General features: G+C 41.9%; 1 protein-coding gene across 1 annotated transcript; it reads left to right on the top strand.

Annotated features, from left to right (window-relative positions):
- The first annotated feature begins 318,255 nt into the window (after nt 1-318,255).
- Nucleotides 318,256-323,897, top strand: LOC143186432 (uncharacterized). The gene is made up of 3 exons (XM_076390106.1): nt 318,256-318,292; nt 318,345-318,593; nt 318,640-323,897. Exons 1-3 carry the CDS (start codon nt 318,256-318,258, stop codon nt 323,895-323,897), a joined length of 5,544 nt encoding a protein of 1,847 aa, XP_076246221.1.
- The last annotated feature ends 829,536 nt before the right edge of the window (nt 323,898-1,153,433 follow it).

Raw genomic sequence — 1,153,433 nt, 5'->3', positions numbered from 1 at the left:
CTAGAGTGAAGCCTAGGTTGCCCGGAACGTAGAAATGACCTTTACTTTCATACTGTTTGCAGGTAGACATTATATACGATGGAAAAGCTGTTGTATTTATATTGTATTTTATGCTTCTGGCGTTGTCTTCTTAGGCACTAACTATTCGATCTGGTGGAGCAATGCTCTAGAGTAAAGCCTAGGTTGCCCGGAACGTAGAAATGACCATAACTATCAGACTGGTTGCAATTATTCGTTTTATAGGATGGAAAGGCTGTTGTATTTATATTGTATTTTATAGTTATGGCGTTGTCTTCTAGGGCCGTAGCTATTCGACGTGGTTGAGCAACGCCCTAGAGTGAAGCCTAGGTTGCCCGGAACGTAGAAATGACCATAGCTTTCATACTGGTTGTAATTATTCGTTTTATACGATGGAAAGACTGTTATACTTATGTTGTATTTTATTCTTCTGGCGTTGAATTCTAAGTCCCTAGCCATTCGATCTGGTGGAGCAACGCCGTAGAGTGAAGCCTAGGTTACCCGAAACGTAGAAATGACCATTACCTTCAGGCTTGTTGCAATTATTCCTGTTATACGATGAAAAAACTGTTGTATTTTTATTGTATTTTATGCTTCAGGCGTTGACTTCTCAGGCCGTAGCTATTCAATGCGGTGGAGCATCGCCCTAGAGTGAAGCCTAGGTTGCCCGGAACGTAGAAATGACCATTACTTCCTCACTGTTTGCAATTGTTCATCCTATACGATGGAAAAACTGTTGTACATATATCGTATTTTATGCTGTTGGCGTTGACTTCTTAGGCCCTAACTATTCGATCTGGTGGAGCAACGCCCTAGGGTGAAGCCTAGGTTGCCCGGAACGTAGCAATGACCATAACTATCAGACTGGTTGCAATTATTCGTTTTATACGATGGAAAGACTGTTGTATTTATTTTGTATTTTATAGTTATGGCGTTGCCTTCTAGGGCCGTAGCTATTCGGTGTGGCTGAGCAACGCCCTAGTGTGAAGCCTAGGTTGCCCGGAACGTAGAAATGACCATAGCTTTCATACAGGTTGCAATTATTCGTTTTATACGATGGAAAAACTGTTGTATATATTTTGTATTTGGTGCTCCTGGCGTTGACTTCTTCGGCCCTAGCTAATGGATCTGGTGGGCCAACGCCCTAGAGTAAAGCCTAGGTTGCCCGGAACGTAGAAATGACCATAACATTCATACTGGTTGCAATTATCCGTTCTATACGATGGAAAAACTGTTGTATTTATATTTTATTTTATGCTTCTGGTGTTGACTTCTAAGTCCCTAGCTATTCGATCTGTTGGAGCAACCCATAGAGTGAAGCCTAGGTTGCCCGGAACGTAGAAATGACCATCACCTTCACTCTGGTTGCAACCATTCCTGTTATACGATGGAAAAACTCTTGTATTTATATTATACTTTATGCTTGAGGCGTTGACTTCTAAGGCCGTAGCTATTCGACGTGGTGGAGCAACGCCCTAGATTGAAGCCTAGGTTGCCCGGAACGTAGAAATGACCACAACTATCAGACTGGTTGCAATTATTCGTTTTATACGATAGAAAGACTGTTGTATTTATTTTGTATTTTATAGTTATGGTGTTGCCTTCTAGGGCCGTAGCTATTCGATCTGGTGGAGCAACGCCCTAGAGTGAAGCCTAGGTTACCCGAAACGTAAAAATGGCCATTACCTTCAGGCTTGTTGCAATCATTCCTGTTATACGATGAAAAAACTGTTGTATTTTTATTGTATTTTATCCTTCAGGCGTTGACTTCTCAGGCCGTAGCTATTCGATGTGCGGGAGCAACGCCCTAGAGTGAAGCCTAGGTTGCCCGGAACGTAGAAATGACCATTACTTCCTCACTCTTTGCAATTATTCATTTTATAAATGGAAAGACTGTTGTATTTATATTGTATTTTATGCTTCTGGCATTGACTCCTAAGGCCCTAACTATTCGATGTGGTGGAGCAACGCCATAGAGCGAAACCTAGGCTGCTCGGAACGTAGGAATGACCATAACATTCATACTGGTTGCAATTATTCGTTTTATACGATGGAAAAACTGTTGTATCTTTATTATATTTTATGCTTCTGTTGTAGACTTCTGAGTCCCTAGCTATTCGATCTGGTGGAGCAACGCCCTAGAGTGAATCCTAGGTTACCCGGAACGTAGAACTGAACATCACCTTCACTCTGGTTGCAATCATTCCTGTTATACGATGGAAAAACTGTTGTATTTATATTATACTTTATGCTTCAGGCGTTGACTTCTAAGGCCCTAGCTATTCGACGTGGTGGAGCAACGCCCTAGAGTGAAGCCTAGGTTGCCAGGAACGTAGAAATGACCATTACTTCCACACTGTTTGAAATTATTCATATTATGCAGCGGAAAAACTGTTGTATTTATATTGTATTTTATGCTTCTGGCATTGACTTCTAAGGCCCTAACTATTCGATGTGGTGGAGCAACGCCCTAGAGTGAAGCCTAGGTTGCCCGGAACGTAGAAATGACCATAGCTTTCACACTGGTTGCAATTATTCCTGTTATACAAGGGAAAAACTGTTGTATTTATATTGTATTTTATGCTCCTGGCGTTGACTTCTTAGGCCTTAACTATTCGATCTGGTGGAGCAACGCCCTACAGTTAAGCCTAGGTTGCCCGGAACGTAGAAATGACCTTTACTTTCACACAGTTTGCAAATATACATTATATACGATGGAAAAGCTGTTGTATTTATATCATATGTTATGCTTCTGGCGTTGACTTCTTAGGCCCTAACTATTCGATCTGGTGGAACAATGCCCTAGAGTGAAGCCTAGGTTGCCCGGAACGTAGGAATGATCTTTACTTTCACACTGTTTGCAAATATACATTATATACGATGAAAAAGCTGTTGTATTTATATTGTATTTTATGCTTCTGGCGTTGTCTTCTTAGGCCCTAACTATTCGATCTGGTGGAGCAATGCTCTAGAGTAAAGCCTAGGTTGCCCGGAACGTAGAAATGACCATTACCTTCACACTGATTGCAATTATACATTATATACGGTGGAAAAGCTGTTGTATTTATATTGTATTTTATGCTTCTGGCGTTGGCTTCTTAGGCCCTAACTATTCAATCTGGTGGAACAACTCCCTAGAGTGAAGCCTAGGTTGCCCGGAACGTAGAAATGACCTTTACTTTCACACTGCATGCAAATGTACTTTATATACTATGGGAAAGCTGTTGTATTTATATTGTATTTTATGCTTCTGGCGTTGTCTTCTTAGGCCCTAACTATTCGATCTGGTGGAGCAATGCTCTAGAGTAAAGCCTAGGTTGCGCGGAACGTAGAAATGAGCATTACCTTCACACTGCTTGCAATTACACATTTTATACGATGGAAAAACTGTTATACTTATGTTATATTTTATTCTTCTGGCGTTGAATTCTAAGTCCCTAGCTATTCGAGCTGGTGGAGCCACGCCGTAGAGTGAAGCCTAGGTTGCCCGGAACGTAGAAATGACCTTTACTTTCACACAGTTTGCAAATATACATTATATACGATGGAAAAGCTGTTGTATTTATATTATATGTTATGCTTCTGGCGTTGACTTCTTAGGCCCTAACTATTCGATCTGGTGGAACAATGCCCTAGAGTGAAGCCTAGGTTGCCCGGAACGTAGGAATGATCTTTACTTTCACACTGTTTGCAAATATACATTATATACGATGAAAAAGCTGTTGTATTTATATTGTATTTTATGCTTCTGGCGTTGTCTTCTTAGGCCCTAACTATTCGATCTGGTGGAGCAATGCTCTAGAGTAAAGCCTAGGTTGCCCGGAACGTAGAAATGACCATTACCTTCACACTGATTGCAATTATACATTATATACGGTGGAAAAGCTGTTGTATTTATATTGTATTTTATGCTTCTGGCGTTGGCTTCTTAGGCCCTAACTATTCAATCTGGTGGAACAACTCCCTAGAGTGAAGCCTAGGTTGCCCGGAACGTAGAAATGACCTTTACTTTCACACTGCATGCAAATGTACTTTATATACTATGGGAAAGCTGTTGTATTTATATTGTATTTTATGCTTCTGGCGTTGTCTTCTTAGGCCCTAACTATTCGATCTGGTGGAGCAATGCTCTAGAGTAAAGCCTAGGTTGCGCGGAACGTAGAAATGACCATTACCTTCACACTGCTTGCAATTACACATTTTATACGATGGAAAAACTGTTATACTTATGTTATATTTTATTCTTCTGGCGTTGAATTCTAAGTCCCTAGCTATTCGAGCTGGTGGAGCCACGCCGTAGAGTGAAGCCTAGGTTGCCCGGAACGTAGAAATGACCATAACGTTCGCACTGGATTCAATTATTCGTTTTATGCAATGGAAAAACTGTTCTATTTATTTTGTATTTTATGCTTCGGGCGTTGTCTTCTAAGGCGCTAGCTATTCGATCTAGTGGAGCAACGCCCTACAGTTAAGCCTAGGTTACCCGGAACGTAGAAATGACCTTTACTTTCACACTGTTTGCAAATATACATTATATACGATGGAAAAGCTGTTGTATTTATATTGCATTTTATGCTTCTGGCGTTGAGTTCTAAGTCCCTAACCATACGATCTGGTGGAGCAACGCCCTGCAGTTAAGCCTAGATTGCCCGGAACGTAGAAATGACCTTTACTTTCACACTGTTTGCAAATATACATTATATACGATGGAAAAGCTGTTGTATTTATATTGTATTTTATGCTTCTGGCGTTGTCTTCTTAGGCGCTAACTATTCGATCTGGTGGAGCAATGCTCTAGAGTAAAGCCTCGGTTGCCCGGAACGTAGAAATGACCATAACTATCAGACTGGTTGCAATTATCCGTTTTATAGGATGGAAAGACTGTTGTATTTATATTGTATTTTATAGTTATGGCGTTGTCTTCTAGGGCCGTAGCTATTCGATGTGGTTGAGCAACGCCCTAGAGTGAAGCCTAGGTTGCCCGGAACGTAGAAATGACCATAGCTTTCATACTGGTTGCAATTATTCGTTTTATAAGATGGAAAAACTGTTGTATTTATTTTGTATTTGGTACTCCTGGCGTTGACTTCTTAGGCCCTAACTATTGGATCTGTTGGAGCAACGCCCTAGGGTGATGCCTAGGTTGCCCGGAACGTATAAATGACTATAACTTTCATACTGGTTGCAATTATTCGTTTTATACGATCGAAAAACTGTTATACTTATGTTCTATTTTATTCTTCTGGCGTTGAATTCTAAGTCCCTAGCCATTCGATCTGGTGGAGCAACGCCCTAGGGTGAAGCCTAGGTTACCCGAAACGTAAAAATGGCCATTACCTTCAGGCTTGTTGCAATTATTCCTGTTATACGATGAAATAACTGTTGTATTTTTATTGTATTTCATGCTTCTGGCGTTGACTTCTCAGGCCGTAGCTATTCGATGTGGGGGAGCAACGCCCTAGAGTGAAGCCTAGGTTGCCCGGAACGTAGAAATGACCATTACTTCCTCACAGTTTGCAATTATTCATTTTATACATGGAAAAACTGTTGTATTTATATTGTATTTTATGCTTCTGTCATTGACTTCTAAGACCCTAACTATTCGATGTGTTGGAGCAACGCCCTAGGGTGTAGCCTAGGTTGCCCGGAACGTAGAAATGACCATAGCTTTCATACTGGTTGCAATTATTCGTTTTATACGATCGAAAAACTGTTATACTTATGTTCTATTTTATTCTTCTGGCGTTGAATTCTAAGTCCCTAGCCATTCGATCTGGTGGAGCAACGCCCTAGGGTGAAGCCTAGGTTACCCGAAACGTAAAAATGGCCATTACCTTCAGGCTTGTTGCAATTATTCCTGTTATACGATGAAATAACTGTTGTATTTTTATTGTATTTCATGCTTCTGGCGTTGACTTCTCAGGCCGTAGCTATTCGATGTGGGGGAGCAACGCCCTAGAGTGAAGCCTAGGTTGCCCGGAACGTAGAAATGACGATTACTTCCTCACAGTTTGCAATTATTAATTTTATACATGGAAAGACTGTTGTATTTATATTGTATTTTATGCTTCTGGCATTGACTTCTAAGGCCCTAACTATTCGATGTGGTGGAGCAACACCATAGAGCGAAACCTAGGCTGCTCGGAACGTAGGAATGACCATAACATTCATACTGGTTGCAATTATTCGTTTTATACGATGGAAAAACTGTTGTATCTTTATTATATTTTATGCTTCTGTTGTAGACTTCTGAGTCCCTAGCTATTCGATCTGGTGGAGCAATGCTCTAGAGTAAAGCCTAGGTTGCGCGGAACGTAGAAATGACCATTACCTTCACACTGCTTGCAATTACACATTTTATACGATGGAAAAACTGTTATACTTATGTTATATTTTATTCTTCTGGCGTTGAATTCTAAGTCCCTAGCTATTCGAGCTGGTGGAGCCACGCCATAGAGTGAAGCCTAGGTTGCCCGGAACGTAGAAATGACCATAACTTTCGCACTGGATTCAATTATTCGTTTTATGCAATGGAAAAACTGTTCTATTTATTTTGTATTTTATGCTTCGGGCGTTGTCTTCTAAGGCGCTAGCTATTCGATCTAGTGGAGCAACGCCCTACAGTTAAGCCTAGGTTACCCGGAACGTAGAAATGACCTTTACTTTCACACTGTTTGCAAATATACATTATATACGATGGAAAAGCTGTTGTATTTGTATTGTATTTTATGCTTCTGGCGTTGAGTTCTAAGTCCCTAACTATACGATCTGGTGGAGCATCGCCCTACAGTTAAGCCTAGATTGCCCGGAACGTAGAAATGACCTTTACTTTCACACTGTTAGCAAATATACATTATATACGATGGAAAAGCTGTTGTATTTATATTGTATTTTATGCTTCTGGCGTTGCCTTCTTAGGCGCTAACTATTCGATCTGGTGGAGCAATGCTCTAGAGTAAAGCCTAGGTTGCCCGGAACGTAGAAATGACCATAACTATCAGACTGGTTGCAATTATTCGTTTTATACGATGGAAATGCTGTTGTATTTCTATTGTATTTTATGCTTCTGGCGTTGACCTGTTAGGCCGTAGCTATTTGAACTGGTGGAGCAACGCCCTAGAGAGATGCCTAGGTTGCCCGGCACGTAGAAATTACCATTACTTCCTCACCGTTTGCAATTATTCATTTTATACATGGAAAAACTGTTGTATTTATATTGTATTTTATGCTTCTGGCATTGACTTCTAAGGCCCTAACTATTCGATGTGTTGGAGCAACGCCCTAGGGTGTAGCCTAGGTTGCCCGGAACGTAGAAATGACCATAGCTTTCATACTGGTTGCAATTATTCGTTTTATACGATCGAAAAACTGTTATACTTATGTTCTATTTTATTCTTCTGGCGTTGAATTCTAAGTCCCTAGCCATTCGATCTGGTGGAGCAACGCCCTAGGGTGAAGCCTAGGTTACCCGAAACGTAGAAATGGCCATTACCTTCAGGCTTGTTGCAATTATTCCTGTTATACGATGAAATAACTGTTGTATTTTTATTGTATTTCATGCTTCTGGCGTTGACTTCTCAGGCCGTAGCTATTCGATGTGGGGGAGCAACGCCCTAGAGTGAAGCCTAGGTTGCCCGGAACGTAGAAATGACCATTACTTCCTCACTGTTTGCAATTATTAATTTTATACATGGAAAAACTGTTGTATTTTTATTGTATTTCATGCTTCTGGCGTTGACTTCTTAGGCCCTAACTATCCGATTTGGTGGACCGACGCCCTACAGTTAAGCCTAGGTTGCCCGGAACGTAGAAATGACCTTTACTTTCACACTGTTTGCAAATATACATTATATACGATGGAAAAACTGTTGTATTTATATTGTATTTTATGCTTCTGGCGTTGGCTTCTTAGGACCTAACTATTCGATCTGATGGAACAATGCCCTAGAGTGAACCCTAGGTTGCCCGGAACGTAGAAATGACCTTTACTTTCACACTGTTTGCAAATATACATTATATACGATGGAAAAGCTGTTGTATTTATATTGTATTTTATGCTTCTGGCGTTGTCTTCTTAGGGCCTAACTATTCGATCTGGTGGAGCAATGCTCTAGAGTAAAGCCTAGGTTGCCCGGAATGTAGAAATGACCATTCACTTCACACTGTTTGCAAATATACATTATATACGATGGAAAAGCTGTTGTATTTATATTGTATTTTATGCTTCTGGCGTTGTCTTCTTAGGGCCTAACTATTCGATCTGGTGGAGCAATGCTCTAGAGTAAAGCCTAGGTTGCCCGGAATGTAGAAATGACCATTACCCTCACACTGTTTGCAAATATAAATTATATACGATGGAAAAGCTGTTGTATTTATATTGTGTTTTATGTTTCTGGCGTTGACTTCTTAGGCCCTAACTATTCGACCTGGTGGAACAACTCGCTAGAGTGAAGCCTAGGTTGCCCGGAACGTAGAAATGACCTTTAATTTCACACTGTTTGCAAGTATACATTATATACGGTGGAAAAGCTGTTGTATTTATATTGTATTTTATGCTTCTGGCGTTGTCTTCTTAGGCACTATCTATTCGATCTGGTGGAGCAATGCTCTAGAGTAAAGCCTAGGTTGCCCGGAACGTAGAACTGACCATAACTATCAGACTGGTTGCAATTATCCGTTTTATAGGATGGAAAGACTGTTGTATTTATATTGTATTTAATAGCTATGGCGTTGTCTTCTAGGGCCGTAGCTATTCGATGTGGTTGAGCAACGCCCTAGAGTGAAGCCTAGGTTGCCCGGAACGTAGAAATGACCATAGCTTTCATACTGGTTGCAATTATTCGTTTAATACGATGGAAAAACTGTTGCGTTTATTTTGTATTTGGTGCTCCTGGCGTTGACTTCTTAGGCCCTAACAATTGGATCTGTTGGAGCAACGCCCTAGGGTGATTCCTAGGTTGCCCGGGGCGTAGAACTGTCCATAACTTTCAGACTGGTTGCTATTATTCGTTTTATACGATCGAAAAACTGTTGTATTTATATTGTATTTTATGCTTCTGGCGTTGACTTCTTAGGCCCTAACTGTTCGATCTTGTGGAACAACGCCCTAGAATGAGGCCTAGGTTGCCCGGAACGTAGAAATGACCATAGCTTTCACACTGGTTGCAATTATTCCTGTTATACAAGGGAAAAACTGTTGTATTTACATTGTATTTTATGCTTCTGGCGCTGACTTCTTAGGCCCTAACTATTCGATCTGGTGGAGCGACGCCCTACATTTAAGCCTAGGTTGCCCGGAACGTAGAAATGACCATTACCTTCACACTGCTTGCAATTATACATTTTATACGATGGAAAAACTGTTGTACATATGTTGTATTTTATTCTTCTGGTGATGTATTCTAAGTCCCTAGCTATTCGATCTGGTGGAACAGCGCCCTAGGGTGAAGCCTAGGTTACCCGGAACGTGGAAATGACCAGTACTTTCACACTGGTTGCAAATATACATTATATACGATAGAATAGCTGTTGTATTTATATTGCATTTTATGCTTCTGGCGTTGTCTTCTTAGGCCCTAACTATTCGATCTGGTGGAGCAATGCTCTAGAGTAAAGCCTAGGTTGCCCGGAACGTAGAAATGACCTTTACTTTCACACTGTTTGCAAGTATACATTTTATACGATGGAAAAACTGTTGTACATATATCGTATTTTATGCTGTTGGCGTTGACTTCTTAGGCCCTAACAATTCGATCTGGTGGAGCAACGCCCTACGGTGAAGCCTAGGTTGCCAGGAACGTAGCAATGACCATAACTATCAGACTGGTTGCAATTATTCGTTTTATACGATGGAAGGACTGTTGTATTTATGTTGTATTTTATAGTTATGGCGTTGCCTTCTAGGGCCGTAGCTATTCGAGGTGGTTGAGCAACGCCCTAGAATGAAGCCTAGGTTGCCCGGAACGTAGAAATGACCATAGCTTTCACACTGGTTGCAATTATTCCTGTTATACAAGGGAAAAACTGTTGTATTTACAATGTATTTTATGCTTCTGGCGCTGACTTCTTAGGCCCTAACTATTCGATTTGGTGGAGCGACGCCCTACAGTTAAGCCTAGGTTGCCCGGAACGTAGAAATGACCTTTACTTTCACACTGTTTGCAAATATACATTATATACGATGGAAAAACTGTTTTATTTATATTGTATTTTATGCTTCTGGCGTTGGCTTCTTAGGACCTAACTATTCGATCTGATGGAACAATGCCCTAGAGTGAAGCCTAGGTTGCCCGGAACGTAGAAATGACCTTTACTTTCACACTGTTTGAAAATATACATTATATACGATGGAAAAGCTGTTGTATTTATATTGTATTTTATGCTTCTGGCGTTGTCTTCTTAGGGCCTAACTATTCGATCTGGTGGAGCAATGCTCTAGAGTAAAGCCTAGGTTGCCCGGAATGTAGAAATGACCATTACCCTCACACTGTTTGCAAATATACATTATATACGATGGAAAAGCTGTTGTATTTATATTGTATTTTATGCTTCTGGCGTTGTCTTCTTAGGCACTATCTATTCGATCTGGTGGAGCAATGCTCTAGAGTAAAGCCTAGGTTGCCCGGAACGTAGAACTGACCATAACTATCAGACTGGTTGCAATCATTCGTTTTATAGGATGGAAAGACTGTTGTATTTATATTGTATTTAATAGTTATGGCGTTGTCTTCTAGGGCCGTAGCTGTTCGATGTGGTTGAGCAACGCCCTAGAGTGAAGCCTAGGTTGCCCGGAACGTAGAAATGACCATAGCTGTCATACTGGTTGCAATTATTCGTTTTATACGATGGAAAAACTTTGTATTTATTTTGTATTTGGTGCTCCCGGCGTTGACTTCTTAGGCCCTAACTATTGGATCTGTTTTAGCAACGCCCTAGGGTGATGCCTAGGTTGCCCGGGACGTAGAAGTGACCATAACTTTCACACTGGTTGCTATTATTCGTTTTATACGATGGTAAAACTGTTGTATTTATATTGTATTTTATGCTTCTGGCGTTGACTTCTAAGGCACCAGCTATTCGATCTGGTGGAGCAACGCCCTAGTGTGAAGCCTAGGTTGCCCGGAACGTAGAAATGACCATCACCTTCACTCTGGTTGCAATCATTCCTGTTATACGATGGAAAAACTGTTGTATATATATTATACTTTATGCTTCTGGCATTGACTTCTAAGGCCCTAACTATCCGATGTGGTGGAGCAACGCCCTAGAGTGAAGCCTAGGTTGCCTGGAACGTAGAAATGACCATAGCTTTCACACTGGTTGCAATTATTCCTGTTATACAAGGGAAAAACTGTTGTATTTACATTGTATTTTATGCTTCTGGCGCTGACTTCTTAGGCCCTAACTATTCGACCTGGTGGAACAACTCCCTAGAGTGAAGCCTAGGTTGCCCGGAACGTAGAAATGACCTTTACTTTCACACTGTTTGCAAATATACATTATATGCGATCGAAAAACTGTTGTATTTATATTGTATTCTATGCTTCTGGCGTTGTCTTCTTAGGCACTATCTATTCGATCTGGTGGAGCAATGCTCTAGAGTAAAGCCTAGGTTGCCCGGAACGTAGAAATGACCATAACTATCAGACTGGTTGCAATAATTCGTTTTATAGGATGGAAAGACTGTTGTATTTATATTGTATTTAATAGTTATAGCGGTGTCTTCTAAGGCCGTAGCTATTCGATGTGGTTGAGCAACGCCCTAGAGTGAAGCCTAGGTTGCCCGGAACGTAGAAATGACCATAGCTTTCATACTGTTTGCAATTATTCGTTTTATACGATGGAAAAACTGTTGTATTTATTTTGTATTTGGTGCTCCTGGCGTTGACTTCTTAGGCCCTAACAATTGGATCTGTTGGAGCAACGCCCTAGGGTGATTCCTAGGTTGCCCGGGACGTAGAACTGACCATAACTTTCAGACTGGTTGCTATTATTCGTTTTATACGATGGAAAAACTGTTGTATTTATATTGTATTTTATGCTTCTGGCGTTGACTTCTTCGGCCCTAGCTGTTCGATCTTGTGGAACAACGCCCTAGAATGAGGCCTAGGTTGCCCGGAACGTAGAAATGACAATTACTTTCACACTGGTTGCAGTTATTCATGCTATACGATGGAAAAACTGTTGCATTTTTATTGTATTTTCATCTTCTGGCTTTGACTTCTAAGGTCCTAGCTATTCGATCTGATGGAGCAACGCCCTAGAGTGAAGCCTAGCTTGCGCGTGACGTAGAAGTGACCATACCATTAACACTTGTTGCAATTATTCGTTTTATTCGATGGAAAAACTGTTTTATATTTACTGTATTTTATGTTTCGGGCGTTGACTTCTAAGGCCCCAGCTATTCGATCTGGTGGAGCAACGCCCTAGAGTGAAGCCTAGGTTGCCCGAAACGTAGAAATGACCATCACCTTCACTCTGGTTGCAATCATTCCTGTTATACGATGGAAAAACTGTTGTATATATATTATACTTTATGCTTCTGGCATTGACATCTAAGGCCCTAACTATTCGATGTGGTGGGGCAACGCCCTAGAGTGAAGCCTAGGTTGCCCGGAACGTAGAAATGACCATAGCTTTCACACTGGTTGCAATTATTCCTGGTATAGAAAGGAAAAACTGTTGTATTTACATTGTATTTTATGCTTCTGGCGCTGACTTCATAGGCCCTAACTATTCGATCTGGTGGAGCGACGCCCTACAGTTAAGCCTAGGTTGCCCGGAACGTAGAAATGACCTTTACTTTCACACTGTTTGCAAATATACATTTTATACGATGGAAAAACTGTTGTACATATGTTGTATTTTATTCTTCTGGTGATGAATTCTAAGTCCCTAGCTATTCGATCTGGTGGACCAACGCCCTAGGGTGAAGCCTAGGTTACCCGGAACGTGGAAATGACCAGTACTTTCACACTGGTTTTAGTTATTCCTGTTATACAATGGAAGAACTGTTGCATTTTTATCGTATTTTATGCTTCTGGCGTTGTATTCAAAGTCCCTAATTATTCGATCTGGTGGAGCAACGCCCTGGAGTTAAGCCAAGGTTGCCCGGAACGTAGAAATGACCATAACTTTCACACGGGTTGCAATTATTCGTTCTATACAATGGAAAAACTGTTCCATTTATTTTGTATTTTATGCTTCGGGCATTGACTTATAAGGCCCTAACTATACGATGTGGTGGAGCAACGCCATAGAGCGAAACCTAGGTTGCTCGGAACGTAGAAATGACCATTACTTTCACACTGGTTGCAATTATTCATTTTATACTATGGAAAAACTGTTGTACATATATCGTATTTTATGCTTCTGGCGTTGACTTCTTAGGCCCTAACTATTCGGTCTGGTGGAGCAACGCCCTAGGGTGAAGCCTAGGTTGCCCGGAACGTAGAAATGACCATAACTATCAGACTGGTTGCAATTATTCGTTTTATAGGATGGAAAGACTGTTGCATTTTTATTGTACTTTCTTCTTCTGGCTTTGACTTCTAAGGTCTTAGCTATTCGATCTGGTGGTGCAACGACCTAGAGTGAAGCCTAGGTTGCACGGAATGCAGAAATGACCATTACCTTCACACTGGTTGCAAATATACATTATATACGATGGAATAGCTGTTGTATTTATATTGCATTTTATGCTTCTGGCGTTGTCTTCTTAGGCCCTAACAATTCGATCTGGTGGAGCAATGCTCTAGAGTAAAGCCTAGGTTGCCCGGAACGTAGAAATGACCTTTACTTTCACACTGTTTGCAAATATACATTATATACGATGGAAAAGCTGTTGTATTTATATTGTATTTTATGCTTCTGGCGTTGTCTTCTTAGGGCCTAACTATTCGATCTGGTGGAGCAATGCTCTAGAGTAAAGCCTAGGTTGCCCGGAATGTAGAAATGACCATTACCTTCACACTGTTTGCAAATATACATTATATACGATGGAAAAGCTGTTGTATTTATATTGTGTTTTATGCTTCTGGCGTCGACTTCTAAGGCACCAGCTATTCGATCTGGTGGAGCAACGCCCTAGTGTGAAGCCTAGGTTGCCCGGAACGTAGAAATGACCATCACCTTCACTCTGGTTGCAATCATTCCTGTTATACGATGGAAAAACTGTTGTATATATATTATACTTTATGCTTCTGGCATTGACTTCTAAGGCCCTAACTATCCGATGTGGTGGAGCAACGCCCTAGAGTGAAGCCTAGGTTGCCTGGAACGTAGAAATGACCATAGCTTTCACACAGGTTGCAATTATTCCTGTTATACAAGGGAAAAACTGTTGTATTTACATTGTATTTTATGCTTCTGGCGCTGACTTCTTAGGCCCTAACTATTCGACCTGGTGGAACAACTCCCTAGAGTGAAGCCTAGGTTGCCCGGAACGTAGAAGTGACCATAGCTTTCATACTGGTTGCAATTATTCGTTTTATACGATGGAAAAACTGTTGCATTTATTTTGTATTTGGTGCTCCTTGCGTTGACTTCTTAGGCCCTAGCTATTGGATCTGGTGGGCCAACGCCCTAGAGTGAAGCCTAGGTTGCCCGGAACGTAAAAATGACCATAACATTCATACTGGTTGCAATTATTCGTTTTATACGATGGAAAAACTGTTGTATTTTTATTTTATTTTAGGCTTCTGGCGTTGACTTCTAAGTCCCTAGCTATTCGATCTGGTGGAGCAACGCCCTAGAGTGAAGCCTAGGTTGCCCGGAACGTAGAAATGACCATCACCTTCACTCTGGTTGCAATCATTCCTGTTATACGATGGACAAACTGTTGTATATATATTATACTTTATGCTTCAGGCGTTGACTTCTAAGGCCGTAGCTATTCGACGTGGAGGAGCAACGCCCTAGAGTGAAGCCTAGGCTGCACGGAATGTAGAAGTGACCATAACTTTCACACTGGTAGCAATTATTCCCGTTATACGATGGAAAAACTGTTGTATTTTTTGTATTTTATGTATCGGGCGTTGAGTTCTCGGGCGCTAGCTATTCGATATGGTGTAGCATCGCCCTAGAGTGAACCCTAGGTTGCCCGGAACGTAGAAATGACCATTACTTCCACACTGTTTGCAATTATTCATTTTATACAATGGAAAAACTGTTGTATTTTTATTGTATTTTATGCTTCTGGCGTTGACATCTAAGGTCCTAGCTATTCGATCTCGTTGGGCAACGTCCAAGAGTGAAGCCTATGTTGCCCGAAACGTAGAAAAGACCATTACCTTCACACTGGTTGCAATAATTCTTTTTATACTATGGAAAAACTGTTGTATTTATTTTGTATTTGGTGCTTCTGGCGTTCACTTCTTAGGCCCTAGCTATTGGATCTGGTGGACCAACGCCCTAGAGTGAAGCCTAAGATGCCCGGAACGTGGAACTGACCATCACTTTCACACTGGTTGCAATTATTCCCCTTATACGATGGAAAAACTGTTGTATTTTGATTGTATTTTATGTTTCGGGCGTTGACTTATAAGGCCCTAGCTATTCGATCTCGTGGAGCAACGCCCTAGACTGAAGCCTAGGCTGCAGGGAATGTAGAAGTGACCATAACCTTCACACTGCTTGCAATTACTCGTTTTATACAATGGAAAACTGTTGTATTAATTTTGTATTTTATGCTTCCGGCGTTGTCTTGTAAGGCCCTGTCTATTCGATCTGGTGGAGCAACGCCCTAGAGAGAAGCCTAGGTTGCCCGGAACGTAGAAATGACCATAACTTTCACACTGGTTGCTATTATTCGTTTTATACGATGGAAAAACTGTTGTATTTATATTGTATGTTATGCTTCGGGCCTCGACTTCTAAGGCCCTAACTATTGGATCTGGTGGAGCAACTACCCAGGGTGAAGCCAAGGTTGCCCGGAACGTAGAAATGACCATTACTTTCACACTGGTTGCAGTTATTCATGCTATACGATGGAAAAACTGTTGCATTTTTATTGTACTTTCTTCTTCTGGCTTTGACTTCTAAGGTCTTAGCTATTCGATCTGGTGGTGCAACGACCTAGAGTGAAGCCTAGGTTGCACGGAATGTAGAAGTGACCATAACTTTCACACTGGTTGCAATTACTCGATTTATACAATGGAAAAACTGTTGTATTAATTTTGTATTTTATGTTTCGGGCGTTGACTTCTTAGGCCCTAACTGTTCGATCTGGTGGGACAACGCCCTAGAATGAAGCCTAGGTTGCCCGGAACGTAGAAATGACAATTACTTGCACACAGGTTGCAGTTATTCATGCTATACGATGGAAAAACTGTTGCATTTTTATTGTACTTTCTTCTTCTGGCTTTGACTTCTAAGGTCTTAGCTATTCGATCTGGTGGGGCAACATCCAAGAGAGAAGCCTTTGTTTCCCGGAACGTAGAAATGTCTATCACCTTCACACTGGTTGCAATTATTCCCGTTATACGATGGAAAATCTGTTTTATTTTTACTGTATTTTACGTTTCGGGCGCTGACTTCTAAGGCCCTAGCTATTCGATCTGGTGGAGCAACGCCCTAGAGTGAGGCCTAGGTGTCCCGGAACGTAGAAATGACCACCAGCTTCACTCTGGTTGCAATTATTCCTGTTATACGATGGAAAAACTGATGTATTTGTATTGTATATTATGCTTCGGGCGTTGACTTCTAAGGCCCTAACTATTGGATCTGGTGGAGAAACTACCCAGGGTGAAGCCTAGATTGCCCGGAACGTAGAAATGACCATTACTTTCACACTGGTTGCAGTTATTCATGCTATACGATGGAAAAACTGTTGCATTTTTATTGTACTTTCTTCTTCTGGCTTTGACTTCTAAGGTCTTAGCTATTCGATCTGGTGGATCAACATCCAAGAGTGAAGCCTATGTTTCCCGGAACGTAGAATAGACCATAACTATCACACTGGTTGCAATTATTTGTTTTGTACAATGGAAAAACTGTTGTATTTATATTGTATTTTATGCTTCTGGCGTTGACTTCTAAGGCAATTGCTATTCGATCTGGTGGAGGAACGCCCTGGACTGAAGCCTAGGTAGCCCGGAACGTAGAAATGACCATCACCTTAACTCTGGTTGCAATTATTCCTGTTATACGATGGAAAAACTGTTGTATTTGCATCGTATTTTATGCTTCGGGAGTAGACTTCTTAGACCCTAACTGTTGGATCTGGTGGAGCAACGCTCTAGGGTGAAGCCGAGGTTGCATGGAATGTAGAAATGACCATAACTTTCATACTGGTTGCAATTATTGGTTTTATACGATGGAAAAACTGTTGCATTTATATTGTGTTTTATGCTTCTGGCGTTGACTTCTAATGCCCTAACTATTGGATCTGGTGGAGCAACTCCCCAGGGTGAAGCCACGGTTGCCCGGAACGTAGAAATAACCATAACTTTCACACTGGTTGCAATTATTCGTATTATAGATGGAAAAGCTGTTGTATTTATTTTGTATTTGGTGATGCTGGCGTTGACTTCTTAGGCCCTAACTATTGGAGCTGGTGTACCAACGCCCTGAAGTGAAGCCTAGGTTTCCCGGAATGAGGAAATGACCATCACTTTCACACTGGTTGCAATTATTCCCGTTATACGATGGAAAAACTGTTTTATTTTTACTGTATTTTATGTTTCGGGCGCTCACTTCTAAGGCCCTAGCTATTCGATCTGGTGGAGAAACGCCCTAGAGTCAAGCCTAGGTTTCCCGGAACGTGGAAATGACCATCACTTTCACACTGGATGCAGTTATTCCTGTTATACGGTGGAAAAACTGTTGTATTTATATTGTATTTTATGCTTCTGGCGTTGACTTCTTAGGCCCTAACCATTCCATCTGGAGGAACAACGCCCTAGGGTGATGCCTAGGTTGCCCGGAACGTCGAAATGACCATAACTATCAGACTGGTTGCAATTATTCGTTTTATACGATGGAAATGCTGTTGTATTTCTATTGTATTTTATGCTTCTGGCGTTGACCTGTTAGGCCGTAGCTATTCGAACTGGTGGAGCAACGCCCTAGAGAGATGCCTAGGTTGCCCGGCACGTAGAAATTACCATTACTTCCTCACCGTTTGCAATTATTCATTTTATACATGGAAAAACTGTTGTATTTATATTGTATTTTATGCTTCTGGCATTGACTTCTAAGGCCCTAACTATTCGATGTGTTGGAGCAACGCCCTAGGGTATAGCCTAGGTTGCCCGGAACGTAGAAATGACCATAGCTTTCATACTGGTTGCAATTATTCGTTTTATACGATCGAAAAACTGTTATACTTATGTTCTATTTTATTCTTCTGGCGTTGAATTCTAAGTCCGTAGCCATTCGATCTGGTGGAGCAACGCCCTAGGGTGAAGCCTAGGTTACCCGAAACGTAGAAATGGCCATTACCTTCAGGCTTGTTGCAATTATTCCTGTTATACGATGAAATAACTGTTGTATTTTTATTGTATTTCATGCTTCTGGCGTTGACTTCTCAGGCCGTAGCTATTCGATGTGGGGGAGCAACGCCCTAGAGTGAAGCCTAGGTTGCCCGGAACGTAGAAATGACCATTACTTCCTCACTGTTTGCAATTATTAATTTTATACATGGAAAAACTGTTGTATTTATATTGTATTTTATGCTTCTGCCATTGACTTCTAAGGCCCTAACTATTCGATGTGGTGGAGCAACGCCATAGAGCGAAACCTAGGCTGCTCGGAACGTAGAAATGACCATAACATTCATACTGGTTGCATTTATTCGTTTTATACGATGGAAGGACTGTTGTATTTATATTGTATTTTATAGTTATGGCGTTGCCTTCTAGGGCCGTAGCTATTCGAGGTGGTTGAGCAACGCCCTAGAGTGAAGCCTAGGTTGCCCGGAACGTAGAAATGACCATAGCTTTCGCACTGGTTGCAATTATTCCTGTTACACAAGGGAAAAACTGTTGTATTTACATTGTATTTTATGCTTCTGGCGCTGACTTCTTAGGCCCTAACTATCCGATTTGGTGGACCGACGCCCTACAGTTAAGCCTAGGTTGCCCGGAACGTAGAAATGACCTTTACTTTCACACTGTTTGCAAATATACATTATATACGATGGAAAAGCTGTTGTATTTATATTGTATTTTATGCTTCTGGCGTTGGCTTCTTAGGAGCTAACTATTCGATCTGATGGAACAATGCCCTAGAGTGAAGCCTAGGTTGCCCGGAACGTAGAAATGACCTTTACTTTCACACTGTTTGCAAATATACATTATATACGATGGAAAAGCTGTTGTATTTATATTGTATTTTATGCTTCTGGCGTTGTCTTCTTAGGGCCTAACTATTCGATCTGGTGGAGCAATGCTCTAGAGTAAAGCCTAGGTTGCCCGGAATGTAGAAATGACCATTCACTTCACACTGTTTGCAAATATACATTATATACGATGGAAAAGCTGTTGTATTTATATTGTATTTTATGCTTCTGGCGTTGTCTTCTTAGGGCCTAACTATTCGATCTGGTGGAGCAATGCTCTAGAGTAAAGCCTAGGTTGCCCGGAATGTAGAAATGACCATTACCCTCACACTGTTTGCAAATATAAATTATATACGATGGAAAAGCTGTTGTATTTATATTGTGTTTTATGTTTCTGGCGTTGACTTCTTAGGCCCTAACTATTCGACCTGGTGGAACAACTCGCTAGAGTGAAGCCTAGGTTGCCCGGAACGTAGAAATGACCTTTAATTTCACACTGTTTGCAAGTATACATTATATACGGTGGAAAAGCTGTTGTATTTATATTGTATTTTATGCTTCTGGCGTTGTCTTCTTAGGCACTATCTATTCGATCTGGTGGAGCAATGCTCTAGAGTAAAGCCTAGGTTGCCCGGAACGTAGAACTGACCATAACTATCAGACTGGTTGCAATCATTCGTTTTATAGGATGGAAAGACTGTTGTATTTATATTGTATTTAATAGTTATGGCGTTGTCTTCTAGGGCCGTAGCTGTTCGATGTGGTTGAGCAACGCCCTAGAGTGAAGCCTAGGTTGCCCGGAACGTAGAAATGACCATAGCTTTCATACTGGTTGCAATTATTCGTTTTATACGATGGAAAAACTTTGTATTTATTTTGTATTTGGTGCTCCCGGCGTTGACTTCTTAGGCCCTAACTATTGGATCTGTTGGAGCAACGCCCTAGGGTGATGCCTAGGTTGCGCGGGACGTAGAAGTGACCATAACTTTCACACTGGTTGCTATTATACGTTTTATACGATGGTAAAACTGTTGTATTTATATTGTATTTTATGCTTATGGCGTTGACTTCTAAGGCACCAGCTATTCGATCTGGTGGAGCAACGCCCTAGTGTGAAGCCTAGGTTGCCCGGAACGTAGAAATGACCATCACCTTCACTGTGGTTGCAATCATTCCTGTTATACGATGGAAAAGCTGTTGTATATATATTATACTTTATGCTTCTGGCATTGACTTCTAAGGCCCTAACTATCCGATGTGGTAGAGCAACGCCCTAGAGTGAAGCCTAGGTTGCCCGGAACGTAGAAATGACCATAGCTTTCACACTGGTTGCAATTATTCCTGTTATACAAGGGAAAAACTGTTGTATTTACATTGTATTTTATGCTTCTGGCGCTGACTTCTTAGGCCCTAACTATTCGACCTGGTGGAACAACTCCCTAGAGTGAAGCCTAGGTTGCCCGGAACGTAGAAATGACCTTTAATTTCACACTGTTTGCAAGTACACATTATATACGGTGGAAAAGCTGTTGTATTTATATTGTATTTTATGCTTCTGGCGTTGTCTTCTTAGGCACTACCTATTCGATCTGGCGGAGCAATGCTCTAGAGTCAAGCCTAGGTTGCCCGGAACGTAGAAATGACCATAACTATCAGACTGGTTGCAATTATCCGTTTTATAGGATGGAAAGACTGTTGTATTTATATTGTATTTAATAGCTATGGCGTTGTCTTCTAGGGCCGTAGCTATTCGATGTGGTTGAGCAACGCCCTAGAGTGAAGCCTAGGTTGCCCGGAACGTAGAAATGACCATAGCTTTCATACTGGTTGCAATTATTCGTTTTATACGATGGAAGAACTGTTGCGTTTATTTTGTATTTGGTGCTCCTGGCGTTGACTTCTTAGGCCCTAACAATTGGATCTGTTGGAGCAACGCCCTAGGGTGATTCCTAGGTTGCCCGGGGCGTAGAACTGTCCATAACTTTCAGACTGGTTGCTATTATTCGTTTTATACGATCGAAAAACTGTTGTATTTATATTGTATTTTATGCTTCTGGCGCTGACTTCTTAGGCCCTAACTATTCGATCTGGTGGAGCGACGCCCTACATTTAAGCCTAGGTTGCCCGGAACGTAGAAATGACCATTACCTTCACACTGCTTGCAATTATACATTTTATACGATGGAAAAACTGTTGTACATATGTTGTATTTTATTCTTCTGGTGATGAATTCTAAGTCCCTAGCTATTCGATCTGGTGGAACAGCGCCCTAGGGTGAAGCCTAGGTTACCCGGAACGTGGAAATGACCAGTACTTTCACACTGGTTGCAAATATACATTATATACGATGGAATAGCTGTTGTATTTATATTGCATTTTATGCTTCTGGCGTTGTCTTCTTAGGCCCTAACTATTCGATCTGGTGGAGCAATGCTCTAGAGTAAAGCCTAGGTTGCCCGGAACGTAGAAATGACCTTTACTTTCACACTGTTTGCAAGTATACATTTTATACGATGGAAAAACTGTTGTACATATATCGTATTTTATGCTGTTGGCGTTGACTTCTTAGGCCCTAACAATTCGATCTGGTGGAGCAACGCCCTACGGTGAAGCCTAGGTTGCCCGGAACGTAGAAATGACCATAGCTTTCATACTGGTTGCAATTATTCGTTTTATACGATGGAAAAACTTTGTATTTATTTTGTATTTGGTGCTCCCGGCGTTGACTTCTTAGGCCCTAACTATTGGATCTGTTGGAGCAACGCCCTAGGGTGATGCCTAGGTTGCCCGGGACGTAGAAGTGACCATAACTTTCACACTGGTTGCTATTATTCGTTTTATACGATGGTAAAACTGTTGTATTTATATTGTATTTTATGCTTCTGGCGTTGACTTCTAAGGCACCAGCTATTCGATCTGGTGGAGCAACGCCCTAGTGTGAAGCCTAGGTTGCCCGGAACGTAGAAATGACCATCACCTTCACTCTGGTTGCAATCATTCCTGTTATACGATGGAAAAACTGTTGTATATATATTATACTTTATGCTTCTGGCATTGACTTCTAAGGCCCTAACTATCCGATGTGGTGGAGCAACGCCCTAGAGTGAAGCCTAGGTTGCCTGGAACGTAGAAATGACCATAGCTTTCACACTGGTTGCAATTATTCCTGTTATACAAGGGAAAAACTGTTGTATTTACATTGTATTTTATGCTTCTGGCGCTGACTTCTTAGGCCCTAACTATTCGACCTGGTGGAACAACTCCCTAGAGTGAAGCCTAGGTTGCCCGGAACGTAGAAATGACCTTTACTTTCACACTGTTTGCAAATATACATTATATGCGATCGAAAAACTGTTGTATTTATATTGTATTTTATGCTTCTGGCGTTGTCTTCTTAGGCACTATCTATTCGATCTGGTGGAGCAATGCTCTAGAGTAAAGCCTAGGTTGCCCGGAACGTAGAAATGACCATAACTATCAGACTGGTTGCAATAATTCGTTTTATAGGATGGAAAGACTGTTGTATTTATATTGTATTTAATAGTTATAGCGGTGTCTTCTAGGGCCGTAGCTATTCGATGTGGTTGAGCAACGCCCTAGAGTGAAGCCTAGGTTGCCCGGAACGTAGAAATGACCATAGCTTTCATACTGTTTGCAATTATTCGTTTTATACGATGGAAAAACTGTTGTATTTATTTTGTATTTGGTGCTCCTGGCGTTGACTTCTTAGGCCCTAACAATTGGATCTGTTGGAGCAACGCCCTAGGGTGATTCCTAGGTTGCCCGGGACGTAGAACTGACCATAACTTTCAGACTGGTTGCTATTATTCGTTTTATACGATGGAAAAACTGTTGTATTTATATTGTATTTTATGCTTCTGGCGTTGACTTCTTCGGCCCTAGCTGTTCGATCTTGTGGAACAACGCCCTAGAATGAGGCCTAGGTTGCCCGGAACGTAGAAATGACAATTACTTTCACACTGGTTGCAGTTATTCATGCTATACGATGGAAAAACTGTTGCATTTTTATTGTATTTTCATCTTCTGGCTTTGACTTCTAAGGTCCTAGCTATTCGATCTGATGGAGCAACGCCCTAGAGTGAAGCCTAGCTTGCGCGTGACGTAGAAGTGACCATACCATTAACACTTGTTGCAATTATTCGTTTTATTCGATGGAAAAACTGTTTTATATTTACTGTATTTTATGTTTCGGGCGTTGACTTCTAAGGCCCCAGCTATTCGATCTGGTGGAGCAACGCCCTAGAGTGAAGCCTAGGTTGCCCGAAACGTAGAAATGACCATCACCTTCACTCTGGTTGCAATCATTCCTGTTATACGATGGAAAAACTGTTGTATATATATTATACTTTATGCTTCTGGCATTGACATCTAAGGCCCTAACTATTCGATGTGGTGGGGCAACGCCCTAGAGTGAAGCCTAGGTTGCCCGGAACGTAGAAATGACCATAGCTTTCACACTGGTTGCAATTATTCCTGGTATAGAAAGGAAAAACTGTTGTATTTACATTGTATTTTATGCTTCTGGCGCTGACTTCATAGGCCCTAACTATTCGATCTGGTGGAGCGACGCCCTACAGTTAAGCCTAGGTTGCCCGGAACGTAGAAATGACCTTTACTTTCACACTGTTTGCAAATATACATTTTATACGATGGAAAAACTGTTGTACATATGTTGTATTTTATTCTTCTGGTGATGAATTCTAAGTCCCTAGCTATTCGATCTGGTGGACCAACGCCCTAGGGTGAAGCCTAGGTTACCCGGAACGTGGAAATGACCATTACTTTCACACTGGTTTTAGTTATTCCTGTTATACAATGGAAGAACTGTTGCATTTTTATCGTATTTTATGCTTCTGGCGTTGTATTCAAAGTCCCTAATTATTCGATCTGGTGGAGCAACGCCCTGGAGTTAAGCCAAGGTTGCCCGGAACGTAGAAATGACCATAACTTTCACACGGGTTGCAATTATTCGTTCTATACAATGGAAAAACTGTTCCATTTATTTTGTATTTTATGCTTCGGGCATTGACTTATAAGGCCCTAACTATTCGATGTGGTGGAGCAACGCCATAGAGCGAAACCTAGGTTGCTCGGAACGTAGAAATGACCATTACTTTCACACTGGTTGCAATTATTCATTTTATACTATGGAAAAACTGTTGTACATATATCGTATTTTATGCTTCTGGCGTTGACTTCTTAGGCCCTAACTATTCGGTCTGGTGGAGCAACGCCCTAGGGTGAAGCCTAGGTTGCCCGGAACGTAGAAATGACCATAACTATCAGACTGGTTGCAATTATTCGTTTTATAGGATGGAAAGACTGTTGCATTTTTATTGTACTTTCTTCTTCTGGCTTTGACTTCTAAGGTCTTAGCTATTCGATCTGGTGGTGCAACGACCTAGAGTGAAGCCTAGGTTGCACGGAATGCAGAAATGACCATTACCTTCACACTGGTTGCAAATATACATTATTTACGATGGAATAGCTGTTGTATTTATATTGCATTTTATGCTTCTGGCGTTGTCTTCTTAGGCCCTAACAATTCGATCTGGTGGAGCAATGCTCTAGAGTAAAGCCTAGGTTGCCCGGAACGTAGAAATGACCTTTACTTTCACACTGTTTGCAAATATACATTATATACAATGGAAAAGCTGTTGTATTTATATTGTATTTTATGCTTCTGGCGTTGTCTTCGTAGGACCTAACTATTCGATCTGGTGGAGCAATGCTTTAGAGTAAAGCCTAGGTTGCCCGGAATGTAGAAATGACCATTACCTTCACACTGTTTGCAAATATACATTATATACGATGGAAAAGCTGTTGTATTTATATTGTGTTTTATGCTTCTGGCGTTGACTTCTAAGGCACCAGCTATTCGATCTGGTGGAGCAACGCCCTAGTGTGAAGCCTAGGTTGCCCGGAACGTAGAAATGACCATCACCTTCACTCTGGTTGCAATCATTCCTGTTATACGATGGAAAAACTGTTGTATATATATTATACTTTATGCTTCTGGCACTGACTTCTAAGGCCCTAACTATCCGATGTGGTGGAGCAACGCCCTAGAGTGAAGCCTAGGTTGCCTGGAACGTAGAAATGACCATAGCTTTCACACTGGTTGCAATTATTCCTGTTATACAAGGGAAAAACTGTTGTATTTACATTGTATTTTATGCTTCTGGCGCTGACTTCTTAGGCCCTAACTATTCGACCTGGTGGAACAACTCCCTAGAGTGAAGCCTAGGTTGCCCGGAACGTAGAAGTGACCATAGCTTTCATACTGGTTGCAATTATTCGTTTTATACGATGGAAAAACTGTTGCATTTATTTTGTATTTGGTGCTCCTTGCGTTGACTTCTTAGGCCCTAGCTATTGGATCTGGTGGGCCAACGCCCTAGAGTGAAGCCTAGGTTGCCCGGAACGTAAAAATGACCATAACATTCATACTGGTTGCAATTATTCGTTTTATACGATGGAAAAACTGTTGTATTTTTATTTTATTTTAGGCTTCTGGCGTTGACTTCTAAGTCCCTAGCTATTCGATCTGGTGGAGCAACGCCCTAGAGTGAAGCCTAGGTTGCCCGGAACGTAGAAATGACCATCACGTTCACTCTGGTTGCAATCATTCCTGTTATACGATGGACAAACTGTTGTATATATATTATACTTTATGCTTCAGGCGTTGACTTCTAAGGCCGTAGCTATTCGACGTGGAGGAGCAACGCCCTAGAGTGAAGCCTAGGCTGCACGGAATGTAGAAGTGACCATAACTTTCACACTGGTTGCAATTATTCCCGTTATACGATGGAAAAACTGTTGTATTTTTTGTATTTTATGTATCGGGCGTTGAGTTCTCGGGCGCTAGCTATTCGATATGGTGTAGCATCGCCCTAGAGTGAAGCCTAGGTTGCCCGGAACGTAGAAATGACCATTACTTCCACACTGTTTGCAATTATTCATTTTATACAATGGAAAAACTGTTGTATTTTTATTGTATTTTATGCTTCTGGCGTTGACATCTAAGGTCCTAGCTATTCGATCTCGTTGGGCAACGTCCAAGAGTGAAGCCTATGTTGCCCGAAACGTAGAAAAGACCATTACCTTCACACTGGTTGCAATAATTCTTTTTATACTATGGAAAAACTGTTGTATTTATTTTGTATTTGGTGCTTCTGGCGTTCACTTCTTAGGCCCTAGCTATTGGATCTGGTGGACCAACGCCCTAGAGTGAAGCCTAAGATGCCCGGAACGTGGAACTGACCATCACTTTCACACTGGTTGCAATTATTCCCCTTATACGATGGAAAAACTGTTGTATTTTGATTGTATTTTATGTTTCGGGCGTTGACTTATAAGGCCCTAGCTATTCGATCTCGTGGAGCAACGCCCTAGACTGAAGCCTAGGCTGCAGGGAATGTAGAAGTGACCATAACCTTCACACTGCTTGCAATTACTCGTTTTATACAATGGAAAACTGTTGTATTAATTTTGTATTTTATGCTTCCGGCGTTGTCTTGTAAGGCCCTGTCTATTCGATCTGGTGGAGCAACGCCCTAGAGAGAAGCCTAGGTTGCCCGGAACGTAGAAATGACCATAACTTTCACACTGGTTGCTATTATTCGTTTTATACGATGGAAAAACTGTTGTGTTTATATTGTATGTTATGCTTCGGGCCTCGACTTCTAAGGCCCTAACTATTGGATCTGGTGGAGCAACTAGCCAGGGTGAAGCCAAGGTTGCCCGGAACGTAGAAATGACCATTACTTTCACACTGGTTGCAGTTATTCATGCTATACGATGGAAAAACTGTTGCATTTTTATTGTACTTTCTTCTTCTGGCTTTGACTTCTAAGGTCTTAGCTATTCGATCTGGTGGTGCAACGACCTAGAGTGAAGCCTAGGTTGCACGGAATGTAGAAGTGACCATAACTTTCACACTGGTTGCAATTACTCGATTTATACAATGGAAAAACTGTTGTATTAATTTTGTATTTTATGTTTCGGGCGTTGACTTCTTAGGCCCTAACTGTTCGATCTGGTGGGACAACGCCCTAGAATGAAGCCTAGGTTGCCCGGAACGTAGAAATGACAATTACTTGCACACAGGTTGCAGTTATTCATGCTATACGATGGAAAAACTGTTGCATTTTTATTGTACTTTCTTCTTCTGGCTTTGACTTCTAAGGTCTTAGCTATTCGATCTGGTGGGGCAACATCCAAGAGAGAAGCCTTTGTTTCCCGGAACGTAGAAATGTCTATCACCTTCACACTGGTTGCAATTATTCCCGTTATACGATGGAAAATCTGTTTTATTTTTACTGTATTTTACGTTTCGGGCGCTGACTTCTAAGGCCCTAGCTATTCGATCTGGTGGAGCAACGCCCTAGAGTGAGGCCTAGGTATCCCGGAACGTAGAAATGACCACCAGCTTCACTCTGGTTGCAATTATTCCTGTTATACGATGGAAAAACTGATGTATTTGTATTGTATATTATGCTTCGGGCGTTGACTTCTAAGGCCCTAACCATTCCATCTGGAGGAACAACGCCCTAGGGTGATGCCTAGGTTGCCCGGAACGTCGAAATGACCATCACTTTCTCACTGGTTGCAATTATTCATTTTATACGAAGGAAAAACTGTTGCATTTTTATTGCATTTTATGCTTCTGGCGTCGACTTCTAAGGCCCTAACTATTGTATCTGGTGTAGCAACGTCCCAGGGTGAAGCCGAGGTTGCCCGGAACGTAGAAATAACCATTACCTTCACACTGGTTGCAATTATTCGTTTTATACGATGGAAAAACTGTTGTATTCATTTTGTATTTGGTGCTTCTGGCGTTGACTTCTTAGGCCCTAACAATTGGATCTGGTGGACCAACGCCCTAGAGTGAAGCCTAGGTTACCCGGAACGTGGAAATGACCAACACTTTCACACTGAATGCAATTATTCCTGTTATACGATGGAAAAACTGTTGTATTTATATTGCATTTGGTGTTTCTGGCGTTGACTTCTTAGGCCCTAACTATTGGATCTGGTCCACCAACGCCTTAGAGTGACGCCTATGTTGCCGGGAACGTGGAAATGACCAGCACTTTCACACTGGTTGCAGTTACTCATGCTATACGATGGAAAAACTGTTGCATTTTTAATGTACTTTCTTCTTCTGGCTTTGACTTCTAAGATCTCAGCTATTCGATCTGGTGGGCCAACGTCCAAGAGTGAAGCCTATGTTGCCCGGAACGTAGAAATGACCATAACTTTCACACTGGTTGCATTTATTCGTTTTGTACAATGGAAAAACTGTTGTATTAATTTTGTATTTTATGCTTCGGGCGTTGACTTCTAAGGCACTAACTATTGGATCTGGTGGTCCAAAGCCCTAGAGTGAATCTTAGGTTGACCGGAACGTAGAAATGACCATCACTTTCACACTGGTTGCAATTATTACTGTTATTCGATGGAAAAGCTGTTGTATTTATATTGCATTTTATGCTTCAGGCGTTGACTTCTTAGGCCGTAGCTATTCGATGTGGTGGAGCAACGCTCTAGAGTTAAGTCTAGGAAGCCCGGAACGTAGAAATAGCCATTATTTTCACACTGGTTGCAGTTATTCGTTTCATGTGATGGAAAAACTGTTGTACTTATATCGTATTTTATGCTTCTGGCGTAGACTTCTTAGGCCCTAACTATTCGATCTGGTGGAACAACGCCCTCGAGTGAAGCCTAGATTGCCCGTATCGTAGAAATGACCATCACTTTCACACTGGTAGCAATTATTCCTGTCATACGATATAAAAACTGTTGTTTTTTAGATGTATTTTATGTTTCGGGCGTTGACTTCTGAGGCCCTAGCTACTCGATCTGGTGGAGCAACGCCCTAGATTGAAGCCTAGGTTGCCCGAAACGTAGAAATGACCATTACCTTCACTCTGGTTAGAATTATTCATGCTATACGATGCAAGAACTGTTTTATTTTTATGGTATTTTATCCTTCTGGCGTTGACTTCTTAGGCCTCAACTATTCGATCAGGTGGACCAACGCCCTAGAGTGAAGCCTAGGTTGACCGGAACGTAGAAATGACCATTACCTTCATACTGGTTGCAATTATTCCTTTAATACGATGGAAAGACTGTTGTATTTTTATTGTACTTTATGCTTCTGGCGTTGACTTCTTGGGCCTGAACTATTCGATCTGGTGTAGCAACGACCTACAGTGAAGCCTAGGCTGCCCGGAACGTAGAAATGACCGTTACTTTCACTATGTTTGCAATTATTCATTTTATACGATGGAAAAACTGTTGTATTTATATTGCATTTTATGCTTCAGGCGTTGACTTCTTAGGCCGTAGCTATTCGATGTGGTGGAGCAACGCTCTAGAGTTAAGTCTAGGATGCCCGGAACGTAGAAATAGCCATTATTTTCACACTGGTTGCAGTTATTCGTTTCATGTGATGGAAAAACTGTTGTACTTATATCGTATTTTATGCTTCTGGCGTAGACTTCTTAGGCCCTAACTATTCGATCTGGTGGAACAACGCCCTAAAGTGAAGCCTAGATTGCCCGTATCGTAGAAATGACCATCACTTTCACACTGGTAGCAATTATTCCTGTCATACGATATAAAAACTGTTGTTTTTTAGATGTATTTTATGTTTCGGGCGTTGACTTCTGAGGCCTCAACTATTCGATCAGGTGGTCCAACGCCCTAGAGTGAAGCCTAGGTTGCCCGGAACGTAGAAATGACCATTACCTTCACACTGGTTGCAATTGTTCGTTTTATACGATGGAAAAACTGTTTCATTTTTATTGTATTCAATGCTTCTGGCGTTGAATTCTAAGTCCTTAACTATTCGATCTGGTGGAGCAACGCTCTAGAGTGAAGACTAGGTTGCGCGGAACATAGAAATGACCATTACTTTCACACTGGTTGCAATTATTCGCTTTATACGATGGAAAGGCTGTTGTATTTATTTTGTATTTCATGCTTCTGGCTTTGACTTCTAATGCCCTAACCCTTCGATCTGGTGGAGCAATGCCTCAGAGTTAAGTCTAGGATTCCCGGAACGTAGAAATGGCCATTACTTTCACACTGGCTGCAATTACTCCTGTTATACAATGGAAAGACTGATGTATTTTCATTATACTTTATGCTACTGGAGTTGGCTTCTTAGGCCCTAACTATTCGATCTGGAGGAGCAACGACCTATAGTAAAGTCTTAGTTTCCCGGAACGTAGAAATGACCCTTACTTTCACAAGGTTTGCAATTACTCATTTTATACGAGGGAAGAACTGTTGTAATTTTATTTTATTTTATGCTTCTGGCGTTGACTTCTTAGGCCCTAACTTTTCGATCTGGTGGAGCAACTCCCTAGAGTGAAGCCCAGGCTGCCCGGAACGTAGAAATGACCATTACCTTCACACTTGATGCAATTATTCCTGTTATACGATGGAAAAACTGTTGTATTTTTATTGTATTTTATGCTTCTGTCGTTGACTTCTTAGGCCCTAACTTTTCAATCTGGTGGAGCAACGCCCTGTAGTGAAGCCTAGGTTGCACGGAACGTAGAAGTGGCCATTACTATCACACTTCTTGCAATTATTCCTGTTTTACGATGGAGAATCTGTAGTATTTTTATTGTATTTTATGCTTCAGGCGTTGACTTCTAAGGCTGGACCTATTCGATGTGGTGGAGCAACGCCCTAGAGTGAAGCCCAGGTTGCGCGGAACGTAGTTATGACCATATCTTTCACAATTGATTGCAATTATTCCTGCCATACGATGGAAAAACTCTTGTATTTATATTGTATTTTAAGCTTCAGGCTTTGACTTCTTAGGCCGTAGCTATTCGATGCGGTGGAGCAACGCCCTAGAGTGAAGCCTAGGTTGCCCGAAACGTAGAAATGACCATAACTGTCACACTGCTAGCAATTATTCGTTTTATACGATGGAAAGACTTTTGTATTTATTTTGTATTTGGTGTTTCTGGCGTTGACTTCTTAGGCCCTAACTATTCGATCTGGTGGAAAAACGCCCCAGAGTCAACCCTAGGTTACCCGGGACGTAGATATGACCATAACCTTCACATTGTTTGCAATTATTCGTTTTATACGATTGAGAGACTTTTGTATTTATTTTGTATTTTATGCTTCTGGCGTTGTCTTCTAAGGCCCTAACTCTTCCATCTGGTGGAGCAATGCCTCAGAGCTAAGTCTAGGATGCCCCAAACGTCGAAATGATCATTACGTTCACACTGGTTGCAATTATTCATGCTATACGATGGAAAGGCTGTTGCATTTTTACTGTATTTCTGCTTCTGGCGTTGACTTCTTAGGCCCTAACTATTCGATCTGGTGGAACAACGCCCTAGAGTGAAGCCTAGGTTGCCCGGGACGTAGAAATGACCATTACTTTCACACTGGTTGCAATTATTCGTTTTACGCGATGGAAAAACTGTTGTATTTATTTTGTACTTGGTGCTTCTATCGTTGTCTTCTTAGGCCCTAACTATTGGATCCGGTAGACCAGCGCCCAAGAGTGAAGCCTAGGTTGCCCTGAACGTAGAAATGACTATATCTTTCGCACTGGTTGGAATTATTCCTGTTCTTCTATGGAAAAACTGTTGTATTTTTATTTTATTTTATGCTTCTAGCGTTGACTTCTAAGGCCGTAGCTATTCGATGTGGTGGAGCAACGCCCTAGAGTGAAGCCTAGGTTGCCCGAAACGTAGAAATGACCATTACTTTCACACTGGTTGCAATTATTCGTTTTACGCGATGGAAAAACTGTTGTATTTATTTTGTACTTGGTGCTTCTGTCGTTGTCTTCTTAGGCCCTAACTATTGGATCTGGTGGACCAGCGCCCAAAAGTGAAGCCTAGGTTGCCCGGAACGTAGAAATGACCATATCCTTCACACTGGTTGCAATTATTCCTGTGATACGATGGAAAAACTGATGTATTTACATTGTATTTTATGCTTCCGGCGTTGACTTCCTAGGCCATAGCTATTCGATGTGGTGGAGCAACGCCCTAGAGTTAAGTCTAGGATGCCCGGAACGTTGAAATAGCCATTATTTTCACACTGGTTGCAGTTATTCGTTTTATGTGATGGAAAAACTGTTGTATTTATATTGTATTTTATGCTTCTGGCGTTGACTTCTGAGCCCCTAGCTATTGGATGTGGTGGAGCAACGCCCTAGAGCGAAACCTACGTTGCCCGGAACGTAGAAATGACCTTTACTTTCACACTGGTTGAAATTATTCACTATATACGATGGAAAAGCTGTTGCATTTATATTGTATTTTATGCTTCTGGCGTTGACTTCTTAGGCCCTAACTATTCCATCTGATGGAGCAACGCCCTAGAGTGAAGCCTAGGTTGACCGGAGCGTAGTAATGACCATACCTTTCACTCTGGTTGCAATTATTCCTGTTATACGATGGAAAAACTGTTGTATTCTTATTATACATTATGCTTCTGGCGTTGACTTTTTAGGCCCTAACTATTCGATGTGGTGGAGCAATGCCCTAGGGTGAAGCCTAGGTTACCTGGAACGTAGAAATGACCATTACTTTCACACTGGTTGCTGTTATACGTTTTATACGATGGAAAAACTGTTGTATTTATTTTGTATTTTATGCTTCTGGCTTTGACTTCTAAGGACCTAACTGATCGATCTGGTGGAGCAATGCCTCAGAGTTAAGTCTAGGATTACCGGAACGTAGAAATGGCCGTTACGTTCACCCTGGCTGCAATTACTCCTGTTATACGATTGAAAAGCTGTCGTATTTATATTGTATTTTATGCTTCAGGCGTTGACTTCTAAGGCCGTAGCTATTCGATGTATTGGAGCAACGCCCTGGAGGGAAGCCTAGTTTCCCGAAAGGAGGAAATGACAATTACTTTCACACTGTTTGCAATTATTCATTTTATACAATGGAAAAACTGTTGTATTTATATTGTATTTTATGCTTCTGGCGTTGACGTCTAAGCCTCTAGCTATTGGATGTGGTGGAGCAACGCCCTAGAGCGAAACCTAGGTTGCTCGGATCGTAGAAATGACCTTTACTTTCACACTGGTTGAAATTATTCACTATATACGATGGAAAAGCTGTTGTATTTTTATTGTACTTTATGCTTCTGGCGTTGACTTCTTAGGCCCTAGCTATTCGATCTGGTGGACCGACGCCCTAGAGTGATGTATAGGTTGCCCGGAACGGAGAAATGACAATAACTTTCACAATGATTGCAATTATTGCTTTTATACGATGGAATAACTGTTGTATTTTTCTTGTATTTTACATATTGTATTTTCCATCGTATGACTGGAATAATTGCAACCAGTGTGAAAGTTATGGTCATTTCTACGTTCCGGGCAACATAGGCTTCACCCTAGGGCGTTGGTCCACCAGATCCAATAGTTAGGGCCTAAGAAGTCAACGGCAGAAGCATAAAATACAATATAAATACAACAGTTTTTCCATCGTATAAAATGAATAATTGCAACCAGTTTGAAAGTTATGGCCATTTCTACGTTCCGGGCAACCTAGGCTTCACCCTAGGGCGTTGCTCCACCAGATCCAATTCTTAGGGCCTTAGAAGTCAACGCCCGAAGCATAAAATACAATAAAGATACAACAGCTTTTCCATCGTATAACAGGAATAATTGCAACCAGATTCAAGGTGATGGTCATTTCTACGTTCCTGGCAGCCTAGGCTTCACCCTAGGGCGTTGCACCACCAGATCGAACAGCTAGGGACTTAGAAGTCAACTCCAGAAGCATAAAATAAAATAAAAATACAGCAGTTATTCCAACGTATAACAGGAATAATTACATCCAGTGTGAAAGTAATGGGCATTTCTACGTTCCGCGCAACCTAGACTTCACTCTCGGGCGTTGCTCCAACAGGTCGAATAGTTTGGGCCTTAGAAAACAACTCCAGACGCATAAAATACAATAAAAATACATCAGTTTTACCATCGTATAACAGGAATAATTGCAACCAGTGTGAAAGATATGGTCATTTCTACGTTCCGGACGACCTTGGCTTCACTCTGGGACGTTGGTCCAGCAAATCGAATAGTTAGGGCCTCAGTAGTCAACGCCAGAAGCATAAAATACGATATAAGTACAACAGTTTTTCCTGGTTGCCCGGACCGTAGAAATGATCATAACTTTCAGACTGGTGAAAGTAATGGTTATTTCTACGTTCCGGGCAACCAAGGCTTCACTCTAGGGCGTTGCTCCACCAGATCGAATAGTTAGGGCCTAAGAAGTCAACGCCAGAAGCATAAAATACAATAAAAATACAACAGTTTTTCCATCGTATAAGAGGAATAACTGCAACCTGTGTGAAAGTACTGGTCGTTTCTACGTTCCGGGCAACCTAGGCTTGACTCTAGGTCGTTGCTCCACCAGATCGAATAGTTAGGGCCTAAGAAGCCAACGCCCGCAGCATAAAATACAATACAAATACAACAGTTATTACATCGTATAAAACGGATAATTACAACCAGTGTGAAAGTAATGGGCATTTCTACGTTCCGTGCAAACCAGGCTTCACTCTTGGGCGTTGCTCCACCAGGTCGAATTGTTAGCGCCTTAGAAAACAACTCCAGACGCATAAAATACAATAAAAATACAACAGTATTTCCATCGTATAAAAAGAATAATTGCAACCAGTGTGAAAGTAATGGTCATTTCTACGTTTCGGGCAACCTAGGCTCCACTCTAGGGCGTTGCTCCACCAAATCGAATAGCTAGAGCCTTAGAAGTCAACGCCCGAAGCATAAAATACAATAAAAATACTACAGTTTTTCCATCGTATAACAGGAATAATTGCAACCAGAGTGAAGGTGATGGTCATTTCTACATTCCGGGCGACCTTGGCTTCACTCTGGGGCGTTGGTCCAGCAAATCGAATAGTTAGGGCCTAAGAAGTCAACGCCAGAAGCATAAAATACAAAACAAATACAGTAGTTTTTCCATCGTATAAAACGAATAACTGCACGAGTGTGAAAGGTATGGCCATTTCAACGTTCCGGGCAACCTAGGTTTCACTCTAGGTCGCTGCTCCACCAGATCGAATAGTTAGGGCCTACGAAGCCAACGCCAGAAGCATAAAATACAATTAAAATACAACAGTTTTTCCATCGCGTAACAGGAGTATTTGCAACCAGTGTGAAAGTGATGGTCATTCCTACGTTCCGGGCAACCTGGGCTTCATTCTAGGGCGTTATTCCACCACATCGGATTGTTAGGGCCTTGGAAGTCAACGCCAGAATCATAAAACACAAAACAAATGCAACAGTTCTTCCATCGTATAAAACGAATAATTGCAACCCGTGTGAAAGTTATGGTCATTTCTACGTTCCGGGCAACCTAGGCTCCAGTCTCGGGCGTTGCTCCACCATATAGAATAGTTAGGGCCTTAGAAGTCAACGCCCGAAGCATAAAATACAATGAAAATGCAACGGTTTTTCCATCGTATAACACGAATAGTTGCAACCCGTGTGAAAGCGATAGTCATTTCTACGTTCCGGGCAACCCAGGCTTCACTCTAGGGCGTTGCTCCACCAGATCGAATAGCTAGGGCCTTAGAAGTCTACGCCCGGAGCATAAAATACAATAAAAATACAACTGTTTTTCCATCGCATAAAATGAATAATTGCAATCAGTGTGAGGGTAACCGTCATTTCTACGTTCCGGGCAACCCAGGCTTCACTCTAGGGCGTTGCTCCACCAGATCGAATAGCTAGGGCCTTAGAAGTCTACGCCCGGAGCATAAAATACAATAAAAATACAACTGTTTTTCCATCGCATAAAATGAATAATTGCAATCAGTGTGAGGGTAACCGTCATTTCTACGTTCCGGCGACCTAGGCTTCGCCCTAGGGCGTTGCTCCACCAGATCGAATAGTTAGGGCCTAGGAAGTCAACGCCAGAAGCATAAAACAGAATATAAATACGACAGCCGTTCCATCGTATAAAACGAACAATTGCTGCCAATGTGAAAGTGATAGTCATTTCTACGCTCCGGGCAACCTAGGCTTCACGCTAGGGCGTTGTTCCACAACATCGAATTGTTACGGCCTTGGAAGTCAACGCCAGAATCATAAAATACAAAACAGATACAACAGTTTTTCCATCGTATTGAACGAATAATTGCAATCGGTGTGAAGGTAACGGTCATTTCGACGTACCGGGCAACCTAGGCTTCACTCTAGGGCGTTCCTCCACCAGATCGAATTGTTAGGGCCTAAGAAGTCAACACCAGAAGCATAAAACACAATATAAATGCAACAGTTTTTCCATCGTATAAAACGAATAATTGCATCCCGCGTGAAAGTAATGGACATTTCTACGTTCCGGGCAGCCTAGGGTTCACTCTAGGGCGTAGCTCCACCAGATCGAGTACCTAGGAATTTAGAAGTCAACGCCCGAAGCATAAAATACAATAAAGATACAACAGTTTTTCCATCGTATAAGAGGAGTAATTGCAACCAGTGTGAAAGTGGTGGTCATTTCTACGTTCCGGGCAACCTAGGGTTCACTCTAGGGCGTTGCACCACCAGATCGAGTAGCTGGGAATTTAGAAGTCAACGCCCGAAGCATAAAATACAATAAAGATACAACAGTTTTTCCATCGTATAAGAGGAGTAATTGCAACCAATGTGAAAGTGGTGCTCATTTCTACGTTCCAGGCAACCTAGGCTTCACTCTAGGTCGTTGTTCCACCACATCGAATTGTTAGGGCCTTGGAAGTCAACGCCAGAATCATAAAATACAAAACAAATGCAACAGTTCTTCCATCGTATAAAACGAATAATTGCAACCCGTGTGAAAGTTATGGTCATTTCTACGTTCCGGGCAACCTAGGCTTCAATCCAGGGCGCTGTTCATGCAGATCGGATAATTAGGCCCTAAGAAGTCAACGCCAGAAGCATAAAACACAATATAAATACAACAGCTTTTCCATCGTATAAAACGAATAATTGCAATCAGTGTGAAAGTTATGGTCATTTCTACGTTCCGGGCAACCTAGGCTTCAGACTAGGGCGTTTCTCCACCATATCGAATAGTTAGGGCCTTAGAAGTCAACGCCCGAAGCATAAAATACAATGAAGATACAACAGCTTTTCATCGTATAGCAGGTATAATTGCAACCAGTGTGAAAGTAATGGTCATTTCTACGTTCCGGGCAACCTAGGCTTCACTCTTGGGAGTTGCTCCACCACATCGAATAGCTACGGCCTTCGAAGTCAACGCCATAAGCATAAAATACAATATAAATACAACAGTTTTTCCATCGTATAAAACGAGTAATTGCAACCGGTGTGAAAGTTATGGTCACTTCTACGTTCCGTGCAACCTAGGCTTCACTCTAGGGCGTTGCTCCACCAGATCGAATAGTTACGGCCTAAGAAGTCAACGCCAGAAGCATGAAACACAATATAAATGCAACAGTTTTGCCATCGTATAAAACGAATAATTGCATCCAGCGTGAAAGTAATGGACATTTCTACGTTCCGGGCTACCTAGGGTTCACTCTAGGGCGTTGCACCACCAGATCGAGTAGCTAGGAATTTAGAAGTCAACGCCCGAAGTATAAATTACAATAAAGATACAACAGTTTTTCCATCGTATAAGAGGAGTAATTGCAACCCGTGTGAAAGTGATGGTCATTTCTACGTTCCGGGCAACCTAGGCTTCACTCTAGGTCGTTGTTCCACCACATACAATTGGTAGGGCCTTGGAAGTCAACGCCAGAATCATAAAATACAAAACAAATGCAACAGTTCTTCCATCGTAAGAAACGAATAATTGCAACCGGAGTGAAAGTTATGGTCATTTCTACGTTCCGGGCAACCTAGGCTTCACTCTAGGGCGTTGCTCCACCAGATCGAATAGCTAGAGCCTTAGAAGTCTACACCCGGAGCATAAAATACAATAAAAATACAACTGTTTTTCCATCGCATAAAATGAATAATTGCAATCAGTGTGAAGGTAATGGTCATTTCTACGCTCCGCGCAACCTAGGCTTCACTCTAGGGCGTTCTTCCACAACATCGAATTGTTAGGGCCTTGGAAGTCAACGCCAGAATCATAAAATACAAAACAGATACAACAGTTTTTCCATCGTATGAAACGAATAATTGCAATCGGTGTGAAGGTAATGGTCATTTCTACGTTCCGGGCAACCTAGGCATCACTCTCGGGCGAAGTTCCACCAGATCGAATTGTTAGGGCCTTAGAGGTCAACGCCAGAAGCGTAAAATACAAAACAAATGCAACAGTTTTTCCATCGAATAACAGGTGTAATTGCAACCAGTGTGAAAGTGATGGTCATCTCTACGTTCCGGGCAACATAGGCTTCACTCTAGGTCGTTGATCCTCCACATCGAATTGTTAGGGCCTTGGAAGTCAACGCCCGAAGCATAAAACACCATAAAGATACAACAGTTTTTCCATCGTATAACAGAAGTGATTGCAACCAGTGTGAAAGTGATGGTCATTTCCACGTTCCGGGCAACCTGGACTTCGCTCTTGGGCATTGCTCCACCAGATCGAATAGTTAGGGCCTCAGAAGTCAACGCCAGAAGCATATAACAGAATGTAAATACAACAGCTGTTCCACCGTATAAAACGAATAATTGCAACCAATGTGAAAGTGATAGTCATTTCTACGTTCCGGGCAACCTAGGCTTCACTCTAGGGAGTTGGTCCACCACATCGAATAGCTACGGCCTTAGAAGTCAACGCCAGAAGCATAAAATGCAATATAAATACAACAGTTTTTCCATCGTATAACAGGAATAATTGCAAGCAGTGTGAAAGTAATGTTCATTTCTACGCTCCGGGCAACCTAGGCTTCACCCTAGGGCGTTGCTCCACCAGATCGAATAGCTAGGCACTTAGAATTCAACGCCAGAAGCATAAAATACAATAAAAATACAACAGTTTTTCCATCGTATAACAGGAATAATCGCAAGCAGTGTGAAAGTAATGTTCATTTCTACGCTCCGGGAAACCTAGGCTTCACCCTAGGGCGTTGCTCCACCAGATCGAATAGCTAGGGCCTTAGAAGTCTACACCCGGAGCATGAAATACAATAAAAATACAACTGTTTTTCCATCGCATAAAATGAATAATTGCAATCAGTGTGAAGGTAATGGTCATTTCTACGTTCGGGGCAACCTAGGGTTCGCTCTAGGGCGTTGCTTCACCAGATCGAATAGTTAGGGCCTAGGAAGTCAACGCCAGAAGCATAAAACAGAATATAAATACGACCGCCGATCCATCGTATAAAACGAATAATTGCAGCCAATGTGAAAGTGATAGTAATTTCTACGCTCCGCGCAACCTAGGCTTCACTCTAGGGCGTTCTTCCACAACATCGAATTGTTAGGGCCTTGGAAGTCAACGCCAGAATCATAAAATACAAAACAGATACAACAGTTTTTCCATCGTATGAAACGAATAATTGCAATCGGTGTGAAGGTAATGGTCATTTCTACGTTCCGGGCAAACTAGGCATCACTCTCGGGCGAAGTTCCACCAGATCGAATTGTTAGGGCCTTAGAGGTCAACGCCGGAAGCATAAAATACAATATAAATACAACAGTTTTTCCATTGTATAACAGGAAAATTGCATCCAGTGTGAAAGTAATGATCATTTCTACGTTCCGGGCAACCTAAGCTTCACTCTAGAGCGTTGCTCCACCAGATCGAATAGCTAGCGACTTAGAAGTCAACGCCAGAAGCATAAAATACAATAAAAATACAACAGCTTTTCCATCGTATAACAGGAATAATTGCAAGCAGTGTGAAAGTAATGTTCATTTCTACGCTCCGGGCAACCTAGGCTTCACCCTAGGGCGTTGCTCCACCAGATCGAATAGCTAGGGACTTAGAATTCAACGCCAGAAGCATAAAATACAATTAAAATACAACAGTTTTTCCATCGTATAACTGGAATAATTGCATCCAGTGTGATAGTAATGGCCATTTCTACATTCCGGGCAACCTATCCTTCACTCTAGGGCGTTGATCCACCAGATCAAATAGCTAGGGCCTTAGAAGTCAACGACCGAAGCATAATGTACAATATAAATACAACAGATTTTCCATCGTCTAAAGCGAATAATTGCAACCGGTGTGAAATTTATGGTCATTTCCACTTTCCGGGCAACCTAGGCTTCACTCTAGGGCGTTGCACCACCAGATCGAATAGTTAGGGCCTTAGAAGTCAACGCACGAAGCATAATATACAATATAAATACAACTGCATTTCCATCGTATCAAACGAATAATTGCAAACAGTGTGAAAGTAATGGCCATTTCTAGGTTCCGGGTAACCTAGGCTTCACTCTAGGGCGTTGCTCCACCAGATCGAATAGTTAGGTCCATAGAAGTCAACGCCCGAAGCATAAAATACAATAAAGATACAACAGTTTTTCCATCGTATATCGCGAATAATTGCAACCAGTGTGATAGTAATGGCCATTTCTACATTCCGGGCATCCTATCCTTCACTCTAGGGCGTTGATCCACCAGATCAAATAGCTAGGGCCTTAGAAGTCAACGACCGAAGCATAAAATACAATAAGAATGCAACAGTTTTTCCATCGTATAACACGAATAATTGCATCCAGAGTGAAAGTAATGGCCATTTCTACGTTCCGCGCAACCTAGCCTTCACTCTAGGGCGTTGATCCACCAGATCTAATAGCTAGGGCCTTGGAAGTCTACGCCCGGAGCATAAAATGCAATAAAAATGCAACAGTTTTTCCATCGTATAGAACGAATAATTGCAGCCGGTGTGAAAGTTATGGTCATTTCTACGTTCCGGGCAACCTAGGCTTCACTGTAGGGCGTCGTTCCACCAGATCGAATTGTTAGGGCCTTAGAAGTCAACGCCAGAAGCGTAAAATACAAAACAAATGCAACAGTTTTTCCTTCGTCTTATACGAATAATTGCAACCGGTGTGAAGGTTATGCTTATTTCTACGTTCCGGGCAACCTAGACTTCACTCTAGGGCGTTGTTCGACCAGATGGAATAGTTAGGGCCATAGAAGTCAACGCCCGAAGCATAAAATACAATATAAATACAACAGTTTTTCCATCGTATAACAGGAAAATTGCATCCAGTGTGAAAGTAATGATCATTTCTACGTTCCGGGCAACCTAGGCTTCACTCTAGGGCGTTGCTCCACCAGATCGAATAGTTAGGCCCTAAGAAGTCAACGCCAGGAGCATAATACACAATATAAATACAACAGCTTTTCCATCGTATAAAACGAATAATTGCAACCAGTGTGAAAGCTATGGTCATTTCCACTTTCCGGGCAACCTAGGCTTCATTCTAGGGCGTTGCACCACCAGATCGAATAGTTAGGGCCTTAGAGGTCAACGCACGAAGCATAATATACAATATAAATACAACAGCATTTCCATCGTATCAAATGAATAATTGCAAACAGTGTGATAGTAATGACCACTTCTACGTTCCGGGCAACCTAGGCATTACTCTAGAGCGCTGCTCCACCAGATCGAATAGTTAGTGCCTAAGAAGTCAACGCCAGAAGCATAATACACAATATAAATACAACAGCTTTTCCATCGTATAAAACGAATAATTGCATCCAGTGTGAAAGTAATGGCCATTTCTACGTTCCGGGCAACCTAGGCTTCACTCTAGGGCGTTGCTCCACCAGATCGAATAGTTAGGGTCTTTGAAGACATCGCCCGAAGCATAAAATACAATGGAAATGCAACGGTTTTTCCATCGTATAACACGAATAATTGCAACCAGTGTAAAAGTGAGAATCATTTCAACGTTCCGGGCAAGCTAGGCTTCACTGTAGGGTGTTGCTCCACCGGATCGGATAGCTAGGGCCATAGAAGTCTACGCCCTGAGAATAAAATACAATAAAAATACAACTGTTTTTCCATCGTATAAAATGAATAAATGCAATCAGTGTGAAGGTAATGGTCATTTCTATGTTCCGTGCAACCTAGGCATGACTCTAGGGCGTTGCTGCACCAGATCGAATAGTTAGGGATTTAGAAGTCAACGCACGAAGCATAAAATACAATAAAGATACAACAGTTTTTCCATCGTATAACTGGAATAATTGCAACCAGTGTGATAGTGATAGTCATTTCTACGTTCCGGGTAAGCTAGGCTACAATCTAGGGCGTTTTCCCACCAGATCGATTAGTAAGGGCCTAAGAAGTCAACGCCAGAAGCATAAAATACAATATAAGTACAACAGTTTGTCCATCGTATAAAACGAATAATTGAATCCAGTGTGAAAGTAATTGCCATTTCTACGTTCCGGGCAACCTAGGCTTCACTCTAGGGCGTTGTTCCACCAGATCGAATTGTTAGGGCCATAGAAGTCAACGCCGGAAGCATAAAATACAATATAAATTCAACAGTTATTCCATCGTATAACAAGAAAATTGCATCCAGTGTGAAAGTAATGATCATTTCTACGTTCCGGGCAACCTAAGCTTCACTCTAGGGCGTTGCTCCACCAGATCGAATAGCTAGCGTCTTAGAAGTCAACGCCAGAAGCGTAAAATACAAAACAAACGCAACAGTTTTTCCATCGTATAAAACGAATAATTGCAACTGGTGTGATAGTTATGGTCATTTCTACGTTCCGGGCAACCCAGGCTTCACTCTAGGGCGCTGCATCACCAGATCGAATAGTTAGGTCCTAAGAAGTCTTCGCCAGAAGCATAAAGCACAATATAAATACAACAGCTGTTCCAAGGTATAAAACGAATAATTGCAACCAGTGTCAAAGTGACGGCCATTTCTACGTTCGGGCATCCTAGATATAACTCTGAGGCGTTGCTCCTCCAGATCGAATAGTTAGGGCCTCAGTAGTCAACGCCAGAAGCATAAAATACAATACAAATACAAGGGTTTCTCGATCGTATAAAGTGAATAATTGCAAACAGTGCGAAAGTAATGGACATTTCTACGTTCAGGGCAACCTAGGCTTCATTCTAGGGCGTTGCCCTACCAGATCGAGTAGTTAGGGCCTTAGAAGTCAACGCCCGAAGCATAAAATACAATAAAGATACAACAGTGTTTCCAACGTATAAAAGTAGTAACAGCAACCAGTGTGATAGTAACGGCCATTTCTACGTTCCGGGCAACCTAGCCTTCACTCTAGGGCGTTGCTCCACCAGATGGAATAGTTAGGGCCTTAGAAGTCAACGCCCGAAGCATAAAATACAATAAGGATACAACAGTTTTTCCATCGTATAACAGGAATAATTGCATCCAGTGTGATAGTAATGGCCATTTCTACGTTCCGGGCAACCTAAGCTTCGCTCTAGGGCGTTGCTCCACCAGAACGAATAGTTAGGACCTTAGAAGTCAACGCCCTAAGCACAAAATACAATGAAAATGCGACAGTTTTTCCATCGTATAAAATGAATAATTGCAATCAGTGTGAAGGTAATGGTCATTTCTACGTTCCGGGCAACCTAGGCTCCGCCCTAGGGCGTTGCTCCACCAGATCGAATAGTTAGGGCCTAAGAAGTCAACGCCAGAAGCATAACATACAATATAAATACAACAGTTATTCCATCGTATAACTGGAGTAATTGCAACCAGTGTGAATGTTATGGTCATTTCTACTTTCCGGGAAACCTAGGCTTCACTCTAGGGCGTTGCACGACCAAATCGAATAGTTAGGGCCTTAGAAGTCAACGCACGAGGCATAATATACAATATAAATACAACAGAATTTCCATCGTATAAAATGAATAATTGCAAACAGTGTGAAGGTAATGGTCATTTCTACGTTCCGGGCAACCTAGGCGTCACTCTAGGGCGTTGCTCCACCAGATCGAATAGGTGGGGCCTATGAAGTCAACGCCAGAAGCATAAAACACAATATAAATACAACAGCTTTTCCATCGTATAAAACGAATAATTGCAACCTGTGTGAAAGTTATGGTCATTTCTACATTCCGGGCAACCTTGGCTTCACTCGAGGGCGTTGTTCCACCAGGTTGAATTGTTAGGGCCTTAGAAGTCAACGCCAGAAGCGTAAAATACAAAACAAATGCAACAGTTTTTCCATCGTATAAAACGAATAATTGCAACCGGTGTGAAAGTTATGGTCATTTCTACGTTCCGGGCAACCTATGGTTCACTCTAGGGCGTTGCTCCACCAGATCGAATAGCTAGGGCCTTAGAAGTCAACGACCGAAGCATAAAATACAATAAGAATACAACAGTTTTTCCATCGTATAACACGAATAATTGCAACCAGTGTGAAAGTGATAGTCATTTCTACGTTCCGGGCAACCTAGGCTTCACTCTAGGGCGTTGCTCCACCAGATCGAATAGTTAGGGTCTTTGAAGACATCGCCCGAAGCATAAAATACAATGAAAATGCAACGGTTTTTCCATCGTATAACACGAATAATTGCAACCAGTGTAAAAGTGAGAATCATTTCAACGTTCCGGGCAAGCTAGGCTTCACTGTAGGGTGTTGCTCCACCAGATCGGATAGCTAGGGCCATAGAAGTCTACGCCCTGAGCATAAAATACAATAAAAATACAACTGTTTTTCCATCGTATAAAATGAATAAATGCAATCAGTGTGAAGGTAATGGTCATTTCTAAGTTCCGTGCAACCTAGGCTTGACTCTAGGGCGTTGCTGCACCAGATCGAATAGTTAGGGCTTTAGAAGTCAACGCACGAAGCATAAAATACAATAAAGATACAACAGTTTTTCCATCGTATAACTGGAATAATTGCAACCAGTGTGATAGTGATAGTCATTTCTACGTTCCGGTTAAGCTAGGCTTCAATCTAGGGCGTTTTCCCACCAGATCGATTAGTAAGGGCCTAAGAAGTCAACGCCAGAAGCATAAAATACAATATAAGTACAACAGCTTGTCCATCGTATAAAACGAATAATTGGATCCTAGTGTGAAAGTAATTGCCATTTCTACGTTCCGGGCAACCTAGGCTTCACTCTAGGGCGTTGTTCCACCAGATCGAATTGTTAGGGCCTTAGAAGTCAACGCCAGAAGCGTGAAATACAAAACAAACGCAACAGTTTTTCCATCGTATAAAACGAATAATTGCAACCGGTGTGAAAGTTATGGTCATTTCTACGTTCCCTGGCAACCCAGGCTTCACTCTAGGGCGCTGCATAACCAGATCGAATAGTTAGGTCCTAAGAAGTCTTCGCCAGAAGCATAAAGCACAATATAAATACAACAGCTGTTCCATGGTATAAAACGAATAATTGCAACCAGTGTCAAAGTGACGGCCATTTCGACGTTCGGGCATCCTAGATATAACTCTGAGGCGTTGCTCCTCCAGATCGAATAGTTAGGGCCTCAGTAGTCAACGCCAGAAGCATAAAATACAATACAAATACAAGGGTTTCTCGATCGTATAAAGTGAATGATTGCAAACAGTGCGAAAGCAATGGTCATTTCTACGTTCAGGGCAACCTAGGCTTCATTCTAGGGCGTTGCTCCACCAGATGGAATAGTTTGGGCCTTAGAAGTCAACGCACGAAGCATAAAATACAATAAGGGTACAACAGTTTTTCCATCGCCTAACTGGAGTTATAGCAACCAGTGTGAAAGTGATGGTCATTTCTACGTTCCGGGCAACCTATGCTTCGCTCTAGGGCGTTCCTCCACCAGATCGAATAGCTGGCGACTTAGAAGTCAACGCCAGAAGCATAAAATACAATGAAAATGCAACGGTTTTTCCATCGTATAACACGAATAGTTGCAACCCGTGTGAAAGTGATAGTCATTTCTACGTTCCGGGCAACCCAGGCTTCACTCTAGGGCGTTGCTCCACCAGATCGAATAGCTAGGGCCTTAGAAGTCTACGCCCGGAGCATTAAATACAATAAAAATACAACTGTTTTTCCATCGCATAAAATGAATAATTGCAATCAGTGTGAGGGTAACCGTCATTTCTACGTTCCGGGCGACCTAGGCTTCGCCCTAGGGCGTTGCTCCACCAGAACGGATTGTTAGGACCTTAGAAGTCAACGCCAGAAGCGTAAAATACATAACCGATGCAACAGATTTCCCATCGTATAAAACGAATAATTGCAATCAGTGTGAAGGTAATGGTCATTTCTACGTTCGGGGCAACCTAGGGTTCGCTCTAGGGCGTTGCTTCACCAGATCGAATAGTTAGGGCCTAGGAAGTCAACGCCAGAAGCATAAAACAGAATATAAATACGACCGCCGATCCATCGTATAAAACGAATAATTGCAGCCAATGTGAAAGTGATAGTCATTTCTACGCTCCGCGCAACCTAGGCTTCACTCTAGGGCGTTCTTCCACAACATCGAATTGTTAGGGCCTTGGAAGTCAACGCCAGAATCATAAAATACAAAACAGATACAACAGTCTTTCCATCGTATGATACGAATAATTGCAATCGGTGTGAAGGTAATGGTCATTTCTACGTTCCGGGCAAACTAGGCATCACTCTCGGGCGAAGTTCCACCAGATCGAATTGTTAGGGCCTTAGAGGTCAACGCCGGAAGCATAAAATACAATATAAATACAACAGTTTTTCCATCGTATAACAGGAAAATTGCATCCAGTGTGAAAGTAATGATCATTTCTACGTTCCGGGCAACCTAAGCTTCACTCTAGAGCGTTGCTCCACCAGATCGAATAGCTAGCGACTTAGAAGTCAACGCCAGAAGCATAAAATACAATAAAAATACAACAGCTTTTCCATCGTATAACAGGAATAATTGCAAGCAGTGTGAAAGTAATGTTCATTTCTACGCTACGGGCAACCTAGGCTTCACCCTAGGGCGTTGCTCCACCAGATCGAATAGCTAGGGACTTAGAATTCAACGCCAGAAGCATAAAATACAATAAAAATACAACAGTTTTTCCATCGTATAACAGGAATAATTGCATCCAGTGTGATAGTAATGGCCATTTCTACATTCCGGGCAACCTATCCTTCACTCTAGGGCTTTGATCCACCAGATCAAATAGCTAGGGCCTTAGAAGTCAACGACCGAAGCATAAAATACAATAAGAATGCAACAGTTTTTCCATCGTATAACACGAATAATTTATCCAGAGTGAAAGTAATGGCCATTTCTACGTTCCGGGCAACCTAGCCTTCACTCTAGGGCGTTGATCCACCAGATCTAATAGCTAGGGCCTTAGAAGTCTACGCCCGGAGCATAAAATACAATAATAATACAACTGTTTGTCCATCGCATAAAATGAATAATTGCAATCAGTGTGAAGGTAATGGTCATTTCTACGTTCCGGGCAACCTAGGCTCCGCCCTAAGGCGTCGCTCCAGCAGATCGAATAGTTAGGGCCTTAGAAGTCAACGACCGAAGCATGAAATACAATATAGATACAACAGTTTTTCCATCGTATATCACGAATAATTGCAACCAGTGTGAAGGTAATGGTCATTTCTACGTTCCGGGCAACCTAGGCTTCACTCTAGGGCGTTGCTCCGCCAGATCGAATAGTTAGGGCCTTAGAAGTCAACGACCGAAGCATAAAATACAATAAGAATGCAACAGTTTTTCCATCGTATAACACGAATAATTGCATCCAGAGTGAAAGTAATGGCCATTTCTGCGTTCCGGGCAACCTGGGCTTCGCTGTAGGGCGTTGCTCCACCAGATCGAATAGTTAGGGGCTTAGAAGTCAACGCCCGAAGCATAAAATACAATAAATATACCACAGTTTTTCTATCGTATAACAGGAGTAATTGCAACCAGTGTGAAAGTGATGGTCATTTTTACGTTCTGGGAGACCTTGGCTTCGCTCTAGGGCGTTGCTCCACCAGATCGAATTGTTAGGGCCTTTGAAGTCAACGCCAGAAGCGTAAAATACAAAACAAATGCAACAGTTTTTCCATCTTATAAAGCGAATAATTGCAACCGGTGTGAAATTTATGGTCATTTCTACGTTCCGGGCAACCTAGGATTCAATATAGGGCGTCGTTCCGCCACATCGTTTAGCTACGGCCTCAGAAGTCAACGCCAGAAGCATAAAATACAATATAAATACAACAGTTTTTCCATCGTATAAAATGAATAATTGCAAACAGTGTGGAAGTAATGGCCATTTTGACGTTCCGGGCAACATAGGCTTCACTCTGGGGCGTTGCTCCACCAGATCGAATAGTTAGGGCCTAAGAAGTCAACGCGCGGAGCATAAAATAAAATAAAAATACAACTGTTTTTCCATCGTATAACACGAATAACTGCAACCAGTGTGATAGTAATGGCCATTTCTACATTCCGGGCATCCTATCCTTCACTCTAGGGCGTTGATCCACCAGATCAAATAGCGAGGGCCTTAGAAGTCAACGACCGAAGCATAAAATACAATAAGAATGCAACAGTTTTTCCATCGTATAACACGAATAATTGCATCCAGAGTGAAAGTAATGGCCATTTCTACGTTCCGCGCAACCTAGCCTTCACTCTAGGGCGTTGATCCACCAGATCTAATAGGTAGGGCCTTGGAAGTCTACGCCCGGAGCATAAAATGCAATAAAAATGCAACAGTTTTTCCATCGTATAGAACGAATAATTGCAGCCGGTGTGAAAGTTATGGTCATTTCTACGTTCCGGGCAACCTAGGCTTCACTGTAGGGCGTCGTTCCACCAGATCGAATTGTTAGGGCCTTAGAAGTCAGCGCCAGAAGCGTAAAATACAAAACAAATGCAACAGTTTTTCCTTCGTCTTATACGAATAATTGCAACCGGTGTGAAGGTTATGCTTATTTCTACGTTCCGGGCAACCTAGACTTCACTCTAGGGCGTTGTTCGACCAGATGGAATAGTTAGGGCCATAGAAGTCAACGCCCGAAGCATAAAATACAATATAAATACAACAGTTTTTCCATCGTATAACAGGAAAATTGCATCCAGTGTGAAAGTAATGATCATTTCTACGTTCCGGGCAACCTAGGCTTCACTCTAGGGCGTTGCTCCACCAGATCGAATAGTTAGGCCCTAAGAAGTCAACGCCAGGAGCATAATACACAATATAAATACAACAGCTTTTCCATCGTATAAAACGAATAATTGCAACCAGTGTGAAAGCTATGGTCATTTCCACTTTCCGGGCAACCTAGGCTTCACTCTAGGGCGTTGCACCACCAGATCGAATAGTTAGGGCCTTAGATGTCAACGCACGAAGCATAATATACAATATAAATACAACAGCATTTCCATCGTATCAAATGAATAATTGCAAACAGTGTGATAGTAATGACCACTTCTACGTTCCGGGCAACCTAGGCATTACTCTAGAGCGCTGCTCCACCAGATCGAATAGTTAGTGCCTAAGAAGTCAACGCCAGAAGCATAATACACAATATAAATACAACAGCTTTTCCATCGTATAAAACGAATAATTGCATCCAGTGTGAAAGTAATGGCCATTTCTACGTTCCGGGCAACCTAGGCTTCACTCTAGGGCGTTGCTCCACCAGATCGAATAGTTAGGGTCTTTGAAGACATCGCCCGAAGCATAAAATACAATGAAAATGCAACGGTTTTTCCATCGTATAACACGAATAATTGCAACCAGTGTAAAAGTGAGAATCATTTCAACGTTCCGGGCAAGCTAGGCTTCACTGTAGGGTGTTGCTCCACCGGATCGGATAGCTAGGGCCATAGAAGTCTACGCCCTGAGCATAAAATACAATAAAAATACAACTGTTTTTCCATCGTATAAAATGAATAAATGCAATCAGTGTGAAGGTAATGGTCATTTCTATGTTCCGTGCAACCTAGGCATGACTCTAGGGCGTTGCTGCACCAGATCGAATAGTTAGGGATTTAGAAGTCAACGCACGAAGCATAAAATACAATAAAGATACAACAGTTTTTCCATCGTATAACTGGAATAATTGCAACCAGTGTGATAGTGATAGTCATTTCTACGTTCCGGGTAAGCTAGGCTTCAATCTAGGGCGTTTTCCCACCAGATCGATTAGTAAGGGCCTAAGAAGTCAACGCCAGAAGCATAAAATACAATATAAGTACAACAGTTTGTCCATCGTATAAAACGAATAATTGAATCCAGTGTGAAAGTAATTGCCATTTCTACGTTCCGGGCAACCTAGGCTTCACTCTAGGGCGTTGTTCCACCAGATCGAATTGTTAGGGCCATAGAAGTCAACGCCGGAAGCATAAAATACAATATAAATTCAACAGTTATTCCATCGTATAACAAGAAAATTGCATCCAGTGTGAAAGTAATGATCATTTCTACGTTCCGGGCAACCTAAGCTTCACTCTAGGGCGTTGCTCCACCAGATCGAATAGCTAGCGTCTTAGAAGTCAACGCCAGAAGCGTAAAATACAAAACAAACGCAACAGTTTTTCCATCGTATAAAACGAATAATTGCAACTGGTGTGATAGTTATGGTCATTTCTACGTTCCGGGCAACCCAGGCTTCACTCTAGGGCGCTGCATCACCAGATCGAATAGTTAGGTCCTAAGAAGTCTTCGGCAGAAGCATAAAGCACAATATAAATACAACAGCTGTTCCAAGGTATAAAACGAATAATTGCAACCAGTGTCAAAGTGACGGCCATTTCTACGTTCGGGCATCCTAGATATAACTCTGAGGCGTTGCTCCTCCAGATCGAATAGTTAGGGCCTCAGTAGTCAACGCCAGAAGCATAAAATACAATACAAATACAAGGGTTTCTCGATCGTATAAAGTGAATAATTGCAAACAGTGCGAAAGTAATGGTCATTTCTACGTTCAGGGCAACCTAGGCTTCATTCTAGGGCGTTGCCCTACCAGATCGAGTAGTTAGGGCCTTAGAAGTCAACGCCCGAAGCATAAAATACAATAAAGATACAACAGTGTTTCCAACGTATAAAAGTAGTAACAGCAACCAGTGTGATAGTAACGGCCATTTCTACGTTCCGGGCAACCTAGCCTTCACTCTAGGGCGTTGCTCCACCAGATGGAATAGTTAGGGCCTTAGAAGTCAACGCCCGAAGCATAAAATACAATAAGGATACAACAGTTTTTCCTTCGCGTAACTGGAGTAATAGCAACCAGTGTGAAAGTGATGGTCATTTCTACGTTCCGGGCAACCTATGCTTCGCTCTAGGGCGTTCCTCCACCAGATCGAATAGCTGGCGACTTAGAAGTCAACGCCAGAAGCATAAAATACAATAAAAATACAACAGTTTTTCCATCGTATAACAGGAATAATTGCATCCAGTGTGATAGTAATGGCCATTTCTACGTTCCGGGCAACCTAAGCTTCGCTCTAGGGCGTTGCTCCACCAGAACGAATAGTTAGGACCTTAGAAGTCAACGCCCTAAGCACAAAATACAATGAAAATGCGACAGTTTTTCCATCGTATAAAATGAATAATTGCAATCAGTGTGAAGGTAATGGTCATTTCTACGTTCCGGGCAACCTAGGCTCCGCCCTAGGGCGTTGCTCCACCAGATCGAATAGTTAGGGCCTAAGAAGTCAACGCCAGAAGCATAACATACAATATAAATACAACAGTTATTCCACCGTATAACTGGAGTAATTGCAACCAGTGTGAATGTTATGGTCATTTCTACTTTCCGGGAAACCTAGGCTTCACTCTAGGGCGTTGCACGACCAAATCGAATAGTTAGGGCCTTAGAAGTCAACGCACGAGGCATAATATACAATATAAATACAACAGAATTTCCATCGTATAAAATGAATAATTGCAAACAGTGTGAAGGTAATGGTCATTTCTACGTTCCGGGCAACCTAGGCGTCACTCTAGGGCGTTGCTCCACCAGATCGAATAGGTGGGGCCTATGAAGTCAACGCCAGAAGCATAAAACACAATATAAATACAACAGCTTTTCCATCGTATAAAACGAATAATTGCAACCTGTGTGAAAGTTATGGTCATTTCTACATTCCGGGCAACCTTGGCTTCACTCGAGGGCGTTGTTCCACCAGGTTGAATTGTTAGGGCCTTAGAAGTCAACGCCAGAAGCGTAAAATACAAAACAAATGCAACAGTTTTTCCATCGTATAAAACGAATAATTGCAACCGGTGTGAAAGTTATGGTCATTTCTACGTTCCGGGCAACCTATGGTTCACTCTAGGGCGTTGCTCCACCAGATCGAATAGCTAGGGCCTTAGAAGTCAACGACCGAAGCATAAAATACAATAAGAATACAACAGTTTTTCCATCGTATAACACGAATAATTGCAACCAGTGTGAAAGTGATAGTCATTTCTACGTTCCGGGCAACCTAGGCTTCACTCTAGGGCGTTGCTCCACCAGATCGAATAGTTAGGGTCTTTGAAGACATCGCCCGAAGCATAAAATACAATGAAAATGCAACGGTTTTTCCATCGTATAACACGAATAATTGCAACCAGTGTAAAAGTGAGAATCATTTCAACGTTCCGGGCAAGCTAGGCTTCACTGTAGGGTGTTGCTCCACCAGATCGGATAGCTAGGGCCATAGAAGTCTACGCCCTGAGCATAAAATACAATAAAAATACAACTGTTTTTCCATCGTATAAAATGAATAAATGCAATCAGTGTGAAGGTAATGGTCATTTCTAAGTTCCGTGCAACCTAGGCTTGACTCTAGGGCGTTGCTGCACCAGATCGAATAGTTAGGGCTTTAGAAGTCAACGCACGAAGCATAAAATACAATAAAGATACAACAGTTTTTCCATCGTATAACTGGAATAATTGCAACCAGTGTGATAGTGATAGTCATTTCTACGTTCCGGTTAAGCTAGGCTTCAATCTAGGGCGTTTTCCCACCAGATCGATTAGTAAGGGCCTAAGAAGTCAACGCCAGAAGCATAAAATACAATATAAGTACAACAGTTTGTCCATCGTATAAAACGAATAATTGGATCCTAGTGTGAAAGTAATTGCCATTTCTACGTTCCGGGCAACCTAGGCTTCACTCTAGGGCGTTGTTCCACCAGATCGAATTGTTAGGGCCTTAGAAGTCAACGCCAGAAGCGTAAAATACAAAACAAACGCAACAGTTTTTCCATCGTATAAAACGAATAATTGCAACCGGTGTGAAAGTTATGGTCATTTCTACGTTCCCTGGCAACCCAGGCTTCACTCTAGGTCGCTGCATAACCAGATCGAATAGTTAGGTCCTAAGAAGTCTTCGCCAGAAGCATAAAGCACAATATAAATACAACAGCTGTTCCATGGTATAAAACGAATAATTGCAACCAGTGTCAAAGTGACGGCCATTTCGACGTTCGGGCATCCTAGATATAACTCTGAGGCGTTGCTCCTCCAGATCGAATAGTTAGGGCCTCAGTAGTCAACGCCAGAAGCATAAAATACAATACAAATACAAGGGTTTCTCGATCGTATAAAGTGAATGATTGCAAACAGTGCGAAAGCAATGGTCATTTCTACGTTCAGGGCAACCTAGGCTTCATTCTAGGGCGTTGCTCCACCAGATGGAATAGTTTGGGCCTTAGAAGTCAACGCACGAAGCATAAAATACAATAAGGGTACAACAGTTTTTCCATCGCGTAACTGGAGTAATAGCAACCAGTGTGAAAGTGATGGTCATTTCTACGTTCCGGGCAACCTATGCTTCGCTCTAGGGCGTTCCTCCACCAGATCGAATAGCTGGCGACTTAGAAGTCAACGCCAGAAGCATAAAATACAATGAAAATGCAACGGTTTTTCCATCGTATAACACGAATAGTTGCAACCCGTGTGAAAGTGATAGTCATTTCTACGTTCCGGGCAACCCAGGCTTCACTCTAGGGCGTTGCTCCACCAGATCGAATAGCTAGGGCCTTAGAAGTCTACGCCCGGAGCATTAAATACAATAAAAATACAACTGTTTTTCCATCGCATAAAATGAATAATTGCAATCAGTGTGAGGGTAACCGTCATTTCTACGTTCCGGGCGACCTAGGCTTCGCCCTAGGGCGTTGCTCCACCAGATCGGATTGTTAGGACCTTAGAAGTCAACGCCAGAAGCGTAAAATACATAACCGATGCAACAGATTTCCCATCGTATAAAACGAATAATTGCAACCGGTGTGAAAGTTATGGTCACTTCTACGTTGCGGGCAACCTAGGCTTCGCTCTAGGGCGTTGCTTCACCAGATCGAATAGTTAGGGCCTAGGAAGTCAACGCCAGAAGCATAAAACAGAATATAAATGCAACAGTTTTGCCATCGTATAAAACGAATAATTGCATCCAGCGTGAAAGTAATGGACATTTCTACGTTCCGGGCTACCTAGGGTTCACTCTAGGGCGTTGCACCACCAGATCGAGTAGCTAGGAATTTAGAAGTCAACGCCCGAAGTATAAATTACAATAAAGATACAACAGTTTTTCCATCGTATAAGAGGAGTAATTGCAACCAGTGTGAAAGTGATGGTCATTTCTACGTTCCGGGCAACCTAGGCTTCACTCTAGGTCGTTGTTCCACCACATACAATTGGTAGGGCCTTGGAAGTCAACGCCAGAATCATAAAATACAAAACAAATGCAACAGTTCTTCCATCGTAAGAAACGAATAATTGCAACCGGTGTGAAAGTTATGGTCATTTCTACGTTCCGGGCAACCTAGGCTTCACTCTAGGGCGTTGCTCCACCAGATCGAATAGCTAGGGCCTTAGAAGTCAACGACCGAAGCATAAAATACAATAAGAATGCAACAGTTTTTCCATCGTATAACACGAATAATTGCATCCAGAGTGAAAGTAATGGCCATTTCTACGCTCCGGGCAACCTAGCCTTCACTCCAGGGCGTTGATCCACCAGATCTAATAGCTAGGGCCTTAGAAGTCTACGCCCGGAGCATAAAATACAATAAAAATACAACTGTTTGTCCATCGCATAAAATGAATAGTTGCAATCAGTGTGAAGGTAATGGTCGTTTCTACGTTCCGGGCAACATAGGCTCCGCCCTAGGGCGTCGCTCCACCAGATCGAATAGTTAGGGCCTTAGAAGTCAACGCCCGAAGCATAAAATACAATATAGATACAACAGTTTTTCCATCGTATATCACGAATAATTGCAACCAGTGTGAAGGTAATGGTCATTTCTACGTTCCGGGCAACCTAGGCTTCACTCTAGGGCGTTGCTCCACCAGATCGAATAGTTAGGGTCTAAGAAGTCAACGCCAGAAGCATAATACACAATATAAATACAACAGATTTTCCATCGTATAAAACGAATAATCGCAACCGGTTGAAAGTTATGGTCATTTCTACGTTCCGCGCAACCTAGGCTTCACTCTAGGGAGTCGTTCCACCAGATCGAATTGTTAGGGCCTAAGACGTCAACGCCAGAGGCATAAAATACAAAACAAATACAACAGTTTTTCCATCGTATAGAACGAATAATTGCAACCAGTGTGAAAGTTATGGCCATTTCTACGTTCCGGGCAACCTAGGCTTCGCTCTAGGGCGTTGCTCCACCAGATCGAATAGTTAGGGCCTTAGAAGTCAACGCCCGGAGCATAAAACACAATAAAAATACAACAGTTCTTCCACCCCATAAACTGAATAATTGCAATCAGTGTGAAGGTAATGGTCATTTCTACGTTCCGGGCAACCTAGGCTCCGCCCTAGGGTGTTGCTACACCAGATCGAATAGTTAGGGCCTTAGAAGTCAACGCCCGAAGCATAAAATACAATATAAATACAACAGAATTTGCATCGTATATTATGAATAATTGCAAACAGTGTGAAAGTAATGGTCACTTCTACGTTCCGGGCAACCTATGCTTCACTCTAGGGCGTTGCTCCACCAGATCGAATAGCTAGCGACTTAGAAGTCAACGCCCGGAGCATAAAACACAATAAAAATACAACAGTTCTTCCACCCCATAAACTGAATAATTGGATCCAGTGTGAAAGTAATGGCCATTTCTAGGTTCCGGGCAACCTAGGCTTCACTCTAGGGCGTTGCTCCACCAGATCGATTAGTTAGGTCCACAGAAGTCAACGCCCTAAGTACAAAATACAATGAAAATGCGACAGTATTTCCATGGTATAAAATGAAAAATTGCAATCAGTGTGAAGGTAATGGTCATTTCTACGTTCAGGGCAGCCTAGGCTCCGCCCTAGGGCGTTGCTCCACCAGATCGAATAGGTAGGGCCTTAGAAGTCAACGCCCGAAGCATAAAGTACAATATAAATACAACAGATTTTCCATCGTCTAAAGCGAATAATTGCAACCGGTGTGAAATTTATGGTCATTTCCACTTTCCGGGCAACCTAGGCTTCACTCTAGGGCGTTGCACCACCAGATCGAATAGTTAGGGCCTTAGAAGTCAACGCACGAAGCATAATATACAATATAAATACAACTGCATTTCTATCGTATCAAACGAATAATTGCAAACAGTGTGAAAGTAATGGCCATTTCTAGGTTCCGGGTAACCTAGGCTCCACTCTAGGGCGTTGCTCCACCAGATCGAATAGTTAGGTCCATAGAAGTCAACGCCCGAAGCATAAAATACAATAAAGATACAACAGTTTTTCCATCGTATATCGCGAATAATTGCAACCAGTGTGAAGGTAATGGTCATTTCTACGTTCCGGGCAACCTAGGCTTCACTCTAGGGCGTTGCTCCACCAGATCGAATAGTTAGGGTCTAAGAAGTCAACGCCAGAAGCATAATACACAATATAAATACAACAGCTTTACCATCGTATAAAAGAATAATCGCAACCGGTTGAAAGTTATGGTCATTTCTACGTTCCGGGCAACCTAGGCTTCACTGTAGAGCGTTGCTCCACCAGATCGAATAGTTAGGGTCTTAGAGGTCATCGCCCGAAGCATAAAATACAATGAAAATGCAACAGTTTTTCCATCGTATAGAACGAATAATTGCAGCCGGTGTGAAAGTTATGGTCATTTCTACGTTCCGGGAAACCTAGGCTTTACTGTAGGGCGTCGTTCCACCAGATCGAATTGTTACGGCCTTAGAAGTCAACGCCAGAAGCGTAAAATACAAAACAAATGCAACAGTTTTTCCATTGTCTTATACGAATAATTGCAACCAGTGTGAAGGTTATGCTTATTTCTACGTTCCGGGCAACCTAGACTTCACTCTAGGGCGTTGTTCGACCAGATAGAATAGTTAGGGCCATAGAAGTCAACGCCGGAAGCATAAAATACAATATAAATTCAACAGTTATTCCATCGTATAACAAGAAAATTGCATCCAGTGTGAAAGTAATGATCATTTCTACGTTCCGGGCAACCTAAGCTTCACTCTAGGGCGTTGCTCCACCAGATCGAATAGCTAGCGTCTTAGAAGACAACGCCAGAAGCATAAAATACAATAAAAATACAACAGCTTTTCCATCGTATAACAGGAATAATTGCAAGCAGTGTGAAAGTAATGTTCATTTCTACGCTACGGGCAACCTAGGCTTCACCCTAGGGCGTTGCTCCACCAGATCGAATAGCTAGGGACTTAGAATTCAACGCCAGAAACATAAAATACAATAAAAATACAACAGTTTTTCCATCGTATAACAGGAATAATTGCATCCAGTGTGATAGTAATGGCCATTTCTACATTCCGGGCAACCTATCCTTCACTCTAGGGCTTTGATCCACCAGATCAAATAGCTAGGGCCTTAGAAGTCAACGACCGAAGCATAAAATACAATAAGAATGCAACAGTTTTTCCATCGTATATCACGAATAATTTATCCAGAGTGAAAGTAATGGCCATTTCTACGTTCCGGGCAACCTAGCCTTCACTCTAGGGCGTTGATCCACCAGATCTAATAGCTAGGGCCTTAGAAGTCTACGCCCGGAGCATAAAATACAATAATAATACAACTGTTTGTCCATCGCATAAAATGAATAATTGCAATCAGTGTGAAGGTAATGGTCATTTCTACGTTCCGGGCAACCTAGGCTCCGCCCTAAGGCGTCGCTCCAGCAGATCGAATAGTTAGGGCCTTAGAAGTCAACGACCGAAGCATGAAATACAATATAGATACAACAGTTTTTCCATCGTATATCACGAATAATTGCAACCAGTGTGAAGGTAATGGTCATTTCTACGTTCCGGGCAACCTAGGCTTCACTCTAGGGCGTTGCTCCACCAGATCGAATAGTTAGGGTCTAAGAAGTCAACGCCAGAAGCATAATACACAATATAAATACAACAGCTTTTCCATCGTATAAAACGAATAATCGCAACCGGTTGAAAGTTATGGTCATTTCTACGTTCCGCGCAACCTAGGCTTCACTGTAGGGCGTTGCTCCACCAGATCGAATAGTTAGGGTCTTAGAGGTCATCGCCCGAAGCATAAAATACAATGAAAATGCAACAGTTTTTCCATCGTATAGAACGAATAATTGCAGCCGGTGTGAAAGTTATGGTCATTTCTACGTTCCGGGCAACCTAGGCTTCACTGTAGGGCGTCGTTCCACCAGATTGAATTGTTAGGGCCTTAGAAGTCAACGCCAGAAGCGTAAAATACAAAACAAATGCAACAGTTTTTCCATCGTCTTATACGAATAATTGCAACCGGTGTGAAGGTTATGCTTATTTCTACGTTCCGGGCAAGCTAGACTTCACTCTAGGGCGTTGTTCGACCAGATGGAATAGTTAGGTCCATAGAAGTCAACGCCCGAAGCGTAAAATACAATATAAATACAACAGTTTTTCCATCGTACAACAGGAAAATTGCATCCAGTGTGAAAGTAATGATCATTTCTACGTTCCGGGCAACCTAAGCTTCACTCTAGGGCGTTGCTCCACCAGATCGAATAGCTAGCGACTTAGAAGTCAACGCCAGAAGCATAAAATACAATAAAAATACAACAGCTTTTCCATCGTATAACAGGAATATTTGCAAGCAGTGTGAAAGCAATGTTCATTTCTACGCTCCGGGCAACCTAGGCTTCACCCTAGGGCGTTGCTCCACCAGATCGAATAGCTAGGGACTTAGAATTCAACGCCAGAAGCATAAAATACAATAAAAATACAACAGTTATTCCATCGTATAACAGGAATAATTGCATCCAGCGTGATAGTAATGGCCATTTCTACATTCCGGGCAACCTATTCTTCACTCTAGGGCGTTGATCCACCAGATCAAATAGCTAGGGCCTTAGAAGTCAACGACCGAAGCATAAAATACAATAAGAATGCAACAGTTTTTCCATCGTATAACACGAATAATTGCATCCAGAGTGAAAGTAATGGCCATTTCTGCGTTCCGGGCAACCTGGGCTTCGCTGTAGGGCGTTGCTCCACCAGATCGAATAGTTAGGGGCTTAGAAGTCAACGCCCGAAGCATAAAATACAATAAATATACCACAGTTTTTCTATCGTATAACAGGAGTAATTGCAACCAGTGTGAAAGTGATGGTCATTTTTACGTTCTGGGAGACCTTGGCTTCGCTCTAGGGCGTTGCTCCACCAGATCGAATTGTTAGGGCCTTTGAAGTCAACGCCAGAAGCGTAAAATACAAAACAAATGCAACAGTTTTTCCATCTTATAAAGCGAATAATTGCAACCGGTGTGAAATTTATGGTCATTTCTACGTTCCGGGCAACCTAGGATTCAATATAGGGCGTCGTTCCGCCACATCGAATAGCTACGGCCTCAGAAGTCAACGCCAGAAGCATAAAATACAATATAAATACAACAGTTTTTCCATCGTATAAAATGAATAATTGCAAACAGTGTGGAAGTAATGGCCATTTTGACGTTCCGGGCAACATAGGCTTCACTCTGGGGCGTTGCTCCACCAGATCGAATAGTTAGGGCCTAAGAAGTCAACGCACGGAGCATAAAATAAAATAAAAATACAACTGTTTTTCCATCGTATAACACGAATAACTGCAACCAGTGTGATAGTAATGGCCATTTCTACATTCCGGGCATCCTATCCTTCACTCTAGGGCGTTGATCCACCAGATCAAATAGCTAGGGCCTTAGAAGTCAACGACCGAAGCATAAAATACAATAAGAATGCAACAGTTTTTCCATCGTATAACACGAATAATTGCATCCAGAGTGAAAGTAATGGCCATTTCTACGTTCCGCGCAACCTAGCCTTCACTCTAGGGCGTTGATCCACCAGATCTAATAGCTAGGGCCTTGGAAGTCTACGCCCGGAGCATAAAATGCAATAAAAATGCAACAGTTTTTCCATCGTATAGAACGAATAATTGCAGCAGTTGTGAAAGTTATGGTCATTTCTACGTTCCGGGCAACCTAGGCTTCACTGTAGGGCGTCGTTCCACCAGATCGAATTGTTAGGGCCTTAGAAGTCAACGCCAGAAGCGTAAAATACAAAACAAATGCAACAGTTTTTCCTTCGTCTTATACGAATAATTGCAACCGGTGTGAAGGTTATGCTTATTTCTACGTTCCGGGCAACCTAGACTTCACTCTAGGGCGTTGTTCGACCAGATGGAATAGTTAGGGCCATAGAAGTCAACGCCCGAAGCATAAAATACAATATAAATACAACAGTTTTTCCATCGTATAACAGGAAAATTGCATCCAGTGTGAAAGTAATGATCATTTCTACGTTCCGGGCAACCTAGGCTTCACTCTAGGGCGTTGCTCCACCAGATCGAATAGTTAGGCCCTAAGAAGTCAACGCCAGGAGCATAATACACAATATAAATACAACAGCTTTTCCACCGTATAAAACGAATAATTGCAACCAGTGTGAAAGCTATGGTCATTTCCACTTTCCGGGCAACCTAGGCTTCACTCTAGGGCGTTGCACCACCAGATCGAATAGTTAGGGCCTTAGAAGTCAACGCACGAAGCATAATATACAATATAAATACAACAGCATTTCCATCGTATCAAATGAATAATTGCAAACAGTGTGATAGTAATGACCACTTCTACGTTCCGGGCAACCTAGGCATTACTCTAGAGCGCTGCTCCACCAGATCGAATAGTTAGGGCCTAAGAAGTCAACGCCAGAAGCATAATACACAATATAAATACAACAGCTTTTCCATCGTATAAAACGAATAATTGCATCCAGTGTGAAAGTAATGGCCATTTCTACGTTCCGGGCAACCTAGGCTTCACTCTAGGGCGTTGCTCCACCAGATCGAATAGTTAGGGTCTTTGAAGACATCGCCCGAAGCATAAAATACAATGAAAATGCAACGGTTTTTCCATCGTATAACACGAATAATTGCAACCAGTGTAAAAGTGAGAATCATTTCAACGTTCCGGGCAAGCTAGGCTTCACTGTAGGGTGTTGCTCCACCGGATCGGATAGCTAGGGCCATAGAAGTCTACGCCCTGAGCATAAAATACAATAAAAATACAACTGTTTTTCCATCGTATAAAATGAATAAATGCAATCAGTGTGAAGGTAATGGTCATTTCTACGTTCCGTGCAACCTAGGCATGACTCTAGGGCGTTGTTTCACCACATCGAATAGCTACGGCCTTAGAAGTCAACGCCCGAAGCATAAAATAGAATAAAGATACAACAGTTTTTCCATCGTATAGCAGGAGTAACTGCAACCAGTGTGAATGTGATGGTCATTTCTACGTTCTGGGCGACCTAGGCTTCACTCTAGGGCGTTGTTCCACCAGATCGAATCGTTAGGGCCTTAGAAGTCAACGCCAGAAGCGGAAAATATAAAACAAATGCAACAGCTTTTCCATCGTATAAAGCGAATAATTGCAACCGGTGTGAAATTTATGGTCATTTCTACGTTCAGGGAATCCTAGGCTTCACCCTAGGGCGTTGCTTGACCAGATGGAATAGTTAGGGTCTTAGAAGTCAACGCCCGAAGCAAAAATACAATGAAAGTGCAACAGTTTTTCCAACGTATAACACGAATAATTGCAACCACTATGAAAGTGATAGTCATTTCTAGGTTCCGGGCAAACTAGGCTTCACTCTAGGGCGTTGCTCCACCAGATCGAATAGCAAGGGCCTTAGAAGTCAACGCCCGAAGCATAAAATACAATAAAAATGCAACAGTCTTTCCATCTTAAAACACGAATAATGGCAACCAGTATGAAAGTGGTAGTCATTTCTACGTTCTGGGCAACGTAGGCTTCGCTCTAGGGCGTTGCTCGACCAGATCGAATAGTTAGGGCCTAAGAAGTCAACTCCAGAAGCATAAAACAGAATATAAATACAACAGATGTTACATCGTATAAAATGAATAATTGCAAACAGTGTGATAGTGATGGTCATTTCTTCGTTCCGGGCAACCTAGGCTTCAATCCAGGGCGCTGTTCAGGCAGATCGAATAATTAGGGCCTAAGAAGTCAACGCCAGAAGCATAAAACACAATATAAATACAACAGCTTTTCCATCGTATAAAACGGATAATTGCAACCAGTGTGAAGGTAATGGCCATTTCTACGTTCCCGGCCACCTAGGCTTCACTCTAGGGCGTTGCTCCATCATATCGAATAGCTAGGGGCTTAGAATTCAACGCCAGAAGCATAAAATACTATATAAATACAACAGATTTTCCATCGTATAAAACGAATAATTGCAACCAGTGTGAAAGTTATGGTCATTTCTACATTCCGGGCAACCTAGGCTTCACTCTAGGGCGTTGCACCACCAGATCGAATATCTAGGGCATTAGAAGTCTACGCCCGGAGCATAAAAAGCAAAATAAATACAACAGTTTTTCCATTGTATAAAACGAATAATTGCAACCGGTGTGAAAGTTATGGTCACTTCTACGTTCCGTGCAACCTAGGCTTCACTCTAGGGCGTTGCTCCACCAGATCGAATAGTTACGGCCTAAGAAGTCAACGCCAGAAGCATGAAACACAATATAAATGCAACAGGTTTGCCATCGTATAAAACGAATAATTGCATCCTGCGTGAAAGTAATGGACATTTCTACGTTCCGGGCTACCTAGGGTTCACTCTAGGGCGTTGCACCACCAGATCGAGTAGCTAGGAATTTAGAAGTCAACGCCCGAAGTATAAATTACAATAAAGGTACAACAGTTTTTCCATCGTATAAGAGGAGTAATTGCAACCAGTGTGAAAGTGATGGTCATTTCTACGTTCCGGGCAACCTAGGCTTCACTCTAGGTCGTTGTTCCACCACATACAATTGGTAGGGCCTTGGAAGTCAACGCCAGAATCATAAAACACAAAACAAATGCAACAGTTCTTCCATCGTAAGAAACGAATAATTGCAACCGGTGTGAAAGTTATGGTCATTTCTACGTTCCGGGCAACCTAGGCTTCACTCTAGGGCGTTGCTCCACCAGATCGAATAGCTAGGGCCTTAGAAGTCTACACCCGGAGCATAAAATACAATAAAAATACAACTGTTTTTCCATCGCATAAAATGAATAATTGCAATCAGTGTGAAGGTAATGGTCATTTGTACGTTCGGGGCAACCTAGGGTTCGCTCTAGGGCGTTGCTTCACCAGATCGAATAGTTAGGGCCTAGGAAGTCAACGCCAGAAGCATAAAACAGAATATAAATACGACCGCCGATCCATCGTATAAAACGAATAATTGCAGCCAATGTGAAAGTGATAGTCATTTCTACGCTCCGCGCAACCTAGGCTTCACTGTAGGGCGTTGCTCCACCAGATCGAATAGTTAGGGTCTTAGAGGTCATCGCCCGAAGCATAAAATACAATGAAAATGCAACAGTTTTTCCATCGTATAGAACGAATAATTGCAGCCGGTGTGAAAGTTATGGTCATTTCTACGTTCCGGGCAACCTAGGCTTCACTGTAGGGCGTCGTTCCACCAGATTGAATTGTTAGGGCCTTAGAAGTCAACGCCAGAAGCGTAAAATACAAAACAAATGCAACAGTTTTTCCATCGTCTTATACGAATAATTGCAACCGGTGTGAAGGTTATGCTTATTTCTACGTTCCGGGCAAGCTAGACTTCACTCTAGGGCGTTGTTCGACCAGATGGAATAGTTAGGTCCATAGAAGTCAACGCCCGAAGCGTAAAATACAATATAGATACAACAGTTTTTCCATCGTACAACAGGAAAATTGCATCCAGTGTGAAAGTAATGATCATTTCTACGTTCCGGGCAACCTAAGCTTCACTCTAGGGCGTTGCTCCACCAGATCGAATAGCTAGCGACTTAGAAGTCAACGCCAGAAGCATAAAATACAATAAAAATACAACAGCTTTTCCATCGTATAACAGGAATATTTGCAAGCAGTGTGAAAGCAATGTTCATTTCTACGCTCCGGGCAACCTAGGCTTCACCCTAGGGCGTTGCTCCACCAGATCGAATAGCTAGGGACTTAGAATTCAACGCCAGAAGCATAAAATACAATAAAAATACAACAGTTATTCCATCGTATAACAGGAATAATTGCATCCAGCGTGATAGTAATGGCCATTTCTACATTCCGGGCAACCTATCCTTCACTCTAGGGCGTTGATCCACCAGATCAAATAGCTAGGGCCTTAGAAGTCAACGACCGAAGCATAAAATACAATAAGAATGCAACAGTTTTTCCATCGTATAACACGAATAATTGCATCCAGAGTGAAAGTAATGGCCATTTCTGCGTTCCGGGCAACCTGGGCTTCGCTGTAGGGCGTTGCTCCACCAGATCGAATAGTTAGGGGCTTAGAAGTCAACGCCCGAAGCATAAAATACAATAAATATACCACAGTTTTTCTATCGTATAACAGGAGTAATTGCAACCAGTGTGAAAGTGATGGTCATTTTTACGTTCTGGGAGACCTTGGCTTCGCTCTAGGGCGTTGCTCCACCAGATCGAATTGTTAGGGCCTTTGAAGTCAACGCCCGAAGCATAAAATACAATATAAATACAACAGTTTTTCCATCGTATAACAGGAAAATTGCATCCAGTGTGAAAGTAATGATCATTTCTACGTTCCGGGCAACCTAGGCTTCACTCTAGGGCGTTGCTCCACCAGATCGAATAGTTAGGCCCTAAGAAGTCAACGCCAGGAGCATAATACACAATATAAATACAACAGCTTTTCCACCGTATAAAACGAATAATTGCAACCAGTGTGAAAGCTATGGTCATTTCCACTTTCCGGGCAACCTAGGCTTCACTCTAGGGCGTTGCACCACCAGATCGAATAGTTAGGGCCTTAGAAGTCAACGCACGAAGCATAATATACAATATAAATACAACAGCATTTCCATCGTATCAAATGAATAATTGCAAACAGTGTGATAGTAATGACCACTTCTACGTTCCGGGCAACCTAGGCATTACTCTAGAGCGCTGCTCCACCAGATCGAATAGTTAGGGCCTAAGAAGTCAACGCCAGAAGCATAATACACAATATAAATACAACAGCTTTTCCATCGTATAAAACGAATAATTGCATCCAGTGTGAAAGTAATGGCCATTTCTACGTTCCGGGCAACCTAGGCTTCACTCTAGGGCGTTGCTCCACCAGATCGAATAGTTAGGGTCTTTGAAGACATCGCCCGAAGCATAAAATACAATGAAAATGCAACGGTTTTTCCATCGTATAACACGAATAATTGCAACCAGTGTAAAAGTGAGAATCATTTGAACGTTCCGGGCAAGCTAGGCTTCACTGTAGGGTGTTGCTCCACCGGATCGGATAGCTAGGGCCATAGAAGTCTACGCCCTGAGCATAAAATACAATAAAAATACAACTGTTTTTCCATCGTATAAAATGAATAAATGCAATCAGTGTGAAGGTAATGGTCATTTCTACGTTCCGTGCAACCTAGGCATGACTCTAGGGCGTTGTTTCACCACATCGAATAGCTACGGCCTTAGAAGTCAACGCCCGAAGCATAAAATAGAATAAAGATACAACAGTTTTTCCATCGTATAGCAGGAGTAACTGCAACCAGTGTGAATGTGATGGTCATTTCTACGTTCTGGGCGACCTAGGCTGCACTCTAGGGCGTTGTTCCACCAGATCGAATCGTTAGGGCCTTAGAAGTCAACGCCAGAAGCGTAAAATATAAAACAAATGCAACAGCTTTTCCATCGTATAAAGCGAATAATTGCAACCGGTGTGAAATTTATGGTCATTTCTACGTTCAGGGAATCCTAGGCTTCACCCTAGGGCGTTGCTTGACCAGATGGAATAGTTAGGGTCTTAGAAGTCAACGCCCGAAGCAAAAATACAATGAAAGTGCAACAGTTTTTCCAACGTATAACACGAATAATTGCAACCACTATGAAAGTGATAGTCATTTCTAGGTTCCGGGCAAACTAGGCTTCACTCTAGGGCGTTGCTCCACCAGATCGAATAGCAAGGGCCTTAGAAGTCAACGCCCGAAGCATAAAATACAATAAAAATGCAACAGTCTTTCCATCTTATAACACGAGTAATGGCAACCAGTATGAAAGTGGTAGTCATTTCTACGTTCTGGGCAACGTAGGCTTCGCTCTAGGGCGTTGCTCGACCAGATCGAATAGTTAGGGCCTAAGAAGTCAACTCCAGAAGCATAAAACAGAATATAAATACAACAGATGTTACATCGTATAAAATGAATAATTGCAAACAGTGTGATAGTGATGGTCATTTCTTCGTTCCGGGCAACCTAGGCTTCAATCCAGGGCGCTGTTCAGGCAGATCGAATAATTAGGGCCTAAGAAGTCAACGCCAGAAGCATAAAACACAATATAAATACAACAGCTTTTCCATCGTATAAAACGGATAATTGCAACCAGTGTGAAGGTAATGGCCATTTCTACGTTCCCGGCCACCTAGGCTTCACTCTAGGGCGTTGCTCCATCATATCGAATAGCTAGGGGCTTAGAATTCAACGCCAGAAGCATAAAATACTATATAAATACAACAGATTTTCCATCGTATAAAACGAATAATTGCAACCAGTGTGAAAGTTATGGTCATTTCTACATTCCGGGCAACCTAGGCTTCACTCTAGGGCGTTGCACCACCAGATCGAATATCTAGGGCATTAGAAGTCTACGCCCGGAGCATAAAAAGCAAAATAAATACAACAGTTTTTCCATTGTATAAAACGAATAATTGCAACCGGTGTGAAAGTTATGGTCACTTCTACGTTCCGTGCAACCTAGGCTTCACTCTAGGGCGTTGCTCCACCAGATCGAATAGTTACGGCCTAAGAAGTCAACGCCAGAAGCATGAAACACAATATAAATGCAACAGGTTTGCCATCGTATAAAACGAATAATTGCATCCTGCGTGAAAGTAATGGACATTTCTACGTTCCGGGCTACCTAGGGTTCACTCTAGGGCGTTGCACCACCAGATCGAGTAGCTAGGAATTTAGAAGTCAACGCCCGAAGTATAAATTACAATAAAGATCCAACAGTTTTTCCATCGTATAAGAGGAGTAATTGCAACCAGTGTGAAAGTGATGGTCATTTCTACGTTCCGGGCAACCTAGGCTTCACTCTAGGTCGTTGTTCCACCACATACAATTGGTAGGGCCTTGGAAGTCAACGCCAGAATCATAAAATACAAAACAAATGCAACAGTTCTTCCATCGTAAGAAACGAATAATTGCAACCGGTGTGAAAGTTATGGTCATTTCTACGTTCCGGGCAACCTAGGCTTCACTCTAGGGCGTTGCTCCACCAGATCGAATAGCTAGGGCCTTAGAAGTCTACACCCGGAGCATAAAATACAATAAAAATACAACTGTTTTTCCATCGCATAAAATGAATAATTGCAATCAGTGTGAAGGTAATGGTCATTTCTACGTTCGGGGCAACCTAGGGTTCGCTCTAGGGCGTTGCTTCACCAGATCGAATAGTTAGGGCCTAGGAAGTCAACGCCAGAAGCATAAAACAGAATATAAATACGACCGCCGATCCATCGTATAAAACGAATAATTGCAGCCAATGTGAAAGTGATAGTCATTTCTACGCTCCGCGCAACCTAGGCTTCACTCTAGGGCGTTCTTCCACAACATCGAATTGTTAGGGCCTTGGAAGTCAACGCCAGAATCATAAAATACAAAACAGATACAACAGTTTTTCCATCGTATGAAACGAATAATTGCAATCGGTGTGAAGGTAATGGTCATTTCTACGTTCCGGGCAACCTAGGCATCACTCTGGGGCGAAGTTCCACCAGATCGAATTGTTAGGGCCTTAGAGGTCGACGCCAGACGCGTAAAATACAAAACAAGTGCAACAGTTTTTCCATCGAATAACAGGTGTAATTGCAACCAGTGTGAAAGTGATGGTCATCTCTACGTTCCGGGCAACCTAGGCTTCACTCTAGGTCGCTGATCCACCACATCGAATTGTTAGGGCCTTGGAAGTCAACGCCCGAAGCATAAAATACCATAAAGATACAACAGTTTTTCGATCGTATAACAGGAGTGATTGCAACCAGTGTGAAAGTGATGGTCATTTCCACGTTCCGGGCAACCTAGACTTCGCTCTAGGGCATTGCTCCACCAGATCGAATAGTTAGGGCCTAAGAAGTCAACGCCAGAAGCATAAAACAGAATATAAATAAGACAGCCGATCCATCGTATAGAACGAATAATTGCAGCCAATGTGAAAGTGATAGTCATTTCTACGCTCCGGGCAGCCTAGGCTTCACTCTAGGGCGTTGTTCCACAACATCAAATTGTTAGGGCCTTGGAACTCAACGCCAGAATCATAAAATACAAAACAGATACAACAGTTTCTCCATCGTATGAAACGAATAATTGCAATCGGTGTGAAGGTAATGGTCATTTCTACGTTCCGGGCAACCTAGGCATCACTCTAGTGCGTTGTTCCACCAGATCGAATTGTTAGGGCCTTAGAGGTCAACGCCAGAAGCGTAAAACACAAAACAAATGCAACAGTTTTTCCATCGTATAACAGGTGTAATTGCAACCAGTGTGAAAGTGATGGTCATCTCTACGTTCCGGGCAACCTAGGCTTCACTCTAGGTCGTTGCTCCACCAGATCGAATTGTTAGGGCCATAGAAGTCAACGCCGGAAGCATAAAATACAATACAAATTCAACAGTTATTCCATCGTAAAACAAGAAAATTGCATCCAGTGTGAAAGTAATGATCATTTCTACGTTCCGGGCAACCTAAGCTTCACTCTAGGGCGTTGCTCCACCAGATCGAATAGCTAGCGTCTTAGAAGTCAACGCCAGAAGCGTAAAATACAAAACAAACGCAACAGTTTTTCCATCGTATAAAACGAATAATTGCAACTGGTGTGATAGTTATGGTCATTTCTACGTTCCGGGCAACCCAGGCTTCACTCTAGGGCGCTGCATCACCAGATCGAATAGTTAGGTCCTAAGAAGTCTTCGCCAGAAGCATAAAGCACAATATAAATACAACAGCTGTTCCAAGGTATAAAACGAATAATTGCAACCAGTGTCAAAGTGACGGCCATTTCTACGTTCGGGCATCCTAGATATAACTCTGAGGCGTTGCTCCTCCAGATCGAATAGTTAGGGCCTCAGTAGTCAACGCCAGAAGCATAAAATACAATACAAATACAAGGGTTTCTCGATCGTATAAAGTGAATAATTGCAAACAGTGCGAAAGTAATGGTCATTTCTACGTTCAAGGCAACCTAGGCTTCATTCTAGGGCGTTGCCCTACCAGATCGAGTAGTTAGGGCCTTAGAAGTCAACGCCCGAAGCATAAAATACAATAAAGATACAACAGTGTTTCCAACGTATAAAAGTAGTAACAGCAACCAGTGTGATAGTAACGGCCATTTCTACGTTCCGGGCAACCTAGCCTTCACTCTAGGGCGTTGCTCCACCAGATGGAATAGTTTGGGCCTTAGAAGTCAACGCACGAAGCATAAAATACAATAAGGATACAACAGTTTTTCCATCGCGTAACTGGAGTAATAGCAACCAGTGTGAAAGTGATGGTCATTTCTACGTTCCGGGCAACCTATGCTTCGCTCTAGGGCGTTCCTCCACCAGATCGAATAGCTGGCGACTTAGAAGTCAACGCCAGAAGCATAAAATACAATATAAATGCAACGGTTTTTCCATCGTATAACACGAATAATTGCAACCACTATGAAAGTGATAGTCATTTCTAGGTTCCGGACAAACTAGGCTTCACTCTAGGGCGTTGCTCCACCAGATCGAATAGCAAGGGCCTTAGAAGTCAACGCCCGAAGCATAAAATACAATAAAAATGCAACAGTCTTTCCATCTCATAACACGAATAATGGCAACCAGTATGAAAGTGGTAGTCATTTCTACGTTCTGGGCAACGTAGGCTTCGCTCTAGGGCGTTGCTCGACCAGATCGAATAGTTAGGGCCTAAGAAGTCAACTCCAGAAGCATAAAACAGAATATAAATACAACAGATGTTACATCGTATAAAATGAATAATTGCAAACAGTGTGATAGTGATGGTCATTTCTACGTTCCGGGCAACCTAGGCTTCAATCCAGGGCGCTGTTCAGGCAGATCGAATAATTAGGGCCTAAGAAGTCAACGCCAGAAGCATAAAACACAATATAAATACAACAGCTTTTCCATCGTATAAAACGGATAATTGCAACCAGTGTGAAGGTAATGGCCATTTCTACGTTCCCGGCCACCTAGGCTTCACTCTAGGGCGTTGCTCCATCATATCGAATAGCTAGGGGCTTAGAATTCAACGCCAGAAGCATAAAATACTATATAAATACAACAGATTTTCCATCGTATAAAACGAATAATTGCAACCAGTGTGAAAGTTATGGTCATTTCTACATTCCGGGCAACCTAGGCTTCACTCTAGGGCGTTGCACCACCAGATCGAATATCTAGGGCCTTAGAAGTCTACGCCCGGAGCATAAAAAGCAAAATAAATACAACAGTTTTTCCATTGTATAAAACGAATAATTGCAACCGTTGTGAAAGTTATGGTCACTTCTCCGTTCCGTGCAACCTAGGCTTCACTCTAGGGCGTTGCTCCACCAGATCGAATAGCTAGGGCCTTAGAAGTCTACACCCGGAGCATAAAATACAATAAAAATACAACTGTTTTTCCATCGCATAAAATGAATAATTGCAATCAGTGTGAAGGTAATGGTCATTTCTACGTTCGGGGCAACCTAGGGTTCGCTCTAGGGCGTTGCTTCACCAGATCGAATAGTTAGGGCCTAGGAAGTCAACGCCAGAAGCATAAAACAGAATATAAATACGACCGCCGATCCATCGTATAAAACGAATAATTGCAGCCAATGTGAAAGTGATAGTCATTTCTACGCTCCGCGCAACCTAGGCTTCACTCTAGGGCGTTCTTCCACAACATCGAATTGTTAGGGCCTTGGAAGTCAACGCCAGAATCATAAAATACAAAACAGATACAACAGTTTTTCCATCGTATGAAACGAATAATTGCAATCGGTGTGAAGGTAATGGTCATTTCTACGTTCCGGGCAACCTAGGCATCACTCTGGGGCGAAGTTCCACCAGATCGAATTGTTAGGGCCTTAGAGGTCAACGCCAGAAGCGTAAAATACAAAACAAATGCAACAGTTTTTCCATCGAATAACAGGTGTAATTGCAACCAGTGTGAAAGTGATGGTCATCTCTACGTTCCGGGCAACCTAGGCTTCACTCTAGGTCGCTGATCCACCACATCGAATTGTTAGGGCCTTGGAAGTCAACGCCCGAAGCATAAAATACCATAAAGATACAACAGTTTTTCGATCGTATAACAGGAGTGATTGCAACCAGTGTGAAAGTGATGGTCATTTCCACGTCCCGGGCAACCTAGACTTCGCTCTAGGGCATTGCTCCACCAGATCGAATAGTTAGGGCCTAAGAAGTCAACGCCAGAAGCATAAAACAGAATATAAATAAGACAGCCGATCCATCGTATAGAACGTATAATTGCAGCCAATGTGAAAGTGATAGTCATTTCTACGCTCCGGGCAACCTAGGCTTCACTCTAGGGCGTTGTTCCACAACATCAAATTGTTAGGGCCTTGGAACTCAACGCCTGGATCATAAAATACAAAACAGATACAACAGTTTCTCCATCGTATGAAACGAATAATTGCAATCGGTGTGAAGGTAATGGTCATTTCTACGTTCCGGGCAACCTAGGCATCACTCTAGTGCGTTGTTCCACCAGATCGAATTGTTAGGGCCTTAGAGGTCAACGCCAGAAGCGTAAAACACAAAACAAATGCAACAGTTTTTCCATCGTATAACAGGTGTAATTGCAACCAGTGTGAAAGTGATGGTCATCTCTACGTTCCGGGCAACCTAGGCTTCACTCTAGGTCGTTGATCCACCACATCGAATTGTTAGGGCCTTGGAAGTCAACGCCCGAAGCATAAAATACCATAAAGATACAACAGTTTTTCCATCGTATAACAGGAGTGATTGCAACCAGTGTGAAAGTGATGGTCATTTCCACGTTCCGGGCAACCTAGACTTCGCTCTAGGGCATTGCTCCACCAGACCGAATAGTTAGGGCCTCAGAAGTCAACGACAGAAGCATATAACAGAATGTAAATACAACAGCTGTTCCACCGTATAAAACGAATAATTGCAACCAATGTGAAAGTGATAGTCATTTCTACGTTCCGGGCAACCTAGGCTTCACTCTAGGGAGTTGGTCCACCACATCGAATAGCTACGGCCTTAGAAGTCAACGCCAGAAGCATAAAATGCAATATAAGTACAACAGTTTTTTCATCGTATAAAATGAATGATTGCAAACAGTGTGGATGTAATGGCCATTTTTACGTTCCGGGCAACCTAGGCTTCACTCTAGGTCGTTGTTCCACCACATCGAATTGTTAGGGCCTTGGAAGTCAACGCCAGAATCATAAAATACAAAACCAATGCAACAGTTCTTCCATCGTATAAAACGAATAATTGCAACCCGTGTGAAAGTTATGGTCATTTCTACGTTCCGGGCAACCTAGGCCTCAATCCAGGGCGCTGTTCATGCAGATCGGATAATTAGGCCCTAAGAAGTCAACGCCAGAAGCATAAAACACAATATAAATACAACAGCTTTTCCATCGTATAAAACGAATAATTGCAATCAGTGTGAAAGTAATGGTCATTTCTACGTTCCGGGCAACCTAGGCTTCAGACTAGGGCGTTTCTCCACCATATCGAATAGTTAGGGCCTTAGAAGTCAACGCCCGAAGCATAAAATACAATGAAGATACAACAGCTTTTCATCGTATAGCAGGTATAATTGCAACCAGTGTGAAAGTAATGGTCATTTCTACGTTCCGGGCAACCTAGGCTTCACTCTTGGGAGTTGCTCCACCACATCGAATAGCTACGGCCTTCGAAGTCAACGCCAGAAGCATAAAATACAATATAAATACAACAGTTTTTCCATCGTATAAAACGAGTAATTGCAACCGGTGTTAAAGTTATGGTCATTTCTACGTTCCGGGCAACCTAGGATTTAATATAGGGCGTTGTTCCACCAGATCGAATAGAAAGGGCCTAAGAAGTCAACGCCAGAAGCGTAACATACAATATAACTACAACGGTTTTTCCATCGTATAACAGGAGTAATTGCAACCAGTGTGAAAGTGATGGTCATTTCTACGCTCTGGGCGACCTAGGCTTCACTCTAGGGCGTTGTTCCCCCAACTCGAATTGTTAGGGACTTAGAATTCAACGGCAGAAGCATAAAATACAATAAAAATACAACAGTTTTTCCATCGTTTAACAGGAATAATTGTACCAGTGTGAAGGTGATAGTCATTTCTACGTTCCGGGCAAACTAGGCTTCACTCTAGCGCGTTGCTCCACCAGATCGCATAGCTAGGGCCTTAGAAGTCTACTCCGGTAGCATAAAATACAATAAAAATACAACAGTCTTTCCATCGTATAACAGGTATAACTGGAACCAGTGTGAAAGTACTGATCATTTCTACGTTCCGGGCAACATAGGCTTCACACTAGCGCGTTTCTCCACCAGATAGAATAGCTAGGGACTTGGAATTCAACGCTTGAAGCATAAAATACAATAAAGATACAACAGTTTTTCCATCGTATAACAGGAGTAATTGCAACCAGTGTGAAAGTGATGGTCATTTTGACGTTCTGGGCGACCTAGGCTTCGCTCTAGGGCGTTGCTCCACCTGATCGAATTGTTAGGGCCTTAGAAGTCAACGCCAGAAGCGTAAAATACAAAACAAATGCAATAGTTTTTCCATCGTGTAAAGCGAATAATTGCAACCGGTGTGAAATTTATGGTCATTTCTACGTTCCGTGCAACCCAGGATTCAATCTAGGGCGTTGTTTCACCACATCGAATAGCTACGGCCTTAGAAGTCAACGCCCGAAGCATAAAATAGAATAAAGATACAACAGTTTTTCCATCGTATAGCAGGAGTAACTGCAACCAGTGTGAATGTGATGGTCATTTCTACGTTCTGGGCGACCTAGGCTTCACTCTAGGGCGTTGTTCCACCAGATCGAATCGTTAGGGCCTTAGAAGTCAACGCCAGAAGCGTAAAATATAAAACAAATGCAACAGCTTTTCCATCGTATAAAGCGAATAATTGCAACCGGTGTGAAATTTATGGTCATTTCTACGTTCAGGGAATCCTAGGCTTCACTCTAGGGCGTTGCTTGACCAGATGGAATAGTTAGGGTCTTAGAAGTCAACGCCCGAAGCAAAAATACAATGAAAGTGCAACAGTTTTTCCAACGTATAACACGAATAATTGCAACCACTATGAAAGTGATAGTCATTTCTAGGTTCCGGGCAAACTAGGCTTCACTCTAGGGCGTTGCTCCACCAGATCGAATAGCAAGGGCCTTAGAAGTCAACGCCCGAAGCATAAAATACAATAAAAATGCAACAGTCTTTCCATCTTATAACACGAATAATGGCAACCAGTATGAAAGTGGTAGTCATTTCTACGTTCTGGGCAACGTAGGCTTCGCTCTAGGGCGTTGCTCGACCAGATCGAATAGTTAGGGCCTAAGAAGTCAACTCCAGAAGCATAAAACAGAATATAAATACAACAGATGTTACATCGTATAAAATGAATAATTGCAAACAGTGTGATAGTGATGGTCATTTCTTCGTTCCGGGCAACCTAGGCTTCAATCCAGGGCGCTGTTCAGGCAGATCGAATAATTAGGGCCTAAGAAGTCAACGCCAGAACCATAAAACACAATATAAATACAACAGCTTTTCCATCGTATAAAACGGATAATTGCAACCAGTGTGAAGGTAATGGCCATTTCTACGTTCCCGGCCACCTAGGCTTCACTCTAGGGCGTTGCTCCATCATATCGAATAGCTAGGGGCTTAGAATTCAACGCCAGAAGCATAAAATACTATATAAATACAACAGATTTTCCATCGTATAAAACGAATAATTGCAACCAGTGTGAAAGTTATGGTCATTTCTACATTCCGGGCAACCTAGGCTTCACTCTAGGGCGTTGCACCACCAGATCGAATATCTAGGGCCTTAGAAGTCTACGCCCGGAGCATAAAAAGCAAAATAAATACAACAGTTTTTCCATTGTATAAAACGAATAATTGCAACCGGTGTGAAAGTTATGGTCACTTCTACGTTCCGTGCAACCTAGGCTTCACTCTAGGGCGTTGCTCCACCAGATCGAATAGTTACGGCCAAAGAAGTCAACGCCAGAAGCATGAAACACAATATAAATGCAACAGTTTTGCCATCGTATAAAACGAATAATTGCATCCAGCGTGAAAGTAATGGACATTTCTACGTTCCGGGCTACCTAGGGTTCACTCTAGGGCGTTGCACCACCAGATCGAGTAGCTAGGAATTTAGAAGTCAACGCCCGAAGTATAAATTACAATAAACATACAACAGTTTTTCCATCGTATAAGAGGAGTAATTGCAACCAGTGTGAAAGTGATGGTCATTTCTACGTTCCGGGCAACCTAGGCTTCACTCTAGGTCGTTGTTCCACCACAAACAATTGGTAGGGCCTTAGAAGTCAACGCCAGAATCATAAAATACAAAACAAATGCAACAGTTCTTCCATCGTAAGAAACGAATAATTGCAACCGGTGTGAAAGTTATGGTCATTTCTACGTTCCGGGCAACCTAGGCTTCACTCTAGGGCGTTGCTCCACCAGATCGAATAGCTAGGGCCTTAGAAGTCTACACCCGGAGCATAAAATACAATAAAAATACAACTGTTTTTCCATCGCATAAAATGAATAATTGCAATCAGTGTGAAGGTAATGGTCATTTCTACGTTCGGGGCAACCTAGGGTTCGCTCTAGGGCGTTGCTTCACCAGATCGAATAGTTAGGGCCTAGGAAGTCAACGCCAGAAGCATAAAACAGAATATAAATACGACCGCCGATCCATCGTATAAAACGAATAATTGCAGCCAATGTGAAAGTGATAGTCATTTCTACGCTCCGGGCAACCTAGGCTTCACTCTAGGGCGTTGTTCCACAACATCAAATTGTTAGGGCCTTGGAAATCAACGCCAGAATCATAAAATACAAAACAGATACAACAGTTTCTCCATCGTATGAAACGAATAATTGCAATTGGTGTGAAGGTAATGGTCATTTCTACGTTCCGGGCAACCTAGGCATCACTCTAGTGCGTTGTTCCACCAGATCGAATTGTTAGGGCCTTAGAGGTCAACGCCAGAAGCGTAAAACACAAAACAAATGCAACAGTTTTTCCATCGTATAACAGGTGTAATTGCAACCAGTGTGAAAGTGATGGTCATCTCTACGTTCCGGGCAACCTAGGCTTCACTCTAGGTCGTTGATCCACCACATCGAATTGTTAGGGCCTTGGAAGTCAACGCCCGAAGCATAAAATACCATAAAGATACAATAGCTTTTCCATCGTATAACAGGAGTGATTGCAACCAGTGTGAAAGTGATGGTCATTTCCACGTTCCGGGCAACCTAGACTTCGCTCTAGGGCATTGCTCCACCAGATCGAATAGTTAGGGCCTCAGAAGTCAACGCCAGAAGCATATAACAGAATGTAAATACAACAGCTGTTCCACCGTATAAAACGAATAATTGCAACCAATGTGAAAGTGATAGTCATTTCTACGTTCAGGGCAACCTAGGCTTCACTCTAGGGAGTTGGTCCACCACATCGAATAGCTACGGCCTTAGAAGTCAACGCCAGAAGCATAAAATGCAATATAAATACAACAGTTTTTTCATCGTATAAAATGAATGATTGCAAACAGTGTGGATGTAATGGCCATTTTTACGTTCCGGGCAACCTAGGCTTCACTCTACGACGTTGATCCACCAGATCGAATAGCTAGCGACTTAGAAGTCAACACCAGAAGCATAAAATACAATAAAAATACAACAGTTTTTCCGTCGTATAACAGGAATAATTGCAAGCAGTGTGAAAGTAATGTTCATTTCTACGCTCCGGGCAACCTAGGCTTCACCCTAGGGCGTTGCTCCACCAGATCGAATAGCTAGGCACTTAGAATTCAACGCCAGAAGCTTAAAATACAATAAAAATACAACAGTTTTTCCATCGTATAACAGGAATAATTGCATCCAGCGTGATAGTAATGGCCATTTCTACATTCCGGGCAACCTATCCTCCACTCTAGGGCGTTGATCCACCAGATCAAATAGCTAGGGTCTTAGAAGTCAACGACCGAAGCATAAAATACAATAAGAATGCAACAGTTTTTCCATCGTATAACACGAATAATTGCATCCAGAGTGAAAGTAATGGCCATTTCTACGTGACGGGCAACCTGGGCTTCGCTCTAGGGCGTTGCTCCACCAGATCGAATAGTTAGGGGCTTGGAAGTCAACGCATAAGCATAAAATACAATAAATTTACAACAGTTTTTCTATCGTATAACAGGAGTAATTGCAACCAGTGTGAAAGTGATGGTCATTTTTACGTTCTGGGAGACCTAGGCTTCGCTCTAGGGCGTTGCTCCACCAGATCGAATTGTTAGGGCCTTGGAAGTCAACGCCAGAAGCGTAAAATACAAAACAAATGCAACAGTTTTTCCATCTTATAAAGCGAATAATTGCAACCGGTGTGAAATTTATGGTCATTTCTACGTTCCTGGCAACCTAGGATTCAATATAGGGCGTCGTTCTGCCACATCGAATAGCTACGGCCTTAGAAGTCAGCGCCAGAAGCATAAAATACAATATAAATACAACAGTTTTTCCATCGTATAAAATGAATAACTGCAAACAGTGTGGAAGTAATGGCCATTTTTACGTTCCGGGCAACATAGGCATCACTCTGGGGCGTTGCTCCACCAGATCGAATAGTTAGGGCCTTAGAAGTCAACGCGCGGAGCATAAAATAAAATAAAAATACAACTGTTTTTCCATCGTATAACACGAATAACTGCAACCAGTGTGAAAGTGATAGTCATTTCTACATTCCGGGCAACCTAGGCTTCACTCTAGGGCGTTGCTCCAACAGATCGAATAGTTAGGGTCTAAGAAGTCAACGCCAGAAGCATAATACACAATATAAATACAACAGCTTTTCCATCGTATAAAACGAATAATCGCAACCGGTTGAAAGTTATGGTCATTTCTACGTTCCGTGCAACCTAGACTTCACTGTAGGGCGTTGATCCACCAGATCGAATAGTTAGGGTCTTAGAGGTCATCGCCCGAAGCATAAAATACAATGAAAATGCAACAGCTTTTCCATCGTATAGAACGAATAATTGCAGCCGGTGTGAAAGTTATGGTCATTTCTACGTTCCGGGCAACCTAGGCTTCACTGTAGGGCGTCGTTCCACCAGATCGAATTGTTAGGGCCTTAGAAGTCAACGCCAGAAGCGTAAAATACAAAACAAATGCAACAGTTTTTCCATCGTCTTATACGAATAATTGCAACCGGTGTGAAGGTTATGCTTATTTCTACGTTCCGGGCAACCTAGACTTCACTCTAGGGCGTTGTTCGACCAGATGGAATAGTTAGGGCCATAGAAGTCAACGCCGGAAGCATAAAATACAATATAAATACAACAGTTTTTCCATCGTATAACAGGAAAATTGCATCCAGTGTGAAAGTAATGATCATTTCTACGTTCCAGGCAACCTAAGCTTCACTCTAGAGCGTTGCTCCACCAGATCGAATAGCTAGCGACTTAGAAGTCAACGCCAGAAGCATAAAATACAATAAAAATACAACAGCTTTTCCATCGTATAACAGGAATAATTGCAAGCAGTGTGAAAGTAATGTTCATTTCTACGCTCCGGGCAACCTAGGCTTCACCCTAGGGCGTTGCTCCACCAGATCGAATAGCTAGGGCCTTAGAGGTCAACGACCGAAGCATAAAATACAATAAGAATGCAACAGTTTTTCCATCGTATAACACGAATAATTGCATCCAGAGTGAAAGTAATGGCCATTTCTACGTTCCGGGCAACCTAGCCTTCAGTCTAGGGCGTTGATCCACCAGATCTAATAGCTAGGGCCTTAGAAGTCTACGCCCGGAGCATAAAATACAATAAAAATACAACTGTTTGTCCATCGCATAAAATGAATAGTTGCAATCAGTGTGAAGGTAATGGTCGTTTCTACGTTCCGGGCAACATAGGCTCCGCCCTAGGGCGTCGCTCCACCAGATCGAATAGTTAGGGCCTTAGAAGTCAACGCCCGAAGCATAAAATACAATATAGATACAACAGTTTTTCCATCGTATATCACGAATAATTGCAACCAGTGTGAAGGTAATGGTCATGTCTACGTTCCGGGCAACCTAGGCTTCACTCTAGGGCGTTGCTCCACCAGATCGAATAGTTAGGGTCTAAGAAGTCAACGCCAGAAGCATAATACACAATATAAATACAACAGATTTTCCATCGTATAAAACGAATAATCGCAACCGGTTGAAAGTTATGGTCATTTCTACGTTCCGCGCAACCTAGGCTTCACTCTACGGAGTCGTTCCACCAGATCGAATTGTTAGGGCCTAAGACGTCAACGCCAGAGGCATAAAATACAAAACAAATACAACAGTTTTTCCATCGTATAAAACGAATAATTGCAACCAGTGTGAAAGTTATGGCCATTTCTACGTTCCGGGCAACCTAGGCTTCGCTCTAGGGCGTTGCTCCACCAGATCGAATAGTTAGGGCCTTAGAAGTCAACGCCCGGAGCATAAAACACAATAAAAATACAACAGTTCTTCCACCCCATAAACTGAATAATTGCAATCAGTGTGAAGGTAATGGTCATTTCTACGTTCCGGGCAACCTAGGCTCCGCCCTAGGGTGTTGCTCCACCAGATCGAATAGTTAGGGCCTTAGAAGTCAACGCCCGAAGCATAAAATACAATATAAATACAACAGATTTTGCATCGTATATTATGAATAATTGCAAACAGTGTGAAAGTAATGGTCACTTCTACGTTCCGGGCAACCTATGCTTCACTCTAGGGCGTTGCTCCACCAGATCGAATAGCTAGCGACTTAGAAGTCAACGCCCGGAGCATAAAACACAATAAAAATACAACAGCTCTTCCACCCCATAAACTGAATAATTGCAATCAGTGTGAATGTAATGGTCATTTCTACGTTCCGGGCAACCTAGGCTTCGCTCTAGGGCGTTGCTCCACCAGATCGAATAGTTAGGGCCTAAGAAGTCAACGCCAGAAGCATAAAACAGAATATAAATACAACAGCCGTTCCATCGTATAAAACGACTAATTGCAACCAATGTGAAAGTGATAGTCATTTCTACGTTCCGGGCAACCTAGGATTCAATCTAGGGCGTTGTTCCACGAGATCGAATAGTAAGGGCCTAAGAAGTCAACGCCAGAAGCATAACATACAATATAAATACAACAATTATTCCATCGTGTAACAGGAATAATTACATCCAGTGTGAAAGTAATGGCCATTTCTAGGTTCCGGGCAACCTACGCTTCACTCTAGGGCGTTGCTCCACCAGATCGATTAGTTAGGTCCACAGAAGTCAACGCCCTAAGTACAAAATACAATGAAAATGCGACAGTATTTCCATGGTATAAAATGAAAAATTGCAATCAGTGTGAAGGTAATGGTCATTTCTACGTTCAGGGCAGCCTAGGCTCCGCCCTAGGGCGTTGCTCCACCAGATCGGATAGGTAGGGCCTTAGAAGTCAACGCCCGAAGCATAAAGTACAATATAAATACAACAGATTTTCCATCGTCTAAAGCGAATGATTGCAACCGGTGTGAAATTTATGGTCATTTCCACTTTCCGGGCAACCTAGGCTTCACTCTAGGGCGTTGCACCACCAGATCGAATAGTTAGGGCCTTAGAAGTCAACGCACGAAGCATAATATACAATATAAATACAACTGCATTTCCACCGTATCAAACGAATAATTGCAAACAGTGTGAAAGTAATGGCCATTTCTAGGTTCCGGGTAACCTAGGCTTCACTCTAGGGCGTTGCTCCACCAGATCGAATAGTTAGGTCCATAGAAGTCAACGCCCGAAGCATAAAATACAATAAAGATACAACAGTTTTTCCATCGTATATCGCGAATAATTGCAACCAGTGTGAAGGTAATGGTCATTTCTACGTTCCGGGCAACCTAGGCTTCACTCTAGGGCGTTGCTCCACCAGATCGAATAGTTAGGGTCTAAGAAGTCAACGCCAGAAGCATAATACACAATATAAATACAACAGCTTTACCATCGTATAAAAGAATAATCGCAACCGGTTGAAAGTTATGGTCATTTCTACGTTCCGGGCAACCTAGGCTTCACTGTAGAGCGTTGCTCCACCAGATCGAATAGTCAGGGTCTTAGAGGTCATCGCCGGAAGCATAAAATACAATGAAAATGCAACAGTTTTTCCATCGTATAGAACGAATAATTGCAGCCGGTGTGAAAGTTATGGTCATTTCTACGTTCCGGGAAACCTAGGCTTTACTGTAGGGCGTCGTTCCACCAGATCGAATTCTTAGGGCCTTAGAAGTCAACGCCAGAAGCGTAAAATACAAAACAAATGCAACAGTTTTTCCATTGTCTTATACGAATAATTGCAACCAGTGTGAAGGTTATGCCTATTTCTACGTTCCGGGCAACCTAGACTTCGCTCTAGGGCATTGCTCCACCAGATCGAATAGTTAGGGCCTCAGAAGTCAACGCCAGAAGCATATAACAGAATGTAAATACAACAGCTGTTCCACCGTATAAAACGAATAATTGCAACCAATGTGAAAGTGATAGTCATTTCTACGTTCAGGGCAACCTAGGCTTCACTCTAGGGAGTTGGTCCACCACATCGAATAGCTACGGCCTTAGAAGTCAACGCCAGAAGCATAAAATGCAATATAAATACAACAGTTTTTTCATCGTATAAAATGAATGATTGCAAACAGTGTGGATGTAATGGCCATTTTTACGTTCCGGGCAACCTAGGCTTCACTCTACGACGTTGATCCACCAGATCGAATAGCTAGCGACTTAGAAGTCAACACCAGAAGCATAAAATACAATAAAAATACAACAGTTTTTCCGTCGTATAACAGGAATAATTGCAAGCAGTGTGAAAGTAATGTTCATTTCTACGCTCCGGGCAACCTAGGCTTCACCCTAGGGCGTTGCTCCACCAGATCGAATAGCTAGGCACTTAGAATTCAACGCCAGAAGCTTAAAATACAATAAAAATACAACAGTTTTTCCATCGTATAACAGGAATAATTGCATCCAGCGTGATAGTAATGGCCATTTCTACATTCCGGGCAACCTATCCTCCACTCTAGGGCGTTGATCCACCAGATCAAATAGCTAGGGTCTTAGAAGTCAACGACCGAAGCATAAAATACAATAAGAATGCAACAGTTTTTCCATCGTATAACACGAATAATTGCATCCAGAGTGAAAGTAATGGCCATTTCTACGTGACGGGCAACCTGGGCTTCGCTCTAGGGCGTTGCTCCACCAGATCGAATAGTTAGGGGCTTGGAAGTCAACGCCCGAAGCATAAAATACAATAAATTTACAACAGTTTTTCTATCGTATAACAGGAGTAATTGCAACCAGTGTGAAAGTGATGGTCATTTTTACGTTCTGGGAGACCTAGGCTTCGCTCTAGGGCGTTGCTCCACCAGATCGAATTGTTAGGGCCTTGGAAGTCAACGCCAGAAGCGTAAAATACAAAACAAATGCAACAGTTTTTCCATCTTATAAAGCGAATAATTGCAACCGGTGTGAAATTTATGGTCATTTCTACGTTCCTGGCAACCTAGGATTCAATATAGGGCGTCGTTCTGCCACATCGAATAGCTACGGCCTTAGAAGTCAGCGCCAGAAGCATAAAATACAATATAAATACAACAGTTTTTCCATCGTATAAAATGAATAACTGCAAACAGTGTGGAAGTAATGGCCATTTTTACGTTCCGGGCAACATAGGCTTCACTCTGGGGCGTTGCTCCACCAGATCGAATAGTTAGGGCCTTAGAAGTCAACGCGCGGAGCATAAAATAAAATAAAAATACAACTGTTTTGCCATCGTATAACACGAATAACTGCAACCAGTGTGAAAGTGATAGTCATTTCTACATTCCGGGCAACCTAGGCTTCACTCTAGGGCGTTGCTCCAACAGATCGAATAGTTAGGGTCTAAGAAGTCAACGCCAGAAGCATAATACACAATATAAATACAACAGCTTTTCCATCGTATAAAACGAATAATCGCAACCGGTTGAAAGTTATGGTCATTTCTACGTTCCGGGCAACCTAGACTTCACTGTAGGGCGTTGATCCACCAGATCGAATAGTTAGGGTCTTAGAGGTCATCGCCCGAAGCATAAAATACAATGAAAATGCAACAGCTTTTCCATCGTATAGAACGAATAATTGCAGCCGGTGTGAAAGTTGTGGTCATTTCTACGTTCCGGGCAACCTAGGCTTCACTGTAGGGCGTCGTTCCACCAGATCGAATTGTTAGGGCCTTAGAAGTCAACGCCAGAAGCGTAAAATACAAAACAAATGCAACAGTTTTTCCATCGTCTTATACGAATAATTGCAACCGGTGTGAAGGTTATGCTTATTTCTACGTTCCGGGCAACCTAGACTTCACTCTAGGGCGTTGCTCGACCAGATGGAATAGTTAGGGCCATAGAAGTCAACGCCGGAAGCATAAAATACAATATAAATACAACAGTTTTTCCATCGTATAACAGGAAAATTGCATCCAGTGTGAAAGTAATGATCATTTCTACGTTCCGGGCAACCTAAGCTTCACTCTAGAGCGTTGCTCCACCAGATCGAATAGCTAGCGACTTAGAAGTCAACGCCAGAAGCATAAAATACAATAAAAATACAACAGCTTTTCCATCGTATAACAGGAATAATTGCAAGCAGTGTGAAAGTAATGTTCATTTCTACGCTCCGGGCAACCTAGGCTTCACCCTAGGGCGTTGCTCCACCAGATCGAATAGCTAGGGCCTTAGAAGTCAACGACCGAAGCATAAAATACAATAAGAATGCAACAGTTTTTCCATCGTATAACACGAATAATTGCATCCAGAGTGAAAGTAATGGCCATTTCTACGTTCCGGGCAACCTAGCCTTCAGTCTAGGGCGTTGATCCACCAGATCTAATAGCTAGGGCCTTAGAAGTCTACGCCCGGAGCATAAAATACAATAAAAATACAACTGTTTGTCCATCGCATAAAATGAATAGTTGCAATCAGTGTGAAGGTAATGGTCGTTTCTACGTTCCGGGCAACATAGGCTCCGCCCTAGGGCGTCGCTCCACCAGATCGAATAGTTAGGGCCTTAGAAGTCAACGCCCGAAGCATAAAATACAATATAGATACAACAGTTTTTCCATCGTATATCACGAATAATTGCAACCAGTGTGAAGGTAATGGTCATGTCTACGTTCCGGGCAACCTAGGCTTCACTCTAGGGCGTTGCTCCACCAGATCGAATAGTTAGGGTCTAAGAAGTCAACGCCAGAAGCATAATACACAATATAAATACAACAGATTTTCCATCGTATAAAACGAATAATCGCAACCGGTTGAAAGTTATGGTCATTTCTACGTTCCGCGCAACCTAGGCTTCACTCTAGGGAGTCGTTCCACCAGATCGAATTGTTAGGGCCTAAGACGTCAACGCCAGAGGCATAAAATACAAAACAAATACAACAGTTTTTCCATCGTATAAAACGAATAATTGCAACCAGTGTGAAAGTTATGGCCATTTCTACGTTCCGGGCAACCTAGGCTTCGCTCTAGGGCGTTGCTCCACCAGATCGAATAGTTAGGGCCTTAGAAGTCAACGCCCGGAGCATAAAACACAATAAAAATACAACAGTTCTTCCACCCCAAAAACTGAATAATTGCAATCAGTGTGAAGGTAATGGTCATTTCTACGTTCCGGGCAACCTAGGCTCCGCCCTAGGGTGTTGCTCCACCAGATCGAATAGTTAGGGCCTTAGAAGTCAACGCCCGAAGCATAAAATACAATATAAATACAACAGATTTTGCATCGTATATTATGAATAATTGCAAACAGTGTGAAAGTAATGGTCACTTCTACGTTCCGGGCAACCTATGCTTCACCCTAGGGCGTTGCTCCACCAGATCGAATAGCTAGGGACTTAGAATTCAACGCCAGAAGCATAAAATACAATAAAAATACAACAGTTTTTCCATCGTATAACAGGAATAATTGCATCCAGCGTGATAGTAATGGCCATTTCTACATTCCGGGCAACTTATCCTTCACTCTAGGGCGTTGATCCACCAGATCAAATAGCTAGGGCCTTAGAAGTCAACGACCGAAGCATAAAATACAATAAGAATGCAACAGTTTTTCCATCGTATAACACGGATAATTGCATCCAGAGTGAAAGTAATGGCCATTTCTGCGTTCCGGGCAACCTGGGCTTCGCTCTAGGGCGTTGCTCCACCAGATCGAATAGTTAGGGGCTTAGAAGTCAACGCCCGAAGCATAAAATACAATAAATATACCACAGTTTTTCTATCGTATAACAGGAGTAATTGCAACCAGTGTGAAAGTGATGGTCATTTTTACGTTCTGGGAGACCTTGGCTTCGCTCTAGGGCGTTGCTCCACCAGATCGAATTGTTAGGGATTTAGAAGTCAACGCACGAAGCATAAAATACAATAAAGATACAACAGTTTTTCCATCGTATAACTGCAATAATTGCTACCAGTGTGATAGTGATAGTCATTTCTACGTTCCGGGTAAGCTAGGCTTCAATCTAGGGTGTTTTCCCACCAGATCGATTAGTAAGGGCCTAAGAAGTCAACGCCAGAAGCATAAAATACAATATAAGTACAACATTTTGTCCATCGTATAAAACGAATAATTGAATCCAGTGTGAAAGTAATTGCCATTTCTACGTTCCGGGCAACCTAGGCTTCACTCTAGGGCGTTGTTCCACCAGATCGAATTGTTAGGGCCTTAGAAGTCAACGCCAGAAGCGTAAAATACAAAACAAACGCAACAGTTTTTCCATCGTATAAAACGAATAATTGCAACCGGTGTGAAAGTTATGGTCATTTCTACGTTCTGGGCAACCCAGGCTTCACTCTAGGGCGCTGCATCACCAGATCGAATAGTTAGGTCCTAAGAAGTCTTCGCCAGAAGCATAAAGCACAATATAAATACAACAGCTGTTCCAAGGTATAAAACGAATAATTGCAACCAGTGTCAAAGTGACGGCCATTTCTACGTTCGGGCATCCTAGATATAACTCTGAGGCGTTGCTCCTCCAGATCGAATAGTTAGGCCCTCAGTAGTCAACGCCAGAAGCATAAAATACAATACAAATACAAGGGTTTCTCGATCGTATAAAGTGAATAATTGCAAACAGTGCGAAAGTAATGGTCATTTCTACGTTCAGGGCAACCTAGGCTTCATTCTAGGGCGTTGCCCTACCAGATCGAGTAGTTAGGGCCTTAGAAGTCAACGCCAGAAGCATAAAATACAATAAAGATACAACAGTGTTTCCAACGTATAAAAGTAGTAACAGCAACCAGTGTGATAGTAACGGCCATTTCTACGTTCCGGGCAACCTAGCCTTCACTCTAGGGCGTTGCTCCACCAGATGGAATAGTTAGGGCCTTAGAAGTCAACGCCCGAAGCATAAAATACAATAAGGATACAACAGTTTTTCCTTCGCGTAACTGGAGTAATAGCAACCAGTGTGAAAGTGATGGTCATTTCTACGTTCCGGGCAACCTATGCTTCGCTCTAGGGCGTTCCTCCACCAGATCGAATAGCTGGCGACTTAGAAGTCAACGCCAGAAGCATAAAATACAATAAAAATACAACAGTTTTTCCATCGTATAACAGGAATAATTGCTTCGAGTGTGATAGTAATGGCCATTTCTACGTTCCGGGCAACCTAAGCTTCGCTCTAGGGCGTTGCTCCACCAGAACGAATAGTTAGGACCTTAGAAGTCAACGCCAGAAGCATAACATACAATATAAATACAACAGTTATTCCATCGTATAACTGGAGTAATTGCAACCAGTGTGAATGTTATGGTCATTTCTACTTTCCGGGAAACCTAAGCTTCGCTCTAGGGCGTTGCTCCACCAGAACGAATAGTTAGGACCTTAGAAGTCAACGCCAGAAGCATAACATACAATATAAATACAACAGTTATTCCATCGTATAACTGGAGTAATTGCAACCAGTGTGAAGGTAATGGTCATTTCTACGTTCCGGGCAACCTAGGCATCACTCTAGGGCGTTGCTCCACCAGATCGAATAGTTAGGGTCTAAGAAGTCAACGCCAGAAGCATAATACACAATATAAATACAACAGCTTTACCATCGTATAAAAGAATAATCGCAACCGGTTGAAAGTTATGGTCATTTCTACGTTCCGGGAAACCTAGGCTTCACTGTAGAGCGTTGCTCCACCAGATCGAATAGTCAGGGTCTTAGAGGTCATCGCCGGAAGCATAAAATACAATGAAAATGCAACAGTTTTTCCATCGTATAGAACGAATAATTGCAGCCGGTGTGAAAGTTATGGTCATTTCTACGTTCCGGGAAACCTAGGCTTTACTGTAGGGCGTCGTTCCACCAGATCGAATTGTTAGGGCCTTAGAAGTCAACGCCAGAAGCGTAAAATACAAAACAAATGCAACAGTTTTTCCATTGTCTTATACGAATAATTGCAACCAGTGTGAAGGTTATGCCTATTTCTACGTTCCGGGCAACCTAGACTTCACTCTAGGGCGTTGTTCGACCAGATGGAATAGTTAGGGCCATAGAAGTCAACGCCGGAAGCATAAAATACAATATAAATTCAACAGTTATTCCATCGTATAACAAGAAAATTGCATCCAGTGTGAAAGTAATGATCATTTCTACGTTCCGGGCAACCTAAGCTTCACTCTAGGGCGTTGCTCCACCAGATCGAATAGCTAGCGTCTTAGAAGACAACGCCAGAAGCATAAAATACAATAAAAATACAACAGCTTTTCCATCGTATAACAGGAATAATTGCAAGCAGTGTGAAAGTAATGTTCATTTCTACGCTACGGGCAACCTAGGCTTCACCCTAGGGCGTTGCTCCACCAGATCGAATAGCTAGGGACTTAGAATTCAACGCCAGAAGCATAAAATACAATAAAAATACAACAGTTTTTCCATCGTATAACAGGAATAATTGCATCCAGTGTGATAGTAATGGCCATTTCTACATTCCGGGCAACCTATCCTTCACTCTAGGGCTTTGATCCACAAGATCAAATAGCTAGGGCCTTAGAAGTCTACGCCCGGAGCATAAAATACAATAATAATACAACTGTTTGTCCATCGCATAAAATGAATAATTGCAATCAGTGTGAAGGTAATGGTCATTTCTACGTTCCGGGCAACCTAGGCTCCGCCCTAAGGCGTCGCTCCAGCAGATCGAATAGTTAGGGCCTTAGAAGTCAACGACCGAAGCATAAAATACAATATAGATACAACAGTTTTTCCATCGTATATCACGAATAATTGCAACCAGTGTGAAGGTAATGGTCATTTCTACGTTCCGGGCAACCTAGGCTTCACTCTAGGGCGTTGCTCCACCAGATCGAATAGTTAGGGTCTAAGAAGTCAACGCCAGAAGCATAATACACAATATAAATACAACAGCTTTTCCATCGTATAAAACGAATAATCGCAACCGGTTGAAAGTTATGGTCATTTCTACGTTCCGCGCAACCTAGGCTTCACTGTAGGGCGTTGCTCCACCAGATCGAATAGTTAGGGTCTTAGAGGTCATCGCCCGAAGCATAAAATACAATGAAAATGCAACAGTTTTTCCATCGTATAGAACGAATAATTGCAGCCGGTGTGAAAGTTATGGTCATTTCTACGTTCCGGGCAACCTAGGCTTCACTGTAGGGCGTCGTTCCACCAGATTGAATTGTTAGGGCCTTAGAAGTCAACGCCAGAAGCGTAAAATACAAAACAAATGCAACAGTTTTTCCATCGTCTTATACGAATAATTGCAACCGGTGTGAAGGTTATGCTTATTTCTACGTTCCGGGCAAGCTAGACTTCACTCTAGGGCGTTGTTCGACCAGATGGAATAGTTAGGTCCATAGAAGTCAACGCCCGAAGCGTAAAATACAATATAAATACAACAGTTTTTCCATCGTACAACAGGAAAATTGCATCCAGTGTGAAAGTAATGATCATTTCTACGTTCCGGGCAACCTAAGCTTCACTCTAGGGCGTTGCTCCACCAGATCGAATAGCTAGCGACTTAGAAGTCAACGCCAGAAGCATAAAATACAATAAAAATACAACAGCTTTTCCATCGTATAACAGGAATAATTGCAAGCAGTGTGAAAGTAATGTTCATTTCTACGCTCCGGGCAACCTAGGCTTCACCCTAGGGCGTTGATCCACCAGATCAAATAGCTAGGGCCTTAGAAGTCAACGACCGAAGCATAAAATACAATAAGAATGCAACAGTTTTTCCATCGTATAACACGAATAATTGCATCCAGAGTGAAAGTAATGGCCATTTCTGCGTTCCGGGCAACCTGGGCTTCGCTCTAGGGCGTTGCTCCACCAGATCGAATAGTTAGGGGCTTAGAAGTCAACGCCCGAAGCATAAAATACAATAAATATACCACAGTTTTTCTATCGTATAACAGGAGTAATTGCAACCAGTGTGAAAGTGATGGTCATTTTTACGTTCTGGGAGACCTTGGCTTCGCTCTAGGGCGTTGCTCCACCAGATCGAATTGTTAGGGATTTAGAAGTCAACGCACGAAGCATAAAATACAATAAAGATACAACAGTTTTTCCATCGTATAACTGGAATAATTGCTACCAGTGTGATAGTGATAGTCATTTCTACGTTCCGGGTAAGCTAGGCTTCAATCTAGGGCGTTTTCCCACCAGATCGATTAGTAAGGGCCTAAGAAGTCAACGCCAGAAGCATAAAATACAATATAAGTACAACATTTTGTCCATCGTATAAAACGAATAATTGAATCCAGTGTGAAAGTAATTGCCATTTCTACGTTCCGGGCAACCTAGGCTTCACTCTAGGGCGCTGTTCCACCAGATCGAATTGTTAGGGCCTTAGAAGTCAACGCCAGAAGCGTAAAATACAAAACAAACGCAACAGTTTTTCCATCGTATAAAACGAATAATTGCAACCGGTGTGAAAGTTATGGTCATTTCTACGTTCCGGGCAACCCAGGCTTCACTCTAGGGCGCTGCATCACCAGATCGAATAGTTAGGTCCTAAGAAGTCTTCGCCAGAAGCATAAAGCACAATATAAATACAACAGCTGTTCCAAGGTATAAAACGAATAATTGCAACCAGTGTCAAAGTGACGGCCATTTCTACGTTCGGGCATCCTAGATATAACTCTGAGGCGTTGCTCCTCCAGATCGAATAGTTAGGGCCTCAGTAGTCAACGCCAGAAGCATAAAATACAATACAAATACAAGGGTTTCTCGATCGTATAAAGTGAATAATTGCAAACAGTGCGAAAGTAATGGTCATTTCTACGTTCAGGGCAACCTAGGCTTCATTCTAGGGCGTTGCCCTACCAGATCGAGTAGTTAGGGCCTTAGAAGTCAACGCCAGAAGCATAAAATACAATAAAGATACAACAGTGTTTCCAACGTATAAAAGTAGTAACAGCAACCAGTGTGATAGTAACGGCCATTTCTACGTTCCGGGCAACCTAGCCTTCACTCTAGGGCGTTGCTCCACCAGATGGAATAGTTAGGGCCTTAGAAGTCAACGCCCGAAGCATAAAATACAATAAGGATACAACAGTTTTTCCTTCGCGTAACTGGAGTAATAGCAACCAGTGTGAAAGTGATGGTCATTTCTACGTTCCGGGCAACCTATGCTTCGCTCTAGGGCGTTCCTCCACCAGATCGAATAGCTGGCGACTTAGAAGTCAACGCCAGAAGCATAAAATACAATAAAAATACAACAGTTTTTCCATCGTATAACAGGAATAATTGCTTCGAGTGTGATAGTAATGGCCATTTCTACGTTCCGGGCAACCTAAGCTTCGCTCTAGGGCGTTGCTCCACCAGAACGAATAGTTAGGACCTTAGAAGTCAACGCCAGAAGCATAACATACAATATAAATACAACAGTTATTCCATCGTATAACTGGAGTAATTGCAACCAGTGTGAATGTTATGGTCATTTCTACTTTCCGGGAAACCTAAGCTTCGCTCTAGGGCGTTGCTCCACCAGAACGAATAGTTAGGACCTTAGAAGTCAACGCCAGAAGCATAACATACAATATAAATACAACAGTTATTCCATCGTATAACTGGAGTAATTGCAACCAGTGTGAAGGTAATGGTCATTTCTACGTTCCGGGCAACCTAGGCATCACTCTAGGGCGTTGCTCCACCAGATCGAATAGTTAGGGTCTAAGAAGTCAACGCCAGAAGCATAATACACAATATAAATACAACAGCTTTACCATCGTATAAAAGAATAATCGCAACCGGTTGAAAGTTATGGTCATTTCTACGTTCCGGGCAACCTAGGCTTCACTGTAGAGCGTTGCTCCACCAGATCGAATAGTCAGGGTCTTAGAGGTCATCGCCGGAAGCATAAAATACAATGAAAATGCAACAGTTTTTCCATCGTATAGAACGAATAATTGCAGCCGGTGTGAAAGTTATGGTCATTTCTACGTTCCGGGAAACCTAGGCTTTACTGTAGGGCGTCGTTCCACCAGATCGAATTGTTAGGGCCTTAGAAGTCAACGCCAGAAGCGTAAAATACAAAACAAATGCAACAGTTTTTCCATTGTCTTATACGAATAATTGCAACCAGTGTGAAGGTTATGCCTATTTCTACGTTCCGGGCAACCTAGAGTTCACTCTAGGGCGTTGTTCGACCAGATGGAATAGTTAGGGCCATAGAAGTCAACGCCGGAAGCATAAAATACAATATAAATTCAACAGTTATTCCATCGTATAACAAGAAAATTGCATCCAGTGTGAAAGTAATGATCATTTCTACGTTCCGGGCAACCTAAGCTTCACTCTAGGGCGTTGCTCCACCAGATCGAATAGCTAGCGTCTTAGAAGACAACGCCAGAAGCATAAAATACAATAAAAATACAACAGCTTTTCCATCGTATAACAGGAATAATTGCAAGCAGTGTGAAAGTAATGTTCATTTCTACGCTACGGGCAACCTAGGCTTCACCCTAGGGCGTTGCTCCACCAGATCGAATAGCTAGGGACTTAGAATTCAACGCCAGAAGCATAAAATACAATAAAAATACAACAGTTTTTCCATCGTATAACAGGAATAATTGCATCCAGTGTGATAGTAATGGCCATTTCTACATTCCGGGCAACCTATCCTTCACTCTAGGGCTTTGATCCACAAGATCAAATAGCTAGGGCCTTAGAAGTCTACGCCCGGAGCATAAAATACAATAATAATACAACTGTTTGTCCATCGCATAAAATGAATAATTGCAATCAGTGTGAAGGTAATGGTCATTTCTACGTTCCGGGCAACCTAGGCTCCGCCCTAAGGCGTCGCTCCAGCAGATCGAATAGTTAGGGCCTTAGAAGTCAACGACCGAAGCATAAAATACAATATAGATACAACAGTTTTTCCATCGTATATCACGAATAATTGCAACCAGTGTGAAGGTAATGGTCATTTCTACGTTCCGGGCAACCTAGGCTTCACTCTAGGGCGTTGCTCCACCAGATCGAATAGTTAGGGTCTAAGAAGTCAACGCCAGAAGCATAATACACAATATAAATACAACAGCTTTTCCATCGTATAAAACGAATAATCGCAACCGGTTGAAAGTTATGGTCATTTCTACGTTCCGCGCAACCTAGGCTTCACTGTAGGGCGTTGCTCCACCAGATCGAATAGTTAGGGTCTTAGAGGTCATCGCCCGAAGCATAAAATACAATGAAAATGCAACAGTTTTTCCATCGTATAGAACGAATAATTGCAGCCGGTGTGAAAGTTATGGTCATTTCTACGTTCCGGGCAACCTAGGCTTCACTGTAGGGCGTCGTTCCACCAGATTGAATTGTTAGGGCCTTAGAAGTCAACGCCAGAAGCGTAAAATACAAAACAAATGCAACAGTTTTTCCATCGTCTTATACGAATAATTGCAACCGGTGTGAAGGTTATGCTTATTTCTACGTTCCGGGCAAGCTAGACTTCACTCTAGGGCGTTGTTCGACCAGATGGAATAGTTAGGTCCATAGAAGTCAACGCCCGAAGCGTAAAATACAATATAAATACAACAGTTTTTCCATCGTACAACAGGAAAATTGCATCCAGTGTGAAAGTAATGATCATTTCTACGTTCCGGGCAACCTAAGCTTCACTCTAGGGCGTTGCTCCACCAGATCGAATAGCTAGCGACTTAGAAGTCAACGCCAGAAGCATAAAATACAATAAAAATACAACAGCTTTTCCATCGTATAACAGGAATAATTGCAAGCAGTGTGAAAGTAATGTTCATTTCTACGCTCCGGGCAACCTAGGCTTCACCCTAGGGCGTTGATCCACCAGATCAAATAGCTAGGGCCTTAGAAGTCAACGACCGAAGCATAAAATACAATAAGAATGCAACAGTTTTTCCATCGTATAACACGAATAATTGCATCCAGAGTGAAAGTAATGGCCATTTCTGCGTTCCGGGCAACCCAGGCTTCACTCTAGGGCGCTGCATCACCAGATCGAATAGTTAGGTCCTAAGACGTCTTCGCCAGAAGCATAAAGCACAATATAAATACAACAGCTGTTCCAAGGTATAAAACGAATAATTGCAACCAGTGTCAAAGTGACGGCCATTTCTACGTTCGGGCATCCTAGATATAACTCTGAGGCGTTGCTCCTCCAGATCGAATAGTTAGGGCCTCAGTAGTCAACGCCAGAAGCATAAAATACAATACAAATACAAGGGTTTCTCGATCGTATAAAGTGAATAATTGCAAACAGTGCGAAAGTAATGGTCATTTCTACGTTCAGGGCAACCTAGGCTTCATTCTAGGGCGTTGCCCTACCAGATCGAGTAGTTAGGGCCTTAGAAGTCAACGCCAGAAGCATAAAATACAATAAAGATACAACAGTGTTTCCAACGTATAAAAGTAGTAACAGCAACCAGTGTGATAGTAACGGCCATTTCTACGTTCCGGGCAACCTAGCCTTCACTCTAGGGCGTTGCTCCACCAGATGGAATAGTTAGGGCCTTAGAAGTCAACGCCCGAAGCATAAAATACAATAAGTATACAACAGTTTTTCCTTCGCGTAACTGGAGTAATAGCAACCAGTGTGAAAGTGATGGTCATTTCTACGTTCCGGGCAACCTATGCTTCGCTCTAGGGCGTTCCTCCACCAGATCGAATAGCTGGCGACTTAGAAGTCAACGCCAGAAGCATAAAATACAATAAAAATACAACAGTTTTTCCATCGTATAACAGGAATAATTGCTTCGAGTGTGATAGTAATGGCCATTTCTACGTTCCGGGCAACCTAAGCTTCGCTCTAGGGCGTTGCTCCACCAGAACGAATAGTTAGGACCTTAGAAGTCAACGCCAGAAGCATAACATACAATATAAATACAACAGTTATTCCATCGTATAACTGGAGTAATTGCAACCAGTGTGAATGTTATGGTCATTTCTACTTTCCGGGAAACCTAAGCTTCGCTCTAGGGCGTTGCTCCACCAGAACGAATAGTTAGGACCTTAGAAGTCAACGCCAGAAGCATAACATACAATATAAATACAACAGTTATTCCATCGTATAACTGGAGTAATTGCAACCAGTGTGAAGGTAATGGTCATTTCTACGTTCCGGGCAACCTAGGCTTCACTCTAGGGCGTTGCTCCACCAGATCGAATAGTTAGGGTCTAAGAAGTCAACGCCAGAAGCATAATACACAATATAAATACAACAGCTTTACCATCGTATAAAAGATTAATCGCAACCGGTTGAAAGTTATGGTCATTTCTACGTTCCGGGCAACCTAGGCTTCACTGTAGAGCGTTGCTCCACCAGATCGAATAGTCAGGGTCTTAGAGGTCATCGCCGGAAGCATAAAATACAATGAAAATGCAACAGTTTTTCCATCGTATAGAACGAATAATTGCAGCCGGTGTGAAAGTTATGGTCATTTCTACGTTCCGGGAAACCTAGGCTTTACTGTAGGGCGTCGTTCCACCAGATCGAATTGTTAGGGCCTTAGAAGTCAACGCCAGAAGCGTAAAATAAAAAACAAATGCAACAGTTTTTCCATTGTCTTATACGAATAATTGCAACCAGTGTGAAGGTTATGCCTATTTCTACGTTCCGGGCAACCTAGACTTCACTCTAGGGCGTTGTTCGACCAGATGGAATAGTTAGGGCCATAGAAGTCAACGCCGGAAGCATAAAATACAATATAAATTCAACAGTTATTCCATCGTATAACAAGAAAATTGCATCCAGTGTGAAAGTAATGATCATTTCTACGTTCCGGGCAACCTAAGCTTCACTCTAGGGCGTTGCTCCACCAGATCGAATAGCTAGCGTCTTAGAAGACAACGCCAGAAGCATAAAATACAATAAAAATACAACAGCTTTTCCATCGTATAACACGAATAATTGCAACCAGTGTGAAAGTGATAGCCATTTCTACGTTCCGAGCAACCTAGGCTTCACTCTAGGGCGTTGCTCCACCAGATTGAATAGTTAGGGTCTTTGAAGACATCGCCCGAAGCATAAAATACAATGAAAATGCAACGGTTTTTCCATCGTATAACACGAATAATTGCAACCAGTGTAAAAGTGAGAATCATTTCAACGTTCCGGGCAAGCTAGGCTTCACTGTAGGGTGTTGCTCCACCGGATCGGATAGCTAGGGCCATAGAAGTCTACGCCCTCAGCATAAAATACAATAAAAATACAACTGTTTTTCCATCGTATAAAATGAATAAATGCAATCAGTGTGAAGGTAATGGTCATTTCTACGTTCCGTGCAACCTAGGCTTGACTCTAGGGCGTTGCTGCACCAGATCGAATAGTTTGGGCTTTAGAAGTCAACGCACGAAGCATAAAATACAATAAAGATACAACAGTTTTTCCATCGTATAACTGGAATAATTGCAACCAGTGTGATAGTGATAGCCATTTCTACGTTCCGGGTAAGCTAGTCTTCAATCTAGGGCGTTTTCCCACCAGATCGATTAGTAAGGGCCTAAGAAGTCAACGTCAGAAGCATAAAATACAATATAAGTACAACAGTTTGTCCATCGTATAAAACGAATAATTGAATCCAGTGTGAAAGTAATTGCCATTTCTACGTTCCGGGCAACCTAGACTTCACTCTAGGGCGTTGTTCCACCAGATCGAATTGTTAGGGCCTTAGAAGTCAACGCCAGAAGCGTAAAATACAAAACAAACGCAACAGTTTTTCCATCGTATAAAACGAATAATTGCAACCGGTGTGAAAGTTATGGTCATTTCTACGATCCGGGCAACCCAGGCTTCACTCTAGGGCGCTGCATCACCAGATCGAATAGTTAGGTCCTAAGAAGTCTTCGCCAGAAGCATAAAGCACAATATAAATACAACAGCTGTTCCAAGGTATAAAACGAATAATTGCAACCAGTGTCAAAGTGACGGCCATTTCTACGTTCGGGCATCCTAGATATAACTCTGAGGCGTTGCTCCTCCAGATCGAATAGTTAGGGCCTCAGTAGTCAACGCCAGAAGCATAAAATACAATACAAATACAAGGGTTTCTCGATCGTATAAAGTGAATAATTGCAAACAGTGCGAAAGCAATGGTCATTTCTACGTTCAGGGCAACCTAGGCTCCGCCCTAGGGCGTTGCTCCACCAGATCGAATAGTTAGGGCCTAAGAAGTCAACGCCAGAAGCATAACATACAATATAAATACAACAGTTATTCCATCGTATAACTGGCGTAATTGCAACCAGTGTGAATGTTATGGTCATTTCTACTTTCCGGGAAACCTAGGCTTCACTCTAGGGCGTTGCACGACCAAATCGAATAGTTAGGGCCTTAGAAGTCAACGCACGAGGCATAATATACAATATAAATACAACAGCATTTCCATCGTATAAAATGAATAATTGCAAACAGTGTGAAGGTAATGACCATTTCTGCGTTCCGTGCAACCTAGGCTTCACTCTAGGGCGTTGTTGCACCACATCGAATTGTTAGCGCCTTAGAAGTCAACGCCCGAAGCATAAAATACAATAACAATACAATAGCTTTTTCATCGTATAAAATGAATAATCGCAATCAGTGTGAAGGTAACGGTCATTTCTTCGTTACGGGCAGCCTAGGCTTCAATATAGGGCGTTGTTCCGCCAGATCGAATAGTTAGGGCCTTAGAATACAACGCCCGAAGCATAAAACACAATAAAAGTACAACAGATTTGGCATCGTATATTATGAATAATTGCAAACAGTGTGAAAGTAATGGTCACATCTACGTTCCGGGCAACCTATGCTTCGCTCTAGGGCGTTGCTCCACCAGATCGAATAGCTAGCGACTTACAAGTCAACGCCCGGAGCATAAAATACAATAAAAATACAACTGTTCTTCCATCGCATAAATTGAATAATTGCAATCAGTGTGCAGGTAATGGTCATTTCAACGTTCCGGGCAACCTAGGCTTCACTCTAGGGCGTTGCTCCACCAGATCGAATAGTTAGGGCCTTAGAAGTCAACGCCCGAAGCATAAAATACAATAAAAATACAATAGCATTTTCATCGTATAAAATGAATAATTGCAATCAGTGTGATGGTAACGGTCATTTCTACGTTCCGGGCAACCTAGGCTTCGCTGTAGGGCGATGCTCCACCAGATTGAATAGTTAGGGCCTAAGAAGTAAACGCCAGAAGCATAACACAGAATATATATACAACAGCTGTTTCATCGTATAAAACGCATAATTGCATCCAATGTGAAAGTGATAGCCATTTCTACGTTCCGGGCAACCTAGGATTCAATTTAGGGCGTTGTTCCACCAGATCGAATAGCAAGGGCCGAAGAAGTCAGCGCCAGAAGCATAACATACAATATAAATACAACAGTGTTTCCATCGTATAAAACGAATAATTGCATCCAGTGTGAAAGTAACGGCCATTTCTACGTTCCGGGCAACCTAGGCTTCACTCTAGCGCGTTGCTCCACCAGATCGAATTGTTAGTGTCTTTGAAGTCATCGCCCGAAGCATAAAATACAATGAAAATGCAACTGTTTTTCCATCGTATAACACGAATAATTGCAACCAGTGTAAAAGTGAGAGTCATTTCAACGTTCCGGGCAAGCTAGGCTTCACTGTAGGGTGTTGCTCCACCAGATCGGATAGCTAGGGCCATAGATGTCTACGCCCTGAGCATAAAATACAATAAAAATACAACTGTTTTTCCATCGTATAAAATGAATAAATGCAATCAGTGTGAAGGTAATGGTCATTTCTACGTTCCGTGCAACCTAGGCTTGACTCTAGGGCGTTGCTGCACCAGATCGAATAGTTAGGGCCTTAGAAGTCAACGCACGAAGCATAAAATACAATAAAGATACAACAGTTTTTCCATCGTGTAACTGGAATAATTGCAACCAGTGTGATAGTGATAGTCATTTCTACGTTCCGGGTAAGCTAGGCTTCAATCTAGGGCGTTTTCCCACCAGATCGAATAGTTAGGGCCTTAGAAGTCATCGCCCGAAGCATAAAATACAAAATAAATAGAACAGTTCTTCCATTGTATAAAGCGAATAATTGAAACCAGTGGGAATGTTATGGTCATTTCTACGTTCCGGGCAACCTTGGCTTAACTCCTGGGCGTTGCTCCACCAGTTCGAATAGTTAGGGACTTTGAAGTCAACACCAGAAGCATAAAACACAATATAAATACATCAGCTTTACCATCGTATTTAATGTATATTTGCAAACAGTCTGAAAGTAAAGGCCACTGCTACGTTCCGGGCAACCTAGGCTTAACTGTAGGGCGTTGCTCCACCAGATCGAATAGTTAGGGCCTTAGAAGTCAACGCCCGAATCATGAAATACAAAATAAATAGAACAGTTTTTCCATTGTATAGAACGAATAATTGCAACCAGTGTGAACGTTATGGCCATTTCTACGTTGCGGGCAACCTTGGCTTAACTCCAGGGCGTTGCTCCACCAGATCGAATAGCTAGGGACTTTGAATACAACGCTAGAAGCATAAAATACAATAAAAATGCAACAGTTTTTCCATTGTATAACAGGAAGAACTGCAACCAGTGTGAAAGTACTGGTCATGTCTACGGTCCGGGTAACCTAGGCTTCACTCTAGGGCGTTGCTCCACCAGATTGAAAAGGTAGGGCCTAAGAGGTCAACGCCAGAAGCATAAAATACAATATAAAAACAACAGTGTTTCTCTTGTATAACAGGAATAATTGCAACCAGTGTGAAATCTATGGTCATTTCTACGTTCAGGGCAACCTAGGTTTCACTCTAGGGCGTTGCTCCACCACATCGAATAGTTAGGGCCTTAGAAGTCAAGGCCAGAAGCCTAAAATACAACCCAAGTACAACAGTTTTACCATCGTATAGAATGAATAATCGCAAACAGTGTGAAGGTAATGTCCATTACTACGTCCCGGGCAACCTAGGCTTCACTCTAGGGAGTTGCTCCACCAGACCGAATAGTCAGGGACTTACGAGTCAACGCCCGAAGCATAAAATACAAAATAAATAGAACAGTTATTCCATTATATCGAACGAATAATTGCAACCAGTATAACAGTTATTGTCATTTCTACGTTCCGGGCAACCTTGGCTTAACTCCTGGGCGTTGCTCCACCAGATCGAATAGTTAGGGACTTTGAATACAACGCCAGAAGCATAAAATACAATAAAAATGCAACAGCTTTTCCATCGTATATAATGTATATTTGCAAACAGTCTGAAAGTAAAGGTCATTTCTACGTTCCGGGCAACCTAGGCTTAACTGTAGGCCGTTGCTCCACCAGATCGAATAGCTAGGGCCTAAGAAGTCAACGCCAGAAGCATAAAATACAATATAAGTACAACAGCTTTTCCATCGTGTATGATGTATATTTGCAAACAGTGTGAAAGTAAAGGTCATTTCTACGTTCCGGGCAACCTAGGCTTAACTGTAGGGCGTTGCTCCACCAGATCGTATAGTTAGGGACTTAGAAGACAACGCCAGAAGCATAAAATACAATAAAAATACAACAGCTTTTCCATCGTATGTAATGTATATTTGCAAACAGTGTGAAAGTAAAGGTCATTTCTACGTTCCGGGCAACCTAGGCTTAACTTTAGGGCAGGTTCCACCAGATCGAGTAGTTAGGGACTTAGAATTCAACGCCAGAAGAAAAAAGTACAACTTAAGTACAACAGTTTTACCTTCGTATTAAATGAATAATCGCAAACAGTTTGAAGGTAATGGTCACTTCCACGTTCCGGGCAGCCTAGGCTTAACTGTAGGGCGTTGCTCCTCCAGATCGCATAGTTAGGGACTTAGAATTCAACGCAAGAAACATAAAATACAATAAAAATGCAAAAGTTTTTCCGTCGAATAACAGGAATAACTGCAACCAGTGTGAAAGTACTGGTCATTTCTACGTTCCGGGCAACCTAGGCTTCACTCTTGGGCGTTGCTCCATCACATCGAATAGTTACGTCCTTAGAAGTCAACTCCAGAAGCATAAAATACAATATAAATACAACAGCATTTCCATCGTATAAAATGATTAATTGCAAACAGTGTGAAAGTTATGGTCATTTCTACTTTCCGGGCATCCTAGGCTTAACTCTAGGGCATGTTCCACCAGATTGAGTAGTTAGGGACTTTGAATCCAACGCCAGAAGCATAAAATACAATAAAAATGCAACAGCTTTTCAATCGTATAAAAGGAATAACTGCAACCAGTGTGAAAGTACTGGTCATTTCTACGTTCCGGGTAACCTAGGCTTCACCCTAGGGCGTTGCTCCACCAGATCGAGCAGCTAGGGAGTTAGAATTCAACGCCAGAAGAATAAAATACAACCTAAGTACAACAGTTTTTCCATTGTATAAAACGAATAATTGAAACCAGTGTGAAAGTTATGATCTTGTCTACGTTCCACGCAATCTGGGCTCCACCTCAGGGCGTTGCTCCACCAAATCCAATAGTTAGGACCTAAGAAGTAGGCGCCAGAAGCATAAAATACAAAATAGATACAACATTTTTTTCATCGTATATAATGTATATTTGCAAACAGTGTGAAAGTAAAGGCTATTTCTACGTTCTGGCCAACCTAGGCTTAGCTGTAGGGCGTTGCTCCACCAGGTCGCATAGTTAGGGACATAGAATTTAACGCCAGAATCATAAAATACAATAAAAATGCAACAGTTATTCCACCGTATAACAGGAATAATTGTAACCAGTGTGAAGGTAATGGTCTTTTCTATGTTCCGGGCAACCTAGGCTTCACTCTAGGGCGTCCTTCCACCAGATCGGATAGTTAGGGCCTAAGAAGTCAACGCCAGAAGCATAAAATACAATATAAATACAACAGCTTTACCATCGTATTTAATGTATGTTTGCAAACAGTGTGAAATTAAAGGTCACTTCTACGTTCCGGGCAACCTAGGCTTAACTGTAGGGCGTTGCTCCACCAGATCGAATAGTTAGGGCCTTAGATGCCAACGCCCGAAGCATAAAATACAAAATAAATAGAACAGTTCTTCCATTGTATAAAACGAATAATTGAAACCAGTGTGAATGTTATGGTCATTTCTACGTTCCGGGCAACCTTGGCTTAACTCCTGGGCGTTGCTCCACCAGATCGAATAGTTAGGGACTTAGAATTCAACGCCAGAAGAATAAAATACAACATAAGTATAACAGTTTTTCCATCGTATAAAATGTATAATTGCAAGCAGTGTGAAGGTAATGGTCATTTCTACGTTACGGGCAACCTAGGCTTTACACTAGAGAATTGCTCCACCAGATAGAATAGCTGGGGACTTAGAATTCAACGCCATAAGCATAAAATACAAAATAAATACAACAGCTTTTCCATCGTATTAAATGAATAATCGCAAACAGTTTGAAGGTAATGGTCACTTCCACGTTCCGGGCAGCCTAGGCTTAACTGTAGGGCGTTGCTCCACCAGATCGCATAGTTAGGGACTTAGAATTCAACGCAAGAAACATAAAATACAATAAAAATGCAAAAGTTTTTCCGTCGAATAACAGGAATAACTGCAACCAGTGTGAAAGTACTGGTCATTTCTATGTTCCGGGCAACCTAGGCTTCACTCTTGGGCGTTGCTCCATCACATCGAATAGTTACGGCCTTAGAAGTCAACTCCAGAAGCATAAAATACAATATAAATACAACAGCATTTCCATCGTATAAAATGATTGATTGCAGACAGTGTGAAAGTTATGGTCATTTCTACTTTCCGGGCATCCTAGGCTTAACTCTAGGGCATGTTCCACCAGATTGAGTAGTTAGGGACTTTGAATTCAACGCCAGAAGCATAAAATACAATAAAAATGCAATAGCTTTTCAATCGTATAAAAGGAATAACTGCAACCAGTGTGAAAGTACTGGTCATTTCTACGTTCCGGGTAACCTAGGCTTCACCATAGGGCGTTGCTCCACCAGATCGAGCAGCTAGGGAGTTAGAATTCAACGCCAGAAGAATAAAATACAACCTAAGTACAACAGTTTTTCCATTGTATAAAACGAATAATTGAAACCAGTGTGAAAGTTATGATCTTGTCTACGTTCCACGCAACCTGGGCTTCACCTCAGGGCGTTGCTCCACCAGATCCAATAGTTAGGACCTAAGAAGTCGGCGCCAGAAGCATAAAATACAAAATAGATACAACATTTTTTTCATCGTATATAATGTATATTTGCAAACAGTGTGAAAGTAAATGCTATTTCTATGTTCTGGCCAACCTAGGCTTAGCTGTAGGGCGTTGCTCCACCAGGTCGCATAGTTAGGGACATAGAATTTAACGCCAGAATCATAAAATACAATAAAGATGCAACAGTTATTCCATCGTATAACAGGAATAATTGCAACCAGTGTGAAGGTAATGGTCTTTTCTATGTTCCGGGCAACCTAGGCTTCACTCTAGGGCGTCCTTCCACCAGATCGGATAGTTAGGGCCTAAGAAGTCAACGCCAGAAGCATAAAATACAATATAAATACAACAGCTTTACCATCGTATTTAAGGTATGTTTGCAAACAGTGTGAAATTAAAGGTCACTTCAACGTTCCGGGCAACCTAGGCTTAACTGTAGGGCGCTGCTCCACCAGATCGAATAGTTAGGGCCTTAGAAGTCAACGCCATAAGCATAAAATACAAAATAAATACAACAGATATTCCATCGTATCAAATGAATAATCGCAAACAGTGTGAAGGTAATGGTCATTTATACGTTCCGGGCAACCTAGGCTTCACTCTAGGGCGTTGCTACACCAGATCGAATAGTCAGGGCCTTAGAAGTCAACGCGATAAGCATAAAATACGATATAAATACAACAGCTTTTCCATCGTATATAATGTACATTTGCAAACAGTCTGAAAGTAAAGGTCATTTCTACGTTCCGGGCAACCTAGGCTTAACTGTAGGGCGCTGCTCCACCAGATCGAATAGTTAGGGCCTTAGAAGTCAACGCCCGAAGCATGAAATACAAAATAAATAGAACAGTTCTTCCATTGTATAAAACGAATAATTGAAACCAGTGTGAACGTTATGGTCATTTCTACGTTCCGGGCAACCTTGGCTTAACTCCTGGGCGTTGCTCCACCAGATCGAATAGTTAGGGACTTTGAATACAACGCCAGAAGCATAAAATACAATAAAAAGGCAACAGCTCTTCCATTGTATAACAGGAATAACTGCAACCAGTGTGAAAGTACTGGTCATTTCTACGGTCCGGGTAACCTAGGCTTCACTCTAGGGCGTTGCTCCACCAGATCGAAAAGTTGGGGCCTAAGAAGTCCACGCCAGAAACATAAAATACAATATAAATACAACAGTGTTTCCCTTGTATAACAGGAATAATTGCAACCAGTGTAAAAGTTATGGTCATTTCTACGTTCCGGGCAACCTTGGCTTAACTCCAGGGCGTTGCTCCACCAGATCGAATAGTTTGGGACTTTGAATACAACGCCAGAAGCATAAATTACAATAAAAATGCAACAGTTTTTCCATTGTATAACAGGAATAACTGCAACCAGTGTGAAAGTACTGGTCACTTCTACGTTCTGGGTAGACTAGGCTTCACTCGAGGGCGTTGCTCCAGCAGATCGAATAGCTAGGGACTTAGAATTCAACGCCAGAATAATAAAATACAACTTAAGTACAACAGCTTTACCATCGTATAAAATGAATAATCGCAAACAGTGTGAAGGTAATGGTCACTTCCACGTTCCGTACAACCTAGGCTTCACTCTAGGGCGTTGCTCCACCAGTTCGCATAGTTAGGACCTAAGAAGTCAACGCCAGAAGCATAAAATACAATATAAGTACAACAGTTTTTCCATTGTATAGAACGAATAATTGCAACCAGTGTAAAAGTTATGGCCATTTCTACGTTCCGGGCAACCTTGGCTTAACTCCAGGGCGTTGCTCCACCAGATCGAGTAGTTAGGGACTTCGAATACAACGCCAGAAGCATAAAATACAATAAAAATGCAACAGTTTTTCCATTGTATAACAGGAATAACTGCAACCAGTGTGAAAGTACTGGTCACTTCTACGTTCGGGTAGCCTAGGCTTCACCCCAGGGCGTTGCTCCACCAGATCGAATAGCTAGGGACTTAGAATTCAACGCCAGAAGAATAAAATACAACTTAAGTACAACAGCTTTTCCATTGTATAAAACGAATAATTGAAACCAGTGTGAAAGTTATGATCTTTTCTACGTTCCGCGCAACCTGGGCTTCACCCCAGGGCGTTGCTCCACCAGATCCAACAGTTAGGACCTAAGAAGTCGGCGCCAGAAGCATAAAATACAAAATAGATACAACAGTTTTTTCATCGTATATAATGTATATTTGCAATCAGTGTGAAAGTAAAGGCCATTTCTACGCTCTGGGCAACCTAGGCTTAACTGTAGGGCGTTGCTCCACCAGATCGCATAGTTAGGGACATAGAATTTAACGCCAGAATCATAAAATACAATAAAGATGCAACAGTTTTTCCATCGTGTAACAGGAATAATTGCAACCAGTGTGAAGGTAATGGTCTTTTCTATTTTCCGGGCAACCTAGGCTTCACTCGAGGGCGTCCTTCCTCCAGATCTGATAGTTAGGGCCTAAGAAGTCTACGCCAGAAGCATAAAATACAATATAAATACAACAGCTTTACCATCGTATTTAATGTATATTTGCAAACAGTGTGAAAGTAAAGGTCACTTCTACGTTCCGGGCAACCTAGGCTTAACTGTAGGGCGCTGCTCCACCAGATCGAATAGTTAGGGCCTTAGAAGTCAACGCCCGTAGCATGAAATACAAGATAAATACAACAGTTTTTCCATCGTATCAAATGAATATCCGCAAACAGTGTGAAGGTAATGGTCATTTCTACGTTCCGGGCAGCCTAGGCTACACTCTTGGGCGTTGCTCCACCAGACCGAATAGTCAGGGACTTACGAGTCAATGCCCGAAGCATAAAATACAAAATAAATAGAACAGTTTTTCCATTGTATAGAACGAATAATTACAACCAGTGAAAAGTTGTGGTCATTTCTACGTTCCGGGCAACCTTGGCTTAGCTCCAGGGCGTTGCTCCACCAGATCGAATTGTTAGGGACTTTGAATACAACGCCAGAAGCATAAAATACAACAAAAATGCAACAGTTTTTCCATTGTATAACAGGAATAACTGCAACCAGTGTGAAAGTACTGGTCATTTCTACGGTCCGGGTAGCCTAGGCTTCACTCTAGGGCGTTGCTCCACCAGATCGAAAAGTTAGGGCCTAAGAAGTCAACACCAGAAGCATAAAATACAATATAAATACAACAGTGTTTCCCTTGTATAACAGGAATAATTGCAACCAGTGTGAAATCTATGGTCATTTCTACGTTCCGGGCATCCTAGGTTTCACTCTAGGGCGTTGCTCCATCACATCGAATAGTTAGGGCCTTAGAAGTCAAGGCCAGAAGCCTAAAATACAACCCAAGTACAACAGTTTTACCATCGTATAAAATGAATAATCGCAAACAGTGTGAAGGTAATGGCCATTACTACGTCCCGGGCAACCTAGGCTTCACTCTAGGGAGTTGCTCCACCAGACCGAATAGTCAGGGACTTACGAGTCAACGCCCGAAGCATAAAATACAAAATAAATAGAACAGTTTTTCCATTGTATAGAACGAATAATTGCAACCAGTGTAACAGTTATGGTCATTTCTACGTTCCGGGCTAGCTTGGCTTAACTCCAGGGCGTTGCTCCACCAGATCGAATAGTTAGGGACTTTGAATACAACGCCAGAAGCATAAAATACAATAAAAATGCAACAGTTTTTCCATTGTATAACAGGAATAACTGCAACCCGTGTGAAAGTACTGGTCATTTCTACGTTCCGGGTAGCCTAGGCTTCACTCCAGGGCGTTGCTCCACCAGACCGAATAGCTAGGGACTTAGAATTCAACGCCAGAAGAATAAAATACAACTTAAGTACAACAGCTTTACCATCGCATAAAATGAATAGTCGCAAACAGTGTGAAGGAAATTGTCACTTCCATGTTCCGGGCAACCTAGGCTTCACTCTAGGGCGTTGCTCCACCAGATCCAATAGTTAGGGCCTTAGAAGACAATGCCAGAAGCATAAAATACAATATAAATACAACAGTTTTTCCACTGTATAATATGAATAATTGCAAACAGTGTGGAAGTAATGGTCATTTCTATGTTCCGGGCAACCGAGGCTTCACGATAGGGCGTTGCTCCACCAGATCGAATAGTTAGGGCCTAAGAAGTCAACGCCAGAAGCATAAAATACGATATATGTACAACAGTTTTTCCATCGTATAGAATGAATAATTGCAACCAGTGTGCAAGTAATGGTCATTTCTACGTTCCGAGCAACCTAGGTTTCGCTCTATGGCGTTGCTCCACCACATCGAAAAGTTAGGGCCTAAGAAGTCAACGCCAGAAGCATAAAATACCATATAAATACAACAGCTTTTCCATCGTATATAATGTATATTTGCAAACAGTGTGAAAGTAAAGGTCATTTCCACGTTCCGGGAAACCTAGGCTTAACTGTAGGGCGTCGCTCCACCAGATCGAATAGTTAGGGCCTTAGAAGTTAACGCCCGAAGCATGAAATACAAAATAAATAGAACAGTTTTTCCATTGTATAGAACGAATAATTGCAACCAGTGTAAAAGTTATGGTCATTTCTACGTTCCGGGCAACCTTGGCTTAACTCCAGGGCGTTGCTCCACCAGATCGAATAGTTAGGGACTTTCAATACAACGCTAGAAGCATAAAATACAATAAAAATGCAACAGTTTTTCTATTGTATAACAGGAATAACTGCAACCAGTGTGAAAGTACTGGTCATTTCTACGGTCCGGGCAACCTAGGCTTCACTCTAGGGCGTTGCTCCACCAGATCGAATAGCCAGCGACTTAGAAGTCAACGCCAGAAGCATAAAATACAATAAAAATCCAACAGTTTTTCCATCGTATAACAGGAATAATTGCAACCAGTGTGAAAGTAATGGTCATTTCTGCGCTCCGGGCAACCTAGGCTTTACTCTAGGGCGTTGCTCCACCAGATCGAATAGCTAGGGACTTAGAATTCATCGCCAGACGCATAAAATACAATAAAAATACAACAGTTTTTTCATCGTATAACACAAGTCATTGCAACAAGTGTGATGGTAATGGTCATTTCTACGTTCCGGGCAACCTAGGCTTCACTCTAGGGCGTTGCTCCACCAGATCGAATAGTTAGGGCCTAAGAAGTCAACGCCAGAAGCATAGAATACAATAAAAATACAACAGTTTTTCCATCGTATAAGAGGAATAACTGCAACCAGTGTGAAGGTAATGGCCATTACTACGTTCCGGGCAACCTAGGCTTCACTCTAGGGCGTTGCTCTACCAGATCGAATAGCTAGCGATATAGAAGTCATCGTCAGAAGCATAAAATACAATAAAAATACAATAGCTTTTGCATCGTATAAAATGAATAATTGCAATCAGTGTGAATGTAATGGTCATTTCTACGTTCCGGGTAACCTAGGCTTCACTCTAGAGCGTTGCACCACCATATCCAATTGCTAGCGACATAGAAGTCAACACCAGAAGCATAAAATACAATAAAAACACAACAGTTTTTCGAACGTATAAATGGAATAATTGCAACCAGTGTGAAGCTAATGGTCATTTCTACGTTCCGGGCAACCTAGGCTTCCCTCTAGGGCGTTGGTCCACCAGATCGCATAGTTAGGGCCTATGAAGTCAATGCAAGAAGATAAAATACAAAATAAATTCAACAGTTTTTTCATCGTATAACACAAGTCATTGCAACAAGTGTGATGGTAATGGTCATTTCTACGTTCCGGGCAACCTAGGCGTCACTCTAGGGCGTTGCTCCACCAGATCGAATAGTTAGGGCCTAAGAAGTCAACGCCAGAAGCATAGAATACAATAAAAATACAACAGTTTTTCCATCGTATAAGAGGAATAACTGCAACCAGTGTGAAGGTAATGGCCATTACTACGTTTCGGGTAACCTAGGCTTCACTCTAGGGCGTTGCTCCACCAGATCGAATAGCTAGGGCCTATGAAGTCAATGCAAGAAGATAAAATACAAAATAAATTCAACAGTTTTTCCATCGTATAACACAAGTCATTGCAACAAGTGTGATGGTAATAGTCATTTCTACGTTCCGGGCAACCTAGGCTTCACTCTAGGGCGTTGCTCCATCAGATCGAATAGTTAGGGCCTAAGAAGTCAACGCCAGAAGCATAGAATACAATAAAAATACAAGAGTTTTTCCATCGTATAAGAGGAATAACTGCAACCAGTGTGAAGGTAATGGTCATTTCTACGTTCCGGACAATCTAGGCTTCACTCTAGGACCTTGCTCTACCAGATCGAATAGTTAGGTAGTAAGAAGTCATCGCCAGAAGCATAAAATACGATATATGTACAACAGTTTTTCCATCGTATAGAATGAATAATTGCCACCAGTGTGCAAGTAATGGTCATTTCTACGTTCCGAGCAACCTAGGTTTCGCTCTATGGCGTTGCTCCACCAGATCGAATAGTTAGGACCTAAGAAGTCAACGCCAGAAGCATAAAATACAATATAAGTACAACAGTTTTTCCCTTGTATAACAGGAATAATTGCAACCAGTGTGAAAGCTATGGTCATTTCTACGTTCCGGGCAACCGAGGCTTCACGATAGGGCGCTGCTCCACCAGATCGAATAGTTAGGGCCTAAGAAGTCAACGCCAGAAGCATAAAATACGATATATGTACAACAGTTTTTCCATCGTATAGAATGAATGATTGCAACCAGTGTGCAAGTGATGGTCATTTCTACGTTCCGAGCAACCTAGGTTTCGGTCTATGGCGTTGCTCCACCACATCGAAAAGTTAGGGCCTAAGAAGTCAACGCCAGAAGCATAAAATACCATATAAATACAACAGCTTTTCCATCGTATATAATGTATATTTGCAAACAGTGTGAAAGTAAATGTCATTTCTACGTTCCGGGCAACCTAGGCTTAACTGTAGGGCGTCGCTCCACCAGATCGAATAGTTAGGGCCTTAGAAGTTAACGCCCGAAGCATGAAATACAAGATAAATAGAACAGTTTTTCCATTGTATAGAACGAATAATTGCAACCAGTGTAAAAGTTATGGTCATTTCTACGTTCCGGGCAACCTTGGCTTAACTCCAGGGCGTTGCTCCACCAGATCGAATAGTTATGGCCTAAGAAGTCAACGCCAGAAGCATAAAATACGATATATGTACAACAGTTTTTCCATCGTATAGAATGAATAGTTGCAACCAGTGCGAAAGTAATGGTCATTTCTACGTTCCGAGCAATCTAGGTTTCGCTCTATGGCGTTGCTCCACCACATCGAATAGTTAGGGCCTTAGAAGTCAATGCCATAAGCATGAAATACAATATAAATACAACAGTTTTTTCATCGTATAACAGGAATAATTGCAACAAGCCTGAACGTAATGGTCATTTCTACGTTTCGGGTAACCTAGGCTTCACTCTAGGGCGCTGCTCCACCAGATCGAATAGCTAGGGACTTAGAATTCAACGCCAGAAGGATAAAATACAACATAAGTATAACAGTTCTTCCATCGTATAAAATGTATAATTGCAAGCAGTCTGAAGGTAATGGTCATTTCTACGTTCCGGGAAACCTACGCTTCACTCTAGAGCATTGCTCCACCAGATCGAATAGTTAGGGCCTAAGAAGACAACGCCAGAAGCATAAAATACAATATAAATACAACAGCTTTTCCATCGTATATAATGTATATTTGCAAACAGTGTGAAAGTAAAGCTCATTTCTACGTTCCGGGCAACCTAGGCTTCACTCTAGGGCGTTGTTCCACCAGATCGAATAGTTAGGGCCTAAGAAGTGAACGCCAGAAGCATAAAATACCATATAAATACAACAGCTTTTCCATCGTATATAATGTATATTTGCAAAGAGTGTGAAAGTAAAGGTTATTTCTACGTTCCGGGCAACCTAGGCTTAACTCTAGGGCGTCGCTCCATCACATCGAATAGTTAGGGCATTAGAAGTTAACGCCCGAAGCATGAAATACAAAATAAATAGAACAGTTTTTCCATTGTATCGAACGAATAATTGCAACCAGTCTAAAAGTTATGGTCATTTCTACGTTCCGGGCAAGCTTGGCTTAACTCCAGGGCGTTGCTCCACCAGATCGAATAGTTAGGGACTTTCAATAAAACGCTAGAAGCATAAAATACAATAAAAATGCAACAGTTTTTCCATTGTATAACAGGAATAACTGCAACCAGTGTGAAAGTACTGGTCATTTCTACGGTCCGGGTAACATAGGCTTCACTCTAGGGCGTTGCTGCACCAGATCGAATAGTTATGGCCTAAGAAGTCAACGCCCGAAGCATGAAATACAAAATAAATAGAACAGTTTTTCCATTGTATAGAACGAATAATTGCAACCAGTGTAAAAGTTATGGTCATTTCTACGTTCCGGGCAACCTTGGCTTAACTCCAGGGCGTTGCTCCACCATATCGAATAGCTAGGGACTTAGAATTCAACGCCAGAAGAATCAAATACAACTTAAGTACAACAGCTTTACCATCGTATAAAATGAATAATCGCAAACAGTATGAAGGTAATGGTCACTTCCACGTTCCGGACAACCTAGGCTTCACTCTAGGGCGTTGCTCCACCAGATCGAATAGTTAGGGCCTAAGAAGTCAACGCCAGAAGCATAAAATACAATATAAGTACAACAGTTTTTCCCTTGTATAACAGGAGTAATTGCAACCAGTGTGAAAACTATGGTCATTTCTACGTTCCGGACAACCTAGGCTTCACTCTAGGGCGTTGCTCCACCACATCGAATAGTTAAAGCCTTAGAAGTCAACGCCAGAAGCATAAAATACGATATATGTACAACAGTTTTTCCATCGTATAGAATGAATAATTGCAACCAGTGTGCAAGTAATGGTCATTTCTACGTTCCGAGCAACCTAGGTTTCGCTCCATGGCGTTGCTCCACCACATCGAATAGTTAGGTCCTTAGAAGTCAATGCCAGAAGCATAAAATACAAAATAAGTAGATCTGTTTTTCCATTGTATAGGACGAATAATTGCAACCAGTGTGAAAGTTATGGTCATTTCTACGTACCGGGCAACCTAGGCTTCACTCTAGAGCATTGCTCCACCAGATCGAATAGTTAGGGCCTAAGAAGTCAACGCCAGAAGCATAAAATACAATATAAATACAACAGCTTTTCCATCGTATATAATGTATATTTGCAAACAGTGTGAAAGTAAAGGTCTTTTCTACGTTCCGGGCAACCTAGGCTTAACTGTAGGGCGTCGCTCCACCAGATCGAATAGTTAGGGCGTTAGAAGTCAACGCCCGAAGCATGAAATACAAAATAAGTAGATCTGTTTTTCCATTGTATAGGACGAATAATTGCAACCAGTGTGAAAGTTATGGTCATTTCTACGTACCGGGCAACCTTGGCTTAACTCCAGGGCATTGCTCCACCAGATCGAATAGTTAGGGACTTTGAATACAACGCTAGAAGCATAAAATACAACATAGGTATAGCAGTCCTTCCATCGTATAAAATGTATAATTGCAAGCAGTGTGTAGGTAATGGGCATTTCAACGTTCCGGGCAACCTAGGCTTCACTCCAGAGCATTGCTCCACCAGATCGAATAGTTAGGGCCTAAGAAGACAAAGCCAGAAGCATAAAATACAATATAAATACAACAGCTTTTCCATCGTATATAATGTATATTTGCAAACAGTGTGAAAGTAAAGGTCATTTCTACGTTCCGGGCGACCTAGGCTTCACTCTTGGCCGTTGTTCCACCAGATCGAATAGTTAGGGCCTAAGAAGTCAACGCCAGAAGCATAAAATACAATATAAATACAACAGCTTTTCCATCGTATATAATGTATATTTGCAAACAGTGTGAAAGTAAAGGTCATTTCAACGTTCCGGGCAACCTAGGCTTAACTGTAGGGCGTCGCTCCACCAGATCCAATTAGTTAGGGCCTTAGAAGTTAACGCCCGAAGCATGAAATACAAAATAAATAGAACAGATTTTCCATTGTATAGAACGAATAATTGCAACCAGTGTAAAAGTTATGGTCATTTCTACGTTCCGGGCAACCTTGGCTTAACTCCAGGGCGTCGCTCCACCAGATCGAATAGTTAGGGACCTTGAATACAACGCCAGAAGCATAAAATACAATAAAAATGCAACAGTTTTTCCATTGTATAACAGGAATAACTGCAACCAGTGTGAAAGTACTGTTCACTTCTACGTTCCGGGTAGCCTAGGCTTCACTCCAGGGCGTTGCTCCACCAGATCGAATAGCTAGGGCCTTAGAAGTCAACGCCCGAAGAATGAAATACAAAATAAATAGAACAGTTTTTCCATTGTATAGAACGAATAATTGCAACCAGTGTGAAAGTTATGGTCATTTCTATGTTCCGGGCAACCTCGGCTTAACTCCAGGGCGTTGCTCCACCAGATCGAATAGTTAGGGACTTTGAATACAACGCTAGAAGCATAAAATACAATAAAAATGCAACAGTTTTTCCCTTGTATAACAGGAATAATTGCAACCAGTGTGAAAGCTATGGTCATTTCTACGTTCCGGGCAACCTAGGCTTCACTCTAGGGCGTTGCTCCACCACATCGAATAGTTAGGGCCCTAGAAGTCAACGCCAGAAGCATAAAATACGATATATGTACAACAGTTTTTCCATCGTATAGAATGAATAGTTGCAACCAGTGTGAAAGTAATGGTCATTTCTACGTTCCGAGCAACCTAGGTTTCGCTCTATGGCGTTGCTCCACCACATCGAATAGTTAGGGCCTTAGAAGTCAATGCCATAAGCATGAAATACAATATAAATACAACAGTTTTTTCATCGTATAACAGGAATAATTGAAACAAGCCTGAACGTAATGGTCATTTCTACGATTCGGGTAACCTAGGCTTCACTCTAGGGCGTCGCTCCACCAGATCGAAAAGCTAGGGACTTAGAATTCAACGCCAGAAGGATAAAATACCATATAAATACAACAGCTTTTCCATCGTATATAATGTATATTTGCAAACAGTGTTAAAGTAAAGGTCATTTCTACGTTCCGGGCGACCTAGGCTTCACTCTAGGGCGTTGTTCCACCAGATCGAATAGTTAGGGCATAAGAAGTCAACGCCAGAAGCATAAAATACAATATAAATACAACAGCTTTTCCATTGTATATAATGTATATTTGCAAACAGTGTGAAAGTAAAGGTCATTTCAACGTTCCGGGCAACCTAGGCTTAACTGTAGGGCGTCGCTCCACCAGATCGAATAGTTAGGGCCTTAGAAGTTAACGCCCGAAGCATGAAATACAAAATAAATAGACCAGATTTTCCATTGTATAGAACGAATAATTGCAACCAGTGTAAAAGTTATGGTCATTTCTACGTTCCGGGCAACCTTGGCTTAACTCCAGGGCGTCGCTCCACCAGATCGAATAGTTAGGGACCTTGAATACAACGCCAGAAGCATAAAATACAATAAAAATGCAACAGTTTTTCCATTGTATAACAGGAATAACTGCAACCAGTGTGAAAGTACTGTTCACTTCTACGTTCCGGGTAGCCTAGGCTTCACTCCAGGGCGTTGCTCCACCAGATCGAATAGCTAGGGCCTTAGAAGTCAACGCCCGAAGCATGAAATACAAAATAAATAGAACAGTTTTTCCATTGTATAGAACGAATAATTGCAACCAGTGTGAAAGTTATGGTCATTTCTATGTTCCGGGAAACCTCGGCTTAACTCCAGGGCGTTGCTCCACCAGATCGAATAGTTAGGGACTTTGAATAGAACGCTAGAAGCATAAAATACAATAAAAATGCAACAGTTTTTCCATTGTATAACAGGAATAATTGCAACCAGTGTGAAAGTGCTGGTCACTTCTACGTTCCGGGTAGCCTAGGCTTCACTCCAGGGCGTTGATCAACCAGATCGAATAGCTAGGGACTTAGAATTCAACGCCAGAAGAATAAAATACAACTTAAGTACAACAGCTTTACCATCGTATAAAATGAATGATCGCAAACAGTGTGAAGGTAATGGTCACTTCTACGTTGCGGGCAACCTAGGCTTCACTCTAGGGCGTTGGTCCACCAAATCCAATAGCTAGGGCCTAAGAAGTCAACGCCAGGAGCACCAAACACAAAATAAATACAACAGTTTTTCCATCTTATAAAACGAATAATTGCAACCAGTATGAAGTCTATGGTCATTTCTACGTTCCGGGCAACCTAGGCTTCACTCTAGGGCGTTGCTCAACCATATCGAATAGCTACGGCCCTAGAAGACAAAGAAATAACTACAAAATACAATATAAATACAACAGTCTTTCCATCGAATAAAACGGATAATTGCAACCAGTCTGATAGTTATGGTCACTTCTACGTTCCGGGCAAGCTAGGCTTCACCATAGGGCGTTGCTTCACCAGATCGAATAGTTAGGGCCTAAGAAGTCAACGCCAGAAGCATAAAATACGATATATGTACAACAGTTTTTCCATCGTATAGAATGAATAATTGCAAACAGTCTGAAGGTAAAGGTCATTTCTACGTTCCGGGCAACCTAGACTTCACTCTAGGGCGTTGTTCCACCAGATCGATTAGTTAGGGCCTAAGAAGTCAACGCCAGAAGCATAAAATACAATATAAATACAACAGCATTTCCATCGTATATAATGTATATTTGCAAACAGTGTGAAAGTAAAGGTCATTTCTACGTTCCGGGCAACCTAGGCTTAACTGTAGGGCGTCGCTCCACCAGATCGAATAGTTAGGGCGTTAGAAGTCAACGCCCGAAGCATGAAATACAAAATAAATAGAACCGTTTTTCCATTGTATAGAACGAATAATTGCAACCAGTGTGAAAGTTATGGTCATTTCTACGTACCGGGCAACCTTGGCTTAACTCCAGGGCGTTGCTCCACCAGATCGAATAGTTAGGGACTTTGAATACAACGCTAGAAGCATAAAATACAACATAAGTATACCAGTTCTTCCATCGTATAAAATGTATAATTGCAAGCAGTGTGAAGGTAATGGGCATTTCTACGTTCCGGGCAACCTAGGCTTCACTCTAGAGCATTGCTCTACCAGATCGAATAGTTAGGGCCTAAGAAGTCAACGCCAGAAGCCTAAAATACGATATATGTACAACACTTTTTCCATCGTATAGAATGAATAATTGCAACCAGTGTGCAAGTAATGGTCATTTCTACGTTCCGAGCAACCTAGGTTTCGCTCCATGGCGTTGCTCCACCACATCGAATAGTTAGGGCCTTAGAAGTCAATGCCAGAAGCATAAAATACAATATAAATACAACAGTTTTTTTATCGTATAACAGGAATAATTGCAACAAGCCTGAAGGTAATGGTCATTTCTACGTTTCGGGTAACCTAGGCTTCACTCTAGGGCGTTGCTCCACCAGATCGAATAGCTAGGGACTTAGAATTCAACGCCAGAAGAATAAAATACAACATAAGTATAACAGTTCTTCCATCGTATAAAATGTATAATTGCAAGCAGTGTGAAGGTAATGGTCATTTCTACGTTCCGGGCAACCTAGGCTTCACTCAAGAGCATTGCTCCACCAGATCGAATAGCTAGGGCCTAAGAAGACAACGCCAGATGCATAAAATACAATATAAATACAACAGCTTTTCCATCGTATATAATGTATATTTGCAAACAGTGTGAAAGTAAAGGTCATTTCTACGTTCCGGGCAACCTAGGCTTAACTGTAGGGCGTCGCTCCACCAGATCGAATAGTTAGGGCCTTAGAAGTTAACGCACGAAGCATGAAATACAAAATAAATAGAACTGATTTTCCATTGTATAGGACGAATAATTGCAGCCAGTGTAAAAGTTATGGTCATTTCTACGTTCCGGGCAACCTTGGCTTAACTCCAGGGCGTCGCTCCACCAGATCGAATAGTTAGGGACCTTGAATACAACGCCAGAAGCATAAAATACAATAAAAATGCAACAGTTTTTCCATTGTATAACAGGAATAACTGCAACCAGTGTGAAAGTACTGTTCACTTCTACGTTCCGGGTAGCCTAGGCTTCACTCCAGGGCGTTGCTCCACCAGATCGAATAGTTAGGGCCTTAGAAGTCAACGCCAGGAGCACCAAATACAAAATAAATACAACAGTTTTTCCATCGTATAAAACGAATAATTGCAGCCAGTATGAAAGCTATGGTCATTTCTGCGTTCCGCGCAACCTAGGCTTCACTCTAGGGCGTTGCTCATCTATATCGAATAGTTACGGCCCTAGAAGACAACGCCATAACTATAAAATACAATATAAATACAACAGCCTTTCCATCGTATAAAACGGATAATTGCATCCAGTCTGATAGTTATGGTCATTTCTACGTTCCGGGCAAGCTTGGCTTAACTCCAGGGCGTTGCTCCACCAGATCGAATAGTTAGGGACTTTCAATAAAACGCTAGAAGCATAAAATACAATAAAAATGCAACAGTTTTTTCATCGTATGACAGGAATAATTGCAACAAGCCTGAAGGTAATGGTCATTTCTACGTTTCGGGAAACCTAGGCTTCACCCTAGGGCGTTGCTCCACCAGATCGAATAGTTAGGTCCGAAGAAGACAACGCCAGAAGCATAAAATGCAATATAAATACAACAGCTTTTCCATCGTATATAATGTATATTTGCAAACAGTGTGAAGGTAAAGGTCATTTCTACGTTCCGGCAACCTAGGCTTCACTCTAGGGCGTTGTTCCACCAGATCGAATAGTTAGGGCCTAAGAAGTCAACGCCGGAAGCATAAAATACCATATAAATACAACAGATTTTCCATCGTATATAATGTATATTTGCAAACAGTGTGAAGGTAAAGGTCATTTCTACGTTCCGCGCAATCTAGGCTTAACTGTAGGGCGTCGCTCCACCAGATCGAATAGTTAGGCCGTTAGAAGTCAACGCCCGAAGCATGAAATACAAAATAAATAGAACTGTTTTTCCATCGTATAGAACGAATAATTGCAACCAGTGTTAAAGTTATGGTCATTTCTACGTTCCGGGCAACCTTGGCTTAACTCCAGGGCCTCGCTCCACCAGATCGAATAGTGAGGGACTTTGAATACCACGCCAGAAGCATAAAATACAATAAAAGTGCGCAGGTTTTTCCATTGTATAACAGGAATAACTGCAACCAGTGTGAAAGTACTGGTCACTTCTACGTTCCGGGTAGCCTAGGCTTCACTCCAGGGCGTTGCTCCACCATATCGAATAGCTAGGGACTTAGAATTCAACGCCAGAAGAATCAAATACAACTTAAATACAACAGCTATACCATCGTATAAAATGAATAATCGCAAACAGTATGAAGGTAATGGTCACTTCCACGTTCCGGACAACCTAGGCTTCACTCTAGGGCGTTGCTCCACCAGATCGAATAGTTAGGGCCTAAGAAGTCAACGCCAGAAGCATAAAATACAATATAAGTACAACAGTTTTTCCCTTGTATAACAGGAGTAATTGCAACCAGTGTGAAAGCTATGGTCATTTCTACGTTCCGGACAACCTAGGCTTCACTCTAGGGCGTTGCTCCACCACATCGAATAGTTAGGGCCTTAGAAGTCAACGCCAGAAGCATAAAATACGATATATGTACAACACTTTTTCCATCGTATAGAATGAATAGTTGCAACCAGTGTGAAAGTAATGGTCATTTCTACGTTCCGAGCAACCTAGGTTTCGCTCTATGGCGTTGCTCCACCACATCGAATAGTTAGGGCCTTAGAAGTCAATGCCATAAGCATGAAATACAATATAAATACAACAGTTTTTTCATCGTATAACAGGAATAATTGAAACAAGCCTGAACGTAATGGTCATTTCTACGATTCGGGTAACCTAGGCTTCACTCTAGGGCGTCGCTCCACCAGATCGAAAAGCTAGGGACTTAGAATTCAACGCCAGAAGGATAAAATACCATATAAATACAACAGCTTTTCCATCGTATATAATGTATATTTGCAAACAGTGTTAAAGTAAAGGTCATTTCTACGTTCCGGGCGACCTAGGCTTCACTCTAGGGCGTTGTTCCACCAGATCGAATAGTTAGGGCATAAGAAGTCAACGCCAGAAGCATAAAATACAATATAAATACAACAGCTTTTCCATTGTATATAATGTATATTTGCAAACAGTGTGAAAGTAAAGGTCATTTCAACGTTCCGGGCAACCTAGGCTTAACTGTAGGGCGTCGCTCCACCAGATCGAATAGTTAGGGCCTTAGAAGTTAACGCCCGAAGCATGAAATACAAAATAAATAGACCAGATTTTCCATTGTATAGAACGAATAATTGCAACCAGTGTAAAAGTTATGGTCATTTCTACGTTCCGGGCAACCTTGGCTTAACTCCAGGGCGTCGCTCCACCAGATCGAATAGTTAGGGACCTTGAATACAACGCCAGAAGCATAAAATACAATAAAAATGCAACAGTTTTTCCATTGTATAACAGGAATAACTGCAACCAGTGTGAAAGTACTGTTCACTTCTACGTTCCGGGTAGCCTAGGCTTCACTCCAGGGCGTTGCTCCACCAGATCGAATAGCTAGGGCCTTAGAAGTCAACGCCCGAAGCATGAAATACAAAATAAATAGAACAGTTTTTCCATTGTATAGAACGAATAATTGCAACCAGTGTGAAAGTTATGGTCATTTCTATGTTCCGGGCAACCTCGGCTTAACTCCAGGGCGTTGCTCCACCAGATCGAATAGTTAGGGACTTTGAATAGAACGCTAGAAGCATAAAATACAATAAAAATGCAACAGTTTTTCCATTGTATAACAGGAATAATTGCAACCAGTGTGAAAGTGCTGGTCACTTCTACGTTCCGGGTAGCCTAGGCTTCACTCCAGGGCGTTGATCAACCAGATCGAATAGCTAGGGACTTAGAATTCAACGCCAGAAGAATAAAATACAACTTAAGTACAACAGCTTTACCATCGTATAAAATGAATGATCGCAAACAGTGTGAAGGTAATGGTCACTTCTACGTTGCGGGCAACCTAGGCTTCACTCTAGGGCGTTGGTCGACCAAATCCAATAGCTAGGGCCTAAGAAGTCAACGCCAGGAGCACCAAACACAAAATAAATACAACAGTTTTTCCATCTTATAAAACGAATAATTGCAACCAGTATGAAGTCTATGGTCATTTCTACGTTCCGGGCAACCTAGGCTTCACTCTAGGGCGTTGCTCAACCATATCGAATAGCTACGGCCATAGAAGACAAAGAAATAACTACAAAATACAATATAAATACAACAGTCTTTCCATCGAATAAAACGGATAATTGCAACCAGTCTGATAGTTATGGTCACTTCTACGTTCCGGGCAAGCTAGGCTTCACCATAGGGCGTTGCTTCACCAGATCGAATAGTTAGGGCCTAAGAAGTCAACGCCAGAAGCATAAAATACGATATATGTACAACAGTTTTTCCATCGTATAGAATGAATAATTGCAAACAGTCTGAAGGTAAAGGTCATTTCTACGTTCCGGGCAACCTAGACTTCACTCTAGGGCGTTGTTCCACCAGATCGATTAGTTAGGGCCTAAGAAGTCAACGCCAGAAGCATAAAATACAATATAAATACAACAGCATTTCCATCGTATATAATGTATATTTGCAAACAGTGTGAAAGTAAAGGTCATTTCTACGTTCCGGGCAACCTAGGCTTAACTGTAGGGCGTCGCTCCACCAGATCGAATAGTTAGGGCGTTAGAAGTCAACGCCCGAAGCATGAAATACAAAATAAATAGAACCGTTTTTCCATTGTATAGAACGAATAATTGCAACCAGTGTGAAAGTTATGGTCATTTCTACGTACCGGGCAACCTTGGCTTAACTCCAGGGCGTTGCTCCACCAGATCGAATAGTTAGGGACTTTGAATACAACGCTAGAAGCATAAAATACAACATAAGTATACCAGTTCTTCCATCGTATAAAATGTATAATTGCAAGCAGTGTGAAGGTAATGGGCATTTCTACGTTCCGGGCAACCTAGGCTTCACTCTAGAGCATTGCTCTACCAGATCGAATAGTTAGGGCCTAAGAAGTCAACGCCAGAAGCCTAAAATACGATATATGTACAACACTTTTTCCATCGTATAGAATGAATAATTGCAACCAGTGTGCAAGTAATGGTCATTTCTACGTTCCGAGCAACCTAGGTTTCGCTCCATGGCGTTGCTCCACCACATCGAATAGTTAGGGCCTTAGAAGTCAATGCCAGAAGCATAAAATACAATATAAATACAACAGTTTTTTTATCGTATAACAGGAATAATTGCAACAAGCCTGAAGGTAATGGTCATTTCTACGTTTCGGGTAACCTAGGCTTCACTCTAGGGCGTTGCTCCACCAGATCGAATAGCTAGGGACTTAGAATTCAACGCCAGAAGAATAAAATACAACATAAGTATAACAGTTCTTCCATCGTATAAAATGTATAATTGCAAGCAGTGTGAAGGTAATGGTCATTTCTACGTTCCGGGCAACCTAGGCTTCACTCAAGAGCATTGCTCCACCAGATCGAATAGCTAGGGCCTAAGAAGACAACGCCAGATGCATAAAATACAATATAAATACAACAGCTTTTCCATCGTATATAATGTATATTTGCAAACAGTGTGAAAGTAAAGGTCATTTCTACGTTCCGGGCAACCTAGGCTTAACTGTAGGGCGTCGCTCCACCAGATCGAATAGTTAGGGCCTTAGAAGTTAACGCACGAAGCATGAAATACAAAATAAATAGAACTGATTTTCCATTGTATAGGACGAATAATTGCAGCCAGTGTAAAAGTTATGGTCATTTCTACGTTCCGGGCAACCTTGGCTTAACTCCAGGGCGTCGCTCCACCAGATCGAATAGTTAGGGACCTTGAATACAACGCCAGAAGCATAAAATACAATAAAAATGCAACAGTTTTTCCATTGTATAACAGGAATAACTGCAACCAGTGTGAAAGTACTGTTCACTTCTACGTTCCGGGTAGCCTAGGCTTCACTCCAGGGCGTTGCTCCACCAGATCGAATAGTTAGGGCCTTAGAAGTCAACGCCAGGAGCACCAAATACAAAATAAATACAACAGTTTTTCCATCGTATAAAACGAATAATTGCAGCCAGTATGAAAGCTATGGTCATTTCTGCGTTCCGCGCAACCTAGGCTTCACTCTAGGGCGTTGCTCATCTATATCGAATAGTTACGGCCCTAGAAGACAACGCCATAACTATAAAATACAATATAAATACAACAGCCTTTCCATCGTATAAAACGGATAATTGCATCCAGTCTGATAGTTATGGTCATTTCTACATTCCGGGCAGGCTAGGCTTCACCATAGGGCGTTGCTCCACCAGATGTAATAGTTTGGGCCTAAGAAGTCAACGCCAGAAGCATAAAATACCATATAAATACAACAGCTTTTCCATCGTATATAATGTATATTTGCAAAGAGTGTGAAAGTAAAGGTCATTTCTACGTTCCGGGCAACCTAGGCTTAACTCTAGGGCGTCGCTCCATCACATCGAATAGTTAGGGCATTAGAAGTTAACGCCCGAAGCATGAAATACAAAATAAATAGAACAGTTTTTCCATTGTATCGAACGAATAATTGCAACCAGTCTAAAAGTTATGGTCATTTCTACGTTCCGGGCAAGCTTGGCTTAACTCCAGGGCGTTGCTCCACCAGATCGAATAGTTAGGGACTTTCAATAAAACGCTAGAAGCATAAAATACAATAAAAATGCAACAGTTTTTCCATTGTATAACAGGAATAACTGCAACCAGTGTGAAAGTACTGGTCATTTCTACGGTCCGGGTAACATAGGCTTCACTCTAGGGCGTTGCTGCACCAGATCGAATAGTTATGGCCTAAGAAGTCAACGCCCGAAGCATGAAATACAAAATAAATAGAACAGTTTTTCCATTGTATAGAACGAATAATTGCAACCAGTGTAAAAGTTATGGTCATTTCTACGTTCCGGGCAACCTTGGCTTAACTCCAGGGCGTTGCTCCACCATATCGAATAGCTAGGGACTTAGAATTCAACGCCAGAAGAATCAAATACAACTTAAGTACAACAGCTTTACCATCGTATAAAATGAATAATCGCAAACAGTATGAAGGTAATGGTCACTTCCACGTTCCGGACAACCTAGGCTTCACTCTAGGGCGTTGCTCCACCAGATCGAATAGTTAGGGCCTAAGAAGTCAACGCCAGAAGCATAAAATACAATATAAGTACAACAGTTTTTCCCTTGTATAACAGGAGTAATTGCAACCAGTGTGAAAACTATGGTCATTTCTACGTTCCGGACAACCTAGGCTTCACTCTAGGGCGTTGCTCCACCACATCGAATAGTTAAAGCCTTAGAAGTCAACGCCAGAAGCATAAAATACGATATATGTACAACAGTTTTTCCATCGTATAGAATGAATAATTGCAACCAGTGTGCAAGTAATGGTCATTTCTACGTTCCGAGCAACCTAGGTTTCGCTCCATGGCGTTGCTCCACCACATCGAATAGTTAGGGCCTTAGAAGTCAATGCCAGAAGCATAAAATACAAAATAAGTAGATCTGTTTTTCCATTGTATAGGACGAATAATTGCAACCAGTGTGAAAGTTATGGTCATTTCTACGTACCGGGCAACCTAGGCTTCACTCTAGAGCATTGCTCCACCAGATCGAATAGTTAGGGCCTAAGAAGTCAACGCCAGAAGCATAAAATACAATATAAATACAACAGCTTTTCCATCGTATATAATGTATATTTGCAAACAGTGTGAAAGTAAAGGTCTTTTCTACGTTCCGGGCAACCTAGGCTTAACTGTAGGGCGTCGCTCCACCAGATCGAATAGTTAGGGCGTTAGAAGTCAACGCCCGAAGCATGAAATACAAAATAAGTAGATCTGTTTTTCCATTGTATAGGACGAATAATTGCAACCAGTGTGAAAGTTATGGTCATTTCTACGTACCGGGCAACCTTGGCTTAACTCCAGGGCATTGCTCCACCAGATCGAATAGTTAGGGACTTTGAATACAACGCTAGAAGCATAAAATACAACATAGGTATAGCAGTCCTTCCATCGTATAAAATGTATAATTGCAAGCAGTGTGTATGTAATGGGCATTTCAACGTTCCGGGCAACCTAGGCTTCACTCCAGAGCATTGCTCCACCAGATCGAATAGTTAGGGCCTAAGAAGACAAAGCCAGAAGCATAAAATACAATATAAATACAACAGCTTTTCCATCGTATATAATGTATATTTGCAAACAGTGTGAAAGTAAAGGTCATTTCTACGTTCCGGGCGACCTAGGCTTCACTCTTGGCCGTTGTTCCACCAGATCGAATAGTTAGGGCCTAAGAAGTCAACGCCAGAAGCATAAAATACAATATAAATACAACAGCTTTTCCATCGTATATAATGTATATTTGCAAACAGTGTGAAAGTAAAGGTCATTTCAACGTTCCGGGCAACCTAGGCTTAACTGTAGGGCGTCGCTCCACCAGATCCAATTAGTTAGGGCCTTAGAAGTTAACGCCCGAAGCATGAAATACAAAATAAATAGAACAGCTTTTCCATCGTATATAATGTATATTTGCAAACAGTGTTAAAGTAAAGGTCATTTCTACGTTCCGGGCGACCTAGGCTTCACTCTAGGGCGTTGTTCCACCAGATCGAATAGTTAGGGCATAAGAAGTCAACGCCAGAAGCATAAAATACAATATAAATACAACAGCTTTTCCATTGTATATAATGTATATTTGCAAACAGTGTGAAAGTAAAGGTCATTTCAACGTTCCGGGCAACCTAGGCTTAACTGTAGGGCGTCGCTCCACCAGATCGAATAGTTAGGGCCTTAGAAGTTAACGCCCGAAGCATGAAATACAAAATAAATAGACCAGATTTTCCATTGTATAGAACGAATAATTGCAACCAGTGTAAAAGTTATGGTCATTTCTACGTTCCGGGCAACCTTGGCTTAACTCCAGGGCGTCGCTCCACCAGATCGAATAGTTAGGGACCTTGAATACAACGCCAGAAGCATAAAATACAATAAAAATGCAACAGTTTTTCCATTGTATAACAGGAATAACTGCAACCAGTGTGAAAGTACTGTTCACTTCTACGTTCCGGGTAGCCTAGGCTTCACTCCAGGGCGTTGCTCCACCAGATCGAATAGCTAGGGCCTTAGAAGTCAACGCCCGAAGCATGAAATACAAAATAAATAGAACAGTTTTTCCATTGTATAGAACGAATAATTGCAACCAGTGTGAAAGTTATGGTCATTTCTATGTTCCGGGAAACCTCGGCTTAACTCCAGGGCGTTGCTCCACCAGATCGAATAGTTAGGGACTTTGAATAGAACGCTAGAAGCATAAAATACAATAAAAATGCAACAGTTTTTCCATTGTATAACAGGAATAATTGCAACCAGTGTGAAAGTGCTGGTCACTTCTACGTTCCGGGTAGCCTAGGCTTCACTCCAGGGCGTTGATCAACCAGATCGAATAGCTAGGGACTTAGAATTCAACGCCAGAAGAATAAAATACAACTTAAGTACAACAGCTTTACCATCGTATAAAATGAATGATCGCAAACAGTGTGAAGGTAATGGTCACTTCTACGTTGCGGGCAACCTAGGCTTCACTCTAGGGCGTTGGTCCACCAAATCCAATAGCTAGGGCCTAAGAAGTCAACGCCAGGAGCACCAAACACAAAATAAATACAACAGTTTTTCCATCTTATAAAACGAATAATTGCAACCAGTATGAAGTCTATGGTCATTTCTACGTTCCGGGCAACCTAGGCTTCACTCTAGGGCGTTGCTCAACCATATCGAATAGCTACGGCCCTAGAAGACAAAGAAATAACTACAAAATACAATATAAATACAACAGTCTTTCCATCGAATAAAACGGATAATTGCAACCAGTCTGATAGTTATGGTCACTTCTACGTTCCGGGCAAGCTAGGCTTCACCATAGGGCGTTGCTTCACCAGATCGAATAGTTAGGGCCTAAGAAGTCAACGCCAGAAGCATAAAATACGATATATGTACAACAGTTTTTCCATCGTATAGAATGAATAATTGCAAACAGTCTGAAGGTAAAGGTCATTTCTACGTTCCGGGCAACCTAGACTTCACTCTAGGGCGTTGTTCCACCAGATCGATTAGTTAGGGCCTAAGAAGTCAACGCCAGAAGCATAAAATACAATATAAATACAACAGCATTTCCATCGTATATAATGTATATTTGCAAACAGTGTGAAAGTAAAGGTCATTTCTACGTTCCGGGCAACCTAGGCTTAACTGTAGGGCGTCGCTCCACCAGATCGAATAGTTAGGGCGTTAGAAGTCAACGCCCGAAGCATGAAATACAAAATAAATAGAACCGTTTTTCCATTGTATAGAACGAATAATTGCAACCAGTGTGAAAGTTATGGTCATTTCTACGTACCGGGCAACCTTGGCTTAACTCCAGGGCGTTGCTCCACCAGATCGAATAGTTAGGGACTTTGAATACAACGCTAGAAGCATAAAATACAACATAAGTATACCAGTTCTTCCATCGTATAAAATGTATAATTGCAAGCAGTGTGAAGGTAATGGGCATTTCTACGTTCCGGGCAACCTAGGCTTCACTCTAGAGCATTGCTCTACCAGATCGAATAGTTAGGGCCTAAGAAGTCAACGCCAGAAGCCTAAAATACGATATATGTACAACACTTTTTCCATCGTATAGAATGAATAATTGCAACCAGTGTGCAAGTAATGGTCATTTCTACGTTCCGAGCAACCTAGGTTTCGCTCCATGGCGTTGCTCCACCACATCGAATAGTTAGGGCCTTAGAAGTCAATGCCAGAAGCATAAAATACAATATAAATACAACAGTTTTTTTATCGTATAACAGGAATAATTGCAACAAGCCTGAAGGTAATGGTCATTTCTACGTTTCGGGTAACCTAGGCTTCACTCTAGGGCGTTGCTCCACCAGATCGAATAGCTAGGGACTTAGAATTCAACGCCAGAAGAATAAAATACAACATAAGTATAACAGTTCTTCCATCGTATAAAATGTATAATTGCAAGCAGTGTGAAGGTAATGGTCATTTCTACGTTCCGGGCAACCTAGGCTTCACTCAAGAGCATTGCTCCACCAGATCGAATAGCTAGGGCCTAAGAAGACAACGCCAGATGCATAAAATACAATATAAATACAACAGCTTTTCCATCGTATATAATGTATATTTGCAAACAGTGTGAAAGTAAAGGTCATTTCTACGTTCCGGGCAACCTAGGCTTAACTGTAGGGCGTCGCTCCACCAGATCGAATAGTTAGGGCCTTAGAAGTTAACGCACGAAGCATGAAATACAAAATAAATAGAACTGATTTTCCATTGTATAGGACGAATAATTGCAGCCAGTGTAAAAGTTATGGTCATTTCTACGTTCCGGGCAACCTTGGCTTAACTCCAGGGCGTCGCTCCACCAGATCGAATAGTTAGGGACCTTGAATACAACGCCAGAAGCATAAAATACAATAAAAATGCAACAGTTTTTCCATTGTATAACAGGAATAACTGCAACCAGTGTGAAAGTACTGTTCACTTCTACGTTCCGGGTAGCCTAGGCTTCACTCCAGGGCGTTGCTCCACCAGATCGAATAGTTAGGGCCTTAGAAGTCAACGCCAGGAGCACCAAATACAAAATAAATACAACAGTTTTTCCATCGTATAAAACGAATAATTGCAGCCAGTATGAAAGCTATGGTCATTTCTGCGTTCCGCGCAACCTAGGCTTCACTCTAGGGCGTTGCTCATCTATATCGAATAGTTACGGCCCTAGAAGACAACGCCATAACTATAAAATACAATATAAATACAACAGCCTTTCCATCGTATAAAACGGATAATTGCATCCAGTCTGATAGTTATGGTCATTTCTACGTTCCGGGCAAGCTTGGCTTAACTCCAGGGCGTTGCTCCACCAGATCGAATAGTTAGGGACTTTCAATAAAACGCTAGAAGCATAAAATACAATAAAAATGCAACAGTTTTTTCATCGTATGACAGGAATAATTGCAACAAGCCTGAAGGTAATGGTCATTTCTACGTTTCGGGAAACCTAGGCTTCACCCTAGGGCGTTGCTCCACCAGATCGAATAGTTAGGTCCGAAGAAGACAACGCCAGAAGCATAAAATGCAATATAAATACAACAGCTTTTCCATCGTATATAATGTATATTTGCAAACAGTGTGAAGGTAAAGGTCATTTCTACGTTCCGGCAACCTAGGCTTCACTCTAGGGCGTTGTTCCACCAGATCGAATAGTTAGGGCCTAAGAAGTCAACGCCGGAAGCATAAAATACCATATAAATACAACAGATTTTCCATCGTATATAATGTATATTTGCAAACAGTGTGAAGGTAAAGGTCATTTCTACGTTCCGCGCAATCTAGGCTTAACTGTAGGGCGTCGCTCCACCAGATCGAATAGTTAGGCCGTTAGAAGTCAACGCCCGAAGCATGAAATACAAAATAAATAGAACTGTTTTTCCATCGTATAGAACGAATAATTGCAACCAGTGTTAAAGTTATGGTCATTTCTACGTTCCGGGCAACCTTGGCTTAACTCCAGGGCCTCGCTCCACCAGATCGAATAGTGAGGGACTTTGAATACCACGCCAGAAGCATAAAATACAATAAAAGTGCGCAGGTTTTTCCATTGTATAACAGGAATAACTGCAACCAGTGTGAAAGTACTGGTCACTTCTACGTTCCGGGTAGCCTAGGCTTCACTCCAGGGCGTTGCTCCACCATATCGAATAGCTAGGGACTTAGAATTCAACGCCAGAAGAATCAAATACAACTTAAATACAACAGCTATACCATCGTATAAAATGAATAATCGCAAACAGTATGAAGGTAATGGTCACTTCCACGTTCCGGACAACCTAGGGTTCACTCTAGGGCGTTGCTCCACCAGATCGAATAGTTAGGGCCTAAGAAGTCAACGCCAGAAGCATAAAATACAATATAAGTACAACAGTTTTTCCCTTGTATAACAGGAGTAATTGCAACCAGTGTGAAAGCTATGGTCATTTCTACGTTCCGGACAACCTAGGCTTCACTCTAGGGCGTTGCTCCACCACATCGAATAGTTAGGGCCTTAGAAGTCAACGCCAGAAGCATAAAATACGATATATGTACAACACTTTTTCCATCGTATAGAATGAATAGTTGCAACCAGTGTGCAAGTAATGGTCATTTCTACGTTCCGAGGAACCTAGGCTTCACTCAAGAGCATTGCTCCACCAGGTCTAATAGTTAGGGCCTAAGAAGTCAACGCCAGATGCATAAAATACAATATAAATACAACAGCTTTTCCATCGTATATAATGTATATTTGCAAACAGTGTGAAAGTAAAGGTCATTTCTACGTTTCGGGCAACCTAGGCTTAACTGTAGGGCGTCGCTCCACCAGATCGAATAGTTAGGGACTTTGAATACAACGCTAGAAGCATAAAATACAACATAAGTATACCAGTTCTTCCATCGTATAAAATGTATAATTGCAAGCAGTGTGAAGGTAATGGGCATTTCTACGTTCCGGGCAACCTAGGCTTCACTCTAGAGCATTGCTCTACCAGATCGAATAGTTAGGGCCTAAGAAGTCAACGCCAGAAGCCTAAAATACGATATATGTACAACACTTTTTCCATCGTATAGAATGAATAATTGCAACCAGTGTGCAAGTAATGGTCATTTCTACGTTCCGAGCAACCTAGGTTTCGCTCCATGGCGTTGCTCCACCACATCGAATAGTTAGGGCCTTAGAAGTCAATGCCAGAAGCATAAAATACAATATAAATACAACAGTTTTTTCATCGTATAACAGGAATAATTGCAACAAGCCTGAAGGTAATGGTCATTTCTACGTTTCGGGTAACCTAGGCTTCACTCTAGGGCGTTGCTCCACCAGATCGAATAGCTAGGGCCTTAGAAGTCAACGCCCGAAGCATGAAATACAAAATAAATAGAACAGTTTTTCCATTGTATAGAACGAATAATTGCAACCAGTGTGAAAGTTATGGTCATTTCTATGTTCCGGGCAACCTCGGCTTAACTCCAGGGCGTTGCTCCACCAGATCGAATAGTTAGGGACTTTGAATACAACGCTAGAAGCATAAAATACAATAAAAATGCAACAGTTTTTCCCTTGTATAACAGGAATAATTGCAACCAGTGTGAAAGCTATGGTCATTTCTACGTTCCGGGCAACCTAGGCTTCACTCTAGGGCGTTGCTCCACCACATCGAATAGTTAGGGCCTTAGAAGTCAACGCCAGAAGCATAAAATACGATATATGTACAACAGTTTTTCCATCGTATAGAATGAATAGTTGCAACCAGTGTGAAAGTAATGGTCATTTCTACGTTCCGAGCAACCTAGGTTTCGCTCTATGGCGTTGCTCCACCACATCGAATAGTTAGGGCCTTAGAAGTCAATGCCATACGCATGAAATACAATATAAATACAACAGTTTTTTCATCGTATAACAGGAATAATTGAAACAAGCCTGAACGTAATGGTCATTTCTACGTTTCGGGTAACCTAGGCTTCACTCTAGGGCGTCGCTCCACCAGATCGAATAGCTAGGGACTTAGTATTCAACGCCAGAAGGATAAAATACCATATAAATACAACAGCTTTTCCATCGTATATAATGTATATTTGCAAACAGTGTGAAAGTAAAGGTCATTTCAACGTTCCGGGCAACCTAGGCTTAACTGTAGGGCGTCGCTCCACCAGATCGAATAGTTAGGGCCTTAGAAGTTAACGCCCGAAGCATGAAATACAAAATAAATAGAACAGATTTTCCATTGTATAGAACGAATAATTGCAACCAGTGTAAAAGTTATGGTCATTTCTACGTTCCGGGCTACCTTGGCTTAACTCCAGGGCGTCGCTCCACCAGATCGAATAGTTAGGGACCTTGAATACAACGCTAGAAGCATAAAATACAATAAAAATGCAACAGTTTTTCCATTGTATAACAGGAATAACTGCAACCAGTGTGAAAGTACTGTTCACTTCTACGTTCCGGGTAGCCTAGGCTTCACTCCAGGGCGTTGCTCCACCAGATCGAATAGCTAGGGCCTTAGAAGTCAACGCCCGAAGCATGAAATACAAAATAAATAGAACAGTTTTTCCATTGTATAGAACGAATAATTGCAACCAGTGTGAAAGTTATGGTCATTTCTATGTTCCGGGCAACCTCGGCTTAACTCCAGGGCGTTGCTCCACCAGATCGAATAGTTAGGGACTTTGAATACAACGCTAGAAGCATAAAATACAATAAAAATGCAACAGTTTTTCCATTGTATAACAGGGATAACTGCAAGCAGTGTGAAAGTACTGGTCATTTCTACGGTCCGGGTAACCTAGGCTTCACTCTAGGGCGTTGCTCCACCAGATCGAAAAGTTAGGGCCTAATAAGTCAACGCCAGAAGCATAAAATACAATATAAGTACAACAGTGTTTCCCTTGTATAACAGGAATAATTGCAACCAGTGTGAAATCTATGGTCATTTCTACGTTCCGGGCAACCTAGGTTTCACTCTAGGGCGTTGCTCCACCACATCGAATAGTTAGGGCCTTAGAAGTCAAGGCCAGAAGCCTAAAATACAACCCAAGTACAACAGTTTTACCATCGTATAAAATGAATAATCGCAAACAGTGTGAAGGTAATGGCCATTACTACGTCCCGGGCAACCTGGGCTTCACTCTAGGGCGTTGCTCCACCAGACCGAATAGTCAGCGACTTGCGAGTCAACTCCCGAAGCATAAAATACAAAATAAATAGAACAGTTTTTCCATTGTATAGAACGAATAATTTCAACCAGTGTAAAAGTTATGGTCATTTCTACTATCCGGGCAACCTTGGCTTAACTCCAGGCTGTTGCTCCACCAGATCGAATAGTTAGGGACTTTGAATACAACGCCAGAGGCATAAAATACAATAAAAATGCAATAGTTTTTTCATCGTATAACAGGAATAATTGCAACAAGCCTGAAGGTAATGGTCATTTCTACGTTTCGGGTAACCAAGGCTTCACTCTAGGGCGTTGCTCCACCAGATCGAATAGTTAGGGCCTAAGAAGACAACGCCAGATGCATAAAATACAATATAAATACAACAGCTTTTCCATCGTATATAATGTATATATGCAAACAGTGTGAAAGTAAAGGTCATTTCTACGTTTCGGGCAACCTAGGCTTCACTCTAGGGCGTTGTTCCACCAGATCGATTAGTTAGGGCCCAAGAAGTCAACGCCAGAAGCATAAAATACAATATAAATACAACAGCATTTCCATCATATAATGTATATTTGCAAACAGTGTGAAAGTAAAGGTCATTTCTACGTTCCGGGCAACCTAGGCTTAACTGTAGGTCGTCGCTCCACCAGATCGAATAGTTAGGACGTTAGAAGTCAACGCCCGAAGCATGAAATACAAAATAAATAGAACTGTTTTTCCATTGTATAGAACGAATAATTGCAACCAGTGTGAAAGTTATGGTCATTTCTACGTACCGGGCAACCTTGGCTTAACTCCAGGGCGTTGCTCCACCAGACCGAATAGTTAGGGACTTTGAATACAACGCTAGAAGCATAAAATACAACATAAGTATACCAGTTCTTCCATCGTATAAAATGTATAATTACAAGCAGTGTGAAGGTAATGGGCATTTCTACGTTCCGGGCAACCTAGGCTTCACTCTAGAGCATTGCTCCACCAGATCGAATAGTTAGGGCCTAAGAAGTCAACGCCAGAAGCATAAAATACGATATATGTACAACACTTTTTCCATCGCATAGAATGAATAATTGCAACCAGTGTGCAAGTAATGGTCATTTCTACGTTCCGAGCAACCTAGGTTTCGCTCCATGGCGTTGCTCCACCACATCGAATAGCTAGGGCCTTAGAAGTCAATGCCAGAAGCATAAAATACAATATAAATACAACAGTTTTTTCATCGTATAACAGGAATAATTGCAACGAGCCTGAAGGTAATGGTCATTTCTACGTTTCGGGTAACCTAGGCTTCACTCTAGGGCGTTGCTCCACCAGATCGAATAGCTAGGGACTTAGAATTCAACGCCAGAAGAATAAAATACAACATAAGTATAACAGTTCTTCCATCGTATAAAATGTATAATTGCAAGCAGTGTGATGGTAATGGTCATTTCTACGTTCCGGGCAACCTAGGCTTCACTCTAGAGCATTGCTCCACCAGATCGAATAGTTAGGGCCTAAGAAGACAACGCCAGATGCATAAAATACAATATAAATACAACAGCTTTTCCATCGTATATAACGTATATATGCAAACAGTGTGAAAGTAAAGGTCATTTCTACGTTTCGGGCAACCTAGGCTTCACTCTAGGGCGCTGTTCCACCAGATCGATTAGTTAGGGCCTAAGAAGTCAACGCCAGAAGCATAAAATACAATATAGATACAACAGCATTTCCATCGTATATAATGTATATTTGCAAAAGTGTGAAAGTAAAGGTCATTTCTACGTTCCGGGCAACCTAGGCTTAACTGTAGGGCGTCGCTCCACCAGATCGAATAGTTAGGGCGTTAGAAGTCAACGCCCGAAGCATGAAATACAAAATAAATAGAACTGTTTTTCCATTGTATAGAACGAATAATTGCAACCAGTGTGAAAGTTATGGTCATTTCTACGTACCGGGCAACCTTGGCTTAACTCCAGGGCGTTGCTCCACCAGATCGAATAGTTAGGGACTTTGAATACAACGCTAGAAGCATAAAATACAACATAAGTATACCAGTTCTTCCATCGTATAAAATGTATAATTGCAAGCAGTGTGAAGGTAATGGGCATTTCTACGTTCCGGGCAACCTAGGCTCCACTCTAGAGCATTGCTCCACCAGATCGAATAGTTAGGGCCTAAGAAGACAACACCAGAAGCATAAAATACAATATAAATACAACAGCTTTTCCATCGTATATAATGTATATTTGCAAACAGTGTGAAGGTAAAGGTCATTTCTACGTTCCGGCAACCTAGGCTTCACTCTAGGGCGTTGTTCCACCAGATCGAATAGTTAGGGCCTAAGAAGTCAACGCCGGAAGCATAAAATACCATATAAATACAACAGATTTTCCATCGTATATAATGTATATTTGCAAACAGTGTGAAGGTAAAGGTCATTTCTACGTTCCGGGCAACCTAGGCTTAACTGTAGGGCGTCGCTCCACCAGATCGAATAGTTAGGCCGTTAGAAGTCAACGCCCGAAGCATGAAATACAAAATAAATAGAACTGTTTTTCCATCGTATAGAACGAATAATTGCAACCAGTGTTAATGTTATGGTCATTTCTACGTTCCGGGCAACCTTGGCTTAACTCCAGGGCCTTGCTCCACCAGATCGAATAGTGAGGGACTTTGAATACCACGCCAGAAGCATAAAATACAATAAAAATGCGCAGGTTTTTGCATTGTATAACAGGAATAACTGCAACCAGTGTGAAAGTACTGGTCACTTCTACGTTCCGGGTAGCCTAGGCTTCACTCCAGGGCGTTGCTCCACCAGATCGAATAGCTAGGGACTTAGAATTCAGCGCCAGAAGAATAAAATGCAACTTAAGTACAACAGCTTTACCATCGCATAAAATGAATAATCGCAAACAGTGTGAAGGTAATGGTCACTTCTACGTTCCGGGCAACCTAGGCTTCACTCTAGGGCGTTGCTCCACCAGATCGAATAGTTAGGGCCTAAGAAGTCAACGCCAGAAGCATAAAATACGATATATGTACAACAGTTTTTCCATCGTATAGAATGAATAATTGCAACCAGTGTGCAAGTAATGGTCATTTCTACGTTCCGAGCAACCTAGGTTTCGCTCTATGGCGTTGCTCCACCACATCGAATAGTTAGGGCCTTAGAAGTCAATGCCATAAGCATGAAATACAATATAAATACAACAGTTTTTTCATCGTATAACAGGAATAATTGAAACAAGCCTGAACGTAATGGTCATTTCTACGTTTCGGGTAACCTAGGCTTCACTCTAGGGCGTCGCTCCACCAGATCGAATAGCTAGGGACTTAGAATTCAACGCCAGAAGGATAAAATACCATATAAATACAACAGCTTTTCCATCGTATATAATGTATATTTGCAAACAGTGTGAAAGTAAAGGTCATTTCTACGTTCCGGGCGACCTAGGCTTCACTCTAGGGCGTTGTTCCACCAGATCGAATAGTTAGGGCATAAGAAGTCAACGCCAGAAGCATAAAATACAATATAAATACAACAGCTTTTCCATCGTATATAATGTATATTTGCAAACAGTGTGAAAGTAAAGGTCATTTCAACGTTCCGGGCAACCTAGGCTTAACTGTAGGGCGTCGCTCCACCAGATCGAATAGTTAGGGCCTTGGAAGTTAACGCCCGAAGCATGAAATACAAAATAAATAGAACAGATTTTCAATTGTATAGAACGAATAATTGCAACCAGTGTAAAAGTTATGGTCATTTCTACGTTCCGGGCTACCTTGGCTTAACTCCAGGACGTCGCTCCACCAGATCGAATAGTTAGGGACCTTGAATACAACGCCAGAAGCATAAAATACAATAAAAATGCAACAGTTTTTCCATTGTAAAACAGGAATAACTGCAACCGGTGTGAAAGTACTGTTCACTTCTACGTTCCGGGTAGCCTAGGCTTCACTCCAGGGCGTTGCTCCACCAGATCGAATAGCTAGGGCCTTAGAAGTCAACGCCCGAAGCATGAAATACAAAATAAATAGAACAGTTTTTCCATTGTATAGAACGAATAATTGCAACCAGTGTGAAAGTTATGGTCATTTCTATGTTCCGGGCAACCTCGGCTTAACTCCAGGGCGTTGCTCCACCAGATCGAATAGTTAGGGACTTTGAATACAACGCTAGAAGCATAAAATACAATAAAAATGCAACAGTTTTTCCATTGTATAACAGGGATAACTGCAACCAGTGTGAAAGTACTGGTCATTTCTACGGTCCGGGTAACCTAGGCTTCACTCTAGGGCGTTGCTCCACCAGATCGAAAAGTTAGGGCCTAATAAGTCAACGCCAGAAGCATAAAATACAATATAAGTACAACAGTGTTTCCCTTGTATAACAGGAATAATTGCAACCAGTGTGAAATCTATGGTCATTTCTACGTTCCGGGCAACCTAGGTTTCACTCTAGGGCGTTGCTCCACCACATCGAATAGTTAGGGCCTTAGAAGTCAAGGCCAGAAGCCTAAAATACAACCCAAGTACAACAGTTTTACCATCGTATAAAATGAATAATCGCAAACAGTGTGAAGGTAATGGCCATTACTACGTCCCGGGCAACCTAGGCTTCACTCTAGGGCGTTGTTCCACCAGACCGAATAGTCAGCGACTTGCGAGTCAACTCCCGAAGCATAAAATACAAAATAAATAGAACAGTTTTTCCATTGTATAGAACGAATAATTTCAACCAGTGTAAAAGTTATGGTCTTTTCTACTATCCGGGCAACCTCGGCTTAACTCCAGGCTGTTGCTCCACCAGATCGAATAGTTAGGGACTTTGAATACAACGCCAGAGGCATAAAATACAATAAAAATGCAACAGTTTTTTCATCGTATAACAGGAATAATTGCAACAAGCCTGAAGGTAATGGTCATTTCTACGTTTCGGGTAACCTAGGCTTCACTCTAGGGCGTTGCTTCACCAGATCGAATAGTTAGGGCCTAAGAAGACAACGCCAGATGCATAAAATACAATATAAATACAACAGCTTTTCCATCGTATATAATGTATATATGCAAACAGTGTGAAAGTAAAGGTCATTTCTACGTTTCGGGCAACCTAGGCTTCACTCTAGGGCGTTGTTCCACCAGATCGGTTAGTTAGGGCCCAAGAAGTCAACGCCAGAAGCATAAAATACAATATAAATACAACAGCATTTCCATCATATAATGTATATTTGCAAACAGTGTGAAAGTAAAGGTCATTTCTACGTTCCGGGCAACCTAGGCTTAACTGTAGGGCGTCGCTCCACCAGATCGAATAGTTAGGACGTTAGAAGTCAACGCCCGAAGCATGAAATACAAAATAAATAGAACTGTTTTTCCATTGTATAGAACGAATAATTGCAACCAGTGTGAAAGTTATGGTCATTTCTACGTACCGGGCAACCTTGGCTTAACTCCAGGGCGTTGCTCCACCAGACCGAATAGTTAGGGACTTTGAATACAACGCTAGAAGCATAAAATACAACATAAGTATACCAGTTCTTCCATCGTATAAAATGTATAATTACAAGCAGTGTGAAGGTAATGGGCATTTCTACGTTCCGGGCAACCTAGGCTTCACTCTAGAGCATTGCTCCACCAGATCGAATAGTTAGGGCCTAAGAAGTCAACGCCAGAAGCATAAAATACGATATATGTACAACACTTTTTCCATCGTATAGAATGAATAATTGCAACCAGTGTGCAAGTAATGGTCATTTCTACGTTCCGAGCAACCTAGGTTTCGCTCCATGGCGTTGCTCCACCACATCGAATAGTTAGGGCCTTAGAAGTCAATGCCAGAAGCATAAAATACAATATAAATACAACAGTTTTTTCATCGTATAACAGGAATAATTGCAACGAGCCTGAGGGTAATGGTCATTTCTACGTTTCGGGTAACCTAGGCTTCACTCTAGGGCGTTGCTCCACCAGATCGAATAGCTAGGGACTTAGAATTCAACGCCAGAAGAATAAAATACAACATAAGTATAACAGTTCTTCCATCGTATAAAATGTATAATTGCAAGCAGTGTGAAGGTAATGGTCATTTCTACGTTCCGGGCAACCTAGGCTTCACTCCTGAGCATTGCTCCACCAGATCGAATAGTTAGGGCCTAAGAAGACAACGCCAGATGCATAAAATACAATATAAATACAACAGCTTTTCCATCGTATATAACGTATATATGCAAACAGTGTGAAAGTAAAGGTCATTTCTACGTTTCGGGCAACCTAGGCTTCACTCTAGGGCGCTGTTCCACCAGATCGATTAGTTAGGGCCTAAGAAGTCAACGCCAGAAGCATAAAATACAATATAGATACAACAGCATTTCCATCGTATATAATGTATATTTGCAAAAGTGTGAAAGTAAAGGTCATTTCTACGTTCCGGGCAACCTAGGCTTAACTGTAGGGCGTCGCTCCACCAGATCGAATAGTTAGGGCGTTAGAAGTCAACGCCCGAAGCATGAAATACAAAATAAATAGAACTGTTTTTCCATTGTATAGAACGAATAATTGCAACCAGTGTGAAAGTTATGGTCATTTCTACGTACCGGGCAACCTTGGCTTAACTCCAGGGCGTTGCTCCACCAGATCGAAAAGTTAGGGACTTTGAATACAACGCTAGAAGCATAAAATACAACATAAGTATACCAGTTCTTCCATCGTATAAAATGTATAATTGCAAGCAGTGTGAAGGTAATGGGCATTTCTACGTTCCGGGCAACCTAGGCTCCACTCTAGAGCATTGCTCCACCAGATCGAATAGTTAGGGCCTAAGAAGACAACACCAGAAGCATAAAATACAATATAAATACAACAGCTTTTCCATCGTATATAATGTATATTTGCAAACAGTGTGAAGGTAAAGGTCATTTCTACGTTCCGGCAACCTAGGCTTCACTCTAGGGCGTTGTTCCACCAGATCGAATAGTTAGGGCCTAAGAAGTCAACGCCGGAAGCATAAAATACCATATAAATACAACAGATTTTCCATCGTATATAATGTATATTTGCAAACAGTGTGAAGGTAAAGGTCATTTCTACGTTCCGGGCAACCTAGGCTTAACTGTAGGGCGTCGCTCCACCAGATCGAATAGTTAGGCCGTTAGAAGTCAACGCCCGAAGCATGAAATACAAAATAAATAGAACTGTTTTTCCATCGTATAGAACGAATAATTGCAACCAGTGTTAAAGTTATGGTCATTTCTACGTTCCGGGCAACCTTGGCTTAACTCCAGGGCCTTGCTCCACCAGATCGAATAGTGAGGGACTTTGAATACCACGCCAGAAGCATAAAATACAATAAAAATGCGCAGGTTTTTGCATTGTATAACAGGAATAACTGCAACCAGTGTGAAAGTACTGGTCACTTCTACGTTCCGGGTAGCCTAGGCTTCACTCCAGGGCGTTGCTCCACCAGATCGAATAGCTAGAGACTTAGAATTCAGCGCCAGAAGAATAAAATGCAACTTAAGTACAACAGCTTTACCATCGCATAAAATGAATAATCGCAAACAGTGTGAAGGTAATGGTCACTTCTACGTTCCGGGCAACCTAGGCTTCACTCTAGGGCGTTGCTCCACCAGATCGAATAGTTAGGGCCTAAGAAGTCAACGCCAGAAGCATAAAATACGATATATGTACAACAGTTTTTCCATCGTATAGAATGAATAATTGCAACCAGTGTGCAAGTAATGGTCATTTCTACGTTCCGAGCAACCTAGGTTTCGCTCTATGGCGTTGCTCCACCACATCGAATAGTTAGGGCCTTAGAAGTCAATGCCATAAGCATGAAATACAATATAAATACAACAGTTTTTTCATCGTATAACAGGAATAATTGAAACAAGCCTGAACGTAATGGTCATTTCTACGTTTCGGGTAACCTAGGCTTCACTCTAGGGCGTCGCTCCACCAGATCGAATAGCTAGGGACTTAGAATTCAACGCCAGAAGGATAAAATACCATATAAATACAACAGCTTTTCCATCGTATATAATGTATATTTGCAAACAGTGTGAAAGTAAAGGTCATTTCTACGTTCCGGGCGACCTAGGCTTCACTCTAGGGCGTTGTTCCACCAGATCGAATAGTTAGGGCATAAGAAGTCAACGCCAGAAGCATAAAATACAATATAAATACAACAGCTTTTCCATCGTATATAATGTATATTTGCAAACAGTGTGAAAGTAAAGGTCATTTCAACGTTCCGGGCAACCTAGGCTTAACTGTAGGGCGTCGCTCCACCAGATCGAATAGTTAGGGCCTTGGAAGTTAACGCCCGAAGCATGAAATACAAAATAAATAGAACAGATTTTCCATTGTATAGAACGAATAATTGCAACCAGTGTAAAAGTTATGGTCATTTCTACGTTCCGGGCTACCTTGGCTTAACTCCAGGACGTCGCTCCACCAGATCGAATAGTTAGGGACCTTGAATACAACGCCAGAAGCATAAAATACAATAAAAATGCAACAGTTTTTCCATTGTATAACAGGAATAACTGCAACCAGTGTGAAAGTACTGTTCACTTCTACGTTCCGGGTAGCCTAGGCTTCACTCCAGGGCGTTGCTCCACCAGATCGAATAGCTAGGGCCTTAGAAGTCAACGCCCGAAGCATGAAATACAAAATAAATAGAACAGTTTTTCCATTGTATAGAACGAATAATTGCAACCAGTGTGAAAGTTATGGTCATTTCTATGTTCCGGGCAACCTCGGCTTAACTCCAGGGCGTTGCTTCACCAGATCGAATAGTTAGGGACTTTGAATACAACGCTAGAAGCATAAAATACAATAAAAATGCAACAGTTTTTCCATTGTATAACAGGGATAACTGCAACCAGTGTGAAAGTACTGGTCATTTCTACGGTCCGGGTAACCTAGGCTTCACTCTAGGGCGTTGCTCCACCAGATCGAAAAGTTAGGGCCTAATAAGTCAACGCCAGAAGCATAAAATACAATATAAGTACAACAGTGTTTCCCTTGTATAACAGGAATAATTGCAACCAGTGTGAAATCTATGGTCATTTCTACGTTCCGGGCAACCTAGGTTTCACTCTAGGGCGTTGCTCCACCACATCGAATAGTTAGGGCCTTAGAAGTCAAGGCCAGAAGCCTAAAATACAACCCAAGTACAACAGTTTTACCATCGTATAAAATGAATAATCGCAAACAGTGTGAAGGTAATGGCCATTACTACGTCCCGGGCAACCTAGGCTTCACTCTAGGGCGTTGTTCCACCAGACCGAATAGTCAGCGACTTGCGAGTCAACTCCCGAAGCATAAAATACAAAATAAATAGAACAGTTTTTCCATTGTATAGAACGAATAATTTCAACCAGTGTAAAAGTTATGGTCATTTCTACTATCCGGGCAACCTCGGCTTAACTCCAGGCTGTTGCTCCACCAGATCGAATAGTTAGGGACTTTGAATACAACGCCAGAGGCATAAAATACAATAAAAATGCAACAGTTTTTTCATCGTATAACAGGAATAATTGCAACAAGCCTGAAGGTAATGGTCATTTCTACGTTTCGGGTAACCTAGGCTTCACTCTAGGGCGTTGCTCCACCAGATCGAATAGTTAGGGCCTAAGAAGACAACGCCAGATGCATAAAATACAATATAAATACAACAGCTTTTCCATCGTATATAATGTATATATGCAAACAGTGTGAAAGTAAAGGTCATTTCTACGTTTCGGGCAACCTAGGCTTCACTCTAGGGCGTTGTTCCACCAGATCGATTAGTTAGGGCCCAAGAAGTCAACGCCAGAAGCATAAAATACAATATAAATACAACAGCATTTCCATCATATAATGTATATTTGCAAACAGTGTGAAAGTAAAGGTCATTTCTACGTTCCAGGCAACCTAGGCTTAACTGTAGGGCGTCGCTCCACCAGATCGAATAGTTAGGACGTTAGAAGTCAACGCCCGAAGCATGAAATACAAAATAAATAGAACTGTTTTTCCATTGTATAGAACGAATAATTGCAACCAGTGTGAAAGTTATGGTCATTTCTACGTACCGGGCAACCTTGGCTTAACTCCAGGGCGTTGCTCCACCAGACCGAATAGTTAGGGACTTTGAATACAACGCTAGAAGCATAAAATACAACATAAGTATACCAGTTCTTCCATCGTATAAAATGTATAATTACAAGCAGTGTGAAGGTAATGGGCATTTCTACGTTCCGGGCAACCTAGGCTTCACTCTAGAGCATTGCTCCACCAGATCGAATAGTTAGAGCCTAAGAAGTCAACGCCAGAAGCATAAAATACGATATATGTACAACACTTTTTCCATCGTATAGAATGAATAATTGCAACCAGTGTGCAAGTAATGGTCATTTCTACGTTCCGAGCAACCTAGGTTTCGCTCCATGGCGTTGCTCCACCACATCGAATAGTTAGGGCCTTAGAAGTCAATGCCAGAAGCATAAAATACAATATAAATACAACAGTTTTTTCATCGTATAACAGGAATAATTGCAACGAGCCTGAGGGTAATGGTCATTTCTACGTTTCGGGTAACCTAGGCTTCACTCTAGGGCGTTGCTCCACCAGATCGAATAGCTAGGGACTTAGAATTCAACGCCAGAAGAATAAAATACAACATAAGTATAACAGTTCTTCCATCGTATAAAATGTATAATTGCAAGCAGTGTGAAGGTAATGGTCATTTCTACGTTCCGGGCAACCTAGGCTTCACTCTAGAGCATTGCTCCACCAGATCGAATTGTTAGGGCCTAAGAAGACAACGCCAGATGCATAAAATACAATATAAATACAACAGCTTTTCCATCGTATATAACGTATATATGCAAACAGTGTGAAAGTAAAGGTCATTTCTACGTTTCGGGCAAACTAGGCTTCACTCTAGGGCGTTGTTCCACCAGATCGATTAGTTAGGGCCTAACAAGTCAACGCCAGAAGCATAAAATACAATATAAATACAACAGCATTTCCATCGTATATAATGTATATTTGCAAACAGTGTGAAAGTAAAGGTCATTTCTACGTTCCGGGCAACCTAGGCTTAACTGTAGGGCGTCGCTCCACCAGATCGAATAGTTAGGGCGTTAGAAGTCAACGCCCGAAGCATGAAATACAAAATAAATAGAACTGTTTTTCCATTGTATAGAACGAATAATTGCAACCAGTGTGAAAGTTATGGTCATTTCTACGTACCGGGCAACCTTGGCTTAACTCCAGGGCGTTGCTCCACCAGATCGAATAGTTAGGGACTTTGAATACAACGCTAGAAGCATAAAATACAACATAAGTATACCGGTTCTTCCATCGTATAAAATGTATAATTGCAAGCAGTGTGAAGGTAATGGGCATTTCTACGTTCCGGGCAACCTAGGCTTCACTCTAGAGCATTGCTCCACCAGATCGAATAGTTAGGGCCTAAGAAGACAACGCCAGAAGCATAAAATACAATATAAATACAACAGCTTTTCCATCGTATATAATGTATATTTGCAAACAATGTGAAAGTAAAGATCATTTCTACGTTCCGGGCAACCTAGGCTTCACTCTAGGGCGTTGTTCTACCAGATCGATCAGTTAGGACCTAAGAAGTCAACGCCAGAAGCATAAAATACAATATAAATACAACAGCTTTTCCATCGTATATAATGTATATTTGCAAACAGTGTGAAAGTAAAGGTCATTTCCACGTTCCGGGCAACCTAGGCTTAACTGTAGGGCGTCGCTCCACCAGATCGAATAGTTAGGGCCTTAGAAGTCAACGCCCGAAGCATGAACTACAAAATAAATAGAACAGTTTTTCCATTGTATAGAACGAATAATTGCAACCAGTGTAAAAGTTATGGTCATTTCTACGTTCCGGGCAACCTTGGCTTAACTCCAGGGAGTTGCTCCTCCAGATCGAATAGTTGGGGACTTTGAATACAACGCCAGAAGCATAAAATACAATAAAAATGCTACAGTTTTTCCATTGTATAACAGGAATAATTGCAACCAGTGTGAAAGTACTGGTCACTTCTACGTTCCGGGTAGCCTAGGCTTCACTCCAGGGCGTTGCTCCACCAGATCGAATAGCTAGGGACTTAGAATTCAGCGCCAGAAGAATAAAATGCAACTTAAGTACAACAGCTTTACCGTCGCATAAAATGAAGAATCGCAAACAGTGTGAAGGTAATGGTCACTTCTACGTTCCGGGCAACCTAGGCTTCACTCTAGGGCGTTGCTCCACCAGATCGAATAGTTAGGGCCTAAGAAGTCAACGCCAGAAGCATAAAATACGATATATGTACAACAGTTTTTCCATCGTATAGAATGAATAATTGCAACCAGTGTGCAAGTAATGGTCATTTCTACGTTCCGAGCAACCTAGGTTTCGCTCCATGGCGTTGCTCCACCACATCGAATAGTTAGGGCCTTAGAAGTCAATGCCAGAAGCATAAAACACAATATAAATACAACAGTTTTTTCATCGTATGACAGGAATAATTGCAACAAGCCTGAAGGTAATGGTCATTTCTACGTTTCGGGTAACCTAGGCTTCACTCTAGGGCGTTGCTCCACCAGATCGAATAGCTAGGGACTTAGAATTCAACGCCAGAAGAATAAAATACAACATAAGTATAACAGTTCTTCCATCGTATAAAATGTATAATTGCAAGCAGTGTGAAGGTAATGGTCATTTCTACGTTCCGGGCAACCTAGGCTTCACTCTAGAGCATTGCTCCACCAGATCGAATAGTTAGGGCCTAAGAAGACAACGCCAGATGCATAAAATACAATATAAATACAACAGCTTTTCCATCGTATATAACGTATATATGCAAACAGTGTGAAAGTAAAGGTCATTTCTACGTTTCGGGCAACCTAGGCTTCACTCTAGGGCGCTGTTCCACCAGATCGATTAGTTAGGGCCTAAGAAGTCAACGCCAGAAGCATAAAATACAATATAGATACAACAGCATTTCCATCGTATATAATGTATATTTGCAAAAGTGTGAAAGTAAAGGTCATTTCTACGTTCCGGGCAACCTAGGCTTAACTGTAGGGCGTCGCTCCACCAGATCGAATAGTTAGGGCGTTAGAAGTCAACGCCCGAAGCATGAAATACAAAATAAATAGAACTGTTTTTCCATTGTATAGAACGAATAATTGCAACCAGTGTGAAAGTTATGGTCATTTCTACGTACCGGGCAACCTTGGCTTAACTCCAGGACGTTGCTCCACCAGATCGAATAGTTAGGGACTTTGAATACAACGCTAGAAGCATAAAATACAACATAAGTATACCAGTTCTTCCATCGTATAAAATGTATAATTGCAAGCAGTGTGAAGGCAATGGGCATTTCTACGTTCCGGGCAACCTAGGCTCCACTCTAGAGCATTGCTCCACCAGATCGAATAGTTAGGGCCTAAGAAGACAACACCAGAAGCATAAAATACAATATAAATACAACAGCTTTTCCATCGTATATAATGTATATTTGCAAACAGTGTGAAGGTAAAGGTCATTTCTACGTTCCGGCAACCTAGGCTTCACTCTAGGGCGTTGTTCCACCAGATCGAATAGTTAGGGCCTAAGAAGTCAACGCCGGAAGCATAAAATACCATATAAATACAACAGATTTTCCATCGTATATAATGTATATTTGCAAACAGTGTGAAGGTAAAGGTCATTTCTACGTTCCGGGCAACCTAGGCTTAACTGTAGGGCGTCGCTCCACCAGATCGAATAGTTAGGCCGTTAGAAGTCAACGCCCGAAGCATGAAATACAAAATAAATAGAACTGTTTTTCCATCGTATAGAACGAATAATTGCAACCAGTGTTAAAGTTATGGTCATTTCTACGTTCCGGGCAACCTTGGCTTAACTCCAGGGCCTTGCTCCACCAGATCGAATAGTGAGGGACTTTGAATACCACGCCAGAAGCATAAAATACAATAAAAATGCGCAGGTTTTTGCATTGTATAACAGGAATAACTGCAACCAGTGTGAAAGTACTGGTCACTTCTACGTTCCGGGTAGCCTAGGCTTCACTCCAGGGCGTTGCTCCACCAGATCGAATAGCTAGGGACTTAGAATTCAGCGCCAGAAGAATAAAATGCAACTTAAGTACAACAGCTTTACCATCGCATAAAATGAATAATCGCAAACAGTGTGAAGGTAATGGTCACTTCTACGTTCCGGGCAACCTAGGCTTCACTCTAGGGCGTTGCTCCACCAGATCGAATAGTTAGGGCCTAAGAAGTCAACGCCAGAAGCATAAAATACAATATAAATACAACAGCTTTTCCATCGTATATAATGTATATTTGCAAACAGTGTGAAAGTAAAGGTCATTTCTACGTTTCGGGCAACCTAGGCTTCACTCTAGGGCGCTGTTCCACCAGATCGATTAGTTAGGGCCTAAGAAGTCAACGCCAGAAGCATAAAATACAATATAGATACAACAGCATTTCCATCGTATATAATGTATATTTGCAAAAGTGTGAAAGTAAAGGTCATTTCTACGTTCCGGGCAACCTAGGCTTAACTGTAGGGCGTCGCTCCACCAGATCGAATAGTTAGGGCGTTAGAAGTCAACGCCCGAAGCATGAAATACAAAATAAATAGAACTGTTTTTCCATTGTATAGAACGAATAATTGCAACCAGTGTGAAAGTTATGGTCATTTCTACGTACCGGGCAACCTTGGCTTAACTCCAGGACGTTGCTCCACCAGATCGAATAGTTAGGGACTTTGAATACAACGCTAGAAGCATAAAATACAACATAAGTATACCAGTTCTTCCATCGTATAAAATGTATAATTGCAAGCAGTGTGAAGGCAATGGGCATTTCTACGTTCCGGGCAACCTAGGCTCCACTCTAGAGCATTGCTCCACCAGATCGAATAGTTAGGGCCTAAGAAGACAACACCAGAAGCATAAAATACAATATAAATACAACAGCTTTTCCATCGTATATAATGTATATTTGCAAACAGTGTGAAGGTAAAGGTCATTTCTACGTTCCGGCAACCTAGGCTTCACTCTAGGGCGTTGTTCCACCAGATCGAATAGTTAGGGCCTAAGAAGTCAACGCCGGAAGCATAAAATACCATATAAATACAACAGATTTTCCATCGTATATAATGTATATTTGCAAACAGTGTGAAGGTAAAGGTCATTTCTACGTTCCGGGCAACCTAGGCTTAACTGTAGGGCGTCGCTCCACCAGATCGAATAGTTAGGCCGTTAGAAGTCAACGCCCGAAGCATGAAATACAAAATAAATAGAACTGTTTTTCCATCGTATAGAACGAATAATTGCAACCAGTGTTAAAGTTATGGTCATTTCTACGTTCCGGGCAACCTTGGCTTAACTCCAGGGCCTTGCTCCACCAGATCGAATAGTGAGGGACTTTGAATACCACGCCAGAAGCATAAAATACAATAAAAATGCGCAGGTTTTTGCATTGTATAACAGGAATAACTGCAACCAGTGTGAAAGTACTGGTCACTTCTACGTTCCGGGTAGCCTAGGCTTCACTCCAGGGCGTTGCTCCACCAGATCGAATAGCTAGGGACTTAGAATTCAGCGCCAGAAGAATAAAATGCAACTTAAGTACAACAGCTTTACCATCGCATAAAATGAATAATCGCAAACAGTGTGAAGGTAATGGTCACTTCTACGTTCCGGGCAACCTAGGCTTCACTCTAGGGCGTTGCTCCACCAGATCGAATAGTTAGGGCCTAAGAAGTCAACGCCAGAAGCATAAAATACGATATATGTACAACAGTTTTTCCATCGTATAGAATGAATAATTGCAACCAGTGTGCAAGTAATGGTCATTTCTACGTTCCGAGCAACCTAGGTTTCGCTCTATGGCGTTGCTCCACCACATCGAATAGTTAGGGCCTTAGAAGTCAATGCCATAAGCATGAAATACAATATAAATACAACAGTTTTTTCATCGTATAACAGGAATAATTGAAACAAGCCTGAACGTAATGGTCATTTCTACGTTTCGGGTAACCTAGGCTTCACTCTAGGGCGTCGCTCCACCAGATCGAATAGCTAGGGACTTAGAATTCAACGCCAGAAGGATAAAATACCATATAAATACAACAGCTTTTCCATCGTATATAATGTATATTTGCAAACAGTGTGAAAGTAAAGGTCATTTCTACGTTCCGGGCGACCTAGGCTTCACTCTAGGGCGTTGTTCCACCAGATCGAATAGTTAGGGCATAAGAAGTCAACGCCAGAAGCATAAAATACAATATAAATACAACAGCTTTTCCATCGTATATAATGTATATTTGCAAACAGTGTGAAAGTAAAGGTCATTTCAACGTTCCGGGCAACCTAGGCTTAACTGTAGGGCGTCGCTCCACCAGATCGAATAGTTAGGGCCTTGGAAGTTAACGCCCGAAGCATGAAATACAAAATAAATAGAACAGATTTTCCATTGTATAGAACGAATAATTGCAACCAGTGTAAAAGTTATGGTCATTTCTACGTTCCGGGCTACCTTGGCTTAACTCCAGGACGTCGCTCCACCAGATCGAATAGTTAGGGACCTTGAATACAACGCCAGAAGCATAAAATACAATAAAAATGCAACAGTTTTTCCATTGTATAACAGGAATAACTGCAACCAGTGTGAAAGTACTGTTCACTTCTACGTTCCGGGTAGCCTAGGCTTCACTCCAGGGCGTTGCTCCACCAGATCGAATAGCTAGGGCCTTAGAAGTCAACGCCCGAAGCATGAAATACAAAATAAATAGAACAGTTTTTCCATTGTATAGAACGAATAATTGCAACCAGTGTGAAAGTTATGGTCATTTCTATGTTCCGGGCAACCTCGGCTTAACTCCAGGGCGTTGCTCCACCAGATCGAATAGTTAGGGACTTTGAATACAACGCTAGAAGCATAAAATACAATAAAAATGCAACAGTTTTTCCATTGTATAACAGGGATAACTGCAACCAGTGTGAAAGTACTGGTCATTTCTACGGTCCGGGTAACCTAGGCTTCACTCTAGGGCGTTGCTCCACCAGATCGAAAAGTTAGGGCCTAATAAGTCAACGCCAGAAGCATAAAATACAATATAAGTACAACAGTGTTTCCCTTGTATAACAGGAATAATTGCAACCAGTGTGAAATCTATGGTCATTTCTACGTTCCGGGCAACCTAGGTTTCACTCTAGGGCGTTGCTCCACCACATCGAATAGTTAGGGCCTTAGAAGTCAAGGCCAGAAGCCTAAAATACAACCCAAGTACAACAGTTTTACCATCGTATAAAATGAATAATCGCAAACAGTGTGAAGGTAATGGCCATTACTACGTCCCGGGCAACCTAGGCTTCACTCTAGGGCGTTGTTCCACCAGACCGAATAGTCAGCGACTTGCGAGTCAACTCCCGAAGCATAAAATACAAAATAAATAGAACAGTTTTTCCATTGTATAGAACGAATAATTTCAACCAGTGTAAAAGTTATGGTCATTTCTACTATCCGGGCAACCTCGGCTTAACTCCAGGCTGTTGCTCCACCAGATCGAATAGTTAGGGACTTTGAATACAACGCCAGAGGCATAAAATACAATAAAAATGCAACAGTTTTTTCATCGTATAACAGGAATAATTGCAACAAGCCTGAAGGTAATGGTCATTTCTACGTTTCGGGTAACCTAGGCTTCACTCTAGGGCGTTGCTCCACCAGATCGAATAGTTAGGGCCTAAGAAGACAACGCCAGATGCATAAAATACAATATAAATACAACAGCTTTTCCATCGTATATAATGTATATATGCAAACAGTGTGAAAGTAAAGGTCATTTCTACGTTTCGGGCAACCTAGGCTTCACTCTAGGGCGTTGTTCCACCAGATCGATTAGTTAGGGCGCAAGAAGTCAACGCCAGAAGCATAAAATACAATATAAATACAACAGCATTTCCCTCATATAATGTATATTTGCAAACAGTGTGAAAGTAAAGGTCATTTCTACGTTCCGGGCAACCTAGGCTTAACTGTAGGGCGTCGCTCCACCAGATCGAATAGTTAGGACGTTAGAAGTCAACGCCCGAAGCATGAAATACAAAATAAATAGAACTGTTTTTCCATTGTATAGAACGAATAATTGCAACCAGTGTGAAAGTTATGGTCATTTCTACGTACCGGGCAACCTTGGCTTAACTCCAGGGCGTTGCTCCACCAGACCGAATAGTTAGGGACTTTGAATACAACGCTAGAAGCATAAAATACAACATAAGTATACCAGTTCTTCCATCGTATAAAATGTATAATTACAAGCAGTGTGAAGGTAATGGGCATTTCTACGTTCCGGGCAACCTAGGCTTCACTCTAGAGCATTGCTCCACCAGATCGAATAGTTAGGGCCTAAGAAGTCAACGCCAGAAGCATAAAATACGATATATGTACAACACTTTTTCCATCGTATAGAATGAATAATTGCAACCAGTGTGCAAGTAATGGTCATTTCTACGTTCCGAGCAACCTAGGTTTCGCTCCATGGCGTTGCTCCACCACATCGAATAGTTAGGGCCTTAGAAGTCAATGCCAGAAGCATAAAATACAATATAAATACAACAGTTTTTTCATCGTATAACAGGAATAATTGCAACGAGCCTGAAGGTAATGGTCATTTCTACGTTTCGGGTAACCTAGGCTTCACTCTAGGGCGTTGCTCCACCAGATCGAATAGCTAGGGACTTAGAATTCAACGCCAGAAGAATAAAATACAACATAAGTATAACAGTTCTTCCATCGTATAAAATGTGTAATTGCAAGCAGTGTGAAGGTAATGGTCATTTCTACGTTCCGGGCAACCTAGGCTTCACTCTAGAGCATTGCTCCACCAGATCGAATAGTTAGGGCCTAAGAAGTCAACGCCAGATGCATAAAATACAATATAAATACAACAGCTTTTCCATCGTATATAACGTATATATGCAAACAGTGTGAAAGTAAAGGTCATTTCTACGTTTCGGGCAACCTAGGCTTCACTCTAGGGCGCTGTTCCACCAGATCGATTAGTTAGGGCCTAAGAAGTCAACGCCAGAAGCATAAAATACAATATAGATACAACAGCATTTCCATCGTATATAATGTATATTTGCAAAAGTGTGAAAGTAAAGGTCATTTCTACGTTCCGGGCAACCTAGGCTTAACTGTAGGGCGTCGCTCCACCAGATCGAATAGTTAGGGCGTTAGAAGTCAACGCCCGAAGCATGAAATACAAAATAAATAGAACTGTTTTTCCATTGTATAGAACGAATAATTGCAACCAGTGTGAAAGTTATGGTCATTTCTACGTACCGGGCAACCTTGGCTTAACTCCAGGGCGTTGCTCCACCAGATCGAATAGTTAGGGACTTTGAATACAACGCTAGAAGCATAAAATACAACATAAGTATACCAGTTCTTCCATCGTATAAAATGTATAATTGCAAGCAGTGTGAAGGTAATGGGCATTTCTACGTTCCGGGCAACCTAGGCTCCACTCTAGAGCATTGCTCCACCAGATCGAATAGTTAGGGCCTAAGAAGACAACACCAGAAGCATAAAATACAATATAAATACAACAGCTTTTCCATCGTATATAATGTATATTTGCAAACAGTGTGAAGGTAAAGGTCATTTCTACGTTCCGGCAACCTAGGCTTCACTCTAGGGCGTTGTTCCACCAGATCGAATAGTTAGGGCCTAAGAAGTCAACGCCGGAAGCATAAAGTACCATATAAATACAACAGATTTTCCATCGTATATAATGTATATTTGCAAACAGTGTGAAGGTAAAGGTCATTTCTACGTTCCGGGCAACCTAGGCTTAACTGTAGGGCGTCGCTCCACCAGATCGAATAGTTAGGCCGTTAGAAGTCAACGCCCGAAGCATGAAATACAAAATAAATAGAACTGTTTTTCCATCGTATAGAACGAATAATTGCAACCAGTGTTAAAGTTATGGTCATTTCTACGTTCCGGGCAACCTTGGCTTAACTCCAGGGCCTTGCTCCACCAGATCGAATAGTGAGGGACTTTGAATACCACGCCAGAAGCATAAAATACAATAAAAATGCGCAGGTTTTTGCATTGTATAACAGGAATAACTGCAACCAGTGTGAAAGTACTGGTCACTTCTACGTTCCGGGTAGCCTAGGCTTCACTCCAGGGCGTTGCTCCACCAGATCGAATAGCTAGGGACTTAGAATTCAGCGCCAGAAGAATAAAATGCAACTTAAGTACAACAGCTTTACCATCGCATAAAATGAATAATCGCAAACAGTGTGAAGGTAATGGTCACTTCTACGTTCCGGGCAACCTAGGCTTCACTCTAGGGCGTTGCTCCACCAGATCGAATAGTTAGGGCCTAAGAAGTCAACGCCAGAAGCATAAAATACGATATATGTACAACAGTTTTTCCATCGTATAGAATGAATAATTGCAACCAGTGTGCAAGTAATGGTCATTTCTACGTTCCGAGCAACCTAGGTTTCGCTCTATGGCGTTGCTCCACCACATCGAATAGTTAGGGCCTTAGAAGTCAATGCCATAAGCATGAAATACAATATAAATACAACAGTTTTTTCATCGTATAACAGGAATAATTGAAACAAGCCTGAACGTAATGGTCATTTCTACGTTTCGGGTAACCTAGGCTTCACTCTAGGGCGTCGCTCCACCAGATCGAATAGCTAGGGACTTAGAATTCAACGCCAGAAGGATAAAATACCATATAAATACAACAGCTTTTCCATCGTATATAATGTATATTTGCAAACAGTGTGAAAGTAAAGGTCATTTCTACGTTCCGGGCGACCTAGGCTTCACTCTAGGGCGTTGTTCCACCAGATCGAATAGTTAGGGCATAAGAAGTCAACGCCAGAAGCATAAAATACAATATAAATACAACAGCTTTTCCATCGTATATAATGTATATTTGCAAACAGTGTGAAAGTAAAGGTCATTTCAACGTTCCGGGCAACCTAGGCTTAACTGTAGGGCGTCGCTCCACCAGATCGAATAGTTAGGGCCTTGGAAGTTAACGCCCGAAGCATGAAATACAAAATAAATAGAACAGATTTTCCATTGTATAGAACGAATAATTGCAACCAGTGTAAAAGTTATGGTCATTTCTACGTTCCGGGCTACCTTGGCTTAACTCCAGGACGTCGCTCCACCAGATCGAATAGTTAGGGACCTTGAATACAACGCCAGAAGCATAAAATACAATAAAAATGCAACAGTTTTTCCATTGTATAACAGGAATAACTGCAACCAGTGTGAAAGTACTGTTCACTTCTACGTTCCGGGTAGCCTAGGCTTCACTCCAGGGCGTTGCTCCACCAGATCGAATAGCTAGGGCCTTAGAAGTCAACGCCCGAAGCATGAAATACAAAATAAATAGAACAGTTTTTCCATTGTATAGAACGAATAATTGCAACCAGTGTGAAAGTTATGGTCGTTTCTATGTTCCGGGCAACCTCGGCTTAACTCCAGGGCGTTGCTCCACCAGATCGAATAGTTAGGGACTTTGAATACAACGCTAGAAGCATAAAATACGATAAAAATGCAACAGTTTTTGCATTGTATAACAGGGATAACTGCAACCAGTGTGAAACTACTGGTCATTTCTACGGTCCGGGTAACCTAGGCTTCACTCTAGGGCGTTGCTCCACCAGATCGAAAAGTTAGGGCCTAATAAGTCAACGCCAGAAGCATAAAATACAATATAAGTACAACAGTGTTTCCCTTGTATAACAGGAATAATTGCAACCAGTGTGAAATCTATGGTCATTTCTACGTTCCGGGCAACCTAGGTTTCACTCTAGGGCGTTGCTCCACCACATCGAATAGTTAGGGCCTTAGAAGTCAAGGCCAGAAGCCTAAAATACAACCCAAGTACAACAGTTTTACCATCGTATAAAATGAATAATCGCAAACAGTGTGAAGGTAATGGCCATTACTACGTCCCGGGCAACCTAGGCTTCACTCTAGGGCGTTGTTCCACCAGACCGAATAGTCAGCGACTTGCGAGTCAACTCCCGAAGCATAAAATACAAAATAAATAGAACAGTTTTTCCATTGTATAGAACGAATAATTTCAACCAGTGTAAAAGTTATGGTCATTTCTACTATCCGGGCAACCTCGGCTTAACTCCAGGCTGTTGCTCCACCAGATCGAATAGTTAGGGACTTTGAATACAACGCCAGAGGCATAAAATACAATAAAAATGCAACAGTTTTTTCATCGTATAACAGGAATAATTGCAACAAGCCTGAAGGTAATGGTCATTTCTACGTTTCGGGTAACCTAGGCTTCACTCTAGGGCGTTGCTCCACCAGATCGAATAGTTAGGGCCTAAGAAGACAACGCCAGATGCATAAAATACAATATAAATACAACAGCTTTTCCATCGTATATAATGTATATATGCAAACAGTGTGAAAGTAAAGGTCATTTCTACGTTTCGGGCAACCTAGGCTTCACTCTAGGGCGTTGTTCCACCAGATCGATTAGTTAGGGCCCAAGAAGTCAACGCCAGAAGCATAAAATACAATATAAATACAACAGCATTTCCATCATATAATGTATATTTGCAAACAGTGTGAAAGTAAAGGTCATTTCTACGTTCCGGGCAACCTAGGCTTAACTGTAGGGCGTCGCTCCACCAGATCGAATAGTTAGGACGTTAGAAGTCAACGCCCGAAGCATGAAATACAAAATAAATAGAACTGTTTTTCCATTGTATAGAACGAATAATTGCAACCAGTGTGAAAGTTATGGTCATTTCTACGTACCGGGCAACCTTGGCTTAACTCCAGGGCGTTGCTCCACCAGACCGAATAGTTAGGGACTTTGAATACAACGCTAGAAGCATAAAATACAACATAAGTATACCAGTTCTTCCATCGTATAAAATGTATAATTACAAGCAGTGTGAAGGTAATGGGCATTTCTACGTTCCGGGCAACCTAGGCTTCACTCTAGAGCATTGCTCCACCAGATCGAATAGTTAGGGCCTAAGAAGTCAACGCCAGAAGCATAAAATACGATATATGTACAACACTTTTTCCATCGTATAGAATGAATAATTGCAACCAGTGTGCAAGTAATGGTCATTTCTACGTTCCGAGCAACCTAGGTTTCGCTCCATGGCGTTGCTCCACCACATCGAATAGTTAGGGCCTTAGAAGTCAATGCCAGAAGCATAAAATACAATATAAATACAACAGTTTTTTCATCGTATAACAGGAATAATTGCAACGAGCCTGAGGGTAATGGTCATTTCTACGTTTCGGGTAACCTAGGCTTCACTCTAGGGCGTTGCTCCACCAGATCGAATAGCTAGGGACTTAGAATTCAACGCCAGAAGAATAAAATACAACATAAGTATAACAGTTCTTCCATCGTATAAAATGTATAATTGCAAGCAGTGTGAAGGTAATGGTCATTTCTACGTTCCGGGCAACCTAGGCTTCACTCTAGAGCATTGCTCCACCAGATCGAATTGTTAGGGCCTAAGAAGACAACGCCAGATGCATAAAATACAATATAAATACAACAGCTTTTCCATCGTATATAACGTATATATGCAAACAGTGTGAAAGTAAAGGTCATTTCTACGTTTCGGGCAAACTAGGCTTCACTCTAGGGCGTTGTTCCACCAGATCGATTAGTTAGGGCCTAAGAAGTCAACGCCAGAAGCATAAAATACAATATAAATACAACAGCATTTCCATCGTATATAATGTATATTTGCAAACAGTGTGAAAGTAAAGGTCATTTCTACGTTCCGGGCAACCTAGGCTTAACTGTAGGGCGTCGCTCCACCAGATCGAATAGTTAGGGACTTTGAACACAACGCCAGAGGCATAAAATACAATAAAAATGCAACAGTTTTTCCATTGTATAACAGGAATAACTGCTACCAGTGTGAAAGTACTGGTCATTTCTACGTTCCGGGTAGCCGAGGCTTCACTCCAGGGCGTTGCTCCACCAGATCGAATAGCTAGAGACTTAGAATTCAGCGCCAGAAGAATAAAATGCAACTTAAGTACAACAGCTTTACCATCGCATAAAATGAATAATCGCAAACAGTGTGAAGGTAATGGTCACTTCTACGTTCCGGGCAACCTAGGCTTCACTCTAGGGCGTTGCTCCACCAGATCGAATAGTTAGGGCCTAAGAAGTCAACGCCAGAAGCATAAAATACAATATAAGTACAACAGTTTTTCCATCGTATAAAACGAATAATTGCAACCAGTATGAAAGCTATGGTCATTTCTACGTTCCGGGCAACCTAGGCTTCACTCTAGGGCGTTGCTCCACCAGGTCGAATAGTGAGGGCCTAAGAAGTCAACGACAGAAGCATAAAATACAATATAAGTACAACAGCTTTTCCATCGTATAAAACGAATAATTGCAACCAGTATGAAAGCTATGGTCATTTCTACGTTCCGGGCAACCTAGGCTTCACTCTAGGGCGTTGCTCCACCACATCGAATAGTTAGGGCCTTAGAAGTCAATGCCAGAAGCATAAAACACAATATAAATACAACAGTTTTTTCATCGTATAACAGGAATAATTGCAACAAGCCTGAAGGTAATGGTCATTTCTACGTTTCGGGTAACCTAGGCTTCACTCTATGGCGTTGCTCCACCAGATCGAATAGCTAGAGACTTAGAATTCAACGCCAGAAGAATAAAATACAACATAAGTATAACAGTTCTTCCATCGTATAAAATGTATAATTGCAAGCAGTGTGAAGGTAATGGTCATTTCTACGTTCCGGGCAACCTAGGCTTCACTCTAGAGCATTGCTCCACCAGATCGAATAGTTAGGGCCTAAGAAGACAACGCCAGATGCATAAAATTCAATATAAATACAACAGCTTTTCCATCGTATATAACGTATATATGCAAACAGTGTGAAAGTAAAGGCCATTTCTACGTTTCGGGCAACCTAGGCTTCACTCTAGGGCGTTGTTCCACCAGATCGATTAGTTAGGGCCTAAGAAGTCAACGCCAGAAGCATAAAATACAATATAAATACAACAGCATTTCCATCGTATATAATGTATATTTGCAAACAGTGTGAAAGTAAAGGTCATTTCTACGTTCCGGGCAACCTAGGCTTAACTGTAGGGCGTCGCTCCACCAGATCGAATAGTTAGGGCCTAAGAAGTCAACGCCAGAAGCATAAAATACAATATAAATACAACAGCTTTTCCATCGTATATAATGTATATTTGCACACAGTGTGAAAGTAAAGGTCATTTCTACGTTCCGGGCAACCTAGGCTTAACTGTAGGGCGTCGCTCCACCAGATCGAATAGTTAGGGCCTTAGAAGTTAACGCCCGAAGCATGAAATACAAAATAAATAGAACAGATTTTCCATTGTATAGGACGAATAATTGCAACCAGTCTAAAAGTTATGGTCATTTCTACGTTCCGGGCAACCTTGGCTTAACTCCAGGGCGTCGCTCCACCAGATCGAATAGTTAGGGACCTTGAATACAACGCCAGAAGCATAAAATACAATAAAAATGCAACAGTTTTTCCATTGTATAACAGGAATAACTGCAACCAGTGTGGAAGTACTGTTCACTTCTACGTTCCGGGTAGCCTAGGCTTCACTCCAGGGCGTCGCTCCACCAGATCGAATAGCTAGGGCCTTAGAAGTCAACGCCCGAAACATGAAATACAAAATAAATAGAACAGTTTTTCCATTGTATAGAACGAATAATTGCAACCAGTGTGAAAGTTATGGTCATTTCTACGTTCCGGGCAACCTCGGCTTAACTCCAGGGCGTTGCTCCACCAGATCGAATAGTTAGGGACTTTGAATACAACGCTAGAAGCATAAAATACAATAAAAATGCAACAGTTTTTCCATTGTATAACAGGGATAACTGCAACCAGTGTGAAAGTACTGGTCATTTCTACGGTCCGGGTAACCTAGGCTTCACTCTAGGGCGTTGCTCCACCAGACCGAATAGTCAGCGACTTGCGAGTCAACTCCCGAAGCATAAAATACAAAATAAATAGAACAGTTTTTCCATTGTATAGAACGAATAATTTCAACCAGTGTAAAAGTTATGGTCATTTCTACTATCCGGGCAACCTTGGCTTAACTCCAGGCTGTTGCTCCACCAGATCGAATGGTTAGGGACTTTGAACACAACGCCAGAGGCATAAAATACAATAAAAATGCAACAGTTTTTCCATTGTATAACAGGAATAACTGCAACCAGTGTGAAAGTACTGGTCATTTCTACGTTCCGGGTAGCCGAGGCTTCACTCCAGGGCGTTGCTCCACCAGATCGAATAGCTAGAGACTTAGAATTCAGCGCCAGAAGAATAAAATGCAACTTAAGTACAACAGCTTTACCATCGCATAAAATGAATAATCGCAAACAGTGTGAAGGTAATGGTCACTTCTACGTTCCGGGCAACCTAGGCTTCACTCTAGGGCGTTGCTCCACCAGATCGAATAGTTAGGGCCTATGAAGTCAGCGCCAGAAGCATAAAATACAATATAAGTACAACAGTTTTTCCATCGTATAAAACGAATAATTGCAACCAGTATGAAAGCTATGGTCATTTCTACGTTCCGGGCAACCTAGGCTTCACTCTAGGGCGTTGCTCCACCACATCGAATAGTTAGGGCCTTAGAAGTCAATGCCAGAAGCATAAAACACAATATAAATACAACAGTTTTTTCATCGTATAACAGGAATAATTGCAACAAGCCTGAAGGTAATGGTCATTTCTACGTTTCGGGTAACCTAGGCTTCACTCTATGGCGTTGCTCCACCAGATCGCATAGCTAGAGACTTAGAATTCAACGCCAGAAGAATAAAATACAACATAAGTATAACAGTTCTTCCATCGTATAAAATGTATAATTGCAAGCAGTGTGAAGGTAATGGTCATTTCTACGTTCCGGGCAACCTAGGCTTCACTCTAGAGCATTGCTCCACCAGATCGAATAGTTAGGGCCTAAGAAGACAACGCCAGATGCATAAAATACAATATAAATACAACAGCTTTTCCATCGTATATAACGTATATATGCAAACAGTGTGAAAGTAAAGGCCATTTCTACGTTTCGGGCAACCTAGGCTTCACTCTAGGGCGTTGTTCCACCAGATCGATTAGTTAGGGCCTAAGAAGTCAACGCCAGAAGCATAAAATACAATATAAATACAACAGCATTTCCATCGTATATAATGTATATTTGCAAACAGTGTGAAAGTAAAGGTCATTTCTACGTTCCGGGCAACCTAGGCTTAACTGTAGGGCGTCGCTCCACCAGATCGAATAGTTAGGGCCTAAGAAGTCAACGCCAGAAGCATAAAATACAATATAAATACAACAGCTTTTCCATCGTATATAATGTATATTTGCACACAGTGTGAAAGTAAAGGTCATTTCTACGTTCCGGGCAACCTAGGCTTAACTGTAGGGCGTCGCTCCACCAGATCGAATAGTTAGGGCCTTAGAAGTTAACGCCCGAAGCATGAAATACAAAATAAATAGAACAGATTTTCCATTGTATAGGACGAATAATTGCAACCAGTCTAAAAGTTATGGTCATTTCTACGTTCCGGGCAACCTTGGCTTAACTCCAGGGCGTCGCTCCACCAGATCGTATAGTTAGGGACCTTGAATACAACGCCAGAAGCATAAAATACAATAAAAATGCAACAGTTTTTCCATTGTATAACAGGAATAACTGCAACCAGTGTGAAAGTACTGTTCACTTCTACGTTCCGGGTAGCCTAGGCTTCACTCCAGGGCGTCGCTCCACCAGATCGAATAGCTAGGGCCTTAGAAGTCAACGCCCGAAACATGAAATACAAAATAAATAGAACAGTTTTTCCATTGTATAGAACGAATAATTGCAACCAGTGTGAAAGTTATGGTCATTTCTACGTTCCGGGCAACCTCGGCTTAACTCCAGGGCGTTGCTCCACCAGATCGAATAGTTAGGGACTTTGAATACAACGCTAGAAGCATAAAATACAATAAAAATGCAACGGTTTTTCCATTGTATAACAGGGATAACTGCAACCAGTGTGAAAGTACTGGTCATTTCTACGGTCCGGGTAACCTAGGCTTCACTCTAGGGCGTTGCTCCACCAGATCGAAAAGTTAGGGCCTAATAAGTCAACGCCAGAAGCATAAAATACAATATAAGTACAACAGTGTTTCCCTTGTATAACAGGAATAATTGCAAGCAGTGTGAAATCTATGGTCATTTCTACGTTCCGGGCAACCTAGGTTTCACTCTAGGGCGTTGCTCCACCACATCGAATAGTTAGGGCCTTAGAAGTCAAGGCCAGAAGCCTAAAATACAACCCAAGTACAACAGTTTTACCATCGTATAAAATGAATAATCGCAAACAGTGTGAAGGTAATGGCCATTACTACGTCCCGGGCAACCTAGGCTTCACTCTAGGGCGTTGCTCCACCAGACCGAATAGTCAGCGACTTGCGAGTCAACTCCCGAAGCATAAAATACAAAATAAATAGAACAGTTTTTCCATTGTATAGAACGAATAATTTCAACCAGTGTAAAAGTTATGGTCATTTCTACTATCCGGGCAACCTTGGCTTAACTCCAGGCTGTTGCTCCACCAGATCGAATGGTTAGGGACTTTGAACACAACGCCAGAGGCATAAAATACAATAAAAATGCAACAGTTTTTCCATTGTATAACAGGAATAACTGCAACCAGTGTGAAAGTACTGGTCATTTCTACGTTCCGGGTAGCCGAGGCTTCACTCCAGGGCGTTGCTCCACCAGATCGAATAGCTAGAGACTTAGAATTCAGCGCCAGAAGAATAAAATGCAACTTAAGTACAACAGCTTTACCATCGCATAAAATGAATAATCGCAAACAGTGTGAAGGTAATGGTCACTTCTACGTTCCGGGCAACCTAGGCTTCACTCTAGGGCGTTGCTCCACCAGATCGAATAGTTAGGGCCTATGAAGTCAGCGCCAGAAGCATAAAATACAATATAAGTACAACAGTTTTTCCATCGTATAAAACGAATAATTGCAACCAGTATGAAAGCTATGGTCATTTCTACGTTCCGGGCAACCTAGGCTTCACTCTAGGGCGTTGCTCCACCAGATCGAATAGTGAGGGCCTAAGAAGTCAACGACAGAAGCATAAAATACAATATAAGTACAACAGCTTTTCCATCGTATAAAACGAATAATTGCAACAAGCCTGAAGGTAATGGTCATTTCTACGTTTCGGGTAACCTAGGCTTCACTCTAGGGCGTTGCTCCACCAGATCGAATAGCTAGGGACGTAGAATTCAACGACAGAAGAATAAAATACAACATAAGTATAACAGTTCTTCCATCGTATAAAATGTATAATTGCAAGCAGTGTGAAGGTAATGGTCATTTCTACGTTCCGGGCAACCTAGGCTTCACTCTAGAGCATTGCTCCACCAGATCGAATAGTTAGGGCCTAAGAAGACAACGCCAGATGCATAAAATACAATATAAATACAACAGCTTTTCCATCGTATATAACGTATATATGCAAACAGTGTGAAAGTAAAGGCCATTTCTACGTTTCGGGCAACCTAGGCTTCACTCTAGGGCGTTGTTCCACCAGATCGATTAGTTAGGGCCTAAGAAGTCAACGCCAGAAGCATAAAATACAATATAAATACAACAGCATTTCCGTCGTATATAATGTATATTTGCAAACAGTGTGAAAGTAAAGGTCATTTCTACGTTCCGGGCAACCTAGGCTTAACTGTAGGGCGTCGCTCCACCAGATCGAATAGTTAGGGCCTAAGAAGTCAACGCCAGAAGCATAAAATACAATATAAATACAACAGCTTTTCCATCGTATATAATGTATATTTGCAAACAGTGTGAAAGTAAAGGTCATTTCAACGTTCCGGGCAACATAGGCTTAACTGTAGGGCGTCGCTCCACCAGATCGAATAGTTAGGGCCTTAGAAGTTAACGCCCGAAGCATGAAATACAAAATAAATAGAACAGATTTTCCATTGTATAGGACGAATAATTGCAACCAGTGTAAAAGTTATGGTCATTTCTACGTTCCGGGCAACCTTGGCTTAACTCCAGGGCGTCGCTCCACCAGATCGAATAGTTAGGGACCTTGAATACAACGCCAGAAGCATAAAATACAATAAAAATGCAACAGTTTTTCCATTGTATAACAGGAATAACTGCAACCAGTGTCAAAGTACTGTTCACTTCTACGTTCCGGGTAGCCTAGGCTTCACTCCAGGGCGTTGCTCCACCAGATCGAATAGCTAGGGCTTTAGAAGTCAACGCCCGAAGCATGAAATACAAAATAAATAGAACAGTTTTTCCATTGTATAGAACGAATAATTGCAACCAGTGTGAAAGTTATGGTCATTTCTATGTTCCGGGCAACCTAGGCTTAACTCCAGGGCGTTGCTCCACCAGATCGAATAGTTAGGGACTTTGAATACAACGCTAGAGGCATAAAATACAATAAAAATGCAACAGTTTTTCCATTGTATAACAGGGATAACTGCAACCAGTGTGAAAGTACTGGTCATTTCTACGGTCCGGGTAACCTAGGCTTCACTCTAGGGCGTTGCTCCACCAGATCGAAAAGTTAGGGCCTAATAAGTCAACGCCAGAAGCATAAAATACATTATAAGTACAACAGTGTTTCCCTTGTATAACAGGAATAATTGCAACCAGTGTGAAATCTATGGTCATTTCTACGTTCCGGGCAACCTAGGTTTCACTCTAGGGCGTTGCTCCACCACATCGAATAGTTAGGGCCTTAGAAGTCAAGGCCAGAAGCCTAAAATACAACCCAAGTACAACAGTTTTACCATCGTATAAAATGAATAATCGCAAACAGTGTGAAGGTAATGGCCATTACTACGTCCCGGGCAACCTAGGCTTCACTCTAGGGCGTTGCTCCACCAGACCGAATAGTCAGCGACTTGCGAGTCAACTCCCGAAGCATAAAATACAAAATAAATAGAACAGTTTTTCCATTGTATAGAACGAATAATTTCAACCAGTGTAAAAGTTATGGTCATTTCTACTATCCGGGCAACCTTGGCTTAACTCCAGGCTGTTGCTCCACCAGATCGAATGGTTAGGGACTTTGAACACAACGCCAGAGGCATAAAATACAATAAAAATGCAACAGTTTTTCCATTGTATAACAGGAATAACTGCAACCAGTGTGAAAGTACTGGTCATTTCTACGTTCCGGGTAGCCGAGGCTTCACTCCAGGGCGTTGCTCCACCAGATCGAATAGCTAGAGACTTAGAATTCAGCGCCAGAAGAATAAAATGCAACTTAAGTACAACAGCTTTACCATCGCATAAAATGAATAATCGCAAACAGTGTGAAGGTAATGGTCACTTCTACGTTCCGGGCAACCTAGGCTTCACTCTAGGGCGTTGCTCCACCAGATCGAATAGTTAGGGCCTATGAAGTCAGCGCCAGAAGCATAAAATACAATATAAGTACAACAGTTTTTCCATCGTATAAAACGAATAATTGCAACCAGTATGAAAGCTATGGTCATTTCTACGTTCCGGGCAACCTAGGCTTCACTCTAGGGCGTTGCTCCACCAGATCGAATAGTGAGGGCCTAAGAAGTCAACGACAGAAGCATAAAATACAATATAAGTACAACAGCTTTTCCATCGTATAAAACGAATAATTGCAACAAGCCTGAAGGTAATGGTCATTTCTACGTTTCGGGTAACCTAGGCTTCACTCTAGGGCGTTGCTCCACCAGATCGAATAGCTAGGGACGTAGAATTCAACGACAGAAGAATAAAATACAACATAAGTATAACAGTTCTTCCATCGTATAAAATGTATAATTGCAAGCAGTGTGAAGGTAATGGTCATTTCTACGTTCCGGGCAACCTAGGCTTCACTCTAGAGCATTGCTCCACCAGATCGAATAGTTAGGGCCTAAGAAGACAACGCCAGATGCATAAAATACAATATAAATACAACAGCTTTTCCATCGTATATAACGTATATATGCAAACAGTGTGAAAGTAAAGGCCATTTCTACGTTTCGGGCAACCTAGGCTTCACTCTAGGGCGTTGTTCCACCAGATCGATTAGTTAGGGCCTAAGAAGTCAACGCCAGAAGCATAAAATACAATATAAATACAACAGCATTTCCGTCGTATATAATGTATATTTGCAAACAGTGTGAAAGTAAAGGTCATTTCTACGTTCCGGGCAACCTAGGCTTAACTGTAGGGCGTCGCTCCACCAGATCGAATAGTTAGGGCCTAAGAAGTCAACGCCAGAAGCATAAAATACAATATAAATACAACAGCTTTTCCATCGTATATAATGTATATTTGCAAACAGTGTGAAAGTAAAGGTCATTTCAACGTTCCGGGCAACATAGGCTTAACTGTAGGGCGTCGCTCCACCAGATCGAATAGTTAGGGCCTTAGAAGTTAACGCCCGAAGCATGAAATACAAAATAAATAGAACAGATTTTCCATTGTATAGGACGAATAATTGCAACCAGTGTAAAAGTTATGGTCATTTCTACGTTCCGGGCAACCTTGGCTTAACTCCAGGGCGTCGCTCCACCAGATCGAATAGTTAGGGACCTTGAATACAACGCCAGAAGCATAAAATACAATAAAAATGCAACAGTTTTTCCATTGTATAACAGGAATAACTGCAACCAGTGTCAAAGTACTGTTCACTTCTACGTTCCGGGTAGCCTAGGCTTCACTCCAGGGCGTTGCTCCACCAGATCGAATAGCTAGGGCTTTAGAAGTCAACGCCCGAAGCATGAAATACAAAATAAATAGAACAGTTTTTCCATTGTATAGAACGAATAATTGCAACCAGTGTGAAAGTTATGGTCATTTCTATGTTCCGGGCAACCTAGGCTTAACTCCAGGGCGTTGCTCCACCAGATCGAATAGTTAGGGACTTTGAATACAACGCTAGAGGCATAAAATACAATAAAAATGCAACAGTTTTTCCATTGTATAACAGGGATAACTGCAACCAGTGTGAAAGTACTGGTCATTTCTACGGTCCGGGTAACCTAGGCTTCACTCTAGGGCGTTGCTCCACCAGATCGAAAAGTTAGGGCCTAATAAGTCAACGCCAGAAGCATAAAATACATTATAAGTACAACAGTGTTTCCCTTGTATAACAGGAATAATTGCAACCAGTGTGAAATCTATGGTCATTTCTACGTTCCGGGCAACCTAGGTTTCACTCTAGGGCGTTGCTCCACCACATCGAATAGTTAGGGCCTTAGAAGTCAAGGCCAGAAGCCTAAAATACAACCCAAGTACAACAGTTTTACCATCGTATAAAATGAATAATCGCAAACAGTGTGAAGGTAATGGCCATTACTACGTCCCGGGCAACCTAGGCTTCACTCTAGGGCGTTGCTCCACCAGACCGAATAGTCAGCGACTTGCGAGTCAACTCCCGAAGCATAAAATACAAAATAAATAGAACAGTTTTTCCATTGTATAGAACGAATAATTTCAACCAGTGTAAAAGTTATGGTCATTTCTACTATCCGGGCAACCTTGGCTTAACTCCAGGCTGTTACTCCACCAGATCGAATAGTTAGGGACTTTGAACACAACGCCAGAGGCATAAAATACAATAAAAATGCAACAGTTTTTCCATTGTATAACAGGAATAACTGCAACCAGTGTGAAAGTACTGGTCATTTCTACGTTCCGGGTAGCCGAGGCTTCACTCCAGGGCGTTGCTCCACCAGATCGAATAGCTGGGGCCTAAGAAGTCAACGCCAGAAGCATAAAATACAATATAAGTACAACAGTTTTTCCATCGTATAAAACGAATAATTGCAACCAGTATGAAAGCTATGGTCATTTCTACGTTCCGGGCAACCTAGGCTTCACTCTAGGGCGTTGCTCCACCAGATCGAATAGTGAGGGCCTAAGAAGTCAACGACAGAAGCATAAAATACAATATAAGTACAACAGCTTTTCCATCGTATAAAACGAATAATTGCAACCAGTATGAAAGCTATGGTCATTTCTACGTTCCGGGCAACCTAGGCTTCACTCTAGGGCGTTGCTCAACCATATCGAATAGCTACGGCCCTAGAAGATAGCGCCATAACTATAACATACAATATAAATACAACAGTCTTTCCATCGTATAAAACGGATAATTGCAACCAGTGTGATAGTTATGGTCATTTCTACGTTCCGGGCTAGCTAGGCTTCACCATAGGGCGTTGCTCCAGCAGATCGAATAGTTAGGGCCTAAGAAGTCAACGCCAGAAGCATAAAATACGATATATGTACAACACCTTTTCCATCGTATATAATGAATAATTGCAACTAGTGTGCAAGTAATGGTCATTTCTGCGTTCCGAGCAACCTAGGTTTCGCTCCATGGCGTTGCTCCACCACATCGAATAGTTAGGGCCTTAGAAGTCAATGCCAGAAGCATAAAATACAATATAAATACAACAGTTTTTTCATCGTATAACAGGAATAATTGCAACAAGCCTGAAGGTATTGGTCATTTCTACGTTTCGGGTAACCTAGGCTTCACTCTAGGGCGTTGCTCCACCAGATCGAATAGCTAGGGACTTAGAATTCAACGCCAGAAGAATAAAATACAACATAAGTATAACAGTTCTTCCATCATATAAAATGTATAATTGCAAGCAGTGTGAATGTAATGGTCATTTCTACGTTCCGGGCAACCTAGGCTTCACTCTAGAGCATTGCTCCACCAGATCGAATAGTTAGGGCCTAAGAAGACAACGCCAGATGCATAAAATACAATATAAATACAACAGCTTTTCCATCGTATATAATGTATATATGCAAACAGTGTGAAAGTAAAGGTCATTTCCACGTTCCGGGCAACCTAGGCTTCACTCTAGGGCGTTGTTCCACCAGATCGATTAGTTAGGGCCCAAGAAGTCAACGCCAGAAGCATAAAATACAATATAAATACAACAGCATTTCCATCGTATATAATGTATATTTGCAAACAGTGTGAAAGTAAAGGTCATTTCTACGTTCCGGGCAACCTAGGCTTAACTGTAGGGCGTCGCTCCACCAGATCGAATAGTTAGGGCGTTAGAAGTCAACGCCCGAAGCATGAAATACAAAATAAATAGAACTGTTTTTCCATTGGATAGAACGAATAATTGCAACCAGTGTGAAAGTTATGGTCATTTCTACGTACTGGGCAACCTTGGCTTAACTCCAGGGCGTTGTTCCACCAGATCGACTAGTTAGGGCCTAAGAAGTCAACGCCAGAAGCATGAAGTACAATATAAATACAACAGCTTTTCCATCGTATATAATGTATATTTGCACACAGTGTGAAAGTAAAGGTCATTTCTACGTTCCGGGCAACCTAGGCTTAACTGTAGGGCGTCGCTCCACCAGATCGAATAGTTAGGGCCTTAGAAGTTAACGCCCGAAGCATGAAATACAAAATAAATAGAACAGATTTTCCATTGTATAGAACGAATAATTGCAACCAGTGTAAAAGTTATGGTCATTTCTACATTCCGGGCAACCTCGGCTTAACTCAAGGGCGTTGCTCCACCAGATCGAATAGTTAGGGACCTTGAATACATCGCCAGAAGCATAAAATACAATAAAAATGCAACAGTTTTTCCATTGTATAACAGGAATAACTGCAACCAGTGTGGAAGTACTGGTCATTTCTACGGTCCGGGTAACCTAGGCTTCACTCTAGGGCGTTGCTCCACCAGATCGAAAAGTTAGGGCCTAAGAAGCCAACGCCAGAAGCATAAAATACAATATAAGTACAACAGTGTTTCCCTTGTATAACAGGAATAATTGCAACCAGTCTGAACTCTATGGTCATTTCCACGTTCCGGGCAACCTAGGTTTCACTCTAGGGCGTTGCTCCACCACATCGAATAGTTAGGGCCTTAGAAGTCAAGGCCAGAAGCCTAAAATACAACCCAAGTACAACGGTTTTACCATCGCATAAAATGAATAATCACGAACAGTGTGAAGGTAATGGCCATTGCTACGTCCCGGGCAACCTTGGCTTCACTCTCGGGCGTTGCTCCACCAGACCGAATAGTCAGCGACTTACGAGTCAACTCCCGAAGCATAAAATACAAAATAAATAGAACAGCTTTTCCATTGTATAGAACGAATAATTGCAACCAGTGTAAAAGTTATGGTCATTTCTACTATCCGGGCAACCTTGGCTTAACTCCAGGCTGTTGCTCCACCAGATCGAAAAGTTAGGGACTTTGAATACAACGCCAGAGGCATAAAATACAATAAAAATGCAACAGTTTTTCCATTGTATAACAGGAATAACTGCAACCAGTGTGAAAGTACTGGTCATTTCTACGTTCCGGGTAGCCTAGGCTTCACTCCAGGGCGTTGCTCCACCAGATCGAATAGCTAGAGACTTAGAATTCAGCGCCAGAAGAATAAAATACAGCTTAAGTACAACAGCTTTACCATCGCATAAAATGAATAATCGCAAACAGTGTGAAGGTAATGGTCACTTCCACGTTCCGGGCAACCTAGGCTTCACTCTAGGGCGTTGGTACACCAGATCAAATAGCTAGGGCCTTAGAAGTCAACGCCCGAAGCATGAAATACAAAATAAATAGAACAGTTTTTCCATCGTATAAATCGAATAATTGCAACCAGTATGAAGTCTATGGTCATTTCTACGTTCCGGGCAACCTAGGCTTCACTCTAGGGCGTTGCTCAACCATATCGAATAGCTACGGCCCTAGAAGATAGCGCCATAACTATAACATACAATATAAATACAACAGTCTTTCCATCGTATAAAACGGATAATTGCAACCAGTCTGATAGTTATGGTCATTTCTACGTTCCGGGCAAGCTAGGCTTCACCATAGGGCGTTGCTCCAGCAGATCGAATAGTTAGGGCCTAAGAAGTCAACGCCAGAAGCATAAAATACGATATATGTACAACACTTTTTCCATCGCATATAATGAATAATTGCAACCAGTGTGCAAGTAATGGTCATTTCTGCGTTCCGAGCAACCTAGGTTTCGCTCCATGGCGTTGCTCCACCACATCGAATAGTTAGGGCCTTAGAAGTCAATGCCAGAAGCATAAAATACAATATAAATACAACAGTTTTTTCATCGTATAACAGGAATAATTGCAACAAGCCTGAAGGTATTGGTCATTTCTACGTTTCGGGTAACCTAGGCTTCACTCTAGGGCGTTGCTCCACCAGATCGGATTGCTAGGGACTTAGAATTCAACGCCAGAAGAATAAAATACAACATAAGTATAACAGTTCTTCCATCATATAAAATGTATAATTGCAAGCAGTGTGAATGTATTGGTCATTTCTACGTTCCGGGCAACCTAGGCTTCACTCTAGAGCATTGCTCCACCAGATCGAATAGTTAGGGCCTAAGAAGACAACGCCAGATGCATAAAATACAATATAAATACAACAGCTTTTCCATCGTATATAATGTATATATGCAAACAGTGTGAAAGTAAAGGTCATTTCCACGTTCCGGGCAACCTAGGCTTCACTCTAGGGCGTTGTTCCACCAGATCGATTAGTTAGGGCCCAAGAAGTCAACGCCAGAAGCATAAAATACAATATAAATACAACAGCATTTCCATCGTATATAATGTATATTTGCAAACAGTTTGAAAGTAAAGGTCATTTCTACGTTCCGGGCAACCTAGGCTTAACTGTAGGGCGTCGCTCCACCAGATCGAATAGTTAGGGCGTTAGAAGTCAACGCCCGAAGCATGAAATACAAAATAAATAGAACTGTTTTTCCATTGGATAGAACGAATAATTGCAACCAGTGTGAAAGTTATGGTCATTTCTACGTACTGGGCAACCTTGGCTTAACTCCAGGGCGTTGTTCCACCAGATCGACTAGTTAGGGCCTAAGAAGTCAACGCCAGAAGCATTAAATACAATATAAATGCAACAGCTTTTCCATCGTATATAATGTATATTTGCACGCAGTGTGAAAGTAAAGGTCATTTCTACGTTCCGGGCAACCTAGGCTTAACTGTAGGGCGTCGCTCCACCAGATCGAATAGTTAGGGCCTTAGAAGTTAACGCCCGAAGCATGAAATACAAAATAAATAGAACAGATTTTCCATTGTATAGAACGAATAATTGCAACCAGTGGAAAAGTTATGGTCATTTCTACATTCCGGGCAACCTCGGCTTAACTCAAGGGCGTTGCTCCACCAGATCGAATAGTTAGGGACCTTGAATACATCGCCAGAAGCATAAAATACAATAAAAATGCAACAGTTTTTCCATTGTATAACAGGAATAACTGCAACCAGTGTGAAAGTACTGGTCATTTCTACGGTCCGGGTAACCTAGGCTTCACTCTAGGGCGTTGCTCCACCAGATCGAAAAGTTAGGGCCTAAGAAGCCAACGCCAGAAGCATAAAATACAATATAAGTACAACAGTGTTTCCCTTGTATAACAGGAATAATTGCAACCAGTGTTAACTCTATGGTCATTTCAACGTTCCGGGCAACCTAGGTATCACTCTAGGGCGTTGCTCCACCACATCGAATAGTTAGGGCCTTAGAAGTCAAGGCCAGAAGCCTAAAATACAACCCAAGTACAACGGTTTTACCATCCCATAAAATGAATAATCACGAACAGTGTGAAGGTAATGGCCATTGCTACGTCCCGGGCAACCTAGGCTTCACTCTAGGGCGTTGCTCCACCAGACCGAATAGTCAGCGACTTACGAGTCAACTCCCGAAGCATAAAATACAAAATAAATAGAACAGTTTTTCCATTGTATAGAACGAATAATTGCAACCAGTGTAAAAGTTATGGTCATTTCTACTATCCGGGCAACCTTGGCTTAACTCCAGGATGTTGCTCCACCAGATCGAAAAGTTAGGGACTTTGAATACAACGCCAGAGGCATAAAATACAATAAAAATGCAACAGTTTTTCCATTGTATAACAGGAATAACTGCAACCAGTGTGAAAGTACTGGTCATTTCTACGTTCCGGGTAGCCTAGGCTTCACTCCAGGGCGTTGCTCCACCAGATCGAATAGCTAGAGACTTAGAATTCAGCGCCAGAAGAATAAAATACAGCTTAAGTACAACAGCTTTACCATCGCATAAAATGAATAATCGCAAACAGTGTGAAGGTAATGGTCACTTCCACGTTCCGGGCAACCTAGGCTTCACTCTAGGGCGTTGGTACACCAGATCAAATAGCTAGGGCCTTAGAAGTCAACGCCCGAAGCATGAAATACAAAATAAATAGAACAGTTTTTCCATCGTATAAATCGAATAATTGCAACCAGTATGAAGTCTATGGACATTTCTACGTTCCGGGCAACCTAGGCTTCACTCTAGGGCGTTCCTCAACCATATCGAATAGCTACGGCCCTAGAAGACAACGAAATAACTACAAAATACAATATAAATACAACAGTCTTTCCATCGTATAAAACGGATAATTGCAACCAGTCTGATAGTTATGGTCACTTCTACGTTCCAGGCAAGCTAGGCTTCGCCATAGGGCGTTGCTCCACCAGATCGAATAGTTAGGGCCTAAGAAGTCAACGCCAGAAGCATCAAATACGATATATGTACAACAGTTTTTCCATCGTATAGAATGAATAATTGCAACCAGTGTGCAAGTAATGGTCATTTCTACGTTCCGAGCAACCTAGGTTTCGCTCCATGGCGTTGCTCCACGACATCGAATAGTTAGGGCCTTAGAAGTCAATGCCAGAAGCATAAAATACAATATAAATACAACAGTTTTTTCATCGTATGACAGGAATAATTGCAACAAGCCTGAAGGTAATGGTCATTTCTACGTTTCGGGAAACCTAGGCTTCACTCTAGGGCGTTGCTCCACCAGATCGAATAGCTAGGGACTTAGAATTCAACGCCAGAAGAATAAAATACAACATAAGTCTAACAGTTCTTCCATCGTATAAAATGTATAATTGCAAGCAGTGAGAAGGTAATGGTCATTTCTACGTTCCGGCAACCTAGGCTTCACTCTAGGGCGTTGTTCCACCAGATCGACTAGTTAGGGCCTAAGAAGTCAACGCCAGAAGCATGAAATACAATATAAATACAACAGCTTTTCCATCGTATATAATTTATATTTGCACACAGTGTGAAAGTAAAGGTCATTTCTACGTTCCGGGCAACCTAGGCTTAACTGTAGGGCGTCGCTCCACCAGATCGAATAGTTAGGCCGTTAGAAGTTAACGCCCGAAGCATGAAATACAAAATAAATAGAACTGTTTTTCCATCGTATAGAACGAATAATTGCAACCAGTGTGAAAGTTATGGTCATTTCTACGTTCCGGGCAACCTTGGCTTAACTCTAGGGCGTTGCTCCACCAGATCGAATAGTTATGGCCTAAGAAGTCAACGCCAGAAGCATAAAATACAATATAAATACAACATTTTTTCCATCGTATAACAGGAATAATTGCAACAAGAGTGAAGGTGATGGTCATTTCTACGTTCCGGGCAACCTAGGCTTCACTCTAGGGCGTTACTCAACCATATCGAATAGCTACGGCCCTAGAAGACAACGCCATAACTACAAAATACAATATAAATACAACAGTCTTTCCATCGTATAAAACGGATAATTGCAACCAGTCTGATAGTTATGGACATTTCTACGTTCCGGGCAAACTAGGCTTCACCATAGGGCGTTGCTCCACCAGATCGAATAGTTAGGGCCTAAGAAGTCAACGCAAGAAGCATAAAATACGATCTATGTACAACAGTTTTTCCATCGTATAGAATGAATAATTGCAACCAGTGTGCAAGTAATGGTCATTTCTACGTTCCGAGCAACCTAGGTTTCGCTCCATGGCGTTGCTCCACCACATCGAATAGTTAGGGCCTTGGAAGTCAATGCCAGAAGCATAAAATACAATATAAATACAACAGTTTTTTCATCGTATGACAGGAATAATTGCAACAAGCCTGAAGGTAATGGTCATTTCTACGTTTCGGGAAACCTAGGCTTCACTCTAGGGCGTTGCTCCACCAGATCGAATAGCTAGGGACTTAGAATTCAACGCCAGAAGAATAAAATACAACATAAGTGTAACAGTTCTTCCATCGTATAAATTGTATAATTGCAAGCAGTGTGAAGGTAATGGTCATTTCTACGTTCCGGGCAACCTAGGCTTCACTGTAGAGCATTGCTCCACCAGATCGAATAGTTAGGGCCTAAGAAGACAACGCCAGAAGCATAAAATACAGTATAAATACAACAGCTTTTCCATCGTATATAATGTATATTTGCAAACAGTGTGAAAGTAAAGGTCATTTCGACGTTCCGGGCAACCTAGGTTTAACTGTAGGGCGTCGCTCCACCAGATCGAATAGTTAGGGCCTTAGAAGTTAACGCCCGAAGCATGAAATACAAAATAAATGGAACAGTTTTTCCATTGTATGGAACGAATAATTGCAACCAGTGTAAAAGTTATGGTCATTTCTACGTTCCGGGCAACCTTGGCTTAACTCCAGGGCGTTGCTCCACCAGATCGAATAGTTAGGGACTTTCAATACAACGCTAGAAGCATAAAATACAATAAAAATGCAACAGTTTTTCCATTGTATAACAGGAATAACTGCACCAGTGTGAAAGTACTGGTCATTTCTACGGTCCGGGTAACCTAGGCTTCACTCTAGGGCGTTGCTCCACCAGATCGAATAGTTATGGCCTAAGAAGCCAACGCCAGAAGCATAAAATACAATATAAATACAACAGTGTTTCCCTTGTATAACAGGAATAATTGCAACCAGTGTGAAAGCTATGGTCATTTCTACGTTCCGGGCAACCTAGGTTTCACTCTAGGGCGTTGCTCCACCACATCGCATAGTTAGGGCCTTAGAAGTCAATGCCAGAAGCATAAAATACAACCCAAGTACAACAGTTTTACCATCGTATATAATGTATATTTTCAAACAGTTTGAAAGTAAAGGTCATTTCTACGTTCCGGGCAACCTAGGCTTCACTCTAGGGCGTTGGTCCAGCAGATCCAATAGCTAGGGCCTAAGAAGTCAACGCCAGGAGCACCAAATACAAAATAAATACAACAGTTTTTCCATCGTATAAAACGAATAATTGCAACCAGTATGAAAGCTATGGTCATTTCTACGATCCGGGCAACCTAGGCTTCACTCTAGGGCGTTGCTCAACCACATCGAATAGCTACGGCCCTAGAAGACAACGCCATAACTATAAAATACAATATAAATACAACAGTCTTTCCATCGTATAAAACGGATAATTGCAACCAGTCTGATAGTTATGGTCATTTCTACGTTCCGGGCAAGCTAGGCTTCACCATAGGGCGTTGCTCCACCAGATCGAATAGCTAGGGACTTAGATTTCAACGCCAGAAGTTTAAAATACAACATAAGTATAACAGTTCTTTCTTCGTATAAAATGTATAATTGCAAGCAGTGTGAAGGTAATGGTCATTTCTACGGTCCGGGCAACCTAGGCTTCACTCTAGAGCATTGCTCCACCAGATCGAATAGTTAGGGCCTAAGAAGACAACGCCAGAGGCATAAAATACAATATACATACAGCAGCTTTTCCACCGTATGTAATGTATATTTGCAAACAGTGTGAAAGTACTGGTCATTTCTACGGTCCGGGTAACCTAGGCTTCACACTAGGGCGTTGCTCCACCATATCGAATAGCTACGGCCCTAGAAGACAACGCCATAACTATAAAATACAATATAAATACAACAGTCTTTCCATCGTATAAAACGGATAATTGCAACCAGTCTGATAGTTATGGTCATTTCTGCGTTCCGGGCAAGCTAGGCTTCACCATAGGGCGTTGCTCCACCAGATCGAATAGTTAGGGCCTAAGAAGTCAACGCCAGAAGCATAAAATACGATATATGTACAACAGTTTTTCCATCGTATAGAATGAATAATTGCAACCAGTGTGCAAGTAATGGTCATTTCTGCGTTCCGAGCAACCTAGGTTTCGCTCTATGGCGTTGCTCCACCCGATCGAATAGTTAGGACCTAAGAAGTCAACGCCAGAAGCATAAAATACAATATAAGTACAACAGTTTTTCCGTCGTATAGAATGAATAGTTGCAACCAGTGAGAAAGTAATGGTCATTTCTACGTTCCGAGCAACCTAAGTTTCGCTCTATGGCGTTGCTCCACCACATCGAAAAGTTAGGGCCTAAGAAGTCAACGCCAGAAGCATAAAATACAATATAAATACAACACTGTTTCCCTTGTATAACAGGAATAATTGCAACCAGTGTGAAGGCTATGGTCATTTCTACGTTCCGGGCAACCTAGGTTTCACTCTAGGGCGTTGCTCCACCACATCGCATAGTTAGGGCCTTAGAAGTCAAGTCCAGAAGCATAAAATACAATAAAAATACAACAGTTTTTTCATCGCATAACAGGAATAATTGCAACCAGAGTGAAAGTCATGGTCATTTCTACGTTCTGGGCGACCAAGGCTTCACTCTGGGTCGTTGGTCCACCAGATCGAAAAGCTACGGCCTAAGAAGTCAACGCCAGAAGCATAAAATACAAAATAAATACAATAGCTTTTCCATCGTCTAAACCGAATAATTGCACGTGTGTGAAAGGTATGGTCATTTCTACGTGCCGGGCAACCTAGGCTTCACTCTAGGCCGTTGGTCCACCAGATCCAGTAGTTAGGGCCTTCGAAGTCAACGCCAGAAGCACCAGATACAAAATAAATACAACAGTTTTTCCAACGTATAAAACGAATAATTGCAACCAGTGTGGAAGTAAAGGTGATTTCTACGATCCGGGCAACCTAGGCTTAACTATAGGGCGTTTCTCCTCCAGATCGCATAGTTCGGGACCTAGAATTTAACGCCAGAAGCATAAAATACAATAAAAATGCAATAGTTTTTCAATCGTATATTAGGAATAATTGCAACCAGTGTGAAAGTACAGGCCATTTCTACGTTCCGGGCAACCTAGGTTTCGCTCTAGGGTGTTGTTCCACCAGATCGAATAGCTAGGGACTTAGAAGTCAACGCCCGAAGCATAAAATACAAAATAAATACAACAGTTTTACCATTGTATAAAACGAATAATTGCAACCAGTGTTAAAGTTATGGTCATTTCTACGTTCCGGGTAACCTAGGCTTAACTCCAGGGCGTTGCTCCTCCAGATCTAATGGTTAGGGACTTTGAATACAACGCCAGAAGCATAAAACACAATAAAAATGCAACAGTTTTTCCATCGTATAACAGGAATAACTGCAGCCAGTGTGAAGGTAATGGTCTTTTCTACGTTCCGGGCAACCTAGGCTTCACTACAGGGCGCTTCACCACCAGATCAAGTAGTTAGGGCCTAAGAAGTCAACGCCAGAAGCATAAAATACAATATGAATACAACAGCTTTTCCATCGTATATAATGTATATTTGCAAACATTACGAATGTAACGGTGATTTCTACGATCCGGGCAACCTAGGCTTCACTCCAGGGCGATGCTGCACCAGATCGAATAGTTAGGGACTTAGAATTCAACACCAGAAACATAAAATACAACATAAGTACAACAGTTTTTCCATCGTATAACAGGAATATGTGCAACCAGTGTGAAAGTAAAGGTCATTTCTACGTCCCGGGCACCCTAGGCTTCGCTTAAGGGCGTTGCCCCACCAGATCGAATAGCTAGGGAGTTAGAAGTCAGCGCCAGAAGCATAAAAAACAATAAAAATACAACAGTTTTTCAATCGTATAAAAGGAATAATTGCAAACAGCGTGAAAGTAAAGGTCATTTCTACGTTCCGGGCAACCTAGGCTTCACTCTAGGGCGTTGCTCCACCAGATCGAATAGCTAGGGTCTTAGAATTCAACGCCGGAAGAATAAAATACAACATAAGTATAACAGTTTTTCCATCGTATAAAGTGTATAATTGCAAGCAGTGTGAAGGTAATGGTCATTTCCACGTTCCGGGCAACCTAGGCTTCACTCTAGGGCGTTGCTCCACCAGATCGAATAGTTAGGGCCTAAGAATACAACGCCAGAAGCATAAAATACAATAGAAATACAATAGTTTTATCCTTGTATAACAGCAATAATTGCAACCAGTGTGAAAGCTATGGTCATTTCTACGTTCCGGGAAACCTAGGCTTCACTCTAGCGCGTTGCTCCACCAGATCGAATAGTTAGGGACTTAGAATTCAACGCCAGAAACATAAAATACAACATAATTACAACAGTTTTTCCATCGTATAATAGGAATAATTGCAACCAGTGTGAAAATACAGGTCATTTCTACGTTCCGGGAGACCTAGGCTTCACTCTAGGGCGTTGCTCCACCAGATCGAATTGTTCGAGCCTTAGAAATGAACGCCAGAAGCATAAAATACAATATAAATCAACAGTTTTTCCACTGTATAATATGAATAATTGCAAACAGGGTGAAAGTTATGACCTTTTCTACGTTCCGGGCAACCAAGGCTTCACTCTAGGGCGTTGCTCCACCAGATCGAATAGTTAGGACCTAAGAAGTCAACGCCAGAATCATAAACTACAATAAAAATGCAACAGTTTTTCCATCGTATAACAGGAATAATTGCAACCAGTGTGAAAGGAATGGTCATTTCTACGTTCCGGGAGACCTAGGCTTCACTCTAGGGCGTTGCTCCACCAGATCGAATTGTTAGGGCCTTAGAAATGAACGCCAGAAGCATAAAATACAATAAAAATACAAAAGTTTTTTCATCGTTTAACAGGAGTAATTGCAACAAGCATGAAGGTAATGGACATTTCTACGTTCCTGGCAACCTACGTTTCACTCTAGGGCGTTGCTCCACCACATCGAATACCTACGGCCTTAGAAGTCAACGCCAGAAGCATAAAATACAATATACATACAACAGTTTTTCCATCGTATGAAATGAATTATTGCAACCAGTGTGAAAGTGATGGTCATTTCTACGTTCCGGGCAACCAAGGCTTCACTCTAGGGCGTTGCTCCACCAGATCGAATAGTTAGGGCCTAAGAAGTCAACGCCAGAAGCATAAAATACAATGAAAATACAACAGTCTTTCCATCCTATAACAGGAATAATTGCAACCAGTGTGAAGGTGATGCTCTTTTCTAAGTTCCGGGCAACCTAGGCATCACTCTAGGGCGGTGCTCCACCAGATCAAATAGCTAGGGCCTTAGAAGGCAACGCCAGAAGCATAAAATATAATATAAATACAACAGTTTTTCTATCGTATAGCATGAATAATTCCAACCAGAGTGAAAGTAATGGTCAATTCTACGTTTCGGCCAACCTAGGCTTCACTCTAGGGCGTTGCTCCACCAGATCCAATAGTTAGGGCCTAAGAAGTCAACGCCAGGAGCACCAAATACAAACCAAATACAACAGTTTTTCCATCGTATAAAACGAATAATTGCAACTAGTGTGAAGGTAATGGTCATTTCTACGTTCCTGGCACCTAGGCTTCACTCTAGTTCGTTTTTCCATCAGATCGAATAGATAGGGCCTAAGAAGTCAATGCCAGAAGCATAAAATACAATATAAATTCAACAGTTTTTCCACCGTATTACAGCAATAATTGCAACCAGTGTGAAAGATATGGTCATTTCTATGTTCCGGGCAACCTAGGCTCCACTCTAGGGCGTTGCTCCAACAAATTGAATAGCTAGGGCCTCAGAAGTCAACGCCCGAAGCATAAAATACAATATAAATACAACAGTTTTTCCATCGTATAAAACGAATAGTTGCAACCATTATGAAAGTTATGGTCATTTCTTTGTTCCGGGCAACCTAGACTTCATCCTAGGGCGTTGCCCCACCACATCGAATATCTACGGCCTTAGACGTCAACGCCTGAAGCATAAAATCCAATCAAAATACAAAAGTTTTTTCATCGTTTAACTGGAATAATTGCAACAAGCATGAAGGTAATGGACATTTCTACGTTCCGGGCAACCTAGGCTTCACTCTAGGGCGTTGGGCCACCATATCGAATGCCTACGGCCTTAGAAGTCAACGCCAGAAGCATAAAATACAATATAAATACAACAGTTTTTCCATTGTATAAAACGGATGTTTGCAACCAGTATGAAAGTTATTGTCATTTCTCCGGTCCGGGCATCCTAGGCTTGATCCTAGGGCGTTGCTCCACCATATCGAGTAGCTAGGGCCTTAGAAGTCAACGCCCGAAACATAAAATACAATGAAAATACAACAGTCTTTCAATCGTATAACAGGAATAATTGCAACTAGTGTGAAGGTAATGCTCTTTTCTATGTTCCGGGCAACCTGGGCTTCACTCTAGGGCGTTGCGCCACAAGATCGCATAGCTAGGGCCTTAGAAGACAACGCCAAAAGCTTAAAATATAATATAAATACAACAGTTTTTCCATCGTATAGCATGAATAATTCCAACCAGAGTGAAAGTAATGGTCATTTCTACGTTTCGGCCAACATAGGCTTCACTCTAGGGCGTTGCTCCACCACATCCTGTATCTAGGACCTTAGAAGTCAACGCCAGAAGCATAAAATACAATATAAATACAATAGTTTTTCCAACGTATAAAATGAATAATTGCAACCAGTGTGAAAGTGATGGTTATTTCTACGTTCCGGGCAACCAAGGCTTCACTCTAGGGCGTTGCTCCACCAGATCGAATAGTTAGGGCCTAAGAAGTCAACGCCAGAAGCATAAAATACAATGAAAATACAACAGCCTTTCCATCGTATAACAGGAATAATTGCAACCAGTTTGAAGGTCATGCTCTTTTCTATGTTCCGGGCAACCTAGGCTTCAGTCTAGGGCATTGCGCCACCAGATCGAATAGATAGGGCCTTAGAAGACAACGCCAGAAGCATAAAATACAATATAAATACAACAGTTTTTCCATCGTATAAAAGGAATAATTGCAACCAGTGTGAAAGTGATGGTCATTTCTACGTTCCGGGCAACCAAGGCTTCACCCTAGGGCGTTGCTCCACCAGATCCAATAGTTAGGGCCTAAGAAGTTAACGCCAGGAGCACCAAATACAAACCAAATACAACAGTTTTTCCATCGTATAAAACGAATAATTGCAACTAGTGTGAAGGAAATGGTCATTTCTACGTTCCTGGCACCTAGGCTTCACTCTAGTTCGTTTTTCCATCAGATCGAATAGTTAGGGCCTAAGAAGTCAATGCCAGAAGCATAAAATACAATATAAGTTCAACAGTTTTTCCACCGTATTACAGCAATAATTGCAACCAGTGTGAAAGATATGGTCATTTCTATGTTCCGGGCAACCTAGGCTCCACTCTAGGGCGTTGCTCCAACAAATTGAATAGCTAGGGCCTCAGAAGTCAACGCCCGAAGCATAAAATACAATAAAAATACAACAGTTTTTCACAGTATATCAGGAATAGTTGCAACCAGAGTGAAAGTCATGGTCATTTCTACGTTCCGGGCGACCAAGGCTTCACTCTGGGGCGTTGGTCCACCAGATCGAAAAGCTACGGCCTAAGAAGTCAACGCCAGGAGCATAAAATACAAAATAAATACAATAGTTTTTCCATCGTCTAAACCGAATAATTGCACGAGTGTAAAAGGTATGGTCATTTCTACGTGCCGGGCAACCTAGGCTTCACTCTAGGGCGTTGCTCCACCAGATCGAATGGCTAGGGCCTTCGACGTCAACGCCCGAAACATAAAATATAGTAAAAATACAGCAGTTTTTCCATCGCATAACAGGAGTAATTGAAACCCGTATGAAAGTGATGGTCATTTCTACGTTCCGGGCAACCTAGGCTTAACTTTAGGGCGTTGCGCCACCAGATCGGATAGTTAGGTCCTAAGAAGTCAACACCAGAAGCATAAAATGCAATAAAAATACAGCAGTTTTTCCATCGCATAACAGGAGTAATTGAAACCCGTATGAAAGTGATGGTCATTTCTACGTTCCGGGCAACCTAGGCTTAACTTTAGGGCGTCGCGCCACCAGATCGGATAGTTAGGTCCTAAGAAGTCAACACCAGAAGCATAAAATACAATAAAAATACAGCAGTTTTTCCATCGCATAACAGGAGTAATTGAAACCCGTATGAAAGTGATGGTCATTTCTACGTTCCGGGCAACCTAGGCTTCATCCTAGGGCGTTGCTCCACCACATCGAATAGCTACGGCCTTAGAAGTCAACGCCAGAAGCATAAAATACAATATAAATGCAACAGTTTTTCCATTGTATAAAACGAATAATTGCAACCAGTCTGAAAGTTATGGTCATTTCTACGTTCCGGGCAACCTAGGCTTCACCCTAGGGCGTTGCTCCACCAGATCCAATACTTAGGGCCTCAGAAGTCAACGCCAGAAGCTTAAAATACATTAAAAATACAACAGCTTTTCCATCGTATGACAGGAATAATTGCAACCAGTGGGAAAGCAACAGATATTTCTACATTCCGGGCAACCTAGGCTTCACTCTAGGGCGTTCCCCACCAGACCGAATAGCTAGGACCTTAGAAGTGTTCGCCAGAAGCATAAAATAGAATCAAAATACACAGTTTTTCCATCGTATAACAGGAATGATTGCAACCAGTGTGAAAGTGATGGTCATCTCTACGTTCCGGGCAACCTAGGGTTCACTCTAGGGCGTTGCTCTACCAGATGGATGAGTTTGGGCCTTAGAAATTAACGCCAGAAGTTTAAAATACAAAAAAAATACCAGTACCTTCACACTGGTTGCAATTATTCCTGTTATACGATGGAAAAACAGTTGTATGTTTATTGTATCTTATGCTTCGTCCGTTGACTTCTAAGGCCCTGGCTATTCGATCTGGTGGAGTAACGCTCTAGGGTGATGCCTAGGTTGCTCGAAACGTAGAAATGACCATTAGATTGACACTTGTTGCATCAGTTCCTGTCATACGTCTCGCAAACCTGCGGTATTTATTTTTAATTTTAATATTCTGGCGTTGATTTCTAAGGCCCAAACTCATCCATCTGGTGAAGGAACGCCCTAGAGTGAACCCTAGGTTGCCCGGAACGTAGAAATGACCATTAGATTGACCCACGTTGCATCAGCTCCTGTCATACGTTCGCAAACCTGCCGTATTTATTTTTTATTTTAATCTTCTGGCGTTGATTTCTAAGGCCCTAACTATTCGATCTGGCGGAGCAACGCCCTAGAGTTAAGCCTAGGTTGAGCGGAACGTAGAAATGGCCATTACCTTCACACAGGTTGCAATTATTCCTGTTATACGATGGAAAAACTGTTGTATTTATATTGTATTTTATGCGTCTGGCGTTATTTTCTAATGCCCTAGCTATTCGATCTGGTGGAGCAACGACCTGGAGTGAAGCCTAGGTTGCCCGGAACGTAGAAGTGACCATTACTTTCACACAGGTTGCAATTATTCCTGTAATACAATGGAAAAACTTCTGTATTTTTATTTTATTTCATGCGTCTGACGTTGTTTTCTAAGGCCCTAACAATTCGATCTGGCGGAGCAACGCCCTAGAGTGAATCCTAGGTTGCCCGGAACGTAGAAATGACCATCACTTTCACACTGGTTGCAATTATTCATTTTATACGATGGAAAAACTGGTTTATTTATATTGTATTTTATGCTTCTGGCGTCGACTTCTAAGGCCCTAGCTATTCGATCTGGTGGAGCAATGCCTCAGAGTTAAGTCTAGGTTGCCCGGAACGTAGAAAAGACCATTACTTTCACACTGGTTGCAATTATTCCTGTTATACGATGGAAGAACTGTTGTATTTTTATTTTATTTTATGCTTCTGGCGTTGTCTTCTAAGGCCCTAACTGTTCGATCTGGTGGAGCAACGCCCTGGAGTGAAGCCTAGGTTGCACGGAACGTAGAAATGGCCATTACTTTCACACTGGTTGCATATATACCCGTTATACGCTGGAACAACTGTTGTATTTTTATTTTATTTTATGCTTCTGGCGTTGTCTTCTAAGGCCCTAGCTATTCCATCTGATGGAGCAACACCCTAGCGTGAAGCCCAGGTTGCCCGGAACGTAGAAATGACCATAACTTTCACACAGGTTGCAATTATTTCTGTTATACGATGGAAGAACTGTTGTATTTTTATTTTATTTTATGCTTCTGGCGTTGTCTTCTAAGGCCCTAACTGTTCGATCTGGTGGAGCAACGCCCTGGAGTGAAGCCTAGGTTGCACGGAACGTAGAAATGGCCATTACTTTCACACTGGTTGCATATATACCCGTTATACGCTGGAACAACTGTTGTATTTTTATTTTATTTTTGGCTTCTGGCGCTGACTTCTAAGGCCCTGTCTATTCGATCTGGTAGAGCAACGCCCTAGGGTGAAGCATAGGTTGCCCGGAACGTAGAAATAACCATAGCTTTCATACTGGTTGCAATTATCCGTCTTATACGATGGAAAAGCTGTTGTATTTATATTGTGTTTTATACTTCTGGCGTTCACTTCTTAGGCCCTAACTATATGATCTGGTGGAGCACCGCCCTAGAGTGAAGCCTAGGTTGCCCGGAACGTAGGAAAGACCATTACCTTCACACTGGTTGTAACTATTCCTGTTATACCATGGAAAAGCTGTTGCATCTTTATTTTATTTTCTGCTTCGGGCGCAGACTTCTAAGGCCCTCACTATTCGATCTGGTGGAGCAACGCCCTAGAGTGAAGCCTAGGTTGCCCGGAACATAGAAATGACCATACCTTTCACTCTGGTTGCTATTATTCCTGTTATACGATGGAAAAACTGTTGTATTTTTATTGCATTTTATGCTTCGGGCTTTGATTTCTAAGGCCCTAGCTTATCGATCTGGTAGAGCAACGCCCTAGGGTGAAGCCTAGGTTGCCCGGAACTTAGAAATGACCATTACATTCACACTTTTTGCAATTATTCATTTTATACGATGTGAAAGCTGTTGTATTTATAATGTATTTTATGCACCTGGCGTTGACTTCTAAGGCCGTAGCCATTCGATCTGGTGGAGCGACTCCCTAGAGTGAAGCCTAGGTTGCCCGGAACGTAGAAATGACGATAACTTTCACACTGGTTGCTATGATTCCTGTTATACGATGGAAAAACTGTTGTATTTGTATTGTATTTTATGCTTCTGGCGTTGACTTCTAAGGCCCTAACTATTCGATCTGGAGGAGCAACGCCCTAGAGTCAAGCCTAGGTAGCCCGGAACGTAGAAATGACCATAACTTTCGCACTGGTTGCAATTATTCGTTTTATACGATGGAAAAACTGTTGCATTTTTATAGTATTTTCTGCTTCTGGCGTTCACTTCTAAGGTCCTAGCTATTCGATCTGGTGGGACAACGTCCAGGAGTGAAGTCTATGTTGAGCGGAACGTAGAAATGACCATTAGTTTCACACTGGTTGCAATTATTCCTTTTATAGGATGGAAAATCTGTTGTAACTTTATTTTACTTTATGATCCTGGCGTTGACTTCTTAGGACCTAACTATTCGATCTGGTGGAGCAACGACCTGGAGTGAAGCCTAGGTTGCACGGAACGTAGTAGTGGCCTTTACTTTCACACTGGTCGCAATGATGCGTTTTATACGATGGAAAAACTGGTGTATTTATGTTGTATTTTATGATTCTGGCGTTGACTTCTTAGGCCCTAACTATTCGGTCTGGTGGAACAACGCCCTAGAGTGAAGCCTAGATTGCCCGGAACGTAGGAATGACCATCACTGTCACACTGGTTGCAATTGTTCCTGTTATACGATGGAAAAACCGTTGTATCTTTTTTGTATTTTATGCTTCGGGCGTTGACTTCTATGGCGCTACCTATTCGATCTGTTGGAGCAGCGCCTTAGAGTCAAGCCTAGGTTGCCCGGAACGTAGAAATGACCATAACTTTCACACTGGTTGCAATTATTCCTGTTCTACGATGGAAAAGCTGTTGTATTCTTATTCTATTTTATGCTTCAGGCGTAGACTTCTAAGGCCGGAGCTTTTCGATGTGGCGGAGCAACGCCCTAGCGTGAAGCCCAGGTTGCCAGGAACGTAGGAATGACCACTACTTTCACACTGTTTGCAATTATCCGTTTTATACGACAGAAAAACTGTTGCATTTATTTTGTATTTAATGCTTCTGGCGTTGACTTCTTAGGTCCTACCTTTTCGATCTGGTGGAGCAACGCCCTGGAGTGAAGCCTAGGTTGCAGGGAACGCAGAAATGGCCATTACTTTTACGCTGGTTGCAATTATTCCTGTTATACGATGGAGGATCTGTTGTATCATTACTGTATTTTGTGATTCGGTCGTTGACTTCTAAGGCCCTAACTACTCGATCTGGTGGAGCAAGGCCCTAGAGTGAAGCCTAGGATGCCCGGAACGTAGAAATGGCCATATCTTTCACGCTGGTTGCAATTATTCGTGTTATACAATGGAAAAACTTCTGTATATATATTGTCTTTTATGCTTCCGGCGTTGACTTCTAATGCCCTAACTCTTCGATCTGGTGAAGCAATGCCTCAGAGTTAAGTCTAGGTTGCCCGGAACGTAGAAATGACCATTACTTTCACTCTGGTTGCAATTATTCATGCTATACGATGGAAATACTGTTGTATTTTTACTATATTTTATGCTTCTGGCGTTGACTTCTAAGGTCCTAGCTATTCGATCTGGTGGAGCAACGCCCCAGAGTGAAGCCTAGGTTGCCGGGAAATTAGAAATGACCGTTACTTTCACACTGTTTGCAATAATTCATTTCATACGGCGGAAAAACTGTTTTATTTCTATTGTATTTTATGCTTCTGCCGTTGACTTCTAAGGCCGTAGCTATTCGATGTGGTGGAGCAACGCGCTGGAGTGAAGCCTATTTTGCCCGGAACGTAGAAATGACCACTACTTTTACATTGGTTGCAATTATTCCTGTTATACAATGGAAAAACTGTTTTATTTATATAGTATTTTATGCATCTCGCGTTGACTTCTAAGGCCCTAACTATTCGATCTGGTGGAGCAACGCCCTAGAGTGAAGCCTAGGTTGCCCGGAACTTAGAAATGACCGCTACCTTCACACTGTTTGCAATTATTCATGTTATACTATGGAAAGACTGTTTTATGTATATTGTATTTTATGCTTCTGGCGTTGTCTTCTAAGGCCCTAGCTATTCGATATGGTGGAGCAATGCCTCAGAGTTAAGTCTAGGTTGCCCGGAACCTAGAAATGACCGTTACTTTCACACTGGTTGCAATTATTCCTGTTATACTATGGAAAAACTGTTGTATTTTTATTGTATTTTATGCGTCTGGCGTTGTTTTCAAGGGCCCTAACTATTCGATCTGGTGGAGCAACGCCCTAGAGTGAAGCCTAGGGGTCACGTAACGTTGAAATGGCCAGTACCTTCACACAGGTTGCAATTATTCCTGTTATACGATGGGAAAACTGATGTATTTTTATTTTATTTTATGAATCTGGCGTTGACTTCTAAGGCCCTCGCTATTCGATCTGGTGGAGTAATGCCTCAGAGTTAAGTCTAGGTTGCACGGAACGTAGAAATGGCCATTACTTTCACACTGGTTGCAATAATTCCTGTTATACGATGGAAAAACTGTTGTATTTTTATTGTTTTTTATGCTTCTGTTGTTGTTTTCTAAGGCCCTAACTATTCGATCTGGTGTAGTAACGCCCTAGAGTGAAGCCTAGGCTGCACGGAACGTGGAAATGGCCATTAATTTCACACTGGTTGCTATTATTCGTTTTATACGATGGAAATGCTGTTGAATTTATTTTGTATTTTATGCTTCTGGCGTTGACTTCATAGGCCCTAACTATTCGATCTGGTGCACCGACGCCCTAGAGTGAAGCCTAGGTTGCCCGGAACGTAAAAATGACCATAACTTTCACACTGTGTTCAATTATACATACTATACGATGCAAAAACTGTTGTATTTATATTGTATTTTATGCTTCTGGCGTTGTCTTCTTGGGCCCTAACTATTCGATCTGGTGTAGCAACGCCCCAGAGTGAATCCCAGGTTGCCGGAACGTAGAAATGACCGTTACCTTCACACTGATTGCAATTACTCATTCTATACGATGGAAAAACTGTTGTATTTTTATTGTATTTTATGCTCCGGGCGTAGACTTCTAAGGCCCTAGCTATTCGACCTGGCGGAGCAACGCCCTAGATTGAAGCCTAGCTTGCCCGGAACGTAGAAATGACTATCACTTTCACACTGGATGCAATTATTCATTTTATACATTGGAAAAACTGTTGCATTTTTATTATATTTTATGCTCCAGGCGTAGACTTCTAAGACCCTGGCTATTCGATCTGGTGGAGCAACGCCCTAGATTGAAGCCTAGCTTGCCCGGAACGTAGAAATGACTATCACTTTCACACTGGTTGCAATTATTAGTGTTATACGATGGAAAAACCGTTGCATTATCAATGTATTTTATGCTTCGGGCGTTGACTTCTAAGGCCCTAACTATTCGATCTAGTGGATCAACGCCCTAGAGTCAAGCCTAGGTTGCCCGGAACGTAGAAATGACCATAACTTTCACACTGGTTGCAATTATTCGTTTTATACGATGGAAAAACTGTTGTATTTATGTTGTATTTTATGCTCTTGGCGTTGACTTCTTAGGCCCTAACTATACGATCTGGTGGAACAACGCCCTAAAGTGAAGCCTAGGTTGCCCGGAACGTAGAAATGGCCATCACTTTCACACTGGATGCAATTATTCGTTTTATACGATGGAAAAACTATTGCATTTATTTTGTATTTTATGCTTCTGGCGTTGATTTCTTATGCCCTAACTAGTCTATGTGGTGGACCGACGCCCTAGAGTCAAGCCTAGGTTGCCCGGAACGTAGAAATGACCATAACTTTCACACAGGTTGCAATTATTTCTGTTATACGATGGAAGAACTGTTGTATTTTTATTTTATTTTATGCTTCTGGCGTTGTCTTCTAAGGCCCTAGCTATTCCATCTGATGGAGCAACACCCTAGCGTGAAGCCCAGGTTGCCCGGAACGTAGAAATGACCATAACTTTCACACTGGTTGCTATTATTCCTGTTATACGATGGAAAAACTGTTGTATTTTTATTGCATTTTATGCTTCGGGCTTTGATTTCTAAGGCCCTAGCTTATCGATCTGGTAGAGCAACGCCCTAGGGTGAAGCCTAGGTTGCCCGGAACTTAGAAATGACCATTACATTCACACTTTTTGCAATTATTCATTTTATACGATGTGAAAGCTGTTGTATTTATAATGTATTTTATGCACCTGGCGTTGACTTCTAAGGCCGTAGCCATTCGATCTGGTGGAGCGACTCCCTAGAGTGAAGCCTAGGTTGCCCGGAACGTAGAAATGACGATAACTTTCACACTGGTTGCTATGATTCCTGTTATACGATGGAAAAACTGTTGTATTTGTATTGTATTTTATGCTTCTGGCGTTGACTTCTAAGGCCCTAACTATTCGATCTGGAGGAGCAACGCCCTAGAGTCAAGCCTAGGTAGCCCGGAACGTAGAAATGACCATAACTTTCGCACTGGTTGCAATTATTCGTTTTATACGATGGAAAAACTGTTGCATTTTTATAGTATTTTCTGCTTCTGGCGTTCACTTCTAAGGTCCTAGCTATTCGATCTGGTGGGACAACGTCCAGGAGTGAAGTCTATGTTGAGCGGAACGTAGAAATGACCATTAGTTTCACACTGGTTGCAATTATTCCTTTTATAGGATGGAAAATCTGTTGTAACTTTATTTTACTTTATGATCCTGGCGTTGACTTCTTAGGACCTAACTATTCGATCTGGTGGAGCAACGACCTGGAGTGAAGCCTAGGTTGCACGGAACGTAGTAGTGGCCTTTACTTTCACACTGGTCGCAATGATGCGTTTTATACGATGGAAAAACTGGTGTATTTATGTTGTATTTTATGATTCTGGCGTTGACTTCTTAGGCCCTAACTATTCGGTCTGGTGGAACAACGCCCTAGAGTGAAGCCTAGATTGCCCGGAACGTAGGAATGACCATCACTGTCACACTGGTTGCAATTGTTCCTGTTATACGATGGAAAAACCGTTGTATCTTTTTTGTATTTTATGCTTCGGGCGTTGACTTCTATGGCGCTACCTATTCGATCTGTTGGAGCAGCGCCTTAGAGTCAAGCCTAGGTTGCCCGGAACGTAGAAATGACCATAACTTTCACACTGGTTGCAATTATTCCTGTTCTACGATGGAAAAGCTGTTGTATTCTTATTCTATTTTATGCTTCAGGCGTAGACTTCTAAGGCCGGAGCTTTTCGATGTGGCGGAGCAACGCCCTAGCGTGAAGCCCAGGTTGCCAGGAACGTAGGAATGACCACTACTTTCACACTGTTTGCAATTATCCGTTTTATACGACAGAAAAACTGTTGCATTTATTTTGTATTTAATGCTTCTGGCGTTGACTTCTTAGGTCCTACCTTTTCGATCTGGTGGAGCAACGCCCTGGAGTGAAGCCTAGGTTGCAGGGAACGCAGAAATGGCCATTACTTTTACGCTGGTTGCAATTATTCCTGTTATACGATGGAGGATCTGTTGTATCATTACTGTATTTTGTGATTCGGGCGTTGACTTCTAAGGCCCTAACTACTCGATCTGGTGGAGCAAGGCCCTAGAGTGAAGCCTAGGATGCCCGGAACGTAGAAATGGCCATATCTTTCACGCTGGTTGCAATTATTCGTGTTATACAATGGAAAAACTTCTGTATATATATTGTCTTTTATGCTTCCGGCGTTGACTTCTAATGCCCTAACTCTTCGATCTGGTGAAGCAATGCCTCAGAGTTAAGTCTAGGTTGCCCGGAACGTAGAAATGACCATTACTTTCACTCTGGTTGCAATTATTCATGCTATACGATGGAAATACTGTTGTATTTTTACTATATTTTATGCTTCTGGCGTTGACTTCTAAGGTCCTAGCTATTCGATCTGGTGGAGCAACGCCCCAGAGTGAAGCCTAGGTTGCCGGGAAATTAGAAATGACCGTTACTTTCACACTGTTTGCAATAATTCATTTCATACGGCGGAAAGACTGTTTTATTTCTATTGTATTTTATGCTTCTGCCGTTGACTTCTAAGGCCGTAGCTATTCGATGTGGTGGAGCAACGCGCTGGAGTGAAGCCTATTTTGCCCGGAACGTAGAAATGACCACTACTTTTACATTGGTTGCAATTATTCCTGTTATACAATGGAAAAACTGTTTTATTTATATAGTATTTTATGCATCTCGCGTTGACTTCTAAGGCCCTAACTATTCGATCTGGTGGAGCAACGCCCTAGAGTGAAGCCTAGGTTGCCCGGAACTTAGAAATGACCGCTACCTTCACACTGTTTGCAATTATTCATGTTATACTATGGAAAGACTGTTTTATGTATATTGTATTTTATGCTTCTGGCGTTGTCTTCTAAGGCCCTAGCTATTCGATATGGTGGAGCAATGCCTCAGAGTTAAGTCTAGGTTGCCCGGAACCTAGAAATGACCGTTACTTTCACACTGGTTGCAATTATTCCTGTTATACTATGGAAAAACTGTTGTATTTTTATTGTATTTTATGCTCCGGGCGTAGACTTCTAAGGCCCTAGCTATTCGACCTGGCGGAGCAACGCCCTAGATTGAAGCCTAGCTTGCCCGGAACGTAGAAATGACTATCACTTTCACACTGGATGCAATTATTCATTTTATACATTGGAAAAACTGTTGCATTTTTATTATATTTTATGCTCCAGGCGTAGACTTCTAAGACCCTGGCTATTCGATCTGGTGGAGCAACGCCCTAGATTGAAGCCTAGCTTGCCCGGAACGTAGAAATGACTATCACTTTCACACTGGTTGCAATTATTAGTGTTATACGATGGAAAAACCGTTGCATTATCAATGTATTTTATGCTTCGGGCGTTGACTTCTAAGGCCCTAACTATTCGATCTAGTGGATCAACGCCCTAGAGTCAAGCCTAGGTTGCCCGGAACGTAGAAATGACCATAACTTTCACACTGGTTGCAATTATTCGTTTTATACGATGGAAAAACTGTTGTATTTATGTTGTATTTTATGCTCTTGGCGTTGACTTCTTAGGCCCTAACTATACGATCTGGTGGAACAACGCCCTAAAGTGAAGCCTAGGTTGCCCGGAACGTAGAAATGGCCATCACTTTCACACTGGATGCAATTATTCGTTTTATACGATGGAAAAACTATTGCATTTATTTTGTATTTTATGCTTCTGGCGTTGATTTCTTATGCCCTAACTAGTCTATGTGGTGGACCGACGCCCTAGAGTCAAGCCTAGGTTGCCCGGAACGTAGAAATGACCATAACTTTCACACAGGTTGCAATTATTTCTGTTATACGATGGAAGAACTGTTGTATTTTTATTTTATTTTATGCTTCTGGCGTTGTCTTCTAAGGCCCTAGCTATTCCATCTGATGGAGCAACACCCTAGCGTGAAGCCCAGGTTGCCCGGAACGTAGAAATGACCATAACTTTCACACTGGTTGCTATTATTCCTGTTATACGATGGAAAAACTGTTGTATTTTTATTGCATTTTATGCTTCGGGCTTTGATTTCTAAGGCCCTAGCTTATCGATCTGGTAGAGCAACGCCCTAGGGTGAAGCCTAGGTTGCCCGGAACTTAGAAATGACCATTACATTCACACTTTTTGCAATTATTCATTTTATACGATGTGAAAGCTGTTGTATTTATACTGTATTTTATGCACCTGGCGTTGACTTCTAAGGCCGTAGCCATTCGATCTGGTGGAGCGACTCCCTAGAGTGAAGCCTAGGTTGCCCGGAACGTAGAAATGACGATAACTTTCACACTGGTTGCTATGATTCCTGTTATACGATGGAAAAACTGTTGTATTTGTATTGTATTTTATGCTTCTGGCGTTGACTTCTAAGGCCCTAACTATTCGATCTGGAGGAGCAACGCCCTAGAGTCAAGCCTAGGTAGCCCGGAACGTAGAAATGACCATAACTTTCGCACTGGTTGCAATTATTCGTTTTATACGATGGAAAAACTGTTGCATTTTTATAGTATTTTCTGCTTCTGGCGTTCACTTCTAAGGTCCTAGCTATTCGATCTGGTGGGACAACGTCCAGGAGTGAAGTCTATGTTGAGCGGAACGTAGAAATGACCATTAGTTTCACACTGGTTGCAATTATTCCTTTTATAGGATGGAAAATCTGTTGTAACTTTATTTTACTTTATGATCCTGGCGTTGACTTCTTAGGACCTAACTATTCGATCTGGTGGAGCAACGACCTGGAGTGAAGCCTAGGTTGCACGGAACGTAGTAGTGGCCTTTACTTTCACACTGGTCGCAATGATGCGTTTTATACGATGGAAAAACTGGTGTATTTATGTTGTATTTTATGATTCTGGCGTTGACTTCTTAGGCCCTAACTATTCGGTCTGGTGGAACAACGCCCTAGAGTGAAGCCTAGATTGCCCGGAACGTAGGAATGACCATCACTGTCACACTGGTTGCAATTGTTCCTGTTATACGATGGAAAAACCGTTGTATCTTTTTTGTATTTTATGCTTCGGGCGTTGACTTCTATGGCGCTACCTATTCGATCTGTTGGAGCAGCGCCTTAGAGTCAAGCCTAGGTTGCCCGGAACGTAGAAATGACCATAACTTTCACACTGGTTGCAATTATTCCTGTTCTACGATGGAAAAGCTGTTGTATTCTTATTCTATTTTATGCTTCAGGCGTAGACTTCTAAGGCCGGAGCTTTTCGATGTGGCGGAGCAACGCCCTAGCGTGAAGCCCAGGTTGCCAGGAACGTAGGAATGACCACTACTTTCACACTGTTTGCAATTATCCGTTTTATACGACAGAAAAACTGTTGCATTTATTTTGTATTTAATGCTTCTGGCGTTGACTTCTTAGGTCCTACCTTTTCGATCTGGTGGAGCAACGCCCTGGAGTGAAGCCTAGGTTGCAGGGAACGCAGAAATGGCCATTACTTTTACGCTGGTTGCAATTATTCCTGTTATACGATGGAGGATCTGTTGTATCATTACTGTGTTTTGTGATTCGGGCGTTGACTTCTAAGGCCCTAACTACTCGATCTGGTGGAGCAAGGCCCTAGAGTGAAGCCTAGGATGCCCGGAACGTAGAAATGGCCATATCTTTCACGCTGGTTGCAATTATTCGTGTTATACAATGGAAAAACTTCTGTATATATATTGTCTTTTATGCTTCCGGCGTTGACTTCTAATGCCCTAACTCTTCGATCTGGTGAAGCAATGCCTCAGAGTTAAGTCTAGGTTGCCCGGAACGTAGAAATGACCATTACTTTCACTCTGGTTGCAATTATTCATGCTATACGATGGAAATACTGTTGTATTTTTACTATATTTTATGCTTCTGGCGTTGACTTCTAAGGTCCTAGCTATTCGATCTGGTGGAGCAACGCCCCAGAGTGAAGCCTAGGTTGCCGGGAAATTAGAAATGACCGTTACTTTCACACTGTTTGCAATAATTCATTTCATACGGCGGAAAGACTGTTTTATTTCTATTGTATTTTATGCTTCTGCCGTTGACTTCTAAGGCCGTAGCTATTCGATGTGGTGGAGCAACGCGCTGGAGTGAAGCCTATTTTGCCCGGAACGTAGAAATGACCACTACTTTTACATTGGTTGCAATTATTCCTGTTATACAATGGAAAAACTGTTTTATTTATATAGTATTTTATGCATCTCGCGTTGACTTCTAAGGCCCTAACTATTCGATCTGGTGGAGCAACGCCCTAGAGTGAAGCCTAGGTTGCCCGGAACTTAGAAATGACCGCTACCTTCACACTGTTTGCAATTATTCATGTTATACTATGGAAAGACTGTTTTATGTATATTGTATTTTATGCTTCTGGCGTTGTCTTCTAAGGCCCTAGCTATTCGATATGGTGGAGCAATGCCTCAGAGTTAAGTCTAGGTTGCCCGGAACCTAGAAATGACCGTTACTTTCACACTGGTTGCAATTATTCCTGTTATACTATGGAAAAACTGTTGTATTTTTATTGTATTTTATGCGTCTGGCGTTGTTTTCAAGGGCCCAAACTATTCGATCTGGTGGAGCAACGCCCTAGAGTGAAGCCTAGGGGTCACGTAACGTTGAAATGGCCAGTACCTTCACACAGGTTGCAATTATTCCTGTTATACGATGGGAAAACTGTTGTATTTTTATTTTATTTTATGAATCTGGCGTTGACTTCTAAGGCCCTCGCTATTCGATCTGGTGGAGTAATGCCTCAGAGTTAAGTCTAGGTTGCACGGAACGTAGAAATGGCCATTACTTTCACACTGGTTGCAATAATTCCTGTTATACGATGGAAAAACTGTTGTATTTTTATTGTTTTTTATGCTTCTGTTGTTGTTTTCTAAGGCCCTAACTATTCGATCTGGTGTAGTAACGCCCTAGAGTGAAGCCTAGGCTGCACGGAACGTGGAAATGGCCATTAATTTCACACTGGTTGCTATTATTCGTTTTATACGATGGAAATGCTGTTGAATTTATTTTGTATTTTATGCTTCTGGCGTTGACTTCATAGGCCCTAACTATTCGATCTGGTGCACCGACGCCCTAGAGTGAAGCCTAGGTTGCCCGGAACGTAAAAATGACCATAACTTTCACACTGTGTTCAATTATACATACTATACGATGCAAAAACTGTTGTATTTATATTGTATTTTATGCTTCTGGCGTTGTCTTCTTGGGCCCTAACTATTCGATCTGGTGTAGCAACGCCCCAGAGTGAATCCCAGGTTGCCGGAACGTAGAAATGACCGTTACCTTCACACTGATTGCAATTACTCATTCTATACGATGGAAAAACTGTTGTATTTTTATTGTATTTTATGCTCCGGGCGTAGACTTCTAAGGCCCTAGCTATTCGACCTGGCGGAGCAACGCCCTAGATTGAAGCCTAGCTTGCCCGGAACGTAGAAATGACTATCACTTTCACACTGGATGCAATTATTCATTTTATACATTGGAAAAACTGTTGCATTTTTATTATATTTTATGCTCCAGGCGTAGACTTCTAAGACCCTGGCTATTCGATCTGGTGGAGCAACGCCCTAGATTGAAGCCTAGCTTGCCCGGAACGTAGAAATGACTATCACTTTCACACTGGTTGCAATTATTAGTGTTATACGATGGAAAAACCGTTGCATTATCAATGTATTTTATGCTTCGGGCGTTGACTTCTAAGGCCCTAACTATTCGATCTAGTGGATCAACGCCCTAGAGTCAAGCCTAGGTTGCCCGGAACGTAGAAATGACCATAACTTTCACACTGGTTGCAATTATTCGTTTTATACGATGGAAAAACTGTTGTATTTATGTTGTATTTTATGCTCTTGGCGTTGACTTCTTAGGCCCTAACTATACGATCTGGTGGAACAACGCCCTAAAGTGAAGCCTAGGTTGCCCGGAACGTAGAAATGGCCATCACTTTCACACTGGATGCAATTATTCGTTTTATACGATGGAAAAACTATTGCATTTATTTTGTATTTTATGCTTCTGGCGTTGATTTCTTATGCCCTAACTAGTCTATGTGGTGGACCGACGCCCTAGAGTCAAGCCTAGGTTGCCCGGAACGTAGAAATGACCATAACTTTCACACAGGTTGCAATTATTTCTGTTATACGATGGAAGAACTGTTGTATTTTTATTTTATTTTATGCTTCTGGCGTTGTCTTCTAAGGCCCTAGCTATTCCATCTGATGGAGCAACACCCTAGCGTGAAGCCCAGGTTGCCCGGAACGTAGAAATGACCATAACTTTCACACTGGTTGCAATTATTCCTGTTCTACGATGGAAAAGCTGTTGTATTCTTATTCTATTTTATGCTTCAGGCGTAGACTTCTAAGGCCGGAGCTTTTCGATGTGGCGGAGCAACGCCCTACCGTGATGCCCAGGTTGCCAGGAACGTAGGAATGACCACTACTTTCACACTGTTTGCAATTATCCGTTTTATACGACAGAAAAACTGTTGCATTTATTTTGTATTTAATGCTTCTGGCGTTGACTTCTTAGGCCCTACCTTTTCGATCTGGTGGAGCAACGCCCTGGAGTGAAGCCTAGGTTGCAGGGAACGCAGAAATGGCCATTACTTTTACGCTGGTTGCAATTATTCCCGTTATACGATGGATAAACTGTTGTAATTTTATTTTATTTCATGCTTCTGGCGTTGACTTCTTAGGCCCTAACTTTTCGATCTGGTGGAGCAACGACCTAGAGTGAAGCCTAGGTTGCACGGAATGTAGAAATGACCATCACTTTCACACTGTTTGCAGTTATTCCGGTTCTACGATGGAAATACTGTTGCATTTTTATTTTATTTTATGCTTCTGGCGTTGACTTCTAAGGCCCTAACTGTTCGATCTGGTGGAGCAACGCCCTGGAGTGAAGCCTAGGTTGCACGGAACGTAGAAATGGCCATTACTTTCACACTGGTTGCATATATACCCGTTATACGCTGGAACAACTGTTGTATTTTTATTTTATTTTTGGCTTCTGCCGCTGACTTCTAAGGCCCTGTCTATTCGATCTGGTAGAGCAACGCCCTAGGGTGAAGCATAGGTTGCCCGGAACGTAGAAATAACCATAGCTTTCATACTGGTTGCAATTATCCGTCTTATACGATGGAAAAGCTGTTGTATTTATATTGTGTTTTATACTTCTGGCGTTCACTTCTTAGGCCCTAACTATATGATCTGGTGGAGCACCGCCCTAGAGTGAAGCCTAGGTTGCCCGGAACGTAGGAAAGACCATTACCTTCACACTGGTTGTAACTATTCCTGTTATACGATGGAAAAGCTGTTGCATCTTTATTGTATTTTCTGCTTCGGGCGCAGACTTCTAAGGCCCTCACTATTCGATCTGGTGGAGCGACTCCCTAGAGTGAAGCCTAGGTTTCCCGGAACGTAGAAATGACCATTACTTTCACACTGGTTGCAATTATTCCTGTTACACGATGGAAAAACTGTTGTATTTATTTTGTATTTTATGCTTCGGGCGTTGACTTCTAAGGCCCTAGCTATTCGATCTGGTTGAGCAAGGCCCTAGAGTGAAGCCTAGGTTGCCCGGAACGTAGAAATGACCATCACTTTCACACTGGTTGCAATTAATCCTGTTATACGATGGAAAAACTGTTGTATCTTTATTGTATTTTATGCTTCGGACGTTGACTTCTAAGGCACTAACTGTTCGATCTGGTGCAGCAACGCCCTAGAGTGAAGCCTAGGTTGCCGGAACGTAGAAATGACCATTACCTTCACACTGATTGCAATTATTCATTTTATACGATGGAAAAACTATTGTATTTTTATTGTATTTTATGCTTCGGGCGTTGTCTTCTCAGGCCCTAACTATTCGATCTGGTGCAGCAACGCCCTAGAGTGAATCCTAGGTTGCCCGGAACGTAGAAATGACCATTACTTTCACACCGTTTGCAATTATTCATTTTATACGATGGAGAAACCCTTGTATTTGTATTGTATTTTATGCTTCTGGCATTGACTTCTAAGGCCGTAGCTATTCGATGTGGTGGAGCAACTCCATAGAGTGAAGCATAGGTTGCACGGAACGTAGAAATGACCATTACTTTCACACGTTTTGCAATTGTTCATATTATACGATGCAAGAACTGTTGTATTTATATTGTATTTTATGATTCTGTCGTTGACTTCTTAGGCCCTAACTATTCGATCTGGTGGAGCAACGCCGTAGAGTGAATCCTAGGTTGCCCGGAACGTAGAAATGACTATCACTTTCACACGGGTTGCAAATATTCGTGTTATACGATGGAAAAACCGTTGCATTTTCATTGTATTTTATGCTTCGGGCGTTGACTTCTAAGGCCCTAACTATTCGATCTGGTGGACCGACGCCCTAGAGTGAAGCCTAGGTTGCCCGGAACGTAGAAATGACGATAACATTCACACTGGTTGCTGTGATTCCTGTTATACGATGGAAAAACTGTTGTATTTGTATTGTATTTTATGCTTCTGGCGTTGACTTCTAAGGCCCTAACTATTCGATCTGGAGGAGCAACGCCCTAGAGTCAAGCCTAGGTAGCCCGGAACGTAGAAATGACCATAACTTTCGCACTGGTTGCAATTATTCGTTTTATACGATGGAAAAACTGTTGCATTTTTATAGTATTTTCTGCTTCTGGCGTTCACTTCTAAGGTCCTAGCTATTCGATCTGGTGGGACAACGTCCAGGAGTGAAGTCTATGTTGAGCGGAACGTAGAAATGACCATTAGTTTCACACTGGTTGCAATTATTCCTTTTATAGGATGGAAAATCTGTTGTAACTTTATTTTACTTTATGATCCTGGCGTTGACTTCTTAGGCCCTAACTATTCGATCTGGTGGAGCGACGACCTGGAGTGAAGCCTAGGTTGCACGGAACGTAGTAGTGGCCTTTACTTTCACACTGGTCGCAATGATGCGTTTTATACGATGGAAAAACTGGTGTATTTATGTTGTATTTTATGATTCTGGCGTTGACTTCTTAGGCCCTAACTATTCGGTCTGGTGGAACAACGCCCTAGAGTGAAGCCTAGATTGCCCGGAACGTAGGAATGACCATCACTGTCACACTGGTTGCAATTGTTCCTGTTATACGATGGAAAAACCGTTGTATCTTTTTTGTATTTTATGCTTCGGGCGTTGACTTCTATGGCCCTACCTATTCGATCTGTTGGAGCAGCGCCTTAGAGTCAAGCCTAGGTTGCCCGGAACGTAGAAATGACCATAACTTTCACACTGGTTGCAATTATTCCTGTTCTACGATGGAAAAGCTGTTGTATTCTTATTCTATTTTACGCTTCAGGCGTAGACTTCTAAGGCCGGAGCTTTTCGATGTGGCGGAGCAACGCCCTAGCGTGAAGCCCAGGTTGCCAGGAACGTAGGAATGACCACTACTTTCACACTGTTTGCAATTATCCGTTTTATACGACAGAAAAACTGTTGCATTTATTTTGTATTTAATGCTTCTGGCGTTGACTTCTTAGGCCCTACCTTTTCGATCTGGTGGAGCAACGCCCTGGAGTGAAGCCTAGGTTGCAGGGAACGCAGAAATGGCCATTACTTTTACGCTGGTTGCAATTATTCCCGTTATACGATGGATAAACTGTTGTAATTTTATTTTATTTCATGCTTCTGGCGTTGACTTCTTAGGCCCTATCTTTTCGATCTGGTGGAGCAACGACCTAGAGTGAAGCCTAGGTTGCACGGAATGTAGAAATGGCCATCACTTTCACACTGGTTGCAGTTATTCCGGTTCTACGATGGAAATACTGTTGCATTTTTATTTTATTTTATGCTTCTGGCGTTGACTTCTGAGGCCCTAACTGTTCGATCTGGTGGAGCAACGCCCTGGAGTGAAGCCTAGGTTGCACGGAACGTAGAAATGGCCATTACTTTCACACTGGTTGCATATATACCCGTTATACGCTGGAACAACTGTTGTATTTTTATTTTATTTTTGGCTTCTGGCGCTGACTTCTAAGGCCCTGTCTATTCGATCTGGTAGAGCAACGCCCTAGGGTGAAGCATATGTTGCCCGGAACGTAGAAATAGCCATAGCTTTCATACTGGTTGCAATTATCCGTCTTATACGATGGAAAAGCTGTTGTATTTATATTGTGTTTTATACTTCTGGCGTTCACTTCTTAGGCCCTAACTATTTGATCTGGTGGAGCACCGCCCGAGAGTGAAGCCTAGGTTGCCCGGAACGTAGGAAAGACCATTACCTTCACACTGGTTGTAACTATTCCTGTTATACGATGGAAAAGCTGTTGCATCTTTATTGTATTGTCTGCTCCGGGCGCAGACTTCTAAGGCCCTCACTATTCGATCTGGTGGAGCAACGCCCTAGAGTGAAGCCTAGGTTGCCCGGATCGTAGAAATGACCATACCTTTCACTCTGGTTGCTATTATTCCTGTTATACGATGGAAAAACTGTTGTAGTTTTATTGCATTTTATGCTTCGGGCTTTGATTTCTAAGGCCGTAGCTATTCGATCTGGTGGAGCGACGCCCTAGAGTGAAGCCTAGGTTTCCCGGAACGTAGAGATGACCATTACTTTCACACTGGTTGCAATTATTCCTGTTATACGATGGAAAAACTGTTGTATCTATATTGTATTTTATGCTTCTTGCGTTCACTTCTAAGGCCGTAGCTATTCGATCTGGTGGAGCAACGCCCTAGAGAGAAGCCTAGGTTGCCCGGAAAGTAGAAGTGACCATTACCTTCACACTGGTTGCAGTTATTCCTGTTATACGATGGAGGATCTGTTGTATCATTACTGTATTTTGTGATTCGGGCGTTGACTTCTAAGGCCCTAACTACTCGATCTGGTGGAGCAAGGCCCTAGAGTGAAGCCTAGGATGCCCGGAACGTAGAAATGACCACAACTTTCACACCGGTTGCAATTATTCGTTTTATACGATGGAAAAACTGTTGTATTTTTATGGTATTTTATGCTTCGGGCGTTGACTTCTAAGGCCCTAACTATTCGATCTAGTGGAGCAACGCCCTAGAGTCAAGCCTAGGTTGCCCGGAACGTAGAAATGGCCATAACTTTCACACTGTTTTCAATTATTCATATTATACGATGCAAAAACTGTTGTATTTATACTGTATTTTATGCTTCTGGCGTTGTCTTCTTGGGCCCTAACTATTCGATCTGGTGTAGCAACGGCCCAGAGTGAATCCTAGTTTGCCGGAACGTAGAAATGACCATTACCTTCACACTGATTGCAATTATTCATTCTATACGATGAAAAAACTGTTGTATTTTTATTGTATTTTATGCTCCGGGCGTAGGCTTCTAAGGCCCTAGCAATTCGACCTGGTGGAGCAACACCCCACAGTGAAGCCTAGGTTGCCCGGAACGTAGAATTGGCCATTACTATCACACTGGATGCAATTATTCCTGTTATACGATGGTAGATCTGTTGTATCTTTACTGTATTTTATGCTTAGGGCGTTGACTTCTAAGGCCCTTACTATTCGATCTGGTGGAACGACGCCCTAGATTGAAGCCTAGGTTGCCCGGAACGTAGAAATGACTATCACTTTCGCACTGGTTGCAATTATTCCAGTTATAGGATGGAAAAACTGTTGTATCTTTATTGTATTTCATGCTTCGTGCGTTGACTTCTAAGGCCCTAACTATTCGATCTGGTGGAGCAACGCCCTAGAGTCAAGCCTAGGTTGCCCGGAACGTAGAAATGACCATAACTTTCACACAGGTTGCAATTATTTCTGTTATACGATGGAAGATCTGTTGTATTTTTATTTTATTTTATGCTTCTGGCGTTGTCTTCTAAGGCCCTAGCTATTCCATCTGATGGAGCAACACCCTAGCGTGAAGCCCAGGTTGCCCGGAACGTAGAAATGACCATAACTTTCACACTGGTTGCAATTATTCCTGTTCTACGATGGAAAAGCTGTTGTATTCTTATTCTATTTTATGCTTCAGGCGTAGACTTCTAAGGCCGGAGCTTTTCGATGTGGCGGAGCAACGCCCTAGCGTGAAGCCCAGGTTGCCATGAACGTAGGAATGACCACTACTTTCACACTGTTTGCAATTATCCGTTTTATACGACAGAAAAATTGTTGCATTTATTTTGTATTTAATGCTTCTGGCGTTGACTTCTTAGGCCCTACCTTTTCGATCTGGTGGAGCAACGCCCTGGAGTGAAGCCTAGGTTGCAGGGAATGCAGAAATGGCCATTACTTTTACGCTGGTTGCAATTATTCCCGTTATACGATGGATAAACTGTTGTAATTTTATTTTATTTCATGCTTCTGGCGTTGACTTCTTAGGCCCTAACTTTTCGATCTGGTGGAGCAACGACCTAGAGTGAAGCCTAGGTTGCACGGAATGTAGAAATGGCCATCACTTTCACACTGGTTGCAGTTATTCCGGTTCTACGATGGAAATACTGTTGCATTTTTATTTTATTTTATGCTTCTGGCGTTGACTTCTAAGGCCCTAACTGTTCGATCTGGTGGAGCAACTCCCTGGAGTGAAGCCTAGGTTGCACGGAACGTAGAAATGGCCATTACTTTCACACTGGTTGCATATATACCCGTTATACGCTGGAACAACTGTTGTATTTTTATTTTATTTTTGGCTTCTGGCGCTGACTTCTAAGGCCCTGTCTATTCGATCTGGTAGAGCAACGCCCTAGGGTGAAGCATAGGTTGCCCGGAACGTAGAAATAACCATAGCTTTCATACTGGTTGCAATTATCCGTCTTATACGATGGAAAAGCTGTTGTATTTATATTGTGTTTTATACTTCTGGCGTTCACTTCTTAGGCCCTAACTATATGATCTGGTGGAGCACCGCCCTAGAGTGAAGCCTAGGTTGCCCGGAACGTAGGAAAGACCATTACCTTCACACTGGTTGTAACTATTCCTGTTATACGATGGAAAAGCTGTTGCATCTTTATTGTATTTTCTGCTTCGGGCGCAGACTTCTAAGGCCCTCACTATTCGATCTGCTGGAGCAACGCCCTAGAGTGAAGCCTAGGTTGCCCGGAACATAGAAATGACCATACCTTTCACTCTGGTTGCTATTATTCCTGTTATACGATGGAAAAACTGTTGTATTTTTATTGCATTTTATGCTTCGGGCTTTGATTTCTAAGGCCCTAGCTTATCGATCTGGTAGAGCAACGCCCTAGGGTGAAGCCTAGGTTGCCCGGAACTTAGAAATGACCATTACATTCACACTTTTTGCAATTATTCATTTTATGCTATGTGAAAGCTGTTGTATTTATAATGTATTTTATGCACCTGGCGTTGACTTCTAAGGCCGTAGCCATTCGATCTGGTGGAGCGACTCCCTAGAGTGAAGCCTAGGTTTCCCGGAACGTAGAAATGACCATTACTTTCACACTGGTTGCAATTATTCCTGTTACACGATGGAAAAACTGTTGTATTAATTTTGTATTTTATGCTTCGGGCGTTGACTTCTAAGGCCCTAGCTATTCGATCTGGTTGAGCAAGGCCCTAGAGTGGAGCCTAGGTTGCCCGGAACGTAGAAATGACCATCACTTTCACACTGGTTGCAATTAATCCTGTTATACGATGGAAAAACTGTTGTATCTTTATTGTATTTCATGCTTCGGGCGTTGACTTCTAAGGCACTAACTGTTCGATCTGGTGCAGCATCGCCCTAGAGTGAAGCCTAGGTTGCCGGAACGTAGAAATGACCATTACCTTCACACTGATTGCAATTATTCATTTTATACGATGGAAAAACTATTGTATTTTTATTGTATTTTATGCTTCGGGCGTTGTCTTCTCAGGCCCTAACTATTCGATCTGGTGCAGCAACGCCCTAGAGTGAATCCTAGGTTGCCCGGAACGTAGAAATGACCATTACTTTCACACCGTTTGCAATTATTCATTTTATACGATGGAGAAACCCTTGTATTTGTATTGTATTTTATGCTTCTGGCATTGACTTCTAAGGCCGTAGCTATTCGATGTGGTGGAGCAACTCCATAGAGTGAAGCATAGGTTGCACGGAACGTAGAAATGACCATTACTTTCACACGTTTTGCAATTGTTCATATTATACGATGCAAGAACTGTTGTATTTATATTGTATTTTATGATTCTGTCGTTGACTTCTTAGGCCCTAACTATTCGACCTGGTGGAGCAACGCCGTAGAGTGAATCCTAGGTTGCCCGGAACGTAGAAATGACTATCACTTTCACACGGGTTGCAAATATTCGTGTTATACGATGGAAAAACCGTTGCATTTTCATTGTATTTTATGCTTCGGGCGTTGACTTCTAAGGCCCTAACAATTCTACCTGGTGGAGCAACGCCCTAGAGTGCAGCCTAGATTGACCGGAACGTAGAAATGACCATAACTGACACACCGGTTGCAATTATTCGTTTTATACGATGGAAAAACTGATGTATTTGTTTTGTATTTTATGCTTCTGGCGCTGACTTCTTAGTCCCTTACTATTCGATCTGGTTGAACAACGCGCTAGATTGAAGCCTAGGATGCCCGGAATGTAGAAATGACTGTCACTTTCACACTGGTTGCAATTGTTCCAGTTATACGATGGAAAAACTATTGTATTTTTATTGTATTTTATGGTTCGGGCGTTGACTTCTAAGGCCCTAACTATTCGATCTGGTGGAGCAACGCCCTAGAGCCACACCTAGGTTGCCCGGAACGTAGATATGGCCATTACTTTCACACTGGATGCAATTATTCGTTTTATACGATGGAAAAACTGTTGTATTTATTCTGTATTTTATGCTTCGGGCGTTGACTTCTAAGGCCCTAACTATTCGATCTGGTGGAGCAACGCCCTAGAGTGAAGCCTATGTTGCCCGGAACGTAGAAATGACCATTACCTTCACACTGATTGCAATTATTCATTTTATACGATGGAAAAACTATTGTATTTTTATTGTATTTTATGCTTCGGGCGTTGACTTCTCAGGCCCTAACTATTCGATCTGGTGCAGCAACGACCTAGAGTGAATCCTAGGTTGCCCGGAACGCAGAAATGACCATTACCTTCACACTGATTGCAATTATTCATTATATACGATGGAAAAACTGTTGCATTTTTATTGTATTTTATGCTCCGGGCGTAGACTTCTAAGGCCCTAGCTATTCGATCTGGTAGAGCAACACCCTACAGTGAAGCCGAGGTTGCCCGGAACGTAGAAATGGCTATCACTTTCACACGGGTTGCAATTATTCGTGTTATACGATGGAAAAGCCGTTGCATTTTCATTGTATTTTATGCTTCGGGCGTTGACATCTTAGGCCCTAACTTTTCGATCTGGTGGAGCAACGCGCTAGAGCGAAGCCTAGGTTGCCCGGAACGTAGAAATGACCATTGCCTTCCCACTGATTGCAATTATTCATTTTATACAATGGACAAACAGTTGTATTTTTATTGTATTTTATGCTCCGGGCGTAGACTTCTAAGGACCTAGCTACACGATCTGGTGGCGCAACGCCCTAGAGTGAAGCCTAGGTCGCCCGGAACGTAGAAATGACTATCACTTTCACACCGGTTGCAATTATTCGTTTTATACGATGGAAAAACTGTTGCCTTTTTATTGTATTTTATGCTTCTAGCGTTGACTTCATAGGCCCTGAATATTCGATCTGGTGGGCCAACGCCCTAGAGTGAAGCCTAGGTTGGCGGAATGTAGAAATGACCATTACCTTCACACTGGTTGCAATTATTCCTGTTATACGAGGGAAAAACTGTTGTATTTTTATCGTATCTTATGCTTCTGGCGTTGACTTCTTAGGCCCTAACTATTCGATCTGGTGGAGCAACGTCCAAGAGTGAAACCTATGTTGACCGGAACGTAGAAATGACCATTAGTTTCACACTGGTTGCAATTATTCCTTTTACAGGATGGAAAAACTGTTGTAACTTTATTTTACTTTATGCTTCGGGCGTTGACTTCTAAGGCCCTTACTATTCTATCTGGTGGAGCAACGCCCTAGAGCCAAGCCTAGGTTGCCCGGAACGTAGATATGGCCGTTACTTTCACACTGGAGGCAATTATTCGTTTTATACGATGGAAAAACTGTTGTATTTATTCAGTATTTTATGCTTCGGGCGTTGACTTCTAAGGCCCTAACTTTTCGATCTGGTGGAGCAACGCCATAGAGTGAAGCCTAGGTTCACCGGAACGTAGAAATGACCATAACTTTCACACCCGTTGCTATTACTCCTGTTATACGATGGAAAAACTGTTGTATCTTTATTGTATTTTATGCTTCGGGCGTTGACTTCTAAGGCCCTAACTATTCGGTCTGGTGGAATAACGCCCTAGAGCCAAGCCTAGGTTGCCCGGTACGTAGATATGGCCGTTACTTTCACACTGGATGCAATTATTCGTTTTATACGATGGAAAAACTGTTGTATCTTTATTGTATTTTATGCTTCGGGCGTTGACTTCTAAGGCCCTAAGTATTCGATCTGGTGGAGCAACGCCCTAGAGTGAAGCCTAGGTTGCCCGGAACGTAGAAATGACCATTACGTTCACACTGATTGCAATTATTCATTTTATTCGATGGAAAAACTATTGTATTTTTATTGTATTTTATGCTTCGGGCGTTGACTTCTATGGCCATAACTATTCGATCTGGTGGAGCAGCGCCCTAGAGAGACGCCTAGGTTGCCAGGAACGTAGAAATGACCATAACTTTGACACTGGTTGCAATTATTCGTTTTATACGATGGAGAAATTGTTGTATTTATTTTGTATTTTATGCTTCGGGCGTTGACTTCTAAGGCCCTAGCTATTCGATCTGGTTGAGCAAGGCCCTAGAGCGAAGCATAGGTTGCCCGGAACGTCGAAATGAACATTACCTTCACACTGGTTGCAGTTATTCCTGTTATACGATGGAAAAGCTGTTGCATTTTTATTGTATTATATGCTTCGGGCGTTGACTTCTCAGGCCCTAACTATTCGTTCTGATGCAGCAACGCCCTAGAGTGAAGCCTAGGTTGCCGGAACGTAGAAATGGCTATTACTTTCACTCTGGATGCAATTATTCGTTTTATACGATGGAAAAACTGTTGTACTTATATTGTATTTTATGTTTCTGGCGTTGACATCTTAGGACCTTACTATTCGATCTGGTGGAACAAGGCCCTAGATTCAAGCCTAGATTGCCCCGAGCGTAGAAATGACTATCACTTTCACGCGGGTTGCAATTATTCGTGTTATACGGTGGAAAAACCGTTGCATTTTCATTGTAATTTATGCTTCGGGCGTTAACTTCTAAGGTCCTAGCTTTTCGATCTGGTTGAGCAACGCCCTAGAGTCAAGCCTAGGTTGCCAGGAACGTAGAAATGACCATAACTTTGACACTGGTTGCAATTATTCGTTTTATACGATGGAAAAACTGTTGTATTTATTTTGTATCTTATGCTTCGGGCGTTGACTTCTAAAGCCCTAGCTATTCGATCTGGTGGAGCAACGCCCTAGAGTCAAGCCTAGGTTGCCAGGAACGTAGAAATGACCATAACTTTGACACTGGTTGCAATTATTCGTTTTATACGATGGAAAAACTGTTTAATGTTTATTGTATTTTATGCTTCGGGCGTTGACTTCTTAGGCCCTGACCATTCGATCTGGTGGTGCAACGCCCTAGAGTGAAGCCTAGGTCGCCCGGAACGTAGAAATGACCATAATTTTCACATCGGTTGCAATTATTCGTTTTATACGATGGAAAAACTGTTGCATTTGTTTCGTATTTTACGCTTCTGGCGTTGACTTCTAAGTCCTTAACAATTCGTCCTGGCGGAACAACGCCCTAGAGTGAAGCCTAGCTTGCACAGAACGTAGAAATGACCATCACTTTCACACTGGTTGCAATTACTCCTGTTATAAAATGGAAAAACTGTTGTATCTTTATTGTATTTTATGCTTCGGGCGTTGTCTTCTGAGGCCCTAACCATTCGATCTGGTGGAGCAACGCCGTAGAGCCAAGCCTAGTTTGCCCGTAACGTAGATATGGCCATTACTTTCACACTGGATGCAATTATTCGTTTTATACGATGGAAAAACTGTTGTGCTTATTCTGTATTTTATGCTCCGGGCGTAGACTTCTAAGGCCCTAGCTATTCGGTTTGGTAGGGCAACACCCTACAGTGAAGCCTAGGTTGCCTGGAACGTAGAAATGCCTATCACATTCACACGGGTTGCAATTATTCGTGTTATACGATGGAAAAACCGTTGCATTTTCATTGTATTTTATGCTTCGGGCGTTGACATCTAAGGGCCTAACGATTCTATATGGTGGAGCAACGCCCTCGAGTGAAGCCTAGGTTGACCGGAACGTAGAAATGACCATAACTTTCACACCCGTTGCTATTATTTGTTTTATACGATGGAAAAACTGTTGTATTTGTTTTGTATTTTATGCTTCTGGCGTTGACTTCCAAGGCCCTAACAATTCGATGTGGTGCGACAACGCCCTAAAGTGAAGCATAGGTTGCCCGGAACGTAGAAATGACCATCACTTTCACACTGGTTGCAATTACTCCCGTTATAGGATGGAAAATCTGTTTTATCTTTATTGTACTGTATGCTTCGGGCGTTGACTTCTAAGACACTAACTGTTCGATGTGGTGGAGCAACGCCCTAGAGTGAAGCCTAGGTTGCCGGTACGTAGAAATGGCTATTACTTTCACACTGGTTGCAATTATTCGTTTTATACGATGGAAAAACTGTTGTATCTTTATTGTATTTTATGCTTCGGGCGTTGACTTCTAAGGCCCTAAGTATTCGATCTGGTGGAGCAACGCCCTAGAGTGAAGCCTAGGTTGCCCGGAACGTAGAAATGACCATTACCTTCACACTGATTGCAATTATTCATTTTATTCGATGGAAAAACTATTGTATTTTTATTGTATTTTATGCTTCGGGCGTTGACTTCTATGGCCATAACTATTCGATCTGGTGGAGCAGCGCCCTAGAGAGACGCCTAGGTTGCCAGGAACGTAGAAATGACCATAACTTTGACACTGGTTGCAATTATTCGTTTTATACGATGGAGAAATTGTTGTATTTATTTTGTATTTTATGCTTCGGGCGTTGACTTCTAAGGCCCTAGCTATTCGATCTGGTTGAGCAAGGCCCTAGAGCGAAGCATAGGTTGCCCGGAACGTCGAAATGACCATTACCTTCACACTGGTTGCAGTTATTCCTGTTATACGATGGAAAAGCTGTTGCATTTTTATTGTATTATATGCTTCGGGCGTTGACTTCTCAGGCCCTAACTATTCGTTCTGATGCAGCAACGCCCTAGAGTGAAGCCTAGGTTGCCGGAACGTAGAAATGGCTATTACTTTCACACTGGATGCAATTATTCGTTTTATACGATGGAAAAACTGTTGTACTTATATTGTATTTTATGTTTCTGGCGTTGACATCTTAGGACCTTACTATTCGATCTGGTGGAACAAGGCCCTAGATTCAAGCCTAGATTGCCCCGAGCGTAGAAATGACTATCACTTTCACGCGGGTTGCAATTATTCGTGTTATACGATGGAAAAACCGTTGCATTTTCATTGTAATTTATGCTTCGGGCGTTAACTTCTAAGGTCCTAGCTTTTCGATCTGGTTGAGCAACGCCCTAGAGCGAAGTATAGGTTGCCCGGAACGTAGAAATGACCATTACCTTCACACTGGTTGCAGTTACTCCTGTTATACGATGGAAAAACTGTTGTATTTTTATTGTATTATATGCTTCGGGCGTTGACTTCTAAGGCCCTAACTATTCGATCTGTTGCAGCAACGCCCTAGAGTGAATGCTAGCTTGCCCGGAACGCAGAAATGACCATTACCTTCACACTGATTGCAATTATTCATTTTATACGGTGGAAAAACTGTTGTATTTTTATTGTATTTTATGCTTCGGGCGTTGACTTCTAAGGCCCTAACTATACGATCTGGTGGAGCAACGCCCCAGAGTGAAGCCTAGGTTGCCAGGAACGCAGAAATGACGATAACCTTCACACTGGTTGCAATTATTCGTTTTATACGATGGAAAAACTGTTGTATCTTTATTGTATTTTATGCTTCGGGCGTTGACTTCTTAGGCCCTGACCATTCGATCTGGTGGTGCAACGCCCTAGAGTGAAGCCTAGGTTGCCCGGAACGTAGAAATGACCATTACCTTCACACTGATTGCAATTATTCGTTTTATACGATGGAAATACTGTTGTACTTATATTGTATTTTATGCTTCTGACGTTGGCTTCTTAGGCCCTTACTATTCGATCTGATGGAACAACGCCCTAGATTAAAGCCTGGGATGCCCGCAACGTAGAAATGACTATCGCTTTCACACTGGTTTCAATTATTCCAGTTATACGATGGAAAAACAGTTGTATCTTTATTGTATTTTATGCTTCGTGCGTTGACTTCTAAGGCCCTAACTATTCGATCTGGTGCGGCACCGCCCTAGAGTCAAGCCTAGGTTGCACGGAACGTAGAAATGACCATTACTTTCACACTGTTTGCAATTATTCATATAATAGGATGCAAAAACTGTTGTATTTATATTGTATTTTATGCTTCTGGCGTTGACTTCTTGGGCCCTAGCTATTCGATCTGGTGGAGCAACACCACACAGTGAAGCCTAGGTTGCCCGGAACGTAGAAATGACAATCACTTTCACACTGGATGCAATTATTCGTGTTATACGATGGAAAAACCGTTGCATCTTCATTGTATTTTATGCTTCGGGCGTTGACTTCTAACGCCCTAACTATTCGATCTGGTGGAGCAACTCCCTAGAGTGAAGCCTAGGATGGCCGAAACGTAGATATGACCATAACTTTCACACCGGTTGCAATTATTCGCTTTGTACGATGGAAAAACTGTTTTATTTGTTTTGTATTTTATGCTTCTGGCGTTAACTTCTAAGGCCCTAATACATCGATGTGGTGGAACAACGCCGTAGAGTGAAGGCTAGGTTGCACGGAACGTAGAAATGACCACAACCTTCACGCTGGTTGCAATTACTCCTGTTATACGATGGAAAAACTGTTGTATCTTTATTGTATTTTATGCTTCGGGCGTTGACTTCTATGGCCCTAACTATACGATCTGGTGGAGCAACGCCCTAGAGTGAAGCCTAGGTTGCCCGGAACGTAGAAATGACCATAACCTTCACACCGGCTGAAATTATTCGTTTTATATAATGGAAAAACTGTTGTATCTTTATTGTATTTCATGCTTCGGGCGATGACTTCTAAGGCCCTAACTATTCGATCTGGTGGAGGAACGCCCTAGAGTGAAGCCTAGGTTGCCCGGAACGCAGAAATGACCATTACCTTCACACTGATTGCAATTATTCATTTTATACGGTGGAAAAACTGTTGTATTTTTATTGTATTTTATGCTTCGGGCGTTGACTTCCAAGGCCCTAACAATTCGATGTGGTGGGACAACGCCCTAGAGTGAAGCATAGGTTGCCCGGAACGTAGAAATGACCATCACTTTCACACTGGTTGCAATTACTCCTGTTATACGATGGAAAATCTGTTTTATCTTTATTGTACTGTATGCTTCGGGCGTTGACTTCTAAGACACTAACTGTTCGATGTGGTGGAGCAACGCCCTAGAGTGAAGCCTAGGTTGCCGGTACGTAGAAATGGCTATTACTTTCACACTGGATGCAATTATTCGTTTTATACGATGGAAAAACTGTTGTATTTATTTTGTATTTTATGCTTCGGGCGTTGACTTCTAAGGCCCTAGCTTTTCGATCTGGTTGAGCAACGCCCTAGAGCGAAGCATAGGTTGCCCGGAACGCAGAAATGACCATTACTTTCACACTGGTTGCAGTTATTCCTGTTATACGATGGAAATACTGTTGTATTTTTATTGTATTATATGCTTCGGGCGTTGACTTCTCAGGCCCTAACTATTCGATCTGGTGCAGCAACGCCCTAGAGTGAATCCCAGGTTGCCCGGAACGCAGAAATGACCATTACCTTCACATTGGTGGCAGTTATTCCTGTTATACGATGGAAAAACTGTTGTATTTTTATTGTATTATATGCTTCGGGCGTTAACTTCTCAGACCCTAACTACTCGATCTGGTGCAGCAACGCCCTAGAGTGAATCCTAGGTTGCCCGGAACGCAGAAATGACCATTACCTTCACACTGATTGCAATTATTCATTTTATACGGTTGAAAAACTATTGTATTTTTATTCCATTTTATGCTTCGGGCGTTGACTTCTAAGGCCCTAACTATTCGATCTGGTGGAGCAACGCCCTAGAGTCAAGCCTAGGTTGCCAGGAACGTAGAAATGACCATAACCTTCACACTGGTTGCAATTATTCGTTTTATACGATGGAAAAACTGTTGTATTTATTTTGTATTTTATGCTTCGGGCGTTGACTTGTAAAGCCCTAGCTATTCGATCTGGTTGAGCAAGGGCCTAGGGTGAAGCCTAGGTTGCCCGGAACGTAGAAATGACCATCACTTTCACACTGGTTGCAATTACTCCAGTTATACGATGGAAAAGCTGTTGTATCTTTATTGTATTTTATGCTTCGGGCGTTGACTTCTAAGGCCCTAAGTATTCGATCTGGTGGAGCAACGCCCTAGAGTCAAGCCTAGGTTGCCCGGAACGTAGATATGGCCGTTACTTTCACACTGGATGCAATTATTCGTTTTATACGATGGAAAAACTGTAGTATCTTTATTGTATTTTATGCTTCGGGCGTTGACTCCTTAGGCCCTAAGTATTGGATCTGGTGGAGCAACGCCCTAGAGTGAAGCTTAGGTTGCCCGGAACGTAGAAATGACCATTACCTTCACACTGATTGCAATTATTCATTTTATACGATGGAAAAACTATTGTATTTTTATTGTATTTTATGCTTCGGGCGTTGACTTCTATGGCCCTAACTATTCGATCTGGTGGAGCAACGCCCTAGAGAGAGGCCTAGGTTGCCAGGAACGTAGAAATGACCATAACTTTGACACTGGTTGCAATTATTCGTTTCATACGATGGAGAAATTGTTGTATTTATTTTGTATTTTATGCTTCGGGCGTTGACTTCTAAGGCCCTAGCTATTCGATCTGGTTGAGCAAGGCCCTAGAGTGAAGCATAGGTTGCCCGGAACGTCGAAATGACCATTACCTTCACACCGGTTGCAGTTATTCCTGTTATACGATGGAAAAGCTGTTGCATTTTTATTGTATTATATGCTTCGGGCGTTGACTTCTCAGGCCCTAACTATTCGTTCTGATGCAGCAACGCCCTAGAGTGAAGCCTAGGTTGCCGGAACGTAGAAATGGCTATTACTTTCACACTGGATGCAATTATTCGTTTTATACGATGGAAAAACTGTTGTACATATATTGTATTTTATGTTTCTGGCGTTGACTTCTTAGGACCTTACTATTCGATCTGGTGGAACAACGCCCTAGATCCAAGCCTAGGTTTCCCCGAGCGTAGAAATGACTATCACTTTCACACGGGTTGCAGTTATTCGTGTTATACGATGGAAAAACCGTTGCATTTTCATTGTATTTTATGCTTCGGGCGTTGACATCTAAGGCACTAACGATTCTCTCTGGTGGAGCAACGCCCTAGGGTGAAGCCTAGCTTGACCCGCACTTAGAAATGACCATAACTTTCACACCGGTTGCTATTATTCGTTTTATGCGATGGAAAAACTGTTGTATTTGTTTTGTATTTTATGCTTCTGGCGTTGACTTCCAAGGCCCTAACAATTGGATGTGGTGGAACAACGCCCTAGAGTGGAGCATAGGTTGCCCGGAACGTAGGAATGACCATCACTTTCACACTGGTTGCAATTACTCCTGTTATACGATGGAAAATCTGTAGTATCTTTATTGTATTTTATGCTTCGGGCGTTGACTTCTTAGGCCGTGAACATTCGATCTGGTCGAGCAACGCCCTAGAGTGAAGCCTAGGTTGCCCGGAACGTAGAAATGACCATTACCTTCACACTGATTGCAATTATTCATTTAATACGATGGAGGAACTATTGTATTTTTATTGTATTTTATGCTTCGGGCGTTGACTTCTAAGGCCCTAACTATTCGATCTGGTGGAGCAACGCCCTAGAGTCAAGCCTAGGTTTCCAGGAACGTAGAAATGACCGTAACTTTCACACTGGTTGCAATTATTCGTTTTATACGATGGAAAAACTGTTGTATTTATTTTGTATTTTATGCTTCGGGCGTTGACTTCTAAGGCCCTAACTATTCGATCTGGCGGAGCAACGCCCTAGAGTCAAGCCTAGGTTGCCACGAACGTAGAAATGACCATAATTTTCACACCGGTTGCCATTATTCGTTTTATACGTTGGAAATACTGTTGTATTTTTATTGCATTTTATGCTCCGGGCGTAGACTTCTAAGGCCCTAACTATTCGATCTGGTGTAGCAACGCCCCAGAGTGAATCCTAGGTTGCCCGGAACGCAGAAATGACCATTACCTTCACACTGATTGCAATTATTCATTTTATACGGTTGAAAAACTATTGTATTTTAATTGTACTTTATGCTTCGGGCGTTGACTTCTAAGGCCCTAACTATTCGATCTGGTAGAGCAACGCCCTAGAGTCAAGCCTAGGTTGCCCGGAACGTAGAAATGACCACTACTTTCACACTGGATGCAATTATTCCTGTTATACGATGAAAAACTATTGTATTTTTATTGTATTTTATGCTTCTGGCGTTGAATTCTAAGTCCCTAGCTATTCGATCTGGGTGGAGCAATGCTTCAGTGTTAAGTCTCTGATACCCGGAACGTAGAAATGGGCATTACTTTCACACTGGTTGCAATTATTCCTGTTATACGATGGAAAATCTGTTGCATTCATATTGTATTTTATGCTTCTGGCGTTGACTTCTTAGGCCCTAACTATTCGATCTGGTGGGGCAACGTCCTAGAGTGAAGCCTAGGTTGCCCGGAACGTAGAAATGACAATAATATTCACACCGGTTGCAATTATTCGTTTTATACGATGGAAATACTGTTGTACTTATATTGTATTTTATGCTTCTGGCGTTGGCTTCTTAGGCCCTTACTATTCGATCTGATGGAACAACGCCCTAGATTAAAGCCTGGGATGCCCGCAACGTAGAAATGACTATCGCTTTCACACTGGTTTCAATTATTCCAGTTATACGATGGAAAAACAGTTGTATCTTTATTGTATTTTATGCTTCGTGCGTTGACTTCTAAGGCCCTAACTATTCGATCTGGTGCGGCACCGCCCTAGAGTCAAGCCTAGGTTGCACGGAACGTAGAAATGACCATTACTTTCACACTGTTTGCAATTATTCATATAATAGGATGCAAAAACTGTTGTATTTATATTGTATTTTATGCTTCTGGCGTTGACTTCTTGGGCCCTAGCTATACGATCTGGTGGAGCAACACCACACAGTGAAGCCTAGGTTGCCCGGAACGTAGAAATGACAATCACTTTCACACGGGTTGCAGTTATTCGTGTTATACGATGGAAAAACCGTTGCATTTTCATTGTATTTTATGCTTCGGGCGTTGACATCTAAGGCACTAACGATTCTCTCTGGTGGAGCAACGCCCTAGGGTGAAGCCTAGCTTGACCGGCACTTAGAAATGACCATAACTTTCACACCGGTTGCTATTATTCGTTTTATGCGATGGAAAAACTGTTGTATTTGTTTTGTATTTTATGCTTCTGGCGTTGACTTCCAAGGCCCTAACAATTGGATGTGGTGGAACAACGCCCTAGAGTGGAGCATAGGTTGCCCGGAACGTAGGAATGACCATCACTTTCACACTGGTTGCAATTACTCCTGTTATACGATGGAAAATCTGTAGTATCTTTATTGTATTTTATGCTTCGGGCGTTGACTTCTTAGGCCGTGAACATTCGATCTGGTCGAGCAACGCCCTAGAGTGAAGCCTATGTTGCCCGGAACGTAGAAATGACCATTACCTTCACACTGATTGCAATTATTCATTTAATACGATGGAGGAACTATTGTATTTTTATTGTATTTTATGCTTCGGGCGTTGACTTCTAAGGCCCTAACTATTCGATCTGGTGGAGCAACGCCCTAGAGTCAAGCCTAGGTTTCCAGGAACGTAGAAATGACGGTAACTTTCACACTGGTTGCAATTATTCGTTTTATACGATGGAAAAACTGTTGTATTTATTTTGTATTTTATGCTTCGGGCGTTGACTTCTAAGGCCCTAACTATTCGATCTGGCGGAGCAACGCCCTAGAGTCAAGCCTAGGTTGCCACGAACGTAGAAATGACCATAATTTTCACACCGGTTGCCATTATTCGTTTTATACGTTGGAAATACTGTTGTATTTTTATTGCATTTTATGCTCCGGGCGTAGACTTCTAAGGCCCTAACTATTCGATCTGGTGTAGCAACGCCCCAGAGTGAATCCTAGGTTGCCCGGAACGCAGAAATGACCATTACCTTCACACTGATTGCAATTATTCATTTTATACGGTTGAAAAACTATTGTATTTTAATTGTACTTCATGCTTCGGGCGTTGACTTCTAAGGCCCTAACTATTCGATCTGGTGGAGCAACGCCCTAGAGTCAAGCCTAGGTTGCCCGGAACGTAGAAATGACCACTACTTTCACACTGGATGCAATTATTCCTGTTATACGATGAAAAACTATTGTATTTTTGTTGTATTTTATGCTTCTGGCGTTGAATTCTAAGTCCCTAGCTATTCGATCTGGGTGGAGCAATGCTTCAGTGTTAAGTCTCTGATACCCGGAACGTAGAAATGGGCATTACTTTCACACTGGTTGCAATTATTCCTGTTATACGATGGAAAATCTGTTGTATTCATATTGTATTTTATGCTTCTGGCGTTGACTTCTTAGGCCCTAACTATTCGATCTGGTGGGGCAACGTCCTAGAGTGAAGCCTAGGTTGCCCGGAACGTAGAAATGACAATAATATTCACACCGGTTGCAATTATTCGTTTTATACGATGGAAATACTGTTGTACTTATATTGTATTTTATGCTTCTGGCGTTGGCTTCTTAGGCCCTTACTATTCGATCTGATGGAACAACGCCCTAGATTAAAGCCTGGGATGCCCGCAACGTAGAAATGACTATCGCTTTCACACTGGTTTCAATTATTCCAGTTATACGATGGAAAAACAGTTGTATCTTTATTGTATTTTATGCTTCGTGCGTTGACTTCTAAGGCCCTAACTATTCGATCTGGTGCGGCACCGCCCTAGAGTCAAGCCTAGGTTGCACGGAACGTAGAAATGACCATTACTTTCACACTGTTTGCAATTATTCATATAATAGGATGCAAAAACTGTTGTATTTATATTGTATTTTATGCTTCTGGCGTTGACTTCTTGGGCCCTAGCTATACGATCTGGTGGAGCAACACCACACAGTGAAGCCTAGGTTGCCCGGAACGTAGAAATGACAATCACTTCCACACTGGATGCAATTATTCGTGTTATACGATGGAAAAACCGTTGCATCTTCATTGTATTTTATGCTTCGGGCGTTGACTTCAAACGCCCTAACTATTCGATCTGGTGGAGCAACTCCCTAGAGTGAAGCCTAGGATGGCCGAAACGTAGATATGACCATAACTTTCACACCGGTTGCAATTATTCGCCTTGTACGATGGAAAAACTGTTTTATTTGTTTTGAATTTTATGCTTCTGGCGTTAACTTCTAAGGCCCTAACACATCGATGTGGTGGAACAACGCCGTAGAGTGAAGGCTAGGTTGCACGGAACGTAGAAATGACCACAACCTTCACGCTGGTTGCAATTACTCCTGTTATACGATGGAAAAACTGTTGTATCTTTATTGTATTTTATGCTTCGGGCGTTGACTTCTATGGCCCTAACTATACGATCTGGTGGAGCAACGCCCTAGAGTGAAGCCTAGGTTGCCCGGATCGTAGAAATGACCATAACCTTCACACCGGCTGAAATTATTCGTTTTATATAATGGAAAAACTGTTGTATCTTTATTGTATTTCATGCTTCGGGCGATGACTTCTAAGGCCCTAACTATTCGATCTGGTGGAGGAGCGCCCTAGAGTGAAGCCTAGGTTGCCCGGAACGCAGAAATGACCATTACCTTCACACTGATTGCAATTATTCATTTTATACGGTGGAAAAACTGTTGTATTTTTATTGTATTTTATGCTTCGGGCGTTGACTTCTAAGGCCCTAACTATTCGATCTGGTGGAGCAACGCCCCAGAGTGAAGCCTAGGTTGCCAGGAACGTAGAAATGACGATAACCTTCACACTGGTTGCAATTATTCGTTTTATACGATGGAAAAACTGTTGTATCTCTATTGTATTTTATGCTTCGGGCGTTGACTTCTTAGGCCCTGACCATTCGATCTGGTGGTGCAACGCCCTAGAGTGAAGCCTATGTTGCCCTGAACGTAGAAATGACCATAATTTTCACATCGGTTGCAATTATTCGTTTTATACGATGGAAAAACTGTTGCATTTGTTTCGTATTTTACGCTTCTGGCGTTGACTTCTGAGTCCTTAACAATTTGTCCTGGCGGAACAACGCCCTAGAGTGAAGCCTAGCTTGCACGGAACGTAGAAATGACCATCACTTTCACACTGGTTGCAATTACTCCTGTTATAAAATGGAAAAACTGTTGTATCTTTATTGTATTTTATGCTTCGGGCGTTGTCTTCTGAGGCCCTAACCATTCGATCTGGTGGAGCAACGCCGTAGAGCCAAGCCTAGGTTGCCCGTAACGTAGATATGGCCATTACTTTCACACTGGATGCAATTATTCGTTTTATACGATGGAAAAACTGTTGTGCTTATTCTGTATTTTATGCTCCGGGCGTAGACTTCTAAGGCCCTAGCTATTCGGTTTGGTAGGGCAACACCCTACAGTGAAGCCTAGGTTGCCTGGAACGTAGAAATGCCTATCACATTCACACGGGTTGCAATTATTCGTGTTATACGATGGAAAAACCGTTGCATTTTCATTGTATTTTATGCTTCGGGCGTTGACATCTAAGGCCCTAACGATTCTATCTGGTGGAGCAACGCCCTCGAGTGAAGCCTAGGTTGACCGGAACGTAGAAATGACCATAACTTTCACACCCGTTGCTATTATTTGTTTTATACGATGGAAAAACTGTTGTATTTGTTTTGTATTTTAGGCTTCTGGCGTTGACTTCCAAGGCCCTAACAATTCGATGTGGTGGGACAACGCCCTAGAGTGAAGCATAGGTTGCCCGGAACGTAGAAATGACCATCACTTTCACACTGGTTGCAATTACTCCTGTTATACGATGGAAAATCTGTTTTAGCTTTATTGTACTGTATGCTTCGGGCGTTGACTTCTAAGACACTAACTGTTCGATGTGGTGGAGCAACGCCCTAGAGTGAAGCCTAGGTTGCCGGTACGTAGAAATGGCTATTACTTTCACACTGGATGCAATTATTCGTTTTATAAGATGGAAAAACTGTTGTATTTATTTTGTATTTTATGCTTCGGGCGTTGACTTCTAAGGCCCTAGCTTTTCGATCTGGTTGAGCAACGCCATAGAGCGAAGCATAGGTTGCCCGGAACGCAGAAATGACCATTACTTTCACACTGGTTGCAGTTATTCCTGTTATACGATGGAAATACTGTTGTATTTTTATTGTATTATATGCTTCGGGCGTTGACTTCTCAGGCCCTAACTATTCGATCTGGTGCAGCAACGCCCTAGAGTGAATCCCAGGTTGCCCGGAACGCAGAAATGACCATTACCTTCACATTGGTGGCAGTTATTCCTGTTATACGATGGAAAAACTGTTGTATTTTTATTGTATTATATGCTTCGGGCGTTAACTTCTCAGGCCCTAACTACTCGATCTGGTGCAGCAACGCCCTAGAGTGAATCCTAGGTTGCCCGGAACGCAGAAATGACCATTACCTTCACACTGATTGCAATTATTCATTTTATACGGTTGAAAAACTATTGTATTTTTATTCTATTTTATGCTTCGTGCGTTGACTTCTAAGGCCCTAACTATTCGATCTGGTGGAGCAACGCCCTAGAGTCAAGCCTAGGTTGCCAGGAACGTAGAAATGACCATAACCTTCACACTGGTTGCAATTATTCGTTTTATACGATGGAAAAACTGTTGTATTTATTTTGTATTTTATGCTTCGGGCGTTGACTTGTAAAGCCCTAGCTATTCGATCTGGTTGAGCAAGGCCCTAGGGTGAAGCCTAGGTTGCCCGGAACGTAGAAATGACCATCACTTTCACACTGGTTGCAATTACTCCTGTTATACGATGGAAAAGCTGTTGTATCTTTATTGTATTTTATGCTTCGGGCGTTGACTTCTAAGGCCCTAAGTATTCGATCTGGTGGAGCAAAGCCCTAGAGTCAAGCCTAGGTTGCCCGGAACGTAGATATGGCCGTTACTTTCACACTGGATGCAATTATTCGTTTTATACGATGGAAAAACTGTAGTATCTTTATTGTATTTTATGCTTCGGGCGTTGACTCCTTAGGCCCTAACTATTCGATCTGGTGGAGCAACGCCCTAGAGAGAGGCCTAGGTTGCCAGGAACGTAGAAATGACCATAACTTTGACACTGGTTGCAATTATTCGTTTCATACGATGGAGAAATTGTTGTATTTATTTTGTATTTTATGCTTCGGGCGTTGACGTCTAAGGCCCTAGCTATTCGATCTGGTTGAGCAAGGCCCTAGAGTGAAGCATAGGTTGCCCGGAACGTCGAAATGACCATTAGCTTCACACTGGTTGCAGTTATTCCTGTTATACGATGGAAAAGCTGTTGCATTTTTATTGTATTATATGCTTCGGGCGTTGACTTCTCAGGCCCTAACTATTCGTTCTGATGCAGCAACGCCCTAGAGTGAAGCCTAGGTTGCCGGAACGTAGAAATGGCTATTACTTTCACACTGGATGCAATTATTCGTTTTATACGATGGAAAAACTGTTGTACTTATATTGTATTTTATGTTTCTGGCGTTGACTTCTTAGGACCTTACTATTCGATCTGGTGGAACAACGCCCTAGATTCAAGCCTAGGTTTCCCCGAGCGTAGAAATGACTATCACTTTCACACGGGTTGCAGTTATTCGTGTTATACGATGGAAAAACCGTTGCATTTTCATTGTATTTTATGCTTCGGGCGTTGACATCTAAGGCACTAACGATTCTCTCTGGTGGAGCAACGCCCTAGGGTGAAGCCTAGGTTGACCGGGACTTAGAAATGACCATAACTTTCACACCGGTTGTTATTATTCGTTTTATGCGATGGAAAAACTGTTGTATTTGTTTTGTATTTTATGTTTCTGGCGTTGACTTCCAAGACCCTAACAATTGGATGTGGTGGAACAACGCCCTAGAGTGGAGCATAGGTTGCCCGGAACGTAGGAATGACCATCACTTTCACACTGGTTGCAATTACACCTGTTATACGATGGAAAATCTGTAGTATCTTTATTGTATTTTATGCTTCGGGCGTTGACTTCTTAGGCCGTGACCATTCGATCTGGTGGAGCAACGCCCTACAGTGAAGCCTAGGTTGCCCGGAACGTAGAAATGACCATTACCTTCACACTGATTGCAATTATACATTTAATACGATGGAAGAACTATTGTATTTTTATTGTATTTTATGCTTCGTGCGTTGACATCTAAGGCACTAACGATTCTATCTGGTGGAGCAACTCCCTAGGGTGAAGCCTAGGTTGACCGGCACTTAGAAATGACCATAACTTTCACACCGGTTGCTAGTATTCGTTTTATGCGATGGAATATCTGTTGTATCTTTATGGTATTTTATGCTTCGGGCGTTGACTTCTTAGGCCCTGACCATTCGATCTGGTGGAGCAACATCCTAGAGTGAAGCCTAGGTTGCCCGGAACGTAGAAGTGACCATCACCTTCACACTGATTGCAATTATTCATTTAATACGATGGAAACACTATTGTATTTTTATTGTATTTTATGCTTCGGGCGTTGACTTCTAAGGCCCTAACTATTCTATCTGGTGGAGCAACGCCCTAGAGTCAAGCCTAGGTTGCCAGGAACGTAGAAATGACCATAACTTTCACACTGGTTGCAATTATTCGTTTTATACGACGGAAAAACCGTTGCATTTTCATTGTATTTTATGCTTCGGGCGTTGACATCTAAGGCCCTAACGATTCTATCTGGTGGAGCAACGCCCTCGAGTGAAGCCTAGGTTGACCGGAACGTAGAAATGACCATAACTTTCACACCCGTTGCTATTATTTGTTTTATACGATGGAAAAACTGTTGTATTTGTTTTGTATTTTATGCTTCTGGCGTTGACTTCCAAGGCCCTAACAATTCGATGTGGTGGGACAACGCCCTAGAGTGAAGCATAGGTTGCCCGGAACGTAGAAATGACCATCACTTTCACACTGGTTGCAATTACTCCTGTTATACGATGGAAAATCTGTTTTATCTTTATTGTACTGTATGCTTCGGGCGTTGACTTCTAAGACACTAACTGTTCGATGTGGTGGAGCAACGCCCTAGAGTGAAGCCTAGGTTGCCGGTACGTAGAAATGGCTATTACTTTCACACTGGATGCAATTATTCGTTTTATAGGATGGAAAAACTGTTGTACTTATATTGTATTTTATGTTTCTGGCGTTGACTTCTTAGGCCCATGCTATTCCATCTGGTGGAACAACGCCCTAGATTGAAGCCTAGGTTTCCCCGAGCGTAGAAATGACTATCACTTTCACACGGGTTGTAGTTATTCGTGTTATACGATGGAAAAACCGTTGCATTTTCATTGTATTTTATGCTTCGGGCGTTGACATCTAAGGCACTAACGATTCTCGCTAGTGGAGCAACGCCCTAGGGTGAAGCCTAGGTTGACCGGCACTTAGAAATGACCATAACTTTCACACCGGTTGCTATTATTCGTTTTATGCGATGGAAAAACTGTTGTATTTGTTTTGTATTTTATGCTTCTGGCGTTGACTTCCAAGGCCCTAACAATTGGATGTGGTGGAACAACGCCCTAGAGTGGGGCATAGGTTGCCCGGAACGTAGGAATGACCATCACTTTCACACTGGTTGCAATTACTCCTGTTATACGATGGAAAATCTGTAGTATCTTTATTGTATTTTATGCTTCGGGCGTTGACTTCTTAGGCCGTGACCATTCGATCTGGTCGAGCAACGCCCTAGAGTGAAGCCTAGGTTGCCCGGAACGTAGAAATGACCATTACCTTCACACTGATTGCAATTATTCATTTAATACGATGGAGGAACTATTGTATTTTTATTGTATTTTATGCTTCGGGCGTTGACTTCTAAGGCCCTAACTATTCGATCTGGTGGAGCAACGCCCTAGAGTCAAGCCTAGGTTTCCAGGAACGTAGAAATGACCGTAACTTTCACACTGGTTGCAATTATTCGTTTTATACGATGGAAAAACTGTTGTATTTATTTTGTATTTTATGCTTCGGGCGTTGACTTCTAAGGCCCTAACTATTCGATCTGGCGGAGCAACGCCCTAGAGTCAAGCCTAGGTTGCCAGGAACGTAGAAATGACCATAATTTTCACACCGGTTGCCATTATTCGTTTTATACGTTGGAAATACTGTTGTATTTTTATTGCATTTTATGCTCCGGGCGTAGACTTCTAAGGCCCTAACTATTCGATCTGGTGTAGCAACGCCCCAGAGTGAATCCTAGGTTGCCCGGAACGCAGAAATGACCATTACCTTCACACTGATTGCAATTATTCATTTTATACGGTTGAAAAACTATTGTATTTTAATTGTACTTCATGCTTCGGGCGTTGACTTCTAAGGCCCTAACTATTCGATCTGGTGGAGCAACGCCCTAGAGTCAAGCCTAGGTTGCCCGGAACGTAGAAATGACCACTACTTTCACACTGGATGCAATTATTCCTGTTATACGATGAAAAACTATTGTATTTTTATTGTATTTTATGCTTCTGGCGTTGAATTCTAAGTCCCTAGCTATTCGATCTGGGTGGAGCAATGCTTCAGTGTTAAGTCTCTGATACCCGGAACGTAGAAATGGGCATTACTTTCACACTGGTTGCAATTATTCCTGTTATACGATGGAAAATCTGTTGTATTCATATTGTATTTTATGCTTCTGGCGTTGACTTCTTAGGCCCTAACTATTCGATCTGGTGGGGCAACGTCCTAGAGTGAAGCCTAGGTTGCCCGGAACGTAGAAATGACAATAATATTCACACCGGTTGCAATTATTCGTTTTATACGATGGAAAAACTGTTGTACTTATATTGTATTTTATGTTTCTGGCGTTGACTTCTTAGGACCTTACTATTCGATCTGGTGGAACAACGCCCTAGATTCAAGCCTAGGTTTCCCCGAGCGTAGAAATGACTATCACTTTCACACGGGTTGCAGTTATTCGTGTTATACGATGGAAAAACCGTTGCATTTTCATTGTATTTTATGCTTCGGGCGTTGACATCTAAGGCACTAACGATTCTCTCTGGTGGAGCAACGCCCTAGGGTGAAGCCTAGGTTGACCGGAACGTAGAAATGACCATAACTTTCACACCCGTTGCTATTATTTGTTTTATACGATGGAAAAACTGTTGTATTTGTTTTGTATTTTATGCTTCTGGCGTTGACTTCCAAGGCCCTAACAATTCGATGTGGTGGGACAACGCCCTAGAGTGAAGCATAGGTTGCCCGGAACGTAGAAATGACCATCACTTTCACACTGGTTGCAATTACTCCTGTTATACGATGGAAAATCTGTTTTATCTTTATTGTACTGTATGCTTCGGGCGTTGACTTCTAAGACACTAACTGTTCGATGTGGTGGAGCAACGCCCTAGAGTGAAGCCTAGGTTGCCGGTACGTAGAAATGGCTATTACTTTCACACTGGATGCAATTATTTGTTTTATAGGATGGAAAAACTGTTGTACTTATATTGTATTTTATGTTTCTGGCGTTGACTTCTTAGGCCCATGCTATTCCATCTGGTGGAACAACGCCCTAGATTGAAGCCTAGGTTTCCCCGAGTGTAGAAATGACTATCACTTTCACACGGGTTGCAGTTATTCGTGTTATACGATGGAAAAACCGTTGCATTTTCATTGTATTTTATGCTTCGGGCGTTGACATCTAAGGCACTAACGATTCTCGCTGGTGGAGCAACGCCCTAGGGTGAAGCCTAGGTTGACCGGCACTTAGAAATGACCATAACTTTCACACCGGTTGCTATTATTCGTTTTATGCGATGGAAAAACTGTTGTATTTGTTTTGTATTTTATGCTTCTGGCGTTGACTTCCAAGGCCCTAACAATTGGATGTGGTGGAACAACGCCCTAGAGTGGAGCATAGGTTGCCCGGAACGTAGGAATGACCATCACTTTCACACTGGTTGCAATTACTCCTGTTATACGATGGAAAATCTGTAGTATCTTTATTGTATTTTATGCTTCGGGCGTTGACTTCTTAGGCCGTGACCATTCGATCTGGTCGAGCAACGCCCTAGAGTGAAGCCTAGGTTGCCCGGAACGTAGAAATGACCATTACCTTCACACTGATTGCAATTATTCATTTAATACGATGGAGGAACTATTGTATTTTTATTGTATTTTATGCTTCGGGCGTTGACTTCTAAGGCCCTAACTATTCGATCTGGTGGAGCAACGCCCTAGAGTCAAGCCTAGGTTTCCAGGAACGTAGAAATGACCGTAACTTTCACACTGGTTGCAATTATTCGTTTTATACGATGGAAAAACTGTTGTATTTATTTTGTATTTTATGCTTCGGGCGTTGACTTCTAAGGCCCTAACTATTCGATCTGGCGGAGCAACGCCCTAGAGTCAAGCCTAGGTTGCCAGGAACGTAGAAATGACCATAATTTTCACACCGGTTGCCATTATTCGTTTTATACGTTGGAAATACTGTTGTATTTTTATTGCATTTTATGCTCCGGGCGTAGACTTCTAAGGCCCTAACTATTCGATCTGGTGTAGCAACGCCCCAGAGTGAATCCTGGGTTGCCCGGAACGCAGAAATGACCATTACCTTCACACTGATTGCAATTATTCATTTTATACGGTTGAAAAACTATTGTATTTTAATTGTACTTTATGCTTCGGGCGTTGACTTCTAAGGCCCTAACTATTCGATCTGGTGGAGCAACGCCCTAGAGTCAAGCCTAGGTTGCCCGGAACGTAGAAATGACCACTACTTTCACACTGGATGCAATTATTCCTGTTATACGATGAAAAACTATTGTATTTTTATTGTATTTTATGCTTCTGGCGTTGAATTCTAAGTCCCTAGCTATTCGATCTGTGTGGAGCAATGCTTCAGTGTTAAGTCTCTGATACCCGGAACGTAGAAATGGGCATTACTTTCACACTGGTTGCAATTATTCCTGTTATACGATGGAAAATCTGTTGTATTCATATTGTATTTTATGCTTCTGGCGTTGACTTCTTAGGCCCTAACTATTCGATCTGGTGGGGCAACGTCCTAGAGTGAAGCCTAGGTTGCCCGGAACGTAGAAATGACAATAATATTCACACCGGTTGCAATTATTCGTTTTATACGATGGAAATACTGTTGTACTTATATTGTATTTTATGCTTCTGGCGTTGGCTTCTTAGGCCCTTACTATTCGATCTGATGGAACAACGCCCTAGATTAAAGCCTGGGATGCCCGCAACGTAGAAATGACTATCGCTTTCACACTGGTTTCAATTATTCCAGTTATACGATGGAAAAACAGTTGTATCTTTATTGTATTTTATGCTTCGTGCGTTGACTTCTAAGGCCCTAACTATTCGATCTGGTGCGGCACCGCCCTAGAGTCAAGCCTAGGTTGCCCGGAACGTAGAAATGACCATAACCTTCACACCGGCTGAAATTATTCGTTTTATATAATGGAAAAACTGTTGTATCTTTATTGTATTTCATGCTTCGGGCGATGACTTCTAAGGCCCTAACTATTCGATCTGGTGGAGGAGCGCCCTAGAGTGAAGCCTAGGTTGCCCGGAACGCAGAAATGACCATTACCTTCACACTGATTGCAATTATTCATTTTATACGGTGGAAAAACTGTTGTATTTTTATTGTATTTTATGCTTCGGGCGTTGACTTCTAAGGCCCTAACTATTCGATCTGGTGGAGCAACGCCCCAGAGTGAAGCCTAGGTTGCCAGGAACGTAGAAATGACGATAACCTTCACACTGGTTGCAATTATTCGTTTTATACGATGGAAAAACTGTTGTATCTCTATTGTATTTTATGCTTCGGGCGTTGACTTCTTAGGCCCTGACCATTCGATCTGGTGGTGCAACGCCCTAGAGTGAAGCCTAGGTTGCCCGGAACGTAGAAATGACCATTACCTTCACACTGATTGCAATTATTCATTTTATACGATGGAAAAACTATTGTATTTTTATTGTATTTTATGCTTCGGGCGTTGACTTCTAAGGCCCTAACTATTCCATCTGGTGGTGCAACGCTCTAGAGTGAAGCCTAGGTCGCCCGGAACGTAGAAATGACCATAATTTTCACATCGGTTGCAATTATTCGTTTTATACGATGGAAAAACTGTTGCATTTGTTTCGCATTTTACGCTTCTGGCGTTGACTTCTAAGTCCTTAACAATTCGTCCTGGCGGAACAACGCCCTAGAGTGAAGCCTAGCTTGCACGGAACGTAGAAATGACCATCACTTTCACACTGGTTGCAATTACTCCTGTTATAAAATGGAAAAACTGTTGTATCTTTATTGTATTTTATGCTTCGGGCGTTGTCTTCTGAGGCCCTAACCATTCGATCTGGAGGAGCAACGCCGTAGAGCCAAGCCTAGGTTGCCCGTAACGTAGATATGGCCATTACTTTCACACTGGATGCAATTATTCGTTTTATACGATGGAAAAACTGTTGTGCTTATTCTGTATTTTATGCTCCGGGCGTAGACTTCTAAGGCCCTAGCTATTCGGTTTGGTAGGGCAACACCCTACAGTGAAGCCTAGGTTGCCTGGAACGTAGAAATGCCTATCACATTCACACGGGTTGCAATTATTCGTGTTATACGATGGAAAAACCGTTGCATTTTCATTGTATTTTATGCTTCGGGCGTTGACATCTAAGGCCCTAACGATTCTATCTGGTGGAGCAACGCCCTCGAGTGAAGCCTAGGTTGACCGGAACGTAGAAATGACCATAACTTTCACACCCGTTGCTATTATTTGTTTTATACGATGGAAAAACTGTTGTATTTGTTTTGTATTTTATGCTTCTGGCGTTGACTTCCAAGGCCCTAACAATTCGATGTGGTGGGACAACGCCCTAGAGTGAAGCATAGGTTGCCCGGAACGTAGAAATGACCATCACTTTCACACTCGTTGCAATTACTCCTGTTATACGATGGAAAATCTGTTTTATCTTTATTGTACTGTATGCTTCGGGCGTTGACTTCTAAGACACTAACTGTTCGATGTGGTGGAGCAACGCCCTAGAGTGAAGCCTAGGTTGCCGGTACGTAGAAATGGCTATTGCTTTCACACTGGATGCAATTATTCGTTTTATAGGATGGAAAAACTGTTGTACTTATATTGTATTTTATGTTTCTGGCGTTGACTTCTTAGGCCCATGCTATTCCATCTGGTGGAACAACGCCCTAGATTGAAGCCTAGGTTTCCCCGAGCGTAGAAATGACTATCACTTTCACACGGGTTGCAGTTATTCGTGTTATACGATGGAAAAACCGTTGCATTTTCATTGTATTTTGTGCTTCGGGCGTTGACATCTAAGGCACTAACGATTCTCTCTGGTGGAGCAACGCCCTAGGGTGAAGCCTAGGTTGACCGGCACTTAGAAATGACCATAACTTTCACACCGGTTGCTATTATTCGTTTTATGCGATGGAAAAACTGTTGTATTTGTTTTGTATTTTATGCTTCTGGCGTTGACTTCCAAGGCCCTAACAATTGGATGTGGTGGAACAACGCCCTAGAGTGGAGCATAGGTTGCCCGGAACGTAGGAATGACCATCACTTTCACACTGGTTGCAATTACTCCTGTTATACGATGGAAAATCTGTAGTATCTTTATTGTATTTTATGCTTCGGTCGTTGACTTCATAGGCCGTGACCATTCGATCTGGTGGAGCAACGCCCTAGAGTGAAGCCTAGGTTGCCCGGAACGTAGAAATGACCATTACCTTCACACTGATTGCAATTATTCATTTAATACGATGGAAGAACTATTGTATTTTTATTGTATTTTATGCTTCGGGCGTTGACTTCTAAGGCCCTAACTATTCGATCTGGTGGAGCAACGCCCTAGAGTCAAGCCTAGGTTTCCAGGAACGTAGAAATGACCGTAACTTTCACACTGGTTGCAATTATTCGTTTTATACGATGGAAAAACTGTTGTATTTATTTTGTATTTTATGCTTCGGGCGTTGACTTCTAAGGCCCTAGCTTTTCGATCTGGTTGAGCAACGCCCTAGAGCGAAGCATAGGTTGCCCGGAACGCAGAAATGACCATTACTTTCACACTGGTTGCAGTTATTCCTGTTATACGATGGAAATACTGTTGTATTTTTATTGTATTATATGCTTCGGGCGTTGACTTCTCGGGCCCTAACTATTCGATCTGGTGCAGCAACGCCCTAGAGTGAATCCCAGGTTGCCCGGAACGCAGAAATGACCATTACCTTCACATTGGTGGCAGTTATTCCTGTTATACGATGGAAAAACTGTTGTATTTTTATTGTATTATATGCTTCGGGCGTTAACTTCTCAGGCCCTAACTACTCGATCTGGTGCAGCAACGCCCTAGAGTGAATCCTAGGTTGCCCGGAACGCAGAAATGACCATTACTTTCACACTGGTTGCAATTATTCGTTTTATACGATGGAAAAACTGTTGTATTTATTTTGTATTTTATGCTTCGGGCGTTGACTTGTAAAGCCCTAGCTATTCGATCTGGTTGAGCAAGGGCCTAGGGTGAAGCCTAGGTTGCCCGGAACGTAGATATGGCCGTTACTTTCACACTGGATGCAATTATTCGTTTTATACGATGGAAAAACTGTAGTATCTTTATTGTATTTTATGCTTCGGGCGTTGACTCCTTAGGCCCTAAGTATTGGATCTGGTGGAGCAACGCCCTAGAGTGAAGCTTAGGTTGCCCGGAACGTAGAAATGACCATTACCTTCACACTGATTGCAATTATTCATTTTATACGATGGAAAAACTATTGTATTTTTATTGTATTTTATGCTTCGGGCGTTGACTTCTATGGCCCTAACTATTCGATCTGGTGGAGCAACGCCCTAGAGAGAGGCCTAGGTTGCCAGGAACGTAGAAATGACGATAACCTTCACACTGGTTGCAATTATTCGTTTTATACGATGGAAAAACTGTTGTATTTATTTTGTATTTTATGCTTCGGTCGTTGACTTCTAAAGCCCTAACCATTCGATCTGGTGGAGCAACGTCCTAGAGTGAAGCCTAGGTTGCCCGGAACGTAGATATGACCATTACCTTCACACTGGTTGCAGTTATTCCTGTTATACGATGGAAAAACTGTTGTATTTTTATTGTATTATATGCTTCGGGCGATAATTTCTCAGGCCCTAACTATTCGATCTGGTGTAGCAACGCCCTAGAGTGAATCCTAGGTTGCCCGGAACGTAGAAAGGACAATAATTTTCACACCGGTTGCAATTATTCGTTTTATACGATGGAAATAGTGTTGTACTTATATTGTATTTTATGCTTCTGGCGTTGGCTTCTTAGGCCCTAGCTATACGATCTGGTGGACCAACACCCTAGAGTGAAGCCTAGGTTGCCCGGAACGTAGAAATGACCATTACTTTCAAACTGTTTCCAATTATTCATATTATACGATGCAAAAACTGTTGTATTTATATTGTATTTTATGCTTCTGGCGTTGACTTCTTGGGCCCTAGCTATTCGATCTGGTGGAGCAACACCACACAGTGAAGCCTAGGTTGTCCGGAACGTAGAAATGACTATCACTTTCACACTGGATGCAATTATTCGTGTTATACGATGGAAAAACCGTTGCATTTTCATTGTATTTTATTCTTCGGGCGTTGACTTCTAACGCCCTAACTATTCGACCTGGTGGAGCAACGCACTAGAGTGAAGCCTAGGTTGCCCGGAACGTAGAAATGACCATTACTTTCACACTGTTTGCAATTATTCATTTTATACATCGGAAAGACTGTTGTATTTATATTGTGTTCTATGCTTCTGGCGTTGATTTCTAAGGTCCTAGCTATTCGATCTCTTGGAGCAACGTCCAAGAGTGCAGCCTATGTTGCCGGGAACGTAGAAATGACCATTCCTTTCACACTGGTTGCAATTATTCCTGTTTTACGATGGAAAAACTGTTGTATTTATTTTTTATTTGATGCTCCTGGCGTCGGCTTCTTAGGCCCTAACTATTGGATCTGGTGGACCAACGCCCTAGAGTGATGAATAGGTTGCCCGCAACGTAGAAATGACCATCACTTTCACACTGGTTGCAATTATTCCTGTTATACGATGAAAAAGCTGTTGTATTTTTATTGTATTTTATGCGTCTGGCGTTGTTTTCGAAAGCCCTAACTATTCGACCTGGTGGAGCAACGCCCTGGAGTGAAGCCTAGGTTGCCCGGAACGTAGAAATGGCCATTACTTTCACACTGTTTGCAATTATTCATTTTATACAATGGAAAAACTGTTGCATTTATATTGTATTTTATGCTTCTGGCGTTGACTTCTATGGCCCTAACCATTCGACGTGGTGGAGAAACGCCCTAGAGCGAAACCTAGGTTGCCTGGAACGTAGAAATGACCATTACTTTCACACTGGTTGCAATTATTCGTTTTATACGATGGAAAAACTGCTGTATTTCTATTTTATTTTATGCTTCTGGCGGTTACTTCTTTGGCCCTAACTATTGGATGTGGTGGAGCAACGCCCCAGAGTGAAGCCTAGGTTGCACGGAACGTAGAAATGACCATCACTTTGACACTGGTTGCAATTATTCCTGTTATACCATGGTCAAACTGCTGGATTTTTATTGTTTTTTATGCTTCTGGCGTGGAATTCTAAGTCCCTAGCTATTCGATCTGGTGGAGCAACGCCCTAGAGTGATGCCCAGGTAGCCCAGAGCGGTGAAATCACCATCACTTTCACGCTGGTTGCAATTATTCCTGTTATACGATGGAAAAACAGTTGTATTTATATTGTATTCTATGCTTCTGTAGTTGACTTCTAAGGTCCTAGCTATTCGATCTCTTGGAGCAACGTCCAAGAGTGAGGCCTATGTTGCCCGGAACGTAGAAATGACCATTACTTTCACACTGGTTGCAATTATTCGTTTTGTACAATGGGAGACCTGTTGTATTTTCATTGTATTTTATGCGTCAGGCCTTGTTTTCTAAGCCCCTAACTATTCGATCTGTTGGAGCACGCCCTAGAGTGAAGCCTAGGTTGCGCGGAATGTAGAAATGACCATTTCTTTCAAACTGGTTGCAATTATTCCTGTTTTACGATGGAAAGGCTGTTGTATTTATTTTGTATTTGATGCTCCTGGCGACCGCTTCTTAGGCCCTAACTATTGGATCTGGTGGACCAACGCCCTAGAGTGATGAATAGGTTGCCCGCAACGTAGAAATGACCATCACTTTCACACTGGTTGCAATTGTTCCTGTTATACGATGGAAAAACTGTTGTAATTTTATTTTATTTTATGCTTCTGGCGTTGACTTCTTAGGCCCTAACCTTTCGATCTGGTGGGGCAACGTCCAAGAGTGTAGCCTATGTTGCCCGGAACGTAGAAGTGACCATTACTTTCACATTGGTTGCAATTATACCTTTTATACGATGGAAAAGCTGTTGTATATTTATTGTATTTTATGCTTCTGGCGTTGAATTCTAAGTCCCTAGCTATTCGATCTGGTGGAGCAACGCCCTAGAGTGATGCCTAGGTAGCCCAGAGCGTTGAAATGGCCATCACTTTCACACTGGTTGCAATTATTCCTGTTATACGATGGAAAAACTGTTGCAATTTTATTGTATTTTAAGCGTCTGGCGTTGTTTTCATAGGCCCTAACTATTCGACCTGGTGGAGCAACGCCCTAGAGTGAAGCCAAGGTTGCCTGGAACGTAGAAATGACCATCACTTTCACACTTGTTGCAGTTACTCCTGTTATACGGTGATAAAACGGTTGCATTTTTATTGTATTTTATGCGTCTTGCGTTCTTTTCTAAGGCCCTTACTATTCGACCTGGTGGAGTAACGCCCTAGAGTGAAGCCTAGGTTGCCGCAACGTAGAAATGACCATTACCTTCACACTGTTTGCAATTATTCATTTTATACAATGGAAAGACTGTTGTATTTATATTGTATTCTATGCTTCTGGCGTTGACTTCTAAGGTCCTAGCTATTCGATCTCATGGAGCAACGTCCAAGATAGAAGCCTATGTTGCCCGGAACGTAGAAATGACCATTACTTTCACACTGGTCGCAATTATTCCTGTTTTACGATGGAAAAACTGTTGTATTTATTTTGTATTTGATGCTCCTGGCGTCGGCTTCTTAGGCCCTAGCTATTGGATCTGGTGGAGCAGCGCCCTAGAGTGATGCCTAAGTTGCCTGGAACGTAGAAATGACCATCACTTTCACACTGGTTGCAATTATTCCAGTTATACGATGGAAAAACTGTTGTAATTTTATTTTATTTTATGCTTCTGGCATTGACTTCTTAGGCCCTAACTTTTCGATCTGGTGGGCAACGTCCAAGAGTGAAGCCTATGTTGCCTGGAACGTAGAAATGACCATTACTTTCACACTGGTTGCAATTATTCGTTTTATACGATGGAAAATCTGTTGAATTTATATTTTATTTTATGCTTCTGGCGTTGTTTTCTAAGGCCCTAACTATTGGATCTGGTGGACCAACGCCCCAGAGTGAAGCCTAGGTTGCCCGGAACGTAGAAATGACCATCACTTTCACACTTGTTGCAGTTACTCCTGTTATACGGTGATAAAACGGTTGCATTTTTATTGTATTTTATGCGTCTTGCGTTCTTTTCTAAGGCCCTTACTATTCGACCTGGTGGAGTAACGCCCTAGAGTGAAGCCTAGGTTGCCGCAACGTAGAAATGACCATTACCTTCACACTGTTTGCAATTATTCCTGTTATACCATGGACAAGCTGTTTGATTTTTATTGTATTTTATGCTTCTGGCGTTGAATTCTAAGTCCCTAGCTATTCGATCTGCAGGAGCAACGCCCTAGAGTGATGCCTAGGTAGCCCATAGCGTTGAAAGGACCATCACTTTCACACTGGTTGCAATTATTCCTGTTATACGATGGAAAAACTGTTGTAATTTTATTGTATTTTAAGCGTCTGGTGTTGTTTTCAAAGGCCCTAACTATTCGACCTGGTGGATCAGCGCCCTAGAGTGAAGCCTAGGTTGCCCGGAACGTAGAAATGACCATTACTTTCGCACTGGTTGCAATTATTCCTGTTTTACGATGGAAAAACTGATGTATTTATATTGTATTTGATGCTCCTGGCGTTGGCTTCCTAGGCCCTAACGATTGGATCTGGTAGACCAACGCCCTAGAGTGATGAATAGGTTGCCCCGGACGTAGAAATGACCATCACTTTCACACTGGTTGCAATTATTCCTGTTAGACGATGGAAAAACTGTTGTAATTTTATTTTATTTTATGCTTCTGGCGTTGACTTCTTAGGCCCTAACTTTTCGATCTGGTGGGGCAACGCCGTAGAGTGAAGCCTAGGATGCCCGGAGCGTAGAAATGACCTTTACTTTCACACTGGTTGCAATTATTCCTGTTTTACGATGGAAAAACTGTTGTATTTATTTTGTATTTGATGCTCCTGGCGTCGGCTTCTTAGGCCCTAACAATTCGACCTGGTGGAGCAGCGCCCTAGAGTGATGCCTAGGTTGTCCGGAACGTAGAAATGACAATCACTTTCACACTGGTTGCAATTATTCATTTTATACAGTGGAAAAACTGTTGTATTTATATTGTATTTTCTGCTTCTGGCGTTGACTTCTAAGGCCCTAACTATTGGATCTGGTGGAGCAACGCCCCAGAGTGAAGCCTAGGTTGCACGGAACGTCGAAATGACCATCACTTTCTCACTGGTTGCAGTTACTCATGATATACGATGGAAAAACTGTTGTAATTTTATTTTATTTTATGCTCCTAGCGTTGACTTCTTAGGCCCTAACTATTCGACCTGGAGGAGCAACGACCTAGAGTGAAGCCTAGGTTACCCGGAACGTAGAAATGACCATTACCTTCACACTGTTTGCAATTATTCATTTTATACAATGGAAAGACTGTTGTATTTATATTGTATTCTATGCTTCTGGCGTTGACTTCTAAGGTCCTAGCTATTCGATCTCATGGAGCAACGTCCAAGATAGAAGCCTATGTTGCCCGGAACGTAGAAATGACCATTACCTTCACACTGGTTGCAATTATTCCTGTTTTACGATGGAAAAACTGTTGTATTTATTTTGTATTTGATGCTCCTGGCGTCGGCTTCTTAGGCCCTACCAATTGGATCTGGTGGAGCAGCGCCCTAGAGTGATGCCTATGTTGCCCGGAACGTAGACATGACCATTTCTTTCACACTGGTTGCAATTATTCCTGTTTTACGATGGAAAAACCTTTGTATTTATTTTGCATTTGATGCTCCTGGCGTTGTCTTCTTAGGCCCTAACTATTGGATCTAGTGGAGCAACGCCCTAGAGTGATGCCTAGGTAGCCCAGAGCGTTGAAAGGACCATCACTTTCACACTGGTTGCAATTATTCCTGTTATACGATGGAAAAACCGTTGTAATTTTATTGTATTTTAAGCGTCTGGCGTTGTTTTCAAAGGCCCTAACTATTCGACCTGGTGGAGCAACGCCCTAGAGTGAAGCCTAGGTTGCCCGGAACGTAGAAATGACCATTACTTTCACACTGTTTGCAATTATTCATTTTATACAATGGAAAGACTGTTGTATTTATATTGTGTTCTATGCTTCTGGCGTTGACTTCTAAGGTCCTAGCCATTCGATCTCTTGGAGCAACGTCCAAGAGTGTAGCATATGTTGCCCGGAACGTAGAAATGACCATTTCTTTCACACTGGTTGCAATTATTCCTGTTTTACGATGGAAAAACTGTTGTATTTATTTTGTATTTGATGCTCCTGGCGTCGGCTTCTTAGGCCCTCACTATTGGTTCTGGTGAAGCAGCGCCCTAGAGTGATGCCTAGGTTGCCCGGAACGTAGAAATGACCATCGCTTTCACACTGGTTGCAATTATTCCTGTTATACGACGGAAAAACTGTTGTAATTTTATTTTGTTTTATGCTTCTGGCGTTGACTTCTTAGGCCCTAACTTTTCGATCTGGTGGGGCAACGCCGTAGAGTGAAGCCTAGGATGCCCGGAGCGTAGAAATGACCTTTACTTTCACACTGGTTGCAATTATTCCTGTTTTACGATGGAAAAACTGTTGTATTTATTTTGTATTTGATGCTCCTGGCGTCGGCTTCTTAGGCCCTAACAATTCGACCTGGTGGAGCAGCGCCCTAGAGTGATGCCTAGGTTGTCCGGAACGCAGAAATGACAATCACTTTCACACTGGTTGCAATTATTCATTTTATACAGTGGAAAAACTGTTGTATTTATATTGTATTTTCTGCTTCTGGCGTTGACTTCTAAGGCCCTAACTATTGGATCTGGTGGAGCAACGCCCCAGAGTGAAGCCTAGGTTGCACGGAACGTCGAAATGACCATCACTTTCTCACTGGTTGCAGTTACTCATGATATACGATGGAAAAACTGTTGTAATTTTATTTTATTTTATGCTCCTAGCGTTGACTTCTTAGGCCCTAACTATTCGACCTGGTGGAGCAACGCCCTAGAGTGAAGCCTAGGTTACCCGGAACGTAGAAATGACCATTACCTTCACACTGTTTGCAATTATTCATTTTATACAATGGAAAGACTGTTGTATTTATATTGTATTCTATGCTTCTGGCGTTGACTTCTAAGGTCCTAGCTATTCGATCTCATGGAGCAACGTCCAAGATAGAAGCCTATGTTGCCCGGAACGTAGAAATGACCATTACCTTCACACTGGTTGCAATTATTCCTGTTTTACGATGGAAAAACTGTTGTATTTATTTTGTATTTGATGCTCCTGGCGTCGGCCTCTTAGGCCCTACCAATTGGATCTGGTGGAGCAGCGCCCTAGAGTGATGCCTAGGTTGCCCGGAACGTAGAAATGACCATCGCTTTCACACTGGTTGCAATTATTCCTGTTATACGACGGAAAAACTGTTGTAATTTTATTTTGTTTTATGCTTCTGGCGTTGACTTCTTAGGCCCTAACTTTTCGATCTGGTGGGGCAACGCCGTAGAGTGAAGCCTAGGATGCCCGGAGCGTAGAAATGACCTTTACTTTCACACTGGTTGCAATTATTCCTGTTATAAGATGGAAAAACTGTTGTAGCTTTATTTTATTTTATGCTTCTGGCGTTGACTTCTTAGGCCCGAATTTTTCGATCTGGTGGGGCAACGTCCATGAGTGAAGCCTATGTTGCCTGGAACGTAGAAGTGACCATTACTTTCACATTGGTTGCAATTATACCGTTTATACGATGGAAAAGCTGTTGTATTTTTATTGTACTTTATGCGTCTGGCGTTGTTATCTAAGGCCCTAACTATTCGACCCGGTGGAGCAACACCCTAGAGTGAAACCTAGGTTGCCCGGAACGTAGAAATGACCATTACTTTCACACTGTTTGCAATTATTCATTTTATACAATGGAAAAACTATTGCATTTATATTGTATTTTTTGCTTCTGGCGTTGACTTCTAAGGTCCTAGCAATTCGATCTCTTGGAGCAACGTCCAAGAGTGAGGCCTATGTTACCCGGAACGTAGAAATGACCATTACTTTCACACTGGTTGCAATTATACCTTTTATACGATGGAAAAACTGTTGTATTTATATTGTATTTTATGACTCTGGCGTTGACTTCTAAGGCCCTAACCATTTGACGGGGTGAAGCAACGCCCTAGAGCGAAACCTAGGTTGCCCGGGACGTATCAATGACAACTACTTTCACACTGGTTGCAATTATTCCTGTTATACCATGGACAAACTGTTGGATTTTTATTGTATTTTATGCTTCAGGCGTTGAATTCTAAGTCCCTAGCTATTCGATCTGGTGGAGCAACGCCCTAGAGTGATGCCTAGGTAGTCCAGGGCGTTGAAATGACCATTACTTTCACACTGTTTGCAATCATTCATTTTATACAACGGAAAAACAGTTGTATTTATATTGTATTTTATGCTTCTGGCGTTGATTCCTAAGGCCCTAACTATTGGATCTGGTGGACCAACGCCGTAGAGTGAAGCCTAGGATGCCCGGAGCGTAGAAATGTCCATTACTTTCAGACTGGTTGCAATTATTCGTTTTATACGATGGAAAAACTGTTGTACTTATATCGTATTTTATGCTTCTGGCGTTGGCTTCTTAGGCCCTGACTTTTGGATCTGGTGGACCAACGCCCGAGAGTAAAGCCTAGGTTGCCCGGAACGTAGAAATGACCATCACTTTCACACTGGTTGCAACTATTCCTGTTATACGATGGAAAAACTGTTGTGATTTTCTTGTATTTTATGCTTCTGGCGTTGACTCCTATGGCCCTAACTATTCGACGTGGTGGAGCAACTCCCAAGAGCGAAACCTAGGTTCCCCGGAACGTAGATATGACTACTACTTTCACACTGGTTGCAATTATCCCTGTTATACGATCTACAAGCTGCTGGATTTTTATTGTACTTTATGTTTCTGGCGTTGACTTCTTAGGCCCTAACTTTTCGATCTGGTGGGGCAACGCCGTAGAGTGAAGCCTAGGATGCCCGGAGCGTAGAAATGACCTTTACTTTCACACTGGTTGCAATTATTCCTGTTATAAGATGGAAAAACTGTTGTAGCTTTATTTTATTTTATGCTTCTGGCGTTGACTTCTTAGGCCCGAATTTTTCGATCTGGTGGGGCAACGTCCATGAGTGAAGCCTATGTTGCCTGGAACGTAGAAGTGACCATTACTTTCACATTGGTTGCAATTATACCGTTTATACGATGGAAAAGCTGTTGTATTTTTATTGTACTTTATGCGTCTGGCGTTGTTATCTAAGGCCCTAACTATTCGACCCGGTGGAGCAACACCCTAGAGTGAAACCTAGGTTGCCCGGAACGTAGAAATGACCATTACTTTCGCACTGTTTGCAATTATTCATTTTATACAATGGAAAAACTATTGCATTTATATTGTATTTTTTGCTTCTGGCGTTGACTTCTAAGGTCCTAGCAATTCGATCTCTTGGAGCAACGTCCAAGAGTGAGGCCTATGTTACCCGGAACGTAGAAATGACCATTACTTTCACACTGGTTGCAATTATACCTTTTATACGATGGAAAAACTGTTGTATTTATATTGTATTTTATGACTCTGGCGTTGACTTCTAAGGCCCTAACCATTTGACGGGGTGAAGCAACGCCCTAGAGCGAAACCTAGGTTGCCCGGGACGTATCAATGACAACTACTTTCACACTGGTTGCAATTATTCCTGTTATACCATGGACAAACTGTTGGATTTTTATTGTATTTTATGCTTCAGGCGTTGAATTCTAAGTCCCTAGCTATTCGATCTGGTGGAGCAACGCCCTAGAGTGATGCCTAGGTAGTCCAGGGCGTTGAAATGACCATTACTTTCACACTGTTTGCAATCATTCATTTTATACAACGGAAAAACAGTTGTATTTATATTGTATTTTAAGCTTCTGGCGTTGATTCCTAAGGCCCTAACTATTGGATCTGGTGGACCAACGCCGTAGAGTGAAGCCTAGGATGCCCGGAGCGTAGAAATGTCCATTACTTTCAGACTGGTTGCAATTATTCGTTTTATACGATGGAAAAACTGTTGTACTTATATCGTATTTTATGCTTCTGGCGTTGGCTTCTTAGGCCCTGACTTTTGGATCTGGTGGACCAACGCCCGAGAGTAAAGCCTAGGTTGCCCGGAACGTAGAAATGACCATCACTTTCACACTGGTTGCAACTATTCCTGTTATACGATGGAAAAACTGTTGTGATTTTCTTGTATTTTATGCTTCTGGCGTTGACTCCTATGGCCCTAACTATTCGACGTGGTGGAGCAACTCCCAAGAGCGAAACCTAGGTTCCCCGGAACGTAGATATGACTACTACTTTCACACTGGTTGCAATTATCCCTGTTATACGATCTACAAGCTGCTGGATTTTTATTGTACTTTATGTTTCTGGCGTTGACTTCTTAGGCCCTAACTATTGGATCTGGTGGACCAACGCCCTAGAGTGAAGCATAGGATGCCCGGAGCGTAGAAATGGCCATTACCTTCAGACTGGTTCCAATAATTCGTTTTATACGGTGGAAAAACTGTTGTACTTATATCGTATTTTATGCTTCTGGCGTTGACTCCTATGGCCCTAACTATTCGACGTGGTGGAGCAACGCCCAAGAGCGAAACCTAGGTTGCCCGGAACGTAGATATGACTATTACTTTCACACTGGTTGCAATTATCCCTGTTATGCGATCTACAAGCTGTTGCTTTTTTATTGTATTTTATGCGTCTGGCGTTGTTTTCTAAGGCCCTAACTTATCGACCTGGAGGAGCAACGCCCTAGAGTGAAGCCTAGGTTGCCCGAAACGTAGAAATGACCATTACTTTCACACTGTTTGCAAGTATTCATTTTATACAATGGAAAGACTGTTGTATTTATATTGTATTCTATGCTTCTGTAGTTGACTTCTAAGGTCCTAGCTATTCGATCTCTTGGAGCAACGTCCAAGAGTGATGCCTATGTTGCCCGGAACGTAGAAATGACCATTTCTTTCACACTGGTTGCAATTATTCCTGTTTTACGATGGAAAAACCTTTGTATTTATTTTGCATTTGATGCTCCTGGCGATGTCTTCTTAGGCCCTAACTATTGGATCTAGTGGAGCAACGCCCTAGAGTGATGCCTAGGTAGCCCAGAGCGTTGAAAGGACCATCACTTTCACACTGGTTGCAATTATTCCTGTTATACGATGGAAAAACCGTTGTAATTTTATTGTATTTTAAGCGTCTGGCGTTGTTTTCAAAGGCCCTAACTATTCGACCTGGTGGAGCAACGCCCTAGAGTGAAGCCTAGGTTGCCCGGAACGTAGAAATGACCATTACTTTCACACTGTTTGCAATTATTCATTTTATACAATGGAAAGACTGTTGTATTTATATTGTGTTCTATGCTTCTGGCGTTGACTTCTAAGGTCCTAGCCATTCGATCTCTTGGAGCAACGTCCAAGAGTGTAGCATATGTTGCCCGGAACGTAGAAATGACCATTTCTTTCACACTGGTTGCAATTATTCCTGTTTTACGATGGAAAAACTGTTGTATTTATTTTGTATTTGATGCTCCTGGCGTCGGCTTCTTAGGCCCTCACTATTGGTTCTGGTGAAGCAGCGCCCTAGAGTGATGCCTAGGTTGCCCGGAACGTAGAAATGACCATCGCTTTCACACTGGTTGCAATTATTCCTGTTATACGACGGAAAAACTGTTGTAATTTTATTTTGTTTTATGCTTCTGGCGTTGACTTCTTAGGCCCTAACTTTTCGATCTGGTGGGGCAACGCCGTAGAGTGAAGCCTAGGATGCCCGGAGCGTAGAAATGACCTTTACTTTCACACTGGTTGCAATTATTCCTGTTTTACGATGGAAAAACTGTTGTATTTATTTTGTATTTGATGCTCCTGGCGTCGGCTTCTTAGGCCCTAACAATTCGACCTGGTGGAGCAGCGCCCTAGAGTGATGCCTAGGTTGTCCGGAACGCAGAAATGACAATCACTTTCACACTGGTTGCAATTATTCATTTTATACAGTGGAAAAACTGTTGTATTTATATTGTATTTTCTGCTTCTGGCGTTGACTTCTAAGGCCCTACCTATTGGATCTGGTGGAGCAACGCCCCAGAGTGAAGCCTAGGTTGCACGGAACGTCGAAATGACCATCACTTTCTCACTGGTTGCAGTTACTCATGATATACGATGGAAAAACTGTTGTAATTTTATTTTATTTTATGCTCCTAGCGTTGACTTCTTAGGCCCTAACTATTCGACCTGGTGGAGCAACGCCCTAGAGTGAAGCCTAGGTTACCCGGAACGTAGAAATGACCATTACCTTCACACTGTTTGCAATTATTCATTTTATACAATGGAAAGACTGTTGTATTTATATTGTATTCTATGCTTCTGGCGTTGACTTCTAAGGTCCTAGCTATTCGATCTCATGGAGCAACGTCCAAGATAGAAGCCTATGTTGCCCGGAACGTAGAAATGACCATTACCTTCACACTGGTTGCAATTATTCCTGTTTTACGATGGAAAAACTGTTGTATTTATTTTGTATTTGATGCTCCTGGCGTCGGCCTCTTAGGCCCTACCAATTGGATCTGGTGGAGCAGCGCCCTAGAGTGATGCCTAGGTTGCCCGGAACGTAGAAATGACCATCGCTTTCACACTGGTTGCAATTATTCCTGTTATACGACGGAAAAACTGTTGTAATTTTATTTTGTTTTATGCTTCTGGCGTTGACTTCTTAGGCCCTAACTTTTCGATCTGGTGGGGCAACGCCGTAGAGTGAAGCCTAGGATGCCCGGAGCGTAGAAATGACCTTTACTTTCACACTGGTTGCAATTATTCCTGTTTTACGATGGAAAAACTGTTGTATTTATTTTGTATTTGATGCTCCTGGCGTCGGCTTCTTAGGCCCTAACAATTCGACCTGGTGGAGCAGCGCCCTAGAGTGATGCCTAGGTTGTCCGGAACGCAGAAATGACAATCACTTTCACACTGGTTGCAATTATTCATTTTATACAGTGGAAAAACTGTTGTATTTATATTGTATTTTCTGCTTCTGGCGTTGACTTCTAAGGCCCTAACTATTGGATCTGGTGGAGCAACGCCCCAGAGTGAAGCCTAGGTTGCACGGAACGTCGAAATGACCATCACTTTCTCACTGGTTGCAGTTACTCATGATATACGATGGAAAAACTGTTGTAATTTTATTTTATTTTATGCTCCTAGCGTTGACTTCTTAGGCCCTAACTATTCGACCTGGTGGAGCAACGCCCTAGAGTGAAGCCTAGGTTACCCGGAACGTAGAAATGACCATTACCTTCACACTGTTTGCAATTATTCATTTTATACAATGGAAAGACTGTTGTATTTATATTGTATTCTATGCTTCTGGCGTTGACTTCTAAGGTCCTAGCTATTCGATCTCATGGAGCAACGTCCAAGATAGAAGCCTATGTTGCCCGGAACGTAGAAATGACCATTACCTTCACACTGGTTGCAATTATTCCTGTTTTACGATGGAAAAACTGTTGTATTTATTTTGTATTTGATGCTCCTGGCGTCGGCCTCTTAGGCCCTACCAATTGGATCTGGTGGAGCAGCGCCCTAGAGTGATGCCTAGGTTGCCCGGAACGTAGAAATGACCATTACTTTCACACTGGTTGCAATTATTCGTTTTGTACAATGGGAGACCTGTTGTATTTTCATTGTATTTTATGCGTCAGGCCTTGTTTTCTAAGCCCCTAACTATTCGATCTGTTGGAGCACGCCCTAGAGTGAAGCCTAGGTTGCGCGGAATGTAGAAATGACCATTTCTTTCAAACTGGTTGCAATTATTCCTGTTTTACGATGGAAAGGCTGTTGTATTTATTTTGTATTTGATGCTCCTGGCGACCGCTTCTTAGGCCCTAACTATTGGATCTGGTGGACCAACGCCCTAGAGTGATGAATAGGTTGCCCGCAACGTAGAAATGACCATCACTTTCACACTGGTTGCAATTGTTCCTGTTATACGATGGAAAAACTGTTGTAATTTTATTTTATTTTATGCTTCTGGCGTTGACTTCTTAGGCCCTAACCTTTCGATCTGGTGGGGCAACGTCCAAGAGTGTAGCCTATGTTGCCCGGAACGTAGAAGTGACCATTACTTTCACATTGGTTGCAATTATACCTTTTATACGATGGAAAAGCTGTTGTATATTTATTGTATTTTATGCTTCTGGCGTTGAATTCTAAGTCCCTAGCTATTCGATCTGGTGGAGCAACGCCCTAGAGTGATGCCTAGGTAGCCCAGAGCGTTGAAATGGCCATCACTTTCACACTGGTTGCAATTATTCCTGTTATACGATGGAAAAACTGTTGCAATTTTATTGTATTTTAAGCGTCTGGCGTTGTTTTCAAAGGCCCTAACTATTCGACCTGGTGGAGCAACGCCCTAGAGTGAAGCCAAGGTTGCCTGGAACGTAGAAATGACCATTACTTTCACACAGTTTGCAATTATTCATTTTATACAATGGAAAGACTGTTGTATTTATATTGTATTCTATGCTTCTGGCGTTGACCTCTAAGGTCCTAGCTATTCGATCTCATGGAGCAACGTCCAAGAGTGAAGCCTATGTTGCCCGGAACGTAGAAATGACCATTACTTTCACACTGGTTGCAATTATTCCTGTTTTACTATGGAAAAACTGTTGTATTTATTTTGTATTTGATGCTCCTGGCGTCGGCTTCTTAGGCCCTAGCTATTGGATCTGGTGGAGCTGCGCCCTAGAGTGATGCCTAGGTTGCCCGGAACGTAGAAATGACCATCACTTTCACACTGGTTGCAATTATTCCAGTTATACGATGGAAAAACTGTTGTAATTTTATTTTATTTTATGCTTCTGGCGTTGACTTCTTGGGCCCTAACTTTTCGATCTGGTGGGGCAACGTCCAAGTGTGAAGCCTATGTTGCCTGGAACGTAGAAGTGACCATTACCTTCACACTGTTTGCAATTATTCATTTTATACAATGGAAAGACTGTTGTATTTATATTGTATTCTATGCTTCTGGCGTTGACTTCTAAGGTCCTAGCTATTCGATCTCATGGAGCAACGTCCAAGATAGAAGCCTATGTTGCCCGGAACGTAGAAATGACCATTACTTTCACACTGGTCGCAATTATTCCTGTTTTACGATGGAAAAACTGTTGTATTTATTTTGTATTTGATGCTCCTGGCGTCGGCTTCTTAGGCCCTAGCTATTGGATCTGGTGGAGCAGCGCCCTAGAGTGATGCCTAAGTTGCCTGGAACGTAGAAATGACCATCACTTTCACACTGGTTGCAATTATTCCAGTTATACGATGGAAAAACTGTTGTAATTTTATTTTATTTTATGCTTCTGGCATTGACTTCTTAGGCCCTAACTTTTCGATCTGGTGGGCAACGTCCAAGAGTGAAGCCTATGTTGCCTGGAACGTAGAAATGACCATTACTTTCACACTGGTTGCAATTATTCGTTTTATACGATGGAAAATCTGTTGAATTTATATTTTATTTTATGCTTCTGGCGTTGTTTTCTAAGGCCCTAACTATTGGATCTGGTGGACCAACGCCCCAGAGTGAAGCCTAGGTTGCCCGGAACGTAGAAATGACCATCACTTTCACACTTGTTGCAGTTACTCCTGTTATACGGTGATAAAACGGTTGCATTTTTATTGTATTTTATGCGTCTTGCGTTCTTTTCTAAGGCCCTTACTATTCGACCTGGTGGAGTAACGCCCTAGAGTGAAGCCTAGGTTGCCGCAACGTAGAAATGACCATTACCTTCACACTGTTTGCAATTATTCCTGTTATACCATGGACAAGCTGTTTGATTTTTATTGTATTTTATGCTTCTGGCGTTGAATTCTAAGTCCCTAGCTATTCGATCTGCAGGAGCAACGCCCTAGAGTGATGCCTAGGTAGCCCATAGCGTTGAAAGGACCATCACTTTCACACTGGTTGCAATTATTCCTGTTATACGATGGAAAAACTGTTGTAATTTTATTGTATTTTAAGCGTCTGGTGTTGTTTTCAAAGGCCCTAACTATTCGACCTGGTGGATCAGCGCCCTAGAGTGAAGCCTAGGTTGCCCGGAACGTAGAAATGACCATTACTTTCGCACTGGTTGCAATTATTCCTGTTTTACGATGGAAAAACTGATGTATTTATATTGTATTTGATGCTCCTGGCGTTGGCTTCCTAGGCCCTAACGATTGGATCTGGTAGACCAACGCCCTAGAGTGATGAATAGGTTGCCCCGGACGTAGAAATGACCATCACTTTCACACTGGTTGCAATTATTCCTGTTAGACGATGGAAAAACTGTTGTAATTTTATTTTATTTTATGCTTCTGGCGTTGACTTCTTAGGCCCTAACTTTTCGATCTGGTGGGGCAACGCCGTAGAGTGAAGCCTAGGATGCCCGGAGCGTAGAAATGACCTTTACTTTCACACTGGTTGCAATTATTCCTGTTTTACGATGGAAAAACTGTTGTATTTATTTTGTATTTGATGCTCCTGGCGTCGGCTTCTTAGGCCCTAACAATTCGACCTGGTGGAGCAGCGCCCTAGAGTGATGCCTAGGTTGTCCGGAACGTAGAAATGACAATCACTTTCACACTGGTTGCAATTATTCATTTTATACAGTGGAAAAACTGTTGTATTTATATTGTATTTTCTGCTTCTGGCGTTGACTTCTAAGGCCCTAACTATTGGATCTGGTGGAGCAACGCCCCAGAGTGAAGCCTAGGTTGCACGGAACGTCGAAATGACCATCACTTTCTCACTGGTTGCAGTTACTCATGATATACGATGGAAAAACTGTTGTAATTTTATTTTATTTTATGCTCCTAGCGTTGACTTCTTAGGCCCTAACTATTCGACCTGGAGGAGCAACGACCTAGAGTGAAGCCTAGGTTACCCGGAACGTAGAAATGACCATTACCTTCACACTGTTTGCAATTATTCATTTTATACAATGGAAAGACTGTTGTATTTATATTGTATTCTATGCTTCTGGCGTTGACTTCTAAGGTCCTAGCTATTCGATCTCATGGAGCAACGTCCAAGATAGAAGCCTATGTTGCCCGGAACGTAGAAATGACCATTACCTTCACACTGGTTGCAATTATTCCTGTTTTACGATGGAAAAACTGTTGTATTTATTTTGTATTTGATGCTCCTGGCGTCGGCTTCTTAGGCCCTACCAATTGGATCTGGTGGAGCAGCGCCCTAGAGTGATGCCTAGGTTGCCCGGAACGTAGAAATGACCATCGCTTTCACACTGGTTGCAATTATTCCTGTTATACGACGGAAAAACTGTTGTAATTTTATTTTGTTTTATGCTTCTGGCGTTGACTTCTTAGGCCCTAACTTTTCGATCTGGTGGGGCAACGCCGTAGAGTGAAGCCTAGGATGCCCGGAGCGTAGAAATGACCTTTACTTTCACACTGGTTGCAATTATTCCTGTTATAAGATGGAAAAACTGTTGTAGCTTTATTTTATTTTATGCTTCTGGCGTTGACTTCTTAGGCCCGAATTTTTCGATCTGGTGGGGCAACGTCCATGAGTGAAGCCTATGTTGCCTGGAACGTAGAAGTGACCATTACTTTCACATTGGTTGCAATTATACCGTTTATACGATGGAAAAGCTGTTGTATTTTTATTGTACTTTATGTGTCTGGCGTTGTTATCTAAGGCCCTAACTATTCGACCCGGTGGAGCAACACCCTAGAGTGAAACCTAGGTTGCCCGGAACGTAGAAATGACCATTACTTTCACACTGTTTGCAATTATTCATTTTATACAATGGAAAAACTATTGCATTTATATTGTATTTTTTGCTTCTGGCGTTGACTTCTAAGGTCCTAGCAATTCGATCTCTTGGAGCAACGTCCAAGAGTGAGGCCTATGTTACCCGGAACGTAGAAATGACCATTACTTTCACACTGGTTGCAATTATACCTTTTATACGATGGAAAAACTGTTGTATTTATATTGTATTTTATGACTCTGGCGTTGACTTCTAAGGCCCTAACCATTTGACGGGGTGAAGCAACGCCCTAGAGCGAAACCTAGGTTGCCCGGGACGTATCAATGACAACTACTTTCACACTGGTTGCAATTATTCCTGTTATACCATGGACAAACTGTTGGATTTTTATTGTATTTTATGCTTCAGGCGTTGAATTCTAAGTCCCTAGCTATTCGATCTGGTGGAGCAACGCCCTAGAGTGATGCCTAGGTAGTCCAGGGCGTTGAAATGACCATTACTTTCACACTGTTTGCAATCATTCATTTTATACAACGGAAAAACAGTTGTATTTATATTGTATTTTATGCTTCTGGCGTTGATTCCTAAGGCCCTAACTATTGGATCTGGTGGACCAACGCCGTAGAGTGAAGCCTAGGATGCCCGGAGCGTAGAAATGTCCATTACTTTCAGACTGGTTGCAATTATTCGTTTTATACGATGGAAAAACTGTTGTACTTATATCGTATTTTATGCTTCTGGCGTTGGCTTCTTAGGCCCTGACTTTTGGATCTGGTGGACCATCGCCCGAGAGTAAAGCCTAGGTTGCCCGGAACGTAGAAATGACCATCACTTTCACACTGGTTGCAACTATTCCTGTTATACGATGGAAAAACTGTTGTGATTTTCTTGTATTTTATGCTTCTGGCGTTGACTCCTATGGCCCTAACTATTCGACGTGGTGGAGCAACTCCCAAGAGCGAAACCTAGGTTCCCCGGAACGTAGATATGACTACTACTTTCACACTGGTTGCAATTATCCCTGTTATACGATCTACAAGCTGCTGGATTTTTATTGTACTTTATGTTTCTGGCGTTGACTTCTTAGGCCCTAACTATTGGATCTGGTGGACCAACGCCCTAGAGTGAAGCATAGGATGCCCGGAGCGTAGAAATGGCCATTACCTTCAGACTGGTTCCAATAATTCGTTTTATACGGTGGAAAAACTGTTGTACTTATATCGTATTTTATGCTTCTGGCGTTGACTCCTATGGCCCTAACTATTCGACGTGGTGGAGCAACGCCCAAGAGCGAAACCTAGGTTGCCCGGAACGTAGATATGACTATTACTTTCACACTGGTTGCAATTATCCCTGTTATGCGATCTACAAGCTGTTGCTTTTTTATTGTATTTTATGCGTCTGGCGTTGTTTTCTAAGGCCCTAACTTATCGACCTGGAGGAGCAACGCCCTAGAGTGAAGCCTAGGTTGCCCGGAACGTAGAAATGACCATTACTTTCACACTGTTTGCAAGTATTCATTTTATACAATGGAAAGACTGTTGTATTTATATTGTATTCTATGCTTCTGTAGTTGACTTCTAAGGTCCTAGCTATTCGATCTCTTGGAGCAACGTCCAAGAGTGATGCCTATGTTGCCCGGAACGTAGAAATGACCATTTCTTTCACACTGGTTGCAATTATTCCTGTTTTACGATGGAAAAACCTTTGTATTTATTTTGCATTTGATGCTCCTGGCGTTGGCTTCTTAGGCCCTAACTATTGGATCTAGTGGAGCAACGCCCTAGAGTGATGCCTAGGTAGCCCAGAGCGTTGAAAGGACCATCACTTTCACACTGGTTGCAATTATTCCTGTTAGACGATGGAAAAACCGTTGTAATTTTATTGTATTTTAAGCGTCTGGCGTTGTTTTCAAAGGCCCTAACTATTCGACCTGGTGGAGCAACGCCCTAGAGTGAAGCCTAGGTTGCCCGGAACGTAGAAATGACCATTACTTTCACACTGTTTGCAATTATTCATTTTATACAATGGAAAGACTGTTGTATTTATATTGTGTTCTATGCTTCTGGCGTTGACTTCTAAGGTCCTAGCTATTCGATCTCTTGGAGCAACGTCCAAGAGTGTAGCATATGTTGCCCGGAACGTAGAAATGACCATTTCTTTCACACTGGTTGCAATTATTCCTGTTTTACGATGGAAAAACTGTTGTATTTATTTTGTATTTGATGCTCCTGGCGTCGGCTTCTTAGGCCCTCACTATTGGTTCTGGTGAAGCAGCGCCCTAGAGTGATGCCTAGGTTGCCCGGAACGTAGAAATGACCATCGCTTTCACACTGGTTGCAATTATTCCTGTTATACGACGGAAAAACTGTTGTAGTTTTATTTTGTTTTATGCTTCTGGCGTTGACTTCTTAGGCCCTAACTTTTCGATCTGGTGGGGCAACGCCGTAGAGTGAAGCCTAGGATGCCCGGAGCGTAGAAATGACCTTTACTTTCACACTGGTTGCAATTATTCCTGTTTTACGATGGAAAAACTGTTGTATTTATTTTGTATTTGATGCTCCTGGCGTCGGCTTCTTAGGCCTTAACAATTCGACCTGGTGGAGCAGCGCCCTAGAGTGATGCCTAGGTTGTCCGGAACGTAGAAATGACAATCACTTTCACACTGGTTGCAATTATTCATTTTATACAGTGGAAAAACTGTTGTATTTATATTGTATTTTCTGCTTCTGGCGTTGACTTCTAAGGCCCTAACTATTGGATCTGGTGGAGCAACGCCCCAGAGTGAAGCCTAGGTTGCACGGAACGTCGAAATGACCATCACTTTCTCACTGGTTGCAGTTACTCATGATATACGATGGAAAAACTGTTGTAATTTTATTTTATTTTATGCTCCTAGCGTTGACTTCTTAGGCCCTAACTATTCGACCTGGAGGAGCAACGACCTAGAGTGAAGCCTAGGTTACCCGGAACGTAGAAATGACCATTACCTTCACACTGTTTGCAATTATTCATTTTATACAATGGAAAGACTGTTGTATTTATATTGTATTCTATGCTTCTGGCGTTGACTTCTAAGGTCCTAGCTATTCGATCTCATGGAGCAACGTCCAAGATAGAAGCCTATGTTGCCCGGAACGTAGAAATGACCATTACCTTCACACTGGTTGCAATTATTCCTGTTTTACGATGGAAAAACTGTTGTATTTATTTTGTATTTGATGCTCCTGGCGTCGGCTTCTTAGGCCCTACCAATTGGATCTGGTGGAGCAGCGCCCTAGAGTGATGCCTAGGTTGCCCGGAACGTAGAAATGACCATCGCTTTCACACTGGTTGCAATTATTCCTGTTATACGACGGAAAAACTGTTGTAATTTTATTTTGTTTTATGCTTCTGGCGTTGACTTCTTAGGCCCTAACTTTTCGATCTGGTGGGGCAACGCCGTAGAGTGAAGCCTAGGATGCCCGGAGCGTAGAAATGACCTTTACTTTCACACTGGTTGCAATTATTCCTGTTATAAGATGGAAAAACTGTTGTAGCTTTATTTTATTTTATGCTTCTGGCGTTGACTTCTTAGGCCCGAATTTTTCGATCTGGTGGGGCAACGTCCATGAGTGAAGCCTATGTTGCCTGGAACGTAGAAGTGACCATTACTTTCACATTGGTTGCAATTATACCGTTTATACGATGGAAAAGCTGTTGTATTTTTATTGTACTTTATGCGTCTGGCGTTGTTATCTAAGGCCCTAACTATTCGACCCGGTGGAGCAACACCCTAGAGTGAAACCTAGGTTGCCCGGAACGTAGAAATGACCATTACTTTCGCACTGTTTGCAATTATTCATTTTATACAATGGAAAAACTATTGCATTTATATTGTATTTTTTGCTTCTGGCGTTGACTTCTAAGGTCCTAGCAATTCGATCTCTTGGAGCAACGTCCAAGAGTGAGGCCTATGTTACCCGGAACGTAGAAATGACCATTACTTTCACACTGGTTGCAATTATACCTTTTATACGATGGAAAAACTGTTGTATTTATATTGTATTTTATGACTCTGGCGTTGACTTCTAAGGCCCTAACCATTTGACGGGGTGAAGCAACGCCCTAGAGCGAAACCTAGGTTGCCCGGGACGTATCAATGACAACTACTTTCACACTGGTTGCAATTATTCCTGTTATACCATGGACAAACTGTTGGATTTTTATTGTATTTTATGCTTCAGGCGTTGAATTCTAAGTCCCTAGCTATTCGATCTGGTGGAGCAACGCCCTAGAGTGGTGCCTAGGTAGTCCAGGGCGTTGAAATGACCATTACTTTCACACTGTTTGCAATCATTCATTTTATACAACGGAAAAACAGTTGTATTTATATTGTATTTTATGCTTCTGGCGTTGATTCCTAAGGCCCTAACTATTGGATCTGGTGGACCAACGCCGTAGAGTGAAGCCTAGGATGCCCGGAGCGTAGAAATGTCCATTACTTTCAGACTGGTTGCAATTATTCGTTTTATACGATGGAAAAACTGTTGTACTTATATCGTATTTTATGCTTCTGGCGTTGGCTTCTTAGGCCCTGACTATTCGACGTGGTGGAGCAACTCCCAAGAGCGAAACCTAGGTTCCCCGGAACGTAGATATGACTACTACTTTCACACTGGTTGCAATTATCCCTGTTATACGATCTACAAGCTGCTGGATTTTTATTGTACTTTATGTTTCTGGCGTTGACTTCTTAGGCCCTAACTATTGGATCTGGTGGACCAACGCCCTAGAGTGAAGCATAGGATGCCCGGAGCGTAGAAATGGCCATTACCTTCAGACTGGTTCCAATAATTCGTCTTATACGGTGGAAAAACTGTTGTACTTATATCGTATTTTATGCTTCTGGCGTTGACTCCTATGGCCCTAACTATTCGACGTGGTGGAGCAACGCCCAAGAGCGAAACCTAGGTTGCCCGGAACGTAGATATGACTATTACTTTCACACTGGTTGCAATTATCCCTGTTATGCGATCTACAAGCTGTTGCTTTTTTATTGTATTTTATGCGTCTGGCGTTGTTTTCTAAGGCCCTAACTTATCGACCTGGAGGAGCAACGCCCTAGAGTGAAGCCTAGGTTGCCCGGAACGTAGAAATGACCATTACTTTCACACTGTTTGCAAGTATTCATTTTATACAATGGAAAGACTGTTGTATTTATATTGTATTCTATGCTTCTGTAGTTGACTTCTAAGGTCCTAGCTATTCGATCTCTTGGAGCAACGTCCAAGAGTGATGCCTATGTTGCCCGGAACGTAGAAATGACCATTTCTTTCACACTGGTTGCAATTATTCCTGTTTTACGATGGAAAAACTGTTGTATTTATTTTGTATTTGATGCTCCTGGCGTCGGCTTCTTAGGCCCTCACTATTGGTTCTGGTGAAGCAGCGCCCTAGAGTGATGCCTAGGTTGCCCGGAACGTAGAAATGACCATCGCTTTCACACTGGTTGCAATTATTCCTGTTATACGACGGAAAAACTGTTGTAGTTTTATTTTGTTTTATGCTTCTGGCGTTGACTTCTTAGGCCCTAACTTTTCGATCTGGTGGGGCAACGCCGTAGAGTGAAGCCTAGGATGCCCGGAGCGTAGAAATGACCTTTACTTTCACACTGGTTGCAATTATTCCTGTTTTACGATGGAAAAACTGTTGTATTTATTTTGTATTTGATGCTCCTGGCGTCGGCTTCTTAGGCCTTAACAATTCGACCTGGTGGAGCAGCGCCCTAGAGTGATGCCTAGGTTGTCCGGAACGTAGAAATGACAATCACTTTCACACAGGTTGCAATTATTCATTTTATACAGTGGAAAAACTGTTGTATTTATATTGTATTTTCTGCTTCTGGCGTTGACTTCTAAGGCCCTAACTATTGGATCTGGTGGAGCAACGCCCCAGAGTGAAGCCTAGGTTGCACGGAACGTCGAAATGACCATCACTTTCTCACTGGTTGCAGTTACTCATGATATACGATGGAAAAACTGTTGTAATTTTATTTTATTTTATGCTCCTAGCGTTGACTTCTTAGGCCCTAACTATTCGACCTGGAGGAGCAACGACCTAGAGTGAAGCCTAGGTTACCCGGAACGTAGAAATGACCATTACCTTCACACTGTTTGCAATTATTCATTTTATACAATGGAAAGACTGTTGTATTTATATTGTATTCTATGCTTCTGGCGTTGACTTCTAAGGTCCTAGCTATTCGATCTCATGGAGCAACGTCCAAGATAGAAGCCTATGTTGCCCGGAACGTAGAAATGACCATTACCTTCACACTGGTTGCAATTATTCCTGTTTTACGATGGAAAAACTGTTGTATTTATTTTGTATTTGATGCTCCTGGCGTCGGCTTCTTAGGCCCTACCAATTGGATCTGGTGGAGCAGCGCCCTAGAGTGATGCCTAGGTTGCCCGGAACGTAGAAATGACCATCGCTTTCACACTGGTTGCAATTATTCCTGTTATACGACGGAAAAACTGTTGTAATTTTATTTTGTTTTATGCTTCTGGCGTTGACTTCTTAGGCCCTAACTTTTCGATCTGGTGGGGCAACGCCGTAGAGTGAAGCCTAGGATGCCCGGAGCGTAGAAATGACCTTTACTTTCACACTGGTTGCAATTATTCCTGTTATAAGATGGAAAAACTGTTGTAGCTTTATTTTATTTTATGCTTCTGGCGTTGACTTCTTAGGCCCGAATTTTTCGATCTGGTGGGGCAACGTCCATGAGTGAAGCCTATGTTGCCTGGAACGTAGAAGTGACCATTACTTTCACATTGGTTGCAATTATACCGTTTATACGATGGAAAAGCTGTTGTATTTTTATTGTACTTTATGCGTCTGGCGTTGTTATCTAAGGCCCTAACTATTCGACCCGGTGGAGCAACACCCTAGAGTGAAACCTAGGTTGCCCGGAACGTAGAAATGACCATTACTTTCGCACTGTTTGCAATTATTCATTTTATACAATGGAAAAACTATTGCATTTATATTGTATTTTTTGCTTCTGGCGTTGACTTCTAAGGTCCTAGCAATTCGATCTCTTGGAGCAACGTCCAAGAGTGAGGCCTATGTTACCCGGAACGTAGAAATGACCATTACTTTCACACTGGTTGCAATTATACCTTTTATACGATGGAAAAACTGTTGTATTTATATTGTATTTTATGACTCTGGCGTTGACTTCTAAGGCCCTAACCATTTGACGGGGTGAAGCAACGCCCTAGAGCGAAACCTAGGTTGCCCGGGACGTATCAATGACAACTACTTTCACACTGGTTGCAATTATTCCTGTTATACCATGGACAAACTGTTGGATTTTTATTGTATTTTATGCTTCAGGCGTTGAATTCTAAGTCCCTAGCTATTCGATCTGGTGGAGCAACGCCCTAGAGTGGTGCCTAGGTAGTCCAGGGCGTTGAAATGACCATTACTTTCACACTGTTTGCAATCATTCATTTTATACAACGGAAAAACAGTTGTATTTATATTGTATTTTATGCTTCTGGCGTTGATTCCTAAGGCCCTAACTATTGGATCTGGTGGACCAACGCCGTAGAGTGAAGCCTAGGATGCCCGGAGCGTAGAAATGTCCATTACTTTCAGACTGGTTGCAATTATTCGTTTTATACGATGGAAAAACTGTTGTACTTATATCGTATTTTATGCTTCTGGCGTTGGCTTCTTAGGCCCTGACTATTCGACGTGGTGGAGCAACTCCCAAGAGCGAAACCTAGGTTCCCCGGAACGTAGATATGACTACTACTTTCACACTGGTTGCAATTATCCCTGTTATACGATCTACAAGCTGCTGGATTTTTATTGTACTTTATGTTTCTGGCGTTGACTTCTTAGGCCCTAACTATTGGATCTGGTGGACCAACGCCCTAGAGTGAAGCATAGGATGCCCGGAGCGTAGAAATGGCCATTACCTTCAGACTGGTTCCAATAATTCGTCTTATACGGTGGAAAAACTGTTGTACTTATATCGTATTTTATGCTTCTGGCGTTGACTCCTATGGCCCTAACTATTCGACGTGGTGGAGCAACGCCCAAGAGCGAAACCTAGGTTGCCCGGAACGTAGATATGACTATTACTTTCACACTGGTTGCAATTATCCCTGTTATGCGATCTACAAGCTGTTGCTTTTTTATTGTATTTTATGCGTCTGGCGTTGTTTTCTAAGGCCCTAACTTATCGACCTGGAGGAGCAACGCCCTAGAGTGAAGCCTAGGTTGCCCGGAACGTAGAAATGACCATTACTTTCACACTGTTTGCAAGTATTCATTTTATACAATGGAAAGACTGTTGTATTTATATTGTATTCTATGCTTCTGTAGTTGACTTCTAAGGTCCTAGCTATTCGATCTCTTGGAGCAACGTCCAAGAGTGATGCCTATGTTGCCCGGAACGTAGAAATGACCATTTCTTTCACACTGGTTGCAATTATTCCTGTTTTACGATGGAAAAACCTTTGTATTTATTTTGCATTTGATGCTCCTGGCGTTGTCTTCTTAGGCCCTAACTATTGGATCTAGTGGAGCAACGCCCTAGAGTGATGCCTAGGTAGCCCAGAGCGTTGAAAGGACCATCACTTTCACACTGGTTGCAATTATTCCTGTTATACGATGGAAAAACCGTTGTAATTTTATTGTATTTTAAGCGTCTGGCGTTGTTTTCAAAGGCCCTAACTATTCGACCTGGTGGAGCAACGCCCTAGAGTGAAGCCTAGGTTGCCCGGAACGTAGAAATGACCATTACTTTCACACTGTTTGCAATTATTCATTTTATACAATGGAAAGACTGTTGTATTTATATTGTGTTCTATGCTTCTGGCGTTGACTTCTAAGGTCCTAGCCATTCGATCTCTTGGAGCAACGTCCAAGAGTGTAGCATATGTTGCCCGGAACGTAGAAATGACCATTTCTTTCACACTGGTTGCAATTATTCCTGTTTTACGATGGAAAAACTGTTGTATTTATTTTGTATTTGATGCTCCTGGCGTCGGCTTCTTAGGCCCTCACTATTGGTTCTGGTGAAGCAGCGCCCTAGAGTGATGCCTAGGTTGCCCGGAACGTAGAAATGACCATCGCTTTCACACTGGTTGCAATTATTCCTGTTATACGACGGAAAAACTGTTGTAATTTTATTTTGTTTTATGCTTCTGGCGTTGACTTCTTAGGCCCTAACTTTTCGATCTGGTGGGGCAACGCCGTAGAGTGAAGCCTAGGATGCCCGGAGCGTAGAAATGACCTTTACTTTCACACTGGTTGCAATTATTCCTGTTTTACGATGGAAAAACTGTTGTATTTATTTTGTATTTGATGCTCCTGGCGTCGGCTTCTTAGGCCCTAACAATTCGACCTGGTGGAGCAGCGCCCTAGAGTGATGCCTAGGTTGTCCGGAACGCAGAAATGACAATCACTTTCACACTGGTTGCAATTATTCATTTTATACAGTGGAAAAACTGTTGTATTTATATTGTATTTTCTGCTTCTGGCGTTGACTTCTAAGGCCCTAACTATTGGATCTGGTGGAGCAACGCCCCAGAGTGAAGCCTAGGTTGCACGGAACGTCGAAATGACCATCACTTTCTCACTGGTTGCAGTTACTCATGATATACGATGGAAAAACTGTTGTAATTTTATTTTATTTTATGCTCCTAGCGTTGACTTCTTAGGCCCTAACTATTCGACCTGGTGGAGCAACGCCCTAGAGTGAAGCCTAGGTTACCCGGAACGTAGAAATGACCATTACCTTCACACTGTTTGCAATTATTCATTTTATACAATGGAAAGACTGTTGTATTTATATTGTATTCTATGCTTCTGGCGTTGACTTCTAAGGTCCTAGCTATTCGATCTCATGGAGCAACGTCCAAGATAGAAGCCTATGTTGCCCGGAACGTAGAAATGACCATTACCTTCACACTGGTTGCAATTATTCCTGTTTTACGATGGAAAAACTGTTGTATTTATTTTGTATTTGATGCTCCTGGCGTCGGCCTCTTAGGCCCTTCCAATTGGATCTGGTGGAGCAGCGCCCTAGAGTGATGCCTAGGTTGCCAGGAACGTAGAAATGACCATCGCTTTCACACTGGTTGCAATTATTCCTGTTATACGACGGAAAAACTGTTGTAATTTTATTTTGTTTTATGCTTCTGGCGTTGACTTCTTAGGCCCTAACTTTTCGATCTGGTGGGGCAACGCCGTAGAGTGAAGCCTAGGATGCCCGGAGCGTAGAAATGACCTTTACTTTCACACTGGTTGCAATTATTCCTGTTTTACGATGGAAAAACTGTTGTATTTATTTTGTATTTGATGCTCCTGGCGTCGGCTTCTTAGGCCCTAACAATTCGACCTGGTGGAGCAGCGCCCTAGAGTGATGCCTAGGTTGTCCGGAACGCAGAAATGACAATCACTTTCACACTGGTTGCAATTATTCATTTTATACAGTGGAAAAACTGTTGTATTTATATTGTATTTTCTGCTTCTGGCGTTGACTTCTAAGGCCCTAACTATTGGATCTGGTGGAGCAACGCCCCAGAGTGAAGCCTAGGTTGCACGGAACGTCGAAATGACCATCACTTTCTCACTGGTTGCAGTTACTCATGATATACGATGGAAAAACTGTTGTAATTTTATTTTATTTTATGCTCCTAGCGTTGACTTGTTAGGCCCTAACTATTCGACCTGGTGGAGCAACGCCCTAGAGTGAAGCCTAGGTTACCCGGAACGTAGAAATGACCATTACCTTCACACTGTTTGCAATTATTCATTTTATACAATGGAAAGACTGTTGTATTTATATTGTATTCTATGCTTCTGGCGTTGACTTCTAAGGTCCTAGCTATTCGATCTCATGGAGCAACGTCCAAGATAGAAGCCTATGTTGCCCGGAACGTAGAAATGACCATTACCTTCACACTGGTTGCAATTATTCCTGTTTTACGATGGAAAAACTGTTGTATTTATTTTGTATTTGATGCTCCTGGCGTCGGTTTCTTAGGCCCTACCAATTGGATCTGGTGGAGCAGCGCCCTAGAGTGATGCCTAGGTTGCCCGGAACGTAGAAATGACCATCGCTTTCACACTGGTTGCAATTATTCCTGTTATACCATGGACAAACTGTTGGATTTTTATTGTATTTTATGCTTCAGGCGTTGAATTCTAAGTCCCTAGCTATTCGATCTGGTGGAGCAACGCCCTAGAGTGATGCCTAGGTAGTCCAGGGCGTTGAAATGACCATTACTTTCACACTGTTTGCAATCATTCATTTTATACAACGGAAAAACAGTTGTATTTATATTGTATTTTATGCTTCTGGCGTTGATTCCTAAGGCCCTAACTATTGGATCTGGTGGACCAACGCCGTAGAGTGAAGCCTAGGATGCCCGGAGCGTAGAAATGTCCATTACTTTCAGACTGGTTGCAATTATTCGTTTTATACGATGGAAAAACTGTTGTACTTATATCGTATTTTATGCTTCTGGCGTTGGCTTCTTAGGCCCTGACTTTTGGATCGGGTGGACCAACGCCCGAGAGTAAAGCCTAGGTTGCCCGGAACGTAGAAATGACCATCACTTTCACACTGGTTGCAACTATTCCTGTTATACGATGGAAAAACTGTTGTGATTTTCTTGTATTTTATGCTTCTGGCGTTGACTCCTATGGCCCTAACTATTCGACGTGGTGGAGCAACTCCCAAGAGCGAAACCTAGGTTCCCCGGAACGTAGATATGACTACTACTTTCACACTGGTTGCAATTATCCCTGTTATACGATCTACAAGCTGCTGGATTTTTATTGTACTTTATGTTTCTGGCGTTGACTTCTTAGGCCCTAACTATTGGATCTGGTGGACCAACGCCCTAGAGTGAAGCATAGGATGCCCGGAGCGTAGAAATGGCCATTACCTTCAGACTGGTTCCAATAATTCGCTTTATACGGTGGAAAAACTGTTGTACTTATATCGTATTTTATGCTTCTGGCGTTGACTCCTATGGCCCTAACTATTCGACGTGGTGGAGCAACGCCCAAGAGCGAAACCTAGGTTGCCCGGAACGTAGATATGACTATTACTTTCACACTGGTTGCAATTATCCCTGTTATGCGATCTACAAGCTGTTGCTTTTTTATTGTATTTTATGCGTCTGGCGTTGTTTTCTAAGGCCCTAACTTATCGACCTGGAGGAGCAACGCCCTAGAGTGAAGCCTAGGTTGCCCGGAACGTAGAAATGACCATTACTTTCACACTGTTTGCAAGTATTCATTTTATACAATGGAAAGACTGTTGTATTTATATTGTATTCTATGCTTCTGTAGTTGACTTCTAAGGTCCTAGCTATTCGATCTCTTGGAGCAACGTCCAAGAGTGATGCCTATGTTGCCCGGAACGTAGAAATGACCATTTCTTTCACACTGGTTGCAATTATTCCTGTTTTACGATGGAAAAACCTTTGTATTTATTTTGCATTTGATGCTCCTGGCGTTGGCTTCTTAGGCCCTAACTATTGGATCTAGTGGAGCAACGCCCTAGAGTGATGCCTAGGTAGCCCAGAGCGTTGAAAGGACCATCACTTTCACACTGGTTGCAATTATTCCTGTTATACGATGGAAAAACCGTTGTAATTTTATTGTATTTTAAGCGTCTGGCGTTGTTTTCAAAGGCCCTAACTATTCGACCTGGTGGAGCAACGCCCTAGAGTGAAGCCTAGGTTGCCCGGAACGTAGAAATGACCATTACTTTCACACTGTTTGCAATTATTCATTTTATACAATGGAAAGACTGTTGTATTTATATTGTGTTCTATGCTTCTGGCGTTGACTTCTAAGGTCCTAGCCATTCGATCTCTTGGAGCAACGTCCAAGAGTGTAGCATATGTTGCCCGGAACGTAGAAATGACCATTTCTTTCACACTGGTTGCAATTATTCCTGTTTTACGATGGAAAAACTGTTGTATTTATTTTGTATTTGATGCTCCTGGCGTCGGCTTCTTAGGCCCTCACTATTGGTTCTGGTGAAGCAGCGCCCTAGAGTGATGCCTAGGTTGCCCGGAACGTAGAAATGACCATCGCTTTCACACTGGTTGCAATTATTCCTGTTATACGACGGAAAAACTGTTGTAATTTTATTTTGTTTTATGCTTCTGGCGTTGACTTCTTAGGCCCTAACTTTTCGATCTGGTGGGGCAACGCCGTAGAGTGAAGCCTAGGATGCCCGGAGCGTAGAAATGACCTTTACTTTCACACTGGTTGCAATTATTCCTGTTTTACGATGGAAAAACTGTTGTATTTATTTTGTATTTGATGCTCCTGGCGTCCGCTTCTTAGGCCCTAACAATTCGACCTGGTGGAGCAGCGCCCTAGAGTGATGCCTAGGTTGTCCGGAACGCAGAAATGACAATCACTTTCACACTGGTTGCAATTATTCATTTTATACAGTGGAAAAACTGTTGTATTTATATTGTATTTTCTGCTTCTGGCGTTGACTTCTAAGGCCCTAACTATTGGATCTGGTGGAGCAACGCCCCAGAGTGAAGCCTAGGTTGCACGGAACGTCGAAATGACCATCACTTTCTCACTGGTTGCAGTTACTCATGATATACGATGGAAAAACTGTTGTAATTTTATTTTATTTTATGCTCCTAGCGTTGACTTGTTAGGCCCTAACTATTCGACCTGGTGGAGCAACGCCCTAGAGTGAAGCCTAGATTACCCGGAACGTAGAAATGACCATTACCTTCACACTGTTTGCAATTATTCATTTTATACAATGGAAAGACTGTTGTATTTATATTGTATTCTATGCTTCTGGCGTTGACTTCTAAGGTCCTAGCTATTCGATCTCATGGAGCAACGTCCAAGATAGAAGCCTATGTTGCCCGGAACGTAGAAATGACCATTACCTTCACACTGGTTGCAATTATTCCTGTTTTACGATGGAAAAACTGTTGTATTTATTTTGTATTTGATGCTCCTGGCGTCGGCTTCTTAGGCCCTACCAATTGGATCTGGTGGAGCAGCGCCCTAGAGTGATGCCTAGGTTGCCCGGAACGTAGAAATGACCATCGCTTTCACACTGGTTGCAATTATTCCTGTTATACGACGGAAAAACTGTTGTAATTTTATTTTGTTTTATGCTTCTGGCGTTGACTTCTTAGGCCCTAACTTTTCGATCTGGTGGGGCAACGCCGTAGAGTGAAGCCTAGGATGCCCGGAGCGTAGAAATGACCTTTACTTTCACACTGGTTGCAATTATTCCTGTTTTACGATGGAAAAACTGTTGTATTTATTTTGTATTTGATGCTCCTGGCGTCGGCTTCTTAGGCCCTAACAATTCGACCTGGTGGAGCAGCGCCCTAGAGTGATGCCTAGGTTGTCCGGAACGCAGAAATGACAATCACTTTCACACTGGTTGCAATTATTCATTTTATACAGTGGAAAAACTGTTGTATTTATATTGTATTTTCTGCTTCTGGCGTTGACTTCTAAGGCCCTAACTATTGGATCTGGTGGAGCAACGCCCCAGAGTGAAGCCTAGGTTGCACGGAACGTCGAAATGACCATCACTTTCTCACTGGTTGCAGTTACTCATGATATACGATGGAAAAACTGTTGTAATTTTATTTTATTTTATGCTCCTAGCGTTGACTTCTTAGGCCCTAACTATTCGACCTGGTGGAGCAACGCCCTAGAGTGAAGCCTAGGTTACCCGGAACGTAGAAATGACCATTACCTTCACACTGTTTGCAATTATTCATTTTATACAATGGAAAGACTGTTGTATTTATATTGTATTCTATGCTTCTGGCGTTGACTTCTAAGGTCCTAGCTATTCGATCTCATGGAGCAACGTCCAAGATAGAAGCCTATGTTGCCCGGAACGTAGAAATGACCATTACCTTCACACTGGTTGCAATTATTCCTGTTTTACGATGGAAAAACTGTTGTATTTATTTTGTATTTGATGCTCCTGGCGTCGGTTTCTTAGGCCCTACCAATTGGATCTGGTGGAGCAGCGCCCTAGAGTGATGCCTAGGTTGCCCGGAACGTAGAAATGACCATCGCTTTCACACTGGTTGCAATTATTCCTGTTATACGACGGAAAAACTGTTGTAATTTTATTTTGTTTTATGCTTCTGGCGTTGACTTCTTAGGCCCTAACTTTTCGATCTGGTGGGGCAACGCCGTAGAGTGAAGCCTAGGATGCCCGGAGCGTAGAAATGACCTTTACTTTCACACTGGTTGCAATTATTCCTGTTATAAGATGGAAAAACTGTTGTAGCTTTATTTTATTTTATGCTTCTGGCGTTGACTTCTTAGGCCCGAATTTTTCGATCTGGTGGGGCAACGTCCATGAGTGAAGCCTATGTTGCCTGGAACGTAGAAGTGACCATTACTTTCACATTGGTTGCAATTATACCGTTTATACGATGGAAAAGCTGTTGTATTTTTATTGTACTTTATGCGTCTGGCGTTGTTATCTAAGGCCCTAACTATTCGACCCGGTGGAGCAACACCCTAGAGTGAAACCTAGGTTGCCCGGAACGTAGAAATGACCACTACTTTCACACTGGTTGCAATTATTCCTGTTATACCATGGACAAACTGTTGGATTTTTATTGTATTTTATGCTTCAGGCGTTGAATTCTAAGTCCCTAGCTATTCGATCTGGTGGAGCAACGCCCTAGAGTGATGCCTAGGTAGTCCAGGGCGTAGAAATGTCCATTACTTTCAGACTGGTTGCAATTATTCGTTTTATACGATGGAAAAACTGTTGTACTTATATCGTATTTTATGCTTCTGGCGTTGGCTTCTTAGGCCCTGACTTTTGGATCTGGTGGACCAACGCCCGAGAGTAAAGCCTAGGTTGCCCGGAACGTAGAAATGACCATCACTTTCACACTGGTTGCAACTATTCCTGTTATACGATGGAAAAACTGTTGTGATTTTCTTGTATTTTATGCTTCTGGCGATGACTCCTATGGCCCTAACTATTCGACGTGGTGGAGCAACTCCCAAGAGCGAAACCTAGGTTCCCCGGAACGTAGGTATGACTACTACTTTCACACTGGTTGCAATTATCCCTGTTATACGATCTACAAGCTGCTGGATTTTTATTGTACTTTATGTTTCTGGCGTTGACTTCTTAGGCCCTAACTATTGGATCTGGTGGACCAACGCCCTAGAGTGAAGCATAGGATGCCCGGAGCGTAGAAATGGCCATTACCTTCAGACTGGTTCCAATAATTCGTTTTATACGGTGGAAAAACTGTTGTACTTATATCGTATTTTATGCTTCTGGCGTTGACTCCTATGGCCCTAACTATTCGACGTGGTGGAGCAACGCCCAAGAGCGAAACCTAGGTTGCCCGGAACGTAGATATGACTATTACTTTCACACTGGTTGCAATTATCCCTGTTATGCGATCTACAAGCTGTTGCTTTTTTATTGTATTTTATGCGTCTGGCGTTGTTTTCTAAGGCCCTAACTTATCGACCTGGAGGAGCAACGCCCTAGAGTGAAGCCTAGGTTGCCCGGAACGTAGAAATGACCATTACTTTCACACTGTTTGCAAGTATTCATTTTATGCAATGGAAAGACTGTTGTATTTATATTGTATTCTATGCTTCTGTAGTTGACTTCTAAGGTCCTAGCTATTCGATCTCTTGGAGCAACGTCCAAGAGTGATGCCTATGTTGCCCGGAACGTAGAAATGACCATTTCTTTCACACTGGTTGCAATTATTCCTGTTTTACGATGGAAAAACCTTTGTATTTATTTTGCATTTGATGCTCCTGGCGTTGGCTTCTTAGGCCCTAACTATTGCATCTAGTGGAGCAACGCCCTAGAGTGATGCCTAGGTAGCCCAGAGCGTTGAAATGACCATCACATTCACACTGGTTGCAATTATTCCTGTTATGCAATGGAAAAACTGTTGTAATTTTGTTGTATTTTATGCGTCTGGCGTTGCTTTCTAAGGCCCTAACTATTCGACCTGGTGCAGCAACGCCCTAGAGTGAAGCCTAGGTTGCTCGGAACGTAGAAATGACCATTACTTTCACACTGTTTGCAATTATTCATTTTATACAATGGAAAGACTGTTGTATTTATATTGTATTCTATGCTTCTGTAGTTGACTTCTAAGGTCCTAGCTATTCGATCTCATGGAGCAACGTCCAAGAGTGCAGCCTATGTTGCCCGGAACGTAGAAATGACCATTTCTTTCAAACTGGTTGCAATTATTCCTGTTTTACGATGGAAAAACTGTTGTATTTCTTTTGTATTTGATGCTCCTGGCGTCGGCTTCTTGGGCCCTAACTATTGGATCTGGTGGAGCAACGCCCTAGAGTGATGCCTAGGTTGCCCGGAACGTAGAAATGACCATTTCTTTCAAACTGGTTGCAATTATTCCTGTTTTACGATGGAAAGGCTGTTGTATTTATTTTGTGTTTGATGCTCCTGGCTAGGCTTCTTAGGCCCTAACTATTGAATCTGGTGGACCAACGCCCTAGAGTGATCAATAGGTTGCCCGCAACGTAGAAATGACCATCTCTTTCACACTGGTTGCAATTGTTCCTGTTATACGATGGAAAAACTGTTGTAATTTTATTTTATTTTATGCTTCTGGCGTTGACTTCTTAGGCCCTAACCTTTCGATCTGGTGGGGCAACGTCCAAGAGTGAAGCCTATGTTACCCGGAACGTAGAAGTGAGCATTACTTTCACATTGGTTGCAATTATACCTTTTATACGTTGGAAAAGCTGTTGTATTTTTATTGTATTTTATGCTTCTGGCGTTGACTTCTTAGGCCCTAACTTTTCGATCTGGTGGGGCAACGTCCAAGGGTGAAGCCTATGTTGCCCGGAACGTAGAAATGAACATTACTTTCACACTCATTGCAATTATTCCTGTTTTACGATGGAAAAACTGTTGTAGTTTTATTTTATTTTATGCTTCTGGCGTTGACATCTTAGGCCCTAACCTTTCGATCTGGTGGGGCAACGTCCAAGAGTGAAGCCTATGTTGCCCGGAACGTAGAAGTGACCATTACTTTCACATTGGTTGCAATTATACCTTTTATACGATGGAAATGCTGTTGTATTTTTATTGTATTTTATGCTTCTGGCGTTGACTTCTTAGGCCCTAACTTTTCGATCTGGTGGGGCAACGTCCAAGAGTGAAGCCTATGTTGCCCGGAACGTAGAAATGTCCATTACTTTCACACTGTTTGCTACTATTCATTTTAAACAATGGAAAAACTATTGCATTTATATTGTATTTTTTGCTTCTGGCGTTGACTTCAAAGGTCCTAGCAATTCGATCTCTTGGAGCAACGTCCAAGAGTGAGGCCTATGTTACCCGGAACGTAGAAATGACCATTACTTTCACTCTGGTTGCAATTGTACCTTTTACACGATGGAAAAACTGTTGTTATTTTATTTTATTTTATGCTTCTGGCGTTGACTCCTAAGGCCCTAACTTTTGGATCTGGTGGACCAACGCCGTAGAGTGAAGCCTAGGATGCCCGGAGCGTAGAAATGGCCATTATTTTCAGACTGGTTGCAATTATTCGTTTTAGACGAAGGAAAAACTGTTGTACTTATATCGTATTTTATGCTTCTGGCGTTGGCTGCTTAGGACCTGACTTTTGGATCTGGTGGACCAACGCCCTAGAGTGAAGCCTAGGTTGCCCGGAACGTAGAAATGACCATTACTTTCACACTGGTTGCAATTATACCTTTTATACGATGGAAAAACTGTTGTAATTTTATTTTATTTTATGCTTCTGGCGCTGACTTCTTAGGCCCTAACTTTTCGATCTGGTAGAGCAACGACCTAGAGTGAAGCCTAGTTTGCCCGGAACGTAGAAATGACCATTACTTTCACACTGGTTGCAATTATTCCTGTTATACCATGGACAAACTGTTGTATTTTTATTGTATTTTATGCTTCTGGCGTTGAATTCTAAGTCCCTAGCTATTCGATCTGGTGGAGCAACGCCCTAGAGTGATGCCTAGGTAGCCCAGAGCGTTGAAATGACCATCACTTTCACACTGGTTGCAATCATTCATTTTATACAACGGAAAAACAGTTGTATTTATATTGTATTTTATGCTTCTGGCGTTGACTCCTAAGTCCCTAACTTTTAGATCTGGTGGACCAACGCCGTAGAGAGAAGCCTAGGATGCCCGGAGCGTAGAAATGTCCATTACTTTCAGACTGGTTGGAATTATTCGTTTTATACGATGGAAAAACTGTTGTACTTATATCGTATTTTATGCTTCTGGCGTTGGCTTCTTAGGCCCTGACTTTTGGATCTGGTGGACCAACGCCCGAGAGTGAAGCCTAGGTTGCCCGGAACGTAGAAATGACCATCACTTTCACACTGGTTGCAACTATTCCTGTTATACGATGGAAAAACTGTTGTGATTTTCTTGTATTTTATGCTTCTGGCGTTGACTCCTATGGCCCTAACTATCCGACGTGGTGGAGCAACTCCCAAGAGCGAAACCTAGGTTCCCCGGAACGTAGATATGACTACTACTTTCACACTGGTTGCAATTATCCCTGTTATACGATCTACAAGCTGCTGGATTTTTATTGTACTTTATGTTTCTGGCGTTGACTTCTTAGGCCCTAACTATTGGATCTGGTGGACCAACGCCCTAGAGTGAAGCATAGGATGCCCGGAGCGTAGAAATGGCCATTACCTTCAGACTGGTTCCAATAATTCGTCTTATACGGTGGAAAAACTGTTGTACTTATATCGTATTTTATGCTTCTGGCGTTGACTCCTATGGCCCTAACTATTCGACGTGATGGAGCAACGCCCAAGAGCGAAACCTAGGTTGCCCGGAACGTAGATATGACTATTACTTTCACACTGGTTGCAATTATCCCTGTTATGCGATCTACAAGCTGTTGCTTTTTTATTGTATTTTATGCGTCTGGCGTTGTTTTCTAAGGCCCTAACTTATCGACCTGGAGGAGCAACGCCCTAGAGTGAAGCCTAGGTTGCCCGGAACGTAGAAGTGACCATTACTTTCACACTGTTTGCAAGTATTCATTTTATACAATGGAAAGACTGTTGTATTTATATTGTATTCTATGCTTCTGTAGTTGACTTCTAAGGTCCTAGCTATTCGATCTCTTGGAGCAACGTCCAAGAGTGATGCCTATGTTGCCCGGAACGTAGAAATGACCATTTCTTTCACACTGGTTGCAATTATTACTGTTTTACGATGGAAAAACCTTTGTATTTATTTTGCATTTGATGCTCCTGGCGTTGGCTTCTTAGGCCCTAACTATTGGATCTAGTGGAGCAACGCCCTAGAGTGATGCCTAGGTAGCCCAGAGCGTTGAAATGACCATCACATTCACACTGGTTGCAATTATTCCTGTTAAGCGATGGAAAAACTGTTGTAATTTTGTTGTATTTTATGCGTCTGGCGTTGTTTTCTAAGGCCCTAACTATTCGACCTGGTGGAGCAACGCCCTAGATTGAAGCTTAGGTTGCCCCGTACGTAGAAATGACTATTACTTTCACACTGGTTGCAATTATTCCTGTTATACCATGGACAAACTGTTGGATTTTTATTGTATTTTATGCTTCTGGCGTTGAATTCTAAGTCCCTAGCTATTCGATCTGGCGGAGCAACGACCTGGAGTGAAGCCTAGTTTGCCCGGAACGTAGAAATGACCATTACTTTCACACTGGTTGCAATTATTCCTGTTATACCATGGACAAACTGTTGTATTTTTATTGTATTTTATGCTTCTGGCGTTGAATTCTAAGTCCCTAGCTATTCGATCTGGTGGAGCAAGGCCCTAGAGTGATGCCTAGGTAGCCCAGAGCGTTGAAATGACCATCACTTTCACACTGGTTGCAATCATTCATTTTATACAACGGAAAAACAGTTGTATTTGTATTGTATTTTATGCTTCTGGCGTTGACTCCTAAGTCCCTAACTTTTGGATCTGGTGGACCAACGCCGTAGAGTGAAGCCTAGGATGCCCGGAGCGTAGAAATGTCCATTACTTTCAGACAGGTTGCAATTATTCGTTTTATACGATGGAAAAACTGTTGTACTTATATCGTATTTTATGCTTCTGGCGTTGGCTTCTTAGGCCCTGACTTTTGGATCTGGTGGACCAACGCCCTGGAGTGAAGCCTAGGTTGCCTGGAACGTTGAAATGACCATCACTTTCACACTGGTTCAATTATTCCTGTTATACGATGGAAAAACTGTTGTGATTTTCTTGTATTTTATGCTTCTGGCGTTGACTCCTATGGCCCTAACTATCCGACGTGGTGGAGCAACTCCCAAGAGCGAAACCTAGGTTCCCCGGAACGTAGATATGACCACCACTTTCACACTGGTTGCAATTATCCCTGTTATACGATCTACAAGCTGCTGGATTTTTATTGTACTTTATGTTTCTGGCGTTGACTTCTTAGGCCCTAACTATTGGATCTGGTGGACCAACGCCCTAGAGTGAAGCATAGGATGCCCGGAGCGTAGAAATGGCCATTACCTTCAGACTGGTTCCAATAATTCGTTTTATACGGTGGAAAAACTGTTGTACTTATATCGTATTTTATGCTTCTGGCGTTGACTCCTATGGCCCTAACTATTCGACGTGGTGGAGCAACGCCCAAGAGCGAAACCTAGGTTGCCCGGAACGTAGATATGACTATTACTTTCACACTGGTTGCAATTATCCCTGTTATGCGATCTACAAGCTCTTGCTTTTTTATTGTATTTTATGCGTCTGGCGTTGTTTTCTAAGGCCCTAACTTATCGACCTGGAGGAGCAACGCCCAAGAGTGAAACCTAGTTTGCCCGGAACGTAGAAATGACCATTACCTTCACACTGTTTGCAATTATTCATTTTATACAATGGAAAGACTGTTGTATTTATATTGTGTTCTATGCTTCTGCAGTTGACTTCTAAGGTCCTAGCTATTCGATCTCTTGGAGCAACGTCCAAGAGTGAAGCCTATGTTGCCCGGAACGTAGAAATGACCATTTCTTTCACACTGGTTGCAATTATTCCTGTTTTACGATGGAAAAACCTTTGTATTTATTTTGTATTTGATGCTCCTGGCGTTGGCTTCTTAGGCCCTAACTATTGGATCTGGTGGACCAACGCCCTAGAGTGATGAATAGGTTGCCCCGAACGTAGAAATGACCATCACTTTCACACTGGTTGCAATTATTCCTGTTATACGATGGAAAAACTGTTGTAGTTTTATTTTATTTTATGCTGCTGGCGTTGACTTCTTAGGCCCGAATTTTTCGATCTGGTGGGGCAACGTCCATGAGTGAAGCCTATGTTGCCTGGAACGTAGAAGTGACCATTACTTTCACATTGGTTGCAATTATACCTTTTATACGATGGAAAAGCTGTTGTATTTTTATTGTACTTTATGCGTCTGGCGTTGTTATCTAAGGCCCTAACTATTCGACCCGGTGGAGCAACACCCTAGAGTGAAACCTAGGTTGCCCGGAACGTAGAAATGACTATTACTTTCACACTGTTTGGAATTATTCATTTTATACAATGGAAAAACTATTGCATTTATATTGTATTTTTTGCTTCTGGCGTTGACTTCTAAGGTCCTAGCAATTCGATCTCTTGGAGCAACGTCCAAGAGTGAGGCCTATGTTACCCGGAACGTAGAAATGACCATTACTTTCACACTGGTTGCAATTATACCTTTTATACGGTGGAAAAACTGTTGTATTTATATTGTATTTAATGATTCTGGCGTTGACTTCTAAGGCCCTAACCATTTGACGTGGTGAAGCAACGCCCTAGAGCGAAACCTAGGTTGCCCGGGACGTATCAATGACCACTACTTTCACACTGGTTGCAATTATTCCTGTTATACCATGGACAAACTATTGGATTTTTATTGTATTTTATGCTCCAGGCGTTGATTCCTAAGGCCCTAACTATTGGATCTGGTGGACCAGCGCCGTAGAGTGAAGCCTAGGATGCCCGGAGCGTAGAAATGTCCATTACTTTCAGACTGGTTGCAATTATTCGTTTTATACGATGGAAAAACTGTTGTACTTATATCGTATTTTATGCTTCTGGCGTTGGCTTCTTAGGCCCTGACTTTTGGATCTGGTGGACCAACGCCCTAGAGTGAAGCCTAGGTTGCCCGGAACGTAGAAATGACCATCACTTTCACACTGGTTGCAATTATTCCTGTTATACGATGGAAAAACTGTTGTGATTTTCTTGTATTTTATGCTTCTGGCGTTGACTCGTATGGCACTAACTATTCGCCGTGGTGGAGCAACTCCCAAGAGCGAAACCTAGGTTCCCCGGAACGTAGATATGGCTACTACTTTCACACTGTTTGCAATTATTCATTTTATACAATGGAAAGACTGTTGTATTTATATTGTATTCTATGCTTCTGTAGTTGACTTCTAAGGTCCTAGCTATTCGATATCATGGAGCAACGTCCAAGAGTAAAGCCTATGTTGCCCGGAACGTAGAAATGACCATTTCTTTCACACTGGTTGCAATTATTCCTATTTTACGATGGAAAAACCTTTGTATTTATTTTGTATTTGATGCTCCTGGCGTTGGCTTCTTAAGCCCTAACTATTGGATCTGGTGGACCAACGCCCTAGAGTGATGAATAGGTTGCCCCGAACGTAGAAATGACCATCACTTTCACACTGGTTGCAATTATTCCTGTTATACGATGGAAAAACTGTTGTAATTTTATTTTGTTTTATGCTTCTGGCGTTGACTTCTTAGGCCCTAACTTTTCGATCTGGTGGGGCAAGGTCCAAGAGTGAAGCCTATGTTGCCCGGAACGTAGAAGTGACCATTACTTTCACATTGGTTGCAATTATACCTTTTATACGATGGAAAAGCTCTTGTATTTTTATTGTATTTTATGCGTCCGGCGTTGTTTTCTAAGGCACTCACTATTCGACATGGTGGAGCAACGCCCTAGATTGAAGCTTAGGTTGCCCCGTACGTAGAAATGACTATTACTTTCACACTGGTTGCAATTATTCCTGTTATACCATGGACAAACTGTTGGATTTTTATTGTATTTTATGCTTCTGGCGTTGAATTCAAAGTCCCTAGCTATTCGATCTGGCGGAGCAACGACCTGGAGTGAAGCCTAGTTTGCCCGGAACGTAGAAATGACCATTACTTTCACACTGGTTGCAATTATTCCTGTTATACCATGGACAAACTGTTGTATTTTTATTGTATTTTATGCTTCTGGCGTTGAATTCTAAGTCCCTAGCTATTCGATCTGGTGGAGCAACGCCCTAGAGTGATGCCTAGGTAGCCCAGAGCGTTGAAATGACCATCACTTTCACACTGGTTGCAATCATTCATTTTATACAACGGAAAAACAGTTGTATTTGTATTGTATTTTATGCTTCTGGCGTTGACTCCTAAGTCCCTAACTTTTGGATCTGGTGGACCAACGCCGTAGAGTGAAGCCTAGGATGCCCGGAGCGTAGAAATGTCCATTACTTTCAGACTGGTTGCAATTATTCGTTTTATACGATGGAAAAACTGTTGTACTTATATCGTATTTTATGCTTCTGGCGTTGTCTTCTTAGGCCCTGACTTTTGGATCTGGTGGACCAACGCCCTGGAGTGAAGCCTAGGTTGCCTGGAACGTAGAAATGACCATCACTTTCACACTGGTTCAATTATTCCTGTTATACGATGGAAAAACTGTTGTGATTTTCTTGTATTTTATGCTTCTGGCGTTGACTCCTATGGCCCTAACTATCCGACGTGGTGGAGCAACTCCCAAGAGCGAAACCTAGGTTCCCCGGAACGTAGATATGACTACCACTTTCACACTGGTTGCAATTATCCCTGTTATACGATCTACAAGCTGCTGGATTTTTATTGTACTTTATGTTTCTGGCGTTGACTTCTTAGGCCCTAACTATTGGATCTGGTGGACCAACGCCCTAGAGTGAAGCATAGGATGCCCGGAGCGTAGAAATGGCCATTACCTTCAGACTGGTTCCAATAATTCGTTTTACACGGTGGAAAAACTGTTGTACTTATATCGTATTTTATGCTTCTGGCGTTGACTCCTATGGCCCTAACTATTCGACGTGGTGGAGCAACGCCCAAGAGCGAAACCTAGGTTGCCCGGAACGTAGATATGACTATTACTTTCACACTGGTTGCAATTATCCCTGTTATGCGATCTACAAGCTCTTGCTTTTTTATTGTATTTTATGCGTCTGGCGTTGTTTTCTAAGGCCCTAACTTATCGACCTGGAGGAGCAACGCCCTAGAGTGAAACCTAGGTTGCCCGGAACGTAGAAATGACCATTACCTTCACACTGTTTGCAATTATTCATTTTATACAATGGAAAGACTGTTGTATTTATATTGTGTTCTATGCTTCTGCAGTTGACTTCTAAGGTCCTAGCTATTCGATCTCTTGGAGCAACGTCCAAGAGTGAAGCCTATGTTGCCCGGAACGTAGAAATGACCATTTCTTTCACACTGGTTGCAATTATTCCTGTTTTACGATGGAAAAACCTTTGTATTTATTTTGTATTTGATGCTCCTGGCGTTGGCTTCTTAGGCCCTAACTATTGGATCTGGTGGACCAACGCCCTAGAGTGATGAATAGGTTGCCCCGAACGTAGAAATGACCATCACTTTCACACTGGTTGCAATTATTCCTGTTATACGATGGAAAAACTGTTGTAGTTTTATTTTATTTTATGCTGCTGGCGTTGACTTCTTAGGCCCGAATTTTTCGATCTGGTGGGGCAACGTCCATGAGCGAAGCCTATGTTGCCTGGAACGTAGAAGTGACCATTACTTTCACATTGGTTGCAATTATACCTTTTATACGATGGAAAAGCTGTTGTATTTTTATTGTACTTTATGCGTCTGGCGTTGTTATCTAAGGCCCTAACTATTCGACCCGGTGGAGCAACACCCTAGAGTGAAACCTAGGTTGCCCGGAACGTAGAAATGACCATTACTTTCACACTGTTTGGAATTATTCATTTTATACAATGGAAAAACTATTGCATTTATATTGTATTTTTTGCTTCTGGCGTTGACTTCTAAGGTCCTAGCAATTCGATCTCTTGGAGCAACGTCCAAGAGTGAGGCCTATGTTACCCGGAACGTAGAAATGACCATTACTTTCACACTGGTTGCAATTATACCATTTATACGGTGGAAAAACTGTTGTATTTATATTGTATTTAATGATTCTGGCGTTGACTTCTAAGGCCCTAACCATTTGACGTGGTGGAGCAACGCCCAAGAGCGAAACCTAGGTTGCCCGGAACGTAGATATGACTATTACTTTCACACTGGTTGCAATTATCCCTGTTATGCGATCTACAAGCTCTTGCTTTTTTATTGTATTTTATGCGTCTGGCGTTGTTTTCTAAGGCCCTAACTATTGGATCTGGTGGACCAACGCCGTAGAGTGAAGCCTAGGATGCCCGGAGCGTAGAAATGTCCATTACTTTCAGACTGGTTGCAATTATTCGTTTTATACGATGGAAAAACTGTTGTACTTATATCGTATTTTATGCTTCTGGCGTTGGCTTCTTAGGCCCTGACTTTTGGATCTGGTGGACCAACGCCCTAGAGTGAAGCCTAGGTTGCCCGGAACGTAGAAATGACCATCACTTTCACACTGGTTGCAATTATTCCTGTTATACGATGGAAAAACTGTTGTGATTTTCTTGTATTTTATGCTTCTGGCGTTGACTCGTATGGCCCTAACTATTCGACGTGGTGGAGCAACTCCCAAGAGCGAAACCTAGGTTCCCCGGAACGTAGATATGACTACTACTTTCACACTGTTTGCAATTATTCATTTTATACAATGGAAAGACTGTTGTATTTATATTGTATTCTATGCTTCTGTAGTTGACTTCTAAGGTCCTAGCTATTCGATCTCATGGAGCAACGTCCAAGAGTAAAGCCTATGTTGCCCGGAACGTAGAAATGACCATTTCTTTCACACTGGTTGCAATTATTCCTATTTTACGATGGAAAAACCTTTGTATTTATTTTGTATTTGATGCTCCTGGCGTTGGCTTCTTAAGCCCTAACTATTGGATCTGGTGGACCAACGCCCTAGAGTGATGAATAGGTTGCCCCTAACGTAGAAATGACCATCACTTTCACACTGGTTGCAATTGTTCCTGTTATACGATGGAAAAACTGTTGTAGTTTTATTTTATTTTATGCTGCTGGCGTTGACTTCTTAGGCCCGAATTTTTCGATCTGGTGGGGCAACGTCCATGAGTGAAGCCTATGTTGCCTGGAACGTAGAAGTGACCATTACTTTCACATTGGTTGCAATTATACCTTTTATACGATGGAAAAGCTGTTGTATTTTTATTGTACTTTATGCGTCTGGCGTTGTTATCTAAGGCCCTAACTATTCGACCCGGTGGAGCAACACCCTAGAGTGAAACCTAGGTTGCCCGGAACGTAGAAATGACCATTACTTTCACACTGTTTGGAATTATTCATTTTATACAATGGAAAAACTATTGCTTTTATATTGTATTTTTTGCTTCTGGCGTTGACTTCTAAGGTCCTAGCAATTCGATCTCTTGGAGCAACGTCCAAGAGTGAGGCCTATTTTACCCGGAACGTAGAAATGACCATTACTTTCACACTGGTTGCAATTATACCTTTTATACGGTGGAAAAACTGTTGTATTTATATTGTATTTAATGATTCTGGCGTTGACTTCTAAGGCCCTAACCATTTGACGTGGTGAAGCAACGCCCTAGAGCGAAATCTAGGTTGCCCGGGACGTATCAATGACCACTACTTTCACACTGGTTGCAATTATTCCTGTTATACCATGGACAAACTGTTGGATTTTTATTGTATTTTATGCTTCAGGCGTTGATTCCTAAGGCCCTAACTATTGGATCTGGTGGACCAACGCCGTAGAGTGAAGCCTAGGATGCCCGGAGCGTAGAAATGTCCATTACTTTCAGACTGGTTGCAATTATTCGTTTTATACGATGGAAAAACTGTTGTACTTATATCGTATTTTATGCTTCTGGCGTTGGCTTCTTAGGCCCTGACTTTTGGATCTGGTGGGGCAACGTCCAAGAGTGAAGCCTATGTTGCCCGGAACGTAGAAATGAACATTACTTTCACACTCATTGCAATTATTCCTGTTTTGCGATGGAAAAACTGTTGTATTTATTTTGTATTTGATGCTCCTGGCGTCGGCTTCTTGGGCCCTAACTATTCGATCTGGTGGAGCAACGCCCTAGAGTGATGCCTAGGTTGCCCGGAACGTAGAAATGACCATCACCTTCACACTGGTTGCAATTATTCCTGTTATACGATGGAAAAACTGTTGTAGTTTTATTTTATTTTATGCTTCTGGCGTTGACTTCTTAGGCCCTAACCTTTCGATCTGGTGGGGCAACGTCCAAGAGTGAAGCCTATGTTGCCCGGGACGTAGAAGTGACCATTACTTTCACATTGGTTGCAATTATACCTTTTATACGATGGAAAAGCTCTTGTATTTTTATTGTATTTTATGCGTCCGGCGTTGTTTTCTAAGGCACTCACTATTCGACATGGTGGAGCAACGCCCTAGATTGAAGCTTAGGTTGCCCCGTACGTAGAAATGACTATTACTTTCACACTGGTTGCAATTATTCCTGTTATACCATGGACAAACTGTTGGATTTTTATTGTATTTTATGCTTCTGGCGTTGAATTCTAAGTCCCTAGCTATTCGATCTGGCGGAGCAACGACCTGGAGTGAAGCCTAGTTTGCCCGGAACGTAGAAATGACCATTACTTTCACACTGGTTGCAATTATTCCTGTTATACCATGGACAAACTGTTGTATTTTTATTGTATTTTATGCTGCTGGCGTTGAATTCTAAGTCCCTAGCTATTCGATCTGGTGGAGCAACGCCCTAGAGTGATGCCTAGGTAGCCCAGAGCGTTGAAATGACCATCACTTTCACACTGGTTGCAATCATTCATTTTATACAACGGAAAAACAGTTGTATTTGTATTGTATTTTATGCTTCTGGCGTTGACTCCTAAGTCCCTAACTTTTGGATCTGGTGGACCAACGCCGTAGAGTGAAGCCTAGGATGCCCGGAGCGTAGAAATGTCCATTACTTTCAGACTGGTTGCAATTATTCGTTTTATACGATGGAAAAACTGTTGTACTTATATCGTATTTTATGCTTCTGGCGTTGTCTTCTTAGGCCCTGACTTTTGGATCTGGTGGACCAACGCCCTGGAGTGAAGCCTAGGTTGCCTGGAACGTAGAAATGACCATCACTTTCACACTGGTTCAATTATTCCTGTTATACGATGGAAAAACTGTTGTGATTTTCTTGTATTTTATGCTTCTGGCGTTGACTCCTATGGCCCTAACTATCCGACGTGGTGGAGCAACTCCCAAGAGCGAAACCTAGGTTCCCCGGAACGTAGATATGACTACCACTTTCACACTGGTTGCAATTATCCCTGTTATACGATCTACAAGCTGCTGGATTTTTATTGTACTTTATGTTTCTGGCGTTGACTTCTTAGGCCCTAACTATTGGATCTGGTGGACCAACGCCCTAGAGTGAAGCATAGGATGCCCGGAGCGTAGAAATGGCCATTACCTTCAGACTGGTTCCAATAATTCGTTTTACACGGTGGAAAAACTGTTGTACTTATATCGTATTTTATGCTTCTGGCGTTGACTCCTATGGCCCTAACTATTCGACGTGGTGGAGCAACGCCCAAGAGCGAAACCTAGGTTGCCCGGAACGTAGATATGACTATTACTTTCACACTGGTTGCAATTATCCCTGTTATGCGATCTACAAGCTCTTGCTTTTTTATTGTATTTTATGCGTCTGGCGTTGTTTTCTAAGGCCCTAACTTATCGACCTGGAGGAGCAACGCCCTAGAGTGAAACCTAGGTTGCCCGGAACGTAGAAATGACCATTACCTTCACACTGTTTGCAATTATTCATTTTATACAATGGAAAGACTGTTGTATTTATATTGTGTTCTATGCTTCTGCAGTTGACTTCTAAGGTCCTAGCTATTCGATCTCTTGGAGCAACGTCCAAGAGTGAAGCCTATGTTGCCCGGAACGTAGAAATGACCATTTCTTTCACACTGGTTGCAATTATTCCTGTTTTACGATGGAAAAACCTTTGTATTTATTTTGTATTTGATGCTCCTGGCGTTGGCTTCTTAGGCCCTAACTATTGGATCTGGTGGACCAACGCCCTAGAGTGATGAATAGGTTGCCCCGAACGTAGAAATGACCATCACTTTCACACTGGTTGCAATTATTCCTGTTATACGATGGAAAAACTGTTGTAGTTTTATTTTATTTTATGCTGCTGGCGTTGACTTCTTAGGCCCGAATTTTTCGATCTGGTGGGGCAACGTCCATGAGCGAAGCCTATGTTGCCTGGAACGTAGAAGTGACCATTACTTTCACATTGGTTGCAATTATACCTTTTATACGATGGAAAAGCTGTTGTATTTTTATTGTACTTTATGCGTCTGGCGTTGTTATCTAAGGCCCTAACTATTCGACCCGGTGGAGCAACACCCTAGAGTGAAACCTAGGTTGCCCGGAACGTAGAAATGACCATTACTTTCACACTGTTTGGAATTATTCATTTTATACAATGGAAAAACTATTGCATTTATATTGTATTTTTTGCTTCTGGCGTTGACTTCTAAGGTCCTAGCAATTCGATCTCTTGGAGCAACGTCCAAGAGTGAGGCCTATGTTACCCGGAACGTAGAAATGACCATTACTTTCACACTGGTTGCAATTATACCATTTATACGGTGGAAAAACTGTTGTATTTATATTGTATTTAATGATTCTGGCGTTGACTTCTAAGGCCCTAACCATTTGACGTGGTGGAGCAACGCCCAAGAGCGAAACCTAGGTTGCCCGGAACGTAGATATGACTATTACTTTCACACTGGTTGCAATTATCCCTGTTATGCGATCCACAAGCTCTTGCTTTTTTATTGTATTTTATGCGTCTGGCGTTGTTTTCTAAGGCCCTAACTATTGGATCTGGTGGACCAACGCCGTAGAGTGAAGCCTAGGATGCCCGGAGCGTAGAAATGTCCATTACTTTCAGACTGGTTGCAATTATTCGTTTTATACGATGGAAAAACTGTTGTACTTATATCGTATTTTATGCTTCTGGCGTTGGCTTCTTAGGCCCTGACTTTTGGATCTGGTGGACCAACGCCCTAGAGTGAAGCCTAGGTTGCCCGGAACGTAGAAATGACCATCACTTTCACACTGGTTGCAATTATTCCTGTTATACGATGGAAAAACTGTTGTGATTTTCTTGTATTTTATGCTTCTGGCGTTGACTCGTATGGCCCTAACTATTCGACGTGGTGGAGCAACTCCCAAGAGCGAAACCTAGGTTCCCCGGAACGTAGATATGACTACTACTTTCACACTGTTTGCAATTATTCATTTTATACAATGGAAAGACTGTTGTATTTATATTGTATTCTATGCTTCTGTAGTTGACTTCTAAGGTCCTAGCTATTCGATCTCATGGAGCAACGTCCAAGAGTAAAGCCTATGTTGCCCGGAACGTAGAAATGACCATTTCTTTCACACTGGTTGCAATTATTCCTATTTTACGATGGAAAAACCTTTGTATTTATTTTGTATTTGATGCTCCTGGCGTTGGCTTCTTAAGCCCTAACTATTGGATCTGGTGGACCAACGCCCTAGAGTGATGAATAGGTTGCCCCTAACGTAGAAATGACCATCACTTTCACACTGGTTGCAATTGTTCCTGTTATACGATGGAAAAACTGTTGTAGTTTTATTTTATTTTATGCTGCTGGCGTTGACTTCTTAGGCCCGAATTTTTCGATCTGGTGGGGCAACGTCCATCAGTGAAGCCTATGTTGCCTGGAACGTAGAAGTGACCATTACTTTCACATTGGTTGCAATTATACCTTTTATACGATGGAAAAGCTGTTGTATTTTTATTGTACTTTATGCGTCTGGCGTTGTTATCTAAGGCCCTAACTATTCGACCCGGTGGAGCAACACCCTAGAGTGAAACCTAGGTTGCCCGGAACGTAGAAATGACCATTACTTTCACACTGTTTGGAATTATTCATTTTATACAATGGAAAAACTATTGCTTTTATATTGTATTTTTTGCTTCTGGCGTTGACTTCTAAGGTCCTAGCAATTCGATCTCTTGGAGCAACGTCCAAGAGTGAGGCCTATTTTACCCGGAACGTAGAAATGACCATTACTTTCACACTGGTTGCAATTATACCTTTTATACGGTGGAAAAACTGTTGTATTTATATTGTATTTAATGATTCTGGCGTTGACTTCTAAGGCCCTAACCATTTGACGTGGTGAAGCAACGCCCTAGAGCGAAATCTAGGTTGCCCGGGACGTATCAATGACCACTACTTTCACACTGGTTGCAATTATTCCTGTTATACCATGGACAAACTGTTGGATTTTTATTGTATTTTATGCTTCAGGCGTTGATTCCTAAGGCCCTAACTATTGGATCTGGTGGACCAACGCCGTAGAGTGAAGCCTAGGATGCCCGGAGCGTAGAAATGTCCATTACTTTCAGACTGGTTGCAATTATTCGTTTTATACGATGGAAAAACTGTTGTACTTATATCGTATTTTATGCTTCTGGCGTTGGCTTCTTAGGCCCTGACTTTTGGATCTGGTGGGGCAACGTCCAAGAGTGAAGCCTATGTTGCCCGGAACGTAGAAATGAACATTACTTTCACACTCATTGCAATTATTCCTGTTTTGCGATGGAAAAACTGTTGTATTTATTTTGTATTTGATGCTCCTGGCGTCGGCTTCTTGGGCCCTAACTATTCGATCTGGTGGAGCAACGCCCTAGAGTGATGCCTAGGTTGCCCGGAACGTAGAAATGACCATCACCTTCACACTGGTTGCAATTATTCCTGTTATACGATGGAAAAACTGTTGTAGTTTTATTTTATTTTATGCTTCTGGCGTTGACTTCTTAGGCCCTAACCTTTCGATCTGGTGGGGCAACGTCCAAGAGTGAAGCCTATGTTGCCCGGGACGTAGAAGTGACCATTACTTTCACATTGGTTGCAATTATACCTTTTATACGATGGAAAAGCTGTTGTATTTTTATTGTATTTTATGCTTCTAGCGTTGACTTCTTAGGCCCTAACTTTTCGATCTGGTGGAGCAACGTCCAAGAGTGAAGCCTATGTTGCCCGGAACGTAGAAATGACCATTTCTATCACACTGTTTGCAACTATTCATTTTATACAATGGAAAAACTATTGCACTTATATTGTATTTTTTGCTTCTGGCGTTGACTTCTAAGGTCCTAGCAATTCGATCTCTTGGAGCAACGTCCAAGAGTGAGGCCTATGTTACCCGGTACGTAGAAATGACCATTACTTTCACACTGGTTGCAATTGTACCTTTTACACGATGGAAAAACTGTTGTTATTTTATTTTATTTTGTGCTCCTGGCGTTGACTTCTTAGGCCCTAACTTTTCGATATGGTGGGGCAACGTCCAAGAGTGAAGCCTATGTTGCCCGGAACGCAGAAATGACCATTACTTTCACACTGGTTGCAATTATACCTTTAATACGATGGAATAGATGTTGTATTTTTATTGTATTTCATGCGTCTGGCGTTGTTTTCTAAGGCCCTAATTATTCGACCTGGTGGAGCAACGCCCTAGCGTGAAGCCTAGGTTGCCCGGAACGTAGAAATGACCATTTCTATCACACTGTTTGCAATTATTCATTTTATACAATGGAAAAACTGTTGTATTTATATTGTATTTTATGCTTCTGGCGTTGACTTCTAAGGCCCTAACCATTCGACGTGGCGAAGCAACGCCCTAGAGCGAAACCTAGGTTGCCCGGGACGTATAAATGACCACTACTTTCACAGTGGTTGCAATTATTCCTGTTATACCATGGACAAACTGTTGGATTTATATTGTATTTTATGCTTCTGGCGTTGAATTCTAAGTCCCTAGCTATTCGATCTAGTGGAGCAACGCCCTAGAGTGATGCCTAGGTAGTCCAGGGCGTTGAAATGACCATTACTTTCACACTGTTTGCAATCATTCATTTTATACAACGGAAAAACAGTTGTATTTATATTGTATTTTATGCTTCTGGCGTTGACTCCTAAGGCCCTAACTTTTGGATCTGGTGGACCAACGCCGTAGAGTGAAGCCTAGGATGGCCGGAGCGTAGAAATGGCCATTACTTTCAGACTGGTTGCAATTATTCGTTTTATACGAAGGAAAAACTGTTGTACTTATATCGTATTTTATGCTTCTGGCGTTGGCTTCTTAGGACCTGACTTTTGGATCTGGTGGACCAACGCCCTAGAGTGAAGCCTAGGTTGCCCGGAACGTAGAAATGACCAATACTCTCACACTGGTTGCAATTATACCTTTTATACGAGGGAAAAACTGTTGTAATTTTATTTTATTTTATGCTTCTGGCGTTGACTTCTTAGGCCCTAACTTTTCGATCTGGTGGAGCAACGACCTAGAGTGAAGCCTAGTTTGCCCGGAACGTAGAAATGACCATTATTTTCACACTGGTTGCAATTATTCCTGTTATACCATGGACAAACTGTTGTATTTTTATTGTATTTTATGCTTCTGGCGTTGAATTCTAAGTCCCTAGCTATTCGATCTGGTGGAGCAGCGCCATAGAGTGATGCCTAGGTAGCCCAGAGCGTTGAGATGACCATCACTTTCACACTGGTTGCAATTATTCCTGTTATACGATGGAAAAACTGTTGTAATTTTATTGTATTTTAAGCGTCTGGCGTTGTTTTCAAAGGCCCTAACTATTCGACCTGGTGGAGCAACGCCCTAGAGTGAAGCCAAGGTTGCCCGGAACGTAGAAATGACCATTACTTTCACACAGTTTGCAATTATTCATTTTATACAATGGAAAGACTGTTGTATTTATATTGTATTCTATGCTTCTGGCGTTGACCTCTAAGGTCCTAGCCATTCGATCTCTTGGAGCAACGTCCAAGAGAGAAGCCTATGTTGCCCGGAACGTAGAAATGACCATTTCATTCACATTGGTTGCAATTATACCTCTTATACGATGGAAAAGCTGTTGTATTTTTATTGTACTTTATGCGTCTGGCGTTGTTATCTAAGGTCCTAACTATTCGAGCCGGTGGAGCAACACCCTAGAGTGAAACCTAGGTTGCCCGGAACGTAGAAATGACCATTACTTTCACACTGTTTGCAATTATTCATTTTATACAATGGAAAAACTATTGCATTTATATTGTATTTTTTGCTTCTGGCGTTGACTTCTAAGGTCCTAGCAAGTCGATCTCTTGGAGCAACGTCCAAGAGTGAGGCCTATGTTACCCGGAACGTAGAAATGACCATTACTTTCATACTGGTTGCAATTATGCCTTTTATACGGTGGAAAAACTGTTGTATTTATATTGTATTTTATGATTCTGGCGTTGACTTCTAAGGCCCTAACCATTTGACGTGGTGAAGCAACGCCCTAGAGCGAAACCTAGGTCGCCCGGGACGTATCAATGACCACTACTTTCACACTGGTTGCAATTATTCCTGTTATACCATGGACAAACTGTTGGATTTTTATTGTATTTTATGCTTCAGGCGTTGAATTCTAAGTCCCTAGTTATTCGATCTGGTGGAGCAACGCCCTAGAGTGATGCCTAGGTAGTCCAGGTCGTTGAAATGACCATTACTTTCACACTGTTTGCAAGCATTCATTTTATACAACGGAAAAACAGTTGTATTTATATTGTATTTTATGCTTCTGGCGTTGATTCCTAAGGCCCTAACTATTGGATCTGGTGGACCAACGCCGTAGAGTGAAGCCTAGGTTGCCCGGAGCGTAGAAATGTCCATTACTTTCAGACTGGTTGCAATTATTCGTTTTATACGATGGAAAAACTGTTGTACTTATATCGTATTTTATGCTTCTGGCGTTGGCTTCTTAGGCCCTGACTTTTGGATCTGGTGGACCAACGCCCCAGAGTGGAGCCTAGGTTGCCCGGAACGTAGAAATGACCATCACTTTCACACTGGTTGCAATTATTCATTTTATACGGTCGAAGAACTGTTGCATTTTTGTTGTATTTTGTGCTTCTGGCTTTGACTTCTAAGGTCCTAGCCATTCGATCTGGTTGGGCAACGCCAAGAGTGAAGCCTAGGTTGCCCGGAACGTAGAAATGCCCATCTCTTTCGCACTGGTTGCAACTACTCCTGTTATACGATGGAAAAGCTGTTGTATTTTTATGTTATTTTATTCTTCTGGCGTTGACTTCTAAGGCCCTAGCTATTCGACCTAGTGGAGCAACGCCCTAGAGTGAAGCCTAGGTTGCCCGAGACGTAGGAATTCACAGTACTGACACACTGGCTGCAATTATTCCTGTTATACGATGGAAAAACTGTTGCATTTATGTTGTATTTTATGCTGCTGGCGTTGAATTCTAAGTCCCTAACTATTCGATCTGGTGGAGCAACGCCCTGGAGTGAAGCCTAGGTTGCCGGAACGTAGAAATGATCAGTACTTTCACACTGGTTGCAATTATTGCTGTTTTACGATGGAAAAACTGTTGTATTTATTTTGTATTTAATGCTCCTGGCGTTGGCTTCTTAGGCCATAACTATTGGATCTGGTGGAACAACGCCCTAGAGTGATGAATAGGTTGCCCCGAACGTAGAAATGACCATCACTTTGACACTGGTTGCAATTATTCCTGTTATACGATGGAAAAACGGTTGTAATTTTATTTTATTACATGCTTCTGGCGTTGACTTCTTAGGCCCTAAGTTTTCGATCTGGTGGGGCAACGTCCAAGAGTGAAGCCTATGCTGCCCGGAACGTAGAAGTGACCATTACTTTCACATTGGTTGCAATTATACCTTTTATACGATGGAAAAGCTGTTGTATTTTTATTGTATTTTATGCGACCGGCGTTGTTTTCTAAGGCTCTAACTATACGACATGGTGCAGCAACGCCCTAGAGTGAAGCCTAGGTTGCCCCGTACGTAGAAATGACTATTACTTTCACAATGGTTGCAATCATTCCTGTTATACCATGGACAAACTGTTGGATTTTTATTGTATTTTATGCTTCTGGCGTTGAATTCTAAGTCCCTAGCTATTCGATCTGGTGGTGCAACGCCCTAGAGTGATGCCTAGTTGGCCCAGAGCGTTGAAATGACCATCACCTTCACACTGGTTGCAATTATTCCTGATATACGATGGAAAAACAGTTGTAATTTTATTGTATTTTAAGCGTCTGGCGTTGTTTTCAAAGGCCCTAACTATTCGACCTGGAGGAGCAACGCCCTAGAGTGAAGCCAAGGTTACCCGGAACGTAGAAATGACCATTACTTTCACACAGTTTGCAATTATTCATTTTATACAATGGAAAGACTGTTGTATTTATATTGTATTCTGTGCTTCTGGCGTTGACCTCTAAGGTCCTAGCTATTCGATCTCTTGGAGCAACGCCCAAGAGTGAAGCCTATGTTGCCCGGAACGTAGAAATGACCATTTCATTCACACTGGTTGCAATTATTCCTGTTATACCGTGGACAAACTGCTGGATTTTTATTGTATTTTATGCTTCTGGCGTTGAATTCTAAGTCCCTAGCTATTCGATCTGGTGGAGCAACGCCCTAGAGTGATGCCTAGGTAGCCCAGAGCGTTGAAATGACCATCACTTTCACACTGGTTGCAATCATTCATTTTATACAACGGAAAAACAGTTGTATTTATATTGTATTTTATGCTTCTGGCGTTGACTCCTAAGTCCCTAACTTTTAGATCTGGTGGACCAACGCCGTAGAGAGAAGCCTAGGATGCCCGGAGCGTAGAAATGTCCATTACTTTCAGACTGGTTGCAATTATTCGTTTTATACGATGGAAAAACTGTTGTACTTATATCGTATTTTATGCTTCTGGCGTTGGCTTCTTAGGCCCTGACTTTTGGATCTGGTGGACCAACGCCCTGGAGTGAAGCCTAGGTTGCCTGGAACGTAGAAATGACCATCACTTTCACACTGGTTGCAATTATTCCTGTTATACGATGGAAAAACTGTTGTGATTTTCTTGTATTTTATGCTTCTGGCGTTGACTCCTATGGCCCTAACTATCCGACGTGGTGGAGCAACTCCCAAGAGCGAAACCTAGGTTCCCCGGAACGTAAATATGACTACCACTTTCACACTGGTTGCAATTATCCCTGTTATACGATCTACAAGCTGCTGGATTTTTATTGTACTTTATGTTTCTGGCGTTGACTTCTTAGGCCCTAACTATTGGATCTGGTGGACCAACGCCCTAGAGTGAAGCATAGGATGCCCGGAGCGTAGAAATGGCCATTACCTTCAGACTGGTTCCAATAATTCGTTTTATACGGTGGAAAAACTGTTGTACTTATATCGTATTTTATGCTTCTGGCGTTGACTCCTATGGCCCTAACTATTCGACGTGGTGGAGCAACGCCCAAGAGCGAAACCTAGGTTGCCCGGAACGTAGATATGACTATTACTTTCACACTGGTTGCAATTATCCCTGTTATGCGATCTACAAGCTCTTGCTTTTTTATTGTATTTTATGCGTCTGGCGTTGTTTTCTAAGGCCCTAACTTATCGACCTGGAGGAGCAACGCCATAGAGTGAAGCCTAGGTTGCCCGGAACGTAGAAATGACCATTACCTTCACACTGTTTGCAATTATTCATTTTATACAATGGAAAGACTGTTGTATTTATATTGTATTCTATGCTTCTGCAGTTGACTTGTAAGGTCCTAGCTATTCGATCTCTTGGAGCAACGTCCAAGAGTGAAGCCTATGTTGCCCGGAACGTAGAAATGACCATTTCTTTCACACTGGTTGCAATTATTCCTGTTTTACGATGGAAAAACCTTTGTATTTATTTTGTATTTGATGCTCCTGGCGTTGGCTTCTTAGGCCCTAACTATTGGATCTGGTGGACCAACGCCCTAGAGTGATGAATAGGTTGCCCCGAACGTAGAAATGACCATCACTTTCACACTGGTTGCAATTATTCCTGTTATACGATGGAAAAACTGTTGTAGTTTTATTTTATTTTATGCTGCTGGCGTTGACTTCTTAGGCCCGAATTTTTCGATCTGGTGGGGCAACGTCCATGAGTGAAGCCTATGTTGCCTGGAACGTAGAAGTGACCATTACTTTCACATTGGTTGCAATTATACCTTTTATACGATGGAAAAGCTGTTGTATTTTTATTGTACTTTATGCGTCTGGCGTTGTTATCTAAGGCCCTAACTATTCGACCCGGTGGAGCAACACCCTAGAGTGAAACCTAGGTTGCCCGGAACGTAGAAATGACTATTACTTTCACACTGTTTGGAATTATTCATTTTATACAATGGAAAAACTATTGCATTTATATTGTATTTTTTGCTTCTGGCGTTGACTTCTAAGGTCCTAGCAAGTCGATCTCTTGGAGCAACGTCCAAGAGTGAGGCCTATGTTACCCGGAACGTAGAAATGACCATTACTTTCATACTGGTTGCAATTATGCCTTTTATACGGTGGAAAAACTGTTGTATTTATATTGTATTTTATGATTCTGGCGTTGACTTCTAAGGCCCTAACCATTTGACGTGGTGAAGCAACGCCCTAGAGCGAAACCTAGGTCGCCCGGGACGTATCAATGACCACTACTTTCACACTGGTTGCAATTATTCCTGTTATACCATGGACAAACTGTTGGATTTTTATTGTATTTTATGCTTCAGGCGTTGATTCCTAAGGCCCTAACTATTGGATCTGGTGGACCAACGCCGTAGAGTGAAGCCTAGGATGCCCGGAGCGTAGAAATGTCCATTACTTTCAGACTGGTTGCAATTATTCGTTTTATACGATGGAAAAACTGTTGTACTTATATCGTATTTTATGCTTCTGGCGTTGGCTTCTTAGGCCCTGACTTTTGGATCTGGTGGCGCAACGTCCAAGAGTGAAGCCTATGTTGCCCGGAACGTAGAAATGAACATTACTTTCACACTCATTGCAATTATTCCTGTTTTGCGATGGAAAAACTGTTGTATTTATTTTGTATTTGATGCTCCTGGCGTCGGCTTCTTGGGCCCTAACTATTCGATCTGGTGGAGCAACGCCCTAGAGTGATGCCTAGGTTGCCCGGAACGTAGAAATGACCATCACCTTCACACTGGTTGCAATTATTCCTGTTATACGATGGAAAAACTGTTGTAGTTTTATTTTATTTTATGCTTCTGGCGTTGACTTCTTAGGCCCTAACCTTTCGATCTGGTGGGGCAACGTCCAAGAGTGAAGCCTATGTTGCCCGGGACGTAGAAGTGACCATTACTTTCACATTGGTTGCAATTATACCTTTTATACGATGGAAAAGCTGTTGTATTTTTATTGTATTTTATGCTTCTAGCGTTGACTTCTTAGGCCCTAACTTTTCGATCTGGTGGAGCAACGTCCAAGAGTGAAGCCTATGTTGCCCGGAACGTAGAAATGACCATTTCTATCACACTGTTTGCAACTATTCATTTTATACAATGGAAAAACTATTGCACTTATATTGTATTTTTTGCTTCTGGCGTTGACTTCTAAGGTCCTAGCAATTCGATCTCTTGGAGCAACGTCCAAGAGTGAGGCCTATGTTACCCGGTACGTAGAAATGACCATTACTTTCACACTGGTTGCAATTGTACCTTTTACACGATGGAAACACTGTTGTTATTTTATTTTATTTTGTGCTCCTGGCGTTGACTTCTTAGGCCCTAACTTTTCGATATGGTGGGGCAACGTCCAAGAGTGAAGCCTATGTTGCCCGGAACGCAGAAATGACCATTACTTTCACACTGGTTGCAATTATACCTTTAATACGATGGAATAGATGTTGTATTTTTATTGTATTTCATGCGTCTGGCGTTGTTTTCTAAGGCCCTAATTATTCGACCTGGTGGAGCAACGCCCTAGCGTGAAGCCTAGGTTGCCCGGAACGTAGAAATGACCATTTCTATCACACTGTTTGCAATTATTCATTTTATACAATGGAAAAACTGTTGTATTTATATTGTATTTTATGCTTCTGGCGTTGACTTCTAAGGCCCTAACCATTCGACGTGGCGAAGCAACGCCCTAGAGCGAAACCTAGGTTGCCCGGGACGTATAAATGACCACTACTTTCACAGTGGTTGCAATTATTCCTGTTATACCATGGACAAACTGTTCGATTTATATTGTATTTTATGCTTCTGGCGTTGAATTCTAAGTCCCTAGCTATTCGATCTAGTGGAGCAACGCCCTAGAGTGATGCCTAGGTAGTCCAGGGCGTTGAAATGACCATTACTTTCACACTGTTTGCAATCATTCATTTTATACAACGGAAAAACAGTTGTATTTATATTGTATTTTATGCTTCTGGCGTTGACTCCTAAGGCCCTAACTTTTGGATCTGGTGGACCAACGCCGTAGAGTGAAGCCTAGGATGGCCGGAGCGTAGAAATGGCCATTACTTTCAGACTGGTTGCAATTATTCGTTTTATACGAAGGAAAAACTGTTGTACTTATATCGTATTTTATGCTTCTGGCGTTGGCTTCTTAGGACCTGACTTTTGGATCTGGTGGACCAACGCCCTAGAGTGAAGCCTAGGTTGCCCGGAACGTAGAAATGACCAATACTTTCACACTGGTTGCAATTATACCTTTTATACGAGGGAAAAACTGTTGTAATTTTATTTTATTTTATGCTTCTGGCGTTGACTTCTTAGGCCCTAACTTTTCGATCTGGTGGAGCAACGACCTAGAGTGAAGCCTAGTTTGCCCGGAACGTAGAAATGACCATTATTTTCACACTGGTTGCAATTATTCCTGTTATACCATGGACAAACTGTTGTATTTTTATTGTATTTTATGCTTCTGGCGTTGAATTCTAAGTCCCTAGCTATTCGATCTGGTGGAGCAGCGCCATAGAGTGATGCCTAGGTAGCCCAGAGCGTTGAGATGACCATCACTTTCACACTGGTTGCAATTATTCCTGTTATACGATGGAAAAACTGTTGTAATTTTATTGTATTTTAAGCGTCTGGCGTTGTTTTCAAAGGCCCTAACTATTCGACCTGGTGGAGCAACGCCCTAGAGTGAAGCCAAGGTTGCCCGGAACGTAGAAATGACCATTACTTTCACACAGTTTGCAATTATTCATTTTATACAATGGAAAGACTGTTGTATTTATATTGTATTCTATGCTTCTGGCGTTGACCTCTAAGGTCCTAGCCATTCGATCTCTTGGAGCAACGTCCAAGAGAGAAGCCTATGTTGCCCGGAACGTAGAAATGACCATTTCATTCACATTGGTTGCAATTATACCTCTTATACGATGGAAAAGCTGTTGTATTTTTATTGTACTTTATGCGTCTGGCGTTGTTATCTAAGGTCCTAACTATTCGAGCCGGTGGAGCAACACCCTAGAGTGAAACCTAGGTTGCCCGGAACGTAGAAATGACCATTACTTTCACACTGTTTGCAATTATTCATTTTATACAATGGAAAAACTATTGCATTTATATTGTATTTTTTGCTTCTGGCGTTGACTTCTAAGGTCCTAGCAAGTCGATCTCTTGGAGCAACGTCCAAGAGTGAGGCCTATGTTACCCGGAACGTAGAAATGACCATTACTTTCATACTGGTTGCAATTATGCCTTTTATACGGTGGAAAAACTGTTGTATTTATATTGTATTTTATGATTCTGGCGTTGACTTCTAAGGCCCTAACCATTTGACGTGGTGAAGCAACGCCCTAGAGCGAAACCTAGGTCGCCCGGGACGTATCAATGACCACTACTTTCACACTGGTTGCAATTATTCCTGTTATACCATGGACAAACTGTTGGATTTTTATTGTATTTTATGCTTCAGGCGTTGAATTCTAAGTCCCTAGTTATTCGATCTGGTGGAGCAACGCCCTAGAGTGATGCCTAGGTAGTCCAGGTCGTTGAAATGACCATTACTTTCACACTGTTTGCAAGCATTCATTTTATACAACGGAAAAACAGTTGTATTTATATTGTATTTTATGCTTCTGGCGTTGATTCCTAAGGCCCTAACTATTGGATCTGGTGGACCAACGCCGTAGAGTGAAGCCTAGGTTGCCCGGAGCGTAGAAATGTCCATTACTTTCAGACTGGTTGCAATTATTCGTTTTATACGATGGAAAAACTGTTGTACTTATATCGTATTTTATGCTTCTGGCGTTGGCTTCTTAGGCCCTGACTTTTGGATCTGGTGGACCAACGCCCCAGAGTGGAGCCTAGGTTGCCCGGAACGTAGAAATGACCATCACTTTCACACTGGTTGCAATTATTCATTTTATACGGTCGAAGAACTGTTGCATTTTTGTTGTATTTTGTGCTTCTGGCTTTGACTTCTAAGGTCCTAGCCATTCGATCTGGTTGGGCAACGCCAAGAGTGAAGCCTAGGTTGCCCGGAACGTAGAAATGCCCATCTCTTTCGCACTGGTTGCAACTACTCCTGTTATACGATGGAAAAGCTGTTGTATTTTTATGTTATTTTATTCTTCTGGCGTTGACTTCTAAGGCCCTAGCTATTCGACCTAGTGGAGCAACGCCCTAGAGTGAAGCCTAGGTTGCCCGAGACGTAGGAATTCACAGTACTGACACACTGGCTGCAATTATTCCTGTTATACGATGGAAAAACTGTTGCATTTATGTTGTATTTTATGCTGCTGGCGTTGAATTCTAAGTCCCTAACTATTCGATCTGGTGGAGCAACGCCCTGGAGTGAAGCCTAGGTTGCCGGAACGTAGAAATGATCAGTACTTTCACACTGGTTGCAATTATTGCTGTTTTACGATGGAAAAACTGTTGTATTTATTTTGTATTTAATGCTCCTGGCGTTGGCTTCTTAGGCCATAACTATTGGATCTGGTGGAACAACGCCCTAGAGTGATGAATAGGTTGCCCCGAACGTAGAAATGACCATCACTTTGACACTGGTTGCAATTATTCCTGTTATACGATGGAAAAACGGTTGTAATTTTATTTTATTACATGCTTCTGGCGTTGACTTCTTAGGCCCTAAGTTTTCGATCTGGTGGGGCAACGTCCAAGAGTGAAGCCTATGCTGCCCGGAACGTAGAAGTGACCATTACTTTCACATTGGTTGCAATTATACCTTTTATACGATGGAAAAGCTGTTGTATTTTTATTGTATTTTATGCGACCGGCGTTGTTTTCTAAGGCTCTAACTATACGACATGGTGCAGCAACGCCCTAGAGTGAAGCCTAGGTTGCCCCGTACGTAGAAATGACTATTACTTTCACAATGGTTGCAATCATTCCTGTTATACCATGGACAAACTGTTGGATTTTTATTGTATTTTATGCTTCTGGCGTTGAATTCTAAGTCCCTAGCTATTCGATCTGGTGGTGCAACGCCCTAGAGTGATGCCTAGTTGGCCCAGAGCGTTGAAATGACCATCACCTTCACACTGGTTGCAATTATTCCTGATATACGATGGAAAAACAGTTGTAATTTTATTGTATTTTAAGCGTCTGGCGTTGTTTTCAAAGGCCCTAACTATTCGACCTGGAGGAGCAACGCCCTAGAGTGAAGCCAAGGTTACCCGGAACGTAGAAATGACCATTACTTTCACACAGTTTGCAATTATTCATTTTATACAATGGAAAGACTGTTGTATTTATATTGTATTCTGTGCTTCTGGCGTTGACCTCTAAGGTCCTAGCTATTCGATCTCTTGGAGCAACGCCCAAGAGTGAAGCCTATGTTGCCCGGAACGTAGAAATGACCATTTCATTCACACTGGTTGCAATTATTCCTGTTATACCGTGGACAAACTGCTGGATTTTTATTGTATTTTATGCTTCTGGCGTTGAATTCTAAGTCCCTAGCTATTCGATCTGGTGGAGCAACGCCCTAGAGTGATGCCTAGGTAGCCCAGAGCGTTGAAATGACCATCACTTTCACACTGGTTGCAATCATTCATTTTATACAACGGAAAAACAGTTGTATTTATATTGTATTTTATGCTTCTGGCGTTGACTCCTAAGTCCCTAACTTTTAGATCTGGTGGACCAACGCCGTAGAGAGAAGCCTAGGATGCCCGGAGCGTAGAAATGTCCATTACTTTCAGACTGGTTGCAATTATTCGTTTTATACGATGGAAAAACTGTTGTACTTATATCGTATTTTATGCTTCTGGCGTTGGCTTCTTAGGCCCTGACTTTTGGATCTGGTGGACCAACGCCCTGGAGTGAAGCCTAGGTTGCCTGGAACGTAGAAATGACCATCACTTTCACACTGGTTGCAATTATTCCTGTTATACGATGGAAAAACTGTTGTGATTTTCTTGTATTTTATGCTTCTGGCGTTGACTCCTATGGCCCTAACTATCCGACGTGGTGGAGCAACTCCCAAGAGCGAAACCTAGGTTCCCCGGAACGTAAATATGACTACCACTTTCACACTGGTTGCAATTATCCCTGTTATACGATCTACAAGCTGCTGGATTTTTATTGTACTTTATGTTTCTGGCGTTGACTTCTTAGGCCCTAACTATTGGATCTGGTGGACCAACGCCCTAGAGTGAAGCATAGGATGCCCGGAGCGTAGAAATGGCCATTACCTTCAGACTGGTTCCAATAATTCGTTTTATACGGTGGAAAAACTGTTGTACTTATATCGTATTTTATGCTTCTGGCGTTGACTCCTATGGCCCTAACTATTCGACGTGGTGGAGCAACGCCCAAGAGCGAAACCTAGGTTGCCCGGAACGTAGATATGACTATTACTTTCACACTGGTTGCAATTATCCCTGTTATGCGATCTACAAGCTCTTGCTTTTTTATTGTATTTTATGCGTCTGGCGTTGTTTTCTAAGGCCCTAACTTATCGACCTGGAGGAGCAACGCCATAGAGTGAAGCCTAGGTTGCCCGGAACGTAGAAATGACCATTACCTTCACACTGTTTGCAATTATTCATTTTATACAATGGAAAGACTGTTGTATTTATATTGTATTTTTTGCTTCTGGCGTTGACTTCTAAGGTCCTAGCAAGTCGATCTCTTGGAGCAACGTCCAAGAGTGAGGCCTATGTTACCCGGAACGTAGAAATGACCATTACTTTCATACTGGTTGCAATTATGCCTTTTATACGGTGGAAAAACTGTTGTATTTATATTGTATTTTATGATTCTGGCGTTGACTTCTAAGGCCCTAACCATTTGACGTGGTGAAGCAACGCCCTAGAGCGAAACCTAGGTCGCCCGGGACGTATCAATGACCACTACTTTCACACTGGTTGCAATTATTCCTGTTATACCATGGACAAACTGTTGGATTTTTATTGTATTTTATGCTTCAGGCGTTGAATTCTAAGTCCCTAGTTATTCGATCTGGTGGAGCAACGCCCTAGAGTGATGCCTAGGTAGTCCAGGTCGTTGAAATGACCATTACTTTCACACTGTTTGCAAGCATTCATTTTATACAACGGAAAAACAGTTGTATTTATATTGTATTTTATGCTTCTGGCGTTGATTCCTAAGGCCCTAACTATTGGATCTGGTGGACCAACGCCGTAGAGTGAAGCCTAGGTTGCCCGGAGCGTAGAAATGTCCATTACTTTCAGACTGGTTGCAATTATTCGTTTTATACGATGGAAAAACTGTTGTACTTATATCGTATTTTATGCTTCTGGCGTTGGCTTCTTAGGCCCTGACTTTTGGATCTGGTGGACCAACGCCCTAGAGTGGAGCCTAGGTTGCCCGGAACGTAGAAATGACCATCACTTTCACACTGGTTGCAATTATTCATTTTATACGATCGAAGAACTGTTGCATTTTTGTTGTATTTTGTGCTTCTGGCTTTGACTTCTAAGGTCCTAGCCATTCGATCTGGTTGGGCAACGCCAAGAGTGAAGCCTAGGTTGCCCGGAACGTAGAAATGCCCATCTCTTTCACACTGGTTGCAACTACTCCTGTTATACGATGGAAAAGCTGTTGTATTTTTATGTTATTTTATTCTTCTGGCGTTGACTTCTAAGGCCCTAGCTATTCGACCTAGTGGAGCAACGCCCTAGAGTGAAGCCTAGGTTGCCCGAGACGTAGGAATTCACAGTACTGACACACTGGCTGCAATTATTCCTGTTATACGATGGAAAAACTGTTGCATTTATGTTGTATTTTATGCTGCTGGCGTTGAATTCTAAGTCCCTAACTATTCGATCTAGTGGAGCAACGCCCTGGAGTGAAGCCTAGGTTGCCGGAACGTAGAAATGATCAGTACTTTCACACTGGTTGCAATTATTGCTGTTTTACGATGGAAAAACTGTTGTATTTATTTTGTATTTAATGCTCCTGGCGTTGGCTTCTTAGGCCCTAACTATTGGATCTGGTGGAACAACGCCCTAGAGTGATGAATAGGTTGCCCCGAACGTAGAAATGACCATCACTTTGACACTGGTTGCAATTATTCCTGTTATACGATGGAAAACCGGTTGTAATTTTATTTTATTACATGCTTCTGGCGTTGACTTCTTAGGCCCTAAGTTTTCGATCTGGTGGGGCAACGTCCAAGAGTGAAGCCTATGTTGCCCGGAACGTAGAAGTGACCATTACTTTCACATTGGTTGCAATTATACCTTTTATACGATGGAAAAGCTGTTGTATTTTTATTGTATTTTATGCGACCGGCGTTGTTTTCTAAGGCTCTAACTATACGACATGGTGCAGCAACGCCCTAGAGTGAAGCCTAGGTTGCCCCGTACGTAGAAATGACTATTACTTTCACAATGGTTGCAATCATTCCTGTTATACCATGGACAAACTGTTGGATTTTTATTGTATTTTATGCTTCTGGCGTTGAATTCTAAGTCCCTAGCTATTCGATCTGGTGGTGCAACGCCCTAGAGTGATGCCTAGTTGGCCCAGAGCGTTGAAATGACCATCACCTTCACACTGGTTGCAATTATTCCTGATATACGATGGAAAAACAGTTGTAATTTTATTGTATTTTAAGCGTCTGGCGTTGTTTTCAAAGGCCCTAACTATTCGACCTGGAGGAGCAACGCCCTAGAGTGAAGCCAAGGTTACCCGGAACGTAGAAATGACCATTACTTTCACACAGTTTGCAATTATTCATTTTATACAATGGAAAGACTGTTGTATTTATATTGTATTCTGTGCTTCTGGCGTTGACCTCTAAGGTCCTAGCTATTCGATCTCTTGGAGCAACGCCCAAGAGTGAAGCCTATGTTGCCCGGAACGTAGGAATGACCATTTCATTCACACTGGTTGCAATTATTCCTGTTATACCGTGGACAAACTGCTGGATTTTTATTGTATTTTATGCTTCTGGCGTTGAATTCTAAGTCCCTAGCTATTCGATCTACTGGAGCAACGCCCTAGAGTGATGCCTAGGTAGCCCAGAGCGTTGAAAGGACCATCACTTTCACGCTGGTCGCAATTATTCCTGTTATACAATGGAAAAACTGTTGTAATTTTGTAGTATTTTAAGCGTCTGGCGTTGTTTTCAAACGCCCTAACTATTCCACCTGGTGGAGCAACGCCCTAGAGTGAAGCCTGTGTTGCCCGGAACGTAGAAATGACCATTACTTTCACACTGTTTGCAATTATTCATTTAATACAATGGAAAGACTGTTGTATTTATATTGTGTTCTATGCTTCTGGCGTTGACTTCTAAGGTCCTAGCTATTCGATCTCTTGGAGCAACGCCCAAGAGCGAAACCTAGGTTGCCCGGTACGTAGATATGACTATTACTTTCACACTGGTGGCATTTATCCCTGTTATGCGATCTACAAGCTGTTGCATTTTTATTGTATTTTATGCGTCTGGCGTTGTTTTCTAATGCCCTAACTTATCGACCTGGAGGAGCAACGCCCTAGAGTGAAGCCTAGGCTCCCGGAAAGTAGAAATGACTATTACTTTCACACTGTATGCAATTGTTCCTGTTATACGATGGAAAAACTATTGTTTTTTGATTGTATTTTATGCTTCGGGCGTTGACTTCTAAGTTCCTAACTATTCGATCTGGTGGAGCAACGCCCTAGGGTGCAGCCTAGGCTGTCCGGAACGTAGAAATGACCATAACTTTCATGCTGGTTGAAATTATACCAGCTGAACGATGAAAAACTGTTGTATTTTTATTGTATTTCTTGCTTCGGGCGTAGACTTCTAAGGCCCTTACTGTTCGATCTGGAGGAGCAACGCCATAGGGTGAATCCTAGGTTGCCCGGAACGTAGAAATGACAATAACTGTCATACTGGTTGCAATTATTCCGGCTATACGATGCAAAAACTGTTGTATTTTTATTGTATTTTTTGCTTCGGGCGTAGACTTCTAAGGCCCTAACTGTCCGATCTGGTGGAGCAATGCCATCGGGTGAAGCCTAGGTTGCCCGGAACGTAGAAATCACCATAACTTTCATACTGGTTCCAATTATTCGTTTTATACGATGGAAAAAATGTCGTATTTATTTCCTATTTTATGATTCCGGCGTTGACTTCTTATGCCCTAACTACAGGATCCGGTGGACCAGCGCCCCAGAGTGAAGCCTAGGTTGCCCGGAACGTAGAAATGACCATCACTTTAACACTGGTGGCAATTATTCCTGTTATACGATGGAAAAACTGCTGTATTTATATTGTATTTTATGCTTCTGGCGTTGACTTCATAGGCCCTATCTATTGGATCTGGTGGAGCAACGCCCTAGGGTGAAGCCTGGGTTGCCCGGAACGTAGAAATGACTATCACCTTCATACTGGTTGCTATTACTTGTTTTATACGATGTAAAAAATGTTGTATTTATATTGTAGTTTATGCTTCGCGCGTTTCTTCTAAGACCCTAACTACTCGATTTGGTGGAGCAACGCCCTAGGGTGAAGCCTAGGTTGTCGGGAACGTAGAAATGACCACAGCTTTCATACTGTTTGCAATTATTCGTTTTATACGATGGAAAAAATGTTGTGTCTATATTGTATTTTATGCATCTGGCGTTTACTTCATAGGCCCTAACTGTCCGTTCTGGTGGAGCAACGCCATGGGGTGAAGCCTAGGTTGCCCGGAACGTAGAAATGACTATTACTTTCACACTGTTTGCAATTATTCCTGTTATACGATGGAAAAACTGTTGTTTTTTTATTGTATTTTATGCTTCTGGCGTTGACTTTTTAGGCCCTAACTCTTCGATCTGGTGGAGCAATGCCTCAGAGTTAAGTCTAGAATGCCCGAAACGTCGAAATGATCATTACTTTCACACTGGTTGCAATTATTCATGCTATACGATGGAAAGACTTTTGTATTTTTATTGTATTTTATGCTTCTGGCGTTGAGTTCAAAGGCCCTAGTTATCCGATCTGGTGGACCAACGCCCAAGAGTGAAGCCTAGGTTGCCTTGAACGTAGAAATGTCCATTACATTCACTCTGGTTGCCACCATTCCTGTTATACGATGGAATAACTGTTGTATTTTTATTGTATTTAATGCGTCTGGCGTTAACTTCTAAGGCCCTAACTATTGGATCTGGTGGACCAACGCGCTAGAGCGAAGCGTAGGTTGATAGGAACGTAGAAATGACCATTACGTTCACACTGGTTGCAATTATTCCTGATATACGATGGAAAGACTGTTGTATTGTTATTGTATTTTATGCTTCTGGCGTTGACTTCTAAGGCCCTAGCTATTCGACCTGGTGGAAGAACGCCCTAGAGAGAAGCCTATGTTTCGCGGAACGTAGAAATGACCATCACTTTCACACTGGTTGCAATTATTCCTGTTATACGGTGGAAAAGCTGTTCTATTTTTATTGCATTTTATGCTTCGGGCGTTGACTACTAACGCCCTAACTATGCGATCTGGTGGAGCAACGCCCTAGAGTGAGCCTAGGTTGCCCGAAACGTAGGAATGACCATTAATTTCACTCTGGTTGCAATTATTCATGCTATACGATGGAAAAACTGTTGTATTTATATTGTATGTTATGCGTGTGTCGTTGACTTCTTAGGCCCTAGCTATTCGATCTGGTGGAGCAACTCCCTAGAGTGAAGCCTAGTTTGCCCGGAACGTAGAAATGACCATAACTTTCATACAGGTTGCTATAATTCATTTTATACGATGGAAGGACTGCTGTACTTATATTGTATTTTATGCCTCTGGCGTTGACTTCTTAGGCCCTAACTATTCGATCTGGTGGAAGAAGGCCCTAGAGTGAAGCATAGGTTACCCGGAACGTAGAAATGACCATCACTTTCACAGTGGTTGCAATTATTCCTGTTATACGTTGGAAAAACTTTTATATCTTTATTGTATTTTATGCTTCTGGCATTGACTTCTTTTGCCCTAACTATTCGATCTGGTGGCGCAACGCCCCAGAGTGATGCCTAGGTTGCACGGAACGTTGAAATGACCATTACCTGCACACTTGTTGCACTTATTCGTGTTATACAATGGATAAATTGTGGTATTTCTATTGTATTTTATGCTTCTGGAGTTGACTTGTAATGCCGTAGCTATTCGATGTGGTGTACCAACGCCCTAGAGTGCAGCCTAGGTTGCCCGGAACGTAGAAATGACCATTACCTTCAGACTGCTTGCAATTATACATTTTATAAGATGGAAAAACTGTTGTAGATATGTTGTAGTTTATTCGTCTGGCATTGAATTCTAAGTCCCTAGCTGTTCGATCTGGTGGAGCGACGCCCTAGTGTGAAGCCTAGGTTACCCGGAACGTAGAAATGACCATTACTTTCACACTTTTTGCAATTATTCATTCTATACGATGGAAAAACTGTTGCACTTATGTTGTATTTTATTCTTCTGGCGTTGAATTCTAAGTCTCTAGCTATTCGATCTGGTGGAGCAACGCTCTAGAGTGAAGCCTAGGTTACACGGAACGTAGAAATGACCAGTACTTTCACACTGGTTGCAGTTATTCCTGTTATACGATGGAAAAACTGTTGCATTTTTATTGTATTTTATGCTTCTGGCGTTGTATTCAAAGCCCCTATCTATTCGATCTGGTGGCGCAACGCCCTTGAGTGAGGCCCAGGTCGCCCGGAACGTAATAATGACCATTACATTCACAACGGTTGCAATTATTCCAGTTATGCGAAGGAAAAACTGTTGTAACTTTATTGTATTTTATGCATCGGGCGCTGACTTCTAAGGCCCTAAATATTCGATCTGGTGGAGCAACGCCCTAGAGTGAAGCCTAGCTTGCCCGGAGCGTACAAATGACCATAACTTTCATACAGGTTGCTATTATTCGTTTTATACGATGGAAAAACTGCTGTACTGATATTGTATTTTATTCTTCTGGCGTTGAATTCTAAGTCCCTAGCTATTCGATCTGGTGGAGCAACGCCCCAGAGTGAAGCCTAGGTCTCCCGGAACGTAGAAATGGCCATTACTTTCAGACTGGATGCAATTATTCCTGTTATACATTGAAAAAACTGATGTATTTTTATTGTATATTATGCTTCGGGCGTTGGCTTCTAAGGCCCTAACTATTCGATCTGGTGAAAGAACGCCCTAGAGTGAAGCCTAGGTTGCTCGGAACGCAGAAATGACCATCACCTTCACACTGGTTGCAATTATTCCTCTCATACGGATGAAAAACTGTTGTATTTTTATTGCATTTTATGCTTCGCGCGTCGATTACTAAGGACCTAGCTATTCGATCTGGTGAAGCAACGCCCTAGAGTGAAGCCTAGGTTGGCCGGAACGTAGAAATGACCATAACTTTCACACTGGTTGCAATTATTCGTTTTATGCAATGGAAAAGCTGTTGTATTTATATTGTATTTTATTCTTCTGGCGATGACTTCTAAGGCCGTAGCTATTCGATGTTGTGGAGCAACGACCTAGAGTGAAGCCTAGGTTGCCCGGAACGTATAAATGGCCATTACTTTCACACTGGTTGCAATTACTCCTATTACACGATGGAAAAACTGTGGTATTTTTATCGTGTTTTATGCTTCAGGCGTTGACTTCGAAGGCCGTTGCTATTCGATGTGGTGCAGCAACGCCCTTGAGTGAAGCCTAGGTTGCCCGGAACGTAGAAGTGACCATATCTTTCAGAGTGTTTGCAACAATTCCTGTTATACGATTGAAAATTTGTTGTATTTATATTGTATTTTATGCTTCTGTCGGAGACTTCTTAGGCCCTAACTATTCGATCTGGTGGAACAACGACCTAGAGTGAAACCTAGGTGCCTGGTACGTAGAAATGACCATTACTTCCACACTGGTTGCAATCACTCCTGTTATACGATGGACGAACTGTTGGATTTTTATTGTACTTTATGCTTCTGGCGCTGACTTCTTAGGTCCTAACTATTGGATCTGGTGGAGCAACGGCCTGGGGTTAAGCCTATTTTGCGCGGAACGTAGAAATGACCATCACTTTCACCATGGTTTCAATTATTCATTTTACACGATGGAAAAGCTGTTGTATTTATATTGTATTTTATGCTCCTGGCGTTGACTTCTTAGGTCCTAGATATTGGATCTGGTGGAGCAGCAAATCTCTGGAGTGAAGCCTAGGTTGCCCGGAATATAGAAATGACCATCTCTTTCACACGGGTTGCAATTATTCCTGTTATACGATGGAAAAACTATTGTATTTGTTTTGTATTTTATGCTTCTGGCGTTGGCTTCTTAGGCCCTAGCTATTCGATCTGGTGGAACAACGCCCTAGTGTGAAGCCTAGGTTGCCCGGATCGTAGAAATGACCATAACTTTCGCACTGGTTGCAATTATTCGTTTTATACAATGGAAAAACTGTTGTATTTATATTGTATTTTATTCTTCTGGCGATGACTTCTAAGGCCGTAGCAATTCGAAGTTGTGGAGCAACGCCCTAGAGTGAAGCCTAGGTTGCCCGGAACGTATAAATGACCAATACTTTCACACTGGTTGCAATTACTCCTGTTACTCGATGGAAAAGCTGTTGTGTTTATATTGTATTTTATGCTCCTGGCGTTGACTTCTTAGGTCCCAGATATTCGACCTGGTGGAGCAGCGCTCTAGAGTGAAGCCTAGGTTGCCCGGAGCGTAGAAATGTCCAGTACTTTCACACTGGTTGCAGTTATTCCTGTTATACGATGGAAAAACTGTTGCATTTTTATTGTATTTTATGCTTCGGGCGTTGGCTTCTTAGGCCCTAACTATTCGATCCGGTGGAGCAACGCCCTAGAGTGAAGCCTAGGTTGCCCGGAACGTAGAAATGACCATAACTTTCACACTGGTTGCAATTATTCGTTTTATACGATGGAATAACTGTTGTATTAATTTTGTATTTGGTGCTTCTGGCGTTGACATCTTAGGTCCTAACTATTGGATGTGGTGGACCAACGCCCTAGAGTGAAGCCTAGGTTGCCCGGAACGTAGAAATGACCATTACTTCCACACTGTTTGCAATTATTCGTTTTATACGATGGAAAAACTGTTGTATTTATTTTGTATTTGGTGTTTCTGGCGTTGACTTCTTAGGCCCTAACTATTGGATCTGGTGGACCAACGCCCTAGAGTGAAGCCTGGGTTGCCTGGAACGTAGAAATGACCATCACCTTCACACTGGTTGTAATTACTCCTGTCATGCGATGGAAAAACTGTTGTATCTTTATTGTGTTTTATGCTTCTGGCGTTGACTTCTTAGGCCCTGACCATTCGATCTGGTGGAGCAACGCCCTAGAGTGAAGCCTAGGTTGCCCGGAACGTAGAAATGACCATTACCTTCACACTGGTTGCAGTTATTCTTGTTATATGATGGAAAAACTGTTGTATTCTTATTGTATTTTATGCACCTGGTGTTGACCTCCTAGGCCCTAAATATTCGATCTGGTGGAGCAACGCCTCAGAGTTATATCTAGGATGGCCGGAACGTAGAAATGGCCATAACTTTAACACTGGTTGCAATTATTCGAATTATACGATGGAAAAACTGTTGAATTTATTTTGTATTTTATGCTTCTGGCGTTGACTTCATAGGCCCTAACTATTCGATCTGGTGGGCCAACGCCCTAGACTGAAGCCTAGGCTGCCCGGAACGTAGAAATGACCATCTCTTTCACACTGGTTGCAATTACTCCTGTTATACGATGGAAAAACTGTTGTATCTTTATTGTATTTTATGCTTCGGGCGTTGACTTCTAAGGCCCTAACTATTCGATCTGGTGGAGCAACGCCCTAGAGCCAAGCCTAGGTTGCCAGGAACGTAGAAATGACCATCACTTTCATAATGCTTGCAATTATTCATTTTACACAATGGAAAAGCTGTTGTACTTATATTGTATTTTATGCTTCTGGCGTTGACTTCTTAGGTCCTAGATATTCGATCTGGTGGAGCAGCGCTCTAGAGTGAAGCCTAGGTTGCCCGGAGCGTAGAAACGTCCATACCTTTCACACTCTAACTATTATTCGTTTTATACGATGGAAAAACTATTGTATTTATATTGTATTTTATGCTTCCGGCATTGACTTCTAAGGCCGTAGCTATTAGATGTGGTGGAATAAGGCACTACAGTGAAGCCTAGGTTGTCCGAAACGTAGAAATGACCATCACTTTCACACTGGTTGTAATTACTCCTGTAATGCGATGGAAAAACTGTTGTATCTTTATTGTGTTTTATGCTTCTGGCGTTGACTTCTTAGGCCCTGACCATTCGATCTGGTGGAGCAACGCCTTAGGGTGAAGCCTAGGTTGCCCGGAACGTATAAATGACCATAACATTCATACTGATTGCAATTATTCGTTTTATACGATGGAAATGCTGTTGTATTACTATTGTATTTTATGCTTCTGGCGTTGACTTGTTAGGCCATAACTATTCGATCTGGTGGAGCAACGCCCTAGAGAGAAGCCTAGATGGCTCGGATCGTTGAAATGACCATTACCTTCAGGCTTGTCGCAATTATTCCTGTTATACGATGAAAAAACTGATGTATTTTTATTGTATTTTATGCTTCAGGCGTTGACTTCTTAGGCCCTAACTATTCGATCTGGTGGGCCAACGCCCTAGAGTGAAGCCTAGGTTGCCCGGAACGTAGATATGACCATTACCTTCACACTGCTTGCAATTATTCCTGTTATACGATGGAAAAACTGTTGTGTCTTTATTGTGTTTTATGCTTCTGGCGTTGACTTCTAAGGCCCTAACTATTCGATCTGGTGGAGGAACGCCCTAGAGTCAAGCCTAAGTTGCCCGGAACGTAGAAATGACCATAACTTTCACACTATTTGCAATTATTCATATTATACAATGGAAAAACTGTTGTATTTACATTGTATTTTATGCTTCTGGCGTTGACTTCTTAGGCCCTAACTATTCGATCTGGTGGAGCAACGCCCTAGAGTGAAGGCTAGGTTCCCCGGAACGTAGAAATGACCATCACTTTCACACTGGTTGTAATTACTCCTGTAATGCGATGCAAAAACTGTTGTATTTGCAATTGTATTTTATGCTTCTGGCGTTGACTTCTTAGGCCCTAACTATTCGGTCTAGTGGAGCAACGCCCTAGGGTGGAGGCTAGGTTGCCCGGAACGTAGAAATGACCATAACTTTCCCACTGGTTGCAATTATTCGTTTTAGACGATGGAAAAACTGTTGTACTTATTTTGTATTTTATTCTTCGGGCGTTGACTTCTAAGGCCCTTACTATTGGATCTGGTGGAACAACGCCCTAGAGTGGAGCCTAGGTTGCCCGGAACGTAGAAAAGAGCATTACCGTCACACTGGTTGCTGTTATTCCTGTTATACGATGGAAAAACTGTTGTATTTTTCTTGTATTATATGCTTCGGGCGTTGACTTCTCAGGCCCTAGTTATTCGATCTGGTGCAGCAACGCCCTAGAGTGAATCCTAGGTCGAACGGAACGCAGAAATGACCATTACCTTCACACTGATGGCAATTACTCATTTTATACGATGGAAAAACTGTTGTATTTTTATTGTATTTTATGCTCCGGGCGTAGACTTCTAAGTCCCTATCTATTCGATTTGGTAGAGCAACACCCTACAGTGAAGCCTAGGTTGCCTGGAACGTAGAAATGACCATATCTTTCACACTGGTTGCAATTATTCGTTTTATACGATGGAAAAAGTGTTGTATTTATTTTGTATTTTATGCTTCTGGCGTTGACTTCATAGGCCCTAACTATTCGATCTGGTGGGCCAACGCCCTAGAGTGAAGCCTAGGTTGCCCGGAACGTGGGAATGACCATTAGCTTCACACTGGTTGCAATTATTCCTGTTATACGATGGAAGAACTGTTGTAGTTTTATTGTATTTTATGCTTCTCGCGTTGACTTCTTAGGCCCGAACAATTCGATCTGTTGGACAAACGCCCTAGAGTGAAGCCTAGGTTGCACGGAACGTTGAAGTGACCATTACTTTCACACTGTTTGCAATTATTCATATTATACGATGCAAAAACTGTTGTATTTACATTGTATTTTATGCTTCTGGCATTGACTTCTTAGGCCCTAACTATTCGATCTGGTGGAGCAACGCCCTAGAGTGAAGGCTAGGTTGCCCGGAACGTAGAAATGACCATCACTTTCACACTGGTTGTAATTACTCCTGTAATGCGATGGAAAAACTGTTGTATTCTTATTGTATTTTATGCACCTGGTGTTGACTTCCTAGGCCCTAACTATTCGATCTGGTGGAGCAACGCCTCAGAGTTATATCTAGGATGGCCGGAACGTAGAAATGGCCGTCACTTTCACACTGGTTGCAATTATTCGCGTTATACGATGGAAAAACCGTTGCTTTTTCATTGAATTTTATGCTTCGGGCGTTGACTTCTCAGGCCCTAACTATTCCGTCTGGTGGAGCAACGCCCTAGAGTGAAGCCTAGGTTGCCCGGAACGTAGAAATGACCATCACTTTCACACTGGTTGCAATTACTCGTGTTATACGATGGAAAAACTGTTGTATCTTTACTGTATTTTATGGTTCGGGCGTTGACTTCTAAGGCCCTAACTATTCGATCTGGTGGAGCAATGCCCTAGAGTGAAGCCTAGGTTGCCCGGAACGTAGAAATGACCACTACCTTCACACTGATTGCAATTATCCATTTTATACGACGGAAAAACCATTGTATTTTTATTGTATTTTATGCTTCGGGCGTTGACTTCTAAGGCCCTAACTATTCGATCTGGTGGAGCAACGCCCTAGAGACAAGCCTAGGTTGCCAGGAACGTAGAAATGAGCATAACTTTCACACTGGTTGCAATTATTCGTTTTATACGATGGAAAAACTGTTGTATTTATTTTGTATTTTATGCTTCGGGCGTTGACTTCTAAGGCCCTTACTATTGGATCTGATGGAACAACGCCCTAGAGTGGAGCCTAGGTTGCCCGGAACGTAGAGATGACCATTACCATCACACTGGTTGCTGTTATTCCTGATATACGATGGAAAAACTGTTGTATTTTTATTGTATTATATGCTTCGGGCGTTGACCTCTCAGGCCCTAATTATTCGATCTGGTGCAGCAACGCCCTAGAGTGAATCCTAGGTTGAACGGATCGCAGAAATGACCATTACCTTCACACTGATGGCAATTACTCATTTTATACGATGGAAAAACTGTTGTATATTTATTGTATTTTATGCTCCGGGCGTAGACTTCTAAGGCCCTATCTATTCGATTTGGTAGAGCAACACCCTACAGTGAAGCCTAGGTTGCCTGTAACGTAGAAATGACCATAACTTTCACACTGGATGCAATTATTCGTTTTATACGATGGAAAAACTGTTGTATTTACATTGTATTTTATGCTTCTGGGGTTGACTTCTGAGGTCCTAACTATTCGATCTGGTGGAACAACGCCCTAGAGTGGAGCCTAGGTTGCCCGGAACGTAGATATGACCATTACCTTCACACTGGTTGCAGTTACTCCTGTTATACGATGGTAAAACTGTTGTATTTTTATTGTATTATATGCTTCGTGCGTTGACTTCTCAGGCCCTAACTATTCGCTCTGATGCAGCAACGCCCTAGAGTGAATCCTAGGTTGAACGGAACGCAGAGATGACCATTACATTCACACTGATGGCAATTACTCATTCTACACGACGGAAAGACTGTTGTATTTTTATTGTATTTTATGCTCCGGGCGTAGACTTCTAGGGCCCTATCTATTCGATTTGGTAGAGCAACATCCTACAGTGAAGCCTAGGTTGCCTGGAACGTAGAAATGGCTATCACTTTCACACGGGTCGCAATTATTCGTGTCATACGATGGAAAAACCGTTGCATTTTCATTGTATTATATGCTTCGGGCGTTGACATCTAAATCCCTAACGATTCTATCTGGTGGAGCAACGCCCTACAGTGAAGCCTAGGTTGACCGGAACGTAGGACTGACCATAACTTTCACACTGGATGCAATTATTCGTTTTATACGATGGAAAAACTGTTGTATTTACATTGTATTTTATGCTTCTGGCGTTGACATCTTAGGCCCTAACTATTCCATCTGGTGGAGCAACGCTCTAGAGTGAAGGCTAGGTTGCCCGGAACGTAGAAAAGAGCATTACCGTCACACTGGCTGCTGTTATTCCTGTTATACGATGGAAAAACTGTTGTATTTTTCTTGTATTATATGCTTCGGGCGTTGACTTCTCAGGCCCTAGTTATTCGATCTGGTGCAGCAACGCCCTAGAGTGAATCCTAGGTCGAACGGAACGCAGAAATGACCATTACCTTCACACTGATGGCAATTACTCATTTTATACGATGGAAAAACTGTTGTATTTTTATTGTATTTTATGCTCCGGGCGTAGACTTCTAAGGCCCTATCTATTCGATTTGGTAGAGCAGCACCCTACAGTGAAGCCTAGGTTGCCTGGAACGTAGAAATGACCATAACTTTCACACTGGTTGCAATTATTCGTTTTATACGATGGAAAAAGTGTTGTATTTATTTTGTATTTTATGCTTCTGGCGTTGACTTCATAGGCCCTAACTATTCGATCAGGCGGAGCAACGCCCCTGGGTGAAGCCTAGGTTGCTCGGAACGTAGAAATGACCATTAGCTTCACACTGGTTGCAATTATTCCTGTTATACGATGGAAAAACTGTTGTATTTTTATTGTATTTTATGCTTATGGTGTTGACTTCTAAGTCCCTAGCTATTCGATCTGGTGGAGCAGCGCCCTACAGCGAAACCTAGGTTGCCCGGAACATAGAAATGACCTTTACTTTCACACTGTAAATATACATTATATACGATGGAAAAGCTGTTGTATTTATATTGTATTTTATGCTTCTGGCGTTGATTTCTAAGTCCCTAACTATGCGATCTGGTGGAACAACGCCCTACAGTTAAGCCTAGGTTGCCAGGAACGTAGAAATGACCGTAACTTTCACACTGTTTGCAATCATTCATTTTATACGATGGAAAAGCTGTTGTATTTATATTGTATTTTATGCTTCTGGAGTTGACTTCTAAGGCCGTAGCTATTCGGTGTGGTGGAGCAACGCCCAAGAGTGAAACCTAGGTAGCCCGGAACGTAGAAATGACCATTACTTTGACACTGGTAGCAATTATTCCTTTTATACGATGGAAAAACTGTTCCATTTATTTTGTATTTTATGCTTCTGACGTTGACTTCTTAGGCCCTAACTATTCGATCTGGTGGAACAACGACCTAGAGTGAAGCCTAGGTTACCGGGAACATAGAAATGACCAGTACTTTCACACTGGTTGCAGTTATTCCTGTTACACGATGGAAAAACTGTCGCATTTTTATTGTACTTTATGCCTCTGGCGCTGACTTCTAAGTCCCTAGCTATGCGATCTGGTGGAGCAACGCCCTACAGTTAAGCCTAGGTTGCCCGGAACATAGAAATGACCATAACTTTCACACTGGTAGCAATTATTCGTTTTATACAATGGAAAAACTGTTCTATTTATTTTGTATTTTATGGTTCGGGCGTTGACATCTAAGGCCCAAACTATTCGATCTGGTGGAACAACGGCCTAGAGTGAAGCCTAGGTCGCCCGGAACGTAGAAATGACCATTACCTTCACACTGCTTGCAATTATACATTTTATACGATGGAAAAACTGTTGTATTTATATTGTATTTTGTGCTTCTGGAGTTCACTTCTAAGGCCGTAGCTATTCGGTGTGGTGGAGCAACGCCCAAGAGTGAAACCTAGGTTGCCCGGAACGTAGAAATGACCATTACTTTCACACTGGTAGCAATTATTCCTTTTATACGATGGAAAAACTGTTGTATTTTTATTGTATTTTATACTTATGGCGTTGACTTCTAAGTCCCTAGCTATTCGATCTGGTGGAGCAGCGCCCTACAGCGAAACCTAGCTTGCCCGGAACGTAGAAATGACCTTTACTTTCACACTGTTTGCAAATATACATTATATACGATGGAAAAGCTGTTGTATTTATATTGTAGTTTATGCTTCTGGCGTTAATTTCTAAGTCCCTAACTATGCGATCTGGTGGAACAACGCCCTACAGTTAAGCCTAGGTTGCCCGCAACGTAGAAATGACCATAACTTTCACACTTGTTGCAATTATTCGTTTTATACAATGAAAAAACTGTTCTATTTATTTTGTATTTTATGATTCGGGCGTTGACATCTAAGGCCCTAACTATTCGATCCGGTGGAACAACGCCCTAGAGTGAAGCCTAGGTCGCCCGGAACATAGAAATGACCATAACTTTCACACTGGTTGCAATTATTCGTTTTATACAATGGAAAAACTGTTCTATTTATTTTGTACTTTATGCTTCGGGCGTTGACATCTAAGGCCCTAACTATTCGATCTGGTGGAACAACGCCCTAGAGTGAAGCCTAGGTCGCCCGGAACGTAGAAATGACAATAACTTTCACACTGGTTGCAATTATTCGTTTTATGAAATGGAAAACCTGTTCTATTTATTTTGTATTTTATGCTTCTGGCGTTAATTTCTAAGTCCCTAACTACGCGATCTGGTGGAGCAACGCCCTACAGTTAAGCCTAGGTTGCCCGGAACGTAGAAATGACCTTTACTTTCACGCTGCAAATATACATTATATACGATGGAAAAGCTGTTGTATTTATATTGTATTTTGTGCTGCTGGAGTTGACTTCTAAGGCCGTAGCTATTCGTTGTGGTGGAGCAACGACCAAGAGTGAAACGTAGGATGCCCGGAACGTAGAAATGACCATTACTTTCACACTGGTAGCAATTATTCCTTTTATACCATGGAAAAACCGTTGTATTTTTATTGTATTTTATGCTTATGGCGTTGACTTCTAAGTCCCTAGCTATTCGATCGGGTGGAGCAGCGCCCTACAGCGAAATCTAGGTTGCCCGGAACATAGAAATGACCTTTACTTTCACACTGCAAATATACATTATATACGATGGAAAAGCTGTTGTATTTATATTGTATTTTATGCTTCTGGCGTTAATTTCTAAGTCCCTAACTATTCGATCTGGTGGAACAACGCCCTAGAGTGAACCCTAGGTCGCCCGGATTGTAGAAATGACCATAACTTTCACACTGGTTGCAATTATTCGTTTTATAAAATGGAAAAACTGTTCTATTTATTTTGTATTTTATGTTTCTGGCGTTAATTTCCAAGTCCCTAACTATGCGATCTGGTGGAGCAACGCCCTACAGTTAAGCCTAGGTTGCCCGGAACGTAGAAATGACCATAACTTTCACACTGGTTGCAATTATTCGTTTTATACAATGGAAAAACTGTTCTATTTAATTTGTATTTTATGCTTCGGGCGTTGACATCTAAGGCCCTAACTATTCGATCTGGTGAAGCAACGCTCTACAGTGAAGCCTAGGTTGCCCGGAACGTAGAATTGACCATAACTTTCACACTGGTTGCAATTATTCGTTTTACAAAATGCAAAAACTGTTCTATTTATTTTGTATTTTATGCTTCTGGTGTTAATTTCTAAGTCCCTAACTATGCGATCTGGTGGAGCAACGCCCTACAGTTAAGCCTAGGTTGCCCGGAACATAGAAATGACCAGTACTTTCGCACTGGTTGCAGCTTACCTGTTATACGATGGAAAACTGTTGCATTTTTATTATATTTTATGCTTCTGCCGTTGTATTGAAAGTCCCTAACTATTCGATCTGGTGGAGCAACGCCCTGGAGTTAAGCCTATTTTGCCCGGAACGTAGAAATGGCCATATCTTTCACACTGTTTGCAATTATTCCTGTTATACGATTGAAAAACTGTTGTATTTATATTGTATTTTATACTTCTGGCGTAGACTTCTAAGGCCCCAACTATTCGATCTGGTGGAGCAACGCACTAGAGTGAAGCCTAGGTTGCCCGGAACGTAGAAATGACCTTTACTTTCACACTGTTTCCAAATACACATCTTATACGATGGAAAAGCTGTTGTATTTATATTGTATTTTATAGTTATGGCGTTGTCTTCTAGGGCCGTAGCTATCCGATGTGGTGGAGGAACGCCCTAGAGCGAAGCCTAGGTTTCCCGGAACGTAGAAATGACTATACCTTTCACACTGGCTGCAATTATTCCTGTTATACGATGGAAAAACTGTTGTACTTATTTTGTATTTTATGCCTCTGGCGTTGACTCCTAAGGCCGTAGCTATCCGATGTGGTGGAGGAACGCCCTAGAGTGAAGCCTAGGTTGCCCGTATCGTAGAAATGACCATATATTTCACACTGGTTGCAATTATTCCTGTTATACGATGGAAAAACTGTTGTATTTCTATTGTATTTTATGCTTCTGGCGTAGACTTCTTAGGCGCTAACTATTCGACCTGGTGGAGCAACGCCCTAGAGTTAAGCCTAGGTTGCCCGGAACGTAGAAATGACCGTTGCTTTCACACTGTTTGCAAATATACATTATATACGATGGAAAAGCTATTGTATTTCTATTGTATTTTATGCTTCTGGCGTTCACTTCTTAGGCCCTATCTATTCGATCTGGTGGAGCAACGCCCTAGAGAGAAGCCTAGATTGCCCGGAACGTAGAAATGACCATATCTTTCACACTGTTTGCAATTATTCCTGTTATACGATTGAAAACCTGTTGTATTTATATTGTATTTTATGCTTCTGGCGTTGACATCTAAGGCCCTAACCATTCGATCTGGTGGTGCAACGCACTTGAGTGAAGCCTAGGTTGCCCGGAACGTAGAAATGACCTTTACTTTCACACTGTTTCCAAATATACATCATATACGATGGAAAAGCTGTTGTATTTATATTGTATTTTATAGTTATGGCGTTGTCTTCTAGGGCCGTAGCTATTCGATGTGGTTGAGCAACGCCCTAGAGTGAAGCCTAGGTTGCCCGGAATGTAGAAATGACCATCACTTTCACACTGGTTGCAATTATTCATGTTATACGATGGAAAAACTGTTGTACTTATTTTGAATAATATGCCTCTGGCGTTGACTCCTATGGCCGTAGCTATCCGATGTGGTGGAGCAAGGCCCTAGAGTGAAGCCTAGGTTGCCCGGAACGTAGAAATGACCATGCCTTTCACACTGGTTGCAATTATTCCTGTTATACGATGGAAAAACTGTTCTATTTATATTATATTTTATGCTTCTGGCGTTGACTTCTAAGGCAGCAGCTATTCAATGTGGTGGAGCAACGCCCTAGAGTGAAGCATAGGTTGCCCGGAACGTAGAAATGACCATACCCTTCACACTGGTTGCAATTATTCTTGTTATACGATGGAAAAGCTGTTGTAGTTGTATTGTATTTTATGCTTCTGGCGTAGACTTCTTAGGCGCTAACTATTCGATCTGGTGGAACGACGCCCTAGAGTGAAGCCTAGGTTGCCCGTATCGTAGAAATGACCATATATTTCACACTGGTTGCAATTAATACTGTTATACGATGGAAAAACTGTTGTATTTCTATTGTTTTTTATGCTTCTGTCGTTGACTTCTTAGGCCCTAACTATTCGATCTGGTGGAGCAACGCCCTAGAGAGAAGCCTAGATTGCCCGGAACGTAGAAATGACCATTACCTTCTGGCTTGTTGCAATTATTCCTGTTATACGATGAAAAAACTGTTGTATTTTTATTGTATTTCATGCGTCTGGATTTGTTTTCTAAGGCCCGAACTATTCGATGTGATGGAGCAACGCCCTAGAGCGAAACCTAGGTTGCCCGGAACGTAGAAATGACCATTACTTTCACACTGGTTGCAATTGTTCCTCTTATACGATGGACAAACTGTTCGATTTTTATTGTACTTTATGCTTCTGGCTTTGACTTCTTAGGCCCTAACTATTGGATCTGGTGGAGCAACGCCTAGGGTGAAGCCTAGGTTGCCCGTAACGTAGAAATGACCATAACCTTCATACTGTTTGCAACTATTCGTTTTATACGATGGAAAAACTGTTCTACTTATATTGTGTGTTATGCCTCTGGCGTTGACTCCTAAGGCCGTAGCTATTCGATGTGGTGGAGCAACGCCCTAGCGTGAAGCCTAGGTTGCCCGGTACGTAGGAATAACCATTACTTCCACAATGTTTGCAATTATTCACTTTATACAATGGAAAAACTGTTGTATTTATAATCTATTTTATGCTTCTGGCGTTGACTTCTTAGGCCCTAACTATTCGATCTGGTGGAGCAACGCCCTAGAGTGAGGCCTAGGTTGCCCGGAATGTAGAAATGACCATCACTTTCACACTGGTTGCAATTATTCTTGTTATACGATGGAAAAACTGTTGTATTTATTTTGTATTTTATGCCTCTGGCGTTGACTCCTAAGGCCGTAGATATTCGATGTCGTGGAGCAACGCCCTAGAGTGAAGCCTAGGTTGCCCGGAACGTAGAAATGACCATGTCTTTCAGACTGGTTGCAATGATTCCTGTTATACGATGGAAAAACTGTTGTATTTATATTATATTTTATGCTTCAGACGATGACTTCTAAGGCCGTAGCTATTCGATGTGGTGGAGAAACGCCCTAGAGTGAAGCCTAGGTTGCCCAGAAAGTAGAAATGACCATTACCTTCACGCTTGTTGCAATTATTCCTGTTATACGATGGAGAAACTGTGGTATTTATATTGTATTTTATGCTCCTGGCGTAGGCTTCTTAGGCCCCAACTATTCGATCTGGGTGAACCACGCCCTAGACTGAAGCCTTAGTTGCCCGGAACGTAGAAATGACCATCAATTTCACACTGGTTGCAATTAATCCTGTTATACGATGGAAAAAATGTTGTATTTATATTGTATTTTATGCTTCTGGTGTAGGCTTCTTAGGCCCTAACCATTCGATCTGGTGGAGCAACGCACTAGAGTGAAGCCTAGGTTACCCGGAACGTAGGAACGACCATATCTTTCACACTGTTTGCAATTATTCCTGTTATACGATTGAAAAACTGTTGTATTTATATTGTATTTTATGCTTCTGGCGTTGACATCTAAGGCCCTAACCATTCGATCTGGTCGTGCAACGCACTTGAGTGAAGCCTAGGTTGCCCGGAACGTAGAAATGACCTTTACTTTCACACTGTTTCCAAATATACATCATATACGATGGAAAAGCTGTTGTATTTATATTGTATTTTATAGTTATGGCGTTGTCTTCTAGGGCCGTAGCTATTCGATGTGGTTGAGCAACGCCCTAGAGTGAAGCCTAGGTTGCCCGGAATGTAGAAATGACCATCACTTTCACACTGGTTGCAATTATTCATGTTATACGATGGAAAAACTGTTGTACTTATTTTGAATAATATGCCTCTGGCGTTGACTCCTAAGGCCGTAGCTATCCGATGTGGTGGAGCAACGCCCTAGAGTGAAGCCTAGGTTGCCCGGAACGTAGAAATGACCATGCCTTTCACACTGGTTGCAATTATTCCTGTTATACGATGCAAAAACTGTTCTATTTATATTATATTTTATGCTTCTGGCGTTGACTTCTAAGGCAGCAGCTATTCGATGTGGTGGAGCAACGACCTAGAGTGAAGCATAGGTTGCCCGGAACGTAGAAATGACCATACCTTTCACACAGGTTGCAATTATTCCTGTTATACGATGGAAAAGCTGTTGTATTTGTATTGTATTTTATGCTTCTGGCGTAGACTTCTTAGGCGTTAACTATTCGATCTGGTGGAACGACGCCCTAGAGTGAAGCCTAGGTTGCCCGTATCGTAGAAATGACCATATATTTCACACTGGTTGCAATTATTCCTGTTATACGATGGAAAAACTGTTGTATTTCTATTGTATTTTATGCTTCTGGCGTTGACTTCTAAGGCAGCAGCTATTCGATGTGGTGGAGCAACGCCCTAGAGTGAAGCATAGGTTGCCCGGAACGTAGAAATGACCATAACTATCACAGTGGTTGCAATTATTCCTGTTATACGATTGAAAAACTGTTGTATTTATATTGTATTTTATGCTTCTGGCGTTGACTTCTAAGGCCCTAACTATTCGATCTGGTGGAGCAACGCACTAGAGTGAAGCCTAGGTTGCCCGGAACGTAGAAATGACCTTTACTTTCACACTGTTTCCAAATATACATCATATACGTTGGAAAAGCTGTTGTATTTATATTGTATTTTATAGTTATGGCGTTGTCTTCTAGGGCCGTAGCTATTCGATGTGGTTGAGCAACGCCCTAGAGTGAAGCCTAGGTTGCCCGGAACGTAGAAATGACCATTACTTCCACACTGTTTGCAATTATTCATATTATACAGTGGAAAAACTGTTGTATTTATTTTATATTTTATGCTTCAGACGTTGACTTCTAAGGCCGCAGCTATTCGATGTGGTGGAGAAACGCCCTAGAGTGAAGCCTAGGTTGCCCGGAAAGTAGAAATGACCATACCTTTCACACTGTTGCAATTATTCCTGTTATACGATGGAAAAGCTGTTGTATTTTTATTGTATTTTATGCCTCTGGCGTAGACTTCTTAGGCGCTAACTATTCGATCTGGTGGAACGACGCCCTAGAGTGAAGCCTAGGCTGCCCGCATCGTAGAAATGACCATATATTTCACACTGGTTGCAATTAATACTGTTATAAGATGGAAAAACTGTTGTATTTCTATTGTATTTTATGCTTCTGACGTTGGCTTCTTAGGCCCTAACTATTCGATCTGGTGAAGCAACGCCCTAGAGAGAAGCCTAGATTGCCCGGAACGTAGAAATGACCATTACCTTCTGGCTTGTTGCAATTATTCCTGTTATACGATGAAAAAACTGTTGTATTTTTACTGTATTTCATGCGTCTGGATTTGTTTTCTAAGGCCCGAACTATTCGATGTGATGAAGCAACGCCCTAGAGCGAAACCTAGGTTGCCCGGAACGTAGAAATGACCATTACTTTCACACTGGTTGCAATTGTTCCTCTTATACGATGGACAAACTGTTCGATTTTTATTGTACTTTATGCTTCTGGCTTTGACTTCTTAGGCCCTAACTATTGGATCTGGTGGAGCAACGCCTAGGGTGAAGCCTAGGTTGCCCGGAACATAGAAATGACCATAACTTTCACACTGGTTGCAATTATTCGTTTTATACAATGGAAAAACTGTTCTATTTATTTTGTACTTTATGCTTCGGGCGTTGACATCTAAGGCTCTAACTATTCGATCTGGTGGAACAACGCCCTAGAGTGAAGCCTAGGTCGCCCGGAACGTAGAAATGACCATAACTTTCACACTGGTTGCAATTATTCGTTTTATGAAATGGAAGAACTGTTCTATTTATTTTGTGTTTTATGCTTATGGCGTTAATTTCTAAGTCCCTAACTATGCGATCTGGTGGAGCAACGCCCTACAGTTAAGCCTAGGTTGCCCGGAACGTAGAAATGACCATAACTTTCACACTGGTTGCAATTATTCGTTTTATACAATGGAAAAACTGTTCTATTTGTTTTGTATTTTATGCTTCGGGAGTGGACATCTAAGGCCCTAACTATTCGATCTGGTGGAGCAACGCTCTAGAGTGAAGCCTAGGTTGCCCGGAACGTAGAAATGACCATTACCTTCACACTGCTTGCAATTATACATTTTATACGATGGAAAAACTGTTGTATTTATATTGTATTTTGTGCTGCTGGAGTTGACTTCTAAGGCCGTAGCAATTCGGTGTGGTGGAGCAACGACCAAGAGTGAAACCTAGGTTGCCCGGAACGTAGAAATGACCATTACTTTCACACTGGTAGCAATTATTCCTTTTATACGATGGAAAAACTGTTGTATTTTTATTGTATTTTATGCTTATTGTTAAGACGATCATAATTGTGTGACATCTGGTAGACTAGGTTTACGATACGGAAGAATTGGGCTTGCTATTTTTGAAGAAACACAGTGTCAGTTTATTGGTAATCATTTGTTAATTTGAATTGAGGAGTAAAGACCCTAGAAATCGCTTCATCGTTTTACGAGTCTGAAAAACACATGTACTTTAGAGTCCCGAGTCTCTGCTCAATAGTAATTGACGTATCGTAAACATAAAATCCGAGCGTCTTCCGTTAGCGCGCTACCCTCGGGGTCCGTCACCCCTTGGGCCTTTCCGGGGTGATGTCACCCTACGGAGTCTAACCACTACCCCCACGCACTGTCGACAAAGGCGTCCCTCCCATGTCTGTGGTGGGAGTTTGGGGCATAACCTACCCCAGAGAGGCCTCCCTCTAAGGAGTTACGAGGATTCCTATTTGTAAATATTTTCTCCTCCCTCTAACTCAGTTTTGTATAAAGTAAGATTCATCAAAATAAAAGATAGATACAACTTAGAATTCATGGGTATCTCTGGTCCTTCGAGCTAAACCTTAGTCGGCACACCACGTGCAAATTTCAACCAAACCAGAAAGATCTATTGATCAACCGTTGGTCTAAACATTGGTCCTTCGAGCCGGATACGACGGATACTTATCCTGGAAGTGGACACATCAGTTACACATCGGTGCTGGTGCAAATAGTTGACATCAAACAGTTTCAAAGTGCATTGGAACCACAATCTTTGAGTATCAACGACTACGAAGAAGAATCTCCAATCTTCAGATGCTGGTAGCAGAATAGCATTCAGGAAGGCAACAGGAGATGTCATCATTGGACATCACCACTCCTGAACGAGATAGTTGGTGCTACCACATATTATAAGGGAGTTCAGCTTTGGACATCATTCCTAGTCGAGATAGTTGGTGAGAGCAGAGCTTCAACGGGGTTCATCGTCGTTGGAATTTTATACAAGATAGTTAATACTATCACGCATCATAAGGATCGTCAGCATTGGAGGTTACGCCTAGTCAGGATAGTCAGTATTAGCAGAACTACATCAGGGTTTGTCGTCGTTGGAAATTCTACAACAGAACAGCCAAGGACAGTGACACGAGGATCATCAGAGTTGACAGACTTCGTTCCTTTACAACCACTCCTACGTAAGTTTACAGCGTTTCAGTTTGCGTATTAATAGTAAAATGGAAGGTCAATTGAAATCACTCACGTTAGAACGCGGTCGTATAAAGTCGGCTTTGACTCGTTTTAAAACTTTCGTTTATTCATTGAAACCTGATGCGGACATAGACTCGTTAGATATGCGGTTTAAGAAGAATCAGCAACTGTATGACAAGTTTGATCAAGTGCAGAGTCAGATAGAAATCTTAGTTGCAGATACTGATCAGGAGACAGTGCATATCAATGAACGCGACGCATTCGAAACAGCATATTTTGATCTTATGGCGAAGGTAGAGAAATATATTGCTAAATTTCGTTCATCTAACCAACCCGCGGCAACATCGAATGCATCGCCTTTGACTTTAGTAGAAACACAGAATACACCGCGACTTCCAACAATTGTGTTACCGAGTTTCGATGGAAATTATAATAACTGGTTAAAATTTCGCGATACTTTTGAGTCACTGATTCATAACAATGAATCTCTGACAGATATACAGCGGTTTCATTATTTAAATTCTGCACTAAAGGGTCCTGCAGCACGCGTCATACAATCATTGGGTGTTTCTGATGCAAATTATAAACTCGCATGGGCTACTTTGAAAAGACGTTTTGAAGATGTTAAATCGTTGATTCATCACCATGCTAGTGCATTATTAGAATTGCCACGTGTTCACAAGCAAAGTAGTGTCGCACTTCGTGAGTTTATTGACACGGCCAATAATCATATCCTTGCGTTAGGTGCTTTAGGCGAATCCATTCATACGTGGGATATTTTAGTAATTTTGATTTTAACAAACAAGTTAGATTCATGTACTTGCAAGGAATGGGAAAAACTGTATCTTGGTATGACCGACAGTCCTAAATTTAAGGATTTCGTAGAATTTATAGAACAACAGGCTAAACTTCTTGAACGACTATCGTCAAAGGCAATAAATAACCAACCAAAATTAGGTAATACACACGTGGAATATAGTAAATCAAGAAATAGAATTGATCAAGTAGCATCTCATGTAGTAAGTACTGATAGTCAGTGTTTATTTTGTAAAGCAGGACACTTATTACAAAATTGTACAAAACTTAAGGCAATGCCATATGCCGAAAGACATGAAACAGTTAAGAAATTACAATGTTGCTTTAATTGTTTGCAGCAGGGACATAGCATTAAGGGCTGTACACGCGGAAAATGTAGAGTATGTGGTAAAAAACACCACACATTATTACACCGCGATAACGCGATTGTAGAACGAGTCGGAAATGCTCAAGTTACAACACATGCCGCGTCCTCTGATACACCTATTCAATCTTGTGTGTCCAATTCCAACAGTAGTACATCAATGAGTTATACTGTATTATCCACAGCATTAGTATATATTCAAGATATTAATGGTGAATTTCATGAATGTCGAGCATTGTTAGACGTAGGCTCACAGGCACATTTTATATCTGAATCGTTTTGCAAAAAATTGGGACTTCCTTCTACAGTCATAGACGCAAAAGTTGGTGGACTAGGTAAGGCAAATAATTCAATTCGTGCAAAACTTGAAATTAAGCTTAAATCAAGGTGTAATAGTTTTCAATCTAACATATCGTGTTTTGTAATAAGAGACATAACTGAAGATATGCCTAGTGTACCACTTGGTGGAACAGCTATTCCCATACCGGAGGGTATCACTTTAGCTGATCCTCATTTTGCTAGCCCAAGTCGTGTTGATCTGCTTATAGGTGCAGGGCTTTTTTGGCAGTTATTGTGTATCGGTCAACATAAAATCCCGTTCGAAAATTTAGTTTGGCAGAAGACGCGACTGGGTTGGGTGTTAGGAGGAAGTTTAAATTGGTCAGTTAATAATTCCAAAAAACCTGTTGATACGTGTCACATAGTCTCAAACGAAAGTTTGCAGAAAGCAATTTCTCAATTTTGGGAGATTGAAAATTACAATTACACACCAGTTAAGCAAGTAAATATAGAGAATGTGTGTGAACAATATTTCAAGGATACAATAACACGTAACAACGAAGGTAGATATATAGTTAGTGTACCTTTCAATAATAAAATTCATGAATTAGGAGAATCGCGTAGTCAGGCCGAAAAACGATTATTCAATATGGAGAGGAAATTCTTTAAACAATCAGAATTACGTAACCAATATATAGAATTTATGAAGGAATACGAGAAATTAGGACATATGTCACGAATTAGTGAAGATTTAATCAAACCAGATTTTTGCTACTATTTGCCACATCATGCAGTGTACAAAGAATCTAGTACCACTACGAAACTTCGTGTTGTTTTCGACGGTTCTGCGAAAACTTCTAGCGGTATATCTTTGAACGATGCGCAATTCATAGGTGTTACTGTTCAAAGTGATCTGTTCTCAATTCTACTTCGATTTAGGAAACATAGATTTATTCTTTCGGCTGACATAGAAAAAATGTATAGACAAATACTCGTTCGTCCCGCAGATCGGAAGTTTCAAAGAATTCTTTGGCGATCAAACGTAAATCTTCCAATTAGTACATATGAATTAAATACGATTACGTATGGTACAGCTTCGGCTCCATTTTTAGCCACTAGAGTATTAAAGGAGATAGGATTAGAACATTCGGAAGGCTATCCACTAGCTAGTCGGGCAATTATAGAAGATTTTTACGTCGATGACTTACTTACGGGTTGTGATACAGTGCTAGATGCTTTAGTTTTGAAAAAGGAATTAAATCAAATTCTGAACCAGGCAGGATTTCATTTACGAAAATGGGCAAGCAATGATAGTAGAATATTAAGCAATTTAGATAATTCTCGTCAAAGTTTAGAAATTAAGGATGCAGATAAGGAATCCAAAACTTTAGGTTTATTATGGTTATTAGAGCCTGATGAACTGCAGTATTCAGTTAAATCTCATCTAAGGAATAGAATTACGAAGCGCACAGTTTTGTCCGAAACAGCTCAAATATTTGATCCACTTGGGCTCATCGGTCCGGTTATAACTACGGCAAAATTATTTATGCAGCGTATTTGGCAATTACAGTTAGAATGGGATGAAACTCTTCCACAAGATTTACATACTCAGTGGACAACATTTCGTTCAGAACTCGTAATAATTAGTTCGTTTTCTATCCCGAGACGTGTAGTATGTGACAATGTTCAGCAGGTAGAGTTACATGGATTTTCAGATGCTTCCGAAAAGGCGTATGGAGCCTGTGTATACCTGCGAACATGGGACACAAGTGGGATTTGGACCGTTCGCTTATTGTGTGCAAAGTCTCGCGTCGCACCTTTGAAGTCGATTTCGTTACCACGGCTTGAGTTGTGTGCAGCACTTCTTCTTGCTCAGTTAATTTCAAAGGTTAAAGACAGCATTCAATTAAATATTGATCAGATGTATTTTTGGTCCGATTCAACAATTGTTATAGCATGGCTTCGGGGACAGCCAATGAGATGGAAGACATTTGTAGCTAATCGAATTTCTGAAATTCAAGACTTAACAGATATTGATAGTTGGAAACATATATCGTCATCAGATAACCCAGCTGATGTAATTTCAAGAGGAACTTCTCCTAAAAATTTAAAGGATAATTCATTATGGTGGTTTGGGCCTGCTTGGCTCATTCAAGATATTAGTCAATGGCCTTCTGCAAATGAAGCGATTCCAGAAATTGTACCCGAAGAAAGAAAAGGTCAAACAGGATTTATCTCTTCCCTATCAGCAGTTCCAAGGCAAACAGTTGATATTTTTTTGAAATATTCTTCCTTTACGAAATTACGTCGCGTCACCGCGTATTGTTTAAAATTCATTCGAACTACATTAGAACGGGTTCATAGTAGTAAGAATCGTGGAATACAGGTAAACGTCCAAGGAAATAGAACGCATAAACCGTTGACAACAGATGAGTTATTAGATGCACAAATAGTTTTGATAAAACTCGTTCAAGAAGAATCATTTGCTAAAGAATTGGATTCGTTGAAGGCAAATAAACTATTACCATTAAAAAGCAAGTTGATACTGTTAAACCCATTCTTAGATGAAAGGGGAGTGATTAGGGTGGGCGGTAGACTCAGAAATGCACCAACGAATTTTGATCAGAAACATCCAGTCATTGTACCAATGAATCATCCATTTACGACATTGTTAGTCAAACACGAGCATCATAGACTTTTGCACGCAGGTATTCAACAGACACTGGCATCGTTAAGATCTCGCTTTTGGATATTGTCAGGCAAAAGTGTAGTTAAAAAAAAAAAAAAAAAAAAAATATTGCGTAAATGTGTTAGGTGTTTTAGAGCTACACCAACTGGCATTAGTTACGTTATGGGAAATCTACCTGCGTCACGAGTGACTCCTGCCCGTCCGTTTAATACCTGTGGTGTCGATTACGCAGGTCCATTTTTATTAAAGGAACGCGGCCGTAGCAAAATAACATATAAGTCGTATATTTGTATATTCGTATGTTTTGTTACAAAGGCAATCCACATAGAACTTGCGACTGACTTGAGCACTGAAGCTTTCTTAAATTGTTTATATCGATTCATAGCGCGTAGAGGACGGATTCGTTGTATTTATTCGGACAATGGCACAAATTTTGTAGGCGCGAAACACGAACTTAATGAAATTTCAAAATTGTTAAATAATAGAGCACATAATGAACGTGTAGAGAATATCTTATCGCAAGAAGATATACAGTGGCATCTCATACCTCCATATTCTCCGCATTTTGGAGGGCTCTGGGAAAGTGCAGTCAAGTCTACGAAGTATCATTTAAAACGAGTCATAGGCGACCAACGTTTAACATTTGAAGAATTGTACACAATTCTAACGCAAATTGAGGCCTGTCTTAATTCTCGTCCTCTTCAACCCCTATCCAACGATCCCACTGATCTTACACCGTTAACTCCAGGTCATTTTTTAGTTGGTGACGCTTTAACAGCTCCTCCACAAGTTGATCTTTTGCATATTAAATTAAATAGATTAAATAGATACCAATTAGTACAACAAACTGTTCAACATTTCTGGAAGCGGTGGCAGCAGGAATATTTGCATGAACTTCAACAACGTTACAAGTGGCAAATGAACAATTCCAGTGATATAAGAATTGGTATGTTAGTAGTTATTCGTGAAGACAATACTCCACCCTTAAGGTGGCGACTTGGACGAATTGTAGAGCTCCATCCAGGTTCAGATGGTATAGTTCGTGTAGTTTCGATTAAAGTTCCAGAAGGAATTATAAAGAGACCATCTACTAAAATTTGCGTTTTACCAATCGAAGAAGAAAGCGCAGATACTTCAACATGATTTAATTTCCATATTATATATATGTGTCATATTTAGTTGTAATCTGTACATATTTATAATTAAGCGGAAGAAATGTAACTTAGATATTTGAATATTAGATTAAGTATTTCATTGTTATAGTGTTTTTTTTTTTTTTTTTTTTATACTGCGATGTGCATTTTGTATAAGCATCGTTTACCTTCGATTCATTTTCAACAAACAGTATGTGATCCTCTAGAAGTATTGTGAGATTAGGTACCACATTGTATGGATTTCATAATGTATGTAATTTTGCGAACAAGGTTTGACTTTCGATCATAACGTAGCTGTATTGTAGCTTGTATGATAGAACATGTAAGTTCTAGGTGGGCGGAATGTTAAGACGATCATAATTGTGTGACATCTGGTAGACTAGGTTTACGATACGGAAGAATTGGGCTTGCTATTTTTGAAGAAACACAGTGTCAGTTTATTGGTAATCATTTGTTAATTTGAATTGAGGAGTAAAGACCCTAGAAATCGCTTCATCGTTTTACGAGTCTGAAAAACACATGTACTTTAGAGTCCCGAGTCTCTGCTCGATAGTAATTGACGTATCGTAAACATAAAATCCGAGCGTCTTCCGTTAGCGCGCTACCCTCGGGGTCCGTCACCCCTTGGGCCTTTCCGGGGTGATGTCACCCTACGGAGTCTAACCACTACCCCCACGCACTGTCGACAAAGGCGTCCCTCCAATGTCTGTGGTGGGAGTTTGGGGCATAACCTACCCCAGAGAGGCCTCCCTCTAAGGAGTTACGAGGATTCCTATTTGTAAATATTTTCTCCTCCCTCTAACTCAGTTTTGTATAAAGTAAGATTCATCAAAATAAAAGATAGATACAACTTAGAATTCATGGGTATCTCTGGTCCTTCGAGCTAAACCTTAGTCGGCACACCACGTGCAAATTTCAACCAAACCAGAAAGATCTATTGATCAACCGTTGGTCTAAACACTTATGGCGTTGACTTCTAAGTCCCTAGCTATTCGATCTGGTGGAGCAGCGCCCTACAGCGAAACCTAGGTTGCCCGGAACATAGAAATGACCTTTGCTTTCACACTGCAAATATACATTATATACGATGGAAAAGCTGTTGTATTTATATTGTATTTTATGCTTCTGGCGTTAATTTCTAAGTCCCTAACTATTCGATCTGGTGGAACAACGCCCTAGAGTGAAGCCTAGGTCGCCCGGATTGTAGAAATGACCATAACTTTCACACTGGTTGCAATTATTCGTTTTACAAAATGGAAAAACTGTTCTATTTATTTTGTATTTTATGCTTCTGGTGTTAATTTCTAAGTCCCTAACTATGCGATCTGGTGGAGCAACGCCCTACAGTTAAGCCTAGGTTGCCCGGAACGTAGAAATGACCAGTACTTTCGCACTGGTTGGAGCTTACCTGTTATACGATGGAAAAACTGTTGCATTTTTATTGTATTTTATGCTTCTGCCGTTGTATTGAAAGTCCCTAACTATTCGATCTGGTGGAGCAACGGCCTGGAGTTAAGCCTATTTTGCCCGGAACGTAGAAATGGCCATATCTTTCACACTGTTTGCAATTATTCCTGTTATATGATTGAAGAACTGTTGTATTTATATTGTATTTTATACTTCTGGCGTAGACTTCTAAGGCCCTAACTATTCGATCTGGTGGAGCAACGCACTAGAGTGAAGCCTAGGTTGCCCGGAACGTAGAAATGACCTTTACTTTCACACTGTTTCCAAATACACATCTTGTACGATGGAAAAGCTGTTGTATTTGTATTGTATTTTATAGTTATGGCGTTGTCTTCTAGGGCCGTAGCTATTCGATGTGGTTGAGCAACGCCCTAGAGTGAATCCTAGGTTGCCCGGAATGTACAAATGACCATCACTTTCACACTGGTTGCAATTATTCTTGTTATACGATGGAAAAACTGTTGTACATATTTTGTATTTTATGCCTCTGGCGTTGACTCCTAAGGCCGTAGCTATCCGATGTGGTGGAGCAACGCCCTAGAGCGAAGCCTGGGTTTCCCGGAACGTAGAAATGACTATACCTTTCACACTGGCTGCAATTATTCCTGTTATACGATGGAAAAGCTGTTGTATTTGTATTGTATTTTATGCTTCTGGCGTAGACTTCTTAGGCGCTAACTATTCGATCGTGTGGAACGACGCCCTAGAGTGAAGCCTAGGTTGCCCGTATCGTAGAAATGACCATATATTTCACACTGGTTGCAATTATTCCTGTTATACGATGGAAAAACTGTTGTATTTCTATTGTATTTTATGCTTCTGGCGTAGACTTCTTAGGCGCTAACTATTCGACCTGGTGGAGCAACGCCCTAGAGTTAAGCCTAGGTTGCCCGGAACGTAGAAATGACCGTTGCTTTCACACTGTTTGCAAATATACATTATATACGATGGAAAAGCTATTGTATTTATATTGTATTTTATGCTTCTGGCGTTGACTTCTTAGGTCCTAACTATTTGATCTGGTGGATCACCGGCCTAGAGTGAAGCCTAGGTTGCCCGGAACGTAGAAATGACCTGTACTTTCACACTGGTTGCAGTTATTCCTGTCATACGATGGAAAAACTGTTGCATTGTTACTGTACTTTATGCCTCTGGCGTTGAATTCTAAGTCCCTAACTATGCGAGCTGGTGGAGAAACGCCCGGCAGTTAAGCCTAGGTTGCCCGGAACGTAGAAATGACCTTTGCTTTCACACTGTTTGCAAATATACATTATATACAATGGAAAAACTGTTCTACTTATTTTGTATTTTATGCTTCGGCCGTTGACTCCTAAGGCCCCAACTATTCGATCTGGTGGATCAACGCTCTAGAGTGAAGCGTAGGTTGCCCGGAATATAGAAACGACCATCACCTTCATACGGTTCGCGATTATTCATTTTATACAATGGTAAAACTGTTGTACATATATCGTATTTTATGCTTCTGGCGTTGACTTCTTAGGCCCTCACTATTCGATCAGGTGGAGCAACGCCCTTGGGTGAAGCCTAGGTTGCTCGGAACGTAGAAATGACCATTGCCTTCACACTGTTTGCAAATATACATTATATACAATGGAAAAGCTGTTGTATCTATTTTGTGTTTTATGCTTCTGGCGCTGACTTCTTAGGTCCTAACTATTGGATCTGGTGGAGCAACGCCCACGGGTGAAGCCTAGGTTGCGCGGAACGTAGAAATGACCATTACTTCCACACTGTTTGCAATTATTCATATTATACAGTGGAAAAACTGTTGTATTTATATTGCATTTTATGCTTCTGGCATTGACTTCTAAGGACCTAACTATTCGATGTGGTGGAGCAACGCCCTAGAGTGAAGCCAAGGTTGCCCGGAACGTAGAAATGACCATAGCTATCACAGTAGTTGCAATTATTCCTGTTATACAAGGGTAAAACTGTTGTATTTATATTGTATTTTATGCTTCTGGCGTTGACTTCTTAGGCCCTAACTATTCGATCTGGTGGAGCAACGCCCTAGAGTGAAGTCTAGGTTGCCCGGAATGTAGAAATGACCATCACTTTCACACTGGTCGCAATTATTCTTGTTATACGATGGAAAAACTGTTGTATTTATATTGTATTTTATGCATCTGGCGTTGCCCCCTAAGGCCGTAGCTATTCGATGTGGTGGAGCAACGCCCTAGAGTGAAGCCTAGGTTGCCCGGAACGTAGAAATGACCATGCCTTTCACACTGGCTGCAATTATTCCTGTTATACGATAGAAAAACTGTTGTATTTATATTAAATTTTATGCTTCAGACGTTGACTTCTAAGGCCGTAGCTAGTCGATGTGGTGGAGAAACGCCCTAGAGTGAAGCCTAGGTTGCCCGGAAAGTAGAAATCACCATTACCTCCACACTGTTTGCAATTATTCATTTTATACAATGGAAAAACTGTTGTATTTATATTGTCTTTTATAGTTATGGCGTTGACTACTAAGGCCGTAGCTATTCGATGTGGTGGAGCAATGCCCTAGAGTGAAGCCTAGGACGCCCGCAACGTAGAAATAACCATACCTTTCACACTGTTTGCAATTATTCCTGTTATACGATTGAAAAACTGTTGTATTTATATTGTATTTTATGCTTCTGGCGTTGACTTCTAAGGCCGCAGCTATTCGATGTGGTGCAGCAACGCCCTAGCGTGAAGCATAGGTTGCCCGGTACGTAGAAATGACTATACCTTTCTCACTGGTTGCAATTATTCCTGTTATACGATGGAAAAGCTGTTGTATTTGTATTGTATTTTATGCTTCTGGCGTAGACTTCTTAGGCGCTAACTATTCGATCTTGTGGAACGACGCCCTAGAGTGAAGCCTAGGCTGCCCGTATCGTAGAAATGACCATATATTTCACACTGGTTGCAATTATTCCTGTTACACGATGGAAAAACTGTTGTATTTCTATTGTATTTTATGCTTCTGGCGTTCACTTCTTAGGCCCTATCTATCCGATCTGGTGGAGCAACGCCCTAGAGAGAAGCCTCGATTGCCCGGAACGTAGAAATGACCATATCTTTCACACTGTTTGCAATTATTCCTGTTATACGATTGAAAAACTGTTGTATTTATATTGTATTTTATGCTTCTGGCGTTGACATCTAAAGGCCCTAACCATTCGATCTCGTGGTGCAACGCACTTGAGTGAAGCCTAGGTTGCCCGGAACGTAGAAATGACCTTTACTTTCACACTGTTTCCAAATATACATCATATACGATGGAAAAGCTGTTGTATTTATATTGTATTTTATAGTTATGGCGTTGTCTTCTAGGGCCGTTGCTATTCGATGTGGTTGAGCAACGCCCTAGAGTGAAGCCTAGGTTGCCCGGAATGTAGAAATGGCCATCACTTTCACACTGGTTGCAATTATTCATGTTATACGATGGAAAAACTGTTGTATTTATATTGTATTTTATAGCTATGGCGTTGTCTTCTAGGGCCGTAGCTATTCGATGTGGTTGAGCAACGCCCTAGAGTGAAGCCCAGGTTGCCCGGAACGTAGAAATGACCATTACTTCCACACTGTTTGCAATTATTCATATTATACAGTGGAAAAACTGTTGTATTTATATTATATTTTATGCTTCAGACGTTGACTTCTAAGGCCGCAGCTATTCGATGTGGTGGAGAAACGCCCTAGAGTGAAGCCTAGGTTGCCCGGAAAGTAGAAATGACCATACCTTTCACACTGTTGCAATTATTCCTGTTATACGATGGAAAAGCTGTTGTATTTTTATTGTATTTTATGCCTCTGGCGTAGACTTCTTAGGCGCTAACTATTCGATCTGGTGGAACGACGCCCTAGAGTGAAGCCTAGGCTGCCCGCATCGTAGAAATGACCATATATTTCACACTGGTTGCAATTAATACTGTTATAAGATGGAAAAACTGTTGTATTTCTATTGTATTTTATGCTTCTGACGTTGACTTCTTAGGCCCTAACTATTCGATCTGGTGGAGCAACGCCCTAGAGAGAAGCCTAGATTGCCCGGAACGTAGAAATGACCATTACCTTCTGGCTTGTTGCAATTATTCCTGTTATACGATGAAAAAACTGTTGTATTTTTACTGTATTTCATGCGTCTGGATTTGTTTTCTAAGGCCCGAACTATTCGATGTGATGAAGCAACGCCCTAGAGTGAAGCCTAGGTTGCCCGGAATGTAGAAATGGCCATCACTTTCACACTGGTTGCAATTATTCATGTTATACGATGGAAAAACTGTTGTATTTATATTGTATTTTATAGTTATGGCGTTGTCTTCTAGGGCCGTAGCTATTCGATGTGGTTGAGCAACGCCCTAGAGTGAAGCCTAGGTTGCCCGGAACGTAGAAATGACCATTACTTCCACACTGTTTGCAATTATTCATATTATACAGTGGAAAAACTGTTGTATTTATATTATATTTTATGCTTCAGACGTTGACTTCTAAGGCCGCAGCTATGCGATCTGGTGGAGCAACGCCCTACAGTTAAGCCTAGGTTGCCCGGAACGTAGAAATGACCATAACTTTCACACTGGTTGCAATTATTCGTTTTATACAATGGAAAAACTGTTCTATTTATTTTGTATTTTATGCTCCGGGCGTTGACTTCTAAGGCCCTAACTATTCGATCTGGTGAAGCAACGCTCTACAGTGAAGCCTAGTTTGCCCGAAACCTAGAAATGACCATTACATTCACACTGCTAGCAATTATACATTTTATATGACGGAAAAACTGTTGTACATATGTTGTATTTTAAGCTTCGGGCGTTGACTTCTAAGGCCCTAGCTATTCGATCTGGTGGAGCAATTCCCTAGAGTGAAGCCTAGGTTACCCGGAACATAGAAAAGACCAGTACTTTCTCACTGGTTGCAGCTTACCTGTTATACGATGGAAAAACTGTTGCATTTTTATTTTATTTCATGCTTCTGCCGTTGTATTGAAAGTCCCTAACTATTCGATCTGGTGGACCAACGCCATGGAGTTAAGCCTATTTTGCCCGGAACGTAGAAATGGCCATAGCTTTCACACTGGTTGCAATTATTCGTTTTATACAATGGAAAAACTGTTCTATTTGTTTTGTATTTTATGCTTCGGGAGTGGACATCTAAGGCCCTAACTATTCGATCTGGTGGAGCAACGCTCTAGAGTGAAGCCTAGGTTGCCCGGAACGTAGAAATGACCATACCTTTCACACTGGTTGCAATTATTCTTGTTATACGATGGAAAAGCTGTTGCATTTGTATTGTATTTTATGCTTCTGGCGTAGACTTCTTAGGCGCTAACTATTCGATCTGGTGGAACGACGCCCTAGAGTGAAGCCTAGGTTGCCCGTATCGTAGAAATGACCATATATTTCACACTGGTTGCAATTATTCCTGTTATACGATGGAAAAACTGTTCTATTTATATTATATTTTATGCTTCTGGCGTTGACTTCTAAGGCAGCAGCTATTCGATGTGGTGGAGCAACGCCCTAGAGTGAAGCATAGGTTGCCCGGAACGTAGAAATGACCATACCTTTCACACTGGTTGCAATTATTCTTGTTATACGATGGAAAAGCTGTTGCATTTGTATTGTATTTTATGCTTCTGGCGTAGACTTCTTAGGCGCTAACTATTCGATCTGGTGGAACGACGCCCTAGAGTGAACCCTAGGTTGCCCGCATCGTAGAAATGACCATATATTTCACACTGGTTGCAATTAATACTGTTATACGATGGAAAAACTGTTGTATTTCTATTGTATTTTATGCTTCTGTCGTTGACTTCTTAGGCCCTAACTATTCGATCTGGTGGAGCAACGCCCTGTAGTGAAGCCTAGGATGCCCGCAACGTAGAAATGACCATATCTTTCACACTGTTTGCAATTATTCCTGTTATACGATTGAAAAACTGTGGTATTTATATCGTATTTTATGCTTCTGGCGTTGACTTCTAAGGCCCTAACTATTCGATCTGGTGGAGCAACGCCTAGGGTGAAGCCTAGGTCGCCCGGAACGTAGAAATGACCATAACCTTCATACTGATTGCAATTATTCGTTTTATACGATGGAAAAACTGTTGTACTTATATTGTATGTTATGCCTCTGGCGTTGACTCCTAACGCCGTAGCTATTCGATGTGGTGGTGCAACGCCCTAGCGTGAAGCCTAGGTTGCCCGGAACGTAGAAATACCCATTACTCCCACACTGGTTGCAATTATTCCTGTTATACGATGGAAAAACTGTTCTATTTATATTATATTTTATGCTTCTGGCGTTGACTTCTAAGGCAGCAGCTATTCGATGTGGTGGAGCAACGCCCTAGAGTGAAGCATAGGTTGCCCGGAACGTAGAAATGACCATACCTTTCACACTGGTTGCAATTATTCTTGTTATACGATGGAAAAGCTGTTGCATTTGTATTGTATTTTATGCTTCTGGCGTAGACTTCTTAGGCGCTAACTATTCGATCTGGTGGAACGACGCCCTAGAGTGAAGCCTAGGTTGCCCGTATCGTAGAAATGACCATATATTTCACACTGGTTGCAATTATTCCTGTTATACGATGGAAAAACTGTTCTATTTATATTATATTTTATGCTTCTGGCGTTGACTTCTAAGGCAGCAGCTATTCGATGTGGTGGAGCAACGCCCTAGAGTGAAGCATAGGTTGCCCGGAACGTAGAAATGACCATACCTTTCACACTGGTTGCAATTATTCTTGTTATACGATGGAAAAGCTGTTGCATTTGTATTGTATTTTATGCTTCTGGCGTAGACTTCTTAGGCGCTAACTATTCGATCTGGTGGAACGACGCCCTAGAGTGAACCCTAGGTTGCCCGCATCGTAGAAATGACCATATATTTCACACTGGTTGCAATTAATACTGTTATACGATGGAAAAACTGTTGTATTTCTATTGTATTTTATGCTTCTGTCGTTGACTTCTTAGGCCCTAACTATTCGATCTGGTGGAGCAACGCCCTGTAGTGAAGCCTAGGATGCCCGCAACGTAGAAATGACCATACCTTTCACACTGTTTGCAATTATTCCTGTTATACGATTGAAAAACTGTGGTATTTATATCGTATTTTATGCTTCTGGCGTTGACTTCTAAGGCCCTAACTATTCGATCTGGTGGAGCAACGCCTAGGGTGAAGCCTAGGTCGCCCGGAACGTAGAAATGACAATAACCTTAATACTGATTGCAATTATTCGTTTTATACGATGGAAAAACTGTTGTACTTATATTGTATGTTATGCCTCTGGCGTTGACTCCTAACGCCGTAGCTATTCGATGTGGTGGTGCAACGCCCTAGCGTGAAGCCTAGGTTGCCCGGAACGTAGAAATACCCATTACTCCCACACTGTTTGCAATTATTCATTTTATACAATGGAAAAACTGTTGTATTTATAATGTATTTTATAGTTATGGTGTTGACTTCTAAGGCCGTAGCTATTCGATGTGGTGCAGCAATGCCCTAGAGTGAAGCCTAGGTTGCCCGGAACGTAGAGATGACCATACCTTTCACACTGGTTGCAATTATTCGTTTTATACAATGGAAAAACTGTTCTATTTATTTTGTATTTTATGCTTTGGAATTAGACTTCTAAGGCCCTAACCATTCGATCTGGTTGAGCAACGCTCTAGGGTGAAGCCTAGGTTACCCTGAACATAGAAATGACCAGTACCTTCACACTGGTTGCAGCTTTCCTGTTATACGATGGAAAAACTGTTGCATTTTTATTGTATTTTATGCTTCTGGTGTTGGCTTCTAAGTCGCTAGTTATTGGATCTGGTGGAGTAACGCCCTACAGCGAAACCTAGGTTGCCCGGAACGTAGAAATCACCTGTACTTTCACACTGGTTGCAATTATTCCTGTTATACGATGGAAAAACTGTTGCATTTTTATTGTATTTTACGCTTCTGGCGTTGTATTCAAAGTCCCTAACTATTCGATCTGGTGGAGCAACGCCCTGGAGTTAAGCCTAGGTTGCCCGGAACGTCGAAATGACCATAACTTTCACACTGGTTGCAATTATTCGTTTTATACAATGGAAAAACTGTTCTATTTATTTTGTATTTTATGCTTCGGACGTTGACATCTAAGGCCCTAACTATTCGATCTGGTGGAGCAACGCTCTAGGGTGAAGCCTAGGTTGCCCGGAACGTAGAAATGACCATTACCTTCACACTGCTTGCAATTATACATTTCATACGATGGAAAAACTGTGGTACTTATGTTGTATTTTATTCTTCTGGCGTTGAATTCTAAGTCCATATCTATTCGATCTGGTTGAGCAACGCCCTACAGTGAAGCCTAGGTTACCCGGAAGATAGAAATATCCAGTACTTTTACACTGGTTGCAGCTTTCCTGTTATACGATGGAAAAACTGTTGCATTTTTATTGTATTTTATGCTTCTGGCGTTGTATTCAACGTCCCTAACTATTCGATCTGGTGGAGCAATGCCCTGGTGTTATGACTAGGTTGCTCGGAACGTGGAAATGACCATAACTTTCACACTGTTTGCAATCATTCGTTTTATACGATGGAAAAGCTGTTGTATTTATATTGTATTTTATGCTTCTGGAATTGACTTCTAAGGCCGTAGCTATTAGGTGTGGTGGAGCAACGCCCAAGAGTGAAACCTGGGTTAAGCGGAACGTAGAAATGACCATTACTTTCACACTGGTTGCAATTATTCCTTTTATACGATGGAAAAACTGTTGTATTTTTATTGTATTTTATGCTTCTGGCGTTGACTTCTAAGTCCCAAGCTATTCGATCTGGTGGAGCAACGCCCTACAGCGAAACCTAGGCTGCCCGGAACGTAGAAATGAGCTTTACTTTCACACTGTTTGCAAATATACATTATATATACGATGGAAAAGCTGTTGTACCTATGATGTATTTTATTCTTCTGGCGTTGAATTCTAAGTCCCTAGGTATTCGATCTGGTGGAGCAAGGCCCTAGAGCGAAGCCTAGGTTGCCCGGAACGTAGAAATGACCTGTACTTTCACACTGGTTGCAATTATTCCTGTTATACTATGGAGAAACTGTTGCATTTTTATTGTATTTTATGCTTCTGGCGTTGACTTCTAAGTCCCAAACTATGCGATCTGGTGGAGCAACGCCCTACAGTTAAGCCTAGGTTGCCCGGAACGTAGAAATGACCTTTAATTTCACACTGTTTGCAAATATACATTATATACGATGGTAAAGCTGTTGCATTTATATTGTATTTTATGCTTCTGGCGTTGTTTTCTTAGGCCCTAACTATTCGATCTGATGGAACAACGACCTAGAGTGAAGCCTAGGTTGCCCGGAACGTGTAAATGACCATAACTTTCACACTGGTTGCAATTATTCGTTTTATACAATGGAAAAACTGTTCTTTTTATTTTGTATTTTATGCTTCGGTCGTTGACATCTAAGGCCCTAACTATTCGATCTGGTGAAGCAACGCTCTAGAGTGAAGCCTAGGTTGCCCGGAACGTAGAAATGACCTTTACTTTCACACTGTTTGCAAATATACATTATATACGATGGTAAAGCTGTTGCATTTATATTGTATTTTATGCTTCTGGCGTTGTTTTCTTAGGCTCTAACTATTCGATCTGATGGAACAACGACCTAGAGTGAAGCCTAGGTTGCCCGGAACGTGTAAATGACCATAACTTTCACACTGGTTGCAATTATTCGTTTTATACAATGGAAAAACTGTTCTTTTTATTTTGTATTTTATGCTTCGGTCGTTGACATCTAAGGCCCTAACTATTCGATCTGGTGAAGCAACGCTCTAGAGTGCAGCCTAGGTTGCCCGGAACGTAGAAATGACCATTACCTTCACACTGCTTGCAATTATACATTTCATACGATGGAAAAACTGTGGTACTCATGTTGTATTTTATTCTTCTGGCGTTGTATTCAAAGTCCCTAGCTATTCGATCTGGTGGGGCAACGCACTGGAGTTAAGCCTAGGCTGCCCGGAACGTAGAAGTGACCATTACCTTCACACTGTTTGCAACCATTCATTTTATACGATGGAAAACCTGTTGTATTTATATTGTATTTTATGCTTCTGGAGTTGACTTCTTAGGCCGTAGCTATTCGATGTGGTGGAGCAACGCTCTAGAGTGAAGCCTAGGTTGCCCGGAAAGTGGAAATGACCATTACTTCCACACTGTTTGCAATTATTCATTTTATACAACGGAAAAACTGTTGTATTTATATTGTTTTTTATAGTTATGGCGCTGACTCCTAAGGCCGTAGCTATTCGATGTGGTGGAGCAATGCCCTAGAGTGAAGCCTAGGATGCCCGCAACGTAGAGATGACCTGTACTTTCACACTGGTTGCAATTATTCCTGTTATACTATGGAAAAACGGTTGCATTTTTATTGTATTTTATGCTTCTGGCGTTAAATTCTAAGTCCCTAACTATGCGATCTTGTGGAGCAACGCCCTATAGATAAGCCTAGGTTGCCCGGAACGTAGAAATGACCATAACTATCACAGTGGTTGCAATTATTCCTGTTATACGATTGAAAAACTGTTGTATTTATATTGTATTTTATGCTTCTGGCGTTGACTTCTAAGGCCCTAACTATTCGATCTGGTGGAGCAACGCACTAGAGTGAAGCCTAGGTTGCCCGGAACGTAGAAATGACCTTTACTTTCACACTGTTTCCAAATATACATCATATACGATGGAAAAGCTGTTGTATTTATATTGTATTTTATAGTTATGGCGTTGTCTTCTAGGGCCGTAGCTATTCGATGTGGTTGAGCAACGCCCTAGAGTGAAGCCTAGGTTGCCCGGAACGTAGAAATGACCATTACTTCCACACTGTTTGCAATTATTCATATTATACAGTGGAAAAACTGTTGTATTTATATTATATTTTATGCTTCATACGTTGACTTCTAAGGCCGCAGCTATTCGATGTGGTGGAGAAACGCCCTAGAGTGAAGCCTAGGTTGCCCGGAAAGTAGAAATGACCATACCTTTCACACTGTTGCAATTATTCCTGTTATACGATGGAAAAGCTGTTGTATTTTTATTGTATTTTATGCCTCTGGCGTAGACTTCTTAGGCGCTAACTATTCGATCTGGTGAAGCAACGCTCTACAGTGAAGCCTAGGTTGCCCGGAACGTAGAATTGACCATAACTTTCACACTGGTTGCAATTATTCGTTTTACAAGATGGAAAAACTGTTCTATTTATTTTGTATTTTATGCTTCTGGTGTTAATTTCTAAGTCCCTAACTATGCGATCTGGTGGAGCAACGCCCTACAGTTAAGCCTAGGTTGCCCGGAACGTAGAAATGACCAGTACTTTCGCACTGGTTGCAGCTTACCTGTTATACGATGGAAAAACTGTTGCATTTTTATTGTATTTTATGCTTCTGCCGTTGTATTGAAAGTCCCTAACTATTCGATCTGGTGGTGCAACGCCCTGGAGTTAAGCCTATTTTGCCCGGAACGTAGAAATGGCCATATCTTTCACACTGTTTGCAATTATTCCTGTTATACGATTGAAAAACTGTTGTATTTATATTGTATTTTATACTTCTGGCGTAGACTTCTAAGGCCCTAACTATTCGATCTGGTGGAGCAACGCACTAGAGTGAAGCCTAGGTTGCCCGGAACGTAGAAATGACCTTTGCTTTCACACTGTTTCCAAATACACATCTTATACGATGGAAAAGCTGTTGTATTTATATTGTATTTTATAGTTATGGCGTTGTCTTCTAGGGCCGTAGCTATTCGATGTGGTTGAGCAACGCCCTAGAGTGAAGCATAGGTTGCCCGGAACGTAGAAATGACCATAACTTTCACACTGGTTGCAATTATTCGTTTTATACAATTGAAAAACTGTTGTATTTATTTTGTATTTTATGCTCCGGGCGTTGACTTCTAAGGCCATAACTATTCGATCTGGTGAAGCAACGCTCTACAGTGAAGCATAGTTTGCCCGAAACCTAGAAATGAACATTACATTCACACTGCTAGCAATTATACATTCTATATGACGGAAAAACGGTTGTACATATGTTGTATTTTAAGCTTCGGGCGTTGACTTCTAAGGCCCTAGCTATTCGATCTGGTGGAGCAATTCCCTAGAGTGAAGCCTAGGTTACCCGGAACATAGAAATGACCAGTACTTTCACACTGGTTGCAGCTTACCTGTTATACGATGGAAAAACTGTTGCATTTTTATTTTATTTCATGCTTCTGCCGTTGTATTGAAAGTCCCTAACTAATCGAGCTGGTGGACCAACGCCATGGAGTTAAGCCTATTTTGCCCGGAACGTAGAAATGGCCATAGCTTTCACACTGGTTGCAATTATTCGTTTTATACAATGGAAAAACTGTTGTATTTGTTTTGTATTTTATGCTTCGGGAGTGGACATCTAAGGCCCTAACTATTCGATCTGGTGGAGCAACGCTCTAGAGTGAAGCCTAGGTTGTCCGGAACGTAGAAATGACCATTACCTTCACACTGCTTGCAATTATACATTTTATACGATGGAAAAACTGTTGTATTTATATTGTATTTTGTGCTGCTGGAGTTGACTTCTAAGGCCGTAGCTATTCGGTGTGGTGGAGCAACGACCAAGAGTGAAACCTAGGTTGCCCGGAACGTAGAAATGACCATTACTTTCACACTGGTAGCAATTATTCCTTTTATACGATGGAAAAACTGTTGTATTTTTATTGTATTTTATGGTTATGGCGTTGACTTCTAAGTCCCTAGCTATTCGATCTGGTGGAGCAGCGCCCTACAGCGAAACCTAGGTTGCCCGGAACATAGAAATGACCTTTACTTTCACACTGCAAATATACATTATATACGATGGAAAAGCTGTTGTATTTATATTGTATTTTATGCTTCTGGCGTTAATTTCTAAGTCCCTAACTATTCGATCTGGTGGAACAACGCCCTAGAGTGAAGCCTAGGTCGCCCGGATTGTGGAAATGACCATAACTTGCACACTGGTTGCAATTATTCGTTTTATACAATGGAAAAACTGTTTCTATTTAATTTGTATTTTATGCTTCGGGCGTTGACCTCTAAGGCCCTAACTATTCGATTTGGTGGAACAACGCCCTAGAGTGAAGCCTAGGTCGCCCGGAACATAGAAATGACCATTACTTTCACACTGGTTGCAATTATTCGTTTTATACAATGGAAAAACTGTTGTATTTATATTGTATTTTATGCTTTTGGCGTTGACTTCTTAGGCCCTAACTATTCGATCTGGTGGAGCAACGCCCTAGAGTGAAGTCTAGGTTGCCCGGAATGTAGAAATGACCATCACTTTCACACTGGTCGCAATTATTCTTGTTATACGATGGAAAAACTGTTGTATTTATTTTGTATTTTATGCCTCTGGCGTTGCCCCCTAAGGCCGTAGCTATTCGATGTGGTGGAGCAACGCCCTAGAGTGAAGCCTAGGTTGCCCGGAACGTAGAAATGACCATGCCTTTCACACTGGCTGCAATTATTCCTGTTATACGATAGAAAAACTGTTGTATTTATATTAAATTTTATGCTTCAGACGTTGACTTCTAAGGCCGTAGCTATTCGATGTGGTGGAGAAACGCCCTAGAGTGAAGCCTAGGTTGCCCGGAAAGTAGAAATGACCATTACCTCCACACTGTTTGCAATTATCCATTTTATACAATGGAAAAACTGTTGTATTTATATTGTCTTTTATAGTTATGGCGTTGACTACTAAGGCCGTAGCTATTCGATGTGGTGGAGCAATGCCCTAGAGTGAAGCCTAGGACGCCCGCAACGTAGAAATAACCATACCTTTCACACTGTTTGCAATTATTCCTGTTATACGATTGAAAAACTGTTGTATTTATATTGTATTTTATGCTTCTGGCGTTGACTTCTAAGGCCGCAGCTATTCGATGTGGTGGAGCAACGCCCTAGCGTGAAGCATAGGTTGCCCGGAACGTAGAAATGACTATACCTTTCACACTGGTTGCAATTATTCCTGTTATACGATGGAAAAACTGTTGTATTTCTATTGTATTTTATGCTTCTGGCGTAGACTTCTTAGGCGCTAACTATTCGACCTGGTGGAGCAACGCCCTAGAGTTAAGCCTAGGTTGCCCGGAACGTAGAAATGGCCGTTGCTTTCACACTGTGTGCAAATATACATTATATACGATGGAAAAGCTATTGTATTTATATTGTATTTTATGCTTCTGGCGTTATATTCTAAGTCCCTAACTATGCGATCTGGTTTAGCAACGCCCTACAGTTAAGCCTAGATTGCCCGGAACGTAGAAATGACCATTACTTTCACACTGTTTGTAATTATTCATTTTATACGATGGAAAAACTGTTGTACTTACGTTGTATTTTATTCTTCTGGCGTTGAATTCAAAGTCCCTAACTACTCGATCTGGTGGAACCTGCCCTAAAGTTAAGCCTAGGTTGCCCGGAACGTAGAAATGACCTTTACTTTCACACTGTTTGCAAATATACATTACATACGATGGAAAAGCTGTTGTATTTTTATTGTATTTTATGCTTCTGGCGTTGTCATCTAAGTCCCTAACTATACGATCTGGTGGAGCAACGCCCTACAGTTAAGCCTAGGTTGCCCGGAACGTAGAAATGACCATTACCTTCACACTGCTTGCAATTATACATTTTAAACGATGGAAAAACTGTTGTACTTATGTTGTATCTTATGCTTCTGGCGTCGAATTCTAAGACCCTAACTATTCGATCTGGTGGAGCAACGCCCTAGCGTTAAGCCTAGGTTGCCCGGAACGTAGAAATGACCTTTACTTTCACACTGTATGCAAATATTCATTATATACGATGGAAAAGCTGTTGTATTTATATTGTGTTTTATGCTTCTGGCGTTGACTTCTTAGGCCCTAACTATTCGACCTGGTGGAGCAACGCCCTAGCGTTAAGCCTAGGTTGCCCGGAACGTAGAAATGACCGTTACTTTCACACTGTTTGCAAATATACATTATATACGATGGAAAAGCTGTTGTACTTATGTTGTATCTTATGCTTCTGGCGTCGAATTATAAGTCCCTAACTATCCGATCTGGTGGAGCAACGCTCTAGCGTTAAGCCTAGGTTGCCCGGAACGTAGAAATGACCGTTACTTTCACACTGTTTGCAAATATACATTATATACGATGGAAAAGCTGTTGTATTTATATTGTGTTTTATGCTTCTGGCGTTGACTTCTTAGGCCCTAACTATTCGATCTGGTGGAGCAACGCCCTGGAGTTAAGCCAAGGTTGCCCGGAACGTAGAAATGACCGTTACTTTCACACTGTTTGCAAATATACATTATATACGATGGAAAAGCTGTTGTATTTATATTGCAGTTTATGCTTCTGGCGTTGACTTCTTAGGCACTAACTATTCGATCTGGTGGAACAACGCCCTAGAGCGAAGCCTAGGTTGCCCGGAACGTAGAAGTGACCTTTACTTTCACACTGTTCGCAAATATACGTTATATACGATGGAAAAGCTGTTGTATTTATATTGTATTTTATGCTTCTGGCGTTGACTTCTTAGGTCCTAACTATTGGATCTGGTGGAGCAACGCCCAGGGGTGAAGTCTAGGGTGTTCGGAACGTAGAAGTGACCATAAATTTCACACTGGTTTCAATTATTCGTTTTAAACAATGGAAAAACTGTTGTATTTATTTTGTACTTTATGCTTCGGGCGTTGACTTCAAAGGCCCTAACTATTCGATCTGGTGGAGCAACGCTCTAGAGTGAAGCCTAGGTTGCCCGGAACGTAGAAATGACCATTACCTTCACACTGCTTGCAATTATACATTTTAAACGATGGAAAAACTGTTGTACTTATGTTGTATCTTATGCTTCTGGTGTCGAATTCTAGGACCCTAACTATTCGATCTGTTGGAGCAACGCCCTAGCGTTAAGCCCAGGTTGCCCGGAACGTAGAAATGACCGTTACTTTCACACTGTATGCAAATATACATTATATACGATGGAAAAGCTGTTGTATTTATATTGTGTTTTATGCTTCTGGCGTTGACTTCTTAGGCCCTAACTATTCGACCTGGTGGAGCAACGCCCTAGCGTTAAGCCTAGGTTGCCCGGAACGTAGAAATGACCGTTACTTTCACACTGTTTGCAAATATACATTATATACGATGGAAAAGCTGTTGTACTTATGTTGTACCTTATGCTTCTGGCGTTGACTTCTTAAGCCCTAACTATTCGATCTGGTGGAGCAACGCCCTGGAGTTAAGCCTAGGTTGCCCGGAACGTAGAAATGACCTTTACTTTCACACTGTTTGCAAATATACATTACATACGATGGAAAAGCTGTTGTATTTTTATTGTATTTTATGCTTCTGGCGTTGTCATCTAAGTCCCTAACTATACGATCTGGTGGAGCAACGCCCTACAGTTAAGCCTAGGTTGCCCGGAACGTAGAAATGACCATTACCTTCACACTGCTTGCAATTATACATTTTAAACGATGGAAAAACTGTTGTACTTATGTTGTATCTTATGCTTCTGGCGTCGAATTCTAAGACCCTAACTATTCGATCTGGTGGAGCAACGCCCTAGCGTTAAGCCTAGGTTGCCCGGAACGTAGAAATGACCGTTACTTTCACACTGTATGCAAATATTCATTATATACGACGGAAAAGCTGTTGTATTTATATTGTGTTTTATGCTTCTGGCGTTGACTTCTTAGGCCCTAACTATTCGACCTGGTGGAGCAACGCCCTAGCGTTAAGCCTAGGTTGCCCGGAACGTAGAAATGACCGTTACTTTCACACTGTTTGCAAATATACATTATATACGATGGAAAAGCTGTTGTACTTATGTTGTATCTTATGCTTCTGGCGTCGAATTATAAGTCCCTAACTATCCGATCTGGTGGAGCAACGCCCTGGAGTTAAGCCAAGGTTGCCCGGAACGTAGAAATGACCGTTACTTTCACACTGTTTGCAAATATACATTATATACGATGGAAAAGCTGTTGTATTTATATTGCAGTTTATGCTTCTGGCGTTGACTTCTTAGGCACTAACTATTCGATCTGGTGGAACAACGCCCTAGAGCGAAGCCTAGGTTGCCCGGAACGTAGAAGTGACCTTTACTTTCACACTGTTCGCAAATATACGTTATATACGATGGAAAAGCTGTTGTATTTATATTGTATTTTATGCTTCTGGCGTTCACTTCTTAGGTCCAAACTATTGGATCTGGTGGAGCAACGCCCAGGGGTGAAGTCTAGGGTGTTCGGAACGTAGAAGTGACCATAAATTTCACACTGGTTTCAATTATTCGTTTTAAACAATGGAAAAACTGTTGTATTTATTTTGTACTTTATGCTTCGGGCGTTGACTTCAAAGGCCCTAACTATTCGATCTGGTGGAGCAACGCTCTAGAGTGAAGCCTAGGTTGCCCGGAACGTAGAAATGACCATTACCTTCACACTGCTTGCAATTATACATTTTAAACGATGGAAAAACTGTTGTACTTATGTTGTATCTTATGCTTCTGGTGTCGAATTCTAAGACCCTAACTATTCGACCTGGTGGAGCAACGCCCTAGCGTTAAGCCTAGGTTGCCCGGAACGTAGAAATGACCGTTACTTTCACACTGTTTGCAAATATACATTATATACGATGGAAAACCTGTTGTACTTATGTTGTATCTTATGCTTCTGGCGTTGACTTCTTAGGCCCTAACTATTCGATCTGGTGGAGCAACGCCCTGGAGTTAAGCCATGGTTGCCCGGAACGTAGAAATGACCGTTACTTTCACACTGTTTGCAAATATACATTATATACGATGGAAAAGCTGTTGTATTTATATTGCATTTTATGCTTCTGGCGTTGACTTCTTGGGCACTAACTATTCGATCTGGTGGAACAACGTCCTAGAGTTAAGCCAAGGTTGCCCGGAACGTAGAAATGACCGTTACTTTCACACTGTTTGCAAATATACATTATATACGATGGAAAAGCTGTTGTATTTATATTGCATTTTATGCTTCTGGCGTTGACTTCTTAGGCCCTAGCTATTCGATCTGGCGGAGCAACGCCCTGGAGTGAAGCCTGGGTTGCGCGGAACGTAGAAATGACCATTACCTTCACACTGTTTGCAAATATACATTATATACGATGGAAAAGCTGTGGTATCTATTCCGTATTTTATGCTCCTGGCGCTGACTTCTTAGGTCCTAACTATTGGATCTGGTGGATCAACGCCCAGGGGTGAAGTCTAGGTTGTTCGGAACGTAGAAATGACCATAAATTTCACACTGGTTTCAATAATTCGTTTTAAACAATGGAAAAACTGTTGTATTTATTTTGTTTTTGGTGCTTCTGTCGTTGACTTCTTAGGCCCAAACTATTGAATCTGGTGGACCAACGCCCTAGAGTGAACCCTAGGTTGCCCGGAACGTGGTAATGACCATCACTTACACATTTGCTGCAATTATTCCCGTTATACGATGGAAAAACTGTTGTATTTTTATTGTATTTTAGGTTTCGGGCGCTGACTTCTAAGGCCGTAGCTAATCGATATGGTGGAACAACGACCTAGAGTGAAGCCTAGGTTGCCCGGAACGTAGAAATGACCATAGCTTTCACACTGGTTGCAATTATGCGTTTTATACGATGAAAAAACTGTTATACTTATGTTTTATTTTATTCTTCTGGCGTTGAATTCTAAGTCCCTAGCTATTCGATCTGGTGGAGCAACGCCCTAGAGGGAACCCTAGGTTACCCGGAACATAGAAATCACCAGTACTTTCACACTGGTTGCAGCTTTCCTGTTATACGATGGAAAAACTGTTGCATTTTTATTGTATTTTATGCTTCTGGCGTTGTATTCAAAGTCCCTAACTACTCGACCTGGTGGAGCAACGCCCTGGAGTTAAGCCAAGGTTGCCCGGAACGTAGAAATGACCGTTACTTTCACACTGTTTGCAAATATACATTATATACGATGGAAAAGCTGTTGTATTTATATTGTATTTTATGCTTCTGGCGCTGACTTCTTAGGTCCTAACTATTGGATCTGGTGGAGCAACGCCGAGGGGTGAAGCCTAGGTTGCGCTGAACGTAGAAATGACCATAACTTTCAGACTGGTTTCAATTATTAGTTTTATACAATGGAAAAACTGTTCTATTTATTTTGTATTTTATGCTTCGGGCGGTGACTTCTAAGGCCCTAACTATTCGATCTGGTGGAGCAACGCCCTAGAGTGAAGCCTAGATTGCCCGGAACGTAGAAATGACCATTACCTACACACTGTTTGCGATTATTCATTTTATACTATGGTAAAACTGTTGTACATATATCGTATTTTATGCTTCTGGCGTTGACTTCTTAGGCCCTAACTATTCGGTCACGTGGAGCAACGCCCTAGTGTGAAGCCTGGGTTGCCCGGAACGTAGAAATGACCATAACTTTCATACTGGTTGCAATTATTCGTTTTATACGATGGAAAAACTGTTGTACTTATTTTCTATTTGGTGCTTCTGGCGTTGACTTCTTATGCCCTAACTGTTGGATGTGGTGAATCAAAGGCCTAGAGTGAAGCCTAGGTTGCCCGGAACGTAGAAATGACCATCACCTTCACTCTGGTTGCAATTATTCCTGTTATACGATGGAAAAACTGTTGTATTTATATTATATTTCAAGCTTCAGGCGTTGACTTCTAAGGCCGTAGCTATTCGGTGTGGTGGAGCAACGCCCTAGACTGAAGCCTAGGTTGCCCGGGACGTAGAAATGTCCATTACTTCCACAGTGTTTGCAATTATTCTTATTATACTGTGGAAAAACTGTTGTATTTATATTGTATTTTATGCTTCCGGCATTGACTTCTAAGGCCCTAACTATTCGATGTGGTGGATCAACGCCCTAGGGTGAAGCCTAGGTTGCCCGGAACGTGGAAATGACCATAGCTTTCACACTGGTTGCAATTATTTCTGTTATACAAGGGAAAAGCTATTGTATTTATATTGTATTTTATGCTTCTGGCGTTGGCTTCTTAGGCCCTAACTATTCGATCTGGTGGAGCAACGCCCTAGAGTGAAGCCTAGGTTGCCCGGAATGTGGATATGACCGTTACCTTCACACTGTTTGCGATTACTCATTTCATACGATGGTAAAACTGTTGTACTTATGTTGTATTTTATTCTTCTGGCGTTGAATTCTAAGTCCCTAGCTATTCGATCTGGTGGTGCAGCTCCCTGGAGTGAAGCCTAGGCTACCCGGAACGTAGAAATGACCAGTACTTTCAAACTGGTTGCAGTTATTCCTGTCACACAATGGAAAAACTGTTGTACTTATGTTGTATTTTATGCTTCTGGCGTTGAATTCTAAGTCCCTAACTATTCCACCTGGTGGAGCAACGCCCTAGAGTGAAGCCTAGGTTGCCCGGAACGTAGAACTGACACTTACTTTCACACTGTTTGCAAATATGCTTTATATACGATGGAAAAACTGTTGTATCTATTTTGTATGTTATGCTTCTGTCGCTGACTTCATAGGTCCTAACTATTGGATCTGGAGGAGCAACGCCCTGGGGTGAAGCCTAGGTTGCGCGGAACGTAGAAAAGATCATAACTTTCACACTGGTTTCAATTATTCGTTTTAAACAATGGAAAAACTGTTGTATTTATTTTGTACTTTACGCTTCGGGCGTTGACTTCAAAGGCCCTAACTATTCGATCTGGTGGAGCAACGCTCTAGAGTGAAGCCTAGGTTGCCCGGAACGTAGAAATGACCATTACCATCACGTTTGTTGCAATTATTCCTGTTATACGATGGACAAACTGTTGGATCTTGATTGTACTTTATGCTTCTGGCGTTGACTTCTAAGGCCCTATGTATTCGATCTGGTGGAGCAATGCCTCAGAGTTAAGTCTAGGATGCCCGGAACGGAGAAATAGCCATTACTATCACACTGGTTGCAATTATTCCTTTTATACGATAGAAAAACTGTTGTATTTTTATTGTATTTTATGCTTCTGGCGTTGACTTCTAAGTCCCTAACTATGCGATCTGGTGGAGCAACGCCCTACAGTTAAGCCTAGATTGCCCGGAACGTAGAAATGACCATTACTTTCACACTGTTTGTAATTATTCATTTTATACGATGGAAAAACTGTTGTACTTACGTTGTATTTTATTCTTCTGGCGTTGAATTCAAAGTCCCTAACTACTCGATCTGGTGGAACCTGCCCTAAAGTTAAGCCTAGGTTGCCCGGAACGTAGAAATGACCTTTACTTTCACACTGTTTGCAAATATACATTACATACGATGGAAAAGCTGTTGTATTTTTATTGTATTTTATGCTTCTGGCGTTGTCTTCTAAGTCCCTAACTATACGATCTGGTGGAGCAACGCCCTACAGTTAAGCCTAGGTTGCCCGGAACGTAGAAATGACCTTTACTTTCACACTGTTTGCAAATATACATCATACACGATGGAAAAGCTGTTGTACTTATATTGTATTTTATGCTTCTGGCGTTGACTTCTTAGGCCCTAGCTATTCGATCTGGTGGAACAACGACCTAGGGTGAAGCCTAGGTTGCCTGGAACGTTGAAATGACCATAACTTTCACACTGGTTGCAATTATTCGTTTTATACAATGGAAAAACTGTTCTATTTGTTTTGTACTTTATGCTTCGGGCGTTGACTTCAAAGGCCCTAACTATTCGATCTGGTGGAGCAACGCTCTAGAGTGAAGCCTAGGTTGCCCGGAACGTAGAAATGACCATTACCTTCACACTGCTTGCAATTATACATTTTAAACGATGGAAAAACTGTTGTACTTATGTTGTATCTTATGCTTCTGGCGTCGAATTCTAAGACCCTAACTATTCGATCTGGTGGAGCAACGCCCTAGCGTTAAGCCTAGGTTGCCCGGAACGTAGAAATGACCGTTACTTTCACACTGTATGCAAATATTCATTATATACGATGGAAAAGCTGTTGTATTTATATTGTGTTTTATGCTTCTGGCGTTGACTTCTTAGGCCCTAACTATTCGACCTGGTGGAGCAACGCCCTAGCGTTAAGCCTAGGTTGCCCGGAACGTAGAAATGACCGTTACTTTCACACTGTTTGCAAATATACATTATATACGATGGAAATGCTGTTGTACTTATGTTGTATCTTATGCTTCTGGCGTCGAATTATAAGTCCCTAACTATCCGATCTGGTGGAGCAACGCCCTAGCGTTAAGCCTAGGTTGCCCGGAACGTAGAAATGACCGTTACTTTCACACTGTTTGCAAATATACATTATATACGATGGAAAAGCTGTTGTATTTATATTGTGTTTTATGCTTCTGGCGTTGACTTCTTAGGCCCTAACTATTCGATCTGGTGGAGCAACGCCCTGGAGTTAAGCCAAGGTTGCCCGGAACGTAGAAGTGACCATTACCTTCACACTGTTTGCAACCATTCATTTTATACGATGGAAAACCTGTTGTATTTATATTGTATTTTATGCTTCTGGAGTTGACTTCTTAGGCCGTAGCTATTCGATGTGGTGGAGCAACGCTCTAGAGTGAAGCCTAGGTTGCCCGGAAAGTGGAAATGACCATTACTTCCACACTGTTTGCAATTATTCATTTTATACAACGGAAAAACTGTTGTATTTATATTGTTTTTTATAGTTATGGCGCTGACTCCTAAGGCCGTAGCTATTCGATGTGGTGGAGCAATGCCCTAGAGTGAAGCCTAGGATGCCCGCAACGTAGAGATGACCTGTACTTTCACACTGGTTGCAATTATTCCTGTTATACTATGGAAAAACGGTTGCATTTTTATTGTATTTTATGCTTCTGGCGTTAAATTCTAAGTCCCTAACTATGCGATCTTGTGGAGCAACGCCCTATAGATAAGCCTAGGTTGCCCGGAACGTAGAAATGACCATAACTATCACAGTGGTTGCAATTATTCCTGTTATACGATTGAAAAACTGTTGTATTTATATTGTATTTTATGCTTCTGGCGTTGACTTCTAAGGCCCTAACTATTCGATCTGGTGGAGCAACGCACTAGAGTGAAGCCTAGGTTGCCCGGAACGTAGAAATGACCTTTACTTTCACACTGTTTCCAAATATACATCATATACGATGGAAAAGCTGTTGTATTTATATTGTATTTTATAGTTATGGCGTTGTCTTCTAGGGCCGTAGCTATTCGATGTGGTTGAGCAACGCCCTAGAGTGAAGCCTAGGTTGCCCGGAACGTAGAAATGACCATTACTTCCACACTGTTTGCAATTATTCATATTATACAGTGGAAAAACTGTTGTATTTATATTATATTTTATGCTTCATACGTTGACTTCTAAGGCCGCAGCTATTCGATGTGGTGGAGAAACGCCCTAGAGTGAAGCCTAGGTTGCCCGGAAAGTAGAAATGACCATACCTTTCACACTGTTGCAATTATTCCTGTTATACGATGGAAAAGCTGTTGTATTTTTATTGTATTTTATGCCTCTGGCGTAGACTTCTTAGGCGCTAACTATTCGATCTGGTGAAGCAACGCTCTACAGTGAAGCCTAGGTTGCCCGGAACGTAGAATTGACCATAACTTTCACACTGGTTGCAATTATTCGTTTTACAAGATGGAAAAACTGTTCTATTTATTTTGTATTTTATGCTTCTGGTGTTAATTTCTAAGTCCCTAACTATGCGATCTGGTGGAGCAACGCCCTACAGTTAAGCCTAGGTTGCCCGGAACGTAGAAATGACCAGTACTTTCGCACTGGTTGCAGCTTACCTGTTATACGATGGAAAAACTGTTGCATTTTTATTGTATTTTATGCTTCTGCCGTTGTATTGAAAGTCCCTAACTATTCGATCTGGTGGTGCAACGCCCTGGAGTTAAGCCTATTTTGCCCGGAACGTAGAAATGGCCATATCTTTCACACTGTTTGCAATTATTCCTGTTATACGATTGAAAAACTGTTGTATTTATATTGTATTTTATACTTCTGGCGTAGACTTCTAAGGCCCTAACTATTCGATCTGGTGGAGCAACGCACTAGAGTGAAGCCTAGGTTGCCCGGAACGTAGAAATGACCTTTGCTTTCACACTGTTTCCAAATACACATCTTATACGATGGAAAAGCTGTTGTATTTATATTGTATTTTATAGTTATGGCGTTGTCTTCTAGGGCCGTAGCTATTCGATGTGGTTGAGCAACGCCCTAGAGTGAAGCATAGGTTGCCCGGAACGTAGAAATGACCATAACTTTCACACTGGTTGCAATTATTCGTTTTATACAATTGAAAAACTGTTGTATTTATTTTGTATTTTATGCTCCGGGCGTTGACTTCTAAGGCCATAACTATTCGATCTGGTGAAGCAACGCTCTACAGTGAAGCATAGTTTGCCCGAAACCTAGAAATGACCATTACATTCACACTGCTAGCAATTATACATTCTATATGACGGAAAAACGGTTGTACACATGTTGTATTTTAAGCTTCGGGCGTTGACTTCTAAGGCCCTAGCTATTCGATCTGGTGGAGCAATTCCCTAGAGTGAAGCCTAGGTTACCCGGAACATAGAAATGACCAGTACTTTCACACTGGTTGCAGCTTACCTGTTATACGATGGAAAAACTGTTGCATTTTTATTTTATTTCATGCTTCTGCCGTTGTATTGAAAGTCCCTAACTAATCGAGCTGGTGGACCAACGCCATGGAGTTAAGCCTATTTTGCCCGGAACGTAGAAATGGCCATAGCTTTCACACTGGTTGCAATTATTCGTTTTATACAATGGAAAAACTGTTGTATTTGTTTTGTATTTTATGCTTCGGGAGTGGACATCTAAGGCCCTAACTATTCGATCTGGTGGAGCAACGCTCTAGAGTGAAGCCTAGGTTGTCCGGAACGTAGAAATGACCATTACCTTCACACTGCTTGCAATTATACATTTTATACGATGGAAAAACTGTTGTATTTATATTGTATTTTGTGCTGCTGGAGTTGACTTCTAAGGCCGTAGCTATTCGGTGTGGTGGAGCAACGACCAAGAGTGAAACCTAGGTTGCCCGGAACGTAGAAATGACCATTACTTTCACACTGGTAGCAATTATTCCTTTTATACGATGGAAAAACTGTTGTATTTTTATTGTATTTTATGGTTATGGCGTTGACTTCTAAGTCCCTAGCTATCCGATCTGGTGGAGCAGCGCCCTACAGCGAAACCTAGGTTGCCCGGAACATAGAAATGACCTTTACTTTCACACTGCAAATATACATTATATACGATGGAAAAGCTGTTGTATTTATATTGTATTTTATGCTTCTGGCGTTAATTTCTAAGTCCCTAACTATTCGATCTGGTGGAACAACGCCCTAGAGTGAAGCCTAGGTCGCCCGGATTGTGGAAATGACCATAACTTGCACACTGGTTGCAATTATTCGTTTTATACAATGGAAAAACTGTTTCTATTTAATTTGTATTTTATGCTTCGGGCGTTGACCTCTAAGGCCCTAACTATTCGATTTGGTGGAACAACGCCCTAGAGTGAAGCCTAGGTCGCCCGGAACATAGAAATGACCATTACTTTCACACTGGTTGCAATTATTCGTTTTATACAATGGAAAAACTGTTGTATTTATATTGTATTTTATGCTTCTGGCGTTGACTTCTTAGGCCCTAACTATTCGATCTGGTGGAGCAACGCCCTAGAGTGAAGTCTAGGTTGCCCGGAATGTAGAAATGACCATCACTTTCACACTGGTCGCAATTATTCTTGTTATACGATGGAAAAACTGTTGTATTTATTTTGTATTTTATGCCTCTGGCGTTGCCCCCTAAGGCCGTAGCTATTCGATGTGGTGGAGCAACGCCCTAGAGTGAAGCCTAGGTTGCCCGGAACGTAGAAATGACCATGCCTTTCACACTGGCTGCAATTATTCCTGTTATACGATAGAAAAACTGTTGTATTTATATTAAATTTTATGCTTCAGACGTTGACTTCTAAGGCCGTAGCTATTCGATGTGGTGGAGAAACGCCCTAGAGTGAAGCCTAGGTTGCCCGGAAAGTAGAAATGACCATTACCTCCACACTGTTTGCAATTATCCATTTTATACAATGGAAAAACTGTTGTATTTATATTGTCTTTTATAGTTATGGCGTTGACTACTAAGGCCGTAGCTATTCGATGTGGTGGAGCAATGCCCTAGAGTGAAGCCTAGGACGCCCGCAACGTAGAAATAACCATACCTTTCACACTGTTTGCAATTATTCCTGTTATACGATTGAAAAACTGTTGTATTTATATTGTATTTTATGCTTCTGGCGTTGACTTCTAAGGCCGCAGCTATTCGATGTGGTGGAGCAACGCCCTAGCGTGAAGCATAGGTTGCCCGGAACGTAGAAATGACTATACCTTTCACACTGGTTGCAATTATTCCTGTTATACGATGGAAAAACTGTTGTATTTCTATTGTATTTTATGCTTCTGGCGTAGACTTCTTAGGCGCTAACTATTCGACCTGGTGGAGCAACGCCCTAGAGTTAAGCCTAGGTTGCCCGGAACGTAGAAATGGCCGTTGCTTTCACACTGTGTGCAAATATACATTATATACGATGGAAAAGCTATTGTATTTATATTGTATTTTATGCTTCTGGCGTTATATTCTAAGTCCCTAACTATGCGATCTGGTTTAGCAACGCCCTACAGTTAAGCCTAGATTGCCCGGAACGTAGAAATGACCATTACTTTCACACTGTTTGTAATTATTCATTTTATACGATGGAAAAACTGTTGTACTTACGTTGTATTTTATTCTTCTGGCGTTGAATTCAAAGTCCCTAACTACTCGATCTGGTGGAACCTGCCCTAAAGTTAAGCCTAGGTTGCCCGGAACGTAGAAATGACCTTTACTTTCACACTGTTTGCAAATATACATTACATACGATGGAAAAGCTGTTGTATTTTTATTGTATTTTATGCTTCTGGCGTTGTCATCTAAGTCCCTAACTATACGATCTGGTGGAGCAACGCCCTACAGTTAAGCCTAGGTTGCCCGGAACGTAGAAATGACCATTACCTTCACACTGCTTGCAATTATACATTTTAAACGATGGAAAAACTGTTGTACTTATGTTGTATCTTATGCTTCTGGCGTCGAATTCTAAGACCCTAACTATTCGATCTGGTGGAGCAACGCCCTAGCGTTAAGCCTAGGTTGCCCGGAACGTAGAAATGACCGTTACTTTCACACTGTATGCAAATATTCATTATATACGATGGAAAAGCTGTTGTATTTATATTGTGTTTTATGCTTCTGGCGTTGACTTCTTAGGCCCTAACTATTCGACCTGGTGGAGCAACGCCCTAGCGTTAAGCCTAGGTTGCCCGGAACGTAGAAATGACCGTTACTTTCACACTGTTTGCAAATATACATTATATACGATGGAAAAGCTGTTGTACTTATGTTGTATCTTATGCTTCTGGCGTCGAATTATAAGTCCCTAACTATCCGATCTGGTGGAGCAACGCTCTAGCGTTAAGCCTAGGTTGCCCGGAACGTAGAAATGACCGTTACTTTCACACTGTTTGCAAATATACATTATATACGATGGAAAAGCTGTTGTATTTATATTGTGTTTTATGCTTCTGGCGTTGACTTCTTAGGCCCTAACTATTCGATCTGGTGGAGCAACGCCCTGGAGTTAAGCCAAGGTTGCCCGGAACGTAGAAATGACCGTTACTTTCACACTGTTTGCAAATATACATTATATACGATGGAAAAGCTGTTGTATTTATATTGCAGTTTATGCTTCTGGCGTTGACTTCTTAGGCACTAACTATTCGATCTGGTGGAACAACGCCCTAGAGCGAAGCCTAGGTTGCCCGGAACGTAGAAGTGACCTTTACTTTCACACTGTTCGCAAATATACGTTATATACGATGGAAAAGCTGTTGTATTTATATTGTATTTTATGCTTCTGGCGTTGACTTCTTAGGTCCTAACTATTGGATCTGGTGGAGCAACGCCCAGGGGTGAAGTCTAGGGTGTTCGGAACGTAGAAGTGACCATAAATTTCACACTGGTTTCAATTATTCGTTTTAAACAATGGAAAAACTGTTGTATTTATTTTGTACTTTATGCTTCGGGCGTTGACTTCAAAGGCCCTAACTATTCGATCTGGTGGAGCAACGCTCTAGAGTGAAGCCTAGGTTGCCCGGAACGTAGAAATGACCATTACCTTCACACTGCTTGCAATTATACATTTTAAACGATGGAAAAACTGTTGTACTTATGTTGTATCTTATGCTTCTGGTGTCGAATTCTAGGACCCTAACTATTCGATCTGTTGGAGCAACGCCCTAGCGTTAAGCCCAGGTTGCCCGGAACGTAGAAATGACCGTTACTTTCACACTGTATGCAAATATACATTATATACGATGGAAAAGCTGTTGTATTTATATTGTGTTTTATGCTTCTGGCGTTGACTTCTTAGGCCCTAACTATTCGACCTGGTGGAGCAACGCCCTAGCGTTAAGCCTAGGTTGCCCGGAACGTAGAAGTGACCGTTACTTTCACACTGTTTGCAAATATACATTATATACGATGGAAAAGCTGTTGTACTTATGTTGTACCTTATGCTTCTGGCGTTGACTTCTTAGGCCCTAACTATTCGATCTGGTGGAGCAACGCCCTGGAGTTAAGCCTAGGTTGCCCGGAACGTAGAAATGACCTTTACTTTCACACTGTTTGCAAATATACATTACATACGATGGAAAAGCTGTTGTATTTTTATTGTATTTTATGCTTCTGGCGTTGTCATCTAAGTCCCTAACTATACGATCTGGTGGAGCAACGCCCTACAGTTAAGCCTAGGTTGCCCGGAACGTAGAAATGACCATTACCTTCACACTGCTTGCAATTATACATTTTAAACGATGGAAAAACTGTTGTACTTATGTTGTATCTTATGCTTCTGGCGTCGAATTCTAAGACCCTAACTATTCGATCTGGTGGAGCAACGCCCTAGCGTTAAGCCTAGGTTGCCCGGAACGTAGAAATGACCGTTACTTTCACACTGTATGCAAATATTCATTATATACGATGGAAAAGCTGTTGTATTTATATTGTGTTTTATGCTTCTGGCGTTGACTTCTTAGGCCCTAACTATTCGACCTGGTGGAGCAACGCCCTAGCGTTAAGCCTAGGTTGCCCGGAACGTAGAAATGACCGTTACTTTCACACTGTTTGCAAATATACATTATATACGATGGAAATGCTGTTGTACTTATGTTGTATCTTATGCTTCTGGCGTCGAATTATAAGTCCCTAACTATCCGATCTGGTGGAGCAACGCCCTAGCGTTAAGCCTAGGTTGCCCGGAACGTAGAAATGACCATAACTTTCAGACTGGTTTCAATTATTAGTTTTATACAATGGAAAAACTGTTCTATTTATTTTGTATTTTATGCTTCGGGCGGTGACTTCTAAGGCCCTAGCTATTCGATCTGGTGGAGCAACGCCCTAGAGTGAAGCCTAGATTGCCCGGAACGTAGAAATGACCATTACCTACACACTGTTTGCGATTATTCATTTTATACTATGGTAAAACTGTTGTACATATATCGTATTTTATGCTTCTGGCGTTGACTTCTTAGGCCCTAACTATTCGGTCACGTGGAGCAACGCCCTAGTGTGAAGCCTGGGTTGCCCGGAACGTAGAAATGACCATAACTTTCATACTGGTTGCAATTATTCGTTTTATACGATGGAAAAACTGTTGTACTTATTTTCTATTTGGTGCTTCTGGCGTTGACTTCTTATGCCCTAACTGTTGGATGTGGTGGATCAAAGGCCTAGAGTGAAGCCTAGGTTGCCCGGAACGTAGAAATGACCATCACCTTCACTCTGGTTGCAATTATTCCTGTTATACGATGGAAAAACTGTTGTATTTATATTATATTTTAAGCTTCAGGCGTTGACTTCTAAGGCCGTAGCTATTCGGTGTGGTGGAGCAACGCCCTAGACTGAAGCCTAGGTTGCCCGGGACGTAGAAATGTCCATTACTTCCACAGTGTTTGCAATTATTCTTATTATACTGTGGAAAAACTGTTGTATTTATATTGTATTTTATGCTTCCGGCATTGACTTCTAAGGCCCTAACTATTCGATGTGGTGGATCAACGCCCTAGGGTGAAGACTAGGTTGCCCGGAACGTGGAAATGACCATAGCTTTCACACTGGTTGCAATTATTTCTGTTATACAAGGGAAAAGCTATTGTATTTATATTGTATTTTATGCTTCTGGCGTTGGCTTCTTAGGCCCTAACTATTCGATCTGGTGGAGCAACGCCCTAGAGTGAAGCCTAGGTTGCCCGGAATGTGGATATGACCATTACCTTCACACTGTTTGCGATTACTCATTTCATACGATGGTAAAACTGTTGTACTTATGTTGTATTTTATTCTTCTGGCGTTGAATTCTAAGTCCCTAGCTATTCGATCTGGTGGTGCAGCTCCCTGGAGTGAAGCCTAGGCTACCCGGAACGTAGAAATGACCAGTACTTTCAAACTGGTTGCAGTTATTCCTGTCACACAATGGAAAAACTGTTGTACTTATGTTGTATTTTATGCTTCTGGCGTTGAATTCTAAGTCCCTAACTATTCCACCTGGTGGAGCAACGCCCTAGAGTGAAGCCTAGGTTGCCCCGAACGTAGAACTGACACTTACTTTCACACTGTTTGCAAATATGCTTTATATACGATGGAAAAACTGTTGTATCTATTTTGTATGTTATGCTTCTGTCGCTGACTTCATAGGTCCTAACTATTGGATCTGGTGGAGCAACGCCCTGGGGTGAAGCCTAGGTTGCGCGGAACGTAGAAAAGATCATAACTTTCACACTGGTTTCAATTATTCGTTTTATACAATTGAAAAACTGTTCTATTTATTTTGTATTTTATGCTTCGGGCGTTGACTTCTCAGGCCCTTAATATTCGATCTGGTGGAGCAACGCCCTAGAGTGAAGCCTAGGTTGCCCGGAACGTAGAAATGACCATTACCTTCACACTGTTTGCAATTATTGGTTCTATACAATGGAAAAACTGTTCTATTTATTTTGTATTTCATGCTTCGGGCGTTTACTTCTAACTTTTTAACTATTCGATCTGGTGGAGCAACGCCCTACAGTTAAGCCTAGGTTGCCCGGAACGTAGAAATGACCTTTACTTTCACACTGTTTGCAAATATACATTATATACGGTGGAAAAGATGCTGTATTTATATTGTATTTTATGCTTCTGGCGTTGACTTCTTAGGCCCTAACTATTCGATCAGGTGGAACAACGCCCTACAGTGAAGCCTAGGTTGCCCGGAACGTAGAAATGACCTTTACTTTCACACTGTTTGCATATATACATTATATACGATGGAAAAGCTGTTGTATTTATATTGTATTTTATGCTTCTGGCGTTGCCTTCTTAGGCCCTAACTATTCGATCTGGTGGAGCAACGCCCTAGAGTGAAGCCTAGGTTGCCCGGAATGTGGATATGACCGTTACTTCCACACTGTTTGCAATTATTCATTTTATACAATGGAAATACTGTTGTATTTATATTGTTTTTTATAGTTATAGCGTTGACTTCTTAAGCCCTAACTATTCGATCTGGTGGAACAACGCCCTAGAGTGAAGCCTAGGTTGCCCGGAACGTAGAAATGACCTTTACCTTCACACTGTTTGCAAATATACATTATATACGATGGAAAAGCTGTTGTATTTATATTGTATTTTATGCTTCTGGCGTTGTCTTCTTAGGCCCTAACTATTCGATCTGGTGTAGCAATGCCTCAGAGTTAAGTCTAGGATGCCCGCAACGTAGAAATGTCTATTACTTTCACACTGGTTGCAATTATTCATTTTATACGATGTAAAAACTGTTGTACATATATCGTATTTTATGCTTCTGGCGTTGACTTCTTAGGCCCTAACTATTCGATCAGGTGGAGCAACGCCCTAGGGTGAATCCTAGGTTGCCCGGAACGTAGAAATGACCATAACATTCATACTGGTTGCAATTATTCGTTTTATACGATGGAAAAACTGTTGTATTTATATTGTATTTTATGCTTTAGGCGTTGACTTCTTAGGCCCTAACTATTCGCTCTGGTGGAACAACGCCCTAGGGTTAAGCCTAGGTTGCCCGGAACGTAGTAATGACCATTACCTTCACACTGTTTGCGATTATTCATTTTATACGATGGTAAAACTGTTGTACATATATCGTATTTTATGCTTCTGGCGTTGACTTCTTAGGCCCTAACTATTCGATCAGGTGGAGCAACGCCCTAGGGTGAAGCCTAGGTTGCCCGGAACGTAGAAATGACCATAACTTTCATACTGGTTGCAATTATTCGTTTTATACTATGGAAAAACTGTTGTATTAATTTTGTATTTGGTGCTTCTGGCGTTGACTTCTTAGGCCCTAACTATTCGATCCGGTCGAGCAACGCCGTAGAGTCAAGCCTACGTTGCCCGGAATGTAGAAATGACCATCACTTTCACACTGGTTGCAATTATTCGTTTTATACGATGGAAAAACTGTTGTACATATATCGTATTTTATGCTTCTGGCGTTGACTTCTCAGGCCCTAACTATTCGATCAGGTGGAGCAACGCCCTAAGGTGAAGCCTAGGTTGCGCGGTACGTAGAAATGACCATAACTTTCACACTGGTTTCAATTATTCGTTTTATACAACGGAAAAACTCTTCTACTTGTTTTGTATTTTATGCTTCGGCCGTTGACTCCTAAGGCCCCAACTATTCGATCTGGTGGAGCAACGCCCTAGAGTGAAGCATAGGTTGCCCGGAATATAGAAATGACCATCACCTTCACACGGTATTGCTATTATTCATTTTTTACGATGGTAAAGCTGTTGTACATATATCGTATTTTATGCTTCTGGCGTTGACTTCTTAGGCTCTAACTATTCGATCAGATGGAGCAACGCCCTAGGGTGAAGCCTAGCTTGCCCGGAACGTAGAAATGACCATAACATTCATACTGGTTGCAATTATTCGTTTTATACGATGGAAAAACTGTTGTATTTATTTTGTATTTGGTGCTTCAGGCGTTGACTTCTAAGGCCCTAACTATTCGATGTGGTGGAGCAACGCCCTTGAGCGAAGCCTAGGTTGCCCGGAACGTAAAAATGTCCTGTATTTTCACACTGGTTTCAATTATTCGTTTTATACAATGGAAAAACTGTTCCATTTATTTTGTATTTTATGCTTCGGGCGTTGACTTCTATGGCCTTAACTATTCGATCTGGTGGAGCAACGCCCTAGAGTGAAGCCTAGGATGCCCGGAACGTAGAAATGACCATTTCTTCCACACTGTTTGTAATTATTCATATTATGCAGTGGAAAAACTGTTGTATTTATTTTGTATGTTATGCTTCAGGCGTTGACTTCCTGCGCCCTAACTATTCTAACTGGAGGAGCAACGCCCTAGTGTGAAGCCTAGGTTGCCCGGAATGCAGAAATGACCATCACTTTCACACTGGTGGCAATTATTCCTGTTATACGATGGACAAACTGTTGGATTTTTAATGTACTTTATGCTTCTGGCGTTGACTACTAAGGCCCTATGTATTCGATCTGGTGGAGCAATGCCTCAGTGTTAAGTCTAGGATGCCCGGATGTAGAAATGACCGTTACTTTCACACTGTTTGCAAATGTACATTATATACGATGGAAAAGCTGTTGTATTTATATTGTATTTTATGCTTCTGGCGTTGACTTCTTAGGCCCTAACTATTTGATCTGGTGGAGCACCGCCCTGTAGTGAAGCCTAGGTTGCCCGGAACGTAGAAATGACCATAACTTTCACACTGGTTTCAATTATTCGTTTTATACAATGGAAAAACTGTTCTATTTATTTTGTATTTTATGCTTCGGGCGTTGACTTCTATGGCCCTAACTATTCGATCTGGTGGAGCAACGCCCTAGAGTGAAGCCTAGGTTTCGCGGAACGTAGAAATGACCATAACATTCATACTGGTTGCAATTCTTCGTTTTATACGATGCATAGACTGTTGTATTTATTTTGTATTTTATGCCTCTGGCATTGACTCCTAAGGCCGTAGCTATTCGATGTGGTGGAGCAACGGCCTAGAGTGAAGCCTAGGTTGCACGGAACGTAGAATTGACCATATCTTTCACACTGGTTGCAATTATTCCTGTTACACGATGGTAAAACTGTTGTATTTCTATTGTATTTTAAGCTTCTGGCGTTGACTTGTTAGGCCCTAACTATTCGATCTGGTGGAACAACGCCCTAGAGTGATGCCTAGGTCGACCGGATCGTAGAAATGACCATTACTTGCACACTGGATGCAATTATTCGTTTTATACGATGGAAAAACTGTTGTATTTATAATGTATTTATGCTTCTGGCATTGACTTCTAAGGCCCTAACTATTCGATGTGGTGGAGTTACGCCATAGAGCGAAACCTAGGTTGCTCGGAACGTAGAAATGACCATAGCTTTCACACTGGTAGCAATTATTTCTGTTATACAAGGGAAAAACTGCTGTATTTATATTGTATTTTATGCTTCTGGCGTTGACTTCTTAGGCCCTAACCATTCGATCTGGTGGAGCAACGCCCTAGAGTGTAGCCTAGGTTGCCCGGAATGTAGAAATGACCATCACTTTCACACTGGTTGCAATTATTCTTGTTATACGATTGAAAAACTGTTGTTTTTATTTTGTATTTTATGCCGCTGGCGTTGACTCCTAAGGCCGTAGCTATTCGAAGTGGTGGAGCAACGCCCTAGAGTAAAGCCTAGGTTGCCCGGAACGTAGAAATGACCATGTCTTTCACACTGTTTGCAATTATTCCTGTTATACGATTCAAAAACTGTTGTATTTATATTGTATCTTATGCTTCTGGCGTTGACTTCTAAGGCCGGAGCTATTCGATGAGGTGGAGCAACGCCCTACAGTGAAGCTTAGGTTGCGCGGAACGTAGAAATGACCATACCTTTCACAATGGTAGCAATTATTCCTGTTATACAAGGGAAAAACTGTTGTATTTATATTGTATTTTATGCTTCTGGATTGACTTCCTGTGCCCTAGCTATTCTATCTGGAAGAGCAACGCCCTAGAGTTAAGCCTAGGTTGCCCGGAATGCAGAAATGACATTCACTTTCACACTGGTTGCAATTACTCATTTTATGCGATGGAAAAACTGTTGTACATATATCGTATTTTATGCTTCTGGCATTGCCTTCTTAGGCCCTAACTATTCGACCTGGTGGAGCAACGCCCTATGGTGAAGTCTAGGTTGTCCGGAACGTAGAAATGACCATTACTTCCACACTGTTTGCAATTAATCATTTTATACAATGGAAAAACTGTTGCATTTGTATTGCTTTTTATAGTTATGGCGTTGACTTCTAAGTCCCTAGCTATTCGATCTCGTGGAGCAACGCCCTAGAGTGAAAACTAGGTTGCCCGGAACGTAGAAATGACCATTACTTTCACACTGATTGCAAATATACATTATTCACGATGGAATAGCTGTAGTATTTATATTGTATTTTATGATTCTGGCGTTGACTAATTTGGCCCTACCTATTTGATCTGGTAGAGCACCGCCCTAGAGTGAAGCTTAGTTTTCCCGGCACGTAGAAAAGACCATTACCTTCACACTGCTTGCAATTATTCATGTTTTACGATGGAAAAACTGTTGCATCTTTACTGTATTTTATGCTTCGGTCGCTGACTTGTAAGGCCCTAACTATTCGATCTGGTGGAGCAACGCCCTAGTGTGAAGCCTAGGTTGCCCGGAACGTACAAATGACCATACCTTTCACACTCGAGCAATTATTCGTTTTAAACGATGGAAAAACTATTGTATTTATTTTGTATTTTATGCTTCTGGCGTTGACTTCATAGGCCCTAACTATTCGATCTCATCGAGCAGCGTCCCAGAGTGAAGCCTTGGTCGCCCGGAACGTTGAAATGACCATCACTTTCACACTGTTTGCGATTATTCATTTTATACGATGGTAAAACTGTTGTACATACATCGTATTTTCTGCTTCAGTCGTTGACTTCTTAGGCCCTAACTATTCGATCAGGTGGAGCAACGCCCTAGGGTGAAGCCTAGGTTGCGCGGAACGTAGAAATGACCATAACTTTCACACTGGTTTCAATTATTCGTTTTATACGATGGAAAAACTGTTGTATTTATATTGTATTTTATGCTTCAGGCGTTGACTTCTTAGGCCCTAACCATTCGCTCTGGTGGAACAACGCCCTAGGGTGATGCCTAGGTTGCCCGCATAGTAGAAATGACCATTACTTGCACACTGGTTGCAATTATTCGTTTTATACGATGGAAAATCTGTTGTATTTATTTTGAATTTGGTGCTCCAGGCGTTGACTTCTTAGGCCCTAACTATTGGATCTGGTGGACCAACGCCCTAGTGTGAAGCCTAGGTTGCCCGGAACGTAGAAATGACCATTACTTCCACACTGATTGCAATTATTCATATTATACAGTGGAAACACTGTTTTATTTATGTTGTATTTTATGCTTCTGGCATTGACTTCTAAGGCCCTAACTATTCGATGTGGTTGAGCAACGCCCTAGAGTGAAGCCTAGATTGCCCGGAACGTAGAAATGACCATAGCTTTCATACTGGTTGCAATTATTCGTTTTATACGATGGAAAAACTGTCGTATTTATTTTGTATTTGGTGCTCCTGGCGTTGACTTCTTAGGCCCTAGCTATTGGATCTGGTGGAGCAGCGCCCTAGGGTGAAGCCTAGGTTGCCCGGAACGTGGAAATGACCATAACTATCAGACTGGTTGCAATTACTCGTTTTATACGATGGAAAGACTGTTGTATTTATATTGTATAGTACAGTTATGGCGTTGTGTTCTAGGGCCTTAGCTATTCGTTGTGGTTGAGCAACGCCCTAGAGTGTACCCTAGGCTGCCCGGAATGTAGAAATGACCATCACTTTCACACTGGTTGCAATTATTCTTGTTATACGATGGAAAAACTGTTGTATTTATTTTGTATTTTATGCCTCTGGCGTTGACTCCTAAGGCCGTAGCTATTCGATGTGGTGGAGCAACGCCCTAGAGTGAAGCCTAGGTTGCCCGGAACGTTGAAATGACCATGTCTTTCACACTGGTTGCAATTATTCCTGTTATACGATGGAAAAACTGTTGTACTTATATTATATTTTATGCTTCAGGCGTTGACTTCTAAGGGCGTAGCTATTCGGCGTGGTGGAGAAACGCCCTAGAGTGAAGCCTAGGTTGCCCGGAAAGTAGAAATGACCATTACATCTACACTGTTTGCAATTATTCATTTTATACAATGGAAAAACTGTTGTGTCTATATTGTTTTTTATAGTTATGGCGTTGACTTCTAAGGCCGTAGCTATTCGATGTGTTGGAGCAATGCCCTAGAGCGAAGCCTAGGATGCCCGCAACGTAGAAATGGCCATATTTTTCACACTGTTTGCAATTATTCCTGTTATACGATGGTAAAACTGTTGTATTTTTATTGTATTTTACGTTTCGGGCGTTGACTTCTAAGGCCCTAGCTATTCGATATGGTGGATCAACGCCCTAGAGTGAAGCCTAGGTCGCCCGAAACCTAGAAATGAACATTACTTTCACTCTGGTTGCAATTATACATGCTATACGATGGAAAAACTGTTGTATTTTTAGTGTATTTTGTGCTTCTGGCGTTGACTTCTTAGGCCCTAACTATTCGATCTGGTGGAGCAACGCCCTGGCGTGAAGCCTAGGTTGCGCGGAACGTAGAAATGACCATCACTTTCACACTGGTTGCTATCATTCTTGTTATACGATGGAAAAACTGTTGTATTTATATTGTATTTTATGCTTCTGGCGTTGACTTCCTGCGCCCTAACTATTCTAACTGGAGGAGCAACGCCCTAGAGTGAAGCCTAGGTTGCCCGGAATGCAGAAATGACCATCACTTTCACACTGGTGGCAATTATTCCTGTTATACGATGGACAAACTGTTGGATTTTTAATGTACTTTATGCTTCTGGCGTTGACTACTAAGGCCCTATGTATTCGATCTGGTGGAGCAATGCCTCAGTGTTAAGTCTAGGATGCCCGGATGTAGAAATGACCGTTACTTTCACACTGTTTGCAAATGTACATTATATACGATGGAAAAGCTGTTGTATTTATATTGTATTTTATGCTTCTGGCGTTGACTTCTTAGGCCCTAACTATTTGATCTGGTGGAGCACCGCCCTGTAGTGAAGCCTAGGTTGCCCGGAACGTAGAAATGACCATAACTTTCACACTGGTTTCAATTATTCGTTTTATACAATGGAAAAACTGTTCTATTTATTTTGTATTTTATGCTTCGGGCGTTGACTTCTATGGCCCTAACTATTCGATCTGGTGGAGCAACGCCCTAGAGTGAAGCCTAGGTTTCGCGGAACGTAGAAATGACCATAACATTCATACTGGTTGCAATTCTTCGTTTTATACGATGCATAGACTGTTGTATTTATTTTGTATTTTATGCCTCTGGCATTGACTCCTAAGGCCGTAGCTATTCGATGTGGTGGAGCAACGGCCTAGAGTGAAGCCTAGGTTGCACGGAACGTAGAATTGACCATATCTTTCACACTGGTTGCAATTATTCCTGTTACACGATGGTAAAACTGTTGTATTTCTATTGTATTTTAAGCTTCTGGCGTTGACTTGTTAGGCCCTAACTATTCGATCTGGTGGAACAACGCCCTAGAGTGATGCCTAGGTCGACCGGATCGTAGAAATGACCATTACTTGCACACTGGATGCAATTATTCGTTTTATACGATGGAAAAACTGTTGTATTTATAATGTATTTATGCTTCTGGCATTGACTTCTAAGGCCCTAACTATTCGATGTGGTGGAGTTACGCCATAGAGCGAAACCTAGGTTGCTCGGAACGTAGAAATGACCATAGCTTTCACACTGGTAGCAATTATTTCTGTTATACAAGGGAAAAACTGCTGTATTTATATTGTATTTTATGCTTCTGGCGTTGACTTCTTAGGCCCTAACCATTCGATCTGGTGGAGCAACGCCCTAGAGTGTAGCCTAGGTTGCCCGGAATGTAGAAATGACCATCACTTTCACACTGGTTGCAATTATTCTTGTTATACGATTGAAAAACTGTTGTTTTTATTTTGTATTTTATGCCGCTGGCGTTGACTCCTAAGGCCGTAGCTATTCGAAGTGGTGGAGCAACGCCCTAGAGTAAAGCCTAGGTTGCCCGGAACGTAGAAATGACCATGTCTTTCACACTGTTTGCAATTATTCCTGTTATACGATTCAAAAACTGTTGTATTTATATTGTATCTTATGCTTCTGGCGTTGACTTCTAAGGCCGGAGCTATTCGATGAGGTGGAGCAACGCCCTAGAGTGAAGCTTAGGTTGCGCGGAACGTAGAAATGACCATACCTTTTACACTGGTAGCAATTATTCCTGTTATACAAGGGAAAAACTGTTGTATTTATATTGTATTTTATGCTTCTGGATTGACTTCCTGTGCCCTAGCTATTCTATCTGGAAGAGCAACGCCCTAGAGTGAAGCCTAGGTTGCCCGGAATGCAGAAATGACATTCACTTTCACACTGGTTGCAATTACTCATTTTATGCGATGGAAAAGCTGTTGTACATATATCGTATTTTATGCTTCTGGCATTGCCTTCTTAGGCCCTAACTATTCGACCTGGTGGAGCAACGCCCTATGGTGAAGTCTAGGTTGTCCGGAACGTAGAAATGACCATTACTTCCACACTGTTTGCAATTAATCATTTTATACAATGGAAAAACTCTTGCATTTGTATTGTTTTTTATAGTTATGGCGTTGACTTCTAAGTCCCTAGCAATTCGATCTCGTGGAGCAACGCCCTAGAGTGAAAACTAGGTTGCCCGGAACGTAGAAATGACCATTACTTTCACACTCATTGCAAATATACATTATTCACGATGGAATAGCTGTAGTATTTATATTGTATTTTATGATTCTGGCGTTGACTAATTTGGCCCTACCTATTTGATCTGGTAGAGCACCGCCCTAGAGTGAAGCTTAGGTTTCCCGGCACGTAGAAAAGACCATTACCTTCACACTGGTTGCAATTATTCATGTTTTACGATGGAAAAACTGTTGCATCTTTACTGTATTTTATGCTTCGGTCGCTGACTTGTAAGGCCCTAACTATTCGATCTGGTGGAGCAACGCCCTAGTGTGAAGCCTAGGTTGCCCGGAACGTACAAATGACCATACCTTTCACACTCGAGCAATTATTCGTTTTAAACGATGGAAAAACTATTGTATTTATTTTGTATTTTATGCTTCTAGCGTTGACTTCATAGGCCCTAACTATTCGATCTGATCGAGCAGCGTGCCAGAGTGAAGCCTTGGTCGCCCGGAACGTTGAAATGACCATCACTTTCACACTGTTTGCGATTATTCATTTTATACGATGGTAAAACTGTTGTACATTCATCGTATTTTCTGCTTCAGTAGTTGACTTCTTAGGCCCTAACTATTCGATCAGGTGGAGCAACGCCCTAGGGTGAAGCCTAGGTTGCGCGGAACGTAGAAATGACCATAACTTTCACACTGGTTTCAATTATTCGTTTTATACGATGGAAAAACTGTTGTATTTATATTGTATTTTATGCTTCAGGCGTTGACTTCTTAGGCCCTAACCATTCGCTCTGGTGGAACAACGCCCTAGGGTGATGCCTAGGTTGCCCGCATAGTAGAAATGACCATTACTTGCACACTGGTTGCAATTATTCGTTTTATACGATGGAAAATCTGTTGTATTTATTTTGAATTTGGTGCTCCAGGCGTTGACTTCTTAGGCCCTAACTATTGGATCTGGTGGACCAACGCCCTAGTGTGAAGACTAGGTTGCCCGGAACGTAGAAATGACCATTACTTCCACACTGATTGCAATTATTCATATTATACAGTGGAAACACTGTTTTATTTATGTTGTATTTTATGCTTCTGGCATTGACTTCTAAGGCCCTAACTATTCGATGTGGTTGAGCAACGCCCTAGAGTGAAGCCTAGATTGCCCGGAACGTAGAAATGACCATAACTATCAGACTGGTTGCAATTACTCGTTTTATACGATGGAAAGACTGTTGTATTTATATTGTATTGTACAGTTATGGCGTTGTGTTCTAGGGCCGTAGCTATTCGTTGTGGTTGAGCAACGCCCTAGAGTGTACCCTAGGTTGCCCGGAATGTAGAAATGACCATCACTTTCACACTGGTTGCAATTATTCTTGTTATACGATGGAAAAACTGTTGTATTTATTTTGTATTTTATGCCTCTGGCGTTGACTCCTAAGGCCGTAGCTATTCGATGTGGTAGAGCAACGCCCTAGAGTGAAGCCTAGGTTGCCCGGAACGTTGAAATGACCATGTCTTTCACACTGGTTGCAATTATTCCTGTTATACGATGGAAAAACTGTTGTACTTATATTATATTTTATGCTTCAGGCGTTGACTTCTAAGGGCGTAGCTATTCGGCGTGGTGGAGAAACGCCCTAGAGTGAAGCCTAGGTTGCCCGGAAAGTAGAAATGACCATTACATCTACACTGTTTGCAATTATTCATTTTATACAATGGAAAAACTGTTGTATCTATATTGTTTTTTATAGTTATGGCGTTGACTTCTAAGGCCGTAGCAATTCGATGTGGTGGAGCAATGCCCTAGAGCGAAGCCTAGGATGCCCGCAACGTAGAAATGGCCATATTTTTCACACTGTTTGCAATTATTCCTGTTATACGATTGAAAAACTGCTGTATTTATATTGTATTTTATGCTTCTGGCGTTGACTTCTAAGGCCGCAGCTATTCGATGTGGTGGAGCAACACCCTAGAGTGAAGCCTAGGTTGCCCGGAACGTAGAAATGACCATACCTTTCACACTGGTTGCAATTATTCCTGTTATACAAGGGAAAAACTGTTGTATTTATATTGTATTTTATGCTTCTGGCGTTGACTTCCTGCGCCCTAACTATTCTAACTGGAGGAGCAACGCCCTAGTGTGAAGCCTAGGTTGCCCGGAATGCAGAAATGACCATCACTTTCACACTGGTGGCAATTATTCCTGTTATACGATGGACAAACTGTTGGATTTTTAATGTACTTTATGCTTCTGGCGTTGACTACTAAGGCCCTATGTATTCGATCTGGTGGAGCAATGCCTCAGTGTTAAGTCTAGGATGCCCGGATGTAGAAATGACCGTTACTTTCACACTGTTTGCAAATGTACATTATATACGATGGAAAAGCTGTTGTATTTATATTGTATTTTATGCTTCTGGCGTTGACTTCTTAGGCCCTAACTATTTGATCTGGTGGAGCACCGCCCTGTAGTGAAGCCTAGGTTGCCCGGAACGTAGAAATGACCATAACTTTCACACTGGTTTCAATTATTCGTTTTATACAATGGAAAAACTGTTCTATTTATTTTGTATTTTATGCTTCGGGCGTTGACTTCTATGGCCCTAACTATTCGATCTGGTGGAGCAACGCCCTAGAGTGAAGCCTAGGTTTCGCGGAACGTAGAAATGACCATAACATTCATACTGGTTGCAATTCTTCGTTTTATACGATGCATAGACTGTTGTATTTATTTTGTATTTTATGCCTCTGGCATTGACTCCTAAGGCCGTAGCTATTCGATGTGGTGGAGCAACGGCCTAGAGTGAAGCCTAGGTTGCACGGAACGTAGAATTGACCATATCTTTCACACTGGTTGCAATTATTCCTGTTACACGATGGTAAAACTGTTGTATTTCTATTGTATTTTAAGCTTCTGGCGTTGACTTGTTAGGCCCTAACTATTCGATCTGGTGGAACAACGCCCTAGAGTGATGCCTAGGTCGACCGGATCGTAGAAATGACCATTACTTGCACACTGGATGCAATTATTCGTTTTATACGATGGAAAAACTGTTGTATTTATAATGTATTTATGCTTCTGGCATTGACTTCTAAGGCCCTAACTATTCGATGTGGTGGAGTTACGCCATAGAGCGAAACCTAGGTTGCTCGGAACGTAGAAATGACCATAGCTTTCACACTGGTAGCAATTATTTCTGTTATACAAGGGAAAAACTGCTGTATTTATATTGTATTTTATGCTTCTGGCGTTGACTTCTTAGGCCCTAACCATTCGATCTGGTGGAGCAACGCCCTAGAGTGTAGCCTAGGTTGCCCGGAATGTAGAAATGACCATCACTTTCACACTGGTTGCAATTATTCTTGTTATACGATTGAAAAACTGTTGTTTTTATTTTGTATTTTATGCCGCTGGCGTTGACTCCTAAGGCCGTAGATATTCGAAGTGGTGGAGCAACGCCCTAGAGTAAAGCCTAGGTTGCCCGGAACGTAGAAATGACCATGTCTTTCACACTGTTTGCAATTATTCCTGTTATACGATTCAAAAACTGTTGTATTTATATTGTATCTTATGCTTCTGGCGTTGACTTCTAAGGCCGGAGCTATTCGATGAGGTGGAGCAACGCCCTACAGTGAAGCTTAGGTTGCGCGGAACGTAGAAATGACCATACCTTTCACACTGGTAGCAATTATTCCTGTTATACAAGGGAAAAACTGTTGTATTTATATTGTATTTTATGCTTCTGGATTGACTTCCTGTGCCCTAGCTATTCTATCTGGAAGAGCAACGCCCTAGAGTTAAGCCTAGGTTGCCCGGAATGCAGAAATGACATTCACTTTCACACTGGTTGCAATTACTCATTTTATGCGATGGAAAAACTGTTGTACATATATCGTATTTTATGCTTCTGGCATTGCCTTCTTAGGCCCTAACTATTCGACCTGGTGGAGCAACGCCCTATGGTGAAGTCTAGGTTGTCCGGAACGTAGAAATGACCATTACTTCCACACTGTTTGCAATTAATCATTTTATACAATGGAAAAACTGTTGCATTTGTATTGCTTTTTATAGTTATGGCGTTGACTTCTAAGTCCCTAGCTATTCGATCTCGTGGAGCAACGCCCTAGAGTGAAAACTAGGTTGCCCGGAACGTAGAAATGACCATTACTTTCACACTGATTGCAAATATACATTATTCACGATGGAATAGCTGTAGTATTTATATTGTATTTTATGATTCTGGCGTTGACTAATTTGGCCCTACCTATTTGATCTGGTAGAGCACCGCCCTAGAGTGAAGCTTAGTTTTCCCGGCACGTAGAAAAGACCATTACCTTCACACTGCTTGCAATTATTCATGTTTTACGATGGAAAAACTGTTGCATCTTTACTGTATTTTATGCTTCGGTCGCTGACTTGTAAGGCCCTAACTATTCGATCTGGTGGAGCAACGCCCTAGTGTGAAGCCTAGGTTGCCCGGAACGTACAAATGACCATACCTTTCACACTCGAGCAATTATTCGTTTTAAACGATGGAAAAACTATTGTATTTATTTTGTATTTTATGCTTCTGGCGTTGACTTCATAGGCCCTAACTATTCGATCTGATCGAGCAGCGTCCCAGAGTGAAGCCTTGGTCGCCCGGAACGTTGAAATGACCATCACTTTCACACTGTTTGCGATTATTCATTTTATACGATGGTAAAACTGTTGTACATACATCGTATTTTCTGCTTCAGTCGTTGACTTCTTAGGCCCTAACTATTCGATCAGGTGGAGCAACGCCCTAGGGTGAAGCCTAGGTTGCGCGGAACGTAGAAATGACCATAACTTTCACACTGGTTTCAATTATTCGTTTTATACGATGGAAAAACTGTTGTATTTATATTGTATTTTATGCTTCAGGCGTTGACTTCTTAGGCCCTAACCATTCGCTCTGGTGGAACAACGCCCTAGGGTGATGCCTAGGTTGCCCGCATAGTAGAAATGACCATTACTTGCACACTGGTTGCAATTATTCGTTTTATACGATGGAAAATCTGTTGTATTTATTTTGAATTTGGTGCTCCAGGCGTTGACTTCTTAGGCCCTAACTATTGGATCTGGTGGACCAACGCCCTAGTGTGAAGCCTAGGTTGCCCGGAACGTAGAAATGACCATTACTTCCACACTGATTGCAATTATTCATATTATACAGTGGAAACACTGTTTTATTTATGTTGTATTTTATGCTTCTGGCATTGACTTCTAAGGCCCTAACTATTCGATGTGGTTGAGCAACGCCCTAGAGTGAAGCCTAGATTGCCCGGAACGTAGAAATGACCATAGCTTTCATACTGGTTGCAATTATTCGTTTTATACGATGGAAAAACTGTCGTATTTATTTTGTATTTGGTGCTCCTGGCGTTGACTTCTTAGGCCCTAGCTATTGGATCTGGTGGAGCAGCGCCCTAGGGTGAAGCCTAGGTTGCCCGGAACGTGGAAATGACCATAACTATCAGACTGGTTGCAATTACTCCTTTTATACGATGGAAAAACTGTTGTACTTATATTATATTTTATGCTTCAGGCGTTGACTTCTAAGGGCGTAGCTATTCGGCGTGGTGGAGAAACGCCCTAGAGTGAAGCCTAGGTTGCCCGGAAAGTAGAAATGACCATTACATCTACACTGTTTGCAATTATTCATTTTATACAATGGAAAAACTGTTGTGTCTATATTGTTTTTTATAGTTATGGCGTTGACTTCTAAGGCCGTAGCTATTCGATGTGTTGGAGCAATGCCCTAGAGCGAAGCCTAGGATGCCCGCAACGTAGAAATGGCCATATTTTTCACACTGTTTGCAATTATTCCTGTTATACGATGGTAAAACTGTTGTATTTTTATTGTATTTTACGTTTCGGGCGTTGACTTCTAAGGCCCTAGCTATTCGATATGGTGGATCAACGCCCTAGAGTGAAGCCTAGGTCGCCCGAAACCTAGAAATGAACATTACTTTCACTCTGGTTGCAATTATACATGCTATACGATGGAAAAACTGTTGTATTTTTAGTGTATTTTGTGCTTCTGGCGTTGACTTCTTAGGCCCTAACTATTCGATCTGGTGGAGCAACGCCCTGGCGTGAAGCCTAGGTTGCGCGGAACGTAGAAATGACCATCACTTTCACACTGGTTGCTATCATTCTTGTTATACGATGGAAAAACTGTTGTATTTATTTTGTATTTTATGCCTCTGGCGTTGACTCCTAAGGCCGTAGCTATTCGATGTGGTGGAGCAACGCCCTAGACCGAAGCCTAGGACGCCCGGAACGTAGAAATGGCCATGCCTTTCACACTGTTTGCGTTTATTCATTTTATACGATGGTAAAACTGTTGTACTTATGTTGTATTTTATTCTTCTGGCGTTGAATTCTAAGTCTATAGCTATGCAATCTGGTGGAGCAACGCCCTAGAGTGAAGCCTAGGTTACGCGGAACGTAGAAATGACCAGTACTTTCACACTGGTTGCAGTTATTCCTGTTATACAATGGAAAAACTGTTGCATTTTTATCGTATTTTATGCTTCTGGCGTTGTATTCAAAGTCCCTAACTATTGGATCTGGTGGAGCAACGCCCTGGAGTTAAGCCAAGGTTGCGCGGAACGTAGAAATGACCATTACTTTCACACTCGTTGCAATTATTCCTGTTATACGGTGGATACACTGTTGTATTTATATTATATTTTATGCTTCAGCCGTTGACTTCTAAGGCCGTAGCTATTCGACCTGTTGGAGCAACGACCTAGGGTGAAGCCTAGGTTGCCCGGAACGTAGAAATGACCATCACCTTCACTCTGGCTGCAATTATTCCTGTTATACGATGGAAAAGCTGTTGTATCTTTATTGTATTTTATGCTTCTGTCGTTGACTTCTTAGGCCCTAACTATTGGATCTGGTGGACCAACGCCCTAGAGTGAATCCTAGGTTGCCCAGAACGTGGAAATGATCATCACGTTCACATTTGTTGCAATTATTCCCGTTATACGATGGAGAAACTGTTGTATTTTTATTGTATTTTATGTTTCGGGCGTTGACTTCTAAGGCCCTAGCTATTCGATATGGTGGAGCAACGCCCTAGAGTGAAGCCTAGGTCGCCCGAAACGTAGAAATGGCCACTACTTTCACTCTGGTTGCAATTATTCATGCTATACGATGGAAAAACTGTTGTATTTTTATTGCATTTTATGCTTCTCGCGTTGACTTCTTAGGCCCTAACTATTCGATCTGGTGGAGCAACGCCCTGGAGTGAAGCCTAGGTTGCCCGGAACGTAGAAATGACCATTACCTTCCCACTGTTTGCATATATACATTATATACGATGGAAAAGCTGTTGTATCTATTTTGTATTTTATGCTTCTGGCGCTGACTTCTTTGGTCCTAACTATTGGATCTGGTGGAGAAACGCCCTAGGGTGAAACCTAGGTTGCCCAGAGCGTTCAAATGACCATTACTTTCACACTATTTGCAATTATTCATTTTATACAACGGAAAAACTTATTGTATTTATATTGTATTTTATGCTTCTGGCGTTGACTCCTAAGGCCAAAACTTTTTGATGTTGTGGAGCAACGCCCTGGATCGAAGCCTAGGTTGCCCGGATCGTAGAAATGACCATTACTTTCACACTGGTTGCAATTATTCCTGTTATACGATCTACAAGCTGTTGGATTTTTATAGTACTTTATGCTTCTAGCGTTGACTTCTTATCCCCTAACTATTGGACCTGGAGGACCAACGCCCTAGAGTGAAGCCTAGAGTGCCCTGAGCGTAGAAATGGCCATAACTTTCGCACTGGTTGCAATTATTCGTTCTATACAACGGAAAAGCTGTTCTATTTATTTTGTATTTCATGCGTCGGGCGTTGACTTCTAAGTCCCTAACTATTCGATCTGGTGGAGCAACGCCCTACAGTTAAGCCTAGGTTGCCCGGAACGTAGAAATGACCTATACTTTCACACTGTTTGCAAATACACATTATATACGATTGAAAAGCTGTTGCATTTATATTGTATTTTATGCTTCTGGCGTTGACTTCTTACGCCCTAACTACTCGATCTGGTAGAACGACGCCCTACAGTGAAGCCTAGGTTGCCCGGAACGTAGAAATGAGCTTTACTTTCACACTGTTTGCAAATATACATTATATACGATGGACAAGCTGTTGTATTCATATAGTATTTCATGCTTCTGGCGTTGTCTTCTTAGGCCCTAACTATTCGATCTGGTGGTGCAATGCTCTAGAGTAAAGCGTAGGTTGCCCGGAACGTAGAAATGACCATTACCTTCACACTATTTGCAATTATTCATTTTATACAACGGAAAAACTTATTGTATTTATATTGTATTTTATGCTTCTGGCGTTGACTCCTAAGGCCGTAGCTATTCGATGTGGTGGAGAAACGCCCTAGAGTGAAGCCTAGGTTACCCGGAACGTAGAAATGACCAGTACTTTCACACTGGTAACAGTTATTCCTGTTATACAATGGAAAAACTGTTGCATCTTTATTGTATTTTATGCTTCTGGCGTTGTATTCAAAGTCCCTAACAATTCGATCTGGTGGAGCTACGCCCTGGAGTTAAGCCGAGGTTGCCCGGAACGTAGAAATGACCATAACTTTCACACTGGTTGCAATTATTCGTTCTATACAATGGAAAAACTGTTCTATTTATTTTGTATTTCATGCTTCGGGCGTTGACTTCTAAGTCCCTAACTATTCGATGTGGTGGAGCAAGGCTAAAACAGTTAAGCCTAGGTTGCCCGGAACGTAGAAATGACCTATACTTTCACACTGTTTGCAAATATACATTATATACGATGGAAAAGCTGTTGCATTTATATTGTATTTTATGCTTCTGGCGTTGACTTCTTACGCCCTAACTATTCGATCTGGTGGAACAACGCCCTACAGTGAAGCCTAGGTTGCCCGGAACGTAGAAATGACCTTTACTTTCACACTGTTTGCAAATATACATTATATACGATGGACCAGCTGTTGTATTTATATAGTATTTTATGCTTCTGGCGTTGTCTTCTTAGGCCCTAACTATTCGATCTGGTGGAGCAACGTCCTAGACTGAAGCCTAAGTTACCCGGAACGTAGAAATGACCAGTGCTTTCACACTGGTTGCAGTTATCCCTGTTATAAAATGGAAAAACTGTTGCATTTTTATTGTATTTTATGCTTCTGGCGTTGTATTCAAAGTCCCTAACAATTCGATCTGGTGGAGCAACGCCCTGGAGTTAGGCCGAGGATGCCCGGAACGTAGAAATGACCATAACTTTCACACTGGTTGCAATTATTCGTTCTATACAATGGAAAAACTGTTCTATTTATTTTGTATTTCATGCTTCGGGCGTTGACTTCTAAGTCCCTAACTATTCGATGTGGTGGAGCAACGCTAAAACAGTTAAGCCTAGGATGCCCGGAACGTAGAAATGACCTATACTTTCACACTGTTTGCAAATATACATTATATACGATGGAAAAGCTGTTGCATTTATATTGTATTTTATGCTTCTGGCGTTGACTTCTTACGCCCTAACTATTCGATCTGGTGGAACAACGCCCTACAGTGAAGCCTAGGTTGCTCGGAACGTAGAAATGACCTATACTTTCACACTGTTTGCAAATATACATTATATACGATGGAAAAGCTGTTGCATTTATATTGTATTTTATGCTTCTGGCGTTGACTTCTTACGCCCTAACTATTCGATCTGGTCGAACAACGCCCTACAGTGAAGCCTAGGTTGCCCGGAACGTAGAAATGACCTTTACTTTCACACTGTTTGCAAATATACATTATATACGATGGACAAGCTGTTGTATTTATATAGTATTTTATGCTTCTGGCGTTGTCTTCTTAGGCCCTAACTATTCGATCTGGTGGAGCAACGTCCGAGAGTGAAGCCTAGGTTGCCCGGAACGTAGAGATGACCATAACTTTCACACTGGTTGCAATTATTCGTTCTATACAACGGAAAAACTGTTCTATTTATTTTGTATTTCATGCGTCGGGCGTTGACTTCTAAGTCCCTAACTATTCGATCTGGTGGAGCAACGCCCTACAGTTAAGCCTAGGTTGCCCAGAACGTAGAAATGACCTTTACTTTCACACTGTTTGCAAATATACATTATATACGATGGACAAGCTGTTGTATTCATATAGTATTTCATGCTTCTGGCGTTGTCTTCTTAGGCCCTAACTTTTCGATCTGGTGGTGCAATGCTCTAGAGTAAAGCCTAGGTTGCCCGGAACGTAGAAATGACCATTACCTTCACACTGTTTGCGATTATTCATTTTATACGATGGTAAAACTGTTGTACTTATGTTGTATTTTATTCTTCTGGCGTTGAATTCTAAGTCCATAGCTATTGGATCTGGTGGAGCAACGCCCTAGAGTGAGGCCTAGGTTACCCGGAACGTAGAAATGACCAGTACTTTCACACTGGTAACAGTTATTCCTGTTATACAATGGAAAAACTGTTGCATCTTTATTGTATTTTATGCTTCTGGCGTTGTATTCAAAGTCCCCAACAATTCGATCTGGTGGAGCAACGCCCTGGAGTTAAGCCTAGGTTGCCCGGAACGTAGAAATGACCATAACTTTCACACTGGTTGCAATTATTCGTTTTATACAATGGAAAAACTGTTCTATTTATTTTGTATTTTATGCTTCGGGCGTTGACATCTAAGGCCCTAAATATTCGATCTGGTGGAGCAACGCTCTAGAGTGAAGCCTAGTTTACCCGGAACATAGAAATGACCAGTACTTCCACACTGTTAGCAATTATTCATATTATACAGTGGAAAAACTGTTGTATTTATATTGTATTTTATGCTTCTGGCGTTGAATTCTAAGTCCCTATCTATTCGATTTGGTGGAGCAACTCCCTAAAGATAAGCCTATGTTGCCCGGAACGTAGAAATGACCATCACTTTAACACTGGTTGCAATTATTCATGATATACGATGGAAAAACTGTTGCATTTTTATTGTATTTTTTGCTTTTGGCTTGGACTTCTAAAGTCCTAGCTAGTCGATCTGGTGGGACAACGTTCAAGAGTGAAGCCTATGTTGCCCGGGACTTAGAAATGACCATTACCTTCACGCTTGTTGCAATTATTCCTGTTATACGAAGGAAAAACTGTTGTATTTTTATTGTATTTTACGTTTCGGGCGTTGACTTCTAAGGCCCTAGCTATTCGATCTGGTGGAGCAACGACCTAGAGTGAAGCCTAGCTTGCCCGGAACGTAGAAATGACCATCTTCTTCACACTTGTTGAAATTATTCCTGCTATACGAAGGAGAAACTGTTGTATTTTTATCGTATTTTATGCTGCAGGAGTTGACTTCTAATGCCCTAGCTATTCGACCTGGAGGAGCAACGCCCACGAGTAAAGACTGGGTTTCCCGGAACGTCGAAATGACCATTACTTCCACACTGTTAGCTATTATTCATTTCATACGCTGGAAAAACTGTTGTATTTATACTGTATTTTATGCTTCTGGCGTTGACTTCTAAGGCCGTAGCTATTCGATATGGTGGAGCAACGCCCTAGAGTGAAGACTAAGGTTGCCCGGAACGTAGAAATGACCATAACTTTCACTCAGGTTGCTACTATTCGTTTTATGCGACGGAAAGGCTGTTGTATTTATTTTGTATTTTATGCTTCTGGCTTTGACTTCTAAGGCCCTAACACTTCGATCTGGTGGAGCAATGCCTCAGAGTTAACTCTAGGATTCCCGGAACGTAGAAATGGGCATTACTTTCACACTGGCTGCAATTATTCCTGTTATACGATGGAAAAGCTGTTGTATTTATGTTGTATTGTATGCTTCTCGCGTTGACTTCTTAGGTCCTAACTATTCGATCTGGTGGAGCAACGCACTAGAGTGAAGCAGATGTTGCCCGGAACGTAGAAATGTCCATTACCTTCACACTGGTAGCAAGTATTCCTGTTATACGATGGAAAAGCTGTTGTATTTATGTTGTATTGTATGCTTCTCGCGTTGACTTCTTAGGTCCTAACTATTCGATCTGGTGGAGCAACGCACTAGAGTGAAGCAGAGGTTGCCCGGAACGTAGAAATGTCCATTACCTTCACACTGGTAGCAAGTATTCCTGTTATACGATGGAAAGGCTGTTGTACTTATATCGTATTTTATGCTTCTGGCGTTGACTTCAAAGGTCGTAGCTATTCGATGTGGTGGAGCAACGCCCTGGGGTGAAGCCTAGGTTGCCCGGAACGTAGAAATGATCATTACCTTCACACTGGTTGCAATTATTCCTATTATACGATGGAAAAACTGTTGTATTTTTACTTTATTTTATGCTTCTGGCGTTGACTTCTAAGGCCGTAGCTATTCGATGTGGTGGAGCAGCGCCCTAGAGTGAAGCCTAGGTTGCCCGGAACGTAGAAAAGACCATCACCTTCACTCTGGTAGCAATTACTCCTGATATACGATGAAAAAAATGTTGTATTTTTATTGTATTTTATGCTTCAGGCGTTGACTTCTAAGGCCCTAACTATTCGAAGTGGTGGAGCAACGCCCTAGAGCCAAACCTAGGTTGCCCGGAACGTAGAAATGACCATTACCTTCACGCTTGTTGCAATTATTCCTGCTATACGATGGACAAACTGTTGTATTTTTATTGTATTTTATGTTTCGGGCGTTGACTTCTAAGGCCCTAGTTATTCGATATGGTGGAGCAACGCCCTAGAGTGAAGCCTAGGTCGCCCGGAACGTAGAAATGACCACTACTTTCACTCTGGTTGCTATTATTCATGCTATACGATGGAAAAACTGTTGTATTTTTATTGTATTTTATGCTTCTCGCGTTGACTTCTTAGGTCCTAACTCTTCGATCTGGTGGAGCAACGCCCTGGAGTGAAGCCTAGGTTGCCCGGAACGCAGAAATGACCATTACCTTCACACTGTTTGCGTTTATTCATTTTATACAATGGTAAAACTGTTGTACTTATGTTGTATTTTATTCTTCTGGCGTTGAATTCTAAGTCTGTAGCTATGCGATCTGGTAGAGCAACGCCCTAGAGTGAAGCCTAGGTTACGCGGAACGTAGAAATGACCAGTACTTTCACACTGGTTGCAGTTATTCCTGTTATACAATGGAAAAACTGTTGCATTTTTATCGTATTTTATGCTTCTGGCGTTGTATTCAAAGTCCCTAACTATTGGATCTGGTGGAGCAACGCCCTGGAGTTAAGCCAAGGTTGCGCGGAACGTAGAAATGACCATTACTTTCACACTCGTTGCAATTATTCCTGTTATATCGTGGACAAAATGTTGGATTTTTATTGTATTTTATGATTCTGGCGTTGACTTCTAAGGCCGTAGCTATTCGATGTGGTCGAGCAACGCCCTAGAGTGAAGCCTAGGATGCCCGGAACGTAGAAATGACCATAGCTTTCATACTGGTTGCAATTATTCGTTTTATACGATGGAAAAACTGTTGTATTTATTTTGTATTTGGTGCTCCTGGCGTTGACTTCTTAGGCCCTAGCTATTGGATCTGGGGGACCAACGCCCCAGAGTGAAGCCTAGGATGCCCTGAGCGTAGAAATGGCCGTTACTTTCAGACTGGTTGCAATTATTCCTGTTATACGATGGATAAACTGTTGTATTTATATTATATTTTATGATTCAGCCGATGACTTCTAAGGCCGTAGCTATTCGATATGGTGGAGCAACGCCCTAGAGTGATGCCTAGGTTGCCCGGAACGTGGAAATGACCATTACCTTAACACTGTTTGCGATTATTCGTTTTATACGATGGAAAAACTGTTGTACTTATATCATATTTTATGCTTCTGGCGTTGACTTCTTAGGCCCTACCCACTCGATCTGGTGGAGCAACGCCCTAGAAATGAAGCCTAGGTTGCCCGGAATGTAGAAATGACCATCACTTTCACACTGGTTGCTATCACTCTTGTTATACGATGGAAAAACTGTTGTATTTATTTTGTATTTTATGTCTCTGGCGTTGACTCCTAAGGCCGTAGCTATTCGATGTGGTGGAGCAACGCACTAGAGTGAAGCCTAGGACGCCCGGAACGTAGAAATGGCCATGTCTTTCACACTGGTTGCAATTATTCCTGCTTTACGGTGGATAAACTGTTGTATTTATATTATATCTTATGCTTCAGCCGTTGACTTCTAAGGCCGTAGCTATTCGACCTGTTGGAGCAACGACCTAGGTTGAAGCCTAGGTTGCCCGGAACGTAGAAATGACCATCACCTTCACTCTGGCTGCAATTATTCCTGTTATACGATGGAAAAGCTGTTGTATCTTTATTGTATTTTATGCTTCTGTCGTTGACTTCTTAGGCCCTAACTATTGGATCTGGTGGACCAACGCCCTAGAGTGAAGCCTAGAGTGCCCTGAGCGTAGAAATGGCCATAACTTTCGCACTGGTTGCAATTATTCGTTCTATACAACGGAAAAGCTGTTCTATTTATTTTGTATTTCATGCGTCGGGCGTTGACTTCTAAGTCCCTAACTATTCGATCTGGTGGAGCAACGCCCTACAGTTAAATCTAGGTTGCCCGGAACGTAGAAATGACCTATACTTTCACACTGTTTGCAAATACACATTATATACGATGGAAAAGCTGTTGCATTTATATTGTATTTTATGCTTCTGGCGTTGACTTCTTACGCCCTAACTACTCGATCTGGTAGAACGACGCCCTACAGTGAAGCCTAGGTTGCCCGGAACGTAGAAATGAGCTTTACTTTCACACTGTTTGCAAATATACATTATATACGATGGACAAGCTGTTGTATTCATATAGTATTTCATGCTTCTGGCGTTGTCTTCTTAGGCCCTAACTATTCGATCTGGTGGTGCAATGCTCTAGAGTAAAGCGTCGGTTGCCCGGAACGTAGAAATGACCATTACCTTCACACTATTTGCAATTATTCATTTTATACAACGGAAAAACTTATTGTATTTATATTGTATTTTATGCTTCCGGCGTTGACTTCCAAGGCCCTAACTATTCGATCTGGTGGAGCAACGCCCTCGAGTGAAGCCTAAGTTGCCCGGAACGTGGAAATGACCATCACTTTCACACTGGTTGCAATTATTCCTGTTATACGTTGGAAAAACTGAGTATTTTTATTGTATTTTATGCTTCGGGCGTTGACTTCTAAGGCCCTAACTATTGGATCTGGTGGAGCAACGCCCTAGAGTGAAGCCTAGGTTGCCCGGAACGTAGAAATGACCATAACATTCATACTGGCTGCAATTATTCGTTTTATACGATGGAAAAACTGTTGTATTTATATTGTATTTTATGCTTCTGGCGTTGGCTTCTTAGGCCCTAACTATTCGATCTGGTGGAGCAACGTCGTAGAGTGAAGCCTAGGTTGCCCGGAACGTAGAGATCACCATAACTTTCACACTGGTTGCAATTATTCCTGTTATACGTTGGAAAAACTGAGTATTTTTATTGTATTTTATGCTTCGGGCGTTGACTTCTAAGGCCCTAACTATTGGATCTGGTGGAGCAACGCCCTACAGTTAAGCCTAGGTTGCCCTGAACATTGAAATGACCATTACTTACACACTGGTTGCAATTATTCCTTTTATACGATGGAAAAGCTGTTGTATTTTTACTTTATTTTATGCTTCTGGCGTTGACTTCTATGTCCATAGCTATTCGATCTGGTGGAGCAACGCCCTAGAGTGAAGCCTAGGTTGCCCGGAACGTAGAAATGACCATAACCTTCACTCTGGTTGCAATTAGCCCTGTTATACGATTGAAGATCTGCTGTATTTATATTGTATTTTATGCTTCTGGCGTTGACTTCTTAGGCCCTAACTATTCTATCTGGTGGAGCAAAGGCCTAGAGTGAAGCCTGGGTTACCCGGAACATAGAAATGACCAGTACTTTCACAGTGATTGCAGCTTCCTGTTATACGATGGAAAAACTGTTGCATTTTTATTGTGTTTTATGCTTCTGGCGTTGTATTCAAAGTCCCTAACTATTCGATCTGGTGGAGCAACGCCCTGGAGTTAAGGCTAGGTTGCCCGGAACATAGAAATGACCATAACTTTCACACTGTTTGCAATCATTCATTTTATACGATGGAAAAGATGTTGTATTTATATTGTATTTTATGCTTCTAGAGTTGACTTCTAAGACCGTAGCTAATCGATGTGGTGGGGCAACGCCTTAGAGTGAAGCCTAGGTTGCCCGGAACGCAGAAATGGCCATTACTTTCACACTGGTTGCAATTATTCCTCCTTTACGATAGAAAGACTGTTGTATTTTTATAGTATTTTGTGCTTCTGGCGTTGACTTCTATGTCCCTAGCTATTCGATCTGGTGGAGCAACGACCTAGAGCCAAACCTGGGTTGCCCGGAACGTAGAAATGACCTGTACTTTCACACTGGTTGCAATTATTCCTGTTATACGGTGGAAAAACTGTTGCATTTTTATTGTATTTTATGCTTCTGGCGTTTAATTCTAAGTCCCTAGCTATTCGATCTGGTGGAGCAACGACCTAGAGCAAACCTGGGTTGCCCGGAACGTAGAAATGACCATAACTTTCACACTGGTTGCAATTATTCGATTTATACAATGGAAAAACTGTTCTATTTATTTTGTATTTTATGCTTCGGGCGGTGACTTCTAAGGCCCTAGCTATTCGATCTGGTGGCGCAATGCCCTAAAGTGAAGCCTAGGTTGCCCGGCACGTCGAAATGACCTTTACTTTCACACTCTTTGCAAATATACATCATATACGATGGAAAAGCTGTTGTATTTATATTGTATTTTATGCTTCTGGCGTTGACTTCTAAGGCCGTAGCTACTCGATGTGGTGGGGCAACGCCCTAGAATGAAGCGTAGGTTGCCCGGAACGCAGAAATGGCCATTACTTTCACAGTGGTTGCAATTATTCGTTTTATACGATGGAAAAGCTGTTGTATTTATTTTGTGTTTGGTGCTTCTGTCGTTGACTTCTTAGGCCCTAGCTATTGCATCTGGTGGACCAATGTCCTAGAGTGAACCCTAGGTTGCCCGGAACGTGGTAATGGCCATCACCTTCACATTTGTTGCAATCATTCCGTCATACGATGGAAAAACTGTTGTACTTTTATTGTATTTTATGCTTCGGGCGTTGACTTCTAAGACCCTAACTATTCCATCTGGTGGAGCAACGCTCTTGAGTGAAGCCTAGGTTGCCCGGAACATAGAAATGACCTTCACTTTCACACTGGTTGCAATTATTCCAGTTATACGGTGGAAAAACTGTTGTATTTTTATCGTATTTTATGTTTCGGGCGTCGACTACTTAGGCCCTAACTATTGGAGTTGGTGGAGCAGCGCCCTAGGGTGAAGCCTAGGTTGCCCGGAACGTTGAAACGACCATTACTTTCACACTGGTGGCAATTATTCATGCTATACGATGGAAAAACTGTTGTATTTTTATTGAATTTTATGCTTCTGGCGTTGACTTCTAAGGCCCTAGCTATTCGATCTGGTGGAGCAACGCCCTGGAGTGAAGCCTAGGTTGCACGGAAGGTAGAAGTGACCATAACTTTCACACTGGTTGCAATTACTCGTTTTATGCAATGGAAAAACTGTTGTATTAATTTTGTATTTTATGCTTCCGGCGTTGACTTCTAAGGCCCTCACTATTCGATCTGGTGGGCCAACGCCCTAGAGTGAAGCCTAGGTTGCCCGGAACGTAGAAATGACCATAACATTCATACTGGTTGCAATTATTCGTTTTATACGATGGAAAAACTGTTGTATTTATATTGTATTTTATGCTTCTGGCGTTGGCTTCTTAGGCCCTAACTATTCGATCTGGTGGAGCAACGTCGTAGAGTGAAGCCTAGGTTGCCCGGAACGTAGAGATCACCATAACTTTCACACTGGTTGCAATTACTCCTGTTATACGATGGAAAAACTGTTGTATTTGTATTGTATTTTATGCTTCTGTCGCTGACATCTTAGGCCCTACCTATTCGATCTGGTGGAACAACGCCCTAGAGTGAAGCCTAGGTTCCCGGAACGTAGAAATGACCATTACTTCCACACTGTTTGCAATTATTCATTTTATACAATGGAAAAACTGTTGTATTTTTATTGTATTTTATGCTTCTGGCGTTGACTTCTAAGGTCCTAGCTATTCGATCTCCTGGGGCAACGTCCAAAAGTGAAGCCTATGTTGCCCGAAACGTAGAAAAGACCATTACTCTAACACTGGTTGCAATTATTCTTTTTATACTATGGAAAAACTGTTGTATTTATTTTGTATTTGGTGCTTCTGGCGTTGACTTCTTAGGCCCTAACTATTGGATCTGGTGGACCAACGCCCTAGAGTGAAGCCTAAGTTACCCGTAACGTGGAAATGACCATCACTTTCACACTGGTTGCAATTATTCCAGTTATACGTTGGAAAAACGGTTGTATTTTTATTGTATTTTATGTTTCGGGCGTTGACTTATAAGGCCCTAGCTATTCCATCTGGTGGAGCAGCGCCCTAGAGTGAAGCCTAGGTTGCACGGGACGTAGAAGTGACAATAACTTTCACAGTGGTTGCAATTATTCGTTTTATGCAATGGAAAAACTGTTGTATAATTTTGTATTTTATGCCTCGGGCGGTGACTTCTAAGGCCATAACAATTCGATCTGGTGGAGCAACGCCCTAGAGTGATGCCTAGGTTGCCCGGAACGTAGAAATGACCATCACTTTCACACTGGTTGCAATTATTCCAGTTATACGATGGAAAAACTGTTGTATTTTTATCGTATTTTATGTTTCGGGCGTCGACTACATAGGCCCTAACTATTGGAGTTGGTGGAGCAGCGCCCTAGGGTGAAGCCTAGGTTGCCCGGAACGTTGAAATGACCATCACTTTCACACTGGTTGCAATTATTCCAGTTATTCGATGGAAAAACTGTTGTATTTTTATTGTATTTTATGTTTCGGGCGTTGACTACTTAGGCCCTAACTATTGGATCTGGTGGAGCAATGCCCTAGGGTGAAGCCTAGGTTGCCCGAGACGTAGAAACGACCATTACTTTCACACTGGTGGCAATTATTCATGCTATACGATGGAAAAACTGTTGTATTTTTATTGAATTTTATGCTTCTGGCGTTGACTTCTAAGGCCCTAGCTATTCGATCTGGTGGTGCAACGCCCTGGAGTGAAGCCTAGGTTGCACGGAATGTAGAAGTGACCATAACTTTCACACTGGTTGCAATTACTCGTTTTATGCAATGGAAAAACTGTTGTATTAATTTTGTATTTTATGCTTCCGGCGTTGACTTCTAAGGCCCTCACTATTCGATCTGGTGGAGTAACGCCCTAAGGTTAAGTCTAGGTTGCACGGAACATAGAAATGTCCATTACTTTCATACTGGTTGCAATAATTGGTTTTATACGATGGAAAAACTGATGTATTTGTATTGTATTTTATGCTTCGGGCGTTGACTTCTAATGCGCTAACTATTGGATCTGGTGGAGCAACGCCCTAGGGTGAAGCCGAGGTTGGCCGGAACGTAGAAATGACCATAACCTTCATACTGGTTGCAATTATTCCTTTTATACGATGGAAAAGCTGTTGTATTTTTACTTTATTTTATGCTTCTGGCGTTGACTTCTATGTCCATAGCTATTCGATCTGGTGGAGCAACGCCCTAGAGTGAAGCCTAGGTTGCCCGGAACGTAGAAATGACCATAACCTTCACTCTGGTTGCAATTATCCCTGTTATACGATTGAAGATCTGCTGTATTTATATTGTATTTTATGCTTCTGGCGTTGACTTCTTAGGCCCTAACTATTCTATCTGGTGGAGCAACGGCCTAGAGTGAAGCCTGGGTTACCCGGAACATAGAAATGACCAGTACTTTCACAGTGATTGCAGCTTCCTGTTATACGATGGAAAAACTGTTGCATTTTTATTGTGTTTTATGCTTCTGGCGTTGTATTCAAAGTCCCTAACTATTCGATCTGGTGGAGCAACGCCCTGGAGTTAAGGCTAGGTTGCCCGGAACATAGAAATGACCATAACTTTCACACTGTTTGCAATCATTCATTTTATACGATGGAAAAGATGTTTTATTTATATTGTATTTTATGCTTCTAGAGCTGACTTCTAAGGCCGTAGCTAATCGATGTGGTGGGGCAACGCCTTAGAGTGAAGCCTAGGTTGCCCGGAACGCAGAAATGGCCATTACTTTCACACTGGTTGCAATTATTCCTCCTTTACGATAGAAAGACTGTTGTATTTTTATAGTATTTTGTGCTTCTGGCGTTGACTTCTATGTCCCTAGCTATTCGATCTGGTGGAGCAACGACCTAGAGCCAAACCTGGGTTGCCCGGAACGTAGAAATGACCTGTACTTTCACACTGGTTGCAATTATTCCTGTTATACGATGGAAAAACTGTTGCATTTTTATTGTATTTTATGCTTCTGGCGTTTAATTCTAAGTCCCTAGCTATTCGATCTGGTGGAGCAACGACCTAGAGCAAACCTGGGTTGCCCGGAACGTAGAAATGACCATAACTTTCACACTGGTTGCAATTATTCGATTTATACAATGGAAAAACTGTTCTATTTATTTTGTATTTTATGCTTCGGGCGGTGACTTCTAAGGCCCTAGCTATTCGATCTGGTGGCGCAATGCCCTAAAGTGAAGCCTAGGTTGCCCGGCACGTCGAAATGACCTTTACTTTCACACTCTTTGCAAATATACATCATATACGATGGAAAAGCTGTTGTATTTATATTGTATTTTATGCTTCTGGCGTTGACTTCTAAGGCCGTAGCTACTCGATGTGGTGGGGCAACGCCCTAGAATGAAGCGTAGGTTGCCCGGAACGCAGAAATGGCCATTACTTTCACAGTGGTTGCAATTATTCGTTTTATACGATGGAAAAGCTGTTGTATTTATTTTGTGTTTGGTGCTTCTGTCGTTGACTTCTTAGGCCCTAGCTATTGCATCTGGTGGACCAATGTCCTAGAGTGAACCCTAGGTTGCCCGGAACGTGGTAATGGCCATCACCTTCACATTTGTTGCAATCATTCCGTCATACGATGGAAAAACTGTTGTACTTTTATTGTATTTTATGCTTCGGGCGTTGACTTCTAAGACCCTAACTATTCCATCTGGTGGAGCAACGCTCTTGAGTGAAGCCTAGGTTGCCCGGAACATAGAAATGACCTTCACTTTCACACTGGTTGCAATTATTCCAGTTATACGGTGGAAAAACTGTTGTATTTTTATCGTATTTTATGTTTCGGGCGTCGACTACTTAGGCCCTAACTATTGGAGTTGGTGGAGCAGCGCCCTAGGGTGAAGCCTAGGTTGCCCGGAACGTTGAAACGACCATTACTTTCACACTGGTGGCAATTATTCATGCTATACGATGGAAAAACTGTTGTATTTTTATTGAATTTTATGCTTCTGGCGTTGACTTCTAAGGCCCTAGCTATTCGATCTGGTGGAGCAACGCCCTGGAGTGAAGCCTAGGTTGCACGGAAGGTAGAAGTGACCATAACTTTCACACTGGTTGCAATTACTCGTTTTATGCAATGGAAAAACTGTTGTATTAATTTTGTATTTTATGCTTCCGGCGTTGACTTCTAAGGCCCTCACTATTCGATCTGGTGGACCAACGCCCTAGAGTGAAGCCTAGGTTGCCCGGAACGTAGAAATGACCATAACATTCATACTGGTTGCAATTATTCGTTTTATACGATGGAAAAACTGTTGTATTTATATTGTATTTTATGCTTCTGGCGTTGGCTTCTTAGGCCCTAACTATTCGATCTGGTGGAACAACGCCCTAGAGTGAAGCCTAGGTTCCCGGAACGTAGAAATGACCATTACTTCCACACTGTTTGCAATTATTCATTTTATACAATGGAAAAACTGTTGTATTTTTATTGTATTTTATGCTTCTGGCGTTGACTTCTAAGGTCCTAGCTATTCGATCTCCTCGGGCAACGTCCAAGAGTGAAGCCTATGTTGCCCGAAACGTAGAAAAGACCATTACTCTAACACTGGTTGCAATTATTCTTTTTATACTATGGAAAAACTGTTGTATTTATTTTGTATTTGGTGCTTCTGGCGTTGACTTCTTAGGCACTAACTATTGGATCTGGTGGACCAACGCCCTAGAGTGAAGCCTAAGTTACCCGTAACGTGGAAATGACCATCACTTTCACACTGGTTGCAATTACTCCAGTTATACGTTGGAAAAACGGTTGTATTTTTATTGTATTTTATGTTTCGGGCGTTGACTTATAAGGCCCTAGCTATTCCATCTGGTGGAGCAGCGCCCTAGAGTGAAGCCTAGGTTGCACGGGACGTAGAAGTGACAATAACTTTCACACTGGTTGCAATTATTCGTTTTATGCAATGGAAAAACTGTTGTATAATTTTGTATTTTATGCCTCGGGCGGTGACTTCTAAGGCCATAACCATTCGATCTGGTGGAGCAACGCCCTAGAGTGATGCCTAGGTTGCCCGGAACGTAGAAATGACCATCACTTTCACACTGGTTGCAATTATTCCAGTTATACGATGGAAAAACTGTTGTATTTTTATCGTATTTTATGTTTCGGGCGTCGACTACTTAGGCCCTAACTATTGGAGTTGGTGGAGCAGCGCCCTAGGGTGAAGCCTAGGCTGCCCGGAACGTTGAAATGACCATCACTTTCACACTGGTTGCAATTATTCCAGTTATACGATGGAAAAACTGTTGTATTTTTATTGTATTTTATGTTTCGGGCGTTGACTACTTAGGCCCTAACTATTGGATCTGGTGGAGCAATGCCCTAGGGTGAAGCCTAGGTTGCCCGAGACGTAGAAACGACCATTACTTTCACACTGGTGGCAATTATTCATGCTATACGATGGAAAAACTGTTGTATTTTTATTGAATTTTATGCTTCTGGCGTTGACTTCTAAGGCCCTAGCTATTCGATCTGGTGGAGCAACGCCCTGGAGTGAAGCCTAGGTTGCACGGAATGTAGAAGTGACCATAACTTTCACACTGGTTGCAATTACTCGTTTTATGCAATGGAAAAACTGTTGTATTAATTTTGTATTTTATGCTTCCGGCGTTGACTTCTAAGGCCCTCACTATTCGATCTGGTGGAGCAACGCCCTAAGGTTAAGTCTAGGTTGCACGGAACATAGAAATGACCATTACTTTCATACTGGTTGCAATAATTGGTTTTATACGATGGAAAAACTGATGTATTTGTATTGTATTTTATGCTTCGGGCGTTGACTTCTAATGCGCTAACTATTGGATCTGGTGGAGCAACGCCCTAGGGTGAAGCCGAGGTTGGCCGGAACGTAGAAATGACCATAACCTTCATACTGGTTGCAATTATACCCGTTATACGATGGAAAAAATGTTGTATTTTTATTGTATTTTATGTCTCGGGGGTTGACTTCTAAGGCCCTAGCTATTCGATCTGGTGGAGCAACGCCCTAGAGTGAAGCCTAGGTTGCCCGGAACGTAGAAATGACCATAACATTCATACTGGTTGCAATTATTCGTTTTATACGATGGAAAAACTGTTGTACTTATATTGTATTTTATGCTTCTGGCGTTGGCTTCTTAGGCCCTAACTATTCGATCTGGTGGAGCAACGTCGTAGAGTGAAGCCTAGGTTGCCCGGAACGTAGAGATCACCATAACTTTCACACTGGTTGCAATTACTCCTGTTATACGATGGAAAAACTGTTGTATTTGTATTGTATTTTATGCTCCTGACGCTGACATCTTAGGCCCTACCTATTCGATCTGGTGGAACAACGCCCTAGAGTGAAGCCTAGGTTGCCCGGAACGTAGAAATGACCATTACTTCTACACTGTTTGCAATTATTAATTTTATACAATGGAAAAACTGTTGTATTTTTATTGTATTTTATGCTTCTGGCGTTGACTTCTAAGGTCCTAGCTATTCGATCTCCTGGGGCAACGTCCAAAAGTGAAGACTATGTTGCCCGAAACGTAGAAAAGACCATTACTCTAACACTGGTTGCAATTATTCTTTTTATACTATGGAAAAACTGTTGTATTTATTTTGTATTTGGTGCTTCTGGCGTTGACTTCTTAGGCCCTAACTATTGGATCTGGTGGACCAACGCCCTAGAGTGAAGCCTAAGTTACCCGTAACGTGGAAATGACCATCACTTTCACACTGGTTGCAATTATTCCAGTTATACGTTGGAAAAACGGTTGTATTTTTATTGTATTTTATGTTTCGGGCGTTGACTTATAAGGCCCTAGCTATTCCATCTGGTGGAGCAGCGCCCTAGAGTGAAGCCTAGGTTGCACGGGACGTAGAAGTGACAATAACTTTCACAGTGGTTGCAATTATTCGTTTTATGCAATGGAAAAACTGTTGTATAATTTTGTATTTTATGCCTCGGGCGGTGACTTCTAAGGCCATAACAATTCGATCTGGTGGAGCAACGCCCTAGAGTGATGCCTAGGTTGCCCGGAACGTAGAAATGACCATCACTTTCACACTGGTTGCAATTATTCCAGTTATACGATGGAAAAACTGTTGTATTTTTATCGTATTTTATGTTTCGGGCGTCGACTACATAGGCCCTAACTATTGGAGTTGGTGGAGCAGCGCCCTAGGGTGAAGCCTAGGTTGCCCGGAACGTTGAAATGACCATCACTTTCACACTGGTTGCAATTATTCCAGTTATTCGATGGAAAAACTGTTGTATTTTTATTGTATTTTATGTTTCGGGCGTTGACTACTTAGGCCCTAACTATTGGATCTGGTGGAGCAATGCCCTAGGGTGAAGCCTAGGTTGCCCGAGACGTAGAAACGACCATTACTTTCACACTGGTGGCAATTATTCATGCTATACGATGGAAAAACTGTTGTATTTTTATTGAATTTTATGCTTCTGGCGTTGACTTCTAAGGCCCTAGCTATTCGATCTGGTGGAGCAACGCCCTGGAGTGAAGCCTAGGTTGCACGGAATGTAGAAGTGACCATAACTTTCACACTGGTTGCAATTACTCGTTTTATGCAATGGAAAAACTGTTGTATTAATTTTGTATTTTATGCTTCCGGCGTTGACTTCTAAGGCCCTCACTATTCGATCTGGTGGAGTAACGCCCTAAGGTTAAGTCTAGGTTGCACGGAACATAGAAATGTCCATTACTTTCATACTGGTTGCAATAATTGGTTTTATACGATGGAAAAACTGATGTATTTGTATTGTATTTTATGCTTCGGGCGTTGACATCTAAGGCCCTAACTATTCGATCTGGTGAAGCAACGCTCTAGAGTGAAGCCTAGGTTGCCCGGAACGTAGAAATGACCATTGCCTTCACAGTCCTTGCAATTATACGTTTTATACGATGGAAAAACTGTTGTATTTTTATTGTATTTTATGCTTCTGGCGTTGACTTCTAAGTCCCTGGCTATTCGATCTGGCGGAGCAGCGCCCTACAGCGATACCTAGGTTTCCCGGTACGTAGAAATGACCTTCACTTTCACACTGGTTGCAATTATTCCTGCTATACGGTGGAAAAACTGTTGTATTTTTATTGTATTTTATGTTTCGGGCGTTGACTTCTAAGGTCCTAGCTATTCGATCTGGTGGAGCAACGCCCTAAGGTTAAGTCTAGGTTGCACGGAACATAGAAATGACCATTACTTTCATACTGGTTGCAATAATTGGTTTTATACGATGGAAAAACTGATGTATTTGTATTGTATTTTATGCTTCGGGCGTTGACTTCTAATGCGCTAACTATTGGATCTGGTGGAGCAACGCCCTAGGGTGAAGCCGAGGTTGGCCGGAACGTAGAAATGACCATAACCTTCATACTGGTTGCAATTATTCCCGTTATACGATGGAAAAAATGTTGCATTTTTATTGTATTTTATGCTTCTGGCGTTGGCTTCTTAGGCCCTAACTATTCGATCTGGTGGAGCAACGCCGTAGAGTGAAGCCTAGGTTGCGCGGAACGTAGCAATGACCATAACTTTCACACTGGTTGCAATTAGTCCTGTTATACGATGGAAAAGCTGTTGTATTTACATTGTACTTTATGCTTCGGGCGTTGACTTCTAAGGCCCTAACTATTCGATCTGGTGGAGCAACGCCCTAGAGTGAACCCTAGGTTGCCCGGAACGTAGAAATGTCCATAACCTTCACACGGGTTGTATTTACTCGTCTTATACGATGGAAAAGCTGTTGTATTTATATTGTATTTTATGCTTTTGGCGTTGACTTCTGAGGCCGTAGCTATTCGATGTGGTGGAGCAACGCCCGAGAGAGAAGCCTAGGTTGCCCGGAACGTAGAAATGACCATATCTTTCACACTGGTTGCAATTATTCCTGTTATACGATGGAAAAACTGTTGTATTTATATTGTATATTATGCTTCTGGCGTTGACTTCTAAGGCCGTAGCTATTCGATGCGGTGTAGCAACGCCCTAGGGTGAAGCCCAGGTTGCCCGGAACGTTGGAATGACCATTACTTGCACACTGTTAGTAATTATTCATTTTATACAATGTAAAAACTGTTGTATTTATATTGTATTTTAAGATTCTGGCGGTGACTTCTATGGCACTCACTATTCGATGTGGTGGAGCAACGCCCTAGAGCGAAACCTAGGTTTCCCGGAACGTAGAAACAACCATTACTTTCACACTGGTTGCATATACTCCTGTTATACGATGGAAAAGCTGTTGTATTTACATTGTACTTTATGCTTCTGCCGTTGACTTCTTAGGCCCTAACTAGTGGATCTGATGGAGCAACGCCCTAGGGTGAAGCCTAGGTTGCGCGGAACTTAGTAATGACCATAACTTTCGTACTGGTTGCAATTATTCGTCTTATACGATGGAAAAACTGTTGTATTTATTTTGTATTTCATGCTTCTGGCGTTTCCTTCTTTGGCCCTAACTAGTGGATCTGGTCGAGCAACGCCCTACGGTGAAGCCTAGGTTGCCCGGAACGTAGAAATGACCATAACTTTCATACTGGTTGCAATTATTCGTTTTATACAATGGAAAAACTGTTGTATTTTTATTGCATTTTATGCTTCGGGCGTTGACTTCTAAGGCCCTAACTATTCGATCTGGTGGAGCAACGTCCTAGGGTGAAGCCTAGGCTGCACGGAACGTAGAAATGACCATTACTTTCACACTGGTTGCAATTTTTCCTGTTATACGATGGAAAAGCTGTTGTATTTACATTGTACTTTATGCTTCGGGCGTTGACTTCTAAGGCCCTAACTATTCGATCTGGTGGAGCAACGCCCTAGAGTGAAGCCTAGGTTGCCCGGAACGTAGAAATGGCCATAACCTTCACACGGGTTGTAATTACTCGTCTTATACGATGGAAAAGCTGTTGTATTTATATTGTATTTTATGTTTCTGGCGTTGACTTCTGAGGCCGTAGCTATTCGATGTGGTGGAGCAACGCCCGAGAGAGAAGCCTAGGTTGCCCGGAACGTAGAAATGACCACATCTTTCACACTGGTTGCAATTATTCCTGTTATACGATGGAAAAACTATTGCATTTATATTGTATTTTATGCTTCTGGCGTTGACTTCTTAGGCCCTAACTAGTGGATCTGGTGGAGCAACGCCGTAGAGTGAAGCCTAGGATGCGCGGAACGTAGCAATGACCATAACTTTCACACTGGTTGCAATTAGTCCTGTTATACGATGGAAAAGCTGTTGTATTTACATTGTACTTTATGCTTCGGGCGTTGACTTCTAAGGCCCTAACTATTCGATCTGGTGGAGCAACGCCCTAGGGTGAAGCCTAGGTTGCCCGGAACGTAGAAATGACCATAACATTCATACTGGTTGCAATTATTCGTTTTATACGATGGAAAAACTGTTGTATTTGTATTGTATTTTATGCTTCTGACGCTGACATCTTACGCCCTACCTATTCGATCTGGTGGAACAACGCCCTAGAGTGAAGCCTAGGTTCCCGGAACGTAGAAATGACCATTACTTCCACACTGTTTGCAATTATTCATTTTATACAATGGAAAAACTGTTGTATTTTTATTGTATTTTATGCTTCTGGCGTTGACTTCTAAGGTCCTAGCTATTCGATCTCCTGGGGCAACGTCCAAGAGTGAAGCCTATGTTGCCCGAAACGTAGAAAAGACCATTACTCTAACACTGGTTGCAATTATTCTTTTTATACTATGGAAAAACTGTTGTATTTATTTTGTATTTGGTGCTTCTGGCGTTGACTTCTTAGGCCCTAACTATTGGATCTGGTGGACCAACGCCCTAGAGTGAAGCCTAAGTTACCCGTAACGTGGTAATGACCATCACTTTCACACTGGTTGCAATTATTCCTGTTATACGATGGAAAAACTGTTGTATTTATATTGTATATTATGCTTCTGGCGTTGACTTCTAAGGCCGTAGCTATTCGATGCGGTGTAGCAACGCCCTAGGGTGAAGCCTAGGGTGCCCGGAACGTTGGAATGACCATTACTTGCACACTGTTAGTAATTATTCATTTTATACAATGTAAAACCTGTTGTATTTATATTGTATTTTAAGATTCTGGCGGTGACTTCTATGGCACTCACTATTCGATGTGGTGGAGCAACGCCCTAGAGCGAAACCTAGGTTTCCCGGAACGTAGAAATAACCATTACTTTCACACTGGTTGCAATTACTCGTCTTATACGATGGAAAAGCTGTTGCATTTATATTGTATTTTATGCTTCTGGCGTTGACTTCTTAGGCCCTAACTAGTGGACCTGGTCGAGCAACGCCCTACGGTGAAGCCTAGGTTGCCCGGAACGTAGAAATGACCATAACTTTCATACTGGTTGCAATTATTCGTTTTATACAATGGAAAAACTGTTGTATTTTTATTGCATTTTATGCTTCAGGCGTTGACTTCTAAGGCCCTAACTATTCGATCTGGTGGAGCAACGTCCTAGGGTGAAGCCTAGGCTGCCCGGAACGTAGAAATGACCATTACTTTCACACTGGTTGCAATTTTTCCTGTTATACGATGGAAAAGCTGTTGTATTTACATTGTACTTTATGCTTCGGGCGTTGACTTCTAAGGCCCTAACTATTCGATCTGGTGGAGCAACGCCCTAGAGTTAAGCCTAGGTTGCCCGGAACGTAGAAATGGTCATAACTTTCACACGGGTTGTAATAACTCGTCTTATACGATGGAAAAGCTATTGTATTTATATTGTATTTTATGCTTCTGGCGTTGACTTCTGAGGCCGTAGCTATTCGATGTGGTGGAGCAACGCCCGAGAGAGAAGCCTAGGTTGCCCGGAACGTAGAAATGACCATATCTTTCACACTGGTTGCAATTATTCCTGTTATACGATGGAAAAACTATTGCATTTATATTGTATTTTATGCTTCTGGCGTTGACTTCTTAGGCCCTAACTAGTGGATCTGGTGGAGCAACGCCCTAGGGTGAAGCATAGGTTGCCCGGAACGTGGAAATGAACATAACTTTCATACTGGTTGCAATTATTCCTGTTATACGACGGAAAAACTGTTGTATTTTTATTACATTTTATGCTTCGGGCGTTGACTTCTAACGCCCTAACTATTGGATCTGGTGGACCAACGCTCTAGAGTGTAGTGTAAGATGCCAGGAACGTAGAAATGACCATCACTTTCACACTGTTTGCAATTATTCCTGTTATACGACGGAAAAACTGTTGTATTTATTTTGTATTTCATGCTTCTGGCGTTTGCTTCTTAGGCCCTAACTAGTGCATCTGGTGGAACAACGCCCTAGGGTGAAGCCTAGGTTGCCCGGAACGTTGGAATGACCATTACTTGCACACTGTTAGTAATTATTCATTTTATACAATGTAAAAACTGTTGCATTTATATTGTATTTTAAGATTCTGGCGGTGACTTCTATGGCACTCACTATTCGATGTGGTGGAGCAACGCCCTAGAGCGAAACCTAGGTTGCCCGGAACGTAGAAATAACCATTACTTTCACACTGGTTGCAATTACTCGTCTTATACGATGGAAAAGCTGTTGCATTTATATTGTATTTTATGCTTCTGGCGTTGACTTCTTAGGCCCTAACTATTCGATCTGGTAGAGCAACGCCCTAGAGTGAAGCCTAGATTGCCCGGAACGTAGAAATGACCATAACTTTCACACTGGTTGCAATTACTCCTGTTATACGATGGAAAAGCTGTTGTATTTACATTGTACTTTATGCTTCGGGCGTTGACTTCTAAGGCCCTAACTATTCGATCTGGTGGAGCAACGCCCTAGGGTGAAGCCTAGGTTGCCCGGAACGTAGAAATGACCATAACATTCATACTGGTTGCAATTATTCGTTTTATACGATGGAAAAACTGTTGTACTTATATTGTATTTTATGCTTCTGGCGTTGACTTCTTAGGCCCGAACTAGTGGATCTGATGGAGCAACGCCCTAGGGTGAAGCCTAGGTTGCGCGGAACTTAGTAATGACCATGACTTTCGTACTGGTTGCAATTATTCGTTTTATACGATGGAAAAACTGTTGTATTTATTTTGTATTTCATGCTTCTGGCGTTTCCTTCTTAGGCCCTAACCAGTGGATCTGGTCGACCAACGCCCTACGGTGAAGCCTAGGTTGCCCGGAACGCAGAAATGACCATAACTTTCATACTGGTTGCAATTATTCGTTTTGTACAATGGAAAAGCTGTTGTATTTTTATTGCATTTTATGCTTCGGGCGTTGACTGCTTAGGCCCTAACTTGTGGATCTGGTGGAGCAACGCCCTAGGGTGAAGCATAGGTTGCCCGGAGCGTGGAAATGAACATAACTTTCATACTGGTTGCAATTATTCCTGTTATACGATGGAAAAACTGTTGTATTTTTATTACATTTTATGCTTCGGGCGTTGACTTCTAACGCCCTAACTATTGGATCTGGTGGACCAACGCTCTAGAGTGAAGTGTAGGTTGCCAGGAACGTAGAAATGACCATCACTTTCACACTGTTTGCAATTATTCCTGTTATACGATGGAAAAACTGTTGTATTTATATTGTACTTTATGCTTCGAGCGTTGACTTCTAAGGCCCTAACTATTCGATCTGGTGGAGGAACGCCCTAGGGTGAAGCCTAGGCTGCCCGGAACGTAGAAATGACCATAACTTTCATACTGGTTGCACTTATTCGTTTTATACGATGGAAAGACTGTTGTATTTATACTGTATTTTATGCTTCTGGCGTTGACTTCTAAGGCCCTAACTATTCGATGTGGTGGAGCAACGCCCTAGAGCAAAACCTAGGTTGCCCGGAACGTAGAAATGACCATATATTTCACACTGATTGCAGCTATTCCTGCTATACGATGGAAAAACTGTTCTATTTATTTTGTATTTTATGCTCCTGGCCTTGACTTCTTAGGCCCTAACTAGTGGATCTGATGGAGCAACACCCTAGGGTGAAGCCTAGTTTGCCCGGAACTTAGTAATGACCATAACTTTAATACTGGTTGCAATTATTCGTTTTATACGATGGAAAAACTGTTGCATTTATTTTGTATTTCATGCTTCTGGCGTTTCCTTCTTAGGCCGTAACTAGTGGATCTGGTTAAGCAACGACCTAGGGTGAAGCCTAGGTTGTCCGGAACGTAGAAATGAACATAAATTTCATACTGGTTGCAATTATTCGTTTTATACGATGGAAAAGCTGTTGTATTTATATTGTACTTTATGCTTCGGGCGTTGACTTCTAAGGCCCTAACTATTCGATATGGTGGAGCAACGCCCTAGAGCGAAACCTAGGTTGCCCGGAACGTAGAAATGACCATAACATTCATACTGGTTGCAGTTATTCGTTTTATACGGTGGAAAAACTGTTGTACTTATATAGCATTTTATGCTTCTGGCGTTGACTTCTTAGGCCCTAACTAGTGGATCTGATGGAGCAACGCCCTAGGGTGAAGCCTAGGTTGCCCGGTACTTAGTAATGACCATAACGTTCGTACTGGTTGCAATTATTCGTTTTATACGATGGAAATACTGTTGTATTTATTTTGTATTTCATGCTTCTGGCGTTTCCTTCTTAGGCCCTAACTAGTGGATCTGGTGGAGCAACGCCCTAGGGTGAAGCCTAGGTTGCCCGGAACGTAGAAATGACCATAACTTTCATACTGGTTGCAATTATTCGTTTTATACAATGGAAGAACTGTTGTATTTTTGTTGCACTTTATGCTTCGGGCGTTGACTTCTAAGGCCCTAACTATTCGATCTGGTGGAGCAACGTCCTAGGCTGAAGCCCAGGCTGCGCGGAACGTAGAAATGACCATTAGTTTCACACTGGTTGCAATTTTTCCTGTTATACGATGGAAAAACTGTTGTATTTATATTGTACTTTCTGCTTCGGGCGTTGACTTCTAAGGCCCTAACTATTCGATCTGGTGGAGGAACGCCCTAGGGTGAAGCCTAGGCTGCCCGGAACGTAGTAATGACCATAACTTTCATACTGGTTGCACTTATTCGTTTTATACGATGGAAAGACTGTTGTATTTATACTGTATTTTATGCTTCTGGTGTTGACTTCTAAGGCCCTAACTATTCGATGTGGTGGAGCAACGCCCTAGAGCAAAACCTAGGTTGCCCGGAACGTAGAAATGACCATATATTTCACACTGGTTGCAGCTATTCCTGCTATACGATGGAAAATCTGTTCTATTTATTTTGTATTTTATGCTTCTGGCGTTGACTTCTTAGGCACTAACTAGTGGATCTGATGGAGTAGCGCCCTAGGGTGAAGCCTAGGTTGCCCGGAACTTAGTAATGACCATAACTTTCATACTGGTTGCAATTACTCGTTTTATACGATGGAAAAACTGTTGCATTTATTTTGTATTTCATGCTTCTAGCGTTTCCTTCTTAGGCCGTAACTAGTGGATCTGGTTAAGCAACGACCTAGGGTGAAGCCTAGGTTGTCCGGAACGTAGAAATGAACATAACTTTCATACTGGTTGCAATTATTCGTTTTATACGATGGAAAAACTGTTGTATTTTTATTATATTTTATGCCTCGGGCGTTGACTTCTAAGGCCCTAACTATTGGATATGGTGGACCAACGCTCTAGAGTGAAGTGTAGGTTGCCAGGAACGTAGAAATGACCATCACTTTCACACTGTTTGCAATTATTCCTGTTATAGGATGGAAAAACTGTTGTATTTATATTGTATTTTATGCTTCTGGCGTTGACTTCTAAGGCCGTAGCTATTCGATGTGGTGGAGCAATGCCCTAGAGTGAAGCCTATGTTGCCCGGAACGTTGCAATGACCATATCTTTCACACTGGTTGCAGTTGCTCGTCTTATACGATGGAAAAGCTGTTGTATTTATATTGTATTTTATGCTTCTGGCGTTGACTGCTAAGGCCCTAACTATTCGGTGTGGTAGAGCAACGCCCTAGAGCAGAACCTAGGTTGCACGGAACGTAGAAATTACCATACCTTTCACACTGGTTGCAATTATTCCTGTTATACGATGGATAAACTGTTGCATTTATTTTGTATTTTATGCTTCTGGCGTTGACTTCTTAGGCCCTAACTAGTGGGTCTGGTGGAGCAACGCCCTATGGTGAAGCCTAGGTTGCCCGGAACGTAGAAATGACCATAACTTTCATACTGGTTGCAATTATTCGTTTTATACGATGGAAAAGCTGTTGCATATATATTGTATTTTTTGCCTCTGGCGTTGACGTCTAAGGCCGTAGCTATTCGATGTGGTGGAGCAACGCCCTGGAGCAAAACCTAGGTTGCCCGGAACGTAGAAATGACCATATCTTTCACACTGGTTGCAATTACTCCTGTCATACGATGGAAAAACTGTTGCATTTGTTTTGTATTTTATGCTTCTGGCGTTGACTTCTTAGGCCCTAACCAGTGGGTCTGGTGGAGCAACGCCCTATGGTGAAGCCTAGGTTGCCCGGAACGTAGAAATGACCATAACTTTCATACTCGTTGCATTTATTCGTTTTATACGATGGAAAAACTGTTGCATATATATTATATTTTATGCCTCTGGCGCTGACCTCTAAGGCTGTAGCTATTCGATGTGGTGGAGCAACGCCCTAGAGAGAAGCCTAGGTTGCCCGGAACGTAGAAATGACCATACCTTTCACACTGGTTGCAATTATTCCTGTTGTACGATGGAAAAACTGTTGTATTTTTATTGTACTTTATGCTTCGGGCGTTGACTTCTAAGGCCCTAACTATTCGATATGGTGGAGCAACGCCCTAGAGCGACACCTAGGTTGCCCGGAACGTAGAAATGACCATAACATTCATACTGTTTGCAATTATTCGTTTTATACGGTGGAAAAACTGTTGTACTTATATTGCATTTTATGCTTCTGGCGTTGACTTCTTAGGGCCTAACTAGTGGATCTGATGGAGCAACGCCCTAGGGTGAAGCCTAGGTTGCCCGGAACTTAGTAATGACCATAACTTTCGTACAGGTTGCAATTATTCGTTTTATACGATGGAAAAACTGTTGTATTTATTTTGTATTTCATGCTTCTGGCGTTTCCTTCTTAGGCCCTAACTAGTGGATCTGGTGGAGCAACGCCCTAGGGTGAGGCCTAGGTTGCCCGGAACGTAGAAATGACCATAACTTTCATACTGGTTGCAATTATTCGTTTTATACAATGGAAAAACTGTTGTATTTTTATTATATTTTATGCCTCGGGCGTTGACTTCTAAGGCCCTAACTATTCGATCTGGTGGACCAACGCTCTAGAGTGAAGTGTAGGTTGCCAGGAACGTAGAAATGACCATCACTTTCACACTGTTTGCAATTATTCCTGTTATAGGATGGAAAAACTGTTGTATTTATATTGTATTTTATGCTTCTGGCGTTGACTTCTAAGGCCGTAGCTATTCGATGTGGTGGAGCAATGCCCTAGAGTGAAGCCTATGTTGCCCGGAACGTTGCAATGACCATATCTTTCACACTGGTTGCTGTTGCTCGTCTTATACGATGGAAAAGCTGTTGTATTTATATTGTATTTTATGCTTCTGGCGTTGACTGCTAAGGCCCTAACTATTCGGTGTGGTAGAGCAACGCCCTAGAGCAAAACCTAGGTTGCACGGAACGTAGAAATTACCATACCTTTCACACTGGTTGCAATTATTCCTGTTATACGATGGATAAACTGTTGCATTTATTTTGTATTTTATGCTTCTGGCGTTGACTTCTTAGGCCCTAACTAGTGGGTCTGGTGGAGCAACGCCCTATGGTGAAGCCTAGGTTGCCCGGAACGTAGAAATGACCATAACTTTCATACTGGTTGCAATTATTCGTTTTATACGATGGAAAAGCTGTTGCATATATATTGTATTTTATGCCTCTGGCGTTGACGTCTAAGGCCGTAGCTATTCGATGTGGTGGAGCAACGCCCTGGAGCAAAACCTAGGTTGCCCGGAACGTAGAAATGACCATATCTTTCACACTGGTTGCAATTACTCCTGTCATACGATGGAAAAACTGTTGCATTTGTTTTGTATTTTATGCTTCTGGCGTTGACTTCTTAGGCCCTAACTAGTGGGTCTGGTGGAGCAACGCCCTATGGTGAAGCCTAGGTTGCCCGGAACGTAGAAATGACCATAACTTTCATACTGGTTGCATTTATTCGTTTTATACGATGGAAAAACTGTTGCATATATATTATATTTTATGCCTCTGGCGCTGACTTCTAAGGCTGTAGCTATTCGATGAGGTGGAGCAACGACCTAGAGAGAAGCCTAGGTTGCCCGGAACGTAGAAATGACCATACCTTTCACACTGGTTGCAATTATTCCTGTTATACGATGTAAAAACTATTGCATTTATATTGTATTTTATGCTTCTGGCGTTGACTTCTTAGGCCCTAACTAGTGGATCTGGTGGAGCAAAGCCCTAGGGTGAAGCATAGGTTGCCCGGAACGTGGAAATGAACATAACTTTCATACTGGTTGCAATTATTCCTGTTATAGGATGGAAAAACTGTTGTATTTATATTGTATTTTATGCTTCTGGCGTTGACCTCTAAGGCCGTAGCTATTCGATATGGTGGAGCAATGCCCTAGAGTGAAGCCTATGTTGCCCGGAACGTTGCAATGACCATATCTTTCACACTGGTTGCAGTTGCTCGTCTTATACGATGGAAAAGCTGTTGTATTTATATTGTATTTTATACTTCGGGCGTTGACTTCTTAGGCCCTAGCTATTGGATCTGGTGGACCAACGCCCTAGAGTGAAGCCTAGGTTGCCCGGAACGTTGGAATGACCATAACATTCATACTGGTTGCAATTATACGTTTTATACGATGGAAAAACTGTTGTATTTATATTATATTTTATGCTTCAGATGTTGACTTCTAAGGCCGTAGCTATTCGATGCTGTGGAGCACCGCCCTAGAGTGAAGCCTAGGTAGCCCGGAACGTAGAAATGACCATTACTTCCACACGGTTAGTAATTATTCATTTTATACAACGTAAAAGCTGTTGTATTTATACTGTATTTTATGCTTCTGGCGTTGACTTCCAAGGCACTCAGTATTCGATGTGGTGGAGCAACGCCCTAGAGCGAAACCTAGGTTGCCCGGAACGAAGCAATGACCATATATTTCACGCTGTTTGCAATTACTCCTGTCATACGATGGAAAAACTGTTGCATTTGTTTTGTATTTTATGCTTCTGGCGTTGACTTCTTAGGCCCTAACTAGTGGGTCTGGTGGAGCAACGCCCTATGGTGAAGCCTAGGTTGCCCGGAACTTAGTAATGACCATAACTTTCGTACAGGTTGCAATTATTCGTTTTATACGATGGAAAAACTGTTGTATTTATTTTGTATTTCATGCTTCTGGCGTTTCCTTCTTAGGCCCTAACTAGTGGATCTGGTGGAGCAACGCCCTAGGGTGAGGCCTAGGTTGCCCGGAACGTAGAAATGACCATAACTTTCATACTGGTTGCAATTATTCGTTTTATACAATGGAAAAACTGTTGTATTTTTATTGCATTTTATGCTTCGGGCGTTGACTTCTAAGGCCCTAACTATTCGATCTGGTGGAGCAACGTCCTAGGGTGAAGCTTAGGCTGCCCGGAACGTGGAAATGACCATTACTTTCACACTGGTTGCAATTTTTCCTGTTATACGATGGAAAAGCTGTTGTATTTACATTGTACTTTATGCTTCGGGCGTTGACTTCTAAGGCCGTAGCTATTCGATGTGGTGGAGCAACGCCCTAGAGAGAAGCCTAGGCTGCCCGGAACGTAGAAATGACCATATCTTTCACACTGGTTGCAAATATTCCTGTTATACGATGGAAAAGCTGTTGTATTTATATTGTATTTTATGCTTCGGGCGTTGACTTCTAAGGCCCTAACTATTCGATGTGGTGGAGCATCGCCCTAGAGTGAAGCCGAGGTTGCCCGGAACGTAGAAATGGCCATAACTTTCACACGGGTTGTAATCACTCGTCTTATACGATGGAAAAGCTGTTGTATTTATATTGTATTTTATGCTTCTGGCGTTGACTTCTGAGGCCGTAGCTATTCGATGTGGTGGAGCAACGCCCGAGAGAGAAGCCTAGGTTGCCCGGAACGTAGAAATGACCATACCTTTCACACTGGTTGCAATTATTCCTGTTATACGATGGAAAAACTATTGCATTTATATTGTATTTTATGCTTCTGGCGTTGACTTCTTAGGCCCTAACTAGTGGATCTGGTGGAGCAACGCCCTAGGGTGAAGCATAGGTTGCCCGGAACGTGGAAATGAACATAACTTTCATACTGGTTGCAATTATTCCAGTTATAGGATGGAAAAACTGTTGTATTTATATTGTATTTTATGCCTCTGGCGTTGACGTCTAAGGCCGTAGCTATTCGATGTGGTGGAGCAACGCCCTGGAGCAAAACCTAGGTTGCCCGGAACGTAGAAATGACCATATCTTTCACACTGGTTGCAATTACTCCTGTCATACGATGGAAAAACTGTTGCATTTGTTTTGTATTTTATGCTTCTGGCGTTGACTTCTTAGGCCCTAACTAGTGGGTCTGGTGGAGCAACGCCCTAGGGTGAAGCATAGGTTGCCCGGAACGTGGAAATGAACATAACTTTCATACTGGTTGCAATTATTCCTGTTATAGGATGGAAAAACTGTTGTATTTATATTGTATTTTATGCTTCTGGCGTTGACCTCTAAGGCCGTAGCTATTCGATATGGTGGAGCAATGCCCTAGAGTGAAGCCTATGTTGCCCGGAACGTTGCAATGACCATATCTTTCACACTGGTTGCAGTTGCTCGTCTTATACGATGGAAAAGCTGTTGTATTTATATTGTATTTTATACTTCGGGCGTTGACTTCTTAGGCCCTAGCTATTGGATCTGGTGGACCAACGCCCTAGAGTTAAGCCTAGGTTGCCCGGAACGTTGGAATGACCATAACATTCATACTGGTTGCAATTATACGTTTTATACGATGGAAAAACTGTTGTATTTATATTATATTTTATGCTTCAGATGTTGACTTCTAAGGCCGTAGCTATTCGATGCTGTGGAGCACCGCCCTAGAGTGAAGCCTAGGTAGCCCGGAACGTAGAAATGACCATTACTTCCACACGGTTAGTAATTATTCATTTTATACAACGTAAAAGCTGTTGTATTTATACTGTATTTTATGCTTCTGGCGTTGACTTCCAAGGCACTCAGTATTCGATGTGGTGGAGCAACGCCCTAGAGCGAAACCTAGGTTGCCCGGAACGAAGCAATGACCATATATTTCACGCTGTTTGCAATTACTCCTGTCATACGATGGAAAAACTGTTGCATTTGTTTTGTATTTTATGCTTCTGGCGTTGACTTCTTAGGCCCTAACTAGTGGGTCTGGTGGAGCAACGCCCTATGGTGAAGCCTAGGTTGCCCGGAACTTAGTAATGACCATAACTTTCGTACAGGTTGCAATTATTCGTTTTATACGATGGAAAAACTGTTGTATTTATTTTGTATTTCATGCTTCTGGCGTTTCCTTCTTAGGCCCTAACTAGTGGATCTGGTGGAGCAACGCCCTAGGGTGAGGCCTAGGTTGCCCGGAACGTAGAAATGACCATAACTTTCATACTGGTTGCAATTATTCGTTTTATACAATGGAAAAACTGTTGTATTTTTATTGCATTTTATGCTTCGGGCGTTGACTTCTAAGGCCCTAACTATTCGATCTGGTGGAGCAACGTCCTAGGGTGAAGCTTAGGCTGCCCGGAACGTGGAAATGAACATAACTTTCATACTGGTTGCAATTATTCCTGTTATAGGATGGAAAAACTGCTGTATTTATATTGTATTTTATGCCTCTGGCGTTGACGCCTAAGGCCGTAGCTATTCGATGTGGTGGAGCAACGCCCTGGAGCAAAACCTAGGTTGCCCGGAACGTAGAAATGACCATATCTTTCACACTGGTTGCAATTACTCCTGTCATACGATGGAAAAACTGTTGCATTTGTTTTGTATTTTATGCTTCTGGCGTTGACTTCTTAGGCCCTAACTAGTGGGTCTGGTGGAGCAACGCCCTATGGTGAAGCCTAGGTTGCCCGGAACGTAGAAATGACCATAACTTTCATACTGGTTGCATTTATTCGTTTTATACGATGGAAAAACTGTTGCATATATATTATATTTTATGCCTCTGGCGCTGACTTCTAAGGCTGTAGCTATTCGATGAGGTGGAGCAACGACCTAGAGAGAAGCCTAGGTTGCCCGGAACGTAGAAATGACCATACCTTTCACACTGGTTGCAATTATTCCTGTTATACGATGTAAAAACTATTGCATTTATATTGTATTTTATGCTTCTGGCGTTGACTTCTTAGGCCCTAACTAGTGGATCTGGTGGAGCAACGCCCTAGGGTGAAGCATAGGTTGCCCGGACCGTGGAAATGAACATAACTTTCATACTGGTTGCAATTATTCCTGTTATACGATGGAAAAGCTGTTGTATTTACATTGTACTTTATGCTTCGGGCGTTGACTTCTAAGGCCGTAGCTATTCGATGTGGTGGAGCAACGCCCTAGAGAGAAGCCTAGGCTGCCCGGAACGTAGAAATGACCATATCTTTCACACTGGTTGCAAATATTCCTGTTATACGATGGAAAAGCTGTTGTATTTATATTGTATTTTATGCTTCGGGCGTTGACTTCTAAGGCCCTAACTATTCGATGTGGTGGAGCATCGCCCTAGAGTGAAGCCGAGGTTGCCCGGAACGTAGAAATGGCCATAACTTTCACACGGGTTGTAATCACTCGTCTTATACGATGGAAAAGCTGTTGTATTTATATTGTATTTTATGCTTCTGGCGTTGACTTCTGAGGCCGTAGCTATTCGATGTGGTGGAGCAACGCCCGAGAGAGAAGCCTAGGTTGCCCGGAACGTAGAAATGACCATACCTTTCACACTGGTTGCAATTATTCCTGTTATACGATGGAAAAACTATTGCATTTATATTGTATTTTATGCTTCTGGCGTTGACTTCTTAGGCCCTAACTAGTGGATCTGGTGGAGCAACGCCCTAGGGTGAAGCATAGGTTGCCCGGAACGTGGAAATGAACATAACTTTCATACTGGTTGCAATTATTCCAGTTATAGGATGGAAAAACTGTTGTATTTATATTGTATTTTATGCCTCTGGCGTTGACGTCTAAGGCCGTAGCTATTCGATGTGGTGGAGCAACGCCCTGGAGCAAAACCTAGGTTGCCCGGAACGTAGAAATGACCATATCTTTCACACTGGTTGCAATTACTCCTGTCATACGATGGAAAAACTGTTGCATTTGTTTTGTATTTTATGCTTCTGGCGTTGACTTCTTAGGCCCTAACTAGTGGGTCTGGTGGAGCAACGCCCTATGGTGAAGCCTAGGTTGCCCGGAACGTAGAAATGACCATAACTTTCATACTGGTTGCATTTATTCGTTTTATACGATGGAAAAACTGTTGCATATATATTATATTTTATGCCTCTGGCGCTGACTTCTAAGGCTGTAGCCATTCGATGTGGTGGAGCAACGCCCTAGAGAGAAGCCTAGGTTGCCCGGAACGTAGAAATGACCATACCTTTCACACTGGTTGCAATTATTCCTGTTATACGATGTAAAAACTATTGCATTTATATTGTATTTTATGCTTCTGGCGTTGACTTCTTAGGCCCTAACTAGTGGATCTGGTGGAGCAACGCCCTAGGGTGAAGCATAGGTTGCCCGGAACGTGGAAATGAACATAACTTTCATACTGGTTGCAATTATTCCTGTTATAGGATGGAAAAACTGTTGTATTTATATTGTATTTTATGCTTCTGGCGTTGACCTCTAAGGCCGTAGCTATTCGATATGGTGGAGCAATGCCCTAGAGTGAAGCCTATGTTGCCCGGAACGTTGCAATGACCATATCTTTCACACTGGTTGCAGTTGCTCGTCTTATACGATGGAAAAGCTGTTGTATTTATATTGTATTTTATACTTCGGGCGTTGACTTCTTAGGCCCTAGCTATTGGATCTGGTGGACCAACGCCCTAGAGTGAAGCCTAGGTTGCCCGGAACGTTGGAATGACCATAACATTCATACTGGTTGCAATTATACGTTTTATACGATGGAAAAACTGTTGTATTTATATTATATTTTATGCTTCAGATGTTGACTTCTAAGGCCGTAGCTATTCGATGCTGTGGAGCACCGCCCTAGAGTGAAGCCTAGGTAGCCCGGAACGTAGAAATGACCATTACTTCCACACGGTTAGTAATTATTCATTTTATACAACGTAAAAGCTGTTGTATTTATACTGTATTTTATGCTTCTGGCGTTGACTTCCAAGGCACTCAGTATTCGATGTGGTGGAGCAACGCCCTAGAGCGAAACCTAGGTTGCCCGGAACGAAGCAATGACCATATATTTCACGCTGTTTGCAATTATTCCTGTTATACGATCGAAAAACTGTTGTATTTTTATTATATTTTATGCCTCGGGCGTTGACTTCTAAGGCCCTAACTAGTGGGTCTGGTGGAGCAACGCCCTATGGTGAAGCCTAGGTTGCCCGGAACGTAGAAATGACCATAACTTTCATACTGGTTGCAATTATTCGTTTTATACGATGGAATAGCTGTTGCATATATATTGTATTTTATGCCTCTGGCGTTGACGTCTAAGGCCGTAGCTATTCGATGTGGTGGAGCAACGCCCTGGAGCAAAACCTAGGTTGCCCGGAACGTAGAAATGACCATATCTTTCACACTGGTTGCAATTACTCCTGTCATACGATGGAAAAACTGTTGCATTTGTTTTGTATTTTATGCTTCTGGCGTTGACTTCTTAGGCCCTAACTAGTGGGTCTGGTGGAGCAACGCCCTAGGGTGAAGCATAGGTTGCCCGGAACGTGGAAATGAACATAACTTTCATACTGGTTGCAATTATTCCTGTTATAGGATGGAAAAACTGTTGTATTTATATTGTATTTTATGCTTCTGGCGTTGACCTCTAAGGCCGTAGCTATTCGATATGGTGGAGCAATGCCCTAGAGTGAAGCCTATGTTGCCCGGAACGTTGCAATGACCATATCTTTCACACTGGTTGCAGTTGCTCGTCTTATACGATGGAAAAGCTGTTGTATTTATATTGTATTTTATACTTCGGGCGTTGACTTCTTAGGCCCTAGCTATTGGATCTGGTGGACCAACGCCCTAGAGTGAAGCCTAGGTTGCCCGGAACGTTGGAATGACCATAACATTCATACTGGTTGCAATTATACGTTTTATACGATGGAAAAACTGTTGTATTTATATTATATTTTATGCTTCAGATGTTGACTTCTAAGGCCGTAGCTATTCGATGCTGTGGAGCACCGCCCTAGAGTGAAGCCTAGGTAGCCCGGAACGTAGAAATGACCATTACTTCCACACGGTTAGTAATTATTCATTTTATACAACGTAAAAGCTGTTGTATTTATACTGTATTTTATGCTTCTGGCGTTGACTTCCAAGGCACTCAGTATTCGATGTGGTGGAGCAACGCCCTAGAGCGAAACCTAGGTTGCCCGGAACGAAGCAATGACCATATATTTCACGCTGTTTGCAATTACTCCTGTCATACGATGGAAAAACTGTTGCATTTGTTTTGTATTTTATGCTTCTGGCGTTGACTTCTTAGGCCCTAACTAGTGGGTCTGGTGGAGCAACGCCCTATGGTGAAGCCTAGGTTGCCCGGAACTTAGTAATGACCATAACTTTCGTACAGGTTGCAATTATTCGTTTTATACGATGGAAAAACTGTTGTATTTATTTTGTATTTCATGCTTCTGGCGTTTCCTTCTTAGGCCCTAACTAGTGGATCTGGTGGAGCAACGCCCTAGGGTGAGGCCTAGGTTGCGCGGAACGTAGAAATGACCATAACTTTCATACTGGTTGCAATTATTCGTTTTATACAATGGAAAAACTGTTGTATTTTTATTGCATTTTATGCTTCGGGCGTTGACTTCTAAGGCCCTAACTATTCGATCTGGTGGAGCAACGTCCTAGGGTGAAGCTTAGGCTGCCCGGAACGTAGAAATGACCATTACTTTCACACTGGTTGCAATTTTTCCTGTTATACGATGGAAAAGCTGTTGTATTTACATTGTACTTTATGCTTCGGGCGTTGACTTCTAAGGCCGTAGCTATTCGATGTGGTGGAGCAACGCCCTAGAGAGAAGCCTAGGCTGCCCGGAACGTAGAAATGACCATATCTTTCACACTGGTTGCAAATATTCCTGTTATACGATGGAAAAGCTGTTGTATTTATATTGTATTTTATGCTTCGGGCGTTGACTTCTAAGGCCCTAACTATTCGATGTGGTGGAGCATCGCCCTAGAGTGAAGCCGAGGTTGCCCGGAACGTAGAAATGGCCATAACTTTCACACGGGTTGTAATCACTCGTCTTATACGATGGAAAAGCTGTTGTATTTATATTGTATTTTATGCTTCTGGCGTTGACTTCTGAGGCCGTAGCTATTCGATGTGGTGGAGCAACGCCCGAGAGAGAAGCCTAGGTTGCCCGGAACGTAGAAATGACCATACCTTTCACACTGGTTGCAATTATTCCTGTTATACGATGGCAAAACTATTGCATTTATATTGTATTTTATGCTTCTGGCGTTGACTTCTTAGGCCCTAACTAGTGGATCTGGTGGAGCAACGCCCTAGGGTGAAGCATAGGTTGCCCGGAACGTGGAAATGAACATAACTTTCATACTGGTTGCAATTATTCCAGTTATAGGATGGAAAAACTGTTGTATTTATATTGTATTTTATGCCTCTGGCGTTGACGTCTAAGGCCGTAGCTATTCGATGTGGTGGAGCAACGCCCTGGAGCAAAACCTAGGTTGCCCGGAACGTAGAAATGACCATATCTTTCACACTGGTTGCAATTACTCCTGTCATACGATGGAAAAACTGTTGCATTTGTTTTGTATTTTATGCTTCTGGCGTTGACTTCTTAGGCCCTAACTAGTGGGTCTGGTGGAGCAACGCCCTATGGTGAAGCCTAGGTTGCCCGGAACGTAGAAATGACCATAACTTTCATACTGGTTGCATTTATTCGTTTTATACGATGGAAAAACTGTTGCATATATATTATATTTTATGCCTCTGGCGCTGACTTCTAAGGCTGTAGCTATTCGATGTGGTGGAGCAACGCCCTAGAGAGAAGCCTAGGTTGCCCGGAACGTAGAAATGACCATACCTTTCACACTGGTTGCAATTATTCCTGTTATACGATGTAAAAACTATTGCATTTATATTGTATTTTATGCTTCTGGCGTTGACTTCTTAGGCCCTAACTAGTGGATCTGGTGGAGCAACGCCCTAGGGTGAAGCATAGGTTGCCCGGAACGTGGAAATGAACATAACTTTCATACTGGTTGCAATTATTCCTGTTATAGGATGGAAAAACTGTTGTATTTATATTGTATTTTATGCTTCTGGCGTTGACCTCTAAGGCCGTAGCTATTCGATATGGTGGAGCAATGCCCTAGAGTGAAGCCTATGTTGCCCGGAACGTTGCAATGACCATATCTTTCACACTGGTTGCAGTTGCTCGTCTTATACGATGGAAAAGCTGTTGTATTTATATTGTATTTTATACTTCGGGCGTTGACTTCTTAGGCCCTAGCTATTGGATCTGGTAGACCAACGCCCTAGAGTGAAGCCTAGGTTGCCCGGAACGTTGGAATGACCATAACATTCATACTGGTTGCAATTATACGTTTTATACGATGGAAAAACTGTTGTATTTATATTATATTTTATGCTTCAGATGTTGACTTCTAAGGCCGTAGCTATTCGATGCTGTGGAGCACCGCCCTAGAGTGAAGCCTAGGTAGCCCGGAACGTAGAAATGACCATTACTTCCACACGGTTAGTAATTATTCATTTTATACAACGTAAAAGCTGTTGTATTTATACTGTATTTTATGCTTCTGGCGTTGACTTCCAAGGCACTCAGTATTCGATGTGGTGGAGCAACGCCCTAGAGCGAAACCTAGGTTGCCCGGAACGAAGCAATGACCATATATTTCACGCTGTTTGCAATTATTCCTGTTATACGATCGAAAAACTGTTGTATTTTTATTATATTTTATGCCTCGGGCGTTGACTTCTAAGGCCCTAACTAGTGGGTCTGGTGGAGCAACGCCCTATGGTGAAGCCTAGGTTGCCCGGAACGTAGAAATGACCATAACTTTCATACTGGTTGCAATTATTCGTTTTATACGATGGAATAGCTGTTGCATATATATTGTATTTTATGCCTCTGGCGTTGACGTCTAAGGCCGTAGCTATTCGATGTGGTGGAGCAACGCCCTGGAGCAAAACCTAGGTTGCCCGGAACGTAGAAATGACCATATCTTTCACACTGGTTGCAATTACTCCTGTCATACGATGGAAAAACTGTTGCATTTGTTTTGTATTTTATGCTTCTGGCGTTGACTTCTTAGGCCCTAACTAGTGGGTCTGGTGGAGCAACGCCCTATGGTGAAGCCTAGGTTGCCCGGAACGTAGAAATGACCATAACTTTCATACTGGTTGCATTTATTCGTTTTACACGATGGAAAAACTGTTGCATATATATTATATTTTATGCCCCTGGCGCTGACTTCTAAGGCTGTAGCTATTCGATGTGGTGGAGCAACGCCCTAGAGAGAAGCCTAGGTTGCCCGGAACGTAGAAATGACCATACCTTTCACACTGGTTGCAATTATTCCTGTTGTACGATGGAAAAACTGTTGTATTTTTATTATATTTTATGCCTCGGGCGTTGACTTCTAAGGCCCTAACTATTGGATCTGGTGGACCAACGCTCTAGAGTGAAATGTAGGTTGCCAGGAACGTAGAAATGACCATCACTTTCACACTGTTTGCAATTGCTCGTCTTATACGATGGAAAAGCTGTTGTATTTATATTGTATTTTATGCTTCTGGCGTTGACTGCTAAGGCCCTAACTATTCGGTGTGGTAGAGCATGGCCCTAGAGCAAAACCTAGGTTGCACGGAACGTAGAAATTACCATACCTTTCACACTGGTTGCAATTATTCCTGTTATACGATGGATAAACTGTTGCATTTATTTTGTATTTTATGCTTCTGGCGTTGACTTCTTAGGCCCTAACTAGTGGGTCTGGTGGAGCAACGCCCTATGGTGAAGCCTAGGTTGCCCGGAACGTAGAAATGACCATAACTTTCATACTGGTTGCAATTATTCGTGTTATACGACGGAAAAGCTGTTGCATATATATTGTATTTTATGCCTCTGGCGTTGACTTCTAAGGCCGTAGCTATTCGATGTGGTGGAGCAACGCCCTGGAGCAAAACCTAGGTTGCCCGGAACGTAGAAATGACCATATCTTTCACACTGGTTGCAATTACTCCTGTCATACGATGGAAAAACTGTTGCATTTGTTTTGTATTTTATGCTTCTGGCGTTGACTTCTTAGGCCCTAACTAGTGGGTCTGGTGGAGCAACGCCCTATGGTGAAGCGTAGGTTGCCCGGAACGTAGAAATGACCATAACTTTCATACTGGTTGCAATTATTCGTTTTATACAATGGAAAAACTGTTGCATATATATTATATTTTATGCCTCTGGCGCTGACTTCTAAGGCTGTAGCTATTCGATGTGGTGGAGCAACGCTCTAGAGAGAAGCCTAGGCTGCCCGGAACGTAGAAATGACCATACCTTTCACACTGGTTGCAATTATTCCTGTTGTACGATGGAAAAACTGTTGTATTTTTATTATATTTTATGCCTCGGGCGTTGACTTCTAAGGCCCTAACTATTGGATCTGGTGGACCAACGCTCTAGAGCGAAGTGTAGGTTGCCAGGAACGTAGAAATGACCATCACTTTCACACTGTTTGCAATTGCTCGTCTTATACGATGGAAAAGCTGTTGTATTTATATTGTATTTTATGCTTCGGGCGCTGACTTCTAAGGCCCTAACTATTCGGTGTGGTAGAGCAACGCCCTAGAGCGAAACCTAGGTTGCACGGAACGTAGAAATTACCATATCTTTCACACTGGTTGCAATTATTCCTGTTATACGATGGATAAACTGTTGCATTTATTTCGTATTTTATGCTTCTGGCGTTGACTTCTTAGGCCCTAACTAGTGTATCTGGTGGAGCAACGCCCTAGGGTGAAGCCTAGGTTGCCCGGAACATAGAAATGACCATAACTTTCATACTGGTTGCAATTATTCGTTTTATACGATGCAAAAACTGTTGCATATATATTGTATTTTATGCCTCTGGCGTTGACTTCTAAGGCCGTTGCTATTCGATGTGGTGGAGCAACGCCCTAGAGAGAAGCCTAGGTTGCCCGGAACGTAGAAATGACCATATCTTTCCACTGGTTGCAATTATTCCTGTTATACGATGGAAAAGCTGTTGTATTTATTTTGTACTTTATGCTTCTGGCGTTGACGTCTAAGGCCCTAACTATTCGATCTGATGGAGCAACGCCCTAGAGTCAAGCCTAGGTTGTCAGGAACGTAGAAATGACCATCACTTTCACACTGTTTGCAATTATTCCTGTTATACGATGGAAAAACTGTTGTATTTATATTGTATTTTATGCTTCTGGCGTTAACTTCTAGGGCCCTAACTATTCGATCTGGTGGAGCAACGCCCTAGAGTGAAGCCTAGGTTGCCCATAACGTAGAAATGACCATTACTTTCACACTGTTTGCAATTATTCATTTTACACGATGGAAAAGCTGTTGTACTTATATTGTGTTTTATGCTTCTGGCGCTGACTTCTAAGGCCCTAGCTATTCGATCTAGCGGAGCAACGCTCTAGAGTGAAGCCTAGGTTGCCCGGAACGCAGAAATGACCATAACTTTCACACTGGTTGCAATTATCCCTTTTATACGATGGAAAAGCTGTTGTATTTTTATTGTACTTTATGCTTCTGGCGTTAACTTCTTGGGCCCTAACTATTCGATCTGGTGGAGCAACGCCCTAGAGTGAAGCCTAGGTTTCCCGGAACGTAGAAATGACCATTACTTTCACACTGTTTGCAATTATTCATTTTATACGATGGAAAAGCTGTTATATTTATATTGTATTTTATGCTTCTGGCGTTGACTACTAAGGACCTAGCTATTCGATTTGGCGGAGCAACGCCCTATAGTGATGCCTAGGTTGCCCGGAACGTAGAAATGACAATTACTTTCACACTGTTTGCAATTATTCATTTTATACGATTGAAAAACTGTTGTATTTATATTGTATTTTATGCTTCCGGCGTTGACTTCTAAGGGCGTAGCTATTAGGTGTGGTGGAGCAACGCCCTAGAGTGAAGCCTAGGTAGCCCGGAACGTAGAAATGACCATTACTTCCACACGGTTAGTAATTATTCATTTTATACAACGTAAAAGCTGTTGTATTTATACTGTATTTTATGCTTCTGGCGTTGACTTCCAAGGCACTCAGTATTCGATGTGGTGGAGCAACGCCCTAGAGCGAAACCTAGGTTGCCCGGAACGAAGCAATGACCATATATTTCACGCTGTTTGCAATTACTCCTGTCATACGATGGAAAAACTGTTGCATTTGTTTTGTATTTTATGCTTCTGGCGTTGACTTCTTAGGCCCTAACTAGTGGGTCTGGTGGAGCAACGCCCTATGGTGAAGCCTAGGTTGCCCGGAACTTAGTAATGACCATAACTTTCGTACAGGTTGCAATTATTCGTTTTATACGATCGAAAAACTGTTGTATTTATTTTGTATTTCATGCTTCTGGCGTTTCCTTCTTAGGCCCTAACTAGTGGATCTGGTGGAGCAACGCCCTAGGGTGAGGCCTAGGTTGCCCGGAACGTAGAAATGACCATAACTTTCATACTGGTTGCAATTATTCGTTTTATACAATGGAAAAACTGTTGTATTTTTATTGCATTTTATGCTTCGGGCGTTGACTTCTAAGGCCCTAACTATTCGATCTGGTGGAGCAACGTCCTAGGGTGAAGCTTAGGCTGCCCGGAACGTGGAAATGACCATTACTTTCACACTGGTTGCAATTTTTCCTGTTATACGATGGAAAAGCTGTTGTATTTACATTGTACTTTATGCTTCGGGCGTTGACTTCTAAGGCCGTAGCTATTCGATGTGGTGGAGCAACGCCCTAGAGAGAAGCCTAGGCTGCCCGGAACGTAGAAATGACCATATCTTTCACACTGGTTGCAAATATTCCTGTTATACGATGGAAAAGCTGTTGTATTTATATTGTATTTTATGCTTCGGGCGTTGACTTCTAAGGCCCTAACTATTCGATGTGGTGGAGCATCGCCCTAGAGTGAAGCCGAGGTTGCCCGGAACGTAGAAATGGCCATAACTTTCACACGGGTTGTAATCACTCGTCTTATACGATGGAAAAGCTGTTGTATTTATATTGTATTTTATGCTTCTGGCGTTGACTTCTGAGGCCGTAGCTATTCGATGTGGTGGAGCAACGCCCGAGAGAGAAGCCTAGGTTGCCCGGAACGTAGAAATGACCATACCTTTCACACTGGTTGCAATTATTCCTGTTATACGATGGAAAAACTATTGCATTTATATTGTATTTTATGCTTCTGGCGTTGACTTCTTAGGCCCTAACTAGTGGATCTGGTGGAGCAACGCCCTAGGGTGAAGCATAGGTTGCCCGGAACGTGGAAATGAACATAACTTTCATACTGGTTGCAATTATTCCAGTTATAGGATGGAAAAACTGTTGTATTTATATTGTATTTTATGCCTCTGGCGTTGACGTCTAAGGCCGTAGCTATTCGATGTGGTGGAGCAACGCCCTGGAGCAAAACCTAGGTTGCCCGGAACGTAGAAATGACCATATCTTTCACACTGGTTGCAATTACTCCTGTCATACGATGGAAAAACTGTTGCATTTGTTTTGTATTTTATGCTTCTGGCGTTGACTTCTTAGGCCCTAACTAGTGGGTCTGGTGGAGCAACGCCCTAGGGTGAAGCATAGGTTGCCCGGAACGTGGAAATGAACATAACTTTCATACTGGTTGCAATTATTCCTGTTATAGGATGGAAAAACTGTTGTATTTATATTGTATTTTATGCTTCTGGCGTTGACCTCTAAGGCCGTAGCTATTCGATATGGTGGAGCAATGCCCTAGAGTGAAGCCTATGTTGCCCGGAACGTTGCAATGACCATATCTTTCACACTGGTTGCAGTTGCTCGTCTTATACGATGGAAAAGCTGTTGTATTTATATTGTATTTTATACTTCGGGCGTTGACTTCTTAGGCCCTAGCTATTGGATCTGGTGGACCAACGCCCTAGAGTTAAGCCTAGGTTGCCCGGAACGTTGGAATGACCATAACATTCATACTGGTTGCAATTATACGTTTTATACGATGGAAAAACTGTTGTATTTATATTATATTTTATGCTTCAGATGTTGACTTCTAAGGCCGTAGCTATTCGATGCTGTGGAGCACCGCCCTAGAGTGAAGCCTAGGTAGCCCGGAACGTAGAAATGACCATTACTTCCACACGGTTAGTAATTATTCATTTTATACAACGTAAAAGCTGTTGTATTTATACTGTATTTTATGCTTCTGGCGTTGACTTCCAAGGCACTCAGTATTCGATGTGGTGGAGCAACGCCCTAGAGCGAAACCTAGGTTGCCCGGAACGAAGCAATGACCATATATTTCACGCTGTTTGCAATTACTCCTGTCATACGATGGAAAAACTGTTGCATTTGTTTTGTATTTTATGCTTCTGGCGTTGACTTCTTAGGCCCTAACTAGTGGGTCTGGTGGAGCAACGCCCTATGGTGAAGCCTAGGTTGCCCGGAACTTAGTAATGACCATAACTTTCGTACAGGTTGCAATTATTCGTTTTATACGATGGAAAAACTGTTGTATTTATTTTGTATTTCATGCTTCTGGCGTTTCCTTCTTAGGCCCTAACTAGTGGATCTGGTGGAGCAACGCCCTAGGGTGAGGCCTAGGTTGCCCGGAACGTAGAAATGACCATAACTTTCATACTGGTTGCAATTATTCGTTTTATACAATGGAAAAACTGTTGTATTTTTATTGCATTTTATGCTTCGGGCGTTGACTTCTAAGGCCCTAACTATTCGATCTGGTGGAGCAACGTCCTAGGGTGAAGCTTAGGCTGCCCGGAACGTGGAAATGAACATAACTTTCATACTGGTTGCAATTATTCCTGTTATAGGATGGAAAAACTGCTGTATTTATATTGTATTTTATGCCTCTGGCGTTGACGTCTAAGGCCGTAGCTATTCGATGTGGTGGAGCAACGCCCTGGAGCAAAACCTAGGTTGCCCGGAACGTAGAAATGACCATATCTTTCACACTGGTTGCAATTACTCCTGTCATACGATGGAAAAACTGTTGCATTTGTTTTGTATTTTATGCTTCTGGCGTTGACTTCTTAGGCCCTAACTAGTGGGTCTGGTGGAGCAACGCCCTATGGTGAAGCCTAGGTTGCCCGGAACGTAGAAATGACCATAACTTTCATACTGGTTGCATTTATTCGTTTTATACGATGGAAAAACTGTTGCATATATATTATATTTTATGCCTCTGGCGCTGACTTCTAAGGCTGTAGCTATTCGATGAGGTGGAGCAACGACCTAGAGAGAAGCCTAGGTTGCCCGGAACGTAGAAATGACCATACCTTTCACACTGGTTGCAATTATTCCTGTTATACGATGTAAAAACTATTGCATTTATATTGTATTTTATGCTTCTGGCGTTGACTTCTTAGGCCCTAACTAGTGGATCTGGTGGAGCAACGCCCTAGGGTGAAGCATAGGTTGCCCGGACCGTGGAAATGAACATAACTTTCATACTGGTTGCAATTATTCCTGTTATACGATGGAAAAGCTGTTGTATTTACATTGTACTTTATGCTTCGGGCGTTGACTTCTAAGGCCGTAGCTATTCGATGTGGTGGAGCAACGCCCTAGAGAGAAGCCTAGGCTGCCCGGAACGTAGAAATGACCATATCTTTCACACTGGTTGCAAATATTCCTGTTATACGATGGAAAAGCTGTTGTATTTATATTGTATTTTATGCTTCGGGCGTTGACTTCTAAGGCCCTAACTATTCGATGTGGTGGAGCATCGCCCTAGAGTGAAGCCGAGGTTGCCCGGAACGTAGAAATGGCCATAACTTTCACACGGGTTGTAATCACTCGTCTTATACGATGGAAAAGCTGTTGTATTTATATTGTATTTTATGCTTCTGGCGTTGACTTCTGAGGCCGTAGCTATTCGATGTGGTGGAGCAACGCCCGAGAGAGAAGCCTAGGTTGCCCGGAACGTAGAAATGACCATACCTTTCACACTGGTTGCAATTATTCCTGTTATACGATGGAAAAACTATTGCATTTATATTGTATTTTATGCTTCTGGCGTTGACTTCTTAGGCCCTAACTAGTGGATCTGGTGGAGCAACGCCCTAGGGTGAAGCATAGGTTGCCCGGAACGTGGAAATGAACATAACTTTCATACTGGTTGCAATTATTCCAGTTATAGGATGGAAAAACTGTTGTATTTATATTGTATTTTATGCCTCTGGCGTTGACGTCTAAGGCCGTAGCTATTCGATGTGGTGGAGCAACGCCCTGGAGCAAAACCTAGGTTGCCCGGAACGTAGAAATGACCATATCTTTCACACTGGTTGCAATTACTCCTGTCATACGATGGAAAAACTGTTGCATTTGTTTTGTATTTTATGCTTCTGGCGTTGACTTCTTAGGCCCTAACTAGTGGGTCTGGTGGAGCAACGCCCTATGGTGAAGCCTAGGTTGCCCGGAACGTAGAAATGACCATAACTTTCATACTGGTTGCATTTATTCGTTTTATACGATGGAAAAACTGTTGCATATATATTATATTTTATGCCTCTGGCGCTGACTTCTAAGGCTGTAGCCATTCGATGTGGTGGAGCAACGCCCTAGAGAGAAGCCTAGGTTGCCCGGAACGTAGAAATGACCATACCTTTCACACTGGTTGCAATTATTCCTGTTATACGATGTAAAAACTATTGCATTTATATTGTATTTTATGCTTCTGGCGTTGACTTCTTAGGCCCTAACTAGTGGATCTGGTGGAGCAACGCCCTAGGGTGAAGCATAGGTTGCCCGGAACGTGGAAATGAACATAACTTTCATACTGGTTGCAATTATTCCTGTTATAGGATGGAAAAACTGTTGTATTTATATTGTATTTTATGCTTCTGGCGTTGACCTCTAAGGCCGTAGCTATTCGATATGGTGGAGCAATGCCCTAGAGTGAAGCCTATGTTGCCCGGAACGTTGCAATGACCATATCTTTCACACTGGTTGCAGTTGCTCGTCTTATACGATGGAAAAGCTGTTGTATTTATATTGTATTTTATACTTCGGGCGTTGACTTCTTAGGCCCTAGCTATTGGATCTGGTGGACCAACGCCCTAGAGTGAAGCCTAGGTTGCCCGGAACGTTGGAATGACCATAACATTCATACTGGTTGCAATTATACGTTTTATACGATGGAAAAACTGTTGTATTTATATTATATTTTATGCTTCAGATGTTGACTTCTAAGGCCGTAGCTATTCGATGCTGTGGAGCACCGCCCTAGAGTGAAGCCTAGGTAGCCCGGAACGTAGAAATGACCATTACTTCCACACGGTTAGTAATTATTCATTTTATACAACGTAAAAGCTGTTGTATTTATACTGTATTTTATGCTTCTGGCGTTGACTTCCAAGGCACTCAGTATTCGATGTGGTGGAGCAACGCCCTAGAGCGAAACCTAGGTTGCCCGGAACGAAGCAATGACCATATATTTCACGCTGTTTGCAATTATTCCTGTTATACGATCGAAAAACTGTTGTATTTTTATTATATTTTATGCCTCGGGCGTTGACTTCTAAGGCCCTAACTAGTGGGTCTGGTGGAGCAACGCCCTATGGTGAAGCCTAGGTTGCCCGGAACGTAGAAATGACCATAACTTTCATACTGGTTGCAATTATTCGTTTTATACGATGGAATAGCTGTTGCATATATATTGTATTTTATGCCTCTGGCGTTGACGTCTAAGGCCGTAGCTATTCGATGTGGTGGAGCAACGCCCTGGAGCAAAACCTAGGTTGCCCGGAACGTAGAAATGACCATATCTTTCACACTGGTTGCAATTACTCCTGTCATACGATGGAAAAACTGTTGCATTTGTTTTGTATTTTATGCTTCTGGCGTTGACTTCTTAGGCCCTAACTAGTGGGTCTGGTGGAGCAACGCCCTAGGGTGAAGCATAGGTTGCCCGGAACGTGGAAATGAACATAACTTTCATACTGGTTGCAATTATTCCTGTTATAGGATGGAAAAACTGTTGTATTTATATTGTATTTTATGCTTCTGGCGTTGACCTCTAAGGCCGTAGCTATTCGATATGGTGGAGCAATGCCCTAGAGTGAAGCCTATGTTGCCCGGAACGTTGCAATGACCATATCTTTCACACTGGTTGCAGTTGCTCGTCTTATACGATGGAAAAGCTGTTGTATTTATATTGTATTTTATACTTCGGGCGTTGACTTCTTAGGCCCTAGCTATTGGATCTGGTGGACCAACGCCCTAGAGTGAAGCCTAGGTTGCCCGGAACGTTGGAATGACCATAACATTCATACTGGTTGCAATTATACGTTTTATACGATGGAAAAACTGTTGTATTTATATTATATTTTATGCTTCAGATGTTGACTTCTAAGGCCGTAGCTATTCGATGCTGTGGAGCACCGCCCTAGAGTGAAGCCTAGGTAGCCCGGAACGTAGAAATGACCATTACTTCCACACGGTTAGTAATTATTCATTTTATACAACGTAAAAGCTGTTGTATTTATACTGTATTTTATGCTTCTGGCGTTGACTTCCAAGGCACTCAGTATTCGATGTGGTGGAGCAACGCCCTAGAGCGAAACCTAGGTTGCCCGGAACGAAGCAATGACCATATATTTCACGCTGTTTGCAATTACTCCTGTCATACGATGGAAAAACTGTTGCATTTGTTTTGTATTTTATGCTTCTGGCGTTGACTTCTTAGGCCCTAACTAGTGGGTCTGGTGGAGCAACGCCCTATGGTGAAGCCTAGGTTGCCCGGAACTTAGTAATGACCATAACTTTCGTACAGGTTGCAATTATTCGTTTTATACGATGGAAAAACTGTTGTATTTATTTTGTATTTCATGCTTCTGGCGTTTCCTTCTTAGGCCCTAACTAGTGGATCTGGTGGAGCAACGCCCTAGGGTGAGGCCTAGGTTGCGCGGAACGTAGAAATGACCATAACTTTCATACTGGTTGCAATTATTCGTTTTATACAATGGAAAAACTGTTGTATTTTTATTGCATTTTATGCTTCGGGCGTTGACTTCTAAGGCCCTAACTATTCGATCTGGTGGAGCAACGTCCTAGGGTGAAGCTTAGGCTGCCCGGAACGTAGAAATGACCATTACTTTCACACTGGTTGCAATTTTTCCTGTTATACGATGGAAAAGCTGTTGTATTTACATTGTACTTTATGCTTCGGGCGTTGACTTCTAAGGCCGTAGCTATTCGATGTGGTGGAGCAACGCCCTAGAGAGAAGCCTAGGCTGCCCGGAACGTAGAAATGACCATATCTTTCACACTGGTTGCAAATATTCCTGTTATACGATGGAAAAGCTGTTGTATTTATATTGTATTTTATGCTTCGGGCGTTGACTTCTAAGGCCCTAACTATTCGATGTGGTGGAGCATCGCCCTAGAGTGAAGCCGAGGTTGCCCGGAACGTAGAAATGGCCATAACTTTCACACGGGTTGTAATCACTCGTCTTATACGATGGAAAAGCTGTTGTATTTATATTGTATTTTATGCTTCTGGCGTTGACTTCTGAGGCCGTAGCTATTCGATGTGGTGGAGCAACGCCCGAGAGAGAAGCCTAGGTTGCCCGGAACGTAGAAATGACCATACCTTTCACACTGGTTGCAATTATTCCTGTTATACGATGGCAAAACTATTGCATTTATATTGTATTTTATGCTTCTGGCGTTGACTTCTTAGGCCCTAACTAGTGGATCTGGTGGAGCAACGCCCTAGGGTGAAGCATAGGTTGCCCGGAACGTGGAAATGAACATAACTTTCATACTGGTTGCAATTATTCCAGTTATAGGATGGAAAAACTGTTGTATTTATATTGTATTTTATGCCTCTGGCGTTGACGTCTAAGGCCGTAGCTATTCGATGTGGTGGAGCAACGCCCTGGAGCAAAACCTAGGTTGCCCGGAACGTAGAAATGACCATATCTTTCACACTGGTTGCAATTACTCCTGTCATACGATGGAAAAACTGTTGCATTTGTTTTGTATTTTATGCTTCTGGCGTTGACTTCTTAGGCCCTAACTAGTGGGTCTGGTGGAGCAACGCCCTATGGTGAAGCCTAGGTTGCCCGGAACGTAGAAATGACCATAACTTTCATACTGGTTGCATTTATTCGTTTTATACGATGGAAAAACTGTTGCATATATATTATATTTTATGCCTCTGGCGCTGACTTCTAAGGCTGTAGCTATTCGATGTGGTGGAGCAACGCCCTAGAGAGAAGCCTAGGTTGCCCGGAACGTAGAAATGACCATACCTTTCACACTGGTTGCAATTATTCCTGTTATACGATGTAAAAACTATTGCATTTATATTGTATTTTATGCTTCTGGCGTTGACTTCTTAGGCCCTAACTAGTGGATCTGGTGGAGCAACGCCCTAGGGTGAAGCATAGGTTGCCCGGAACGTGGAAATGAACATAACTTTCATACTGGTTGCAATTATTCCTGTTATAGGATGGAAAAACTGTTGTATTTATATTGTATTTTATGCTTCTGGCGTTGACCTCTAAGGCCGTAGCTATTCGATATGGTGGAGCAATGCCCTAGAGTGAAGCCTATGTTGCCCGGAACGTTGCAATGACCATATCTTTCACACTGGTTGCAGTTGCTCGTCTTATACGATGGAAAAGCTGTTGTATTTATATTGTATTTTATACTTCGGGCGTTGACTTCTTAGGCCCTAGCTATTGGATCTGGTAGACCAACGCCCTAGAGTGAAGCCTAGGTTGCCCGGAACGTTGGAATGACCATAACATTCATACTGGTTGCAATTATACGTTTTATACGATGGAAAAACTGTTGTATTTATATTATATTTTATGCTTCAGATGTTGACTTCTAAGGCCGTAGCTATTCGATGCTGTGGAGCACCGCCCTAGAGTGAAGCCTAGGTAGCCCGGAACGTAGAAATGACCATTACTTCCACACGGTTAGTAATTATTCATTTTATACAACGTAAAAGCTGTTGTATTTATACTGTATTTTAAGCTTCTGGCGTTGACTTCCAAGGCACTCAGTATTCGATGTGGTGGAGCAACGCCCTAGAGCGAAACCTAGGTTGCCCGGAACGAAGCAATGACCATATATTTCACGCTGTTTGCAATTATTCCTGTTATACGATCGAAAAACTGTTGTATTTTTATTATATTTTATGCCTCGGGCGTTGACTTCTAAGGCCCTAACTAGTGGGTCTGGTGGAGCAACGCCCTATGGTGAAGCCTAGGTTGCCCGGAACGTAGAAATGACCATAACTTTCATACTGGTTGCAATTATTCGTTTTATACGATGGAATAGCTGTTGCATATATATTGTATTTTATGCCTCTGGCGTTGACGTCTAAGGCCGTAGCTATTCGATGTGGTGGAGCAACGCCCTGGAGCAAAACCTAGGTTGCCCGGAACGTAGAAATGACCATATCTTTCACACTGGTTGCAATTACTCCTGTCATACGATGGAAAAACTGTTGCATTTGTTTTGTATTTTATGCTTCTGGCGTTGACTTCTTAGGCCCTAACTAGTGGGTCTGGTGGAGCAACGCCCTAGGGTGAGGCCTAGGTTGCGCGGAACGTAGAAATGACCATAACTTTCATACTGGTTGCAATTATTCGTTTTATACAATGGAAAAACTGTTGTATTTTTATTGCATTTTATGCTTCGGGCGTTGACTTCTAAGGCCCTAACTATTCGATCTGGTGGAGCAACGTCCTAGGGTGAAGCTTAGGCTGCCCGGAACGTAGAAATGACCATTACTTTCACACTGGTTGCAATTTTTCCTGTTATACGATGGAAAAGCTGTTGTATTTACATTGTACTTTATGCTTCGGGCGTTGACTTCTAAGGCCGTAGCTATTCGATGTGGTGGAGCAACGCCCTAGAGAGAAGCCTAGGCTGCCCGGAACGTAGAAATGACCATATCTTTCACACTGGTTGCAAATATTCCTGTTATACGATGGAAAAGCTGTTGTATTTATATTGTATTTTATGCTTCGGGCGTTGACTTCTAAGGCCCTAACTATTCGATGTGGTGGAGCATCGCCCTAGAGTGAAGCCGAGGTTGCCCGGAACGTAGAAATGGCCATAACTTTCACACGGGTTGTAATCACTCGTCTTATACGATGGAAAAGCTGTTGTATTTATATTGTATTTTATGCTTCTGGCGTTGACTTCTGAGGCCGTAGCTATTCGATGTGGTGGAGCAACGCCCGAGAGAGAAGCCTAGGTTGCCCGGAACGTAGAAATGACCATACCTTTCACACTGGTTGCAATTATTCCTGTTATACGATGGCAAAACTATTGCATTTATATTGTATTTTATGCTTCTGGCGTTGACTTCTTAGGCCCTAACTAGTGGATCTGGTGGAGCAACGCCCTAGGGTGAAGCATAGGTTGCCCGGAACGTGGAAATGAACATAACTTTCATACTGGTTGCAATTATTCCAGTTATAGGATGGAAAAACTGTTGTATTTATATTGTATTTTATGCCTCTGGCGTTGACGTCTAAGGCCGTAGCTATTCGATGTGGTGGAGCAACGCCCTGGAGCAAAACCTAGGTTGCCCGGAACGTAGAAATGACCATATCTTTCACACTGGTTGCAATTACTCCTGTCATACGATGGAAAAACTGTTGCATTTGTTTTGTATTTTATGCTTCTGGCGTTGACTTCTTAGGCCCTAACTAGTGGGTCTGGTGGAGCAACGCCCTATGGTGAAGCCTAGGTTGCCCGGAACGTAGAAATGACCATAACTTTCATACTGGTTGCATTTATTCGTTTTATACGATGGAAAAACTGTTGCATATATATTATATTTTATGCCTCTGGCGCTGACTTCTAAGGCTGTAGCTATTCGATGTGGTGGAGCAACGCCCTAGAGAGAAGCCTAGGTTGCCCGGAACGTAGAAATGACCATACCTTTCACACTGGTTGCAATTATTCCTGTTATACGATGTAAAAACTATTGCATTTATATTGTATTTTATGCTTCTGGCGTTGACTTCTTAGGCCCTAACTAGTGGATCTGGTGGAGCAACGCCCTAGGGTGAAGCATAGGTTGCCCGGAACGTGGAAATGAACATAACTTTCATACTGGTTGCAATTATTCCTGTTATAGGATGGAAAAACTGTTGTATTTATATTGTATTTTATGCTTCTGGCGTTGACCTCTAAGGCCGTAGCTATTCGATATGGTGGAGCAATGCCCTAGAGTGAAGCCTATGTTGCCCGGAACGTTGCAATGACCATATCTTTCACACTGGTTGCAGTTGCTCGTCTTATACGATGGAAAAGCTGTTGTATTTATATTGTATTTTATACTTCGGGCGTTGACTTCTTAGGCCCTAGCTATTGGATCTGGTAGACCAACGCCCTAGAGTGAAGCCTAGGTTGCCCGGAACGTTGGAATGACCATAACATTCATACTGGTTGCAATTATACGTTTTATACGATGGAAAAACTGTTGTATTTATATTATATTTTATGCTTCAGATGTTGACTTCTAAGGCCGTAGCTATTCGATGCTGTGGAGCACCGCCCTAGAGTGAAGCCTAGGTAGCCCGGAACGTAGAAATGACCATTACTTCCACACGGTTAGTAATTATTCATTTTATACAACGTAAAAGCTGTTGTATTTATACTGTATTTTAAGCTTCTGGCGTTGACTTCCAAGGCACTCAGTATTCGATGTGGTGGAGCAACGCCCTAGAGCGAAACCTAGGTTGCCCGGAACGAAGCAATGACCATATATTTCACGCTGTTTGCAATTATTCCTGTTATACGATCGAAAAACTGTTGTATTTTTATTATATTTTATGCCTCGGGCGTTGACTTCTAAGGCCCTAACTAGTGGGTCTGGTGGAGCAACGCCCTATGGTGAAGCCTAGGTTGCCCGGAACGTAGAAATGACCATAACTTTCATACTGGTTGCAATTATTCGTTTTATACGATGGAATAGCTGTTGCATATATATTGTATTTTATGCCTCTGGCGTTGACGTCTAAGGCCGTAGCTATTCGATGTGGTGGAGCAACGCCCTGGAGCAAAACCTAGGTTGCCCGGAACGTAGAAATGACCATATCTTTCACACTGGTTGCAATTACTCCTGTCATACGATGGAAAAACTGTTGCATTTGTTTTGTATTTTATGCTTCTGGCGTTGACTTCTTAGGCCCTAACTAGTGGGTCTGGTGGAGCAACGCCCTATGGTGAAGCCTAGGTTGCCCGGAACGTAGAAATGACCATAACTTTCATACTGGTTGCATTTATTCGTTTTACACGATGGAAAAACTGTTGCATATATATTATATTTTATGCCCCTGGCGCTGACTTCTAAGGCTGTAGCTATTCGATGTGGTGGAGCAACGCCCTAGAGAGAAGCCTAGGTTGCCCGGAACGTAGAAATGACCATACCTTTCACACTGGTTGCAATTATTCCTGTTGTACGATGGAAAAACTGTTGTATTTTTATTATATTTTATGCCTCGGGCGTTGACTTCTAAGGCCCTAACTATTGGATCTGGTGGACCAACGCTCTAGAGTGAAATGTAGGTTGCCAGGAACGTAGAAATGACCATCACTTTCACACTGTTTGCAATTGCTCGTCTTATACGATGGAAAAGCTGTTGTATTTATATTGTATTTTATGCTTCTGGCGTTGACTGCTAAGGCCCTAACTATTCGGTGTGGTAGAGCATGGCCCTAGAGCAAAACCTAGGTTGCACGGAACGTAGAAATTACCATACCTTTCACACTGGTTGCAATTATTCCTGTTATACGATGGATAAACTGTTGCATTTATTTTGTATTTTATGCTTCTGGCGTTGACTTCTTAGGCCCTAACTAGTGGGTCTGGTGGAGCAACGCCCTATGGTGAAGCCTAGGTTGCCCGGAACGTAGAAATGACCATAACTTTCATACTGGTTGCAATTATTCGTGTTATACGACGGAAAAGCTGTTGCATATATATTGTATTTTATGCCTCTGGCGTTGACTTCTAAGGCCGTAGCTATTCGATGTGGTGGAGCAACGCCCTGGAGCAAAACCTAGGTTGCCCGGAACGTAGAAATGACCATATCTTTCACACTGGTTGCAATTACTCCTGTCATACGATGGAAAAACTGTTGCATTTGTTTTGTATTTTATGCTTCTGGCGTTGACTTCTTAGGCCCTAACTAGTGGGTCTGGTGGAGCAACGCCCTATGGTGAAGCGTAGGTTGCCCGGAACGTAGAAATGACCATAACTTTCATACTGGTTGCAATTATTCGTTTTATACAATGGAAAAACTGTTGCATATATATTATATTTTATGCCTCTGGCGCTGACTTCTAAGGCTGTAGCTATTCGATGTGGTGGAGCAACGCTCTAGAGAGAAGCCTAGGCTGCCCGGAACGTAGAAATGACCATACCTTTCACACTGGTTGCAATTATTCCTGTTGTACGATGGAAAAACTGTTGTATTTTTATTATATTTTATGCCTCGGGCGTTGACTTCTAAGGCCCTAACTATTGGATCTGGTGGACCAACGCTCTAGAGCGAAGTGTAGGTTGCCAGGAACGTAGAAATGACCATCACTTTCACACTGTTTGCAATTGCTCGTCTTATACGATGGAAAAGCTGTTGTATTTATATTGTATTTTATGCTTCGGGCGCTGACTTCTAAGGCCCTAACTATTCGGTGTGGTAGAGCAACGCCCTAGAGCGAAACCTAGGTTGCACGGAACGTAGAAATTACCATATCTTTCACACTGGTTGCAATTATTCCTGTTATACGATGGATAAACTGTTGCATTTATTTCGTATTTTATGCTTCTGGCGTTGACTTCTTAGGCCCTAACTAGTGTATCTGGTGGAGCAACGCCCTAGGGTGAAGCCTAGGTTGCCCGGAACATAGAAATGACCATAACTTTCATACTGGTTGCAATTATTCGTTTTATACGATGCAAAAACTGTTGCATATATATTGTATTTTATGCCTCTGGCGTTGACTTCTAAGGCCGTTGCTATTCGATGTGGTGGAGCAACGCCCTAGAGAGAAGCCTAGGTTGCCCGGAACGTAGAAATGACCATATCTTTCCACTGGTTGCAATTATTCCTGTTATACGATGGAAAAGCTGTTGTATTTATTTTGTACTTTATGCTTCTGGCGTTGACGTCTAAGGCCCTAACTATTCGATCTGATGGAGCAACGCCCTAGAGTCAAGCCTAGGTTGTCAGGAACGTAGAAATGACCATCACTTTCACACTGTTTGCAATTATTCCTGTTATACGATGGAAAAACTGTTGTATTTATATTGTATTTTATGCTTCTGGCGTTAACTTCTAGGGCCCTAACTATTCGATCTGGTGGAGCAACGCCCTAGAGTGAAGCCTAGGTTGCCCATAACGTAGAAATGACCATTACTTTCACACTGTTTGCAATTATTCATTTTACACGATGGAAAAGCTGTTGTACTTATATTGTGTTTTATGCTTCTGGCGCTGACTTCTAAGGCCCTAGCTATTCGATCTAGCGGAGCAACGCTCTAGAGTGAAGCCTAGGTTGCCCGGAACGCAGAAATGACCATAACTTTCACACTGGTTGCAATTATCCCTTTTATACGATGGAAAAGCTGTTGTATTTTTATTGTACTTTATGCTTCTGGCGTTAACTTCTTGGGCCCTAACTATTCGATCTGGTGGAGCAACGCCCTAGAGTGAAGCCTAGGTTTCCCGGAACGTAGAAATGACCATTACTTTCACACTGTTTGCAATTATTCATTTTATACGATGGAAAAGCTGTTATATTTATATTGTATTTTATGCTTCTGGCGTTGACTACTAAGGACCTAGCTATTCGATTTGGCGGAGCAACGCCCTATAGTGATGCCTAGGTTGCCCGGAACGTAGAAATGACAATTACTTTCACACTGTTTGCAATTATTCATTTTATACGATTGAAAAACTGTTGTATTTATATTGTATTTTATGCTTCCGGCGTTGACTTCTAAGGGCGTAGCTATTAGGTGTGGTGGAGCAACGCCCTAGAGTGAAGCCTAGGTTTCCAGGAACGTAGAAATGACCATCACTTTCACACCGTTTGCAATTATTCCTGTTATACGATGGAAAAACTGTTGTATTTTTATTATATTTTATGCCTCGGGCGTTGACTTCTAAGGCCCTAACTACTGGATCTGGTGGACCAACGCTCTAGAGTGAAGTGTAGGTTGCCAGGAACGTAGAAATGACCATCACTTTCACACTGTTTGCAATTGCTCGTCTTATACGATGGAAAAGCTGTTGTATTTATATTGTATTTTATGCTTCTGGCGCTGACTTCTAAGGCCCTAACTATTCGGTGTGGTAGAGCAACGCGCTAGAGCGAAACCTAGGTTGCACGGAACGTAGAAATTACCATATCTTTCACACTGGTTGCAATTATTCCTGTTATACGATGGATAAACTGTTGCATTTATTTCGTATTTTATGCTTCTGGCGTTGACTTCTTAGGCCCTAACTAGTGTATCTGGTGGAGCAACGCCCTAGGGTGAAGCCTAGGTTGCCCGGAACATAGAAATGACCATAACTTTCATACTGGTTGCAATTATTCGTTTTATACGATGGAAAAACTGTTGCATATATATTATATTTTATGCCTCTGGCGCTGACCTCTAAGGCTGTAGCTATTCGATGTGGTGGAGCAACGCCCTACAGAGAAGCCTAGGTTGCCCGGAACGTAGAAATGACCATACCTTTCACACTGGTTGCAATTATTCCTGTTGTACGATGGAAAAACTGTTGTATTTTTATTATATTTTATGCCTCGGGCGTTGACTTCTAAGGCCCTAACTATTGGATCTGGTGGACCAACGCTCTAGAGTGAAGTGTAGGTTGCCAGGAACGTAGAAATGACCATCACTTTCACACTGCTTGCAATTGCTCGTCTTATACGATGGAAAAGCTGTTGTATTTATACTGTATTTTATGCTTCTGGCGTTGACTGCTAAGACCCTAACTATTCGGTGTGGTAGAGCAACGCCCTAGAGCAAAACCTAGGTTGCACGGAGCGTAGAAATTACCATATCTTTCACACTGGTTGCAATTATTCCTGTTATACGATGGATAAACTGTTGCATTTATTTTGTATTTTATGCTTCTGGCGTTGACTTCTTAGGCCCTAACTAGTGGGTCTGGTGGAGCAACGCCCTGTGGTGAAGCCTAGGTTGCGCGGAACGTAGAAATGACCATAACATTCATACTGGTTGCAATTATTCGTTTTATACGATGGAAAAGCTGTTGCATATATATTGTATTTTATGCCTCTGGCGTTGACTTCTAAGGCCGTAGCTATTCGATGTGGTGGAGCAACGCCCTGGAGCAAAACCTAGGTTGCCCGGAACGTAGAAATGACCATATCTTTCACACTGGTTGCAATTACTCCTGTCATACGATGGAAAAACTGTTGCATTTGTTTTGTATTTTATGCTTCTGGCGTTGACTTCTTAGGCCCTAACTAGTGGGTCTGGTGGAGCAACGCCCTATGGTGAAGCGTAGGTTGCCCGGAACGTAGAAATGACCATAACTTTCATACTGGTTGCAATTATTCGTTTTATACAATGGAAAAACTGTTGCATATATATTATATTTTATGCCTCTGGCGCTGACTTCTAAGGCTGTAGCTATTCGATGTGGTGGAGCAACGCCCTAGAGAGAAGCCTAGGCTGCCCGGAACGTAGAAATGACCATACCTTTCACACTGGTTGCAATTATTCCTGTTGTACGATGGAAAAACTGTTGTATTTTTATTATATTTTATGCCTCGGGCGTTGACTTCTAAGGCCCTAACTATTGGATCTGGTGGACCAACGCTCTAGAGCGAAGTGTAGGTTGCCAGGAACGTAGAAATGACCATTACCTTCACAGTTGATGCAATTATTCCTGTTATACGATGGAAGAGCTGTGGTATCTTTCTTGTATTTTAGGCTTCAGGCGTTCACTTCTAAGGCCGTAGCCACTCGATGTGGTGGAGCTACGCCCTGGAGTGAAGCCTAGGTTGTCCGGAACGTAGAAATGACCATTACTTTCACACTGTATGCTATTATTCATTTTATACGATGGAAAAACTGTTGTACTTATATTGTATTTTATTCTTCTAGCGTTGAATTCTAAGTCCCTAGCTATTCGGTCTGGTGGAGCAACGCCCTAGAGCGAGGCCTACGTTGCCCGGAACGTAGAAATGACCAGTACTTTCACACTGGTTGCAATTATTCCTGTTATACGATGGAAAAGCTGTTGTATTTATTTTGTACTTTATGCTTCTGGCGTTGACGTCTAAGGCCCTAACTATTCGATCTGATGGAGCAACGCCCTAGAGTCAAGCCTAGGTTGTCAGGAACGTAGAAATGACCATCACTTTTACACTGTTTGCAATTATTCCTGTTATACGATGGAAACACTGTTGTATTTGTATTGTATTTTATGCTTCTGGCGTTAACTTCTAGGGCCCTAACTATTCGATCTGGTGGAGCAACGCCCTAGAGTGAAGCCTAGGTTGCCCGGAACGTAGAAATGACCATTACTTTCACACTGTTTGCAATTATTCATTTTATACGATGGAAAAGCTGTTATATTTATATTGTATTTTATGCTTCTGGCGTTGACTTCTAAGGACCTAGCTATTCGATTTGGCGGAGCAACGCCCTAGAGTGATGCCTAGGTTGCCCGGAACGTAGAAATGACAATTACTTTCACACTGTTTGCAATTATTCATTTTATACGATTGAAAAACTGTTGCATTTATATTGTATTTTATGCTTCCGGCGTTGACTTCTAAGGGCGTAGCTATTAGGTGTGGTGGAGCAACGCCCTAGAGTGAAGCCTAGGTTTCCAGGAACGTAGAAATGACCATCACTTTCACACCGTTTGAAATTGTTCCTGTTATACGATGGAAAAACTGTTGTATATATACTGTATTTTATGGTTCTGGCGTTGACTTCTAAGGCCCTAGCTATTAGATCTGGTGGAGCGACGCCCTAGAGTGAAGCGTACGTTGCCAGGAACGTAGAAATGACCATTACCTTCACGATTGTTGCAATTATTCCTGTTATGCGATGAAAAAACTGTTGTATTTTTATTGTATTTTACGCTTCTGGCGCTGACTCCTTAGGGCCTATATATTCGATCTGTTGGAGCAACGCCCTGGAGTGAAGCCTAGGTTGTCCGGAGCGCAGAAATGACCATTACTTTCACACTGTATGCTATTATTCCTGTTATACGATGGAAAAACTGTTGCATTTATATTGTATTTTATGCTTCTGGCGTTGACTTTTAAGGTCCTAACTATTCGATGTGGTGGAGCAACGCCCTAGAGTGAAGCCTAGGTTGACGGGAGCGTAGAAATGACCATTACGTTCACACTGTTTGGAATTATTCCTGTTATACGATGGAAAAACTGATGGATTTTTTTGTATTTTATGCTTCTGTCGTTGATTTCTAAGGCCGTGGCTATTCGATGTGGTGGAGCAACGCCCTAGAGAGAAGCCTAGGTTGCACGAAACGTAGAAATGACCATAACTTTCACACTGGTTGCAATTATCCGTTTTATACGATGGAAAAACTGTTCTATTTATTTTGTATTTTAAGCTTCGGGCGTTGACTTCTAAGGCCCTAACTATTCGATCTGGTGGAGCAACTCCCTAGAGTGAAGCCTAGGTTGCCCGGAACGTAGATATGACCTTAACTTTCACACTGGTTGCAATTATTCGTTTTATACGATGGAAAGACTGTTGTAGTTATTTCGTACTTTATGCTTCTGGCGTTTACGTCTAAGGCCCTAACTATTCGATCTGATGGAGCAACGCCCTAGAGTGAAGCCAAGGTTGTCAGGAACGTAGAAATGACCATCACTTTCACACTGTTTGCAATTATTCCTGTTATACGATGGAAAAACTGTTGTATTTATATTGTATTTCATGCTTCTGGCGTTAACTTTTAGGGCCCTAACTATTCGATCTGGTGGAGCAACGCCCTAGAGTGAAGCCTAGGTTGCCCGGAACGTAGAAATTACCATAACTTTCGCACTGGTTGCAATTATACCTTTTATACGATGGAAAAGCTGTTGCATTTTTATTGTACATTATGCTTCTGGCGTTAACTTCTTGGGCCCTAACTATTCGACCTGGTAGAGCAACGCACTAGAGTGAAGCCTAGGTTGCCCGGAACGTAGAAATGACCGTTGCTTTCACAATGTTTGCAATTATTCATTTTATACGATGGAAAAACTGTTGCATTTTTATTGTATTTTGTGCTTCTGGCGTTGACTTCTAAGGCCGTAGCTATTCGATCTGGTTTAGCAACGCCCTAGGGTGAAGCCAAGGTTGTCGGGAACATAGAAATGACCTTTACTTTCACACTGGTTGTTATTATTCCTGTTATACGATGGAAAAACTGTTGTATTTATATTGTATTTTGTGCATCTGGCGTTGACTTTGAAGGCCCTAACTATTCGATCTGGTGTCGCAACGCCCTAGAGTGAAGCTAAGGTTGCCCGCCATTATTCCTAAGAGGGAAGGACTGTGGTATCTTTATTGTATTTTATGCTTCTGGTGTTGACTTCTAAGACCCTAGCTATTCGATGTGGTGGAGCAACGCCCAGGAGTGAAGCCTAGGTTGCACAGAACGTAGAAATGCCCATTTCTTTCACACTGGTTGTAATTATTCCTGTTATGCGATGGAATAACTGCTGTATTTTTATTTTATTTTATGCTTCTGGTGTTGACTTCTAAGGCCCTAGCTACTCGATCTGTTGGAGCAACGCCCAGGGGTGAAGCCTAGGTTGCCCGGAACGTAGAAAACACCATTACCTTCACATTGCTTGCAATTATACATTTTATACAATGGAAAAACTGTTGTATTTTTATTGTATTTTATGCTTCAGGCGTTGACTTCTAAGTTCCTTGCCGTTCGATCTGGTGGAGCAACGCCCTTGAGCGAAGCCTAGGTTGCCCGGAACGTAGAACTGACCTGTACTTTCACACTGGTTGCAATTATTCCTGTTATACGATGGAAAAACTGTTGCATTTGTATTGTATTTTATGCTTCTGGCGTTGACTTCTAAGGCCGTAGCTGTTCGATGTGGTGGTACAACGCCCTATAGTGAAGCCTAGGCTTCAGGAAACGTAGAAATGACCATAACTTTCACACTGGTTGCAATTATACGTTTTATACAATGGAAAAACTGTTGTATTTATTTTGTATTTTATGCTTCGGGCGTTGACTTCTAAGGCCCTAACTATTCTATCTGGTGGAGCAATGCCCTAGAGTGAAGCCTAGGTTGCCCGGAACGTAGACGTGACCATAGCTTTCACACGGGTTGCAATGATACGTTTTATACAATGGAAAAACTGTTCTATTTATTTTGTATTTTATGCTTCGGGCGTTGACTTCTAAGGCCCCAACTATTCGATCTGTTGGAGCAACTCCCTGGAGTGAAGCCTTGGTTGCCCGGAACGTAGAAGTGACCATTACCTTCACTGTTGATGCAATTATTCCTGTTATACGATGGAAAAACTGTGGTATTTTTCTTGTATTTTAGGCTTCAGGCGTTATTTCTAAGGCCGTAGCCATTCGATGTGGTGGAGCTATGCCCTAGAGTGAAGCCTAGGTTGTCCGGAACGTAGAAATGACCATTACTTTCACACTGTATGCTATTATTCATTTTATACGATGGAAAAGCTGTTGTACTTATATTCTATTTTATGCTTCTGGCGTTGACTTCTAAGGCCCTAGCTATTCGATGTGGTGGAGCAACGCCCAGGAGTGAAGCCTAGGTTGCCCGGAACGTAGAAGTGACAATAACTTTCACAGCGGTTGCACTTATACGTTTTATACAATGGAAAAACTGTTGTATTTATTTTGTATTTTATCCTTCTGGCGTTGACTTCTTAAGCCCCAACTATTCGATCCGGTGGAGCAACGCCCTAGAGTGAAGCCTTGGTTGCCCGGAACGTAGAAATGACCAGTACTTTTACACTGGTTGCAAATATCCCTTTTATACGATGGAAAATCTGTTGTATTTTTATTGTACTTTATGCTTCTGGCTTTAACTTCTTGGGCCCTAACTATTCGATCTGGTGGAGCAATGGCCAGGGGTGAAGCCTAGGTTGCTCGGAACGTAGAAATGACCATAACTTTCACAGCGGTTGCACTTATACGTTTTATACAATGGAAAAACTGTTCTATTTATTTTGTATTTTATGCTTCGGGCGTTGACTTCTAAGGCCCTTGCTATTCGATCTGGTGGAGCAACGCCCTTGAGCGAAGCCTAGGTTGCCCGGAACTTAGAACTGGCCTGTACTTTCACACTGGTTGCAAATATTCGTTTTATACAATGGAAAAACTGTTCTATTTATTTTGTATTTTATGTTTCGGGCGTTGACTTCTAAGGCCCCTGCTATTCGATCTGGTTTAGCAACGCCCTAGAGTGAAGCCTAGGTTGCCCGGAACGTAGAAATGACCTTTACTTTCACACTGTTTGCAAATATACATTATACACTATGGAAGAGCTGATGTATTAATATTGTATTTTATGCTTCGGGCGTTGACTTCTAAGGCCCTAACTATTCGATCTGATGGAGCAACGCCCTAGAGTGAAGCCTAGGTCGCCCGGAACGTAGAAATGACCATAACTTTCATACTGGTTGCAATTATTCGTTTTATACAATGGAAAAACTGTTGCATATATATTATATTTTATGCCTCTGGCGCTGACTTCTAAGGCTGTAGCTATTCGATGTGGTGGAGCAACGCTCTAGAGAGAAGCCTAGGCTGCCCGGAACGTAGAAATGACCATACCTTTCACACTGGTTGCAATTATTCCTGTTGTACGATGGAAAAACTGTTGTATTTTTATTATATTTTATGCCTCGGGCGTTGACTTCTAAGGCCCTAACTATTGGATCTGGTGGACCAACGCTCTAGAGCGAAGTGTAGGTTGCCAGGAACGTAGAAATGACCATCACTTTCACACTGTTTCCAATTGCTCGTCTTATACGATGGAAAAGCTGTTGTATTTATATTGTATTTTATGCTTCGGGCGCTGACTTCTAAGGCCCTAACTATTCGGTGTGGTAGAGCAACGCCCTAGAGCGAAACCTAGGTTGCACGGAACGTAGAAATTACCATATCTTTCACACTGGTTGCAATTATTCCTGTTATACGATGGATAAACTGTTGCATTTATTTCGTATTTTATGCTTCTGGTGTTGACTTCTTAGGCCCTAACTAGTGTATCTGGTGGAGCAACGCCCTAGGGTGAAGCCTAGGTTGCCCGGAACATAGAAATGACCATAACTTTCATACTGGTTGTAATTATTCGTTTTATACGATGGAAAAACTGTTGCATATATATTGTATTTTATGCCTCTGGCGTTGACCTCTAAGGCCGTTGCTATTCGATGTGGTGGAACAACGCCCTAGAGAGAAGCCTAGGTTGCCCGGAACGTAGAAATGACCATATCTTTCACACTGGTTGCAAATATTCCTGTTATACGATGGAAAAGCTGTTGTATTTATATTGTATTTTACGCTTCTGGCGTTGACTCCTTAGGCCCTAACTATTCGATCTGTAGGAGCAACTCCCTGGAGTGAAGCCTAGGTTGCCCGGAACGTAGAAATGACCATTACCTTCACAGTTGATGCAATTATTCCTGTTATACGATGGAAGAGCTGTGGTATCTTTCTTGTATTTTAGGCTTCAGGCGTTTACTTCTAAGGCCGTAGCGACACGATGTGGTGGAGCTACGCCCTGGAGTGAAGCCTAGGTTGTCCGGAACGTAGAAATGACCATTACTTTCACACTGTATGCTATTATTCATTTTATACGATGGAAAAACTGTTGTACTTATATTGTATTTTATTCTTCTAGCGTTGAATTCTAAGTCCCTAGCTATTCGATCTGGTGGAGCAACGCCCTAGAGCGAGGCCTACGTTGCCCGGAACGTAGAAATGACCAGTACTTTCACACTGGTTGCAACTATTCCTGTTATACGATGGAAAAGCTGTTGTATTTATTTTGTACTTTATGCTTCTGGCGTTGACGTCTAAGGCCCTAACTATTCGATCTGATGGAGCAACGTCCTAGAGTGAAGCCTAGGTTGTCAGGAACGTAGAAATGACCATCACTTTCACACTGTTTGCAATTATTCCTGTTATACGATGGAAAAACTGTTGTATTTGTATTGTATTTTATGCTTCTGGCGTTAACTTCTAGGGCCCTAACTATTCGATCTGGTGGAGCAACGCCCTAGAGTGAAGCCTAGGTTGCCCGGAACGTAGAAATGACCATTACTTTCACACTGTTTGCAATTATTCATTTTATACGATGGAAAAGCTGTTATATTTATATTGTATTTTATGCTTCTGGCGTTGACTTCTAAGGACCTAGCTATTCGATTTGGCGGAGCAACGCCCTAGAGTGATGCCTATGTTGCCCGGAACGTAGAAATGACAATTACTTTCACACTGTTTGCAATTATTCATTTTATACGATTGAAAAACTGTTGCATTTATATTGTATTTTATGCTTCCGGCGTTGACTTCTAAGGGCGTAGCTATTAGGTGTGGTGGAGCAACGCCCTAGAGTGAAGCCTAGGTTTCCAGGAACGTAGAAATGACCATCACTTTCACACCGTTTGCAATTATTCCTGTTATACGATGGAAAAACTGTTGTATATATACTGTATTTTATGGTTCTGGCGTTGACTTCTAAGGCCCTAGCTATTAGATCTGGTGGAGCGACGACCTAGAGTGAAGCGTACGTTGCCAGGAACGTAGAAATGACCATTACCTTCACGATTGTTGCAATTATTCCTGTTATACGATGAAAAAACTGTTGTATTTTTATTGTATTTTACGCTTCTGGCGCTGACTCCTTAGGGCCTATATATTCGATCTGTTGGAGCAACGCCCTGGAGCGAAGCCTAGGTTGCCCGGAACGTAGAAATGACCATTACCTTAACAGTTGATGCAACTATTCCTGTTATACGATGGAAGAACTGTGGTATTTTTCTTGTATTTTAGGCTTCAGGTGTTTACTTCTAAGGCCATATCCATTCGATGTGGTGGAGCTACGCCCTGGAGTGAAGCCTAGGTTGTCCGGAGCGTAGAAATGACCATTACTTTCACACTGTATGCTATTATTCCTGTTATACGATGGAAAAACTGTTGCATTTATATTGTATTTTATGCTTCTGGCGTTGACTTTTAAGGTCCTAACTATTCGATGTGGTGGAGCAACGCCCTAGAGTGAAGCCTAGGTTGACGGGAGCGTAGAAATGACCATTACGTTCACACTGTTTGGAATTATTCCTGTTATACGATGGAAAAACTGATGGATTTTTTTGTATTTTATGCTTCTGTCGTTGATTTCTAAGGCCGTGGCTATTCGATGTGGTGGAGCAACGCCCTAGAGAGAAGCCTAGGTTGCACGAAACGTAGAAATGACCATAACTTTCACACTGGTTGCAAATATCCGTTTTATACGATGGAAAAACTGTTCTATTTATTTTGTATTTTAAGCTTCGGGCGTTGACTTCTAAGGCCCTAACTATTCGATCTGGTGGAGCAACTCCCTAGAGTGAAGACTAGGTTGCCCGGAACGTAGATATGACCTTAACTTTCACACTGGTTGCAATTATTCGTTTTATACGATGGAAAGACTGTTGTAGTTATTTCGTACTTTATGCTTCTGGCGTTGACGTCTAAGGCCCTAACTATTCGATCTGATGGAGCAACGCCCTAGAGTGAAGCCAAGGTTGTCAGGAACGTAGAAATAACCATCACTTTCACACTGTTTGCAATTATTCCTGTTATACGATGGAAAAACTGTTGTATTTATATTGTATTTCATGCTTCTGGCGTTAACTTTTAGGGCCCTAACTATTCGATCTGGTGGAGCATCGCCCTAGAGTGAAGCCTAGGTTGCCCGGAACGTAGAAATTACCATAACTTTCGCACTGGTTGCAATTATACCTTTTATACGATGGAAAAGCTGTTGTATTTTTATTGTACATTATGCTTCTGGCGTTAACTTCTTGGGCCCTAACTATTCGACCTGGTAGAGCAACGCACTAGAGTGAAGCCTAGGTTGCCCGGAACGTAGAAATGACCGTTGCTTTCACAATGTTTGCAATTATTCATTTTATACGATGGAAAAACTGTTGCATTTTTATTGTATTTTGTGCTTCTGGCGTTGACTTCTAAGGCCGTAGCTATTCGATCTGGTTTAGCAACGCCCTAGGGTGAAGCCAAGGTTGTCGGGAACATAGAAATGACCTTTACTTTCACACTGGTTGTAATTATTCCTGTTATACGATGGAAAAACTGTTGTATTTATATTGTATTTTGTGCATCTGGCGTTGACTTAGAAGGCCCTAACTATTCGATCTGGTGTCGCAACGCCCTAGAGTGAAGCTAAGGTTGCCCGCCATTATTCCTAAGAGGGAAGGACTGTGGTATCTTTATTGTATCTTATGCTTCTGGTGTTGACTTCTAAGACCCTAGCTATTCGATGTGGTGGAGCAACGCCCAGGAGTGAAGCCTAGGTTGCACAGAACGTAGAAATGCCCATTTCTTTCACACTGGTTGTAATTATTCCTGTTATGCGATGGAATAACTGCTGTATTTTTATTTTATTTTATGCTTCTGGTGTTGACTTCTAAGGCCCTAGCTACTCGATCTGTTGGAGCAACGCCCAGGGGTGAAGCCTAGGTTGCCCGGAACGTAGAAAACACCATTACCTTCACATTGCTTGCAATTATACATTTTATACAATGGAAAAACTGTTGTATTTTTATTGTATTTTATGCTTCAGGCGTTGACTTCTAAGTTCCTTGCCGTTCGATCTGGTGGAGCAATGCCCTTGAGCGAAGCCTAGGTTGCCCGGAACGTAGAACTGACCTGTACTTTCACACTGGTTGCAATTATTCCTGTTATACGATGGAAAAACTGTTGCATTTGTATTGTATTTTATGCTTCTGGCGTTGACTTCTAAGGCCGTAGCTGTTCGATGTGGTGGTACAACGCCATATAGTGAAGCCTAGGCTTCAGGAAACGTAGAAATGACCATAACTTTCACACTGGTTGCAATTATACGTTTTATACAATGGAAAAACTGTTCTATTTATTTTGTATTTTATGCTTCGGGAGTTGACTTCTAAGGCCCTAACTATTCTATCTGGTGGAGCAATGCCCTAGAGTGAAGCCTAGGTTGCCCGGAACGTAGATGTGACCATAGCTTTCACACGGGTTGCAATTATACGTTTTATACAATGGAAAAACTGTTCTATTTATTTTGTATTTTATGCTTCGGGCGTTGACTTCTAAGGCCCCAACTATTCGATCTGTTGGAGCAACTCCCTGGAGTGAAGCCTTGGTTGCCCGGAACGTAGAAGTGACCATTACCTTCACTGTTGATGCAATTATTCCTGTTATACGATGGAAAAACTGTGGTATTTTTCTTATATTTTAGGCTTCAGGCGTTATTTGTAAGGCCGTAGCCATTCGATGTGGTGGAGCTACGCCCTAGAGTGAAGCCTAGGTTGTCCGGAACGTAGAAATGACCATTACTTTCACACTGTATGCTATTATTCATTTTATACGATGGAAAAGCTGTTGTACTTATATTCTATTTTATGCTTCTGGCGTTGACTTCTAAGGCCCTAGCTATTCGATGTGGTGGAGCAACGCCCAGGAGTGAAGCCTAGGTTGCCCGGAACGTAGAAGTGACAATAACTTTCACAGCGGTTGCACTTATACGTTTTATACAATGGAAAAACTGTTGTATTTATTTTGTATTTTATCCTTCTGGCGTTGACTTCTTAAGCCCCAACTATTCGATCCGGTGGAGCAACGCCCTAGAGTGAAGCCTTGGTTGCCCGGAACGTAGAAATGACCAGTACTTTTACACTGGTTGCAAATATCCCTTTTATACGATGGAAAATCTGTTGTATTTTTATTGTACTTTATGCTTCTGGCTTTAACTTCTTGGGCCCTAACTATTCGATCTGGTGGAGCAATGGCCAGGGGTGAAGCCTAGGTTGCTCGGAACGTAGAAATGACCATAACTTTCACAGCGGTTGCACTTATACGTTTTATAAAATGGAAAAACTGTTGTATTTATTGTGTATTTTATGCTTCTGGCGTTGTCTTCTAAGTCCCTTGCTATTCGATCTGGTGGAGCAACGCCCTTGAGCGAAGCCTAGGTTGCCCGGAACGTAGAACTGGCCTGTACTTTCACACTGGTAGCAATTATTCCTGTTACACGATGGAAAAACTGTTGTACTTATGATGTATTTTATGCTTCTGGCGTCGAATTCTAAGACCCTAACTATTCGATCTCGTGGAGCAACGCCGTAGGGTGAAGCCTAGGTTGCCCGGAATGTAGAAATGACCATAACTTTCACACTGATTGCAATTATTCGTTTTATACGATGGAAAAACTGTTCTATTTATTTTGTATTTTATGCTTCTGGCGTTGACTTCTTAGGCCCTAACTATTGGATCTGGTGGAGCAACGCCCTGGAGTGAAGCCTAGTTTGCGCGGAACGTAGAAATCACCATATCATCCACACTGGTTGCAATTATGCCAGTTATACGATGGTAAAACTGTTGTATTTTTGTTGTATTTTATGCGTCTGTAGTTGTTTTCTAAGGCCCCAACTATTCGACCTGGTGGAGCAACGGCCTAGAGTGAAGTCTAGGTTGCACAGAACGTAGAAATGCCCATTTCTTTCACACTGGTTGTAATTATTCCTGTTATGCGATGGAATAACTGCTGTATTTTTATTTTATTTTATGCTTCTGGTGTTGACTTCTAAGGCCCTAGCTACTCGATCTGGTGGAGCAACGCCCAGGGGTGAAGCCTAGGTTGCCCGAAACGTAGAAAACACCATTACCTTCACATTGCTTGCAATTATACATTTTATACAATGGAAAAACTGTTGTATTTTTATTGTATTTTATGCTTCAGGCGTTGACTTCTAAGTTCCTTGCCGTTCGATCTGGTGGAGCAACGCCCTTGAGCGAAGCCTAGGTTGCCCGGTACGTAGAACTGACCTGTACTTTCACACTGGTTGCAATTATTCCTGTTATACGATGGAAAAACTGTTGCATTTGTATTGTATTTTATGCTTCTGGCGTTGACTTCTAAGGCCGTAGCTGTTCGATGTGGTGGTACAACGCCCTATAGTGAAGCCTAAGCTTCAGGAAACGTAGAAATGACCATAACTTTCACAGCGGTTGCACTTATACGTTTTATACAATGGAAAAACTGTTCTATTTATTTTGTATTTTATGCTTCGGGCGTTGACTTCTAAGGCCCTTGCTATTCGTTCTGGTGGAGCAACGCCCTTGAGCGAAGCCTAGGTTGCCCGGAACTTAGAACTGGCCTGTACTTTCACACTGGTTGCAAATATTCGTTTTATACAATGGAAAAACTGTTCTATTTATTTTGTATTTTATGTTTCGGGCGTTGACTTCTAAGGCCCCTGCTATTCGATCTGGTTTAGCAACGCCCTAGAGTGAAGCCTAGGTTGCCCGGAACGTAGAAATGACCTTTACTTTCACACTGTTTGCAAATATACATTTTGTACGATGGAAGACTGTTGTATTTTTATTGTATTTCATGCTTCTGGCGTTGACTTCTATGTCCCTTGCTATTCGATCTGGTGGAGCAATGCCCTTGAGCGAAGCCTGGGTTGCCCGGAACGTAGAAATGACTTGTACTTTCACACTGGTTGCAATTATTCCTGTTATACGATGGAAAAACCGTTGTACTTATGTTGTATTTTATGCTTCTGGTGTCGAATTCTAAGTCCCTAACTATTCGATCTGGTGGAGCAACGCCCTAGAGTGACGCCTCGGTTGCCCGGAACGTAGAAATGACCGTTACTTTCATACTGTTGGCAAATATACATTATATACAATGGAAAAACTGTTGTACCTATTTTGTATTTTATGCTTCTGGCGCTGGCTTCTTATGTCCTAACTATTGGATCTGGTGGAGCAACGCGCAGGTGTGAAGCCTAGGTTGAGCGGAACGTAGAAATAACCATATCTTTCACACTGGTTTCAATTATTCGTTTTATACAATGGAAAAACTGTTCTATTTATTTTGTATTATATGCTTCGGGCGTTGACTTCTAAGGCCCTAACTATTCGATCTGGTGGAGCAACGCCCCAGAGTGAAGCCTAGGTTGCCGGGAACGTAGAAATGACCATTACCTTCACCCTGTTTGCGATTATTCATTTTATACAATGGAAAAACTGTTGTATTTATTTTGTATTTGGTGCTTCTGGCGTTGACTTCTTAGGCCCTAACTTTCGATCTGGTGGAGCAACGCCCTAGGGTGAAGCCTAGGTTGCCAGGAACGTAGAAACGACCATAACCTTCATACTGGTTCCAATTATTCGTTTTATACGATGGGAAAACGGTTGTATTTATATTGTATTTTATGCTTCTGGCGCTCACTTCTAAGGCCGTAGCTATTCGATGTGGTGGGACAACGCCCTAGAGTGAAGCCTAGGTTGCCCGGAATGTAGAAATGACCATAACTTTCACACTGATTGCAATTATTCGTTTTATACAATGGAAAAACTGTTTTATTTATTTTGTATTTGGTGCGTCTGGCGTTGACTTCTTAGGCCCTGACTATTGGATGTGGTGGACCAACGCACTAGAGTGAAGTCTGTGTTGCCCGGAACGTAGAAATGACCATATCTTTCACACTGGTTGCAATTATGCCAGTTATACGATGGTAAAACTGTTGTATTTTTATTGTATTTTATGCGTCTGGAGTTGTTTTCTAAGGCCCCAACTATTCGACCTGGTGGAGCAACGCCCTAGAGTGAAGTCTAGGTTGCACGGAACGTAGAAATGCCCATTTCTTTCACACTGGTTGTAATTATTCCTGTTATACGATGGAATAACTGCTCTATTTTTATTTTATTTTATGCTTCTGGCGTTGACTTGTAAGGCCCTAGCTATTCGATCTGGTGGACCAACGCCCTTGAGCGAAGCCTGGGTTGCCCGGAACGTAGAAATGACCTGTACTTTCACACTGGTTGCAATTATTCCTGTTATACGATGGAAAAACTGTTGTATTTTTGTTGTATTTTTTGCGTCTGGAGTTGTTTTCTAAGGCCCCAACTATTCGACCTGGTGGAGCAACGCCCTAGAGTGAAGCCTAGGTTGCGCGGAACGTAGAAATGACCATTACCTTCACATTGCTTGCAATTATACATTTTATACTATGTAAAAACTGTTGTATTTTTATTGTATTTTATGCTTCTGGCGTTGACTTCTAAGTCCCTTGCTGTTCGATCTGGTGGAGCAACGCCCTTGAGCGAAGCCTAGGTTGCCCGGAACGTAGAACTGACCTGTACTTTCGCACAGGTTGCAATTATTCCTGTTATACGATGGGAAAACTGTTGTATTTATTTTGTAATTGGTGCTTCTGGCGTTGACTTCTCAGGCCCCAACTGTTGGATGTGGTGGACCAACGCCCTAGAGTGAAGCCTAGGTTGCGCGGAACGTAGAAATCACCATATCTTTCACACTGGTTGCAATTATGCCAGTTATACGATGGTAAAACTGTTGTATTTTTATTGTATTTTGTGCGTCTGGAGTTGTTTTCTTAGGCCCCAACTATTCGACCTGGTGGAGCAACGCCCTACGGTGAAGCCTAGGTTGCCCGGAACGTAGAAATGACCATCACCATCACTCTGGCTGCAATTATTCCTGTTATACGATGGGAAAACTGTTGTATTTATTTTGTATTTGGTGCTTCTGGCGTTGACTTCTCAGGCCCCAACTGTTGGATGTGGTGGACCAACGCCCTAGAGAGAAGCCTAGGTTGCCCGGAACGTAGAAATGACCATACCTTTCACACTGGTTGCAATTATTCCTGTTGTACGATGGAAAAACTGTTGTATTTTTATTATATTTTATGCCTCGGGCGTTGACTTCTAAGGCCCTAACTATTGGATCTGGTGGACCAACGCTCTAGAGTGAAGTGTAGGTTGCCAGGAACGTAGAAATGACCATCACTTTCACACTGTTTGCAATTGCTCGTCTTATACGATGGAAAAGCTGTTGTATTTATATTGTATTTTATGCTTCTGGCGTTGACTGCTAAGGCCCTAACTATTCGGTGTGGTAGAGCAACGCCCTAGAGCAAAACCTAGGTTGCACGGAACGTAGAAATTACCATACCTTTCACACTGGTTGCAATTACTCCTGTTATACGATGGATAAACTGTTGCATTTATTTTGTATTTTATGCTTCTGGCGTTGACTTCTTAGGCCCTAACTAGTGGGTCTGGTGGAGCAACGCCCTATGGTGAAGCCTAGGTTGCCCGGAACGTAGAAATGACCATAACTTTCATACTGGTTGCAATTATTCGTTTTATACAATGGAAAAACTGTTGCATATATATTATATTTTATGCCTCTGGCGCTGACTTCTAAGGCTGTAGCTATTCGATGTGGTGGAGCAACGCTCTAGAGAGAAGCCTAGGCTGCCCGGAACGTAGAAATGACCATACCTTTCACACTGGTTGCAATTATTCCTGTTGTACGATGGAAAAACTGTTGTATTTTTATTATATTTTATGCCTCGGGCGTTGACTTCTAAGGCCCTAACTATTGGATCTGGTGGACCAACGCTCTAGAGCGAAGTGTAGGTTGCCAGGAACGTAGAAATGACCATCACTTTCACACTGTTTGCAATTGCTCGTCTTATACGATGGAAAAGCTGTTGTATTTATATTGTATTTTATGCTTCGGGCGCTGACTTCTAAGGCCCTAACTATTCGGTGTGGTAGAGCAACGCCCTAGAGCGAAACCTAGGTTGCACGGAACGTAGAAATTACCATATCTTTCACACTGGTTGCAATTATTCCTGTTATACGATGGATAAACTGTTGCATTTATTTCGTATTTTATGCTTCTGGCGTTGACTTCTAAGGCCTTAACTAGTGTATCTGGTGGAGCAACGCCCTAGGGTGAAGCCTAGGTTGCCCGGAACATAGAAATGACCATAACTTTCATACTGGTTGTAATTATTCGTTTTATACGATGGAAAAACTGTTGCATATATATTGTATTTTATGCCTCTTGCGTTGACCTCTAAGGCCGTTGCTATTCGATGTGGTGGAACAACGCCCTAGAGAGAAGCCTAGGTTGCCCGGAACGTAGAAATGACCATTACCTTCACAGTTGATGCAATTATTCCTGTTATACGATGGAAGTGCTGTGGTATCTTTCTTGTATTTTAGGCTTCAGGCGTTTACTTCTAAGGCCGTAGCGACTCGATGTGGTGGAGCTACGCCCTGGAGTGAAGCCTAGGTTGTCCGGAACGTAGAAATGACCATTACTTTCACACTGTATGCTATTATTCATTTTATACGATGGAAAAACTGTTGTACTTATATTGTATTTTATTCTTCTAGCGTTGAATTCTAAGTCCCTAGCTATTCGATCTGGTGGAGCAACGCCCTAGAGCGAGGCCTACGTTGCCCGGAACGTAGAAATGACCAGTACTTTCACACTGGTTGCAACTATTCCTGTTATACGATGGAAAAGCTGTTGTATTTATTTTGTACTTTATGCTTCTGGCGTTGACGTCTAAGGCCCTAACTATTCGATCTGATGGAGCAACGCCCTAGAGTCAAGCCTAGGTTGTCAGGAACGTAGAAATGACCATCACTTTCACACTGTTTGCAATTATTCCTGTTATACGATGGAAAAACTGTTGTATTTGTATTGTATTTTATGCTTCTGGCGTTAACTTCTAGGGCCCTAACTATTCGATCTGGTGGAGCAACGCCCTAGAGTGAAGCCTAGGTTGCCCGGAACGTAGAAATGACCATTACTTTCACACTGTTTGCAATTATTCATTTTATACGATGGAAAAGCTGTTATATTTATATTGTATTTTATGCTTCTGGCGTTGACTTCTAAGGACCTAGCTATTCGATTTGGCGGAGCAACGCCCTAGAGTGATGCCTACGTTGCCCGGAACGTAGAAATGACAATTACTTTCACACTGTTTGCAATTATTCATTTTATACGATTGAAAAACTGTTGCATTTATATTGTATTTTATGCTTCCGGCGTTGACTTCTAAGGGCGTAGCTATTAGGTGTGGTGGAGCAACGCCCTAGAGTGAAGCCTAGGTTTCCAGGAACGTAGAAATGACCATCACTTTCACACCGTTTGCAATTATTCCTGTTATACGATGGAAAAACTGTTGTATATATACTGTATTTTATGGCTCTGGCGTTGACTTCTAAGGCCCTAGCTATTAGATCTGGTGGAGCGACGCCCTAGAGTGAAGCGTACGTTGCCAGGAACGTAGAAATGACCATTACCTTCACGATTGTTGCAATTATTCCTGTTATACGATGAAAAAACTGTTGTATTTTTATTGTATTTTACGCTTCTGGCGCTGACTCCTTAGGGCCTATATATTCGATCTGTTGGAGCAACGCCCTGGAGCGAAGCCTAGGTTGCCCGGAACGTAGAAATGACCATTACCTTAACAGTTGATGCAACTATTCCTGTTATACGATGGAAGAACTGTGGTATTTTTCTTGTATTTTAGGCTTCAGGTGTTTACTTCTAAGGCCGTATCCATTCGATGTGGTGGAGCTACGCCCTGGAGTGAAGCCTAGGTTGTCCGGAGCGTAGAAATGACCATTACTTTCACACTGTATGCTATTATTCCTGTTATACGATGGAAAAACTGTTGCATTTATATTGTATTTTATGCTTCTGGCGTTGACTTTTAAGGTCCTAACTATTCGATGTGGTGGAGCAACGCCCTAGAGTGAAGCCTAGGTTGACGGGAGCGTAGAAATGACCATTACGTTCACACTGTTTGGAATTATTCCTGTTATACGATGGAAAAACTGATGGATTTTTTTGTATTTTATGCTTCTGTCGTTGATTTCTAAGGCCGTGGCTATTCGATGTGGTGGAGCAACGCCCTATAGAGAAGCCTAGGTTGCACGAAACGTAGAAATGACCATAACTTTCACACTGGTTGCAATTATCCGTTTTATACGATGGAAAAACTGTTCTATTTATTTTGTATTTTAAGCTTCGGGCGTTGACTTCTAAGGCCCTAACTATTCGATCTGGTGGAGCAACTCCCTAGAGTGAAGCCTAGGTTGCCCGGAACGTAGATATGACCTTAACTTTCACACTGGTTGCAATTATTCCTGTTATACGATGGAAAAACTGTTGTATTTATATTGTATTTCATGCTTCTGGCGTTAACTTTTAGGGCCCTAACTATTCGATCTGGTGGTGCAACGCCCTAGAGTGAAGCCTAGGTTGCCCGGAACGTAGAAATTACCATAACTTTCGCACTGGTTGCAATTATACCTTTTATACGATGGAAAAGCTGTTGTATTTTTATTGTACATTATGCTTCTGGCGTTAACTTCTTGGGCCCTAACTATTCGACCTGGTAGAGCAACGCACTAGAGTGAAGCCTAGGTTGCCCGGAACGTAGAAATGACCGTTGCTTTCACAATGTTTGCAATTATTCATTTTATACGATGGAAAAACTGTTGCATTTTTATTGTATTTTGTGCTTCTGGCGTTGACTTCTAAGGCCGTAGCTATTCGATCTGGTTTAGCAACGCCCTAGGGTGAAGCCAAGGTTGTCGGGAACATAGAAATGACCTTTACTTTCACACTGGTTGTAATTATTCCTGTTATACGATGGAAAAACTGTTGTATTTATATTGTATTTTGTGCATCTGGCGTTGACTTAGAAGGCCCTAACTATTCGATCTGGTGTCGCAACGCCCTAGAGTGAAGCTAAGGTTGCCCGCCATTATTCCTGAGAGGGAAGGACTGTGGTATCTTTATTGTATTTTATGCTTCTGGTGTTGACTTCTAAGACCCTAGCTATTCGATGTGGTGGAGCAACGCCCAGGAGTGAAGCCTAGGTTGCACAGAACGTAGAAATGCCCATTTCTTTCACACTGGTTGTAATTATTCCTGTTATGCGATGGAATAACTGCTGTATTTTTATTTTATTTTATGCTTCTGGTGTTGACTTCTAAGGCCCTAGCTACTCGATCTGTTGGAGCAACGCCCAGGGGTGAAGCCTAGGTTGCCCGGAACGTAGAAAACACCATTACCTTCACATTGCTTGCAATTATACATTTTATACAATGGAAAAACTGTTGTATTTTTATTGTATTTTATGCTTCAGGCGTTGACTTCTAAGTTCCTTGCCGTTCGATCTGGTGGAGCAACGCCCTTGAGCGAAGCCTAGGTTGCCCGGAACGTAGAACTGACCTGTACTTTCACACTGGTTGCAATTATTCCTGTTATACGATGGAAAAACTGTTGCATTTGTATTGTATTTTATGCTTCTGGCGTTGACTTCTAAGGCCGTAGCTGTTCGATGTGGTGGTACAACGCCCTATTGTGAAGCCTAGGCTTCAGGAAACGTAGAAATGACCATAACTTTCACACTGGTTGCAATTATACGTTTTATACAATGGAAAAACTGTTCTATTTATTTTGTATTTTATGCTTCGGGCGTTGACTTCTAAGGCCCTAACTATTCTATCTGGTGGAGCAATGCCCTAGAGTGAAGCCTAGGTTGCCCGGAACGTAGATGTGACCATAGCTTTCACACGGGTTGCAATTATACGTTTTATACAATGGAAAAACTGTTCTATTTATTTTGTATTTTATGCTTCTGGCGTCGAATTCTAAGACCCTAACTATTCGATCTCGTGGAGCAACGCCGTAGGGTGAAGCCTAGGTTGCCCGGAATGTAGAAATGACCATAACTTTCACACTGATTGCAATTATTCGTTTTATACGATGGAAAAACTGTTCTATTTATTTTGTATTTTATGCTTCTGGCGATGACTTCTTAGGCCCTAACTATTGGATCTGGTGGAGCAACGCCCTGGAGTGAAGCCTAGGTTGCCCAGAGCGTAGAAATGACCACTACCTTCACACTGTTTGCAAATATACATTATATACCATGGAAAAGCTGTTGTGTCTATTTTGTATTTTATGCTTCTGGCGCTGACTTCTTAGGCCCTAACTATTGGATGTGGTGGACCAACGCCCTAGAGTGAAGCCTAGTTTGCGCGGAACGTAGAAATCACCATATCATTCACACTGGTTGCAATTATGCCAGTTATACGATGGTAAAACTGTTGTATTTTTGTTGTATTTTATGCGTCTGTAGTTGTTTTCTAAGGCCCCAACTATTCGACCTGGTGGAGCAACGGCCTAGAGTGAAGTCTAGGTTGCACAGAACGTAGAAATGCCCATTTCTTTCACACTGGTTGTAATTATTCCTGTTATGCGATGGAATAACTGCTGTATTTTTATTTTATTTTATGCTTCTGGTGTTGACTTCTAAGGCCCTAGCTACTCGATCTGGTGGAGCAACGCCCAGGGGTGAAGCCTAGGTTGCCCGAAACGTAGAAAACACCATTACCTTCACATTGCTTGCAATTATACATTTTATACAATGGAAAAACTGTTGTATTTTTATTGTATTTTATGCTTCAGGCGTTGACTTCTAAGTTCCTTGCCGTTCGATCTGGTGGAGCAACGCCCTTGAGCGAAGCCTAGGTTGCCCGGAACGTAGAACTGACCTGTACTTTCACACTGGTTGCAATTATTCCTGTTATACGATGGAAAAACTGTTGCATTTGTATTGTATTTTATGCTTCTGGCGTTGACTTCTAAGGCCGTAGCTGTTCGATGTGGTGGTACAACGCCCTATAGTGAAGCCTAAGCTTCAGGAAACGTAGAAATGACCATAACTTTCACAGCGGTTGCACTTATACGTTTTATACAATGGAAAAACTGTTCTATTTATTTTGTATTTTATGCTTCGGGCGTTGACTTCTAAGGCCCTTGCTATTCGATCTGGTGGAGCAACGCCCTTGAGCGAAGCCTAGGTTGCCCGGAACTTAGAACTGGCCTGTACTTTCACACTGGTTGCAAATATTCGTTTTATACAATGGAAAAACTGTTCTATTTATTTTGTATTTTATGTTTCGGGCGTTGACTTCTAAGGCCCCTGCTATTCGATCTGGTTTAGCAACGCCCTAGAGTGAAGCCTAGGTTGCCCGGAACGTAGAAATGACCTTTACTTTCACACTGTTTGCAAATATACATTATACACTATGGAAGAGCTGATGTATTAATATTGTATTTTATGCTTCGGGCGTTGACTTCTAAGGCCCTAACTATTCGATCTGATGGAGCAACGCCCTAGAGTGAAGCCTAGGTCGCCCGGAACGTAGAAATGACCATTACCTTCACACTGTTTGCGATTATCCGTTTTATACGATGGAAAAACTGTTGTACGTATATCGTATTTTATGCTACTGGCGGTGACTTCTTAGGCCCTAACTATTCGATCTGGTGGAGCAACGCCCTAGGGTGAAGCCTAGGTTGCCAGGAACGTAGAAACGACCATAACCTTCATACTCGTTGCAATTATTCGTTTTATACGATGGGAAAACGGTTGTATTTATATTGTATTTTATGCTTCTGGCGCTCACTTCTAAGGCCGTAGCTATTCGATGTGGTGGGACAACGCCCTAGAGTGAAGCCTAGGTTGCCCGGAATGTAGAAATGACCATAACTTTCACACTGATTGCAATTATTCGTTTTATACATTGGAAAAACTGTTGTATTTATTTTGTATTTGGTGCTTCTGGCGTTGACTTCTTAGGCCCTGGCTATTGGATGTGGTGGACCAACGCACTAGAGTGAAGTCTGTGTTGCCCGGAACGTAGAAATGACCATATCTTTCACACTGGTTGCAATTATGCCAGTTATACGATGGTAAAACTGTTGTATTTTTACTGTATTTTATGCGTCTGGAGTTGTTTTCTAAGGCCCCAACTATTCGACCTGGTGGAGCAACGCCCTAGAGTGAAGTCTAGGTTGCACGGAACGTAGAAATGCCCATTTCTTTCACACTGGTTGTAATTATTCCTGTTATACGATGGAATAACTGCTCTATTTTTATTTTATTTTATGCTTCTGGCGTTGACTTGTAAGGCCCTAGCTACTCGATCTGGTGGAGCAACGCCCTTGAGCGAAGCCTGGGTTGCACGGAACGTAGAAATGACCTGTACTTTCACACTGGTTGCAATTATTCCTGTTATACGATGGAAAAACTGTTGCATTTGTATTGTATTTTATGCTTCTGGCGTTGACTTCTAAGGCCGTAGCTGTTCGATGTGGTGGTACAACGCCCTATTGTGAAGCCTAGGCTTCAGGAAACGTAGAAATGACCATAACTTTCACACTGGTTGCAATTATACGTTTTATACAATGGAAAAACTGTTCTATTTATTTTGTATTTTATGCTTCGGGCGTTGACTTCTAAGGCCCTAACTATTCTATCTGGTGGAGCAATGCCCTAGAGTGAAGCCTAGGTTGCCCGGAACGTAGATGTGACCATAGCTTTCACACGGGTTGCAATTATACGTTTTATACAATGGAAAAACTGTTCTATTTATTTTGTATTTTATGCTTCTGGCGTCGAATTCTAAGACCCTAACTATTCGATCTCGTGGAGCAACGCCGTAGGGTGAAGCCTAGGTTGCCCGGAATGTAGAAATGACCATAACTTTCACACTGATTGCAATTATTCGTTTTATACGATGGAAAAACTGTTCTATTTATTTTGTATTTTATGCTTCTGGCGATGACTTCTTAGGCCCTAACTATTGGATCTGGTGGAGCAACGCCCTGGAGTGAAGCCTAGGTTGCCCAGAGCGTAGAAATGACCACTACCTTCACACTGTTTGCAAATATACATTATATACCATGGAAAAGCTGTTGTGTCTATTTTGTATTTTATGCTTCTGGCGCTGACTTCTTAGGCCCTAACTATTGGATGTGGTGGACCAACGCCCTAGAGTGAAGCCTAGTTTGCGCGGAACGTAGAAATCACCATATCATTCACACTGGTTGCAATTATGCCAGTTATACGATGGTAAAACTGTTGTATTTTTGTTGTATTTTATGCGTCTGTAGTTGTTTTCTAAGGCCCCAACTATTCGACCTGGTGGAGCAACGGCCTAGAGTGAAGTCTAGGTTGCACAGAACGTAGAAATGCCCATTTCTTTCACACTGGTTGTAATTATTCCTGTTATGCGATGGAATAACTGCTGTATTTTTATTTTATTTTATGCTTCTGGTGTTGACTTCTAAGGCCCTAGCTACTCGATCTGGTGGAGCAACGCCCAGGGGTGAAGCCTAGGTTGCCCGAAACGTAGAAAACACCATTACCTTCACATTGCTTGCAATTATACATTTTATACAATGGAAAAACTGTTGTATTTTTATTGTATTTTATGCTTCAGGCGTTGACTTCTAAGTTCCTTGCCGTTCGATCTGGTGGAGCAACGCCCTTGAGCGAAGCCTAGGTTGCCCGGAACGTAGAACTGACCTGTACTTTCACACTGGTTGCAATTATTCCTGTTATACGATGGAAAAACTGTTGCATTTGTATTGTATTTTATGCTTCTGGCGTTGACTTCTAAGGCCGTAGCTGTTCGATGTGGTGGTACAACGCCCTATAGTGAAGCCTAAGCTTCAGGAAACGTAGAAATGACCATAACTTTCACAGCGGTTGCACTTATACGTTTTATACAATGGAAAAACTGTTCTATTTATTTTGTATTTTATGCTTCGGGCGTTGACTTCTAAGGCCCTTGCTATTCGATCTGGTGGAGCAACGCCCTTGAGCGAAGCCTAGGTTGCCCGGAACTTAGAACTGGCCTGTACTTTCACACTGGTTGCAAATATTCGTTTTATACAATGGAAAAACTGTTCTATTTATTTTGTATTTTATGTTTCGGGCGTTGACTTCTAAGGCCCCTGCTATTCGATCTGGTTTAGCAACGCCCTAGAGTGAAGCCTAGGTTGCCCGGAACGTAGAAATGACCTTTACTTTCACACTGTTTGCAAATATACATTATACACTATGGAAGAGCTGATGTATTAATATTGTATTTTATGCTTCGGGCGTTGACTTCTAAGGCCCTAACTATTCGATCTGATGGAGCAACGCCCTAGAGTGAAGCCTAGGTCGCCCGGAACGTAGAAATGACCATTACCTTCACACTGTTTGCGATTATCCGTTTTATACGATGGAAAAACTGTTGTACGTATATCGTATTTTATGCTACTGGCGGTGACTTCTTAGGCCCTAACTATTCGATCTGGTGGAGCAACGCCCTAGGGTGAAGCCTAGGTTGCCAGGAACGTAGAAACGACCATAACCTTCATACTCGTTGCAATTATTCGTTTTATACGATGGGAAAACGGTTGTATTTATATTGTATTTTATGCTTCTGGCGCTCACTTCTAAGGCCGTAGCTATTCGATGTGGTGGGACAACGCCCTAGAGTGAAGCCTAGGTTGCCCGGAATGTAGAAATGACCATAACTTTCACACTGATTGCAATTATTCGTTTTATACATTGGAAAAACTGTTGTATTTATTTTGTATTTGGTGCTTCTGGCGTTGACTTCTTAGGCCCTGGCTATTGGATGTGGTGGACCAACGCACTAGAGTGAAGTCTGTGTTGCCCGGAACGTAGAAATGACCATATCTTTCACACTGGTTGCAATTATACATTTTATACGATGGAAAAACTGTTGTATTTTTATTGTATTTTATGCTTCTGGCGTTGACTTCTAAGTCCCTTGCTATTCGATCTGGTGGAGCTACTCCCTAGAGTGAAGCCTAGGTTCCCCGGAAAGTAGAAATGACCATTACCGTCACTCTGTTTGCGATTATTCATTTTATACGTTGGTAAAACTGTTGTACATATATCGTATTTTTTGCTTCTGGCGTTGACTTCTTAGCCCCTAACAGTTCGATCAGGTGGAGCAACGCCCTAGGGTGAAGCCTGGGTTGCCCGAAACGTAGGAATGACCATACCTTTCACTCTGGTTGCAATTATTCCTGTTATACGATGGAAAAGCTGTCGTATCTTTATTGTATTTTATGCTTCTGTCGTTGACTTCTTAGGCCCTAACTATTGGATCTGGTGGACCAACGCCCTAGAGTGAAGCCTAGGTTGCCCGGAACGTAGAAATGACCAGTACTTGCACACTGGTTGCAGTTATTCCTGTTATATGATGGAAAAGCTGTTGCATTTTTATTGTGTTTTATGCTTCTGGCGTTGAATTCTAAGTCCCTAACTATGCGATCTGGTGGAGCCTCGCCCTACAGTTAAGCCTAGGTTGCCCGGAACGTAGAAATGACCATTACTTTCACACTGTTTGCAAATATACATTATACACGATGGAAGGGCTGTTGTATCTATATTGTATTTTATGCTTCGGGCGTTGACTTCTAAGGACCTAACTATTCGATCTGATGGAGCAACGCCCTAGAATGAAGCCTAGGTTGCCGGGAACGTAGAAATGTCCATTACCTTCACACTTTTTGTGATTATTCATTTTATACGATATAAAAGCTGTTGTATTTATATTGTATTTTATGTTTCGGGCGTTGACTTCTAAGGCCCCAACTATTCGATCTGGTGGAGCAACGCCCTAGAGTGAATGCTATGTTGCCCCGAACGTAGAAATGACCATTACCTACACACTGCTTGCGATTATTCATTTTATACGATGGTAAAACTGTTGGACTTATGTTGTATTTTATTCTTCTCGCGTTGAATTCTAAGTCCCTAACTAGTCCATCTTGTGGAACATGCCCTAGAGTTAAGCCTAGGATGCCCGGAAAGTAGAAATGACCATAGCTTTCACACTGTTTGCAATCATTCATTTTATACGATGGAAATGCTGTTGTATTTATATTGTATTTTATGCTTCTGGAGTTGACATCTAAGGCCGTAGCTATTCGATGTGATGGAGCAACGCCCAAGAGTGATGCGTAGGTTGCCCGGAACGTAGAAATGACCATTACCTTCACACTGTTTGTGTTTATTCATTTTATACGATGGTAAAACTGTTGTACTTATGTTGTATTTTATTCTTCTGGCGTTGAATTCTAAGTCCCTAACTATGCGATCTGGTGGAGCAACGACCTACAGTTAAGCCTAGGTTGCCCGGAACGTAGAAATGACCTTTACTTTCACACTGTTTGCAAATATACAATTAGTCGATGGAAAAGCTGTTGTATTTATATTGTATTTTATGCTTCTGGATTCGACTTCTTAGGCCCTAACTATTCGATCTGTTGGAACAACGCCCTAGAGTGAAGCCTAGGTTGCCCGGAACGTAGAAATGACCGTAACTTTCACACTGGTTGCAAATATTCGTTTTATACAATGGAAAAACTGTTCTATTTATTTTGTATTTTATGTTTCGGGCGTTGACTTCTAAGGCCCCTGCTATTCGATCTGGTTTAGCAACGCTCTAGAGTGAAGCCTAGGTTGCCCGGAACGTAGAAATGACCTTTACTTTCACACTGTTTGCAAATATACATTATACACTATGGAAGAGCTGTTGTATTAATATTGTATTCTATGCTTCGGGCGTTGACTTCTAAGGCCCTAACTATTCGATCTGATGGAGCAACGGCCTAGAGTGAAGCCTAGGTTGCCCGGAACGTAGAAATGACCATTACCTTCACACTGTTTGCAATCATTCATTTTATACGATAGAAATGCTGTTGTATTTATATTGTATTTTATGCTTCTGGAGTTGACATCTAAGGCCGTTGCTTTTCGACGTGATGGAGCAACGCCCAAGAGTGATGCCTAGGTTGCCCGGAACGTGGAAATGACCATTACCTTCACACTGTTTGTGATTATTCATTTTATACGATGGTAAAACTGTTGTACTTATGTTGTATTTTATTCTTCTGGCGTTGAATTCTAAGTCCCTAGCTATTCGATCTGGTGGAGCGACGCCCTAGAGTGAAGTCTAGGTTGCACGGAACGTATAAATGCCCATATCTTTCAGACTGGTTGCAATTATTCCTGTTATATGATGAAAAAAATGTTGTATTTTTATTGTATTTTATGCTTCAGGCGTTGACTTCTAAGGCCCTAACTATTCGATGTGGTGGAGCAACGCCCTAGAGCAAAACCTAGGTTGCCCGGAACGTAGAAATGACCAGTACTTGCACACTGGTTGCAGTTATTCCTGTTATATGATGGAAAAACTGTTGCAATTTTATTGTGTTTTATGCTTCTGGCGTTGAATTCTAAGTCCCTAACTATGCGATCTGGTGGAGCAACGCCCTACAGTTAAGCCTAGGTTGCGCGGAACGTAGAAATGACCTGTACTTTCAGACTGTTTGCAAATGTACATTATATACGATGGAAAAGCTGTTGTATTTATATTGTATTTTACGCTTATGGCGTTGACTTCTTAGGCCCTAACTATTCGATGTGGTGGAGCAACGCACTAGAGCAAAACCTAGGTTGCCCGGAACGTAGAAATGACCAGTACTTGCACACTGGTTGCAGTTATTCCTGTTATACGATGGAAAAACTGTTGCATTTTTATTGTGTTTTATGCTTCTGGCGTTGAATTCTAAGTCCCTAACTATGCGATCTGGTGGAGCAACGCCCTACAGTTAAGCCTAGGTTGCCCGGAACGTAGAAATGTCCTGTACTTTCAGACTGTTTTTAAATGTACATTATATACGATGGAAAAGCTGTTGTATTTATATTGTATTTTACGCTTATGGCGTTGACTTCTTAGGCCCTAACTATTCGATGTGGTGGAGCAACGCCCTAGAGCAAAACCTAGGTTGCCCGGAACGTAGAAATGACCAGTACTTGCACACTGGTTGCAGTTATTCCTGTTATATGATGGAAAAACTGTTGCATTTTTATTGTGTTTTATGCTTCTGGCGTTGAATTCTAAGTCCCTAACTATGCGATCTGGTGGAGCAACGCCCAACAGTTAAGCCTAGGTTGCCCGGAACGTAGAAATGACCTGTACTTTCAGACTGTTTGCAAATGTACATTATATACGATGGAAAAACTGTTGTATTTATATTGTATTGTACGCTTATGGCGTTGACTTCTTAGGCCCTAACAATTCGATGTGGTGGAGCAACGCACTAGAGCAAAACCTAGGTTGCCCGGAACGTAGAAATGACCAGTACTTGCACACTGGTTGCAGTTATTCCTGTTATACGATGGAAAAACTGTTGCATTTTTATTGTGTTTTATGCTTCTGGCGTTGAATTCTAAGTCCCTAACTATGCGATCTGGTGGAGCAACGCCCTACAGTTAGGCCTAGGTTGCCCGGAACGTAGAAATGTCCTGTACTTTCAGACTGTTTTTAAATGTACATTATATACGATGGAAAAGCTGTTGTATTTATATTGTATTTTACGCTTATGGCGTTGACTTCTTAGGCCCTAACTATTCGATGTGGTGGAGCAACGCCCTAGAGCAAAACCTAGGTTGCCCGGAACGTAGAAATGACCAGTACTTGCACACTGGTTGCAGTTATTCCTGTTATATGATGGAAAAACTGTTGCATTTTTATTGTGTTTTATGCTTCTGGCGTTGAATTCTAAGTCCCTAACTATGCGATCTGGTGGAGCAACGCCCAACAGTTAAGCCTAGGTTGCCCGGAACGTAGAAATGACCTGTACTTTCAGACTGTTTGCAAATGTACATTATATACGATGGAAAAGCTGTTGTATTTATATTGTATTTTACGCTTATGGCGTTGACTTCTTAGGCCCTAACTATTCGATGTGGTGGAGCAACGCACTAGAGCAAAACCTAGGTTGACCGGAACGTAGAAATGACCAGTACTTGCACACTGGTTGCAGTTATTCCTGTTATACGATGGAAAAACTGTTGCATTTTTATTGTGTTTTATGCTTCTGGCGTTGAATTTTAAGTCCCTAACTATGCGATCTGGTGGAGCAACGCCCTACAGTTAGGCCTAGGTTGCCCGGAACGTAGAAATGACCTGTAATTTCAGACTGTTTGCAAATGTACATTATATACGATGGAAAAGCTGTTGTATTTATATTGTATTTTATGCTTATGGCTTTGACTTCTTAGGCCTTAACTATTCGATCTGGTGGAAGAAGGCCCTAGAGTGAAGCCTAGGTTGCCCGGAACGTAGAAATGACCATTACTTTCACACTGTTTGCAAATATACATTATACACGATGGAAGAGCTGTTGTATTTATATTGTATTTTATGCTTCGGGCGTTGACTTCTAAGGACCTAACTATTCGATCTGATGGAGCAACGCCCTAGAATGAAGCCTAGGTTACCCGGAACGTAGAAATGACCATTACTTTCACACTGTTTGCAAATATACATTATACAGGATGGAAGAGCTGTTGTATTTATATTGTATTTTATGCTTCGGGCGTTGACTTCTAAGGACCTAACTATTCGATCTGATGGAGCAACGCACTAGAATGAAGCCTAGGTTGCCCGGAACGTAGAAATGCCCATATCTTTCAGACTGGTTGCAATTATTCCTGTTATATGATGAAAAAAATGTTGTATTTTTATTGTATTTTATGCTTCTGGAGTTGACATCTAAGGCCGTAGCTATTCGATGTGATGGAGCAACGCCCAAGAGTGATGCCTAGGTTGCCCGGAACGTAGAAATGACCATTACCTTCACACTGTTTGTGTTTATTCATTTTATACGATGGTAAAACTGTTGTACTTATGTTGTATTTTATTCTTCTGGCGCTGAATTCTAAGTCCCTAGCTATTCGATCTGGTGGAGCGACGCCCTAGAGTAAAGCCTAGGTTTCCCGGAACGTAGAAATGACCAGTACTTTCACACTGGTTGCAGTTATTCCTGTTATAGAATGGAAAAACCGTTGCATTTTTATTGTATTTTATGCTTCTGGCGTTGTATTCAGAGTCCCTAACTATGCGATTTGGTGGAGCCACGACCTACAGTTAAGCCTAGGTTGCCCGGAACGTAGAAATGACCGTAACTTTCACACTGGTTGCAAATATTCGTTTTATACAATGGAAAAACTGTTCTATTTATTTTGTATTTTATGTTTCGGGCGTTGACTTCTAAGGCCCCTGCTATTCGATCTGGTTTAGCAACGCTCTAGAGTGAAGCCTAGGTTGCCCGGAACGTAGAAATGACCTTTACTTTCACACTGTTTGCAAATATACATTATACACTATGGAAGAGCTGTTGTATTAATATTGTATTTTATTCTTCTGGCGTTGAATTCTAAGTCCCTAGCTATTCGATCTGGTGGAGCGACGCCCTAGAGTGAAGTCTAGGTTGCACGGAACGTAGAAATGCCCATATCTTTCAGACTGGTTGCAATTATTCCTGTTATATGATGAAAAAAATGTTGTATTTTTATTGTATTTTATGCTTCAGGCGTTGACTTCTAAGGCCCTAACTATTCGATGTGGTGGAGCAACGCCCTAGAGCAAAACCTAGGTTGCCCGGGACGTAGAAATGACCAGTACTTGCACACTGGTTGCAGTTATTCCTGTTATATGATGGAAAAACTGTTGCATTTTTATTGTGTTTTATGCTTCTGGCGTTGAATTCTAAGTCCCTAACTATGCGATCTGGTGGAGCAACGCCCTAGAGTTAAGCCTAGGTTGCCCGGAACGTAGAAATGACCTGTAATTTCAGACTGTTTGCAAATGTACATTATATACGATGGAAAAGCTGATGTATTTATATTGTATTTTATGCTTATGCCTTTGACTTCTTAGGCCTTAACTATTCGATCTGGTGGAACAAGGCCCTAGAGTGAAGCCTAGGTTGCCCGGAACGTAGAAATGACCATTACTTTCACACTGTTTGCAAATATACATTATACACGATGGAAGAGCTGTTGTATTTATATTGTATTTTATGCTTCGGGCGTTGACTTCTAAGGACCTAACTATTCGATCTGATGGAGCAACGCCCTAGAGTGAAGCCTATGCTGCCCGGAACGTAGAAATGACCGTAACTTTCACACTGGTTGCAAATATTCGTTTTATACAGTGGAAAAACTGTTCTATTTATTTTGTATTTTATGTTTCGGGCGTTGTCTTCTAAGGCCCCTGCTATTCGATCTGGTTTAGCAACGCTCTAGAGTGAAGCCTAGGTTGCCCGGAACGTAGAAATGACCTTTACTTTCACACTGTTTGCAAATATACATTATACACGATGGAAGAGCTGTTGTTTTAATATTGTATTTTATGCTTCGGGCGTTGACTTCTAAAGCCCTAACTATTCGATCTGATGGAGTAACGCCCTAGAGTGAAGCCTAGGTTGCCCGGAACGTAGAAATGACCATTACCTTCACACTGTTTGTGATTATTCATTTTATACGATATAAAAGCTGTTGTATTTATATTGAATTTTATGTTTCGGGCGTTGACTTCTAAGGCCCTAACTATTCGATCTGGTGGAGCAACGCCCTAGAGTGAAGCCTATGTTGCCCCGAACGTAGAAATGACCATTACCTACACACTGCTTGCGATTATTCATTTTATATGATGGTAAAACTGTTGTACTTATGTTGTATTTTATTCTTCTGGCGTTGAATTCTAAGTCCCTAGCTATTCGATCTGGTGGAGCGACGCCCTAGAGTGAAGGCTAGGTTACCCGGAACGTAGAAATGACCAGTACTTTCACACTGGTTGCAGTTACTCCTGTTATACAAAGGAAACACTGTTGCATTTTTATTGTATTTTATGCTTCTGGCGTTGTATTCAAAGTCCCTAACTATGCGATCTGGTGGAGCAACGCCCTACAGTTAAGCCTAGGTTGCCCGGAACGTAGAAATGACCTTTACTTTCACACTCTTTGCAAATATACATCATAGTCGGTGGAAAAGCTGTTGCATTTATATTGTATTTTCTGCTTCTGGAGTCGACTTCTTAGGCCCTAACTATTCGATCTGTTGGAACAACGCGCTAGAGTGAAGCCTAGGTTGCCCGGAACGTAGAAATGACCATAACTTTCACACTGGTTGCAAATATTCGTTTTATACAATGGAAAAACTGTTCTATTTATTTTGTATTTTATGTTTCGGGCGTTGACTTCTAAGGGCCTAACTATTCGATCTGGTTTAGCAACGCTCTAGAGTGACGCCTAGGTTGCCCGGAAAGTAGAAATGACCTTTACTTTCACACTGTTTGCAAATATACATTATACACGATGGAAGAGCTGTTGTATTTATATTGCATTTTATGCTTCGGGCGTTGACTTCTAAGGCCCTAACTATTCGATCTGATGGAGGAACGCCCTAGAGTGACGCCTAGGTTGCCCGGAACGTAGAAATTACCATTACCTTCACACTGCTTGTGATTATTCATTTTATACGATATAAAAGCTGTTGTATTTATATTGTATTTTATGTTTCGGGCGTTGACTTCTAAGGCCCTAACTACTTGATATGGTGGACCAACGCCCTAGAGTGAAGCCTAGGTTGCCCGGAACGTAGAAATGACCATATCTTTCAGACTGATTGCAATTATTCCTGTTATACGATGAAAAAAATGTTGTATTTTTATTGTATTTTATGCTTCAGGCGTTGACTTCTAAGGCCCTAACTATTCGATGTGGTGGAGCAACGGCCTAGAGCAAAACCTAGGTTGCCCGGAACGTAGAAATGACCAGTACTTGCACACTGGTTGCAGTTATTCCTGTTATACGATGGATAAACTGTTGCATTTTTATTGTGTTTTATGCTTCTGGCGTTGAATTCTAAGTCCCTAACTATGCGATCTGGTGGAGCAACGCCCTACAGTTAAGCCTAGGTTGCCCGGAACGTAGAAATGACCTGTAATTTCAGACTGTTTGCAAATGTACATTATATACGATGGAAAAGCTGTTGTATTTATATTGTATTTTATGCTTATGGCGTTGACTTCTTAGGCCTTAACTATTCGATCTGGTGGAACAAGGCCCTAGAGTGAAGCCTAGGTTGCCCGGAACGTAGAAATGACCATTACTTTCACACTGTTTGCAAATATACATTATACACGATGGAAGAGCTGTTGTATTTATATTGTATTTTATGCTTCGGGCGTTGACTTCTAAGGACCTAAGTATTCGATCTGATGGAGCAACGCCCTAGAATGAAGCGTAGGTTGCCCGGAACGTAGAAATGGCCATTACCTTCACACTTTTTGTGATTATTCATTTTATACGATATAAAAGCTGTTGTATTTATATTGTATTTTATGTTTCGGGCGTTGACTTCTAAGGCCCCAACTATTCGATCTGGTGGAGCAACGCCCTAGAGTGAATCCTATGTTGCCCCGAACGTAGAAATGGCCATTACCTACACACTGCTTGCGATTATTCATTTTATACGATGGTAAAACTGTTGTACTTATGTTGTATTTTATTCTTCTCGCGTGGAATTCTAAGTCCCTAACTAGTCCATCTTGTGGAACATGCCCTAGAGTTAAGCCTAGGATGCCCGGAAAGTAGAAATGACCATAACTTTCGTACTGGTTGAAATTATTCCTGTTATACGGTGGAAAAGCTGTTGTATTTATATTGTATTTAATACGTCTGGCGTTGACTTCTAAGGCCATAGCTATTCGATGTGGTCGAGTAACGGCCTAGAGTGAAGCCTATGTTGCCAGGAACCTAGAAATGACCATATCTTTCACACTGTTTGCAATTATTCCTGTTATACGGTGGAAAAGCTGTTGTATTTATATTGTATTTAATGCTTCTAGCGTTGACTTCTAAGGCCATAGCTATTCGATGTGGTCGAGCAGCGCCCTAGAGTGAAGCCTAGGTTGCCCGGAACGTAGAAATGACCATTACTTCCACACTGTTTGCAATTATTCATTTTATACAATGGAAAAACTGTTGTATTTTTATTGTATTTTATGCTTCTGGCGTTGACTTCTATGGTCCTAGCTATTCGATCTGGTGGAGCAACGGCCTAGAGTGAAGCCTAGGTTGCCCGGAACGTCGAAATGACCATCACTTTCACACTGGTTGCAATTATTCCTGTTATACAATGGAAAAACTGATCTATTTATTTTGTATTTTATGCTTCTGGCGGTGACTTCTTAGGCCCTAACTATTGGATTTGGTGGAGCAACGCCCTAGGGTGAAGCCGAGGTTGGCCGGAACGTAGAAATGACCATAACCTTCATACTGGTTGCAATTATTCCCGTTATACGATGGAAAAACTGTTGTATTTTTATTGTGTTTTATGTCTCGGGCGTTGACTTCTAATGCCCTAGCTATTGGATCTGGTGGAGCAACGCGCTAGAGTGAAGCCTAGGTTGCACGGAATGTAGAAGTGACCATAACTTTCACACTGGTTGCAATTACCCGTTTTATACAATGGAAAAACTGTTGTATTAATTTTGTATTTTATGCTTCCGGCGTTGACTTCTTACGCCCTAACTAGTGGATCTGGTGGAGCAACGCCCTAGGGTGAAGCATAGGTTGCCCGGAACGTGGAAATGAACATAACTTTCATACTGGTTGCAATTATTCCTGTTATACGATGGAGAAACTGTTGTATTTTTATTACATTTTATGCTTCGGGCGTTGACTTCTAACGCCCTAGCTATTGGATCTGGTGGACCAACGCTCTAGAGTGAAGTGTAGGTTGCCAGGAACGTAGAAATGACCATTACTTTCACACTGGTTGCAATTTTTCCTGTTATACGATGGAAATACTGTTGTTTTTATATTGCACTTTATGCTTCGGGCGTTGACTTGTAAGGCCCTAACTATTCGATCTGGTGGAGGAACGCTCTAGGGTGAAGCCTAGGCTGCCCGGAACGTAGAAATGACCATAACTTTCATACTGGTTGCACTTATTCGTTTTATACGATGGAAAGACTGTTGTATTTATACTGTATTTTATGCTTCTGGCGTTGACTTCTAAGGCCCTAACTATTCGATGTGGTGGAGCAACGCCCTAGAGCAAAACCTAGGTTGCCCGGAACGTAGAAATGACCATATATTTCGCACTGGTTGCAGCTATTCCTGCTATACGATGGAAAAACTGTTCTATTTATTTTGTATTTTATGCTTCTGGCGTTGACTTCTTAGGCCCTAACTAGTGGATCTGGTGGAGCAACGCCCTAGGGTGAAGCATAGGTTGCCCGGAACGTGGAAATGAACATAACTTTCATACTGGTTGCAATTACTCCTGTTATACGATGGAAAAACTGTTGTATTTTTATTACATTTTATGCTTCGGGCGTTGACTTCTAACGCCCTAACTATTGGATCTGGTGGACCAACGCTCTGGAGTGAAGTGTAGGTTGCCAGGAACGTAGAAATGAGCATCACTTTCACACTGTTTGCAATTATTCCTGTTATACGATGGAAAAACTGTTGTATTTATATTGTATATTATGCTTCTGGCGTTGACTTCTAAGGCCGTAGCTATTCGATGCGGTGTAGCAACGCCCTAGGGTGAAGCCTAGGTTGCCCGGAACGTTGGAATGACCATTACTTGCACACTGTTAGTAATTATTCATTTTATACAACGTAAAAACTGTTGTATTTATATTGTATTTTAAGATTCTGGCGGTGACTTCTATGGCTCTCACTATTCGATGTGGTGGAGCAACGCCCTAGGGCGAAACCTAGGTTTCCCGGAACGTAGAAATAACCATTACTTTCACACTGGTTGCAATTACTCGTCTTATACGATGGAAAAGCTGTTGCATTTATATTGTATTTTATGCTTCTGGCGTTGACTTCTTAGGCCCTACCTCTTCGATCTGGTGGAGCAACGCCCTAGTTTCAATCCTAGATTGCCCGGAACGTAGATATGACCATCACTTTCACACTGGTTGCAATTATTCGTTTTAGACGATGGAAAAACTATTGTATTTATTTTGTATTTTATGCCTCTGGTGTTGACTTCTTAGGCCCTAACTATGCGATCAGGTGGACCAACGCCCCAGAGTGAAGCCTAGGTCGCCCGGAACGTAGAAATGACCATCACTTTCAACCTGGTTGCAATTATTCCTGTTATACGATGGAAAAACAGATGTATCTTTATTGTATTTTATGCGTCGGGCGTTGACTTCTAAGGCCCTAGCTTTTCGATATGGTGGAGCAACGCCCTAGAGTGAAGCCTAGGTTGCCCCGTACGTTGAAATGACCATAACTTTCATACTGGTTGCAATTACTCCTGTTATACGATGGAAATACTGTTATATCTTTAACGTATTTTATGCTTCGGGCATTGACTTCTATGGCCCTACCTCTTCGATCTGGTGGAGCAACGCCCTAGTTTCAAGCCTAGATTGCCCGGAACGTAGATATGACCATTACTTTCACACTGATTGCAATTATTCGTTTTATACGATGGAAAAACTGTTGTATTTATTTTCTATTTGGTGCTTCTGGCGTCGACTTCTTAGGCCCTAACTGTACGATCAGGTGGACCAACGCCCTAGAGTGAAGCCTAGGTGGCCCGGAACGTGGAAATGACCATCACTTTCACACTTGTTGCAATTACTCCTTTAATACGATGGAAAAACTGTTATATCTTTATCGTATTTTATGGTTCGGGCATTGACTTCTAAGGCCCTCACTATTCTATCTGGTGGAGCAACGCCCTAGAGTCAAGACTAGGTTGTCCGGAACGCAGAAATGACCGTTACTATCACAATGTTTGCAATTATTCGTTTTATACGATGGAAAAACTGTTGTACGTATATCGTATTCTATGCTTCTGGCGTTAACTGCTTAGGCCCTAACTATTCGATCTTGTGGAACAGCGCCCTAGAGTGAAGGCTAGGTTGCCCGGAACGTAGAAGTGACCATTACTTTCACACTGGTTGCAATTATTCGTGATATACGATGGAAAAACTGTTGTACATATATCGTATTTTATGCTTCTGGCGTTGACTTCTCAGGCCCTAACTATTTGATCTGGTGGAGTACCGCCCTAGAGTGAAGCCTAGGTTGCCCGCAACATAGACAAGACCATCAACTTCACTCTGGTTACAATTATTCCTGTAATACGATGGAAAAGCTGTTGTATTTTTATTGTATTTTATGCTTCTGGCGTGGACTTCTTCGGCCCTACCTATTCGATCTGGTGGAACAACGCCCTAGAGTGAAGCCTTGTTTGCCCGGAACGTAGAAATGACCATTAATTTCAGACTGGTTGCAATTATTCGTTTTATACGATGGAAAAACTGTTGTACGTATATCGTATTCTATGCTTCTGGCGTTAACTTCTTAGGCCCTAACTATTGAATCTGGTGGACCAACGACATAGAGTGAAGCCTAGGTTACCCGGAACGTAGAAATGACCATTACCTTCACGCTTGTTGCAATTATTCCTGTTATACGATGGAAAAACGTCTGTATCTATATTGTATTTTATGCTTCCGGCGTTGACTTCTAAAGCTCTAACTCTTCGATCGCGTGGATCTATGCCTCAGAATTAAGTCTAGGATGCCCGGAACGTAGAAATGGCCGTTGCTTTCACACTGGTTGCATTTATTCCTGTTATACGATGTAAAAGCTGGTGTATTTATATTGTATTTTATGCTTCAGGCGATGGCTTCTTAGGCCATAACTATCCGATGTGATGGAGCAACGCCCTAGAGTGATGCCTCGGTTGCACGGAACGTAGAAACGACCGTTACCTTCACGCTTGCTGCAATTATTCATGTTATACGATGGAAAAACTGTTGTATTTATTTTGTATTTGGTGCTTCTGGCGTTGACTTCTTAGGCCCCAACTATTGGATCTGGTTGAGGAACGCCCTAGAGTGAAGCCTAGGTTGCCCGGAACGTAGAAACGACCATAACTTTCACACTGGTTGCAATTATTCGTTTTATACAATGGAAAAACTGTTCTATTTATTTTGTTTTTTATGCTTCGCGCGTAGACTTCTAAGGCCCTAACTATTCGATCTGCTGGAGCAACGCCCTAGAGTGAAGCCTAGGTTGCCCGGAACGTAGAAATGGCGAACACTTTCGCACTGGTTGCAATTATTCGTTTTAGACGATGGAAAAACTATTGTATTTATTTTGTATTTTATGCCTCTGGCGTTGACTTCTTAGGCCCTAACTATGCGATCAGGTGGACCAACGCCCCAGAGTGAAGCCTAGGTCGCCCGGAACGTAGAAATGACCATCACTTTCAACCTGGTTGCAATTATTCCTGTTATACGATGGAGAAACAGATGTATCTTTATTGTATTTTATGCGTCGGGCGTTGACTTCTAAGGCCCTAGCTTTTCGATATGGTGGAGCAACGCCCTAGAGTGAAGCCTAGGTTGCCCCGTAGGTTGAAATGACCATAACTTTCATACTGGTTGCAATTACTCCTGTTATACGATGGAAATACTGTTATATCTTTAACGTATTTTATGCTTCGGGCATTGACTTCTATGGCCCTACCTCTTCGATCTGGTGGAGCAACGCCCTAGTTTCAAGCCTAGATTGCCCGGAACGTAGATATGACCATTACTTTCACACTGATTGCAATTATTCGTTTTATACGATGGAAAAACTGTTGTATTTATTTTCTATTTGGTGCTTCTGGCGTCGACTTCTTAGGCCCTAACTGTTCGATCAGGTGGACCAACGCCCTAGAGTGAAGCCTAGGTGGCCCGGAACGTGGAAATGACCATCACTTTCACACTTGTTGCAATTACTCCTTTTATACGATGGAAAAACTGTTATATCTTTATCGTATTTTATGGTTCGGGCATTGACTTCTAAGGCCCTCACTATTCTATCTGGTGGAGCAACGCCCTAGAGTCAAGACTAGGTTGTCCGGAACGCAGAAATGACCGTTACTATCACAATGTTTGCAATTATTCGTTTTATACGATGGAAAAACTGTTGTACGTATATCGTATTCTATGCTTCTGGCGTTAACTTCTTAGGCCCTAACTATTCGATCTTGTGGAACAGCGCCCTAGAGTGAAGCCTAGGTTGCCCGGAACGTAGAAGTGACCATAACTTGCATACTGGTTGCAATTATTCGTTTTATACGGTGGAAAAACTGTTGTATTTATATCGTATTTTATGCTTCAGGCGTTGACTTCTTAGGCCCTAACTATTCGATCTGGTGGACCAACGCCCTAGAGTGAAGCCTAGGTTGCCCGCAACATAGACAAGACCATCACCTTCACTCTGGTTACAATTATTCCTGTAATACGATGGAAAAGCTGTTGTATTTTTATTGTATTTTATGCTTCTGGCGTGGACTTCTTCGGCCCTACCTATTCGATCTGGTGGACCAACGCCCTAGAGTGAAGCCTAGGTTGCCAGGAACCTAGATATGGCCATTACTTTCACACTGGATGCAATTATTCGTTTTATACGATGGAAAAACAGTTGTATTTATTCTGTATTTTATGCTTCGGGCGTTGACTTCTAAGGCCCTAACTATTCGATCTGGTGGAGCAACGCCTCAGAGTTATATCTAGAATGGCCCGAACGTAGAAATGGCCGTCACTTTCACACTGGTTGCAATTATTCGCATTATACGATGGAACAGCTGTTGTATTTATATTGTGTTTTATGCTTCTGGCAATGACTTCTTAGGCCCTAGCTATTCGATCTGGTGGAGCAACGCCCTAGAGTGAAGCCTAGGTTGCCCGGAACGTAGACATGACCATATCTTTCACACTGCTTGCAATTATTCCTGTTATACGATGGAAAAACTATTGTATTTATATCGTATTTTATGCTTCTCGCGTTGACTTCTATGGCCGTAGCTATTCGATGTGGTGGAGCCATGCCCTAGAGTGAAGTCTAGGTTGCCCGGAACATGGAAAAGACTATTACCTTCACACTGGTTGCAATTACTCCTGTTATACGATGGAAAAACTGCTGCATCTTTATTGTATTTTATGCTTCGGGCGCTGACTTCTAAGGCCCTAACTCTTCGATCTGGTGGAGCAATGCCTCAGAGTTAAGTTTAGGATGCCCGAAACATAGAAAAGAAAATTACCTTCACACTGGTTGCAATTATTCCTGTTATACGATGGAAAAGCTGTTGTACTTATGTTTTATTTTATGCTTCTGGCGTCGAATTCTAAGTCCCTAACTGTTGGACCTGGTTGAGCAACGCCCTAGGGTGACGCCTAGGTCGCCCGAAACGTACAAATGACCATTACCTTCACACGGGTTGCAATTATCCCTTTTATACGATGGAAAATCTGTTGTATTTTTATTGTACTTTATGCTTCTGGCGTTAACTTCTTGGGCCCTAACTATTCGATCTGGTGGAGCAACGCCCTAGAGTGAAGCCTAGGTTGCCCCGAACGTAGAAATGGCCATTACTTTCACACTGTTTGCAATTATTCATTTTATACGATGGAAAAGCTGTTGTATTTATATTGTATTTTATGCTTCTGGCGTTGAGTTCTGAGGACCTAGCTATTCGATATGGCGGAGAAACGCCCTAGAGTGAAGCCTAGCTTGCCCGGAACGTAGAAATGACCAGTACTTTCACACTGGTTGCAATTATTCCTGTTATACGATGGAAAAACTGTTGCATTTATATTGTATTTTATGCTTCTGGCGTTGACTTTTAAGGTCCTAACTATTCGATGTGGTGGAGTAACGCCCTAGAGTGAAGCCTAGGATGACGGGAGCGTAGAAATGACCATTACGTTCACACTGTTTGGAATTATTCCTGTTATACGATGGAAAAACTGATGGTTTTTTATTGTATATTATGCTTCTGGCGTTGAGTTCTAAGGCCGTAGCTATTCGATGTGGTTGAGCTACGCCCTAGAGTGAAGCCTAGATTGCCCGGAACGTAGAAATGACCATAACTTTCACACTGGTTGCAATTATCCGTTTTATACAATGGAAGATCTGTTCTATTTATTTTGTATCTTAAGCCTCGGGCGTTGACTTCTAAGGCCCTTACTATTCGATCTAGTGGAGCAACGCCCTAGAGTGAAGCCTAGGTTGCCCGGAACATAGAAATGACCGTTACTTTCACACTGGTTGTAATTATTCCTGTTATACGATGGAAAAACTGTTGTATTTATATTGTATTTTATGCATCTGGCGTTGACTTAGAAGGCCCTAACTATTCGATCTGGTGTCGCAACGCCCTAGAGTGAAGCCAAGGTTGCCCGGAACGTTGGAATGACCATTACTTGCACACTGTTAGTAATTATTCATTTTATACAACGTAAAAACTGTTGTATTTATATTGTATTTTAAGATTCTGGCGGTGACTTCTATGGCTCTCACTATTCGATGTGGTGGAGCAACGCCCTAGGGCGAAACCTAGGTTTCCCGGAACGTAGAAATAACCATTACTTTCACACTGGTTGCAATTACTCGTCTTATACGATGGAAAAGCTGTTGCATTTATATTGTATTTTATGCTTCTGGCGTTGACTTCTTAGGCCCTACCTCTTCGATCTGGTGGAGCAACGCCCTAGTTTCAATCCTAGATTGCCCGGAACGTAGATATGACCATCACTTTCACACTGGTTGCAATTATTCGTTTTAGACGATGGAAAAACTATTGTATTTATTTTGTATTTTATGCCTCTGGTGTTGACTTCTTAGGCCCTAACTATGCGATCAGGTGGACCAACGCCCCAGAGTGAAGCCTAGGTCGCCCGGAACGTAGAAATGACCATCACTTTCAACCTGGTTGCAATTATTCCTGTTATACGATGGAAAAACAGATGTATCTTTATTGTATTTTATGCGTCGGGCGTTGACTTCTAAGGCCCTAGCTTTTCGATATGGTGGAGCAACGCCCTAGAGTGAAGCCTAGGTTGCCCCGTACGTTGAAATGACCATAACTTTCATACTGGTTGCAATTACTCCTGTTATACGATGGAAATACTGTTATATCTTTAACGTATTTTATGCTTCGGGCATTGACTTCTATGGCCCTACCTCTTCGATCTGGTGGAGCAACGCCCTAGTTTCAAGCCTAGATTGCCCGGAACGTAGATATGACCATTACTTTCACACTGATTGCAATTATTCGTTTTATACGATGGAAAAACTGTTGTATTTATTTTCTATTTGGTGCTTCTGGCGTCGACTTCTTAGGCCCTAACTGTACGATCAGGTGGACCAACGCCCTAGAGTGAAGCCTAGGTGGCCCGGAACGTGGAAATGACCATCACTTTCACACTTGTTGCAATTACTCCTTTAATACGATGGAAAAACTGTTGCATTTATATTGTATTTTATGCTTCTGGCGTTGACTTTTAAGGTCCTAACTATTCGATGTGGTGGAGTAACGCCCTAGAGTGAAGCCTAGGATGACGGGAGCGTAGAAATGACCATTACGTTCACACTGTTTGGAATTATTCCTGTTATACGATGGAAAAACTGATGGTTTTTTATTGTATATTATGCTTCTGGCGTTGAGTTCTAAGGCCGTAGCTATTCGATGTGGTTGAGCTACGCCCTAGAGTGAAGCCTAGGTTGCACGAAACGTAGAAATGACCATAACTTTCACACTGGTTGCAATTATCCGTTTTATACAATGGAAGATCTGTTCTATTTATTTTGTATCTTAAGCCTCGGGCGTTGACTTCTAAGGCCCTTACTATTCGATCTAGTGGAGCAACGCCCTAGAGTGAAGCCTAGGTTGCCCGGAACATAGAAATGACCGTTACTTTCACACTGGTTGTAATTATTCCTGTTATACGATGGAAAAACTGCTGCATCTTTATTGTATTTTATGCTTCGGGCGCTGACTTCTAAGGCCCTAACTCTTCGATCTGGTGGAGCAATGCCTCAGAGTTAAGTTTAGGATGCCCGAAACATAGAAAAGAAAATTACCTTCACACTGGTTGCAATTATTCCTGTTATACGATGGAAAAGCTGTTGTACTTATGTTTTATTTTATGCTTCTGGCGTCGAATTCTAAGTCCCTAACTGTTGGACCTGGTTGAGCAACGCCCTAGGGTGACGCCTAGGTCGCCCGAAACGTACAAATGACCATTACCTTCACACGGGTTGCAATTATCCCTTTTATACGATGGAAAATCTGTTGTATTTTTATTGTACTTTATGCTTCTGGCGTTAACTTCTTGGGCCCTAACTATTCGATCTGGTGGAGCAACGCCCTAGAGTGAAGCCTAGGATGCCCGGAACGTAGAAATGGCCGTTGCTTTCACACTGGTTGCATTTATTCCTGTTATACGATGTAAAAGCTGGTGTATTTATATTGTATTTTATGCTTCAGGCGATGGCTTCTTAGGCCATAACTATCCGATGTGATGGAGCAACGCCCTAGAGTCATGCCTCGGTTGCACGGAACGTAGAAACGACCGTTACCTTCACGCTTGCTGCAATTATTCATGTTATACGATGGAAAAACTGTTGTATTTATTTTGTATTTGGTGCTTCTGGCGTTGACTTCTTAGGCCCCAACTATTGGATCTGGTTGAGGAACGCCCTAGAGTGAAGCCTAGGTTGCCCGGAACGTAGAAACGACCATAACTTTCACACTGGTTGCAATTATTCGTTTTATACAATGGAAAAACTGTTCTATTTATTTTGTTTTTTATGCTTCGCGCGTAGACTTCTAAGGCCCTAACTATTCGATCTGCTGGAGCAACGCCCTAGAGTGAAGCCTAGGTTGCCCGGAACGTAGAAATGGCGAACACTTTCGCACTGGTTGCAATTATTCGTTTTAGACGATGGAAAAACTATTGTATTTATTTTGTATTTTATGCCTCTGGCGTTGACTTCTTAGGCCCTAACTATGCGATCAGGTGGACCAACGCCCCAGAGTGAAGCCTAGGTCGCCCGGAACGTAGAAATGACCATCACTTTCAACCTGGTTGCAATTATTCCTGTTATACGATGGAAAAACAGATGTATCTTTATTGTATTTTATGCGTCGGGCGTTGACTTCTAAGGCCCTAGCTTTTCGATATGGTGGAGCAACGCCCTAGAGTGAAGCCTAGGTTGCCCCGTAGGTTGAAATGACCATAACTTTCATACTGGTTGCAATTACTCCTGTTATACGATGGAAATACTGTTATATCTTTAACGTATTTTATGCTTCGGGCATTGACTTCTATGGCCCTACCTCTTCGATCTGGTGGAGCAACGCCCTAGTTTCAAGCCTAGATTGCCCGGAACGTAGATATGACCATTACTTTCACACTGATTGCAATTATTCGTTTTATACGATGGAAAAACTGTTGTATTTATTTTCTATTTGGTGCTTCTGGCGTCGACTTCTTAGGCCCTAACTGTTCGATCAGGTGGACCAACGCCCTAGAGTGAAGCCTAGGTGGCCCGGAACGTGGAAATGACCATCACTTTCACACTTGTTGCAATTACTCCTTTTATACGATGGAAAAACTGTTATATCTTTATCGTATTTTATGGTTCGGGCATTGACTTCTAAGGCCCTCACTATTCTATCTGGTGGAGCAACGCCCTAGAGTCAAGACTAGGTTGTCCGGAACGCAGAAATGACCGTTACTATCACAATGTTTGCAATTATTCGTTTTATACGATGGAAAAACTGTTGTACGTATATCGTATTCTATGCTTCTGGCGTTAACTTCTTAGGCCCTAACTATTCGATCTTGTGGAACAGCGCCCTAGAGTGAAGCCTAGGTTGCCCGGAACGTAGAAGTGACCATAACTTGCATACTGGTTGCAATTATTCGTTTTATACGGTGGAAAAACTGTTGTATTTATATCGTATTTTATGCTTCAGGCGTTGACTTCTTAGGCCCTAACTATTCGATCTGGTGGACCAACGCCCTAGAGTGAAGCCTAGGTTGCCCGCAACATAGACAAGACCATCACCTTCACTCTGGTTACAATTATTCCTGTAATACGATGGAAAAGCTGTTGTATTTTTATTGTATTTTATGCTTCTGGCGTGGACTTCTTCGGCCCTACCTATTCGATCTGGTGGACCAACGCCCTAGAGTGAAGCCTAGGTTGCCAGGAACCTAGATATGGCCATTACTTTCACACTGGATGCAATTATTCGTTTTATACGATGGAAAAACAGTTGTATTTATTCTGTATTTTATGCTTCGGGCGTTGACTTCTAAGGCCCTAACTATTCGATCTGGTGGAGCAACGCCTCAGAGTTATATCTAGAATGGCCGGAACGTAGAAATGGCCGTCACTTTCACACTGGTTGCAATTATTCGCATTATACGATGGAACAGCTGTTGTATTTATATTGTGTTTTATGCTTCTGGCAATGACTTCTTAGGCCCTAGCTATTCGATCTGGTGGAGCAACGCCCTAGAGTGAAGCCTAGGTTGCCCGGAACGTAGACATGACCATATCTTTCACACTGCTTGCAATTATTCCTGTTATACGATGGAAAAACTATTGTATTTATATCGTATTTTATGCTTCTCGCGTTGACTTCTATGGCCGTAGCTATTCTATGTGGTGGAGCCATGCCCTAGAGTGAAGTCTAGGTTGCCCGGAACATGGAAAAGACTATTACCTTCACACTGGTTGCAATTACTCCTGTTATACGATGGAAAAACTGCTGCATCTTTATTGTATTTTATGCTTCGGGCGCTGACTTCTAAGGCCCTAACTCTTCGATCTGGTGGAGCAATGCCTCAGAGTTAAGTTTAGGATGCCCGAAACATAGAAAAGAAAATTACCTTCACACTGGTTGCAATTATTCCTGTTATACGATGGAAAAGCTGTTGTACTTATGTTTTATTTTATGCTTCTGGCGTCGAATTCTAAGTCCCTAACTGTTGGACCTGGTTGAGCAACGCCCTAGGGTGACGCCTAGGTCGCCCGAAACGTACAAATGACCATTACCTTCACACGGGTTGCAATTATCCCTTTTATACGATGGAAAATCTGTTGTATTTTTATTGTACTTTATGCTTCTGGCGTTAACTTCTTGGGCCCTAACTATTCGATCTGGTGGAGCAACGCCCTAGAGTGAAGCCTAGGTTGCCCCGAACGTAGAAATGGCCATTACTTTCACACTGTTTGCAATTATTCATTTTATACGATGGAAAAGCTGTTGTATTTATATTGTATTTTATGCTTCTGGCGTTGAGTTCTGAGGACCTAGCTATTCGATATGGCGGAGAAACGCCCTAGAGTGAAGCCTAGCTTGCCCGGAACGTAGAAATGACCAGTACTTTCACACTGGTTGCAATTATTCCTGTTATACGATGGAAAAACTGTTGCATTTATATTGTATTTTATGCTTCTGGCGTTGACTTTTAAGGTCCTAACTATTCGATGTGGTGGAGTAACGCCCTAGAGTGAAGCCTAGGATGACGGGAGCGTAGAAATGACCATTACGTTCACACTGTTTGGAATTATTCCTGTTATACGATGGAAAAACTGATGGTTTTTTATTGTATATTATGCTTCTGGCGTTGAGTTCTAAGGCCGTAGCTATTCGGTGTGGTTGAGCTACGCCCTAGAGTGAAGCCTAGGTTGCAAGAAACGTAGAAATGACCATAACTTTCACACTGGTTGCAATTATCCGTTTTATACAATGGAAGATCTGTTCTATTTATTTTGTATCTTAAGCCTCGGGCGTTGACTTCTAAGGCCCTTACTATTCGATCTAGTGGAGCAACGCCCTAGAGTGAAGCCTAGGTTGCCCGGAACATAGAAATGACCGTTACTTTCACACTGGTTGTAATTATTCCTGTTATACGATGGAAAAACTGTTGTATTTATATTGTATTTTATGCATCTGGCGTTGACTTAGAAGGCCCTAACTATTCGATCTGGTGTCGCAACGCCCTAGAGTGAAGCCAAGGTTGCCCGGAACGTAAAAAATGGCCATTACTTTCACACTGGGTGCATTTATTCGTGTTATGCGATGTAAAATCTGTTGTATTTATATTGTATTTTATGCTTCTGGCGTTGACCTCTAAGGACCTAGCTATTCGATATGGCGGAGCAACGCCCTAGAGTGAAGCCTAGGTTGCCCGGAACGTAGAAATGACCAGTACTTTCACACTGGTTGCAATTATTTCGGTTATACTATGGAAAAACTGTTGCATTTATATTGTATTTTATGCTTCTGGCGTTGACTTTTAAGGTCCTAACTATTCGATGTGGTGGAGCAACGCCCTAGTGTGAAGCCTAGGTTGACGGGAGCGTAGAAATGACCATTAGGTTCACACAGTTTGGTCTTATTCCTGTTATACGATGGAAAAACTGATGGATTTTTATTGTATTTTATCCTTCTGGCGATGACTTCTTACGCCCCAACTATTCGATCTGGTGGAGCAACGCCCTAGAGTGAAGCCTTGGTTGCTCGGAACGTAGAAATGAGCAGTACTTTCACACTGGTTGCAAATATGCGTTTTATACGATGGAAAAGCTGTTGTATTTATATTGTATTTTACACTTCTGGCGTTGACTCCTTAGGCCCTAACTATTCGATTTGTCGGAGCAACAACCTGGAGTGAAGCCTAGGTTGCCCGGAACGCAGAAATGACCATAACTTTCACACGGGTTGCAATTATCCCTTTTATACGATGGAAAAGCTGTTGTATTTTTATTGTACTTTATGCTTCTGGCGTTAACTTCTTGGGCCCTAACTATTCGATCTGGTGGTGCAAGGCCCTAGAGTGAAGCCTAGGTTGCCCGGAACGTTGAAATGACCATAACTTTCATACTGGTTGCAATTATTCGTTTTATACGATGGGAAAACTGTTGTATTTTTATTGTATTTTATGCTTCTGGCGATGACTTCTAAGTCCCTTGCTATTCGATCTGGTGGAGCAACGCCCTTGAGCGAAGCCTGGGTTGCCCGGAGCGTAGAAATGACCTGTACTTTCACACTGGTTGCAATTAATCCTGTTATACGATGGAAAAACTGTTGTATTTTTGTTGTATTTTATGGGTCTGGAGTTGTTTTCTAAGGCCCCAACTATTCGACCTGGTGGAGCAACGACCTAGAGTGAAGCCTAGGTTGCGCGGAACGTAGAAATGACCATTACCTTCACATTGCTTGCAATTATACATTTTATACGATGGAAAAACTGTTGTATTTTTATTGTATTTTATGCTTCTGGCGTTGACTTCTAAGTCCCATGCTGTTCGATCTGGTGGAGCAACGCCCTTTAGCGAAGCCTAGGTTGCCCGGAACGTAGAACTGACCTGTACTTTCACACTGGTTGCAATTATTCCTGTTATACAATGGAAAAACTGTTGTACTTATGTTTTATTTTATGCTTCTGGCGTCGAATTCTAAGTCCCTAGCTCTTGGACCTGGTTGAGCAACGCCCTAGAGTGACGCCTAGGTCGCCCGAAACGTACAAATGACCATTACCTTTACACTGTTTGCAAATATACATTATATACGATGGAAAAGCTGTTGTATTTATAATGTATTTTATGCTTCTGGCGTTGACTTCTTTGGCCCTAACAATTGGATGTGGTGGACCAACGCCCTAGAGTGAAGCCTAGGTTGCCCGGAACGCAGAAGTGACCATAACTTTCACACTGGTTGCAAATATCCGTTTAATACGATGGAAAAGCTGTTGTATTTATATTGTATTTTATGCATCTGGCGTTGACTTAGAAGGCCCTAACTATTCGATCTGGTGTCGCAACGCCCTAGAGTGAAGCCAAGGTTGCCCGGAACGTAAAAAATGGCCATTACTTTCACACTGGTTGCATTTATTCGTGTTATGCGATGTAAAATCTGTTGTATTTATATTGTATTTTATGCTTCTGGCGTTGACCTCTAAGGACCTAGCTATTCGATATGGCGGAGCAACGCCCTAGAGTGAAGCCTAGGTTGCCCGGAACGTAGAAATGACCAGTACTTTCACACTGGTTGCAATTATTTCGGTTATACTATGGAAAAACTGTTGCATTTATATTGTATTTTATGCTTCTGGCGTTGACTTTTAAGGTCCTAACTATTCGATCTGGTGGAGCAACGCCCTAGAGTGAAGCCTAGGTTGCCCCGAACGTAGAAATGGCCATTACTTTCACACTGTTTGCTTTATTCATTTTATACGATGGAAAAGCTGTTGTATTTATATTGTATTTTATGCTTCTGGCGTTGACTTCTAAGGACCTAGCTATTCGATATGGCGGAGAAACGCCCTAGAGTGTAGCCTAGGTTGCCCGGAACGTAGAAATGACCAGTACCTTCACACTGGTTGCAAATATCCGTTTAATACGATGGAAAAGCTGTTGTATTTATATTGTATTTTATGCTTCTGGCGTTGACTTCTTGGGCCCTAACTATTGGATCTGGTGGAGCAACGCCCTAGAGTGAAGCCTAGGTTGCCCTGAATGTAGAAATGACCATAACTTTCACACTGATTGCAATTATTCGTTTTATACGATGGAAAAACTGTTCTATTTATTTTGTATTTTATGCTTCTGGCGTTGACTTCTTAGGCCCTAACTATTGGATCTGGTGGAGCAACGCCCTGGAGTGAAGCCTAGGTTGCCCGGAACGTTGAAATGACCATAACTTTCATACTGGTTGCAATTATTCGTTTTATACGATGGGAAAACTGTTGTATTTTTATTGTATTTTATGCTTCTGGCGATGACTTCTAAGTCCCTTGCTATTCGATCTGGTGGAGCAACGCCCTTGAGCGAAGCCTGGGTTGCCCGGAACGTAGAAATGACCTGTACTTTCACACTGGTTGCAATTAATCCTGTTATACGATGGAAAAACTGTTGTATTTTTGTTGTATTTTATGGGTCTGGAGTTGTTTTCTAAGGCCCCAACTATTCGACCGGGTGGAGAAACGACCTAGAGTGAAGCCTAGGTTGCGCGGAACGTAGAAATGACCATTACCTTCACATTGCTTGCAATTATACATTTTATACGATGGAAAAACTGTTGTATTTTTATTGTATTTTATGCTTCTGGCGTTGACTTCTAAGTCCCTAGCTGTTGGACCTGGTTGAGCAACGCCCTAGAGTGACGCCTAGGTCGCCCGGAACGTACAAATGACCATTACCTTCACACTGTTTGCAAATATACATTATATACGATGGAAAAGCTGTTGTATTTATAATGTATTTTATGCTTCTGGCGTTGACTTCTTTGGCCCTAACTATTGGATGTGGTGGACCAACGCCCTAGAGTGAAGCCTAGGTTGCCCGGAACGCAGAAAAGACCATAACTTTCAGACTGGTTGCAATTATCCCTTTTATACGATGGAAAAGCTGTTGTATTTTTATTGTACTTTATGCTTCTGGCGTTAACTTCTTGGGCCCTAACTATTCGATCTGGTGGAGCAACGCCCTAGAGTGAAGCCTAGGTTGCCCCGAACGTAGAAATGGCCATTACTTTCACACTATTTGCAATTATTCATTTTATACGATGGAAAAGCTGTTGTATTTATATTGTATTTTATGCTTCTGGCGTTGACTTCTAAGGACCTAGCTATTCGATATGGCGGAGAAACGCCCTAGAGTGTAGCCTAGGTTGCCCGGAACGTAGAAATGACCAGTACTTTCACACAGGTTGCAAATATCCGTTTTATACGATGGAAAAGCTGTTGTATTTATATTGTATTTTACGCTTCTGGCGTTGACTCCTTAGGCCCTAACTATTCGATCTGTCGGAGCAACAACCTGGAGTGAAGCCTAGGTTGCCCGGAACGCAGAAATGACCATAACTTTCACAGCGGTTGCACTTATACGTTTTATACAATGGAAAAACTGTTGTATTTATTTTGTATTTTATCCTTCTGGCGTTGACTTCTTACGCCCCAACTATTCGATCTGGTGGAGCAACGCCCTAGAGAGAGGCCTTGGTTGCTCGGAACGTAGAAATGACCAGTACTTTCACACTGGTTGCAAATATCCGTTTTATACGATGGAAAAGCTGTTGTATTTATATTGTATTTTACGCTTCTGGCGTTGACTCCTTAGGCCCTAACTATTCGATCTGTCGGAGCAACAACCTGGGGTGAAGCCTAGGTTGCCCGGAACGCAGAAATGACCATAACTTTCACACGGGTTGCAATTATCCCTTTTATACGATGGAAAAGCTGTTGTATTTTTATTGTACTTTATGCTTCTGGCGTTAACTTCTTGGGCCCTAACTATTCGATCTGGTGGAGCAACGCCCTAGAGTGAAGCCTAGGTTGCCCCGAACGTAGAAATGACCATTACTTTCACACTGTTTGCAATTATTCATTTTATACGATGGAAAAGCTGTTGTATTTATATTGTATTTTATGCTTCTGGCGTTGACTTCTGAGGACCTAGCTATTCGATATGGCGGAGAAACGCCCTAGAGTGAAGCCTAGGTTGCCCGGAACGTAGAAATGACCAGTACTTTCACACTGGTTGCAATTATTCCTGTTATACGATGGAAAAACTGTTGCATTTATATTGTATTTTATGCTTCTGGCGTTGACTTTTAAGGTCCTAACTATTCGATGTGGTGGAGTAACGCCCTAGAGTGAAGCCTAGGAAGACGGGAGCGTAGAAATGACCATTACGTTCACACTGTTTGGAATTATTCCTGTTATACGATGGAAAAACTGATGGATTTTTATTGTATATTATGCTTCTGGCGTTGACTTCTAAGGCCGTAGCTATTCGATATGGTGGAGCTACGCCCTAGAGTGAAGCCTAGGTTGCACGAAACGTAGAAATGACCATAACTTTCACACTGGTTGCAATTACCCGTTTTATACAATGGAAGATCTGTTCTATTTATTTTGTATCTTAAGCCTCGGGCGTTGACTTCTAAGGCCCTTACTATTCGATCTAGTGGAGCAACGCCATAGAGTGAAGCCTAGGTCGCCCGGAACGTAGAAATGACCATTACTTTCACACTGTTTGCAATTATTCATCTTATACGATGGAAAAGCTGTTGTACTTATATTGTATTTTATGCTTCTGGCGTTGACTTCTAAGGCCCTAGCTATTCGATCTGGCGGAGCAACGCCCTAGAGTGAAGCCAAGGTTGCCCGGAACATAGAAATGACCGTTACTTTCACACTGGTTGTAATTATTCCTGTTATACGATGGAAAAACTGTTGTATTTATATTGTATTTTATGCTTCTGGCGTTGACTTTTAAGGTCCTAACTATTCGATCTGGTGGAGCAACGCCCTAGAGTGAAGCCTAGGTTGCCCCGAACGTACAAATGACCATTACCTTTACACTGTTTGCAAATATACATTATATACGATGGAAAAGCTGTTGTATTTATAATGTATTTTATGCTTCTGGCGTTGACTTCTTTGGCCCTAACAATTGGATGTGGTGGACCAACGCCCTAGAGTGAAGCCTAGGTTGCCCGGAACGCAGAAATGACCATAACTTTCACACTGGTTGCAAATATCCGTTTAATACGATGGAAAAGCTGTTGTATTTATATTGTATTTTATGCATCTGGCGTTGACTTAGAAGGCCCTAACTATTCGATCTGGTGTCGCAACGCCCTAGAGTGAAGCCAAGGTTGCCCGGAACGTAAAAAATGGCCATTACTTTCACACTGGTTGCATTTATTCGTGTTATGCGATGTAAAATCTGTTGTATTTATATTGTATTTTATGCTTCTGGCGTTGACCTCTAAGGACCTAGCTATTCGATATGGCGGAGCAACGCCCTAGAGTGAAGCCTAGGTTGCCCGGAACGTAGAAATGACCAGTACTTTCACACTGGTTGCAATTATTTCGGTTATACTATGGAAAAACTGTTGCATTTATATTGTATTTTATGCTTCTGGCGTTGACTTTTAAGGTCCTAACTATTCGATCTGGTGGAGCAACGCCCTAGAGTGAAGCCTAGGTTGCCCCGAACGTAGAAATGGCCATTACTTTCACACTGTTTGCTTTATTCATTTTATACGATGGAAAAGCTGTTGTATTTATATTGTATTTTATGCTTCTGGCGTTGACTTCTAAGGACCTAGCTATTCGATATGGCGGAGAAACGCCCTAGAGTGTAGCCTAGGTTGCCCGGAACGTAGAAATGACCAGTACCTTCACACTGGTTGCAAATATCCGTTTAATACGATGGAAAAGCTGTTGTATTTATATTGTATTTTATGCTTCTGGCGTTGACTTCTTGGGCCCTAACTATTGGATCTGGTGGAGCAACGCCCTAGAGTGAAGCCTAGGTTGCCCTGAATGTAGAAATGACCATAACTTTCACACTGATTGCAATTATTCGTTTTATACGATGGAAAAACTGTTCTATTTATTTTGTATTTTATGCTTCTGGCGTTGACTTCTTAGGCCCTAACTATTGGATCTGGTGGAGCAACGCCCTGGAGTGAAGCCTAGGTTGCCCGGAACGTTGAAATGACCATAACTTTCATACTGGTTGCAATTATTCGTTTTATACGATGGGAAAACTGTTGTATTTTTATTGTATTTTATGCTTCTGGCGATGACTTCTAAGTCCCTTGCTATTCGATCTGGTGGAGCAACGCCCTTGAGCGAAGCCTGGGTTGCCCGGAACGTAGAAATGACCTGTACTTTCACACTGGTTGCAATTAATCCTGTTATACGATGGAAAAACTGTTGTATTTTTGTTGTATTTTATGGGTCTGGAGTTGTTTTCTAAGGCCCCAACTATTCGACCGGGTGGAGAAACGACCTAGAGTGAAGCCTAGGTTGCGCGGAACGTAGAAATGACCATTACCTTCACATTGCTTGCAATTATACATTTTATACGATGGAAAAACTGTTGTATTTTTATTGTATTTTATGCTTCTGGCGTTGACTTCTAAGTCCCTAGCTGTTGGACCTGGTTGAGCAACGCCCTAGAGTGACGCCTAGGTCGCCCGGAACGTACAAATGACCATTACCTTCACACTGTTTGCAAATATACATTATATACGATGGAAAAGCTGTTGTATTTATAATGTATTTTATGCTTCTGGCGTTGACTTCTTTGGCCCTAACTATTGGATGTGGTGGACCAACGCCCTAGAGTGAAGCCTAGGTTGCCCGGAACGCAGAAAAGACCATAACTTTCAGACTGGTTGCAATTATCCCTTTTATACGATGGAAAAGCTGTTGTATTTTTATTGTACTTTATGCTTCTGGCGTTAACTTCTTGGGCCCTAACTATTCGATCTGGTGGAGCAACGCCCTAGAGTGAAGCCTAGGTTGCCCCGAACGTAGAAATGGCCATTACTTTCACACTATTTGCAATTATTCATTTTATACGATGGAAAAGCTGTTGTATTTATATTGTATTTTATGCTTCTGGCGTTGACTTCTAAGGACCTAGCTATTCGATATGGCGGAGAAACGCCCTAGAGTGTAGCCTAGGTTGCCCGGAACGTAGAAATGACCAGTACTTTCACACTGGTTGCAAATATCCGTTTTATACGATGGAAAAGCTGTTGTATTTATATTGTATTTTACGCTTCTGGCGTTGACTCCTTAGGCCCTAACTATTCGATCTGTCGGAGCAACAACCTGGAGTGAAGCCTAGGTTGCCCGGAACGCAGAAATGACCATAACTTTCACAGCGGTTGCACTTATACGTTTTATACAATGGAAAAACTGTTGTATTTATTTTGTATTTTATCCTTCTGGCGTTGACTTCTTACGCCCCAACTATTCGATCTGGTGGAGCAACGCCCTAGAGAGAGGCCTTGGTTGCTCGGAACGTAGAAATGACCAGTACTTTCACACTGGTTGCAAATATCCGTTTTATACGATGGAAAAGCTGTTGTATTTATATTGTATTTTACGCTTCTGGCGTTGACTCCTTAGGCCCTAACTATTCGATCTGTCGGAGCAACAACCTGGAGTGAAGCCTAGGTTGCCCGGAACGCAGAAATGACCATAACTTTCACACGGGTTGCAATTATCCCTTTTATACGATGGAAAAGCTGTTGTATTTTTATTGTACTTTATGCTTCTGGCGTTAACTTCTTGGGCCCTAACTATTCGATCTGGTGGAGCAACGCCCTAGAGTGAAGCCTAGGTTGCCCCGAACGTAGAAATGACCATTACTTTCACACTGTTTGCAATTATTCATTTTATACGATGGAAAAGCTGTTGTATTTATATTGTATTTTATGCTTCTGGCGTTGACTTCTGAGGACCTAGCTATTCGATATGGCGGAGAAACGCCCTAGAGTGAAGCCTAGGTTGCCCGGAACGTAGAAATGACCAGTACTTTCACACTGGTTGCAATTATTCCTGTTATACGATGGAAAAACTGTTGCATTTATATTGTATTTTATGCTTCTGGCGTTGACTTTTAAGGTCCTAACTATTCGATGTGGTGGAGTAACGCCCTAGAGTGAAGCCTAGGAAGACGGGAGCGTAGAAATGACCATTACGTTCACACTGTTTGGAATTATTCCTGTTATACGATGGAAAAACTGATGGATTTTTATTGTATATTATGCTTCTGGCGTTGACTTCTAAGGCCGTAGCTATTCGATATGGTGGAGCTACGCCCTAGAGTGAAGCCTAGGTTGCACGAAACGTAGAAATGACCATAACTTTCACACTGGTTGCAATTACCCGTTTTATACAATGGAAGATCTGTTCTATTTATTTTGTATCTTAAGCCTCGGGCGTTGACTTCTAAGGCCCTTACTATTCGATCTAGTGGAGCAACGCCATAGAGTGAAGCCTAGGTCGCCCGGAACGTAGAAATGACCATTACTTTCACACTGTTTGCAATTATTCATCTTATACGATGGAAAAGCTGTTGTACTTATATTGTATTTTATGCTTCTGGCGTTGACTTCTAAGGCCCTAGCTATTCGATCTGGCGGAGCAACGCCCTAGAGTGAAGCCAAGGTTGCCCGGAACATAGAAATGACCGTTACTTTCACACTGGTTGTAATTATTCCTGTTATACGATGGAAAAACTGTTGTATTTATATTGTATTTTATGCATCTGGCGTTGACTTAGAAGGCCCTAACTATTCGATCTGGTGTCGCAACGCCCTAGAGTGAAGCCAAGGTTGCCCGGAACGTAAAAAATGGCCATTACTTTCACACTGGTTGCATTTATTCGTGTTATGCGATGTAAAATCTGTCGTATTTATATTGTATTTTATGCTTCTGGCGTTGACTTCTAAGGACCTAGCTATTCGATATGGCGGAGCAACGCCCTAGAGTGAAGCCTAGGATGCCCGGAACGTAGAACTGACCAGTACTTTCACACTGGTTGCAATTATTTCGGTTATACTATGGAAAAACTGTTGCATTTATATTGTATTTTATGCTTCTGGCGTTGACTTTTAAGGTCCTAACTATTCGATGTGGTGGAGCAACGCCCTAGTGTGAAGCCTAGGTTGACGGGAGCGTAGAAATGACCATTAGGTTCACACTGTTTGGTCTTATTCCTGTTATACGATGGAAAAACTGATGGGATTTTTATTGTATTTTATGCTTCTAGCGTTGACTTCTAAGGCCCTAACTATTCGATCTGTCGGAGCAACAACCTGGAGTGAAGCCTAGGTTGCCCGGAACGCAGAAATGACCATAACTTTCACAGCGGTTGCACTTATACGTTTTATACAATGGAAAAACTGTTGTATTTATTTTGTATTTTATCCTTCTGGCGTTGACTTCTTACGCCCCAACTATTCGATCTGGTGGAGCAACGCCCTAGAGTGAAGCCTTGGTTGCTCGGAACGTAGAAATGACCAGTACTTTCACACTGGTTGCAAATATCCGTTTTATACGATGGAAAAGCTGTTGTATTTATATTGTATTTTACGCTTCTGGCGTTGACTCCTTAGGCCCTAACTATTCGATCTGTCGGAGCAACAACCTGGAGTGAAGCCTAGGTTGCCCGGAACGCAGAAATGACCATAACTTTCACACGGGTTGCAATTATCCCTTTTATACGATGGAAAAGCTGTTGTATTTTTATTGTACTTTATGCTTCTGGCGTTAACTTCTTGGGCCCTAACTATTCGATCTGGTGGAGCAACGCCCTAGAGTGAAGCCTAGGTTGCCCCGAACGTAGAAATGACCATTACTTTCACACTGTTTGCAATTATTCATTTTATACGATGGAAAAGCTGTTGTATTTATATTGTATTTTATGCTTCTGGCGTTGACTTCTGAGGACCTAGCTATTCGATATGGCGGAGAAACGCCCTAGAGTGAAGCCTAGGTTGCCCGGAGCTTAGAAGTGACCATCACCTTCACTCTGGTTGCTATTATTCCTGTTATACGATGGAAAAACTGTTGTATTTTTATTGTATTTTATGCTTCGGGCGTTGACTTCTGAGGCTGTAGCTATTCGATCTGGTAGAGCAACGCCCTAGAGTTATGTCTAGGATGCCCGGAACGTAGAAATGTCCATTGCTTTCACACTGGTTGCACTTATTCGTTTGATACGATGGAAAAGCTCTTATACATATATCGTATTTCATGCTTCTAGCGTTGACTTCTTAGGACCTGACTATTCGATATGGGGGAACCACGCACTAGACTGAAGCCTAGGTTGCCCGGAACGTAGAAATGACCATCACTTTCACACTGGTTGCAATTATTCCTGTTATACGATGGAAAAACTGTTGTATTTACATTGTATTTTATGCTTCTGCTGAAGACTTCTTAGGCCCTATCTATTCGACCTGGTGGACCAACGCCCTAGAGTGAAGCCTAGATTGCACGGAACGTAGAAATGACCATTAGTTCCACACTGTTTGCAAATATCCATTATATACGATGGAAAACCTGTTGTATTTATATTGTATTTTATGCTTCTGGCGTTGTCTTCTTAGGCCCTCACTATTCGATCTGGTGGAGCAACGCCCTAGAGTGAGGCCTAGGTTGCCCGGACCGTAGAAATGACCATAACTTTCACACTGGTTGCAATTATTCGTTTTATACGATGGCAAAACTGTTGTATTTTTCTTTTATTTTATGCTTCTAGCGTTGACTTCTAAGTCCCTAGCTATTCGATCTGGTGGAGCAACGCCCTAGAGTGAAGCCTAGGTTGCCCGGGACATAGAAATGACCATCAACTTCACTCTGGTTGCAATTATTCATTTTATGCAATGGGAGAACTGTTGTATTTATATTGTTTTTTATAGTTATGGCGTTGACTTCTAAGGCCGTAGCTGTTCGATGTGGTGGAGCAACGCCCTAGCGTGAAGCCTAGGTTGCCCGGAACGTAGAAATAACCATTACTTCCACACTGTTTGCAATTATTCATTTTATACAATGGAAAAACTGTTGTATTTATATTGTATTTTATGCGTCTGGCATTGACTTCTAAGGCCCTAACTATTCGATGTGGTGGAGCACCGCCCTAGAGTGAAGCCTAGGTTGCCCGGAACGTAGAAATAACCATAGCTTTCACACTGGTTGCAATTATTCCTGTTATACGATGGAACAACTGTTGTATTTCTATTGTATTTTATGCTTCTGGCGTTGACTTCTTAGGCCCTAACTATTCGATCTGGTGGAGCAACGACCTAGGGTGAAGCATAGGTTGCCCGGAACGTAGAACTGACCATAACTTTCATACTGGTTGCAATTATTCGTTTTATACCGTGGAAAAACTGTTGTATTTATATTGTATTTTATGCTCCTGGTGTAGACTTCTTAGGCCCTAGCTATTGGATCTGGAGGAACAACGTCCTAGAGTGAAGCCTAGGTTGCCGGGAACGTAGAAATGACTATAACCTTCATACTGATTGCAATTGTTCGTCTTATACGATGGAAAAGTTGTTGTGCTTATATTGTATGTTATGCCTCTGGCGTTGACTCCTAATGCCGTAGCTATTCGATGTGGTGGAGCAACGCCCTAGCGTGAAGCCTAGGTTGCCCGGAAGGTAGCAATAACCATTACTTCCACACTGTTTGCAATTATTCATTTTATACAATGGAAAAACTGTTGTATTTATATTGTATTTTATAGTTCTGGCGTTGACTTCTAAGGCCGTAGCTATTCGATCTGGTGGAGCAAGGCCCTAGAGCGAAACCTAGGTTGCCCGGTACGTAGAAATGACCTTTACTTTCACACTGTCTGCAAATATAGATTATATACGATGGAAGAGCTGTTGTATTTATATTGTATTTTATGCTTCTGGCGTTCACTTCTTAGGCCCTAACTATTCGATCTGGTGGGACAATGCCCTAGAGTGAAGCCTAGGTTGCCCGGAACGTATAAATGACCATAGCTTTCACACTGGTTGCAATTATTCGTTTTATACAATGGAAAAACTGTTCTATTTATTTTGTATTTTATGCTTCGGGCGTTGACTTCTAAGGCCCTAACTATTCGATCTGGTGGAGCAACGATCTAGAGTGAAGCCTATGTTGCCCAGAACGTAGAAATGACCATTACCTTCACACTGCTTGCAATTATACATTTTATACGATGGTAATATTGTTGTGCTTATATTGTATCTTATGCCTCTGGCGTTGACTCCTAATGCAGTAGCTATTCGATGTGGTGGAGAAACGCCCTAGCGTGAAGCCTAGGTTGCCCGGAACGTAGAAATAACCATTACTTCCACACTGTTTGCAATTATTCATTTTATACAATGGAAAAACTGTTGTATTTATATTGTATTTTATAGTTATGGCGTTGAGTTCTAAGGCCGTAGCTATTCGATGTGGTGCAGCAACGCCCTGGAGTGAAGCCTAGGTTGCCCTGATCGTAGAAATGACCATATCTTTCACACTGGTTGCTATTATTCCTGTTATACGATGGAAAAGCTGTGGTATTTTTATTGTATTTTATGCTTCGGGCGTTGACTTCTAAGGCCGTAGCAATTCGATCTGGTATAGCAACGCCCCAGAGTTAAGTCTAGGATGCCCCGAACGTAGAAATGACCATAACTTTCATACTGGTTGCAATTATTCGTTTAATACGATGGAAAAACTATTGTACTTATATTGTATTTAATGCTTCTGGCGTTGACTTCTAAGGCCACAGCTACTCGATGTGGTGGAGCAACGCCATAGCGTGAAGCCTAGGTTGCCCGTATTGTAGAATTGACCATATCTTTCATACTGGTTGCAATTATTCCTCTAATACGATTGAATAACTGTTGTATTTATATTGTATTTTATGCTTCTGGCGTTGACTTCTTAGGCCCTAACTATTCGATCTGGTCGGACAATACCCTAGAGTGAAGCCTAGGTTGCCCGGAACGTATAAATGACCATAGCTTTCACACTGGTTGCAATTATTCCTTTTATACAATGGAAAGCTGTTCTATTTGTTTTGTATTTTATGCTTCTGGCGTTGACTTCTTAGTCCCTAACTATTCGATCGGGCGGAACAACGCCCTAGAGTGAAGCCTAGGTTGCCCGGAACGTAGAAATGACCATCACTTTCACACTGGTTTCAATTATTCTTGTTATACGATTGAAAAGCTGTTGTATTTATTTTGTATTTTATGCCTCTGGCGTTGACTCCTAAGGCCGGAGCTATTCGATGTGGTGGATCAACGCCCTAGAGCGAAGCCTAGGTTGCCCGGAACGTTGAAATGACCATGTCTTTCACACTGGTTGCAATTATTCCTGTTATACGATGGAAAAACTGTAGTGTTTATATTATATTTTATGCTTCAGACGTTGACTTCTAAGGCCGTAGCTATTCGATGTGGTGGAGAAACGCCCTAGAGTTAAGTCTAGGATGCCCCGAACGTAGAAATGACCATAACTTTCATACTGGTTGCAATTATTCGTTTAATACGATGGAAAAACTATTGTACTTATATTGTATTTAATGCTTCTGGCGTTGACTTCTAAGGCCACAGCTACTCGATGTGGTGGAGCAACGCCATAGCGTGAAGCCTAGGTTGCCCGTATTGTAGAATTGACCATATCTTTCATACTGGTTGCAATTATTCCTCTAATACGATTGAATAACTGTTGTATTTATATTGTATTTTATGCTTCTGGCGTTGACTTCTTAGGCCCTAACTATTCGATCTGGTCGGACAATACCCTAGAGTGAAGCCTAGGTTGCCCGGAACGTATAAATGACCATAGCTTTCACACTGGTTGCAATTATTCCTTTTATACAATGGAAAAACTGTTCTATTTGTTTTGTATTTTATGCTTCTGGCGTTGACTTCTTAGTCCCTAACTATTCGATCGGGCGGAACAACGCCCTAGAGTGAAGCCTAGGTTGCCCGGAACGTAGAAATGACCATCACTTTCACACTGGTTTCAATTATTCTTGTTATACGATTGAAAAGCTGTTGTATTTATTTTGTATTTTATGCCTCTGGCGTTGACTCCTAAGGCCGGAGCTATTCGATGTGGTGGATCAACGCCCTAGAGCGAAGCCTAGGTTGCCCGGAACGTTGAAATGACCATGTCTTTCACACTGGTTGCAATTATTCCTGTTATACGATGGAAAAACTGTAGTATTTATATTATATTTTATGCTTCAGACGTTGACTTCTAAGGCCGTAGCTATTCGATGTGGTGGAGAAACGCCCTAGAGTGAAGCCTAGGTTGCCCGGAAAGTACAAAGGACCATTACCTCCACTCTGGTTGCAATTATTCATTTTATACAATGGAAAAGCTGTTGCATTTATATCGTTTTTTATAGTTATGGCGTTGACTTCTAAGTCCGTAGCTATTCGATGTGGTGGAACAATGAGCTAGAGTGAAGCCTAGGTTGCCCGGAACGTAGAAATGACCATACCTTTCACACTGATTACAATTATTCCTGTTATACGATGGAAAAACTGTTGTATTTCTATTGTATTTTATGCTTCTGGCGTTGTCTTCTTAGGCCCTAACTATTCGATCTGGTGGAGCAACGCCCTAGGGTGTAGCGTAGGTTGCCCGGAACGTAGAACTGACCATAACTCTCATACTGGTAGCAATTATTCGTTTTATACCGTGGAAAAACTGTTGTACCTATATTGTATTTTTTGCGTCTGGAGTTGTTTTCTGAGACCCTAACTATTCGACCTGGTGGACCAACGCCCTAGAGTGAAGACTAGGTTGCCCGGGACGTACAAATGACCATATCTTTCACACTGTTTGCAATTACTCCTGTTATACGGCTGAAAAACTGTTGTATTTATATTGTATTTTATGCTTCTGGCGTTGACTTCTAAGGCCGCAGCTATTCGATGTGGTGGAGCAACGTCCTAGAGTGAAGCCTAGGTTGCCCGGAACGTAGAAATGACCATACCTTTCAAACTGATTGCAATTATTCCTGTTATACGATGGAAGAACTGTTGTATTTCTATTGTATTTTATGCTTCTGGCGTTGACTTCTTAGGCCCTAACTATTCGATCTGGTGGAGCAACGACCTAGGGTGAAGCATAGGTTGCCCGGAACGTAGAACTGACCATAACTTTCATACTGGTTGCAATTATTCGTTTTATACCGTGGAAAAACTGTTGTATTTATATTGTATTTTATGCGTCTCGAGTTGTTTTCTAAGGCCCTAACTATTCGTCCTGGTGGACCTACGCCCTAGAGTGAAGCCTAGGTTGCACGGAACGTAGAAATGCCCATTACTTTCACACTGGTTGTAATTATTCCTTTTATACGGTGGAATAACTGTTGTATTTTTATTTTATTTTGTGCTTCTGGCTTTGACTTCTAAGGCCCTAGCTATTCGATCTGGTGGTGCAACGCTCTAGAGTGAAGCCTAGGTTGCCCGGAGCTTAGAAGTGACCATCACCTTCACTCTGGTTGCTATTATTCCTGTTATACGATGGAAAAACTGTTGTATTTTTATTGTATTTTATGCTTCGGGCGTTGACTTCTGAGGCTGTAGCTATTCGATCTGGTAGAGCAACGCCCTAGAGTTATGTCTAGGATGCCCGGAACGTAGAAATGTCCATTGCTTTCACACTGGTTGCACTTATTCGTTTGATACGATGGAAAAGCTCTTATACATATATCGTATTTCATGCTTCTAGCGTTGACTTCTTAGGACCTGACTATTCGATATGGGGGAACCACGCACTAGACTGAAGCCTAGGTTGCCCGGAACGTAGAAATGACCATCACTTTCACACTGGTTGCAATTATTCCTGTTATACGATGGAAAAACTGTTGTATTTACATTGTATTTTATGCTTCTGCTGAAGACTTCTTAGGCCCTATCTATTCGACCTGGTGGACCAACGCCCTAGAGTGAAGCCTAGATTGCACGGAACGTAGAAATGACCATTAGTTCCACACTGTTTGCAAATATCCATTATATACGATGGAAAACCTGTTGTATTTATATTGTATTTTATGCTTCTGGCGTTGTCTTCTTAGGCCCTCACTATTCGATCTGGTGGAGCAACGCCCTAGAGTGAGGCCTAGGTTGCCCGGACCGTAGAAATGACCATAACTTTCACACTGGTTGCAATTATTCGTTTTATACGATGGCAAAACTGTTGTATTTTTCTTTTATTTTATGCTTCTAGCGTTGACTTCTAAGTCCCTAGCTATTCGATCTGGTGGAGCAACGCCCTAGAGTGAAGCCTAGGTTGCCCGGGACATAGAAATGACCATCAACTTCACTCTGGTTGCAATTATTCATTTTATGCAATGGGAGAACTGTTGTATTTATATTGTTTTTTATAGTTATGGCGTTGACTTCTAAGGCCGTAGCTGTTCGATGTGGTGGAGCAACGCCCTAGCGTGAAGCCTAGGTTGCCCGGAACGTAGAAATAACCATTACTTCCACACTGTTTGCAATTATTCATTTTATACAATGGAAAAACTGTTGTATTTATATTGTATTTTATAGTTATGGCGTTGACTTCTAAGGCCGTAGCTATTCGATGTGGTTGAGCAACGCCCTAGAGTGAAGCCTAGGTTGCCCGCAACGTAGAAATGACCATTAGTTCCACACTGTTTGCAATTATTCATTATATACAGTGCAAAAACTGTTGTATTTATATGGCATTTTATGCGTCTGGCATTGACTTCTAAGGCCCTAACTATTCGATGTGGTGGAGCACCGCCCTAGAGTGAAGCCTAGGTTGCCCGGAACGTAGAAATAACCATAGCTTTCACACTGGTTGCAATTATTCCTGTTATACGATGGAACAACTGTTGTATTTCTATTGTATTTTATGCTTCTGGCGTTGACTTCTTAGGCCCTAACTATTCGATCTGGTGGAGCAACGACCTAGGGTGAAGCATAGGTTGCCCGGAACGTAGAACTGACCATAACTTTCATACTGGTTGCAATTATTCGTTTTATACCGTGGAAAAACTGTTGTATTTATATTGTATTTTATGCTCCTGGTGTAGACTTCTTAGGCCCTAGCTATTGGATCTGGAGGAACAACGTCCTAGAGTGAAGCCTAGGTTGCCGGGAACGTAGAAATGACTATAACCTTCATACTGATTGCAATTGTTCGTCTTATACGATGGAAAAGTTGTTGTGCTTATATTGTATGTTATGCCTCTGGCGTTGACTCCTAATGCCGTAGCTATTCGATGTGGTGGAGCAACGCCCTAGCGTGAAGCCTAGGTTGCCCGGAAGGTAGCAATAACCATTACTTCCACACTGTTTGCAATTATTCATTTTATACAATGGAAAAACTGTTGTATTTATATTGTATTTTATAGTTCTGGCGTTGACTTCTAAGGCCGTAGCTATTCGATCTGGTGGAGCAAGGCCCTAGAGCGAAACCTAGGTTGCCCGGTACGTAGAAATGACCTTTACTTTCACACTGTCTGCAAATATAGATTATATACGATGGAAGAGCTGTTGTATTTATATTGTATTTTATGCTTCTGGCGTTCACTTCTTAGGCCCTAACTATTCGATCTGGTGGGACAATGCCCTAGAGTGAAGCCTAGGTTGCCCGGAACGTATAAATGACCATAGCTTTCACACTGGTTGCAATTATTCGTTTTATACAATGGAAAAACTGTTCTATTTATTTTGTATTTTATGCTTCGGGCGTTGACTTCTAAGGCCCTAACTATTCGATCTGGTGGAGCAACGATCTAGAGTGAAGCCTATGTTGCCCAGAACGTAGAAATGACCATTACCTTCACACTGCTTGCAATTATACATTTTATACGATGGTAATATTGTTGTGCTTATATTGTATCTTATGCCTCTGGCGTTGACTCCTAATGCAGTAGCTATTCGATGTGGTGGAGAAACGCCCTAGCGTGAAGCCTAGGTTGCCCGGAACGTAGAAATAACCATTACTTCCACACTGTTTGCAATTATTCATTTTATACAATGGAAAAACTGTTGTATTTATATTGTATTTTATAGTTATGGCGTTGAGTTCTAAGGCCGTAGCTATTCGATGTGGTGCAGCAACGCCCTGGAGTGAAGCCTAGGTTGCCCTGATCGTAGAAATGACCATATCTTTCACACTGGTTGCTATTATTCCTGTTATACGATGGAAAAGCTGTGGTATTTTTATTGTATTTTATGCTTCGGGCGTTGACTTCTAAGGCCGTAGCAATTCGATCTGGTATAGCAACGCCCCAGAGTTAAGTATAGGATGCCCCGAACGTAGAAATGACCATAACTTTCATACTGGTTGCAATTATTCGTTTAATACGATGGAAAAACTATTGTACTTATATTGTATTTAATGCTTCTGGCGTTGACTTCTAAGGCCACAGCTACTCGATGTGGTGGAGCAACGCCATAGCGTGAAGCCTAGGTTGCCCGTATTGTAGAATTGACCATATCTTTCATACTGGTTGCAATTATTCCTCTAATACGATTGAATAACTGTTGTATTTATATTGTATTTTATGCTTCTGGCGTTGACTTCTTAGGCCCTAACTATTCGATCTGGTCGGACAATACCCTAGAGTGAAGCCTAGGTTGCCCGGAACGTATAAATGACCATAGCTTTCACACTGGTTGCAATTATTCCTTTTATACAATGGAAAGCTGTTCTATTTGTTTTGTATTTTATGCTTCTGGCGTTGACTTCTTAGTCCCTAACTACTCGATCGGGCGGAACAACGCCCTAGAGTGAAGCCTAGGTTGCCCGGAACGTAGAAATGACCATCACTTTCACACTGGTTTCAATTATTCTTGTTATACGATTGAAAAGCTGTTGTATTTATTTTGTATTTTATGCCTCTGGCGTTGACTCCTAAGGCCGGAGCTATTCGATGTGGTGGATCAACGCCCTAGAGCGAAGCCTAGGTTGCCCGGAACGTTGAAATGACCATGTCTTTCACACTGGTTGCAATTATTCCTGTTATACGATGGAAAAACTGTAGTATTTATATTATATTTTATGCTTCAGACGTTGACTTCTAAGGCCGTAGCTATTCGATGTGGTGGAGAAACGCCCTAGAGTTAAGTCTAGGATGCCCCGAACGTAGAAATGACCATAACTTTCATACTGGTTGCAATTATTCGTTTAATACGATGGAAAAACTATTGTACTTATATTGTATTTAATGCTTCTGGCGTTGACTTCTAAGGCCACAGCTACTCGATGTGGTGGAGCAACGCCATAGCGTGAAGCCTAGGTTGCCCGTATTGTAGAATTGACCATATCTTTCATACTGGTTGCAATTATTCCTCTAATACGATTGAATAACTGTTGTATTTATATTGTATTTTATGCTTCTGGCGTTGACTTCTTAGGCCCTAACTATTCGATCTGGTCGGACAATACCCTAGAGTGAAGCCTAGGTTGCCCGGAACGTATAAATGACCATAGCTTTCACACTGGTTGCAATTATTCCTTTTATACAATGGAAAAACTGTTCTATTTGTTTTGTATTTTATGCTTCTGGCGTTGACTTCTTAGTCCCTAACTATTCGATCGGGCGGAACAACGCCCTAGAGTGAAGCCTAGGTTGCCCGGAACGTAGAAATGACCATCACTTTCACACTGGTTTCAATTATTCTTGTTATACGATTGAAAAGCTGTTGTATTTATTTTGTATTTTATGCCTCTGGCGTTGACTCCTAAGGCCGGAGCTATTCGATGTGGTGGATCAACGCCCTAGAGCGAAGCCTAGGTTGCCCGGAACGTTGAAATGACCATGTCTTTCACACTGGTTGCAATTATTCCTGTTATACGATGGAAAAACTGTAGTATTTATATTATATTTTATGCTTCAGACGTTGACTTCTAAGGCCGTAGCTATTCGATGTGGTGGAGAAACGCCCTAGAGTGAAGCCTAGGTTGCCCGGAAAGTACAAAGGACCATTACCTCCATTCTGGTTGCAATTATTCATTTTATACAATGGAAAAGCTGTTGCATTTATATCGTTTTTTATAGTTATGGCGTTGACTTCTAAGTCCGTAGCTATTCGATGTGGTGGAACAATGAGCTAGAGTGAATCCTAGGTTGCCCGGAACGTAGAAATGACCATACCTTTCACACTGATTACAATTATTCCTGTTATACGATGGAAAAACTGTTGTATTTCTATTGTATTTTATGCTTCTGGCGTTGTCTTCTTAGGCCCTAACTATTCGATCTGGTGGAGCAACGCCATGTAGCGAAACCTAGGTTGCTCGGAACGTATAAATGACCATTACTTGCACACTGGTTGCAATTATCCGTTTTACACGATGGAAAAACTGTGGTACTTATATTGTATTTAATGCTTCTGGCGTTTGCTTCTCAGGCCCTTACAATTCGATCTGGTGGAACAACGCCGTAGATTGAAGCCTAGGATGCCCGGAACGTAGAAATGACTATCACTTTCACACTGGTTGCAATTATTCCAGTTATACGATGGACAAACTGTTGGATTTCTATTGTACTTTATGCTTCTGGCGTTGACTTCTAAGGCCCTAACTATTCGATCTGGTGGAGCAACGCCCTAGGCTGAAGCCTAGGTTGCCCGGGACGTAGAAATGACCATAACTATCAGACTGGTTGCAATTATTCGTTTTATACGATGGAAAGTCTGTTGTATTTATATTGTATTTTATAGTTATGGCGTTGTCTTCTAGGGCCGTAGGTATTCGATGTGGTTGAGCAACGCCCTAGAGAGAAGCCTAGGTTGCCCGGAACGTAGAAGTGACCATAGCTTTCATACTGGTTGCAATTATTCGTTTTATACGATAGAAAAACTGTTGTATTTTTATTTTATTTTATGCTTCAGGCGTTGACTTCCTAGGCCTTAGCTGTACGATGTGGTGGAGCAACGCCCTAGAGTGACGCCTAGGTTGCCCGGAACGTGGAAATGACCATTACTTTCACACTGGTTGCAGTTATTCCTGTTATACAATGGAAAAACTGTTGCATTTTTATTGTATTTTATGCTTCTGGCGTTGTATTCAAAGTCCCTAACTATTGGATCTGGTGGAGCAACGCCCTGGAGTTAAGACAAGGTTGCCCGGAACATAGAAATGACCATAACTTTTACACTGGTTGCAATGATTCGTTCTACACAATGGAAAAACTGTTCTATTTATTTTGTATTTCATGCTTCGGGCGTTGACTTCTAAGGCTCTATCCATTCGACCTGGTGGAGCGACGCCCTACAGTTAAGCCTAGGTTGCCCGGAACGTAGAAATGACCTTTACTTTCACACTGTTTGCAACTATACATTATATACGATGGAAAAGCTGTTGTATTTATATTGTATTTTATGCTTCTGGCGTTGACTTCTTAGGCCCTGACTATTCGATCTGGTAGAACAACGCCCTAGAGTGAAGCCTAGGTTGCCCGGAACGTAGAAATGTCCTTTGCTTTCACACTGTTTGCAAATATACATTATATACGATGGAAAAGCTGTTGTATTTATTTTGTATTTTATGCTTCTGGCGTTGAGTTCTTAGGCCCTAACTATTCGATCTGGTAGAACAACGCCCTAGAGTGAAGCCTAGGTTGCCCGGAACGTAGAAATGTCCTTTACTTTCACACTGTTTGCAAATATACATTACATACGATGGAAAAGCTGTTGTATTTATATTGTATTTTATGCTTCTGGCGTTGTCTCCTTAGGCCCTAACTATTCGATCTGGTGCAGCAATGCTCTAGAGTAAAGCCTAGGTTGTCCGGAACGTGGAAATGACCATAGCTTTCACACTGGTTCCAGTTATTCCTGTTATACAATGGAAAAACTGTTGCATTTTTATTGTATTTTATGCTTCTGGCGTTGAATTCAAAGTCCCTAACTACTCAATCTGGTGGAACATGCCCTAGAGTTAAGCCTATGTTGCCCGGAAAGTAGAAATGACCATAACTTTCACACTGTTTGCAATCAATCATTTTATACGATGGAAATGCTGTTGTATTTATATTGTATTTTATGCTTCTGGAGTTGACTTCTAAGGCCGTAACTATTCGATGTGATGGAGCAACGCCCAAGAGTGAAGCCTAGGTTGCCCGGAACGTAGAACTGACCAGTACTTTCACACTGGTTGCAGTTATTCCTGTTATTCGACGGAAAAACTTTTGCATTTTTATTGTATTTTATGTTTCTTGCGTTGCATTCTAAGTCCCTAACTATGCGATCTGGTGGAGCAACGCCCTACAGTTAAGTCTAGGTTGCCCGGAACGTGGAAGTGACCATTACCTTCAAACTGTTTGCGATTATTAATTTAATACGATGGTAAAACTGTTGTACTTAAGTTGTATTTTATTCTTCTGGCGTTGAATTCTAAGTCCCTAGCTATTCGATCTGGTGGAGCAACGCCCTAGAGTGAAGCCTAGGTTACCCGAAACGTAGAAATGACCATTACCTTCAGGCTTGTTGCAATTATTCCTGTTATACGATGAAAAAACTGTTGTATTTATATTGTATTTTATGCTTCTGGCATTGACTTCTAAGGCCCTAACTATTCGATGTGGTGGAGCAGCGCCATGTAGCAAAACCTAGGTTGCTCGGAACGTATAAATGACCATTACTTGCACACTGGTTGCAATTATCCGTTTTATACGATGGAAAAACTGTGGTACTTATATTGTATTTAATGCTTCTGGCGTTTGCTTCTCAGGCCCTTACAATTCGATCTGGTGGAACAACACCGTAGATTGAAGCCTAGGATGCCCGGAACGTAGAAATGACTATCACTTTCACACTGGTTGCAATTATTCCAGTTATACGATGGACAAACTGTTGGATTTCTATTGTACTTTATGCTTCTGGCGTTGACTTCTAAGGCCCCAACTATTCGATCTGGTGGAGCAACGCCCTAGGCTGAAGCCTAGGTTGCCCGGGACGTAGAAATGACCATAACTATCAGACTGGTTGCAATTATTCGTTTTATACGATGGAAAGTCTGTTGTATTTATATTGTATTTTATAGTTATGGCGTTGTCTTCTAGGGCCGTAGGTATTCGATGTGGTTGAGCAACGCCCTAGAGAGAAGCCTAGGTTGCCCGGAACGTAGAAGTGACCATAGCTTTCATACTGGTTGCAATTATTCGTTTTATACGATAGAAAAGCTGTTGTATTTTTATTTTATTTTATGCTTCAGGCGTTGACTTCCTAGGCCTTAGCTATACGATGTGGTGGAGCAACGCCCTAGAGTGAAGCCTAGGTTGCCCGGAACGTAGAAATGACCATTACTTTCACACTGGTTGCAGTTATTCCTGTTATTCAATGGAAAAACTGTTGCATTTTTATTGTATTTTATGCTTCTGGCGTTGTATTCAAAGTCCCTAACTATTCGATCTGGTGGAGCAACGCCCTGGAGTTAAGCCAAGGTTGCGCGGAACGTAGAAATGACCATAACTTTTACACTGGTTGCAATGATTCGTTCTACACAATGGAAAAACTGTTCTATTTATTTTGTATTTCATTCTTCGGGCGTTGACTTCTAAGGCTCTATCCAGTCGACCTGGTGGAGCGACGCCCTACAGTTAAGCCTAGGTTGCCCGGAACGTAGAAATGACCTTTACTTTCACACTGTTTGCAAATATACATTATATACGATGGAAAAGCTGTTGTATTTATATTGTATTTTATGCTTCGGGCGTTGACTTCTTAGGCCCTAACTATTCGATCTGGTAGAACAACGCCCTAGAGTGAAGCCTAGGTTGCCCGGAACGTAGAAATGTCCTTTGCTTTCACACTGTTTGCAAATATGCATTATATACGATGGAAAAGCTGTTGTATTTATATTGTATTTTATGCTTCTGGCGTTGACTTCTTAGGCCCTAACTATTCGATCTGGTAGAACAACGCCCTAGAGTGAAGCCTAGGTTGCCCGGAACGTAGAAATGTCCTTTACTTTCACACTGTTTGCAAATATACATTATATACGATGGAAAAGCTGTTGTATTTATATTGTATTTTATGCTTCTGGCGTTGTCTCCTTAGGCCCTAACTATTCGATCTGGTGCAGCAATGCTCTAGAGTGAAGCCTAGGTTGCCTGGAACGTAGAAATGACCATAACTTTCACACTGGTTGCAATTATTCGTTCTATACAATGGAAAAACTGTTCTATTTATTTTGTATTTCATGATTCGGGCGTTGACTTCTAAGGCCGTAACTATTCGATCTGCTGGAGCGACGCCCTACAGTTAAGCCTAGGTTGCCCGGAACGTAGAAATGACATTTACTTTCACACTGTTTGCAAATATACATTATATACGATGGAAAAGCTGTTGTATTTATATTGTATTTTATGCTTCTGGCGTTGTCTTCTTAGGCCCTAACTATTCGATCTGGTGGAGCAATGCTCTAGAGTGAAGCCTATGTTGCCCGGAATGTAGAAATGACCATTACCTTCAGGCTTGTTGCAATTATTCCTGTTATACGATGAAAAAACTGTTGTATTTATATTGTATTTTATGCTTCTGGCATTGACTTCTAAGGCCCTAGCTATTCGATGTGGTGGAGCAACACCATAGAGCGAAACCTAGGTTGCTCGGAACGTAGAAATGACCATAGCTTTCACACTGGTTGCAATTATTCCTGTTATACAAGGGAAAAACTGTTGTACATATATTGTATTTTATGCTTCTGGCGTTGACTTCTTAGGCCCTAACTACTCGATCTGGTGGAGCAACGCCCTAGAGTGAAGCCTAGGTTGTCCGGAACGTGGAAATGACCATAGCTTTCACACTGGTTGCAATTATTCCAGTTATACGATGGACAAACTGTTGGATTTCTATTGTACTTTATGCTTCTGGCGTTGACTTCTAAGGCCCTAACTATTCGATCTGGTGGAGCAACGCCCTAGGCTGAAGCCTAGGTTGCCCGGGACGTAGAAATGACCATAACTATCAGACTGGTTGCAATTATTCGTTTTATACGATGGAAAGTCTGTTGTATTTATATTGTATTTTATAGTTATGGCGTTGTCTTCTAGGGCCGTAGGTATTCGATGTGGTTGAGCAACGCCCTAGAGAGAAGCCTAGGTTGCCCGGAACGTAGAAGTGACCATAGCTTTCATACTGGTTGCAATTATTCGTTTTATACGATAGAAAAACTGTTGTATTTTTATTTTATTTTATGCTTCAGGCGTTGACTTCCTAGGCCTTAGCTATACGATGTGGTGGAGCAACGCCCTAGAGTGAAGCCTAGGTTGCCCGGAACGTAGAAATGACCATTACTTTCACACTGGTTGCAGTTATTCCTGTTATACAATGGAAAAACTGTTGCATTTTTATTGTATTTTATGCTTCTGGCGTTGTATTCGAAGTCCCTAACTATTCGATCTGGTGGAGCAACGCCCTGGAGTTAAGCCAAGGTTGCCCGGAACGTAGAAATGACCATAACTTTTACACTGGTTGCAATTATTCGTTCTATACAATCGAAAAACTGTTGTATTTATTTTGTCTTTCATGCTTTGGGCGTTGACTTCTAAGGCCCTTACTATTCGATCTGGTGGAGCGACGCCATACAGTTAAGCCTAGGTTGCCCGGAACGTAGAAATGACCTTTACTTTCACACTGTTTGCAAATATACATTATATACGATGGAAAAGCTGTTGTATTTATATTGTATTTTATGCTTCTGGCGTTGACTTCTTAGGCCCTAACTATTCGATCTGGTAGAACAACGCCCTAGAGTGAAGCCTAGGTTGCCCGGAACGTAGAAATGTCGTTTGCTTTCACACTGTTTGCAAATATACATTATATACGATGGAAAAGCTGTTGTATTTATATTGTATTTTATGCTTCTGGCGTTGACTTCTTAGGCCCTAACTATTCGATCTGGTCGGACAATACCCTAGAGTGAAGCCTAGGTTGCCCGGAACGTATAAATGACCATAGCTTTCACACTGGTTGCAATTATTCCTTTTATACAATGGAAAAACTGTTCTATTTGTTTTGTATTTTATGCTTCTGGCGTTGACTTCTTAGTCCCTAACTATTCGATCGGGTGGAACAACGCCCTAGAGTGAAGCCTAGGTTGCCCTGAACGTAGAAATGACCATAACTTTCACACTGGTTTCAATTATCCTTGTTATACGATTGAAAAGCTGTTGTATTTATTTTGTATTTTATGCCTCTGGCGTTGACTCCTAAGGCCGGAGCTATTCGATGTGGTGGATCAACGCCCTAGAGCGAAGCCTAGGTTGCCCGGAACGTTGAAATGACCATGTCTTTCACACTGGTTGCAATTATTCCTGTTATACGATGGAAAAACTGTAGTATTTATATTATATTTTATGCTTCAGACGTTGACTTCTAAGGCCGTAGCTATTCGATGTGGTGGAGAAACGCCCTAGAGTGAAGCCTAGGTTGCCCGGAAAGTACAAAGGACCATTACCTCCATTCTGGTTGCAATTATTCATTTTATACAATGGAAAAGCTGTTGCATTTATATCGTTTTTTATAGTTATGGCGTTGACTTCTAAGTCCGTAGCTATTCGATGTGGTGGAACAATGAGCTAGAGTGAAGCCTAGGTTGCCCGGAACGTAGAAATGACCATACCTTTCACACTGATTACAATTATTCCTGTTATACGATGGAAAAACTGTTGTATTTCTATTGTATTTTATGCTTCTGGCGTTGTCTTCTTAGGCCCTAACTATTCGATCTGGTGGAGCAACGCCATGTAGCGAAACCTAGGTTGCTCGGAACGTATAAATGACCATTACTTGCACACTGGTTGCAATTATCCGTTTTATACGATGGAAAAACTGTGGTACTTATATTGTATTTAATGCTTCTGGCGTTTGCTTCTCAGGCCCTTACAATTCGATCTGGTGGAACAACGCCGTAGATTGAAGCCTAGGATGCCCGGAACGTAGAAATGACTATCACTTTCACACTGGTTGCAATTATTCCAGTTATACGATGGACAAACTGTTGGATTTCTATTGTACTTTATGCTTCTGGCGTTGACTTCTAAGGCCCTAACTATTCGATCTGGTGGAGCAACGCCCTAGGCTGAAGCCTAGGTTGCCCGGGACGTAGAAATGACCATAACTATCAGACTGGTTGCAATTATTCGTTTTATACGATGGAAAGTCTGTTGTATTTATATTGTATTTTATAGTTATGGCGTTGTCTTCTAGGGCCGTAGGTATTCGATGTGGTTGAGCAACGCCCTAGAGAGAAGCCTAGGTTGCCCGGAACGTAGAAATGACCTTTACTTTCACACTGTTTGCAAATATACATTATATACGATGGAAAAGCTGTTGTATTTATATTGTATTTTATGCTTCTGGGGATGACTTCTTAGGCCCTAACTATTCGATCTGGTAGAACAACGCCCTAGAGTGAAGCCTAGGTTGCCCGGAACGTAGAAATGTCCTTTGCTTTCACACTGTTTGCAAATATACATTATATACGATGGAAAAGCTGTTGTATTTATATTGTATTTTATGCTTCTGGCGTTGAGTTCTTAGGCCCTAACTATTCGATCTGGTAGAACAACGCCCTAGAGTGAAGCCTAGGTTGCCCGGAACGTAGAAATGTCCTTTACTTTCACACTGTTTGCAAATATACATTACATACGATGGAAATGCTGTTGTATTTATATTGTATTTTATGCTTCTGGAGTTGACTTCTAAGGCCGTAACTATTCGATGTGATGGAGCGACGCCATACAGTTAAGCCTAGGTTGCCCGGAACGTAGAAATGACCTTTACTTTCACACTGTCTGCAAATATACATTATATACGATGGAAAAGCTGTTGTATTTATATTGTATTTTATGCTTCTGGCGTTGACTTCTTAGGCCCTAACTATTCGATCTGGTAGAACAACGCCCTAGAGTGAAGCCTAGGTTGCCCGGAACGTAGAAATGTCGTTTGCTTTCACACTGTTTGCAAATATACATTATATACGATGGAAAAGCTGTTGTATTTATATTGTATTTTATGCTTCTGGCGTTGACTTCTTAGGCCCTAAATATTCGATCTGGTAGAACAACGCCCTAGAGTGAAGCCTAGGTTGCGCGGGACGTAGAAATGTCCTTTACTTTGACACTGTTTGCAATTATACATTATATACGATGGAAAAGCTGTTGTATTTATATTGTATTTTATGCTTCTGGCGTTGTCTCCTTAGGCCCTAACTATTCGATCTGGTGCAGCAATGCTCTAGAGTGAAGCCTAGGTTGCCTGGAACGTAGAAATGACCATAACTTTCACACTGGTTGCAATTATTCGTTCTATACAATGGAAAAACTGTTCTATTTATTTTGTATTTCATGATTCGGGCGTTGACTTCTAAGGCCGTAACTATTCGATCTGCTGGAGCGACGCCCTACAGTTTAGCCTAGGTTGCCCGGAACGTAGAAATGACATTTACTTTCACACTGTTTGCAAATATACATTATATACGATGGAAAAGCTGTTGTATTTATATTGTATTTTATGCTTCTGGCGTTGTCTTCTTAGGCCCTAACTATTCGATCTGGTGGAGCAATGCTCTAGAGTGAAGCCTATGTTGCCCGGAATGTAGAAATGACCATTACCTTCAGGCTTGTTGCAATTATTCCTGTTATACGCTGAAAAAACTGTTGTATTTATATTGTATTTTATGCTTCTGACATTGACTTCTAAGGCCCTAACTATTCGATGTGGTGGAGCAACACCATAGAGCGAAACCTAGGTTGCTCGGAACGTAGAAATGACCATAGCTTTCACACTGGTTGCAATTATTCCTGTTATACAAGGGAAAAACTGTTGTACTTATATTGTATGTTATGCTTCTGGCGTTGACTTCTTAGGCCCTAACTATTCGATCTGGTGGAGCAACGCCCTAGAGTGAAGCCTAGGTTGTCCGGAACGTGGAAATGACCATAGCTTTCACACTGGTTCCAGTTATTCCTGTTATACAATGGAAAAACTGTTGCATTTTTATTGTATTTTATGCTTCTGGCGTTGAATTCAAAGTCCCTAACTACTCAATCTGGTGGAACATGCCCTAGAGTTAAGCCTATGTTGCCCGGAAAGTAGAAATGACCATAACTTTCACACTGTTTGCAATCAATCATTTTATACGATGGAAATGCTGTTGTATTTATATTGTATTTTATGCTTCTGGAGTTGACTTCTAAGGCCGTAACTATTCGATGTGATGGAGCAACGCCCAAGAGTGAAGCCTAGGTTGCCCGGAACGTAGAAATGACCTTTACTTTCACACTGTTTGCAAATATACATTATATACGACGGAAAAGCTGTTGTATTTATATTGTATTTTATGCTTCTGGCGTTGTCTTCTTAGGCCCTAACTATTCGATCTGGTGGAGCAATGCTCTAGAGTGAAGCCTAGGTTGCCCGGAACGTAGAAATGACCATTACTTTCACACTGGTTGCAACTATTCATTCTATACGATGGAAAAACTGTTGTACATAAATCGTATTTTATGCTTCTGGCGCTGACTTCTTAGGCCCTAACTATTCGATCTGGAGGAGCAACGCCCTAGGGTGAAGCCTAGCTTGCCCCTAACGTAGAAATGACCATAACTATCAAACTGGTTGCAATTATCCGTTTTATACGATGGAAAGACTGTTGTATTTATATTGTATTTTATAGTTATGGCGTTGTTTTCTAGGGCCGTAGCTATACGATATGGTTGAGCAACGCCCTAGAGTGAAGCCTAGGTTGCCCGGAATGTAGAAATGACCATAGCCTTCGTACTGGTTGCAATTATTCGTTTTATACGATGGAAAAACTGTTGTATTTATTTTGTATTTGGTGCTCCTGGCGTTGACTTCTGAGGCCCTAGCTATTCGATCTGGTGGAGGAACGCCCTGGAGTGAAGCCTAGGCTACCCGGAACGTAGAAGTGACCAGTACTTTCACACTGGTTCCAGTTATTCCTGTTATACAATGGAAAAACTGTTGCATTTTTATTGTATTTTATGCTTCTGGCGTTGTATTCAAAGTCCCTAACTATTGGATCTGGTGGAGCAACGCCCTGGAGTTAAGCCAAGGTTGCCCGGAACATAGAAATGACCATAACTTTTACACTGGTTGCAATGATTCGTTCTACACAATGGAAAAACTGTTCTATTTATTTTGTATTTCATGCTTCGGGCGTTGACTTCTAAGGCTCTATCCATTCGACCTGGTGGAGCGACGCCCTACAGTTAAGCCTAGGTTGCCCGGAACGTAGAAATGACCTTTACTTTCACACTGTTTGCAAATATACGTTTTATACAATGGAAAAACTGTTGTATTTATTTTGTATTTTATCCTTCTGGCGTTGACTTCTTAGGCCCTAACTATTCGATCTGGTGGAGCAACGCCCGAGAGTGAAGCCTAGGTTGTCCGGAACGTGGAAATGACCATAGCTTTCACACTGGTTCCAGTTATTCCTGTTATACAATGGACTAAACTGTTGCATTTTTATTGTATTTTATGCTTCTGGCGTTGAATTCAATGTCCCTAACTATGCGAACTGGTGGAGCAACGCCCTACAGTTAAGCCTAGGTTGCCCGGAACGTGGAAGTGACCATTACCTTCAAACTGTTTGCGATTATTCATTTAATACGATGGTAAAACTGGTGTACTTAAGTTGTATTTTATTCTTCTGGCGTTGAATTCTAAGTCCCTAGCTATTCGATCTGGTGGAGCAACGCCCTAGAGTGAAGCCTAGGTTACCCGAAACGTAGAAATGACCATTACCTTCAGGCTTGTTGCAATTATTCCTGTTATACGATGAAAACACTGTTGTATTTATATTGTATTTAATGCTTCTGGCGTTTGCTTCTCAGGCCCTTACAATTCGATCTGGTGGAACGACGCCGTAGATTGAAGCCTAGGATGCCCGGAACGTAGAAATGACTATCACTTTCACACTGGTTGCAATTATTCCAGTTATACGATGGACAAACTGTTGGATTTCTATTGTACTTTATGCTTCTGGCGTTGACTTCTAAGGCCCTAACTATTCGATCTGGTGGAGCAACGCCCTAGGCTGAAGCCTAGGTTGCCCGCGACGTAGAAATGACCATAACTATCAGACAGGTTGCAATTATTCGTTTTATACGATGGAAAGTCTGTTGCATTTTTATTGTATTTTATGCTTCTGGCGTTGTATTCAAAGTCCCTAACTATTAGATCTGGTGGAGCAACGCCCTGGAGTTAAGCCAATGTTGCCCGGAAGGTAGAAATGACCATAACTTTTACACTGGTTGCAATTATTCGTTCTATACAATCGAAAAACTGTTCTATTTATTTTGTATTTCATGCTTCGGGCGTTGACTTCTAAGGCCCTTACTATTCGATCTGGTGGAGCGACGCTACACAGTTAAGCCTAGGTTGCCCGGAACGTAGAAATGACCTTTACTTTCACACTGTTTGCAAATATACTTTATATACGATGGAAAAGCTGTTGTATTTATATTGTATTTTATGCTTCTGGCGTTGACTTCTTAGGCCCTAACTATTCGATCTGGTGGAACAACGCCCCAGAGTGAAGCCTAGGTTGCCCGGAACGTAGAAATGAACTTTACTTTCACACTGTTTGCAAATATACTTTATATACGATGGAAAAGCTGTTGTATTTATATTGTATTTTATGCTTCTGGCGTTGTCTTCTTAGGCCCTAACTATTCGATTTGGTGGCGCAATGCTCTAGAGTGAAGCCTAGGTTTCCCGGAACGTAGAAATGACCATTACCTTCACACTGCTTGCAATTATACATTTTATACGATGGAAGAACTGTTATACTTATGTTGTATTTTATCCTTCTGGTGTTGAATTCTAAGTCCCTAGCTATTCGATCTGGTGGAGCAACGCCCTAGAGTGAAGCCTAGGTTACCCGAAACGTAGAAATGACCATAACTTTCACACTGGTTGCAATTATTCGTTCTATACAATGGAAAAGCTGTTCTATTTATTTTGTATTTCATGATTCGGGCGTTGACTTCTAAGGCCCTAACTATTCGATCTGCTGGAGCGACGCCCTACAGTTAAGCCTAGGTTGCCCGGAACGTAGAAATGACCTTTACTTTCACACTGTTTGCAAATATACATTATATACGTTGGAAAAGCTGTTGTATTTATATTGTATTTTATGCTTCTGGCGTTGTCTTCTTAGGCCCTAACTATTGGATCTGGTGGAGCAATGCTCTAGAGTGAAGCCTATGTTGCCCGGAATGTGGAAATGACCATTACCTTCAGGCTTGTTGCAATTATTCCTGTTATACGATGAAAAAACTGTTGTATTTATATTGTATTTTATGCTTCTGGCATTGACTTCTAAGGCCCTAACTATTCGATGTGGTGGAGCAACGCCATAGAGCGAAACCTAGGTTGCTCGGAACGTAGAAATGACCATTACTTGCGCACTGGTTGTAATTATTTATTCTATACGATGGAAAAACTGTTGTACATATATCGTATTTTATGCTTCTGGCGTTGACTTCTAAGGCCCTAACCATTCGATGTGGTGGAGCAACGCCCTAGAGTGAAGCCTAGGTTGTCCGGAACGTGGAAATGACCATAGCTTTCACACTGGTTCCAGTTATTCCTGTTATACAATGGACTAAACTGTTGCATTTTTATTGTATTTTATGCTTCTGGCGTTGAATTCAATGTCCCTAACTATGCGATCTGGTGGAGCAACGCCCTACAGTTAAGCCTAGGTTGCCCGGAACGTGGAAGTGACCATTACCTTCAAACTGTTTGCGATTATTCATTTAATACGATGGTAAAACTGGTGTACTTAAGTTGTATTTTATTCTTCTGGCGTTGAATTCTAAGTCCCTAGCTATTCGATCTGGTGGAGCAACGCCCTAGAGTGAAGCCTAGGTTACCCGAAACGTAGAAATGACCATTACCTTCAGGCTTGTTGCAATTATTCCTGTTATACGATGAAAAAACTGTTGTATTTATATTGTATTTAATGCTTCTGGCGTTTGCTTCTCAGGCCCTTACAATTCGATCTGGTGGAACAACGCCGTAGATTGAAGCCTAGGATGCCCGGAACGTAGAAATGACTATCACTTTCCGACTGGTTGCAATTATTCCAGTTATACGATGGACAAACTGTTGGATTTCTATTGTATTTTATGCTTCTGGCGTTGACTTCTTAGGCCCTAACTATTCGACCTGGTGGAGCAACGCCCTAGACTGAAGCCTAGGTTGTCCGGAACGTGGCAGTGACCATTACCTTCACACTGTTTGCGATTATTCATTTTATACGATGGTAAAGCTGTTGTACTTAAGTTGTATTTGATTCTTCTGGCGTTGAATTCTAAGTCCCTAGCTATTCAATCTGGTGGAGCAACGCCCTGGAGTGATGCCTAGGCTACCCGGAACGTAGAAGTGACCAGTACTTTCACACTGGTTCCAGTTATTCCTGTTATACAATGGAAAAACTGTTGCATTTTTATTGTATTTTATGCTTCTGGCGTTGTATTCAAAGTCCCTAACTATTGGATCTGGTGGTGCAACGCCCTGGAGTTAAGCCAAGGTTGCCCGGAACGTAGAAATGACCAAAACTTTTACACTGGTTGCAATGATTCGTTCTATACAATGGAAAAACTGTTCTATTTATTTTGTATTTCATGCTTCGGGCGTTGACTTCTAAGGCCCTATCCATTCGATCTGGTGGAGCGACGCCCTACAGTTAAGCCTAGGTTGCCCGGAACGTAGAAATGACCTTTACTTTCACACTGTTTGCAAATATACATTATATACGATGGAAAAGCTGTTGTATTTATATTGTATTTTATGCTTCTGGCGTTGACTTCTTAGGCCCTAACTATTCGCTCTGGTAGAGCAAGGCCCTAGAGTGCAGCCTAGGTTGCCCGGAACGTAGAAATGACCATTACCTTCACACTGCTTGCAATTATACATTTTATACGATGGAAGAACTGTTATACTTATGTTGTATTTTATCCTTCTGGCGTTGAATTCTAAGTCCGTAGCTATTCGATCTGGTGGAGCAACGCCCTAGAGTGAAGCCTAGGTTACCCGAAACGTAAAAATGACCATAACTTTCACACTGGTTGCAATTATTCGTTCTATACAATGGAAAAACTGTTGCATCTTTATTGTATTTTATGATTCTGGCGTTAAATTCTATGTCCCTAACTATGCGATCTGGTGGAGCAACGCCCTACAGTTAAGCCTAGGTTGCCCAGAACGTAGAAATGGCCTTTACTTTCACACTGTTTGCAAATATACATTATATACGATGAAAAAAATGTTGTATCTATTTTGTATTTTATGCTTCTGGCGCCGACTTCTTAGGTCCCAACTATTGTATCTGGTGGAGCAACGCCCTGGGGTGAAGCCCAGGTTGCGCGGAACGTAGAAAAGATCATAACTTTCACACTGGTTTCAATTATTCGTTTTATACAATGGAAAAACTGTTGTACTTAGGTTGTATTTTATTCTTCTGGCGTTGAATCCTAACTCCCTAGCTGTTCGATCTGGTGGAGCAACGCCCTGGAGTGAAGCCTAGGTTACCCGGAACGTAGAAATGACCAGTGCTTTCTCACTGGTTGCAGTTATTCCTGTTATACAATGGAAGAGCTGTTGCATTTTTATTGTATTTTATGCTTCTGGCGTTGAATTCAAAGTCCCTAACTAGTCAATCTGGTGGAACATGCCCTAGAGTTAAGCCTAGGTTGCCCGGAAAGTAGAAATGACCATATCTTTCACACTGTTTGCAATCAATCATTTTATACGATGGAAATGCTGTTGTATTTATATTGTATTTTATGCTTCTGGAGTTGACTTCTAAGGCCGTAACTATTCGATCTGGTGGAGCAACGCCCTAGAGTGAAGCCTAGGTTGCCCGGAACGTAGAAATGTCCATAACTATCAGACTGGTAGCAATAATCCGTTTTATACGATGGAAAGACTGTTGTATTTATATTATATGTTATAGTTATGGCGTTATCTTCTAGGGCCGTAGCTATTCGATATGGTTGAGCAACGCCCTAGAGTGAAGCCTAGGTTGCCCGGAACGTAGAAGTGACCATAGCTTTCATACTGGTTGCAATTATTCGTTTTATACGATAGAAATACTGTTGTATTTTTATTTTATTTTATTCTTCAGGCGTTGACTTCCTAGGCCTTAGCTATACGATGTGGTGGAGCAACGCCCTAGAGTGAAGCCTAGGTTGCCCGGAACGTAGAAATGACCATTACTTTCACACTGGTTGCAGTTATTCCTGTTATACAATGGAAAAACTGTTGCATTTTTATTGTATTTTATGCTTCTGGCGTTGTATTCAAAGACCCTAACTATGCGATCTGGTGGAGCAACGCCCTGGAGTTAAGCCAAGGTTGCCCGGAAAGTAGAAATGACCATAACTTGCGCACTGGTTGCAATTATTTATTCTATACGATGGAAAGACTGTTGTACATATATCGTATTTTATGCTTCTGGCGCTGTCTTCTAAGGCCCTAACTATTCGATGTGGTGGAGCAACGCCCTAGAGTGGAGCCTAGGTTGCCCGGTACGTCGAAATGACCATTACCTTCACACCGATTGCAATTATTCGTTCCATACGATGGAAAAACTGTTGTATCTGTTATGTATTTTATGATTCTGGCGTTGACTTCCAAGGCCGTAACAATTCGATGTTGTGGAACAACGCCCTAGCGTGAAGCCTAGGTTGCCCGGAGCGAAGAAATGACTATCACTTTCACATTGGCAGCAATTGTTCGTTTTATACGATGGAAAAACTGTTGCATTTATATTGTGTTTTATGCTTCTGGCGTTGACTTCTAAGGCCCTAGCTATTTGATCTGGTGGATCAACGCCCTAGAGTGGAGGATAGGTTGCCCGCAATGTAGAAATGGCCATTACTATCACGCTGGATGCAATTATTCCTGTTATACGATGGAAAAAATGTTGTATTTTTATTGTATTTTATGCTTCTGGCGTTGAATTCTAAGTGCCTAGCTATTCGATCTGGTGGAGCAACGCCCTAGGGTGAAGCCTAGGTTCCCCGGAGCGTAGAAATGAACATTACTTTCGCACTGCTTGCAATTATTCCTGTTATACGACGGAAAAACTGTTGTATTTTTATTGTATTTTATGCTTCTGGCGTTGACTTCTAAGTCGCTAGCTATTCGATCTGGTGGATCAACGTCGTATAGTGAAGCCTAGGTTGCCCGGAACGTAAAAATGGCCATTACATCCACACTGTTTGCAATCATTCATTTTATACGATGAAAAAACTGTTGTATTTATATTGCATTTTATGCTTCTGGCGTTGACTTCTAAGGCCGTAGCTATTCGATGTGGTGGACCAACTCCCTAGAGTGAAGCTTAGGTTGCCCGGAACGTAGAAATGACTATCACTTTCACATTGGTTGCAATTATTCGTTTTATACGGTGGAACAGCTGTTGTATTTACATTCTGTTATATGCTTCTGGCGTTGACTTCTGAGGACCTAACTATTCGATCTGGTGGAGCAATGCCCTAGAGCGAAGTCTAGGTTGCCCGGAACGTGGAAATGACCATCACTTTCACACTAGTTGCAATCACTCCTGTTATACGATGGAAAAACTGTTGTATCTTTATGGTATTTTATGCTTCGGGCGTTGACTTCCAAGGCCCTAACAATTCGATGTGGTGGGTCAACGACCTAGAGTGAAGCCTAAGTTGCCCGGAACGTAGAGATGACCATCACTTTCACACTGGTTGCAATTACACCTGTTATACGATGGAAAGACTGTTGCATTTGTTTTGTGTTTTACGCTTCTGGCGTTGACCTCTAAGGCCCTAACAATTCGATCTGGTGGAACAACGCATTAGAGTGATGCCTAGGTTGCCCGGAACGTAGAAATGACCATTACCTTCACACCGATTGCAATTATTCGTTTCATACGATGGAAAAACTGTTGTATCTGTTTTGTATTTTATGATTCTGGCGTTGACTTCCAAGGTCCTAACAATTTGATGTTGTGGAACAACGCCCTAGAGTGAAGCCTAGGTTGCCCGGAGCGTAGAAATGACTATCACTTTCACATTGGCTGCAATTATTCGTTCTATACGATGGATCGGCTGTCTTATTTATATTCTGTTTTATGCTTCTGGCGTTGACTTCTTAGGCCCTAACTATTCGATCTGGTGGAGCAATGCCCTAGAGCGAAGTCTAGGTTGCCCGGAACGTGGAAATGACCATCACTTTCACACTGGTTGCAATCACTCCTGTTATACGATCGAAAAACTGTTGTATCTTTATGGTATTTTATGCTTCGGGCGTTGACTTCCAAGGCCCTAACAATTCGATGTGGTGGATCAGCGACCTAGAGTGAAGCCTAGGTTGCCCGGAACGTAGAGATGACCATCACTTTCACACTGGTTGCAATTACACCTGTTATTCGATGGAAAAACTGTTGCATTTGTTTTGTATTTTACGCTTCTGGCGTTGACCTTTAAGGCCCTAACAATTCGATCTGGTGGAACAACGCCCTAGAGTGATGCCTAGGTTGCCCGGAACGTAGAAATGACCATTACCTTCACACCGATTGCAATTATTCGTTTCATACGATGGAAAAACTGTTGTATCTGTTTTGTATTTTATGATTCTGGCGTTGACTTCCAAGGCCCTAACAATTCGATGTTGTGGAACAACGCCCTAGAGTGAAGCCTAGGTTGCGCGGAGCGTAGAAATGACTATCACTTTCACATTGGCTGCAATTATTCGTTTTATACGATGGATCGGCGGTCGTATTTATATTCTGTTTTATGCTTCTGGCGTTGACTTCCTAGGCCCTAACTATTCGATCTGGTGAAGCAACGCCCTAGAGCGAACCCTAGGTTGCCCCGAACGTAGAAATGACCATTACCTTCACACTGATTGCAATTATTCATTTTATGCGATGGAAAAACAGTTGTATTTTTATTGTATTTTATGCTCCGGGTGTAGACTTCTAAGGCCCTAGCTATTCGATCTGGTGGAGCAACGCCCTAGAGTGAAGCCTAGGTTGCCCGGAACGTAGAAATGACCATAACTTTCACACCGGTTGCAATTATTCGTTTCTTACGATGGAAGAACTGTTGCATTTGTTTTGTATTTTATGATTCTGGCGTTGACTTCCAAGGCCCTAACAATTGTATGTGGTGGAACAACGACCTAGAGTGAAGCCTAGGTTGCCCGGAACGTAGAAATGACCATAACTTTTACACTGGTTGCAATTATTCGTTCTATACAATCGAAAAACTGTTCTATTTATTTTGTATTTCATGCTTCGGGCGTTGACTTCTAAGGCCCTTACTATTCGATCTGGTGGAGCGACGCTACACAGTTAAGCCTAGGTTGCCCGGAACGTAGAAATGACCTTTACTTTCACACTGTTTGCAAATATACTTTATATACGATGGAAAAGCTGTTGTATTTATATTGTATTTTATGCTTCTGGCGTTGACTTCTTAGGCCCTAACTATTCGATCTGGTGGAACAACGCCCCAGAGTGAAGCCTAGGTTGCCCGGAACGTAGAAATGAACTTTACTTTCACACTGTTTGCAAATATACTTTATATACGATGGAAAAGCTGTTGTATTTATATTGTATTTTATGCTTCTGGCGTTGTCTTCTTAGGCCCTAACTATTCGATTTGGTGGCGCAATGCTCTAGAGTGAAGCCTAGGTTTCCCGGAACGTAGAAATGACCATTACCTTCACACTGCTTGCAATTATACATTTTATACGATGGAAGAACTGTTATACTTATGTTGTATTTTATCCTTCTGGTGTTGAATTCTAAGTCCCTAGCTATTCGATCTGGTGGAGCAACGCCCTAGAGTGAAGCCTAGGTTACCCGAAACGTAGAAATGACCATAACTTTCACACTGGTTGCAATTATTCGTTCTATACAATGGAAAAGCTGTTCTATTTATTTTGTATTTCATGATTCGGGCGTTGACTTCTAAGGCCCTAACTATTCGATCTGCTGGAGCGACGCCCTACAGTTAAGCCTAGGTTGCCCGGAACGTAGAAATGACCTTTACTTTCACACTGTTTGCAAATATACATTATATACGATGGAAAAGCTGTTGTATTTATATTGTATTTTATGCTTCTGGCGTTGTCTTCTTAGGCCCTAACTATTGGATCTGGTGGAGCAATGCTCTAGAGTGAAGCCTATGTTGCCCGGAATGTGGAAATGACCATTACCTTCAGGCTTGTTGCAATTATTCCTGTTATACGATGAAAAAACTGTTGTATTTATATTGTATTTTATGCTTCTGGCATTGACTTCTAAGGCCCTAACTATTCGATGTGGTGGAGCAACGCCATAGAGCGAAACCTAGGTTGCTCGGAACGTAGAAATGACCATTACTTGCGCACTGGTTGTAATTATTTATTCTATACGATGGAAAAACTGTTGTACATATATCGTATTTTATGCTTCTGGCGTTGACTTCTAAGGCCCTAACCATTCGATGTGGTGGAGCAACGCCCTAGAGTGAAGCCTAGGTTGTCCGGAACGTGGAAATGACCATAGCTTTCACACTGGTTCCAGTTATTCCTGTTATACAATGGACTAAACTGTTGCATTTTTATTGTATTTTATGCTTCTGGCGTTGAATTCAATGTCCCTAACTATGCGATCTGGTGGAGCAACGCCCTACAGTTAAGCCTAGGTTGCCCGGAACGTGGAAGTGACCATTACCTTCAAACTGTTTGCGATTATTCATTTAATACGATGGTAAAACTGGTGTACTTAAGTTGTATTTTATTCTTCTGGCGTTGAATTCTAAGTCCCTAGCTATTCGATCTGGTGGAGCAACGCCCTAGAGTGAAGCCTAGGTTACCCGAAACGTAGAAATGACCATTACCTTCAGGCTTGTTGCAATTATTCCTGTTATACGATGAAAAAACTGTTGTATTTATATTGTATTTAATGCTTCTGGCGTTTGCTTCTCAGGCCCTTACAATTCGATCTGGTGGAACAACGCCGTAGATTGAAGCCTAGGATGCCCGGAACGTAGAAATGACTATCACTTTCACACTGGTTGCAATTATTCCAGTTATACGATGGACAAACTGTTGGATTTCTATTGTATTTTATGCTTCTGGCGTTGACTTCTTAGGCCCTAACTATTCGACCTGGTGGAGCAACGCCCTAGACTGAAGCCTAGGTTGTCCGGAACGTGGAAGTGACCATTACCTTCACACTGTTTGCGATTATTCATTTTATACGATGGTAAAGCTGTTGTACTTAAGTTGTATTTGATTCTTCTGGCGTTGAATTCTAAGTCCCTAGCTATTCAATCTGGTGGAGCAACGCCCTGGAGTGATGCCTAGGCTACCCGGAACGTAGAAGTGACCAGTACTTTCACACTGGTTCCAGTTATTCCTGTTATACAATGGAAAAACTGTTGCATTTTTATTGTATTTTATGCTTCTGGCGTTGTATTCAAAGTCCCTAACTATTGGATCTGGTGGTGCAACGCCCTGGAGTTAAGCCAAGGTTGCCCGGAACGTAGAAATGACCAAAACTTTTACACTGGTTGCAATGATTCGTTCTATACAATGGAAAAACTGTTCTATTTATTTTGTATTTCATGCTTCGGGCGTTGACTTCTAAGGCCCTATCCATTCGATCTGGTGGAGCGACGCCCTACAGTTAAGCCTAGGTTGCCCGGAACGTAGAAATGACCTTTACTTTCACACTGTTTGCAAATATACATTATATACGATGGAAAAGCTGTTGTATTTATATTGTATTTTATGCTTCTGGCGTTGACTTCTTAGGCCCTAACTATTCGCTCTGGTAGAGCAAGGCCCTAGAGTGCAGCCTAGGTTGCCCGGAACGTAGAAATGACCATTACCTTCACACTGCTTGCAATTATACATTTTATACGATGGAAGAACTGTTATACTTATGTTGTATTTTATCCTTCTGGCGTTGAATTCTAAGTCCGTAGCTATTCGATCTGGTGGAGCAACGCCCTAGAGTGAAGCCTAGGTTACCCGAAACGTAAAAATGACCATAACTTTCACACTGGTTGCAATTATTCGTTCTATACAATGGAAAAACTGTTGCATCTTTATTGTATTTTATGATTCTGGCGTTAAATTCTATGTCCCTAACTATGCGATCTGGTGGAGCAACGCCCTACAGTTAAGCCTAGGTTGCCCAGAACGTAGAAATGGCCTTTACTTTCACACTGTTTGCAAATATACATTATATACGATGAAAAAAATGTTGTATCTATTTTGTATTTTATGCTTCTGGCGCCGACTTCTTAGGTCCCAACTATTGTATCTGGTGGAGCAACGCCCTGGGGTGAAGCCCAGGTTGCGCGGAACGTAGAAAAGATCATAACTTTCACACTGGTTTCAATTATTCGTTTTATACAATGGAAAAACTGTTGTACTTAGGTTGTATTTTATTCTTCTGGCGTTGAATCCTAACTCCCTAGCTGTTCGATCTGGTGGAGCAACGCCCTGGAGTGAAGCCTAGGTTACCCGGAACGTAGAAATGACCAGTGCTTTCTCACTGGTTGCAGTTATTCCTGTTATACAATGGAAGAGCTGTTGCATTTTTATTGTATTTTATGCTTCTGGCGTTGAATTCAAAGTCCCTAACTAGTCAATCTGGTGGAACATGCCCTAGAGTTAAGCCTAGGTTGCCCGGAAAGTAGAAATGACCATATCTTTCACACTGTTTGCAATCAATCATTTTATACGATGGAAATGCTGTTGTATTTATATTGTATTTTATGCTTCTGGAGTTGACTTCTAAGGCCGTAACTATTCGATCTGGTGGAGCAACGCCCTAGAGTGAAGCCTAGGTTGCCCGGAACGTAGAAATGTCCATAACTATCAGACTGGTAGCAATAATCCGTTTTATACGATGGAAAGACTGTTGTATTTATATTATATGTTATAGTTATGGCGTTATCTTCTAGGGCCGTAGCTATTCGATATGGTTGAGCAACGCCCTAGAGTGAAGCCTAGGTTGCCCGGAACGTAGAAGTGACCATAGCTTTCATACTGGTTGCAATTATTCGTTTTATACGATAGAAATACTGTTGTATTTTTATTTTATTTTATTCTTCAGGCGTTGACTTCCTAGGCCTTAGCTATACGATGTGGTGGAGCAACGCCCTAGAGTGAAGCCTAGGTTGCCCGGAACGTAGAAATGACCATTACTTTCACACTGGTTGCAGTTATTCCTGTTATACAATGGAAAAACTGTTGCATTTTTATTGTATTTTATGCTTCTGGCGTTGTATTCAAAGACCCTAACTATGCGATCTGGTGGAGCAACGCCCTGGAGTTAAGCCAAGGTTGCCCGGAAAGTAGAAATGACCATAACTTGCGCACTGGTTGCAATTATTTATTCTATACGATGGAAAGACTGTTGTACATATATCGTATTTTATGCTTCTGGCGCTGTCTTCTAAGGCCCTAACTATTCGATGTGGTGGAGCAACGCCCTAGAGTGGAGCCTAGGTTGCCCGGTACGTCGAAATGACCATTACCTTCACACCGATTGCAATTATTCGTTCCATACGATGGAAAAACTGTTGTATCTGTTATGTATTTTATGATTCTGGCGTTGACTTCCAAGGCCGTAACAATTCGATGTTGTGGAACAACGCCCTAGCGTGATGCCTAGGTTGCCCGGAGCGAAGAAATGACTATCACTTTCACATTGGCAGCAATTGTTCGTTTTATACGATGGAAAAACTGTTGCATTTATATTGTGTTTTATGCTTCTGGCGTTGACTTCTAAGGCCCTAGCTATTTGATCTGGTGGATCAACGCCCTAGAGTGGAGGATAGGTTGCCCGCAATGTAGAAATGGCCATTACTATCACGCTGGATGCAATTATTCCTGTTATACGATGGAAAAAATGTTGTATTTTTATTGTATTTTATGCTTCTGGCGTTGAATTCTAAGTGCCTAGCTATTCGATCTGGTGGAGCAACGCCCTAGGGTGAAGCCTAGGTTCCCCGGAGCGTAGAAATGAACATTACTTTCGCACTGCTTGCAATTATTCCTGTTATACGACGGAAAAACTGTTGTATTTTTATTGTATTTTATGCTTCTGGCGTTGACTTCTAAGTCGCTAGCTATTCGATCTGGTGGATCAACGTCGTATAGTGAAGCCTAGGTTGCCCGGAACGTAAAAATGGCCATTACATCCACACTGTTTGCAATCATTCATTTTATACGATGAAAAAACTGTTGTATTTATATTGCATTTTATGCTTCTGGCGTTGACTTCTAAGGCCGTAGCTATTCGATGTGGTGGACCAACTCCCTAGAGTGAAGCTTAGGTTGCCCGGAACGTAGAAATGACTATCACTTTCACATTGGTTGCAATTATTCGTTTTATACGGTGGAACAGCTGTTGTATTTACATTCTGTTATATGCTTCTGGCGTTGACTTCTGAGGACCTAACTATTCGATCTGGTGGAGCAATGCCCTAGAGCGAAGTCTAGGTTGCCCGGAACGTGGAAATGACCATCACTTTCACACTAGTTGCAATCACTCCTGTTATACGATGGAAAAACTGTTGTATCTTTATGGTATTTTATGCTTCGGGCGTTGACTTCCAAGGCCCTAACAATTCGATGTGGTGGGTCAACGACCTAGAGTGAAGCCTAAGTTGCCCGGAACGTAGAGATGACCATCACTTTCACACTGGTTGCAATTACACCTGTTATACGATGGAAAGACTGTTGCATTTGTTTTGTGTTTTACGCTTCTGGCGTTGACCTCTAAGGCCCTAACAATTCGATCTGGTGGAACAACGCATTAGAGTGATGCCTAGGTTGCCCGGAACGTAGAAATGACCATTACCTTCACACCGATTGCAATTATTCGTTTCATACGATGGAAAAACTGTTGTATCTGTTTTGTATTTTATGATTCTGGCGTTGACTTCCAAGGTCCTAACAATTTGATGTTGTGGAACAACGCCCTAGAGTGAAGCCTAGGTTGCCCGGAGCGTAGAAATGACTATCACTTTCACATTGGCTGCAATTATTCGTTCTATACGATGGATCGGCTGTCTTATTTATATTCTGTTTTATGCTTCTGGCGTTGACTTCTTAGGCCCTAACTATTCGATCTGGTGGAGCAATGCCCTAGAGCGAAGTCTAGGTTGCCCGGAACGTGGAAATGACCATCACTTTCACACTGGTTGCAATCACTCCTGTTATACGATCGAAAAACTGTTGTATCTTTATGGTATTTTATGCTTCGGGCGTTGACTTCCAAGGCCCTAACAATTCGATGTGGTGGATCAGCGACCTAGAGTGAAGCCTAGGTTGCCCGGAACGTAGAGATGACCATCACTTTCACACTGGTTGCAATTACACCTGTTATTCGATGGAAAAACTGTTGCATTTGTTTTGTATTTTACGCTTCTGGCGTTGACCTTTAAGGCCCTAACAATTCGATCTGGTGGAACAACGCCCTAGAGTGATGCCTAGGTTGCCCGGAACGTAGAAATGACCATTACCTTCACACCGATTGCAATTATTCGTTTCATACGATGGAAAAACTGTTGTATCTGTTTTGTATTTTATGATTCTGGCGTTGACTTCCAAGGCCCTAACAATTCGATGTTGTGGAACAACGCCCTAGAGTGAAGCCTAGGTTGCGCGGAGCGTAGAAATGACTATCACTTTCACATTGGCTGCAATTATTCGTTTTATACGATGGATCGGCGGTCGTATTTATATTCTGTTTTATGCTTCTGGCGTTGACTTCCTAGGCCCTAACTATTCGATCTGGTGAAGCAACGCCCTAGAGCGAACCCTAGGTTGCCCCGAACGTAGAAATGACCATTACCTTCACACTGATTGCAATTATTCATTTTATGCGATGGAAAAACAGTTGTATTTTTATTGTATTTTATGCTCCGGGTGTAGACTTCTAAGGCCCTAGCTATTCGATCTGGTGGAGCAACGCCCTAGAGTGAAGCCTAGGTTGCCCGGAACGTAGAAATGACCATAACTTTCACACCGGTTGCAATTATTCGTTTCTTACGATGGAAGAACTGTTGCATTTGTTTTGTATTTTATGATTCTGGCGTTGACTTCCAAGGCCCTAACAATTGTATGTGGTGGAACAACGACCTAGAGTGAAGCCTAGGTTGCCCGGAACGTAGAAATGACCATCACTTTCACACTCGTTGCAATTACTCCTCTTATACGATGGAAAAACTGTTGTATCTTTATTGTAATTTATACTTCGGGCGTTGACTTCTAAATTCCTAGCTACTCGATCTGGTGGTGCAACGCCCTAGAGTGAACCCTAGGTTGCCCGGAACGTAGAAATGTCCATTACTTTCACGCTGGATGCAATTATTCGTTTTATACGATGGCAAAACTGTTGCATTTATATTGTGTTTCATGCTTCTGGCGTTGACTTCTTAGGCCGTAACTATTCGATCTGGTGGAGCAACGCCCTAGAGTGAAGCCTAGGTTGCACGGAACGTAGAAGTGACCATATCTTTCACACCGGTTGCAATTATTCGTTTTATACAATGGAAAAACTGTTGTATTTATTTTGCTTTTTATGCTCCGGGCGTAGACTTCTAAGGCCCTAGATATTCGATCTGGTGGTGCAACGCCCTAGAGTGAAGCCTAGGTTGCCCGGAATGTAGAAATGACCATAACTTTCACACTGGTTGCAATTATTCGTTTTATACGATGGAAAAACTGTTGTATCTGTTTTGTATTTTATGATTCTGGCGTTGACTTCCAAGGCCCTAACGATTCGATGTTGTGGAACAACGCCCTAGAGTGAAGCCTAGGTTGCGCGGAGCGTAGAAATGACTATCACTTTCACATTGGCTGCAATTATTCGTTTTATACGATGGATCGGCGGTCGTATTTATATTCTGTTTTATGCTTCTGGCGTTGACTTCCTAGGCCCTAACTATTCGATCTGGTGAAGCAACGCCCTAGAGCGAACCCTAGGTTGCCCCGAACGTAGAAATGACCATTACCTTCACACTGATTGCAATTATTCATTTTATGCGATGGAAAAACAGTTGTATTTTTATTGTATTTTATGCTCCGGGTGTAGACTTCTAAGGCCCTAGCTATTCGATCTGGTGGAGCAACGCCCTAGAGTGAAGCCTAGGTTGCCCGGAACGTAGAAATGACCATAACTTTCACACCGGTTGCAATTATTCGTTTCTTACGATGGAAGAACTGTTGCATTTGTTTTGTATTTTATGATTCTGGCGTTGACTTCCAAGGCCCTAACAATTGTATGTGGTGGAACAACGACCTAGAGTGAAGCCTAGGTTGCCCGGAACGTAGAAATGACCATCACTTTCACACTCGTTGCAATTACTCCTCTTATACGATGGAAAAACTGTTGTATCTTTATTGTAATTTATACTTCGGGCGTTGACTTCTAAATTCCTAGCTACTCGATCTGGTGGTGCAACGCCCTAGAGTGAACCCTAGGTTGCCCGGAACGTAGAAATGTCCATTACTTTCACGCTGGATGCAATTATTCGTTTTATACGATGGCAAAACTGTTGCATTTATATTGTGTTTCATGCTTCTGGCGTTGACTTCTTAGGCCGTAACTATTCGATCTGGTGGAGCAACGCCCTAGAGGGAAGCCTAGGTTGCACGGAACGTAGAAGTGACCATATCTTTCACACCGGTTGCAATTATTCGTTTTATACAATGGAAAAACTGTTGTATTTATTTTGCTTTTTATGCTCCGGGCGTAGACTTCTAAGGCCCTAGATATTCGATCTGGTGGTGCAACGCCCTAGAGTGAAGCCTAGGTTGCCCGGAATGTAGAAATGACCATAACTTTCACACTGGTTGCAATTATTCGTTTTATACGATGGAAAATCTGTTGTATTTATATAGTATTTTATGCTTCTGGCGTTGAATTCTAAGCCCCTAGCTATTCGATATGATGGAGCAACGCCCTAGAGTGAAGCCTAGGTTGCCGGGAACGTAGAAATGGCCATTACCTTCACACTGGTTGCAATTATCCGTTTTATACGATGGAAAAGCTGTTGTATTTATATTGTGTTTTATGCTTCTGGCGTTGACTTCTTAGGCCCTAATTATTCGATCTGCCTGAACAGCGCCCTGGATTGAAGCCTAGGTCGCCCGGAACGAAGAAATGACCATCACTTTCACACTGTTTGCAATTATTCATTTTATACGATGTAACATCTGTTGTATTTATATTCTGTTTTATGCTTCTGGAGTTGACTTCTTAGGCCCTAACTATTCGATCTGGTCGAGCAACGCCCTAGAGCGAAGCCTAGGTTGCCCAGAACGTAGATATGACTACCACTTTCATACTGGTTGCCATTATTCGTGTTATACGATGGAAAGACTGTTGCATTTTTATTGTATTTTATGCTTCGGGCGTTGACTTCTAAGGCCCTTGCTATTCGATCTGGTGGAGCAACGCCCTAGAGTGAAGCCTAGTTTGCCCGGAACCTAGAAATGACTATCACTTTCATAGTGGTTGCAATTATTCGTGTTATACGTTGGAAAAACTGTTGCACTTTCATTGTATTTTTGCTTCGGGCGTTGACTTCTAAGACCCTAACTATTCCATCTGGTCAAGCAACGCCCTAGAGTGAAGCCTAGGATTCCCTGAACGTAGAAATGACCATAAATTTCACACCGGTTGCAATTATTCGCTTTATACGATGGAAAAGCTGTTGCATTTGTTTTATATTTTACGCTTCTGGCGTTGACTTCTAAGGCCCTAACGATTCGATCTGGTGGAACAACGCCCTAGAGTGAAGCCTAGGTCGCCCAGAACGCAGAAATGACCATCACAATCACACTGGTTGCAGTTACTCCTGCTATACGATGGAAAAACTGTTGTATCTTTATTCTATTTTATGCTTCGGGCGTTGACTTCTAAGGCCGTAGCTATTCGATGTGGTGAAACAACGCCCTAGATTGAATCCTGGGTTGGACGGAACGTCAAAATGACCATCACTTTCACACTGGTTGCAATTACTCCTGTTATACGATGGAAAAACTGTTGTATCTTTATTGTATTTTATGCTTCAAGCGTTGAATTCCAAGTCCCTAGCTATTCTATCTGGTGGAGAAACGCGCTAGTGTGAAGCCTATGTTGCCCGGAACGTAGAAATGATCAGTACTTTCACACTGGTTCCAGTTATACCTGTTATACGATGGAAAGACTGTTGTATTTTTATTGTATTTTATGCTACCGGAGTAGACTTCTAAGGCCCTAGCTATGCGATCTGGGTGAGCAACGCGCTAGAGTGAAGCCTAGTTTGCCCGGAACGTAGAAATGACTATCACCTTCACACTGGTACAATTATTCCTGTTAAACGATGGAAAAACTGTTGTATTTTTATTGTATTTTATGCTTCTGCCGTTGAATTCTAAGTCCCTAACAATTCGAGTTGGAGGAACAACGCCCTAGAGTGAAGCCTAGGTCGCCCAGAGCGTAGAAATGACCATCAATTTCACACTTGTTGCAATTACTCCTGTTATACAATGGAAAAACCGTTGTAGTTATATTGAATGTTACGCTTCTGGCGTTGACTTCTTAGGCCCTTTCTATTCGATCTGGTGGAACAACGCCCTATATTAAATCCTAGGTTGCCCGGAACGTAGAAATGACCATAACATTCACACCGGTTGCAATTACTCGTTTTATACGATGGAAAAACTGATGTATTTATATTGTATTTTATGCTTCTGGCGTTGACTTCGAAGGCCGTATCTATTCGATGTGGTGGAGCAACTCCCAAGAGTGAAGCCTAGGTTGCCCGGAACGTAGAAATGACCATTACTTTCACACTGGTTGCAATTATACCTGCTATACGATGAAAAGCTGTTGTATCTTCATTGTATTTTATGCTTCGGGCGTTGACTTCTAAGGCCCTAACTATTCGATATGGTGGAGAAACGCCCTAGTCTGAAGCCTAGGTTGCCCGGAACGTAGAAATGACCATTACTTTCACACTGATTGCAATTATTCGTTTTATACGATGGAAAAGCTGTTGTATTTATATTGTGTTTTATGCTTCTGGCGTTGACTTCTTAGGGCCTAATTATCCGATCTGCATGAACAGCGCCCTGGATTGAAGCCTAGGTTGCCCGGAACGTAGAAATGACCATAACTTTCACACGGGTTGCAATTATTCGTTTTATACGATGGAAGAACTGTTGCATTTGTTTTGTATTTTATGATTCTGGCGTTGACTTCCAAGGCCCTAACAATTCGATGTGGTGGAACAACGACCTAGAGTGAAGCCTAGGTTGCCCGGAACGTAGAAATGAGCACCACTTTCACACTGGTTGCAATTACTCCTCTTATACGATGGAAAAACTGTTGTATCTTTATTGTATTTTATGCTTCGGGCGTTGACTTCTAAATTCCTAGGTACTCGATCTGGTGGAGCAACGCCCTGGAGTTAAGCCAAGGTTGCCCGGAACGTAGAAATGACCATAACTTTTACACTGGTTGCAATTATTCGTTCTATACAATCGAAAAACTGTTGTATTTATTTTGTATTTCATGCTTTGGGCGTTGACTTCTAAGGCCCTTACTATTCGATCTGGTGGAGCGACGCCATACAGTTAAGCCTAGGTTGCCCGGAACGTAGAAATGACCTTTACTTTCACACTGTTTGCAAATATACATTATATACGATGGAAAAGCTGTTGTATTTATATTGTATTTTATGCTTCTGGCGTTGACTTCTTAGGCCCTAACTATTCGATCTGGTAGAACAACGCCCTAGAGTGAAGCCTAGGTTGCCCGGAACGTAGAAATGTCGTTTGCTTTCACACTGTTTGCAAATATACATTATATACGATGGAAAAGCTGTTGTATTTATATTGTATTTTATGCTTCTGGCGTTGACTTCTTAGGCCCTAACTATTCGATCTGGTCGGACAATACCCTAGAGTGAAGCCTAGGTTGCCCGGAACGTATAAATGACCATAGCTTTCACACTGGTTGCAATTATTCCTTTTATACAATGGAAAAACTGTTCTATTTGTTTTGTATTTTATGCTTCTGGCGTTGACTTCTTAGTCCCTAACTATTCGATCGGGTGGAACAACGCCCTAGAGTGAAGCCTAGGTTGCCCTGAACGTAGAAATGACCATAACTTTCACACTGGTTTCAATTATCCTTGTTATACGATTGAAAAGCTGTTGTATTTATTTTGTATTTTATGCCTCTGGCGTTGACTCCTAAGGCCGGAGCTATTCGATGTGGTGGATCAACGCCCTAGAGCGAAGCCTAGGTTGCCCGGAACGTTGAAATGACCATGTCTTTCACACTGGTTGCAATTATTCCTGTTATACGATGGAAAAACTGTAGTATTTATATTATATTTTATGCTTCAGACGTTGACTTCTAAGGCCGTAGCTATTCGATGTGGTGGAGAAACGCCCTAGAGTGAAGCCTAGGTTGCCCGGAAAGTACAAAGGACCATTACCTCCATTCTGGTTGCAATTATTCATTTTATACAATGGAAAAGCTGTTGCATTTATATCGTTTTTTATAGTTATGGCGTTGACTTCTAAGTCCGTAGCTATTCGATGTGGTGGAACAATGAGCTAGAGTGAAGCCTAGGTTGCCCGGAACGTAGAAATGACCATACCTTTCACACTGATTACAATTATTCCTGTTATACGATGGAAAAACTGTTGTATTTCTATTGTATTTTATGCTTCTGGCGTTGTCTTCTTAGGCCCTAACTATTCGATCTGGTGGAGCAACGCCATGTAGCGAAACCTAGGTTGCTCGGAACGTATAAATGACCATTACTTGCACACTGGTTGCAATTATCCGTTTTATACGATGGAAAAACTGTGGTACTTATATTGTATTTAATGCTTCTGGCGTTTGCTTCTCAGGCCCTTACAATTCGATCTGGTGGAACAACGCCGTAGATTGAAGCCTAGGATGCCCGGAACGTAGAAATGACTATCACTTTCACACTGGTTGCAATTATTCCAGTTATACGATGGACAAACTGTTGGATTTCTATTGTACTTTATGATTCTGGCGTTGACTTCTAAGGCCCTAACTATTCGATCTGGTGGAGCAACGCCCTAGGCTGAAGCCTAGGTTGCCCGGGACGTAGAAATGACCATAACTATCAGACTGGTTGCAATTATTCGTTTTATACGATGGAAAGTCTGTTGTATTTATATTGTATTTTATAGTTATGGCGTTGTCTTCTAGGGCCGTAGGTATTCGATGTGGTTGAGCAACGCCCTAGAGAGAAGCCTAGGTTGCCCGGAACGTAGAAGTGACCATTGCTTTCATACTGGTTGCAATCATTCGTTTTATACGATAGAAAAACTGTTGTATTTTTATTTTATTTTATGCTTCAGGCGTTGACTTCCTAGGCCTTAGCTGTACGATGTGGTGGAGCAACGCCCTAGAGTGAAGCCTAGGTTGCCCGGAACGTGGAAATGACCATTACTTTCACACTGGTTGCAGTTATTCCTGTTATACAATGGAAAAACTGTTGCATTTTTATTGTATTTTATGCTTCTGGCGTTGTATTCAAAGTCCCTAACTATTGGATCTGGTGGAGCAACGCCCTGGAGTTAAGACAAGGTTGCCCGGAACATAGAAATGACCATAACTTTTACACTGGTTGCAATGATTCGTTCTACACAATGGAAAAACTGTTCTATTTATTTTGTATTTCATGCTTCGGGCGTTGACTTCTAAGGCTCTATCCATTCGACCTGGTGGAGCGACGCCCTACAGTTAAGCCTAGGTTGCCCGGAACGTAGAAATGACCTTTACTTTCACACTGTTTGCAAATATACATTATATACGATGGAAAAGCTGTTGTATTTATATTGTATTTTATGCTTCTGGGGATGACTTCTTAGGCCCTAACTATTCGATCTGGTAGAACAACGCCCTAGAGTGAAGCCTAGGTTGCCCGGAACGTAGAAATGTCCTTTGCTTTCACACTGTTTGCAAATATACATTATATACGATGGAAAAGCTGTTGTATTTATATTGTATTTTATGCTTCTGGCGTTGAGTTCTTAGGCCCTAACTATTCGATCTGGTAGAACAACGCCCTAGAGTGAAGCCTAGGTTGCCCGGAACGTAGAAATGTCCTTTACTTTCACACTGTTTGCAAATATACATTACATACGATGGAAATGCTGTTGTATTTATATTGTATTTTATGCTTCTGGAGTTGACTTCTAAGGCCGTAACTATTCGATGTGATGGAGCGACGCCATACAGTTAAGCCTAGGTTGCCCGGAACGTAGAAATGACCTTTACTTTCACACTGTCTGCAAATATACATTATATACGATGGAAAAGCTGTTGTATTTATATTGTATTTTATGCTTCTGGCGTTGACTTCTTAGGCCCTAACTATTCGATCTGGTAGAACAACGCCCTAGAGTGAAGCCTAGGTTGCCCGGAACGTAGAAATGTCGTTTGCTTTCACACTGTTTGCAAATATACATTATATACGATGGAAAAGCTGTTGTATTTATATTGTATTTTATGCTTCTGGCGTTGACTTCTTAGGCCCTAACTATTCGATCTGGTAGAACAACGCCCTAGAGTGAAGCCTAGGTTGCGCGGGACGTAGAAATGTCCTTTACTTTGACACTGTTTGCAATTATACATTATATACGATGGAAAAGCTGTTGTATTTATATTGTATTTTATGCTTCTGGCGTTGTCTCCTTAGGCCCTAACTATTCGATCTGGTGCAGCAATGCTCTAGAGTGAAGCCTAGGTTGCCTGGAACGTAGAAATGACCATAACTTTCACACTGGTTGCAATTATTCGTTCTATACAATGGAAAAACTGTTCTATTTATTTTGTATTTCATGATTCGGGCGTTGACTTCTAAGGCCGTAACTATTCGATCTGCTGGAGCGACGCCCTACAGTTTAGCCTAGGTTGCCCGGAACGTAGAAATGACATTTACTTTCACACTGTTTGCAAATATACATTATATACGATGGAAAAGCTGTTGTATTTATATTGTATTTTATGCTTCTGGCGTTGTCTTCTTAGGCCCTAACTATTCGATCTGGTGGAGCAATGCTCTAGAGTGAAGCCTATGTTGCCCGGAATGTAGAAATGACCATTACCTTCAGGCTTGTTGCAATTATTCCTGTTATACGCTGAAAAAACTGTTGTATTTATATTGTATTTTATGCTTCTGACATTGACTTCTAAGGCCCTAACTATTCGATGTGGTGGAGCAACACCATAGAGCGAAACCTAGGTTGCTCGGAACGTAGAAATGACCATAGCTTTCACACTGGTTGCAATTATTCCTGTTATACAAGGGAAAAACTGTTGTACTTATATTGTATGTTATGCTTCTGGCGTTGACTTCTTAGGCCCTAACTATTCGATCTGGTGGAGCAACGCCCTAGAGTGAAGCCTAGGTTGTCCGGAACGTGGAAATGACCATAGCTTTCACACTGGTTCCAGTTATTCCTGTTATACAATGGAAAAACTGTTGCATTTTTATTGTATTTTATGCTTCTGGCGTTGAATTCAAAGTCCCTAACTACTCAATCTGGTGGAACATGCCCTAGAGTTAAGCCTATGTTGCCCGGAAAGTAGAAATGACCATAACTTTCACACTGTTTGCAATCAATCATTTTATACGATGGAAATGCTGTTGTATTTATATTGTATTTTATGCTTCTGGAGTTGACTTCTAAGGCCGTAACTATTCGAAGTGATGGAGCAACGCCCAAGAGTGAAGCCTAGGTTGCCCGGAACGTAGAAATGACCTTTACTTTCACACTGTTTGCAAATATACATTATATACGACGGAAAAGCTGTTGTATTTATATTGTATTTTATGCTTCTGGCGTTGTCTTCTTAGGCCCTAACTATTCGATCTGGTGGAGCAATGCTCTAGAGTGAAGCCTAGGTTGCCCGGAACGTAGAAATGACCATTACTTTCACACTGGTTGCAACTATTCATTCTATACGATGGAAAAACTGTTGTACATAAATCGTATTTTATGCTTCTGGCGCTGACTTCTTAGGCCCTAACTATTCGATCTGGAGGAGCAACGCCCTAGGGTGAAGCCTAGCTTGCCCCTAACGTAGAAATGACCATAACTATCAAACTGGTTGCAATTATCCGTTTTATACGATGGAAAGACTGTTGTATTTATATTGTATTTTATAGTTATGGCGTTGTTTTCTAGGGCCGTAGCTATACGATATGGTTGAGCAACGCCCTAGAGTGAAGCCTAGGTTGCCCGGAATGTAGAAATGACCATAGCCTTCGTACTGGTTGCAATTATTCGTTTTATACGATGGAAAAACTGTTGTATTTATTTTGTATTTGGTGCTCCTGGCGTTGACTTCTGAGGCCCTAGCTATTCGATCTGGTGGAGGAACGCCCTGGAGTGAAGCCTAGGCTACCCGGAACGTAGAAGTGACCAGTACTTTCACACTGGTTCCAGTTATTCCTGTTATACAATGGAAAAACTGTTGCATTTTTATTGTATTTTATGCTTCTGGCGTTGTATTCAAAGTCCCTAACTATTGGATCTGGTGGAGCAACGCCCTGGAGTTAAGCCAAGGTTGCCCGGAACATAGAAATGACCATAACTTTTACACTGGTTGCAATGATTCGTTCTACACAATGGAAAAACTGTTCTATTTATTTTGTATTTCATGCTTCGGGCGTTGACTTCTAAGGCTCTATCCATTCGACCTGGTGGAGCGACGCCCTACAGTTAAGCCTAGGTTGCCCGGAACGTAGAAATGACCTTTACTTTCACACTGTTTGCAAATATACGTTTTATACAATGGAAAAACTGTTGTATTTATTTTGTATTTTATCCTTCTGGCGTTGACTTCTTAGGCCCTAACTATTCGATCTGGTGGAGCAACGCCCGAGAGTGAAGCCTAGGTTGTCCGGAACGTGGAAATGACCATAGCTTTCACACTGGTTCCAGTTATTCCTGTTATACAATGGACTAAACTGTTGCATTTTTATTGTATTTTATGCTTCTGGCGTTGAATTCAATGTCCCTAACTATGCGATCTGGTGGAGCAACGCCCTACAGTTAAGCCTAGGTTGCCCGGAACGTGGAAGTGACCATTACCTTCAAACTGTTTGCGATTATTCATTTAATACGATGGTAAAACTGGTGTACTTAAGTTGTATTTTATTCTTCTGGCGTTGAATTCTAAGTCCCTAGCTATTCGATCTGGTGGAGCAACGCCCTAGAGTGAAGCCTAGGTTACCCGAAACGTAGAAATGACCATTACCTTCAGGCTTGTTGCAATTATTCCTGTTATACGATGAAAACACTGTTGTATTTATATTGTATTTAATGCTTCTGGCGTTTGCTTCTCAGGCCCTTACAATTCGATCCGGTGGAACGACGCCGTAGATTGAAGCCTAGGATGCCCGGAACGTAGAAATGACTATCACTTTCACACTGGTTGCAATTATTCCAGTTATACGATGGACAAACTGTTGGATTTCTATTGTACTTTATGCTTCTGGCGTTGACTTCTAAGGCCCTAACTATTCGATCTGGTGGAGCAACGCCCTAGGCTGAAGCCTAGGTTGCCCGCGACGTAGAAATGACCATAACTATCAGACAGGTTGCAATTATTCGTTTTATACGATGGAAAGTCTGTTGCATTTTTATTGTATTTTATGCTTCTGGCGTTGTATTCAAAGTCCCTAACTATTAGATCTGGTGGAGCAACGCCCTGGAGTTAAGCCAATGTTGCCCGGAAGGTAGAAATGACCATAACTTTTACACTGGTTGCAATTATTCGTTCTATACAATCGAAAAACTGTTCTATTTATTTTGTATTTCATGCTTCGGGCGTTGACTTCTAAGGCCCTTACTATTCGATCTGGTGGAGCGACGCTACACAGTTAAGCCTAGGTTGCCCGGAACGTAGAAATGACCTTTACTTTCACACTGTTTGCAAATATACTTTATATACGATGGAAAAGCTGTTGTATTTATATTGTATTTTATGCTTCTGGCGTTGACTTCTTAGGCCCTAACTATTCGATCTGGTGGAACAACGCCCCAGAGTGAAGCCTAGGTTGCCCGGAACGTAGAAATGAACTTTACTTTCACACTGTTTGCAAATATACTTTATATACGATGGAAAAGCTGTTGTATTTATATTGTATTTTATGCTTCTGGCGTTGTCTTCTTAGGCCCTAACTATTCGATTTGGTGGCGCAATGCTCTAGAGTGAAGCCTAGGTTTCCCGGAACGTAGAAATGACCATTACCTTCACACTGCTTGCAATTATACATTTTATACGATGGAAGAACTGTTATACTTATGTTGTATTTTATCCTTCTGGTGTTGAATTCTAAGTCCCTAGCTATTCGATCTGGTGGAGCAACGCCCTAGAGTGAAGCCTAGGTTACCCGAAACGTAGAAATGACCATAACTTTCACACTGGTTGCAATTATTCGTTCTATACAATGGAAAAGCTGTTCTATTTATTTTGTATTTCATGATTCGGGCGTTGACTTCTAAGGCCCTAACTATTCGATCTGCTGGAGCGACGCCCTACAGTTAAGCCTAGGTTGCCCGGAACGTAGAAATGACCTTTACTTTCACACTGTTTGCAAATATACATTATATACGATGGAAAAGCTGTTGTATTTATATTGTATTTTATTCTTCTGGCGTTGAATTCTAAGTCCCTAGCTATTCGATCTGGTGGAGCAACGCCCTAGAGTGAAGCCTAGGTTACCCGAAACGTAGAAATGACCATTACCTTCAGGCTTGTTGCAATTATTCCTGTTATACGATGAAAAAACTGTTGTATTTATATTGTATTTAATGCTTCTGGCGTTTGCTTCTCAGGCCCTTACAATTCGATCTGGTGGAACAACGCCGTAGATTGAAGCCTAGGATGCCCGGAACGTAGAAATGACTATCACTTTCACACTGGTTGCAATTATTCCAGTTATACGATGGACAAACTGTTGGATTTCTATTGTATTTTATGCTTCTGGCGTTGACTTCTTAGGCCCTAACTATTCGACCTGGTGGAGCAACGCCCTAGACTGAAGCCTAGGTTGTCCGGAACGTGGAAGTGACCATTACCTTCACACTGTTTGCGATTATTCATTTTATACGATGGTAAAGCTGTTGTACTTAAGTTGTATTTGATTCTTCTGGCGTTGAATTCTAAGTCCCTAGCTATTCAATCTGGTGGAGCAACGCCCTGGAGTGATGCCTAGGCTACCCGGAACGTAGAAGTGACCAGTACTTTCACACTGGTTCCAGTTATTCCTGTTATACAATGGAAAAACTGTTGCATTTTTATTGTATTTTATGCTTCTGGCGTTGTATTCAAAGTCCCTAACTATTGGATCTGGTGGTGCAACGCCCTGGAGTTAAGCCAAGGTTGCCCGGAACGTAGAAATGACCAAAACTTTTACACTGGTTGCAATGATTCGTTCTATACAATGGAAAAACTGTTCTATTTATTTTGTATTTCATGCTTCGGGCGTTGACTTCTAAGGCCCTATCCATTCGATCTGGTGGAGCGACGCCCTACAGTTAAGCCTAGGTTGCCCGGAACGTAGAAATGACCTTTACTTTCACACTGTTTGCAAATATACATTATATACGATGGAAAAGCTGTTGTATTTATATTGTATTTTATGCTTCTGGCGTTGACTTCTTAGGCCCTAACTATTCGCTCTGGTAGAACAAGGCCCTAGAGTGCAGCCTAGGTTGCCCGGAACGTAGAAATGACCATTACCTTCACACTGCTTGCAATTATACATTTTATACGATGGAAGAACTGTTATACTTATGTTGTATTTTATCCTTCTGGCGTTGAATTCTAAGTCCGTAGCTATTCGATCTGGTGGAGCAACGCCCTAGAGTGAAGCCTAGGTTACCCGAAACGTAAAAATGACCATAACTTTCACACTGGTTGCAATTATTCGTTCTATACAATGGAAAAACTGTTGCATCTTTATTGTATTTTATGATTCTGGCGTTAAATTCTATGTCCCTAACTATGCGATCTGGTGGAGCAACGCCCTACAGTTAAGCCTAGGTTGCCCAGAACGTAGAAATGGCCTTTACTTTCACACTGTTTGCAAATATACATTATATACGATGAAAAAAATGTTGTATCTATTTTGTATTTTATGCTTCTGGCGCCGACTTCTTAGGTCCCAACTATTGTATCTGGTGGAGCAACGCCCTGGGGTGAAGCCCAGGTTGCGCGGAACGTAGAAAAGATCATAACTTTCACACTGGTTTCAATTATTCGTTTTATACAATGGAAAAACTGTTGTACTTAGGTTGTATTTTATTCTTCTGGCGTTGAATCCTAACTCCCTAGCTGTTCGATCTGGTGGAGCAACGCCCTGGAGTGAAGCCTAGGTTACCCGGAACGTAGAAATGACCAGTGCTTTCTCACTGGTTGCAGTTATTCCTGTTATACAATGGAAGAGCTGTTGCATTTTTATTGTATTTTATGCTTCTGGCGTTGAATTCAAAGTCCCTAACTAGTCAATCTGGTGGAACATGCCCTAGAGTTAAGCCTAGGTTGCCCGGAAAGTAGAAATGACCATATCTTTCACACTGTTTGCAATCAATCATTTTATACGATGGAAATGCTGTTGTATTTATATTGTATTTTATGCTTCTGGAGTTGACTTCTAAGGCCGTAACTATTCGATCTGGTGGAGCAACGCCCTAGAGTGAAGCCTAGGTTGCCCGGAACGTAGAAATGTCCATAACTATCAGACTGGTAGCAATAATCCGTTTTATACGATGGAAAGACTGTTGTATTTATATTATATGTTATAGTTATGGCGTTATCTTCTAGGGCCGTAGCTATTCGATATGGTTGAGCAACGCCCTAGAGTGAAGCCTAGGTTGCCCGGAACGTAGAAGTGACCATAGCTTTCATACTGGTTGCAATTATTCGTTTTATACGATAGAAATACTGTTGTATTTTTATTTTATTTTATTCTTCAGGCGTTGACTTCCTAGGCCTTAGCTATACGATGTGGTGGAGCAACGCCCTAGAGTGAAGCCTAGGTTGCCCGGAACGTAGAAATGACCATTACTTTCACACTGGTTGCAGTTATTCCTGTTATACAATGGAAAAACTGTTGAATTTTTATTGTATTTTATGCTTCTGGCGTTGTATTCAAAGACCCTAACTATGCGATCTGGTGGAGCAACGCCCTGGAGTTAAGCCAAGGTTGCCCGGAAAGTAGAAATGACCATAACTTGCGCACTGGTTGCAATTATTTATTCTATACGATGGAAAGACTGTTGTACATATATCGTATTTTATGCTTCTGGCGCTGTCTTCTAAGGCCCTAACTATTCGATGTGGTGGAGCAACGCCCTAGAGTGGAGCCTAGGTTGCCCGGTACGTCGAAATGACCATTACCTTCACACCGATTGCAATTATTCGTTCCATACGATGGAAAAACTGTTGTATCTGTTATGTATTTTATGATTCTGGCGTTGACTTCCAAGGCCGTAACAATTCGATGTTGTGGAACAACGCCCTAGCGTGAAGCCTAGGTTGCCCGGAGCGAAGAAATGACTATCACTTTCACATTGGCAGCAATTGTTCGTTTTATACGATGGAAAAACTGTTGCATTTATATTGTGTTTTATGCTTCTGGCGTTGACTTCTAAGGCCCTAGCTATTTGATCTGGTGGATCAACGCCCTAGAGTGGAGGATAGGTTGCCCGCAATGTAGAAATGGCCATTACTATCACGCTGGATGCAATTATTCCTGTTATACGATGGAAAAAATGTTGTATTTTTATTGTATTTTATGCTTCTGGCGTTGAATTCTAAGTGCCTAGCTATTCGATCTGGTGGAGCAACGCCCTAGGGTGAAGCCTAGGTTCCCCGGAGCGTAGAAATGAACATTACTTTCGCACTGCTTGCAATTATTCCTGTTATACGACGGAAAAACTGTTGTATTTTTATTGTATTTTATGCTTCTGGCGTTGACTTCTAAGTCGCTAGCTATTCGATCTGGTGGATCAACGTCGTATAGTGAAGCCTAGGTTGCCCGGAACGTAAAAATGGCCATTACATCCACACTGTTTGCAATCATTCATTTTATACGATGAAAAAACTGTTGTATTTATATTGCATTTTATGCTTCTGGCGTTGACTTCTAAGGCCGTAGCTATTCGATGTGGTGGACCAACTCCCTAGAGTGAAGCTTAGGTTGCCCGGAACGTAGAAATGACTATCACTTTCACATTGGTTGCAATTATTCGTTTTATACGGTGGAACAGCTGTTGTATTTACATTCTGTTATATGCTTCTGGCGTTGACTTCTGAGGACCTAACTATTCGATGTGGTGAAACAACGCCCTAGATTGAATCCTGGGTTGCACGGAACGTCAAAATGACCATCACTTTCACACTGGTTGCAATTACTCCTGTTATACGATGGAAAAACTGTTGTATCTTTATTGTATTTTATGCTTCAAGCGTTGAATTCCAAGTCCCTAGCTATTCTATCTGGTGGAGAAACGCGCTAGTGTGAAGCCTATGTTGCCCGGAACGTAGAAATGATCAGTACTTTCACACTGGTTCCAGTTATACCTGTTATACGATGGAAAGACTGTTGTATTTTTATTGTATTTTATGCTACCGGAGTAGACTTCTAAGGCCCTAGCTATGCGATCTGGGTGAGCAACGCGCTAGAGTGAAGCCTAGTTTGCCCGGAACGTAGAAATGACTATCACCTTCACACTGGTACAATTATTCCTGTTAAACGATGGAAAAACTGTTGTATTTTTATTGTATTTTATGCTTCTGCCGTTGAATTCTAAGTCCCTAACAATTCGAGTTGGAGGAACAACGCCCTAGAGTGAAGCCTAGGTCGCCCAGAGCGTAGAAATGACCATCAATTTCACACTTGTTGCAATTACTCCTGTTATACAATGGAAAAACCGTTGTAGTTATATTGAATGTTACGCTTCTGGCGTTGACTTCTTAGGCCCTTTCTATTCGATCTGGTGGAACAACGCCCTATATTAAATCCTAGGTTGCCCGGAACGTAGAAATGACCATAACATTCACACCGGTTGCAATTACTCGTTTTATACGATGGAAAAACTGATGTATTTATATTGTATTTTATGCTTCTGGCGTTGACTTCGAAGGCCGTATCTATTCGATGTGGTGGAGCAACTCCCAAGAGTGAAGCCTAGGTTGCCCGGAACGTAGAAATGACCATTACTTTCACACTGGTTGCAATTATACCTGCTATACGATGAAAAGCTGTTGTATCTTCATTGTATTTTATGCTTCGGGCGTTGACTTCTAAGGCCCTAACTATTCGATATGGTGGAGAAACGCCCTAGTCTGAAGCCTAGGTTGCCCGGAACGTAGAAATGACCATTACTTTCACACTGATTGCAATTATTCGTTTTATACGATGGAAAAGCTGTTGTATTTATATTGTGTTTTATGCTTCTGGCGTTGACTTCTTAGGGCCTAATTATCCGATCTGCATGAACAGCGCCCTGGATTGAAGCCTAGGTTGCCCGGAACGTAGAAATGACCATAACTTTCACACGGGTTGCAATTATTCGTTTTATACGATGGAAGAACTGTTGCATTTGTTTTGTATTTTATGATTCTGGCGTTGACTTCCAAGGCCCTAACAATTCGATGTGGTGGAACAACGACCTAGAGTGAAGCCTAGGTTGCCCGGAACGTAGAAATGAGCACCACTTTCACACTGGTTGCAATTACTCCTCTTATACGATGGAAAAACTGTTGTATCTTTATTGTATTTTATGCTTCGGGCGTTGACTTCTAAATTCCTAGGTACTCGATCTGGTGGAGCTACGCCCTAGAGTGAACCCTAGGCTGCCCGGAACGTAGAAATGTCCATTACTTTCACGCGGGATGCAATTATTCGTTTTATACGATGGAAAAACTGTTGCATTTATATTGTGTTTTATGCTTCTGGTGTTGACTTCTTAGGCCCTAACAATTCGATCTGGTGGAGGAACGCCCTAGAGTGAAGCCTAGGTTGCCCGGTACGTCGAAATGACCATTACCTTCACACCGATTGCAATTATTCGTTCCATACGATGGAAAAACTGTTGTATCTGTTATGTATTTTATGATTCTGGCGTTGACTTCCAAGGCCGTAACAATTCGATGTTGTGGAACAACGCCCTAGCGTGAAGCCTAGGTTGCCCGGAGCGTAGAAATGACTATCACTTTCACATTGGCAGCAATTGTTCGTTTTATACGATGGAAAAACTGTTGCATTTATATTGTGTTTTATGCTTCTGGCGTTGACTTCTTAGGCCCTAACAATTCGATCTGGTGGAGGAACGCCCTAGAGTGAAGCCTAGGTTGCCCGGAACGTCGAAATGACCATTACCTTCACACCGATTGCAATTATTCGTTTCATACGATGGAAAAACTGTTGTATCTGTTTTGTATTTTATGATTCTGGCGTTGACTTCTAAGGCCCTAGCTATTTGATCTGGTGGATCAACGCCCTAGAGTGGAGGATAGGTTGCCCGGAATGTAGAAATGGCCATTACTATCACGCTGGATGCAATTATTCCTGTTATACGATGGAAAAACTGTTGTATTTTTATTGTATTTTATGCTTCTGGCGTTGAATTCTAAGTGCCTAGCTATTCGATCTGGTGGAGCAACGCCCTAGGGTGAAGCCTAGGTTGCCCGGAGCGTAGAAATGAACATTACTTTCACACTGGTTGCAATTACACCTGTTATACGATGGAAAAACTGTTGCATTTGTTTTGTGTTTTACGCTTCTGGCGTTGACCTCTAAGGCCCTAACAATTCGATCTGGTGGAACAACGCACTAGAGTGATGCCTAGGTTGCCCGGAACGTAGAAATGACCATTACCTTCACACCGATTGCAATTATTCGTTTCATACGATGGAAAAACTGTTGTATCTGTTTTGTATTTTATGATTCTGGCGTTGACTTCCAAGGTCCTAACAATTTGATGTTGTGGAACAACGCCCTAGAGTGAAGCCTAGGTTGCCCGGAGCGCAGAAATGACTATCACTTTCACATTGGCTGCAATTATTCGTTCTATACGATGGATCGGCTGTCTTATTTATATTCTGTTTTATGCTTCTGGCGTTGACTTCTTAGGCCCTAACTATTCGATCTGGTGGAACAATGCCCTAGAGCGAAGTCTAGGTTGCCCGGAACGTGGAAATGACCATCACTTTCACACTGGTTGCAATCACTCCTGTTATACGATCGAAAAACTGTTGTATCTTTATGGTATTTTATGCTTCGGGCGTTGACTTCCAAGGCCCTAACAATTCGATGTGGTGGATCAGCGACCTAGCGTGAAGCCTAGGTTGCCCGGAACGTAGAGATGACCATCACTTTCACACTGGTTGCAATTACACCTGTTATTCGATGGAAAAACTGTTGCATTTGTTTTGTATTTTACGCTTCTGGCGTTGACCTTTAAGGCCCTAACAATTCGATCTGGTGGAACAACGCCCTAGAGTGATGCCTAGGTTGCCCGGAACGTAGAAATGACCATTACCTTCACACCGATTGCAATTATTCGTTTCATACGATGGAAAAACTGTTGTATCTGTTTTGTATTTTATGATTCTGGCGTTGACTTCCAAGGCCCTAACAATTCGATGTTGTGGAACAACGCCCTAGAGTGAAGCCTAGGTTGCGCGGAGCGTAGAAATGACTATCACTTTCACATTGGCTGCAATTATTCGTTTTATACGATGGATCGGCGGTCGTATTTATATTCTGTTTTATGCTTCTGGCGTTGACTTCCTAGGCCCTAACTATTCGATCTGGTGAAGCAACGCCCTAGAGCGAACCCTAGGTTGCCCCGAACGTAGAAATGACCATTACCTTCACACTGATTGCAATTATTCATTTTATGCGATGGAAAAACGGTTGTATTTTTATTGTATTTTATGCTCCGGGTGTAGACTTCTAAGGCCCTAGCTATTCGATCTGGTGGAGCAACGCCCTAGAGTGAAGCCTAGGTTGCCCGGAACGTAGAAATGACCATAACTTTCACACCGGTTGCAATTATTCGTTTCTTACGATGGAAGAACTGTTGCATTTGTTTTGTATTTTATGATTCTGGCGTTGACTTCCAAGGCCCTAACAATTGTATGTGGTGGAACAACGACCTAGAGTGAATCCTAGGTTGCCCGGAACGTAGAAATGACAATCACTTTCACACTGGTTGCCATTACTCCTCTTATACGATGGAAAAACTGTTGTATCTTTATTGTAATTTATACTTCGGGTGTTGACTTCTAAATTCCTAGCTACTCGATCTGGTGGTGCAACGCCCTAGAGTGAACCCTAGGTTGCCCGCAACGTAGAAATGTCCATTAGTTTCACGCTGGATGCAATTATTCGTTTTATACGATGGCAAAACTGTTGCATTTATATTGTGTTTCATGCTTCTGGCGTTGACTTCTTAGGCAGTAACTATTCGATCTGGTGGAGCAACGCCCTAGAGCGAAGCCAAGGTCTCCCAGAACGCAGAAATGACCATCACAATCACACTGGTTGCAGTTACTCCTGCTATACGATGGAAAAACTGTTGTATCTTTATTCTATTTTATGCTTCGGGCGTTGACTTCTAAGGCCGTAGCTATTCGATGTGGTGAAACAACGCCCTAGATTGAATCCTGGGTTGCACGGAACGTAGAAATGACCATAAATTTCACACCGGTTGCAATTATTCGCTTTATACGATGGAAAAACTGTTGCATTTGTTTTGTATTTTACGCTTCTGGCGTTGACTTCTAAGGCCCTAACAATTCGATCAGGTGGAGCAGCGCCCTAGAGCGAAGCCTAGGTCCCCCAGAACGTCAAAATGACCATCACTTTCACACTGGTTGCAATTACTCCTGTTATACGATGGAAAAACTGTTGTATCTTTATTGTATTTTATGCTTCAAGCGTTGAATTCCAAGTCCCTAGCTATTCTATCTGGTGGAGAAACGCGCTAGTGTGAAGCCTATGTTGCCCGGAACGTAGAAATGATCAGTACTTTCACACTGGTTCCAGTTATACCTGTTATACGATGGAAAGACTGTTGTATTTTTATTGTATTTTATGCTACCGGAGTAGACTTCTAAGGCCCTAGCTATGCGATCTGGTGGAGCAACGCGCTAGAGTGAAGCCTAGTTTGCCCGGAACGTAGAAATGACTATCACCTTCACACTGGTACAATTATTCCTGTTAAACGATGGTAAAACTGTTGTATTTTTATTGTATTTTATGCTTCTGCCGTTGAATTCTAAGTCCCTAACAATTCGAGTTGGAGGAACAACGCCCTAGAGTGAAGCCTAGGTCGCCCAGAGCGTAGAAATGACCATCAATTTCACACTGGTTGCAATTACTCCTGTTATACGATGGAAAAACCGTTGTAGTTATATTGAATGTTACGCTTCTGGCGTTGACTTCTTAGGCCCTTTCTATTCGATCTGGTGGAACAACGCCCTATATTAAATCCTAGGTTGCCCGGAACGTAGAAATGACCATAACATTCACACCGGTTGCAATTACTCGTTTTATACGATGGAAAAACTGATGTATTTATATTGTATTTTATGCTTCTGGCGTTGACTTCGAAGGCCGTATCTATTCGATGTGGTGGAGCAACTCCCAAGAGTGAAGCCTAGGTTGCCCGGAACGTAGAAATGACCATTACTTTCACACTGGTTGCAATTATACCTGCTATACGATGAAAAGCTGTTGTATCTTCATTGTATTTTATGCTTCGGGCGTTGACTTCTAAGGCCCTAACTATTCGATATGGTGGAGAAACGCCCTAGTCTGAAGCCTAGGTTGCCCGGAACGTAGAAATGACCATTACTTTCACACTGATTGCAATTATTCGTTTTATACGATGGAAAAGCTGTTGTATTTATATTGTGTTTTATGCTTCTGGCGTTGACTTCTTAGGGCCTAATTATCCGATCTGCATGAACAGCGCCCTGGATTGAAGCCTAGGTTGCCCGGAACGTAGAAATGATCATAACTTTCACACGGGTTGCAATTATTCGTTTTATACGATGGAAGAACTGTTGCATTTGTTTTGTATTTTATGATTCTGGCGTTGACTTCCAAGGCCCTAACAATTCGATGTGGTGGAACAACGACCTAGAGTGAAGCCTAGGTTGCCCGGAACGTAGAAATGAGCACCACTTTCACACTGGTTGCAATTACTCCTCTTATACGATGGAAAAACTGTTGTATCTTTATTGTATTTTATGCTTCGGGCGTTGACTTCTAAATTCCTAGGTACTCGATCTGGTGGAGCTACGCCCTAGAGTGAACCCTAGGCTGCCCGGAACGTAGAAATGTCCATTACTTTCACGCGGGATGCAATTATTCGTTTTATACGATGGAAAAACTGTTGCATTTATATTGTGTTTTATGCTTCTGGTGTTGACTTCTTAGGCCCTAACAATTCGATCTGGTGGAGGAACGCCCTAGAGTGAAGCCTAGGTTGCCCGGTACGTCGAAATGACCATTACCTTCACACCGATTGCAATTATTCGTTCCATACGATGGAAAAACTGTTGTATCTGTTATGTATTTTATGATTCTGGCGTTGACTTCCAAGGCCGTAACAATTCGATGTTGTGGAACAACGCCCTAGCGGGAAGCCTAGGTTGCCCGGAGCGTAGAAATGACTATCACTTTCACATTGGCAGCAATTGTTCGTTTTATACGATGGAAAAACTGTTGCATTTATATTGTGTTTTATGCTTCTGGCGTTGACTTCTTAGGCCCTAACAATTCGATCTGGTGGAGGAACGCCCTAGAGTGAAGCCTAGGTTGCCCGGAACGTCGAAATGACCATTACCTTCACACCGATTGCAATTATTCGTTTCATACGATGGAAAAACTGTTGTATCTGTTTTGTATTTTATGATTCTGGCGTTGACTTCTAAGGCCCTAGCTATTTGATCTGGTGGATCAACGCCCTAGAGTGGAGGATAGGTTGCCCGGAATGTAGAAATGGCCATTACTATCACGCTGGATGCAATTATTCCTGTTATACGATGGAAAAACTGTTGTATTTTTATTGTATTTTATGCTTCTGGCGTTGAATTCTAAGTGCCTAGCTATTCGATCTGGTGGAGCAACGCCCTAGGGTGAAGCCTAGGTTGCCCGGAGCGTAGAAATGAACATTACTTTCACACTGGTTGCAATTACACCTGTTATACGATGGAAAAACTGTTGCATTTGTTTTGTGTTTTACGCTTCTGGCGTTGACCTCTAAGGCCCTAACAATTCGATCTGGTGGAACAACGCACTAGAGTGATGCCTAGGTTGCCCGGAACGTAGAAATGACCATTACCTTCACACCGATTGCAATTATTCGTTTCATACGATGGAAAAACTGTTGTATCTGTTTTGTATTTTATGATTCTGGCGTTGACTTCCAAGGTCCTAACAATTTGATGTTGTGGAACAACGCCCTAGAGTGAAGCCTAGGTTGCCCGGAGCGCAGAAATGACTATCACTTTCACATTGGCTGCAATTATTCGTTCTATACGATGGATCGGCTGTCTTATTTATATTCTGTTTTATGCTTCTGGCGTTGACTTCTTAGGCCCTAACTATTCGATCTGGTGGAACAATGCCCTAGAGCGAAGTCTAGGTTGCCCGGAACGTGGAAATGACCATCACTTTCACACTGGTTGCAATCACTCCTGTTATACGATCGAAAAACTGTTGTATCTTTATGGTATTTTATGCTTCGGGCGTTGACTTCCAAGGCCCTAACAATTCGATGTGGTGGATCAGCGACCTAGCGTGAAGCCTAGGTTGCCCGGAACGTAGAGATGACCATCACTTTCACACTGGTTGCAATTACACCTGTTATTCGATGGAAAAACTGTTGCATTTGTTTTGTATTTTACGCTTCTGGCGTTGACCTTTAAGGCCCTAACAATTCGATCTGGTGGAACAACGCCCTAGAGTGATGCCTAGGTTGCCCGGAACGTAGAAATGACCATTACCTTCACACCGATTGCAATTATTCGTTTCATACGATGGAAAAACTGTTGTATCTGTTTTGTATTTTATGATTCTGGCGTTGACTTCCAAGGCCCTAACAATTCGATGTTGTGGAACAACGCCCTAGAGTGAAGCCTAGGTTGCGCGGAGCGTAGAAATGACTATCACTTTCACATTGGCTGCAATTATTCGTTTTATACGATGGATCGGCGGTCGTATTTATATTCTGTTTTATGCTTCTGGCGTTGACTTCCTAGGCCCTAACTATTCGATCTGGTGAAGCAACGCCCTAGAGCGAACCCTAGGTTGCCCCGAACGTAGAAATGACCATTACCTTCACACTGATTGCAATTATTCATTTTATGCGATGGAAAAACGGTTGTATTTTTATTGTATTTTATGCTCCGGGTGTAGACTTCTAAGGCCCTAGCTATTGGATCTGGTGGAGCAACGCCCTAGAGTGAAGCCTAGGTTGCCCGGAACGTAGAAATGACCATAACTTTCACACCGGTTGCAATTATTCGTTTCTTACGATGGAAGAACTGTTGCATTTGTTTTGTATTTTATGATTCTGGCGTTGACTTCCAAGGCCCTAACAATTGTATGTGGTGGAACAACGACCTAGAGTGAAGCCTAGGTTGCCCGGAACGTAGAAATGACAATCACTTTCACACTGGTTGCCATTACTCCTCTTATACGATGGAAAAACTGTTGTATCTTTATTGTAATTTATACTTCGGGTGTTGACTTCTAAATTCCTAGCTACTCGATCTGGTGGTGCAACGCCCTAGAGTGAACCCTAGGTTGCCCGAAACGTAGAAATGTCCATTACTTTCACGCTGGATGCAATTATTCGTTTTATACGATGGCAAAACTGTTGCATTTATATTGTGTTTCATGCTTCTGGCGTTGACTTCTTAGGCAGTAACTATTCGATCTGGTGGAGCAACGCCCTAGAGCGAAGCCAAGGTCTCCCAGAACGCAGAAATGACCATCACAATCACACTGGTTGCAGTTACTCCTGCTATACGATGGAAAAACTGTTGTATCTTTATTCTATTTTATGCTTCGGGCGTTGACTTCTAAGGCCGTAGCTATTCGATGTGGTGAAACAACGCCCTAGATTGAATCCTGGGTTGCACGGAACGTAGAAATGACCATAAATTTCACACCGGTTGCAATTATTCGCTTTATACGATGGAAAAACTGTTGCATTTGTTTTGTATTTTACGCTTCTGGCGTTGACTTCTAAGGCCCTAACAATTCGATCAGGTGGAGCAGCGCCCTAGAGCGAAGCCTAGGTCCCCCAGAACGTCAAAATGACCATCACTTTCACACTGGTTGCAATTACTCCTGTTATACGATGGAAAAACTGTTGTATCTTTATTATATTTTATGCTTCAAGCGTTGAATTCCAAGTCCCTAGCTATTCTATCTGGTGGAGAAACGCGCTAGTGTGAAGCCTATGTTGCCCGGAACGTAGAAATGATCAGTACTTTCACACTGGTTCCAGTTATACCTGTTATACGATGGAAAGACTGTTGTATTTTTATTGTATTTTATGCTACCGGAGTAGACTTCTAAGGCCCTAGCTATGCGATCTGGTGGAGCAACGCGCTAGAGTGAAGCCTAGTTTGCCCGGAACGTAGAAATGACTATCACCTTCACACTGGTACTATTATTCCTGTTAAACGATGGTAAAACTGTTGTATTTTTATTGTATTTTATGCTTCTGCCGTTGAATTCTAAGTCCCTAACAATTCGAGTTGGAGGAACAACGCCCTAGAGTGAAGCCTAGGTCGCCCAGAGGGTAGAAATGACCATCAATTTCACACTGGTTGCAATTACTCCTGTTATACGATGGAAAAACCGTTGTAGTTATATTGTATGTTACGCTTCTGGCGTTGACTTCTTAGGCCCCTTCTATTCGATCTGGTGGAACAACGCCCTATATTAAATCCTAGGTTGCCCGGAACGTAGAAATGACCATAACTTTCACACCGGTTGCAATTACTCGTTTTATACGATGGAAAAACTGTTGTATTTATATTGTATTTTATGCTTCTGGCGTTGACTTCGAAGGCCGTAGCTATTCGATGTGGTGGAGCAACTCCCAAGAGTGAAGCCTAGGTTGCCCGGAACGTAGAAATGACCATTACTTTCACACTGGTTGCAATTATACCTGCTATACGATGAAAAGCTGTTGTATCTTCATTGTATTTTATGCTTCGGGCGTTGACTTCTAAGGCCCTAACTATTCGATATGGTGGAGAAACGCCCTAGTCTGAAGCCTAGGTTGCCCGGAACGTAGAAATGACCATTACTTTCACACTGATTGCAATTATTCGTTTTATACGATGGAAGAACTGTTGCATTTGTTTTGTATTTTATGATTCTGGCGTTGACTTCCAAGGCCCTAACAATTGTATGTGGTGGAACAACGACCTAGAGTGAAGCCTAGGTTGCCCGGAACGTAGAAATGACAATCACTTTCACACTGGTTGCCATTACTCCTCTTATACGATGGAAAAACTGTTGTATCTTTATTGTAATTTATACTTCGGGTGTTGACTTCTAAATTCCTAGCTACTCGATCTGGTGGTGCAACGCCCTAGAGTGAACCCTAGGTTGCCCGAAACGTAGAAATGTCCATTACTTTCACGCTGGATGCAATTATTCGTTTTATACGATGGCAAAACTGTTGCATTTATATTGTGTTTCATGCTTCTGGCGTTGACTTCTTAGGCAGTAACTATTCGATCTGGTGGAGCAACGCCCTAGAGCGAAGCCAAGGTCTCCCAGAACGCAGAAATGACCATCACAATCACACTGGTTGCAGTTACTCCTGCTATACGATGGAAAAACTGTTGTATCTTTATTCTATTTTATGCTTCGGGCGTTGACTTCTAAGGCCGTAGCTATTCGATGTGGTGAAACAACGCCCTAGATTGAATCCTGGGTTGCACGGAACGTAGAAATGACCATAAATTTCACACCGGTTGCAATTATTCGCTTTATACGATGGAAAAACTGTTGCATTTGTTTTGTATTTTACGCTTCTGGCGTTGACTTCTAAGGCCCTAACAATTCGATCAGGTGGAGCAGCGCCCTAGAGCGAAGCCTAGGTCCCCCAGAACGTCAAAATGACCATCACTTTCACACTGGTTGCAATTACTCCTGTTATACGATGGAAAAACTGTTGTATCTTTATTATATTTTATGCTTCAAGCGTTGAATTCCAAGTCCCTAGCTATTCTATCTGGTGGAGAAACGCGCTAGTGTGAAGCCTATGTTGCCCGGAACGTAGAAATGATCAGTACTTTCACACTGGTTCCAGTTATACCTGTTATACGATGGAAAGACTGTTGTATTTTTATTGTATTTTATGCTACCGGAGTAGACTTCTAAGGCCCTAGCTATGCGATCTGGTGGAGCAACGCGCTAGAGTGAAGCCTAGTTTGCCCGGAACGTAGAAATGACTATCACCTTCACACTGGTACTATTATTCCTGTTAAACGATGGTAAAACTGTTGTATTTTTATTGTATTTTATGCTTCTGCCGTTGAATTCTAAGTCCCTAACAATTCGAGTTGGAGGAACAACGCCCTAGAGTGAAGCCTAGGTCGCCCAGAGGGTAGAAATGACCATCAATTTCACACTGGTTGCAATTACTCCTGTTATACGATGGAAAAACCGTTGTAGTTATATTGTATGTTACGCTTCTGGCGTTGACTTCTTAGGCCCCTTCTATTCGATCTGGTGGAACAACGCCCTATATTAAATCCTAGGTTGCCCGGAACGTAGAAATGACCATAACTTTCACACCGGTTGCAATTACTCGTTTTATACGATGGAAAAACTGTTGTATTTATATTGTATTTTATGCTTCTGGCGTTGACTTCGAAGGCCGTAGCTATTCGATGTGGTGGAGCAACTCCCAAGAGTGAAGCCTAGGTTGCCCGGAACGTAGAAATGACCATTACTTTCACACTGGTTGCAATTATACCTGCTATACGATGAAAAGCTGTTGTATCTTCATTGTATTTTATGCTTCGGGCGTTGACTTCTAAGGCCCTAACTATTCGATATGGTGGAGAAACGCCCTAGTCTGAAGCCTAGGTTGCCCGGAACGTAGAAATGACCATTACTTTCACACTGATTGCAATTATTCGTTTTATACGATGGAAAAGCTGTTGTATTTATATTGTGTTTTATGCTTCTGGCGTTGACTTCTTAGGGCCTAATTATCCGATCTGCATGAACAGCGCCCTGGATTGAACCCTAGGTTGCCCGGAACGTAGAAATGGCCATAACTTTCACACGGGTTGCAATTATTCGTTTTATACGATGGAAGAACTGTTGCATTTGTTTTGTATTTTATGCTTCTGGCGTTGACTTCTAAGGCCGTAGCTCTTCGATGTGGTGGAGCAACGCCCTAGAACGAAGCCTAGGTTGCCCGGAACGTAGAAATGACCATTACCTTCACACTGATTGCAATTATTCATTTTATGCGATGGAAAAACAGTTGTATTTTTATTGTATTTTATGCTCCGGGCGTAGACTTCTAAAGCCCTAGCTATTCGATCTGGTCGAGCAACCCCCTAGAGTGAAGCCTGGGTTGCCCGGAACGTAGAAATGACTATCACTTTCACACGGGTTGCAACTATTCGTGTTATACGATGGAAAAACCGTTGCATTTTCATTGTGTTTTATGCTTCGGGCGTTGACTTCTAAGGCCCTAACTATTCTATATGGTGGAGCAACGCCCAAGACTGGAGCCTAGGATGCCCGGATCGTAGAAATGACCATAACTTTCACAGGGGTTGCAATTATTCGTTTCATACGATGGAAGAACTGTTGCATTTGTTTTGTATTTTATGATTCTGGCGTTGACTTCCAAGGCCCTAACAATACGATGTGGTGGAACAACGACCTAGAGTGAAGCCTAGGTTTCCCGGAACGTAGAAATGACCATCACTTTCACACTGGTTGCAATTATTCCTGTTATACGATGGAAAAAATGTTGTATTTATATTGTATTTTATGCTTCTGGAGTTGACTTCTAAGCCCGTAGCTAATCGATCTGGTGGAGCAACGCCCTAGAGTGAAGCCTAGGTTGCACGGAACGTAGAAGTGACCATAACTTTCACACCGGTTGCAATTATTCGTTTCAAACGATGGAAAAACTGTTGTATTTATTTTGCTTTTTATGCTCCGGGCGTAGACTTCTAAGGCCCTAGATATTCGATCTGGTGGAGCAACGCCCTAGAGTGAAGCCTAGGTTGCCCCGAACGTAGGAATGACCATCATCTTCACACTGGTTGCAATTATTCCTGTTATACGATGGAAAAAATGTTGTATTTATATTGTATTTTATGCTTCTGGAGTTGACTTCTAAGTCCGTAGCTAATCGATCTGGTGGAGCAACGCCCTAGAGTGAAGCCTAGGTTGCACGGAACGTAGAAGTGACCATAACTTTCACACCGGTTGCAATTATTCGTTTTATACGATGGAAAAACTGTTGTATTTATTTTGCTTTTTATGCTCCGGGCGTAGACTTCTAAGGCCCTAGATATTCGATCTGATGGAGCAACGCCCTAGAGTGAAGCCTAGGTTGCCCGGAACGTAGAAATGACCATAACTTTCACACGGATTGCAATTATTCGTTTTATACGATGGAAAAACTGTTGCATTTATATTGTGTTTTATGCTTCTGGCGTTGACTTCTTAGGCCCTAACAATTCGATGTGGTGGAGCAACGCCCTAGAGTGAAGCCTAGGATGCCCGGAACGTAGGAATGACCATCATCTTCACACTGGTTGCAATTACTCCTCTTATACGATGGAAAGACTGTTGTATCTTTATTGTATTTTATGCTTCGGGCGTTGACTTCTAAATTCCTAGCTACTCGATCTGGTGGTGCAACGCCCTAGAGTGAACCCTAGGTTGCCCGGAACGTAGAAATGTCCATTACTTTCACGCTGGATGCAATTATTCGTTTTATACGATGGAAAAACTGTTGCATTTATATTGTGTTTGATGCTTCTGGCGTTGACTTCTTAGGCCCTAACAATTCGATCTGGTGGAGGAACGCCCTAGAGTGAAGCCTAGGTTGCCCGGAACGTCGAAATGAAGATTACCTTCACACCGATTGCAATTATTCGTTTCATACGATGGAAAAACAGTTGTATCTGTTTTGTATTTTATGATTCTGGCGTTGACTTCCAAGGCCGTAACAATTCGATGTTGTGGAACAACGCCCTAGCGTGAAGCCTAGGTTGCCCGGAGCGTAGAAATGACTATCACTTTCACATTGGCTGCAATTGTTCGTTTTATACGATGGAACGGCTGTCGTATTGATATACTGTTTTATGCTTCTGGCGTTGACTTCCTAGGCCCTAACTATTTGATCTGGTGAAGCAACGCCCTAGAGCGAAGCCTAGGTTGCCCGGAACGTAGAAATGACCATTACCCTCACACTGAATGCAATTATTCATTTTATGCGATGGAAAAACTGTTGTATCTTTATTGTATTTTATGCTCCGGGCGTAGACTTCTAAGGCCCTAGCTATTCGATCTGGTGGAGCAACGCCCTAGAGTGAAGCCTGGGTTGCCCGGAACGTAGAAATGGCCATAACTTTCAAACTGATTGCAATTATTCGTTTTATACGATGGAAAAACTGTTGTATCTATTTTGTATTTGGTGCTTCTGGCGTTGACTTCTTAGGCACTAACTATTGGATGCGGTGAACAAACGCCCTAGTGTGAAGCCTAGGTTGCCCGGAACGTTGAAATGACCATATCTTTCACACTGGTTGCAATTGTCCGTGTTATACGATGAAAAAACTGTTGCGTTTTTATTGTGTTTTATGCGTCTGGTGTTGACTTCTTAGGCCCTAACTATTGGATCTGGTGGACCAACGCCCTAGAGTGAAGTCCAGGTTGCCGGAACGTGGAACTGACCATCACTTTCACATATGATGCAATTATTCCTGTTATACGAAGGAAAAACTGTTGTATTTTTATTGTATTTTATGTTTCGGGCGTTGGCTTCTAAGGCCCTAGCTATTCGATCTTGTGGAGCAACGCACTAGAGTGAAGCCTAGGTTGCCCGAAGCGTAGAAATGACCGTTACCTTCAGTCTTGTTACAATTACTTATGCTATACGATGGACAAACGGTTGGATTTTGATTGTACTTTGTGCTTCTGGCGTTGACTTCTAAGGCCCTACGTATTCGATCTGGTGGAGCAATGCCTCAGAGTTAAGTCTAGGATGACCGGAACGTAGAAATGGTCATTACTTTCACACTGGATGCAATTATTCGTTTTATACGATGGAAAAACTGTTGTACATATATCGTATTTTATGCTTCTGGCGTCGACTTCCTAGGCCCTAACTATTCGATCAGGTGGAGCAGCGCCCTAGGGTGAATCCTAGGCTGCCCGGAACGTAGAAATGATCATAACTTTCATACTGGATTCAATAACTCGTTTTATACGACGGAAAAACTGTTGTATTTATATTGTATTTTATGCATCAGGCGTTGACTTCTTAGGCCCTAACTATTCGATCTGGTGGAACAACGCCCTAGAGTGAAGCCTAGGTTGCCCGGAACGTAGAAATGAACATTACATTCGCACTGGTTGCAATTATTCGATTTATACGATGGACAAACTGTTGGATTTTGATTGTACTTTATGCTTCTGGCGTTGACTTCTAAGGCCCTTGCTATTCGATCTGTTGGAGCAACGCCCTAGGGTGACGCCTAGGTTGCCCGGAATGTAGAAATGTCCATCACCATCACTCTGGTTGCAATTATTCCTGTTAAACGATGGAAAAACTGTTGTGTCTTTATTGTATTTTATGTTTCGGGCGTTGACTTCTAAGGCCCTAACTATTGGATCTGGTGGAGCAATGCCCTAGGGTGAAGCCTCGGTTGCCCGGAATGTAGAAATTACCATAATTTTCATACTGGTAACAATTATTCGTTTTATACGATGGAAAAACTGTTGTATTTATATTGTATCTTATGCTTCTGGCGGTGAGTTCTAAGACCGTATCTATTCGATGTTGTGGAGCAACACCCTAGAGTGAAGCCTAGGTTGCCCGGAACGCAGAAATGACCATACCTTTCACACTGTTTGCTTTATTCCTGTTATTCGATGGAAAAACTGTTGTATTTATATTGCATTTTCTGCTTCTGGCGCAGACTTCATAGGTCCTAACTATTCGATCTGGTGGAACAACGCCGCAGAGTGAAGGCTAGGTTGCCCGGAACGTAGAAATGACCATTGCTTTCGCACTGTTTGCAAATATACATTATATACGATGGAAAGGCTGTTGCATTTATATTGTGTTTTATGTTTCTGGCGTTGACTTCTTAGGCCCTAACTATTTGATCTGGTGGAGCAACGCACTAGAGTGAAGCCTAGGTTGCCCGGAACGTAGAAATGACCATTACTTTCACTCTGGTTGCAATTACTTATGCTATACGATGGACAAACTGTTGGATTTTGATTGTACTTTATACTTCTGGCGTTGACTTCTAAGGCCCTATGTATTCGATCTGGTGGAGCAATGCCTCAGAGTTAAGTCTAGGATGCCAGGAACGTAGAAATGACCGTTACCTTCACTCTTGTTGCAATTATTCCTGTTATACGATGGACAAACTGTTGGATTTTGATTGTACTTTATGCTTCTGGCGTTGACTTCTAAGGCCCTACGTATTCGGTCTGGTGGAGGAATGCCTCAGAGTTAAGTCTAGGATGCCCGGAACGTAGAAATGATCATTACTTTCACACTGGTTGCAATTGTTCGTTAAATACGATGGAAAAACTGTTGTACATATACCGTATTTTATTCTTCTGGCGTTGATTTCCTAGGCCCTAACTATTCGATCAGGTGGAGCAGCGCCCTAGGGTGAATCCTAGGCTGCCCGGAACGTAGAAATGATCATAACTTTCATACTGGTTTCAATAATTCGTTTTATACGACGGAAAAACTGTTGTATTTATATTGTATTTTATGCATCAGGCGTTGACTTCTTAGGCCCTAACTAAACGATCTGGTGGAACAACGCCCTAGAGTGAAGCCTAGGTTGCCCGGAACGTCGAAATGACCATTACCTTCACACCGATTGCAATTATTCGTTTCATACGATGGAAAAACTGTTGTATCTGTTTTGTATTTTATGATTCTGGCGTTGACTTCCAAGGCCGTAACAATTCGATGTTGTGGAACAACGCCCTAGCGTGAAGCCTAGGCTGCCCGGAGCGTAGAAATGACTATCACTTTCACATTGGCTGCAATTGTTCGTTTTATACGATGGAACGGCTGTCGTATTTATATACCGTTTTATGCTTCTGGCGTTGACTTCCTAGGCCCTAACTATTCGATCTGGTGAAGCAACGCCCTAGAGCGAAGCCTAGGTTGCCCGGAACGTAGAAATGACCATTACCCTCACACTGAATGCAATTATTCATTTTATGCGATGGAGAAACAGTTGTATTTTTATTGTATTTTATGCTCCGGGCGTAGACTTCTAAGGCCCTAGCTATTCGATCTGGTGGAGCAACGCCCTAGAGTGAAGCCTGGGTTGCCCGGAACGTAGAAATGGCCATAACTTTCAAACTGATTGCAATTATTCGTTTTATACGATGGAAAAACTGTTGTATCTATTTTGTATTTGGTGCTTCTGGCGTTGACTTCTTAGGCACTAACTATTGGATGCGGTGAACAAACGCCCTAGTGTGAAGCCTAGGTTGCCCGGAACGTTGAAATGACCATATCTTTCACACTGGTTGCAATTGTCCGTGTTATACGATGAAAAAACTGTTGCGTTTTTATTGTGTTTTATGCGTCTGGTGTTGACTTCTTAGGCCCTAACTATTGGATCTGGTGGACCAACGCCCTAGAGTGAAGTCCAGGTTGCCGGAACGTGGAACTGACCATCACTTTCACATATGATGCAATTATTCCTGTTATACGAAGGAAAAACTGTTGTATTTTTATTGTATTTTATGTTTCGGGCGTTGGCTTCTAAGGCCCTAGCTATTCGATCTTGTGGAGCGACGCACTAGAGTGAAGCCTAGGTTGCCCGAAGCGTAGAAATGACCGTTACCTTCAGTCTTGTTACAATTACTTATGCTATACGATGGACAAACGGTTGGATTTTGATTGTACTTTGTGCTTCTGGCGTTGACTTCTAAGGCCCTACGTATTCGATCTGGTGGAGCAATGCCTCAGAGTTAAGTCTAGGATGACCGGAACGTAGAAATGGTCATTACTTTCACACTGGTTGCAATTATTCGTTTTATACGATGGAAAAACTGTTGTACATATATCGTATTTTATGCTTCTGGCGTCGACTTCCTAGGCCCTAACTATTCGATCAGGTGGAGCAGCGCCCTAGGGTGAATCCTAGGCTGCCCGGAACGTAGAAATGATCATAACTTTCATACTGGTTTCAATAATTCGTTTTATACGACGGAAAAACTGTTGTATTTATATTGTATTTTATGCATCAGGCGTTGACTTCTTAGGCCCTAACTAAACGATCTGGGGGAACAACGCCCTAGAGTGAAGCCTAGGTTGCCCGGAACGTAGAAATGACCGTCACCTTCACTCTGGTTGCAATTATTCCTGTTATACGATGGAAAAAATGTTGTATTTATATTGTATTTTATGCTTCTGTAGTTGACTTCTAAGTCCGTAGCTAATCGATCTGGTGGAGCAACGCCCTAGAGTGAAGCCTAGGTTGCACGGAACGTAGAAGTGACCATAACTTTCACACCGGTTGCAATTATTCGTTTTATACGATGGAAAAACTGTTGTATTTATTTTGCTTTTTATGCTCCGGGCGTAGACTTCTAAGGCCCTAGATATTCGATCTGATGGAGCAACGCCCTAGAGTGAAGCCTAGGTTGCCCGGAACGTAGAAATGACCATAACTTTCACACGGATTGCAATTATACGTTTTATACGATGGAAGAACTGTTGCATTTGTTTTGTATTTTATGATTCTGGCGATGACTTCCAAGGCCCTAACAATTCGATGTGGTGGAACAACGACCTAGAGTGAAGCCTAGGTTGCCCGGAACGTAGAAATGACCACCACTTTCACACTGGTTGCAATTACTCCTCTTATACGATGGAAAGACTGTTGTATCTTTATTGTATTTTATGCTTCGGGCGTTGACTTCTAAATTCCTAGCTACTCGATCTGGTGGTGCAACGCCCTAGAGTGAACCCTAGGTTGCCCGGAACGTAGAAATGTCCATTACTTTCACGCTGGATGCAATTATTCGTTTTATACGATGGAAAAACTGTTGCATTTATATTGTGTTTGATGCTTCTGGCGTTGACTTCTTAGGCCCTAACAATTCGATCTGGTGGAGGAACGCCCTAGAGTGAAGCCTAGGTTGCCCGGAACGTAGAAATGACCATTACCCTCACACTGAATGCAATTATTCATTTTATGCGATGGAAAAACAGTTGTATTTTTATTGTATTTTATGCTCCGGGCGTAGACTTCTAAGGCCCTAGCTATTCGATCTAGTGGAGCAACGCCCTAGAGTGAAGCCTGGGTTGCCCGGAACGTAGAAATGACTATCACTTTCACACTGGTTGCAATTATTCGTTTTATACGATGGAAAAGCTGTTGTATTTATATAGTATTTTATGCTTCTGGCGTTGAATTCTAAGCCCCTAGCTATTCGATCTGGTGGAGCAACGCCCTAGACTGAAGCCTAGGTTGCCCGGAGCGTAGAAATGACTATCACTTTCACTCTGGATGCAATTATTCGTTTTATACGATGGAATAACTGCTGTATTTATATTGTGTGTTATGCTTCTGGCGTTGACTTCTTAGGCCCTAGCTATACGATCTGGTGGATCAACGCCCTATAGTGAAGCCTAGGTAGCCCAGAACGTAGAAATGACTATCACTTTCACATTGGTTGCAATTATTCGTTTGGTACGATGTAACATCTGTTGTATATATATTCTGTTTTATGCTTCTGGCGTTGACTTCTTAGACCCTAACTATTCGATCTGGTGGAGCAACGCCCTAGAGCGAAGCCTAGGTGGCCCAGAACGTAGAAATGACTACCACTTTCATACTGGTTGCCTTTATTCGTGTTATACGATGGAAGGGCTGTAGCATTTTTATTGTATTTTATGCTTCGGGCGTTGACTTCTAAGGCCCTAGCCATTCGATCTGGTGGAGCAACGCCCTAGAGTGAAGCCTAGGATTCCCGGAACGTAGAAATGACCATAAATTTCACACCGGTTGCAATTATTCGCATTATACGATGGAAAAACTGTTGCATCGGTTATGTATTTTACGCTTCTGGCGTTGACTTCTAAGGCCCTAACAATCCGATCTGGTGGAGCAACGCCCAAGGGCGAAACCTAGGTCGCCCAGAATGTAGAAATGACCATCACTTTCACACTGGTTGCAATTACTCCTGTTATACGATGGAAAAACTGTTGTATCTTTATTGTATTTTATGCTTCGGTCGTTGACTTCTAAGGCCCTAACTATTCGATCTGGTGGAGCAACGCCCTAGAGTGAAGCCTAGGTTGCCCGGAACGTAAAAATGGCCATTACTTCCACACTGTTTGCAATCATTCATTTTATACGATGGAAAAACTGTTGTATTTATATTGTATTTTATGCTTCTGGCGTTGACTTCTAAGGCCGTAGCTCTTCGATGTGGTGGAGCAACTCCCTAGAGTGAAGCCTAGGTTGCGCGGAACGTAGAAATGATCAGTACTTTCACACTGGTTCCAGTTATTCCTGTTATACGATGGAAAGACTGTTGTGTTTTTATTGTATTTTTTTCTTCTGGCGTTGAATTCTAAATCCCTAGCTATTGGATCTGGTGGTGCAACGCCCTAGAGTGAAGCCTAGGTTTCCCGGAACGTGGAAATGACCATCACTTTCACACTGGTTGCAATTTCTCCAGTTATACGACGGAAGAACTGTTGCATTTATTTTGTATTTTACGCTTCTGGCGTTGACCTCTAAGGCCCTAACCATTCGATCTGGTGGAACAACGCCCTAGAGTGATGCCTAGGTTGCCCGGAACGTAGAAATGACCATTACTTTCACACCGATTGTAATTATTCGTTTCATACGATGGAAAAACTGTTGTATCTGTTTTGTATTTTATGATTCTGGCGTTGACTTCCAAGGCCCTAACAATTCGATGTTGTGGAACACCGCCCTAGAGTGAAGCCTAGGTTTCCCGGAGCGTAGAGATGACTATCACTTTCACATTGGCTGCAATTATTCGTTTTATACGATGGAACGGCTGTCGTATTTATATTCTGTTTTATGCTTCTGGCGTTGACTTCCTAGGCCCTAACTATTCGATCTGGTGAAGCAACGCCCTAGAACGAAGCCTAGGTTGCCCGGAACGTAGAAATGACCATTACCTTCACACTGATTGCAATTATTCATTTTATGCGATGGAAAAACAGTTGTATTTTTATTGTATTTTATGCTCCGGGCGTAGACTTCTAAAGCCCTAGCTATTCGATCTGGTCGAGCAACCCCCTAGAGTGAAGCCTGGGTTGCCCGGAACGTAGAAATGACTATCACTTTCACACGGGTTGCAACTATTCGTGTTATACGATGGAAAAACCGTTGCATTTTCATTGTGTTTTATGCTTCGGGCGTTGACTTCTAAGGCCCTAACTATTCTATATGGTGGAGCAACGCCCGAGACTGGAGCCTAGGATGCCCAGATCGTAGAAATGACCATAACTTTCACAGGGGTTGCAATTATTCGTTTTATACGATGGAAGAACTGTTGCATTTGTTTTGTATTTTATGATTCTGGCGTTGACTTCCAAGGCCCTAACAATACGATGTGGTGGAACAACGACCTAGAGTGAAGTCTAGGTTTCCCGGAACGTAGAAATGACCATCACTTTCACACTGGTTGCAATTATTCCTGTTATACGATGGAAAAAATGTTGTATTTATATTGTATTTTATGCTTCTGGAGTTGACTTCTAAGCCCGTAGCTAATCGATCTGGTGGAGCAACGCCCTAGAGTGAAGCCCAGGTTGCACGGAACGTAGAAGTGACCATAACTTTCACACCGGTTGCAATTATTCGTTTCAAACGATGGAAAAACTGTTGTATTTATTTTGCTTTTTATGCTCCGGGCGTAGACTTCTAAGGCCCTACATATTCGATCTGGTGGAGCAACGCCCTAGAGTGAAGCCTAGGTTGCCCGGAATGTAGAAATGAGCATAACTTTCACGCTGGATGCAATTATTCGTTTTATACGATGGAAAAACTGTTGCATTTATATTGTGTTTTATGCTTCTGGCGTTGACTTCTTAGGCCCTAACAATTCGATGTGGTGGAGCAACGCCCTAGAGTGAAGCCTAGGTTGCCCGGAACGTAGGAATGACCATCATCTTCACACTGGTTGCAATTATTCCTTTTATACGATGGAAATATGTTGTATTTATATTGTATTTTATGCTTCTGTAGTTGACTTCTAAGTCCGTAGCTAATCGATCTGGTGGAGCAACGCCCCAGAGTGAAGCCTAGGTTGCACGGAACGTAGAAGTGACCATAACTTTCACACCGGTTGCAATTATTCGTTTTATACGATGGAAAAACTGTTGTATTTATTTTGCTTTTTATGCTCCGGGCGTAGACTTCTAAGGCCCTAGATATTCGATCTGATGGAGCAACGCCCTAGAGTGAAGCCTAGGTTGCCCGGAATGTAGAAATGTCCATTACTTTCACGCTGGATGCAATTATTCGTTTTATACGATGGAAAAACTGTTGCATTTATATTGTGTTTTATGCTTCCGGCGTTGACTTCTTAGGCCCTAGCAATTCGATGTGGTGGAGCAACGCCCTAGAGTGAAGCCTAGGTTGCCCCGAACGTAGGAATGACCATCATCTTCACACTGGTTGCAATTATTCCTGTTATACGATGGAGAAAATGTTGTATTTATATTGTATTTTATGCTTCTGGAGTTGACTTCTAAGTCCGTAGCTAATCGATCTGGTGGAGCAACGCCCTAGAGTGAAGCCCAGGTTGCACGGAACGTAGAAGTGACCATAACTTTCACACCGGTTGCAATTATTCGTTTCAAACGATGGAAAAACTGTTGTATTTATTTTGCTTTTTATGCTCCGGGCGTAGACTTCTAAGGCCCTAGATATTCGATCTGATGGAGCAACGCCCTAGAGTGAAGCCTAGGTTGCCCGGAATGTAGAAATGTCCATTACTTTCACGCTGGATGCAATTATTCGTTTTATACGACGGAAGAACTGTTGCATTTATTTTGTATTTTACGCTTCTGGCGTTGACCTCTAAGGCCCTAACCATTCGATCTGGTGGAGCAACGCCCTAGACTGAAGCCTAGGTTGCCCGGAGCGTAGAAATGACTATCACTTTCACTCTGGATGCAATTATTCGTTTTATACGATGGAAAAACTGTTGCATTTATATTGTGTTTTATGCTTCCGGCGTTGACTTCTTAGGCCCTAGCAATTCGATGTGGTGGAGCAACGCCCTAGAGTGAAGCCTAGGTTGCCCCGAACGTAGGAATGACCATCATCTTCACACTGGTTGCAATTATTCCTGTTATACGATGGAAGAACTGTTGTATTTCTATTGTATTTTATGCTTCTGGCGTTGACTTCTTAGGCCCTAACTATTCGATCTGGTGGAGCAACGACCTAGGGTGAAGCATAGGTTGCCCGGAACGTAGAACTGACCATAACTTTCATACTGGTTGCAATTATTCGTTTTATACCGTGGAAAAACTGTTGTATTTATATTGTATTTTATGCGTCTCGAGTTGTTTTCTAAGGCCCTAACTATTCGGCCTGGTGGACCAACGCCCTAGAGTGAAGCCTAGGTTGCACGGAACGTAGAAATGCCCATTACTTTCACACTGGTTTCAATTATTCTTGTTATACGATTGAAAAACTGTTGTATTTATTTTGTATTTTATGCCTCTGGCGTTGACTCCTAAGGCCGGAGCTGTTCGATGTGGTGGAGCAACGCCCTAGAGTGAAGCCTAGGTTGCCCGGAACGTAGAAATGACCAGTACTTTCACACTGGTTGCAATTATTCGTATTATACGATGGAAAAACTGTTGTATTTATATTGTATTTTATGCTCCTGGTGTAGACTTCTTAGGCCCTAGCTATTGGATCTGGAGGAACAACGTCCTAGAGTGAAGCCTAGGTTGCCGGGAACGTAGAAAAGACTATAACCTTCATACTGATTGCAATTGTTCGTCTTATACGATGGAAAAGTTGTTGTGCTTATATTGTATGTTATGCCTCTGGCGTTGACTCCTAATGCCGTAGCTATTCGATGTGGTGGAGCAACGCCCTAGCGTGAAGCCTAGGTTGCCCGGAACGTAGCAATAACCATTACTTCCACACTGTTTGCAATTATTCATTTTATACAATGGAAAAACTGTTGTATTTATATTGTATTTTATAGTTCTGGCGTTGTATTCAAAGTCCCTAACTATTGGATCTGGTGGAGCAACGCCCTGGAGTTAAGCCAAGGTTGCCCGGAACATAGAAATGACCATAACTTTTACACTGGTTGCAATGATTCGTTCTACACAATGGAAAAACTGTTCTATTTATTTTGTATTTCATGCTTCGGGCGTTGACTTCTAAGGCTCTATCCATTCGACCTGGTGGAGCGACGCCCTACAGTTAAGCCTAGGTTGCCCGGAACGTAGAAATGACCTTTACTTTCACACTGTTTGCAAATATACATTATATACGATGGAAAAGCTGTTGTATTTATATTGTATTTTATGCTTCTGGCGTTGACTTCTTAGGCCCTAACTATTCGATCTGGTAGAACAACGCCCTAGAGTGAAGCCTAGGTTGCCCGGAACGTAGAAATGTCCTTTGCTTTCACACTGTTTGCAAATATACATTATATACGATGGAAATGCTGTTGTATTTATATTGTATTTTATGCTTCTGGCGTTGTATCCATAGGCCCTAACTATTCGATCTGGTGGAGCAACGCCCGAGAGTGAAGCCTAGGTTGTCCGGAACGTGGAAATGACCATAGCTTTCACACTGGTTCCAGTTATTCCTGTTATACAATGGACTAAACTGTTGCATTTTTATTGTATTTTATGCTTCTGGCGTTGAATTCAGTGTCCCTAACTATGCGATCTGGTGGAGCAACGCCCTACAGTTAAGCCTAGGTTGCCCGGAACGTGGAAGTGACCATTACCTTCAAACTGTTTGCGATTATTCATTTAATACGATGGTAAAACTGGTGTACTTAAGTTGTATTTTATTCTTCTGGCGTTGAATTCTAAGTCCCTAGCTATTCGATCTGGTGGAGCAACGCCCTAGAGTGAAGCCTAGGTTACCCGAAACGTAGAAATGACCATTACCTTCAGGCTTGTTGCAATTATTCCTGTTATACGATGAAAAAACTGTTGTATTTATATTGTATTTAATGCTTCTGGCGTTTGCTTCTCAGGCCCTTACAATTCGATCTGGTGGAACAACGCCGTAGATTGAAGCCTAGGATGCCCGGAACGTAGAAATGACTATCACTTTCACACTGGTTGCAATTATTCCAGTTATACGATGGACAAACTGTTGGATTTCTATTGTACTTTATGCTTCTGGCGTTGACTTCTAAGGCCCTAACTATTCGATCTGGTGGAGCAACGCCCTAGGCTGAAGCCTAGGTTGCCCGCGACGTAGAAATGACCATAACTATCAGACTGGTTGCAATTATTCGTTTTATACGATGGAAAGTCTGTTGCATTTTTATTGTATTTTATGCTTCTGGCGTTGTATTCAAAGTCCCTAACTAATAGATCTGGTGGAGCAACGCCCTGGAGTTAAGCCAATGTTGCCCGGAAGGTAGAAATGACCATAACTTTTACACTGGTTGCAATTATTCGTTCTATAGAATCGAAAAACTGTTCTATTTATTTTGTATTTCATGCTTCGGGCGTTGACTTCTAAGGCCCTTACTATTCGATCTGGTGGAGCGACGCTATACAGTTAAGCCTAGGTTGCCCGGAACGTAGAAATGACCTTTACTTTCACACTGTTTGCAAATATACATTATATACGATGGAAAAGCTGTTGTATTTATATTGTATTTTATGCTTCTGGCGTTGACTTCTTAGGCCCTAACTATTCGATCTGGTGGAACAACGCCCCAGAGTGAAGCCTAGGTTGCCCGGAACGTAGAAATGAACTTTACTTTCACACTGTTTGCAAATATACATTATATACGATGGAAAAGCTGTTGTATTTATATTGTATTTTATGCTTCTGGCGTTGTCTTCTTAGGCCCTAACTATTCGATTTGGTGGCGCAATGCTCTAGAGTGAAGCCTAGGTTTCCCGGAACGTAGAAATGACCATTACCTTCACACTGCTTGCAATTATACATTTTATACGATGGAAGAACTGTTATACTTATGTTGTATTTTATCCTTCTGGTGTTGAATTCTAAGTCCCTAGCTATTCGATCTGGTGGAGCAACGCCCTAGAGTGAAGCCTAGGTTACCCGAAACGTAGAAATGACCAGTACTTTCACACTGGTTGCAATTATTCGTTCTATACAATGGAAAAACTGTTCTATTTATTTTGTATTTCATGATTCGGGCGTTGACTTCTAAGGCCCTAACTATTCGATCTGCTGGAGCGACGCCCTACAGTTAAGCCTAGGTTGCCCGGAACGTAGAAATGACCTTTACTTTCACACTGTTTGCAAATATACATTATATACGATGGAAAAGCTGTTGTATTTATATTGTATTTTATGCTTCTGGCGTTGTATTCAAAGTCCCTAACTATTGGATCTGGTGGTGCAACGCCCTGGAGTTAAGCCAAGGTTGCCCGGAACGTAGAAATGACCAAAACTTTTACACTGGTTGCAATGATTCGTTCTATACAATGGAAAAACTGTTCTATTTATTTTGTATTTCATGCTTCGGGCGTTGACTTCTAAGGCCCTATCCATTCGATCTGGTGGAGCGACGCCCTACAGTTAAGCCTAGGTTGCCCGGAACGTAGAAATGACCTTTACTTTCACACTGTTTGCAAATATACATTATATACGATGGAAAAGCTGTTGTATTTATATTGTATTTTATGCTTCTGGCGTTGACTTCTTAGGCCCTAACTATTCGCTCTGGTAGAACAACGCCCTAGAGTGCAGCCTAGGTTGCCCGGAACGTAGAAATGTCCATTACCTTCACACTGCTTGCAATTATACATTTTATACGATGGAAAAGCTGTTGTATTTATATTGTATTTTATGCTTCTGGCGTTGACTTCTTAGGCCCTAACTATTCGATCTGGTAGAACAACGCCCTAGAGTGAAGCCTAGGTTGCCCGGAACGTAGAAATGTCCTTTGCTTTCACACTGTTTGCAAATATACATTATATACGATGGAAATGCTGTTGTATTTATATTGTATTTTATGCTTCTGGCGTTGTATCCTTAGGCCCTAACTATTCGATCTGGTGGAGCAACGCCCGAGAGTGAAGCCTAGGTTGTCCGGAACGTGGAAATGACCATAGCTTTCACACTGGTTCCAGTTATTCCTGTTATACAATGGACTAAACTGTTGCATTTTTATTGTATTTTATGCTTCTGGCGTTGAATTCAATGTCCCTAACTATGCGATCTGGTGGAGCAACGCCCTACAGTTAAGCCTAGGTTGCCCGGAACGTGGAAGTGACCATTACCTTCAAACTGTTTGCGATTATTCATTTAATACGATGGTAAAACTGGTGTACTTAAGTTGTATTTTATTCTTCTGGCGTTGAATTCTAAGTCCCTAGCTATTCGATCTGGTGGAGCAACGCCCTAGAGTGAAGCCTAGGTTACCTGAAACGTAGAAATGACCATTACCTTCAGGCTTGTTGCAATTATTCCTGTTATACGATGAAAAAACTGTTGTATTTATATTGTATTTAATGCTTCTGGCGTTTGCTTCTCAGGCCCTTACAATTCGATCTGGTGGAACAACGCCGTAGATTGAAGCCTAGGATGCCCGGAACGTAGAAATGACTATCACTTTCACACTGGTTGCAATTATTCCAGTTATACGATGGACAAACTGTTGGATTTCTATTGTACTTTATGCTTCTGGCGTTGACTTCTAAGGCCCTAACTATTCGATCTGGTGGAGCAACGCCCTAGGCTGAAGCCTAGGTTGCCCGCGACGTAGAAATGACCATAACTATCAGACTGGTTGCAATTATTCGTTTTATACGATGGAAAGTCTGTTGCATTTTTATTGTATTTTATGCTTCTGGCGTTGTATTCAAAGTCCCTAACTATTAGATCTGGTGGAGCAACGCCCTGGAGTTAAGCCAATGTTGCCCGGAAGGTAGAAATGACCATAACTTGTACACTGGTTGCAATTATTCGTTCTATACAATCGAAAAACTGTTCTATTTATTTTGTATTTCATGCTTCGGGCGTTGACTTCTAAGGCCCTTACTATTCGATCTGGTGGAGCGACGCTATACAGTTAAGCCTAGGTTGCCCGGAACGTAGAAATGACCTTTACTTTCACACTGTTTGCAAATATACATTATATACGATGGAAAAGCTGTTGTATTTATATTGTATTTTATGCTTCTGGCGTTGACTTCTTAGGCCCTAACTATTCGATCTGGTGGAACAACGCCCCAGAGTGAAGCCTAGGTTGCCCGGAACGTAGAAATGAACTTTACTTTCACACTGTTTGCAAATATACATTATATACGATGGAAAAGCTGTTGTATTTATATTGTATTTTATGCTTCTGGCGTTGTCTTCTTAGGCCCTAACTATTCGATTTGGTGGCGCAATGCTCTAGAGTGAAGCCTAGGTTTCCCGGAACGTAGAAATGACCATTACCTTCACACTGCTTGCAATTATACATTTTATACGATGGAAGAACTGTTATACTTATGTTGTATTTTATCCTTCTGGTGTTGAATTCTAAGTCCCTAGCTATTCGATCTGGTGGAGCAACGCCCTAGAGTGAAGCCTAGGTTACCCGAAACGTAGAAATGACCATAACTTTCACACTGGTTGCAATTATTCGTTCTATACAATGGAAAAACTGTTCTATTTATTTTGTATTTCATGATTCGGGCGTTGACTTCTAAGGCCCTAACAATTCGATCTGCTGGAGCGACGCCCTACAGTTAAGCCTAGGTTGCCCGGAACGTAGAAATGACCTTTACTTTCACACTGTTTGCAAATATACATTATATACGATGGAAAAGCTGTTGTTTTTATATTGTATTTTATGCTTCTGGCGTTGTCTTCTTAGGCCCTAACTATTGGATCTGGTGGAGCAATGCTCTAGAGTGAAGCCTATGTTGCCCGGAATGTGGAAATGACCATTACCTTCAGGCTTGTTGCAATTATTCCTGTTATACGATGAAAAAACTGTTGTATTTATATTGTATTTTATGCTTCTGGCATTGACTTCTAAGGCCCTAACTATTCGATGTGGTGGAGCAACGCCATAGAGCGAAACCTAGGTTGCTCGGAACGTAGAAATGACCATTACTTGCGCACTGGTTGTAATTATTTATTCTATACGATGGAAAAACTGTTGTACATATATCGTATTTTATGCTTCTGGCGTTGACTTCTAAGGCCCTAACCATTCGATGTGGTGGAGCAACGCCCTAGAGTGGAGCCTAGGTTGCCCGGAACGTGGAAATGACCATAGCTTTCACACTGGTTGCAATTATTCCTGTTATACAAGGGAAAAACTGTTGTACTTATATTGTATTTTAAGCTTCTGGCGTTGACTTCTTAGGCCCTAACTATTCGACCTGGTGGAGCAACGCCCTAGACTGAAGCCTAGGTTGTCCGGAACGTGGAAGTGACCATTACCTTCACACTGTTTGCGATTATTCATTTTATACGATGGTAAAGCTGTTGTACTTAAGTTGTATTTGATTCTTCTGGCGTTGAATTCTAAGTCCCTAGCTATTCAATCTGGTGGAGCAACGCCCTGGAGTGATGCCTAGGCTACCCGGAACGTAGAAGTGACCAGTACTTTCACACTGGTTCCAGTTATTCCTGTTATACAATGGAAAAACTGTTGCATTTTTATTGTATTTTATGCTTCTGGCGTTGTATTCAAAGTCCCTAACTATTGGATCTGGTGGTGCAACGCCCTGGAGTTAAGCCAAGGTTGCCCGGAACGTAGAAATGACCAAAACTTTTACACTGGTTGCAATGAATCGTTCTATACAATGGAAAAACTGTTCTATTTATTTTGTATTTCATGCTTCGGGCGTTGACTTCTAAGGCCCTATCCATTCGATCTGGTGGAGCGACGCCCTACAGTTAAGCCTAGGTTGCCCGGAACGTAGAAATGACCTTTACTTTCACACTGTTTGCAAATATACATTATATACGATGGAAAAGCTGTTGTATTTATATTGTATTTTATGCTTCTGGCGTTGACGTCTTAGGCCCTAACTATTCGCTCTGGTAGAACAACGCCCTAGAGTGCAGCCTAGGTTGCCCGGAACGTAGAAATGACCATTACCTTCACACTGCTTGCAATTATACATTTTATACGATGGAAGAACTGTTATACTTATGTTGTATTTTATCCTTCTGGCGTTGAATTCTAAGTCCCTAGCTATTCGATCTGGTGGAGCAACGCCCTAGAGTGAAGCCTAGGTTACCCGAAACGTAAAAATGACCATAACTTTCACACTGGTTGCAATTATTCGTTCTATACAATGGAAAAACTGTTGCATCTTTATTGTATTTTATGATTCTGGCGTTAAATTCTATGTCCCTAACTATGCGATCTGGTGGAGCAACGCCCTACAGTTAAGCCTAGGTTGCCCAGAACGTAGAAATGGCCTTTACTTTCACACTGTTTGCAAATATACATTATATACGATGAAAAAAATGTTGTATCTATTTTGTATTTTATGCTTCTGGCGCCGACTTCTTAGGTCCCAACTATTGTATCTGGTGGAGCAACGCCCTGGGGTGAAGCCCAGGTTGCGCGGAACGTAGAAAAGATCATAACTTTCACACTGGTTTCAATTATTCGTTTTATACAATGGAAAAACTGTTGTACTTAGGTTGTATTTTATTCTTCTGGCGTTGAATCCTAACTCCCTAGCTGTTCGATCTGGTGGAGCAACGCCCTGGAGTGAAGCCTAGGTTACCCGGAACGTAGAAATGACCAGTGCTTTCTCACTGGTTGCAGTTATTCCTGTTATACAATGGAAGAGCTGTTGCATTTTTATTGTATTTTATGCTTCTGGCGTTGAATTCAAAGTCCCTAACTAGTCAATCTGGTGGAACATGCCCTAGAGTTAAGCCTAGGTTGCCCGGAAAGTAGAAATGACCATATCTTTCACACTGTTTGCAATCAATCATTTTATACGATGGAAATGCTGTTGTATTTATATTGTATTTTATGCTTCTGGAGTTGACTTCTAAGGCCGTAACTATTCGATCTGGTGGAGCAACGCCCTAGAGTGAAGCCTAGGTTGCCCGGAACGTAGAAATGTCCATAACTATCAGACTGGTAGCAATAATCCGTTTTATACGATGGAAAGACTGTTGTACTTATATCATATGTTATAGTTATGGCGTTATCTTCTAGGGCCGTAGCTATTCGATATGGTTGAGCAACGCCCTAGAGTGAAGCCTAGGTTGCCCGGAACGTAGAAGTGACCATAGCTTTCATACTGGTTGCAATTATTCGTTTTATACGATAGAAATACTGTTGTATTTTTATTTTATTTTATTCTTCAGGCGTTGACTTCCTATGCCTTAGCTATACGATGTGGTGGAGCAACGCCCTAGAGTGAAGCCTAGGTTGCCCGGAACGTAGAAATGACCATTACTTTCACACTGGTTGCAGTTATTCCTGTTATACAATGGAAAAACTGTTGCATTTTTATTGTATTTTATGCTTCTGGCGTTGTATTCAAAGACCCTAACTATGCGATCTGGTGGTGCAACGCCCTGGAGTTAAGCCAAGGTTGCCCGGAACGTAGAAATGACCATAACTTGCGCACTGGTTGCAATTATTTATTCTATACGATGGAAAGACTGTTGTACATATATCGTATTTTATGCTTCTGGCGCTGTCTTCTAAGGCCCTAACTATTCGATGTGGTGGAGCAAGGCCCTAGAGTGGAGCCTAGGTTGCCCGGAACGTAGAAATGACCATAGCTTTCACACTGGTTGCAATTATTCCTGTTATACAAGGGAAAAACTGTTGTACTTATATTTAATTTTATGCTTCTGGCGTTGACTTCTTAGGCCCTAACTATTCGATCTGGTAGAGCAACGCCCTAGAGTGAAGTCTAGCTTGTCCGGAACGTGGAAGTGACCATTACCTTCACACTGCTTGCGATTATTCATTTTATACGATGGTAAAGCTGTTGTACTTAAGTTGTATTTGATTCTTCTGGCGTTGAATTCTAAGTCCCTAGCTATTCGATCTGGTGGAGCAACTCCCTGGAGTGAAGCCTAGGCTACCCGAACGTAGAAGTGACCAGTATTTTCACACTGGTTGCAGTTATTCCTGTTATATAATGGAAAAACTGTTGCATTTTTATTGTATTTTATGCTTCTGGCGTTGTATTCAAAGTCCCTAACTATTCAATCTGGTGGAGCAACGCCCTGGAGTTAAGCCAAGGTTGCCCGGAACGTAGAAATGGCCATAACTTTTACACTGGTTGCAATTACTCGTTCTATACAATGGAAAAACTGTTCTATTTATTTTGCATTTCATGCTTCGGGCGTTAACTTCTAAGGCCCTAACTATTCGATCTGGTGGAGCGACGCCCTACAGTTAAGCCTAGGTTGCCCGGAACGTAGAAATGACCTTTACTTTCACACTGTTTGCAAATATACATTATATACGATGGAAAAGCTGTTGTATTTATATTGTATTTTATGCTTCTGGCGTTGACTTCTTAGGCCCTAACTATTCGATCTGGTGGAACAACGCCCTACAGTGAAGCCTAGGTTGCCCGGAACGTAGAAATGACCTTTACTTTCACACTGTTTGCAAATATACATTATATACGATGGAAAAGCTGTTGTATTTATATTGTATTTTATGCTTCTGGCGTTGACTTCTTAGGCCCTAACTATTCGCTCTGGTAGAACAACGCCCTAGAGTGCAGCCTAGGTTGCCCGGAACGTAGAAATGACCATTACCTTCACACTGCTTGCAATTATACATTTTATACGATGGAAGAACTGTTATACTTATGTTGTATTTTATCCTTCTGGCGTTGAATTCTAAGTCCCTAGCTATTCGATCTGGTGGAGCAACGCCCTAGAGTGAAGCCTAGGTTACCCGAAACGTAAAAATGACCATAACTTTCACACTGGTTGCAATTATTCGTTCTATACAATGGAAAAACTGTTGCATCTTTATTGTATTTTATGATTCTGGCGTTAAATTCTATGTCCCTAACTATGCGATCTGGTGGAGCAACGCCCTACAGTTAAGCCTAGGTTGCCCAGAACGTAGAAATGGCCTTTACTTTCACACTGTTTGCAAATATACATTATATACGATGAAAAAAATGTTGTATCTATTTTGTATTTTATGCTTCTGGCGCCGACTTCTTAGGTCCCAACTATTGTATCTGGTGGAGCAACGCCCTGGGGTGAAGCCCAGGTTGCGCGGAACGTAGAAAAGATCATAACTTTCACACTGGTTTCAATTATTCGTTTTATACAATGGAAAAACTGTTGTACTTAGGTTGTATTTTATTCTTCTGGCGTTGAATCCTAACTCCCTAGCTGTTCGATCTGGTGGAGCAACGCCCTGGAGTGAAGCCTAGGTTACCCGGAACGTAGAAATGACCAGTGCTTTCTCACTGGTTGCAGTTATTCCTGTTATACAATGGAAGAGCTGTTGCATTTTTATTGTATTTTATGCTTCTGGCGTTGAATTCAAAGTCCCTAACTAGTCAATCTGGTGGAACATGCCCTAGAGTTAAGCCTAGGTTGCCCGGAAAGTAGAAATGACCATATCTTTCACACTGTTTGCAATCAATCATTTTATACGATGGAAATGCTGTTGTATTTATATTGTATTTTATGCTTCTGGAGTTGACTTCTAAGGCCGTAACTATTCGATCTGGTGGAGCAACGCCCTAGAGTGAAGCCTAGGTTGCCCGGAACGTAGAAATGTCCATAACTATCAGACTGGTAGCAATAATCCGTTTTATACGATGGAAAGACTGTTGTACTTATATCATATGTTATAGTTATGGCGTTATCTTCTAGGGCCGTAGCTATTCGATATGGTTGAGCAACGCCCTAGAGTGAAGCCTAGGTTGCCCGGAACGTAGAAGTGACCATAGCTTTCATACTGGTTGCAATTATTCGTTTTATACGATAGAAATACTGTTGTATTTTTATTTTATTTTATTCTTCAGGCGTTGACTTCCTATGCCTTAGCTATACGATGTGGTGGAGCAACGCCCTAGAGTGAAGCCTAGGTTGCCCGGAACGTAGAAATGACCATTACTTTCACACTGGTTGCAGTTATTCCTGTTATACAATGGAAAAACTGTTGCATTTTTATTGTATTTTATGCTTCTGGCGTTGTATTCAAAGACCCTAACTATGCGATCTGGTGGTGCAACGCCCTGGAGTTAAGCCAAGGTTGCCCGGAACGTAGAAATGACCATAACTTGCGCACTGGTTGCAATTATTTATTCTATACGATGGAAAGACTGTTGTACATATATCGTATTTTATGCTTCTGGCGCTGTCTTCTAAGGCCCTAACTATTCGATGTGGTGGAGCAAGGCCCTAGAGTGGAGCCTAGGTTGCCCGGAACGTAGAAATGACCATAGCTTTCACACTGGTTGCAATTATTCCTGTTATACAAGGGAAAAACTGTTGTACTTATATTTAATTTTATGCTTCTGGCGTTGACTTCTTAGGCCCTAACTATTCGATCTGGTAGAGCAACGCCCTAGAGTGAAGTCTAGCTTGTCCGGAACGTGGAAGTGACCATTACCTTCACACTGCTTGCGATTATTCATTTTATACGATGGTAAAGCTGTTGTACTTAAGTTGTATTTGATTCTTCTGGCGTTGAATTCTAAGTCCCTAGCTATTCGATCTGGTGGAGCAACTCCCTGGAGTGAAGCCTAGGCTACCCGAACGTAGAAGTGACCAGTATTTTCACACTGGTTGCAGTTATTCCTGTTATATAATGGAAAAACTGTTGCATTTTTATTGTATTTTATGCTTCTGGCGTTGTATTCAAAGTCCCTAACTATTCGATCTGGTGGAGCAACGCCCTGGAGTTAAGCCAAGGTTGCCCGGAACGTAGAAATGGCCATAACTTTTACACTGGTTGCAATTACTCGTTCTATACAATGGAAAAACTGTTCTATTTATTTTGCATTTCATGCTTCGGGCGTTAACTTCTAAGGCCCTAACTATTCGATCTGGTGGAGCGACGCCCTACAGTTAAGCCTAGGTTGCCCGGAACGTAGAAATGACCTTTACTTTCACACTGTTTGCAAATATACATTATATACGATGGAAAAGCTGTTGTATTTATATTGTATTTTATGCTTCTGGCGTTGACTTCTTAGGCCCTAACTATTCGATCTGGTGGAACAACGCCCTACAGTGAAGCCTAGGTTGCCCGGAACGTAGAAATGACCTTTACTTTCACACTGTTTGCAAATATACATTATATACGATGGAAAGGCTGTTGTATTAATATTGTATTTTATGCTTCTGGCGTTGACTTCTTAGGCCCTAACTATCCGATCTGGTGGAGGGACGCCCTAGAGTGAAGCCTAGGCTGCCCGGAACATAGAAAAGACCATTACCTTCACACTGGTTGCAATTATTCCTGTTATACGATGGAATAACTGTTGCATCTTTATTGTATTTTATGATTCTGGCGTTAAATTCTATGTCCCTAACTATGCGACCTGGTGGAGCAACGCCCTACGGCTAAGCCTAGGTTGGCCAGAACGTAGAAATGACCAGTACTTTCACACTGGTTGCAGTTATTCCTTTTATACGATTGAAAAGCTGTTGCATTTTTATTGTATTTTATGCTTCTGGCGCTGAATTCAAAGTCCCTAACTACTCAATCTGGTGGAATATGCCCTAGAGTTAAGCCTAGGATGCCAGGAAAGTAGAAATGACCATAACTTTCACACTGTTTGCAATCAATCATTTTATACGATGGAAATGCTTTTGTATTTATATTGTATTTTATGCTTCTCGAGTTGACTTCTAAGGCCGTAACTATTCGACGTGATGGAGCAACGCCCAAGAGTGAAGCCTAGGTTGCCCGGAACGTAGAAATGACCAGTACTTTCACACTGGTTGCAGTTATTCCTGTTATTCGACGGAAAAACTTTTGCATTTTTATTGTATTTTATGTTTCTTGCGTTGAATTCTAAGTCCCTAACTATGCGATCTGGTCGAGCAACGCCCTACAGTTAAGACTAGGCTGCCCGGAACGTGGAAGTGACCATTACCTTCAAACTGTTTGCGATTATTCATTTAATACGATGGTAAAACTGTTGTACTTAAGTTGTATTTTATTCTTCTGGCGTTGAATTCTAAGTCCCTAGCTACTCGATCTGGTGGAGCAACGCCCTAGAGTGAAGCCTAGGCTACCCGGAACGTAAAAATGACCAGTACTTTCAAACTGGTTGCAGTTACTCCTGCTATACAATTTAAAAACTGTTGCATTTTTATTGTATTTTATGCTTCTGGCGTTGTATTCAAAGTCCCTAACTATTCCATCTGGTGGAGCAACGCCGTACAGTTAAGCCTAGGTTGCCCGGAACGTAGAAATGACCTTTACTTTCAGACTGTTTGCAAATATACATTATATACGATGGAAAAGCTGTTGTATTTATTTTGTATTTTATGCTTATGGCGTTGAATTCTAAGTCCCCAGCTATTCGATCTGGTGGAGCAACGCCCTGGAGTGAAGCCTAGGCTACCCGGAACGTAGAAGTGACCAGTACTTTCACACTGGTTGCAGTTATTCCTGTTATACAATGGAAAAACTGTTGCATTTTTATTGTATTTTATGCTTCTAGCGTTGTATTCAAAGTCCCTAAGAATTCGATCTGGTGGAGCAACGCCCTGGAGTTAAGCCAAGGTTGCCCGGAACGTAGAAATGACCACAACTTTTACACTGGTTGTAATTATTCGTTCTATAGAATGGAAAAACTGTTCTATTTATTTTGTATTTTATGCTTCGGGCGTTGACTCGTAAGTCCCTGAGTATTCGGTCTGGTGGAGCAACGCCCTAGAGTGTAGCCTAGGCTGCCCGGAACGTAGAAATGACCATTACCTTCACACTGTTTGCGAATATTCATTTGATACGATGGAAAAACTGTTGTATTTATTTTGTATTTCATGCTACGGGCGTTGACTTCTAAGGCCCTAACTATTCGATCTGGTGGAGCAGCGACCTACAGTTCAGCCTAGGTTGCCCGGAACGTAGAAGTGACGTTTACTTTCACACTGTTTGCAAATATACATTATATACGATGGAAAAGCTGTTGTATTAATATTGTATTTTATGCTTCTGGCGTTGTCTTCTTAGGCCCTAACTATTCGATCTCGTGGCGCAATGCTCTAGAGTGAAGCCTAGGTTGCCCGGAACGTAGAAATGACCACCACTTTCACACTGGTTGCAATTACTCCTCTTATACGGTGGAAAAACTGTTGTACCTTTATTGTATTTTATGCTTCGGGCGTTGACTTCTAAATTCCTAGGTACTCGATCTGGTGGAGCTACGCCCTAGAGTGAACCCTAGGCTGCCCGGAACGTAGAAATGTCCATTACTTTCACGCGGGATGCAATTATTCGTTTTATAGGATGGAAAAACTGTTGCATTTATATTGTGTTTTATGCTTCTGGTGTTGACTTCTTAGGCCCTAACAATTCGATCTGGTGGAGGAACGCCCTAGAGTGAAGCCTAGGTTGCCCGGTACGTCGAAATGACCATTACCTTCACACCGATTGCAATTATTCGTTCCATACGATGGAAAAACTGTTGTATCTGTTATGTATTTTATGATTCTGGCGTTGACTTCCAAGGCCGTAACAATTCGATGTTGTGGAACAACGCCCTAGCGTGAAGCCTAGGTTGCCCGGAGCGTAGAAATGACTATCACTTTCACATTGGCAGCAATTGTTCGTTTTATACGATGGAAAAACCGTTGCATTTATATTGTGTTTTATGCTTCTGGCGTTGACTTCTTAGGCCCTAACAATTCGATCTGGTGGAGGAACGCCCTAGAGTGAAGCCTAGGTTGCCCGGAACGTCGAAATGACCGTTACCTTCACACCGATTGCAATTATTCGTTTCATACGATGGAAAAACTGTTGTATCTGTTTTGTATTTTATGATTCTGGCGTTGACTTCTAAGGCCCTAGCTATTTGATCTGGTGGATCAACGCCCTAGAGTGGAGGATAGGTTGCCCGCAATGTAGAAATGGCCATTACTATCACGCTGGATGCAATTATTCCTGTTATACGATGGAAAAAATGTTGTATTTTTATTGTATTTTATGCTTCTGGCGTTGAATTCTAAGTGCCTAGCTATTCGATCTGGTGGAGCAACGCCCTAGGGTGAAGCCTAGGTTGCCCGGAGCGTAGAAATGAACATTACTTTCACACTGCTTGCAATTATTCCTGTTATACGACGGAAAAACTGTTGTATTTTTATTGTATTTTATGCTTCTGGCGTTGACTTCTAAGTCGCTAGCTATTCGATCTGGTGGATCAACGTCGTATAGTGAAGCCTAGGTTGCCCGGAACGTAAAAATGGCCATTACATCCACACTGTTTGCAATCATTCATTTTATACGATGAAAAAACTGTTGTATTTATATTGCATTTTATGCTTCTGGCGTTGACTTCTAAGGCCGTAGCTATTCGATGTGGTGGACCAACTCCCTAGAGTGAAGCTTAGGTTGCCCGGAACGTAGAAATGACTATCACTTTCACATTGGTTGCAATTATTCGTTTTATACGGTGGAACAGCTGTTGTATTTACATTCTGTTATATGCTTCTGGCGTTGACTTCTGAGGCCCTAACTATTCGATCTGGTGGAGCAATGCCCTATAGCGAAGTCTAGGTTGCCCGGAACGTGGAAATGACCATCACTTTCACACTAGTTGCAATCACTCCTGTTATACGATGGAAAAACTGTTGTATCTTTATGGTATTTTATGCTTCGGGCGTTGACTTCCAAGGCCCTAACAATTCGATGTGGTGGGTCAACGACCTAGAGTGAAGCCTAAGTTGCCCGGAACGTAGAGATGACCATCACTTTCACACTGGTTGCAATTACACCTGTTATACGATGGAAAGACTGTTGCATTTGTTTTGTGTTTTACGCTTCTGGCGTTGACCTCTAAGGCCCTAACAATTCGATCTGGTGGAACAACGCACTAGAGTGATGCCTAGGTTACCCGGAACGTAGAAATGACCATATCTTTCACACTGTTTGCAATCAATCATTTTATACGATGGAAATGCTGTTGTATTTATATTGTATTTTATGCTTCTGGAGTTGACTTCTAAGGCCGTAACTATTCGATCTGGTGGAGCAACGCCCTAGAGTGAAGCCTAGGTTGCCCGGAACGTAGAAATGTCCATAACTATCAGACTGGTAGCAATAATCCGTTTTATACGATGGAAAGACTGTTGTACTTATATCATATGTTATAGTTATGGCGTTATCTTCTAGGGCCGTAGCTATTCGATATGGTTGAGCAACGCCCTAGAGTGAAGCCTAGGTTGCCCGGAACGTAGAAGTGACCATAGCTTTCATACTGGTTGCAATTATTCGTTTTATACGATAGAAATACTGTTGTATTTTTATTTTATTTTATTCTTCAGGCGTTGACTTCCTATGCCTTAGCTATACGATGTGGTGGAGCAACGCCCTAGAGTGAAGCCTAGGTTGCCCGGAACGTAGAAATGACCATTACTTTCACACTGGTTGCAGTTATTCCTGTTATACAATGGAAAAACTGTTGCATTTTTATTGTATTTTATGCTTCTGGCGTTGTATTCAAAGACCCTAACTATGCGATCTGGTGGTGCAACGCCCTGGAGTTAAGCCAAGGTTGCCCGGAACGTAGAAATGACCATAACTTGCGCACTGGTTGCAATTATTTATTCTATACGATGGAAAGACTGTTGTACATATATCGTATTTTATGCTTCTGGCGCTGTCTTCTAAGGCCCTAACTATTCGATGTGGTGGAGCAAGGCCCTAGAGTGGAGCCTAGGTTGCCCGGAACGTAGAAATGACCATAGCTTTCACACTGGTTGCAATTATTCCTGTTATACAAGGGAAAAACTGTTGTACTTATATTTAATTTTATGCTTCTGGCGTTGACTTCTTAGGCCCTAACTATTCGATCTGGTAGAGCAACGCCCTAGAGTGAAGTCTAGCTTGTCCGGAACGTGGAAGTGACCATTACCTTCACACTGCTTGCGATTATTCATTTTATACGATGGTAAAGCTGTTGTACTTAAGTTGTATTTGATTCTTCTGGCGTTGAATTCTAAGTCCCTAGCTATTCGATCTGGTGGAGCAACTCCCTGGAGTGAAGCCTAGGCTACCCGAACGTAGAAGTGACCAGTATTTTCACACTGGTTGCAGTTATTCCTGTTATATAATGGAAAAACTGTTGCATTTTTATTGTATTTTATGCTTCTGGCGTTGTATTCAAAGTCCCTAACTATTCGATCTGGTGGAGCAACGCCCTGGAGTTAAGCCAAGGTTGCCCGGAACGTAGAAATGGCCATAACTTTTACACTGGTTGCAATTACTCGTTCTATACAATGGAAAAACTGTTCTATTTATTTTGCATTTCATGCTTCGGGCGTTAACTTCTAAGGCCCTAACTATTCGATCTGGTGGAGCGACGCCCTACAGTTAAGCCTAGGTTGCCCGGAACGTAGAAATGACCTTTACTTTCACACTGTTTGCAAATATACATTATATACGATGGAAAAGCTGTTGTATTTATATTGTATTTTATGCTTCTGGCGTTGACTTCTTAGGCCCTAACTATTCGATCTGGTGGAACAACGCCCTACAGTGAAGCCTAGGTTGCCCGGAACGTAGAAATGACCTTTACTTTCACACTGTTTGCAAATATACATTATATACGATGGAAAGGCTGTTGTATTAATATTGTATTTTATGCTTCTGGCGTTGACTTCTTAGGCCCTAACTATCCGATCTGGTGGAGGGACGCCCTAGAGTGAAGCCTAGGCTGCCCGGAACATAGAAAAGACCATTACCTTCACACTGGTTGCAATTATTCCTGTTATACGATGGAATAACTGTTGCATCTTTATTGTATTTTATGATTCTGGCGTTAAATTCTATGTCCCTAACTATGCGACCTGGTGGAGCAACGCCCTACGGCTAAGCCTAGGTTGGCCAGAACGTAGAAATGACCAGTACTTTCACACTGGTTGCAGTTATTCCTTTTATACGATTGAAAAGCTGTTGCATTTTTATTGTATTTTATGCTTCTGGCGCTGAATTCAAAGTCCCTAACTACTCAATCTGGTGGAACATGCCCTAGAGTTAAGCCTAGGATGCCAGGAAAGTAGAAATGACCATAACTTTCACACTGTTTGCAATCAATCATTTTATACGATGGAAATGCTTTTGTATTTATATTGTATTTTATGCTTCTCGAGTTGACTTCTAAGGCCGTAACTATTCGACGTGATGGAGCAACGCCCAAGAGTGAAGCCTAGGTTGCCCGGAACGTAGAAATGACCAGTACTTTCACACTGGTTGCAGTTATTCCTGTTATTCGACGGAAAAACTTTTGCATTTTTATTGTATTTTATGTTTCTTGCGTTGAATTCTAAGTCCCTAACTATGCGATCTGGTCGAGCAACGCCCTACAGTTAAGACTAGGCTGCCCGGAACGTGGAAGTGACCATTACCTTCAAACTGTTTGCGATTATTCATTTAATACGATGGTAAAACTGTTGTACTTAAGTTGTATTTTATTCTTCTGGCGTTGAATTCTAAGTCCCTAGCTACTCGATCTGGTGGAGCAACGCCCTAGAGTGAAGCCTAGGCTACCCGGAACGTAAAAATGACCAGTACTTTCAAACTGGTTGCAGTTACTCCTGCTATACAATTTAAAAACTGTTGCATTTTTATTGTATTTTATGCTTCTGGCGTTGTATTCAAAGTCCCTAACTATTCCATCTGGTGGAGCAACGCCGTACAGTTAAGCCTAGGTTGCCCGGAACGTAGAAATGACCTTTACTTTCAGACTGTTTGCAAATATACATTATATACGATGGAAAAGCTGTTGTATTTATTTTGTATTTTATGCTTATGGCGTTGAATTCTAAGTCCCCAGCTATTCTATCTGGTGGAGCAATTCTCTAGTGTAAAGCCTAGGTTGCCCGGAACGTATAAATGACCATTACCTTCACACTGCTTGCAATTATACATTTTATACGATGGAAAAACTGTTATACTTATGTTGTATTTTATTCTTCTGGCGTTGAATTCTAAGTCCCTAGCTATTCGATCTGGTGGAGCAACGCCCTGGAGTGAAGCCTAGGCTACCCGGAACGTAGAAGTGACCAGTACTTTCACACTGGTTGCAGTTATTCCTGTTATACAATGGAAAAACTGTTGCATTTTTATTGTATTTTATGCTTCTAGCGTTGTATTCAAAGTCCCTAAGAATTCGATCTGGTGGAGCAACGCCCTGGAGTTAAGCCAAGGTTGCCCGGAACGTAGAAATGACCACAACTTTTACACTGGTTGTAATTATTCGTTCTATAGAATGGAAAAACTGTTCTATTTATTTTGTATTTTATGCTTCGGGCGTTGACTCGTAAGTCCCTGAGTATTCGGTCTGGTGGAGCAACGCCCTAGAGTGTAGCCTAGGCTGCCCGGAACGTAGAAATGACCATTACCTTCACACTGTTTGCGAATATTCATTTGATACGATGGAAAAACTGTTGTATTTATTTTGTATTTCATGCTACGGGCGTTGACTTCTAAGGCCCTAACTATTCGATCTGGTGGAGCAGCGACCTACAGTTCAGCCTAGGTTGCCCGGAACGTAGAAGTGACGTTTACTTTCACACTGTTTGCAAATATACATTATATACGATGGAAAAGCTGTTGTATTAATATTGTATTTTATGCTTCTGGCGTTGTCTTCTTAGGCCCTAACTATTCGATCTCGTGGCGCAATGCTCTAGAGTGAAGCCTAGGTTGCCCGGAACGTAGAAATGACCACCACTTTCACACTGGTTGCAATTACTCCTCTTATACGATGGAAAAACTGTTGTACCTTTATTGTATTTTATGCTTCGGGCGTTGACTTCTAAATTCCTAGGTACTCGATCTGGTGGAGCTACGCCCTAGAGTGAACCCTAGGCTGCCCGGAACGTAGAAATGTCCATTACTTTCACGCGGGATGCAATTATTCGTTTTATACGATGGAAAAACTGTTGCATTTATATTGTGTTTTATGCTTCTGGTGTTGACTTCTTAGGCCCTAACAATTCGATCTGGTGGAGGAACGCCCTAGAGTGAAGCCTAGGTTGCCCGGTACGTCGAAATGACCATTACCTTCACACCGATTGCAATTATTCGTTCCATACGATGGAAAAACTGTTGTATCTGTTATGTATTTTATGATTCTGGCGTTGACTTCCAAGGCCGTAACAATTCGATGTTGTGGAACAACGCCCTAGCGTGAAGCCTAGGTTGCCCGGAGCGTAGAAATGACTATCACTTTCACATTGGCAGCAATTGTTCGTTTTATACGATGGAAAAACCGTTGCATTTATATTGTGTTTTATGCTTCTGGCGTTGACTTCTTAGGCCCTAACAATTCGATCTGGTGGAGGAACGCCCTAGAGTGAAGCCTAGGTTGCCCGGAACGTCGAAATGACCGTTACCTTCACACCGATTGCAATTATTCGTTTCATACGATGGAAAAACTGTTGTATCTGTTTTGTATTTTATGATTCTGGCGTTGACTTCTAAGGCCCTAGCTATTTGATCTGGTGGATCAACGCCCTAGAGTGGAGGATAGGTTGCCCGCAATGTAGAAATGGCCATTACTATCACGCTGGATGCAATTATTCCTGTTATACGATGGAAAAAATGTTGTATTTTTATTGTATTTTATGCTTCTGGCGTTGAATTCTAAGTGCCTAGCTATTCGATCTGGTGGAGCAACGCCCTAGGGTGAAGCCTAGGTTGCCCGGAGCGTAGAAATGAACATTACTTTCACACTGCTTGCAATTATTCCTGTTATACGACGGAAAAACTGTTGTATTTTTATTGTATTTTATGCTTCTGGCGTTGACTTCTAAGTCGCTAGCTATTCGATCTGGTGGATCAACGTCGTATAGTGAAGCCTAGGTTGCCCGGAACGTAAAAATGGCCATTACATCCACACTGTTTGCAATCATTCATTTTATACGATGAAAAAACTGTTGTATTTATATTGCATTTTATGCTTCTGGCGTTGACTTCTAAGGCCGTAGCTATTCGATGTGGTGGACCAACTCCCTAGAGTGAAGCTTAGGTTGCCCGGAACGTAGAAATGACTATCACTTTCACATTGGTTGCAATTATTCGTTTTATACGGTGGAACAGCTGTTGTATTTACATTCTGTTATATGCTTCTGGCGTTGACTTCTGAGGCCCTAACTATTCGATCTGGTGGAGCAATGCCCTATAGCGAAGTCTAGGTTGCCCGGAACGTGGAAATGACCATCACTTTCACACTAGTTGCAATCACTCCTGTTATACGATGGAAAAACTGTTGTATCTTTATGGTATTTTATGCTTCGGGCGTTGACTTCCAAGGCCCTAACAATTCGATGTGGTGGGTCAACGACCTAGAGTGAAGCCTAAGTTGCCCGGAACGTAGAGATGACCATCACTTTCACACTGGTTGCAATTACACCTGTTATACGATGGAAAGACTGTTGCATTTGTTTTGTGTTTTACGCTTCTGGCGTTGACCTCTAAGGCCCTAACAATTCGATCTGGTGGAACAACGCACTAGAGTGATGCCTAGGTTACCCGGAACGTAGAAATGACCATTACCTTCACACCGATTGCAATTATTCGTTTCATACGATGGAAAAACTGTTGTATCTGTTTTGTATTTTATGATTCTGGCGTTGACTTCCAAGGTCCTAACAATTTGATGTTGTGGAACAACGCCCTAGAGTGAAGCCTAGGTTGCCCGGAGCGTAGAAATGACTATCACTTTCACATTGGCTGCAATTATTCGTTCTATACGATGGATCGGCTGTCTTATTTATATTCTGTTTTATGCTTCTGGCGTTGACTTCTTAGGCCCTAACTATTCGATCTGGTGGAGCAATGCCCTAGAGCGAAGTCTAGGTTGCCCGGAACGTGGAAATGACCATCACTTTCACACTGGTTGCAATCACTCCTGTTATACGATCGACAAACTGTTGTATCTTTATGGTATTTTATGCTTCGGGCGTTGACTTCCAAGGCCCTAACAATTCGATGTGGTGGATCAGCGACCTAGAGTGAAGCCTAGGTTGCCCGGAACGTAGAGATGACCATCACTTTCACACTGGTTGCAATTACACCTGTTATTCGATGGAAAAACTGTTGCATTTGTTTTGTATTTTACGCTTCTGGCGTTGACCTTTAAGGCCCTAACAATTCGATCTGGTAGAACAACGCCCTAGAGTGATGCCTAGGTTGCCCGGAACGTAGAAATGACCATTACCTTAACACCGATTGCAATTATTCGTTTCATACGATGGAAAAACTGTTGTATCTGTTTTGTATTTTATGATTCTGGCGTTGACTTCCAAGGCCCTAACAATTCGATGTTGTGGAACAACGCCCTAGAGTGAAGCCTAGGTTGCGCGGAGCGTAGAAATGACTATCACTTTCACATTGGCTGCAATTATTCGTTTTATACGATGGATCGGCGGTCGTATTTATATTCTGTTTTATGCTTCTGGCGTTGACTTCCTAGGCCCTAACTATTCGATCTGGTGAAGCAACGCCCTAGAGCGAACCCTAGGTTGCCCCGAACGTAGAAATGACCATTACCTTCACACTGATTGCAATTATTCATTTTATGCGATGGAAAAACAGTTGTATTTTTATTGTATTTTATGCTCCGGGTGTAGACTTCTAAGGCCCTAGCTATTCGATCTGGTGGAGCAACGCCCTAGAGTGAAGCCTAGGTTGCCCGGAACGTAGAAATGACCATAACTTTCACACCGGTTGCAATTATTCGTTTCTTACGATGGAAGAACTGTTGCATTTGTTTTGTATTTTATGATTCTGGCGTTGACTTCCAAGGCCCTAACAATTGTATGTGGTGGAACAACGACCTAGAGTGAAGCCTAGGTTGCCCGGAACGTAGAAATGACCATCACTTTCACACTGGTTGCAATTACTCCTCTTATACGATGGAAAAACTGTTGTATCTTTATTGTAATTTATACTTCGGGCGTTGACTTCTAAATTCCTAGCTACTCGATCTGGTGGTGCAACGCCCTAGAGTGAACCCTAGGTTGCCCGGAACGTAGAAATGTCCATTACTTTCACGCTGGATGCAATTATTCGTTTTATACGATGGCAAAACTGTTGCATTTATATTGTGTTTCATGCTTCTGGCGTTGACTTCTTAGGCCGTAACTATTCGATCTGGTGGAGCAACGCCCTAGAGTGAAGCCTAGGTTGCACGGAACGTAGAAGTGACCATATCTTTCACACCGGTTGCAATTATTCGTTTTATACAATGGAAAAACTGTTGTATTTATTTTGCTTTTTATGCTCCGGGCGTAGACTTCTAAGGCCCTAGATATTCGATCTGGTGGTGCAACGCCCTAGAGTGAAGCCTAGGTTGCCCGGAATGTAGAAATGACCATAACTTTCACACTGGTTGCAATTATTCGTTTTATACGATGGAAAATCTGTTGTATTTATATAGTATTTTATGCTTCTGGCGTTGAATTTTAAGCCCCTAGCTATTCGATATGATGGAGCAACGCCCTAGAGTGAAGCCTAGGTTGCCGGGAACGTAGAAATGGCCATTACCTTCACACTGGTTGCAATTATCCGTTTTATACGATGGAAAAGCTGTTGTATTTATATTGTGTTTTATGCTTCTGGCGTTGACTTCTTAGGCCCTAATTATTCGATCTGCCTGAACAGCGCCCTGGATTGAAGCCTAGGTCGCCCGGAACGAAGAAATGACCATCACTTTCACACTGTTTGCAATTATTCATTTTATACGATGTAACATCTGTTGTATTTATATTCTGTTTTATGCTTCTGGAGTTGACTTCTTAGGCCCTAACTATTCGATCTGGTCGAGCAACGCCCTAGAGCGAAGCCTAGGTTGCCCAGAACGTAGATATGACTACCACTTTCATACTGGTTGCCATTATTCGTGTTATACGATGGAAGGACTGTTGCATTTTTATTGTATTTTATGCTTCGGGCGTTGACTTCTAAGGCCCTTGCTATTCGATCTGGTGGAGCAACGCCCTAGAGTGAAGCCTAGTTTGCCCGGAACCTAGAAATGACTATCACTTTCATAGTGGTTGCAATTATTCGTGTTATACGTTGGAAAAACTGTTGCACTTTCATTGTATTTTTGCTTCGGGCGTTGACTTCTAAGACCCTAACTATTCCATCTGGTCAAGCAACGCCCTAGAGTGAAGCCTAGGATTCCCTGAACGTAGAAATGACCATAAATTTCACACCGGTGCAATTATTCGCTTTATACGATGGAAAAGCTGTTGCATTTGTTTTATATTTTACGTTTCTGGCGTTGACTTCTAAGGCCCTAACGATTCGATCTGGTGGAACAAAGCCCTAGAGTGAAGCCTAGGTCGCCCAGAACGCAGAAATGACCATCTCAATCACACTGGTTGCCGTTACTCCTGCTATACGATGGAAAAACTGTTGTATCTTTATTCTATTTTATGCTTCGGGCGTTGACTTCTAAGGCCGTAGCTATTCGATGTGGTGAAACAACGCCCTAGATTGAATCCTGGGTTGCACGGAACGTAGAAATGACCATAAATTTCACACCGGTTGCAATTATTCGCTTTATACGATGGAAAAACTGTTGCATTTGTTTTGTATTTTACGCTTCTGGCGTTGACTTCTAAGGCCCTAACAATTCGATCAGGTGGAGCAGCGCCCTAGAGCGAAGCCTAGGTCGCCCAGAACGTCAAAATGACCATCACTTTCACACTGGTTGCAATTACTCCTGTTATACGATGGAAAAACTGTTGCATCTTTATTGTATTTTATGCTTCAAGCGTTGAATTCCAAGTCCCTAGCTATTCTATCTGGTGGAGAAACGCGCTAGTGTGAAGCCTATGTTGCCCGGAACGTAGAAATGATCAGTACTTTCACACTGGTTCCAGTTATACCTGTTATACGATGGAAAGACTGTTGTATTTTTATTGTATTTTATGCTACCGGAGTAGACTTCTAAGGCCCTAGCTATGCGATCTGGGTGAGCAACGCGCTAGAGTGAAGCCTAGTTTGCCCGGAACGTAGAAATGACTATCACCTTCACACTGGTACAATTATTCCTGTTAAACGATGGAAAAACTGTTGTATTTTTATTGTATTTTATGCTTCTGCCGTTGAATTCTAAGTCCCTAACAATTCGAGTTGGAGGAACAACGCCCTAGAGTGAAGCCTAGGTCGCCCAGAGCGTAGAAATGACCATCAATTTCACACTGGTTGCAATTACTCCTGTTATACGATGGAAAAACCGTTGTAGTTATATTGAATGTTACGCTTCTGGCGTTGACTTCTTAGGCCCTTTCTATTCGATCTGGTGGAACAACGCCCTATATTAAATCCTAGGTTGCCCGGAACGTAGAAATGACCATAACTTTCACACCGGTTGCAATTACTCGTTTTATACGATGGAAAAACTGATGTATTTATATTGTATTTTATGCTTCTGGCGTTGACTTCGAAGGCCGTAGCTATTCGATGTGGTGGAGCAACTCCCAAGAGTGAAGCCTAGGTTGCCCGGAACGTAGAAATGACCATTACTTTCATACTGGTTGCAATTATACCTGCTATACGATGAAAAGCTGTTGTATCTTCATTGTATTTTATGCTTCGGGCGTTGACTTCTAAGGCCCTAACTATTCGATATGGTGGAGAAACGCCCTAGTCTGAAGCCTAGGTTGCCCGGAACGTAGAAATGACCATTACTTTCACACTGATTGCAATTATTCGTTTTATACGATGGAAAAGCTGTTGTATTTATATTGTGTTTTATGCTTCTGGCGTTGACTTCTTAGGGCCTAATTATCCGATCTGCATGAACAGCGCCCTGGATTGAAGCCTAGGTTGCCCGGAACGTAGAAATGACCATAACTTTCACACGGGTTGCAATTATTCGTTTTATACGATGGAAGAACTGTTGCATTTGTTTTGTATTTTATGATTCTGGCGTTGACTTCCAAGGCCCTAACAATTCGATGTGGTGGAACAACGACCTAGAGTGAAGCCTAGGTTGCCCGGAACGTAGAAATGAGCACCACTTTCACACTGGTTGTAATTACTCCTCTTATACGATGGAAAAACTGTTGTATCTTTATTGTATTTTATGCTTCGGGCGTTGACTTCTAAATTCCTAGGTACTCGATCTGGTGGAGCTACGCCCTAGAGTGAACCCTAGGCTGCCCGGAACGTAGAAATGTCCATTACTTTCACGCGGGATGCAATTATTCGTTTTATACGATGGAAAAACTGTTGCATTTATATTGTGTTTTATGCTTCTGGTGTTGACTTCTTAGGCCCTAACAATTCGATCTGGTGGAGGAACGCCCTAGAGTGAAGCCTAGGTTGCCCGGTACGTCGAAATGACCATTACCTTCACACCGATTGCAATTATTCGTTCCATACGATGGAAAAACTGTTGTATCTGTTATGTATTTTATGATTCTGGCGTTGACTTCCAAGGCCGTAACAATTCGATGTTGTGGAACAACGCCCTAGCGTGAAGCCTAGGTTGCCCGGAGCGTAGAAATGACTATCACTTTCACATTGGCAGCAATTGTTCGTTTTATACGATGGAAAAACTGTTGCATTTATATTGTGTTTTATGCTTCTGGCGTTGACTTCTTAGGCCCTAACAATTCGATCTGGTGGAGGAACGCCCTAGAGTGAAGCCTAGGTTGCCCGGAACGTCGAAATGACCATTACCTTCACACCGATTGCAATTATTCGTTTCATACGATGGAAAAACTGTTGTATCTGTTTTGTATTTTATGATTCTGGCGTTGACTTCTAAGGCCCTAGCTATTTGGTCTGGTGGATCAACGCCCTAGAGTGGAGGATAGGTTGCCCGGAATGTAGAAATGGCCATTACTATCACGCTGGATGCAATTATTCCTGTTATACGATGGAAAAAATGTTGTATTTTTATTGTATTTTATGCTTCTGGCGTTGAATTCTAAGTGCCTAGCTATTCGATCTGGTGGAGCAACGCCCTAGGGTGAAGCCTAGGTTGCCCGGAGCGTAGAAATGAACATTACTTTCACACTGCTTGCAATTATTCCTGTTATACGACGGAAAAACTGTTGTATTTTTATTGTATTTTATGCTTCTGGCGTTGACTTCTAAGTCGCTAGCTATTCGATCTGGTGGATCAACGTCGTATAGTGAAGCCTAGGTTGCCCGGAACGTAAAAATGGCCATTACATCCACACTGTTTGCAATCATTCATTTTATACGATGGAAAAACTGTTGTATCTTTATGGTATTTTATGCTTCGGGCGTTGACTTCCAAGGCCCTAACAATTCGATGTGGTGGGTCAACGACCTAGAGTGAAGCCTAGGTTGCCCGGAACGTAGAGATGACCATCACTTTCACACTGGTTGCAATTACACCTGTTATACGATGGAAAAACTGTTGCATTTGTTTTGTGTTTTACGCTTCTGGCGTTGACCTCTAAGGCCCTAACAATTCGATCTGGTGGAACAACGCACTAGAGTGATGCCTAGGTTGACCGGAACGTAGAAATGACCATTACCTTCACACCGATTGCAATTATTCGTTTCATACGATGGAAAAACTGTTGTATCTGTCTTGTATTTTATGATTCTGGCGTTGACTTCCAAGGTCCTAACAATTTGATGTTGTGGAACAACGCCCTAGAGTGAAGCCTAGGTTGCCCGGAGCGCAGAAATGACTATCACTTTCACATTGGCTGCAATTATTCGTTCTATACGATGGATCGGCTGTCTTATTTATATTCTGTTTTATGCTTCTGGCGTTGACTTCTTAGGCCCTAACTATTCGATCTGGTGGAACAACGCCCTAGAGTGATGCCTAGGTTGCCCGGAACGTAGAAATGACCATTACCTTCACACCGATTGCCATTATTCGTTTCATACGATGGAAAAACTGTTGTATCTGTTTTGTATTTTATGATTCTGGCGTTGACTTCCAAGGCCCTAACAATTCGATGTTGTGGAACAACGCCCTAGAGTGAAGCCTAGGTTGCGCGGAGCGTAGAAATGACTATCACTTTCACATTGGCTGCAATTATTCGTTTTATACGATGGATCGGCGGTCGTATTTATATTCTGTTTTATGCTTCTGGCGTTGACTTCCTAGGCCCTAACTATTCGATCTGGTGAAGCAACGCCCTAGAGCGAACCCTAGGTTGCCCCGAACGTAGAAATGACCATTACTTTCACACTGATTGCAATTATTCGTTTTATACGATGGAAAAGCTGTTGTATTTATATTGTGTTTTATGCTCTGGCGTTGACTTCTTAGGGCCCAATTATCCGATCTGCATGAACAGCGCCCTGGATTGAAGCCTAGGTTGCCCGGAACGTAGAAATGGCCATAACTTTCACACGGGTTGCAACTATTCGTGTTATACGATGGAAAAACCGTTGCATTTTCATTGTGTTTTATGCTTCGGGCGTTGACTTCTAAGGCCCTAACTATTCTATATGGTGGAGCAACGCCCGAGACTGGAGCCTAGGATGCCCGGATCGTAGAAATGACCATAACTTTCACAGGGGTTGCAATTATTCGTTTTATACGATGGAAGAACTGTTGCATTTGTTTTGTATTTTATGATTCTGGCGTTGACTTCCAAGGCCCTAACAATACGATGTGGTGGAACAACGACCTAGAGTGAAGCCTAGGTTTCCCGGAACGTAGAAATGACCATCACTTTCACACTGGTTGCAATTATTCCTGTTATACGATGGAAAAAATGTTGTATTTATATTGTATTTTATGCTTCTGGAGTTGACTTCTAAGCCCGTAGCTAATCGATCTGGTGGAGCAACGCCCTAGAGTGAAGCCTAGGTTGCACGGAACGTAGAAGTGACCATAGCTTTCACACCGGTTGCAATTATTCGTTTCAAACGATGGAAAAACTGTTGTATTTATTTTGCTTTTTATGCTCCGGGCGTAGACTTCTAAGGCCCTACATATTCGATCTGGTGGAGCAACGCCCTAGAGTGAAGCCTAGGTTGCCCGGAATGTAGAAATGACCATAACTTTCACGCTGGATGCAATTATTCGTTTTATACGATGGAAAAACTGTTGCATTTATATTGTGTTTTATGCTTCTGGCGTTGACTTCTTAGGCCCTAACAATTCGATGTGGTGGAGCAACGCCCTAGAGTGAAGCCTAGGTTGCCCGGAACGTAGGAATGACCATCATCTTCACACTGGTTGCAATTATTCCTTTTATACGATGGAAATATGTTGTATTTATATTGTATTTTATGCTTCTGTAGTTGACTTCTAAATCCGTAGCTAATCGATCTGGTGGAGCAACGCCCTAGAGTGAAGCCTAGGTTGCACGGAACGTAGAAGTGACCATAACTTTCACACCGGTTGCAATTATTCGTTTTATACGATGGAAAAACTGTTGTATTTATTTTGCTTTTTATGCTCCGGGCGTAGACTTCTAAGGCCCTAGATATTCGATCTGATGGAGCAACGCCCTAGAGTGAAGCCTAGGTTGCCCGGAACGTAGAAATGACCATTACTTTCACGCTGGATGCAATTATTCGTTTTACACGATGGAAAAACTGTTGCATTTATATTGTGTTTTATGCTTCCGGCGTTGACTTCTTAGGCCCTAGCAATTCGATGTGGTGGAGCAACGCCCTAGAGTGAAGCCTAGGTTGCCCCGAACGTAGGAATGACCATCATCTTCACACTGGTTGCAATTATTCCTGTTATACGATGGAAAAAATGTTGTATTTATATTGTATTTTATGCTTCTGGAGTTGACTTCTAAGTCCGTAGCTAATCGATCTGGTGGAGCAACGACCTAGAGTGAAGCCTAGGTTGCACGGAACGTAGAAGTGACCATAACTTTCACACCGGTTGCAATTATTCGTTTTATACGATGGAAAAACTGTTGTATTTATTTTGCTTTTTATGCTCCGGGCGTAGACTTCTAAGGCCCTAGATATTCGATCTGATGGAGCAACGCCCTAGAGTGAAGCCTAGGTTGCCCGGAACGTAGAAATGACCATAACTTTCACACGGATTGCAATTATTCGTTTTATACGATGGAAAAACTGTTGCATTTATATTGTGTTTTATGCTTCTGGCGTTGACTTCTTAGGCCCTAACAATTCGATGTGGTGGAGCAACGCCCTAGAGTGAAGCCTAGGTTGCCCGGAACGTAGGAATGACCATCATCTTCACACTGGTTGCAATTACTCCTCTTATACGATGGAAAGACTGTTGTATCTTTATTGTATTTTATGCTTCGGGCGTTGACTTCTAAATTCCTAGCTACTCGATCTGGTGGTGCAACGCCCTAGAGTGAACACTAGGTTGCCCGGAACGTAGAAATGACCATAACTTTCACACTGGTTGCAATTATTCGTTCTATACAATGGAAAAACTGTTCTATTTATTTTGTATTTCATGATTCGGGCGTTGACTTCTAAGGCCCTAACTATTCGATCTGCTGGAGCGACGCCCTACAGTTAAGCCTAGGTTGCCCGGAACGTAGAAATGACCTTTACTTTCACACTGTTTGCAAATATACATTATATACGATGGAAAAGCTGTTGTATTTATATTGTGTTTTATGCTTCTGGCGTTGTCTTCTTAGGCCCTAACTATTGGATCTGGTGGAGCAATGCTCTAGAGTGAAGCCTATGTTGCCCGGAATGTGGAAATGACCATTACCTTCAGGCTTGTTGCAATTATTCCTGTTATACGATGAAAAAACTGTTGTATTTATATTGTATTTTATGCTTCTGGCATTGACTTCTAAGGCCCTAACTATTCGATGTGGTGGAGCAACGCCATAGAGCGAAACCTAGGTTGCTCGGAACGTAGAAATGACCATTACTTGCGCACTGGTTGTAATTATTTATTCTATACGATGGAAAAACTGTTGTACATATATCGTATTTTATGCTTCTGGCGTTGACTTCTAAGGCCCTAACCATTCGATGTGGTGGAGCAACGCCCTAGAGTGGAGCCTAGGTTGCCCGGAACGTGGAAATGACCATAGCTTTCACACTGGTTGCAATTATTCCTGTTATACAAGGGAAAAACTGTTGTACTTATATTGTATTTTAAGCTTCTGGCGTTGACTTCTTAGGCCCTAACTATTCGACCTGGTGGAGCAACGCCCTAGACTGAAGCCTAGGTTGTCCGGAACGTGGAAGTGACCATTACCTTCACACTGTTTGCGATTATTCATTTTATACGATGGTAAAGCTGTTGTACTTAAGTTGTATTTGATTCTTCTGGCGTTGAATTCTAAGTCCCTAGCTATTCAATCTGGTGGAGCAACGCCCTGGAGTGATGCCTAGGCTACCCGGAACGTAGAAGTGACCAGTACTTTCACACTGGTTCCAGTTATTCCTGTTATACAATGGAAAAACTGTTGCATTTTTATTGTATTTTATGCTTCTGGCGTTGTATTCAAAGTCCCTAACTATTGGATCTGGTGGTGCAACGCCCTGGAGTTAAGCCAAGGTTGCCCGGAACGTAGAAATGACCAAAACTTTTACACTGGTTGCAATGAATCGTTCTATACAATGGAAAAACTGTTCTATTTATTTTGTATTTCATGCTTCGGGCGTTGACTTCTAAGGCCCTATCCATTCGATCTGGTGGAGCGACGCCCTACAGTTAAGCCTAGGTTGCCCGGAACGTAGAAATGACCTTTACTTTCACACTGTTTGCAAATATACATTATATACGATGGAAAAGCTGTTGTATTTATATTGTATTTTATGCTTCTGGCGTTGACTTCTTAGGCCCTAACTATTCGCTCTGGTAGAACAGCGCCCTAGAGTGCAGCCCAGGTTGCCCGGAACGTAGAAATGACCATTACCTTCACACTGCTTGCAATTATACATTTTATACGATGGAAGAACTGTTATACTTATGTTGTATTTTATCCTTCTGGCGTTGAATTCTAAGTCCCTAGCTATTCGATCTGGTGGAGCAACGCCCTAGAGTGAAGCCTAGGTTACCCGAAACGTAAAAATGACCATAACTTTCACACTGGTTGCAATTATTCGTTCTATACAATGGAAAAACTGTTGCATCTTTATTGTATTTTATGATTCTGGCGTTAAATTCTATGTCCCTAACTATGCGATCTGGTGGAGCAACGCCCTACAGTTAAGCCTAGGTTGCCCAGAACGTAGAAATGGCCTTTACTTTCACACTGTTTGCAAATTTACATTATATACGATGAAAAAAATGTTGTATCTATTTTGTATTTTATGCTTCTGGCGCCGACTTCTTAGGTCCCAACTATTGTATCTGGTGGAGCAACGCCCTGGGGTGAAGCCCAGGTTGCGCGGAACGTAGAAAAGATCATAACTTTCACACTGGTTTCAATTATTCGTTTTATACAATGGAAAAACTGTTGTACTTAGGTTGTATTTTAAACTTCTGGCGTTGAATCCTAACTCCCTAGCTGTTCGATCTGGTGGAGCAACGCCCTGGAGTGAAGCCTAGGTTACCCGGAACGTAGAAATGACCAGTGCTTCCTCACTGGTTGCAGTTATTCCTGTTATACAATGGAAGAGCTGTTGCATTTTTATTGTATTTTATGCTTCTGGCGTTGAATTCAAAGTCCCTAACTGGTCAATCTGGTGGAACATGCGCTAGAGTTAAGCCTAGGTTGCCCGGAAAGTAGAAATGACCATATCTTTCACACTGTTTGCAATCAATCATTTTATACGATGGAAATGCTGTTGTATTTATATTGTATTTTATGCTTCTGGAGTTGACTTCTAAGGCCGTAACTATTCGATCTGGTGGAGCAACGCCCTAGAGTGAAGCCTAGGTTGCCCGGAACGTAGAAATGTCCATAACTATCAGACTGGTAGCAATAATCCGTTTTATACGATGGAAAGACTGTTGTATTTATATCATATGTTATAGTTATGGCGTTATCTTCTAGGGCCGTAGCTATTCGATATGGTTGAGCAACGCCCTAGAGTGAAGCCTAGGTTGCCCGGAACGTAGAAGTGACCATAGCTTTCATACTGGTTGCAATTATTCGTTTTATACGATAGAAATACTGTTGTATTTTTATTTTATTTTATTCTTCAGGCGTTGACTTCCTAGGCCTTAGCTATACGATGTGGTGGAGCAACGCCCTAGAGTGAAGCCTAGGTTGCCCGGAACGTAGAAATGACCATTACTTTCACACTGGTTGCAGTTATTCCTGTTATACAATGGAAAAACTGTTGCATTTTTATTGTATTTTATGCTTCTCGCGTTGTATTCAAAGACCCTAACTATGCGATCTGGTGGTGCAACGCCCTGGAGTTAAGCCAAGGTTGCCCGGAACGTAGAAATGACCATAACTTGCGCACTGGTTGCAATTATTTATTCTATACGATGGAAAGACTGTTGTACATATATCGTATTTTATGCTTCTGGCGCTGTCTTCTAAGGCCCTAACTATTCGATGTGGTGGAGCAACGCCCTAGAGCGGAGCCTAGGTTGCCCGGAACGTAGAAATGACCATAGCTTTCACACTGGTTGCAATTAATCCTGTTATACAAGGGAAAAACTGTTGTACTTATATTGTATTTTATGCTTCTGGCGTTGACTTCTTAGGCCCTAACTATTCGATCTGGTAGAGCAACGCCCTAGAGTGAAGTCTAGCTTGTCCGGAACGTGGAAGTGACCATTACCTTCACACTGCTTGCGATTATTCATTTTATACGATGGTAAAGCTGTTGTACTTAAGTTGTATTTTATTCTTCTGGCGTTGAATTCTAAGTCCCTAGCTACTCGATCTGGTGGAGCAACGCCCTAGAGTGAAGCCTAGGCTAACCGGAACGTAAAAATGACCAGTACTTTCACACTGGTTGCAGTTACTCCTGCTATACAATTTAAAAACTGTTGCATTTTTATTGTATTTTATGCTTCTGGCGTTGTATTCAAAGTCCCTAAGAATTCGATCTGGTGGAGCAACGCCCTGGAGTTAAGCCAAGGTTGCCCGGAACGTAGAAATGACCACAACTTTTACACTGGTTGTAATTATTCGTTCTATAGAATGGAAAAACTGTTCTATTTATTTTGTATTTTATGCTTCGGGCGTTGACTCGTAAGTCCCTGAGTATTCGGTCTGGTGGAGCAACGCCCTAGAGTGTAGCCTAGGCTGCCCGGAACGTAGAAATGACCATTACCTTCACACTGTTTGCGAATATTCATTTGATACGATGGAAAAACTGTTGTATTTATTTTGTATTTCATGCTACGGGCGTTGACTTCTAAGGCCCTAACTATTCGATCTGGTGGAGCAGCGACCTACAGTTCAGCCTAGGTTGCCCGGAACGTAGAAGTGACGTTTACTTTCACACTGTTTGCAAATATACATTATATACGATGGAAAAGCTGTTGTATTAATATTGTATTTTATGCTTCTGGCGTTGTCTTCTTAGGCCCTAACTATTCGATCTCGTGGCGCAATGCTCTAGAGTGAAGCCTAGGTTGCCCGGAACGTAGAAATGACCACCACTTTCACACTGGTTGCAATTACTCCTCTTATACGATGGAAAAACTGTTGTACCTTTATTGTATTTTATGCTTCGGGCGTTGACTTCTAAATTCCTAGGTACTCGATCTGGTGGAGCTACGCCCTAGAGTGAACCCTAGGCTGCCCGGAACGTAGAAATGTCCATTACTTTCACGCGGGATGCAATTATTCGTTTTATACGATGGAAAAACTGTTGCATTTATATTGTGTTTTATGCTTCTGGTGTTGACTTCTTAGGCCCTAACAATTCGATCTGGTGGAGGAACGCCCTAGAGTGAAGCCTAGGTTGCCCGGTACGTCGAAATGACCATTACCTTCACACCGATTGCAATTATTCGTTCCATACGATGGAAAAACTGTTGTATCTGTTATGTATTTTATGATTCTGGCGTTGACTTCCAAGGCCGTAACAATTCGATGTTGTGGAACAACGCCCTAGCGTGAAGCCTAGGTTGCCCGGAGCGTAGAAATGACTATCACTTTCACATTGGCAGCAATTGTTCGTTTTATACGATGGAAAAACTGTTGCATTTATATTGTGTTTTATGCTTCTGGCGTTGACTTCTTAGGCCCTAACAATTCGATCTGGTGGAGGAACCTAGAGTGAAGCCTAGGTTGCCCGGAACGTCGAAATGACCATTACCTTCACACCGATTGCAATTATTCGTTTCATACGATGGAAAAACTGTTGTATCTGTTTTGTATTTTATGATTCTGGCGTTGACTTCTAAGGCCCTAGCTATTTGATCTGGTGGATCAACGCCCTAGAGTGGAGGATAGGTTGCCCGCAATGTAGAAATGGCCATTACTATCACGCTGGATGCAATTATTCCTGTTATACGATGGAAAAAATGTTGTATTTTTATTGTATTTTATGCTTCTGGCGTTGAATTCAAAGTGCCTAGCTATTCGATCTGGTGGAGCAACGCCCTAGGGTGAAGCCTAGGTTGCCCGGAGCGTAGAAATGAACATTACTTTCACACTGCTTGCAATTATTCCTGTTATACGACGGAAAAACTGTTGTATTTTTATTGTATTTTATGCTTCTGGCGTTGACTTCTAAGTCGCTAGCTATTCGATCTGGTGGATCAACGACGTATAGTGAAGCCTAGGTTGCCCGGAACGTAAAAATGGCCATTACATCCACACTGTTTGCAATCATTCATTTTATACGATGAAAAAACTGTTGTATTTATATTGCATTTTATGCTTCTGGCGTTGACTTCTAAGGCCGTAGCTATTCGATGTGGTGGACCAACTCCCTAGAGTGAAGCCTAGGTTGCCCGGAACGTAGAAATGACTATCACTTTCACATTGGTTGCTATTATTCGTTTTATACGGTGGAACAGCTGTTGTATTTACATTCTGTTATATGCTTCTGGCGTTGACTTCTGAGGCCCTAGCTTTTCGATCTGGTGGAGCAATGCCCTAGAGCGAAGTCTAGGTTGCCCGGAACGTGGAAATGACCATCACTTTCACACTAGTTGCAATCACTCCTGTTATACGATGGAAAAACTGTTGTATCTTTATGGTATTTTATGCTTCGGGCGTTGACTTCCAAGGCCCTAACAATTCGATGTGGTGGGTCAACGACCTAGAGTGAAGCCTAGGTTGCCCGGAACGTAGAGATGACCATCACTTTCACACTGGTTGCAATTACACCTGTTATACGATGGAAAAACTGTTGCATTTGTTTTGTGTTTTACGCTTCTGGCGTTGACCTCTAAGGCCCTAACAATTCGATCTGGTGGAACAACGCACTAGAGTGATGCCTAGGTTGCCCGGAACGTAGAAATGACCATTACCTTCACACCGATTGCAATTATTCGTTTCATACGATGGAAAAACTGTTGTATCTGTTTTGTATTTTATGATTCTGGCGTTGACTTCTTAGGCCCTAACTATTCGATCTGGTGGAACAACGCCCTAGAGTGATGCCTAGGTTGCCCGGAACGTAGAAATGACCATTACCTTCACACCGATTGCAATTATTCGTTTCATACGATGGAAAAACTGTTGTATCTGTTTTGTATTTTATGATTCTGGCGTTGACTTCCAAGGCCCTAACAATTCGATGTTGTGGAACAACGCCCTAGAGTGAAGCCTAGGTTGCGCGGAGCGTAGAAATGGCTATCACTTTCACATTGGCTGCAATTATTCGTTTTATACGATGGATCGGCGGTCGTATTTATATTCTGTTTTATGCTTCTGGCGTTGACTTCCTAGGCCCTAACTATTCGATCTGGTGAAGCAACGCCCTAGAGCGAACCCTAGGTTGCCCCGAACGTAGAAATGACCATTACCTTCACACTGATTGCAATTATTCATTTTATGCGATGGAAAAACAGTTGTATTTTTATTGTATTTTATGCTCCGGGTGTAGACTTCTAAGGCCCTAGCTATTCGATCTGGTGGAGCAACGCCCTAGAGTGAAGCCTAGGTTGCCCGGAACGTAGAAATGACCATAACTTTCACACCGGTTGCAATTATTCGTTTCTTACGATGGAAGAACTGTTGCATTTGTTTTGTATTTTATGATTCTGGCGTTGACTTCCAAGGCCCTAACAATTGTATGTGGTGGAACAACGACCTAGAGTGAAGCCTAGGTTGCCCGGAACGTAGAAATGACCATCACTTTCACACTGGTTGCAATTACTCCTCTTATACGATGGAAAAACTGTTGTATCTTTATTGTAATTTATACTTCGGGCGTTGACTTCTAAATTCCTAGCTACTCGATCTGGTGGTGCAACGCCCTAGAGTGAACCCTAGGTTGCCCGGAACGTAGAAATGTCCATTACTTTCACGCTGGATGTAATTATTCGTTTTATACGATGGCAAAACTGTTGCATTTATATTGTGTTTCATGCTTCTGGCGTTGACTTCTTAGGCCGTAACTATTCGATCTGGTGGAGCAACGCCCTAGAGTGAAGCCTAGGTTGCACGGAACGTAGAAGTGACCATATCTTTCACACCGGTTGCAATTATTCGTTTTATACAATGGAAAAACTGTTGTATTTATTTTGCTTTTTATGCTCCGGGCGTAGACTTCTAAGGCCCTAGATATTCGATCTGGTGGTGCAACGACCTAGAGTGAAGCCTAGGTTGCCCGGAATGTAGAAATGACCATAACTTTCACACTGGTTGCAATTATTCGTTTTATACGATGGAAAATCTGTTGTATTTATATAGTATTTTATGCTTCTGGCGTTGAATTCTAAGACCCTAACTATTCCATCTGGTCAAGCAACGCCCTAGAGTGAAGCCTAGGATTCCCTGAAAGTAGAAATGACCATAAATTTCACACCGGTTGCAATTATTCGCTTTATACGATGGAAAAGCTGTTGCATTTGTTTTATATTTTACGCTTCTGGCGTTGACTTCTAAGGCCCTAACGATTCGATCTGGTGGAACAACGCCCTAGAGTGAAGCCTAGGTCGCCCAGAACGCAGAAATGACCATCACAATCACACTGGTTGCAATTACTCCTGTTATACGATGGAAAAACCGTTGTAGTTATATTGTATGTTACGCTTCTGGCGTTGACTTCTTAGGCCCCTTCTATTCGATCTGGTGGAACAACGCCCTATATTAAATCCTAGGTTGCCCGGAACGTAGAAATGACCATAACTTTCACACCGGTTGCAATTACTCGTTTTATACGATGGAAAAACTGTTGTATTTATATTGTATTTTATGCTTCTGGCGTTGACTTCGAAGGCCGTAGCTATTCGATGTGGTGGAGCAACTCCCAAGAGTGAAGCCTAGGTTGCCCGGAACGTAGAAATGACCATTACTTTCACACTGGTTGCAATTATACCTGCTATACGATGAAAAGCTGTTGTATCTTCATTGTATTTTATGCTTCGGGCGTTGACTTCTAAGGCCCTAACTATTCGATATGGTGGAGAAACGCCCTAGTCTGAAGCCTAGGTTGCCCGGAACGTAGAAATGACCATTACTTTCACACTGATTGCAATTATTCGTTTTATACGATGGAAAAGCTGTTGTATTTATATTGTGTTTTATGCTTCTGGCGTTGACTTCTTAGGGCCCAATTATCCGATCTGCATGAACAGCGCCCTGGATTGAAGCCTAGGTTGCCCGGAACGTAGAAATGGCCATAACTTTCACACGGGTTGCAACTATTCGTGTTATACGATGGAAAAACCGTTGCATTTTCATTGTGTTTTATGCTTCGGGCGTTGACTTCTAAGGCCCTAACTATTCTATATGGTGGAGCAACGCCCGAGACTGGAGCCTAGGATGCCCGGATCGTAGAAATGACCATAACTTTCACAGGGGTTGCAATTATTCGTTTTATACGATGGAAGAACTGTTGCATTTGTTTTGTATTTTATGATTCTGGCGTTGACTTCCAAGGCCCTAACAATACGATGTGGTGGAACAACGACCTAGAGTGAAGCCTAGGTTTCCCGGAACGTAGAAATGACCATCACTTTCACACTGGTTGCAATTATTCCTGTTATACGATGGAAAAAATGTTGTATTTATATTGTATTTTATGCTTCTGGAGTTGACTTCTAAGCCCGTAGCTAATCGATCTGGTGGAGCAACGCCCTAGAGTGAAGCCTAGGTTGCACGGAACGTAGAAGTGACCATAACTTTCACACCGGTTGCAATTATTCGTTTCAAACGATGGAAAAACTGTTGTATTTATTTTGCTTTTTATGCTCCGGGCGTAGACTTCTAAGGCCCTACATATTCGATCTGGTGGAGCAACGCCCTAGAGTGAAGCCTAGGTTGCCCGGAATGTAGAAATGACCATAACTTTCACGCTGGATGCAATTATTCGTTTTATACGATGGAAAAACTGTTGCATTTATATTGTGTTTTATGCTTCTGGCGTTGACTTCTTAGGCCCTAACAATTCGATGTGGTGGAGCAACGCCCTAGAGTGAAGCCTAGGTTGCCCGGAACGTAGGAATGACCATCATCTTCACACTGGTTGCAATTATTCCTTTTATACGATGGAAATATGTTGTATTTATATTGTATTTTATGCTTCTGTAGTTGACTTCTAAGTCCGTAGCTAATCGATCTGGTGGAGCAACGCCCTAGAGTGAAGCCTAGGTTGCACGGAACGTAGAAGTGACCATAACTTTCACACCGGTTGCAATTATTCGTTTTATACGATGGAAAAACTGTTGTATTTATTTTGCTTTTTATGCTCCGGGCGTAGACTTCTAAGGCCCTAGATATTCGATCTGATGGAGCAACGCCCTAGAGTGAAGCCTAGGTTGCCCGGAACGTAGAAATGACCATTACCTTCACGCTGGATGCAATTATTCGTTTTATACGATGGAAAAACTGTTGCATTTATATTGTGTTTTATGCTTCCGGCGTTGACTTCTTAGGCCCTAGCAATTCGATGTGGTGGAGCAACGCCCTAGAGTGAAGCCTAGGTTGCCCCGAACGTCGGAATGACCATCATCTTCACACTGGTTGCAATTATTCCTGTTATACGATGGAAAAAATGTTGTATTTATATTGTATTTTATGCTTCTGGAGTTGACTTCTAAGTCCGTAGCTAATCGATCTGGTGGAGCAACGCCCTAGAGTGAAGCCTAGGTTGCACGGAACGTAGAAGTGACCATAACTTTCACACCGGTTGCAATTATTCGTTTTATACGATGGAAAAACTGTTGTATTTATTTTGCTTTTTATGCTCCGGGCGTAGACTTCTAAGGCCCTAGATATTCGATCTGATGGAGCAACGCCCTAGAGTGAAGCCTAGGTTGCCCGGAACGTAGAAATGACCACCACTTTCACACTGGTTGCAATTACTCCTCTTATACGATGGAAAGACTGTTGTATCTTTATTGTATTTTATGCTTCGGGCGTTGACTTCTAAATTCCTAGCTACTCGATCTGGTGGTGCAACGCCCTAGAGTGAACCCTAGGTTGCCCGGAACGTAGAAATGTCCATTGCTTTCACGCTGGATGCAATTATTCGTTTTATACGATGGAAAAACTGTTGCATTTATATTGTGTTTGATGCTTCTGGCGTTGACTTCTTAGGCCCTAACAATTCGATCTGGTGGAGGAACGCCCTAGAGTGAAGCCTAGGTTGCCCGGAACGTCGAAATGACCATTACCTTCACACCGATTGCAATTATTCGTTTCATACGATGGAAAAACTGTCGTATCTGTTTTGTATTTTATGATTCTGGCGTTGACTTCCAAGGCCGTAACAATTCGATGTTGTGGAACAACGCCCTAGCGTGAAGCCTAGGCTGCCCGGAGCGTAGAAATGACTATCACTTTCACATTGGCTGCAATTGTTCGTTTTATACGATGGAACGGCTGTCGTATTTATATACTGTTTTATGCTCCGGGCGTAGACTTCCTAGGCCCTAACTGTTCGATCTGGTGAAGCAACGCCCTAGAGCGAAGCCTAGGTTGCCCGGAACGTAGAAATGACTATCACTTTCACACGGGTTGCAACTATTCGTGTTATACGATGGAAAAGCCGTTGCATTTTCATTGTATTTTATGCTTCGGGCGTTGACTTCTAAGGCCCTAACTATTGTATATGGTGGAGCAACGCCCGAGACTGGTGCCTAGGTTGCCCGGAACGTAGAAATGTCCATAACTTTCACACGGGTTGCAATTATTCGTTTTATACGATGGAAGAACTGTTGCATTTGTTTTGTATTTTATGATTCTGGCGTTGACTTCCAAGGCCCTAACTATTCGATGTGGTGGAGCAACGCCCTAGAGCAAAGCCTAGGTTGCCCGGAACGTAGAAATGGCCATAACTTTCAAACTGGTTGCAATTATTCGTTTTATACGATGGAAAAACTGTTGTATCTATTTTGTATTTGGTGCTTCTGGCGTTGACTTCTTAGGCACTAACTATTGGATGCGGTGAACAAACGCCCTAGTGTGAACCCTAGGTTGCCCGGAACGTTGAAATGACCATATCTTTCACACTGGTTGCAATTGTCCGTGTTATACGATGAAAAAACTGTTGCGTTTTTATTGTGTTTTATGCGTCTGGTGTTGACTTCTTAGGCCCTAACTATTGGATCTGGTGGACCAACGCCCTAGAGTGAAGTCCAGGTTGCCGGAACGTGGAACTGACCATCACTTTCACATATGATGCAATTATTCCTGTTATACGAAGGAAAAACTGTTGTATTTTTATTGTATTTTATGTTTCGGGCGTTGGCTTCTAAGGCCCTAGCTATTCGATCTTGTGGAGCAACGCACTAGAGTGAAGCCTAGGTTGCCCGAAACGTAGAAATGACCGTTACCTTCAGTCTTGTTGCAATTACTTATGCTATACGATGGACAAACGGTTGGATTTTGATTGTACTTTGTGCTTCTGGCGTTGACTTCTAAGGCCCTACGTATTCGATCTGGTGGAGCAATGCCTCAGAGTTAAGTCTAGGATGACCGGAACGTAGAAATGGTCATTACTTTCACACTGGTTGCAATTATTCGTTTTATACGATGGAAAAACTGTTGTACATATATCGTATTTTATGCTTCTGGCGTCGACTTCCTAGGCCCTAACTATTCGATCAGGTGGAGCAGCGCCCTAGGGTGAATCCTAGGCTGCCCGGAACGTAGAAATGATCATAACTTTCATACTGGTTTCAATAACTCGTTTTATACGACGGAAAAACTGTTGTATTTTTATTGTATTTTATGCTTCTGGCGTTGACGTATTAGGCCCTAACTATTCGATCTGGTGGAACAACGCCCTAGAGTGAAGCCTAGGTTGCCCGGAACGTAGAAATGAACATTACATTCACACTGGTTGCAATTATTCGATTTATACGATGGAAAAACTGTTGCACTTATATTGTGTTTTATGCTTCCGGCGTTGACTTCTTAGGCCCTAGCAATTCGATGTGGTGGAGCAACGCCCTAGAGTGAAGCCTCGGTTGCCCCGAACGTAGGAATGACCATCATCTTCACACTGGTTGCAATTATTCCTGTTATACGATGGAAAAAATGTTGTATTTATATTGTATTTTATGCTTCTGGAGTTGACTTCTAAGTCCGTAGCTAATCGATCTGGTGGAGCAACGCCCTAGAGTGAAGCCTAGGTTGCACGGAACGTAGAAGTGACCATAACTTTCACACCGGTTGCAATTATTCGTTTTATACGATGGAAAAACTGTTGTATTTATTTTGCTTTTTATGCCCCGCGCGTAGACTTCTAAGGCCCTAGATATTCGATCTGATGGAGCAACGCCCTAGAGTGAAGCCTAGGTTGCCCGGAACGTAGAAATGACCATAACTTTCACACGGATTGCAATTATACGTTTTATACGATGGAAGAACTGTTGCATTTGTTTTGTATTTTATGATTCTGGCGTTGACTTCCAAGGCCCTAACAATTCGATGTGGTGGAACAACGACCTAGAGTGAAGCCTAGGTTGCCCGGAACGTAGAAATGACCACCACTTTCACACTGGTTGCAATTACTCCTCTTATACGATGGAAAGACTGTTGTATCTTTATTGTATTTTATGCTTCGGGCGTTGACTTCTAAATTCCTAGCTACTCGATCTGTTGGTGCAACGCCCTAGAGTGAACCCTAGGTTGCCCGGAACGTAGAAATGTCCATTACTTTCACACCGATTGCAATTATTCGTTTCATACGATGGAAAAACTGTTGTATCTGTTTTGTATTTTATGATTCTGGCGTTGACTTCCAAGGCCGTAACAATTCGATGTTGTGGAACAACGCCCTAGCGTGAAGCCTAGGTTGCCCGGAGCGTAGAAATGACTATCACTTTCACATTGGCTGCAATTGTTCGTTTTATACGATGGAACGGCTGTCGTATTGATATACTGTTTTATGCTTCTGGCGTTGACTTCCTAGGCCCTAACTATTTGATCTGGTGAAGCAACGCCCTAGAGCGAAGCCTAGGTTGCCCGGAACGTAGAAATGACCATTACCCTCACACTGAATGCAATTATTCATTTTATGCGATGGAAAAACAGTTGTATTTTTATTGTATTTTATGCTCCGGGCGTAGACTTCTAAGGCCCTAGCTATTCGATCTGGTGGAGCAACGCCCTAGAGTGAAGCCTAGGTTGCCCGGAACGTAGAAATGGCCATAACTTTCAAACTGGTTGCAATTATTCGTTTTATACGATGGAAAAACTGTTGTATCTATCTTGTATTAGGTGCTTCTGGCGTTGACTTCTTAGGCACTAACTATTGGATGCGGTGAACAAACGCCCTAGTGTGAAGCCTAGGTTGCCCGGAACGTTGAAATGACCATATCTTTCACACTGGTTGCAATTGTCCGTGTTATACGATGAAAAAACTGTTGCGTTTTTATTGTGTTTTATGCGTCTGGTGTTGACTTCTTAGGCCCTAACTATTGGATCTGGTGGACCAACGCCCTAGAGTGAAGTCCAGGTTGCCGGAACGTGGAACTGACCATCACTTTCACATATGATGCAATTATTCCTGTTATACGAAGGAAAAACTGTTGTATTTTTATTGTATTTTATGTTTCGGGCGTTGGCTTCTAAGGCCCTAGCTATTCGATCTTGTGGAGCAACGCACTAGAGTGAAGCCTAGGTTTCCCGGAACGTAGAAATGACCATCACCTTCACTCTGGTTGCAATTATTCCTGTTATACGATGGAAAAACTGTTGTATTTTTATTGTATTTTATGCTTCTGGCGTTGACGTATTAGGCCCTAACTATTCGATCTGGTGGAACAACGCCCTAGAGTGAAGCCTAGGTTGCCCGGAACGTAGAAATGAACATTACATTCACACTGGTTGCAATTATTCGATTTATACGATGGACAAACTGTTGGATTTTGATTGTACTTTATGCTTCTGGCGTTGACTTCTAAGGCCCTTGCTATTCGATCTGTTGGAGCAACGCCCTAGGGTGACGCCTAGGTTGCCCGGAATGTAGAAATGTCCATCACCATCACTCTGGTTGCAATTATTCCTGTTAAACAATGGAAAAACTGTTGTATCTTTATTGTATTTTATGCTTCGGGCGTTGACTTCTAAGGCCCTAGCTATTGGATCTGGTGGAGCAATGCCCTAGGGTGAAGCCTCGGTTGCCCGGAATGTAGAAATTACCATAATTTTCATACTGGTAACAATTATTCGTTTTATACGATGGAAAAACTGTTGTAATTATATTGTATCTTATGCTTCTGGCGGTGAGTTCTAAGACCGTATCTATTCGATGTTGTGGAGCAACACCCTAGAGTGAAGCCTAGGTTGCCCGGAACGCAGAAATGACCATACCTTTCACACTGTTTGCTTTATTCCTGTTATACGATGGAAAAACTGTTGTATTTATATTGCATTTTATGCTTCTGGCGCAGACTTCATAGGTCCTAACTATTCGATCTGGTGGAACAACGCCCCAGAGTGAAGGCTAGGTTGCCCGGAACGTAGAAATGACCATTGCTTTCGCACTGTTTGCAAATATACATTATATACGATGGAAAGGCTGTTGCATTTATATTGTGTTTTATGTTTCTGGCGTTGACTTCTTAGGCCCTAACTATTTGATCTGGTGGAGCAACGCACTAGAGTGAAGCCTAGGTTGCCCGGAACGTAGAAATGACCATTACTTTCACTCTGGTTGCAATTACTTATGCTATACGATGGACAAACTGTTGGATTTTGATTGTACTTTATACTTCTGGCGTTGACTTCTAAGGCCCTATGTATTCGACCTGGTGGAGCAATGCCTCAGAGTTAAGTCTAGGATGCCAGGAACGTAGAAATGACCGTTACCTTCACTCTTGTTGCAATTATTCCTGTTATACGATGGACAAACTGTTGGATTTTGATTGTACTTTATGCTTCTGGCGTTGACTTCTAAGGCCCTACGAATTCGGTCTGGTGGAGGAATGCCTCAGAGTTAAGTCTAGGATGCCCGGAACGTAGAAATGACCATAACTTTCACACGGATTGCAATTATACGTTTTATACGATGGAAGAACTGTTGCATTTGTTTTGTATTTTATGATTCTGGCGTTGACTTCCAAGGCCCTAACAATTCGATGTGGTGGAACAACGACCTAGAGTGAAGCCTAGGTTGCCCGGAACGTAGAAATGACCACCACTTTCACACTGGTTGCAATTACTCCTCTTATACGATGGAAAGACTGTTGTATCTTTATTGTATTTTATGCTTCGGGCGTTGACTTCTAAATTCCTAGCTACTCGATCTGTTGGTGCAACGCCCTACAGTGAACCCTAGGTTGCCCGGAACGTAGAAATGTCCATTACTTTCACACCGATTGCAATTATTCGTTTCATACGATGGAAAAACTGTTGTATCTGTTTTGTATTTTATGATTCTGGCGTTGACTTCCAAGGCCGTAACAATTCGATGTTGTGGAACAACGCCCTAGCGTGAAGCCTAGGTTGCCCGGAGCGTAGAAATGACTATCACTTTCACATTGGCTGCAATTGTTCGTTTTATACGATGGAACGGCTGTCGTATTGATATACTGTTTTATGCTTCTGGCGTTGACTTCCTAGGCCCTAACTATTTGATCTGGTGAAGCAACGCCCTAGAGCGAAGCCTAGGTTGCCCGGAACGTAGAAATGACCATTACCCTCACACTGAATGCAATTATTCATTTTATGCGATGGAAAAACAGTTGTATTTTTATTGTATTTTATGCTCCGGGCGTAGACTTCTAAGGCCCTAGCTATTCGATCTGGTGGAGCAACGCCCTAGAGTGAAGCCTAGGTTGCCCGGAACGTAGAAATGGCCATAACTTTCAAACTGGTTGCAATTATTCGTTTTATACGATGGAAAAACTGTTGTATCTATCTTGTATTAGGTGCTTCTGGCGTTGACTTCTTAGGCACTAACTATTGGATGCGGTGAACAAACGCCCTAGTGTGAAGCCTAGGTTGCCCGGAACGTTGAAATGACCATATCTTTCACACTGGTTGCAATTGTCCGTGTTATACGATGAAAAAACTGTTGCGTTTTTATTGTGTTTTATGCGTCTGGTGTTGACTTCTTAGGCCCTAACTATTGGATCTGGTGGACCAACGCCCTAGAGTGAAGTCCAGGTTGCCGGAACGTGGAACTGACCATCACTTTCACATATGATGCAATTATTCCTGTTATACGAAGGAAAAACTGTTGTATTTTTATTGTATTTTATGTTTCGGGCGTTGGCTTCTAAGGCCCTAGCTATTCGATCTTGTGGAGCAACGCACTAGAGTGAAGCCTAGGTTTCCCGGAACGTAGAAATGACCATCACCTTCACTCTGGTTGCAATTATTCCTGTTATACGATGGAAAAACTGTTGTATTTTTATTGTATTTTATGCTTCTGGCGTTGACGTATTAGGCCCTAACTATTCGATCTGGTGGAACAACGCCCTAGAGTGAAGCCTAGGTTGCCCGGAACGTAGAAATGAACATTACATTCACACTGGTTGCAATTATTCGTTTTATACGATGGAAGAACTGTTGCATTTGTTTTGTATTTTATGATTCTGGCGTTGACTTCCAAGGCCCTAACTATTCGATGTGGTGGAGCAACGCCCTAGAGCAAAGCCTAGGTTGCCCGGAACGTAGAAATGGCCATAACTTTCAAACTGGTTGCAATTATTCGTTTTATACGATGGAAAAACTGTTGTATCTATTTTGTATTTGGTGCTTCTGGCGTTGACTTCTTAGGCACTAACTATTGGATGCGGTGAACAAACGCCCTAGTGTGAACCCTAGGTTGCCCGGAACGTTGAAATGACCATATCTTTCACACTGGTTGCAATTGTCCGTGTTATACGATGAAAAAACTGTTGCGTTTTTATTGTGTTTTATGCGTCTGGTGTTGACTTCTTAGGCCCTAACTATTGGATCTGGTGGACCAACGCCCTAGAGTGAAGTCCAGGTTGCCGGAACGTGGAACTGACCATCACTTTCACATATGATGCAATTATTCCTGTTATACGAAGGAAAAACTGTTGTATTTTTATTGTATTTTATGTTTCGGGCGTTGGCTTCTAAGGCCCTAGCTATTCGATCTTGTGGAGCAACGCACTAGAGTGAAGCCTAGGTTGCCCGCAACGTAGAAATGACCGTTACCTTCAGTCTTGTTGCAATTACTTATGCTATACGATGGAAAAACGGTTGGATTTTGATTGTACTTTGTGCTTCTGGCGTTGACTTCTAAGGCCCTACGTATTCGATCTGGTGGAGCAATGCCTCAGAGTTAAGTCTAGGATGACCGGAACGTAGAAATGGTCATTACTTTCACACTGGTTGCAATTATTCGTTTTATACGATGGAAAAACTGTTGTACATATATCGTATTTTATGCTTCTGGCGTCGACTTCCTAGGCCCTAACTATTCGATCAGGTGGAGCAGCGCCCTAGGGTGAATCCTAGGCTGCCCGGAACGTAGAAATGATCATAACTTTCATACTGGATTCAATAACTCGTTTTATACGACGGAAAAACTGTTGTATTTATATTGTATTTTATGCATCAGGCGTTGACTTCTTAGGCCCTAACTATTCGATCTGGTGGAACAACGCCCTAGAGTGAAGCCTAGGTTTCCCGGAACGTAGAAATGACCATCACCTTCACTCTGGTTGCAATTATTCCTGTTATACGATGGAAAAACTGTTGTATTTTTATTGTATTTTATGCTTCTGGCGTTGACGTATTAGGCCCTAACTATTCGATCTGGTGGAACAACGCCCTAGAGTGAAGCCTAGGTTGCCCGGAACGTAGAAATGAACATTACATTCACACTGGTTGCAATTATTCGATTTATACGATGGACAAACTGTTGGATTTTGATTGTACTTTATGCTTCTGGCGTTGACTTCTAAGGCCCTTGCTATTCGATCTGTTGGAGCAACGCCCTAGGGTGACGCCTAGGTTGCCCGGAATGTAGAAATGTCCATCACCATCACTCTGGTTGCAATTATTCCTGTTAAACGATGGAAAAACTGTTGTATCTTTATTGTATTTTATGCTTCGGGCGTTGACTTCTAAGGCCCTAACTATTGGATCTGGTGGAGCAATGCCCTAGGGTGAAGCCTCGGTTGCCCGGAATGTAGAAATTACCATAATTTTCATACTGGTAACAATTATTCGTTTTATACGATGGAAAAACTGTTGTAATTATATTGTATCTTATGCTTCTGGCGGTGAGTTCTAAGACCGTATCTATTCGATGTTGTGGAGCAACACCCTAGAGTGAAGCCTAGGTTGCCCGGAACGCAGAAATGACCATACCTTTCACACTGTTTGCTTTATTCCTGTTATACGATGGAAAAACTGTTGTATTTATATTGCATTTTATGCTTCTGGCGCAGACTTCATAGGTCCTAACTATTCGATCTGGTGGAACAACGCCCCAGAGTGAAGGCTAGGTTGCCCGGAACGTAGAAATGACCATTGCTTTCGCACTGTTTGCAAATATACATTATATACGATGGAAAGGCTGTTGCATTTATATTGTGTTTTATGTTTCTGGCGTTGACTTCTTAGGCCCTAACTATATGATCTGGTGGAGCAACGCACTAGAGTGAAGCCTAGGTTGCCCGGAACGTGGAAATGACCATTACTTTCACTCTGGTTGCAATTACTTATGCTATACGATGGACAAACTGTTGGATTTTGATTGTACTTTATACTTCTGGCGTTGACTTCTAAGGCCCTATGTATTCGACCTGGTGGAGCAATGCCTCAGAGTTAAGTCTAGGATGCCAGGAACGTAGAAATGACCGTTACCTTCAGTCTTGTTGCAATTATTCCTGTTATACGATGGACAAACTGTTGGATTTTGATTGTACTTTATGCTTCTGGCGTTGACTTCTAAGGCCCTACGAATTCGGTCTGGTGGAGGAATGCCTCAGAGTTAAGTCTAGGATGCCCGGAACGTAGAAATGATCATTACTTTCACACTGGTTGCAATTGTTCGTTAAATACGATGGAAAAACTGTTGTACATATATCGTATTTTATTCTTCTGGCGTTGATTTCCTAGGCCCTAACTATTCGATCAGGTGGAGCAGCGCCCTAGGGTGAATCCTAGGCTGCCCGGAACGTAGAAATGATCATAACTTTCATACTGGTTTCATTAATTCGTGTTATACGACGGAAAAACTGTTGTATTTATATTGTATTTTATGCATCAGGCGTTGACTTCTTAGGCCCTAACTAAACGATCTGGTGGAACAACGCCCTAGAGTGAAGCCTAGGTTGCCCGGAACGTAGAAATGACCGTCACCTTCACTCTGGTTGCAATTATTCCTGTTATACGATGGAAAAAATGTTGTATTTATATTGTATTTTATGCTTCTGGAGTTGACTTCTAAGTCCGTAGCTAATCGATCTGGTGGAGCAACGCCCTAGAGTGAAGCCTAGGTTGCACGGAACGTAGAAGTGACCATAACTTTCACACCGGTTACAATTATTCGTTTTATACGATGGAAAAACTGTTGTATTTATTTTGCTTTTTATGCTCCGGGCGTAGACTTCTAAGGCCCTAGATATTCGATCTGATGGAGCAACGCCCTAGAGTGAAGCCTAGGTTTCCCGGAACGTAGAAATGACCATAACTTTCACACGGATTGCAATTATACGTTTTATACGATGGAAGAACTGTTGCATTTGTTTTGTATTTTATGATTCTGGCGTTGACTTAAAAGGCCCTAACAATTCGATGTGGTGGAACAACGACCTAGAGTGAAGCCTAGGTTGCCCGGAACGTAGAAATGACCACCACTTTCACACTGGTTGCAATTACTCCTCTTATACGATGGAAAGACTGTTGTATCTTTATTGTATTTTATGCTTCGGGCGTTGACTTCTAAATTCCTAGCTACTCGATCTGGTGGTGCAACGCCCTAGAGTGAACCCTAGGTTGCCCGGAACGTAGAAATGTCCATTACTTTCACGCTGGATGCAATTATTCGTTCTATACGATGGAAAAACTGTTGCATTTATATTGTGTTTGATGCTTCTGGCGTTGACTTCTTAGGCCCTAACAATTCGATCTGGTGGAGGAACGCCCTAGAGTGAAGCCTAGGTTGCCCGGAACGTCGAAATGACCATTACCTTCACACCGATTGCAATTATTCGTTTCATACGATGGAAAAACTGTTGTATCTGTTTTGTATTTTATGATTCTGGCGTTGACTTCCAAGGCCGTAACAACTCGATGTTGTGGAACAACGCCCTAGCGTGAAGCCTAGGCTGCCCGGAGCGTAGAAATGACTATCACTTTCACATTGGCTGCAATTGTTCGTTTTATACGATGGAACGGCTGTCGTATTTATATACTGTTTTATGCTCCGGGCGTAGACTTCCTAGGCCCTAACTGTTCGATCTGGTGAAGCAACGCCCTAGAGCGAAGCCTAGGTTGCCCGGAACGTTGAAATGACTATCACTTTCACACGGGTTGCAACTATTCGTGTTATACGATGGAAAAGCCGTTGCATTTTCATTGTATTTTATGCTTCGGGCGTTGACTTCTAAGGCCCTAACTATTGTATATGGTGGAGCAACGCCCGAGACTGGTGCCTAGGTTGCCCGGAACGTAGAAATGTCCATAACTTTCACACGGGTTGCAATTATTCGTTTTATACGATGGAAGAACTGTTGCATTTGTTTTGTATTTTATGATTCTGGCGTTGACTTCCAAGGCCCTAACTATTCGATGTGGTGGAGCAACGCCCTAGAGCAAAGCCTAGGTTGCCCGGAACGTAGAAATGGCCATAACTTTCAAACTGGTTGCAATTATTCGTTTTATACGATGGAAAAACTGTTGTATCTATTTTGTATTTGGTGCTTCTGGCGTTGACTTCTTAGGCACTAACTATTGGATGCGGTGAACAAACGCCCTAGTGTGAACCCTAGGTTGCCCGGAACGTTGAAATGACCATATCTTTCACACTGGTTGCAATTGTCCGTGTTATACGATGAAAAAACTGTTGCGTTTTTATTGTGTTTTATGCGTCTGGTGTTGACTTCTTAGGCCCTAACTATTGGATCTGGTGGACCAACGCCCTAGAGTGAAGTCCAGGTTGCCGGAACGTGGAACTGACCATCACTTTCACATATGATGCAATTATTCCTGTTATACGAAGGAAAAACTGTTGTATTTTTATTGTATTTTATGTTTCGGGCGTTGGCTTCTAAGGCCCTAGCTATTCGATCTTGTGGAGCAACGCACTAGAGTGAAGCCTAGGTTGCCCGAAACGTAGAAATGACCGTTACCTTCAGTCTTGTTGCAATTACTTATGCTATACGATGGACAAACGGTTGGATTTTGATTGTACTTTGTGCTTCTGGCGTTGACTTCTAAGGCCCTACGTATTCGATCTGGTGGAGCAATGCCTCAGAGTTAAGTCTAGGCTGACCGGAACGTAGAAATGGTCATTACTTTCACACTGGTTGCAATTATTCGTTTTATACGATGGAAAAACTGTTGTACATATATCGTATTTTATGCTTCTGGCGTCGACTTCCTAGGCCCTAACTATTCGATCAGGTGGAGCAGCGCCCTAGGGTGAATCCTAGGCTGCCCGGAACGTAGAAATGATCATAACTTTCATACTGGTTTCAATAACTCGTTTTATACGACGGAAAAACTGTTGTATTTTTATTGTATTTTATGCTTCTGGCGTTGACGTATTAGGCCCTAACTATTCGATCTGGTGGAACAACGCCCTAGAGTGAAGCCTAGGTTGCCCGGAACGTAGAAATGAACATTACATTCACACTGGTTGCAATTATTCGATTTATACGATGGAAAAACTGTTGCATTTATATTGTGTTTTATGCTTCCGGCGTTGACTTCTTAGGCCCTAGCAATTCGATGTGGTGGAGCAACGCCCTAGAGTGAAGCCTATGTTGCCCCGAACGTAGGAATGACCATCATCTTCACACTGGTTGCAATTATTCCTGTTATACGATGGAAAAAATGTTGTATTTATATTGTATTTTATGCTTCTGGAGTTGACTTCTAAGTCCGTAGCTAATCGATCTGGTGGAGCAACGCCCTAGAGTGAAGCCTAGGTTGCACGGAACGTAGAAGTGACCATAACTTTCACACCGGTTGCAATTATTCGTTTTATACGATGGAAAAACTGTTGTATTTATTTTGCTTTTTATGCTCCGGGCGTAGACTTCTAAGGCCCTAGATATTCGATCTGATGGAGCAACGCCCTAGAGTGAAGCCTAGGTTGCCCGGAACGTAGAAATGACCATAACTTTCACACGGATTGCAATTATACGTTTTATACGATGGAAGAACTGCTGCATTTGTTTTGTATTTTATGATTCTGGCGATGACTTCCAAGGCCCTAACAATTCGATGTGGTGGAAGAACGACCTAGAGTGAAGCCTAGGTTGCCCGGAACGCAGAAATGACCACCACTTTCACACTGGTTGCAATTACTCCTCTTATACGATGGAAAGACTGTTGTATCTTTATTGTATTTTATGCTTCGGGCGTTGACTTCTAAATTCCTAGCTACTCGATCTGGTGGTGCAACGCCCTAGAGTGAACCCTAGGTTGCCCGGAACGTAGAAATGTCCATTACTTTCACGCTGGATGCAATTATTCGTTTTATACAATGGAAAAACTGTTGCATTAATATTGTGTTTGATGCTTCTGGCGTTGACTTCTTAGGCCCTAACAATTCGATCTGGTGGAGGAACGCCCTAGAGTGAAGCCTAGGTTGCCCGGAACGTAGAAATGACCATTACCCTCACACTGAATGCAATTATTCATTTTATGCGATGGAAAAACAGTTGTATTTTTATTGTATTTTATGCTCCGGGCGTAGACTTCTAAGGCCCTAGCTATTCGATCTGGTGGAGCAACGCCCTAGAGTGAAGCCTGGGTTGCCCGGAACGTAGAAATGACTATCACTTTCACACGGGTTGCAACCATTCGTGTTATACGATGGAAAAGCCGTTGCATTTTCATTGTATTTTATGCTTCGGGCGCTGACTTCTTAGGCACTAACTATTGGATGCGGTGAACAAACGCCCTAGTGTGAAGCCTAGGTTGCCCGGAACGTTGAAATGACCATATCTTTCACACTGGTTGCAATTGTCCGTGTTATACGATGAAAAAACTGTTGCGTTTTTATTGTGTTTTATGCGTCTGGTGTTGACTTCTTAGGCCCTAACTATTGGATCTGGTGGACCAACGCCCTAGAGTGAAGCCCAGGTTGCCGGAACGTGGAACTGACCATCACTTTCACATATGATGCAATTATTCCTGTTATACGAAGGAAAAACTGTTGTATTTTTATTGTATTTTATGTTTCGGGCGTTGGCTTCTAAGGCCCTAGCTATTCGATCTTGTGGAGCAACGCACTAGAGTGAAGCCTAGGTTGCCCGCAACGTAGAAATGACCGTTACCTTCAGTCTTGTTGCAATTACTTATGCTATACGATGGACAAACGGTTGGATTTTGATTGTACTTTGTGCTTCTGGCGTTGACTTCTAAGGCCCTACGTATTCGATCTGGTGGAGCAATGCCTCAGAGTTAAGTCTAGGATGACCGGAACGTAGAAATGGTCATTACTTTCACACTGGTTGCAATTATTCGTTTTATACGATGGAAAAACTGTTGTACATATATCGTATTTTATGCTTCTGGCGTCGACTTCCTAGGCCCTAACTACTCGATCAGGTGGAGCAGCGCCCTAGGGTGAATCCTAGGCTGCCCGGAACGTAGAAATGATCATAACTTTCATACTGGATTCAATAACTCGTTTTATACGACGGAAAAACTGTTGTATTTATATTGTATTTTATGCATCAGGCGTTGACTTCTTAGGCCCTAACTATTCGATCTGGTGGAACAACGCCCTAGAGTGAAGCCTAGGTTTCCCGGAACGTAGAAATGACCATCACCTTCACTCTGGTTGCAATTATTCCTGTTATACGATGGAAAAACTGTTGTATTTTTATTGTATTTTATGCTTCTGGCGTTGACGTATTAGGCCCTAACTATTCGATCTGGTGGAACAACGCCCTAGAGTGAAGCCTAGGTTGCCCGGAACGTAGAAATGAACATTACATTCACACTGGTTGCAATTATTCGATTTATACGATGGACAAACTGTTGGATTTTGATTGTACTTTATGCTTCTGGCGTTGACTTCTAAGGCCCTTGCTATTCGATCTGTTGGAGCAACGCCCTAGGGTGACGCCTAGGTTGCCCGGAATGTAGAAATGTCCATCACCATCACTCTGGTTGCAATTATTCCTGTTAAACGATGGAAAAACTGTTGTATCTTTATTGCATTTTATGCTTCGGGCGTTGACTTCAAAGGCCCTAACTATTGGATCTGGTGGAGCAATGCCCTAGGGTGAAGCCTCGGTTGCCCGGAATGTAGAAATTACCATAATTTTCATACTGGTAACAATTATTCGTTTTATACGATGGAAAAACTGTTGTAATTATATTGTATCTTATGCTTCTGGCGGTGAGTTCTAAGACCGTATCTATTCGATGTTGTGGAGCAACACCCTAGAGTGAAGCCTACGTTGCCCGGAACGCAGAAATGACCATACCTTTCACACTGTTTGCTTTATTCCTGTTATACGATGGAAAAACTGTTGTATTTATATTGCATTTTATGCTTCTGGCGCAGACTTCATAGGTCCTAACTATTCGATCTGGTGGAACAACGCCCCAGAGTGAAGGCTAGGTTGCCCGGAACGTAGAAATGACCATTGCTTTCGCACTGTTTGCAAATATACATTATATACGATGGAAAGGCTGTTGCATTTATATTGTGTTTTATGTTTCTGGCGTTGACTTCTTAGGCCCTAACTATTTGATCTGGTGGAGCAACGCACTAGAGTGAAGCCTAGGTTGCCCGGAACGTAGAAATGACCATTACTTTCACTCTGGTTGCAATTACTTATGCTATACGATGGACAAACTGTTGGATTTTGATTGTACTTTATACTTCTGGCGTTGACTTCTAAGGCCCTATGTATTCGATCTGGTGGAGCAATGCCTCAGAGTTAAGTCTAGGATGCCAGGAACGTAGAAATGACCGTTACCTTCACTCTTGTTGCAATTATTCCTGTTATACGATGGACAAACTGTTGGATTTTGATTGTACTTTATGCTTCTGGCGTTGACTTCTAAGGCCCTACGAATTCGGTCTGGTGGAGGAATGCCTCAGAGTTAAGTCTAGGATGCCCGGAACGTAGAAATGATCATTACTTTCACACTGGTTGCAATTGTTCGTTAAATACGATGGAAAAACTGTTGTACATATATCGTATTTTATTCTTCTGGCGTTGATTTCCTAGGCCCTAACTATTCGATCAGGTGGAGCAGCGCCCTAGGGTGAATCCTAGGCTGCCCGGAACGTAGAAATGATCATAACTTTCATACTGGTTTCAATAATTCGTTTTATACCACGGAAAAACTGTTGTATTTATATTGTATTTTATGCATCAGGCGTTGACTTCTTAGGCCCTAACTAAACGATCTGGTGGAACAACGCCCTAGAGTGAAGCCTAGGTTGCCCGGAACGTAGAAATGACCGTCACCTTCACTCTGGTTGCAATTATTCCTGTTATACGATGGAAAAAATGTTGTATTTATATTGTATTTTATGCTTCTGGAGTTGACTTCTAAGTCCGTAGCTAATCGATCTGGTGGAGCAACGCCCTAGAGTGAAGCCTAGGTTGCACGGAACGTAGAAGTGACCATAACTTTCACACCGGTTACAATTATTCGTTTTATACGATGGAAAAACTGTTGTATTTATTTTGCTTTTTATGCTCCGGGCGTAGACTTCTAAGGCCCTAGATATTCGATCTGATGGAGCAACGCCCTAGAGTGAAGCCTAGGTTTCCCGGAACGTAGAAATGACCATAACTTTCACACGGATTGCAATTATACGTTTTATACGATGGAAGAACTGTTGCATTTGTTTTGTATTTTATGATTCTGGCGTTGACTTCCAAGGCCCTAACAATTCGATGTGGTGGAACAACGACCTAGAGTGAAGCCTAGGTTGCCCGGAACGTAGAAATGACCACCACTTTCACACTGGTTGCAATTACTCCTCTTATACGATGGAAAGACTGCTGTATCTTTATTGTATTTTATGCTTCGGGCGTTGACTTCTAAATTCCTAGCTACTCGATCTGGTGGTGCAACGCCCTAGAGTGAACCCTAGGTTGCCCGGAACGTAGAAATGTCCATTACTTTCACGCTGGATGCAATTATTCGTTTTATACGATGGAAAAACTGTTGCATTTATATTGTGTTTGATGCTTCTGGCGTTGACTTCTTAGGCCCTAACAATTCGATCTGGTGGAGGAACGCCCTAGAGTGAAGCCTAGGTTGCCCGGAACGTCGAAATGACCATTACCTTCACACCGATTGCAATTATTCGTTTCATACGATGGAAAAACTGTTGTATCTGTTTTGTATTTTATGATTCTGGCGTTGACTTCCAAGGCCGTAACAACTCGATGTTGTGGAACAACGCCCTAGCGTGAAGCCTAGGCTGCCCGGAGCGTAGAAATGACTATCACTTTCACATTGGCTGCAATTGTTCGTTTTATACGATGGAACGGCTGTCGTATTTATATACTGTTTTATGCTTCTGGCGTTGACTTCCTAGGCCCTAACTATTCGATCTGGTGGACAAACGCCCTAGAGTGAAGCCTAGGTTGCACGGAACGTAGAAATGACCATAACTTTCACTCTGGTTGCAATTATTCCTGTTATACGATGGAAAAACCGTTGTATTTTTATAGTTTTTTATGCTTCGGGCGTTGACTTCTAAGGCCCTGGCTATTCGATTTGGTGGAGCAACGCCCTAGAGTGGAGCCTAGGTTGGCCGAAACGTAGAAATGAAAGTACTTTCACACTGGTTGCAGTTATTCCTGTTATACGATGGAAAAACTGTTGCATTTTTATTGTATTTTATGCTTCTGGCGTTGAATTCTAAGTCCCTAACCATTCGATCTCGTGGAGCAACGCCCTAGAGTGACTAGTAGGTTGCCCGGGACATAGAAATGACCATTACTTTCACACTGTTTGCAAATATACATTATATACGGTGGAAAACCTGAAATATTTATATTGTATTTTATGCTTCTGGCGTTGACTTCGTAGGCCCAAACTATTTGATATGGTGGAGCACCGCCCTAGAGTAATGCCTAGGTTCCCCGGAACATAGAAAAGACCATTACCTTCACACTGGTTGCAATTATTCCTGTTATACGATGGAAGGACTGTTGTATCTTTATTGTATTTTATGCTTCCAGCGTTGACTTCTAAGGCCGTAGCTACTAGATGTGGTGGAATAACGCCCTAGAATGAAGCCCAGGTTGCCCGGAACGTAGGAATGACCATCACTTTCACACTGTTTGCAATTATTCATTTTATAGGATGGAAAAACTGTTTTACTTATATAGTATTTTATTCTTCTGGCGTTGAAATCTAAGTCCCTAGCTATTCGATCAGGTGGAGCAGCGCCCTAAAGTGAAGCCTAGGTTGCCCGGAACGTAGAAATGACCATTACTTTCACACTGTTTGCAAATATATAGTATATACGATTTAAAAGCTGTTATATTTATATTGTGTTTTATGCTTCTGGCGTTGACGTCTTAGGCCCTAACTATTTGATCTGGCGGATCACCGCCCTAGAGTGAAGCCTAGTTGCCCGGAACATAGAAAAGACCATTACCTTCACAGTGGTTGCAATTATTCCTGTTATACGATGGAAAAACTGTTGGATTTATATTGTATTTTATTCTTCTGGCGTTGAATTCTAAGTCCCTAGCTATTCGATCTGGTGGAGCAACGCCTTAGAGTGATGCCGAGGTTACCCGTAACGTAGAAATGACCAGTACTTTCACACTGGTTGCAGTTATTCCTGTTATACGATGGAAAAACTGTACTATTTTTATTGTATTTTATTCTTCTGGCGTTGAGTTCTAAGACCCTAACTATTCGATCTCGTGGAGCAACGCCCTAGAGTGAAGCCTAGGTTGCCCGGAATGTAGAAATGAGCATTACTTTCGCCAGTCTGAAAGTTATGATCATTTCTACGTTCCGGGCAACCAGGAAAAACTGTTGTACTTATATCGTATTTTATGCTTCTGGCGTTGACTTCTGAGGCCCTAACTATTCGATTTGCTGGACCAACGCCCCAGAGTGAAGCCAAGGTCGCCCGGAACGTAGAAATGGCCATTACTTTCGCACTGGTTGCAATTATTCGTTTTATACGACGGAAAAACTATTGTACATATATCGTATTTTATGATTCAGACGTTGACTTCCTAGGCGCTCACTATTCGATCTGGTGGAACAACGCCCTAGAGTGAAGCCTAGGTTGCCCGGAACGTAGAAATGACCATTACTTTCACACTGGTTTCAATTATTCGTTATATACGATGGAAAAACTGTTGTATTTATATTGTATTTGGTGCTTCTGGCGTTGACTTCTTAGGCCCTATGTATTGGATGTGGTGGGCCAACGCCCTAGATTGTAGCCCAGGTTGCCCGAAACGTAGAAATGACCATATCTTTCACACTGGTTGCAATTATCCCTGTTATACGATGAACAAAATGTTGTATTTTTATTGTATTTTATGTTTCAGGCGTTGACTTCTAAGGCCCTAACTATTCGATGTGGTGGAGCAACGCCCTAGAGCAAAACCTAGGTTGCCCGGAACGTAGAAATGGCCATAACTTTCAAACTGGATGCAATTATACCTTTTATACGATGGAAAAACTGGTGTATTTATTTTGTAGTTTATGTTTCTGGCGTTAATTTCTAATGCTCATACTCATCCATTTGGCGAAGCAACGCTCTAGAGTGAAGCCCAGGCTGCCCGGAACGTAGAAATGTCTGTTACTTTCACTCTGGTTGCAATTATTCCTTTTATAGGAAGTAAAAACTGTTGTATTTTTATTGTATTTTAAGCTTCTGGCGTTGACATCTAAGGCCCTAGTCACTCGATCTGGTGGACTAACGGCCTAGAGTGAAGTCTAGGTTGCCCGGAACGTAGAAATGACCATAACTTTCACACTGGTTGCAATTATTCCACTCATACGATGGAAAATACAATATGTAAAATACAAGAAAAATACAACAGTTATTCCATCGTATAAAAGCAATAATTGCAATCATTGTGAAAGTTATTGTCATTTCTCCGTTCCGGGCAACCTATACATCACTCTAGGGCGTCGGTCCACCAGATCGAATAGCTAGGGCCTAAGAAGTCAACGCCAGAAGCATAAAGTACAATAAAAATACAACAGCTTTTCCATCGTATATAGCGAATAATTTCAACCAGTGTGAAAGTAAAGGTCATTTCTACGATCCGGGCAACCTAGGTTTCGCTCTAGGGCGTTGCTCCACCACATCCAATAGCTAGGGGCTCAGAAGTCTACGCCAGAAGCATAAAATACAATATAAATACAACAGTTTTCCCATTGTATGAAATGAATAATTGCAAACAGCGTGAAAGTAATTGTCATTTCCACCTTCCGGGAAACTAGGCTTCACTCTAGGGCGTTGCTCCACTACATCGAATAGCTACGGCCTTAGAAGTCAACGCCTGAAGCATAAAATACAATATAAATACGACAGCTTTTCAATCGTATAACAGGAATAATTGCAGCCAGTGTGAACGTAATGACCATTTCTACGTTCCGGTAATCCTAGACTTAACTCTGAGGCATTGCTCCACCAGATCGATGAGTTAGGTCCTTAGAAGTCAAAGCCAGAAGCATAAAATACAAAATAAATACAACAGCCTTTCCATCGTATAAAACGAACAATTGCAACCTGTGTGAAAGTTATGGTCATTTCTACGTTCCGGGCAACCTAGGCCTGACTCTAGGGCGTTGCTCCACCAGATCGAATAGGTAGGGCAATAGAGGTCAACGCCCGAAGCATAAAATACAATAAAGATACAACAGTTTTACCATCGCACAACAGGAATAAATGCAACTAGTGTGAAAGTGATGGTCATTTCTACGTTCCGTGCAACATAGGCTTCACTCTAGGGCGTTGTTCCACCAGATCGAATAGTTAGGGCCTAAGAAGTCAACGCCAGAAGCATCAAGTACAAAATAAATACAACAGTTTTTCCATCGTATAAAACGTATAACAGCAACCAGTGTGAAAGTAATGGTCATTTCTACGTTCCGGGCAACCTAGGCTTTACTCTAGAGCATTGCTCCACCAGATCGAATAGATAGTGCCTAAGAAGACAACGCCAGAAGCATAAAATACAATATAAATACAACAGCTTTTCCACCGTATATAATGTATACTTGCAAACAGTGTGAAATTAAAGGTCATTTCTACGTTCCGGGCAACCTAGGCTTCACTCTAGGGAGTTGCTCCACCAGATCCAATAGTTAGGGCCTTAGAAGTCAACGCCCGAAGCATAAAATACAATACAAATACATCAGTTTTTCCATCGTATAACAGGAATAATTGCAACCAGAGTGAAGCTGGTGGTCATTTCAACGTTCCGGGATACCTAGGCCTCACTCTAGGGCGTTGCTCCACCAGATCGAATAGCTAGGGCCTTAGAAGTCAGCGCCCGAAACGTAAAATACAGTAAAAATAAAACAGTTTTTCCATCGTATAACGGGAATAATTGCAACCAGTGTGAATGTGATAGACATTTCTACGTTCCGGGAAACAAAGGCTTCTCTCTTGGATGTTGCCCCACCAGATCGAATAGCTAAGACCTTAGAAGTCAAAGCCAGAAGAAGAAAGTACAATAAAAATGCAACAGTTTTTCCAACGTATAGCATGAATAACTGCAACCTGTGTGCAAGTAATTGTCATTTCTACGTTCCGGGCAACCTAGGCTTCATTCTAGGGCGTTGTCGAACCAGATCGAACAGTTAGGGCCTAAGAAGTCAACGCCCGAAACATAAAATACAAAATTAATACAACAGTTTTTCCATTGTATAAATCGAATAATTGCAACCAGTGTGAAAGTTATGGTCACTTCTACATTCCGTGCAACCTAGGCTTCACTCTAGGTCGTTGCATCACCAGATCGAATAGCTAAGACCTTAGAAGTCAAAGCCAGAAGAAGAAAGTACAATAAAAATGCAACAGCTTTTCTATCGTATAGCATGAATAACTGCAACCAGTGTGAAAGTAATGGTCATTTCTACGTTCCGGGCAACCTTGGCTTCACCCTGGGTAGTTGCTCCACCAGATCCAATAGTTAGGGCCTTAGAAGTCGAGGCCCGAAGCATAACATACAATATAAATACAACAGTTTTTCCATCGTATAAAACGAATAATAGCAACCAGTGTGAAAGTTATGGTCATTTCTACGTTCCGGGCAACCTAGGCTTCTCTCTAGGGCGTTGCTCCACCAGATCGAATAGTCAGGGCCTTACAAGACAACGCCGGAAGCATAAAATACAAAATTAATACAACAGTTTTCCATTGTATAAAACGAGTAATTGCAAGCAGTGTGAAGGTTATGGTCACTTCTACATTCCGTGCAGCCTAGGCTTCAGTCTAGGGCGTTGCTCCACGAGATCGAATAGCTAGGGCCTTATAAGTCAACGCCCGAAACATAAAATACAATCAAAATACAACAGTTTTTCCATCGTATAAGGGGAATAATTGCAACCAGTGTGAAAGTGATGGTCATTCCCACGTTCCGGGCATCTTAGGCTTCACTCTAGGGCGTTGGTCCACCAGATCCAATAGCTAGGGCCTAAGAAGTGAACGCCAGAAGCACCAAATACAAAATAAATACAACAGTTTTTCCATAGTATAAAAAGAATTATTGCAACCAGTGTGAAGGTAATGGTCTTTTCTACGTTTCGGGCAACATAGGCTTCACTCTTGGACGTTGCCCAACGAGATCGAATAGCTAGGACCTTAGAAGTCAACGCCAGAAGCATAAAATACAATAAAAATACAACAGTTTTTCCATTGTATAAAATGAATAATTGCAAACAGTGTGGAAGTAATGGTCATTTCTACGTTCCGGGCAACCTAGGCTTCACTCTAGGGCGATGCTACACCATATCGAATAGCTAGCTCCCGAGAACTCAACGCCCGATACATAAAATACAAAAAATACAACAGTTTTTCCATCGTATAACGGGAATAATTGCAACCAGTGTGAAAGTTATGGTCACTTCTACATTCCGTGCAGCCTAGGCTTCACTCTAGGGCGTTGCTCCACCACGTCGAATAGCTACGGCCTTAGAAGTCAACGCCTGAAGCATAAAGTATAGTATATATACAACAGTTTGTCCATCGTATAACAGGAATGATTGCAACCAGAGTGAAGGTGATGGTCATTTCTACGTTCCGGGCAACCTAGGCTTCACTCTAGGGCGTTGCTCCACCAGATCGAATAGCTATGGACTTAGAAGTCAACGCCAGAAGCACAAAATAAAATAAAAATACAACAGTTTTTCCATCGTATAAAACGAATAATTGCAACCAGTATGAATGTTATGGTCATTTTTACGTTCCGGGCAACCTAGGCTTCACTCTAGGGCGTTGGCCCACCAGATCCAATAGCTAGGGCCTAAGAAGTCAACGCAAGGAGCACCAAATACAAAATAAATGCAACAGTTTTTCCATCGTGTAAAACGAATAATTGCAACCAGTATGAAAGCTATGGTCACTTCTACGTTCCGGGCAACCTAGGCTTCACTGTAGGGCGTTGCTCAACCACATCGAATAGCTACGGCCCTAGAAGGCAACGCCATAACTATAAAATACAAGATAAATACAACAGTCTTTCCATCCTATAAAACGAATAATTGCAACCAGTGTGAAAGTAATGGTCATTTCTACGTTCCGAGCAACCTAGGTTTCGCTCTATGGCGTTGCCCCACCACGTCGAATAGTTAGGGCCTTAGAAGTCAATGCCAGAATCATAAAATGCAATATAAATACAACAGTTTTTCCTTGTATAAAATGAATAATTATAAACAGTGTGGAAGTAATGGTCATTTATACGTTCCGGGCAACCTAGGCTACACTCTAGGGCGTTGCTCCAACAGATCCAATAGTTAGGGCCTAAGAAGTCAACGCCAGGAGCACCAAATACAATATAAATACAACAGTCTTTCCATCCTATAAAACGAATAATTGCAACCAGTCTGATAGTTATGGTCATTTCTACGTTCCGGGCAACCTAGGCTTTACTCTAGAGCATTGCTCCACCAGATCGAATAGATATTGCCTAAGAAGACAACGCCAGAAGCATAAAATACAATATAAATACAACAGCTTTTCCACCGTATATAATGTATACTTGCAAACAGTGTGAAATTAAAGGTCATTTCTACGTTCCGGGCAACCTAGGCTTCACTCTAGGGAGTTGTTCCACCAGGTCGAATAGTTAGGGTCTAAGAAGTCAACGCCAGAAATATAAAACACAATATAAATGCAACAGCTTTTCCATCGTATATAATGTATATTTGCAAACAGTGTGAAAGTAAAGGTCATTTCTACGTTCCGGGCAACCTAGGCTTCACTCTAGGGAGTTGTTCCACCAGGTCGAATAGTTAGGGCCTAAGAAGTCAGCGCCAGAAGCATAAAATACAATGTAAATACAACAGTTTTTCCCTTGTATAACAGGAATAATTGCAACCAGTGTGAAAGCTATGGTCATTTCTACGTTCCAGGCAACCTAGGCTTCACTCTAGGGCGTTGCTCCACCACATCGGATAGTTAGGGCCTTAGAAGTCAATGCCAGAAGCATAAAGTATAATATATATACAACAGTTTTTCCATCGTATAACAGGAATGATTGCAACCAGAGTGAAGGTGATGGTCATTTCTACGTTCCGGGCAACCTAGGCTTCACACTCGGGCGTTGCTCCACCAGATCGAATAGCTGGTGCCTTAGAAGTCAACGCCAGAAGCATAAAACACAATATAAATACAACAGCTTTTCCATCGTATATAATGTATATTTGCAAACAGTGTGAAGGTAATGGTAATTTCTACATTCCGGGCAACCTAGGCTTTACTCTAGAGCATTGCTCCACCAGATCGAATAGTTAGGCCCTAAGAAGACAACTCCAGAAGCATAAAATACAATATAAATACAACAGCTTTTCCATCGTATATAATGTATATTTGCAAACAGTGTGAAAGTAAAGGTCATTTCTACGTTCCGGGCAACCTAGGCTTTACTCTAGAGCATTGCTCCACCAGATCGAATAGTTAGGGCCTAAGAAGACAACGCCAGAAGCATAAAATGCAATATAAATACAACAGCTATTCCATCGTATATAATGTATATTTGCAACCAGTGTGAAGGTAATGGTCACTTCTACATTCCGTGCAACCTAGGCTTCACTCTAGGTCGTTGCACCACCAGATCGAATAGCTAAGACCTTAGAAGTCAAAGCCAGAAGAAGAAAGTAAAATAAAAATGCAACAGTTTTTCCATCGTATAGCATGAATAACTGCAACCAGTGTGAAAGTAATGGTCATTTCTACGTTCCGGGCAACCTTGGCTTCACCCTGGGTAGTTGCTCCACCAGATCCAATAGTTAGGGCCTTAGAAGTCGAGGCCCGAAGCATAACATACAATATAAATACAACAGTTTTTCCATCGTATAAAACGAATAATAGCAACCAGTGTGAAAGTTATGGTCATTTCTACGTTCCGGGCAACCTAGGCTTCTCTCTAGGGCGTTGCTCCACCAGATCGAATAGTCAGGGCCTTACAAGACGACGCCGGAAGCATAAAATACAAAATTAATACAACAGTTTTCCATTGTATAAAACGAGTAATTGCAAGCAGTGTGAAGGTTATGGTCACTTCTACATTCCGTGCAGCCTAGGCTTCAGTCTTGGGCGTTGCTCCACGAGATCGAATAGCTAGGGCCTTATAAGTCAACCCCCGAAACATAAAATACAATCAAAATACAACAGTTTTTCCATCGTATAACGGGAATAATTGCAACCAGTATGAAGGTTATGGCCATTTCTACGTTCTGGCGAACCTCGGCTTCACCCTAGGGCGTTGCTCCACCAGATCCAATAGTTAGGGCCTTAGAAGTCAACGCCCGAAACATAAAATACAATAAAAATACAACAGTTTTTCCATCGTATAAAGGGAGTAATTGCAACCAGTGTGAAAGTGATGGTCATTTCCACGTTCCGGGCATCTTAGGCTTCACTCTAGGGCGTTGGTCCACCAGATCCAATAGCTAGGGCCTAAGAAGTGAGCGCCAGAAGCACCTAATACAAAATAAATACAACAGTTTTTCCATAGTATAAAAAGAATTATTGCAACCAGTGTGAAGGTAATGGTCTTTTCTACGTTTCGGGCAACATAGGCTTCACTCTTGGACGTTGCCCAACGAGATCGAATAGCTAGGACCTTAGAAGTCAACGCCAGAAGCATAAAATACAATAAAAATACAACAGTTTTTCCATTGTATAAAATGAATAATTGCAAACAGTGTGGAAGTAATGGTCATTTCTACGTTCCGGGCAACCTAGGCTTCACTCTAGGGCGATGCTACACCATATCGAATAGCTAGCGCCCGAGAACTCAACGCCCGATACATAAAATACAAAAAATACAACAGTTTTTCCATCGTATAACGGGAATAATTGCAACCAGTGTGAAAGTTATGGTCATTTCTACGTTCCGGGCAACCTAGGCTTCATTCTAGGGCGTTGTCCCACCAGATCGAACAGTTAGGGCCTCAGAAGAAAACGCCAGAAGCATAAAATACAATATAAATACAACAGATTTTCCAACGTATCAAACGAATAATAGCAACCAGTGTGAAAGTTATGGTCATTTCTACGTTCCGGGCAACCTAGGCTTCACTCTAGGGCGTTGCTCCACCAGATCGAATAGTTAGGGCCTAAGAAGTCAACGCCCGAAACATAAAATACAGAATTAATACAACAGTTTTTCCATTGTATAAATCGAGTAATTGCAACCAGTGTGAAAGTTATGGTCACTTCTACATTCCGTGCAACCTAGGCTTCACTCTAGGTCGTTGCACCACCAGATCGAATAGCTAAGACCTTAGAAGTCAAAGCCAGAAGAAGAAAGTACAATAAAAATGCAACAGTTTTTCCATCGTATAGCATGAATAACTGCAACCAGTGTGAAAGTTATGGTCATTTCTACGTTCCGGGCAACCTAGGCTTCTCTCTAGGGCGTTGCTCCACCAGATCGAATAGTCAGGGCCTTACAAGACAACGCCGGAAGCATAAAATACAATATTAATACAACAGTTTTCCATTGTATAAAACGAGTAATTGCAAGCAGTGTGAAGGTAATGGTCATTTCTACATTCCGGGCAACCTAGGCTTTACTCTAGAGCATTGCTCCACCAGATCGAATAGTTAGGCCCTAAGAAGACAACGCCAGAGGCATAAAATACAATATAAATACAACAGCTTTTCCATCGTATATAATGTATATTTGCAAACAGTGTGAAAGTAAAGGTCATTTCTATGTTCCGGGCAACCTAGGCTTTACTCTAGAGCATTGCTCCACCACATCGAATAGTTAGGGCCTAAGATGACAACGCCAGAAGCATAAAATGCAATATAAATACAACAGCTATTCCATCGTATATAATGTATATTTGCAAACAGTGTGAAAGTAAAGGTCATTTCTACGTTCCGGGCAACCTAGGCTTAAATGTAGGGCGTCGCTCCACCAGATCGAATAGTTAGGGCCTAAGAAGTCAGCGCCAGAAGCATAAAATACAATGTAAATACAACAGTTTTTCGCTTGTATAACAGGAATAATTGCAACCAGTGTGAAAGCTATGGTCATTTCTACGTTCCGGGCAACCTAGGCTTCACTCTAGGGCGTTGCTCCACCACATCGAATAGTTAGGGCCTTAGAAGTCAATGCCAGAAGCATAAAGTATAATATATATACAACAGTTTTTCCATCGTATAACAGGAATGATTGCAACCAGAGTGAAGGTGATGGTCATTTCTACGTTCCGGGCAACCTAGGCTTCACTCTAGGGCGTTGATCCACCAGATCGAATAGCTAGGGACTTAGAAGTCAACGCCAGAAGCATAAAATAAAGTAAAAGTACAGCAGTTTTTCCATAGTATAAAAAGAATGATTGCAACCAGTGTGGAAGTAATGGTCTTTTCTACGTTTCGGCCAACACAGGCTTCACTCTTGAACGTTGCCCCACGAGATCGAATAGCTAGGACCTTAGAAGTCAACGCCCGAAACATAAAATACAGTAAAAATAAAACAGTTTTTCCATCGAATAAAACGAATAATTGCAACAAGTGTTAATGGTATGGTCACTTCTACGTCACGCGCAAGCTAGGCTTCACTCTAGGGCGTTGCTCCATCAGATCGAATAGCTAGGACCTTAGAAGTCAAAGCCAGAAGATAAAAATACAACAAAAATGCCACAGTTTTTCCATCGTATAGCATGAATAACTGCAACCAGTGTGAAAGTAATGGTCATTTCTACGTTCCGGGCAACCTAGGCCTCATTCTAGGGCGTTGTTCCACCAGATCGAACAGTTAGGGCCTAAGAAGTCAATGCCAGAAGCATAAAATACAATATAAATACAACAGTTCTTCCATCGTATAAAACGAATAATAGCAACCAGTCTGAAAGTTATGGTCATTTCTACGTGCCGGGCAACCTAGGAATCACCCTAGGGCGTTGCTCCAACAGATCCAAATGTTAGGGCCTAAGAAGTCAACGCAAGGAGCACCAAATACAAAATAAATACAACAGTTTTTCCATCGTATAAAACGAATAATTGCAACCAGTATGAAAGCTATGGTCATTTCTACGTTCCGGGGAACCTAGGCTTCACTCTAGGGCGTTGCTCAACCACATCGAATAGCTTCGGCCCTAGAAGACAACGCCATAACTATTAAATACAATATAAATACAACAGTCTTTCCATCCTATAAAACGAATAATTGCAACCAGTCTGATAGTTATGGTCATTTCTACGTTCTGGGCAACCTAGGCTTTACTCTAGAGCATTGCTCCACCAGATCGAATAGATAGTGCCAAGAAGACAACGCCCGAAACATAAAATACAATCAAAATACAACAGTTTTTCCATCGTATAACGGGAATAATTGCAACCAGTATGAAGGTTATGGCCATTTCTACGTTCTGGCGAACCTCGGCTTCACCCTAGGGCGTTGCTCCACCAGATCCAATAGTTAGGGCCTTAGAAGTCAACGCCCGAAACATAAAATACAATAAAAATACAACAGTTTTTCCATCGTATAAAGGGAGTAATTGCAACCAGTGTGAAAGTGATGGTCATTTCCACGTTCCGGTCATCTTAGGCTTCACTCTAGGGCGTTGGTCCACCAGATCCAATAGCTAGGGCCTAAGAAGTGAGCGCCAGAAGCACCAAATACAAAATAAATACAACAGTTTTTCCATAGTATAAAAAGAATTATTGCAACCAGTGTGAAGGTAATGGTCTTTTCTACGTTTCGGGCAACATAGGCTTCACTCTTGGACGTTGCCCAACGAGATCGAATAGCTAGGACCTTAGAAGTCAACGCCAGAAGCATAAAATACAATAAAAATACAACAGTTTTTCCATTGTATAAAATGAATAATTGCAAACAGTGTGGAAGTAATGGTCATTTCTACGTTCCGGGCAACCTAGGCTTCACTCTAGGGCGATGCTACACCATATCGAATAGCTAGCGCCCGAGAACTCAACGCCCGATACATAAAATACAAAAAATACAACAGTTTTTCCATCGTATAACGGGAATAATTGCAACCAGTGTGAAAGTTATGGTCATTTCTACGTTCCGGGCAACCTAGGCTTCATTCTAGGGCGTTGTCCCACCAGATCGAACAGTTAGGGCCTCAGAAGAAAACGCCAGAAGCATAAAATACAATATAAATACAACAGATTTTCCAACGTATCAAACGAATAATAGCAACCAGTGTGAAAGTTATGGTCATTTCTACGTTCCGGGCAACCTAGGCTTCACTCTAGGGCGTTGCTCCACCAGATCGAATAGTTAGGGCCTAAGAAGTCAACGCCAGAAACATAAAATACAGAATTAATACAACAGTTTTTCCATTGTATAAATCGAGTAATTGCAACCAGTGTGAAAGTTATGGTCACTTCTACATTCCGTGCAACCTAGGCTTCACTCTAGGTCGTTGCACCACCAGATCGAATAGCTAAGACCTTAGAAGTCAAAGCCAGAAGAAGAAAGTACAATAAAAATGCAACAGTTTTTCCATCGTATAGCATGAATAACTGCAACCAGTGTGAAAGTTATGGTCATTTCTACGTTCCGGGCAACCTAGGCTTCTCTCTAGGGCGTTGCTCCACCAGATCGAATAGTCAGGGCCTTACAAGACAACGCCGGAAGCATAAAATACAATATTAATACAACAGTTTTCCATTGTATAAAACGAGTAATTGCAAGCAGTGTGAAGGTAATGGTCATTTCTACATTCCGGGCAACCTAGGCTTTACTCTAGAGCATTGCTCCACCAGATCGAATAGTTAGGCCCTAAGAAGACAACGCCAGAGGCATAAAATACAATATAAATACAACAGCTTTTCCATCGTATATAATGTATATTTGCAAACAGTGTGAAAGTAAAGGTCATTTCTACGTTCCGGGCAACCTAGGCTTTACTCTAGAGCATTGCTCCACCAGATCGAATAGTTAGGGCCTAAGAAGACAACGCCAGAAGCATAAAATGCAATATAAATACAACAGCTATTCCATCGTATATAATGTATATTTGCAAACAGTGTGAAAGTAAAGGTCATTTCTACGTTCCGGGCAACCTAGGCTTAAATGTAGGGCGTCGCTCCACCAGATCGAATAGTTAGGGCCTAAGAAGTCAGCGCCAGAAGCATAAAATACAATGTAAATACAACAGTTTTTCGCTTGTATAACAGGAATAATTGCAACCAGTGTGAAAGCTATGGTCATTTCTACGTTCCGGGCAACCTAGGCTTCACTCTAGGGCGTTGCTCCACCACATCGAATAGTTAGGGCCTTAGAAGTCAATGCCAGAAGCATAAAGTATAATATATATACAACAGTTTTTCCATCGTATAACAGGAATGATTGCAACCAGAGTGAAGGTGATGGTCATTTCTACGTTCCGGGCAACCTAGGCTTCACTCTAGGGCGTTGATCCACCAGATCGAATAGCTAGGGACTTAGAAGTCAACGCCAGAAGCATAAAATAAAGTAAAAGTACAGCAGTTTTTCCATAGTATAAAAAGAATGATTGCAACCAGTGTGGAAGTAATGGTCTTTTCTACGTTTCGGCCAACACAGGCTTCACTCTTGAACGTTGCCCCACGAGATCGAATAGCTAGGACCTTAGAAGTCAACGCCCGAAACATAAAATACAGTAAAAATAAAACAGTTTTTCCATCGAATAAAACGAATAATTGCAACAAGTGTTAATGGTATGGTCACTTCTACGTCACGCGCAAGCTAGGCTTCACTCTAGGGCGTTGCTCCATCAGATCGAATAGCTAGGACCTTAGAAGTCAAAGCCAGAAGATAAAAATACAACAAAAATGCCACAGTTTTTCCATCGTATAGCATGAATAACTGCAACCAGTGTGAAAGTAATGATCATTTCTACGTTCCGGGCAACCTAGGCCTCATTCTAGGGCGTTGTTCCACCAGATCGAACAGTTAGGGCCTAAGAAGTCAATGCCAGAAGCATAAAATACAATATAAATACAACAGTTCTTCCATCGTATAAAACGAATAATAGCAACCAGTCTGAAAGTTATGGTCATTTCTACGTGCCGGGCAACCTAGGAATCACCCTAGGGCGTTGCTCCAACAGATCCAAATGTTAGGGCCTAAGAAGTCAACGCAAGGAGCACCAAATACAAAATAAATACAACAGTTTTTCCATCGTATAAAACGAATAATTGCAACCAGTATGAAAGCTATGGTCATTTCTACGTTCCGGGGAACCTAGGCTTCACTCTAGGGCGTTGCTCAACCACATCGAATAGCTTCGGCCCTAGAAGACAACGCCATAACTATTAAATACAATATAAATACAACAGTCTTTCCATCCTATAAAACGAATAATTGCAACCAGTCTGATAGTTATGGTCATTTCTACGTTCCGGGCAACCTAGGCTTTACTCTAGAGCATTGCTCCACCAGATCGAATAGATAGTGCCAAGAATACAACGCCCGAAACATAAAATACAATCAAAATACAACAGTTTTTCCATCGTATAACGGGAATAATTGCAGCCAGTATGAAAGCTATGGCCATTTCTACGTTCTGGCGAACCTCGGCTTCACCCTAGGGCGTTGCTCCACCAGATCCAATAGTTAGGGCCTTAGAAGTCAACGCCCGAAACATAAAATACAATAGAAATACAACAGTTTTTCCATCGTATAAGGGGAATAATTGCAACCAGTGTGAAAGTGATGGTCATTTCCACGTTCCGGGCATCTTAGGCTTCACTCTAGGGCGTTGGTCCACCAGATCCAATAGCTAGGGCCTAAGAAGTGAACGCCAGAAGCACCAAATACAAAATAAATACAACAGTTTTTCCATAGTATAAAAAGAATTATTGCAACCAGTGTGAAGGTAATGGTCTTTTCTACGTTTCGGGCAACATAGGCTTCACTCTTGGACGTTGCCCAACGAGATCGAATGGCTAGGACCTTAGAAGTCAACGCCAGAAGCATAAAATACAACAAAAATACAACAGTTTTTCCATTGTATAAAATGAATAATTGCAAACAGTGTGGAAGTAATGGTCATTTCTACGTTCCGGGCAACCTAGGCTTCACTCTAGGGCGATGCTACACCATATCGAATAGCTAGCGCCCGAGAACTCAACGCCCGATACATAAAATACAAAAAATACAACAGTTTTTCCATCGTATAACGGGAATAATTGCAACCAGTGTGAAAGTTATGGTCATTTCTACGTTCCGGGCAACCTAGGATTCATTCTAGGGCGTTGTCCCACCAGATCGAACAGTTAGGGCCACAGAAGACAACGCCAGAAGCATAAAATACATTATAAATACAACAGATTTTCCAACGTATCAAACGAATAATAGCAACCAGTGTGAAAGTTATGGTCATTTCTACGTTCCGGGCAACCTAGGCTTCACTCTAGGGCGTTGCTCCACCAGATCGAATAGTTAGGGCCTAAGAAGTCAACGCCCGAAACATAAAATACAGAATTAATACAACAGTTTTTCCATTGTATAAATCGAGTAATTGCAACCAGTGTGAAAGTTATGGTCACTTCTACATTCCGTGCAACCTAGGCTTCACTCTAGGTCGTTGCACCACCAGATCGAATAGCTAAGACCTTAGAAGTCAAAGCCAGAAGAAGAAAGTAAAATAAAAATGCAACAGTTTTTCCATCGTATAGCATGAATAACTGCAACCAGTGTGAAAGTAATGGTCATTTCTACGTTCCGGGCAACCTTGGCTTCACCCTGGGTAGTTGCTCCACGAGATCGAATAGCTAGGGCCTTATAAGTCAACGCCCGAAACATAAAATACAATCAAAATACAACAGTTTTTCCATCGTATAACGGGAATAATTGCAACCAGTATGAAAGCTATGGCCATTTCTACGTTCTGGCGAACCTCGGCTTCACCCTAGGGCGTTGCTCCACCAGATCCAATAGTTAGGGCCTTAGAAGTCAACGCCCGAAACATAAAATACAATAAAAATACAACAGTTTTTCCATCGTATAAGGGGAATAACTGCAACCAGTGTGAAAGTGATGGTCATTTCCACGTTCCGGGCATCTTAGGCTTCACTCTAGGGCGTTGGTCCACCAGATCCAATAGCTAGGGCCTAAGAAGTGAACGCCAGAAGCACCAAATACAAAATAAATACAACAGTTTTTCCATAGTATAAAAAGAATTATTGCAACCAGTGTGAAGGTAATGGTCTTTTCTACGTTTCGGGCAACATAGGCTTCACTCTTGGACGTTGCCCAACGAGATCGAATAGCTAGGACCTTAGAAGTCAACACCAGAAGCATAAAATACAATAAAAATACAACAGTTTTTCCATTGTATAAAATGAATAATTGCAAACAGTGTGGAAGTAATGGTCATTTCTACGTTCCGGGCAACCTAGGCTTCACTCTAGGGCGATGCTACACCATATCGAATAGCTAGCGCCCGAGAACTCAACGCCCGATACATAAAATACATAAAATACAACAGTTTTTCCATCGTATAACGGGAATAATTGCAACCAGTGTGAAAGTTATGGTCACTTCTACATTCCGTGCAGCCTAGGCTTCACTCTAGGGCGTTGCTCCACCACGACGAATAGCTACGGCCTTAGAAGTCAACGCCTGAAGCATAAAGTAAAATATATATACAACAGTTTGTCCACCGTATAACAGGAATGATTGCAACCAGAGTGAAGGTGATGGTCATTTCTACGTTCCGGGCAACCTAGGCTTCACTCTAGGGCGTTGCTCCACCAGATCGAATAGCTAGGGACTTAGAAGTCAACGCCAGAAGCATAAAATAAAATAAAAATACAACAGTTTTTCCATCGTATAAAACGAATAATTGCAACCAGTATGAATGTTATGGTCAGTTTTACGTTCCGGGCAACCTAGGCTTCACTCTAGGGCGTTGGCCCACCAGATCCAATAGCTAGGGCCTAAGAAGTCAATAGAGGAGCACCAAATACAAAATAAATGCAACAGTTTTTCCATCGTATAAAACGAATAATTGCAACCAGTATGAAAGCTATGGTCACTTCTACGTTCCGGGCAACCTAGGCTTCACTATAGGGCGTTGCTCAACCACATCGAATAGCTACGGCCCTAGAAGGCAACGCCATAACTATAAAATACAATATAAATACAACAGTCTTTCCATCCTATAAAACGAATAATTGCAACCAGTGTGAAAGTAATGGTCATTTCTACGTTCCGAGCAACCTAGGTTTCGCTCTATGGCGTTGCCCACCACGTCGAATAGTTAGGGCCTTAGAAGTCAATGCCAGAATCAGAAAATGCAATATAAATACAACAGTTTTTCCATGTATAAAATGAATAATTATAAACAGTGAGGAAGTAATGGTCATTTATACGTTCCGTGCAACCTAGGCTACACTCTAGGGCGTTGCTCCAACAGATCCAATAGTTATGGCCTAACAAGTCAACGCCAGGAGCACCAAATACAATATAAATACAACAGTCTTTCCATCCTATAAAACGAATAATTGCAACCAGTCTGATAGTTATGGTCATTTCTACGTTCCGGGCAACCTAGGCTTTACTCTAGAGCATTGCTCCACCAGATCGAATAGATAGTGCCTAAGAAGACAACGCCAGAAGCATAAAATACAATATAAATACAACAGCTTTTCCACCGTATATAATGTATACTTGCAAACAGTGTGAAATTAAAGGTCATTTCTACGTTCCGGGCAACCTAGGCTTCACTCTAGCGAGTTGTTCCACCAGGTCGAATAGTTAGGGCCTAAGAAGTCAACGCCAGAAATATAAAACACAATATAAATGCAACAGATTTTCCACCGTATATAATGTATATTTGCAAACAGTGTGAAAGTAAAGGTCATTTCTACGTTCCGGGCAACCTAGGCTTAACTGTAGAGCGTCGCTCCACCAGATCGAATAGTTAGGGCCTAAGAAGTAAGCGCCAGAAGCATAAAATACAATGTAAATACAACAGTTTTTCCCTTGTATAACAGGAATAATTGCAACCAGTGTGAAAGATATGGTCATTTCTACGTTCCGGGCAACCTAGGCTTCACTCTAGGGCGTTGCTCCACCACGTCGAATAGCTACGGCCTTAGAAGTCAACGCCTGAAGCATAAAGTATAATATATATACAACAGTTTTTCTATCGTATAACAGGAATGATTGCAACCAGAGTGAAGGTGATGGTCATTTCTACGTTCCGGGCAACCTAGGCTTCACTCTGGGGCGTTGCTCCACCACGTCGAATAGCTACGGCCTTAGAAGTCAACGCCTGAAGCATAAAGTATAATATATATACAACAGTTTGTCCATCGTATAACAGGAATGATTGCAACCAGAGTGAAGGTGATGGTCATTTCTACGTTCCGGGCAACCTAGGCTGCACTCTAGGGCGTTGCTCCACCAGATCGAATAGCTAGGGACTTAGAAGTCAACGCCAGAAGCATAAAATAAAATAAAAATACAACAGTTTTTCCATCGTATAAAACGAATAATTGCAACAAGTGTTAATGGTATGGTCACTTCTACGTCACGCGCAACCAAGGCTTCACTCTAGGGCGTTGCTCCATCAGATCGAATAGCAAGGACCTTAGAAGTCAAAGCCAGAAGATGAAAATACAATAAAAATGCAACAGTTTTTCCATCGTATAGCATGAATAACTGCAACCAGTGTGAAAGTAATTGTCATTTCTTCGTTCCGGGCAACCTAGGCCTCATTCTAGGGCGTTGTTCCACAAGATCGAACAGCTAGGGCCTAAGAAGTCAACGCCAGAAGCATAAAATACAATATAAATACAACAGTTTTTCCATCGTATAAGACGAATAATAGCAACCAGTCTGAAAGTTATGGTCAGTTCTACGGCCCGGGCAACCTAGGAATCACCCTAGGGCGTTGCTCCAACAGATCCAATTGTTAGGGCCTAAGAAGTCAACGCCAGGAGCACCAAATACAAAATAAATACAACAGTTTTTCCATCGTATAAAACGAATAATTGCAACCAGTATGAAAGCTATGGTCATTTCTACGTTCCGGGCAACCTAGGCTTCACTCTAGGGCGTTGCTCAACCACATCGAATAGCTACGGCCCTAGAAGACACCGCTATAACTATTAAATACAATATAAATACAACAGTCTTTCCATCCTATAAAACGAATTATTGCAACCAGTCTGATAGTTATGGTCATTTCTACGTTCCGGGCAACCTAGGCTTTACTCTAGAGCATTGCTCCACCAGACCGAATAGATAGTGCCTAAGAAGACAACGCCAGAAGCATAAAATACAATATAAATACAACAGTTTTTCGATCGCATATAATGTATATTTGCAAACAGTGTGAAAGTAAAGGTCATTTCTACGTTCCGGGCAACCTAGGCTTAACTGTAGGGCGTCGCTCCACCAGATCGAATAGTTAGGGCCTAAGAAGTCAGCGCCAGAAGCATAAAATACAATGTAAATACAACAGTTTTTCCTTTGTATAACAGGAATAATTGCAACCAGTGTGAAAGCTATGGTCATTTCTACGTTCCGGGCAACCTAGGCTTCACTCTAGGGCGTTGCTCCAACAGATCCAATAGTTAGGGCCTAAGAAGTCAACGCCAGGAGCACCAAATACAAAATAAATACAACAGTTTTTCCATCGTATAAAACGAATAATTGCAACCAGTATGAAAGCTATGGCCATTTCTACGTTCCGGGCAAACTAGGCTTCACTCTAGGGCGCTGCTCAACCACATCGAATAGCTAGGGCCCTAGAAGACAACGCCATAGCTATTAAATACAATATAAATACAACAGTCTTTCCATTCTATAAAACGGATAATTGCAACCAGTCTGATAGTTATGGTCATTTCTACGTTCCGGGCAACCTAGGCTTGACTCTAGAGCATTGCTCCACCAGATCGAATAGGTAGTGCCTAAGAAGACAACGCCGGAAGCATAAAATACAATATAAATATAACAGCTTTTCCACCGTATATAATGTGTACTTGCAAACAGTGTGAAATTAAAGGTCATTTCTACGTTCCGGGCAACCTAGGCTTCACTCTAGGGAGTTGTTCCACCAGGTCGAATAGTTAGGGCCTAAGAAGTCAGCGCCAGAAGCATAAAATACAATGTAAATACAACAGTTTTTCCCTTGTATAACAGGAATAATTGCAACCAGTGTGAAAGCTATGGTCATTTCTACGTTCCAGGCAACCTAGGCTTCACTCTAGGGCGTTGCTCCACCACATCGGATAGTTAGGGCCTTAGAAGTCAATGCCAGAAGCATAAAGTATAATATATATACAACAGTTTTTCCATCGTATAACAGGAATGATTGCAACCAGAGTGAAGGTGATGGTCACTTCTACGTTCCGGGCAACCTAGGCTTCACACTAGGGCGTTGCTCCACCAGATCGAATAGCTGGTGCCTTAGAAGTCAACGCCAGAAGCATAAAATACAATATAAATACAACAGTTTTACCATCGTATAAAACGAATAATAGCAACCAGTGTGAAAGTTATGGTCACTTCTACGTCCCGGGCAACCTAGGCATCACCCTAGGGCGTTGCTCCAACAGATCCAATAGTTAGGGACTAAGAAGTCAACGCCGGGAGCACCAAATACAAAATAAATACAAAGTTTTTCCATCGTATAAAACGAATAATTGCAACCAGTATGAAAGCTATGGTCATTTCTACGTTCCGGGCAACCTAGGCTTCACTCTAGGGCGTTGCTCAACCACATCGAACAGCTACGGCCCTAGAAGACAACGCCATAACTATTAAATACAATATAAATACAACAGTCTTTCCATCCTATAAAACGAATGATTGCAACCAGTCTGATAGTTATGGTCAGTTCTACGTTCCGGGCAACCTAGGCTTTACTCTAGAGCATTGCTCCACCAGATCGAATAGATAGTGCCTAAGAAGACAACGCCAGAAGCATAAAATACAATATAAATACAACAGCTTTTCCACCGTATATAATGTATACTTGCAAGCAGTGTGAAATTAAAGGTCATTTCTACGTTCCGGGCAACCTAGGCTTCACTCTAGCGAGTTGTTCCACCAGGTCGAATAGTTAGGGCCTAAGAAGTCGACGCCAGAAACATAAAACACAATATAAATACAACAGCTTTTCCATCGTATATAATGTATATTTGCAAACAGTGTGAGGGTAATGGTCATTTCTACATTCCGGGCAACCTAGGCTTTACTCTAGAGCATTGCTCCACCAGATCGAATAGTTAGGCCCTAAGATGACAACGCCAGAAGCATAAAATACAATATAAATACAACAGCTTTTCCATCGTATATAATGTATATTTGCAAACAGTGTGAAAGTAAAGGTCATTTCTACGTTCCGGGCAACCTAGGCTTCACTCTAGGGCATTGTTCCATCAGATCGAATAGTTAGGTCCTAAGAAGCCAACGCCAGAAGCATAAAATACAATATAAATACAACAGTTTTTCCATCGTATATAATATATATTTGCAAACAGTGTGAAAGTAAAGGTCATTTCTACGTTCCGGGCAACCTAGGCTTAACTGTAGGGCGTCGCTCCACCAAATCGAATAGTTAGGGCCTAAGAAGTCAGCGCCAGAAGCATAAAATACAATGTAAATACAACAGTTTTTCCCTTGTATAACAGGAATAATTGCAACCAGTGTGAAAGCTATGGTCATTTCTACGTTCCGGGCAACCTAGGCTTCATTCTAGGGCGTTGCTCAACCACCTCGAATAGCTACGGCCCTAGAAGGCAACGCCATAACTATAAAATACAATATAAATACAACAGTCCTTCCATCGTATAAAACGAATAATTGCAACCAGTCTGATAGTTATGGTCATTGCTACGTTCCTGGCAACCTAGGCTTCACCGTAGGGCGTTGCTCCACCAGATCGAATTGTTAGGGCCTAAGAAGTCAACGCCAACAGCATAAAATACGATATATGTACAACAGTTTTTCCATCGTATAAAATGTATACTTGCAAACAGTGTGAAAGTAAAGGTCATTTCTACGTTCCGGGCAACCTAGGCTTTTCTCTAGAGCATTGCTCCACCAGATCGAATAGTTAGGGCCTAAGAAGACAACGCCAGAAGCATAAAATGCAATATAAATACAACAGCTATTCCATCGTATATAATGTATATTTGCAACCAGTGTGAAAGTACTGGTCATTTCCACGTTCCGGGTAACCTAGGCTTCACCCTAGGGCGCTGGTCCACCAGATCGAATAGCTAGGGACTTAGAATTCATCACCAGAAGGATAAAATACAACATATGGACAACAGTTTATCCATCGTATAAAATGTATAATTGCATGCAGTGTGAAGGTAATGGTCATTTCTACGTTCCGGGCAACCTAGGCTTAAATGTAGGGCGTGGCTCCACCAGATCGAATAGTTAGGGCCTAAGAAGTCAGCGGCAGAAGCATAAAATACAATGTAAATACAACAGTTTTACCCTTGTATAACAGGAATAATTGCAACCAGTGTGAAAGCTATGGTCATTTCTACGTTCCGGGCAACCTAGGCTTCACTCTAGGGCGTTGCTCCACCACATCGAATAGTTAGGGCCTTAGAAGTCAATGCCAGAAGCATAAAGTATAATATATATACAACAGTTTTTCCATCGTATAACAGGAATGATTGCAACCAGAGTGAAGGTGATGGTCATTTCTACGTTTCGGGCAACCTAGGCTTCACTCTAGGGCGTTGCTCCACCAGATCGAATAGCTGTGGCCTTAGAAGTCAACGCCCGAAACATAAAGTATAATATATATACAACAGTTTGTCCATCGTATAACAGGAATGATTGCAACCAGAGTGAAGGTGATGGTCATTTCTACGTTCCGGGCAACCTAGGCTTCACTCTAGGGCGTTGCTCCACCAGATCGAATAGCTAGGGACTTAGAAGTCAACGCCAGAAGCATAAAATAAAATAAAAATACAACAGTTTTTCCATCGTATAAAACGAATAATTGCAACAAGTGTTAATGGTATGGTCACTTCTACGTCACGCGCAACCTAGGCTTCACTCTAGGGCGTTGCTCCATCAGATCGAATAGCAAGGACCTTAGAAGTCAAAGCCAGAAGATGAAAATACAATAAAAATGCAACAGTTTTTCCATCGTATAGCATGAATAACTGCAACCAGTGTGAAAGTAATTGTCATTTCTTCGTTCCGGGCAACCTAGGCCTCATTCTAGGGCGTTGTTCCACAAGATCGAACAGCTAGGGCCTAAGAAGTCAACGCCAGAAGCATAAAATACAATATAAATACAACAGTTTTTCCATCGTATAAAACGAATAATAGCAACCAGTCTGAAAGTTATGGTCAGTTCTACGTCCCGGGCAACCTAGGAATCACCCTAGGGCGTTGCTCCAACAGATCCAATTGTTAGGGCCTAAGAAGTCAACGCCAGGAGCACCAAATACAAAATAAATACAACAGTTTTTCCATCGTATAAAACGAATAATTGCAACCAGTATGAAAGCTATGGTCATTTCTACGTTCCGGGCAACCTAGGCTTCACTCTAGGGCGTTGCTCAACCACATCGAATAGCTACGGCCCTAGAAGACACCGCTATAACTATTAAATACAATATAAATACAACAGTCTTTCCATCCTATAAAACGAATTATTGCAACCAGTCTGATAGTTATGGTCATTTCTACGTTCCGGGCAACCTAGGCTTTACTCTAGAGCATTGCTCCACCAGATCGAATAGATAGTGCCTAAGAAGACAACGCCAGAAGCATAAAATACAATATAAATACAACAGTTTTTCGATCGCATATAATGTATATTTGCAAACAGTGTGAAAGTAAAGGTCATTTCTACGTTCCGGGCAACCTAGGCTTAACTGTAGGGCGTCGCTCCACCAGATCGAATAGTTAGGGCCTAAGAAGTCAGCGCCAGGAGCACCAAATACAAAATAAATACAACAGTGTTTCCATCGTATAAAACGAATAATTGCAAACAGTATGAAAGCTATGGCCATTTCTACGTTCCGGGCAAACTAGGCTTCACTCTAGGGCGTTGCTCAACCACATCGAATAGCTAGGGCCCTAGAAGACAACGCCATAGCTATTAAATACAATATAAATACAACAGTCTTTCCATCCTATAAAACGGATAATTGCAACCAGTCTGACAGTTATGGTCATTTCTACGTTCCGGGCAACCTAGGCTTGACTCTAGAGCATTGCTCCACCAGATCGAATAGGTAGTGCCTAAGAAGACAACGCCAGAAGCATAAAATACAATATAAATACAACAGCTTTTCCACCGTATATAATGTGTACTTGCAAACAGTGTGAAATTAAAGGTCATTTCTACGTTCCGGGCAACCTAGGCTTCACTCTAGGGAGTTGTTCCACCAGGTCGAATAGTTAGGGCCTAAGAAGTCAGCGCCAGAAGCATAAAATACAATGTAAATACAACAGTTTTTCCCTTGTATAACAGGAATAATTGCAACCAGTGTGAAAGCTATGGTCATTTCTACGTTCCGGGCAACCTAGGCTTCACTCTAGGGCGTTGCTCTACCACATCGGATAGTTAGGGCCTTTGAAGTCAATGCCAGAAGCATAAAGTATAATATATATACAACAGTTTTTCCATCGTATAACAGGAATGATTGCAACCAGAGTGAAGGTGATGGTCATTTCTACGTTCCGGGCAACCTAGGCTTCACACTAGGGCGTTGCTCCACCAGATCGAATAGCTGGTGCCTTAGAAGTCAACGCCAGAAGCATAAAATACAATATAAATACAACAGTTTTACCATCGTATAAAGCGAATAATAGCAACCAGTGTGAAAGTTATGGTCACTTCTACGTCCCGGGCAACCTAGGCATCACCCTAGGGCGTTGATCCAACACATCCAATAGTTAGGGCCTAAGAAGTCAACGCCGGGAGCACCAAATACAAAATAAATACAAAGTTTTTCCATCGTATAAAACGAATAATTGCAACCAGTATGAAAGCTATGGTCATTTCTACGTTCCGGGCAACTTAGGCTTCACCCTAGGGCGTTGCTCAACCACATCGAACAGCTACGGCCCTAGAAGACAACGCCATAACTATTAAATACAATATAAATACAACAGTCTTTCTATCCTATAAAACGAATGATTGCAACCAGTCTGATAGTTATGGTCAGTTCTACGTTCCGGGCAACCTAGGCTTTACTCTAGAGCATTGCTCCACCAGATCGAATAGAGAGTGCCTAAGAAGACAACGCCAGAAGCATAAAATACAATATAAATACAACAGCTTTTCCACCGTATATAATGTATACTTGCAAACAGTGTGAAATTAAAGGTCATTTCTACGTTCCGGGCAACCTAGGCTTCACTCTAGGGCATTGTTCCATCAGATCGAATAGTTAGGTCCTAAGAAGCCAACGCCAGAAGCATAAAGTACAATATAAATACAACAGTTTTTCCATCGTATATAATGTATATTTGCAAACAGTGTGAAAGTAAAGGTCATTTCTACGTTCCGGGCAACCTAGGCTTAACTGTAGGGCGTCGCTCCACCAAATCGAATAGTTAGGGCCTAAGAAGCCAACGCCAGAAGCATAAAATACAATATAAATACAACAGTTTCTCCATCGTATATAATGTATATTTGCAAACAGTGTGAAAGTAAAGGTCATTTCTACGTTCCGGGCAACCTAGGCTTCACTCTAGGGCGTTGCTCAACCACATCGAATAGCTACGGCCCTAGAAGACAACGCCATAACTATAAAATACAATATAAATACAACAGTCTTTCCATCCTATAAAACGAATAATTGCAACCATTCTGATAGTTATGGTCATTTCTACGTTCCGGGCAACCGAGGCTTTACTCTAGAGCATTGCTCCACCAGATCGAATAGTTAGCGCCTAAGAAGACAACGCCAGAAGCATAAAATACAATATAAATACAACAGCTTTTCCATCGTATATAATGTATATTTGCAAACAGTGTGAAAGTAAAGGTCATTTCTACGTTCCGGGTAACCTAGGCTTAACTGTAGGGCGTTGCTCCACTAGATCGAATAGCTAGCGCCTTAGAAGACAACGCCCGAAGCATAAAATACAAAATAAATAGAACAGTTTTTCCATTGCATAAAACGAATAATTGAATCCAGTGCGAAAGTTATGGTCATTTCTACGTTCCGGGCAACCTAGGCTTCACTCTATGGCGTGGCTCCACCAGCTCGAATAGCTAGGGACTTAGAATTCAACGCCAGAAGAATAAAATATAACATAAGTATAACAGTTTTTCGATCGTATAGAACGAATAATTGCAACCAGTATGAATGTTATGGTCATTTCTACGTTCCGAGCAGCCTAGGTTTCGCTCTATGCCGTTGCTCCACCACATCGAATAGTGAGGGCCTTAGAAGTCAATGGCAGAAGCATAAAATACAATATAAATACAATAGTTTTTCCATGTATAAAATGAATAATTGCAAACAGTGAGGAAGTAATGGTCATTTCTACGTTCCAGGCAACCTAGGCTTCACCCTAGGGCGTTGCTCCACCAGGTCGAATAGTTAGGGCCCAAGAAGACAGCGCCAGAAGCATAAAATACGATATATGTACAACAGTTTTTCCATCGTATAAAATGGGTAATTACATCCAGTGTGAAAGTAATGGTCATTTCTACGTTCCGTGCAACCTGGGTTTCGCTCTATGGCGTTGTTCCGCCACATAGAATAGTTAGGGCCTTAGAAGTCAATGCCAGAAGCATAAAATACAATATAAATACAACAGTTTTTCCATGTATATAATGAATAATTGCAAACAGTGAGGAAGTAATGGTCATTTCTACGTTCCGGGCAACCTAGGCTTTACTCTAGGGCGTTGCTCCACAACATCGAATAGTTACGGCCTTAGAAGTCAACGCCAGAAGCATAAAACACAATATAAATACAACAGGTTTTCCATCGTATAAAACCAATAATTGCAACCAGTATAAAAGTTATGGTCATTTCGACGTTCCGGCCAACCTCGGCTTCACCCTAGGGCGTTGCTCCAGCAGATCCAATAGTTAGGGCCTAAGAAGTCAACGCCAGAAGCATAAAATACAATATAAATACAACAGTTTTTCCATCGTATAACTGGAATAATTGCAACCAGTGTGAAAGTTATGGTCATTTCTACGTTCCGGCCAACCTCGGCTTCACTCTAGGGCGATGCTACACCAGATCGAATAGCTAGCGCCTTAGAAGGCAACGCCAGAAGCATAAAATACAATATAAATACATCAGGTTTTTCCATCGTATAAAAAGAATTATTGCAACCAGTGTGAAAGTAATGGTCTTTTCTACGTTTCGGGCAACATAGGCTTCACTCTTGGACGTTGCCCCACGAGATCGGATAGCTAGGACCTTAGAAGTCAACGCCAGAAGAATAAAATACAATAAAAATACAACAGTTTTTCCATTGTACAAAATGAATAATTGCAACCAGTGTGAAAGTGATGGTCATTTCCACGTTCCGGGCAACTTAGGCTTCACTCTAGGGCGTTGCCCCACCACATCGAATAAGTACGGCGTTAGAAGTCAACGCCAGAAGCATAAAACACAATATAAATACAACAGGTTTTCCATCGTATAAAACCAATAATTGCAACCAGTATAAAAGTTATGGTCATTTCGACGTTCCGGCCAACCTCGGCTTCACCCTAGGGCGTTGCTCCAGCAGATCCAATAGTTAGGGCCTAAGAAGTCAACGCCAGAAGCATAAAATACAATATAAATACAACAGTTTTTCCACCGTATAACTCGAATAATTGCAACCAGTGTGAAAGTTATGGTCATTTCTACGTTCCGGCCAACCTCAGCTTCACTCTAGGGCGATGCTGCACCAGATCGAATAGCTAGCGCCTTAGAAGACAACGCCAGAAGCATAAAATACAATATAAATACATCAGGTTTTTCCATCGTATAAAAAGAATTATTGCAACCAGTGTGAAAGTAATGGTCTTTTCTACGTTTCGGGCAACATAGGCTTCACTCTTGGACGTTGCCCCACGAGATCGGATAGCTAGGACCTTAGAAGTCAACGCCAGAAGAGTAAAATACAATAAAAATACAACAGTTTTTCCATTGTACAAAATGAATAATTGCAACCAGTGTGAAAGTGATGGTCATTTCCACGTTCCGGGCAACTTAGGCTTCACTCTAGGACGTTGGTCGACCAGATCCAATAGTTAGGGCCTAAGAAGTCAACGCCAGAAGCACCAAATACAAAATAAATACAACAGTTTTTCCCTAGTATAAAATGAATAATTGCAAACAGTGTGGAAGTAATGGTCATTTCTATGTTCCGGGCAACCTAGGCTTCACTCTAGGGCGATGCTACACCAGATCGAATAGCTAGCGCCTTAGAAGTCAACGCCCGATACATAAAATACAAAAAATTCAACAGTTTTTCCATCGTATAAGGGGAATGAATGCAACCAGTGTAAAAGTGTTGGTCATTTCTACGTTCTAGGCAACCTAGGCTTCACTCTTGGACGTTGCCCCACGAGATCGAATAACTAGGACGTTAGAAGTCAACGCCAGAAGCATAAAATAGAATAAAAATACAACAGCTTTTCCATCGTATAGCATGAATAATTGCAGCCAGTATGAAAGTTATGGTCATTTCTACGTTCTGAGCAACCTTGGCTTCACCCTAGGGCGTTGCTCCACCAGATCCACTAGTTAGGGCCTTAGAAGTCAACGCCCGAAGCATAAAATACAATAAAAATACAACAGTTTTTCCAACGTATAACAGGAATAATTGCAACCAGTATGAAAGTAATGGTCATTTCTACGTTGCGTGCAACCTAGGCTTAACTTTAGGGCGTTGCTCCACCAGATCGAAAAGTTAGGGCCTAAGGAGTCAACGCCATGAGCACCAAATACAAAATAAATACAACAGTTTTTCCATCGTATAAAACGAATAATTGCAACCAGTGTGAAAGTAATGGCCATTTATACGATCCGGGCAACCTAGGCTTCACTCTAGGGCGTTGCCCCACCACATCGAATAAGTACGGCCTTAGAAGTCAACGCCAGAAGCATAAAACACAATATAAATACAACAGGTTTTCCATCGTATAAAACCAATAATTGCAACCAGTATAAAAGTTATGGTCATTTCGACGTTCCGGCCAAACTCTGCTTCACCCTAGGGCGTTGCTCCAACAGATCAAATAGTTAGGGCCTAAGAAGTCAACGCCAGAAGCATAAAATACAATATAAATACAACAGTTTTTCCGTCGTATAACTGGAATAATTGCAACCAGTGTGAAAGTTATGGTCATTTCTACGTTCCGGCCAACCTCGGCTTCACCCTAGGGCGTTGTTCCAATAGTTCGATAAGTTAGGGCCTAAGAATTCAACGCCACAAGCGTAAAATACAATATAAACACAACAGTTTTTCCATCGTATAACAGGAATAATTGCAACCAGTGTGAAAGATATGGTCATTTCTACGTTCCGGGCAACTTAGGCTACACTCTACGGCGTTGGTCCACCAGGTCCAATAGTTAGGGCCTAAGAAGTCAACGCCAGAAGCACCAAATACAAAATAAATACAACAGTTTTTCCATAGTATAAAAAGAATTATTGCGACCAGTGTGAAAGTAATGGCCATTTCCACGTTCCGGGCAACTTAGGCTTCACTCTAGGGCGTTGGTCCACCAGATCCAATAGTTAGGGTCTAAGAAGTCAACGCCAGAAGCACCAAATACAAAATAAATACAACAGTTTTTCCATTGTATAAAATGAATAATTGCAAACAGTGTGGAAGTAATGGTCATTTCTATGTTCCGGGCAACCTAGGCTTCACTCTAGGGCGATGCTACACCAGATCGAACAGCTAGCGCCTTAGAAGTCAACGCCCGATACATAAAATACAAAAAATTCAACAGTTTTTCCATCGTATAACGGGAATGAATGCAACCAGTGTGAAAGTGTTGGTCATTTCCACGTTCCGGGCAACTTAGGCTTCACTCTAGGGCGTTGCTCCACCAGATCGAATAGTTAGGGTCTTAGAAGTCAACGCCGGCAGCATAAAATACGAAATTTATACAACAGTTTTTCCATTGTATAAAACGAGTAATTGCAACCAGTGTGAAAGTTATGGTCTCTTCTACATTCCGTGCAACCTAGGCTTCACTCTAGGGCGTTTCTCCACCAGATTCAATAGCTAGACCCTTAGGAGTCAATGACCGAGACATAAAATACAATAAAAATACAACAGTTTTTCCATCGTATAACGGTAATAATTGCATCCAGTATGAAAGTTATGGTCATTTCTGCGTTCCGGCCAACCTCGGCTTGACCCTAGGGCGATGCTCCACCAGATCCAATAGTTAGGGCCTTAGAAGTCAACGCCCGAAGCATAAAATACAATACAAATACATCAGTTTTTCCTTCGTATAAAACCAATAATTGCAACCAGTATGAAAGTTATGGTCATCTCTACGTTCCGGCCAACCTCGGCTTCACCCTAGGGCGTTGTTCCAAAAGTTCGAATAGTTACGGCCTAAGAAGTCAACGCCAGAAGAATAAAATACAATATAAACACAACAGTTTTTCCATTGTATAACAGCAATAATTGCAACCAGTGTGAAAGATTTGGTCATTTCTACGTTCCGTTCAACCTAGGCATCACTCTAGGGCGTTGCTCCACCACATCGAATAGCTACGGCCTTAGAAGACAATGCCAGAAGCATAAAATACAATATAAATACAACAGTTTTTCCATCGTATAAAAAGAATTATTGCAACCAGTGTGAAAGTAATGATCTTTTCTACGTTTCGGGCAACATAGGCTTCACTCTTGGGCGTTGCCCCACGAGATCGGATAGCTAGGACCTTAGGAGTCAATGACCGAGACATAAAATACAATAAAAATACAACAGTTTTTCCAACGTATAACGGTAATAATTGCATCCAGTATGAAAGTTATGGTCATTTCTACGTTCCGGCCAACCTCGGCTTCTCTCTAGGGCGTTGCTCCACCAGATCGAATAGCTAGGACCTTAGAAGTCAACGCCCGAAACATAAAATACAATAAACATACAACAGTTTTTCCATCGTATAACGGGAATAATTGCAACCAGTGTGAAAGTGATGGTCATTTCTACGTTCCGGGCAACCTACGCTTCGCTCTAGCGCGTTGCTCCACCAGATCGAATAGCTAGGGCCTTAGAAGTCAACGCCCGAAGCATAAAATACAATAAAAATACAACAGTTCTTCCATCGTATGACGGGAATAATTGCAATCAGTGTGAAAGATTTGGTCATTTCTACGTTCCGGGCAACCTAGGCTTCACTCTAGGGCGTTGTTCCAACAGTTCGAATAGTTAGGGCCTAAGAAGTCAACGCCAGAAGCATAAAATAGAATATAAATACAACAGTTTTTCCATCGTATAGCACGAATAACTGCAACCAGTGTGAAAGTAATGGTCATTTGTACGTTCCGGGCAACCTAGGCTTCATTCTAGGGCGTTCTTCCACCAGATCGAACAGTTACGGCCTTAGAAGTCAACGCCGGAAGCATAAAATACAAAATTAACACAACAGTTTTTCCATTGTATAAAACGGGTAATTGCAACCAGTGTGAAAGTTATGGTCATTTCTACATTCCGGCCAACCTCGGCTTCACCCTAGGGCGATGCTCCACCAGATCCAATAGTTAGGGCCTTAGAAGTCAACGCCCGAAGCATAAAATACAATACAAATACATCAGTTTTTCCTTCGTATAAAACCAATAATTGCAACCAGTATGAAAGTTATGGTCATCTCTACGTTCCGGCCAACCTCGGCTTCACCCTAGGGCGTTGTTCCAAAAGTTCGAATAGTTACGGCCTAAGAAGTCAACGCCAGAAGAATAAAATACAATATAAACACAACAGTTTTTCCATTGTATAACAGCCATAATTGCAACCAGTGTGAAAGATTTGGTCATTTCTACGTTCCGTTCAACCTAGGCATCACTCTAGGGCGTTGCTCCACCACATCGAATAGCTACGGCCTTAGAAGACAATGCCAGAAGCATAAAATACAATATAAATACAACAGTTTTTCCATCGTATAAAAAGAATTATTGCAACCAGTGTGAAAGTAATGATCTTTTCTACGTTTCGGGCAACATAGGCTTCACTCTTGGGCGTTGACCCACGAGATCGGATAGCTAGGACCTTAGGAGTCAATGACCGAGACATAAAATACAATAAAAATACAACAGTTTTTCCAACGTATAACGGTAATAATTGCATCCAGTATGAAAGTTATGGTCATTTCTACGTTCCGGCCAACCTCGGCTTCTCTCTAGGGCGTTGCTCCACCAGACCGAATAGCTAGGACCTTAGAAGTCAACGCCCGAAACATAAAATACAATAAACATACAACAGTTTTTCCATCGTATAACGGGAATAATTGCAACCAGTGTGAAAGTGATGGTCATTTCTACGTTCCGGGCAACCTACGCTTCGCTCTAGCGCGTTGCTCCACCAGATCGAATAGCTAGGGCCTTGGAAGTCAACGCCCGAAGCATAAAATACAATAAAAATACAACAGTTCTTCCATCGTATGACGGGAATAATTGCAATCAGTGTGAAAGATTTGGTCAATTCTACGTTCCGGGCAAACTAGGCTTCACTCTAGGGCGTTGTTCCAACAGTTCGAATAGTTAGGGCCTAAGAAGTCAACGCCAGAAGCATAAAATAGAATATAAATACAACAGTTTTTCCATCGTATAGCACGAATAACTGCAACCAGTGTGAAAGTAATGGTCATTTGTACGTTCCGGGCAACCTAGGCTTCATTCTAGGGCGTTCTTCCACCAGATCGAACAGTTACGGCCTTAGAAGTCAACGCCGGAAGCGTAAAATACAAAATTAACACAACAGTTTTTCCATTGTATAAAACGGGTAATTGCAACCAGTGTGAAAGTTATGGTCATTTCTACATTCCGGCCAACCTCGGCTTCACCCTAGGGCGTTACTCCACCAGATCCAATAGTTAGGGCCTTAGAAGTCAACGCCAGAAGCATAAAATACGATATAAATAGAACAGCTTCCCATTGTATAAAATGAATAATTGCAAACAGTGTGGAAGTAATAGTCATTTCTACGTTCCGGCAACCTAGGCTTCACTCTAGGGCGTTGTTCCACCAGATCCAATAGTTAGGGCCTTAGAAGTCAACGCCCGAAGCAGAAAATACAAAATTAATACAACAGTTTTTCCACTGTACAAAACGAATAGTTGCAACCAGTGTGAAAGTTATGGTCATTTCTACGTTCCGGGCAACATAGGCTTCACTCTTGGACGTTGCCCCACAGGATGGAATAGCTAAGACATTAGAAGTCAAAGCCAGAAGAAGAAAGTACAATAAAAATGCAACAGTTTTTCCATCCTATAGCATGAGTAACTGCAACCAGTGTGAAAGTAATGGTCATTTCTACGTTCCGGGCAACCTAGGCTTCATTCTAGGGCGTTGTTCCACCAGATGGAACAGTTAGGACCTATGAAGTCAACGCCAGAAGCATAAAATACAATATAAATACAACAGTTTTTTAATCGTATAAAACAAATAATTGCAACCAGTGTGACAGTAATGGTCATTTCTACGTTCCGTGCAACCTAGGTTTCGCTCTATGGCGTTGCTCCGCCACATCGAATAGATAGGGCCTTAGAAGTCAATGCCCGATACAAATAATACTAAAAATACAACAGTTTTTCGATCGTATAACGGGAATAATTGCAACCAGTGTGAAAGCGATGGTCATTTCTACGTTCCGGGCAACATAGGCTTCACTCTAGGGCGTTGCTCCACCAGATCGAATAGCTAGGACCTTAGAAGTCAACGCCAGAAGCATAAAATGCAATATAAATATAACAGTTTCTCCATCGTATAACAGGAGTAATTGCAACCAGTGTGAAAGTTATGGTCACCTCTACATTACGTGCAACCTGGGCTTCACTCCAGGGCGTTGCTCCACCAGATCGAATAGCTAGGGCCTTAGAAGACAACGCCCGAAGCATAAAATACAATAAAAATACAACAGTTTTTCCATCGTATAGCGGGAATAATTGCAACCAGTGTGAAAGTGATGGTCATTTACACGTTCCGGGCAACTTAGGCTTCACTCTAGGGCGTCGGTCCACCAGATCCAATAGTTAGGGCCTAAGAAGTCAACGCCAGAAGCACCAAAAACAAAATAAATACAACAGTTTTTCCATAGTATAAAATGAATAATTGCAACCAGTGTGAAAGTAATGGTCATTTCTACGTTCCGTGCAACCTAGGTTTCGCTCTATGGCGTTGCTCCGCCACATCGAATAGTTAGGGCCTTAGAAGTCTACGCCCGAAGCATAAAATACAATACAAATACATCAGTTCTTCCATCGTATAAAACCAATAATTGCAACCAGTATGAAAGTGTTGGTCATTTCTACGTTCCGGGCTACCTAGGCTTCACCCTAGGGCGTTGCTCCACCAGATCCAATAGTTAGGGCCTCAGAAGTCAACGGCCGAAGCATAAAATACAATACAAATGCATCAGTTTTTCCATCGTTTAACAGGAATAATTGCAACCAGTGTGAAAGTGATGGACATTTCCACGTTCCGGGCAACTTAGGCTTCACTCTAGGGCGTTGCTCCACCAGATCGAATAGTTAGGGTCTTAGAAGTCAACGCCGGAAGCATACAATACGAAATTTATACAACAGTTTTTCCATTGTATAAAACGAGTAATTGCAACCAGTGTGAAAGTTATGGTCACTTCTACATTCCGTGCAACCTAGGCTTCACTCTAGGGCGTTTCTCCACCAGATTCAATAGCTAGGCCCTTAGGAGTCAATGACCGAGACATAAAATACAATAAAAATACAACAGTTTTTCCATCCGTATAACGGTAATAATTGCATCCAGTATGAAAGTTATGGTCATTTCTACGTTCCGGCCAACCTCGGCTTCACCCTAGGGCGATGCTCCACCAGATCCAATGGTTAGGGCCTTAGAAGTCAACGCCCGAAGCATAAAATACAATACAAATACATCAGTTTTTCCTTCGTATAAAACCAATAATTGCAACCAGTATGAAAGTTATGGTCATTTCTACGTTCCGGCCAACCTCGGCTTCACCCTAGGGCGTTGTTCCAAAAGTTCGAATAGTTACGGCCTAAGAAGTCAACGCCAGAAGAATAAAATACAATATAAACACAACAGTTTTTCCATCGTATAACAGCAATAATTGCAACCAGTGTGAAAGATTTGGTCATTTCTACGTTCCGTTCAACCTAGGCATCACTCTAGGGCGTTGCTCCACCAAATCGAATAGCTACGGCCTTAGAAGACAATGCCAGAAGCATAAAATACAATATAAATACAACAGTTTTTCCATCGTATAAAAAGAATTATTGCCAACAGTGTGAAAGTAATGGTCTTTTCTACGTTCCGGGCAACATAGGCTTCACTCTTGGACGTTGCCCCACGAGATCGGATAGCTAGGACCTTAGAAGTCAACGACAGAAGAATAAAATACAATAAAAACACAACAGTTTTTCCATTGTACAAAATGAATAATTGCAACCAGTGTGAAAGTGATGGTCATTTCCACGTTCCGGGCAACTTAGGCTTCACTCTAGGGCGTTGGTCCACCAGATCGAATAGTTAGGGCCTAAGAAGTCAACGCCAGAAGCACCAAATACAAAATAAATACAACAGTTTTTCCATTGTATAAAATGAATAATTGCAAACAGTGTGGAAGTAATGGTCATTTCTATGTTCCGGGCAACCTAGGCTTCACTCTAGGGCGATGCTACACCAGATCGAATAGCTAGCGCCTTAGAAGTCAACGTCCGATACATAAAATACAAAAAATTCAACAGTTTTTCCATCGTATAAGGGGAATGAATGCAACCAGTGTGAAAGTAATGGCCATTTATACGTTCCGGGCAACCTAGGCTTCACTCTAGGGCGTTGCCCCACCACATCGAATAAGTACGGCCTTAGAAGTCAACGCCAGAAGCATAAAACACAATATAAATACAACAGTTTTTCCATCGTATAACTGGAATAATTGCAACCAGTGTGAAAGTTATGGTCATTTCTACGTTCCGGCCAACCTCGGCTTCACCCTAGGGCGTTGTTCCAAAAGTTCGATAAGTTAGGGCCTAAGAAGTCAACGCCAGAAGCGTAAAATACAATATAAACACAACAGTTTTCACATCGTATAACAGGAATAATTGCAACCAGTGTGAAAGATATGGTCATTTCTACGTTCCGGGCAACTTAGGCTACACTCTATGGCGTTGGTCCACCAGGTCCAATAGTTAGGGCCTAAGAAGTCAACGCTAGAAGCACCAAATACAAAATAAATACAACAGTTTTTCCATAGTATAAAAAGAATTATTGCGACCAGTGTGAAAGTAATGGCCATTTCCACGTTCCGGGCAACTTAGGCTTCACTCTAGGGCGTTGGTCCACCAGATCCAATAGTTAGGGTCTAAGAAGTCAACGCCAGAAGCACCAAATACAAAATAAATACAACAGTTTTTGCATTGTATAAAATGAATAATTGCAAACAGTGTGGAAGTAATGGTCATTTCTATGTTCCGGGCAACCTAGGCTTCACTCTAGGGCGATGCTACACCAGATCGAACAGCTAGCGCCTTAGAAGTCAACGCCCGATACATAAAATACAAAAAATTCAACAGTTTTTCCATCGTATAACGGGAATGAATGCAACCAGTGTGAAAGTGTTGGTCATTTCTACGTTCCAGGCAACCTAGGCTTCACTCTTGGACGTTGCTCCAACAGATCCAGTAGTTAGGGCCGTAGAAGTCAACGCCCGAAGCATAAAATACAATATAAATACAACAGTTTTTCCATCGTATAAAAAGAATTATTGCAACCAGTGTGAAAGTAATGGTCATTTCTACGTTCCGGGCAACCTAGGCTTCATTCTAGGGCGTTGTTCTACCAGATGGAACAGTTAGGAGCTATGAAGTCAACGCCAGAAGCATAAAATACAATATAAATACAACAGTTTTTTAATCGTATAAATCAAATAATTGCAACCAGTGTGAAAGTAATGGTCACTTCTACGTTCCGTGCAACCTAGGCTTCACTCTAGGGCGTTGCCCCACCACATCGAATAGCTACGGCCTTCGAAGTCAACGCCAGAAGCATAAAATACAATAAAAGTACAACAGTTTTTCCATTGTATAAAACGAATAATTGCAACCAGTAAGAAAGTTATGGCCATTTCTACGTTCCCGGCAACATGGGCTTCACTCTTAGACGTTGCCCCACAAGATCGAATAGCTAGGACCTTAGAAGTCAAAGCCAGAAGAAGAAAATACAATAAAAATGCAACAGTTTATCCATCGTATAAAAAGAGTAATTGCCACCAGTGTGAAAGTAATTGTCTTTTCTACGTTTCGGGCAGCATAGGCTTCAATCTTGGACGTTGCCCCACGAGATCGAATAGCTAGGACATTAAAAGTCAACGCCAGAAGCACAAAATGCAATAAAAATACAACAGCATTTCCATCGTATAAAACGAATAATTGCAACCAGTATGAAAGTTATGGTCATTTCTACGTTCCGGCCAACCTCAGCTTCACCCTAGGGCGTTGACCCACCAGATCCAATAGTTAAGGCCTTAGAAGTCAACGCCAGTAGCATAAAATACAATAAAAATGCAACAGTTTTTCCATCGTATACCATGAATAATTGCAACCAGTGTGAAAGTAATGGTCATTTCTACGTCTCGGGCAACCTAGGCTTCACCCTAGGGCGTTGCTCCACCAGATCCAATAGTTAGGGCCTGAGAACTCAACGCCAGAAGCACCAAATACAAAATAAATTCAAGAGTTTTTCCATCGTATAAAACGAATAATTGCAACCAGTGTGAAACTAATGGTCATTTATACGTTCCGGGGAACCTAGGCTTCACTCTAGGGCGTTGCCGCACCACATCGAATAGCTACGGCCTTAGAAGTCAACGCCAGAAGCATAAAATACAATAAAAGTACAACAGTTTTTCCATTGTATAAAACGAATAATTGCAACCAGTGAGGAAGTAATGGTCATTTCTATGTTCCGGGCAACCGAGGCTTCACTCTAGGGCGATGCTACACCAGATCGAATAGCTAGCGCCTTAGAAGTCAACGCCCGATACATAAAATACAATAAAAATACAACAGTTTTTACATCGTATAGCATGAATAATTGCAACCAGTGTGAAAGTAATGGTCATTTCTACGTCTCGGGCAACCTGGGCTTCACCATAGGGCGTTGCTCCACCAGATCCAATAGCTAGGGCCTGAGAAGTCAACGCCAGAAGCACCAAATAGAAAATAAATACAACAGTTTTTCCATCGTATAAAACGAATAATTGATACCAGTGTGAAAGTAATGGTCATTTATACGTTCCGGGCAATCTAGGCTCCACTCTAGTGCGTTGCCCCACCACATCGAATAGCTACGGCCTTAGAAGTCAACGCCAGTAGCATAAAATACAATAAAAATACAACAGTTTTTCCATCGTATAGCATGTATAATTGCAACCAGTGTGAAAGTAATGGTCATTTCTACGTCTCGGGCAACCTAGGCTTCACCCTAGGGCGTTGCTCCACCAGATCCAATAGTTCGGGCCTAAGGAGTCAACGCCAGAAGCATAAAATACAGTATAAATACAACAGTTTTTCCATCGTATAACAGGTATAATTGCAACCAGTGTGAAGGATATGGTCATTTCTACGGTCCAGGCGACCTAGGCATCACTCTAGGGCGTTGCTCCACCACATCGAATAGCTACGGCCTTAGAAGACAACGCCAGAAGCATAAAATACAATATAAATACAACAGCGACGCTATACAGTTAAGCCTAGGTTGCCCGGAACGTAGAAATGACCTTTACTTTCACACTGTTTGCAAATATACATTATATACGATGGAAAAGCTGTTGTATTTATATTGTATTTTATGCTTCTGGCGTTGACTTCTTAGGCCCTAACTATTCGATCTGGTGGAACAACGCCCCAGAGTGAAGCCTAGGTTGCCCGGAACGTAGAAATGAACTTTACTTTCACACTGTTTGCAAATATACATTATATACGATGGAAAAGCTGTTGTATTTATATTGTATTTTATGCTTCTGGCGTTGTCTTCTTAGGCCCTAACTATTCGATTTGGTGGCGCAATGCTCTAGAGTGAAGCCTAGGTTTCCCGGAACGTAGAAATGACCATTACCTTCACACTGCTTGCAATTATACATTTTATACGATGGAAGAACTGTTATACTTATGTTGTATTTTATCCTTCTGGTGTTGAATTCTAAGTCCCTAGCTATTCGATCTGGTGGAGCAACGCCCTAGAGTGAAGCCTAGGTTACCCGAAACGTAGAAATGACCATAACTTTCACACTGGTTGCAATTATTCGTTCTATACAATGGAAAAACTGTTCTATTTATTTTGTATTTCATGATTCGGGCGTTGACTTCTAAGGCCCTAACTATTCGATCTGCTGGAGCGACGCCCTACAGTTAAGCCTAGGTTGCCCGGAACGTAGAAATGACCTTTACTTTCACACTGTTTGCAAATATACATTATATACGATGGAAAAGCTGTTGTATTTATATCGTATTTTATGCTTCTGGCGTTGTATTCAAAGTCCCTAACTATTGGATCTGGTGGTGCAACGCCCTGGAGTTAAGCCAAGGTTGCCCGGAACGTAGAAATGACCAAAACTTTTACACTGGTTGCAATGATTCGTTCTATACAATGGAAAAACTGTTCTATTTATTTTGTATTTCATGCTTCGGGCGTTGACTTCTAAGGCCCTATCCATTCGATCTGGTGGAGCGACGCCCTACAGTTAAGCCTAGGTTGCCCGGAACGTAGAAATGACCTTTACTTTCACACTGTTTGCAAATATACATTATATACGATGGAAAAGCTGTTGTATTTATATTGTATTTTATGCTTCTGGCGTTGACTTCTTAGGCCCTAACTATTCGCTCTGGTAGAACAACGCCCTAGAGTGCAGCCTAGGTTGCCCGGAACGTAGAAATGACCATTACCTTCACACTGCTTGCAATTATACATTTTATACGATGGAAAAGCTGTTGTATTTATATTGTATTTTATGCTTCTGGCGTTGACTTCTTAGGCCCTAACTATTCGATCTGGTAGAACAACGCCCTAGAGTGAAGCCTAGGTTGCCCGGAACGTAGAAATGTCCTTTGCTTTCACACTGTTTGCAAATATACATTATATACGATGGAAATGCTGTTGTATTTATATTGTATTTTATGCTTCTGGCGTTGTATCCTTAGGCCCTAACTATTCGATCTGGTGGAGCAACGCCCGAGAGTGAAGCCTAGGTTGTCCGGAACGTGGAAATGACCATAGCTTTCACACTGGTTCCAGTTATTCCTGTTATACAATGGACTAAACTGTTGCATTTTTATTGTATTTTATGCTTCTGGCGTTGAATTCAATGTCCCTAACTATGCGATCTGGTGGAGCAACGCCCTACAGTTAAGCCTAGGTTGCCCGGAACGTGGAAGTGACCATTACCTTCAAACTGTTTGCGATTATTCATTTAATACGATGGTAAAACTGGTGTACTTAAGTTGTATTTTATTCTTCTGGCGTTGAATTCTAAGTCCCTAGCTATTCGATCTGGTGGAGCAACGCCCTAGAGTGAAGCCTAGGTTACCTGAAACGTAGAAATGACCATTACCTTCAGGCTTGTTGCAATTATTCCTGTTATACGATGAAAAAACTGTTGTATTTATATTGTATTTAATGCTTCTGGCGTTTGCTTCTCAGGCCCTTACAATTCGATCTGGTGGAACAACGCCGTAGATTGAAGCCTAGGATGCCCGGAACGTAGAAATGACTATCACTTTCACACTGGTTGCAATTATTCCAGTTATACGATGGACAAACTGTTGGATTTCTATTGTACTTTATGCTTCTGGCGTTGACTTCTAAGGCCCTAACTATTCGATCTGGTGGAGCAACGCCCTAGGCTGAAGCCTAGGTTGCCCGCGACGTAGAAATGACCATAACTATCAGACTGGTTGCAATTATTCGTTTTATACGATGGAAAGTCTGTTGCATTTTTATTGTATTTTATGCTTCTGGCGTTGTATTCAAAGTCCCTAACTATTAGATCTGGTGGAGCAACGCCCTGGAGTTAAGCCAATGTTGCCCGGAAGGTAGAAATGACCATAACTTGTACACTGGTTGCAATTATTCGTTCTATACAATCGAAAAACTGTTCTATTTATTTTGTATTTCATGCTTCGGGCGTTGACTTCTAAGGCCCTTACTATTCGATCTGGTGGAGCGACGCTATACAGTTAAGCCTAGGTTGCCCGGAACGTAGAAATGACCTTTACTTTCACACTGTTTGCAAATATACATTATATACGATGGAAAAGCTGTTGTATTTATATTGTATTTTATGCTTCTGGCGTTGACTTCTTAGGCCCTAACTATTCGATCTGGTGGAACAACGCCCCAGAGTGAAGCCTAGGTTGCCCGGAACGTAGAAATGAACTTTACTTTCACACTGTTTGCAAATATACATTATATACGATGGAAAAGCTGTTGTATTTATATTGTATTTTATGCTTCTGGCGTTGTCTTCTTAGGCCCTAACTATTCGATTTGGTGGCGCAATGCTCTAGAGTGAAGCCTAGGTTTCCCGGAACGTAGAAATGACCATTACCTTCACACTGCTTGCAATTATACATTTTATACGATGGAAGAACTGTTATACATATGTTGTATTTTATCCTTCTGGTGTTGAATTCTAAGTCCCTAGCTATTCGATCTGGTGGAGCAACGCCCTAGAGTGAAGCCTAGGTTACTCGAAACGTAGAAATGACCATAACTTTCACACTGGTTGCAATTATTCGTTCTATACAATGGAAAAACTGTTCTATTTATTTTGTATTTCATGATTCGGGCGTTGACTTCTAAGGCCCTAACAATTCGATCTGCTGGAGCGACGCCCTACAGTTAAGCCTAGGTTGCCCGGAACGTAGAAATGACCTTTACTTTCACACTGTTTGCAAATATACATTATATACGATGGAAAAGCTGTTGTATTTATATTGTATTTTATGCTTCTGGCGTTGTCTTCTTAGGCCCTAACTATTGGATCTGGTGGAGCAATGCTCTAGAGTGAAGCCTATGTTGCCCGGAATGTGGAAATGACCATTACCTTCAGGCTTGTTGCAATTATTCCTGTTATACGATGAAAAAACTGTTGTATTTATATTGTATTTTATGCTTCTGGCATTGACTTCTAAGGCCCTAACTATTCGATGTGGTGGAGCAACGCCATAGAGCGAAACCTAGGTTGCTCGGAACGTAGAAATGACCATTACTTGCGCACTGGTTGTAATTATTTATTCTATACGATGGAAAAACTGTTGTACATATATCCTATTTTATGCTTCTGGCGTTGACTTCTAAGGCCCTAACCATTCGATGTGGTGGAGCAACGCCCTAGAGTGGAGCCTAGGTTGCCCGGAACGTGGAAATGACCATAGCTTTCACACTGGTTGCAATTATTCCTGTTATACAAGGGAAAAACTGTTGTACTTATATTGTATTTTAAGCTTCTGGCGTTGACTTCTTAGGCCCTAACTATTCGACCTGGTGGAGCAACGCCCTAGACTGAAGCCTAGGTTGTCCGGAACGTGGAAGTGACCATTACCTTCACACTGTTTGCGATTATTCATTTTATACGATGGTAAAGCTGTTGTACTTAAGTTGTATTTGATTCTTCTGGCGTTGAATTCTAAGTCCCTAGCTATTCAATCTGGTGGAGCAACGCCCTGGAGTGATGCCTAGGCTACCCGGAACGTAGAAGTGACCAGTACTTTCACACTGGTTCCAGTTATTCCTGTTATACAATGGAAAAACTGTTGCATTTTTATTGTATTTTATGCTTCTGGCGTTGTATTCAAAGTCCCTAACTATTGGATCTGGTGGTGCAACGCCCTGGAGTTAAGCCAAGGTTGCCCGGAACGTAGAAATGACCAAAACTTTTACACTGGTTGCAATGAATCGTTCTATACAATGGAAAAACTGTTCTATTTATTTTGTATTTCATGCTTCGGGCGTTGACTTCTAAGGCCCTATCCATTCGATCTGGTGGAGCGACGCCCTACAGTTAAGCCTAGGTTGCCCGGAACGTAGAAATGACCTTTACTTTCACACTGTTTGCAAATATACATTATATACGATGGAAAAGCTGTTGTATTTATATTGTATTTTATGCTTCTGGCGTTGACTTCTTAGGCCCTAACTATTCGCTCTGGTAGAACAACGCCCTAGAGTGCAGCCTAGGTTGCCCGGAACGTAGAAATGACCATTACCTTCACACTGCTTGCAATTATACATTTTATACGATGGAAGAACTGTTATACTTATGTTGTATTTTATCCTTCTGGCGTTGAATTCTAAGTCCCTAGCTATTCGATCTGGTGGAGCAACGCCCTAGAGTGAAGCCTAGGTTACCCGAAACGTAAAAATGACCATAACTTTCACACTGGTTGCAATTATTCGTTCTATACAATGGAAAAACTGTTGCATCTTTATTGTATTTTATGATTCTGGCGTTAAATTCTATGTCCCTAACTATGCGATCTGGTGGAGCAACGCCCTACAGTTAAGCCTAGGTTGCCCAGAACGTAGAAATGGCCTTTACTTTCACACTGTTTGCAAATATACATTATATACGATGAAAAAAATGTTGTATCTATTTTGTATTTTATGCTTCTGGCGCCGACTTCTTAGGTCCCAACTATTGTATCTGGTGGAGCAACGCCCTGGGGTGAAGCCCAGGTTGCGCGGAACGTAGAAAAGATCATAACTTTCACACTGGTTTCAATTATTCGTTTTATACAATGGAAAAACTGTTGTACTTAGGTTGTATTTTATTCTTCTGGCGTTGAATCCTAACTCCCTAGCTGTTCGATCTGGTGGAGCAACGCCCTGGAGTGAAGCCTAGGTTACCCGGAACGTAGAAATGACCAGTGCTTTCTCACTGGTTGCAGTTATTCCTGTTATACAATGGAAGAGCTGTTGCATTTTTATTGTATTTTATGCTTCTGGCGTTGAATTCAAAGTCCCTAACTAGTCAATCTGGTGGAACATGCCCTAGAGTTAAGCCTAGGTTGCCCGGAAAGTAGAAATGACCATATCTTTCACACTGTTTGCAATCAATCATTTTATACGATGGAAATGCTGTTGTATTTATATTGTATTTTATGCTTCTGGAGTTGACTTCTAAGGCCGTAACTATTCGATCTGGTGGAGCAACGCCCTAGAGTGAAGCCTAGGTTGCCCGGAACGTAGAAATGTCCATAACTATCAGACTGGTAGCAATAATCCGTTTTATACGATGGAAAGACTGTTGTACTTATATCATATGTTATAGTTATGGCGTTATCTTCTAGGGCCGTAGCTATTCGATATGGTTGAGCAACGCCCTAGAGTGAAGCCTAGGTTGCCCGGAACGTAGAAGTGACCATAGCTTTCATACTGGTTGCAATTATTCGTTTTATACGATAGAAATACTGTTGTATTTTTATTTTATTTTATTCTTCAGGCGTTGACTTCCTATGCCTTAGCTATACGATGTGGTGGAGCAACGCCCTAGAGTGAAGCCTAGGTTGCCCGGAACGTAGAAATGACCATTACTTTCACACTGGTTGCAGTTATTCCTGTTATACAATGGAAAAACTGTTGCATTTTTATTGTATTTTATGCTTCTGGCGTTGTATTCAAAGACCCTAACTATGCGATCTGGTGGTGCAACGCCCTGGAGTTAAGCCAAGGTTGCCCGGAACGTAGAAATGACCATAACTTGCGCACTGGTTGCAATTATTTATTCTATACGATGGAAAGACTGTTGTACATATATCGTATTTTATGCTTCTGGCGCTGTCTTCTAAGGCCCTAACTATTCGATGTGGTGGAGCAAGGCCCTAGAGTGGAGCCTAGGTTGCCCGGAACGTAGAAATGACCATAGCTTTCACACTGGTTGCAATTATTCCTGTTATACAAGGGAAAAACTGTTGTACTTATATTTAATTTTATGCTTCTGGCGTTGACTTCTTAGGCCCTAACTATTCGATCTGGTAGAGCAACGCCCTAGAGTGAAGTCTAGCTTGTCCGGAACGTGGAAGTGACCATTACCTTCACACTGCTTGCGATTATTCATTTTATACGATGGTAAAGCTGTTGTACTTAAGTTGTATTTGATTCTTCTGGCGTTGAATTCTAAGTCCCTAGCTATTCGATCTGGTGGAGCAACTCCCTGGAGTGAAGCCTAGGCTACCCGAACGTAGAAGTGACCAGTATTTTCACACTGGTTGCAGTTATTCCTGTTATATAATGGAAAAACTGTTGCATTTTTATTGTATTTTATGCTTCTGGCGTTGTATTCAAAGTCCCTAACTATTCGATCTGGTGGAGCAACGCCCTGGAGTTAAGCCAAGGTTGCCCGGAACGTAGAAATGGCCATAACTTTTACACTGGTTGCAATTACTCGTTCTATACAATGGAAAAACTGTTCTATTTATTTTGCATTTCATGCTTCGGGCGTTAACTTCTAAGGCCTTAACTATTCGATCTGGTGGAGCGACGCCCTACAGTTAAGCCTAGGTTGCCCGGAACGTAGAAATGACCTTTACTTTCACACTGTTTGCAAATATACATTATATACGATGGAAAAGCTGTTGTATTTATATTGTATTTTATGCTTCTGGCGTTGACTTCTTAGGCCCTAACTATTCGATCTGGTGGAACAACGCCCTACAGTGAAGCCTAGGTTGCCCGGAACGTAGAAATGACCTTTACTTTCACACTGTTTGCAAATATACATTATATACGATGGAAAGGCTGTTGTATTAATATTGTATTTTATGCTTCTGGCGTTGACTTCTTAGGCCCTAACTATCCGATCTGGTGGAGGGACGCCCTAGAGTGAAGCCTAGGCTGCCCGGAACATAGAAAAGACCATTACCTTCACACTGGTTGCAATTATTCCTGTTATACGATGGAATAACTGTTGCATCTTTATTGTATTTTATGATTCTGGCGTTAAATTCTATGTCCCTAACTATGCGACCTGGTGGAGCAACGCCCTACGGCTAAGCCTAGGTTGGCCAGAACGTAGAAATGACCAGTACTTTCACACTGGTTGCAGTTATTCCTTTTATACGATTGAAAAGCTGTTGCATTTTTATTGTATTTTATGCTTCTGGCGCTGAATTCAAAGTCCCTAACTACTCAATCTGGTGGAACATGCCCTAGAGTTAAGCCTAGGATGCCAGGAAAGTAGAAATGACCATAACTTTCACACTGTTTGCAATCAATCATTTTATACGATGGAAATGCTTTTGTATTTATATTGTATTTTATGCTTCTCGAGTTGACTTCTAAGGCCGTAACTATTCGACGTGATGGAGCAACGCCCAAGAGTGAAGCCTAGGTTGCCCGGAACGTAGAAATGACCAGTACTTTCACACTGGTTGCAGTTATTCCTGTTATTCGACGGAAAAACTTTTGCATTTTTATTGTATTTTATGTTTCTTGCGTTGAATTCTAAGTCCCTAACTATGCGATCTGGTCGAGCAACGCCCTACAGTTAAGACTAGGCTGCCCGGAACGTGGAAGTGACCATTACCTTCAAACTGTTTGCGATTATTCATTTAATACGATGGTAAAACTGTTGTACTTAAATTGTATTTTATTCTTCTGGCGTTGAATTCTAAGTCCCTAGCTACTCGATCTGGTGGAGCAACGCCCTAGAGTGAAGCCTAGGCTACCCGGAACGTAAAAATGACCAGTACTTTCAAACTGGTTGCAGTTACTCCTGCTATACAATTTAAAAACTGTTGCATTTTTATTGTATTTTATGCTTCTGGCGTTGTATTCAAAGTCCCTAACTATTCCATCTGGTGGAGCAACGCCGTACAGTTAAGCCTAGGTTGCCCGGAACGTAGAAATGACCTTTACTTTCAGACTGTTTGCAAATATACATTATATACGATGGAAAAGCTGTTGTATTTATTTTGTATTTTATGCTTATGGCGTTGAATTCTAAGTCCCCAGCTATTCTATCTGGTGGAGCAATTCTCTAGTGTAAAGCCTAGGTTGCCCGGAACGTATAAATGACCATTACCTTCACACTGCTTGCAATTATACATTTTATACGATGGAAAAACTGTTATACTTATGTTGTATTTTATTCTTCTGGCGTTGAATTCTAAGTCCCTAGCTATTCGATCTGGTGGAGCAACGCCCTGGAGTGAAGCCTAGGCTACCCGGAACGTAGAAGTGACCAGTACTTTCACACTGGTTGCAGTTATTCCTGTTATACAATGGAAAAACTGTTGCATTTTTATTGTATTTTATGCTTCTAGCGTTGTATTCAAAGTCCCTAAGAATTCGATCTGGTGGAGCAACGCCCTGGAGTTAAGCCAAGGTTGCCCGGAACGTAGAAATGACCACAACTTTTACACTGGTTGTAATTATTCGTTCTATAGAATGGAAAAACTGTTCTATTTATTTTGTATTTTATGCTTCGGGCGTTGACTCGTAAGTCCCTGAGTATTCGGTCTGGTGGAGCAACGCCCTAGAGTGTAGCCTAGGCTGCCCGGAACGTAGAAATGACCATTACCTTCACACTGTTTGCGAATATTCATTTGATACGATGGAAAAACTGTTGTATTTATTTTGTATTTCATGCTACGGGCGTTGACTTCTAAGGCCCTAACTATTCGATCTGGTGGAGCAGCGACCTACAGTTCAGCCTAGGTTGCCCGGAACGTAGAAGTGACGTTTACTTTCACACTGTTTGCAAATATACATTATATACGATGGAAAAGCTGTTGTATTAATATTGTATTTTATGCTTCTGGCGTTGTCTTCTTAGGCCCTAACTATTCGATCTCGTGGCGCAATGCTCTAGAGTGAAGCCTAGGTTGCCCGGAACGTAGAAATGACCACCACTTTCACACTGGTTGCAATTACTCCTCTTATACGATGGAAAAACTGTTGTACCTTTATTGTATTTTATGCTTCGGGCGTTGACTTCTAAATTCCTAGGTACTCGATCTGGTGGAGCTACGCCCTAGAGTGAACCCTAGGCTGCCCGGAACGTAGAAATGTCCATTACTTTCACGCGGGATGCAATTATTCGTTTTATACGATGGAAAAACTGTTGCATTTATATTGTGTTTTATGCTTCTGGTGTTGACTTCTTAGGCCCTAACAATTCGATCTGGTGGAGGAACGCCCTAGAGTGAAGCCTAGGTTGCCCGGTACGTCGAAATGACCATTACCTTCACACCGATTGCAATTATTCGTTCCATACGATGGAAAAACTGTTGTATCTGTTATGTATTTTATGATTCTGGCGTTGACTTCCAAGGCCGTAACAATTCGATGTTGTGGAACAACGCCCTAGCGTGAAGCCTAGGTTGCCCGGAGCGTAGAAATGACTATCACTTTCACATTGGCAGCAATTGTTCGTTTTATACGATGGAAAAACCGTTGCATTTATATTGTGTTTTATGCTTCTGGCGTTGACTTCTTAGGCCCTAACAATTCGATCTGGTGGAGGAACGCCCTAGAGTGAAGCCTAGGTTGCCCGGAACGTCGAAATGACCGTTACCTTCACACCGATTGCAATTATTCGTTTCATACGATGGAAAAACTGTTGTATCTGTTTTGTATTTTATGATTCTGGCGTTGACTTCTAAGGCCCTAGCTATTTGATCTGGTGGATCAACGCCCTAGAGTGGAGGATAGGTTGCCCGCAATGTAGAAATGGCCATTACTATCACGCTGGATGCAATTATTCCTGTTATACGATGGAAAAAATGTTGTATTTTTATTGTATTTTATGCTTCTGGCGTTGAATTCTAAGTGCCTAGCTATTCGATCTGGTGGAGCAACGCCCTAGGGTGAAGCCTAGGTTGCCCGGAGCGTAGAAATGAACATTACTTTCACACTGCTTGCAATTATTCCTGTTATACGACGGAAAAACTGTTGTATTTTTATTGTATTTTATGCTTCTGGCGTTGACTTCTAAGTCGCTAGCTATTCGATCTGGTGGATCAACGTCGTATAGTGAAGCCTAGGTTGCCCGGAACGTAAAAATGGCCATTACATCCACACTGTTTGCAATCATTCATTTTATACGATGAAAAAACTGTTGTATTTATATTGCATTTTATGCTTCTGGCGTTGACTTCTAAGGCCGTAGCTATTCGATGTGGTGGACCAACTCCCTAGAGTGAAGCTTAGGTTGCCCGGAACGTAGAAATGACTATCACTTTCACATTGGTTGCAATTATTCGTTTTATACGGTGGAACAGCTGTTGTATTTACATTCTGTTATATGCTTCTGGCGTTGACTTCTGAGGCCCTAACTATTCGATCTGGTGGAGCAATGCCCTATAGCGAAGTCTAGGTTGCCCGGAACGTGGAAATGACCATCACTTTCACACTAGTTGCAATCACTCCTGTTATACGATGGAAAAACTGTTGTATCTTTATGGTATTTTATGCTTCGGGCGTTGACTTCCAAGGCCCTAACAATTCGATGTGGTGGGTCAACGACCTAGAGTGAAGCCTAAGTTGCCCGGAACGTAGAGATGACCATCACTTTCACACTGGTTGCAATTACACCTGTTATACGATGGAAAGACTGTTGCATTTGTTTTGTGTTTTACGCTTCTGGCGTTGACCTCTAAGGCCCTAACAATTCGATCTGGTGGAACAACGCACTAGAGTGATGCCTAGGTTACCCGGAACGTAGAAATGACCATTACCTTCACACCGATTGCAATTATTCGTTTCATACGATGGAAAAACTGTTGTATCTGTTTTGTATTTTATGATTCTGGCGTTGACTTCCAAGGTCCTAACAATTTGATGTTGTGGAACAACGCCCTAGAGTGAAGCCTAGGTTGCCCGGAGCGTAGAAATGACTATCACTTTCACATTGGCTGCAATTATTCGTTCTATACGATGGATCGGCTGTCTTATTTATATTCTGTTTTATGCTTCTGGCGTTGACTTCTTAGGCCCTAACTATTCGATCTGGTGGAGCAATGCCCTAGAGCGAAGTCTAGGTTGCCCGGAACGTGGAAATGACCATCACTTTCACACTGGTTGCAATCACTCCTGTTATACGATCGACAAACTGTTGTATCTTTATGGTATTTTATTCTTCGGGCGTTGACTTCCAAGGCCCTAACAATTCGATGTGGTGGATCAGCGACCTAGAGTGAAGCCTAGGTTGCCCGGAACGTAGAGATGACCATCACTTTCACACTGGTTGCAATTACACCTGTTATTCGATGGAAAAACTGTTGCATTTGTTTTGTATTTTACGCTTCTGGCGTTGACCTTTAAGGCCCTAACAATTCGATCTGGTAGAACAACGCCCTAGAGTGATGCGTAGGTTGCCCGGAACGTAGAAATGACCATTACCTTCACACCGATTGCAATTATTCGTTTCATACGATGGAAAAACTGTTGTATCTGTTTTGTATTTTATGATTCTGGCGTTGACTTCCAAGGCCCTAACAATTCGATGTTGTGGAACAACGCCCTAGAGTGAAGCCTAGGTTGCGCGGAGCGTAGAAATGACTATCACTTTCACATTGGCTGCAATTATTCGTTTTATACGATGGATCGGCGGTCGTATTTATATTCTGTTTTATGCTTCTGGCGTTGACTTCCTAGGCCCTAACTATTCGATCTGGTGAAGCAACGCCCTAGAGCGAACCCTAGGTTGCCCCGAACGTAGAAATGACCATTACCTTCACACTGATTGCAATTATTCATTTTATGCGATGGAAAAACAGTTGTATTTTTATTGTATTTTATGCTCCGGGTGTAGACTTCTAAGGCCCTAGCTATTCGATCTGGTGGAGCAACGCCCTAGAGTGAAGCCTAGGTTGCCCGGAACGTAGAAATGACCATAACTTTCACACCGGTTGCAATTATTCGTTTCTTACGATGGAAGAACTGTTGCATTTGTTTTGTATTTTATGATTCTGGCGTTGACTTCCAAGGCCCTAACAATTGTATGTGGTGGAACAACGACCTAGAGTGAAGCCTAGGTTGCCCGGAACGTAGAAATGACCATCACTTTCACACTGGTTGCAATTACTCCTCTTATACGATGGAAAAACTGTTGTACCTTTATTGTAATTTATACTTCGGGCGTTGACTTCTAAATTCCTAGCTACTCGATCTGGTGGTGCAACGCCCTAGAGTGAACCCTAGGTTGCCCGGAACGTAGAAATGTCCATTACTTTCACGCTGGATGCAATTATTCGTTTTATACGATGGCAAAACTGTTGCATTTATATTGTGTTTCATGCTTCTGGCGTTGACTTCTTAGGCCGTAACTATTCGATCTGGTGGAGCAACGCCCTAGAGTGAAGCCTAGGTTGCACGGAACGTAGAAGTGACCATATCTTTCACACCGGTTGCAATTATTCGTTTTATACAATGGAAAAACTGTTGTATTTATTTTGCTTTTTATGCTCCGGGCGTAGACTTCTAAGGCCCTAGATATTCGATCTGGTGGTGCAACGCCCTAGAGTGAAGCCTAGGTTGCCCGGAATGTAGAAATGACCATAACTTTCACACTGGTTGCAATTATTCGTTTTATACGATGGAAAATCTGTTGTATTTATATAGTATTTTATGCTTCTGGCGTTGAATTCTAAGCCCCTAGCTATTCGATATGATGGAGCAACGCCCTAGAGTGAAGCCTAGGTTGCCGGGAACGTAGAAATGGCCATTACCTTCACACTGGTTGCAATTATCCGTTTTATACGATGGAAAAGCTGTTGTATTTATATTGTGTTTTATGCTTCTGGCGTTGACTTCTTAGGCCCTAATTATTCGATCTGCCTGAACAGCGCCCTGGATTGAAGCCTAGGTCGCCCGGAACGAAGAAATGACCATCACTTTCACACTGTTTGCAATTATTCATTTTATACGATGTAACATCTGTTGTATTTATATTCTGTTTTATGCTTCTGGAGTTGACTTCTTAGGCCCTAACTATTCGATCTGGTCGAGCAACGCCCTAGAGCGAAGCCTAGGTTGCGCAGAACGTAGATATGACTACCACTTTCATACTGGTTGCCATTATTCGTGTTATACGATGGAAGGACTGTTGCATTTTTATTGTATTTTATGCTTCGGGCGTTGACTTCTAAGGCCCTTGCTATTCGATCTGGTGGAGCAACGCCCTAGAGTGAAGCCTAGTTTGCCCGGAACCTAGAAATGACTATCACTTTCATAGTGGTTGCAATTATTCGTGTTATACGTTGGAAAAACTGTTGCACTTTCATTGTATTTTTGCTTCGGGCGTTGACTTCTAAGACCCTAACTATTCCATCTGGTCAAGCAACGCCCTAGAGTGAAGCCTAGGATTCCCTGAACGTAGAAATGACCATAAATTTCACACCGGTTGCAATTATTCGCTTTATACGATGGAAAAGCTGTTGCATTTGTTTTATATTTTACGCTTCTGGCGTTGACTTCTAAGGCCCTAACGATTCGATCTGGTGGAACAAAGCCCTAGAGTGAAGCCTAGGTCGCCCAGAACGCAGAAATGACCATCTCAATCACACTGGTTGCCGTTACTCCTGCTATACGATGGAAAAACTGTTGTATCTTTATTCTATTTTATGCTTCGGGCGTTGACTTCTAAGGCCGTAGCTATTCGATGTGGTGAAACAACGCCCTAGATTGAATCCTGGGTTGCACGGAACGTAGAAATGACCATAAATTTCACACCGGTTGCAATTATTCGCTTTATACGATGGAAAAACTGTTGCATTTGTTTTGTATTTTACGCTTCTGGCGTTGACTTCTAAGGCCCTAACAATTCGATCAGGTGGAGCAGCGCCCTAGAGCGAAGCCTAGGTCGCCCAGAACGTCAAAATGACCATCACTTTCACACTGGTTGCAATTACTCCTGTTATACGATGGAAAAACTGTTGCATCTTTATTGTATTTTATGCTTCAAGCGTTGAATTCCAAGTCCCTAGCTATTCTATCTGGTGGAGAAACGCGCTAGTGTGAAGCCTATGTTGCCCGGAACGTAGAAATGATCAGTACTTTCACACTGGTTCCAGTTATACCTGTTATACGATGGAAAGACTGTTGTATTTTTATTGTATTTTATGCTACCGGAGTAGACTTCTAAGGCCCTAGCTATGCGATCTGGGTGAGCAACGCGCTAGAGTGAAGCCTAGTTTGCCCGGAACGTAGAAATGACTATCACCTTCACACTGGTACAATTATTCCTGTTAAACGATGGAAAAACTGTTGTATTTTTATTGTATTTTATGCTTCTGCCGTTGAATTCTAAGTCCCTAACAATTCGAGTTGGAGGAACAACGCCCTAGAGTGAAGCCTAGGTCGCCCAGAGCGTAGAAATGACCATCAATTTCACACTGGTTGCAATTACTCCTGTTATACGATGGAAAAACCGTTGTAGTTATATTGAATGTTACGCTTCTGGCGTTGACTTCTTAGGCCCTTTCTATTCGATCTGGTGGAACAACGCCCTATATTAAATCCTAGGTTGCCCGGAACGTAGAAATGACCATAACTTTCACACCGGTTGCAATTACTCGTTTTATACGATGGAAAAACTGATGTATTTATATTGTATTTTATGCTTCTGGCGTTGACTTCGAAGGCCGTAGCTATTCGATGTGGTGGAGCAACTCCCAAGAGTGAAGCCTAGGTTGCCCGGAACGTAGAAATGACCATTACTTTCATACTGGTTGCAATTATACCTGCTATACGATGAAAAGCTGTTGTATCTTCATTGTATTTTATGCTTCGGGCGTTGACTTCTAAGGCCCTAACTATTCGATATGGTGGAGAAACGCCCTAGTCTGAAGCCTAGGTTGCCCGGAACGTAGAAATGACCATTACTTTCACACTGATTGCAATTATTCGTTTTATACGATGGAAAAGCTGTTGTATTTATATTGTGTTTTATGCTTCTGGCGTTGACTTCTTAGGGCCTAATTATCCGATCTGCATGAACAGCGCCCTGGATTGAAGCCTAGGTTGCCCGGAACGTAGAAATGACCATAACTTTCACACGGGTTGCAATTATTCGTTTTATACGATGGAAGAACTGTTGCATTTGTTTTGTATTTTATGATTCTGGCGTTGACTTCCAAGGCCCTAACAATTCGATGTGGTGGAACAACGACCTAGAGTGAAGCCTAGGTTGCCCGGAACGTAGAAATGAGCACCACTTTCACACTGGTTGTAATTACTCCTCTTATACGATGGAAAAACTGTTGTATCTTTATTGTATTTTATGCTTCGGGCGTTGACTTCTAAATTCCTAGGTACTCGATCTGGTGGAGCTACGCCCTAGAGTGAACCCTAGGCTGCCCGGAACGTAGAAATGTCCATTACTTTCACGCGGGATGCAATTATTCGTTTTATACGATGGAAAAACTGTTGCATTTATATTGTGTTTTATGCTTCTGGTGTTGACTTCTTAGGCCCTAACAATTCGATCTGGTGGAGGAACGCCCTAGAGTGAAGCCTAGGTTGCCCGGTACGTCGAAATGACCATTACCTTCACACCGATTGCAATTATTCGTTCCATACGATGGAAAAACTGTTGTATCTGTTATGTATTTTATGATTCTGGCGTTGACTTCCAAGGCCGTAACAATTCGATGTTGTGGAACAACGCCCTAGCGTGAAGCCTAGGTTGCCCGGAGCGTAGAAATGACTATCACTTTCACATTGGCAGCAATTGTTCGTTTTATACGATGGAAAAACTGTTGCATTTATATTGTGTTTTATGCTTCTGGCGTTGACTTCTTAGGCCCTAACAATTCGATCTGGTGGAGGAACGCCCTAGAGTGAAGCCTAGGTTGCCCGGAACGTCGAAATGACCATTACCTTCACACCGATTGCAATTATTCGTTTCATACGATGGAAAAACTGTTGTATCTGTTTTGTATTTTATGATTCTGGCGTTGACTTCTAAGGCCCTAGCTATTTGGTCTGGTGGATCAACGCCCTAGAGTGGAGGATAGGTTGCCCGGAATGTAGAAATGGCCATTACTATCACGCTGGATGCAATTATTCCTGTTATACGATGGAAAAAATGTTGTATTTTTATTGTATTTTATGCTTCTGGCGTTGAATTCTAAGTGCCTAGCTATTCGATCTGGTGGAGCAACGCCCTAGGGTGAAGCCTAGGTTGCCCGGAGCGTAGAAATGAACATTACTTTCACACTGCTTGCAATTATTCCTGTTATACGACGGAAAAACTGTTGTATTTTTATTGTATTTTATGCTTCTGGCGTTGACTTCTAAGTCGCTAGCTATTCGATCTGGTGGATCAACGTCGTATAGTGAAGCCTAGGTTGCCCGGAACGTAAAAATGGCCATTACATCCACACTGTTTGCAATCATTCATTTTATACGATGGAAAAACTGTTGTATCTTTATGGTATTTTATGCTTCGGGCGTTGACTTCCAAGGTCCTAACAATTTGATGTTGTGGAACAACGCCCCAGAGTGAAGCCTAGGTTGCCCGGAGCGCAGAAATGACTATCACTTTCACATTGGCTGCAATTATTCGTTCTATACGATGGATCGGCTGTCTTATTTATATTCTGTTTTATGCTTCTGGCGTTGACTTCTTAGGCCCTAACTATTCGATCTGGTGGAACAACGCCCTAGAGTGATGCCTAGGTTGCCCGGAACGTAGAAATGACCATTACCTTCACACCGATTGCAATTATTCGTTTCATACGATGGAAAAACTGTTGTATCTGTTTTGTATTTTATGATTCTGGCGTTGACTTCCAAGGCCCTAACAATTCGATGTTGTGGAACAACGCCCTAGAGTGAAGCCTAGGTTGCGCGGAGCGTAGAAATGACTATCACTTTCACATTGGCTGCAATTATTCGTTTTATACGATGGATCGGCGGTCGTATTTATATTCTGTTTTATGCTTCTGGCGTTGACTTCCTAGGCCCTAACTATTCGATCTGGTGAAGCAACGCCCTAGAGCGAACCCTAGGTTGCCCCGAACGTAGAAATGACCATTACTTTCACACTGATTGCAATTATTCGTTTTATACGATGGAAAAGCTGTTGTATTTATATTGTGTTTTATGCTCTGGCGTTGACTTCTTAGGGCCCAATTATCCGATCTGCATGAACAGCGCCCTGGATTGAAGCCTAGGTTGCCCGGAACGTAGAAATGGCCATAACTTTCACACGGGTTGCAACTATTCGTGTTATACGATGGAAAAACCGTTGCATTTTCATTGTGTTTTATGCTTCGGGCGTTGACTTCTAAGGCCCTAACTATTCTATATGGTGGAGCAACGCCCGAGACTGGAGCCTAGGATGCCCGGATCGTAGAAATGACCATAACTTTCACAGGGGTTGCAATTATTCGTTTTATACGATGGAAGAACTGTTGCATTTGTTTTGTATTTTATGATTCTGGCGTTGACTTCCAAGGCCCTAACAATACGATGTGGTGGAACAACGACCTAGAGTGAAGCCTAGGTTTCCAGGAATGTAGAAATGACCATAACTTTCACGCTGGATGCAATTATTCGTTTTATACGATGGAAAAACTGTTGCATTTATATTGTGTTTTATGCTTCTGGCGTTGACTTCTTAGGCCCTAACAATTCGATGTGGTGGAGCAACGCCCTAGAGTGAAGCCTAGGTTGCCCGGAACGTAGGAATGACCATCATCTTCACACTGGTTGCAATTATTCCTTTTATACGATGGAAATATGTTGTATTTATATTGTATTTTATGCTTCTGTAGTTGACTTCTAAGTCCGTAGCTAATCGATCTGGTGGAGCAACGCCCTAGAGTGAAGCCTAGGTTGCACGGAACGTAGAAGTGACCATAACTTTCACACCGGTTGCAATTATTCGTTTTATACGATGGAAAAACTGTTGTATTTATTTTGCTTTTTATGCTCCGGGCGTAGACTTCTAAGGCCCTAGATATTCGATCTGATGGAGCAACGCCCTAGAGTGAAGCCTAGGTTGCCCGGAACGTAGAAATGACCATTACTTTCACGCTGGATGCAATTATTCGTTTTATACGATGGAAAAACTGTTGCATTTATATTGTGTTTTATGCTTCCGGCGTTGACTTCTTAGGCCCTAGCAATTCGATGTGGTGGAGCAACGCCCTAGAGTGAAGCCTAGGTTGCCCCGAACGTAGGAATGACCATCATCTTCACACTGGTTGCAATTATTCCTGTTATACGATGGAAAAAATGTTGTATTTATATTGTATTTTATGCTTCTGGAGTTGACTTCTAAGTCCGTAGCTAATCGATCTGGTGGAGCAACGACCTAGAGTGAAGCCTAGGTTGCACGGAACGTAGAAGTGACCATAACTTTCACACCGGTTGCAATTATTCGTTTTATACGATGGAAAAACTGTTGTATTTATTTTGCTTTTTATGCTCCGGGCGTAGACTTCTAAGGCCCTAGATATTCGATCTGATGGAGCAACGCCCTAGAGTGAAGCCTAGGTTGCCCGGAACGTAGAAATGACCATAACTTTCACACGGATTGCAATTATTCGTTTTATACGATGGAAAAACTGTTGCATTTATATTGTGTTTTATGCTTCTGGCGTTGACTTCTTAGGCCCTAACAATTCGATGTGGTGGAGCAACGCCCTAGAGTGAAGCCTAGGTTGCCCGGAACGTAGGAATGACCATCATCTTCACACTGGTTGCAATTACTCCTCTTATACGATGGAAAGACTGTTGTATCTTTATTGTATTTTATGCTTCGGGCGTTGACTTCTAAATTCCTAGCTACTCGATCTGGTGGTGCAACGCCCTAGAGTGAACACTAGGTTGCCCGGAACGTAGAAATGACCATAACTTTCACACTGGTTGCAATTATTCGTTCTATACAATGGAAAAACTGTTCTATTTATTTTGTATTTCATGATTCGGGCGTTGACTTCTAAGGCCCTAACTATTCGATCTGCTGGAGCGACGCCCTACAGTTAAGCCTAGGTTGCCCGGAACGTAGAAATGACCTTTACTTTCACACTGTTTGCAAATATACATTATATACGATGGAAAAGCTGTTGTATTTATATTGTATTTTATGCTTCTGGCGTTGTCTTCTTAGGCCCTAACTATTGGATCTGGTGGAGCAATGCTCTAGAGTGAAGCCTATGTTGCCCGGAATGTGGAAATGACCATTACCTTCAGGCTTGTTGCAATTATTCCTGTTATACGATGAAAAAACTGTTGTATTTATATTGTATTTTATGCTTCTGGCATTGACTTCTAAGGCCCTAACTATTCGATGTGGTGGAGCAACGCCATAGAGCGAAACCTAGGTTGCTCGGAACGTAGAAATGACCATTACTTGCGCACTGGTTGTAATTATTTATTCTATACGATGGAAAAACTGTTGTACATATATCGTATTTTATGCTTCTGGCGTTGACTTCTAAGGCCCTAACCATTCGATATGGTGGAGCAACGCCCTAGAGTGGAGCCTAGGTTGCCCGGAACGTGGAAATGACCATAGCTTTCACACTGGTTGCAATTATTCCTGTTATACAAGGGAAAAACTGTTGTACTTATATTGTATTTTAAGCTTCTGGCGTTGACTTCTTAGGCCCTAACTATTCGACCTGGTGGAGCAACGCCCTAGACTGAAGCCTAGGTTGTCCGGAACGTGGAAGTGACCATTACCTTCACACTGTTTGCGATTATTCATTTTATACGATGGTAAAGCTGTTGTACTTAAGTTGTATTTGATTCTTCTGGCGTTGAATTCTAAGTCCCTAGCTATTCAATCTGGTGGAGCAACGCCCTGGAGTGATGCCTAGGCTACCCGGAACGTAGAAGTGACCAGTACTTTTTACACTGGTTCCAGTTATTCCTGTTATACAATGGAAAAACTGTTGCATTTTTATTGTATTTTATGCTTCTGGCGTTGTATTCAAAGTCCCTAACTATTGGATCTGGTGGTGCAACGCCCTGGAGTTAAGCCAAGGTTGCCCGGAACGTAGAAATGACCAAAACTTTTACACTGGTTGCAATGAATCGTTCTATACAATGGAAAAACTGTTCTATTTATTTTGTATTTCATGCTTCGGGCGTTGACTTCTAAGGCCCTATCCATTCGATCTGGTGGAGCGACGCCCTACAGTTAAGCCTAGGTTGCCCGGAACGTAGAAATGACCTTTACTTTCACACTGTTTGCAAATATACATTATATACGATGGAAAAGCTGTTGTATTTATATTGTATTTTATGCTTCTGGCGTTGACTTCTTAGGCCCTAACTATTCGCTCTGGTAGAACAACGCCCTAGAGTGCAGTCCAGGTTGCCCGGAACGTAGAAATGACCATTACCTTCACACTGCTTGCAATTATACATTTTATACGATGGAAGAACTGTTATACTTATGTTGTATTTTATCCTTCTGGCGTTGAATTCTAAGTCCCTAGCTATTCGATCTGGTGGAGCAACGCCCTAGAGTGAAGCCTAGGTTACCCGAAACGTAAAAATGACCATAACTTTCACACTGGTTGCAATTATTCGTTCTATACAATGGAAAAACTGTTGCATCTTTATTGTATTTTATGATTCTGGCGTTAAATTCTATGTCCCTAACTATGCGATCTGGTGGAGCAACGCCCTACAGTTAAGCCTAGGTTGCCCAGAACGTAGAAATGGCCTTTACTTTCACACTGTTTGCAAATATACATTATATACGATGAAAAAAATGTTGTATCTATTTTGTATTTTATGCTTCTGGCGCCGACTTCTTAGGTCCCAACTATTGTATCTGGTGGAGCAACGCCCTGGGGTGAAGCCCAGGTTGCGCGGAACGTAGAAAAGATCATAACTTTCACACTGGTTTCAATTATTCGTTTTATACAATGGAAAAACTGTTGTACTTAGGTTGTATTTTAAACTTCTGGCGTTGAATCCTAACTCCCTAGCTGTTCGATCTGGTGGAGCAACGCCCTGGAGTGAAGCCTAGGTTACCCGGAACGTAGAAATGACCAGTGCTTCCTCACTGGTTGCAGTTATTCCTGTTATACAATGGAAGAGCTGTTGCATTTTTATTGTATTTTATGCTTCTGGCGTTGAATTCAAAGTCCCTAACTAGTCAATCTGGTGGAACATGCGCTAGAGTTAAGCCTAGGTTGCCCGGAAAGTAGAAATGACCATATCTTTCACACTGTTTGCAATCAATCATTTTATACGATGGAAATGCTGTTGTATTTATATTGTATTTTATGCTTCTGGAGTTGACTTCTAAGGCCGTAACTATTCGATCTGGTGGAGCAACGCCCTAGAGTGAAGCCTAGGTTGCCCGGAACGTAGAAATGTCCATAACTATCAGACTGGTAGCAATAATCCGTTTTATACGATGGAAAGACTGTTGTATTTATATCATATGTTATAGTTATGGCGTTATCTTCTAGGGCCGTAGCTATTCGATATGGTTGAGCAACGCCCTAGAGTGAAGCCTAGGTTGCCCGGAACGTAGAAGTGACCATAGCTTTCATACTGGTTGCAATTATTCGTTTTATACGATAGAAATACTGTTGTATTTTTATTTTATTTTATTCTTCAGGCGTTGACTTCCTAGGCCTTAGCTATACGATGTGGTGGAGCAACGCCCTAGAGTGAAGCCTAGGTTGCCCGGAACGTAGAAATGACCATTACTTTCACACTGGTTGCAGTTATTCCTGTTATACAATGGAAAAACTGTTGCATTTTTATTGTATTTTATGCTTCTGGCGTTGTATTCAAAGACCCTAACTATGCGATCTGGTGGTGCAACGCCCTGGAGTTAAGCCAAGGTTGCCCGGAACGTAGAAATGACCATAACTTGCGCACTGGTTGCAATTATTTATTCTATACGATGGAAAGACTGTTGTACATATATCGTATTTTATGCTTCTGGCGCTGTCTTCTAAGGCCCTAACTATTCGATGTGGTGGAGCAACGCCCTAGAGCGGAGCCTAGGTTGCCCGGAACGTAGAAATGACCATAGCTTTCACACTGGTTGCAATTAATCCTGTTATACAAGGGAAAAACTGTTGTACTTATATTGTATTTTATGCTTCTGGCGTTGACTTCTTAGGCCCTAACTATTCGATCTGGTAGAGCAACGCCCTAGAGTGAAGTGTAGCTTGTCCGGAACGTGGAAGTGACCATTACCTTCACACTGCTTGCGATTATTCATTTTATACGATGGTAAAGCTGTTGTACTTAAGTTGTATTTTATTCTTCTGGCGTTGAATTCTAAGTCCCTAGCTACTCGATCTGGTGGAGCAACGCCCTAGAGTGAAGCCTAGGCTACCCGGAACGTAAAAATGACCAGTACTTTCACACTGGTTGCAGTTACTCCTGCTATACAATTTAAAAACTGTTGCATTTTTATTGTATTTTATGCTTCTGGCGTTGTATTCAAAGTCCCTAAGAATTCGATCTGGTGGAGCAACGCCCTGGAGTTAAGCCAAGGTTGCCCGGAACGTAGAAATGACCACAACTTTTACACTGGTTGTAATTATTCGTTCTATAGAATGGAAAAACTGTTCTATTTATTTTGTATTTTATGCTTCGGGCGTTGACTCGTAAGTCCCTGAGTATTCGGTCTGGTGGAGCAACGCCCTAGAGTGTAGCCTAGGCTGCCCGGAACGTAGAAATGACCATTACCTTCACACTGTTTGCGAATACTCATTTGATACGATGGAAAAACTGTTGTATTTATTTTGTATTTCATGCTACGGGCGTTGACTTCTAAGGCCCTAACTATTCGATCTGGTGGAGCAGCGACCTACAGTTCAGCCTAGGTTGCCCGGAACGTAGAAGTGACGTTTACTTTCACACTGTTTGCAAATATACATTATATACGATGGAAAAGCTGTTGTATTAATATTGTATTTTATGCTTCTGGCGTTGTCTTCTTAGGCCCTAACTATTCGATCTCGTGGCGCAATGCTCTAGAGTGAAGCCTAGGTTGCCCGGAACGTAGAAATGACCACCACTTTCACACTGGTTGCAATTACTCCTCTTATACGATGGAAAAACTGTTGTACCTTTATTGTATTTTATGCTTCGGGCGTTGACTTCTAAATTCCTAGGTACTCGATCTGGTGGAGCTACGCCCTAGAGTGAACCCTAGGCTGCCCGGAACGTAGAAATGTCCATTACTTTCACGCGGGATGCAATTATTCGTTTTATACGATGGAAAAACTGTTGCATTTATATTGTGTTTTATGCTTCTGGTGTTGACTTCTTAGGCCCTAACAATTCGATCTGGTGGAGGAACGCCCTAGAGTGAAGCCTAGGTTGCCCGGTACGTCGAAATGACCATTACCTTCACACCGATTGCAATTATTCGTTCCATACGATGGAAAAACTGTTGTATCTGTTATGTATTTTATGATTCTGGCGTTGACTTCCAAGGCCGTAACAATTCGATGTTGTGGAACAACGCCCTAGCGTGAAGCCTAGGTTGCCCGGAGCGTAGAAATGACTATCACTTTCACATTGGCAGCAATTGTTCGTTTTATACGTTGGAAAAACTGTTGCATTTATATTGTGTTTTATGCTTCTGGCGTTGACTTCTTAGGCCCTAACAATTCGATCTGGTGGAGGAACCTAGAGTGAAGCCTAGGTTGCCCGGAACGTCGAAATGACCATTACCTTCACACCGATTGCAATTATTCGTTTCATACGATGGAAAAACTGTTGTATCTGTTTTGTATTTTATGATTCTGGCGTTGACTTCTAAGGCCCTAGCTATTTGATCTGGTGGATCAACGCCCTAGAGTGGAGGATAGGTTGCCCGCAATGTAGAAATGGCCATTACTATCACGCTGGATGCAATTATTCCTGTTATACGATGGAAAAAATGTTTTATCTTTATTGTACTGTATGCATCGGGCGTTGACTTCTAAGACACTAACTGTTCGATGTGGTGGAGCAACGCCCTAGAGTGAAGCCTAGGTTGCCGGTACGTAGAAATGGCTATTACTTTCACACTGGATGCAATTATTCGTTTTATAGGATGGAAAAACTGTTGTACTTATATTGTATTTTATGTTTCTGGCGTCGACTTCTTAGGCCCATGCTATTCCATCTGGTGGAACAACGCCCTAGATTGAAGCCTAGGTTTCCCCGAGCGTAGAAATGACTATCACTTTCACACGGGTTGCAGTTATTCGTGTTATACGATGGAAAAACCGTTGCATTTTCATTGTATTTTATTCTTCGGGCGTTGACTTCTAAGGCCCTAAGTATTCGATCTGGTGGAGCAACACCCTAGAGCCAAGCCTATGTTGCCCGGAACGTAGATATGGCCGTTACTTTCACACTGGATGCAATTATTCGTTTTATACGATGGAAAAACTGTTGTATCTTTATTGTATTTTTAGCTTCGGGCGTTGACTTCTAAGGCCCTAAGTATTCGATCTGGTGGAGCAACGCCCTAGAGTGAAGCCTAGGTTGCCCGGAACGTAGAAATGACCATTACCTTCACACTGATTGCAATTATTCATTTTATACGATGGAAAAACTATTGTATTTTTATTGTATTTTATGCTTCGGGCGTTGACTTCTATGGCCATAACTATTCGATCTGGTGGAGCAGCGCCCTAGAGAGACGCCTAGGTTGCCAGGAACGTAGAAATGACCATAACTTTGACACTGGTTGCAATTATTCGTTTTATACGATGGAGAAATTGTTGTATTTATTTTGTATTTTATGCTTCGGGCGTTGACTTCTAAGGCCCTAGCTATTCGATCTGGTTGAGCAAGGCCCTAGAGCGAAGCATAGGTTGCCCGGAACGTCGAAATGACCATTACCTTCACACTGGTTGCAGTTATTCCTGATATACGATGGAAAAGCTGTTGCATTTTTATTGTATTATATGCTTCGGGCGTTGACTTCTCAGGCCCTAACTATTCGTCCTGATGCAGCAACGCCCTAGAGTGAAGCCTAGGTTGCCGGAACGTAGAAATGGCTATTACTTTCACACTGGATGCAATTATTCGTTTTATACGATGGAAAAACTGTTGTACTTATATTGTATTTTATGTTTCTGGCGTTGACATCTTAGGACCTTACTATTCGATCTGGTGGAACAAGGCCCTAGATTCAAGCCTAGATTGCCCCGAGCGTAGAAATGACTATCACTTTCACACGGGTTGCAATTATTCGTGTTATACGATGGAAAAACCGTTGCATTTTCATTGTAATTTATGCTTCGGGCGTTAACTTCTAAGTTCCTAGCTTTTCGATCTGGTTGAGCAACGCCCTAGAGCGAAGTATAGGTTGCCCGGAACGTAGAAATGACCATTACCTTCACACTGGTTGCAGTTACTCCTGTTATACGATGGAAAAACTGTTGCATTTTTATTGTATTATATGCTTCGGGCGTGGACTTCTAAGGCCCTAACTATTCGATCTGTTGCAGCAACGCCCTAGAGTGAATCCTAGCTTGCCCGGAACGCAGAAATGACCATTACCTTCACACTGATTGCAATTATTCATTTTATACGGTGGAAAAACTGTTGTATTTTTATTGTATTTTATGCTTCGGGCGTTGACTTCTAAGGCCCTAACTATTCGATCTGGTGGAGCAACGCCCCAGAGTGAAGCCTAGGTTGCCAGGAACGTAGAAATGACGATAACCTTCACACTGGTTGCAATTATTCGTTTTATACGATGGAAAAACTGTTGTATCTTTATTGTATTTTATGCTTCGGGCGTTGACTTCTTAGGCCCTGACGATTCGATCTGGTGGTGCAACGCCCTAGAGTGAAGCCTAGGTTGCCCGGAACGTAGAAATGACCATTACCTTCACACTGATTGCAATTATTCATATTATACGATGGAAAAACTATTGTATTTTTATTGTATTTTATGCTTCGGGCGTTGACTTCTAAGGCCCTAACTATTCCATCTGGTGGTGCAACGCTCTAGAGTGAAGCCTAGGTCGCCCGGAACGTAGAAATGACCATAATTTTCACATCGGTTGCAATTATTCGTTTTATACGATGGAAAAACTGTTGCATTTGTTTCGTATTTTACGCTTCTGGCGTTGACTTCTAAGTCCTTAACAATTCGTCCTGGCGGAACAACGCCCTAGAGTGAAGCCTAGCTTGCACGGAACGTAGAAATGACCATCACTTTCACACTGGTTGCAATTACTCCTGTTATAAAATGGAAAAACTGTTGTATCTTTATTGTATTTTATGCTTCGGGCGTTGTCTTCTGAGGCCCTAACCATTCGATCTGGTGGAGCAACGCCGTAGAGCCAAGCCTAGGTTGCCTGTAACGTAGATATGGCCATTACTTTCACACTGGATGCAATTATTCGTTTTATACGATGGAAAAACTGTTGTGCTTATTCTGTATTTTATGCTCCGGGCGTAGACTTCTAAGGCCCTAGCTATTCGGTTTGGTAGGGCAACACCCTACAGTGAAGCCTAGGTTGCCTGGAACGTAGAAATGCCTATCACATTCACACGGGTTGCAATTATTCGTGTTATACGATGGAAAAACCGTTGCATCTTCATTGTATTTTATGCTTCGGGCGTTGACATCTAAGGCCCTAACGATTCTATCTGGTGGAGCAACGCCCTCGAGTGAAGCCTAGGTTGACCGGAACGTAGAAATGACCATAACTTTCACACCCGTTGCTATTATTTGTTTTATACGATGGAAAAACTGTTGTATTTGTTTTGTATTTTATGCTTCTGGCGTTGACTTCCAAGGCCCTAACAATTCGATGTGGTGGGACAACGCCCTAGAGTGAAGCATAGGTTGCCCGGAACGTAGAAATGACCATCACTTTCACACTAGTTGCAATTACTCCTGTTATACGATGGAAAATCTGTTTTATCTTTATTGTACTGTATGCATCGGGCGTTGACTTCTAAGACACTAACTGTTCGATGTGGTGGAGCAACGCCCTAGAGTGAAGCCTAGGTCGCCGGTACGTAGAAATGGCTATTACTTTCACACTGGATGCAATTATTCGTTTTATAGGATGGAAAAACTGTTGTACTTATATTGTATTTTATGTTTCTGGCGTTGACTTCTTAGGCCCATGCTATTCCATCTGGTGGAACAACGCCCTAGATTGAAGCCTAGGTTTCCCCGAGCGTAGAAATGACTATCACTTTCACACGGGTTGCAGTTATTCGTGTTATACGATGGAAAAACCGTTGCATTTTCATTGTATTTTATTCTTCGGGCGTTGAGTTCTAAGGCCCTAAGTATTCGATCTGGTGGAGCAACACCCTAGAGCCAAGCCTATGTTGCCCGGAACGTAGATATGGCCGTTACTTTCACACTGGATGCAATTATTCGTTTTATACGATGGAAAAACTGTTGTATCTTTATTGTATTTTTAGCTTCGGGCGTTGACTTCTAAGGCCCTAAGTATTCGATCTGGTGGAGCAACGCCCTAGAGTGAAGCCTAGGTTGCCCGGAACGTAGAAATGACCATTACCTTCACACTGATTGCAATTATTCATTTTATACGATGGAAAAACTATTGTACTTTTATTGTATTTTATGCTTCGGGCGTTGACTTCTATGGCCATAACTATTCGATCTGGTGGAGCAGCGCCCTAGAGAGACGCCTAGGTTGCCAGGAACGTAGAAATGACCATAACTTTGACACTGGTTGCAATTATTCGTTTTATACGATGGAAAAACTGTTGTATCTTTATTGTATTTTTAGCTTCGGGCGTTGACTTCTAAGGCCCTAAGTATTCGATCTGGTGGAGCAACGCCCTAGAGTGAAGCCTAGGTTGCCCGGAACGTAGAAATGACCATTACCTTCACACTGATTGCAATTATTCATTTTATACGATGGAAAAACTATTGTATTTTTATTGTATTTTATGCTTCGGGCGTTGACTTCTATGGCCATAACTATTCGATCTGGTGGAGCAGCGCCCTAGAGAGACGCCTAGGTTGCCAGGAACGTAGAAATGACCATAACTTTGACACTGGTTGCAATTATTCGTTTTATACGATGGAGAAATTGTTGTATTTATTTTGTATTTTATGCTTCGGGCGTTGACTTCTAAGGCCCTAGCTATTCGATCTGGTTGAGCAAGGCCCTGGAGCGAAGCATAGGTTGCCCGGAACGTCGAAATGACCATTACCTTCACACTGGTTGCAGTTATTCCTGATATACGATGGAAAAGCTGTTGCATTTTTATTGTATTATATGCTTTGGGCGTTGACTTCTCAGGCCCTAACTATTCGTTCTGATGCAGCAACGCCCTAGAGTGAAGTCTAGGTTGCCGGAACGTAGAAATGGCTATTACTTTCACACTGGATGCAATTATTCGTTTTATACGATGGAAAAACTGTTGTACTTATATTGTATTTTATGTTTCTGGCGTTGACATCTTAGGACCTTACTATTCGATCTGGTGGAACAAGGCCCTAGATTCAAGCCTAGATTGCCCCGAGCGTAGAAATGACTATCACTTTCACACGGGTTGCAATTATTCGTGTTATACGATGGAAAAACCGTTGCATTTTCATTGTAATTTATGCTTCGGGCGTTAACTTCTAAGGTCCTAGCTTTTCGATCTGGTTGAGCAACGCCCTAGAGCGAAGTATAGGTTGCCCGAAACGTAGAAATGACCATTACCTTCACACTGGTTGCAGTTACTCCTGTTATACGATGGAAAAACTGTTGCATTTTTATTGTATTATATGCTTCGGGCGTGGACCTCTAAGGCCCTAACTATTCGATCTGTTGCAGCAACGCCCTAGAGTGAATCCTAGCTTGCCCGGAACGCAGAAATGACCATTACCTTCACACTGATTGCAATTATTCATTTTATACGGTGGAAAAACTGTTGTATTTTTATTGTATTTTATGCTTCGGGCGTTGACTTCTAAGGCCCTAACTATTCGATCTGGTGGAGCAACGCCCCAGAGTGAAGCCTAGGTTGCCAGGAACGTAGAAATGACGATAACCTTCACACTGGTTGCAATTATTCGTTTTATACGATGGAAAAACTGTTGTATCTTTATTGTATTTTATGCTTCGGGCGTTGACTTCTTAGGCCCTGACGATTCGATCTGGTGGTGCAACGCCCTAGAGTGAAGCCTAGGTTGCCCGGAACGTAGAAATGACCATTACCTTCACACTGATTGCAATTATTCATTTTATACGATGGAAAAACTATTGTATTTTTATTGTATTTTATGCTTCGGGCGTTGACTTCTAAGGCCCTAACTATTCCATCTGGTGGTGCAACGCTCTAGAGTGAAGTTTAGGTCGCCCGGAACGTAGAAATGACCATAATTTTCACATCGGTTGCAATTATTCGTTTTATACGATGGAAAAACTGTTGCATTTGTTTCGTATTTTACGCTTCTGGCGTTGACTTCTAAGTCCTTAACAATTCGTCCTGGCGGAACAACGCCCTAGAGTGAAGCCTAGCTTGCACGGAACGTAGAAATGACCATCACTTTCACACTGGTTGCAATTACTCCTGTTATAAAATGGAAAAACTGTTGTATCTTTATTGTATTTTATGCTTCGGGCGTTGTCTTCTGAGGCCCTAACCATTCGATCTGGTGGAGCAACGCCGTAGAGCCAAGCCTAGGTTGCCTGTAACGTAGATATGGCCATTACTTTCACACTGGATGCAATTATTCGTTTTATACGATGGAAAAACTGTTGTGCTTATTCTGTATTTTATGCTCCGGGCGTAGACTTCTAAGGCCCTAGCTATTCGGTTTGGTAGGGCAACACCCTACAGTGAAGCCTAGGTTGCCTGGAACGTAGAAATGCCTATCACATTCACACGGGTTGCAATTATTCGTGTTATACGATGGAAAAACCGTTGCATTTTCATTGTATTTTATGCTTCGGGCGTTGACATCTAAGGCCCTAACGATTCTATCTGGTGGAGCAACGCCCTCGAGTGAAGCCTAGGTTGACCGGAACGTAGAAATGACCATAACTTTCACACCCGTTGCTATTATTTGTTTTATACGATGGAAAAACTGTTGTATTTGTTTTGTATTTTATGCTTCTGGCGTTGACTTCCAAGGCCCTAACAATTCGATGTGGTGGGACAACGCCCTAGAGTGAAGCATAGGTTGCCCGGAACGTAGAAATGACCATTACCTTCACACTGGTTGCAGTTACTCCTGTTATACGATGGAAAAACTGTTGTATTTTTATTGTATTATATGCTTCGGGCGTTGACTTCTCAGGCCCTAACTATTCGTTCTGATGCAGCAACGCCCTAGAGTGAAGCCTAGGTTGCCGGAACGTAGAAATGGCTATTACTTTCACACTGGATGCAATTATTCGTTTTATACGATGGAAAAACTGTTGTACTTATATTGTATTTTATGTTTCTGGCGTTGACTTCTTAGGACCTCACTATTCGATCTGGTGGAACAACGCCCTAGATTCAAGCCTAGATTGCCCCGAGCGTAGAAATGACTATCACTTTCACACGGGTTGCAATTATTCGTGTTATACGATGGAAAAACCGTTGCATTTTCATTGTACTTTATACTTCGGGCGTTAACTTCTAAGGCCCTAACTATTCGATCTGTTGCAGCAACGCGCTAGAGTGAATCCTAGCTTGCCCGGAACGCAGAAATGACCATTACCTTCACACTGATTGCAATTATTCATTTAATACGATGGAAGAGCTACTGTATTTTTATTGTATTTTATGCTTCGGGCGTTGACATCTAAGGCACTAACGATTCTATCTGGTGGAGCAACTCCCTAGGGTGAAGCCTAGGTTGACCGGCACTTAGAAATGACCATAACTTTCACACCGGTTGCTAGTATTCGTTTTATGCGATGGAATATCTGTTGTATCTTTATGGTATTTTATGCTTCGGGCGTTGACTTCTTAGGCCCTGACCATTCGATCTGGTGGAGCAACGCCCTGGAGTGAAGCCTAGGTTGCCCGGAACGTAGAAGTGACCATCACCTTCACACTGATTGCAATTATTCATTTAATACGATGGAAACACTATTGCATTTTTATTGTATTTTATGCTTCGGGCGTTGACTTCTAAGGCCCTAACTATTCTATCTGGTGGAGCAACGCCCTAGAGTCAAGCCTAGGTTGCCAGGAACGTAGAAATGACCATAACTTTCACACTGGTTGCAATTATTCGTTTTATACGACGGAAAAACTGTTGTATTTATTTTGTATTTTATGCTTCGGGCGTTGACTTCTAAGGCCCTAGCTTTTCGATCTGGCTGAGCAACGCCCTAGAGCGAAGCATAGGTTGCCCGGAACGTAGAAATGGCCATTACCTTCACACTGGTTGCAGTTATTCCTGTTACACGATGGAAAAACTGTTGTATTTTTATTGTATTATATGCTTCGGGCGTTAACTTCTCAGGCCCTAACAATTCGATCTGGTGGAGCACCGCCCTAGAGTCAAGCCTAGGTTGCCAGGAACGTAGAAATGACAATAACCTTCACACTGGTAGCAATTATTCGTTTTATACGATGGAAAAACTGTTTTATTTATTTTGTATTTTATGCTTCGGGCGTTGACTTCTAAAGCCCTAGCTATTCGATCTGGTTGAGCCAGGGCCTAGAGTGAAGCCTAGGTTGCCCGGAACGTAGAAATGACCATCACTTTCACACTGGTTGCTATTACTCCTATTATACGAAGCAAATACTGTTGTATCTTTATTGTATTTTATGCTTCTGGCGTTGACTTCTAAGGCCCTAAGTATTCGATCTGGTGGAGCAACGCCCTAGAGCCAAGCCTAGGTTGCCCGGAACGTAGATATGGCCATTACTTTCACACTGGTAGCAATTATTCGTTTTATACGATGGAAAAACTGTTTTATTTATTCTGTATTTTATGCTTCGGGCGTTGACTTCTAAGACCCTAACAATTCGATCTGGTGGAGCAACGCCCTAGAGTGAAGCCTAGGATGCCCGGAACGTAGAAATGAGCATTACCTTCACACTGGTTGCAGTTATTCCTGTTATACGATGGAAAAACTGTTGTATTTTTATTGTATTATATGCTTCGGGCGATAATTTCTCAGGCCCTAACTATTCGATCTGGTGTAGCAACGCCCTAGAGTGAATCCTAGGTTGCCCGGAACGCAGAAATGACCATTACCTTCACACTGATTGCAATTATTCATTTTATACGGTTGAAAAACTATTGTATTTTTATTGTATTTTATGCTTTGGTCGTTGACTTCTAAGGCCCTAACTATTCGATCTGGCGGAGCAACGCCGTAGAGTGAAGCCTAGGATGCCCGGAGCGTAGAAATGTCCATTACTTTCAGACTGGTTGCAATTATTCGTTTTATACGATGGAAAAACTGTTGTACTTATATCGTATTTTATGCTTCTGGCGTTGGCTTCTTAGGCCCAGGCTTTTGGATCTGGTGGACCAACGCCCGAGAGTGAAGCCTAGGTTGCCCGGAACGTAGAAATGACCATCACTTTCACACTGGTTGCAACTATTCCTGTTATACGATGGAAAAACTGTTGTGATTTTCTTGTATTTTATGCTTCTGGCGTTGACTCCTATGGCCCTAACTATTCGACGTGGTGGAGCAACTCCCAAGAGCGAAACCTAGGTTCCCCGGAACGTAGATATGACTACTACTTTCACACTGGTTGCAATTATCCCTGTTATACGATCTACAAGCTGCTGGATTTTTATTGTACTTTATGTTTCTGGCGTTGACTTCTTAGGCCCTAAGTATTGGATCTGGTGGACCAACGCCCTAGAGTGAAGCATAGGATGCCCGGAGCGTAGAAATGGCCATTACCTTCAGACTGGTTCCAATAATTCGTTTTATACGGTGGAAAAACTGTTGTACTTATATCGTATTTTATGCTTCTGGCGTTGACTCCTATGGCCCTAACTATTCGACGCGGTGGAGCAACGCCCAAGAGCGAAACCTAGGTTGCCCGGAACGTTGATATGACTATTACTTTCACACTGGTTGCAATTATCCCTGTTATGCGATCTACAAGCTGTTGCTTTTTTATTGTATTTTATGCGTCTGGCGTTGTTTTCTAAGGCCCTAACTTATCGACCTGGAGGAGCAACGCCCTAGAGTGAAGCCTAGGTTGCCCGGAACGTAGAAATGACCATTACTTTCACACTGTTTGCAAGTATTCATTTTATACAATGGAAAGACTGTTGTATTTATATTGTATTCTATGCTTCTGTAGTTGACTTCTAAGGTCCTAGCTATTCGATCTCTTGGAGCAACGTCCAAGAGTGATGCCTATGTTGCCCGGAACGTAGAAATGACCATTTCTTTCACACTGGTTGCAATTATTCCTGTTTTACGATGGAAAAACCTTTGTATTTATTTTGCATTTGATGCTCCTGGCGTTGGCTTCTTAGGCCCTAACTATTGGATCTAGTGGAGCAACGCCCTAGAGTGATGCCTAGGTAGCCCAGAGCGTTGAAATGACCATCACATTCACACTGGTTGCAATTATTCCTGTTATGCGATGGAAAAACTGTTGTAATTTTGTTGTATTTTATGCGTCTGGCGTTGTTTTCTAAGGCCCTAACTATTCGACCTGGTGGAGCAACGCCCTAGAGTGAAGCCTAGGTTGCTCGGAACGTAGAAATGGCCATTACTTTCACACTGTTTGCAATTATTCGTTTTATACGATGGAAAATCTGTTGTAATTCTATTTTATTTTATGCTTCTGGCGTTGACTTCTTAGGCCCTAACTTTTCGATCTGGTGGGGCAACGTCCTAGAGTGAAGCCAATGTTGCCCCGAACGTAGAAGTGACCATTACCTTCACATTGGTTGCAATTATACCTTTTATAGGATTGAAAAGCTGTTGTATTTTTATTGTATTTTATGCGTCCGGCGTTGTTTTCTAAGGCCCTAACTATTCGACCTGGTGGAGCAACGCCCTAGAGTGAAGCCTAGGTTGCCTGGAACGTAGAAATGACCATTACTTTCACACTGGTTGCAATTATTCGTTTTATACGATGGAAAAACTGTTGTACTTATATTTTATTTTATGCTTCTGGCGTTGACTTCTATGGCCCTAACTATTGGATCTGGTGGAGCAAAGCCCAAGGGTGAGTCCTAGGTTGCACGGAACGTAGAAATGACCATCACTTTCTCACTGGTTGCAGTTACTCCTGTTATACGATGGAAAAACTGTTGTAATTTTATTTTATTTTATGCTTCTAGCGTTGACTTCTTAGGCCCTAACTTTTCGATCTGGTGGGGCAACGTCCAAGAGTGAAGCCTACGTTGCCCGGAACGTAGAAATGACCATTACTTTCACACTGTTTGCTACTATTCATTTTATACAATGGAAAAAGTGTTGTATTTATATTGTATTTTATGCTTCTGGCGTTCACTTCTAAGGCCCTAACCATTCGACGTGGTGAAGCAACGCCCTAGAGCGAAACCTAGGTAGCCCGGAACGTAGAAATAACCATTACTTTCACACTGGTTGCAATTATTACTGTTATACCATGGACAAACTGTTGGATATTTATTGTATTTTATGCTTCTGGCGTTGAATTCTAAGTCCCTAGATATTCGATCTGGTCGAGCAACGCCCTAGAGTGATGCCTAGGTAGCCCAGAGCGTTGAAAGGACCATCACTTTCACACTGGTTGCAATTATTCCTGTTATACGATGGAAAAACCGTTGTAATTTTATTGTATTTTAAGCGTCTGGCGTTGTTTTAAAAGGCCCTAACTATTCGACCTGGTGGAGCAACGCCCTAGAGTGAAGCCTAGGTTGCCCGGAACGTAGAAATGACCATTACTTTCACACTGTTTGCAATTATTCATTTTATACAATGGAGAGACTGTTGTATTTATATTGTGTTCTATGCTTCTGGCGTTGACTTCTAAGGTCCTAGCTATTCGATCTCTTGGAGCAACGTCCAAGAGTGTAGCCTATGTTGCCCGGAACGTAGAAATGACCATTTCTTTCACACTGGTTGCAATTATTCCTGTTTTACGATGGAAAAACTGTTGTATTTATTTTGTATTTGATGCTCCTGGCGTCGGCTTCTTAGGCCCTCACTATTGGTTCTGGTCAAGCAGCGCCCTAGAGTGAAGCCTAGGTTGCACGCAACGTAGAAATGACCATCACCTTCACTCTGGTTGCAATTATTCCAGTTATACGATGGAAAAACTGTTGTAATTTTATTTTATTTTATGCTTCTGGCGTTGACTTCTTAGGCCCTAACTTTTCGATCTGGTGGGGCAACGTCCAAGAGTGAAGCCTATGTTGCCTGGAACGTAGGAGTGACCATTACTTTCACATTGGTTGCAATTATACCTTTTATACGATGGTAAAGCTGTTGTATTTTTATTGTATTTTATGCGTCTGGCGTTGTTTTCTAAGGCCCTAACTATTCGACCTGGTGGAGCAACGCCCTAGAGTGAAGCCTAGGTTGCCCGGAACGTAGAAATGACCATCACTTTCACACTGGTTGCAGTTACTCCTGTTATACGGTGATAAAACGGTTGCATTTTTATTGTATTTTATGCGTCTTGCGTTCTTTTCTAAGGCCCTTACTATTCGACCTGGTGGAGCAACGCCCTAGAGTGAAGCCTAGGTTGCCCAGAGCGTTGAAAGGACCATCACTTTCACACTGGTTGCAATTATTCCTGTTATACGATGGAAAAACCGTTGTAATTTTATTGTATTTTAAGCGTCTGGCGTTGTTTTAAAAGGCCCTAACTATTCGACCTGGTGGAGCAACGCCCTAGAGTGAAGCCTAGGTTGCCCGGAACGTAGAAATGACCATTACTTTCACACTGTTTGCAATTATTCATTTTATACAATGGAAAGACTGTTGTATTTATATTGTGTTCTATGCTTCTGGCGTTGACTTCTAAGGTCCTAGCTATTCGATCTCTTGGAGCAACGTCCAAGAGTGTAGCCTATGTTGCCCGGAACGTAGAAATGACCATTTCTTTCACACTGGTTGCAATTATTCCTGTTTTACGATGGAAAAACTGTTGCATTTATTTTGTATTTGATGCTCCTGGCGTCGGCTTCTTAGGCCCTCACTATTGGTTCTGGTCAAGCAGCGCCCTAGAGTGAAGCCTAGGTTGCACGCAACGTAGAAATGACCATCACCTTCACACTGGTTGCAATTATTCCAGTTATACGATGGAAAAACTGTTGTAATTTTATTTTATTTTATGCTTCTGGCGTTGACTTCTTAGGCCCTAACTTTTCGATCTGGTGGGGCAACGTCCAAGAGTGAAGCCTATGTTGCCTGGAACGTAGGAGTGACCATTACTTTCACATTGGTTGCAATTATACCTTTTATACGATGGTAAAGCTGTTGTATTTTTATTGTATTTTATGCGTCTGGCGTTGTTTTCTAAGGCCCTAACTATTCGACCTGGTGGAGCAACGCCCTAGAGTGAAGCCTAGGTTGCCCGGAACGTAGAAATGACCATTACCTTCACACTGTTTGCAATTATTCCTGTTATACCATGGACAAACTGTTTGATTTTTATTGTATTTTATGCTTCTGGCGTTGAATTCTAAGTCCCTAGCTATTCGATCTGCTGGAGCAACGCCCTAGAGTGATGCCTAGGTAGCCCAGAGCGTTGAAAGGACCATCACTTTCACACTGGTTGCAATTATTCCTGTTATACGATGGAAAAACTGTTGTAATTTTATTGTATTCTAAGCGCCTGGTGTTGTTTTCAAAGGCCCTAACTATTCGACCTGGTGGAGCAGCGCCCTAGAGTGAAGCCTAGGTTGCCCGGAACGTAGAAATGACCATTACTTTCACACTGGTTGTAATTATTAGTTTTATACGATGGAAAAACTGTTGTATTTATATTGTATTTGATGCTCCTGGCGTTGGCTTCTTAGGCCCTAACGATTGGATCTGGTAGACCAACGCCATAGAGTGATGAATAGGTTGCCCGCAACGCAGAAATGACCATCGCTTTCACACTGGTTGCAATTATTCCTGTTATACGATGAAAAAGCTGTTGTATTTTTATTGTATTTTATGCGTCTGGCGTTGTTTCCGAAGGCCCTAACAATTCGACCTGGTGGAGCAACGCCCTAGAGTGAAGCCTAGGTTGCCCGGAACGTAGAATTGACCATTACTTTCACACTGTTTGCAATTATTCATTTTATACAGTGGAAAAACTGTTGTATTTATATTGTATTTTCTGCTTCTGGCGTTGACTTCTAAGGCCCTAACTATTGGATCTGGTGGAGCAACGCCCCAGAGTGAAGCCTAGGTTGCACGGAACGTCGAAATGACCATCACTTTCTCACTGGTTGCAGTTACTCATGATATACGATGGGAAAACTGTTGTAATTTTATTTTATTTTATGCTCCTAGCGTTGACTTCTTAGGCCCTAACTATTCGACCTGGTGGAGTAACGCCCTAGAGTGAAGCCTAGGATACCCGGAACGTAGAAGTGACCATTACCTTCACACTGTTTGCAATTATTCATTTTATACAATGGAAAGACTGTTGTATTTATATTGTATTCTATGCTTCCGTAGTTGACTTCTAAGGTCCTAGCTATTCGATCTCTTGGAGCAACGTCCAAGAGTGAAGCCTATGTTGCCCGGAACGTAGAAATGACCATTTCTTTCACACTGGTTGCAATTATTCCTGTTTTACGATGGAAAAACCTTTGTATTTATTTTGTATTTGATGCTCCTGGCGTTGGCTTCTTAGGCCCTAACTATTGGATCTGGTGGACCAACGCCCTAGAGAGATGAATAGGTTGCCCCGAACGTAGAAATGACCATCACTTTCACACTGGTTGCAATTATTCCTGTTATACGATGGAAAAACTGTTGTAGCTTTATTTTATTTTATGCTTCTGGCGTTGACTTCTTAGGCCCGAATTTTTCGATCTGGTGGGGCAACGTCCATGAGTGAAGCCTATGTTGCCTGGAACGTAGAAGTGACCATTACTTTCACATTGGTTGCAATTATACCTTTTATACGATGGAAAAGCTGTTGTATTTTTATTGTACTTTATGCGTCTGGCGTTGTTATCTAAGGCCCTAACTATTCGACCCGGTGGAGCAGCACCCTAGAGTGAAACCTAGGTTGCCCGGAACGTAGAAATGACCATTACTTTCACACTGTTTGCAATTATTCATTTTATACAATGGAAAAACTATTGCATTTATATTGTATTTTTTGCTTCTGGCGTTGACTTCTAAGGTCCTTGCAATTCGATCTCTTGGAGCATCGTCCAAGAGTGAGGCCTATGTTACCCGGAACGTAGAAATGACCATTACTTTCACACTGGTTGCAATTATACCTTTTATACGATGGAAAAACTGTTGTATTTATATTGTATTTTATGACTCTGGCGTTGACTTCTAAGGCCCTAACCATTTGACGGGGTGAAGCAACGCCCTAGAGCGAAACCTAGGTTGCCCGGGACGTATCAATGACCACTACTTTCACACTGGTTGCAATTATTCCTGTTATACCATGGACAAACTGTTGGATTTTTATTGTATTTTATGCTTGACGCGTTGAATTCTAAGTCCCTAGCTATTCGATCTGGTGGAGCAACGCCCTAGAGTGATGCCTAGGTAGTCCAGGGCGTTGAAATGACCATTACTTTCACACTGTTTGCAATCATTCATTTTATACAACGGAAAAACAGTTGTATTTATATTGTATTTTATGCTTCTGGCGTTGATTCCTAAGGCCCTAACTATTGGATCTGGTGGACCAACGCCGTAGAGTGAAGCCTAGGATGCCCGGAGCGTAGAAATGTCCATTACTTTCAGACTGGTTGCAATTATTCGTTTTATACGATGGAAAAACTGTTGTACTTATATCGTATTTTATGCTTCTGGCGTTGGCTTCTTAGGCCCAGACTTTTGGATCTGGTGGACCAACGCCCGAGAGTGAAGCCTAGGTTGCCCGGAACGTAGAAATGACCATTACCTTCACACTGTTTGCAATTATTCATTTTATACAATGGAAAGACTGTTGTATTTATATTGTATTCTATGCTTCTGGCGTTGACTTCTAAGGTCCTAGCTATTCGATCTCATGGAGCAACGTCCAAGATAGAAGCCTATGTTGCCCGGAACGTAGAAATGACCATTACCTTCACACTGGTTGCAATTATTCCTGTTTTACGATGGAAAAACTGTTGTATTTATTTTGTATTTGATGCTCCTGGCGTCGGCTTCTTAGGCCCTACCTATTGGATCTGGTGGAACAGCGCCATAGAGTGATGCCTAGGTTGCCCGGAACGTAGAAATGACCATCGCTTTCACACTGGTTGCAATTATTCCTGTTATACGACGGAAAAACTGTTGTAATTTTATTTTGTTTTATGCTTCTGGCGTTGACTTCTTAGGCCCTAACTTTTCGATCTGGTGGGGCAACGCCGTAGAGTGAAGCCTAGGATGCCCGGAGCGTAGAAATGACCTTTACTTTCACACTGGTTGCAATTATTCCTGTTTTACGATGGAAAAACTGTTGTATTTATTTTGTATTTGATGCTCCTGGCGTCGGCTTCTTAGGCCCTAGCTATTGGATCTGGTGGAGCAGCGCCCTAGAGTGATGCCTAGGTTGTCCGGAACGTAGAAATGACAATCACTTTCACACTGGTTGCAATTATTCCAGTTATACGATGGAAAAACTGTTGTAATTTTATTTTATTTTATGCTTCTGGCGCTGACTTCTTAGGCCCTAACTTTTCGATCTGGTGGGGCAACGTCCAATAGTGAAGCCTATGTTGCCTGGATCGTATAAGTGACCATTACTTTCACAGTGGTTGCAATTATACCTTTTATACGGTGGAAAAGCTGTTGTATTTTTATTGCATTTTATGCGCCTGGCGTTGTTTTCGAAGGCCCTAACTATTCGACCTGGTGGAGCAACGCCCTAGAGTGAAGCATAGGATGCCCGGAACGTAGAAATGACCATTACTTTCACACTGTTTGCAATTATTCAATTTATACAATGGAAAAACTGTTGGATATATATTGTATTTTATGCATCTGGCGTTGACTTCTAAGGCCCTAACAATTCGACGTGGTGGAGCAACGCCCTAGAGCGAAACCTAGGTTGCCCGGAACGTAGAAATGACCATTACTTTCACACTGGTTGCAATTATTCGTTTTATACGATGGAAAATCTGTTGAATTTATATTTTATTTTATGCTTCTGGCGTTGACTTCTATGGCCCTAACTATTGGATCTGGTGGACCAACGCCCCAGAGTGAAGCCTAGGTTGCACGGAACGTAGAAATGACCATCACTTTCTCACTGGTTGCAGTTACTCCTGTTATAAGATGGAAAAACTGTTGTAATTTTATTTTATTTTATGCTTCTAGCATCGACTTCTTAGGCCCTAACTATTCGACCTGGTGGAGTAACGCCCTAGAGTGAAGCCTAGGATACCCGGAACGTAGAAGTGACCATTACCTTCACACTGTTTGCAATTATTCATTTTATACAATGGAAAGACTGTTGTATTTATATTGTATTCTATGCTTCCGTAGTTGACTTCTAAGGTCCTAGCTATTCGATCTCTTGGAGCAACGTCCAAGAGTGAAGCCTATGTTGCCCGGAACGTAGAAATGACCATTTCTTTCACACTGGTTGCAATTATTCCTGTTTTACGATGGAAAAACCTTTGTATTTATTTTGTATTTGATGCTCCTGGCGTTGGCTTCTTAGGCCCTAACTATTGGATCTGGTGGACCAACGCCCTAGAGAGATGAATAGGTTGCCCCGAACGTAGAAATGACCATCACTTTCACACTGGTTGCAATTATTCCTGTTATACGATGGAAAAACTGTTGTAGCTTTATTTTATTTTATGCTTCTGGCGTTGACTTCTTAGGCCCGAATTTTTCGATCTGGTGGGGCAACGTCCATGAGTGAAGCCTATGTTGCCTGGAACGTAGAAGTGACCATTACTTTCACATTGGTTGCAATTATACCTTTTATACGATGGAAAAGCTGTTGTATTTTTATTGTACTTTATGCGTCTGGCGTTGTTATCTAAGGCCCTAACTATTCGACCCGGTGGAGCAGCACCCTAGAGTGAAACCTAGGTTGCCCGGAACGTAGAAATGACCATTACTTTCACACTGTTTGCAATTATTCATTTTATACAATGGAAAAACTATTGCATTTATATTGTATTTTTTGCTTCTGGCGTTGACTTCTAAGGTCCTTGCAATTCGATCTCATGGAGCAACGTCCAAGAGTGCAGCCTATGTTGCCCGGAACGTAGAAATGACCATTTCTTTCAAACCGGTTGCAATTATTCCTGTTTTACGATGGAAAAACTGTTGTATTTCTTTTGTATTTGATGCTCCTGGCGTCGGCTTCTTGGGACCTAACTATTGGATCTGGTGGAGCAACGCCCTAGAGTGATGCCTAGGTTGCCCGGAACGTAGAAATGACCATTTCTTTCAAACTGGTTGCAATTATTCCTGTTTTACGATGGAAAGGCTGTTGTATTTATTTTGTATTTGATGCTCCTGGCGTCGGCTTCTTAGGCCCTAACTATTGAATCTGGTGGACCAACGCCCTAGAGTGATCAATAGGTTGCCCGCAACGTAGAAATGACCATCACTTTCGCACTGGTTGCAATTGTTCCTGTTATACGATGGAAAAACTGTTGTAATTTTATTTTATTTTATGCTTCTGGCGTTGACTTCTTAGGCCCTAACCTTTCGATCTGGTGGGGCAACGTCCAAGAGTGAAGCCTATGTTACCCGGAACGTAGAAGTGACCATTACTTTCACATTGGTTGCAATTATACCTTTTATACGTTGGAAAAGCTGTTGTATTTTTATTGTATTTTATGCTTCTGGCGTTGACTTCTTAGGCCCTAACTTTTCGATCTGGTGGGGCAACGCCCTAGAGTGATGCCTAGGTAGTCCAGGGCGTTGAAATGACCATTACTTTCACACTGTTTGCAATCATTCATTTTATACAACGGAAAAACAGTTGTATTTATTTTGTATTTTATGCTTCTGGCGTTGATTCCTAAGGCCCTAACTATTGGATCTGGTGGACCAACGCCGTAGAGTGAAGCCTAGGATGCCCGGAGCGTAGAAATGTCCATTACTTTCAGACTGGTTGCAATTATTCGTTTTATACGATGGAAAAACTGTTGTACTTATATCGTATTTTATGCTTCTGGCGTTGGCTTCTTAGGCCCTGACTTTTGGATCTGGTGGACCAACGCCCGAGAGTGAAGCCTAGGTTGCCCGGAACGTAGAAATGACCATCACTTTCACACTGGTTGCAACTATTCCTGTTATACGATGGAAAAACTGTTGTGATTTTCTTGTATTTTATGCTTCTGGCGTTGACTCCTATGGCCCTAACTATTCGACGTGGTGGAGCAACTCCCAAGAGCGAAACCTAGGTTCCCCGAAACGTAGATATGACTACTACTTTCACACTGGTTGCAATTATCCCTGTTATACGATCTACAAGCTGCTGGATTTTTATTGTACTTTATGTTTCTGGCGTTGACTTCTTAGGCCCTAACTATTGGATCTGGTGGACCAACGCCCTAGAGTGAAGCATAGGATGCCCGTAGCGTAGAAATGGCCATTACCTTCAGACTGGTTCCAATAATTCGTTTTATACGGTGGAAAAACTGTTGTACTTATATCGTATTTTATGCTTCTGGCGTTGACTCCTATGGCCCTAATTATTCGACGTGGTGGAGCAACGCCCAAGAGCGAAACCTAGGTTGCCCGGAACGTAGATATGACTATTACTTTCACACTGGTTGCAATTATCCCTGTTATGCGATCTACAAGCTGTTGCTTTTTTATTGTATTTTATGCGTCTGGCGTTGTTTTCTAAGGCCCTAACTTATCGACCTGGAGGAGCAACGCCCTAGAGTGAAGCCTAGGTTGCCCGGAACGTAGAAATGACCATTTCTTTCACACAGGTTGCAATTACTCCAGGTATACGATGGAAAAACTGTTGTATTTTTATTGTATTTTATGCTTCTGGCGTTGACTTCTAAGGCCGTAGCTATTCGATCTGGTGGAACAACGACCTAGAGTGAAACCTAGGTTGCCTGGTACGTAGAAATGACCATTACTTTCACACTGGTTGCAATTATTCCTGTTATACGATGGACAAGCTGTTGGATTTTTATTGTACGTTATGCTTCTGGCGTTGACTTCTGAGGCCCTATGTATTCGATCTGGTAGAGCAATGCCTCAGAGTTAAGTCTAGGATGCCCAAAACGTAGAAACGGCCATTGCTTTCACACTGGTTGCAATTATTCGTTTTATACGATGGAAGAGCTGTTGTACATATATCGGATTTTATGCTTCTGGCGTTGACTTCTTAGGCCCTAACTAATCGATTTGGAGGAGCGACGCCCTATGGTGAAGCCTAGATTGCCCGGAACGTAGAAACGGCCATAACTTTCATACTGGTTGCAATTATTCGTTTTATACTATGGAAAAACTGTTGCGTTTATACTGTATTTTAGGCTTCAGGCGTTGACTTCTTAGGCCCTAACTATTCGATCTGATGGAACAACGCATAGAGTGAATTCTAGCTTGCCCGGAACGTAGAAATGTCCATTACGTTCACACTGGATGCAATTATTCGTTTTATGCGATGGAAAAATTGTTGTATTTATATTGTATTTTATTCTTCTGGCGATGACTTTTAAGGCCGTAGCTATTCGATGTTGTGGATCAACGCCCTAGAGAGAAGCCTAGGTTGCCGGGAACGTAGAAGTGACCATATCTTTCAGAGTGTTTGCAATTATTCCTGTTATACGATTGAAAAGCTGTTGTATTTTTATTGTACTTTATGCTTCTGGCGTTGACTTCTAAGGCCGTAGCTATTCGATCTGGTGGAACAACGACCTAGAGTGAAACCTAGGTTGCCTGGTACGTAGAAATGACCATTACTTTCACACTGGTTGCAATTATTCCTGTTATACGATGGACAACCTGTTGGATCTTTATTGTACTTTATGGTCCTGGCGTTGACTTCTAAGGCCCTATGTATTCGATCTGGTGGAGCAATGCCTCAGTGTTAAGTCTAGCATGCCCGGAACGTAGAAATGGCCATTACTTTCGCACTGGTTGCAATTATACGTTTTAGACGTTGGAAAAACTATTGTACATATATCGTGTTTTATGCTTCTGGCGTTGACTTCATAGGCCCTAGCTATTCGATCTGGTGGAGCAACGCCCTAGAGAGAAGCCTAGGTTGCCCGGAACGTATAAATGACCATTACTTTCACACTGGTTGCAATTACTCCAGTTACACGATGGAAAAACTGTGGTATTTTTATCGTATTTTATGCTTCAGGCGTTGACTTCTAAGGCCGTTGCTATTCGATTTTGTGGAGCAACGCCCTAGAGAGAAGCCTAGGTTGCCCGGAACGTATAAATGACCATTACTTTCACACTGGTTGCAATTATTCCTGTTATACGATGGAAAAACTATTGTATTTGTTTTGTATTTTATGCTTCTGGCGTTGGCTTCTTAGGCCCTAGCTATTCGATCTGGTGGAACAACGCCCTAGTGTGAAGCCTAGGTTGCCCGGATCGTAGAAATGACCATAACTTTCGCACTGGTTGCAATTATTCGTTTTATACAATGGAAAAACTGTTGTATTTATATTGTATTTTCTTCTTCGGGCGTTGACTTCTAAGGCCCTAACTATTCGATCTGGTGGAGCAACAACCTAGAGCCAAGCCTTGGTTGCCCGGAACGTAAATTTGGCCATTACTTTCACACTGGATGCAATTAATCGTTTTATACGATGGAAAAACTGTTGTACCTTTATTGTATTCTATGCTTCGGGCGTTGACTTCTAAGGCCCTAACTATTCGATCTGGTGGAGCAACGCCCTAGAGCCAAGCCTAGGTTGCCCGGAACGTAAATATGGCCATTACTTTCACACTGGATGCAATTATTCGTTTTATACGATGGAAAAACTGTTGTATTTATTCCATATTTTATGCTTCGGGCGTTGACTTCTAAGGCCCTTACTATTGGATCTGGTGGATCAACGCCCTAGAGTGGAGCCTAGGTTGCGCGGAACGTAGAAATGACCATTACCTTCACACTGGTTGCAGTTATTCCTGTTATACGATGGAAAAACTGTTGTATTTTTATTGTATTTTATGCTTCTGGCGTTGGCTTCTGAGGCCCTAACTATTCGATCTGGTGGAGCAACGCCCTAGAGCGAAACCTAGGTTGCCCGGAACGTAGAAATGACCATAACTTTCACACTGGTTGCAATTATTCCTGTTATACGATGGAAAAACTATTGTATTTAGTTTGTATTTTATGCTTCTGGCGTTGACTTCTTAGGCCCTAACTATTCAATCTGGTGGACCAACACCCCAGAGCGAAGCCTAGGTCGGCCGGACCTATGACCATCACTTTCACTCTGGTTGCAATTATTCCTGTTATACGATGGAAAACTGTTGCATTTTTGTTGTATTTCATGCTTCTGGCGTTGTATTCAAAGTCCCTAACTATTCGATCTGGTAGAGCAACGCCCTGGAGTTAAGCCTAGGTTGCCCGGAACGTAGAAATGACCATAACTTTCACACTGGTCGCAATTATTCCTTTTATACGATGGAAAAACTGTTGTATTTTTATTGTATTTTATGCTTCTGGCGTTGACTTCTAAGTCCCTAGCTATTCGATCTGGTGGAGCAACGCCCTAAAGCGAAACCTAGGTTGCCCGGAACGTTGAAATGACCTGTACTTTCACACTGGTTGCAAGTATTCCTGTTATACGATGGAAAAACTGTTGCATTTTTATTGTATTTTATGCTTCTGGCGTTAAATTCTATGTACCGAACTATGCGATCTGGAGGAGCAACGCCCTACAGTTAAGCCTATGCTGCCCGGAACGTAGAAATGACCTTTACTTTCACACTGTTTGCAAATATACATCATATACGATGGAGAAGCTGTTGTATTTATATTGTATTTTATGCTTCGGGCGTTGACTCCTTAGGCCCTAACTATTCGATCTGGTGGAGCACCGCCCTAGAGTCAAGCCTAGGTTGCCCGGAACGTAGAAATGACCAGTACTTTCACTCTGGTTGCAGTTGTTCCTGTTATACAATGGAGAAACTGTTGCATTTTTAATGTATTTTATGCTTCTGCCGTTGTACTCAAAGTCCCTAACTATTCGATCTGGTGGAGCAACGCCCTGGAGTTAAGCCTAGGTTGCCCGGAACGTAGAAATGACCATAACTTTCACACTGGTTGCAATTATTCCTTTTATACGATGGAAAAACTGTTGTATTTTTATTGTGTTTTATGCTTCTGGCGTTGACTTCTAAGTCGCTAGCTATTCGATCTGGTGGAGCAACGCCCTACAGCGAAACCTAGGTTGCCCGGAACGTAAAAATTACCTGTACTTTCACACTGGTTGCAATTATTCCTGTTATGCGATGGAAAAACTGTTGCATTTTTATTGTATTTTATGCTTATGGCGTTAAATTTTGAGTGCCTAGCTATGCGATCTGGTGGAGCAACGCCCTACAGTTGAGCCTAGGTTGCCCGGAACCTAGAAATGACGGTTACTTTCACACTGTTTGCAAATATACATTATATACCATGGAAAAGCTGTTGTATTTATATTGTATTTTATGCTTCTGACGTTGACTTCTCAGGCCCTAACTATTCGATCTGGTGGAACAACGCCCTAGAGTGAAGCCTAGGTTGCCCGGAACGTAGAAATGACCATAACTTTCACACTGGTTGCAATTATTTGTTTCATACAATGGAAAAACTGTTCTATTTATTTTGTATTTTACGCTTCGCGCGTTGACTTCTAAGGCCCTAACTATTCGATCTGGTGGAGCAATGCCCTTGGGTGAAGCCGAGGTTGCCCGGAACGTAGAAATGACCATTACTTTCACACTGGTTGCAATTATTCCTGTTATACGATGGAAAAAACTATTGTATTTATTTTGTACTTTATGCTTCTGGCGTTGACTTCTTAGGCCCTAACTATTCGATCTGGTGGACCAACACCCCAGAGTGAAGCCTAGGTCGGCCGGACCTATGACCATCACTTTCACTCTGGTTGCAATTATTCCTGTTATACGATGGAAAAACTGTTGCATTTTTGTTGTATTTCATGCTTCTGGCGTTGTATTCAAAGTCCCTAACTATTCGATCTGGTAGAGCAACGCCCTGGAGTTAAGCCTAGATTGCCCGGAACGTAGAAATGACCATAACTTTCACACTGTTCGCAATCATTCATTTTATACGATGGAAAAGCTGTTGTATTTATATTGTATTTTATGCTTCTGGAATTGACTTCTATGGCCGTAGCTATTCGATGTGGTGGAGCAACGCCCAAGAGTGAAACCTAGGTTGCCCGGAACGTAGAAATGACCATTACTTTCACACTGGTTGCAATTATTCCTTTTATACGATGGAAAAACTGTTGCATTTTTATTGTATTTTATGCTTCTGGCGTTGAGTTCTATGTCCCTAGCTATTCGATCTGTTGGAGCAACGCCCTAGAGCGAAACCTAGGTTGCCCGGAATATAGAAATGACCTGTACTTTCACACTGGTTGCAATTATTCCTTTTATACGATGGAAAAACTGTTGTATTTTTATTGTATTTTATGCTTCTGGCGTTGACTTCTAAGTCCCTAGCTATTCGATCTGGTGGAGCAACGCCCTAGAGCGAAACCTAGGTTCCCCGGAATGTAGAAATGACCTGTACTTTCACACTGGTTGCAGTTATTCCTGTTATACGCTGGAAAAACTGTTGCATTTTTATTGTATTTTATGCTTCTGGCGTTGACTTCTAAGTCCCTAGCTATTCGATCTGGTGGAGCAACGCCCTAGAGCGAAACCTAGGTTGCCCGGAACGTAGAAATGACCAGTACTTTCACACTAGTTGCAGTTATTCCTGTTATACGCTGGAAAAACTGTTGCATTTTTATTGTATTTTATGCTCCTGGCGTTGTATTCAAAGTCCCTAACTATTCGATCTGGTAGACCAACACCCCTGAGCGACGCCTAGGTCGCCCGGACCTATGACCATCACTTTCACCCTGGTTGCAATTATTCCTGTTATACGATGGAAAAGCTGTTGTATTTTTATTGTATTTTATGCTTCTGGCGTTGACTTCTAAGTCCCTAGCTATTCGATCTGGTGGAGCAACGCCCTAGAGCGAAACCTAGGTTGCCCGGAACGTTGAAATGACCTGTACTTTCACACTGGTTGCAATTATTCCTGTTATACGATGGAAAAACTGTTGCATTTTTATTGTATTTTATGCTTCTGGCGTTAAATTCTATGTACCGAACTATGCGATCTGGAGGAGCACCGCCCCACAGTTAAGCCTATGCTGCCCGGAACGTAGAAATGACCTTTACTTTCACACTGTTTGCAAATATACATCATATACGATGGAAAGGCTGTTGTATTTATATTGTATTTTATGCTTCGGGGGTTGACTTCTTATGCCCTAACTATTCGATCTGGTGGAGCACCGCCCTAGAGTCAAGCCTAGGTTGCCCGGAACCTAGAAGTGACCAGTACTTTCACTCTGGTTGCAGTTGTTCCTGTTATACAATGGAGAAACTGTTGCATTTTTAATGTATTTTATGCTTCTGCCGTTGTACTCAAAGTCCCTAACTATTCGGTCTGGTGGAGCAACGCCCTGGAGTTAAGCCTAGGTTGCCCGGAACGTAGAAATGACCATAACTTTCACACTGGTTGCAATTATTTGTTTCATACAATGGAAAAACTGTTCTATTTATTTTGTATTTTACGCTTCGCGCGTTGACTTCTAAGGCCCTAACTATTCGATCTGGTGGAGCAACGCTCTTGAGTGAAGCCTAGGTTGCTCGGAACGTATAAATGACCATTACTTACACACTGGTTGCAATTATCCGTTTTATACGAAGGAAAAACTGTGGTACTTATATTGTATTTAATGCGTCTGGCGTTTGCTCCTCAGGCCCTTACAATTCGATCTGGTGGAACAACGCCGTAGATTGAAGCCTAGGATGCCCGGAACGTAGAAATGACTATCACTTTCACACTGGTTGCAATTATTCCAGTTATACGATGGACAAACTGTTGGATTTCTATTGTACTTTATGCTTCTGGCGTTGACTTCTAAGGCCCTAACTATTCGATCTGGTGGAGCAACGCCCTAGGCTGAAGCCTAGGTTGCCCGGGACGTAGAAATGACCATAACTATCAGACTGGTTGCAATTATTCGTTTTATACGATGGAAAGTCTGTTGTATTTTTATTGTATTTTATGCGTCTGGAGTTGTTTTCTAAGGCCCTAACTACTCGACCTGGTGGAGCAACGCCCTAGAGTGAAGCCTAGGTTGCCCGTAACGTAGAAATGACCATATCTTTCACACTGGTTGCAATTATTCGTTTTATACGATGGAGAAACTGTTGTATTAATTTTGTATTTTATGCTTCGTGCGTTGACCTCTAAGGCCCTAACTATTCGATCTGGTGGAGCAACGCCCTACAGTTAAGCTTAGGTTGCCCGGAACGTAGAAATGACCTTTACCTTCACACTGTTTGCAAATATACATTATATACGATGGAAAAACTGTTGTATTTTTATTGTATTTTATGCTTCTGGCGTCGACTTCTAAGTCCCTAGCTATTCGATCTGGTGCAGCGACGCCCTTAAGCGAAGCCTAGGTTGCCCGGAATGTAGAAATGACCTGTACTTTCACACTGGTTCCAGTTATTCCTGTTATACGCTGGAAAAACTGTTGCATTTTTATTGTATTTTATGCTCCTGGCGTTGTATTGAAAGTCCCTAACTATTCGATCTGGTGGACCAACACCGCTGAGCGACGCCTAGGTCGCCCGGACCTATGACCATCACTTTCACTCTGGTTGCAATTATTCCTGTTATACGATGGAAAAGCTGTTGTATTTATATTGTATTTTATGCTTCTCGAATTGACTTCTAAGGCCGTAGCTATTCGATGTGGTGGAGCAACGCCCAAGAGTGAAACCTAGGTTGCCCGGAACGTAGAAATGACCATTACTTTCACACTGGTCGCAATTATTCCTTTTATACGATGGAAAAACTGTTGTATTTTTATTGTATTTTATGCTTCTGGCGTTGACTTCTAAGTCCCTAGCTATTCGATCTGGTGGAGCAACGCCCTAAAGCGAAACCTAGGTTGCCCGGAACGTTGAAATGACCTGTACTTTCACACTGGTTGCAAGTATTCCTGTTATACGATGGAAAAACTGTTGCATTTTTATTGTATTTTATGCTTCTGGCGTTAAATTCTATGTACCGAACTATGCGATCTGGAGGAGCAACGCCCTACAGTTAAGCCTATGCTGCCCGGAACGTAGAAATGACCTTTACTTTCACACTGTTTGGAAATATACATCATATACGATGGAGAAGCTGTTGTATTTATATTGTATTTTATGCTTCGGGCGTTGACTCCTTAGGCCCTAACTATTCGATCTGGTGGAGCACCGCCCTAGAGTCAAGCCTAGGTTGCCCGGAACGTAGAAATGACCAGTACTTTCACTCTGGTTGCAGTTGTTCCTGTTATACAATGGAGAAACTGTTGCATTTTTAATGTATTTTATGCTTCTGCCGTTGTACTCAAAGTCCCTAACTATTCGATCTGGCGGAGCAACGCCCTGGAGTTAGGCCTAGGTTGCCCGGAAGGTAGAAATGACCATAACTTTCACACTGTTTGCAATCATTCATTTTATAAGTTGGAAATGCTGTTGTATCTATATTGTATTTTATGCTTCTGGAGTTGACTCCTAAGGCCGTAGCTATTCGATGTGGTGGAGCAACGCCCTAGAGTGAAACCTAGGTTGCCCGGAACGTAGAAATGACCATTACTTTCACACTGGTTGCAATTATTCCTGTTATACGATGGAAAAACTGTTGCATTTTTATTGTATTTTATGCTTGTGGGGTTGACTTCTAAGTCCCTAGCTATTCGATCTGGTGGAGCAAGGCCCTAGAGCGAAGCCTAGGTTGCCCGGAACGTAGAAATGACCTGTACTTTCACACTGGTTGCAATTATTCCTGTTATACTATAGAAAAACTGTTGCATTTTTATTGTATTTTATGCTTCTGACGTTAAATTTTAAGTCCCTAGCTATGCGATCTGGTGGAGCAACGCCCTACAGTTAAGCCTAGAATGCCCGGAACCTAGAAATGACCTTTACTTTCACACTGTTTGCAAATATACATTATATACGATGGAAAAGCTGTTGTATATATATTGTATTTTATGCTTCTGGCGTTGTCTTCTTAGGCCCTAACTATTCGATCTGGTGTAGCAATGCTCTAGAGTAAAGCCTAGGTTGCCCGGAAGGTAGAAATGACCATTACCTTCACACTGCTTGCAATTAGACATTTTATACGATGGAAACACTGTTATAATTATGTTGCATTTTCTTCTCCTGGCGTTGAATTCTAAGTCCCTGGCTGTTCGATCTGGTGGAGCAACGCCCTAGTGTGAAGCCTAGGTTACCAGGACCATAGAAATGACCAGTACTTTCACACTGGTTTCAGCTTTCCTGTTATGCGGTGGAAAAACTGTTGCATTTTTATTGTATTTTGTGCTTCTGGTGTTGTATTCAAAGTCCCTAACTATTCGATCTGGTGGAGCAACGCCCTGGAGTTAAGCCTATGTTGCCCGGAACATAGAAATGACCATAACTTTCACACTGGTTGCAATTATTCCTTTTATACGATGGAAAAACTGTTGTATTTTTATTGTGTTTTATGCTTCTGGCGTTGACTTCTAAGTCCCTAGCTATTCGATCTGGTGGAGCAACTCCCTACAGCGAAACCTAGGTTGCCCGTAACGTAGAAATGACCTGTACTTTCACACTGGTTGCAATTATTCCTGTTATACGATGGAAAAACTGTTGCATTTTTATTGTATTTTATGCTTCTGGCGTTGACTTCTAAGTCCCTAGCTATTCGATCTGGTGCAGCAACTCCCTACAGCGAAACCTACGTTGCCCGTAACGTAGAAATGACCTGTACTTTCACACTGGTTACAATTATTCCTGTTATACGATGGAAAAACTGTTGGATTTTTATTATATTTTATGCTTGTGGGGTTGACTTCTAAGTCCCTAGCTATTCGATCTGGTGGAACAAGGCCCTAGAGCGAAACCTAGGTTGCCCGGAAAGTAGAAATGACCTGTACTTTCACACATTTTGCAATTATTCCTGTTATACTATAGAAAAACTGATGCATTTTTATTGTATTTTATGCTTCTGGCGTTAAATTTTAAGTCCCTAGCTATGCGATCTGGTGGAGCAACGCCCTACAGCTAAGCCTATGTTGCCCGGAACCTAGAAATGACCTTTACTTTCACACTGTTTGCAAATATACATTATATACGATGGAAAAACTGTTCTATTTATTTTGTATTTTATGCTTCACGCGTTGACTCCTAAGGGCCTAGCTATTCGATCTGGTGGAGCAACGCCCTAGAGTGAAGCCTAGGTTGCCCGGAACGTAGAAATGACCGTTACTTTCACAATGTCTGCAATCATTCATTGTATACGATGGAAAAACTCTTGTATTTATATTGTATTTTATGCTTCTGGCGTTGACTTCTTAGGCCCTAACTATTCGGTCTGGTGGACCAACACCCGAGAGTGAAGCCTAGGTCGCCCGGACCTATGACCATCACTTTCACTCTGGTTGCAATCATTCCTGTTATACGTTGGAAAAACTGTTGTACTTTTATTGTATTTTATGCTTCGGGCGTTGACTTCTAAGGCCGTAGCTAGACGATGTGGTGTAGCAACGGCCTAGAGTGAAGCCTAGGTTGCCCGGAACGTAGAAATGACCATTACTTTCACACTGTTTCCAAATATACATCACATACGATGGAAAAGCTGTTGTATTTATATTGTATTTTATGCTTCTGTCTGTGACTTCTTAGGCCCTAACTATTCGATCTGGTGGAACAACGCCCTAGAGTGAAGCCTAGGTTGCCCGGAACGTAGAACTGACCATAACTTTCACACTGGTTGCAATTATTTGATTTATACAATGGAAAAACTGTTCTATTTATTTTGTATTTTATGCTTCGGGCGTTGACTTCTAAGGCCCTTGCTATTCGATCTGGTGGAGCAACGCCCTTAAGCGAAGCCTAGGTTGCCCGGAACGTAGAAAGGACCATTACCTTCACGCTTGTTGCAATTATTCCTGTTATACGATGGACAAACTGTTGGATTTTGATTGTACTTTATGCTTCTGGCGTTGACTTCTAAGGCCCTATGTATTCGATCTGGTGGAGCAATGCCTCAGAGTTAAGTCTAGGATGCCCGGAACGTAGAAATGGCCATTACTTTCACACTGGTTGCAATTACTCGTTTTATACGATGGAAAGACTATTGTATTTATATTGTATTTTATGCTTCCGGCGCAGACTTCTAAGTCCCTTGCTATTCGAACTGGTGGAGCAACGCCCTAGAGTGAAGCGTCGGCTGCCCGGAACGTAGAAATGACTGTTACTTTTATACTGTTTGCAAAGATACATTATATACGATGGAAAAGCTGTTGTATATATATTGTATTTTATGCTTCTGGCGTTGTCTTCTTAGGCCCTAACTATTCGATCTGGTGTAGCAATGCTCTAGAGTAAAGCCTAGGTTGCCCGGAAGGTAGAAATGACCATTACCTTCACACTGCTTGCAATTAGACATTTTATACGATGGAAACACTGTTATAATTATGTTGCATTTTCTTCTCCTGGCGTTGAATTCTAAGTCCCTGGCTGTTCGATCTGGTGGAGCAACGCCCTAGTGTGAAGCCTAGGTTACCAGGACCATAGAAATGACCAGTACTTTCACACTGGTTTCAGCTTTCCTGTTATGCGGTGGAAAAACTGTTGCATTTTTATTGTATTTTGTGCTTCTGGTGTTGTATTCAAAGTCCCTAACTATTCGATCTGGTGGAGCAACGCCCTGGAGTTAAGCCTATGTTGCCCGGAACATAGAAATGACCATAACTTTCACACTGGTTGCAATTATTCCTTTTATACGATGGAAAAACTGTTGTATTTTTATTGTGTTTTATGCTTCTGGCGTTGACTTCTAAGTCCCTAGCTATTCGATCTGGTGGAGCAACTCCCTACAGCGAAACCTAGGTTGCCCGTAACGTAGAAATGACCTGTACTTTCACACTGGTTGCAATTATTCCTGTTATACGATGGAAAAACTGTTGCATTTTTATTGTATTTTATGCTTCTGGCGTTGACTTCTAAGTCCCTAGCTATTCGATCTGGTGCAGCAACTCCCTACAGCGAAACCTACGTTGCCCGTAACGTAGAAATGACCTGTACTTTCACACTGGTTACAATTATTCCTGTTATACGATGGAAAAACTGTTGGATTTTTATTATATTTTATGCTTGTGGGGTTGACTTCTAAGTCCCTAGCTATTCGATCTGGTGGAACAAGGCCCTAGAGCGAAACCTAGGTTGCCCGGAAAGTAGAAATGACCTGTACTTTCACACATTTTGCAATTATTCCTGTTATACTATAGAAAAACTGATGCATTTTTATTGTATTTTATGCTTCTGGCGTTAAATTTTAAGTCCCTAGCTATGCGATCTGGTGGAGCAACGCCCTACAGCTAAGCCTATGTTGCCCGGAACCTAGAAATGACCTTTACTTTCACAGTGTTTGCAAATATACATTATATACGATGGAAAAACTGTTCTATTTATTTTGTATTTTATGCTTCACGCGTTGACTCCTAAGGGCCTAGCTATTCGATCTGGTGGAGCAACGCCCTAGAGTGAAGCCTAGGTTGCCCGGAACGTAGAAATGACCGTTACTTTCACAATGTCTGCAATCATTCATTGTATACGATGGAAAAACTCTTGTATTTATATTGTATTTTATGCTTCTGGCGTTGACTTCTTAGGCCCTAACTATTCGGTCTGGTGGACCAACACCCGAGAGTGAAGCCTAGGTCGCCCGGACCTATGACCATCACTTTCACTCTGGTTGCAATCATTCCTGTTATACGTTGGAAAAACTGTTGTACTTTTATTGTATTTTATGCTTCGGGCGTTGACTTCTAAGGCCGTAGCTAGACGATGTGGTGTAGCAACGGCCTAGAGTGAAGCCTAGGTTGCCCGGAACGTAGAAATGACCATTACTTTCACACTGTTTCCAAATATACATCACATACGATGGAAAAGCTGTTGTATTTATATTGTATTTTATGCTTCTGTCTGTGACTTCTTAGGCCCTAACTATTCGATCTGGTGGAACAACGCCCTAGAGTGAAGCCTAGGTTGCCCGGAACGTAGAACTGACCATAACTTTCACACTGGTTGCAATTATTTGATTTATACAATGGAAAAACTGTTCTATTTATTTTGTATTTTATGCTTCGGGCGTTGACTTCTAAGGCCCTTGCTATTCGATCTGGTGGAGCAACGCCCTTAAGCGAAGCCTAGGTTGCCCGGAACGTAGAAAGGACCATTACCTTCACGCTTGTTGCAATTATTCCTGTTATACGATGGACAAACTGTTGGATTTTGATTGTACTTTATGCTTCTGGCGTTGACTTCTAAGGCCCTATGTATTCGATCTGGTGGAGCAATGCCTCAGAGTTAAGTCTAGGATGCCCGGAACGTAGAAATGGCCATTACTTTCACACTGGTTGCAATTACTCGTTTTATACGATGGAAAGACTATTGTATTTATATTGTATTTTATGCTTCCGGCGCAGACTTCTAAGTCCCTTGCTATTCGAACTGGTGGAGCAACGCCCTAGAGTGAAGCGTCGGCTGCCCGGAACGTAGAAATGACTGTTACTTTTATACTGTTTGCAAAGATACATTATATACGATGGAAAAGCTGGTGAATTTATATTGTATTTTATGCTTATGGCGTTGACTTCTTAGGTCCTAACTATTTGATCTGGTGAAGCACCGGCCTAGAGTGAAGCCTAGGTTGCCCGGAAAGTAGAAATGACCTGTACTTTCACACTGATTGCAGTTATTCCTGTTATACGATGGAAAAACTGTTGCATTTTTATTGTATTTTATGCTTCTGGCGTTGAATTCTAAGTCCCTAACTATGCGATCTGGTGGAGAAACGCCCTGCAGTTAAGCAGAGGTTGCTCGGAACGTAGAAATGACCTTTACTTTCACACTGTTTGCAAATATACAGTATATACGATGGAAAAACTGTTGTATCTATTTTGTATTTTATGCTTCTGGCGCTGACTTCTTAGGTCCTAACTATTGGATCTGGTGGAGCAACGCCCAGGGGTGAAGCCTGGGTTGCTCGGAACGTAGAAATGACCATATCTTTCATACTGGTTGCAACTATTCCTGTTATACGATGGACAAACTGCTGCATCTTTATTGTATTTTATGCTTCGGGCGCAGACTTCTAAGGCACTAACAATTCGATCTGGTGGAGCACCGCCCTGTAGTGAAGCCTAGGTTGCCCGGAACGTAGAAATGACCTGTACTTTCACACTGGTTGCAGTTATTCCTGTTATACGATGGAAAAACTGTTGCATTTTTATTGCATTTTATGCTCCTGTCGTTGAATTCTAATTCCCTAACTATGCGATCTGGTCGAGAAACGCCCTACAGTTAAGCCTAGGTTGCCCGGAACGTAGAAATGACCTTTACTTTCACACTGTTAGCAAATATACATTATATACTATAGAAAACCTGTTGTATCTATTTTGTATTTTATGCTTCTGGCGCTGACTTCTTAGGTCCTAACTTTTGGATCTGGTGGAGCAACGCCCAGGGGTGAATCCTAGGTTGCGCGGAACGTAGAAATGACCTGTACTTTCACACTGGTTGCAATTATTCCTGTTATACGATGGAAAAACTGTTGTATTTTTATTGTGTTTTATGCTTCTGGCGTTGACTTCTAAGTCGCTAGCTATTCGATCTGGTGGAGCAACGCCCTACAGCGAAACCTAGGTTGCCCGGAACGTAAAAATTACCTGTACTTTCACACTGGTTGCAATTATTCCTGTTATGCGATGGAAAAACCGTTGCATTTTTATTGTATTTTATGCTTATGGCGTTAAATTTTGAGTGCCTAGCTATGCGATCTGGTGGAGCAACGCCCTACAGTTGAGCCTAGGTTGCCCGGAACCTAGAAATGACGGTTACTTTCACACTGTTTGCAAATATACATTATATACCATGGAAAAGCTGTTGTATTTATATTGTATTTTATGCTTCTGACGTTGACATCTTAGGCCCTAACTATTCGATCTGGTGGAGTACCGCCCTAGAGTGAAGCCTAGGTTGCCCGGAACGTAGAAATGACCAGTACTTTCACTCTGGTTGCAGTTATTCCTGTTACACAATGGAGAAACTGTTGCATTTTTAATGTATTTTATGCTTCTGCCGTTGTACTCAAAGTCCCTAGCTATGCGATCTGGTGGAGCAACGCCCTACAGTTAAGCCTAGAATGCCCGGAACCTAGAAATGACCTTTACTTTCACACTGTTTGCAAATATACATTATATACGATGGAAAAGCTGTTGTATATATATTGTATTTTATGCTTCTGGCGTTGTCTTCTTAGGCCCTAACTATTCGATCTGGTGTAGCAATGCTCTAGAGTAAAGCCTAGGTTGCCCGGAAGGTAGAAATGACCATTACCTTCACACTGCTTGCAATTAGACATTTTATACGATGGAAACACTGTTATAATTATGTTGCATTTTCTTCTCCTGGCGTTGAATTCTAAGTCCCTGGCTGTTCGATCTGGTGGAGCAACGCCCTAGTGTGAAGCCTAGGTTACCAGGACCATAGAAATGACCAGTACTTTCACACTGGTTTCAGCTTTCCTGTTATACGGTGGAAAAACTGTTGCATTTTTATTGTATTTTGTGCTTCTGGTGTTGTATTCAAAGTCCCTAACTATTCGATCTGGTGGAGCAACGCCCTGGAGTTAAGCCTATGTTGCCCGGAACATAGAAATGACCATAACTTTCACACTGGTTGCAATTATTCCTTTTATACGATGGAAAAACTGTTGTATTTTTATTGTGTTTTATGCTTCTGGCGTTGACTTCTAAGTCCCTAGCTATTCGATCTGGTGGAGCAACTCCCTACAGCGAAACCTAGGTTGCCCGTAACGTAGAAATGACCTGTACTTTCACACTGGTTGCAATTATTCCTGTTATACGATGGAAAAACTGTTGCATTTTTATTGTATTTTATGCTTCTGGCGTTGACTTCTAAGTCCCTAGCTATTCGATCTGGTGCAGCAACTCCCTACAGCGAAACCTACGTTGCCCGTAACGTAGAAATGACCTGTACTTTCACACTGGTTACAATTATTCCTGTTATACGATGGAAAAACTGTTGGATTTTTATTATATTTTATGCTTGTGGGGTTGACTTCTAAGTCCCTAGCTATTCGATCTGGTGGAACAAGGCCCTAGAGCGAAACCTAGGTTGCCCGGAAAGTAGAAATGACCTGTACTTTCACACATTTTGCAATTATTCCTGTTATACTATAGAAAAACTGATGCATTTTTATTGTATTTTATGCTTCTGGCGTTAAATTTTAAGTCCCTAGCTATGCGATCTGGTGGAGCAACGCCCTACAGCTAAGCCTATGTTGCCCGGAACCTAGAAATGACCTTTACTTTCACACTGTTTGCAAATATACATTATATACGATGGAAAAACTGTTCTATTTATTTTGTATTTTATGCTTCACGCGTTGACTCCTAAGGGCCTAGCTATTCGATCTGGTGGAGCAACGCCCTAGAGTGAAGCCTAGGTTGCCCGGAACGTAGAAATGACCGTTACTTTCACAATGTCTGCAATCATTCATTGTATACGATGGAAAAACTCTTGTATTTATATTGTATTTTATGCTTCTGGCGTTGACTTCTTAGGCCCTAACTATTCGGTCTGGTGGACCAACACCCGAGAGTGAAGCCTAGGTCGCCCGGACCTATGACCATCACTTTCACTCTGGTTGCAATCATTCCTGTTATACGTTGGAAAAACTGTTGTACTTTTATTGTATTTTATGCTTCGGGCGTTGACTTCTAAGGCCGTAGCTAGACGATGTGGTGTAGCAACGGCCTAGAGTGAAGCCTAGGTTGCCCGGAACGTAGAAATGACCATTACTTTCACACTGTTTCCAAATATACATCACATACGATGGAAAAGCTGTTGTATTTATATTGTATTTTATGCTTCTGTCTGTGACTTCTTAGGCCCTAACTATTCGATCTGGTGGAACAACGCCCTAGAGTGAAGCCTAGGTTGCCCGGAACGTAGAACTGACCATAACTTTCACACTGGTTGCAATTATTTGATTTATACACTGGAAAAACTGTTCTATTTATTTTGTATTTTATGCTTCGGGCGTTGACTTCTAAGGCCCTTGCTATTCGATCTGGTGGAGCAACGCCCTTAAGCGAAGCCTAGGTTGCCCGGAACGTAGAAAGGACCTTTACTTTCACACTAGTTGCAATTATTCCTGTTATACGCTGGAAAAACTGTTGTACTTATGTTGTATTTTATTCTTCAGGCGTTGACTTCTAAGGCCCTAACTATTCGATGTGGTTGAGCAACGCCCTAGAGCAAAACCTAGGTTGCCCGGAACGTAGAAATGACCATTACCTCCACGCTTGTTGCAATTATTCCTGTTATACGATGGACAAACTGTTGGATTTTGATTGTACTTTATGCTTCTGGCGTTGACTTCTAAGGCCCTATGTATTCGATCTGGTGGAGCAATGCCTCAGAGTTAAGTCTAGGATGCCCGGAACGTAGAAATGGCCATTACTTTCACACTGGTTGCAATTACTCGTTTTATACGATGGAAAGACTATTGTATTTATATTGTATTTTATGCTTCCGGCGCAGACTTCTAAGTCCCTTGCTATTCGAACTGGTGGAGCAACGCCCTAGAGTGAAGCGTCGGCTGCCCGGAACGTAGAAATGACTGTTACTTTTATACTGTTTGCAAAGATACATTATATACGATGGAAAAGCTGGTGAATTTATATTGTATTTTATGCTTATGGCGTTGACTTCTTAGGTCCTAACTATTTGATCTGGTGAAGCACCGGCCTAGAGTGAAGCCTAGGTTGCCCGGAAAGTAGAAATGACGTGTACTTTCACACTGATTGCAGTTATTCCTGTTATACGATGGAAAAACTGTTGCATTTTTATTGTATTTTATGCTTCTGGCGTTGAATTCTAAGTCCCTAACTATGCGATCTGGTGGAGAAACGCCCTGCAGTTAAGCAGAGGTTGCCCGGAACGTAGAAATGACCTTTACTTTCACACTGTTTGCAAATATACAGTATATACGATGGAAAAACTGTTGTATCTATTTTGTATTTTATGCTTCTGGCGCTGACTTCTTAGGTCCTAACTATTGGATCTGGTGGAGCAACGCCCAGGGGTGAAGCCTGGGTTGCTCGGAACGTAGAAATGACCATATCTTTCATACTGGTTGCAACTATTCCTGTTATACGATGGACAAACTGCTGCATCTTTATTGTATTTTATGCTTCGGGCGCAGACTTCTAAGGCACTAACAATTCGATCTGGTGGAGCACCGCCCTGTAGTGAAGCCTAGGTTGCCCGGAACGTAGAAATGACCTGTACTTTCACACTGGTTGCAGTTATTCCTCTTATACGATGGAAAAACTGTTGCATTTTTATTGCATTTTATGCTCCTGTCGTTGAATTCTAATTCCCTAACTATGCGATCTGGTCGAGAAACGCCCTACAGTTAAGCCTAGGTTGCCCGGAACGTAGAAATGACCTTTACTTTCACACTGTTTGCAAATATACATTATATACTATAGAAAACCTGTTGTATCTATTTTGTATTTTATGCTTCTGGCGCTGACTTCTTAGGTCCTAACTTTTGGATCTGGTGGAGCAACGCCCAGGGGTGAATCCTAGGTTGCGCGGAACGTAGAAATGACCTGTACTTTCACACTGGTTGCAATTATTCCTGTTATACGATGGAAAAACTGTTGTACTTATGTTGTATTTTATGCTTCAGGCGTTGACTTCTAAGGCCCTAACTATTCGATGTGGTTGAGCAACGCCCTAGAGCAATACCTAGGTTGCCCGGAACGTAGAAATGACCATTACCTTCACGCTTGTTGCAATTATTCCTGTTATACGATGGACAAACTGTTGTACTTATGTTGTATTTTATTCTTCTGGCGTTGACTTCTTAGGCCCTAACTATTCGATCTGGTGGAGCAACGCCCTGGACTGAAGCCTAGGTTGCGCGGAACATAGAAATGACCATTACCTTCGCACAGTTTGCAAATATACATTATATACTATGGAAAAGCTGTTGTATCTATTTTGTATTTTATGCTTCTGGCGCTGACTTCTTAGGTCCTAACTATTGGATCTGGTGGAGCAACGCCCAGCTGTGAAGTCTAGGTTGTGCGGAACGTAGAAATGACCATAAATTTCACACTGGTTTCAATTATTCGTTTTATACAATGGAAAAACTGTTGTATTTATTTTGCATTTGGTGCTTCTATCGTTGACTTCTTAGGCCCTAACTATTGGATCTGGTGGAGCAACGCCCTAGAGTGAAGCCTGGGTCGCCCGAAACGTAGAAATGACCAATACTTTCACTCTGGTTGTAATTATTCCTGTTATACGATGAAAAAACTGTTCTATTTTTATTGTACTTTATGCTTCAGGCGGTGACCTCTAAGGCGCTAGCTATTCGATATGGTGGAACAACGCCCTAGAGTGAAGCCTAGGTCGCCCGAAACGTAGAAATGACCATTACTTTCACTCTGGTTGCAATTATTCATGCTATACGATGGAAAAACTGTTGTATTTTTATTGTATTTTATTCTTCTGGCGTTGACTTCGTAGTCCCTAACTATTCGATCTGGTGGAGCAACGCCCTAGGGTGAAGCCTAGGTTGCCCGGAACGTAGAAATGACCATAACTTTCATACTGGTTGCAATTATTCGTTTTATACGATGGAAAAACTGTTGTATTTATTTTGCATTTGGTGCTTCTGGCGTTGACTTCTTAGGCCCTAACTGTTGGATGTGGTGGACCAAAGCCCTAGAGTGAAGTCTAGGTTGCCCGGAACGTAGAAATGACCATATCTTTCACACTGGTTGCAATTATGCCAGTTATAGGATGGTAAAACTGTTGTATTTTTATTGTATTTTATGCGTCTGGAGTTGTTTCCTAATTCCCCAACTAATCGACCTGGTGGAGCAACGCCGTAGAGTGATGTCTAGGTTGCACGGAACGTAGAAGTGACCATAGCTTTCACACTGGCTGTAATTATTCGTTTTATACGATGGAAAGACCATTGTATTTATATTGTATTTTATAGTCATGGCTTTGTCTTCTACGGCCGTAGCTATTCGATGTGGTTGAGCAACGCCCTAGAGTGAAGCCTAGGTTGCCCGGAACGTAGAAGTGACCATAGCTTTCATACTGGTTGCAATTATTCGTTTTATACGATGGAAAGACTGTTGTATTTATTTTGTATTTGTTGCTCCTGGCGTTGTCTTCTTGGGCCCTAGCTATTGGATTTGGTGGTCCAACGCCCTAGAGTGAAGCCTAGGTTGCCCGGGACGTAGAAATGACCATAACATACATACTGGTTGCAATTATTCGTTTTATACGATGGAAAAACTGTTGTATTTTTATTTTATTTTAGGCTTCTGTCGTTGACTTCTAAGTCCCTAGCTATTCGCTCTCGTGGAGCAACGCCCTAGAGTGAAGCCTAGGTTGCTCGGATCGTAGAAATGACCATCACCTTCACTCTGGTTGCAATTATTCCTGTTATACGATGGAAGTGCTGTTGTATCTTTATTGTATTTTATCCTTCTGTCGTTGACTTCTTAGGCCCTAACTATTGGATCTGGTGAACCAACGCCCTAGAGTGAAGCCTAGGTTCCCCAGAACGTGGATATGATCATCACGTTCACATTTGTTGCAATTATTCCCGTTATATGATGAAAAAACTGTTGTATTTTTATTGTATTTTATGTTTTGGGCGTTGACTTCTAAGGCCCTAGCTATTCGATATGGTGGATCAATGCCCTATAGTGAAGCCTAGTTCGCCCGAAACGTAGAAATGACCATAAATTTCACACTGGTTTCAATTATTCGTTTTATACAATGGAAAAACTGTTGTATTTATTTTGCATTTGGTGCTTCTGTCGTTGACTTCTTAGGCCCTAACTATTGGATCTGGTGGACCAACGCTCTAGAGTGAACCCTAGGTTGCCCGGAACGTGGTAATGACCATCACTTTCACATTTGCTGCAATTATTCCCGTTATACGATGGAAACACGGTTGTATTTTTATTGTATTTTAGTTTTCGGGCGCTGACTTCTAGGGCCCTAACTATTGGATCTGGTGGAGCAACGCCCTAGAGTGAAGCCTGGGTCGCCCGAAACGTAGAAATGACCAATACTTTCACTCTGGTTGTAATTATTCCTGTTATACGATGAAAAAACTGTTCTATTTTTATTGTACTTTATGCTTCAGGCGGTGACCTCTAAGGCGCTAGCTATTCGATATGGTGGAACAACGCCCTAGAGTGAAGCCTAGGTCGCCCGAAACGTAGAAATGACCATTACTTTCACTCTGGTTGCAATTATTCATGCTATACGATGGAAAAACTGTTGTATTTTTATTGTATTTTATTCTTCTGGCGCTGACTTCTTAGTCCCTAACTATTCGATCTGGTGGAGCAACGCCCTAGGGTGAAGCCTAGGTTACCCGGGACGTAGAAATGACCATAACATACATACTGGTTGCAATTATTCGTTTTATACGATGGAAAAACTGTTGTATTTTTATTGTATTTTATGTTTTGGGCGTTGACTTCTTAGTCCCTAACTATTCGATCTGGTGGAGCAACGCCCTAGGGTGAAGCCTAGGTTGCCCGGAACGTAGAAATGACCATAACTTTCATACTGGTTGCAATTATTCGTTTTATACGATGGAAAAACTGTTGTATTTAATTTGCATTTGGTGCTTCTGGCGTTGACTTCTTAGGCCCTAACTGTTGGATGTGGTGGACCAAAGCCCTAGAGTGAAGCCTAGGTCGCCCGAAACGTAGAAATGACCATAACTTTCATACTGGTTGCAATTATTCGTTTTATACGATGGAAAAGCTGTTGTATCTATTTTGTATTTTATGCTTCTGGCGCTGACTTCTTAGGTCCTAACTATTGGATCTGGTGGAGCAACGCACAGGGGTGAAGTCTAGGTAGTGCGGAACGTAGAAATGACCATAAATTTCACACTGGTTTCAATTATTCGTTTTATACAATGGACAAACTGTTGCCTTTATTTTGTATTTGGTGCTTCTGTCGTTGACTTCTTAGGCCCTTACTATTGGATCTGGTGGACCAACACCCTAGAGTGAACCATAGGTTGCCCGGAACGTAGAAATAACCATTACCTTCACGCTTGTTGCATTTATTCCTGTTATACGATGGACAAACTGTTGTATTTTGATTGCACTTTGTGCTTCTGGCGTTGACTTCTAAGGCCCTATGTATTCGATCTGGAGGAGCAATGCCTCAGAGTTAAGTCTAGTATTCCCGGAACGTAGAAATGGCCATTACTTTCACACTGGTTGCAATTACTCGCTTTATACGGTGGAAATACTGTTGTACTTATATTGTATTTTATGCTTCTGGGGTTGACTTCTAAGGCCGTAGCTATTCGATGGGGTGGAACAACGCCCTAGAGTGAAGCCTAGGTTGCCCGGAACGTAGAAATGACCATTCCCATCACACTGGTTGCAATTATGCCATTTATACTGTTACACACGAAGTTTCGAGAAGAGAAACCTTCATTCGTTCATAATTGACGTTACAATTATTGACAATGATTTTGACGTGGAAACCACCAGAGTCTAAGTCAGGACTAACTCTCGCGTTCGCCAGCCCCCCTCTTTATACTCTTTCTTATCGCTTCCTCGCGTCGGCTTTTCGTTTGGCTCATCTTGTTTACTTGGACCATGAGATTCCCAACGTTGGCTTTTGCGTTCGGCGTACGTTTGGTTCGTCGCGTTTACGTCGCTTCTAACGTTAGCTTTTCGTTTGGTTTATTTTGTTACTTCGCTCGGCCCGTGAGATTCCTCCCGGGGTGAAAGAAAATGCGTCCTCGCATTTTGATTACAATTCTACGTTCCTATCTAATAGTATTAGGTTGTATTCCAGTTCCTCCGCAACGTTTAGGATGTGGTCTAGCTTTGTAGCTATATCTCTTTCGCGTGCCCATTCGTTAAATGTTCGTGATAGATACTGATTGGTTTTGTTTTCGTAATTTACATTTACACTATAGCAGGCCGGCATATACCTTCTAAGGTCTAGTGTCTTATGCTTTAGGAAGAAGAAAAATTTGGTAACGTATAGCGAACAGATGTTACAGTCTTCGGCGCGTCTATACTTGTGAATATTCTTTCCGCACATGGTACAAAGTTCTCTTTCTGCTAAGGCCCGGGTTGATAAAATGTGTCTTTCTATGCCGTACTTCGCGTATTTCCACGTGTTCCTTCTGTCTTCAAGGGTGAGCGAGATGAGTTCTGGCTGACAGTTTTTGCAATAATATTGTTCTTGCTCGTCGTCATCCAATGTGGTATAGACTAGGCTGTCGTCTTCTATTCCTCTGGTGCAGACGAAATTTTCTAGGATGTCAATGAATGTTTCCAGTGTTCTGGTTTCATCTTCTAATAGGTTTCCCTCTAATGTGTACTCGGCGGTGTACCCCATCCTGCAACACATGAATTATTGAACTTCTTTGACTGTAAGTTTGTAAAATCCTCTCCTCGGTGGTCTTGGTCTTGGTGAGGTTTCTTGTTCCTGGTATTGAGGTGGTTCTTCGTCTTGATGCATTAGATCCGTCATTCTTACTGGTTCCGCTGGTGTTCTATCTATTGTTTGTGCATATCTTCCAAACGAACAGTGGTCGTAGATGATGGTGCACGGTCTGAAGATTCCCTTTAATAGGTTCCATGTCGGTTGTAAGCAGTTTATTTTGTATAGGACATATAGTCCTGCTCCTATTAGGCTGATATACCCCAATATTGCCGTATAGTACTTGAGATGTTCCATTACCGTCATTGTTCTCTTTTTTAATGACAGTGTTTCAATCTGTTGGTTTATTTCATCTATGGTGGTTCCTAATAATTGGAGGTCTCGTGCTGTCACTTGAGTCTTCTTGAGATACGTTATGTTTAGGTCCTGTACGTCGATTTGTTTTTCCGCCAATGTTTGTTTCCAGTGATCTTGGTGCTCTATTGTTTCTACAGGTATATTGAGCGTGATATTTCCTTTATCTCCTCCGGCTTTTATTATGGCTTCTTCTGTAGTTCCTACGCAGCCTTGTGGTAGGTGTATTATATTTCTGTCTTGTATTGTTATTACATGTGGTTCTTCCTTATCGCATAGGACGTGTAGCTGTTCTCTCTTTGGGGTGATTGCTATCCAATCTTGGTTAGTCAAGAGTTGGATGAACAACGTTCCTTGCAACTTGATATATTTTTGTGAACATTCTTGGCCCTTTTTCAGGAGTAGCGCTATCAGGCATGCATTTGATGATGACGTGAGGTAATTCGGGTGTTTCCTCCGTGCCACGTACTGGTTTCCTATAGTTTTAAACTGTGCTTTTTCTTCTTCGTTGATAGGCATAAACTCTGTTCGCGGTTCGTTTAAGAGCAGGTATTCGAGTTCTATATTGTATATAGAGTATCCTTGTAGGTATGAATACGTTGGTAAGGCAATTGGCTTGTATAGTATGTATATGTCTTCTTCTATTATGGGAATTCGGAGATTATAAATTAGCTTTTCTTTCGTGAGAGTTATCGCTATTTCACTTACATCCAATAGTGTGCCATAGTATTCTTCTTTTAGTGGTACTGGAAATTTTTCGGACTGGGTGGTACTCTTGATTGCGTCAAATAGTTCTTTAGGAGGTAAAATCGTTGGGTGTACTATTCCGTGTTTTCCGTCCACTATAGCTTCTTGAAGTTTCTGCATAGTGGCTGACACATCGTGGTAGAGGAGTATGTGATCTGCTAATGTCTCATCTATTTCCATATTGAAAATTTCTTCTTTTGTCGCGTTCTGTAATAGTTGAAAGTTGATGTTCAGATTTTCCGTTTGTTGTTGTATATATTTATAGGTTCCTAGGTTGTCTTGCATTTTATGAAGTAACACTGTGGTTTGATCTTTTATTAAGTGTGCTATCTTGAGGTTGTCTTCTCTTAACTTATCCAATTCATTGTTATAGTATTTTGCGTCTGAGGCTGACATCGTCCCGAATAATACTTTCATTCCTTCCCCTATTACATTCAGTAATCCTCTTTTCTGCACGTGTCCAATGAATTTCCTCAAGGATATTAACTCCTGACTCAGTCGGTTGTTTCGTTCTTGTTGGAGTGTTATTCGCTGTTTGCTTAGGCACGGTTCGATTTCTTTACATCTTTCTGCTAGTTGGTTTGTTTGTAGCATTAACAGTTTTATCTCCTCTTGCAAATGCCCGTATTCTATTCCCACTGTTATTTTCCATGTATCATGGTATATCTGCGTTTTCTTTATGTGTTCTAGGTAGACCGATTTCTTTTCTTCTATCGGTGTTATGGTTATCTCTTCTTTATTGAGTGGTTTCATCCAAGCTTTGTGGACTAAAATATTCAGAATCAGAAGTTTCGGTAGCTGATTCATCTTCATTTTGGCTTTGCGTTGCTTCTGGACTTTCCCCTTCTGTTTCTGCAACAAAGAAAGGTTTTACATCCGATAAATGATACGTTGCTTCCCTATTGTTTTTCCTTATTGCAACTGCTTGGTTGTCTATAACTCGTATTATCCTGTATGGTCCTTCCCACGGTGAGTCGAGTCTCTTGTCCTGCGGTTGCCTTCGTCTGACCATTACGTATTGTCCTATTCTGTATTCTCTTTCTATTCTAGCTGTCGGTAACCTTTGTTGCGTTTTCTCCTGTTGCTTCTTTATTTCTTCTTTAGCGGCCTCTTGTATTTTCCGTCTCCTATTGCTCAGTGCCTGGTATGCCATTCTTTCTCCGAATTCCATTTCACGTGTTTCTATCGGAATATACGGTTTCCAGCGTAACATAAACTCGGAAGGGGATACTCCAGTAACTTCGTTATGTGTTGTATTGTACGACATGGTAGCGTCAGGTAGAAGTTTGACCCATTCATTTTTTTCTCCTATAAAGCTTCTTAAATAGTTGAATATTTCTTTATGAGTTCTTTCGTTCTTTCCATTCGATTGCGGGTGATATACGGCGGTTGTCGTGTGTCTAATTCGAAGTTTCTCTTCTATGAACTCTTGAAATTCCCCTCTGAATTCTAGACCGTTATCTGTTAATATTTCTTTTGGCACCCCGAATATCCGACAATAACTTATCCAAAAATTTTCCATAACCTCCTTAGGCGTTTTTGTTCTTAGTGGGGCCAGCTGCACGTACCTTGTCAAATAATCCTGTATGACTAAAATGTATCGGTACTTCCCGTCGGATGGTAATGGTCCCAGGGTATCCAATGATACTTTGTCGTTGGGTTTCATTGGTATATCTGGCGTTCCTGGAGGCGGTCTGTTGGCTATATACTTTAGTCTTTCTCTTTGACATACTTCACATTCCCTCACAAAATTTTCCACGTCCTTTGTTATCCCTGACCAGTTATATGTGGTCCGTAGTCGTTGGAGCGTTTTTTCGACTCCTTGATGTCCTCCTAACGTGCTTTCGTGCACGGTTTTTATCAAGCGTTCTTTCTCTTCTCGCGTTTCCGGATCCTTAGTGAGACTACATCTTACTATTAGGCGCTTTTCTGGCGTTTTTTCCTTATGAATGAATTCTATCATTCGCAGGATAGTTTCTTTTACATATGGATCCAGGATTCGTACTTCTATTTCATCCACTTGAGGTACCTTGGTTCTCAGCCCAGCGTACCATGCTTCTTCCTCCGCTTCTGGATCTATTTGCAGCCCTCTCTCTGTTTTGTTGGTTGTTACGACGAGTCCTCTCCGGGATACACGTCCAGTATCATATTCCAGCGTTTCTTCTTTTCCGAGGGCTCTTGCTCTGCTTTTAAATTCGGCATATGTTGGAGCGGCTTCCTCCTGAAGGTCGCTCAGTACATCTTCACTTGTCTCGTCCGTCTCGCCGTCGTTTACCATGTGTACGTTGGTTTCCGTAATCCGGGATAGGGCGTCCGCATTAGTGTTACTCTTACCCTTTTTGTACATTATTTCGTACTCGTACTCTTCTAATTTCAGCCTCCATCTTATAAGCCTAGATGTCGGATCCTTAACGTTCATAGCCCATGTCAGGGGTTTGTGATCCGTGACTACCTTAAATTTTCGTCCGTATAGGTATTGATGAAAGTGCTTTATTCCCCAAACTATTGCCAGGAGTTCTTTCTCGGTGGTTGAGTAATTTTTTTCGGCCTGGTTGAGCGTTCTGGATGCGTATGCCACTGGCCGGTCCTGACCAACTATTCCTTGCGAAAGCACAGCTCCGATTGCCTCATTGCTTGCGTCTGTGGTCAATATAAATGGTTTTTTCCAATCGGGATACGCAAGAACTGGTTCGTCGCAAAGGGCGTTTCGCAGTGTGTCGAAAGCCGTTTGCTCCTCATTTCCCCATTTCCACTTGATTCCGTCCTTGAGTAGGGTTGTTAGCGGCGATGCTTTTTTCGAGAAGTCTCTTATAAACTTCCTATAGTATCCTGCTAGCCCTAGAAATTGCTTGATTTCTTTTGGATTCTTAGGCGTTGGATAGGTTTTTATTTTCTCTATTCGTTCTGGATTCGGTTTTATTCCTTCTGCGGATATTATGTGTCCTAGATATGATAACTCTGGTTTAAGGTATTCGCATTTGTCTGGTTGTAGTTTTAGGCCGACTTTCGATAATCGTTCAAGCAGAATTTGCAAATTTTTATTGTGTTCCTCTAAGGTTGTTCCAAATACTATTATATCGTCCATATACACGAAGCAAGTGTTTCCAATTAATCCTCTTAGACCGTTGTTCATCATCCTTTGGAAAGTGGCTGGTGCATTTTTCAGTCCAAACGGCATTCTGTTATATTCGTAGTGTCCGTCTGTAGTAGAAAAAGCGGTTTTTGCCTTATCTCCTTCTCTCATGGCTATTTGATGAAAGCCTGAAGCTAAATCAAATGCAGAAAAGTATTTCGCATTGCCCAGTTTATCCAAGATTTCGTCTATTAATGGGAGTGGATAAGAGTCCTGTTTTGTTCTCTCATTTAATTTCCGATAGTCTATCACGAGTCTCCACTTCCGTTTACCTGAAGCGTCCGGTTTTTTGGGTACTATCCACAATGGCGAATTGAAAGGGGAATTACTTTCTCTAATTATTCCTTGCTCTAGCATTTTCCTTACTTGCGTTGCCACCTCTTCTTGATGAATTGGTGGGAACCTATATTGTCTGGTGTGTATTGGGGTTGAGTCCGTTAACTCTATGGAGTGTTCAGTTAAATTCGTTAAGGGTATGCGATCTCCTGGTAGGACGAATGTGTCGTGATATCTTTTTATTATTTCCCATATTTGTTCTTTCCCTTCTATAATGTGGTCCAGTCTAGTGTTTTGTTTCAACAATTCTTCGCGTTCCTTCGTAAGCGGTTCAGGGTTTTTTGGGAAATCTGACGGTTGGATTTTCTGGCCCAATACTTCTGTCGCTCTCACCCTTTTGGTTTCTGTTTCACTTAAGTTGTTTACAGGTATTCGGGCGATTCCACCTTTCACCGTGACTAGCATATCTGTATCTTCTAGTGTTATCTTTGCTTCTCCGTCTTGGATGTTAGCTACTTTGATTTTTTGTAGTTTGCTCGTTTTCGGCGGTATGGTTATTTCTTCCCTGTCGTCTTCTTTTCTCTTGAACAAGTTGTTCTCTAATCGTAACTGTCCTCTGCTTATATCCCATGTACAATGCAACGTTCTCAACGAATCTATTCCGATCAGGCCATCTTCCTGCATAACTTCGTCTCTTACTACCTGAAATCTTAAATTCTTTCCGAACAATCTTGTTTCAAATTCTCCTGCCGTTTTAAAGGTACTTCGTGATAGAGTTCTCACTTCGCGTATATTTTGCCTAGATATCTTCTTTTTGTCGATGATCATAGATTCCTTTAATAGTGATATGGCTGCCCCCGTGTCTACTAAGAATTTACTTGTCTTCGCGTTTTCTAATTTCAGAGTAACGTACGTTAATCGATCCCCTACTGCCGTGTTTATTCGTATAGCATTTCGCTGGTGTTCCCCTGAAAGTTCTCTTCCAGGGAAGTTTCTTGTTCGGGTTTTTGGTTTTCTTGGATTGCGTGCGCCGGTGGGGTTTCTGGGAAGCCTCGGCGCGTTTGAAAATTTTTGAAATTGTTTCGTTCTACACTCTGCCTCTAGATGTCCTATTCTTTTGCAGTAATTACATTGTTTTATCGTGTTTCGCACCTGGGGTTTTACGGGATTTGAACGAGCTTGGGAATTCGGTTGCGGTCTTTTCGCATTGAAATTCACACGGTTTTGAAATCTCGCTGGGTTCGGTTTAAAAAGGTGCTGTCTCTGCTGCATAATTTCCGACATTCTCGCGGCGTTTATTGCTTCTTGGATTGATCGCGGGTTTGCTGTTTTTACCTCTAACCGGGTTTCTTTGTCTAATCCATTTATAAAATCTATCACTCCTTTTTTCTTTTCCTCTTCTAATAACAGTTCGCGATGCTCTGTCGGTAGTGGCCTACTTAATGCGGCGTTTAGTGCAGCATCGTGTATTCTCATGAACCGGGATACGTACGAATTTACGGGTTCTCTAAACTCTTGGTTGCATTGAATTCTCTGTAATTGAAGTACTGTTGAATCGATTGGGTTTCCATAGTTTTGTCGCAATTGTTCTTTCAAGTCATCGAACGTTCCTATCATCTCAGCGCGGATCACCGTTCTGGCCTTTCCAACTATCTTTTGGCCTAATATGTTTCCTAACAATAGCTGGGTTTTTTCTTTCTGGACATTATGTTTGGCCGTTTCTATTTGACAAATGAAGGTCTCAACCGGTAATGTCTCTCCGTCAAACTCGGACACAGTTCCTAATAATTCGTTTAATGTACACGGAGCCGGTTCGAATTCGTTATCGCTTGTCAGTACAGACTGCATTGATTTTGAGAGGAGATCCTCTCTCCGGAGTGATTCACTCTTCGTTTCTAACTTCTCCAATCGATTCATTATTTCAGAGAGCATTTTAGTAACAGTTTCTGATTCGGCCATCTTACCTTGGTTTTTGTTTTCTTTCCTTTCTTTTTCGTACTTCCTAGAGAGTTGGCTCTTCGTCAGGTATTCTCTTCGTTGCTCGTGGTTTCGGAATCCGCTGGCCGTCTCCGCAGCTACGTTGACTCAGCAACGATTTTCAGCAGATCCCACCGCTGCCACCAAATATGCTACACACGAAGTTTCGAGAAGAGAAACCTTCATTCGTTCATAATTGACGTTACAATTATTGACAATGATTTTGACGTGGAAACCACCAGAGTCTAAGTCAGGACTAACTCTCGCGTTCGCCAGCCCCCCTCTTTATACTCTTTCTTATCGCTTCCTCGCGTCGGCTTTTCGTTTGGCTCATCTTGTTTACTTGGACCATGAGATTCCCAACGTTGGCTTTTGCGTTCGGCGTACGTTTGGTTCGTCGCGTTTACGTCGCTTCTAACGTTAGCTTTTCGTTTGGTTTATTTTGTTACTTCGCTCGGCCCGTGAGAATACGTTGGTAAAACTGTTGTATTTTTATTGTATTGTATGCGTCTGGAGTTGTTTTCTAAGGCCCCATCTATTCGACCTGGTGGAGCAACGCCCTAGAGTGAAGTATAGGATGCACGCAACGTAGAAATGCCCATTTCTTTCACACTGGTTGTAATTATTCCTGTTATACGATGGAATAACTGCTCTATTTTTATTTTATTTTATGCTTCTGGCGTTCACTTCTAAGGCCCTAGCTATTCGATCTGCTGGAGCAACGCCCTAGGGTGAAGCCTAGGTTGCCCGGAACGTAGAAATGACCATCACCTTCAGTCTGGCTGCAATTATTCCTGTTATACGATGGAAGAGCTGTTGTATCTTTATTGTATTTTATCCTTCTGTCGTTGACTTCTTAGGCCCTAACTATTGGATCTGGTGAACCAACGCCCTAGAGTGAAGCCTAGGTTCCCCAGAACGTGGATATGATCATCACGTTCACATTTGTTGCAATTATTCCCGTTATATGATGAAAAAACTGTTGTATTTTTATTGTATTTTATGTTTTGGGCGTTGACTTCTAAGGCCCTAGCTATTCGATATGGTGGTTCAATGCCCTAGAGTGAAGCCTAGTTCGCCCGAAACGTAGAAATGACCATTATTTTCACTCTGGTTGCAATTATTCATGCTATACGATGGAAAAACTGTTGTATTTTTCTTGTATTTTAATCTTCTGGCGTTGACTTCTTAGGCCCTAACTATTCGATCTGGTGGAGCAACGCCCTGGACTGAAGCCTAGGTTGCGCGGAACATAGAAATGACCATTACCTTCGCACAGTTTGCAAATATACATTATATACGATGGAAAAGCTGTTGTATCTATTTTGTATTTTATGCTTCTGGCGCTGACTTCTTAGGTCCTAACTATTGGATCTGGTGGAGCAACGCCCAGCTGTGAAGTCTAGGTTGTGCGGAACGTAGAAATGACCATAAATTTCACACTGGTTTCAATTATTCGTTTTAGACAATGGAAAAACTGTTGTATTTATTTTGCATTTGGTGCTTCTGTCGTTGACTTCTTAGGCGCTAACTATTGGATCTGGTGGAGCAACGCCCTAGAGTGAAGCCTGGGTCGCCCGAAACGTAGAAATGACCAATACTTTCACTCTGGTTGTAATTATTCCTGTTATACGATGAAAAAACTGTTCTATTTTTATTGTACTTTATGCTTCAGGCGGTGACCTCTAAGGCGCTAGCTATTCGATACGGTGGAACAACGCCCTAGAGTGAAGCCTAGGTCGCCCGAAACGTAGAAATGACCATTACTTTCACTCTGGTTGCTATTATTCATGCTATACGATGGAAAAACTGTTGTATTTTTATTGTATTTTATTCTTCTGGCGTTGACTTCGTAGTCCCTAACTATTCGATATGGTGGAGCAACGCCCTAGGGTGAAGCCTAGGTTGCCCGGAACGTAGAAATGACCATAACTTTCATACTGGTTGCAATTATTCGTTTTATACGATGGAAAAACTGTTGTATTTATTTTGCATTTGGTGCTTCTGGCGTTGACTTCTTAGGCCCTAACTGTTGGATGTTGTGGACCAAAGCCCTAGAGTGAAGTCTAGGTTGCCAGGAACGTAGAAATGACCATATCTTTCACACTGGTTGCAATTATGCCAGTTATAGGTTGGTAAAACTGTTGTATTTTTATTGTATTTTATGCGTCTGGAGTTGTTTCCTAATTCCCCAACGAATCGACCTGGTGGAGCAACGCCGTAGAGTGATGTCTAGGTTGCACGGAACGTAGAAGTGACCATAGCTTTCACACTGGCTGTAATTATTCGTTTTATACGATGGAAAGACCATTGTATTTATATTGTATTTTATAGTCATGGCTTTGTCTTCTAGGGCCGTAGCTATTCGATGTGGTTGAGCAACGCCCTAGAGTGAAGCCTAGGTTGCCCGGAACGTAGAAGTGACCATAGCTTTCATACTGGTTGCAATTATTCATTCTATACGATGGAAAAACTGTTGTATTTTTATTTTATTTTAGGCTTCTGTCGTTGACTTCTAAGTCCCTAGCTATTCGCTCTCGTGGAGCAACGCCCTAGAGTGAAGCCTAGGTTGCTCGGATCGTAGAAATGACCATCACCTTCACTCTGGTTGCAATTATTCCTGTTATACGATGGAAGAGCTGTTGTACCTTTATTGTATTTTATCCTTCTGTCGTTGACTTCTTAGGCCCTAACTATTGGATCTGGTGAACCAACGCCCTAGAGTAAAGCCTAGGTTCCCCAGAACGTGGATATGATCATCACGTTCACATTTGTTGCAATTATTCCCGTTATATGATGAAAAAACTGTTGTATTTTTATTGTATTTTATGTTTTGGGCGTTGACTTCTAAGGCCCTAGCTATTCGATATGGTGGATCAATGCCCTATAGTGAAGCCTAGTTCGCCCGAAACGTAGGAATGGCCATAAATTTCACACTGGTTTCAATTATTCGTTTTATACAATGGAAAAACTGTTGTATTTATTTTGCATTTGGTGCTTCTGTCGTTGACTTCTTAGGCCCTAACTATTGGATCTGGTGGACCAACGCCCTAGAGTGAACCCTAGGTTGCCCGGAACGTGGTAATGACCATCACTTTCACATTTGCTGCAATTATTCCCGTTATACGATGGAAAAACTGTTGTATTTTTATTGTATTTTAGTTTTCGGGCGCTGACTTCTAGGGCCCTAACTATTGGATCTGGTGGAGCAACGCCCTAGAGTGAAGCCTGGGTCGCCCGAAACGTAGAAATGACCAATACTTTCACTCTGGTTGTAATTATTCCTGTTATACGATGAAAAATCTGTTCTATTTTTATTGTACTTTATGCTTCAGGCGGTGACCTCTAAGGCGCTAGCTATTCGATATGGTGGAACAACGCCCTAGGGTGAAGCCTAGGTCGCCCGAAACGTAGAAATGACCATTACTTTCACTCTGGTTGCAATTATTCATGCTATACGATGGAAAAACTGTTGTATTTTTATTGTATTTTATTCTTCTGGCGTTGACTTCTTAGTCCCTAACTATTCGATCTGGTGGAGCAACGCCCTAGGGTGAAGCCTAGGTTGCCCGGAACGTAGAAATGACCATAACTTTCATACTGGTTGCAATTATTCGTTTTATACGATGGAAAAACTGTTGTATTTATTTTGCATTTGGTGCTTCTGGCGTTGACTTCTTAGGCCCTAACTGTTGGATGTGGTGGACCAAAGCCCTAGAGTGAAGCCTAGGTCGCCCGAAACGTAGAAATGACCATTACTTTCACACTGTTTGCATATATACATTATATACGATGGAAAAGCTGTTGTATTTATATTGTATTTTGTGCATCTGGCGTTGTCTTCTTAGGCCCTAGCTATTCGATCTGGTGGAGCAACGCCCTATGGTTAAGCCTAGGTTGCCCGGAACGTAGAAATGACCTTTACTTTCACTCTGTTTGCAAATGTACATTGTATACGGTGGAAAAGATGTTGTATTTATATTGTATTTTATGCTTCTGGCGTTGACTTCTCAGGCCCTAACCATTCGACCAGGTGGAGCAACGCCCTAGGGTGAAGCCTAGGTTGCCCGGAACGTAGAAATGACCATAACTTTCATCCTGGTTGCAATTATTCGTTTTATAGGATGCAAAAACTGTTGTATTAATTTTGTATTTGGTGCTTCTGGCGTTGACTTCTTAGGCCCTAACTATTCGATCTGGTGGAGCAACGCCCTAGAGTGAAGGCTAGGTCGCCCGAAACGTAGAAATGACCATTACTTTCACTCTGGTTGCAATCATTCCAGCTTTACGATGGACAAACTGTTGGATTCTGATTGTACTTTAAACTTCTGGCGTTGACTTCTAAGGCCCTATGTATTCGATCTGGTGTAGCAATACCTCAGAGTTAAGTCTAGGATGCCCGCAACGTAGAAATGGCCATTACTTTCACACTCGTTGCAATTATTCGTTTTATACGATGGAAAAACTGTTGTACATATATCCTATTTTATGCTTCTGGTGTTGACTTCTTAGGCCCTAACTATTCGATCTGGTGAAGCAACGCCCTAGGGAGAAGCCTAGGTTGCCCGGAACGTAGAAATGACCATAACTTTCATACTGGTTGCAATTACTCTTTTTATACGGTGGAAAAACAGTTGTATTTATATTGTATTTTATGCTTCTGGCGTTGACTTCTTAGGCCCTAACTATTCGATCAGGTGGAGCAACGCCCTAGGGTGAAGCCTAGGTTGCCCGGAACGTAGAAATGACCATAACTTTCATACTGGTTGCAATTATTCGTTTTATACGATGGAAAAACTGTTGTATTTATTTTGCATTTGGTGCTTCTGGCGTTGACTTCTTAGGCCCTAACTGTTGGATGTTGTGGACCAAAGCCCTAGAGTGAAGTCTAGGTTGCCAGGAACGTAGAAATGACCATATCTTTCACACTGGTTGCAATTATGCCAGTTATAGGTTGGTAAAACTGTTGTATTTTTATTGTATTTTATGCGTCTGGAGTTGTTTCCTAATTCCCCAACGAATCGACCTGGTGGAGCAACGCCGTAGAGTGATGTCTAGGTTGCACGGAACGTAGAAGTGACCATAGCTTTCACACTGGCTGTAATTATTCGTTTTATACGATGGAAAGACCATTGTATTTATATTGTATTTTATAGTCATGGCTTTGTCTTCTAGGGCCGTAGCTATTCGATGTGGTTGAGCAACGCCCTAGAGTGAAGCCTAGGTTGCCCGGAACGTAGAAGTGACCATAGCTTTCATACTGGTTGCAATTATTCATTCTATACGATGGAAAAACTGTTGTATTTTTATTTTATTTTAGGCTTCTGTCGTTGACTTCTAAGTCCCTAGCTATTCGCTCTCGTGGAGCAACGCCCTAGAGTGAAGCCTAGGTTGCTCGGATCGTAGAAATGACCATCACCTTCACTCTGGTTGCAATTATTCCTGTTATACGATGGAAGAGCTGTTGTACCTTTATTGTATTTTATCCTTCTGTCGTTGACTTCTTAGGCCCTAACTATTGGATCTGGTGAACCAACGCCCTAGAGTAAAGCCTAGGTTCCCCAGAACGTGGATATGATCATCACGTTCACATTTGTTGCAATTATTCCCGTTATATGATGAAAAAACTGTTGTATTTTTATTGTATTTTATGTTTTGGGCGTTGACTTCTAAGGCCCTAGCTATTCGATATGGTGGATCAATGCCCTATAGTGAAGCCTAGTTCGCCCGAAACGTAGGAATGGCCATAAATTTCACACTGGTTTCAATTATTCGTTTTATACAATGGAAAAACTGTTGTATTTATTTTGCATTTGGTGCTTCTGTCGTTGACTTCTTAGGCCCTAACTATTGGATCTGGTGGACCAACGCCCTAGAGTGAACCCTAGGTTGCCCGGAACGTGGTAATGACCATCACTTTCACATTTGCTGCAATTATTCCCGTTATACGATGGAAAAACTGTTGTATTTTTATTGTATTTTAGTTTTCGGGCGCTGACTTCTAGGGCCCTAACTATTGGATCTGGTGGAGCAACGCCCTAGAGTGAAGCCTGGGTCGCCCGAAACGTAGAAATGACCAATACTTTCACTCTGGTTGTAATTATTCCTGTTATACGATGAAAAATCTGTTCTATTTTTATTGTACTTTATGCTTCAGGCGGTGACCTCTAAGGCGCTAGCTATTCGATATGGTGGAACAACGCCCTAGGGTGAAGCCTAGGTCGCCCGAAACGTAGAAATGACCATTACTTTCACTCTGGTTGCAATTATTCATGCTATACGATGGAAAAACTGTTGTATTTTTATTGTATTTTATTCTTCTGGCGTTGACTTCTTAGTCCCTAACTATTCGATCTGGTGGAGCAACGCCCTAGGGTGAAGCCTAGGTTGCCCGGAACGTAGAAATGACCATAACTTTCATACTGGTTGCAATTATTCGTTTTATACGATGGAAAAACTGTTGTATTTATTTTGCATTTGGTGCTTCTGGCGTTGACTTCTTAGGCCCTAACTGTTGGATGTGGTGGACCAAAGCCCTAGAGTGAAGCCTAGGTCGCCCGAAACGTAGAAATGACCATTACTTTCACACTGTTTGCATATATACATTATATACGATGGAAAAGCTGTTGTATTTATATTGTATTTTGTGCATCTGGCGTTGTCTTCTTAGGCCCTAGCTATTCGATCTGGTGGAGCAACGCCCTATGGTTAAGCCTAGGTTGCCCGGAACGTAGAAATGACCTTTACTTTCACTCTGTTTGCAAATGTACATTGTATACGGTGGAAAAGATGTTGTATTTATATTGTATTTTATGCTTCTGGCGTTGACTTCTCAGGCCCTAACCATTCGACCAGGTGGAGCAACGCCCTAGGGTGAAGCCTAGGTTGCCCGGAACGTAGAAATGACCATAACTTTCATCCTGGTTGCAATTATTCGTTTTATAGGATGCAAAAACTGTTGTATTAATTTTGTATTTGGTGCTTCTGGCGTTGACTTCTTAGGCCCTAACTATTCGATCTGGTGGAGCAACGCCCTAGAGTGAAGGCTAGGTCGCCCGAAACGTAGAAATGACCATTACTTTCACTCTGGTTGCAATCATTCCAGCTTTACGATGGACAAACTGTTGGATTCTGATTGTACTTTAAACTTCTGGCGTTGACTTCTAAGGCCCTATGTATTCGATCTGGTGTAGCAATACCTCAGAGTTAAGTCTAGGATGCCCGCAACGTAGAAATGGCCATTACTTTCACACTCGTTGCAATTATTCGTTTTATACGATGGAAAAACTGTTGTACATATATCCTATTTTATGCTTCTGGTGTTGACTTCTTAGGCCCTAACTATTCGATCTGGTGAAGCAACGCCCTAGGGAGAAGCCTAGGTTGCCCGGAACGTAGAAATGACCATAACTTTCATACTGGTTGCAATTACTCTTTTTATACGGTGGAAAAACAGTTGTATTTATATTGTATTTTATGCTTCTGGCGTTGACTTCTTAGGCCCTAACTATTCGATCAGGTGGAGCAACGCCCTAGGGTGAAGCCTAGGTTGCCCGGAACTTAGAAATGACCATAAATTTCATCCTGGTTGCAATTATTCGTTTTATAGGATGGAAAAACTGTTGTATTAATTTTGTATTTGGTGCTTCTGGCGTTGACTTCTTAGGCCCTAACTATTCGATCTGGTGGAGCAACGCCCTAGCGTGAAGCCTAGGTTGCCGTGAATGTAGAAATGACCATTACTTTCACTCTGGTTGCAATCATTCCAGCTATACGATGGACAAACTGTTGGATTTTGGTTGTACTTTATACTTCTGGCGTTGACTTCTAAGGCCCTATGTATTCGATCTGGTGTAGCAATGCCTCAGAGTTAAGTCTAGGATGCCCGCAACGTAGAAATGGCCATTACTTTCACACTGGTTGCAATTATTCGTTTTATACGATGGAAAAACTGTTGTACATATATCGTATTTTATGCTTCTGGCGTTGACTTCTTAGGCCCTAACAATTCGACCTGGTGGAGCAACGCCCCAGGGTGAAGCCTAGGTTGCCCGTAACGTAGAAATGACCATAACCTTCATACTGGTTGCAATTATTCGTTTTATACGATGGAAAAACAGTTGTATTTATATTGTATTTTATGCTTCTGGCGTTGACTTCTTAGGCCCTAACTATTCGATCTGGTGGAGCAACGCCCTAGGGTGAAGCCTAGGTTGCCCGGAACGTAGAAATGACCATAACTTTCATACTGGTTGCAATTATTCGTTTTATACAATGGAAAAACTGTTGTATTTATATTGTATTTTATGCTTCTGGCGTTGAGTTCTTAGGCCCTAACTATTCGCTCTGGTGGAACAACGCCCTAGAGTGATGCCTAGGTTGCCCAGATCGTAGAAATAACCATTACTTGCAGACTGGATGCAATTATTCGTTTTATACAATGGAAAAACTGTTGTATTTATTTTGTATTTGGTGCTCCTGGCGTTGACTTCTTAGGCCCTAACTATTGGATCTGGTGGAGCAACGCCCTAGAGTGAAACCTAGGTTGCGCGGTACGTAGCAATGACCATTACTTCCACACTGTTTGCAATTATTCATATTATACAGTGGAAAAACTGTAGTATTTATATTGTATTTTATGCTTCTGGCATTGGCTTCTAAGGCCCTAACTATTCGATGTGGTGGAGCTACGCCATAGAGCGAAACCTAGGTTGCTCGGACCGTAGAAATGACCATATCTTTCACACTGTTAGCAATTATTCCTGTTATACGATTGAAATACTGTTGTATTTATATTGTATTTTATGCTTCTGGCGTTGACTTCTAAGGCCGCAGCTATTCGATGTGGTGGAGCAACGCCCTAGAGTGAAGCCTAGGTTGCCCGGAATGTAGAAATGAACATACCTTTCACACTGGTTGCAATTACTCATTTTATGCGATCGAAAAACTGTTGTACATATATCGTATTTTATGCTTCTGGCATTGACTTGTTAGGCCCTAACTATTCGATCTGGTGGAGCAACGCCCTAGGGTGAAGAGTAGGTTGCCCGGAACGTAGAAATGACCATAACTATCAGACTGGTTGCAATTATTCGTTTTATACGATGGATAGACTGTTGTATGTATATTGTATTTTATAGTTATGGCGTTGCCTTCTAGGGCCGTAGCTATTCGATGTGGTGGAGCAACGCCCTAGAGTGAAGCCTAGGTTGCCCGGAACGTAGATATGACCATTACTTCCACACTGTTTGCAATTATTCATATTATACAGTGATACAACTGTTGTATTTATATGGCATTTTTTGCTTCTGGCATAGACTTCTTAGGCCCTAACTATGCGATCTGGTGGAGCAACGCCCAGGGGTGAAGCCTAGGCTGCGCGGAACGTAGAAATGACCATAACTTTCACACTGGTTTCAGTTATTCGTTTTATACAATGGAAAAACTGTTCTATTTATTTTGTATTTTATGCTTGGGGCGTTAACTTCTAAGGACCAACTATTCGATCTGGTGGAGCAACGCCCTAGAGTGAAGCCTAGGTTGCCCGGAACGTAGAAATGACCATAGCTTTCATACTGGTTGCAATTATTCGTTTTGTACGATGGAAAAACTGTTGTATTTATCTTGTATTTGGTGTTCCTGGCGTTGACTTCTTAGGCCCTAGCTATTGGATCTGGTGGACCGACGCCCTAGAGTGAAGCCTAGGTTGCCCGGAACGTAGAAATGACCATAACATTCATACTGGTTGCAATTATTCGTATTATACGATGGAAAAACTGTTGTATTTATTTTGTATTTGGTGCTCCTGGCGTTGACTTCTTAGGCCCTAACTATTGGATCTGGTGGACCAACGCTCTAGAGTGAAGCCTAGGTTGCCCGGAACGCAGAAATGACCATTACTTCCACACTGTTTGCAATTATTCATATTATACAGTGGAAAAACTGTTGTATTTATATTGTATTTTATGCTTCTGGCATTGACTTCTAAGGCCCTATCTATTCGATGTGGTGGAGCAACGCCCTAGAGTGAAGCCTAGGTTGCCCGGAACGTGGAAATGACCATAGCTTTCACACTGGTTGCAATTATTTCTGTTATACAAGGGAAAAACTGTTGTATTTATATTGCATTTTATGCTTCTGGCGTTGACTTCTTAGGCCCTAACTATTCGATCTGGTGGAGCAACGCCCTGCAGTGAAGCCTAGGTTGCACGGAACGTAGAAATGACCATTACTTCCTCACTGTTTGCAAGTATTCATTTTATACAATGGAAAAGCTGTTGTATTTATATTGTATTTTATGCTTCTGGCATTGACATCTAAGGCCCTAACTATTCGATGTGGTGGAGCTACGCCACAGAGCGAATACTAGGTTGCTCGGAACGTAGAAATGACCATTACTTTCACACTGGTTGCAATTATACCTGTTATAAGATTGACAAACTGTTGGATTTTTAATGTACTTTATGCTTCTGGCGTTGACTTCTAAGGCCCTATGTACTCGATCTGGTGGAGCAATGTCTCTGTGTTAAGTCTAGGATTCCCGGAACGTAGAAATGGCCGTTACTTTCACACTGGTTGCAATTACTCATTTTATGCGATGGAAAAACTGTTATACATATATCGTATTTTATGCTTCTGACATTGACTTCTTAGGCCCTAACTATTAGATCTGGTGGAGCAGCGCCCTAGAGTGAAGCCTAGGTTGCCCGGGACGTAGAAATGAACATAACTATCAGACTGGTTGCAATTATTCGTTTTATACGATGGAAAGACTGTTGTATTTATATTGTATTTTATAGTTATGGCGTTGTGTTCTAGGGCCGTAGCTATTCGATGTGGTTGAGCAACGCCCTAGAGTGAAGCCTAGGTTGCCCGGAACGTAGAAATGACCATTGCTTTCATACTGGTAGCAATTATTCGTTTTATACGATGGAAAAACTGTTGTATTTATCTTGTATTTGGTGTTCCTGGCGTTGACTTCTTAGGCCCTAGCTATTGGATCTGGTGGACCAACGCCCTAGAGTGAAGCCTAGGTTGCCCGGAACGTAGAAATGACCATAACATTCATACTGGTTGCAATTACTCGTTTTATACGATGGAAAAACTGTTGCATTTTTATTTTATTTTATGATTCTAGCGTTGACTTCTAAGTCCCTAGCTATTCGCTCTCGTGGAGCAACGCCCTAGAGTGAAGCCTAGGTTGCCCGGGACGTAGAAATGACCATCACCTTCACTCCGGTTGCAATTATTCCTGTTATGCGATGGAAAAACTGTTGTATTTATATTATATTTTATGCTTCAGGCGTTGACTTCTAAGGCCGTAGCTATTCGATGTGGTGGAGCAACGTCCTAGAGTGAAGCCTAGGTTGCCCGGAACGTAGAAATGACCATAGCTTTCACACTGGTTGCAATTATTCCTGTTATACAAGGCAAAAACTGTTGTATTTATATTGTATTTTATGCTTCTGTCGTTGACTTCTTAGGCCCTAACTATTCGATCTGGTGGAGCATGGCCCTAGAGTGAAGCCTAGGTTGCCCGGAATGTAGAAATGACCGTCACTTTCACACTGGTTGCAATTATTCTTGTTATACGATGGAAAAACTGTTGTATTTATTTTGTATTTTATGCCTCTGGCGTTGACTCCTAAGGCCGTAGCTATTCGATGTGGTGGAGCAACGCCCTAGAGTGAAGCCTAGGTTGCCCGGAACGTAGAAATGACCATGTCTTTCACACTGCTTGCAATTATTCCTGTTATACGATGGAAAAACTGTTGTATTTATATTATATTGTATGCTTCAGACGTTGGCTTCTAAGGCCGTAGCTATTCGATGTGGTGGCGAAACGCCCTAGAGTGAAGCCTAGGTTGCCCGGAAAGTAGAAATGACCATTACCTCCACACTGTTTGCAATTATTCATTTTATACGATGGAAAAGCTGTTGTATTTATATTGTATTTTATGCTTCTCGAATTGACTTCTAAGGCCGTAGCTATTCGATCTGGTGGAGCAACGCCCTACAGCGAAACCTAGGTTGCCCGGAACGTAGAAATGATCTTTACTTTCACACTGTTTGCAAATATACATTATATACGATGGAAAATCTGTTGTATTTATACTGTATTTTATGCTTCTGGCGTTGACTTCTTAGGCCCTAACTATTCGATCTGGTGGAACAATGCACTAGAGTGAAGCCTAGTTTGCCCGGAACGTAGAAATGACCATTACTTTCACACTGGTTGCAATTATTCCTTTTATACGATGGAAAAACTGTTGTATTTTTATTGTATTTTATGCTTCTGGCGTTGACTTCTAAGTCCCTAGCTCTTCGATCTGGTGGAGCAACGCCCGACAGCGAAACCTAGGTTGCCCGGAACGTAGAAATGACCTTTACTTTCACACTGTTTGCAAATATACATTATATACGGTGGAAAAGCTGTTGTATTTATATTGTATTTTATGCTTCTGGCGTTGTCTTCTTAGGCCCTAACTATTCGATCTGGTGGAACAATGCCCTAGAGTGAAGCCTAGGTTGCCCGGAACGTAGAAATGACCATAGCTTTCACACTGGTTGCAATTATTCCTGTTATACAAGGGAAAAACTGTTGTATTTATATTGTATTTTATGCTTCTGGCGTTGACTTCTTAGGCTCTAACTATTCGGTCTGGTGGAGCAACGCCCTAGAGTGAAGCCTAGGTTGCACGGAATGTAGAAATGCCCATTACTTTCACTCTGGTGGTAATTATTCCTGTTATACGATGGAATAACTGTTGTATTTATATTTTATTTTATGCTTCTGGCGTTGTCTTCTAAGGCCCTAGCTATTCGATCTGGTGGTGCAACGCTCTAGCGTGAAGCCTAGGTTGTCCGGAACGTAGAAATGACCGTAGCTTTCACACTGGTTGCAATTATTCCTGTTATACAAGGGAAAAACTGTTGTATTTATATTGTATTTTATGCTTCTGGCGTTGACTTCTTAGGCCCTAACTATTCGATCTGGTGGAGCAACGCCCTAGAGTACAGCCTAGGTTGCCCGGAACTTCGAAATGGCCATAGCTTTCACACTGGTTGCAATCATTCCTCTTATACGAGGGAATAACTGTTGTATTTATATTTTATTTTACGCTTCTGGCGTTGTCTTCTAAGGCCCTAGCTATTCGATCTGGTGATGCAACGCTCTAGGGTGAAGCCTAGGTTGCCCGGAACTTAGAAGTGACCATCACCTTCACACTGGTTGTAATTATACCTGTTATACAATGGAACAACTGTTGTATTTTTATTTTATTTTGTGCTTCTGGCGTTGACTTCTAAGGCCCTAGCTATTCCATCTGGTGGAGCAACGCTCTAGAGTGAAGCCTAGGTAGCCCGGAACTTAGAAAAGACCATCACCTTCACTCTGGTTGCAATTATTCCTGTTATACGATGGAAAATATGTGGTATTTATATTGTATTTTATGCTTCTGGCGTAGGCTTCTTAGGCCCTATCTATTCGATCTGGGGGAACCACGCCCTAGACTGAAGCCTAGGTTGCCCGGAACGTAGAAACGACCATCACTTTCACACTGGTTGCAATTATTCCTGTTATGCGATGGAAAAACTGTTGTATTTATATTGTATTTTATGCTTCTGGTGTAGACTTCTTAGGCCGTAGCTATTCGATCTGGAGAAGCAACGCCCTAGAGTGAAGCCTAGGTTGCCCGGAACGTGGAAATGTCCATCACTTTCACACTGGTTGCAATTATTCTTGTTATACGATGGAAAAACTGTTGTATTTATTTTGTATTTTATGGCTCTGGCGTTGACTCCTAAGGCCGTAGATATTCGATGTGGTGCAGCAACGCTCTGGAGTGAAGCCTAGGTTGCCCTGATAGTAGAAATGACCATATCCTTCACACTGGTTGCAATTATTCCTGTTATACAAGGGAAAAACTGTTGTATTTATATTGTATTTTATGCTTCTGGCGTTGACTTCCTGGGCCCTAAATATTCTATCTGGAGGAGCAACGCCCTAGAGTGAAGCCTAGGTTGCCCGGAATGCAGAAATGACCATCACTTTCACACTGGTTGCAATTATTCTTATTATACGATGGAAAAACTGTTTTATCTATTTTGTATTTTATGCTTCTGGCGTTGACTTCTTAGGTCCTAACTATTGGATCTGTTGGAGCAACGCCCTCTGGTGAAGCCCAGGTTGCCCGGAAAGTAGAAATGACCATTACCTCCACACTGTTTGCAATTATTCATTTTATACGATGGAAAAACTGTTGTATTTATATTGTTTTTTACAGTTATGGCGTTGACTTCTAAGGCCTTAGCTATTCGATGTGGTGGAGCAATGCCCTAGAGTGAAGCCTAGGATGCCCGCAACGTAGAAATGACCATATCCTTCACACTGTCTGCAATTATTCCTGTTATACGGTTGAAAAACTGTTGTATTTATATTGTATTTTATGCGTCTGGAGTTGTTTTCTAAGGCCCTAACTATTCGACCTGGTGGACCAACAGCCTGGATTGAAGCCTAGGTTGCACGGAACGCAGAAATGCCAATTACTTTCACACTGGTTGCAATTATTCTTGATATACGATGGAAAAACTGTTGTATTTATTCTGTATTTTATGCCTCTGGCGTTGATTCCTAAGGCCGTAGCTATTCGATGTGGTGGAGCAACGCCCTAGAGTTAAGTCTAGGATGCCCGGAACGTAGAAATGGCCATTGCTTTCACACTGGTTGCACTTATTCGTTTTATACGATGGAAAAGCTGTTGTACATATATCGTATTTTATGCTTCTGGCGTTGACTTCTTAGGACCTAACTATTCGATCTGGTGGAGCAACGCCCTAGGGTAAAGCCTAGGTTGCCCGGAACGTAGAAATGACCATAACTTGCATACTGGTTGCAATTATTCGTTTTATACCGTAGAAAAACTGTTGTATTTATATTGTATTTTATGCGTCTGGAGTTGTTTTCTAAGGCCCTAACAATTCGACCTGATGGACCAACGGCCTAGAGTGAAGCCTACGTTGAACGGAACGTAGAATTGCCCATTACTTTCACACCGGTAGTAATTATTCCTGTTTTACGATGGTAAAACTGTGGTATTTATATTGTATTTTATGCTGCTGGCGTAGGCTTCTTAGGCCCTAACTATTCGATCTGGGGGAACCACGCCCTAGACTGAAGCCTAGGTTGCCCGGAACGTAGAAATGACCGTCATTTTCACACTGGTTGCAATTATTCCTGTTATGCGATGGAAAAACTGTTGTATTTATATTGTATCTTATGCTTGTGGTGTAGACTTCTTAGGCCCTAGCTATTCGATCTGGAGGAACAACGCCCTAGAGTGAAGCCTAGGTTGCCCGGAACGTGGAAATGACCATCACTTTCACACTGGTTGCAATTATTCTTGTTATACGATGGAAAAACTGTTGTATTTATTTTGTATTTCATGCCTCTGGCGTTGACTCCTAAGGCCGTAGCTATTCGATGTGGTGGAGCAACGCCCTAGAGTTAAGTCTAGGATGCCCGGAACGTAGAAATGGCCACTGCTTTCACACTGGTTGCACTAATTCGTTTTATACGATGGAAAAGCTGTTGTACATATATCGTATTTTATGCTTCTGGCGTTGATTTCTTAGGCCCTAACTATTCGATCTGGTGGAGCAACGCTCTAGAGTGAAGCCTGGGTTGCCCGGAACTTAGAAATGACCTTTACTTTCACACTGTTTCCAAATATACATTATATACGATGGAAAAGCTGTTGTACATATATCGTATCTTATGCTTCTGGCGTTGATTTCTTAGGCCCTAACTATTCGATCTGGTGGAGCAACGCGCTAGAGTGAAGCCTAGGTTGCAGGGAACGTAGAACTGCCCATTACTTTCACACTGGTTGTAATTATTCCTGTTATACGATGGAATAACTGTTGTATTTTTATTTTATTTTGTGCTTCTGGCGTTGACTTCTAAGGCCCTAACTATTCGATCTGGTGAAGCAACGACCTAGAGTCAAGCCTAGGTTGCCCGGAACGTAGAAATGACCATTACCTTCACACTGGTTGTAATTATTCCTGTTATACGATGGAATAACTGTTGTATTTTTATTTTATTTTGTGCTTCTGGCGTTGACTTCTAAGGCCCTAACTATTCGATCTGGTGAAGCAACGCCCTAGAGTCAAGCCTAGGTTGCCGGAACGTAGAAATGACCATTACCTTCACACTTCTTGCAATTATACATTTTATGCGATGGAAAAACTGTTGTACTTATGTTGTATTTTGTTCTTCTGTCGTTGAATTCTAAGTCCCTAACTATTCGATCTGGTGAAGCAACGCCCTAGTGTCAAGCCTAGATTGCCCGGAAAGTAGAAATGACCATTACCTTCAGGCATGTTGCAATTGTTCCTGTAATACGATGAAAGAACTGTTGCATTTTTCTTGTGTTTTATGCGTCTGGAGTTGTTTTCTCCGGCCCTAAATATTCGACCTGGTGGAGCAACGCCCTAGAGTGAAGCCTAGGTTGCACGGAACGTAGAAATGCCCATTACTTTCACACTGGTTACAATTATTCCTGTTATACGATGGAATAACTGTTGTATTTATATTTTATTTTATGCTTCTGACGTTGACTTCTAAGGCCCTAGATATTCGATCTGGTGGTGCAACGCTCTAGGGTGAAGCCTAGGTTGCCCGGAACTTACAAGTGACCATCACCTTCACTCTGGTTGCTATTATTCCTGTTATACGATGGAAAAGCTGTTGTATTTTTATTGTACTTTATGCTTCGGGCGTTGACTTCTAAGGCCGTAGCTATTCGATCTGGTATAGCAACGCCCTAGAGTTAAGTCTATGATGCCCGGAACGTAGAAATGGCCATTGCTTTCACACTGGTTGCACTTATTCGTTTTATAAGTTGGAAAAGCTGTTGTACATATATCGTATTTTATGCTTTTGGCGTTGACTTCTTAGGACCTAACTATTCGATCTGGTGGAGCAACGCCCTAGGGTGAAGCCTAGGTTGCCCGGAACGTAGAAATGCCCATTACTTTCACACTGGTTGTAATTATTCCTGTTATACGATGCAATAACTGTTGTATTTTTACTTTATTTTGTGTTTCTGGCGTTGACTCCTAAGGCCGTAGCTATTCGAGGTGGTGGAGCAACGCCCTAGCGTGGAGCCTAGGTTGCCCGGAACGTAGAAATAACCATTACTTTCACACTGGTTGTAATTATTCCTGTTACACGATGGAATAACTATTGTGTTTTTATTTTATTTTGTGCTTCTGGCGTTGACTCTTAAGGCCGTAGCTATTCGATGTGGTGCAGCAACGCCCTAGGGTGAAGCCTAGGTTGCCCGGAACGTAGAAATGACCATGTCTTTCACACTGGTTGCAATTATTCATTTTATACAATGGAAAAACTGTTGTATTTATATTGTTTTTTATAGTTATGGCGTTGACTTCTAAGGCCGTAGCTATTCGATGTGGTAGAGAAATGCCCTAGAGTGAAGCCTAGGTTGCCCGCAACGTAGAAATGACCATTACTTCCACACTGTTTCCAATTATTCCTGTTATACGATGGAAAAACTGTTGTATTTCTATTGTATTTTATGCTTCTGGCGTTGACTTCTTAGGCCCTAACTATTCGATCTGGTGGAGAAACGCCGTAGAGTGAAGCCTAGGATGCCCGGAACGTAGAAATGGCCATGCCTTTCACACTGGTTGCAATTATTCGTATTATACGGTGGAAAAACTGTTGTATTTATATTGTATTTTATGCTTCTGGAGTTGTTTTCTAAGGCCCTAACTATTCGGCCTGGTGGACCAACGCCCTAGAGTGAAGCCTAGGTTGAACGGAACGTAGAAATGCCCATTACTTTCACACTGGTTGTAATTATTCCTGTTATACGATGGAATAACTGTTGTATTTATATTTTATTTTATGCCTCCTGCGTTGACTTCTAAGGCCCTAGCTATTCGATCTGGTGGTGCAACGCTCTAGGGTTAAGCCTAGGTTGCCCGGAACTTAGAAGTGACCGACACCTTCACTCTCGTTGCTATTATTCCTGTTATACGATGGAAAAATTGTTGTATTTTTATTGTATTTTATGCTTCGGGCGTTGACTTCTAAGGCCGTAGCTATTCGATCTGGTATAGCAACGCCCTAGAGTTAAGTCTAGGATGCCCGGAACGTAGAAATGGCCATTGCTTTCACACTGGTTGCAATTATTCGTATTATACGATGGAAAAACTGTTGTATTTATATTGTATTTTAACCTTCTGGCGTTGACTTCTAAGGCCGTAGCTATACGATGTGGTGCAGCAACGCCCTGGAGTGAAGCCTAGGTTGCCCTGATTGTAGAAATGACCATATCTTTCACACTGGTTGCACTTATTCCTGTTAATCGATGGAAAAACTGTTGTATCTCTATTGTATTTTATGCTTCTGGCGTTGACTTCTTAGGCCGTAACTATTCGATCTGGTGGAGCAACGCCCTAGAGAGAAGCCTAGGTTGCCCGGAACTTAGAAATGCCCATCACTTTCACACTGGTTATAATTATTGCTGTTACACGATGGAATAACTGTTGTATTTTTATTTTATTTTGTGCTTCTGGCGTTGACTCCTAAGGCCGTAGCTATTCGATGTGGTGGAGCAACGCCCTAGGGTGAAACCTAGGATGCCCGCAACGTAGAAATGACCATTACTTCCACACTGTTTGCAATTATTCCTGTTATACGATGGAAAAACTGTTGTATTTCTATTGTATTTTATGCTTCTGACGTTGACTTCTTAGGCCCTAACTATTCGACCTGGTGGAGCAACGCTCTAGAGAGAAGCCTAGGTTGCACGGAACGTAGAAATGCCCATTACTTTCACACTGCTTGTAATTATTCCTGTTATATGATGGAATAACTGTTGTATTTATATTTTATTTTATGCTTCTGGCGTTGACTTAGAAGGCCCTAGCTATTTGATCTGGTGGTGCAACGCTCTAGGGTGAAGCCTAGGTTGCCCGGAACTTAGAAATGCCCATCACTTTCACACTGGTTATAATTATTGCTGTTGCACGATGGAATAACTATTGTATTTATATTTTATTTTGTGCTTCTGGCGTTGACTTCTTATGCCCTAACTATTCGACCTGGTGGAGCAACGCTCTAGAGAGAAGCCTAGATTGCCCGGAACGTAGAAGTGACCATTACCTTCCGGCTTGTTGCAATTATTCCTGTTGTACGATGAAAAAGCCGCTGTATTTTTATTGTATTTTATGCGTCTGGAGTTATATACTAAGGCCCTAACTATTCGATGTGGTGGAGCAACGCCCTAGAGCGAAACCTAGGTTGCCCGGAACGTAGAAATGACCATTACTTTCACACTGGTTGCAGTTATTACTGTTATACGATGGACAAATTGTTGGATTTTTATTGTACGTTATGCTTCTGGCGTTGACTTCTTAGGCCCTAACTATTGGATCTGGTGGAGCAACGCCTCCAGTGAAGCCTAGGTTGCCCGGAACGTAGAAATGACCATAACCTTCATACTGATTGCAATTATTCGTTTTATACGATGGAAAAACTGTTGTTCTTATATTGTATGATATGCCTCTGGCGTTGACTCCTAAGGCCGTAGCTATTCGATGTGGTGGAGCAACGCCCTAGCGTGGAGCCTAGGTTGCCCGGAACGTAGAAATAACCATTACTTCCACACTGTTTGCAATTATCATTTTATACAATGGAAAAACTGTTGTATTTATATTGTATTTTATAGATATGGCGTTGACTTCTAAGGCCGTAGCTATTCGATGTGGTGGAGCAATGCCCTAGTGTGAAGCCTAGGTTGCCTGGAACGTAGAAATGACAATACCTTTCACACTGGTTGCAATTATTCCTGTTATACAAGGGAACAACTGTTGTATTTATATTGCAGTTTATGCCTCTGGCGTTGTCCTCTTAGGCCCTAACTATTCGATCTTGCGGTGCAACGCTCTAGGGTGAAGCTTAGGTTGCCCGGAACTTAGAAATGCCCATTACTTTCACACTGGTTGTAATTATTCCTGTTACACGATGGAATAACTGTTGTGTTTTTATTTTATTTTATGCTTCTGGTGTAGACTTCTTAGGTCCTAGCTATTCGATCTGGAGTAGAAACGCCCTAACGTGGAGCCTAGGTTGCCCGGAACGTAGAAATAACCATTACTTCCACACTGTTTGCAATTATTCATTTTATACAATGGAAAAACTGTTGTATTTATATTGTATTTTATAGATATGGCGTTGACTTCTAAGGCCGTAGCTATTCGATGTGGTGGAGCAATGCCCTAGTGTGAAGCCTAGGTTGCCTGGAACGTAGAAATGACCATACCTTTCACACTGGTTGCAATTATTCCTGTTATACAAGGGAACAACTGTTGTATTTATATTGCAGTTTATGCCTCTGGCGTTGTCTTCTTAGGCCCTAACTATTCGATCTGGTGGAACAACGCCCCAGAGTGAAGCCTATGTTGCCCGGAACGTAGAAATGGCCATTGCTTTCACACTGGTAGCAATTATTCCTGTTATACGATGGAAAAACTATTGTATTTATTTTGTATTTTATGCTTCTGGCGTTGACTTCTTAGGCCCTAACTATTCGGTCTGGTGGACCAGCACCCGAGAGTGAAGCCTAGGTCGCCCGGACCTATGACCATCACTTTCACTCTGGTTGTAATCATTCCTGTTATACGATGGAAAAACTGTTGTACTTTTATTGTATTTTATGCTTCTGGCGTTGACTTCTAAGGCCGTAGCTAGACGATGTGGTGTAGCAACGGCCTAGAGTGAAGCCTAGGTTGCCCGGAACGTAGAAATGACCATTACTTTCACACTGGTTGCAATAATTCGTTTTATACGGTGGAAAAACTGTTGTATTTATTTTGTATTTGGTACATCCGGCGTTGACTTCTGAGGCCCTATCTATTGGATCTGGTGGACCGACGTCCTAGAGTGAAGCGTAGGTTGCCTGGAACGTGGAAATGACCATTGCCTTAACACTTCTTGCAATTATACATTTTATACGAGGGAAAAACTGTTGTACTTATGTTTTATTTTATTCTTCTGGCGTTGAATTCTAAGTCCCTAGCTACTCGATCTGGTGGTGCAGCGCCCTAGAGTGAAGCATAGGTTACCCGGAACATAGAAATGACCAGTACTTTCACACTGGTTGCAGTTATTGCTGTTATACAATGGAGAAACTGTTGCATTTTTAGTGTATTTTATGCTTCTGGCGTTGTACTCAAAGTCCCTAACTATTCGATCTGGTGGAGCAACGCCCTGGAGTTAAGCCAAGGTTGCCCGGAACGTAGAACTGACCATAACTTTCACACTGGTTGCAATTATTCTTTTTATACGATGGAAAAACTGTTGCATTTTTATTGTATTTTATGCTTCTGGCGTTGACTTCTAAGTCCCTAGCTATTCGATCTGGTGCAGCAACTCCCTACAGCGAAACCTACGTTGCCCGTAACGTAGAAATGACCATTACTTTCACACTGGTTGCAATTATTCCTGTTATACGATGGAAAAACTGTTGCATTTTTATTATATTTTATGCTTGTGGAGTTGACTTCTAAGTCCCTAGCTATTCGATCTGGTGGAGCAAGGCCCTAGAGCGAAGCCTAGGTTGCCCGGAACGTAGAAATGACCTGTACTTTCACACTGGTTGCAATTATTCCTGTTATACTATAGAAACACTGTTGCATTTTTATTGTATTTTATGCTTCTGGCGTTAAATTTTAAGTCCCTAGCTATGCGATCTGGTGGAGCAACGCCCTACAGCGAAACCTAGGTTGCCCGGAACCAAGAAATGACCTTTACTTTCACACTGTTTGCAACTATACATTATATACGATGGAAAAGCTGTTGTATTTATATTGTATTTTATGCTTCTGACGTTGACTTCTCAGGCCCTAACTATTCGATCTGGTGGAACAACGCCCTAGAGTGAAGCCTAGGTTGCCCGGAACGTAGAAATGACCATAACTTTCACACTGGTTGCAATTATTCGTTTCATACAATGGAAAAACTGTTCTATTTATTTTGTATTTTATGCTTCGCGCGTTGACTTCTAAGGCCCTAACTATTCGATCTGGTGGTGCAACGCTCTTGAGTGAAGCCTAGATTGCCGAAACGTAGAAATGACCATTACTTTGACACTGGTTGCAATTATTCTTTTTATACGATGGAAAAACTGTTGTATTTTTATTGTATTTTATGCGTCTGGAGTTGTTTTCTAAGGCCCAAACTACTCGACCTGGTGGAGCTACGCCCTGGAGTGAAGCCTAAGTTGCTCGGAACGTAGAAATGCCCATTACTTTCACCCTGGTTGTAATTATACCTGTTACAAGATGGAATAACTGTTGTATTAATTTTGTATTTTATGCTTCGGGCTATGACTTCTAAGGCCCTAGCTATTCGATTTGGTGGAGCAACGACCTAGAGCGAAGCCTAGGTTGCCCGTAACGTAGAAATGACCATATCTTTCACACTGGTTGCAATTATTCGTTTTATACGATGGAAAAACTGTTGTATTAATTTTGTATTTTATGCTTCGTGCGTTGACCTCTAAGGCCCTAACTATTCGATCTGGTGGACCACCGCCCTAGAGTGAAGACTAGGTTGCCCGGAACGTAGAAATGAACATCACTTTCACACTAGTTGCAATTATTCCTGTTATACGATGGAAAAACTGTTGCATTTTTATTGTATTTTATGCTTCTGGCGTTGTATTCAAAGTCCTAACTATTCGATCTGGTAGAGCAACGCCCTGGAGTTAAGCCTAGGTTGCCCGGAACGTAGAAATGACCATAACTTTCACACTATTTGCAATCATTCATTTTATACGATGGAAAAGCTGTTGTACTTATATTGTATTTTATGCTTCTGGAATTGACTTCTAAGGCCGTAGCTATTCGATGTGGTGGAGCAACGCCCAAGAGTGAAACCTAGGTTGCCCGGAACGTAGAAATGACCATTACTTTCACACTGGTTGCAATTATTCGTTTTATACGGTGGAAAAACTGTTGTATTTATTTTGTATTTGGTGCATCCGGCGTTGACTTCTGAGGCCCTATCTATTGGATCTGGTGGACCGACGTCCTAGAGTGAAGCGTAGGTTGCCTGGAACGTGGAAATGACCATTGCCTTAACACTTCTTGCAATTATACATTTTATACGAGGGAAAAACTGTTGTACTTATGTTTTATTTTATGCTTCTGCCGTTGTACTCAAAGTCCCTAACTATTCGATCTGGTGGAGCAACGCCCTGAGTTAAGCCAAGGTTGCCCGGAACGTAGAACTGACCATAACTTTCACACTGGTTGCAATTATTTGATTTATACAATGGAAAAACTGTTCTATTTATTTTGTATTTTATGCTTATGGCGTTGACTTCTTAGGTCCTAACTATTTGATCTGGTGGAGCACCGGCCTAGAGTGAAGCCTAGGTTGCCCGGAAAGTAGAAATGACCTGTACTTTCACACTGGTTGCAGTTATTCCTGTTATACGATGGAAAAACTGTTGCATTTTTATTGTATTTTATGCTTCTGGCGTTGAATTCTAAGTCCCTAACTATGCGATCTGGTGGAGAAACGCCCTACAGTTAAGCAGAGGTTGCCCGGAACGTAGAAATGACCTTTACTTTAACTCTGTTTGCAAATATACAGTATATACGATGGAAAAACTGTTGTATCTATTTTGTATTTTATGCTTCTGGCGCTGACTTCTTAGGTCCTAACTATTGGATCTGGTGGAGCAACGCCCAGGGGTGAAGCCTGGGTTGCTCGGAACGTAGAAATGACCATATCTTTCAGACTGGTCGCAATTATTCCTGTTATACGATGAAAAAAATGTTGTATCTTTATTGTATTTTATGCTTCAAGCGTTGACTTCTAAGGCGCTAACTATTCGATGTGGTGGAGCAACGCCCTAGAGCAAAACCTAGGTTGCCCGGAAAGTAGAAATGACCATTACCTTCACGATTGTTGCAATTATTCCTGTTATACGATGGACAAACTGTTGGATTTTGATTGTACTTTATGCTTCTGGCGTTGACTTCTAAGGAACTATGTATTCGATCTGGTGGAGCAATGCCTCAGAGTTAAGTCTAGTATGCCCGGAACGTAGAAATGGCCATTACTTTCACACTGGTTGCAATTACTCGTTTTATACGGTGGAAAGACTGTTGTATTTATATTGTATTTTATGCTTCTGGCGTTGACTTCTAAGGCCGTAGCTATTCGATGTGGTGGAACAACGCCCTAGAGTGAAACCTAGGTTGCCCGGAACATAGAAATGACCATTACTTTCACACTGGTTGCAATTATGCCAGTTATACGTTGGTAAAACTGTTGTATTTTTATTGAATTGTATGCATCTGGCGTTGACTTCTAAGGCCCTACCTATTCGACCTGTTGGAGCAACGCCATAGGGTGAAGCCTAGGTTGCCCGGAACGTAGAAATGACCATTACCTTCACGCTTGTAGCAATTATTCCTGTTATACGATGGACAAACTGTTGGATTTTGATTGTACTTTAAGCTTCTGGCGTTGACTTCTAAGGCCCTATGTATTCGATCTGGTGGAGCAATGCCTCAGAGTTAAGTCTAGGATGCCCGGAACGTAGAAATGGCCATTACTTTCACACTGGTTGCAATTACTCGTTTTATACGATGGAAAGACTGTTGTATTTATATTGTATTATATGCTTCTGGCGCAGACTTCTAAGTCCCTTGCTATTCGAACTGGTGGAGCAACGCCCTAGAGTGAAGCCTAGGTCGCCCGAAACGTAGAAATGACCATTACTTTAACTCTAGTTGTAATTATTCCTGTTATACGATAAAAAAACTGTTCTATTTTTATTGTATTTTATGCTTCAGGTGGTGACTTCTAAGGCCGTAGCCTATCGATGTGGTGGGGCAACGCCCTAGTGTGAAGCCTAGGTTGCCCGGAACGAAGAAGCGGCCATTACTTTCACACTGGTTGCAATTATTCCTTTTATACGATGGAAAAACTGTTGTATTTTTATTGTATTTTATGCTTCTGGCGTTGACTTCTAAGTCCCTAGCTATTCGATCTGGTGGAGCAACGCCCTAGGGCGAAACCTGGATTGCCCGGAACGTAGAAATGACCTGTACTTTCACACTGGTTGCAATTATTCCTGTTATACGATGGTAAAACTGTTATATTTTTATTGTATTTTATGCTTCTGGCGTTAAATTCTAAGTCCCTAACTATGCGATCTGGTGGAGCAAATTTCTACAGTTAAGCCTAGGTTACCCGGAACTTAGAAATGGCCTTTACTTTCACACTGTTTCCAAATATACATCACATACGATGGAAAAGCTGTTGTATTTATATTGTATTTTATGCTTCTGTCTGTGACTTCTTAGGCCCTAACTATTCGATCTGGCGGAACAACGCCCTAGAGTGAAGCCTAGGTTGCCCGGAACGTAGAACTGACCATAACTTTCACACTGGTTGCAATTATTTGATTTATACAATGGAAAAACTGTTCTATTTATTTTGTATTTTATGCTTCGGGCGTTGACTTCTAAGGCCCTTGCTATTCGATCTGGTGGAGCAACGCCCTTAAGCGAAGCCTAGGTTGCCCGGAACGTAGAAAGGACCTTTACTTTCACACTAGTTGCAATTATTCCTGTTATACGCTGGAAAAACTGTTGTACTTATGTTGTATTTTATGCTTCAGGCGTTGACTTCTAAGGCCCTAACTATTCGATGTGGTTGAGCAACGCCCTAGAGCAAAACCTAGGTTGCCCGGAACGTAGAAATGACCATTACCTTCACGCTTGTTGCAATTATTCCTGTTATACGATGGACAAACTGTTGGATTTTGATTGTACTTTATGCTTCTGGCGTTGACTTCTAAGGCCCTATGTATTCGATCTGGTGGTGCAATGCCTCAGAGTTAAGTCTAGGATGCCCGGAACGTAGAAATGGCCATTACTTTCACACTGGTTGCAATTACTCGTTTTATACGATGGAAAGACTGTTGTATTTATATTGTATTATATGCTTCTGGCGCAGACTTCTAAGTCCCTTGCTATTCGAACTGGTGGAGCAACGCCCTAGAGTGAAGCCTAGGTCGCCCGAAACGTAGAAATGACCATTACTTTAACTCTAGTTGTAATTATTCCTGTTATACGATAAAAAAACTGTTCTATTTTTATTGTATTTTATGCTTCAGGTGGTGACTTCTAAGGCCGTAGCTAATCGATGTGGTGGGGCAACGCCCTAGTGTGAAGCCTAGGTTGCCCGGAACGAAGAAGCGGCCATTACTTTCACACTGGTTGCAATTATTCCTTTTATACGATGGAAAAACTGTTGTATTTTTATTGTATTTTATGCTTCTGGCGTTGACTTCTAAGTCCCTAGCTATTCGATCTGGTGGAGCAACGCCCTAGGGCGAAACCTGGATTGCCCGGAACGTAGAAATGACCTGTACTTTCACACTGGTTGCAATTATTCCTGTTATACGATGGTAAAACTGTTGCATTTTTATTGTATTTTATGCTTCTGGCGTTAAATTCTAAGTCCCTAACTATGCGATCTGGTGGAGCAAATTTCTACAGTTAAGCCTAGGTTACCCGGAACTTAGAAATGGCCTTTACTTTCACACTGTTTCCAAATATACATCACATACGATGGAAAAGCTGTTGTATTTATATTGTATTTTATGCTTCTGTCTGTGACTTCTTAGGCCCTAACTATTCGATCTGGCGGAACAACGCCCTAGAGTGAAGCCTAGGTTGCCCGGAACGTAGAACTGACCATAACTTTCACACTGGTTGCAATTATTTGATTTATACAATGGAAAAACTGTTCTATTTATTTTGTATTTTATGCTTCGGGCGTTGACTTCTAAGGCCCTTGCTATTCGATCTGGTGGAGCAACGCCCTTAAGCGAAGCCTAGGTTGCCCGGAACGTAGAAAGGACCTTTACTTTCACACTAGTTGCAATTATTCCTGTTATACGCTGGAAAAACTGTTGTACTTATGTTGTATTTTATGCTTCAGGCGTTGACTTCTAAGGCCCTAACTATTCGACGTGGTTGAGCAACGCCCTAGAGCAAAACCTAGGTTGCCCGGAACGTAGAAATGACCATTACCTTCACGCTTGTTGCAATTATTCCTGTTATACGATGGACAAACTGTTGGATTTTGATTGTACTTTATGCTTCTGGCGTTGACTTCTAAGGCCCTATGTATTCGATCTGGTGGTGCAATGCCTCAGAGTTAAGTCTAGGATGCCCGGAACGTAGAAATGGCCATTACTTTCACACTGGTTGCAATTACTCGTTTTATACGATGGAAAGACTATTGTATTTATATTGTATTTTATGCTTCCGGCGCAGACTTCTAAGTCCCTTGCTATTCGAACTGGTGGAGCAACGCCCTAGGGTGAAGCCTCGGCTGCCCGGAACGTAGAAATGACTGTTACTTTCATACTGTTTGCAAAGATACATTATATACGATGGAAAAGCTGGTGAATTTATATTGTATTTTATGCTTATGGCGTTGACTTCTTAGGCCCTTACTATTGGATCTGGTGGACCAACACCCTAGAGTGAACCATAGGTTGCCCGGAACGTAGAAATAACCATTACCTTCACGCTTGTTGCAATTATTCCTGTTATACGATGGACAAACTGTTGTATTTTGATTGCACTTTGTGCTTCTGGCGTTGACTTCTAAGGCCCTATGTATTCGATCTGGAGGAGCAATGCCTCAGAGTTAAGTCTAGTATTCCCGGAACGTAGAAATGGCCATTACTTTCACACTGGTTGCAATTACTCGCTTTATACGGTGGAAATACTGTTGTACTTATATTGTATTTTATGCTTCTGGGGTTGACTTCTAAGGCCGTAGCTATTCGATGGGGTGGAACAACGCCCTAGAGTGAAGCCTAGGTTGCCCGGAACGTAGAAATGACCATTCCCATCACACTGGTTGCAATTATGCCATTTATACGTTGGTAAAACTGTTGTATTTTTATTGTATTGTATGCGTCTGGAGTTGTTTTCTAAGGCCCCATCTATTCGACCTGGTGGAGCAACGCCCTAGAGTGAAGTATAGGTTGCACGCAACGTAGAAATGCCCATTTCTTTCACACTGGTTGTAATTATTCCTGTTATACGATGGAATAACTGCTCTATTTTTATTTTATTTTATGCTTCTGGCGTTCACTTCCAAGGCCCTAGCTATTCGATCTGCTGGAGCAACGCCCTAGGGTGAAGCCTAGGTTGCCCGGAACGTAGAAATGACCATCACCTTCACTCTGGCTGCAATTATTCCTGTTATACGATGGAAGAGCTGTTGTATCTTTATTGTATTTTATCCTTCTGTCGTTGACTTCTTAGGCCCTAACTATTGGATCTGGTGAACCAACGCCCTAGAGTGAAGCCTAGGTTCCCCAGAACGTGGATATGATCATCACGTTCACATTTGTTGCAATTATTCCCGTTATATGATGAGAAAACTGTTGTATTTTTATTGTATTTTATGTTTTGGGCGTTGACTTCTAAGGCCCTAGCTATTCGATATGGTGGTTCAATGCCCTAGAGTGAAGCCTAGTTCGCCCGAAACGTAGAAATGACCATTATTTTCACTCTGGTTGCAATTATTCATGCTATACGATGGAAAAACTGTTGTATTTTTCTTGTATTTTATTCTTCTGGCGTTGACTTCTTAGGCCCTAACTATTCGATCTGGTGGAGCAACGCCCTGGACTGAAGCCTATGTTGCTCGGATCGTAGAAATGACCATCACCTTCACTCTGGTTGCAATTATTCCTGTTATACGATGAAAAAACTGTTCTATTTTTATTGTACTTTATGCTTCAGGCGGTGACCTCTAAGGCGCTAGCTATTCGATATGGTGGAACAACGCCCTAGAGTGAAGCCTAGGTCGCCCGAAACGTAGAAATGACCATTACTTTCACTCTGGTTGCAATTATTCATGCTATACGATGGAAAAACTGTTGTATTTTTATTGTATTTTATTCTTCTGGCGTTGACTTCTTAGTCCCTAACTATTCGATCTGGTGGAGCAACGCCCTAGGGTGAAGCCTAGGTTGCCCGGAACGTAGAAATGACCATAACTTTCATACTGGTTGCAATTATTCGTTTTATACGATGGAAAAACTGTTGTATTTATTTTGCATTTGGTGCTTCTGGCGTTGACTTCTTAGGCCCTAACTGTTGGATGTGGTGGACCAAAGCCCTAGAGTGAAGTCTAGGTTGCCCGGAACGTAGAAATGACCATATCTTTCACACTGGTTGCAATTATGCCAGTTATAGGATGGTAAAACTGTTGTATTTTTATTGTATTTTATGCGTCTGGAGTTGTTTCCTAATTCCCCAACTAATCGACCTGGTGGAGCAACGCCGTAGAGTGATGTCTAGGTTGCACGGAACGTAGAAGTGACCATAGCTTTCACACTGGCTGTAATTATTCGTTTTATGCGATGGAAAGTCCATTGTATTTATATTGTATTTTATAGTCATGGCTTTGTCTTCTAGGGCCGTAGCTATTCGATGTGGTTGAGCAACGCCCTAGAGTGAAGCCTAGGTTGCCCGGAACGTAGAAGTGACCATAGCTTTCATACTGGTTGCAATTATTCGTTTTATACGATGGAAAGACTGTTGTATTTATTTTGTAGTTGTTGCTCCTGGCGTTGTCTTCTTGGGCCCTAGCTATTGGATTTGGTGGTCCAACGCCCTAGAGTGAAGCCTAGGTTGCCCGGGACGTAGAAATGACCATAACATACATACTGGTTGCAATTATTCGTTTTATACGATGGAAAAACTGTTGTATTTTTATTTTATTTTAGGCTTCTGTCGTTGACTTCTAAGTCCCTAGCTATTCGCTCTCGTGGAGCAACGCCCTAGAGTGAAGCCTAGGTTGCTCGGATCGTAGAAATGACCATCACCTTCACTCTGGTTGCAATTATTCCTGTTATACGATGGAAGAGCTGTTGTATCTTTATTGTATTTTATCCTTCTGTCGTTGACTTCTTAGGCCCTAACTATTGGATCTGGTGAACCAACGCCCTAGAGTGAAGCCTAGGTTCCCCAGAACGTGGATATGATCATCACGTTCACATTTGTTGCAATTATTCCCGTTATATGATGAAAAAACTGTTGTATTTTTATTGTATTTTATGTTTTGGGCGTTGACTTCTAAGGCCCTAGCTATTCGATATGGTGGATCAATGCCCTATAGTGAAGCCTAGTTCGCCCGAAACGTAGAAATGACCATAAATTTCACACTGGTTTCAATTATTCGTTTTATACAGTGGAAAAACTGTTGTATTTATTTTGCATTTGGTGCTTCTGTCGTTGACTTCTTAGGGCCTAACTATTGGATCTGGTGGACCAACGCCCTAGAGTGAACCCTAGGTTGCCCGGAACGTGGTAATGACCATCACTTTCACATTTGCTGCAATTATTCCCGTTATACGGTGGAAAAACTGTTGTATGTTTATTGTATTTTAGTTTTCGGGCGCTGACCTCTAGGGCCCTAACTATTGGATCTGGTGGAGCAACGCCCTAGTGTGAAGCCTGGGTCGCCCGAAACGTAGAAATGACCAATACTTTCACTCTGGTTGTAATTATTCCTGTTATACGATGAAAAAACTGTTCTATTTTTATTGTACTTTATGCTTCAGGCGGTGACCTCTAAGGCGCTAGCTATTCGATATGGTGGAACAACGCCCTAGAGTGAAGCCTAGGTCGCCCGAAACGTAGAAATGACCATTACTTTCACTCTGGTTGCAATTATTCATGCTATACGATGGAAAAACTGTTGTATTTTTATTGTATTTTATTCTTCTGGCGTTGACTTCTTAGTCCCTAACTATTCGATCTGGTGGAGCAACGCCCTAGGGTGAAGCCTAGGTTGCCCGGAACGTAGAAATGACCATAACTTTCATACTGGTTGCAATTATTCGTTTTATACGATGGAAAAACTGTTGTATTTATTTTGCATTTGGTGCTTCTGGCGTCGACTTCTTAGACCCTAACTGTATATGTGGTGGACCAAAGCCCTAGAGTGAAGCCTAGGTCGCCCGAAACGTAGAAATGACCATTACTTTCACACTGTTTGCATATATACATTATATACGATGGAAAAGCTGTTGTATTTATATTGTATTTTGTGCATCTGGCGTTGTCTTCTTAGGCCCTAACTATTCGATCTGGTGGAGCAACGCCCTAGGGTGAAGCCTAGGTTGCCCGGAACGTAGAAATGACCATAACTATCAGACTGGTTGCAATTATTCGTTTTATACGATGGAAAGACCATTGTATTTATATTGTATTTTATAGTTATGGCGTTGTCTTCTAGGGCCGTAGCTATTCGATGTGGTTGAGCAACGCCCTAGAGTGAAGCCTAGGTTGAACGGAACGTAGAAGTGACCATAGCTTTCATACTGGTTGCAATTATTCGTTTTATACGATGGATAGGCTGTTGTATTTATTTTGTATTTGTTGCTCCTGGCGATGACTTCTTAGGCCCTAGCTATTGGATTTGGTCGTCCAACGCCCTAGAGTGAAGCCTAGGTTGCCGGGGACGTAGAAATGACCATGACATACATACTGGTTGCAATTATTCGTTTTATACGATGGAAAAACTGTTGTATTTTTATTTTATTTTAGGCTTCTGTCGTTGACTTCTAAGTCCCTAGCTATTCGCTCTCGTGGAGAAACGCCCTAGAGTGAAGCCTAGGTTGCTCGGATCGTAGAAATGACCATCACCTTCACTCTGGTTGCAATTATTCCTGTTATACGATGGAAGAGCTGTTGTATCTTTATTGTATTTTATCCTTCTGTCGTTGACTTCTTAGGCCCTAACTATTGGATCTGGTGAACCAACGCCCTAGAGTGAAGCCTAGGTTCCCCAGAACGTGGATATGATCATCACGTTCACATTTGTTGCAATTATTCCCGTTATATGATGAAAAAACTGTTGTATTTTTATTGTATTTTATGTTTTGGGCGTTGACTTCTAAGGCCCTAGCTATTCGATATGGTGGATCAATGCCCTATAGTGAAGCCTAGTTCGCCCGAAACGTAGAAATGACCATAAATTTCACACTGGTTTCAATTATTCGTTTTATACAGTGGAAAAACTGTTGTATTTATTTTGCATTTGGTGCTTCTGTCGTTGACTTCTTAGGGCCTAACTATTGGATCTGGTGGACCAACGCCCTAGAGTGAACCCTAGGTTGCCCGGAACGTGGTAATGACCATCACTTTCACATTTGCTGCAATTATTCCCGTTATACGGTGGAAAAACTGTTGTATGTTTATTGTATTTTAGTTTTCGGGCGCTGACCTCTAGGGCCCTAACTATTGGATCTGGTGGAGCAACGCCCTAGTGTGAAGCCTGGGTCGCCCGAAACGTAGAAATGACCAATACTTTCACTCTGGTTGTAATTATTCCTGTTATACGATGAAAAAACTGTTCTATTTTTATTGTACTTTATGCTTCAGGCGGTGACCTCTAAGGCGCTAGCTATTCGATATGGTGGAACAACGCCCTAGAGTGAAGCCTAGGTCGCCCGAAACGTAGAAATGACCATTACTTTCACTCTGGTTGCAATTATTCATGCTATACGATGGAAAAACTGTTGTATTTTTATTGTATTTTATTCTTCTGGCGTTGACTTCTTAGTCCCTAACTATTCGATCTGGTGGAGCAACGCCCTAGGGTGAAGCCTAGGTTGCCCGGAACGTAGAAATGACCATAACTTTCATACTGGTTGCAATTATTCGTTTTATACGATGGAAAGACCATTGTATTTATATTGTATTTTATAGTTATGGCGTTGTCTTCTAGGGCCGTAGCTATTCGATGTGGTTGAGCAACGCCCTAGAGTGAAGCCTAGGTTGAACGGAACGTAGAAGTGACCATAGCTTTCATACTGGTTGCAATTATTCGTTTTATACGATGGATAGGCTGTTGTATTTATTTTGTATTTGTTGCTCCTGGCGATGACTTCTTAGGCCCTAGCTATTGGATTTGGTCGTCCAACGCCCTAGAGTGAAGCCTAGGTTGCCGGGGACGTAGAAATGACCATGACATACATACTGGTTGCAATTATTCGTTTTATACGATGGAAAAACTGTTGTATTTTTATTTTATTTTAGGCTTCTGTCGTTGACTTCTAAGTCCCTAGCTATTCGATCTGGTGGAGCAACGCCCTAGAGTGAAGCCTAGGCTGCCCGGAACGTAGAACTGACATTTACTTTCACACTGTTTGCAAATATACATTATATACGATGGAAAAACTGTTGCATCTATTTTGTATTTTATGCTTCTGGCGCTGACTTCATAGGTCCTAACTATTGGATCTGGTGGAGCAACGACCTGGGGTGACGCCTAGGTTGCGCGGACCGTAGAAAAGATCATAACTTTCACACTGGTTTCAATTATTCGTTTTATACAATGGAAAAACTGTTCTATTTATTTTGTATTTTATGCTTCGGGCGTTGACTTCTCAGGCCATAGCTATTAGATCTGGTGGAGCAACGCCCTAGAGTGAAGCCTAGGTTGCCCGGAACGTAGAAATGACCATTACCTTCACACTGTTTGCAATTATTCGTTCTATACAATGGAAAAACTGTTCTATCTATTTTGTATTTCATGCTTCGGGCGTTGACTTCTAAGTCTCTAACTATTCGATCTGGTGGAGCAACGCCCTATGGTTAAGCCTAGGTTGCCCGGAACGTAGAAATGACCTTTACTTTCACTCTGTTTGCAAATGTACATTGTATACGGTGGAAAAGATGTTGTATTTATATTGTATTTTATGCTTCTGGCGTTGACTTCTCAGGCCCTAACTATTCGACCAGGTGGACCAACGCCCTAGGGTGAAGCCTAGGTTGCCCGGAACGTAGAAATGACCATAACTTTCATCCTGGTTGCAATTATTCGTTTTATAGGATGCAAAAACTGTTGTATTAATTTTGTATTTGGTGCTTCTGGCGTTGACTTCTTAGGCCCTAACTATTCGATCTGGTGGAGCAACGCCCTAGAGTGAAGGCTAGGTCGCCCGAAACGTAGAAATGACCATTACTTTCACTCTGGTTGCAATCATTCCAGCTTTACGATGGACAAACTGTTGGATTTTGATTGTACTTTAAACTTCTGGCGTTGACTTCTAAGGCCCTATGTATTCGATCTGGTGTAGCAATGCCTCAGAGTTAAGTCTAGGATGCCCGCAACGTAGAAATGGCCATTACTTTCACACTCGTTGCAATTATTCGTTTTATACGATGGAAAAACTGTTGTACATATATCGTATTTTATGCTTCTGGCGTTGACTTCTTAGGCCCTAACTATTCGATCTGGTGAAGCAACGCCCTAGGGAGAAGCCTAGGTTGCCCGGAACGTAGAAATGACCATAACTTTCATACTGGTTGCAATTATTCTTTTTATACGGTGGAAAAACAGTTGTATTTTATTGTATTTTATGCTTCTGGCGTTGACTTCTTAGGCCCTAACTATTCGATCAGGTGGAGCAACGCCCTAGGGTGAAGCCTAGGTTGCCCGGAACTTAGAAATGACCATAAATTTCATCCTGGTTGCAATTATTCGTTTTATAGGATGGAAAAACTGTTGTATTAATTTTGTATTTGGTGCTTCTGGCGTTGACTTCTTAGGCCCTAACTATTCGATCTGGTGGAGCAACGCCCTAGCGTGAAGCCTAGGTTGCCGGGAATGTAGAAATGACCATTACTTTCACTCTGGTTGCAATCATTCCAGCTATACGATGGACAAACTGTTGGATTTTGGTTGTGCTTTATACTTCTGGCGTTGACTTCTAATGCCCTATGTATTCGATCTGGTGTAGCAATGCCTCAGAATTAAGTCTAGGATGCCCGCAACGTAGAAATGGCCATTACTTTCACACTGGTTGCAATTATTCGTTTTATACGATGGAAAAACTGTTGTACATATATCGTATTTTATGCTTCTGGCGTTGACTTCTTAGGCCCTAACAATTCGACCTGGTGGAGCAACGCCCCAGGGTGAAGCCTAGGTTGCCCGTAACGTAGAAATGACCATAACTTTCATACTGGTTGCAATTATTCGTTTTATACGATGGAAAAACAGTTGTATTTATATTGTATTTTATGCTTCTGGCGTTGACTTCTTAGGCCCTAACTATTCGATCTGGTGGAGCAACGCCCTAGGGTGAAGCCTAGGTTGCCCGGAACGTAGAAATGACCATAACTTTCATACTGGTTGCAATTATTCGTTTTATACAATGGAAAAACTGTTGTATTTATATGGTATTTTATGCTTCTGGCGTTGAGTTCTTAGGCCCTAACTATTCGCTCTGGTGGAACAACGCCCTAGAGTGATGCCTAGGTTGCCCAGATCGTAGAAATAAACATTACTTGCAGACTGGATGCAATTATTCGTTTTATACAATGGAAAAACTGTTGTATTTATTTTGTATCTGGTGCTCCTGGCGTTGACTTCTTAGGCCCTAACTATTGGATCTGGTGGAGCAACGCCCTAGAGTGAAACCTAGGTTGCGCGGTACGTAGCAATGACCATTACTTCCACACTGTTTGCAATTATTCATATTATACAGCGGAAGAACTGTAGTATTTATATTGTATTTTATGCTTCTGGCTTTGGCTTCTAAGGCCCTAACTATTCGATGTGGTGGAGCTACGCCATAGAGCGAAACCTAGGTTGCTCGGAACGTAGAAATGACCATAACTATCAGACTGGTTGCAATTATTCGTTTTATACGATGGAAAGACTGTTGTATTTATATTGTATTTTATAGTTATGGCGTTGTGTTCTAGGGCCGTAGCTATTCGATGTGGTTGAGCAACGCCCTAGAGTGAAGCCTAGGTTGCCCGGAACGTAGAAATGACCATAGCTTTCATACTGGTTGCAATTATTCGTTTTGTACGATGGAAAAACTGTTGTATTTATCTTGTATTTGGTGTTCCTGGCGTTGACTTCTTAGGCCCTAGCTATTGGATCTGGTGGACCGACGCCCTAGAGTGAAGCCTAGGTTGCCCGGAACGTAGAAGTGACCATAACATTCATACTGGTTGCAATTATTCGTATTTTACGATGGAAAAACTGTTGTATTTATTTTGTATGTGGTGCTCCTGGCGTTGACTTCTTAGGCCCTAACTATTGGATCTGGTGGAGCAACGCCCTAGAGCGAAACCTAGGTTGCCCGGAACGTAGAAATGACCAGAACCTTCATACTGATTGCAATTATTCGTCTTATACGATTGAAAAACTGTTGTACTTATATTGTATGTTATGCCTCTGGCGTTGACTCCTAAGGTCGTAGCTATTCGATGTGGTGGAGCAACGCCCTAGCGTGGAGCCGAGGTTGCCCGGAACGTAGAAATAACCATTACTTCCACACTGTTTGCAATTATTCATTTTAAACAATGGAAAAACTGTTGTATTTATATTGTATTTTATAGATATGGCGTTGACTTCTAAGGCTGTAGCTATTCGATGTGGTGGAGCAATGCCCTAGTGTGAAGCCTAGGTTGCCTGGAACGTAGAAATGACCATACCTTTCACACTGGTTGCAATTATTCCTGTTATACAAGGGAATAACTGTTGTATTTATATTGCAGTTTATGCTTCTGGCGTTGACTTCTTAGGCCCTAACTATTCGATCTGGTGGAGCAACGCCGTAGAGTGAAGCCTAGGATGCCCGGAACTTAGAAATTGCCATGCCTTTCACACTGGTTGCAATTATTCGTATTATACGATGGAAAAACTGTTGTATTTTTCTTGTGTTTTATGCGTCTGGAGTTGTTTTCTAAGGCCCTAACTATTCGACCTGGTGGAGCAACGCCCTAGAGTGAAGCCTAGGTTGAACGGAACGTAGAAATGCCCATTACTTTCACACTGGTTGTAATTATTCCTGTTATACGATGGAATAACTGTTGTATTTATATTTTATTTTATGCCTCTTGCGTTGACTTCTTAGGCCCTAGCTATTCGATCTGGTGGTGCAACGCTCTAGGGTTAAGCCTAGGTTGCCCGGAACTTAGAAGTGACCGTCACCTTCACTCTCGTTGCTATTATTCCTGTTATACGATGGAAAAATTGTTGTATTTTTATTGTATTTTATGCTTCGGGCGTTGACTTCTAAGGCCGTAGCTATTCGATCTGGTATAGCAACGCCCTAGAGTTAAGTCTAGGATGCCCGGAACGTAGAAATGGCCATTGCTTTCACACTGGTTGCAATTATTCGTATTATACGATGGAAAAACTGTTGTATTTATATTGTATTTTAACCTTCTGGCGTTGACTTCTAAGGCCGTAGCTATTCGATGTGGTGCAGCAACGCCCTGGAGTGAAGCCTAGGTTGCCCTGATCGTAGAAATGACCATATCTTTCACACTGGTGGCAATTATTCCTGTTATACGATGGAAAAACTTTTGTATTTTTATTGTATTTTAAGCTTCGGGCGCTGACTTCTAAGGTCCTAACTATTGGATCTGGTGGTGCAACGCCCTAGGGTGAAGCCTAGGTTGCCCGGAACGTAGAAATGACCATAACTTTCATACTGGTTGCTATTATTCGTATAATACGATGGAAAAACTATTGTATTTATATTGTATTTAATGCTTCTGGCGTTGACTTCTAAGGCCATAGCTATTGGATGTGGTCGAGCAACGCCCTAGAGTGAAGCCTAGGTTGCCCGGAACGTAGAAATGACCATACCTTTCACACTGGTTGCAATTATTCCTGTTATACAAGGGAAAAACTGTTGTATTTATATTGTATTTTATGCTTCTGGCGTTGACTTCCTGGGCCCTAGCTATTCTATTTGGAGGAAGAGCGCCCTAGAGTGAAGCCTAGGTTGCCCGGTATGAAGAAATGCCCATCACTTTCACACTGGTTATAATTATTGCTGTTACACGATGGAATAACTGTTGTATTTTTATTTGATTTTGTGCTTCTGGCGTTGACTCCTAAGGCCGTAGCTATTCGATGTGGTGGAGCAACGCCCTAGGGTGAAGCCTAGGATGCCCGCAACGTAGAAATGACCATTACTTCCACACTGTTTGCAATTATTCCTGTTATACGATGGAAAAACTGTTGTATTTCTATTGTATTTTATGCTTCTGACGTTGACTTCTTAGGCCCTAACTATCCGACCTGGTGGAGCAACGCTCTAGAGAGAAGCCTAGATTGCCCGGAACGTAGAAGTGACCATTACCTTCCGGCTTGTTGCAATTATTCCTGTTGTACGATGAAAAAGCCGCTGTATTTTTATTGTATTTTATGCGTCTGGAGTTGTATTCTAAGGCCCTAACTATTCGATGTGGTGGAGCAACGCCCTAGAGCGAAACCTAGGTTGCCCGGAACGTAGAAATGACCATTACTTTCACACTGGTTGCAATTATTCCTGTTATACGATGGACAAATTGTTGGATTTTTATTGTACGTTATGCTTCTGGCGTTGACTTCTTAGGCCCTAACTATTGGATCTGGTAGAGCAACGCCTCCAGTGAAGCCTAGGTTGCCCGGAACGTAGAAATGACCATAACCTTCATACTGATTGCAATTATTCGTTTTACACGATGGAAAAACTGTTGTTCTTATATTGTATGTTATGCCTCTGGCGTTGACTCCTAAGGCCGTAGCTATTCGAGGTGGTGGAGCAACGCCCTAGCGTGGAGCCTAGGTTGCCCGGAACGTAGAAATAACCATTACTTCCACACTGTTTGCAATTATTCATTTTATACAATGGAAAAACTGTTGTATTTATATTGTATTTTATAGATATGGCGTTGACTTCTAAGGCCGTAGCTATTCGATGTGGTGGAGCAATGCCCTAGTTTGAAGCCTAGGTTGCCTGGAACGTAGAAATGACCATACCTTTCACACTGGTTGCAATTATTCGTATTATACGATGGAAAAACTGTTGTATTTATATTGTATTTTATGCTTCTGGTGTAGACTTCTTAGGTCCTAGCTATTCGATCTGGAGGAACAACGCCCTAGAGTGAAGCCTAGGTTGCCCGGAACGTAGAAATGGCCATTGCTTTCACACTGGTTGCAATTATTCGTATTATGCGATGGAAAAACTGTTGTATTTATATTGTATTTTATGCTTCTGGTGTAGACTTCTTAAGTCCTAGCTATTCGATCTGGAGGAACAACGCCCTAGAGTGAAGCCTAGGTTGCCCGGAACGTAGAAATGACCATAACCTTCATACTGAATGCAATTATTCGTTTTATACGATGGAGTAACTGTTGTACTTATATTCTATGTTATGCCTCTGGCGTTGACTTCTAAGGCCGCAACTATTCGATGTGGTGGAGCAGCGCCCTAGAGTGAAGCCTAGGTTGCCCGGAACGTAGAAATGACCATACCTTTCACACTGGTTGCAATTATTCCTGTTATACAAGGGAAAAACTGTTGTATTTATATTGTATTTTATGCTTCTGGCGTTGACTTCCTGGGCCCTAGCTATTCTATTTGTAGGAGCAACGCCCTAGAGTGAAGCCTAGGTTGCCCGGTATGAAGAAATGACCATCACTTTCACACTGGTGGCAATTATTCCTGTTATACGATGGAAAAACTTTTGTATTTTTATTGTATTTTAAGCTTCGGGCGCTGACTTCTAAGGTCCTAACTATTGGATCTGGTGGAGCAACGCCCTAGGGTGAAGCCTAGGTTGCCCGGAACGTAGAAATGACCATAACTTTCATACTGGTTGCTATTATTCGTTTAATACGATGGAAAAACTATTGTATTTATATTGTATTTAATGCTTCTGGCGTTGACTTCTAAGGGCATAGCTATTGGATGTGGTCGAGCAACGCCCTAGAGTGAAGCCTAGGTTGCCCGTATTGTAGAATTGACCATATGTTTCATTCTGGTTGCAATTATTCCTGTTATACGATGGAAAAACTGTTGTATTTCTATCCTATTTTATGCTTCTGGCGTTGACTTCTTAGGACCTAACTATTCGACCTGGTGGAGCAACGCCCTAGAGAGAAGCCTAGATTTCCCGGAACGTAGAAGTGACCATTACCTTCAGACATGTTGCAATTGTTCGTGTTATACGATGAAAGAACTGTTGTATTTTTCTTGTGTTTTATGCGTCTGGAGTTGTTTTCTAAGGCCCTAACTATTCGACCTGGTGGAGCAACGCCCTAGAGTGAAGCCTAGGTTGAACGGAACGTAGAAATGCCCATTACTTTCACACTGGTTGTAATTATTCCTGTTATACGATGGAATAACTGTTGTATTTATATTTTATTTTATGCCTCTTGCGTTGACTTCTAAGGCCCTAGCTATTCGATCTGGTGGTGCAACGCTCTACGGTTAAGCCTAGGTTGCCCGGAACTTAGAAGTGACCGTCACCTTCACTCTCGTTGCTATTATTCCTGTTATACGATGGAAAAATTGTTGTACTTTTATTGTATTTTATGCTTCGGGCGTTGACTTCTAAGGCCGTAGCTATTCGATCTGGTATAGCAACGCCCTAGAGTTAAGTCTAGGATGCCCGGAACGTAGAAATGGCCATTGCTTTCACACTGGTTGCAATTATTCGTATTATACGATGGAAAAACTGTTGTATTTATATTGTATTTTAACCTTCTGGCGTTGACTTCTAAGGCCGTAGCTATTCGATGTGGTGCAGCAACGCCCTGGAGTGAAGCCTAGGTTGCCCTGATCGTAGAAATGACCATATCTTTCACACTGGTTGCACTTATTCCTGTTAATCGATGGAAAAACTGTTGTATCTCTATTGTATTTTATGCTTCTGGCGTTGACTTCTTAGGCCGTAACTATTCGATCTGGTGGAGCAACGCCCTAGAGAGAAGCCTAGATTTCCCGGAACGTAGAAATGACCATTACATTCAGGCATGTTGCAATTGTTCCTGTTATAGGATGAAAGAACTGTTGTATTTTTCTTGTGTTTTATGCGTCTGGAGTTGTTTTCTAAGGCCCTAACTATTTGACCTGGTGGAGCAACGCCCTAGAGTGAAGCCTAGGTTGCACGGAACGTAGAAATGCCCATTACTTTCACACTGCTTGTAATTATTCCTGTTATATGATGGAATAACTGTTGTATTTATATTTTATTTTATGCTTCTGGCGTTGACTTCTAAGGCCCTAGCTATTTGATCTGGTGGTGCAACGCTCTAGGGTGAAGCCTAGGTTGCCCGGAACTTAGAAATGCCCATCACTTTCACACTGGTTATAATTATTGCTGTTACACGATGGAATAACTGTTGCATTTTTATTTTATTTTGTGCTTCTGGCGTTGACTCCTAAGGCCGTAGCTATTCGATGTGGTGGAGCAACGCCCTAGGGTGAAGCCTAGGATGCCCGCAACGTAGAAATGACCATTACTTCCACACTGTTTGCAATTATTCCTGTTATACGATGGAAAAACTGTTGTATTTCTATTGTATTTTATGCCTCTGGCGTTGACTCCTAAGGCCGTAGCTATTCGATGTGGTGGAGCAACGCCCTAGCGTGGAGCCTAGGTTGCCCGGAACGTAGAAATAACCATTACTTCCACACTGTTTGCAATTATTCATTTTATACAATGGAAAAACTGTTGTATTTATATTGTATTTTATAGATATGGCGTTGACTTCTAAGGCCGTAGCTATTCGATGTGGTGGAGCAGCGCCCTAGAGTGAAGCCTAGGTTGCCCGGAACGTAGAAATGACCATACCTTTCACACTGGTTGCAATTATTCCTGTTATACAAGGGAAAAACTGTTGCATTTATATTGTATTTTATGCTTCTGGCGTTGACTTCCTGGGCCCTAGCTATTCTATTTGGAGGAGCAACGCCCTAGAGTGAAGCCTAGGTTGCCCGGAACGTAGAAATGGCCATTGCTTTCACACTGGTTGCAATTATTCGTATTATGCGATGGAAAAACTGTTGTATTTATATTGTATTTTATGCTTCTGGTGTAGACTTCTTAAGTCCTAGCTATTCGATCTGGAGGAACAACGCCCTAGAGTGAAGCCTAGGTTGCCCGGAACGTAGAAATGACCATAACCTTCATACTGAATGCAATTATTCGTTTTATACGATGGAGTAACTGTTGTACTTATATTCTATGTTATGCCTCTGGCGTTGACTTCTAAGGCCGCAACTATTCGATGTGGTGGAGCAGCGCCCTAGAGTGAAGCCTAGGTTGCCCGGAACGTAGAAATGACCATACCTTTCACACTGGTTGCAATTATTCCTGTTATACAAGGGAAAAACTGTTGTATTTATATTGTATTTTATGCTTCTGGCGTTGACTTCCTGGGCCCTAGCTATTCTATTTGTAGGAGCAACGCCCTAGAGTGAAGCCTAGGTTGCCCGGTATGAAGAAATGACCATCACTTTCACACTGGTGGCAATTATTCCTGTTATACGATGGAAAAACTTTTGTATTTTTATTGTATTTTAAGCTTCGGGCGCTGACTTCTAAGGTCCTAACTATTGGATCTGGTGGAGCAACGCCCTAGGGTGAAGCCTAGGTTGCCCGGAACGTAGAAATGACCATAACTTTCATACTGGTTGCTATTATTCGTTTAATACGATGGAAAAACTATTGTATTTATATTGTATTTAATGCTTCTGGCGTTGACTTCTAAGGGCATAGCTATTGGATGTGGTCGAGCAACGCCCTAGAGTGAAGCCTAGGTTGCCCGTATTGTAGAATTGACCATATGTTTCATTCTGGTTGCAATTATTCCTGTTATACGATGGAAAAACTGTTGTATTTCTATCCTATTTTATGCTTCTGGCGTTGACTTCTTAGGACCTAACTATTCGACCTGGTGGAGCAACGCCCTAGAGAGAAGCCTAGATTTCCCGGAACGTAGAAGTGACCATTACCTTCAGACATGTTGCAATTGTTCCTGTTATACGATGAAAGAACTGTTGTATTTTTCTTGTGCTTTATGCGTCTGGAGTTGTTTTCTAAGGCCCTAACTATTCGACCTGGTGGAGCAACGCCCTAGAGTGAAGCCTAGGTTGAACGGAACGTAGAAATGCCCATTACTTTCACACTGGTTGTAATTATTCCTGTTATACGATGGAATAACTGTTGTATTATATTTTATTTTATGCCTCTTGCGTTGACTTCTAAGGCCCTAGCTATTCGATCTGGTGGTGCAACGCTCTAGGGTTAAGCCTAGGTTGCCCGGAACTTAGAAGTGACCGTCACCTTCACTCTCGTTGCTATTATTCCTGTTATACGATGGAAAAATTGTTGTACTTTTATTGTATTTTATGCTTCGGGCGTTGACTTCTAAGGCCGTAGCTATTCGATCTGGTATAGCAACGCCCTAGAGTTAAGTCTAGGATGCCCGGAACGTAGAAATGGCCATTGCTTTCACACTGGTTGCAATTATTCGTATTATACGATGGAAAAACTGTTGTATTTATATTGTATTTTAACCTTCTGGCGTTGACTTCTAAGGCCGTAGCTATTCGATGTGGTGCAGCAACGCCCTGGAGTGAAGCCTAGGTTGCCCTGATCGTAGAAATGACCATATCTTTCACACTGGTTGCACTTATTCCTGTTAATCGATGGAAAAACTGTTGTATCTCTATTGTATTTTATGCTTCTGGCGTTGACTTCTTAGGCCGTAACTATTCGATCTGGTGGAGCAACGCCCTAGAGAGAAGCCTAGATTTCCCGGAACGTAGAAATGACCATTACATTCAGGCATGTTGCAATTGTTCCTGTTATAGGATGAAAGAACTGTTGTATTTTTCTTGTGTTTTATGCGTCTGGAGTTGTTTTCTAAGGCCCTAACTATTCGACCTGGTGGAGCAACGCCCTAGAGTGAAGCCTAGGTTGCACGGAACGTAGAAATGCCCATTACTTTCACACTGCTTGTAATTATTCCTGTTATATGATGGAATAACTGTTGTATTTATATTTTATTTTATGCTTCTGGCGTTGACTTCTAAGGCCCTAGCTATTTGATCTGGTGGTGCAACGCTCTAGGGTGAAGCCTAGGTTGCCCGGAACTTAGAAATGCCCATCACTTTCACACTGGTTATAATTATTGCTGTTACACGATGGAATAACTGTTGCATTTTTATTTTATTTTGTGCTTCTGGCGTTGACTCCTAAGGCCGTAGCTATTCGATGTGGTGGAGCAACGCCCTAGGGTGAAGCCTAGGATGCCCGCAACGTAGAAATGACCATTACTTCCACACTGTTTGCAATTATTCCTGTTATACGATGGAAAAACTGTTGTATTTCTATTGTATTTTATGCCTCTGGCGTTGACTCCTAAGGCCGTAGCTATTCGATGTGGTGGAGCAACGCCCTAGCGTGGAGCCTAGGTTGCCCGGAACGTAGAAATAACCATTACTTCCACACTGTTTGCAATTATTCATTTTATACAATGGAAAAACTGTTGTATTTATATTGTATTTTATAGATATGGCGTTGACTTCTAAGGCCGTAGCTATTCGATGTGGTGGAGCAGCGCCCTAGAGTGAAGCCTAGGTTGCCCGGAACGTAGAAATGACCATACCTTTCACACTGGTTGCAATTATTCCTGTTATACAAGGGAAAAACTGTTGCATTTATATTGTATTTTATGCTTCTGGCGTTGACTTCCTGGGCCCTAGCTATTCTATTTGGAGGAGCAACGCCCTAGAGTGAAGCCTAGGTTGCCCGGAATGAAGAAATGACCATCACTTTCACACTGGTTATAATTATTGCTGTTACACGATGGAATAACTGTTGTATTTTTTTTTGATTGTGTGCTTCTGGCGTTGACTCCTAAGGCCGTAGCTATTCGATGTGGTGGAGCAACGCCCTAGGGTGAAGCCTAGGATGCCCGCAACGTAGAAATGACCATTACTTCCACACTGTTTGCAATTATTCCTGTTATACGATGGAAAAACTGTTGTATTTCTATTGTATTTTATGCTTCTGACGTTGACTTCTTAGGCCCTAACTATTCGACCTGGTGGAGCAACGCTCTAGAGAGAAGCCTAGATTGCCCGCAACGTAGAAGTGACCATTACCTTCCGGCTTGTTGCAATTATTCCTGTTGTACGATGAAAAAGCCGCTGTATTTTTATTGTATTTTATGCGTCTGGAGTTATATACTAAGGCCCTAACTATTCGATGTGGTGGAGCAACGCCCTAGAGCGAAACCTAGGTTGCCCGGAACGTAGAAATGACCATTACTTTCACACTGGTTGCAATTATTCCTGTTATACGATGGACAAATTGTTGGATTTTTATTGTACGTTATGCTTCTGGCGTTGACTTCTTAGGCCCTAACTATTGGATCTGGTAGAGCAACGCCTCCAGTGAAGCCTAGGTTGCCCGGAACGTAGAAATGACCATAACCTTCATACTGATTGCAATTATTCGTTTTACACGATGGAAAAACTGTTGTTCTTATATTGTATGTTATGCCTCTGGCGTTGACTCCTAAGGCCGTAGCTATTCGAGGTGGTGGAGCAACGCCCTAGCGTGGAGCCTAGGTTGCCCGGAACGTAGAAATAACCATTACTTCCACACTGTTTGCAATTATTCATTTTATACAATGGAAAAACTGTTGTATTTATATTGTATTTTATAGATATGGCGTTGACTTCTAAGGCCGTAGCTATTCGATGTGGTGGAGCAATGCCCTAGTTTGAAGCCTAGGTTGCCTGGAACGTAGAAATGACCATACCTTTCACACTGGTTGCAATTATTCCTGTTATACAAGGGAACAACTGTTGTATTTATATTGCAGTTTATGCCTCTGGCGTTGTCTTCTTAGGCCCTAACTATTCGATCTGGTGGAACAACGCCCCAGAGTGAAGCCTATGTTGCCCGGAACGTAGAAGTGGCCATTGCTTTCACACTGGTTGCAATTATTCGTATTATACGATGGAAAAACTGTTGTATTTATATTGTATTTTATGCTTCTGGTGTAGACTTCTTAGGTCCTAGCTATTCGATCTGGAGGAACAACGCCCTAGAGTGAAGCCTAGGTTGCCCGGAACGTAGAAATGGCCATTGCTTTCACACTGGTTGCAATTATTCGTATTATGCGATGGAAAAACTGTTGTATTTATATTGTATTTTATGCTTCTGGTGTAGACTTCTTAAGTCCTAGCTATTCGATCTGGAGGAACAACGCCCTAGAGTGAAGCCTAGGTTGCCCGGAACGTAGAAATGACCATAACCTTCATACTGAATGCAATTATTCGTTTTATACGATGGAGTAACTGTTGTACTTATATTCTATGTTATGCCTCTGGCGTTGACTTCTAAGGACCTAACTATTCGACCTGGTGGAGCAACGCCCTAGAGAGAAGCCTAGATTGCCCGGAACGTAGAAATGACCATTACCTTCAGGCATGTTGCAATTGTTCCTGTTATAGGATGAAAGAACTGTTGTATTTTTCTCGTGTTTTATGCGTCTGGATTTGTTTCTAAGGCCCTAACTATTCGACCTGGTGGAGCAACGCCCTAGAGTGAAGCCTAGGTTGCACGGAACGTAGAAATGCCCATTACTTTCGCACTGGTTGTAATTATTCCTGTTATAGGATGGAATAACTGTTGTATTTATATTTTATTTTATGCTGCTAGCGTTGACTTCTAAGGCCCTAGCTATTTGATCTGGTGGTGCAACGCTCTAGGGTGAAGCTTAGGTTGCCCGGAACTTAGAAATGCCCCTTACTTTCACACTGGTTGTAATTATTCCTGTTACACGATGGAATAACTATTGTGTTTTTATTTTATTTTGTGCTTCTGGCGTTGACTCCTAAGGCCGTAGCTATTCGATGTGGTGCAGCAACGCCCTAGGGTGAAGCCTAGGGTGCCCGGAACGTAGAAATGACCATGTCTTTCACACTGGTTGCAATTATTCATTTTATACAATGGAAAAACTGTTGTATTCATATTGTTTTTTATAGTTATGGCGTTGACTTCTAAGGCCGTAGCTATTCGATGTGGTAGAGAAATGCCCTAGAGTGAAGCCTAGGATGCCCGCAACGTAGAAATGACCATTACTTCCACACTGTTTGCAATTATTCCTGTTATACGATGGAAAAACTGTTGTATTTCTATTGTATTTTATGCTTCTGGAGTTGTTTTCTAAGGCCCTAACTATTCGGCCTGGTGGACCAACGCCCTAGAGTGAAGCCTAGGTTGCCCGGAACGTAGAACTGACCATAACTTTCACACTGGTTGCAATTATTCGTTTTATACCGTGGAAAAACTGTTGTATTTATAATGTATTTTTTGCGTCTGGAGTTGTTTTCTAAGGCCCTAACTATTCGACCTGGTGGAGCAACGCCCTAGAGAGAAGCCTAGATTTCCCGGAACGTAGAAGTGACCATTACCTTCAGACATGTTGCAATTGTTCCTGTTATACGATGAAAGAACTGTTGTATTTTTCTTGTGTTTTATGCGTCTGGAGTTGTTTTCTAAGGCCCTAACTATTCGAACTGGTGGAGCAACGCCCTAGAGTGAAGCCTAGGTTGAACGGAACGTAGAAATGCCCATTACTTTCACACTGGTTGTAATTATTCCTGTTATACGATGGAATAACTGTTGTATTTATATTTTAGTTTATGCCTCTTGCGTTGACTTCTAAGGCCCTAGCTATTCGATCTGGTGGTGCAACGCTCTAGGGTTAAGCCTAGGTTGCCCGGAACTTAGAAGTGACCGTCACCTTCACTCTCGTTGCTATTATTCCTGTTATACGATGGAAAAATTGTTGTATTTTTATTGTATTTTATGCTTCGGGCGTTGACTTCTAAGGCCGTAGCTATTCGATCTGGTATAGCAACGCCCTAGAGTTAAGTCTAGGATGCCCGGAACGTAGAAATGGCCATTGCTTTCACACTGGTTGCAATTATTCGTATTATACGATGGAAAAACTGTTGTATTTATATTGTATTTTAACCTTCTGGCGTTGACTTCTAAGGCCGTAGCTATTCGATGTGGTGCAGCAACGCCCTGGAGTGAAGCCTAGGCTGCCCTGATCGTAGAAATGACCATATCTTTCACACTGGTTGCACTTATTCCTGTTAATCGATGGAAAAACTGTTGTATCTCTATTGTATTTTATGCTTCTGGCGTTGACTTCTTAGGCCGTAACTATTCGATCTGGTGGAGCAACGCCCTAGAGAGAAGCCTAGATTTCCCGGAACGTAGAAATGACCATTACATTCAGGCATGTTGCAATTGTTCCTGTTATAGGATGAAAGAACTGTTGTATTTTTCTTGTGTTTTATGCGTCTGGAGTTGTTTTCTAAGGCCCTAACTATTCGACCTGGTGGAGCAACGCCCTAGAGTGAAGCCTAGGTTGCACGGAACGTAGAAATGCCCATTACTTTCACACTGCTTGTAATTATTCCTGTTATATGATGGAATAACTGTTGTATTTATATTTTATTTTATGCTTCTGGCGTTGACTTCTAAGGCCCTAGCTATTTGATCTGGTGGTGCAACGCTCTAGGGTGAAGCCTAGGTTGCCCGGAACTTAGAAATGCCCATCACTTTCACACTGGTTATAATTATTGCTGTTACACGATGGAATAACTGTTGCATTTTTATTTTATTTTGTGCTTCTGGCGTTGACTCCTAAGGCCGTAGCTATTCGATGTAGTGGAGCAACGCCCTAGGGTGAAGCCTAGGATGCCCGCAACGTAGAAATGACCATTACTTCCACACTGTTTGCAACTATTCCTGTTATACGATGGATAAACTGTTGTATTTCTATTGTATTTTATGCCTCTGGCGTTGACTCCTAAGGCCGTAGCTATTCGATGTGGTGGAGCAACGCCCTAGCGTGGAGCCTAGGTTGCCCGGAACGTAGAAATAACCATTACTTCCACACTGTTTGCAATTATCCATTTTATACAATGGAAAAACTGTTGTATTTATATTGTATTTTATAGATATGGCGTTGACTTCTAAGGCCGTAGCTATTCGATGTGGTGGAGCAATGCCCTAGTGTGAAGCCTAGGCTGCCTGGAACGTAGAAATGACCATACCTTTCACACTGGTTGCAATTATTCCTGTTATGCAAGGGAACAACTGTTGTATTTATATTGCAGTTTATGCCTCTGGCGTTGTCTTCTTAGGCCCTAACTATTCGATCTGGTGGAACAACGCCCCAGAGTGAAGCCTATGTTGCCCTGAACGTAGAAATGACCATAACCTTCATACTGATTGCAATTATTCGTTTTATACGATGGAAAAACTGTTGTTCTTATATTGTATGTTATGCCTCTGGCGTTGACTCCTAAGGCCGTAGCTATTCGATGTGGTGGAGCAACGCCCTAGCGTGGAGCCTAGGTTGCCCGGAACGTAGAAATAACCATTACTTCCACACTGTTTGCAATTATTCATTTTATACAATGGAAAAACTGTTGTATTTATATTGTATTTTATAGATATGGCGTTGACTTCTAAGGCCGTAGCTATTCGATGTGGTGGAGCAATGCCCTAGTGTGAAGCCTAGGTTGCCTGGAACGTAGAAATGACAATACCTTTCACACCGGTTGCAATTATTCCTGTTATACAAGGGAACAACTGTTGTATTTATATTGCAGTTTATGCCTCTGGCGTTGTCTTCTTAGGCCCTAACTATTCGATCTGGTGGTGCAGCGCCCTAGAGTGAAGCCTATGTTGCCCGGAACGTAGAAATGACCATACCTTTCACACTGGTGGCAATTATTCCTGTTATACGATGGAAAAACTTTTGTATTTTTATTGTATTTTAAGCTTCGGGCGCTGACTTCTAAGGTCCTAACTATTGGATCTGGTGGAGCAACGCCCTAGAGTGAAGCCTAGGTTGAACGGAACGTAGAAATGCCCATTACTTTCACACTGGTTGTAATTATTCCTGTTATACGATGGAATAACTGTTGTATTTATATTTTATTTTATGCCTCTTGCGTTGACTTCTAAGGCCCTAGCTATTCGATCTGGTGGTGCAACGCTCTAGGGTTAAGCCTAGGTTGCCCGGAACTTAGAAGTGACCGTCACCTTCACTCTCGTTGCTATTATTCCTGTTATACGATGGAAAAATTGTTGTATTTTTATTGTATTTTATGCTTCGGGCGTTGACTTCTAAGGCCGTAGCTATTCGATCTGGTATAGCAACGCCCTAGAGTTAAGTCTAGGATGCCCGGAACGTAGAAATGGCCATTGCTTTCACACTGGTTGCAATTATTCGTATTATACGATGGAAAAGCTGTTGTATTTATATTGTATTTAAACCTTCTGGCGTTGACTTCTAAGGCCGTAGCTATTCGATGTGGTACAGCAACGCCCTGGGGTGAAGCCTAGGTTGCCCTGATCGTAGAAATGACCATATCTTTCACACTGGTTGCAATTATTCCTGTTAATCGATGGAAAAACTGTTGTATCTCTATTGTATTTTATGCTTCTGGCGTTGACTTCTTAGGCCGTAACTATTCGATCTGGTGGAGCAACGCCCTAGAGAGAAGCCTAGATTTCACGGAACGTAGAAATGACCATTACATTCAGGCATGTTGCAATTGTTCCTGTTATAGGATGAAAGAACTGTTGTATTTTTCTTGTGTTTTATGCGTTTGGAGTTGTTTTCTAAGGCCCTAACTATTGGATCTGGTGGAGCAACGCCTCCAGTGAAGCCTAGGTTGCCCGGAACGTAGAAATAACCATTACTTCCACACTGTTTGCAATTATTCATTTTATACAATGGAAAAACTGTTGTATTTATATTGTATTTTATAGATATGGCGTTGACTTCTAAGGCCGTAGCTATTCGATGTGGTGGAGCAATGCCTCAGAGTTAAGTCTAGGATCCCCGGAACGTAGAAATGGCCATTGCTTTCACACTGGTTTCAATTATTCGTTTTATAAGGTGGAAAAACTGTGGTACATATATCGTATTTATATGCTTCTGGCGTTGACTTCTTAGGCCCTAACTATTCGATCTCGTGGAGCAACGCCCTAGAGTGGAGCCTAGTTTGCCCGGAATGTAGAAATGACCATCACTTTCACACTGGTTGCAATTATTCCTGTTATATGATGGAAAAACTGCTGTATCTATTTTGTATTTTATGCTTCTGTCGTTGACTTCTTAGGCCCTAACTATTGGATCTTGTGGACCAACGCCCTAGAGTGAAGCCTAGGTTGCCCGGTATGAAGAAATGCCCATCACTTTCACACTGGTTATAATTATTGCTGTTACACGATGGAATAACTGTTGTATTTTTATTTGATTTTGTGCTTCTGGCGTTGACTCCTAAGGCCGTAGCTATTCGATGTGGTGGAGCAACGCCCTAGGGTGAAGCCTAGGATGCCCGCAACGTAGAAATGACCATTACTTCCACACTGTTTGCAATTATTCCTGTTATACGATGGAAAAACTGTTGTATTTCTATTGTATTTTATGCTTCTGACGTTGACTTCTTAGGCCCTAACTATCCGACCTGGTGGAGCAACGCTCTAGAGAGAAGCCTAGATTGCCCGGAACGTAGAAGTGACCATTACCTTCCGGCTTGTTGCAATTATTCCTGTTGTACGATGAAAAAGCCGCTGTATTTTTATTGTATTTTATGCGTCTGGAGTTGTATTCTAAGGCCCTAACTATTCGATGTGGTGGAGCAGCGCCCTAGAGTGAAGCCTAGGTTGCCCGGAACGTAGAAATGACCATACCTTTCACACTGGTTGCAATTATTCCTGTTATACAAGGGAAAAACTGTTGCATTTATATTGTATTTTATGCTTCTGGCGTTGACTTCCTGGGCCCTAGCTATTCTATTTGGAGGAGCAACGCCCTAGAGTGAAGCCTAGGTTGCCCGGAACGTAGAAATGGCCATTGCTTTCACACTGGTTGCAATTATTCGTATTATGCGATGGAAAAACTGTTGTATTTATATTGTATTTTATGCTTCTGGTGTAGACTTCTTAAGTCCTAGCTATTCGATCTGGAGGAACAACGCCCTAGAGTGAAGCCTAGGTTGCCCGGAACGTAGAAATGACCATAACCTTCATACTGAATGCAATTATTCGTTTTATACGATGGAGTAACTGTTGTACTTATATTCTATGTTATGCCTCTGGCGTTGACTTCTAAGGCCGCAACTATTCGATGTGGTGGAGCAGCGCCCTAGAGTGAAGCCTAGGTTGCCCGGAACGTAGAAATGACCATACCTTTCACACTGGTTGCAATTATTCCTGTTATACAAGGGAAAAACTGTTGTATTTATATTGTATTTTATGCTTCTGGCGTTGACTTCCTGGGCCCTAGCTATTCTATTTGTAGGAGCAACGCCCTAGAGTGAAGCCTAGGTTGCCCGGTATGAAGAAATGACCATCACTTTCACACTGGTGGCAATTATTCCTGTTATACGATGGAAAAACTTTTGTATTTTTATTGTATTTTAAGCTTCGGGCGCTGACTTCTAAGGTCCTAACTATTGGATCTGGTGGAGCAACGCCCTAGGGTGAAGCCTAGGTTGCCCGGAACGTAGAAATGACCATAACTTTCATACTGGTTGCTATTATTCGTTTAATACGATGGAAAAACTATTGTATTTATATTGTATTTAATGCTTCTGGCGTTGACTTCTAAGGGCATAGCTATTGGATGTGGTCGAGCAACGCCCTAGAGTGAAGCCTAGGTTGCCCGTATTGTAGAATTGACCATATGTTTCATTCTGGTTGCAATTATTCCTGTTATACGATGGAAAAACTGTTGTATTTCTATCCTATTTTATGCTTCTGGCGTTGACTTCTTAGGACCTAACTATTCGACCTGGTGGAGCAACGCCCTAGAGAGAAGCCTAGATTTCCCGGAACGTAGAAGTGACCATTACCTTCAGACATGTTGCAATTGTTCCTGTTATACGATGAAAGAACTGTTGTATTTTTCTTGTGCTTTATGCGTCTGGAGTTGTTTTCTAAGGCCCTAACTATTCGACCTGGTGGAGCAACGCCCTAGAGTGAAGCCTAGGTTGAACGGAACGTAGAAATGCCCATTACTTTCACACTGGTTGTAATTATTCCTGTTATACGATGGAATAACTGCTGTATTTATATTTTATTTTATGCCTCTTGCGTTGACTTCTAAGGCCCTAGCTATTCGATCTGGTGGTGCAACGCTCTAGGGTTAAGCCTAGGTTGCCCGGAACTTAGAAGTGACCGTCACCTTCACTCTCGTTGCTATTATTCCTGTTATACGATGGAAAAATTGTTGTACTTTTATTGTATTTTATGCTTCGGGCGTTGACTTCTAAGGCCGTAGCTATTCGATCTGGTATAGCAACGCCCTAGAGTTAAGTCTAGGATGCCCGGAACGTAGAAATGGCCATTGCTTTCACACTGGTTGCAATTATTCGTATTATACGATGGAAAAACTGTTGTATTTATATTGTATTTTAACCTTCTGGCGTTGACTTCTAAGGCCGTAGCTATTCGATGTGGTGCAGCAACGCCCTGGAGTGAAGCCTAGGTTGCCCTGATCGTAGAAATGACCATATCTTTCACACTGGTTGCACTTATTCCTGTTAATCGATGGAAAAACTGTTGTATCTCTATTGTATTTTATGCTTCTGGCGTTGACTTCTTAGGCCGTAACTATTCGATCTGGTGGAGCAACGCCCTAGAGAGAAGCCTAGATTTCCCGGAACGTAGAAATGACCATTACATTCAGGCATGTTGCAATTGTTCCTGTTATAGGATGAAAGAACTGTTGTATTTTTCTTGTGTTTTATGCGTCTGGAGTTGTTTTCTAAGGCCCTAACTATTCGACCTGGTGGAGCAACGCCCTAGAGTGAAGCCTAGGTTGCACGGAACGTAGAAATGCCCATTACTTTCACACTGCTTGTAATTATTCCTGTTATATGATGGAATAACTGTTGTATTTATATTTTATTTTATGCTTCTGGCGTTGACTTCTAAGGCCCTAGCTATTTGATCTGGTGGTGCAACGCTCTAGGGTGAAGCCTAGGTTGCCCGGAACTTAGAAATGCCCATCACTTTCACACTGGTTATAATTATTGCTGTTACACGATGGAATAACTGTTGCATTTTTATTTTATTTTGTGCTTCTGGCGTTGACTCCTAAGGCCGTAGCTATTCGATGTGGTGGAGCAACGCCCTAGGGTGAAGCCTAGGATGCCCGCAACGTAGAAATGACCATTACTTCCACACTGTTTGCAATTATTCCTGTTATACGATGGAAAAACTGTTGTATTTCTATTGTATTTTATGCCTCTGGCGTTGACTCCTAAGGCCGTAGCTATTCGATGTGGTGGAGCAACGCCCTAGCGTGGAGCCTAGGTTGCCCGGAACGTAGAAATAACCATTACTTCCACACTGTTTGCAATTATTCATTTTATACAATGGAAAAACTGTTGTATTTATATTGTATTTTATAGATATGGCGTTGACTTCTAAGGCCGTAGCTATTCGATGTGGTGGAGCAACGCCCTAGGGTGAAGCCTAGGATGCCCGCAACGTAGAAATGACCATTACTTCCACACTGTTTGCAATTATTCCTGTTATACGATGGAAAAACTGTTGTATTTCTATTGTATTTTATGCTTCTGACGTTGACTTCTTAGGCCCTAACTATTCGACCTGGTGGAGCAACGCTCTAGAGAGAAGCCTAGATTGCCCGCAACGTAGAAGTGACCATTACCTTCCGGCTTGTTGCAATTATTCCTGTTGTACGATGAAAAAGCCGCTGTATTTTTATTGTATTTTATGCGTCTGGAGTTATATACTAAGGCCCTAACTATTCGATGTGGTGGAGCAACGCCCTAGAGCGAAACCTAGGTTGCCCGGAACGTAGAAATGACCATTACTTTCACACTGGTTGCAATTATTCCTGTTATACGATGGACAAATTGTTGGATTTTTATTGTACGTTATGCTTCTGGCGTTGACTTCTTAGGCCCTAACTATTGGATCTGGTAGAGCAACGCCTCCAGTGAAGCCTAGGTTGCCCGGAACGTAGAAATGACCATAACCTTCATACTGATTGCAATTATTCGTTTTACACGATGGAAAAACTGTTGTTCTTATATTGTATGTTATGCCTCTGGCGTTGACTCCTAAGGCCGTAGCTATTCGAGGTGGTGGAGCAACGCCCTAGCGTGGAGCCTAGGTTGCCCGGAACGTAGAAATAACCATTACTTCCACACTGTTTGCAATTATTCATTTTATACAATGGAAAAACTGTTGTATTTATATTGTATTTTATAGATATGGCGTTGACTTCTAAGGCCGTAGCTATTCGATGTGGTGGAGCAATGCCCTAGTTTGAAGCCTAGGTTGCCTGGAACGTAGAAATGACCATACCTTTCACACTGGTTGCAATTATTCCTGTTATACAAGGGAACAACTGTTGTATTTATATTGCAGTTTATGCCTCTGGCGTTGTCTTCTTAGGCCCTAACTATTCGATCTGGTGGAACAACGCCCCAGAGTGAAGCCTATGTTGCCCGGAACGTAGAAGTGGCCATTGCTTTCACACTGGTTGCAATTATTCGTATTATACGATGGAAAAACTGTTGTATTTATATTGTATTTTATGCTTCTGGTGTAGACTTCTTAGGTCCTAGCTATTCGATCTGGAGGAACAACGCCCTAGAGTGAAGCCTAGGTTGCCCGGAACGTAGAAATGGCCATTGCTTTCACACTGGTTGCAATTATTCGTATTATGCGATGGAAAAACTGTTGTATTTATATTGTATTTTATGCTTCTGGTGTAGACTTCTTAAGTCCTAGCTATTCGATCTGGAGGAACAACGCCCTAGAGTGAAGCCTAGGTTGCCCGGAACGTAGAAATGACCATAACCTTCATACTGAATGCAATTATTCGTTTTATACGATGGAGTAACTGTTGTACTTATATTCTATGTTATGCCTCTGGCGTTGACTTCTAAGGACCTAACTATTCGACCTGGTGGAGCAACGCCCTAGAGAGAAGCCTAGATTGCCCGGAACGTAGAAATGACCATTACCTTCAGGCATGTTGCAATTGTTCCTGTTATAGGATGAAAGAACTGTTGTATTTTTCTCGTGTTTTATGCGTCTGGATTTGTTTCTAAGGCCCTAACTATTCGACCTGGTGGAGCAACGCCCTAGAGTGAAGCCTAGGTTGCACGGAACGTAGAAATGCCCATTACTTTCACACTGGTTGTAATTATTCCTGTTATAGGATGGAATAACTGTTGCATTTATATTTTATTTTATGCTGCTAGCGTTGACTTCTAAGGCCCTAGCTATTTGATCTGGTGGTGCAACGCTCTAGGGTGAAGCTTAGGTTGCCCGGAACTTAGAAATGCCCCTTACTTTCACACTGGTTGTAATTATTCCTGTTACACGATGGAATAACTATTGTGTTTTTATTTTATTTTGTGCTTCTGGCGTTGACTCCTAAGGCCGTAGCTATTCGATGTGGTGCAGCAACGCCCTAGGGTGAAGCCTAGGGTGCCCGGAACGTAGAAATGACCATGTCTTTCACACTGGTTGCAATTATTCATTTTATACAATGGAAAAACTGTTGTATTCATATTGTTTTTTATAGTTATGGCGTTGACTTCTAAGGCCGTAGCTATTCGATGTGGTAGAGAAATGCCCTAGAGTGAAGCCTAGGATGCCCGCAACGTAGAAATGACCATTACTTCCACACTGTTTGCAATTATTCCTGTTATACGATGGAAAAACTGTTGTATTTCTATTGTATTTTATGCTTCTGGAGTTGTTTTCTAAGGCCCTAACTATTCGGCCTGGTGGACCAACGCCCTAGAGTGAAGCCTAGGTTGCCCGGAACGTAGAACTGACCATAACTTTCACACTGGTTGCAATTATTCGTTTTATACCGTGGAAAAACTGTTGTATTTATAATGTATTTTTTGCGTCTGGAGTTGTTTTCTAAGGCCCTAACTATTCGACCTGGTGGAGCAACGCCCTAGAGAGAAGCCTAGATTTCCCGGAACGTAGAAGTGACCATTACCTTCAGACATGTTGCAATTGTTCCTGTTATACGATGAAAGAACTGTTGTATTTTTCTTGTGTTTTATGCGTCTGGAGTTGTTTTCTAAGGCCCTAACTATTCGAACTGGTGGAGCAACGCCCTAGAGTGAAGCCTAGGTTGAACGGAACGTAGAAATGCCCATTACTTTCACGCTGGTTGTAATTATTCCTGTTATACGATGGAATAACTGTTGTATTTATATTTTAGTTTATGCCTCTTGCGTTGACTTCTAAGGCCCTAGCTATTCGATCTGGTGGTGCAACGCTCTAGGGTTAAGCCTAGGTTGCCCGGAACTTAGAAGTGACCGTCACCTTCACTCTCGTTGCTATTATTCCTGTTATACGATGGAAAAATTGTTGTATTTTTATTGTATTTTATGCTTCGGGCGTTGACTTCTAAGGCCGTAGCTATTCGATCTGGTATAGCAACGCCCTAGAGTTAAGTCTAGGATGCCCGGAACGTAGAAATGGCCATTGCTTTCACACTGGTTGCAATTATTCGTATTATACGATGGAAAAACTGTTGTATTTATATTGTATTTTAACCTTCTGGCGTTGACTTCTAAGGCCGTAGCTATTCGATGTGGTGCAGCAACGCCCTGGAGTGAAGCCTAGGCTGCCCTGATCGTAGAAATGACCATATCTTTCACACTGGTTGCACTTATTCCTGTTAATCGATGGAAAAACTGTTGTATCTCTATTGTATTTTATGCTTCTGGCGTTGACTTCTTAGGCCGTAACTATTCGATCTGGTGGAGCAACGCCCTAGAGAGAAGCCTAGATTTCCCGGAACGTAGAAATGACCATTACATTCAGGCATGTTGCAATTGTTCCTGTTATAGGATGAAAGAACTGTTGTATTTTTCTTGTGTTTTATGCGTCTGGAGTTGTTTTCTAAGGCCCTAACTATTCGACCTGGTGGAGCAACGCCCTAGAGTGAAGCCTAGGTTGCACGGAACGTAGAAATGCCCATTACTTTCACACTGCTTGTAATTATTCCTGTTATATGATGGAATAACTGTTGTATTTATATTTTATTTTATGCTTCTGGCGTTGACTTCTAAGGCCCTAGCTATTTGATCTGGTGGTGCAACGCTCTAGGGTGAAGCCTAGGTTGCCCGGAACTTAGAAATGCCCATCACTTTCACACTGGTTATAATTATTGCTGTTACACGATGGAATAACTGTTGCATTTTTATTTTATTTTGTGCTTCTGGCGTTGACTCCTAAGGCCGTAGCTATTCGATGTAGTGGAGCAACGCCCTAGGGTGAAGCCTAGGATGCCCGCAACGTAGAAATGACCATTACTTCCACACTGTTTGCAACTATTCCTGTTATACGATGGATAAACTGTTGTATTTCTATTGTATTTTATGCCTCTGGCGTTGACTCCTAAGGCCGTAGCTATTCGATGTGGTGGAGCAACGCCCTAGCGTGGAGCCTAGGTTGCCCGGAACGTAGAAATAACCATTACTTCCACACTGTTTGCAATTATCCATTTTATACAATGGAAAAACTGTTGTATTTATATTGTATTTTATAGATATGGCGTTGACTTCTAAGGCCGTAGCTATTCGATGTGGTGGAGCAATGCCCTAGTGTGAAGCCTAGGCTGCCTGGAACGTAGAAATGACCATACCTTTCACACTGGTTGCAATTATTCCTGTTATGCAAGGGAACAACTGTTGTATTTATATTGCAGTTTATGCCTCTGGCGTTGTCTTCTTAGGCCCTAACTATTCGATCTGGTGGAACAACGCCCCAGAGTGAAGCCTATGTTGCCCTGAACGTAGAAATGACCATAACCTTCATACTGATTGCAATTATTCGTTTTATACGATGGAAAAACTGTTGTTCTTATATTGTATGTTATGCCTCTGGCGTTGACTCCTAAGGCCGTAGCTATTCGATGTGGTGGAGCAACGCCCTAGCGTGGAGCCTAGGTTGCCCGGAACGTAGAAATAACCATTACTTCCACACTGTTTGCAATTATTCATTTTATACAATGGAAAAACTGTTGTATTTATATTGTATTTTATAGATATGGCGTTGACTTCTAAGGCCGTAGCTATTCGATGTGGTGGAGCAATGCCCTAGTGTGAAGCCTAGGTTGCCTGGAACGTAGAAATGACAATACCTTTCACACCGGTTGCAATTATTCCTGTTATACAAGGGAACAACTGTTGTATTTATATTGCAGTTTATGCCTCTGGCGTTGTCTTCTTAGGCCCTAACTATTCGATCTGGTGGTGCAACGCTCTAGGGTGAAGCTTAGGTTGCCCGGAACGTAGAAATGGCCATTGCTTTCACACTGGTTGCAATTATTCGTATTATGCGATGGAAAAACTGTTGTATTTATATTGTATTTTATGCTTCTGGTGTAGACTTCTTAGGTCCTAGCTATTCGATCTGGAGGAACAACGCCCTAGAGTGAAGCCTAGGTTGCCCGGAACGTAGAAATGACCATAACCTTCATACTGAATGCAATTATTCGTTTTATACGATGGAATAACTGTTGTACTTATATTCTATGTTATGCCTCTGGCGTTGACTTCTAAGGCCGCAGCTATTCGATGTGGTGGAGCAGCGCCCTAGAGTGAAGCCTATGTTGCCCGGAACGTAGAAATGACCATACCTTTCACACTGGTTGCAATTATTCCTGTTATACAAGGGAAAAACTGTTGTATTTATATTGTATTTTATGCTTCTGGCGTTGACTTCCTGGGCCCTAGCTATTCTATTTGGAGGAGCAACGCCCTAGAGTGAAGCCTAGGTTGCCCGGAATGAAGAAATGACCATCACTTTCACACTGGTGGCAATTATTCCTGTTATACGATGGAAAAACTTTTGTATTTTTATTGTATTTTAAGCTTCGGGCGCTGACTTCTAAGGTCCTAACTATTGGATCTGGTGGAGCAACGCCCTAGAGTGAAGCCTAGGTTGAACGGAACGTAGAAATGCCCATTACTTTCACACTGGTTGTAATTATTCCTGTTATACGATGGAATAACTGTTGTATTTATATTTTATTTTATGCCTCTTGCGTTGACTTCTAAGGCCCTAGCTATTCGATCTGGTGGTGCAACGCTCTAGGGTTAAGCCTAGGTTGCCCGGAACTTAGAAGTGACCGTCACCTTCACTCTCGTTGCTATTATTCCTGTTATACGATGGAAAAATTGTTGTATTTTTATTGTATTTTATGCTTCGGGCGTTGACTTCTAAGGCCGTAGCTATTCGATCTGGTATAGCAACGCCCTAGAGTTAAGTCTAGGATGCCCGGAACGTAGAAATGGCCATTGCTTTCACACTGGTTGCAATTATTCGTATTATACGATGGAAAAACTGTTGTATTTATATTGTATTTAAACCTTCTGGCGTTGACTTCTAAGGCCGTAGCTATTCGATGTGGTACAGCAACGCCCTGGGGTGAAGCCTAGGTTGCCCTGATCGTAGAAATGACCATATCTTTCACACTGGTTGCAATTATTCCTGTTAATCGATGGAAAAACTGTTGTATCTCTATTGTATTTTATGCTTCTGGCGTTGACTTCTTAGGCCGTAACTATTCGATCTGGTGGAGCAACGCCCTAGAGAGAAGCCTAGATTTCACGGAACGTAGAAATGACCATTACATTCAGGCATGTTGCAATTGTTCCTGTTATAGGATGAAAGAACTGTCGTATTTTTCTTGTGTTTTATGCGTTTGGAGTTGTTTTCTAAGGCCCTAACTATTGGATCTGGTGGAGCAACGCCTCCAGTGAAGCCTAGGTTGCCCGGAACGTAGAAATAACCATTACTTCCACACTGTTTGCAATTATTCATTTTATACAATGGAAAAACTGTTGTATTTATATTGTATTTTATAGATATGGCGTTGACTTCTAAGGCCGTAGCTATTCGATGTGGTGGAGCAATGCCTCAGAGTTAAGTCTAGGATCCCCGGAACGTAGAAATGGCCATTGCTTTCACACTGGTTTCAATTATTCGTTTTATAAGGTGGAAAAACTGTGGTACATATATCGTATTTATATGCTTCTGGCGTTGACTTCTTAGGCCCTAACTATTCGATCTCGTGGAGCAACGCCCTAGAGTGGAGCCTAGTTTGCCCGGAATGTAGAAATGACCATCACTTTCACACTGGTTGCAATTATTCCTGTTATATGATGGAAAAACTGCTGTATCTATTTTGTATTTTATGCTTCTGTCGTTGACTTCTTAGGCCCTAACTATTGGATCTTGTGGACCAACGCCCTAGAGTGAAGCCTAGGTTGCCCGGTATGAAGAAATGCCCATCACTTTCACACTGGTTATAATTATTGCTGTTACACGATGGAATAACTGTTGTATTTTTATTTGTTTTTGTGCTTCTGGCGTTGACTCCTAAGGCCGTAGCTATTCGATGTGGTGGAGCAACGCCCTAGGGTGAAGCCTAGGATGCCCGCAACGTAGAAATGACCATTACTTCCACACTGTTTGCAATTATTCCTGTTATACGATGGAAAAACTGTTGTATTTCTATTGTATTTTATGCTTCTGACGTTGACTTCTTAGGCCCTAACTATCCGACCTGGTGGAGCAACGCTCTAGAGAGAAGCCTAGATTGCCCGGAACGTAGAAGTGACCATTACCTTCCGGCTTGTTGCAATTATTCCTGTTGTACGATGAAAAAGCCGCTGTATTTTTATTGTATTTTATGCGTCTGGAGTTGTATTCTAAGGCCCTAACTATTCGATGTGGTGGAGCAGCGCCCTAGAGTGAAGCCTAGGTTGCCCGGAACGTAGAAATGACCATACCTTTCACACTGGTTGCAATTATTCCTGTTATACAAGGGAAAAACTGTTGCATTTATATTGTATTTTATGCTTCTGGCGTTGACTTCCTGGGCCCTAGCTATTCTATTTGGAGGAGCAACGCCCTAGAGTGAAGCCTAGGTTGCCCGGAACGTAGAAATGGCCATTGCTTTCACACTGGTTGCAATTATTCGTATTATGCGATGGAAAAACTGTTGTATTTATATTGTATTTTATGCTTCTGGTGTAGACTTCTTAAGTCCTAGCTATTCGATCTGGAGGAACAACGCCCTAGAGTGAAGCCTAGGTTGCCCGGAACGTAGAAATGACCATAACCTTCATACTGAATGCAATTATTCGTTTTATACGATGGAGTAACTGTTGTACTTATATTCTATGTTATGCCTCTGGCGTTGACTTCTAAGGCCGCAACTATTCGATGTGGTGGAGCAGCGCCCTAGAGTGAAGCCTAGGTTGCCCGGAACGTAGAAATGACCATACCTTTCACACTGGTTGCAATTATTCCTGTTATACAAGGGAAAAACTGTTGTATTTATATTGTATTTTATGCTTCTGGCGTTGACTTCCTGGGCCCTAGCTATTCTATTTGTAGGAGCAACGCCCTAGAGTGAAGCCTAGGTTGCCCGGTATGAAGAAATGACCATCACTTTCACACTGGTGGCAATTATTCCTGTTATACGATGGAAAAACTTTTGTATTTTTATTGTATTTTAAGCTTCGGGCGCTGACTTCTAAGGTCCTAACTATTGGATCTGGTGGAGCAACGCCCTAGGGTGAAGCCTAGGTTGCCCGGAACGTAGAAATGACCATAACTTTCATACTGGTTGCTATTATTCGTTTAATACGATGGAAAAACTATTGTATTTATATTGTATTTAATGCTTCTGGCGTTGACTTCTAAGGGCATAGCTATTGGATGTGGTCGAGCAACGCCCTAGAGTGAAGCCTAGGTTGCCCGTATTGTAGAATTGACCATATGTTTCATTCTGGTTGCAATTATTCCTGTTATACGATGGAAAAACTGTTGTATTTCTATCCTATTTTATGCTTCTGGCGTTGACTTCTTAGGACCTAACTATTCGACCTGGTGGAGCAACGCCCTAGAGAGAAGCCTAGATTTCCCGGAACGTAGAAGTGACCATTACCTTCAGACATGTTGCAATTGTTCCTGTTATACGATGAAAGAACTGTTGTATTTTTCTTGTGCTTTATGCGTCTGGAGTTGTTTTCTAAGGCCCTAACTATTCGACCTGGTGGAGCAACGCCCTAGAGTGAAGCCTAGGTTGAACGGAACGTAGAAATGCCCATTACTTTCACACTGGTTGTAATTATTCCTGTTATACGATGGAATAACTGTTGTATTTATATTTTATTTTATGCCTCTTGCGTTGACTTCTAAGGCCCTAGCTATTCGATCTGGTGGTGCAACGCTCTAGGGTTAAGCCTAGGTTGCCCGGAACTTAGAAGTGACCGTCACCTTCACTCTCGTTGCTATTATTCCTGTTATACGATGGAAAAATTGTTGTACTTTTATTGTATTTTATGCTTCGGGCGTTGACTTCTAAGGCCGTAGCTATTCGATCTGGTATAGCAACGCCCTAGAGTTAAGTCTAGGATGCCCGGAACGTAGAAATGGCCATTGCTTTCACACTGGTTGCAATTATTCGTATTATACGATGGAAAAACTGTTGTATTTATATTGTATTTTAACCTTCTGGCGTTGACTTCTAAGGCCGTAGCTATTCGATGTGGTGCAGCAACGCCCTGGAGTGAAGCCTAGGTTGCCCTGATCGTAGAAATGACCATATCTTTCACACTGGTTGCACTTATTCCTGTTAATCGATGGAAAAACTGTTGTATCTCTATTGTATTTTATGCTTCTGGCGTTGACTTCTTAGGCCGTAACTATTCGATCTGGTGGAGCAACGCCCTAGAGAGAAGCCTAGATTTCCCGGAACGTAGAAATGACCATTACATTCAGGCATGTTGCAATTGTTCCTGTTATAGGATGAAAGAACTGTTGTATTTTTCTTGTGTTTTATGCGTCTGGAGTTGTTTTCTAAGGCCCTAACTATTCGACCTGGTGGAGCAACGCCCTAGAGTGAAGCCTAGGTTGCACGGAACGTAGAAATGCCCATTACTTTCACACTGCTTGTAATTATTCCTGTTATATGATGGAATAACTGTTGTATTTATATTTTATTTTATGCTTCTGGCGTTGACTTCTAAGGCCCTAGCTATTTGATCTGGTGGTGCAACGCTCTAGGGTGAAGCCTAGGTTGCCCGGAACTTAGAAATGCCCATCACTTTCACACTGGTTATAATTATTGCTGTTACACGATGGAATAACTGTTGCATTTTTATTTTATTTTGTGCTTCTGGCGTTGACTCCTAAGGCCGTAGCTATTCGATGTGGTGGAGCAACGCCCTAGGGTGAAGCCTAGGATGCCCGCAACGTAGAAATGACCATTACTTCCACACTGTTTGCAATTATTCCTGTTATACGATGGAAAAACTGTTGTATTTCTATTGTATTTTATGCCTCTGGCGTTGACTCCTAAGGCCGTAGCTATTCGATGTGGTGGAGCAACGCCCTAGCGTGGAGCCTAGGTTGCCCGGAACGTAGAAATAACCATTACTTCCACACTGTTTGCAATTATTCATTTTATACAATGGAAAAACTGTTGTATTTATATTGTATTTTATAGATATGGCGTTGACTTCTAAGGCCGTAGCTATTCGATGTGGTGGAGCAGCGCCCTAGAGTGAAGCCTAGGTTGCCCGGAACGTAGAAATGACCATACCTTTCACACTGGTTGCAATTATTCCTGTTATACAAGGGAAAAACTGTTGCATTTATATTGTATTTTATGCTTCTGGCGTTGACTTCCTGGGCCCTAGCTATTCTATTTGGAGGAGCAACGCCCTAGAGTGAAGCCTAGGTTGCCCGGAATGAAGAAATGACAATCACTTTCACACTGGTTATAATTATTGCTGTTACACGATGGAATAACTGTTGTATTTTTTTTTGATTGTGTGCTTCTGGCGTTGACTCCTAAGGCCGTAGCTATTCGATGTGGTGGAGCAACGCCCTAGGGTGAAGCCTAGGATGCCCGCAACGTAGAAATGACCATTACTTCCACACTGTTTGCAATTATTCCTGTTATACGATGGAAAAACTGTTGTATTTCTATTGTATTTTATGCTTCTGACGTTGACTTCTTAGGCCCTAACTATTCGACCTGGTGGAGCAACGCTCTAGAGAGAAGCCTAGATTGCCCGCAACGTAGAAGTGACCATTACCTTCCGGCTTGTTGCAATTATTCCTGTTGTACGATGAAAAAGCCGCTGTATTTTTATTGTATTTTATGCGTCTGGAGTTATATACTAAGGCCCTAACTATTCGATGTGGTGGAGCAACGCCCTAGAGCGAAACCTAGGTTGCCCGGAACGTAGAAATGACCATAACCTTCATACTGATTGCAATTATTCGTTTTACACGATGGAAAAACTGTTGTTCTTATATTGTATGTTATGCCTCTGGCGTTGACTCCTAAGGCCGTAGCTATTCGAGGTGGTGGAGCAACGCCCTAGCGTGGAGCCTAGGTTGCCCGGAACGTAGAAATAACCATTACTTCCACACTGTTTGCAATTATTCATTTTATACAATGGAAAAACTGTTGTATTTATATTGTATTTTATAGATATGGCGTTGACTTCTAAGGCCGTAGCTATTCGATGTGGTGGAGCAATGCCCTAGTTTGAAGCCTAGGTTGCCTGGAACGTAGAAATGACCATACCTTTCACACTGGTTGCAATTATTCCTGTTATACAAGGGAACAACTGTTGTATTTATATTGCAGTTTATGCCTCTGGCGTTGTCTTCTTAGGCCCTAACTATTCGATCTGGTGGAACAACGCCCCAGAGTGAAGCCTATGTTGCCCGGAACGTAGAAGTGGCCATTGCTTTCACACTGGTTGCAATTATTCGTATTATACGATGGAAAAACTGTTGTATTTATATTGTATTTTATGCTTCTGGTGTAGACTTCTTAGGTCCTAGCTATTCGATCTGGAGGAACAACGCCCTAGAGTGAAGCCTAGGTTGCCCGGAACGTAGAAATGGCCATTGCTTTCACACTGGTTGCAATTATTCGTATTATGCGATGGAAAAACTGTTGTATTTATATTGTATTTTATGCTTCTGGTGTAGACTTCTTAAGTCCTAGCTATTCGATCTGGAGGAACAACGCCCTAGAGTGAAGCCTAGGTTGCCCGGAACGTAGAAATGACCATAACCTTCATACTGAATGCAATTATTCGTTTTATACGATGGAGTAACTGTTGTACTTATATTCTATGTTATGCCTCTGGCGTTGACTTCTAAGGACCTAACTATTCGACCTGGTGGAGCAACGCCCTAGAGAGAAGCCTAGATTGCCCGGAACGTAGAAATGACCATTACCTTCAGGCATGTTGCAATTGTTCCTGTTATAGGATGAAAGAACTGTTGTATTTTTCTCGTGTTTTATGCGTCTGGATTTGTTTCTAAGGCCCTAACTATTCCACCTGGTGGAGCAACGCCCTAGAGTGAAGCCTAGGTTGCACGGAACGTAGAAATGCCCATTACTTTCACACTGGTTGTAATTATTCCTGTTATAGGATGGAATAACTGTTGTATTTATATTTTATTTTATGCTGCTAGCGTTGACTTCTAAGGCCCTAGCTATTTGATCTGGTGGTGCAACGCTCTAGGGTGAAGCTTAGGTTGCCCGGAACTTAGAAATGCCCCTTACTTTCACACTGGTTGTAATTATTCCTGTTACACGATGGAATAACTATTGTGTTTTTATTTTATTTTGTGCTTCTGGCGTTGACTCCTAAGGCCGTAGCTATTCGATGTGGTGCAGCAACGCCCTAGGGTGAAGCCTAGGGTGCCCGGAACGTAGAAATGACCATGTCTTTCACACTGGTTGCAATTATTCATTTTATACAATGGAAAAACTGTTGTATTCATATTGTTTTTTATAGTTATGGCGTTGACTTCTAAGGCCGTAGCTATTCGATGTGGTAGAGAAATGCCCTAGAGTGAAGCCTAGGATGCCCGCAACGTAGAAATGACCATTACTTCCACACTGTTTGCAATTATTCCTGTTATACGATGGAAAAACTGTTGTATTTCTATTGTATTTTATGCTTCTGGAGTTGTTTTCTAAGGCCCTAACTATTCGGCCTGGTGGACCAACGCCCTAGAGTGAAGCCTAGGTTGCCCGGAACGTAGAACTGACCATAACTTTCACACTGGTTGCAATTATTCGTTTTATACCGTGGAAAAACTGTTGTATTTATAATGTATTTTTTGCGTCTGGAGTTGTTTTCTAAGGCCCTAACTATTCGACCTGGTGGAGCAACGCCCTAGAGAGAAGCCTAGATTTCCCGGAACGTAGAAGTGACCATTACCTTCAGACATGTTGCAATTGTTCCTGTTATACGATGAAAGAACTGTTGTATTTTTCTTGTGTTTTATGCGTCTGGAGTTGTTTTCTAAGGCCCTAACTATTCGACCTGGTGGAGCAACGCCCTAGAGTGAAGCCTAGGTTGAACGGAACGTAGAAATGCCCATTACTTTCACACTGGTTGTAATTATTCCTGTTATACGATGGAATAACTGTTGTATTTATATTTTAGTTTATGCCTCTTGCGTTGACTTCTAAGGCCCTAGCTATTCGATCTGGTGGTGCAACGCTCTAGGGTTAAGCCTAGGTTGCCCGGAACTTAGAAGTGACCGTCACCTTCACTCTCGTTGCTATTATTCCTGTTATACGATGGAAAAATTGTTGTATTTTTATTGTATTTTATGCTTCGGGCGTTGACTTCTAAGGCCGTAGCTATTCGATCTGGTATAGCAACGCCCTAGAGTTAAGTCTAGGATGCCCGGAACGTAGAAATGGCCATTGCTTTCACACTGGTTGCAATTATTCGTATTATACGATGGAAAAACTGTTGTATTTATATTGTATTTTAACCTTCTGGCGTTGACTTCTAAGGCCGTAGCTATTCGATGTGGTGCAGCAACGCCCTGGAGTGAATCCTAGGCTGCCCTGATCGTAGAAATGACCATATCTTTCACACTGGTTGCACTTATTCCTGTTAATCGATGGAAAAACTGTTGTATCTCTATTGTATTTTATGCTTCTGGCGTTGACTTCTTAGGCCGTAACTATTCGATCTGGTGGAGCAACGCCCTAGAGAGAAGCCTAGATTTCCCGGAACGTAGAAATGACCATTACATTCAGGCATGTTGCAATTGTTCCTGTTATAGGATGAAAGAACTGTTGTATTTTTCTTGTGTTTTATGCGTCTGGAGTTGTTTTCTAAGGCCCTAACTATTCGACCTGGTGGAGCAACGCCCTAGAGTGAAGCCTAGGTTGCACGGAACGTAGAAATGCCCATTACTTTCACACTGCTTGTAATTATTCCTGTTATATGATGGAATAACTGTTGTATTTATATTTTATTTTATGCTTCTGGCGTTGACTTCTAAGGCCCTAGCTATTTGATCTGGTGGTGCAACGCTCTAGGGTGAAGCCTAGGTTGCCCGGAACTTAGAAATGCCCATCACTTTCACACTGGTTATAATTATTGCTGTTACACGATGGAATAACTGTTGCATTTTTATTTTATTTTGTGCTTCTGGCGTTGACTCCTAAGGCCGTAGCTATTCGATGTAGTGGAGCAACGCCCTAGGGTGAAGCCTAGGATGCCCGCAACGTAGAAATGACCATTACTTCCACACTGTTTGCAACTATTCCTGTTATACGATGGATAAACTGTTGTATTTCTATTGTATTTTATGCCTCTGGCGTTGACTCCTAAGGCCGTAGCTATTCGATGTGGTGGAGCAACGCCCTAGCGTGGAGCCTAGGTTGCCCGGAACGTAGAAATAGCCATTACTTCCACACTGTTTGCAATTATCCATTTTATACAATGGAAAAACTGTTGTATTTATATTGTATTTTATAGATATGGCGTTGACTTCTAAGGCCGTAGCTATTCGATGTGGTGGAGCAATGCCCTAGTGTGAAGCCTAGGCTGCCTGGAACGTAGAAATGACCATACCTTTCACACTGGTTGCAATTATTCCTGTTATGCAAGGGAACAACTGTTGTATTTATATTGCAGTTTATGCCTCTGGCGTTGTCTTCTTAGGCCCTAACTATTCGATCTGGTGGAACAACGCCCCAGAGTGAAGCCTATGTTGCCCTGAACGTAGAAATGACCATAACCTTCATACTGATTGCAATTATTCGTTTTATACGATGGAAAAACTGTTGTTCTTATATTGTATGTTATGCCTCTGGCGTTGACTCCTAAGGCCGTAGCTATTCGATGTGGTGGAGCAACGCCCTAGCGTGGAGCCTAGGTTGCCCGGAACGTAGAGATGACCATTACTTTCACACTGGTTGCAATTATTCATGCTATACGATGGAAAGACTGTTGTATTTATATTGCATTTTATGCTTCTGGCGTTGACTTCTAAGGCCGTAGCTATTCGATGTGGTGGAGCAACGCCATAGAGTGAAGCCTAGGCTGCCCGGAACGTAGAAATGACCATTACTTTCACACTGGTTGCAATTATTCTTTTCATACGATGGAAAGACTGTTGTATTTATATTTTATTTTATGCTTCTGGCTTTGACTTCTAAGGCCCTAGCTATTCGATCTGCTGGAGTAACGCTCTAGAGTGAAGCCTAGGTTGCCCGGAACGTAGAAATGACCATAACTTTCACACTGGTTGCAATTATTCTTGTTATACGATGGAAAAACTGTTGTATTTATTTTGTATTTTATGCCTCTGGCGTTGACTCCTAAGGCCCTAACTATTCGATGTGGTGGAGCAACGCCCTAGAGTGAAGCTTAGGGAGCCCGGAGCGTAGAAATGACCATGTCTTTCACACTGGTTGCAATTATTCCTGTTATACTATGGAAAAACTGTTGTACTTATATTGTATTTTATGCTTCTTGCGTTGACTTCTTAGGCCCTAACTATTCGATCTGGTGGAGCAACGCCCTAGAGTGAAGCCTAGGTTGCCCGGAATGTAGAAATGACAATCACTTTCACACTGGTTGCAATTATTCTTGTTATACGATGGAAAAACTGCTGTATTGATTCTGTATTTTATGCCTCTGGCGTTGACTCCTAAGGCCGAAGCTATTCGATGTGGTGGAGCAACGACCTAGGGTGAAGCCTAGGTTGCCCGGAACGCAGAAAAGACCATGCCTTTCACACTGGTTGCAATGATTCCTGTTATACGATGGAAAAACTGTTGTATTTATATTATATTTTATGCTTCAGGCGTTGACTTCTAAGGCAGTAGCTATTCGATGTGGTGGAGCAACGCCCTAGAGTGGAGCCTAGGTTGCCCGGAAAGTAGAAATGACCATCACTTCCACACTGTTTGCAATTATTCATTTTATACAATGGAAAAACTGTTGTATTTATATTGTTTTTTATAGTTATGGCGTTGACTTCTAAGGCCGTAGCTATTCGATGTGGTGGAGCAATGCCCTAGAGTGAAGCCTAGAATGCCCGCAACGTAGAAATGACCATATCTTTCACACTGTTTGCAATTATTCCTGTTATACGATTGAAAAACTGTTGTATTTATATTGTATTTTATGCTCCTGGCGTTGACCTCTAAGGTCCTAACTATTGGATCTGTTGGAGCAACGCCCTAGGGTGAAGCCAAGGTTGTCCGGAACGAAGAAATGACCATAACATTCACACTGGTTGCAATTATTCTTGTTATACGATGGAAAAACTGTTGTATTTATTTTGTATTTTATGCCTCTGGCGTTGACTCCTAAGGCCGTAGCTATTCGATGTGGTGGAGCAACGCCCTAGAGTGAAGCTTAGGTTGCCCGTAGCGTAGAAATGACCATGTCTTTCACACTGGTTGCAATTATTCCTGTTATACTATGGAAGAACTGTTCTACTTATATTGTATTTTATGCTTCTTGCGTTGACTTCTTAGGCCCTAACTATTCGATCTGGTGGAGCAACGCTCTAGAGTGAAACCTAGGTTTCCCGGAACGTAGAAATGACCATACCATTCACACTGGTTGCAATTATTCCTGTAATACGATGGAAAAGCTGTTGTATTTGTATTGTATTTTATGCTTCTGGCGTAGACTTCTTAGGCCCTAACTATTCGATCTGGTGGAACGACGCCCTAGAGTGAAGCCTAGGTTGCCCGTATCGTAGAAATGACCATATATTTCACACTGGTTGCAATGATTCCTGTTATACGATGGAAAAACTGTTGTATTTATATTATATTTTATGCTTCAGGCGTTGACTTCTAAGGCAGTAGCTATTCGATGTGGTGGAGCAACGCCCTAGAGTGGAGCCTAGGTTGCCCGGAAAGTAGAAATGACCATCACTTCCACACTGTTTGCAATTATTCATTTTATACAATGGAAAAACTGTTGTATTTATATTGTTTTTTATAGTTATGGCGTTGACTTCTAAGGCCGTAGCTATTCGATGTGGTGGAGCAATGCCCTAGAGTGAAGCCTAGAATGCCCGCAACGTAGAAATGACCATATCTTTCACACTGTTTGCAATTATTCCTGTTATACGATTGAGAAACTGTTGTATTTATATTGTATTTTATGCTCCTGGCGTTGACTTCTAAGGTCCTAACTATTGGATCTGTTGGAGCAACGCCCTAGGGTGAAGCCAAGGTTGTCCGCAACGAAGAAATGACCATAACATTCACACTGGTTGCAATTATTCTTGTTATACGATGGAAAAACTGTTGTATTTATATTGTATTTTATGCTCCTGGCGTTGACTTCTAAGGTCCTAACTATTGGATCTGTTGGAGCAACGCCCTAGGGTGAAGCCAAGGTTGTCCGGAACGAAGAAATGACCATAACATTCACACTGGTTGCAATTATTCTTGTTATACGATGGAAAAACTGTTGTATTTATTTTGTATTTTATGCCTCTGGTGTTGACTCCTAAGGCCGTAGCTATTCGATGTGGTGGAGCAACGCCCTAGAGTGAAGCTTAGGTTGCCCGTAGCGTAGAAATGACCATGTCTTTCACACTGGTTGCAATTATTCCTGTTATACTATGGAAGAACTGTTCTACTTATATTGTATTTTATGCTTCTTGCGTTGACTTCTTAGGCCCTAACTATTCGATCTGGTGGAGCAACGCTCTAGAGTGAAACCTAGGTTGCCCGGAACGTAGAAATGACCATACCATTCACACTGGTTGCAATTATTCCTGTAATACGATGGAAAAGCTGTTGTATTTATTTTGTATTTGGTGCTCCTGGCGTTGACTTCTTAGTCCCTAACTATTGGATCTGGTGGTCCAACGCCCTAGACTGAAGCCTAGGTTGCCCGGAACGTAGAAATGACCATTACCTTCACACTGTTTGCGATTATTCATTTTCTACGATGGTAAAACTGTTGTACATATATCGTATTTTATGCTTCTGGCGTTGACTTCTTAGGTTCTAACTATTCGATCAGGTGGAGCAACGCCATAGGGTGAAGCCTAGGTTGCCCGGAACGTAGAAATCACCATAACTTTTATACTGGTTGCAATTATTCGTTTTATACGATGGAATAACTGTTGTATTTATATTATATTTTATGCTTCAGGCGTTGACATCTAAGGCCGTAGCTTTTCGATGTGGTGGTGCAACGCCCTAGAGTGAAGCCTAGGTTGCCCGGAGCGTAGAAATGACCATGTCTTTCACACTGGTTGCAATTATTCCTGTTATACTATGGAAAAACTGTTGTACTTATATTGTATTTTATGCTTCTTGCGTTGACTTCTTAGGCCCTAACTATTCGATCTGGTGGAGCAACGCCCTAGAGTGAAGCCTAGGTTGCCCGGAATGTAGAAATGACAATCACTTTCACACTGGTTGCAATTATTCTTGTTATACTATGGAAAAACTGTTGTACTTATATTGTATTTTATGCTTCTTGCGTTGACTTCTTAGGCCCTAACTATTCGATCTGGTGGAGCAACGCCCTAGAGTGAAGCCTAGGTTGCCCGGAATGTAGAAATGACAATCACTTTCACACTGGTTGCAATTATTCTTGTTATACGATGGAAAAACTGCTGTATTGATTCTGTATTTTATGCCTCTGGCGTTGACTCCTAAGGCCGAAGCTATTCGATGTGGTGGAGCAACGACCTAGGGTGAAGCCTAGGTTGCCCGGAACGCAGAAAAGACCATGCCTTTCACACTGGTTGCAATGATTCCTGTTATACGATGGAAAAACTGTTGTATTTATATTATATTTTATGCTTCAGGCGTTGACTTCTAAGGCAGTAGCTATTCGATGTGGTGGAGCAACGCCCTAGAGTGGAGCCTAGGTTGCCCGGAAAGTAGAAATGACCATCACTTCCACACTGTTTGCAATTATTCATTTTATACAATGGAAAAACTGTTGTATTTATATTGTTTTTTATAGTTATGGCGTTGACTTCTAAGGCCGTAGCTATTCGATGTGGTGGAGCAATGCCCTAGAGTGAAGCCTAGAATGCCCGCAACGTAGAAATGACCATATCTTTCACACTGTTTGCAATTATTCCTGTTATACGATTGAAAAACTGTTGTATTTATATTGTATTTTATGCTCCTGGCGTTGACCTCTAAGGTCCTAACTATTGGATCTGTTGGAGCAACGCCCTAGGGTGAAGCCAAGGTTGTCCGGAACGAAGAAATGACCATAACATTCACACTGGTTGCAATTATTCTTGTTATACGATGGAAAAACTGTTGTATTTATTTTGTATTTTATGCCTCTGGCGTTGACTCCTAAGGCCGTAGCTATTCGATGTGGTGGAGCAACGCCCTAGAGTGAAGCTTAGGTTGCCCGTAGCGTAGAAATGACCATGTCTTTCACACTGGTTGCAATTATTCCTGTTATACTATGGAAGAACTGTTCTACTTATATTGTATTTTATGCTTCTTGCGTTGACTTCTTAGGCCCTAACTATTCGATCTGGTGGAGCAACGCTCTAGAGTGAAACCTAGGTTTCCCGGAACGTAGAAATGACCATACCATTCACACTGGTTGCAATTATTCCTGTAATACGATGGAAAAGCTGTTGTATTTGTATTGTATTTTATGCTTCTGGCGTAGACTTCTTAGGCCCTAACTATTCGATCTGGTGGAACGACGCCCTAGAGTGAAGCCTAGGTTGCCCGTATCGTAGAAATGACCATATATTTCACACTGGTTGCAATGATTCCTGTTATACGATGGAAAAACTGTTGTATTTATATTATATTTTATGCTTCAGGCGTTGACTTCTAAGGCAGTAGCTATTCGATGTGGTGGAGCAACGCCCTAGAGTGGAGCCTAGGTTGCCCGGAAAGTAGAAATGACCATCACTTCCACACTGTTTGCAATTATTCATTTTATACAATGGAAAAACTGTTGTATTTATATTGTTTTTTATAGTTATGGCGTTGACTTCCAAGGCCGTAGCTATTCGATGTGGTGGAGCAATGCCCTAGAGTGAAGCCTAGAATGCCCGCAACGTAGAAATGACCATATCTTTCACACTGTTTGCAATTATTCCTGTTATACGATTGAAAAACTGTTGTATTTATATTGTATTTTATGCTCCTGGCGTTGACTTCTAAGGTCCTAACTATTGGATCTGTTGGAGCAACGCCCTAGGGTGAAGCCAAGGTTGTCCGGAACGAAGAAATGACCATAACATTCACACTGGTTGCAATTATTCTTGTTATACGATGGAAAAACTGTTGTATTTATATTGTATTTTATGCTCCTGGCGTTGACTTCTAAGGTCCTAACTATTGGATCTGTTGGAGCAACGCCCTAGGGTGAAGCCAAGGTTGTCCGGAACGAAGAAATGACCATAACATTCACACTGGTTGCAATTATTCTTGTTATACGATGGAAAAACTGTTGTATTTATTTTGTATTTTATGCCTCTGGTGTTGACTCCTAAGGCCGTAGCTATTCGATGTGGTGGAGCAACGCCCTAGAGTGAAGCTTAGGTTGCCCGTAGCGTAGAAATGACCATGTCTTTCACACTGGTTGCAATTATTCCTGTTATACTATGGAAGAACTGTTCTACTTATATTGTATTTTATGCTTCTTGCGTTGACTTCTTAGGCCCTAACTATTCGATCTGGTGGAGCAACGCTCTAGAGTGAAACCTAGGTTGCCCGGAACGTAGAAATGACCATACCATTCACACTGGTTGCAATTATTCCTGTAATACGATGGAAAAGCTGTTGTATTTATTTTGTATTTGGTGCTCCTGGCGTTGACTTCTTAGTCCCTAACTATTGGATCTGGTGGTCCAACGCCCTAGACTGAAGCCTAGGTTGCCCGGAACGTAGAAATGACCATTACCTTCACACTGTTTGCGATTATTCATTTTCTACGATGGTAAAACTGTTGTACATATATCGTATTTTATGCTTCTGGCGTTGACTTCTTAGGTTCTAACTATTCGATCAGGTGGAGCAACGCCATAGGGTGAAGCCTAGGTTGCCCGGAACGTAGAAATCACCATAACTTTTATACTGGTTGCAATTATTCGTTTTATACGATGGAATAACTGTTGTATTTATATTATATTTTATGCTTCAGGCGTTGACATCTAAGGCCGTAGCTTTTCGATGTGGTGGTGCAACGCCCTAGAGTGAAGCCTAGGTTGCCCGGAACGTAGAAATGACCATTACTTCCATTCTGTTTGCAATTATTCATATTATACAGTGGAAAAGCCGTTGTATTTATATTGTATTTTATGCTTCTGGCATTGACTTCTAAGGCCCTAACTATTCTATGTGGTGGAGCAACGCCCTAGAGTGAAGCCTAGGTTGCCCGGAACGTAGAAATGACCATAGCTTTCACACTGGTTGCAATTAATCTTGTTATGCGATGGAAAAACTGTTGTATTTATTTTGTATTTTATGCCTCTGGCGTTGACTCCTAAGGCCGTAGCTATTCGATGTGGTGGAGCAACGACCTAGAGTGAAGCCTATGTTGCCCGGAACGTAGAAATGACCATAGCTTTCACACTGGTTGCAATTAATCTTGTTAAGCGATGGAAAAACTGTTGTATTTATTTTGTATTTTATGCCTCTGGCGTTGACTCCTAAGGCCGTAGCTATTCGATGTGGTGGAGCAACGACCTAGAGTGAAGCCTATGTTGCCCGGAACGTAGAAATGACCATAGCTTTCACACTGGTTGTAATTATTCCAGTTATACGATGGAATAACTGCTCTATCTTTATTTTATTTTATGCTTCTGGCGTTGACTTCTAAGGCCCTAGCTATTCGATATGGTGGAGCAACGCCCTAGAGTGAAGCTTAGGTTGCCCGGAATGAACAAATGACCATCACTTTCACACTGGTTGCAATTATTCTTGTTATACGATGGAAAAACTGTTGTATTTATTTTGTATTTTATGACTCTGGCCTTGACTCCTAAGGCCGTAGCTATTCGATGTGGTGGAGCAACGACCTAGAGTGAAGCCTATGTTTCCCGGAACGTAGAAATGACCATACCTTTTACACTGGTTGCAGTTATTTCTGTTATACAAGGGAAAAACTGCTGTATTTATGTTGTATTTTACGCTTCTGGCGTTCACTTCCTGGGCCCTAACTATTCTATCTGGAGGAGCAACGCCCTAGAGTGAAGCCTAGGTTGCACGGAACGTAGAAATGCCCATTCCTTTCACACTGATTGTAATTATTCCAGTTATACGATGGAATAACTGCTCTATTTTTATTTTATTTTATGCTCCTGGCGTTGACTTCTTAGGCCCTAACTATTCGATCTGGTGGAGCAACGCCCTAGAGTGAAGCCTAGGTTGCCCGGAATGTAGAAATGACAATCACTTTCACACTGGTTGCAATTATTCTTGTTATACGATGGAAAAACTGCTGTATTGATTCTGTATTTTATGCCTCTGGCGTTGACTCCTAAGGCCGAAGCTATTCGATGTGGTGGAGCAACGACCTAGGGTGAAGCCTAGGTTGCCCGGAACGCAGAAAAGACCATGCCTTTCACACTGGTTGCAATGATTCCTGTTATACGATGGAAAAACTGTTGTATTTATATTATATTTTATGCTTCAGGCGTTGACTTCTAAGGCAGTAGCTATTCGATGTGGTGGAGCAACGCCCTAGAGTGGAGCCTAGGTTGCCCGGAAAGTAGAAATGACCATCACTTCCACACTGTTTGCAATTATTCATTTTATACAATGGAAAAACTGTTGTATTTATATTGTTTTTTATAGTTATGGCGTTGACTTCTAAGGCCGTAGCTATTCGATGTGGTGGAGCAATGCCCTAGAGTGAAGCCTAGAATGCCCGCAACGTAGAAATGACCATATCTTTCACACTGTTTGCAATTATTCCTGTTATACGATTGAAAAACTGTTGTATTTATATTGTATTTTATGCTCCTGGCGTTGACCTCTAAGGTCCTAACTATTGGATCTGTTGGAGCAACGCCCTAGGGTGAAGCCAAGGTTGTCCGGAACGAAGAAATGACCATAACATTCACACTGGTTGCAATTATTCTTGTTATACGATGGAAAAACTGTTGTATTTATTTTGTATTTTATGCCTCTGGCGTTGACTCCTAAGGCCGTAGCTATTCGATGTGGTGGAGCAACGCCCTAGAGTGAAGCTTAGGTTGCCCGTAGCGTAGAAATGACCATGTCTTTCACACTGGTTGCAATTATTCCTGTTATACTATGGAAGAACTGTTCTACTTATATTGTATTTTATGCTTCTTGCGTTGACTTCTTAGGCCCTAACTATTCGATCTGGTGGAGCAACGCTCTAGAGTGAAACCTAGGTTTCCCGGAACGTAGAAATGACCATACCATTCACACTGGTTGCAATTATTCCTGTAATACGATGGAAAAGCTGTTGTATTTGTATTGTATTTTATGCTTCTGGCGTAGACTTCTTAGGCCCTAACTATTCGATCTGGTGGAACGACGCCCTAGAGTGAAGCCTAGGTTGCCCGTATCGTAGAAATGACCATATATTTCACACTGGTTGCAATGATTCCTGTTATACGATGGAAAAACTGTTGTATTTATATTATATTTTATGCTTCAGGCGTTGACTTCTAAGGCAGTAGCTATTCGATGTGGTGGAGCAACGCCCTAGAGTGGAGCCTAGGTTGCCCGGAAAGTAGAAATGACCATCACTTCCACACTGTTTGCAATTATTCATTTTATACAATGGAAAAACTGTTGTATTTATATTGTTTTTTATAGTTATGGCGTTGACTTCTAAGGCCGTAGCTATTCGATGTGGTGGAGCAATGCCCTAGAGTGAAGCCTAGAATGCCCGCAACGTAGAAATGACCATATCTTTCACACTGTTTGCAATTATTCCTGTTATACGATTGAAAAACTGTTGTATTTATATTGTATTTTATGCTCCTGGCGTTGACTTCTAAGGTCCTAACTATTGGATCTGTTGGAGCAACGCCCTAGGGTGAAGCCAAGGTTGTCCGGAACGAAGAAATGACCATAACATTCACACTGGTTGCAATTATTCTTGTTATACGATGGAAAAACTGTTGTATTTATATTGTATTTTATGCTCCTGGCGTTGACTTCTAAGGTCCTAACTATTGGATCTGTTGGAGCAACGCCCTAGGGTGAAGCCAAGGTTGTCCGGAACGAAGAAATGACCATAACATTCACACTGGTTGCAATTATTCTTGTTATACGATGGAAAAACTGTTGTATTTATTTTGTATTTTATGCCTCTGGTGTTGACTCCTAAGGCCGTAGCTATTCGATGTGGTGGAGCAACGCCCTAGAGTGAAGCTTAGGTTGCCCGTAGCGTAGAAATGACCATGTCTTTCACACTGGTTGCAATTATTCCTGTTATACTATGGAAGAACTGTTCTACTTATATTGTATTTTATGCTTCTTGCGTTGACTTCTTAGGCCCTAACTATTCGATCTGGTGGAGCAACGCTCTAGAGTGAAACCTAGGTTGCCCGGAACGTAGAAATGACCATACCATTCACACTGGTTGCAATTATTCCTGTAATACGATGGAAAAGCTGTTGTATTTGTATTGTATTTTATGCTTCTGGCGTAGACTTCTTAGGCCCTAACTATTCGATCTGGTGGAACGACGCCCTAGAGTGAAGCCTAGGTTGCCCGTATCGTAGAAATGACCATATATTTCACACTGGTTGCAATTATTCCTGTTATACAAGGGAAAAACTGTTGTATTTATATTGTATTTTATGCTCCTGGCGTTGACTTCTTAGGCCCTAACTATTCGATCTGGTGGAGCAACGCCCTAGAGTGAAGCCTAGGTTGCCCGGAATGAACAAATGACCATCACTTTCACACTGGTTGCAATTATTCTTGTTATACGATGGAAAAACTGTTGTATTTATTTTGTATTTTATGACTCTGGCCTTGACTCCTAATGCCGTAGCTATTCGATGTGGTGGAGCAACGACCTAGAGTGAAGCCTATGTTTCCCGGAACGTAGAAATGACCATACCTTTTACACTGGTTGCAATTATTTCTGTTATACAAGGGAAAAACTGTTGTATTTATGTTGTATTTTATGCTTCTGGCGTTGACTTCCTGGGCCCTAACTATTCTATCTGGAGGAGCAACGCCCTAGAGTGAAGCCTAGGTTGCACGGAACGTAGAAATGCCCATTCCTTTCACACTGATTGTAATTATTCCAGTTATACGATGGAATAACTGCTCTATCTTTATTTTATTTTATGCTCCTGGCGTTGACTTCTAAGGCCCTGGCTATTCGATCTAGTGGAGCAACGTAATAGGGTGAAGCCTAGGTTGCCCGGAACGTAGAAATGACCGTTACTTTCACACTGTTTGCAAATATACATTATATACGTTGGAAAAGCTGTTGTATTTATATTGTATTTTATGCTTCTCGCGTAGACTTCTTAGGCCCTAACTATTCGATCTGGTGGAACGACGCCCTAGAGTGAAGCCTAGGTTGCTCGTACCGTAGAAATGACCATATATTTCACACTGGTTGCAATTATTCCTGTTATACAAGAGAAAAACTGTTGTATTTATATTGTTTTTTATGCTCCTGGCGTTGACTTCTTAGGCCCTAACTATTCGATCTGGTGGAGCAACGCCCTAGGGTGAAGCCTAGGTTGCCCGGAATGTACAAATGACCATCACTTTCACACTGGTTGCAATTATTCTTGTTATACGATGGAAAAACTATTGTATTTATTTTGTATTTTATGCCTCTGGCGTTGACTCCTAAGGCCGCAGCTATTCGATGTGGTGGAGCAACGACCTAGATTGAAGCCTAGGTTGCCCGGAACGCAGAAAGGACCATGCCTTTCACACTGGTTGCAATTATTCCTGTTATACGATGGAAAAACTGTTGTATTTATATTATATTTTATGCTTCAGGCGTTGACTTCTAAGGCCGTAGCTGTTCGATGTGGTGGAGCAACACCCTAGAGTGAAGCCTATGTTGCCCGGAAAGTAGAAATGACCATTACTTCCACACTGTTTGCAATTATTCATTTTGTACAATGGAAAAACTGTTGCATTTATATTGTTTTTTATAGTTATGGCGTTGACTTCTAAAGCCGTAGCTGTTCGATGTGGTGGAGCAATGCCCTAGAGTGAAGCCTAGGATGCCCGCAACGTAGAAATGACCATATCTTTCACACTGTTTGAAATTATTCCTGTTATACGATTGAAAAACTGTTGTATTTATATTGTATTTTATGCTTCTGGCGTTGACTTCTAAGGTCCTAACTATTCGATGTGGTGGAGCAACGCCCTAGAGTGAAGCCTAGGTTGCCCGGAACGCAGAAAAGACCATGCGTTTCACACTGGTTGCAATTATTCCTGTTATACGATGGAAAAACTGTTGTATTTATATTATATTTTATGCTTCAGGCGTTGACTTCTAAGGCCGCAGCTCTTCGATGTGGTGGAGCAACGACCTGGAGTGAAGCCTAGGTTGCCCGGAACGCAGAAAAGACCATGCGTTTCACACTGTTTGAAATTATTCCTGTTATACGATTGAGAAACTGTTGTATTTATATTGTATTTTATGCTTCTGGCGTTGACTTGTAAGGTCCTAACTATTGGATCTGTTGGAGCAACGCCCTAGGGTGAAGCCAAGGTTGTCCGGAACGTAGAAATGACCATAACTTTCACACTGGTTGCAATTATTCTTGTTATACGATGGAAAAACTGTTGTATTTATTTTGTATTTTATGCCTCTGGCGTTGACTCCTAAGGCCGTAGCTATTCGATGTGGTGGAGCAACGCCCTAGAGTGAAGCCTAAGTTGCCCGGAACGTAGAAATGACCATACCATTCACACTGGTTGCAATTATTCCTGTTATACGATGGAAAAACTGTTGTATTTATATTGGATTTTATGCTTCTGGCGTTGACTTCTAAGGCCGCAGCTATTCGATGTGGTGGAGCAACGCCCTAGAGTGAAGCCTAAGTTGCCCGGAACGTAGAAATGACCATACCATTCACACTGGTTGCAATTATTCCTGTAATACGATGGAAAAGCTGATGTATTTGTATTGTATTTTATACTTCTGGCGTAGACTTCTTAGGCCCTAACTATTCGATCTGGTGGAACGACACCCTAGAGTTAAGCCTAGGTTGCCCGTATCGTAGAAATGACCATATATTTCACACTGGTTGCAATTACTCCTGTTATACAAGGGAAAAACTGTTGTATTTATATTGTATTTTATGCTCCTGGCGTTGACTTCTTAGGCCCTAACTATTCGATCTGGTGGAGCAACGCCCTAGAGTGAAGCCTAGGTTGCCCGGAATGTACAAATGACCATCACTTTCACACTGGTTGCAATTATTCTTGTTATACGATGGAAAAACTGTTGTATTTATTTTGTATTTTATGACTCTGGCCTTGACTCCTAAGGCCGTAGCTATTCGATGTGGTGGAGCAACGACTTAGAGAGAAGCCTATGTTTCCCGGAACGTAGAAATGGCCATACCTTTCACACTGGTTGCAATTAATTCTGTTATACAAGGGAAAAACTGTTGTATTTATGTTGTATTTTATGCTTCTGGCGTTGACTTCCTGGGCCCTAACTATTCTATCTGGACGAGCAACGCCCTAGAGTGAAGCCTAGGTTGCCCGGAATGCAGAAATGACTATCACTTTCACACTGGTGGCAATTATTCCTGTTATACGACGGAAAAACTTTTGTATTTATATTGTATTTTATGCTTCTGGCGTTGACTTCTAAGGTCCTAGCTATTGGATCTGGTGGAGCAACGCCCTAGAGTTAAGCCTAGGTTGCCCGGCACGTAGAAATGACCATATCTTTCACAATGGTTGCAATTATGCCAGTTATACGATGGTAAAACTGTTGTATATTTATTGTATTTTATGCGCCTGGAGTTGTTTTCTAAGGCCCCAACTACTCGACCTGGTGGAGCAACGGCCTAGAGTGAGGTCTAGGTTGCACGGAACGTAGAAATGCCCATTCCTTTCACACTGATTGTAATTATTCCAGTTATACGATGGAATAACTGCTCTATTTTTATTTTATTTTATGCTCCTGGCGTTGACTTCTAAGGCCCTGGCTATTTTATCTAGTGGAGCAACGTAATAGGGTGAAGCCTAGGTTGCCCGGAACGTAGAAATGACCGTTACCTTCACACAGTTTGCAAATATACATTATATACGATGGAAAAGCTGTTGTATTTATATTGTATTTTATGCCTCTCGCGTAGACTTCTTAGGCCCTAACTATTCGATCTGGTGGAACGACGCCCTAGAGTGAAGCCTAGGTTGCTCGTACCGTAGAAATGACCATATATTTCACACTGGTTGCAATTATTCCTGTTATACGATTGAAAAACTCTTGTATTTATATTGTATTTTATGCTCCTGGCGTTGACTTGTAAGGTCCTAACTATTGGATCTGTTGGAGCAACGCCCTAGGGTGAAGCCAAGGTTGTCCGGAACGTAGAAATGACCATAACTTTCACACTGGTTGCAATTATTCTTGTTATACGATGGAAAAACTGTTGTATTTATTTTGTATTTTATGCCTCTGGCGTTGACTCCTAAGGCCGTAGCTATTCGATGTGGTGGAGCAACTCACTAGAGTGAAGCTTAGGTTGCCCGTAGCGTAGAAAGGACCATGTCTCTGACACTGGTTGCAATTATTCCTGTTATACGATGGAAAAACTGTTGTATTTATATTGTATTTTATGCTTCTGGCGTTGACTTCTAAGGCCGCAGCTATTCGATGTGGTGGAGCAACGCCCTAGAGTGAAGCCTAGGTTGCCCGGAACGTAGAAATGACCATACCATTCACACTGGTTGCAATTATTCCTGTAATACGATGGAAAAGCTGTTGTATTTGTATTGTATTTTATGCTTCTGGCGTAGACTTCTTAGGCCCCAACTATTCGATGTGGTGGAGCAACGACCTAGAGTGAAGCCTATGTTTCCCGGAACGTAGAAATGACCATACCTTTCACACTGGTTGCAATTATTTCTGTTATACAAGGGAAAAACTGTTGTATTTATGTTGTATTTTATGCTTCTGGCGTTGACTTCCTGGGCCCTAACTATTCTATCTGGAGGAGCAACGCCCTAGAGTGAAGCCTAGGTTGCCCGGAATGCAGAAATGACTATCACTTTCACACTGGCGGCAATTATTCCTGTTATACGATGGAAAAACTTTTGTATTTATATTGTATTTTATGCTTCTGGCGTTGACTTCTAAGGTCCTAGCTATTGGATCTGGTGGAGCAACGCCCTAGAGTTAAGCCTAGGTTGCCCGGCACGTAGAAATGACCATATCTTTCACACTGGTTGAAATTATTCCTGTTATACGATTGAAAAACTGTTGTATTTATATTGTATTTTATGCTTCTGGCGTTGACTTCTTAGGCCCTCACTATTGGATCTGGCAGACCAACGCCCTAGAGTGAAGCCTAGGTTGCCCGGAACGTGGAAATGACCTTCACGTTCACATTTGTTGAAATTATACCCGTTATACGATGGAAATCTGTTGTATTTTTATTGTATTTTATGTTTCGGGCGTTGACTTCTAAGGCCCTAGCTATTCGATCTGGTGGAGCACTGCCTTTTAGTGAAGGCTAGGCTGCCCGGACCGTAGAAATGACCTTTACTTTCACACTGCTTCCAAATATACGTCATATACGATGGACAAGCTGTTGTATCTATTTTGAATTTTATGCTTCTGGCATTGACTTCTAAGGCCCTAACTATTCGATGTGGTGGAGCAACGCCCTAGGGTGAAGCCTAGGTTGCCCGGGACGTAGAAATGACCATAGCTTTCACACTGGTTGCATTTACTCCTGTTACACAAGGGAAAAACTGTTGTACTTATATTGTATTTTATGCTTCTTGCGTTGACTTCTTAGGCCCTAACTATTCGATCTGGTGGAGCAACGCCCTAGAGTGAAGCCTAGGTTGCCCGGAATGTAGAAATGACCATCGCTTTCACACTGGTTGCAATTATTCTTGTTATACGATGGAAAAACTGCTGTATTGATTCTGTATTTTATGCCTCTGGCGTTGACTCCTAAGGCCGCAGCTATTCGATGTGGTGGAGCAACGACCTAGAGTGAAGCCTAGGTTGCCCGGAACGCAGAAAAGACCATGCCTTTCACACTGGTTGCAATGATTCCTGTTATACGATGGAAAAACTGTTGTATTTATATTATATTTTATGCTTCAGGCGTTGACTTCTAAGGCAGTAGCTATTCGATGTGGTGGAGCAACGCACTAGAGTGAAGCCTAGGTTGCCCGGAAAGTAGAAATGACCATAACTTTCACACTGGTTGCAATTATTCTTGTTATACGATGGAAAAACTGTTGTATTTATTTTGTATTTTATGCCTCTGGCGTTGACTCCTAAGGCCGTAGCTATTCGATGTGGTGGAGCAACGCCCTAGAGTGAAGCTTAGGTTGGCCGTAGCGTAGAAATGACCATGTCTTTTACACTGGTTGCAATTATTCCTGTTATACGATGGAAAAACTGTTGTATTTATATTGTATTTTATGCTCCTGGCGTTGACTTCTAAGGTCCTACCTATTGGATCTGTTGGAGCAACGCCCTAGGGTGAAGCCTAGGTTGCCCGGAACGTAGAAATGACCATACCATTCACACTGGTTGCAATTATTCCTGTAATACGATGGAAAAGGTGTTGTATTTGTATTGTATTTTATGCTTCTGGCGTAGACTTCTTAGGCCCTAACTATTCGATCTGGTGGAACGACGCCCTAGAGTGAAGCCTAGGTTGCCCGGAACGTAGAAATGACCATAGCTTTCACACTGGTTGCATTTACTCCTGTTATACAAGGGAAAAACTGTTGGACTTATATTGTATTTTATGCTTCTTGCGTTGACTTCTTAGGCCCTAACTATTCAATCTGGTGGAGCAACGCCCTAGAGTGAAGCATAGGTTGCCCGGAATGTAGAAATGACCATGCCTTTCACACTGGTTGCAATGATTCCTGTTATACGATGGAAAAACTGTTGTATTTATATTGTATTTTATGCTTCTGGCGTTGACTTCTAAGGTCCTAACTATTGGATCTGTTGGAGCAACGCCCTAGGGTGAAGCCTAGGTTGCCCGGAATGTACAAATGACCATCACTTTCACACTGGTTGCAATTATTCTTGTTATACGATGGAAAAACAGTTGTATTTATATTGTATTTTATGCTTCTGGCGTTGTCTTCTAAGGCCGCAGCTATTCGATGTGGTGGAGCAACGCCCTAGAGTGAAGCCTAGGTTGCCCGGAACGTAGAAATGACCATACCATTCACACTGGTTGCAATTATTCCTGTAATACGATGGAAAAGCTGTTGTATTTGTATTGTATTTTATGCTTCTGGCGTAGACTTCTTGGGCCCTAACTATTCGATCTGGTGGAACGACGCCCTAGAGTGAAGCCTAGGTTGTTCGTATCGTAGAAATGTCCATATAGTTCACACTGGTTGCAATTATTCCTGTTATACAAGGGAAAAGCTGTTGTATTTATATTGTTTTTTATGCTCCTGGCGTTGACTTCTTAGGCCCTAACTATTCGATCTGGTGGCGCAACGCCCTAGAGTGAAGCCCAGGTTGCCCGGAATGTACAAATGACCATCACTTTCACACTGGTTGCAATTATTCTTGTTATACGATGGAAAAACTGTTGCATTTATTTTGTATTTTATGCCTCTGGCCTTGACTCCTAAGGCCGTAGCTATTCGGTGTGGTGGAGCAACGACCTAGAGTGAAGCCTATGTTTCCCGGAACGTAGAAATGACCATACCTTTCACACTGGTTGCAATTATTTCTGTTATACAAGGGAAAAACTGTTGTATTTATGTTGTATTTTATGCTTCTGGCGTTGACTTCCTGGGCTCTAACTATTCTATCTGGAGGAGCAACGCCCTAGAGTGAAGCCTAGGTTGCACGGAATGCAGAAATGACTATCACTATCACACTGGTGGCAATTATTCCTGTTATACGATGGAAAAACTTTTGTATTTATATTGTATTTTATGCTTCTGGCGTTGACTTCTAAGGTCCTAGCTATTGGATCTGGTGGAGCAACGCCCTAGAGTTAAGCCTAGGTTGCCCGGCACGTAGAAATGACTTTATCTTTCACACTGGTTGCAATTATGCCAGTTATACGATGGTAAAACTGTTGTATATTTATTGTATTTTATGCTTCTGGCATTGACTTCTAAGGCCCTAGCTATTCGATGTGGTGGAGCAACGCCCCAGAGTGAAGCCTAGGTTGCCCGGAACGTAGAAATGACCATAGCTTTCACACTGGTTGCATTTACTCCTGTTATACAAGGGAAAAACTGTTGTACTTATATTGTATTTTATGCTTCTCGCGTTGACTTCTGAGGCCCTAACTATTCGATCTGGTGGAGCAACGCCCTAGAGTGAAGCATAGGTTGCCCGGAATGTAGAAATGACCATGCCTTTCACACTGGTTGCAATGATTCCTGTTATACGATGGAAAAACTGTTGTATTTATATTGTATTTTATGCTTCTGGCGTTGACTTCTAAGGTCCTAACTATTGGATCTGTTGGAGCAACGCCCTAGGGTGAAGCCTAGGTTGCCCGGAATGTACAAATGACCATCACTTTCACACTGGTTGCAATTATTCTTGTTATACGATGGAAAAACAGTTGTATTTATTTTGTATTTTATGCCTCTGGCGTTGACTCCTAAGGCCGTAGCTATTCGATGTGGTGGAGCAACGCCCTAGAGTGAAGCATAGGTTGCCCGGAATGTAGAAATGACCATGCCTTTCACACTGGTTGCAATGATTCCTGTTATACGATGGAAAAACTGTTGTATTTATATTGTATTTTATGCTTCTGGCGTTGACTTCTAAGGTCCTAACTATTGGATCTGTTGGAGCAACGCCCTAGGGTGAAGCCTAGGTTGCCCGGAATGTACAAATGACCATCACTTTCACACTGGTTGCAATTATTCTTGTTATACGATGGAAAAACAGTTGTATTTATTTTGTATTTTATGCCTCTGGCGTTGACTCCTAAGGCCGTAGCTATTCGATGTGGTGGAGGAACGCCCTAGAGTGAAGCTTAGGTTGCCCGGAGCGTAGAAATGACCATGTCTTTCACATTGGTTGCAATTATTCCTGTTATACGATGGAAAAACTGTCGTATTTATATTGTATTTTATGCTTCTGCCGTTGACTTCTAAGGTCCTAACTATTGGATATGTTGGAGCAACGCCCTAGGGTGAAGCCTAGGTTGCCCGGAACGTAGAAGTGACCATAACTTTCACACTGGTTGCAATTATTCTTGTTATACGATGGAAAAACTGTTGTATTTATTTTGTATTTTATGCCTCTGGCGTTGACTCCTAAGGCCGTAGCTATTCGATGTGGTGGAGCAACGCCCTAGAGTGAAGCCTAGGTTGCCTCGAACGTGGAAATGACCTTCACGTTCACATTTGTTGAAATTATTCCCGTTATTCCATGGAAATCTGTTGTATTTTTATTGTATTTTATGTTTCGGGCGTTGACTTCTAAGGCCCTAGCTATTCGATCTGGTGGAGCACTGCCTTTTAGTGAAGGCTAGGCTGCCCGGACCGTAGAAATGACCTTTACTTTCACACTGCTTCCAAATATACGTCATATACGATGGACAAGCTGTTGTATCTATTTTGAATTTTATGCTTCTGGCATTGACTTCTAAGGCCCTAACTATTCGATGTGGTGGAGCAACGCCCTAGGGTGAAGCCTAGGTTGCCCGGGACGTAGAAATGACCATAGCTTTCACACTGGTTGCATTTACTCCTGTTATACAAGGGAAAAACTGTTGTACTTATATTGTATTTTATGCTTCTTGCGTTGACTTCTTAGGCCCTAACTATTCGATCTGGTGGAGCAACGCCCTAGAGTGAAGCCTAGGTTGCCCGGAATGTAGAAATGACCATCGCTTTCACACTGGTTGCAATTATTCTTGTTATACGATGGAAAAACTGCTGTATTGATTCTGTATTTTATGCCTCTGGCGTTGACTCCTAAGGCCGCAGCTATTCGATGTGGTGGAGCAACGACCTAGAGTGAAGCCTAGGTTGCCCGGAACGCAGAAAAGACCATGCCTTTCACACTGGTTGCAATGATTCCTGTTATACGATGGAAAAACTGTTGTATTTGTATTATATTTTATGCTTCAGGCGTTGACTTCTAAGGCAGTAGCTATTCGATGTGGTGGAGCAACGCACTAGAGTGAAGCCTAGGTTGCCCGGAAAGTAGAAATGACCATAACTTTCACACTGGTTGCAATTATTCTTGTTATACGATGGAAAAACTGTTGTATTTATTTTGTATTTTATGCCTCTGGCGTTGACTCCTAAGGCCGTAGCTATTCGATGTGGTGGAGCAACGCCCTAGAGTGAAGCTTAGGTTGGCCGTAGCGTAGAAATGACCATGTCTTTTACACTGGTTGCAATTATTCCTGTTATACGATGGAAAAACTGTTGTATTTATATTGTATTTTATGCTCCTGGCGTTGACTTCTAAGGTCCTACCTATTGGATCTGTTGGAGCAACGCCCTAGGGTGAAGCCTAGGTTGCCCGGAACGTAGAAATGACCATACCATTCACACTGGTTGCAATTATTCCTGTAATACGATGGAAAAGGTGTTGTATTTGTATTGTATTTTATGCTTCTGGCGTAGACTTCTCAGGCCCTAACTATTCGATCTGGTGGAACGACGCCCTAGAGTGAAGCCTAGGTTGCCCGTATCGTAGAAATGACCATATATTTCACACTGGTTGCAATTATTCCTGTTATACAAGGGAAAAACTGTTGTATTTATATTGTATTTTATGCTCCTGGCGTTGACTTCTTAGGCCCTAACTATTCCATCTGGTGGAGCAACGCCCTAGAGTGAAGCCTAGGTTGCCCGGAATGTACAAATGACCATCACTTTCACACTGGTTGCAATTATTCTTGTTATACGATGGAAAAACTGTTGTATGTATTTTGTATTTTATGACTCTGGCCTTGACTCCTAAGGCCGTAGCTATTCGATGTGGTGGAGCAACGACCTAAAGTGAAGCCTATGTTTCCCGGAACGTAGAAACGACCATACCTTTCACACTGGTTGCAATTATTTCTGTTATACAAGGGAAAAACTGTTGTATTTATGTTGTATTTTATGCTTCTGGCGTTGACTTCCTGGGCCCTAACTATTCTATCTGGAGGAGCAACGCCCTAGAGTGAAGCCTAGGTTGCCCGGAATGCAGAAATGACTATCACTTTCACACTGGTGGCAATTATTCCTGTTATACGATGGAAAAACTTTTGTATTTATATAGTATTTTATGCTTCTGGCGTTGACTTCTAAGGTCCTAGCTATTGGATCTGGTGGAGCAACGCCCTAGAGTTAAGCCTAGGTTGCCCGGCACGTAGAAATGACCATATCTTTCACACTGGTTGCAATTATGCCAGTTATACGATGGTAAAACTGTTGTATATTTATTGTATTTTATGCGCCTGGAGTTGTTTTCTAAGGCCCCAACTATTCGACCTGGTGGAGCAACGGCCTAGAGTGAAGTCTAGGTTGCACGGAACGTAGAAATGCCGATTCCTTTCACACTGATTGTAATTATTCCAGTTATACGATGGAATAACTGCTCTATTTTTATTTTACTTTATGCTCCTGGCGTTGACTTCTAAGGCCCTGGCTATTCGATCTAGTGGAGCAACGTAATAGGGTGAAGCCTAGGTTGGCCGGAACGTAGAAATGACCGTTACTTTCACACTGTTTGCAAATATACATTATATACGATGGAAAAGCTGTTGTATTTATATTGTATTTTATGCTTCTGGCGTAGACTTCTTAGTCCCTAACTATTCGATCTGGTGGAACGACGCCCTAGAGTGAAGCCTAGGTTGTTCGTATCGTAGAAATGACCATATAGTTCACACTGGTTGCAATTATTCCTGTTATACAAGGGAAAAGCTGTTGTATTTATATTGTTTTTTATGCTCCTGGCGTTGACTTCTTAGGCCCTAACTATTCGATCTGGTGGCGCAACGCCCTAGAGTGAAGCCCAGGTTGCCCGGAATGTACAAATGACCATCACTTTCACACTGGTTGCAATTATTCTTGTTATACGATGGAAAAACTGTTGCATTTATTTTGTATTTTATGCCTCTGGCCTTGACTCCTAAGGCCGTAGCTATTCGATGTGGTGGAGTAACGACCTAGAGTGAAGCCTATGTTTCCCGGAACGTAGAAATGACCATACCTTTCACACTGGTTGCAATTATTTCTGTTATACGATGGAAAAACTGTTGTATTTATATTATATTTTATGCTTCAGGCGTTGACTTCTAAGGCCGTAGCTGTTCGATGTGGTGGAGCAACACCATAGAGTGAAGCCTAGGTTGCCCGGAAAGTAGAAATGACCATTACTTCCACACTGTTTGCAATTATTCATTTTATACAATGGAAAAACTGTTGCATTTATATTGTTTTTTATAGTTATGGCGTTGACTTCTAAAGCCGTAGCTGTTCGATGTGGTGGAGCAATGCCCTAGAGTGAAGCCTAGGATGCCCGCAACATAGAAATGACCATATCTTTCACACTGTTTGAAATTATTCCTGTTATACGATTGAAAAACTGTTGTATTTATATTGTATTTTATGCTTCTGGCGTTGACTTCTAAGGTCCTAACTATTGGATCTGCTGGAGCAACGCCCTAGGGTGAAGCCTAGGTTGCCCGGAACGTAGAAATGACCATAACTTTCACACTGGTTGCAATTATTCTTGTTATACGATGGAAAAACTGTTGTATTTATATTATATTTTCTGCTTCAGGCGTTGACTTCTAAGGCCGTAGCTGTTCGATGTGGTGGAGCAACACCATAGAGTGAAGCCTAGGTTGCCCGGAAAGTAGAAATGACCATTACTTCCACACTGTTTGCAATTATTCATTTTATACAATGGAAAAACTGTTGCATTTATATTGTTTTTTATAGTTATGGCGTTGACTTCTCAAGCCGTAGCTGTTCGATGTGGTGGAGCAATGCCCTAGAGTGAAGCCTAGGATGCCCGCAACGTAGAAATGACCATATCTTTCACACTGTTTGAAATTATTCCTGTTATACGATTGAAAAACTGTTGTATTTATATTGTATTTTATGCTTCTGGCGTTGACTTCTAAGGTCCTAACTATTGGATCTGCTGGAGCAACGCCCTAGGGTGAAGCCTAGGTTGCCCGGAACGTAGAAATGACCATAACTTTCACACTGGTTGCAATTATTCTTGTTATACGATGGAAAAACTGTTGTATTTATTTTGTATTTTATGCCTCTGGCGTTGACTCCTAAGGCCCTAACTATTCGATGTGGTGGAGCAACGCCCTAGAGTGAAGCTTAGGTAGCCCGCAGCGTAGAAATGACCATGTCTTTCACACTGGTTGCAATTATTCCTGTTATACTATGGAAAAACTGTTGTACTTATATTGTATTTTATGCTTCTTGCGTTGACTTCTTAGGCCCTAACTATTCGATCTGGTGGAGCAACGCCCTAGAGTGAAGCCTATGTTGCCCGGAATGTAGAAATGACAATGACTTTCACACTGGTTGCAATTATTCTTGTTATACGATGGAAAAACTGCTGTATTGATTGTGTATTTTATGCCTCTGGCGTTGACTCCTAAGGCCGCAGCTATTCGATGTGGTGGAGCAACGACCTAGAGTGAAGCCTAGGTTGCCCGGAACGCAGAAGAGACCATGCCTTTCACACTGGTTGCAATGATTCCTGTTATTCGATGGAAAAACTGTTGTATTTATATTATATTTTATGCTTCCGGCGTTGACTTCTAAGGCAGTAGCTATTCGATGTGGTGGAGCAACGCCCTAGAGTGAAGCCTAGGTTGCCCGGAAAGTAGAAATGACCATCACTTCCACACTGTTTGCAATTATTCATTTTATACAATGGAAAAACTGTTGTATTTATATTGTTTTTTATAGTTATGGCGTTGACTTCTAAGGCCGTAGCTATTCGATGTGGTGGAGCAATGCCCTAGAGTGAAGCCTAGAATGCCCGCAACGTAGAAATGACCATATCTTTCACACTGCTTGCAATTATTCCTGTTATACGATTGAAAAACTGTTGTATTTATATTGTATTTTATGCTCCTGGCGTTGAGTTCTAAAGTCCTAACTATTGGATCTGTTGGAGCAACGCCCTAGGGTGAAGCCAAGGTTGTCCGGAACGAAGAAATGACCATAACATTCAGACTGGTTGCAATTATTCTTGTTATACGATGGAAAAACTGTTGTTTTTATTTTGTATTTTATGCCTCTGGCGTTGACTCCTAAGGCCGTAGCTATTCGATGTGGTGGAGCAACGCCCTAGAGTGAAGCTTAGGTTGCCCGTAGCGTAGAAATGACCATGTCTTTGACACTGGTTGCAATTATTCCTGTTATACGATGGAAAAACTGTTGTATTTATATTGTATTTTATGCTTCTGGCGTTGTCTTCTAAGGCCGCAGCTATTCGATGTGGTGGAGCAACGCCCTAGAGTGAAGCCTAGGTTGCCCGGAACGTAGAAATGACCATACCATTCACACTGGTTGCAATTATTCCTGTAATACGATGGAAAAGCTGTTGTATTTGTATTGTATTTTATGCTTCTGGCGTAGACTTCTTAGGCCCTAACTATTCGATCTGGTGGAACGACGCCCTAGAGTGAAGCCTAGGTTGCCCGGAACGTAGAAATGACCATAGCTTTCACACTGGTTGCATTTACTCCTGTTATACAAGGGAAAAACTGTTGTACTTATATTGTATTTTATGCTTCTTGCGTTGACTTCTTAGGCCCTAACTATTCGATCTGGTGGAGCAACGCCCTAGAGTGAAGCATAGGTTGCCCGGAATGTAGAAATGACCATGCCTTTCACACTGGTTGCAATGATTCCTGTTATACGATGGAAAAACTGTTGTATTTATATTGTATTTTATGCTTCTGGCGTTGACTTCTAAGGTCCTAACTATTGGATCTGTTGGAGCAACGCCCTAGGGTGAAGCCTAGGTTGCCCGGAATGTACAAATGACCATCACTTTCACACTGGTTGCAATTATTCTTGTTATACGATGGAAAAACAGTTGTATTTATATTGTATTTTATGCTTCTGGCGTTGTCTTCTAAGGCCGCAGCTATTCGATGTGGTGGAGCAACGCCCTAGAGTGAAGCCTAGGTTGCCCGGAACGTAGAAATGACCATACCATTCACACTGGTTGCAATTATTCCTGTAATACGATGGAAAAGCTGTTGTATTTGTATTGTATTTTATGCTTCTGGCGTAGACTTCTTGGGCCCTAACTATTCGATCTGGTGGAACGACGCCCTAGAGTGAAGCCTAGGTTGTTCGTATCGTAGAAATGACCATATAGTTCACACTGGTTGCAATTATTCCTGTTATACAAGGGAAAAGCTGTTGTATTTATATTGTTTTTATGCTCCTGGCGTTGACTTCTTAGGCCCTAACTATTCGATCTGGTGGCGCAACGCCCTAGAGTGAAGCCCAGGTTGCCCGGAATGTACAAATGACCATCACTTTCACACTGGTTGCAATTATTCTTGTTATACGATGGAAAAACTGTTGCATTTATTTTGTATTTTATGCCTCTGGCCTTGACTCCTAAGGCCGTAGCTATTCGATGTGGTGGAGCAACGACCTAGAGTGAAGCCTATGTTTCCCGGAACGTAGAAATGACCATACCTTTCACACTGGTTGCAATTATTTCTGTTATACAAGGGAAAAACTGTTGTATTTATGTTGTATTTTATGCTTCTGGCGTTGACTTCCTGGGCTCTAACTATTCTATCTGGAGGAGCAACGCCCTAGAGTGAAGCCTAGGTTGCACGGAATGCAGAAATGACTATCACTATCACACTGGTGGCAATTATTCCTGTTATACGATGGAAAAACTTTTGTATTTATATTGTATTTTATGCTTCTGGCGTTGACTTCTAAGGTCCTAGCTATTGGATCTGGTGGAGCAACGCCCTAGAGTTAAGCCTAGGTTGCCCGGCACGTAGAAATGACTTTATCTTTCACACTGGTTGCAATTATGCCAGTTATACGATGGTAAAACTGTTGTATATTTATTGTATTTTATGCTTCTGGCATTGACTTCTAAGGCCCTAACTATTCGATGTGGTGGAGCAACGCCCTAGAGTGAAGCCTAGGTTGCCCGGAACGTAGAAATGACCATAGCTTTCACACTGGTTGCATTTACTCCTGTTATACAAGGGAAAAACTGTTGTACTTATATTGTATTTTATGCTTCTCGCGTTGACTTCTGAGGCCCTAACTATTCGATCTGGTGGAGCAACGCCCTAGAGTGAAGCATAGGTTGCCCGGAATGTAGAAATGACCATGCCTTTCACACTGGTTGCAATGATTCCTGTTATACGATGGAAAAACTGTTGTATTTATATTGTATTTTATGCTTCTGGCGTTGACTTCTAAGGTCCTAACTATTGGATCTGTTGGAGCAACACCCTAGGGTGAAGCCTAGGTTGCCCGGAATGTACAAATGACCATCACTTTCACACTGGTTGCAATTATTCTTGTTATACGATGGAAAAACAGTTGTATTTATTTTGTATTTTATGCCTCTGGCGTTGACTCCTAAGGCCGTAGCTATTCGATGTGGTGGAGCAACGCCCTAGAGTGAAGCTTAGGTTGCCCGGAGCGTAGAAATGACCATGTCTTTCACATTGGTTGCAATTATTCCTGTTATACGATGGAAAAACTGTCGTATTTATATTGTATTTTATGCTTCTGCCGTTGACTTCTAAGGTCCTAACTATTGGATATGTTGGAGCAACGCCCTAGGGTGAAGCCTAGGTTGCCCGGAACGTAGAAGTGACCATAACTTTCACACTGGTTGCAATTATTCTTGTTATACGATGGAAAAACTGTTGTATTTATTTTGTATTTTATGCCTCTGGCGTTGACTCCTAAGGCCGTAGCTATTCGATGTGGTGGAACGACACCCTAGAGTGAAGCCTAAGTTGCCCGTGTCGTAGAAATGAGCATTACCTTCTGGCTTGTTGCAATTATTCCTGTTATACGATGGACAAACTGTTGGATGTTTATTGTACTTTATGCTTCTGGCGTTGACCTCTTAGCCCTAATTATTGGATCTGGTGGAGCAACGCCTAGGGTGAAGCCTAGTTTGCCCGGAACGTAGAAATGACCATAACCTTCATACTGATTGCAATTATTCGTTTTATACGATGGAAAAACTGTTGTACATATATTGTATGTTATGCCTCTGGCGTTGACTCCTAACGCCGTAGCTAATCGATGTGGTGGAGCAACGCCCTAGCGTGAAGCCTAGGTTGCCCGGAACGTAGAAATAACCATTACTCCCACACTGTTTGCAATTATTCCTTTTATACGATGGAAAAACTGTTGTATTTATATTGTTTTTTATAGTTATGGGCTTGACTTCTAAGGCCATAGCTATACGATGTGGTGGAGCAACGCCCTAGAGTGAAGCCTATGTTGCCCGGAACGTAGAAATGACCATACCTTTCACACTGGTTGCAATTATTCCCGTTATACGATGGAAAAGCTGTTGTGTTTGTATTGTATTTTATGCTTCTGGCGTAGACTTCTTAGGTCCTAACTATTCGTTCTGGTGGAACGACACCCTAGAGTGAAGCCTAAGTTGCCCGTGTCGTAGAAATGACCATTACCTTCTGGCTTGTTGCAATTATTCCTGTTATACGATGGACAAACTGTTGGATGTTTATTGTACTTTATGCTTCTGGCGTTGACCTCTTAGCCCTAACTATTGGATCTGGTGGAGCAACGCCTAGGGTGAAGCCTAGTTTGCCCGGAACGTAGAAATGACCATAACCTTCATACTGATTGCAATTATTCGTTTTATACGATGGAAAAACTGTTGTACATATATTGTATGTTATGCCTCTGGCGTTGACTCCTAACGCAGTAGCTATTCGATGTGGTGGAGCAACGCCCTAGCGTGAAGCCTGGGTTGCCCGGAACGTAGAAATAACCATTACTCCCACACTGTTTGCAATTATTCATTTTGTACAATGGAAAAACTGTTGTATTTATAATGTATTTTATAGTTATGGCGTTGACTTCTAAGGCCGTAGCTATTCGATGTGGTGGAGCAATGCCCTAGAGTGAAGCCTAGATTGCCCGGAACGTAGAAATGACCATACCTTTCACACTGGTTGCAATTATTCCTGTTATACAAGGGAATAACTGTTGTATTTATATTGCCGTTTATGCTTCTGGCGTTGACTTCTTAGGCCCTAACTATTCGATCTGGTGGAACGACGCCCTAGAGTGAAGCCTAGGTTGTCTGGAACGTAGAAATGACCAGAACTTTCACACTGGTTGCAGTTATTCCTCTTACACGATGGAAAAACTGTTGTACTTATATTGTATGTCATGCCTCTGGCGTTGACTCCTAACGCCGTAGCTATTCGATGTGGTGCAGCAACGCCCTAGAGTGATGCCTAGGTTACCGGGAACATAGAAATGACCAGTACTTTCACACTGGTTGCAGTTATTCCTGTTTTACGATGGTAAAACTGTTGCATTTTTATTGTATTTTATGCTTCTGGCGTTGACTTCTAAGTCCCTAGCTATTCGATCTGGTGGAGCAAGGCTCTAGAGCGAAGCCTAGGTTGCCCAGAACGTAGAAATGACCTGTACTTTCACACTGGTTGCAATTATTCCTGTTATATTATGGAAAAGCTGTTGCATTTTTATGGTATTTTATGCTTCTGGCGTTAAATTCTAAGTCCGTAACTAAGCGATCTGGTGGAGTAGCGCCCTACAGTTAAGCCTAGGTTGCCCGGAACGTAGAAAGGTCCATAACTTTCACACTGGTTGCAATTATTCCTGTTATACGATGAAAAAACTGTTCTACTTTTATTGTATTTTATGCTTCAGGCGTTGACTTATGAGGCCGTAGCTAATCGATGCGGTGGAGCAACGCCCTAGAGTGAAGCCTAGGTTGCCCGGAACGTAGAAATGGCCGTAACTGTCAGACTGGTTGCAATTATTCGTTTTATACGATGGAAAGACTGTTGTATTTATATTGTATTTTATAGTTATGGCGTTGTCTTCGAGGGCCGTAGCTGTTCGATGTGGTTGAGCAACGCCCTAGAGTGAAGCCCAGGTTGCCCGGAACGTAAAAATGACCATAGCTTTCACACTGGTTGCAATTATTCCTCTTATACAAGGGAAAAACTGTTGTAATTATATTGTATTTTATGCTTCTGCCGTTGACTTCTTAGGCCCTAACAATTCGATCTGTTAGAGCAACGCTCTAGAGTGAAGCCTAGGTTGCCCCGAACGGAGAAATGCCCATTATTTTCACACTGGTTGTAATTATTCCTGTTATACGATGGCATAACTGTTGTATTTTTATTTTATTTTGTGCTTCTTGCGTTGACTTCTAAGGTCCTAGCTATTCGACCTGGTGGAGCAACGTTCTAGAGCGAAGCCTAGGTTGCCCGGAATGTGGAAATGACCATGTCTTTCACACTGGTTGCAATTATTCCTGTTATACGATGGAAAAACTGTTGTATTTATATTATATTTTATCCTTCAGACGTTGTCTTCTAAGGCCGTAGCTATTCGATGTGGTGGAGCAATGCCCTAGAGTGAAGCCTAGGATGCCAGCAACGTAGAAATGACCATACCTTTCACACTGTTTGCAATTATTCCTGTTATACGATTGAAAACTGTTGTATTTATATTGTATTTTATGCTTCTGGCGTTGACTTCTAAGGCCGCAGCTATTCGATGTGGTGGAGCAACGCCCTAGAGTGAAGCCTATGTTGCCCGGAACGTAGAAATGACCATACCTTTCACACTGGTTGCAATTATTCCCGTTATACGATGGAAAAGCTGTTGTGTTTGTATTGTATTTTATGCTTCTGGCGTAGACTTCTTAGGTCCTAACTATTCGATCTGGTGGAACGACACCCCAGAGTGAAGCCTAAGTTGCCCGTGTCGTAGAAATGACCATTACCTTCTGGCTTGTTGCAATTATTCCTGTTATACGATGGACAAACTGTTGGATGTTTATTGTACTTTATGCTTCTGGCGTTGACCTCTTAGCCCTAATTATTGGATCTGGTGGAGCAACGCCTAGGGTGAAGCCTAGTTTGCCCGGAACGTAGAAATGACCATAACCTTCATACTGATTGCAATTATTCGTTTTATACGATGGAAAAACTGTTGTACATATATTGTATGTTATGCCTCTGGCGTTGACTCCTAACGCCGTAGCTATTCGATGTGGTGGAGCAACGCCCTAGCGTGAAGCCTAGGTTGCCCGGAACGTAGAAATAACCATTACTCCCACACTGTTTGCAATTATTCATTTTGTACAATGGAAAAACTGTTTTATTTATATTGTATTTTATGCTTCTGGCGTTGACTTCTAAGGCCGTGGCTATTCGATGTGGTGGAGTAACGCCCTAGAGTGAAGCCTAGGTTGCCCGGAACGTAGAAATGACCATTACTTTCACATTGGTTGCAATTAATCCTGTTATACGATGGAAAAACTGTTGTATCTTTGTTGTATTTTATGCTTCGGGCGTTGACTTCTATGGTCCTACCAATTCGATCTGGTGGAGCAACGCCATAGAGTCAATCCTAGGTCGCCCGGAACGTAGAAATGACCATTACTTTCACACTGGCTGCAATTACTCCTGTTGTACGATGGAAAGGCTGTTGTATTTTTATTGTATTTTATGCTTCAGGCGTTGACTTCAAAGGCCGTAGCTATTCGATGTGGTGGAGCAACGCCCTAGAGTGAAGCCTAGGTTGCTCGGAACGTGGAACTGGCCATTACTTTCACACTGGTTGCAATTATTCGCTTTGAAAAATGGAAAAAGTGTTGTACATTTATCGTATTTTATTCATCTGGCGTTGACTTCTAAGGCCCTAACTATTCGATACGGTGGAACAACGCCATAGAGTGAAGCCTAGGTTGCCCGGAACGTAGAAATGACCATGCCTTTCACACTCGTGCAATTATCCGTTTTAGACGATGGAAAAGCTATTGTATTTATTTTGTATTTTATGTCTCTTGCGTTGACTTCTTAGGCCCTAACTATACGATCTGGTGGAGCAACGCCCCAGAGTGAAGCCTAGGTTGCCCGGAACGTAGAAATGACCATAACCTTCATACTGATTGAACTATTCGTTTTATACCATGGAAAAACTGTTGTACTTATATTGTATGTTATGCCTCTGGCGTTGACACGTAAGGCCGTAGCTATTCGATGTGGTGGAGCAACGCCCTAGCGTGAAGCCTAGGTTGCCCGGAACGTAGAAATGACCATGCCTTTCACACTGGTTGCAATTATTCCTGTTATACGATGGAAAAACTGTTGTATTTATATTATATTTTATGCTTCAGACGATGACTCCTAAGGCCGTAGCTATTCGATGTTGTGGAGAAACGCCCTAGAGTGAAGCCTAGGTTGCCCGGAAAGTAGAAATGACCATTACCTCCACTCTGTTTGCAATTATTCATTTTATACAATGGAAAAACTGTTGTATTTATATTGTTTTTTATAGTTATGGCGTTGACTTCTAAGGTCCTAGCTATTCGACCTGGTGGAGCAACGTTCTAGAGCGAAGCCTAGGTTGCCCGGAATGTGGAAATGACCATGTCTTTCACACTGGTTGCAATTATTCCTGTTATACGATGGAAAAACTGTTGTATTTATATTATATTTTATCCTTCAGACGTTGTCTTCTAAGGCCGTAGCTATTCGATGTGGTGGAGCAATGCCCTAGAGTGAAGCCTAGGATGCCAGCAACGTAGAAATGACCATACCTTTCACACTGTTTGCAATTATTCCTGTTATACGATTGAAAACTGTTGTATTTATATTGTATTTTATGCTTCTGGCGTTGACTTCTAAGGCCGCAGCTATTCGATGTGGTGGAGCAACGCCCTAGAGTGAAGCCTATGTTGCCCGGAACGTAGAAATGACCATACCTTTCACACTGGTTGCAATTATTCCCGTTATACGATGGAAAAGCTGTTGTGTTTGTATTGTATTTTATGCTTCTGGCGTAGACTTCTTAGGTCCTAACTATTCGATCTGGTGGAACGACACCCTAGAGTGAAGCCTAAGTTGCCCGTGTCGTAGAAATGACCATTACCTTCTGGCTTGTTGCAATTATTCCTGTTATACGATGGACAAACTGTTGGATGTTTATTGTACTTTATGCTTCTGGCGTTGACCTCTTAGCCCTAATTATTGGATCTGGTGGAGCAACGCCTAGGGTGAAGCCTAGTTTGCCCGGAACGTAGAAATGACCATAACCTTCATACTGATTGCAATTATTCGTTTTATACGATGGAAAAACTGTTGTACATATATTGTATGTTATGCCTCTGGCGTTGATTCCTAACGCCGTAGCTAATCGATGTGGTGGAGCAACGCCCTAGCGTGAAGCCTAGGTTGCCCGGAACGTAGAAATAACCATTACTCCCACACTGTTTGCAATTATTCCTTTTATACGATGGAAAAACTGTTGTATTTATATTGTTTTTTATAGTTATGGGCTTGACTTCTAAGGCCATAGCTATTCGATGTGGTGGAGCAACGCCCTAGAGTGAAGCCTATGTTGCCCGGAACGTAGAAATGACCATACCTTTCACACTGGTTGCAATTATTCCCGTTATACGATGGAAAAGCTGTTGTGTTTGTATTGTATTTTATGCTTCTGGCGTAGACTTCTTAGGTCCTAACTATTCGTTCTGGTGGAACGACACCCTAGAGTGAAGCCTAAGTTGCCCGTGTCGTAGAAATGACCATTACCTTCTGGCTTGTTGCAATTATTCCTGTTATACGATGGACAAACTGTTGGATGTTTATTGTACTTTATGCTTCTGGCGTTGACCTCTTAGCCCTAACTATTGGATCTGGTGGAGCAACGCCTACGGTGAAGCCTAGTTTGCCCGGAACGTAGAAATGACCATAACCTTCATACTGATTGCAATTATTCGTTTTATACGATGGAAAAACTGTTGTACATATATTGTATGTTATGCCTCTGGCGTTGACTCCTAACGCCGTAGCTATTCGATGTGGTGGAGCAACGCCCTAGCGTGAAGCCTGGGTTGCCCGGAACGTAGAAATAACCATTACTCCCACACTGTTTGCAATTATTCATTTTGTACAATGGAAAAACTGTTGTATTTATAATGTATTTTATAGTTATGGCGTTGACTTCTAAGGCCGTAGCTATTCGATGTGGTGGAGCAATGCCCTAGAGTGAAGCCTAGATTGCCCGGAACGTCGAAATGACCATACCTTTCACACTGGTTGCAATTATTCCTGTTATACAAGGGAATAACTGTTGTATTTATATTGCCGTTTATGCTTCTGGCGTTGACTTCTTAGGCCCTAACTATTCGATCTGGTGGAACGACGCCCTAGAGTGAAGCCTAGGTTGTCTGGAACGTAGAAATGACCAGAACTTTCACACTGGTTGCAGTTATTCCTCTTACACGATGGAAAAACTGTTGTACTTATATTGTATGTCATGCCTCTGGCGTTGACTCCTAACGCCGTAGCTATTCGATGTGGTGCAGCAACGCCCTAGAGTGATGCCTAGGTTACCGGGAACATAGAAATGACCAGTACTTTCACACTGGTTGCAGTTATTCCTGTTTTACGATGGTAAAACTGTTGCATTTTTATTGTATTTTATGCTTCTGGCGTTGACTTCTAAGTCCCTAGCTATTCGATCTGGTGGAGCAAGGCTCTAGAGCGAAGCCTAGGTTGCCCAGAACGTAGAAATGACCTGTACTTTCACACTGGTTGCAATTATTCCTATTATATTATGGAAAAGCTGTTGCATTTTTATGGTATTTTATGCTTCTGGCGTTAAATTCTAAGTCCGTAACTAAGCGATCTGGTGGAGTAGCGCCCTACAGTTAAGCCTAGGTTGCCCGGAACGTAGAAATGACCATAACATTCACAATGGTTGCAATTATACATTTTATACGATGGAAAAACTGTTGCACTAATGTTGTATTTTATTCTTCTGGGGTTGAATTCTAAGTCCCTAGCTATTCGATCTGGTGGAGAAACACCCTAGAGTGAAGCCTAGGATACACGGAACATAGAAATGACCAGTACGTTCACGCTGGTTGCAATTATTCCTGTCATACGATGGAAAAACTGTTGCATTTCTATGGTATTTTATGCTTCTGGCGTTAAATGCTAAGTCCGTAACTAAGCGATCTGGTGGAGCAACGCCCTACAGTTAAGCCTAGGTTGCCCGGAACGTAGAAATGTCCATAACTTTCACACTGGTTGCAATTATTCCTGTTATACGATGAAGAAACTGTTCTACTTTTATTGTATTTTATGCTTCAGGCGTTGACTTATGAGGCCGTAGCTAATCGATGCGGTGGAGCAACGCCCTAGAGTGAAGCCTAGGTTGCCCGGAACGTAGAAATGGCCGTAACTATCAGACTGGTTGCAATTATTCGTTTTATACGATGGAAAGACTGTTGTATTTATATTGTATTTTATAGTTATGGCGTTGTCTTCGAGGGCCGTAGCTGTTCGATGTGGTTGAGCAACGCCCTAGAGTGAAGCTCAGGTTGCCCGGAACGTAAAAATGACCATAGCTTTCACACTGGTTGCAATTATTCCTCTTATACAAGGGAAAAACTGTTGTAATTATATTGTATTTTATGCTTCTGCCGTTGACTTCTTAGGCCCTAACTATTCGATCTGGTAGAGCAACGCTCTAGAGTGAAGCCTAGGTTGCCCGGAACGGAGAAATGCCCATTATTTTCACACTGGTTGTAATTATTCCTGTTATACGATGGCATAACTGTTGTATTTTTATTTTATTTTGTGCTTCTTGCGTTGACTTCTAAGGTCCTAGCTATTCGACCTGGTGGAGCAACGTTCTAGAGCGAAGCCTAGGTTGCCCGGAATGTGGAAATGACCATGTCTTTCACACTGGTTGCAATTATTCCTGTTATACGATGGAAAAACTGTTGTATTTATATTATATTTTATCCTTCAGACGTTGTCTTCTAAGGCCGTAGCTATTCGATGTGGTGGAGCAATGCCCTAGAGTGAAGCCTAGGATGCCAGCAACGTAGAAATGACCATACCTTTCACACTGTTTGCAATTATTCCTGTTATACGATTGAAAACTGTTGTATTTATATTGTATTTTATGCTTCTGGCGTTGACTTCTAAGGCCGCAGCTATTCGATGTGGTGGAGCAACGCCCTAGAGTGAAGCCTATGTTGCCCGGAACGTAGAAATGACCATACCTTTCACACTGGTTGCAATTATTCCCGTTATACGATGGAAAAGCTGTTGTGTTTGTATTGTATTTTATGCTTCTGGCGTAGACTTCTTAGGTCCTAACTATTCGATCTGGTGGAACGACACCCTAGAGTGAAGCCTAAGTTGCCCGTGTCGTAGAAATGACCATTACCTTCTGGCTTGTTGCAATTATTCCTGTTATACGATGGACAAACTGTTGGATGTTTATTGTACTTTATGCTTCTGGCGTTGACCTCTTAGCCCTAATTATTGGATCTGGTGGAGCAACGCCTAGGGTGAAGCCTAGTTTGCCCGGAACGTAGAAATGACCATAACCTTCATACTGATTGCAATTATTCGTTTTATACGATGGAAAAACTGTTGTACATATATTGTATGTTATGCCTCTGGCGTTGACTCCTAACGCCGTAGCTATTCGATGTGGTGGAGCAACGCCCTAGCGTGAAGCCTAGGTTGCCCGGAACGTAGAAATAACCATTACTCCCACACTGGTTGCAATTATTCATTTTGTACAATGGAAAAACTGTTGTATTTATAATGTATTTCATAGTTATGGCGTTGACTTCTAAGGCCGTAGCTATTCGATGTGGTGGAGCAATGCCCTAGAGTGAAGCCTAGATTGCCCGGAACGTAGAAATGACCATACCTTTCACACTGGTTGCAATTATTCCTGTTATACAAGGGAATAACTGTTGTATTTATATTGCCGTTTATGCTTCTGGCGTTGACTTCTTAGGCCCTAACTATTCGATCTGGTAGAGCAACGCCCTAGAGTGATGCCTAGGTTGCCCGGAATGTAGAAATGACCATCACTTTCACACTGGTTGCAATCATTCTTGTTATACGATGGAAAAACTGTTGTATTTATCTTGTATTTTATGCCTCTGGCGTTGACTCCTAAAGCCGTAGCTATTCGATGTCGTGGAGCAACGCCCTAGAGTGTAGCCTAGGTTGCCCGGAATGTAGAAATGACCATGTCTTTCACACTGGTTGCAATTATTCGCTTTGAAAAATGGAAAAAGTGTTGTACATTTATCGTATTTTATTCATCTGGCGTTGACTTCTAAGGCCCTAACTATTCGATACGGTGGAACAACGCCATAGAGTGAAGCCTAGGTTGCCCGGAACGTAGAAATGACCATGCCTTTCACACTCGTGCAATTATCCGTTTTAGACGATGGAAAAGCTATTGTATTTATTTTGTATTTTGTGTCTCTTGCGCTGACTTCTTAGGCCCTAACTATACGATCTGGTGGAGCAACGCCCCAGAGTGAAGCCTAGGTTGCCCGGAACGTAGAAATGACCATAACCTTCATACCGATTGAACTATTCGTTTTATACCATGGAAAAACTGTTGTACTTATATTGTATGTTATGCCTCTGGCGTTGACACGTAAGGCCGTAGCTATTCGATGTGGTGGAGCAACGCCCTAGCGTGAAGCCTAGGTTGCCCGGAACGTAGAAATGACCATGCCTTTCACACTGGTTGCAATTATTCCTGTTATACGATGGAAAAACTGTTGTATTTATATTATATTTTATGCTTCAGACGATGACTTCTAAGGCCGTAGCTATTCGATGTTGTGGAGAAACGCCCTAGAGTGAAGCCTAGGTTGCCCGGAAAGTAGAAATGACCATTACCTCCACTCTGTTTGCAATTATTCATTTTATACAATGGAAAAACTGTTGTATTTATATTGTTTTTTATAGTTATGGCGTTGACTTCTAAGGCCGAAGCTATTCGATGTGGTGGAGCAATGCCCTAGAGTGAAGCCTAGGATGCCCGCAACGTAGAAATGGCCATATCTTTCACACTGTTTGCAATTATTCCTGTTATACGATTGAAAAACTGTTGTATTTATATTGTATTTTATGCTTCTGGCGTTGACTTCTAAGGCCCTAACTATTCGATCTGGTGGAGCAACGCACTAGAGTGAAGCCTAAGTTGCCCGGAAAGTAGAAACGACCATAACTTTCACACCGGTTGCAATTATTCCTGTTATACGATGGAAAAGCTGTTGTATTTCTATTGTATTTTATGCTTCTGGCGTTGACCTCTTAGGCCCTAACTATACGATCTGGTGGGACGACGCCCTAGAGTGAAGCCTAGGTTGCCCGTATCGTAGAAATGACCATATGTTTCACAGTGGTTGCAATTATTCCTGTTATACGATGGAAAAGCTGTTGTATTTCTATTGTATTTTATGCTTCTGGCGATGACTTCTTAGGCCCTAACTATACGATCTGGTGCAGCAACACCCTAGAGTGAAGCCTAGAATGCCCGGAACGTAGAAATGACCATAACTTTCACACTGTTTGTAATTATTCGTTTTATACGATGGAAATGCTGTTGTACTTCTGTTGTATTTTACGCTACTGGTGTTGACTTCCAAGGCACTAACCATTCGATCTGGTGGAGCAACGCCCTAGAGTGAAGTCTAGATTGCCCGGAACGTAGAAGTGACCATTACTTTCACACTGTTTGTAATTATTCATTCTATACGATGGAAAAACTGTTGTACTTATGTTGTATTTTATTCTTCTGGAGTTGAATTCTAAGACCCCAGCTATTCTATCTGGTGCAGCAACGCCAAAGGGTGAAGCCTAGGTTACGCGAAACGTAGAAATGATAAGTACTTTCACACTGGTTGCAATTATTCATTTCAGAGAATGGAAAAACTGCTGTATTTATATTGTATTTTATGCTTCTTTCGTTGACTTCTAAGGCTGTAGTTATTCCACGTGGTGGAGCAACGCCCTAGGGTGAAGCCTACGTTGCCCTGAACGTAGAAATGACCGTTACTTTCACAAAGTTTGCAATTAATCATTTTATACGATGGAAAAACTGTTTTATTTATATTGTATTTTATGCTTCTGGCGTTGACTTCTAAGGCCGTGGCTATTCGATGTGGTGGAGTAACGCCCTAGAGTGAAGCCTATGTTGCCCGGAACGTAGAAATGACCATTACTTTCACATTGGTTGCAATTAATCCTGTTATACGATGGAAAAACTGTTGTATCTTTGTTGTATTTTATGCTTCGGGCGTTGACTTCTATGGTCCTACCAATTCGATCTGGTGGAGCAACGTCATAGAGTCAAGCCTAGGTCGCCCGGAACGTAGAAATGACCATTACCTTCTGGCTTGTTGCAATTATTCCTGTTATACGATGGACAAACTGTTGGATGTTTATTGTACTTTATGCTTCTGGCGTTGACTTCTTAGGCCCTAACTATTGGATCTGGTGGAGCAACGCCTAGGGTGAAGCCTAGTTTGCCGGAACGTAGAAATGACCATAACCTTCACACTGGTTGCAATTATTCCTGTTATACGATGAAAAAACTGTTCTACTTTTATTGTATTTTATGCTTCAGGCGTTGACTTCTAAGGCCGTAGCTAATCGATGTGGTGGGGCAACGCCCTAGAGTGAAGCCTAGGTTGCCCGGAACGCAGAAATGGCCATTACTTTCACGCTGGTTGCAATTATTCCTTTTATACGATGGAAAAACTGTTGTATTTATATTGTTTTTTCTAGTTATGGCCTTGACTTCTAAGGCCGTAGCTATTCGATGTGGTGGAGCAATGCCCTAGAGTGAAGCCTAGGATGCCCGCAACTTAGAAATGACAATACCTTTCACACTGGTTGCAATAATTCCTGTTATACGATGGAAAAGCTGTTGTATTTTTATTGTATTTTATGCTTCTGGCGTAGAATTCTTTGGCGCTAACTATTCGATCTGGTGCGACGAAGCCCTAGAGTGAAGCCTAGGTTGCCCTTATCGTAGAAATGACCATATATTTCACACTGGTTGCAATTATTCCTTTTATACGATGGAAAAACTGTTGTATTTCTATTGTATTTTATGCTTCTGGCGTTGACTTCTTAGGCCCTAACTATACGATCTGGTGGAGCAACGTCCTAGAGAGAAGCCTAGATTGCCCGGAACGTAGAAATGACCATTACCTTCTGGCTTGTTGCAATTATTCCCGTTATACGATGAAAGAACTGTTGAATTTTTATTGTATTTCATGCGTCAGGAGTTGATTTCTAAGGCCCGAACTATTCGATGTGGTGGAGCAACGCCCTAGAGCGAAACCTAGGTTGCCCGGAACGTAGAAATGACCATTACTTTCACACTGGTTGCAATTGTTCCTGTTATACGATGGACAAACTGTTGGATTTTTATTGTACTTTATGCTTCTGGCGTTCACTTCTTAGGCCCTAACGATTGGATCTGGTGGAGCAACGCCTAGGGTGAAGCCTAGGTTGCCTGGAACGTAGAAGTGACCATAACCTTCATACTGATTGCAACTATTCGTTTTATACGATGGAAAAACTGTTGTACTTATATTGTATGTTATGCCTCTGGCGTTGACACCTAAGGCCGTAGCTATTCGATGAGGTGGAGCAACGCCCTCAAGCGAAGCCTAGGTTGCCCGGAACGTAGAAATGACCGTTACTTTCACAATGTTTGCAAATATACATTATATACGATGGAAAAGCTGTTGTATTTATAATGTATTTTATGCTTCTGGCGTTGACTTCTTAGACCCTAACTATTTGATCTGGTGGATCACCGCCCTGTAGTGAAGCCTAGGTTGCCCGGAACGTAGAAATGACCATAGCTTTCACACCGGTTGCAATTATTCCTGGTATACAAGGGAAAAACTGTTGTATTTATATTGTATTTTATGCTTCTGGCATTGACTTCTGAGGCCCTAACTATTCGAAGTGGTGGCGAAACGCCCTAGAGTGAAGCCTAGGTTGCCCGGAACGTAGAAATGACCATTACCTTCACACTGTTTGCGATTATTCATTTTATACGATGGTAAAACTGTTGTACTTATGTTGTATTTTATTCTTCTGGCGTTGAATTCTAAGTCCCCAGCTATTCGATCTGGTGGAGCAACGCCCTAGAGTGAAGCCTAGGTTACCCGGAACTTAGAAATGACCAGTACTTTCACACTGGTTGCAGTTATTCCTGTTATACAATGGAAAAACTGTTGCTTTTTTATACTATTTTATGCTTCTGGCGTTGTATTCAAAGTCCCTAACTATTCGATCTGGTGGAGGAACGCCCTGGAGTTAAGCCAAGGTTGCCCGGAACGTAGGAATGACCATAACTTTAACACTGGTTGCAATTATTCGTTCTATACAATGAAAAAACTGTTCTATTTATTTTGTATTTCATGATTCGGGCGTTGACTTCTAAGGCCCTAACTATTCGATCTGGTGGAACAACGCCCTAGAGTGAAGCCTAGGTTGGCCGGAACGTAGAAATGACCAGTACCTTCACACTGGTTGCAATTATTCGTTTTATACGATGGAAAAACTGTTGTTTTTTTATTTAATTTTATGCGTCTGGCGTTGACTTCTAAGTCCCTAGCTACTCGATCTGGTGGAGCAACGTCCTAGAGAGAAGCCTAGATTGCCCGGAACGTAGAAATGACCATTACCTTCTGGCTTGTTGCAATTATTCCCGTTATACGATGAAAGAACTGTTGAATTTTTATTGTATTTCATGCGTCAGGAGTTGTTTTCTAAGGCCCGAACTATTCGATGTGGTGGAGCAACGCCCTAGAGCGAAACCTAGGTTGCCCGGAACGTAGAAATGACCATTACTTTCACACTGGTTGCAATTGTTCCTGTTATACGATGGACAAACTGTTGGATTTTTATTGTACTTTATGCTTCTGGCGTTCACTTCTTAGGCCCTAACGATTGGATCTGGTGGAGCAACGCCTAGGGTGAAGCCTAGGTTGCCTGGAACGTAGAAGTGACCATAACCTTCATACTGATTGCAACTATTCGTTTTATACGATGGAAAAACTGTTGTACTTATATTGTATGTTATGCCTCTGGCGTTGACACCTAAGGCCGTAGCTATTCGATGAGGTGGAGCAACGCCCTCAAGCGAAGCCTAGGTTGCCCGGAACGTAGAAATGACCGTTACTTTCACAATGTTTGCAAATATACATTATATACGATGGAAAAGCTGTTGTATTTATAATGTATTTTATGCTTCTGGCGTTGACTTCTTAGACCCTAACTATTTGATCTGGTGGATCACCGCCCTGTAGTGAAGCCTAGGTTGCCCGGAACGTAGAAATGACCATAGCTTTCACACCGGTTGCAATTATTCCTGGTATACAAGGGAAAAACTGTTGTATTTATATTGTATTTTATGCTTCTGGCATTGACTTCTGAGGCCCTAACTATTCGAAGTGGTGGCGAAACGCCCTAGAGTGAAGCCTAGGTTGCCCGGAACGTAGAAATGACCATTACCTTCACACTGTTTGCGATTATTCATTTTATACGATGGTAAAACTGTTGTACTTATGTTGTATTTTATTCTTCTGGCGTTGAATTCTAAGTCCCTAGCTATTCGATCTGGTGGAGCAACGCCCTAGAGTGAAGCCTAGGTTACCCGGAACTTAGAAATGACCAGTACTTTCACACTGGTTGCAGTTATTCCTGTTATACAATGGAAAAACTGTTGCATTTTTATACTATTTTATGCTTCTGGCGTTGTATTCAAAGTCCCTAACTATTCGATCTGGTGGAGGAACGCCCTGGAGTTAAGCCAAGGTTGCCCGGAACGTAGGAATGACCATAACTTTAACACTGGTTGCAATTATTCGTTCTATACAATGAAAAAACTGTTCTATTTATTTTGTATTTCATGATTCGGGCGTTGACTTCTAAGGCCCTAACTATTCGATCTGGTGGAACAACGCCCTAGAGTGAAGCCTAGGTTGGCCGGAACGTAGAAATGACCAGTACCTTCACACTGGTTGCAATTATTCGTTTTATACGATGGAAAAACTGTTGTTTTTTTATTTAATTTTATGCGTCTGGCGTTGACTTCTAAGTCCCTAGCTACTCGATCTGGTGGAGCAACGCCCTAGAGTGAAGCCTAGGCTGCCCGGAACGTAGAAATGACCATCACCTTCACTCTGGTTGCAATTATTCCTGTTATACGAAGGAAAAACTGTTTAATTTATATTATATTTTATGCTTCAGGCGTTGAGTTCTGAGGCCGTAGCTATTCGATGTGGTGGAGCAACGCCCTAGAGTGAAGCCTAGGTTGCACGGAACGTAGAAATGACCTTTACTTTTACACTGTTTGCAAATATACATTTTATACGATGGAAAAACTGTTGTATTTATATTGTATTTTATGCTTCTGGCATTGACTTCTGAGGCCCCAACTATTCGATGTGGTGGAGCAACGGCCTAGAGTGAAACCTTGGTTGCCCGGAACGTAGAAATGACCATAGCTTTCACACTGGTTGCAATTATTCCTGTTATACAAGGGAAAAACTGTTGTATTTATATTGTATTTTATGCTTCTGGCGTTGACTTCTCAGGCCCTAACTACACGATCTGGTGGAGCAACGCCCTAGAGTGAAGCCTAGGTCGCCCGGAACGTAGAAATGACCATTACCTTCACACTGTTTGCGATTATTCATTTTATACGATGGTAAAACTGTTGTACTTATGTTGTATTTTATTCTTCTGGCGTTGAATTCTAAGTCCCTAGCTATTCGATCTGGTGGAGCAACGCCCTAGAGTGAAGCCTAGGTTACCCGGAACGTAGAAAGGACCAGTACTTTCACACTGGTTGCAGTTATTCCTGTTATACAATGGAAAAACTGTTGCATTTTTATAGTATTTTAAGCTTCTGGCGTTGTATTCAAAGTCCCTAGCTATTCGATCTGGTGGAGGAACGCCCTGGAGTTAAGCCAAGGTTGCCCGGAACGTAGAAATGACCATAACTTTAACACTGGTTGCAATTATTCGTTCTATACAATGAAAAAACTGTTCTATTGATTTTGTATTTCATGATTCGGGCGCTCACTTCTAGGGCCCTACCTATTCGATCTGGTGGAACAACGCCCTAGAGTGCAGCCTAGGTTGCCCGAACGTAGAAATGACCTTTACCTTTGCACTGTTTGCAAATAAACATTATATATGATGGAAAAGTTGTTGTATTTATATTGTATTTTATGCTTCTGGCGTTGTTTTCTTAGGCCCTAACTATTCGGTCTGGTGAAGCAATGCTCTAGAGTAAAGCCTAGGTTTCCAGGAACGTAGAAATGACCGTTACTTTCACAATGTTTGCAAATATACATTATATACGATGGAAAAGCTGTTGTATTTATATTGTATTTTATGCTTCTGGCGTTGACTTCTTAGGCCCTAACTATTTGATCTGGTGGAGCATCGCCCTGTAGTGAAGCCTAGGTTGCCCGGAACGTAGAAATAACCATAGCTTTCACACTGGTTGCAATTATTCCTTATATACAAGGGAAAAACTGTTGTATTTATATTGTATTTAATGCTTCTGGCGTTGACTTCTTAGGACCTAACTATTCGATCCGGTGGAGCAACGCCCCGGAGTTAAGCCAAGGTTGCCCGGAACGTAAAAATAACCTTTACTTTTACACTGTTTGCAAATATACATTATATACGATGGAAAAGCTGTTGTATTTATATTGTATTTTATGCTTCTGGCGTTGTCTTCTTAGGCCCTAACTATTCGATCTGGTTGGGCAATGCTCTAGAGTAAAGCCTAGGTTGCCCAGAACGTAGAAATGGCCATTACCTTCACACTGCTTGCAATTATACATTTTATACGATGGAAAAACTGTTGTACATACGGTGTATTATATTCTTCTGGCGCTGAATTCTAATTCCCTAGCTATTCGATCTGGTGGAGCAACGCCCTAGATTGAAGCCTAGGTTACCGGGAACATAGAAATGACCAGTACTTTCACACTGGTTGCAGTTATTCCTGTTATACGATGGAAAAACTGTTGCATTTTTATTGTATTTTATGCCTCTAGCGTTTCCTTCTGAGTCCCTAGCTATTCGATCTGGTGGAGCAAGGCCCTACAGCGAAGCCTTGGTTGCCCGGAACGTAGAAATAACCTGTACTTTCACACGGGTTGCAATTACTCCTGTTATACTATGGAAACACTGTTGCATTTTTATTGTATTTTATGCTTCTAGCGTTAAATTCTAAGTCCCTAAGTATGCTATCTGATGCAGCAACGCCCTACAGTTAAGCCTAGATTCCCGGAACGGAGAAATGACCACAACTTACACACTGTTTGCAATCATTCATTTTATACGATGGAAAACTGTTGTATTTATATTGTATTTTATGCTTCTGGAGTTGACTTCTAAGGCCGTAGCTATTCGGTGTGGTGGAGCAACACCCAAGAGTGAAACCTAGGTTGCCAGGAACGTAGAAATGACCATTACTTTCACACTGGTTGCAATTATTCCTTTTATACGATGGAAAAAATGTTGCCTATTTTATTGCATTTTATGCTTCTGGCGTTGACTTCTAAGTCCCTAGCTATTCGATCTGGTGGAGCAACGCCCTAGAGTGAAGCCTAGGTTACCCGGAACGTAGAAATGACCAGTACTTTCACACTGGTTGCAGTTATTCCTGTTATTGGATGGTAAAACTGTTGCATTTTTATTGTATTTTATGCTTCTGGCGTTGTATTCGAAGTCCCTAGCTATTCGTTCTGGTGGAGCAACGCCCTAGATTGAAGCCTAGGTTACCGGGAACATAGAAATGACCAGTACTTTCACACTGGTTGCAGTTATTCCTGTTATACGATGGAAAAACTGTTGCATTTTTATTGTGTTTTATGCTTCTGGCGTTAAATTCTAAGTCCCTAACTATGCTATCTGATGCAGCAACGCCCTACAGTTAAGCCTAGATGCCCGGAACGGAGAAATGACCACAACTTTCACACTGTTTGCAATCATTCATTTTATACGATGGAAAACTGTTGTATTTATATTGTATTTTATGCTTCTGGAGTTGACTTCTAAGGCCGTAGCTATTCGGTGTGGTGGAGCAACGCCCAAGAGTGAAGCCTAGGTTGCCCCGAACGTAGAAATGACCGTTACTTTCGCAATGTTTGCAAATATACATTATATACGATGGAAAAGCTGTTGTATTTATAATGTATTTTATGCTTCTGGCGTTGACTTCTTAGACCCTAACTATTTGATCTGGTGGATCACCGCCCTGTAGTGAAGCCTAGGTTGCCCGGAACGTAGAAATGACCATAGCTTTCACACCGGTTGCAATTATTCCTGGTATACAAGGGAAAAACTGTTGTATTTATATTGTATTTTATGCTTCTGGCATTGACTTCTGAGGCCCTAACTATTCGAAGTGGTGGCGAAACGCCCTAGAGTGAAGCCTAGGTTGCCCGGAACGTAGAAATGACCATTACCTTCACACTGTTTGCGATTATTCATTTTATACGATGGTAAAACTGTTGTACTTATGTTGTATTTTATTCTTCTGGCGTTGAATTCTAAGTCCCTAGCTATTCGATCTGGTGGAGCAACGCCCTAGAGTGAAGCCTAGGTTACCCGGAACTTAGAAATGACCAGTACTTTCACACTGGTTGCAGTTATTCCTGTTATACAATGGAAAAACTGTTGCATTTTTATAGTATTTTATGCTTCTGGCGTTGTATTCAAAGTCCCTAACTATTCGATCTTGTGGAGGAACGCCCTGGAGTTAAGCCAAGGTTGCCCGGAACGTAGGAATGACCCTTACTTTCACACTGTTTGCAAATATACATTATATACGATGGAAAAACTGTTGTACATATATCGTATTTTATGCTTCTGGCTTTGACTTCTTAGGCCCTAACTATTCTATCTGGTGGAGCAACGCACTAGGGTGAGCCCTAGGTTGCCGGAACGTAGAAATGACTATCACTTTCACACTGGTTGCAGTTACTCCTGTTATACGATGGTAAAGCTGTTGTATTTTTATTGTATTTTATGCCTCTGGCGTTGTTTTCTAAGGCCCTACCTCTTCGACCTGGTGGAGCAACGCCCTAGAGTGAAGCCTATGTTGCCCGGAACGTAGAAATGACCATACCTTTCACACTGGTTGGAATTATTCCTGTTATACAAGCGAAAAACTGTTGCATTTATATTGTATTTTATGCTTCTGGCGTTGACTTCTTAGGCCCTAGCTATTCGATCTGGTTGAGCAAAGCCCTAGAGTGATGCCTAGGTAGCCGAGAGAGTTGAAATGACCATTACTTTCACACTGTTTGCAATAAATCATTTTATACAACGGAAAAACTTATTGTATTTATATTGTATTTTATGCTTCTGGCGTTGACTCCTAAGCCCCTAACTTTTTGTCGTCGTGGAGCAACGCCCTAGAGCGAAGCCTGGGTTGCCCGGAACCTAGAAATTACCATTACTTTCACACTGGTTGCAATTATTCCTGTTACACGATCTACAAACTGTTGGATTTTTATTGTACTTTATGCTTCTGGCGTTGACTTCTTAGGCCCTAACTATTGGATCTGGTGGATCAACGCCCCAGAGTGAAGCCTAGGATGCCCGGAGCGCAGAAATGGCCATTACTTTCAGACTGGTTGCAATTTTTCGTTTTATACGATGGAAAAACTGTTGTACTTATGTTGTATTTTATGCTTCTGGCGTTGACTTCTTAGGCCCTAGCTATTCGATGTGGTGGAGCAACGACCTAGAGTGAAGCCTAGGATGCCCGGAGCGCAGAAATGGCCATTGCTTTCAAACTGGTTGCAATTATTCGTTTTATACGATGGAAAAACTGTTGTACTTATATTGCATTTTATGCTTATGGCATTGACTTCTAAGGCCCTAACTATTCCATGTGGTGGAGCAACGCCCTAGAGTGAAGCCTAGGTTGCCCGGAACGTAGAAATGACCATAGCTTTCACACTGGTTGGAATAATTCCTGTTATACAAGGGAAAAACTGTTGTATTTAAATTGTATCTTATGCTTCTGGCGTTGACTTCTTAGGCCCTAACTATTCGATCTGGTGCAGCAACGCCCTAGAGTGAAGCCTAGGTTGCCCGGAACGTGGAAATGACCATTACCTTCACACTGTTTGCGATTATTCATTTTATACGATGGTAAAACGGTTGTACTTATGTTGTATTTTATTCTTCTTGCGTTGAATTCTAAGTCCCTAGCTATTCGATCTGGTGGAGAAACGACCTAGAGTGAAGCCTAGGTTACCCGGAACGTAGAAATGACCAGTACTTTAACACTGGTTGCAATTATTCGTTCTATACAATGGAAAAACTGTTCTATTTAATTTGTATTTCATGCTTCGGGCGGTGACTTCTAAGGCCCTAGCTATTCGATCTGGTGGAGCAACGACCTAGAGTGAATCCTAGGTTACCCGGAACGTAGAAATGACCAGTACTTTCACACTGGTTGCAATTATTCGTTCTATACAATGGAAAAACTGTTCTATTTATTTTGTATTTCATGCTTCGGGCGTTGACTTCTAAGGCCCTAACTATTCGATCTGGTGGAGCAACGCCCTACAGTTAAGCCTAGGTTGCCCGGAACGTAGAAATGACCTTTACTTTCACACTGTTTGCAAATATACATTATATACGATGGAAAAACTGTTGTACATATATCGTATTTTATGCTTCTGGCGTTGACTTCTTAGGCCCTAGCTATTCTATCTGGTGGAGCAACGCACTAGGGTGAAGCCTAGGCTGCCCGGAACGTAGAAATGACCGTAACTATCAGACTGGTTGCAATTATTCGTTTTATACGATGGAAAAACTGTTGTACTTATACCGTATTTTATGCTTCTGGCGTTGATTTCTTAGGCCCTAACTATTCGATCTGGTGGAACAACGCCCTAGAGTGAGCCCTAGGTTGCCGGAACGTAGAAATGACTATCACTTTCACACTGGTTGCAGTTACTCCTGTTATACGATGGTAAAGCTGTTGTATTTTTATTGTATTTTATGCGTCTGGCGTTGTTTTCTAAGGCCCTAACTCTTCGACCTGGTGGAGCAACGCCCTAGAGTGAAGCCTATGTTGCCCGGAACGTAGAAATGACCATACCTTTCACACTGGTTGGAATTATTCCTGTTATACAAGCGAAAAACTGTTGCATTTATATTGTATTTTATGCTTCTGGCGTTGACTTCTTAGGCCCTAGCTATTCGATCTGGTTGAGCAAAGCCCTAGAGTGATGCCTAGGTAGCCGAGAGAGTTGAAATGACCATTACTTTCACACTGTTTGCAATAAATCATTTTATACAACGGAAAAACTTATTGTATTTATATTGTATTTTATGCTTCTGGCGTTGACTCCTAAGCCCCTAACTTTTTGTCGTCGTGGAGCAACGCCCTAGAGCGAAGCCTGGGTTGCCCGGAACCTAGAAATTACCATTACTTTCACACTGGTTGCAATTATTCCTGTTACACGATCTACAAACTGTTGGATTTTTATTGTACTTTATGCTTCTGGCGTTGACTTCTTAGGCCCTAACTATTGGATCTGGTGGATCAACGCCCCAGAGTGAAGCCTAGGATGCCCGGAGCGCAGAAATGGCCATTACTTTCAGACTGGTTGCAATTTTTCGTTTTATACGATGGAAAAACTGTTGTACTTATGTTGTATTTTATGCTTCTGGCGTTGACTTCTTAGGCCCTAGCTATTCGATGTGGTGGAGCAACGACCTAGAGTGAAGCCTAGGATGCCCGGAGCGCAGAAATGGCCATTGCTTTCAAACTGGTTGCAATTATTCGTTTTATACGATGGAAAAACTGTTGTACTTATATTGCATTTTATGCTTATGGCATTGACTTCTAAGGCCCTAACTATTCCATGTGGTGGAGCAACGCCCTAGAGTGAAGCCTAGGTTGCCCGGAACGTAGAAATGACCATAGCTTTCACACTGGTTGGAATAATTCCTGTTATACAAGGGAAAAACTGTTGTATTTAAATTGTATCTTATGCTTCTGGCGTTGACTTCTTAGGCCCTAACTATTCGATCTGGTGCAGCAACGCCCTAGAGTGAAGCCTAGGTTGCCCGGAACGTGGAAATGACCATTACCTTCACACTGTTTGCGATTATTCATTTTATACGATGGTAAAACGGTTGTACTTATGTTGTATTTTATTCTTCTTGCGTTGAATTCTAAGTCCCTAGCTATTCGATCTGGTGGAGAAACGACCTAGAGTGAAGCCTAGGTTACCCGGAACGTAGAAATGACCAGTACTTTAACACTGGTTGCAATTATTCGTTCTATACAATGGAAAAACTGTTCTATTTAATTTGTATTTCATGCTTCGGGCGGTGACTTCTAAGGCCCTAGCTATTCGATCTGGTGGAGCAACGACCTAGAGTGAATCCTAGGTTACCCGGAACGTAGAAATGACCAGTACTTTCACACTGGTTGCAATTATTCGTTCTATACAATGGAAAAACTGTTCTATTTATTTTGTATTTCATGCTTCGGGCGTTGACTTCTAAGGCCCTAACTATTCGATCTGGTGGAGCAACGCCCTACAGTTAAGCCTAGGTTGCCCGGAACGTAGAAATGACCTTTACTTTCACACTGTTTGCAAATATACATTATATACGATGGAAAAACTGTTGTACATATATCGTATTTTATGCTTCTGGCGTTGACTTCTTAGGCCCTAGCTATTCTATCTGGTGGAGCAACGCACTAGGGTGAAGCCTAGGCTGCCCGGAACGTAGAAATGACCGTAACTATCAGACTGGTTGCAATTATTCGTTTTATACGATGGAAAAACTGTTGTACTTATACCGTATTTTATGCTTCTGGCGTTGATTTCTTAGGCCCTAACTATTCGATCTGGTGGAACAACGCCCTAGAGTGAGCCCTAGGTTGCCGGAACGTAGAAATGACTATCACTTTCACACTGGTTGCAGTTACTCCTGTTATACGATGGTAAAGCTGTTGTATTTTTATTGTATTTTATGCGTCTGGCGTTGTTTTCTAAGGCCCTAACTCTTCGACCTGGTGGAGCAACGCCCTAGAGTGAAGCCTAGGTTGCCCGGAACGTAGAAATGACCATTACTTTCACACTGTTTGCAATTATTCATTTTATACAGCGGGAAAGCTGTTGTATTTATATTGTATTTTATGCTTCTGGCGTTGACTTCTTAGGCCCTAACTATTCGATCTGGTGCAGCAACGCCCTAGAGTGAAGACTCGGTTGCCCGGAACGTGGAAATGACCATTACCTTCACACTGTTTGCGATTATTCATTTTATACGATGGTAAAACGGTTGTACTTATGTTGTATTTTATTCTTCTGACGTTGAATTCTAAGTCCCTAGCTATTCGATCTGGTGGAGCAACGACCTAGAGTGAAGCCTAGGTTGCCCGGAACGTAGAAATGACCATTACTTTCACACTGGTTGCAATTATTCGTTTTATACGCTAGAAAAGCTGTTGTATTTATTTTGTATTTGGGGCTTCTGGCGTTGAATTCTTAGGCCCTAACCATTCGATCTGGTGGAGCAACGCCCTAGAGTGAAGCCCAGGTTGCCCGGGATGTAGAAATGACCATCACTTTCACACTGGTTGCAATAATTCTTGTTATACGATGGAAAAACTGTTGTATTTATTTTGTAATTTATTCCTCTGGCGTTGACTCCTAAGGCCGTAGCTATTCGATGTGTTGGAGCAACTCCCTAGCGTGAAGCCTAGGTTGCCCGGAACGTAGAAAGGACCATCACCTTCACTCTGGTTGCAATTATTCCTGTTATACGATGGAAAAACTGTTGTATTTATATTGTATTTTATGCGTCTGGCGTTGTTTTCTAAGGCCCCAACTATTCGACCTGGTGGAGCAACGCCCTAGTGTGAAGCCTAGGTTGCCCGGAACGTAGAAATGACCATAAGATTCATACTAGTTGCAATTATTCGTTTTATACGATGGAAAAACTGTAGTATTTTTATTTTATTTTTTGCTTCTGGCGTTGACTTCCAAGTCCCTAGCTATTCGATCTGATGGAGCAACACCCTAGAGTGAAGCCGAGGTTGCCCGGAACGTAGAAATGACCATCACCTTCACTCTGGTTGCAATTATTCCTGTTATACGGTAGGAAAACTGTTGTATTTATATTATATTTTATGCTTCTGGCGTTGACTGCATAGGCCCTAACTATTCGAACTGCTGGAGCAACGCCCTAGGGTGAAGCCTAGGTTGCCTGGAACGTAGAAATGACCTTTACTTCCACACTGTTTGCAATTATTCATATTATACAGTGGAAAAACTTTTGTATTTATATTGTATTTTATGCTTCTGGCATTGTCTTCTAAGGCCCTAACTATTCGATGTGGTGGAGCACCGCCCTAGAGTGAAGCCTAGGTTGCCCGGAACGTTGAAACGACCATAGCTTTCACACTGGTTTGAATTATTCCTGTTATACAAGCGAAAAACTGTTGCATTTATATTGTATTTTATGCTTCTGGCGTTGACTTCTTAGGCCCTAGCTATTCGATCTGGTGGAGCAGCGCCCTAGAGTGATGCCTAGGTAGTCCAGAGAGTTGAAATGACCATTACTTTCACACTGTTTGCAATAAATCATTATATACAACGGAAAAACTTATTGTATTTATATTGTATTTTATGCTTCTGGCGTTGACTCCTAAGCCCCTAACTTTTTGTCGTGGTGGAGCAACGCCCTAGAGCGATGCCTAGGTTGCCCGGAACCTAGAAACTACCATTACTTTCACACTGGTTGCAATTATTCCTGTTACACGATCTACAAACTGTTGGATTTTTATTGTACTTTATGCTTCTGGCGTTGACTTCTTAGGCCCTAACTATTGGATCTGGTGGACCAACGCCCCAGAGTGAAGCCTAGGATTCCCGGAGCGCAGAAATGGCCATTACTTTCAGACTGGTTGCAATTTTTCGTTTTATACGATGGAAAAACTGTTGTACTTATGTTGTATTTTATGCTTCTGGCGTTGACTTCTTAGGCCCTAGCTATTCGATGTGGTGGAGCAACGACCTAGAGTGAAGCCTAGGATGCCCGGAGCGCAGAAATGGCCATTACTTTCAAACTGGTTGCAATTATTCGTTTTATACGATGGAAAAGCTGTTGTATTTATTTTGTATTTTATTCTTCTGGCGTTGAATTCTAAGTCCCTAGCTATTCGATCTGGTGGAGCAACGACCTAGAGTGAAGCCTAGGTTGCCCGGGATGTAGAAATGACCATCACTTTCACACTGGTTGCAATAATTCTTGTTATACGATGGAAAAACTGTTGTATTTATTTTGTAATTTATTCCTCTGGCGTTGACTCCTAAGGCCGTAGCTATTCGATGTGTTGGAGCAACTCCCTAGAGTGAAGCCTAGGTTGCCAGGAACGTAGAAATGACCATATCTTTCACACTGCTTGCAATTATTCCAGTTATACGGTGGAAAAGCCGTTGTGTTTATATTGTATTTAATGCATCTGGCGTTGACTTCTAAGGCCATAGCTATTCGATCTGGTGGAACGACGCCCTAGAGTGAAGCCTAGGTTGCCCGGAACGTAGAAATGACCTTAACTTTCATACTGGTTGCAAGTATTCGTTTTATACGATGGAAAAACTGTTGTAGTTATATTGTATTTTATGCCTAAGGCGTTGACTTCTTAGGCCCTAACTTTTCCATCCGGTGGGGCAACGTCCAAGAATGAAGACTATGTTGCCCGGAACGTAGAAATGACCATTACTTTCACATTGGTTGCAATTATACCTTTTATAGGATGGAAAAGCTGTTGTGTTTTTATTGTATTTTACGCGTCTGGCGTTGTTTTCTAAGGCCCTAACTATTCAGCCTGGTGGAGGAACGCCCTAGGGTGAAGCCTAGGTTGCCCGGAACGTAGAAATGACCATTACTTTCACACTGGTAACAATTATTCCTGTTATACGATCTACAAACTGTTGGATTTTTATTGTTCTTTAGGATTCTGACGTTGACTTCTTAGGCCCTAACTATTGGATCTGGTGGAAGAACGCCCCAGAGTGAAGCCTAGCATGCCCGGAGCGTAGAAATGGCCATTATCTTCAGAATGGTTGCAATCATTCGTTTTCTACGATGGAAAAACTGTTGTACTTATATTGTATTTTATGCTTCTGGCGTTGACTTCTTAGGCCCTAACTATTCGGTCTGGTGGAGCAACGCCCTAGAGAGAGGCCTAGGTTGCCCGGAACGTAGAAATGACCATTACTTTCACACTGGTTGCAATTATTCGTTTTATACGCTGGAAAAGCTGTTGTATTTATTTTGTATTTGGTGCTTCTGGCGTTGACTCCTAAGGCCGTAGCTATTCGATGTGTTGGAGCAACTCCCTAGAGTGAAGCCTAGGTTGCCAGGAACGTAGAAATGACCATATCTTTCACACTGCTTGCAATTATTCCAGTTATACGGTGGAAAAGCCGTTGCGTTTATATTGTATTTAATGCATCTGGCGTTGACTTCTAAGGCCATAGCTATTCGATGTGGTCGAGCAACGCCCTAGAGTGAAGCCTAGGCTGCCCGGAACGTAGAAGTGACCATCACTTTCACACTGGTTGCAGTTACTCCTGTTATACGGTGGAAAAACTGTTGTATTTATTTTGTATTTGATGCTTCTGGCGTTGAACTCCAAGTCCCTAGCTATTCGGTCTGGTGGAGCAACGCCCTAGTGTGATGCCTAGGAAACCCATAGCGTCGAAATGTCCATCAATTTCACACTGGTTACAATTATTCCTGTTATACGATGGAAAAACTGTTGTAATTATATTTTATTTTATGCTTCTGGCGTTGACTTCTTAGGCCCTAACTTTTCCATCCGGTGGGGCAACGTCCAAGAATGAAGACTATGTTGCCCGGAACGTAGAAATGACCATTACTTTCACATTGGTTGCAATTATACCTTTTATAGGATGGAAAAGCTGTTGTGTTTTTATTGTATTTTACGCGTCTGGCGTTGTTTTCTAAGGCCCTAACTATTCGGCCTGGTGGAGGAACGCCCTAGAGTGAAGCCTAGGTTGCCCGGAACGTAGAAATGACCATTACTTTCACACTGGATACAATTATTCCTGTTATACGATCTACAAACTGTTGGATTTTTATTGTTCTTTAGGATTCTGACGTTGACTTCTTAGGCCCTAACTATTGGATCTGGTGGACCAACGCCCCAGAGTGAAGGCTAGCATGCCCGGAGCGCAGAAATGGCCATTATCTTCAGAATGGTTGCAATCATTCGTTTTATACGATGGAAAAACTGTTGTACTTATATTGTATTTTATGCTTCTGGCGTTGACTTCTTAGGCCCTAACTATTCGGTCTGGTGGAACAACGCCCTAGAGAGAGGCCTAGGCTGCCCGGAACGTAGAAATGTCCGTCACTTTCACAGTGGTTGCAATTATTCCTGTAACATGATGGAAAAACTGTTGTATTTATATTATATTTTATGCTACTGGCGTTGATTTCTTAGGCCCTAACTATTCGATCTGTTGGAGCAACGCCCTAGGGTGAAGCCTAGGTTGCCAGGCACGTAGAAATGACCATATCTTTCACACTGCTTGCAATTATTCCAGTTATACGGTGGAAAAGCCGTTGTGTTTATATTGTATTTAATGCATCTGGCGTTGACTACTAAGGCCATAGCTATTCGATCTGGTGGAACGACGCCCTAGAGTGAAGCCTAGGTTGCCCGGAACGTAGAAATGACCTTAACTTTCATACTGGTTGCAAGTATTCGTTTTATACGATGGAAAAACTGTTGTAGTTATATTGTAATTTATGCTTAAGGCGTTGACGTCTTAAGCCCCAACTATTCGCTCTGGTGGAACAACGCCCTAGAGTGAGGCCTAGGTTGCACGGAACGTAGAAGTGACCATCACTTTCACACTGGTTGCAGTTACTCCTGTTATACGGTGGAAAAACTGTTGTATTTATTTTGTATTTGATGCTTCTGGCGTTGAATTCCAAGTCCCTAGCTATTCGATCTGGTGGAGCAACGCCCTAGAGTGATGCCTAGGAAGCCCATAGCGTTGAAATGTCCATCAACTTCACACTGGTTACAATTATTCCTGTTATACGATGGAAAAACTGTTGTAATTATATTTTATTTTATGCTTCTGGCGTTGACTTCTTAGGCTGTAACTTTTCCATCCGGTGGGGCAACGTCCAAGAATGAAGACTATGTTGCCCGGAACGTAGAAATGACCATGACTTTCACATTGGTTGCAATTATACCTTTTATAGGATGGAAAAGCTGTTGTGTTTTTATTGTATTTTACGCGTCTGGCGTTGTTTTCTAAGGCCCTAACTATTCGGCCTGGCGGAGGAACGCGCTAGAGTGAAGCCTAGGTTGCCCGGAACGTAGAAATGACCATTACTTTCACACTGGTTATAATTATTCCTGTTATACGATCTACAAACTGTTGGATTTTTATTGTTCTTTAGGTTTCTGACGTTGACTTCTTAGGCCCTAACTATTGGATCTGGTGGACCAACGCCCCAGAGTGAAGCCTAGCATGCCCGGAGCGCAGAAATGGCCATTATCTTCAGAATGGTTGCAATCATTCGTTTTATACGATGGAAAAACTGTTGTACTTATATTGTATTTTATGCTTCTGGCGTTGACATCTTAGGCCCTAGCTATTCGATCTGGTGGAGCAGCGCCCTAGAGTGATGCCTAGGTAGTCCAGTGAGTTGAAATGACCATTACTTTCACACTGTTTGCAATAAATCATTATATACAACGGAAAAACTTATTGTATTTATATTGTATTTTATGCTTCTGGCGTTGACTCCTAAGCCCCTAACTTTTTGTCGTGGTGGAGCAGCGCCCTAGAGCGAAGCCTAGGTTGCCCGGAACCTAGAAATTACCATTACTTTCACACTGGTTGCAATTATTCCTGTTACACGATCTACAAACTGTTGGATTTTTACTGTACTTTATGCTTCTGGCGTTGTCTTCTTAGGCCCTTACTATTGGATCTGGTGGACCAACGCCCCAGAGTGAAGCCTAGGATACCCGGAGCGCAGAAATGGCCATTACTTTCGTACTGGTTGCAATTTTTCGTTTTATACGATGGAAAAACTGTTGTACTTATGTTGTATTTTATGCTTCTGGCTTTGACTTCTTAGACCCTAACTATTCTATCTGGTGGAGCAACGCACTAGGGTGAAGCCTAGGTTGCCCGGAACGTAGAAATGACCGTAACTATCAGACTGGTTGCAATTATTCGTTTTATATGACGGAAAAACTGTTGTACTTATACCGTATTTTATGCTTCTGGCGTTGACTTCTTAGGCCCTAACTGTTCGATCTGGTGGAACAACGCCCTAGAGTGAGGCCTAGGTTGCACGGAACGTAGAAGTGACCATTACTTTCACATTGGTTGCAATTATACCTTTTATAGGATGGAAAAGCTGTTGTGTTTTTATTGTATTTTACGCGTCTGGCGTTGTTTTATAAGGCCCTAACTATTCGACCTGGTGGAGGAACGCCCTAGAGTGAAGCCTAGGTTGCCCGGAACGTAGAAATGACCATTACTTTCACACTGGTTACAATTATTCCTGTTATACGATCTACAAACTGTTGGATTTTTATTGTTCTTTAGGATTCTGACGTTGACTTCTTAGGCCCTAACCATTGGATCTGGTGGAGCAACGCCCTAGTGTGAAGCCTAGGTTGCCCGGAACGTAGAAATGACCATAGCTTTCACACCGGTTGCAATTATTCCTGGTATACAAGGGAAAAACTGTTGTATTTATATTGTATTTTATGCTTCTGGCATTGACTTCTGAGGCCCTAACTATTCGAAGTGGTGGCGAAACGCCCTAGAGTGAAGCCTAGGTTGCCCGGAACGTAGAAATGACCATTACCTTCACACTGTTTGCGATTATTCATTTTATACGATGGTAAAACTGTTGTACTTATGTTGTATTTTATTCTTCTGGCGTTGAATTCTAAGTCCCCAGCTATTCGATCTGGTGGAGCAACGCCCTAGAGTGAAGCCTAGGTTACCCGGAACTTAGAAATGACCAGTACTTTCACACTGGTTGCAGTTATTCCTGTTATACAATGGAAAAACTGTTGCTTTTTTATACTATTTTATGCGTCTGGCGTTGTATTCAAAGTCCCTAACTATTCGATCTGGTGGAGGAACGCCCTGGAGTTAAGCCAAGGTTGCCCGGAACGTAGGAATGACCATAACTTTAACACTGGTTGCAATTATTCGTTCTATACAATGAAAAAACTGTTCTATTTATTTTGTATTTCATGATTCGGGCGTTGACTTCTAAGGCCCTAACTATTCGATCTGGTGGAACAACGCCCTAGAGTGAAGCCTAGGTTGGCCGGAACGTAGAAATGACCAGTACCTTCACACTGGTTGCAATTATTCGTTTTATACGATGGAAAAACTGTTGTTTTTTTATTTAATTTTATGCGTCTGGCGTTGACTTCTAAGTCCCTAGCTACTCGATCTGGTGGAGCAACGTCCTAGAGAGAAGCCTAGATTGTCCGGAACGTAGAAATGACCATTACCTTCTGGCTTGTTGCAATTATTCCCGTTATACGATGAAAGAACTGTTGAATTTTTATTGTATTTCATGCGTCAGGAGTTGTTTTCTAAGGCCCGAACTATTCGATGTGGTGGAGCAACGCCCTAGAGCGAAACCTAGGTTGCCCGGAACGTAGAAATGACCATTACTTTCACACTGGTTGCAATTGTTCCTGTTATACGATGGACAAACTGTTGGATTTTTATTGTACTTTATGCTTCTGGCGTTCACTTCTTAGGCCCTAACGATTGGATCTGGTGGAGCAACGCCTAGGGTGAAGCCTAGGTTGCCTGGAACGTAGAAGTGACCATAACCTTCATACTGATTGCAACTATTCGTTTTATACGATGGAAAAACTGTTGTACTTATATTGTATGTTATGCCTCTGGCGTTGACACCTAAGGCCGTAGCTATTCGATGAGGTGGAGCAACGCCCTCAAGCGAAGCCTAGGTTGCCCGGAACGTAGAAATGACCGTTACTTTCACAATGTTTGCAAATATACATTATATACGATGGAAAAGCTGTTGTATTTATAATGTATTTTATGCTTCTGGCGTTGACTTCTTAGACCCTAACTATTTGATCTGGTGGATCACCGCCCTGTAGTGAAGCCTAGGTTGCCCGGAACGTAGAAATGACCATAGCTTTCACACCGGTTGCAATTATTCGTGGTATACAAGGGAAAAACTGTTGTATTTATATTGTATTTTATGCTTCTGGCATTGACTTCTGAGCCCCTAACTATTCGAAGTGGTGGCGAAACGCCCTAGAGTGAAGCCTAGGTTGCCCGGAACGTAGAAATGACCATTACCTTCACACTGTTTGCGATTATTCATTTTATACGATGGTAAAACTGTTGTACTTATGTTGTATTTTATTCTTCTGGCGTTGAATTCTAAGTCCCTAGCTATTCGATCTGGTGGAGCAACGCCCTAGAGTGAAGCCTAGGTTACCCGGAACTTAGAAATGACCAGTACTTTCACACTGGTTGCAGTTATTCCTGTTATACAATGGAAAAACTGTTGCATTTTTATACTATTTTATGCTTCTGGCGTTGTATTCAAAGTCCCTAACTATTCGATCTGGTGGAGGAACGCCCTGGAGTTAAGCCAAGGTTGCCCGGAACGTAGGAATGACCATAACTTTAACACTGGTTGCAATTATTCGTTCTATACAATGAAAAAACTGTTCTATTTATTTTGTATTTCATGATTCGGGCGTTGACTTCTAAGGCCCTAACTATTCGATCTGGTGGAACAACGCCCTAGAGTGAAGCCTAGGTTGGCCGGAACGTAGAAATGACCAGTACCTTCACACTGGTTGCAATTATTCGTTTTATACGATGGAAAAACTGTTGTTTTTTTATTTAATTTTATGCGTCTGGCGTTGACTTCTAAGTCCCTAGCTACTCGATCTGGTGGAGCAACGCCCTAGAGTGAAGCCTAGGCTGCCCGGAACGTAGAAATGACCATCACCTTCACTCTGGTTGCAATTATTCCTGTTATACGAAGGAAAAACTGTTTAATTTATATTATATTTTATGCTTCAGGCGTTGAGTTCTGAGGCCGTAGCTATTCGATGTGGTGGAGCAACGCCCTAGAGTGAAGCCTAGGTTGCACGGAACGTAGAAATGACCTTTACTTTTACACTGTTTGCAAATATACATTTTATACGATGGAAAAACTGTTGTATTTATATTGTATTTTATGCTTCTGGCATTGACTTCTGAGGCCCCAACTATTCGATGTGGTGGAGCAACGGCCTAGAGTGAAACCTTGGTTGCCCGGAACGTAGAAATGACCATAGCTTTCACACTGGTTGCAATTATTCCTGTTATACAAGGGAAAAACTGTTGTATTTATATTGTATTTTATGCTTCTGGCGTTGACTTCTCAGGCCCTAACTACACGATCTGGTGGAGCAACGCCCTAGAGTGAAGCCTAGGTCGCCCGGAACGTAGAAATGACCATTACCTTCACACTGTTTGCGATTATTCATTTTATACGATGGTAAAACTGTTGTACTTATGTTGTATTTTATTCTTCTGGCGTTGAATTCTAAGTCCCTAGCTATTCGATCTGGTGGAGCAACGCCCTAGAGTGAAGCCTAGGTTACCCGGAACGTAGAAAGGACCAGTACTTTCACACTGGTTGCAGTTATTCCTGTTATACAATGGAAAAACTGTTGCATTTTTATAGTATTTTAAGCTTCTGGCGTTGTATTCAAAGTCCCTAGCTATTCGATCTGGTGGAGGAACGCCCTGGTGTTAAGCCAAGGTTGCCCGGAACGTAGAAATGACCATAACTTTAACACTGGTTGCAATTATTCGTTCTATACAATGAAAAAACTGTTCTATTGATTTTGTATTTCATGATTCGGGCGCTCACTTCTAGGGCCCTACCTATTCGATCTGGTGGAACAACGCCCTAGAGTGAAGCCTAGGTTGCCCGAACGTAGAAATGACCTTTACCTTTGCACTGTTTGCAAATAAACATTATATATGATGGAAAAGTTGTTGTATTTATATTGTATTTTATGCTTCTGGCGTTGTTTTCTTGGGCCCTAACTATTCGGTCTGGTGAAGCAATGCTCTAGAGTAAAGCCTAGGTTTCCAGGAACGTAGAAATGACCGTTACTTTCACAATGTTTGCAAATATACATTATATACGATGGAAAAGCTGTTGTATTTATATTGTATTTTATGCTTCTGGCGTTGACTTCTTAGGCCCTAACTATTTGATCTGGTGGAGCATCGCCCTGTAGTGAAGCCTAGGTTGCCCGGAACGTAGAAATAACCATAGCTTTCACACTGGTTGCAATTATTCCTTATATACAAGGGAAAAACTGTTGTATTTATATTGTATTTAATGCTTCTGGCGTTGACTTCTTAGGACCTAACTATTCGATCCGGTGGAGCAACGCCCCGGAGTTAAGCCAAGGTTGCCCGGAACGTAAAAATAACCTTTACTTTTACACTGTTTGCAAATATACATTATATACGATGGAAAAGCTGTTGTATTTATATTGTATTTTATGCTTCTGGCGTTGTCTTCTTAGGCCCTAACTATTCGATCTGGTTGGGCAATGCTCTAGAGTAAAGCCTAGGTTGCCCAGAACGTAGAAATGACCATTACCTTCACACTGCTTGCAATTATACATTTTATACGATGGAAAAACTGTTGTACATACGGTGTATTATATTCTTCTGGCGCTGAATTCTAATTCCCTAGCTATTCGATCTGGTGGAGCAACGCCCTAGATTGAAGCCTAGGTTACCGGGAACATAGAAATGACCAGTACTTTCACACTGGTTGCAGTTATTCCTGTTATACGATGGAAAAACTGTTGCATTTTTATTGTATTTTATGCCTCTAGCGTTTCCTTCTGAGTCCCTAGCTATTCGATCTGGTGGAGCAAGGCCCTACAGCGAAGCCTTGGTTGCCCGGAACGTAGAAATAACCTGTACTTTCACACTGGTTGCAATTACTCCTGTTATACTATGGAAACACTGTTGCATTTTTATTGTATTTTATGCTTCTAGCGTTAAATTCTAAGTCCCTAAGTATGCTATCTGATGCAGCAACGCCCTACAGTTAAGCCTAGATGCCCGGAACGGAGAAATGACCACAACTTACACACTGTTTGCAATCATTCATTTTATACGATGGAAAACTGTTGTATTTATATTGTATTTTATGCTTCTGGAGTTGACTTCTAAGGCCGTAGCTATTCGGTGTGGTGGAGCAACACCCAAGAGTGAAACCTAGGTTGCCAGGAACGTAGAAATGACCATTACTTTCACACTGGTTGCAATTATTCCTTTTATACGATGGAAAAAATGTTGCCTATTTTATTGCATTTTATGCTTCTGGCGTTGACTTCTAAGTCCCTAGCTATTCGATCTGGTGGAGCAACGCCCTAGAGTGAAGCCTAGGTTACCCGGAACGTAGAAATGACCAGTACTTTCACACTGGTTGCAGTTATTCCTGTTATTGGATGGTAAAACTGTTGCATTTTTATTATATTTTATGCTTCTGGCGTTGTATTCAAAGTCCCTAGCTATTCGTTCTGGTGGAGCAACGCCCTAGATTGAAGCCTAGGTTACCGGGAACATAGAAATGACCAGTACTTTCACACTGGTTGCAGTTATTCCTGTTATACGATGGAAAAACTGTTGCATTTTTATTGTGTTTTATGCTTCTGGCGTTAAATTCTAAGTCCCTAACTATGCTATCTGATGCAGCAACGCCCTACAGTTAAGCCTAGATGCCCGGAACGGAGAAATGACCACAACTTTCACACTGTTTGCAATCATTCATTTTATACGATGGAAAACTGTTGTATTTATATTGTATTTTATGCTTCTGTCGTTGACTTCTAAGGCCGTAGCTATTCGGTGTGGTGGAGCAACGCCCAAGAGTGAAGCCTAGGTTGCCCCGAACGTAGAAATGACCGTTACTTTCGCAATGTTTGCAAATATACATTATATACGATGGAAAAGCTGTTGTATTTATAATGTATTTTATGCTTCTGGCGTTGACTTCTTAGACCCTAACTATTTGATCTGGTGGATCACCGCCCTGTAGTGAAGCCTAGGTTGCCCGGAACGTAGAAATGACCATAGCTTTCACACCGGTTGCAATTATTCCTGGTATACAAGGGAAAAACTGTTGTATTTATATTGTATTTTATGCTTCTGGCATTGACTTCTGAGGCCCTAACTATTCGAAGTGGTGGCGAAACGCCCTAGAGTGAAGCCTAGGTTGCCCGGAACGTAGAAATGACCATTACCTTCACACTGTTTGCGATTATTCATTTTATACGATGGTAAAACTGTTGTACTTATGTTGTATTTTATTCTTCTGGCGTTGAATTCTAAGTCCCTAGCTATTCGATCTGGTGGAGCAACGCCCTAGAGTGAAGCCTAGGTTACCCGGAACTTAGAAATGACCAGTACTTTCACACTGGTTGCAGTTATTCCTGTTATACAATGGAAAAACTGTTGCATTTTTATAGTATTTTATGCTTCTGGCGTTGTATTCAAAGTCCCTAACTATTCGATCTTGTGGAGGAACGCCCTGGAGTTAAGCCAAGGTTGCCCGGAACGTAGGAATGACCCTTACTTTCACACTGTTTGCAAATATACATTATATACGATGGAAAAACTGTTGTACATATATCGTATTTTATGCTTCTGGCTTTGACTTCTTAGGCCCTAACTATTCTATCTGGTGGAGCAACGCACTAGGGTGAGCCCTAGGTTGCCGGAACGTAGAAATGACTATCACTTTCACACTGGTTGCAGTTACTCCTGTTATACGATGGTAAAGCTGTTGTATTTTTATTGTATTTTATGCCTCTGGCGTTGTTTTCTAAGGCCCTACCTCTTCGACCTGGTGGAGCAACGCCCTAGAGTGAAGCCTATGTTGCCCGGAACGTAGAAATGACCATACCTTTCACACTGGTTGGAATTATTCCTGTTATACAAGCGAAAAACTGTTGCATTTATATTGTATTTTATGCTTCTGGCGTTGACTTCTTAGGCCCTAGCTATTCGATCTGGTTGAGCAAAGCCCTAGAGTGATGCCTAGGTAGCCGAGAGAGTTGAAATGACCATTACTTTCACACTGTTTGCAATAAATCATTTTATAAAACGGAAAAACTTATTGTATTTATATTGTATTTTATGCTTCTGGCGTTGACTCCTAAGCCCCTAACTTTTTGTCGTCGTGGAGCAACGCCCTAGAGCGAAGCCTGGGTTGCCCGGAACCTAGAAATTACCATTACTTTCACACTGGTTGCAATTATTCCTGTTACACGATCTACAAACTGTTGGATTTTTATTGTACTTTATGCTTCTGGCGTTGACTTCTTAGGCCCTAACTATTGGATCTGGTGGATCAACGCCCCAGAGTGAAGCCTAGGATGCCCGGAGCGCAGAAATGGCCATTACTTTCAGACTGGTTGCAATTTTTCGTTTTATACGATGGAAAAACTGTTGTACTTATGTTGTATTTTATGCTTCTGGCGTTGACTTCTTAGGCCCTAGCTATTCGATGTGGTGGAGCAACGACCTAGAGTGAAGCCTAGGATGCCCGGAGCGCAGAAATGGCCATTGCTTTCAAACTGGTTGCAATTATTCGTTTTATACGATGGAAAAACTGTTGTACTTATATTGCATTTTATGCTTATGGCATTGACTTCTAAGGCCCTAACTATTCCATGTGGTGGAGCAACGCCCTAGAGTGAAGCCTAGGTTGCCCGGAACGTAGAAATGACCATAGCTTTCACACTGGTTGGAATAATTCCTGTTATACAAGGGAAAAACTGTTGTATTTAAATTGTATCTTATGCTTCTGGCGTTGACTTCTTAGGCCCTAGCTATTCGATCTGGTGCAGCAACGCCCTAGAGTGAAGCCTAGGTTGCCCGGAACGTGGAAATGACCATTACCTTCACACTGTTTGCGATTATTCATTTTATACGATGGTAAAACGGTTGTACTTATGTTGTATTTTATTCTTCTTGCGTTGAATTCTAAGTCCCTAGCTATTCTATCTGGTGGAGAAACGACCTAGAGTGAAGCCTAGGTTACCCGGAACGTAGAAATGACCAGTACTTTAACACTGGTTGCAATTATTCGTTCTATACAATGGAAAAACTGTTCTATTTAATTTGTATTTCATGCTTCGGGCGGTGACTTCTAAGGCCCTAACTATTCGATCTGGTGGAGCAACGCCCTACAGTTAAGCCTAGGTTGCCCGGAACGTAGAAATGACCTTTACTTTCACACTGTTTGCAAATATACATTATATACGATGGAAAAACTGTTGTACATATATCGTATTTTATGCTTCTGGCGTTGACTTCTTAGGCCCTAGCTATTCTATCTGGTGGAGCAACGCACTAGGGTGAAGCCTAGGCTGCCCGGAACGTAGAAATGACCGTAACTATCAGACTGGTTGCAATTATTCGTTTTATACGATGGAAAAACTGTTGTACTTATACCGTATTTTATGCTTCTGGCGTTGATTTCTTAGGCCCTAACTATTCGATCTGGTGGAACAACGCCCTAGAGTGAGCCCAAGGTTGCCGGAACGTAGAAATGACTATCACTTTCACACTGGTTGCAGTTACTCCTGTTATACGATGGTAAAGCTGTTGTATTTTTATTGTATTTTATGCGTCTGGCGTTGTTTTCTAAGGCCCTAACTCTTCGACCTGGTGGAGCAACGCCCTAGAGTGAAGCCTAGGTTGCCCGGAACGTAGAAATGACCATTACTTTCACACTGTTTGCAATTATTCATTTTATACAGCGGGAAAGCTGTTGTATTTATATTGTATTTTATGCTTCTGGCGTTGACTTCTTAGGCCCTAACTATTCGATCTGGTGCAGCAACGCCCTAGAGTGAAGACTCGGTTGCCCGGAACGTGGAAATGACCATTACCTTCACACTGTTTGCGATTATTCATTTTATACGATGGTAAAACGGTTGTACTTATGTTGTATTTTATTCTTCTGACGTTGAATTCTAAGTCCCTAGCTATTCGATCTGGTGGAGCAACGACCTAGAGTGAAGCCTAGGTTGCCCGGAACGTAGAAATGACCATTACTTTCACACTGGTTGCAATTATTCGTTTTATACGCTAGAAAAGCTGTTGTATTTATTTTGTATTTGGGGCTTCTGGCGTTGAATTCTTATGCCCTAACCATTCGATCTGGTGGAGCAACGCCCTAGAGTGAAGCCCAGGTTGCCCGGGATGTAGAAATGACCATCACTTTCACACTGGTTGCAATAATTCTTGTTATACGATGGAAAAACTGTTGTATTTATTTTGTAATTTATTCCTCTGGCGTTGACTCCTAAGGCCGTAGCTATTCGATGTGTTGGAGCAACTCCCTAGCGTGAAGCCTAGGTTGCCCGGAACGTAGAAAGGACCATCACCTTCACTCTGGTTGCAATTATTCCTGTTATACGATGGAAAAACTGTTGTATTTATATTGTATTTTATGCGTCTGGCGTTGTTTTCTAAGGCCCCAACTATTCGACCTGGTGGAGCAACGCCCTAGTGTGAAGCCTAGGTTGCCCGGAACATAGAAATGACCATAAGATTCATACTAGTTGCAATTATTCGTTTTATACGATGGAAAAACTGTAGTATTTTTATTTTATTTTTTGCTTCTGGCGTTGACTTCCAAGTCCCTAGCTATTCGATCTGGTGGAGCAACACCCTAGAGTGAAGCCGAGGTTGCCCGGAACGTAGAAATGACCATCACCTTCACTCTGGTTGCAATTATTCCTGTTATACGGTAGGAAAACTGTTGTATTTATATTATATTTTATGCTTCTGGCGTTGACTGCATAGGCCCTAACTATTCGAACTGCTGGAGCAACGCCCTAGGGTGAAGCCTAGGTTGCCTGGAACGTAGAAATGACCTTTACTTCCACACTGTTTGCAATTATTCATATTATACAGTGGAAAAACTTTTGTATTTATATTGTATTTTATGCTTCTGGCATTGTCTTCTAAGGCCCTAACTATTCGATGTGGTGGAGCACCGCCCTAGAGTGAAGCCTAGGTTGCCCGGAACGTTGAAACGACCATAGCTTTCACACTGGTTTGAATTATTCCTGTTATACAAGCGAAAAACTGTTGCATTTATATTGTATTTTATGCTTCTGGCGTTGACTTCTTAGGCCCTAGCTATTCGATCTGGTGGAGCAGCGCCCTAGAGTGATGCCTAGGTAGTCCAGAGAGTTGAAATGACCATTACTTTCACACTGTTTGCAATAAATCATTATATACAACGGAAAAACTTATTGTATTTATATTGTATTTTATGCTTCTGGCGTTGACTCCTAAGCCCCTAACTTTTTGTCGTGGTGGAGCAACGCCCTAGAGCGATGCCTAGGTTGCCCGGAACCTAGAAACTACCATTACTTTCACACTGGTTGAAATTATTCCTGTTACACGATCTACAAACTGTTGGATTTTTATTGTACTTTATGCTTCTGGCGTTGACTTCTTAGGCCCTAACTATTGGATCTGGTGGACCAACGCCCCAGAGTGAAGCCTAGGATGCCCGGAGCGCAGAAATGGCCATTACTTTCAGACTGGTTGCAATTTTTCGTTTTATACGATGGAAAAACTGTTGTACTTATGTTGTATTTAATGCATCTGGCGTTGACTTCTAAGGCCATAGCTATTCGATCTGGTGGAACGACGCCCTAGAGTGAAGCCTAGGTTGCCCGGAACGTAGAAATGACCTTAACTTTCATACTGGTTGCAAGTATTCGTTTTATACGATGGAAAAACTGTTGTAGTTATATTGTATTTTATGCCTAAGGCGTTGACTTCTTAGGCCCTAACTTTTCCATCCGGTGGGGCAACGTCCAAGAATGAAGACTATGTTGCCCGGAACGTAGAAATGACCATTACTTTCACATTGGTTGCAATTATACCTTTTATAGGATGGAAAAGCTGTTGTGTTTTTATTGTATTTTACGCGTCTGGCGTTGTTTTCTAAGGCCCTAACTATTCAGCCTGGTGGAGGAACGCCCTAGAGTGAAGCCTAGGTTGCCCGGAACGTAGAAATGACCATTACTTTCACACTGGTAACAATTATTCCTGTTATACGATCTACAAACTGTTGGATTTTTATTGTTCTTTAGGATTCTGACGTTGACTTCTTAGGCCCTAACTATTGGATCTGGTGGAAGAACGCCCCAGAGTGAAGCCTAGCATGCCCGGAGCGTAGAAATGGCCATTATCTTCAGAATGGTTGCAATCATTCGTTTTCTACGATGGAAAAACTGTTGTACTTATATTGTATTTTATGCTTCTGGCGTTGACTTCTTAGGCCCTAACTATTCGGTCTGGTGGAGCAACGCCCTAGAGAGAGGCCTAGGTTGCCCGGAACGTAGAAATGACCATTACTTTCACACTGGTTGCAATTATTCGTTTTATACGCTGGAAAAGCTGTTGTATTTATTTTGTATTTGGTGCTTCTGGCGTTGACTCCTAAGGCCGTAGCTATTCGATGTGTTGGAGCAACTCCCTAGAGTGAAGCCTAGGTTGCCAGGAACGTAGAAATGACCATATCTTTCACACTGCTTGCAATTATTCCAGTTATACGGTGGAAAAGCCGTTGCGTTTATATTGTATTTAATGCATCTGGCGTTGACTTCTAAGGCCATAGCTATTCGATGTGGTCGAGCAACGCCCTAGAGTGAAGCCTAGGCTGCCCGGAACGTAGAAGTGACCATCACTTTCACACTGGTTGCAGTTACTCCTGTTATACGGTGGAAAAACTGTTGTATTTATTTTGTATTTGATGCTTCTGGCGTTGAACTCCAAGTCCCTAGCTATTCGGTCTGGTGGAGCAACGCCCTAGTGTGATGCCTAGGAAACCCATAGCGTCGAAATGTCCATCAATTTCACACTGGTTACAATTATTCCTGTTATACGATGGAAAAACTGTTGTAATTATATTTTATTTTATGCTTCTGGCGTTGACTTCTTAGGCCCTAACTTTTCCATCCGGTGGGGCAACGTCCAAGAATGAAGACTATGTTGCCCGGAACGTAGAAATGACCATTACTTTCACATTGGTTGCAATTATACCTTTTATAGGATGGAAAAGCTGTTGTGTTTTTATTGTATTTTACGCGTCTGGCGTTGTTTTCTAAGGCCCTAACTATTCGGCCTGGTGGAGGAACGCCCTAGAGTGAAGCCTAGGTTGCCCGGAACGTAGAAATGACCATTACTTTCACACTGGATACAATTATTCCTGTTATACGATCTACAAACTGTTGGATTTTTATTGTTCTTTAGGATTCTGACGTTGACTTCTTAGGCCCTAACTATTGGATCTGGTGGACCAACGCCCCAGAGTGAAGGCTAGCATGCCCGGAGCGCAGAAATGGCCATTATCTTCAGAATGGTTGCAATCATTCGTTTTATACGATGGAAAAACTGGTGTACTTATATTGTATTTTATGCTTCTGGCGTTGACTTCTTAGGCCCTAACTATTCGGTCTGGTGGAACAACGCCCTAGAGAGAGGCCTAGGTTGCACGGAACGTAGAAGTGACCATCACTTTCACACTGGTTGCAGTTACTCCTGTTATACGGTGGAAAAACTGTTGTATTTATTTTGTATTTGATGCTTCTGGCGTTGAATTCCAAGTCCCTAGCTATTCGATCTGGTGGAGCAACGCCCTAGAGTGATGCCTAGGAAGCCCATAGCGTTGAAATGTCCATCAATTTCACACTGGTTACAATTATTCCTGTTATACGATGGAAAAACTGTTGTAATTATATTTTATTTTATGCTTCTGGCGTTGACTTCTTAGGCTGTAACTTTTCCATCCGGTGGGGCAACGTCCAAGAATGAAGACTATGTTGCCCGGAACGTAGAAATGACCATGACTTTCACATTGGTTGCAATTATACCTTTTATAGGATGGAAAAGCTGTTGTGTTTTTATTGTATTTTACGCGTCTGGCGTTGTTTTCTAAGGCCCTAACTATTCGGCCTGGCGGAGGAACGCGCTAGAGTGAAGCCTAGGTTGCCCGGAACGTAGAAATGACCATTACTTTCACACTGGTTATAATTATTCCTGTTATACGATCTACAAACTGCTGGATTTTTATTGTTCTTTAGGTTTCTGACGTTGACTTCTTAGGCCCTAACTATTGGATCTGGTGGACCATCGCCCCAGAGTGAAGCCTAGCATGCCCGGAGCGCAGAAATGGCCATTATCTTCAGAATGGTTGCAATCATTCGTTTTATACGATGGAAAAACTGTTGTACTTATATTGTATTTTATGCTTCTGGCGTTGACATCTTAGGCCCTAGCTATTCGATCTGGTGGAGCAGCGCCCTAGAGTGATGCCTAGGTAGTCCAGTGAGTTGAAATGACCATTACTTTCACACTGTTTGCAATAAATCATTATATACAACGGAAAAACTTATTGTATTTATATTGTATTTTATGCTTCTGGCGTTGACTCCTAAGCCCCTAGCTTTTTGTCGTGGTGGAGCAGCGCCCTAGAGCGAAGCCTAGGTTGCCCGGAACCTAGAAATTACCATTACTTTCACACTGGTTGCAATTATTCCTGTTACACGATCTACAAACTGTTGGATTTTTACTGTACTTTATGCTTCTGGCGTTGTCTTCTTAGGCCCTTACTATTGGATCTGGTGGACCAACGCCCCAGAGTGAAGCCTAGGATACCCGGAGCGCAGAAATGGCCATTACTTTCGTACTGGTTGCAATTTTTCGTTTTATACGATGGAAAAACTGTTGTACTTATGTTGTATTTTATGCTTCTGGCTTTGACTTCTTAGACCCTAACTATTCTATCTGGTGGAGCAACGCACTAGGGTGAAGCCTAGGTTGCCCGGAACGTAGAAATGACCGTAACTATCAGACTGGTTGCAATTATTCGTTTTATATGACGGAAAAACTGTTGTACTTATACCGTATTTTATGCTTCTGGCGTTGACTTCTTAGGCCCTAACTGTTCGATCTGGTGGAACAACGCCCTAGAGTGAGGCCTAGGTTGCACGGAACGTAGAAGTGACCATTACTTTCACATTGGTTGCAATTATACCTTTTATAGGATGGAAAAGCTGTTGTGTTTTTATTGTATTTTACGCGTCTGGCGTTGTTTTATAAGGCCCTAACTATTCGACCTGGTGGAGGAACGCCCTAGAGTGAAGCCTAGGTTGCCCGGAACGTAGAAATGACCATTACTTTCACACTGGTTACAATTATTCCTGTTATACGATCTACAAACTGTTGGATTTTTATTGTTCTTTAGGATTCTGACGTTGACTTCTTAGGCCCTAACCATTGGATCTGGTGGAGCAACGCCCTAGTGTGAAGCCTAGGTTGCCCGGAACGTAGAAATGACCATAAGATTCATACTAGTTGCAATTATTCGTTTTATACGATGGAAAAACTGTAGTATTTTTATTTTATTTTATGCTTCTGGCGTTGACTTCCAAGTCCCTAGCTATTCGATCTGGTGGAGCAACACCCTAGAGTGAAGCCTAGGTTGCCCGGAACGTAGAAATGACCATCACCTTCACTCTGGTTGCAATTATTCCTGTTATACGGTAGGAAAGCTGTTGAATTTATATTATATTTTATGCTTCTGGCGTTGACTGCATAGGCCCTAACTATTCGATCTGCTGGAGCAACGCCCTAGGGTGAAGTCTAGGTTGCCCTGAACGTAGAAATGACCTTTACTTCCACACTGTTTGCAATTATTCATATTATACAGTGGAAAAACTTTTGTATTTATATTGTATTTTATGCTTCTGGCATTGACTTCTAAGGCCCTAACTATTCGATGTGGTGGAGCACCGCCCTAGAGTGAAGCCAAGGTTGCCCGGAACGTTGAAACGACCATAGCTTTCACACTGGTTTGAATTATTCCTGTTATACAGGCGAAAAACTGTTGCATTCATATTGTATTTTATGCATCTGGCGTTGACTTCTTAGGCCCTAGCTATTCGATCTGGTGGAGCAGCGCCCTAGAGTGATGCCTAGGTAGTCCAGTGAGTTGAAATGACCATTACTTTCACACTGTTTGCAATAAATCATTATATACAACGGAAAAACTTATTGTATTTATATTGTATTTTATGCTTCTGGCGTTGACTCCTAAGCCCCTAACTTTTTGTCGTGGTGGAGCAACGCCCTAGAGCGAAGCCTAGGTTGCCCGGAACCTAGAAATTACCATTACTTTCACACTGGTTGCAATTATTCCTGTTACACGATCTACAAACTGTTGGATTTTTATTGTACTTTATGCTTCTGGCGTTGTCTTCTTAGGCCCTTACTATTGGATCTGGTGGACCAACGCCCCAGAGTGAAGCCTTGGATACCCGGAGCGCAGAAATGGCCATTACTTTCGTACTGGTTGCAATTTTTCGTTTTATACGATGGAAAAACTGTTGTACTTATGTTGTATTTTATGCTTCTGGCTTTGACTTCTTAGGCCCTAACTATTCTATCTGGTGGAGCAACGCACTAGGGTGAAGCCTAGGTTGCCCGGAACGTAGAAATGACCGTAACTATCAGACTGGTTGCAATTATTCGTTTTATACGATGGAAAAACTGTTGTACTTATACCGTATTTTATGCTTCTGGCGTTGACTTCTTAGGCCCTAACTGTTCGATCTGGTGGAACAACGCCCTAGAGTGAGGCCTAGGTTGCACGGAACGTAGAAGTGACCATCACTTTCACACTGGTTGCAGTTACTCCCGTTATACGGTGGAAAAACTGTTGTACTTATTTTGTATTTGATGCTTCTGGCGGTGAATTCCAAGTCCCTAGCTATTCGATCTGGTGGAGCGACGCCCTAGAGTGATGCCTAGGAAGCCCAGAGCGTTGAAATGTCCATCAATTTCACACTGGTTACAATTATTCCTGTTATACGATGGAAAAACTGTTGTAATTTTATTTTATTTTATGCTTCTGACGTTGACTTCTTAGGCCCTAACTTTTCGATCCGGTGGGGCAACGTCCAAGAATGAAGACTATGTTAACCGGAACGTAGAAATGACCATTACTTTCACATTGGTTGCAATTATACCTTTTATAGGATGGAAAAGCTGTTGTGTTTTTATTGTATTTTACGCGTCTGGCGTTGTTTTCTAAGGCCCTAACTATTCGACCTGGTGGGGGAACGCCCTAGAGTGAAGCCTAGGTTGCCCGGAACGTAGAAATGACCATCACCTTCACTCTGGTTGCAATTATTCCTGTTATACGGTAGGAAAACTGTTGTATTTATATTATATTTTATGCTTCTGGCTTTGACTTCTAAGGTCCTGGCTATTCGATCTGGTGTGGTAACGTCCAAGGGCGAAGCCTATGGTGCCCGGAACGTAGAAATGAACATAACTTTCACACTGGTAGGAATTATTCGTTTTATACAATGGAAAGGCTGTTGTATTTATATTGTATTTTATGCTTCTGGAGTTGACTTCTAAGGCCGTAGCTATTCGATGTGGTGGAGCAACGCCCAAGAGTGAAACCTAGGTGGGCCGGAACGTAGAAATGACCATTACTTTCACACTGGTTGCAATTATTCCTTTTATACGATGGAAAAACTGTTGCAATTTTATTGTATTTTATGCCTCTGGCGTTGACTTCTAAGTCCCTAGCTACTCGATCTGGTGGAGGAAGGCCCTAGAGCGAAGCCTAGGTTGCCCGGAACGAAGAAATGACCTGTACTTTCACACTGGTTGCAATTATTCATGTTATACTATGGAAAAACTGTTGGATTTTTATTGTATTTTATGCTTCTGGCGTTAAATTCTAAGTCCCTAACTATGCGATCTGGTGGAGCAACGCCCTACAGTTAAGCCTAGGTTGCCCGGATCGTAGAAATGACCATAAGTTTCACACTGGTTGCAATTATTCGTTTTATACAATGGAAAAACTGTTCTATTTATTTTGTATTTTATGCTTCGCGCGTTGACATCTAAGGCCCTAACTATTCGATCTGGTGAAGCAACGCTCTAGAGTGAAGCCTAGGTTGCCCGGAACGTAGAAATGACCATTACCTTCACACTGCTTGCAATTATTCGTTTTCATACAATGGAAAAACTGTTCTATTTATTTTGTATTTTATGCTTCGGGCGTTGACATCTAAGGCCCTAACTATTCGATCTGGTGTAGCCACGCTCTAGAGTGAAGCCTAGGTTGCCCGGAACGTAGAAATGACCATTACCATCACACTGCTTGCATTCAATCATTTTATACGATGGAAAAACTGTTGTACTTATGTTGTATTTTATGCTTCTGGCGTTGAATTCTAAGTCCCCAACTATTTGATCTGATGGAGCAACGCCCTGGAGTGAAGCCTAGGTTGCCCGGAACATAGAAATGACCATAACTTTCACATTGGTTGCAATTATTCGTTCTATACAATGGAATAACTGTCCTATTTATTTTGCATTTCATGCTTCGGGCGTTGATTTCTAAGGCCCTAACTATTCGATCTGGTGGAGCAACGCCCTAGAGTGAAGCCCAGATCGCCCGGAACGTATAAGTGACCATTGCTTTCACACTGGTTGTAATTATTCATTTTATACGATGGAAAAGCTGTTGTACTTATGTGGTATTTTATTCTTCTGTCGTTGAGCTCTTAGTCCCCAGCTATCCTATCTGGTGGAGCAACGCCAAAGAGTGAAGCCTAGGTTACCCGGAACGTAGAAATGACCAGTACTCTCACACTGGTTGCAGTTACTCCTGTTATACGTTGGAAAAACTTTTGCATTTTTATTTTATTTTATGCTTCTGGCGTTGACTTCTAAGGCCGAATCTATTCGATGTGGTGGGGCAACGCCCTAGAGTGAAGCCCAGGTTGCCCGGAACGCAGAAGTGGCCATTACTTTCACACTGGTTGCAATTATTCGTTTTATACGATGGAAAAACTGTTGTATTTATTTTGTATTTGGTGCTTGTGTCGCTGACTTCTTAGGCCCTAACTATTGAATGTGGTGGACCAACGCCCTAGAGTGAACCCTAGGTTGCCCGGAACGCGGTAATGACCATCACGTTCACATTTGTTGCAATTATTCCCGGTTATACGATGGAAAAACTGTTCTATTTTTATTGTATTTTATGCTTCAGGCGGTGACTTCTAAGGCCGTAGCTAATCGATGTGGTGGGGCAACGCCCTAGAGTGAAGCCTAGGTTGCCCGGAACGCAGAAATGGCCATCACTTTCACACTGGTTGCAATTATTCCTTTTATACGATGGAAAACCTGTTGTATTTATTTTGTATTTGGTGCTTCTGGCGTTGACTTCTTAAGCCCTACCTATTGGATGTGGTGGACCAACGCCCTAGAGTGAAGCCTGGGTTGCCCGGAACGTAGAAATGACCATATCTTTCAAACTGGTTGCAATTATTCGTTTTATGCGATGGAAAAACTGTTGTACTTATATTGTATTTTATGCTTCTGGCGCTGACTTCTTAGGTCCTAACTATTGGATCTGGCGGAGCAACGCCCAGGGGTGAAGCCTAGGTTGCCCGGAACGTGCTAATGACCATCACGTTCACATTTGTTGCAATTATTCCCGTTATACGATGAAAAACTGTTCTACTTTTATTGTATTTTGTGCTTCAGGCGGTGACTTCTATGGCCGTAGCTAATGGATGTGGTGGGGCAACGCCCAAGAGTGAAGCCTAGGTTGCCCGGAACGCAGAAATGGCCATTACTTTCACACTGGTTGCAATTATTCCTTTTATACGATGGAAAATCTGTTGCATTTTTATTGTATTTTATACTTCTGGCGTTGACTTCTAAGTCCCTAACTATTCGATCTGGTGGAGCAACGCCCTAGAGCGAAACCTAGGTTGCCCGGAACGTAGAAATGACCTGTACTTTCACACTGGTTGCAATTATTCCAGTTATACGATGGAAAAAGTGTTGCGTTTTTATTGTATTTCATGCTTCAGCCGTTGACTTCTAAGGCCGTAGCTATTCGATATGGAGGAGCAAGGCCCTAGAGTGATGCCTAGGTTGCCCGGAAAGTAGGAATGACCATTACTTCCACACTGTTTGCAATTATTCATTTTATACAATGGAAAAACTGTTGTATATATATTGTTTTTTATAGTTATGGCATTGACTCCTAAGAGCGTAGCTATTCGATGTAGTGGAACAACGCCCTAGAGTGAAGCCTAGGGTGCCCGCAACGTAGATATGACCATATCTTTCACACTTTTTGCAATTATTCCTGTTACACGATTGAAAAACTGTTGCATTTATATTGTATTTTATGCTACTGGCGTTGACATCCTGGGCCCTAACTATTCTATCTGGAGGAGCAACGCCCTAGAGTGAAGCCTTGGTTGCCCGGAATGCAGAAATGACCATCACCTTCACACTGGTGGCAATTATTCCTGTTATACGATGGAAAAACTTTTGCATTTTTATTGTAGTTTATGCTTCTGGCGTTTGCGTCTTAGGCCCCATCTTTTGGATCTGGTGGACCAACGCCCTAGAGTGAATCCTAGGTTGCCCGGAACATAGAAATGACCATCACTTTCACACTGGTTGCAATTATTCCTGTTATACGATGGAAAAACTGTTGTAATTATCTTTTATTTTATGCTTCTGGCGTTGACATCTTAGGCCCTAACTTTTCGATCTGGTTGGGCATCGTCCAAGCCTAGGTTGACCGGAACGTAGAAATGACCATCACTTCCACACTGCTTGCAATTATTCCTGTTATACGGTGGTAAAACTGTTGTAATTTTCATTTATAGTATGCTTCTGGCGTTGAATTCTAAGACTCTAGCTGTTCCATCTGGTGGAGCAACGCCCTAGAGTGAAGCCTAGGTTGCCCGGAGCGTTGAAATGACTATGACTTTCACACTGGTTGCAATTATTCCTGTTATTCGATGGAAAAACTCTTGTATTTTTATTGTATTTTATGCTTCCGGCGTTGACTTCTAAGGCCCTAACTAGTCGGTCTGGTGGAGCAACGCCCTAAGGTGAAGTCTAGGTTGCCTGGAACGTTGAAATGACAATAACTTTCATACTGGTTGCAATTATTCGTTTTATACGATGGAAAAACTGTTTTATTTATATTGTATTTATGCTTCTGGCGTTGACTTCTTAGGCCGTAACTATTGAATCTGGTGGAGCAACGCCCCAGAGTGAAGCCTAGCATGCCCGGAGCTCAGAAATGGCCATTATTTTCATAATGGTTGGAATTATTCGTTTTATACGATGGAAAAACTGTTGTACTTATATTGTATTTTATGCTTCTGGCGTTGACTTCTAAGGTCCTAGCTATTCGATCTCTTGGAGCAACGTCCAAGAGTGAAGCCTATGTTGCCCGGAACGTAGAGATGACCATTACTCTCACACTGGTTGCAATTAATCGTTTTGTACAATAGAAAACCTGTTGTATTTTTACTGTATTTTATGCGTCTGGCCTTGTTTTCTAAGCCCCTAACTATTCGATCTGGTGGAGCACGCCCTAGGGTGAGACCTAGGTTGCGCTGAATGTAGAAATAGCCATTTCTTTCCCACTGGTTGCAATTATTCCTGTCTTGCGATGGAAAAAATGTTGTATTTATTTTGTATTTGATGCTCCTGGCGTTGGCTTCTTAGGCCCTAACTATTGGATCTGGTGGACCAACGCCCTAGAGTGATGCCTAGGTTGCCCGGAACGTAGAAATGACGATTACCATAACATTGGTTGCAATTATACCTTTTATACGATGGAAAAGCTGTTGTGTTTTTATTGTATTTTACTCGTCTGGCTTTGTTTTCTAAGGCCCGAGCTATTCGACCTGGTGGAGCAACGCCCTAGAGTGAAGCCTAGATTGCCCGTAACGTAGAAATGACCATTACTTTCACACTGGTTGCAATTATTCCTGTTATACGATCTAGACACTGTTGGATTTTTATTGTACTTTATGCTTCTGGCGTTGACTTCTTAGGCCCTAACTATTGAATCTGGTGGACCAACGCCCCAGAGTGAAGCCTAGCATGCCCGCAGCGCAGAAATGGCCATTATTTTCAGAATGGTTGCAATCATTCGTTTTATACGATGGAAAAACTGTTGTACTTATATTGTATTTTATGCTTCTGGCGTTGACTCCTTAGGCCCTAACTATTCGATCTGGTGGAGCAACGCCCTAGAGTGAATCCTATGTTGCCCGGAACGTAGAAATATCCATCACCTTCACTCTGGTTGCAATTATTCCTGTTGTACGATGGAAAAACTGTTGTATTTTTATTGTATTTTATGCGTCGGGCGTTGACTTCTAAGGCCCTAACAATTGGATCAGGTGCTCCAACGCCCTAGACTGAAGCGCAGGTTGCCAGGAACGTAGAAATGACCATCACTTTCACACTGTTTGCAATTATTCCTGTTGTACGATGGAAAAACTGTTGTATTTATATTGTATTTTATGCTTCTGGCGTTGACTTTTAAGGCCCTAACTATTCGATGTGGTGGAGCAACGCCCTAGAGTGAAGCCTAGGTTGCTCCGTACGTTGAAATGACCATAACATTCGTACTGGTTGCAATTATTCGTTTTATACGATGGAAAAACTGTTGTATTTAAACTGTATTTTATGCATCTGGCGTTGACTTCTAAGGCCCTAACTATTCGATGTGGTGGAGCAACGCCCTGGAGTGAAGCCTAGGTTGCACGGATCGTAGAAATGACCATAACTTTCACACTGGTTGCAATTATTCGTTTTATACAATGGAAAAGCTGTTCTATTAATTTTGTATTTTATGCTTCGGGCGTTGACTTCTAAGGCACTAGCTAATCGATCTGGACGAGCAACGCACTAGAGTGAAGCCTAGGTTGCCCGGAACATAGACAAGACCATATCCTTCACACTGGTTGGAATTATTCCTGTTATACGATGGATAAACTGTTGTATCTATATTGTATTTTATTCTTCTGGCGTTGACTTCTAAATCCCTAACTATTCGGTCTGGTGGAGCAACGACCTAGGGTGAACCCTATGTTGCCCGGAACGTAGAAATGACCATATCTTTCACACTGGTTGCAATTATTCCTGTTATACGATGGAAAAACTATTGCATTTATATTGTATTTTATGCTTCTGGCGTTGACTTCTATGGCCGTAGCTATTCGATCTGGTGGAGCAACGCCCTAGAGTGAAGCCTAGGTTGCCGGGAACGTAGAAATGACCATAACTTTCATACTGGTTGGAATAATTCGTTTCATACGATGGAAAAACTGTTGTATTTGTATTGTATTTTAAGCTGCTGGCGTTGACTTCTAAGGCCGTAGCTATTCGATGTGGTGGAGCAACGGCCTAGAGTAAAGCCTAGGTTGCCCGGAACGTGGAAGTGACCATACCTTTCACACTGGTTGCAACTACTCCTGTTATACGATGGAAAAACTGTTGTATTTATATTGTATTTTATGCTTCGGGCGTTGACTTCTAAGTCCCTAACTATTCGATCTGGTGGAGCAACGCCCTAGGGTGAAGCCTAGGTTGTCCGGAACGTAGAAATGACCATATCTTTCACACTGTTTGCAATTATTCCTGTTGTACGATGGAAAAACTGTTGTATTTATATTGTATTTTATGCTTCTGGCGTTGACTTTTAAGGCCCTAACTATTCGATGTGGTGGAGCAACGCCCTAGAGTGAAGCCTAGGTTGCTCCGTACGTTGAAATGACCATAACATTCGTACTGGTTGCAATTATTCGTTTTATACGATGGAAAAACTGTTGTATTTAAACTGTATTTTATGCATCTGGCGTTGACTTCTAAGGCCCTAACTATTCGATGTGGTGGAGCAACGCCCTGGAGTGAAGCCTAGGTTGCACGGATCGTAGAAATGACCATAACTTTCACACTGGTTGCAATTATTCGTTTTATACAATGGAAAAGCTGTTCTATTAATTTTGTATTTTATTCTTCGGGCGTTGACTTGTAAGGCACTAGCTAATCGATCTGGACGAGCAACGCACTAGAGTGAAGCCTAGGTTGCCCGGAACATAGACAAGACCATATCCTTCACACTGGTTGGAATTATTCCTGTTATACGATGGATAAACTGTTGTATCTATATTGTATTTTATTCTTCTGGCGTTGACTTCTAAATCCCTAACTATTCGGTCTGGTGGAGCAACGACCTAGGGTGAACCCTATGTTGCCCGGAACGTAGAAATGACCATATCTTTCACACTGGTTGCAATTATTCCTGTTATACGATGGAAAAACTATTGCATTTATATTGTATTTTATGCTTCTGGCGTTGACTTCTATGGCCGTAGCTATTCGATCTGGTGGAGCAACGCCCTAGAGTGAAGCCTAGGTTGCCGGGAACGTAGAAATGACCATAACTTTCATACTGGTTGGAATAATTCGTTTCATACGATGGAAAAACTGTTGTATTTGTATTGTATTTTAAGCTTCTGGCGTTGACTTCTAAGGCCGTAGCTATTCGATGTGGTGGAGCAACGGCCTAGAGTAAAGCCTAGGTTGCCCGGAACGTGGAAGTGACCATACCTTTCACACTGGTTGCAACTACTCCTGTTATACGATGGAAAAACTGTTGTATTTATATTGTATTTTATGCTTCGGGCGTTGACTTCTAAGTCCCTAACTATTCGATCTGGTGGAGCAACGCCCTAGGGTGAAGCCTAGGTTGTCCGGAACGTAGAAATGACCATATCTTTCACACTGGTTGCAATTATTCCTGTTATACGATGGAAAAACTGTTGTATTTATATTGTAGTTTATGCTTCGGGCGTTGACTTCTAAGGCCCTAACTATTCTATCTGGTGGAGGAACGCCCTAGGGTGAAGCCTAGGCTGCCCGGAACGTAGAAATGGCCATAACTTTCATACTGGTTACACTTATTCGTTTTATACGATGGAAAAACTGCTGTATTTATACTGTATTTTATGCATCTGGCGTTGACTTCTAAGGCCCTAACTATTCGATGTGGTGGAGCAACGCCCCAGAGCGAAACCTAGGTTGCCCGGAACGTAGAAATGACCATATCTTTCACACTGGTTGCAATTATTCCTGCTATACGATGGAAAAACTGTTGCATTTATATTGTATTTTATGCTTCTGGCGTTGACTTCTATGGCCGTAGCTATTCGATCTGGTGGAGCAACGCCCTAGAGTGAAGCCTAGGTTGCCGGGAACGTAGAAATGACCATAACTTTCATACTGGTTGGAATAATTCGTTTCATACGATGGAGAAACTGTTGTATTTGTATTGTATTTTATGCTTCTGGCGTTGACTTCTAAGGCCGTAGCTATTCGATGTGGTGGAGCAACGGCCTAGAGTACAGCCTAGGTTGCCCGGAACGTAGAAGTGACCATATCTTTCACACTGGTTACAACTACCCCTGTTATACGATGGAAAAACTGTTGTATTTATATTGTATTTTATGCTTCGGGCGTTGACTTCTAAGTCCCTAACTATTCGATCTGGTGGAGCAACGCACTAGGGTGAAGCCTAGGTTGTCCGGAACGTAGAAATGACCATATCTTTCACACTGGTTGCAATTATTCCTGTTATAAGATGGAAAAACTGTTGTATTTATATTGTAGTTTATGCTTCGGGCGTTGACTTCTAAGGCCATAACTATTCTATCTGGTGGAGGAACGCCCTAGGGTGAAGCCTAGGCTGCCCGGAACGTAGAAATGACCATAACTTTCATACTGGTTGCACTTATTCGTTTTATACGATGGAAAAACTGCTGCATTTATACTGTATTTTATGCTTCTGGCGTTGACTTCTAAGGCCCTAACTATTCGATGTGGTGGAGCAACGCCCCAGAGCAAAACCTAGGTTGCCCGGAACGTAGAAATGACCATATCTTTCACACAGGTTGCAATTACTCCTGCTATACGATGGAAAAACTGTTGTATTTATTTTGTATTTTATGCTTCTGGCGTTGACTTCTAAGGCCGTAGCTATTCGATGTGGTGGGACAACGCCCTAGAGTGAAGCCTATGTTGCCCGGAACGTAGAAATGACCATTACTTTCACACTGGTTGCAATTATTCCTGTTATACGATGGAAAAAATGTTGTATTTATTTTGTATTTTATGCTTCGGGCGTTGGCTTCTAAGGCCCTAATTTTGGATCTGGTGGAGCAGCGCCCTAGGGTGAAGCCTAGATTGCCCGGCACGTAGAAATGACCATTACCTTTACGCTTGTTGCAATTTTTCCTGTTATACGATGAAAAAACTGCTGTATTTTTATTGCATTTTGTGCTCCGGGCGTTGACTTCTAAGGCTCTAGCTATTCGATCTGGTGGAGCAACGTCCTAGGGTGAAGCCTAGGCTGCCCGGAACGTAGAAATGACCATTACTTCGACACTGGTTGCAATTTTTCCTGTTATACGATGGACGGACTGTTGTACTTATACTGTACATTATGCTTCTGGCGTAGACTTCTAAGGCCGTAACTATTCGATCTGGTGGAGCAACGCCCTAGAGCGAAACCTAGGTTGCCCGGAACGTAGAAATGACCATACCTTTCACACTGGTTGCAATTATACCCGCTATACGATGGAAAGACTGTTGTATTTATACTGTATTTTAGGCTTCTGGCGTTGACTTCTTAGGCACTAACTAGAGGATCTGGTTGAGCACCGCCCTAGGGCAAAGCCTAGGTTGCCCGGAACGTACAAATGACGTTAGCTTTCATACTGGTTGTAATTATTCGTTTTATACGATGGAAAAGCTGTTGTATTTAAACTGTATTTTATGCTTCTGGAGTTGACTTCTAAGGCCCTAGCTATTCGATCTGGTGGAGCAACGCCCTAGAGCGAAACCTAGGTTGCCCGGAACGTAGAAATGACCATATCTTTCACACTGGTTGCAATTATTCCTGCTATACGATGGAAAAACTGTTGCATTTATATTGTATTTTATGCTTCTGGCGTTGACTTCTATGGCCGTAGCTATTCGATCTGGTGGAGCAACGCCCTAGAGTGAAGCCTAGGTTGCCGGGAACGTAGAAATGACCATAACTTTCATACTGGTTGGAATAATTCGTTTCATACGATGGAGAAACTGTTGTATTTGTATTGTATTTTATGCTTCTGGCGTTGACTTCTAAGGCCGTAGCTATTCGATGTGGTGGAGCAACGGCCTAGAGTACAGCCTAGGTTGCCCGGAACGTAGAAGTGACCATATCTTTCACACTGGTTACAACTACCCCTGTTATACGATGGAAAAACTGTTGTATTTATATTGTATTTTATGCTTCGGGCGTTGACTTCTAAGTCCCTAACTATTCGATCTGGTGGAGCAACGCACTAGGGTGAAGCCTAGGTTGTCCGGAACGTAGAAATGACCATATCTTTCACACTGGTTGCAATTATTCCTGTTATAAGATGGAAAAACTGTTGTATTTATATTGTAGTTTATGCTTCGGGCGTTGACTTCTAAGGCCCTAACTATTCTATCTGGTGGAGGATCGCCCTAGGGTGAAGCCTAGGCTGCCCGGAACGTAGAAATGACCATAACTTTCATACTGGTTGCACTTATTCGTTTTATACGATGGAAAAACTGCTGCATTTATACTGTATTTTATGCTTCTGGCGTTGACTTCTAAGGCCCTAACTATTCGATGTGGTGGAGCAACGCCCCAGAGCAAAACCTAGGTTGCCCGGAACGTAGAAATGACCATATCTTTCACACAGGTTGCAATTACTCCTGCTATACGATGGAAAAACTGTTGTATTTATTTTGTATTTTATGCTTCTGGCGTTGACTTCTAAGGCCGTAGCTATTCGATGTGGTGGGACAACGCCCTAGAGTGAAGCCTATGTTGCCCGGAACGTAGAAATGACCATTACTTTCACACTGGTTGCAATTATTCCTGTTATACGATGGAAAAAATGTTGTATTTATTTTGTATTTTATGCTTCGGGCGTTGGCTTCTAAGGCCCTAATTTTGGATCTGGTGGAGCAGCGCCCTAGGGTGAAGCCTAGATTGCCCGGCACGTAGAAATGACCATTACCTTTACGCTTGTTGCAATTTTTCCTGTTATACGATGAAAAAACTGCTGTATTTTTATTGCATTTTGTGCTCCGGGCGTTGACTTCTAAGGCTCTAGCTATTCGATCTGGTGGAGCAACGTCCTAGGGTGAAGCCTAGGCTGCCCGGAACGTAGAAATGACCATTACTTCGACACTGGTTGCAATTTTTCCTGTTATACGATGGACGGACTGTTGTACTTATACTGTACATTATGCTTCTGGCGTAGACTTCTAAGGCCGTAACTATTCGATCTGGTGGAGCAACGCCCTAGAGCGAAACCTAGGTTGCCCGGAACGTAGAAATGACCATACCTTTCACACTGGTTGCAATTATACCCGCTATACGATGGAAAGACTGTTGTATTTATACTGTATTTTAGGCTTCTGGCGTTGACTTCTTAGGCACTAACTAGAGGATCTGGTGGAGCACCGCCCTAGGGCAAAGCCTATGTTGCCCGGAACGTACAAATGACGTTAGCTTTCATACTGGTTGTAATTATTCGTTTTATACGATGGAAAAGCTGTTGTATTTAAACTGTATTTTATGCTTCTGGCGTTGACTTCTTAGGCCCTAACTATTCGATGAGGTGGAGCAACGCCCTGGAGTGAAGCCTAGGTTGCACGGATCGTAGAAATGACCATAACTTTCACACTGGTTGCAATTATTCGTTTTATACAATGGAAAAGCTGTTCTATTAATTTTGTATTTTATGCTTCGGGCGTTGACTTCTAAGGCCCTAACTATTCGATCTGGTGGAGCAAAGCCCTAGAGTGAATCCTAGGTTGCCCGGAACGTAGAAATATCCATCACCTTCACTCTGGTTGCAATTATTCCTGTTGTACGATGGAAAAACTGTTGTATTTCTATTGTATTTTATGCGTCGGGCGTAGCCTTTTAAGGCCCTAACTAATGGATCAGGTGGACCAACGCCCTAGACTGAAGCGTAGGTTGCCAGGAACGTAGAAATGACCATCACTTTCACACTGTTTGCAATTATTCCTGTTATACGATGGAAGAACTGTTGTATTTATATTGTATTTTATGCTTCGGGCGTTGACTTCTAAGGCCCTAACTATTCGATCTGGTGGAGCAACGCCCTAGAGTCAAGACTAGGTTGCCAGGAACGTAGAAATGACCATCACTTTCACACTGTTTGCAATTATTCCTGTTATACGATGGAAGAACTGTTGTATTAAATTGTATTTTATGCTTCGGGGGTTGACTTCTAAGGCCCAAACTATTCGATCTGGTGGAGCAACGCCCTAGAGTGAAGCCTAGATTGCCCGGAACGTAGAAATGACCATAACTTTCACACTGGTTGCAATTATTCGTTCTATACAATGGAAAAACTGTTCTATTTATTTTGTATTTTATGCTACGGGCGTTGACTTCTAAGGCCCTAACTATTGAATATGGTGGACCAACGCCCTAGAAAGAAGCCTAGGTTACCCGGAACGTAGAAATGACCATTACTTTCACACTGGTTGCAATTATACGTTTTATACGATGCAAAAACTGTTGTATTTATTTTGTATTTGGTGCTTCTGGTGTTGACTTCGTTGGCCCCAGCTATTGGATCTGGTGGACCAACGCCCTAGAATGAAGCCTAGGTCGCCCGGAACGTGAAATGACCATATCTTTCACACTGGTTGCAATTATTCCTGTTATACGATGGAAAAACTGTTGTATTTATGTTACGTTTTATGCTTCTGGCGTTGACTTCTAAATCCCTAACAATTCGATGTTGTGGAGCAACGACCGAGAGTGATGCCTAAGTTGCCCGGAACGTAGAAATGACCATAACTTTCACACTGGTTGCAATTATTCGTCTTATACAATGGAAAAACTGTTCTATATATTTTCTATTTTATGCTTCGGGCGTTGACTTCTAAGGCACTAGCTAATCGATCTGGACGAGCAACGCACTAGAGTGAAGCCTAGGTTGCCCGGAACATTGACAAGACCATATCCTTCACACTGGTTGGAATTATTCCTGTTATACGATGGATAAACTGTTGTATTTATATTGTATTTTATTCTTCTGGCGTTGACTTCTAAATCCCTAACTATTCGGTCTGGTGGAGCAACGACCTAGGGTGAAGCCTAGGTTGCCCGGAACGTAGAAATGACCATAACTTTCACACTGGTTGCAATTAATCGTTTTAAACAATGGAAAGACTGTTCTATTTGTATTGTATTTTATGCATCTGGCATTCACTTCTAAGGCCCTAACTGTTCGATGTGGTGGTGCAACGCCCTAGTGCGAAACCTAGGTTGTCCGGAACGTAGAAATGACAATTACTTTCACACTGGTTGCAATTATTCCTGTTGTACGATGAACAAACTGTTGGATTTTTATTGTACTTTATGCTTCGGGCATTGACTTCTATGGCCCTACCTCTTCGATCTGGTGGATCAACGCCCTAGAGTGAAGCCTAGGTTGCCCCGTACGTTGAAATGACCATAACTTTCATACTGGTTGCAATTATTCGTTTTATACGATGGAAAAGCTGTTGTATTTAAACTGTATTTTATGCTTCTGGAGTTGACTTCTAAGGCCCTAACTATTCGATGTGGTGGAGCAACGCCCTGGAGTGAAGCCTAGGTTGCACGGTACGTAGAACTGACCATAACTTTCACACTGGTTGCAATTATTCGTTTTATACAATGGAAAAGCTGTTCTATTAATTTTGTATTTTATGCTTCGGGCGTTGACTTCTAAGGCCCTAACTATTCGATCTGGTGGAGCAACGCCCTAGAGTGAATCCTAGGTTGCCCGGAACATAGAAATATCCATCACCTTCACTCTGGTTGCAATTATTCCTGTTGTACGATGGAAAAACTGTTGTGTTTTTATTGTATTTTATGCGTCGGGCGTTGACTTCTAAGGCCCTAACTATTGGATCAGGTGGACCGACGCCCTAGACTGAAGCCTAGTTGGCCCGGAACGTGGAAATGACCATCACTTCCACACTGGTTGCAATTATTCCCGGTAAACGATGGAAAAACTGTTGTATTTATATCGTATTTTATGCTTCGGGCATTGACTTCTATGGCCCTACCTTTTCGATCTGGTGGAGCAACGCCCTAGAGTCAAGCCTAGATTGCCCGGAACGTAGATACGACCATCACTATCACACTGGTTGCAATTACTCCTGTTATACGATGGAAAAACTGTTATATCTTTAACGTATTTTATGCTTCGGGCATTGACTTCTATGGCCCTACCTCTTCGATCTGGTGGAGCAACGCCCTCGAGTGAAGCCTAGGTTGCCCCGTACGTTGAAATGACCATAACTTTCATACTGGTTGCAATTACTCCTGCTATACGATGGAAATACTGTTATATCTTTAACGTATTTTATGCTTCGGGCATTGACTTCTATGGCCCTACCTCTTCGATCTGGTGGAGCAACGCCCTGGATTCAAGCCTAGATTGCCCTTAACGTAGATAGGACCATTACTTTCACACTGGTTGCAATTATTCGTTTTATACGATGGAAAAACTGTTGTATTTATTTTGTATTTGGTGCTTCTGGCGTTGACTTCGTTGGCCCCAGCTATTGGATCTGGTGGACCAACGCCCTAGAATGAAGCCTAGGTTGCCCGGAACGTGAAATGACCATATCTTTCACACTGGTTGCAATTATTCCTGTTATACGATGGAAAAACTGTTGTATTTATGTTATATTTTATGCTTCTGGCGTTGACTTCTAAATCCCTAACAATTCGATGTGGTGGAGCAACGACCTAGAGTGAAGCCTAAGTTGCCCGGAACGTAGAAATGACCATAACTTTCACACTGGTTGCAATTATTCGTTTTATACAATGGAAAAACTGTTCTATATATTTTCTATTTTATGCTTCGGGCGTTGACTTCTAAGGCACTAGCTAATCGATCTGCACGAGCAACGCACTAGAGTGAAGCCTAGGTTGCCCGGAACATAGACAAGACCATATCCTTCACACTGGTTGGAATTATTCCTGTTATACGATGGATAAACTGTTGTATTTATATTGTATTTTATTCTTCTGGCGTTGACTTCTAAATCCCTAACTATTCGGTCTGGTGGAGCAACGACCTAGGGTGGAGCCTAGGTTGCCCGGAACGTAGAAATGACCATAACTTTCACACTGGTTGCAATTATTCGTTTTAAACAATGGAAAGACTGTTCTATTTGTAATGTATTTTATGCATCTGGCATTCACTTCTAAGGCCCTAACTATTCGATGTGGTGGTGCAACGCCCTAGTGCGAAACCTAGGTTGTCCGGAACGTAGAAATGACAATTACTTTCACACTGGTTGCAATTATTCCTGTTATACGATGAACAAACTGTTGGATTTTTATTGTACTTTATGCTTCGGGCATTGACTTCTATGGCCCTACCTCTTCGATCTGGTGGATCAACGCCCTAGAGTGAAGCCTAGGTTGCCCCGTACGTTTAAATGACTATAACTTTCATACTGGTTGCATTTATTCGTTTTATACGATGGAAAAGCTGTTGTATTTAAACTGTATTTTATGCTTCTGGAGTTGACTTCTAAGGCCCTAACTATTCGATGTGGAGGAGCAACGCCCTGGAGTGAAGCCTAGGTTTCACGGTACGTAGAAATGACCATAACTTTCACACTGGTTGCAATTATTCGTTTTATACAATGGAAAAGCTGTTCTATTAATTTTGTATTTTATGCTTCGGGCGTTGACTTCTAAGGCCCTAACTATTCGATCTGGTGGAGCAACGCCCTAGAGTGAATCCTAGGTTGCCCGGAACGTAGAAATATCCATCACCTTCACTCTGGTTGCAATTACTCCTGTTATACGATGTAAAAGCCGTTGCATCTTTGTTGTATTTTATGCTTCGGGCGCTGACGTCTAAGGCCCTAGCTATTCGATCTGTTGGAGCAACGCCCTGGAGCGAAGCCTGGGTTGCCCAGAACGTAGAAATGACCATTACCTTCACAGTTGATGCAATTATTCCTGCTATACGATGGAAAAACTGAGGTACTTTTCTTCTATTTTAGGCTTCAGGCGTTTACTTCAAAGGCCGTAGCCATTCGATGTGGTGGAGCTACGCCCTAGAGTGAAACCTAGGTTGTCCGGAACGTAGAAATGACCATTACTTTCACACTGTAAGTTATTATTCATTTTATACGATGGAAAAACTGATGTACTTATAATGTACTTAATTCTGCTGGCGTTGAATTCTAAGTCCCTAGCTATTCGATCTGGTGGAGCAACGCCCTAGAGTGAAGCCTAGGTTGCCCCGTACGTTGAAATGACCATAACTTTCGTACTGGTTGCAATTATTCGTTTTATACGATGGAAAAACTGTTGTATTTAAACTGTATTTTATGCTTCTGGCGTTGACTTCTAAGGCCCTAACTATTCGATGTGGTGGAGCAACGCCCTGGAGTGAAACCTAGATTGCACGGAACGTAGAAATGACCATCACCTTCACTCTGGTTGCAATTATTCCTGTTGTACGATGGAAAAACTGTTTTATTTTTATTGTATTTTATGCGTCGGGCGTTGACTTCTAAGGCCCTAACAATTGGATCAGGTGGTCCAACGCCCTAGACTGAAGCGTAGGTTGCCAGGAACGTAGAAATGACCATCACTTTCACACTGTTTGCAATTATTCCTGTTGTACGATGGAAAAACTGTTGTACTTATATTGTATTTTATGCTTCTGGCGTTGACTTTTAAGGCCCTAACTATTCGATGTGGTGGAGCCACGCCCTAGAGTGAAGCCTAAGTTGACGGGAGCGTAGAAATGACCATTACCTTCACACTGTTTGGAATTATTCCTGTTATACAATGGAAAACTGTTGGATTTTTATTGTATTTTATGCTTCTGGCGTTGACTTCTAAGGCCGTAGCTATTCGATGTGGTGGAGCAACGCCCTAGAGTGAAGCCTATGTTGCACGAAACGTAGAAATGACCATAACTTTCACACTGGATGCAATTATCCGTTTTATTCGATGGAAAAACTGTTGTATGTATTTTGTATTTGGTGCTGGTGGCGGTGACTTCTTAGGCCCTCACTATTGGATCTGGTGGAACAACGACCTGGAGTTAAGCCTAGGTTGCCCGGAACGTAGAAATGACCATCACTTTCACACTTGTTGCAATTACTCCTGTTATACGATGGAAAAACTGTTATATCCTTATCGTATTTTATGCTTCGGGCATTGACTTCTATGGCCCCACCTCTTCGATCTGGTGGAGCAACGCCCTAGAGTGAAGCCTAGGTTGCCCCGTACGTTGAAATGACCATAACATTCGTACTGGTTGCAATTATTCCTGTTGTACGATGGAAAAACTGTTGCATTTATATTTCATTTTATGCATCGGGGGTTGACTTCTAAGGCCCTAACTATTCGATCTGGTGGAGCACCGCCCTAGAGTCAAGCCTAGGTTGCCCGGAACGCTGAAATGACCATTACTTTCACACTGGTTGCAATTATTCATGCTATACGAAGGAAAACCTGTCGTATTTATACTGTATTTCAGGATTCTGGCGTTGACTTCTAAGGCCCTAACTATTCGATCTGGCGGAGCAACGCCCTAGAGTGAAGCCTAGATTGCGCGGAACGTAGAAATGACCATAACTTTCACACTGGTTGCAATTATTCGTTTTATACGATGGAAAAACTGTTGTGTTTATTTTGTATTTGGTGCTTCTGGCGTTGACTTCTTAGGCCCTAACTATTGGATCTGGTGGTCCAACGCCCTAGAGTGAAGCCTAGGTGGCCCGGAACGTGGAAATGACCAGCACTTTCACACTAGCTGCAATTATTCCCGTTATACGATGGAATAACTCTTGTATTTTTATTTTATTTTGTGCTTCTGGTGTTGACTTCTAAGGTCCTAGCTATTCAATCTGGTGGAGCAACGCTCTAGAGTGAAGCCTAGGTTGCCCGGAGTGCAGAAATGACCATAACTTTCACACTGGTGGCAATTATTCCTGTTATACGATGGACAAACTGTTGGATTTTTAATGTACTTTATGCTTCTGGCGTTGACTTCTAAGGCCCTAAGTATTCGATCTGGTGGAGCAATGCCTCAGTGCTAAATCTAGGATGCCCGGAACGTAAAAATGGCCGTTACTTTCACACTGGTTGCAATTACTCATTTTATACGATGGAAAAACGCTTGTACATATATCGTATTTTATGCTTCTGGCATTGACTTCTTAGGCCCTAACTCTTCGATCTGGTAGAGCAACGCCCTAGTGTGAAGCCTAGGTTTCCCGGAACGTAGAAATGACCATAACTATCAGACTGGTTGCAATTATTCGTTTTATACGATGGAAAGACTGTTGTATTTATATTGTATTTTATAGTTATGGCGTTGTCTTCTAGGGCCGAAGCTATTCGATGTGGTGGAGCAACGCCCTCGAGTGAAGCCTAGATTGCCCGGAACGTAGAAATGACCATAGCTTTCACACTGGTTGCAATTATTCCTGTTATACGATCGAAAAACTGTTGTATTTATATTGTATTTTATGCTTCGGGCGCTGACTTCTAAGGCCCTAAATATTCGATCTGGTGGAGCAACGCCCTAGAGTGAAGCCTAGGTTACCCGGAACGTAGAAATGACCATAGCTTTCACACTGGTTGCATTTATTCGTTTTATACAATGGAAAAACTGTTCTATTTATTTTGTATTTTATGCTTCGGGCGTTGACTTCTAAGGCCCTAACTATTCGATCTGGCGGAGCAACGCCCTAGAGTGAAGCCTAGGTTGCCCGGAACGTAGAAATGACCATTACTTTCACACTGGTTGCAATTATTCCTGTTATACGATGAAAAGCTGTTGTATTTATATTGTATTTTATGCTTCTGGCGTTGTCTTGTGAGGTCCTATCTATTCGATCTCGTGAGGCAACGTCCAAGAGTGAAGCCTAGGTTGCCCGAAACGTAGAAATGACCATTACCTTCATACTGGTTGCAATTGTTCCTGTTATACGATGGAAAGACTGTTGTACTTTTATTGTATTTTATGCTTCTGGCGTTGACTTCTGAGGCCCTAGCTATTCGGTCTGGTGGAGCAACGCCCTAGAGTGAAGCCTAGGTTGCCCGTAACGTAGAAATGACCGTTACATTCACAATGCTTGCAATCATTCATTGTATACGATGGAAAAACTGTTGTATCAATATTGTATTTTATGCTTCTGGCGTTGACTTCTAAGGCCGTAGCTATTCGATGTGGTGGAGCAACGCCCTAGAGTGAAGCCTAGGTTGCCCGGAACGTAGTACTGACCGTTACATTCACTCTGGTTGCAATTATTCCTGTTATACGGTGGAAAAACTGTTGTATCTATATTGTATTTTATGCTTCTGTCGTTGACTGCTAAGGCCGTAGCTATTCGATGTGGTGGAGCAACGCCCTAGAGTGAAGACCACGTTGCGCGGAACGTAGAAATGACCATCTCTTTCACACTTGATGCAATTATTCCTGTTATACGATGGAAAAGCTGTTGTATTTATATTGTATTTTATGCTTCTGGCGTTGACTTGTAAGGTCCTATCTATTCGATCTCGTGAGACAACGTCCAAGAGTGAAGCCTATGTTGCCCGAAACATATAAATGACCATTACCTTCATACTGGTTGCAATTATTCCAGTTATGCGAAGGAAAAACTGTTGTAAGTTTATTATATTTTATGCTTCGGGCGCTGACTTCCAAGGCCCTAAATATTCGATCTGGTTGAGCAACGCCCCAGAGTGAAGCCTAGGTTGCCCGGAACGTAGAAATGACTAGTACTTTCACACTGGTTGCAGTATTTCCTCTTATACAATGGAAAAACTGTTATATTTTTATTGTATTTTATGCTCCTGGCGTTGTATTCAAAGACCCTAACTATTCGACCTGGTGGCGCAACGCCCTAGAGTGAGGCCTAGGTCGCCCGGAACGTAGAAATAACCATTACATTCACACTGGTTGCAATTACTCCAGTTATGCGAAGGAAAAACTGTTGTAACTTTATTATATTTTATGCTTCGGGCGCTGACTTCTAAGGCCCTAAATATTCGATCTCGTGGAGCAACGCCCCAGAGTGAAGCCTAGGTTGCCCGGAACGTAGAAATGACCATAACTTTCACAATAGTTGCAATTATCCGTTTTATACGATGGAAAAACTGTTGTATTTTTATTGGACTTTATGCATCTTGCGTTGACTTCTAAGGCCGTAGCTATTCGGCGTGGTGGAGCAACGCCCAAGAGTGAAACCTAGGTTGCCCGGAACGTAGTAATGACCATTACTTTCACACTGGTTGCAATTATTCCTTTTATTCGATGGAAAAACTGTTGTAACTTTATTATATTTTATGCTTCGGGCGCAGACTTCTAAGGCCCTAACTATTCGATCTGGTGGAGCAACGCCCTAGAGTGAAGCCTAGGTTGCCCGGAACGTAGAAATGTCCATGACTTTCACACTGGTTGCAATTACTCGTTTTACACAATGGAATAGCTGGTGTATTTATATAGTATTTTATGACTCTGGCGTTGACTTCTAAGGCCGTAGCTATTCGATGTGGTGGAGCAACGCCCGAGAGTGAAGCCTAGGTTGCCCGGAACGTAGAAATGACCATAACTTTCACACTGTTTGCAATCATTCATTTTATACGATGGAAAATCTGTTTTATTTATATTGTATTTTATGCTTCTGGAGCTGACTTCTAAGGCCGTAGCAATTCGATGTGGTGGAGCAACGCCCAAGATGAAACCTAGGTTGCCGGGAACGTAGTAATGACCATTACTTTCACACTGGTTGCAATTATTCCTTTTATACAATGGAAAAACTGTTACATTTTTATTGTATTTTATGCTCCTGGCGTTGTATTCAAAGCCCCTAACTATTCGATGTGGTGGCGCAACGCCCTAGAGTGAGGCCTAGGTCGCCCGGAACGTAGAAATAACCATTACATTCACACTGGTTGCAATTATTCCAGTTATGCGAAGGAAAAACTGTCGTAAGTTTATTATATTTTATGCTTCGGGCGCTGACTTCCAAGGCCCTAAATATTCGATCTGGTTGAGCAACGCCCCAGAGTGAAGCCTAGGTTGCCCGGAACGTAGAAATGACCATAACTTTCATACAGGTTGGTATTATTCGTTTTATACGATGGAAAAGCTGCTGTACTTATATTGTATTTTCAGCTTCTGCCGTTGACTTCTTAGGACCTAACTTTCGATCTGGTGGAAGAACGCCCTAGAGTGAAGCCTAGGTTGCTCGGAACGTAAAAATGACCATCACTTCCACACTGGTTGCAGTTATTCCTGTTATACGGTGGAAAAACTGTTGTATTTTTTTGCATTTTATGCATCTGGCGCTGACTTCTTAGGTCCTAACTATTGGATCTGGTGGATCAACGGCCTGGGGTTAAGCCTATGTTGCGCGGAACGTAGAAATGACCATAACTTTCACAATAGTTGCAATTATCCGTTTTATACGATGGAAAAACTGTTGTATTTTTATTGGACTTTATGCATCTTGCGTTGACTTCTAAGGCCGTAGCTATTCGGTGTGGTGGAGCAACGCCCAAGAGTGAAGCCTAGGTTGCCCGGAACGTAGAAATGACCTGTACTTTCACACAGGTTGCAGTTATTCCTGTTCTACGATGGAAAAACTGTTGCATTTTTATTGTATTTAATGATTCTGGCGTTGTATTCAAAGTCCCTAACTATTCGATCTGGTGAAGCAACGCCCTAGAGTTCAGCCTAGGTTGCCCGTAACGTAGAAATGACAATAACTTTCACACTGGTTGCAACTATTCGTTTCATATGATTTAAAGGCTGTTGTATTTATATTGTATTTTAGGCTTCTGGCGTTGACTTCTAAGGCCCTAACTATTCGATCTGGTGGATCAACGACCTAGAGTGAAGCCTCGGTTAACCGGAACGTAGAAATGACCAGTACTTTCACACTGGTTGCAGTTATTCCTCTTATACAATGGAAAAACTGTTATATTTTTATTGTATTTTATGCTCCTGGCGTTGTATTCAAAGACCCTAACTATTCGACCTGGTGGCGCAACGCCCTAGAGTGAGGCCTAGGTCGCCCGGAACGTAGAAATAACCATTACATTCACACTGGTTGCAATTACTCCAGTTATGCGAAGGAAAAACTGTTGTAACTTTATTATATTTTATGCTTCGGGCGCTGACTTCTAAGGCCCTAAATATTGGATCTCGTGGAGCAACGCCCCAGAGTGAAGCCTCGGTTGCCCGGAGCGTAGAAATGACCATAACTTTCACACTGGTTGCAATTATTCGTTTTATACAATGGAAAAACTGTTGTATTTATATTGTATTTTATGCTTCTGGCGTTGACTTTTAAGGCCCTAACTATTCGATGTGGTGGAGCAACGCCCTAGAGTGAAGCCTAGGTTGCTCCGTACGTTGAAATGACCATAACATTCGTACTGGTTGCAATTATTCCTGTTATACGGTGGAAAAACTGTTGTATCTATATTGTATTTTATGCTTCTGTCGTTGACTGCTAAGGCCGTAGCTATTCGATGTGGTGGAGCAACGCCCTAGAGTGAAGACCACGTTGCGCGGAACGTAGAAATGACCATCTCTTTCACACTTGATGCAATTATTCCTGTTATACGATGGAAAAGCTGTTGTATTTATATTGTATTTTATGCTTCTGGCGTTGACTTGTAAGGTCCTATCTATTCGATCTCGTGAGACAACGTCCAAGAGTGAAGCCTATGTTGCCCGAAACATATAAATGACCATTACCTTCATACTGGTTGCAATTATTCCAGTTATGCGAAGGAAAAACTGTTGTAAGTTTATTATATTTTATGCTTCGGGCGCTGACTTCCAAGGCCCTAAATATTCGATCTGGTTGAGCAACGCCCCAGAGTGAAGCCTAGGTTGCCCGGAACGTAGAAATGACTAGTACTTTCACACTGGTTGCAGTATTTCCTCTTATACAATGGAAAAACTGTTATATTTTTATTGTATTTTATGCTCCTGGCGTTGTATTCAAAGACCCTAACTATTCGACCTGGTGGCGCAACGCCCTAGAGTGAGGCCTAGGTCGCCCGGAACGTAGAAATAACCATTACATTCACACTGGTTGCAATTACTCCAGTTATGCGAAGGAAAAACTGTTGTAACTTTATTATATTTTATGCTTCGGGCGCTGACTTCTAAGGCCCTAAATATTCGATCTCGTGGAGCAACGCCCCAGAGTGAAGCCTAGGTTGCCCGGAACGTAGAAATGACCATAACTTTCACAATAGTTGCAATTATCCGTTTTATACGATGGAAAAACTGTTGTATTTTTATTGGACTTTATGCATCTTGCGTTGACTTCTAAGGCCGTAGCTATTCGGCGTGGTGGAGCAACGCCCAAGAGTGAAACCTAGGTTGCCCGGAACGTAGTAATGACCATTACTTTCACACTGGTTGCAATTATTCCTTTTATTCGATGGAAAAACTGTTGTAACTTTATTATATTTTATGCTTCGGGCGCAGACTTCTAAGGCCCTAACTATTCGATCTGGTGGAGCAACGCCCTAGAGTGAAGCCTAGGTTGCCCGGAACGTAGAAATGTCCATGACTTTCACACTGGTTGCAATTACTCGTTTTACACAATGGAATAGCTGGTGTATTTATATAGTATTTTATGACTCTGGCGTTGACTTCTAAGGCCGTAGCTATTCGATGTGGTGGAGCAACGCCCGAGAGTGAAGCCTAGGTTGCCCGGAACGTAGAAATGACCATAACTTTCACACTGTTTGCAATCATTCATTTTATACGATGGAAAATCTGTTTTATTTATATTGTATTTTATGCTTCTGGAGCTGACTTCTAAGGCCGTAGCAATTCGATGTGGTGGAGCAACGCCCAAGATGAAACCTAGGTTGCCGGGAACGTAGTAATGACCATTACTTTCACACTGGTTGCAATTATTCCTTTTATACAATGGAAAAACTGTTACATTTTTATTGTATTTTATGCTCCTGGCGTTGTATTCAAAGCCCCTAACTATTCGATGTGGTGGCGCAACGCCCTAGAGTGAGGCCTAGGTCGCCCGGAACGTAGAAATAACCATTACATTCACACTGGTTGCAATTATTCCAGTTATGCGAAGGAAAAACTGTCGTAAGTTTATTATATTTTATGCTTCGGGCGCTGACTTCCAAGGCCCTAAATATTCGATCTGGTTGAGCAACGCCCCAGAGTGAAGCCTAGGTTGCCCGGAACGTAGAAATGACCATAACTTTCATACAGGTTGGTATTATTCGTTTTATACGATGGAAAAGCTGCTGTACTTATATTGTATTTTCAGCTTCTGCCGTTGACTTCTTAGGACCTAACTTTCGATCTGGTGGAAGAACGCCCTAGAGTGAAGCCTAGGTTGCTCGGAACGTAAAAATGACCATCACTTCCACACTGGTTGCAGTTATTCCTGTTATACGGTGGAAAAACTGTTGTATTTTTTTGCATTTTATGCATCTGGCGCTGACTTCTTAGGTCCTAACTATTGGATCTGGTGGATCAACGGCCTGGGGTTAAGCCTATGTTGCGCGGAACGTAGAAATGACCATAACTTTCACAATAGTTGCAATTATCCGTTTTATACGATGGAAAAACTGTTGTATTTTTATTGGACTTTATGCATCTTGCGTTGACTTCTAAGGCCGTAGCTATTCGGTGTGGTGGAGCAACGCCCAAGAGTGAAGCCTAGGTTGCCCGGAACGTAGAAATGACCTGTACTTTCACACAGGTTGCAGTTATTCCTGTTCTACGATGGAAAAACTGTTGCATTTTTATTGTATTTAATGATTCTGGCGTTGTATTCAAAGTCCCTAACTATTCGATCTGGTGAAGCAACGCCCTAGAGTTCAGCCTAGGTTGCCCGTAACGTAGAAATGACAATAACTTTCACACTGGTTGCAACTATTCGTTTCATATGATTTAAAGGCTGTTGTATTTATATTGTATTTTAGGCTTCTGGCGTTGACTTCTAAGGCCCTAACTATTCGATCTGGTGGATCAACGACCTAGAGTGAAGCCTCGGTTAACCGGAACGTAGAAATGACCAGTACTTTCACACTGGTTGCAGTTATTCCTCTTATACAATGGAAAAACTGTTATATTTTTATTGTATTTTATGCTCCTGGCGTTGTATTCAAAGACCCTAACTATTCGACCTGGTGGCGCAACGCCCTAGAGTGAGGCCTAGGTCGCCCGGAACGTAGAAATAACCATTACATTCACACTGGTTGCAATTACTCCAGTTATGCGAAGGAAAAACTGTTGTAACTTTATTATATTTTATGCTTCGGGCGCTGACTTCTAAGGCCCTAAATATTGGATCTCGTGGAGCAACGCCCCAGAGTGAAGCCTCGGTTGCCCGGAGCGTAGAAATGACCATAACTTTCACACTGGTTGCAATTATTCGTTTTATACAATGGAAAAACTGTTGTATTTATATTGTATTTTATGCCCCGGGCGTTGACTTCCAAGGCCCTAACTATTCGATCTGGTGGAGCAACGCCCTAGAGTGAAGCCTAGGATGCCCGGAACGTAGAAATGACCATTACTTTCACACTGTTTGCAATTATTCATTTTATATGATGGAAAAACTGTTGTACTTATGTTGTATTTTATTCTTCTGGCGTTGAATTCTAAGTCCCTAGCTATCGATCTGGTGGAGCAACGCCATAGGGTGAAGCCTAGGTTACCCGGAACGTAGAAATGACCAGTACTTTCACACTGGTTGCAGTTATTCCTCTTATACAATGGAAAAACTGTTACATTTTTATTGTATTTTATGCCCCTGGCGTTGTATTCAATACCCCTAACTATTCGATCTGGTGGCGCAACGCCCTAGAGTGAGGCCTAGGTCGCCCGGAACGTAGAAATAACCATTACATTGACACTGGTTGCATTTATTCCAGTTATGCGAAGGAAAAACTGTTGTAACTTTATTATATTTTATGCTTCGGGCGCTGACTTCTAAGGCCCTAAATATTCGATCTGGTGGAGCAACGCCCCAGAGTGAAGCCTAGGTTGCCCGGAACGTAGAAATGACCATAACATTCACACTAGTTGTAATTATCCGTTTTATACGATGGAAAAACTGTTGTATTTTTATTGGACTTTATGCTTCCTGCGTTGACTTCTAAGGCCGTAGCTATTCGATGTGGTGGAGCAACGCCCTAGAGTGAAGCCTACGTTGCGCGGAACGTAGAAATGACCATCTCTTTCACACTGGTTGCAATTATTCCTGTTATACGATGGAAAAGCTGTTGTATTTATATTGTATTTTATGCTTCGGGCGCTGACGTCTAAGGCCCTAAATATTCGATCTGGTGGAGCAACGCCCTAGAGTGAAGCCTAGGTTACCCGGAACGTAGAAATGACCATAGCTTTCACACTGGTTGCATTTATTCGTTTTATACAATGGAAAAACTGTTCTATTTATTTTGTATTTTATGCTTCGGGCGTTGACTTCTAAGGCCCTAACTATTCGATCTGGCGTAGCAACGCCCTAGAGTGAAGCCTAGGTTGCCCGGAACGTAGAAATGACCATTACTTTCACACTGGTTGCAATTATTCCTGTTATACGATGAAAAGCTGTTGTATTTATATTGTATTTTATGCTTCTGGCGTTGTCTTGTGAGGTCCTATCTATTCGATCTCGTGAGGCAACGTCCAAGAGTGAAGCCTATGTTGCCCGAAACGTAGAAATGACCATTACCTTCATACTGGTTGCAATTGTTCCTGTTATACGATGGAAAGACTGTTGTACTTTTATTGTATTTTATGCTTCTGGCGTTGACTTCTGAGGCCCTAGCTATTCGGTCTGGTGGAGCAACGCCCTAGAGTGAAGCCTAGGTTGCCCGTAACGTAGAAATGACCGTTACATTCACAATGCTTGCAATCATTCATTGTATACGATGCAAAAACTGTTGTATCAATATTGTATTTTATGCTTCTGGCGTTGACTTCTAAGGCCGTAGCTATTCGATGTGGTGGAGCAACGCCCTAGAGGGAAGCCTAGGTTGCCCGGAACGTAGTACTGACCGTTACATTCACTCTGGTTGCAATTATTCCTGTTATACGGTGGAAAAACTGTTGTATCTATATTGTATTTTATGCTTCTGTCGTTGACTGCTAAGGCCGTAGCTATTCGATGTGGTGGAGCAACGCCCTAGAGTGAAGACTACGTTGCGCGGAACGTAGAAATGACCATCTCTTTCACACTTGTTGCAATTATTCCTGTTATACGATGGAAAAGCTGTTGTATTTATATTGTATTTTATGCTTCTGGCGTTGACTTGTAAGGTCCTATCTATTCGATCTCGTGAGACAACGTCCAAGAGTGAAGCCTATGTTGCCCGAAACATATAAATGACCATTACCTTCATACTGGTTGCAATTATTCCAGTTATGCGAAGGAAAAACTGTTGTAAGTTTATTATATTTTATGCTTCGGGCGCTGACTTCCAAGGCCCTAAATATTCGATCTGGTGGCGCAACGCCCTAGAGTGAGGCCTAGGTCGCCCGGAACGTAGAAATAACCATTACATTGACACTGGTTGCATTTATTCCAGTTATGCGAAGGAAAAACTGTTGTAACTTTATTATATTTTATGCTTCGGGCGCTGACTTCTAAGGCCCTAAATATTCGATCTGGTGGAGCAACGCCCCAGAGTGAAGCCTAGGTTGCCCGGAACGTAGAAATGACCATAACATTCACACTAGTTGTAATTATCCGTTTTATACGATGGAAAAACTGTTGTATTTTTATTGGACTTTATGCTTCCTGCGTTGACTTCTAAGGCCGTAGCTATTCGATGTGGTGGAGCAACGCCCTAGAGTGAAGCCTACGTTGCGCGGAACGTAGAAATGACCATCTCTTTCACACTGGTTGCAATTATTCCTGTTATACGATGGAAAAGCTGTTGTATTTATATTGTATTTTATGCTTCGGGCGCTGACGTCTAAGGCCCTAAATATTCGATCTGGTGGAGCAACGCCCTAGAGTGAAGCCTAGGTTACCCGGAACGTAGAAATGACCATAGCTTTCACACTGGTTGCATTTATTCGTTTTATACAATGGAAAAACTGTTCTATTTATTTTGTATTTTATGCTTCGGGCGTTGACTTCTAAGGCCCTAACTATTCGATCTGGCGTAGCAACGCACTAGAGTGAAGCCTAGGTTGCCCGGAACGTAGAAATGACCATTACTTTCACACTGGTTGCAATTATTCCTGTTATACGATGAAAAGCTGTTGTATTTATATTGTATTTTATGCTTCTGGCGTTGTCTTGTGAGGTCCTATCTATTCGATCTCGTGAGGCAACGTCCAAGAGTGAAGCCTATGTTGCCCGAAACGTAGAAATGACCATTACCTTCATACTGGTTGCAATTGTTCCTGTTATACGATGGAAAGACTGTTGTACTTTTATTGTATTTTATGCTTCTGGCGTTGACTTCTGAGGCCCTAGCTATTCGGTCTGGTGGAGCAACGCCCTAGAGTGATGCCTAGGTTGCCCGTAACGTAGAAATGACCGTTACATTCACAATGCTTGCAATCATTCATTGTATACGATGCAAAAACTGTTGTATCAATATTGTATTTTATGCTTCTGGCGTTGACTTCTAAGGCCGTAGCTATTCGATGTGGTGGAGCAACGCCCTAGAGGGAAGCCTAGGTTGCCCGGAACGTAGTACTGACCGTTACATTCACTCTGGTTGCAATTATTCCTGTTATACGGTGGAAAAACTGTTGTATCTATATTGTATTTTATGCTTCTGTCGTTGACTGCTAAGGCCGTAGCTATTCGATGTGGTGGAGCAACGCCCTAGAGTGAAGACTACGTTGCGCGGAACGTAGAAATGACCATCTCTTTCACACTTGTTGCAATTATTCCTGTTATACGATGGAAAAGCTGTTGTATTTATATTGTATTTTATGCTTCTGGCGTTGACTTGTAAGGTCCTATCTATTCGATCTCGTGAGACAACGTCCAAGAGTGAAGCCTATGTTGCCCGAAACATATAAATGACCATTACCTTCATACTGGTTGCAATTATTCCAGTTATGCGAAGGAAAAACTGTTGTAAGTTTATTATATTTTATGCTTCGGGCGCTGACTTCCAAGGCCCTAAATATTCGATCTGGTTGAGCAACGCCCCAGAGTGAAGCCTAGGTTGCCCGGAACGTAGAAATGACCAGTACTTTCACACTGGTTGCAGTATTTCCTCTTATACAATGGAAAAACTGTTATATTTTTATTGTATTTTATGCTCCTGGCGTTGTATTCAAAGACCCTAACTATTCGACCTGGTGGCGCAACGCCCTAGAGTGAGGCCTAGGTCGCCCGGAACGTAGAAATAACCATTACATTCACACTGGTTGCAATTACTCCAGTTATGCGAAGGAAAAACTGTTGTAACTTTATTATATTTTATGCTTCGGGCGCTGACTTCTAAGGCCCTAAATATTCGATCTCGTGGAGCAACGCCCCAGAGTGAAGCCTAGGTTGCCCGGAACGTAGAAATGACCATAACTTTCACAATAGTTGCAATTATCCGTTTTATACGATGGAAAAACTGTTGTATTTTTATTGGACTTTATGCATCTTGCGTTGACTTCTAAGGCCGTAGCTATTCGGTGTGGTGGAGCAACGCCCAAGAGTGAAACCTAGGTTGCCCGGAACGTAGTAATGACCATTACTTTCACACTGGTTGCAATTATTCCTTTTATTCGATGGAAAAACTGTTGTATTTTTATTGTATTTTATGCTCCTGGCGTTGAATTCTAAGTCCCTAGCTGTTGGATCTGGTGGAGCAACGCCCTAGAGCGAAACCTAGGCTGCCCGTAACGTAGAAATGACCATATCTTTCACGCTGGTTGCAATTATTCCAGTTATGCGAAGGAAAAACTGTTGTAACTTTATTATATTTTATGCTTCGGGCGCAGACTTCTAAGGCTCTAACTATTCGATCTGGTGGAGCAACGCCCTAGAGTGAAGCCTAGGTTGCCCGGAACGTAGAAATGTCCATGACTTTCACACTGGTTGCAATCATTCATTTTATACGATGGAAAATCTGTTTTATTTATATTGTATTTTATGCTTCTGGAGCTGACTTCTAAGGCCGTAGCAATTCGAAGTGGTGGAGCAACGCCCAAGAGTGAAACCTAGGTTGCCGGGAACGTAGTAATGACCATTACTTTCACACTGGTTGCAATTATTCCTTTTCTACAATGGAAAAACTGTTACATTTTTATTGTATTTTATGCTCCTGGCGTTGTATTCAAAGCCCCTAACTATTCGATGTGGTGGCGCAACGCCCTAGAGTGAGGCCTAGGTCGCCCGGAACGTAGAAATAACCATTACATTCACACTGGTTGCAATTATTCCAGTTATGCGAAGGAAAAACTGTCGTAAGTTTATTATATTTTATGCTTCGGGCGCTGACTTCCAAGGCCCTAAATATTCGATCTGGTTGAGCAACGCCCCAGAGTGAAGCCTATGTTGCCCGAAACGTAGAAATGACCATTACCTGCATACTGGTTGCAATTGTTCCTGTTATACGATGGAAAGACTGTTGTATTTTTATTGTATTTTATGCTTCTGGCGTTGACTTCTGAGGCCCTAGCTATTCGGTCTGGTGGAGCAACGCCCTAGAGTGAAGCCTAGGTTGCCCGTAACGTAGAAATGACCGTTACATTCACAATGCTTGCAATCATTCATTGTATACGATGGAAAAACTGTTGTATCAATATTGTATTTTATGCTTCTGGCGTTGACTTCTAAGGCCGTAGCTATTCGATGTGGTGGAGCAACGCCCTACAGTGAAGCCTAGGTTGCCCGGAACGTAGTAATGACCGTTACATTCACTCTGGTTGCAATTATTCCTGTTATACGGTGGAAAAACTGTTGTATCTATATTGTATTTTATGCTTCTGTCGTTGACTGCTAAGGCCGTAGCTATTCGATGTGGTGGAGCAACGCCCTAGAGTGAAGACTACGTTGCGCGGAACGTAGAAATGACCATCTCTTCCACACTTGTTGCAATTATTCCTGTTATACGATGGAAAAGCTGTTGTATTTATATTGTATTTTATGCATCTGGCGCTGACTTCTTAGGTCCTAACTATTGGATCTGGTGGATCAACGGCCTGGGGTTAAGCCTATGTTGCGCGGAACGTAGAAATGACCATAACTTTCACAATAGTTGCAATTATCCGTTTTATACGATGGAAAAACTGTTGTATTTTTATTGGACTTTATGCATCTTGCGTTGACTTCTAAGGCCGTAGCTATTCGGTGCGGTGGAGCAACGCCCAAGAGTGAAGCCTAGGTTGCCCGGAACGTAGAAATGACCTGTACTTTCACACAGGTTGCAGTTATTCCTGTTCTACGATGGAAAAACTGTTGCATTTTTATTGTATTTAATGATTCTGGCGTTGTATTCAAAGTCCCTAACTATTCGATCTGGTGAAGCAACGCCCTAGAGTTCAGCCTAGGTTGCCCGTAACGTAGAAATGACAATAACTTTCACACTGGTTGCAACTATTCGTTTCATATGATTTAAAGGCTGTTGTATTTATATTGTATTTTATGCTTCTGGCGTTGACTTCTAAGGCCCTAACTATTCGATCTGGTGGATCAACGACCTAGAGTGAAGCCTCGGTTGCCCGGAGCGTAGAAATGACCATAACTTTCACACTGGTTGCAATTATTCGTTTTATACAATGGAAAAACTGTTGTATTTATATTGCATTTTATGCCCCGGGCGTTGACTTCCAAGGCCCTAACTATTCGATCTGGTGGAGCAACGCCCTAGAGTGAAGCCTAGGATGCCCGGAACGTAGAAGTGACCATTACTTTCACACTGTTTGCAATTATTCATTTTATATGATGGAAAAACTGTTGTACTTATGTTGTATTTTATTCTTCTGGCGTTGAATTCTAAGTCCCTAGCTATCGATCTGGTGGAGCAACGCCATAGAGTGAAGCCTAGGTTACCCGGAACGTAGAAATGACCAGTACTTTCACACTGGTTGCAGTTATTCCTCTTATACAATGGAAAAACTGTTACATTTTTATTGTATTTTATGCCCCTGGCGTTGTATTCAATGCCCCTAACTATTCGATCTGGTGGCGCAACGCCCTAGAGTGAGGCCTAGGTCGCCCGGAACGTAGAAATAACCATTACATTCACACTGGTTGCATTTATTCCGGTTATGCGAAGGAAAAACTGTTGTATTTATATTGTATTTTATGCTTCTGGCGTTGTCTTGTAAGGTCCTATCTATTCGATCTCGTGAGGCAACGTCCAAGAGTGAAGCCTATGTTGCCCGAAACGTAGAAATGACCATTACCTTCATACTGGTTGCAATTGTTCCTGTTATACGATGGAAAGACTGTTGTATTTTTATTGTATTTTATGCTTCTGGCGTTGACTTCTGAGGCCCTAGCTATTCGGTCTGGTGGAGCAACGCCCTAGAGTGAAGCCTAGGTTGCCCGTAACGTAGAAATGACCGTTACATTCACAATGCTTGCAATCATTCATTGTATACGATGGAAAAACTGTTGTATCAATATTGTATTTTATGCTTCTGGCGTTGACTTCTAAGGCCGTAGCTATTCGATGTGGTGGAGCAACGCCCTAGAGTGAAGCCTAGGATGCCCGTAACGTAGAAATGACCATTACTTTCACACTGTTTGCAATTATTCATTTTATAGGATGGATAAAATGTTGTACTTATGTTTTATTTTATTCTTCTGGCGTTGAATTCTAAGTCCCTAGCTATTCGATCTGGTGGAGCAACGCCCTAGGGTTAAGCCCAGGTTTTCCCGTAACGTAGAAATGACCATAACTTTTACACTGGTTGCAATTATTCGTTTTATACAATGGAAAAACTGTTCTATTTATTTTGCATTTTATTCTTCTGGCTTTGAATTCTAAGTCCCTAGCTGTTCGATCTGGTGGTGCGACGCCCTAGAGTGAAGCCTAGGTTACCCGGAACATAGAAATGACAAGTACTTTCACACTGGTTGCAGATTTCCTGTTATACGATGGAAAATCTGTTTCATTTTTATTGTATTTTATGCTTCTGGCGTTGACTTCTTAGGCCCTAACTATTCGATCAGGTGGAAGAACTCCCTAGAGTGAAGCCTAGGTTGCTCGGAACGTAGAAATGACCATCGCTTTCATACTGGTTGCAATTATTCCTGTTATACGATCGAAAAACTGGTATATATTTATTGTATTTTATGATTCGGGCATTGGCTTCTATGGCCCTACCTATGCGAGCTGGTGGAGCAACGCCCGAGAGTGAAGCCTAGGTTGCCCGGAACGTAGAAATGACCGTTACATTCACAATGTTTGCAATCATTCATTGTATACGATGGAAAAACTGTTGTATCTATATTGTACTTTATGCTTCTGTCGTTGACTGCTAAGGCCCTAACTATTCCATCCGGTGGAGCAACGCCCTAGAGTGAAGCCTAGGTTGGCCGGAACGTAGAAATGACCTTAACTTTCAGACTGGTTGCAGTTATTCCTGTTACACTATGGAAAAACTGTTGGGCTTATATTGTACTTTATGCTTCTGGCGTTGATTTCTGAGGCCCTAACTATTCGATCTGGTGGAGCAACGCCCTAGAGTGAAGCCTAGGTTTCCCGGAACGTAGAAATGACCATTACTTTCACACTGATTGCAATTACTCCTGTTATACGACGGAAAGCTGTTCTATTTTTATTGTATTTTATGCTTCTGGCGTTGACTTCTAAGTCCCTAGCTATTTGATCTGGTGGAACAACGCACTAGAGTGAAGCCTAGGTTGCCCGGAACGTAGGAATGACCCTGACTTTCACACTCGTGCAATTCTTCGTTTTATACGATGGAAAGACTATTGTATCTATTTTGTATTTTATGCTTCTGGCGTTGACTTCTTAGGCCCTAACTATTCGATTTGCTGGACCAACGCCCCAGAGTGAAGCTTAGGTGGCCCGGAACGTAGAAATGACCATCACTTTCACTCTGGTTGCATTTATTCCTGCTATTCGATGGAAAAACTGTAGTATTTTTATTGTATTTTGTGCTTCGGGCGTTGACTTCTAAGGCCCTAGCTAATCGATTTGGTGGAGCAACGCCCTATAGTGGAGCCTAGGTGGCCCGAAACGTCCAAATGACCAGTACCGTCACACTGGTTGCAGTTAATCCTGTTATACGATGGAAAAACTGTAGTATTTTTATTGTATTTTATTCTTCTGGCGCTGAGTTCTAAGACCCTAACTATTCGATCTCGTGGAGCAACGCCCTAGAGTGAAGCCTAGGTTGCCCGGAACGTAGTACTGACCGTTACATTCACTCTGGTTGCAATTATTCCTGTTATATGGTGGAAAAACTGTTGTATCTATATTGTATTTTATGCTTCTGTCGTTGACTGCTAAGGCCGTAGCTATTCGATGTGGTGGAGCAACGCCCTAGAGTGAAGACTACGTTGCGCGGAACGTAGAAATGACCATCTCTTTCACACTTGTTGCAATTATTCCTGTTATACGATGGAAAAGCTGTTGTATTTATATTGTATTTTATGCTTCTGGCGTTGACTTGTAAGGTCCTATCTATTCGATCTCGTGAGACAACGTCCAAGAGTGAAGCCTATGTTGCCCGAAACATATAAATGACCATTACCTTCATACTGGTTGCAATTATTCCAGTTATGCGAAGGAAAAACTGTTGTAAGTTTATTATATTTTATGCTTCGGGCGCTGACTTCCAAGGCCCTAAATATTCGATCTGGTTGAGCAACGCCCCAGAGTGAAGCCTAGGTTGCCCGGAACGTAGAAATGACCAGTACTTTCACACTGGTTGCAGTATTTCCTCTTATACAATGGAAAAACTGTTATATTTTTATTGTATTTTATGCTCCTGGCGTTGTATTCAAAGACCCTAACTATTCGACCTGGTGGCGCAACGCCCTAGAGTGAGGCCTAGGTCGCCCGGAACGTAGAAATAACCATTACATTCACACTGGTTGCAATTACTCCAGTTATGCGAAGGAAAAACTGTTGTAACTTTATTATATTTTATGCTTCGGGCGCTGACTTCTAAGGCCCTAAATATTCGATCTCGTGGAGCAACGCCCCAGAGTGAAGCCTAGGTTGCTCGGAACGTAGAAATGACCATAACTTTCACAATAGTTGCAATTATCCGTTTTATACGATGGAAAAACTGTTGTATTTTTATTGGACTTTATGCATCTTGCGTTAACTTCTAAGGCCGTAGCTATTCGGTGTGGTGGAGCAACGCCCAAGTGTGAAACCTAGGTTGCCCGGAACGTAGTAATGACCATTACTTTCACACTGGTTGTAATTATTCCTTTTATTCGATGGAAAAACTGTTGTATTTTTATTGTATTTTATGCTCCTGGCGTTGAATTCTAAGTCCCTAGCTGTTGGATCTGGTGGAGCAACGCCCTAGAGCGAAACCTAGGCTGCCCGGAACGTAGAAATGACCTGTACTTTCACACAGGTTGCAGTTATTCCTGTTCTACGATGGAAAAACTGTTGCATTTTTATTGTATTTTATGATTCTGGCGTTGTATTCAAAGTCCCTAACTATTCGATCTGGTGAAGCAACGCCCTAGAGTTCAGCCTAGGTTGCCCGTAACGTAGAAATGACAATAACTTTCACACTGGTTGCAACTATTCGTTTCATATGATTTAAAGGCTGTTGTATTTATATTGTATTTTAGGCTTCTGGCGTTGACTTCTAAGGCCCTAACTATTCGATCTGGTGGATCAACGACCTAGAGTGAAGCCTCGGTTGCCCGGAGCGTAGAAATGACCATAACTTTCACACTGGTTGCAATTATTCGTTTTATACAATGGAAAAACTGTTGTATTTATATTGTATTTTATGCCCCTGGCGTTGACTTCCAAGGCCCTAACTATTCGATCTGGTGGAGCAACGCCCTAGAGTGAAGCCTAGGATGCCCGGAACGTAGAAATGACCATTACTTTCACACTGTTTGCAATTATTCATTTTATATGATGGAAAAACTGTTGTACTTATGTTGTATTTTATTCTTCTGGCGTTGAATTCTAAGTCCCTAGCTATCGATCTGGTGGAGCAACGCCATAGAGTGAAGCCTAGGTTACCCGGAACGTAGAAATGACCAGTACTTTCACACTGGTTGCAGTTATTCCTCTTATACAATGGAAAAACTGTTACATTTTTATTGTATTTTATGCCCCTGGCGTTGTATTCAATGCCCCTAACTATTCGATCTGGTGGCGCAACGCCCTAGAGTGAGGCCTAGGTCGCCCGGAACGTAGAAATAACCATTACATTCACACTGGTTGCATTTATTCCAGTTATGCGAAGGAAAAACTGTTGTATTTATATTGTATTTTATGCTTCTGGCGTTGTCTTGTAAGGTCCTATCTATTCGATCTCGTGAGGCAACGTCCAAGAGTGAAGCCTATGTTGCCCGAAACGTAGAAATGACCATTACCTGCATACTGGTTGCAATTGTTCCTGTTATACGATGGAAAGACTGTTGTATTTTTATTGTATTTTATGCTTCTGGCGTTGACTTCTGAGGCCCTAGCTATTCGGTCTGGTGGAGCAACGCCCTAGAGTGAAGCCTAGGTTGCCCGTAACGTAGAAATGACCGTTACATTCACAATGCTTGCAATCATTCATTGTATACGATGGAAAAACTGTTGTATCAATATTGTATTTTATGCTTCTGGCGTTGACTTCTAAGGCCGTAGCTATTCGATGTGGTGGAGCAACGCCCTAGAGTGAAGCCTAGGTTGCCCGGAACGTAGTAATGACCGTTACATTCACTCTGGTTGCAATTATTCCTGTTATACGGTGGAAAAACTGTTGTATCTATATTGTATTTTATGCTTCTGTCGTTGACTGCTAAGGCCGTAGCTATTCGATGTGGTGGAGCAACGCCCTAGAGTGAAGACTACGTTGCGCGGAACGTAGAAATGACCATCTCTTCCACACTTGTTGCAATTATTCCTGTTATACGATGGAAAAGCTGTTGTATTTATATTGTATTTTATGCTTCTGGCGTTGACTTGTAAGGTCCTATCTATTCGATCTCGTGAGACAACGTCCAAGAGTGAAGCCTATGTTGCCCGAAACATATAAATGACCATTACCTTCATACTGGTTGCAATTATTCCTGTTATACGATGTAAAGACTGTTGTATTTTTATTGTATTTTATGCTTCGGGCGCTGACTTCTAAGGCCCTAAATATTCGATCTGGTGGAGCAACGCCCTAGAGTGAGGCCTAGGTTACCCGGAACGTAGAAATGACCAGTACTTTCATACTGGTTTCTGTTATGCCTGTTATACGATGGAAAAACTGTTTCATTTTTATTGTATTTTATGCTTCTGGAGTAGACTTCTAAGGCCGTAGCTATTCGATGTGGTGGAGCAACGCCCAAGAGTGAAGCCTACGTTGCACAGAACGTAGAAATGACCATAGCTTTCACACTGGTTGCAATTATTCGTTTTATGCAATGGAAAAACTGTTCTATTTATTTTGTATTTTATGCTTCGGGCGTTGACTTCTAAGGCCCTAACTATTCCATCTGGTTGAGCAACGCCCCAGAGTGAAGCCTAGGTTGCCCGGAACGTAGAAATGACCATAACTTTCATACAGGTTGGTATTATTCGTTCTATACGATGGAAAAGCTGCTATACTTATATTCTATTTTCAGCTTCTGCCGTTGACTTCTTAGGACCTAACTTTCGATCTGGTGGAAGAACGCCCTAGAGTGAAGCCTAGGTTGCTCGGAACGTAAAAATGACCATCACTTCCACACTGGTTGCAGTTATTCCTGTTATACGGTGGAAAAACTGTTGTATTTTTTTGCATTTTATGCATCTGGCGCTGACTTCTTAGGTCCTAACTATTGGATCTGGTGGATCAACGGCCTGGGGTTAAGCCTATGTTGCGCGGAACGTAGAAATGACCATAACTTTCACAATAGTTGCAATTATCCGTTTTATACGATGGAAAAACTGTTGTATTTTTATTGGACTTTATGCATCTTGCGTTGACTTCTAAGGCCGTAGCTATTCGGTGTGGTGGAGCAACGCCCAAGAGTGAAGCCTAGGTTGCCCGGAACGTAGAAATGACCTGTACTTTCACACAGGTTGCAGTTATTCCTGTTCTACGATGGAAAAACTGTTGCATTTTTATTGTATTTAATGATTCTGGCGTTGTATTCAAAGTCCCTAACTATTCGATCTGGTGAAGCAACGCCCTAGAGTTCAGCCTAGGTTGCCCGTAACGTAGAAATGACAATAACTTTCACACTGGTTGCAACTATTCGTTTCATATGATTTAAAGGCTGTTGTATTTATATTGTATTTTATGCTTCTGGCGTTGACTTCTAAGGCCCTAACTATTCGATCTGGTGGATCAACGACCTAGAGTGAAGCCTCGGTTGCCCGGAGCGTAGAAATGACCATAACTTTCACACTGGTTGCAATTATTCGTTTTATACAATGGAAAAACTGTTGTATTTATATTGCATTTTATGCCCCGGGCGTTGACTTCCAAGGCCCTAACTATTCGATCTGGTGGAGCAACGCCCTAGAGTGAAGCCTAGGATGCCCGGAACGTAGAAATGACCATTACTTTCACACTGTTTGCAATTATTCATTTTATATGATGGAAAAACTGTTGTACTTATGTTGTATTTTATTCTTCTGGCGTTGAATTCTAAGTCCCTAGCTATCGATCTGGTGGAGCAACGCCATAGAGTGAAGCCTAGGTTACCCGGAACGTAGAAATGACCAGTACTTTCACACTGGTTGCAGTTATTCCTCTTATACAATGGAAAAACTGTTACATTTTTATTGTATTTTATGCCCCTGGCGTTGTATTCAATGCCCCTAACTATTCGATCTGGTGGCGCAACGCCCTAGAGTGAGGCCTAGGTTGCCCGGAACGTAGAAATAACCATTACATTCACACTGGTTGCATTTATTCCGGTTATGCGAAGGAAAAACTGTTGTATTTATATTGTATTTTATGCTTCTGGCGTTGTCTTGTAAGGTCCTATCTATTCGATCTCGTGAGGCAACGTCCAAGAGTGAAGCCTATGTTGCCCGAAACGTAGAAATGACCATTAACTTCATACTGGTTGCAATTGTTCCTGTTATACGATGGAAAGACTGTTGTATTTTTATTGTATTTTATGCTTCTGGCGTTGACTTCTGAGGCCCTAGCTATTCGGTCTGGTGGAGCAACGCCCTAGAGTGAAGCCTAGGTTGCCCGTAACGTAGAAATGACCGTTACATTCACAATGCTTGCAATCATTCATTGTATACGATGGAAAAACTGTTGTATCAATATTGTATTTTATGCTTCTGGCGTTGACTTCTAAGGCCGTAGCTATTCGATGTGGTGGGCAACGCCCTAGAGTGAAGCCTGGGTTGCCCGGAACTTAGAAATGACCATTACTTTCACACTGTTTGCACTTATTCATTTTATACGATGGAAAAACTGTTGTACTTATGTTGTACTTTATTCTTCTGGCGTTGAGTTCTAAGTCCCTAGCTATTCGATCTGGTGGAGCAACGCCCTAGAGTGAAGCCTAGGATGCCCGTAACGTAGAAATGACCATTACTTTCACACTGTTTGCAATTATTCATTTTATAGGATGGAAAAAATGTTGTACTTATGTTTTATTTTATTCTTCTGGCGTTGAATTCTAAGTCCCTAGCTATTCGATCTGGTGGAGCAACGCCCTAGGGTTAAGCCCAGGTTTTCCCGTAACGTAGAAATGACCATAACTTTTACACTGGTTGCAATTATTCGTTTTATACAATGGAAAAACTGTTCTATTTATTTTGCATTTTATTCTTCTGGCTTTGAATTCTAAGTCCCTAGCTGTTCGATCTGGTGGTGCGACGCCCTAGAGTGAAGCCTAGGTTACCCGGAACATAGAAATGACAAGTACTTTCACACTGGTTGCAGCTTTCCTGTTATACGATGGAAAATCTGTTTCATTTTTATTGTATTTTATGCTTCTGGCGTTGACTTCTTAGGCCCTAACTATTCGATCAGGTGGAAGAACTCCCTAGAGTGAAGCCTAGGTTGCTCGGTACGTAGAAATGACCATCGCTTTCATACTGGTTGCAATTATTCCTGTTATACGATCGAAAAACTGGTATATATTTATTGTATTTTATGATTCGGGCATTGGCTTCTATGGCCCTACCTATGCGAGCTGGTGGAGCAACGCCCGAGAGTGAAGCCTAGGTTGCCCGGAACGTAGAAATGACCGTTACATTCACAATGTTTGCAATCATTCATTGTATACGATGGAAAAACTGTTGTATCTATATTGTATTTTATGCTTCTGGCGTTGACTTCTAAGGCCGTAGCTATTCGATGTGGTGGAGCAACGCCCTAGAGTGAAGCCTAGGTTGCCCGGAACGTAGTAATGACCGTTACATTCACTCTGGTTGCAATTATTCCTGTTATACGGTGGAAAAACTGTTGTATCTATATTGTACTTTATGCTTCTGTCGTTGACTGCTAAGGCCCTAACTATTCCATCCGGTGGAGCAACGCCCTAGAGTGAAGCCTAGGTTGCCCGGAACGTAGAAATGACCTTAACTTTCATACTGGTTGCAGTTATTCCTGTTACACTATGGAAAAACTGTTGGGCTTATATTGTACTTTATGCTTCTGGCGTTGATTTCTGAGGCCCTAACTATTCGATCTGGTGGAGCAACGCCCTAGAGTGAAGCCTAGGTTTCCCGGAACGTAGAAATGACCATTACTTTCACACTGATTGCAATTACTCCTGTTATACGACGGAAAGATGTTCTATTTTTATTGTATTTTATGCTTCTGGCGTTGACTTCTAAGTCCCTAGCTATTTGATCTGGTGGAACAACGCACTAGAGTGAAGCCTAGGTTGCCCGGAACGTAGGAATGACCCTGACTTTCACACTCGTGCAATTCTTCGTTTTATACGATGGAAAGACTATTGTATCTATTTTGTATTTTATGCTTCTGGCGTTGACTTCTTAGGCCCTAACTATTCGATTTGCTGGACCAACGCCCCAGAGTGAAGCTTAGGTGGCCCGGAACGTAGAAATGACCATCACTTTCACTCTGGTTGCATTTATTCCTGCTATTCGATGGAAAAACTGTAGTATTTTTATTGTATTTTGTGCTTCGGGCGTTGACTTCTAAGGCCCTAGCTAATCGATTTGGTGGAGCAACGCCCTATAGTGGAGCCTAGGTGGCCCGAAACGTCCAAATGACCAGTACCGTCACACTGGTTGCAGTTAATCCTGTTATACGATGGAAAAACTGTAGTATTTTTATTGTATTTTATTCTTCTGGCGCTGAGTTCTAAGACCCTAACTATTCGATCACGTGGAGCAACGCCCTAGAGTGAAGCCTAGGTTGCCCGGAATGTAGAAATGAGCATTACATTCACACAGTTTGCAATTATTCATTTTATACGACGGAAAAGCTGTTGTATTTATATTGTATTTTATGCTTCCGGCGTTGACTTCTAAGGCCGTAGCTACTAGATGTGGTGGAATAACGCCCTAGAATGAAGCCCAGGTTGCCCGGAACCTAGGAATGACCATTACTTTCACACTGGTTGCAATTATTCCGGTTATACGATGGAAAGGCTGTTGTATTTTTATTGTATTTTATGCTTCTGGCGTTGGCTTCACAGGCCCTAACTATTCGATCTGGTGGAGCAACGCCATATAGTGGAGCCTAGGTTGTTCGGAACGCAGAAATAATACATTACTTTCACACTGATTGCAATTATTCATTTTATTCGATGGAAAATCTGTTGTATTTATATTGTATATTATGCTTCTGGCGTTGCTTTCTAAGGCCGTCGCCATTGGATGTGGTGGAGCAACGCCCTAAAGTGAAGCCTTGGTTGCCCGGAACGTAAAAATGACCATTACTTTCTCACTGTTTGCAATTATTCCTGTTATACGATGGAAAAACTGTTGTATTTATATTGTATTTTATGCTTCTGGCGTTGACTTCTTATGCCCTAACTATTCGATCTTGTGGAGCAACGCCCTAGAGTGAAGCCTTGGTTGCCCGGAACGTAGAAATGACCATCACTTTCACAATTGTTGCAATTATTCATTTTATACGATGGAAAAACTGTTGTATTTATATTGTATTTTATGCTCCTGGCGTTGACTTCTTAGGTCCTAGCTATTCGATCTGGTGGAGCAGCGCCCTAGAGTGAAGCCTAGGTTGCCCGGAACGTAGAAATGACCATACATTTCACACTCGAACTATTATTCGTTTTATACGATGGAAAATCTGTTGTACTTATATTGTATTTTATTCTTCTGGCGTTGACTTCTAAGGCCCTAACTATTTGATCTGGTGGACCAACGCCATAAAGTGAAGCGCAGGTTGCGAGGATCATAGAAATGAGCATTACCTTCACACTTGTTGCAATACTTCCTAATATACGATGGAAAAACTGTTGGATTTTTATTGTACTTTATGCTTCTGGCGTCGACTTGTAAGACCCTATCTATTCGATCTGGTGGAGCAATGCCCCAGAGTTAAGTCTAGGATGCCCGGAACGTGGAAATGGCCATTACTTTCACTCTGATTGCAATTATTCGTTTTATACGATGGAAAAACTGTTGTACTTATATTGTATTTTATGCTTCTGGCGTTGTCTTCATAGGCCCTAACTATTCGATCTGGTGGACCAACGCCCTAGAGTAAAGCCCAGGTGTACCCGAGCGTAGAAATGACCATAACTTTCACACTGGTTGCAATCATCCGTTTTATACGATGGAAAAACTGTTGTATTTTTATTGTACTTTATGCTTCTGGCGTTGACTTCTTAGGCCCTAACTATATGATCTGGTAGAGCAACGCCCTAGAGTGAAGACTTGGTTGCCCGGAATGTAGAAATGAGCATTACATTCACACTGTTTGCAATTATCCATTTTATACGATGGAAAAACTGTTGTATTTGTATCGTATTTTATGCTTCTGGCGTTGGCTTCTTAGGCCCTAACTATTCGATCTGGTGGAGCAACGACCTAGAGTCAAGCCTAGGTTGCCCGGAACGTAGAAACGACCAGTACTTTCACACTGGTTGCAGTTATTCCTCTTATACGATGGAAAAACTGTTGTATTTTTATTGTATTCTATGCTTCTGGCGTTGACTTCTTAGGCCCTAACTATTCGATCTGGTGGAGCAGCGCCCTAGAGTGAAGCCTAGGTTGCCCGGAACGTAGAAATGACCATACCTTTCACACTCGAACTATTATTCGTTTTATACGATGGAAAAACTGTTGTACTTATATTGTATTTTATTCTTCTGGCGTTGACTTCTAAGGCCCTAACTATTTGATCTGGTGGACCAACGCCCTAAAGTGAAGCGTAGGTTGCGAGGAACATAGAAATGAGCATTACCTTCACACTTGTTGCAATAATTCCTAATATACGATGGAAAAACTGTTGGATTTTTATTGTACTTTATGCTTCTGGCGTCGACTTGTAAGACCCTATCTATTCGATCTGGTGGAGCAATGCCCCAGAGTTAAGTCTAGGATGCCCGGAACGTGGAAATGGCCATTACTTTCACTCTGATTGCAATTATTCGTTTTATACGATGGAAAAACTGTTGTACTTATATTGTATTTTATGCTTCTGGCGTTGTCATCATAGGCCCTAACTATTCGATCTGGTGGACCAACGCCCTAGAGTAAAGCCCAGGTGTCCCCGAGCGTAGAAATGACCATAACTTTCACACTGGTTGCAATCATCCGTTTTATACGATGGAAAAACTGTTGTATTTTTATTGTACTTTATGCTTCTGGCGTTGACTTCTTAGGCCCTAACTATTTGATCTGGTAGAGCAACGCCCTAGAGTGAAGACTTGGTTGCCCGGAATGTAGAAATGAGCATTACATTCACACTGTTTGCAATTATCCATTTTATACGATGGAAAAACTGTTGTATTTGTATCGTATTTTATGCTTCTGGCGTTGGCTTCTTAGGCCCTAACTATTCGATCTGGTGGAGCAACGACCTAGAGTCAAGCCTAGGTTGCCCGGAACGTAGAAACGACCAGTACTTTCACACTGGTTGCAGTTATTCCTCTTATACGATGGAAAAACTGTTGTATTTTTATTGTATTCTATGCTTCTGGCGTTGACTTCTTAGGCCCTAACTATTCGATCTGGTGGAGCAGCGCCCTAGAGTGAAGCCTAGGTTGCCCGGAACGTAGAAATGACCATACCTTTCACACTCGAACTATTATTCGTTTTATACGATGGAAAAACTGTTGTACTTATATTGTATTTTATTCTTCTGGCGTTGACTTCTAAGGCCCTAACTATTTGATCTGGTGGACCAACGCCCTAAAGTGAAGCGTAGGTTGCTAGGAACATAGAAATGAGCATTACCTTCACACTTGTTGCAATAATTCCTAATATACGATGGAAAAACTGTTGGATTTTTATTGTACTTTATGCTTCTGGCGTTGACTTCTTAGGCCCTAACTATTTGATCTGGTAGAGCAACGCCCTAGAGTGAAGACTTGGTTGCCCGGAATGTAGAAATGAGCATTACATTCACACTGTTTGCAATTATCCATTTTATACGATGGAAAAGCTGTTGTATTTATATTGTATTTTATGCTTCAGGCGTAGTCTTCTAATGCCGTAGCTATTAGATGTGGTGGAATAACGCCCTAGAATGAAGCCCAGGTAGCCCGGAACGTAGGAATGACCATCACTTTCACACTGGTTGCAATTATTCCTGTTATACGATGGTAAGGCTGTTGTATTTTTATTGTATTTTATGCTTCTGGCGTTGACTTCTTAGGCCCTAACTGTTCGTCCGGGTAGAGCAACGCCCTAGAGTGAAGCCCTGGTTGCCCGGAACGTAGAAATGACCATAACTTTCACTCTGGTTGCAGTTATTCCTGTTATACGATGGAAAAACTGTTGTATTTTTATTGTATTTTATGCTTCGGGCGTTGACTTCGTAGGCCCAAACTATGTGATATGGTGGAGCACCGCCCTAGAGTAAAGCCTAGGTTGCCCGGAACATAGAAAAGACCATTACCTTCACACTGGTTGCAATTATTCCTGTTATACGATGGAAAGACTGTTGTATTTTTATTGTATTTTATGCTTCTGGCGCTGACTTCTTAAGCCCTAACTATTCGATTTGCTGGACCAACGCCACAGAGTGAAGCCTAGGTCGCCCGGAATGTAGAAATGACCATCACTTTCACTCTGGTTGCAATCATTCCTGCTATACGATGGAAAATCTGTAGCATTTTTATTGTATTTTATGCTTCGGGCGTTGACTTCTAAGGCCCTAGCTATTCGATTAGGCGGAGCAACGCCCTAGAGTGGAGCCTAGGTCGCTCGGAACGCAGAAATGATACATTACTTTCACACTGATTGCAATTATTCATTTTATTCGATGGAAAATCTGTTGTATTTATATTGTATTTTATGCTTCTGGCGTTGACTTCTAAGGCCGTCGCCATTCGATGTGGTGGAGCAACGCCCTAGAGTGAAGCCTTGGTTGCCCGGAACGTAAAAATGACCATTACTTTCACACTGTTTGAAATTATTCATTTTATAGGATGGAAAAACAGTTGTATTTTTATTGTATTTTATGCTTCGGGCGTTGACTTCTAAGGACCTAGCTATTCGTTTTGGTGGAGCAACGCCCTGGAGTGAAGACCACGTTCCGGAAACGTAGAAATGACCATTACTTTCACACTGGTTGCAATTATTCTTTTTATACGATGGAAAAGCTGTTGTATTTTTACTGTATTTTATGCTTCTGGCGTTGAGTTCTAAGTCCCTAGCTATTCGATCTGGTGGAGGAACTCCCTAGAGTGATGCCTAGGTTACCCGGAACGTAGAAATGGCCATTACTTCCACACTGGTTGCAATTATTCCTGTTATACGATGGAGAAACTGTTGGATTTTTATTTTATTTTAGACTTCTGGCGTTGACTTCTTGGACCCTAGCTATTGACCTGGTGGAGCAACGCACTAGAGTGATGCCTAGGTCGGCCGGAACGTACATTTGACCATCACTTTCACACTGGTTGCAATTATTCCTGTTATACTATGGAAAAACTGTTGTATTTTTATTGTATTTTATGCTTCGGGCGTTGACTTCTAAGGACCTAGCTATTCGATTTGGTGGAGCAACGCCCTAGAGTGAAGCCCAGGTTGCCGAAACGAACAAATGACCATTACTTTCACACTGGCTGCAATTATTCATGCTATACGATGGAAAAACTGTTGTACTTTTATTGTATTTTATGCTTCTGGCGTTGACTTCTAAGGTCCTAGCTATACGATCTCGTGGGGCAACGTCCAAGAGAGAAGCGTATGTTGCCCGAAACGTAGAAATGACCATTACTTTCACACTGGTTGCAATTATTCTTTTTATACGATGGAAAAACTGTTGTATTTTTACTGTATTTTATGCTTCTGGCGTTGAGTTCTAAGTCCCTACCTGTTTGATCTGTTGGAGCAACGCCATAGAGTGAAGCCGAGGTTGCCGGAACGTAGAAATGACCACAACTTTCATACTGGTTGCCATTATTCCTGTTATACGATGGAGAAACTGTTGGATTTTTATTTTATTTTAGGCTTCTGGCGTTGACTTCTTAGACCCTGGCTATCCGATCTGGAGGAACAACGCGCTAGAGTGAAGCCTAGGTTGGCCGGAACGTAGAAATGGCCATTACTTTCACGCTGGTTGCAATTATTCGTTCTATACGATATAAAAGCTGTTGTATTTATATTGTATTTTATGCTTCTGGCGTTGACTTCTTAGGCCCTAACTATTTGATCTGGTGGAGCACCGCCCTAGAGTGAAGCCTAGGATGCCCGGAACGTAGAAAATACCATCACCTTCACTCTGGTTAAAATTATTCCTCTTATACGATGAAAAAACTATTGCATTTTTATTGTATTTTATGCTTCTGGCGTTGACTTCTAAGGTCCTAGCTATTCGATCCCGTGGGACAACGTCCAAGAGTGAAGCCATGTTGCCCGAAACGTAGAAATGACCATTACTTTCACACTGGTTGGAATTATTCGTCTTATACGATGGAAAAACTGTTGAATTTATATTGTATTTCATGCTTCTGGCGTTGACTTCTTAGGCCCTAGCTATTCGATCTGGTGGAGCGACGCCCTAGAGTGAAGCCTAGGTCGCCCGGAATGTAGAAATGACCGTTACTTTCACAATGTTTGCAATTATACATTTTATACGATGGAAAAGCTGTTCTTTTTATATTGTATTTTATGCTTCTGGCGTTGACTTCTTAGGCCCTAACTATTCGATCTGGTGGAGCAATGCCTCAGAGTTAAGTCTATTATGCCCGAAACGACGAAATGATCATTACTTTCACACTGCTTGCAATTATTCATGCTATGCTATGGGAAAACTGTTGCATTTTTATTGTATTTTCTGATTCTGGCTATGACGTTTAAGGTCCTAGCTATTCGATGTGGTGGAGCAACGCCCTAGAGTGAAGCCTAGGTTGCCCGGAACACAGAAATGACCATTGCTTTCACACTGTTTGCAATTATTCATTTTATTCACTGGAAGAACTGTTGTATTTAAATTGTATTTTAGGCTTCTGGCGCTGACTTCCAAGGCCCTAGCCATTCGATCTGGCGGAGTGACGCCCTAGAGCAAAGCGTAGGCTGCCAGGAACGTAGAAATGACCATTACTTTCACACTGGTTGGAATTGTTCTGTTTATACGATGGAAAAACTGTTGTATTTATATTGTATTTTATGCTTCTGGCGTTGACTTCTTAGGCCCTAACTATTCGATCTGTTGGAGCAATGCCTCAGAGTTAAGTCTATTACGCCCGAAACGTCGAAATGATCATTACTTACACTCTGGTTGCAATTATTCATGCTATGCTATGGAAACACTGTTGCGTTTATATTGTATTTTATGCTTCAGGCGTTGAATTCTAAGGCCCTAACTATGTGATGTTGTTGACCGACGACCTAGAGTGAAGCCTGGGTTTCCCGGAACGTAGAAATGAGCATTACTTTCCCACTGGTTGCAACTATTCCTGTTATACGATTTAAAGCTGTTGTATTTATTTTGTATTTTATGCTTCTGGCGCTGACTTCTAAGGCCCTAGCCATTCGATCTGGTGGAGTAGCGCCCTAGTGTGAACTCTCGATTGCCCGGGACGTAGAAATGACCATATCCTTCACACTGGTTGCAATTATTCCTGTTATACCATGGAAACACTGTTGTATTTATATTGTATCTTATGCTTCTGGCGCTGACTTCTAAGGCCCTAGCCATTCGATCCGGCGGAGTGACGCCCTAGAGTGAAGCCTAGGTTGCCAGGAACGTAGAAGTGACCATAACTTTCACACTGGTTGCAATTATTCCAGTCCTACGATGGAAAGTACAATATGTAAAATACAATAAAAATACAACAGTTTTTCCATCGTATAAAAGCAATAATTGCAATCAGTGTGAAAGTTATTGTCATTTCTCCGTTCCGGGCAACCTATACATCACTCTAGGGCGTCGGTCCACCAGATCGAATAGTTAGGGCCTAAGAAGTCAACGCCAGAAGCATAAAATACAAAATAAATATAACAGTTTTTCCATCGTATAGCATGAATAATTGCAACCAGAGTGATAGTAATGGTCATTTCAATGATTCGGGCAACCTAGGCTTCGGTCTAGGGCGTTGGTCCACCATGTCCAATAGTTAGGGCTTAAGAAGTCTACGCCAGAAGCATAAAATACAATAAAAAAACAACAGTTTTTTCATCGTATAACAGGAACAATTGCATACAGTGTGAAAGTAATAGTCATTTCTACTTTCCGGCGCCCTAGGCTTCACTCTAGGGCGTTGCTCCAACAGATCGAGTTGCTAGGGACTTAGAATTCAATGCCAGAAGTATAAAATACCATAGAAATAGAACAGTTTTTTCATCGTATAACAGGAATAATTGCAACCAGAGTGAAAGTAAAGGACATTTCTACGTTCCGGGCAACCTAGGCTTCACTCTAGGCCGTTGCTCCACCACACGGAATAGCTACGGCCTTAGAAGTAAACGCCAGAAGCATAAAATACAATATAAATACAACAGTTTTTCCATCGTATAACAGGAGTAATAGCAACCAGTGTGAAATTTATGGTCATTTCTACGTTCCGTGCAACCTAGGCTTCACCCTATGGCGTTGTTCCACCAGATCGAATAGTTAGGACCTATGAAGTCAACGCCAGAAGCATAAAATACAATATAAATACAACACTTTTTCAATCGTATAAAACGAATAATTGCGACCAGTATGAAAGTCATGGTCAGTTCTATGTTCCGGGCAAGCTAGGCTTCACTCTAGGCCGTTCCTCCACCACATCGAATAGCTACGGCCTTAGAAGTCGACACCAGAAGCATAAAATACAATAAAAATACAACAGTTGTTTCACCGTATAACAGGAATAATTGCAACCAGTGTGACAGTAATGTTAATTCCTACGTATCGGGCGACCTAGGCTTCACTCCAGGACGTTGCTCCACCAGATCGAATAGCTAGGGCCTTAGAAGTCAACGCCAGAAGAATAAAATAACATAAAAATACAACAGATTTTCATCTTATAACATGAATAATTGCAACCAGTGTGACAGTAATGTGATTTCCTACGTTTCGGGCAACCTAGGCTTCACTCTACGGCGTTGCTCCACCAGATCGAATAGCTAGGGCCTTAGAAGTCAAAGCCAGAAGCAGAAAACGCAAGAAAAATGCAACAGTTTTTCCATCTTATAGCATGAATAATTGGAACCATTGTGAAAGTAATGATGATTTCGGCGTTTCGGGCATCCTAGAATTAACTCCGAGGCATTGCCCCACCAGATCGAACAGTTAGGGTCTTAGACGTCAACGCCAGAAGCATAAAATGCAAAATAAATACAACAGTCTTTCCACCGTATAAAACGAATAATTGCAACCAGTATGAAAGTTATGGTCATTTCTACGTTCCGGGCAGCCTAGGCAGCACCCTAGGGCGTTGCTCCACCAGGTCGAATAGTTAGGACCTTAGACGTCAACGCCCGAAGCATAAAATACAATAAAAAAACAACAGTTTTTCCATCGTATAACAGGAACAATTGCATACAGTGTGAAAGTAATAGTCATTTCTACTTTCCGGCACCCTAGGCTGCACCCTATGTCGTTGCTCCACCAGATCGAATAGTTAGGGCCTATGAAGTCAACGCCAGAAACATAAAATACAATATAAATAGTGAAGTTTTTCCATTGTATAGCATGAATAATTGCCACCAGTGTGAAATTTATTGTCATTTCTACGTTCCGGGCAACCTACGCTTCACTCTAGGACGTTGCTCCACCAGATCGAATAGTTAGGGCCTATGAAGTCAACGCCAGAAGCATAAAATACAATATAAATACAACATTTTTTACATCGTATAAAATGAGTAATAGCAACCAGTGTGAAAGTTATGGTCCTTTCTAAGTTCCGTGCAACCTAGGCTCCACTCTAGGCCGTTGCTCCACCACACGGAATAGCTACGGCCTTAGAAGTAAACGCCAGAAGCATAAAATACAATATAAATACAACAGTTTTTCCATCGTATAACAGGAGTAATAGCAACCAGTGTGAAATTTATGGTCATTTCTACGTTCCGTGCAACCTTGGCTTAACTCCAGGGCGTTGCTCCACCAGATCGAATAGTTAGGGACTTTGAATACAACGCCAGAAGCATAAAATACAAAAAAAATGCAACAGTTTTTCCATTGTATAACAGGAATAACTGCAACCAGTGTGTATGTACTGGTCATTTCTACGTTCCGGGTAACTCAGGCTTCACTCTAGGAAACTGCTCCACCAGATCGAATAGCTAGGGACTTAGAATTCTACGCCAGAAGAATAAAATACAACCTAAGTACAACAGTTTTACCATCGTATAAAATGAATAATCGCAAACAGTGTGAAGGTAATGGCCATTTCATCGTTCCGGGCAACCGAGGCTTCACACTAGGGCGTTGCTCAACCACATCGAACAGCTACGGCGTAAGAAGTCAACGCCAGAAGCATAAAATACGATATATGTACAACAGTTTTTCCATCGTATAAAATGAATAATTGCAACCAGTGTGAAAGTAATGGTCATTTCTACGTTTCGAGCAACCTAGGTTTCGCACTATGGCGTTGCTCCACCACATCGAATAGTTAGGGCCTCAGAAGTCAATGCCAGAAGCATAAAACACAATATAAATACAACCGTTTTTTCCATGTATAAAATGAATAATTGCAAACAGTGAGGAAGTAATGGTCATTTCTACGTTCCGGGCAACCTAGGCGTCACTCTAGGGCGTTGCTCCACCAGTTCGAATAGTTAGGGCCTAAGAAGTCAGCGCCAGAAGCATAAAATACAATAGAAATACAACAGTTTTTCCATCGTATAACAGGAATAACTGCAACCAGTGTGAAAGTACTGGTCATTTCCACGTTCCGGGTAACCCAGGCTTCACCCTATGGCGTTGCTCCACCAGATCGAATAGCTAGGGACTTAGAATTCAACGCCAGAAGAATAAAATACAGTATAAATACAACAGCTTTTCCATCGTATATAATGTATATTTGCAAACAGTGTGAAAGTAAAGGTCATTTCTATGTTCCGGGCAACCTAGGCTTCACTCTAGAGCGTTGCTCCACCAGATCGAATAGTTAGGGCCTTAGAAGTCAACGCCCGAAGCTTAAAATACAAAATAAATAGAGCAGGTTTTCCATTGTATAAAACCAATAATTGCAACCAGTGTGAAAGTTATGGTCATTTCTACGGTCCGGGCAGCCTAGGCTTCACTCTAGGGCGATGTTCCACCAGATCGAATAGTTAGGGCCTAAGAAGACAACGCCAGAAGAATAAAATACAATATAAATACAACAGCTTTTCCATCGTATATAATGTATATTTGCAAACAGTGTGAAAGTAAAGGTCATTTCTACGTTCCGGGCAAGCTAGGCTCAACTGTAGGGCGTTGCTCCACTAGATCGAATTGTTAGGGCCTTAGAAGTCAACGCTCGAAGCATAAAATACAAAATAAATAGAACAGCTTTTCCATTGTATAAAACGAATAATTGAAACCAGTGTGAAAGTTATGGTCATTTCTACGTTCCGGGCAACCTTGGCTTAACTCCAGGGCGTTGCTCCACCAGATCGAATAGTTAGGGACATTGAATACAACGCCAGAAGCATAAAATACAAAAAAAATGCAACAGTTTTTCCATTGTATAACAGGAATAACTGCAACTAGTGTGAATGTACTGGTCATTTCTACGTTCCGGGTAACTCAGGCTTCACTCTAGGAAACTGCTCCACCAGATCGAATAGCTAGGGACTTAGAATTCTACGCCAGAAGAATAAAATACAACCTAAGTACAACAGTTTTACCATCGTATAAAATGAATAATCGCAAACAGTGTGAAGGTAATGGCCATTTCATCGTTCCGGGCAACCGAGGCTTCACACTAGGGCGTTGCTCAACCACATCGAACAGCTACGGCGTAAGAAGTCAACGCCAGAAGCATAAAATACGATATATGTACAACAGTTTTTCCATCGTATAAAATGAATAATTGCAACCAGTGTGAAAGTAATGGTCATTTCTACGTTTCGAGCAACCTAGGTTTCGCACTATGGCGTTGCTCCACCACATCGAATAGTTAGGGCCTCAGAAGTCAATGCCAGAAGCATAAAACACAATATAAATACAACCGTTTTTTTCATGTATAAAATGAATAATTGCAAACAGTGAGGAAGTAATGGTCATTTCTACGTTCCGGGCAACCTAGGCGTCACTCTAGGGCGTTGCTCCACCAGTTCGAATAGTTAGGGCCTAAGAAGTCAGCGCCAGAAGCATAAAATGCAATAGAAATACAACAGTTTTTCCATCGTATAACAGGAATAATTGCAACCAGTGTGAAAGATATGGTCATTTCTACGATACGGGCAACCTAGGCTTCACTCTAGGGTGTCGTTCCACTTGATCGAATAGTTAGGGCCTAAGAAGTCTACGCCAGAAGCATAAAATACAATACAAATACAACAGCTTTTCCATCGTATAACAGGAATAATTGCAACCAGTGTGAAAGGTATGGTCATTATTACGTTGCGGGCATCCTAGGCTTCACTCTAGGGCATTGCTCCACCACATCGAATAGCTACGGCCTTAGAAGTCAAAGCCATAACTATAAAAAGCAATATAAATACAACAGTTTTTCCATTGTATAACAGGAATAATTGCAACCAGTGTGAAAGTGATGGTCATTTGTACGTTCCGGGCAACCTAGGCTTCAGTCTAGGGCGTGGTTCCCCCAGATCGAATAGTTAGGGCCTAAGAAGCCTACGCCAGAAGCATAAAATACAATATAAGTACCACAGTTTTTCCATCGTATAACAGGAATAATTGCAACCAGAGTGAAGGTGATGGTCATTTCTAAGTTCCGGGCAACCTAGGCTTCACTCTAGAGCGTTGCTCCACCAGATCGAATAGCTAGGACCTTAGAAGTCAACGCCAGAAGCACAAAATACAATATAAATACAACAGTTTTTCCCTTCTATAACAGGAATAATTGCAACCAGTGTGAATGGTATGGTCACTTCTACGTTCCGGGCAACCTAGGCTTCACTCTAGGGCGTTGCTCCACCACATCGGATAGCTGCGGCCTTAGAAGTCAACGCCAGAAGCATAAAATACAGTATAAATACAACAGTTTTTCAATCGTATAACAGGAATAATTGCAAACAGGGTGAAAGATATGGTCATTTCTACGTTGCGGGCATCCGAGGCTTCACTATCGGGCATTGCTCCACCACATCGAATAGCTACGGCCTTAGAAGTCAACGCCATAACTATAAAAAACAATATAAATACCACAGTTTTTCCATTGTATAAAACGAATAATTGCAAACAGTGTGGAGGTAATGGTCATTTCTACTTTCCGATCAACCTAGGCTGCACTCTAGGGCGTTCCTCCACCACATCGAATAGTTAGGGCCTAAGAAGCCTACGCCAGAAGCATAAAATACAATATAAGTACCACAGTTTTTCCATCGTATAACAGGAATAATTGCAACCAGAGTGAAGGTGAGGGTCATTTCTAAGTTCCGGGCAACCTGGGCTTCACTCTAGGGCGTTGCTCCACCACGTCGAAATGCTACGGCCTAAGAAGTCGACGCCAGAAGCATAAAATACAATAGAAATACAACAGTTACTCCGCCGTATAACAGGAGTAATTACAACCAGTGTGAAAGTAATGGGCATTTCTACGTTCCGTGCAACCTAGGCTTCACTCTAGGGCGTTGCTCCACCAGATCGAATAGTTAGGGCCTAAGAAGTCAACGCCAGAAGCATAAAATACAATATAAATACAACACATTTTCCATCGTATATGATGTATATTTGCAAACAGTGTGAAAGTAAAGGTCATTTCTACGTTCCGGGCAAGCTAGGCACAACTGTAGGGCGTTGCTCCACTAGATCGAATTGTTAGGGCCTTAGAAGTCAACGCTCGAAGCATAAAATAGAAAATAAATAGAACAGCTTTTCCATTGTATAAAACGAATAATTGAAACCAGTGTGAAAGTTATGGTCATTTCTACGTTCCGGGCAACCTAGGCTTCACTCTAGGGCGTTGCTCCACCAGTTCGAATAGTTAGGGCCTAAGAAGTCAGCGCCAGAAGCATAAAATACAATAGAAATACAATAGTTTTTCCATCGTATAACAGGAATAATTGCAACCAGTGTGAAAGGTATGGTCATTTCTACGTTCCGGGCAACCTAGGCTTCACTCTAGGGCATTGCTCCACCACATCGAATAGTTAGGGCCTTAGAAGTCAATGCCAGAAACATAAAATGCCATATAAATACAACAGTTTTTCCACTGTATAATATGAATAATTGCAAACTGTGTGGAAGTAATGGTCATTTCTACGTTCCCGGCAACCTAGGATTCACCCTAGGGCGTTGCTCCACCAGATCGAATAGTTAGGCCCTAAGAAGTCAACGCCAGAAGCATAAAATACAATAGATATACAACAGCTTTTCCATCGTATAACAGGAATAATTATAACCAGTGTGAAAGGTATGGTCATTTCTACGTTCCGGGCTACCTAGGCTTCACTCTAGGGCGTTGCTACACCACATCGGATAGCTGCGGCCTTAGAAGTCAACGCCAGAAGCATAAAATACAATATAAATACAACAGTTTTTCAATCGTATAACAGGAATAATTGCAAACAGTGTGAAAGATATGGTCATTATTACGTTGCGGGCATCCTAGGCTTCACTCTAGGGAATTGCTCCACCACATCGAATAGCTACGGCCTTAGAAGTCAACGCCATAACTATAAAAAGCAATATAAATACAACAGTTATTCCGTCGTATAACAGGAATAATTACAACCAGTGTGAAAGTAATGGGCATTTCTACGTTCCGTCCAACCTAGGCTTCACTCTAAAGCGTTGCTCCACCAGATCGAATAGTTAGGGCCTAAGAAGTCAACGCCAGAAGCATAAAATACAATATAAATACAACACATTTTCCATCGTATATAATGTATATTTGCAACAGTGTGAAAGTAAAGGTCATTTCTACGTTCCGGGCAACCTAGGCTTCGCTCTAGGGCCTTATTCCACCAGATCGGATAGCTAGGGACTTAGAAGTCAACGCCAGAAGCATAAAATACAATAAAAATACAACAGTTTTTCCATCGTATAAAAGGAATAATTGCAACCAGTGTGAAAGTAATGGTCACTCCTACGTTCCGGGCAACCTAGGTTTCACTCTTGGGCGTTGCTCCACCACACCGAATGGGTACGGCCTTAGAAGTCAATTCCAGAAGCATAAAATACAATATAAATACAACAGCTGTTCCATCGTATAAAATGAATGATTGCAAACAGTGTGAAGGTGATGGTCATTTCTACGTTCCGCGCAACCTAGGCTTAACTCCAGGCCGTGGCTCCACCAGATCGAATAGTTAGGGACATTGAATACAACGCCAGAAGCATAAAATACAATAAAAATGCAACAGTTTTTCCACCGTATAACAGGAAAGCTGCAACCAGTGTGAAAGTACTGGTCATTTCTATGTTCCGGGTAACCTAGACTTCACTCTCGGGCGTTGCTCCACCAGATCGAATAGCTATGGACTTATAATTCAACGCTTGAAGAATAAAATACAACATAAGTACCCCAGTTTTTCCATCGTATAAAATGTATAATTATGAAAGCAGCGTGAAGGTAATGGTCATTTCTACGTTCCGGGCAACCTAGGCTTCTCTATAGAGCGTTGCTCCACCAGATCGAATAGTTAGGGCGTTAGATGTAAACGCCCGAAGCATAAAATACAAAATAAATAGAACAGTTTTTCCATTGTATAAAACGAATAATTGCAACCATTGTGAATGTTATGGTCATTTCTACGTTCCGGGCAACCTAGGCTTAACTGTAGGGCGTTGCTCCACCAGATCGCATGGTTAGGTACTTAGAATTTAACGCCAGAAGCATGAAATACAATAAAAATGCAACAGTTTTTCCATCGTATAACAGGAAAGCTGCATCCAGTGTGAAAGTACTGGTCATTTCTATCTTCCGGGTAACCTAGGCTCCACTTTAGGGCGTTGCTCCACCAGGTCGAATAGCTAGGGACTTAGACTTCAACGCCAGAAGAATAAAATGCAATATAAATACAACAGCTTTTCCATCGTATATAATGTGTATTTGCAAACAGTGTGAAAGTAAAGGACATTTCTACGTTCCGGGCAACCTAGGCTTCACCCTAGGGCGTTGCTCCACCAGATCGAATAGTTAGGGCCTAAGAAGTCAACGCCAGAAGCATAAAATACAATAGAAATACAACAGTTTTCCATCGTATAACAGGAATAATTGCAACCAGTGTGAAAGCTATGGTCATTTCTACGTTCCGGGCAACCTAGGCTTCACTCGAGGGCGTTGCTCCACCACATCGAATTGCTACGGCCCTGGAAGACAACGCCATAACTATAAAATACAATATAAATACAACAGTCTTTCCATCGTATAAAACGAATAATTGCAACCAGTCTGATAGTTATCGTCATTTCTACGTTCCGGGCAACCTAGACTTCACCCTAGGGCGTTGTTCCACCAGGTCGAATAGTTAGGGCCTTAGAAAACAACTCCAGACGCATAAAATACAATATAAATACAACAGTTTTTCCACGGTATACAACGAATAATTGCAACCAGTATGAAAGTTATGGTCATTTCTACGTTCCAGGCAACCTAGGCTTCACCCTAGGGCGTTGCTCCACCAGATCGAATAGTTAGGGCCTAAGAAGTCAACGCCAGAAGCATAAAATACAATAGAAATACAACAGTTTTTCCATCGTATAACAGGAATAATTGCAACCAGTGTGAAAGCTATGGTCATTTCTACGTTCCGGGCAACCTAGGCTTCACTCGAAGGCGTTGCTCCACCACATCGAATAGCTACGGCCCTGGAAGACAACGCCATAACTATAAAATACAATATAAATACAACAGTCTTTCCATCGTATTAAACGAATAATTGCAACCAGTCTGATAGTTATTGTCATTTCTACGTTCCGGGCAACCTAGACTTCACCCTAGGGCGTTGCTCCACCAGATCGAATAGTTAGGGCCCAATACGTCAATGCCAGAAGCATAAAATACGATATATGTACAACAGTTTTTCCATCGTATAAAATGAGTAATTGCAACCAGTGTGGAAGTAACGGCCATTTCTACGTTCCGGGCATCCTGGACTTAACACTGAGGCATTGCTCCACCAGATCGAATACATAGGGCCTTAGAAGTCAACGCCAGAAGCATAAAGTACATTAAAAATCCAACAGTTTGTCCATCGTATAACAGGAATAATTGCCACCAGTGTGAAAGTGATGGTCGTTTCTGCATTCCGGGCAACCTAGGCTTCACCCTAGGGCGTTGCTCCTCCAGATAGAATAGTTAGGGCCCAGGAAGTCAACGCCAGGAGCATAAAATAAAATATAAATACAACAATTTTTCCCTTGTATAACAGGAATAATTGCAACCAGTGTGAAAGGTATGGTCATTTCTACGTTCCGGGCAACCTAGGCTTCACTCTAGGGCGTTGCTACACCACATCGGATAGCTGCGGCCTTAGAAGTCAACGCCAGAAGCATAAAATACAAAATAAATACAACAGTTTTTCCATCGTATAACAAGAATGATTGCAACCATTGTGAAAGTAATGGTCATTTCTACATTCCGGGCAACCTAGGCTTCAGTCTAGGGCGTGGTTCCCCCAGATCGAATAGTTGGGGCCTAAGAAGCCTACGCCAGAAGCATAAAATACAATATAAATACCACAGTTTTTCCATCGTAAAACAGGAATAATTGCAACCAGAGTGACGGAGATGGTCATTTCTAAGTTCCGGGCAACCTAGGCTTCACTCTAGAGCGTTGCTCCACCAGATCGAATAGCTAGGACCTTAGAAGTCAACGCCAGAAGCACAAAATACGTTATATGTACAACAGTTTTTCCATCGTATAAAATGAGTAATTGCAACCAGTGTGGAAGTAACGGCCATTTCTACGTTCCGGGCATCCTAGACTTAACACTGAGGCATTGCTCCACCAGATCGAATACATAGGGCCTTAGAAGTCAACGCCAGAAGCATAAAGTACATTAAAAATCCAACAGTTTGTCCATCGTATAACAGGAATAATTGCAACCAGTGTGAAAGGTATGGTCACTTCTACGTTCCGGGCAACCTAGGCTTCACCCTAGGGCGTTGCTCCTCCACATCGGATAGCTGCGGCCTTAGAAGTTAACGCCAGAAGCATAAAATACAATATAAATACAACTGTTTTTCAATCGTATAACAGGAATAATTGCAAACAGTGTGAAAGATATGGTCATTTCTACGTTGCGGGCATCCTAGGCTTCACTATAGGGCATTGCTCCACCACATCGAATAGCTACGGCCTTAGAAGTCAACGCCATAACTATAAAAAACAATATAAATACCACAGTTTTTCCATTGTATAAAACGAATAATTGCAAACAGTGTGGAGGTAATGGTTATTTCTACTTTCCGAGCAACCTAGGCTTCACTCTAGGGCGTTTCTCCACCACATCGAATAGTTAGGGCCTATGAAGCCTACGCCAGAAGCATAAAATACAATATAAATGCCACAGTTTTTCCATCGTATAACAGGAATAATTGCAACCAGAGTGAAGGTGATGGTCATTTCTAAGTTCCGGGCAACCTGGGCTTCACTCTAGGGCGTTGCTCCACCACATCGAATAGCTACGGCCTTAGGAGTCAAAGCCAGGGGCATAAAATACAAAATAAATACAACAGTTTTTCCATCGTATAACAAGAATAGTTGCAACCAGTGTGAGAGTGATGGTCATTTCTACGTTCCGGGCAACCTAGGCTTCACCCTAGGGCGTTTCTCCACCAGATCCAATAGTTAGGGCCTAAGAAGTCAATGCCAGAAGCATAAAATACGATATACGTACAACAGTTTTTCCACCATATAAAATGAGTAATTGCAACCAGTGTGAAAGTAACGGCCATTTCTACATTCCGGGCATCCTAGACTTAACACTGAGGCAGTGCTCCACCAGATCGAATACATAGGGCCTTAGAAGTCAACGCCAGAAGCATAAAGTACATTAAAAATCCAACAGTTTGTCCATCGTATAACAGGAATAATTGCCACCAGTGTGAAAGTGATGGTCATTTCTGCATTCCGGGCAACCTAGGCTTCACTCTAGGGCGTTGCTCCTCCAGATAGAATAGTTAGGGCCCAGGAAGTCAACGCCAGAAGCATAAAATACAAAATAAATACAACAGTTTTCCCATCGTATAACAAGAATAATTGCAACCAGTGTGAGAGTGATGGTCATTTCTACATTCCGTGAAACCTAGGCTTCACTCTAGGGCGTTGCTGCAACACATCGAATAGCTACGGCCTTAGGAGTCAACGCCAGAGGCATAAAATACAAAATAAATACAACAGTTTTTCCCTTGTATAACAGGAATAATTGCAACCAGTGTGAAAGGTATGGTCACTTCTACGTTCCGGGCAACCTAGGCTTCACCCTAGGCCGTTGCTCCTCCACATCGGATAGCTGAGGCCTTAGAAGTTAACGCCAGAAGCATAAAATACAATATAAATACAACAGTTTTTCAATCGTATAACAGGAATAATTGCAAACAGTGTGAAAGATATGGTCATTTCTACGTTGCGGGCATCCTAGGCTTCACTATAGGGCATTGCTCCACCACATCGAATAGCTACGGCCTTAGAAGTCAACGCCATAACTATAAAAAACAATATAAATACGACAGTTTTTCCATTGTATAAAACGAATAATTGCAAACAGTGTGGAGGTAATGGTTATTTCTACTTTCCGAGCAACTTAGGCTTCACTCTAGGGCGTTTCTCCACCACATCGAATAGTTAGGGCCTATGAAGCCTACGCCAGAAGCATAAAATACAATATAAATGCCACAGTTTTTCCATCGTATAACAGGAATAATTGCAACCAGAGTGAAGGTGATGGTCATTTCTAAGTTCCGGGCAACCTGGGCTTCACTCTAGGGCGTTGCTGCACCACATCGAATAGCTACGGCCTTAGGAGTCAACGCCAGGGGCATAAAATACAAAATAAATACAACAGTTTTTCCATCGTATAACAAGAATAGTTGCAACCAGTGTGAGAGTGATGGTCATTTCTACGTTCCGGGCAACCTAGGCTTCACCCTAGGGCGTTTCTCCACCAGATCCAATAGTTAGGGCCTAAGAAGTCAATGCCAGAAGCATAAAATACGATATACGTACAACAGTTTTTCCATCGTATAAAATGAGTAATTGCAACCAGTGTGAAAGTAACGGCCATTTCTACATTCCGGGCATCCTAGACTTAACACTGAGGCAGTGCTCCACCAGATCGAATACATAGGGCCTTAGAAGTCAACGCCAGAAGCATAAAGTACATTAAAAATCCAACAGTTTGTCCATCGTATAACAGGAATAATTGCCACCAGTGTGAAAGTGATGGTCATTTCTGCATTCCGGGCAACCTAGGCTTCACTCTAGGGCGTTGCTCCTCCAGATAGAATAGTTAGGGCCCAGGAAGTCAACGCCAGAAGCATAAAATATAAAATAAATACAACAGTTTTCCCATCGTATAACAAGAATAATTGCAACCAGTGTGAGAGTGATGGTCATTTCTACATTCCGTGAAACCTAGGCTTCACTCTAGGGCGTTGCTGCAACACATCGAATAGCTACGGCCTTAGGAGTCAACGCCAGAGGCATAAAATACAAAATAAATACAACAGTTTTTCCATCGTATAACAAGAATAATTGCAACCATTGTGAAAGTAATGGTCATTTCTACATTCCGGGAAACCTAGGCTTCACTCTAGGGCGTTGCTCCACCAGATCGAATAGTTAGGGCCTAAGAATTCAACGCCAGAAGAATAAAATACAATATAAATACCACAGTTTTTCCATCGTATAACTGGAATAATTGCAACCAGAGTGAAGGTGATGGACATTTCTGAGTTCCGGGCAACCTAGGCTTCACTCTGGAGCGTTGCTCCACCAGATCGAATAGCTAGGACCTTAGAAGTCAACGCCAGAAGCACAAAATAAAATAAAAAGACAAGAGTTATTCCATCGTATAACAGGAATAATTACAACCAGTGTGAAAGTAATGGGCATTCCTACGTTCCGTGCAACCTAGGCTTCACTCTATGGCGTTGGTCCACCAGGCCGAATAGTTAGGGCCTTAGAAAACAACTCCAGACGCATAAAATACAATATAAATACAACAGTTTTTCCACGGTATAAAACGAATAATTGCAACCAGTATGAAAGTTATGGTCATTTCTACGTTCCGGGCAACCTAGGCTTCACCCTAGGGCGTTGCTCCACCAGATCGAATAGTTAGGGCCTAGGAAGTCAACGCCAGAAGCATAAAATACAATAGAAATACAACAGCTTTTCCATCGTATAACAGGAATAATTGCAACCAGTGTGAAAGGTATGGTCATTTCTACGTTCCGGGCAACCTAGGCTTCACTCTAGGGCGTTGCTCCACCACATCGAATAGCTACGGCCCTAGAAGACAACGCCATAACTATAAAATACAATATAAATACAACAGTCTTTCCATCGTATAACAGGAATAATTGCAACCAGTGTGAAAGGTATGGTCATTTCTACGATACGGGCAACCTAGGCTTCACTCTATGGCATCGTTCCACCAGATCGAATAGTTAGGGCCTAAGATGTCTACGCCAGAAGCATAAAATACAATACAAATACAACAGTTTTTCAATCTTATAGCAGGAATAATTGCAAACAGTGTGAAAGATATGGTCATTTCTACGTTGCGAGCATCCTAGGCTTCACTCTAGGGCATTGCTCCACCACATCGAATAGCTACGGCCTTAGAAGTCAACGCCATAACTATAAAAAACAATATAAATACAACAGTTTTTCCACTCTATAAAATGAATAATTGCAAACAGTGTGGAGGTAATGTTCATTTCTACTTTCCGGGCAACCTACGCTTCACTCTAGGGCGTTACTCCACCACATCGAATAGCTACTGCCCTAGAAGTCAACGTCTGAAGCATAAAATATAATATAAATACAACAGTTTTTCCATCGTATAACAGGAATAATTGCAACCAGTGTGAAAGACATGGTCATTTCTACGTTCCGGGCAACCTAGGCTTCACTCTAGGGCGTTGCTCCACCACATCGAATAGCTGCGGCCTTAGGAGTCAACGCCAGAGGCATAAAATACAAAATAAACACAACAGTTTTTCCATCGTATAACAGGAATAATTGCAACCAGTGTGAAAAACATGGTCATTTCTACGTTCCGGGCAACCTAGGCTTCACCCTAGGGCGTTGCTCCACCAGATCGAATAGATAGGGCCCAGGAAGTCAACGCCAGAAGCATAAAATACAACATAAATACAAGAGTTTTTCCCTTGTATAACAAGAATAATTGCAACCAGTGTGAAAGGTATGGTCATTTCTACGTTCCGGGCAACCTAGGCTTCACACTAGGGTGTCGCTGCACCACATCGAATAGCTCCGGCCTTAGAAGTCAACGCCAGAAGCATAAAATGCAATATAAATACAACAGTTTTTGAATCGTATAACAGGAATAATTGCAACCAGTCTGATAGTTATGGTCATTTCTACGTTCCGGGCAACCTAGGCTTCACTCTAGGGCGTTGCTTCACCAGATCGAATAGTTAGGTCCTAAGAAGTCAATGCCAGAAGCATAAAATAAAATAAAAATACAACAGTTTTTCCATCGTATAAAACGTATAATTGCAACAAGTATGAATGTTATTGTCATTCCTACGTTCCGGGCAACCTAGGCTTCACTCTAGGGCGTTGGTCCACCAGATCCAATAACTAGGGCCTAAGAAGTCAACGCCAGGAGCACCAAATACAAAATAAATACAACAGCTTTTCCATCGTATAAAACGAATAATTGCAACCAGTATGAAAGCTATGGTCATTTATACGTTCCGGGCAACCTAGGCTTCACTCTAGGTCGTTGCTCAACCACATCGAATAGCTACGGCCCTAGAAGACAACGCCATAACTATAAAATACAATATAAATACAACAGTCTTTCCATCGTTTAAAACGAATAATTGCAACCAGTCTGATAGTTATGGTCACTTCTACGTTCCGGGAAATCTAGGCTTCTCTCTAGGGCGTTGCTCCACCAGATCGAATAGTTAGGGCCTAACAAGTCAACGCCAGAAGCATAAAATACAATATAAATACAACAGCTTTTCCATCGTATATAATGTATATTTGCAAACAGTGTCAAAGTAAAGGTCATTCCAACGTTCCGGGCAACCTAGGCTTAACTGTAGGGCGTTGCTCCACCAGATCACATAGTTAGGGACTTAGAAGTCAACGCCAGAAGCATAAAATCCAATAAAAATGCAACAGTTTTTCCATCCTATAACAGGAATAATTGCAACCAGTGTGAAAGTACATGTCATTTCTACGTTCCGGGCAACCTAGGCTTCAGTCTAGGGCGTTGCTCCGCCAGATCAAATAGCTAGGGACTTAGAATTCAGCGCCAGAAGAATAAAATACAACATAAGTATAACAGTTTTTCCATCGTATAAAATGTATAATTGCAAGCAGTGTGAAGGTAATGGTCATTTCTACGTTCCGGGCAACCTAGGCTTCACTCTAGGGCATTGTTCCACCAGACCGAATAGTTAGGGCCTAAGAAGTCAACGCCAGAAGCATAAAATACAATATAAATACAACAGGTTTTCCATCGTATATAATGTATATTTGCAAACAGTGTAAAAGTAAAGGTCATTTCTACGTTCCGGGCAACCTAGGTTTCGCTGTAGAGCGCTGCTCCACCAGATCGAATAGATAGGTACTTAGAAGTCAACGCCAGAAACATAAAATACAATAAACATACAACAGTTTTTCCATCGTATATATGAATAATTGCAACCAGTGTGAAAGTAATGGTCATTTCCACGTTCCGGCCATCATAGGTTTCACTCTTGGGCGTTGCTCCAACAGATCGAATAGCTAGGGACTTAGAATTCAACGCCAGAAGAATAAAATACAACATAAGTATAACAGTTTTTCCATCGTATAAAATGTATAATTGCAAGCAGTGTGAAGGTAATGGTCATTTCTACCTTCCGGGCAACCTAGGCTTTACTCTAGAGCATTGCTCCACCAGATCGAATAGTTAGGGCCTACGAAGACAACGCCAGAAGCATAAAATACAATATAAATACAACAGCTTTTCCATCGAATATAATGTATATTTGCAAACAGTGTGAAAGTAAAGGTTATTTCTACGTTCCGGGCAACCTAGGCTTCACTCTAGGGAGTTGTTCCACCAGATCGAATAGTTAGGGCCTAAGAAGTCAACTCCAGAAGCATAAAACACAATACAAATACAACAGCTTTTCCATCGTATAAAATGAATGATTGCAAACAGTGTGAATGTTATGGTCATTTCTGCGTTCCGGGCAACCTAGGCTTCACTCTAGGTCGTTGTTCCATCAGATCGAATAGTTAGGGCCTAAGAAGTCAACGCCAGAAGCATAAAATACAATATAAATGCAACAGCTTTACCATCGTATATAATGTATATTTGCAAACAGTGTGAAAGTAAACGTCATTTCTACGTTCCGGGCAACCTAGGCTTAACTGTAGGGCGTTGCTCCACCAGATCGCATAGTTAGGGACTTAGAAGTCAACGCCAGAAGCATAACATACAATAAAAATGCAACAGTTTTTAAATAGTATAACAGGAATAATTGCAACCAGTGTGAAAGTACAGGTCATTTCTATGTTCCCGGTAAACTAGGCTTCACTCTAGGGCGTTGCTCCACAAGATCGAATAGCTAGGGACTTAGAATTCAGCGCCAGAAGAATAAAATACAACATATGTACAACAGTTTTTCAATCGTGTAACGGGAATAATTGCAAACAGTGTGAAAGTAATGGTCATTTCTACGTTCCGGGCAACCTAGGTTTCACTCTAGGGCATTGTTCCACCAGATCGAATAGTTAGGGCCTAAGAAGTCAACGCCAGAAGCATAAAATACAATATAAATACAACAGTTTTTCCATTGTATAAAACGAATAATTGCAACCAGTGTGAAAGTTATGGCCATTTCTACGTTCCGGGCAAAATAGGCTTAACTCCAGGGCGTTGCTCCACCTGATCGAATAGTCAGGGACGTTGAATACAACGCCAGAAGCATAAAATACAATAAGAATGCAGCAGTTTTTCCATCGTATAACAGGAAACCTGCAACCAGTGTGAAAGTACTGGTGATATCTATGTCCCGGGTAACCTAGGCTTCACCCTAGGGTATTGCTCCACCAGATCGAATAGCTAGGGACTTAGAATTCAACGCCAGAAGAATAAAATACAACATATGTACAACAGTTTTTCCATCGTATAAAATGTATAATTGCAAGCAGTGTGAAGGTAATGGTCATTTCTACGTTTCGGGCAATCTAGGCTTCACTCTAAAGCGTTCCTTCACCAGATCGAATAGTTAGGGCCTTCGATGACAACGCCCGAAGCATAAAATACAAAATAAATAGAACAGTTTTTCCATTGTATAAAACGGATAAATGCAACAAGTGAGAAAGTTATGGTCATTTCTACGATACAGGCAACCGAGGCTTCACTCTAGGGCGTCGTTCCACCAGATCGAATAGTTAGGGCCTAAGAAGTCTACGCCAGGAGCATAAAATACAATACAAATACAACAGCTTTTCCATCGTATAACAAGAATAATTGCAACCAGTGTGAAAGTGATGGTCATTTCTACATTCCGGGCAACCTAGGCTTCGCTCTAGGGCCATGCTCCACCAGATGGAATAGTTAGGGCCTAAGAAGTCAACGCCAGAAGCATAAAATACAATATAAATACAACAGTTTTTCCCCTGTATAACAGGAATAATTGCAACCAGTGTGAAAGCTATGGTCATTTCTACGTTCCGGGCAACCTAGGTTTCACTCTTGGGCGTTGCTCCACCACACCGAATAGCTACGTCCTTAGAAGTCAACTCCAGAAGCATAAAACACAATACAAATACAACAGCTTTTCCATCGTATAAAATGAATGATTGCAAACAGTGTGAATGTTATGGTCATTTCTGCGTTCCGGGCAACCTAGGCTTCACTCTAGGTCGTTGTTCCATCAGATCGAATAGTTAGGGCCTAAGAAGTCAACGCCAGAAGCATAAAATACAATATAAATGCAACAGCTTTACCATCGTATATAATGTATATTTGCAAACAGTGTGAAAGTAAACGTCATTTCTACGTTCCGGGCAACCTAGGCTTAACTGTAGGGCGTTGCTCCACCAGATCGCATAGTTAGGGACTTAGAAGTCAACGCCAGAAGCATAACATACAATAAAAATGCAACAGTTTTTAAATAGTATAACAGGAATAATTGCAACCAGTGTGAAAGTACAGGTCATTTCTATGTTCCCGGTAAACTAGGCTTCACTCTAGGGCGTTGCTCCACAAGATCGAATAGCTAGGGACTTAGAATTCAGCGCCAGAAGAATAAAATACAACATATGTACAACAGTTTTTCAATCGTGTAACGGGAATAATTGCAAACAGTGTGAAAGTAATGGTCATTTCTACGTTCCGGGCAACCTAGGTTTCACTCTAGGGCATTGCTCCACCAGATCGAATAGTTAGGGCCTAAGAAGTCAACGCCAGAAGCATAAAATACAATATAAATACAACAGTTTTTCCATTGTATAAAACGAATAATTGCAACCAGTGTGAAAGTTATGGCCATTTCTACGTTCCGGGCAAAATAGGCTTAACTCCAGGGCGTTGCTCCACCTGATCGAATAGTCAGGGACGTTGAATACAACGCCAGAAGCATAAAATACAATAAGAATGCAGCAGTTTTTCCATCGTATAACAGGAAACCTGCAACCAGTGTGAAAGTACTGGTGATATCTATGTTCCGGGTAACCTAGGCTTCACCCTAGGGTATTGCTCCACCAGATCGAATAGCTAGGGACTTAGAATTCAACGCCAGAAGAATAAAATACAACATATGTACAACAGTTTTTCCATCGTATAAAATGTATAATTGCAAGCAGTGTGAAGGTAATGGTCATTTCTACGTTTCGGGCAATCTAGGCTTCACTCTAAAGCGTTCCTTCACCAGATCGAATAGTTAGGGCCTTCGATGACAACGCCCGAAGCATAAAATACAAAATAAATAGAACAGTTTTTCCATTGTATAAAACGGATAAATGCAACAAGTGAGAAAGTTATGGTCATTTCTACGATACAGGCAACCGAGGCTTCACTCTAGGGCGTCGTTCCACCAGATCGAATAGTTAGGGCCTAAGAAGTCTACGCCAGGAGCATAAAATACAATACAAATACAACAGCTTTTCCATCGTATAACAAGAATAATTGCAACCAGTGTGAAAGTGATGGTCATTTCTACATTCCGGGCAACCTAGGCTTCGCTCTAGGGCCATGCTCCACCAGATGGAATAGTTAGGGCCTAAGAAGTCAACGCCAGAAGCATAAAATACAATATAAATACAACAGTTTTTCCCCTGTATAACAGGAATAATTGCAACCAGTGTGAAAGCTATGGTCATTTCTACGTTCCGGGCAACCTTGGCTTCACTCTAGGGCGTTGCTCCACCACATCGAATAGCTGCGGCCTTAGAAGTGATCGCCAGAAGCATAAAATACAATATAAATACAACAGTTTTTCCATCGTATAACAAGAATTATTGCAACCAGTGTGAAAGTGATGGTCATTTCTACGTTCCGGGTAACCTAGGCTTCACTCTAGGGCGTTGTTCCTCCAGATCGAATAGCTAGGGCCTAAGAAGTCTACACCAGAAGCATAAAATGCAATATCAATACCACAGTTTTTCCATCGTATAACAGGAATAATTGCAACCAGTGTGAAAGTGATGGTCATTTCTACGTTCCGGGAAACCTAGGCTTCAGTCTACGGCGTTGCTCCACCACATCGAATAGCTGCGGCCTTAGAAGTGATCGCCAGAAGCATAAAATACAATATAAATACAACAGTTTTTCCATCGTATAACAAGAATTATTGCAACCAGTCTGATAGTTATGGTCATTTCTACGTTCCGGGCAACCTAGGCTTCACCCTAGGGCGTTGCTCCAACAGATCGAATAGTTATGGCCTAAGAAGTCAACGCCAGAAGCATAAAATACAATAGAAACACAACAGTTTTTCCATCGTATAACAGGAATAATTGCAACCAGTGTGAAAGTGATGGTCATTTCTACGTTCCGGAAAACCTAGGCTTCAGTCTAGGGCGCCGTTCCCCCAGATCGAATAGTTAGGGCCTAAGAAGCCTACGCCTGAAGCATAAAATACAATATAAATACCACAGTTTTTCCATCGTATAACAGGAATAATTACCACCAGTTTCAAAGTGGTGGTCATTTCTGCATTCCGCGCAACCTAGGCTTCACTCTAGGGCGTTGGTCCTCCAGATAGAATAGTTAGGGCCCAGGAAGTCAACGCCAGAAGCATAAAAAACAATATAAATACAACAGTTTTTCCCTTGTATAACAGGAATAATTGCAACCAGTGTGAAAGGTATTGTCATTTCTACGTACCGTGCAACCTAGGCTTCACCCTAGGGCGTTGGTCCACCAGGCCGAATAGTTAGGGCCTTAGAAAACAACTCCAGACGCATAAAATACAACATAAATACACCAGTTTTTCCTCGGTATACAAAGAATAATTGCAACCAGTATGAAAGTTATGGTCATTTCTACGTTCCGGGCAACCTAGGCTTCACCCTAGGGCGTTGCTCCTCCAGATCGAATAGTTAGGGCCTAAGAAGTCAACGCCAGAAGCATAAAATACAATAGAAATACAACAGTCTTTCCATCGTATAACAGGAATAATTGCAACCAGTGTGAAAGGTATGGTCATTTCTACGATACGGGCAACCTAGGCTACACTCTAGGGCGTCGTTCCACCAGATCGAATAGTTAGGGCCTAAGAAGTCTACGCCAGAAGCATAAAATACAATACAAATACAACAGTTTTTCAATCTTATAGCAGGAATAATTGCAAACAGGGTGAAAGATATGGTCATTTCTACGTTGCGAGCATCCTAGGCTTCACTCTAGTGCATTGCTCCACCACATCGAATAGCTACGGCCTTAGAAGTCAACGCCATAACTATAAAAAACAATATAAATACAACAGATTTTCCACTGTGTAAAATGAATAATTGCAAACAGTGTGGAGGTAATGGTCGTTTCTACTTTCCGGGCAACGTACGCTTCACTCTAGGGCGTTACTCCACCACATCGAATAGCTACTGCCTTAGAAGTCAACGTCTGAAGCATAAAATATAACATAAATACAACAGTTTTTCCATCGTATAACAGGAATAATTGCAACCAGTGTGAAAGACATGGTCATTTCTAAGTTCCGGGCAACCTAGGCTTCACTCTAGGGCGTTGCTCCACCACATCGAATAGCCGCGGCCTTAGGAGTCAACGACAGAGGCATAAAATACAAAATAAACACAACAGTTTTTCCATCGTATAACAGGAATAATTGCAACCAGTGTGAAAAACATGGTCATTTCTACGTTCCGGGCAACCTAGGCTTCACCCTAGGGCGTTGCTCCACCAGATCGAATAGTTAGGGCCCAGCAAGTCAACGCCAGGAGCACCAAATACAAAATAAATACAACAGTTTTTCCATCGTATAAAACGAATAATTGCAACCAGTATGAAAGCTATGGTCATTTATACGTTCCGGGCAACCTAGACTTCGCTCTAGGGCCTTGCACCACCAGATCGAATACATAGGGACTTAGAATTCAACGCCAGAAGAATAAAATACAACATAGGTGCCACAGTTTTTCCATCGTATAGAAGGAATAGTTGCAACCAGTGTGAAAGTAATGGTCATTTCTACGTTCCGGGCAACCTAGGTTTCACTCTTGGGCGTTGCTCCACCACACCGAATAGCTACGTCCTTAGAAGTCATCTCCAGAAGCATAAAACACAATACAAATCCAACAGCTTTTCCATCGTATGAAATGAATGATTGCAAACAGTGTGAATGTTATGGACATTTCTGCGTTCCGGGCAACCTAGGCTTCACTCTAGGTCGTTGTTCCATGAGATCGAATAGTTAGGGCCTAAGAAATCAACGCCAGAAGCATAAAATACAATATAAATGCAACAGCTTTACCATCGTATATAATGTATATTTGCAAACAGTGTGAAAGTAAACGTCATTTCTACGTTCCGGGCAACCTAGGCTTAACTGTAGGGCGTTGCTCCACCAGATCGCATAGTTAGGGACTTAGAAGTCAACGCCAGAAGCATAAAATACAATAAAAATGCAACAGATTTTAAATAGTATAACAGGAATAATTGCAACCAGTGTGAAAGTACAGGTCATTTCTATGTTCCGGTAAACTAGGCTTCACTCTAGGGCGTTGCTCCACCAGATCGAATAGCTAGGGACTTAGAATTCAGCGCCAGAAGAATAAAATACAGCATATGTACAACAGTTTTTCAATCGTGTAACAGGAATAATTGCAAACAGTGTGAAAGATATGGCCATTTCTACGTTATGTGCAACCTAGGCTTCACTCTATGGCGTTGCTCCACCACATCGAATAGCTACGGCCTTAGGAGTCAACGCCAGAGGCATAAAATACAAAATAAATACAACAGTTTTTCCATCGTATAACAAGAGTAATTGCATCCAGTGTGAAAGCTATGGTCATTTCTACGTTCCGGGCAACCTAGGCTTCACCCTAGGGCGTTGCTCCACCAAATCGAATAGTTAGGGCCTAAGTAGTCAACGCCATAACTATAAAATACAATATAAATACAACAGTCTTTCCATCGTATAAAACGAATAATTGCAACCAGTCTGATAGTTATGGTCATTTCTACGTTCCGGACAACCTAGACTTCACCCTAGGGCGTTGCTCCACCAGATCGAATAGTTAGGGCCCAAGAAGTCAATGCCAGAAGCATAAAATACGATATATGTATAACAGTTTTTCCATCGTATAGAATGAGTAATTGCAACCAGTGTGAAAGTAACGGCCATTTCTACGTTCCGGGCATCCTAGAGTTAACACTGAGGAATTGCTCCACCAGATCAAATACATAGGGCCTTAGAAGTCAACGCCAGGAGCATAAAGTACATTAAAAATCCAACAGTTTGTCCATCGTATAACAGGAATAATTGCCACCAGTGTGAAAGTGATGGTCATTTCTGCATTCCCGGCAACCTAGGCTTCACTCTATGGCGTTGCTCCTCCAGATAGAATAGTTAGGGCCCAGGAAGTCAACGCCAGAAGCATAAAATACAATATAAATACAACAGTTTTTCCCTTGTATAACAGGAATAATTGCAAACAGTGTGGAGGTAATGGTCATTTCTACTTTCCGAGCAACCTACGCTTCACTCTAGGGCGTTGGTCCACCACATCGAATAGTTAGGGCCTTAGGAAGCAACTCCAGACGTGTAAAATACAATGTAAATACAACAGTTTTTCCACGGTATAAAACGAATAATTGCAACTAGTATGAAAGTTATGGTCATTTCTACGTTCCGGGCAACCTAGGCTTCAGTCTAGGGCGTTGATCCACCAGATCGTATAGTTAGGGCCTAAGAAGTCTACGCCAGAAGCATAAAGTACAACATAAATACAACAGTTTTTCCCTTGTATAACAGGAATAATTGCAACCAGTGTGAAAGCTATGGTCATTTCTACTTTCCGGGCAACCAAGGCTTCACTCTAGGGCGTTGCTCCACCAGGCCGAATAGTTAGGGCCTTAGAAAACAACTCCAGACGCATAAAATACAATATAAATACAACAGATTTTCCACGGTATAAAACGAATAATTGCAACCAGTATGAAAGTTATGGTCATTTCTACGTTCCGGGCAACCTAGGCTTCACCCTAGGGCGTTGCTCCACCAGATCGAATAGTTAGGGCCTAGGAAGTCAACGCCAGAAGCATAAAATACAATAGAAATACAACAGCTTTTCCATCGTATAACAGGAATAATTGCAACCAGTGTGAAAGGTATGGTCATTTCTACGTTCCGGGCAACCTAGGCTTCACTCTAGGGCGTTGCACCACCACATCGAATAGCTGCGGCCTTAGAAGTCAACGCCAGAAGCATAAAATACAGTATAAATACAACAGTTTTTCGATCGCATAACAGGAATAATTGCAAACAGTGTGAAAGATATGGTCATTTCTACTTTGCGGGCATCCTAGGCTTCACTCTAGGGCATTGCTCCACCACATCGAATAGCTACGGCCTTAGAAGTCAACGCGATAACTATAAAAAACAATATAAATACAACAGTTTTTCCATTGTATAAAATGAATAGTTGCAAACAATGTGGAGGTAATGGTCATTTCTACTTTCTGGGCAACCTAGGCTTCACTCTAGGGCGTTTCTCCACCACATCGGATAGCTACGGCCTTAGAAGCCAACGTCTGAAGCATAAAATATAATATAAGTACTACAGTTTTTCCATCGTATAACAGTAATAATTGCAACCAGTGTGAAAGACATGGTCATTTCTACGTTATGGGCAACCTAGGCTTCACTCTATGGCGTTGCTCCACCACATCGAATAGCTACGGCCTTAGTAGTCAACGCCAGAGGCATAAAATACCAAATAAATACAACAGTCTTTCCATCGTATAACAAGAATAATTGCAACCAGTGTGAAAGTGATGGTCATTTCTACATTCCGGGCAACCTAGGCTTCGCTCTAGGGCCATGCTCCACCAGGTCGAATAGTTAGGGCCTAAGAAGTCAACGCCAGAAGCATAAAATACAATATAAATACAACAGTTTTTCCACTGTATAACAGGAATAATTGCAACCAGTGTGAAAGCTATGGTCATTTCTACGTTCCGGGCAACCTAGGCTACACTCTAGGGCGTTGCTCCACCACATCGAATAGCTGCGGCCTTAGAAGTGATCGCCAGACGCATAAAATACAATATAAATACAACAGTTTTTCCATCGTATAACAAGAGTTATTGCAACCAGTGTGAAAGTGATGGTCATTTCTACGTTCCGGGCAACCTAGGCTTCACTCTAGGGCGTTGTTCCTCCAGATCGAATAGCTAGGGCCTAAGAAGTCTACACCAGAAGCATAAAATACAATACAAATACAGCAGTTTTTCCATCGTATAACAGGTATAATTGCAACCAGAGTGAAGGTGATGGTCATTTCTAAGTTCCGGGCAACCTAGGCTTCACTCTAGAGCGTTGCTCCACCAGATCGAATCGCTAGGACCTTAGAAGTCAACGCCAGAAGCACAAAATAAAATAAAAATACAACAGTTATTCCATCGTATAACAGGAGTAATTACAACCAGTGTGAAAGTAATGGGCATTTCTACGTTCCGTGCAACCTAGGCTTCACCCTAGGGCGTTGGTCCACCAGGTCGAATAGTTAGGGCCTTAGAAAACAACTCCAGACGCATAAAATACAATATAAATACAACAGTTTTTCCACGGTATAAAAAGAATAATTGCAAACAGTATGAAAGTTATGGTCATTTCTACGATACAGGCAACCGAGGCTTCACTCTAGGGCGTCGTTCCACCAGATCGAATAGTTAGGGCCTAAGAAGTCTACACCAGAAGCGTAAAATACAATATAAATACAACAGTTTTTCCATCGTATAACAGGAATAATTGCAACCAGTGTGAAAGTGATGGTCATTTCTACGTTCCGGGAAACCTAGGCTTCAGTCTAGGGCGCGGTTCCCCCAGATCGAATATTTAGGGCCTAAGAAGCCTACGCCTGAAGCATAAAATACAATATAAATACCACAGTTTTTCCATCGTATAACAGGAATAATTACCACCAGTTTGAAAGTGGTGGTCATTTCTGCATTCCGGGCGACCTAGGCTTCACTCTAGGGCGTTGCTCCTCCAGATAGAATAGTTAGGGCCCAGGAAGTCAACGCCAGAAGCATAAAAAACAATATAAATGCAACAGTTTTACCCTTGTATAACAGGAATAATTGCAACCAGTGTAAAAGGTATTGTCATTTCTACGTTACGTGCAACCTAGGCTTCACCCTAGGGCGTTGGTCCACCACGCCGAATAGTTAGGGCCTTAGAAAACAACTCCAGACGCATATAATACAATATAAATACAACAGTCTTTCCACGGTATAAAAAGAATAATTGCAACCAGTATGAAAGTTATGGTCATTTCTACGTTCCAGGCAACCTAGGCTTCACCCTAGAGCGTTGCTCCACCAGATCGAATAGTTAGGGCCTAAGAAGTCAACGCCAGAAGCATAAAATACAATAGAAATACAACATTTTTGCCATCGTATAACAGGAATAATTGCAACCAGTGTGAAAGGTATGGTCATTTCTACGATACGGGCAACCTAGGCTTCACTCTAGGGCGTTGCTCCACCACATCGAATAGCTACGGCCTTAGAAGTCAACGCCATAACTATAAAAAACAATATAAATGCAACAGTTTTTCCACTGTATAAAATGAATAATTGCAAACAGTGTGGAGGTAATGTTCATTTCTACTTTCCGGGCAACCTACGCTTCACTCTAGGGCGTTACTCCACCACATCGAATAGCTACTGCCTTAGAAGTCAACGTCTGAAGCATAAAATATAATATAAATACAACAGTTTTTCCATCGTATAACAGGAATAATTGCGACCAGTGTGAAAGACATGGTCATTTCTACGTTCCGGGCAACCTAGGCTTCACTCTAGGGCGTTGCTCCACCACGTCGAATAGCTGCGGCCTTAGGAGTCAACGCCAGAGGCATAAAATACAAAATAAACACAACAGTTTTTCCATCGTATAACAGGAATAATTGCAACCAGTGTGAAAAACATGGTCATTTCTACGTTCCGGGCAACCTAGGCTTCACCCTAGGGCGTTGCTCCACCAGATCGAATAGTTAGGGCCTAGGAAGTCAACGCCAGAAGCATAAAATACAACAGAAATACAACAGTTTTTCCCTTGTATAACAGGAATAATTGCAACCAGTGTGAAAGGTATGGTCATTTCTACGTTCCGGGCAACCTAGGCTTCACACTAGGGTGTCGCTGCACCACATCGAATAGCTCCGGCCTTAGAAGTCAACGCCAGAAGCATAAAATGCAATATAAATACAACAGTTTTTGAATCGTATAACAGGAATAATTGCACACAGTTGTGAAAGATATGGTCATTTCTACGTTGCGAGCGTCCTAGGCTTCTCTCTAGGGCATTCCTCCACCACATCGAATAGCTACGGCCTTAGAAGTCAACGCCATAACTATAAAATACAATATAAATACAACAGTCTTTCCATCGCATAAAGCGAATAATTGCAACCAGTCTGATAGTTATGGTCATTTCTACGTTCCGGGCAACCTAGGATTCACTCTAGGGCGTTGCTTCACCAGATCGAATAGTTAGGGCCTAAGAAGTCAATGCCAGAAGCATAAAATAAAATAAAAATACAACAGTTCTTCCATTGTATAAAACGTATAATTGCAACCAGTATGAATGTTATGGTCATTCCTACGTTCCGCGCAACCTAGGCTTCACTCTAGGGCGTTGGTCCACCAGATCCAATAACTAGGGCCTAAGAAGTCAACGCCAGGAGCACCAAATACAAAATAAATACAACAGCTTTTCCATCGTATAAAACGAATAATTGCAACCAGTATGAAAGCTATGGTCATTTATACGTTCCGGGCAACCTAGGCTTCACTCTAGGCCGTTGCTCAACCACATCGAATAGCTACGGCCCTAGAAGACAACGCCATAACTATAAAATACAATATAAATACAACAGTCTTTCCATCGTATAAAACGAATAATTGCAACCAGTCTGATAGTTATGGTCACTCCTACGTTCCGGGCAATCTAGGCTTCTCTCTAGGGCGTTGCTCCACCAGATCGAATAGTTAGGGCCTAACAAGTCATCGCCAGAAGCATAAAATACAATATAAATACAACAGCTTTTCCATCGTATATAATGTATATTTGCAAACAGTGTCAAAGTAAAGGTCATTCCAACGTTCCGGGCAACCTAGGCTTAACTGTAGGGCGTTGCTCCACCAGATCGCATAGTTAGGGACTTAGAAGTCAACGCCAGAAGCATAAAATACAATAAAAATGCAACAGTTTTTCCATCCTATAACAGGAATAATTGCAACCAGTGTGAAAGTACATGTCATTTCTACGTTCCGGGCAACCTATGCTTCAGTCTAGGGCGTTGCTCCGCCAGATCGAATAGCTACGGACTTAGAATTCAGCGCCAGAAGAATAAAATACAACATATGTAGAACAGTTTTTCCATCGTATAAAATGTATAATTGCAAGCAGTGTGAAGGTAATGGTCATTTCTACGTTCTGGATAACCTAGGCTTCACTCTAGAGCGTTGCTCCACCAGATCGAATAGTTAGGGCCTTAGAAGTCAACGCCCGAAGCATAAAATACAAAATAAATAGAACAGTTTTTCCATGGTATAAAACGAATAATTGCAACCAGTGTGAAAGTTATGGTCATCTCTACGTTCCGGGCAACCTAGGCTTCACTCTAGGGCATTGTTCCACCAGATCGAATAGTTAGGGCCTAAGAAGTCAACGCCAGAAGCATAAAATACAATATAAATACAACTGCTTTTCCATCGTATATAATGTATATTTGCAAACAGTGTGAAAGTAAAGGTCATTTCTACGTTCCGGGCAACCTCGGGTTCGCTGTAGGGCGTTGCTCCACCAGATCGAATAGCTGCGGCCTTAGGAGTCAACGCCAGAGGCATAAAATACAAAATAAACACAACAGTTTTTCCATCGTATAACAGGAATAATTGCAACCAGTGTGAAAGTAATGGGCATTTCTACGTTCCGGGCAACCTAGGCTTCGCCCTAGGGCATTGCTCCACCAGTTCGTATAGCTAGGGACTTAGAAGTCAACGCCAGAGGCATAAAATACAATAAAAATGCAACAGTTTTTCCATCGAGTAACAGGAATAACTGCAACCAGTGTGAAAGTACTGGTCATTTCTACGTTGCGAGCATCCTAGACTTCACTCTAGGGCGTTGCTCCACCACATCGGATAGCTACGGCCTTAAAAGTCAACGCCTGAAGCATAAAATACAATATAAATACAACAGTTTTTCCACCGTATAACAGGAATAATTGCAACCAGTGTGAAAGTGATGGTCATTTCTACGTTCCGGGAAACCTAGGCTTCAGTCTAGGGCGCGGTTCCCCCAGATCGAATATTTAGGGCCTAAGAAGCCTACGCCTGAAGCATAAAATACAATATAAATACCACAGTTTTTCCATCGTATAACAGGAATAATTACCACCAGTTTGAAAGTGGTGGTCATTTCTGCATTCCGGGCAACCTAGGCTTCACTCTAGGGCGTTGCTCCTCCAGATAGAATAGTTAGGGCCCAGGAAGTCAACGCCAGAAGCATAAAAAACAATATAAATGCAACAGTTTTTGAATCGTATAACAGGAATAATTGCACACAGTTGTGAAAGATATGGTCATTTCTACGTTGCGAGCGTCCTAGGCTTCTCTCTAGGGCATTCCTCCACCACATCGAATAGCTACGGCCTTAGAAGTCAACGCCATAACTATAAAATACAATATAAATACAACAGTCTTTCCATCGCATAAAGCGAATAATTGCAACCAGTCTGATAGTTATGGTCATTTCTACGTTCCGGGCAACCTAGGATTCACTCTAGGGCGTTGCTTCACCAGATCGAATAGTTAGGGCCTAAGAAGTCAATGCCAGAAGCATAAAATAAAATAAAAATACAACAGTTCTTCCATTGTATAAAACGTATAATTGCAACCAGTATGAATGTTATGGTCATTCCTACGTTCCGCGCAACCTAGGCTTCACTCTAGGGCGTTGGTCCACCAGATCCAATAACTAGGGCCTAAGAAGTCAACGCCAGGAGCACCAAATACAAAATAAATACAACAGCTTTTCCATCGTATAAAACGAATAATTGCAACCAGTATGAAAGCTATGGTCATTTATACGTTCCGGGCAACCTAGGCTTCACTCTAGGCCGTTGCTCAACCACATCGAATAGCTACGGCCCTAGAAGACAACGCCATAACTATAAAATACAATATAAATACAACAGTCTTTCCATCGTATAAAACGAATAATTGCAACCAGTCTGATAGTTATGGTCACTCCTACGTTCCGGGCAATCTAGGCTTCTCTCTAGGGCGTTGCTCCACCAGATCGAATAGTTAGGGCCTAACAAGTCATCGCCAGAAGCATAAAATACAATATAAATACAACAGCTTTTCCATCGTATATTATGTATATTTGCAAACAGTGTCAAAGTAAAGGTCATTCCAACGTTCCGGGCAACCTAGGCTTAACTGTAGGGCGTTGCTCCACCAGATCGCATAGTTAGGGACTTAGAAGTCAACGCCAGAAGCATAAAATACAATAAAAATGCAACAGTTTTTCCATCCTATAACAGGAATAATTGCAACCAGTGTGAAAGTACATGTCATTTCTACGTTCCGGGCAACCTAGGCTTCAGTCTAGGGCGTTGCTCCGCCAGATCGAATAGCTACGGACTTAGAATTCAGCGCCAGAAGAATAAAATACAACATATGTAGAACAGTTTTTCCATCGTATAAAATGTATAATTGCAAGCAGTGTGAAGGTAATGGTCATTTCTACGTTCTGGATAACCTAGGCTTCACTCTAGAGCGTTGCTCCACCAGATCGAATAGTTAGGGCCTTAGAAGTCAACGCCCGAAGCATAAAATACAAAATAAATAGAACAGTTTTTCCATGGTATAAAACGAATAATTGCAACCAGTGTGAAAGTTATGGTCATCTCTACGTTCCGGGCAACCTAGGCTTCACTCTAGGGCATTGTTCCACCAGATCGAATAGTTAGGGCCTAAGAAGTCAACGCCAGAAGCATAAAATACAATATAAATACAACTGCTTTTCCATCGTATATAATGTATATTTGCAAACAGTGTGAAAGTAAAGGTCATTTCTACGTTCCGGGCAACCTCGGGTTCGCTGTAGGGCGTTGCTCCACCAGATCGAATAGCTGCGGCCTTAGGAGTCAACGCCAGAGGCATAAAATACAAAATAAACACAACAGTTTTTCCATCGTATAACAGGAATAATTGCAACCAGTGTGAAAGTAATGGGCATTTCTACGTTCCGGGCAACCTAGGCTTCGCCCTAGGGCATTGCTCCACCAGTTCGTAAAGCTAGGGACTTAGAAGTCAACGCCAGAGGCATAAAATACAATAAAAATGCAACAGTTTTTCCATCGTATAACAGGAATAACTGCAACCAGTGTGAAAGTACTGGTCATTTCTACGTTGCGAGCATCCTAGACTTCACTCTAGGGCGTTGCTCCACCACATCGGATAGCTACGGCCTTAAAAGTCAACGCCTGAAGCATAAAATACAATATAAATACAACAGTTTTTCCACCGTATAACAGGAATAATTGCAACCAGTGTGAAAGTGATGGTCATTTCTACGTTCCGGGAAACCTAGGCTTCAGTCTAGGGCGCGGTTCCCCCAGATCGAATATTTAGGGCCTAAGAAGCCTACGCCTGAAGCATAAAATACAATATAAATACCACAGTTTTTCCATCGTATAACAGGAATAATTACCACCAGTTTGAAAGTTGTGGTCATTTCTGCATTCCGGGCAACCTAGGCTTCACTCTAGGGCGTTGCTCCTCCAGATAGAATAGTTAGGGCCCAGGAAGTCAACGCCAGAAGCATAAAAAACAATATAAATGCAACAGTTTTTCCCTTGTATAACAGGAATAATTGCAACCAGTGTGAAAGGTATTGTCATTTCTACGTTACGTGCAACCTAGGCTTCACCCTAGGGCGTTGGTCCACCAGGCCGAATAGTTAGGGCCTTAGAAAACAACTCCAGACGCATAAAATACAATATAAATACAACAGTTTTTCCACGGTATAAAAAGAATAATTGCAACCAGTATGAAAGTTATGGTCATATCTACGTTCCAGGCAACCTAGGCTTCACCCTAGGGCGTTGCTCCACCAGATCGAATAGTTAGGGCCTAAGAAGTCAACGCCAGAAGCATAAAATGCAATAGAAATACAACAGTTTTTCCATCGTATAACAGGAATAATTGCAACCAGTGTGAAAGGTATGGTCATTTCTACGATACGGGCAACCTAGGCTTCACTCTAGGGCGTTGCTCCACCACATCGAATAGCTACGGCCTTAGAAGTCAACGCCATAACTATAAAAAACAATATAAATACAACAGTTTTTCCACTGTATAAAATGAATAATTGCAAACAGTGTGGAGGTAATGTTCATTTCTACTTTCCGGGCAACCTACGCTTCACTCTAGGGCGTTACTCCACCACATCGAATAGCTACTGCCTTAGAAGTCAACGTCTGAATCATAAAATATAATATAAATACAACAGTTTTTCCATCGTATAACAGGAATAATTGCAACCAGTGTGAAAGACATGGTCACTTCTACGTTCCGGGCAACCTAGGCTTCACTCTAGGGCGTTGCTCCACCACATCGAATAGCTGCGGCCTTAGGAGTCAACGCCAGAGGCATAAAATACAAAATAAACACAACAGTTTTTCCATCGTATAACAGGAATAATTGCAACCAGTGTGAAAAACATGGTCATTTCTACGTTCCGGGCAACCTAGGCTTCACTCTAGGGCGTTGCTTCACCAGATCGAATAGTTAGGGCCTAAGAAGTCAATGCCAGAAGCATAAAATAAAATAAAAATACAACAGTTTTTCCATTGTATAAAACGTATAATTGCAACCAGTATGAATGTTATGGTCATTCCTACGTTCCGGGCAACCTAGGCTTCACTCTAGGGCGTTGGTCCACCAGATCCAATAACTAGGGCCTAAGAAGTCAACGCCAGGAGCACCAAATACAAAATAAATACAACAGCTTTTCCATCGTATAAAACGAATAATTGCAACCAGTGTGAAAGCTATGGTCATTTATACGTTCCGGGCAACCTAGGCTTCACTCTAGGCCGTTGCTCAACCACATCGAATAGCTACGGCCCTTGAAGACAACGCCATAACTATAAAATACAATATAAATACAACAGTCTTTCCATCGTATAAAACGAATAATTGCAACCAGTCTGATAGTTATGGTCACTTCTACGTTCCGGGCAATCTAGGCTTCTCTCTAGGGCGTTGCTCCACCAGATCGAATAGTTAGGGCCTAACAAGTCAACGCCAGAAGCATAAAATACAATATAAATACAACAGCTTTTCCATCGTATATAATTTATATTTGCAAACAGTGTCAAAGTAAAGGTCATTCCAACGTTCCGGGCAACCTAGGCTTAACTGTAGGGCGTTGCTCCACCAGATCGCATAGTTAGGGACTTAGAAGTCAACGCCAGAAGCATAAAATACAATAAAAATGCAACAGTTTTTCCATCCTATAACAGGAATAATTGCAAGCAGTGTGAAGGTAATGGTCATTTCTACGTTCTGGATAACCTAGGCTTCACTCTAGAGCGTTGCTCCACCAGATCGAATAGTTAGGGCCTTAGAAGTCAACGCCCGAAGCATAAAATACAAAATAAATAGAACAGTTTTTCCATTGTATAAAACGAATAATTGCAACCAGTGTGAAAGTTATGGTCATCTCTACGTTCCGGGCAACCTAGGCTTCACTCTAGGGCATTGTTCCACCAGATCGAATAGTTAGGGCCTATGAAGTCAACGCCAGAAGCATAAAATACAATATAAATACAACTGCTTTTCCATCGTATATAATGTATATTTGCAAACAGTGTGAAAGTAAAGGTCATTTCTACGTTCCGGGCAACCTCGGGTTCGCTGTAGGGCGTTGCTCCGCCAGAGCGAATAGCTAGGGACTTAGAAGTCAACGCCAGAAGCATAAAACACAATAAAAATACAACAGTTTTTCCATCGTATAAAATGTATAATTGCAAGCAGTGTGAAGGTAATGGTCATTTCTACGTTCCGGGCAACCTAGGCTTCACTCTAGAGCGTTGCTTCACCAGATCGAATAGTTAGGGCCTAAGAAGTCAACGCCAGAAGCATAAAATACGATATATGTGCAACAGTTTTTACATAGTATAAAATGAATAACTGCAACCAGTGTGCAAGTAATGGACATATCTATGTTCCGAGCAACCTAGGTTTCGCTCTATGGCGTTGCTCCACCACATCGAATAGTTAGTGCCTTACAAGACAACGCCCGAAGCATAAAATACAAAATAAATAGAACAGTTTTTCCATTGTATAAAACGAATAATTGCAACCAGTGTGAAAGTTATGGTCATTTCTACGTTCCGTGCAACCTAGGCTTAACTGCAGGGCGTTGCTCCACCAGATCGCATAGTTAGGGACTTAGAATTTAACGCGCGGAGCATAAAGTACAATAAAAATGCAACAGTTTTTCCATAGTATAACAGGAATAATTGCAACCAGTCTGAAAGTGCAGGTCATTTCTACGTTCCGGGCAACCTAGGCTTCGCCCTAGGGCATTGCTCCACCAGATCGTATAGCTAGGGACTTAGAAGTCAACGCCAGAGGCATAAAATACAATAAAAATGCAACAGTTTTTCCATCGTATAACAGGAATAACTGCAACCAGTGTGAAAGTACTGGTCATTTCTACGTTGCGAGCATCCTAGACTTCACTCTAGGGCGTTGCTCCACCACATCGAATAGCTACGGCCTTAAAAGTCAACGCCTGAAGCATAAAATACAATATAAATACAACAGCTTTTCCATCGTATATAATGTATATTTGCAAACAGTGTGAAAGTAAAGGTCATTCCTACGTTCCGGGCAACCTAGGCTTAACTGTAGGGCGTTGCTCCACCAGATCGCATGGTTAGGGACTTAGAAGTCAACGCCAGAAGCATAAAATACAATAAAAATGCAACAGTTTTTCCATAGTATAACAGGAATAATTGCAACCAGTGTGACAGTACAGGTCATTTCGACGTTCCGGGCAACCTAGGCTTCGCTCCAGGGCCTTGCTCCACCAGATCGAATACCTAGGGACTTAGAATTCAACGCCAGAAGAATAAAATACAACATAGGTGCCACAGTTTTTCCATCGTATATAATGTATATTTGCAAACAGTGTGAAAGTAAACGTCATTTCTACGTTCCGGGCAACCTAGGCTTAACTGTAGGGCGTTGCTCCACCAGATCACATAGTTAGGGACTTAGAAGTCAACGCCTGAAGCATAAAATACAATAAAAATGCAAAAGTTTTTAAATAGTATAACAGGAATAATTGCAACCAGTGTGAAAGTACAGGTCATTTCTATGTTCCCGGTAAACTAGGCTTCACTCTAGGGCGTTGCTCCACCAGATCGAATAGCTAGGGACTTAGAATTCAGCGCCAGAAGAATAAAATACAACATATGTACAACAGTTTTTCAATCGTGTAACGGGAATAATTGGAAACAGTGTGAAACATATGGTCATTTCTACGTTGCGAGCACCCTAGACTTCACTCTAGGGCATTGCTCCACCCCATCGAATACCTACGGCCTTAGGAGTCAACGCCATAACTATAAAAAGCAATATAAATACAACAGTTTTTCCGTTGTATAAAATGAATAATTGCAAACAGTGTGGAAGTAATGGTCATTTCTACTTTCCGGGCAACCTAGGCTTCACTCTAGGGCATTGTTCCACCAGATCGAATAGTTAGGGCCTAAGAAGTCAACGCCTGAAGCATAAAATACAATATAAATACAACAGGTTTTCCATCGTATATAATGTATATTTGCAAACAGTGTAAAAGTAAAGGTCATTTCTACGTTCCGGGTAACCTAGGTTTCGCTGTAGAGCGCTGCTCCACCAGATCGAATAGATAGGTACTTAGAAGTCAACGCCAGAATCATAAAATACAATAAACATACAACAGTTTTTCCATCGTATATATGAATAATTGCAACCAGTGTGAAAGTAATGGTCATTTCCACGTTCCGGCCAACCTAGGTTTCACTCTTGGGCGTTGCTCCAACAGATCGAATTGCTAGGGACTTAGAATTCGACGCCAGAGGAATAAAATACAACATAAGTATTACAGTTTTTCCATCGTATAAAATGTATAATTGCAAGCAGTGTGAAGGTAATGGTCATTTCTACCTTCCGGGCAACCTAGGCTTTACTCTAGAGCATTGCTCCACCAGATCGAATAGTTAGGGCCTACGAAGACAACGCCAGAAGCATAAAATACAATATAAATACAACAGCTTTTCCATCGAATATAATGTATATTTGCAAACAGTGTGAAAGTAAAGGTTATTTCTACGTTCCGGGCAACCTAGGCTTCACTCTAGGGAGTTGTTCCACCAGATCGAATAGTTAGGGCCTAAGAAGTCAACTCCAGACGCATAAAATACAATATAAATACAACAGTTTTTCCACGGTATAAAAAGAATAATTGCAACCAGTATGAAAGTTATGGTCATTCCTACGTTCCGGGCAACCTAGGCTTAACTGTAGGGTGTTGCTCCACCGGATCGCATAGTTAGGGACTTAGAAGTCAACGCCAGAAGCATAAAATACAATAAAAATGCAACAGTTTTTCCATAGTATAACAGGAATAATTGCAACCAGTGTGACAGTACAGGTCATTTCGACGTTCCGGGCAACCTAGGCTTCGCTCCAGGGCCTTGCTCCACCAGATCGAATACCTAGGGACTTAGAATTCAACGCCAGAAGAATAAAATACAACATAGGTGCCACAGTTTTTCCATCGTATAAAAGGAATAATTGCAATCAGTGTGAAAGTAATGGTCATTTCTACGTTCCGGGCAACCTAGGTTTCACTCTTGGGCGTTGCTCCACCACACCGAATAGCTACGTCCTTAGAAGTCAACTCCAGAAGCATAAAACACAATACAAATACAACAGCTTTTCCATCGTATAAAATGAATGATTGCAAACAGTGTGAATGTTATGGTCATTTCTGCGTTCCGGGCAACCTAGGCTTCACTCTAGGTCGTTGTTCCATCAGATCGAATAGTTAGGGCCTAAGAAGTCAACGCCAGAAGCATAAAATACAATATAAATACAACAGCTTTTCCATCGTATATAATGTATATTTGCAAACAGTGTCAAAGTAAAGGTCATTCCAACGTTCCGGGCAACCTAGGCTTAACTGTAGGGCGTTGCTCCACCAGATCGCATAGTTAGGGACTTAGAAGTCAACGCCAGAAGCATAAAATACAATAAAAATGCAACAGTTTTTCCATCCTATAACAGGAATAATTGCAACCAGTGTGAAAGTACATGTCATTTCTACGTTCCGGGCAACCTAGGCTTCAGTCTAGGGCGTTGCTCCGCCAGATCGAATAGCTACGGACTTAGAATTCAGCGCCAGAAGAATAAAATACAACATATGTAGAACAGTTTTTCCATCGTATAAAATGTATAATTGCAAGCAGTGTGAAGGTAATGGTCATTTCTACGTTCTGGATAACCTAGGCTTCACTCTAGAGCGTTGCTCCACCAGATCGAATAGTTAGGGCCTTAGAAGTCAACGCCCGAAGCATAAAATACAAAATAAATAGAACAGTTTTTCCATGGTATAAAACGAATAATTGCAACCAGTGTGAAAGTTATGGTCATCTCTACGTTCCGGGCAACCTAGGCTTCACTCTAGGGCATTGTTCCACCAGATCGAATAGTTAGGGCCTAAGAAGTCAACGCCAGAAGCATAAAATACAATATAAATACAACTGCTTTTCCATCGTATATAATGTATATTTGCAAACAGTGTGAAAGTAAAGGTCATTTCTACGTTCCGGGCAACCTCGGGTTCGCTGTAGGGCGTTGCTCCACCAGATCGAATAGCTGCGGCCTTAGGAGTCAACGCCAGAGGCATAAAATACAAAATAAACACAACAGTTTTTCCATCGTATAACAGGAATAATTGCAACCAGTGTGAAAGTAATGGGCATTTCTACGTTCCGGGCAACCTAGGCTTCGCCCTAGGGCATTGCTCCACCAGTTCGTAAAGCTAGGGACTTAGAAGTCAACGCCAGAGGCATAAAATACAATAAAAATGCAACAGTTTTTCCATCGTATAACAGGAATAACTGCAACCAGTGTGAAAGTACTGGTCATTTCTACGTTGCGAGCATCCTAGACTTCACTCTAGGGCGTTGCTCCACCACATCGGATAGCTACGGCCTTAAAAGTCAACGCCTGAAGCATAAAATACAATATAAATACAACAGTTTTTCCACCGTATAACAGGAATAATTGCAACCAGTGTGAAAGTGATGGTCATTTCTACGTTCCGGGAAACCTAGGCTTCAGTCTAGGGCGCGGTTCCCCCAGATCGAATATTTAGGGCCTAAGAAGCCTACGCCTGAAGCATAAAATACAATATAAATACCACAGTTTTTCCATCGTATAACAGGAATAATTACCACCAGTTTGAAAGTTGTGGTCATTTCTGCATTCCGGGCAACCTAGGCTTCACTCTAGGGCGTTGCTCCTCCAGATAGAATAGTTAGGGCCCAGGAAGTCAACGCCAGAAGCATAAAAAACAATATAAATGCAACAGTTTTTCCCTTGTATAACAGGAATAATTGCAACCAGTGTGAAAGGTATTGTCATTTCTACGTTACGTGCAACCTAGGCTTCACCCTAGGGCGTTGGTCCACCAGGCCGAATAGTTAGGGCCTTAGAAAACAACTCCAGACGCATAAAATACAATATAAATACAACAGTTTTTCCACGGTATAAAAAGAATAATTGCAACCAGTATGAAAGTTATGGTCATATCTACGTTCCAGGCAACCTAGGCTTCACCCTAGGGCGTTGCTCCACCAGATCGAATAGTTAGGGCCTAAGAAGTCAACGCCAGAAGCATAAAATGCAATAGAAATACAACAGTTTTTCCATCGTATAACAGGAATAATTGCAACCAGTGTGAAAGGTATGGTCATTTCTACGATACGGGCAACCTAGGCTTCACTCTAGGGCGTTGCTCCACCACATCGAATAGCTACGGCCTTAGAAGTCAACGCCATAACTATAAAAAACAATATAAATACAACAGTTTTTCCACTGTATAAAATGAATAATTGCAAACAGTGTGGAGGTAATGTTCATTTCTACTTTCCGGGCAACCTACGCTTCACTCTAGGGCGTTACTCCACCACATCGAATAGCTACTGCCTTAGAAGTCAACGTCTGAATCATAAAATATAATATAAATACAACAGTTTTTCCATCGTATAACAGGAATAATTGCAACCAGTGTGAAAGACATGGTCACTTCTACGTTCCGGGCAACCTAGGCTTCACTCTAGGGCGTTGCTCCACCACATCGAATAGCTGCGGCCTTAGGAGTCAACGCCAGAGGCATAAAATACAAAATAAACACAACAGTTTTTCCATCGTATAACAGGAATAATTGCAACCAGTGTGAAAAACATGGTCATTTCTACGTTCCGGGCAACCTAGGCTTCACTCTAGGGCGTTGCTTCACCAGATCGAATAGTTAGGGCCTAAGAAGTCAATGCCAGAAGCATAAAATAAAATAAAAATACAACAGTTTTTCCATTGTATAAAACGTATAATTGCAACCAGTATGAATGTTATGGTCATTCCTACGTTCCGGGCAACCTAGGCTTCACTCTAGGGCGTTGGTCCACCAGATCCAATAACTAGGGCCTAAGAAGTCAACGCCAGGAGCACCAAATACAAAATAAATACAACAGCTTTTCCATCGTATAAAACGAATAATTGCAACCAGTGTGAAAGCTATGGTCATTTATACGTTCCGGGCAACCTAGGCTTCACTCTAGGCCGTTGCTCAACCACATCGAATAGCTACGGCCCTTGAAGACAACGCCATAACTATAAAATACAATATAAATACAACAGTCTTTCCATCGTATAAAACGAATAATTGCAACCAGTCTGATAGTTATGGTCACTTCTACGTTCCGGGCAATCTAGGCTTCTCTCTAGGGCGTTGCTCCACCAGATCGAATAGTTAGGGCCTAACAAGTCAACGCCAGAAGCATAAAATACAATATAAATACAACAGCTTTTCCATCGTATATAATTTATATTTGCAAACAGTGTCAAAGTAAAGGTCATTCCAACGTTCCGGGCAACCTAGGCTTAACTGTAGGGCGTTGCTCCACCAGATCGCATAGTTAGGGACTTAGAAGTCAACGCCAGAAGCATAAAATACAATAAAAATGCAACAGTTTTTCCATCCTATAACAGGAATAATTGCAAGCAGTGTGAAGGTAATGGTCATTTCTACGTTCTGGATAACCTAGGCTTCACTCTAGAGCGTTGCTCCACCAGATCGAATAGTTAGGGCCTTAGAAGTCAACGCCCGAAGCATAAAATACAAAATAAATAGAACAGTTTTTCCATTGTATAAAACGAATAATTGCAACCAGTGTGAAAGTTATGGTCATCTCTACGTTCCGGGCAACCTAGGCTTCACTCTAGGGCATTGTTCCACCAGATCGAATAGTTAGGGCCTATGAAGTCAACGCCAGAAGCATAAAATACAATATAAATACAACTGCTTTTCCATCGTATATAATGTATATTTGCAAACAGTGTGAAAGTAAAGGTCATTTCTACGTTCCGGGCAACCTCGGGTTCGCTGTAGGGCGTTGCTCCGCCAGAGCGAATAGCTAGGGACTTAGAAGTCAACGCCAGAAGCATAAAACACAATAAAAATACAACAGTTTTTCCATCGTATAAAATGTATAATTGCAAGCAGTGTGAAGGTAATGGTCATTTCTACGTTCCGGGCAACCTAGGCTTCACTCTAGAGCGTTGCTTCACCAGATCGAATAGTTAGGGCCTAAGAAGTCAACGCCAGAAGCATAAAATACGATATATGTGCAACAGTTTTTACATAGTATAAAATGAATAACTGCAACCAGTGTGCAAGTAATGGACATATCTATGTTCCGAGCAACCTAGGTTTCGCTCTATGGCGTTGCTCCACCACATCGAATAGTTAGTGCCTTACAAGACAACGCCCGAAGCATAAAATACAAAATAAATAGAACAGTTTTTCCATTGTATAAAACGAATAATTGCAACCAGTGTGAAAGTTATGGTCATTTCTACGTTCCGTGCAACCTAGGCTTAACTGCAGGGCGTTGCTCCACCAGATCGCATAGTTAGGGACTTAGAATTTAACGCGCGGAGCATAAAGTACAATAAAAATGCAACAGTTTTTCCATAGTATAACAGGAATAATTGCAACCAGTCTGAAAGTGCAGGTCATTTCTACGTTCCGGGCAACCTAGGCTTCGCCCTAGGGCATTGCTCCACCAGATCGTATAGCTAGGGACTTAGAAGTCAACGCCAGAGGCATAAAATACAATAAAAATGCAACAGTTTTTCCATCGTATAACAGGAATAACTGCAACCAGTGTGAAAGTACTGGTCATTTCTACGTTGCGAGCATCCTAGACTTCACTCTAGGGCGTTGCTCCACCACATCGAATAGCTACGGCCTTAAAAGTCAACGCCTGAAGCATAAAATACAATATAAATACAACAGCTTTTCCATCGTATATAATGTATATTTGCAAACAGTGTGAAAGTAAAGGTCATTCCTACGTTCCGGGCAACCTAGGCTTAACTGTAGGGCGTTGCTCCACCAGATCGCATGGTTAGGGACTTAGAAGTCAACGCCAGAAGCATAAAATACAATAAAAATGCAACAGTTTTTCCATAGTATAACAGGAATAATTGCAACCAGTGTGACAGTACAGGTCATTTCGACGTTCCGGGCAACCTAGGCTTCGCTCCAGGGCCTTGCTCCACCAGATCGAATACCTAGGGACTTAGAATTCAACGCCAGAAGAATAAAATACAACATAGGTGCCACAGTTTTTCCATCGTATATAATGTATATTTGCAAACAGTGTGAAAGTAAACGTCATTTCTACGTTCCGGGCAACCTAGGCTTAACTGTAGGGCGTTGCTCCACCAGATCACATAGTTAGGGACTTAGAAGTCAACGCCTGAAGCATAAAATACAATAAAAATGCAAAAGTTTTTAAATAGTATAACAGGAATAATTGCAACCAGTGTGAAAGTACAGGTCATTTCTATGTTCCCGGTAAACTAGGCTTCACTCTAGGGCGTTGCTCCACCAGATCGAATAGCTAGGGACTTAGAATTCAGCGCCAGAAGAATAAAATACAACATATGTACAACAGTTTTTCAATCGTGTAACGGGAATAATTGGAAACAGTGTGAAACATATGGTCATTTCTACGTTGCGAGCACCCTAGACTTCACTCTAGGGCATTGCTCCACCCCATCGAATACCTACGGCCTTAGGAGTCAACGCCATAACTATAAAAAGCAATATAAATACAACAGTTTTTCCGTTGTATAAAATGAATAATTGCAAACAGTGTGGAAGTAATGGTCATTTCTACTTTCCGGGCAACCTAGGCTTCACTCTAGGGCATTGTTCCACCAGATCGAATAGTTAGGGCCTAAGAAGTCAACGCCTGAAGCATAAAATACAATATAAATACAACAGGTTTTCCATCGTATATAATGTATATTTGCAAACAGTGTAAAAGTAAAGGTCATTTCTACGTTCCGGGTAACCTAGGTTTCGCTGTAGAGCGCTGCTCCACCAGATCGAATAGATAGGTACTTAGAAGTCAACGCCAGAATCATAAAATACAATAAACATACAACAGTTTTTCCATCGTATATATGAATAATTGCAACCAGTGTGAAAGTAATGGTCATTTCCACGTTCCGGCCAACCTAGGTTTCACTCTTGGGCGTTGCTCCAACAGATCGAATTGCTAGGGACTTAGAATTCGACGCCAGAGGAATAAAATACAACATAAGTATTACAGTTTTTCCATCGTATAAAATGTATAATTGCAAGCAGTGTGAAGGTAATGGTCATTTCTACCTTCCGGGCAACCTAGGCTTTACTCTAGAGCATTGCTCCACCAGATCGAATAGTTAGGGCCTACGAAGACAACGCCAGAAGCATAAAATACAATATAAATACAACAGCTTTTCCATCGAATATAATGTATATTTGCAAACAGTGTGAAAGTAAAGGTTATTTCTACGTTCCGGGCAACCTAGGCTTCACTCTAGGGAGTTGTTCCACCAGATCGAATAGTTAGGGCCTAAGAAGTCAACTCCAGACGCATAAAATACAATATAAATACAACAGTTTTTCCACGGTATAAAAAGAATAATTGCAACCAGTATGAAAGTTATGGTCATTCCTACGTTCCGGGCAACCTAGGCTTAACTGTAGGGTGTTGCTCCACCGGATCGCATAGTTAGGGACTTAGAAGTCAACGCCAGAAGCATAAAATACAATAAAAATGCAACAGTTTTTCCATAGTATAACAGGAATAATTGCAACCAGTGTGACAGTACAGGTCATTTCGACGTTCCGGGCAACCTAGGCTTCGCTCCAGGGCCTTGCTCCACCAGATCGAATACCTAGGGACTTAGAATTCAACGCCAGAAGAATAAAATACAACATAGGTGCCACAGTTTTTCCATCGTATAAAAGGAATAATTGCAATCAGTGTGAAAGTAATGGTCATTTCTACGTTCCGGGCAACCTAGGTTTCACTCTTGGGCGTTGCTCCACCACACCGAATAGCTACGTCCTTAGAAGTCAACTCCAGAAGCATAAAACACAATACAAATACAACAGCTTTTCCATCGTATAAAATGAATGATTGCAAACAGTGTGAATGTTATGGTCATTTCTGCGTTCCGGGCAACCTAGGCTTCACTCTAGGTCGTTGTTCCATCAGATCGAATAGTTAGGGCCTAAGAAGTCAACGCCAGAAGCATAAAATACAATATAAATACAACAGCTTTTCCATCGTATATAATGTATATTTGCAAACAGTGTCAAAGTAAAGGTCATTCCAACGTTCCGGGCAACCTAGGCTTAACTGTAGGGCGTTGCTCCACCAGATCGCATAGTTAGGGACTTAGAAGTCAACGCCAGAAGCATAAAATACAATAAAAATGCAACAGTTTTTCCATCCTATAACAGGAATAATTGCAACCAGTGTGAAAGTACATGTCATTTCTACGTTCCGGGCAACCTAGGCTTCAGTCTAGGGCGTTGCTCCGCCAGATCGAATAGCTACGGACTTAGAATTCAGCGCCAGAAGAATAAAATACAACATATGTAGAACAGTTTTTCCATCGTATAAAATGTATAATTGCAAGCAGTGTGAAGGTAATGGTCATTTCTACGTTCTGGATAACCTAGGCTTCACTCTAGAGCGTTGCTCCACCAGATCGAATAGTTAGGGCCTTAGAAGTCAACGCCCGAAGCATAAAATACAAAATAAATAGAACAGTTTTTCCATGGTATAAAACGAATAATTGCAACCAGTGTGAAAGTTATGGTCATCTCTACGTTCCGGGCAACCTAGGCTTCACTCTAGGGCATTGTTCCACCAGATCGAATAGTTAGGGCCTAAGAAGTCAACGCCAGAAGCATAAAATACAATATAAATACAACTGCTTTTCCATCGTATATAATGTATATTTGCAAACAGTGTGAAAGTAAAGGTCATTTCTACGTTCCGGGCAACCTCGGGTTCGCTGTAGGGCGTTGCTCCACCAGATCGAATAGCTGCGGCCTTAGGAGTCAACGCCAGAGGCATAAAATACAAAATAAACACAACAGTTTTTCCATCGTATAACAGGAATAATTGCAACCAGTGTGAAAGTAATGGGCATTTCTACGTTCCGGGCAACCTAGGCTTCGCCCTAGGGCATTGCTCCACCAGTTCGTATAGCTAGGGACTTAGAAGTCAACGCCAGAGGCATAAAATACAATAAAAATGCAACAGTTTTTCCATCGTATAACAGGAATAACTGCAACCAGTGTGAAAGTACTGGTCATTTCTACGTTGCGAGCATCCTAGACTTCACTCTAGGGCGTTGCTCCACCACATCGGATAGCTACGGCCTTAAAAGTCAACGCCTGAAGCATAAAATACAATATAAATACAACAGTTTTTCCACCGTTTAACAGGAATAATTGCAACCAGTGTGAAAGTGATGGTCATTTCTACGTTCCGGGCAACCTAGGCTTCACTCTAGGGCGTTGCTCCTCCAGATAGAATAGTTAGGGCCCAGGAAGTCAACGCCAGAAGCATAAAAAACAATATAAATGCAACAGTTTTTCCCTTGTATAACAGGAATAATTGCAACCAGTGTGAAAGGTATTGTCATTTCTACGTTACGTGCAACCTAGGCTTCACCCTAGGGCGTTGGTCCACCAGGCCGAATAGTTAGGGCCTTAGAAAACAACTCCAGACGCATAAAATACAATATAAATACAACAGTTTTTCCACGGTATAAAAAGAATAATTGCAACCAGTATGAATGTTATGGTCATATCTACGTTCCAGGCAACCTAGGCTTCACCCTAGGGCGTTGCTCCACCAGATCGAATAGTTAGGGCCTAAGAAGTCAACGCCAGAAGCATAAAATACAATAGAAATACAACAGTTTTTCCATCGTATAACAGGAATAATTGCAACCAGTGTGAAAGGTATGGTCATTTCTACGATACGGGCAACCTAGGCTTCACTCTAGGGCGTTGCTCCACCACATCGAATAGCTACGGCCTTAGAAGTCAACGCCATAACTATAAAAAACAATATAAATACAACAGTTTTTCCACTGTATAAAATGAATAATTGCAAACAGTGTGGAGGTAATGTTCATTTCTACTTTCCGGGCAACCTACGCTTCACTCTAGGGCGTTACTCCACCACATCGAATAGCTACTGCCTTAGAAGTCAACGTCTGAAGCATAAAATATAATATAAATACAACAGTTTTTCCATCGTATAACAGGAATAATTGCAACCAGTGTGAAAGACATGGTCACTTCTACGTTCCGGGCAACCTAGGCTTCACTCTAGGGCGTTGCTCCACCACATCGAATAGCTGCGGCCTTAGGAGTCAACGCCAGAGGCATAAAATACAAAATAAACACAACAGTTTTTCCATCGTATAACAGGAATAATTGCAACCAGTGTGAAAAACATGGTCATTTCTACGTTCCGGGCAACCTAGGCTTCACTCTAGGGCGTTGCTTCACCAGATCGAATAGTTAGGGCCTAAGAAGTCAATGCCAGAAGCATAAAATAAAATAAAAATACAACAGTTTTTCCATTGTATAAAACGTATAATTGCAACCAGTATGAATGTTATGGTCATTCCTACGTTCCGGGCAACCTAGGCTTCACTCTAGGGCGTTGGTCCACCAGATCCAATAACTAGGGCCTAAGAAGTCAACGCCAGGAGCACCAAATACAAAATAAATACAACAGCTTTTCCATCGTATAAAACGAATAATTGCAACCAGTGTGAAAGCTATGGTCATTTATACGTTCCGGGCAACCTAGGCTTCACTCTAGGCCGTTGCTCAACCACATCGAATAGCTACGGCCCTTGAAGACAACGCCATAACTATAAAATACAATATAAATACAACAGTCTTTCCATCGTATAAAACGAATAATTGCAACCAGTCTGATAGTTATGGTCACTTCTACGTTCCGGGCAATCTAGGCTTCTCTCTAGGGCGTTGCTCCACCAGATCGAATAGTTAGGGCCTAACAAGTCAACGCCAGAAGCATAAAATACAATATAAATACAACAGCTTTTCCATCGTATATAATTTATATTTGCAAACAGTGTCAAAGTAAAGGTCATTCCAACGTTCCGGGCAACCTAGGCTTAACTGTAGGGCGTTGCTCCACCAGATCGCATAGTTAGGGACTTAGAAGTCAACGCCAGAAGCATAAAATACAATAAAAATGCAACAGTTTTTCCATCCTATAACAGGAATAATTGCAACCAGTGTGAAAGTACATGTCATTTCTACGTTCCGGGCAACCTAGGCTTCAGTCTAGGGCGTTGCTCCGCCAGATCGAATAGCTAGGGACTTAGAATTCAGCGCCAGAAGAATAAAATACAACATATGTAGAACAGTTTTTCCATTGTATAAAATGTATAATTGCAAGCAGTGTGAAGGTAATGGTCATTTCTACGTTCTGGATAACCTAGGCTTCACTCTAGAGCGTTGCTCCACCAGATCGAATAGTTAGGGCCTTAGAAGTCAACGCCCGAAGCATAAAATACAAAATAAATAGAACAGTTTTTCCATTGTATAAAACGAATAATTGCAACCAGTGTGAAAGTTATGGTCATCTCTACGTTCCGGGCAACCTAGGCTTCACTCTAGGGCATTGTTCCACCAGATCGAATAGTTAGGGCCTAAGAAGTCAACGCCAGAAGCATAAAATACAATATAAATACAACTGCTTTTCCATCGTATATAATGTATATTTGCAAACAGTGTGAAAGTAAAGGTCATTTCTACGTTCCGGGCAACCTCGGGTTCGCTGTAGGGCGTTGCTCCGCCAGAGCGAATAGCTAGGGACTTAGAAGTCAACGCCAGAAGCATAAAACACAATAAAAATACAACAGTTTTTCCATCGTATAAAATGTATAATTGCAAGCAGTGTGAAGGTAATGGTCGTTTCTACGTTCCGGGCAACCTAGGCTTCACTCTAGAGCGTTGCTTCACCAGATCGAATAGTTAGGGCCTAAGAAGTCAACGCCAGAAGCATAAAATACGATATATGTGCAACAGTTTTTACATAGTATAAAATGAATAACTGCAACCAGTGTGCAAGTAATGGACATATCTATGTTCCGAGCAACCTAGGTTTCGCTCTATGGCGTTGCTCCACCACATCGAATAGTTAGTGCCTTAGAAGACAACGCCCGAAGCATAAAATACAAAATAAATAGAACAGTTTTTCCATTGTATAAAACGAATAATTGCAACCAGTGTGAAAGTTATGGTCATTTCTACGTTCCGTGCAACCTAGGCTTAACTGCAGGGCGTTGCTCCACCAGATCGCATAGTTAGGGACTTAGAATTTAACGCGCGGAGCATAAAGTACAATAAAAATGCAACAGTTTTTCCATAGTATAACAGGAATAATTGCAACCAGTCTGAAAGTGCAGGTCATTTCTACGTTCCGGGCAACCTAGGCTTCGCCCTAGGGCATTGCTCCACCAGATCGTATAGCTAGGGACTTAGAAGTCAACGCCAGAGGCATAAAATACAATAAAAATGCAACAGTTTTTCCATCGTATAACAGGAATAACTGCAACCAGTGTGAAAGTACTGGTCATTTCTACGTTGCGAGCATCCTAGACTTCACTCTAGGGCGTTGCTCCACCACATCGAATAGCTACGGCCTTAAAAGTCAACGCCTGAAGCATAAAATACAATATAAATACAACAGCTTTTCCATCGTATATAATGTATATTTGCAAACAGTGTGAAAGCAAAGGTCATTCCTACGTTCCGGGCAACCTAGGCTTAACTGTAGGGCGTTGCTCCACCAGATCGCATGGTTAGGGACTTAGAAGTCAACGCCAGAAGCATAAAATACAATAAAAATGCAACAGTTTTTCCATAGTATAACAGGAATAATTGCAACCAGTGTGACAGTACAGGTCATTTCGACGTTCCGGGCAACCTAGGCTTCGCTCCAGGGCCTTGCTCCACCAGATCGAATACCTAGGGACTTAGAATTCAACGCCAGAAGAATAAAATACAACATAGGTGCCACAGTTTTTCCATCGTATATAATGTATATTTGCAAACAGTGTGAAAGTAAACGTCATTTCTACGTTCCGGGCAACCTAGGCTTAACTGTAGGGCGTTGCTCCACCAGATCACATAGTTAGGGACTTAGAAGTCAACGCCTGAAGCATAAAATACAATAAAAATGCAACAGTTTTTAAATAGTATAACAGGAATAATTGCAACCAGTGTGAAAGTACAGGTCATTTCTATGTTCCCGGTAAACTAGGCTTCACTCTAGGGCGTTGCTCCACCAGATCGAATAGCTAGGGACTTAGAATTCAGCGCCAGAAGAATAAAATACAACATATGTACAACAGTTTTTCAATCGTGTAACGGGAATAATTGGAAACAGTGTGGAAGATATGGTCATTTCTACGTTGCGAGCACCCTAGACTTCACTCTAGGGCATTGCTCCACCCCATCGAATACCTACGGCCTTAGGAGTCAACGCCATAACTATAAAAAGCAATATAAATACAACAGTTTTTCCGTTGTATAAAATGAATAATTGCAAACAGTGTGGAAGTAATGGTCATTTCTACTTTCCGGGCAACGTAGGCTTCACTCTAGGGCATTGTTCCACCAGATCGAATAGTTAGGGCCTAAGAAGTCAACGCCTGAAGCATAAAATACAATATAAATACAACAGGTTTTCCATCGTATATAATGTATATTTCCAAACAGTGTAAAAGTAAAGGTCATTTCTACGTTCCGGGTAACCTAGGTTTCGCTGTAGAGCGCTGCTCCACCAGATCGAATAGATAGGTACTTAGAAGTCAACGCCAGAATCATAAAATACAATAAACATACAACAGTTTTTCCATCGTATATATGAATAATTGCAACCAGTGTGAAAGTAATGGTCATTTCCACGTTCCGGCCAACCTAGGTTTCACTCTTGGGCGTTGCTCCAACAGATCGAATTGCTAGGGACTTAGAATTCGACGCCAGAGGAATAAAATACAACATAAGTATTACAGTTTTTCCATCGTATAAAATGTATAATTGCAAGCAGTGTGAAGGTAATGGTCATTTCTACCTTCCGGGCAACCTAGGCTTAGCTGTAGGGCGTTGCTCCACCAGATCGCATAGTTAGGGTCTTAGAAGTCAACGCCAGAAGCATAAAATACAATAAAAATACAACAGTTTTTCCATCGTATAAAATGTATAATTGCAAGCAGTTTGAAGGTAATGGTCATTTCTACGTTCTGGGCAACCTAGGCTTCACTCTAGGGCGTTGTTCCACCAGATCGAATAGTTAGGGCATAAGAAGTCAACGCCAGAAGCATAAAATACAATATAAATACAACTGCTTTTCCATCGTATATAACGTATATTTGCAAACAGTGTGAAAGTAAAGGTCATTTCTACGTTCCGGGCAACCTCGGGTTCGCTGTAGGGCGTTGCTCCACCAGATCGAATAGCTAGGGACTTAGAAGTCAACGCCAGAAGCATAAAACACAATAAAAATACAACAGTTTTTCCATCGTATAAAATGTATAATTGCAAGCAGTGTGAAAGTAAACGTCATTCCTACGTTCCGGGCAACCTAGGCTTAACTGTAGGGCGTTGCTCCACCAGATCGCATATTTAGGGACTTAGAAGTCAACGCCAGAAGCATAAAATACAATAAAAATGCAACAGTTTTTCCATAGTATAACAGGAATAATTGCAACCAGTGTGACAGTACAGGTCATTTCGACGTTCCGGGCAACCTAGGCTTCGCTCCAGGGCCTTGCTCCACCAGATCGAATACCTAGGGACTTAGAATTCAACGCCAGAAGAATAAAATACAACATAGGTGCCACAGTTTTTCCACCGTATAAAAGGAATAATTGCAATCAGTGTGAAAGTAATGGTCCTTTCTACGTTCCGGGTAACCTAGGTTTCACTCTTGGGCGTTGCTCCACCACACCGAATTGCTACGTCCTTAGAAGTCAACTCCAGAAGCATAAAAGACAATACAAATACAACAGCTTTTCCATCGTATAAAATGAATGATTGCAAACAGTGTGAATGTTATGGTCATTTCTGCGTTCCGGGCAACCTAGGCTTCACTCTAGGTCGTTGTTCCATCAGATCGAATAGATAGGGCCTAAGAAGTCAACGCCAGAAGCATAAAATACAATATAAATGCAACAGCTTTACCATCGTATATAATGTATATTTGCAAACAGTGTGAAAGTAAACGTCATTTCTACGTTCCGGGCAACCTAGGCTTAACTGTAGGGCGTTGCTCCACCAGATCGCATAGTTAGGGACTTAGAAGTCAACGCCAGAAGCATAAAATACAATAAAAATGCAACAGTTTTTAAATAGTATAACAGGAATAATTGCAACCAGTGTGAAAGTACAGGTCATTTCTATGTTCCCGGTAAACTAGGCTTCACTCTAGGGCGTTGCTCCACCAGATCGAATAGCTAGGGACTTAGAATTCAGCGCCAGAAGAATAAAATACAGCATATGTACAACAGTTTTTCAATCGTGTAACAGGAATAATTGCAAACAGTGTGAAAGATATGGTCATTTCTACGTTGCGAGCACCCTAGATTTCACTCTAGGGCATTGCTCCACCACATCGAATACCTACGGCCTTAGGAGTCAACGCCATAACTATAAAAAACAACATAAATACAACAGTTTTTCCGTTGTATAAAATGAATAATTGCAAACAGTGTGGAAGTAACGGTCATTTCTACTTTCCGGGCAACTTAGGCTTCACTCTAGGGCGTTGCTCCACCACATCGAATAGCTACGGCCTTAGAAGTCAACGCCTGAAGCATAAGATACAATATAAATACAACAGCTTTTCCATCGTATGTAATGTATATTTGCAAACAGTGTGAAAGTAAAGGTCATATCTACGTTCCGGGCAACATAGGTTTCGCTGTAGGGCGTCGCTCCACCAGATCGAATAGCTAGGGACTTAGAAGTCAACGCCAGAAGCATAAAATACAATAAAGGTACAACAGTTTTTCCATCGTATAAAAGGAGTAATTGCAACCAGTGTGAAAGTACTGGTGATATCTATGTTCCGGGTAACCTAGGCTTCACCCAAGGGCATTGCTCCACCAGATCGAATAGCTAGAGACTTAGAATTCAACGCCAGAAGAATAAAATACAACATATGTACAACAGTTTTTCCATCGTATAAAATGTATAATTGCAAGCAGTGTGAAGGTAATGGTCATTTCTACGTTTCGGGCAATCTAGGCTTCACTCTAAAGCGTTGCTTCACCAGATCGAATAGTTAGGGCCTTCGATGTCAATGCCCGAAGCATAAAATACAAAATAAATAGAACAGTTTTTCCATTGTATAAAACGAATAATTGCAACAAGTGTGAAAGTTATGGTCATTTCTACGTACCGGGCAACCTCGGCTAAACTGTAGGGCGTTGCTCCACCAGATCGCATAGTTATGGACTTAGAAATTAACGCCAGATGCATAAAATACAATAAAAATGCAACAGTTTTTCCATAGTATAACAGAAATAATTGCAACCAGTGTGAAAGTACAGGCCATTCCTACGATTCGGGAACCCTAGGCTTCGCTCTAGTGCCTTGCTCCACCAGATCGAATAGCTAGGGACTTAGAATTCAGCGCCAGAAGAATAAAATGCAACATATCTAGAACAGTTTTTCCATCGTATAAAATGTATAATTGCAAGCATTGTAAAGGTAATGGTCATTTCTACTTTCTGGATAACCTAGGCTTCACTCTAGAGCGTTGCTCCACCAGATCGAATGGTTAGGGCCTTAGAAGTCAACGCCCGAAGCATAAAATACAAAATAAATAGAACAGTTTTTCCATTGTATAAAACGAATAATTGCAACCAGTGTGAAAGTTATGGTCATTTCTACGTTCCGGGCAACCTAGGCTTCACTCTAGGGCATTGTTCCACCAGATCGAATAGTTAGGGCCTAAGAAGTCAACGCCAGAAGCATAAAATATAATATAAATACAACAGGTTTTCCATCGTATATAATGTATATTTGCAAACAGTGTAAAAGCAAAGGTCATTTCTACGTTCCGGGCAACCTAGGTTTCGCTGTAGAGCGCTGCTCCACCAGATCGAATAGTTAGGGCCTACGAAGACAACGCCAGAAGCATAAAATACAATATAAATACAACAGCTTTTCCATCGAATATAATGTGTATTTGCAAACAGTGTGAAAGTAAAGGTTATTTCTACGTTCCGGGCAACCTAGGCTTCACTCGAGGGAGTTGTTCCACCAGATCGAATAGTTAGGGCCTAAGAAGTCAACTCCAGAAGCACAAAATACAATATAAATACAACAGCTTTTCCATCGTATATAATGTATATTTGCAAACAGTGTGAAAGTAAAGGTCATTCCTACGTTCCGGGCAACCTAGGCTTAACTGTAGGGCGTTGCTCCACCAGATCGCATAGTTAGGGACTTAGAAGTCAACGCCAGAAGCATAAAATACAATAAAAATGCAACAGTTTTTCCATAGTATAACAGGAATAATTGCAGCCAGTGTGACAGTACAGGTCATTTCGACGTTCCGGGCAACCTAGGCTTCGCTCTAGGGCCTTGCTCCACCAGATCGAATAGCTAGGGACTTAGAATTCAACGCCAGAAGAATAAAATACAACATAAGTATAACAGTTTTTCCATCGTATAAAATGTATAATTGCAAGCAGTGTGAAGGTAATGGTCATTTCTACCTTCCGGGCAACCTAGGCTTTACTCTAGAGCATTGCTCCACCAGATCGAATAGTTAGGGCCTACGAAGACAACGCCAGAAGCATAAAATACAATACAAATACAACAGCTTTTCCATCGAATATAATGTATATTTGCAAACAGTGTGAAAGTAAAGGTTATTTCTACGTTCCGGGCAACCTAGGCTTCACTCGAGGAAGTTGTTCCACCAGATCGAATAGTTAGGGCCTAAGAAGTCAACTCCAGAAGGACAAAATACAATATAAATACAACAGCTTTTCCATCGTATATAATGTATATTTGCAAACAGTGTGAAAGGAAAGGTCATTCCTACGTTCCGGGCAACCTAGGCTTAACTGTAGGGCGTTGCTCCACCAGATCGCATAGTTAGGGACTTAGAAGTCAACGCCAGAAGCATAAAATACAATAAAAATGCAACAGTTTTTCCATAGTATAACAGGAATAATTGCAGCCAGTGTGACAGTACAGGTCATTTCGACGTTCCGGGCAACCTAGGCTTCGCTCTAGGGCCTTGCTCCACCAGATCGAATACCTAGGGACTTAGAATTCAACGCCAGAAGAATAAAATACAACATAGGTGCCACAGTTTTTCCATCGTATAAAAGGAATAGTTGCAACCAGTGTGAAAGTAATGGTCATTTCTACGTTCCGGGCAACCTAGGTTTCACTCTTGGGCGTTGCTCCACCACACCGAATAGCTACGTCCTTAGAAGTCATCTCCAGAAGCATAAAACACAATACAAATACAACAGCTTTTCCATCGTATGTAATGTATATTTGCAAACAGTGTGAAAGTAAAGGTCATATCTACGTTCCGGGCAACATAGGTTTCGCTGTAGGGCGTCGCTCCACCAGATCGAATAGCTAGGGACTTAGAAGTCAACGCCAGAAGCATAAAATACAATAAAGATACAACAGTTTTTCCATCGTATAAAAGGAGTAATTGCAACCAGTGTGAAAGTAATGGTCATTTCTACGTTCCGGGCAAAATAGGCTTAACTCCAGGGCGTTGCTCCACCAGATCGAATAGCTAGGGACTTAGAATTCAGCGCCAGAAGAATAAAATGCAACATATCTAGAACAGTTTTTCCATCGTATAAAATGTATAATTGCAAGCATTGTAAAGGTAATGGTCATTTCTACTTTCTGGATAACCTAGGCTTCACTCTAGAGCGTTGCTCCACCAGATCGAATGGTTAGGGCCTTAGAAGTCAACGCCCGAAGCATAAAATACAAAATAAATAGAACAGTTTTTCCATTGTATAAAACGAATAATTGCAACCAGTGTGAAAGTTATGGTCATTTCTACGTTCCGGGCAACCTAGGCTTCACTCTAGGGCATTGTTCCACCAGATCGAATAGTTAGGGCCTAAGAAGTCAACGCCAGAAGCATAAAATATAATATAAATACAACAGGTTTTCCATCGTATATAATGTATATTTGCAAACAGTGTAAAAGCAAAGGTCATTTCTACGTTCCGGGCAACCTAGGTTTCGCTGTAGAGCGCTGCTCCACCAGATCGAATAGTTAGGGCCTACGAAGACAACGCCAGAAGCATAAAATACAATATAAATACAACAGCTTTTCCATCGAATATAATGTGTATTTGCAAACAGTGTGAAAGTAAAGGTTATTTCTACGTTCCGGGCAACCTAGGCTTCACTCGAGGGAGTTGTTCCACCAGATCGAATAGTTAGGGCCTAAGAAGTCAACTCCAGAAGCACAAAATACAATATAAATACAACAGCTTTTCCATCGTATATAATGTATATTTGCAAACAGTGTGAAAGTAAAGGTCATTCCTACGTTCCGGGCAACCTAGGCTTAACTGTAGGGCGTTGCTCCACCAGATCGCATAGTTAGGGACTTAGAAGTCAACGCCAGAAGCATAAAATACAATAAAAATGCAACAGTTTTTCCATAGTATAACAGGAATAATTGCAGCCAGTGTGACAGTACAGGTCATTTCGACGTTCCGGGCAACCTAGGCTTCGCTCTAGGGCCTTGCTCCACCAGATCGAATAGCTAGGGACTTAGAATTCAACGCCAGAAGAATAAAATACAACATAAGTATAACAGTTTTTCCATCGTATAAAATGTATAATTGCAAGCAGTGTGAAGGTAATGGTCATTTCTACCTTCCGGGCAACCTAGGCTTTACTCTAGAGCATTGCTCCACCAGATCGAATAGTTAGGGCCTACGAAGACAACGCCAGAAGCATAAAATACAATACAAATACAACAGCTTTTCCATCGAATATAATGTATATTTGCAAACAGTGTGAAAGTAAAGGTTATTTCTACGTTCCGGGCAACCTAGGCTTCACTCGAGGAAGTTGTTCCACCAGATCGAATAGTTAGGGCCTAAGAAGTCAACTCCAGAAGGACAAAATACAATATAAATACAACAGCTTTTCCATCGTATATAATGTATATTTGCAAACAGTGTGAAAGGAAAGGTCATTCCTACGTTCCGGGCAACCTAGGCTTAACTGTAGGGCGTTGCTCCACCAGATCGCATAGTTAGGGACTTAGAAGTCAACGCCAGAAGCATAAAATACAATAAAAATGCAACAGTTTTTCCATAGTATAACAGGAATAATTGCAGCCAGTGTGACAGTACAGGTCATTTCGACGTTCCGGGCAACCTAGGCTTCGCTCTAGGGCCTTGCTCCACCAGATCGAATACCTAGGGACTTAGAATTCAACGCCAGAAGAATAAAATACAACATAGGTGCCACAGTTTTTCCATCGTATAAAAGGAATAGTTGCAACCAGTGTGAAAGTAATGGTCATTTCTACGTTCCGGGCAACCTAGGTTTCACTCTTGGGCGTTGCTCCACCACACCGAATAGCTACGTCCTTAGAAGTCATCTCCAGAAGCATAAAACACAATACAAATACAACAGCTTTTCCATCGTATGTAATGTATATTTGCAAACAGTGTGAAAGTAAAGGTCATATCTACGTTCCGGGCAACATAGGTTTCGCTGTAGGGCGTCGCTCCACCAGATCGAATAGCTAGGGACTTAGAAGTCAACGCCAGAAGCATAAAATACAATAAAGATACAACAGTTTTTCCATCGTATAAAAGGAGTAATTGCAACCAGTGTGAAAGTAATGGTCATTTCTACGTTCCGGGCAAAATAGGCTTAACTCCAGGGCGTTGCTCCACCAGATCGAATAGCTAGTGACTTAGAAATCAGCGCCAGAAGAATAAAATACAACATATGTACAACAGTTTTTCAATCGTATAACAGGAATAATTGCAAACAGTGTGAAGGATATGGTCGTTTCTACGTTGCGAGCATCCTAGACTTCACTCTAGGGCGTTGCTCCACCACATCGAATAGCTACGGCCTTAAAAGTCAACGCCTGAAGCATAAAATACAATATAAATACAACAGCTTTTCCATCGTATATAATGTATATTTGCAAACAGTGTGAAAGTAAAGGTCATTCCTACGTTCCGGGCAACCTAGGCTTAACTGTAGGGCGTTGCTCCACCAGATCGCATAGTTAGGGACTTAGAAGTCAACGCCAGAAGCATAAAACACAATAAAAATGCAACAGTTTTTCCATAGTATAACAGGAATAATTGCAACCAGTGTGACAGTACAGGTCATTTCGACGTTCCGGGCAACCTAGGCTTCGCTCCAGGGCCTTGCTCCACCAGATCGAATTCCTAGGGACTTAGAATTCAACGCCAGAAGAATAAAATACAACATAGGTGCCACAGTTTTTCCACCGTATAAAAGGAATAATTGCAATCAGTGTGAAAGTAATGGTCATTTCTACGTTCCGGGTAACCTAGGTTTCACTCTTGGGCGTTGCTCCACCACACCGAGTTGCTACGTCCTTAGAAGTCAACTCCAGAAGCATAAAACACAATACAAATACAACAGCTTTTCCATCGTATAAAATGAATGATTGCAAACAGTGTGAATGTTATGGTCATTTCTGCGTTCCGGGCAACCTAGGCTTCACTCTAGGTCGTTGCTCCACCAGATCCAATAGTTAGGACCTAAGAAGTCAGCGCCAGAAGCATAAAATACAAAATAGATACAACAGTTTTTCTATCGTATATAATGTATATTTGCAAACAGTGTGAAAGTAAAGTTCATTTCTACGTTCCGGGCTACCTAGGCTTCACCCTAGGGAGTTGCTCCACCAGATCGAATAGTTAGGGCCTTAGAAGTCAATGCCCGAAGAATAAAATGCAATAAAATACAACAGTTTTTCCATCGTTTAACAGGATCAATGCAACCAGTGTGAAAGTTATGGTTATTTCTACTTTCCGGGCAACCTGGGCTTCACTCCAGGGCGTTGCTCCACCAGATCGAATAGTTAGGGACTTTGAATACAACGCCAGAAGCATAAAATACAATAAAAATGCAACAATTTTTCCATTATATAACAGGAATAATTGCAACCAGAGTGAAGGTGATGGTAATTTCTACGTTCCGGGCAACCTAGGCTGCACTCTAGGGCGTTGGTCCACCACATCTAATAGCTACGGCCTCAGAAGTCAACGCCTGAAGCATAAAATACATTAAAAATACAAGAGTTTTTCATCGTATAACAGGTATAATTTCAACAAGCCTGAAGGTAATGGTCATTTCTACGTTCCGGGCAATCTAGGCTTCTCTCTAGGGCGCTGCTCCACCAGTTCGAATAGCTAGGGCCTAACAAGTCAACGCCAGAAGCATAAAATACAATAGAAATACAACAGCTTTTCCATCGTATAAAACGAATAATTGCAACCAGTGTGAAAGTAACGGTCATTTTTACGTACCGGGCAACCTAGGCTTCACTCTAGGGCGTTGCTCCACCACATCGAACAGCTACGGCCTTAGAAGTCAACGCCTGAGGCATAAAATACAATAAAAATGCAACAGCTGTTCCTTCGTATAACAGGAGTACCTGCAACCAGTGTGAAAGTGATAGTCATTTCAACGCTCCGGGCAACCTAGGCTTCACTTTAGGGCGTTGCTCCACCAGATCGAGTAGCTAGGGTCTTAGAATTCAACGCCAGAGGCATTATATAAAAGGAAATTACAACAGTTTTTCCATCGTATAACAGGAATAATTGCAACCAGTGTGAAAGTGATGGTCATTTCTACGTTCCGGGCAACCTAGGCTTGGACGTTGCCCCACCAGGTTGAAAAGATAGGGCCTTAGAAGTCAACGCCAGAAGCATAAAATAAAAGAAAATTACAACAGTTTTTCCATCGTATACCAGGAATAATTGCAACCAGTGTGAAAAGAATGGTCATTTCTATGCTCCGGGTAACCTAGTCTTCAATCAAGGGCGTTGCTCCACCAGATCGAATAGCTAGGGACTTAGAATTCAACGCCAGAAGAATAAAATACAACATAAGTGTAACAGTTTTTCCATTGTATAAAACGTATAATTGCAACCAGTATGAATGAAATGGTCATTCCTACGTTCTGGGAAACCTGGGCTTTACTCTAGAGCATTGCTCCACCAGATCGAATACTTAGGGCCTAAGAAGACAACGCCAGAAGCATAAAGTACAATATAAATACAACAGCTTTTCCATCGTATATAATGTATATTTGCAAACATTGTGAAAGTAACGGTCATTTCTACGTTCGGGGCAACCTAGGCTTCACTCTAGGGCGTTGCTCCACCAGATCGAAAGTTAGGGACTTAGAATTCAACGCCAGAAGCATAAAATACAACCTAAGTACAACAGTTTTTCCATCGTATAACAGGAATAATTGCAACCAGTGTGAAAGTACAGGTCATTTCTACGTACCGGGCAACCTTGGCTTAACTCCAGGGCGTTGCTCCACCAGATCGAATAGTTAGGGACTTAGAATTCAACGCCAGAGGAATAAAATACAACATAAGTACAACAGTTTTACCATCATATAAAATGAATAATCGCAAACAGTGTGAAGGTAATCGTCATTTCTACGTTCCGGGCAACCTAAGCTTCACTCTAGGGCGTTGCTCCACAAGATCGAATAGTTAGGGCCTAAGAAGTCAACGCCAGAAGCATAAATTACAATATAAATACAACAGTTTTTCCCTTGTATAACAGGAATAATTGCAACAAGCCTGAAGGTAATGGTCATTTCTACGTTCCGGGCAACCTAGGCTTCACTACAGGGCGGTGCTCCACCAGATCGAATAGTTAGTGCCTTAGAAGTCAGCGCCCGAAGCATAAAATACAATAAAGATGCAACAGCTTTTCCATCGTATAACAGGAATAATTGCAACCAGTGTGAAAGTTATGGTCATTTCTACGTTCCCGGCAACCTAGGCTTCACTCTAGGGCGTTACTCCACCACATCGAATACTTAGGGCCTTAGAAGTCAACGCCAGAAGCGTAAAATACAAAATAAATACAACAGCCTTTCCATCGTATAAAACGAATAATTGCAACCAGTGTGAAAGTGATGGTCATTTCTACGTTCCGGGCAACCTAGGCTTAACTCTAGGGCGTTGCTCCACCCGATCCAATAGTTAGGTCCTAAGAAGTCAACGCCAGAAGCATAAAATACAATAAAAATACAACAGTCTTTTCATCGTATAATAGGAATAATTGCAACCAGTGTGAAGGTAATGGTCATTTCTACGTTCCGGGCAACCTAGGCTTCACTTTTGGACGTTGCCCCACAAGATCGAATAGATAGGACCTTAGAAGACAACGCCAGAAGCATAAAATACAATAAAAATACAACAGCTTTTCCATCGTATAGCAAGAATAATTGCAACCAGTGTGAAAGTAATTGTCATTTCTACGTTTCGGGCAACCTAGGCTTCACTCTAGGGCGTTGATACACCAGATCGAATAGCTAGGGATTTAGAATACAACGCCAGAGAAATAAAATACAATATAAGTACAACAGTATCTCCATCGTATAAAACGAATAATAGCAACCAGTGTGAAAGTTATGGTCATTTCTACGTTCCGGGCAACCTAGGCTTCACTCTAGGGCGTTACTCCACCACATCGAATAGCTACGGCCTTCGAAGTCTACGCCAGAAGCATGATTTACAATATAAATAAAACAGCTTTTCAATCGTATAAAACGAATAATTGCAACCAGTTTGTAAGTCATGGTCATTTCTACGATCCGGGCAACCTAGGCTTCACTCTAGGTCGTTGCTCCACCAGATCGAATACATAGGGCCTATGTAGTCAACGCCAGAAGAATAAAACACAATATAAGTACAACAGTTTTTCCATCGTATAAAACGAATAATAGCAACCAGTGTGAATGTTATGGTCATTTCTACGTTCCGGGCAACCTAGGCTTCACTCTAGGGCGTTGCTCCTCCTGATCTAATAGCTATGGCATTAGAAGTCAACGCCAGAAGCATAAAATGAAATAAAATAACAACAGTTTTTCCGTTCTATGAAATGAATTATTGCAACCAGTGTGATAGTAATGGTCTCTTCTACGTTCCGGGCAACCTAGGCTTCACTCGAGGGCGTTGCTCCTCCAGGTCGAATAGCTAGGGCATTAGAAGTCAAATGCTGAAGCATAAAATACAATAAAAATCCAACAACTTTTCCATCGTATAACAGGAATAATTGCAGCCGGAGTGAAAGTAATGGTCATTTCTACGTTCCTGACAACCTAGGCTTCACTCTAGGGCGTTGCTCCACCAGATCCAATAGTTAGGTCCTAAGAAGTCAACGCCAGAAGAATAAAATACGATAAATGTACAACAGTTTTTCCATCTTACAAAGCGAATAATTGCAACCAGTGTGAAAGTAATGGCCATTTCCACGTTCCGAGCAACCTAGGCTTCACTCAAGGGCGTTACTCCACCACATCGAATAGCTACGGCCTTAGAAGTCAACGCCTGAAGCATAAAATACGATAAAAATACAACAGTTTTTTCATCGTATAACAGGAATAATTGCAAGAAGCGTGAAGGTAATGGTCATTTCTATGTATCGGGCAATCTACGCTTCACTCTAGGGCGTTGCTCTGCCAGATCGAATAGCTAGGGCCTCAGAAGTCAACGCCAGAAGCATACAATACAATATAAATACAACAGTTTTTCCCTCGTACAACACGAATAATTGCAACCAATGTGAAAGTAATGGTCGGTTCTACGTTCCGGGCAACCTGAGCTTCACTCTGGGGCGTTGCTCCACCACATCGAATAGCTGCGGCCTTAGAAGTCAACGCCAGAAGCATAAAATACAATATAAATAAAACAGCTTTTTCATCGTATAAAATGAGTAATTGCAAACTCTGTGAAAGTAAGGGTCATTTCTACGTTCCGGGCAACCTAGGCTTCACTCTAGGTCGTTGCGCCACGAGAGCGAATAGTTAGGGCCTAAGAAGTCAACGCCAGAAGCATAAAGTATTAGAAAAATACAACAGTCTTTCCATCGTATAACAGGAATAATTGTAAGCAGTGTGAAGGTAATGGTCATTTCTTCGTTCCGGGCAACCTAGGCTTCACTCTAGGGTGTTGCTCCACCATAACGAATACTTAGGGCCTTAGAAGTCAACGCCAGAAGCGTAAAATACAAAATAAATACAACAGCCTTTCTATCGTATAAAACGAATAATTGCAACCAGTGTGAAAGTGATGGTCATTTCTACGTTCCGGTCAACCTAGGCTTCACTCTAGGGCGTTGCTCCACCCGATCCAATAGTTAGGTCCTAAGAAGTCAACGCCAGAAGCATAAAATACAATAAAAATACAACAGTCTTTCCATCGTATAATAGGAATAATTGCAACCAGTGTGAAGGTAATGGTCATTTCTACGTTTCGGCCAACCTAGGCTTCACTCTAGGGCGTTGATCCACCAGTTCGAATAGCTAGGGATTTAGAATACAACGCCAGAGAAATAAAATACAATATAAGTACAACAGTATCTCCATCGTATGAAACGAATAATAGCAACCAGTGTGAAAGTTGTGGTCATTTCTACGTTCGGGGCAACCTAGGCTTCACTCTAGGGCGTTACTCCACCACATCGAATAGCTACGGCCTTCGAAGTCAACGCCAGAAGCATGATTTACAATATAAATAAAACAGCTTTTCAATCGTATAAAACGAATAATTGCAACCAGTTTGAAGGTTATGGTCATTTCTACGATCCGGGCAACCGAGTCTTCACTCTAGGTCGTTGCTCCACCAGATCGAATAGATAGGGCCTAAGTAGTCAACGCCAGAAGAATAAAATACAATATAAGCACAACAGTTTTTCCATCGTATAAAACGAATAATAGCAACCAGTGTGAAAGTTATGGTCATTTCTACGTTCCGGGCAACCTGGGCTTCACTCTAGGGCGCTGCTCCACCAGATCGAATAGTTAGGTCCTTAGAAGTCAACGCCCGAAGCATAAAATACAAAACAAATCGAACAGTTCTTCCATTGTATAAAACGAATAATTGCAGCCAGAGTGAAAGTAATGGTCATTTCTACGTTCCGGACAACCTAGGCTTCACTCTAGGGCGTTGCTCCACCAGATCCAATAGTTAGGTCCTAAGCAGTCAACGCCAGAAGAATAAAATACGATAAATGTACAACACTTTTTCCATCTTACAAAGCGAATAATTGCAACCAGTGTGAAAGTAATGGCCATTTCCACGTTCCGAGCAACCTAGGCTTCACTCTAGGGCGTTGCTCCACCACATCGAATAGCTACGGCCTTAGAAGTCAACGCCTGAAGCATAAAATACGATAAAAATAAAATAGTTTTTTCATCGTATAACAGGAATAATTGCAAGAAGCGTGAAGGTAATGGTCATTTCTATGTTCCGGGCAATCTAGACTTCACTCTAGGGCGTTGCTCCGCCAGATCGAATAGCTAGGGCCTCAGAAGTCAACGCCAGAAGCATAAAATACAATATAAATACAACAGCTTTTCCATCGTATAACAGGAATAAATGCAACCAGTGTGAAAGTTATGGTCCTTTCTACGTTCCGGGCAACCTAGGCTTCACTCTGGGGCGTTACTCCACCACATCGTATACTTAGGACCTTAGAAGTCAACGCCAGAAGCGTAAAATACAAAATAAATACAACAGCCTTTCCATCGTATAAAACGAATAATTGCAACCAGTGTGAAAGTGATGGTCATTTCTACGTTCCGGGCAACCTAGGCTTCACTCTATGTCGTTGCTCCACCCGATCCAATAGTTAGGTCCTAAGAAGTCAACGCCAGAAGCATAAAATACAATAAAAATACAACAGTCTTTCCATCGTATAATAGGAATAATTGCAACCAGTGTGAAGGTAATGGTCATTTCTACGTTCCGGGCCACCTAGGCTTCACTTTTGGACGTTGGTCCACCAGATCGAATAGTTTGGGCATATGAAATCAACGCCAGAAGCATAAAATACAATATAAATACAACAGTTTTTCCATTCAATGAAATGAATAATTGCAAACAGTGTGAAAGTAATGGTCATTTCGACGTTCTGGGCAACCCAGGCTTCACTCGAGGGCGTTGCTCCTCCAGATCTAATAGCTATAGCATTAGAAGTCAACGCCAGAAGCATAAAATGAAATAAAATAACAACAGTTTTTTACTTCTATGAAATGAATTATTGCAACCAGTGTGATAGTAATGGTCTCTTCTACGTTCCGGGCAACCTAGGCTTCACTCTAGGGTGTTGCTCCGCCATATCGAATACATAGGGCCTTAGAAGTCAACGCCAGAAGCGTAAAATACAAAATAAACACAACAGCCTTTCCATCGTATAAAACGAATAATTGCAACCAGTGTGAAAGTGACGGCCATTTCTACGTTCCGGGCAACCTAGGCTTCACTCTAGGGCGTTGCTCCACCCGATCCAATAGTTAGGTCCTAAGAAGTCAACGCCAGAAGCATAAAATACAATAGAAATACAACAGTCTTTCCATCGTATAATAGGAATAATTGCAACCAGTGTGAAGGTAATGGTCATTTCTACGTTCCGGGCAACCTAGGCTTCACTTTTGGACGTTGCCCCATAAGATATAATAGATAGGACCTTAGAAGACAACGCCAGAAGCATAAAATACAATAAAAATACAACAGTCTTTCCATCGTATAATAGGAATAATTGCAACCAGTGTGAAGGTAATGGTCATTTCTACGTTCCGGGCAACCTAGGCTTCACACTTGGTCGTTGCCCCACAAGATCGAATAGATAGGACCTTAGAAGACAACGCCAGAAGCATAAAATACAATTTAATCCCACAGCTTTTCCATCGTATAAAACGAATAATTTCAACCAGGTGTGAAAGTGATGGTCATTCCTACGTTCCGGCCAATCTAGGCTTCACACTAGGGCGTGGTTCCAGCAGATTGAATAGTTAGGTCCTAGGAAGTCAACGCCAGAAGCATAAAATACAATATAAATACAACAGTTTTACAATCGTATAAAACGAATAATAGCAACCAGTGTAAAAGTTATGGTCATTTCTACGTTCCCGGTAACCTAGGCTTCACTCTAGGGCGTTGCTCCACCACATCGAGTAGCTGCGACCTTAGAAGTCAACGCCAGAAGCATAAAATACAATATAATTACAACAGTTTTTCCATCGTATAACGGGAGTAATTGCAACCAGTGTGAAGGTAATGGCCATTTCTACGTTCCGGGCATCCTAGACTTCACTCTGAGTTATTGCTGCGCGAGACCGAATACATAGGGTCTTAGAAGTCAACGCCATAAGCATAAAGTACAATAAATATCAAACAGTATGTCCATCGTATAACGGGAGTAATTGCAAGCAGTGTGAAAGTTATGGACATTTCTACGTTCCGGGCAACCTAGGCTTCACGCTAGGGCATTGCTCCACCAGATCGGATTGGTAGGGCCATAGAAGTCAACACCCGAAGCATAAAATACTATAACGATACAACAGTTTTTCCATCGTATAACAGGAATAAATGCAACCAGTGTGAAAGTTATGGTCATTTCTACGTTCCGGGCAACCTAGGCTTCACTCTAGGGCGTTACTCCACCACATCGGATACTTAGGACCTTAGAAGTCAACGCCAGAAGCGTAAAATACAAAATAAATACAACAGCCTTTCCATCGTATAAAACGAATAATTGCAACCAGTGTGAAAGTGATGGTCATTTCTACGTTCCGGGCAACCTAGGCTTCACTCTATGTCGTTGCTCCACCCGATCCAATAGTTAGGTCCTAAGAAGTCAACGCCAGAAGCATAAAATACAATAAAAATACAACAGTCTTTCCATCGTATAATAGGAATAATTGCAACCAGTGTGAAGGTAATGGTGATTTCTACGTTCCGGGCAACCTAGGCTTCACTTTTGGACGTTGCCCCACAAGATCGAATAGATAGGACCTTAGAAGACAACGCCAGAAGCATAAAATACAATAAAAATACAACAGTCCTTCCATCGTATAATAGGAATAATTGCAACCAGTGTGAAGGTAATAGTCATTTCTACGTTCCGGGCCACCTAGGCTTCACTTTTGGACGTTGGTCCACCAGATCGAATAGTTTGGGCATATGAAATCAACGCCAGAAGCATAAAATACAATATAAATACAACAGTTTTTCCATTCAATGAAATGAATAATTGCAAACAGTGTGAAAGTAATGGTCATTTCGACGTTCTGGGCAACCCAGGCTTCACTCGAGGGCGTTGCTCCTCCAGATCTAATAGCTATAGCATTAGAAGTCAACGCCAGAAGCATAAAATGAAATAAAATAACAACAGTTTTTCACTTCTATGAAATGAATTATTGCAACCAGTGTGATAGTAATGGTCTCTTCTACGTTCCGGGCAACCTAGGCTTCACTCTAGGATGTTGCTCCGCCATATCGAATACTTAGGGCCTTAGAAGTCAACGCCAGAAGCGTAAAATACAAAATAAATACAACAGCCTTTCCATCGTATAAAACGAATAATTGCAACCAGTGTGAAGGTAATGGTCATTTCTACGTTCCGGGCAACCTAGGCTTCACTTTTGGACGTTGCCCCATAAGATATAATAGATAGGACCTTAGAAGGCAACGCCAGAAGCATAAAATACAATAAAAATACAACAGCTTTTCCATCGTATAGCAAGAATAATTGCAACCAGTGTGAAAGTAATTGTCATTTCTACGTTTCGGGCAACCTAGGCTTCACTCTAGGGCGTTGATCCACCAGATCGACTAGCTAGGGATTTAGAATACAACGCCAGAGAAATAAAATACAATATAAGTACAACAGTATCTCCATCGTATAAAACGAATAATAGCAACCAGTGTGAAAGTTATGGTCATTTCTACGTTCCGCGCAACCTAGGCTTCACTCTAGGGCGTTACTCCACCACATCGAATACTTAGGGCCTTAGAAGTCAACGCCAGAAGCGTAAAATACAAAATAAATAGAACAGCCTTTCCATCGTATAAAACGAATAATTGCAACCAGTGTGAAAGTGATGGTCATTTCTACGTTCCGGGCAACCTAGGCTTAACTCTAGGGCGTTGCTCCACCCGATCCAATAGTTAGGTCCTAAGAAGTCAACGCCAGAATCATAAAATACAATAAAAATACAACAGTCTTTCCATCGTATAATAGGAATAATTGCAACCAGTGTGAAGGTAATGGTCATTTCTACGTTCCGGGCCACCTAGGCTTCACTTTTGGACGTTGCCCCACAAGATCGAATAGATAGGACCTTAGAAGACAACGCCAGAAGCATAAAATACAATAAAAATACAACAGTCTTTCCATCGTATAATAGGAATAATTGCAACCAGTGTGAAGGTAATGGTCATTTCTACGTTCCGGGCCACCTAGGCTTCACTTTTGGATGTTGCCCCACAAGATCGAATAGATAGGACCTTAGAAGACAACGCCAGAAGCATAAAATACAATAAAAATACAACAGTCTTTCCATCGTATAATAGGAATAATTGCAACCAGTGTGAAGGTAATGGTCATTTCTACGTTCCGGGCAACCTAGGCTTCACTTTTGGACGTTGCCCCACAAGATCGAATAGATAGGACCTTAGAAGACAACGCCAGAAGCATAAAATACAATAAAAATACAACAGCTTTTCCATCGTATAGCAAGAATAATTGCAACCAGTGTGAAAGTAATTGTCATTTCTACGTTTCGGGCAACCTAGGCTTCACTCTAGGGCGTTGATCCACCAGATCGAATAGCTAGGGATTTAGAATACAACGCCAGAGAAATAAAATACAATATAAGTACAACAGTATCTCCATCGTATAAAACGAATAATAGCAACCAGTGTGAAAGTTATGGTCATTTCTACGTTCCGCGCAACCTAGGCTTCACTCTAGGGCGTTACTCCACCACATCGAATACTTAGGGCCTTAGAAGTCAACGCCAGAAGCGTAAAATACAAAATAAATACAACAGCCTTTCCATCGTATAAAACGAATAATTGCAACCAGTGTGAAAGTGATGGTCATTTCTACGTTCCGGGCAACCTAGGCTTAACTCTAGGGCGTTGCTCCACCCGATCCAATAGTTAGGTCCTAAGAAGTCAACGCCAGAATCATAAAATACAATAAAAATACAACAGTCTTTCCATCGTATAATAGGAATAATTGCAACCAGTGTGAAGGTAATGGTCATTTCTACGTTCCGGGCCACCTAGGCTTCACTTTTGGACGTTGCCCCACAAGATCGAATAGATAGGACCTTAGAAGACAACGCCAGAAGCATAAAATACAATAAAAATACAACAGTCTTTCCATCGTATAATAGGAATAATTGCAACCAGTGTGAAGGTAATGGTCATTTCTACGTTCCGGGCCACCTAGGCTTCACTTTTGGACGTTGCCCCACAAGATCGAATAGATAGGACCTTAGAAGACAACGCCAGAAGCATAAAATACAATAAAAATACAACAGCTTTTCCATCGTATAGCAAGAATAATTGCAACCAGTGTGAAAGTAATTGTCATTTCTACGTTTCGGGCAACCTAGGCTTCACTCTAGGGCGTTGATCCACCAGATCGAATAGCTAGGGATTTAGAATACAACGCCAGAGAAATAAAATACAATATAAGTACAACAGTATCTCCATCGTATAAAACGAATAATAGCAACCAGTGTGAAAGTTATGGTCATTTCTACGTTCCGGGCAACCTAGGCTTCACTCTAGGGCGTTACTCCACCACATCGAATAGCTACGGCCTTCGAAGTCAACGCCAGAAGCATGATTTACAATATAAATAAAACAGCTTTTTAATCGTATAAAACGAATAATTGCAACCAGTTTGAAGGTTATGGTCATTTCTACGATCCGGGCAACCTAGTCTTCACTCTAGGTCGTTGCTCCACCAGATCGAATAGATAGGGCCTAAGTAGTCAACGCCAGAAGAATAAAATACAATATAAGCACAACAGCTTTTCCATCGTATAAAACGAATAATAGCAACCAGTGTGAAAGTTATGGTCATTTCTACGTTCCGGGCAACCTGGGCTTCACTCTAGGGCGCTGCTCCACCACATCGAATAGTTAGGTCCTTAGAAGTCAACGCCCGAAGCATAAAATACAAAACAAATCGAAGAGTTCTTCCATTGTATAAAACGAATAATTGCAGCCAGAGTGAAAGTAATGGTCATTTCTACGTTCCGGACAACCTAGGCTTCACTCTAGGGCGTTGCTCCACCAGATCCAATAGTTAGGTCCTAAGAAGTCAACGCCAGAAAAATAAAATACGATAAATGTACAACACTTTTTCCATCTTACAAAGCGAATAATTGCAACCAGTGTGAAAGTAATGGCCATTTCCACGTTCCGAGCAACCTAGGCTTCACTCTAGGGCGTTGCTCCACCACATCGTATAGCTGCGGCCTTAGAAGTCAACGCCTGAAGCATGAAATACAATAAAAATACAACAGCTTTTCCATCGTATAACAGGAATAAATGCAACCAGTGTGAAAGTTATGGTCATTTCTACGTTCCGGGCAACCTAGGCTTCACTCTAGGGCGTTACTCCACCACATCGAATACTTAGGGCCTTAGAAGTCAACGCCAGAAGCGTAAAATACAACATAAATACAACAGCCTTTCCATCGTATAAAACGAATAATTGCAACCAGTGTGAAAGTGATGGTCATTTCTACGTTCCGGGCAACCTAGGCTTCACTCTATGTCGTTGCTCCACCCGATCCAATAGTTAGGTCCTAAGAAGTCAACGCCAGAAGCATAAAATACAATAAAAATACAACAGTCTTTCCATCGTATAATAGGAATAATTGCAACCAGTGTGAAGTTAATGGTCATTTCTACGTTCCGGGCAACCTAGGCTTCACACTTGGTCGTTGCCCCACAAGATCGAATAGATAGGACCTTAGAAGACAACGCCAGAAGCATAAAATACAATTTAATCCCACAGCTTTTCGATCGTATAAAACGAATAATTTCAACCAGGTGTGAAAGTGATGGTCATTCCTACGTTCCGGCCAATCTGGGCTTCACACTAGGGCGTGGTTCCACCAGATTGAATAGTTGGGTCCTAGGAAGTCAACGCCAGAAGCATAAAATACAATATAAATACAACAGTTTTACAATCGTATAAAACGAATAATAGCAACCAGTGTAAAAGTTATGGTCATTTCTACGTTCCCGGTAACCTAGGCTTCACTCTAGGGCGTTGCTCCACCACATCGAGTAGCTGCGACCTTAGAAGTCAACGCCAGAAGCATAAAATACAATATAATTACAACAGTTTTTCCATCGTATAACGGGAGTAATTGCAACCAGTGTGAAGGTAATGGCCATTTCTACGTTCCGGGCATCCTAGACTTCACTCTGAGTTATTGCTGCGCCAGACCGAATACATAGGGTCTTAGAAGTCAACGCCATAAACATAAAGTACAATAAAAATCAAACAGTATGTCCATCGTATAACGGGAGTAATTGCAAGCAGTGTGAAAGTTATGGACATTTCTACGTTCCGGGCAACCTAGGCTTCACGCTAGGGCATTGCTCCACCAGATCGGATTGGTAGGGCCATAGAAGTCAACACCCGAAGCATAAAATACTATAACGATACAACAGTTTTTCCATCGTATAACAGGAATAATTGCAACCAGTGTGAAAGTGAAGGTCATTTCTACGTTCCGGGCAACCTAGGCTTCACTCTAGGGCGTTGCTCCACCAGATCGAATGGCTAGGGCCTTAGAAGTCAACTCCCGAAACATAAAATACAATAAAAATACAACAGTTCTTCCATCGTATAACTGGAGTAATTGCAACCAGTGTGAAAGTTATGGTCATTTCTACGTTCCGGCCAACATAGGCTTCACTCTTGGACGCTGACCCTCCAGATCGAATGGCTAGGACCTTAAAAATCAAAGTCAGAAGCAGAAATACAATAAAAATACAACAGTTTTTCCATCGTATAACAGGAATAATTGCAACCAGGTTGAAAGTGACGGTCATTTCTACGTACCGGGCGACCTAGGCCTTCACTCTAGGGCGTTACTCCACCACATCGAAAAGCTACGGCCTTCGAAGTCAACGCCAGAAACATAAAATACAATATAGATAAAACAGCTTTTCAATCGTATAAAACGAATAATTGCAACCAGTTTGAAAGTTATGGTCATTTCTACGATCCGGGCAACCTAGGCTTCACTCTAGGTCGTTGCTCCACGAGGTCGAATAGTTAGGTCCTAAGAAGCCAAAGCCAGTAGCATAAAATACAATATAAATACAACAGATTTTCCATCGTATAACAGGAATAGTTGCAACCAGTGTCAAAGTAATGGTCACTTCTACGTTCCGGGCAACGTAGGCTTCACTCTAGGGCGTTGCTCTACCACATCGAGTAGCTGCGGCCTTAGAAGTCAACGCCAGATGCATGAAGTAAAATAAATATCCAACAGTTATTCCATCATCTAACAGGAATAATTACAACCAGTGTGATAGTAATGGGCATTTCTACGTTCCGTGCAACCTAGGCTTCACTCTATGGCGTTGTTCCTCCAGATCGAATAGCTGGGGCCTAAGAAGTCTACACCAGAAGCATAAAATACAATTTAAATACAACAGTTTTTCCATCGTATAATACGAATAATTGCAACCAGTGTGAAAGTACTGGTCATTTCGACGTTCCGGGTAACCTAGGCTTCACTCTTTGGCGTTGCTCCACCAGATCGAATAGTTAGGGACTTAGAGGTCAACGCCAGAAGCATAAAATAAAATATAAATACAACAGTTATTCCATCGTATAACAGGAATAATTACAACCAGTGTGAAAGTAATGGGCCTTTCTACGTTCCGTGCAACCTAGGCTTCACTCTAGGGCGTTGGTCCACCGGTCGAATAGTTAGGGCCTTAGAAAACAACTCCAGACGCATTAAATTCAATATAAATACTACAGTTTTTCCACCGTATAAAACGAATAATTGCAACCAGTATGAAAGTTATGGTGATTTCTACGTTCCGGGCAACCTACGCTTCACCCTAGGGCGATCCTCGACCACATCGAATAGTTAGGGCCTTAGAAGTCAATGTCAGAAGCATAAAACACAATATAAATACAACAGTTTTTCCACTGTATAATATGAATAATTGCAATCAGGGTGAAGGTAATCGTCATTTCTACGTTCCGGGCAACCTAGGCTTCACTCTAGGGCGTTGCCCCACCACATCGATTAGCTACGGCCTTAGAAGTCAACTCCAGAAGCATAAAATACAATATAAATACAACAGCTTTTCCATCGTATAAAATGAATGATTGCAAACAGTGTGAAAGTTATGGTCATTTCTACGTTCCGGGCACCTAGGCTTAACTGTAGGGCGTTGCTGCACCAGATAGCGTAGTTAGGGACTTAGAATTTAACGCCAGAAGCATAAAATACAATAAAAATACAACAGTCTTTCCATCGTATAATAGGAATAATTGCAATCAGGGTGAAGGTAATCGTCATTTCTACGTTCCGGGCAACCTAGGCTTCACTCTAGGGCGTTGCTCCACAACATCGAATAGCTGCGGCCTTAGAAGTCAACGCCTGAACCATAAAATACAATAAAAATACAACAGTCTTTTCATCGTATAACAGGAATAATTGCAAGAAGCGTGAAGGTAATGGTCATTTCTATGTTCCGGGCAATCTAGGCTTCACTCTAGGGCGTTGCTCCGCCAGATCGAATAGCTAGGGCCTCAGAAGTCAACGCCCGAAGCTTAAAATACGATAAAAATGCATCAGTTTTTTCATCTTATAACAGGAATGATTGCAACCAGTGTGCAAGTAATGGTCATTTCTACGTTGCGGGCAACCTAGGATTCACTCTAGGGCGTTGCTCCACCAGACCGAATAGCTAGGGAGTTAGAATTCAACACCAGAAGAATAAAATACAATATAAGTACAACAGTTTTTCCATCGTGTAAAATGAATAATTGCAAGCAGTGTGAATGTAGTGGTACATTTCTACGTTCCGGGCAACCTAGGCTTCACCCTCGGACGTTGCCCCACAAGAATGAATAGACAGGACCTTAGAAGACAACGCCAGAAGCATAAAATACAATATAAATACAACAGTTTTTCCAACAACAACATGAATAATTGCAACCAATGTGAAAGTAATGGTCGTTTCTACGTTCCGGGCAACCTGAGCTTCACTCTAGGGCGTCGCTCCACCACATCGAATAGCTGCGGCCTTAGAAGTCAACGCCAGAAGCATAAAATACAATATAAATAAAACAGTTTTTCCATCGTATAAAATGAGTAATTGCAAACTCTGTGAATGTAAGGGTCATTTCTACGTTCCGGGCAACCTAGGCTTCACTCTAGGTCGTTGCGCCATCCGATCCAATAGTTAGGTCCTAAGAAGTCAACGCCAGAAGCATAAAATACAATAAAAATACAACAGTCTTACCATCGTATAATAGGAATAATTGCAACCAGTGTGAAGGTAATGGTCAATACTACGTACCGGGCAACCTAGGCTTCACTCAAGGGCGCTGCTCCACCAGATTGAATAGTTAGGCCCTAAGAAGTCAACGCCAGAAGCATAAAACACAATATGAATACAACAGCTTCTCCGTCGTATAACAGGGATAATTGCAACCAGTGTGAAAGTGAAGGCCAATTCTACGTTCCGGGCATCCTAGACTTAACTCTGAGGCACTGCTCCTTCGGACCGAAGAGTTAGGGCCTTAGAAGTAAACGCCGGAAGCATAAAATACAATATAAGTACAGAAGTTTTTCCATTGTATATCAGGTAGAATTGCAACCAGTGTGAAAGTAATTGTCCCTTCTACGTTCCGGGCAACCTCGGCTTCACCCCAGTGCGGGTTGCTCCACCACATCGAATAGCTACGGCCTTAGAAGTCAGCGCCAGAAGCATAAAATACAATATAAATACAACAGCCTTTCCATTGTATAAAATGAAAAATTGCAACCAGTGTGAAGGTAACGGCCATTGCCATGTTCCGGGCAACCTAGGCTTCACTCTAGGGCGTATCTCCACCAGACTGAATAGTTAGGTCCTAAAAAGTCAACGCCAGAAGCATAAAATACAATATAAATAAAACAGCTTTTCAATCGTATAAAATGAGTAATTGCAAACCTTTTGAAAGTAACGGTCATTTCTACGTTCCGGGCAACCTAGGCTTCACTCTAGGTCGTTGCTCCACCAGATCGAATAGTTAGGGCCTTAGAAGTCAATGTCAGAAGCATAAAATACAATATAAATACAACAGTTTTTCCACTGTATAATATGAATAATCGCAAAAAGTGTGGAAGTAATGGTCATTTCTGCGTTCCGGGCAACCTAGGCTTCACTCTGGGGCGTTGCCCCACCACATCGATTAGCTACGGCCTTAGAAGTCAACTCCAGAAGCATAAAATACAATATAAATACAACAGCTTTTCCATCGTATAAAATGAATGATTGCAAACAGTGTGAAAGTTATGGTCATTTCTACGTTCCGGGCACCTAGGCTTAACTGTAGGGCGTTGCTGCACCAGATAGCATAGTTAGGGACTTAGAATTTAACGCCAGAAGCATAAAATACAATAAAAATACAACAGTCTTTCCATCGTATAATAGGAATAATTGCAATCAGGGTGAAGGTAATCGTCATTTCTACGTTCCGGGCAACCTAGGCTTCACTCTAGGGCGTTGCTCCACCACATCGAATAGCTACGGCCTTAGAAGTCAACGCCTGAAGCATAAAATACAATTTAATCCCACAGCTTTTCCATCGTATAAAACGAATAATTTCAACCAGGTGTGAAAGTGATGGTCATTCCTACGTTCCGGCCAACCTAGGCTTCACACTAGGGCGTGGTTCCACCAGATTGAATAGTTAGGTCCTAAGAAGTCAACGCCAGAAGCATAAAATACAATATAAATACAACAGTTTTACAATCGTATAAAACGAATAATAGCAACCAGTGTAAAAGTTATGGTCATTTCTACGTTCCGGGTAACCTAGGCTTCACTCTAGGGCGTTGCTCCACCACATCGAGTAGCTGCGACCTTAGAAGTCAACGCCAGAAGCATAGAATACAATATAATTACAACAGTTTTTCCATCGTATAACGGGAGTAATTGCAACCAGTGTGAAGGTAATGGCCATTTCTACGTTCCGGGCATCCTAGACTTCACTCTGAGTTATTGCTGAGCCAGACCGAATACATAGGGTCTTAGAAGTCAACGCCATAAGCATAAAGTACAATAAAAATCAAACAGTATGTCCATCGTATAACGGGAGTAATTGCAAGCAGTGTGAAAGTTATGGTCATTTCTACGTTCCGGGCAACCTAGGCTTCACTCTAGGGCGTTGCTCCACCAGATCGAATAGCTAGGGCCTTAGAAGTCAACTCCCGAAACATAAAATACATTAAAAATACAACAGTTCTTCCATCGTATAACTGGAGTAATTGCAACCAGTGTGAAAGTTATGGTCATTTCCACGTTGCGGGCAACCTAGGCTTCACTCTAGGGCGTTGATCCACCGGATCGAATAGCTAGGCATTTAGAATCCAACGCCAGAGAAATATAATATAATATAAGTACAACAGTTACTCCATCGTATAAAACGGATAATAGCAACCAGTGTGAAAGTTATGGTCATTTCTACGTTCCGTGCAACCTAGGCTTCACTCTAGGGCGTTACTCCACCACATCCAAAAGCTACGGCCTTCGCAGTCAACGCCAGAAACATAAAATACAATATAGATAAAACAGCTTTTCAATCGTATAAAACGAATAATTGCAACCAGTTTGAAAGTTATGGTCATTTCTACGATCCGGGCAACCTAGGCTTCACTCTAGGTCGTTGCTCCACCAGGTCGAATAGTTAGGTCCTAAGAAGCCAAAGCCAGTAGCATAAAATACAATATAAATACAACAGTTCTTCCATCGTATAACTGGAGTAATTGCAACCAGTGTGAAAGCTATGGTCATTTCTACGTTCCGGCCAACATAGGCTTCACTCTTGGACGCTGACCATCCAGATCGAATGGCTAGGACCTTAAAAATCAAAGTCAGAAGCAGAAAATACAATAAAAATACAACAGTTTTTCCATCGTATAAAAGGAATAATTGCAACCAGGTTGAAAGTGACGGTCATTTCTACGTTCCGGGCGACCTAGACCTTCACCCTAGGGCGTTGTTCCGCCAGGTCGAATAGTTAGGGCCTAGGAAGTCAACGGCAGAAGCATGAAATACGATATATGTACAACAGTTTTTCCACCGCATAAAACGTATAATTGCAACCAGTGTGAAAGTAATGGCCATTTCTACGTTCCGGGCATCCTACACTTCACTCTGCTGCATTGCTGCGCCAGTCCGAATAAATAGGGCCTTAGAAGTCAACGCCAGAAGCATAAAGTACAATAAAAATCAAACAGTATGTCCATCGTATAACGGGAGTAATTGCAAGCAGTGTGAAAGATATGGTCATTTCTATGTTCCGGGCACACTAGGCTTCACTCTAGGTCGTTGCTCCACCAGATCGAATATATAGGGCCTATGTAGTCAACGCCAGAAGCATAAAGTATAATAAAAATACAACAGCCTTTCCATCGTATAACAGGAGTAATTGCAACCAGTGTGAAGGTAATGGTCATTTCTACGTTCCGGACAACCTAGGCTTCACTCTAGGTCGTTGCTCCACCAGATCGAATAGATAGGGCCTAAGTAGTCAACGCCAGAAGAATAAAATACAATATAAGTACAAAAGTTTTTCCATCGTATAAAACGAATAATAGCAACCAGTGTGAAAGTTATGGTCATTTCTACGTTTCGGGCAACCTAGGCTTCACTCTAGGGTGTCGATCCACCAGATCGAATAGCTAGGGATTCCGAATTCAATGCAAGAAGGATAAAATACAATATAAGTACAACAGTTACTCCATCGTATAAAACGAATAATAGCAACCAGTGTGAAAGTTATGGTCATTTCTACGTTCCGGGCAACCTAGTCTTCACTCTAGGGCGTTGATCCACCAGATCGAATAGTTTGAGCCTAAGAAAACAACGCCAGAAGCATAAAATACAATATAAATACAACAGCTTTTCCATCGTATAAAACGAATAATTTCAACCAGTGTGAAAGTTATGGTCATTTCCACGTTGCGGGCAACCTAGGCTTCACTCTAGGCCGTTGATCCAGCGGATCGAATAGCTAGGCATTTAGAATCCAACGCCAGAGAAATAAAATATGATATAAGTACAACAGTTACTCCATCGTATAAAACGAATAATAGCAACCAGTGTGAAAGTTATGGTCATTTCTACGTTCCGTGCAACCTAGGCTTCACTCTAGGGCGTTACTCCACCACATCGAAAAGCTACGGCCTTCGAAGTCAACGCCAGAAACATAAAATACAATATAGATAAAACAGCTTTTCAATCGTATAAAACGAATAATTGCAACCAGTTTGAAAGTTATGGTGATTTCTACGATCCGGGCAACCTAGGCTTCACTCTAGGTCGTTGCTCCACCAGATCGAATAGTTAGGTCCTAAGAAGTCAACGCTAGAAGAATAAAATACGATATATGTACAAGAGCTTTTCCATCGTATCAAACGAATAAGTGCAACCAGTGTGAAAGCAATGGCCATTTCTACGTTCCGGGCATCCTAGACTTAACTCTAGGGCGTTGCTCTACCAGATCGAATAGCTACAGAATTAGAAGTCAACGCCCGAAGCATAAAATACAATAAGAATACAACAGTTTTTCCATCGTATAACAGGAATAAATGCAACCAGAGTGAAGGTGATGGTCACTTCTGAGTTACGGGCAACCTAGGCTTCACTCTAGAGTGTTGCACCACCAGATCGAATAGCTAGCGCCTTAGAAGTCAACACCAGAAGCACAAAATAAAATAGAAATACAACAGCTATTCCATCGTATAACAGGAATAATTACAACCAGTGTGAAAGTAATGGGCATTTCTACGTTCCCTGCAACCTAGGCTTCACTCCAGGGCGTTGGTCCACCAGGTCGAATAGTTAGGGCCTTAGAAAACAACTCCAGACGCATAAAATACAATATAAATACAACAGTTTTTACATCGTATAACAGGAATAATTGCAACCAGTGTGAAAGTGATGGTCATTTCTACGTTCCAGGCAACCTAGGCTTCACTCTAAAGAGTTGCTCCACCACATCGAATTGCTACGGCCTTAGAAGTCAACGCCAGAAGCATTAAATTCAATATAAATACTACAGTTTTTCCACCGTACAAAACGAATAATTGCAACCAGTATGAAAGTTATGGTGATTTCTACGTTCCGGGCAACCTAGGCTTCACCCTAGGGCGATCCTCCACCACATCGAATAGTTAGGGCCTTAGAGGTCAATGTCAGAAGCATAAAATACAATATAAATACAACAGTTTTTCCGCTGTATAATATGAATAATCGCAAAAAGTGTGGAAGTAATGGTCATTTCTGCGTTCCGGGCAACCTAGGCTTCACTCTGGGGCGTTGCCCCACCACATCGATTAGCTACGGCCTTAGAAGTCAACTCCAGAAGCATAAAATACAATATAAATACAACAGCTTTTCCATCGTATAAAATGAATGATTGCAAACAGTGTGAAAGTTATGGTCATTTCTACGTTCCGGGCACCTAGGCTTAACTGTAGGGCGTTGCTGCACCAGATAGCATAGTTAGGGACTTAGAATTTAACGCCAGAAGCATAAAATACAATAAAAATACAACAGTCTTTCCATCGTATAATAGGAATAATTGCAATCAGGGTGAAGGTAATCGTCATTTCTACGTTCCGGGCAACCTAGGCTTCACTCTAGGGCGTTGCTCCACCACATCGAATAGCTACGGCCTTAGAAGTCAACGCCTGAAGCATAAAATACAATTTAATCCCACAGCTTTTCCATCGTATAAAACGAATAATTTCAACCAGGTGTGAAAGTGATGGTCATTCCTACGTTCCGGCCAACCTAGGCTTCACACTAGGGCGTGGTTCCACCAGATTGAATAGTTAGGTCCTAAGAAGTCAACGCCAGAAGCATAAAATACAATATAAATACAACAGTTTTACAATCGTATAAAACGAATAATAGCAACCAGTGTAAAAGTTATGGTCATTTCTACGTTCCGGGTAACCTAGGCTTCACTCTAGGGCGTTGCTCCACCACATCGAGTAGCTGCGACCTTAGAAGTCAACGCCAGAAGCATAAAATACAATATAATTACAACAGTTTTTCCATCGTATAACGGGAGTAATTGCAACCAGTGTGAAGGTAATGGCCATTTCTACGTTCCGGGCATCCTAGACTTCACTCTGAGTTATTGCTGCGCCAGACCGAATACATAGGGTCTTAGAAGTCAACGCCATAAGCATAAAGTACAATAAAAATCAAACAGTATGTCCATCGTATAACGGGAGCAATTGCAAGCAGTGTGAAAGTTATGGTCATTTCTACGTTCCGGGCAACCTAGGCTTCACTCTAGGGCGTTGCTCCACCAGATGGAATAGCTAGGGCCTTAGAAGTCAACTCCCGAAACATAAAACACAATAAAAATACAACAGTTCTTCCATCGTATAACTGGAGTAATTGCAACCAGTGTGAAAGTTACGGTCATTTCTACGTTCCGGCCAACATAGGCTTCACTCTTGGACGCTGACCCTCCAGATCGAATGGCTAGGACCTTAAAAATCAAAGTCAGAAGCAGAAAATACAATAAAAATACAACAGTTTTTCCATCGTATAACAGGAATAATTACAACCAGGTTGAAAGTGACGGTCATTTCTACGTTCCGGGCGACCTAGGCCTTCACTCTAGGGCGTTGTTCCGCCAGGTCGAATAGTTAGGGCCTAGGAAGTCAACGGCAGAAGCATGAAATACGATATATGTACAACAGTTTTTCCATCGTATAACAGGAATAATTGCAACCAGTGTGAAAGTGATGGTCATTTCTACGTTCCGGGCAACCTAGGCTTCACTCTAGGGCGTTGGTCCACCAGGTTGAATAGATAGCGCCTTAGAAAACAACTCCAGACGCATAAAATACAATATAAATACAACAGTTTTTCCACGGTATAAAACGAATAATTGCAATCAGTATGAAGGTTATGGTCATTTCTACGTTCCGGGCAACCTAGGCTTCACTCTATGGCGTTGTTCCTCCAGATCGAATAGCTGGGGCCTAAGAAGTCTACACCAGAAGCATAAAATACAATATAAATACAACAGTTTTTCCATCGTATAATACGAATAATTGCAACCAGTGTGAAAGTACTGGTCATTTCGACGTTCCGGGTAACCTAGGCTTCACTCTTTGGCGTTGCTCCACCAGATCGAATAGTTAGGGCCTTAGAAGTCAACGCCAGAAGCATAAAGTAAAATATAAATACAACAGTTTTTCCATCGTATAAAACGAATAATTGCAACCAGTATGAAAGTTATGGTCATTTCTACGTTCCGGGCAACCTAGGCTTCACCCTAGGGCGTTGCTCCACCAGATCGAATAGTTAGGTTCTAAGAAGTCAACGCTAGAAGCATAAAATACGATATATGTACAAGAGCTTTTCCATCGTATCAAACGAATAAGTGCAACCAATGTGAAAGCAATGGCCATTTCTACGTTCCGGGCATCCTAGACTTAACTCTAGGGCGTTGCTCTACCAGATCGAATAGCTACAGAATTAGAAGTCAACGCCCGAAGCATATAATACACTAAAAATACAACAGTTCTTTCATCGTATAACAGGAACAATTGCAACATGCCTGAACGTAATGGTCATTTCTACGTTCCTGGCAATCTGGGCTTCTCTCTAGGGCGTTGCTCCACCATATCGAATAGTTAGGGCCTAAGAAGTCAACGCCAGAAGCATAAAATACAAAATAGATACAACAGTTTTTCCATCATATAACAGGAATAATTGCAACCCGTGTGAAAGTGTTGGTCATTTCTACGTTCCGGACGACCTAGGCTTCACTCTAGGGCGTTGTTCCTCCAGATCGAATAGCAAGGGCCTAAGACGTCTACGCCAGAAGCATAAAATACAATATAAATACAACAGTTTTTCCATTGTATAAAACGAATAATTGCTACCAGTGTGAAAGTTTTGGTCATTTCTGCGTTCCAGGCCCCATAGGCTTCACTCTTGGACGTTGCCCCACCAGATCGAATAGCTAGGACCTTAGAAGTCAAAGCCAGACGCAGAAAATACAATATAAATACAACAGTTTTGCCATCGTATAAAACGAATAATTGCAATCCGTATGAAAGATATGCTCATTTCTACGTTCCGGGCAACCCAGGCTTCACCCTAGGTCGTTGCTCCACCAGATCCAATAGTTAGGACATAAGAAGTCAACGCCAGAAGCATAAAATACAAAATAGATACAACAGCTTTTCCATCATATAACAGGAATAATTGCAACCAGTGTGAAAGTGATGGTCATTTCTACGTTCCGGGCAACCTAGGCTACAGTCTAGGGCGTTGTTCCACCAGATCGAATAGTTAGGGCCTAAGAAGCCTACGCCAGAAGCATAAAATACAATATAAATACAACAGTTTTTCCATCGTATAACAGGAATAATAGCGACCAGTGTGAAAGTGATGGTCAATTCTACATTCCGGGCAACCTAGGCTTCACTCTAGGGCGTTGCTCCACCAGATCGAATAGTTAGGGCCTAAGAAGTCAACGCCAGAAGCATATAAATACGATATATGTACCTCAGTTTTTGCATCTTATAAAACGAATAATTGAAACCAGTGTGAAGGCAATAGCCATTTCTACGTTGCGGGCATCCTAGACTTAACTCTGAGGCATTGCTCCACCAGATCGAATACATAGGGCCCTAGAAGTCAACGCCAGAAGTATAAAGTACAATCAAAGTCCAACAGTTTGTCCATCGTATAGCATGTATAATTGCAACCAGAGTGAAAGTAATGGTCATTTCTACGTTCCGGGCAACCTAGGCTTCACTCTAGGGCGTTGTTCCCCCAGATCGAATAGTTAGGGCCTTAGAAAACAACTCCAGACGCATAAAACACAAGAAAAATACAAAAGTTCTTTCATCGTATAACAGGAGCAATTGCAACATGCCTGAAGGTAATGGTCATTTCTACATTCCGGGTAATCTAGGCTTCTCTCTAGGGCGTTGGTCCTCCAGATCGAATAGTTAGGGCCTAAGAAGTCAACGCTAGAAGAATAAAATACGATATATGTACAAGAGCTTTTCCATCGTATCAAACGAATAAGTGCAACCAGTGTGAAAGCAATGGTCATTTCTACGTTCCGGGCAACCTAGTCTTCTCTCTAGGGCGTTGCTCCACCTGATCGAATAGTTTGGGCCTAAGAAGTCAACGGCAGAAGCATAAAATACAATATAAATACCACAGTTTTTCCCTTGTACAACAGGTATAATTGCAACCAGTGTGAAAGCTATGGTCATTTCTACGTTCCGGGCATCCTAGACTTCACTCGAGGGCATTGCTCCACCACATCGAATAGCTACGGCCTTAGAAGTCAACGCCGTAGCTATAAAAAACGATATAAATACAACAGTTCTTCCATTGTATAAAATGAATAATTGCAACCAGAGTGAAGGTGATGGTCATTTCTACGTCCCGGGCAACCTAGGCTTCACTCTAGGGCGTTGCTCCACCAGGTCGAATAGTTAGGGCCTTAGAAAACAACTCCAGACGCATAAAACACAAGAAAAATACAACAGTTCTTTCATCGTATAACAGGAACAATTGCAACATGCCTGAAGGTAATGGTCTTTTCTACATTCCGAGAAATCTAGGCTTCTCTCTAGGGCGTTGCTCCACCAGATCGAATAGTTAGGGCCTAAGAAGTCAACGCCAGAAGCATTAAATACAATATAAATACAATAGTTTTTCCATCGTATTAAACGAATAATTGCAACCAGTATGAAAGCTATGGTCATTTCTACGTTCCGGGCATCCTAGACTTAACTCTAGGGCGTTGCTCTACTAGATCGAATAGCTACAGAATTAGAAGTCAACGCCCGAAGCATAAAATACAATAAAAATACAACAGTTTTTCTATCGTATAACAGGAATAGTAGCAACCAGAGTGAAGGTGATGGTCACTTCTAAGTTCCGGGCATCCTAGGCTTCACTCTAGAGCGTTGCACCACCAGGTCGAATAGCTAGGGACTTAGAAGTCAACGCTAGAAGCATGAAATAAAAGAAAAATACAACAGTTTTTCCATCGTATAAAACGAATAAGTGCAACCAGTATGAAAGCTATGGTCACTTATACGTTCCGCGCAACCTAGGCTTCACTCTAGGGCGTTGCTCCACCAGATCGAATAGATAGGGACTTAGAATTCAGCGCCAGAAGAATGAAATACAACATATGTACAACAGTTTTTCCTTCGTATAAAATGTATAATTGCAAGCAGTGTGAAGGTAATGGTCATTTCTACGTTCTGGGCAACCTAGGCTTCACTCTGTAGCGTTGCTCCACCAGATGGAATAGTTAGCGCCTTAGAAGTCAACGCCCAAAACATAAAATACGATATAAATAGAACAGTTTTTCCATTGTATAAAACGAATAATTGCAACCAGTGTGAAAGTTATGGTCATTTCTACGTTCCGGGCAACCTAGGCTTCTCTCTAGAGCGTTGCTCCTCCAGATCGAATAGACAGGGCCTTAGATGTCAACGCCCGAAGCATAAAATACAAAATAAATAGAACAGGTTTTCCATTGTATAAAACGAATAATTGCAACCAGCGTGAAAGTTATGGTCATTTCTAGTTTCCGGGCAACCTAGGCTTAACTCCAGGGCGTTGCTCCTGCAGATCGAATAGTTAGGGACTTTGAATACTACGCCAGAAGCATAAAATACAATAAAAATGCAACAGTTTTTCCATCGTGTAACAGGAAAGCTGCAACCAGTGTGGAAGTACTGGTCATTTCTATGTTCCGGGTGACCTAGGCTTCACTCTAGGGCATTGCTCCACCAGATGGAATAGCTAGGGACTTAGAATTCAACGCCAGAAGAACAAGATACAACATAAGTACAACGGTTTTTCCATCGTATAAAATGTATAATTGCAAGAAGTGTGAAGGTAATGGTCATTTCTACGTTCCGGGCAACCTAGGGTTCACTCTAGGGCGTTGCTTCACCAGATCGAATAGTTAGGGCCTTAGATGTCAACGCCCGAAGCATAAAATACAAAATAAATAGAACATTTTTTCCATTGTATAAAACCAATAATTGCAACCAGTGTGAAAGTTATGGTCATTTCTACGTCCCTAGCAGCCTAATCTTCACTCTAGGGCGTTGTTCCACCAGATCGAATAGTTAGGGCCTTAGATGTCAACGCCCGAAGCATAAAATACAAAATAAATAGAACAGTTTTTCCATTGTATAGAACGAATAATTGCAACCAGTGTGAAAGTAATGGTCATTTCTACGTTCCGGGCAACCTAGGCTTCACTCTAGGGCGTTGTTCCTCCAGATCGAGTAGCTAGGGCCTAAGAAGTCTACAGGAGAAGCATCAAATACAATATAAATACAACAATTTTTCCATCGTATAACAGGAATAATTGCAACCAGTGTGAAAGTGATGGTCATTTCTACGTTCCGGGCAACCTAGGCTTCACTCTAGGGCGTTGCTCCACCACATCGAATGGCTGCGACCTTAGAAGTCGACGCCAGAAGCATAACGTACAATAAAAATCCAACAGTTTGTCCATCGTATAACAGGAATAATTGCAACCAGTGTGAAAGTAATGGTCATTTCTACGTTCCGGGCAACCTCGGTTTCGCTCTAGGGCGTTGCTGCACCACATCGAATAGTTAGGGCCTTGGAAAACAACTCCAGACGCTTAAAATACAATAAAAATACAGCAGTTTTTTCATCGTACAACAGGAATAATTGCAACAAGCCAGAAGGTAATGGTCATTTCTACGTTCCGGGCAATCTAGTCTTCTCTCTAGGGCGTTGCTCCACCAGATCGAATAGTTTGGGCCTAAGAAGTCAACGCCAGAAGCATAAAATAAAATATAAATACAACAGTTATTCCATCGTATAACAGGAATAATTACAACCAGTGTGAAAGTAATGGGCATTTCTACGTTCCGTGCAACCTAGGCTTCACTCTAGGGCGTTGCTCCACCAGGTCGAAAAGTTAGGGCCTTAGAAAACAACTCCAGACGCATAAAACACAAGAAAAATACAAAAGTTCTTTCATCGTATAACAGGAGCAATTGCAACATGCCTGAAGGTAATGGCCATTTCTACATTCCGGGAAATCTAGGCTTCTCTGTAGGGCGTTGCTCCTCCAGATCGAATAGTTTGGGCCTAAGAAGTCAACGCCAGAAGCATAAAATACAATATAAATAGAACAGTTTTTCCATTGTATAGAACGAATAATTGCAACCAGTGTGAAAGTAATGGTCATTTCTACGTTCCGGGCAACCTAGGCTTCACTCTAGGGCGTTGTTCCTCCAGATCGAGTAGCTAGGGCCTAAGAAGTCTACAGCAGAAGCATCAAATACAATATAAATACAACAATTTTTCCATCGTATAACAGGAATAATTGCAACCAGTGTGAAAGTGATGGTCATTTCTACGTTCCGGGCAACCTAGGCTTCACTCTAGGGCGTTGCTCCACCACATCGAATGGCTGCGGCCTTAGAAGTCAACGCCAGAAGCATAACGTACAATAAAAATCCAACAGTTTGTCCATCGTATAACAGGAATAATTGCAACCAGTGTGACAGTAATGGTCATTTCTACGTTCCGGGCAACCTAGGTTTCGCTCTAGGGCGTTGCTCCACCACATCGAATAGTTAGGGCCTTGGAAAACCACTCCAGACGCATAAAATACAATAGAAATACAGCAGTCTTTTCATCGTACAACAGGAATAATTGCAACAAGCCAGAAGGTAATGGTCATTTCTACGTTCCGGGCAATCTAGTCTTCTCTCTAGGGCGTTGCTCCACCAGATCGAATAGTTTGGGCCTAAGAAGTCAACGGCAGAAGCATAGAATACAATATAAATACAACAGTTTTTCCCTTGTACAACAGGTATAATTGCAACCAGTGTGAAAGGTATGGTCATTTCTACGTTGCGGGCATCCTAGGCTTCACTCTAGGGCATTGCTCCACCACATCGAATGGCTACGGCCTTAGAAGTCAACGCCATAGCTATAAAAATCGATATAAATACAACAGTTCTTCCATTGTATAAAATGAATAATTGCAACCAGAGTGAAGGTGATGGTCATTTCTACGTCCCGGGCAACCTAGGCTTCACTCTAGGGCGTTGCTCCACCAGATCGAATAGCTAGGGACTTAGAAGTCAACGCTAGAAGCATGAAATAAAAGAAAAATACAACAGTTTTTCCATCGTATAAAACGAATAAGTGCAACCAGTATGAAAGCTATGGTCACTTATACGTTCCGCGCAACCTAGGCTTCACTCTAGGGCGTTGCTCCACCAGATCGAATAGATAGGGACTTAGAATTCAGCGCCAGAAGAATGAAATACAACATATGTACAACAGTTTTTCCACCGTATAAAATGTACAATTGCAAGCAGTGTGAAGGTAATGGTCATTTCTACGTTCTGGGCAACCTAGGCTTCACTCTAGAGCGTTGCTGCACCAGATGGAATAGTTAGCGCCTTAGAAGTCAACGCCCAAAGCATAAAATACAAAATAAATAGAACAGTTTTTCCGTTGTATAAAACGAATAATTGCAACCAGTGTGAAAGTAATGGTCATTTCTACGTTCCGGGCAACCTAGGCTTCACTCTAGAGCGTTGCACCTCCAGATCGAATAGTTAGGGCCTTAGATGTCAACGCCCGAAGCATAAAATACAAAATAAATAGAACAGTTTTTCCATTGTATGAAACGAATAATTGCAACCAGTGTGAAGGTAATGGTCATTTCTACGTTCCGGGCAACCTAGGCTTCACTCTAGGTCGCTGCTTCACCAGATCGAATAGTTAGGGCCTTAGATGTCAACGCCCGAAGCATAAAATACAATATAAATACAACAGTTTTTCCATTGTATAAAACGAATAATTGCTACCAGTGTGAAAGTTTTGGTCATTTCTGCGTTCCAGGCCCCATAGGCTTCACTCTTGGACGTTGCCCCACCAGATCGAATAGCTAGGACCTTAGAAGTCAAAGCCAGACGCAGAAAATACAATATAAATACAACAGTTTTGCCATCGTATAAAACGAATAATTGCAATCCGTATGAAAGATATGCTCATTTCTACGTTCCGGGCAACCCAGGCTTCACCCTAGGTCGTTGCTCCACCAGATCCAATAGTTAGGACATAAGAAGTCAACGCCAGAAGCATAAAATACAAAATAGATACAACAGCTTTTCCATCATATAACAGGAATAATTGCAACCAGTGTGAAAGTGATGGTCATTTCTACGTTCCGGGCAACCTAGGCTACAGTCTAGGGCGTTGTTCCACCAGATCGAATAGTTAGGGCCTAAGAAGCCTACGCCAGAAGCATAAAATACAATATAAATACAACAGTTTTTCCATCGTATAACAGGAATAATAGCGACCAGTGTGAAAGTGATGGTCAATTCTACATTCCGGGCAACCTAGGCTTCACTCTAGGGCGTTGCTCCACCAGATCGAATAGTTAGGGCCTAAGAAGTCAACGCCAGAAGCATATAAATACGATATATGTACCTCAGTTTTTGCATCTTATAAAACGAATAATTGAAACCAGTGTGAAGGCAATAGCCATTTCTACGTTGCGGGCATCCTAGACTTAACTCTGATGCACTGCTCCACCAGATCGAATACATAGGGCCCTAGAAGTCAACGCCAGACGCATAAAGTACAATGAAAATCCAACAGTTTGTCCATCGTATTCCAGGAATAATTGAAACAAGCGTGAAGGTAACGGTAATTTCTACGTTCCTGGCGACCTAGACTTAACTCTGAGGCATTGCTCCACCAGATCGAATACATAGGGCCCTAGAAGTCAACGCCAGAAGTATAAAGTACAATCAAAGTCCAACAGTTTGTCCATCGTATAGCATGTATAATTGCAACCAGAGTGAAAGTAATGGTCATTTCTACGTTCCGGGCAACCTAGGCTTCACTCTAGGGCGTTGTTCCCCCAGATCGAACAGTTAGGGCCTTAGAAAACAACTCCAGACGCATAAAACACAAGAAAAATACAAAAGTTCTTTCATCGTATAACAGGAGCAATTGCAACATGCCTGAAGGTAATGGTCATTTCTACATTCCGGGTAATCTAGGCTTCTCTCTAGGGCGTTGGTCCTCCAGATCGAATAGTTAGGGCCTAAGAAGTCAACGCTAGAAGAATAAAATACGATATATGTACAAGAGCTTTTCCATCGTATCAAACGAATAAGTGCAACCAGTGTGAAAGCAATGGCCATTTCTACGTTCCGGGCATCCTAGACTTAACTCTAGGGCGTTGCTCTACCAGATCGAATAGCTACAGAATTAGAAGTCAACGCCCGAAGCATAAAATACAATAAGAATACAACAGTTTTTCCATCGTATAACAGGAATAATTGCAACCAGAGTGAAGGTGATGGTCACTTCTGAGTTCCGGGCAACCTAGGCTTCACTCTAGAGCGTTGCACCACCAGATCGAATAGCTAGCGCCTTAGAAGTCAACGCCAGAAGCACAAAATAAAATAGAAATACAACAGCTATTCCATCGTATAACAGGAATTATTACAACCAGTGTGAAAGTAATGGGCATTTCTACGTTCCCTGCAACCTAGGCTTCACTCCAGGGCGTTAGTCCACCAGGTCGAATAGTTAGGGCCTTAGAAAACAACTCCAGACGCATAAAATACAATATAAATACAACAGTTTTTCCATCGTATAACAGGAATAATTGCAACCAGTGTGAAAGTGATGGTCATTTCCACGTTCCGGGCAACCTAGGCTTCACTCTAGGGCGTTGGTCCACCAGGTCGAATAGATAGCGCCTTAGAAAACAACTCCAGACGCATAAAATACAATATAAACACAACAGCTTTTCCACGGTATAAAACGAATAATTGCAATCAGTATGAAGGTTATGGTCATTTCTACGTTCCGGGCAACCTAGGCTTCACTCTATGGCGTTGTTCCTCCAGATCGAATAGCTGGGGCCTAAGAAGTCTACACCAGAAGCATAAAATACAATATAAATACAACAGTTTTTCCATCGTATAATACGAATAATTGCAACCAGTGTGAAAGTACTGGTCATTTAGACGTTCCGGGTAACCTAGGCTTCACTCTTTGGCGTTGCTCCACCAGATCGAATAGTTAGGGCCTTAGAAGTCAACGCCAGAAGCATAAAATAAAATATAAATACAACAGTTATTCCATCGTATAACAGGAATAATTACAACCAGTGTGAAAGTAATGGGCCTTTCTACGTTCCGTGCAACCTAGGCTTCACTCTAGGGCGTCGGTCCACCAGGTCGAATAGTTAGGGCCTTCGAAAACAACTCCAGACGCATAAAATACAATATAAATACAACAGTTTTTCCACGGTATAAAACGAATAATTGCAACCAGTATGAAAGTTATGGTCATTTCTACGTTCCGGGCAACCTAGGCTTCACCCTAGGGCGTTTCTCCACCAGATCGAATAATTAGGTTCTAAGAAGTCAACGCTAGAAGCATAAAATACGATATATGTACAAGAGCTTTTCCATCGTATCAAACGAATAAGAGCAACCAATGTGAAAGCAATGGCCATTTCTACGTTCCGGGCATCCTAGACTTAACTCTAGGGCGTTGCTCTACCAGATCGAATAGCTACAGAATTAGAAGTCAACGCCCGAAGCATAAAATACAATAAAAATACAACAGTGTTTCCATCGTATAACAGGAATAATTGCAACCAGAGTGAAGGTGATGGTCACTTCTGAGTTCCGGGCATCCTAGGCTTCACTCTAGAGCGTTGCACCACCAGATCGAATAGCTAGGGCCTTAGAAGTCAACGCCAGAAGCATAAAATAAAATATAAATACAACAGTTATTCCATCGTATAACAGGAATAATTACAACCAGTGTGAAAGTAATGGTCATTTCTACGTTCCGGGCAACCTAGGCTTCACTCTAGGGCGTTGCTCCACCACATCGAATAGTTAGGGGCTTGGAAAACAACTCCAGACGCATAAAATACAATAAAAATACAGCAGTTCTTTCATCGTACAACAGGAATAATTGCAACAAGCCAGAAGGTAATGGTCATTTCTACGTTCCGGGCAACCTGGTCTTCTCTCTAGGGCGTTGCTCCACCAGATCGAATAGTTTGGGCCTAAGAAGTCAACGGCAGAAGCATAAAATACAATATAAATACAACAGTTTTTCCCTTGTACAACAGGTATAATTGCAACCAGTGTGAAAGCTATGGTCATTTCTACGTTCCGGGCATCCTAGACTTCACTCGAGGGCATTGCTCCACCACATCGAATAGCTACGGCCTTAGAAGTCAACGCCGTAGCTATAAAAAACGATATAAATACAACAGATCTTCCATTGTATAAAATGAATAATTGCAACCAGAGTGAAGGTGATGGTCATTTCTACGTCCCGGGCAACCTAGGCTTCACTCTAGGGCGTTGCTCCACCAGATCGAATAGCTAGGGACTTAGAAGTCAACGCTAGAAGCATGAAATAAAAGAAAAATACAACAGTTTTTCCATCGTATAAAACGAATAAGTGCAACCAGTATGAAAGCTATGGTCACTTATACGTTCCGCGCAACCTAGGCTTTACTCTAGGGCGTTGCTCGACCAGATCGAATAGTTAGGGCCTTAGAAGTCAACGCCAGACGCATAAAATAAAATATAGATACAACAGCTATTCCATCGTATAACAGGAATAATTACAACCAGTGTGAAAGTAATGGGCATTTCTACGTTCCGTGCAACCTAGGCCTCACTCTAGGGCGTTGCTCCACCAGGTCGAATAGTTAGGGCCTTAGAAAACAACTCCAGACGCATAAAACACAAGAAAAATACAACAGTTCTTTCATCGTATAACAGGAACAATTGCAACATGCCTGAAGGTAATGGTCTTTTCTACATTCCGAGAAATCTAGGCTTCTCTCTAGGGCGTTGCTCCACCAGATCGAATAGTTAGGGCCTAAGAAGTCAACGCCAGAAGCATTAAATACAATATAAATACAATAGTTTTTCCATCGTATTAAACGAATAATTGCAACCAGTATGAAAGCTATGGTCATTTCTACGTTCCGGGCATCCTAGACTTAACTCTAGGGCGTTGCTCTACTAGATCGAATAGCTACAGAATTAGAAGTCAACGCCCGAAGCATAAAATACAATAAAAATACAACAGTTTTTCTATCGTATAACAGGAATAGTAGCAACCAGAGTGAAGGTGATGGTCACTTCTAAGTTCCGGGCATCCTAGGCTTCACTCTAGAGCGTTGCACCACCAGGTCGAATAGCTAGGGACTTAGAAGTCAACGCTAGAAGCATGAAATAAAAGAAAAATACAACAGTTTTTCCATCGTATAAAACGAATAAGTGCAACCAGTATGAAAGCTATGGTCACTTATACGTTCCGCGCAACCTAGGCTTCACTCTAGGGCGTTGCTCCACCAGATCGAATAGATAGGGACTTAGAATTCAGCGCCAGAAGAATGAAATACAACATATGTACAACAGTTTTTCCTTCGTATAAAATGTATAATTGCAAGCAGTGTGAAGGTAATGGTCATTTCTACGTTCTGGGCAACCTAGGCTTCACTCTATAGCGTTGCTCCACCAGATGGAATAGTTAGCGCCTTAGAAGTCAACGCCCAAAACATAAAATACGATATAAATAGAACAGTTTTTCCATTGTATAAAACGAATAATTGCAGCCAGTGTGAAAGTTATGGTCATTTCTACGCTCCGGGCAACCTAGGCTTCACTCTAGAGCGTTGCTCCTCCAGATCGAATAGACAGGGCCTTAGATGTCAACGCCCGAAGCATAAAATACAAAATAAATAGAACAGGTTTTCCATTGTATAAAACGAATAATTGCAACCAGCGTGAAAGTTATGGTCATTTCTACTTTCCGGGCAACCTAGGCTTAACTCCAGGGCGTTGCTCCTCCAGATCGAATAGTTAGGGACTTTGAATACTACGCCAGAAGCATAAAATACAATAAAAATGCAACAGTTTTTCCATCGTGTAACAGGAAAGCTGCAACCAGTGTGGAAGTACTGGTCATTTCTATGTTCCGGGTGACCTAGGCTTCACTCTAGGGCATTGCTCCACCAGATGGAATAGCTAGGGACTTAGAATTCAACGCCAGAAGAACAAGATACAACATAAGTACAACGGTTTTTCCATCGTATAAAATGTATAATTGCAAGAAGTGTGAAGGTAATGGTCATTTCTACGTTCCGGGCAACCTAGGGTTCACTCTAGGGCGTTGCTTCACCAGATCGAATAGTTAGGGCCTTAGATGTCAACGCCCGAAGCATAAAATACAAAATAAATAGAACATTTTTTCCATTGTATAAAACCAATAATTGCAACCAGTGTGAAAGTTATGGTCATTTCTACGTCCCTAGCAGCCTAATCTTCACTCTAGGGCGTTGTTCCACCAGATCGAATAGTTAGGGCCTTAGATGTCAACGCCCGAAGCATAAAATACAAAATAAATAGAACAGTTTTTCCATTGTATAGAACGAATAATTGCAACCAGTGTGAAAGTAATGGTCATTTCTACGTTCCGGGCAACCTAGGCTTCACTCTAGGGCGTTGTTCCTCCAGATCGAGTAGCTAGGGCCTAAGAAGTCTACAGCAGAAGCATCAAATACAATATAAATACAACAATTTTTCCATCGTATAACAGGAATAATTGCAACCAGTGTGAAAGTGATGGTCATTTCTACGTTCCGGGCAACCTAGGCTTCACTCTAGGGCGTTGCTCCACCACATCGAATGGCTGCGACCTTAGAAGTCGACGCCAGAAGCATAACGTACAATAAAAATCCAACAGTTTGTCCATCGTATAACAGGAATAATTGCAACCAGTGTGAAAGTAATGGTCATTTCTACGTTCCGGGCAACCTCGGTTTCGCTCTAGGGCGTTGCTGCACCACATCGAATAGTTAGGGCCTTGGAAAACAACTCCAGACGCTTAAAATACAATAAAAATACAGCAGTTTTTTCATCGTACAACAGGAGTAATTGCAACAAGCCAGAAGGTAATGGTCATTTCTACGTTCCGGGCAATCTAGTCTTCTCTCTAGGGCGTTGCTCCACCAGATCGAATAGTTTGGGCCTAAGAAGTCAACGCCAGAAGCATAAAATAAAATATAAATACAACAGTTATTCCATCGTATAACAGGAATAATTACAACCAGTGTGAAAGTAATGGGCATTTCTACGTTCCGTGCAACCTAGGCTTCACTCTAGGGCGTTGCTCCACCAGGTCGAATAGTTAGGGCCTTAGAAAACAACTCCAGACGCATAAAACACAAGAAAAATACAAAAGTTCTTTCATCGTATAACAGGAGCAATTGCAACATGCCTGAAGGTAATGGCCATTTCTACATTCCGGGAAATCTAGGCTTCTCTGTAGGGCGTTGCTCCTCCAGATCGAATAGTTAGGGCCTAAGAAGTCAACGCCAGAAGCATAAAATACAATATAAATAGAACAGTTTTTCCATTGTATAGAACGAATAATTGCAACCAGTGTGAAAGTAATGGTCATTTCTACGTTCCGGGCAACCTAGGCTTCACTCTAGGGCGTTGTTCCTCCAGATCGAGTAGCTGGGGCCTAAGAAGTCTACAACAGAAGCATCAAATACAATATAAATACAACAATTTTTCCATCGTATAACAGGAATAATTGCAACCAGTGTGAAAGTGATGGTCATTTCTACGTTCCGGGCAACCTAGGCTTCACTCTAGGGCGTTGCTCCACCACATCGAATGGCTGCGGCCTTAGAAGTCAACGCCAGAAGCATAACGTACAATAAAAATCCAACAGTTTGTCCATCGTATAACAGGAATAATTGCAACCAGTGTGACAGTAATGGTCATTTCTACGTTCCGGGCAACCTAGGTTTCGCTCTAGGGCGTTGCTCCACCACATCGAATAGTTAGGGCCTTGGAAAACCACTCCAGACGCATAAAATACAATAGAAATACAGCAGTCTTTTCATCGTACAACAGGAATAATTGCAACAAGCCAGAAGGTAATGGTCATTTCTACGTTCCGGGCAATCTAGTCTTCTCTCTAGGGCGTTGCTCCACCAGATCGAATAGTTTGGGCCTAAGAAGTCAACGGCAGAAGCATAGAATACAATATAAATACAACAGTTTTTCCCTTGTACAACAGGTATAATTGCAATCAGTGTGAAAGGTATGGTCATTTCTACGTTGCGGGCATCCTAGGCTTCACTCTAGGGCATTGCTCCACCACATCGAATGGCTACGGCCTTAGAAGTCAACGCCATAGCTATAAAAATCGATATAAATACAACAGTTCTTCCATTGTATAAAATGAATAATTGCAACCAGAGTGAAGGTGATGGTCATTTCTACGTCCCGGGCAACCTAGGCTTCACTCTAGGGCGTTGCTCCACCAGATCGAATAACTAGGGACTTAGAAGTCAACGCTAGAAGCATGAAATAAAAGAAAAATACAACAGTTTTTCCATCGTATAAAACGAATAAGTGCAACCAGTATGAAAGCTATGGTCACTTATACGTTCCGCGCAACCTAGGCTTCACTCTAGGGCGTTGCTCCACCAGATCGAATAGATAGGGACTTAGAATTCAGCGCCAGAAGAATGAAATACAACATATGTACAACAGTTTTTCCACCGTATAAAATGTACAATTGCAAGCAGTGTGAAGGTAATGGTCATTTCTACGTTCTGGGCAACCTAGGCTTCACTCTAGAGCGTTGCTCCACCAGATGGAATAGTTAGCGCCTTAGAAGTCAACGCCCAAAGCATAAAATACAAAATAAATAGAACAGTTTTTCCGTTGTATAAAACGAATAATTGCAACCAGTGTGAAAGTAATGGTCATTTCTACGTTCCGGGCAACCTAGGCTTCACTCTAGAGCGTTGCACCTCCAGATCGAATAGTTAGGGCCTTAGATGTCAACGCCCGAAGCATAAAATACAAAATAAATAGAACAGTTTTTCCATTGTATGAAACGAATAATTGCAACCAGTGTGAAGGTAATGGTCATTTCTACGTTCCGGGCAACCTAGGCTTCACTCTAGGTCGCTGCTTCACCAGATCGAATAGTTAGGGCCTTAGATGTCAACGCCCGAAGCATAAAATACAAAATAAATAGGACATTTTTTCCATTGTATAAAACCAATAATTGCAACCAGTGTGAAAGTTATGGTCATTTCTACGTCCCTAGCAGCCTAATCTTCACTCTAGGGCGTTGTTCCACCAGATCGAATAGTTAGGACCTTAGATGTCAACGCCCGAAGCATAAAATACAAAATAAATAGAACAGTTTTTCCATTGTATAGAACGAATAATTGCAACCAGTGTGAAAGTAGTGGTCATTTCTACGTTCCGGGCAACCTAGGCTTCACTCTAGAGCGTTGCCCCACCAGATCGAATAGCTAGGGCCTTAGAAGTCAACGCCAGAAGCATAAAATAAAATATAAATACAACAGTTATTCCATCGTATAACAGGAATAATTACAACCAGTGTGAAAGTAATGGTCATTTCTACGTTCCGGGCAACCTAGGCTTCACTCTAGGGCGTTGCTCCACCACATCGAATAGTTAGGGGCTTGGAAAACAACTCCAGACGCATAAAATACAATAAAAATACAGCAGTTCTTTCATCGTACAACAGGAATAATTGCAACAAGCCAGAAGGTAATGGTCATTTCTACGTTCCGGGCAACCTGGTCTTCTCTCTAGGGCGTTGCTCCACCAGATCGAATAGTTTGGGCCTAAGAAGTCAACGGCAGAAGCATAAAATACAATATAAATACAACAGTTTTTCCCTTGTACAACAGGTATAATTGCAACCAGTGTGAAAGCTATGGTCATTTCTACGTTCCGGGCATCCTAGACTTCACTCGAGGGCATTGCTCCACCACATCGAATAGCTACGGCCTTAGAAGTCAACGCCGTAGCTATAAAAAACGATATAAATACAACAGATCTTCCATTGTATAAAATGAATAATTGCAACCAGAGTGAAGGTGATGGTCATTTCTACGTCCCGGGCAACCTAGGCTTCACTCTAGGGCGTTGCTCCACCAGATCGAATAGCTAGGGACTTAGAAGTCAACGCTAGAAGCATGAAATAAAAGAAAAATACAACAGTTTTTCCATCGTATAAAACGAATAAGTGCAACCAGTATGAAAGCTATGGTCACTTATACGTTCCGCGCAACCTAGGCTTTACTCTAGGGCGTTGCTCGACCAGATCGAATAGTTAGGGCCTTAGAAGTCAACGCCAGACGCATAAAATAAAATATAGATACAACAGCTATTCCATCGTATAACAGGAATAATTACAACCAGTGTGAAAGTAATGGGCATTTCTACGTTCCGTGCAACCTAGGCCTCACTCTAGGGCGTTGCTCCACCAGGTCGAATAGTTAGGGCCTTAGAAAACAACTCCAGACGCATAAAACACAAGAAAAATACAACAGTTCTTTCATCGTATAACAGGAACAATTGCAACATGCCTGAAGGTAATGGTCTTTTCTACATTCCGAGAAATCTAGGCTTCTCTCTAGGGCGTTGCTCCACCAGATCGAATAGTTAGGGCCTAAGAAGTCAACGCCAGAAGCATTAAATACAATATAAATACAATAGTTTTTCCATCGTATTAAACGAATAATTGCAACCAGTATGAAAGCTATGGTCATTTCTACGTTCCGGGCATCCTAGACTTAACTCTAGGGCGTTGCTCTACTAGATCGAATAGCTACAGAATTAGAAGTCAACGCCCGAAGCATAAAATACAATAAAAATACAACAGTTTTTCTATCGTATAACAGGAATAGTAGCAACCAGAGTGAAGGTGATGGTCACTTCTAAGTTCCGGGCATCCTAGGCTTCACTCTAGAGCGTTGCACCACCAGGTCGAATAGCTAGGGACTTAGAAGTCAACGCTAGAAGCATGAAATAAAAGAAAAATACAACAGTTTTTCCATCGTATAAAACGAATAAGTGCAACCAGTATGAAAGCTATGGTCACTTATACGTTCCGCGCAACCTAGGCTTCACTCTAGGGCGTTGCTCCACCAGATCGAATAGATAGGGACTTAGAATTCAGCGCCAGAAGAATGAAATACAACATATGTACAACAGTTTTTCCTTCGTATAAAATGTATAATTGCAAGCAGTGTGAAGGTAATGGTCATTTCTACGTTCTGGGCAACCTAGGCTTCACTCTATAGCGTTGCTCCACCAGATGGAATAGTTAGCGCCTTAGAAGTCAACGCCCAAAACATAAAATACGATATAAATAGAACAGTTTTTCCATTGTATAAAACGAATAATTGCAGCCAGTGTGAAAGTTATGGTCATTTCTACGCTCCGGGCAACCTAGGCTTCACTCTAGAGCGTTGCTCCTCCAGATCGAATAGACAGGGCCTTAGATGTCAACGCCCGAAGCATAAAATACAAAATAAATAGAACAGGTTTTCCATTGTATAAAACGAATAATTGCAACCAGCGTGAAAGTTATGGTCATTTCTACTTTCCGGGCAACCTAGGCTTAACTCCAGGGCGTTGCTCCTCCAGATCGAATAGTTAGGGACTTTGAATACTACGCCAGAAGCATAAAATACAATAAAAATGCAACAGTTTTTCCATCGTGTAACAGGAAAGCTGCAACCAGTGTGGAAGTACTGGTCATTTCTATGTTCCGGGTGACCTAGGCTTCACTCTAGGGCATTGCTCCACCAGATGGAATAGCTAGGGACTTAGAATTCAACGCCAGAAGAACAAGATACAACATAAGTACAACGGTTTTTCCATCGTATAAAATGTATAATTGCAAGAAGTGTGAAGGTAATGGTCATTTCTACGTTCCGGGCAACCTAGGGTTCACTCTAGGGCGTTGCTTCACCAGATCGAATAGTTAGGGCCTTAGATGTCAACGCCCGAAGCATAAAATACAAAATAAATACAACATTTTTTCCATTGTATAAAACCAATAATTGCAACCAGTGTGAAAGTTATGGTCATTTCTACGTCCCTAGCAGCCTAATCTTCACTCTAGGGCGTTGTTCCACCAGATCGAATAGTTAGGGCCTTAGATGTCAACGCCCGAAGCATAAAATACAAAATAAATAGAACAGTTTTTCCATTGTATAGAACGAATAATTGCAACCAGTGTGAAAGTAATGGTCATTTCTACGTTCCGGGCAACCTAGGCTTCACTCTAGGGCGTTGTTCCTCCAGATCGAGTAGCTAGGGCCTAAGAAGTCTACAGCAGAAGCATCAAATACAATATAAATACAACAATTTTTCCATCGTATAACAGGAATAATTGCAACCAGTGTGAAAGTGATGGTCATTTCTACGTTCCGGGCAACCTAGGCTTCACTCTAGGGCGTTGCTCCACCACATCGAATGGCTGCGACCTTAGAAGTCGACGCCAGAAGCATAACGTACAATAAAAATCCAACAGTTTGTCCATCGTATAACAGGAATAATTGCAACCAGTGTGAAAGTAATGGTCATTTCTACGTTCCGGGCAACCTCGGTTTCGCTCTAGGGCGTTGCTGCACCACATCGAATAGTTAGGGCCTTGGAAAACAACTCCAGACGCTTAAAATACAATAAAAATACAGCAGTTTTTTCATCGTACAACAGGAATAATTGCAACAAGCCAGAAGGTAATGGTCATTTCTACGTTCCGGGCAATCTAGTCTTCTCTCTAGGGCGTTGCTCCACCAGATCGAATAGTTTGGGCCTAAGAAGTCAACGCCAGAAGCATAAAATAGAATATAAATACAACAGTTATTCCATCGTATAACAGGAATAATTACAACCAGTGTGAAAGTAATGGGCATTTCTACGTTCCGTGCAACCTAGGCTTCACTCTAGGGCGTTGCTCCACCAGGTCGAATAGTTAGGGCCTTAGAAAACAACTCCAGACGCATAAAACACAAGAAAAATACAAAAGTTCTTTCATCGTATAACAGGAGCAATTGCAACATGCCTGAAGGTAATGGCCATTTCTACATTCCGGGAAATCTAGGCTTCTCTGTAGGGCGTTGCTCCTCCAGATCGAATAGTTAGGGCCTAAGAAGTCAACGCCAGAAGCATAAAATACAATATAAATAGAACAGTTTTTCCATTGTATAGAACGAATAATTGCAACCAGTGTGAAAGTAATGGTCATTTCTACGTTCCGGGCAACCTAGGCTTCACTCTAGGGCGTTGTTCCTCCAGATCGAGTAGCTGGGGCCTAAGAAGTCTACAACAGAAGCATCAAATACAATATAAATACAACAATTTTTCCATCGTATAACAGGAATAATTGCAACCAGTGTGAAAGTGATGGTCATTTCTACGTTCCGGGCAACCTAGGCTTCACTCTAGGGCGTTGCTCCACCACATCGAATGGCTGCGGCCTTAGAAGTCAACGCCAGAAGCATAACGTACAATAAAAATCCAACAGTTTGTCCATCGTATAACAGGAATAATTGCAACCAGTGTGACAGTAATGGTCATTTCTACGTTCCGGGCAACCTAGGTTTCGCTCTAGGGCGTTGCTCCACCACATCGAATAGTTAGGGCCTTGGAAAACCACTCCAGACGCATAAAATACAATAGAAATACAGCAGTCTTTTCATCGTACAACAGGAATAATTGCAACAAGCCAGAAGGTAATGGTCATTTCTACGTTCCGGGCAATCTAGTCTTCTCTCTAGGGCGTTGCTCCACCAGATCGAATAGTTTGGGCCTAAGAAGTCAACGGCAGAAGCATAGAATACAATATAAATACAACAGTTTTTCCCTTGTACAACAGGTATAATTGCAATCAGTGTGAAAGGTATGGTCATTTCTACGTTGCGGGCATCCTAGGCTTCACTCTAGGGCATTGCTCCACCACATCGAATGGCTACGGCCTTAGAAGTCAACGCCATAGCTATAAAAATCGATATAAATACAACAGTTCTTCCATTGTATAAAATGAATAATTGCAACCAGAGTGAAGGTGATGGTCATTTCTACGTCCCGGGCAACCTAGGCTTCACTCTAGGGCGTTGCTCCACCAGATCGAATAGCTAGGGACTTAGAAGTCAACGCTAGAAGCATGAAATAAAAGAAAAATACAACAGTTTTTCCATCGTATAAAACGAATAAGTGCAACCAGTATGAAAGCTATGGTCACTTATACGTTCCGCGCAACCTAGGCTTCACTCTAGGGCGTTGCTCCACCAGATCGAATAGATAGGGACTTAGAATTCAGCGCCAGAAGAATGAAATACAACATATGTACAACAGTTTTTCCACCGTATAAAATGTACAATTGCAAGCAGTGTGAAGGTAATGGTCATTTCTACGTTCTGGGCAACCTAGGCTTCACTCTAGAGCGTTGCTCCACCAGATGGAATAGTTAGCGCCTTAGAAGTCAACGCCCAAAGCATAAAATACAAAATAAATAGAACAGTTTTTCCGTTGTATAAAACGAATAATTGCAACCAGTGTGAAAGTAATGGTCATTTCTACGTTCCGGGCAACCTAGGCTTCACTCTAGAGCGTTGCACCTCCAGATCGAATAGTTAGGGCCTTAGATGTCAACGCCCGAAGCATAAAATACAAAATAAATAGAACAGTTTTTCCATTGTATGAAACGAATAATTGCAACCAGTGTGAAGGTAATGGTCATTTCTACGTTCCGGGCAACCTAGGCTTCACTCTAGGTCGCTGCTTCACCAGATCGAATAGTTAGGGCCTTAGATGTCAACGCCCGAAGCATAAAATACAAAATAAATAGGACATTTTTTCCATTGTATAAAACCAATAATTGCAACCAGTGTGAAAGTTATGGTCATTTCTACGTCCCTAGCAGCCTAATCTTCACTCTAGGGCGTTGTTCCACCAGATCGAATAGTTAGGACCTTAGATGTCAACGCCCGAAGCATAAAATACAAAATAAATAGAACAGTTTTTCCATTGTATAGAACGAATAATTGCAACCAGTCCGATAGTTATGGTCATTTCTACGTTCCGGGCAACCTAGGCTTCTCCCTAGGGCGTTGCTCCACCAGATCGAATAGTTAGGGCCTAAGAAGACAACGCCAGAAACACAAAATACAATATAAATACAACAGCTTTTCCATCGTATATAATGTATATATGCAAATAGTGTGAAAGTATAGGTCATTTCTACGTTCCGGGCAACCTAGGCTTCACTGTAGGGCGTTGTTCCACCAGATCGAATAGGTAGGGCCTAAGAAGTCAACGCCAGAAGCATAAAATACAATTTAAATAGAACATCTTTTCCACCGTATATAATGTATACTTGCAAACAGAGTGAAAGTAAAGGTCATTTCTACGTTCCGGGCAACCTAGGCTTAACTGTAGGGCGTTGCTCCACCAGATGGAATAGTTAGAGACTTAGAAGTCAACGCCCGAAGCATGAAATACAAAATAAATAGAACCGTTTTTCCATTGTATAGAACGAATAATTGCAACCAGTGTGAAAGTTATGGTCATTTCTACGTTCCGGGCAACCTTGGCTTAACTCCAGGGCGTTGCTCCACCAGATCGAATAGCTAGGGACTCTGAATACAACGCCAGAAGCATAAAATACAATAAAAATGCTACAGTTTTTCCATTGTATAACAGGAATAACTGCAAGCAGTGTGAAAGTACTGGTCATTTCTACGTTCCGGGTAGCCTAGGCTTCACTCTAGGGCGTTGCTCCACCTGATCGAATAGCTAGGGACTTAGAATTCAACGCCAGAAGTATAAACGACAACATAGGTACAACTGTTTTACCAACGTATAAAATGTATAAGCGCAAACAGTGTGAAGGTAATGGCCATTTCCACGTTCGCGGCAACCTAGGCTTCACTCTAGGGCGTTGCTCCACCAGACCGAATAGTTAGGGCCTAAGAAGACAACGCCAGAAGCATAAAATACAATATAAATACAACAGTTTTTCCATTGTATAAAATGAATAATTGCAAACAGTGTGAAAGTAATGGTCATTTCTACGTTCCGGGCAACCTAGGCTTCACTGTTGGGCGTTGCTCCACCACACCGAATAGCTACGGCCTTAGAAGTCAACTCCAGAAGGATAAAATACAATATAAATTCAACAGCTTTTCCATCGTATAAAATGAATGGTTGCAAACAGTGTGAATGTTATGGTCATTTCTACGTTCCGGGCAACCTAGGCTTAACTCCAGTGCGTTGCCCCACCAGATCGAATAGCTAGGGACTTTGAGTACAACGCCAGAAGTATAAAATACAATAAAACTGCAACAGTTTTTCCATCGTATAACAGGAATGATTGCAACCAGTGTGAAAGTAGAGGTCATTTCTACGTTCCCGGCAACCTAGGCTTCGCTCTAGAGCCTTGCTCCACCAGGTCGAATGGCTAGGGACTTAGAAGTCAACGCCAGAAGCATAAAATATAATAAAAATGCATCAGTTTTTCCATCGTATGACAGGAATAACTGCAACCAGTGTGAAAGTACTGGTCATTTCTGTGTTCCGGGTAACCTAGGCTTCACTCTAGGGCGTTACTCCACCAGATCGAATAGCTAGGGAATTAGAATTCAACACCAGAAGAATAAAATACAACATAAGTGTAACAGCTTTTCAATCGTATAAAATGAATAATTGCAAGCAGTGTGAAGGTAATGGTCATTTCTACGTTCCGAGCAACCTAGGCTTCACTCTAGGGCGTTGGTCCACCAGATCCAATGGTTAGGGCCTAAGAAGTCAACGACAGAGGCATAAAATACAATAAAGATACAACAGGTTTTCCATCGTATAACAGGAATAATTGCAACCAGAGTGAAGGTGAAGGTGATTTCTACGTTGCGGGCAACCTAGGCTTCACCCTAGGGCGTTGCTCCACCAGATCGAATAGCTAGGGCATTAGAAGTCCACGCCAGAAGCATAAAATGAAATAAAAATAGAGCAGTTATTCCATATTATAACAGGAATAATTACAACCAGTGTGAAAGAAATGGGCATTTCTACGTTCCGTGCAACCTAGACTTCACTCTAGGGCGTTGCTCCACCAGGTCGAATAGTTGGCGCCTTAGAAAACAACTCCAGACGCATAAAATACAATAAAAATGCAACAGTATTACCATCGTATAACTGGCATAATTGCAACCAGTGTGGAAGATATGGTCACTTCTACGTTCCGCACAACCCAGGCTTCGCTCCAGGGCGTTGTTCCACCACATCGAATAGCTGCGGCCTTAGAAGTCAACACCAGAAACATAAAATTCCATATAAATACAACAGCTTTTCCATCGTATAAAACGAATAATTGCAGCCAGTGTGAAAGTAACGGCAATTTCTACGTTCCGGGCATCCTAGACTTAACTCTGAGGCATTGCTCCACCAGATCGAATACATAGGGCCTTAGAAGACAACGCCAGGAGCATAAAGTACAATCAAAATCCAACAGTTTGTCTATCGTATAACAGGAATAATTGCAACCGCTATGATAGTTATGGTCCTTTCTACGTTCCGGGCAACCTAGGCTTCACCCTAGGGCGTTGCTCCACCTGATCGAACAGTTAGGGCCTAAGAAGTCAACGCCAGGAGCACCAAATACAAAATAAGTACAACAGTTTTTCCAGCGTATAAATCGAATAATTGCAACCAGTATGAAAGCTATGGTCATTTCTACGTTCCGGGCAACCTAGGCTTCACTCTACGGCGTTGCTCAACCACATCGGATAGCTACGCCCCTAGAAGACAACGCCATAGCTATAAAATACAATATGAATACAACAGTCTTTCCATCGTATAAAACGAATAATTGCAACCAGTCCGATAGTTATGGTCATTTCTACGTTCCGGGCAACCTAGGCTTCTCCCTAGGGCGTTGCTCCACCAGATCGAATAGTTAGGGCCTAAGAAGACAACGCCAGAAGCACAAAATACAATATAAATACACAGCTTTTGCATCGTATATAATGTATATATGCAAATAGTGTGAAAGTAAAGGTCATTTCTACGTTCCGGGCAACCTAGGCTTCACTGTACGGCGTTGTTCCACCAGATCGAATAGGTAGGGCCTAAGAAGTCAACGCCAGAAGCATAAAATACAATTTAAATAGAACATATTTTCCACCGTATATAATGTATATTTGCAGACAGAGTGAAAGTAAAGGTCATTTCTACGTTCCGGGCAACCTAGGCTTAACTGTAGGGCGTTGCTCCACCAGATGGAATAGTTAGAGACTTAGAAGTCAACGCCCGAAGCATGAAATACAAAATAAATAGAACCGTTTTTCCATTGTATAGAACGAATAATTGCAACCAGTGTGAAAGTTATGGTCATTTCTACGTTCCGGGCAACCTTGGCTTAACTCCAGGGCGTTGCTCCACCAGATCGAATAGCTAGGGACTTTGAATACAACGCCAGAAGCATAAAATACAATAAAAATGCAACAGTTTTTCCATTGTATAACAGGAATAACTGCAAGCAGTGTGAAAGTAATGGTCATATCTACGTTCCGGGCAACCTAGACTTGACACTAGGGCCTTGCTCCACCAGATCGAATTGTTGGGGCCTTAGAAGTCAACGCCCGAAGCATTAAATACAAAATTAATAGAACAGTTTTTCCATTGCATGAAACGAATAATTGCAACCAGTGTGCAAGTAATGGTCATTTCTACGATCCGGGAGACCTAGGCATCACTCTAGGGCGTTGTTCCACCAGAGAGAATAGTTAGGACCTAAGAAGTCAACGCCAGAAGCATAAAACAGGATATATGTACAACAGCTTTTCCATCGTATAAAATGAATAATTGCAACCAGTGTGAAAGTAACGGCCATTTCTACGTTCCGGGCATCCTAGACTTAACACTGAGGCATTGCTCCACCAGATCGAATAGCTAGGGACTTAGAAGTCAACGCCCGAAACAAAAAATACAATAAAAATACAACAGTTTTTCCATCGCATAATGGGAATAATTGCAACAAATGTGAACGTGAGGGTCATTTCTACGTTCCGGGCAACCTAGGCTTCACCCTAGGCCGTTGCTCCACCAGATCGAATAGCTAGGTCCTTAGAAGTCAACGCCAGGAGCATAAAATAAATTAAAAATAGAGCAGTTCTTCCATCGTATAACAGGAGTAATTACAACCAGTGTGAAAGAAATGGGCATTTCTACGTTCCGTGAAACCTAGACTTCACTCTAGGGCGTTGCTCCACCAGGTCGAATAGTTGGGGCCTTCGAAAACAACTCCAGACGCATGAAATACAATAAAAATACAACAGTTTTACCATCGTATAGCTGGCATAATTGCAACCAGTGTGCAAGATATGGTCATTACTACGCTACGGGCAACCTAGGCTTCACCCTAGGGCGTTGCTCCACCAGATCGAATAGCTAGGTCCTTAGAAGTCAACGCCAGGAGCATAAAATAAAATAAAAATAGAGCAGTTCTTCCATCGTATACCAGGAATAATTACAACCAGTGTGAAAGAAATGGGCATTTCTACGTTCCGTGCAACCTAGACTTCACTCTAGGGCGTTGCTGCACCAGGTCGAATAGTTGGGGCCTTAGAAAACAACTCCAGACGCATAAAATACAATAAAAATACAACAGTTTTACCATCGTATAACTGGCATAATTTCAACCAGTGTGCAAGATATGGTCATTACTACGTTCCGGGCAACCTAGGCTTCACTCTAGGACGTTGGTCCACCACAACCAATAGTTAGGGCTTAAGAAGTCAATGCCAGAAGCACCAAATACAAAATAAATACAACAGTTTTTCCATCGTATATAACGAATAATTGCAACCAGTGTGAAAGTATTGGTCATTTCTACGTTCCGGGCAACCTAGGCTTCACCCTAGGGCGTTGCTCCACCACATCGAATAGCTACGGCCTTAGAAGTCAACGCCTGAAGCATAAAATATAATATAAATACAACAGTCTTTCCATCGTATAACAGGAATAATTACAACCAGTGTGATAGTAATGGGCATTTCTACGTTCCGTGCAACCTAGGCTTCACTCCAGGGCGTTGCTCCACCAGGTCGAATAGTCAGGGCCTTAGAAAACAACTCCAGACGCATAAAACACAAGAAAAATACAACAGTTCTTTCATCGTATAACAGGAACAATTGCAACATGCCTGAAGGTAATGGTCTTTTCTAAATTCCGGGAAATCTAGTCTTCTCTCTAGGGCGTTGCTCCACCAGATCGAATAGTTAGGGCCTAAGAAGTCAACGCCAGAAGCATAAAATACAATATAAATACAACTGTTCTTCCATCGTATAATACGAATAATTGCAACAAGTGTGAAAGGTATGGTCATTTCTACGTTCCCGCCTACCTAGGCTTCACTCTAGGGCGTTGCTCGACCACATCGAATAGCAATGGCATTAGAAGTCAACGCAAGAAGCATTAAATACAATATAAATACAACAGCTTTTCCACTGTATAACAGGAATAATTGCAAACACTGGGAAATATATGGTCATTTCTACGTTCCGGGCAACCTAGGCTTCACCCTAGGGCCTTGCTCTACCAGATGGAATAGCTAGGTCCTTAGAAGTCAACGCCAGGAGCACAAAATAAAATAAAAATAGAGCAGTTTTTCCATCGTATAACAGAAATAATTACAACCAGTATGAATGTTATGGCAATTTCTACGTTCCGAGCAACCTAGGCTTCACTCTAGGGCGTTGCTCCACCACATCGAATAGCTACGGCCTTAGAAGTCAACGCCTGAAGCATAAAATATAATATAAATACAACAGTTTTTCCATCGTATAACAGGAATAATTGCAAACAGAGTGAAGGTGATGGCCATTTCTGCGTTCCGGGCAACCTAGGCTTCGCTCTAGGGCGTTGCTCCACCAGATCGAATAGCTAGGTCCTTAGAAGTCAACGCCAGGAGCATAAAATAAAATAAAAATACAACAGTTTTTCCATCGTATAAAACGAATAATTGCAAACAGTATGAATGCTATGGTCATTTCTACGTTCCGGCCAACCTAGGCTTCACTCTAGGGCGTTGGTCCACCAGAACCAACAGCTAGGGCCTAAGAACCCAACGCCAGGAGCACCAAATAGAAAATAAAGACAACAGTTCTTCCATCGTATAAAACGAATAATTGCAACCAGTGTGCAAGTAATGGTCATTTCTACGATCCGGGAGACCTAGGCATCACTCTAGGGCGTTGTTCCACCAGAGCCAATAGTTAGGACCTAAGAAGTCAACGCCAGAAGCATAAAATACGATATATGTACAACAGTTTTTCCATCGTATAAAATGAATAATTGCAACCAGTGTGAAAGTAACGGCCATTTCTACGTTCCGGGCAACCTAGGCTTCACCCTAGGCCGTTGCTCCACCAGATCGAATAGCAAGGTCCTTAGAAGTCAACGCCAGGAGCACAAAATAAAATAAAAATAGAGCAGTTCTTCCATCGTATAACAGGAGTAATTACAACCAGTGTGAAAGAAATGGGCAATTCTACGTTCCGTGAAACCTAGACTTCACTCTAGGGCGTTGCTCCACCAGGTCGAATAGTTGGGGCGTTAGAAAACAACTCCAGACGCATGAAATACAATAAAAATACAACAGTTTTACCATCGTATAACTGGCATAATTGCAACCAGTGTGCAAGATATGGTCATTACTACGTTACGGGCAACCTAGGATTCACCCTAGGGCGTTGCTCCACCAGATCGAATAGCTAGGTCCTTAGAAGTCAACGGCAGGAGCATAAAATAAAATAAAAATAGAGCAGTTCTTCCATCATATACCAGGAATAATTACAACCAGTGTGAAAGAAATGGGCATTTCTACGTTGCGGGCATCCTAGGCTTCACCCTAGGGCGTTGCTCCACCACATCGAATAGCTACGGCCTTAGAAGTCAACGCCAGGAGCACAAAATAAAATAAAAATAGAGCAGTTTTTCCATCGTATAACAGGAATAATTACAACCAGTATGAATGTTATGGCAATTTCTACGTTCCGGGCAACCTAGGCTTCACCCTAGGGCGTTGCTCCACCAGATCGAATAGCTAGGTCCTTAGAAAACAAATCCAGACGCATAAAATACAATATAAATACAACAGCTTTTCCACGGTGTAATACGAATAATTGCAACCATTAGGAAAATTATGGTCATTTCTACGTTCCGGGTAACCTAGGCTTCACCCTAGGGCGTTGCTCCACCAGATCCAATAGTTAGGACCTAAGAAGTCAACGCCAGAAGCATAAAATACAAAATAGATACAACAGTTTTTCCATCATATAACAGGAATAATTGCAACCAGAGTGAAAGTGATGGTCATTTCTACGTTTCGGGCAACCTAGGCTTCACTCTAGGGCGTTGTTCCTCCAGATCGAATAGCTAGGGCCTAAGACGTCTACACCAGAAGCATAAAATACAATATAAATACAACAGTTTTTCCATTGTATAAAACGAATAATTGCTACCAGTGTGAAAGTTTTGGTCATTTCTGCGTTCCAGGCCCCATAGGCTTCACTCTTGGACGTAGCCCCACCAGATCGAATAGCTAGGACCTTAGAAGTCAAAGCCAGACGCAGAACATACAATATAAATACAACAGTTTTTCCATCGTATTAAACGAATAATTGCAATCCGTATGAAAATTATGGTCATTTCTACGTCCCGGGCAACCTAGGCTTCACCATGGGTCGTTGCTCCACCGGATCCAATAGTTAGGACATAAGAAGTCAACGCCAGAAGCATAAAATACAAAATAGATACAACAGCTTTTCCATCATATAACAGGAATAATTTCAACCAGTGTGAAAGTGATGGTCATTTCTACGTTCCGGGCAACCTGGGCTTCACTAGAGGGCGTTGCTCCACCAGATGCAATAGTTAGGACCTAAGAAGTCAACGCCAGAAGCATAAAATACAAAATAGATCCAACAGTTTTTCTATCGTATAACAGGAATAATTGCAACCAGTGTGAAAGTGATGGTCATTTCTACGTTCCGGGCGACCTGGGCTTCACTAGAGGGCGTTGCTCCACCAGATCCAATAGTTAGGACCTAAGAAGTCAACGCCAGAAGCATAAAATACAAAATAGATCCAACAGTTTTTCCATCGTATAACAGGAATAATTGCAACCAGTGTGAAAGTGATGGTCATTTCTACGTTCCGGGCAACGTAGGATTCGCTCTAGTGCGTTGTTCCGCCAGATCGAATAGTTAGGGACTAAGAAGTCAACGCCAGATGCATAAACTGCAATATAAATACAACAGTTATTCCCTTGTATAACAGGAATAATTGCAACCAGTGTGAAAGATATGGTCATTTCTACGTTTCCGGGCAACCTAGGCTTCACTCTAGGGCATTTCTCCACCACATCGAATAGCTACGGTCTTAGAAGACAACGCCATAACTATAAAATACAACATAAATACAACAGTTTTTCCATTGTATAAAATGAATAATTGCAAACAGTGTGGAAGTAATGGTTATTTCTATGTTCCGGGCAACCTAGGCTTCACGCTATGGCGTTGCTCCACCACATCGAATAGCTACATCCTTAGGAGTCAACGCCAGAGGCATAACATACAATATAAGTACAACAGCTTTTCCATCGTATAAAACGAATAATTGCAATCAGTATGAAGGTTATGGTCATTTCTACGTTCCGGCCAACCTAGGCTTCACTCTATGGCGTTGCTCCACCAGATCGAATAGTTAAGACCTTAGAAGTCAACGCCTGAAATATAAATTAAAATATAAATACAACAGTTATTCCATCGTATAACAGGAATAATTACAACCAGTGTGAAAGTAATGGGCATTTCTATGTTCCGTGCAACCTAGGCTTCACTCTAGGGCGTTGCTCCACCAGGTTGAATAGTTAGGGCCTAAGAAGTCAACGCCAGAAGCACAAAATACAATATAAATGCAACAGTTTTTCCATCGTATAATACGAATAATTGCAACAAGTGTGGAGGGTATGGTCATTTCTACGTTCCGTGCAACCTAGGCTTCACTCTAGGGCGTTGCTCCACCAGATCCAATAGTTAGGACCTCAGAAGTCAACGCCCGGAGCATAAAATACAATAAAAATACCACAGTTTTTCCATCGTATGACAGGAATAATTGCAAACAGTGTGGAAGTAATGCCTATTTCTACGTTGCGGTCAACCTAGGCTTCACGCTATGGCGTTGCTCCACCAGATCGAATAGCTACAGCCTTAGAAGTCAACGCCAGAAGCACAAAATAAAATAAAAATACAACAGTTATTCCATCGTGTAACAGGAATAATTACAACCAGTGTGAGAGTAATGGGCATTTCTACGTTCCGTGCAACCTAGGCTTCACGCGAGGCCGTTGGTCCACCAGATCCAATAGTTAGGACCTAAGAAGTCAACGCCAGAAGCATAAAATACAAAATAGATACAACAGTTTTTCCATCATATAACAGGAATAATTGCAACCAGTGTGAAAGTGATGGTCATTTCTACGTTCCGGGCAACCTGGGCTTCACTAGAGGGCGTTGCTCCACCAGATCCAATAGTTAGGACCTAAGAAGTCAACGCCAGAAGCATAAAATACAAAATAGATCCAACAGTTTTTCTATCGTATAACAGGAATAATTGCAACCAGTGTGAAAGTGATGGTCACTTCTACGTTCCGGGCCCCATAGGCTTCACTCTTGGACGTAGCCCCACCAGATCGAATAGCTAGGACCTTAGAAGTCAAAGCCAGACGCAGAACATACAATATAAATACAACAGTTTTTCCATCGTATTAAACGAATAATTGCAATCCGTATGAAAATTATGGTCATTTCTACGTCCCGGGCAACCTAGGCTTCACCATGGGTCGTTGCTCCACCGGATCCAATAGTTAGGACATAAGAAGTCAGCGCCAGAACCATAAAATACAAAATAGATACAACAGCTTTTCCATCATATAACAGGAATAATTTCAACCAGTGTGAAAGTGATGGTCATTTCTACGTTCCGGGCAACCTGGGCTTCACTAGAGGGCGTTGCTCCACCAGATCCAATAGTTAGGACCTAAGAAGTCAACGCCAGAAGCATAAAATACAAAATAGATCCAACAGTTTTTCTATCGTATAACAGGAATAATTGCAACCAGTGTGAAAGTGATGGTCACTTCTACGTTCCGGGCGACCTGGGCTTCACTAGAGGGCGTTGCTCCACCAGATCCAATAGTTAGGACCTAAGAAGTCAACGCCAGAAGCATAAAATACAAAATAGATCCAACAGTTTTTCCATCGTATAACAGGAATAATTGCAACCAGTGTGAAAGTGATGGTCATTTCTACGTTCCGGGCAACGTAGGATTCACTCTAGTGCGTTGTTCCGCCAGATCGAATAGTTAGGGACTAAGAAGTCAACGCCAGATGCATAAACTGCAATATAAATACAACAGTTATTCCCTTGTATAACAGGAATAATTGCAACCAGTGTGAAAGATATGGTCATTTCTACGTTTCCGGGCAACCTAGGCTTCACTCTAGGGCATTTCTCCACCACATCGAATAGCTACGGTCTTAGAAGACAACGCCATAACTATAAAATACAACATAAATACAACAGTTTTTCCATTGTATAAAATGAATAATTGCAAACAGTGTGGAAGTAATGGTTATTTCTATGTTCCGGGCAACCTAGGCTTCACGCTATGGCGTTGCTCCACCACATCGAATAGCTACATCCTTAGGAGTCAACGCCAGAGGCATAACATACAATATAAGTACAACAGCTTTTCCATCGTATAAAACGAATAATTGCAATCAGTATGAAGGTTATGGTCATTTCTACGTTCCGGCCAACCTAGGCTTCACTCTATGGCGTTGCTCCACCAGATCGAATAGTTAAGACCTTAGAAGTCAACGCCTGAAATATAAATTAAAATATAAATACAACAGTTATTCCATCGTATAACAGGAATAATTACAACCAGTGTGAAAGTAATGGGCATTTCTATGTTCCGTGCAACCTAGGCTTCACTCTAGGGCGTTGCTCCACCAGGTCGAATAGTTAGGGCCTAAGAAGTCAACGCCAGAATCACAAAATACAATATAAATGCAACAGTTTTTCCATCGTATAATACGAATAATTGCAACAAGTGTGGAGGGTATGGTCATTTCTACGTTCCGTGCAACCTAGGCTTCACTCTAGGGCGTTGCTCCACCAGATCCAATAGTTAGGACCTCAGAAGTCAACGCCCGGAGCATAAAATACAATAAAAATACCACAGTTTTTCCATCGTATGACAGGAATAATTGCAAACAGTGTGAAAGAAATGGGCATTTCTACGTTCCGTGCAACCTAGACTTCACTCTAGGGCGTTGCTCCACCAGATCGAATAGATAGGGCCTTAGAAGTCAACGCCAGAAGCATAAAATACAATATAAATGCAGCAGTCTTTCAATCGTATAACAGGAATAATTGCAAACAGTGTGAAAGATATGGTCATTTCTACGTTGCGGGCATCCTTGGATTCACTCTACGTTGTTGGTCCACCAGGTCGAATAGTTTGGGGCTTAGAATACAACTCCAGACGCATAAAATACAATATAAATACAACAGTTTTTCCGTCATATAACAGGAATAATTACAACCAGTGTGAAAGTAATGGGCATTTCTACGTTCCGTGCAACCTAGGCTTCACTCTACGTCGTTGGTCCACCAGGTCGAATAGATAGCGCCTTAGAAAACAACGCCAGAAGCATAAAGTACAATCAAAATCCAACGGTTTTTCCATTGTATAAAACGAATAATTGCACTCAGTATGAAGGTTATGGTCATTTCTACGTTCCGGGCAACCTAGGCTTCACTCTATGGCGTTGTTCCTCCAGATCGAACAGCTGGGGCCTAAGAAGTCTACACCAGAAGCATAAAATACAATATAAATACAACAGTTTTTCCATCGTATAGTACGAATAATTGCAACCAGTGTGAAAGTACTGGTCATTTCGACGTTCCGGGTAACCTAGGTTTCACTCTTTGGCGTTGCTCCACCAGATCGAATAGTTAGGGCCTTAGAAGTCAACGCCAGAAGCATAAAATAAAATATAAATACAACAGTTATTCCATCGTATAACAGGAATAATTACAACCAGTGTGAAAGGTATGGTCATTTCTACGTTCCGTGCAACCTAGGCTTCACTCTAGGGCGCTGCTCCAGCAGATCCAATAGTTAGGACCTCAGAAGACAACGCCCGGAGCATAAAATGCAATAAAAATACCACAGTTTTTCCATCGTATAACAGGAATAGTTGCAAGCAGTGTGAAGGTGATGGTCATTTCCAAGTTCCTGGCAACCTAGGCTTCAGTCTAGGGCGGTGTTCACCCAGATCGAATAGTTAGGGCCTAAGAACCCTACGCCAGAAGCATAAAATTCAAGATAAATACAACAGTTTTTCCATCGTATAACAGGAATAATAGCAACCAGTATGAATGTGATGGTCATTGCTACATTCCGGGCAACCTAGGCTTCACTCTAGGGCGCTGCTCCACCAGATCGAATAGTTAGTGCCTAAGAAGTCAACGCCAGAAGCATATAAATACGATATATGTACCACAGTTTTTCCATCTTATAAAACGAATAATTGAAACCAGTGTGAAGGCAATGGCCATTTCTACGTTCCGGGGATCCTAGACTTAACTCTGATGCATTGCTACGCCAGATCGAAATATAGGGCCTTAGAAGTCAACGCCAGAGGCATAAAGTGCAACAAAGGTCCAACAGTTTGTCCATCGTATAACAGGTATAATAGCAACCAGTGTGAAGGTAAAGGTTATTTCTACGTTCCGGGCAACCTAGGTTTCACTCTAGGGCGTTGGACCACCAGGTCGAACAGTTAGGGCATTAGAACTCAACGCCAGAAGCACAAAATTAAATAAAAATACAACAGTTATTCCATCGTATAACAGGAATAATTACAACCAGTGTGAAAGTACTGGGCATTTCTACGTTCCGTGCAACCTAGGCTTCACTCTAGGGCGTTGGTCCACCAGGTCGAATAGTTGGGGCCTTAGAAAACAACTCCAGGCGCATAAAATACAATAAAAATACAACAGTTTTACCATCATATAACTGGCACAATTGCAACCAGTGTGAAAGATATGGTCATTTCTACGTTCCGGGCAACATAGGCTTCACCCTAGGGCGTTGCTCCACCAGATCGAATAGTTAGGTCCTAAGAAGTCAACGCTAGAAGCATAAAATACGATATATGTACAAGAGCTTTTCCATCGTATCAAACGAATAAGTGCAACCAGTGTGAAAGCAATGGCCATTTCTACGTTCCGGGCATCCTACACTTAACTCTAGGGCGTTGCTCTACCAGATCGAATAGCTACAGAATTAGAAGTCAACGCCCGAAGCATAAAATACAATAAAAATACAACAGTTTTTCCATCGTATAACAGGAATAATAGCAACCAGAGTGAAGGTGATGGTCACTTCTAAGTTCCGGGCAACCTAGGCTTCACTCTAGAGCGTTGCACCACCAGATCGAATAGCTAGGGCCTTAGAAGTCAACGCCAGAAGCATAAAATAAAATATAAATACAACAGTTATTCCATCGTATAACAGGAATAATTACAACCAGTGTGAAAGTAATGGGCATTTCTACGTTCCGTGCAACCTAGGCTTCACTCTAGGGCGTTGGTCCACCAGGTCGAATAGTTAGGGCCTGAGAAAACAACTCCAGACGCATAAAACACAATAAAAATACAACAGTTCTTTCATCGAATAACAGGTACAATTGCAACATGCCTGAAGGTAATGGTCATTTCTACATTCCGGGAAATCTAGGCTTCTCTCTAGGGCGTTGCTCCACCAGATCGAATATTTAGGGCCTAAGAAGTCAACGCCAGAAGCATAAAATACAAAATAGATACAACAGTTTTTCCATTGTATAAAACGAATAATTGCTACCAGTGTGAAAGTTTTGGTCATTTCTGCGTTCCAGGCCCCATAGGCTTCACTCTTGGACGTTGCCCCACCAGATCGAATAGCTAGGACCTTAGAAGTCAAAGCCAGACGCAGAAAATACAATATAAATACTACAGTTTTGCCATCGTATAAAACGAATAATTGCAATCCGTATGAAAGATATGCTCATTTCTACGTCCGGGCAACCTAGGCTTCACTCTAGGGCGTTGATCCACCAGATCGAATAGTTAGGGCCTTAGAAGTCAATGCCAGAAGCATAAAATACAATAAAAATACAACAGCTTTTCCATCGTATAACAGGAATAATTGCAACCAGAGTGAAGGTGATGGTCATTTCTACGTTCCGGTGCAACCTAGGCTTCACCCTAGGGCGTTGCTCCACCAGATCGAATAGCTAGGGCCTTAGAAGTCAACGCCAGAAGCATAAAATAAAATAAAAATAGAGCAGTTATTCCATCGTATAACAGGAATAATTACAACCAGTGTGAAAGAAATGGGCATTTCTACGTTCCGTGCAACCTAGGCTTCACTCTAGGGCGTTGCTCCACCATATCGAATAGCTAGGGCTTTAGAAGTCAACGCCCGAAACATAAAATACAATAAAAATACAACTGTTTTTCAATCGTATAACGGGAATAATAGCAACCAGTGTGAAAGTGATGGTCATTTCTACATTCCGGGCAACCTAGGCTTCACTCTAGAGCGTTGCTTCACCACATCGAATAGCTGCGGCCTTAGAAGTCAACGCCAGAAGCATAAAATACAATATAAATACAACTGTTTTTCAATCGTATAACAGGAATAATTGCAAACAGTGTGAAAGGTATGGTCATTTCTACGTTGCGGGCATCCTTGGCTTCACTCTACGTCGTTGGTCCACCAGGTCGAATAGTTTGGGCCTTAAAAAACAACTCCAGACGCATAAAATACACTATAAATACAACAGTTTTTCAGTCATATAACAGGAATAATTACAACCAGTGTGAAAGTAATGGGCATTTCTACGTTCCGTGCAACCTAGGCTTCACTCTACGTTGTTGGTCCACCAGGTCGAATAGATAGCGCCTTAGAAAACAACGCCAGAAGCATAAAGTACAATCAAAATCCAACAGTTTTTCCATCGTATAAAACGAATAATTGCAATCAGTATGAAGGTTATGGTCATTTCTACGTTCCGGGCAACCTAGGCTTCACTCTAGAGCGTTGCTTCACCACATCGAATAGCTGCGGCCTAAGAAGTCTACACCAGAAGCATCAAATACAATATAAATACAACAGTTTTTCCATCGTATAGTACGAATAATTGCAACCAGTGTGAAAGTACTGGTCATTTCGACGTTCCGGGTAACCTAGGCTTCACTCTTTGCCGTTGCTCCACCAGATCGAATAGTTAGGGCCTCAGAAGTCAACGCCAGAAGCATAAAATAAAATATAAATACAACAGTTATTCCATCGTATAACAGGAATAATTACAACCAGTGTGAAAGTAATGGGCATTTCTACGTTCCGTGCAACCTAGGCTTCACTCTAGGGCGTTGGTCCAGCAGGTCGAATAGTTAGGGCCTGAGAAAACAACTCCAGACGCATAAAACACAATAAAAATACAACAGTTCTTTCATCGAATAACAGGAACAATTGCAACATGCCTGAAGGTAATGGTTATTTCTACATTCCGGGAAATCTAGGCTTCTCTCTAGGGCGTTGCTCCACCAGATCGAATAGTTAGGGCCTAAGAAGTCAACGCCAGAAGCATAAAATGCAAAATAGATACAACAGTTTTTCCATCATATAACAGGAATAATTGCAACCAGTGTGAAAGTGTTGGTCAGTTCTACGTTCCGGGCAACCTAGGCTTCACTCTAGGGCGGTGCTCCAACAGATCGAATCGTTAGGGCCTAAGAAATCAACGCCAGAAGCATAAAATACGACGTATGTACAGCAGTTTTTCCATCTTATAAAACGAATAATTGCAACCAGTGTGAAAGTAGTGGCCATTTCTACGTTGCGGGCATCCTAGACTTAACTCTGATGCATTGCTCCACCAGATCGAATACATAGGGCCTTAGAAGTCAACGCCAGAAGCATAAAGTACAATCAAAATCCAACAGTTTGTCCATCGTATAACAGGAATAGTTGAAACAAGCGTGAAGGTAACGGTAATTTCTACGTTCCTGGCGTCCTAGACTTAACTCTGAGGCATTGCTCCACCAGATCGAATACATAGGGCCTTAGAAGTCAACGCCAGAAGTATAAAGTACAATCAAAGTCCAACAGTTTGTCCATCGTATAGCATGTATAATTGCAACCAGAGTGAAAGTAATGGTCATTTCTACGTTCCGGGCAACCTAGGCTTCACTCTAGGGCGTTGATCCACCAGATCGAATAGTTAGGGCCTTAGAAGTCAACGCCAGAAGCATAAAATAAAATATAAATACAACAGTTATTCCATCGTATAACAGGAATAATTACAACCAGTGTGAAAGGTATGGTCATTTCTACGTTCCGTGCAACCTAGGCTTCACTCTAGAGCGCTGCTCCAGCAGATCCAATAGTTAGGACCTCAGAAGGCAACGCCCGGAACATAAACTACAATAAAAATACCACAGTTTTTCCATCGTATAACAGGAATAGTTGCAAGCAGAGTGAAGGTGATGGTCATTTCCAAGTTCCTGGCAACCTAGGCTTCAGTCTAGGGCGATGTTCCCCCAGATCGAATAGTTAGGGCCTAAGAACCCTACGCCAGAAGCATAAAATTCAAGATAAATACAACAGTTTTTCCATCGTATAACAGGAATAATAGCAACCAGTATGAATGTGATGGTCATTTCTACATTCCGGGCAACCTAGGCTTCACTCTAGGGCGTTGCTCCACCAGATCGAATAGTTAGTACCTAAGAGGTCAACGCCAGAAGCATATAAATACGATATATGTACCACAGTTTTTCCATCCTATAAAACGAATAATTGAAACCAGTGTGAAAGCAATAGCCATTTCTACGTTCCGGGGATCCTAGACTTAACTCTGATGCATTTCTACGCCAGATCGAAATATAGGGCCTTAGAAGTCAACGCCAGAGGCATAAAGTGCAACAAAGGTCCAACAGTTTGTCCATCGTATAACAGGTATAATAGCAACCAGTGTGAAGGTAAAGGTGATTTCTACGTTCCGGGCAACCTAGGTTTCGCTCTAGGGCGTTGGACCACCAGCTCGAACAGTTAGGGCATTAGAACTCAACGCCAGAAGCACAAAATTAAATAAAAATACAACAGTTATTCCATCGTATAACAGGAATAATTACAACCAGTGTGAAAGTACTGGGCATTTCTACGTTCCGTGCAACCTAGGCTTCACTCTAGGGCGTTGGTCCACCAGGTCGAATAGTTGGGGCCTTAGAAAACAACTCCAGGCGCATAAAATACAATAAAAATACAACAGTTTTACCATCATATAACTGGCACAATTGCAACCAGTGTGAAAGATATGGTCATTTCTACGTTCCGGGCAACATAGGCTTCACCCTAGGGCGTTGCTCCACCAGATCGAATAGTTAGGTCCTAAGAAGTCAACGCTAGAAGCATAAAATACGATATATGTACAAGAGCTTTTCCATCGTATCAAACGAATAAGTGCAACCAGTGTGAAAGCAATGGCCATTTCTACGTTCCGGGCATCCTACACTTAACTCTAGGGCGTTGCTCTACCAGATCGAATAGCTACAGAATTAGAAGTCAACGCCCGAAGCATAAAATACAATAAAAATACAACAGTTTTTCCATTGTATAAAACGAATAATTGCTACCAGTGTGAAAGTTTTGGTCATTTCTGCGTTCCAGGCCCCATAGGCTTCACTCTTGGACGTTGCCCCACTAGATCGAATAGCTAGGAACTTAGAAGTCAAAGCCAGACGCAGAAAATACAATATAAATACTACAGTTTTGCCATCGTATAAAACGAATAATTGCAATCCGTATGAAAGATATGCTCATTTCTACGTCCGGGCAACCTAGGCTTCACTCTAGGGCGTTGATCCACCAGATCGAATAGTTAGGGCCTTAGAAGTCAATGCCAGAAGCATAAAATACAATAAAAATACAACAGCTTTTCCATCGTATAACAGGAATAATTGCAACCAGAGTGAAGGTGATGGTCATTTCTACGTTTCGGTGCAACCTAGGCTTCACGCTAGGGCGTTGCTACACCAGATCGAATAGCTAGGGCCTTAGAAGTCAACGCCAGAAGCATAAAATAAAATAAAAATAGAGCAGTTATTCCATCGTATAACAGGAATAATTACAACCAGTGTGAAAGAAATGGGCATTTCTACGTTCCGTGCAACCTAGGCTTCACTCTAGGGCGTTGCTCCACCAGATCGAATAGCTAGGGCTTTAGAAGTCAACGCCCGAAACATAAAATACAATAAAAATACAACTGTTTTTCAGTCGTATAACGGGAATAATAGCAACCAGTGTGAAGGTGATGGTCATTTCTACATTCCGGGCAACCTAGGCTTCACTCTAGAGCGTTGCTTCACCACATCGAATAGCTGCGGCCTTAGAAGTCAACGCCAGAAGCATAAAATACAATATAAATACAACTGTTTTTCAATCGTATAACAGGAATAATTGCAAACAGTGTGAAAGATATGGTCATTTCTACGTTGCGGGCATCCTTGGCTTCACTCTACGTCGTTGGTCCACCAGGTCGAATAGTTTGGGCCTTAAAAAACAACTCCAGGCGCATAAAATACAATATAAATACAACAGTTTTTCAGTCATATAACAGGAATAATTACAACCAGTGTGAAAGTAATGGGCATTTCTACGTTCCGTGCAACCTAGGCTTCACTCTACGTTGTTGGTCCACCAGGTCGAATAGATAGCGCCTTAGAAAACAACGCCAGAAGCATAAAGTACAATCAAAATCCAACAGTTTTTCCATCGTATAAAACGAATAATTGCAATCAGTATGAAGGTTATGGTCATTTCTACGTTCCGGCCAACCTAGGCTTCACTCTATGGCGTTGTTCCTCCAGATCGAATAGCTGGGGCCTAAGAAGTCTACACCAGAAGCATAAAATACAATATAAATACAACAGTTTTTCCATCGTATAGTACGAATAATTGCAACCAGTGTGAAAGTACTGGTCATTTCGACGTTCCGGGTAACCTAGGCTTCACTCTTTGGCGTTGCTCCACCAGATCGAATAGTTAGGGCCTTAGAAGTCAACGCCAGAAGCATAAAATAAAATATAAATACAACAGTTATTCCATCGTATAACAGGAATAATTACAACCAGTGTGAAAGGTATGGTCATTTCTACGTTCCGTGCAACCTAGGCTTCACTCTAGGGCGCTGCTCCAGCAGATCCAATAGTTAGGACCTCAGAAGACAACGCCCGGAGCATAAAATACAATAAAAATACCACAGTTTTTCCATCGTATAACAGGAATAGTTGCAAGCAGAGTGAAGGTGATGGTCATTTCCAAGTTCCTGGCAACCTAGGCTTCAGTCTAGGGCGTTGTTCCCCCAGATCGAATAGTTAGGGCCTAAGAACCCTACGCCAGAAGCATAAAATTCAATATAAATACAACAGTTTTTCCATCGTATAACAGGAATAATAGCAACCAGTATGAATGTGATGGTCATTTCTACATTCCGGGCAACCTAGGCTTCACTCTAGGGCGTTGCTCGACCAGATCGAATAGTTAGTGCCTAAGAAGTCAACGCCAGAAGCATATAAATACGATATATGTACCACAGTTTTTCCATCTTATAAAACGAATAATTGAAACCAGTGTGAAAGCAATGGCCATTTCTACGTTCCGGGGATCCTAGACTTAACTCTGATGCATTGCTCCGCCAGATCGAAATATAGGGCCTTAGAAGCCAACGCCAGAGGCATAAAGTACAACAAAGGTCCAACAGTTTGTCCATCGTATAACAGGAATAATAGCAACCAGTGTGAAGGTAAAGGTGATTTCTACGTTCCGGGCAACCTAGGTTTCACTCTAGGGCGTTGGACCACCAGGTCGAACAGTTAGGGCATTAGAGCTCAACGCCAGAAGCACAAAATTAAATAAAAATACAACAGTTATTCCATCGTATAACAGGAATAATTACAACCAGTGTGAAAGTAATGGGCATTTCTACGTTCCGTGCAACCTAGGCTTCACTCTAGGGCGTTGGTCCACCAGGTCGAATAGTTGGGGCCTTAGAAAACAACTCCCGGCGCATAAAATACAATAAAAATACAACAGTTTTACCATCATATAACTAGCACAATTGCAACCAGTGCGAAAGATATGGTCATTTCTACGTTCCGGGCAACATAGGCTTCACCATAGGGCGTTGCTCCACCAGATCGAATAGTTAGGTCCTAAGAAGTCAACGGTAGAAGCATAAAATACGATATATGTACAAGAGCTTTTCCATCGTATCAAACGAATAAGTGCAACCAGTGTGAAAGCAATGGCCATTTCTACGTTCCGGGCATCCTACACTTAACTCTAGGGCGTTGCTCTACCAGATCGAATAGCTACAGAATTAGAAGTCAACGCCCGAAGCATAAAATACAATAAAAATACAACGGTTTTTCCATCGTATAACAGGAATAATAGCATCCAGAGTGAAGGTGATGGTCACTTCTAAGTTCCGGGCAACCTAGGCTTCACTCTAGAGCGTTGCACCACCAGATCGAATAGCTAGGGCCTTAGAAGTCAACGCCAGAAGCATAAAATAAAATATAAATACAACAGTTATTCCATCGTATAACAGGAATAATTACAACCAGTGTGAAAGTAATGGGCATTTCTACGTTCCGTGCAACCTAGGCTTCACTCTAGGGCGTTGGTCCACCAGGTCGAATAGTTAGGGCCTGAGAAAACAACTCCAGACGCATAAAACACAATAAAAATACAACAGTTCTTTCATCGAATAACAGGAACAATTGCAACATGCCTGAAGGTAATGGTTATTTCTACATTCCGGGAAATCTAGGCTTCTCTCTAGGGCGTTGCTCCACCAGATCGAATAGTTAGGGCCTAAGAAGTCAACGCCAGAAGCATAAAATGCAAAATAGATACAACAGTTTTTCCATCATATAACAGGAATAATTGCAACCAGTGTGAAAGTGTTGGTCAGTTCTACGTTCCGGGCAACCTAGGCTTCACTCTAGGGCGTTGTTCCTCCAGATCGAATAGCTAGGGCCTAAGACGTCTACACCAGAAGCATAAAATACAATATAAATACAACAGTTTTTCCATTGTATAAAACGAATAATTGCTACCAGTGTGAAAGTTTTGGTCATTTCTGCGTTCGAGGCCCCATAGGCTTCACTCTTGGACGTTGCCCCACCAGATCGAATAGCTAGGACCTTAGAAGTCAAAGCCAGACGCAGAAAATACAATATAAATACTACAGTTTTTCCATCGTATAAAACGAATAATTGCAATCCGTATGAAAGATATGCTCATTTCTACGTCCGGGCAACCTAGGCTTCACCCTAGGTCGTTGCTCCACCAGATCCAATAGTTAGGACATTAGAGGTCAACGCCAGAAGCATAAAATACAAAATAGATACAACAGCTTTTCCATCATATAACAGGAATAATTGCAACCAGTGTGAAAGTGATGGTCATTTCTACGTTCCGGGCAACCTAGGCTTCAGTCTAGGGCGTTGTTCCCCCAGATCGCATAGTTAGGGCCTAAGAAGCCTACGCCAGAAGCATAAAATACAATATAAATACAACAGTTTTTCCATCGTATAACAGGAATAATAGCAACCAGTGTGAAAGTGATGGTCAATTCTACATTCCGGGCAACCTAGGCTTCACTCTAGGGCGTTGCTCCACCAGATCGAATAGTTAGGGCCTTAGAAGTCAATGCCAGAAGCATAAAATACAATAAAAATACAACAGTTTGTCCATCGTATAGCATGTATAATTGCAACCAGTGTGAAAGTAATGGGCATTTCTACGTTGCGTGCAACCTAGGCTTCACTCTACGTTGTTGGTCCACCAGGTCGAATAGATAGCGCCTTAGAAAACAACGCCAGAAGCATAAAGTACAATCAAAATCCAACAGTTTTTCCATCGTATAAAACGAATAATTGCAATCAGTATGAAGGTTATGGTCATTTCTACGTTCCGGGCAACCTAGGCTTCACGCTAGGGCGTTGCTCCACCAGATCGAATAGCTAGGGCCTTAGAAGTCAACGCCAGAAGCATAAAATAAAATAAAAATAGAGCAGTTATTCCATCGTATAACAGGAATAATTACAACCAGTGTGAAAGAAATGGGCATTTCTACGTTCCGTGCAACCTAGACTTCACTCTAGGGCGTTGCTCCACCAGATCGAATAGCTAGGGCCTTAGAAGTCAACGCCCGAAACATAAAATACAATAAAAATACAACAGTTTTTCCATCGTATAACGGGAATAATTGCAACAAATGTGAACGTGATGGTCATTTCCACGTTCCGGGAACCTAGGCTTCACTCTAGGGCGTTCCTCCACCAGATCCAATAGTTAGGGCCTAAGAAGTCAACGACAGAAGCATAAAGTACAACAAAGGTCCAACAGTTTGTCCATCGTATAACAGGAATAATAGCAACCAGTGTGAAGGTAAAGGTGATTTCTACGTTCCGGGCAACCTAGGTTTCACTCTAGGGCGTTGGACCTCCAGGTCGAACAGTTAGGGCCTTCGAAGTCAACGCCCGAAACATAAAATACAATAAAAATACAACAGTTTTTCCATCGTATAACGGGAATAATTGCAACAAATGTGAACGTGATGGTCATTTCCACGTTCCGGGCAACCAAGGCTTCACTCTAGGGCGTTGGTCCACCACAACCAATAGTTAGGTCTTAAGAAGTCAATGCCAGAAGCACCAAATACAAAATAGATACAACAGTTTTTCCATCGTATAAAACGAATAATTGCAACCAGTGCGAATGTAATGGTCGTTTCTAAGTTCCGGGCAACCTAGGCTTCACCCTAGGGCGTTGATCCACCAGATCCAATAGTTAGGACCTAAGAAGTCAATGCCAGAAGCACCAAATACAAAATAAATACAACAGTTTTTCCATCGTATAAAATGTATAATTGCAAGCAGTGTGAAGGTAACGGTCATTTCTACGTTCTGGGCAACCTAGGCTTCACTCTAGAGCGTTGCTCCACCAGATCGAATAGTTAGGGCCTTAGAAGTCAACGCCCGAAGCATAAAATACAAAATAAATAGAACAGTTTTTCCGTTGTATAAAACGAGTAATTGCAACCAGTGTGAAAGTTATGGTCATTTCTACGTTCCGGGCAACCTAGGCTTCACTCTAGGGCCTTGTTCCACCAGATCGAATAGCTAGGGACTTAGAAGTCAACGCCAGAGGCATAAAATACAATAAAAATGCAAGAGTTTTTCCATAGTGTAACAGGAATAATTGCAACCAGTGTGAAAGTACTTGTCATTTCTACGTTCCGGGTAACCTAGGCTTCACTCATTGGCGTTGCTCCACCAGATCGAATAGTTAGGGCCTTAGAAGTCAACGCCAGAAGCACAAAATAAAATAAAAATACAACAGTTATTCCATCGTATAACAGGTATAATTACAACCAGTGTGAAGGTCATGGTCACTTCTAAGTTCCGGGCAACCTAGGCTTCACCCTAGAGCGTTGCACCACCAGATCGAATAGCTAGGGCCTTAGAAGACAACGCCAGAAGCATAAAATAAAGTATAAATACAACAGTTATTCCATCGTATAACAGGAATAATTACAACCAGTGTGAAAGTAATGGGCATTTCTACGTTCCGTGCAACCTAGGCTTCACTCTAGGGCGTTGGTCCACCAGGTCGGAAGGTTAGGCCCTGAGAAAACAACTCGAGACGCATAAAACACAATAAAAATACAACAGTTCTTACATCGTATAACAGGAACAATTGCAACATGCCTGAACGTAATGGTCATTTCTACGTTCCGGGCAATCTGGGCTTCTCTCTAGGGCGTTGCTCCACCAGGTCGAATAGTTAGGGCCTAAGAAGTCAACGCCAGAAGCATAAAATACAATAGAGATACAACAGTTTTTCCATCGTATAACAGGAATAATTGCAACCAGTGTGAAATATATGGTCATTTCTACGATCAGGGCAACCTAGTCTTCACTCCAGGGCGTTGCCGCACCACATCGAATAGCTAGGGCCTTAGAAGTCAACGCCAGAAGGTTAAAATACAATATAAATACAACAGATTTTCCATCGTATAATACGAATAATTGCAATCAGTAGGAAAGTTATGGTCATTTCCACGTTCCGGGCAACCTGGGCTTCACCAGAGGGCGTTGCTCCACCAGATCCAATAGTTAGGACCTAAGAAGCCAACGCCAGAAGCATAAAATACAAAATAGATGCAACAGATTTTCCAACGTATAACAGGAATAATTGCAACCAGTGTGAAAGTGATGGTCATTTCTACGTTCCGGGCAACCTAGGCTTCACTCTAGGGCGTTGTTCCTCCAGATCGAATAGCTAGGGCCTAAGATGTCTACACAAGAAGCATAAAATACAATATAAATACAACAGTTTTTCCATCGTATAACGGGAATAAATGCAACCAGTGTGAAAGTGATGGTCATTTCTACGTTCCGGGCAACCTAGGCTTCAGACTAGGGCGTGGTTCCCCCAGATCGAATAGTTAGGGCCTTAGATGTCAACGCCCGAAGCATAAAGTACAGAATAAATAGAACAGTTTTTCCATTGTATAAAACGAATAATTGCAACCATTGTGAAAGTTATGGTCATTTCTACGTTCCGGGCAACCTAGGCTTCACTCTAGGGCATTGCTCCACCATATCGAATAGCTACGGTCTTTGAAGTCAACGCCATAACTATAAAAAAGCATATAAATACAACAGTTTGTCCATTGTATAAAATGTATGATTGCAAACAGTGTGGAAGTAATGGTCATTTCTTCTTTCCGGGTAACCCAGGCTTCACTCTAGGGCGTTGCTCCACCACATCCAATAGCTGTGGCCTTAGAAGTCAACGCCAGAAGCATAAAATACAATATAAATGCAACAGTTTTTCAATCGTATAACAGGAATAATTGCAAACAGTGTGAAAGATATGGTCATTTCTACGTTGCGAGCATCCTAGGCTTCACTCTAGGGCATTGCTCCACCACATCGAATAGCTACGGCCTTAGAAGTCAACGCCATAACTATAAAGAACAATATAAATACAACAGTTTTTCCATTGTATAAAATGAATAATTGCAAGCAGTGTGGAGGTAATGGTCATTTCTACTTTCCGGGCAACCTAAGCTTCACTCTAGGGCGTTTCCCCACCACATCGAATAGCTACTGCCTTAGAAGTCAACGTCTGAAGCATAAAATATAATATAAATACAACAGTTTTTCCATCGTATAACACGAATAATTGCAACCAGTGTGAGAGACATGGTCATTTCTACTTTCCGGGCAACCTAGGCTTCACTCTAGGGCGTTGCTCCAACACATCGCATAGCTGCGGCCTTAGGAGTCAACGCCAGAGGCATAAAATACAAAATAAATACAACAGTTTTTCCATCGTATAACAGGAATAATTGCAACCAGTGTGAAAGACATGGTCATTTCTACGTTCCGGGCAACCTAGGCTTCAGTCTAGGGCATGGTTCCCCCAGATCGAATAGTTAGGGCCTAAGAAGCCTACGCCAGAAGCATAAAATACAATATAAATACCACAGTTTTTCCATCGTATAACAGGAATAATTGCAACCAGAGTGAAGGTGATGGTCATTTCTAAGTTCCGGGCAACCTAGGCTTCACTCTAGAGCGGTGCTCCACCAGATCGAATAGCTAGGACCTTAGAAGTCAACGCCAGAAGCACAAAATAAAATAAAAATACAACAGTTATTACATCGTATAAAAGGAATAATTACAACCAGTGTGAAAGTAATGGGCATTTCTACGTTCCGGGCAACCTATGCTTCACTCTAGGGCGTTGCCCTACGACATCGATTAGCTACGGCCTTAGAAGTCAACGCCTAAAGCGTAAAATACAATAAAAATAGAACATTTTTTTCATCGTATGACAGGAATAATTGCAACCAGAGTGAAAGTAATTGTCATTTCTACGTTTCTTGCGACCTAGGCTTCACTCTAGGGCGTTGTTCCACCAGATCGAATAGCTAGGGCCTTAGAAGTCAACGCCCGAAGCCTAAAATACATTAAAAATACAACAGTTTTTCCATCGTATAACGGGAATAATTGCAACAAATGTGAAAGTGATGGTCATTACCACGTTCCTGGCAACCGAGGGTTCACTCTAGGGCGTTGGTCCACCACATCGAATAGCTGCGGCCTGAGAAGTCAACGCTAAAAGCATAAAATACAACATAAATACAACAGCTTTTCCATCGTATAAAACGAATAATTGCAACCAGTGTGAAAGATATGGTCAGTTCTACGTTCCGGGCAACCTAGGCTTCACTCTAGAGAGTTGCTCCACCACATCGAATTGCTACGGCCTTAGGAGTCAACACCAGAAGCATTAAATACAATATAAATACTACAGTTTTTCCATCGTATAAAACGAATAATTGCAACCAGTATGAAAGTTATGGGCATTTCTACGTTCCGGGCAACCTCGGCTTCACTCTTTGGCGTTGCTACACCAAATAGAATATCTGGGGACTTAGAATTCAACGCCAGAAGAATAGAATACAACATAAGTACAACAGTTTTTCGATCGTATAGAACGAATAATTACAAACAGTGTGAAAGTAATGGTCATTTCTACGTTCCGGGCAATCTAGGCTTCACTCTAGGGCGTTGCTCCGTCAGATCGAATAGCTAGGAACTTAGGATTCAACGCCAGAATAATAAAATACAACATAAGTACAACAGTTTTTCCATCGTATAAAATGTATAATTGCATGAAGTGAGAAGGTAATGGTCATTTCTACGTTCGGGCAACCTAGGCTTCACCCTAGAGCGTTGCTCAACCAGATCGAATAGTTAGGGCCTTAGAAGTCTACGCCCAAAGCATAAAACACAAAATAAATAGAACAGTTTTTCCATTGTATAAAACGAATAATTGCAACCAGTTTGAAGGTTATGGTAATTTCTACGTTCCGGGCAACCTGGGCTTCACTCTAGGGCGTTGTTCCAACAGATCGAATGGCTAAGGCCTAAGAAGTCAACGCCAGAAGTATAAAATACAATATAAATACAACAGCTTTTCCATCGTATAAAATGAATGATTGCAAACAGTGTGAAAGTTATGGTCATTTCTACGTTCCGGGCAACCTAGGCTTCACTCTAGGGCGTTGTTCCAACAGATCGAATGGTTAAGGCCTAAGAAGTCAACGCCAGAAGTATAAAATACAATATAAATACAACAGCTTTTCCATCGTATAAAATGAATGATTGCAAACAGTGTGAAAGTTATGGTCATTTCTACGTTCCGGGCACCGAGGCTTAACTGTAGGGCGTTGCACCACCAGATAGCATAGTTAGGGACTTAGAATTTAACGCCAGAAGCATAAAATACAATAATAATGCAAGAGTTTTTCCGTTGTATAACAGGAGTAATTGCAACCAGTGTGAAAGTACAGGTCATTTCAACGTTCCGGGCAATCTAGGCTTCGCTCTATGGCCTTGCTCCACCAGATCGAATAGCTAGGGACTTAGAAGTCAACGCCAGAGGCATAAAATACAATAAAAATGCAACAGTTGTTCCATCCTATAACAGGAATAATTGCAAGCAGTGTGAAAGTACAGGTCATTTCTACGTTCCGTGCAACCTAGGTTTCGCCCTAGGGCGTTTGTCCTCCAGATCGAATAGCTACGGATTTAGAAGTCAACGCCAGAAACATAAAACACAATAAAAATACAACAGTTGTTCCATCGTATAAAAGGAATAATTGCAACCAGTGTGAAAGTAATGGCCATTTCTGCGTTCCGGGCAACCTAGGCTTCACTCTAGGGCGTTGCCCCACCACATCGACTAGCTACGGCCTTAGAAGTCAACGCCTGAAGCATAAAATACAATAAAAATAGAACAGTTTTTACATCGTATAACAAGAATAAATACAACCTGAGTGAAAGTAATGGTCATTTCTACGTTTCGGGTAACCTAGGCTTCACTCTAGGGCGTTGCTCCACTAGATCGAATAGCTAGGGCCTTAGAAGTCAACGCCCGAAACCTAAAATACAATTAAAATACAACAGTTTTTCCATCGTATACCGGGAATAATTGCAACAAATGTGAAAGAGATGGTCATTACCACGTTCCAGGCAACAATAGGGTTCACTCTAGGTCGTTGGTCCACCAGATCCAATAGTTATGGCCTAAGAAGTTTACGACAGAAGCACCAAATACAAAATAAAGATAACAGTTTTTCCATCGTATAAAACGAATAATTGCAACCAGTGTGAAAGCAATGGCCATTTCTGCGTACCGGGAAACATAGGCTTAACTCCAGGGCGTTGCTCCACCAGATCGAATAGCTAGGGACTTTGAATACAACGCCAGAAGCATAAAATACAATAAAACTGCAACAGTTTTTCCATCCTATAACAGGAATAACTGCAACCAGTGTGAAAGTACTGGTCATCTCCACGTTCCGGGTAACCTAGGCTTCACTCTAGGGCGTTGCTCCACCAGATCGCATAGTTAGGGACTTAGAATTTAACGCCAGAAGCATAAAACACAATAAAAATGCAACAGTTTTTCCATCCTATAACAGGAATAATTGCAACCAGTGAGAAAGTACAGGTCATTTCAACGTTCCGGGCAACCTAGGTTTCGCCCTAGGGCGTTGCTCCACCAGATCGCATAGTTAGGACCTTAGAAGTCAACGCCCGAATCATGAAATACAAAATAAATAGAACAGCTTTTCCATTGTATAGAACGAATAATTGCAACCAGTGTTAAGGTTATGGTCATTTCCACGTTCCGGGCAACCTTCGCTTAACACAAGGGCGTTGCTCCACCAGATCGAATAGTTAGGGACTTTGAATACAACGCCAGAAGCATAAAATACAATAAAAATGCAACAGTTTTTCCATCCCATAACAGGAATACCTGCAACCAGTGTGAAAGTACTGGTCATCTCTACGTTCCGGGCAACCTAGGCTTAACTCCAGGGCGTTGCTCCACCAGATCGAATAGTTAGGGACTTTGAATACAACGCCAGAAGCATAAAATACAATAAAAATGCAACTGTTCTTCCATCCTATAACAGGAAAGCTGCAACCAGTGTGAAAGTGCCGGTCATTTCTATGTTCCGGGAAACCTAGGCTTCACTCTAGGGCGTAGCTCCACCAGATCGAATAGCTAGGGACTTAGAATTCAGCGCCAGAAGAATAAAATACAACATATGTACAACAGTTCTTCCTTCGTATAAAAGGAATAATTGCAACCAGTGTGAAAGTAATGGTCATTTCTACGTTCCGGGCAACCTAGGCTTTACTCTTGGGCGTTGCTCCATCACATCGAATAGCTGCGGCCTTAGAAGTCAACTCCAGAAGCGTAAAATACAATATAAATACAACAGCTTTTCCACCGCATAAAATGAATGATTGCAAACAGTGTGAATGTAGTGGTACATTTCTACGTTCCGGGCAACCTAGGCTTCACTCTAGGGCGTAGCTACACCAGATCGAACAGCTACGGCCTTAGAAGTCAACGCCAGAAGCATAAAACACAATATAAATACAACAGATTTTCCATCGTCCAACAGAATAATTGCAACCAATGTGAAAGTAATGGTCGTTTCTACGTTCCGGGCAACATGAGCTTCACTCTAGGGCTTCGCTCCACCACATCGAATAGCTGCGGCCTTAGAAATCAACGCCAGAAGCATAAAACACAATATAAATGAAACAGTTTTTCCATCGTATAAAATGAGTAATTGCAAACTCTGTGAAAGTAAGGGTCATTTCTACGATCCGGGCAACCTAGGCTTCACTCTAGGTCGTTGCGCCACCAGATCGAATAGTTAGGGCCTAAGAAGTCAACGCCAGAAGCATAAAGTATTAGAAAAATACAACAGCCTTTCCATCGTATCACAGGAATAATTGCAAGCTGTGTGAAGGTAATGGTCATTTCTACGTTCCGGGCCACATAGGCTTCACTCTAGGGTGTTGCTCCACCATATCGAATAGTTAGGGCCTTAGAAGTCAACGCCAGAAGCTTAAAATACAATAAAAATGCATCAGTTTTTTCAGCGTATAACAGGAATGATTGCAACCAGTGTGAAAGTAATTGTCATTTCCACGTTTCCGGCAACCTAGGATTCACTCTAGGGCGTTGCTCCACCAGATCGAATAGCTAGGGATTTAGAATTCAACACCAGAAGAATAAAAACAATATAGGTACAACAGTTTTTCCATCGTGTAAGATGAATAATTGCAAGCAGTGTGAATGTAGTGGTACATTTCTACGTTCCGGGCAACCTAGGCTTCACTCTATGGCGTAGCTACACCAGATCGAACAGTTACGGCCTTAGAAGTCAACGCCAGAAGCATAAAACACAATATAAATACAACAGATTTTCCATCGTCCAACAGGAATAATTGCAACCAATGTGGAAGTAATGGTCGTTTCTACGTTCCGGGCAACCTAGGCTTCACTCTAGGTCGTTGCGCCACCAGATGGAATAGTTAGGGCCTAAGAAGTCAACGCCAGAAGCATAAAGTATTAGAAAAATACAACAGCCTTTCCATCGTATAACAGGAATAATTGCAAGCAGTGTGAAGGTAATGGTCATTTCTACGTTCCGAGCAACCTAGGCTTCACTCTAGGGTGTTGCTCCACCATATCGAATAGTTAGGGCCTTAGAAGTCAACGCCAGAAGCATAAAATACAAAATAAATGGAACAGCCATTCCATCGTATAAAACGAATAATTGCAACCAGTGTGAAAGTGATGGTCACTTCTACGTTCCGGGCAACCTAGGCTTCACTCTGGGGCGTTGCTCCACCCGATCCAATAGTTAGGTCCTAAGAAGTCAACGCCAGAAGCATAAAACACAATATGAATACAGCAGCTTTTCCGTCGTATAACTGGAATAATTGCAACCAGTGTGAAAGTGATGGCCATTTTTACGTTCCGGGCATCCTAGGTTTCGCTGTGGGGCGTTGCTCCAACAGATCGAATAGCTATGGACTTAGAAGTCAACGCCAGAAGCATAAAATACAATAAAAATACAACAGTTTTTCCATTGTATAAAACGAATAATTGCAACCAGTGTGAAAGTTATGGTCATTTCTACGTTCCGGGCAACCTAGGCTTAACTCCAGGGCGTTGCTCCACGAGATCGAATAGTTAGGGACTTTGATTACAACGCCAGAAGCATAAAATACAATAAAAATGCAACAGTTTTTCCATCTTATAACTGGAAAGCTGCAACCAGTGTGAAAGCACTGGTCATTTCTATGTTCCTTGTAACCTAGGCTTCACTCTAGGGCATCGGTCCACCAGATCGAATAGCTAGGGACTTAGAATTCAACGCCAGAAGTACAAAATACAACATAAGTACAACAGTTTTTCCATCGTATAAAATGTATAATTGCAAGCAGTGTGAAGGTAATCCTCATTGCTAGGTTCTGGGCAACCTAGGCTTCACTCTAGAGCGTTGCTTCACCAGATCGAATAGCTAGGGACTTAGAATTCAGCGCCAGAAGAATAAAATACAACATATGTACAACAGTTTTTCCATCGTATAAAATGTATAATTACAAGCAGTGTGAAGGTAATGGTCATTGCTACGTTCTGGGCAACCTAGGCTTCACTCTAGAGCGTTGCTGCACCAGATCGAATTGTTAGGGCCTTAGACGTCAACGCCCGAAGCATAAAATACAAAATAAAAAGAACAGCTTTTCCATTGTATAAAACGAATAATTGCAACCAGTGTGAAAGTTATGGTCATTTCTACGTTCAGGGCAACCTAGGCTTAACTGTAGGGCGTTGGTCCACCAGATCGAATCGCTAGGGACTTAGAAGTCAACGCCAGAAGCATAAAATACAATAAAAATACAACATTTTTTCCATCGTATAAAGGGAATAATTGCAACCAGTGTGAAAGTAATGGTCATTTCTATGTTCCGGGTAACCTAGGCTTCACTCTAGGGCGTAGCTCCACCAGATCGAATAGTTATGGACTTAGAATTCAACGCCTGAAGAATGAAATAAAACATAAGTAAAACAGTTTTTCCATCGTATAAAACGAATAATTGCAATCAGTATGAAGGTTATGGTCATTTCTACGTTCCGGGCAACCTAGGCTTCACTATAGGGCGTTGCTCGTCCAGATACAATAGTTAGGGCCCAGGAAGCCGACGCCAGAAGCATAAAATACAATATAAATACAACAGTTTTTCCCTGGTATAACAGGAATAATTGCAACCAGTGTGAAAGGTATGGCCATATCTACGTTCCGGGCAACCTAGGCTTCACTCTAGGGCGCTGCTCCACCACATCGAATAGCTGCGGCCTTAGAAGTCAACGCCATTAGCATAAAATACAATATAAATACAACAGTTTATCCATTGTATAAAATGTGTAATTGCAAACAGTGTGGAGGTAATGGTTATTTCTACGTTCCGGGCAACCTAGGCATCACGCTAGGGCGTTGCTCCACCACATCGAATAGCTACGGCCTTAGGAGTCAACGCCAGAGGCATAACATAGAATATAAGTACAACAGTTTTTCCATTGTATAAAACGAATAATTGCAACCAGTGTGAAAGTTATGGTCATTTCTACGTTCCGGGCAAGCTAGGCCTAACTCGAGGGCGTTGCTCCAGCAGATAGATTAGTTAGGGACTTTGAATACAACGCCAGAAGCATAAAATACAATAAAAATGCAACCGTTTTACCATCGTGTAACAGGAAAGCTGCAACCAGTGTGAAAGTACTGGTCATTTCTATGTTCCGGGTAACCTAGGCTTCACTCTAGGGCGTTGCTCCACCAGATCGAATAGCTATGGACTTAGAATTCAACGCCAGAAGAATAAAATACAACATAAGTACCACAGTTTTTCCATCGTATAGAATGTATAATTGCAAGCAGTGTGAAGGTAATGGTCATTTCTACGTTCCGGGAAACCTAGGCTTCACTCTAGAGCGTTGCTGCACCAGATCGAATAGTTAAGGCCTTAGATGTCAACGCCCGAAGCATAAAATACAAGATAAATAGAACAGCTTTTCCATTGTATAAAACGAATAATTGCAACCAGTGTGAAAGTTATGGTCATTTCTACGTTCCGGGCAACCTAGGCTTAACTCCAGGGCGTTGCTCCACCAGATCGAATAGTTATGGACTTTGATTACAACGCCAGAAGCATAAAATACGATAAAAATGCAACAGTTTTTCCATCGTATAACTGGAAAGCTGCAACCAGTGTGAAAGCACTGGTCATTTCTATGTTCCGGGTAACCTAGGCTTCACTCTAGGGCATCGGTCCACCAGATCGAATAGCTAGGGACTTAGAATTCAACGTCAGAAGAATAAAATACAACATAAGTACAACAGTTTTTCCATCGTATAAAATGTATAATTGCAGTAGTGTTAAGGTAATGGTCGTTTACACGTTCCGGGCAACCTAGGCTTCACTTAAGAGCGTTGCTCCACCAGATCGAATAGTTAGGGCCTTAGAAGTCAACGCGCGAAGCATATAATACAAAATAAATAGAACAGTTTGTCCATTGTATAAAACGAATAATTGCAACCAGTGTGAATGTTATGGTCATTTCTACGTTCCGGGCAACCTAGGCTTCACGCTAGGGCGTTGTTCCACCAGATCGAATAGTTAGGGCCTAAGAAGTCAACGCCAGAAGCATAAAATACAATATAAATACAACAGCTTTTCAATCGTATATAATGTATATTTGCAAACAGTGTGAAAGTAAAGGTCATTTCTAGGTTTCGGGCTACCTGGGCTTAACTGTAGGGCGTTGCTCCACCAGATCACGTAGTTAGGGACTTAGAATTTAACGCCAGAAGCATAAAATACTATAAAAATGCAACAGTTTTTCTATAGTATAACAGGAATAATTGCAACCAGTGTGAAAGTACAGGTCATTTCTACGTTCCTGGTAACCTAGGCTTCACTCTAGGGCGTTGCTCCACCAGATCGAATAGCTAGGGACTTAGAATTCAGCGCCAGAAGAATAAAATACAACATATGTACAACAGTTTTTCCATCGTATAAAATGTATAATTGCAAGCAGTGTGAAGGTAATGGTCATTTCTACGTTCTGGGCGACCTAGGCTTCACTCTAGAGCGCGGCTCCACCAGGTCGAATAGTTAGGGCCTTAGATGTCAACGCCCGAGGCATAAAATACAAAATAAAGAGAACAGTTTTTCCATTGTATAAAACGAATAATTGCAACCAGTGTGAAAGTTATGGTCATTTCTACGTTCCGGGCAACCTAGGCTTAACTCCAGGGCGTTGCTCCACCAGATCGATTAGTTAGGGACTTAGAATTTAACGCCAGAATAATAAAATACAACATAAGTAAAACAGTTTTTCCATCGTATAAAATGTATAATTGCAAGAAGTGAGAAGGTAATGGTCATTTCTACGTTCCGGGCAACCTAGGCTTCACCCTAGAGCGTTGCTCAACCAGATCGAATAGTTACGGCCTTAGAAGTCTACGCCCAAAGCTTAAAATACAAATTAAATAGAACAGTTTTTCCATTGTATAAAACGAATAATTGCAGCCAGTGTGAAAGTAAAGGTTGTTTCCACGTTCCGTGCAACCTAGGCTTAACTGTAGGGCGTTGCTCCACCAGATCGCATAGTTAGGGCCTTACATGTCAACGCCCGAGGCATAAAATACAAAATAAAGAGAACAGTTTTTCCATTGTATAAAACGAATAATTGCAACCAGTGTGAAAGTTATGGTCATTTCTACGTTCCGGGCAACCTAGGCTTAACTCCAGGGCGTTGCTCCACCAGATCGATTAGTTAGGGACTTTGAATACAACGCCAGAAGCATAAATTACAATAAAAATGTAACTGTTTTTCCATCGTATAACAGGAAAGCTGCAACCAGTGTGAAAGTACTGGTCATTTCTATGTTCCGGGTAACCTAGGCTTCACTCTAGGGCGTTCCTGCACCAGATAGCATAGTTAGGGACTTAGAATTTAACGCCAGAAGCATAAAATACAATAAAAATGCAACAGTTTTTCTATAGTATAACAGGAATAATTGCAACCAGTGTGAAAGTACAGGTCATTTCTACGTTCCGGGCAACCTAGGCTTCGCTTTAGGGCCTTGCACCACCAGATCGAATAGCTAGGGACAGAGAAGTCAACGCCAGAAGCATAAAATACAATAAAAATACAACATTTTTTCCATCGCATAAAAGGAATAATTGCAACCAGTGTGAAAGTAATGGTCATTTCTGCGTTCCGGGCAACCTAGGCTTCACTCTAGGGCGTTGACCCACCACACCGAATAGCTACGGCCTTAGAAGTCAACGCCAGAAGCATAAAATACAATATAAATACAACAGCTTTTCCATCGTATATAATGTATATTTGCAAACAGTGTGAAAGTACAGGTCATTTCTAGGTTCCGGGCAACCTGGGCTTAACTGTAGGGCGTTGCTCCACCAGATCGCATAGTTAGGGAATTAGAAATCAACGCCAGAAGCATAAAATACAATAAAAATGCAACAGTCTTTCCATCCTATAACAGGAATACCTGCAACCAGAGTGAAAGTAATGGTCATTTCTACGTTCCGGGCAACCTAGGGTTCACTCTAGGTCGTTGGTCCACCAGATCCAATAGTTAGGGCCTAAGAAGTCTACGACAGAAGCACCAAATACAAAATAAAGACAACAGTTTTTCGATCGTATAGAACGAATAATTACAAACAGTGTGAAAGTAATGGTCATTTCTACGTTCCGGGCAATCTAGGCTTCAATCTAGGGCGTTGCTCCACCAGATCGATTAGTTAGGGACTTTGAATACAACGCCAGAAGCATAAAATACAATAAAAATGCAACTGTTTTTCCATCGTATAACAGGAAAGCTGCAACCAGTGTGAAAGTACTGGTCATTTCTATGTTCCGCGTAACTTAGGCTTCACTCTAGGGCGTTGCTCCACCAGATCGAAGAGCTAGGGACTTAGAATTCAGCGCCAGAAGAATAAAATACAACATAAGTACCACAGTTTTTCCATTGTATAGAATGTATAATTGCAAGCAGTGTGAAGGTAATGGTCATTTCTACGTTCCGGGCAACCTAGGCTTCACTCCAGAGCGTTGCTGCACCAGATCGAATAGTTAGGGCCTTAGATGTCAACGCCCGAAGCATACAATACAAAATTAATAGAACAGTTTTTCCATTGTATAAAACGAATAATGGCAACCAGTGTGAAAGTTATGGTCATTTCTACGTTCCGGGCAACCTAGTCTTAACTCCAGGGCGTTGCTCCACCAGATCGATTAGTTAGGGACTTTGAATACAACGCCAGAAGCATAAAATACAATAAAAATGCAACGGTTTTTCCATCGTGTAACAGGAAAGCTGCAACCAGTGTGAAAGTACTGGTCATTTCTACGTTCTGGGCAACCTAGGCTTCACTCTAGAGCGTGGCTCCACCAGATCGAATAGTTAGGGCCTTAGATGTCAACGCCCGAGGCATAAAATACAAAATAAGGAGAACAGTTTTTCCATTGTATAAAACGAATAATTGCAACCAGTGTGAAAGTTATGGTCATTTCAAAGTTCCGGGCAACCTAGGCTTCGCTCTAGGGCCTTGCTCCACCAGATCGAATAGCTAGGGAATTAGAAATCAAATCCAGAAGCATAAAATACAATAAAAATGCAACAGTCTTTCCATCCTATAACAGGAATACCTGCAACCAGAGTGAAAGTAATGGTCATTTCTACGTTCCGGGCAACCTAGGGTTCACACTAGGTCGTTGGTCCACCAGATCCAATAGTTAGGGCCTAAGAAGTCTACGACAGAAGCACCAAATACAAAATAAAGACAACAGTTTTTCCATCGTATAAAACGAATAATTGCAACCTGTGTGAAAGTAATGGCCATTTCTGCGTACCGGGAAACCTAGGCTTCACTCTAGGGCGTTGACCCACCACACCGAATAGCTATGGCCTTAGAAGTCAACGCCAGAAGCATAAAATACATCATAATTACAACAGTTTTTCCATCGTATAAAACGAATAATTGCAACTAGTGTGGAATATATGGTCATTTCTACGTTCCGGGCAACCTAGGCTTCACTCTAGGGCGTTGTTCCACCAGATCGAATAGTTAGGGCCTAAGAAGTCAACGCCAGAAGCATAAAATACTATATAAATACAACAGCTTTTCCATCGTATATGATGTATATTTGCAAACAGTGTGAAAGTAAAGGTCTTTTCTACGTTCCGGGCAACGTAGGCTTAACTGTAGGGCGTTGCTCCACCAGATCGCATAGTTAGGGACTTAGAAATCAACGCCAGAAGCATACAATACAATAAAAATATAACAGTTTTTCCATCGTATAAAAGGAATAATTGCAACCAGGGTGAAAGTATTGGCCATTTCTGCGTTCCGGGCAACCTATGCTTCACTCTAGGGCGTTGCCCTACGACATCGATTAGCTACGGCCTTAGAAGTCAACGCCTAAAGCGTAAAATACAATAAAAATAGAACATTTTTTTCATCGTATGACAGGAATAATTGCAACCAGAGTGAAAGTAATTGTCATTTCTACGTTTCTTGCGACCTAGGCTTCACTCTAGGATGTTGTTCCACCAGATCGAATAGCTAGGGCCTTAGAAGTCAACGCCCGAAGCCTAAAATACATTAAAAATACAACAGTTTTTCCATCGTATAACGGGAATAATTGCATCAAATGTGAAAGTGATGGTCATTACCACGTTCCTGGCAACCCAGGGTTCACTCTAGGGCGTTGGTCCACCACATCGAATAGCTGCGGCCTGAGAAGTCAACGCCAAAAGCATAAAATACAACATAAATACAACAGCTTTTCCATCGTATAAAACGAATAATTGCAACCAGTGTGAAAGATATGGTCAGTTCTACGTTCCGGGCAACCTAGGCTTCACTCTAGAGAGTTGCTCCACCATATCGAATTGCTACGGCCTTAGGAGTCAACACCAGAAGCATTAAATACAATATAAATACTACAGTTTTTCCATCGTATAAAACGAATAATTGCAACCAGTATGAAAGTTATGGGCATTTCTACGTTCCGGGCAACCTCGGCTTCACTCTTTGGCGTTGCTACACCAAATAGAATATCTGGGGACTTAGAATTCAACGCCAGAAGAATAGAAAACAACATAAGTACAACAGTTTTTCGATCGTATAGAACGAATAATTACAAACAGTGTGAAAGTAATGGTCATTTCTACGTTCCGGGCAATCTAGGCTTCACTCTAGGGCGTTGCTCCGTCAGATCGAATAGCTAGGAACTTAGGATTCAACGCCAGAATAATAAAATACAACATAAGTACAACAGTTTTTCCATCGTATAAAATGTATAATTGCATGAAGTGAGAAGGTAATGGTCATTTCTACGTTCGGGCAACCTAGGCTTCACCCTAGAGCGTTGCTCAACCAGATCGAATAGTTAGGGCCTTAGAAGTCTACGCCCAAAGCATAAAACACAAAATAAATAGAACAGTTTTTCCATTGTATAAAACGAATAATTGCAACCAGTTTGAAAGTTATGGTAATTTCTACGTTCCGGGCAACCTGGGCTTCACTCTAGGGCGTTGTTCCAACAGATCGAATGGCTAAGGCCTAAGAAGTCATAGCCAGAAGTATAAAATACAATATAAATACAACAGCTTTTCCATCGTATAAAATGAATGATTGCAAACAGTGTGAAAGTTATGGTCATTTCTACGTTCCGGGCAACCTAGGCTTCACTCTAGGGCGTTGTTCCAACAGATCGAATGGTTAAGGCCTAAGAAGTCAACGCCAGAAGTATAAAATACAATATAAATACAACAGCTTTTCCATCGTATAAAATGAATGATTGCAAACAGTGTGAAAGTTATGGTCATTTCTACGTTCCGGGCACCGAGGCTTAACTGTAGGGCGTTGCACCACCAGATAGCATAGTTAGGGACTTAGAATTTAACGCCAGAAGCATAAAATACAATAAAAATGCAACAGTTTTTCCATCCTATAACAGGAATAATTGCAAGCAGTGTGAAAGTACAGGTCATTTCTACGTTCCGTGCAACCTAGGTTTCGCCCTAGGGCGTTTGTCCACCAGATCGAATAGCTACGGATTTAGAAGTCAACGCCAGAAACATAAAACACAATAAAAATACAACAGTTGTTCCATCGTATAAAAGGAATAATTGCAACCAGTGTGAAAGTAATGGCCATTTCTGCGTTCCGTGCAACCTAGGCTTCACTCTAGGGCGTTGCCCCACCACATCGACTAGCTACGGCCTTAGAAGTCAACGCCTGAAGCATAAAATACAATAAAAATAGAACAGTTTTTACATCGTATAACAGGAATAAATACAACCTGAGTGAAAGTAATGGTCATTTCTACGTTTCGGGTAACCTAGGCTTCACTCTAGGGCGTTGCTCCACTAGATCGAATAGCTAGGGCCTTAGAAGTCAACGCCCGAAACCTAAAATACAATTAAAATACAACAGTTTTTCCATCGTATACCGGGAATAATTGCAACAAATGTGAAAGAGATGGTCATTACCACGTTCCGGGCAACAATAGGGTTCACTCTAGGTCGTTGGTCCACCAGATCCAATAGTTATGGCCTAAGAAGTTTACGACAGAAGCACCAAATACAAAATAAAGATAACAGTTTTTCCATCGTATAAAACGAATAATTGCAACCAGTGTGAAAGCAATGGCCATTTCTGCGTACCGGGAAACCTAGGCTTAACTCCAGGGCGTTGCTCCACCAGATCGAATAGCTAGGGACTTTGAATACAACGCCAGAAGCATAAAATACAATAAAACTGCAACAGTTTTTCCATCCTATAACAGGAATAACTGCAACCAGTGTGAAAGTACTGGTCATCTCCACGTTCCGGGTAACCTAGGCTTCACTCTAGGGCGTTGCTCCACCAGATCGCATAGTTAGGGACTTAGAATTTAACGCCAGAAGCATAAAACACAATAAAAATGCAACAGTTTTTCCATCCTATAACAGGAATAATTGCAACCAGTGAGAAAGTACAGGTCATTTCAACGTTCCGGGCAACCTAGGTTTCGCCCTAGGGCGTTGCTCCACCAGATCGCATAGTTAGGACCTTAGAAGTCAACGCCCGAATCATGAAATACAAAACAAATAGAACAGCTTTTCCATTGTATAGAACGAATAATTGCAACCAGTGTTAAGGTTATGGTCATTTCCACGTTCCGGGCAACCTTCGCTTAACACAAGGGCGTTGCTCCACCAGATCGAATAGTTAGGGACTTTGAATACAACGCCAGAAGCATAAAATACAATAAAAATGCAACAGTTTTTCCATCCTATAACAGGAATACCTGCAACCAGTGTGAAAGTACTGGTCATCTCTACGTTTCGGGCAACCTAGGCTTAACTCCAGGGCGTTGCTCCACCAGATCGAATAGTTAGGGACTTTGAATACAACGCCAGAAGCATAAAATACAATAAAAATGCAACTGTTCTTCCATCCTATAACAGGAAAGCTGCAACCAGTGTGAAAGTGCCGGTCATTTCTATGTTCCGGGAAACCTAGGCTTCACTCTAGGGCGTAGCTCCACCAGATCGAATAGCTAGGGACTTAGAATTCAGCGCCAGAAGAATAAAATACAACATATGTACAACAGTTCTTCCATCGTATAAAATGTATAATTGCAAGCAGTGTGAAGGTAATGGTCATTTCTACGTACCGGGCAACCTAGGCATCACTCTAGGCCGTTGCTCCACCAGATCGAATAGTTAGGGCCTAAGAAGTCGACGCCAGAAGCATAAAATACAATATAAATACAACAGCTTTTCCATCGTATATAATGTATATTTGCAAACATTGTGAAAGTAACGGTCATTTCTTCGTTCGGGGCAACCTAGGCTTCACTCTAGGGTGTTGCTCCACCAGATCGAATAGTTAGGGACTTAGAATTCAACGCCAGAAGCATAAAATACAACATAAGTACAACAGTTTTTCCATTGTATAACAGGAATAATTGCAACCAGTGTGAAAGTACAGGTCATTTCCACGTTCCGGGCAACCTAGGCTTCACTTAAGGGCGTTGCTCCACCAGACCGAATAGCTAGGGACTTAGAAGTCAACGCCAGAAGCATAAAATACAATAAAAGTAAAACAGTTTTTCCTTCGTATAAAAGGAATTATTGCAACCAGTGTGAAAGTAATGGTCATTTCTACGTTCCGGGCAACCTAGGCTTTACTCTTGGGCGTTGCTCCATCACATCGAATAGCTGCGGCCTTAGAAGTCAACTCCAGAAGCGTAAAATACAATATAAATACAACAGCTTTTCCACCGCATAAAATGAATGATTGCAAACAGTGTGAATGTAGTGGTACATTTCTACGTTCCGGGCAACCTAGGCTTCACTCTAGGGCGTAGCTACACCAGATCGAACAGCTACGGCCTTAGAAGTCAACGCCAGAAGCATAAAACACAATATAAATACAACAGATTTTCCATCGTCCAACAGAATAACTGCAACCAATGTGAAAGTAATGGTCGTTTCTACGTTCCGGGCAACATGAGCTTCACTCTAGGGCTTCGCTCCACCACATCGAATAGCTGCGGCCTTAGAAATCAACGCCAGAAGCATAAAACACAATATAAATGAAACAGTTTTTCCATCGTATAAAATGAGTAATTGCAAACTCTGTGAAAGTAAGGGTCATTTCTACGATCCGGGCAACCTAGGCTTCACTCTAGGTCGTTGCGCCACCAGATCGAATAGTTAGGGCCTAAGAAGTCAACGCCAGAAGCATAAAGTATTAGAAAAATACAACAGCCTTTCCATCGTATCACAGGAATAATTGCAAGCTGTGTGAAGGTAATGGTCATTTCTACGTTCCGGGCCACATAGGCTTCACTCTAGGGTGTTGCTCCACCATATCGAATAGTTTGGGCCTTAGAAGTCAACGCCAGAAGCTTAAAATACAATAAAAATGCATCAGTTTTTTCAGCGTATAACAGGAATGATTGCAACCAGTGTGAAAGTAATTGTCATTTCCACGTTTCCGGCAACCTAGGATTCACTCTAGGGCGTTGCTCCACCAGATCGAATAGCTAGGGATTTAGAATTCAACACCAGAAGAATAAAAACAATATAGGTACAACAGTTTTTCCATCGTGTAAGATGAATAATTGCAAGCAGTGTGAATGTAGTGGTACATTTCTACGTTCCGGGCAACCTAGGCTTCACTCTATGGCGTAGCTACACCAGATCGAACAGTTACGGCCTTAGAAGTCAACGCCAGAAGCATAAAACACAATATAAATACAACAGATTTTCCATCGTCCAACAGGAATAATTGCAACCAATGTGGAAGTAATGGTCGTTTCTACGTTCCGGGCAACCTGAGCTTCACTCTAGGGCGTCGCTCCACCACATCGAATAGCTGCGGCCTTAGAAATCAACGCCAGAAGCATAAAATACAATATAAATAAAACAGTTTTTCCATCGTATAGAATGAGTAATTGCAAACTCTGTGAAAGTAAGGGCCATTTCTACGATCCGGGCAACCTAGGCTTCACTCTAGGTCGTTGCGCCACCAGATGGAATAGTTAGGGCCTAAGAAGTCAACGCCAGAAGCATAAAGTATTAGAAAAATACAACAGCCTTTCCATCGTATAACAGGAATAATTGCAAGCAGTGTGAAGGTAATGGTCATTTCTACGTTCCGGGCAACCTAGGCTTCACTCTAGGGTGTTGCTCCACCATATCGAATAGTTAGGGCCTTAGAAGTCAACGCCAGAAGCATAAAATACAAAATAAATGGAACAGCCATTCCATCGTATAAAACGAATAATTGCAACCAGTGTGAAAGTGATGGTCACTTCTACGTTCCGGGCAACCTAGGCTTCACTCTGGGGCGTTGCTCCACCCGATCCAATAGTTAGGTCCTAAGAAGTCAACGCCAGAAGCATAAAACACAATATGAATACAGCAGCTTTTCCGTCGTATAACTGGAATAATTGCAACCAGTGTGAAAGTGATGGCCATTTTTACGTTCCGGGCATCCTAGGTTTCGCTGTAGGGCGTTGCTCCAACAGATCGAATAGCTATGGACTTAGAAGTCAACGCCAGAAGCATAAAATACAATAAAAATACAACAGTTTTTCCATTGTATAAAACGAATAATTGCAACCAGTGTGAAAGTTATGGTCATTTCTACGTTCCGGGCAACCTAGGCTTAACTCCAGGGCGTTGCTCCACGAGATCGAATAGTTAGGGACTTTGGTTACAACGCCAGAAGCATAAAATACAATAAAAATGCAACAGTTTTTCCATCTTATAACTGGAAAGCTGCAACCAGTGTGAAAGCACTGGTCATTTCTATGTTCCTTGTAACCTAGGCTTCACTCTAGGGCATCGGTCCACCAGATCGAATAGCTAGGGACTTAGAATTCAACGCCAGAAGTACAAAATACAACATTAGTACAACAGTTTTTCCATCGTATAAAATGTATAATTGCAAGCAGTGTGAAGGTAATCCTCATTGCTAGGTTCTGGGCAACCTAGGCCTCACTCTAGAGCGTTGCTTCACCAGATCGAATAGCTAGGGACTTAGAATTCAGCGCCAGAAGAATAAAATACAACATATGTACAAGAGTTTTTCCATCGTATAAAATGTATAATTACAAGCAGTGTGAAGGTAATGGTCATTGCTACGTTCTGGGCAACCTAGGCTTCACTCTAGAGCGTTGCTGCACCAGATCGAATTGTTAGGGCCTTAGACGTCAACGCCCGAAGCATAAAATACAAAATAAAAAGAACAGCTTTTCCATTGTATAAAACGAATAATTGCAACCAGTGTGAAAGTTATGGTCATTTCTACGTTCAGGGCAACCTAGGCTTAACTGTAGGGCGTTGGTCCACCAGATCGAATCGCTAGGGACTTAGAAGTCAACGCCAGAAGCATAAAATACAATAAAAATACAACATTTTTTCCATCGTATAAAGGGAATAATTGCAACCAGTGTGCAAGTAATGGTCATTTCTATGTTCCGGATATCCTAGGCTTCACTCTAGGGCGTAGCTCCACCAGATCGAATAGCTATGGACTTAGAATTCAACGCCAGAAGAATAAAATACAACATATGTACCACTGATTTTCCATTGTATAGAATGTATAATTGCAAGCAGTGTGAAGGTAATGGTCATTTCTACGTTCCGGGCAACCTAGGCTTCACTCTAGAGCGTTGCTGCACCAGATCGAATAGTTAGGGCCTTAGATGTCATCGCCCGAAGCATAAAATACAAAATAAATAGAACACTTTTTCCATTGTATAAAACCAATAATTGCAACCAGTGTGAAAGTTATGGTCATTTCTACGTTCCGGGCAAGCTAGGCTTAACTCCAGGGCGTTGCTGCACCAGATCGATTAGTTAGGGACTTTGAATACAACGCCAGAAGCATAAAATACAATAAAAATGCAACTGTTTTTCCATCGTATAACAGGAAAGCTGCAACCAGTGTGAAAGTACTGGTCGTTTCTATGTTCCGGGTAACCTAGGCTTCACTCTAGGGCGTTGCTCCACCAGATCGAATAGCTAGTGACTTAGAATTCAGCGCCAGAAGAATAAAATACCACATATGTACAACAGTTTTTCCATCGTATAAAATGTATATCTGCAAACAGTGTGAAAGTAAAGGTCATTTCTAGGTTCCGGGCAACCTGGGCGTAACTGTAGGGCGTTGCTCCACCAGATCGCACAGTTAGGGACTTAGAATTTATCGCCAGAAGCATAAAATACTATAAAAATGCAACAGTTTTTCTATAGTATAACAGGAATAATTGCAACCAGTGTGAAAGTACAGGTCACTTCTACCTTCCGGGCAACCTAGGCTTCGCGCTAGGGCCTTGCACCAGCAGATCGAATAGCTAGGGACTTAGAAGTCAGCGCCAGTAGCATAAAATACAATAAAAATGCAACAGTTTTTCCGTCGTATAACAGGAATAATTGCAACCAGTGTGAAAGATATATTCATTTCTACGTTCCGGGCAACCTAGGCCTAACTCCAGGGCGTTGCTCCTCCAGATCGATTAGTTAGGGACTTTGAATACAACGCCAGAAGCATAAAATACAATAAAAATGCAACTGTTTTTCCATCGTATAACAGGAAAGCTGCAACCAGTGTGAAAGTACTGGTCATTTCTATGTTCCGGGTAACCCAGGCTTCACTCTAGGGCGTTGCTCCACCAGATCGAATAGCTAGGGACTTAGAATTCAGCGCCAGAAGAATAAAATACAACATATGTACAACAGTTTTTCCATCGTATAAAATGTATAATTACAAGCAGTGTGAAGGTAATGGTCATTGCTACGTTCTGGGCAACCTAGGCTTCACTCTAGAGCGTTGCTGCACCAGATCGAATTGTTAGGGCCTTAGACGTCAACGCCCGAAGCATAAAATACAAAATAAAAAGAACAGCTTTTCCATTGTATAAAACGAATAATTGCAACCAGTGTGAAAGTTATGGTCATTTCTACGTTCAGGGCAACCTAGGCTTAACTGTAGGGCGTTGGTCCACCAGATCGAATCGCTAGGGACTTAGAAGTCAACGCCAGAAGCATAAAATACAATAAAAATACAACATTTTTTCCATCGTATAAAGGGAATAATTGCAACCAGTGTGAAAGTAATGGTCATTTCTATGTTCCGGGTAACCTAGGCTTCACTCTAGGGCGTAGCTCCACCAGATCGAATAGTTATGGACTTAGAATTCAACGCCTGAAGAATAAAATAAAACATAAGTAAAACAGTTTTTCCATCGTATAAAACGAATAATTGCAATCAGTATGAAGGTTATGGTCATTTCTACGTTCCGGGCAACCTAGGCTTCACTATAGGGCGCTGCTCGTCCAGATACAATAGTTAGGGCCCAGGAAGCCGACGCCAGAAGCATAAAATACAATATAAATACAACAGTTTTTCCCTGGTATAACAGGAATAATTGCAACCAGTGTGAAAGGTATGGCCATATCTACGTTCCGGGCAACCTAGGCTTGACTCTAGGGCGCTGCTCCACCACATCGAATAGCTGCGGCCTTAGAAGTCAACGCCATTAGCATAAAATACAATATAAATACAACAGTTTTTCCATTGTATAAAATGTGTAATTGCAAACAGTGTGGAGGTAATGGTTATTTCTACGTTCCGGGCAACCTAGGCATCACGCTAGGGCGTTGCTCCACCACATCGAATAGCTACGGCCTTAGGAGTCAACGCCAGAGGCATAACATAGAATATAAGTACAACAGTTTTTCCATTGTATAAAACGAATAATTGCAACCAGTGTGAGGGTTATGGTCATTTCTACGTTCCGGGCAACCTAGGCTTCACTGTAGGGCATTGCTCCACCAGATCGAATAGTTAGGACCCTAGAAGTCAACGCCCGAATCATATAATACAATAAAGATAAAACAGTTTTTCCACCGTATAGCATGAATAATTGCAAGCAGAGTGAAAGTAATGGTCATTTCTTCGTTTCGGGCAACCTAGGCTTCACTCTAGGGCGTTGCTCCACCAGATCGAATAGCTACGGCCCTAGAAGTCAAAGCCCGAAACATAAAATACAATATAAATACAACAGCTTTTCCATCGTATAAAACGAATAATTACAACCAGTGTGAAAGTATTGGCCTTTCTACGTTCCGGGCATCCTAGTCTTAACTCTGAGGCATTGCTCCACCAGATCGAATACATAGGGCCTTAGAAGACAACGCCAGAAGCATAAAGTACAATAAAAATACATCATTTTTTTCATCGTATAACAGGAGTAATAGCAACCAGAGTGAAGGTGATGGTCACTTCTAAATTCCGTTCAACCTAGGCTTCACTCTAGGGCGTTGCTCCACCAGGTCGAATAGTTAGGGCCTTAGAAAACAACACCAGGAGCATAAAATAAAATAAAAATACAACAGTTTTTCCATCGTGTAAAACGAATAATAGCAACCATTGTGACAGTTATGGTCATTTCTACGTTCCGGGCAACCTAGGCTTCACTCTAGGGCGTTGGTCCACCAGATCGAATAGCTACGGACTTAGAAGTCAACGCCAGAAGCATAAAATACAATAAAAGTACAACAGTTTTTCCATCGTATAACAGGAGTAATTGCAACCAGAGTGAAACTAATGGACATTTCTACGTTCCGGGCGACCTAGTCTTCACTCTGGGCTGTTGGTCCACCAGATCAAATAGTTAGGGCCTAAGAAGTCAACGCCAGAGGCATAAAATACAAAATAAAAACAATAGTTTTTCCATCGTCTAAAACGAATAATTGCGCGAGTGAGAAAGGTATGGTCATTTCTACGTTCCGGGCAACCTAGGCTTCACCCTAGGGCGTTGCTCCACCAGATCTTATAGATAGGGCCTTAGAAGTCAACGCCAGCAGCATAAAATATAATAAAAATACAACAGTTTTTCCATCGCATAATATGTATAATTGCAAGCAATGCGCAGGTAATGGTCATTTCTACGTTCCGGGCAACCTAGGCTTCACTCTAGTGCGTTGCTCCACCAGATCGAATTGTTAGGGCCTTAGAAGTCAAAGCCCGAAACATAAAATACAATATAAATACAACATCTTTTCCTTCGTATAAAACGAATAATTGCAACTAGTGTGAAAGTTATGGTCATTTATACGTGCCGGGCAACCTAGGTTTCACCCTAGGGCGTTGCTCCACCAGATCGAATTGTTAGGGCCTTAGAAGTCAACGCCAGAAGCATAAAATACCATATCAATACATCAGTTTTTCCGTCGTTAAAAGGAATAAATGCAACCAGTGTGAAGGATATGGTCATTTCTACGTTCCGGACAACATAGGCTTCACTCTAGGGCGTTGGTCCACCAGTTTCACTAGTTAGGGCCTAAGGAGACAACGTCAGAAGCATAGAATACAATATAAATACAACAGCTTTTCCATCGTATAAAACGAATAATTGCAACCAGAGTGCAAGTTATGGTCATTTCTACGTTCCGGCAACATTGGCTTCACCCTAGGGTGTTGCTCCACCAGGTCGAATAGTTAGGGCCTAAGAAGTCAACGCCAGAAGCATAAAATACGATAAAGATACAACAGTTTTTCCATAGTATAGCATGAATAATTGCAACCAGAGTGAAAGTAATGGTCATTTCTACGTCCCGGGCAACCTAGGCTTCACTCTTGGGCGTTGCTCCACCAGATCGAATAGCTAGGGACTTAGAATTCAGCGCCAGAAGAATAAAATACAACATATGTACAACAGTTTTTCCATCGTATAAAATGTATAATTGCAAGCAATGTGAAGGTAATGGTCATTTCTACGTTCCGGGCAACCTAGGCTTCACTCTAGAGCGTTGCTCCACCAGATCGAATATTTAGGGCCTTAGAAGTCAACGCCCGAAGCATAAAATACAATAAGGATACAACAGCTTTTCCATCGTATAACAGGAATAATTGCAACCAGAGTGAAGATAATTGTCATTTCTACGTTCCGGTCAACCCAGGCTTCACTACAGGGCGTTGCTCCACCAGATCGAATAGTTAGGGACTTAGAATTCGACGCCAGAAGCATAAAATACAACATAAGTACAACAGTTTTTCCATTGTATAACAGGAATAATTGCAACCAGTGTGAAAGTACGGGTCATTTCTATGTTCCGGGCAACCTCGGCTTCGCTCAAGCGCGTTGCTCCACCAGATCGAATAGCACGGGACTTAGAAGTCAATGCCCGAAGCATAAAATTCAATATAAATAGAACAGTTTTTCCATTGTATAAAACGAATAATTGCAACCAGTGTGAAAGTTATGGTTATTTCTACGTTCCGGGCAACCTAGGCTTCACTCTAGGGCGTTGTTCCACCAGATGGAATAGTTAGGGCCTATGAAGTCAACGCCAGATGCACAAAATACAATATAAATACAACAGCTTTTCCATCGTATATGATGTATATTTGGAAACAGTGTGAAGGTAAAGGTCATATCTACGTTCCGGGCAACCTAGGCTTAACTGTAGGGCGTTGCACCACCTGATCGCGTAGTTAGGGACTTAGAATTTAACGCCAGAAGCATAAAATACAATAAGAATGCAACAGTTTTTCCATCGTATAACAGGTATAATTGCAACCAGTGAGAAAGTACAGGTCATTTCTACGCTCCGGGCAACCTAGGCTTCACTCTAGGGCGTTGCTGCACCACATCGAAAAGCTAAGGCCTTAGAAGTCAACGCCAGAAGCATAAAATACAATATAAATACAACAGTTTTCCCGTCGTATAAAACGAATAATTGCAACCAGTATGAAAGTTATGGTCATTTCTACGTTCCGGGCAACCTAGGCTTAACTGTAAGGCGTTGCTCCACCAGATCGAATAGCTAGGGACTTAGAATTCAACACCAGAAGAATAAAATACAACATATGTACAACAGTTTTTCCATCGTATAAAATGTATAATTGCAAGCAGTGTGAAAGTTATGGTCATTACTACGTTCCGGGCAACCTAGGCTTAACTGTAGGGCGTTGCTCCACCAGATCGCATAGTTAGGGACTTAGAATTCACCGCCAGAAGCATAAAATACAATATAAATACAACAGCTTTTCCATTGTATAAAACGAGTAATTGTAACCATTGTGAAAGTTATGGTCATTTCTACTTTCCGGGCAACCTTGGCTCAACTCCAGGGCGTTGCTCCACCAGATCGAATAGTTAGGGACTTTGAATACAACGCCAGAAGCATAAAATACAATAAAAATGCAATAGTTTTTCTATTGTATAACTGGAATAGCTGCAACCAGTGTGAAGGCTATGGTCATTTCTATGTTCCGGGCAACCTAGGCCTCACTCTAGGGCGATGGTCCACCAGATCCAATGGTTAGGGCATAAGAAGTCAACGCCAGGAGCACCAAATACAGAATAAATACAACAGTTTTTCCATCGTATAAAACAAATAATTGCAACCAGTATGAATGTTATGGTCATTTCTACGTTCCGGGCAACCTAGGCTTCACTCTAGGGCGTTGGTCCACCAGATCCAATAGTTAGGGCCTAAGAAGTCAACGACAGCAGCACCAAATTCAAAATAAATACAACAGTTTTTCCATCGTATAAAACGAGTGATTGCAACCACTGTGCAAGTAATGTTCATTTCTACGATCCGGGCGACCTAGGCATCACTCTAGGGCGTTGCTCCACCACATCGAATAGCTACGGCCTTAGAAGTCAACGCCAGAAGGTTAAAATGTAATATAAATACAACACCTTTTCCATCGTATAAAACGAATAATTACAACCAGTGTGAAAGAAATGGGCATTTCTACGTTCCGTGCAACCTAGACTTCACTCTAAGGCGTTGCTCCACCAGGTCGAATAGTTGGGGCCTTAGAAAACAACTCCAGGCGCATAAAATACAATAAAAATACGACAGTTTTACCGTCGTAGAACTGGCACGGTTGCAACCAGTGTGAAAGATATGGTCATTTCTACGTTCCGGGCAAGCTAGGCTTCACCCTAGGGCGTTGTTCCACCAGATCCAATAGTTAGGACATAAGAAGTCAACGCCAGACGCATAAAATACAAAATAGATACAACAGCTTTTCCATCATATAACAGGAATAATTGCAACCAGTGTGAAAGTGATGGTCATTTCTACGTTCTGGGCAACCTAGGCTTCAGTCTGGGGCGTTGTTCCCCCAGATCGAATAGTTAGGGCCTAAGAAGCCTACGCCAGAAGCATAAAATACAATATAAATACCACAGTTTTTCCATCGTATAACAGGAGTAATTGCAACCAGAGTGAAGGTGATGGTCATTTCTAAGTTCCCGGCAACCTAGGCTTCACACTAGAGGGTGGTTCCCCCATAACGAATAGTTAGGGCCAAAGAAGCCTACGCTAGAAGCATAAAATACAATATAAATACCACAGTTTTTCCATCGTATAACAGGAGTAATTGCAACCAGAGTGAAGGTGATGGTCATTTCTAAGTTCCCGGCAACCTAGGCTTCACTCTAGAGCGTTGCGCCACCATATCGAATAGCTAGGGCCTTTGAAGTCAACGCCAGAAGCACAAAATAAAATATAAATACAACAGTTATTCCATCGTATAACAGGAATAATTACAACCAGTGTGAAAGTAATGGGCATTTCTACGTTCCGGGAAACCTAGGCTTCACCCTAGGGCGTTGTTCCACCAGAACGAATAGTTAGGTCCTAATAAGTCAACGCCAGAAGCATAAAATACGATATATGTACAACAGCCTTTCCATCGTATCAAACGAATAAGTGCAACCAGTGTGAAAGCAATGGCCATTTCTACGTTGCGGGCATGCTAGACTTAACTCTAGGGCGTTGCTCCACCAGATCGAATAGCTACGGCCTTAGAAGTCGACGCCCGAAGCATAAAATACAATAAAAATACAACAGTTTTTCATTCGTATAACAGGAATAATAGCAACCAGAGTGAAGGTGATGGTCACTTCTAAGTTCCGGGCAACCTAGGCTTCACTCTAGAGCGTTGCACCACCAGATCGAATAGCTAGGGCCTTAGAAGTCAACGCCAGAGGCATAAAATAAAATATAAATACAACAGTTATTCCATCGTATAACAGGAATAATTACAACCAGTGTGAAAGTAATGGGCATTTCTACGTTCCGTGCAACCTAGGCTTCACTATAGGGCGTTGGTCCACCAGGTCGAATAGTTAGGGCCTGAGAAAACAACTCCAGACGCATAAAACGCAATAAAAATACAACAGTTTTTCCATCGTATGAAAAGAATAATTGCAACCAGTGTGAAAGTAATGGTCATTTCTACGTTCCGGGCATCCTAGGCTTCACTCTAGGCCGTTGCTCCACCACATCGAATAGCTATGGCATTAGAAGTCAACGCCAGAAGTATTAAATACAATATAAATACAAGAGCTTTTCCACCGTATAACAGGAATAATTGCAAACAGTGGGAAATATATGGTCATTTCTACGTTCCTGGCAACCTAGGCTTCACTCTAGAGAGTTGCTCCAACACATCGAATAGCTACGGCCTTAGAAGTCAACGCCAGAAGCATAAAATACAATATAAATACAATAGTTTTTCCATCGTATAAAACGAATAATTGCAACCAGTATGAAAGTTATGGTCATTTCTACGTTCCGGGCAACCTAGACATTACCCTAGGGGGTCGCTCTAAAAGATCCAATGGTTAGGACCTTAGAAGCCAACGCCAGAAGCATAAAATACAATATAAATACAAAAGTTTTTCCATCGTATAACAGGAATAATTGCCACCAGTGTGAAAGTGGTGGTCATTTCTGCATTCCGGGCAACCTAGGCTTCACTCTAGGGCGTTGCTCCTCCAGATAGAATAGTTAGGGCCCAGGAAGTCAACGCCAGAAGCATAAAATACAATATAAATACATCAGTTTTTCCCTTGTATAACAGGAATAATTGCAACCAGTGTGAAAGGTATGGTCATTTCTACGTTCCGGGCAACCTAGGCTTCACTCTAGGTCTTTGCTCCACCACATCGAATAGCTACGGCCTTAGGAGTCAACGCCAGAAGCATAAAATACAAAATAGATACAACAGTTTTTCCATCATATAACAGGAATAATTGGAACTAGTGTGAAAGTGATGGTCATTTCTACGTTCCGGCAACCTAGGCTTCACTCCAGGGCGTTGCTCCACCAGATCGAATAGCTAGTGCCTTAGAAGTCAACGACCGAAACATAAAATACAATAAAAATACAACAGTTTTCCATCGTATAACGGGAATAATTGCAACAAATGTGAACGTGATGGTCATTTCCACGTTCCGGGCAACGTAGGTTTTGCTCTAGGGCGTTGCTTCACAACATCGAATAGTTAGGGCCTTAGAAGACAACGCCTGAAGCATAAAATACAATAAAAATACATCATTCTTTTCATCGTATAAAAGGAATAATTGCAACCAGTCTGAAAGATATGGTCATTTCTACGTTCCGGGCAACCTAGGCTTGACCCTAGGGGGTTGCTCCACCAGATCGAACAGCTAGGGCCTTACAAGTCAACGCCAGAAGCATAATCTAAAATAAAAATAGAGCAGTTATTCCATCGTATAACAGGAATAATTACAACCAGTGTGAAAGTGATGATCATTTCTACGTTCCGGGCAACCTAGGCATCACTCTAGGGCGTTGTTCCACCAGATCGCATCGTTAGGGCCTAAGAAGTCATCGCCAGAAGCATAAAATGCGATATATGTATAACGGTTTTTCCATCGTATAAAACGAATAATTGCAACCAGTGTGAAAGTAATGGTCATTTCTACGTTGCAGGCATCCTAGACTTAACTCTGAGGCATTGCTCCACCAGATCCAATACATAGGGTCTTAGAAGTCAACGCCAGAAGCATAAAGTACAATCAAAATCCAACAGTTTGTCAGTCGTATAACAGGAATAATTGCAACAAACGTGAAGGTAGCGGTCATTTCTACGTTCCTGGCGTCCTAGACTTAACTCTGAGGCATTGCTCCACCCGAACGAATACATAGGGCCTTAGAAGTCAACGCCAGAAGTATAGAGTACAATCAAAATCCAACAGTTTGTCCATCGCATAGCATGAATAATTGCAACCAGAATGAAAGTAATGGTCATTTCTACGTTTCGGGCAACCTAGGCTTCACTCCAGGGCGTTGGTCGACCAGATTCAATAGTTAGGGCCTAAGAAGTCATCGACAGAAGCATAAAATACAATAAAGATACAACAGCTTTTCCATCGTATAACAGGAATAATTGCAGCCAGAGTGAAGCTGATGGTCATTTCTACGTTCCGGGCAACCTAGTCTTCACTCTAGGGCGTTGTTCCCCCAGTTCGAATAGTTAGGGCCTAAGAAGCCTACGCCAGAAGCATAAAAAACAATATAAATACAACAGTTTTTCCATCGCATAACAGGAATAATAGCAACCAGTGTGAAGGTGATGCTCATTTCTAAGTTCCGGGCAACCGAGGCTTCACTCTAGGGCGTTGATCCACCAGATCGAATAGTTAGGGCCTTAGAAGTCAATGCTAGATGCATAAAATACAATAAAAACACAACAGTTTTTCCATCGTATAACGGGAACAATTGCAACAAATGTGAAAGTGATGGTCATTTCCACGTTCCGGGCAACCTAGGCTTCACTCTAGGGCGTTGATCCACCAGATCGAACAGTTAGGGCCTTAGAAGTCAATGCCAGATGCATAAAATACAATAAAAATACAACAGTTTTTCCATCGTATAACGGGAATAATTGCAACAAATGTGAAGGTGATGGTCATTTCCACGTTCCGGCAACCTAGGCTTCACTCTAGTCCGTTGGTCCACCAGATCCAATAGTTACGGCCTAAGAAGTCAACGCCAGGAACATAAAATACAATATAAATACAACAGCTTTTCCATCGTATATAATGTATATTTGCAAACAGTGTGAAGGTAATGGTCATTTCTACGTTCCGGGCAACCTAGGCTTCCTCTCCAGAGCGTTGCTCCACCAGATCGAATAGCTAGGGCCTTTGAAGGCAACGCCCGAAACAAAAATACAATAAAAATACAACGGTTTTTCCATCGTATAACGGGAATAATTGCAACAAATGTGAACATGATGGTCATTTCCACGATCCAGGCAACCTATTCTTCTCTCTAGGGCGTTCCTCCACCAGATCCAATAGTTAGGGCCTAAGAAGTCAACGACAGAAGCATAAAATACAATAAAGATACAACAGCTTTTCCATCGTATAACAGGAATAATTGCAGCCAGAGTGAAGGTGATGGTCATTTCTACGTTCCGGGCAACCCTGGCTTCACCCTAGGGCGTTGCTCCACAAGATCGAATAGCTAGGGCCTTAGATGTCAACGCCAGAAGCATAAACTAAAATAATAATAGTGCAGTTATTCCATCGTATAACAGGAATAATTACAACCAGTGTGAAAGAAATGGGCATTTCTACGTTCCGTGCAACCTAGACTTCACTCTAGGGCGTTGCTCCACCAGGTCGAATAGTTGGGGCCTTAGAAAACAACTCCAGGCGCATAAAATACAATAAAAATACGTCAGTTTTACCATCGTAGAACTGGCACGGTTGCAACCAGTGTGAAAGTGATGGTCATTTCTACGTTCCGGGCAACCTAGGCTTCAGTCTGGGGCGTTGTTCCCCCAGATCGAATAGTTAGGTCCTAATAAGTCAACGCCAGAAACATAAAATACGATATATGTACAACAGCCTTTCCATCGTATCAAACGAATAAGTGCAACCAGTGTGAAAGCAATGGCCATTTCTACGTTGCGGGCATGCTAGACTTAACTCTAGGGCGTTGCTCCACCAGATCGAATAGCTACGGCCTTAGAAGTCGACGCCCGAAGCATAAAATACAATAAAAATACAACAGTTTTTCATTCGTATAACAGGAATAATAGCAACCAGAGTGAAGGTGATGGTCACTTCTAAGTTCCGGGCAACCTAGGCTTCACTCTAGAGCGTTACACCACCAGATCGAATAGCTAGGGCCCTAGAAGTCAACGCCAGAGGCATAAAATAAAATATAAATACAACAGTTATTCCATCGTATAACAGGAATAATTACAACCAGTGTGAAAGTAATGGGCATTTCAACGTTCCGTGCAACCTAGGCTTCACTATAGGGTGTTGGTCCACCAGGTCGAATAGTTAGGGCCTGAGAAAACAACTCCAGACGCATAAAACGCAATAAAAATACAACAGTTTTTCCATCGTATGAAAAGAATAATTGCAACCAGTGTGAAAGTAATGGTCATTTCTACGTTCCGGGCATCCTAGGCTTCACTCTAGGCCGTTGCTCCACCACATCGAATAGCTATGGCATTAGAAGTCAAAGCCAGAAGAACTAAATACAATATAGATACAAGAGCTTTTCCACCGTATAACAGGAATAATTGCAAACAGTGGGAAATATATGGTCATTTCTACGTTCCTGGCAACCTAGGCTTCACTCTAGAGAGTTGCTCCAACACATCGAATAGCTACGGCCTTAGAAGTCAAGGCCAGAAGCATAAAATACAATATAAATACAATAGTTTTTCCATCGTATAAAACGAATAATTGCAACCAGTATGAAAGTTATGGTCATTTCTACGTTCCGGGCAACCTAGACATTACCCTAGGGGGTTGGTCCACCCCATCCAATAGTTAGGCCCTAAGAAGTCAACGCAAGAAGCACCGAATACAAAATAAATATATCAGTTTTTCCATCGTATAAAACGAATAATTGCAACCAGTGTGAAAGTGATGGTCATTTCTACGTTCCGTGCGACCTAGGCTTCACTCTAGGGCGTTGGTCCACCAGGTCGAATGGTTAGGGCCTTAGAAAACAACTCCAGACGCATAAAATACAATATAAATACAACAGTTTTTCCACGGTATAAAACGAATAATTGCAACCTATGTAAAAGTTATGGTCATTTCTACTTTCCGGGCGACCTAGTCTTCACTCTAGGGCATTGCTCCACCACATCGAATAGCTGCGGCCTTAGAAGTCAAAGCCATAACTATAAAATACAATATAAATACAATAGTTTTTCCATTGCATAAAATGAATAATTGCAAACTGTGTGGAAGTAATGGTTATTTCTACGTTCCGGGCAACCTAGGCTTCACGCTAGGGCGTTGCTCCACCACATCGAATAGCTACGGCCTTAGGAGTCAACGCCAGAGGCATAACATACAATATAAGTACCACAGTTTTTCCACCGTATAAAACGAAAAATTGCAATCAGTATGAAGGTTATGGTCATTTATGCATTCCGGGCAACCTAGGCTTCACTCTAGGGCGTTGCTCCTCCAGATAGAATAGCTAGGGCCCAGGAAATCAACGCCAGAAGCATAAAATACAATATAAATACAACAGTTTTTCCCTTGTATAACAGGAATAATTGCAACCAGTGTGAAAGGTATGGTCATTTCTACGTTCCGGGCAACCTAGGCTTCACTCTAGGGCGTTGCTCCACCACATCGAATAGCTGCGGCCCTAGAAGTCAACGCCAGAAGCATAAAATACAATATAAATACAACATTTTTTCAATCGTATAACAGGAATAATTGCAAACAGTGTGAAAGTGATGGTCATTTCTACGTTCCTGGCAACCTACACTCCACTCTAGAGCGTTGGTCCACCAGATCCAATAGTTAGGGCCTTAGAAGTCAACGCCCGAAGCATAAAATATAATAAAAATACAACAGTTTTTCCATCGCATAACAGGAATAATTGCAACCAGTGTGAAAGATATGGTCATTTTTACGTTCCGGGCAACCTAGGCTTAACCCTAGGGCGATGCTCCACGAGATCCAGTAGTTAGGGCCTAAGAAGTCAATGCCAGAAGCATAAAATACAAAATAGATTCATCCGTTTTTTCATCATATAACAGGAATAATTGCCACCAGTGTGAAAGATATGGCCATTTCTACGTTCCGGGCAGCCTAGGCTTCACCCTAGGGCGTTCCTCCACCAGATCGAATAGTTAGGGCCTTAGAAGTCAACGCCCGAAGCATAAAGTACAATATAAATACAACAGTTTTTCCATCGTGTAACAGGAGAAATTGCAACCAGTGTGAAAGTAAAGGTCATTTCTACGTTCCGGGCAGCCTAGGCTTCACCCTAGGACGTTGCTCCACCAGATCGAATAGTTAGGGCCTTAGAAGTCAACGCCCGAAGCATAAAGTACAATATAAATACAACAGTTTTTCCATTGTATAAAATGAATAATTGCAAACAGTGTGGAAGTAATGGTCATTTCCACGTTCCGGGCAACCTAGACTTTACTCTAGGGCGTTGCTCCACGAGATCCAGTAGTTAGGGCCTAAGAAGTCAACGGCAGAAGCATAAAATACAAAATAGACACATCCGTTTTTCCATCATATAACAGGAATAATTGCAACCAGTGTGAAAGGTATGGCCATTTCTACGTTCCGGGCAGCCTAGGCTTCACCCTGGGGCGTTCCTCCACCAGATCGAATAGTTAGGGTCTTAGAAGTCAACGCCCGAAGCATAAAGTACAATATAAATACAACAGTTTTTCCATCGTGTAACAGGAAAAAATTGCAACCAGTGTGAAAGTAAAGGTCATTTCTACGTTCCGGGCAGCCTAGGCTTCACCCTAGGGCGTTGCTCCACCAGATCCACTAGTTAGGGCCTAAGAAGTCAACGCCAGAAGCATAAAATACAAAATAAATACAACAGTTTTTCCATCGTATAACAGGAATAATTGCAAACAGTGTGAAAGATATGGTCATTTCTACGTTCCGGGCAACATAGGCTTCACTCTAGGTCGGTGCTCCACCACATCGAATAGCTACGGCCTTAGAAGTCAACGCCAGAAGCATAAAATACAATATAAATACAACAGTTTTTCCATCGTATAACAGGAATAATTGCAAACAGTGTGAAAGTGATGGTCATTTCTACGTTCCTGGCAACCTACACTCCACTCTAGAGCGTTGGTCCACCAGATCCAATAGTTAGGCCCTTAGAAGTCAACGCCCGAAGCATAAAATATAATAAAAATACAACAGTTTTTCTATCGTATAACAGGAATAATTGCAACCAGTGTGAAAGATATGGTCATTTCTACGTTCCGGGCAACCTAGGCTTAACCCTAGGGCGATGTTCCACGAGATCCAGTAGTTAGGGCCTAAGAAGTCAACGCCAGAAGCACCAAATACAGTATAAATACAACAGTTTTTCCATCATATAAAACGAATAATTGCAACCAGTGTGAAAGTGATGGTCATATCCACGTTCCGGGCAACCTAGGCTTCACTCTAGGGCGTTGGTCCACCAGATCCAATAGTTAGGGCCTAAGAAGTCAACGCCAGAAGCACCAAATACAGTATAAATACAACAGTTTTTCCATCATATAAAACGAATAATTGCAACCAGTGTGAAAGTGATGGTCATATCCACGTTCCGGGCAACCTAGGCTTCACTCTAGGGCGTTGGTCCACCAGATCCAATAGTTAGGGCCTAAGAAGTCAACGCCAGAAGCACCAATTACAAAATAAATACAACAGTATATCCATCGTATAAAACGAATAATTGCAACCAGTGTGAAAGTAATGTTCATTTCTAGGTTCAGGGCAACCTAGGCTTCACTCTAGGGCGTTGGAACAGCAGATCCAATAGTTAGGGCCTACGAAGTCAACGCCAGAAGCACCAAATAAAAATAAGTACAACAGTTCCTCCATCGTATAAAACGAATAATTCCACGCAGTGTGAAAGTAATGGTCATTTCCACGTTGCGGGCAACATAGGCTTCATTCTTGGACGTTGCCCCACCAGATCGAATATCTAGGACCTTAGAAGTCACAGCCAGAAGCAGAAAATAAAATAAAAATGCAACAGTTATTCCATCGTATAACAGGAATAATTGCAACCAGAGTGAAAGTAATGTTCATTTCTACGTTCCGGGCAACCTAGGCTTCACTCTAGAGCGTTGCTCCACCAGATCGAATAGCTACGGCCTTTGAAGTCAACGCCAGAAGCACAAAATAAAATAAAAATGCAACAGTTATTCCATCGTATAACAGGAATAATTACAACCAGTGTGAAAGTAATGGGCATTTCTACGTTCCGTGCAACCTAGGCTTCACTCTAGGGCGTTGATCCACCAGGTCGAATAGTTAGGGCCTTAGAAGACAACTCCAGACGCATAAAATACAATATAAATACAACAGTTTTTCCACGGTATAAAACGAATAATTGCAACCAGTACGAAAGTTATGGTCATTTCTACGTTCCGGGCAACCTAGGCTTCACCCTAGGGCGTTGCTCCACCAGATCGAATAGTTAGGTCCTAAGAAGTCAACGCCAGGAGCACCAAATACACAATAAATACAACAGTCTTTTCATCGTATAAATGAATAGTAGCCACCAGTGTGTAAGATATGGACATTACTACGTTCCGGGCAACCTAGGCTTCTCTCTAGGGCGTTGCTCCACCAGATCTAATAGCTATGGCCTTAGAAGTCAACGCCAGAAGCATTAAACACAACATAAATACAACAGCTTTTCCACCGTATAACAGGAATAGTTGCAAACAGTGTGAAAGATATGGACATTACTTCGTTCCGGGCAACCTAGGCTTCACTCTAGGGCGTTGCTCGACCACATCGAATAGCTATGGCCTTAGAAGTCAACGCCAGAAGCATTAAATACAACATAAATACAACAGCTTTTCCACCGTAAAGCAGGAATAATTGCAAACAGTGTGAAAGATATGGTCATTTCTACGTTCCTGGCAACCTAGGCTTCACTCTAGAGAGTTGCTCCAACACATCGAGTAGCTACAGCCTTAGCAGTCAACGCCAGACGCATAAAATACAATATAAATACAATAGTTTTTCCATCGTATAAAACGAATAATTGCAACCAGTATGAAAGTTATGGTCATTTCTACGTTCCGGGCAACCTAGGCTTCACTCTAGGGCGTTGCTCGACCACATCGAATAGCTATGGCCTTAGAAGTCAACGCCAGAAGCATTAAATAGAATATAAATACAACAGCTTTTCCACCGTATAACAGGAATAATTGCAAACAGTGTGAAAGATATGGTCATTTCTACGTTCCTGCAACCTAGACTTCGCTCTAGAGAGTTGCTCCAACACATCGAGTAGATACGGCCTTAGAAGTCAACGCCAGACGCATAAAATACAATATAAATACAATAGTTTTTCCATCGTATAAAACGAATAATTGCAACCAGTATGCATGTTTTGGTCATTTCTACGTTCCGGGCAACCTAGGCTTCACTCTAGGGCGTTGGTCCACCAGATCCAATAGCTAGGGCCTAAGAAGTCAACGCCAGGAGCACCAAATACAAAATAAATACAACAGTTTTTCCATCGTATAAAACGAATAATTGCAACCAGAGTGAATGTGATGGTCATTTCTACGTCCCGGGCAACCTAGGCTTCTCTCTAGGGCGTTGCTCCACCAGATCGAATAGCTAGGGACTTAGAAGTCAACGCTAGAAGCGTAAAATAAAATAAAAATACAACAGTATTTCCATCGTATAAAACGAATAATTGCAACCAGTATGCATGTTATGGTCATTTCTACGTTCCGGGCAACCTAGGCTTCACTCTAGGGCGTTGGTCCACCAGATCCAATAGCTAGGGCCTAAGAAGTCAACGCCAGGAGCACCAAATACAAAATAAATACAACAGTTTTTCCCTTGTATAACAGGAATAATTGCAACCAGAGTGAATGTGATGGTCATTTCTACGTCCCGGGCAACCTAGGCTTCACTCTAGGGCGTTGCTCCACCAGATCGAATAGCTAGGGACTTAGAAGTCAACGCTAGAAGCGTAAAATAAAATAAAAATACAACAGTTTTTCCATCGTATAAAACGAATAATTGCAACCAGTATGCATGTTATGGTCATTTCTACGTTCCGTGCAACCTAGGCCTCACTCTAGGGCGTTGCTCAACCACATCGGATAGCTACGGCCCTAGAAGACAACGCCATAACTATAAAATACAATATAAATACAACAGTCTTTCCATCGTATAAAACGCATAATTGCAACCAGTCTGATAGTTATGGTTATTTCTACGTTCCGGGCAATCTAGGCTTCTCTCTAGGGCGTTGGTACACCAGATCGAATAGTTACGGCCTAAGAAGTCAACGCCAGAAGCATAAAATACAATAGAAATACAACAGTTTTTCCATCGTATAACAGGAATAATTGCAACCAGTGTGAAAGATATGGTCATTTCTACGATACGGGCAACCTAGGCTTCACTCTAGGGCGTCGTTCCACCAGATCGAATAGTTAGGGCCTAAGAAGTCTACGCCAGAAGCATAAAATACAATACAAATACAACAGCTTTTCCATCGTATAACAGGAATAATTGCAACCAGTGTGAAAGGTATGGTCATTTCTACGTTCCGGGCATCCTAGGCTTCACTCTAGGGCATTGCTCCACCACATCGAATAGCTGCGGCCTTAGAAGTCAACGCCAGAGGCATAAAATACAAAATAAATACAACAGTTTTTCCATCGTATAACAAGATTAATTGCAACAAGTGTGAGAGTGATGGTCATTCCTACATTCCGGGCAACCGAGGCTTCGCTCTAGGGCGTTGCTCCACCAGATCGAATAGTTAGGGCCTAATGAGTCAACGCCAGAAGCATAAAATAGAATATAAATCCAACAGTTTTTCCCTTGTATAACAGGAATAATTGCAAGCAGTGTGAAAGCTTTGGTCATTTCTACGTTCCGGGCAAACTAGGCTACACTCGAGGGCGTTGGTCCACCACATCGAATAGTTAGGGCCCTAGAAGTCAATGCCAGAAGCATAAAATGCCACTTAAATACAACAGTTTTTCCACTGTATAATATGAATAATTGCGACCAGTGTGTAAGATATGGACATTACTACGTTCCGGGCAACCTAGGCTTCACTCTAGGGCGTTGCTCAACCACATCGAATAGCTACGGCCCTAGAAGACAACGCCAAAACTATAAAATACAATATAAATACAACAGTCTTTCCATCGTATAAAACGAATAATTGCAACCAGTCTGATAGTTATGGCCATTTCTACGTTCCGGGCAACCTAGTCTTCACCCTAGGGCGTTGCTCTACCAGATCGAATAGTTAGAGCCTAAGAAGTCAATGCCAGAAGCATAAAATACGATATATGTACAACAGTTTTTCCATCGCATAAAATGAGTAATTGCAACCAGTGTGAAGGTAACGGCCATTTCTACGTTCCGGGCAATCCAGGCTTCTCTGTACGGCGTTGCTCCACCAGATCGAATAGTTAGGGCCTAAGAAGTCAACGCCAGAAGCATAAAATACAATAGAAATGCAACAGTTTTTCCATCGCATAACAGGAATAATTGCAACCAGTATGCATGTTATGGTCATTTCTACGTTCCGGGCAACCTAGGCTTCACTCTAGGGCGTTGGTCCACCAGATCCAATAGCTAGGGCCTAAGAAGTCAACGCCAGGAGCACCAAATACAAAATAAATACAACAGTTTTTCCCTTGTATAACAGGAATAATTGCAACCAGAGTGAATGTGATGGTCATTTCTACGTCCCGGGCAACCTAGGCTTCACTCTAGGGCGTTGCTCCACCAGATCGAATAGCTAGGGACTTAGAAGTCAACGCTAGAAGCGTAAAATAAAATAAAAATACAACAGTTTTTCCATCGTATAAAACGAATAATTGCAACCAGTATGAAAGCTATGGTCATTTCTACGTTCCGGGCAACCTAGGCTTCACTCTAGGGCGTTGCTCCACCAGATCGAATAGCTAGGGACTTAGAAGACAGCGCCAGAAGCGTAAAATACAATAAGAATACAACAGTTTTTCCATCGTATAAAAGGAATAATTGCAACCAGCGTGAAAGTAATGGCCATTTCTGCGTTCCGGGCAACCTAGGCTTCACTCCAGGGCGTTGCCCCAACACATCGATTAGCTACGGCCTTAGAAGTCAACGCCTGAAGCGTATAATACAATAAAAATAGAACAGTTTTTTCATGATATAACAGGAATAATTGCAGCCAGAGTGAAAGTAATGGCCATTTCTGCGTACCGGGAAACCTAGGCTTCACTCTAGGGCGTTGCCCCACCACATCGAATTCCTACGGCCTTGGAAGTCAACGCCAGAAGCATAAAATACAATATAAATACAACAGTTTTCCCATCGTATAAAACGAACAATTGCAACCATTATGAAAGTTATGGTCATTTCTACGTTCCGGGCAACCTAGTCTTCACTCTAGGGCGTTGCTCCACCAGGTCGAATAGTTAGGGCCTTAGAAAACAACGCCCGACGCGTAAAATACAATAAAAATACAACAGCTTTTCCATCGTGTAAAAGGTATAATTGCAACCAATGTGAAAGTAATGGTCATTTCTACGTTACGGGCAACATAGGCTTCACTCTTTGACGTTGCCCCACCGGATCGAAAGGTTAGGGCCTAAGAAGTCAACGCCAGAAGCATAAAATAAAATAAAATTACAACAGTTTTTCCATCGTATAACAGGAATAATTGCAACCAGTGTGAAAGTGATGGTCATTTCAACGCTCTGGGCTTCCTAGGCGTCACACTAGGGCGTTGCTCCACCAGACCGTATAGCTAGGGTCTTAGAATTCAACCACAGAAGCATCAAATACAGAATAAATACAACAGTTTTTCCACCGTAAAACAGGAATAATTGCAACCAGAGTGAAAGAAATGGCTATTCCTACATTCCGCGCAACCTAGGCATCAATCTAGGGCGTGCTCCACTAGATCGAATAGTTGGGGTCTTAGAAAACAAGGCCTGACGCATAAAATACGATAAAAATACAACAGGTTTTCCATTGTACAAAACGAATAATTGCAACCAGTGTGAAGGGAATGGTCACTTCTACTTTCCTGGCAACATAGTCTTCACTCTATGGCGTTGGTCCACCAGATCCAATAGTTAGGGCCTAAGAAGTCAACGCCAGGAGCACCAAATACAAAATAAATACAATAGTTTTTCCATCGTATAAAACGAATAATTGCAAACAGTATGAAAGCTATGGTCATTTCTACGTTCCAGGCAACCTAGGCTTCATTCTAGGGCGTTGCTCAACCACATCGAATAGCTACGGCCCTAGAAGACAACGTCATAACTGTAAAATACAATATAAATACAACAGTTTTCCCATCGTATAACAGGAATAATTGCAACCAGAGTGAAGGTGATGGTCATTTCTACGTCCCGGGCAACCTAGGCTTCACTCTAGGGCGTTGCTCTACCAGATCGAATAGCTAGGGACTTAGAAGTCAACGCCAGAAGCATAAAATACGATATATGTACAACAGTTTTTCCACCGTATAAAATGAATAATTGCAACCAGTGTGAAAGTAACGGCCATTTCTACGTTCCGGGCATCCTAGACTTAACACTGAGGCATTGCTCCTCCAGATCGAATACATAGGGCCTTAGAAGTCAACGCCAGAAGCATAAAATACAATACAAATACAACAGCTTTTCCATCGTATAAAACGAATAATTGCAACCAGTGTGAAAGATATGGTCATTTCTACGATACGGGCAACCTAGGCTTCACTCTAGGGCGTTGCTGCACCACATCGTATAGCTACGGCCTTAGAAGTCAACGCCAGAAGGTTAAAATACAATATAAATACAACAGCTTTTCCATCGTATAAAACGAATAATTGCAATCAGTATGATAGTTATGGTCATTTCTACGTTCCGGGCAACCTAGGCTTCACCCTAGGGTGTTGCTCCACCAGATCCAATAGTTAGGACTTAAGAAGTCAACTCCAGAAGCAGAAAATACAAAATAGATACAACAGTTTTTCTATCGTATAACAGGAATAATTGCAACCAGTGTGAAAGATATGGTCATTTCTACGATACGGGCAACCTAGGCTTCACTCTAGGGCGTCGTTCCACCAGATCGAATAGTTAGGGCCTAAGAAGTCTACGCCAGAAGCATAAAATACAATACAAATACAACAGCTTTTCCATCGTATAACAGGAATAATTGCAACCAGTGTGAAAGGTATGGTCATTTCTACGTTCCGGGCATCCTAGGCTTCACTCTAGGGCATTGCTCCACCACATCGAATAGCTGCGGCCTTAGAAGTCAACGCCAGAGGCATAAAATACAAAATAAATACAACAGTTTTTCCATCGTATAACAAGATTAATTGCAACAAGTGTGAGAGTGATGGTCATTCCTACATTCCGGGCAACCGAGGCTTCGCTCTAGGGCGTTGCTCCACCAGATCGAATAGTTAGGGCCTAATGAGTCAACGCCAGAAGCATAAAATAGAATATAAATCCAACAGTTTTTCCCTTGTATAACAGGAATAATTGCAAGCAGTGTGAAAGCTTTGGTCATTTCTACGTTCCGGGCAAACTAGGCTACACTCGAGGGCGTTGGTCCACCACATCGAATAGTTAGGGCCCTAGAAGTCAATGCCAGAAGCATAAAATGCCACTTAAATACAACAGTTTTTCCACTGTATAATATGAATAATTGCGACCAGTGTGTAAGATATGGACATTACTACGTTCCGGGCAACCTAGGCTTCACTCTAGGGCGTTGCTCAACCACATCGAATAGCTACGGCCCTAGAAGACAACGCCAAAACTATAAAATACAATATAAATACAACAGTCTTTCCATCGTATAAAACGAATAATTGCAACCAGTCTGATAGTTATGGCCATTTCTACGTTCCGGGCAACCTAGTCTTCACCCTAGGGCGTTGCTCTACCAGATCGAATAGTTAGAGCCTAAGAAGTCAATGCCAGAAGCATAAAATACGATATATGTACAACAGTTTTTCCATCGCATAAAATGAGTAATTGCAACCAGTGTGAAGGTAACGGCCATTTCTACGTTCCGGGCAATCCAGGCTTCTCTGTACGGCGTTGCTCCACCAGATCGAATAGTTAGGGCCTAAGAAGCCAACGCCAGAAGCATAAAATACAATAGAAATGCAACAGTTTTTCCATCGCATAACAGGAATAATTGCAACCAGTATGCATGTTATGGTCATTTCTACGTTCCGGGCAACCTAGGCTTCACTCTAGGGCGTTGGTCCACCAGATCCAATAGCTAGGGCCTAAGAAGTCAACGCCAGGAGCACCAAATACAAAATAAATACAACAGTTTTTCCCTTGTATAACAGGAATAATTGCAACCAGAGTGAATGTGATGGTCATTTCTACGTCCCGGGCAACCTAGGCTTCACTCTAGGGCGTTGCTCCACCAGATCGAATAGCTAGGGACTTAGAAGTCAACGCTAGAAGCGTAAAATAAAATAAAAATACAACAGTTTTTCCATCGTATAAAACGAATAATTGCAACCAGTATGAAAGCTATGGTCATTTCTACGTTCCGGGCAACCTAGGCTTCACTCTAGGGCGTTGCTCCACCAGATCGAATAGCTAGGGACTTAGAAGACAGCGCCAGAAGCGTAAAATACAATAAGAATACAACAGTTTTTCCATCGTATAAAAGGAATAATTGCAACCAGCGTGAAAGTAATGGCCATTTCTGCGTTCCGGGCAACCTAGGCTTCACTCCAGGGCGTTGCCCCAACACATCGATTAGCTACGGCCTTAGAAGTCAACGCCTGAAGCGTATAATACAATAAAAATAGAACAGTTTTTTCATGATATAACAGGAATAATTGCAGCCAGAGTGAAAGTAATGGCCATTTCTGCGTACCGGGAAACCTAGGCTTCACTCTAGGGCGTTGCCCCACCACATCGAATTCCTACGGCCTTGGAAGTCAACGCCAGAAGCATAAAATACAATATAAATACAACAGTTTTCCCATCGTATAAAACGAACAATTGCAACCATTATGAAAGTTATGGTCATTTCTACGTTCCGGGCAACCTAGTCTTCACTCTAGGGCGTTGCTCCACCAGGTCGAATAGTTAGGGCCTTAGAAAACAACGCCCGACGCGTAAAATACAATAAAAATACAACAGCTTTTCCATCGTGTAAAAGGTATAATTGCAACCAATGTGAAAGTAATGGTCATTTCTACGTTACGGGCAACATAGGCTTCACTCTTTGACGTTGCCCCACCGGATCGAAAGGTTAGGGCCTAAGAAGTCAACGCCAGAAGCATAAAATAAAATAAAATTACAACAGTTTTTCCATCGTATAACAGGAATAATTGCAACCAGTGTGAAAGTGATGGTCATTTCAACGCTCTGGGCTTCCTAGGCGTCACTCTAGGGCGTTGCTCCACCAGACCGTATAGCTAGGGTCTTAGAATTCAACCACAGAAGCATCAAATACAGAATAAATACAACAGTTTTTCCACCGTAAAACAGGAATAATTGCAACCAGAGTGAAAGAAATGGCTATTCCTACATTCCGCGCAACCTAGGCATCAATCTAGGGCGTGCTCCACTAGATCGAATAGTTGGGGTCTTAGAAAACAAGGCCTGACGCATAAAATACGATAAAAATACAACAGGTTTTCCATTGTACAAAACGAATAATTGCAACCAGTGTGAAGGGAATGGTCACTTCTACTTTCCTGGCAACATAGTCTTCACTCTATGGCGTTGGTCCACCAGATCCAATAGTTAGGGCCTAAGAAGTCAACGCCAGGAGCACCAAATACAAAATAAATACAATAGTTTTTCCATCGTATAAAACGAATAATTGCAAACAGTATGAAAGCTATGGTCATTTCTACGTTCCGGGCAACCTAGGCTTCATTCTAGGGCGTTGCTCAACCACATCGAATAGCTACGGCCCTAGAAGACAACGTCATAACTGTAAAATACAATATAAATACAACAGTTTTCCCATCGTATAACAGGAATAATTGCAACCAGAGTGAAGGTGATGGTCATTTCTACGTCCCGGGCAACCTAGGCTTCACTCTAGGGCGTTGCTCTACCAGATCGAATAGCTAGGGACTTAGAAGTCAACGCCAGAAGCATAAAATACGATATATGTACAACAGTTTTTCCACCGTATAAAATGAATAATTGCAACCAGTGTGAAAGTAACGGCCATTTCTACGTTCCGGGCATCCTAGACTTAACACTGAGGCATTGCTCCTCCAGATCGAATACATAGGGCCTTAGAAGTCAACGCCAGAAGCATAAAATACAATACAAATACAACAGCTTTTCCATCGTATAAAACGAATAATTGCAACCAGTGTGAAAGATATGGTCATTTCTACGATACGGGCAACCTAGGCTTCACTCTAGGGCGTTGCTGCACCACATCGTATAGCTACGGCCTTAGAAGTCAACGCCAGAAGGTTAAAATACAATATAAATACAACAGCTTTTCCATCGTATAAAACGAATAATTGCAATCAGTATGATAGTTATGGTCATTTCTACGTTCCGGGCAACCTAGGCTTCACCCTAGGGTGTTGCTCCACCAGATCCAATAGTTAGGACTTAAGAAGTCAACTCCAGAAGCATAAAATACAAAATAGATACAACAGTTTTTCTATCGTATAACAGGAATAATTGCAACCAGTGTGAAAGTGATGGTCATTTCTACGTTCCGGGCAACCTAGTCTTCACTATAGGGCGTTGTTTCATCAGATCGAATATTTAGGGCCTTAGAAGTCAATGCCAGAAGCATAAAATACAATATAAATGCAACAGTTTTTCCACTGTATAGTATGAATAATTGCAAACACTGTGGAAATAATGGTCATTTCTACGTTCCCGATAACCTAGGCTTCACTCTAGGGCGTTGCTCCACCACATCGAATAGCTACGGCCTTGGAAGTCTGCGCCTGAAGCATAAAATATAATATAAATACAACAGTTTTTCCATCGTATAACAGGAATAATTGCAACCAGAGTGAAGGTGATGGTCATTTCTACGTTCCGGGCAACCTGGGCTTCACTCTAGGGCGTTGCTCCACCAGATCGAATGGCTAGGGACTTAGAAGACAGCGCCAGAAGCGTAAAATACAATAAGAATACAACAGTTATTCCATCGTATAAAAGGAATAATTGCAACCAGCGTGAAAGAAATGGGCATTTCTACGTTCCGGGCAACCTAGGCTTCACTCCAGGGCGTTGCTCCACCAGATCGAATAGCTAGGGCCTTAGAAGTCAATGCCAGAAGCATAAAATACAATATAAATACAACAGTTTTTCCACTGTATAGTATGAATAATTGCAAACACTGTGGAAGTAATGGTCATTTCTACGTTCCCGGTAACCTAGGCTTCACTCTAGGGCGCTGCTCCACCAGATCGAATAGCTAGGGCCTTAGAAGTCAACGCCAGAAGCATAAAATAAAATAAAATTACAACAGTTTTTCCATCGTATAACAGGAATAATTGCAACCAGTGTGAAGGTGATGGTCATTTCAACGCCCTGGGCTTCCTAGGCGTCACTCTAGGGCGTTGCTCCACCAGATCCTTTAGCTAGGGTCTTAGAATTCAACGCCAGAAGCATCAAATACATAATAAATACAACAGTTTTTCCACCGTAAAACTGGAATAATTGCAACCAGCGTGGAAGAAATGGCTATTCCTACATTCCGCGCAACCTAGGCTTCAATCTAGGGCGTGCACCACCAGATCGAATAGTTAGGGGCTTAGAAAACAAGGCCTGACGCATAAAATACGATAAAAATACAACAGGTTTTCCATTGTACAAAACGAATAATTGCAACCAGTGTGATGGGAATGGTCACTTCTACGTTCCGGGCAACATAGTCTTCACTCTAGGGCGTTGCTCCCCCACATCGAATAGCTACGGCCTTAGAAGTCAACGCCTGAAGCATAAAATACAATAAAAATACTGCAGTTCTTTCATCGTATAACAGGAATAATTGCAACAAGCCAGAAGGTAATGGTCACTTCTACGTTCCGGGCACTATAGGCTTCTCTCTAGGGCGTTGCTCCACCAGCTCGAATAGTTAGGGCCTAAGAAGTCAACGCCAGAAGCATAAAATACAATATAAGTACAACAGTTTTTCCATCGTATAAAACGAATAATTGCAACCAGTGTGAGAGTGATGGTCATTACTACATTCCGGGCAACCTAGGCTTCACTCTAGGCCGTAGCTCCACCAGGTGGAATAGTTAGGGCCTAGGAAGTCAACGCCAGAAGCATAAAATTCAATATAAATACAACAGTCTTTCCCTTGTATAACAGGAATAATTGCAAACAGTGTGAAAGCTATGGTCATTTCTACGTTCCGGGCAACCTAGGCTTCACTCTAGGGCGTAGCTCCACCACATCGAATAGGTAGGGCCTTAGAAGTCAATGCCAGAAGCATAAAATACAAATAGATACAACAGTTTTTCTATCGTTTAACATGAATAATTGCAACCAGAGTGAAGGTGATGGTCATTTCTACGTCCCGGGCAACCTAGGCTTCACTCTAGGGCATTGCTCCACCAGATCGAATAGCTAGGGACTTAGAAGACAGCGCCAGAAGCGTAAAATACAATAAGAATACAACAGTTTTTCCATCGTATAAAAGGAATAATTGCAACCAGCGTGAAGGTAATGGCCATTTCTGCGTTCCAGGAAACCTAGGCTTCACTCTAGGGCGTTGCCCCACCACATCGAATTGCTACGGCCTTGGAAGTCAACGCCAGAAGCATAAAATACAATATAAATACAACAGTTTTCCCAACGTATAAAACGAACAATTGCAACCATTATGAAAGTTATGGTCATTTCTACGTTGCGGGCAACCTAGTCTTCACTCTAGGGCGTTGCTCCACCAGGTCGAATAGTTAGGGCCTTAGAAAACAACGCCCGACGCGTAAAATACAATATAAATACAACAGTTTTTCCCTTGTATAACAGGAATAATTGCAACCATTGTGAAAGATATGGTCATATCTACGTTCAGGGCAACCTAGGCTTCACTCTAGGGCGTTGCTCCACCACAACGAATAGTTAGGGCCTTAGAAGTCAATGCCAGATGCATAAAATGCAATATAAATACAACAGTTTTTCCACTGTATAGTATGAATAATTGCAAACACTGTGGAAGTAATGGTCATTTCTACGTTCCGGGCAACCTAGGCTTCACTCTATGGCGTCGCTCCACCAGATCGTATAGATAGGGTCTTAGAATTCAAAGCCAGAAGCATCAAATACAGAATAAATACAACAGTTTTTCCACCGTAAAACAGGAATAATTGCAACCAGAGTGAAAGAAATGGCTATTCCTACATTCCGCGCAACCTAGGCTTCAATCTAGGGCGTGCTCCACCAGATCGAATAGTTAGGGGCTTAGAAAACAAGGCCTGACGCATAAAATACGATAAAAATACAACAGGTTTTCCATTGTACAAAACGAATAATTGCAACCAGTGTGAAGGGAATGGTCACTTCTACGTTCCGGGCAACATAGTCTTCACTCTAGAGCGTTGCTCCTCCACATCGAATAGCTACGGCCTTAGAAGTCAACGCCTGAAGCATAAAATACAATAAAAATACAACATTTTTTTCATCGTATAACAGGAATAATTGCAACAAGCCTGAAGGTAATGGTCATTTCTACGTTCCGGGCGATCTAGGCTTCTCTCTAGGGCGATGCTCCACCAGTTCGAATAGTTAGGGCCTAACAAGTCAACGCCAGAAGCATAAAATACAATAGAAATACAACAGCGTTTCCATCGTATAAAACGAATAATTGCAATCAGTATGTAAGTTATGGTCATTTATACGTTCCGGGAAATCTAGGCTTCACCCTAGGTCGTTGCTCCAACAGATCCAATAGTTGGGCCCTAAGAAGTCAACGCCAGACGCATAAAATACAATATAAGTACAACAGTTTTTCCATCGTATAAAGCGAATAATTGCAACCCGTCTGAAAGTAATGGTCATTTCTACGTTCCGGGCAACCTAGGCTTCACTGTAGGGCGTTGCTCCACCAGATCGAATACCTAGGGACTTAGAATTCAACGCCAGAAGCATCAAATACAAAATAAATACAACAGTTTTTCCATCGTAAAACAGGAATAATTGCAACCAGTGTGAAAGTCATGGTCATTTCTACGTTCCGGGCAAACTAGGGTTGGACGATGTCCCACCAGATCGAAAAGTTAGGGCCTATGAAGTCAAAGCCAGAAGCATAAAATAAATGAAGATTACAACAGTTTTTCCATCGTATAACAGGAATAATTGCAAGCAGTGTGAAAGATATGGTCATATCTACGTTCCGGGCAACCTAGGCTTCACTCTAGGGCGTTGCTCCACCACAACGAATAGTTAGGGCCTTGGAAGTCAATGCCAGAAGCATAAAATACAATATAAATACAACAGTTTTTCCACTGTATAGTATGAATAATTGCAAACACTGTGGAAGTAATGGTCATTTCTACGTTCCGGGCAACCTAGGCTTCACTCTAGGGCGTTGCTCCACCACAACGAATAGTTAGGGCCTTAGAAGTAAATGCCAGAAGCATAAAATACAATATAAATACAACAGTTTTTCCACTGTATAGTATGAATAATTGCAAACACTGTGGAAGAAATGGTCATTTGTACGTTCCGGGCAACCGAGGCATCACCCTAGGGCGTTGCTCCACCACATCGGATACCTACGGCCTTAGAAGTCTACGCCAGAAGCATAAAATATAATATAAATACAACAGTTTTTCCATCGTATAACAGGAATAATTGCAGCCAGAGTGAAGGTGATGGTCATTTTTACGTTCCGGGCAACCTAGGCTTCACCCTAGGGCGTTGCTCCACCAGATCGAATAGTCAGGGCCTAACAAGTCAACGCCAGAAGCATAAAGTACAATAGAAATACAACAGCGTCTCCATCGTATAAAACGAATAATTGCAATCAGTATGTAAGTTATGGTCATTTATACGTTCCGGGAAATCTAGGCTCCACCCTAGGTCGTTGCTCCAACAGATCCAATAGTTGAGGCCTAAGAAGTCAACGCCAGACGCATAAAATACAATATAAGTACAACAGTTTTTCCATCGTATAAAACGAATAATTGCAATCCGTCTGAAAGTAATGGCCATTTCTGCGCTCCGGGCATCCTAGGATTCACTCTCGGGCGTTGGTCCACCAGACCCAATAGTTAGGGCCTAAGAGTTCAACGCCAGAAGCTTAAAGTACAATAAAAATCCAACTGTTTGTAGATCGTATAACAGGAATAATTGCAACCAGTGTGAAAGTAATGGTCATTTCTACGTTCCGGGCAACCTAGGCTTCACTGTAGGGCGTTGGTCCACCAGATCGAATAGCTAGGGACTTAGAATTCAACGCCAGAAGCATCAAATACAATATAAATACAACAGTTTTTCCACTGTATAGTATGAATAATTGCAAACACTGTGGAAGTAATGGTCATTTCTACGTTCCGGGCAACCTAGGCTTCACTCTAGGGCGTTGCTCCACCACATCGAATAGCTACGGCCTTGGAAGTCTACGCCTGAAGCATAAAATTCAAAATAAATACAACAGTTTTTCCATCGTATAACAGGAATAATTGCAACCAGAGTGAAGGTGATGGTCATTTCTACGTTCCGGGCAACTTAGGCTTCACCCTAGGGCGTTGCTCCACCAGATCGAATAGCTAGGGTCTTAGAAGTCAGCGACAGAAGCATAAAATAAAACAAAAATACAACTGATTTTCCATCTTATAAAACGAATAATTGCAACCAGTATGAATGTTATGGTCATTTCTACGTTCCGGGAAACCTAGGCTTCACTCTAGGGCGTTGCTCCACCAGATCGAATAGCTAGGGTCTTAGAAGTCAGCGCCTGAGGCATAAAATAGAATAAAGTTACAACAGTTTTTCCATCGTATAACAGTAATAATTGCAACCAGTGTGAAAGTGATGGTCATTTCTACGTTCCGGGCAACCTAGTCTTCACTCTAGGGCGTTGTTTCATCAGATCGAATAGTTAGGGCCTTAGAAGTCAATGCCAGAAGCATAAAATACAATATAAATATAACAGTTTTTCCACTGTATAGTATGAATAATTGCAAACACTGTGGAAGTAATGGTCATTTCTACGTTCCCGGCAACCTAGGCTTCACTCTAGGGCGTTGCTCCACCACGTCGAATAGCTACGGCCTTAGAAGTCAGCGACAGAAGCATAAAATAAAACAAAAATACAACAGTTTTTCCATCGTATAACAGGAATAATTGCAACCAGAGTGAAGGTGATGGTCATTTCTACGTTCCGGGCAACCTAGGCTTCACTCTAGGGCGTTAATCCACCAGATCGAATAGCTAGGGACTTAGAAGACAGCGCCAGAAGCGTGAAATACAATAAGAATACAACAGTTTTTCCATCGTATAACAGTAATAATTGCAACCAGTGTGAAAGTGATGGTCATTTCTACGTTCCGGGCAACCTAGTCTTCACTCTAGGGCGTTGTTTCAACAGATCGAATAGTTAGGGCCTTAGAAGTCAATGCCAGAAGCATAAAATACAATATAAATATAACAGTTTTTCCACTGTATAGTATGAATAATTGCAAACACTGTGGAAGTAATGGTCATTTCTACGTTCCCGGCAACCTAGGCTTCACTCTAGGGCGTTGCTCCACCACATCGAATAGCTACGGCCTTAGAAGTCTACGCCTGAAGCATAAAATATAATATAAATACAACAGTTTTTCCATCGTATAACAGGAATAATTGCAACCAGAGTGAAGGTGATGGTCATTTCTACGTTCCGGGCAACCTAGGCTTCACTCTAGGGCGTTAATCCACAAGAACGAATAGCTAGGGCCTTAGAAGACAGCGCCAGAAGCGTAAAATACAATAAGAATACAACAGTTTTTCCATCGTATAAAAGGAATAATTGCAACCAGCGTGAAAGTAATGGCCATTTCTGCGTTCCGGGCAACCTAGGCTTCACTCCAGGGCGTTCCCCACCACATCGATTAGCTACGGCCTTAGAAGTCAACGCCTGAAGCGTATAATACAATAAAAATAGAACAGTTTATTCATCGTATAACAGGAATAATTGCAACCAGTGTGAAAGTCATGGTCATTTCTACGTTCCGGGCAAACTAGGGTTGGACGATGTCCCACCAGATCGAAAAGTTAGGGCCTATGAAGTCAAAGCCAGAAGCATAAAATAAATGAAAATTACAACAGTTTTTCCATCGTATAACAGGAATAATTGTAAGCAGTGTGAAAGATATGGTCATATCTACGTTCCGGGCAACCTAGGCTTCACTCTAGGGCGTTGCTCCACCACAACGAATAGTTAGGGCCTTGGAAGTCAATGCCAGAAGCATAAAATACAATATAAATACAACAGTTTTTCCACTGTATAGTATGAATAATTGCAAACACTGTGGAAGTAATGGTCATTTCTACGTTCCGGGCAACCTAGGCTTCACTCTAGGGCGTTGCTCCACCACAACGAATAGTTAGGGCCTTAGAAGTCAATGCCAGAAGCATAAAATACAATACAAATACAACAGTTTTTCCACTGTATAGTATGAATAATTGCAAACACTGTGGAAGAAATAGTCATTTGTACGTTCCGGGCAACCGAGGCATCACCCTAGGGCGTTGCTCCACCACATCGAATACCTACGGCCTTAGAAGTCTACGCCTGAAGCATAAAATATAATATAAATACAACAGTTTTTCCATCGTATAACAGGAATAATTGCAGCCAGAGTGAAGGTGATGGTCATTTCTTCGTTCCGGGCAACCTAGGCTTCACCCTAGCGCGTTGCTCCACCAGATCGAATAGTTAGGGCCTAACAAGTCAACGCCAGAAGCATAAAGTACAATAGATATACAACAGCGTTTCCATCGTATAAAACGAATAATTGCAATCAGTATGTAAGTTATGGTCATTTATACGTTCCGGGAAATCTAGGCTTCACCCTAGGTCGTTGCTCCAACAGATCCAATAGTTGAGGCCTAAGAAGTCAACGCCAGACGCATAAAATACAATATAAGTACAACAGTTTTTCCATCGTATTAAACGAATAATTGCAACCAGAGTGAAGGTGATGGTCATTTCTATGTTCCGGGCAACTTAGGCTTCACCCTAGGGCGTTGCTCCACCAGATCGAATAGCTAGGGTCTTAGAAGTCAGCGACAGAAGCATAAAATAAAACAAAAATACAACAGATTTTCCATCTTATAAAACGAATAATTGCAACCAGTATGAATGTTATGGTCATTTCTACGTTCCGGGAAACCTAGGCTTCACTCTAGGGCGTTGCTCCACCAGATCGAATAGCTAGGGTCTTAGAAGTCAGCGCCTGAGGCATAAAATAAAATAAAATTACAACAGTTTTTCCATCGTATAACAGTAATAATTGCAACCAGTGTGAAAGTGATGGTCATTTCTACGTTCCGGGCAACCTAGTCTTCACTCTAGGGCGTTGTTTCATCAGATCGAATAGTTAGGGCCTTAGAAGTCAATGCCAGAAGCATAAAATACAATATAAGTATAACAGTTTTTCCACTGTATAGTATGAATAATTGCAAACACTGTGGAAGTAATGGTCATTTCTACGTTCCCGGCAACCTAGGCTTCACTCTAGGGCGTTGCTCCACCACATCGAATAGCTACGGCCTTAGAAGTCTACGCATGAAGCATAAAATGTAATATAAATACAACAGTTTTTCCATCGTATAACAGGAATAATTGCAACCAGAGTGAAGGTGATGGTCATTTCTACGTTCCGGGCAACCTAGCCTTCACTCTAGGGCGTTAATCCACCAGATCGAATAGCTAGGGACTTAGAAGACAGCGCCAGAAGCGTGAAATACAATAAGAATACAACAGTTTTTCCATCGTATAAAAGGAATAATTGCAACCAGCGTGAAAGTAATGGCCATTTCTGCGATCCGGGCAACCTAGGCTTCACTCCAGGGCGTTGCCCCACCACATCGATTAGCTACGGCCTTAGAAGTCAGCGCCAGAAGCATAAAATAAAAGAAAATTACAACAGTTTTTCCATCGTATAACAGGAATAATTGCAACCAGTGTGAAAGTAATGGTCATTTCTACGTTCCGGGCAACCTAGGCTTCACTCTAGGGCGTCGCTCCACCAGTGCGTATAGCTAGGATCTTAGAATTCAACGCCAGAAGCATCAAATACAGAATAAATACAACAGTTTTTCCACCGTAAAACAGGAATAATTGCAACCAGAGTGAAAGAAATGGCTATTCCTACATTCCGCGCAACCTAGGCTTCAATCTAGGGCGTGCTCCACCAGATCGAATAGTTAGGGGCTTAGAAAACAAGGCCTGACGCATAAAATACGATAAAAATACAACAGGCTTTCCATTGTGCAAAACGAATAATTGCAACCAGTGTGAAGGGAATGGTCACTTCTACGTTCCGGGCAACATAGTCTTCACCCTAGGGCGTTGCTCCCTCACATCGAATAGCTACGGCCTTAGAAGTCAACGCCTGAAGCATAAAATACAATAAAAATACAACAGTTTTTTCATCGTACAACAGGAATAATTGCAACAAGCCTGAAGGTAATGGTCATTTCTACGTTCCGGGCAATCTAGGCTTCTCTCTATGGCGTTGCTCCACCAGTTCGAATAGTCAGGGCCAAACAAGTCAACGCCAGAAGCATAAAATACAATAGAAATACAACAGCGTTTCCATCGTATAAAACGAATAATTGCAATCAGTATGTAAGTTATGGTCATTTATACGTTCCGGGAAATCTAGGCTTCACCCTAGGTCGTTGCTCCAACAGATCCAATAGTTGGGGCCTAAGAAGTCAACGCCAGACGCATAAAACACAATATAAGTACAACAGTTTTTCCATCGTATAAAACGAATAATTGCAACCAGTCTGAAAGTAATGGCCATTTCTGCGCTCCGTGCATCCTAGGCTTCACTCTGGGGCGTTGGTCCAGCAGACCCGATAGTTAGGGCCTAAGAGTTCAACGCCAGAAGCTTAAAGTACAATAAAAATCCAACTGTTTGTAGATCGTATAACAGGAATAATTGCAACCAGTGTGAAAGTGATAGTCATTTCTACGTTCCGGGCAACCTAGGCTTCACTCTAGGGCGTTGCTCCACCAGATCGAATAGCTAGGGACTTAGAAGTCAACGCCAGAAGCATAAAATACGATATATGTACAACAGTTTTACCATCGTATAAAATGAATAATTGCAACCAGTGTGAAAGTAACGGCCATTTCTACGTTCCGGGCATCCTAGGCTTCGCTCTAGGGCGTTGCTCCACCAGATCGAATAGTTAGGGCCTAAGAAGTCAACGCCAGAAGCATAAAATACAATATAAATACAACAGTTTTTCCCTTGTATAACAGGAATAACTGCAACCATTATGAAAGATATGGTCATATCTACGTTCCGGGCAACCTAGGCTTCACCCTAGGGCGTTGCTCCACCACAACGAATAGTTAGGGCCTTAGAAGTCAATGCCAGAAGCATAAAATACAATATAAATACAACAGTTTTTCCACTGTATAGTATGAATAATTGCAAACACTGTGGAAGTAATGGTCATTTCTACGTTCCGGGCAACCTAGGCTTCACTCTAGGGCGTTGCTCCACCACATCGAATAGCTACGGCCTTAGAAGTCTAAGCCTGAAACATAAAATATGATATAAATACAACAGTTTTTCCATCGTATAACAGGAATAATTGCAACCAGAGTGAAGGTGATGGTCACTTCTACGTTCCGGGCAACCTAGGCTTCACCCTAGGGCGTTGCTCCACCAGATCGAATAGCTAGGGTCTTAGAAGTCAGCGCCAGAAGCATAAAATAAAACAAAAATACAACAGTTTTTCCATCGTGTAACAGGAATAATTGCAACCAGTGTGAAAGTGATGGTCATTTCAACGCTCCTGGCTTCCTAGGCATCACGCTTGTGCATTGCTCCACTAGATCGAATAGCTAGGGACTTAGAATTCAACGCCAGAAGCATCAAATACAAAATAAATACAACAGTTTTTCCATCGTAAAACAGGAATAATTGCAACCAGTGTGAAAGTGATAGTCATTTCTACGTTCCGGGCAACCTAGGCTTCACTCTAGGGCGTTGCTCCACCAGATCGAATAGCTAGGGACTTAGAAGTCAACGCCAGAAGCATAAAATACGATATATGTACAACAGTCTTTCCATCGTATAAAATGAATAATTGAAACCAGTGTGAAAGTAACGGCCATTTCTACGTTCCGGGCATCCTAGGCTTCGATCTAGGGCGTTGCTCCACCAGATAGAATAGTTAGGGCTAAGAAGTCAACGCCAGAAGCATAAAATACAATATAAATACAACAGTTTTTCCCTTGTATAACAGGAATAATTGCAACCAGTGTGAAAGATATGGTCATATCTACGTTCCGGGCAACCTAGGCTTCACTCTAGGGCGTTGCTCCACCACAACGAATAGTTAGGGCCTTAGAAGTCAATGCCAGAAGCATAAAATACAATATAAATACAAGAGTTTTTCCACTGTATAGTATGAATAATTGCAAACACTGTGGAAGTAATGGTCATTTCTACGTTCCGGGCATCCTAGGCTTCACTCTAGGGCATTGCTCCACCACATCGAATAGCTGCGGCCTTAGAAGTCAACGCCAGAAGCATAAAATACAATATAAATACAACAGTTTTTCCATCGTATAACAGGAATAATTGCAACCAGTGTGAAAGTAATGGTCATTTCTACGTTCCGGGCAACCTAGGCTTCACTCTAGGGCGTCGCTCCACCAGTGCGTATAGCTAGGATCTTAGAATACAACGCCAGAAGCATCAAATACAGAATAAATACAACAGTTTTTCCACCGTAAAACAGGAATAATTGCAACCAGAGTGAAAGAAATGGCTATTCCTACATTCCGCGCAACCTAGGCTTCAATCTAGGGCGTGCTCCACCAGATCGAATAGTAAGGGGCTTAGAAAACAAGGCCTGACGCATAAAATACGATAAAAATACAACAGGCTTTCCATTGTGCAAAACGAATAATTGCAACCAGTGTGAAGGGAATGGTCACTTCTACGTTCCGGGCAACATAGTCTTCACCCTAGGGCGTTGCTCCCCCACATCGAATAGCTACGGCCTTAGAAGTCAACGCCTGAAGCATAAAATACAATAAAAATACAACAGTTTTTTCATCGTATAACAGGAATAATTGCAACAAGCCTGAAGGTAATGGTCATTTCTACGTTCCGGGCAATCTAGGCTTCTCTCTATGGCGTTGGTCCACCAGTTCGAATAGTCAGGGCCTAACAAGTCAACGCCAGAAGCATAAAATACAAAAGAAATACAACAGCGTTTCCATCGTATAAAACGAATAATTGCAATCAGTATGTAAGTTATGGTCATTTATACGTTCCGGGAAATCTAGGCTTCACCCTAGGTCGTTGCTCCAACAGATCCAATAGTTGGGGCCTAAGAAGTCAACGCCAGACGCATAAAACACAATATAAGTACAACAGTTTTTCCATCGTATAAAACGAATAATTGCAACCAGTCTGAAAGTAATGGCCATTTCTGCGCTCCGTGCATCCTAGGCTTCACTCTGGGGCGTTGGTCCAGCAGACCCAATAGTTAGGGCCTAAGAGTTCAACGCCAGAAGCTTAAAGTACAATAAAAATCCAACTGTTTGTAGATCGTATAACAGGAATAATTGCAACCAGTTTAAAAGTGATAGTCATTTCTACGTTCCGGGCAACCTAGGCTTCACTCTAGGGCGTTGCTCCACCAGATCGAACAGCTAGGGTCTTAGAAGTCAGCGCCAGAAGCATAAAATAAAACAAAAATACAACAGTTTTTCCATCGTGTAACAGGAATAATTGCAACCAGTGTGAAAGTGATGGTCATTTCAACGCTCTTGGCTTCCTAGGCATCACGCTTGTGCATTGCTCCACCAGATCGAATAGCTAGGGACTTAGAATTCAACGCCAGAAGCATCAAATACAAAATAAATACAACAGTTTTTCCATCGTAAAACAGGAATAATTGCAACCAGTGTGAAAGTGATGGTCATTTCTACGTTCCGGGCAACCTAGGGTTGGACGTTGCCCCACCAGATCGAAAAGTTAGGGCCTGAGAAGTCAACGCCAGAAGCATAAAATAAAAGAAAATTACAACAGTTTTTCCATTGTATAACAGGAATAATTGCAACCAGTGTGAAAGTGATAGTCATTTCTACGTTCCGGGCATCCTAGGCTTCGCTCTAGGGCGTTGCTCCACCAGATCGAATAGTTAGGGCCTAAGAAGTCAACGCCAGAGGCATAAAATACAATATAAATACAACAGTTTTTCCCTTGTATAACAGGAATAATTGCAACCAGTGTGAAAGATATGGTCATATCTACGTTCCGGGCAACCTAGGCTTCACTCTAGGGCGTTGCTCCACCACAACGAATAGTTAGGGCCTTAGGAGTCAATGCCAGAAGCATAAAATACAATATAAATACAAGAGTTTTTCCACTATATAGTATGAATAATTGCAAACACTGTGGAAGTAATGGTCATTTCTACGTTCCGGGCATCCTAGGCTTCACTCTAGGGCATTGCTCCACCACATCGAATAGCTGCGGCCTTAGAAGTCAACGCCAGAAGCATAAAAAACAATATAAATACAACAGTTTTTCCATCGTATAACATGAATAATTGCAACCAGTGTGAAAGTAATGGTCATTTCTACGTTCCGCCAACCTAGGCTTCACTCTAGGGCGTCGCTCCACCAGTGCGTATAGCTAGGTTCTTAGAATTCAACGCCAGAAGCATCAAATACGGAATAAATACAACAGTTTTTCCACCGTAAAACAGGAATAATTGCAACCAGAGTGAAAGAAATGGCTATTCCTACATTCCGCGCAACCTAGGCTTCAATCTAGGGCGTGCTCCACCAGATCGAATAGTTAGGGGCTTAGAAAACAAGGCCTGACGCATAAAATACGATAAAAATACAACAGGCTTTCCATTGTGCAAAACGAATAATTGCAACCAGTGTGAAGGGAATGGTCACTTCTACGTTCCGGGCAACATAGTCTTCACCCTAGGGCGTTGCTCCCCCACATCGAATAGCTACGGCCTTAGAAGTCAACGCCTGAAGCATAAAATACAATAAAAATACAACAGTTTTTTCATCGTATAACAGGAATAATTGCAACAAGCCTGAAGGTAATGGTCATTTCTACGTTCCGGGCAATCTAGGCTTCTCTCTATGGCGTTGCTCCACCAGTTCGAATAGTCAGGGCCTAACAAGTCAACGCCAGAAGCATAAAATACAATAGAAATACAACAGCGTTTCCATCGTATAAAACGAATAATTGCAATCAGTATGTAAGTTATGGTCATTTATACGTTCCGGGAAATCTAGGCTTCACCCTAGGTCGTTGCTCCAACAGATCCAATAGTTGGGGCCTAAGAAGTCAACGCCAGACGCATAAAACACAATATAAGTACAACAGTTTTTCCATCGTATAAAACGAATAATTGCAACCAGTCTGAAAGTAATGGCCATTTCTGCGCTCCGTGCATCCTAGGCTTCACTCTGGGGCGTTGGTCCAGCAGACCCAATAGTTAGGGCCTAAGAGTTCAACGCCAGAAGCTTAAAGTACAATAAAAATCCAACTGTTTGTAGATCGTATAACAGGAATAATTGCAACCAGTGTGAAAGTGATAGTCATTTCTACGTTCCGGGCAACCTAGGCTTCACTCTAGGGCGTTGCTCCACCAGATCGAATAGCTAGGGACTTAGAAGTCAACGCCAGAAGCATAAAATACGATATATGTACAACAGTTTTACCATCGTATAAAATGAATAATTGCAACCAGTGTGAAAGTAACGGCCATTTCTACGTTCCGGGCATCCTAGGCTTCGCTCTAGGGCGTTGCTCCACCAGATCGAATAGTTAGGGCCTAAGAAGTCAACGCCAGAAGCATAAAATACAATATAAATACAACAGTTCTTCCCTTGTATAACAGGAATAATTGCAACCATTGTGAAAGATATGGTCATATCTACGTTCCGGGCAACCTAGGCTTCACTCTAGGGCGTTGCTCCACCACAACGAATAGTTAGGGCCTTAGAAGTCAATGCCAGAAGCATAAAATACAATATAAATACAACAGTTTTTCCACTGTATAGTATGAATAATTGCAAACACTGTGGAAGTAATGGTCATTTCTACGTTCCGGGCATCCTAGGCTTCACTCTAGGGCATTGCTCCACCACATCGAATAGCTGCGGCCTTAGAAGTCAACGCCAGAAGCATAAAATACAATATAAATACAACAGTTTTTCAATCGTATAACAGGAATAATTGCAAACAGTGTGAAAGATATGGTCATTTCTACGTTGCGGGCATCCGAGGCTTCACTCTAGGGCATTGCTCCACCACATCGAATAGCTACGGCCTTAGAAGTCAACGCCATAACTATAAAAAACTATATAAATACAACAGTTTTTCCATTGTATAAAATGAATAATTACAAACAGTGTGGAGGTAATGGTCATTTCTACATTCCGGGCAACCTAGGCTTGAGTCTAGGGCGTTTCTCCACCACATCGAATAGCTACGGCCATAGAAGTCAACGTCTGAAGCATAAAATATAATATAAATACAACAGTTTTTCCATCGTATAACAGGAATAATTGCAACCAGTGTGAAAGACATGGTTATTTCTACGTTCCGGGCAACCTAGGTTTCGCTCTAGGGCGTTGCTCCACCACATCCAATAGTTAGGGCCTTCGAAAACAATTCCAGACGCATAAAATACAATAAAAATAATGCAGTTCTTTCATCGTATAACAGGAATAATTGCAACAAGCCAGAAGGTAATGGTCACTTCTACGTTCCGGGCAATATAGGCTTCTCTCTAGGGCGTTGCTCCACCAGATCGAATAGTTAGGGCCTAGCAAGTCAACGCCAGAAGCATAAAATACAATATAAATACAACAGTCTTTCCCTTGTATAACAGGAATAATTGCAAACAGTGTGAAAGCTATGGTCATTTCTACGTTCCGGGCAACCTAGGCTTCACTCTAGGGCGTAGCTCCACCACATTGAATAGGTAGGGCCTTAGAAGTCAACGCCAGAAGCATAAAATACTATATAAATACAACAGTTTTCCCATCGTATAAAACGAACAATTGCAACCATTATGAAAGTTATGGTCATTTCTACGTTCCGGGCAACCTAGGCTTCACCCTGGGGCGTTGCTCCACCAGGTCGAATAGTTAGGACCTTAGAAAACAACGCCCGACGCGTAAAATAGAATAAAAATACAACAGATTTTCCATCGTGTAAAAGGTATAATTGCAACCAATGTGAGAGTAATGGTCATTTCTACGTTACGGGCATCATAGGCTACACTCTTTGACGTTGCCCCACCGGATCGAAAAGTTAGGGCCTAAGAAGTCAACGCCAGAAGTATAAAATAAAATAAAAATAGAGCAGTTATTCCATCGTATAAAAGGAATAATTGCAACCAGCGTGAAAGAAATGGGCATTTCTACGTTCCGGGCAACCTAGGCTTCACTCCAGGGAGTTGCCCCACCACATCGATTAGCTACGGCCTTAGAAGTCAACGCCTGAAGCGTATAATACAATAAAAATAGAACAGTTTTTTCATCGTATAACAGGAATAATAGCAACCAGAGTGAAAGTAATGGTCATTTGTACGTTCCGGGCAACCTAGGCTTCACTCTAGGGCGCTGCTCCACCAGATCGAATAGCTAGGGCCTTAGAAGTCAACGCCCGAAACCTAAAATACAATTAAAGTACAACAGTTTTTCCATCGTATACCGGGAATAATTGCAACAAATGTGAAAGAGATGGTCATTACCACGTTCCGGGCAACCTAGGGTTCACTCTAGGTCGTTGGTCTACCAGATCCAATAGTTAGGGCCTAAGAAGTCTACGACAGAAGCACCAAATACAAAATAAAAATAACAGTTTTTCCATCGTATAAAACGAATAATTGCAACCAGTTTGAAAGTAATGGCCATTTCTGCGTACCGGGAAGCCTAGGCTTCACTCTAGCGCGTTGCCCCACCACATCGAATAGCTACGGCCTTGGAAGTCAACACCAGAAGCATAAAATACAATATAAATACATCTGTTTTCCCATCGTATAAAACGAACAATTGCAACCAGTATGAAAGTTATGGTCATTTCTACGTTCCGGTCAACCTCGGCTTCACTCTAGGGCGTTGCTCCACCAGGTCGAATAGTTAGGGCCTTAGAAAACAACGCCAGACGCGTAAAATACAATAAAAAAACAACAGATTTTCCATCGTGTAAAAAGGTATAATTACAACCAATGTGAAAGTAATGGTCATTTCTACGTTACGGGCAACATAGGCTTCACTCTTTGACGTTGCCCCACCGGATCGAAAAGTTAGGGCCTAAGAAGTCAACGCCAGAAGCATAAAATAAAATAAAATTACAACAGTTTTTCCATCGTATAACAGGAATAATTGCAACCAGTGTGAAAGTGATGGTCATTTCAACGCTCTGGGCTTCCCAGGCGTCACTCTAGGGCGACGCTCCACCAGATCGTATAGCTAGGGTCTTAGAATTCAACGCCAGAAGCATCAAATACAGAATAAATACAACAGTTTTTCCACCGTAAAACTGGAATAATTGCAACCAGAGTGAAAGAAATGGCTATTCCTACATTCCGCGCAACCTAGGCTTCAATCTAGGGCGTGCACCACCAGATCGAATAGTTAGGGGCTTAGAAAACAAGGCCTGACGCATAAAATACGATAAAAACTCAACAGGTTTTCCAGTGTACAAAACGAATAATTGCAACCTGTGTGAAGGGAATGGTCACTTCTACGTTCCGGGCAACATAGTCTTCACTCTAGGGCGTTGCTCCCCCACATCGAATAGCTACGGCCTTAGAAGTCAACGCCTGAAGCATAAAATACAATAAAAATACAACAGTTTTTTCATCGTATAACAGGAATAATTGCAACCAGTGTGTAAGTAATGATCATTTCTACGTTCCGGGCAACCTAGGTTTCGCTCTAGGGCGTTGCTCCACCACATCCAATAGTTAGGGCCTTCGAAAACAATTCCAGACGCATAAAATACAATAAAAATACTGCAGTTCTTTCATCGTATAACAGGAATAATTGCAACAAGCCAGAAGGTAATGGTCACTTCTACGTTCCGGGCAATATAGGCTTCTCTCTAGGGCGTTGCTCCACCAGATCGAATAGTTAGGGCCTAAGAAGTCAACGCCAGAAGCATAAAATACAATATAAGTACAACAGTTTTTCCAACGTATAAAACGAATAATTGCAACCAGTGTGAGAGTGATGGTCATTTCTACATTCCGGGCAACCTAGGCTTCACTATAGGGCGTTGTTTCATCAGATCGAATAGTTAGGGCCTTAGAAGTCAATGCCAGAAGCAATAAATACAATATAAATGCAACAGTTTTTCCGCTGTATAGTATGAATAATTGCAAACACTGTGGAAGTAATGGTCATTTCTACGTTCCCGGTAACCTAGGCTTCACTCTAGGGCGTTGCTCCACCACATGGAATAGCTACGGCCTTAGAAGTCTACGCCTGAAGCATAAAATATAATATAAATACAACAGTTTTTCCATCGTATAACAGGAATAATTGCAACCAGAGTGAAGGTTAAGGTCATTTCTACGTTCCGGGCAACCTAGGCTTCACTCTAGGGCGTTGCTCCACCAGATCGAATAGCTAGGGACTTAGAAGACAGCGCCAGATGCGTAAAATACAATAAGAATACAACAGTTTTTCCATCGTATAAAAGGAATAATTGCAACCAGCCTGAAAGTAATGGCCATTTCTGCGTTCCGGGCAACCTAGGCTTCACTCCAGGGCGTTGCCCCACCACATCGATTAGCTACGGCCTTAGAAGTCAACGCCTGAAGCATAAAATACAATATAAATACAACAGTTTTCCCATCGTATAAAACGAACAATTGCAACCATTATGAAAGTTATGGTCATTTCTACGTTCCGGGCAACCTAGGCTTCACTCTGGGGCGTTGCTCCACCAGGTCGAATAGTTAGGGCCTTAGGAAACAACGCCCGACGCGTAAAATACAATAAAAATACAACAGCTTTTCCATCGTGTAAAAGGTATAATTGCAACCAATGTGAAAGCAATGGTCATTTCTACGTTACGGGCAACATACGCTTCACTCTTTGACGTTGCCGCACCGGATCGAAAAGTTAGGGCCTAAGAAGTCAACGCCAGAAGCAGAAAATAAAATAAAATTACAACAGTTTTTCCATCGTATAACAGGAATAATTGCAACCAGTGTGAAAGTGATGGTCATTTCAACGCTCTGGGCTTCCTAGGCGTCACTCTAGGGCGTTGCTCCACCACATCGTATAGCTAGGGTCTTAGAATTCAACGCCAGAAGCATCAAATACAGAATAAATACAACAGTTTTTCCACCGTAAAACAGGAATAATTGCAACCAGAGTGAAAGAAATGGCTATTCCTACATTCCGCGCAACCTAGGCTTCAATCTAGGGCGTGCTCCACCAGATCGAATAGTTAGGGCCTTAGAAAACGAGGCCTGACGCATAAAATACGATAAAAACTCAACAGGTTTTCCAGTGTACAAAACGAATAATTGCAACCAGTGTGAAGGGAATGGTCACTTCTACGTTACGGGCAACATAGTCTTCACTCTAGGGCGTTGCTCCCCCACATCGAATAGCTACGGCCATAGAAGTCAACGCCTGAAGCATAAAATACAATAAAAATACAACAGTTTTTTCATCGTATAACAGGAATAATTGCAACCAGTGTGTAAGTAATGATCATTTCTACGTGCCGGGCAACCTAGGCTTCACTCTAGGGCGTTGCTCCGCCAGATCGAATAGCTAGGGTCTTAGAAGTCAGCGCCAGAAGCATAAAATAAAATAAAAATACAACAGATTTTCCATCGTATAAAACGAATAGTTGCAACCAGTATGAATGTTATAGTCATTTCTACGTTCCGGGAAACCTAGGCTTCACTCTTGAGCGTTGGTCCACCAGATCCAATAGTTAGGGCATAAGATGTCAACGCCAGGAGCACCAAATACAAAATAAATACTATAGTTTTTCCATCGTATAAAACGAATAATTGCAACCAGTGTGAAAGATATGGTCATTTCTACGTTCCGGGCAACCTAGGCTTCACCCTAGGGCGTTGCTCCACCACATCGAATAGCTACGGCCTCGGAAGTCAACGACTGAAGCATAAAATTCAATATAAATACAATAGTTTTCCCATCGTATAACAGGAATAATTGCAACCAGAGGGAAGGTGATGGTCATTTCTACGTTCCGGACAACCTAGGCTTCACCCTAGGGCGTTGCTCCACCAGATCGAATAGCTAGGGCCTTAGAAGTCAACGCCAGAAGAATAAAATAAAATAAAAATAGAGCAGTTATTCCATCGTATAAAACGAACAATTGCAACCAGTATGAAAGTTATGGTCATTTCTACGTTCCGGTCAACCTCCGCTTCACTCTAGGGCGTTGCTCCACCAGGTCGAATAGTTAGGGCCTTAGAAAACAACGCCAGACGCGTAAAATACAATAAAAAAACAACAGATTTTCCATCGTGTAAAAAGGTATAATTACAACCAATGTGAAAGTAATGGTCATTTCTACGTTACGGGCAACATAGGCTTCACTCTTTGACGTTGCCCCACCGGATCGAAAAGTTAGGGCCTAAGAAGTCAACGCCAGAAGCATAAAATAAAATAAAATTACAACAGTTTTTCCATCGTATAACAGGAATAATTGCAACCAGTGTGAAAGTGATGGTCATTTCAACGCTCTGGGCTTCCCAGGCGTCACTCTAGGGCGATGCTCCACCAGATCGTATAGCTAGGGTCTTAGAATTCAACGCCAGAAGCATCAAATACAGATTAAATACAACAGTTTTTCCACCGTAAAACTGGAATAATTGCAACCAGAGTGAAAGAAATGGCTATTCCTACATTCCGCGCAACCTAGGCTTCAATCTAGGGCGTGCACCACCAGATCGAATAGTTAGGGGCTTAGAAAACAAGGCCTGACGCATAAAATACGATAAAAACTCAACAGGTTTTCCAGTGTACAAAACGAATAATTGCAACCTGTGTGAAGGGAATGGTCACTTCTACGTTCCGGGCAACATAGTCTTCACTCTAGGGCGTTGCTCCCCCACATCGAATAGCTACGGCCTTAGAAGTCAACGCCTGAAGCATAAAATACAATAAAAATACAACAGTTTTTTCATCGTATAACAGGAATAATTGCAACCAGTGTGTAAGTAATGATCATTTCTACGTTCCGGGCAACCTAGGTTTCGCTCTAGGGCGTTGCTCCACCACATCCAATAGTTAGGGCCTTCGAAAACAATTCCAGACGCATAAAATACCATAAAAATACTGCAGTTCTTTCATCGTATAACAGGAATAATTGCAACAAGCCAGAAGGTAATGGTCACTTCTACGTTCCGGGCAATATAGGCTTCTCTCTAGGGCGTTGCTCCACCAGATCGAATAGTTAGGGCCTAAGAAGTCAACGCCAGAAGCATAAAATACAATATAAGTACAACAGTTTTTCCAACGTATAAAACGAATAATTGCAACCAGTGTGAGAGTGATGGTCATTTCTACATTCCGGGCAACCTAGGCTTCACTATAGGGCGTTGTTTCATCAGATCGAATAGTTAGGGCCTTAGAAGTCAATGCCAGAAGCAATAAATACAATATAAATGCAACAGTTTTTCCGCTGTATAGTATGAATAATTGCAAACACTGTGGAAGTAATGGTCATTTCTACGTTCCCGGTAACCTAGGCTTCACTCTAGGGCGTTGCTCCACCACATGGAATAGCTACGGCCTTAGAAGTCTACGCCTGAAGCATAAAATATAATATAAATACAACAGTTTTTCCATCGTATAACAGGAATAATTGCAACCAGAGTGAAGGTTAAGGTCATTTCTACGTTCCGGGCAACCTAGGCTTCACTCTAGGGCGTTGCTCCACCAGATCGAATAGCTAGGGACTTAGAAGACAGCGCCAGATGCGTAAAATACAATAAGAATACAACAGTTTTTCCATCGTATAAAAGGAATAATTGCAACCAGCCTGAAAGTAATGGCCATTTCTGCGTTCCGGGCAACCTAGGCTTCACTCCAGGGCGTTGCCCCACCACATCGATTAGCTACGGCCTTAGAAGTCAACGCCTGAAGCGTATAATACAATAAAAATAGAACAGTTTTTTCATCGTATAACAGGAATAATTGCAGCCAGAGTGAAAGTAATGGCCATTTCTGCGTACCGGGAAACCTAGGCTTCACCCTAGGGCGTTGCTCCACCACGTCGAATTGCTACGGCCTTGGAAGTCAACGCCAGAAGCATAAAATACAATATAAATACAACAGTTTTCCCATCGTATAAAACGAACAATTGCAACCATTATGAAAGTTATGGTCATTTCTACGTTCCGGGCAACCTAGGCTTCACTCTGGGGCGTTGCTCCACCAGGTCGAATAGTTAGGGCCTTAGGAAACAACGCCCGACGCGTAAAATACAATAAAAATACAACAGCTTTTCCATCGTGTAAAAGGTATAATTGCAACCAATGTGAAAGTAATGGTCATTTCTACGTTACGGGCAACATAGGCTTCACTCTTTGACGTTGCCGCACCGGATCGAAAAGTTAGGGCCTAAGAAGTCAACGCCAGAAGCAGAAAATAAAATAAAATTACAACAGTTTTTCCATCGTATAACAGGAATAATTGCAACCAGTGTGAAAGTGATGGTCATTTCAACGCTCTGGGCTTCCTAGGCGTCACTCTAGGGCGTTGCTCCACCACATCGTATAGCTAGGGTCTTAGAATTCAACGCCAGAAGCATCAAATACAGAATAAATACAACAGTTTTTCCACCGTAAAACAGGAATAATTGCAACCAGAGTGAAAGAAATGGCTATTCCTACATTCCGCGCAACCTAGGCTTCAATCTAGGGCGTGCTCCACCAGATCGAATAGTTAGGGCCTTAGAAAACGAGGCCTGACGCATAAAATACGATAAAAACTCAACAGGTTTTCCAGTGTACAAAACGAATAATTGCAACCAGTGTGAAGGGAATGGTCACTTCTACGTTCCGGGCAACATAGTCTTCACTCTAGGGCGTTGCTCCCCCACATCGAATAGCTACGGCCATAGAAGTCAACGCCTGAGGCATAAAATACAATAAAAATACAACAGCTTTTCCATCGTGTAAAAGGTATAATTGCAACCAATGTGAAAGTAATGGTCATTTCTACGTTACGGGCAACATAGGCTTCACTCTTTGACGTTGCCGCACCGGATCGAAAAGTTAGGGCCTAAGAAGTCAACGCCAGAAGCATAAAATAAAATAAAATTACAACAGTTTTTCCATCGTATAACAGGAATAATTGCAACCAGTGTGAAAGTGATGGTCATTTCAACACTCTGGGCTTCCTAGGCGTCACTCTAGGGCGTTGCTCCACCACATCGTATAGCTAGGGTCTTAGAATTCAACGCCAGAAGCATCAAATACAGAATAAATACAACAGTTTTTCCACCGTAAAACAGGAATAATTGCAACCAGAGTGAAAGAAATGGCTATTCCTACATTCCGCGCAACCTAGGCTTCAATCTAGGGCGTGCTCCACCAGATCGAATAGTTAGGGCCTTAGAAAACGAGGCCTGACGCATAAAATACGATAAAAACTCAACAGGTTTTCCAGTGTACAAAACGAATAATTGCAACCAGTGTGAAGGGAATGGTCACTTCTACGTTCCGGGCAACATAGTCTTCACTCTAGGGCGTTGCTCCCCCACATCGAATAGCTACGCCCATAGAAGTCAACGCCTGAAGCATAAAATACAATAAAAATACAACAGTTTTTTCATCGTATAACAGGAATAATTGCAACCAGTGTGTAAGTAATGATCATTTCTACGTGCCGGGCAACCTAGGCTTCACTCTAGGGCGTTGCTCCGCCAGATCGAATAGCTAGGGTCTTAGAAGTCAGCGCCAGAAGCATAAAATAAAATAAAAATACAACAGATTTTCCATCGTATAAAACGAATAGTTGCAACCAGTATGAATGTTATAGTCATTTCTACGTTCCGGGAAACCTAGGCTTCACTCTTGAGCGTTGGTCCACCAGATCCAATAGTTAGGGCATAAGATGTCAACGCCAGGAGCACCAAATACAAAATAAATACTATAGTTTTTCCATCGTATAAAACGAATAATTGCAACCAGTGTGAAAGATATGGTCATTTCTACGTTTCGGGCAACCTAGGCTTCACCCTAGGGCGTTGCTCCACCACATCGAATAGCTACGGCCTCGGAAGTCAACGACTGAAGCATAAAATTCAATATAAATACAATAGTTTTCCCATCGTATAACAGGAATAATTGCAACCAGAGGGAAGGTGATGGTCATTTCTACGTTCCGGACAACCTAGGCTTCACCCTAGGGCGTTGCTCCACCAGATCGAATAGCTAGGGCCTTAGAAGTCAACGCCAGAAGAATAAAATAAAATAAAAATAGAGCAGTTATTCCATCGTATAAAAGGAATAATTGCAACCAGCGTGAAAGAAATGGGCATTTCTACGTTCCGGGCAACCTAGGCTTCACTCCAGGGCGTTGCCCCACCACATCGATTAGCTACGGCCTTAGAAGTCAACGCCTGAAGCGTATAATACAATAAAAATAGAACAGCTTTTTCATCGTATAACAGGAATAATAGCAACCAGAGTGAAAGTAATGGTCATTTGTACGTTCCGGGCAACCTAGGCTTCACTCTAGGGCGCTGCTCCACCAGATCGAATAGCTAGGGCCTTAGAAGTCAACGCCCGAAACCTAAAATACAATTAAAGTACAACAGTTTTTCCATCGTATACCGGGAATAATTGCAACAAATGTGAAAGAGATGGTCATTACCACGTTCCGGGCAACCTAGGGTTCACTCTAGGTCGTTGGTCTACCAGATCCAATAGTTAGGGCCTAAGAAGTCTACGACAGAAGCACCAAATACAAAATAAAAACAACAGATTTTCCATCGTATAAAACGAATAGTTGCAACCAGTATGAATGTTATAGTCATTTCTACGTTCCGGGAAACCTAGGCTTCACTCTTGAGCGTTGGTCCACCAGATCCAATAGTTAGGGCATAAGATGTCAACGCCAGGAGCACCAAATACAAAATAAATACTATAGTTTTTCCATCGTATAAAACGAATAATTGCAACCAGTGTGAAAGATATGGTCATTTCTACGTTCCGGGCAACCTAGGCTTCACCCTAGGGCGTTGCTCCACCACATCGAATAGCTACGGCCTCGGAAGTCAACGACTGAAGCATAAAATTCAATATAAATACAATAGATTTCCCATCGTATAACAGGAATAATTGCAACCAGAGGGAAGGTGATGGTCATTTCTACGTTCCGGACAACCTAGGCTTCACCCTAGGGCGTTGCTCCACCAGATCGAATAGCTAGGGCCTTAGAAGTCAACGCCAGAAGAATAAAATAAAATAAAAATAGAGCAGTTATTCCATCGTATAAAAGGAATAATTGCAACCAGCGTGAAAGAAATGGGCATTTCTACGTTCCGGGCAACCTAGGCTTCACTCCAGGGCGTTGCCCCACCACATCGATTAGCTACGGCCTTAGAAGTCAACGCCTGAAGCGTATAATACAATAAAAATAGAACAGTTTTTTCATCGTATAACAGGAATAATAGCAACCAGAGTGAAAGTAATGGTCATTTGTACGTTCCGGGCAACCTAGGCTTCACTCTAGGGCGCTGCTCCACCAGATCGAATAGCTAGGGCCTTAGAAGTCAACGCCCGAAACCTAAAATACAATTAAAGTACAACAGTTTTTCCATCGTATACCGGGAATAATTGCAACAAATGTGAAAGAGATGGTCATTACCACGTTCCGGGCAACCTAGGGTTCACTCTAGGTCGTTGGTCTACCAGATCCAATAGTTAGGGCCTAAGAAGTCTACGACAGAAGCACCAAATACAAAATAAAAACAACAGTTTTTCCATCGTATAAAACGAATAATTGCAACCAGTTTGAAAGTAATGGCCATTTCTGCGTACCGGGAAGCCTAGGCTTCACTCTAGGGCGTTGCCCCACCACATCGAATAGCTACGGCCTTGGAAGTCAACGCCAGAAGCATAAAATACAATATAAATACATCTGTTTTCCCATCGTATAAAACGAACAATTGCAACCAGTATGAAAGTTATGGTCATTTCTACGTTCCGGGCAACCTCGGCTTCACTCTAGGGCGTTGCTCCACCAGGTCGAATAGTTAGGGCCTTAGAAAACAACGCCAGACGCGTAAAATACAATAAAAATACAACAGCTTTTCCATCGTGTAAAAGGTATAATTGCAACCAATGTGAAAGTAATGGTCATTTCTACGTTACGGGCAACATAGTCTTCACTCTAGGGCGTAGCTCCACCAGATGGAATAGTTAGGGTCTAGGAAGTCAACGCCAGAAGCATAAAATACAATATAAATACAACAGTCTTTCCCTTGTATAACAGGAATAATTGCAAACAGTGTGAAAGCTATGGTCATTTCTACGTTCCGGGCAACCTAGGCTTCACTCTAGGGCGTAGCTCCACGACATCGAATAGGTAGGGCCTTAGAAGTCAATGCCAGAAGCATAAAATACAAAATAGATACAACAGTTTTTCTATCGTATAACAGGAATAATTGCAACCAGTGTGGAAGTGATGGTCATTTCTACGTTCCGGGCAACCTAGTCTTCACTATAGGGCGTTGTTTCATCAGATCGAATAGTTAGGGACTTAGAAGTCAATGCCAAAAGCAATAAATACAATATAAATACAACAGTTTTTCCGCTGTATAGTATGAATAATTGCAAACACTGTGGAAGTAATGGTCATTTCTACGTTCCCGGTAACCTAGGCTTCACTCTAGGGCGTTGCTCCACCACATGGAATAGCTACGGCCTTAGAAGTCAACGCCTGAAGCGTATAATACAATAAAAATAGAACAGTTTTTTCATCGTATAACAGGAATAATTGCAGCCAGAGTGAAAGTAATGGCCATTTCTGCGTACCGGGAAACCTAGGCTTCACTCTAGGGCGTTGCCCCACCACATCGAATTGCTACGGCCTTGGAAGTCAACGCCAGAAGCATAAAATACAATATAAATACAACAGTTTTCCCATCGTATAAAACGAACAATTGCAACCATTATGAACGTTATGGTCATTTCTACGTTCCGGGCAACCTAGGCTTCACTCTGCGGCGTTGCTCCACCAGGTCGAATAGTTAGGGCCTTAGTAAACAACGCCCGACGCGTAAAATACAATAAAAATACAACAGCTCTTCCATCGTGTAAAAGGTATAATTGCAACCAATGTGAAAGTAATGGTCATTTCTACGTTACGGGCAACATAGGCTTCACTGTTTGACGTTGCCGCACCGGATCGAAAAGTTAGGGCCTAAGAAGTCAACGCCAGAAGCATAAAATAAAATAAAATTACAACAGTTTTTCCATCGTATAACAGGAATAATTGCAACCAGTGTGAAAGTGATGGTCATTTCAACGCTCTGGGCTTCCTAGGCGTCACTCTAGGGCGTTGCTCCACCACATCGTATAGCTAGGGTCTTAGAATTCAACGCCAGAAGCATCAAATACAGAATAAATACAACAGTTTTTCCACCGTAAAACAGGAATAATTGCAACCAGAGTGAAAGAAATGGCTATTCCTACATTCCGCGCAACCTAGGCTTCAATCTAGGGCGTGCTCCACCAGATCGAATAGTTAGGGGCTTAGAAAACAAGGCCTGACGCATAAAATACGATAAAAACTCAACAGGTTTTCCAGTGTACAAAACGAATAATTGCAACCAGTGTGAAGGGAATGATTACTTCTACGTTCCGGGCAACATAGTCTTCACTCTAGGGCGTTGCTCCCCCACATCGAATAGCTACGGCCATAGAAGTCAACGCCTGAAGCATAAAATACAATAAAAATACAACAGTTTTTTCATCGTATAACAGGAATAATTGCAACCAGTGTGTAAGTAATGATCATTTCTACGTGCCGGGCAACCTAGGCTTCACTCTAGGGCGTTGCTCCGCCAGATCGAATAGCTAGGGTCTTAGAAGTCAGCGCCAGAAGCATAAAATAAAATAAAAATACAACAGATTTTCCATCGTATAAAACGAATAGTTGCAACCAGTATGAATGTTATAGTCATTTCTACGTTCCGGGAAACCTAGGCTTCACTCTTGAGCGTTGGTCCACCAGATCCAATAGTTAGGGCATAAGATGTCAACGCCAGGAGCACCAAATACAAAATAAATACTATAGTTTTTCCATCGTATAAAACGAATAATTGCAACCAGTGTGAAAGATATGGTCATTTCTACGTTCCGGGCAACCTAGGCTTCACCCTAGGGCGTTGCTCCACCACATCGAATAGCTACGGCCTCGGAAGTCAACGCCTGAAGCATAAAATTCAATATAAATACAATAGTTTTCCCATCGTATAACAGGAATAATTGCAACCAGAGGGAAGGTGATGGTCATTTCTACGTTCCGGACAACCTAGGCTTCACCCTAGGGCGTTGCTCCACCAGATCGAATAGCTAGGGCCTTAGAAGTCAACGCCAGAAGAATAAAATAAAATAAAAATAGAGCAGTTATTCCATCGTATAAAAGGAATAATTGCAACCAGCGTGAAAGAAATTGGCATTTCTACGTTCCGGGCAACCTAGGCTTCACTCTAGGGCGCTGCTCCACCAGATCGAATAGCTAGGGCCTTAGAAGTCAACGCCCGAAACCTAAAATACAATTAAAGTACAACAGTTTTTCCATCGTATACCGGGAATAATTGCAACAAATGTGAAAGAGATGGTCATTACCACGTTCCGGGCAACCTAGGGTTCACTCTAGGTCGTTGGTCTACCAGATCCAATAGTTAGGGCCTAAGAAGTCTACGACAGAAGCACCAAATACAAAATAAAAACAACAGTTCTTCCATCGTATAAAACGAATAATTGCAACCAGTTTGAAAGTAATGGCCATTTCTGCGTACCGGGTAGCCTACGCTTCACTCTAGGGCGTTGCCCCACCACATCGAATAGCTACGGCCTTGGAAGTCAACGCCAGAAGCATAAAATACAATATAAATACATCTGTTTTCCCATCGTATAAAACGAACAATTGCAACCAGTATGAAAGTTATGGTCATTTCTACGTTCCGGGCAACCTCGGCTTCACTCTAGGGCGTTGCTCCACCAGGTCGAATAGTTACGGCCTTAGAAAACAACGCCAGACGCGTAAAATACAATAAAAATACAACAGCTTTTCCATCGTGTAAAAGGTATAATTGCAACCAATGTGAAAGTAATGGTCATTTCTACGTTACGGGCAACATAGTCTTCACTCTAGGGCGTTGCTCCCCCACATCGAATAGCTACGGCCTTAGAAGTCAACGCCTGAAGCATAAAATACAATAAAAATACAACAGTTTTTTCATCGTATAACAGGAATAATTGCAACCAGTGTGTAAGTAATGATCATTTCTACGTTCCGGGCAACCTAGGTTTCGCTCTGGGGCGTTGCTCCACCACATCCAATAGTTAGGGCCTTCGAAAACAATTCCAGACGCATAAAATACAATAAAAATACTGCAGTTCTTTCATCGTATAACAGGAATAATTGCAACAAGCCAGAAGGTAATGGTCACTTCTACGTTCCGGGCAATATAGGCTTCTCTCTAGGGCGTTGCTCCACCAGATCGAATAGTTAGGGCCTAAGAAGTCAACGCCAGAAGCATAAAATACAATATAAGTACAACAGTTTTTCCAACGTATAAAACGAATAATTGCAACCAGTGTGAGAGTGATGGTCATTTCTACATTCCGGGCAACCTAGGCTTCACTCTAGGGCGTAGCTCCACCAGATGGAATAGTTAGGGTCTAGGAAGTCAACGCCAGAAGCATAAAATACAATATAAATACAACAGTCTTTCCCTTGTATAACAGGAATAATTGCAAACAGTGTGAAAGCTATGGTCATTTCTACGTTCCGGGCAACCTAGGCTTCACTCTAGGGCGTTGCTCCACCACATGGAATAGCTACGGCCTTAGAAGTCAACGCCTGAAGCGTATAATACAATAAAAATAGAACAGTTTTTTCATCGTATAACAGGAATAATTGCAGCCAGAGTGAAAGTAATGGCCATTTCTGCGTACCGGGAAACCTAGGCTTCACTCTAGGGCGTTGCCCCACCACATCGAATTGCTACGGCCTTGGAAGTCAACGCCAGAAGCATAAAATACAATATAAATACAACAGTTTTCCCATCGTATAAAACGAACAATTGCAACCATTATGAAAGTTATGGTCATTTCTACGTTCCGGGCAACCTAGGCTTCACTCTGCGGCGTTGCTCCACCAGGTCGAATAGTTAGGGCCTTAGAAAACAACGCCCGACGCGTAAAATACAATAAAAATACAACAGCTTTTCCATCGTGTAAAAGGTATAATTGCAACCAATGTGAAAGTAATGGTCACTTCTACGTTCCGGGCAATATAGGCTTCTCTCTAGGGCGTTGCTCCACCAGATCGAATAGTTAGGGCCTAAGAAGTCAACGCCAGAAGCATAAAATACAATATAAGTACAACAGTTTTTCCAACGTATAAAACGAATAATTGCAACCAGTGTGAGAGTGATGGTCATTTCTACATTCCGGGCAACCTAGGCTTCACTCTAGGGCGTTGCTCCACCAGATCGAATAGCTAGGGTCTTAGAAGTCAGCGCCAGAAGCATAAAATAAAATAAAAATACTACAGATTTTCCATCGTATAAAACGAATAATTGCAACCAGTATGAATGTTATGGTCATTTCTACGTTCCGGGAAACCTAGGCTTCACTCAAGGGCGTTGGTCCACCAGATCCAATAGTTAGGGACTAAGAAGTCAACGCCAGGAGCACCAAATACAAAATAAATACAACAGTTTTTCCATCGTATAACAAGAATAATTGCAACCAGTGTGAAAGCTGTGGTCATATCTACGTTCCGGGCAACCTAGGCTTCACTCTAGGGCGTTGCTCCACCACATCGAATAGCTACGGCCTTGGAAGTCAACGCCTGAAGCATAAAATTCAAAATAAATACAACAGTTTTTCCCTTGTATAACAGGAATAATTGCAACCAGTGTGAAATGCTATGGTCATATCTACGTTCCGGGCAACCTAGGCTTCACTGTAGGGCGTTGCTCCACCACAACGAATAGTTAGGGCCTTAGAAGTCAATGCCAGAAGCATAAAATATAATATAAATACAACAGTTTTTCCATCGTATAACAGGAATAATTGCAACCAGTGTGTAAGTAATGATCATTTCTACGTGCCGGGCAACCTAGGCTTCACTCTAGGGCGTTGCTCCGCCAGATCGAATAGCTAGGGTCTTAGAAGTCAGCGCCAGAAGCATAAAATAAAATAAAAATACAACAGATTTTCCATCGTATAAAACGAATAGTTGCAACCAGTATGAATGTTATAGTCATTTCTACGTTCCGGGAAACCTAGGCTTCACTCTTGAGCGTTGGTCCACCAGATCCAATAGTTAGGGCATAAGATGTCAACGCCAGGAGCACCAAATACAAAATAAATACTATAGTTTTTCCATCGTATAAAACGAATAATTGCAACCAGTGTGAAAGATATGGTCATTTCTACGTTCCGGGCAACCTAGGCTTCACCCTAGGGCGTTGCTCCACCACATCGAATAGCTACGGCCTCGGAAGTCAACGCCTGAAGCATAAAATTCAATATAAATACAATAGTTTTCCCATCGTATAACAGGAATAATTGCAACCAGAGGGAAGGTGATGGTCATTTCTACGTTCCGGACAACCTAGGCTTCACCCTAGGGCGTTGCTCCACCAGATCGAATAGCTAGGGCCTTAGAAGTCAACGCCAGAAGAATAAAATAAAATAAAAATAGAGCAGTTATTCCATCGTATAAAAGGAATAATTGCAACCAGCGTGAAAGAAATTGGCATTTCTACGTTCCGGGCAACCTAGGCTTCACTCTAGGGCGCTGCTCCACCAGATCGAATAGCTAGGGCCTTAGAAGTCAACGCCCGAAACCTAAAATACAATTAAAGTACAACAGTTTTTCCATCGTATACCGGGAATAATTGCAACAAATGTGAAAGAGATGGTCATTACCACGTTCCGGGCAACCTAGGGTTCACTCTAGGTCGTTGGTCTACCAGATCCAATAGTTAGGGCCTAAGAAGTCTACGACAGAAGCACCAAATACAAAATAAAAACAACAGTTCTTCCATCGTATAAAACGAATAATTGCAACCAGTTTGAAAGTAATGGCCATTTCTGCGTACCGGGTAGCCTACGCTTCACTCTAGGGCGTTGCCCCACCACATCGAATAGCTACGGCCTTGGAAGTCAACGCCAGAAGCATAAAATACAATATAAATACATCTGTTTTCCCATCGTATAAAACGAACAATTGCAACCAGTATGAAAGTTATGGTCATTTCTACGTTCCGGGCAACCTCGGCTTCACTCTAGGGCGTTGCTCCACCAGGTCGAATAGTTACGGCCTTAGAAAACAACGCCAGACGCGTAAAATACAATAAAAATACAACAGCTTTTCCATCGTGTAAAAGGTATAATTGCAACCAATGTGAAAGTAATGGTCATTTCTACGTTACGGGCAACATAGTCTTCACTCTAGGGCGTTGCTCCCCCACATCGAATAGCTACGGCCTTAGAAGTCAACGCCTGAAGCATAAAATACAATAAAAATACAACAGTTTTTTCATCGTATAACAGGAATAATTGCAACCAGTGTGTAAGTAATGATCATTTCTACGTTCCGGGCAACCTAGGTTTCGCTCTGGGGCGTTGCTCCACCACATCCAATAGTTAGGGCCTTCGAAAACAATTCCAGACGCATAAAATACAATAAAAATACTGCAGTTCTTTCATCGTATAACAGGAATAATTGCAACAAGCCAGAAGGTAATGGTCACTTCTACGTTCCGGGCAATATAGGCTTCTCTCTAGGGCGTTGCTCCACCAGATCGAATAGTTAGGGCCTAAGAAGTCAACGCCAGAAGCATAAAATACAATATAAGTACAACAGTTTTTCCAACGTATAAAACGAATAATTGCAACCAGTGTGAGAGTGATGGTCATTTCTACATTCCGGGCAACCTAGGCTTCACTCTAGGGCGTAGCTCCACCAGATGGAATAGTTAGGGTCTAGGAAGTCAACGCCAGAAGCATAAAATACAATATAAATACAACAGTCTTTCCCTTGTATAACAGGAATAATTGCAAACAGTGTGAAAGCTATGGTCATTTCTACGTTCCGGGCAACCTAGGCTTCACTCTAGGGCGTTGCTCCACCACATGGAATAGCTACGGCCTTAGAAGTCAACGCCTGAAGCGTATAATACAATAAAAATAGAACAGTTTTTTCATCGTATAACAGGAATAATTGCAGCCAGAGTGAAAGTAATGGCCATTTCTGCGTACCGGGAAACCTAGGCTTCACTCTAGGGCGTTGCCCCACCACATCGAATTGCTACGGCCTTGGAAGTCAACGCCAGAAGCATAAAATACAATATAAATACAACAGTTTTCCCATCGTATAAAACGAACAATTGCAACCATTATGAAAGTTATGGTCATTTCTACGTTCCGGGCAACCTAGGCTTCACTCTGCGGCGTTGCTCCACCAGGTCGAATAGTTAGGGCCTTAGAAAACAACGCCCGACGCGTAAAATACAATAAAAATACAACAGCTTTTCCATCGTGTAAAAGGTATAATTGCAACCAATGTGAAAGTAATGGTCACTTCTACGTTCCGGGCAATATAGGCTTCTCTCTAGGGCGTTGCTCCACCAGATCGAATAGTTAGGGCCTAAGAAGTCAACGCCAGAAGCATAAAATACAATATAAGTACAACAGTTTTTCCAACGTATAAAACGAATAATTGCAACCAGTGTGAGAGTGATGGTCATTTCTACATTCCGGGCAACCTAGGCTTCACTCTAGGGCGTTGCTCCACCAGATCGAATAGCTAGGGTCTTAGAAGTCAGCGCCAGAAGCATAAAATAAAATAAAAATACTACAGATTTTCCATCGTATAAAACGAATAATTGCAACCAGTATGAATGTTATGGTCATTTCTACGTTCCGGGAAACCTAGGCTTCACTCAAGGGCGTTGGTCCACCAGATCCAATAGTTAGGGACTAAGAAGTCAACGCCAGGAGCACCAAATACAAAATAAATACAACAGTTTTTCCATCGTATAACAAGAATAATTGCAACCAGTGTGAAAGCTGTGGTCATATCTACGTTCCGGGCAACCTAGGCTTCACTCTAGGGCGTTGCTCCACCACATCGAATAGCTACGGCCTTGGAAGTCAACGCCTGAAGCATAAAATTCAAAATAAATACAACAGTTTTTCCCTTGTATAACAGGAATAATTGCAACCAGTGTGAAATGCTATGGTCATATCTACGTTCCGGGCAACCTAGGCTTCACTGTAGGGCGTTGCTCCACCACAACGAATAGTTAGGGCCTTAGAAGTCAATGCCAGAAGCATAAAATATAATATAAATACAACAGTTTTTCCATCGTATAACAGGAATAATTGCAACCAGAATGAAGGTGATGGTCATTTCTACGTTCCGGGCAACCTACGCTTCACTCTAGGGCGTTGCTCCACCAGATCAAATAGCTAGGGTCTTAGAAGTCAGCGCCAGAAGCATAAAATAAAATAAAAATACAACAGATTTTCCATCGTGTAAAACGAATAATTGCAATCAGTATGAATGTTATGGTCATTTCTACGTTCCGCGAAACCTAGGCTTCACTCTAGGTCGTTGGTCTACCAGATCCAATAGTTAGGGCCTAAGAAGTCTACGACAGAAGCACCAAATACAAAATAAAAACAACAGTTTTTCCATCGTATAAAACGAATAATTGCAACCAGTTTGAAAGTAATGGCCATTTCTGCGTACCGGGAAGCCTAGGCTTCACTCTAGGGCGTTGCCCCACCACATCGAATAGCTACGGCCTTGGAAGTCAACGCCAGAAGCATAAAATACAATATAAATACATCTGTTTTCCCATCGTATAAAACGAACAATTGCAACCAGTATGAAAGTTATGGTCATTTCTACGTTCCGGGCAACCTCGGCTTCACTCTAGGGCGTTGCTCCACCAGGTCGAATAGTTAGGGCCTTAGAAAACAACGCCAGACGCGTAAAATACAATAAAAATACAACAGCTTTTCCATCGTGTAAAAGGTATAATTGCAACCAATGTGAGAGTAATGGTCATTTCTACGTTACGGGCAACATAGTCTTCACTCTAGGGCGTAGCTCCACCAGATGGAATAGTTAGGGTCTAGGAAGTCAACGCCAGAAGCATAAAATACAATATAAATACAACAGTCTTTCCCTTGTATAACAGGAATAATTGCAAACAGTGTGAAAGCTATGGTCATTTCTACGTTCCGGGCAACCTAGGCTTCACTCTAGGGCGTAGCTCCACGACATCGAATAGGTAGGGCCTTAGAAGTCAATGCCAGAAGCATAAAATACAAAATAGATACAACAGTTTTTCTATCGTATAACAGGAATAATTGCAACCAGTGTGGAAGTGATGGTCATTTCTACGTTCCGGGCAACCTAGTCTTCACTATAGGGCGTTGTTTCATCAGATCGAATAGTTAGGGCCTTAGAAGTCAATGCCAAAAGCAATAAATACAATATAAATACAACAGTTTTTCCGCTGTATAGTATGAATAATTGCAAACACTGTGGAAGTAATGGTCATTTCTACGTTCCCGGTAACCTAGGCTTCACTCTAGGGCGTTGCTCCACCACATGGAATAGCTACGGCCTTAGAAGTCAACGCCTGAAGCGTATAATACAATAAAAATAGAACAGTTTTTTCATCGTATAACAGGAATAATTGCAGCCAGAGTGAAAGTAATGGCCATTTCTGCGTACCGGGAAACCTAGGCTTCACTCTAGGGCGTTGCCCCACCACATCGAATTGCTACGGCCTTGGAAGTCAACGCCAGAAGCATAAAATACAATATAAATACAACAGTTTTCCCATCGTATAAAACGAACAATTGCAACCATTATGAACGTTATGGTCATTTCTACGTTCCGGGCAACCTAGGCTTCACTCTGCGGCGTTGCTCCACCAGGTCGAATAGTTAGGGCCTTAGTAAACAACGCCCGACGCGTAAAATACAATAAAAATACAACAGCTTTTCCATCGTGTAAAAGGTATAATTGCAACCAATGTGAAAGTAATGGTCATTTCTACGTTACGGGCAACATAGGCTTCACTGTTTGACGTTGCCGCACCGGATCGAAAAGTTAGGGCCTAAGAAGTCAACGCCAGAAGCATAAAATAAAATAAAATTACAACAGTTTTTCCATCGTATAACAGGAATAATTGCAACCAGTGTGAAAGTGATGGTCATTTCAACGCTCTGGGCTTCCTAGGCGTCACTCTAGGGCGTTGCTCCACCACATCGTATAGCTAGGGTCTTAGAATTCAACGCCAGAAGCATCAAATACAGAATAAATACAACAGTTTTTCCACCGTAAAACAGGAATAATTGCAACCAGAGTGAAAGAAATGGCTATTCCTACATTCCGCGCAACCTAGGCTTCAATCTAGGGCGTGCTCCACCAGATCGAATAGTTAGGGGCTTAGAAAACAAGGCCTGACGCATAAAATACGATAAAAACTCAACAGGTTTTCCAGTGTACAAAACGAATAATTGCAACCAGTGTGAAGGGAATGATTACTTCTACGTTCCGGGCAACATAGTCTTCACTCTAGGGCGTTGCTCCCCCACATCGAATAGCTACGGCCATAGAAGTCAACGCCTGAAGCATAAAATACAATAAAAATACAACAGTTTTTTCATCGTATAACAGGAATAATTGCAACCAGTGTGTAAGTAATGATCATTTCTACGTGCCGGGCAACCTAGGCTTCACTCTAGGGCGTTGCTCCGCCAGATCGAATAGCTAGGGTCTTAGAAGACAGCGCCAGAAGCATAAAATAAAATAAAAATACAACAGATTTTCCATCGTATAAAACGAATAGTTGCAACCAGTATGAATGTTATAGTCATTTCTACGTTCCGGGAAACCTAGGCTTCACTCTTGAGCGTTGGTCCACCAGATCCAATAGTTAGGGCATAAGATGTCAACGCCAGGAGCACCAAATACAAAATAAATACTATAGTTTTTCCATCGTATAAAACGAATAATTGCAACCAGTGTGAAAGATATGGTCATTTCTACGTTCCGGGCAACCTAGGCTTCACCCTAGGGCGTTGCTCCACCACATCGAATAGCTACGGCCTCGGAAGTCAACGCCTGAAGCATAAAATTCAATATAAATACAATAGTTTTCCCATCGTATAACAGGAATAATTGCAACCAGAGGGAAGGTGATGGTCATTTCTACGTTCCGGACAACCTAGGCTTCACCCTAGGGCGTTGCTCCACCAGATCGAATAGCTAGGGCCTTAGAAGTCAACGCCAGAAGAATAAAATAAAATAAAAATAGAGCAGTTATTCCATCGTATAAAAGGAATAATTGCAACCAGCGTGAAAGAAATTGGCATTTCTACGTTCCGGGCAACCTAGGCTTCACTCTAGGGCGCTGCTCCACCAGATCGAATAGCTAGGGCCTTAGAAGTCAACGCCCGAAACCTAAAATACAATTAAAGTACAACAGTTTTTCCATCGTATACCGGGAATAATTGCAACAAATGTGAAAGAGATGGTCATTACCACGTTCCGGGCAACCTAGGGTTCACTCTAGGTCGTTGGTCTACCAGATCCAATAGTTAGGGCCTAAGAAGTCTACGACAGAAGCACCAAATACAAAATAAAAACAACAGTTCTTCCATCGTATAAAACGAATAATTGCAACCAGTTTGAAAGTAATGGCCATTTCTGCGTACCGGGTAGCCTACGCTTCACTCTAGGGCGTTGCCCCACCACATCGAATAGCTACGGCCTTGGAAGTCAACGCCAGAAGCATAAAATACAATATAAATACATCTGTTTTCCCATCGTATAAAACGAACAATTGCAACCAGTATGAAAGTTATGGTCATTTCTACGTTCCGGGCAACCTCGGCTTCACTCTAGGGCGTTGCTCCACCAGGTCGAATAGTTACGGCCTTAGAAAACAACGCCAGACGCGTAAAATACAATAAAAATACAACAGCTTTTCCATCGTGTAAAAGGTATAATTGCAACCAATGTGAAAGTAATGGTCATTTCTACGTTACGGGCAACATAGTCTTCACTCTAGGGCGTTGCTCCCCCACATCGAATAGCTACGGCCTTAGAAGTCAACGCCTGAAGCATAAAATACAATAAAAATACAACAGTTTTTTCATCGTATAACAGGAATAATTGCAACCAGTGTGTAAGTAATGATCATTTCTACGTTCCGGGCAACCTAGGTTTCGCTCTGGGGCGTTGCTCCACCACATCCAATAGTTAGGGCCTTCGAAAACAATTCCAGACGCATAAAATACAATAAAAATACTGCAGTTCTTTCATCGTATAACAGGAATAATTGCAACAAGCCAGAAGGTAATGGTCACTTCTACGTTCCGGGCAATATAGGCTTCTCTCTAGGGCGTTGCTCCACCAGATCGAATAGTTAGGGCCTAAGAAGTCAACGCCAGAGGCATAAAATACAATATAAGTACAACAGTTTTTCCAACGTATAAAACGAATAATTGCAACCAGTGTGAGAGTGATGGTCATTTCTACATTCCGGGCAACCTAGGCTTCACTCTAGGGCGTAGCTCCACCAGATGGAATAGTTAGGGTCTAGGAAGTCAACGCCAGAAGCATAAAATACAATATAAATACAACAGTCTTTCCCTTGTATAACAGGAATAATTGCAAACAGTGTGAAAGCTATGGTCATTTCTACGTTCCGGGCAACCTAGGCTTCACTCTAGGGCGTTGCTCCACCACATGGAATAGCTACGGCCTTAGAAGTCAACGCCTGAAGCGTATAATACAATAAAAATAGAACAGTTTTTTCATCGTATAACAGGAATAATTGCAGCCAGAGTGAAAGTAATGGCCATTTCTGCGTACCGGGAAACCTAGGCTTCACTCTAGGGCGTTGCCCCACCACATCGAATTGCTACGGCCTTGGAAGTCAACGCCAGAAGCATAAAATACAATATAAATACAACAGTTTTCCCATCGTATAAAACGAACAATTGCAACCATTATGAAAGTTATGGTCATTTCTACGTTCCGGGCAACCTAGGCTTCACTCTGCGGCGTTGCTCCACCAGGTCGAATAGTTAGGGCCTTAGAAAACAACGCCCGACGCGTAAAATACAATAAAAATACAACAGCTTTTCCATCGTGTAAAAGGTATAATTGCAACCAATGTGAAAGTAATGGTCACTTCTACGTTCCGGGCAATATAGGCTTCTCTCTAGGGCGTTGCTCCACCAGATCGAATAGTTAGGGCCTAAGAAGTCAACGCCAGAAGCATAAAATACAATATAAGTACAACAGTTTTTCCAACGTATAAAACGAATAATTGCAACCAGTGTGAGAGTGATGGTCATTTCTACATTCCGGGCAACCTAGGCTTCACTCTAGGGCGTTGCTCCACCAGATCGAATAGCTAGGGTCTTAGAAGTCAGCGCCAGAAGCATAAAATAAAATAAAAATACTACAGATTTTCCATCGTATAAAACGAATAATTGCAACCAGTATGAATGTTATGGTCATTTCTACGTTCCGGGAAACCTAGGCTTCACTCAAGGGCGTTGGTCCACCAGATCCAATAGTTAGGGACTAAGAAGTCAACGCCAGGAGCACCAAATACAAAATAAATACAACAGTTTTTCCATCGTATAACAAGAATAATTGCAAACAGTGTGAAAGCTATGGTCATTTCTACGTTCCGGGCAACCTAGGCTTCACTCTAGGGCGTTGCTCCACCACATGGAATAGCTACGGCCTTAGAAGTCAACGCCTGAAGCGTATAATACAATAAAAATAGAACAGTTTTTTCATCGTATAACAGGAATAATTGCAGCCAGAGTGAAAGTAATGGCCATTTCTGCGTACCGGGAAACCTAGGCTTCACTCTAGGGCGTTGCCCCACCACATCGAATTGCTACGGCCTTGGAAGTCAACGCCAGAAGCATAAAATACAATATAAATACAACAGTTTTCCCATCGTATAAAACGAACAATTGCAACCATTATGAAAGTTATGGTCATTTCTACGTTCCGGGCAACCTAGGCTTCACTCTGCGGCGTTGCTCCACCAGGTCGAATAGTTAGGGCCTTAGAAAACAACGCCCGACGCGTAAAATACAATAAAAATACAACAGCTTTTCCATCGTGTAAAAGGTATAATTGCAACCAATGTGAAAGTAATGGTCACTTCTACGTTCCGGGCAATATAGGCTTCTCTCTAGGGCGTTGCTCCACCAGATCGAATAGTTAGGGCCTAAGAAGTCAACGCCAGAAGCATAAAATACAATATAAGTACAACAGTTTTTCCAACGTATAAAACGAATAATTGCAACCAGTGTGAGAGTGATGGTCATTTCTACATTCCGGGCAACCTAGGCTTCACTCTAGGGCGTTGCTCCACCAGATCGAATAGCTAGGGTCTTAGAAGTCAGCGCCAGAAGCATAAAATAAAATAAAAATACTACAGATTTTCCATCGTATAAAACGAATAATTGCAACCAGTATGAATGTTATGGTCATTTCTACGTTCCGGGAAACCTAGGCTTCACTCAAGGGCGTTGGTCCACCAGATCCAATAGTTAGGGACTAAGAAGTCAACGCCAGGAGCACCAAATACAAAATAAATACAACAGTTTTTCCATCGTATAACAAGAATAATTGCAACCAGTGTGAAAGCTGTGGTCATATCTACGTTCCGGGCAACCTAGGCTTCACTCTAGGGCGTTGCTCCACCACATCGAATAGCTAGGGCCTTGGAAGTCAACGCCTGAAGCATAAAATTCAAAATAAATACAACAGTTTTTCCCTTGTATAACAGGAATAATTGCAACCAGTGTGAAATGCTACGGTCATATCTACGTTCCGGGCAACCTAGGCTTCACTGTAGGGCGTTGCTCCACCACAACGAATAGTTAGGGCCTTAGAAGTCAATGCCAGAAGCATAAAATATAATATAAATACAACAGTTTTTCCATCGTATAACAGGAATAATTGCAACCAGAATGAAGGTGATGGTCATTTCTACGTTCCGGGCAACCTACGCTTCACTCTAGGGCGTTGCTCCACCAGATCAAATAGCTAGGGTCTTAGAAGTCAGCGCCAGAAGCATAAAATAAAATAAAAATACAACAGATTTTCCATCGTGTAAAACGAATAATTGCAATCAGTATGAATGTTATGGTCATTTCTACGTTCCGCGAAACCTAGGCTTCACTCTAGGGCGTTGGTCCACCAGATCCAATAGTTAGGGCCTAAGAAGTCAACGCCAGAAGCATAAAATACAATATAAATACAACAGTTTTTCCTTTGTATAACAGGAATAATTGCAACCAGTGTGAAAGATATGGTCATATCTACGTTCCGGGCAACCTAGGCTTCACTCTAGGGCGTTGCTCCACCAGATCGAATAGCTAGGGACTTAGAAGACAGCGCCAGATGCGTAAAATACGATAAGAATACAACAGTTTTTCCATCGTATAAAAGGAATAATTGCAACCAGCGTGAAAGTAATGGCCATTTCTGCGTTCCGGGCAACCTAGGCTTCACTCCAGGGCGTTGCCCCACCACATCGATTAGCTACGGCCTTAGAAGTCAACGCCTGAAGCGTATAATACAATAAAAATAGAACAGTTTTTTCATCGTATAACAGGAATAATTGCAGCCAGAGTGAAAGTAATGGCCATTTCTGCGTACCGGGAAACCTAGGCTTCACTCTAGGGCGTTGCCCCACCACATCGAATTGCTACGGCCTTGGAAGTCAACGCCAGAAGCATAAAATACAATATAAATACAACAGTTTTCCCATCGTATAAAACGAACAATTGGAACCATTATGAAAGTTATGGTCATTTCTACGTTCCGGGCAACCTAGGCTTCACTCTGGGGCGTTGCTCCACCAGATCGAATAGTTAGGGCCTAAGAAGTCAACGCCAGAAGCATAAAATACAATATAAATACAACAGTTTTTCCCTTGTATAACAGGAATAATTGCAACCAGTGTGAAAGCTATGGTCATATCTACGTTCCGGGCAACCTAGGCTTCACTCTAGGGCGTTGCTCCACCACAACGAATAGTTAGGGCCTTAGAAGTCAATGCCAGAAGCATAAAATACAATATAAATACAACAGATTTTCAATCGTATAAAACCAATAATTGCAACCAGTATGAATGTTATGGTCATTTCTACGTTCCGGGAAACCTAGGCTTCACTCTAGGGCGTTGCTCCACCAGATCGAATAGCTACGGTCTTAGAAGTCAGCGCCAGAAGCATAAAATAAAATAAGAATACAACAGATTTTCCATCGTATAAAACGAATAATTGCAACCAGTATGAATGTCATGGTCATTTCTACGTTCCGGGAAACCTAGGCTTCACTCAAGGGCGTTGGTCCACCAGATCCAATAGTTAGGGACTAAGAAGTCAACGCCAGGAGCACCAAATACAAGATAAATACAATAGTTTTTCCCTCGTATAAAACGAATAATTGCAGCCAGTATGAAAGCTATCGCCATTTCTACGTTGCGGGCAACCTAGGCTTCACCCTAGGGCGTTGCTCCACCAGATCGAATAGCTAGCGTCTTAGAAGTCAGCGCCAGAAGCATAAAATAAAATAAAAATACAACAGATTTTCCATCGTATAAAACCAATAATTGCAACCAGTATGAATGTTATGGTCATTTCTACGTTCCGGGAAACCTAGGCTTCACTCTAGGGCGTTGCTCCACCAGATCGAATAGCTAGGGTCTTAGAAGTCAGCGCCAGAAGCATAAAATAAAATAAAAATACTACAGATTTTCCATCGTATAAAACGAATAATTGCAACCAGTATGAATGTTATGGTCATTTCTACGTTCCGCGAAACCTAGGCTTCACTCTAGGGCGTTGGTCCACCAGATCCAATAGTTAGGGCCTAAGAAGTCAACGCCAGAAGCATAAAATACGATATACGTACAACAGTTTTTCCATCGTATAAAACGAATAATTGCAACCAGTGTGAAAGATATGGTCATTTCTACGTTCCGGGAAACCTAGGCTTCACTCTAGGGCGTTGCTCCACCAGATCGAATAGCTACGGCCTTGGAAGTCAACGCCTGAAGCATAAAATTCAACATAAATACAATAGTTTTCCCATCGCATAACAGGAAAAATTGCAACCAGAGTGAAGGTGATGGTCATTTCTATGTTCCGCACAACCTACGCTTCACCCTAGGGCGTGGCTCCACCAGATCGAGTAGCTAGGGCCTTAGAAGTCAACGCCAGAATCCTAAAATACAATAAAAATACAACAGTGTTTCCATCGTATAACGGGAATAATTGCAACAAATGTGAAAGTGATGGTCATTACCACGTTCCTGGCAACCCAGGGTTCACTCTAGGGCGTTGGTCCACCACATCGAATAGTTACGGCCTTAGAAGTCAACGCCGAAAGCATAAAATACAACATAAATACAACAGCTTTTCCATCGTATAAAACGAATAATTAAAACCAGTGTGAAAGTAATGGTCATTTCTACGTTCCGTGCAATCTAGGCTTCACTCTAGGGCGTTGCTCTATCAGATCGAATAGCTAGGGACTTAGGATTCAACGCCAGAAGAATAAAATACAACATAAGTACAACAGTTTTTCCATCGTATAAAATGTATAATTGCAAGTAGTGTTAAGGTAATGGTCATTTCTACGTTCCGGGCAGCCTAGGCTTCACTTAAGAGCGTTGCTCCACCAGATCGAATAGTTAGGGCCTTAGAAGTCAACGCGCGAAGCATATAATACAAAATAAATAGAACAGTTTTTCCATTGTATAAAACGAATAATTGCAACCAGTGTGAAAGTTATGGTCATTTCTACGTTCCGGGCAACCTAGGCTTCACTCTAGGGCCTTTTTCCACCAGATCGAATAGTTAGGGCCTAAGAAGTCAACGCCAGAAGCATAAAATACAATAGAAATACAACAGCTTTTCCATCGTATATAATGTATATTTGCAAACAGTGTGAAAGTAATGGTCATTTCTAGGTTCCGGGCAACCTGGGCTTAACTGTAGGGCGTTGCTCCACCAGATCGCGTAGTTAGGGACTTAGAATTTAACGCCAGAAGCATAAAATACTATAAAAATGCAACAGTTTTTCTATAGTATAACAGGAATAATTGCAACCAGTGTGAAAGTACAGGTCATTTCTACGTTCCGGGAAACCTAGGCTTCACTCTAGGGCGTTGCTCCACCAGATCGAATAGCTAGGGACTTAGAATTCTGCGCCAGAAGAATATAATACACACATGTGTACAACAGATTTTCCATCGTATAAGATGTATAATTGCAAGCAGTGTGAAGGTAATGGTCATTTCTAAGTTCGGGGCAACCTAGGCTTCACTCTAGAGCGTTGCTCCACGAGATCGAATAGTTAGGGCCTTAGATGTCAACGCCCGAGGCATAAAATACAAAATAAAGAGAACAGTTTTTCCATTGTATAAAACGAATAATTGCAACCAGTGTTAAAGTTATGGTCATTTCCACGTTCCGGGCAACCTTCGCTTAACACAAGTGCGTTGCTCCACCAGATCGAATAGTTAGGGACTTTGAGTACAACGCCAGAAGCATAAAATACAATAAAAATGCAACAGTTTTTCCGTCGTATAACAGGAATAATTTCAACCAGTGTGAAAGTACAGGTCATTTCTACGTTCCGGGCAACCTAGGCTTAACTCCAGGGCGGTGCTCCACCAGATCGAATCGCTAGTGACTTAGAAGTCACCGCCAGAAGCATAAAATACAATTAAAATACAACAGTTTTTTCATCGCATAATAGGAATAATTGCAACCAGTGTGAAAGTTATGGTCATTTCTACGTTCCGGGCAACCTAGGCTTCACTGTAGGGCATTGCTCCACTAGATCGAATAGCTAGGGCCTTAGAAGTCAAAGCCCGAAACATAAAATACAATATAAATACAACAGCTTTTCCATCGTATAAAACGAATAATTGCAACCAGTGTGAAAGTTATGGTCATTACTGCGTGCCGGGCAACCTAGGTTTCACCCTAGGGCGTTGCTCCACCAGATCGAATAGTTAGGGCCTTAGAAGTCAACGCCAGAAGCATAAAATACCATCTAGATACATCAGTTTTTCCGTCGTTAAAAGGAATAAATGCAACCAGTGTGAAGGATATGGTCATTTCTACGTTCCGGACAACATAGGCTTCACTCTAGGGCGTTGGTCCACCAGATCCACTAGTTAGGGCCTAAGGAGACAACGTCAGAAGCATAGAATACAATATAAATACAACAGCTTTTCCATCGTATAAGACGAATAATTGCAACCAGTGTGAAAGTTATTCTCATTTCTACGTTCCGGGCATCCTAGACTTCACTCTGAGTCATTGCTGCGCCAGACCGAGTACATAGGGTCTTAGAAGTCAACGCCAGAAGCATAATGTACAATAAATATCAAACAGTATGTCCATCGTATAACGGGAGTAATTGCAAGCAGTGTGAAAGTTATGGACATTTCTACGTTCCGGGCAACCTAGGCTTCACTCTAGGGCGTTGTTCCACCAGATCGAATAGCAAGGTCCTAAGAAGTGAACGGCAGAAGCATAAAATACAATATAAATACAACAGTTTTACCACCGCATAAAACGAATAATAGCAACCAGTGTGAAAGTTATGGTCATTTCTACGTTCCGGCCAACATAGGCTTCACTCTTGGACGTTGACCCTCCAGATCGAATGGCTAGGACCTTAAAAATCAAAGTCAGAAACAGAAAATACAATGAAAATACAACAGTTTTTCCATCGTATAACAGGAATAAATGCAACCAGGTTGAAAGTGATGGTCATTTCTACGTTCCGGGCAACCTAGGCCTTCACTCTAGGGCGTTGTTCCGGCAGGTCGAATAGTTAGGGCCTAGGAAGTCGACGGCAGAAGCATAAAATACGATATATGTACAACAGGTTTTCCACCGCATAAAACTGATAATTGCAACCAGTGTGGAAGTAATGGCCATTTCTACGTTCCGGGCATCCTAGACTTCACTCTGAGGCATTGCTGCGCCAGACCGAATAAATAGGGCCTAAGAAGTCAACGCCAGAAGCATAAAGTACAATAAAAATCAAACAGTATGTCCATCGTATAGCGGGAGTAATAGCAACCAGTGTGAAAGTGATTGTCATTTCTACGATCCCGGCAACCGAGGCTTGACTCTAGGGCGTCGTTGCACCAGGTCGAATAGTTAGGGCCCAAGAAGACAACGCCAGAAGCATAAAATACGATATAAGTACATCAGTTTTTCCACCGTATAACGGGAATAATTGCAACCAGTGTGAAAGTGATGGTCATTTCTACGTTCCGGGCAATCTAGGCTTCACCATAGGGCGTTGCTCCACCAGATCCAATAGTTACGGCCTAAAGAGACAACGCCAGAAGCATAAAATACAATACAAATACAACAGCTTTTCCATCGTATAAAACGATTAATTGCAACCTGTGTGAAGGATATGGTCATTTCTACGTTCCGGACAACCTAGGCTTCACTCTAATGCGTTGCTCCACCAGATCGAATAGTTAGGGCCCTAGAAGTCGATGCCCGAAGCATAATATACAATACAAATAAAACAGTTTTTCCATCGTATAACAGGAATAATTGCAACCAGTTAGAAAGTGATGGTCATTTCTACGATCCGTGCATCCTAGGCTTCACTCTAGGGCGTTGTTCCACCAGATCGAATAGTTAGGGCCCAAGAAGACAACGTCAGAAGCATAAAGTACAATAAAAATGAAACAGTATGTCCATCTTATAACAGGAATGATTGAAACCAGTGTGAAAGTAATGGTCACTTCTACGTTCCGGGCGACCTAGACTTCACTCTAGGGCGTTGCTCCACCACATCGAATAGCAACGGCCTTAGAAGTCAACGACTGAAGCATAAAATAAAATAAAAATACAACAGATTTTCCATCGTATAAAACGGATAATTGCAACCAGTGTGAAAGTAATGGCCATTTCTACGTTCCGGGCATTCTAGTCTTCACTCTAGGGAGTCGCTCCACCAGAACGAATAGTTAGAGCCTAAGAAGTCAACGCCAGAAGCATAAAATAAAATAAAATTACAACAGTTTTTCGATCGTATAACAGGAATAATTGCAACCAGTGTGAAAGGTAATGGTCATTTCTACGTTCCGGGCAACCTAGGCTTCACTGTAGGGCGTTGCTCCACCACATCGAATAGCTACGGCCTTAGAAGTCAACGCCCGAAACATAAAATACAATAAAAATACAACAGTTTTTCCATCGTGTAACGGGAGTAATTGCAACCAGTGTGAAAGTCATGGTCATTTCTACTCTCCGGGCAACCTAGGCTTAACTCCAGGGCGTTGCTCCTCCAGATCGAATAGCCAGGGACTTTGAATACAACGCAAGAAGCATAAAATACAATATAAATACAACAGCTTTTCCATCGTATGTAATGTATATTTGCAAACAGTGTGAAAGTAAAGGTCATTTCTACGTTCCGGGCAACCTAGGTTTCACTTTAGGGCGTTGCTCCACCAGATCGAATAGCTCGGGCCTTAGAAGCCAACGCCAGAAACACAAAATAAAATAAAAATACAACAGTTATTCCATCGTATAACAGGAATAATTGCAACCAGTGTGAAAGTAATGGTCATTTCTACGTTCCGGGCAACCTAGGCTTCACCCTAGGGCGTTGCTCCACCAGATCGAATAGCTCGGGCCTTAGAAGCCAACGCCAGAAACATAAAATAAAATAAAAATACAACAGTTATTCCATCGTATAACAGGAATAATTACAACCAGTGTGAAGGTAATGGTCATTTCTACGTTCCGGGCAACCTAGGCTTCACCCTAGGGCGTCGCTCCACCAGATCGAATAGTTAGGGCCTAAGAAGTCAATGCCAGAAGCATAAAATACGATATATGTACAACAGTTTTTCCATCGTATAAAATGAGTAATTGCAAGCAGTGTGAAAGTAACGGCCATTTCTACGTTCCGGGCATCCTAGACTTAACACTGAGGCATTGCTCCACCAGATCGAATACATAGGGTCTTAGAAGTCAACGCCAGAAGCATAAAGTACATTAAAAATCCAACAGTTTGTCCATCGTATAACAGGCGTAATTGCCACCAGTGTGAAAGTTATGGTCATTTCTGCATTCCGGGCAACCTAGGCTTCACTCTGGGGCGTTGCTCCACCACATCGGATAGCTGCGGCCTTAGAACTCAACGCCAGAAGCATAAAATACAATATAAATACAACAGTTTTTCAATCGTATAACAGGAATAATTGCAAACAGTGTGAAAGATATGGTCATTACTACGTTGCGGGCATCCTAGGCTTCACTCCAGGGCGTTGCTCCTCCAGATAGAATAGTTAGGCCCCAGGAAGTCAACGCCAGAAGCATAAAATACAATATAAATACAACAGTTTTTCCCTTGTATAACAGGAATAATTGCAACCAGTGTGAAAGGTATGGTCATTTCTACGTTCCGGGCAACCTAGGCTTCACTCTAGCTCATAGCTCCACCACATCGGATAGCTGCGGCCTTAGAAGTCAACGCCAGAAGCATAAAATACAATATAAATACAACAGTTTTTCAATCGTATAACAGGAATAATTGCAAACAGTGTGAAAGATATGGTCATTTCTACGTTGCGGGCATCCTAGGCTTCACTCTAGGGCATTGCTCCACCACATCGAATAGCTACGGCCTTAGAAGACAACGCCATAACTATAAAATACAATATAAATACAACAGTCGTTCCATCTCATAAAACGAATAATTGCAACCAGTCTGATAGTTAAGGTCATTTCTACGTTCCGGGCAACCTAGGCTTCACTCTAGGGCGTTGCTCCACCAGATCAAATAGTTAGGGCCTAAGAAGTCAATGCCAGAAGCATAAAATACGATATATGTACAACAGTTTTTCTATCGTATAAAATGAGTAATTGCAACCAGTGTGAACGGTATGGTCATTTCTACGTTCCGCGCATCCTAGGCTTCACTCTAGGGCGTTGCTCCACCACATCGAATAGCTCCGGCCTTAGAAGTCAACGCCAGAAGCATAAAATACAATATAAACACAACAGTTTTTGAATCGTATAACAGGAATAATTGCAAACAGTGTGAAAAATATGGTCATTTCTACGTTGCGGGCATCCTAGACTTCACTCTAGGGCATTGCTCCACCACATCGAATAGCTAAGGCCTCAGAAGTCAACGCCATAACTATAAAAAACAATATAAATACAACAGTTTTTCCATTGTATAAAATGAATGATTGCAACCAGAGTGAAGGTGATGGTCATTTCTACGTCCCGGGCAACCTAGGCTTCACTCAGGGCCGTTGCTCCACCAGATCGAATAGCTAGGGACGTAGAAGTCAACGCTAGAAGCATAAAATAAAATAAAAATACAACAGTTTTTCCATCGTATAAAACGTATAATTGCAACCAGTATGAATGTTATGGTCATTCCTACGTTCCGGGCAACCTAGGCTTCACTCTAGGGCGTTGGCCCACGAGATCCAATAGCTAGGTCCTAAGAAGTCAACGCCAGGAGCACCAAATACAAAATAAATACAACAGCTTTTCCATCGTATAAAACGAATAATTGCAACCAGTATGAAATCTATGGTTATTTATACGTTCCGGGCAACCTCGGCTTCACTCTAGGGCGTTGCTCAACCACATCGAATAGCTACGGCCCTAGAAGACAACGCCATAACTATAAAATACAATATAAATACAACAGTCTTTCCATCGTATAAAACGAATAATTGCAACCAGTCTGATAGTTATGGTCATTTCTACGTTCCGGGCAATCTAGGCTTCTCTCTAGGGCGTTGCTCCACCAGATCGAATAGCTACGGCCTTAGAAGTGAACGCCATAACTATAAAAAACAATATAAATACAACAGTTTTTCCATTGTATAAAATGAATAATTGCAAACAGTGAGGAAGTAATGGTCATTTCTACGTTCCGTGCAACCTAGGCTTCACTCTAGGGCGTTGCTCCACCAGATCGAATAGTTAGGGCCTAAGAAGTCAACGCCAGAAGCATAAAATGCAATATAAATACAACAGTTTTTCCCTTGTATAACAGAAATAATTCCAACCAGTGTGAAAGCTATGGTCATTTCTACGTTCCGGGCAACCTAGGCTTCACTCTAGGGCGTTGCTCCACCACATCGAATAGCTGCGGCCTTAGAAGTCAACGCCAGAAGCATAAAATACAATATAAATACAACAGTTTTTCAATCGTATAACAGGAATAATTGCAAACAGTGTGAAAGCTATGGTCATTTCTACGTTCCGGGTAACCTAGGCTTCACTCTAGGGCGTTGCTCCACCACATCGAATAGTTAGGGCCTTAGAAGTCAATGCCAGAAGCATAAAATACCATATAAATACAACAGTTTTTCCACTGTATGATATGAATAATTGCAAACAGTGTGGAAGTAATGGTCATTTCTACGTTCCGGGCAACCTAGGCTTCACTCTAGGGCGTTGCTCCACCACGTCGAATAGCTACGGCCTTAGGAGTAAACGCCAGATGCATAAAATACAAAATAAATACAACAGTTTTTCCATCGTATAACAAGGATAATTGCAACCAGTGTGAAAGCTATGGTCACTTCAACGTTCCGGGGAGCCTAGGCTTCACTCTAGGGCGTTGCTCCACCACATCGAATAGTTAGGGCCTTAGAAGTCAATGCCAGAAACACAAAATGCCATAAAAATAAAACAGTTGTTCCACTGTATAATACGAATAATTGCAAACAGTGTGGAAGTAATGGTGATTTCTACGTATCGGGCAACCTATGCTTCAGTCTAGGGCGTTGCTCAACCACATCGAATAGCTACGGCCCTAGAAGACAACGCCATAACTATAAAATACAATATAAATACAACAGTCATTCCATCTCATAAAACGAATAATTGCAACCAGTCTGATAGTTAAGGTCATTTCTACGTTCCGGGCAACCTAGGCTTCACTCTAGGGCGTTGCTCCACCAGATCAAATAGTTAGGGCCTAAGAACTCAATGCCAGAAGCATAAAATACGATATATGTACAACAGTTTTTCTATCGTATAAAATGAGTAATTGCAACCAGTGTGAACGGTATGGTCATTTCTACGTTCCGCGCATCCTAGGCTTCACTCTAGGGCGTTGCTCCACCACATCGAATAGCTCCGGCCTTAGAAGTCAACGCCAGAAGCATAAAATACAATATAAATACAACAGTTTTTCCCTTGTATAACAGGAATAATTGCAACCAGTGTGAAAGGTATGGTCATTTCTACGATCCGCGCATCCTAGGCTTCACTCTAGGGCGTTGCTCCACCACATCGAATAGCTCCGGCCTTAGAAGTCAACGCCAGGAGCATAAAATACAATATAAACACAACAGTTGTTGAATCGTATAACAGGAATAATTGCAAACAGTGTGAAAAATATGGTCATTTCGACGTTGCGGGCATCCTAGGCTTCACTCTAGGGCATTGCTCCACCACATCGAATAGCTAAGGCCTCAGAAGTCAACGCCATAACTATAAAAAACAACATAAGTACAACAGTTTTTCCATTGTATAAAATGAATAATTGCAACCAGAGTGAAGGTGATGGTTATTTCTACGTCCCGGGCAACCTAGGCTTCACTCAGGGCCGTTGCTCCACCAGATCGAATAGCTAGGGACTCAGAAGTCAACGCTAGGAGCATAAAATAAAATAAAAATACAACAGTTTGTCCATCGTATAAAACGTATAATTGCAACCAGTATGAATGTTATGGTCATTCCTACGTTCCGGGCAACCTAGGCTTCACTCTAGGGCGTTGCCCCACGAGATCCAATAGCTAGGGCCTGAGAAGTCAACGCCAGGAGCACCAAATAAAAAATAAATACAACAGCTTTTCCATCGTATAAAACGGATAATTGCAACCAGTATGAAATCTATGGTCATTTATACGTTCCGGGTAACCTAGGCTTCACTCTAGGGCGTTGCTCAACCACATCGAATAGCTACGGCCCTACAAGACAACGCCATAACTATAAAATACAATATAAATACAACAGTCTTTCCATCGTATAAAACGAATAATTGCAACCAGTCTGGTAGTTATGGTCATTTCTACGTTTCGGGCAACCTAGGCTTCACCCTAGGGCGTTGCTGCACCAGATCGAATAGTTAGGGCCTAAGAAGTCAATGCCAGAAGCATAAAATACGATATATGTACAACAGTTTTTCCATCGCATAAAATGAGTAATTGCATCCAGTGTGAAAGGTATGGTCATTTCTACGTTCGGGCAACCTAGGCTTCACTATCGAGCGTTGCTCCACCAGATCGAATAGCTAGGACCCTAGAAGTCAACGCCAGAAGCACAAAATAAAATAAAAATACAACAGTTATTCCATCGTATAACAGGAATAATTACAACCAGTGTGAAAGTAACGGGCATTTCTACTTTCCGTGCAACCTAGGCTTCACTCTAGGGCGTTGGTCCACCAGGCCGAATAGTTACGGCCTTGGAAAACAACTCCAGACGCATAAAATACAATATAAATACAACAGTCTTTCCACGGTATAAAACGAATAATTGCAACCAGTATGAAAGTTATGGTCATTTCTACGTTCCGGGCAACCTAGGCTTCACCCTAGGGCGTTGCTCCACCACGTCGAATAGCTACGGCCTTAGAAGTCAACGTCTGAAGCATACAATATAATATAAATACAACAGTTTTTCCATCGTATAACAGGAATAATTGCAGCCAGTGTGAAAGCTATGGTCATATCTATGTTCCGGGCAACCTAGGCTTCACTCTAGGGCGTTGCTCCACCACATCGAATAGTTAGGGCCTATGAAGTCAACGCCAGAAGCATAAAATACGACATATGTACAACAGTCTTTCCGTCGTATAAAACGAATAATTGCAACCAGTCTGATAGTTATGGTCATTTCTACGTTCCGGGCAATCTAGGATTCTCTCTAGGGCGTCGTTCCACCAGATCGAATAGTTAGGGCCTAAGAAGTCTACGCCAGAAGAATAAAATACAATACAAATACAACAGCTTTTCCATCGTATAACAGGAATAATTGCAACCAGTGTGAAAGGTATGGTCATTTCTACTTTCCGGGCAATCTAGGCTTCACTCTAGGGCGTTTCTCCACCACATCGATTAGCTGCGGCCTTAGAAGTCAACGCCAGAAGCATAAAATACAATATAAACACAACAGTTTTTGAATCGTATAACAGGAATAATTGCAAACAGTGTGAAAAATATGGTCATTTCTACGTTGCGGGCATCCTAGGCTTCACTCTAGGGCATTGCTCCACCACATCGAATAGCTAAGGCCTCAGAAGTCAACGCCATAACTATAAAAAACAATATAAATACAACAGTTTTTCCATTGTATAAAATGAATAATTGCAACCAGAGTGAAGGTGATGGTCATTTCTACGTCCCGGGCAACCTAGGCTTCACTCACGGCCGTTGCTCCACCAGATCGAATAGCTACGGCCTTAGAAGTGAACGCCATAACTATAAAAAACAATATAAATACAACAGTTTTTCCATTGTATAAAATGAATAAATGCAAACAGTGAGGAAGTAATGGTCATTTCTACTTTCCGGGCAACCTAGGCTTCACTCTAGGGCGTTGCTCCACCACATCGAATAGTTAGGGCCTTAGAAGTCAATGCCAGAAGCATAAAATACAATATAAATACAACAGTTTTTCCACTGTATAATATGAATAATTGCAAAGAGTGTGGAAGTAATGGTGATTTCTACGTTCCGGGCAAGCTAAGCTTCACTCTAGGGCGTTGGACAACCAGATCCAATAGCTAGGGCCTAAGAAGTCAACGCCAGGAGCACCAAATACAAAATAAATACAACAGTTTTTCCATCGTATAAAACGAATAATTGCAGCCAGTGTGCAGGTAATGGTCATTTCTACGATCCGGGCAACCTAGGCATCACTCTAGGGCGTTGTTCCACCAGAGCGAATAGTTAGGGCCTAAGAAGTCAACGCCTGAAGCATAAAATACAATATAAATACAACAGTTTTTCCAGTGTATAAAACGAATAATTGCAACCAGTCTGATAGTTATGGTCATTTCTACATTCCGGGCAATCTAGGCTTCTCTCTAGGGCGTTGCTTCACCAGATCGAATAGTTAGGGCCTAACAAGTCAACGCCAGAAGCATAAAATACAATATAAATACAACAGCTTTACCATCGTATAACAGGAATAATTGCAACCAGTGTGAAAGATATGGTCATTTCTACGACACGGGCAACCTAGGTTTCACTTTAGGGCGTTGCTCCACCAGATCGAATAGTTAGGGACTTAGAATTCGACGCCAGAAGCATAAAATACAACATAAGTACAACAGTTTTTCCACCGTATAAAATGTATAATTGCAAGCAGTGTGAAGGTAATAGTCATTTCTACATTCCGGGCAACCTAGGCCTCACTATAGGTCGTTGCTCCACCAGATCGAATAGCTAGGGACTTAGAAGTCAGCGCCAGAAGCATAAAATACAAAATAAATAGAACAGTTGTTCCATCGTATAAAACGGATAATTGCAACCTGTGTGAAAGTTATGGCCATTTCTATGTTCCGGGCAACCTAATCTTCACTCTAGGGCGTTGTTCCACCACATCGAATAGCTACGGCCTTAGATGTCAACGCCAGAAGCATAAAATACACTATAATTTCAACTCTTTTCCTATCGTATAAAACGAATCATCGCAACCAGTATGAAAGTTATGGCCATTTCTACGTTCCGGGCAACCTAGGCTTCACTCTAGGGCGTTGTTCCACCATATCGAATAGCTACGGCCTTAGAAGTCAGCGCCAGAAGCATAAAATACAATATAAATAGAACAGTTTTTCCATCATATAAAACGAATAATTGCAACCAGTGTGAAAGTTATGGTCATTTCTACGTTCCGGCCAATCTAGGCTCCACCCTAGGGCGTTATAAATACAACAGTTCTTCCATTGTGTAAAATGAATAATTTTAAACAGTGTGGGAGTAATGGTTATTTCTACGATCCGGGCAACCTAGGCTTCACGCAAGGGCGTTGCTCCACCACATCGAATAGCTACGGCGTTAGGAGTCAACGCCAGAGGCATAACATACAATATATGTACAACTGTTTTTCCACCGTATAAAACGAATAATTGCAATCAGTATGAAGGTTATGGTCATTTCTACGTTCCGGGCAAACTAGGCTTCACCCTAGGCGTTGCTCCACCAGATCCAATAGTTAGGGCCTAAGAAGTCAACGCCAGAAGCATAAAGTACAATAAAAATCCAACAGTTTGTCCATCGTATAACAGGAATAATTGCAACCAGTGTGAAAGCTATGGTCACTTCTACGTTCCGGGCAACCTAGGCTTCACTCTGGGGCGTTGCTCAACCACATCGAACAGCTACGGCCCTCGAAGACAACGCCATAACTATAAAATACAATATAAATACAACAGTCTTTCCATCGTATAAAACGAATAATTGCAACCAGTCTGATAGTTATGGTCATTTCTACGTTCCGGGCAACCTAGGCTTCACTCTAGGGCGTTGCTCCACCACATCGAATAGCTACGGCCTTAGAAGACAACGTCTGAAGCATAAAATATAATATAAATACAACAGTTTTTCCATCGTATAACAGGAATAACTGCAACCAGTGTGAAAGACATGGTCATTTCCACATGCCGGGCAACCTAGGCTTCACTCTAGTGCGTTGCTCCACCAGATCGAATTGTTAGGGCCTTAGAAGTCAACGCCAGAAGCATAAAATACAATATAAATACAACAGTTTTTCCATCGTATAACAGGAATAATTGCAACCAGTGTGAAAGTACAGGTCATTTCTACGTTCCGGGCAACCTAGGCTTCACTCTAGGGCGTTGTTCCAACAGATCGAATATTTAGGGCCTTAGAAGTCAACGCCCGAAGCATAAAATACAAAATAAATAGAACAGTTTTTCCATTGTATAAAACCAATAATTACAACCAGTGTGAAAGTTACGGTCATTTCTACGGTCCGGGCAACCAAGGCTTCATTCTAGGGCGATGTTCCACCAGATCGAATAGTTAGGGCCTAAGAAGACAACGCCAGAAGCATAAAATACAGTATAAATACAACAGCTTTTCCATCGTATATGATGTATATTTGCAAACAGTGTGAAAGTAAAGGTCATTTCTACGTTCCGGGCAACCTAGGCTTAACTGTAGGGCGTTGCTCCACCAGATAGCGTAGTGAGCGACTTAGAAATCAACGCCAGAAGCATAAAATACAATAAAAATACAACAGTTTTTCCATCGTATAACGGGAATAATTGCAACAAATGTGAAAGTGATGGTCATTACCACGTTCCGGGCAACCGAGGGTTCACTCTAGGGCGTTGGTCCACCAGATACAATAGTTAGGGCCTAAGAAGTCAACGACAGAAGCACCAAATACAAAATAAATACATCAGTTTTTCCATCGTATAAAACGAATAATTGCAGCCAGTGTGAAAGTAATGGCCACTTCTGCGTTCCTGGCAACCTAGGCTTCACTCTAGGGCGTTGCCCCATCACATCGAATAGCTACGGCCTTAGAAGTAAACGCCAGAAGCATAAAATAAAATAAAAATGCAAAGGTTTTTCCAACGTATAACAGGAGTAACTGCAACCAGTGTGAAAGCACGGGTCATTTCTACATTCCGGGCAACCTAGACCTCACTCTAGGGCATTGCTCCACCAGATGGAATAGCTAAGGACTTAGAAGTTAGCGACAGAAGCATAAAATACAAAATAACTAGAACAGTTTTTCCATCGTATAAAACGAATAATTGCAACCAGTCTGATAGTTATGGTCATTTCTACGTTCCGTGCAACCTAGACTTCACCCTAGGGCGTTGGTCCACCAGATCGAATAGTTAGGGCCTAAGAAGTCAATGCCAGAAGCATAAAATACGATATATGTACAACAGTTTTTCCATAGTATAAAACGATAATTGCATCCAGTGTGCAAGTAATGGTCATTTCTACGTTTCGGGCGACCCAGGCTCCACTCTAGGGCGTTGCTCCACCAGATGGAATAGCTAGGGCCTTAGAAGTCAATGCCAGAAGCATAAAATACAAAATAAATACAACAGTTTTACCATCGTATAAAATGAATAATCGCAAACAGTGTGAAGGTAATGGTCATTTCTACGTTCCGGGCAACCTAGGCTTCTCTCTAGGGCGTTGCTCCACCAGGTCGAATAGTTAGGGCCTTAGAAGTCAACGCCTGAAGCATAAAATACAATAAAAATACAACATCTTTTTCATCGTATAACAGGAATAATTGCAACCAGTCTGAAAGATATGGTCATTTCTACGTTCCGGGCAACCTACGCTTCACTCTAGGGCGTTGGTCCTCCACATCTAACAGTTAGGGCCTAAGAAGTCAACGCCAGAAGCACCAAATACAAAATAAATACAACAGTTTTTCCATCGTATAAAACGAATAATTGCAACCAGTATGAAAGTTATGGTCATTTCTACGTTCCGGGCAACCTAGGCTTCACCCTAGGGCGCTGCTCCACCTAATCGAATAGTTAGGGCCTAAGAAGTCAACGCCAGAAGCATAAAATACGATATATGTACAACAGTTTTACCACCGTATAAAATGAATAATCGCAAACCGTGTGAAGGTGATGGTCATTTCTATATTCCGAGCAACCTAGGCTTCACTCTAGGGCGTTGCTCCACCAGATCGAATAGTTGGGGCCTGAGGAGTCAACGCCCGAAGCATAAAATACAAAATAAGTAGAACAGTTTTTCCATTGTATAAAACGAATAATTGAAACCAGTGTGAAAATTATGGCCATTTCTACGTTCCGCGCAACCTAGGCTTCACCCTAGGGCGTTGCTCCACCTGATCGAATAGTTAGGGCTTAAAAAGCCAACGCCGGAAGCATAAAATACGATATATGTACAACAGTTTTTCCATCGTATAAAACGAATAATTGCAACCAGTGTGAAAGTAATAGACATTTCTACGTTGCGGGTATCCTAGACTTAACTCTGAGGCATTGCTACACCAGATCGAATACATAGGGCCTTAGAAGTCAACGCCAGAAGTATAAAGTACAATCAAAATCCAACAGCTTGTCCATCGTATAGCTGGAATAATTGCAGCCAGAGTGAAAGTAATGGCCATTTCAACGATTCGGGCGACCTAGGCTCCACTCTAGGGCGTTGCTCCACCAGATGGAATAGCTAAGGCCTTAGAAGTCAATGCCAGAAGCATAAAATACAAAATAAATACAACAGTTTTACCATCGTATAAAATGAGTAATCGCAAACAGTGTGAAGCTAATGGTCATTTCTACGTTCCGGGCAACCTAGGCTTCACTCTAGGGCGTTGTCCCACCAGAGCGAATAGTTAGGGCCTAAGAAGTCAACGCCTGAAGCTTAAAATACAATATAAGTACAACAGTTTTTCCATCGTATAAAATGTATAATTGCAAGCAGTGTGAAGGTAATGGTCATTTCTACGTTCCGGGCTATCTAGGCTTCACTCTAGAGCGTTGCTCCACCAGATCGAACAGATAGGGCCTTAGAAGTCGACGCCCGAAGCATAAAATACAAAATAAATAGAACAGTTTTTCCATTGTATAAAACGAATAATTGCAACCACTGTGAAAGTTATGGTCATTTCTACGTTCCGTGCAACCTAGGTTTCACTTTAGGGCGTTGCTCCACCAGATCGAATAGTTAGGGACTTAGAATTCGACGCCAGAAGCATAAAATACAACATAAGTACAACAGTTTTTCCACCGTATAAAATGTATAATTGCAAGCAGTGTGAAGGTAATGGTCATTTCTACATTCCGGGCAACCTAGGCCTCACTATAGGTCGTTGCTCCACCAGATCGAATAGCTAGGGACTTAGAAGTCAGCGCCAGAAGCATAAAATACAAAATAAATAGAACAGTTGTTCCATCGTATAAAACGGATAATTGCAACCTGTGTGAAAGTTATGGCCATTTCTATGTTCCGGGCAACCTAATCTTCACTCTAGGGCGTTGTTCCACCACATCGAATAGCTACGGCCTTAGATGTCAACGCCAGAAGCATAAAATACACTATAATTTCAACTCTTTTCCCATCGTATAAAACGAATAATCGCAACCAGTATGAAAGTTATGGCCATTTCTACGTTCCGGGCAACCTAGGCTTCACCCTAGGGCGTTGTTCCACCATATCGAATAGCTACGGCCTTAGAAGTCAGCGCCAGAAGCATAAAATACAATATAAATAGAACAGTTTTTCCATCATATAAAACGAATAATTGCAACCAGTGTGAAAGTTATGGTCATTTCTACGTTCCGGCCAATCTAGGCTCCACCCTAGGGCGTTATAAATACAACAGTTCTTCCATTGTGTAAAATGAATAATTTTAAACAGTGTGGGAGTAATGGTTATTTCTACGTTCCGGGCAACCTAGGCTTCACGCAAGGGCGTTGCTCCACCACATCGAATAGCTACGGCGTTAGGAGTCAACGCCAGAGGCATAACATACAATATATGTACAACTGTTTTTCCATCGTATAAAACGAATAATTGCAATCAGTATGAAGGTTATGGTCATTTCTACGTTCCGGGCAAACTAGGCTTCACCCTAGGCGTTGCTCCACCAGATCCAATAGTTAGGGCCTAAGAAGTCAACGCCAGAAGCATAAAGTACAATAAAAATCCAACAGTTTGTCCATCGTATAACAGGAATAATTGCAACAAGCCAGAAGGTAATGGTCATTTCTACGTTCCGGGCAATCTAGGCTTCTCTGTAGGGCGTTGCTCCAACAGATCTAATAGTTAGCGCCTAAGAAATCAACGCCAGAAGCATAAAATACAATACAAATACAACAGCTTTTCCATCGAATAACGGGAATAATTGCAACCAGTGTGAAAGGTATGGTCATTTCTACGTTCCGGGCAACCTAGGCTTCACTCTAGGGCGTTGCTCCACCACATCGAATAGCTGCGGCCTTAGAAGTCAACGCCAGAAGCATAAAATACAATATAAGTACAACAGTTTTTCCATCGTATGACAGGAATAATTGCAACCAGTGTGAAAGACATGGTCATTTCTACATTCCGGGCAACCTAGGCTTCGCTCTAGGGCGTTGCTCCACGACATCGAATAGCTACGGCCTTAGGAGTCAGCGCCAAAGGCATAAAATACAAGATAAATACAACAGTTTTTCCATCGTATAACAAGAATAATTGCAACCAGTGTGAAAGAGATGGTCATTTCTACATTCCGAGCAACCTAGGCTTCACTCTAGGGCGTTGCTCTGCCAGACCGAATAGTTAGGGCCTAAGAAGTCAACGGCAGAAGCATAAAATACAATATAAATACAACAGTTTTTCCCTTGTATAAGAGGAATAATTGCAACCAGTGTGAAAGCTATGGTCATTTCTGCGTTCCGGGCAACCTAGGTTTCGCTCTAGGGCGTTGCTCCACCACATCGAATAGTTCGGGCCTTAGAAAACAACTCCAGACGCACAAAATACAATAAAAATACAACAGCTTTTTCATCGTATAACAGGAATAATTGCAACAAGCCAAAAGGTAATGGTCATTTCTACGTTCCGGGCAATCTAGGCTTCTCTCTAGGTCGTTGCTCCACCAGATCGAATAGTTAGGGCCTAAGAAGTCAACGCCCGAAGCATAAAATACAAAATAAATAGAACAGTTTTTCCATTGTATAAAACCAATAATTACAACCAGTGTGAAAGTTACGGTCATTTCTACGGTCCGGGCAAGCAAGGCTTCATTCTAGGGCGATGTTCCACCAGATCGAATAGTTAGGGCCTAAGAAGACAACGCCAGAAGCATAAAATACAGTATAAATACAACAGCTTTTCCATCGTATATGATGTATATTTGCAAACAGTGTGAAAGTAAAGGTCATTTCTACGTTCCGGGCAACCTAGGCTTAACTGTAGGGCGTTGCTCCACCAGATAGCATAGTGAGCGACTTAGAAATCAACGCCAGAAGCATAAAATACAATAAAAATACAACAGTTTTTCCATCGTATAACGGGAATAATTGCAACAAATGTGAAAGTGATGGTCATTACCACGTTCCGGGCAACCGAGGGTTCACTCTAGGGCGTTGGTCCACCAGATACAATAGTTAGGGCCTAAGAAGTCAACGACAGAAGCACCAAATACAAAATAAATACAACAGTTTTTCCATCGTATAAAACGAATAATTGCAGCCAGTGTGAAAGTAATGGCCACTTCTGCGTTCCTGGCAACCTAGGCTTCACTCTAGGGCGTTGCCCCATCACATCGAATAGCTACGGCCTTAGAAGTAAACGCCAGAAGCATAAAATAAAATAAAAATGCAAAGGTTTTTCCAACGTATAACAGGAGTAACTGCAACCAGTGTGAAAGCACGGGTCATTTCTACATTCCGGGCAACCTAGACCTCACTCTAGGGCATTGCTCCACCAGATGGAATAGCTAAGGACTTAGAAGTTAGCGACAGAAGCATAAAATACAAAGTAACTAGAACAGTTTTTCCATCGTATAAAACGAATAATTGCGACCAGTGTGAAAGTTATGGTCATTTCTACGTTCCGGGCAACCTAGACTTCACTCTAGGGCGTTGTTCCACCAGGTCGAATAGTTGGGGCCTTAGAAAACAACTCCAGACGCATAAAATACAAAATAAATACAACAGTTTTTCCATCGTATAACAAGAATAATTGCAACCAGTCTGAAAGTGATGGTCATTTCTACATTCCGGGCAACCTAGGCTTCACTCTAGGGCGTTGCTCCACCAGATCGAATAGTTAGGGCCTAAGAAGTCAACGCCATAAGCATAAAATACATTATAAATAAAACAGTTTTTCCATTGTATAAAATGATTAATTGCAAACAGTGTGGAAGTAATGGTTATTCCTACGTTCCGGGCAACCTAGGCTTCACGCTAGGTCGTTGCTCCACCACATCGAATAGCTACGGCCTTAGGTGTCAACGCCAGAGGCATAACATACAATATAAGTACAACAGTTTTTCCATCGTATAAAACGAATAGTTGCAATCAGTATGAAGGTTATGGTCATTTCTACGTTCCGGGCAACCTAGGCTTCACCCTAGGCCTTGCTCCACCAGATCCAATAGTTAGGGCCTAAGAAGTCAACGCCAGAAGCATAAAGTACAATAAAAATCCAACAGTTTGTCCATCGTATAACAGGAACAATTGCAACCAGTGTGAAAGTAATGGTCATTTCTGCGTTCCGGGCAACCTAGGTTTCGCTCTAGGGCGTTGCTCCACCACATCGAATAGTTCGGGCCTTAGAAAACAACTCCAGACGCACAAAATACAATAAAAATACAACAGCTTTTTCATCGTATAACAGGAATAATTGCAACAAGCCAGAAGGTAATGGTCATTTCTACGTTCCGGGCAATCTAGGCTTCTCTCTAGGTCGTTGCTCCACCAGATCGAATAGTTAGGGCCTAAGAAGTCAACGCCAGAAGCATAAAATAGAATAGAAATACAACAGTTTTTCCATCGTATAACAAGAATAATTGCAACCAGTGTGAAAGTGATGGTCATTTCTATATTCCGGGCAACCTAGGCTTCACTCTAGTGCGTTGCTCCACCAGATCGAATAGTTAGGGCCTTAGAAGTCAACGCCAGAAGCATAAAATACAATATAAATACAACAGTTCTTCAATCGTATAACAGGAATAATTGCAAACAGTGTGAAAGATATGGACATTTCTACGTTGCGGGCATCCTAGGCTTCACTCTAGGGCATTGCTCCACCACATCGACTAGTTACGGCCTTAGAAGTCAACGCCATAACTATAAAAAACAATATACAAACAACAGTTTTTCCATTGTATAAAATGAATAATTGCAAACAGTGTGGAGGTAATGGTCATTTCTACTTTCCGGGCTACCTAGGCTTCACTCTAGGGCGTTTCTCCACCACATCGAATAGCTACGGCCCTATAAGTCAACGCCTGAAGCATAAAATATAATATAAATACAACAGTTTTTCCATCGTATAACAGGAATAATTGCAACCAGTGTGAAAGACATGGTCATGTCTACGTTCCGTGCAACCTAGGCTTCACTCTAGGGCGTTGCTCCACCAGATCAAATAGTTGGGGTCTAAGACGTAAACGCCAGAAGCATAAAATACAACATAAATACAACAGTTTTTCCATCGTATAATACGAATAATTGCAATCAGTATGAAAGTTATGGTCATTTCTACGTTCCGGGCAACCTGGGCGACACCAGAGGGCGTTGCTCCTCCAGATCGTATTGTTAGGACCTAAGAAGGCAACGCCAGAAGCATAAAATACAGAATAGATACAACAGGTTTCCCATCGTATAATACGAATAATTGCAATCAGTATGAAAGTTATGGTCATTTCTTCGTTCCGGGCAACCTAGGCTTCACTCTAGGGCATTGCTCCACCCCATCGAATAGCTACGGCCTTAGAAGTCAACGCCATAACTATAAAATACATTATAAATACAACAGTTTTTCCACTGTATAATATGAATAATTGCAAACAGTGTGGAAGTAATGGCCATTTCTACGTTCCGGGCAACCTAGGCTTCACTCTAGAGCGTTGCTCAACCACATCGAATAGCGACGGCCCTAGAAGCCAACGCCATAACTGTAAAATACAATATAAATACAACAGCTTTTCCATCGTATATGATGTATATTTGGAAACAGTGTGAAAGTAAAGGTCATTTCTACGTTCCGGGCAACCTAGGCTTTACTCTAGTGCGTTGCTCCACCAGATCGAATAGTTAGGGCCTTAGAAGTCGACGCCAGAGGCATAAAATACAATATAAATACAACAGTTTTTCAATCGTATAACAGGAATAATTGCAAAC

The sequence above is a fragment of the Calliopsis andreniformis genome, unplaced genomic scaffold, assembly GCF_051401765.1.
Source record: "Calliopsis andreniformis isolate RMS-2024a unplaced genomic scaffold, iyCalAndr_principal scaffold0001, whole genome shotgun sequence".
In the NCBI taxonomy this organism is placed as follows: Eukaryota; Metazoa; Arthropoda; class Insecta; order Hymenoptera; family Andrenidae; genus Calliopsis; species Calliopsis andreniformis.
Note: the sequence above shows the minus strand (reverse complement) of the source record. Positions and strands in the feature narration are given on the sequence as shown.

Bases quoted from the DNA above. Each gene is read 5' to 3' on its own strand.
- LOC143186432 (XM_076390106.1), top strand. From the start codon at position 318,256: ATGTCATCATTGGACATCACCACTCCTGAACGAGATA. The intron at 318,293-318,344 runs GTTGGTGCTACC...CATCATTCCTAG, and splicing joins CACCACTCCTGAACGAGATA to TCGAGATAGTTGGTGAGAGC. The intron at 318,594-318,639 runs GTAAGTTTACAG...GTAAAATGGAAG, and splicing joins TCCTTTACAACCACTCCTAC to GTCAATTGAAATCACTCACG.